At 44.6% G+C, this 1,153,433-nt stretch overlaps 7 protein-coding genes and 2 pseudogenes across 13 annotated transcripts; 5 read left to right on the forward strand and 4 right to left on the reverse strand.

Annotated features, from left to right (window-relative positions):
* Nucleotides 1–226,843: 226,843 nt before the first annotated feature.
* LOC310668796 (NALCN channel auxiliary factor 2-like) lies at nt 226,844–279,571 on the forward strand (the record flags this gene model as incomplete). Its single annotated transcript, XM_083422124.1, has 3 exons — nt 226,844–227,555; nt 275,704–275,875; nt 278,964–279,571. The coding sequence occupies exons 1-3, from the start codon at nt 226,893–226,895 to the stop codon at nt 279,569–279,571; spliced, it is 1,443 nt and encodes a 480-aa protein (XP_083278250.1). The 5' UTR covers nt 226,844–226,892.
* A 50,070-nt stretch (nt 279,572–329,641) lies between these two features.
* On the forward strand, nt 329,642–331,428 carry LOC310668797 (integrase/recombinase xerD homolog; the record flags this gene model as incomplete). Its single annotated transcript, XM_083422125.1, has 2 exons — nt 329,642–329,790; nt 330,579–331,428. The coding sequence occupies 2 exons, from the start codon at nt 329,642–329,644 to the stop codon at nt 331,426–331,428; spliced, it is 999 nt and encodes a 332-aa protein (XP_083278251.1).
* A 91,137-nt stretch (nt 331,429–422,565) lies between these two features.
* LOC310668850 (four and a half LIM domains protein 1-like) lies at nt 422,566–639,597 on the forward strand. 3 transcript variants are annotated; one of them, XM_083422203.1, is made up of 6 exons: nt 422,566–422,614; nt 626,369–626,550; nt 628,663–628,837; nt 634,352–634,521; nt 638,563–638,749; nt 639,246–639,597. In XM_083422203.1, exons 2-6 carry the CDS (start codon nt 626,395–626,397, stop codon nt 639,398–639,400), a joined length of 843 nt encoding a protein of 280 aa, XP_083278329.1. In that variant the 5' UTR covers nt 422,566–422,614; nt 626,369–626,394; the 3' UTR covers nt 639,401–639,597. The 3 variants fall into 3 exon arrangements, with proteins under 3 accessions (XP_083278329.1, XP_083278330.1, XP_083278328.1); XM_083422204.1 differs by lacking the exon at nt 422,566–422,614 and adding an exon at nt 554,365–554,385; XM_083422202.1 differs by lacking the exon at nt 422,566–422,614 and adding an exon at nt 616,446–616,521.
* A 33,088-nt stretch (nt 639,598–672,685) lies between these two features.
* On the reverse strand, nt 672,686–821,624 carry LOC310668765 (ensconsin-like; the record flags this gene model as incomplete). Its single annotated transcript, XM_083422097.1, is given in 14 exon segments — nt 672,686–672,807; nt 693,696–694,013; nt 696,874–696,995; nt 707,615–707,740; nt 708,314–708,412; nt 744,736–744,837; nt 750,486–750,506; nt 754,392–754,402; nt 754,404–754,495; nt 758,325–758,488; nt 762,783–762,863; nt 766,368–766,469; nt 819,775–819,980; nt 821,587–821,624. Coding segments are annotated over 13 exon segments (1,365 nt in total). The 3' UTR covers nt 672,686–672,807; nt 693,696–693,812.
* A 2,082-nt stretch (nt 821,625–823,706) lies between these two features.
* Nucleotides 823,707–915,812, reverse strand: LOC310668825 (UDP-N-acetylglucosamine--peptide N-acetylglucosaminyltransferase 110 kDa subunit-like). 3 transcript variants are annotated; one of them, XM_083422142.1, is made up of 22 exons: nt 915,689–915,812; nt 900,334–900,484; nt 887,912–888,155; nt 884,654–884,722; nt 880,584–880,700; nt 871,636–871,715; nt 864,343–864,538; nt 860,625–860,765; nt 859,325–859,425; nt 853,307–853,460; nt 851,148–851,249; nt 849,490–849,669; nt 848,997–849,155; nt 845,902–845,991; nt 843,722–843,847; nt 839,285–839,455; nt 839,052–839,168; nt 833,359–833,520; nt 830,501–830,653; nt 828,497–828,749; nt 827,739–827,862; nt 823,707–825,805 (listed from the first exon to the last, which is right to left on the reverse strand). In XM_083422142.1, the coding sequence occupies exons 1-22, from the start codon at nt 915,723–915,725 to the stop codon at nt 825,622–825,624; spliced, it is 3,111 nt and encodes a 1,036-aa protein (XP_083278268.1). In that variant the 5' UTR covers nt 915,726–915,812; the 3' UTR covers nt 823,707–825,621. The 3 variants fall into 3 exon arrangements, with proteins under 3 accessions (XP_083278268.1, XP_083278267.1, XP_083278269.1); XM_083422141.1 differs by having other exon boundaries at nt 900,334–900,514; nt 915,689–915,778; XM_083422143.1 differs by lacking the exons at nt 884,654–884,722; nt 887,912–888,155; nt 900,334–900,484; nt 915,689–915,812 and adding an exon at nt 884,171–884,643 and having other exon boundaries at nt 880,584–884,083.
* LOC310668735 (U6 snRNA-associated Sm-like protein LSm5) lies at nt 861,981–863,526 on the forward strand (annotated as a pseudogene). The gene has a single exon. The product of its transcript is annotated as a U6 snRNA-associated Sm-like protein LSm5 (transcript).
* Nucleotides 915,813–1,033,187: 117,375 nt separating the features above from the next.
* LOC310668766 (rab9 effector protein with kelch motifs-like) lies at nt 1,033,188–1,038,482 on the forward strand (annotated as a pseudogene). Its single transcript, XR_014515515.1, has 5 exons — nt 1,033,188–1,033,912; nt 1,034,857–1,034,989; nt 1,035,276–1,035,405; nt 1,036,443–1,036,597; nt 1,038,256–1,038,482. The product of XR_014515515.1 is annotated as a rab9 effector protein with kelch motifs-like (transcript).
* Nucleotides 1,038,483–1,039,574: 1,092 nt separating this feature from the next.
* LOC310668833 (endoplasmic reticulum chaperone BiP-like) lies at nt 1,039,575–1,047,393 on the reverse strand. The gene is made up of 9 exons (XM_083422164.1): nt 1,047,235–1,047,393; nt 1,045,989–1,046,151; nt 1,043,993–1,044,224; nt 1,043,301–1,043,438; nt 1,042,625–1,042,737; nt 1,042,145–1,042,535; nt 1,041,082–1,041,319; nt 1,040,728–1,040,895; nt 1,039,575–1,040,449 (listed from the first exon to the last, which is right to left on the reverse strand). The coding sequence occupies exons 2-9, from the start codon at nt 1,046,105–1,046,107 to the stop codon at nt 1,039,884–1,039,886; spliced, it is 1,965 nt and encodes a 654-aa protein (XP_083278290.1). The 5' UTR covers nt 1,046,108–1,046,151; nt 1,047,235–1,047,393; the 3' UTR covers nt 1,039,575–1,039,883.
* Nucleotides 1,047,394–1,068,493: 21,100 nt separating this feature from the next.
* LOC310668795 (uncharacterized protein) lies at nt 1,068,494–1,069,788 on the reverse strand. Its single transcript, XM_083422123.1, has 3 exons — nt 1,069,687–1,069,788; nt 1,069,260–1,069,391; nt 1,068,494–1,069,063 (listed from the first exon to the last, which is right to left on the reverse strand). The coding sequence occupies exons 1-3, from the start codon at nt 1,069,708–1,069,710 to the stop codon at nt 1,068,905–1,068,907; spliced, it is 315 nt and encodes a 104-aa protein (XP_083278249.1). The 5' UTR covers nt 1,069,711–1,069,788; the 3' UTR covers nt 1,068,494–1,068,904.
* Between the last annotated feature and the right edge of the window lie 83,645 nt (nt 1,069,789–1,153,433).

Raw genomic sequence — 1,153,433 nt, forward strand, 5'->3', positions numbered from 1 at the left:
TGCCACTTCTTGAAACAGTCCATTTTGTCCACAATTTGCAATGTTTGAAACAAAAACAGCAATCTCTGTTTCTTTAACTACAGCAGAGAGGTAAGCGTTATGATGAGACTGACCAAACCTACATTATCCTTTCAAGTTTGCCTGAAAGCTGGTTGCCCATAATTAACAGCACGGAGAGTATGCGTCCCCGAGATCTGACCCTTGAGTATGTGGTTGGAAGATTGACTGAAGGGGCTTCCGGTCGGATCGCGAGGTGGAAGGAGGCGAATTCCCTTCGGGAGAGGGGGATTAGCTCCAAAGAGGCATTAAAGGGGTTGTTACAAGGGTGCCGTAACCCCCCCAAACCCACTGAAAGGATATTCAGTGGTCGAGGATCCCAGCGCTGCCAGAAGAGCGATTCTCCCGGCCGCCAAGTATCCTCTTTAAGAGGAGATGAGAGCGGCGGTGTAGAAGGGCCGACAGCGGGACGCCATTGCCAGCCTCAGGGAGCGAAGCCCCGAGCCTTCCCACTGGAGCGAGCGGCTTTCCAAATCAAAGAACTCGAATTAGCAACACTAAAGAGAAGATTAAATTTGTGGATTTGGACCTAATTCGAAACAGACAAAGGAAAAAACAGGAGGTCAACTTTGTCTGGGCTCCGGAGAAAACGCAGGGACTATTTACAGAGCAGACCGAACTGTGAGTAAAAAACAAACGGAGGTGTTTTGAGCAAAAAGATCTGCCCCTCCGTGGAGTTAAAGTTTTAAATTTGGACTTATGGGGGGAGAAGATATTCCGGCTTTATTCCCTATAATTTGATGGTACTTGTCAGAGCTGGCTCCGGGTCCCAGCTCACCAAGGACCAACGCTAGCCGGTAGTACAGTATCAAAGTCTTTATTGAAGAATAGTCTCCATTTCCAAGTCTCAGCGTCCCAGCTCTACGTCTGGACTTTAGACCGGCGAAGCTCTGTCTGAGTCTCCACCCCCTGTGCACCAGTTTAAGACTCTAATCTTACTCCACCTCTTCCTTCTCTCTCTCTTCCTCTGGGTCTTACTACCCCCCGGGGTCTCTTCTCTCCTGGACTCTTCTGACGCAGACGTTGACCCCTCTGACTCCTCCCCCTCTCTTCGGCGGGCTTTAGGACCTGGCTCCCTACCCGGGCTGCCCACCTTGCCGCCCTCCTGTACATTTGAACTTGGCGCGCGCGCGCGTTTAACTTTCCTGATGACCGTTTCCTCGCTCCCTGACGAGGGTGTGGTCACTCCTGCCTCACGTTCTCCCTCTGCCTGCGCGCTCCCTGATCCCGATGCCTTGGACTCCTCCCCCCTACTGCACTCTGGGGGGGACGCTGGTCCGGATTTCCAGCTGCTACTCTCTGAGTCCCCTCTGGCCCCTTCTTCCCGAGGTGTCCCCCTGGGCACTCCCCTTGCCCTGACCATGGGGGCCCCTTTCTGTGAATCCTCCGAGTCACTGGAGAGACTCAGAGACCTCGGACTACTGTCGTCGCTGACATTTCCTTCAGACTCCTCCCCCTCGCTCTCTGTTTCCTCCCTCTCCTGTGACTCTTCTCCTGAACCCCTGACATCCATCCCCCCCTCGAAGCCCCCCCTTCCCCCCTCCCCTTCCTCCGGTGGGGGTGCTGGGTGCTCCGTCGTTGTGGGGGTGAATGGTGGATACAGTTCTTCCCCCGTGGCGTGCATCCAGTGAGATAAATCCGGCTCGTCCTCCGTATCTTCGCCGACCTCGTTCTCCTCTGCTTCCATCTCCGTGCCGCCATGCTCGAACCCAACGTCCTCCCCCATCACGTCCATCTCCCTCTCACCCTCGTTCCCCTCTGGGTCCGTTGCCTGCCAAGGGCCCCTCAGCCACCTCTCCTCTCCTCGATTGTCCCACCAAAACGAGCGGTCTGAGGCAAACCCCGAGGGCGAGCCCTCCGGTGAACGTGTGTCTAATGCTGGTTCTTCGTCCGAGGTGAATCCCTGGAATGTGCTGGTAGAAAGCGTGGGTGTGAAAAGCCAGTCGTCGAAATACTCGGCTGGCATGGGCCTGTGTGGGAACAAGGCATGAAACTCCTCTTTGAGGAGAGGCTCGTCCAGGGCATAGTCCGGCACCCAACTGTTGGCGCTGGCCGGGGTACCTTCCCTTGCGAGAAAATATTCTACTCCCTCTTCCCCCCATCTCGAGTCCAAAATCTCTGTGACCTGGTTGATGGGTTCCCTTCTTGGCGACTCCCTCCTCGGGGGGGTCTCCCGATACGGGTCTGGTGCCGTGCCCTGCGCCTGAAATCGGTGAGGTGCTTTGTAGGGCGTGAGCACCGACCTATGGAATACTGGGTGCATTCTGGATCCCTCCGGAAGTGTCAACCGGAAGGCCACCGGATTGATCTGTGTTTCAACTAGGTAAGGTCCTAGTTGCTTATGTCCGAGTTTCTTCTTAGCTAAGGATCTGGTCGGCACTGCGTGGGCCGCTAACCACACCCAGTCTCCCACCTGTATGTCTTCCCCAACCCTCCTGTGCTTGTCAGCCTGCAGTTTGTATGCGTGCTTTGCAAGCTCTAACTGCCTCCTAAGCTGCTCGTGAACTTCCTGCAATTCTGCCGCCAAGACTTCCGCTGTCTGTGGTTCCCCCTCCCCCAGTCTCTCTAATCCCGGGAAGGTTCTGGGATGCCTCCCGTTGTTGGCGAAGAACGGCGTCACCCCTGTGGACACGTGCTTCGTGTTGTTGTAAGCGAACTCAGCGAGCGGCAGGTAGTCCACCCATGTCGTCGGCTGTTGATTTGCATAGCATCTCAGGTACTGCTGCATGATGGCGTTGACGCGCTCCGCTTGTCCGTTGGTCTGCGGGTGTCTCGCCGACGCTAGGTTGATCTTGACGTTCAGGAAACCCATCAGCTTCCGCCAGAAGCTCGAAATGAACTGGCGCCCCCTGTCGGACAAGATAGACCGTGGCAGTCCGTGCACCCTGAAGACGTGGTCTATGAACATTTTGGCGGTCTGTTCTGCCGTGGCCACCTTCGCGCACGGAATGAAGTGGGCCATTTTAGTGAACATGTCCACCACCACTAGCACTGCCGTTTTACCCCTTGAGCTGGGTAAATCTGTGACAAAGTCCAGGGCCACCCTCTCCCACGGTTCGCTCGGGGTCTGTAGCGGTTCGAGCAGGCCTGCCGGAGGTTTGTGCACTGACTTGGCCCTTTGGCAGGTGTCGCACCTCAAGACGTACTCCGCGACTTCCCCCCTCATCTTGGGCCACCAGAAATCTCTGGCAACGAGTTCTGCCGTCTTCTCCTTGCCAAAGTGCCCGGCGGTTGGCGCGTCGTGCAACTGCTGCAGTACTTTCGCACGGAGTTCGTCTCCCGGTACATAGAGTGCTCCTCTGCGGATGAGCAATCCGTCCCGTATTTGGAACTCGTCGTCTTTCGCCGTGCCCTTGCGCACCTCCTCCATCTTGGCTAGTGCGAAGGAGTCCTCCTGCAGTGCTCGACGGACCGCCTCCAGGTCCACGGTTGCGGAAGCGCACGCCCACGCTTTCGGGGTGAAAATGTGCTTGGCTGCTGCTGGTGCCGCTTCCTCGAGGTATTGCGGCTTTCTGGACAGTGCATCTGCCATGATGTTGTTGTCGCCCGGGATATATTCTATCCTGAAGTCGAAATCTGCAAAGAACTCCGCCCATCTGATGTGCCGCTGGTTCAGGAACCTTGCCGTGCGCCAGTACTCCAGGTTCTTATGATCCGTGCGAACCTGCACTGTGTGTTTGGCCCCGATGAGGAAGTGCCGCCACGCCTTGAATGCTGCATGAATGGCCAGCAACTCCCTGTCCCAGATGGTGTAGTTCTGCTCTGACTTGCTGAGCTTCCTAGAGTAGAAGGCACACGGTCTCCAGTCCCCATGCGGGTCCTCCTGCAACAGTACGGCGCCCACGGCTCTGTCTGAGGCGTCCGTCTCAACTCTCAGCGGTTTGCTGGGATTCACATGCAATAGCTGCCCTTCGGACGAGAAGAGACGCTTAAGGTTCTGGAAGGACTGCTCCGCTTGCTCCGTCCAGATGAACTTCTTCTTCTTGGAGCTGAGCGTGTCGGTAATGGCCGCTGTCTGCATTGCGAACCCCTTGATGAACTTGCGGTAAAAGTTGGCAAACCCCACAAACCGCTGGACCTCCTTTCGATTGCGCGGGCTCTTCCAGTCCAACACTGCGCGAACCTTGGCGCTGTCCATGGCGAGCCCCTTGTCCGACAGCTTGTAGCCCAGGAAATCCACCTCCTTCCTGTCGAACTGGCACTTCTCCAGCTTGGCGTATAGCCGATGCTCCTGCAGTCGCTGCAGAACCTCCTTGACGTCCCCCTCGTGGGTCTCCTCAGATCCTGAGAATATCAGGATGTCGTCCAAGAAGCAGACGCATTTCTTGTAGGGGAGACCCGCCAGGACGTGATGCATGAAGGCTTGAAAACAGTGGGCGCCATTTTGTAAACCGAAGGGCATAACTCTGTATTCATATGTGCCCAGGGGCGTGAACATGGCAGTCTTCCACTCGTCCCCCTCCCGTATGCGAATCAGGTTGTACGCCCCTCGCAGATCCAACTTTGTAAAAACGCGTCCTTTCCTCACCGTTGCAAGCAGGTCATCTATTTTGGGCATTGGAAAGGCTGTGGGCTTGGTCTTTGAATTTAAGAGCCTGAAATCCACTACAAGCCTCTTTTGGGGCGTGTCCTTTTTCTTCACAAAGAATACAGGACTGCCCCCTGCTGCTTTCGACTCCCGGATGAAACCGCGCTTTAAGTTGAGGTCTATGAACTCCTTGAGCTCCTGCAGCTCGTCTTCAGACATGGAATACAGTTTCCCGGCTGGCAGCGTCGCCCCTGGTAGGAGGTCAATCTGGCAGTCATAGGGCCTGTGGGGAGGCAGCTTGTCTACTTCCTTCTCGCAGAAAACCTCCAAAAACGCTGCGTACTTGCGTGGCACTGCTTGCAGCGTGCTTAATTGTAGCTGCGTGTCTTCCCCTCCTTCTTCCGGGCTAGGAAGAATGCAATGTTCCGCGCAATAGGAGGAACCGAAGGTCAGTTGGCGCTGGTACCACGCCAATGCTGGACTGTGCCTGTGCAGCCAACTCATGCCCAAGACCACCGGCGTGCCCGACAGTTTGGTGACGTTGAAGCTGATGACCTCTTGGTGATTTCCAATCCGCATCACCATTGGCTGCGTTTGTTGCACCACCTGCCCCCCTAACAAGTCTCTGCCATCCACCGTGACAACCTTCAGGGGCAGCGTGGCTGGCAGCAGTGGTATATTGTGCTGCTGAATAAAATCCAGTCCTATAAAGTCGGCGTTGCTGCCGGAGTCAATGGTGATCGGCACTTCCAGAGTGCTTCCGTTGGGCAGTTGGAGAGACGCTGTAAGCTGCACCACTGGTTTGGGTGGGAGGGGGTCTGTGGGCTGCAAAAGTGCTGGGGATTGCTTCATTGACTTGTCTGACTGGACCCCAGTGCCTCTTCCTCCAGCCAGACTCTGTCGTTTAACTGTTGCTGTGTTCTCAGTTGAGTTTCTTCTTTGACTGTTGCCGAGGCTGCAGTGTGCTTGTGGAGCCTCTGGGGACACTCTTTCGCCATGTGTTGAGCACTGTCGCAGATGTAGCACTTCCTGTTCCCTCTAGGAGGCTTCGTTTTGACTGCTCCCGGCGTTAGGGCTCTGGTAGCTGACTGAGCCCTGGCACCTCCGATCTCCATCGGTTCCTCTCCCCCTCCCTGCGAGGGTGTGGATTGCGCACGCGCTGCTTCTTTAGGATAGAAGGGAGGTGCTCTGGCTGGTGCCCTTCCCCAACGTCCTTCTTCTCTGCTGCAAGGACGTTCCTCCAGATGCACTCCGATCTCCAGAGCCCTCTGGACTACTTCCTGGGTGCTCCTTGGCCTCTCCCCCCTTCCAATCTCTGCTTTCACCTCTGTATTCAAGCCCTCCCAAAAGAGGTCTCTCACTGGCGCAGAAGCTTTGTCCCATCCCAGTGCATGGACCAGTCCGAAAAAGCGTGTATGGTACTGCCGCACGCTGGCTTTGCCCTGTTTAAGTCCATGTATGTCTCTCCTGGCAATATCGATGTCTATCTTTGATAAAAAACACGAATCCATTGCTTTAATGAAAGCTTTCGCATCTTGGAGCGCCGGATCATTATCCCTCCATAAATTTCTCAGCCACGTTTTGGCTTCCCCATGCAAATGGGATAGGATAAACCCCACTTTCTCTCTTTCATCTCTAAAGTCTTTGTCAAGCAGATCCAGCGCAAACAACAGGTCTGCTCTGAAGTTGGGGTACTGCTGTAAACTCCCGTCAAAATGAGATACGAGGCTGCCTCCCCTCTTTCCCAAGCCAATGCCCTCTGCTTTGGATCCAGGTGGCCCCTGTTTAGAAAGCACGTCCAACCTTACTTGGAGATCCCGGCAGGCGTTACTCATTTCCTCCTCTCTTTTTCTGGATGCAATTACCTCCGTGCTGAGTTGCGTCACAGCTGCTTGCAGAGCTGATATCTGCTCTTCCGTCGTCATCTTGCCTGAGTTTTGTGAGCTCTGGAAGCACCCTTCCTCTGCCCTCGCTGCGTCGACTCACGTGGCGAGGTTCTTGGTGCCAAAACTTTAAAAGGAGACAGAGCTTACTGTCAGAGCTGGCTCCGGGTCCCAGCTCACCAAGGACCAACGCTAGCCGGTAGTACAGTATCAAAGTCTTTATTGAAGAATAGTCTCCATTTCCAAGTCTCAGCGTCCCAGCTCTACGTCTGGACTTTAGACCGGCGAAGCTCTGTCTGAGTCTCCACCCCCTGTGCACCAGTTTAAGACTCTAATCTTACTCCACCTCTTCCTTCTCTCTCTCTTCCTCTGGGTCTTACTACCCCCCGGGGTCTCTTCTCTCCTGGACTCTTCTGACGCAGACGTTGACCCCTCTGACTCCTCCCCCTCTCTTCGGCGGGCTTTAGGACCTGGCTCCCTACCCGGGCTGCCCACCTTGCCGCCCTCCTGTACATTTGAACTTGGCGCGCGCGCGCGTTTAACTTTCCTGATGACCGTTTCCTCGCTCCCTGACGAGGGTGTGGTCACTCCTGCCTCACGTTCTCCCTCTGCCTGCGCGCTCCCTGATCCCGATGCCTTGGACTCCTCCCCCCTACTGCACTCTGGGGGGGACGCTGGTCCGGATTTCCAGCTGCTACTCTCTGAGTCCCCTCTGGCCCCTTCTTCCCGAGGTGTCCCCCTGGGCACTCCCCTTGCCCTGACCATGGGGGCCCCTTTCTGTGAATCCTCCGAGTCACTGGAGAGACTCAGAGACCTCGGACTACTGTCGTCGCTGACATTTCCTTCAGACTCCTCCCCCTCGCTCTCTGTTTCCTCCCTCTCCTGTGACTCTTCTCCTGAACCCCTGACAGTACTATTTTCTCTTTATTTTTGGGATTTATTTGGTTTTTGGAAAAGAACTGGGTGACGCAGCATTCTTGGCCAGATTACTTTCGTTTTCAAAAGAATTGCGCAATAAGCTATATGGATTGAATTTTTATACCCATTCTCGGTATTTGGATATTTTTTTTCTGCATGTGAGTTGGCTGAGCTTCGAGCTATATTGGATTATACTGGTCTAGACAAATGAGCTAAATTTGTGCTTTTTATTTTAACTTAAGAAGAAAGACCCCCCCCCCCGTTTTACTTTGTGAAGGGTGAGGAGTCGCCATCTTGTATGACTTTAAAGTTACGGACTGATTGATTTTTGCTTTTTGGACTTGGGTTCTTCTTCTCCCACTTTACCCCCCCCCCTTTTGGAAGTTGGTCTCTTCCGTTAAAAGGGACAGGAGATTTTTGTAAATTTCGGTCTCTCCCCTTGTTGCTTATTTTCTTTTTTTGTGACTCTGAGAACCGGGAAGACCTTATTTTTGAGGGTGGGAGAGCTGCGGGCCATAAGGATTACAATTTTGAGGAACAGCCTTAGTATTTTTCTTTTTTTGGTTCTCCTTTTTTCAACCCCTTTTTTTGGATTATAATTGGAGTGAAACTAAGTGGCGGAAGGGGGTTTAAGACTGTTGTACATCGGATAAAAATATTGGATTTGGCCAACCAAGAGGCAAGAAGAAATAAAATTTAAATATAAAAAATAAGGATTGGGAAGAATACCATCTATTTATTTTTGTGATAAACACGCTGGTTGGGCAAAATTAGAACACCCCCTACTGGCCCTTTGGAGGATATTATAGAAATAAAGACAATATATATTTGGTTGAACAGCGACAAAACGCCCCCTGGTGGATATTTACAAACTTAGAAAATGGCACACACACAAAAGAAAGGAGAAGGAACACCAGCAGAAAGAAAAGGATCAAGACAGGAATCTGACACAAAAGGAGAAATATTAAAGATGATAATTGAACTTAAATCAGAGTTAAAATCGGAAATACATAAGAGTGAAAAAAAACATTGGATCCAAGTTGGAGCAAGTGGACAAAAAAATCGACGTTACGGTGGAAAAAATAGATGAATCTATTACAGAAATTAAGGGGCAGATGAGAGACATGATAAAAAGGACACAAAATTTAGAAGAGGGGGCAAAAAAGAACAAAAATGAGATCAAGGAATTAAAGAAGGGAGAGGAAAAGATTAGAGCAGAGGTGGCAGAAGTTAATAAAACTCAGGAAGAACTAAAGGACGCGATTGCAATGAATGAACTGAGGCAGAGGGAGAGTAATTTAAGACTTAGATTAATTCCAGAGACACAAGGGGAAGAAATAAAGGAGAAACTGATTAAAGAAATTGCGATTTGGATGGAGATGGAAGAAGAAGAAGTTGCAAAGACAGTACAGAATGCTTTCAGAATCAAAGTGAGGACAAACAAAGCGAAGAAATTCCCAGGAGACTGCTTGGTGATATTTAAAGATAGAGAGATGAGAAATTTAATTTTACAAAAAAACAGAGAGAAAAGACTGAACATTGGAGGGAATAACATAATCATCTTTAAAGATGTCCCACTACATTTGCTGAAAAAACGCAACCAATATCAAAATTTGGTGCAGGCTCTCAGGAAGAACAAAACTGAATTCAGGTGGGAATTCCCAGAAGGGCTCTCCTTTGCATACAAGGGGAAGAGACATAGAATAACAAGACCAGATGAATTAGACAAATTTATGAGAAGATATAAAGAACTGGGAAGTGAAGAGACCGTACCACTGGGGGCAGGAGCAGAGGGAGAAGTTACCCAAGACTCGGAGGAAGAGAAAGAGGAGGAAGAAGAAGAGGACGAAGAAAGAAAAACAAATTAAAATTGATTATTAAATAAATAAAGTAAAAATCATCATGGCGTTAAAATTATGGACATGGAATATTAATGGGATTAACGATAAAAAAAACGGAATAAAATTCAGCAATATTTGAAAAAGCAAAACTTGGACATTATTTGTTTGCAAGAGACACATGTAATGAGGAGACACAGAAAAATTTTAATAAATAAAAAATTAGGGAATGAATTTATTTCATCAGACAAAGTTAAAAAAAGAGGAGTGGTTCTTTACATAAAAAATAAAATAGAAGCCCAACAAATATTTAAAGACGAAGAAGGTAGAATTGTGGCAGTACAGGTCAAATGGCAAGGAGAGAAAATAATAATTGTCGGAGTGTATGCACCCAATGAAAACAAAATAGACTTCTTTAGAAATTTAGAGGAGAAACTATTTGAATACATGGATCAAAAAATTATAATAATGGGAGACATGAATGCAGTGGTCTCGATGGAAATGGACAGAACGAGAGCATCAGGGAAAGTAAAGGAAGGGAAATTACCAAAGATTTTTTTTTCAGTGGTAGAGAACTGTAATTTAATTGACATCTGGAGACTAAAACACCCATTGGAAAAACAGTTCACATATCATTCAGAAGCAAATCAATCAATGTCAAGAATAGATCAAATCTGGATAACAAATGATTTAATATCAAGAATTTTAAAGATTGAAATCCAACCCAAAGTCCTTTCGGATCATAACCCAATAAAATGTACTCTAAATGGATTTGAAGAAAAATCCTTTCGTTGGAGAATAAATGAAAGCCTTTTTGACGACCAAAAAATAGTAGAGAATGCGAAAAAGCAGATGAGCGACTATTTTATTAACAACATGAATAAGGGAACCAAAAACAATATAGTGTGGGACGCTGGAAAAGCAGTTATGAGAGGTTTCTTTATACAACAAAATGTAATCAAAAACAAACAGAGAGAGAAAGGGAAGAAAGAAATTTTAATGCAAATTATGGAGATTGAGAAAAAAATAATAGACAAACCAAATGATAAAAAGTTGAAAATGAATATAAAAACTTTACAAACGCAATTCTCTATGATAATGAATAAGGAAGTGGAATGGAACATCAAAATGATGAGACAAAGGAATTTTGAACACGCAAATAAGTCAGGGAAACTGTTGGCATGGCAAATTAAGAAAAGGAAAGAACAGAACATGGTACATAAGATTGTGGTTGATGACAAAGAAATAGATGATCCGAAGGGAATAAGGAAAGGATTTGTAGACTTTTATAGACAATTATATAAAAAGAAGGAGAAATACAACCTTAAGAAAATAGAGGAATATTTGAACGAGAAAGGGGTGCAGAAAATTCCGACAAAAGAGAAAAGCAAACTAAATGAGATGATTGAACAAGAGGAAATTGAAAAAGCAATTAAAGAGTTAAAAAGTGGGAAAACGCCAGGCCCGGGTGGATTCAGTGCAAGATTTTATAAAGAAATGAAAGACATCATAATTTCACCACTGAAACAAGTGATGAATGATATATTATTGAGAAATGAGATACCAGAAACTTGGAAAGAGGCATATATTACTTTAATTCCCAAACAAGATTCAGATTTAACCCAAGTTAAGAATTACAGGCCAATTTCGCTTTTAAATAATGATTATAAATTATTTGCTAATATATTGGCAAATAGAATGAAAAAATTGTTAAAGGAGTTGATACATGAAGACCAAGCAGGCTTTCTTCCTGGCAGTCAAATGAAAGACAATATTAGGAACATAATCAATGTTTTGGAATATTTGAATGACAGGATTGATAAGCAAGCAATGTTAATATTTGTAGATGCGGAAAAAGCCTTCGATAATATTTCTTGGGAATTTATGTTAAAAAACTTTGAAATGATGGACATTGGACAAAACCTATTGAATGGGATAGGGTCAATATATAAAGACCAAAGAGCAAAATTAATAGTTAACAACGTGGTGACAGAAAGTATAAAAATAACGAAGGGTATTAGACAAGGATGTCCGCTTTCACCACTGTTATTCATCACGGTCCTGGAAGTTTTGTTAAGAGCGATAAGAAATAACCAACAGATAAAAGGGATAACGTTAGGAAACAAGCAGTATAAGACTAAAGCATTTGCCGATGACCTGGTTTTAACTCTGGAAAATTCAACGGACACTACAAGGGAAGTTTGGAAGGAAATAGATCAATTTGGACAATTGGCGGGTTTCCGCCTAAATAAAAAAAAGACAAAAATGATGTGCAGAAACATGGACTTAAAAGCTATTGAGGAAGTGCAGCAACAGTTAGAAATAGAAGTGGTTAAGAAAGTTAAATACCTGGGAGTTTGGTTAACCCCAAGAGGTATAGATTTATACCAAAACAATTATATTCCAACATGGAGTAAGATTAAAAAAGACTTAGAGGTGTGGGGAAGAATGAAATTTTCATTTTGGGGTAGAATCGCAATAATTAAAATGAATGTGCTACCAAAGATGTTATTTCTGTTTCAAACCATCCCAGTAATCAGGGGGGCAGCGATTTTTAAAAATTGGCAAAGAGAAATTTCAAGGTTCATATGGCAGGGTAAGAAGCCGAGAATAAAGTTTAAGATATTGACTGATGCAAAAGAAAGAGGAGGCTTCGCCCTGCCGGACCTGAAATTATACTATGAAGCATCCTGCCTCTGCTGGTTAAAGGAATGGATAAAATTGGAAAATACTGATTTGTTGGATTTGGAAGGATTTGACAATAGATTTGGGTGGCATGCGTATCTATGGTATGATAAAAAGCGAGTACATAGAGGGTTTGGAAACCACACCATAAGAGGCTCATTGATAGAAGTCTGGGAAAGATATAAAAATCTGTTGGAGGCAAAAACACCATGGTGGTTGTCACCATTGGAGGTATTATGTGTGAAAAAGACAAATATGAGTGGGGAATGGGTAACATACAGAGAACTAATAAGGAAAATAGACGGTAAATGGACCTTGAAGCCATATGAAGAAGTGAAAAGATATGTGAATGACTGGCTGCACTATTACCAAATTAATGAAATGTTTAGAAAAGAGCTTAAGTTAAATGGTTTTGCGGAGAAAGAGTCGAAATTCCAGAAAGAAATAATAAACAGTGACTATAAAATTTTGGCTAAAATGTACAACATATTGTTAGAATGGCACACAAAAGATGAAGAGATAAAATCAGTTATGATTGACTGGGCGAAAGACTTTGGATATAACATATATATGGAGGATTGGGAGAAATTGTGGAGAGAAGGATTAAGATTTACTGCTTGTACAACTATAAAAGAAAATGTGATGAAAATGATGTATCGATGGTACTTAACACCAGTGAAATTAGCTAAGATGTACAAGGGATGTAACAAATGTTGGAAATGTAAAGATAAAGAAGGTGCATTTTATCATATGTGGTGGGAATGTAAGAAAATTAAAAATTATTGGGAAATGATATATAATGAATTGAAGAAAATGTTTAAATATACATTTGTTAAGAAGCCAGAAGCATTCCTGCTAGGTATTGTGAGAAATGAGATAAACAAGAAAGATAGGAAATTATTTTTGTACGCAGTAACAGCAGCGAGAATATTGTTAGCCCAGAAATGGAAACAAGAAGAACTACCAACACTGGAAGAATGGAGAATGAAAATGATGGACTTTGCAGAACTGGATAGAATGACAGGAAGAATTAGGAATCGACGAGATCAGAGATTTATTGAAGAATGGGGAAAAATTTCAGAATATATGCATAATTTAAGTGAAAAACAAATAACGCTTGTAACGTTTAGCGAAGCTTTGTAAAAAAGAAAGTTAAAATTATGGATTGAAAGCAGATTTAATTTAAGAAGTAGATAAGAACTAAGAAATGTGTGGAAAATTGAGAAGGGAAGGAGTACCAGCCAAGTTGAGGGAAGTCAAAAAATGAGAGAATGGTTCTATAAATTGTTTGAATTGTATTAATTTGTCTTATTTGTAAACTGAATAAAAATTATATATATATATATTTTAAAAAAAAAGGAAGATTGACTGAAGAAGCAGAAAGAAGGTCAGATAGACAGGCTGAACTCCAAGAACGGAGGAGTTACAGCCGAGGGGGCCAGCAGCAGAATCTGCCAATGGAGCAACGCCAAGGTTTGGACTTGGCCATGGCAGTGAGGAGGTGCTATAGATGCAACCAACCCGGGCATCTCCAACGTCAATGCAGGGCAAGACTTCCAGGAGACGACATGGAGCAGAGACAGCAATCGACGCAGAAACCTAAGCAGAAGGGGTTCTCTTCAGGGAAGAAGAACACGTGTTCTGCTCAGTTTGTGTCTGCATTTTCTCGAGAGGAGAGGAAGATACCTCGAGGAACATGGTTGCTGGACTCTGGGAGCAGCAGGATTATCTGCAACAGTCGGGAGGACTTTAAGACCCTGGGGAAGCCAGCCGATGGAAAAGACTCAATTTATCTTGCTGATGGTCGTAGAAGCAAGATTGATGGCCAGGGAACATGTTTCCTGCAGTGCTTGAACACTACTCTACCAGAGACTCTGTTTGTCAGCAGTTTGCTGTCTGTAAGCGGTTTGATTAATGCAGGGTATAGTGTTAAGTTCACGCAGGATGGCTGTCTGATAAAGAATGGAACTCAGGTATGTGGCCATGCAAAGTTGGAAAATGGGTTGTATGTAATGCAGGACAAGCCTGTTAAAGCAGCCCAGGTGGTTCAGGATAATTTGCCAGTTCATAAGGGGTGTGTACATGAACTGCACAGAAAACTGGGTCACGCCAATTTCCGTGTGCTTTTTTTATATATATATAAATAATTTTTATTAATTTACAACAAAACAAAACAAAACATACATTATTTTCACATTTCACATTTCAATTTCCAAATCTTTGATTTTGGACTTCCTTCAGCTTTTCCGTAAATCTTTCGTAGTCACTATTAATTTCCGCATTTCCTTTTTTACCATTGTCATTAATTATATTTTCCCCTCTCATTCCTTTTGACAATGTCTCTCATATATTCACAGTGCTCTTTTAAAACCTTCTAGCGTTATCTGACCGTCACTTATACTCTCCAGATATTTCACAAATTTCCCCCAGTTTTCTGTAAACTTTTGGTCTCTTAGGTATCTAATCTTTCCAGTCATCTTGTCCAGTTCAGCATAATCTAACAACTTAGACCTCCAATCTTCTATTGTCGGTATTTCCTGTTGTTTCCATTTTTGTGCCAGTAACACTCTTGCTGCAGTCACTGCATATTGGAGAAATTTACTATCCTTTCTCTTAATTTCCTTTCCCAAAATACCTAACAGAAAGACCTCTGGCTTCTTTGTAAAAGTGTATTTCAAAATCTTCTTCAACTCATTATATATCATTTCCCAGAAGTCTTTCACTCTCTTGCATTCCCACCACATATGGTAGAAAGAGCCCTCTTTTTCTTTACATTTCCAACACTTATTACAGGTCTTATACATTTTTGCCAATTTTACCGGTGTGATATACCACCTATAAAACATTTTCATCACATTCTCTTTTTTTTTATATAAATATTTTATTCAGTTTTACATAAGCAAAAAACAAAAAACAAAAACAACAAACAATACAAAAGAACAATACACAGTTACACAAACATAGAACACCAAAACAACAGAAATAAAAACAATCTTATCTTCATAATAGTCTTGCGTTGACTTATTTCTTCGACTTCCCCAGATCTCCCTTCCCTGTATTCCAAATCATACAATTAAACAACAAATCCCTTCCCTCTGTCATGTTTAAACTCTTTTCTTAATTTAAATATCTTACTTTAGCTTATTCAATACTTATAACTTAAAATATGAAGTCGTCTAATCTTTAAAGTTTTAAACCAATAACCTTATACATTCAATCTGATGTCGTTCTAACATTCATTAATCTTGTAGTGTTTCTGTAAATATTCTTTGAACTTCCTCCAATCTTCTTCCACCGTCTCTTCTCCCTGGTCTCTGATTCTGCCAGTCATTTCTGCGGATTCCATATAATCGATGACTTTCATCTGCCATTCTTCCAGCGTGGGTAATTCTTGTGTCTTCCAATACTTTGCGATAAGTATTCTTGCTGCTGTTGTGGCGTACATAAAGAATGTCCTATCCTTCATGCGTACCTCTTGGTTGAACATGCCCAGGAGAAAGGCCTCTGGTTTCTTCGGGAATGTGTATTTAAACACTTTCTTCAGTTCATTATAGATCATCTCCCAAAAGGTCTTAATCCTTGGGCATGTCCACCAAAAGTGGAAAAAGGTACCTTCAGTTTCTTTACATTTCCAACATTTGTTATCGGGCATGTGGTAAATTTTTGCTAGTTTGACTGGTGTCATGTACCATCTATATATCATTTTCATAATATTCTCTCTTAAGGCATTACATGCCATAAACTTTACACCAATGGTCCATAACCGTTCCCAGTCATCTAGCATTATATTATGACCAACATCTTGTGCCCATTTTATCATTACTGATTTCACTTCCTCGTCCTGTGTATTCCATTTCAGCAGCAAGTTATACATTCTTGACAGTATCTTAGTTTTGGGTTCTAGCAATTCTGTTTCCAATTTTGATTTTTCCACCTGGAAGCCAATTTTTCTATCCAATTTATATGCCTCCATTATCTGATGGTCATGAAGTCAGTCACGGACTTTGCTTTTTAGTTTGTCGAAACTCTGCAATTTCAATTTATCTCCATCTTGTTCTAATATCTCCCAATATTTTGGCCAATTGACCTCCATATTGAGTTTTTTTACTGCTTTTGCTTCCATCGGAGACAACCACCTTGGAGTCTTATTTTCAAGGAAGTCTTTATATCTAATCCAAACGTTAAACAATGCTTTCCTGACAATGTGAATCTTAAACATTCTATGCACTTTAACCTTGTCATACCATAAGTATGCGTGCCACCCAAACGCATTATTAAATCCTTTTAGGTCCAGTATATCTGTGTTTTCAAGAAGTAGCCATTCTTTCAGCCAGCAAAAAGCTGCTGCTTCATAGTAAAGTTTCAAGTCTGGCAGGGCAAAGCCTCCTCTTTCCTTTGCATCTGTTAATATTTTAAATTTTATCCTTGGCTTTTTGCCCTGCCAGACAAATCTAGATATATCTTTCTGCCACTTCTTAAAACAATCAGTTTTATCAATAATCTGCAACGTCTGGAATAAAAACAACATTCTTGGCAATACATTCAGCTTTATCACCGCAATACGACCCAGTAAGGAGAGTTTCAGATTAGACCATATTTCTAAATCTTTCTTTATCTCCATCCAACATTTATCATAGTTGTCTTTATATAAGTTCCCATTTTTTGAAGTCATAATAATTCCCAGATATTTCACTTTTTTCACCACTGTCAAACCTGTCTCATTCTGAAACCTTTCTTTCTCATTTTCTGTTAAATTCTTTGTCAAAACCTTGGTTTTTGTTTTATTTAATTTAAAACCTGCCAATCGACCAAACTCTTGAATCAGTTCTAAAACCCTTTTCACACTGGATTCTGGCTCCTGTAATGTCAAAACCAAATCATCTGCAAATGCTCTTAATTTAAATTGTTTAGCTCCGACCTGTATCCCTCTTACCATTTGGTCCTTTCTAATCATATTCAGCAGCACCTCCAGGACCGATATAAAAAGCAGAGGGGAAATAGGGCAACCTTGTCGTGTTCCTTTTTCTATTCTGAACTCTTCAGTCAGAACATTGTTAACAATTAGTTTTGCTTTTTGTTCAGAATAGATTGCACCTATACCATTTTCAAACTCTTGGCCTACCCCCATACCATGGAGATTCTTCTTCATAAAACCCCAAGAAATATTATCGAAGGCTTTCTCCGCGTCCACAAATATCAAAGCTGCTTTTGTATTTATCCTTTCCTGTAAAAGTTCCAAAATGTCTATTATGTTCCTTACATTATCAGATAAATGCCTTCCTGGGAGAAAGCCTGCTTGGTCCTTATGAATCTCCTCTACTAAAACTCTCTTTAATCTTCTAGCCAAGATGTCTGCAAAAATTTTGTAATCCACGTTAAGCAATGATATAGGCCGGTAATTCTTAAGTTGATGTTTTTCCGATTCTATCTTTGGTATAAGAGTCACAAAGGCTTCTTTCCATGTTTCTGGTGCCCTTTTCCCCTGTAGTATGTCATTACATACTTCCTTCAGGGGTTGAATTAACCAGTCTTTCAATGATTTATAATATCTTGCAGTCAACCCATCAGGTCCTGGAGACTTGCCCAGTTGCATATTTTGGATGGCACTCTCAACCTCTTGTTCTGTTATCCTACAGCTCAATTTAGATTTACTTTCTTGAGATATTTTCGGTAGCCCATTCACTTTCAAAAATTCCTCTATATCTGCTTCCTTCTGTGGTTGTTGAGAATAGAGCTGTTTAAAATATTTTTGAAAGGCACTCCTAATTTCCACTGGGTTCTGGATAATTCTTCCTTCCTCTTCCAAGTTTGTTATTGTATTCATTTTCTGTCTCTTCTTTATTTGCCATGCCAATAACTTTCCACATTTATTTGCTGATTCAAAAGTTCTTTGTCTCATTTGTCTAACCTTCCATTCAATCTCTTGATTTATCATTTGCATGTATTGTACTTGATATAACTTTATCTCTCTTAAAATTTCTTGGATTTTGGCTTTGATCTCAGTCTCTTTTCACCTTCCTTGATCTTTTCCAATATCTTTTCTCTTTTTTCCTGTTGTAATCTCTTCTTGAGTGCATTCTGTTGTATCAAAAATCCTCTCATAACAGCTTTGCTTGCATCCCATACAATTCTTTTCTCTACCGTGGTGTTCAAATTTATCTCGAAATAGTCTTTCAGGGTTTTCTGGGCCTTCTTGGTTATTTCCTCATCTCTAAACAGAGAGTCATTCATCCTCCATCTAAAGGAACCAGTTGGTTGTAAGTTCATTACCATCTTTACAGCATTATGGTCAGAGCAAGTCTTTGGGCAGATTTCCACTTTTTTTGTCTTTGGTGCCAGTCCTCTTGTGATCCAAATTTGGTCGATTCTTGTCCATGTCTTTTTGGCTTCAGAGAAGAAGGTTCCTTCTCTTCCTAAGGGGTTTTTAGTTCTCCAAATATCAACCAAGTCCAAGTTATCAGTCAGTTCAAAAAAAGTTTTCGGTAGTCTCCCATCTTTGGTGACTACCTGCCGTTGTGCTTTATCCATGTTTGTAGAAACAACTCCATTCATATCTCCCATCAAAATCACATTGTACTCCAGATAGTCCATCAATGTCTCATGCAACTTTTTAAAGAATTCAGATTTTCCTTCATTCGGTGCATATATACCTACAATCAAATATTTCTGTCCATGATGCTGAATTTCAATTGCCAAATATCTTCCTTGTTCATCTTTAAAAATTAGTTTTGGTGCTAGGCTCTCTTTTGCATATATTACAACTCCTCTTTTTTTTACTTTGTCCGATGAAATAAACTCTTGACACAGTCTTTTATTAATTAAAATTTTTCTATGGAGCCTAGTTACATGAGTTTCCTGTAAGCAAATCAAGTCCAATTGTTCTTTTTTTAGAATGTGGAAAATTGATTTTCTCTTAGGAGCCGAGTTCAAACCATTGCAGTTCCAACTTAATAGTTGCAGAGACATCTTGTAATTAGTCTACTATATTCCTCCAGTTGCACCCAATGTGTCCTCTTTCTCTTCTGGTCCCGGTGGTGTCTTCTTGTCCAAATCCAAAATTGCTTTAGCGATATCTCTCTTTTTCCTCTCTCGTGTATCAGACGGGTCTTGGTCTTTCAAAGATTCCTTCTGTAGATCCTCCTCGTAGTCTTTTAGAAATTTGTCCTTGTCTTCCACTGATTTTATTTTTATTTTCCTTCCTTTTACACTGAACGAAAGTCCTTCAGGGAATTCCCACCTGAAAATAATGTTGTTCCTTCTCAGCTGTGTGACCAGATCTCTGTAGCTGGACCTGAGGTCCAAAAGATGTTTGGGAATATCCTTGAACAATTCCACTCTCGATTCGCCGATTTCCAGAGGCCTTTGAAAGTGTAGTCCCAAGATTTTATCTCTCTCCTCTTTGGATCTGAATGTAACCAAACAGTCTCTTGTCTTAATTCTCCTACTTGTTTTGCCAAGTCGAAAGGCACTTACTATTTTAAATTCTTCTTTTCCCAGATCCAAGTCCCAGAAATCTGCAAATTCCTGTACAAGAAATTCCTTAAGTCCTTCTTTCTCAATTTCTGGCAAGGATCTGATCCTGAGATTCGTTTGTTTATCTTTTAATTCGAGCATGGAAAATCTTGCTCTATAGTCCTCAAGTTGCCTGTTAATGGGTGGTATCTTTTCTTCTGTAGCCTCCACAGCTGCCTTTGCTTCTTCTGCAATTTTCCTTGTTTTTGCTGATTCCTGCAATAATTGCTGAATTGAATCTGTATTTTGTTTAATACAAACAGTATTCTGATCTATTTTAGATGATGCCTCTGACACCCTTTTATTTGTTTCTGCTACCTCCTCTGTTAATTTATTTAATGATTCTTGAAGTTTTGCAAATCCTGCATTAATAAGGTCCTCAGTTGAAGACATAGCTTTTGATTTGGGTTGTACAGATGCACCTCCAGTTGGATCTGGTATAGAAGCTCTTCTTCCTGAATAAAAAGTTTTCCCAGACCTTGTAGTTTTCTCCTGCAGCTGGTCTATTTTTCCTTTCTCACTTGCCATACCACACCAACTTGTTTCAAGGTCACTCCCAGCTGAGGCTAGCTGTCAGATTTAAAGTCAAAACAGTGGAAAGTCCCCAGTCACTTGCCCAGCTGCAGCAAACTATCAGATTTTAAAGCAAAACAGTGGAAAGTTCCCAGCTACTTTCTATTTCTTTGTATCAGTCTTTGTAACAATCCTTGTGCCCACCAGGGGGATACAATAGCCCCTGGGATACAATGTCTCCCGTCTTCTCCTTCCCAGCAACTTAGTAGCCAAATCGTCCCAGTAGAAAAGCTTAAACAGTCACGATTTTTAGCCAAATAGTCCAATTTGCAGAGCTTAAAATCTCAGAGTCTCTCTCCGCAGTCCATCCTTTACACTGTACTTTCAATTTGACAGGTCAGAGCCAGGCGCCCGAGCGGTGTTTTCCCCAAAATCGGCCCTCTTTCCTACGCAGGCAATATAATTTTCAATCCTTCCCCCCTTTTTCCTGCCACTTTGGGGGGGGAAAGATCCTTTCCAAAACGTCAGATTTTGTTTCTTCAAAGACACTTTTAAAGGTTTGGCACACAAGAGTCTTTGTTTCCAGCTATATACAGAGCGGAAGGCTGACTTCCTGGTTAAACCTTACCGCTTCGGTTCTAATTAACTTGCTTTTTTACTTTATATCAATTCCAAAAATTCCTTAATAATTTCTTTTTTTAGGTTTTGTAATCCTCCTACTCACGGGCAGTTCTTTTTGTAATCCAATTTGTCCCAAGAAGAAGTTGAGCGCTCCTCCGATCACGGCTGTGCGACGTCTCTCCGAAAAAGAAGCGATTGACTCTCAGCACCGCGTTAACCCCCGCCACACTCCGGAGCTCTTCCTGAGCCCCAGAAACGTTTTAGGGGATCGCTATTGGTGCCCGCCGAGTCCCACGGACGTAGGCTTCCTCCGCCTACGTTTTCAGGGGTTCACCGCGTTGCCGTAGCGGTAGAACCCTTTTTTTCGGAGCTCTTCCCTCTGCTGCTCAGGGGGAAGCCGCCATGATCGATGGCGCTCAACCCGGAAGTCCCATTTTCATCACATTCTCTTTCAATGCCATACATGCTGTAAATTTTAAGTTCTCCTTCCACAGTTTTTCCCACTCTTCAAACTGTATATTATAGCCAAAGTCTCTGGCCCAAAGTATCATAACCGACTTTACTTCTTCGTCTTTTAAATTCCATTCTAACAACAAATTGTACATTTTTGACAAAATTTTAACCTCCTTATTTACTATTTCTGACTGGAATGTTGATTCTTTATCTGCATAGCCCCATTCTCTTACGTCTTTCCTAAACATTTCATTTACCTGGTAATAATGCAACCAATCATATACATTCTTTTTAACTTGTTCATATGGTTTCACTTTCCATTTTCCTCCTTCTTTCACTAACAATTGGCTATATGTTGCCCAATCACCTCTCATATTGGTTTTCTTTACACTCATAACCTCTAATGGTGATAACCAGTGTGGTACTTTAGGTTCCAATAGGTTTTTATACCTATCCCAAACTTCAATTAATGGACCTCGGAAGATGTGGTCCCCAAAACCTTTATGTACTTTTTTCTTATCTTTCCACAAGTACGCGTGCCAACCAAATCTATTGTCGTATCCTTCTAAGTCTAACAGTTCCTTGTTCTCTAGTTTTATCCATTCTTTCAACCAGCAAAGACATGATGCCTCATAGTATAATTTCAAGTCGGGCAGGGCAAAGCCTCCTCTTTGTCTTGTATCTGTTAAAAGTTTAAATTGTATTCTCGGCTTTTTGCCCTGCCATATATATCTTGAAATCGCTCTTTGCCATTCTTTAAACAGACTAATCCCCTTAATTATAGGGATAGTCTGGAACAGAAACAACATTCTTGGCAACACGTTCATCTTAATTGTAGATATTCTTCCCCAAAATGAGAATTTCATTCTTCCCCACACTTCCAGGTCCTTCTTAATTGCATTCCACACTGGTACATAGTTGTTTTGAAATAAATCAATATTTTTCGGAGTTAGCCAATTTCCGTGTGCTTGCAGAGATGCAAAAGGTGTGCAAGAACCTATAAGTAAATAGCTGTAACTGTTTCCTAGATTGCAATGTATGTAAAATGGCCAAATCTAAGAGGAAGCCTGTGGCTTCTAAAAGTGACAGAGTATCTAAAGAGGTTTTAGAACTTGTCCATTGTGACGTGATAGGCCCTTTTCCACAAAAGACAGAAGGGGGCGCTAGAGTGCAGGAACTGCGGTTTGTGGGATATCAGTCCTATGGCAAAGGGTGGCATTTCAATTTACGCCCAGGACGAGTGGTTCTGTCACGAAGTGCAGACTTTGCTGACCAGGACAGATGGACTGCGATCCATGCCAACCCAGATTGCCTACTGCCCCTGCAAGTAAGAGAAGAGGCTTCTTCTCAGCCATTGGCAACACAGGAGCAGGATGAGGAGGAGGCACAGATTTCTCCAAAAGATGTGGCAATAGATAATACTTCTTCTCTAGAGGAAGAGGAAGAAAAGCCAGAGATAAGGGGGGAAGAAGAAGTAGTTGTGCCTAGGCGCTCCCAGCGTTCAAACAAGGGCGTACCTCCTCAGTGTTTGACCCTAGGAGGAGTGAGAGTATGCAATGTGAGTTGTGTGGAACCACAAAGTTATAATGAAGTCTTAGACTTACCCCCTGGGGAACGTGCTTTGTGGGAACAAGCTATGAAAGAAGAAATGGACTCTTTTAAACTTAACAAAGTGTTTGAGGTCATAATGCCGCCACCTGGTGGCAGAGTGGTGTCATGCAAGTGGGTTTATAAAAGGAAAACCCTTGCATCTGGGGAACCACGTTTTCGAGCCAGATTAGTAGCCAGAGGGTTCACTCAGATTAAAGGGGAGAGTTATGATGAAGTGTTTTCTCCCACTGTAAAGAGTGAAACTTTTCGTTTAATGCCTTCCATTGCTGCTGTAAGACAACTAGCAGTGCACCATTTTGATGTTGAAGCAGCATATCTACATGCAAATTTAGACCATGAAGTGTTAATGAGACAACCCCCTGGGTTTGAAGAGGAGAATGGTGCAGTCTGGCGTTTGAGAAAGGCTGTTTATGGTCTCAGACAAAGTGGAAGGTGTTGGAACCAGTGTTTAAATCGGTTCGGTGGACTGCCATGTCCCCGCTGACCTTCGCCTGCAAATGGGTGGACAATTTTCCCTATCTTTCTCTTCCATATTGTCTCCTGTCCCTTTGGATGCCCCTACTGATTTCACTGATGGGGCCCCCTCCAGGGGGGTGGTTGCATGGCAACAACAACAACAACAACAACAATAATAATAATAATAAATTTTATTTATATCCCGCCCTCCCCAGCCAAAGCCGGGCTCAGGGCGGCTAACAACACTAAAATAGTGCAACATTATAGAACATTATAAAAATTAATTAAGATCAAATTCAAAATTGATGGCAACCATAAACTAAAGTTTTGTAAAGATTGCCAAAGGAGGGAGTCAGGCTGCACCCTGACCAAAGGCCTGGTGGAACAGCTCTGTCTTGCAGGCCCTGCGGAAAGATGTCAAGTCTTGCAGGGCCCTAGTCTCTTGTGACAGAGCGTTCCACCAGGTTGGAGCCGCAGCTGAAAAAGCCCTGGCTCTAGTTGAGGCCAGCCTAACCTCTCTGTGGCCTGGGACCTTCAAGATGTTTTTATTTGAAGACCGTAAGTTCCTCTGTGGGGCATACCAGGAGAGGCGGTCCCGTAGGTACGAGGGTCCTAGGCCGTATAGGGCTTTAAAGGTTAAAACCAGCACCTTAAACCTGATTCTGTACTCCACCGGGAGCCAATGCAGCTGGTATAGCACCGGATGAATGTGATCTCGCAGCGAAGACCCCGTAAGGAGTCTCGCTGCGGCATTCTGCACCCGCTGGAGTTTCTGGGTCAGTCTCAAGGGCAGCCCCACGTAGAGCGAGTTACAATAATCCAGTCTGGAGGTGACCGTCGCGTGGATCACAGTGGCTAGGTCAGGGCGAGAGAGGTAAGGAGCCAGCTGCCGCCTTTGTTATAGCTGCAATCTGCGCCTCCATGGAGAGGGAGGTATCAAAGATTACACCCAAACTCTTAACGGACGGTGCTGGCACTAATTGCACCCCCGCTAGAGATGGGAGTTGCCCCCTCAATCCCATATCGTCCCGTCCCAGCCAGAGGACCTCTGTCTTCAAAGGATTTAACTTCAACCAGCTCCCACGTAACCATCCAGCCACAGCTTCCAAGCATCTGATCAGTGTGTCTGGGGCCGAGTCAGGATGGCCATCCATCAACAGATAGAGTTGGGTGTCATCAGCATACTGATGGCAGCCCAGCCCAAAACTCCGGACAAGCTGGGCGAGGGGGCGCATAAAGATGTTAAAAAGCATCGGGGAGAGTATCGCACCCTGGGGCACTCCACACACCAAGGAGTGGCGGGATGACAATTCCCCCCCAAGCGCCACCCTCTGTCCCCGACCGGAGAGAAACGAGCGCAGCCATTGAAGGACTGTGCCCTGGATCCCCACGTCGGCAAGGCGGTGGTCCAGGAGTTCGTGATTGACCATGTCGAAGGCTGCTGACAGGTGTAGAGGAATCAGCGGGACCGAGACCCGCCTTGATCCAGCTGCCTGTGGAGATCATCTGTTAGGGCGACCAGAGCCGTCTCGGTCCCATGACCAGCGCGGAAGCCGGACTGGAATGGATCCAGAGCCGATGTTTCATCCAGAAACCTACCAAGCTGTTCAGCAACCGCTCTCTCAATCACCTTACCCAGGAATGGAAGATTCGAAACTGGGCGGTAATTGGATAGATCTAAAGGATCTAATGATGTTTTCTTTAAAAGCGGACGCACCACTGCCTCCTTCAGTTCCCCTGGGAATGTCCCGGTGCCAAGGGACAAATTGATGATATCCCCCAGGGGGGCCCGCACCTCGTCTGGACACGCTCTAATCAGCCAGGACGTGCACGGGTCGAGAGGACAAGTGGTGGGCTTTCCAGCTCGGAGGAGTCTGTCCACATCGGCTGGGGATATCCGGTCAAAGTGGTCCAATACTGGACCCGAGGACAGTCGAGGGGCCTCCAGTTCCTTTATTGTATCCAAATTGGCAGGGAGGTCATGGCGGAGCAACAGGACCTTCTCCGCAAAAAAGCTCGCAAATGCCTCACTGCTGTGTGTCAGATTGTTATTTAAATTTGGCTGTCCTTCAAGGGATGTTAAAGACCGAATTATACTAAATAATTGTGCCGGGCGAGAGCTAGCGGATGCAATGGAGGCCGAGAAGTAGGACTTCTTAGCGGCCTTCACTGCCATCTCGTAGGTTTTCATAAAAACCCTATAAGATGTTCTTGAAGCTCCGTCACGGGCACCCCGCCATATTCGCTCCGGGAAATGAAGCGGGACCTCAGACGGGGGAAGAAGAAGTAGTTGTGCCTAGGCGCTCCCAGCGTTCAAACAAGGGCGTACCTCCTCATACACTTCAGCCCCGACTGGGCTAGGCGAGCTGGGTAGCACTTCCAGAGACCACCTTCTGCACAGGAACAGGTCAAAGTGCTGTGGACTCACAGCTTAGAGTTGTGAGCACCTGATTCACTCCAACAAGACAGTCGTCGCACAGCAGAGTACAGCAGAGCATAAACGACTCGGAGAGCAGCTCTGTAGAATATTTTCTTTTATTCTATCTACAACTATTATACACAACTATGTACAGAGCTAAATGAGGTCTAAGAGAAAATGCTGAACTGCACTGAGTGTCTACAGCTGCTCTTAGCAGCAACCTTATCTATACACACGATCTCTCTCTAACACTCAGTCTCTCTCTCTGTCTTTGATGTGAGGCTGGAGCGGAATAAGTAGAGAGCAGAAATCGCCCCCTCCTCTCTGGAGAATCAGCAGAGAACATCAGCAGATTCTTGGATATGGGAGGGGTGAAATCTCCTCAGAAGCAGGAGTAACAGGAGGCGTAAGTTGCCCCTACTCGGGTGGATTTCCCAGGAGCAGAGGCTCAGCAGTGCAAAAAAGGGGTTTCCCCACACTAGAACTGGACTTTAAGACACTTTAAAAAGAAGAAATTTAGGGGAGAACCTCTGTGCAAAGGAGCGACACCGCCCTCCAGTGCCTTCGCCTCCAGACCCCATGAGCTAGCGCTGGACTCTCCAGTAAGATATTGACACAAATTCAAGGAGCGTCCCCCCCCCCAATTTATACAGTGAGAAAGGGGTTATCTAAGCCCCAACAATACATCAGAAACAAAAAAAGGGGGGAACTAACAAATAGATAAAATTAAGAAGTTGCAAGTGGAATGCTATAAGGGGGTCATCCCTCACAACAGAAATTAACGCTGCAGAACCGGCAGTGCGGTAGAGATCTTGAGGAGCGTCTCTATGCTCCCAAAACAACACAGTTAACCCAAGAAGTGTCACTGGAGTTTGGAACGGGGGGACAGTTTAGACCAGCTAAACAGACAACAGAAATAAGGAAAGCTCTTTACCAGAGACTTGCAGAGATCTGGAGAGGCGAGGAGAAGGCTGGAGGAGTGAGTCAGCAGATTGAGTGAGGTGGGTGGCGGTCATTACTGAAAGACTACACTGGAAAGGACTTTAAAGAGCCGCTTTAACACCAGAGAAAGGAAGTGAGGAATGGCAGAAAGAGTGACATAGCGGCCGCTAGTGGAAGAAGAAAACATAACAGCCAAGAGGCATAATAATTAAAAATAGCAGGAAGAGCGACACAGCGGCCACTAATGGAAGAAGAAGTTACAGCAGCCAAAAACGGTTGGAAGAGCGACACAGCAGCCACTAGTGGAGGAAGAAGACATAACAGCCAAAAGACATAATACTCAAGAATAGTTGGAAGAGCGACACAGCGGCCACTTGTGGAAGAAAAAGATACAACAGCCAAGAGGAAAAGTAATAGTCATACCCGCAACGCCAATACTTGCTTAGAGGAACTGTAAAGCATAAACATCAGATATAAATAAAGGGGGAAACTAAAATTCCAAATATATCCAGCATAAAAATATAATTAATTACCCATGAAAATTAGATCCAATTAAACTTCCCACAGGGGAACTCCCAATAGCTTTAATCTTTGGAGACTATATACAGGTGAAACTCAGAAAATTAGAATATCATGGAAAAGTTCATTTATTTCAGTAATTCAACTTAAAAGATGAAACTACTATATGAGATAGACTCATGACATGCAAAGCGAGATATGTCAAGCCTTTATTTGTTATAATTGTGATATTATGGCACACAGCTGATGAAAACGCCAAATTAACAATCTCAGAAAATTAGAATATTAAATCAAATCAGCAAAACAAGGCCTGCAAATAGAGCAATATTGGACCTATGAGAAGTAGAAGCATGCATATGTACTCAGTACATGCGGCGTGGCATGGATGCGATCAGCCTGTGGCACTGCTGAGGTGTTATGGAAGACCAGGATGCTTCAATAGCAGCCTTCAGCTCTTCTGCATTGCTCGGTCTCATGTCTCTCATCTTTCTCTTGGCAATGCCCCATAGATTCTCTATGGGGTTCAGGTCAGGCAAGTTTGCTGGCCAATCAAGCACAGTAATCCCATGGGCACTCAACCAGGTTTTGGTACTTTTGGCAGTGTGGGCAGGTGCCAATTCCTGCTGGAAAATGAAGTCAGCATCCCCATAAAGCTCATCTGCAGAAGGAAGCATGAAGTTCTTCAAAATCTCCTGGTAGACGGCTGCGTTGACCCTGGACTTAATGAAGCACAGTGGACCAAAACCAGCTGATGGCATGGATCCCCAAATCTACACTTCACACTGGACTTCAAGCATCTGGCATTGGAAACTTCACACTGGACTTCAAGCATCTGGCATTGTGTGCCTCCCCATTCTTCCTCCAGACTCTGGGTCCTTTGTTTTTTTATAATATATTTTTTTTATTTTAACAATCAATAAACAAACAGCACAAACAAACGAATACAGAACAGAAAATACAAACAGCACATACAAGCAATATAAAATACAGTATATAAGGAAAAAAGAAAGAAAGAAAGAAATTAAAAAAGCAATCATTGTGTCTTTGCATTATTTAACATTAACCTGGGTCTACGACTTCCCCAGACCTTCCCACTCTGTATTCTGGATCTTATATTCTGACAGTATTTTTTTTCCCCTCTGGCATATCTTTGGTTCAACTTAATCTTAATATCTTAACATAATTACATTTCCATTTGTCTTAAAACATTTGTCTTTCTTAATCATTAATTTTTATGCTAATATTCATTTAAATTCAGTCTGATGTCCTCAAACATTCTTTATCTTATAATGCTTCTGTAAATAGTCTTTAAACTTCCTCCAGTCTTCCTTCAGCGTCTCTTCTCCCTGGTCTCTGATTCTGCCAGTCATTTCTGCTAATTCCATGTAGTCAATAACCTTCATCTGCCATTCTTCCAGCGTGGGTAGTTCTTGCGTCTTCCAATACTGTGCGATAAGTATTCTTGCTGCTGTTGTAGCATACATAAAAAATGTCCTATCCTTCACCTGAACCTGTTGATTAACCATACCCAGGAGAAAGGCTTCTGGGTTCTTTTGAAATGTGTATTTAAACACTTTTTTCAATTCATTATAAATCATCTCCCAGAAGGACTTAATCCTCGGGCACGTCCACCAAAGGTGAAAGAAAGTACCTTCAGATTCTTTACATTTCCAACATTTATTGTCTGGCATATGATAGATTTTTGCTAGCTTGACTGGTGTCATGTACCATCTGTAAATCATTTTCATTATATTTTCTCTTAGGGCATTACTTGCCGTAAATTTTATTCCAGTGGTCCATAACCGTTCCCAGTCAGCAAACATTATATTATGACCTACATCTTGTGCCCACTTGATCATTGCTGATTTCACTTCCTCATCCTGTGTATTCCATTTTAGCAGCAAGTTATACATTCTTGACAATGTTTTTGTTTTGGGTTCTAACAGTTCTGTTTCCAATTTTGATTTTTCCACCTGGAAGCCAATTTTTTTATCCATTTTAAATGCCTCCATTATTTGATAATAATGGAGCCAATCTCGGACTTTGCTTTTTAATTTATCAAAACTCTGTAGTTTCAATTTATCTCCATCTTGTTCTAAAATCTCCCAATACTTTGGCCAGTTGGCCTCCATATTGAGTTTCTTTAAAGCTTTTGCTTCCATTGGAGACAACCACCTTGGAGTTTTGTTTTCCAAAAGGCCCTTATATCTAATCCACACATTAAACAATGCTTTCCTGACAATGTGAATTTTGAACATTCTATGCACTTTAACCTTATCATACCATAAGTATGCATGCCAACCAAACGCATTGTTAAATCCTTCTAAATCCAGTATGTCTGTATTTTCAAGAAGTAGCCATTCTTTCAGCCAGAAGAAAGCTGCTGCTTCATAATAAAGTTTTAAGTCCGGCAGGGCAAAGCCCCCTCTTTCCTTTACATCTGTTAATATTTTAAATTTTATTCTTGGCTTTTTGCCCTGCCAGACAAATCTAGATATGTCTTTCTGCCACTTCTTGAAACTTCTTGAAACAGTCTGTTTTGTCAATAATCTGCAATGTCTGGAATAGAAATAACATTCTTGGCAGTACATTCATCTGAATCACGGCAATACGTCCTAAAAGTGAGAGTTTCAAATTAGACCATGTATCTAGATCCTTTTTTATCTCCGTCCAGCATTTATCGTAATTATCCTTAAATAAATTCCCGTTTTTAGCAGTCATAGTAATTCCCAAATATTTTACTTTTTTCACCACTGTCAGACCTGTCTCATTCTGAAACCTTTCATTTTCAATTTCTGTTAAATTTTTAGTCAAAACCTTAGTTTTTGTTTTATTTAATTTAAAGCCTGCCAATTGGCCAAATTCTTGAATTAATTCTAAAACCTTTTTCACACTAGATTCTGGCTCCTGTAACGTCAAAACCAGGTCATCTGCAAAGGCTCTTAATTTGTACTGTTTGGCTCCGACCTGTATCCCTTTGACCAATTGGTCCTTTCTAATCATATTCAGCAACACCTCCAGGACTGATATGAATAACAAAGGGGAAATAGTGCAACCTTGTCGTGTTCCTTTTTCTATTCTGAACTCCTCTGTCAAAACATTATTAACAATTAGTTTAGCTTTTTGTTCAGAATAGATTGCTCCTATACCATTTTCAAACTCTTGGCCTACCCCCATGCCATGGAGATTCTTCTTCATGAAGCTCCAAGAGATATTGTCGAAGGCTTTCTCCGCGTCCACAAGTATCAAAGCCGCTTTTGTATTTATATTTTCCTGTAAAAGTTCCAAAATGTCAATTATATTTCTTACATTATCTGATAGGTGCCTTCCTGGGAGAAAGCCTGCTTGGTCTTTGTGAATCTCCTCTATTAAGACTTTCTTCAGTCTTCTAGCCAAGATGTCTGCAAATATTTTATAATCCACATTAAGCAATGATATAGGCCGGTAGTTCCTGAGTTGATGTTTTTCAGAGTCTGTCTTTGGTATAAGAGTCACAAAAGCTTTTTTCCACGTTTCTGGAGCCCTTTTCCCCTGAAGTATTTCATTACATATCTCCTTTAAGGGTTGAATTAACCAGTCTTTCAGTGATTTGTAGTATCTTGCAGTCAACCCATCCGGTCCTGGAGATTTGCCTAATTGCATGTTTTGAATGGCGCTCTCAACTTCTTGTTCTGTTATCCTGGAACTCAGTTTAAGTTTGTTTTCTTGAGATATTTTTGGTAGCCCATTTACTTTCAGAAATTTTTCTATCTCAGTATCTTTCTGTGGTTGTTGAGAATAAAGCTGTTTAAAATATTTTTGAAAAGCACTCCTGATCTCAGTAGGATGCTGTAAGATTTTTCCTTCCACTTCCAAATTTGTAATAGTATTCATTTTCTGCCTCTTCTTTATTTGCCATGCCAATAACTTTCCACATTTATTTGCCGATTCAAATGTTCTTTGTCTCATTTGTCTGATTTTCCATTCAATCTCTTGATTTATCATTTGCATATACTGTACTTGATACAGCTTAATCTCTCTTAATATTTCTTGTGACTTTGGTTTTGATCTCAGTCTCTTTTCGCCTTCCTTGATCTTTTCCAAAACCTTTTCTCTTTTTTCCTGTTGTAATCTTTTCTTGAGTGCATTCTGTTGTATCAAAAATCCTCTCATAACAGCTTTGCTTGCGTCCCAAATGGTTCTTTTCTCCACTGTGGTATTCAAATTTATCTCAAAATAGTCTTTCAAAGTCTTCTGGGCTTTCTTGACAAATTCCTCATCTCTAAAAAGAGAGTCATTCATCCTCCATCTAAAGGAGCCAATTGGTTGTAGGTTCATTACCATCTTTACAGCGTTATGGTCGGAGCAAGTCTTTGGGCAGATTTCCACTTTTTTTATCTTTGGTGCCAGTCCTCTAGTGGTCCATATTTGGTCAATTCTAGTCCAGGTCTTTTTGGCTTCAGAAAAGAAGGTTCCCTCTCTTTCTAAGGGATGCTTCGTTCTCCAGACGTCAATCAGGTCTAAGTTATCAGTCAGTTCAAAAAAGGTTTTCGGTAGTCTCCCATCATTAGTGACTACTTGTCTTTGTGCCTTGTCCATATTCGTTGAAACTACTCCATTCATATCTCCCATCAAAATCACTTTGTACTCCATATATTCCAACAATGTCTCATGCAACCTTTTGAAGAACTCTGATTTTCCTTCATTCGGTGCATATACACCAACTATCAAATATTTCTGTCCATGATACTGGATTTCAATTGCCAAATATCTTCCTTGCTCATCTTTAAAAATAAACTTTGGTGATAGGCTCTCTTTAGCATAAATTACAACTCCTCTTTTTTTAACTTTGTCCGATGAGATAAATTCTTGACCCAACTTTTTGTTAGTTAGAATTTTTCTATGGAGCCTAGTCACATGTGTTTCTTGCAAGCAAATCAAGTCCAATTGCTCTTTTTTTAATATATGAAAAATAGATTTCCTCCTCTGACCCGAGTTCAAACCATTGCAATTCCAGCTCAAAAGTTGCAGAGACATGTTGTATTATTACTATTCTGTTCCTCCAGCTGCTTCCGATAATTTCTCCTCTTCCGATCCCGGTGGTGTCTTCTCCTCTAAGTTCAAATTCAATATTGCCTCTGCTGTCTTTTTTCTTTTTTCCTCTAGCAGGTCTACCGTTCCTTTCTGTAGGTCTTCCCCGTAGGCCTCCAAAAAACTATTTCTGTCTTCCACTGATTTTATTTTTATCTTCCTTCCTTTAAAGTTGAAAGAGAGTCCTTCTGGAAACTCCCACCTAAAGATGATGCTGTTCCTCCTCAACTGGGCAACCAAATCTTTGTATCTGGCTCTGAGATCAAGAAGGTGTTTGGGGATGTCCTTAAAAATTTCAGCTCTAGACTGGGAAATTTCCAAAGGTTTTTGAAAATGTAGTCCCAGGATCTTGTCCCTTTCTTCTTTAGATCTTAATGTAATCAAACAGTCTCTGATTTTGATCCTTTTATTTGTTTTTCCCAGTCGAAAGGCACTTAGTATTTTAAATTCTTCTTTTTCCGAGTCCAATCCCCAATATTTTTCAAATTCTTGTGTCAAGAGGTCCCGTAGGCTCTCTTTCTCAATTTCTGGCACACCTCTGATCCTCAGGTTTGTCTGCTTGTCCTTCAATTCAATCATAGAAAACCTTGCTCTGTAGTCCTCAAGTTGTCTATTCATAGGTGGTAGTTTCTCCTCTGTAGCAGCGACCGCCTCTCTGGCATCTTCGGCAATCTTTCTTGTTTTTGCAGAATCCTCCAGTAATTTTTTAATTGAATCTGTATTCTGTCTTATACTAATAGTATTATGATCTATTTTAGAAGATGCTTCTGCAATCCCCTTGTTCGTTTCTGCCACTTGTTTTTTGGTTTCTGCCACCTCTTTTTTCGTTTCTGCCACCTCTTCTGTAAGTTTATCTATTGCTCCTTGCAGTCTTGCAAAACCTGCACTAATCAGCTCATCTGTGGTAGACATTCCTTTTCCTTTCGGTTGTGTAGTGGCACCTCCTGTTGGGTCTAAAGATCCTCTTCTTCCTGGCAAGTAAAATTTGCCTGACCTTGTAGTTTTCTCCTGAAAAAATTCTCCTTTTCCTTTGCCTTCTTTTTCTGCCATAAGATATACTTTCCCACGTTCAGACTGCAGCTGCACTTGTTATCAGTCAGTTAAGAAGTTACAATAGAGAGTTACAGTGGAAAGTTACCAGGAAACTTTGTAGCAATGTCCATGCCCACCAGGGGGACCCAAGAGTCCCAAAGCCAGAAGAAATAAAATGTCCTTTAACTTCCTTTTAAAGCAATATTGTATAAATATTTTAAAGTTCAAATTCTTATTGTAGCAATTTCAACTCCGTTACAAATGTTTCTCCTTTTAAAAACCGTCCGCGATCCCTTTCTGAGGCTTGCACTTTCAATTTTGACAGCTCAGGACCTGGGAGCCTGAGCGGTAATTCCACTGCAGCAGCCTCTTTCCGTCCGAAAGTTAAAGTTTTTTTTCCCAGTCCCCCCCCCTCCTTCTCCTTATCCTGGGGGGGGGGGCGGGATCTGATCCTTCCCAAGACTTCAGATTAATTATTTCAGTATCTTCTTTTAAGATATTAGTAACACAGTTTTTACTTTTTGCTATTTACAGAGCGGAAGGCTGACTTCCTGTTTGAGCCTTTCCGCTTCAAATCAAATCTTTCCGGATAAAATTTAAAGTCCCGATTTTCTTCCAATTTTCCAAATTTGAATCCTTTAAATTTACTTGTTTTACTCACGATTGTTCTGTTTTGTAATCCGAATTGTAACAAGAAGAGGTTGAGCGCTCTCCGGTCCCGGCAATGCGACGTCGCTCAAAGAAGGTAGCGATAGCCTCGCAGCACCGCGTCGGCCCCCCCTCCGAACTCCGGGGCTATTTTCTTGTCCCGGAGACGTTCAGAAGCCGCGCTCTTGGTGCCCGCCGAGTCCCACGGCCGTAAGCTTCCTCCGCCTACGGTTTCAGGGGGTTTCCGCGTCGCCGTAGCGGTAGAACCCCGTCCTTCTAAGAGCTCTTCCTCCGAGAGTCAGAGGAAGTCAGCCATGACCGATGGCGCTCAAACCCGGAAGTCTCTGGGTCCTTTGTTTCCAAATGAGATGCAAAAGTTGCTCTCATCAGAAAAGAGGACTTGGAACCACTGAGCAACAGCCCAGTTCTTTTTTTCCCTTTAGACCAGGCAAGAGGCTTCTGACGTCGTTTCTTGTTCAGGAGCGGCTTGACAAGAGGAATACGACATTTGAAGCCCATCTCTAGGATCCGTCTGTGTGTGGTAGCTCTTGATGCACTAACTCCAGCCTCTTTTTATATATATATATATATTTATTAGAAGTTTAAAAGTTACACAAAAAAGAAAGAGAAAAGAGAAGAAAAAAAAGAATAAAAAGTTACATATAAAAAAGCAAAAAGCCACAATACATCAAAACACAAGAAAAAAAACAATACATCAAAAAAAGGACAATACATCAAAATCCTTATCTTTCATTAACTTATTTCCTCGACCTCCTCACACCTCCCATTTTTGTATTCCAGTTGTTAATTATATCAGCAAATCCTTTCCGTCTTTCACTGCTTTCTATCTTTTAGTCTTAATTTATTTTTACCTTATCTTATCATCAAAACCTTAAAATTTATTTATACTTAACTCCTTATAATATTTCTACTAAAGTCATGTAATTTCATTCCAACATTTCCTAACATTCATTAATTTTACAATATTTCTCTAAATAGATTTTTAATTTTTTTTCCCAATCTTCTTCCACCGTCTCTTCTCCCTGGTCTCGGATTCTGTCAGTCCTTTCTATCAGTTCTACATAGCCCATCAGCCTGGTGATCTTCTATCCGAGGCTCTTAACTCTTCTCCAAGTCCCAACTGCAGGTCTTCTTCAAATTTATGCTTACACTTTACTTCCATCTTGACAGTTCCTTTATTCCTTGTCGGCAAGTCAGCCCATACTCCATAGTCAAAACAAAAGTCCAAAAGATGTTTCAGGGCATGCTCCAAAGTCCCTTCGAGGCTAAAGGCCTCCACAACTCCAATCTCCCCCTGGCCCAGATCCGAATCACAAAGTCCAGAGCATCCCTTCATAAGGGAGTCTGTCCAACTTTCCTTCTCCGATCCAAGTAGGGCATCGTCTCTCCAGGTCTGACTTTCAAAGTCAATCACGCATGGCATCAGCTTATATCCATCAAATTGTCTCTGTGAAGACGAGACCTCCACTTGTATTACTTGAGATTCAGAAGCAGTTTTTTCCATTCTCTTCTCCACAGCTTGCCATTTCGAAATGGGTTCCTGAGTCAATACCCGAATATTTTCTGTATAAATGTTCACTTTTTGTCCAAAATCAGTTGTTTTTTGTCCCAAATTGTCAATTTTATTAGCCATCACATCCGTCTTCTCATGAAGTTGTTCCAGTAGGGTGCTTGTCTTGCAAAATGCATTCACTAGGGCTTCTTGTTTTGACATTCTTGTCCAAGGTCACTTTTATTTCTCACAGTCCTTGATTCTATGGAAATTTCCTTCACTCATGCAACAGTTTCAAAGGCTCCCTCTAGAGGAAACAATTTCTATTTGTATCCGTCCTTTTAGACCCAAATCCAATAACACAGTTAATTTTCAATTTTCAGTTACTTTTTTCTCCTTTTTAAATGCAGAGGAAAGCAGTGGAAACAATGTATATCTCTTATTTAGCTATCTATCAGCATATGTTCTATTCGCAGTCAGTGAGTGTTCCCAGACTTACTGACAGCCCGGTCCCAGGTTCAAAACAGTGGAAATTTCTCTCTCCTCACTCTCACTCCTGCAGGCTTAAACAGTCCAAAAGAAATTCCGCTTCTTCTCCTGCTTCCAAGGGGGGTTTAATATTTTAAATGGTGAAAATTTAATCCTTTACAAGAGGCTTTTCCCAGACTTTAGCTTGCGACGTCTTTGCTTTGATCTATTTACAAAACGGAAGGTGGACTTCCTTTTTAGAACCTTCCCATTTCAGTGCCGAATTACGATGTTTAAAAATCCAATTTTCCGTTCTACTTACAAGTAGTTGTTTAGAGTCCAATTGTCCACAGGAAAAAGTCAGCGCTCTCCAGCAACAGCAAGGCGGCTTCGCTCCACAAAAAAAGCGATCGATTCGAAGCACCACGCCGCTCACCCCACGTCGCTCCGGATCCCCGAAACCGGGTTTCCCCGCGAGTAGGGGAGGCGCAAAAGGTGCCAGCCGAATCCCAAGTCCACAGGCTTCTCCCGCCTGTGGTTTTTAATGGGTCTCCGCCTCGCCGTGGTGGTCAGACCCTAATTTTTGTGGAGCGGATTCCTCTAGATTAGAGGAAATCCGCCATTGCCTGGAGGCGCTAACCCGGAAGTCCCTCCAGCCTCAGTCCACTCCTTGTGAAAGTCCCCAACACGTTTGAATGGTCTTTTCCTGACAATCCTCTCCAGGCTGTGGTCATCCCTGCTGCTTGTGCACCTTTTTCTTCCACACTTTCCCCTTCTGCATAACTTTCCATTAATGTGCTTTGATACAGCACTTTGGGAACATCCAACTTCTTCTGCAATTACCCTTTGAGGCTTTCCCTCCTTATGGAGGGTCTCAATGATGGCTTTCTGCACAACTGTCAGGTCAGCAGCCTTCCCCATGATTGTGCTTCCTACTGAACCCATTGCAGGTGTTATGGACTGAATAGCTACTGCACCTTTTCACAATATTCTAATTATCTGAGATTGTTAATTTGGGGTTTTTATCAGCTGTACCCCATAATCGTCACAATTATAACAAATAAAGGCTTGACATCTCTCGCTTTGTATGTCATGAGTCTATCTCATATATTAGTTTCACCTTTTAAGTTCAATTATTGAAATAAATGAACTTTTCCACGATATTCTAATTTTTCGAGTTTCACCTGTAGAATCCGAGGTGGAGAAGCGGAATCAAAAGACAAGTGAACTCAATCTCAAAACAACCAGCCATCCAAAAATACCCAAACACCCAAATGGGTTCAAAGAAAACGCAATCAACAATTGGCCAAACTTTAATTGCCAGCCAAGCAAGGAGAACTTCGGTGGCGGAAGGTGAAGCAAGTATGTATGTAAAGGATTTGATTATTGCCATGCAGAAAGACTTAGGGGACAGAATAAACTCAGTAGGTGGAAATATAAAATCACTGGAAGAGACAGTAGTAACTATGGGCAATAAAATTGAAAAAAATTCAGCTCTTATAATGGACCTTACACATCAAATGAACCAATTGACAACGAAGAATAAAGATATTGATAAGACTGTGCAAGAAGTGAAGGCAAAGACATTCAAGCAAGGGGAAATAACCAAAAAGATGGGGGCTGAGCAAAAAGAACTGGAAAAAACCCAAGACAAAAACAAGGGGGAAATAGAGGACCTAAGGAAGATGCAGGAGATTTGGGACGAATTGGCAGTCCTTGAGTTGAGACAAAAGGAAATGATTCTCCGCCTAAGAGGAATACCAGAGAGCCAGGATGAGGACATTTCGACAAAATTATTAAAAGTACTGGCGGACTGGTGGGGGATTCAGGAGGAGGACTTATCACTTGATATTGATAAAATCTTCAGGATAAAACTGCATAAACCTAAAACCAAAAAAGGACCAGGAGACTGCCTGGTCTTCTTGAACTCAAGACTTCTTAAAGAAAAAATATTACTGAAAAGTAGAAGTAATGCCTTATGTATAGATGACAAAGTCATAGAAATAATGAAAGAGGACCCAACTCGCCTCCTGAAGAAAAGGGAAAACTACAAGCCCCTGACAACTGCTCTAAAGAAAAACAAAATTTTATTTAGATGGGAATTCCCCAAAGGGTTAACTTTTACCTATAAAGGAAGACGCATGACCTTCAGATCAGCAGAAGAAGCAGACTCTTTTCGTAAAAAAACCTGGAAGGACTTTTTTTTTTTTTTTGAAATAATTTTTATTAACAGGCCAATCACATCACATTGTTCAAATCACATTAATTCCAAATTATACAGCCAAATTTTAAAATTTTGGGGGGTACCCATATATCAAGCTCCGCACGAGTCCAAAATTCCAGATGACTCCAGACATCACTTATTTGCTGCTTTTATTAAACAGTTCCATCCAGTTCGATTCGGATAGATCTTTATTACTTTCTTTCTCTTCTTGTTGTTATCATTTATTCCTTTCTTTGCGATCTCTGATGATTTTCACAAACAGATTGAAGATTTGGCGTCTCTGTGTGGGTTTTGTGCTCTTCCAAGCTCATATTATTCAGGAACGACCTCTGTTAATCTTCGGTCGGTCCATTATTTTTCCTCAGGCTAGCCCAATAAATCAGACATTATCAGGGGCTCTGTCAGGTCAAACTTGCATTCCAACCTTCTTTCTTTTTCAAATAGTCCTGAATCTCCTCCCCCTCCTGTCTGTTCTCCTGCCAGCCTGTCTTGGCGAGACGCCATGTTTTTTTAACTGCGTCATAGGAATTTTCCTTCTTCTCGCCTTTCGATCTTCTCGTATTGTAATCATTTCCCCCACACAGTTTTAAAGTTCTGTTTATGTTTTTTTTAAAACGCGACGATCTTATTTCTTTCTAGGGTGGAGGATTATTATAGTCATATCATGTAAAGGAAATAAAGAGAGTTTTTTCCTCCACCCTCCCCCTTCGTTCCAGCCTTACATTCTCATGGTGGTAATTCATCAAGAGATTTACTTATCCATCCGTCACTCCCGATCACAGAGATGCATTAATCAGCAGTCCTTATCGTCGAGCCTCACTTGATATATGTGCTTCAGCCTTCTTCCGATCCGTTATTTCCAATTAGTTCCAATTATAATTCCAGGCTGAAGCAACCAGCACGCGCTGATTGGAATCGGCGTCGGGAAGATCTGATTCCATCGAGGGCTTTTGCCAAGTGTTCCACACCCCCGTCTCTCGGATCAGGGGGTGCATTATGAACACCGCTGGCAGGGCAGCCCCCCCCCCATACCCTTGGGGGGGGTAGGAAGGCTGCCTACTTCCCATAGCAGCCCCTTAATACCTCGTATGGGTCAGAGAGATGTTATTGTCGGCCATCTTCCAACGCGCCACCTAGTGGCCCCCCGGAAGGACTTTTTTGGGGGGGGGGAGAAACCACAAGAAGCTGAAGAAGCAAGATTGTAACAGAACTGGAAAATAGGACTTTATTTCTAAATTTTAATTAGAGCGTAAATGGGTTAAACAGTAAACTTAAAAGGGATAAAATAAAATCATGTATTGAAGATGAAAAAATGGGATATCATATGCCTACAAGAGACCCATATCTCTAAAAGTCATACAAGGGTCTTACAGAATAGAAACCTGGGTCTAGAGTTTATTGCATCAGGAACAGAGAGAAAGAGGGGTGTTGTGATTTCTGTTAAAGCAAGCCTAGACCCCCAATTACTTTTTGTGGATGAAGAAGGTAGAACTGTAGGAGTGCGGATTACTATAGAAGGGGGGGGGGAATAATCATAGTGGGCATTTATGCTCCGAACAATAATAAAGCAGAGTTTTTTAAGGAGCTGGAAAAGAAGTTATGGAATTATATTGGGGAGAATATTGTTCTTATGGGAGATTGGAATGGAGTGGTCTTGGTCGAATGGGATAGAACTTTTAGAGGGAAACTTACCAATGAAGGTAAATTACCGCTCTCCTTTTTCCAGATGGTGGACAATTTTGACCTCTATGACTCATGGAAAATTAAACACCCTAATGTGAAAGATATTACACACTTCTCAAAAGCTAAAAAATCAGGGGGGAGGTTAGATGCTCTTTGGATTTCTAAAGGGCTGACCCTCCTCTTAGAAAAAGCAGAAATTCTGGGAAGGACTATATCAGACCATAATCCAGTGACAATACATATGGAAATTAAAAAGCAAACAAAGGGAAGGTGGAGGATGAACGATGAGATATGGAGAGATAACCAATGGGTGACGCAAGCAAAAATCAAGTTAGCGGAATTTTTCGAGATAAATGGGAAACAAAATACAGATATAAATGTAGTTTGGGACACAAGTAAAGCATACATGAAGGGTCTTGGAATACAACAAATGGCTAGGCTGAAGAAGACAAAAGACAATAATATCCAAGAGCTAACTAAACAGATAAGAATTAATGAAAAAGAGTTGATCAAAAATCCAAAAAGTCATGAAATATTACAAAAAATAAAGATAGTGCAATCCCATATCTCTAGTATATTAAATAAGGAAGTAGAAAATAAAATTAAATGGGCAAAACAAAGGTATTTTGAGTCCGCCAATAAGCCCGGTAAGCTGTTAGCATGAATGATAAAGGAAAAGCAAACAAAAAAAGTTATAAATAAAATTTTGGACCAAGGGGAGGAAATAACAGACCCAGTAAAAACAAATATAAAATTCTTAAACTTTTATAAAGATTTGTATAAACAAGAGGTTAATAAAATGGAAGAGTATTTACAACAAAATAAATTATCAAGAATTGAAAAAGAAGAAGTTGAGGCCCTAAACTCTAATATAGAAATAGATGAAATAGCACAAGTAATAATAAAAAAAGAAGAGTGGCAAATCGCCAGGTCTTGACAAAATCACATTAATGTACTATAAAAACCTGGAAGAAGTAATCCTCCCTATATTACAAAGAATAATATACTGGGAGGGAAAGATATACCACAATCATGGAAAGAAGCACTGATCACTCTAATCCCAAAACAGGGAGTGGACATGAAAAATTATAGACCAATCTCCCTGTTGAATACAGACTATAAAATCTATGCTGGGGTGATGGCTAATAGATTAAAAAAGACTCTAAACAAAATAATCAGCAGAGACCAGGCGGGCTTCTTACCAGATAAAAGACAATACAAGAATAATAATTGACCTGTTGGAGTATGTGGAGTATGTGGAAATGAAACCAAGTAAAAAGATGGCCATGTTATTGGTTGATGCAGTAAAAGCTTTTGATAGAGTATCATGGAATTTCCTATTGGAAACTTTCAAAGGTCTGGACATAGGGGAGAAAATAATTAATGGAATTAGGGCAATATATGATAACCAAAAAGCAAAATTGCTAATAATTAACAAGATCACCGAAGAGTTCAACATCGAAAGGGGGACAAGACAGGGGTGCCCTCTCTTCCCACTTCTTTTTATTGCCACCTTGGAACCACTTTTAATAGCAATAAGAAAGGATAAAAACATAAGAGGAATTAACCTAGGAACTCGATACTACAAAGTTAAAGGCTTTGCAGATGATGTAATCGTAACCACTGAAAACCCAGTGGAAAGTATCCCAAAAATGCTTGCACAACTGGAAGAATTTGGGAAGGTCTCTGGGTTCAAACTGAATAAAGGAAAATCCAAATTATTAACGAAAAATTTACATAAGTCGGAACAAGAGAAACTGGAGAATAAAACAGGTTTAAATGTAGCCAATAAGGTAAATTATTTGGGGGTTTAAATCACCAATAAGAATATAAACTTATATAAGGACAATTATGAGAAGAAGTGGAAGGAAATAAAAAAAGAATTAGAGACTTGGGGAAAATTGAATTTGTCCCTGTGGGGGAGAATATCCACAGTTAAAATGATGGTATTGCCAAAGATGATTTTTATGTTCCAAACAATACCTATAATTAGAGGCGTAAAGTGTTTTAAGGAATGGCAGAAAGACCTTGCCAAGTTTATTTGCAAGGGAAAAAACCACGCATAAAATTTAAGCTACTAACAGAGCTGAAGGAAAAAGGAGGCTTTGCGGTCCCTGACCTTAAACTGTACTTTGAGGCAGCGTGCTGGACATGGATTAAGGACTGGATATTAAAACACAGAAGTCCTAGATCTGAAGGGATGGGATATTGTGTACAGGTGGCATGGCTACATAGGCTATGACAAGGTTAAATCACACAAAGGGTTTCTAAATCATATTGTGAGAAGGGCATTATATGAAGTATGGGAGAGGAGTAAAAAATCAGTAGTAACCAAAACACCATGGTGGCTGTCACCAATGGAATCTCTGTCGGTTCACAGGATAAATATGAACAGCGATTGGCTAACATATAAGGATTTAGTAGAGGAAACAAGTAGTGATCCAAAAATAAAGGACCTAAGCTAATTGAAACAGAAGGGAATAACCTGGCTGGTTGTTCAGCAACCACTCGCTCAATCACCTTGCCCAAGAATGGAAGATTTGAGACTGGGCGATAGTTGGCCATTGTGGCCGCATCTAAAGATGGTTTTTTAAGAAGCGGTTTAATGAATTATGAATTATGGACTAAAAACCCCTTCATGGATCACTGCCTTGCCGTGGCGAAGGGGCTTGAATAACTCAGAGAAGCTATGAGCTATGCCATGCAGGGCCACCCAAGATGGACAGGTCATAGTGGAGAGTTTTGACCAAACGTGATCCACCTGGAGCAGGAACCGGCAAGACACTCCAGTATCCCTGCCAAAAAAACTCCATGGACAAAGACAAAAGGCATATAAAAATTAAGACCCTGGAAGATGAGCCCCTCAGGTCAGAAGGCGTCCAACATGCTACTGAGGAAGAGCGGAGGACAAGTACAAGTAGATTCAGAGCTGATGAAGTGGCTGGGCCAAAGCCGAAAGGACGCTCAGTTGCGGATATGCCTGGAAGCAAAAGGAAAGTCCAATGCAGTAAAGAAAAATATTGCATAGGAACCTGGAATGTAAGAACCATGAACCTGGGTAAGTTGGATGTGGTCAAAAATGAGATGGCAAGAATAAATATTGACATCCTGGGCATCAGTGAACTAAAATGGACAGGAATGGGCGAATTCAGTTCGGATGACCATCATATCTACTACTGTGGTCAAGAATCCCGTAAAAGAAATGGAGTGGCCCTCATAGTCAACAAAAGAGTGGCGAAAGGTGTACTGGGATGCAATCTCAAAAATGATAGAATGATCTCGATACAAATCCAAGGCAGACCTTTTAACATCACAGTAATCCAAGTTTATGCACCAACCACTGGTGCTGAAGAAACTGAAATTGACCAATTCTATGAAGACTTACAACACCTTATAGTACTGACACCAAAGGAGGATGTTCTTCTCATTATAGGGGATTGGAATGCTAAAGTAGGGAGTCAATAGATGAAAGGAATAACTGGCAAGTTTGGCCTTGGAGATCAAAACAAAGCAGGGCAAAGGCTAATAGAGTTCTGCCAAGAGAACAAGCTGGTCATCACAAACACTCTTTTCCAACAACACAAGAGACGACTCTACACATGGACATCACCAGATGGGCAGCATCGAAATCAGATTGATTATATTCTCTGCAGCCAAAGATGGAGAAGCTCTATACAGTCAGCAAAAACAAGACCTGGAGCTGACTGTGGCTCAGATCATCAACTTCTTATAGCAAAATTCAAACATAAACTGAAGAAAGTAGGAAAAACCACTGGGCCGGTAAGATACAATCTAAGTCAAATCCCTTATGAATGCACAGTGGAAGTGAGGAACAGGTTTAAGGATTTAGATTTGCTGGACAGAGTGCCTGAAGAACTATGGATGGAGGCTTGCAACATTATACAGGAGGCAGCAACGAAAACCATCCCAATGAAAAGGAAGTGCAAGAAAGCAAAGTGGCTGTCCAACGAGGCCTTACAAATAGCGGGGGAGAGAAGGCAAGCAAAATGCGAGGGAGATAGTGAAAGATATAGGAAATTGAATGCAGATTTCCAAAAAATAGCAAGGAGAGAAAAAAATGCCTTCTTAAACGAGCAATGCAAAGAAATAGAGGAAAACAACAGAATGGGAAGAACCAGAGATCTGTTCAAGAAAATTGGAGATATGAAAGGAACATTTCGTACAAAGATTACCATAAGAAAGGACAAAAGTGGTAAGGACCTAACAGAAGCAGAAGACATCAAGAAGAGGTGGCAAGAATACACAGAGGAATTATACCAGAAAGAAATGGACACCCCAGGTAGTGTGGTTGCTGACCTTGAGCCAGACATACTGGAGAGTGAAGTCAAATGGGCCTTAGAAAGCACTGCTAATAACAAGGCCAGTGGAAGTGATGGTATTCCAGCTGAACTATTTAAAATTTTAAAAGATAATGCTGTTAAGGTGCTACACTCAATATGCCAGCAAGTTTGGAAAACTCAGCAGTGGCCAGAGGATTGGAGAAGATCAGTCTACATCCCAATCCCAAAGAAGGGCAGCGTCAAAGAACGCTCCAACTACCGCACAATTGCACTCATTTCACACGCTAGCAAGGTTATGCTTAAAATTCTACAAGGAAGGCTCAAGCAGTATGTGGACCGAGAACTCCCAGAAGTGCAAGCTGGATTTCGAAGGGGCAGAGGAACCAGAGACCAAATTGCAAACATGCGCTGGATTATGGAGAAAGCTAGAGAGTTCCAGAAAGACATCTACTTTTGCTTCATTGACTATGCAAAAGCCTTTGACTGTGTCAACCACAGCAAACTATGGCAAGTTCTTAAAGAAATGGGAGTGCCTGATCACCTCATCTGTCTCCTCAGAAATCTCTATGTGGGACAAGAAGCTACAATTAGAACTGGATATGGAACAACTGACTGGTTCAAAATTGGGAAAGGAGTACGGCAAGGCTGTATATTGTCTCCCTGCTTATTTAACTTATATGCAGAATTCATCATGCAAAAGGCTGGGCTGGATGAATCCCAAGCCAGAATTAAGATCACCGGAAGAAATATCAACAACCTCAGATATGCAGATGACACAACCTTGATGGCAGAAAGTGAGGAGGAATTAAAGAACCTTTTAATGAGGGTGAAAGAGGAGAGCGCAAAATATGGTCTGAAGTTGAACATCAAAAAAACGAAGATCATGGCCACTGGACCCATCACCTCCTGGCAAATAGAAGGGGAAGAAATGGAGGCAGTGAGAGATTTTACTTTCTTGGGCTCCATGATCACTACAGATGGTGACAGCAGTCATGAAATTAAAAGACTCCTGCTCCTTGGGAGAAAGGCGATGGCAAACCTAGACAGCATCTTAAAAAGCAGAGACATCACCTTGCCAACAAAGGTCCGTATATTTAAAGCCATAGTTTTCCCAGTAGTGATGTATGGAAGTGAGAGCTGGACCATAAAGAAGGCTGATTGCCGAAGAATTGATGCTTTTGAATTATGGTGCTGGAGGAGACTCTTGAGAGTCCCATGGACTGCAAGAAGATCAAACGCATCCATTCTTAAGGAAATTAGCCCTGAGTGCTCACTGGAAGGACAGATCGTGAAGCTGAGGCTCCAATACTTTGGCCACCTCATGAGAAGAGAAGACTCCCTGGAAAAGACCCTGATGTTGGGAAAGATGGAGGGCACAAGGAGAAGGGGACGACAGAGGACGAGATGGTTGGACAGTGTTCTCGAAGCTACAAACATGAGTCTGACCAAACTGCGGGAGGCAGTGGAAGACAGGAGTGCCTGGCGTGCTCTGGTCCATGGGGTCACGAAGAGTCGGACATGACTAAACGACTAAACAACAACATGGACTAAAAATATATAATTCACGGCTTGTTTCCTTATAAGGGAAAATCTTATGAAAATGTACTATAGGTGGTACCTGACCCCTGTAAAACTTGCAAAAATAAATAAATCAAACAATAACAAGTGCTGGCGATGTAAGGATCAGATAGGAACATACTACCATATGTGGTGGTCCTGTCTAGAGATACAAAGATTTTGAAACATGATTTATGAAGAGATAAAGAGATTGATAAAAACTACATTTAGCAAGAAACCGGAAGAATCTTTTTCTTCCATATTTTTCACTAATATTTTTGTTTTCCCATAATTTAATTTGAATCCTGCTAATCTGCCATATTTGTTTATACATTCCAATATTCTAGGTGTGCATTGTAGGGGATTTTGTGTTGTGATCATAACATCTGTGAAAGCTCTTAACTTATATCTTTTTTCACCAACTGCTATTCCTCTTATTTGGTTGTTCTGTCTTATTTGCTTTAATAGAACCTCTAATACTATTATAAACAACATTGGGGATAGGGGGCATCCTTGTGTTGTACCTTTAAATATATTAATTTATTCTCCAAACTCTCCATTAACAAAAAAAATTGCCTTCTGTTGGTTATATATTGCATTTATACCTTTTGGGAATTTTTCACCTAGACTCAATTCTTTTAACAGTTTTTTCATAAATTCCCATGAGATTTTATCAAAAGCCTTCTCCGCATCAATTGAAATCAGGGCTGCTTGTTCATCTCTTCTTACTTGTAAATATTCCATTATGTCTATTATATTTCTATTATTGTCCTTTATATGCATCCCTGAACTTCTAAGGGTGGTGGAACAACTAATAGAGTCCCCTCTGCTGATCTTAACACCCAAATAAGTTTGTAGAGAAGAAGGCAGTCTTTCAGGTATTTGTGGTCTGAGTCATTCAGGGCTTTAAACGCTGACATGAGCACCTTAAACTGGGCCCAGAAACAAACTGGCAGGCAATCATATATTTTTACAAACCACTGCATTACCTTTATTTGCCTTAATGTAACTATTGCATTTATTTACAGTCACAGCCTTATTCTTCAAAGCAAGGGAATCCATCAGTCAAAAGAGGCAATGTATAACTTTGTAAGTGTGTGTGGGATTGCAGTATGCAATATGAGACCTACTTACTTGAGAGTAAACCCCAACGGAAGCCAGTGGAACTTGCTGCAGAGTTAACATGCCTAGGATTGGGCAGCGTGTAGAACCTGCCAAGTTCATTGGCTTCCAAATCACAGAAGTCAAGCCAGAAAATAGATGGAGTTGGCACTTTATTGCAAAACTTCATTAAAAAAGAAACAGTTCAAAAGCTGCGTGCATGTGCAATAATACTGTGTGCTCTGGGTTGGGAGTAGAAGTAGAAGAGATGCTAATGGATATTGATAAAATTTTCAGGATTAAATCAGAAAGATCGGACACTTATAAAGGGCCAGGAGATTGCTTATTTGTTTTCAATTCAAGACTTCTAAAGGACAAAATATTACAACAAAAGGGCCAAGTGAAGCTAATAGTAGATGACAGACCCATCGAAATATTTAAGGAAATCCCAAAAAGAATTTTGAGAAAAAGGCAGGATTATAAGACAGTAACAGATGCACTCAAGAAGAATTTGATTAGATTCCGGTGGGAATTTCCTGAGGGTATCACCTTACATACAAGGACAGAAGAAAAACTTTTAGATCAGTGGACGAGTTGGGAAAATTCTGGAGGAAGTACAAAAAAGAACTAACTGGAGATTCAATGTTGGAGCGAGGAAAAACAACACAGACACCACAAGAAGTATAGAGAGCGGGTATTTTGGGGGGGACTGGAAAAAACATAATATCAAACTCCACAAACTTCTGAGTTTTCTTTTCTTTTTCTTTTCTTTTTTATTTACTCAATGAAACCATTGTAGATAACATTCCAAGATAAAAAAATTTAATTCATTAATCTTTATTTGTTAACGGTTTAAATGATAAGAGAAAGCGAAAGAGACTTCCGGGTTAGCGCCTCCGGCAATGGCGGATTTCCTCTGATCGGGAGGAATCCGCTTCGTGGAAATTAGGGTCTGGACCGCCACGGCGAGGTGGAGACCCATCAAAAACCACAGGCGGGAGAAGCCTGTGGACGTGGGATTCGGCCGGCACCTTTTGCGCCCCCCCCCCACTCGCGGGGAAACCCGGTTTCGGGGATCCGGAGCGACGTGGGGTGAGCGGTGCGGTGCTTCGAATCAACTGCTCTTTTCACGGAGTGAAGCCGCATTGCTGCTGCCGGAGAGCGCTGACTTTTTCCTGTGGACAATTGGATTTTAAACAACTACCCGTGAGTAAAACGGAAAATTGGACTATGAAACATCTTAATTTGGCACCGAAGCGGGAAAGTCTAAACAGGAAGTCCGCCTTCCGCTTTTGTAAATAGATTGAAGCAAAGACATTGAAAGCTAAAGTCTGGAAAGCCGTTTGCAAAGGACTAAATTTTCATCAGCTAAAACGACTAACCCCCCTTGGAAGCAGGAGAAGAGGGGGGAATTTTAGATTGTTTAAACCTGCAGGAGAGAGAGTAAAGAAAGAAAAACTTCCACCGTCTTAAACCTGGAAACGGGGTGTCAGAGACAGATGCTTTGGGGAAGTTCATTGACTGTGAATAAAACGTTTTTTGACAGATAGTTAAAAAAGAGAAACATATTGATTCCAATGTTTCCTTTTGCAGTTAAAAGTAATTTTGTTGCTGGATCTGCTTTTAAAAAGACAGATACAATCAGAAATTGTTTCCTCTAGAGGGAGCTTGTGAAACTGTTGCTGGAGTCGATCTGGGGAACTCTGCAGCTGCAGAGATTAAAGATCGTGGGAACCAGACATCGGCCTTGAACAAGAATGTGCTCAGAAGAACTCTTAGTGCTTGCTTTTTGCAAGACAAGTGCTTTACTGGAGCAGCTACATGAGAAGATGGATTTGATGACTGTTGCAGTCAGTAATCTTGGGCAAACAGTGAATACTTATATAGGAACCACTCAGGAACTAACCCAGGAATTTGCTTTGATAGGGCAAGTTGTGCAGAAGACAAAGGAGGAGGTTGTTGCTGAACCTCAAGTAATAGAAATGGAGAGAGCCTTGCAGGAACATAAGTCCTCTCTGATGACTGAACCTGGAGAAAGTCAGATTTGGAGAGATGGTGTACTGTTCGGTTTGGAGATGGGAAGTTGGATAGATCCCCCTATGCAGGGATGTTTTGACTTTTGGGATCTGGTTTCGGGCCGGGGGGGTCTGGAGTTGTGGGGGCCCTTAACCTTGAAGGACTTTGAAACATGCCTTCAAATATTTTTGGGATTTTAGTGCTGACTATGGAAAATGGGCTGACCTGCCAAGAAGGGTTAAAGACATTGTCAAGCTGGAGTCTCTTCGAGATCTACCCCACAGTGAGAAAGGAAGGAAATTAAGAATAAGATCAGCAAAAGACAAAGTAAAGTGCAGGTATAAACATGAAGAAGACCTGCAGAAGGGACATGGAAAAGACTTAAGAGCCTCGGATATAAGGTCACCAGGTTGATGGACTAGATGGAAAGGATAGAAAGGACTGACAAAACCAAAACCCGAGACCAGGAAGAAGAGACGATGGATGAAGAGATGATGGATGAAGATTGGCAAAAGTTTAAAAATTTATTTAGAGAAATACTGTAAAATTAATGAATGTTAGAAAAAATGTTGGAATGAAACTATTTGGCTTTAGTAGAAATGCTATAAGGAATTATGTATAAATAAGTTTTAAGCTTTAAACTTTAGGGCTTTTATGGTAAGATAAGGTTAAAATAAATTAAGGTAAATTAATGACAGAATATAGTGAAAGATGGAAAGGATTTGCTGAGATAATTAATAACTAGAATACAAAAAAGGGAGGTGCGAGGAGGTTGATGAAACAAGTTAATGAAAGATAAAGATTTGGGAATATTGGAGTATTGTTTGCTCTTGTTTTTGGTTTTGATGTATTGTGTGTTTTGTTTTTTCTTCTTTTTTCTTTTTATTGAATTGTATTGTTTAATTCTTCTTTTCTTGTCTAATTTCCCCCCCCTCTTTTTCGGTTTCTTTTTTTCTTTGTAATTTTAAAATCTTAATAAATATCATTTTTAAAAAAGATAAGAGAAAGAGAATAGAATATGTATTGAGGAAAGGACAATGGGATATCATATGCTTGCAAGAGACGCATGTGACTAGAAATCATAGAAGGGTTTTAGAAAGCAAGAGATTGGGTCAAGAATTTATATCCTCAGATGTAAAAAAGAAAAGGGGAATTGTGATCTATGTAAACCCTAAACTAGACGAAAAGGAAATCTTCAAGGATGATGAGGGTAGATTATTAGGGGTAAAAATAACAAAAGGTAAAGAACATTTAATTATAGTAGGAGTTTACGCACCGAATGGTAACAAAACAGAATTTTTCAGAAAAGTAGAAGCTAATTTACTGGAATTTATAGAAGAGGAAATTAGTTTGATGGGAGACCTAAATGGCATTACATCAATAGAATTAGATAGGACACAGAGAGAAAGAAAATTAAAAAAGGTAGACTCCCAGACACCTTCTTTCAGATGGTAGAAAACCTTAATTTGATCGACACATGGAGATATAAAAACCCAGGAGAAAGACAGTATACACATTTCTCGGAAGTAAAAAATCAGCCAGCAGAAATGACGGAATATGGCTAACAAATAACTAAAATTTAAAAAGCAGAAATACAGACCAAAATTATTACAGATCATTGATAGGAGGTTTTGCTTCTGCACATGAGTCTGGCAAACCGCTCTGAGCTGAAGCATTCCTTCCTCACCCACCCTAGAATGTCCAGTTCACATTGAGTTCATGAAACATCGTTCCCTGACCTGTTCTTAATGCATGGTTGACCACATCTATGGAATGTGATAGTTATGCCCTTTTAAGTTTTGCTATATCAATCACTAGTAATAGTTTAACAAGGAGATTTTCATACCTGTCCAATTCTGTGTTCCCTTTCCCAACCTTTAATCTATTGATGATTAACGCCTATATGCAACCCTTGCATATGATTTGTGTTAACCAATCAGCAACAAGCACATATGTGGCAATGCTGTAATATTCAATAAAAGGGACTCCCCGAGACATGCTCGGCAGATGCCTCCCATATGACACTTGTCACTCGTCTGTCGTTTATTTCAACCCAACATCTGGTGACCCCAATGTGATCACTAGATCCCTTTACGTAGCCAACCCTGTACTTCACTCAACTGGAAAAGTCTCAGCGCGCTACTTCGTGAGTATGGGGGGGGGGGGGACTGACAAAGTTCCAACAGGAGCATGCCAGGGAGCTGCTTCATCTCGTTAGACAGCAGGTGGCGGGTGCTCATATTTCTTTGAAAGAAATTGAACAATTGTTATGTGAGATTGCTTGCCAGTGCCCCTGGTACCCAGAGTCAGGCTCTCTGGGATCAGAAGCTTGGCAAAAGATCGGAAAAATCCTCTTCACAGAACCGAGGGCACCGATTCATTGTCTGCTCACTTGGCAGAAATGTGCAGATGCCGTCGCTAGATTAGGACCACAGGCATCTCCATCGGCCCCTGCTCTTTTAGCCGAAGCAGACAATCCCCCACCTTACCCAAAGCTTCTGCCTCCATCGCAACCTTGCCAATCCCTCCCTACACCTCAGCCCACATCCACCCCCCCATCCCTCCTTCACCTGCCTCAGCCCCTGCGTGCTCTCCCACAGGAGCTGTGCGCGCCGCGCTTTCTCAAACTAGGCAGCAAGGGCTCCTCTCCTTAGAGGAAGAGGCTGGCTGGGCTGGGGAAATTCCATCTGCTTTCCCTATCACCTATGCCAACCCTGGCACTGCACAACAGCAGGTTATGTATGAGGCGCTTCCTTATTCTGTTCTGAGAGAATTAAGGAAAGCCATTACTGATTCTGGCCTCAAATCTTCTTATGTGCTAGGGATGCTGGAGGGGATCGCAAATGGTTACACAATGCTACCTCAAGATTGGAAGGATTTGATGCGCATGCTTTTATCTCCTGCTCAGTATGTGGTTTTTGAAAGTGAATTTAAGCATAGCGCAGCAGCCCTGGCTGATCCACAGCATTCAGCCAACCAATTCTTTGGCGCTGGTCTGTATGACAATGTATCAGCCCAGGCGCAATTGACCCCTTTACATTTCAGTCGCACCGCGACCTGTGTACAATGCGCCTTTCGGAAAGTCCCTGTCTCAGGGCAACCACTGAGCTCCTTTGTTAATATTAAGCAACAACATTCGGAGCCTTACCATCAATTTATAGATAGATTGAAAGAATCAATCACCAGGCAGATTGATGACCCTACGGCTCAATTGATGAAAAAATTGGCCTTTGAAAATGCAAACACCGATTGCAAGAAGGCTTTGCAGTCAATCATACATCGCCCCAAATATGACCTGGCCGATATGATTCAAACCTGTGCAGATGTTGGCAGCCAGAGCCACGTGATGTCTTTGCTTGCCGGTGCCATCGAAGTTGGCAATAAGCCCACGGGCAATTGCTTCAATTGCAAACGCCTAGGTCATTTTGCTAAACAATGCAGAGCCCCTGGCGGGGGAGCAAACAGGAATGGTGATGCCAATAAGGCTAAACCTTCCAAAAAAATGCCAAAAATGCGGAATAGGCTATCATTGGGCAAATCAGTGCAGGAGTTCGGGAAACTCCATAGGGGCCCATGTCTCGGGCCAGGACAAATAGAGAGCCCTCCGCTGTTAGTCTCCACTATTGAAATTTTTTCTAAGGGTACACCCTCTGATTTCACCATTGATTTAATCAATCAGGAAACCAAAGACGCTGTTTTACCTGGTGAAATTGTGCTCATGCCCACCCAATTGGTGGGCCCACTACCACCTAAGGTTGCAGTCTTAATTTTACCCAAATTCTCTGCGGCCAAAGAAGGAATCCTGGTTATTCCAGGAGTCCTAGATCCTGACTATGTGGGCACAATCATGGTTCAACTTTGGAGCCATATGCCCATGCAGTTAAGCAAGGGTGAGTCTTGGGCGCATTTGGTAGTGCTCCCTTCTCATCCTACTGCTTCTATTATGGATAGTAATTTCCACCAGCTCTCTCCCCTCTCTCCGCAGCTTTTAGCTGTAATCCAGAGGATTGGTAAACAGAAACTTTTTCATAAGTATAAAATCAATGGCAAAGTTCTGGAAGGTTTGATTGACATGGGCGCAGACATTTCTGTCATATCCAGCAATTGCTGGGACCCCACGTGGCCCCTTGAGTCTGCCTCTGCAGTTTGGGGTGTGGGTAGACCTCAAACCTCTTCCAAAAGCGTACAGTGGTTGCCTGTTTCTCTGCCTGATAACTCTGAAACCATTGCATACATCCAGCCCTGTGTGCTGAAAATCCACCTCAATCTGTGTGGCAGAAACCTATTACAACAATTACAAGCTACCATTCAATTTAATGAGTAAGCTTGCACTTATAATTTTCATCTTCACCTTTGAAAAGACATAAATAAAGAAGAGAAGAGCTATTTTTGTGTTTGACTTGGTTGGACTGTGGATTACAGCTGATTTAAGTACAATAAAGGTGCTTTCTATTTTAACTCTGACGGAGGGAGAAGGAAAGACCGCCCCTCTTTGTTCCCTTTGCTAAAGGGAATAAAGAACCGCCATTTTAAGAGACCTTTGAACAGCAGGATTTGTTTTGCTTTTGCTTTTTCGCTCTTCTTCCTGGTGATTACCGTCCTTTCCCGTAATAATTTGTGGAAAATATAATTTCTTTTGGGGAACTTATAATTTTTGCTATTGAGAGGAGAGCCTGGGACTAACTGAGGGTTGGAGATCCACGGGTTTTAAGGTTTACAATTTTTTTTAAATCTATTTTTTTATAGTCGGAAGCGGATTATAAATATATTGGTGGAGTGGGACATAACTACAAATATACCAAATATTGGATTTAGCCATCCAAGAGGCGGGAGGAAAAGAAGAAGTTAAATATATAAATTTTGTGTTTTGTTTCTCATTTAAGTATTACAAAAACACCACTGTGTTAAGTAATTTGGTTGGATAAGGTTTGAGTGCCCCCTTGTGGATTTTCATTGTTATAGACGTTAAATCATATAATTGGTGACTATTTGATTAACTCCCCCTGGTGGATAAATCTAGTGGCACAATTTAATTTTTTCTTAGTTTTGAAATGGCGCATTCACAAAAGAAAGGAGAAGGCACACCAGCAGAAAGGAGAAGCTCTAGACAAGAATCTGACCTTAAAGGAGATCTAATAAAGATGTTTACTGAACTTAAATCTGAGCTTAAATCAGAAATACACAAAAGTGAGAAAAATATTGAGACAAAATTGGAACAAGTGGATAAAAAAATAGATGTGACGGTGGAAAAAATCAATGAAACTATTAATGAAATTAAGGGTCAGATGAAAGATATGGTAAAAAGGACACAAAATTTAGAAGAGGGGGCTAAAAAGAATAAAATGGAGATTAAAGAACTGAAGAAGGGGGAGAAAAAAATTAGAGCAGAGGTGTTAGAAGTTAACAAAACTCAATAAGAATTGTGGGATGCTATTGCTATGAATGAACTGAGGCAAAGGGATACCAATTTGAGATTCAGATTGGTCCCAGAAACACAAGGAGAAGAAATAAAGGAGAAACTGATTAAAGAAATTGCTATTTGGATGGAGATGCAAGAAGAAGATGTGGCAAAGAGGGTACATAATGCTTTTAGAATTAAAGTAAGGACAAATATTTAAAGATAGAGAAATGAGAAATTTAATTTTGCAAAAAAATAGGGAGAGAAGATTGAATATTGGTGGGAATAACATAATCATTTTTAAAGATGTCCCACTTCGCTTGTTGAAAAAACACAACCAATACCAACAGTTAGTGCAAGCTCTCAGAAAAAACAAAATTGAATTTAGATGGGAGTTCCCAGAAGGACTTTCGTTTGCCTACAAAGGGAAAAGACATAGAATAATAAGACCGGATGAACTGGACAATTTTTTTGAGAAGGTACAAAGAATTGGGAAGTGAGGAAATTACACCAATGGGGGCAGGAGCTGAAGGAGAAGATTCGCAAGATTCAGATGAGGAGAAGGTGGAGGAAGAGGAAGAAGAGGGAAAAATAAATTAAAGACTATTATTAAAAATTAATCAAAAGATATCATGGCGTTGAAATTATGGACCTGGAATGTCAATGGGATAAACGAGAGAGAAAAACGGAACAAAATTCAACAATATTTGAAAAAACAAAACTTGGACATTATCTGTTTACAAGAGACTCATGTGATTACGAAACATAGAAAAATTTTGGTAAATAAAAAACTAGGCAATGAATTTATCTCATCGGACAAAGTTAAAAAAAGAGGAGTGGCTCTATATATAAAAAATAAAATAGAAGCACACCAGATTTTTAAAGATGAAGAAGGCAGAATTGTGGCAGTACAAGTCAAATGGCAAGGTGAAAAAATAATAATCGTCGGAGTGTAAGCACCTAATGAAAACAAAATGGATTTTTTCAGAGACCTAGAAGAGAAATTATTTGAATATATCGATTAAAAAATTATAATAATGGGTGATATGAACACAGTGCTCTCAATGGAGATGGATAGATTAAGGGCATCAGGAAAATCAAAAGAAGGGAAGTTACCAAAGACTATTTTTTCGATGGTAGAGAACTGCAATTTAATTGATATTTGGAGATTGAAACACCCATTGGAAAAACAGTTTACCTATCAATCAGAAGCAAATCAATCAATGTCAAGAATCGATCAAATATGGATAACAAATTATCTTACATCAAGAATTTTAAAGATCGAAATACAACCTAAGGTGCATTCGGACCATAATCCAATAAAATGTACCTTAAAAGGATTTGAAGAAAAATCTTTTCGATGGAGAATAAATGAAAGTCTTTTTGATGATCAAAAAATAGTAGAGAATGCGCAAAAATATATGAGGGACTATTTTATGAACAATATGAATCAAGGAACAAAAACAAGTATTGTCTGGGACACTGGTAAAGCAGTTATGAGAGGTTTCTTTATACAACAGAATGCAATTAAAAACAAATACAGAGAGAAAGGGAAAAAAGAAATTTTAAAACAAATTATGGAAAATGAGAAGAAACTTATTGATAGACCTAATGATAAAAAATTGAAATTTAATATAAAAACATTACAAGCGCAATTCTCTATGATAATAAACAAGGAAGTGGAATGGAACATCAAAAGGATGAGACAAAAGAATTTTGAATATGCAAATAAATCTGGGAAACTATTAACGTGGCAGATTAAAAAAAGCAAAGAACAAAACATGGTACATAAGATTGTGGTCGAAGATAAAGAGATTGATGACCCGAAAGGAATAAGGAAAGGATTTGTGGACTTTTACAGACAATTATACAAGAAGAAGGAGAAAGACAATCTAAAGAAAATAGAAAAATATTTGAAAGAGAAAGGGGTGCAGAAGATTCCGATGAAAGAGAAAAGTAAATTAAATGAGAGGATAGAAATAGAAGAAATAAGAAATACAATTAAAGAATTAAAAAGTGGAAAGACCCCAGGGCCAGATGGGTTCAGTGCAAGATTTTATAAAGAAATGAAGGACATCCTAATTGTACCACTGAGAGAAGTAATGAATGATATATTAATGAAAAGAGAGATACCAGAAACTTGGAAAGAAGCATATATTACTTTAATACCCAAGCAAGACTCAGATTTATCTCAAGTTAAGAATTACAGGCCGATCTCGCTTCTAAATAATGATTATAAACTGTTTGCCAATATTTTAGCAAACAGGATGAAAAAAGTGTTGAAGGGTTTAATACATGAAGATCAAGCAGGTTTTCTTCCTGGCAGACAAATGAAAGATAATATTAGGAATGTAATTAATGTTTTGGAATATTTGAATGCCAGGAATGATAAGCAAGCTATGTTGATATTTGTGGATGCGGAAAAGGCCTTTGATAATATTTATTGGGAATTTATGTTAAAAAACTTTGAAATGACGGATATTGGACAAGGAATTATGAATGGTATTGGGGCAATATATAGAGACCAAAGAGCAAAATTAATAGTTAACAATGTGGTAACAGAAAATATAAAAATAACCAAAGGTACTAGGCAGTGATGTCCGCTTTCACCATTGTTATTTATCACAGTCCTGGAAGTCCTTTTAAGAGCAATAAGAGGCAATGAACAGATAAAAGGGATAACGGTAGGAAGTAAACAATATAAGGTTAAGGCCTTTGCTGATGACTTGGTACTAACTTTGGAAAATTTGACAAATACTGAAACAGAAGTTTTGAATGAAATAGAACAGTTTGGCCAATTGGTGGGATTTATTTTGAATAAGAAAAAGACAAAAATTATTAGTAAAAATATGGATCGAGAAACTATGGACAAAGTGCAGCAACAACTAGAAATAGAAGTGCTAAAGTCTTCCCCTCTTGCCTCGTGCCTGAGGGGAGAATCGACCCTTGGTCGTCCCAAACCCAGACCTTTGCAAAACTCTCCATGTCTTTGGAAGGAGAGTGGCTCTGTGAACCCATCAGCTAGGTTCTTGGCAGAGGGACAATACTTCAGCGCAACTAATCCCTCCTGAACACTCTGGCACACATTCCGAAAGCGAATGTCTAGGTGTTTAGTTCTGGCCTTGAACTGACCTGACTCTGCCAAACGTAGGCATGGTTGATTGTCCTCGAAAACCCGTATCGGTTGACAATCCACTTCGCAGAGTTCCTGCACTAAGCAAGCATAGAACTCTACTTCTCTGCACAGCACTGAAAGAGCACTGAACTCAGCCTCAGCGGATGAGAGCGCTATAAGACTTTGCTTCTTGGACCTCCATCCAACTACTGAGTTCCCAAATTTCACCACTAGGCCAGACACAGACTTGCGATCCTCAAGATTAGCCCAATCCGAGTCCACAAAGCAAGTCAGTTTGACTTCTCCTTGTGCTGGTAACCTAAGACAAAAGTCTTTGGTTTCCTGCAAATACCTCAGAACTCTCTTGATGCCATTCCAGGCTTACACACTAGGGTTTGAAGCTTCCCTGCTGAGCAGATTGACAGCAAATGCTATATCAGGTCTGCTCCACTGGGGCAAGTACAACAAACTCCCTAGGGCTGACTGAAACACTTCAGTATTTTCGAACGCAGCGCGTTCTACTTGCTGGCTGTCCTTCACAAAACTAGTCTCCATAGGACTTCTCACTCCTGCACAATCACTCATCCTCATTTTCTGAAGCAATTGCTCAATTTTGCCTCTCTGGCTGAGCAAGAAGCTTCCATCCTGTGCACGCTCAACACTGACACCTAGATAGGTTTTGACAGCACCAAACTGTTTAAGCTTGAACCGTTTACCTAGCTCTTTGGCAAACTTCTCTGCCTGTTCATCTGTTTCTGAGAAAAATAACACCTCATCAACCCAAATCTGCAAATACTGTTGTGTTGCACCTGAACCTCTCAAATAAAAGCAACTATCAGCAATACTTCTTCTGAAACCTAGCTCTTCTAAGGCTTCATTCAGGCACATGTTCCAGTTTCTAGCAGATTGACGCAATCCGTAGATGGATTTGTGCAATCTCCACACAACATCCTGCCTCAAGTTCTCAAACCCCGGAGGAGGAATCATGTATAGCTCCTCCTGGAGATCTGAGTTAAGATAGGCAACATCCACATCAAAATGGTTTACCTTCCAGCCTCTCTGTGCTGCACAAGCTAAAAGCGTTCTCAGAGTCTCTGCTCGTGACGTTGGCGAATACACCTCCGTGAAGTGTATTCCCTTTCTCTGAGTGAATCCTCGAGCAACTAATCTAGCTTTATACTGTGGCTCTCCAGCGTTAGTGGGTTTCAAGTGGTAAACCCACCTGCAACTCACAGCCTGCTTGCCTGGTGACAACTCTGTGAGTGAGAACACACCTAGATCTTTCATGGACTTCATCTCTTTGTCCATTGCCCTGTGCCACTTACCTGCTTCTTCCTCAGGTAAACTCTGAATATCCTGGCTGAACCTACCCAGATGCCTGAAGCGTTGTACCAATCAGGAGGCCTCCTTGTCCTCGCTGATCTCCTCAGTGTGAATCCTGGTTCCGTCTCTCTGCGACCCCATTCTGTTGCGGAGAGTAAGGAGCGGTCAATCTGTGGCTAATCCCCTTCTCCCTAAAGAAATCCTGTAAAGCAGAACCAGTGAATTCAGAACCTCTATCACTTTGAAACCATGAACTTTGGTGGAAAAGGTTACCTCAACTGTGGTGATCCAATCCCTGATCATTTTAGCCGCCTCCCCTTTTGTCTTAAGGGCAAAGGTCCAAGCAGATCTCGAAAAATCATCAATCAAAAGCAGAGAAAACTTTGATCCTCCCAGTGACTCAACAGACATGGGTCCACACACACATCTGCATGAATTAATTCAAAGGGTTGTGTGGTCTGTCTCTCTGACTTTGGATAGGAGCATGTCACAATTTTTGCCTGTTTACATGCATTGCAATCTAAAAATTTGTCACAAACATTAAATTTGCACCCTTGTGTCAGCTCTGGTGCTTTCTGAAGATACCCCCAATTCAAATGGGCCCACGACCTTCACAGCTTCCGTAGATGCAACTCTGTGCCAAATATGCGAACAACAACATTGCCCCTTCGCATCTTCGGTGTCATCCTCTCCTGTAGAAAAAGGCACATTTACAGCAAACAAATTGTCTTTAGACTGCACTGTGTACACGTGTTTCCCATCCTTGGAAAATTCGCACCTGGTACCTGCAAAAGAAATATGAAAACCATTGACTAATAGATCATGCACACTTAACAAACAATTAGTTAAACCGGGCACCACAAAAGCTTTGACTTCATGCTTAAGAAAGGGACAGAAGAAAAAGCTTGTCTCTGTTAGTCTTTTTCTGCTTCCATCTGCGATCGTCACAATTTTTTCAGTTTTTACTGTCCTGCAATTCCTTAAAAGACCAGCAGATGGCACTAGCGTATTTGTAGCTCCTGAGTCGATTATTATGGTGAGAAAGTGTTGTTGTTTACTTATTTATACAGCAAGACAGACAAACAAACAAACAAACAAAGAACACAAATACCAAATTATACACAAATTACAAAAATAACCATAGACACATAATATTCTTAGCAGACAATAAGACATCTATTGGTCTTAACACTAAAGACCCGACCTCCCGTCTATTCCGTACTTCTAATTCATATTACTTATTGCCAATACACATTTTTTCTTATAATTAAACTTATTCTCATTAAATCTAATTTCTTATATCTACCTTACAACTATTGCTGAAGTTCCTCGAATGCTGCAACAGAGTTTAAACTACTATATTTATTTTTCAGATATTCTTTGAAAACCTCCCATTTAGAAACAAATTCCTGTTTTGATTTATTCTTTATTTTTTCTGATAAACCATCTAACTCAGCATATTCTGTCAGCTTTTGGATCCAATCTTGAATAGAGGGGATTTCATTACTCTTCCATTTTGCTGCGATCAAAACTCTTGCTGCCGCCGTGGCATATAAAAAGATACCCTTCCTCTTTTGTGGAATATCCAAATCTGTTATTCCTAGGAGGTAGGCCTCTGGTTTTTTATTGAAAGAGGTCTTTAGCATTTTTTGCAGTTCTGCATGTATACTCTCCCAGAATACCTGTATTTTCCTACATATCCACCACATATGGAAGAATGTTCCTGAGTCTCCGCATCTCCAACAATTACTTGATACATTTTTATACATTTTTGAAAGCTTCCATGGTGTTAGATACCATCGATGTTGCATTTTTTGAAAGTTCTCTCTAATCGTGTAACAATTTGTGAATTTCCAATTGATCTTCCATAAATTTTCCCATTGGGGCATGGTTATTGAGTGGCCAAAATCCTGGGACCACCTCACCATTGCCACTGTTACCTCCTCCTCCTTGACCGTCCAGTCAAGGAGGAGTCGGTAAGTTTTGGAAAGGGTTTTTCTTTTAGAGTTTACCAGATCAGATTCAAATCGGGAAATTTCTGTTGAGAACCCCTTTTGTTTGTCAGATTTAAATTTTTCAAATAACTGATGGTATTGGAACCAGTCTGAAATATGGTCTCTTATTTCCTCAAAGTTTTTTAATTTTATTTGGTTATCTTCATTTTTTAGAAGTATTTTATATGTTGGCCAGCTTTCCTGAGTATTTTTCCGTTTTACTGCTATGGCTTCTACTGGAGAAGTCCACCACGGGGTTTTAGGCTCCATCAGGTCTTTATATTTTTCCCATACAGCAAGGAGTGATTTTCTTATTATATGGTTGGTAAAGTTTTTATGAATTTTCGCTTTTCCATATATTAGGTAGGCGTGCCATCCCCAGCGGTTGTCAAAACCTTCCAGGTCCAAGAGGTCCGAATCCTGCAACGTGCACCAATCTTTTAGCCAGGTGAAACAGGCTGCCTCATAATAAAGTTTTAGGTCGGGTAGGGAAATACCTCCTCTCTCTTTTACGTCTATTAAAATCAGGTGTTTAATCCTAGGTTTCTTCCCTTCCCACAGGAATTTGGAAATTTCTCTTTGCCATATCTTGAGACAACCTGCTTCGCCCAGTATTGGAATCATTTGAAATAAAAAGATTAATTTTGGAAGCACATTCATCTTTATAATGGAAATCCTACCCAGAAATGATAATTTTAGTTTCCTCCAGGTTACAAAGTTTTTTCTAATCTCTAACCAAGTTTTGGTGTAATTATCCTGGAATAAATTTATGTTCTTGGGGGTGATCCAGATACCCAGGTATTTCGCTTTTGAGGAGATTTTCAGGCCCAATATTTTTTCTAAATCGTCCTTTTCTTCTGTGGTTACATTTTTAACAAGCATTTTTGTTTTTGTTATATTCAGCTTAAAGCCTGCCACTTCTCCGAATTCTTTAATCAATTCCAGCGCTCTTTTCAGACTTTCTTTAGGGTTTTCAGTCATAACGAGTAAATCGTCCGCAAAAGCTTTAATTTTATATGTTTTGTTTCCCAGAGTGATGCCTTTAACAAGCTGATCCTTTCTTATCTGGTTGTTCAAGACTTCCATCACCAAGATAAATATCAGTGGTGACAGTGGGCAGCCCTGTCTGGTTCCCTTGTTTATTTTGCACTCCTCGGTAATTCTTCCGTTGATGATCAGTTTTGCATATTGTTCTGTATAGATGGCATTTATTCCTTTACAAATATTTTCTCCCAGTCCGATTTCTTCCATTAATTTTTTCATAAACTTCCAGGACACATTATCAAAAGCTTTTTCAGCATCCACCAACATAATAGCTGCTGGTTTGTCAATTTTAATATCCAAATATTCTAATACATTAATCACACATCTAATGTTGGATTGCATAAATCGTCCGGGAAGAAATCCAGTTTGATCTTTATGAATTATCTCTTTCAGCACCATTTTTAATCTATTTGCAAGAATGTCTGCGAATATCTTGTAATCGTTATTTAACAGTGCAATGGGTCTGTAATTGGCCATGTTTGAGGCATCTGTTCCCTGTTTGTGGATAAGAGTAATAAAGCTATCCTTCCAGGTTTTCGGTAGCTTTCCATTTGCCAAGATATTATTCATTAGGTCTTTCATGGGAAGAAATAATACTTGTTCTAACTTTTTGTAGTAATTAGCTGGGAGACCATCTGGGCCCGGTGTCTTTCCTAATTTTGATCTCTGTATAGCTTGTTGCACCTCCATAGCTGTTATTGGTGAGTTCAAGATTTCAGTTTTTTCCTTAGGTATTATTGATAGTTTATTTTTGCCCAGATAATCAATTATTTTTTCTAAAGTCTCTGGACCTTCTTTATATAGTTTTCCGAAGAAACTAGCAAAGTTTTTACTAATTTCCTTCGGTTCTTGAATGCATTTGTCTTCAATTTTAATTTTATTGATAATTCTATCTTCCTTTTTCTTCTTTAATTGCCAGGCCAAAAGTTTGCCAGGTTTATTTGCAAACTCAAAGTTTCTATGTCTCAGCCATTTTATCTTCCATTCCTGGGTCGCCATGGCAACAATCTCCTCGCAACCCCCCTCCTTGGGGCTTCTGCAGATGTTCTCTCTGGTTGTCATGGCAACAGACTCCCCCCGGCAGGAAGACTTGCCCACGACCTTCACAGCTTTCGTAGATGCAACTCTCTTAGTTGCCATGGAGACTGGACTTGTCTCGGCGTTCCCACACAACTCCACAGCTCTTATCTCTACTTGCTGCAGGTGGCTGGCCTTGAAGCCTCCAGCATGGCTAGGCTTCAGCTCTTGGCATAAACAACTCTTGGCAGCTTTTGGAGAAAGAGGCGTCTCTGAGCTTTCACTGCTCACTGCCCCAACCCACTGCTCATGGGGCCCCCAGGACGTTTTCCTGCACCCCCTCTGGTGGGTAAAGGGCTCCCAACACTTGGCCTCTCTCCAGGCTCCTCACACAGACACGTTGCAGCATCCATACAGCTCCCAGGCTCAGCAAAAGCACCAGCAGCATTGTCAGCAACAGTAACAGTCCCTCCCCCCCCCCCCGTTGGGGCTCCCAGCTCCTCCCAGCTGTGTATCGGCTCTCAAGAATGTGGCCGGCACCATCTTGCCTTTCCCTTTCGGATGCAGCCACGTCTCGGCCCTTGCTTCCCACCCCAGCTCCACAAGCCTCTCGGAGTGCTAGCCAAGCGGCCCCTGGCCTTTTTGCATCCAGGACAACAGGCACTAGATGAGCATCCACATTTTCAGCCAAAAAAGCAAGCACACGCGTCTCAACTTCTCTTTGCTCTGCAGCCCTTTCAGCCTCTGCTTTCCCAGCTGCATTTTGTGGGGGCTGGATTACGTCCCACAGCTGCTCCCCAACCAGCAAAAGCTCCACTGCAGCCAATTTTGGCTATCCAGTTTCTGACATGGTAGTTTAAACTCAAAGCCATGTCCATCCAGCTGAGCCATTGCCTCCCTTCTCCCTTCTGTTGGCCTGTAGCAAGAGCAGCCGACAATACTCTGCAGCCAAACTGGGCACTCAGGACGATGTGGCTCTCAGCTCCCTCTCCGTCAGCTTCCTCCGATCTGCCCTCTGAAGTGTTGGCAGTCGATCAAACTAACGTTCAGCAAATAAAGCTTCAAAGCCCTTTCTCACACGCTTCACTTTGATCCATAACCTCTTCGGTAGATTTATTGCTTTATTGTTCGGCGTCCAGCACGCTTCCCCCTGCGAGCCTCTGCAGGTCGTAAAGCAATTAGCAAAGTTGCACAGCAGGCGTGTGTGTCGAAAGAGCAGTCCCAAACGTTTCTTCTGTCCTAAAATCTCTTTATTGGCACAAAAGTAGTGTATTTACAAAGTCCAATTTCCATCTGATTCAAGCTGCATTTTCTCCCTCTGCTTGCAGCGACGCAACAAACTGCTTTCAATTTCCACACAGCTCACAGCATTCCAAGCTGCTTTCGTCACGTCCTGGCTTACTTCCCTTGTAAGCCCGTCCCCTCAGTCTCGAGGCATAGAAGGTTAACCCTTCACTACACCCAACATAAAGAAAGTTAAATATTTAGGAGTTTGGTTAACTTTGTATCAGAATAATTACATACCAACCTGGAGTAAGATCAAAAAAGACTTAGAGGTGTGGGGAAGAATGAAATTCTCATTCTGGGGAAGAATTGCAATAATAAAAATGAATGTGCTACCAAAGATGCTATTTCTATTTCAAACCGTTCCAGTAATCAGGGGGGCAGCTATCTTTAAAAATTGGCAAAGAGAGATTTCAAGGTTTATATGGCAGGGTAAGAAGCCGAGAATAAAGTTTAAGTTACTGACTGATACGAAAGAAAGAGGAGGCTTCACCCTGCCAGACCTGAAATTATATTATGAAGCATCTTGTCTCTGCTGGTTGAAGGAATGGATGAAATTAGAAAACACTGATTTGCTAGATCTAGAAGGCTTTGATAATAGATTTAGGTGGCATGCTTATTTATGGTATGACAAAAAGTGAGTACATAAAGGATTCGAAAACCACACCATAAGAAGGTCTTTGATAGAGGTTTGGGAAAAGTATAAAAACTTGTTGGAAGTAAGAACTCCGTATTGGTTGTCACCATTAGAGGCGTTGTGTGTGAAAAAAATCAATATGAAAGGGGGATGGGCAACATATCAGAATTTAATAATAAAAACAGAAGGTAAATGGAGGTAGAATGGCATACAAAGGATGAAGAGATAAAATCGGTTATGATTGACTGGGCCAAAGATTTTGGATATAATATACAAATGGAGGAATGGGAGAAATTATGGAAAGAAGGTCTAAGATTCACTGCATGTACAACAATAAAAGAAAATGTGATGAAAATGATGTATCAATGGTATGTAACACCAGTAAAGTTAGCAAGGATGTATAAAGGATGTAACAAATGTTGGAAATGTAAAGAAAAAGAGGGTACATTCTATCATATGTGGTGGGAATGTAAGAAAGTAAAAGCTTTTGGGAAATGATATATAATGAATTGACTAAAATGTTTAAGTACACCTTTGTTAAGAAACCAGAAGCGTTTTTACTTGGTATTACAGGGAATGAGATAAACAAGAAAGAAAGGAAGTTATTTTTAGATGCAGTGACTGCAGCAAGAATACTGATGGCTCAGAAATGGAAGCAAGAGGAGCTACCTACATTAGAAGAATGGAGAATGAAGATGATGGACTATGCAGAACTTGATAGACTGACGGGAAGGATCCGAAATCGATGACATCAGAGATTTATAGAAGATTGGAAAAAGTTTACAGAGTATATGCACAAGCTAAGTGAAAATCAAATAACGCTTGTAAGCTTTAATGAAGCTCTGTAACAAGAAACGTTAGAATATGAGTAAAATAAGATTCAATTTATAAAAATATCAGAAGTAAGGTTTTAGAAATGTGTAAGAAATTAAGAAGGGAAGGAGTATCAGTCAAGTTGAGGGAAGTCAAAAAAGAGAATGGATATAAAAAAAAGATGTATGAATTGTATAAATTTTATATTGGAAAAATTGAATAAAAATTATTTACAAAAAAAAATAGAATGGGAGTTAAAGGATGAAGAAGTAAAATAAGTTATGACTAAATGGGCATGCGTGGGACGCGGGTGGCGCTGTGGGTAAAACCTCAGCGCCTAGGACTTGCCGATCGCATGGTCGGCAGTTCGAATCCCCGCGACGGGGTGCGCTCCCGTTGTTCGGTCCCAGCACCTGCCAACCTAGCAGTTCGAAAGCACCCCCGGGTGCAAGTAGATAAATAGGGACTGCTTACCAGCGGGAAGGTAAACGGCGTTCCGTGTGTTGCGCTGGCTCGCCAGATGCAGCTTGTCACGCTGGGCACGTGACCCGGAAGTGTCTGCGGACAGCGCTGGCTCCCAGCCTATAGAGTGAGGTGAGCGCACAACCCTAGAGTCTGGCAAGACTGGCCCGTACGGGCAGGGGTACCTTTACCTTAAATGGGCATGCAATATAGGTTACGTAATTCGGCTGGACCAATGGGAGAAATTATGGAAATGTGATATTAAATTTATGGCATGTTACACAATCAGAGAAAATTTGATGAAAATGGTGTACCAATGGTACTTAATTTACAAATTAAAATCAAATATCTGTTGGAGATGCAAGAAAAAAATAGGAACAATGTTTCACATGTGGTGGGAATGCCGACCTATTAAACAATTTTGGAATGAAATATATGAAGAAATCAAAAAGGTGTTTAAAATATATTTCAGTAAAAAACCGGAGGCATTTCTTTTAGGTATAATCACAAACGATATTCCTGACAATCAAAGGAAGGTATTCCTTTATGCAACGACAGCTGCCAGGATGCTTACAGCAAAAAATTGGAAAGGGAGAAAAATTCCATCAATGAAAGAATGGCAAATTAAATTTTGTGAATATATAAATCTGGGAAAACTCACAGCATTCACAAGGGGACAATCGGACCAGAAATTATTAAAAGAATGGGGATGTGCTAAACAGTATATGAAAAAACATTGTTCTGGAGTAAGCATATCAGTATAATAATAATGTTATTAATAATAATGTATTATTTATACCCCGCCCATCTGGCTGGGTTTCCCCAGCCACTCTGGGCAGCTTCCAACTTAATATTAAAAACAATACAGCATCAGACATTAAAAACTTCTCTAAAAAGGGCTGCCTTCAGTTGTCTTTTAAAAGAAAAATAGTTGTTTATTGCCTTGACATCTACTGGGAGGGCGTTCCACAGGGCAGGCGCCACTACTGAGAAGGCCCTCTGCCTGGTTCCCTGTAACCTTACTTATCGCAATGAGGGAACCACCAGAAGGCCCTCGGCGCTGGATCTCAGTGTCCGGGCTAAACAATGGGGGTGGAGACGCTACTTCAGGTATACAGGACAGAGGCCGTTTAGGGCTTTAAAGGTCAGTACCAACACTGAATCGTGCACGGAAACGTACGGGGAGCCAATGCAGATCTCTCAGAACCAGTGTTATATGGTCCCGGCGGCCACTCCCAATCACCAGTCTAGCTGCCACATTCTGGATTAATTGCAGTTTCCGGGTCATCTTCAAACGTAGAGCGTGTTGCAGTAGTCCAAGCAGGAGATAACTAGAGCATGCACCACTCTGCCGAGACAGTCCGCGGGCAGGTAGGGTCTTAGCCTGCGTACCAGGTGGAGCTGGTAGACAGCCGACCTGGACGCAGAATTAACCTGCGCCTCCATGGACAGCTCTGAGTCCAAAATGACTCCCAGGCTGTGCACCTGGTCCTTCAGGGGCACAGTTACCCCATTCAGGACCAGTCATCTGCATACTGATGAACACCCAGCCCAAACCCCCTGATGATCTCTCCCAGCAGCTTCATATACATATTAAAAAGCATGGGGGAGAGGACGGAACGCTGAGGCACCCCACAAGTGAGAGCCCAGGGGTCTGAACACTCATCCCCCAACACCACTTTCTGGACATGGCCCAGGAGAAAGGAGCGGAACCACCGTATAACAGTGCCCCCAGCTCCCAGCCCCTCTAGACGGTCCAGAAGGATGTTATGGTCAATGGAGTCAAAGGCCGCTGAGAGATCCAGCAGAACTAGGAAACAGCTCTCACCTTTGTCCCTAGCCCGCCGAAGATCATCAACCAGCGCGACCAAGGCAGTTTCAGTCACATGGTGAGGCCTGAATCCCGATTGGAAGGGATCCAAATGGTCCGCACCCTCCAGGCGTGCTTGGAGTTGTTCGGCAACCACCCGCTCAATCACCTTGCCCAAGAATGGTAAATTTGAGACTGGGCGATAGTTGGCCAAGTTGGCTGGGTCTAAAGATGTTTTTTTAAGAAGCGGTTTAATGACCACCTCTTTCAGCGGGTCTGGGAAGGCTCCCTCACAGAGGGAAGCATTCACCACCCCGCATAGCCCATCTTAGAGCCCTTCCCGGCTCGCATTTATCAGACAGGATGGGCAAGGATCAAGGAGACAGGTGGTCAGTTTCACTTGTCCAAGCAGCCTGTCCACATCCTTGGAGGTAACAGACTGGAATTGACCCCATGTAACAAGACTAGACAGAACTCTAGCACTCTCTCGCCCTGGCCCTGCTCCCACGGTGGAGTCTACCTCCTTCTGAATCTGAGCGACTTTATCTGCAAAAAAAATTTGCAAAAGCATTGCAGGAGATCTTGGGGTCCCTACCAGCCCCCGGTGGTGCAGGTGGTTCTGATAGATTGCGAACCACATGAAAAAGTCTCCTGCTGCTGTTTTCTGCAGATGCAATAGAGGCTGCGAAGAACGCCCTCTTCGCCACTGCCGTTGCCACTTAGTAGGCTCGACGTTGAGCTCTAACCAGTGTCGTTGTGCTTCTCACCAGAATGAGTTTTCCGCCACTGGCAATCTATCCGTCTCAGCGATTGTTTCATCGCCCTCAGCTCCGGGGGAAACCACGGGGCTGTCCAGGCTCCATGCAATCGGAGAGGGCGCTTCAGAGCCAGACAGTCAATAGCCCTGGTTAACTCCGCATTCCAGTGGGCCACCAGGGAATCAGCTGAAAGGCCATCAACTTGGGATAAAACATCCCCTACTACTCTCCGGAAGCCAATTGGATCCATTAAGTAGTGGGGGCAGACCATCCAAATCGGGCCCCCCTCCCTGCAGAGTGAAAGGGTCACAGAGAAGTCCAGTTGCACCAGGAAATGATCTGACCATGGCACTTTTGTTTAGCTTTTAGTTAGTGTCAGATCACCGACATCTGTAGAGGTAAACACCAAGTCTAAGGCAGGTCTGCGGCTGTGAGTTGGGCCAAACTTATTCAGGGACAGCCCCATGGAGGCCATGCTTTCCACGAAATCCCGAGCAGCCCCTTGTAAGGTCGTGTCGGCATGGATGTTAAAATCCCCCATGACAACCAAGCTAGGTGTCTCCAGGAGCATATCTGCCACGACCTGAAGCAGCTCGGGCAGGGAATCCTTGGTGCAGTGGGGATATTATACAGTGGAAAGGATGATAAATTTGCACAACAATTTGCCACAAAGCTTGGAGAAAAGTTTCAGATAAAATCACTAGGCACTGTATCTGTTTATCTAGGAGTTAAAATTCAGCAAGATGAAAATGGGAACTATTGGCTCAGCCAAGAAGCTAAGATCCAGCAGTTGCTGGAAAGGTTTAAAATGGACAACTGTGCTGGTGTTAAAACCCCAATGGAGTTAAGTTACACAAAGGATGCTCAAGCCAGGCAGAGTTCAGTAATCCCGGGGTTTACCAGTCAGCGATAGGCAGTCTACTCCACATTGCACAGTGGACTCGGCCCAATATCACATATGCTGTCAACATGCTGTGTAGACAAGCTGAAAAACCATCAATGCATGCTTGGCAAGGAGTAAAAAGAGATTTAAGGTATCTCCAAACTACCAAAGGGTTTCGCTTAAAACTATCAGCAGAGGGCAGCACACAACTTGAATGTTGGGCCGACAGCAGTTGGGCAGATGCTGGACCAGATAGAAAATCAGTGTCAGGAATGGCGATAAAATTTGGAAATGCACTAATTGGTTGGAGATCAAGAAAGCAATCACTTATAGCTTTAAGTTCAACTGAATCTGAGTTCAATGCATTATCAGATGTATGTAGAGAACTGGAATTTTACAAGCAACTGGTACAAGAATTGTTTGGAGAATGTTCCCTACCTATCAGAGTGTGGGAAGACAATCAACCTTATATTAAACTAGCTAAATCAGGTCAATTCAAGGCACTCACAAAACACTTGGATATCCGTTATCAAAATGTATGCCAAAGTGTAAAACAAGGTTTAATTGAACTAAAGTATTGTCCAAGCAAAGAAAATCTCGCAGACGGTTTTACAAAAGCTTTGAGTCCGCAATCTCATAAATATTTCTGTTCAGGTTTAAATTTGAATTAAGGTTGGTACAGCTCAGTGTTACGAGCGAGAGGGGGTGTTGGTACTAAAGGGTTAAGAAGTAACAAGTCGCTCTAATCACTGAGCAGCTGGAAGTCATTAAGCATCCAGGAATGTGAGTTAGTTTGTATAAATAGTCAGTTCACCCGTGTGTTTCCCCCCCCCCCGCCCTTTTTTGACCTGACTCGCAGACTCAGTTTGTGGCCATGGGCGTGTTTGCTGATATGAGTTAAGTCTAGAGTAAAGTTTTATTTATGCCGGAGATAAAAGCATGTGTGCTTTATCGCCAGGGCTTTTCTTTTGTAAATAAAGTTTTCCCTGAGTTCCAAAGTGCTTGCTCCAGGATTCTTCATTGAAAGGTACTGACTCTCCTGCCTCCTTCGACCGCTGCACGAAATTCTCTGCTGAGATAAGATTTATGGCGTTGGAAGCGCACTGGACGTTTACTTAACATTAAACTAATTAAAGTTTAATGGACATTCATCCAACCAGGTCTCTGTCACACATGCCAGGTCAAATCCTCCATCCACAATCAGGTTGTGGATGGCAGTGGTTTTATTCATATTGACCTGGCATTGCACAGCAACACTTTCAGGTCATGTGGGTTTCCCTTGCTGATTCCAGTATCCTTCCGGTCAGGACCAGACCTGGAGGCAGGGATAGTCCTCAAACAACGACTAAGCCTGCCTCCTCGGTAATATATCAGTTTCATAAGGCATACACCAGCAGAGATGGCTTTTTAACTATAAAGAATTGTATTAAAGGAAGCTCACTTTCCTCTCCTCCCCTCTCCTCCCCTCCCCAACCCCATTTCTGAAGCTGATTTTTGAAGGTGTGTGTGTAGGTACTACAGGGGGGACAAGGGGAAAGTTCTGTTCTACAAGCAGAAGTCTCTTGCACTAATGGTATCAGAGCATTGGATACTCTCCTAAGAATTAAGATTGTGGGCTAACAAATGTATGATTTGTCCCAACCTGGGATCCACACTCCCTCTGTATATGTAAGGGGAGCCTAGTTGATCTTCCATTTCAGGGAGAGTCAACATGGCTAATTCAGACATAATTTTAATTGTTTGATGGACATTGAAATGGAGAATATATGTATGTGTTTGAATGTGTATTGCTGAAGGTTTAATATGGAAAACTCCACTAAAGTTAAAAAAAGAGCTTTCTGAGCATCTAAATGTGTTGATAATGAACTGCTTATGTTCTTTGCTCTCTCACGTAGTGTTTAACTTTAGATCACATGAGAGGGTTATTCAGAGTTAATCGCCATTTTGAAGGGAGTTGGCTTTGAGTTTTCTCTCTGGAAGCCCCAGAAAACAAAGGATGTGCTAATGAGGTTTCTCCTGGAGAGAAAACAGGGCTGTTTGGAGTTATTTAAAATTTGAAAGGAGATGAACCTGTGCTGGACATGCACATGATATTATACAGCTATGTGGCTGTACCATTATTTGTTTTGGTATCTGTTATGAAGAAAGTTCTGTTAGTAAAGATTTTGAATGATATTTATGGGTTTGGATAATTTTTTATTCCAAGAGGATTCAGTTTTTATTCATCCTATTGCTTCAAGCTGCACAATATTAATATCTGCACTAATAATACACAGTTGTGGCAGCAGAGGCTACTAGTTCCCATCAAGGACATTTAGAAGGCAGAGACAGAAAATTGGCTCCAAATCTAAATCCACAAGAAAGCATAGAACTCGCAATAATGTGTCAACTGTGACCAGCAAACATAGGTAAGAAGTTGTGAAATAATTTGGACACACAAGCTGCTAATCACAAATGAGCCTAACTTTTCATTAAAGTGAAGACATACAGACTAGGGCTGCATTCTTAGACATACACACAAATGGGAATAAGCCTCATTGATGAGGTTTACATCTGTGCAGGACTGTGGTATAAAATTTTAAAAAATGAAATGAAATGAAAGAACAACCTCTACCCAGGACAGGCATTGGCAAACTACTACTATTTACAAAACACATGCCTGGAAGGTGGGATTAAGAGGGGGAAATGGATGGAATATGCATGTGCATTCAACTGCCTAAGGCATCCGCATCACCCAGGAGATTGCAGCCACAGAGATAAGAAAAGAAGAGTAGTTCCATTGTCTGGAGAGGTCACTTCCTGGTTCGCATGGAGAAGCTCTTTTCAACAAAGCCCAGCAACAGAAGCACAGAGCTGTATTGAGGCAGCACCAGGTGATGGAATTTTATGCCCCTAACAATTTTGCACCTAGGGCAATGCCACTGAGGTAGTGACGTTATATTTCCCCCCACCATTTGTGCAACAAATTTATCACCTCCTAGACTTTACATTTAATGTGTGTAATTCCCACTGAGTTTACTCTGACATATTCCCAAATATGCATGCACAGGATTGCAGCCTTAGGGATGGATGCGACGGTTTTCCTAGCACATGAGGTATGCCAGCAACTGAGGGTGACAAGTCTGGCATTTTCTGGGGTCCCAAGACCAACAAAAACCCAACCACCCAACAGCACTATCATTTGCATTCTGCATGGTGGACCCAGGAAGGTCAAAGGTTTGTGGGAGAATTCTTGGTTTGCACATCCTACCTTGCCATGTAGGGAAAACCACGGGGTTGTCCGGTCTCCATGCAATCGGAGAGGGTGCTTCAGAGCCAACCAGTCAATAGCCCTGGTTAACTCCGCATTCCAGTGGGCCTCCAGGGAATCAGCTGAGAGGCAATCAACTTGGATAAAACATCCCCTACCACTCTCTGGAAACCAGTTGGATCCATTAAGTAACGGGGGCAGACCATCCAAATCGGCCCCCCCTCCCTGCAGAGGGGAAGGGTCGTGGAGAAGTCCAGTTGCACCAGGAAGTGATCTGACCATGGCACTTCTTTTGTTTAGCTTTTAGTTAGTGTCAGATCACCAACATCCGTAGAGGTAAACGTGGCTGTGACTTGGGCCAAACTTATTCAGGGACAGCCCCATGGAGGCCATGCTTTTCAAGAAGTCCCGAGCGGCCCCTTGTAGGGTCATGTCGGCATGGATGTTAAAATCCCCTAGGACAACCAAGCTAGGTGTCTCCAGGAGCATATCCGCCACGACCTGAAGCAGCTCGGGCAGGGAATCCTTGGTGCAGCGGGGAGGTCGGTACACCAATAGGAATCCTGTGCTGCCCCTATTGCCCAACTTCCAGAACATGCACTCAGAGAACTGGGTCTACCCAATAGGACGCCTGGTGCAGTCTAATGACTTCCTAAAAATCACTGCAACCCCCCCTCCCCGCCCACATGACCTGGGTTGCTGTGCGGAAGAGAAACCTGGTGGGCAAGCAGCGGCAAGGACAGGCCCATCTACTTCATCCAACCAGGTCTCCGTCACACATGCCAGGTCAAATCCTCTATCCACAATCAGGTCGTGGATGGCAGTAGTTTTATTCATCATTGACCTGGCATTGCACAGCAACACTTTCAGGTCATGTGGGTTTCCCTTGCTGATTCCTGTATCCTTCCGGTCAGGACCAGACCCGGAGGCAGGGATAGTCCTCAAACAACGACTAACCCTGCCTCCTCGGTAATGACATGGTCTGGTCTTAGCGTAACTCCTCCTCCTGCCCGTGATCACTGAGATTGGGTGTCCCAATACATCCCCCCCTGTGGAACCTGCCCCAGCCATTCTATTGGCTGAGGCCCACTCCCAGGCAGCCCTGATCCTTCCCCTTAAAAGGCAAAATACAAACTATATAATAACTTAACAGAATAATAAACATAGAAGCAAAGCAAGAAACAATAGTGCTAAAATTAAACTACTCCCCACCCTGACTAAATACTTATCCAACCCCAAGCAGAAATAAAATAATAAAATATTATAAAAAACAACAACCACCATTTAAGGTGCAGCAAATTAAAAGCACTTAAAACATTTAAAACCATTTTGTCACTTGCTGCAGGGAGCTGCTCAGGCCTCTAAACTGTGGTGGTGAGTGCTGGCCCCGCCCCCTAGGCCCAATGGAGTTGGCAGGAGAGGGAGTGGTCTTCCCAGCACTCGCCAGAGCAGCAGCAATGTCCCGGAGGCCCTGATGGAGCCCCTCAAGCTGTGGCGGTGAGTGCAGGCTCTTCCCCCTAGGCCAGATGGAGTTGGCAGGAAAGTGAGCAGTCCACCCAGCACTCATGAGAGCAGTAGCAGCAGTGTCCCGGAGGCCTCTCTCAGGCCTCTTAAGCTGTGGCCGTGAGTGCAGGCCCCACCCCCTAGGCCGGATGGAGTTGGCAGGAAAGGGGAGCAGTCCACCCAGCACTCACCAGAGCAGCAGCAGTGTCCCGGAGGCCTTGATGTAATGAATGATGCTTTACAGGGTCTACATTAGACACAACAATTTAGTAAGAGTACAAATTTTGAGGTCTTAGAACAAAGGAAGAAAGTCAATATGTGTATATGTATGTAATGACTAGATTAGAATGAAGATATGGTAGTATTTGTAGATGTGTGTTTTCTTTTCTTTTTTGTTTTCTTTTTTGTGTTCTGTTTTTCTTTCTTGTTTGTATATTATAAGTTTGGATTCAATGTTTGTAATTTTTGTTATAATTTTGCATTGAAAATAATGTTTGTGTATATATTGAAGGGAGAGAGTACGTGTATCTCTTAAGCTGGTTAAACAAGTTTGGCTGAAGGAGCTCCAGCAATGCTATTATCTTCTGATAGTATCTTAGGCAAGTCAAACCTGTTAGGCAAGGATGGCCCCTAGTAAGAATGGCCACATATATAGAGAGAGAGAATGGACACGTATATGGAGAGCGTATATGGAGAGAATAGGACACGTAATAATTCACTAACTGAGCATGCGTAGGAATGTAAGGTTGCCTTTCTCCCCCCATGCTCCAAGAAGGTGGGGTGTATAGGTGGATGCATATGATTGGTGTAAGGGGAGGAACAGTATAGGTGGATGCATATGATTGGTGTAAAGGGGGGGGCAGGAGGAGAACTGAGGGTGATAAAAGCTGAATGCTCCTTTGTTTCAATGCGCCAGTCTTTGTGAAGCAATTCCACTGGTGCCATTCATATATGAAAATAAAAACCTTTCTCTCTGAAGAAGCTGGTCCCTGGTGCCTTTGTCTCCTCCGAGGTAGGGAGTGCGTGCTAAATGGACTCAGGCCCTGGATCCCCGTGGTAAATAAGGCTTCAGATCTGGGGGCTCTTTTCCGGGATTCAGCCCCTCCCCAATACCTGGAGGCCAGGCTCGACCGCGGTGAACAGCTCCAAGGCCGTTGGCGAATTCCAAGCGCGCACTCCACCAGATTCGTGGGGGGAGTCCGCCAGACCGCTTTGGAGTGGAGACACTCGGTCGAGAGAGAGAAAGGACCGGCCGGAGAAGGAGAAGGAGAAGGAGAAGGAGAAGGAGAAGGAGAAGGAAAGGAGAAGGAGAAGGAAGGGGGTCTAGACGGAAAAAGGTAAGCCCAAGGGAAAGGGGCACGAGACCTGATCAGTCTCACCTGGCAGTGGCAATAAGGTGCCGCCGGGAAGAGGAGGTAATTGCTGAACGGGGAAAAGGAGGTGGCTGGGGAACGGGGAAAGGGAGGTTTGGGGGAAGAAAGTGTGTGAAGTGTGTCAAAGTAATCCAGTGAAAGGATGAATGTTTGAGTGACCAGGGCTTAGTGCCCCTTGGCCAAGCGTGTGCAGGATTGTGCAATTCTTAGTCACAGTCTGTAGCGGAAGTTGTTTGCCTGGACAAAATTGTTTTTAGGAGCGGATTACTTTGTTGAGACATGAGGTCGGGAGGAAGTAAATGCACCTCCCCGGGGGAAAATAAATGCACCCCTCTGGAATGCTTCCTAAACAACTGGAAGGCGGCCACCAAGAATGATGATTGGGGACTCAAGTTAAAGAAAGAGAGACTGAGAACCCTTTGTGAAGTGGACTGGCCGACACAGGGACTGAGTGACCCTTTTGAGGGAAGTTTTGATTTGCAATTAATCAATCCCCTCTGGAGAAATATTATTAATGTCCACCCAGACCAAATCCCCTACATTTCTATCTGGAAAGCCAATGTGGATCAAAATCCCTCATGGCTTTGGAAAAATAGAATTGTGACTGCCCAAGTCAAACTGTGTTCAGTACAATTACAAATTTGAAAAACAAACAGCAGTCTTGCCAGTCCCAGAAGAACAGTCCCAGAAGAAGAGGAGGAAGGAATAATTAGCCCCCTCCACCCTATGCAGCAACTGCACCAGGGCTAAATGAGGTTTCCCCTACCCAACCCCCAAAAGCAAAGAGACGGAGGAAGAAAAGACAGGAGAAAAGACAAGAGGAAGTTGAGAAGGGTGAAATTCAGAAGGAATCAGGTGAAGTGGGCAAGCAGTCCAAAAGAGTATTTCTGTATGTGAATTGGCAGAAAGAAAAGAGAAGATTTTAAAGAGCAGCATGAGATAGAGCCAGTAAGCAATCCAAAAGAGTGAGCTGGATGTGGCTTCTTGGTTCTAGAAGCAGCACAATGCAAGGATGTGAAGTGACAAGAAAGAAACAGAAGGGTAGGCTTTGAGAGCCGCATAGGACAGAACTATTAAAAAGAGAGACAATTAAAAAAACCAAGGGATTAAAAGCCCTAGGATTACAATACTGACCATTGAGGAAATCCGCAAGATAAATGCCTTCAGGGCAGCGGACAATACTGATGTTGCAATTGAGGCAGCTAAAACTCCACTTTGATGGCCCACCCACTGACTGTACGACCCCCTGGAGTCATCTGATGTCCAGGACCACAGACCTCCAAGCACTTTAAATCAGAATCCTTCTTTCGAAGAGGACCCAGCCAAAATAATTAGGGGTTTGTCTTCAAGCAGCCAGAAAGTCAAAAATGCAATCCCGGAGGGTGTCCACGGGAGGGGCAGAAGACGCCTAGGGAAGAAGCCAGTGCGCTATCTGCAGGCAAGAAGGTCACTGGGAAAATGGAATGCCCACAGGCCCCACGCGTGACACGCCCTACACACCCCCACAGGCTGAGAACAGTAACCCAGCCATGAGCCTCAGCGTTACAGCCACAAGCCCAGCCCTGAACTCCAGAAAAATGAAGGCAGAGGGCAAGAACAGGGATCTGTGCAGGGATACCCCATGGCCTGAACCCCACCTCACCAGCCCTAAGAGAAGGGGAGAAAAAACTTACTAGGAAAAACCAGGCCCAACAAACGCAGGTTCCCAGAAGCTGCCTGGCCCTGGTCCAACAATGGTTGCTCGGCACACAGAATGAGGTTTCTGAAAATGATTTCCCTCCCCTTTGTTCAAAGACTGTTGCATCAAAAGAAAGCAAGTGAACTGTTTTTCATTCATGCAAGTAACAGGACATCAGCTTTTTTTCCTCCTTGTACCAGGCACTTGGAGGTAGCTTCAGAGCGTTATCTCTTGGCTGCTATCCCAAGAGGAAAATGCTGCATTCCTACCAACCAGCTACCTTGAATCCCACACTGTCTGGATTTATGGTTCAGCCACAAAAATTCCAGAAGGCCAAGGGTTACCCCCCCCCCCTTGCCTCAAGCACTAACCTGAAGAAATGACTTTCTTAAAAAAGCAAGTAAATGCTTTCTGTGAAAGAATTTTATTTTTAGGAGCTACTGAAGAAGTGCAGCATGCTCAGATTAAAACGCTTCTGCACCATAGGAATTGATACTTTGAGGAATTTGAAACTTTGCCAGAAGCAAGGAGCGCATTGTTTTTTTTTTTTTTTCAGAGACTGGCAGTCTTTGGCAAATCAACTGAAATTTGCAACATGGCTTACAGGCCACGAGAGCTCTGAAACTTAGAGCACACAAATGAGACTTTAAAAGAAAAAAAAAAATCTCAGCTGGCAAAACTAAACCCAAGGAACAGAACTGTTAACCACTTGTGAAGTTTCCTGCCAAGCATCTAGGCCTATACCTTAGGTGCAAATGCTATCTGTCAATGTGCAGTCGTTCTGCCATGTGTTTTCTTTTTCTCTTCTCTGGACAGGTAAACCGGCCAGAGGCTGTCCTGTTTCTCTACAGCTGTTAAAGTCACCAGCATCTGTGACACCTGATCTGCACTGGCCCCTTCGACTCTACAGCCCTGCTCACGTCACTCCGGAAGCTGACGTTTTGCACGGCTCAAGAATCCAGCATGGATTGAAAGAGGACATTTTTACATTTTCTTTCCTTTCCTTTAGCATAACTGAACTTTATTGAAGGTACCTGCGCCTGGCTTTGCTTTACGCCACCCCTGCAGAGGAGAGTGTCCAGTGGGTCTTTTCTTTCAGCGTGATTACACCCCAGCCCACTCTCTAGCACTTACCTAAGCCCTTCCACGTGCATACAATGGCTCAAATACGACTGTGGGTCCCCGTGCTGGTATTTCTGCTGCCTTTGTCCTTTCAAATGCCAATACCACTCACAGTGACCAGACAACTGCTGCAATCATGGGGGGGGGGCCCACCACACATATAATAAGTAGATTCAGGTTGCTGAGATGGTTGCGTTCTTTGCAAATCGGACCAATTGTGCCATTTGCACTCTGGCCCCTGTAGATGCTCTGGGAGGAATGCCACTCCTCCCTGTGCCTTGGAATGAACCTTTGTGTCAACAAATCAAATGACGCCAGTGACGCTCAGACCTATGTGGGCACTTCCCACTGTGATCGTACATTCCCAGCCCCAACTAACATGCCTGAGTCCGAGACAGGAACTTTTTCTGGTTCCAAATTGACTGCATGCCTAGCCCGCTTGCTGACAGGCACCATATCTGCCCATGGTCAGGACGTTTACTGGGTGTGTGGCAGAAAGGCCTATCATGCCCTCCCAAGAGGATGGTATGGGGTCTGTTTTCCAGCCTATTTAATATACCCCATGTGGATTCCTGACCAGATATCCTCTGCAACCCCTAGAAGGAGACGTTCAGCTGAGCTGGCAACACTTGCAGGTGGCAGCTCCCAGAATTGAGGCCAAAATCAGTGGCCTCTGGAAAGGTTACTGGCCCATTGTGCTCCAGCCTCCTGGAATCGGAGAGAGAAAATCTTTGAGGCAAGGGGACCAATCTATAATTTGAACCGCATAATCAGACTCCAGGCAGTGGTAGAGATTGTTGCTAACACGACAGCCACGGCCCTTAGGCTAATTGCCACGCAATTGGATGTGACACGCAATGCATTTCTTTCATTTTGGCCAAACAAGGTGGTTTTTGTGTAGCCCTCAACCTAACTGGCGGAGCATGTTGTTTTAATATTTCGGATCATGGTGAAGCCATCCGTGATTTGGCTGCCAGCATAGAAAAGGTGGCACACGTTCCGGTACAAACTTGGGAAGGCTGGAATATGTCCTGGTTAGACAAATTCCTACCAAGTGGTTGGCTTTGAGGACTCTTTGCTGTGATGATGGGTCCCCTGCTAATTTTGCTTCTTCTTTGCTTCTGTATCCCCTGCTTAATGCAATGTTTGCAAAATATGATGCACAGGATGGTCTCCCGTATGATGGGCCCTCGTGTGCTTGCCTTAATGCAAGAATACCGTCCCCTCCCATTGGACGAACCTAGGAGTTAGGTTGTCCCAAAAAGAAGAGGTGGGAATTGAAGGGAGAGAGTACGTGTATCTCTTAAGCTGGTTAAACAAGTTTGGCTGAAGGAGCTCCAGCAATGCTATTATCTTCTGATAGTATCTTAGGCAAGTCAAACCTGTTAGGCAAGGATGGCCCCTAGTAAGAATGGCCACATATATAGAGAGAGAGAATGGACACGTATATGGAGAGCGTATATGGAGAGAATAGGACACGTAATAATTCACTAACTGAGCATGCGTAGGAATGTAAGGTTGCCTTTCTCCCCCCATGCTCCAAGAAGGTGGGGTGTATAGGTGGATGCATATGATTGGTGTAAGGGGAGGAACAGTATAGGTGGATGCATATGATTGGTGTAAAGGGGGGGGCAGGAGGAGAACTGAGGGTGATAAAAGCTGAATGCTCCTTTGTTTCAATGCGCCAGTCTTTGTGAAGCAATTCCACTGGTGCCATTCATATATGAAAATAAAAACCTTTCTCTCTGAAGAAGCTGGTCCCTGGTGCCTTTGTCTCCTCCGAGGTAGGGAGTGCGTGCTAAATGGGCTCAGGCCCTGGATCCCCGTGGTAAATAAGGCTTCAATATGTATATGTATATATATATATGGTTTTGGTGTCCTCGGGTGTCTTCCCGTGTAAAAGTTGGGGTGTCTAGGCGACGTTTCGACGAGGTCTCACTCGTCATCTTCAGGCTGGTGCTTTCGGCTTCTTGTTACTGGAACAGAGCAGGATCTCAGTGTTTGAGTTCCTATAAATACTGTTGAGGAGGTGTGGTGTATAGCCTCCAATGTTCTGGGCAGAGAGGAGGTTCCCAGGCTAGTGTGCCTTTTCTTCTTTTGTTCCTTAATTACTTGAGGGATATCTTGAGTGATTTCTTGAGTGATTTCCTGAATCCCACTTAGGTGGGTCATTAGGTGTGGATTAGTTGCTAAAGCCTTCGTGTCTTGAACTCTTGAACTTTGTGAAGAGTTTTTCTGAGAAGATGGCTGTACTGCACTTGGTTGTGCTCTGGCTTGGCTTCGTGTATAGGGGCGAGCTGTGGTTTTGTGGCCTGTGCCAGCCAGATCTGTGTAGGGATTGCAGGGGGGTGCAGCATCCGGAGGTGCCACCCTGGTTTGGCTACTGGATGGTGTCTGTAATTTATCTGTGGAGAGGGTCTGGGTTTGGGTCTGGTGTGGTTGATTGGTGATGGCGTTCTGTGTGCCTCTGGATCTGGTGTCAGATTTTGTGGGGAGGGCTAATTAGCCCTCCCCACAAAATCTGACACCAGATCCAGAGGCACACAGAACGCCATCACCAATCAACCACACCAGACCCAAACCCAGACCCTCTCCACAGATAAATTACAGACACCATCCAGTAGCCAAACCAGGGTGGCACCTCCGGATGCTGCACCCCCCTGCAATCCCTACACAGATCTGGCTGGCACAGGCCACAAAACCACAGCTCGCCCCTATACACGAAGCCAAGCCAGAGCACAACCAAGTGCAGTACAGCCATCTTCTCAGAAAAACTCTTCACAAAGTTCAAGAGTTCAAGACACGAAGGCTTTAGCAACTAATCCACACCTAATGACCCACCTAAGTGGGATTCAGGAAATCACTCAAGAAATCACTCAAGATATCCCTCAAGTAATTAAGGAACAAAAGAAGAAAAGGCACACTAGCCTGGGAACCTCCTCTCTGCCCAGAACATTGGAGGCTATACACCACACCTCCTCAACAGTATTTATAGGAACTCAAACACTGAGATCCTGCTCTGTTCCAGTAACAAGAAGCCGAAAGCACCAGCCTGAAGATGACGAGTGAGACCTCGTCGAAACGTCGCCTAGACACCCCAACTTTTACACGGGAAGACACCCGAGGACACCAAAACCTGCATTCCTGTACCCGTGAAAATCTACGAAAGCAAATATATATATATATATATATATATATATATATATATATATATATATATATAAACAGTGTGTGCTCTGATTGCAAGAGCAGTATATATGCTGCCCCCCCTTTTTGAAGGGGTATATGGCACAGCAAAGACAAATGAAAGCGCATATACTGTACCCTCTAGATCTGATGAGGTTAAATCAGGGTGGGTGAGAGGGTACTGCCATGGCACAAAGCATTTTATACAGAAGATTGTTTTGTACAGGTTTAAAATGCTCCTAGAAATGATGCAGTGATATAGGACCACAGTTATAGAACATCTCACAATACTGACGAGAGAGAGAGAGAGAGAGAGAGAGAGAGAGAGAGAGAGAGAGAGAGAGGAAGAAACAATCCAGATCTCCTCCAAATCAAAAAGGAAAACTCCATTTACTGGCTGGAATTGCTGCTGTTTTCTACAAGTACTTTTACAGCAGCTAGCATTACCATTAGAGGCACATTCCATAACAACTGCGGTTGGGCCCTGTAATAGTCTTGTCCCTGTATCCTCAGGAAAGTCATTACTGGTGGCAATTTCTAGTTGGGGGGGGGGGTAGTCATCATGTCGGAATGAGTCTGCAGCAGCCATTTCCCAAAATGACTGCCAGCCATCTTTCTGTAGCCACTGTCCCATGACATATATAGTCATAAAATTTATATCAAACCAGAAACTTGTTAGTGTAATATGATCTAATAATGCTATATCTGTTTTAATAATAGCATGATATTTGTAATGCCTAATAAAGGTTTGGGGAAGTAAGTAATAATGTGATAATGTCAATAATTGACAAAATATGCTGAAAAGCATAAGGAACAGGGTGTGTGCACACACCATGATAAGCTTTCAGCTTCCACAAATGATACACCCAACTTCCAGTCACTCCAGATAGGACCTTTAGTGTACATTCAGTGCAATTTGTGTCCTCGATATTTCCTGGATGGTCACATGACATCTGTTGCCTGTTCAGACCACAAATGTTGTGATTGGTTTTATCCCACTTTGGATGCACTACAGGGCTAGGGCAATGTGTTAGAGGACATTCGGCACAGAAACATGTGTGTATACCTTTAACAAGTTTCTGGGATTAATTGGCTGCAGCTGGCCGTTGCTATAAAGGAAAAAAGCTGAGTTTTGTAGCCTGCCTGCAGGAATAACACCCACCAGAGTTTGTTTATTGTTTTGTAATAAAGTCTTCATTTTAGTTTGGGTTTTTACACCCATGTCTCCGGGAGTCACTCTGTCCTCTGCCACCAGCTGGAAATCCCCCTCCAACAGGTTATGGGCCCAGTCCCCAGTCCTGAGTGGGCAGAGACAGAGCGTGAAAAGAACCCAGAGACTGGAAGCAAGTCAGCGTTTCTCAAGCAGCTGGCTGTGTGAAGGCTTCAGCAGGGAGTGTCTGTTTGAGACCAGGAGCTGAATAATTCTTCAAGCCACGTGTGAGTAAGGACTGAGTGGAAAGCTGAAAGCTGGGCGGAGCCATGACTGGACTTGGAACTGGAGCTCAAGGGGGAGCTTCCTATTTTCATTTCTTTTTTTATAATAATATTTTATTGAGATTTCCACAAAAATAAAAATAAAAAAGAACAATATAAAAATAAAAAACAATTACCGTATTTTTCGTCCTATAGGGCGCACCGGCCCATAGGACGCACCTCGTTCTTTTGGGGGGGAAATGAATAAAAAAAATTTATTTCCCCCCCTCAGCTGCGGCTGCCGCCCCAAGCCTTGCGGACACTCGCCTGAAGCACGGGGAGTCCTCCGGAGGGCTCCGCGTGCTTCGGGCGGGAGGCTGCCGCCCCAAGCCTCGCGTGCTCGGCGGGACCTCCCGTCGGGCGCGCAAGGCTTGCGGACACGCCCCCGAAGAACGGGGAGTCCTCCGGAGGGCTCCCCGCGCTTCGGGCGGGAGGCTGCCGCCCCAAGCCTCGCGCGCTCGGCGGGACCTCCCGTCGGGCGCGCAAGGCTTGCGGACACGCCCCCGAAGCACGGGGAGTCCTCCGGAGGGCTCCCCGTGCTTCGGGCGGGAGGCTGCCGCCCCAAGCCTCTCGCGCTCGGCGGGACCTCCCGTCGGGCGCGCAAGGCTTGCGGACACGCCCCCGAAGCACGGGGAGTCCTCCGGAGGGCTCCCCGTGCTTCGGGCGGGAGGCTGCCACCCCAAGCCTCGCGCGCTCGGCGGGACCTCCCGTCGGGCGCGCAAGGCTTGCGGACACGCCCCCGAAGCACGGGGAGTCCTCCGGAGGGCTCCCCGTGCTTCGGGCGGGAGGCTGCCGCCCCAAGCCTCTCGCGCTCGGCGGGACCTCCCGTCGGGCGCGCAAGGCTTGCGGACACGCCCCCGAAGCACGGGGAGTCCTCCGGAGGGCTCCCCGTGCTTCGGGCGGGAGGCTGCCACCCCAAGCCTCTCGCGCTCGGCGGGACCTCCCGTCGGGCGCGCAAGGCTTGCGGACACGCCCCCGAAGCACGGGGAGTCCTCCGGAGGGCTCCCCGTGCTTCGGGCGGGAGGCTGCCACCCCAAGCCTCGCGCGCTCGGCGGGACCTCCCGTCAAGCGTGCAAGGCTTGCGGACACGCCCCCGAAGCACGGGGAGTCCTCCGGAGGGCTCCCCGTGCTTCGGGCGGGAGGCTGCCGCCCCAAGCCTCTCGCGCTCGGCGGGACCTCCCGTCGGGCGCGCAAGGCTTGCAGACACGCCCCCGAAGCACGGGGAGTCCTCCGGAGGGCTCCCCGTGCTTCGGGTGGGAGGCTGCCACCCCAAGCCTCGCGCGCTCGGCGGGACCTCCTGTCGGGCGCGCAAGGCTTGCGGACACGCCCCCGAAGCACGGGGAGTCCTCCGGAGGGCTCCCCGTGCTTCGGGCGGGAGGCTGCCGCCCCAAGCCTCTCGCGCTCAGCGGGACCTCCCGTCGGGCGCGCAAGGCTTGCGGACACGCCCCCGAAGCACGGGGAGTCCTCCGGAGGGCTCCCCGTGCTTCGGGCGGGAGGCTGCCGCCCCAAGCCTCGCGCGCTCGGCGGGACCTCCCGTCGGGCGCGCCAGGCTTGGGGACACTCGCCCGAAGCACGGGGAGTCCTCCGGAGGGTTCCCCGTGCTTCGGGCGGCAGGCTGCTGCCCGCAAGCCTTGTGAGCCTGTGGGAACTCCCACAGGGCTTGCAAGGCTTGCGGATAGCTTCCTGAAGCCTGGAGAGCGAGAGGGGTCGGTGCGCACCGATGCCTCTCGCTCTCCCGGCTTCAGCGAAAGCCTGCATTCGCCCCATAGGACGCACACACATTTCCCCATCATTTTTGGAGGGGAAAAAGTGCGTCCTATGGGGCGAAAAATACGGTAAAAACAGTTCAATCCTTCATAACATATCTTGCATTTGCTTGTTTCTCGGACCTCCCCACACCTCCCCTCTTTGTATTCCAATTCAATTTATTTATTCAGCAAATCCTTTCCCTCTTTACCTTTATCTTAATCTTAATATATTATAGCTTTAACTTTCCACCTGTTAACATTCCATTTTTGCATATTCTTTCATAACATTATTGCTAAAAACCTCTTAACCTCAATCCAACATCATTCTAACATTCATTAATTTTACAATATTTCTGTAGATAGTCTTTAAATTTCTTCCAATCTTCTTCCACCAGCTCTTCTCCCTGGTCTCAGATTCTGCCGGTCATTTCCGCCAATTCCATGTAGTCCATCACCTTCATTTGCCATTCTTCCAGAGTGGGTAGTTCTTGTGTCTTCCAATACTTCGCGATGAGTATTCTTGCTGCTGTTGTAGCATACATAAAGAAAGTTCTGTCCTTTTTTAACACCAATTGGCCAACCATGCCCAGGAGAAAGGCCTCTGGTTTCTTCTGGAAGGTATATTTAAATACCTTTTTCATTTCATTATATATCATCTCCCAAAAAGCCTTAATCCTTGGGCACGTCCACCAAAGGTGAAAGAATGCACCTTCAGTTTCTTTACATTTCCAACATTTATTATCGGGCAAATGATAAATTTTTGCAAGCTTGACTGGTGTCATGTACCACCTGTATATCATTTTCATAATATTCTCTCTTAAGGCATTACATGCCGTAAACTTCATACCTGTGGTCCATAACTGTTCCCAGTCAGCCATCATGATGTTATGTCCAACATCTTGTGCCCATTTAATCATAGTAGATTTTACTGTTTCATCCTGAGTATTCCATTTCAGCAGCAAGTTATACATTTTTGACAAGATCTTAGTTTTGGGTTCTAACAATTCTGTTTCCAATTTTGATTTTTCCACCTGGAAGCCAATTTTCTTATCCAATTTATATGCCTCCATTATCTGATAATAATGAAGCCAGTCTCACACTTTGTTTTTTAACTTTTCAAAACTCTGCAATTTCAATTTATCTCCCTCTTGTTCCAAGATTTCCCAATATTTCGGCCATTTGGCCTCCATATTGAGCTTTTTCACAGCCTTCGCTTCCATCGGTGACAACCACCTTGGGGTTTTATTTTTTAGTATGTCTTTCTACCTTATCCAGACATTAAACAATGCTTTCCTGACAATGTGATTTTTAAACATTCTATGCACTTTAACCTTTTCATACCACAAATATGCATGCCATCCAAATGCGTTATTGAAATCTTCTAAATCCAAAATATCTGTATTTTCAAGAAGCAGCCATTCTTTCAACCAGCAGAAAGCTGCTGATTCATAGTAAAGTTTAAGGTCTGGCAGGGCAAATCCACCTCTTTCCTTTGCATCTGTTAATATTTTAAATTTTATTCTTGGCTTCTTGCCCTGCCAGACAAATCTAGAAATATCTTTCTGCCACTTCTTGAAGCAATCCATTTTGTCAATAACTTGAAATGTTTGGAACAAATATAACATTCTAGGCAATACATTCATTTTTATCGCTGCAATACGGCCTAGCAGTGAAAGCTTCAAATTTGACCAAATTTCCAAATCTTTTTTCACCTCCGTCCAGCATTTTTCATAGTTGTCTTTGAATAAGTTCCCATTCTTAGCTGTCATGTTAATCCTCAAGTATTTCACTTTCTTAACCACTGTTAAACCTGTCTCATTCTGAAACCTCTCTCTCTCAGTTCCTGTTAAATTTTTTTCTAAAACCTTTGTTTTTAACTTATTCAATTTAAATCCTGCCACTTGACCAAATTCTTCAATCAGTTCTAGAACTCTTTTAGTACTAGATTCTGGCTCCTGCAAAGTCAAAACTAAGTCATCTGCAAATGCTCCTAATTTATATTGTTTGGCTCCGACCTGTATCCCTTTAACCAATTGGTCCCTTCTAATCATGTTCAAAGAGAGCTTCCTATTTTCCAGTAGAGAAACTGGGAGAGTCCAATTATATGTCATTGAGTTTACAGATGCAGGCGTTTTTAGAGAAAGAACAATGTCGGACTGTTATTGTTAACCCTCCTGTAAAAGAGGAGGATGAAGAAGTAGATGAAGCAGACCAAAGGCTGGAGGACAAAGCCTATGCCAATTAAATTTTTAGTTTAGAGAAGTCTGTTATCTCATGTGCGAGACCTTGAAACAGCAAGTGAGATTTGGCAAGCACTGAGAGCAATACATATTAGAGAGACTGCTGGCAGCAAAATTACTCTAATGAGAGCTCTGAACCTAGCCAGACTAAGTGAGGGTGAATGTGTTTCAACACACCTTCAAAGAATGCGTGATTTATTTTCACATTTAAATGAACTTGGGGAACATTTTTCTGAACAGAGAAAGGTTTATATTGTGCTGTCTTCACTTCCTGAGTCATGGGACAATTTAGTGATGACTCTGGAGGCAATTCCAGAAAGCCAATTAACAATGCATTTCTTAACTGGGCGTTTGCTTGATGAGGAGGAAAGATGGCATGAGAGGAAGGCCACAACCCCTCACCGTAACTCCAGAAATGGGAGGCAGTCCAGTAAAAGATATGCAACTGATGAGGAGCGGCAACCTAAAGAGGTTGTTGACCACACAGAGGAAGCAGCTTTCAGTCAGAAGATGCTATCGTTGTGGGTCAACCAAGCATTTAGTACGTCAGTGTACTGTGTCTGTGGGAGAAAACACAAGAAAAGGGCGGCCTGCGTTTGCTGGGAAGCGAGGAGACAGGAAGAGTCGAGTCCAGTATGTTTCCGCAGCAGTTCGAGGCACCAGTCACGACGTTGGACAAGACTGGATTTTAGACTCAGCAGCGACAAACATTTTTGTTAAGTCTGCACAAACCCTTGTAGAAAAGCAGCCTTGTAAATCTGTAAATGTAGTACTAGCTGATGGAACAGTGCATGAGTCAGCTGGAAAGGGTAGTGTGAATATCAACTGTTTAAGTACCAAATTTACCAATGTTTTATGTGTACCAAGTTTAGAAAATAATTTGCTTTCAGTTAGAAGTCTTGTTAAGCAGGGATTTAAGGTAACCTTCTCTGGTTCAGGCTGTAAAATAGAGAAAGCTGGAAAAGTGGTTACAGCGTCACTAAAAATGGTTTGTTTGTTTTGAAAGACCAGCTAGTAAGTGAGTCTGGGGCATGTGTTAAAGCCTGTAATAGAGCCTTGCATGATGAGTGCCAGCATCTGTGGCATCGTCGTTTGGGGCATGCCAATTTCCGCAGTATTGCAAAAATGCCAGAATTAAGTAAGGGAATTAAAATGAAAAAATGCTCAGTTTTTCTAGACTGCAATACCTGCAAGGAGTCTAAAAGTAAGCGAGGGTCTTATCCTGAAAGTACTAGAATTAGCAAGAGGCCATTTGCTTTAGTACACTCAGACCTTTGTGGGCCATTTGCAGAGTCTGAAGGAGGAGCAAAGTTTTTTGGGTTCTTGTGGATGATTATAGCCGGTATACTTGTTAAAACACAAAAGTGAAACTGGTCAACTGATTAAGAATTGGGTCAACTATATAGAAAGGCAGTTTCCCTACAAAGTTACCCAGTTGCAGAGTGATCGTGGAGGCGAGTTCATGTCTGAAGCCCTCCAGGTCTGGTTGAAAAAGTGTGGTATTAGTCACCGTAAATCGTGTCCGTTTTCGCCTGAAGAAAATTCAGTTGCAGAACGGAAGATAAGGTCTTTACAAACAATGCTAGATTCTATCCTATGTGATTCTGGCTTATCCAGGAAGTTTTGGGGGGAAGGAATTCTGTGTGCTAACTATGTACAGAACAGATTGTTTCATTCTACCATAAACAATACCCCTCATTTTTTGCTTTATGGAAAAAAACCCTTTTTGGACCATGTTAAAACTTTTGGTTGCTGGGCTTGGGTTTTTACACCTATGTCTCCTGGAGTCACTCTGTCCTCTGCCACCAGCTGGAAATCCCCCTCCAACACAATGTGCTCACTTAAATTTGCTTCCTAGCGATGTGGTCACTCTCACATGCTTCCTGTTGGTGCCGTTTCAGTGGCACCAATGGAGGTTTTAGCACAGCAATCACATCTTTTTTGATGTACTAGGGTACCATGGCAAGCTGCCGCTGGCTTGCTCTCTTAGTATTTGCAGAGTTGGCTAGCGGGTGGAAAGTAGAAGGGCTGATGGTGTCAGTGGAGTCAATAGTGAGGAATGTGTTACTTCCCCCTGTGAATTGAAGGAGCTCTTCCATTTGTGGAGGCAGCACTCTGGATCCAACACAACAACTCTGGGACGCTCTCCTTGGCTAAATCTTCCAGGTTCCTTTCTTGGGTTTCTTCCTGCGGAAATGGAAGATACTGTTATTTTGACGTGTTTTTATTGCTGCTGTAAGGTTGTGGGTTGTTGCTTTATAGAATTGGTTACATGGTGTATATTGCTTTCATAAAGTGTTTATTAGTTTTAGAAGTGCTGCAGGGATTTTCTGCATCACATGTTGGTGTACTATGTTCACTTAGTTCCTGATGGTCTACGCTGACTGGGAACTGTTCTCCAGGATTCCAGACAGAGCTTTCTCTCTTTCAGCCCTCCCTGGCGATGCTGGGGAATGATCCTTGAACCTTTTACATACAAAGCAGATGCTCTGTCACTGAGCTAGGCCCTTCCCCTGTTCTGTGCTGGTTCTGTCCTTCCTCAGCTGCTGAAGTAATGGGGCATGCATTCAATGCAGGGTGGAGTGAAGAATGTTTCCAAGGGGGTGCAGCAGTGATAACTTTTCATATTTTGTTGCTATGTACTCTCAAAAGTAAAGGGAGGTTGTCCAGATTGCAGCCTGGCCACACTTTTCTGACAAGATAAAATGTTTTTGACAAAATACTTATCTGATTGGAACCTGGCACTGAGCTCATAATGTTTCTAATGGAATTCCTTTCAGGAAATGGTAGCAAATGCTCTCTGCCAACGATATAGCAAACTTTCATTATATCCGGAAACATTTCCTAGAAAGAAATGCTTTCAAACCAAACCCTGTGTGAAGTAGACGTGCCGCTTTTCTTCCTAGTTTTTGTGCCTTTATCAACAGCCTATTAATATATAATATAACTGCAAGAAGAGGACGCGGGTGGCACTGTGGGTTAAACCACAGAGCCTAGGACTTGCCAATCAGCAGGTCGGCGGTTCGAATCCCCGTGACGGGGTGAGCTCCCATTGCTCGGTCCCTGCTCCTGCCAACCTAGCAGTTCGAAAGCACGTCAAAGTGCAAGTAGATAAATAGGTACCGCTCTGGCTGGAAGGTAAACGGCGTTTCCGTGCGCTACTCTGGTTCACCAGAAGCAGCTTAGTCATGCTGGCCACATGACCTGGAAGCTGTACGCCGGCTCCCTAGGCCAATAAAGCGAGATGAGAGCCACAACCTCAGAGTCGGCCACGACTGGACCTAATGGTCAGGGATCCCTTTACCTTTACCTTAACTGCAAGAACTTGGGGATCATTTCTAATGACTTCGATGCAATTCTACACACATTTTACTTACCAAGCAAAACTAAATTATTTTAATTTAACCCAAATATCTTTTGAATTCCCAAGGCATATTATTATGTTTTGATGCTCCTCATTTGGGGAATTTGAAAGCTGAAATGCTTTCAACATGCCCTATTTTCCCTAATGACCAATGGTCAGGTCTAACAGTTTCTGGAAGGCATCAAAGCACCACATTGGCCAGCCCTGCACACCTTTACATAAACCCATTGTGTGCTCTCTTCTTTCTTTCCCTCCCTTATTCTGTCTTCACTGAGGTAATGAGCGTTTGCTCACAGATGGCTTTCCGTTTTCTCAACGGCATAGCCCAGGACTGTCTAACCAAGGTGCAGTCTGATGTAGAGTTTACTGGACCCGGCACTGAGAAGCTGAGAGTACCCCAACTTGAGTAGTCGAGTCTCCTTCCTATGCTCCTAAATGTCAGGAAGGCAGCCAATTCTACTGCTGCTGTTCCAGCCTTCACAAGACAACAGTTATTCATATTTAAGACAACTAGTGATTCGGGTGATTGCCATAAGCAGCCAGCTGGTAGCCTAAACAGCCACAACCCCTTTGGCTCAGTAGGAAGACTGGCTGTGGTAGTGAAGGACACTTGTAGCTCCTTTAAACTTCTTCAGATCGCTGCTTCTTTCTATGCAGTATTAATGTTTAATAAGGTTCTTTAACTCATTTCCTATTTAGCTGCAGCCTAGTCAGGAAAAGCACTCTGAACTGATTAGAAACCACACCTCCTCCACTTAGTTTCCCTCTGAGAATCCCTTCACATCCATGACATTTCTTAGCAGGAATCAAATATGTACTGACTACTGCAGTTTCCTTTATGTCCTTGTGTGGTTGCAAGTTGTGACTGTTTTCCTCCTTTGTTTGTGTTAAGTTGTGGGCGAACATATCAGACGACACAGCGATTCTTCCAAAGCAGCTCTTTATTTGTAAGCTGGAACAGAATTAACTGAGGAGCTCAGTCAGCCTGCTTATATAGAGCTCCAGAACAATGTAACTGTTGCCATTTTCTAAAACTATCCAATCACTGAACATCACTTTCGATCCTTCATTTGCATAACTATCTACAGTATCCCCTTGCTGGCCCAGGGTGAAAACTTCAGTACATAACAGTTTGTTTGTTTTTTTCCTGGCCTGACTCCTTAACTTTTAACAAGAGCCTAGCACGAAAAAATTGAGCATGCAATATAATTCCCATTGCTTTATTCCCATCCTTTTTTGAAAAAAAGAAAAACCCTGATTAATATATGCACATGCTGTGCTGTAAAAGGCAAAGGTAAAGAGGTAAAGGACCCCTGGACAGTTATGTCCAGTGAAAGGTGACTATGAGGTGCAGCGCTCATCTCACTTCAGGCCGAGAAAGCCGGTGTTTGTCCACAGACAGCTTTCTGAGTCATGACTAAACCGCTTCTGGCACAACGGGACACCGTGACAGAAGCCAGAGGGCATGGAAATGCTGTTTACCTTCCCACCACAGTGATACCTATTTATCTACTCTCACTGGTGTGCTTTTGAAGTGCTAAGTTGGCAGGAGCTGGGACAGAGCCACAGGAGCTCACTCCGTCGCAAGGATTCGAACTGCCGACCTTCTGATCGACATGCCCAAGAGGCTCAGTGGTTTAGCCCACAGCGCCACCCGTGCCCTATGCTCTGCTGTATCAGGCACTCAAACCGAGCCAGTGAAAGTGACAACCTTCTTTTACTCATATTGAAAATAAATGGGCCTAGCTCCATCAGTGTTTTCAACAAAAGAGAAATGGTTTTATGATCAACCCCAGGATAGCATTTGTTACATGCTTTTTGACAAATCCATGTTCCAACCCATTTATCACTGCTTCCTTAGAGATGGGCACATTGATTACATTAATTGATTCAAGGCTCAAAGAGAATAAGAAGAGTCGTTAACAGAATGGCCTTGTGCTGAAGCCGCACAGCTGTTACCAGAAAGCGCCGACCTTTCCTGTGGACATTCGGACCTAAATAAACTTCGTAAGTAAACGGAATTGGATTACAAAAATATCTGAATTTGGCACTTGAACGTGAAGGTTTAAACAGGAAGCCCACCTTCCGTTTTGTAGAAAGATCAAAGCAAAGCCGTTGTAAGCTGGAGCTTTTGAAAAGTACGCTGCAAAGTATAAATTTTCATCATTTAAGCTTTCTGAACACCGCCCCCCCTCGGAAGCAGGGGAAGAGGGGGAGATTCTTTTGATGGATGATTGAGACCTGCAGGACAGTAAAAAGACGACCTAATTCACTACCGTCTCAAGCCTGGGATCGGGCTGTCAAAAAGTTTTATAATTTAAAAATAACAACTGAGGAATGGAGTATATTTTTATGGAAGGAAAATCAGAGATATACATTTCTAGGTACTGATTTCGTGGTATTTGGAAGGAAAAGGAGCTGAACTGTAATTTTGTGACTGAAACTCGAATGGAAAATAACCAAAGGAAACTGTTGCAGACAGAGGGTGTTTAGAAACTGTGGCTGTTACATTTCTGGATGGAAAATTCCATGGAGGCTGCAGACAAGTGACCTTGAAGAGCAGTAGATAATACTGGAAAAACAAGAAAAGCCTGGGAACATGGCTGATAGAATAACAGCTCTGTTGGAACAAGCTATAAAGAAAGTGGGCATTCTTGAACAGGGCATCTCTGGTCTGAAACAAAATGTATCTACTTTGGCACAGAAAGTGAGTTATTCAACAGGTGCGGTTCGGGAAGTGGAACCAACTTTGCAAGGACGAGCATCGGAGAAGAGGATGGGACAATCAAAACCGGGTCTGTTTCTGCAAGGGGAATTTCATGTGGAAGCCCCAGTATTAGGGCCTCAAATTGATGGATATAAATTTAAGTTTGAGGTTATGGAGGTTGAAGGACTGACTTGGAGAGGCAGTGCCCCACTTGGACTGAGTAAAGCAGGATGGATGGTCTATATGTTGGAGGGTGGCACTGCGGGAAAGTTTGGAAAAATGGATTTCCGCAACCCCAAAGAGACTGTGGAGCATGCTTTGGAATATTTCTTGGTCTATAAATTGAAATATGGAGTTTGGGCAAGCGTGCTGAAGAGGATTAAAGGAGACGTCGGGAAAGAAGTTCTTTGGGACTCAATTTTAGGCTTGGAAAGAAACTTGCAGACAGTCCAGGGAGATGATTTAAGAGCCTCGGACATAAGGGAACCGGGTTGAGGGAATTAATCGCTGACAGGAAAGACTGATAAAATTTGTAAAAAGGACTGGCAGAATCCGAAACCAGGGGGAAGAGATGGCGGGGAAAATTGGGAACTGTAAAAAATAGTATTTAGCATAATATTGTATGATTAAGAACTTTTGGGAGATGGTGGAATGATTCTATCTGGCTTTAGTGGAAATAAGATAAAGATTTGAGATATTGGGATTTAAGGGTATATGATATTAGGATTTAAGGATATAAGATTTAAGGTTTTTTCTTTTCTTTTTTCTTCATGTAGCAGATTGGATTTTGGACAATTTTTTTTAGATGTTGCTGGGAGAATAAGGTTTAAATGGAGTAAGGTAAATAAGTGAGTAAGCAGTGAAAGATGGAAAGAATTTGCTGATCTGATTAATAACTGGAATACAAAAAGGGAGGTGGGAGGAGGCTGAGGAAATAAGTTACTGACAGATGGAATTTGAAAAATGGAAATCTTTTCTTTTTGAATGTTTTTGTTTTTTGTTCTCCTTTTGTGTGGGTGGGGTGGAGGGAGGGTGTTTTTATGTATTTTTGGGGTTTTGCTTTTTTCCCCTTTTTCCTTTTTCTATTTTGTCGTATTTGGTCTTTTTGTTTTCGCAACTTTGTCTTTGTATTTGTGGAAAATCCAATAAATATTATTTTTTTAAAAAAAAAAACAGAATGGCCTTGTGCAAATAAATTTTACATAAATCAGGTGCTGAATAGTTGAGCAGTGCCGGCTTCAGGTTTTAGGATGCCTCTGTGTAAATTACTCTGTATTGACCTCCTTAACATGGCAAGGTAGGATGTGCAAACCAAGAATTCTCCCACAAACCTTTGACCTTCCTGGGTCCACCATGCAGAATGCAAATGATAGTGCTGTTGGGTGGTTGGGTTTTTGTTGGTCTTGGGACCCCAGAAAATGCCAGACTTGTCACCCTCAGTTGCTGGCATACCTCATGTGCTAGGAAAACCGTCGCATCCATCCCTAAGGCTGCAATCCTGTGCATGCATATTTGGGAATATGTCAGAGTAAACTCAGTGGGAATTACACACATTAAATGTAAAGTCTAGGAGGTGATAAATTTGTTGCACAAATGGTGGGGGGAAATATAACGTCACTACCTCAGTGGCATTGCCCTAGGTGCAAAATTGTTAGGGGCATAAAATTCCATCACCTGGTGCTGCCTCAATACAGCTCTGTGCTTCTGTTGCTGGGCTTTGTTGAAAAGAGCTTCTCCATGCGAACCAGGAAGTGACCTCTCCAGACAATGGAACTACTCTTCTTTTCTTATCTCTGTGGCTGCAATCTCCTGGGTGATGCGGATGCCTTAGGCAGTTGAATGCACATGCATATTCCATCCATTTCCCCCTCTTAATCCCACCTTCCAGGCATGTGTTTTGTAAATAGTAGTAGTTTGCCAATGCCTGTCCTGGGTAGAGGTTGTTCTTTCATTTCATTTCATTTTTTAAAATTTTATACCACAGTCCTGCACAGATGTAAACCTCATCAATGAGGCTTATTCCCATTTGTGTGTATGTCTAAGAATGCAGCCCTAGTCTGTATGTCTTCACTTTAATGAAAAGTTAGGCTCATTTGTGATTAGCAGCTTGTGTGTCCAAATTATTTCACAACTTCTTACCTATGTTTGCTGGTCACAGTTGACACATTATTGCGAGTTCTATGCTTTCTTGTGGATTTAGATTTGGAGCCAATTTTCTGTCTCTGCCTTCTAAATGTCCTTGATGGGAACTAGTAGCCTCTGCTGCCACAACTGTGTATTATTAGTGCAGATATTAATATTGTGCAGCTTGAAGCAATAGGATGAATAAAAACTGAATCCTCTTGGAATAAAAAATTATCCAAACCCATAAATATCATTCAAAATCTTTACTAACAGAACTTTCTTCATAACAGATACCAAAACAAATAATGGTACAGCCACATAGCTGTATAATATCATGTGCATGTCCAGCACAGGTTCATCTCCTTTCAAATTTTAAATAACTCCAAACAGCCCTGTTTTCTCTCCAGGAGAAACCTCATTAGCACATCCTTTGTTTTCTGGGGCTTCCAGAGAGAAAACTCAAAGCCAACTCCCTTCAAAATGGCGATTAACTCTGAATAACCCTCTCATGCGATCTAAAGTTAAACACTACGTGAGAGAGCAAAGAACATAAGCAGTTCATTATCAACACATTTAGATGCTCAGAAAGCTCTTTTTTTAACTTTAGTGGAGTTTTCCATATTAAACCTTCAGCAATACACATTCAAACACATACATATATTCTCCATTTCAATGTCCATCAAACAATTAAAATTATGTCTGAATTAGCCATGTTGACTCTCCCTGAAATGGAAGATCAACTAGGCTCCCCTTACATATACAGAGGGAGTGTGGATCCCAGGTTGGGACAAATCATACATTTGTTAGCCCACAATCTTAATTCTTAGGAGAGTATCCAATGCTCTGATACCATTAGTGCAAGAGACTTCTGCTTGTAGAACAGAACTTTCCCCTTGTCCCCCCTGTAGTACCTACACACACACCTTCAAAAATCAGCTTCAGAAATGGGGTTGGGGAGGGGAGGAGAGGGGAGGAGAGGAAAGTGAGCTTCCTTTAATACAATTCTTTATAGTTAAAAAGCCATCTCTGCTGGTGTATGCCTTATGAAACTGATATATTACCGAGGAGGCAGGCTTAGTCGTTGTTTGAGGACTATCCCTGCCTCCAGGTCTGGTCCTGACCGGAAGGATACTGGAATCAGCAAGGGAAACCCACATGACCTGAAAGTGTTGCTGTGCAATGCCAGGTCAATATGAATAAAACCACTGCCATCCACAACCTGATTGTGGATGGAGGATTTGACCTGGCATGTGTGACAGAGACCTGGTTGGATGAATGTCCATTAAACTTTAATTAGTTTAATGTTAAGTAAACGTCCAGTGCGCTTCCAACGCCATAAATCTTATCTCAGCAGAGAATTTCGTGCAGCGGTCGAAGGAGGCAGGAGAGTCAGTACCTTTCAATGAAGAATCCTGGAGCAAGCACTTTGGAACTCAGGGAAAACTTTATTTACAAAAGAAAAGCCCTGGCGATAAAGCACACATGCTTTTATCTCCGGCATAAATAAAACTTTACTCTAGACTTAACTCATATCAGCAAACACGCCCATGGCCACAAACTGAGTCTGCGAGTCAGGTCAAAAAAGGGCGGGGGGGGGAAACACACGGGTGAACTGACTATTTATACAAACTAACTCACATTCCTGGATGCTTAATGACTTCCAGCTGCTCAGTGATTAGAGCGACTTGTTACTTCTTAACCCTTTAGTACCAACACCCCCTCTCGCTCGTAACACTGAGCTGTACCAACCTTAATTCAAATTTAAACCTGAACAGAAATATTTATGAGATTGCGGACTCAAAGCTTTTGTAAAACCGTCTGCGAGATTTTCTTTGCTTGGACAATACTTTAGTTCAATTAAACCTTGTTTTACACTTTGGCATACATTTTGATAACGGATATCCAAGTGTTTTGTGAGTGCCTTGAATTGACCTGATTTAGCTAGTTTAATATAAGGTTGATTGTCTTCCCACACTCTGATAGGTAGGGAACATTCTCCAAACAATTCTTGTACCAGTTGCTTGTAAAATTCCAGTTCTCTACATACATCTGATAATGCATTGAACTCAGATTCAGTTGAACTTAAAGCTATAAGTGATTGCTTTCTTGATCTCCAACCAATTAGTGCATTTCCAAATTTTATCGCCATTCCTGACACTGATTTTCTATCTGGTCCAGCATCTGCCCAACTGCTGTCGGCCCAACATTCAAGTTGTGTGCTGCCCTCTGCTGATAGTTTTAAGCGAAACCCTTTGGTAGTTTGGAGATACCTTAAATCTCTTTTTACTCCTTGCCAAGCATGCATTGATGGTTTTTCAGCTTGTCTACACAGCATGTTGACAGCATATGTGATATTGGGCCGAGTCCACTGTGCAATGTGGAGTAGACTGCCTATCGCTGACTGGTAAACCCCGGGATTACTGAACTCTGCCTGGCTTGAGCATCCTTTGTGTAACTTAACTCCATTGGGGTTTTAACACCAGCACAGTTGTCCATTTTAAACCTTTCCAGCAACTGCTGGATCTTAGCTTCTTGGCTGAGCCAATAGTTCCCATTTTCATCTTGCTGAATTTTAACTCCTAGATAAACAGATACAGTGCCTAGTGATTTTATCTGAAACTTTTCTCCAAGCTTTGTGGCAAATTGTTGTGCAAATTTATCATCCTTTCCACTGTATAATATCCCCACTGCACCAAGGATTCCCTGCCCGAGCTGCTTCAGGTCGTGGCAGATATGCTCCTGGAGACACCTAGCTTGGTTGTCATGGGGGATTTTAACATCCATGCCGACACGACCTTACAAGGGGCTGCTCGGGATTTCGTGGAAAGCATGGCCTCCATGGGGCTGTCCCTGAATAAGTTTGGCCCAACTCACAGCCGCAGACCTGCCTTAGACTTGGTGTTTACCTCTACAGATGTCGGTGATCTGACACTAACTAAAAGCTAAACAAAAGTGCCATGGTCAGATCATTTCCTGGTGCAACTGGACTTCTCTGTGACCCTTTCACTCTGCAGGGAGGGGGGCCCGATTTGGATGGTCTGCCCCCACTACTTAATGGATCCAATTGGCTTCCGGAGAGTAGTAGGGGATGTTTTATCCCAAGTTGATGGCCTTTCAGCTGATTCCCTGGTGGCCCACTGGAATGCGGAGTTAACCAGGGCTATTGACTGTCTGGCTCTGAAGCGCCCTCTCCGATTGCATGGAGCCTGGACAGCCCCGTGGTTTCCCCCGGAGCTGAGGGCGATGAAACAATCGCTGAGACGGATAGATTGCCAGTGGCGGAAAACTCATTCTGGTGAGAAGCACAACGACACTGGTTAGAGCTCAACGTCGAGCCTACTAAGTGGCAACGGCAGTGGCGAAGAGGGCGTTCTTCGCAGCCTCTATTGCATCTGCAGAAAACAGCAGCAGGAGACTTTTTCATGTGGTTCGCAATCTATCAGAACCACCTGCACCACCGGGGGCTGGTAGGGACCCCAAGATCTCCTGCAATGCTTTTGCAATTTTTTTTTGCAGATAAAGTCGCTCAGATTCAGAAGGAGGTAGACTCCACCGTGGAAGCAGGGCCAGGGCGAGAGAGTGCTAGAGTTCTGTCTAGTCTTGTTACATAGGGTCAATTCCAGTCTGTTACCTCCGAGGATGTGGACAGGCTGCTTGGACAAGTGAAACTGACCACCTGTCTCCTTGATCCTTGCCCATCCTGTCTGATAAATGCGAGCCGGGAAGGGCTGGAAGATGGGCTATGCGGGGTGGTGAATGCTTCCCTCTGTGAGGGAGCCTTCCCAGACCCGCTGAAAGAGGTGGTCATTAAACCGCTTCTTAAAAAAACATCTTTAGACCCAGCCAACTTGGCCAACTATCGCCCAGTCTCAAATTTACCATTCTTGGGCAAGGTGATTGAGCGGGTGGTTGCCGAACAACTCCCAGACCCGCTGAAAGAGGCAGTCATTAAACTGCTTCTTAAAAAAAATCTTTAGACCCGGCCAATATGGCCAACTATCGCCCCTTCTCAAATCTACCATTCTTGGGCAAGGTGATTGACCGCGTGGTTGCAGAACAACTCCAAGCACATCTGGAGGATGCGGACCATTTGGAACCCTTCCAATCGGGATTCAGGTCTCACCATGGGACTGAAACTGCCTTGGTCGCGCTGGTTGATAATCTCCGGCAGACTAGGGACAAAGGTGAGCGCTGTTTCCTAGTTCTGCTCGATCGCTCAACGGCCTGTGTATATATATATATATATATATATATATATATATATATATATATATATTAGTTTTTGTTTAACATATCATTTTCAACAGTAATAAAACATACTTTTACATCTTATTCAAATTTTTGACTTCCATCAATCCCTTTCCCCCCAAATAATATTTATTATTTTCAGTAGATAAACATAATAAAAAAGAAGAGATGAACAATAATAAAGACAAACAAAAAATAGGAGAAAAAGAGAAAAAAGAAAAAGATACATACAACATATTACCACTTAATTAATTAAAATTAAGTACCATCCATCTTCATAAACATAGTATTTGACTTCCTCGAATCTCTTCCATCCGAATTTATATGTAGCAGTTTCCAATATCAGTGTTTCAGAAAACCATATCACAGTCCTAATCATGTTACATAACTTTCCTTATCGTAGATTTTCTTATTTGTAAATTTAATTCCATTTTAATCCTAGGCCTAATTGTTTCTTTCAAGTGATTACATATCTTTAATATTACAATATTTATTCAAATAGTCTTTAAATTTCTTCCAATCTTCTTGGTGTTCCTCTTCTCTCTGGTCGCGGATTCTCCCAGTGAGGTCAGCCAGCTCCATAAACTCCATCATCTTCATCTGCCATTCCTCTACCGTTGGTAATTCTTGTGTTTTCCATTTTTTGGCTAATAAAATCCATGCAGCAGTTGTGGCATACAAAAATACTTTTACATCTTTTTTGGGCAGTTCAGAACCTGTTATTCCAAGGAGAAAGGCTTCTGGTTTCTTCATAAATGTATATTTCATCATTATTTTTTTTAATTCATTGTAATTTTTTCCCCAGAAGTCTTTTACCTTGGTGCAAGTCCACCATATATGATAGAAAGTACCTTTCTTTTCTTTACATTTCCAGCATAAATTATCACAATTGTGGTAGATCTTCGCCAGTTTAACAGGGGTTAAGTACCATCTATGCATCATTTTCATAATATTTTCCTTTAGCATTGTACATGCAGTAAACTTAACCCCTTTCTTCCAAAATCTCTCGCAATCCTCCATCATTATATTATGTTCCACATCTTGTGCCCAATCAATCATAACCGATTTTACTTGCTCATCTTTTGTATGCCACTCCAATAACAAACTATACATTTTAGACAAATTTTTAACATTAGTATCTAACAACTCTGTTTCCAGTTTGGTTTTCTCAATTGCAAAACCTTTTTTCTTATCAATCTTAAATAATTCATTCATTGGTAATATTGAAGCCAATTTACTTTATCTTTGATTTGTTCAAATGATTTTAACTTAAATCCCTCCCCATCTTCAACCAATAAATCTGAGTATCTCAACCACTTATTTTCCATATTAAGCTTTTTATGTGCCTGCGCTTCCATTGGTGAAATCCATTTGGGTGTTTTTCTTACCAAAAGATCCTGATAACTAGACCAAACATTAAAAAGTGCCTTCTTAATTATATGATTCTTAAAGCCACTGTGGGCCTTTATTTTGTCATACCAAAGATATGCATGCCAGCCAAACCTATTGTCCATTCCTTCTAGGTCCAAAATGTCCTCATTTTCTAAATTGATCCAATCTTTAATCCAGCAGAAGGCCACAGCCTCAAAATATATCTTTAAATCAGGTAATAATAATAATAATAAATTTTATTTATACCCCGCCCTCCCCAGCCAAAGCTGGGCTCAGGGCAGCTAACAACAATCAAAACAATCCAAAAGGGCCTTCTGCCATTCTTTAAAACATTTGACATTATGAATAGGTAAAGTTTGAAATAAAAACAGCATTTTCGGCAATACATTCATCTTAACCACCGATATCCGTCCCATAAGTGAAAATTTTAAGCTTGACCAAATCTCTAAATCTCTTTTTATTTCATTCCATACTTTCTCATAATTATCTTTATACAAATTCAAATTCTTAGCTGTTAAATTCACACCCAAGTATTTAACCTTCTTCATAAATGCTAGGCCTGTTTTTTCTATTAGGGTTTTTCTTTCATCTTTATCTAAGTTTTTATCGATTACTTTGGTTTTGCTCTTGTTTAATTTAAAACCAGCCAGCTGCCCATACTCCTGTATCATCTCCAGTGCTTTTAATGCACTGGTCTCTGGATCCTGTAAGGTTAAAACCAAATCATCAGCAAAGGCTTTTAGTTTATATTGTTTCGAACCCACTACAATGCCCTTGACTTTCTCTTCTTTTCTCAAACTGTTCAGCAAGACCTCCAGGACCACAATAAATAATAGAGGGGAAAGTGGGCACCCTTGCCTGGTTCCTTTCTCAATTTTAATTTCTTCCGATACCACATTATTAATAATAATTTTAGCTTTTTGTTCAGAATAGATTGCTTTGATACTATTTAAAAATTGTTGACCAACCTCAATACTTTCCAAAAAATTTTCCATAAAAAACCAAGAGATATTATCAAAGGCTTTCTCCACATCAATAAACATTAATAATGCTTTGGTGTTTCTTTTAGCCTCTAATCTTTCCAGAATATCCACTATATTTCTAATATTATCTTTCATATGTCTTTCAGGTAGAAAACCTGCCTGGTCTTTATGCATATATTCTGATAAAACTTTTTTCAATCTATTAGCCAGGATATTTGCAAATATCTTATAGTCTACGTTCAGTAGTGAGACTTCTGGGTTGGCTCGCCCGATATGACAAACAGGAGTTCTTTTGCAGAAAGGGCACTGGCATTTTGAAGACAGGGGAGAGCCGCTACAGCGCAGCGGCGCCCCGAAAAACCCTCAGATCGAGCGTTCTGAGGAACTGGAGTTCCTGCAAGTGCCGGGAACGACTCCCCTGCTCCCCGGTAAGCTCTGAAAAAGAGTGCCGAGTGTGAGCAGGGTTGGAGGCAGTGGCACAAGGGAATCAACTCGCTTTCTTCAAAGCGCGAAGCTCTGAGTCTGGTGATCGTGAGCGGCCAATTCCTCCAAGGAAAAAAAAAAGAAATGTGGACTTAATTCTTCTGAAAACCATCAGTAAAGCGATCTAATTTGGAACTACAAATTGGGAAGGAAAGGGGTTTAAAAACGGAGGTCAGTCCCTTCCACTGAAGCAAAGGTGAAAAGCAGCTAACGTTACCAAAAGCCGCAACTTTAACTTCAATCTTTTAGAAACTTTCAGGTGTTTCCTGCACCCCCTTTCTAGCAGGGGGAAGGGGGGGGGGAGACAAAAAGTAAACTTCCCTGCAGAAGAATTGGGGATCTGTTTGAACTGTTATATCTTCTTTGTGGAAGCAGACCTCCCGGGGTGAGGGAAGGCTAGACTCCATTGTGATATAACAAAGGGATTGGATACTTTCAACTTTTGTTTACCGTTTTGGAAAAATACAAAGTAACTACAGCTGCCAGAGCTCAAAAAATATTTGGAACTGTATCTCCACCTTCTGCTACTAAGCCAAAGGACTGAAACAAACTTTTGGGGATTTGATTAAAAGAGTAAATATAAAGATTTCTAAAGACTTGTATTTGTCAGATTGAAAGACTGTGGCGAGGAAAGACTTTTACTTTGGAGTGGGGATTACTGCAGCTGGGAAACAGTCTGTTTATCCTATTATCTCCCCCTTGTGACTCTAGCTGACCTTGGAGGAAAAAAAACTATGGGGGAGAAAAAGGAGACAAGACAGAAAAGTCAGAGAGATTAGAGAGGGCAAAAATTAAACCAAGAAGAGACTCTAGAACACCAACATTTGAAGAATCAGTAATGCAACTTCTTCAGGAAATTAAAACAGAAGTAAGAGGGAATAAAAAAACTATTGAAGAATTGAGGAATGACTTTTCTGAATTGAAAGAGGACCTGAAGACAGTGAGGTATGATATTACTTCACATGAGGAAAGAATTTCACAACTGGAAACGGTAAAAGTCCGGGACTTTGAGACTGTCCAGCAGCAGGCGTTAAATTTGATTGTGTTTCTGGAATTAAAGGAGAAGGAGGCCCATTTGAGATTGAGAGGTGTAGTCCAGAAGGAACAGGACAGTTTGAAGGGTTGACTTATTGAAGAATTTTCAACTTATTGGGAGATCTCAAAAGAAGAATTAAATTTGTGGATTGACAAAGCATACAGATTTGGTCCTAAAAAGGATTCTAAAATCACACATGATTGCATGGTGATTTTTAAAACAAAGGAACAAAGATACACGGTATTGGGACACCACTATAAAAAAGACTAAAGATAGATGGGAAAGCTGGCAATCTCTTCAAGGAGGTCCCACGGCGTTTTTTATCTTTGAGAAATAATTATACAGCTCTGGCAACTGCCCTAAGGAAGAAAAATATCTTCTTTGGGTGGGAATTCCCAGAGGGCCTCTCCTTCAAATTCCAAGGGAGGAAACAAAAAATCAGAACTGTTGAAGAGAAGGAGAGATTTCTGGAGAAAAATGCAAAAGAACTTGGTTTGTAAAGTTCCCTTCCTTTGGGTGCTGGGGCCGAAGGGCCCTAAAAAATTAAGATGTCTTTAATAATTTACTCCTGGAATGTTAATGGCTTAAATTCTCCAAAAGAAAAGAGGCCAAGTCTTTCATATCTTGGCAAGACATAATTTGGATGTAATTTGCTTGCAAGAAACACATGTTACAAGATTGCATAGAAAAAATTTACAGAATAAAAAACTTGGTCAGGACTTTATCTCATCAGACAAAGTTTAAAAAAGGGAGTGGTTTTTTATTTTAAAGAAAAATGGAACCCCAAGGGTGAGGAAGGAAGATACATTGCCGTGGAAATTACAGCACAAGGCAATAAATATCTTTTATTGGGAATTTATGCACCAAATGATGGAAAAGTAGAATTTTTCAGAAATTTGGATTCTAAACTTAATGATTACCTGGAATATAAAATAATACTAATGGGAGATTTGAATGGGGTAGTCTCCACATTTATGGATAAATCACAAGAGCAGAAAGTGCAAAATGCAGGCAGACTTCCAAAATTGTTCTTTGACATGGCAGACAAATATGACCTGTCAGATATATGGAGACTACAAAATCCTATAGAGAAAGACTATACTTTTTTCTCAAATTCGTCCCAAACATTTTCACGAATCGATTACCAATGGATAACCAGGGATTTAGCTCCAAGGGTAACAAAAATCCAAATATGTCCTAGAACTTGCTCTGATCATAATGCAGTGTTATTGGAAATGAAATTGTATCTGCAGGGTTCCTTCAGATGGAGGATGAACGATGGGTTGTTGAGGAATGATCAGGTGGTGGGAAAGGCCCAAAAGACTCTGAAAGATTATTTTGAGCTAAATATAAACACAGAGGTAGAAATAAGAGTCATTTGGGACGCTAGTAAAGCGGTGATGAGAGGGTTCCTCATACAACAGAATGCTATAAAGAAAAAGATACAAAATCAAAAAAAGGAAACAATTCTATCTCAAATTAAAGAGAAAGAAAAGAGTTTAAGATCAAAGCCGAAAAGCCAACAGATACAAAAAGAAATTAAAGTGTTGCAGACTCAATTTTCACAAATTATACACCAAGAAATAGAATGGAAAATAAAACTAATGAAACAGAGGAATTTTGAGTCTGCAAACAAATGTGGAAAACTGTTGGCTTGGCAATTAAAAAAGAGACAGAAACAAAACACAATTACAAATATTGTATCGGAGGGAAAATCTGTAGAAAACCCTGGGGATATTAGAAAATGCTTTCAGAAATATTTTAAACAGCTGTATAAAAAAGGTAAAGAGAATACAGATAAAATTGAGCAATTTCTTAGGACAAATGAATTGCAGAAAATTCCTGCAGATAAAAAACCACTACTCAATGACAAGATTACTAAACAGGAGGTTGAGATGGCAATAAACCAGATGCAACTGGGCACGACCCCAGGACCGGATGGATTGTCTGCCAAATATTATAAAACTTTTAAGGACTGGTTAATTCAACCTTTGGCAGAGGTTTGTAGTGAGATACTGAAAGGAGGGAGGGCTCCTGCAACCTGGAAAGAGGTATTTATAACTTTGATACCGAAATCTGAACAAGATAGGACAGATGTAAAGAATTATATACCAATCTCACGACTTCCATCAATCCTGTCTGAAAATTTTCCAATCTAATTTCTCAGTATGCATTTCTTATCTTCCCTATTACATTTCAAACTCATAACCAATATCTCTATCTTTTTCTACTTTGTAACACTTCATATATTTCTCCTTACAAAACTTCTTGTAATCCTACTAGCGTAATTTGTTGATTACAGTTGCTCTTCAAATCATTCATATACTTCTTCCAATCTTCTGTAAATCTCTAGTCCCGCAGGTTTCAAATCCTTCCTGTCATTTTGTCCAATTCTGCATAGTCCATTAATTTCGTCTGCCGTTCTTCTTTTGTCAAAATTTCTTCTTGTTTCCATTTCTGGGCTAACAATACTCTTGCCACAGTTGTTGCATAAAAAAATAATAATAACATCTTGCCTTTTAATGTCCTGACCTATAATACCAAGTAAAAATGCTTCTGGTTTTTTTAAAAATGTATATTTCAACATCTTATTCACCTCATTATATATCATTTCCCAGAAGTTCTTTACTTTTTTACATTCCCACCCCATATGATAAAATGTTCCTTCTTTTTCTTTACATTTCCAACATTTATTATTTGTCTTATACATTTTAGCTAATTTCACTGGTGTAATATACCATCTATACATCATTTTCATCATATTCTCTTTCAAAGAATTACAGGGTGTAAATTTTATCCTTTCATTCCACAACCTTTCCCAATGTATCATGACCGATTTCACTTCCTCATCTTTCAAATGCCATTCCAACAGTATTTTATACATTTTAGACATTGTTTTACATTCATTGTTTAATATTTCTATTTTAAATTTTGATTTTTTATCATCAAACCCTTTTTCCTTTAAATCCTCTTTATACATTTCATTGACTTGGCGATAGTGTAACCAATCATTTACATATTCTTTAACCTCTTCATATGGTTTCTTTCTTTTTTATTAATTTTCATTTGATAAACCAAAAGTAAAACAAACATCAATAAACAACATAAACTGGCATATATTTCCATTACAGTCCTTCATTGATTACATCATCTTATTTATATCCCTCCTATATACACATATTGACCTCCCTCCCTCCTGATTTCGGGCTTCTTGATAAATCTTCCTTTTTGCAGTTTCATTGTTGATAATCTACACGTCGTAAGATTTATGTTATACCTACTGTGGTTTTTAAGCTTCTAAAATTTCCTTCAATGTATGTTATAAATTTATTACAATCATTAATAAACTTTGTACCTTTTTGGTCTCTAATTTTTTGTGTCATTTTTGCTAGTTCCACATATTCAAATAATTTTATTTGCCAATCTTTTACACTTGGGATATCTGGGTTCTTCCATTTTTATGCTATTAATATCCTGGCAGCCACAGTCGCATATTGGAATAATGTCTGATCCTCTTTTTTGATTTCATCCCCAATTATTCCCACTGAGAAGGCCTCCGGTTTTTAGAGAAGGTATATCTAATTTTTTTTTTAATTCATTATATATGAGTTCCCAAAACTTTTTGATTTCTTCACAGGCCCACCACATGTGGTAAAAATTCCCTTCTTTGATCTTACATTTCCAGCAGGCTTTATTCCCAGTTTTATACATTTTTTCTGATTTCACCGGTATAATGTACCATCTGTACATCATTTTTTCCAAATTTTCTCTAAGCGTAACACAGGCCGTGAATTTCATTCCTTTATTCCATACTTTCACCCAATTATCGTATTCTATGTTATATCCGAAATCCATTGCCCATTTTACCATTACCTCTTCTATCTCTTCATCTTTGGTGTCCCATTCTAACAAAAAGTTACACATTTTAGATAGAAGCTTAGTTTTACCTTCTAATATTTCTATCTGGTATTTAGATTTTTTTTCATTCATCCCTATCTTTTTATCTTCGTTCCATAATGCATTTATTTGGTGAAATTGCAACCAGCCTGTTAATCTACCTTTTAGTTCTTCATATGCTCTCAATTTCCATCCATTTTCTGTTTTTATCAATAAATCTTCGTAAGTTAATCTTTCTCCTTCCATATTTGTTTTTTTAATTGTTAAAATGTCAATCTGTGATAACCACCAGGGTGTTTTCCTTTCCAGAAGTTTTTTGTTCCCCTCCCAAACCTCATATATTGGTCCTCTGATGTGATTTGAGAAGCCTTTATGTACCTTTTCTTTGTTGAGCCACAGGTATGCGTGCCATCCAAATCTATTGTTGAAGCCTTCTAAATCCAGCAAGTCCGTATTTTTAAAATTAATCTACTCCTTAATCCAACAAAGACAAGAGGCTTCAAAATATAATTTCAAATTTGGCACAGAAAATCCCCCTCTTTCTTTCTGGTCCGTAAGTAATTTAAATTTGATTCTCGGCCTTTCCCCCTGCCAAATAAATTTTGAAACAGTTTTTTGCCAATCCTTAAATATTGAAGATCCTCTGATCACTGGAATATTTTGGAACAAGAACAACATTTTCGGGAGTATGTTCATCTTGATTGCTGCCATTCTTCCCAACCACGAAAGTTTTACTCTATTCCACGTGTCTAAGTCTTTTTTGATCTCTTTCCAGGTTGTATAGTAATTATTAGCAATTAGATTTATATTTTTCATAGTTAACCAAATTCCCAAGTATTTTTTTTTACCACTTTAATTCCATTTTGTAACTCTAATTGTTCTCTTATGTTTTTTTACAGATTTTTAATCATCATTTTGGTCTTTATTTTGTTTAACTTGAAACCAGATACTTTACCGAATTCCTCTAGTAGTTCCAAGGCTTTACTAATGCTTTTTTGCGGTTCTTCTAATAACACCAAGTCATCTGCGTACGCTTTCAGTTTGTATTCCTTAGTACGCACTTTAATTCCTCGTATCTCTGATGTTGCTCTTATTTTATTCGCAATTACTTCCAATACCATTATAAATAAAAGAGGGGATAGAGGGCATCCCTGTCTTGTTCCTTTCTCGATTTTGAATGAATCCGTTAGGTTATTGTTAATAATCAATTTGGCTGTTTGGTTCGAGTAGATCGCTCTTATTCCCTCCATGAATGCGCCTTCTAGCCCCACCTTCTCCATACATTTCAATAGGAACTGCCATGATACATTATCGAATGCTTTTTCAGCATCGATAAAAATTAGCGCCGCAGGTATTTCATTCTTATATTCCAAATACTCAATAATATTTATAATGTGCCTTACGTTGTCCTTAAGCTGTCTATTCGGGAAGAATCCTGCTTGATCTTTATGTATAAAATTTGTTAAACATTTTTTAAGTCTATTTGCCAATACTTCTGCAAAAATTTTATAGTCGTTGTTTAGTAATGATATAGGTCTGTAATTTTTTATGTTCAATCTGTCAGTGTTGGGTTTAGGTATCATCGTAATATGTGCCTCTTTCCAAGTACCTGGTGCCTTTCCTCCTCGTAAAATGCTATTCATGATCTCACATAATACCGGAGTTAATTGGTCTTCTAGAATTTTATAATATTTAGACGATAATCCGTCCAGCCCTGGGGCTTTCCCTGATTTCATCTTCTTTATCGCCTCTTGAATTTCTTCTATCCTTGTAGGTTTATTTAGTTGAGTTCTTTCTTCCTCTGTTATACATTCCCCTCTGCAATCTTCTAGATATTTTTCTATATTAGTTATCTCTTCATTTTCTTTTTTTATATAAAGTTTTATAAAATTTAAGAAAACTTTCCTTTATTTCTTTCGGGTCTTCTATCAATTGCTCTTCTATTTTTATCTTATTAATCACATTTTGTTTTTGTCTTCTTCGTAATTGCCATGCTAATAATTTTCCTGTCTTGTTAGCTGATTCAAACATTTTTTGTTTCATTGACTTAATTCTCCATTCGACTTCTTGGTTTATTAATATTGAGTATTGTGTTTGTAGCATTTTAATTACTTGTTTATTTTGCTCATCTTTAGGATTTATCATTATTTTTTTCTCACATTCTCTTAGTTGAGTAAGAACTTCCTCTTTCTTTTGTTCTCTCACTTTTCTTCTGTAACTAGTTTGTTGAATTAAAAAACCTCTTAGAACCGCCTTGCTGGCATCCCAAACTACATCAATACTTGTTTCTTTATTAAGGTTCAAGCTAAAATAATCTTTTAAAGTAGCTTTAGCCTTTTTGATAACCTCTGCACTCTCAAATAAGTATTCATTCATTCTCCATCTGAATACACCTTGTGATACACCTTTTATTTCAAAAACTATCAAATTATGGTCAGAGAGTTGTATTTCACACTTTAGAGTTCTTAAAGTTAATTCTCTTGAGACCCAGATTTGATCTATTCTCCCCCAGCTCTTGTGTGGTTCCGAAAAAAAGGTGAATTGTTTCTCCATTGGGTGTTTGTGTCTCCAGATGTCTATTAAATCTAAATTTTCTTCCAGATTGTTAAAAGATCTTGGTAATTTCCCTTGGTTAATTTTTTTCTTTTTCGTGTATCTATCTACTTCTGGTACCGGCACTCCATTGAAATCTCCCAGTAATATCGTCTTGTGGCTCTCTAGATCTCTCTAGATATTTGTTCCAACTTCTAAAAAAAATCTGCTTTATTTGTGTTTGGGGCATAGATAGTTACCACGTTAAGTTTTTCACCCTGGTAGTTAATTTGTATCCCCAATATTCTTCCTTCATCATCTTTACAAATTATTTTGGGTTCCCATTTTTCTTTAACATAGATTACCTTCTCTTTTACGCAAAGGTCTGGTTGGTATTTCTTTAAAAACAATAATTGGCCTGTCTTCGATTATCAATTTTTTTTGATAGCTTGTTTTCAATATTGTATTTCTCATCTCTATCAAATTAAATATCACTAAACAGTCCCCTGAAAGTTTTTTTTGATTTGGCTTGTTGAGATCTCACTTTTATTCTGAATGCATTTTCCACCATGTATGCGACCTCTTCTTCTTTCAGTTCTAGCCATTTTGCCAGTTCCTTGGTCATTTTTTCTTTAATGTTCTCATTCAGTTCTTCTCCCACTCCTCTGAACTTCAGGTTTAACTGTTTCTGTCTCATTTCTACCATGGCTAAGCTATCCCACACCTGATCTTGCGTTTTATTCAAGTTTCCTTTTTCCTCTTTTATTTTCTCTATCTCTTTCCTTTGTTCTTTCATTTCTTTCTGAATCTTTTCTCATTTTCTCTTATTGTCCTCAAAAAGACTTCCAGGACCAATATGAATAATAGTGGTGAGAGCAGACACCCTTGTCTTGTACCCTTCGTAATTTCAATATTTTCAGTTATTATGTTATTTACTATCAATTTTGCTTTTTGATCAGAATATATAGCTTTTATACCTTTTATAAACAATTGTCCAATGTCCATTAATTCAATATTCTTTATCATAAATCCCCAAGATAGATTATCAAAGGCCTTTTCCGCATCTACAAACATTAACATCGCTTGTTTATCATTCCTGGCCGTCAGGTACTCAATTATGTTCACAATATTCCTTATGTTATCTCTCATCTGGCAACCAGGAAGAAAACCTGCTTGATCTTCATGTATTATCTCATTCATTACTTTTTTCAGTCTGTTTGCTAAGATACTAGCAAATAGCTTATAATCATTATTCAACAGCGAAATTGGCCTATAATTTTTCACTTGTAGTAAGTCAGAGTCTGATTTTGGTATTAATGTAATATATGCTTCTTTCCATGTTTCTGGTATTTCTCCATTGTTTAATATATTATTCATCACTTCTTTCAATGGTACAAGTAGGCTGTGCTTTAATTCCTTGTAGTATTTTGCTGTAAATCCATCCGGCCCTGGTGCCTTTCCACTTTTCAATTGCTTTATTGCTTCTTTCCTCTATCCTTTCATTTAGCCGTTCCTTCTTCTCTGTCGGAATTTGTTGCACTCCTTTCTGTTTCAAGAATTCCTCTATGTTTTTTACATCTTCCTTTCCAGTTTTTTAGACAGTTGTTTTGTACTTTGAGCTTTTCTTTTTTAAATTTGCCACGCCAACCATTTACTTGATTTGTTGGCATGTTCAAAATTCTTTTGTCTCATTCTTTTAATATTCCATTCCACTTCTTGATTATCATTGCAAATTCGCTTTGTAGCATCTTAATATTTTGATTAATTCTTAAATCTCTCGGATGTTTTATTAGTTTTTTCTCATTTTCCATAATCTGATTTAATATCTCTTTTTTACCTTTCTTTCTAAATTTATTCCTGATGCTATTTTGTTGTATAAAGAAGCCTTGCATAACCGCTTTACTAGCGTCCCAAACAACACTTATTTTGGTTTGTTTATTACAGTTATTTACAAAATATTCTGTTAGCATCTTTTGAGCCTTCTCGTTAATTTTTTCATCTTCTAACAAATTTTCATTCAATCGCCATTGAAAGGTCTTTACATCCAGTTCTTTTATTTCACATCTAATTGCATTATGATCCGAAAATATATTTGGTTGTATTTCTAGTTTTGTTACTCTGGGTGTTAATTCACTGAAAATCCATATGTAATCAATTCTAGAAGCTGATTAGTTTGGTTTTGAGAAGTACGTAAATTGTTTGTCTAATGGGTGTCTCAGTCTCCAAACATCTATTAAGTTAGAATTCTCTATCGTAGAGAAAAAGGTCCTTGGTAACTTCCCTTCTTTCATATTCTCTTTTTTCCTAATTCTGTCCATTTCAAATGAGACTACTACATTCATGTCTCCCATAATTATAATTTTTTGATCCATAAATTCAAACAGTTTTTCTTCCAAGTCTTTGTAAAATTCCATCTTACTACCATTAGGTGCGTAGATTCCGACAATTATCAATTTTTCACCTTGCCAGGTGACTTGTACTGCTATTACTCTGCCTTCTTCATCCTTAAAGATTTGTCAAGCCTCTAATTTATTTTGTATATACATCACCACTCCTCTCTTCTTGCTTTTATCAGATGAGATAAACTCATTTCATAATGTTTTGTTGATTAGAACTCTTCTATGTTTTCTAGCTACATGCGTCTCTTGTAAGCAGATGATATCCAAATTCTTTTGTGATGAGAAATGTCCAATTCTGCTCCTTTTATTTTTATTGTTAATGCCATTTACATTCCATGTCCATAATTTCAATGCCATTTTGGCCTCCTTTGTAGTAAAGTTCTTAAGGTTCTTAAACCTGTCCTTCCTCTTCTTCTGATTTATTAATGTCTTCTCCCTCTGGTTCTGCTGCTGCTGCCTCTTCTCCTTTTCCCAACTCTTTATATCTTCTCAGAAATTTGTGTGTTTCATCCACATTCTTAAATTTAATTTTTTTTCTCCTTATAGTAGAATGAGACTCCTTCTGGAAATTCCCATTTAAATTCGATACCATTTCCCCTCAAAATCTGTGTTAATGTCCTATATTGGTCGCGTTTTTTCAACAACCGAAGTGGGACGTCTTTAAATATGATTGTAAACACTCCATCAATACATAATCTTTTTTCTCTATTCTTCTGCAAAATCAGATTTCTCATTTCTCTATCTTTAAATATAATCAAACAGTCTCCTGGGAATTTTTTTGCCTTTGTTGTTCTTGTTTTAATCCTAAAAGCGTTTTGAATTGTTTTTGCCACATCTTGTGCTTCCATATTTAGCCATTGTGCAATTTCTGTTATTAATTTTTCCAATATGTTTTCTCCTGGTGTTTCTGGTACAGATCTCAATCTCAAATTTGTTTCTCTCTGCCTCAGTTCATTCATAGCAATCACATCCCATAAATCCTCTTGTGTTTTGTTGATTTCTGAAACTTCTGTCTTAAATTTTTCCTCTTCTTTTTTAATATCTCTTACTTCTTGCTTTGTCCGCTTCATTCCTTCTTCCAAACTTTGTGTTCTTTCTGTTATTTCCTTCAACAGGCCTTTCAATTCTTCAACTGTCAAATCATATTTTTCATCCATTTGCTGCAGTCGTTTCTCAATATTTTTTTTCACTCTGTTTTATGTCCTTTTTAATTTCTGCAAATATTTTCAAAATTTCACTTTTATTTTCACTTTCTTGCTCGACACTGTCCTCTCTAGTGGTGTCCCTCCATCTCCTACCTTCTTTTTTCTGCCATTACTTAATTGTAATTTTATAATTAATTGTAAATTCGTAATTGAAATTGAAAAGGTAAAGGGACCCCTGACCATTAGGTCCAGCCGTGGCTGACTTTTTTTTTTTTTTTTTTTGAAATAATTTTTATTAACAGGCCAATCACATCACATTGTTCAAATCACATTAATTCCAAATTATACAGCCAAATTTTAAAATTTTGGGGGGTACCCATACATCAAGCTCCGCACGAGTCCAAAATTCCAGATGACTCCAGACATCACTTATTTACTGCTTTTATTAAACAGTTCCATCCAGTTCGATTCGGATAGATCTTTATTACTTTCTTTCTCTTCTTGTTGTTATCATTTATTCCTTTCTTTGCGATCTCTGATGATTTTCACAAACAGATTGAAGATTTGGCGTCTCTGTGTGGGTTTTGTGCTCTTCCAAGCTCATATTATTCAGGAACGACCTCTGTTAATCTTCGGTCGGTCCATTATTTTTCCTCAGGCTAGCCCAATAAATCAGACATTATCAGGGGCTCTGTCAGGTCAAACTTGCATTCCAACCTTCTTTCTTTTTCAAATAGTCCTGAATCTCCTCCCCCTCCTGTCTGTTCTCCTGCCAGCCTGTCTTGGCGAGACGCCATGTTTTTTTAACTGCGTCATAGGAATTTTCCTTCTTCTCGCCTTTCGATCTTCTCGTATTGTAATCATTTCCCCCACACAGTTTTAAAGTTCTGTTTATGTTTTTTTAAAACACGACGATCTTATTTCTTTCTAGGGTGGAGGATTATTATAGTCATATCATGTAAAGGAAATAAAGAGAGTTTTTTCCTCCACCCCCCCCCCTTCGTTCCAGCCTTACATTCTCATGGTGGTAATTCATCAAGAGATTTACTTATCCATCCGTCACTCCCGATCACAGAGATGCATTAATCAGCAGTCCTTATCGTCGAGCCTCACTTGATATATGTGCTTCAGCCTTCTTCCGATCCGTTATTTCCAATTAGTTCCAATTATAATTCCAGGCTGAAGCAACCAGCACGCGCTGATTGGAATCGGCGTCGGGAAGATCTGATTCCATCGAGGGCTTTTGCCAAGTGTTCCACACCCCCGTCTCTCGGATCAGGGGGTGCATTATGAACACCGCTGGCAGGGCAGCCCCCCCATACCCTTGGGGGGGGTAGGAAGCCTGCCTACTTCCCATAGCAGCCCCTTAATACCTCGTATGGGTCAGAGAGATGTTATTGTCGGCCATCTTCCAACGCGCCACCTAGTGGCCCCCATTAGGTCCAGCCGTGGCTGACTCTAGGGTTGCGGAGCTCATCTCGCTTTATTGGCTGAGGGAGCCAGCGTACAGCTTCCGGGTCATGTGGCCAGCATGACTAAGCTGCTTCTGGCAAACCAGAGCAGTGTACGGAAACGCTGTTTACCTTCCCGCCAGAGTGGTACCTATTTATCGACTTGCACTTTGACATGCTTTCGAACTACTAGGTTGGCAGGAGCAGGGACCGAGCAACGGGAGCTCAGCCAGTCACAGGGATTCGAACTGCCAACCTTCTGATTGGCAAGTCCTAGGCTCTGTGATTTAACCCACAGCGCCACCCGCGTCCCTGTAATTGAAATTACTTTATTGTAATTTCCCCTTTCACAACAGTTTTCTTGCCTCTTAAATGGCTAGTCCATGATTTCAATGAGTGAGCCCCAAAACCACCCAATTGAAGATTAAAATGTGGATAATTTTTTTTTTCTTCTGCCTCTTGTTTGGCCAATCGCTTAAAAGAAGGAGTCAGCGGTATTAATAATTAATAATAAAAAGGCGAGAAGAGAATAATAATTAAAAAAGAACCCCTTGTCCACCAACAAAGGAGATAATAGAACCAAATATAAAACGAAGCAGTTCTTCAGCTGCTTGTCAGCCTAATTCCACACGCAGACCAATAATCCACCAGTCAAAAGAGAAGAAAAATAAAAAGATGCCAATCTAATAATCCAAAAATAATCCAGAAAGCAGAAGGGAAGACAATGTATTTAGGAAAAGGAGGATAAGAAATTCTCTCTAGATGCCAGTCCTCCAACTTTAATAATCCACACAAAGAAAGAGAGAAGGGGTTGATTCATTGTCTTACTCTCTGCTCCACACCTCTTTAAATTAGCCTCAATAAAAAGTAATAAAGAAAAAAATATATATCCAAGTTACTTCCAATTTGGTCTCAGTAGCATCTCCAAGCTTCTGTGGTTTGGACCATTTCAAGTTAAAAAGAAAGGCTGCACTTTAAAGTTTTAATTTTTGCTACGCAGTTACTAAAAGTGAAAGTAAAAGTTTTCAGGAGGTTCTCCTCCTGCCAAAGCAGAGATTCCAGAAAAGGTCGATAATATCCACAAACAGAGGCTTTCACCTCTTTTAAGTTTATTATATACAATCCTCTTATCCAGCAAATGTGTTTACTTTAAAGCAATAAATTCCATAGTAGGGAACATCAAGCCTTTTCTGTTCCATAGGAACATCCTGCATCCCAATGCAATTCCCAGACGGGGCTGACCTCCTTTTTTCCACCCCACTGCATCCAAATTGTTTTAAATTTAAAAGCCTTTTGTCTCTCACCAATTCAAATGTGGATTTTCTTTTCCTCTGGAGTCAATCACTGTGCCTGGCAAGCTTGAGGCTGTGCTTCTCAGGAGTAGAATATGGCGACCCAAGCCGGCGTCTCAATCTCTCCAACTCTCTCACTCCTAAAAGGAGTGTTTTGGCTGGCGGAGAGACCACTCTTTGGTTTGCTGGGAACCTGCCCTCAGAATTTGCCTTCTGAGGTTTTGGGGGGATTGCAGCGCCTATGCAAATGCCCCCTCCCCCCCCCAAAAAAAGCTGGATTCTCCCCCTAAGGGCTGAATCCAGCTTGCTTTCAGCTCTGTGATCAACCGGAAGTCCTCTCAGCGGCCTTTGACACCATCGACCATAACATCCTTCTGGACCGTCTAGAGGGGCTGGGAGCTGGGGGCACTGTTATACATGTTGGCTTTTCGCAGTGTAGTAACGCTGCAGAGAGCTTGCTGGGGAGAGCTTGCATTAAAAAGAAAAGGGACTCAAAAATAACTTAAACAAGGTTTTAATAAGAAAAACAAAAACTCCTTATACACCAAATACATCTACAAACAAACACGACCCAACCACCAACTCAACCCCAGGGTAAATGGCAGAGTTAGGTGCTGCTCCTTATATACTGCACCCAAGTCCTGATGCAGCTTAATCAATGCAACTCAGCAGCACCTGCTATGTTTCACAGCTGTAAAGCTGGATCTCGTTAGTTTGCTCTGGCCCTTGCTCCGGCCCCTTAAAGGTATACACATTGGGTGAAACAATGATGAACCTTTACATTTAAAGAAACAGTTCAACAATACAGTGGTTCCGCTCCTTTCTCCTGGGCTGTGTCCAGAAAGTGGTGTTGGGGGATGAGTGTTCAGACCCCTGGGCTCTCACTTGTGGGGTGCCTCAGGCTTCCGTCCTCCCCATGCTTTTTAATATCTATATGAAGCTGCTGGGAGAGATCATCAGGGGGTTTGGGCTGAGTGTTCATCAGTATGCAGATGACACCCAGCTCTACCTCTCCTTTAAATCAGAGCCAGTGAAGGCGGTGAAGGTCCTGTGTGAGTGCCTGGAGGCGGTTGGAGGATGGATGGCGGCTAACAGATTGAGGTTGAATCCTGACAAGACAGAAGTACTGTTTTGGGGGGACAGGGGGTGGGAGGGTGTGGGGGGGGATTCCCTGGTCCTGAATGGGGTAACTGTGCCCCTGAAGGACCAGCCTGGGAGTCATTTTGGACTCACAGCTGTCCATGGAGGCGCAGGTTAATTCTGTGTCCAGGGCGGCTGTCTACCAGCTCCACCTGGCATGCAGGCTAAGACCCTACCTGCCCGCGGACTGTCTCGCCAGAGTGGTGCATGCTCTAGTTATCTCCCGCTTGGAATATTGCAATGCGCTCTATGTGGGGCTACCTTTGAAGGTGACCCGGAAACTGCAATTAATCCAGAATGCGGCAGCTAGACTGGTGACTGGGAGTGGCCACCTGAAGGAGCTTCTCCACCCCAGCGCCGAGGGCCTTCTGGTGGTTCCCTCATTGCGAGAAGTGAGGTTACAGGGAACTAGACAGAGGGCCTTCTCGGTAGTGGCGCCCACCCTGTGGAACACCCTCCCTTCAGATGTGAGGGAAATAAGCAGCTATCCTATCTGTAAAAGACATCTGAAGGCAGCCCTGTTTAGGGAAGTTTTTAATATATAATGCTGTACTGTTTTTAACACTTGATTGGGAGCCGCCCAGAGTGGCTGGGGAAACTCAGCCAGATGGGCGGGGTATGAATAATAAATTATTATTATTATATTATTATTATGATATATGCTAATGATAGCCAGGGGAAATAATGAGACAGTAGAACCAGGAATCACATTTCAATGAACTTCATTTCATCCAAAGGTTATCTTGCAATCTTTTGCCTGATGGGTCAGAACAGAAGAAAGGACTGTCACAAGCAAAAGGATGAGATGGGTTTCATTCCATACCTGTTGTGTTTCATTGCCTTGTGTGACAAGCCACTCCAAATGAAGAGTGAAAAGGTTGTATGATCCTCCAGCATAGCTTTGCCCAGGCAATCCATTGCTTTCCACTGTCCTGACCTCTTTCTTGGGCTGTGTGCCAGTCAGCACCTATCTGCATTTTTGTCTGAGCATTGCAGGGGGTTGGACTAGGTGACCCTCAGCGTCCCTCCCTACTCTACAGTTTTATGATTCTACAGTGATGGACAACATATAAGTGATCTCAGGACATGATCTGAAGGTAGGCGACAAATAAGTCTTGCTTCTAGGCAGTTTCTGGATGGACAAGGGACTGGGAGTCCTGTGGGTGCTGCCTTGAGTTCCATAATGGAAGAAAGGCAGAATATAAGCACTATTTATCATAATTACATACCCATAATGGAATACACACTTTTATCATCACTAGCTTTCCTATTACTTAACTCTCATACAAAATAGCTTTACAAATTAGCCATCATAAAAAATAGTTACTGTAATGACCTGCACTTCTGTAAAACCATGAACAGAAAATTATTGTTACTGGCCACCCCAATCTCTGCCAAGCAGTGCAGGATTCCAGGGGTCTTGGTATTTTCCTTCAGAAGGAAGGAGGCACAGCAGAGGCTGTAGTGTCTTTGTAAAATATGGTTTATTTACACCTGAGTGTGGATGGAGAGAGTTCTAAGCATCACATGTCAAGAGAGACTTGCTCCTCACAGCAGCATAGCATTGGATTCCAAGGCAGCCAAAACATCATCTCTGTGTCTCATTCACACAGATTTTCCTTCTGTAGGCCACATGACCTCTGGCCCCAGTTTTCTTCTTCCCCCAAATGCAACCCCATTAGAAGGAACATTTTATTTATTGCTGTGACATCACGCCCCCTGTAACCCTGGCAACCTAACCCTCCGAACTCTGCTATTGTCTTTTGCTAACTAACACACAGCTGAGGGAGGTCTCCACTCTTTTTCTTATATTTTGTCAAGGTAATGACTCTCCCATCACCTGATGTTGTCCTTTGATAGCACCTCTCTCCGCCACTTCCTAAGGAAGCTTGCTTGGCTTATTTTTTAAAGGTAAAGGTACCCCTGCCCGTACGGGCCAGTCTTGCCAGACTCTAGGGTTGTGCGCCCATCTCACTCAAAGAGGCCAAGGGGCAGCGCTGTCCGAAGACACTTCCGGGTCACGTGGCCAGCGTGACATTGCTGCTCTGGCGAGCCAGAGCCGCACACGGAAACACCGTTTACCTTCCCGCTAGTAAGCGGTCCCTATTTATCTACTTGCACCCAAGAGTGCTTTCGAACTGCTAGGTTGGCAGGCGCTGGGACCGAGCAGCGGGAGCGCACCCCGCCGCAGGGATTCGAACCGCCGACCTTTCGATCAGCAAGCCCTAGGCGCTGAGGCTTTAGCCCACAGCGCCACCCGCGTCCATCCTTTGATAGCACCTCTCTCCGCCACTTCCTAAGGAAGCTTGCTTGGCTTATTTTTTAGGCCTTGCTAATTCCATCAATCAAAGCCCACATTTACTAATTTCAGAAATCATGAGGAGAACCTGGCACCCAGGAAATTTAGGGGATCCTTGCCCCCTGAAAACCCATAACCCTGCAAACCTAAGACATCTTTTGGCATATTTGGTTATTCTGAAAATATTCACCATCAGCATTCAGAGAGAAGAATTTGGTGTGTGAGAGTGTACATATGGAAGGGAGACGTATTCATTTCTGCTCTAAGCACTAACCCCTCGGGCAACATCCACACACTATCAAGTTTATCAAGGGTCTCTACTTGAACACTCCAGCCTTTTTTATAGACTACTTGCTCCCTCCTCAAGAGAAATAATGTTAGTGATGCTCTTCTCTATAAAGATGTCAAGTAGGTTGAAAGCACACTTCTTCAGATGGATCCATTTCCTTCTCAGTGCCACATTAAAACAAAGCCTTTAAACTGCAGTAATCACCTCTGGAACTGGACATTCTTCCATTGCAGAGAAGCAGAGAACCATTATTTAATGGAGGAGCAAAAAAACAAACACACACCACATCAAATAGAATAGTTAGTACTTTGAAATACACAATGATCCCACCATCTTGGCTCAACTATCCTACCCGTTTCCTGTGAGTCTCTTACATACTCTGACACGAGTAGAAACCAGACAAGCTCAGTTGACTTTCATTACATTGTTCTCATGAGGCCTAAATCTTTTCCCCTCTATGTGTACCAATGAAATCACCCTGAAGTTTTCCATTGGTTCAAACTTGCTGAACATAGGCAAAGAAGAGAGAAGAAGGGAGGGGGGGAATATGCTATAATAATACATATTGTTTCAAAACACGTCTGTACAACTGGTGGTTGTTTCCCAACATGCTAAAAAACATCCAAATCCATGTTTTTCACAGATATACATACGGTATATTGCACATGAATTCATAAATAGAAGTTACCGTATTTTTCGCTCTATAAGACGCACCAGACCACAAGACGCACCTAGTTTTTGGAGGAGGAAAACAAGAAAAAAAATATTCTGAATCTCAGAAGCCAGAACAGCAAGAGGGATCGCTGCGCAGTGAAAGCAGCAATCCCTCTTGCTGTTCTGGCTTCTGGGATAGCTGCGCAGCCTGCATTCGCTCCATAAGACGCACACACATTTCCCCTTACTTTTTAGGAGGGAAAAAGTGAGTCTTATAGAGCAAAAAATACGGTACATCCATGTAGGGAAAAAATGGTATGTTCAGAGCTTCCCTTAGAGACTCCTACCTTTCAGACATCTGCTTGTTAAACAATGACTTGTTAAACAATGTGTCCAAAAACACATAGTACTGTTAATCAAAGAGTAGGATTCACTACTAGCTAAGTTAGGTTTATTGGTGAGTAGCTATGTGAAACAACAGTTACTACAATGAAATATTTGAGCTAAGAATCTTTTTCTGCAAGAACAACAAGTTAACTTTGTCTAATCTCAGATATTTTAGGCCCATTTTCTAATTTTCAGTAAGTGCATCTGAAGTCATTTCAATCCTTTCAGTTTAATACCATGAAAAAGACATAGACTAGAATGGGGTGCCCATGATGCCTTAGGAAATATCTCAACTAGTTTTATTTAACAACTTTTCTTTTATGGATAGGCAATTATGAAGAAATTGTTAATACACTGGCATGTTCTTATTTGAAAATATTTCATTACGAATGCTTCAGCAAATTCTTGAACTATTCACTAGAATGGGTAACTTACCATGAAGCTCGGCAAATTTTCTGGAGCAGTTTTCTGTGTTTTAGGATTGCATACAATGTGGATTATACTCAAAGTAGGCCCATTTAAAATGGACATAAGTAACTTGCATTTTTATTAATGCTGACTCTGAGTCTGAAAAAGTTGGATATAGCCCATATCAGTTTTTTAAAACAATGAACTGGCAGCTAGTAGATAGGTCAGTCTAATGATTCCTTGTCCCAAGATAAATGGTAGAATGTATGATTAAGCATCTTGATGAATGAGCTTTGCTGAAGAAGGAGCGTCATAGTTTTTACCAGCTTTCCAAAATTATTTGAGGTTATCAACAATCTTGCAGCGGCTTTTGCATATTTGGGCTTATTTATTGTTTAATTTGGTAATTTACAACCTGATCTTCATTAAAATCAATCATAGAGTGGGGTACAACATAAAAATATATATTACATAATAAAACAAAACAACAAGATATCCATTAAAATAATTCTTGGAGTATGGTAAGGCATGAAATTACATAATACCTAATAAAATAAAACAATCTGAAAAACCAAACAGCCACCACAACAAATCAAGTTTACACCACAGCACGAGAGCAACAAAACACATCCAGTCAATTAACCAAATACCTGAATAATAAAACATTTTTACAAGGAAAGTCTAAAACTCATTAGGGTTGGTCTCCACTAAATCTGTGAGGGCAGATCATTCCTCCATCAGGGTACCACTGCAGAAGACCACCTCTCCCTTGTCACCCCTTACTGTCCCATTGTCAACTGTGCCAGTGTTCAGGGGGCTCCCCATTTAATCTCACAGACCAGGCTGGTATATAGGGCAGTAGGCAGGCCCCCTGAGGTAGGCTGACATTACTGTCAATCCCAATATATTTCAGGGACCACATCCTCAAAAATCAATGACACCTCATGGAAAGTCCTACAAATTGTCCATTTAGCAATGAATGGGATCTCCTGGAGGCAAATACAAGCTTCAAAGGTATTGGCATTCTGAGGCTGCAATTGCTGGGGGTCCACTCACCTGAGGCCCACTTACCTATGATTAAGCCCCACTGAACTCAGCGAGACATTCTTGGACATACACAGTGTAAAGCTGCATACACACCATACAGTGGTACCTCAGGTTACAAACACCTCGGTTACAGACTTCAGGTTACAGACTCCGCTAACCCGGAAGTAGTACCTCGGGTTAAGAACTTTACCTCAGGATGAGAACAGAAATCGCATGGCGGCAGCACAGCAGCAACAGCGGGAGGCCCCATTAGCTAAAGTGGTACCTCAGGTTAAGAACAGTTTCAGGTTAAGAATGGACCCCCGGAACGAATTAAGTACATAACCAGAGGTACCACTGTATGTTTAAAGCACCACCGTGAAGCATCCTGGGAACTGTAACTTTCCCCTGACAGAGCCACAGTTCCTAAAATACAGTTTAGGAGAAAATGTGCTTTCAATGTGCAATCCTAGCAACACTTTGTTAAGCTCCATTGAATTAAATAGGATGTATGGATGCACTTCTAAGTAAATGTGATGAGGATTGTGCTGTACATCTTCTTTTTCATTCTAAGTCTTTGACATCCTTGCCTTTTTGTAGCCAACCTTGGGCAGTGTCCTTTTTTCTTTCTCACATTGTACCTTTAGAGTGTTATTTATCTATATCTTACCATCACATTGCCATCTATCAATCTTGTGATGACAGTTTTAAATCTCCAAAATGTTTCCTTGAACTGATTTTGTGTGTGTGTGTAGATGTGCACATCTTCACTTTTGGCCTTTTGGGACTTCTTTGAAAGGTCAATTTTTCACTGACAGGGCATTTCTCCCCATCCTCCTGTTACGATATGAGAGCAACACAGCTGCAAACTGGCAGCTGGGTGAAAACATCACATGATGTGGCTGACTGTGGGAAAGAATGTTACAGCCAGTTCACAGGGCGGTTCACCGGAATTTGCTCAGAGTGTAATATGAGACCTTCCTCTTGCGTATGTAAAGGAAGTCTTAGTCACTTGCTTGCTGAAGTCTGAACTGATCGGACATGTTTTCTGTAGTTCTGTAAAGTCAGAAATAAAAAGATGTAAATAGATTTCTGACTATCTCCTTTCTCTTGCTGATATGCAAGGAGGGAAGGGGTGTGCATTTTCCACGCTGGGAAATGTCGCCTATCGAGATCTACCCTGGACTTGCGGGGATTGCAGCCAGGGAGGTCACCGGTAAACAAGCCGGGAGCCTGGGAGAGTTGCCAGCTTCTCCCGAAAGAGGCTTGTTTTGAATTAAATAAATGTAATTGTCTCTGCACAGTTGTTTTCCACTCCAGGGTGAGTCTGTAGTTGACAGTCAGAAGGGAAACTATGGATATATAATCTAGAAGTGATGGGCAACAACTAAACCCAGGGTTTTTTAAGGGGTGCAAAAAATAGGTAGTTCTATAGGAAATGCCACCAGCAGAGTTCCTTAATTATGAGTCAAGCCCCCTACATTTTGAACCACAAGAGAAGAGGGGTCTAATAAATCCCAATTCAGCACAGGCAAGTAAGTACACATGGCAGGTAAATGTTCGACAGTGTTAATGATAGCAACATGATTCCTGCCAAAAATTGTATGTACAATTATTTAATGCATTGTAAGTGGGAAAAATGAGGAAAAAACCCAGTCTCACTCTTTTTTTAATAAAAAAAACCCTGAGCTTACAGGGTTAAACAGCTCAGAGTGTGTGTCCTGCCTACTGTGGCGCGGGGTGAGACTCTGCATCACTTCCGAGAGTCTCAGTCCTTTGTTCTGTTCTAGTTTCGCTTTTGTCTGGGACAGTCACGTTTGTACGATGTTCTGTGATTGTGGATAGTTTCTGCTGTAATTGAAGTGCTTTTAGTTTTAGTAACTCTGCGCGAGAGCCTGATTTATGCACATCGACGCACAGAAGACAGAAGGCTTTATTTTTGACCGCTGTGAGACTCTGCTTTTGCTCAGAGCTTTTGGAATGTGTGCTGCGCAACAGAAGCACACCGGACCTTATCTCTCTGAGCAATAAATTATTTTCAGAGGGTATGGAGCCGAAGTTTTTATGCTGTTAGAGAAAGCCTGCTTTTATGTGCTGTGTGCTGAAGAGCTGCTGGCTGCTCTGAAGAAGAAAGCCCAGCTCTGAGACCCTGCCTGAAGGAAAGCAGGGAGTCTCGCTGGCTGCAAGCTGTGTGCTGCAAAGAGTCACTGGAGGCCTCTCCTTGGAAGATGTCTGGTACGCATGAGTACTTCTGAGCCCCAAGGGAGGACCGGGGGAGGAGATGGCTGAGCTCCAGGAATCTTTTGATGTCCCGTTTGAGAAGCTCACTGGCCAGAACTGAGAAATCTGGGCCAGAAGAGCAAGGGGGTTGTTTTTGGCCACAGGGCTCTGGAGTTCTTTCCAGAAGGAGCCGGCCCCACCCATGCAAGCTGCTGCTGGAGCTGGTGCAGCAGACGTGGAGGCTGCTGAGCAGAGAGAGCTCTGCATGCTGAAAGCAAGTGTGGATGCTTTGCTGTTGCCCCACCTGGAGGGTCTCAAGATGGCTCAGGCCGCCTGGCAGGTGCTGAGGAGTCTGTGTGAAAGCTCAGCAGGAACCAAGGGCTGAGAGGGAGTCGAGGGCCCAGTGGGAGCTGAAGGCCACGTTCCAGAAGTTACAGCTGGGAGTTGCTGCTTTGTCTCTGGGAGGCCACATGATGTAGATGCCCGAAACCAGAGTGCTGGGGAGCGTGCAGGCCCAGGCTGTGCTCCCAAAGATGGGGGTGCAGGGAATGCAGGACGAGCTGGAGGGGAGACTGTGAGAGCTTTTGTCTCGAGACGCTGTTATCGATGTGGCTCCCCCTCCCATCTCGTGAGAGACTGCCCGGTGGAGGCTCAGGAAGAGCCCAAGGTCATCTCCCAGAGTAACCAGATTAGGAGCTCTTTGAAACGTGGGAAGCAAAAGCCAAAGGCAGCTGGCAGAGATGGCCCTGAACATAAACACTTGTAAGCTTCTATGGCAGCAATCAAGAGCTGTAAACTGGATGCTGTGCTGTCCTTCTTAATAGACTCAGGAGCTTCCCATCATCTCGTGCCCTCTGGTGGTTTTCTGAGGAACTGCACCTCTGTAGTCTCTGGAAAATCTGTCTGGCAGATGGGACTAAGCGTGCTCTGACACAGACTGGCTCACTGTTTTGTTCTTTCTTACAGGATTCAATACAGGCATTTGTCGTTCCTGGACCATCCTGCGCGTTGCTATCTGTCGCCGCTCTTGTTGCTGACAATTATAGAGTCTGTTTTGAGAATAACATGTGTTCTATTTCCAGGGATGGGCAACAACTAGTCAGTGTGAAATGTAAAGATAGGCTGTTTGTGTTAGAAGCTTGCAGGTCTAGATACCACGGAGGCAGCTCAAGCGCAATGTGCCAACATTCCAGTCCATGATGTGTGTGCTCATCTCTGGCACAGACGGATGGCTCACGTGTTGTGGGGTTACGTGAAGAAGATCCCAGAATGCACTGAGGGGTGCAAAATGAAATCCTGTGCTAAGTTTCTTGAGTGCAGAGCGTGTAAGCACGCAAAGGTGAAAACATGCATATATCTAAGATCTGAAAGGATGACCACTAGGCCTTTTCAGCTGGTGCATGTAGATTTGTGTGGCCCTATGTCAGTAGCCAGTCTGGGCAGGGTCAAATTTGCATTGGTGCTGATAGATGATTTTTCGAGGAATGGATGGCTGTTCACGCTTAAACACAAGAGTGAGGCTGCGCTGCTAATCAAAGACTGGATTGCGGCAGTGGAACTGCAGGTTTCCACGCATGTGCAGAATTTTCAGAGCAACCGAGGCGGAGAATTCACCGGGTCTGCGCTGCAAAGTTTCTTCCGCCAGAAGGCAATTCAACACAGGTTGACAGCTCCACACAGTCCCCAGCAGAATGGCGTTGCAGAACCCCGTAACAGAATGCTGCAGGAGATATCCACAGCATTGCTGTTTGATGCCGGGCTCCCACAGCGCTTTGGTGGACGGCCAATTTTACCTTGAACAGGTCATTTAATTCAGTGGTAGGGGACACACCCTATTTTCTGCTGCATGGCAAGAAGCCCAAGGTGCATTTCTTCCGTGTTTTTGGCTGTGAGGCTTGGGTCCTTATACCAAAGGCCAAACGCAGAAAGGGTGGCCCTAGGTCCCAAAAGATGATTTTCTGTGGATATGAGCCAGGGACCAAGAGGTGGAGATTTGCCTATCCATCAGGGAATCAGTCCAGAATTCTGCTCAGCAACAGTGCTGAATTCTGTGAGCAGAGTGGGTGGACACGGATACATGGGAACCCTGATGTTCTTTCAGAGAGTCTGCTTGACTCTGCTGATGAAGAAGAAGAAGAAGAGGTTGAACCTGCTGCTGAGGCACAGAGTCCCGACCCAGAGCAGGTAGAGGGAAGAACTTCTCCTAAAGCTGTGAAGCTTGAACACAGCAGTGCTCCGTCTTCTCCCACAAGTTCAGCTGAGAAGTCCAGACGGCGCAGCAAGTCAGAGGGGGAACTCTGATGCCAAGGACGTTCTGGCTGGCCCTAGTGGGTCAGAGGGGGTGCCTGAAATTGGGTTGCACCGTTCAACTCGGGCAACAAAAGGGAAACCTCCTGACAGGTTTGCAGTCACTAGTGTGTGGGGTGGTATGGCACAGTGTGAACCTGAGAGTTTTGAGGATGTTCAGAAACTGCCTCAGGAAGAAGCCAGGAAATGGCATGAGGCGATGCAAAAGGAGATGAGCTCAATGGACTCTCTAGGTGTGTTCTCCCTCACGAAGTTGCCAGGGGACAAACAGGCCATGAGTAGCCGCTGGGTTTGCCGTCTTAAACCCACAGCAACTGGAGAACCACAGTGCAAAGCTAGGCTAGTAGCCACAGGGTTTATGCAGCGGAAGGGGCTGCATTATACTGAGGTATATGCTCCTACACCCAGAAGTGAAACTCTGCGCATGCCCTTAGCCATTGCTGCACAAAGAGGTTTGCTGGTGCATCACTTTGATGTGGATGTAGCCTACTTGAACTCAGACCTCCAGGAGGATCTGTAAATGCTTCCTCCTCCAGGCTTTGAGGGCAAGGACCAAGGTATTGTATGGAAACTTCACAAATCGATTTACGGTTTGAAACAATCGGCCAGAAATTGGAACTTGTGCCTGAATGAAGCCTTAGAGAAGCTAGGTTTCAGGAAGAGTCTTTGTGATGGCCTGGTAATCCGATTCAGAGGCTGAACCGGAGGAATCCCAGCCTGCACAGGAGTCCCCGCCTCCAGGGCCGGCTGAACTGGGGCAGGGCCTTGATTCTGAAGCGCCTGCACCTGTGCCAGATCCTCAGGAGCAGGCACCAGGTGAATCCACTCTGGCTCCGGAGGTGGTTGAGGACACAGTGCCTACAGGTGCGCCTCTCCCAGCCCTGTCAGGGGAAGGTGAGTCTCCCCCTGGGTCCAGTAACCCTCCAGCCTCTCCTGAGCTGCAGAGGCTCAGGACAGAGAGGCAGAGGGAACTGGCTTCTCCCAGGAGGAGTGCTTGCCTTAAGGCCAGGAGAGGCGGGTCTCCTGGGGGCCGGGGCCACCCCTGGCCTCAGAGAAGATAAAGGCCAGTCAACCCGGTCCCAGGTTGCTGGAGCAACATCGTTGAAGAGCTGTTTCGGCCAGCACCCCGTCCTATTCCTCCAGAGTTCCTGTCCTTGCCTGGCTCCTCGCTTTGGACCCCGCTTCACCCGTGGAGGACTGTCTGCCGACCCTCGACTCAGGTCCTGGACCTCGCCCCACGGTAACCTCCCCCCGGGACCAGCACAGTCTTGCTGACAGTTGCCTGTACCTTAAAGGGTCAGGAGAGTCACAGGAAATGGTGTTAATCTTCATTGATGACATCATTTACACTGCAAGGGCAGACAAACAGGTACAGAAGTTTGCCAAAGAGCTTGGAAAACGGTTTCAGCTCAAGAACCTGGGTGCAGTAAAGATCTACCTGGGCGTGGAGATAACTAGAACTGAGGATGGTAGCTTCTTGCTCAGTCAAAAAGACAAGATTGAGCAGTTGCTTGAGAAGTTCAGAATGTCTGATTGTGCAGGGGTTAGGACACCCATGGAGACGAGCTACGTGAAAGACAGCAAGCAGAACGTGCTGAGTTCGAGAACGCTGAGCTCTTTCAGTCAGCTCTGGGTAGTCTGTTGTATCTGTCCCAATGGAGCAGACCGGACATTGCTTTTGCTACCAATCTGCTCAGTAGGGAAGCTTCAAAGCCCAGTGTAAGTGCCTGGCATGGCTGCCCAGGAGGACTCTCCTGAGTGAGTGCTTGTGGGCCCGCTCTTGCCACTTACCATCTGGCCTGGGGCGGGGCCTGAAGCCTCACAAGGACTGCTTGCTGCCTGCTGCCCAGGAGGACTCTCCTGAGTGAGTGCTTGTGGACCCTGCTCTTGCCACTTACCATCTGGCCTGGGGCGGGGCCTGAAGCCTCATAAGGACTGCTTGCTGCTTGCTGCCTGCTGCCCAGGAGGACTCTCCTGAGTGAGTGCTTGTGGGCCCTGCTCTTGCCACTTACCATCTGGCCTGGGGCGGGGCCTGAAGCCTCATAAGGACTGCTTGCAGCTTGCTGCCTGCTGCCCAGGAGGACTCTCCTGAGTGAGTGCTTGTGGGCCCTGCTCTTGCCACTTACCATCTGGCCTGGGGCGGGGCCTGAAGCCTCATAAGGACTGCTTGCTGCTTGCTGCCTGCTGCCCAGGAGGACTCTCCTGAGTGAGTGCTTGTGGGCCCGCTCTTGCCACTTACCATCTGGCCTGGGGCGGGGCCTGAAGCCTCACAAGTACTGCATGCTGCTTGCTGCCTGCTGCCCAGGAGGACTCTCCTGAGTGAGTGCTTGTGGGCCCTGCTCTTGCCACTTACCATCTGGCCTGGGGCGGGGCCTGAAGCCTCATAAGGACTGCTTGCTGCTTGCTGCTTGCTGCCTGCTGCCCAGGAGGACTCTCCCGAGTGAGTGCTTGTGGGCCCTGCTCTTGCCACTTACCATCTGGCCTGGGGTGGGGCCTGAAGCCTCACAAGTACTGCTTGCTGCTTGCTGCCTGCTGCCCAGGAGGACTCTCCTGAGTGAGTGCTTGTGGGCCCTGCTCTTGCCACTTACCATCTGGCCTGGGGCGGGGCCTGAAGCCTCACAAGTACTGCATGCTGCTTGCTGCCTGCTGCCCAGGAGGACTCTCCTGAGTGAGTGCTTGTGGGCCCTGCTCTTGCCACTTACCATCTGGCCTGGGGCGGGGCCTGAAGCCTCATAAGGACTGCTTGCTGCCTGCTGCCCAGGAGGACTCTCCTGAGTGAGTGCTTGTGGGCCCTGCTCTTGCCACTTACCATCTGGCCTGGGGCGGGGCCTGAAGCCTCACATGGACTGCTTGCTGCTTGCTGCCTGCTGCCCAGGAGGACTCTCCTGAGTGAGTGCTTGTGGGCCCTGCTCTTGCCACTTACCACCTGGCCCAGGACGGGGCCTGACGGGCCTCACAAGGACTGCTCCTGCCACCTACTATCTGGCCCAGGGTGGGGCCTCACAAGGACAGTTGTTGCCACTGATGCTGCTACTGCCCAGGAGGACCCGGAGGGGTCCAGAGTTCTTTTTAACATGTTTTAAAATCTCCCTTTCCCTTTAGATTTTTTATATATGGGGGTGGGATGGATGTTTGGGTGGGCTTGGGAATTTGTTAGTTTTTGATGAATCTGTAATTTTGGCAGTTTTTATTTGTATTGTTTTATTGTTTCTGGGCTGTTTTTGTTTTTTGTATTTATTGTTTTAAGGTTTTACTGTGTTAGGCTGCGGAAGAATAACATTAATTGCCATCAATGGAGGCTACTATGAGGCTTGGGATTCCTACCGTGGAGGGGCGAGGGAGGTATGGCGGTGGGGGCAGATATTATAGGCGAAGGGGATCGAGATATGGATATGCTCGTACCCCTTCCAATCTGCGCCTCATCCCGAGGGACGAGGGTAGGGTGAGCAAGGATTACTCACCTCCGTCACTGGTGTTGTGCAATGCCAGGTCTATAGGCAACAAAACCGCCACCCTGCGAGATTTCTTTATCTCGCAGGGGGTCGACCTGGCTTGTGTGACGGAGACCTGGGTGCGCAAAGGGGCAACAGTTACCTTGCGAGAGATGGCGCCCCCAGGTTTCTCCGTCCTCCACCAGTTGTGGACTGTGGGCCGGGGGGGAGGGGTGGCATTGTTAATCCGGGAAGATTGTCCTTTCAGGGCTCTACCATCGCCATCGATCCCCGGCATTGAATGTGTTGGCCTAGTGTGGGGCTCCGAGGAGAGCTTGGCTGTCTGGCTGGTGTACCGGCCACGTAGCGCACCAGCAGCCACCCTGTCAGGCCTGCTGGAGGCTGTGGCCGGCTGGGCCTTGGAGTTCCCTAACCTATTGGTATTGGGGGACTTCAACATCCATGCTGATGCCACTCCCTCCTCACAGGCTCTGGACCTGGTGTCTTCCATGGCGACACTAGGGCTCTCCCAGTTTGTTTCGGGCCCCACACATCAAGCAGGCCACACGCTGGATTTGATCTTTGGCGTAGGTATAGATGTGATCATGTCTCCTTCGATGAAGGTACCATGGTCTGATCACTATGCTCTGAAAGCCAGGATTGATGTTCCACCCCCACCCTGCTTAGGTGGCGAGCCGATTTGGGCTCGCCCGCAGAGGCTGATGGACCCTGATAGATTCCGCCAAGCCTTGCGGGACCTTGCTCCCCCTGGGGACTCATTGACTGAGCTTGTTGAGGGCTGGAATATCCAGCTCCTGGCAGCCATCGATGAGATCGCACCTAAGCGCCCTCTGCGACCCTGCAGAAACCGGGCTCCCTGGTTTACCGAGGAGCTCCGGAAAATGAAGCGGGACCTCAGACGGCTAGAGCGAGTATGGCGGGGTGCCCGTGACGGAGCCTCAAGAACATCTTATAGGGCTTTTATGAAAACCTACGAGATGGTGGTGAAGGCTGCTAAGAAGTCTTACTTCTCGGCCTCCATTGCATCCGCTAGCTCTCGCCCGGCGCAATTATTTAGGATAATCAGGTCTTTAACGTCCCTTGAGGGACAACCAAATTTAAATAACAATTTGACACACAGCTGTGAGGCATTTGCGAGCTTTTTTGCGGAGAAGGTCTTGTTGCTCCGCCATGACCTCCCTGCCAATTTGGATACAATAAAGGAACTGGAGGCCCCTCGACTGTCCTCGGGTCCAGTATTGGACCACTTCAACCGGATATCCCCAGCCGATGTGGACAGACTCCTCTGAGCTGGAAAGCCCACCACCTGTCCTCTCGACCCGTGCCCGTCTTGGCTGATTAGAGCGTGTCCAGACGAGGTGCGGGCCCTCCTGGGGGATATCATCAATTTGTCCCTTGGCACGGGGACATTCCCAGGAGAACTGAAGGAGGCAGTGGTGCGCCCGCTCTTAAAGAAAACATCATTAGATCCTTTAGATCTATCCAATTACCGCCCGGTTTCGAATCTTCCGTTCCTGGGTAAGGTGATTGAGAGAGCGGTTGCTGAACAGCTTGGTGGGTTTCTGGATGAAACATCGGCTCTCGACCCATTCCAGTCCAGATTCCGCGCTGGTCATGGGACCGAGACGGCTCTGGTTGCCCTAACAGATGATCTTCGTAGACAGCTGGATCGAGGTGGGTCGGGGCTGCTGATTCTTCTAGATCTGTCAGCAGCTTTTGACATGGTCGATCACAAACTTCTGGACCACCGCCTTGCCGACGTAGGGATCCAGGGCACAGTCCTTCAATGGCTGCGCTCGTTTCTCTCTGGTCGGGGACAGAGGGTGGCGCTTAGGGGGGAATTGTCATCGCGCCACTCCTTGGTGTGTGGAGTATCTCAGGGTGCGATACTCTCCCCAATGCTTTTCAACATCTTTATGCGCCCCCTCGCCCAGCTTGTCCGGAGTTTTGGGCTGGGTTGCCATCAGTATGCTGATGACACCCAACTCTATCTGTTGATGGATGGCCATCCTGACTCGGCCCCAGACACACTGACCAGATGTTTGGAAGCTGTGGCTGGATGGTTACGTGGGAGCCAGTTGAAGTTAAATCCTTCGAAGACAGAGGTCCTGTGGCTGGGACGGGACGATATGGGATTGGAGGGGCAACTCCCATCTCTTGCGGGGGCGCAATTAGTGCCAGAACCGTCCGTTAAGAGTTTGGGTGCAATCTTTGACACCTCCCTTTCCATGGAGGCACAGATTGCAGCTACAACAAAGGCGGCATTTTTCCATCTCCGCCAAGCTAAGCAGTTGGCTCCTTACCTCTCTCGCCCTGACCTAGCCACTGTGATCCATGCGACGGTCACCTCCAGACTGGATTATTGTAACTCGCTCTACGTGGGGCTGCCCTTGAGACTGACCCAGAAACTCCAGCGGGTGCAGAATGCTGCAGCGAGACTCCTTACGGGGTCTTCGCTGCGAGATCACATTCACCCGGTGCTATACCAGCTGCACTGGCTCCCGGTGGAGTACAGGATCAGGTTTAAGGTGCTGGTTTTAACCTTTAAAGCCCTATACGGCCTAGGACCCTCGTACCTACGGGACCGCCTCTCCTGGTATGCCCCACAGAGAAACTTACGGTCTTCAAATAAAAACATCTTGAAGGTCCCAGGCCACAGAGAAGTTAGGCTGGCCTCAACTAGAGCCAGGGCTTTTTCAGCCGTGGCTCCGATCTGGTGGAACACTCTGTCACAAGAGACCAGGGCCCTGCGGGACTTGACATCTTTCCGCAGGGCCTGCAAGACAGAACTGTTCCACCAGGCCTTTGGCCAGGGCACAGCCTGACTCCCTCTATCGGCAATCTTCGCAGAGCTCTGGGTTGCCAGTGTCTTGAATTAATCAATTTTATAATGAATGATTTTAGAGTGTTGTTTGTACTGTTTTATTGTTGTTAGCCGCCCTGAGCCCGGCTTCGGCTGGGGAGGGCGGGATATAAATAAAATTTATTATTATTATTATTATTATTATTATTATTATTATTATTATTATCAAGCGGGTACTGCATTATCTGCAGGATACCAAGGACTTCAGTCTCAAACTGTCAGCTGCAGGTGAGATGAAGCTCACATGCTGGGCAGACAGTGACTGGGCGAATCTGGATGACAGGAAGTCCGTATCTGGGATGGTAATAAAGTTTGGGGAATCTCTTATTGGGTGGAAGTCCCGGAAACAAAGTCTCATTTTGCTGTCGTCTACTGAGGCTGAGTTCAGCGCACTGTCAGATTTGTGCCGGGAACTGGAGTTCTATAGATGCTTGGTGCAAGAGATCTGTGGGGATTGTAGCTTGCCCATCACTGTTTGGGAAGACAATCAACCCTGTCTGAAGCTAGCAGAATCTGGGGAATTTAAGGCCAGAACCAAGCATCTAGACATACGTTTCCAGAATGTGTGTCAAAGTGTCCAATCAGGTTTGATAGGGCTCAAATATTGTGCCAGCCACGATAACTTGGCTGATGGTTTCACTAAACCATTGAGCTTCCAGCGTCATGGGGAGTTCTGTGGTGGTTTGGAGTTGGGGTAAGTGGTGATACTTGCTTGCCCCCAGTAGTGCAGGACGAGAGTGGGGTTAGGAGAACCTGAGCTTACAGGGTTAAGCAGCTCAGAGTGTGCGTCCTGCCTACTGTGGGGCGGGGTGAGACTCTGCGTCACTTCTGAGAGTCTCAGTTCTTTGTTCTGTTCTAGTTTCGCTTTTGTCGTTTGTACGATGTTCCGTGATTGTGGATAGTTTCTGCTGTAATTGAAGTGCTTTTAGTTTTAGTAACTCTGCGTGAGAGCCTGATTTATGCACATCAACACACAGAAGACAGAAGGCTTAATTTCTGGCTGCTGCTAGACTCTGCTTTTGCTCAGAGCCTTTGGAATGCATGCTGCAAAGCAGAGGCCTGCTGCAGCAGAAGCGCGCCGGACTTATCTCTCTGAGCAATAAATTATTTTCAGAACACACACACACACACACACACAGAGAGAGAGAGAGAGAGAGAGAGAGAGAGATAGCGCACACATAAATGTCTCATCTTTGTAGTCTCTTTCCTAATTTTCAGCACTTAATATCATCAGCACTGGAAGTCAAGCTTTATTGTGAGAGATGCTCTCATTCATTCTCTTTGGAAGCATGACTTCCCAACTGAATGGCTTTGTAAATGAATGGCTTATAACAAGCTAGTGAATGGTTCACTTGTGGGCAATGTAAATCATCCTTTGCCTGTTTACTTTCACATCCTCTTGAGGATGGTCTCCGTTCCATGTCTGGCACCCTAAAACACAATAATGATGATACAGTTATGGCAAACGTGGATTTCTGACATCCAGGTAATGAGAAACTCAACACTTAGTGTCACTTATCCATTAAAGGTACCCCTGCCCGTACGGGCCAGTCGTGTCCGACTCTAGGGTTGCGCGCTCATCTCGCTTAAGAGGCCAGGAGCCGGCGCCGTCCGAAGACACTTCCGGGTCACGTGGCCAGTGTGACGAAGCTGCAGCTGGCGAGCCAGCACCAGCGCCGCACACGGAAATGCCGTTTACCTTCCCGCTAGAAAGCGGTACCTATTTATCTACTTGCACTTAGGGGTGCTTTCGAACTGCTAGGTGGGCAGGAGCTGGGACCGAATGACAGGAGCTAACCCCGCCGCGGGGATTCGAACCGCCGACCTTACGATCAGCAAGTCCTAGGCACTGAGGTTTTACCCACAGCGCCACCCGCGTCCCTCACTTATCCATTGGCCGGAATGAAATGTGAAATAGATTTGCATGCTGGTTGGGAGAGATTTTCTTAATAAATTGCACAGTGCAGCAAGTCCTGGAGCCTGAGAGTGACAACTCTCCAATTATTACTCAGCTCATGAATGTTAGCCAGAGTACAGAACTGGGAGTACTGTGTATGACAAAAGTAGAATGAAACGCCTCATCCATTTCCAGGTGATAGAGTTTAATGAGGACATGTTTTCAAAGAGTCTGAATTTATCATGGCTATGGCACTGTGGTAGGAAGCATGCATTGCACATGTAAGATTCCTGCTTGAGGGAGAGAAATCTGATGTTATTAAAGGATCTGGAGCAATGGGGTTGGAAAGCATTTCTGCCCATACATACCCCCAAGTACGGCTGCTAACCAAAGGTGGTAGCTCTGAATTAACTGATCTCCTAGTAGAAACTCTATATTTATTTTTAAGGGTGTTAGATTTCCAGACTAATGCTTTCCAAACTCTTGAGACTTCATTCATACAGAATGCAGACAAATATATTTGCTCCAGTTCAATAAGAGACATGGATCCACATTTGAAACAGGCTTTCATGCATGTTGTCTACCTGAACATGCATCCACTTGTGGGCCACAAGGCTTATTTGAGCTCCAGTGAATTGGCTGAAAATGTGCTTTGATGCAGATCATGAAAATACCCACCCAAGGTCACTACTTGCACATAACTTTTCACGTATGAGCGGAGCTGGATTATGTCTTTTATGTTACTGAGAATTAAGAATAAACTGTGACGGAGGTGTATTGAGTGTTAGGATATTTCCATTCCTCCTTAAAAAGGGAGCAAGCTGTTGTGTGTCACAAGCCTGCGTACTTCCTGCTCACAGGGAGTTTCCATTTTGTATATAGCTTTTGTTTCTGTCTGTTGCCTCGACACGAAGGCAGGCAGTCATGTTTTTTCTTTGTTCTGACCAACGCTGAATAAAGTTGTAAATATGCTCTTCTGGGTGCATCTTCTGTTGCGGAGTCTGCTGCAAGGGCGTGCACGAGTCCTGGAATGTGTCTGAGGCTCATGTCGCTAACTGGAAGATGCTGTTCTAGGGAAGACTGATGGATCGTCTGGAGATGCCTGTCTCCCTAGCAGTATCCCAACACTGAGATGCAGTTTTTTGGCCCTGTATATTTAGGAGGCAGACAAGGTTCTGTTCCTGTTCCTTGTATTCCTAAACTACAGTAGACTTATTGTCTATTTTTGATGGTCTGGCAAGGAGCTTGTGTTTTCAAAACTTAGTACCTTACATGATGACAGCAGCCTATATGGCTATTGCTAAGAATTGAAAGGGATCTGAAACACAGGGGTGATTGCAACATTTTGTTCTTATGGAAAAACAGCCCAGGTGAGTGTTAGCTGAAGTAAAGGGGGGGGGGAGTGAACACTAGCTTTGCTTTGCCACCTATATTAACAAGACTTTCATTTCATTCATGAAATTACACACGTGTAACATTGTGGTGAGGACTTACAACCTGAAAAGAAGAGCATGCTAGAATGGAGTCAATATTTCATGGTGCCATTTGTTGCACATTTGTCTGGGGGGAAAGGGGAAAATGTGTTTGTTGTTTTGGATTTCTCAGTTTCAAAAATGAAAAACAAATGTTTGTGCATGCGTGTGTTTTAAATATCTCTGTCCATTGTGCCATAAGCTGTACAGATTTCTATAGGAATACTCAGACAGTTTGTTTCTTCATTTTTATAGGTGTTAAAGGATATGAAATTCAAGTGCATATATTCTCACATTTCATATTAGAGCCTGGGAACAACGTGTTGCAGTGTGTCCATGTTCAGTCTTCCAGGAAGCCAGCCAGCCCTTTCAGAAAACTCCATTCCACTCCCTGTCTCTCCCACTTTCAATTCCCCATCTTCAACAGATGCTCAACATTCTCTGGGCACATTCTCAGTCGTCATTTGGTTGGTCTTATCCTTTTTGGAGGGAGGGTGAGGCATTTACACTTTTCTTCTTAGCAGTATTTTATACTTATGCTAACCTTGGGGGTTCCCATGCTGATACCCCACTTCTTTCTATAGAGCCCTGATTTTCTTACATGTTGTTGTTGTTTAGTCGTTCAGTCGTGTCCGACTCTTCGTGACCCCATGGACCAGAGCACGCCAGGCACTTCGATTTTCTTACATAGCCTTCGCAATTCAGCATCTTGAGTTTGCTATTAATATATAATCATTTATACTGTTGTGAGTTGGGGGGGGAGGTAGGCTGCCCTTCTCATTCCTGAATCCAGCAAGGATTCAACTTCTGTAATAGCCGGGCCAGTTTCTTAATGAGTTAATAGCTCCCTAAGTATGGGTTGTTAGGGTAACAAAAGAAGCTGCTTTGTGCCAGAGGGCAAAGGGGTGGGTCCCCGCTACCTCACCTGGCTATTGGTGAGAAGGACAAGGGTCATTGGCATGTGAGAGAGCTGGGCTAGAAGCAGGCTGCTTACAGAAGCCTGAGAGTGAAAGACATGCTGGATTTCTGCTTGAATCCAATGCTGTAGCTAGGGGGAAAGCAATACATTCTAAGGTGTTATTGCTGTGGACCCCTCCATTGTAGGCTCGGGTTGTATATATGTGTAAATAAAATATATCATGAAGACGCCACAGTCTGCACTGCCCCTCATTCCAGGGTAACTAAACCCTGGGTAAGCACTTGGAACCCCTGGAATCTCGCACCTTCCAGAGATTGAGGGTGGTGTGCAATAATATATAATTATCAAATGATAGGGTGGTATTCACGCTATGCTAATGTACGTATTAGCTTTTACCTCCTGGGCTTTGAAGATGGCAGGATGTTACTTGTGCTTCTGCATACTTTTGGGGGGGTGGGGATTAGGCTATAAATAGTATAAATTTATTGGATCACACTACTTTGTAAACGTATCTAGGATCAGTCTGCCCATATGCATAGCAGAAATGCATGTAACTCTTTTGAAGATAGTTTTAATTTCCTTAGTAGAAAAAGAACACCAAACGAACATTTAAAAAAAAATTAAGGTGGAATTAGCCCTAAAAAGTTATATGCATTCTATATTCTTTTCTGTTTTATTTTTCCACTAACTGATGAAGGAATGCTTACAGATGCCATTTTGCTCCACTGACACTTTTGTACTTTTGTATATGTGTCTAAGAGTGAAGGTCCTTTTGGCAAGCTAAACAGAATGATCCATGTTTGAAAGACTGCCATCCACAAGAGGGCATAAAATCTGCATTTTCTTTCATCTATCTGGATTAGTGGATTATCCTGCAGACTGCCCAGGCTGCTGAGCTATTTTATATCCTTTGTCGGTAGGTTCTTAAAACTAATACAACAACAGGTGCATTTCTAAGATTTGGCACATGTGGATGGGGAGAGGCTGTAATCACATAGTTGATTAGCAGTGCAGCACACAATCGTAATTATTCATCTCATAATCTTTCAGGATCCTGTTTCAGTGGCCACCAATATGATCTAAGAAAGTATACGTAGCTTCTTTTGCTTTTACCTCTGTTGCTGAAAATTGAACATCAAGAGACAGGGTTTGAGCTCTGTTCTTTTTTCCTCTTCTGTCCAAAGCAAGCACACTTCAAAACTGCTTAATGCAAGTACACTTCAAGACTACTCTGAAAATAACCTTAAACAGAAGCAAAAACTGTCAAAGCTTTCTGCTTTGCCATGTTCTCTTCTTGCTTCTCTAGTGATTCAGATGGATTTGGCTGCAGACCTCCTCTTCCAACTTGCTCCTCTTCCAACTTGCTTATATTGACACATCAAAGGAGTATCTTTGTCCTGTTCTAGACAGGCTATTTGTTGTTGGACAGGTAACAGCTCCTCTTGCTGGCTTTCATGTTAAGGGGCCGCATGAGGCCTGAGTGCTGAGAGGTTTCAAAACCGCACCAGAAATGTCAGGAGCCCTATCCCACTGTTCGCAATGCCACCAAATGGCAAGTCGGGGGAAACGTATGATGATAACACAGGCCACCTGCAAAGATTGTCTTGTTCACTTTAACTTGGAAATAATATTAAAATACTAGTGCAAAAAGCAAAGCATTATGGGAAATATGGGGTCAAAGGTCTCCTCTTCTTCTGCAACATTGGATTTTGAATTAACATCTGTTAATACCGCTACTTCTAATAATGTGTTTTGAAAATATTCCACATATGATAAATAATTGCCCATAATTAATGCATTTCTCCCATGTTACTCAGTTGCAAGCAATATCAGGATTGTTGATGAAATAATCTCCATTACCTTCATATCACTCAGAAGTAAGTCCTGTTGAAATCGATGGGGCTTGTTCCTAGGTAAGGGGGGGTTAGGAATGCAGCCGTACTTTTGTGCTATGGTGGTTTTACTCTTAGTGCACATTTGTTTTTTATGGTTTTTAAGTGTGCGTTTTAAAACTCCCTGGTGGACTTTGGAAATCTGTTCTCTCTGGAGCCCCTAAATCAGTGACTAGACACAGGCCTGCAAAAATTGCCTTGTGGTATGTGAGGAAGTGTCTAAATGGGCTCTTCAGCCCAAGAAGTACTCTTGTATGAGTGCTTCTGATGTAGCCAGCTCTTATTGGGACCCTAATCAATTGAACAATGCAGCCAAAAACCATATTATTCACTTCTGGCTTACAATCAAAGCTGTGCTTTTTAACAGTGCCTTTAAAAAAATGTAGTCCAATAAACTGCACCTGGAGGTAGATTTTTGATTTGTTTTAATTAAGATTTAATTAAATCTCCTTCAATCCTAGCCCCACTCACCTGGGAGGAATTCAGTAGGACTTACGCCTGTGTAGATATGGCTAGAATTACACTGCATGTGAACTTTGCAAATATTATACCAACTTACCAATATTGACATCATGTATGAAACATTTATTTCTGCCAGAGGAACCCATCACATGTGATGAGGGGCTTGAGGGAAAGAAGCCTCGTTCTGTACTCTTTCCCACAAGGAATCAACAGGTCTCCTGATGCCATTGAGCTTATCCAGCCATTATGGGGCAGGCAAAGGAAATACCTTCCTGGTTCCTATCCTGCCATCCATAGAACCATAGAACTGTACAGTTGGAAGGGACCGCAAGGATCATCTCATCCAACATCTGCAATGCATGAATCTTTTGCTCAACGTGGGACTCAAACTCACAACCCTGGAGTCTCATTCTCTGCTGACTGAGCTATCCCAGCTCTAATGGGCATTTTAACTATCAGAAAACATAACAAACCTTCTAAGGCAGTCAGCGATATCAGCTGACAAAAGAAATGTATAATAGAACCAATCAAAGCCAGCATCAAGCTAAGTTTTCTCTCAAATTAATTTGTTCTTTAGTGTTGGCGGGGGGTGGAGGAAATCCCACCCTAAAACAAACCTTCCAATTTATTAAATACAAAATAAGCTTCTTTATACTAATTTAAGAATTTCACTATCCTGAATTACGATGCCATGCATTAACATTTCAAAGTATTAGATTGTCTTTTAACCTATTAATTGTATACTGTGACCTCCCAGTAACAATTATTTTACGAATGATGTGTTAGAACTGAGGGGAAAACAGGAACGTAAATGTCAGGTGCTGATGTGGTTGCTCGAGAGCAAACAGGCAAGACTCCAACCTGTGTTTTTCAGGATTTATTATCTGTACAAACTATTTACAGTGCAGAGCGTCACAAGTCCATGTCTGCTCAGTCGCTAGCAGAATCTGGGAGTGGGCGGTCCTTATAACTTCCCCAGCATAACAGTCATGTGACCCCCATCCTTCTCCTCCCCTCTCTGCGCCAAAGACTACTACGCAGAATGGGCGCTGGCAAAGAGGGACTTGACTCCCCTCCACTTTGCTCAGGCTCGGTGTTGTGGCTCTCCCTAGCATCTTCTGATCCCTGCGCCCCTTCCCCACTGGAGGCGGGGCTTCCCTCCTCGCCAGAGGAAGAACTGCTTTGCACGATCTTCGGAGGCTCCCTGTAACACACCTGCCCTTCCACCTCTCGCCTCTGAGCTGATGGCAGTTCCCTGACAGTAAAGAAACAGATTGCAATTATTTATTATATTAGTAAAATATGTGGATATTCAGTTATTCAAAACCAGCTTAATTTCTTCATTAATTGGATTCCAGCTTGTTTTATGGTGTGTGAAGGAAAATCTGAATATTTGTCAATCATATTGTATACTTCAGTTGGGTTCAGAGGAATAGTATTTAAAAAATCTCAGTTTAAAGAAAAAAAGTAATTGATCTAACAGCCAGATTCTTGGTAGTTGCACAAGAAGGAGCTTTTCCAGTTTTGTCTCACTTATCTCTAAAAATGCTGAAGAAACCCTTTACTACAATATTATGTTATCTACAGCACACAATGGCATTGACACTTGAGTGATGGGCTGAGCTGAAAAACATACATTCTGGGAACATGTTCAGGAGCTGCTTGCTTGAAGGCATACACACATATACATATGCACATGCCATTGTCTTTCTGAATTAAATTCTGACACTCAAACGCAATTTATCTTCCCCCTTTAGTTGGAGCATGATAACACTTGGAGGGCCACAAGCCTCCAAAAGGTGTGTGTATGAATGCTTCACTGGGCCACCACTTTTCCAAAAAGAGGTGTGAAGGTCATATTTTCCCCTGGCCTCTAACAGGAGGCTCAAGACCGCAATATCTCAAGGACTGCCTCTCCCCATATGAACCAACCAGACTCCCTGTTCATCATTTGAGGCCCTTCTTCATGTGCCTCCTCCTCGAGAGGTCCAGAGGGTGGCAACATGAGAATGGGCCTTCTCTGCAGTGGCTCCCCATCTGTGGAATGCTCTCCCCAGGGAGGTTTGCCTGGCACCTTCATTATACACCTTTAGGTGCCAGGCAAAAATGTTCCTTTTTAACCAGGCCTTTGGTTGATCTGATTTACATCCTAAGCCCTTTTAAAATGTGGGGTTGGGGGGCTATTGAGTTGTTGTTTTTATTCTTATTAGGTATTTTGTAATTTCATATCTTGATTTTATTCTGTGAACTGCCCTGAGACCCCCAGGTATAGGGTGGTATATAAATTCAAATAATAATAATAATAATATGTCTAATATTGTCTATCTGGCTTTTCCATATAAGCTAGTGGCCATCACCACATTTTTTTAAAAAAAAAACTAAAACAAAATAGGAAGAAAGTGTCAACAGACCATACGGCAATACCAGGTGATGTAATTCTTATCCACCTGCAGCATCAACAGCATCCAAAAACCTTCACTCACTTCCTTTGGACATGTAGAGCTGCCACAGAAAGTGATACGAATAAAACAAGAACAACAAAACGGTTTATGAGGAGACTTGTGGTGCTGTGAATTAACATTGGCACTGGAACGTACTGCTGCAATATTAGCCAAGAAATATGAATGTGCAGCCGGAAAACTGTGAGGAGGGATTGCTAATTACAAGTTGTGGGCACCAATCACAAGACTTGACTAGCATCTGTATCTGTAGCTTCATTTCCGAGCCATTCCATGTCTTGCCAATTCAAATTGTTATTCGGGACAAAATTGGATCTGTTAAGGATTAAGTTGCTCACTTACACCCCCCCCCCCAATTCACGATAGCGCAGGAGTTAAAAATGGCAATTGATAGCTTTTCACAGTGTAGCAGGAAACACCCCCCCCCATCATTCAGTTTGTACAAACTTTACACACACTCACACACCACATACGCTACACTTCTGTTATAAATTCATAGAAAATCAACCATACATCGGATTTGCACTGTTCCACTTTTATTTTACTCCATGAAGGAAAGACTACAAAATGGGGAAGGTTTGATACAGGGCGCCATAATCCCTTCACCATCCCAGCACATCCACAGGAGCCCTGCCCAGTTGCTATGCCAACCCTGATGATCCCAGACAGAAGACAATCAAGATCACAAAGAACTTGCATATGGGAGTGGATTCAGCATGATCAGATTTCCCTCAGGGCAGGAAACTGCGACTACCTTTTGTCTTCAGAAAATGACTCATGGGGAGGGGGAGAAGGGAACCAGCCAGGTGACAGGACACTCAGGTTACCACCATAACTCCTCCCTCAACCCCTCCTTTCTGTAATGTATGCATGATGTTTCTGGGGGTGGGCTTGACCTAGAGGATGGGAATTTCAAAAGTTTTTAAAAGGTCTGTGTCTTTTCCTTTCTCCTGCGAGTGAGGGGAACACCCTGCTGCAACAGTTCAATAAAGGCCAAGCCTACAGGCTGCTGATTTGCTCCAATTTACTCTGGTTGGTGTCTTTACTTTTTGTCCAAGGAAGCCCTCGGATTTTTCCGGTAACAACAGAAGCAGATGAAATGTGCAGACACAACAGCCCCTCGAGAAGTATCTTAAGCTTACCCTAACTGCAGGCAGGCACATTCAAGGGGTTTCATGCGGAGGACCTTTAAAGTTTGATTTTTAAAAACAAACAAAGTCTGTATCATTTTCACTTTCTGCCAGAATTGGATGCATTTGGGAGGCACCGGTCACACCTTCTGAGGGGACTAAGCCTGCCAAATTTCTGAACGAGAGCTCCAGTGGTTCAGCAGCAACTTTATGGAGGAGGTGTATCTGTTGGGATTTCAGTTCCCACCAGCTGCGAGGAAGCAAATACATTGTTTACATCATGTGATGCCTCTGAGCGTGAGACAGGAAGTCTCAGCCAGTTCTCAGTGTTCTCAGTGTAACCGGGTGGAGTTACTGGGAGTTTCTTCTTCCGCTTCTGGATAGAAGCAGAGTTGAGTCGTAGACTCTCATGCTGTGCTGCTCAGGGAGAGCAGACATGATTTGTACAGTCTTAATAAAGTAGCAGTAGACTACGGACTGTTGAAGAAGAAGAAGAAGAAGAGTTTGGATTTGATATCCTGCCTTTCACGCCCTTTAAGGAGTCTCAAAGCGGCTAACATTCTCCTTTCCCTTCCTCCCCCACAACAAACACTGTGAGGTGAGTGGGGTTGAGAGACTTCAAAGAAGTGTGACTAGCCCAAGGTCACCCAGCAGCTGCATGTGGAGGAGCGGAGACGCGAACCCGGTTCCCCAGATTACGAGACTACCGCTCTTAACCACTACACCACACTGTTCTCTTTCTTCTGTGATGGTTTGCCAGAAGAATGTTAGTGTGTTCCTCTCAGGAGGGAGGGATCGCTTATTAACGGTCTCTCTGGACTGAAGGTGGATTCCAGCCAGAGAGTGACCTCCGGAGAATGGCCCCGGAGTCCCAGGAAGCTGGCAACCCTCCCGGGCGGGCATTTTTCCAACAGTATCCAATAGGAAATATGGGGGGGGGGGCATGAATTCCAAGGAAAGACTGGGCCAGAGGAAATGTATCCCACTCCCCAAGCATTTATGCTGCTCTTTGGAGTTATTGGCGTGGGGGTGGACTACACCCACACACACACCAGAATTTATTTATTTTTTGGGGTTTTTTTTGTGTTTTATTTGGAATATTCTCACTGGGAGAGAAAGATGGACCTCCATTCAGTGTTCTATGCATTTATGTATAAACGCAACTCATACATCCATAGGGAGCAACTCATAGGGACTCCCTAATCCAACTCATAACACCTTGTTAATGGCATAATCTGACAGTGTTCCCCATATTTGGGCCTCCAGCTGTTGTTGGACTACAACTCCCATCACCCCTAGCTAGTAGGACCAGTGGTCAGGGGTGATGGGAGCTGTAATCCAACAACAACCGGAGACCCAAATTTGAGAAACACTGCTAGAACATGAGAAGCTTTTCTCAAATCAACCCAATGTGCACACAGAGCTGATCCTCATTCCTATAATTCAAGTGTTTGAAACTGATATATTGATTTCATGAAAAGCACACACTGTTGTTAAATGCTGATATGAATGAATGAATGAATGAATGGTGTGGTTGGGTATATTTATTCAAGAAGCACACCAAGGAAAGTTTAAGGCAGCTTTTTTCTGTCAAACAGAACAACAGCTGCTGGGGAACCCACAAAGTGGAGTCCACCCACCCAAAGAAAACACAAGTTTTCTATAGGCTCTAACTTTCGAACTACAATATTCAAGTCACGTATACAACGGTGGTCTTATTGGGAGGAACAGTGAAAGTCTAGGAGGCTCATTTATTAGTGTCGGCACTTTTCTTTACAACACCTTCACAGACCATCCTGTCGTTCCCCTTTACAACTTCTTTTTTACAACTCTCTTTTACTGTGTCTTTTTAAAACAGCTTTTAACATACATGTAGATGTTTTCCCACTACAGGGTTCTCCCCTTTGATGCCTCCCCTTAGTGTCACTGCTCAGTCTTCATGAGCTCTTTCGGCCCCTCCCTCCATCTCCATGCTTGTGAACATTTCCATCTCATTTACACCTTTGCTGATACTTGTAGTTGCTCTAGAAAACACAGACAGCAATCTTAATAATAATATCAATATACATTATGCCAATCATTATTAGGCCTAGGATTATATAGTGGAAGATAAAAAGGTAAAGGTAAAGGATCCCTGACACTTAAGTCCAGTCACAGATGACTCTGGGGTTGCAGCACTCATCTCGCTTTACAGGCCGAGGGAGCCGGCATTTGTCCCCAGACAGTTTTTCCGGGTCATGTGACCAAGCATGACTAAACCGCTTCTGGCGCAACAAAACACCGAAACCAGAACAGCGCATGGAAACGCCGTTTACCTTCCCGCCAGAGCAGTACCTATTTATCTACACTTTTTGGCATGCTTTCGAACTGCTAGGTTGGCAGGAGCTGAGACTGACCAACGGGAGCTCACCCTGTCACGGGGATTCAAACCGCCGACCTTCTGATCGGCAAGCCCAAGAGGCTCAGTGGTTTAGACCACAGCACCACCCGCATCCCTTGCATAGTGGAAGATAGTGTCCCCTAAAGTCCTTAGAGGTCCTGTAAGCCAGCCCCAGGGATCTCATGTGAAGCCCTTAGCCTGGACCTGCCTTTTCAATATTTTCTACATTCTGTTCTATTTCTCTGGTGGTGTCATTAACAAGTAGAGCCTATTAAAGCCCTTCTTTTGTTGCAAACATATAATCAGCAGCTATGCGGTTTTGCAAGGGAAGTTTCCAAAGCTGTCCCAGCTCTTCTGCAAGGGCTGTTAATTAACAACCTGGCTTAATTTTTTGCCAATACCTCCAAACTTCAAGATAACTTGAGACTGTCCATATGATTTACTCCTGCCCAATAGAAGGGAAATGCCTCCCTTAAGACAGTCTTCCCTGTTTCCTGGCAACTTAGTGATAGTTCTTCCAGCTGGGCTTGCATAAGCCAGTGAACAGCCTTAGGAAAAACACTGTACACCCCTCTTTTGGGGTCATGGGTGGGTATTCTCTTTTCCTGAACTCTTCTTGCCAGTTTCACATCCATATGGGTGAAAGTAGGGGGACCAAAGTGGGATAGTCCTGATTTAGCATTTAAAGTCTTGGCCAAGTAGGTACAATTGGGCTTGGAAGTGTCATGGTGCAGACCTGGCTTAAAGATACCTTCTGCACTGCATCTATGTGAAAATGCTCTCTGAAATATACTCGGATAGAAACTCTATCTCCTTTTTCAAACCCTTGGGCCCTGATGTTAGGTTTCTGTTATGCCACTGTGCAGTTCTTGGAGTCACAAGACTCTACTGACATTCCGGTCTGTTGGAAGTCTTACGCGAGACGGATGTTGATGTTACTGGTTTCCTGTTTCTTTGTTCAGTTGTTTTCTGCCTCTCACAGAGAGCAGGTGCATATTCTTTTCTGTCTTACGTAGTTAGAAATAAAGTAGCAATGTAGCACATATTTCTGGCTCCTTCTGCTGCTGTCTGAGTACTCTACACAATGGAAAGAGTGCCTGAAGTCTCATTCAAAGGCTTAGGTCGTTAATCACTGTCAGAGGAGAGCCTGGATGGGTTCCAAAGATATGGCCAGAGGAGTAGCCATCACAGCTTGGTCGTACGGAATCGCCAATACCTACAAGGGGCTTCTACTTGGTCAGTCAGTGGTACTAGTGTCAGCTGCAATGAAGGCAATGTGTCATTGTGGCAACATTCCCACATAGTCTCTGGTTCTGTATTTCTCTTAGGAGTGAAAACATAACAGAGATTGGGGTCAATAAAGGAATGGGTATCATTGCAGACTAATGTAATGACATCTTTCATTTCTCCCTTTCCTAAGTGTTGTGTTGTGAACATCTGGTTTACCTCTGTACAAAATGGGAACCTCCAAGTGGGTTTTACCAGCATTACCCATGGTGTCAGTGAAGAAGCAAAGAAAAAGAAAAAAGACTTAATGTTTCATCCCAACTTTTGGACAGTAGTGTTAGTGGAAACCATCAGGGGTGGTTTGCACCACTGCTCAAACTCAGCAGGGGCTGTGATGATAGGTAATCCTGACTCAGTGTCTAGAGCAGAGGTTTTCAACCTTTTGGGGTCCACGGCTCCCTTGACCAGCTACTTTCTTTCTGCGGCACCCCTGTGGGGCTCAGGAGCCCAGTTAGGTCACCCCTTGTCTGCAGACCTGGCAGCCTCTCACCCTTTTTCAAACACCCTCCCTTGTGGAGTGTTCCCTTAGCCTCCTCTCCCCTCTCCTTGAAAGTCTTTTGGTCAGCAGCTGCTGCTGCCCCTGGTCTCTGAGCTGCCCTCCCTGCCTCAAAGAGAGGTGTCTCCTTCCACTGCCCCACAGGGGCCTGGGAAGCACCCCCTGGCCAGCCCCAGAGGCACCATTCGCCTGGGGAACTTCTAGCCAGGGCTGCTGCAGCAAAGAGCTGTGCAAGCCTTTGGGAGGCAGAGAAGCGAGAGGGCATCAGAAGAAGGGAGGGAAGGAAAGAGGGACAGTGGCCATTGTGGCCCGCAGCACCCCTGATTATCATTCAAGTCCCTCCAGGTTGCCACGGCACACTGGTTGAAAACCACTGGTCTAGAGGACCATGGGTGAAAATCCAATGATCAGTTTTATTGAAGGAGGCTGCCACTTTCTTAGAGTGTGCCAATAGTTTTTAATGTTTGTTTATTGTTATTTCCCAACAGTGAATGAGAGTGGACACTGATGTCTGAGCTGAACCAGTTTAGCCAAATCAAGCTGTTACATGAAGTGCTGAATTGGTGTCCCGGCAAGATATTTTTGTTGGTACACAGGTCTGATTTAGCTAAAAAGTTTTTATTCCTCACCCTCTCACCTGTCAGGAATTAGATGTATGTTAGAGGTATGTGAAAAAAGGAACTTATGCAACAAATACATTTTGATAATGCTCTGTGATGCTGTGGTTTTGGACTAGCATTTTCCCAGTACAGTGGTACCTCTGGTTACATACGCTTCAGGTTACATACACTTCAGGTTACAGACTCCGCTAACCCAGAAATATTACCTCTGGTTAAGAACTTTGCTTCAGGATGAGAACAGAAATTATGCAGCAGAAGTGCAGTGGCAGCAGGAGACCCCATTAGCTAAAGTGGTGCTTCAGGTTAAGAACAGTTTCAGTTAAGAACAGACCTCCAGAACTAATAAAGTTCTTAACCCGAGGTACCACTGTATGTTAATCTAGCTACTATTTCAATAACACTTTACATTTCTCATGCTACTTTAGATCTCAACTATAAAGGTGCTGCACTCATTTCACACGCTAGCAAGGTTATGCTTAAAATTGTACAAGGCAGACTTAAGCAGTATGTGGACTGAGAACTCCCAGAAGTGCAAGCTGGATTTCGAAGGGGCAGAGGTGTTGGGATACTGCCAGGGAGACAAAGTCCATCTGACTCCACGTCGTCTCCGGACGTCCATTGATCTCCCGTAGACACGCAGTATCAGCAATTAGCGACATGAGCTCCAGAAATAACTTGCCACATTCCAGAACTGATGCACGCTCTATCAGCAGGTAACACACAGCGAAAGATGCAGTCAGGAGAGCATTATATAGAAGTTTATTCAGCGTTGATCAGAACAAAAAAACATGGCTGCCTGCTTGAGAGTTCCGGCAGAGAGAGAGAGAAACGAAAGCAAAGACATAACATAAACATCCTGTGAAACAGGAAAATACGCAGGCTGTGACACAAACATCCTGCTCCCTTTTAAGGTGGAACGGAAATATCCTAACAAGAGGAACCAGAGACCAAATTGCAAACATGCGCTGGATTATGGAGAAAGCTAGAGAGTTCCAGAAAGACATCTACTTCTGCTTCATTGACTATGCAAAAGCCTTTGACTGTGTAAACCACAGCAAACTATGGCAAGTTCTTAAAGAAATGGGAGTGCCTGATCACCTCATCTGTCTCCTGAGAAATCTCTATGTGGGACAAGAAGCTACAGTTAGAACTGGATATGGAACAACTGATCGGTTCAAAATTGGGAAAGGAGTACGGCAAGGCTGTATATTGTCTCCCTGCTTATTTAACTTATATGCAGAATTCATCATGCAAAAGGCTGGGCTGGATGAATCCCTAGCTGGAATTAAGATTGCCGGAAGAAATATCAACAACCTCAGATATGCAGATGACACAACCTTGATGGCAGAAAGTGAGGAGGAATTAAAGAACCTTTTAATGAGGGTGAAAGAGGAGAGCGCAAAATATGGTCTGAAGATCAACATCAAAAAAACATAGATCATGGCCACTGGGCCCATCACCTCCTGGCAAATAGAAGGGGAAGAAATGGAGGCAGTGAGAGATTTTACTTTCTTGGGCTCCATGATCACTGCAGATGGTGACAGCAGTCATGAAATTAAAAGACGCCTGCTCCTTGGGAGAAAGGCGATGGCAAACCTAGACAGCATCTTAAAAAGCAGAGACATCACCTTGCCAACAAAGGTCCATACAGTTTTTTTAAAAAAAATAATTTTTATTATTTTTCAACACAAATATACAATCTTATACAAATTTTCACAAATTTAACTCTGTTTGGACTTCCTTCAGCTTCTCTGACAATCATCCTTATTTACCTCTCAATTACGCATTTCTTCTGATTTTTATTGCCATTAGTCTTCCCTCCCACCATCTATTTCTTTTTAACAATATATCTCAACTTTCACAGTGCTTCTTTAAAACCCACTAGCGTTGCTTGCACATCACATGTACTTTTCAGATATTCAACAAATTTTCCCCAGTCCTCAATGAACTTTTGGTCTCGAAGATATCTGATTTTCCCTGTTAGTTTATCCAGTTCTGCATAATCTGTTAGTTTCATTCTCCATTCTTCTATCGTCGGTATTTCCTCTTGTTTCCATTTCTGGGCCAGTAGAATTCTTGCTGCTGTAACTGCGTATTGGAAGAGTTTGCAGTCCTTTCTTCTTATTTCCTTTCTTGTAATCCCTAAAAGAAAGGCCTCTGGTTTCTTTACAAATGTATATTTTAACATTTTTTTCATTTCATTATATATCATCTCCCAGAAACCCTTCACTTTCTTACAGTCCCACCACATGTGATAAAACGTTCCTTCTTTTTCTTTACATTTCCAACACTTATTACATGTCTTATACATTTTTGCTAATTTTACCGGTGCGATGTACCATCTATAAAACATTTTCATAACATTTTCCTTTAACGCCGTACAAGCAGTAAATCTTAGATTTTCCTTCCATAATTTTTCCCAATCATCAAATTGTATATTATAACCAAAATCTCTGGCCCATTGTATCATTACCGATTTAACTTCCTCATCTTTCATGTGCCATTCCAACAATATCTTGTACATTTTTGACAGAGTTTTACAATCATTGTTTATTATATCTGCTTGAAACTTTCAGTCTTTTTCTGCATAACCACTTTCTTTAATATATTTTTTAAACATTTCATTAACCTGAAAATAATGCAACCAATCATAAACATGTTCTCTAACTTGTTCATATGGTTTTAATTTCCATTTTCCTCCTTCTTTTATTATCAATTCACCATATGTGATCCATTTACCTCTCATATTTATTTTCTTCACACTCATAACCTCTAACGGAGACAACCAGTGTGGAACTCTTGGTTCTAGTAAGCTTTTATACCTATCCCATATTTGTATTAATGAACTCCGGAATATGTGGTTCCCAAACCCTTTGTGAATTTTCTTCTCACACCATAGATACGCGTGCCATCGAAATCTGTTATCAAAACCTTCCAAATCTAATAACTCCTTGTTTTCTAATTTTATCCATTCTTTCAACCAACAGAAACCGGCTGCTTCGTAGTATAGTTTCAGATCTGGCAGGGCGAAGCCTCCTCTTTCCTTGACATCCGTTAATAACTTAAATTTAATTCTCGGCTTTTTGCCCTGCCAGATATACCTTGAAATCATTCTTTGCCACTCTGTAAAGATTGCTACCCCCTTTATTATGGGGATAGTCTGAAACAAAAATAACATCTTAGGAAGGACGCTCATCTTTATCGAAGAAATTCTACCCCGAAAAGATAGTTTGATTCTACCCCACACCTCCAGATCTTTCCTTATTCCGTTCCAGACCGGTGTATAATTGTTCTGAAACAAATCAATGTTTTTAGGAGTTAGCCAAATTCCTAAATATTTTACCTTTTTCACCACCTCTATCTCTGTTCTTTGTTGCATTATTTCTATCATACTTTGATCCATATTTTTTTGCAATTATTTTAGTTTTCTTCTTGTTTAATCTGAACCCTGCCACATTTCCAAATTGCTCGATCTCCTTCAGTACTTCTTTTACACTTTCTATTGGTTCTTCAATCGTTATTACCAGATCATCCACCAAGGCTTTCACTTTATATTCATTCTGGCCAACTGTCACCCCTTTTATTAAATCATTTTGTCTGATCGCCCTTAGAAAAACCTCCAGGACCGTTATAAATAACAATGGTGAAAGTGGACATCCCTGTCTAGTTCCTTTTGTTATTTTTATATCCTCTGTAGTCACATTGTTAACAATCAACTTAGCTTTCTGCTCTGTATAGAATTCTTTTATCCCATTAAAGAACTCTTTCCCCACATCCATATACTCCAAATTCTTCAACATAAAATCCCATGCAATATTATCAAAGGCCTTTTCTGCATCCACAAACATTAATATAGCTTGTTTTTCACTCCTGGCAGTCAGGTATTCCAAAACGTTAATTATATTTCTTATGTTATCTTTCATCTGTCTGCCTGGAAGAAAACCCGCTTGATCTTTATGAATAATTTCTTGTAATATCTTTTTCATTCTATTCGCTAAAATCCCTGCAAATATTTTATAATCTGTATTCAACAATGAAATAGGCCTATAATTTTTAACTTGTGTTAAATCCGAGTCCTGTTTGGGGATAAATATAATGAATGCTTCTTTCCACGTTTCCGGAATGTCTCTTTCTTTTAAAATATTATTCATGACTTCTTTCAGTGATATCATCAGAACATCTCTCAGTTCTTTATAGTAGCCTGATGTAAGTCCATCTGGTCCTGGGGCCTTCCCCCTCTTCAATTCCTTTATTACCTCTTTTAACTCCTCACTACTTATTGGGGCATTCAGTTGGCTTTTTTTTCCTGCCGGGATCTTCTGCACCTTTTTTTCTTTTAAGAATCGCTCTATTTTCCTCATATTATTCCTTTCTCTGTTTTTGTATAATTGTCTATAAAAGTCCAGGAATCCTTTTCTGATCCCTTTTGGATTGTCAATCTCTTCACCATTCACAGTAATTTTATTAAGTGTATTCTGCTCCTTTCTTTTTTTGATTTGCCACGCAAGCCATTTACCTGATTTGTTCACGAATTCAAAGTTTTTCTGTCTTATCTTTTTAATGTTCAATTCTACTTCTTTATTTATTATCATTGCAAATTGCATTTGCAAAGTCTTAATTTCTTGTTTTATTTTTGAGTTATTTGGTTTTTAGATAAATTTTTGTTCATTGTCCATTATCTGCTTTAGATTTCTTTCCCCCTTTTTCTCTGTTCTTATTCTTCAATGAATTCTGCTGAATAAAAAAACCTCTCATCACTGCCTTGCTTGCGTCCCAAACTATGCTCATCTTTGTACCTTTGTTACTGTTATCCACAAAATAATTTCTTTTGTGCTTTTTCTGCATAGATCCTGACAATTATCAAACTTTCCCCTTGCCATTTGATCCGGACTGCTATAATCCTTCCTTCTTCATCTTTGAAGATTTGTTGTGATTCAATTTTGCTTTTAATGTATAGAACAACCCCTCTTTTTTTCTCTTTGTCTGAAGATACAAATTCATTTCCTAGTCTTCTGTTGATCAAGATTTTCCTATGTTTCCTTGCGACGTGTGTCTCTTGTAAACATATAATGTCCAGATTTTTCTTTTTTAAAAATTGTTCAATTTTATTCCATTTTTTCCCTCATTCATCCCATTAATATTCCAATTCCATAATTTTAATGCCATGATAATTTCCAATTAAATAATTTTATTTTATTTTTTACTTTTTTATAATCTGTCTCTTCTCCTTCCTCTTCTTCTTCCTCTTCTGCCTTTTTTCCATTCTCTTCTTCTTCCCCCGATTCTGATTCTTCCTTGGCTCCTGCTCCTTTTTCTGCTCCTTTGATTTCTCCCTCTTCTCCATCTTCTGCTTTTAAATCCTTATACCTTCTCAGAAAATTCCCTGTTTCTTCTGGACTCATCAACATGTGCTTTTTACTTTTGTAGAAAAATGAAATTCCCTCTGGAAATTCCCATTTGAAATCAATGTTGTTTTTCTTTAAAATCTGCACCAATGGCTTATATGGGTCTCTTCGTTTCAATAATCTTATTGGTATGTCTTTAAAATTGATTATGTAATTTCCTTCTATGTATACTCTTTTCTCTCTATTCTTCTGTAATATCAAATTTCTCATTTCCCTGTCCTTAAAAGTAATTAAACAGTCTCCTGGAAATTTTCTTGCTTTGGTTGTTCTTACTCTCATTCTAAATGCATTTTGTACTGTTTTTGCTACCTCCTCTACTGGTAATTCCATCCATTTAGCCAATTCTGATATCAGTCTCTCTTTAATATTTTCATTCTGTATCTCCGGGACGGCTCTCAGCCTCAGGTTCACTTCCCTCTGTCTCAGTTCATTCATAGCAATCACATCTTTAATTTCTTCTTGTGATTTATTTAATTCCAACATCTCCACTTTAATTTTCTCTTCCTCTCGCTTCACTTCTTTCATTTCTTGTTTCTGTTGGCTTTTTGCAGAATAGTAACGCTGCAGAGAGCTTGCTGGGGAGAGCTTGCATTAAAAAGGGACTCAAAAATAACTTAAACAAGGTTTTAATAAGAAAAACAAAAACTCCTTTTACACCAAATACATTAACAAACAAACATGACCCAACCACCAACCCATCCCCCAGGGTAATGGCAGAGCTAGGTGCTGCTCCTTATATACTACAGCCAATTCCCGACACAGCTTAATCAATGCAACTCAGCAGCACCTGCTATGTTTCACAGCTGTAAAGCTGGATCTCGTTAGTTTACTCTGGCCCTTGCTCTGGCCCCTTAAAGGTATACACATCGGGTGAAACCATGATGAACCTTTACATTTAAAGAAACAGTTCAACAGTTTCGTCCTCTTCAGCCCTTCCCCTACTGATTGTGTTCTCTTGGATACCTCTTTTATTTGCCCTTTAAGTTCATTAACTGTCTCATCAATTTTTTTATCCATTTTCCCAATCTTATTGTCAACTGATTCTAACTTAGATTCTAAGTTCTTTTAACGTTGCTTAATTTCAGAAAACATCTTCAAAATTTCTGCTTTGAAATCTGCCTCTTGTTTAGACCCTTTCCTCTCTGCTGGTGTCCCCCCATCCGCCCCTTTCTTCTGCTGATGTGTCATCTTCAAATTTTTATATTTTGTCAATTTGGTGAGGGGTGAAGATCAAAACAGAAACCTGAACAAAGCAAAATAAATCTTCTTACCACCAATTAGGCTATTCCACCAAATAAGTTGGTCAAAACAAAAACCGGAGCAAAGCAATATAAATCTTCTTGCCACCAATTAGGCTATCTCCAAATAAGTTGGTTTTCTGAAAAAAAGCATCCTTAAATTTTGTGTTCCAAATATGTTCCAATGTGAGCCACCAAAAGGGAAAAACTTCTCACCAAATTAATCGAAGATTACCTCTTGAAGGGAAGAGTAACTTAAGATCAAATTAATCCCACAGTCCACCACCAAACCAAGTGTTATATATATAAGAAGAAAATAAAAATATCAGCATAAACTCCAAGGAAAAAAGAGTTCCGAAAAAACCCTTTTCCAAAGTTATATCCAATTATCAGCACTTTCCAAAATTATATCCAAATAACCAGATTCCAGAAGTGAAGTTCACACACACACACAAAAAAAAACCCTATGAAAAAATAAGCACAGGTCACTTTCCAGTACTAAAGAGGCACAAGTCACTTTCAAATGCTATATCTCTCGCCAAAAATCACGAAAAACAAGTTGTAATATCTCATTCCTTCCACTAGGGTAAAAAAAACCCCACTATAGTATACGTAATTTGCAAGTTTAAAGATTCCCAATTCATAAAAAAAGAAAAAGAGCCTTCCCAATTACAAATGATAATATGCTTAAGTGACAGAGGCAGCTAAATTCTTTTTTAGCAGTAAAGACACAAAAAAAGAATCTAAAAGACATTTGTCCGCTATTTCCACAGTACTGCAGTTCCAACAAAGTCTTAACAATGGAGTCGGAAGCTCCCTTTCCGTTCCACAGCTCTTTGTTCTTTTAAAAGTGAAAGTAGCTGAGCACTTCAATCCTCTGATTTTCCCCTTTGTTACATCAAAGACCTCAAATTATCAAAAATCGTAACTTTCTGCTCTCCCTTTTAGCTTTAATAGTCCCTTAATACTTGTAACTTCTTAAAAAGCTACTTTTAAAAAGAGTTCATGGAGAGAAAGGAAACAATAACTGCTAGCGGCAACTCACTTTCCTTTTCCAGCTCTGCGTGCTGCGTTGCGTCTGAACTGATTCCAGATGACAGCTGAACTCTGCACTTTTGCTTTGTACTTCGAATCCTTCCTTAATTTATTGCCATCAAATTTGTAATCCAATTTGGTCCGAATTTCTTCTGTTTGAGAATGAGGCGCTCCTCTTGCAAGCTCGGGGCTTCGCTATAGAAAATGGCTTCTCTTAGCCCTCTGCCCCGCTCCGCCGTTCTCTTAGCCCCTTTTTGGGGTTACCTGACGGCCGGGCGGGCTGCTCCTGGCTTCGCTGGGAACCTGTTACTCTGGATATCCCCCCAAGATTAAAATTGGGGGCTACTGCGCCCTGTAGCACCCCTTTTTATCCAAAATAGCACAGGATTCTCCTCACAGTAAAATCCCCGCTTGCGGCAGATTCGCGCTCCACCGGAAGGTCCATATAGTTAAAGCTATGGTTTTCCCAGTAGTGATGTATGGAAGTGAGAGCTGGACCATAAATAAGGCTGATCGCCGAAGAATTGATGCTTTTGAATTATGGTGCTAGAGGAGACTCTTGAGAGTCCCATGGACTGCAAGAAGATCAAACCTATCCCTTCTGCAGGAAATCAGCCCTGAGTGCTCTCTGGAAGGACAGATCCTGAAGCTGAGGCTACAATACTTTGGCCACCTCATGAGAAGGGAAGACTCCCTGGAAAAGACCCTGATGTTGGGAAAGATGGAGGGCACAAGGAGAAGGGGACGACAGAGGACGAGATGGTTGGACAGTGTTCTCGAAGCTACCAGCATGAGTTTGACCAAACTGCAGGAGGCAGTGGAAGACAGGAGTGCCTGGCGTGCTCTGGTCCATGGGGTCACAAAGAGTCAGACATGACTAAACGACTAAACAACAACAATAAAGGTGCTGTATGATTTTCAGACAGCCTGGCTCTGCAAAACTTTCATAGTAGCCAAGTGAAATATTTTTAGGGATTCCACTTGAGATTCATGACAGCCCAGGTGAGCATTGCTGTTTGCCAGCCAAGAAACAGTTGGTTTATAAATATAAAGGGCCATGATTGATGCATTGTAGTATTTCATTCCCTGCTCCTTGAATATTTTGATGAAGATGAAATGAAATTGTGTTTCTCTTCATTTTAGCCAGATGTTTGTTCTCTCTCTCCCTCCTCTCTCTCTCTCTCCCCCCCCCCCCCTTCTTCTCAGTTCTGGTTTCTCTTTGATATTATTGCATATGGTGGTAACTTGTGTGTAACTTGAATCACTTTGTTTCTAGAGCTTTCTGAGGTCAGTGAGTAATTGGAATAAAGAACAACAAAATATTAAAATGCAAAAGACCTTTGCTTGATTTCTAATGGAAGCATAATGTGTGCATAACACACATGAAAAAAATGACCTGGGGTTTTCCCCGAGGGCTACTGCAAAGGTCATCTTCTCCTTTCCTTTTTTCTTGCTTCCACACCCACTCTCACTGAATAAGTGTTGGTTGCATGGAAAGGGAAAGGATTTGCGGGACTGAGGGTTGGATTCTGAGGTGGGTGGGCACGGGGAGCATAGAAAGCAGAGTCAGACCATGGACTACACCAGAGGTCAGCAAACTTTTTCAAATTTTTCCCTCAGACCTTGTGGGGGGCCCGGACTATATTTTTTTTTGGGGGGGGGGAATGAATGAATTCCTATGCCCCACAAATAACCCAGAGATCCATTTTAAATAAAAGCACATATTCTACTCATGTAAAAATACCAGGGAGGCCCCACAAATAACCGAGAGATGCATTTTAAATAAAAGGACACATTCTACTCATGTAAAAATACACTGATTCCTGGACCATCTATGGGCCGGATTGAGAAGGCAATTGGACCGCATCCGGGCCCCAGGCCTTAGTTTGACTACCCATGGACTGCCAGGATCTCTGCTCGGCCAAGCTGATAAAACTCATTTTCCTCCGGCCGAGTCCTCCGACGATAATTAACAACCTGAGCCTTTGATGAGGCCTCAGGCCCATTCCCATTCAGCAGAGAATCAAAGCAGCACACGGAAGTGATGAGATTTATGGCTACATGGCTAAAGAGTTTTATCTCTCACTACGCAGACAGCAAAGAAAAATACATCCTCTCTCTATGAAAGCAGAGAGCAACTGCAATGCAAAGGAACAGGAAACCACTAATGTCACATCCGTCTCCTGTCTCCTGTGAGACTTCCAACAGTATGGAATCCCAGGAATGTAAACAGAGTCTTGTGACTCCAAAGCACTGCTCAGTGGCAAACAGAAACTAACATCCTCCCCTTTCTGTGAACACCACTGGGCAGTGTGTCATGTACAATCTCAGTACAAACCCAATTTCTGTACATAGGTACAGTGTTGATCCTTCGGAACAACCTTGGACAATAAATCAGCAGGAATTTCATTACCTGGCATGTAGGACACTGTTACGAGTCCTTTCTGAACACATTCCCCCCTCGGCTCTTTGGCAGCTTCCAATTCCCTGACATCCACCCCCTCCTCAAAGGCCCCCTCCTGTTCGGGAGACTCGACCGTCCCCATTTCTCCCTTCTCCGGGGTGGCGGGGGTGAAACCTGGAAAACTCCCCTCCTCCTCATCCGTATCTTCGAAAACCTCCCTCCAATCCTCCCTCAAACCCGCAGTTCCTCGTGTTCCCCAATAAACGCTTTCCTCTTCTTCTTCCTCCTCGTCCGATGGTAGGAATCCCTCGAACTCCTCTTCATCGTCTGTCGTCCCGAACACCTGTTGAAAAAACCTACCCCAGGGTTTGGGTTTGTCAGGGAAGAAATTGTGGAACTCCTCCACTAGGCCCTCGTCAGTGATACAGCTTTCTGAGACCCAGGTATTCTCTGAACTCGGGACCGCCTTCCCACGCCACCAGATACTCTAACTGTTCCCCACTCCAGCGAGAATCCAGTATTTCCGTCACCTCGTTGCACTGCTCCCTTTCCTCCATTTCGGGTGGTGGGAGTTCCCCCTCCCCACTACCCTGCCTCTTTCCCCCTTCCCTGTAGGGGGACAGCAGTGACCTGTGAAACACCGGATGGATCCTCATGCTCTCCGGCAACCTTAATTTAAATGCCACCAGGTTGACTTGCTGGATTACCTCAAAAGGCCCTACCCTCCTTTGGCTTGCGCCAAAAACGTGAGGTGAATTGAGTCCCCCTATCCGAAACCACCCGGGCAGGTACCCCAGGTAACCTAAACACATGCTCTACAAACAGCTTGGCTGTTTCTTCCGCCGTCACGGCATGCGAACAGGCCACGAAATGGCACATCTTGGTTAGAAGATCCACCACCACCATGATAGCGGTCTTACCCTTAGACTTAGGCAGGTCAGTGATAAAATCCACCGCCACCACCTCCCATGGCTTTCCTGGTGTGGGCAAAGGTTCCAGCAAACCTGCTGGTGCTGCCCTCTCCCCTTTGGCCCTCTGGCATGTGTAACACCCTCGCACATATTCCCTTACATCCTCCCTCACTTTGGGCCACAATCAAAGTGTTTGAACGCAGCCACAATCGCAAGCAATTCCTTGTCGTAGATAGTGTGGTTTTGCTCCAATTTATTCAGCTTCCACGAAAAAAAGCACACGGCCGCCACTCCCCCTTTTCATCTGGTTGCAGCAACACCGCCCCTATCGCCCGATCAGAAGCATCCGTCTCAACTTGCAGCGGTCGATCGGGGGTGACGTGGAGCAGTTGCTCCTCTGATGCGAAGACCCTCTTAAGCTTCTCAAACCCCTCTTGTGCTGCCTCCGTCCAACGAAACTTCTTCTTAGCAATAAGACAGTCCGTTATGGGTGCCGTCAGTTTCGCGAAGCCCTTGATGAACTTCCTGTAGAAATTGTTGAAGCCCAGGAAACGCTGAACATCCTTCCTGGTCTTAGGGCTCTCCCATTCCACCACCGCCTTCACCTTCTCCGGATCCATGGCCAAACCCTTGTCCGACAGCCTGTAACCCAGAAACTCGACTTCTTTCGCGTGGAACTGACACTTCTCCAGCTTCACCCACATCTGATGCTCCTTAAGTTTGCTCAGGACTTGACGTACGTCCTTTACGTGCTGTTTCTCGTTGTCCGAGTACTAGCACATCGTCCAAGAAACAAACACAGTTCCGGTACAGCAATGGCCCTAGCACGTGATGCATGAAGGCTTGGAAACAGGGGCTTCCGCACTGTAAACCGAAGGGCATGACAAGATACTCAAACGCCCCCAGCGTGGTGAACATGGTGGTCTTCCACTCATCGCCCTCTCGCACTCTGATGAGGTTGTACGCCCCCTGGAGGTCCAGCTTGGTGAAAAAATTCCCCTTCCGCACCCTGGCCAGAACATCGTTGATCCTTGGCATTGGGAAGAACACAGGTTCCGTCAGGCTGTTCAAAACGCGAAAATCCACGACCAACCTCCGCTCGTTAGTCGATTTCTTGTCCGTGAATAACACGGGGCTCCCCCCTGCCGCCTTGGATTCCCTGATGAATCCCCTTTTTAGATTTTTCTCAATCAAGTCCGTCAGGTCCTTGATCTCTCCCTCCGACATGGAGTAGAGCTTCCCCACCGGCAGTGTGGCCCCCGGGATCAGGTTGATCTGGCAATCATATGGTCGATGCGGTGGCAACGTGTCAGCCTCCTTCTCGCTGAACACCTCCTGTAGGTCTCGATAATACGGAGGAATTTTGGTTGTCCCTGCTTTGCATGCTGCTGCCATCCTGCCTCCGTTTGTCGAGGTTGCTCTAGGCCCAGGCAGTTCTCCATGCAGTGCGTCGAACCAAACGTCAGGGACCGTTGATGCCAGGAAACCACCGGATCGTGCAAGGCCAACCAGTTCATGCCCAGTGTGATAAGCGGACCCGCCAACATGGCTACGTGAAAGGCGATGACCTCGGAGTGGGTAGAAACCCGCATCCTCATGGGAGGCGTTTGATGGGTCACTTCACCTCCCAACAGTTCTCTCCCATCAATTGTAGTGACTTGCAGCGGAAAATCCAAAGGCCTCAGGTTCAGTTGGTGCTGCGCTGCAAACTCTTTGCTAAAAAATGACGCCGAAGCTCCGGAATCAACCAAGGCAAACTCCTCCACCACGTGGCCATTCGGGAGTTCTAGGACCACCTTCAACACTATGCTTGCTTTGGGGTGTCCGAGCTGAGGACTTTCACTGTTGCTCCCGCCTGGCTGTTGCCCCGGTTCACCACCAGCCAGGCTGCCCCATTTCCCGAAGTCTGGGGTTCCTCTGCCTCAGCTTGCTGGGTGGCCCCAACCATTCCCTGCCAGTTACGCCGCTCCGGACACACTCTGGCAAAGTGCCCAGTTTTCTGACAGAAAAAATATTTCTTGGCCGCTTGCCAGTCCTTCTTCTCTTTGCCGCCCGGCCGTTCAGCTTTTGAACTTTCCCGCGAACGGGCTGAGTCTATTTCCATGGGCTCCGGCTGTTGTTGACCTTCGGAAGCAGCTGCCGGCATTTCAGGAATGTGGTTACCATGGAAACTCCGGCCCTTGCCCTGCTTCCTTTCCCGCAGCCTGGCTTCCTGCCTCAGCCCCACCGCAAGAGCAGCCTTCGTTAACTCATCCATATCCTTGGGACGGGGGGCCCTAGCAAGCTCATCCTTAACTTCAGCGTTCAGTCCAGCTTTAAACAAAGCTTGTACAGACTCTGATTCCAAATCCCATCCCAGTTTGTGCACAAGCATTGCGAATTCTGACCAGTAACTACACACTGTAGATTTGCCTTGCTTCAAATCCAAAAGCTCCTCCTGCGTCTTGTCAATATAACTTTGATCTGCGTAGATAAAATCCATTGCTTGCCAAAACTTGGGCAGACTTCGAAGCACTTCATTATTAGAGGCAATTAACGGCCTCACCCAACTCTTAGCCCCCCCCCCCCACGACAGGTGACTAATTATGTGGGTAACTTTCTGAGCATCATTATCAAACTGAGCTGATTCCAACTCCAGAAGATATCTCATATCAGTCTTAAAGTCCAAATAGCCCTCAGGATCGCCGTTAAACTTTTCCACCCACGAAGCTTTGCTCCTCCCCAGTAGCCCACCCGTGGCTCCACTTTGAGCAGCTCTGGCTTCCTCCAGACCCGACTGCAGGTCCGAAGCGCGGACTTCCAGTCCGGCATTCCACTTACGCAATTCGGAAAGCTCCTTCTCCATTTCTGGGCTATTTCCTCTTTTCACTAGCTTTCAGCAGGCCAGTCGATTCATTGCTGTGAGGATTTTGTGCTGCCAAAGCTAGCTGAGATAAAGCTCCAGGCACGCAGCCATCTCTGTACGGAAGATTTATTGCCAAAACTTCAAAGCAGTTACAAGAGTTCAAAAAGCACATCCATCTTTCGCTAGTCAGATGAATCGACTGGCGATCTTTTCTTACTCCTCCCCCAGCAGGACCATTTCCTCAGTGCACGCCTCCTACTTCCGGCGGTGGGGGCAGATGTCATAGGCGAAGGGGATCGAGATAAGGATATGCTCGTACCCCTTCCAATCTGCGCCCCATCCCGAGAGACGAGGGTAGGGTTAGCAAGGATTACTCACCTCCATCACTGGTGTTGTGCAATGCCAGGTCTATAGGCAACAAAACCGCCACCCTGCGAGATTTCTTCATCTCGCAGGGGGTCGACCTAGCTTGTGTGACGGAGACCTGGGTGCGCGAAGGGGATACTATTACCTTACGAGAGATGGCGCCCCCGGGTTTCTCCGTCCTCCACCAGTCACGGACTGTGGGCCGGGGGGGAGGGGTGGCATTATTAATCCGGGAAAATTGTTCTTTCAGGGCTCTACGATCGCCATCGATCCCCGGCATTGAATGTGTTGGCCTAGTGTGGGGCTCCGAGGTGAGCTTGGCTGTCTGGCTGGTGTACCGGCCACCTAGCGCACCAGCAGCCACCCTGTCAGGCCTGCTGGAGGCTGTGGCTGGCTGGGCCTTGGAGTTCCCTAACCTATTGGTATTGGGGGACTTCAACATCCATGCTGATGCCACTCCCTCCTCACAGGCTCTGGACCTGGTGTCTTCCATGGCGACACGAGGGCTCTCCCAGTTTGTTTCGGGCCCCACACATCAAGCAGGCCACACGCTGGATTTGATCTTTGGCGTCGGTATAGATGTGATCATGTATCCTTCGATGAAGGTGCCATGGTCTGATCACTACGCTCTGAAAGCCAGGATTGATGTTCCACCCCCACCCTGCTTAGGTGGCGAGCTGATTTGGGCTCGCCCGCAGAGGCTGATGGACCCTGATAGATTCCGCCAAGCCTTGCGGGACCTTGCTCCCCCTGGCAACTCATTGACTGAGCTTGTTGAGGGCTGGAATACCCAGCTCCTGGCAACCATTGATGAGATCGCACCTAAGCGCCCTCTGCGACCCCGCAGAAACCGGGCTCCCTGGTTTACCAAGGAGCTCCGGAAAATGAAGCGGGACCTCAGACGGCTAGAGCGAGTATGGCGGGGTGCCCGTGACGGAGCTTCAAGAACATCTTATAGGGTTTTTATGAAAACCTATGAGATGGCAGAGAAGGCCGCTAAGAAGTCCTACTTCTCGGCCTCCATTGCATCCGCTAGCTCTCGCCCGGTGCAATTATTTAGTATAATTCGGTCTTTAACATCCCTTGAAGGACAGCCAAATTTAAATAACAATTTGACACACAGCTGTGAGGCATTTGCGAGCTTCTTTGCGGAGAAGGTCCTGTTGCTCCGCCATGACCTCCCTGCCAATTTGGATACAATAAAGGAACTGGAGGCCCCTCGACTGTCCTCGGGTCCAGTATTGGACCACTTTGACCGGATATCCCCAGCCGATGTGGACAGACTCCTCCGAGCTGGAAAGCCCACCACTTGTCCTCTCGACCCGTGCCCGTCCTGGCTGATTAGAGCGTGTCCAGACGAGGTGCGGGCCCCCCTGGTGGATATCATCAATTTGTCCCTTGGCACCGGGACATTCCCAGGGGAACTGAAGGAGGCAGTGGTGCGTCCGCTTTTAAAGAAAACATCATTAGATCCCTTAGATCTATCCAATTACCGCCCGGTTTCGAATCTTCCATTCCTGGGTAAGGTGATTGAGAGAGCGGTTGCTGAACAGCTTGGTAGGTTTCTGGATGAAACATCGGCTCTGGATCCATTCCAGTCCGGCTTCCGCGCTGGTCATGGGACCGAGACGGCTCTGGTTGCCCTAACAGATGATCTCCACAGGCAGCTGGATCAAGGCGGGTCGGGGCTGCTGATTCTTCTAGACCTGTCAGCAGCCTTCGACATGGTCGATCACGAACTCCTGGACCACCGCCTTGCCGACGTGGGGATCCAGGGCACAGTCCTTCAATGGCTGCGCTCGTTTCTCTCCGGTCGGGGACAGAGGGTGGCGCTTGGGGGGGAATTGTCATCCCGCCACTCCTTGGTGTGTGGAGTGCCCCAGGTGCGATACTCTCCCCGATGCTTTTTAACATCTTTATGCGCCCCCTCGCCCAGCTTGTCAGGAGTTTTGGGCTGGGCTGCCATCAGTATGCTGATGACACCCAACTCTATCTGTTGATGGATGGCCATCCTGACTCGGCCCCAGACACACTGACCAGATGCTTGGAAGCTGTGGCTGGATGGTTACATGGGAGCCGGTTGAAGTTAAATCCTTCGAAGACAGAGGTCCTGTGGCTGGGACGGGACAATATGGGATTGAGGGGGCAACTCCCATCTCTAGCGGGGGTGCAATTAGTGCCAGCACCGCCCGTTAAGAGTTTGGGTGTAATCTTCGACACCTCCCTCTCCATGGAGGCGCAGATTGCAGCTATAACAAAGGCGGCATTTTTTCATCTCCGCCAAGCTAAGCAGTTGGCTCCTTATCTCTCTCGCCCTGACCTAGCCACTGTGATCCACACGACGGTCACCTCCAGACTGGATTATTGTAACTCGCTCTACGTGGGGCTGCCCTTGAGACTGACCCAGAAACTCCAGAGGGTGCAGAATGCCGCAGCGAGACTCCTTACAGGGTCTTCACTGCGAGATCACATTCATCCGGTGCTATACCAGTTGCACTGGCTCCCAGTGGAGTACAGGATCAGGTTTAAGGTGCTGGTTTTAACCTTTAAAGCCCTATACGGCCTAGGACCCTCGTACCTACGGGACCGCCTCTCTTGGTATGCCCCACAGAGAAACCTACGCTCGTCAAATAAAAACATCCTGAAGGTCCCAGGCCTCAGAGAGGTTAGGCTGGCCTCAACTAGAGCCAGGGCTTTCTTGGCTGCGGCTCCAATCTGGTGGAACAAGAGACTAGGGCCCTGCGGGACCTGACATCTTTCCGCAGAGCCTGCAAGACAGAGTTGTTCCACCAGGCCTTTGGTCAGGGCCCAGCCTGACTCCCTCCTCTGGCAACCTGCACAGAATTTTGCTTAACGGTTGCCATTAATTTGATTTTAATTAATTTTTATAATGGAATGTTTTTAGAATGTTTGATTATTTGATTGTTTGATTATTTAATTGTTGTTAGCGGCCCTGAGCCCGGCTTCGGCTGGGGAGGGCGGGATGTAAATAAAATTTTTTATTATTATTATTATTCCTCTGTTCTGTGAGTGGCTAGTTCCTGGCACTGGCTCCCCCCTCCCTGCTTCCTCCTCTGACGTGGATGAGAAACTGCTGATTTAGGGTCTCTGTAATTGCCTCTCTCCCCCCTCGGCTCTTTGGCAGCTTCCAATTCCCTGACACTTTCTCAATTCTGATTTCCTCTGAGACCACATTATTAACTATGATTTTTGCTTTTTGTTCAAAATAGATCGCATTGATACCATTTAAAAATTCCTGGCCAACCTCAATTCTTTCTAGGTTTTTCATCATAAATAACCAAGAAACATTATCAAAGGCCTTTTCAGCATCAATAAACATTAACATTGCTTTACAATTTCTTTTCGCTTCCAACCTTTCTATTATATCAATTATATTTCTAATGTTATCTTTCATATGTCTCTCAGGCAGAAATCCTGCCTGGTCCTTATGTATATAATTTGATAGAACCTTTTTTAATCTATCGGCCAAAATGTTTGTGAAGATTTTATAGTCCACATTAAGTAATGAAATTGGTCTATAATTTTTTACATCAGATCTATCTTGATCTGTTTTTGGGATAAGAGTGATAAATGCATCTTTCCAGGTTTCGGGAGCTTTGTCCCCTCTTAAAATCTTATTACACACATCTGCAAACGGTTGAATTAGCCAATCTTTCAATATTTTATAATATTTTGCAGAAAGACCATCCGGTCCCAGGGTTTTGCCTAACTGCATCTTATTTATTGCCATCTCAACCTCCTGTCTTGTAATCATGCCATTTAGTAGGAACCTTTTATCCTCGGGAATTTTCTGCATTTCATTCGCCGCAAGAAATTGCTCAATTTTATCCTTATCTTCTTTACCTTTTTTATACAGCTGTTTAAAGTATTTCTGAAAACATTTCCTTATATCTGCAGGGTTTTCCATAGATTTTCCATCAGATACAATGTTTGTAATAGTACTTTGCTTCTGTCTCTTTTTTAATTGCCAAGCCAACAATTTCCCACATTTACTCGCAGATTCAAAATTTCTCTGTTTCATCATTTTAATTTTCCATTCTATTTCCTGGTTAATAATTTGAGAAAATTGAATCTGCAATGCTTTAATTTCTTTTGGAATCTGTTGACTCTTTGAAGAAGAAGAAGAAGAGTTTGGATTTGATATCCCGCCTTTCACTCCCCTTCAGGAGTCTCAAAGCAGCTAACATTCTCCTTTCCCTTCCTCCCCCACAACAAACACTCTGTGAGGTGAGTGGGGCTGAGAGACTTCAGAGAAGTGTGACTGGCCCAAGGTCACCCAGCAGCTGCATGTGGAGGAGCGGAGACGCGAACCCAGTTCCCCAGATTACAAGACTACCGCTCTTAACCACTACACCACACTTTGGCATTAATCTTAAACTCTTCTCTTTGTCTTTTATTTGAGACAGAAATTTATCTTAGAATCATAGAATCATAGAATCATAGAGTTGGAAGAGACCACAAGGGTCATCGAGTCCAACCCCCTGCCAAGCAGGAAACACCATCAGAGCACTCCTGACATATGGTTGTCAAGCCTCTGCTTAAAGACCTCCAAAGAAGGAGACTCCACCACACTCCTTGGCAGCAAATTCCACTGTCGAACAGCTCTTACTGTCAGGAAGTTCTTCCTAATGTTTAGGTGGAATCTTCTTTCTTGTAGTTTGTATCCATTGCTCCGTGTCCGCTTCTCTGGAGCAGCAGAAAACAACCTTTCTCCCTCCTCTATGTGACATCCTTTTATATATTTGAACATGGCTATCATATCACCCCTTAACCTCCTCTTCTCCAGGCTAAACATGCCCAGCTCCCTTAGCCGATCCTCATAAGGCATTGTTTCCAGGCCTTTGACCATTTTGGTTGCCCTCCTCTGTACACGTTCTAGTTTGTCAGTGTCCTTCTTGAACTGTGGTGCCCAGAACTGGACACAGTACTCCAGGTGAGGTCTGACCAGAGCAGAATACAGTGGCACTATAACTTCCCTTGATCTAGATGCTATACTCCTATTGATGCAGCCCAGAATTGCATTGGCTTTTTTAGCTGCCGCGTCACACTGTTGGCTCATGTTAAGTTTGTGGTCAACCAAGACTCCTAGATCCTTTTCACATGTACTGCTCTCAAGCCAGGTGTCACCCATCTTGTATTTGTGCCTCTCATTTTTTTTGCCCAAGTGCAATACTTTACATTTCTCCCTGTTAAAATTCATCTTGTTTGTTTTGGCCCAGTTCTCTAATCTGTCAAGGTCGTTTTGAAGTGTGATCCTGTCTTCTGGGGTGTTAGCCACCCCTCCCAGTTTGGTGTCATCTGCAAATTTGATCAGGATGCCCTTGAGTCCATCATCTAAGTCGTTGATAAAGATGTTGAATAAGACCGGGCCCAAGACAGAACCCTGTGGCACCCCACTAGTCACTCTTCTCCAGGATGAAGAGGAACCATTGATGAGTTCCTCTTCATCCTGGAGAAGAGTGACTTTCTTCTATCTTTTTTCTCATTCTGTATCTTTTTCCTTATCGAGTTCTGTTGTATGAGGAAACCTCTCATTACTGCCTTGCTTGCATCCCAAATGACTCTTGTTTCAACCTCTGTGTTCACATTTAGTTCAAAATAATATTTTAGCGTCTTTTGGGCCTTACTAATCATCTGTTCATTCCTCAACAACTCATCATTCATCCTCCATCTAAAGGAACCCTGCAGGTATAATTTCATCTCCAAAACCACTGCATTATGATCTGAGCAAGTCTTAGGGCAAATTTCTGTTTTAGGAACCTTAGGAACCAAATCTCTGGATATCCATAAATAGTCGGTTCTCGAGAAAGATTGATTTGAATTTGAGAAAAAAGTGAAATCTCTCTCCATTGGATTTTGTAGCCTCCATATGTCCGACAAATCGTATTTATCAGTCATATCAAAGAAAATCTTTGGTAGTCTGCCGGAACTTGGATTTTTCTGACCCTGTGTTTTATCCATTAATGTTGATGCTACTCCATTCAGGTCTCCCATTAAAATTAATTTGTAATCCATATAATCCATGAGTTTTAAGTCCAGATTCTTAAAAAATTCCACTTTGCCATCATTTGGTGCATAAATTCCCAGCAAAAGAAATTTATCGCCTTGTGACGTAATTTCAACTGCAATGTACCTCCCTTCCTCATCTTTAAACAACAATTTGGGGTTCCATTTTTCTTTAACATAAAAAACCACACCTCTTTTTTCACTTTGTCAGATGAAATAAATTCCTGCCCAAGTTTCTTATTTTGGAGAATTTTCCTATGAAGTCTTGTAACGTGTTTCTTGTAGACAAATTATGTCCAGTACGTGATAAACTTGATCCCTCTTAAATCACGAATTTAGACCATTCACATTCCAGGAGTAGATTTTCAAAGACATCCTGATTTGTTAGGGGCCCACTGCCCCTGCCCCTAATGAAGGAGAACTTTCCAGTCCAAGCTCTTTTGTGTTTTTCTCCAAAAATCTTTCTTACTCTCCAACAGTTGTTATTCTTTGTTTCCTTCATTGAAATTTAAAAGATAATCCTTCTGGGAACTCCCACCTGAAGAAAATGTTCTTTCTTCTTAGGGCACTGGCCAAATCCGTATAATTATTTCTCAGGGCCAAAAAGTATGTCGGAATGCCTTTAAACAGAATTATTCCCTTCTCATCTATCTTTAAACTTTTTTTGTAATGGTGGCCTAAAATAATATCTCTCTGCTCTTTGGTTTTAAAAATCACCATACAGTCATGTGTGATCTTAGTATCTTTTTAGGTCCAAATCTGTAGGCTTTATCCATCCAGGAATTTAATTCTTCTTTTGAGAGGCCCCAATACGCTGCAAATTCTTCAATTAACCAATCCTTCAAATTATCCCGCTCTTTCTGGGGTACGCCCCTCAATCTCAGATTACATTCCCTCTGTTTTAGCTGGAGAGATGCAATTGAAATTTGAGATTGTCGCTGAATTGCCTCTAAATCAGCAATTCTCACAGTTTCCAAATGCGCCAGTCTTGACTCATGTGCTGATACATCTGAATTAACTTGCGTCAAATCTTGTCTTAATTGAGCAAAGTCACTTTTTAATTCCTGTATAGACTTTTGATTTCCTCTTACTTCTGTTTTAATTTCCTGAAGCAATTGCAACACAGACTCCTCAAAGGTTGGTGACTTAGAGTCCCTTCTTGGTTTAGTTTTTGCTTTCTCTGTCCTCTCTCCTTTCTCTCCCCCATCCATAACTTGTAATTCTTTTGTTCAAGGTCAGTCTCAAACAAAGGGGAGATAAGGAGACAGACAGTTTCTCTTCTCAAGCCTCTCCACCAGTCTTAATATAAAAGTCAACAGTCTCTCTAACTTGTAATCCTTTCTTAATTCCCCAGAAGTTAATAACACAGTCCCAATTTACAATTTATATCTGGGGGTAGGGGTACTGTTTAAAAGAGAAAGGGAAAAGAAAAACCTTTGAGTTCGGGCAGCTGCAGTTACTTTTTTTCCCCCAAGTAGGAAAACAAAAGTTGAAAGTGTCCTTTTCTTTACAACGTCACAATGGAGTCTAGTCTTCCCGACTGAGTAGTCCGCTTCCACAAAGAAAATACCTCGTAAATCCAAACTGTCTGCAAGGATTAAAAGAGTCTGAAAAGTATCTCCCCCCTTCCCCCTGCTAGTAGGAGGGATACAGAGATAAACTTGAAAGTCTTTAGAAAGTCGTAAATTTTAGATCGTGGCTTCGGCTGATGTAGCTGTTTTGTCTCTTAATCAGAGGAAGGGACTGACCTCCGTTGTTTTTTTAGGCCCCTCACTCTTTTCCAATCAAAGTTGCTTGGAGAAATTGGCCGCTCACGATCGCCGGACTCGGAGCTTCATGCAATGAAGGAAGCGAGTCTATTCCCAAGTGCCTCCGTCTCCAACCCCACCCGCTCTCGGAGCCCTTATCAAGAGCTTACCGGGGGGGGGTGAGGGAGTCGTTCCAGGCACCCGCAGGAACACCAAGCCCTCGGAATGCTCAATCGGAGGTTTTTAAGGGGTAGCGCGAACAAATCCCTGTTTTACCTGTACGTCATCAGGTGGAAGCATATAAAGTGATTCACCTAAGATTCCATACAAAAATGCTTTATTCACATCGTGATGAGAAACGTGTAGATTCTCTTCTGCAGCAACTTTGAGCATAAGCCTAATGCTCTCATATCTCACGGTGGGTGAGTAGGTCTTGTGATAGTCTTCTTCTGGTACCTGTGAAAAACCTCTGGCTACCAATCTGGCTTTGTGTCGGACTTTGCTTTTGAAGACCCATTTGCTGTCAAGCAGTTTCATCCCTGGAACTGTTGGAACTAGCTCCCATGTTTTGTTCCTCTCTAAGGAATCAAGCTCAGCCTTCATGGCAGTTAACCATGGCTCAGCATCCTTCGAGTCCAAAGCCTGGATCTCTTGGAAGCTTGAAGGTTCAAATACCTTCTTGGAGCTATTAACAGCAGTTACAACTTTGGCTGCGTTAGCAAATTCATCAGCAAATCTCTTTGGAGGTCTTCCTTTCATGGCTCTTTCAGACCTGCAAATGAGACGTAAGTATTCAACGCTCTCCTCTTCTTTCTTAGGAGAAAAGTGGCCTATAGTGAACAGTGGTTCCTCCAATTCTCGATCAGAGCCTTCAGAGGGTCACAGAGAGGCCTTAGCACTCTTGAAATCCTCTGAACTGTGGGGGCCACTAGGGGCGCATCAGAAGATGGCTGACAATAACATCTCTCCGACCCACACGAGGTAATTTGGAGGCTGTGATGGGAGTAAATAGCCTCCCTACCCCCCAGGATTGGGGGGGGGGGACTGCCCTTGCCTGCTGTGCCCTATACCACCCCCGAATTTGTGGGGATGGGGGCACTAGGCACAATGCCCTCCTGTGGGATTTTGGCGCTCCTGGACGCCGTCTCTGACCCGTGCCACTAGCAGCAAGAACTTCAAAAGAAACAATTTGGATGAAGTGAATGCACATATTTCAAAGAAGGAGGGGGAGTAAAGACTGCTAACAGAAGAGATCTCTGATAAAACAAGACGAGTCGGAGGAACAAGTATAAATCATGTGGTGGAGTCTCCTTCTTTGGAGGTCTTTAAGCAGAGGCTTGACAGCCATGTCAGGAGTGCTCTGATGGTGTTTCCTGCTTGGCAGGGGGTTGGACTCGATGGCCCTTGTGGTCTATTCCAACTCTATGATTCTAAGATACGCCAAGACTCGGTATGGCAAAGGGACTGATGGGGGAGGGGGAAAAAACTTTCCTTTCTTTCCTTTATGTGATTAAACAAGAATCCACCCCCCTCACAAGTCAGAAATGTCGTTTTAAGGACTTAAGCTGTGGATTTAAGGCTGTGTGGAGATAAACTTTCGAACCAAAGCATGTTTTAAGAAGAGCATGGAATGTATAAGGGCTTTGGAATGACGCAGTTAAAAATACCGTCGCCATATTGGGAAGTTCTGTCGGAGGGCTTAAGTCTGGGAGGAGAAATAGAGAAATAGAGCTGTTTTTATATTGTGGGTGAAACTCCTCAGAGGGACTTAAGAACGACAGTTCTGTAATTAATGATGGAAAGAGCGGTGTTATCTATGAAGGCGATGATATATGGAAACCATCTCGATTTGAGGATTGGAAGAACGGAAAAATTCACACAGGATTATTATTGGTGTTTATCGGCTTAAGGAGACTATCAGAAGAGATCATAAAGAAAAAAGAGAAATTATATGAACAAGATGTGATGTGGAAACAGCAAGATAAGACTGGATAGAATTATGAACTTTGTTTGGACTGATTTGGACATTAACGCAGTAGCAAGAAGATGATCAGAATCCCCCTTCGGATCTTGAAATATGGGTCCCCTCAACAAAATTTAAAATTCGGCTTTGTAATTCGGAATTTATGTGATGTGATTTGATTTGATTTGTTTTGATTGGCCGGTTAATAAAAATTATTTTTTTAAAAAAGAAATCCTTCGAACCATCTGAGTCAGTTTCAGATTCAGAATCAGAACCTTCATCAGTGGGTGTGGGGTTTTGCTGCTGTTTATCCTCAGACTCTTCAGTGTTATCAGGATAACACTGGAAAATTCCCACATTCTCCCCCCACTTGGCATTGTACTCAACACTTCTAGTGAGTCTAACTGCATTAGTGTCAGTCATCATCACTCTGTAAGAACCTTTCTGATATCCTAGAAAGATACCATGCAAACCACGTTTGCCTAACTTGGAGCTTTGTGGTGTGTGAACTCACATGTCAGAAGAAAAAATTCTCATGTGCTTGATGTATGGTTTCTTGCCAAACATATTTTCATAGGGGGTACAACCAATCAGTGATGATAATCTGAGATTATAAGTGTAAACAAAACAGCTGAGCGACTCTGCCCAATAACTCTCTGGAAGATTGGCATCATGCAGCAAGGTTTTCAAGCCTTGAAGCAATGTTTGGCTTGCCTTCTCACAAAGTCCATTCATCCAAGGAGACCGTGGACTTGAAAGGTCATGTTGAATTCCTTTCTCAGTCAGAAAAGCTTCAAACTGCTGAGAAGTGAATTCTCCCCCTCGATCTGTAAATAAACATTTCACTTGTTTATCATGCACATTTTTCAACCAAGCACAGAATTCCTTGAACCTAGGAAACGCTTCTGATTTCTGCTTGAGATTGAACACATGAATATACCTGGGAAAAGAATCAATGAGAACCATGAAGTACCTGGCTCCACCCAAAGAGGGTGTTAGTGGACCAACGAGATCAGCATGCACTACCTGCTATGGTTCTGTAGCTTGTCTACTAGACACTTTACCTTTTGCAGCCATTTTAACCTTGTTTGCTGTGCATGCCTTACACTTCATGTGGTACCTGAAGGGTTTAATAGTCATACCTTCAACTAAGGCAGGCATTTTGGAAACTGCCTCGAAGTTTAAGTGACCAAGTTTCCTGTGATAATCATGAATACATCCTGCATGCAAAACCTTGTTAGTATCTGCAATACAATAAGTTTCATCCTGCACAACATCAACAGAATCATCATAATGCAATACAAACAAACAAATGATCAATATAATCAGCATGCAATACAAAGTCATCTTTCTTGGTGATGGTGCACTTCCTATTCTTGAAGGAAACGTCTATGTCCTGTTCAGTCAGCTGCGAGACGCTCAGTAGGTTGTGTGCAGCATCTGGAACAAAAAGAACGTTGCGTATCGATGCATCCAAGCTGTGAAGAACAACTGTTCCGTAGCCTTGACTGGAGATCGTGTGGTCATCCGCTTGGTGAATCACGCCTTTCTGTGGAGTAAAGGACACAAACAGGTGTTTGTCTTTGCAGATGTGCCTGGTATCTCCCGAGTCGATGATGAAGAAAGATCTAGACGTCTTCTGGACCTTTGGAGTGAAGCGTGAGACCATTGCCTTGTGTTGGGTCGTCCTGGACTTCTGACCTTTGCCTTTTCCATGCGTTGAGCTTTCACTGCGCTGCTCTGTTGCCTTGGCCTTGGGATGTTTACAATCCTGAGAACACCCCTCCAGGTGTCCAATTATGAAAGCAACCTTCTCCCTGTCACTAGCTGTGATGGCCTGGTAATCCGATTCAGAGGCTGAACCGGAGGAATCCCAGCCTGCACAGGAGTCCCCGCCTCCAGGGCCGGCTGAGCTGGGGCAGGGCCTTGAATCTGAAGCGCCTGCACCTGTGCTGGATCCTCAGGAGCAGGCACCAGGTGAATCCACTCTGGCTCCGGAGGTGGTTGAGGACACAGTGCCTACAGGTGCGCCTCTCCCAGCCCTGTCAGGGGAAGGTGAGTCTCCCCCTGGGTCCAGTAACCCTTCAGCCTCTCCTGAGCTGCAGAGGCTCAGGGCAGAGAGGAGGAGGGAACTGGTTTCTCCCAGGAGGAGTGCTAGCCTTATGGCCAGGAGAGGCGGATCACCTGGGGGCCGGGACCGCCCCTGGCCTCAGAGAAGATAAAGGCCAGTCAGCCTGGTCCCAGGTTGCTGGAGCAACGTCGTTGAAGACCTGTTTCGGCCAGCACCCAGACCTGTTCTTCCAGAGTTCCCATCCTTGCCCGGCTCCTCGCTTTGGACCCCGATTTGCCCTTGGAGGACAGTCTACAGACCCTCGACCCAGGTCCCTGACCACGCCTCATGGTAACCTCCCCCCGGGACCAGCACACTAGCAAACTCCCCTTCTTGCAAGTCCAACACACATTGTATCTCCGTTCTAAAAGCGTTGTAGTCCTGAGGCTTCCCCCCAAACTTGTTCACCAGTGCTGGGACCTTCCTCCCAATTGGAGTAACTCTGACCTGGCTGTCTTGTGCCCGGCACTCCTCCAACCGGGCTGACAGAGTAGCAGCAGGAGCCTCCAGGTCTCTGTTCCTCTCCATCAGGGCTCTCATTGTTTTCTCCTGCTCCGTCTCAGCACCTGTCCCTTTCTTGGTCATCGACCTGCCTTTTCGCGGTTACCCCAGAGAAACTTCAGAGACTCCCAGATTGCTGTTATGTGCCAGTGTGGTTGCTTGAGAGCAAACAGGCAAGACTCCAACCTGTCTTTTCCAGGCTTTATTACCTGTACAAAACTATTTACAGTGCACAGCGTCTCAAGTCCATGTCTTTTCAGTCACTACCAGAATCTGGGAGTGGGCGGTCCTTATACCTTCCCCAGCATAACAGTCTTTTGACCCCCATCCTTCTCCTCCCCTCTCTGCGCTCAAACCGTCTGCGCAGAGAGGGCGTTGGCAAAGGGGGACTTGCCTCCCCTCTGCTTTGCTCAGGGTTGCTGTTGCGGCTCTCTCTAACATCTTCTGATCCCTGCATCCCTTCCCCACTGGAAGCAGGGCTTCCCTCCTCGCCGGAGGAAGAGCTGCTTCGCATGATCTTCGGAGGCTCCCTGTAACACAACTGCCCTTCCACCTCTCGCCTCTGAGCTGATGGTAGTTCCCTGGCAGCAGCTGTGAAGTGCTGGCTGTGTGGAATCCAAGGCCACATACAGCGTGACTGCCCAAAGGTGAAAGGTAAACAGAAGAAGAAGCCTGCAGATGGCCTGAAGGGGGGGGGGGGGAGCCCAGGCCAGTGCAGAACAAAGCTTTGTTTGCTAGCACTGCTTCTCCAAAGGCCAAAGGCCATTTTGTTGTGGACTCGGGAGCGAGCAGGCACGTATGCGGAAATCGACACTTGTTTATTTCCTTTACGCCACAAGAGGGAGAAATCCAACAGGTTGATGTTAAGACTTTGAGAATTGCAGGAGTCAGGACAGGGGAAATGGCCAGTCTGCACACCACCATCAGCAAAGTACTGTTTGTTGCAGATTCTGCAGACAATTTCCTCAGCATCCCACAGTTGACTGAGCAAGGCTTTAAGAGTTCCTTCAAGAAAGGAATCTGCGTTATCAGAAAGAACAATCAGAACATTTTGCATGCTAAGCTTGTAGATGGTTTGTTCTTGATAACTTATGTTGACAATGCTGTTGATGTGCCTAATGTTGAATCTTGTTGTGTTGCACAGACTAACAAAGTTCTTCATTCAGGATGCATTCACGAACACCACCAGAAATTTGGTCACATGGCATGGCAGGTGCTGGCCAAGATGCCAGGGATGGTTCAAGGTATGACCATCAAACCCTGTAAGTTTCACATGAAATGTGTCTCTTGTGCAGAAAACAAAGTTAAGGTTGCACCCAAAGGCAAAGTGTCTAGCAGACAGGCTTCCAAACCCTATCAGCTAGTCCATGCAGACCTGGTTGGTCCACTTGCGCCCTCTTTGGGTGGAGCAAGGTACTTCATGGTTTTAATTGATTCTTTTTCCAGGTACATCCATGTGTTCATGCTGAAGCAGAAGTCAGAAGCATTTCCTAGGTTCAAGGCATTCTGTGCTTGGTTGGAAAATGTCCACAATAAATGCATGGGCTGTTTGTTTACTGATTGAGGCGGCGAATTCACTTCTCAGCAGTTTGAAGCTTTCCTGACTGAGAAGGGAATCCAGCATGACCTCTCAAGCCCCAAATCTCCATGGGAGAATGGACTTTGCGAGTGGGCGAACCAAACTTTGTTGCAAGGCCTAAAAAACTTGTTGCATGATGCCAATCTCCATGAGCAATATTGGGTTGAATCGCTTTCATTTTGTTTACACGTATAATAGGAGACTGTCTTCATCTATTGGTTGTACTCCCTATGAGAAGATGTTTGGTAAGAAACCTTTCGTCAAGCACATGAGAATCTTTGGTTCTGAAATGTGGTTCACACCCCACAGAGCAGCAAGCTTGGAAAACGTGGGGCACATGGTTTGTTAATGGGGTACGAAAAAGGTGCATACAGGGTATTCACGACTGACACTAATGTTAGTTAAATTCAGCTCCGGTCATCCGAGCTGATACGGCTCATCTTGGCTTGAGCCCAGCAGAGTATAACCCAGAGTCCGCAACGAAAGAATGAGACAGGTATGGCTACATTGCTACGCTTTATTGTTAAGCTATGCTGAGAGCATACAAATATACATCTTGTCTCTGTGAGAAGCAGAGAGCAACTCCAACAAAGAAACGCCAGAACAAAGGAAACAGGAAACCAGTAAACGTCATATCCCGTCTCCCTTTTCCGTGGGAATCCAAAAGTATCTGGACTGTGGAATGAAAACATAGTCCTGTGACTACCAGCAGCTGCTCAGTGAGGGAAACAGAAACCAACATCCTCCCCCTTTCTGTGAACATCACTGGGCAGCGTGTTCGTACAATATCAGTACAAACCCAACTTCTGTACATAGGTACAGTGTTGATCCCTTGGAACAACCTTGGACAATACATCAGCAGGAATTTCATTACCTGGCATGTTGGACACCGTTACGAGTCCTTTCTGAACACATTCCCTAGCATGTTGCAGCTTCAAATGCAAGTGTTTGGTGCTTTGCTTGCAACCTTCAGAATTCAGCAAAGCCAAACATGATTTGTTGTCCTGATAAACCTGGATTGGACATTTGACAGGAATTCTCATGTCTTTGCACAACAGTAACAACCATCCACAATCCACCAGTGAATAAGACAGTGCATTCAGTTCAGCTTCACAAGTACTTAAGCTAACTGTTGTTTGCTTCTTGCATCACCAATCAAATAGACCCTGATTGTACATGTAGCAAACTCCAGATGTATTTTTCTTGTCACTTCCAAAACTTGCATCTGCAAATATCTCAAGACCACCAGACTTCTGATTGTTAAATCTCAGTCTGTAATGCATAGTGCCTTTTAAATAGCGTGCTATGCGTTTCAGGGCTTTCCAATCCTTAACCGTAGGATTGTTGACTTGTCTGCTTAGCAAATGACAGCTAACAGCAATGTCAGGTCTTGAACATCTGGCAATGAAGTTTAGTTTGCCTAGCACACTTCTGTACAGTGTAGTGTCAGAAAATGCTCCTTCAGTGTCATCTACCTGATAACCTGTTGTCATCGGTGTGTCTACAGGGTTAGCATCCATCAGGTTTAGTTTGCTTAACACATCAGCAATTTTCCGTGACTGGTGTACTAGAATATTACCATCTTGGTCTCTCTCTATTTCCAGAGATAGGTAGTTGGTTACCTCACCAAGATCTTTCATGTCAAAGTGCTCTTTCAGTTGAGCTAGGGCGTTATTATACATTGTGACATCCTTCCAAAAGAAAAGACTAAGACCATTCGGGTCACAAAGAGTGTGGAGTACAATCCCAAGTGGGGGGGGGGGGATGTGGGAATTTTCCAGAGTCACTCAGAAGATGATGATGAGGAAGCAGAAGAAGCTGAGGGTGATTATCAGAGTTCAGATTCCAGCTCAGCGGGCGGGACTGCTGCTGATGTCAGCGACAGTGATGACACAGCAGACTACAAGAGTGCAAAAGCCTCACTCAGACCATCTGATGGGTCTGACACTGAACTAGAAGAACCACTCTTCACCATTGGCCACCATTCTCCTAAGAAGGAGATGAGCGCTGAAGACTTGGGTCTAGTACGCAGATCTGAAAGAGCCACAAAAGGCAAACCTCCAAAGAGATTTGCTGATGAGTTTGCTAAGACAGCAACTGCTGTTCTTAGTAGCTCAGAGAAGGTATGGGAACCATCAAGCTTCAAAGAGGTGCAGGAGTTAACCTCTAAAGATGCTGAACCATGGCTTAATGCCATGAAGTCTGAAATTGATTACAGTGGTGCCCCACAAGACGAATGCCTCGCAAGACGGAAAACCCGCTAGACGAAAGGGTTTTCCGTTTTGGAGGTGCTTCGCAAAACGAATTTGCTATGGGCTTGCTTCGCAAGACGAAAATGTCTTGCAAGTTCCTGCAGGGTTTTTTTCCCTCCCCCCCCCCTTTTTCCCCAGCCCCTAAGCCACTTAACAGCTGTTCGCTAAGCTGCTTAACAGCTGATGCTAAGCCGCTTATCAGCTGATCCACTAAGCCGCTAATAGCCTTTTAGCAGCTAATCCACTAATCCCTTAATAGCCGCTAATCCCTTAATAGCCGCTAATAGCTGCTAAACCGCTAATAGCGCTAATCCGCTAATGGGCTTGCTTCGCAAGACGAAAAAAACCGCAAGACGAAGAGACTCGCGGAACGGATTCTTTTTGTCTTGCAAGGCACCACTGTACTTGAATAGGAACAAAACCTGGGAGCTGGTGCCAACAGCCCCAGAAATGAGGCTGGTGGATAGCAAATGGGTCTTTAAGGCCAAGACAGACCAGACTGGCAAGGTTGTCAGGCACAAAGCCAGATTCATCGCCAGAGGTTTTTCACAGGTACCAGGACAGGATTACCATGAGACCTACTCACCCACCTACTCACCCACCATCAAGTATGAGAGAATTAGGCTAATGCTCAAGATTGCTGCAGAAGAGAAACTTCATATTTCTCATCACGGTGTAAATGCAGCGTTTTTGTACGGGATTTTGGCAGAGGAGCTGTATATGCATCCACCTGATGGAGTGCAGGTACAGAAGGTGTTGGTACTAAAGGGTTAACAAGTCGCTCTAATCACTGAGCAGCTGGAAGTCATTAAGCATCCAGGAATGTGAGTTAGTTTGTATAAATAGTCAGTTCCCCGTGTGTGTCCCCCCCCCCCCCTGTGTTTGCTGATATGAGTTTTCTTTATGCCGGAGATAAAAGCATGTGTGCTTTATCGCCAGGGTTTTTTCTTTTGTAAATAAAGTTTTTTCTGAGTTACAAAGTGCATGCTCCAGGATTCCTCATTGAAAGGTAACTGCCTCTCCTACCTTCCTTCTACCGCTGCACGAAATTCTCTGCTGAGTTAAGATTTATGGCGTTGGAAGCGCACTGGACGTTTATTTAACATTAAACTAATTAAAGTTTAATGGACAGGTTATGGCTGTTTGTACGTCAAGAAGGAGATAAGGAGTGCAGTTGAGAGTGATTTATGAAAGGACTGGAGCGAAGACAGAAGCAGTTGCCGACCACGAAAGCCTTCAAAGCAGCTTGAGTCCTGCAACGTGCCTAGGAAAAAAGTTTTAAACAGGCACTGCGCAGTTTGTACTCGCTGGAAGACGTCTTATTCCTCAAGGAGCCACCTCAGCAGCTGGGAGACGGTCTACAGGTCTGTGAGTATCGTTCCTAAGCCCCAGGGAGGATGGCAGAGTCCCAGGAAAGTTTTGCTGTCCCGTTTACGTGACTCAATGGGAAAAATTGGCTAGATTGGAAGGCTAGAGTAAGGGTTTGGTTGCAAGCAAAAGTGTTGTGGAGTTGTACTGAAGCACTGCCTTTACAGGCAGCTGCAGACGCGTCTGCAGAAGACAAAGCAGCAGCAGCAGCTTCGCAGAAACGCGACAGGAAAGCCCAAGGTCTATTAGTTTTGGCAGTGGGACCAGAGCAAATGCCTTATGTTTCTGAGTTAAAGAACACGCATGAGGTCTGGACGGTTCTTCAGCGGCTAAATTCCAGAAACACTGCGGGGCCCAAGATCCATGCTACAAGATGTTTGTTTGATTTACGTCTCCAACCGGGAGCGTGTGTGAAAGAACATATTGCCAAAATGGTGTCTGCCTTTAATCAACTAAGACAGCTGGGCATTCCTTTCTCTATGGAGCAGCAGTCATACATATTGTTGTCTTCTCTTGATAAAAGCTATGAGACTCTAGCTTTAACTTTGGAAGCTATGCCTTCAGCTGAATTAACCCTTGAATACATTTCTTCTCGGCTTGCAGATGAACAGGATAAAAGGCAAAGAGAAAGAGGTTGGTCTTCAAAGGGGAGTTGTGCTGTGCCTAAGAGTGGGGATGCTGAGTTTGAGAACACAGTAAATGCTTTTGCAGCTAGACACTGTTTTCGCTGTGGTTCCTCTTCCCATTTAATCAGGAACTGCACGTGTGAACCTGCTGGTACCCCTAGTTACCAGACAAGGAGTTCCAGGGGACGTCGAAGAAGAGGAGGAGGCCGTGGCTACTCCCACAGCACACAGCACTTGGCTTCAGCAATGGCGTTGATGCAAGGGCGTGGCCAAGGCAGCAATCTACGCTGGGTGATCGACAGTGGTGCATCTCACCACTTGGTGGCGCCATTTAGTGTCCGTTTGCAGAATTGCAGGCATTTGCAAACCCCTAAAGTTGTGACAATGGCAGATTCAACTAAACGTTCCTTAGAGACCGTAGGCACAGTGTTCTTGAATTGTTTGCATACAGAAATTGATGCCTATGTGCTGAAGGGAATGAAGGGGTGTATTTTGTCTGTGTCAGAACTTGATAGAGATGGGTTTAAAACTGTGTTTAAAAATGGGGTTTGCACTATTTCAAAGAATAACGTGTCTCTTTTGCAGGTGGAATGCAGAAATGGGTTATATTATTTTGAGACAAGTCCAGATGAAGTTGAACAGGTTCATGCTGGTTGTGTGAACTCGCCTACCCATAATTCTTGTGTTCATTTATGGCACCGCCGTTTGGGCCATATTAATTTTCAGTATGTTAAAAGGCAACCTGAATTATCAGAAGGGTGCAAAATGAACAAATGTGCTAAGTATTTGGATTGTACTGCATGCAAAAGGGCAAAGGTTCATAGATGCAGCTATCCCAGTTCAGGTAGGAAATCTGACAAAGTATTCCAACTTGTGCATATGGACCTATGTGGCCCAATGCCTGTTGCTAGCATGGGAGGTTCGAGGTATGCATTGTGTCTCTCAGATGACAAAACAAAAGTCACATGGTTTTTTCCTCTCAAAACAAAAGCAGATACTGCAGAAACAGTTAAAAATTGGGTTCATGCAGTAGAACTTGAATTCGGTACTAGAGTACTTGCTTTTCAGACAGACAGAGGGTCAGAATTTACCGGGTCTGTGTTGCAGAATTTCTTTAAGAAAAGGGGAATTAAGCATCGTCTGTCTACACCTTATTCCCCCCAAGAAGGAGGCGTGGCCGAACGTAAAAACAGAGTTCTGCAAGAGTTGGCAAACTCTATGTTGTTTGATTCTAAACTCCCTCAAAGTTACTGGGCGGAAGCCTGGCATACGGCTACTCATATTCTGAACCGAGTGTATAATTCGGTAATTGATACTACGCCATATTTTGCTTTATACGGGAAGAAGCCCAAAGTTAATTACTTTCGGGTGTTTGGATCTCAAGCCTATGTACTTATCCCAAAAGCGTTAAGGAAAAAGGGAAGTCCAAGGGCTAGGAAGCTCATCTTTTGTGGATACGAACCACACGCCAAATCTTGGAGGTTTGTGAACCCAGATGGGGATACTACAAGAGTGGTCATCAGTAGGAGCGCTGAATTTTGTGAGCAATCCGGATGGACTCACTTACATGCTAACCCTGACATTTTGAGAGATGATTTAGGCATTTATGCTGAGAATGAAAGTCCAGAGGGTGGTGAGCCAGAAGGGGATGGTGCACATGGTTCAGATGCAGATTCTGACCAGGCACAAGGTTCTTCTCCTAAGGTAGAAAAGCCAGAATCTAGGAGTGTTCCAACATCTCCAGTCAGTAGGCCTAGCAGGCAGCAAAAGCGAAGCAGGTCGCCTGCAACCCCAAGCCCAAGGGAGGTATCTAAACGGAGGTCTTTATCCCTAGAGGCGCATCCAGATATAAAGTCTGAGACAGATTCTGACAGCCAAAGGTCAGAGGGGGCACAGGAGGAACAATTGCGCAGGTCAAAACGTGCCACAAAGGGCAAACCACCAGAGCGGTTTAAGGTGACAAGTGTATACGTAAATATGGCACAGTGTGAGCCAGATAGCTATATAGAGGTACAACAGCTTCCAAGCTCAGAAGCCGTAAAGTGGCAGGAAGCAATGGAAAAAGAGATGGCTTCAATGAAGTCTCTCGGTGTGTTTACAAGTACAGAGCTTCCGAAAGGGCAACAAGCTGTAGGTTGTCGATGGGTATATCGTTTAAAGCCCACAACTACTGAGGAGTTGCAATATAAAGCCCGACTAGTTGCAAAAGGATTTTCGCAGCGCAAAGGTGTTCACTATTCTCAAATCTATTCCCCTACTTCAAGATTGGAGTCATTAAGAATGCTTTTAGCCTCTTCAGCTAAGAAGGGAAATAAGCTGTTTCATTTTGATGTCAATGTGGCTTATTTAAATGCAGACTTACAGGAGGAAGTCTATATGACACCACCACCAGGTTTTGAAGGAGACAAGCCAAACCAGGTCTGGCGCCTACACAAATCCATTTATGGGTTGAAACAGTCTGCCCGTAATTAGAATTCCTGCTTAAACGATGCTCTAGAGAGCATGGGGTTCAGAAAGAGCGCAGCAGATGCGTGTCTTTATCTAAAAGGCTTGGGATGTGAACAAGAAGCAGTTTTGATATTTGTTGACGATTTATTATACAGTGGAAAGGACGATAAACTTGCACAACAATTTGCCACAAAGCTTGGAGAAAAGTTTCAGATAAAATCACTAGGCCCTGTATCTGTTTATCTTGGAGTTAAAATTCAGCAAGATGAAAATGGGAACTATTGGCTTAGCCAAGAAGCTAAGATCCAGCAGTTGCTGGAAAGGTTTAAAATGGACAACTGTGCTGGTGTTAAAACCCCAATGGAGTTAAGTTACACAAAGGATGCTCAAGCCGAGCAACAGGCAGAGTTCAGTAATCCCGGGGTTTACCAGTCAGCAATAGGCAGCCTACTCCACATTGCACAGTGGACTCGGCCTGATATAACATATGCTGTCAACATGCTGTGTAGACAAGCTGAAAAACCATCAATGCATGCTTGGCAAGGAGTAAAAAGAGTTTTAAGGTATCTCCAAACTACCAAAAGGTTTCGCTTAAAACTATCAGCAGAGGGCAGCACACAACTTGAATGTTGGGCCGACAGCAGTTGGGCAGATGCTGGACCAGATAGAAAATCAGTGTCAGGAATGGCGATAAAATTTGGAAATGCACTAATTGGTTGGAGATCAAGAAAGCAATCACTTATAGCTTTAAGTTCAACTGAATCTGAGTTCAATGCATTATCAGACGTATGTAGAGAACTGGAATTTTACAAGCAACTGGTAAAAGAATTGTTTGGAGAATGTTCCCTACCTATCAGAGTGTGGGAAGACAATCAACCTTGTATTAAACTAGCTAAATCAGGTCAATTCAAGGCACACACAAAACACTTGGATATCCGTTATCAAAATGTATGCCAAAGTGTAAAACAAGGTTTAATTGAACTAAAGTATTGTCCAAGCAAAGAAAATCTCGCAGACGGTTTCACAAAAGCTTTGAGTCTGGAATCTCATAAATATTTCTGTTCAGGTTTAAATTTGAATTAAGGTTGGTACAGCTCAGTGTTACGAGCGAGAGGGGGTGTTGGTACTAAAGGGTTAACAAGTCGCTCTAATCACTGAGCAGCTGGAAGTCATTAAGCATCCAGGAATGTGAGTTAGTTTGTATAAATAGTCAGTTCCCCGTGTGTGTCCCCCCCCCCCCCCTGTGTTTGCTGATATGAGTTTTCTTTATGCCGGAGATAAAAGCATGTGTGCTTTATCGCCAGGGTTTTTTCTTTTGTAAATAAAGTTTTTTCTGAGTTACAAAGTGCATGCTCCAGGATTCCTCATTGAAAGGTAACTGCCTCTCCTACCTTCCTTCTACCGCTGCACGAAATTCTCTGCTGAGTTAAGATTTATGGCGTTGGAAGCGCACTGGACGTTTATTTAACATTAAACTAATTAAAGTTTAATGGACAGAAGGGAATGGTCTGTAAGCTACAGAAGTCTCTACATGGTCTCAAGCAGAGTGCCAGGTTTTGGAACACAAAGCTCACTGAGACATTGCTTTCTCTAGGTTTTCACCAAGGTAAAGCTGATCCATGTGTGTTTGTCAAGGAGGAGAGGCAAAACAAACTGTATTGTTTATGCTTTGTAGATGACATGCTTCTTTTCTAGAACAATCAGGCTTTGTACCAAAGCACCCTAGCTCAGCTGAAGGAGCACTTTGACATGAAGGATCTTGGTGAGGTATCCAACTATCTTTCTCTGCAGATGGAGAAGGACCAGGCAGGTAATTTTCTGGTACTCCAAACACAGAAGATTGCTGATGTATTAACCAGGCTGAATTTGGTTGATGCAAACCCAGCAGACACGCCGATGGTGACAGGTTACCAGGTAGATGGTACTGCTGAAGCATTTTCTGACACCACACTGTACAGATGCATTCTAGGCAAACTGAATTTCATTGCTAGATGCTCAAGACCTGACATAGCTGTAAGCACTAACCTGCTTAGCAGACATGCCAACAATCCTACTGTTCAGGATTGGAAAGCTCTGAAGCGCATAGCCCGCTATTTGAAGGGTACTTTGCACTACAGACTGAGGTTCACCAGTCAGAAGACTGGAGGTCTTGAGATTTTTGCAGATGCTAGTTTTGGAAGTGACACAATGGATGGTACCAGCACTTCTGGAGTATGCTACATGTACAACCACTGTCTGTTTGACTGGCTTTGCAGGAAGCAGACGACAGTAAGCCTAAGTTCCTGTGAGGCAGAACTCAATGCCCTGTCATTTTCACTCATGGATTGTGAATGGTTGATGCAACTGTTTCAGGACATCAGAGTTTCTGTGAAATGTCCTATACAGGTGTATCAAGATAACAGATCCAAGATAACAGATCCAGAGAGCTGTAAGCAAAGAACCAAATACTTGCAGATTAAGTTACATCGTGCAAGAGAGTGTATTCAGAAAGGACTCATTCAGGTGTCCTACATGCCAGGAAACGAAATTCCTGCAGATCTGTTGTCTAAGGTTGTTAACAGAGAACAACTTAAGGTTTATTTACAGCAGTTGCAATTGGGTTAAAACACAGGTAATACAGGTTACACGGAAAGGGGGAGGATGTTAGGATATTGATGGTCTGTTCCACCTTAAGAGGAACAGATATGTGGAGTTGTTGTATGTCACATGTCTGTTTACTTCCAGCACAGCCTGCTGGGAACTTCCATTGTGTATAGCTTTTGCTTATGCTCTTTGCTTGGACACGAAGGGGAGCAGACATGTTTTTTTCCTTTGTCCTGATGTATGCTGAATAAACTGCTTGTAAATACGCTTTACATATGCCTCTATCTGCCCTTCCATTGCAAAGAGTTTGTTTACTCTGCTGGCTTTTGTGCTCAGCTTCTGAAAGGCTTCTGAAGCTCTGAGTCGTAGTTTTGACGCTGATCCAAGGAGCGGAGTTCTCCCTGCTGCCGGCCGGTGGGCTGGAGCCAGCTGGGGGCCTGCCAATTGCCCCCGTTCCCTTGGACGCATCCCCAAAGCCTACTGGCTTCTGTTTTGCTCTGGTATTCCTGGCTGGTGTCATTGGTTCTTTTGTCCAAGGGAGCCCTCAGATTTCTCCGTTAACATTGGTAGGCGAGATCTGCAGTCCAGTAAGGCTGGTAAGCCTGAAGTTAGTCTTCTGTGGAGTTAAAAGCAGGAGTGTTTGCCTACCCCTATTGAAACAGTATGGAATGGCAGGCTGTGCAGTCAGTTTTGAGTACAGTTCAGTACATAGCTGTTAAATCTCCAGGGACATAGGGAGTGATGTCTGTTATTTACAGAGAACTGAAGTGATGTTTGTTAGGGGGGCTTTGCTCTATCTGTGTCATTGGAAGCAGACCTGTTTTGGGGGAGTTATCTTCTTAGGCTGGTGTGTTAGAGGACAGAAGAGGCTTCATCTCTGTCTCCTAAAGGCAGTGTCAGTTTTTTTCTCCCAAGTGTAAAGGGAGGTGGAAGGTCAGAGAGAGACGAAAGGTAATGGTTTTTCATGTGTATCACAAAAGTTCTTCTTTTGCCTCGCCAGGAAGTAGCGATGTGTGGCAAGGAAACTTGCAATTCTAAAGTAACAGGCCAGAATAGCTGTGAAAAGTATGCACAAGTGTCTTCATGGTTCTTTGACCATGGACTGTGTCTTGCAAAAGGCAAGATGATTCTTTTAAAATGAGATTCAGAAGCAATACAAAATACACAAGTGAGTGAGAGTAGATATTTTATTCTAAAACAGCAATGTATACATACCAAGCAAGCACTTCAATCTGCCAATTGGAAGCCCTCAAGTGGCAAAGCAACTTCAAAGAAACTCTGCTCAAACCATCTGATTTTATAGATAGCCTGTGTGGCTTCCAAGACTGGCTACATGCAGATCATCCACTAGCCACCCCTTTCCAATGCCTCACTTTCTCAAAACCATGTCCAACATCAAAGAAGGTACCCAGCATTATCTTTCACAACTGATTAAGGCAGCTGGGGGGGGGGGCTTCACCTCCTCCCAACGTTCTCAGGACATTAAAGACTGTTCTCACAACATCAAAAAACTTAACAAGAACAATGGTGGGGGGAGAAACAGGCAGGAAGTGTAACCGTGTCAGATCACTAACTCCTTGATACATTTTCTCTTCCGGATGCATTTCCCATACAGCTTCATAAACAGAAGTCTAGTGTCCAGATCAAGGGAACTAATAGTGTGGTAGGAATTTTATGGTCTTAGATATATGGTAATGTTCATAAGCGTACCAACCAAGCACATACATAGATTAGCACAGGAAGGCCAACCTGGAACCATTTTGATTCCTAAACTGACCAAATCTTTTCTCTGCAAGGTCAAAATGGAAAAGCCTCCCCATTGTCTTTTCCTTCACAAATCCTGTCTTAAGGGTATGTCTGTGTTTGAATAGGGTGTGAGCCTGTGACCTGGCCCAGGAACTAAGTATTTATCATTACAAAAGACTGGCCAGGCTACCCAGGAAATCCAATCAAGTAACCTGCCAGACAGGAGATAAACAAAAACAGGAGAAAAACAGTATTAAAATTTCTATTTTGGACCGCCTTTTCTGTGATATAGGTGTGATGTATCTGAGGGGTGGTCTTAGGTTACACCCCTTCTGTGATGTATGTATGATGTTTCTGGGGGTGGTCTTGATCTACAGGGTGGCAATTTCAAAAGTTTTTATAAGGCCTTGCACACCATTTTTCTGGGTCCCTCCTCTCTCCTGCAGGTGAGGGGAGCACCCTGTTGCAACAGATCAATAAAGGCCAAGCCTACAGGCTGCTGTTTTGCTCCAAGTAATCCTGGTTGGTGTCTTTGTTTTTGTCTAAGGGAGCCCTCGGATTTTTCTGATAATAGTACCACTTTTCTCTGATTAAACATGTCAATTTTGCCATCTCAGGTAAGTCTGTTAGTTTTAACAGCAATTCTTCCATTGTTGGTAATGATGTTTCCTTCCATCTCTGTGCATATAAAAGCCTCACAGCCATAATAATATATTGTAACAAAGTTCAATAGTCCTTTTCTAACTGTATATCTATAAGTCCCAGCAGCAAGAGTTCTGGTTTCAGTTAAAAATCAATATTCAAAATTCTCTGTATCAAAGAATGCATTTATATAAAAAAAATTTTTGGCTTTTTTACATGTTCACCATGCATGATAAAATGTCCCTTCATGTTCATTACAATTCCAACATGTATTTGGATATTTGGAATATTTTTATACATTTTAAATCATTTCTGAGGTGTTAAGTACCAACGATATATCATTTTAAATATATATTTTTTAAAGTCATAACATATATGTTCCCACTGTGTCATCTGTATATTATACCCAAAATTTCTTGCCTATTTAGTCATATAATCTTTAAAAAATTTAAAAGGATGTTGACAAGCTGGAACATGTGCAGAGGAGGGCAACCAAGATGATCAAGGGTCTGGAAACCAGAGACTTCCAGTGGAGCGCGATCTCACCGCAAGCGGGGATTCAGCCGAGAGGAGAATCCCGGGCTATTTTGGAGGGGTTAGGGGTGCTACAGGGCGCAGTAGCCCCCAAAAATACCTCTGGTGGGAGTCCAGAAGGTCAGGTTCCCGGCGGTACCAGAAGCAATTCGCCCGGCCGTCAGGTAGCTTCATAGAAGCGAAGAGAACGGCAGAGCGGATCAGCGGGTCGAGGGACGCCATTATCTACCTCCGAATAGCGAAGCCCCGAGCTTGCTGAGGGAGCGCTTCGCTCTCAAACCATCGAAACCCGGCACCAAATTTAAGAGCGACAATTCCGGACTAAAATAAGGAAGTCCCGGGGAGAAAAGAAGACCTCTCCCAAGTTCAGCCAGCTGCCGAAATCGGCTGAGACGCAGCACTACTGGCAGAGCAACAACAAAGGAAAGTGAGTCACCCTAGCAGCTAATGTTTCTTTTCCCCCATAAGTAACTTTCAATATTACAAAGTAATTTGCATGAAGTTACAGAATACTTCAAGCACTTCAAGCACTATTAAAATAAGGGGGAAACAGAGGACAATTATTATTTAAAAGTGAAGTTTTCTGTATAACTGAGGGAATTTATTTAAGTAAGAAGTGCTTCTCTACTTTCACTTTTGAAAAGAACAAAGGATTAACGAACGGAGGAGAAGCCGTCTTTTTTTTTTTATTCTTGAGTTTCTCTTAAGAAAGAAAAAAATAAAAAGATCAAAAAGAAAAAGAAAAAACAAAACAAATCAACAGATTAATAAGCAATATCCGTACATAACACAGGAATGACATTCATTACCGTTTTTGTCCTTTTCCTTAAAACATTATATTTTTAAATATTTAAACCTTTTCCCTACACCTCCCTTGACCTCCTACCCTCCCGTTTTCAGGTTTCTTAATAAAAAGTTCTTTCTTTTTTCTGCAGCTATTAATTGTTACTGGTTTGCGCGTCGTAAGACTTATATCAGACCTGCTATAGTTTTTAAGTCTCTCTAGTTACCTTCAATGTATACCATAAATTTGTTCCAATCATTAACAAACTTTGTATTTTTTTGGTTTCTAATTTTTTGTGTCATTTTTGCTGACTCAACATACTCATATAATTTTGCTTGCCAATCTCTGATCGTTGGGATATTTGGGCTTTTCCAATTTTGTGCAATTAATATTCTAGCAGCAGCCGTAGCATATTGGAAAAACCTCTTATCTTCTTTTTTTATTTCGTCCCCAATTATTCCTAGTAAGAAGGCCTCTGGCTTTTTAGGGAAGGTGTATTTAAGTATTTTTTTTTAACTCATTATAAATAAGTTCCCAAAATTTCTTCATTGTTTCACAGGTCCACCACATATGGTAGAAATTACCTTCTTTAATTTTACACTTCCAGCAAGCCTTGTTTCCTGTTTTGTATATTTTCCCTAGTTTTGCCGGTGTGGTGTACCACCTATACATCATCTTTTCCAAATTTTCTCTAAGTAAAACACATGCCATGAATTTCATTCCACTATTCCATAAATTCGACCACTTTTCATATTCTATATTATGTCCGAGGTCCATTGCCCATTTTGTCATGACCTCCTTAATTTCTTCATCTTTAGTATCCCAATCTAATAATATGTTATACATTTTAGATAATAACTTGGATTTGCCTTCAATTATTTCTATCTGGAATTTAGATTTTTTCTCATTTATCCCTACTTTTTTATCTTCCTTCCAAACTGTGTTTATTTGATGGAATTGCAGCCAGCCTGTTAACTTGTCTTTCAATTCCTCATATGTCCTCAATTTCCATCCACTCTCTGATCCTATCAGTAGGTCTTCATATGTCAGTCTTTCTCCTTCCATGTTTGCTTTTTTGATTGTTAAAATATCAATTGGGGATAACCACCAGGGTGTTTTCCATTCCAAAAGTTTTTTATTTCTCTCCCAGACTTCATATAGTGGCCCTCTAATAATGTGGTTTGAAAAACCTTTATGTACCTTTTCTTTATCTAGCCACAGATAGGCATGCCAACCGAACCTGTTGTTGAAGCCTTCCAGGTCTAGCAGGTCCGTATCTTCCAATCTTATCCAATCTCTGATCCAACAGAGACAGGAGGCCTCAAAATATAACTTCAGGTTAGGAACCGAGAAGCCCCCTCTTTCTTTCCGATCTGTTAGTAATTTGAATCTAATTCTCGGTCTCTTCCCATTCCATATAAATATCGAAAGAGTTCTTTGCCAATCTTTAAACATTGAGGAGCCTCTAATCACAGGGATGTTTTGGAACAAAAATATCATTCTTGGGAGTATGTTCATTTTTATGGCCGCCATCCTTCCCATCCACGAAAGTTTTACTCTGTTCCACGTATCTAAATCTTTTTTGATCTCCTTCCATGTTGTGAGATAATTATCTTGAATTAGATTTATATTTTTTGTTGTTAGCCAAATTCCTAAATATTTTATTTTTTTAGCCACCTTAATTCCGTTCTGTGTCTCCAGTTTTTCTCTTTCGCCTTTTTCCAAATTTTTAGTCAACATTTTTGTCTTTGATTTATTTAACTTGAAACCGGACCGCTTGCCATATTCTTCTAATAACTCCAGGGCCTTACTAACACTCTTCTGCGGTTCTTCCAGAGATAGCACCATATCATCTGCATATGCTTTTAGTTTGTATTCTTTCATTCCTATTTTGATCCCTCTAATCTCTGATGTTGCTCTAATCTTATTTGTTATTACCTCCAATCCCATAATGAATAAAAGCGGGGATAGAGGGCATCCCTGTCTTGTTCCTTTTTCAATTTTAAATGAATTTGTTAAATTGTTATTTATAATCAGTTTGGCCGATTGGTTTGAATAGATCGATTTTATCCCTTCCATAAATTCGCCCTCTAGCCCTGCTTTCTCCATGCTTTTTTTTTTTTTTTTTTTAAATATTTTTTATTGCTTTGTTTTCCGGAGTCAAGATACATCGTCAATAATCCAACAAAGACTGTTTTACAATAAAAAAGAAGAAAAGAAAACAGAAAAGAAATAAGAGAAAATTTCATTTTCCAGATCTTTTTTCATTATCCTCTGGACTTCCCCATATCCTCCATCCCTGTATTTTTTACAATAAAAATTAAATAGCAAATTGTTACCTTGTTTCATATGTTCTTATAGTTTCATCTAATTATTCACTTTAAAAATTTAGACTTTTCTCAATCATAACCCGGTCACAGTCATATCCAAATTTCAATATTGAGGCATATTTTTCTCAAAACTTAGCAAATTCTCAACATTCAAATAACTTATAATGTTTTTGTAGATAGTCCTTAAACTTTCTCCAATCCTCTTCTATCGCGTCTTCTCCCAGGTCTCGAATTCTGCCAGTCATCTCTGCTAGTTCCATATAGTCCATCAGTTGTGTATGCCACTCTTCCAGTGTGGGTAACTCCTGTGCCTTCCAATATTTGGCTAAAAGGATTCTTGCTGCTGTGGTTGCATATAGAAAAAAAGTTCTATCTTTCTTTAGCACTCTCTGGCCCACAATGCCCAGGAGGAAGGCCTCTGGTTTCTTCTGAAAGGTATATCTGAATACCTTTTTCAACTCATTATAAATCATTTCCCAAAAGGCTTTCACCCTCGGGCATGTCCACCAGAGGTGAAAGAACGTTCCTTCAGCCTCTTTGCATTTCCAACATTTATTATCAGACAGATGGTATATCTTTGCAAGTTTGACTGGGGTCATGTACCACCTGTACACCATTTTCATAATATTTTCTTTTAAGGCACTACATGCCGTAAATTTCATGCCGGTGGTCCATAACCTTTCCCAGTCTTCAAACATAATGTTGTATCCAATATCTTGTGCCCATTTTATCATGGCTGATTTAACTAATTCGTCTTGGGTGTTCCATTTAAGCAACAAGTTGTACATTCTTGAAAGCACTTTCGTCTTAGGTTCAAGTAGTTCTGACTCTAGTTTTGATTTTTCCACCTGGAAGCCAATTTTTTTATCTTTTTTAAAGATCTCTAAAATTTGGGCATAATGGAACCAGTCTCGCACACTTCCTTTCAGTTTTTCAAAACTCTGCAACCTCCAAGTATCACCCACTCTTTCTATTAATTCACAATATTTTGCCCAGCCACCCCCCATATTAAGTATTTTTATGGCCTTAGCCTCCATCGGTGATAGCCACCTCGGAGTCTTATTTTCGAATAAGTCCTTATATTTAGTCCAGACATTAAACAACGATTTCCTTACAATGTGGTTTTTAAATAGTTTATGAACCTTTACCTTGTCGTACCACAAATATGCATGCCACCCAAAAGCGTTGTTAAACCCTTCCAAATCAAGGACGTCCGTGTTTTCTAACAAAAACCAATCTTTCATCCAGCAGAAGGATGCGGCTTCATAGTACAGCCTTAAGTCCGGCAGGGCAAATCCCCCTCTTTCCTTTGCATCCGTTAATATTTTAAATTTTATTCGGGGCTTTTTGCCCTGCCAAACAAACTTGGTAATGTCCCTCTGCCACTTTCCAAAACACTCCACTCTGTCCACGATTTGGAGGGCCTGAAACAGAAACAGCATTCTTGGCAATACATTCATCTTAACTGCTGCAATTCTTCCCAACAAGGAAAGTTTCAATCTTGACCAAGTATCTAAATCTTTTTTAATTTCAGACCAACACTTTTCATAGTTGTCTTTGAACAAGTTCAAATTTTTCCCAGTCAGATTAACCCCCAGGTATCTCACTTTTTTTGTCACGTTCAATTCAGTTTCCTTCTGAAACCCATCTATTTCTGAAGGTGTCAAGTTTTTTACCAATACCTTAGTTTTTTGTTTATTTAACTTGAATCCCGCCACCCGACCAAACTCAGAAATTAATTCCAAAGCTCTTTTTGTACTAGGCACTGGCTCCTGTAATGTCAATACCAAATCATCCGCAAAGGCCTTCAATTTATATTGTTTTTCTCCGACCTGTATTCCTTCTACCTGCTGGTCCTTTCTAATCAAGTTCAGCAGGACCTCCAGGACCGAAATAAATAGCAAGGGTGATAGGGGGCACCCCTGTCGTGTTCCTTTTTCAATCTTAAACTCTTCTGTCACCACATTGTTTACTATCAATTTAGCTTTTTGGTCTGAATAAATTGCTTCAATACCATTTTGAAACACCCTTCCCACTCCCATCCCTTCTAAATTTTTCTTCATAAATTTCCAAGATATGTTGTCAAAGGCCTTCTCCGCGTCGATAAATATTAAAGCTGTTTTTGTATTTAAATTTGTCTGTAATAGTTCCAAAACATCCACGATGTTTCTAGTGTTGTCTGACAAATGCCTGCCAGGGAGAAAGCCTGCTTGATCCTTGTGAATTACTTCGTTTAAAACTTTTTTCAATCTATTTGCCAAAATATCAGCAAAAATTTTATAATCCACATTTAGGAGTGAGATAGGGCGATAATTCTTAAGTTGAGTCTTTTCAGATTCTGATTTTGGTATCAACATGATGAATGCCTCTTTCCACGATTCTGGTGCTCCCTTCCCTTCCATAATTTGGTTGCATACCTCCAACAATGGATGGATCAGGTATTCCTTCAGTGTCTTATAGTATTTGGAGGTAAGACCATCTGGGCCCGGAGATTTACCTACTTGCATATTCTGAATGGCGCTTTCGATTTCTTGTTCTGTTATTTTATAGTTCAGGGTTATTTGTTTATCTTGAGTCAATTTTTGCAGGCCATAGCTTTTTAAGAATTCATTTATCTCGTTCTCTTCTTGATGACCTTGTGTAAACAGTTTTTTGAAATATCTCTGGAAACACTTTCTGATTTCTTCAGGTTTCTGAATACATTCACCATCAACCTCTAGGTTGGTAACAAAGTTCAATTTCTGTCTCTTTTTCAGCTGCCATGACAATAGTTTCCCACATTTGTTTGCCGATTCGAATGATCTTTGTTTCATCTGTTTAACCTTCCATTCTACTTCTTGATTTATCAATTTCGCATATTGTGCTTGATGGAATTTTATTGCTCTTAAGACTTCTTTGGATTTTGGGTTCAATCTCAACCTTTTCTCTCCTTCTTTTATCTTCTCCAAAATCTTGTCCTTTTTACCATTCCAGAGTTTTTTCCTAATAGTATTCTGCTGTATCAGAAACCCTCTCATAACAGCTTTACTTGCGTCCCAGATTGTTTTTTTCTCCACCGAAGTATTCAAATTAATTTCAAAATAATCCTTCATCATTTTTTGGGCCTTCTTTACAATCTCCTGATCTCTAAACAAAGAGTCATTCATTCTCCATCTAAAGGATCCAGTTGGTGTGAGTCTCAAGTCCATTTTCAGAGCGTTATGGTCGGAGCAAATTTTGGGACAGATCTCTATTTTTTTGGTCTTAGGTGCCAGTCCTCTAGATACCCAAATTTGGTCGATTCGTGTCCAAGATAGGTGGGCCTCAGAAAAGAATGTTCCCTCTTTACCTAGAGGGTTCTTTATTCTCCAGATGTCAATCAAATCCATATTGTCTGTAAGTTCAAAGAAAGTCTTTGGTAGTCTGCCATCTTTAGTCAAGTTTTGGTTTTGTGACTTATCCATATGTGTGGAGACAACTCCATTCATATCTCCCATCAAAATGATGTTGTTGTAATCAATATAATCCAGCATTATCTCATGCAGCTTCTTGTAGAATTCTGATTTCCCATCATTTGGTGCGTAGATTCCTACTATCAGGAATTTTTCTCCTTGAGATTGTATTTCAATCGCCAAAATTCTTCCTTGTTCATCTTTAAAAACAAATTTTGGTGCTAGGCTCTCCTTTGCATATATCACTATTCCTCTTTTCTTTACTTTATCTGATGAAATAAATTCTTGGCCTAGTCTCTTGTTAATTAGTACTCTTCTGTGGAGCCTAGTTACATGGGTTTCCTGTAGACATATAACGTCTAATTGTTCCTTCTTCAATATATGAAAGATTCCTTTCCTTTTTTCAGGGGAATTTGCACCGTGAATATTCCAACTGAAAAGCTGCAGAGACATCCTGGATCAGTTTGTCAGCCAATGGGTTTGTCTCCCTTGTCGTCTGTGTCTGGAGGTGGGTCTTTTACGTCGGGCTTGGGGAGTGCCCAGACACCTGCGGTTCCTTTTCGAAGGTCTTCCCCGTAGTCACTTAGAAACTTATCTTGCTCCTCTGCCGTTCTGATTCTAACCTTCTTCCCTTTCAAGTTAAAAGATAGTCCTTGCGGGAATTCCCACCTGTAACGGATTGAGTTGTTTCTCAGTAGTCTTGCTTGCCATATTCTTCTAATAACTCCAGGGCCTTACTAACACTCTTCTGCGGTTCTTCCAGAGATAGCACCATATCATCTGCATATGCTTTTAGTTTGTATTCTTTCATTCCTATTTTGATCCCTCTAATCTCTGATGTTGCTCTAATCTTATTTGTTATTACCTCCAATCCCATAATGAATAAAAGCGGGGATAGAGGGCATCCCTGTCTTGTTCCTTTTTCAATTTTAAATGAATTTGTTAAATTGTTATTTATAATCAGTTTGGCCGATTGGTTTGAATAGATCGATTTTATCCCTTCCATAAATTCGCCCTCTAGCCCTGCTTTCTCCATGCTTTTTAACAAGAACAACCATGAAACATTATCGAACGCCTTCTCTGCGTCTATGAAAATCAGCGCCACAGGTACCTCATTCTTACACTCCAGATATTCTATGATGTTTATGATATGCCTCACATTATCTCTGAGAAACCTGACCGATTTCATTGCTGAATACAGACTATAAAATATTTGCAGGAATACTTGTGAAGAGATTGAAAAGAATACTACAGGAATATATTCATAAGGACCAAGCGGGTTTCCTTCCAGGCAGGCAGTTGAAAGATAATATATGAAATGTAATTAATATTATGGAATATCTGTCTGTCAGGATTGAGAAACAAGCTATGATGATGTTTGTGGATGCAGAAAAGGCATTTGACAATATAGCTTGGGATTTTATGCTGAAAAACTTAGAGCATATGGAAATTGGTGAAGAATTCTTCAATGGAATCAAGGCAATTTATACGGAGCAGAAAGCTAAACTCATAATAAATAATGTTATTACAGAAGAGCTGAAAATCTCCAAAGGAACAAGACAAGGATGTCCACTTTCACCACTGTTATTTATAACGGTGTTAGAGGTCCTTCTAAATTCAATAGGACAAAATGGAAATATAAAAGGGGTAACGATAGGTCAAAATGAATATAAAATCAAAGCATTTGCAGATGACCTGGTGGTAACAGTAGAAGAACCAGCAGTTACTGCTAAAGAAGTCATAGAGGAAATGGACAAATTTGGAGAAGTGGCAGGTCTCACGTTAAATAAGAAAAAAACTAAATTGATTGTGAAGAATATGGATCAAAGTGTAATCGAAATAATGCAACAGCAAATTGAAATAGAGGCGGTCAAAAAGGTGAAATATTTAGGAATATGGTTAACTCCAAAGAATATTGATTTATTCCAAAATAATTACGTACCAGTATGGAATGCAATAAGAAAGGACCTGGAAGTGTGGGGAAGAATGAAACTCTCATTTTGGGGAAGAATATCTACAATTAAGATGAACGTGTTGCCTAGAATGTTATTTTTGTTTCAGACCATCCCTATAATTAAGGGGATCAGACTTTTTAAAGAATGGCAAAGAGCGATTTCAAGGTATATATGGCAGGGCAAAAAGCCGAGAATTCAATATAAACTATTAACAGATGCAAGAGAAAGAGGAGGTTTTTTGAGGCATCATGCCTTTGCTGGTTGAAAGAATGGATAAAACTAGATAATAAAGAATTGTTGGACTTAGAAGGGTATGATAATAGATTTGGATGGCATGCATATTTGTGGAAGGATAAAAAGAAAGTGCACAAAGGTTTTGGGAACCACATCTTCCGAGGTCCATTAATTGAAGTTTGGGATAGGTATAAAAACCTATTGGAACCTAAAGTACCACACTGGTTATCACCACTAGAAGTCATGAGTGTAAAGAAAATCAATATGAGAGGTGATTGGGCAACATATGGCTAATTGTTATTGAAAGAGGGAGGAAAGTGGAAATTGAAACCATATGAACAAGTTAAAAAGTATGTATATGATTGGTTGCATTATTATCAAACAAATGAAATGTTTAGGAAGGATGTAAAAGAATGTGCTTATGCAGACAAAGAATCAATATTCCAGAGATAGTAAATAAGGAAGTTAAAAACTTGTTGAAAATGTATAAGTTGTTATTAGAGTGGAATCTAAAAGATGAGGAAGTAAGTCGGTTATGATACATTGGGCCAGAGATATTGGTTATAATATTCAGTTTGAAGATTGGGAAAAACTATGGAAGGAGAACTTAAAATTTACAGCATGTACGGCATTAAAAGAGAATGTTATGAAAATGTTTTATAGGTGGTACATTACACCGGTAAAATTAGCAAAAATGTATGAGACTTGCAATAAGTGTTGGAAATGTAAAGAAAAAGATGGCTCATTTTACCATATGTGGTGGGAATGTAAGAGAGTGAAAGGCTTCTGGGAAATGATATATAATGAGTTGAAAAAGATTTTAAAGTATACTTTTACAAAGAAGCCAGAGGTCTTTCTGTTAGGTATTTTTGGAAAGGAGATTAAGAGAAAGGATAGTAAGTTTCTCCAATATGCAGTGACGGCTGCAAGGGTGTTACTGGCACAAAAATGGAAACAACAGGAAATACCGACAATAGAAGACTGGAGATCAAAGTTGTTAGACTATGCTGAATTGGATAAGATGACTGGAAAGATTAGATATTTAAGAGACCAAAAGTTTACAGAAGACTGGGGAAAATTTGTTGAATATCTGGAGAGTATAAGTGATGGTCAAATAACGCTAGAAGGTTTTAAAAGAGCACTGTGAAAACGCGAGAGATATTGTTAAAAGGAAATAGAGGAAAAAAGACTTAAACAATGACAATGTTAAAAAAAGGAAATGTGTAACTTAATAATGACTACGAAAGATTTACGGAAAAGCTGAAGGAAGTCCAAAAGGAAAGATTTGGAAAAATTTGAATGTGAAAACAATGTTTGTCTTGTTTTGTTTTGTTGTAAATTAATAAAAATTATTTATAAAAAAAAGGGGGGTCTGGAAACCAGCTTGTTTTCTCCTGCTCTGGAGGGTAAGACTCAAATCAATGGCTTCAAGTTCGAAGAAAGATTTTGACTAAACATAAAGAAAAACTTTCTAACAAAAAGAGCTGTTTAACAGTGGAACAGTCTTCCTCAGGAGATTATGGACACTCCTTTCTTGGAGGTTTTTAAGCAGAGGTTGGATGGTCATCTGTCATGGATGCTTTAGATGAGATTCCTGAATTGCAGGGGGTTGGACTAGACACAGTACAGTACCCCAGGTGGGATCTGACTAAGGCAGAATAGAGCGGAACTACTATCTCCCTTGACCAGGATACTAGACTTCTGTTGATGCAGCTTAGAATACCATTAGCCTTTTTTTGCTGCTGCATCACACTGTGTTGGAATTCATAGCCTATGTGCAGCTTGGCAAGTGAGCAATTAATGTCTCCACTACATGTTGGGGAGACGGAGAACAAAAGGAATCTGCCTAGAGATAAGAGGACCCAGTAACAGTTCAGTGATTGGCTGCGATCTCTCATATAGGCAGCATGACCTATGACACTCGTTAGTGTGTTGTTAGTTTAGTAGTATTCTGAGTGCTTGGAGAGTGAAGAAGTCGTGTTTGTATATAGTAACTTGTATATAGCTTGTGAGTTTACTATGTATATAATAAACTACAAAAATTAAGTTACTAGTCATCAGTCTTTGTTTCTGATAGTCGTCCTGATTGAGCAGTCTCGAGAGTTGCCTAAGAAAAGCTGCAATATCCACCCTCCCATCCCCACAGGTGGGTGGGGTTTGTGGCACCGAGCAAGGCTCACCTGGGTGGGTGCCACCCACCTGCTTGAGCTGGCCTTTGACCCGCCCTCGGCCAGGGAGGACAATGGACGGCCGGCCGGGGGTGGGCCTAAGGCCAAAAGAAAAGAGGCTGACTCCTGGGCTCAAGCCTCTTTTGCCGTTCTTCCTTCCAGGATCAAGAACAGGATCAGGAGTGTATCCAGGTGGCCGGACTGAGGTAAGTAACCAGCCTTCTTTACTTTTGCCTGGGGGGGGGGGAATTTGCCCCTCCGCCAGGCTAGGCCGCATTTTAGCGTGCTCGGTTAGGCGCGTGGTGGCCTTTTTGGAGCTTTTCCCTGGCAGCAGTGGGGGGGGGGGAGCTGGCTCTGTTGGGATTCGCAGGATGCTGAGTAAGTCTGCAGGCTTCAGTTTGCAACAGGCTGATGCAATACTCTATGAAGTGCTGGGTCAGAATGACTCAGCAGTAATGTGATTGGCCGTCACCTGTTTTAAAGGAAAAGCCTGTTCAACTGTAACTGTGGTGTTGTGGTGCTGTGGTGGAGTGGTGTAGAGTTTTCAGCTTTCGTTTGCCTCAAGGTGCAGGTACTCTGTATGAACTACTTTTGTAAATATCTGTATATATGTTTAGCTCACATTAAACAAGACTGCACTAAAGAACCTGGGACTCTGAGCGTTCTGCTAAAAGTGCCGTGAGGAATTCGCGACAGGGTTATGGGCCCAGCACGCTTCCGCTGCGCAAGAGTACAGGTGGCAGTTATCTAGCCGTGGGTGCTGGAGGTGAGCTGCAGGGATGGAGCAGTCCAGAACTGGCGTGTTGCTGGACAAGCTGACGGCCATAAACTACAGCATCTGGTCGGTCCGAATGAAACACTTCCTCAAGCATCAGGGCCTGTGGAAGGTGGTGGAAGATCCACCGCAGCCCCCTGAGGAGGATGAGGACAATGATGAAAAGCTGGCACTAGCAGAGGCCCAGCTAGAAAAGGATGAGAAAGCTATGGCTATGATCATCCTTGGAGTGGACGACAGCCAGCTAGTTTACGTAGCTGATAAGGTGACGGCAAGTGAGGCGTGGAATGCGCTCAAGGCTGTCCATGTGCGAGAGACAGCTGGCTCACTGATAACACTGACCAGGAGACTGTACCGGTGTCGGAAGAAACCGGGGGACTTCCTGGTGAACCACCTAAAATTCCTAACAGGCTGTTTCCAGGAGCTAGCCTTTGTCAGCATCGCCCTTGAGCCAGTGTCACCAACTGGACTCATCCACTTCAGCCCCGACTGAATCAGCAGACTGCTCAGGAGATTCTTGGATATGGGAGGGGTGAAATCTCCTCATCCTCCCCCATTTCATCCGACCATTTCAAGAATCTTCAACATAACTGCAATTTACACACACCAAAAGTTGTTCTCTGCTTACAACCTTGGTTAACGTATTTGCAGGTACCTCTCTCCCCTTTTATCTAAGACACTTTAACAATACCATTAAACAATCACTGTAGCCACTCTGTGTCCATTAGGAAGGAGTTAAAGCATAAACCTCAATTTGTAGTTCACACAAAATACACATTGTGAATACTCAAATGAATAAGCAGCTTCTAGAAAAATCTTCATACACGTTTCTCTTTCTCACATGCAAATTAACATTGCTCATTTAGGCAGATTTAAACAAAACACTTCTGTACTCAAACACACTTGCTCCTTCAATCCTGATCCTTTAAACATATTATACACGAACCACTTTAGGTCAGGTAATGAAATAAATAAAGCGTTTTGTGCTATTACTCTCAGCACACTTTATGCCTGGTTTAAAAACCGCACCAGAGTTGCTCGTGACCGCAGCCTTAGCGAACTCTTCAGAAAACCTTTTCGGTGGTACACCCTTGGTTGTTCTCTCGGATCTGCGCAAAACTCTCTGATCCTCTTGTTCTGGTGCTTCCTCCTCTTTGGGAGAATGGGGAGCTAAAGTATACGAAGCTGCTAAGTCTGAATCTGCGTCAGACTCTCCTGAGGCTTTTGGGCTATGATAATCTGTGCCACCATCCGAATTTACATCGGCATCAGGATTATCAATCACATCAGAACTTGCCTCCCTCTTAACTGTTTTTGCCCCTTTTGCACCATCATCACAAATGGGATGGCACTGAAAAACGCCAACTCTGTCCCATTGTGGATTGTCCTCAATACTCCTGGTCAGCCTGATGGTTTTTGTGTCTGTGATTAGGACACGATAAGAACCTTTCTCATATCCTAGGAAAACACCATGTTCTCCACGCTTGCTCAGTTTGTCACCCTGCGAGGTGTGCACCCAAACCTCTGATCCAAAAATTTTAAAATGCTTTACACATGGCTTCCTTCCGTGAAGCATCTCATATGAGGTGCAATTTACTGCGGACTGGTACCTCCTGTTATAAACGTGACAGAAAAACGAAAGAGCTTCAGCCCAATAGGGATTGGGCAGCCCCGAATCATGTAACAGTGTTCTAATTCCTTGCTGCAGGGTCTGGTTTATTCTCTCACATAAACCATTCTGCCAGGGTGATCTGGGCGTGGCAGTCCTATGCTCAATGCCCTGTTCAGAAAGAAAACTCTCAAACTCCTCTGAACAAAACTCACCTCCCCTGTCAGTGAAAAGACAATGTACGTTCTCATTATGTACATTTCTGAGCCATTTACAAAACTGGCGAAACTTGGTAAAGGCTTCAGACTTTTTCTGCAGCATATAGACCCATACATATCTAGAATAGGCATCTATCAAAACCATGAAAAACCTTGAATTGCCTCTAGAAAGCGCTAGAGGCCCCACTAAGTCTGCATGAATGACTTCATATGGTTTCTTGGCCTCTCTCCCAGACTCTGTACCTTTGGGAGCTTGCCTTGCCTTACTCTCAGCACAAGAAACACATTTCATGTGGTAGGGACATTCTTTCAACTTCATACCCTGAACCATATCAGGTATTTTTGCCACAGCCTGGAAATTCAAATGACCATAAACACGGTGGTAAAAATGAATACATTGGTCATGCAACTTCTCATTCTTATCAACAGATAAATTGCAACACTCTTTCTTAGTTGCTTCTGCAGTACCTGTACCTGAAACAAAAGGCAATTGGTACAAACCATTAACACATTTTGCATACAGAATGAGCTTGCCATCTCTACGAATTTCACAGCGAGATTTAGCAAACACCACCTTAAACCCCTGACGATCAAGCTGGGAAACACTCAACAGAAAAGCATTGTTTAATGTATGGACTAGATATAAAGATCTTTTGGAAAATAAAACTCCAAGGTGGTTGTCTCCAATGGAAGCCAAAGCTTTAAAGAAACTCAATATGGAGGCCAACTGGCCAAAGTATTGGGAGATCTTAGAACAAGACGGAGATAAATTGAAACTACAGAGTTTTGACAAATTAAAAAGCAAAGTCCGAGATTGGCTTCATTATTACCAAATAATGGAGGCTTTCAAAATGGATAGAAAAATTGGCTTCCAGGTGGAAAAATCAAAATTGGAAACAGAATTGTTAGAACCCAAAACAAAAATATTGTCTAGAATGTATAATTTGCTGCTGAAATGGAATACACAAGATGAGGAAGTGAAATCAGCAATGATCAAATGGGCACAAGATGTTGGTCATAACATAATGTTTGCTGACTGGGAAAGGTTGTGGACCACTGGAACAAAGTTTACAGCATGTAATGCCTTAAGAGAGAATATAATGAAAATGATTTACAGATGGTACATGACACCAGTCAAGCTAGCAAAAATTTATCATATGCCTGATAATAAATGTTGGAAATGTAAAGAATCTGAAGGCACTTTTTTTCACCTTTGGTGGACGTGCCCAAGGATTAAGGCCTTCTGGGAGATGATCTATAATGAATTGAAAAAAGTGTTTAAATACACATTTAGAAAGAACCCAGAAGCCTTTCTCCTAGGCATGGTAAACCAACAGGTTCATGTGAAGGACAGGACATTTTTTATGTATGCCACAACAGCAGCAAGAATACTCATCGCACAGTATTGGAAGACGCAATAATTACCCACGCTGGAAGAATGGCAGATGAAGGTTATTGACTATATGGAACTAGCAGAAATGACTGGCAGAATCAGAGACCAGGGAGAAGAGACAGTGAAGGAAGACTGGAGGAAGTTTAAAGACTATTTACAGAAGCATTATAAGATAAAGAATGTTTGAGGACATCAGATTGAACTTAAAAGAATATTAGCATAAAAAGTTAATGATTAAGAAAGACTAATGTTTTAAGATATATGGAAATGCAATTACGTTAACATATTAAGATTAAGCTGAACCAAAGATATGCCAGAAGGAAATAATTTACTGTCAGAATATAAGATCTAGAATACAGAGTGGGAAGGTCTGGGGAAGTCGCAGACCTAGGTTAATATAAAAAAAAATGCAAAGACACAATAATTGTTTTTAATTTTTTCTTTTATTTTTTCTTGTATTTTTGTATTTTACATTGTTTGTATGTGTTGTTTTTATTCTTTGCTTTGTATTTGTATTTGTTTGTTTGTATTGTCTGTTAATTGATTGTTAAAATAAAAAATATTATATATATAAAAAAAACACACTCAACAAATTGTCCTGAATATCAGGCGCATACAGGACATTCTTCATTGTTGCATTCAGGCTCTTTAAGAACACAGTTCCCTTAGCCAAACTCATGAGAACAGTCCCATCTGCTTGATGAATTTCTTTCTCTTGCTTCTCAAGATGAACAAAGAGATCCTTATCTTTGGCTACGTGGTTGGTACAGCCAGAGTCGATCACGAAGAAACTCCGCCCACGTTGATTGGAGCAGCGAGAGATCAAAGCCTTTGAAGTAGCAGGTGCTTGGGGATTTCGTCCTCCTCCCCCTCTGCCTCTGAAGTTTCCCTTCTTCTTTGAAGTTTTCTTGCTGCACTGAAAACTCAAATGGCCTTGTACTCCACACGAAAAGCACCGCTTCAACTTTAGTGCTTTAACAGCAGCAGTTTCACTTTCACTTTCCCCTGCTGGAGACTTAGGCACATTTTCAAGCACATTGTTAACAGCACCATTTTCCCGGCTTTCTCTAACAGCCTGTCTGCGATCCCACTCATTCAAGAGCACGCTAGACACATAATCTTCCGTTAGCCGGTCAGAAGGCATTGTAGAAATCTGGGCAGCTACTCCATCGTAAGAATTGTCTAGGCTATTTATCATCAGCATTGCAAACACAGCCTCTGAAATAGCCAGGTCTCGCTGAACAAGGTCCTGTCTGAGACGCTTTAACTGAGATAGATGGCTAGGCAAATCACCACCTTTCTCCAACTGCAGCCTGCACAGCTTCTTGAAGAAAATCACACTGGAACCAGCATTTTGCCTCAACTGCATGTCTCTCAGCTTATGCCAAACAGCTTGTGCAGTCTCTTGACCCTCTAGGTTTACCAACAAGTGGTCTGAAACACTCAAAACAATTGTCCCCCGGGCTCTCATGTCTGCAGCATGCCACTCAGGCCATTCATCATCATCCTTATCGGGAGGGTCATCTTCTATCGTGTGAAATAGCTTTTCCCTCTGTAAAAGCGCTTTCATCTTCACCTGCCAAACTGCATAGGTCTCAGGTGTCAGGAGAGGAAAGGACAGAGCCATCTGGCCAGAATGTGCACAGGCCATGTCTGCTATTACTTAGAGCAAGACACTTCCCTCGTGCAACACAGATAAAGCCTTGGACTCCTTCAGTCACTCTCCCACTCAGAGCGCAATTAACAGGCAAACAGGGATGCTATCTTCTTTCTTTTGCAGTCAGCAACATACCTCCATAAATCAAGCAGCAGCAACAGCAACAGCGGCAGCTTGAACACTCTGCTCCGAAACAGCTCTGCTTCTGGGCACCGCAAATCAGTCCAGCATGCAGCCTCCATTCCGCCGTCCGGCAATCAGCAACAGAAACCTCTGGCAACTGGGACGACTGGTACAACTGGAACAACGCCTGGTCAGACGACTGGAACAACGACTGGGCCCATAACCGATGTCAGCATCGCCCTTGAGCCAGTGTCACCAACTGGACTCATCCACTTCAGCCCCGACTGGGCTAGGCGAGCTGGGTAGCACTTCCAGAGACCACCTTCCTCACAGGAACAGGTCTAAGTGCTGTAGACTCACAACTCAGAGCTGTGAGCACCGCAAATCACTCCAACAAGAAGACAGTCGTTGTACAGCAGAGTACAGCAGAGCATAAATCACTCGGACGACAGCGCTGAAGAATATCTTCTTTTATTCACTAACAGCTACTGTACTATACAAACTATATACAAATGTAGATGCTGGACTGCACTGAGTGTTACAGCTGCTTTCTGCAGCGACCTTATCTACACAGAGATAACACTCAGTCTTTTTTTCTCCCTGACTCACTCACTCACTGACCGACTCTCCTCTTTGATGTGGTGCTGGAGCAGAATATGTAGATATCAGAACACACCTCCTCCTCTCTGCAGAATCAGCAGACTGCTCAGGAGATTCTTGGATATGGGAGGGGTGAAATCTCCTCAGCCTTAAGAGGGAGGCCTGTGGGGGAAGAAGACAAAGTCTTTATAGTCCTGAGTTCCCTTGATGACAGCTATGATATGCTGGTCAATTCCCTCGAGTCGGTAGAGACTGATAAGCTGACTCTGGAATACGTTACCAGATGGTTGTATGCAGAGGAGGACAGGCGTGCAGAGCGAAAGATGACCTCAGCCCAGCTGTTGGAGCATCCCAGAGGGAACAACAGCCGGGAAGAGCAGAGGAATCGGGAGCTGGAGAAACAGCCAGGAGGAGCTGCTGCAGACCAGCCGGTGGTCAACAAAGTAAAAAGGTGTTTTTGCTGCAAGTCCAGTGGACATCTGCTGCGGGACTGCCCGAGAAAACAACAAAAACAGCAGAAGCACAGGAGGCAGCAGAGGGAGTCTACCGCTTGGGTGTCTGCAGATGGTCAAGAAAACGAAGAGCTGTGGGTTCTGGACAGTGGAGTTTCTCAAACCTTTTGTAAAAGAAAAGGATTGCTAACTGATGCTAGGGCTTCAAACAAAAAACATGTAAGTCTTGCTACGGGCCAGAAAGCTAATGTAGTCTGTGAGTGGGAGGTTGTGTTCCCACAGCTGGGACACACATTCAGGAATGTGTTGTGTGTGCCTAGTTTGCAAAACAATCTCCTGAGTATTCCTGACTTGGTAAAAGCAGGCTTTGAAGTAAACTTTGTGGGAGATCAGTGCCAGATAAAGCAAAATGGGGCAGTGTTGGCAAATGCTAACCTTAGAACTAATATGTATGTACTGCAGTGTGAGTCTAAGATTGCGAATGTGCAAAATGTCCCGACCCATGATATGTGTATTCATCTCCTGCACAGGCGTCTGGCTTATGCTAGCTTTAAGGTGCTGAACAAAACATTGGAGTTGTGTGGGGGAATGAAAAACATAAAAAGTTGTGATAATTACTTAGACTGTAATATCTGCAAGGAGGTTAAAAGCAGGGCTTGTCCAGTAGCAAGAGCAAGCCAGAGAGAAACCAAAAAACCACTGGAGTTGATTCATGCTGATGTAACTGGCCCTTTTCCACCAAGTGTCTCCCGTAACAAGTATTGTTTGATCCTAGTGGATGACTATTCTAGATTTGGCTGGGTCTATCCATTAAAGCAAAAGTCTGACGTTGCCCAAACTTTGAAGTTCTGGGTAAGAAGGGTAGAAAGGCAACTTGGCCAAAAGGTGTGCTCTATTCAGACAGACAGGGGAGGAGAGTTTATGGCAAGCTCCCTAAGAAACTGGTTGTGTTCCCAAGGGATTAAACATAGGCTTACCAATGTGGCAACGCCTCAGGAGAACGGAGTAGCAGAGCGTAGGGGAGGTGTCTTGCAGACACAAATGAAAGCATTGTTAGCAGATGCAAATCTTCCAATTAAATACTGGGCTGAGAGTATTAAGACAGCGAATTATATTGGAAATCGTTTGTGGTCAAGGGTACTAGATGACATACCCTATAAGATTCTCTATAACAAAAGTCCCAGTTTGCAACATTTGAGAATCTTTGGGACAAAGGCATGGTTGGACATACCTGTAAAAAACCGAAGAAAAGATGGGGAAAGGGCACAGCAGTTGCTATTTCTTGGGTATGAAAGTGGTACGAAAGCCTACAGGTTTGAAGATGATAAAAATCTTTTGAGTTATAGTCGATCAGCCAGCTTTAATGAGCAAAGAAATTGGCCCAAGATACATGCAAACCTGCTGCTAGAAAAAGTTTTACTGCTGAGCGTACCTGATAAGGCAGTTGAAACAAAGCTAAGAATTGGCAGCTCTCCCAGAGAAATTGAAAGGGAGGAGGTAAAGACTGAGCATTTTTCTCCAGCTGCTAGCATGGAGCAAGGGGGGAAAGAAAGTGCAACAGGGACAGGAGGAGGTAAATCTCCAGAATCAATCCACCCCAAAAGCAGTCCTGAAGGTAGCCCAGGGGGTGAGATTAATGAACCAAGGAGGTCTGCAAGAAGTAATAAAGGTCAACCTCCAGACCGTTATGGGCTCCCAGCCACCATAAACCAGGTTTGTGTAACTGAGCCAGGAAACTTTGAAGAAGTGCAAGAGTTACCTACTCTAGAGAAAGAGGCGTGGTTAAAGGCAATGCAGGCAGAGTATAACTCTCTGCTAAACAACAATGTGTTTGTACCTACAGAATTGCCTGACGGTAAAAAGCCCATAAGCTGTGAATTTTTAAAGTGAAAAAGCTGGCTGATGGTAGTTGTCAGAGGAAAGCCAGGCTGGTTGCAAGGGGCTTTACACAAAGGAAATTGATACATTATGATGAAGTGTTTGCCCCAACAGCAAAGGCTGAAACAATAAAATCAGTTTTAGCAATGGCAAGTCTGAGAGGGTTAAAAGTTAATCATTTTGATGTTGCCTCAGCATATTTAAATGCTCCTATTGACGCCGAGGTGTATTTACAGCAAATACCAGGTTATGAGCTGGGGAAAGACAGCATGGTGTTAAAGCTGCAAAGGGCACTATACGGTTTACACCAAAGTGCACGTCTATGGCATGAATGCATAGACACAACTTTGAAAAAGATGGGATTCAAACAAAGCCTGGCTGATTCCTGTTTATATTCAGCAATGGTGCAAGGAAGTGTTTGTTATTTACTTTTGTATGTTGATGATATCTGTCTAATAACAACTGCACAAAAGCAAGTGTCTTGGTTTATAAACAGCCTAGGTAACAAATACAAACTGAAGTATTTGGGAGAGATTCAGAATTACTTAGGAGTACAGGTTCCGAGAAATGAGTCAGAAGGGAAAAAATCGAAAAGTTACTGAAGACATATGGAATGGAGAGGGCAAATGAGGTTGACACTCCCATAACTACCCGGTACAAAAATGAACGAGAAGGGCAGAAATGTGAGAATGCAACAGCGTTTCATTCTCTGTTGGGTTCTCTGTTATATTTAAGTTGTTGGACAAGACCCGACATAACACTGGCAGTGCACATGTTAAGCCAAAGAAGTGCAGACCCGGCCCAGAGAGATTGGGTAGCTCTTAAAAGAATCCTAAGGTATCTGAAAGGCACAAAAGATTACAAACTGGTGCTGGATACAGGATATGATCAGCAAGTGTATGCATACGCTGATGCCAGCTGGGGGGACAGAGAAAATGGAAAGTCTACCACTGGCTATGCCATATATATTGGAAATGCCCTAGTTCAGTGGAAATCCCAGAAACAAACATTTGTTGCCACAAGTACTTGTGAAGCAGAGTACTCTGCCATAAGCGAATCTGTGTCACAAATAGAGTGGTTTGCTTGTCTAACAAAAGAGTTTGGAATACCTTCCGAAATGCCAATCACTGTGCTAAGTGACAACATGGCTGCACAACAGCTTGCTAACCAACAGAACTTTAAGAGCAAGCGTAAACATATTGCTATAAGATACAGAAATGTGAAAAATGCTTTGGAAAGAAATGTGTTAAAGGTACAGCACTGTAACACAAAATGTAATGTGGCGGATTTGTATACAAAATGTTTGGATGGTCCTAAATTTCGAGACTTAAGAGAATTATTAGGTCTCAAGCCTTTGACTTAAGGAGGAGTGTTGGGATTCGCAGGATGATGAGTAAGTCTGCAGGCTTCAGTTTGCAACAGGCTGATGCAATACTCTGTGAAGTGCTGGGTCAGAATGACTCAGCAGTAATGTGATTGGCCGTCACCTGTTTTAAAGGAAAAGCCTGTTCAACAGTAGTTGTGGTGCACCTTTTGCGCCTCCCCTACTCGCGGGGAAACCCGGTTTCGGGATCCGGAGCGACGTGGGGTGAGCGGCGCGGTGCTTTGAATCGACTGCTTCTTTCACGGAGTGAAGCCGCATTGCTGTTGCCGGAGAGCGCTGACTTTTTCCTGTGGACAATTGGACTTTAAACAACTACTCGTGAGTAGAACGGAAAATTGGATCTTTAAACATCTTAATTTGGCACCGAAACGGGAAGGTTCTAAACAGGAAGTCCGCCTTCCTCTTTGTAAATACATCAAAGCAAAGACGCTGTAAACTAAAGTCTGGGGAAAGCCTTTTGTAAAGGATTGAATTTTCATCATTTAAAAATACTAAACCCCCCTTGGAAGCAGGAGAAGAGGGGGAAAATTTTGGATCGTTTAAGCCTGCAAGAGAGAGAGTGAAGAGAGATAAACTACCACCGTTTTGAACCTGGGACCGGGCTGCCAGTAAGACTGACGTTTTGGGAAAGTTCATTGACTGTGAATAAAACGTATGTTGACAGATAGTTAAATAAGAGAAATAGATTGTTTCCATTGTTTTCCTCTGCACTTAAAAAGGAGCAAAAGTAGCTGAAAATTGAAAATTAACTTTGTTGCTGGATCTGCGTTTAAAAGGATGGATACAAATAGAAATTGTTTCCTCTAGAGGGAGCATTTGAAACTGTTGCAGGAGTGGAGCCGGGGAATTTTCCAGCTGTAGAGATTAAAGACCATGAGAAGTAGAGATTGACCTTGGACAAGAATGTCAACAGAAGAAGTTTTAGTGATTGCATTTTGCAAGATAAGTGCTTTATTGGAACAGCTTCATGAGAAGACGGATGTGATGATTACTAAAATTGATAATTTGGGACAAAAAACAACTGATTTGGGACAAAAAGTGAATATTTATACAGAAACTATTCAGGCATTGACTCAGGAATCCACTTTGACATGGCAAGTTGCGGAGAAGACGAAGGAAAAAGTTGTTGTTGAACCTCAAGTAATACAAGTGGAGAGAGCCTCGTCTTCATAGAGGCAATTTGATGAATATAAGCTGACGCCTTTTATGATTGAATTTGAAAGTCAGATTTGGAGGGATGGAGTCCTGCTTGGATTGGAGAAGGAAAGTTGGATAGATCCCCTTATGCAGGGATGTTCTAGCTTTGGGATTTGGATTTGGGTCAGGGGGAGATTGGAGCTGTGGAGGCCTTTAGCCTCGATGGGACTTTGAAACATGCCCTGAAATATCTTTTGGACTTTAGTTTTGACTATGGAGAATGGGCTGACCGGTCGAGAAGGAATAAAGGTATTGGTTTTTTTTTTTAAAAAAAATATTTATTAGAAGTTTTATAGTTACAGGGAAAAAAGACATAGAAAAAAAACAAGCAATAAAGAGTTAACAAACAATACATCAAGAATAAAAAAACAAAAAAACAGTACAACAAAACAACAAGAAAAAACATTTAAAAACACATCCAAATTTCATATCTTTATCTTTCATTTGCTTGTTTCCTCGACTTCCTCACACCTCCTTTTTTGTATTCTAGTTCAAATTAGCTAATTCAGCAAATCCTTTCCCTCTTTCTCAATTTTCCCCCCCTATAATTTATCTTAACACGATCTAATTTTAAATTTTCCATTTTAACCCATTAACAATCAGTTTTTGCATAATTCTTAATAACATTTCTGCTAAAACCATATCACTTCATTCCAGTATTCTTCTAACATTCATTAATTTTGCAATATTTCTGTAAATATACTTTAAATTTTCCTCAATCTTCTTCCATCGACTCTTCTCCCTGGTCTCGGATTCTGCCAGTCATTTCCACCAGTTCCATGTAGTCCATCAGCTTCATCTGCCATTCTTCCCGGGTGGGTAGATCTTGTGGAATAAAGGTATTGTTAAGTTGGAGTTTCCCCGAGATCTAATCCTCAGTGCCAAAGGAAGGAAATTAAGAACAAGTCCAGCAGAAGATAAAGTAAAGTGCATGCATAAATATGAAGAAGATCTGCAGAAGGGACATGGAAAAGAGATAAGAGCCTCGGACAGAAGATCACCAGGTTGATGGACTATATGGAACTGATAGAAAGGACTGACAGAATCTGAGACCAGGGAGAAGAGACGGTGGAAGAAGATTGGAAAAATTTTAAAAATTTATTTAGAGTAATATTGTAAAATTAATGAATGTTAGGAAAATGTTGGAATGAAACCACATGGCTTTAATAGAAACATTATAAGGAGTATAAATAAGTATAAATAAGCTTTAGGGTTTTGATGGTAAGATAAGGTTAAAATAAATTAAGATAATTAAATGACAGAAAGCAGTGAAAGATGGAAAGGATTTGCTGAAATAATTAAAAACTAGAATACAAAAAAAGGGAGGTGGGAGGAGGTCGAGGAAACAAGTTAATGAAAGATAATGATAAATATTGGATGTGTTTTTAATTGTTTTTGTTTTTGTGTGTGTTTTGATGTATTGTGTCTTTTGTTTTTGTTTTTATGTATTGTAATGTATTGATTTGTATTGTTTGTTTTTTTTTCTTCTCATTTTTTTCTGTAATCTTTAAACTTTTAATAATTATTATTTTAAAAAAACAAAAACAAAAAACAGTAGTTGTGGTGCTGTGGTGGAGTGGTGTAGAGTTTTCAGCTTTCGTTTGCCTCAAGGTGCAGGTACTCTGTATGAACTGTTTTTGTAAATATCTGTATATATGTTTAGCTCACATTAAACAAGACTGCACTAAAGAACTTGGGACTCTGAGCATTCTGGTAAAAGTGCCGCGAGGAATTCGCGACAGGCTCCTCCACTGGCAGCTGCTTGCCCAGGGCGCTGCCAGCCCAAGTGGGCAGCATGGCCCCTGAGTAGGCTGCTAGGTTGGCCTACCAGCCTTTTGTGATGGCCAGCAGTGGTGTTGGGTGGCAGGGAGGGGCATCGCCCCTTCCTACCCCTTCCTACCCAGGGGGGTGGCGCGGGGCTCCAGCAAGGCCGCAGCCGCTGCCTGCTTGCTTTTATGGCTGGGTGCATCGGGAGGGTGGCGCGGGCCCACTTAGGCCACAAAACGCGGCCTAGTCCCTTTATTCAGTGACGGGGGGTGGAATTGCCCCCCGCCGCTGCCTGTCAGCTCAGTAGGGTGGGGCGGGCCAGACTAGGCCGCAAAAACGCGGCCTAGTCACCTTTTTCAGTGGCGGGGGGGGGGCGGCATTGCCCCCGCATGAGACGCCTGCTGGCCCAGGAGGGCGGCATGGGCCCGACTAGGCCGCAAACGCGGCCTGGTCGCCTTGTTTGTTTCAGCAGCGGGGGTGGGCCTGGCTAGGCCACAGGTGCGGCCTGCTTGTCTGTTGAGGCTTATTGTTGAGGTTTGTTTAAGCTGCTGCTGCCGACCCGAGCGGGATCTAGGCAGCAGGCACTGCCTGCTTACTTTTGCAGCTGGGGGGGGTGGCATTGCTGCCAGCCACGGGTGTTGCTGGCCCAAATGGGTGACGCGGGCCTCAGCTGGGCCACTAGGCCGGCCTGCTTGTTTTGCCATCTGCAGGGGGCCACATTGCGACCTTTTTGAACTGAATCACGCTGGGGAGGGGGTGCCCCGCCGGACTACAGGGCAACCCACTTCAGTTTTTCCTTATTGGGGGGGGAGCTAAGTCAGACCGCATGGCGGTCATGCTCGCACCCCCCCTGTTCCCCCAAGTTGGTATTCAGGATGTGTGCTGTTTCTGTCTTTTGCAGTCTTAGCGTTTGTGCGCAGTTAGGTTGGCTGGTTCTGTCTTTCACCAAAACATTCCGATTGCAAATATAAATAAATCTAATAATTATAATTAATAAAACAAACAAAAACATACAAATAAATACAACAAACTGCCATCATACTTAGGTATTTGTAGGTCTTGGTAGTGGTTGACTTGCTTCAAGGTGCATTAAGTCTCTAGCCGTGGCTGCTGATCAAAGAGAAGGCTCCCCCTCGCACTCTCTTGGTGCCGTAGTGGTGGGCACCCCAAGAGGCGCATCAAGGGGTACCCCTAGCAGTGCCGTAAAGGCAGCCAACAGGATTTAAAAAAAGGGCCTTGTCTTCCAGCCGGAAGGTCCCACCTATGAAGTTCATAATCTCCAAGAAAAAAGTGAGGGATGATGGCCCCTCCACCTCTGATGCCAGGCCCATCAGGGCCCTCCCTAAGAAGAAAAAGCGAGCATACACAGAGGAGCTCACTGCTGAGAGCGATTCTTCCCAGTCCAATGTGGATGATGTGCAGGAATTACTGCGTCAGAACAGCAGCCTGCAGCATCGCCTGGCTAGGGCTAAGGAGCGCTTAGATAAGTTGAAGTCCCCTCGTCAACGCTCTCGCGAGCAGTGGCGTAGCGTGGGGGGTGCGGGGGGGCCGGCCGCACCGGGCGCAACATCTGGGGGGGGGGCACGCTCGCACTCGCAGCTCTCTGCCCATACCTGGCTCACTCACTCTCTCACACTGCAGTGCTGGCTGTGCGAATCCGATCCGAGCCGCCGGGTCGCCGCCCACTGTGGAGGGGAGGGTGCCAGGCATGTGGTGCGGAGAGAGAGCGAGGGACTATCTGGGGGAGGGACAGTGCAGCGGGGGGGGGGCGCAAATTACTTGCCTTGCCCCGGGTGCTGACAACCCACGCTACGCCACTGCTCGCGAGGGTAGGCGTAAGCATAGGTCACCTGTTTCGAGTTCATCAGACAGCTCCTCCAGCCCTGATTTGCGCAGAACACGTCGCAAGAAGAAGAGGTCTTGCAGATCGAGGAAGCATGGGCGTAAGTGCAAGAGGGACTCTTCAGAGTCTTTGGATCTTTCAGGTACGTGTGATTCCTCCTGTGGTGAGTCGGAAGAACGGTGCAAAGGGTGCAAACGGTGCAAAGTTACTACCCACAAGGCCCCTGGCCTGCCTAGTTGGATTTGGGAACATCGCACCCGGCGCCATCGCCGTGCCTTTGGGGCCAAGGAGCCATTTGGGGAGGATGGGCTTGATGCGAAAGGGAAGGTGCAGGAGTCAAACTTCAAGACCACTGATCAGCCTCCCGGCATCTGGCTTAAAAAGAATATATGCAATCGCATTCTAAATGGGGAAATCGTGGACTTGTTTGCCCTGCTCTCCCCGGCTTATTCTTGTAGTTCCAAGTTTAAGCCTGAATCGCGTTGCAAGAAGGACAAGGCAGTGGATACTGATAGAACTTTTGACAATTGGCTAACTGCTTTCTCCTCTTACATGGGATTGGTGGCCACTGCTTACCCTGATAGGGCTTGGCACTTGGCTAACTATCTGGGCATTATCTTAAAAGTCAAAAAAAATGGCAGGGGACTCAGCAGCTTTGGCTTACGGTGAGCTGTTCCGTGAGAGGGCTGCTGAAGAACCCACGGCCCATTGGGACATCAAGGACAATGATCTTTGGTCTGAAGCAGTGGCCCCAAACTTCCAAAAAAGGGCTTTTGGGGAGAAGTCAGGTAAACCCCCCTCCAAAGTGCAAAGGGTGGCTATATCAACATGTTGGGAGTTTAATAATGGGTTGTGCAGCAGGGACCGATGCCGCTTTGACCATGCTTGTGAGCGTTGTGGTGGTCCTCACTCACGGACTAAGTGTTTTCAGGTTAAGCCCCTTTTTCGCAGTTTTTGAAAAACAGGATCGGGGAGTGGAGCCAAGGACGCCAAGGGAGACTCAGGAGCCTCTACCTCTGGAGCCCAGCAAGCCAAGGCTGCCTCCCGAAAATGAGGTTTTTTCCACCCTAGTCCCAACCCCTGTCCACCTCTCCGCGATGTTACCTTTGTTACAGGCTTATCCCAACAGGACTGCAGCCAACTACTTGGAGGCAGGGTTTTGTTTTGGCTTCCGCATCCCTGTCTCCAATACACTGGTATCCAGAACCCCTCCTAATCAAAAGTTGGTAATGGAAATGCCCCTTGTTGCTTTTAACAAAATTGAAAAAGAGTGGTTTTTAGGCAGGGTGGCCGGCCCTTTCCCAGCTCCCCCTTTCAAAAAGTTTATAGTTTCCCCTCTCGGCATAGTGCCCAAAAAACTTCCTGGTAAGTTCCGCATGATACACAACCTTTCTTATCCTAGGGGCGGGTCTGTAAACAACGCCATACCACAGAAGGTTTGTTCAGTTAAATATGCATCCTTGGAAGTGGCCATCAAAATGATTAGGGAATTGGGCACTGGAGCCTTATTGGCAAAATGCGACATCGAGTCAGCCTTTCGGCTGCTCCCGGTTCATCCTGAAGACTTTTGGCTTCTTGGATTCAAATTCAGGGATAGCTGGTATTTTGACAAGGCTATGCCCATGGGTTGCTCTGTGGCCTGCGCAGCCTTTGAAACCTTCAGCACATTCATTGAATGGGCCTTCAAAACCACATCTGGTTCCCCTTTTGTGACCCATTACTTAGATGACTTTCTTATCATTGGGGCTCCAGGCTCCCCCGACTGTGCCCTATCCCTAGCTACATTCATGCGCCTTGCAGCTGACTTTGGCATACCTCTGGCTGCTGACAAGACTGAGGGCCCTTCGACTATCCTTTCCTACTTGGGTATTGAAGTGGACACAATTCGGCAGTCATCGCGCCTACCGCAAACCAAGTTGGAATCCTTGAAAGTCTTGCTGGAGGCAATGCTTGGGGTTAAAAAGACCTCCCTTCGCCAGGTGCAATCCCTATTGGGTCATCTTAATTTTGCATGTAGAGTAGTGGCGCCAGGCTGTGCCTTTTGTGCCCGTCTGGCACGGCTCACGGCCGGGGGGGTAGCCCCCCACCATCACATCAGGGTGACAAAGCAGATAAAGGACGATCTGAGGGTTTGGCTTGCATTCCTGCAGGATTATAATGGGGTTTCTTTTTGGCAGAAGTGCCTTAACCCCGGGGCGGAGTTCCAGGTTCATTCTGATGCTTCTGGCCGCTTTGGCTTTGGCGTGTTCTTCAGGGGACATTGGTGCGCCCAGCCGTGGCCATCTTCTTGGCACACAGCAGGCATCACTCGGGATTTAACCTTTCTGGAGTTCTTTCGTATTCTAGTCGCCATTCGCATCTGAGGAACCCTCTTTTCGAATTCCAGGGTCTGTTTCTGGTCCGACAATCAAGCGGTGGTAAGAGTTATATCTAGGCAGTCAGCAAAGTCCCAGAGGGTTATAAGGGTCCTGCGTCTGTTTGTGCTGGAGTGCCTGCGGCACAATATTTCTTTCACTGCCCGCTTCATACCTGGCCTTAACAATAACATTGCTGACACACTGTCTCGTTTCCAGATGGAGCGTTTCTGTGAGCTGGCACCAGGAGCAGCCCAGTCCCCAGACGCCTTCCCAGACGATCTGTGGGAGATTGGAAGCGAGAAGTAAACCAGGGAGTATTGGCAGCAATAGCACCCTCCACTAGGCGTTCTTATTCCAGGGCCTGGGATGCCTTTGGGTGCTTTCGTGGCTCTGCAACACGGCGCACATCCGAGGAGGAGGTGCTTCAGTTCTTGGTGCTCCCAAAGCGCAATGGCCTTGCCATAAAAACTTTAATGCTTTACAGGGCAGCTATTTCTTTCTTTTGTAAATTCCGTCACTGGCCGGACCCCTGTGACAGCTTCCATGTCAAGAAGTTACTGGCTGGGTGGTGGCGTGTCATTCCCCCTCGTCAGGATGGCAGGAAGTCTATCACCATAGACATACTTTATCTAATTTGGAAAAAAACTACCAGAGATCTGCTCGTCAAATTTTGAAACACGTCTCTTTCGGGCAACATTCTCCCTAGCCTTTTTCAGTGCCATGCGCATTGGGGAGTGTTTGGCTGGGCCCCTGCAATCAGGGTTGGCAGACAACGACATCAGGTTCTCTCGGCATACGTTGAATGTTAAGATTCGGTCCTCAAAAACTGACCAGTTGCGGAAAGGGGTCACGCTCGCACTGCCCCCAACGGAACAGGCGGGCCCCTGCCCATATCACGACACACACCGCTTCTTCAGGGTCCGGCCCCAGTGCAAGGGCCCTTTCTTCATTCACTCAAACACGCGCCCGTTGACGCGATCACAATTCACAGCGGTTTTACGCAAAGCCTTATCTCTTTGCGGTGTTAGTCCCCATGAATATTCCGGGCACTCATTCCGTATCGGGGCTGCTACTTCAGCGGTGATACAGGGTTGGGACCCTGCACACATAAAGACACTGGGGCGCTGGCGCTCAACAGCCTACAAAAGTTACATTCGTCCCGGCTCCTCCTCCTTATCACTTGCAATTTAATTGTCTTACAGGTTTGCCCACCATGAAGATCTGGGTGATAGGCCACAACATTGTCCATTGGGCAGCGGATTATGCACGGTCTCAAAATTGTGGCCATAACCTTAACATCCACCCCAAGGTACGCTTTTATTGGATGGCCCAGCGGGGCATGCGTTGGCGGAGCTTGATGCCCATGCTGCGTAGTGCCACAGCGACCCATGGCCCTCCAAGGGTCTTGATTATACATGCAGGGGAGAACGATCTAGTGGAGCAAAAAGGCATTGCCCTTGCCCTTGCTGCAAGGGAAGATTTAAAAAGCCTGCATGCCTAATAATAATAATAATAATAATAATAATAATAATAATAATTTATTATTTGTACCCCGCCCATCTGGCTGGGTTTCCCCAGCCACTCTGGGCAGCTTCCACAGAAACCAAAAAACACTAAAATACCATACATTAAAAACTTCCCTGAACAGGGCTGCCTTAAGATGTCTTCTGAACGTCAGGTAGTTGTTTATCGTTTTGACATCTGATGGGAGTGCGTTCCACAGGGCGGGCGCCACTACCGAGAAGGCCCTCTGCCTGGTTCCCTGTAGCTTTGCTTCTCGCAATGAGGGAACCGCCAGAAGGCCCTCAGCGCTGGACCTCAGCGTCCGGGCAGAATGATGGGGGTGGAGACGCTCCTTCAGGTATACTGGGCCGAGGCCCTTTAGGGCTTTAAAGGTCAACACCAGCACTTTGAATTGTGCTCGGAAACATACTGGGAGCCAAGGTAGGTCTTTCAAGTCACCAGTCTAGCTGCCGCATTCTGGATTAGTTGTAGTTTCCGAGTCACCTTCAAAGGTAGCCCCACGTAGAGCGCATTGCAGTAGTCCAAGCAGGAGATAACTAGAGCATGCACCACTCTGGCGAGACAGTCTGCGGGCAGGTAGGGTCTCAGCCTGCGTACCAGGTGGAGTTGGTAGACAGCTGCCCTGGATACAGAATTGACCTGCGCCTCCATGGACAGCTGTGAGTTCAAAATGACTCCCAGGCTGCGCACCTGGTCCTTCAGGGCACAGTTACCCTATTCAGGACCAGGGAGTCCTCCACACCAGCCCGCCCCCGTCCCAAAAAAACAGTCCTTCTGTCTTGTCAGGATTCAACTTCAATCCATTAGCCGCCATCCATCCTCCAACCACCTCCAGGCACTCACAAAGGACCTTCACCGCCTTCACTGGTTCTGATTTGAAAGAGAGGTAGAGCTGGGTATCATCTGCATATTGATGGACACCCAGCCCAAACCCTCTGATGATCTCTCCCAGCGGCTTCATATAGATGTTAAAAAGCATGGGGGAGAGGACGGAACCCTGAGGCACCCCACAAGTGAGGGCCCAAGGGTCTGAACACTCATCCCCCACCACCACTTTCTGAACATGACCCAGGAGGAAGGAGTGAAACCACTGTATAACAGTGCCCCCAGCTCCCAACCCCTCTAGACGGTCCAGAAGGATGTTATGGTCGATTGTATCAAAGGCCGCTGAGAGATCCAGCAGAACTAGGAAACAACTCTCACCTTTGTCCCTAGCTCGCCGGAGATCATCAACCAGTGCGACCAAGGCAGTTTCAGTCCCATGATGAGGCCTGAACCCCGATTGGAAGGGATCCAAATGGTCCGCATCCTCCAGGCGTGCCTGGAGTTGTTCAGCAACCACGCGCTCAACCACCTTGCCCAAGAATGGAAGATTTGAGACTGGGCGATAGTTGGCCATACTGGCCAGGTCTAAAGATGGTTTTTTAAGAAGCGGTTTAATGACCGCCTCTTTCAGCGGATCTGGGAATGTTCCCTCACAGAGGGAAGCATTCACCACCCTGCAGAGCCCATCGCCCAGCCCTTCCCGGCTTGCTTTTACAGTGGTGCCTCGCAAGACGAAATTAATTCGTTCCGTGAGTCTCTTCGTCTAGCGTTTTTTTCGTCTTGCGAAGCAACCCTATTAGCGGCTTAGCGGCTATTAGCGGCTATTAAAGGCTTAAGGGATTAGCGGATTAGCTGCTAAAAGGCTATTAGCGGTTTAGCGGATTAGAAAAAGGGGGTGGGGAGCGAAAAAAAATCTCAAGACTCGCAAGACATTTTCGTCTTGCGAAGCAAGCCCATAGGGAAATTCGTCCTGCGAAGCGCATCGAAAAACGGAAAACCCTTTCGTCTAGCGGGTTTTCCATCTTGCGAGGCATTCGTCTTGCGGGGTACCACTGTATTAGCCAGGATGGGCAAGGATCAAGGAGACAGGTGGTTGGTTTCACGCGTCCAAGCAGCCTGTCCACATCCTCGGGGGTAACGGATTGAAATTGATTCCATGCAACTTGACCAGACAGGGCTCGAGCACTCTCCCGCCCCAGCCCTGCTCCCACGGTGGTGTCTAGCTCCTTCCGAATATGAGTGATTTTATCTGCAAAAAACTTTGCAAAATCGTTGCAGGAGATCTTGGGGTCTTTACAAGGCCCCGGTGGTAAAGGTGGTTCCATTAAATTGCGGACCACCTGAAAGAGTCTCCTGCTACTATTTTCTGCAGATGCAATAGAGGCGGTGAAGAAAGTCTTCTTCGCCATCGCTATCGCCCCTTGGTAGGCTCGACGTTGAGGTCTAACCTGTGTCCGGTCAGATTCGGATTGAGTTTTCTGCCACCGACGCTCTAGCCGTCTCAGAGATTGTTTCAGCTCCGAAGAAAACCACGGGGCTGTCCAGGCTCCATGCAATCGGAGAGGGCGCTGGTTAACTCTGCATTCCAGGGGGCCACCAGGGAATCAGCTGAAAGGCCATCAACATGGGATAAAGCATCCCCTACCACTCTCTGGAAACCATTTGGATCCATTAAGTGGCGGGGGCGGACCATCCGAATTGGTCCCACCTCCCTGCAGAGGGGAAGGGTCGCGGAGAAGTCCAGTTGCTCAAGAAGTCCAGGAAGTGATCTGACCATGGCACTTCTTTTGTTTCACTTTTACTTAGTGTCAGATCACCCACGTCACTAGAGGTGAATACCAGGTCTAAGGCATGTCCATGACTATGAGTTGGGCCCAACTTATTCAGGGACAGCCCCATGGAGGCCATGCTTTCCACGAAGTCCCAAGCAGCCCCTTGTAAGGTCGTGTTGGCGTGGATGTTAAAATCCCCTAGGACAACCAAACTAGGTGTCTCCAGGAGAACATCCGCCACGACCTGAAGCAGCTCGGACAGGGAATCCTTGGTGCAGCGGGGAGGTCGGTACACCAAAAGGAATACTGTACTGCCCCTATTGCCCAACTTCCAGAACATGCACTCAGAAAACTGGGTCTTCCCAATAGGACGCCTGTTGCAAACTAATGACTTCCTAAAAATCACTTGCAACCCCCCCTCTCCGCCCACATGATCTGGGTTGCTGTGCGTAAGAGAAACCTGGTGGGCAAGCAGCAGCAAGGACAGGCCCATCTGCTTCATCCAGCCAGGTCTCTGTCACACATGCCAGGTCAAATCCTCCATCCACAATCAGGTCGTGGATGGCAGTGGTTTTATTCATCATTGACCTGGCATTACACAGCAACACCTTCAGGTCATGTGGGTTTCCCCTGTTGATTCCAGTATCCATCCGGTCAAGGCCAGACCCGGAGGCAGGGATAGTCCTCAAACAACGACTAAACCTGCCTCCTCGGTAATGACATGGTCTGGTCTTAGCGTAACTCCTCCTCCTGCCCATGATCACCGAGATCGGATGTCCCAGTGCTTCCCCCCCTGTGGAACTTGTCCCAGCCATCGTGTTGGCTGGGGCCCCACTCCCAGGCAGCCCTGATCCCGCCACTCAAAAACAAAACACAAACTGTACAGAACCAATAAAACAACAAAAAACAAAAATAGAACAATTATACTAAAATTAATCCTCAATCAAATATCCATCCCTCCCACCCACACCCAACAAAGGAAAAAAGGGGAAAAAGAAATACAAATTTAAATTGCCACCAACTGCTTGAGGACATTTTAAAACACATTAACCACTTGGAACAGGGAAGAAATCGCAGAACACTTCCCACACTTCCCCAAAAGTTTGTTCCAAATAAGGGCCTGGGCCACGCCCCCTGGGCCAGTTGGAAAAGGCCCTGGGAGGGAGCAGGCCCTGCAGTCCTCCCCACAGCCGATGGTCCGAGCCTCACCGCAGCAGGAGTCCCTTTATAGCTGGGAGAGAGGGCTTGGGCTACACCCCCTGGGCCAGTTGGAAAAGGCCCTGGAAGGGAGCAGGCCCTGCAGTCCTCCCCACAGCCGATGGTCTGTACCCATCAATGACCATCGGCTGGTCCAATCTCCTACCCCGTCTTCACTGGAGGGGGGCTTCCAATCCCTCTCGCCTCAATTATGCGGTGAGTAAAATTAATGGCCATGCACAACACCATGCGCCAAATTGGTGGGTTCTCTATCCCACATCCCACCATCACATCAGATAGAGTTGACCTATTCCAGGGGGACGGGGTGCACCTGTCCCCACTGGGCAATGACTTCTGGCTCCACGACTTGCGACGAGCCCTTGGGGACTGGATAGATTGCGGGGTTTGATTGGTCCTCGGTTGTGGGACTTGGCGGCGAGGCCCCTAGGGCCTCGAGTGGTGGTTCTAGGCCTTGGCAAGGTAGCCTTTAGTCTAACATCAAGTTGGGGGGGATGCATTCATGCTCCCTCCCCATGCGGCGGCGCTTGCAGGGCCCGTTAAAGGGCAAAACTGGGAGTCCCTGGCCCTAGAGAGGCGGTATGTAGGTCAAACTCCCTGGACGAGGTCAGTGGCAGGGCATGCTGTGTAAGTTTGCGCTTTGCAGTCCCCTCTCACTGGACCTCAACTGCCTGCATATTCTCAGCCAGGTGGGCTGAGAGGGTTACCTGCCAAGGCCTGTGCCAAGTTTCCCACTTCTGAAGTTCAATAAAGTTGTGGTCAATTTGAACCCATACTCTGGTCTCTTGTGTTATCATTTGGGGAAAGGGGTAGGCACCACAGACAGGGTTTAGCGTGTGTGCCCGCAATACTCTGCTAAGCTTTGCATCAGGCGAAAGCACTTCAAAAGTTCACAGGCTTCAAAGTTTTAACATGTTAAGTTTCATGTTAAGCTTGGGGGTCTAAAAAGACCCCTAGATGGTTCTCACATGTACTACTTGCAAGCCAGGTGTCCCTCATGTTATATTGGTGCAATTGGTTATTCCTGCCGAAGCACAGAACTTTACATTTGTCCTTGTAGATTTCTTTTGGTTAATTTTGGCCCAGTTCTCCAATATGTTAAGGTCATATTGAATTCTGATTCTTTCTTCTGCAGCATTAGCTACCCCTCCGAGTTTTTGGTGTCATCTGCAAATAGGATGAGCATCCCCTCAATACCTTCAGCCAAGTTGTTTATAAAGATGAACGAATGAATCTTTATTTGTCTCAGCCATTGGCCATAGCAATAAAACAACAATACAATATACAAAGAATACAAATAAAAAGTCAATTATATAAAATACATTTTAGGGTTTTGAATCAATAGCCAAATAGTGGATCTTATTCTGATTGCCCCAGCTAAAAACCTTGCAACCTTTGCTGTCACCTGCTCATCTTGATTTGCCAAGAGAAAGGGCAGTGTGGCTGTGGCTGGGCGACCCAGAATGGACAATAAAAGAGGGGCAATAACCTTATTCTTCCAAGTCTTTATAAAGAGTGCAAGCCAGAAGGGCATGCGCCACCGATTCGGTATTGCCATCTCCACAGGGACATAAGCTTTTTTCATGTGGAATCTGTTGGAATCGTCCCTTGAGTACAACCAAGGGCAATACATTCAATCTTGCAAGAGTAAAAGCGAGTCTATATTTTAGAATTGCTAGGTTATGCAGATAGGGTGCCAGAGAGTCGAAATGGGAAGGTGGATCCCCTCAATCCCTTCATCCAAGTTGTTTATAAAGATGTTGAACAACAATGGACCCAGGACAGAAACCTGTGGCACCCTACTTGTCACTGGCCACCGTAAGGATTGCATCAAGCAATCCTCCCTGTGGAGAGCACTCTGCAGACTAGGGTTGTGAGATAAATTGCCATACCGTTGAAATGACATTGTGGTAAGTCTTTCAACTAGGCCAGGCACGTCCAACTCCCAAGAGACTGCGATGTACTCCCAGTATAAACAAACTGTCAGTGATCTTGCCACTTTTTGGGTGGAGAACCGAGCTGTTGAGCTTTTTTTTAAGGGGAAATCCCAGAAAAAAAATCACTCACCAATAAAACCGCCACTAACAAACACACGAAGAGCAAAATCTGATGTCAAATGGCCACCCACTTGACCACCTGTCGATCTTGGTCCACCACTTGGACATGTCTGAACTAGAAAATATACTGGTGAACAAAAGGAGGAGACTGACAGCTGGGGGGGGGGGGGCAGTTCAGCTAAACTGATACTTTGCAGATACTATCATCTCTCCTGCTTTGTTTGCTCTCTCACTCCTCCCTCCCTCACATCCTGATAATGATGATGATAACCCCTCACACAAACCAGCAAACTCTTTCAGCTTAACTGATATGTTTCTTGCTACTTTCCTTGGCAAGAAGGCAGGCACCCTTTGTTGTCCCTCCCCTTGCTGAAAAATAAGGACATAAGTCCTAGGCTGTAACCAATAATCCCTTGCAAGCACACAAACCAACACAGGCCTAACTTCCTGTTCTCTCTCCAAAAACTCAGAGCTCAGCTAATTATGCAGAACCTGCTAACAATCCAGGAGCAACCTCCCATGGCTAGGCAATCAAAGATCCAGCACAAAGCAAACAAAGAACTAAACAAAGAACTGGAAAACACTTCTATCTTTTCCCCCTTGCACCCACCCCCACTGGTGAAAAAAAGGGAGGATGTATTTTTATTTTCTGGTGGTGTTTACATTGTTGGTTCCCACTAAATAGCTTTCCTCCATATTAAAAAGGAAGGTTTTTTTATTTATTTAAATGAGACTATTTCTTTGCTTGCATGCTTGCTCTCCCTCCCTCCCTTTGATAAAAAGGGAGAGTCTGCTGGGATGGTGTTTTTTTTTGGGGGGGGGAGGAGAGCTTCTGTGTCAGGGGGAAATAGAGGGGAGAAGATTTAACTGGCTGCCTTCTGCTGAAATGGGAGGTTGGGCACTGCGTGAGAATGATGAGGAGGGTGTTTATCGGTAAGCACTGCAAGCAAATGTGTGTCAACTCACAAGCAAGCCACACTGAATTCAATGGGGCTTACTCCCAGGAAAGTCGAAGTACATTTAGTTGAACTCAGTGGGGCTTATGCATGCACAGATTCCACTTAGACCTCTGAGTGGGGAAGCAGATGCAACTTGACTAGTAAATCACTTGATCTATTCTTAAATTAGTTGAAAATATATTAAATATATTATATGGAAATTTATTTAATATTTTAATTAAATCTACTACTTCCTTACATTTTAAAGCCCTCCACCACCACGGGAAGGCGCAGCAAAGACTGCCGTCACCCCTGGGAACCACAGTGCACCCTCAACCACTGTGGCGAGGCCCTCCCCAACCGTGTGAATGCCTGGCAAGACCCTCCACTGCCAGGGATAGGCGAGGTGAGGCCCTCCACCACTGCAGGAAGGCATGGTGGGACCTTCTGTCACCACGGGGAGGCACGGCGGGGCCTTCTTCCTCCACAGAGATTCCCGGTGATGCCCTCCACTGTCGCAGATTGGTGCACAAGGCCCTCTGCCACAGCAGGGATGCTCCGTGAGGCCCTCTTCTGCCATGGAGATGCCTGGCAAGACACTCTGCTGCTGCAAGGAAGTGTGATGGGGCACTCAGCTGCCACGGATATATATTGTGATATATCAAGATATTGTGATGTTTAGCTGGTGATATATTGTGATCTTGAAAAGCAGATATCGCCCAGCCCTACTGCAGACAGGGAGCCACCACTGAAAAGGTCCCATTCTCCTGCTTGTAAAAGTAAAATAATTATAATAATTTTAATTATCCCTGAGCAGAGTGCCCAGTTCAAACAAACAGGAGCGCCTGAGCACCTCTGCTGCTTTAGTCTTTAAGAGAGGGGAGACACAGGATGTGATGGGAACCCAGAGAATTATCTAGTACAATCTCCTGCAATGCAGGAACCACAGCAAAATAATCCCTGAGTTCACAGCGAAAGTGCATCACCTTCTGAGGGAGACTGCTCCACTGTCAATTGGCTCTTACCCCTACAAAATTCTTCTGAAAGTTTAGTTTGAATCACTTTTCTTGCCGTTTAAATAAATTGAAACACAGACTCATAGAATTGTTAGCTTTCCATACTGTGCTCTGTAGATTTTCTTCATGAGCGGATTTTCTCTTTTTTCTGTGCATGCAGGAGAAGCACCAATATTAAGTTCATAGTTATGTCTTATGTGTCTTTGAATCGTAGAATTGTAGAGTTGAAAGGGAGCATGAAGCCCAACCCCCTGCAATGCAAAAAATCACAGCTAAAGAACCTCTAACAGGTGGCTGTCCAACGTCTGATTAAAAACCTCCAAGGAAGGAGAGTTCACCATCTCCCGAGGGAGAACGTTCCACTCGAAAGACGGCGACCGTAGAGAGGCGTCCAGGCAAGGCAGCAGTAGCAGCGCGCCACCTCCTTGGCCGAGGGCTGTCCGGAGCTGTCCTTTCAGCACCACTGCGGGTACCTCCGTAAGCAGAGCTCATGCACCAGTCGCCGCCCCGGCTCAATTCCGCAAGGTATTCTCAGAAGAAGGGGAGCAACGGGGACAGTGGCAGACCTTGTGACCTCAAATTTTAGCGGCGCAAATTCGGCAGCTATCCCCACCTCCAATTCTACATAATATTTGTACAATTGACCGGTGCACCAAACCTGTCGCGTTCCCCTAAATCCGCCTCTGGCGGAGTGTGGGGAGAGTGAGCGAACGAGCAACGAGCAAGCTGCGCCCCACCCTGCGCCAGGCTCCCGCGCCGCTGCGCGGCCGGCCGGGAAAGAAGCCAGCGAAGGCGGAGTGATCGATTGGGAGCGAGTTGGCCGGACAGTCCCCGCATAGGCTTAGCGGAGATGGGGAGGTGGAGATGGGGAGCGGTGACAGACGAAGATGAAGAAGAGGACTGCTGCCAGGTGGCTGGCTAGGGGATGCCGACGCTCCGGTGCCGGCCATGGTGAAGGGTTTCCCGGCAGTGGCAACACAGCATCATGCACTGCTCGGTGGGAGCCCATAGCAGCAGCAGCCCAGCGGCGGCAGCAGCAGGGAGAGGCTGGGGGCACCATCGGGGCGGGGATCGGCGGTGGACAGGGGGCGCCGCTGCCGCGCGTCTCCTTGTGTCCAAAGATGCTTCTGCCGCCGCCGCCGCCCGTCGTCGCCGAGCCACCATGCTGCGGAGGAGGAGGAGGAGGCCGGTGACATTGCCGGGAGGGGGCGCGAAGAGGAGTCAGGAGGAGGAGAAGGAGCCCCTCCCTCGCCCCCCCTTCCAAAAATATGACCGGCGGCACCGCCTTCCAGAGCCGTCGCCCCCGTGCCTCCTCCAGCCCGCCCGACAAGCCTTGCGCCGACTCTGAGCGGGCCCAGAAATGGCGCCTGTTGCTGGCCTTGTTACTTTTCTTCACCGTCCTTCTTTCTGACAGCCTCTGGCTCTGCGCCGTCGCCGCTGGGGCCCAGCTCGGAGCCCAATATAGGAGCGTCTCCTGGCCAGAAGTCGTGGTGATGGGCAGCGACGATGGTCAGGCCCCGACGGCTCGGCCCTGTCTAGACTTGAGTTCGGCTTGCAGCCCACGGCACCTCCTGCAAGGACCGCCCGGGGTCGCCTTCCCGGCAGCGCGTGTGGAGGCCTCACCGTCGCAGCTGGCCTTTCTGGAGCGGCACTTCCGGGTCCTGCGGCTCCAGTTCTGCGAGGCCTACACCGTCTGGGACCTGCTGCTGGGCATGGACGACCCGGAGAGCCTGGACTGCAGTCTCCGGAGCCTGCTGGCTGACGTGGCGGCGGGCGGAGCGCGGCGCGGGGAGGCTTGCAGCGGCTGCCTCGAGGCCTACCAGAGGCTGGACCAACACGCTCAGGAAAAATACTATGAGTTCGAAGAGCTGCTGGAGAAGTACCTGCAGGCTAAGGACTACTCTGTGTGCTCCTGCCTAAGGGACTGTAAGGTATGGTTATTATCAATATCACTATTACTATTTAATTGCCATTATATCATTATATCCCACCTTTCTTCCAAGGAGCTCAATGTGGTGTACATACTTCTCATTTAATTCTTACAACAGTCCTCTTAGGTAGGCTAGGCTGAGAGGGTGTATGACTGACCATCCAAGGTTACAAGCAGTGAGCTTCATGGCCAAGTGGGGATTCAAATCCAGGTCTCCTTAGTCTGCCACTCTTAACCATTACACTACACAAGTGACTTGTTTTCCCTCGTGTTTGCTTGCTCACGCCTGCACACCTTGCTCATTTAGAGTACCACGTGGTACTCATTTGGAGTAAACTTCTCTGTAACATAGCTGAAATCTAGGTATAGAATCATAGAACTGTAAAGTTGCAAGTGTCACCTAGTCCAGTCCTCTGCAATGCAGGTGGAAGCACAGCAGGAAAATTGGTTTTATAAAAGGAGGGAAAGCAGAGGACAGCCTCATATCTCCCCACCCTGAACAGTCAATGAATTGTTGGGCAGGGTGGATGGGGAGTTGCCATGGAGTCTATGATGGAGGAAGGCTACTAGCCATGATGGCTATGCTCTGCCTCCACAGTTGGATGAACTGATGCTTCTGCATACTAGTTGCTGGAAACTAGCTCTCAAAGTTCACTTGTCCTCTGGAGCACATTGTTACACTATGGAACTTACTCCCACAGGAGGCAATGATGGCCACCAACTTGGATGGCTTTAAAAGCGGATTAGACAAATTCATGGAAGAGAGGGCTATGGAGCATTGGCCTGATTCTGCAACCTGTTGGATGAGGTGTGTGACTCATAATCAGAAGAGCCCTGCTGGATCACTCCTCTTTTAAATGTCCTATTATAGGTTTCAAAATTCTATTACTTACAAAAAATGATGCCTGTTGCGCTCGTATCATGTAGCTTGGTGGAAATTTGTCTACTTCATGAGGTCTAGGAACCTGCTAAATTTCAAACCAACCTGATAAAAACTGAGATAAGTACAGCAAGTTGAAAAGTGCTCCCCTTTGTCTTTGTTGGAAGATTCAAACAGTGTTAGAAACTCAGATATTTATTTATTTATTTCCAATTTTTAAAAATTCATTTTATAACACAAATAAACAAAACAAACAGGAAAACAAACAATACAAACAATACAGATTCTTGTCTTATCCTTATTTTTTCTAAACATCATAATTTCTAGCCATTTTTTTAATCACACTTGCAAATAATACTATTTTAAAATACACTATCTTCTACTTGTAACCCTACAGCCTAAATCCACTTCCAAAGCTATTCTAAGATTTAAATATTAACATGTTTTTTCAAATATTCCTTAAACTTCTTCCAATCTTCTTCCACTGTCTCCTCTCTCTGGTCTCGGAGTCTCCCAGTCAGTTTGGCAAGTTCCATATAGTCCATCATCTTCATCTGCCATTCTTCTATAGTTGGTAAGTCTTGTTTCTTCCAATTCTTCGCTAGCAATATTCTCGCAGCTGTTGTGGCATACAGAAAAAAAGTAACATCCTTTTTTGGGATTTCACCCCCCACTATACCAAGTAAAAAGTCTTCTGGTTTTTTTAGTAAATGTGTTTTTCAACACTTTCTTCAGTTCATTATAAATCCTTTCCCAGAAGTCTTTTACCTTGGGGCACGTCCACCACATGTGGTAAAAGGTTCCTTCTTTTTCTTTACATTTCCAGCATTTATTATGATGAGTATGATACATTTTTGCTAACTTCACTGGTGTTAAATGCCATCTATACATCATTTTCATCAAATTTTCTCTTAATACATTACAAGCTGTAAATTTAATTCCTCTTTTCCACAATTTCTTCCAATCCACCATCATGATATTGTGCCCGACATCCCTGGCCCATTCAATCATTACAGAATTCACTTGTTCATCTTTCGTATGCCATTTCAGCAATAAATTGTACATCTTAGATAGGTTTTTTGTTTTTATATCTAATAATTCCATTTCCAGTTTGGATTTCTCTGCTTGAAAACCAATTTACTTATCCATTTTAAAGACTTCACTTATCTGGATGTACTGGAACCAATCATCTAATTTATCTTTTCAATCTTTCATAGGATTTTAATCTAAATTGGTCCCCTACTTCCATCAGAATATCATTATACTTCAACCACATATCTTTCATATTCAACCTTTTATGGGTCTTAGCTTTCAATGGTGATATCCACCTGGGTGTTTTCCTTTTTAGCAAATCCCTATATTTTATCCAAACATTGTACAAAGATTTTCTAACTATATGATTTTTAAATCCTTTGTGAGCTTTTATCTTCTCATACCATATATATGCATGCCAACCAAATACATTATCAAAACCTGCCAAGTCCAAAACGTCTGTATCTTCCAGTAAAAACCATTCTTTCAGCCAGCAAAAGGCTGCAGCTTCAAAATAAATGCTTAAATCTGGCAGGGAGAAATCCCCTCTCTCTTTCACATCTGTTAATAATTTAAACTTGATTCTGGGTTTTTCCCCCTGCCAGATAAATTTAGATAATACCTTTTGCCATTCCTTAAAACAATTCAACTTATAAATGATAGGAAGTACTTAGAACAAAAATAACAACTTAGGCAATGCATTCATCTTTATCGCAGAAATTCAGCCCAACAAAGATAATTTCAACCTTGTCCATATATCCAAATCTCTTTTGATATCTTTCCATAACTTTTCGTAGTTGTCTTTGTACAAATTCAGTTTTTTTGCAGTCATACTTACACCCAGATATTTCACCTTTTTCACAAACTGTGGCTTCCTCTAAATTAAGTTTTTCATGTATTGTTAATTTTTTTTCTAAAACTTTGGTTTTATTCTTATTCAATTTGAAACCTGCAACTTGTCCGAACTCTTGAATCATTTTCAGCGCTTTAATTGCACTGATTTCGGGGTCCTGTAAAGTCAATACCAAATCATCAGCAAAGGCTTTTAACTTACATTGTTTAGTTCCAACTACTATACCTTTAACTTCCTCATCTTTCCTTATCATATTCAGCAGCACCTCTAGGGCAGAAATAAAAAGCAGTGGGGAGAGTGGGCACCCTTGCCTGGTTCCCTTCTCAGAAACCCAGATATTTAAGCTACTTGCCAAATGACTCCTTAATCCTGAGTTATTGGTACAACAACGGAATGTCTAGTCTCTGTTTTTATTTTATTTTTTGCAAGATTTGTTGTTGTTTAGTTGTTGATGAGTCGTGTCCGACTCTTCGTGACCCTATGGACCAGAGCACGCCAGGCACCCCTGTCTTCCACTGCCTCCCGCAGTTTGGTCAAACTCATGTTTGTAGCTTCAAGAACACTGTCCAACCATCTCGTCCTCTGTCGTCCCCTTCTCCTTGTGCCCTCCATCTTTCCCAACATCAGGGTCTTTTCCAGGGAGTCTTCTCTTCCCATGAGGTGGCCAAAGTATTGGAGCCTCAGCCTCACAATCTGTCCTTCCAGTTGAGCACTCAGGGCTGATTTCCTTCAGAATGGATAGGTTTGAGCTTCTTGCAGTCCATGGGACTCTCCTCCAGCACCATAATTCAAAAGCATCAATTCTTCAGCGATCAGCCTTCTTTATGGTCCAGCTCTCACTTCCATACATCACTACTGGGAAAACCATAGCTTTAACTATACGGACCTTTGTTGGCAAGGTGATGTCTCTGCTTTTTAAGATGCTGTCTAGGTTTGTCATTGCTTTTCTCCCAAGAAGCAGGCGTCTTTTAATTTGTGACTGCTGTCACCATCTGCAGTGATCACGGAGCCCAAGAAAGTAAAATCTCTCACTGCCTCCATTTCTTCCCCTTCTATTTGCCAGGAGGTGATGGGCCCAGTGGCCATGATCTTTGTTTTTTTGATGTTGAGTTTCAGACCATATTTTGTGCTCTCCTCTTTCACCCTCATTAAAAGGTTCTTTAATTCCTCCTCACTTTCTGCCATCAAAGTTGTGTCATCTGCATATCTGAGGTTGTTGATATTTCTTCCGGCAATCGTACTCCTTTCCCAATTTTGAACCAATCCATTGTTCCATATCCAGTTCTAACTGTAGCTTCTTGTCCCAAATAGAAATTTCTCAGGAGACAGATGAGGTGATCAGGCACTCCCATTTCTTTAAGAACTTGCCATAGTTTGCTGTGGTAAACAGAGTCAAAGGCTTTTGCATAGTCAATGAAGCAGAAGTAGATGTCTTTCTGGAACTCTCTAGCTTTCTCCATAATCCAGCGCATGTTTGCAATTTGGTCTCTGGTTCCTCTGCCCCTTCGAAATCCAGCTTGCACTTCTGGGAGTTCTCAGTCCACATACTGCTTAAGCCGTCCTTGTAGAATTTTAAGCATAACCTTGCTAGCATGTGAAATGGGTGCAATTGTGCGGTAGTTGGAGCATTCTTTGGCACTGCCCTTCTTTGGGATTGGGATGTAGACTGATCTTCTCCAATCCTCTGGCCACTGCTGAGTTTTCCAAATTTGCTGGCATATTGAGTGTAGCACCTTAACAGCATCATCGTTTAAAATTTTTAATAGTTCAGCTGGAATATCATCACTTCCACTGGCCTTGTTATTAGTAGTGCTTTCTAAGGCCCATTTGACTTCACTCTCCAGGATGTCTGGCTCAAGGTCAGCAACCACACTACCTGGGGTGTATGAGACATCTGTATGTTTCTGGTATAATTCCTCTGTGTATTCTTGCCACCTCTTCTTGATGTCTTCTGCTTCTGTTAGGTCCTTACCACTTTTGTTCTTTATTATGGTAATCTTTGTAGGAAATGTTCCTTTCATATCTCCAATTTTCTTGAACAGATCTCTGGTTTTCCCAATTCTATTGTTTTCCTCTATTTCTTTGCATTGCTCATTTAAGAAGGCCCTCTTGTCTCTCCTTGCTATTTTTTGAAATCTGCATTCAGTTTCCTGTATCTTTCACTATCTCCCTCGCATTTTGCTTGCCTTCTCTCCCCCGCTATTGTAAGGCCTCGTTGGACAGCCACTTTGCTTTCTTGCATTTCCTTTTCATTGGGATGGTTTTTGTTGCTGCCTCCTGTATAATGTTACGAGCCTCCATCCATAGTTCTTCAGGCACTCTGTCCACCAAATCTAAATCCTTAAACCTGTTCCTCACTTCCACTGTGTATTCATAAGGGATTTGATTTAGATTGTATCTTACCGGCCCAGTAGTTTTTCCTACTTTCTTCAGTTTAAGCTTGAATTTTGCTATAAGAAGCTGATGATCTGAGCCACAGTCAGCTCCGGGTCTTCTTTTTGCTGACTGTATAGAGCTTCTCCATCTTTGGCTGCAGAGAATATAATCACTCTGATTTCGAAGCTGCCCATCTGGTGATGTCCATGTGTAGAGTCATCTTTTGTGTTGTTGGAAAAGTGTGTTTGTGATGACCAGCTTGTTCTCTTGGCAGAACTCTATTAGCCTTTGCCCTGCTTCATTTTGAACACCAAGGCCAAACTTGCCAGTTGTTCCTTTTATCTCTTGATTCCCTACTTTAGCATTCCAATCCCCTATAATGAGAAGAACATCCTTCTTTGGTGTCATTTCTAGAAGGTGTTGTAAGTCTTCATAGAATTGGTCAATTTCAGTTTCTTCAGCACCAGTAGTTGTTGCATAAACGTGGATTACTGTGATGTTAAAAGGTCTGCCTTGGATTCGTATCAAGATCATTCTATCATTTTTGAGATTGCATCCCAGTACACCTTTCGCCACTCTTTTGTTGACTATGAGGGCCACTCCATTTCTTTTACGGGATTCTTGCCCACTATAGTAGATATGATGGTCATCTGAACTGAATTCGCCCATTCCCATCCATTTTAGTTCACTGATGCCCAGGATGTCAATATTTAATCTTGCCATCTCATTTTTGACCACATCCAACTTACCAAGGTTCATGGTTCTTACATTCCAGGTTCCTATGCAATATTTTTCTTTACAGCATTGGACTTTCCTTTCACTTCCAGGCATACCCGCAACTGAGCGACCTTTCGGCTTTGGCCGAAGTACCTTTTGTACTTGTCCTCCGCTCTTCCTCAGTAGCATGTTGGACACCTTCCGACCTGAGGGGCTCATCTTCCAACGTCATAAGTTTTATATGCCTGTTGTCTTTGTCTGTGGAGTTTTCTTGGGAGGGATACTGGAATGGCTTGCCGGTTCCTGCTCCAGGTGGATCACGTTTGGTCAATACTCTCCACTATGACCTGTCCATCTTGGGTGGCCCTACACAGCATAGCTCATAGCTTCTCTGAGTTATTCAAGCCCCTTCGCCACGGCAAGGCAGTGATCCATGAAGGGGTTTGCAAGATTACAAAGCCAAAAGAAGTGTATATTGTCACAATTTACAATTCAGTCACACATTTTACCAATTACAGTAACCTTTTTTAAGGTTAACTAATACACAATTCACATCAGTGACACATTTTTAATATCACATTTTAAATAGCAATTGTTAATTGGAAACCAAAAAAATTAATTGGGGCTCAGCCTTAGCAATAGCGGCCATCATAAGCATTGTTATAGACTAGGGGGACCCCCTAAACCTTAGAAATTAATAAATGCTAGAATTTTGATTATTTGGGATGTGAAGGGAGAAATATAAGCTGCAGAGGAATTCCTGGGCTAGCTTATGCAAAAAGACCTGACTAAGCTAGGGCCATGAATGAACAATAAAGGGTCATTGAGGGACATTAGCAATGTAAAAGAACTATCCTTCCTCCTTGCCCTGAGGTGTGAACAGAGAATGGGTTTGGAAGGTTGCCGGGTAACTGGGTGTGAGGTGACAGGAAAACAGAGGTTTGCCTTTCTCTTTCTTTTTTTTATGGCTGTTTTGCTGAATTAGGAAGCCTCTCATGACCGCTTTACTCGCGTCCCACACAGTATCCAAACTAGTTTCTTTATGTAAGTTCCAGTCAAAATATTCCTTTACTGTCTCTTTCGCTTTCTCTACTATTTTTGGGTTCTCAAACAATGTATCATTCATCCTGCATCTAAAAGAGGATTGATCTTTACCTTTTAATTCCAAATAGATTGGAATCTATTGGGAAAACAAGGGTTGCTGGGAGGAGGAAGGTCTGGGATCCATCTTTGGACAGGCTGACTACAGAGCTGGCTTGGAGAGATGCTTTGGACTCTAGGGCTGCACTGCTGTGGGGAACAAGCCTTTCTTTAAATGACCATGCTGTAAAATCTCGCTACTCTTCTGAACATATGATCATCATCATTTCTTCGTACTGCCACATCATTTCTTATTTAGAGCCCAGTTGACATCCTTCACTTGCTGTTAAACCATTCTTCCAGCTGGCCTCTTTTTCCATCTTACAAACAGCACCTCTGTTACATCTTATAAATAAGTAATCCATTTCACATTTGTAGTCCTTCATATACATTGTTGTTCTGGACCTGGTGTGCTGGGAGAGTTCATTACTATCTTCCATTGTTCAGTTTTTTGAAGTGTTTATTTGGATGGTACAAGGTCACATTCCATTCCTCCCGCTGTTTACCAACTAGCGTACGAGCTGCGGCCATAAACAACTCACAGAATGCATATCCAAACTCCACCATTAAAATTCTGCTTTGGAGTTCTTCCTCAGCACACAGTTAAAAACAATATATTTTCTCAAATTCAGCCTCTTTGCCAGATCTGTGCGGCAGCAGTTAATTCTTTTTTCATTGCACCAACAGCACTCCTAGTCCAGTCCAGGAATAATTTTAAATAAAGTCCATTCAGCCTTGGTCAAGGAGGGAGGGCATAGTAAAACTTTGTTAAATTCCTTGCATAAATAAAAACCCTCCTCCCTCTTCTGAAGTAACAAACAGAATAACATAGTAGCGGCCACACACGTCTCTTACATTTTGCAGGGGAGGACAAGAAGAAAGGAGACCATTTGAAAACCATATGAAAGCACAAAGCACCATGTCCTCCCCCTTCCTTTTCCGGTTGTTGTAAGGATTTTCTCTTTTTTATATAATATTTTTTATTGGTTTTTACATATATTTCCATACATATCATAGTATACAAAAGTAAATAAAACATTTGGCTCCCCAAGCCTGTGACTCCCCCCCTTCCCGATTGATAGCTTTCAAACCTATTCTCTGGATACTGCATTTTCCTATATTTCTTATTACTATTAAATCACAATCTTGTGTAAATACTAAATTAACTATAATGAATAGTGACTGATAGTTTTAACCTTACAAAACTTCGTGTAACCCTACTAGCGATGTTAATTGTTTACAATTGTCTTTCAAGTATAACAAAAAATTGTTCCAGTCTTTCAGAAAAGTCTGATCCTGCTGGTTCTGGATTTTTTCCGTCAGTTTTCCCAATTCGGCATAATCCAATAATTTCATCTGCCACTCTTCTTTTGTTGTTAAATCTTCTTGTTTCCATCTTTGGACTAGTAACATTCTCGCTGCAGTTGTTGGATATAGAAACAAAGTTTTATCCTGTTTATGTATTTCTCTACCTACTATACCTAGCAGGAAGGCTTCTGTTTTTTTGTAAACATATATTTCAACATTTTAAAAAGTTCATTATATATCATTTCCCTGAAGACCTTCACTTCCTTACAAACTCACCACATACTGTATGGTAAGTGGTACCTTCTTTTTCTTTACATTTTCAAAATGTATTATTTGTTCAATACATTTTTGCTAATTTCACTGGTGTTAAATACCATCTATAAATCATTTTCATTATACAGTGATACCTCAGGTTAAGTACTTAATTCGTTCCGGAGGTCCGTACTTAACCTGAAATTGTTCTTAACCTGAAGCACCACTTTTGCTAATGGGGCCTCCTGCTGCCGCTGCTGGAGTACGATTTCTGTTCTCACCCTGAAGCAAAGTTCTTAACCTGAAGCACTATTTCTGGGTTAGCGGAGTCTGTTACCTGAAGCGTATGTAACCTGAGGTACCACTGTATTTTCTTTAAGCGAACTGCATATGGTAAAGTTTATTCCATCTTTCCACAATCTAACCCAATCTTCTAACTGTATATTTATAGATTTTACTTCTTCAATTTTCGTATGCCATTCCAAAAGTAACTTATACATTTTTGACAGTATTTTAACCTTGTTGCTTAATAGATTTATTTCAAACCTGGATCTTATAAATTCAAATCCATTTTTCTTTTTATCTTATTTAAATACTTCATTTATTTGACAGTAATGTAACCAATCATTTACCAACTCTTTTATTTCCTTTCTTTTTTTGACAATAATTTTTATTAGTTTTCAATTACAATAATCCAATGGTAGCCTCATTAACAATGTCAAATTATAATAAAATTACTAATCCCAATCATTCAAATGCCAAATTATATAATTTAGGTGGCCTCCTGTATGCTAGAATTGATGCTTTGATGCGTTACTTTGTTTCTGCGTTTCAAAATTTTATTCATCTCAAGTACATTCCAGTCAAAATAGTTATCCCTTATACAACTGCAATATTAATGACCACCATTTATCTTGACACATTAAATGATTTATAAACCCAAAGGTGAAGCATTCCTTATTCTTCCTGTGTGTGACAATTATTCTGTCTGTGGTGTTCCTTCCTGTCCTTGTAAAATGTTATGTCTGTCTATTCCCAGCCGTTGCTGCTCTCCATCATGACTTGGGTGGAGCAAATATCCCATTATTGTTTCAGAAGTTCTTCATTGCTCCGTCCCATTCATTGTTTTACAACTTCAACAGCAGTTGCAAAAGTCACACTGTTCCAATAGATATCCTGTTTTCACCATTGTTTTTTCTCAGCTTGGGAAGGAGAGTGATTAAACACACTTCAAATAGCTCAGTAATAAACCTTCCTTGGCAAGCATGCAGATTCCTTTCATCCCCCTGTTCAGCCGATATATTTCCAATTAAGTTAAATTCCAAGTCATTTTAGCATTATTCAATTCAGTCCACTAATGATAGAGAATAGAGAAGAGTCAGCTCTAAGTTTCCCTCTTGCAAAATAGAGCTTTCCTCCCCACACAATTTTTACACACACAGTTCCATTTGGTGTTATTTTCCATAGCTACTATCCAGCTTCACCTATACATATATACATAATTTAAACTAACATTTCAAGGAGAGTTACCAAATTATAACTCTAGAGAAATATATATATATCAAAAAGCTGTAGGCTCCCCCCCCCATATTTAACACCGAATGAAGTCTTTCAAGTTCAGACCTTAACAGCCTTGCAGTTGATTAAGTTCCACAGTTTATGATCTCATCTCTTCTAGCGCATGCCTGTAAATTAGTCCAAATTAAACTCTAATTAACAGGAGAACCTCTGCTTCTTAATGGTGGTGTAGGAGGGTTATCAGCAGGCAAAGTGCTTTTGCATTCAGTGCCTCCCAGCCTCCCGCATTCCATGCCAGAGTGAGAGCCAGGTACCTACAGTAGATGAACTGCTTCAGCCTACCCCCCCCCCTCCTTGGGGGAAACTTGTAAGGATAATTACCCTCAATCATCCTTGTTTATCCTTTACTAACGATCTCCTGCTGTCATGGGAACTGCATCCATTAAGGCAGACTAGAACTGGAAGCCTGTTGTAAGGATTCTCAAGCTTCAAAGAAAACATTCAGATACCCTCAAAGAGACAAGCCCAGTCCTTTCGGCAGCTGATTGATTGCAGCCCATTTATTGCAGTCCATTAGCATATGTCGGTCCAGGAGCACCTCTTGATTAATGCCAATTGTCCAAATTATGGAGGAACTAACCACAAATCATGCTGGAGACGGAGACTAGTCCATGGCAAGGACACGCTCCCAGGTCGCACCCACTCTGTCTTTCAAGTTGGCAGACACGGACTTGAGTGGCACAGCGGAATGCAGTGAGCTCCTCAGAACCCACTGGGGAACATTGCCAGGATTTTTGCCTCCTAAATCCTAGCTTTCCCCTGCCTGAACCTTGGGCAGTGAGGAACAACCATCATTGACTCGTGACGTAGCCAGAAACCCACCTTGCATAAATTATTGAGAGGGCACAACATAATGTACATGACCTCACGCTGCATCAGGCAGCTCAGTTTGGAGCGAGGGGAAGGGAGACGCAGGCAGGTCTCCACCACAAAATGGCTGTCCGTGGTGGTGGCAACTCCACCTGCTGCAAACCACACACCTCAAACAAAGCACGGCACTGGAGCCCCTTTCTGCTTCTTGGTGGGCAGGGCAGGCAGCAGAAGCTATTATTCTGGAGGCTTGTTCTCCCTCCAGCTCTTCACAAATACAATTGCAGCTGCAGCTGCAGCTCCTCCTCTCCTTTCCCCTCTCCTTTTCTTTTTTTTCAGTTTGTCCTGTCCTGTTTGTGGCTGGAGCAATCAAGCAGCTGCCACTTCCTGCCTTTGGGTCATATCTTTACAGTCAGAGAAAAGGAGCAAATTGGTTAGTTTACTCTCTCCCCCTTTAAGGAAAGGTCCCCCCCTTTAAAAATTTCACCTCACTTTACCCTAACCCTATAATGGTCCTTAGCATTTCGGTAAAAAAGCCAAACCTGGCTAGGCGAGGTAAAAAAAAAGGAGAAATGCTGGTGAAGTTTACTGTTTTAGGATTAATTCAGTGGCAGTAAAATAGCAAGACTGAGGTGACCATTCTAATACCATTTCCCTAGGAATGGGCCTTCCCGCCTTTGCCTTCTCAAAACCAGACAGGCTCCTAATGCCACCCCTCCTTCGGAAAGCAGTGCCAGGGCTCCCTTAGCATCCAGGAGCTGTAGCACCGGCTTGCTTCCTCAAAACCAGGCAGGCTTTGGGAAGGTGGCAAAGGTGTTTGCACAGAAGGGGCCCAGAGCAAGGCTTGGATGGCTTAAGGTGGTTCTGGGGATTGTGCAACAACCCATATGTATCTCTTTCCTTATCTAGGCATGCTAACTCATGAAAGAGAGAGAGAGTGAGTTACCCCATTGCATCATATGTTAGACTTGGGGTAGCGCAGGAGGTGGTTATCTTTCTTTGTACAGATCAGCACTTTATTTAAGTATTAACTGTAGATTACAATTTTTTTAAAGCTAATGAGTTTGGCAGAACTGCCATACTATTTACATTTATTTTTTATTTATTTAGTTGTACTGTATTTATATTGTAAATAACCCCTATTTGCATAAAATAGAAAATATACATTTAAATTATCATTAAGAAGCCAGAAGGTAAAATCACATAGAACTAAAAGTATCAAAATATTAATAATCAGCTGTTAAAACATACATATTTAAGAAATACATATTAAATACATTGAGGCCTGCATAGCAGGGGGTTGGACTAGATGACCCTTAGGGTCTCTTCCAACCAAAATGCAAAACTGCACATGCTCCATGTATTTGAAGAGAGAGGAGAGCTTTATGGCAGAATTCTGCCTTGCATGCAGAAGGTCCCAGGTAGGTTTGATTCATGGCACCATATTGGTCTTTTTTGTGCTATTTAAAAGTTTGTGACAAACACTGGAGCATTGCAACTTCCTATGCTCCTGTGTTCACATCCATTAAACATCTATACTGGAACCACCATCTCATTCACAAAATTGATGTTCTATATCTTGCTTGAACTCCAAAGAGCTCAGGGTGGCCTCTGTAGTTTCCCCCTGTCCTGTTATCCTCCCAACAACCCTGTGAACTAGGTTCGTCTGAGAGTGAGTGAGTGAGTGGCCCAAGATCTCTTTGGAAGCTCTATGGTTGAGTGAGGATTTGGTTTCTGGTTTCCCTGATTGCTGCACAACTGCAGTTCTTTGTGCATTTCAGGGGGCTGAACTAGATGACCGCTAGAGCCCCTTCCAATTGTACAGTTCTATGATTCTACATTTTCTGGGTCTCTAAAAGACTGGCCATTGTAGGGGATGTTACAATGTGGAAAGAGGGGTGTTCTTTTTTTAAAGCAAAAATCTTGAAAGGAGGTATGCAGAGCCACCCAACCAAGACATCAGAGGGATGAAAGATATTAAGATGTGTAGTCTTCTCACTCTATTGAATAATAGAAGATAGTCATGTTTCTTTTGAAATGTATTGTACATATCATTGATGAGAAAACATTGCAGGGAATTGTTTCGATCATGTGAAAACATACAGCAGTTTCTCCACCTGTGTTTGTTTATTACAGATAGCTATCATGGTGGTTGTGTAAGGGAAAATGTCTGTGCATCTTATGGAGCGAATGTGTGGTCCCTGGAGCCAAATCGCTGTTGCCCTGCGCTCCTGGGGTGCTCTTTGGGGGTGGGGGGAGGAGCCATGGTGCTCTACCGGCAGCCTCTGCTTTCCCCTGAAGGCCCAGCAACGTTTGCAAGCAGCGGGAAGGCTGTGCGCTCCTGGGGTGCTCTCGGGGGGGGGGGGGGGGAGGAGCCACGGTGCTCTGCCGGCAGCCTCTGCTTTCCCCTGAAGCCCCGACAAGGTTTGCAAGCAGCGGGAAGGCTGTGCACCTTTGCCCCGCGCTGGGTGGGGGTGGGGTGGGGGTGGGGAGCAGCAAATTGCTGTCTCTCCTAATTCAACCGCAAAGGCTTGCTTGCCTAACTGGATTCTGATCTCCATTTGAAGTTTAAAAATATTAAGTTTGGGGATTTATTCAAGTAGCAGTTTTGCGGAAATAGACATAAATACATGCAAAGCATCTCCACAAACCAGTAACAGTGAGCTCAGCTAAAATGGAGCAGTCATCTGGCTCAGGAACAGTTTAAACTGCACAACTATAACCACACATCCTGTGTGTTTGTGTGTGGACCATGTTCCTAGCAGCTAATCTTTATTGCTGAAAAGAGGCACTGATATTCCAATCCAAATCTATAATTCATTATACAAATTCTTACAAGTTCAGTCCACCTATACCAAACCAAAAACATTGTGTTCTCTTGTTATTGAATGGAAGCTATTTATCTGCCCTCTTTTCCTCCTCTGTTCTTTGCTCAGTCACTCCATTTTGAATCTTCCTTTCAAAACAACCATGCCTGTTTTGAGAAAACTTCACAGATTTAGGAACTGGAGCGCAATCATTTGATCTCTTTGCTGTTCCTCCATACTCCAAGCACTTCTCATTTGCACAGCCCTGGTTTCTCTCCCTATTAATATTCTTGATTAATAACAGTAAAATGCTCAAATTATAGTTCTTGTGACAGCTGCCAAAACTGACTTCCCAGTGATAATGAAAACAGCTACATTATAATGGAATGTCTGTCCTTTTCCCATTCTCTTCATTACCGTATTTTTCGCCCTATAAGACGCACTTTTCCCCCTCCAAAAATGAAGGGGAAATGTGTGTGCGTCTTATGGGGCGAATGCAGGCTCCTTGGCTTCAACGATAGCAACGCGAAGCCTCCAAAGCCTGTGCTCTGGAGGCTTTGCGTTGCTTCCGCTGGAGCCAGGAGAGTCTGCTCTTTGAGGCTGGCGGTGGGGGAAAGCAGCGCTTCCCCCATCGTCAGCCCCAGAGGATGGGGGGCAGCGGGAAGGCGCGCGATGCCTTCCTGCTACTCTCCGACCCGGCTTTGAGGCTGGCGGTGGGGAAAGCAACGCTTCCCCCATGGCTAGCCCCAGAGGATGGGGGGCAGCGGGAAGGCGCGCGACGCCTTCCTGCTACCCTCCAACCCGGCTTGGAGGCTGGCGGGGGGAAAGGAGCGCTTCCCCCATCGTCAGCCCCAGAGGATGGGGGGCAGCAGGAAGGCGCGCGACGCCTTCCTGCTACTCTCCGACCCGGCTTTGAGGCTGGCGGTGGGGAAAGCAACGCTTCCCCCATGGCTAGCCCCAGAGGATGGGGGGCAGCGGGAAGGCGCGCGACGCCTTCCTGCTACCCTCCAACCCGGCTTGGAGGCTGGCGGGGGGGAAAGGAGCGCTTCCCCCATCGTCAGCCCCAGAGGATGGGGGGCAGCAGGAAGGCGCGCGACGCCTTCCTGCTACCCTCCAACCCGGCTTGGAGGCTGGCGGGGGGGAAAGGAGCGCTTCCCCCATCGTCAGCCCCAGAGGATGGGGGGCAGCGGGAAGGCGCGCGACGCCTTCCTGCTACCCTCCAACCCGGCTTGGAGGCTGGCGGGGGGAAAAGGAGCGCTTCCCCCATCGTCAGCCCCAGAGGATGGGGGGCAGTGGGAAGGCGCGCGACGCCTTCCTGCTACCCTCCAACCCGGCTTTGAGGCTGGCGGGGGGAAAGGAGCGCCTCCCCCATCGTCAGCCCCAGAGGATGGGGGACAGCGGGAAGGCGCGCGACGCCTTCCCCCTACTCTCCAACCCTCCTGTGGGCTTTTGCGGGAGATGGGGGAATTCCCCCACCTCCCACAAAAGCAGGCAAAAGCTGCGCGCTCTTTAAAGGGGCTCCGTGGCTTCTGCTGGCTTTTCTAGGAGGTGGGGGAATTCCCCCACTCGCAGAAAAGCCCGCAAGAGCCGCGCACCCTTTGAAGAGCGCGCCCCTCTTGGGGGCTTTTCCCCAAGGAGGGAGAAGGGACTGACTGGAGTCCGTCCCTTCTCCCTCCTGTGGGCTTTTGCGGGAGATTGGGGAATTCCCCCACCTCCCGCAAAAGCAGCAAAAGCCGCGGGCTCTTTAAAGGGGCTCCCTGGCTTCTGCTGCCTTTTCTAGGAGGTGGGGGAATTCCCCCACCTCCCGCAAAAGGAGGCAAAAGCCGCACGCTCTTTAAAGGGGCTCCGCGGCTTCTGCTGGCTTTTCTAGGGGGTGGGGGAATTCCCCCACCTCGTAGAAAAGCCAGCAGGAGCCACGAACCCTTTGAAGAGCGCACCGCTCTTGGGGGCTTTTCCCGAGGAGGGAGAAGGGACTGACTGGCCATTTCAGTCCCTTTTCCCTCCTGGTCCAAAAGCCCTTAGGAGTCGCGCAGGGCTCCTGTGGGCTTTTGGGGGAGGTGGGGGAATTCCTCCACCTCCCGCAAAAGCAGGGAGAAGGTCTTGGAGTAGCGCACAGGCTGCGTGCAGCCTGTCCGCTGCTCCCAGAGCTGCGGGGGGGAAATCATATTTTTTTCCTTGATTTCCCCCCCTGAAAACTAGGTGCGTCCTATGGGCCGGTGCGTCCAATAGGGCGAAAAATACGGTATATACCGTGGCTCGCTTTAAAGCAGCAAAGTGGACAGGAGCCACCCACTTTGCTGTTTTAAATAGTTTAGTACAACATTTGAGTCAGAATCCCGCCCCCCTTGTTTTCCTGCTCTAATAACTTGGTGTGTCTTTTGGTCACGTGCGTCCTATGAAGCGAAAAATACGGTAAATCATTGCTATTCCCATTGAGGAGGAGAACCTTTAAGCAGATGTTGGATGGCTAGCTGCCATGGATGCTTTAGTTGAGATTCCTGCATTGCAGAGGGTTGGAGTAGATGACCCTTGGGGGTCCGCTCGAATGCTATGATTCTATGTATACAACCTTGAGATCCCTGGAAGATAAAAGTGATATATAAATGTAATAAATAAAAAAATAATGGCCCCAACTTGGTGGAACGCTCTGTCACAAGAGACTAGGGCCCTGCGGGACTTGACATCTTTCCGCAGGGCCTGCAAGACAGAGCTGTTCCGCCTGGCCTTTGGTTTGGACTCAGTCTGACCCTTATGTTTCCCTCCCCTTATGGTCTTGATCTATCGGCTACTTTTAAAATGAGGCTGCATTTAAAATTGCATTTTAACCTGTATTTTAAATTGCCCCCCCCCATTATGTTTTTACTGTGATTTTATTGGTGTTAGCCGCCCTGAGCCCGGCTCTGGCCAGGGAGGGCAGAGTATAAATAATTTATTTTTATATTATTATTATTATTATTATTAATTATTATTATTATTATTACAGAGGGACTAAAGTGCTTGGGGAAGGGAAATTTCATCTTTTGAACCACAAATCATTTGGAAGGATACAGTCAGACAGCCTACCTGGGTGGGGTGGGTCAGAGCCTGAAGGAGGGGAGCTGCTGAGGACCATATGGGCATGTTTACAACAGCCACATGTGACAGAGCCTGCCAGCCAGTGTGCATAGCACCCTCAGCCTCAGCCCTTCCCCAGTTGCCTCCCAAGCCTATGGTAGCCTACTTAGCAGACATTTTCATGTACTTGAACACTCTCAATACAAGCCTTCAAGGTAGTGATTTTACATTGAAGATAAGACTCAGGCAGTGATTTAAAAATCATGCTTCTGGCAAGCTGAGTAGAAGGTGGTAGCCTCACTAACATCTCAACACTGGAGACATTTCTGGAGGCCATTGACAAAGCTTTGATACCAGAAGTAAAACATTACATCACTGAGCACCTGTGTGATTTAGCGACTAGCTTCAGAGATTACATCCCTGCAACAAATCCTGAAAACTCATGTATAAGGAATCCTTTTGAATGTGGTGATGTACAACTAACAACTATCTGCAGAAGAGCAAGATGCGCTTGTTAATGTGACTTGTGATGGTTCATTGAAATCATTTTTCAAATAATGTAGACTGTACCAATTCTGGTTGAAGGTTTTTGCTGATTATAAGTTAGGTGAAAAAGCTTTGAAACATGTAGTTCCTTTGTTTTCCACATATATTTGTGAACAAATGTTTTCAACATCTTGTTATATCAACATCTTGCCCAGAGTGGTTGGGAAAACCCAGCCAGACAGGTGGGGTGTGTCGCTGCTGTTGTTGTTGTTAGTAGTATTACTAACGAGGTTTAGTAGCTGCTAGACATGTCATAATTTGCTCACTTGTAGTATACATTAATTTAATTTAATTTGTGTCCACTGCAACTAAATATTTATTTTTGCATGTTAATATCACAAAATTTATGGTCTGCTTTTTTTAGTACGTATACGTAAAATCCTTTGCTTATTAGTGTTGGCTATTTGCAGTTTAGTAGTGCTGCAGAGAGCTTGCTGGGGAGATCATGCATTAAGAAGGGACTCAAAAGTAACTTAAACAAGGTTTTAATAACAAAAACAAAAACTCCTTATACACTAAATACACCAACAACAAACCAGACCCAACCACCAACCCATCCCCCAGGGTAATGGGAGAGCTAGGTGCTGCTCCTTATATACTATACCCAATTGCTGACACAACTTGATTAACACAACTCAGCAGCACCTGCTATGTTTCACAGCTGTAAAGCTGGGTCTCGTTATTTGCCCTGGCCCTGGCCCTTAAAGACATACACAACTTGTGAAGCAATAATGAACCTTCACATTTTAAAGTGACCATTCAACATTTAGGGGCTACCCCACATTTTCTTCAAAAACTTGTTTTGTACAGCTAACTACCATAGAGTTATCAAAATTTTTGAAAGTAGGGGGTGGCTTGGCTTTTCAAAAATAGTGGTTGTCCTCCTAGCAAGTAGTTGTCTTGGCTAGTAGCAACCACTAGGCAAGGGGAAAGACTTTGCTTATTAGGGATGCAGCACATAGTGGATCTCAGTGGATGGAAGACTGACAACCTATTGAGTGAAGTGTTAAGGAAAATTCTGGGTGCGAGGATGCTCTGCAGTCCAGCTCATCAGGGTGCAAGCCCCCGTGGGTCTATGTGGTCAGCAAAGAAGGAAGTACCAGCCAAGTAATGGAGCAAATCAGCAGTCAGTAGACCTCAATCTTTATTGTTGTGCAGGTTCCCACACACACAGGGTAAGAACCTTCCATCCCTTCCCATAATACCTTTCCAGAAGCATCATCGATACATCATTGATACATCACCAACATGTCACAGGGAGGGAGGGGGTATTGTTGTGGGATGTGAAACACAAGAGCAGTCAAGTACAACATCCTAGAGTGGACATAAAAGGGGGTGTCTGGACCAGCCAGCCAGAACTTTCTGCTTCTCCTAGGCTGGGACAGACTTCCTCTGCATGTGACTAGAGGTGGGCATGACCTCACCTGCCCAGGTAACAAAAGAGCAGGACTGGTCAGCCATCTCTCTCTCTCTGACCACATTTGTCGAAGAAGCAACATCTGCTTAGCCTAAGATGCTCTCTTGGCTTGTAGCCAAGAGAGGACAAAGAAGCTGTCTCCTTATGGGATAGTTTCCAGGTGTATATTACTTTTGTAACTTAAGTCTGCCTTCTGGGATCCATTTGTGAACAGAATGTATGAGTAAACTCTTTTTATACTTTTATAGAAGATTGTGTCATGTCTATCTTTTTATGAGGGACTAAAGGGGAAATTACCAACGAAACTTATTTTAGAGGCTTTAGCAAGCCTGAGCAAATGCATCCGCTGTGCAAGTTTTTAAAAAAGGGAATGTTCCTCTGCTAAATTGTAGAACTTGTTAACACAAGTTGGAAAGGATATAATCAAACAATATATCCTCTCCTGCATCCCTAAACATTCCCACAATTGTGAAGTTGCATGAGTTCCTCAACTTGCTTGTTATCAGATTCAGTTCCAGACACCTCTTAAGTACCCATCACCCACAGAACAATAAAGCTATCTATACATATCCTTGCCCTTCGGGGCTTCTCGAGGATGGGCCTTGTGAACACCTGGTTGTCCATTGTTACTCTCTTTGTTACTGTTCATTGTTACAATGGACAGTGGATGTCCATTGTTACTCTCTTTCCACCTCCCTGGGGAGGGTGTTGTATATGTGCCTCGGGGATTATGGTGGGAGGGGGCATCCAGGTTGTGTTCGTGACCTTGCGCTTGGAGGATTATAGAGGAAAGTGATGTCCAAGTCCGCCATTCTCGTAGGAGTAAAATGCTGTTGGAATGGGGAGAATCGGTTATGGCATTGATTTTATATAGTTTTCCAAAGGTTAGCACTCTTCCAGTCAGCGCTGTCAAGTCCAAAAGGATACATTTTTGACGCTTCTTGTTACAATGTAACACTTTAAGGCAATTGAAAGTAGGATGGATACATTTGATAGACTTGCCCCATTATCTGCACAGCAGGAGGGTGTTCAGTCAACCCTGCAAAGACTGACCGGAGGGTTTTGCAGCAATTCCCTGCTGGTTACCTACTTTGCACAATTGAGGTCACTGTTTGATAATACCCGATTGGCTAGCTGTCAAATTTTAAAGCACCCTATTGGTTGATATTTAGGTGATTCACAAATACAGAGTTCATTCATAAAACAGTAATATTGTCTCTTCATTTATACACATGGAGTTTGTATTTCAACGGTTGATTCTTGTAAACATGCAATTTTATTGCTATGGTGTAGTGTAGTGCTTATACGACTGTGAGCGAAGGTAGTTGGGCTTATCATCCCTGGTTTTGAGGAGGAAGGGGAAAACTGTTTCCGTGTAGTGGCCCCCACCTTCATTTCCGTAACAGAAGAAAGCCTTTATTTTTCACTCTATAGGACGCACCCGGCCATAGGACGCACCTTGTTTTAGAGGGGGAGAACAAGAAAAAAAAATTCCCCCCTCTCTGCTCAGCGCCCCTTCAGCGAAGCGGCAGGAGAAACGGAGCCCCTTCCATTTCTCCTCCCGCTTCGCTGAAGGGGCGCTGCGCAGCTCTCCCTCTCTGCTGAAGCCAGGAGAGTCTTGCTCTCCCAGCTTCAGCAAAAGGAACCCGAAGCCTCCAGAGCACAGCAGGACCTCCCACTGCACTCCGGAGGCTTCAGGTGGCTATCCCTTGTATAAATTGTATAGATGGTATAAATGGTTTGCTGTGTTGTGATGTTAACATAGGGAATGGTGGAAAGGTTGGAGAGGCATGTGATGCTATGTCATTTTTTCATGCAGGGTGTATGCATGGATCTTCCAGATTGCTGATGTCTGACATGAAGATGATCAGGTGTACCAAATATGTTCAGGACAAAGCAAAAGGGGAAGGCAATATGGGTATCTTACAGAAGCACCCTATTGGTGATGATGAATCTGAAACAGATTCAGTATCAGATGAAGGTTCTGATAGGGACAGTGCCAAGGAACCAACGGATGGGTCTGACATGTGGGTGGAGACGTCACAAGACAGGAAGCATAGATTCTTCCTGGGGTATGGAAAAGGCTTGTACAGATGCCTGATACCAAGGTGAGTTCCACTGACAGCTGGTACAGATTTGGCTGTAGCTAGTAGCTCGACACAGGTCTTGGAACCCGAAGTCTTGAAAGGGGTACAAGGTTTGTCCTCAGAGGACGGGAAACCATGTCCAGAGGCTGTAAGGGTAGACGCTGTTTCCTCAGAGAGGAACAGAGCTAAAGCTCTAGTCCCATGGAAGGAGGGTGACCAAATGTGCTAGATGTTAAGGCCCAAGGCTAGTCCAGTTGCAGGTAGTTCCAAGGGTGGAACGGGTGATACAGGGGTATACTATGTGTATGACATCTGTATGTTTGTTGCAGTTACACTGATGACTGCAACACGGTACACAAATCGGGGGAGGATGTTAGGATTCATTCCCCGTCTTGCAGTCATGGGATTGTTTTTATCACATGACAGTGTATGTTTTCATTCCACATTGTGGGAAGTGATGGAGACAGGATGTTTTTATTACTGTGTTTCTGTGATGTAGGATTTTTGTCCTTTTGTTCTTTCTCTTTGCTGTCTGATGCTGAAGAGGCAGGAGCTGAGTCAAGTTTGTATATGTAAATAAACGTAGTATAGCCAAAAGCTGCACTGCTGAGTCTGTCACACTAACTGCTAACACTTTTGAATCTCCCGAACAGCCGACCAGGAGGGAGAGAACATGCCAGTCTGGCATGTGTCTCTGTCGGACCCCTACTCATGTGTAGGACCTCCTGACAGCGGTCACCTTTTGGCTCCCCCAGCCACAGGCGAGACAATGGTGCAGTTCTCCTTGATCCACTTCAGAACAGCTGGCTCGGCATACAGGTTATAATAATAACAATAATTTGTTATTTATATCCCGCCCATCTGGCTGGGTTTCCCCAGCCACTCTGGGCAGCTCCCAATCGAATATTAAAAACACAATACAGCATTGAACATTAAAAACTTCCCTATACAGGGCTGCCTTCAGATGTCTTTTAAAAGTAGGATAGTTGCTTATTTCCTAGACATCTGATGGGAAGGCATTCCACAGGGCAGGTGCCACTACCGAGAAGGCCCTCTGTCTGGTTCCTTGTAGCTTTGCTTCTCGCAGTGAGGAAACCGCCAGAAGGCCCTTGGCGCTGGATCTCAGTGTTCGGGCTGAACAGTGGGGGTGGAGACGCTCCTTCAGGTATACTGGGCCAAGGCCATTTAGGACTTTAAAGGTCAGCACCAACACTTTGAATTGTGCTTGGTTGGAAATGTACTGGGAGCCAATGCAGGTCTCTCAGGACCTGTGTTAAATGGTCCCGGTGGCCACTCCCAGTCACCAGTATTGCTGCTGCATTCTGGATTAATTGCAGTTTCCAAGTCACCTTCAAAGGTAGCCCCATGTAGAGCACATTGCAGTAGTCCAAACGGGAGATAACTAGAGCATGCACCACTCTGGCGAGACAGTCAGCAGGCAGGTAGGGTCTCAGCCTGCATACCAGATGGAGCTGGTAGACAGCTGCCCTGGACACAGAATTGACTTGCACCTCCATGGACAGCTGTGAGTCCAAAATCACTCCCATCCTGCACACCTGGTCCTTCAGGGGCACAGTTACCCCATTCAGGACCAGGGAGTCCTCCACAACAGCCCACCCCCATGTCCCCCAAGAACAGTACTTCTGTCTTGTCAGGATTCAACCTCAATCCGTTAGCTGCCATCCATCCTCCAACCACCTCCAGACTCTCACACAGGACCTTCACTGCCCTCACTGGTTCCGATTTAAGAACAAGGTAGATCTGAGTATCATCCACATATTGATCAACACCCAGCCCAAACCCTCTGATGATATCTCCCAGTGGCTTCATGTAGAAGCATGCGGAGAGGACGGAACCTTGAGGTACCCCACAAGTGAGAGCCCAGGGGTCTAAATCCTCATCCCCTAACACCACTTTCTGGACACGGCCCAGGAGAAAGGAGTGGAAGCACTGTATAACAGTGCCCCCAGCTCCCAGCCCCTCTAGGCAGTCCAGAAGGATGTTATGGTCAGTGGTATCAAAGGCCGCTGAGAGATCCAGCAGAACTAGGAAACAGGTCTCACCTTTGTCCGTAGCCCGCCGGAGATCATCGACCAGAGGGACGCATTCACCACCCCGCAGAGCCCATCACCCAGCCCTTTCCGGCTTGCTTTTATTAGCCAGGATAATGTAAAGGAGACAGGTGGTTGGTTTCACTCGTCCAAGCAGCCTGTCCACATTCTTGGAGGTAACAGATTGGAATTAATCCCATATAACTTGATTAGACAGGACTCCCGCAGTCTCCCGCCCCAGCTCTGCTCCCATGGTGGAGTCTGCCTCCTTCTGAATTTGAGCAACTTTATCTGCAAAAAAACTTTGCAAAAGCATTGCAGGAGAACTTGGGGTCCCTACCATGCCCCGGTGACGAAGGTGGTTCCAGTAGATTGCGAACCACCTGAAAGAGTCTCCTGCTGCTGTTTTCTGCAGATTCAATAGAGGCGGTGAAGAAGGTCCTCTTCGCCATCGCCACTTGGTAGGCTCGACGTTGAGCCCCTACCCATGTTGAGTACGATTCAGAATGAGTTTTCCGCCACCGGTGCTCTAGCCATCTCAACAATTGTTTCATTGCCAACAGCTCCAGGGAAAACCACGGGGCTGTCCGGGCTCCATGCAATCAGAGAGGGCACTTCGGAGCCAGACAGTCAATAGCCCTGGTTAACTCCACATTCCAACGCAACACCAGAGAATCAGCTGAAAGGCCACCAACATGGGATAAAACATCCCCTACCACTCTCTGGAAACCAGTTGGATCTATTAAGTGGCAGGGGCGGACCATCCGAATTGGTCCCACCTCCCTGCAGAGGGGAAGGGTCGCAGAGAAGTCCAGTTGCACCAGGAAGTGATCTGACCATGGCACTTCTTTTGTTTCACTTTTACTTAGTGTCAGATCACCAGCATCCATAGAGGTGAACACCAGGTCTAAGGCATGTCCACGATTATGAGTTGGGCCAAACTTATTCAGGGACAGCCCCATGGAGGCCATGGTTTCCACGAAGTCCCAAGCAGCCCCTTGTAAGGTCGTGACGGCATGGATGTTAAAATCCCCCAGGACAACCAAACTAGGTGCCTCCAGGAGCATATCCGCCACAACCTGAAGCAGCTCGGGCAGGGAATCCTTGGTGCAGCGGGGAGGTCGGTTGTCAGAAATCCAGCCTCCAGCTCGACCACACAGGGAGCGTAGTTCAGTAGAAAGGATGATTTATTGACCAAGTACACAGATAACGCAGGACGGCATTAACACAGCTGCCACCCTCATGAATTATGATGACTCTTCTGCCAAGTCCCTCCCCTTCCCCCAATTTAAATGGAACTTCTGACCCTTACGTTTCTGCTTCCGCATCCTATCACACACACTCCCCCAGTGGTGACTCTGTGGGCTCATTGGATCCCCTCCAATTTCTTCCTGAGAAGACAGGCCGTCAATCTTCTCTTACTCACCTTTCTCTTCCTGCCTACTTCCCTTTCTGAAAGGTGGCTAGGCTGGCTCATTCATGACATTGGTACACCAAAAGGAATCCTGTGCTGCCCTTATTGCCCAACTTCCAGAACATTCACTCAGAAAACTGGGTCTTCCCAACGGGACACCTGGTGCAAACTAATGACTTCCTAGAAATCACTGCACCCCCCCCCCCCCGCCCACATGACCTGGGTTGCTGTACGTAAGAGAAACCTGGTGGACAAGCAGCATCAAGGACAGGCCCATCTGCTTCATCCAACCAGGTCTCTGTCACACATGCCAGGTCAAGTCCTCCATTCACAGTCAGGTCGTGGATGGCAGTGGTCTTATTCATCATTGACCTGGCATTGCACAGCAACACTTTCAGGTCATGTGGGTTTCCCTTGCTGATTCCAGTATCCTTCTGGTCAGGACCGGACCTGGAGGCAGGGATAGTCCTCAAACAACGACTAAGCCTGCCTCCTCGGTAATGGCATGGTCTGATCTTAGCGTAGTTCCTCCTCCTGCCCGTGATCACTGAGATCGGGTGTCCTGGTGCTTCTGCCCCTGTGGAACCTGTTGGGATACTGCCAGGGAGACAAACTCCATCTTGACTCCACGTCGTCTCCGGACATCCATTGATCTCCCGTAGACACGCAGTATCAGCAATTAGCGTCAGGAGCTCCAGAAATAGCTTTCCACATTCTAGAGCTCTTGCACACTCTATCAGCAGAGTTCACACAGCAGAAGTTGCACCCAGGAGAGCATTATATGGAAGTTTATTCAGCGTTGGTCAGAACAAAGAAAAACCATGACTGCCTGCTAGAGTTTCCTGCAGTGAGTGAGAATCGAAAGCAAAAGACACAACAGAAACATCCCGTGAGACAGGAAATACGCAGGCTGTGACACAAACATCCTGCTCCTTTTTAAGGTGGAACGGAAATATCCCAACATCCTCCCCCTTTCCGTGTAACCTGTAGTACCTGTGGTTCAACCCAATTGCAACCTCTGTACATAAACCTTAAGTTGTTCTCTGTTAACAACCTTCGACAACAGATCAGCAGGAATTTCATTTCCTGCCATGTAGGACACCTGAATCAGTCCTTTCTGAATACACTCTCTTGCACGATGTAACTTAATCTGCAAGTATTTGGTTCTTTGCTTGCAACTCTCTGAGTTCAGCAAAGCCAAACAGGATCTATTGTCTTGATACACTTGTATAGGACATTTCACAGAAACCCTGATGTCCTTAAACAGTTGCACCAACCATTCACAATCCATGAGTGAAAATGACAGAGCATTGAGTTCTGCTTCACAGGAACTTAGGCTCACTGTTGTCTGATTCTTGCACAGCCAGTCAAACAGACAGTGGTTGTACATGTAGCATACTCCAGAAGTGCTTGTACCATCCGTGGTGTCACTTCCAAAACTTGCATCAGCAAAGATTTCAAGACCTCCAGTCTTCTGACTGGTGAACCTCAGCCTGTAGTGCATAGTCCCTTTCAAATAGCGGGCTATGCGCTTCAGAGCCTTCCAATCCTGAACAGTAGGATTATTAGCATGTCTGCTAAGCAGGTTAGTGCTTACAGCTATGTCAGGTCTTGAGCATCTAGCAATGAAATTCAACTTGCCTAGAATGCGTCTGTACAGCGTTGTGTCAGAAAACGCTTCAGCAGTACTATCTACCTGGTAACCTGTCACCATCGGTGTGTCTGCTGGGTTTGCATCAACCAAATTCAACCTGGTTAATACATCAGCAATTTTCTGTGTTTGGTGAACCAGAAAATTACCTGCTTGGTCCCTCTCCACCTGCAGAGAAAGATAGTTGGATACTTCACCAAGATCCTCCATGTCAAAGTGCTCCTTCAGCTGAGCTAGGGTGCTTTGGTACAAAGCCTGATTCTTCCAGAACATCAGAAGATCATCAACAAAACATAAACAATACCGTTTGTTTTGCCCCTCCTCCTTGACAAACACACATGGATCAGCTTTGCGCTGGTGAAAACCTAGAGAAAGCAACGTCTCAGTGAGTTTTGTGTTCCAACACCTGGCACTCTGCTTGAGACCATATAAGGATTTCCGCAGTTTACAGACCATTCCCTTCTGTATCTGCATTCCATCAGGTGGAAGCATATACAGCTCCTCCCCCAAAATCCCGTACAAAAAAGCTGTATTAATGTCATGATGGGAAACATTCAGCTTCTCCTCCGCAGCAATCTTGAGCATCAGTCAAATGCTCTCATATTTGACGGTGGGTGAGTAGGTCTCGTGGTAATCCTGTCCTGGTACCTGTGAAAAACCTCTGGCAACCAATCTGGCTTTGTGTCTGACAACCTTGCCATTCTGGTCTGTCTTGGCCTTGAAGACCCATTTGCTGCCAACCAGTCTCATTCCTGGGACTACTGGTACCAATTCCCAAGTTTGGTTCCTATTCAAGGAATCAACTTCAGCCTTCATGGCATCAAGCCAAGGCTCAGCATCTTTAGAGGTTAACTCCTGAACCTCTTTGAAGCTTGAAGGTTCCCACACCTTCTCTGAGCTACTAAGAACAGCAGTTGCTGTCTTAGCAAACTCATCAGCAAATCTCTTTGGAGGTCTGCCCTTGGTCGCCCTTTCAGATCTGCGTACTATACGCAAGTCTTCTGGACTCATCTCCTCCTCCTTAGGAGAAAAGCGACCAATGGTGAACAGTGGTTCTTCCAGTTCATTGTCAGACGCATCAGATGGTCTGACTGAGGCCTTTGCGCTCTTGTAGTCTGCTGCGTCATCACTGTCACTGACACCAGCAGCAGCGCCGCCCACTGAACTGGAATCCGAACTCTGATCATCATCATCATCCTCAGCTTCCTCAGCATCATCTGCTTTTTTCACATCACCTTCATCCTCATCTGGGTAACTCTGGAAAATTCCCACATTTTCCCCCCACTTAGGATTGTACTCAACACTCCTTGTGAACTTAATGGACTTAGAGTCAGTCATCCATACCTGTATGCTCCTTTTTCGTACCCCATGAACAAACCATGTGCCCCACGCTTCCCAAGCTTGTTGCTTCGTGGGGTGTGTACCCACATGTCAGAACCAAAGATTCTCATGTGCTTGACATTTGGTTTCTTACCAAACATCTTCTCCTAGGGGGTACAAGCAATAGGTGATGACAATCTGTGATTATAAGTGTAAACAAACGTCGACAGAGCCTCCCCCCAAAACTTATCAGGGAGATTGGCATCATGCAGCATTGTTTTCAGTCCTTGCAGCAACGTTTGATTTGCTCGCTCCGCAAGCCCATTCATCCATGGCGATCTAGGCGTTGACAAGTCATGCTGGATTCCCTTCTCAGTCAGAAAAGCTTCAAACTGCTGAGAAGTGAATTCCCCGCCTCGATCAGTAAACAGACAGCCGATGCGTTTACTGTGAGCATTCTCCAACCAAGCACAGAATGCCTTGAACCTAGGAAACGCTTGTGATTTCTGCTCGAGCATAAACACATGAATGTACCTGGAAAAGGAATCAATTAGAACCATGAAGTACCTTGCTCCACCCAAAGAGGGCGGAAGAGGACCAACCAGGTCTGCGTGAACAAGCTGGTAGGGTTTGGAAGCCTGCCTGCTTGACTCCTTGCCTTTTGGAGCAACCTTCACCTTGTTCTCTGCACAAGATACACACTTCATGTGAAACTTACAAGGTTTGATGTTCAAACCCTCAACCAATTCCGGCATCTTGGCCAGCGCCTGCCAAGACGTGACAAAATCTTCTGTGTGCTTCATGAACACAACCTGCATGAAGAACCTTGTTAGTTTGTGCAACACAACAAGAATCAACATTAGACACAACAACAGCATTGTCATCATAAGTTATACAGAACAAGCCATCCATAAACTTTGCATGCAAAATGTCCTCTTTGCCTTTCCTGATGACACAGCCGCTCCTCTTGAAGGAAACCTGAAAACCACGCCCAATCAGCTGTGGGACACTGAGCAAATTGCTTGCAGCACCGGGAACATAAAGTACATTTTTGATGGTCGTGCGCAGACTTGCAAGTTTCACAGTCCCTTCTCCTGCGATCCGCAACGTCCTTCCGTCAGCCAGGTGGACCTCACCATCTTGAGGTTTGCAGGAGATAAACAGATGCTTATCTTTCGTCAAATGGCGGGTGGCAGCAGAATCAACAATAAATCTGGGCTGGGCCTTTGGAGCAGCTTTTCTGGCAAGCAAAACCTTGGTTTCCACCGGCGTGGGCTTAAACTGCTTGCCCCCCTGCTCCTGGCTATGAGACTTGCCTTTAGCCTTTGGTGAAGCAGTGCCAGCAAACAAAGCCTTGTTTTCCACTGGCGTGGGTTCTTCACCCCCCTTCTGCTTCTGGCCATCTGCAGGCATCTGTCTCTGTTTACCTCTGGCCTTCCGGCCTCTGCAAAGACGATGACCTTGGTTCCCATGAGAAACAGAGCTCTCATCTGCCGACTCCTTGGCTTCCCCTGGAGGCTGGAATGCTATCTGGGATGACATCACAGTCAGCTCCCCCTGCAGCTTGCAACCGGTGCCCTCGGCATCCCTGCATTCACTTTCATTCCGGGAAAACAGCCAGGACCTCCGATGCAGTCAAACTCTGGGCTGGGATGACTGGCAGATGGGCCAGCTTCAAAGCATTCCACATCCCACGAGCAGTGGTGTTTCCAGCTAGCGTGGCAATTTCCTCCAGAGAGACGGACAAGACTATTATGTCAATGGCCCTTGAATCTTGGGTCTTCCATCTCTCTGTCAGAGGAACTGGAGGGGCCTCACTCACAGTATGCCACACTCCAAACTGTCGCAGTAAACTTTCACACCACACCGCCCAGGCCTCATAATTTTGCCGATTTAGCTTTGGGCACTCAGCAGCTTCAGAAGCTGTTTGAGAAGCTTGGAAAAACTCCATTCCAGCTTTTCACTTTAGCCGAGCCCCTTTTCACTTCAGAGGCTTCTTATCTTGGCTGCCCATAAATCACGAAGCCTTTGGCTTGACTCCCAGGCCAATTAAGCCAGCCGGACATCAAAGGCACTCTGCCGCGGCAACGAAAAGCCTTACTTTCGCTTTCCCCACATACCTCAGCAGTCTGTCGCAGTCTTACTCTCCTGTAAGTGCTGTTTATCTGGGCCCGAAACCGTCTCCGGACATCCATTGATCTCCCGTAGACATACAGTATCAGCAATTATCGACAGGAGCTCCAGAAATAGCTTTCCACATTCTAGAGCTCTTGCACACTCTATCAGCAGAGTTCACACAGCAGAAGTTGCACCCAGGAGAGCATTATATGGAAGTTTATTCAGCGTTGGTCAGAACAAAGAAAAACCATGACTGCCTGCTAGAGTTTCTGGCAGTGAGTGAGAATCGAAAGCAAAAGACACAACAGAAACATCCTGTGAAACAGGAAATACGCAGGCTGTGACACAAACATCCTGCTCCTTTTTAAGGTGGAACGGAAATATCCCAACATCACCTGCCCCAGCCATTCTGTTAGCTGAGACCCACTCCCAGGCAGCCCTGACCCTTTCCCCTTAAAAAGCAAAATACAAACTATACAATAACCTAACAAAGCAAGTAAAAGTAAAAACAAAGCAAGAAACAATTATGCTAAAATTAAACTAATCCCCACCCCAACTAAACATTTGTCCCACCCCAAACAGAAAGAAAATAATAAAATAAAATAAATAATAAAAAGCCGCCATTTGTGGTGCAACAAATTAACACTTTTAAAACACTTAAAAACATTTTCGCCACTTGCTGCAGAGAGCTGCTCAGAGTACGTGTGAGCCCTGCCCCCTAGGCCCGATGGAATTGGCTTGCAGGAGGGAGACATCAAAGCAGTCGCAGCAGCAGCAGTTGTCGACGGAGATGTCAAAGAAGCCCTGGGCCAGGAATAATCATAATAATCATAATAATAATTCATTTATACCCCACCCATCTGGCTGGGTTTCCCCAGCCACTCTGGGCAGTTCCCTATTATTATTATTATTAGGCATCTGATAAAAGCAGTTGAAAAATGTCAAAAAAAGCAGACCAACAGACAGCCCCATAATAACATAGTCAACGTAATGCAGTGGTGCCTCGCAAGACGAAATTAATTCGTTCCGCGAGTTTTTTCGTAGAGCGAGTTTTTTCGTCTTGCGAAGCACCACGGCGGGGAGGGGTGGGGAGAAGCAGGGCAGCTGCCGCAGCCGGTCCTTAGACTCACCCGCGCCTTGTGGACACCACGCGACGCGGCTGCTGGAGGGCGGCGGGGCTCAGGAGCGCAACTCCGGCTGCAACGCTGGCTGCTGGCGGCAACGGCTCCTGAGGGGAGCGCGCGAGGGCGGTGGGCAGCAGCGCGAGGCAGCCGGAAGGTCAAAAGGTCGGCCGGAAGGTGGGAGGGAGCCGGAGGAGCCGTCAGCAGGAAGGTGGGAGGGAGCCAGAGGAGCGGGGAAGCGAGCGTGCGACCGTCGCCATGACAGGAGAGGCAGGGCTGTTTCATCTAGCGAAGCAAGCCCTTAGAAAAATCCGTCTTGCGAAGCACCTCAGAAAACGAAAAACCCTTTCGTCTAGCGGGTTTTTCGTCTTCCGAGGCATTCGTCTTGCGGGGTACCACTGTACAGTGGTACCTCGCAAGACGAAAAATTCGCAGATCTGAAAGCGCAGCAGGATTCAACTTTGGACTCTATTGCGATGTTGCAAATGCAGAGAAGGGAGAATACCCTAAGATTCAGAGGACTAACAGAGGACGCAGAGGAAATAATTGAGAAAAGAATCTCAAAAGAGCTAGCAGCTTGGTTGGACCTAGAAGAAGCAGAAGTAGCACAAAAAATAGAAAAAGCATTCAGAGTCAAATCTAATGTAGCAAAAGCAAATAACTGGCTGGCGGACTGTTTAGTCTCTTTTAATTCTATGGATTTCAGAAATAGAATTTTACAAGATAGTAACAAGAAGAAATTCCAATCGGAAGGAAATGATATTATTGTCCACAAGATTATCCCAAATCAGTTGATAAAAAAGAGAGAAGCTTACAGACCTCTGGCCGAGGCACTAAAGGCAAAGGCAGTGGACTATAGGTGGGAGTACCCTGAAGGCATCTCCTTTTTCTTTAAAGGGAAACGTAGAAAGTGCTTGTCGGCACTAGATGCGGACAAATTCTGGAGAAAGTATCGGAAAGAGCTCGGAGGAGAAAGGCAATTGTTGGGAGAATCAGAGGAAATGGAACAAACAGTTGAGAGTTAGGAGACAGATCTAAGAAGGGAATTTATTAAACGTAGACTGAGACCTTGAATGTGTATTTTTTTTTTATTTATTTCATTAAACCCGTTGACGTATCATAAGAAATAAAGTATGGATTATAAATTTATTACTTGGAACGTAAATGGTTTAAATGAAAAATCAAAAAGGAACAAGGTGGAACATATTCTGGTTAAGCAAAAATATGATTTAATCTGTCTGCAAGAAACCCATGTAGCGGAAAAACATAAAAGAGTATTAATAAATAAAAGATTGGGGCTTGAGTTTATTACATCAAGTAAAGAAAAAAAGAGAGGGGTGGTAATCTATGTAAAACCTCAGCTGGAGCCAAAACTGCTTTACAATGATCAAAAAGGTCGAACAGTGATTATAGAGGTTAAGATCAATAATGAAAAAGTGATAGTTATTGGAATTTATGCACCAAATGAAAGAAAATCCGAATTCTATCAATTCCTGGAAGAAAAAGTCATAGAATATTTAGGGGGGGGGGATTATATTATTAGGAGATTTTAATGGCGTAGTCAATCCAAGCATGGACAGAACAATAAAGAAGAAAGAAAAGAGGCAGAACAAACTCCCAACTACATTTTTCCAATTAATAGAACTCCTGAATTTGTTTGACGCTTGGAGGTTTAAGAATCCAACAGAGAAAGAATTTATGCATTATTCAGAGCCACATAAATCGGCGGGATGAATCGATGCGATCTGGACAACAAAGGATTTATTAAATAATATTACAAAAGCAGAAATTCATCCAAGGACAATTTCAGATCACAGCGCGGTCTGGGTTAACTTTAAAGGAAAAGAAGAAAAGGTTAAAAGGTGGCAACTTAATGAGAGTATGCTAAACGATGAAAAAACTGTACAGAAGGCCAAGCAAATCTTAGAAGAATATTTTAAGTTCAACTTAAATCAAGGAGTAGATCTAGAGACGGTTTGGGATGCGGGTAAAGCCGTCATAAGAGGCTTCTTTATCCAACAAAACACATTCCAAAGGAAAATAAAGGAGAAGAAAATGGAGATATGGGAGGAAATTAGAAAAAAGGAAAGGATCCTTTTCCAAAAACCAGATGATGAACTAATTAAGCAAAGTATAAAAATTTTACAGACGCAATTCTCCATGATAATAAATGAAGAGATAGAATGGAAGATAAAATGGTTGAGACATAGAAACTTTGAGTTTGCAAATAAACCTGGCAAACTTTTGGCCTGGCAATTAAAGAAGAAAAAGGAAGATAGAATTATCAATAAAATTAAAATTGAAGACAAATGGATTCAAGAACCGAAGGAAATTAGTAAAAACTTTGCTAGTTTTTTCGGAAAACTATATAAAGAAGGTCCAGAGACTCTAGAAAAAATAATTGATTACCTGGGCAAAAATAAACTACCAATAATACCTAAGGAAAAAACTGAAATCTTGAACTCACCAATAACAGCTATGGAGGTGCAACAAGCTATACAGAGATCAAAATTAGGAAAGACACCGGGCCCAGATGGTCTCCCAGCTAATTACTATAAAAAGTTAGAACAAGCATTATTTCTTCCCATGAAAGACCTAATGAATAATATTTTGGCAAATGGAAAGCTACCGAAAACCTGGAAGGATAGCTTTATTACTCTTATCCACAAACAGGGAACAGATGCCTCAAACATGGCCAATTACAGACCCATTGCACTGTTAAATAACGATTACAAGATATTCACAGACATTCTTGCAAATAGATTAAAAATGGTGCTGAAAGAGATAATTCATAAAGATCAAACTGGATTTCTTCCCGGACGATTTATGCAATCCAATATTAGATGTGTGATTAATGTATTAGAATATTTGGATATTAAAATTGACAAACCAGCAGCTATTATGTTGGTGGATGCTGAAAAAGCTTTTGATACTGTGTCCTGGAAGTTTATGAAAAAATTACCGTAATGGAAGAAATCGGACTGGGATAAAATATTTGTAAAGGAATAAATGCCATCTATACAGAACAATATGCAAAACTGATCATCAACGGAAGAATTACTGAGGAGTGCAAAATAAACAAGGGAACCAGACAGGGCTGCCCACCGTCACCACTGATATTTATCTTGGTGATGGAAGTCTTGAACAATCTTTTTTTTTTTTGTGACCAGTTAGTTAGTTTTTTTTTTAATGATATTTTTTTTATTTTAACAATCGATAAACAGACAATACAAACAAACAAATACAAAAAAGAAAATAAAAACAACACATACAGACAATATAAAATACAGTGTACAAGAAAAAATAAAAGAAAAAGTTAAAAACAATCATTGTGTCTTTGCATTATTTAACCTTAACCTGGGTCTGCGACTTCCCCAGACCTTCCCACTCTGTATTCTAGATCTTATATTCTGACAGTAAATTCTTTCCCTCTGGCATATCTTTAGCTCAACTTGACCTTAATATCTTAACATAATTACATTTCCATATGTCTTAAAACATTAGTCTTTCTTAATCATTAGATTTTTATGCTAATATTCTTTTAAATTCAGCCTGATGTCCTCAAACGTTCTTTATCTTATAATGTTTCTGTAGATAGTCTTTAAACTTCCTCCAATCTTCCTTCACCGTCTCTTCTCCCTGGTCTCTGATTCTGCCAGTCATTTCTGCTAATTCCATATAGTCAATAACCTTCATCTGCCATTCTTCCAGCGTGGGTAGTTCTTGCGTCTTCCAATACTGTGCGATAAGTATTCTTGCTGCTGTTGTGGCGTACATAAAAAATGTCCTGTCCTTCACCTGAACCTGTTGGTTGACCATACCCAGGAGAAAGGCTTCTGGGTTCTTTCGAAATGTGTATTTAAACACTTTTTTCAATTCATTGTAAATCATCTCCCAGAAGGACTTAATCCTTGGGCACGTCCACCAAAGATGAAAAAAAGTGCCTTCAGATTCTTTACATTTCCAACATTTATTATCAGGCATATGATAAATTTTTGCTAGCTTGACTGGTGTCAAGTTTTGAACAATCAGATAAGAAAGGATCAGCTTGTTAAAGGCATCACTCTGGGAAACAAAACATATAAAATTAAAGCTTTTGCGGACGATTTACTTGTTATGACTGAAAACCCTAAAGAAAGTCTGAAAAGAGTGTTGGAATTGATTAAAGAATTTGGAGAAGTGACAGGCTTTAAGCTGAATATAACAAAAACAAAAATGCTTGTTAAAAATGTAACCACAGAAGAAAAGGACGATTTAGAAAAAATATTGGGCCTGAAAATCTCATCAAAAGCGAAATACCTGGGTATTTGGATCACCCCCAAGAACATAAATTTATTTCAGGATAATTACACCAAAACTTGGTTAGAGATTAGAAAAAACTTTGTAACCTGGAGTAAACTAAAATTAACATTTCTGGGTAGGATTTCCATTATAAAGATGAATGTGCTTCCAAAATTAATCTTTTTATTTCAAATGATTCCAATACTGGGCGAAGCAGGTTGTCTCAAGATATGGCAAAGAGAAATTTCCAAATTCCTGTGGGAAGGGAAGAAACCTAGGATCTTAATAGACATAAAAGAGAGAGGAGGCTTTTCCCTACCCGACCTAAAACTTTACTACGAGGCAGCCTGTTTCACCTGGCTAAAAGATTGGTGCACGTTGCAGGATTTGGACCTCCTGGACCTGGAAGGTTTTGACAACCGTTGGGGATGGCACGCCTACCTAATATATGGAAAAGCGAAAATTCATAAAAACTTTACCAACCATATAATAAGAAAGTCACTCTTTGTCACTTCAGCTTGCCGCGGCCACGGGAAAGGAGTGCGAGATTGCCCTCCAGGGAGTCTCGAACAACAAGGAGGTCTAGAGGGGACACGAAGGCTCCGTGAACTCCGAAACCCCAGGAGGTACCTGGGGGACAGAATACTCAGCAAGGCTGCCTGTGCTCCCCTGAGTTGTTGGCGTTTTACAAGGTTGTAGCGGCAGCATAAAGGGAAAGTAACAGACCCCATGTTGTGAAGCCTCAGACTCCGAGTGAAAAGCGGTGAGATTCCGACAAAAAAAAAGGTGGGAAGTAATTAGAGCAATTAAGCTGTTAACAGACAGAGAATCTAAACAAAGAACCCAGCAGGGGAAATTTACGAGGGAAAAGAAGGAGAAGGAGTCCATTACCGGCGGTAAGAAAAAAATGGAGTACAGCAAATGACTGGGAGAGAGTGGAAAGTAGATAAATTGCTGCCAAGTGGGGATAGAGCAGAGACCTCGGATACAAAGTACAAGGACGCTGAATACAGTAAAGATATTGACGCAAGGTACTGATTGAAAACAACGTATTGGATTAGAGAGAAGTGAAAGGAAGCTTTCTGTTCTGCCTGGTCGGAGAGCAAAACGCCAGCGACCGGTTTGGGACTTACAGGCAGGTTGCCTACTTAACTTCATTGCCTGCTATTGTTGGAAGAGGGACTAATTTAATCATTATTGGAGCAGCAAATTTACCTTCCTTACCCCCTTTTTGTTCAACAAAAGACAAAGATTGATATGGACTAAGTGCATGTCTACACCCTCTTTGGTGAGGTATGGGGGAAAAGTCAATGGTTTGGAGGAATTAGATAATATTGTGGTCTCCCACTCCACCATTTGCTACCTACCTCTCTTTCCTCTCCCCTTAAAGAAACATACTTTAATACCAGGAGAAGAAGACGCTCAGAACTAAGATTGAACTTACTGTTATTCCAGAAAGAGATGGGGAATTTCTTTGAAAGAAAAGAAGGCTTAAACAGGATATTCTGCTAGAAACCCCTGTTTTATATGGAAGCTTTTACATCCGTGGAGCACCTCTATACTTGGGACTGCCCCGCCTTCCTGGGCTTGTTTCTAGACTGAGCCCTACCCCATATCCAGGTGCTTGAGACTTATTGCAGACTCTTTTCACGCTCCAGAGATTTAATTGTTTCACTTGGTTAGGAGACGCCTTTAGAAGTTTTTGCAAATTTGATATTCAACTACCTCCCATCCCTGCATTTTATACGCTTTTTCCAAACATATATTCTATACTTTTCGCAGATATAGTGCCTGAGACGTGGGCTTTTCCACCTGCGCCCTCTTCTTCTGTATGTCCCTTCCCCCCCCCCACCCCCTTGCATAGTTTCTAGTCTCTTATATCTGTTCTTCATTTTCTTTTCCCCCAGATTTCTCTGCTCTCTTTCGGCTGTTCCATCTCTGTATAATTTCCATCCTTGTATAACTGATTTCCCCTAGTTGGGGAATTAGTAATATCACACGAGCTTAGGTGGTTGGATAATGGTGGAAGAGGAAATTTTATAGAAGAGAAAAGAGGAAAATTCAGCCTTGAAGGGTTAAAATAAGACGTAATCGTGTGGGACAATAACAAGTTGTACTGAGGGGAATTGACGGGAGGAGCAGGGGAATTTGGTGGTCAAAGGGGGGGGTAAGGCTCTTAGCAACAATTCTGTATAATGGATAAAATAAAGAGGGGGGCGGGAACGCCAGCAGAAAGGAGGCCATCTAGACAAGAAGACCGAAAAGAGGGGAAAGAAATCAAGGACTATGACAGTCTGATGGCTGAAATAAGAAAAGAATTTAAACATAATGAACACAATATCGAGAAAAAGTTATTGGAATTACAGGAAACTTTGGAAAAGAGATTGGAGGGGGTGGTGGGAGAATTGACAGGAAAAGTGAAAGACTTGTCGGCAAAAACTAAAGTAATTGAGGACTCTGTGAAAAGGGTACAAAAAGATATGAAAGACAGTAGGAAGGATTTGGACAGGACTAGAATGGAAGTTAAGGAGCTAGGTAAGGTACAGGAAGAATTGCTAGATAATATGGCAATGACGCAGATGAGACAGAATCAGCTAAATTTGAAATTTAGAGCGATACCAGAGGAACCAAATGAGAATATTAGATCTAAAATGGTTAAAGAGTTGGCAATTTGGCTAAATATGAAGGAAGAAGAGATAAACTACTCACTGGCAAACATCTTTAGGATAAAAACAAAATTGACTAAAGCTAGGGGGGGAAACTGCCAGGGGATGTATTAGTTATGTTCAATTCGTTGGATATGAGAAACGAAATTTTGAAATTGAACTACAGTAAAAGATTCATTATTGGCGGAAATTCAATTATTATATTTAAAGAAATACTTGCAAGGTTCCTTCGAAGGAGGGATGTCTACAAAAAATTAACTACTCAGTTGAAGAAAAATGGGATCTTATATAGATGGGAATTTCCGGAAGGAATCTCATTCTATTTTAAGGAAAAAAGATTCAGACTGTCCAGTCCTTCGGAATTAGAAAAATTTGCAAGAAGATACGAGAAGGAACTAGGAAGGATGGTGGGGTTGGAGGAGGCAGGGGAACGGATGAGGGAGGGGGGCGGAAACGGGGGGAGTGAAGAAGGAGAGGGGGGGATAAATTCGGGAGAAGAGAGTGAAAAGGAAAAGACAGACGACAAAGAACAGGAGCTTTAACTTAGATTAGATAAAGACTTATTTGCATATAAGCGATGGCTTTAAAAGTTCTATCCTGGAATGTGAATGGGCTCAATAACAAAAATAAAAGGAACCAGACTGCTCATATACTTCTAAAAAAAAATCTTGATTTAATTTGCCTTCAAGAGACGCATGTAACGAGAAAACATAAGAGAATTTTGAGTAATAAGAGATTAGGGCTGGAGTTTGTGACATCAGACAGGGTTAAGAAAAGAGGAGTGGTACTATATATAAAGGAAAAACTTGACCCAAAAATATTATACAAAGATGAACAAGGGAGAATAATAGTAGTACAAATTACAGTTCAAGGAGTAAAAATAATTGTCGTGGGAATATATGCTCCAAATGACAAAAAATCGACTTTCTTTTCAGAACTAGGAAACAAACTATTAGAATGGATGGACCAAAAAATGATATTGATGGGTGACTTTAACGGAGTGGTATCACCTGACTTAGATAGATCAGTAAAACAGGTAAAGAGAAAGGAAGGCAAGCTACCCAAAACTTTTTTTGAAATGGTCAACAATATGGGAATAATTGATGCTTGGAGATTTAAAAACCCGTGTGTAAAACAATATACCTTTTTCTCAAACCCGAATCAGAGTTGGGGGAGAATAGATAGTATTTGGGTATCGAAGGAATTGACACAGAATCTAATCAAATCTGAAATTCTCCCACAAACTATATCGGATCATAACCCAGTATTTATGGAAATAAAGGGTCAGGATGTTAGAGCATCCAGATGGAGAATGAATGAATATTTATTTAATGACCAAAAGGTAGTAAATAAGGCAAAGGAAACATTCGAAGAATATCTTAAATGGAACCTAAATAAAGGGACAGCCGTAGAGACGGTTTGGGACGCGGGAAAGGCAGTTATGAGGGGCTTCCTAATTCAGAAAAATAGTCATTTAAGAAAAGAAAAAGAGAAAAGAAAAGAGGAGATCCTAGTGCAGCTTATGGAGAAGGAAAGACAATTGACTACAAAACCAGGAGAGGAGACAATAAAACAAAACATAAAGATATTACAAGCCCAATATTCTATGATAGTAAATCAGGAGATTGAATGGAAAATTAAAATGATGAAACAAAAAAGCTTTGAGTCAGCTAATAAAATAGGGAAATACCTGGCATGGCAATTAAGAGAAAGGAAAAAACAAAACATGATCTGTAAGATAAGAGATGGAGAAAGGATAGTAGAAGAGCCAAAAGAAATAAAAAGGATATTCCAAAGATATTACAAAGACCTATAGAAAAGAGAGAAGGAACGGGATCCTGAAATAGAAAACTATTTGGGAAAACATCATTTACAACAGATCACATCAGAAGAAAATGAAATATTAAACCAGAAGATTACAGAAGATGAGATAAAGAAGGCAATAAAAAAAATGAAAAGTGGAAAAGCACCGGGGCCGGATGGTCTACCGGCCAAATATTACAAAATGTTAAGTGATCAATTGATACCAATTCTAGGGGAAGTTATGAACAAAATCTTAGAAGAGGGAAAGATCCCGAACACCTGGAAGGAAGCCTATATCACATTAATTCTTAAAAAAGAGGTAGACGCTTTAGAAGTGAAGAATTATAGACCGATTTCACTTTTAAATAACGATTATAAATTGTTCGCGGATATAATGGCTGAAAGGTTAAAAAAAGTCTTGATTAGTAGAATTCACAAAGACCAAACAGGCTTCCTACCAGGGAGACAATTGAAGGATAACGTGAGAAATGTGATTGACATTATTGAATATTTGGAAACTAGAATAGACAAACAGGCGGCCTTGATATTTATCGATGCCGAAAAGGCATTCGACAATGTTTCTTGGCGCTTCCTGACTGAAAATCTAAAAAAGATGGGAATGGGAGAAAGATTTAGAAAGGGCATTGAAGCTATTTATTCTGAGCAAAAAGCAAAACTTGTAATAAATAACACCACATCAGAATATTTTGATATATCTAAAGGGACTAGACAAGGTTGCCCCCTGTCTCCTTTATTGTTTATAACAGTGCTAGAAGTACTTATTAAAATTCTGAGGGAAACAACAGAGGTTAAAGGAGTCAAGGTGGGCATTAATGAATACAAGATTAAAGCCTTCGCGGATGACATTGTACTAACATTGGAAGATCCAAAAGACAATGTGGAAAAGGCTCTAAAAAAATTGGAAGAATTTGGTGCTGTGGCTGGACTTAAAGTGAATATGAATAAGACTAAAATGTTGACCAAAAATTTAAGTAAAGAAGACAATATAGACTTAGAACAAAGGACAGGAATTAAGATAGTAAAGAGGGTGAAATATCTTGGAGTGTGGATCACAACCAAGAATATTAACCTTTATAAGGACAATTATGAGGTTACCTGGAGGGGCATTAAGAAAGATTTAGAAATTTGGGAGAGAATGAAACTATCTTTCCTGGGGAGGATAGCGGTTATAAAAATGAACATACTACCCAGAATGCTTTTTCTGTTTCAAACTATACCTATACTTAAAGGGTTAAAACAGTGTAAAGAGTGGCAAAGAGCCTTAGCGAGATACATCTGGCAGGGAAAAAGACCGCGAATAAAAATGAAAATATTGGTAGACAAAAAAGAGAGAGGGGGCTTCTCCCTACCGGATTTAAGCATATACTATGAAGCGGCGTGCCTACTGTGGCTTAAAGACTGGATAAGACTGGAAAATAGAGACATCTTGGACTTGGAGGGCTTCGACAGTAGGTTCGGGTGGCACGCGTACTTATGGTACGGAAAGGTGAAGGCACATAGAAGCTTCCTGAACCATGTTTTCAGAGGACCTATATTTCAAGCATGGGAGAGAAACAAAAATTTGCTGGAAAGGAAGACACCTTGGTGGATCTCGCCAACAGAGGTCCTAACGGTTAAAAAAACAAATATGGAAGGGAAGAATGCCACCTATGAAGAACTTATACGGAAAACTGATCAAGGCATCAAACTCAGACCATATGAAGAGATAAAAAATTCATTTACTGGGTGGATACAATACCACCAGGTAAATGATTTGTTGAAAGAAGATAAAAAGAACCTAGGGTTTGAAGATAAAAAATCCAAATTTAGTAAAGAAATCATAGAAGGTAAAAATAAAATATTGGCAAAGATATATGATATTTTACTGGAGTGGTATACAAAAGACGAGGAGGTAAAGGAGGCTATGACTAAATGGGCAGTGGATATTGGGTATAATATTGAGTTTGAGAAGTGGCTGGAATTGTGGAACATCAATATGAAGTTTACGGCGTGTACGGTACTAAAGGAAAATCTATGGAAAATGATATATAGATGGTACCATACACCAGTGAAGTTAGCCAAAATCTATAGGCTGAAAAATAAGAAATGCTGGAAATGTGGAGAGGCAGAGGGAGACCTCTACCACATGTGGTGGGCATGCAGTAAGGTGAAGGGCTTTTGGGAAATGATTTACAATGAACTTAAAAAAATTCTCAAATATACCTTTCCCAAAAAGCCTGAAGCCTTTCTGTTAGGAATGATGGGTAAAGAAATTAAAAAAGAAGATAAGATACTATTCTTATATGCCACTACAGCCGCAAGAATTTTGCTAGCGCAAAACTGGAAAACAGAAGTTATACCCAGTATAAGTGATTGGCAGGTTAAGTTGATAAACTATACCGAGCTCGCTAGAATAACAGGAAGATTAAGGGACCAAGACGAACAGAAATTTCATGACAATTGGAATAAATATTTGACTTATCTTGGAACTAATTTTCAGATGACAGTGGCGGGACTGAATTAAATCTAACAGTAAATGATACAGATTAAAACGATAAAATACGTGAATACAAATTTATCTGATACTTACCAAAAGTGTGGAAGGAAGTCTACGGCTCGGCGGAGCCTAAAAGAATTTTGTGTTGTATTTTTGACTTGTTGTGATACGCGCGAGTTATGGTATAAATTTTGTATTTGTTCTTATGTATAAATGAGCAATATTAATAAAAATTTACTTGCCAAAAAAAAAAAATATATAAAGACCTGATGGAGCCTAAAGTCCCGTGGTGGACTTCTCCAGTAGAAGCCATAGCAGTAAAACGGAAAAATACTCAGGAAAGCTGGCCAACATATAAAATACTTCTAAAAAATGAAGATAACCAAATAAAATTTAAAAACTTTGAGGAAATAAGAGACCACATTTCAGACTGGTTCCAATACCATCAGTTATTTGAAAAATTTAAATCTGACAAACAAAAGGGGTTCTCAACAGAAATTTCCCGATTCGAATCTGATCTTGTAAATTCTAAAAGAAAAACTCTTTCCAAAACTTACCGACTCCTCCTTGACTCAAGGAGGAGGAGGTAACAGTGGCAATGGTGAGGTGGTCCCAGGATTTTGGCCACTCAATAACCATGGCCCAATGGGAAAATTTATGGAAGATCAATTGGAAATTCACAAATTGTTACACGATTAGAGAGAACTTTCAAAAAATGCAACATCGATGGTATCTAACACCATGGAAGCTTTCAAAAATATATAAAAATGTATCAAGTAATTGTTGGAGATGCGGAGACTCAGGAACATTCTTCCATATGTGGTGGATATGTAGGAAAATACAGGTATCCTGGGAGAGTATACATGCAGAACTGCAAAAAATGCTAAAGATCTCTTTCAATAAAAAACCAGAGGCCTACCTCCTGGGAATAACAGATTTGGATATTCCACAAAAGAGGAAGGGTATCTTTTTATATGCCACGGCGGCAGCAAGAGTTTTGATCGCAGCAAAATGGAAGAGTAATGAAATCCCCTCTATTCAAGATTGGATCCAAAAGCTGACAGAATATGCTGAATTAGATGGTCTATCAGAAAAAATAAAGAATAAATCAAAACAGGAATTTGTTTCTAAATGGGAGGTTTTCAAAGAATATCTGAAAAATAAATATAGTAGTTTAAATTCTGTTGCAGCATTCGAGGAACTTCAGTAATAGTTGTAAGGTAGATATAAGAAATTAGATTTAATGAGAATAAGTTTAATTATAAAAAAAATGTGTATTGGCAATAAGTAATATGAATTTGAAGTATGGAATAGACGGGAGGTTGGGTCTTTAGTGTTAAGACCAATAGATGTTTTATTGTTTGCTAAGAATATTATGTGTCTATGGTTATTTTTGTAATTTGTGTATAATTTGGTATTTGTGTTTTTTGTTTGTTTGTTTTTCTTGTTGTATAAATAAAAACTTTGAATAAAACAAAAATTCAAGGGGAAAAAATAAAAAAAGATAATACCCAAATATAAGCCGCTCACTTAAAATTCTGCAGGCACTCACACCCGTTCCGTTTTACTGTATGTCTGTTTCAACAGAGATATCGTAAAAGCCAGTTTTTGTAAGGTCGCAAATTTAAGTCGTGCTTTAAGTTTTCATGGTCAGAATTTGGGGGAAAAGTGAGGCTTATATTCAGGCCGATACGGCATTGTTGTTGCTGTTGCTATTACTACCACCATTTGTGTCACGTAATGCTCAAATATTTAAGAACACCAATTATTATTATTAAAATTAAAAAGTACACCATTAACATAAGTGTTGAATAGTCAAATATTTAGAAAGTCCACACGTGGCCATGCGGGCTGGACTAAATGAGGCCTGGGGGTCTCACCTGGATCTGAGAGGCGTGCAGGTCCATAGTGATGATGTGGTCGGCGCCAGCTTGGCAGAGATGAGCACCTGGCTCTGCAATGGAAAGTGGGCCGTTGAATCAGACACCATGCTACAACTCCCAGCGTGCCTGGCCAGAAGCAGAACTCCCATCCTGCATAGCCAACAGGACTCCAACTCCCATCATTCTGAGTAGGAAGGACTGCAACTCCCATCAGGACTCTCTGCCCGCACTACACTTCCCATCATTCTGTGCTGATAGGATCTCAAATCCAAGCATGTCTATCTGGAAGGACTCCAACTTCCAACATGCCTAGGCAGCCAGACTATACCACCTCTCATACCTAGCTGATACGATCACAAACCCCATCATGCCAAACTGGCAGGACTACAACTCCTATCATGCCCAGCTGGTCGGACTCCAACTTGCCTCATGTCTAGCTGCCAGAACCTTAACTCCCATCATTCCCAGCTGATACGATTACAAATCCCATCATACCAGGGTGGATAATATATATATATATATATATATATATATATATATATACTCTGTGTGTGTGTGTGTGTTTCTTTTGAATAGGGCTTTAAAAAAAATTAAAAATAAATGCTTTTGGAGGAAAAATCTTTCTAAAGATAGTTTTCTATTTAAGTTACATTCTAGTCCAAAGGCTATTCATCAGGAAATAAGGATTTGTTTTAAGTTTTTCATGTGTGCTAAAACTTAGTCTGTTTTTTTTTTTTATTTAAAAAAATTGTTTAAACACATCAGTTAACAAACATGGATACATATGGTATTGTTTTAGTGAAACAAATGGTTTAAATTGTAATTAAGGAAATGATTCTTTTTCTCCTTCCAATCAAGTACAGTCATACCTTGGGTTACAGACGCTTCAGGTTGCGTTTTTTCGGGTTACGGACCCACTGAAACCCGGAAGTACCGGAAAGGGTTACTTCCAGGTTTCAGCAGTCACGCATGTGCAGAAGCGCCAAATCGCAACCCGCATGTGCGCAGATGCGCCGCTGCGGGTTGCGAACGTGCATCCCGCACGGATCACGTTTGCAACCTGAGCGTCCACTGTACAGCAGAAAAGTTGTCCAAATAGAAACAGTTAACTTATTAAACCTTACCATAATTTCATAATTATCTGTTTATGTATTTTTAAGAGTAGAACCAAATCAGTCATTTTTTATTTAACTGTAAAAATGACTCTGGAAATTTATTATTCCAAAAATGATATCTTCGTCTTGCTGTAAATATTAAGATGGTACTGGCAAGAATGAGTCTTTCTGTAAAAAAAATGCCTTAAATCAAATCCACTCTGGCGTTAGGATTAATCTTTAGTACATTTGTTTGTTGATTTACCGTATATGAAATAGAATAATAATATTTAGAATTGGAAGGGACACGAAGGGTCATCTAGTCCAATCCCTTGCAATGCAGTAATCAGTGCTGTGCCTTATTACTCCAGTACGTTATAACAAGAGTCAAATTATTGATGAAGGCATTACCCGCTTCAGTAATTGGTGTTGGTGCTGACCTTTAAAGCCCTAAACGGCCTCGGTCCAGTATACCTGAAGGAGCGTCTCCACCCCCATCGTTCTACCCGGACACTGAGGTCCAGCACCGAGGGCCTTCTGGCGGTTCCCTCACTGCGAGAAGCCAAGTTACAGGGAACCAGGCAGAGGGCCTTCTCGGTAGTGGCGCCCTCCCTGTGGAACGCCCTCCCACCAGATGTCAAAGAGAACAACAACTACCAGACTTTTAGAAGACATCTGAAGGCAGCCCTGTTTAGGGAAGCTTTTAATGTTTGATGTATCACAGTATTTTAATATTCTTTTGGAAGCCGCCCAGAGTGGCTGGGGAAACCCAGCCAGATGGGCGGGGTATAAATAATAAATTATTATTGTTGTTGTTGTTGTTGTTGTTGTTATTACCTTGCTGTTTGTCCTCTCTGGTTCTCACCATATATGCAAGCTTAATCATGTGCAGTACAGTACAGGTGAAACTCGATAAATTAGAATATCATGGAAAAGTTCATTTATTTCAGTAATTCAACTTAAAAGGTGAAACTAATATATGAGATAGACTCATGACATGCAAAGCGAGATATGTCAAGCCTTTATTTGTTATAATTGTTATATTTGTTATAATTGTTATAATTGTTATAATTGTGATGAAAACCCCAAATTAACAATCTCAGAAAATTAGAATATTAAATGAAATCAGCAAAACAAGGACTGCAAATAGAGCCATATTGGACCTCTGAGAAGTAGACGCATGCATATGTACTCAGTGCTTGGTTTGGGGCCCTTTTGCATCAATTGCTGCCTCAATGCAGCGTGGCATGGATGCTATCAGCCTGTGGCCCTGCTGAGGTGTTATGGAAGACCAGGATGCTTCAATAGCAGCCTTCAGCTCTTCTGCATTGCTCAGTCTCATGTCTCTCATCTTTCTCTTGGCAATGCTCCATAGATTCTCTATGGGGTTCAGGTCAGGTGGGTTTGCTGGCCAATCAAGCACAGTAATCCCATGGGCATTCCAAATTTTAGTTATCCATTCCTGGATGGTGTTCTCATTCCACCCCAGTCTGATTTTGACAAATAATAATTTTGGTAGCAGTTAAGAGGTGTTGCATTAATTCGCTGTCCTCTATTAGTACAGTTTCTTTAACGTATTCTAATAGTAAAATTAGAGGATCCTTGGATAAACTATAGTCAGTTATTCCTTCAATTTCCATTGCTATACCTTCCCAGAATTTTCTAATTTGGGGACACATCCAGAATATATGCCACATCCCAGCACCACTGGCTGTTCTGTATCTCCGGCGAAGATGTTAACAGTGTTAAAATCATAGAATTGTAGAGTTGGAAGGGACCCCAAAGGTCATCTAGACCAATCCAAGATACCAACAGAACAGAAACTTAGAGAATTTTTTTTTATTGGGACCCTGTTTGTTGAGGAATTGTTTGTTGAGGCTGCTAGCCATGGTGGCTGTGCTCTGCCTCCATGGTTGCAGGCAGAAATGCTTCTGAATACCAGTTGCTGGAAACAGCAGAAAGGGAGAGTGCTGTTGTGATCAGGTCCTGCTTGTGAGCTTCTCCTAATGGGTATCTGGTTGACCACTGTGAGAACAGGATGCTGGACTAGATGGGCAATCGGCCTGATTCAGCAGGCTCTTCTTAGGTTTATGCCAAATCAAATTCCAGGGGTGTTGGTTTTTTATTTATTCCATACAACAGAGGTTTTTAACCTTTCTGAGTCCACGACTCCCTTGACCAACGGCATTCTTTCTGTGGCTCGCCTTCAGCCTGTTTGTGGGCAGTGCTGTTCCCTCTGAGGCAGAGGCTGGACTCAGGAACTACATTTCCTGTCAGGCATGCTTTGGAGGTGATGCAGCCCTCTCTTCCACCACATGTGGCCTCTTCTATTAATCTAATCTACACAGTCTAATCTATTAGGAGGAGGGAGAGGCGAAGGAGGGTCGGAGGCCAGTGCTGCCCATGGCTTCCCCCAAAATCATTCAAAATGCCCCAGGGTGCTGTAGCACATTGGTTGAAAACCACCGTACTATGAGGATGGGAAATGAAATGGATCCTGAGATGTGGAAAAAGAAAAGTGGAGGTGGGTAGGCGTGGATGTGGATGTAAAGCCTAAAGTGCTCACAACAAAAAACAACAGTGGGAATACAGTCTCAGGAATGCTGAAAAAACAAAATTATAGCTGCATCCCCCAATTTAGTCTTTGCAAAGCTGCAGGGAACTAAGGAGGGGAGCCCAGGTGGTTCAACAGGCAAGGAAAAGCAGCCCCAGAGTTGACCACTGGTTCCCAGGCACCCTAGTGCCAGAGAGACCCTGAGGAAAACAGGGAAGGGCCCCTGTTAGTGTGGATGGCCAGGGAGAGCTAAGTGAGGAAACAAGTGCAAAAAAGAAATAGCAGGGGCAGTGGAGGAGGGTGTCTGCAATGTGGCAGAGGAAAGGGGGCATTGGTTCAATAGGCAGATGCAACAGGACTGGTGCTTCCAGGGCGCCATTGAAAAAGACAAAAAGCTTGATGTTGCATAATGGCTCTTCAGGGGGGAGTCATGTGGGTTAGTGGCGGGTTCATGGCTGCTGTGGCTTCTACTGCCTGCTGGTAGAAGGGAGGGAGGAGAAGGAAGTGAAGGGAAAGGAGAGGGAGCAGGCAGCGGCACACTTATTGTTGAGAAACAGGCAGTACTTGGCCCAGGGAAGTGGCACCACTCAGACCACCTGCCTGCCAGCTTGCTTACTCTTCTGAGCTGCTCGCTGGGCAAGCAGGAGAGCGGAGGGGAGGCCAGGGCTGCCCGCGGCTCTCCTGACAATCCTTCAAGACTCTCCAAGGAGCCACTGCTCACCAGTTGAAAATCACTGTTGTACAGCATTTCTCTCTATTCCTACCTTGACAGCATGCAAGTCTGTTCCCTGTTGAGTTCACATGGATCCCACCCTCTCCTTCCTCCTTCCTTCTTGCAGGCTGTCTACAAGGCTTGGCTGTGCTCTGAGTACTTCAATGTGACCCAACTGCAGTGCCAGCACCGGATCCCATGCAAGCAATACTGCCTGGAGGTACAAACAAGGTGTCCCTTCGTCTTGCCTGACAACGATGAACTGATCTATGGAGGACTGCCTGGCTTCATCTGCACAGGTAAGGCTTAGAATTGTAGAGTTGGAAGAGACACCCAAGGGTCATCTAGTCCAACCCACTGCAATGCAGGAATCTCAACTAAAGCATCCATCCAAAGTCTGTTTAAAAACCTCCAATGATGGAGAGTCTACCACCTTCTGAGGTGGTATGTTTTATTGTCGAACAGCTCTTACCACTTACAAAGATAGGGGATGTACCCCAAAAGCAGAGGCGTAGGAAGGTCAGGTGGTACCCGGTGCGGAAAGTTTCTTGTCACCCCCCCCCCATTGATTATTATTTTTTTGCCTGCAAAAATGGTTTTACATTATTTCATATTTTCTTACAAAGGAATGTGGATTCTGGGCCTCAGATAACAAGTAGGCAACTATGGGCAGATACTTAAATCTACAGAATGGATTGTGTTTTGGCTTGTGTTATTTTATTTCTATTTATTGTTTATTTAATTAATAAAATCTATTTTTAAAAACCTGCAAAGTGGTTTACCAAAACAAAAAACAAAAAAAACCACAGCAGTAAAATCAAGAAAAATTGGCTGCATGCAGGGGGCGAGGCAAAGGTAAGGCAAGGCCTAATCTACTGGGCCTAGTCTCATTTTCTTCACATAGGCTGACTTTCCATGACCCGGGAAGCCCAGCGGAGGGTAGGGCAGTAGGGTGGTTCATAAAAAACTTTTTTTAAAAAAAAATCTGCTCCAAAGGTCTTATTTTACTAAACTAGGGATTATATAGCTATATCTGAAATTTCATGCATATCAGTTAATATCTTGACCCTGCTCCACTGAATTGAAATTTCAGGCTTCACAACATAGGAAAACGGCCAAGTAAACAGCTATTTACGTGGAGGAGGGTCAAGATATTAACTGATATGCATGAAATTTTATAAATTAGCTATATAATCCCTAGTGTAGTAAGATAAGACCTTTGGAGCAGGCATTTTCCAAAAAAAGTTTTTTTATGAACTGCCCTAGTAGGGCAGTAATTGTTCCTTGATCATTTGTCACCCCCCTCCATGATGGCAACTGGTGCGCCCCCCCCTCCTACGCCCCTGCCCAAGAGACAACCCAAAATGTTTTATTAACATAATTAACAACCCAAAAGTGCTATAGCAGGGTATTAAATTGTCTCATATCCAGAGGAATCAAACAATAAATACTGTAAATTGTAAGAGGAAGAAATGGTGAGACACAGCAGTATAAATCAAGACATCCGGGAAAGGTCATAGAACAAATACTTCAGCAGTTGGTCTGTGAGCACTTAGGAAAGGAAGCTCTGATTTCTAAGACCCGGCTGTTTGACAGTGGAACAGTCTCCCTCGAGAGGTTGTGGACTCTCCTTCCTTGGAGGTTTTTAAGCAGAGGTTGGATGGCCATCTGTCATGAATGCTTTAGCTGAGTTTCCTGCATTGCAGGGGGTTGGACTAGATGACCCTTGGATCCCTTCCAACTCGATGATTCTATGATACAGCCAAATGCAGATTTTTAAAGGTTTCCATTGCTGGGCTCTTGAAATCCTAGCAGTGTAAGGAGTCGGACTAGATGACCCTTGGGGTCCCTTAGAACTTTACAGTTCTCTGTTTCTATTATTCTAGCTGCAGCTAACAACAGTGTCAAAAGCTCTGGAGTGACAGGTTTTCGTGTTGTTCATCCACATATTCAATAATTATAGTTGTGGGGAGGCCTGAATGGGTGATTTACTTATTTTAGGTACAGTGGTGCCCCGCAAGACGAATGCCTCGCAAGACGGAAAACCCGCAAGACGAAAGGGTTTTCCGTTTGCAGAGGCGCTTCGCAAGACGAATTTCCCTATGGGCTTGCTTTGCAAGACGAAAATTGACGAAAATTTTTGAGGTTTTTTTCCGCTCCAAAACCCCTTTTTCTGAAGCGCTAAGCTGCTAAAAGCATTTTAGCAGCAAAACCGCTAATCCCTTAAGCCTTAAAGAGCCGTTTTTAGCCCTTAAACTGCCAATACCGCTAATAGCGCTACTCCGCTAATGGGCTTGCTTCGCAAGACGAAAAAACCGCAAGACGAAAAGACTCGCGGAATGGATTCTTTTCGTCTTGCGAGGCACCACTGTATTCCTTGATATACTTGGGATCAGAATTAATGAAATGCGAGGACATTTCCACCAAAGATGGAGGAATGTCCCTTGAAACCCACAGTCCCACCAGCAGTCATGTGCTAACTGATGTAATATGGGACATCTTCATAGGTGTGTTATGCCATCTATGCAGATCTTTGAGGGAATGTTCTCTCACATATGATGGAATCAATTTATATGGCTTATATGACCACAGTGATTTCCTTTCAGATTTCTCTATTTGAACATTTATCTCCTTCTCCCAATAACATTTAAGGCCCACAAATAGACCAGTGGTAAACTCCAAAAACTGTGTAAATAATGGAGACCAGTTATTTGCCTCGGTGTCCATGATTCAGTTCAGTAGGTTCAACTAGGCCTGCCTAGTTGAAGGTCCTCTGCCCCATAACAGCATGCCCTTAGAAGGGATGGGGAAGCTATTTGTGTGTATCCAGCACCTCCTAGTGTTCTGGTACATGCCAACCCTTTTCTGGTCTGTCTCTTGATTTTCAGAATATGAGGAAACCACATCAGCCAACCCTGGGCTCTGCTGCTGCTGCTGCTGCTGGTGGTGGTGGTAGCTAGTGCCAGGTTGGTCCAAAATAAGTCATCTGCTCTCTGTTATTTGATCACAGAGGTGGACTCTCGTTCCTTGAAGTTTTTTCAACAGAAGTTGAATGACCACCTTTCAGGGATTTCTTAGCTGTGATTTGTGCATTGTAGGGGGTTCGACTAAATGATCCAGAGGACCTTCCAACTCTACAATTTTGATTAAGAGTGCAAGTTCATCTTGTTGATTTTCCATGCTCTGTGCATTAGTATAGAAACAACAGAAGCCAGCAATCATTCCCTCTGGTTGCTTCCTTCTTCCTTTTTCCTGCCCATTAGCAGATTCCTCTAATTCTACCCTGGTTTCATGTACATCAGTGAACTCTCCTGAAGGTAGCACTTAGCAGATCTGACACCACTTCTCCCCTCCCCACCTCCTCCTTTCTTGTTGTCCTTTTGCCAGGGTTGCTGGAGAGTAATCTGCCTGAACAGGAAGCCAAGTGCTGCGACATGCTGTGGGACTCATGCAACCACCACCCAGACGACAGCTGCAATACATCAGCCAAATCCATCGAGTCAGAGTCATTCCATGACCAACTCCGTGACATCCCCCACCACCACCACCACGTTCACCAGCAGCGGCAGCAGCACTACAACCTCTACTACCACCACACCCAGTACCAGCACCAGCACCATCCATCCCTGCTGCCTGTGTCTGCGGGCTCCCACCTCAGCAGCGGCAAGATCCGGTTCTGCGTCCTGGTTCTAATGCTCCTCCACACCATGGTGTCCTTCTCAAGCATGCCCAGCAGCACGGGGCTGAGCCTGGGGGCCCTCCCTGCCATGGACGAGACCCTCACAAGGGACGGGGGACCCTCATTTGCAATGCATGGAAAAGGCAACTGCCAGCTTTTTTTCACCAGTGGGGGGAAAGGGGCTGGGTGCATAAATGCTCTTCCTCCAGTGGCAGGAGGTGACACAGGATTGGGGGTGATGCACACAGACCCACCCCCATGCAGACCCCCCTCCCACCCCCCAGAGCACCTCATCACAGGGACTGCCCTGCGATGAGAGAGTCTCTGAAGCATGTGAGGCTGTGGGAACAGCTTCTGGGGAAGGAATCATTCAACAGCATGCTTCAGGCTGGGTCTCTGAAGAAAAAGTTTAAATCAGCATCAGGCTTCAGTTAAAAATGGTTCAGTCACCAGCAGGCCTAAGGCTCTAAGGCTTTGGTGAAAGCTTCAGTTGGCAGCAGGCCTCAGGCCGGGCCTCTTGAGAAAATGGTTCGGTTAGCAGCAAGCCTCAGCCTGATGGCCTTTGGCCTCAAAACAGCTCAGAGGCAGAGGGAAAGCCCACAGGAGCAGCTCTAAGAGAACTGTCTTCTGAGGAAAGGCAAACACAAACACCCCAGCTCCATTGAGGGCTGCTTCTTCTCCCCCCCCCCCCATGTGCCTCGTTTATAGGGCCACAGGGGTCTCTTCCCCATACCAAGTTATTTGCACTAGAGGCAACAGAAATGGCTTGACAGAGATCTGTTACGGATTCCCCGCCCCCCTATCATCTTCTCAGCCCAGCCGAAAACTATAATCATGATGGTGTGATTACCTCTTTCCGCCGCCCACCCACGCAAGTTCAAGGCTCCTCCATCAGTCACTAACTCCTGAGCAGCCTTTGTGTGCTCTTGGTTGAACATCTGTTATTGGTTGGTCCTTCAGCATTGCAGAGTGTTGGGCTACATGACCCTTTGGGTCCTTTCCAACTCTACAATTTATGATTTTGCAAGTTGTATTCTCTTGCTCCTTGAAGGGCTTAAGCTGAGGACACACCTGCATCATCCTTGTCCTCTGGGACATGCCACGAACAGCAGGTCCACTCCTGCTCCTCCCTCTTCCCTGCCCCACCCCGAGGTCCTGTCCCTGGTTAACACTCCAATATTTTGAATTGCTTTGGCCATAATTGGGAATTTCCTCATAATTCAGCTTCAAAAGAAGAAGGCTGCAGCCTGGGGGGGAAAAACCTTTAGTGTCTGTTCTTGTTCAGTCCAGAAAGAGACGTACTTACCTTTCTGAACCTGGAGTTTCTCCTTGTTATTTGAATTTCCTCATTTTTAAAATATATTTTTATTAGCACTGGTCCCCTAAACCAGAGGTTTTCAACCTCTCTGAGTTCACGACTCCCTTGACCAACTGCATACTTTCTGTGGCACCCCTGTGGGGCTCAGGAGCCTGGGAAGAGGATGCCCCCAGTCTTAGTGGCCTAGTGGAGACTGGCAAAAGTGAATGTGAGACAAGCACCTTACCTTGGGAGGTAGCAGTGACAGCAGTGGGCACTGCCAGGCCTGCATGGTGAAAAGGCTCCCCTTCAGCACTGGACACTAAGCTCCCAGGCAGATCTTGCACACATCAAGCACAAGGAAGGCCAGTGCAGCACCTGCCTGCCTGGCCTCCCACTTGTCTGTTCATTCCCAACAACAAGTGCTGGCAAACTGGCTGGCTAGGCTTCCTCACCTGCTTGCTTGCTTACTCTGAGGCCACCTCAGCTCCTGGCACCCAGCACCCCCTGGCCAGCCCCAGAGGCACCATTTGCCTGCGGAGCTTGTAGCCAGAGCTGTTGCAGCAAATAGCTGCGAAAGACTTTGGGAGGCAGAGATGCGAGAGGGCATCAGAGAAGGGAAGGAAGGAAAGAGAGATGGAGGCCAGTGTTGCCCACAGCACCCCTGACCATCATTCAAGGCACCCCATAGTGCCATGGCATACTGATTGAAAACTACTGCCCTAAACAGTTTCCTTTCCTTGCCCATGTCAGTTTATAAGATTGCATAGCCGTCCTAATTTTCTCCCTAGCCCACTGGGGATATTCCAAAGGCCCTCTTTTATGTATATCACCTGAGTGTTGCTGGGAGACACAGATGAATCTTAGAAATCATAGAACTGTAGAGTTGGAAGTGACTCCCAAGGTCTGACCCCCTGCAATGCAGGAATCACAGCTAAATAATCATTGACAGACAACTGCAATAAATGAGAGTCCAACACCTTCCAAGGGAGTCCATTCCACTGCTGAACAGCTCTTACTATGAAAAACCTTTTCCTAATATCTCCTTTCTTGCAATTTGAATCCATTGAGTCGGGTCCTCTCCTCTGGAGCAGCAGAAGACAAGCTTGCTCCAACTTCCATAGGACACCCCTTCAGATATTTGAAGATGGCTACCATATCACCTCTCAGCCTCCTCTTCTCCATTCTAAACATCCCAAACTCCCTCAACTGTTCCTCATAAGGCTTGGTTTCCAGACCCCTCATCATCTTGGTCTCTCTCCTCGGCACACGTTCCAGCTTGTCAATAGCCTTAAATTATGACACCCAGAACTGGACACAGTACTCTAGGTGTGGTCTCACCAAGACAGAATAGTGCAGGACTATTACTTCCCTTGATCTGAACACTAGACATCTGTTGATGCAGCCTAGGATTGCATTAGGCTTTTTTGCTGCTGCATCACACTGTTGCCTCACGTTAACTTTGCAGTCTACTAAGACACCTGGATCCTTTCCACATGTACACAGTTCATGTTTCTTTTAAGGAACTCGTCTGACTCACAGATAATCCCTCAGCCCCAGGAGGAGGAAGGTGATCATTGTGGTCTTGTAGAGACACGATAAGCCTCTCTGTCCATCCAGCCCAGAATTGACCATGCTGATGGCCAGAAACTTTCCAGGGACCCAAGAGAAATAAAGTTTTCCCCAGCCCTGATTATTATTTGTTTGTTGGTTTATTTATCTATACCTCACCTTTTTCTCAGGTTGGGACTCAAGGTGTCTTACACAGATCAAAATCACACAGATAAAAGTAAGCTAAAAATATATAAAAGATAATTGTTAAAAAGTAGTTCAACTTGAATAAAATTAAAACACTATTTAAAACACCACAAATCTATTAAAATACAGATAAAAACAGCACAGTAGTATTGAAAGCCCTTTCCTTAAAAAAAACCAGTCCGTCCCCATATGCCTGATGGAATATATCAGTCTTTACCTGCTGACAGAAGGACAGTAAAGAGGGGAGCCAATCTGGTTTCTTTGGGAAGGGAGTTCTAATGTTGTCTGGGAGCAGCCACCACCCTGTCCCACGTCCCCACCAAGCAAGCCTTTGAGGATGCTGGAGTAGAGGGAACAGCCTCCCCAGTAGATCTCAGATAGGGTTGTCATATGTCCGGAATTTCCTGGACATATCCGGAATACCACAGTCAGAAGCACTTTCCAGGCAGAAATTGGCCATCCCCAGTGGTTCACCTCTCACAGGGCGTCCTGTCAACAGCCCGGCCCTTCATGCTTAGCAGCCGAGCAGGACCAAGAGGCAGAGGTTTGGTTCCAGGCTGAATGGTGGCAGCCTTAAGTAGACAGGAGGGATTTCAGACTAGGGTTGCCATACATCCCAAAAAACAGCTCCACAACTTACGTGTCCAGATTTTCACCTTCTGAAATATGGCAACCTAATCTCAGCCCGGGCAGGCTCATATGGGAGGATAGAGTCCTTCAGATAGCTTGGTCCTATGTCTGATCTGAGATGCTGAGGTTAGACCCCTGGGGCTCTCTGGATGCAAAAGTAGGTTTTTCATTACCGATCCCGTAAAGGGGCATCAGTAAGCAATAGAAGGAAGAGTGTGGACTTTAAGAATTGCGGGTGCCTACAGGATGTCCCACAACACTTTAGGCCAGTTTGCCACAGGCTTCCCCAAAAGAAGATCCAATAACTGAAGTTCTGTGAGATGAGAGGGAATCCTCTGTGGTAGCTCCCAGAGTTTGAGGTCCTCCAGGGGAGGATATCAAGCACCTCCACCCACCTGTGCCTGCCTCATAGTCTCATGAAGATGGCAGGGATATCATATCTCAAGGCTCAGGCACAGTGCAAAAAAAGATTTCTCCCCATAAATATTTTGAAGATATTTTTTGTCTTTTACACCAAGCTGTGAGGTTAGGGGTGCAATTGGCCATCTTTTGGCTGCTTTAACTATGATTCCTGCATTGCATTTGTGGAATGCTCTCCCCAGGGAGGTTCTCCTGGTGCCTTCATTACAAGTGAAAACATTCCTTCCAGGCCTTTGGCTAATTAAAACAATCCATGGCCTTTTAACTGGAGTGATTTATTGTTTTGTTTGTTATGACTTATGTCTTTTTCTGTTTTTATACTGTAAACTGCCCTGTGATTTTCCGATGGAGGACAGTATATAATTTTTTTAAAAAAATCCACAGGTTTAGACTAGATGGCCCTTGGAGTCCCTTTCAACTCTATAATTCTATGAAACCCAACTTTCTATTAAACCTGCTTATTCAATACCAAAACACCTTTAAACCCCCATCTGTTTTGGCCTCCAGAAGTTGTGCTTGTTCATTTGATGGTTGGAAACGCAAAGCCAGAATGATTTTGCCTTCCAAGAAGGATGAGGCCATGCCCCCAAGTCCAGGTTGGCTTTACTCCAGTACCCTTCAATCCAAAAACACCGCACTACCACCCCAACAGCGCTGGCAGTACTCTAATTTAGTCTTTAAAATGTTGAATGGATTCATGTTAAATGTTGTTTTACCATGCTGATTTTATTTTTTTATTTTTTTAATGATTAATTTGAACACAATTTGAGGACCTTTGTGGTAGACAGGTGCCCCCAGCATATTGAAAAACTGCCTGCCTCTTTTTGTGGCTCCACCAAGTGAGATCCAGTGAGGTCAGGGACCTTGTGGAGGTGGGCAGGGCTTTTTCCAGCTGGAACTCAATGGAATTGAGTTCCGGCACCTCTCGGATGGGCACCATTGCCATTAGAAGAGAACAAGGGAGGCGTTCATGGTGAGTTCTGGCATTTCTTTTTCTAGAAAAATAGCACTGGCAGTGGGGATGCTGTGATTTGGAGACCCAGGCCTGGTTGCTGAACCCTTCCCAAGTGCTTGTGGACACCAAGACCAGGCCTGCTGTGAAAAAAGTCAACAATAATAATAACAATTATTATTATTATTATTGTTGTTGTTGTTGTTGTTGTTATTACTACTACAATACATGGTGTTGAGGTTTAAAAGCTAAAAGTCTTGTTGCTGAAGTCAACTTTTAAAAACCTTTCTGCTCCCACTGCCTCATTTCTGTTTCAGTTCCTTCTCTCTCTGAGCTTCTTCACACTTTTGCTCACCCCATGTTTTGATTATATTGTGTGCCAGTTTTGATCGTACCATGTGCCAATTGGATTTTCACAAAGTACAGCCACAGAACAATGAGAAAAGTTCTTGGACCCAAGGGGATGCAATACAATCAAAATACTGGTTGAGGAAAAGTGTGGATGAGCCCTTAAGCAAAATTGCACTCCAGGTTTTCTGCACGGATGATAAGATCCAGTATGGCATGTTGGATCGGATTTCCACAAGGTGCAGCCATGGAAGAACAAGAAAAGTCAGACCCAAGAAGAATCAATCAATACACGATACAATCCAAATATGGGTTGAAGGAGATTGCAGATGAGCTCACTGTCATAATAAAGTGGCTTGTGTCTTTGGAAGCAGGCGTTGGTTTTCTTATGCCACTTGACACACTGTGTTTCACCTTTAGAACTTTTTTGCACTAGTTCTTATTACATTTATTTTCCAAAAATGGTTTGGGAGTTGGCAGGGTGGGGTGGGGTGGGGAGGTGAGGAAAGGAGAGATTGGGAAGGGGGGGGGCAAACAACAAAACGATTCTATATTTCAGTTGTATTGAAACTATTATATTACTCTGTGTTTTCAATAGTCTCTGTACCTGTAATGCTTTCAGTTCCATTGTATTTGGATCAGGGATTTTATCTGGTCCTTGTTTAACACAGTACATAAATAAAATGTTAAGAATTGATTATAACTTTTCCTTCCAGTGCGATATTTCAGCTTCACAGATTCCATTTCCGCTACCATAGATCCATCAGAGGACAAAGGCAATTAATTTCCAATTTCCTATAAGGCTGATCTTCAACTGGTGGGTTGGGACACAATACAATTCTGGGGACACAACCCTACAATTCTGTGATTCTAAAGACAACCTAGGCAGGGAAACCATCCAAGCCACTCCTCAACCCAGCGGGCTGAGCCAGGTGTACCGCACTGCATTTCTCCAAAAGCTGGGCACTTAGCAATCAGTTGCTCTACTGGAGCAGAGGTGGGGCTGAGTTTGCACAGTAAGGCCCCAGCATGCCTCATGGTGGGATCTTGGCTGACTTTGTATACAGACATGCGCCCACCCTCACCTGATCTTTATCATTTCTGTCATCTGATGTTCTGTAGCTGATGTTTAGTTGGTCTGTTCTACTCGACTAATTAGAGTTATCGAGTTGCTGATACTATAAGCAGAACAACTAGGCTGGGAAAGAATAACATCAATTGCCATCAATAGAGGCTAGTATGAGGCTTGGGATTGCTACTGTGGAGGGGCGAGGGAGGTATGGCGGTGGGGGGCAGATGTCATAGGCGAAGGGGATCGAAATACGGATATGCTCGTACCCCTTCCAATCTGCGCCCCATCCCGAGGGACAAGGGTAGGGTGAGCAAGGATTACTCACCTCTGTCACTGGTGCTGTGCAATGGCAGGTCTGTAGGCAACAAAACCGCCACCCTGCAAGATTTCTTTACCTCGCAGGGGGTCGACCTGGCTTGTGTGACGGAGATCTGGGTGCGCGAAGGGGAAACAGTTAACTTACGAGAGATGGCACCCCTGGGTTTCTCCGTCCTCCACCAGTCGCGGACTGTGGGCCGGGGGGGAGGGGTGGCATTATTAATCCGGGAAGATTGTTCTTTCAGGGCTCTACCATTGCCATCGATCCCCGGCATTGAATGTGTTGGCCTAGTGTGGGGCTCCGAGGAGAGCTTGGCTGTCTGGCTGGTGTACCATCCACCTAGCGCACCAGCAGCCACCCTGTCAGGCCTACTGGAGGCGGTGTGGGCCTTGGAGTTCCCTAATCTATTGGTATTGGGGGACTTCAACATCCATGCTGATGTCACTCCCTCCTCACAGGCTCTGGACCTGGTGTCTTCCATGGTGACACTAGGGCTCTCCCAGTTTGTTTCGGGCCCCACACATCAAGCCGGCCACACGCTGGATTTGATCCTTGGCGTAGGTATAGATGTGGCCATGTCTCCTTCGATGAAGGTGCCATGGTCTGATCACTACGCTCTGAAAGCCAGGATTGACTTTCCACCCCCACCCTGCTTAGGTGGCAAGCCAATTTGGGCCCTCCCGCAGAGGCTGATGGACCCTGATAGATTCCGTCAAGCCTTGCGGGACCTTGCTCCCCCTGGCGACTCATTGACTGAGCTTGTTGAGGGCTGGAATATCCATCTCCTGGCAGCCATCGATGAGACCACACCTAAGCGCCCTCTGCGACCCCGCAGAAACCGGACTCCCTGGTTTACCGAGGAGCTCCAGAAAATGAAGCGGAACCTCAGACGGCTAGAGCGAGTATGGCGGGGTGCCCGTGACAGAGCCTCAAGAACATCTTATAGGGTTTTTATGAAAACCTATGAGATGGCAGTGAAGGCCTCTAAGAAGCCTCACTTCTCGGCCTCCATTGCATCCACTAGCTCTCGCCTGGCGCAATTATTTAGTATACATAGGTCTTTAATGTCCCTTGAGGGACAGCCAAATTTAAATAACAATTTGACACACAGCTGTGAGGCATTTGCGAGCTTTTTTGCGGAGAAGGTCCTGTTGCTCCGCCATGACCTCCCTGCCAATTTGGATACAATAACGGAACTGGGGGCCCCTCAACTGTCCTCAGGTCCAGTATTGGACCACTTTGACCGGGTATCCCCAGCCGATGTGGACAGACTCCTCCGAGCTGGAAAGCCCACCACCTGTCCTCTTTACCCGTGCCCGTCTTGGCTGATTAGAGCGTGTCCAGACGAGGTGCGGGCCCTCCTGGGGGATATCATCAATTTGTCCCTTGGCACCAGGACATTCCCAGGGGAACTGAAGGAGGCAGTGGTGTGCCTGCTCTTAAAGAAAACATCATTAGATCCTTTAGATCTATCCAATTACCGCCCGGTTTCGAATCTTCTGTTCCTGGGTAAGGTGATTGTGATTGAGAGAGCGGTTGCTGAACAGCTTGGTGGGTTTCTGGATGAAACTTTGGCTCTGGATCCATTCCAGTCTGGCTTCCGCACTGGTCATGGGACCGAGACGGCTCTGGTCACCCTAACAGATGATCTCCGCAGGCAGCTGGATCAAGGCGGGTCGGGGCTGCTGATTCTTCTAGACCTATCAGCAGCCTTCGACATGGTCGATCACGAACTCCTGGACCACCGCCTTGCCGACGTGGGGATCCAGGGCACAGTCCTTCAATGCCTGCGCTCGTTTCTCTCTGGTCGGGGATAGAGAGCGCTTGGGGGGGGGGGGAATTGTCATCACGTCCCTCCTTGGTGTGTGCAGTGCCTCAGGGTGCAATACTCTCCCCGATGCTTTTTTCAACATCTTTATGCGCCCCTTCACCCAGCTTGTCCGGAGTTTTGGGCTGGGTTGCCATCAGTATGCTGATGACACCCAACTCTATCTGTTGATGGATGGCCATCCTGACTCGGCCCCAGACACACTGATCAGATGTTTGGAAGCTGTGGCTGGATGGTTACGTGGGAGCCGGTTGAAGTTAAATCCTTCAAAGACAGAGGTCCTTTGGCTGGGTCGGGACGATATGGGATTGGGGGGGGGCAACTCCCATCTCTTGTGGGGGTGCAATTAGTGCCAGCACCGTCTGTTAAGAGTTTGGGTGTAATCTTCAGTACCTCCCTTTCCATGGAGGCGCAGATTGCAGCTATAACAAAGGTGGCATTTTTTCATCTCTGCCAGGCTAAGCAGTTGGCTCCTTACCTCTCTCGCCCTGACCTAGCCACTGTGATCCATGCGGCAGTCACCTCCAGGATTTGACATCTTTCTGCAGGGCCTGCAAGACAGAGCTGTTCCTCCAGGGCTTTGGTCGGGGTTCAGTCTGATTCTTTTCTTTCTGTATAAGAACAAGCATTAAAGAGGCCTCCTAGCCTGCTCACAGGTCCTTTATAAGACCAGTGGTAACATTTGGCCCTGGAGAATATTAACCACTCTCAATTTTACCCGTGGACTGCCATCTGTCCATATTTTAATTTGCTCTGAACTAATTCTAAGATGTATTTTAACTAATTGATTGCCTGTTTTTTGTTCTTATGTTCTTTGTATACTGTCTTAGTTTCATGATGTTAGCCACCCTGAGCCCGGCTCCAGCCGGGGAGGGCAGGGTACAAATAAAAATTTTAAATTTTTATTTTACAAATAAAAATAAAGTGCAAGCTAAGATGAATCAAATTCTAGAGAAAGTGCAAAGTAATGATGAAAAGATAAAGCAACATAATCTGAAAATTGAGCAATGGGAGCTGAGAATGATTGCTATCCAAGACCGGGAGTGCAGGGTTACCGTCCGCTTGCATGGCTTTGTGGAAGCATCAGATGAGAACCCCAAAACTCTTCGTGAGAATATTATGAGGTTGCTGAAAGAGATAGTTCCTGAAGCTCAATGGGAAGAAGTGGACATAGAGTGGATTCACAGTCACTTATAGAAGTACCTTGAGATACAGTCATGAGATTTGCAAGTTATTATAAGAAAGTAATTTTTATGAAAGCAACAAGACAGATCTCTGACCAGCTGATGTAAAAATCAGTACCAATTCAAGTGTTCAATGACTTATGCCTGGAAATTATAAGGTGGAGAAGGAGCGTGAAGTCCTGCACTGCAATATTGAAAAATGCTGGAATTACTTATAGCTGAGGCTACCCAGTAACTCTGAATTTTCAGTGGGCAAGAAAATGGTACAAAATAACATCTTTGTAGCAGGGGATGGACCTACTGCAGGAAATGAAGCTGGAACCACAAAGAGACGAGAAGCAAGAAGAGGAACCGGGGGTGGCAGGAGACAAAAAAATGAATATCAAAGACTGAAAGCAAAGGGTGAACTAAATTATATCAGAGTGAAGACATAACAAATATAATGGGAGAAGTTCTGCTGTGGCTCCATGATCGGAGGAGCCTCCCCCCCCCCACCTCCTTGAGAGCATTTTTAAATTGTAGATTTCATGTGCCTAATGAATGGAATATCATTCCTTAATACCTATAGGTATTTTATGGTCTTTTTTTGCCATTTGAATTCCGTCCTTTTCCTAGAGAACACCATAATCTTTGTTTTATCATAATTAATTTGTAATGTTTCGTTTTTGCAATAACTCTCCAAAGCTCTCAACAAATGCCTCAAGCCCATGCTTGTCAAAGACAAAAGTACTACATCGTCTGCATATAAGAAAATTTGCAGGGGTTTATTTGACAAACTCCCCTTGGAGATAACAAGATGCATGTTAAAGGATGCATCCCTGCCACAGAAGCTGTGGGGAGATGCAGCAAACACAGCAACGTATCTCCAGAATAGACTGCCAACCAAGGGAGCTAAACGCACACCTTTTGAACTTTGGCATGGGAGAGTTCCCAACCTGTCACACATAGTGTGTATGGAAGTCTATGTTACTACCACATCCCCAAAGAACATAGACACAAGCTTGAATTCAGTATTGTTATGTTCTTATCATTTTAACATCATCTTTGAAAATTCTGTATTCGTGTTGTTAATTTTAAGTGTTTACTCAAATCCTGCTAGTGAGTCCATTTCTTTACATTGTTTTTGTAGATGCAACATAAATGGCTCCCAGTCTTTACACCCAGAGTTTGACACTTGTGAGACAGTGTGGTGTAGTGGTTAGGGTGTTAGACTAGGGCAGGGGTCTGCAAGCTTTAAGACAAAAAGAGCCACTTGGACCTGTTTCCGAAGAAAAAACACACCTGGGAGCCGCAAAACCATTGCGACATTTAAAGCATGTGCACCGCTGCCCTCCGATCTGACAGCGGGCGGGAAGGTGACGTCGGGACGGTGCGTGACTAACGCACGCCCCACCCCCATGTGACGTCACAGCCAGTACAGCGCCCGCCACAGTGGGGAGTGTCGGGGCGCACAATGCGCCTCCTCCCCTCGCTGGTATCCGCCCCGGAGCCACGGCAAAGGTGTAAAAGAGCCACATGTGGCTCCGGAGCCGCGGGTTGCAGACCCCTGGACTAGGGGCTCAGCTACACAGCTGCAAATAAAACATTTTAAATGTGTTGTAGAGTGCAATATACAAATTTGACACTAGATGACGATGATGAGCTATGGCAAATTCAATATATTTTTCAAAATGTCTTTTTAAAAACAAAACAAAAGCGTTTTCACGGCATTTCTTATATGTGTGTAGATTCCACCTAGGACCTGAGAGACTGTTAGGATATTTCCGTTCCGTTCGGCTGTTTGTTTACTGATCGAGGCGGGGAGTTCACTTCTCAGCAGTTTGAAGCTTTCCTGACTGAGAAGGGAATTCAGCATAGCCTCTCAAGTCCTGGATCCCCATGGGAGGTTTGTGAGCAAGCAAAGCAAACATTGCTTCAAGGCATGAAAACATTGTTGCATGATGCCAATCTCCCTGATAAGTTTTGGGGGGAGGCTCTGTCGACTTTTGTTTACACTTTTCATCGCAGGTTGTTATCACCTATTGGTTGTACTCCCTACAAGAAGATGTTTGGTAAAAAACCTAACGTCAAGCACATGAGAATCTTTGGTTCTGACATGTGGGTACACACCCCACAAAGCAACAAGCTTGGGAAGCGTGGGGCACATGGTTTGTTCATGGGGTACGAAAAAGGAGCATACAGGGTATGGATGACTGACTCTAAGTCCATTAAGTTCACAAAGAGTGTTGAGTACAATCCTAAGTGGGGGGGAAATGTGGGAATTTTCCAGAGTTACCCAGAGGAGGATGAAGGTGATGTGAAAAAAGCAGATGATGCTAAGGAAGCTGAGGAAGCTGAGGATGATGGTGATGATGATCAGAGTTCGGATTCCAGTTCAGTGGGCGGCACTGCTGCTGATGTCAGTGACAGTGATGACACAGCAGACTACAAGAGCGCAAAGGCCTCAGTCAGACCATCTGATGCGTCTGACAATGAATTTGAAGAACCACTGTTCACCATTGGTCATTTTTCTCCTAAGAAGGAGGAGATGAGTCCAGAAGACTTGCGTCTGGTGCGCAGATCTGAAAGGGCAACCAAAGACAGACCTCCAAAGAGATTTGCTGATGAGTTTGCTAAGACGGCAACTGCTGTTCTTGGTAGCTCGGAGAAGGTGTGGGAACCTTCAAGCTTCAAAGAGGTTCAGGAGTTAACCTCTAAAGATGCTGGGGCCTTGGCTTAATGCCATGAAGGCTGAAGTTGATTCCTTGAATAGGAACCAAACTTGGGAGTTGGTGCCGGTAGTCCCAGGAATGAGACTGGTTGGCAGCAAATGGGTCTTCAAGGCCAAGACAGACCAGAATGGCAAGACACAAGACACAAAGCCAGATTGGTTGCCAGAGGTTTTTCACAGGTACCAGGACAGGATTACCACGAGACCTACTCACCCACCGTCAAATATGAGAGCATTTGACTGATGCTCAAGATTGCTGCGGAGGAGAAACTGCATGTTTCCCATCATGACATTAATACAGCTTTTTTGTACGGGATTTTGGGGGAGGAGCTGTATATGCTTCCACCTGATGGAATGCAGATACAGAAGGGAATGGTCTGTAAACTGCGGAAATTCTTATATGGTCTCAAGCAGAGTGCCAGGTGTTGGAACACAAAACTCACTGAGACGTTGCTTTCTCTAGGTTTTCACCAGGGCAAGGCTGATCCGTGTGTGTTTGTCAAGGAGGAGGGGCAAAACAAACTGTATTGTTTATGTTTTGTTGATGATCTTCTGATGTTTTGGAAGAATCAGGCTTTGTACCAAAGCACCCTAGCTCAGCTGAAGGAGAACTTTGACATGAAGGATCTTGGTGAGGTATCCAACTATCTTTCTCTGCAGGTGGAGAGGGACCGAGCAGGTAATTTTCTGGTACACCAAACACAGAAAATTGCTGATGTATTAACCAGGTTGAATTTGGTTGTTGCAAACCCAGCAGACACACCGATGGTGACAGGTTACCAGGTAGATAGTACTGCTGAAGCGTTTTCTGACACTACGCTGTACAGATGCATTCTAGGCCAGTTGAATTTCATTGCTAGATGTTCAAGACCTGACATAGCTGTAAGCACTAACCTGCTTAGCAGACATGCTAATAATCCTACTGTTCAGGATTGGAAAGCTCTGAAGCGCATAGCCCGCTATTTGAAAGGGACTATGCACTACAGGCTGAGGTTCACCAGTCAGAAGACTGGAAGTCTTGAAATCTTTGCAGATGCTAGTTTTGGAAGTGACACCACGGATGGTACAAGCACTTCTGGAGTATGCTGCATGTACAACCACTGTCTGTTTGACTGGCTGTGCAAGAAGCAGACGACAGTGAGCCTAAGTTCCTGTGAAGCAGAACTCAATGCTCTGTCATTTTCACTCATGGATTGTGAATGGTTGATGCAACTGTTTCAGGACATCAGAGTTTCTGTGAAATGTCCTATACAAGTGTATCAAGACAATAGATCCTGTTTGGCTTTGCTGAACTCAGAGAGTTGCAAGCAAAGAACCAAGTACTTGCAGATTAAGTTACTTCCGGCGGATCGTGAGAGTGAAAGCAAGTGGGATCTCCTGCGTGCAGGAGAATCCAGCTTTTGAGGGGGAAAGGGGGGGTCTGCAAGGGTGATGCAGCCTCCCAAATACTCTTGGAAGGGAATTCAAGAGGCAGGGATCCCAGCACTGCCAGTTAATTTCTCCCCCGGTCGCCAAGTAACCTTCTTTTAGGAGGCGACGAGAGCGACGGGGTTGAGACGTCGGCAGTGGGAGGCCATTTCTACCTCTCAAAAGCGAAGCCCCAAACTTGCGCACAGAGCGATCCGTTCTCAAAAAGAAGGAAAACGAATTGGGACTTATAATTGGAGTTTAAAAAAGATTGATTGGAACTAATTCGAGGCGGTAAGGTGGAAAAAAGGAGGTCAGCCTTGCCGGGAATTTTATCTAGGCACAAGAGGAATTCACGGAGCGGAGAACTGTAAGTTTTGACAAGCGGAGAGTAAAGGGTATATTTATGACCCCTTCTTAGAAAACTTCCCACACAAAATGAACTGAGTTATGCTGAAATGATAAAAGGAGATTTGTGGGGAAGTGAGAGAAAAACAGCCTGAGGAGAGTCGGCTGTGAGCGCTGGGGAGTTACCAGAGATAGTGAGACGGGATTACTTTCACTTCTAAAAGAAACTGCGCAATCTATTTTATGGTCGTTAAGATAAAGATTTGGATTAAAAATAAAGTGGCCGGTTCAAGCAACCAGGAAAGAAATAAGACGGACACCAATTTTTGCTTGGCTTCAGGAGGGGAGTCTTTAAGAATTTGGGGATTGTAAATTGGTTACGGGAGCACCCCCCCCCCCTCTCCTTTGCTCTCTTTGGAGTTATAAAGAAAGAGATACAAAGTGCCATTTTGACGCTGCGGCAGGAGCTTCCTGTAGCCATTTTGTGGCAACAAAAGAACTTCTTCTCTTCGTGCTACTGTATCCAAAACTTTGGGAAGTGCTGTGTTGGAGACGTTATTGTGTGGGAGATATATTTTTTTCTCCCCCTTTTTTCTCTCCCTTGTCCCTGGAGTGAAGGATTTGAACTTTCCACCCTACTCCAGCCTGCACTTTGGGTCTTTCTATCACCGTATTGTTTTGGGATTCACTAAGGCGACCTCTGCAGGATATGGTAAGAGGTGCATGAGGGAAGCTCTTTGTACTATTTGGAATTTGGCAACAAACCCTAAGGAAATGGCCAGCCAAGTGGCAGGAAGATAAAAGGAGTGTGGATTTACAGTGAACCTGGCGAGCTTCTGACTTTCTGACTCTCTGATCTCTTGACTTTCTGTCTTGACTCTCCAAGGAGTTTGGTATATTTAATTCATTTGTTGTTCCATTTGTTGCAGATAGAAAAATTTGGTTATATTTCTGAAATTTCTGAAATAATTTCTGAAATTAACGTGAAAGGGAAAAGAGTATTGGGAGTATTGGGAATTGTTTTGAATATTGGGAATTGTCTTGAGTATTACAGAAATCTAATTTAATTGAAAATTTTATTGGAAATATTTAATTTAATTGAAAAATTTATTCGAAATATCTGGAACTTTATTTGAAATATTGATATTGGAAAACCTATTTGGAACATTGATATTGATATTGAATATTGAATATTGAATACTTAAGGTGGCAGATAATTGAGAATGGCATATACACAGAAAAAAAGCGAGGGTGCAACACCAGGAGAAAGAAAGGGTTCAAGACAAGAACCAGAGTGGAAAGCAGATATTGTTAAGATGTTTACAGAATTAAAGGCGGACATAAAGGGTAGTGAGAAGAATTTAGAGAATAAATTAGGTCAAATGGAAACAAAACTGGAGCAAATGGACAATAAAATAGATGTGACAGTGAGTGAATTGAGGGACCAGATGAAGGACATTGTTAAGAAAAATACTGAGATTGTCAAAAGGACACAGAATCTAGAGGAAGGAATGAAAAGGACAAAGTCAGACATGAGAGAGATGAGGAAGGAAGAGGAGAAAATGAGAGCGGAAATATCAGAAGTAAATAGGATGCAGGATGAGGTGTGGGACGCGATTGCGATGAACGAACTTCAGCAACGGGCAACGAATCTGAGACTGAGGGCGGTGCCAGAAGCCCCAGGAGAAAAAATTAAAGAGAAATTGACGGCAGAAATTGCCCAATGGTTGGATATGAAAATAGAAGACGTGGAAAAGGCAATACAGAATGCCTTCAGGATTAAAACAAGAACAGTCAGAGCGAAAAAACTCCCAGGGGATTGCCTGATTATTTTTAAAGATAGAGAAATGAGAAATCTGATTTTGCAAAAAAACAGAGAAAAACGTTTGAACATCGACGGGAATTACATAATTTTCTTTAAAGATGTGCCGATGAGGCTTTTGAAAAAAAGGGATCAATATAGACAATTGGTTCAAACATTGAAGAAGAATGGGATTGAATTCAAATGGGAATTTCCCGAAGGCGTGTCATTTGCATATAAAGGGAAGAGGCACAGGCTGATAAAAAAGGAAGAAGTAGAAAAATTTTATAGAAGATACAAAGAGCTGACCAGGGAAGAAGAAGAGACAGAGGAACCGGGGACAGGAGGTGATGAAGGGGACTCAGCAGAGCTGGAGGAGGATGAAGAAAGAAGTAAAAGGGACAGGAGGAGGGGAAGAGGAGAAAAAAGAGAAGACGAAGAGGATATTGATAAAGACGAAGAAGAGGAAGAGAAATAAAGTAAAAATATTTAATTGGCAGACAACATGGCACTGAAACTTTGGACTTGGAATGTGAAGGGAATGAACGATAAAAAAAAGAGAAATAAATTGGGACAATATTTAAAACAAAAAAATTTGGACATTATTTGTTTACAAGAGACACATGTTAAAAAATCACATAGAAAAATTTTGGTCAACAAAAAGTTGGGGAACGAATATATTTCATCAGATAAAAGCAAAAAGAGAGGGGTGGTTTTGTATATAAAAAGTAAATTAGAGGCACAACAACTTTTTAAAGATGAGGAAGGAAGATATATTGCAGTACAAGTCAATTGGCAGGGCGAGAAGTTGGTAGTAATCGGAGTGTATGCACCGAATGGAAGTAAAGCAGAATTTTTCAAAAGTTTGGAGGAAAAATTATTTGAATATTTGGATCAAAAAATGATAATCATGGGTGATATGAATGGAGTGGTTTCAATAGAAATGGACAGACTACGAGATAAAGAGAGAAAAAAGGAAGGGAAATTACCAAAAACCTTTTTCGATATGGTAGAAAATTGTAATTTGGTGGACATATGGAGATTGAGACACCCACTGGAAAAACAATTTACCTTCTACTCGGAGGTAAATCAATCAATGTCAAGAATTGATCAGATTTGGGTGTCCAATGAATTAACTACAAGAATGCAAAAAATTGAGATCCAACCAAAGGTATTATCAGATCACAACGCGGTAAAAGCCATTTTGAAAGGATTTGAAGAAAGATCTTATAGGTGGAGGCTGAATGAGAGTATTTTTGATGACCAGAAAATAGTAGATAATGCTCAGAAATGTCTAAAAGACTATTTTGTAAACAATGTCAATAAGGGGACAGAAATGAGTACGGTTTGGGATGCAAGTAAAGCGGTCATGAGAGGATTCTTCATTCAACAAAATGCGATTAAGAATAAAATGAGAGAAAAAGGAAAGAAAGAGATTCTCAGACAAATAATGGAAAATGAGAAAAAATTGACTATAAGACCAAAAGATGAAAAAGTAAAACAAAGTATAAAAATACTCCAGACGCAATTCGCAATGATAATCAATAAAGAAGTAGAATGGAATATAAGAAGAATGAAACAAAAGAACTTTGAATTTGCAAATAAATCAGGGAAATGGCTGGCGTGGCAAATTAAGAAAAGGAAAGAGCAAAATATGATTAACAAAATAAAGATAGAGGATCTGGAAATTGTGAGTCAGAAAGGTATAAGGAAAGGTTTTGTGGACTTCTACCGTGAACTGTATAAAAGAAAGGAGAAAATTAATATGAAATTAATAGAGGAATATCTAGAGAAGAAAAAGGTGCAAAAAATATCGGAGAGTAATAAAAACAAATTGAACAAACCAATAGAATTAGAGGAGATTCAAATGGCAATAAAGGATTTGAAAAGCGGGAAGTCACCGGGACCAGATGGATTTAGTGCAAGATACTATAAAGAATTGAAATACACCCTGCTTGTACCATTAAGAGAAGTAATGAATAACATATTGGAAAAAGGAGAAATACCGGAGACCTGGAAAGAAGCATATATAACATTTATTCCCAAGCAAGATTCAGATTTGACACAAGTAAAGAATTATAGGCCAATCTCACTATTGAATAATGATTATAAAATGTTTGCTAGTGTACTAGCAAGCAGAATGAAAAAGATATTAAAGGAAATGATCCACAATGATCAAACAGGTTTCCTTCCCGGAAGACAGATGAAAGATAACATAAGGAATGTAATTAATGTAATAGAATATCTGTCAAGCGGGAAGGACAAACAAGCAATGTTAATATTTGTGGATGCAGAGAAGGCCTTTGATAATATTTCTTGGGAATTTATGCTAAAGAATTTAGAATATATGGATACAGGTCAAGCTTTTCTGAATGGTATAAAGGCAATATATTCAGATCAAAGAGCGAAGCTGATTGTGAATAATGTTATCACTGAAAATATTGCCATAACTAAGGGTACAAGACAAGGGTGTCCTTTGTCTCCGTTATTGTTCATCTCGGTCCTGGAAGTGTTTTTGAGATCAATAAGAGACAATGGAAATGTAAAAGGTGTAACAATAGGATGTAATGAATGCAAGGTAAAAGCCTTTGCTGATGATTTGGTTTTAACTATTGAGGATCCTGAGCAAAGTATAAAAGAGGTGTTGGAAGAGATAGAACAGTTTGGTAAGGTGTCTGGTTTCAAATTAAATAGGAAAAAGACCAAAATAATGGCTAAAAACATCGACCAAGAAATAACTGAAAGAATACAGCAACAAACTGAGATGAATGTGGTTAAAAAAGTAAAATATCTAGGGATTATGTTAACACCCAGGAATATTGACCTGTATCAGAATAATTACGTACCAGAATGGAATAAAATCAAAAGGGACCTGGAGGTGTGGGGAAGAATGAAATTATCATTCTGGGGAAGAATTGCAACGATAAAGATGAGCGTGCTACCGAAACTGTTGTTTTTGTTTCAGACAATTCCAATAATCAGGGGTGTGACAATATTTAAGGAATGGCAAAGAACAATATCAAGATATATATGGCAGGGCAAGCGGCCAAGAATAAAATTTAAGATACTGACAGATGTGAAAGAAAGAGGAGGCTTTGCCCTGCCAGACTTAAAGCTGTACTATGAAGCTTCGTGTCTTTGCTGGATAAAGGAATGGATAAAATTAGAAAACACACAATTGTTGGATCTAGAAGGGTATGACAATAGATTCGGGTGGCACGCATATTTATGGTGTGAAAAGAATAGAGTGCATAGAGGTTTTGAAAACCACATCTTTAGAGGACCGCTGAATGAGGTTTGGAATAGGTATAAAAACCTTTTAGAATTCAAAACACCATACTGGTTATCACCATTGGAAATTATGAGTGTAAGAAAGGTCAATATGTCAGGGAATTGGATTACATATGAGAATTTGATGGTGAAAGAAGGTAATAAATGGAAACTAAAACCATATGAAGAAGTTAAGGAAAATGTATATGATTGGCTGCATTACCACCAGATAAATGCGATGTTTAAAAAGACAGTGTGGGAAAGAGGTTTCCAAGAAAAGCAATCGAGGTTTCAGCAGGAAATTTTGAATACTGATGTTAAAGTTCTGTCAAAAATGTATAAATTATTGCTTGAGTGGCATACGAAAGATGAGGAAGTGAAATCGGTTATGATCCAGTGGGCCAAAGATTTCGGATATAATATTCAATTTGATCAATGGGAAAAATTGTGGGAGGAGGGAATGAAATTCACTGCATGTACTACAATAAAAGAAAACGTAATGAAAATGATGTATAGATGGTACGTAACACCAGTGAAACTTGGTAAGATGTATAAAATCTGTAATAAATGTTGGAAATGCAAAGAAAAAGAGGGAACATTTTACCACATGTGGTGGGAATGTAAAAAAGTGAAATGCTTTTGGGAAATGATTTATAATGAGATGAAGAAAATGTTGAAATATACATTTATCAAGAAACCAGAAGCATTTCTACTTGGGATAGTAGGGAATGAAATTAGTAAGAAAGATGTGAAACTGTTTAGATACGCAGTGACAGCAGCAAGAATTTTGATGGCCCAGAAATGGAAGCAGGAAGAAATGCCGACCAAGGAAGAATGGAGAATGAAATTGATGGAGTATGCAGAGATGGACAAATTGACTGGAAAAATAAGGAACCAACGTGATCAGAGATTTTCCGAGGACTGGAGTAAATTTACAGAATATATCAAAACTGAATGTGAGGAGCAACTAACGCTTGTTGGCTTTCAGGAGGCTTTGTGAAAAAGACTGATAGAAATGTTGTTTAAAAAGAAAGGTTAAGATTAAGAGATATAATGTGCAATATAAATGTAAGAAATGTGAGACGTAGTGAGAGTATGGAGAATTCTCAGATAGGCTGATGGAAGTCAAAAAAGATGTTTATGTCAAAACAAATGTTAAATCTGGAAAAAATGTTTATTGGAAAGTGAATAAAAAATATTTATTAAAAAAATAAAAAAAAGAACCAAGTACTTGCAGATTAAGTTACATCGTGCAAGAGAGTGTATTCAGAAAGGACTCATTCGGGTGTCCTACATGGCAGGAAATGAAATTCCTGCTGATCTGTTGTCTAAGGTTGTTAACAGAGAACAACTTAAGGTTTATGTACAGAGGTTGCAATTGGGTTGAACCACAGGTACTACAGGTTACACGGAAAGGGGGAGGATGTTAGGATATTTCCGTTCCACCTTAAAAGGGAGCAGGCTTTGAGTCACAGAGTCTGCGTATTTCCTGTTTTCACAGGATGTTTATGTGTGTCTTTGCTTTCATTTCTCTCTCTCTCTGCCAGAGACACTGAAGCAGGCAGTCATGTTTTTCTTTGTTCTGACCAACACTGAATAAACTTGAAAATAATGCTCTCCTGACTGCATCTTTCGCTGTGCATTATCTGCTGATAGAGCGTGCACGGCTCTGGAATGTGGCAAGCTATTTCTGGAGCTCGTGTCGCTAATTGCTGATACTGTGTGTCTACGGGAGATCGATGGACGTCCGGAGACGACGTGGAGTCATGATGGAATTTGTCTCCCTGGCAGTATCCCAACAGAGACTAGGGTTCATATCGCTACTCAGCTGTGAGCACCCACCCACCAGTGATTGTCCTTTCTTCCTAAGGCAGGTATAGGCAAACACCAGCCCTCCAGATGTTTGGGACTACAATTCCCATCATCCCTAGCTAACAGGACCAGTGGTCAGGGATAATGGGAATTGTAGTACCAAACATCTGGAGGGCCAGAGTTTGCCTATGCCTGTCCTAAGGTTTTGTGAGCAATTTACTGTGTTCTCCATGTGTTGTGCAGCGGTGTTACACACACAAGCATACACACACAGTGTTAGAGTACTGTTGATGCAAATCAGAAAGCCCTTTCTGCTTTGCAAAGCCCGGAGAGCAACAACAGGCACTCTTAGGCAGAGACAATGTATTTGCGGTCTTCTCAGTCATAACCATAGCTGTCAACCTTCCCTTTTTTTTGTGGGAAATTCCACTATTTCAGTGCCGTTTCCCGCTGCTATCCTGGATTGTTAGATATCCCATAGATTGTCCCTGGAACAGGTGAGGCTGCTGATCCCTTATTTTCAAATCTGAAAGTTAATAGCTATGCTGCTGATCCCTTATTTTCAAATCTGAAAGTTGACAGCTATGGTCATAACACTAGAACTCAGGGACATTCAATGAAGCCGAATGTTGGAAGATTCAGGACAGACAAAAGAATGTACCTTTTCACTGTAGCTTTCCATTAAGAACAAGAGTGCACTGTCCACCAAGCACTAATATTTATCCTCCATGCTTGTGAAGGCCTAAGATCATTCCTCCATTCTTTCAGACAGAGGAAGTCTTCCTTTTTGAGTCTAAAAGCCTAGCTCCTTACTGTGGCTTTACAATGTTTACATTAAGCAATATAAGAGAAAATTTTACTTGCAGTGGGCTGCATGAGAGACTGTAGACATATGAAATATGCAAAAAGTAAAATAAAAAATGCAATAGTTTGCAGAATTCACAGACAACCAAATAATGTACTTCTCTGTCAGTTCTGCAAACTATTGCATATTTCCCCCCCTCCCACTATATCAGGGTATCTTTGCCAATTTGAATACAACATCTCATGAATATTGCTAAATAGTTTTATGATAGTGGTGAGCCCTCTGACAGTGGTTGGTGAACTGCTGTGATACTATAGAGTGTTCATATATGTTTCAGTTGAAGCTCTCAACAATAGGTTTCCAAAGTTTTCAGCTTCAGGGAGGGAAGTGAATCAGCAATTTGGTGGAGGAGAGGGGGCCCTCACCCAGTCCCACAGCCAGATCCAAGCTATGATTATTTTCCACCTAGTCATTTTCACACTTTGGTAACCTATTTGCAAAAATTAACAATTCCAATATACAGATATACTGCCTTCAGTTGTACATGAGGGTTGGTTTCAAAAAATTCCACTGGAAAAACGGTTATGTCCCTGTGGAAATGGCAGTATTGAGTCAGTGGCTCATGTGCTTCTGGCTTGCACTCTTTATAAAGATTTGAGGAGTGAGCTCATTACCCCTCTATTACTGTCCATGCTGGGTCACTCAACCATTGATACTGTGTCCTTTCTTTTAGTAGAACAAGATGATCAGGTGACAGCAAAAACTGCAAAGTTTTTAGCAGGGGCAATTAGAATAAGATCTGTTATTTGATTATTGATGTAAACCCCCAAAATGTATTTTCTATAGTTAGGTTTTTACCTCTCTCTTCAGTACATTCTATTTTATTTTATTGCTATGGCTAGTGGGTGATGCAAATAAAGATTCTATTATATCTATCTATCTATCTATCTATCTATCTATCTATCTATCTATCTCACAGCCAGAAGGGTTTGTGTGGGCTAAATACAAAATGCAGAGCAGGAAAAGGTAGCAGGATTTTAAGGAAAATAAGGAGTGCAGAAGTCTGACACAAGGTTGTTGCAGGAAGAGAGAAGGGCAAGCCATGAGCTGAAAAACAGTTTAGCAGATGCAAATAAAGGAATATAGAGGAGCAGAGACAGCAGAGACCCAAAAATACAGTTAAAATGACACCTAGGGCAATTGAAGTTACACAACAACTCTTTCCACCACATTGGTTCACAACTGATTTTATCCAGAAACTTGCACATTGAGAGCCTGTATGGTAGAAGTAGTTAATGTGTCACACTAGAATTGGGGAGTCTTTGGTTCAAATTCTCACTTAGTCATAAAGCTTGCTGGGTGACCCTCAACCAAACACTATCTCTCCTCAGTGGTTTCAAATTTCAGCAGCACTTTCTGTGACGCCAAAATTCAGCATACTCCCCCACTCTGGCTCTCATCTTCCATTCTAAGTCATTGTCGCTGCACCCCCTGCAGCGCCCAGTGTGGATGACTCAGTTGCACTCCAATGAATCTGCCTCTGCTCCCAGACTTACATATAAGGTTCTTGTGTGAGGATAAAAAGCAGGAGAGCATCTTAGAAGAACAATGGGATAAAATGACAGCCAGACAGTCGATATTGCTTGAGACGGCTTTCCCAAAACATTTTAATTGAAAGGACTTCTCAGTTTTGGCCACTAGAAACCTGTCAGCATTTACATCAGACATGGGGAATTGTTGGCCCTCCAGATGTTGAGGAGCTACAAAGATGGCCAATGGCCAGGGATGATGGGAGAGGTAGATCAGCAACATCTGTAGGGGACAGAGTTCCCCCACAAATGATTTACATATACGGAGCAGGCTTATGGGTGTAATTGCAATCATTTTTCATGAAATGAATGATTTAGTGGGTGGGAAAATGAATTTTAGGAGCAGTGTGTATTAAGAGAAAAGACCCTTTTCAACCAAGCTGAGCAAGATCATATTAGCATGTGTGTTAGACCTATTTTATTTCACACTTGGAAAGAAATGAGACAATAGTAGTTTAACACTTTCTAAAGTAAAATCATTATAGTATAGTATGTTTTTCAGGCTAGAAGATGCAGCCTTAACTCAGCCTTAACGATATGTAAAACTCACCATTAAAAGGTTTCTGCATGGGAGAAGTAACTAAAGGTCTTTGAAAAAGAAATACATCTGATGCCCTGATTAAAATGAACTGTATTTTTATACGAGCAGTACTCTTTTCACTAGGAATTCAGGGCCTGTATTCTTTAGGGTGTGTATGGGTGCAGAGAGGGGAGAAAACAAGAACTTGGTTCCTGACGGGGAGCAATTCAACATCACGCTAAGACAAAATGTCAAGGCATTTTGGCTTGCCAGGGGGGAATGACACACCCGTTACTATGCCACATCCTGTTCCAGGGGTTCTCCCACTTACCTCACAAGCCAATTTTGGGGGGGTGCTGGGGGAGGAGAAAGAGAAAAGCACCATTGCACAAGCATTGCTCAGGGTTTCCACTGACAGGACACATTAGCTGAATCCCACCCTCAGTCTTCACGTTCAGGAACCGAGCCAATTTTAGCACCTGCTCGTTAATTGTTTCAAGCACTATCAGATCAATGAGTGCAACATTTGTCTCAGGTCAAAGACCAGCAGAAATGGTCAATATAGACAACTCAGTCCCATCTCTGCAGAAAGATGTTAAGTTGGCCTGCATTGGAAGTTCCCCCATGGCCCAGATGGTGGGATCGTGGGCCCAATTCTCTGGAAATCCATCCCAGCTGAGTTCTGAAATGCACTCTCCCTGTTGAACTTCTAGCACTGCTAAAGATTTTATAAAAAACGATTATTCCTTTATTTCAGCAGGCATTTTGAGTAAGTTTTCTGATTTCACAGTTTTAGTTTCAGTTTATTCTAACTTTCTAGCCTTACTCCTTTGAGACTTCTGCACGAAGTGGTGTATACATTGCTGAAATAAAATAAGAAAGATCTGTGGCTCTATTAACAGTTCTGAGGCAATAAATGAAAGAAGGATAATACAGCAATTTGCACTGCAAGCAAATTTTCTTTATACACTGGGATCTCAGGATGGAACAACAGTAACCTGTTCCTAACTTCATCCTGTATTATGAACGGAATCTCATCAGTGCTGCCTTTGGTACAAAACATGCACTACAAGTACTGAACATGCATTAGAAGAGATAACAGGGAGGAGCCTCGGATATAAGGGAACCAGGTTAGGGAACTAACTTCGACAGAAACGACTGATAAAACTGGTAAAAAAGACTGGCAGTACCCGACACCAAGGCGATGAGATGGTGGGGAAAATTGGGAATTTAAAAAATAAATAAATAAATAAATAAATAAAAGATAGCATTTGTATAGTATGGTATGATTAAGAATAATTGGGAGATGGTGGAATGACTTTATTTGGCTTTAGTGGAAACAACATAATATAAGATTTTAAGATTTTAAGGTATATGATTTAAAAGTATAAGATTTAAGGTTTTCATTCTTTTTTCTTTTCCTTTTCTTTTTAATTAGGGAATTGGAATTTAGATAATACTTTCTTAGGTGCTTACTTAAATTAGGATGTTGATAAGAGAATAAGATATAAATGGATTAAGTAAATAAGTGAGTAAGCAGTAAAAGATGGAAAGAATTTGCTGACCTGATTAATAAATTGGAATACAGAAAGGGAGGTGGGAGGAGGCCGAGGAAATAAGTTATTTGAAAATAGATGTTGAAGGATGGAGATTTATTTTTTCTTCTTACTTTTTGATTTTCATTTTCCTTTTTTTGTGCTGACGGGAAGGGTGGAGGGAGGGTGTGGGATTTTTTATTATTTCTGGATATATTTTGGTTTTTTGTCTTTTTTCTTTTTCTTTTTTCCTCTGTGTTATTCTATTGTATTTGAATTGTTTGTTTTTCTAATTTTGTGTTTTGCTGGAAAATTAATAAATATTATTTTTTTAAAAAGAAAGAGAGATAACAGGGAGAACAGCAAAGAAAGAAAGAAAGAAAGAAAGAAAGAGGGAAAAGATGCTAATTTTCGCACTAACCTGATTGACAGGCTGTTTCCCCTTGTTTGGAATTTATTTTATGAAGGCACAGCTGTTCTTTATCTTACTAGCAATTTTCAGGTCATTGTTGAATGTGGACCAAATCCTGAGTTGCTTGGAAATTTTTGTTGTTGTTGTTAAATTTCTAAGTCACAGTTTAATGTGCATTTATTTCCAACGCAATCAATATGGATGCCATACCAAGTTGGACTCCTTTAGATTTATTTCGTTAGCCTTCCATTGACTCATGCAGATGTGATTTACAGCCCTCAATAAGTTCCTTTCTTTAGTTGGTTCTGAGTGTGCCTCTTTCACTCTCTCTTTTACCAACTGAGAGCAGGGTAAAAACAAAGCAAACAAGCCTGATACTCTGAAAGCAAACTGATGTAACACAGGCTGTAATCCTAAACAAAATTAAGAACACAGGAAGCTGCCCTATACTGAGTCAAACCATTGACAATTTTGTAGTCACTTAATGGTTTTTGTAGTCACTTAATGGTTATCGCGGGTGGCGCTGTGGGTAAAACCTCAGCACCTAGGACTTGCCGATCGTCAGGTCGGCGGTTCGAATCCCCGTGGCGGGGTGCGCTCCCGTTGCTCGGTCCCAGCGCCTGCCAACCTAGCAGTTTGAAAGCACCCCAAGGTGCAAGTAGATAAATAGGGACCGCTTACTAGCGGGAAGGTAAACGGTGTTTCCGTGTGCTGCGCTGGCTCGCCAGATGCAGCTTGTCACGCTGGCCACGTGACCCGGAAGTGTCTTCGGACAGCGCTGGCCCCCGGCCTCTTAAGCGAGATGGGCGCGCAACCCCAGAGTCGGACACGACTGGCCCGTACGGGCAGGGGTACCTTTACCTTTACCTTTAATGGTTATGAATTTCCAGAATTTCAGACAGGTGACATCCCCAGTCCTACCTAGAGGTGCCAAGGATTTAACCTGGGATCTTCTGGATAAAAAGCTGATGCTCTGCCACTGAGCTCCAGCCATTTCCCATGGTTCTTTCTGGTTCAGATGATCTTTCATGGTCACAGAAGACAATGGGACTTTCCGTCCGGTAAACATGCATAGGATGGTGCTAGCATGTGCTAACAATTCAATCCTAACCAATCCCATGACTATTCCGAAGTCCTAATGAATTTGATGAGGCTAGCTCTTAGTAGGTGGGGTTATGACTGTAGATGAAGATGCTAAAAGAGATGGGGAGATGTGTGTGTAGAGACCTCTGACTTCTGGATGGCTGAAATGCAACCCACTGTACAAGGTTGTCCACTTCTGCCTGGCAGAAGCTCTCCAGGGTTTCAGACAGAGATCTTTTCTAGCCCTGCCTGGAATGAAAACCATGTTGTCTGCTATGGAGCTGTGGCATTTCCTGAATATATTTCAAGCAAAGCTAGCCAGAAGAGCAACTAAAGGCTCACCAAAGGAGGATGGATTTTGCAAGGTGCATAATGTATAGTAATGAAGGGACCTGATGAACATTCCATGTTTTGACATCCAACTGGAAAAAAACCTCTCTCTGATAATCACCTGCTTGTCTTCAGAAGACAAAGATGAACAGAAAAGGCCCTCTGATAAACATCTGAGTTGACAGGCAGTTGTATAGATATCTCAGCCTGAGGCCATGTAGGGCTTTAAAAAGGTCAAGTCAGCACTATGAACAGAGCTCAGAAACGAAACCCGGAGCCAACAAAGACCTTTTAATGCTGGAGTCATATTCACAGCATTCAGTCGCTTTTTGATGCCTTTGTCCATGTATATGACTGTGCCTCTCTCTAACAAAAAGGATTGCTTCCCCTTGTCTCTCTTAGCTGACCCAACACAGTAAAGCCCAGGAACATGAGCATCCAGGAACATCTATTGGAGGGGATCTTCTGGGAAATTGTTATCCAGCAGTCTGCATACCTCTGAGATTACCTCTGCTGCCTTACAGCTATACTTATTTGTGAGAAAGGGCTTCAAGAGTAAACCCCAAGGAAAAATCTGTACCCAGTGCCTTGAGGGGCATCTTTGGGAGAAGAAAAGGCTAAGGAGTAAACCCTACACAAATCCAGAGTGGAGTCCTTAACACGGTTCGATGGCATCCTGTTCGCCTCCTTCCAGCAACTGCTGCAACCAAGCTGGTCCCAGATGTATTGCTCTGCTTTCCTTTGAGCCACATCAGTGAGTCTGAAAGTATTATCATCTGGGTAGCCCAGGACCTCCATACACACTTCTCAGACCTGCGCCCCAGAAAGGTCACTTTGGTGCTGCTAGTGTAGCAAGGACAGTGTGGGTGGCAGCAGTTATGAGTTACTGGTTTCTGCAGCCACAGCCGGTGCTGTGATTCTCCAGCGGTTTGACTTCACCTTTGGAGATGCACTCCCTTGTCTCTTGAGAGATGCCAACGATGACTGCCTGCATGGATCCTTGTGACCCTCCCAGCCAGCCACTGAAATATCACAATGAACTTCACATCTACAGAGTTCTGCCTCTGTTCCAAATTGACCCAACTCTTAGGCAAGCTTCCAAGTACAGACAAAGTGCAAAACAAAAACATGCCAACACAATAAGGAAGGCAACAACAGCCTCCCAAGATAAAACTGTGGAGTAAAAGGCATTTTATCGCAAGGTGCATAGTAAAGTTGGCATTGTGTACTAGAAATGCCTTTAGCAAAACACATCATCACATTTTTACCAACTCCTGTTCAGAGCTGTAGATTGACCTAAAACAACAACACGGAATATTAATGCTCTGTTATTAAGCATTTCTAATGGTCTTAACTATGGTTCAATTGCCTTGCTGTGAGTGGGTCACCATCAAAGTATCACCATCCAAAGGGTGGCACCAAAGGAGTTTGTCCTTTAGGGTTGGCACTTTGGAGGGCATGGAAGGTATGGCTGATGCTCCATTTTTGTTTCCGTTCTACTAACTAGCAGTGGTTATGGTATGTTAGCTAACAGGTTAAAACACTGTTCCTTTTTTCCAGGTATGCTGGGGCATATGGTTAATTCTGCAGCACCTGTTCTTATTGGTATGTTGATTCTTAAATTTTGTGACACTTTATCAAACGATTGTTTGAATATTATGAATTATAACCTGTTTTGGGAACCTTATAATCCAGGGGAAAATACTTTAAATGTCTAAATATTCAGCAACACCTTCTGATTACTATTTCCTCCCCATATATCTTCTTTGGTAAAGGTGATACGAAAGCAATTTCTTCAACAGAACTCTTCTGTACTTTGTTTATAGCCATCTATGAACAAAGATGTTTACGAACTAAAACAGAATGATAGCTCACTAGGGTTAAATCATTAGATCAAAGAGACACGAATAGTTTCCCAAGAATTTCATCCAAATACTTTTAAATATCAACTGCAAGGACAATCTTATTACATTTCTATGCCCAAAATTCGTCTATCTATCTATATGTATAAATCCCTGTCTGCTATTCATATTTCAACTGTATTTGCATATGGAAAAGAAGGTTTGTTTAATCTTTTGCCAAATACTTAATCTTTGAAAAATCTTTGCTGAGTCTATTTGAATATTGAGAGCACCTGCCTACCATGGTAAAGCTGATGAGCCCCAAGCAAAATATCTACATGTTAAAAAATGTGTGCACGAACTCCACTATGCTAGTGGAAGTTGAGATAAACAGCTGGCACGAAAAAATATACCAGCAGAACTGCCCAGATATGCTGGCAGAATACTCTGCCAGTTCAGCTGTTTTGCCAGCCAAGATGTATCTTGTCAGAATTATATTGCACAAACACCCTTTTCCTCTACCCCTGCAGTGAGGAAAAGCATCTCCCATACAGGTGATATGCTCAATCCTTTCTGCAGATAAGTCCCACTTTACCCCCATAGAGCCACTTCCGAACTAGAGAGGAGGTGGGGTTGCGGGCTTCACGCCCTCTCCACGTGCATGGGGGCTGGACCTCAGCCTCCATGTGATTGAGGGAATCCCCGGCCGCGTCATCCCCTGGCCAGCCAATCGGCTGGCCTAGGGGGAGTGGCCTGGGGCTATTTAGCCCCAGCGTGGCCGGGGATCTCCTTCTTTGGCTGCTTCAGCTTCGCTGGTTTAGGATCATAGTCAACCCCTTCTGTTTGTTCCTTCCTCTCTCGCTATGCCGTGCTGCTACCCTGAGCTGGAATCACTCGCGGGACCTCGGTCTTGGGTCAGAGCTGAAATCACTAGGTTGCTTTTTGCCTGCGGAGACGCTGGGTCTTTCAGCGGCAAGGGGCTGGGGAGCGCACGTCTGTAGCCTTTGTTGTGGCGTTTGGAGGAGTTTAGCTGGATCTCGGAGCGTGGAGAAGAACAGCGGGCACGTTTGTGGGGAGAAATCACTCTTTCCAGCCTCCGCTTGGAACTCTTGGCCGTGGTGGGCGAAAACCGCCGGGCGCAGAAGGAAGCAGATCGCAATGAGGGGCGTGGATCCCCCTAGGTGGGTGGTAACGTAACCAGGTTTGGGGGTGTTGGGTATTCAGGGGCCGCAACAAGTTTCGGAGAGCACCTTATAAAGTTCGCTATTCAGCGGTTAGGGGAGTTTTGCCTTTCCTTCCTTAAACCCACTGCACACGCGGCTTCCCTCCCCCCTTCTTTTATGTGCCTGTAATTGGTATCCCAGGCAGGGCGGTCGACAAAGCCGGTTACCGCGGCTTGTCGCTCATGTGCTCCTTTCTGGCATCAGGCGAACCAGGCTATGTTTATTAGTCAGATAGCGTGTACAACCCCCCCCCCCCAAGCTCCTGTAGCTGCCTACAACGGCCCCTCTTTGTGGGGCGGCAAGTTGTTTACTGTTGCCGTGGTTAAGGCAGCTGTCGCCATCTTGGGGGTGCACCACGTGGCAACGCTCCTGCAGCCATTTTAAGTGAGGCATGCTGATAGGGTTCTTTTCAAGCTTAAGCAGTGGATGATTAACAGCGCTAATTATTTGACAGTTAATCAAAGCGCGATCATTCGATTGAACGGGTCTGCATAAAAGGCGGATCTACACGGATCCTCATGGATCCTCCACTTTTTAAAAAATAATTCCAACAAATGCAGTGTCAAATCACACCTAGAAGGCACACCTACAAATTGGACTATAAAAAACGTGGATCCAACACTTTGCCGCGCTGCAGCACCACAAAAACATGGATCCGAGGCACGGATCCTCATGAATTCATATGATTTTTATATTGAAACAAAAAAAACACCATGCTACTGTAGACCACATCTTAGTCTGTAGGAGGAACCAAAAAAATCACGCATCCACTGTTTCGTGGTGCCGCAATGGCGCAAAAACATGGTTAAAAACACGGATCCTCATGAATCCTCATGATTTTTGCACTAGATCAGCCCAAATTCACTGTCAAATTACACATCATGTCCAGGGGCACAGCTTACACCACAGAAATCACGGATCCACGGCTTCCTGGCCACTCTGTGGCCCAAAAACGTGGTTTTGAAGCACGGATCCTCATGGATCCTCACGCTTTTTGCATTGGGCCAAGCCAAACTCACCATCAAATCACACATCATGTCCAGGGGCACAGACTGCACCACAAAAATCACGGATCCATTGCTTCCTGGCCACTCCATGGTCCAAAAACGTGGTTCCGAAGCATGGATCCTCATGATTTTTGCACTAGATCAGCCCACAGTCACCATCAGATGAAACATCATGGCCATGGGCACAGCATGCAACACAAAAATCACGGATCCATGGCTTCCTGGCAAAACCGTGGACCAAAAATGTGGTTTCGAAGCACGGATCCTCATGGATCCTCATGCTTTTTGCATTGGACCACCCAAACTCACTGTCAAATAACACGTCATAGTCAGGGGCACAGCCTGCACAACAAAAAACTCAGATCCACGGTTATCTGGCAACGCCATGGCCCAAAAACGTGGTTTTGAAGGTCGGATCCTCATGCTTTTTCCATTGGGCCACCCCAAACTCACTGTCAAATCAAACATCATGTACAGGGGCACAGCCTGCACAACAAAAAATTCAGATCCATGGCTTCCTGGTTCTACCGTGGTACAAAAACATGGTTTTGAAACACGGATCCTCATGGATCCTCACGCTTTTTGCATTGGGACAACCCAAACTCAACGTCAGATCACACGTCATAGCCAGGAGCACAGCTTGCACCACAAAAAACTCGGATCCACAGCTTCATGGACACTCCATGGCCCAAAAACGTGGTTTGCTTTTGCTTTGCTTGTGTGTTCCAGCATGGCAGGGGGTTGGACTAGATGGCCCGTGCGGTCTCTTCCAGCTCTATGATTTTATGATTCTATGACACTAGCTAGTACGCTGCACTGTTCCATTAGATAGATATTGTTGCTATTTTTAAAGCTAAAGGTTATGTATAGCTGCCATCTATTAGTCTTTGAGCCAGTGTGGTGTAGTGGTTAAAAGCGGTGGACTCATAATCTGGTGAGCTGGGTTCGCTTCCCCGCTCCTCCACATGCAGCTCCTCACAGGGTGTCTGTTGTGGGGAAGGAAGGGAAAGGAGATTGTTAGCTGCTTTGAGACTCCTTAAGGGGAGTGAAAGGCGAAATATCAAGTCCAAACTCTTCTTCCAAATACTTTGTAATAGTGACATTTCCCATAAATATGCTGAGACACAACTGAATAATAATAATGTGATAGATTTCAATGGGATTCATGGAAGGGCCAAGTTTATTCAGCAGTTTAAATGAATGGGGCATAGAAGTGCTTAACTGGTTCTTGAGCAGGGCCAAAACCTGGGGGAAGGAATCTTCAGTCTCTGTAGCAAACAGCAGGCACAACAACATTTTGTATGGAATGCAGAGCCAGTTCTTCTCTCTCTTTTTTTTTTTAAATTATTAACAAACCAATCAAATCACATTAATTCCAAATTATACCAATACATAATAAACTCCAAATATTTAGCCAAATTTTAAATTTTTGTTGGGGGTACCCATGCTTCGAGCTCAAAAAGGGTCCAATCCTCTCATATTTGTGCTGCTTTGATATTCAGAGTTCTATCTTTCCATCTCTTTGTTGTTATCCTTTACCAATCGTCTTCCAATCTTGTTGTTGTTATCGTTTTTTTCTTTTCTTTATAAACTCTGAAAGTCTCCACAAGTGAGTTGAAACAAACATTATTATAGTCCTGTGTGGATTTTCACCTTAATCCAAAGGTCCTGTTCGAACGGCAGATGCCATTTCAGTGTTTCCATAAAATACAGTCTAAACATCTGCTCATAAACTTTCCCAGACCTGTTGCTCCGACATCAATCTTTTCAGGGGAGTTCTTGCCAAGTCAAACGTAGAACTCAGATATGATAGCAAAGCCGTGGCTTCCTCCCCCTCTTGATCATAAATCCTGCAACAAAGCCTGTCTCGTCATGGCGATTCTCCATTAGAACTGCGTCATCCAAAAGCCTTTCATTTGCTTTCCAGATCTTCCACAAAACAAAGCCTTTAGTCAATGATTCATTTCCACACAGTTTATTATTCTATCTCTCTTGTTATCAGTTATGCGACGGTTCTTCTTAGGGAGGGGTTGTTAGGTAAATCACATAGAAGAAAAGTCCCCCCCCCCTTTCCACTCCGTTTCAACATACCGACATCTTTGATGTAATCTTCTTTAATCTAGTTTTCTGTTCAATCCAACCCATCACTCAGCTTCTCAGAGGTCGATTCAGTTAGCAGTCAAAACTCCCTTTCTTTCGCTCAAAACATGTGCATTTACTCTTCTCTAATTGTTTATCTTGAGCCTGCAACTAGGATCGCGATCAGAAGTAGTGTCCGGGAGAGCCAAAAACTCACACAAGGGCTTTCCGTCCAGTGCCCTCACCCCCTCCTTCTTTCGAACTCGGGGGTGATTTATAGGCATCCGCGGACGAGGCAGCGTTTTCCCATTCCCCCTGGGAAAACCCGGGAAGCTAATTACTCCCATATTAGCCTCTTAATTACCTCGTGTGAGCCGGAGAGATGGTATTGTTGGCCATCTTCCAATGCGCCCCTAGCGGCCCCCCGAGCCAGTTCTTCTCATAAGCAAGCAAGGGGAGCCCCTGAGGTGCTGGATGCACCACTAGAACTGGCAGCTTGGTGTGAGTACCAAGGTTGGTTTTGCTCTCTGCATTTTTCCTGAAGTTGTTGAGCTGCGAAAACCATGTCCACTGTCCCCCTAGAAGGCTGAAAACCATTTTGGGATTCAGGAAGGGTCACCTCAGATAATGTTAAGGGACGGTTTGCTAAGATCCTTGCAAGAATTTTGCCGGCCACAGCTAATAGAGAGATGCCTCTATAGTTTCTACAACCAGTCCTGTCACCTTTTTTAAAAGAGATTGATAATTTTGGCATCCCTGAAGTCTGCTGGGATTGCTTCTCTCTCCCAGATTTCTTTGATGAGCTTGTGAAGTTGTTGTGTAAGTTCAGTTCCACCCACTTTGAAGATTTCAGCAGGTATCCCATCAGGTCCACTGGCTTTGTTGTTTTTCACTTGGTTAATAGCTGTACGCAACTCTCCCAGATTTGGAGATACAGCAAGCTCATCTCTAATTTGTTTTTGTGGGATTTGTGAGAGGACCTCAGCAGCTATGGGGGAGTTGTGGTTAAGGAGATGTTGGTAGTGTCCTTTCCAGCACAGTGCAAAAGCTTCTTTTGTGGTACCATCTGCTGAGCGTAGGGGGCATATGCCATGATTTATTGGTCCATAGATGGTTTTTGTGGCTTTAAATAAACTCTGTGCATCATGAGTGTCGGCTAAGTGCTGGATCTCTTGAGGTTTTTTTTTATCCACCAGGTGTTTTTTAGTTCTCTGGTTCTTAGCATTGGCATAGGGTTTTTTTCTTAGTGGCACAGTTTCTTTCTCTTTGCCAGATCTGAAATGCCTTCCTTTTCTTGTCAATCATGCATTCAATCTCACTGTCATTCTCATCAAACCAGTCCTGGTGTTTCTTGGTTTGGTATCCAATAATTTGTTCACAGACTGCAATAATGGATGTTTTTGTTGGAGTATTGCCAGGGAGAGAGAGGCATCAGGCCTCCACGCCGTCTCCGCACGATCACCGGTCTCCCATGGAAACAGCATCAGTCAATTAGCGACATGAGCCTCAGACACATTCCAAGACTCATGCACGCCCTTTTCAGCAGTCTCCGCAATGGAAGATTCAGACAGAAGAGCATATTTACAGCTTTATTCAACATAGGTCAGAACAAAGGAAAAACATGACTGCTTGCATCCCTGTCGAGGAAACAGCCAGAACAAAAGCTATATACAAAACGGAAGTTCCCAGTGAGAACAGTGCTGGGAGTAAACAGGCATGTGACACACAACAATAATGCCTGACTCTTTTAAGGAGGAACGGAGCTATATCCTAACAGTTTTTAGCTTAGTCCAGTGTTCCTCGATGTTATCAGGGAATTCTGAAAGCAGGTGGTCCTTAAGAGTCGTTTAGAAGCAATCCCGCTTAATGGGAACTTGAAGGGCTTGATTGTTCATTTTGCGCCTTGGTTTTCTTCCCTGAAGCCTGCGTTGAGGTATAATCTTGATAGCCATCGTGGCGCGTATTAGTTGGTGATCTGTCCAGTGCTCGTCATAGCTCTGGTAAGGAGCACATCACGTTGATCTTTAGCACGGACAATAACATAGTCTAAGAGGTGTCAGTGGTTTGACCGAGGATGCCTCCATGAAGTTTTAAATTTATTTTTCTGTCAAAAGAGTGTTTTGGTAATAACAAGGTTGTGCGCTGCACATATCGTCAAAAGTAAGATTCCATTCTGGTTGCTGTTGCCAACTCCTTCTTTCCCAATAGTCCTAGGCCACAAATCGAAATCTCACCCAACTCTTGCATTAAAATCACCCAGGAGGATAATTTTATCTTCCTTAGGCATCTCTGATTGGATGGTATCCAGCTGAGAGTAAAAAATTTCTTTAATGTCTTCATCGGCATCCAGTGTTGGTACATAAGTGCTGATTATAGTGATCTGTTGGTTTTTTGTGAGCTTTATTCGAAGGGTTGAGAGTCGCTCATTAATGCCAGTAGGGACTTCTGACAGGAGCTTCACAAGGTCGTTTTTCATAGCGAAGCCTACCCATGTATTCAATGTTCTTGTTCAGATAGACCTCTCCAGAAGAATGTGTAGCCTCCTTTTTCTTCCTTCAGTTGTCCTTCGACTGCTCTTCGAGAGTCTTGAAACGCTGCAATATCAATGTTAAAACATCGCAGCTCTCTTGCAATGATGGCAGTTCTGCGTTTAAGACGTTCGCTGTCTGTGTTATCTGACAAAGTCCATATATTCCATGTTCCAAAGTTCAGTTGTCTTTTACGGCCCCTGGGTGGTGACCCCGCTGGGCACGGTAATCCAGTCAGGGAAAAAGGGAGGCAGACTATGTTTAGGGCACCTTTTCTAGTCCCTCCCTTTTTCAGAGTTAGCAGAGTGGATCCTAAAAAGGGCTGCTCAGTCATGGATACAGCTGCCGAGCTGCTCAACTGCCTCATTCCTTGAGTCAGAACGACTGAATCTGTATCCACTGCCCATGTGTCAATTCATGACTAGGGGCTTCCAGATTTCACATTCCTGCCTCTGTAAGCCATTTGCTGATCACAATGGGGGGTTGGGTTGGGTTTTTGGAAGACGCCTGTGCATGAATTTCTTTTAGGTGTGTAGATCAGTGCACGCTGACCAACGCACAGCCTTCGCAGTAGGGCTCTGTTCTGATGGCATGAGTAGTCATGACAAATTGGTGGATCCTATCTGCTGCAGCCTTCATCCGCCTTCAGAGCCGTTGTAACACACTGCTTGTTATCACCCGCCTGTTCTGCCATTGAGGACTTCTTGGATCATTCTTTGTCTATCTCCTTCCCTGTTATGTACTAAGCTTGGATCCTAGAACAATAGACAAGTAGGATCCTAGAATGCAAGAACTGATTGGCTTGCAGGAAAAGACCAATCAGGCTCCAGGAGGGAAGCAGAACCAGCCAGTCAGACGGGACTCATTGTGTAAATAATGTATATAAAAGCCTGAGGTTTGGGGGAAAATTCAGTCACTGTTTTACAAGCTGCAATAAAGAGCATGAAATCACTACAGGACTCTGAGCATATTTAATTTTCTTTGACCGTACCGCCTTGGGTGACCCAGCTGGGAGTATGAGATTCCCAACGGTTTCGCTCACAAGGGTCATAGGAATGTGCAAGCCCACTCACCATGACATGTGAGAGAACTGAGATAGATTGCACTGAGCCCTGGTCTCATTAGACAAAGCGTTCCACCAAAAAGGCTCTGGCTCTGGTCGAGGACAGCTGGATATGTTTTGGGCCAGGGACCACCAGTAGGTTGCTGTCAGATGAGCGTCACACTCATGGGGGGGGGTGTATTGGAAGATAATTCCCACAGATAAGAAAGGTCACAGACTGTTTAGGGCTTTAAAGATTAGCACCAAAACCTTGAACCTGATTCGATACTCCACCTGGAGCCAATCCAGCTGATGAACAACCAACTGAATGTGGGCTCTCCACAAAGTCCAAGTAAGAACTCATGTGTAATGGTTCTAGGGGTTGCTCGTGCGTAAGTTGCCGTTACTCCTGGCTAGGTTGCCTGGTTGAACCCTTTCTGTCTGGACAGCCTCAAGTTCCGTGGCTGCCTCAGTCGCTGGCAGAATCCGTAAGTGGGCGTTTCTTAAACCTCTTCCAGCATAAAAGCTGTTTGACGCCCAGTTTCCTCTCCCTTTGCCTGCGCGGAAGTTTTCTGCGCAAAGTGGGTGTGGGCAACGGAGTACTCGTGCCCTCTCTGCTGGTCTCTTGCGAAGAGTCCTGGAGCCACCTCTCCGATTCCCCCATCTGCCCCCCTTCTCCACTGGTGTTACGCTGATTTCCTTCCCCAGCAGATGGGCTACCTCTCCCCCTACTGGGACCCTCTCCACCATTGTCCTGGAGCCTCCTCTCTGCCTCCCGCTCCGATGGCAGTTCCCTGACATCATGCATCTGCATTTTAGACCATTTGGAGTTTCTGGAGCAGTCTCAAGGGTAGCCCTGCATATCTCTCTCTCTCTCTCTCTCTCTCTCTCTCTCTCTCTCTCTCTCTCACACACACACACACACACACACACTCTATCGCATTTATACCCTGCCCTCCCCGGCTCAGGTGTACAGCAAGTTAAAGTAGTCTAGTCTGCAGGTGACTACTGCATGGAAAGGGACAGGTACGGTACCAATCGCCTAACCTGACATAGATTGAAAAATGGCAGTTTGCTACATTTGTGACCAATGCCTCCATAGAGACAGAAGCATCCAGGATCACACTGGGACTCCTGATGGAGGCTACAGGTGACTATTGCGCCCCATGAAGAGCTGGGAGCTGGCAAACCGAATCGAAATCATTCTGGCCCAGCCATTGGACGCCCATCTGGATAGAGATTCAGCCGACTCCGTTTCCTCCATCCCAGCACACCCACCTAAAAATTGGCCAATATATCCAGGGTAGCATCTGGCCTGGGCCATGAAGCAGTAGATCCATGATGTTTGGGTCAGATCTGTGGTTATCTACAAGATATTTGAATAAAGGGTGAATTTGGGGTTCCCCAATGCAAAAAGTGTGATGATTCATGAGGATCCGTGCTTCAAAACCAGGTTTTTGGGCCATGGTATGACCAGGAAGGCATGGATCTGAGTTTTCTGTGGTGCAGGCTGTGCCCCTGACTATGACGTGTTATTTGACAGTGAGTTTGGGTGGTCCGATGCAAAAAGCTTGAGGATCCATGAGGATCCGTGCTTCGAAACCACATTTTTGGGCCACAGTTTCACCAGGAAGCCATGGATCCGTGATTTTTGTGTTGCAGGCTGTGCCCCTGGCTATGATGTGTGTTTTGATAGTGAGTTTCAGGTGGCCCAGTGCAAAACGTGTGAGGATCCATGAGGATCCGTGCTTCAAAACCACGTTTTTGGGCCATGGAGTGGCCAGGAAGCCGTGGATCCAAGTCTTTTGTGGTGCAGTCTGTGCCCCTGGACATGATGTGTGATTTGATGGTGAGTTTGGCTTGGCCCAATGCAAAAAGCATGAGGATCCATGAGGATCCGTGCCTGAAAACCACGTTTTGGGGCTATGGAGTGGCCAGGAAGCAGTGGATTCGAGTTTTTTGTGGTGCAGGCAGTGCCCCTGGACATGATGTGTGATTTGATGGTGAGTTTGGGTTGGCCCAATGCAAAAAGCGTGAAGATCCATGAGGATCCATGCTTCAAAACCATGTTTTTGGGCCACGGAGTGGCCAGATAACCGTGGACTCGTGTTTTCTGTGGTGCAGGCAGTGCCCCTGGACATGTGTGATTTGATGGTGAGTTTGGGTTGGCCCAATGCAAAAAGCACGAGGATCCATGAGGATCCGTGCTTCAAAACCACGTTTTTGGGTCATGGAGTGGCCAGGAAGCAGTGCATCCGAGTTTTTTGTGGCGCAGGCAGTGCCCCTGGACATGATGTGTGATTTGATGGTGAGTTTGGGTTGGCCCAATGCAAAAAGCGTGAAGATCCATGAGGATCCATGCTTCAAAACCATGTTTTTGGGCCACGGAGTGGCCAGATAACCGTGGACTCGTGTTTTCTGTGGTGCAGGCAGTGCCCCTGGACATGTGTGATTTGATGGTGAGTTTGGGTTGGCCCAATGCAAAAAGCACGAGGATCCATGAGGATCCGTGCTTCAAAACCACGTTTTTGGGTCATGGAGTGGCCAGGAAGCAGTGCATCCGAGTTTTTTGTGGTGCAGGCAGTGCCCCTGGACATGATGTGTGATTTGATGGTGAGTTTGGGTTGGCCCAATGCAAAAAGCGTGAAGATCCATGAGGATCCGTGCTTCAAAACCACGTTTTTGGGCCACGGAGTGGCCAGATAACCGTGGACTCGTGTTTTCTGTGGTGCAGTCTGTGCCCCTGGACATGATGTGTGATGTGATGGTGAGTTTGGGTTGGCCCAATGCAAAAAGCACGAGGATCCATGAGGATCCGTGCTTCAAAACCACGTTTTTGGGCCACGGTACGGTCAGGAAGCTGTGGATCCGTGATTTTTGTGTTGCATGCTGTGCTGCTGGCCATGATGTTTGATCTGATGGTGACTTTGGGCTGATCTAGTGCAAAAATCAGGAGGATTCATGAGGATCCGTGCTTCGGAACCACGTTTTTGGGCCAGGGCGTGGCCAGGCAGGCGTGGATCCGAGTTTTTTGTGGTGTTGGGTGTGCCCCTGACTATGATATGTGATTTCACGGTCAGTTTGGGTTGGCCCAATGCAAAAAGCGTGTGGATGCATGAAGATCCGTGCTGCAAAACCATGTTTTTGGGCCACGGTTTCGCCAGGAAGCCGTGGATCCGTGATTTTTGTGGTGGATGCTGTGCCCATGGCCATGATCTTTGATCTGATGGTGACTTTGGGCTGATCTAGTGGAAAAATCATGAGGATCCATGAGGATCCGTGTTTTTTAACCATGTTTTTGCGCCCCTGCGCCCCCCCGAAACAGTGGATGCGTGATTTTTTTGATGCTTTCTACAGAGTAAGACATGGTCTACAGTATCATGGTGGTTTTATTTAATTTGAATGAAAAAATCATATGAATTCACGAGGATCCGTGTAGATCCGCCTTTTACCTTTTTCCGATTGGACTGACAACTTTGGTTTATTCCATATTATTCGCAGCAAGTCAATACATTCATTTAAATTAAAGCAGGATCATAACGAGCTCAGGGGCTGGAATTCATAGTGCTTAGGGGCTGGAGTTTGAAGGCCTCTGTGGCTAAAATTTAAAGGGCTTGGTTGGAATTTAAATTGTTTCTGGCGAATTAAAAAGTCCTTGGCAGCTGGAATTAAAGTGCTGAGTGGCCGGAATTTAAAGTGCCTCTTGACTTGAATTCAAAGTGCAGGGTAGCTTCAATGTAAAGTGTTATAGCTTGAATTTAAAGTTCAAAAAGGGCAGGAAGTAACAGGCTCAGCAACTGGAGGCAAAAGTAAAATTAAAGTATAAGAACTGCGAACAGGCAATTAATTGGTAAACTCATATTTCGGGTGTAGTCGTGAATCTATTATAAGGTAATAAATTGATCTGTTATTGGTATCCTTAAGGCATTGTTTCAAGGCGCTATGGCAATACTGAACTAAAATTTCTGTTATCTATTAGGCATTGTTTAAGGGCAGTGTAGACAATACTGAGCTAGGTTGGGCAGATCTACAGGGCTTTGCTCAAGGGCAGCGAGGGCAATACTGAACTAGGTATCACGCCCAGATATATCGTGGTTTTCAAGCAGGGGGCTGTGTGTGGTATGGCTTTCAGGGGAAGTCAACAGGCACCCTCTCACAACGGAGGTGGGTCTGGCACGCAAGGCGGGTCTCAAATGCCTGCGATGCCATGCAACCCTCAGGCCTTTGCTCAGTTTTTCTCTGCTTTCGAAACATTCTATCAACAGTGTAGGCCAATGGTCACTGGGTCCCCTGCAGCATTAGCGGGTTCTCAGGGGGGCTTGTATAAGGCCAAACTGTAAGTACTTACACGAATGTGAGAAGTGCCTAGGCAACCATCCCGACCACATCATGCTTCAAAGGTAAACAGCCCTTTCGGGGTGGCAGGGGGCACTTCCACCAGCGAACACGGGGTGCCCCCGGACCCTCCCAGGGTGCTGCCGGAAACCACTATTAATATGACCCTCGGCATGGCCGTCTCACCTGTTAAGTTGCAGCCTCTAAAAACCCTTCTTGACTTATACCCAAACAGACAAGCCGCAAAGTACCTTTGAGAAGGGTTTTCCCTCGGTTTTAGGGTCCCGGTTTCTTTCCCACCTAACTAAGGGGACTCCTATAACCAAAAATCCGTTAATGAAAGGCCAGATATTGCTAAAAAGAAAATACAGAAAGAAATCATGGCCGGAAGGGTGGCGGGCCAATTCAAAGAACCCCTATTGTGGATCTACATATTTCACCATTAGGTATCGTCCCTAAGACGGCCCCTGGTGAGTATCATGTGATACACAACCTTTCCTACCCGAGAGGGAGTTTTGTCAATGACGCGATACCTCAGGAGCTTTCTTCCGTGAAATATGCCTCCTTCGACCAAGCGGTGAAGCTTATTCGTAGATTTGGCAAGGGAGCACTTCTGCCAAAGTGCGACATTGAGTCGGCCTTCCGCCTCTTACCTGTGCTTCCGGAGGACTTCCGTTGGCTGGGTTTCAGATTTGAAGGGGCATATTTTATAGACAAAGCCATGCCTATGGGTTCCTCAGTAGCATGCATGGCCTTTGAGTCATTTAGCACCTTTTGTTACTGGGCCCTTCATTTTAAAACCGGTTCTGAGGGGGTAGCCCATTACCTTGATGACTTTATTCTGGTGGCAAGTAATAGGCCCGATTCCGCAGCTCTATTAAAAGCATTCCCCTTCATGGATCACTGCCTTGCCATGGCAAAGGGGCTTGAATAACTCAGAGAAGCTATAAGCTATGCCGTGCAAGGCCACCCAAGATGGACAGGTCATAGTGGAGAGTTTTGACCAAACGTGATCCACCTGGAGCAGGAACCGGCAAGCCACTCCAGTATCCCTGCCAAGAAAACTCCATGGACAAAGGCAACAGGCATATAAAAGTTATGACGCTGGAAGTTGAGCCCCTCAGGTCGGAAGGCGTCCAGCATGCTACTGAGGAAGAGCGGAGGACAAGTACAAGTAGATTCTGAGCTGATGAAGCGGCTGGGCCAAAGCCGAAAGGTCGCTCAGTTGCGGATATGCCTGGAAGCGAAAGGAAAGTCCAATGCTGTAAAGAAAAATATTGCATAGGAACCTGAAATGTAAGAACCATGAACCTGGGTAAGTTGGATGTGGTCAAAAATGAGATGGCAAGAATAAATATTGACATCCTGGGCATCAGTGAACTAAAATGGACGGGAATGGGTGAATTCAGTTCGGATGACCACCACATCTACTACTGTGGGCAAGAATCCCGTAAAAGAAATGGAGTGGCCCTCATAGTCAACAAAAGAGTGGCGAAAGGTGTACTGGGATGCAATCTCAAAAATGATAGAATGATCTCGATACAAATCCAAGGCAGACCTTTTAACATCACAGTAATCCAAGTTTATGCACCAACCACTGGTGCTGAAGAAACTGAAATTGACCAATTCTATGAAGACTTACAACACCTTCTATAAATGACACCAAAGAAGGATGTTCTTCTCATTATAGGGGATTGGAATGCTAAAGTAGGGAATCAAGAGATAAAAGGAACAAATGGCAAGTTTGGCCTTGGAATTCAAAACGAAGCAGGGCAAAGGCTAATAGAGTTCTGCCAAGAGAACAAGCTGGTCATCACAAACACGCTTTCCCAACAACACAAGAGACGACTCTACACATGGACATCACCAGATGGGCAGCATCGAAATCAGATTGATTATATTCTCTGCAGCCAAAGATGGAGAAGCTCTATACAGTCAGCAAAAAGAAGACCCGGAGCTGACTGTGGCTCAGATCATCAGCTTCTTATAGCAAAATTCAAGCTTAAACTGAAGAAAGTAGGAAAAACTACTGGGCCGGTAAGATACAATCTAAGTCAAATCCCTTATGAATACACAGTGGAAGTGAGGAACAGGTTTAAGGATTTAGATTTGGTGGACAGAGTGCCTGAAGAACTATGGATGGAGGCTCGTAACATTATACAGGAGGCAGCAACTAAAACCATCCCAATTAAAAGGAAATGCAAGAAAGCAAAGTGGCTGTCCAATGAGGCCTTACAAATAGCGGGGGAGAGAAGGCAAGCCAAATGTGAGGGAGATAGTGAAAGATACAGGAAATTGAATGCAGATTTCCAAAAAATAGCAAGGAGAGACAAGAGGGCCTTCTTAAACGAGCAATGCAAAGAAATAGAGGAAAACAATAGAATGGGAAGAACCACAGTTCTGTTCAAGAAAATTGGAGATATGAAAGGAACATTTCGTACAAAGATTACCATAATAAAAGACAAAAGTGGAAAGGACCTAACAGAAGCAGAAGACATCAAGAAGAGGTGGCAAGAATACACAGAGGAATTATACCAGAAAGAAATGGATGTCTTGTACACCCCAGGTAGTGTGGTTGCTGACCTTGAGCCAGACATCCTGGAGAGTGAAGTCAAATGGGCCTTAGAAAGCACTGCTAATAACAAGGCCAGTGGAAGTGATGCTATTCCAGCTGAACTATTTAAAATTTTAAATGATGATGCTGTTAAGGTGCTACACTCAATATGCCAGCAAATTTATAAAACTCAGCAGTGGCCAGAGGATTGGAGAAGATCAGTCTACATCCCAATCCCAAAGAAGGGCAGTGCCAAAGAATGCTCCAACTACCGCACAATTGCACTCATTTCACACACTAGCAAGGTTATGCTTAAAATTCTACAAGGCAGGCTTAAGCAGTATGTGGACCGAGAACTCCCCTAAGTGCAAGCTGGATTTAGAGGAGGCAGAGGAACCAGAGACCAAATTGCAAACATGCGCTGGATTATGGAGAAAGCTAGAGAGTTCCAGAAAGACATCTACTTCTGCTTCATTGACTATGCAAAAGCCTTTGACTGTGTCGACCACAGCAAACTATGGCAAGTTCTTAAAGAAATGGAAGTGCCTGATCACCTCATCTGTCTCCTGAGAAATCTCTATGTGGGACAAGAAGCTACAGTTAGAACTGGATATGGAACAACGGATTGGTTCAAAATTGGGAAAGGAGTACGACAAGGCTGTATATTGTCTCCCTGCTTATTTAACTTATATGCAGAATTCATCATGCGAAAGGCTGGACTGGATGAATCCCAAGCCAGAATTAAGATCGCCGGAAGAAATATCAACAACCTCAGATATGCAGATGACACAACCTTGATGGCAGAAAGTGAGGAGGAATTAAAGAAGCTTTTAATGAGGGTGAAAGAGGAGAGTGCAAAATATGATCTGAAGCTCAACATCAAAAAAACGAAGATCATGGCCACTGGTCCCATCACCTCCTGGCAAATAGAAGGGGAAGAAATGGAGGCAGTGAGAGATTTTACTTTTTTGGGCTCCATGATCACTGCAGATGGTGACAGCAGTCACGAAATTAAAAGACGCCTGCTCCTTGGTAGAAAGGCGATGGCAAACCTAGACAGCATCTTAAAAAGCAGAGACATCACCTTGCCAACAAAGGTCCGTATAGTTAAAGCCATGGTTTTCGCAGTAGTGATGTATGGAAGTGAGAGCTGGACCATCAAGAAGGCTGATCGCCGAAGAATGGATGCTTTTGAATTATGGTGCTGGAGGAGACTCTTGAGAGTCCCATGGACTGCAAGAAGATCAAACGTATCCATTCTTAAGGAAATCAGCCCTGAGTGCTCACTGGAAGGACAGATCGTGAAGTTGAGGCTCCAATACTTTGGCCACCTCATGAGAAGAGAAGACTCCCTGGAAAAGACCCTGATGTTGGGAAAGATGGAGGGCACAAGGAGAAGGGGACGACAGAGGACGAGGTGGTTGGATAGTGTTCTCGAAGCTACAAACATGAGCCTGACCAAACTGCGGGAGGCTGTGGAAGACAGGAGTGCCTGGAGTGCTCTGGTCCATGGGGTCATGAAGAGTCGGACACGACTAAACGACTAAACAACAATTAAAAGCATTCACCTCCCTGGCTGAGGAGCTCGGTGTACCTTTGGCCGCGGACAAAACTGAGGGCCCTGTCACAACCATGACTTATCTGGGCATAGAATTGGACATTATCGCACAGACATCCCGCTTACCGAAGGAAAAGTTAACTGCACTTAAGGAACTAATCATACAGCTTCTCCCTCTCAAAAAGGTCACCCTGAGTCAGATTTAGTCGCTTCTGGGTCACCTCAACTTTGCCTGCCGAGTAGTATCCCCTGGCTGCCCATTTTGTGGGCGCTTGGCAAAGTTGTCAGCAGGACTGCGAGCGCCCCAACACAGAGTGTGCCTTTCTAAGGCGGTCAAGTCGAATCTAGAGGTGTGGTTAAAATTCCTGGACAAGTACAATGGCATTTCATTGTGGCAGGATCATCTGTTGCTTCATGCAGACTTTCAGGTGCAGTCGGACACGGCGGGTTCCTTGGGGTTTGGCGTTTACTTCAAAGGGCAGTGGTGTGCTCAGCCTTGGCCCCTGGCCTAGCGGGGAAAGCCTATCATGCACGATCTCACCTTCCTAGAATTTCCCCCTATCATAGTAGCGGTGCATGTGTGGGCGGAGGAGTTTAGGAACCACCGGGTATGTTTTTGGACAGACAATCAAGCAGTTGTCACCGTCCTGTCAAAGCAGTCATCGCGCTTCCCCAGGGTGGCTAACCTGCTCTGGTCCTTTGTCCTTTTGTGCCTGGAGAACGAGATGTCATAGGAACGAGATGTCATGAAGGGAGTATTGGCATTGGTGGCCCCGTCCACGCTCAGATCATATAAAAAGGCCTGGTTGGACTTTATGGAGTTTAGAAATAAGATAAAGAATGTTAGCTTTCACATAGCCACTCCCGACATAAGGAGGGGGCGGGGGTTGCGGGCTCAAGCCCCCACCTACATTCTCGCGGGACTCAGGGATTTCCCAGGGTCATTATTATTCATCACCCACAGCGGCCAGCCAATCGGCTGGCAGTAGGGGCGGGCTTACTAGGGGGCACTTAAGGTCGGGGCAGCCCTGGCTCGCACCTTTCTTTCTTCTCAACAGCTGCGGTTTGCTTCACTGCCTTCCCTCGCTGCGAGTTTGTTTTTTCTTCCATTGTTTGCCGGTTGGCACGTGTTTTCTCCCTTGGAGCTGTATTTCACAGTTGCGTCGGATTTTATCCCTTCCCTTTGCTGGAGCGCGAAAAGCCGCCTTTAGAGTGGTGCCGTAGCGTGTCCAGCCGTCTTCTCCCCCCTCCCATTTGCTTTTCTCTTGCGTCGTTTCGTGGACTTTGAATGCAGCGCAGGGACCCTGCTCATCCGGCTACCGTTGTTAGCCGAGTCACCCTTTTGGCTGCATCGACACCCTTCGGGACGGCAAGAAGCGGATCACCTCCACGGATCTTGCGCCCCGTGTAGGGAAGGACGTGCCCTTGTTTTGCTTTGCTTTACCATCTTGGAAACCCTTTCGGCACTAGTTTGTTTGCCTGTAGCTTAGCCTTAATTAGCGTGGAATTATTCTGGTGAGCGCAGGGGTTTGCCGCTTCGGGGGGGTTCTCTGCGCGCATACTGTGCTTGGTACTGAAGGGTTTTGTGTGCTGGGGGAGCCGCTCCGCACGCACGGGGAGCTTTGATTCACCACAATTGCTTCTGTTGGGCCGTACCTTTACTTTGGGGGACTTTTGAACAGCTGGAAGCTGCATTAGCCGAACCCCCCGCGTGTGCGCTTCAAGATAACAGGGCGTCCGCGGTTGCCCTGACTACAATCGGGACGCGGTCGCCATTTTGTGCGGACCACGTGGTCAAGGGGCAGCGGCCATTTTGGGTGAGGCATCTGCCTGGCTGCAGGTGACCTGCTGCTACTTTCAGCCTTAAGAGCTACTATATCTTTGCGTGAAGTCTACATTCTAGCTTACTAAATTACCTTTGCAGAGCAGATTACAGTTGCTTTGGGTAGCTAAAGGGCTGCTACATTTAATTCACCGCGCTACCCATTTTATCCATAAGTCACTGGTGGTTACTCTTGAAGCCTTGTGGCTGCCAGCTCTTCAATTGAAGCCTCGATGCTGCTGGCGCTTTACGCTTTATCCGCAATTCATAGCGCTGCCGGATTTATTTAAAGTCATTTCCTGGCTGAAATTAATAATTCATTCAGGCTTCTTAGGAAGAACTTGGCCTTTGCGTTTTAATTTAAAATAATTCATTGTACCTTGGTATAATTCATTGGAAGTTTTTGGCGTAATTCAGGCTGGTGCATTCATTGCTGGATTTATTGGAAGCCTGCGCTTTTTAATCCTCCTATTGCTCCGGCTTTAACAGTAGTTATTTACAGCAACAAATAAACAGATACGGTCTATTTAGATATTGAAATATTCCGTTACATTATTAACAATTGATAATTATTAATAATAAGGTTAGGATAAATATTAGTAATATAAATAAATAAATAAATTCAAAAATAATAATAAAATAAATAATAATAATAATAGTTTTAATAACATATTTTAAAAAAGCAGAAATCTACAGAAGTGAATAAACAACTACATACATACACATTCTTACATTCATACATCCCTGCGCAATAAGGTGCGATACCATGGCAAACAGAGGGAATCCCCAGTCATCCCAGGCGGGTATAGCACTGGTGCCTGTCACGCCGTGTAACCCTCAAGCTTTGGCTCAACTCTTCTCTGCAATTCAAACTTTTCATGCTCAATGCAGTTCTTCAGCGACGGGGTCTGCTTCAATAGTGGAGCTTTCTTAGGATTGCATCCCAGATACCCCTCCCAACGACCAGGAATGGGCAGGCCCTTCTGCAGCTTCATCTACCAGGGCGGGACATCAAGGCCTAGGGTCGTCCGATCGGCGGCTGACCCGCTCGCAATCCGCTGCCGCGCAGAAGGCTAAGGCTGGAGCACAAAAAACCAAGCCCAGCGCACAGAAGTCGAAGTCCAAACCACCGCGGTCCACCCGGGCTAATTCAAGTCAGGAGGTAATCGGTATTCCTAGTGTCTTTCAGGATCCTCCGGATCAGCACAGCCCGTCTGAGGGGTCATCCTCTGATGAGGAGTTACACCCCCAGCAGGCGGCTACAACTTCCAATGACCCAGCCCTGCAGGACAGCAGTACCCGCGGAGGGAAGCGTAAAGCGAAGAGGAAGCACGTGTCCAAGAAGAGCAGGAGGAGTGACCCATCTGATTCCGAGGATGAGACAGGTACCTCTTCTTCAGAGGGTGATAGTGATGCTCCCATGGAAACGTACTGGGGGGAGGGCGAACAGACTGGTGCTCCCTTGTGGATGCATGAGAGGAGGGCCAATTCTCGCCGGAAAACCTTTAACGGTACCCTTGAATGGAAGGATGGGGCCCTAGTGGAAGATGTTAAAGTTTCAACTCACTTGTCTACTGACTTTATCTTGGGTAATCACCTCTCTAAGAGAAAAAGGGATAAGATTCTGAATGGGGATTTCATAGATATGTTCACGTTCCTACCGCCGGCACAAATAAAAGGAAAAGGGGAGAAAAAGAGGTATTATGGTAAGAAAAGATATAGGTCCCTGCGGGCGGAGCATACATTCGAGAACTGGCTCAACGGCTACCAGGTATTCATGGGGATAGAGTTAGGATGTTATCCAAAACGTGGGTTGCACCTTGCATCTTATCTGGCGCACGTGAGAAGGGCTCGTGAATTAGCGGGAGATGATGCTGCCATCTCGTATGACGAGGATTTTTGTAGGAATGCCTCGCTGTTGTCCTCCACGCGCTGGGATCAGCGGGACAATAACTACTGGATGGAGCACGTGGGGCCTTACATTGAAAAGAAAACACACGACCAAGCTAAGTCTGGTAAGATGGACACAAAACGTCGTAAGCAATGCTGGGATTTCAATAAAGGGCCCTGTCAGCGTACCGCTTGTAAGTACTTGCACGAATGTGATAAGTGTTTAGGCAGCCACCCGGCTATTAACTGCTACAAGGGTAAACAACAGCCCTTTCGAGGCGGCAGGGGTCACCTCCACCAGGGAAACCGGGGTGCCCCCTCTGGTGCTTCAGGAACCGCCCAAGGGACAGCAGCGAATCGCTACTAATTTGTCCCTCGTCCTAGCTCACTCTCCGATTAAGCTCCAACCCCTAAGAACGCTGTTAAACCTATATCCTAATAGACAAGCTACCCTTCTTTTAGGGGAAGGGTTTTCCCAAGGGTTCAGAATTCCAGTTGCTTTCACTCCCAATTCCGGTTGCCCCCCCAATCAGAAATCAGTTTTAGAGAGACCTGACATTGCTATGAAAAAGATTCAGAAATAAATTTTGGCCGGGGAGGGTGGCTGGCCCTTTTGCAGAACCTCCCATTGATCAGCTGCATATTTCACCGCTCGGCATTGTCCCAAAAAAGGCCCCTGGGGAATTTCGGATGATACACAACCTTTCTTACCCCAAGGGGGCCTCAGTTAATGATGCTATCCCACAAGAACTGTGCACGGTGAAGTATGCATCTTTTGATCAAGCAGTGAAGTTGGTCCGGGGATTCGGTAGGGGCACTTTTCTGGCCAAATGCGACATTGAATCTGCATTTCACCTTCTTCCAGTTCACCCAGAGGACTATCGTTGGTTAGGTTTTAAATTTCAGGGTGCTTATTTCATTGATAAAGCGATGCCTATGGGCTGCTCGATCGCCTGTGCCGCTTTCAAGACTTTTAGCACCTTCCTGGAATGGGCACTGAAATTTAAAACTGGTTCCGAAGCGGTGGGGCATTACTTGGATGACTTTATTTTGGTCGCAAGTAATGCAAATGACTGCATGGCCTTGCTACAGGCCTTCAAGTCCATGGCTGAGGAGCTGGGTGTCCCTTTAGCAAATGAGAAGACGGAGGGCCCGGTCACCACAATGACTTACTTGGGCACTGAACTCGACACAGTGGCCCAAACTTCTCGCCTACCTACCGAGAAGTTGGTTGCCCTAAAAGAGCTTATTTCACAGATATTGCCCCTAAGGAAGGTTACCCTGAAGCAAATTCAATCACTTTTGGGTCACCTCAACTTTGCGTGCCGTGTAGCGTCCCCAGGTCGCCCCTTTTGTGGTCTGTTGGCAAAGCTGTCAGCAGGTTTACGGTCGCCGCATCATAGGGTGCGCCTCTCGAAGGCAGTAAAATCGGATCTCCAGGTTTGGCTGCAATTCTTAGATGGCTTTAATGGTATTTCACTTTGGCAAGATAGCATGGCCCTGCAAGCTGATTTCCAGGTGCATTCAGACGCAGCCGGTTCCTTGGGATTCGGCGTCTACTTCAGAGGTCAGTGGTGTGCACAACGATGGCCCTCTTCATGGCAGGGAAAACCCATACTACACGATTTAACATTCTTAGAATTCTTCCCTATTGTAGTTGCAATTCATCTATGGGCTGAGCAATTTAAAGACCACAGGGTCTGCTTCTGGACAGACAACGAAGCGGCGGTGTCGGTCTTAAATAAGCAATCTTCCCATTCCCCCAGAGTAGCGTCACTTTTACGATATTTTGTCCTTTCCTGCCTCAGGCTAAACTTATATGCCTCAGCCAGATTTGTTCCGGGTATTGATAACAACATTGCGGATGCTCTGTCTCGTTTCCAGATGGATCGCTTTCGCTCATTGGTGCCGGATGTGCAGCAGCTGCCGCAGCCGTTTCCGGAGCACCTCTGGAGTATTGGCAACGAGAAGCAATAAAGGGAGTATTGTCAGCAGTTGCACCCTCAACCCTAAGATCCTATAACAAGGCGTGGTTAGATTTCACATCATTTCGCCTGAAGAAAGGGCTGTTTAAATCAGGCCGGCCCTCGACTAAGTCGGAGGTCATTGAATACCTCGTGTGCCTCCGCGACCTAGGTCGGGCCCCCAAAACCCTCAATATTCATTCTGCTGCAATATCATTCTTCTCCAAAGCTCTGTTCTCAGTCGACCCCTGTGCACACTTCGTGGTGCGGAAGATGCTGGAGGGCTGGCGTAGGTCTCGGCCTCCTAGCTCCGACAGCAGAAAACCTATAACTTATGACATACTCATACAAATACGCAAGAAACTCAAGGCCATCTGCTGGTCTAGGTATGAGGCCAGGTTATTTTCCACAGCCTTTTCATTTGCCTTCTTTGGCGCCTTGCGCATAGGCGAGGTGGTCTGTGAGGAACAACCAGAGAGTAACAACAGGGGACTCCTCTTAGAGGATGTGACCTGGTCATCATCAGAGGTAATCCTAAAAATTCGCAGCTCAAAGACCGATCACCTTGGCAGAGGGGCACTAATCCGCCTGCGGGCTACTCAGAAGGCGGGCCCCTGCCCAGTAAAAGACTCAAGAAAGTTTTTGTGTTTAAGGCCTAAAACAAGTGGCCCCTTTTTCATACATGCAGATGGCTCTCGCCTGTCTAAGCACCAGTTCACAAGGGTTATGCGCAAGGCGATCGTGGCCATGGGGGTGCCACCTGAGGAGTACGCTGTGCACTCTTTCCGCATTGGGGCTGCGACCACCGCCGTGCATATGGGTTTACCGGCTGAGAGGATAATGGACATGGGACGTTGGAAGTCGAACACGTACAGGGGTTATATCCTGAAACCGTGCTAATGCCCCCCCTTCCTCATCAGCCCCCCCCCCCCCCGATCCGGCTCTCTTGCTCTTTCATTTTCAGGTGTCGGTGCGGTGCGTCTGTGGACCATTGGCCTCAGCATTGTTCACTGGGCGAGGTTGCGAGCAGATACCAGGGGATGGTACGGCGATCTGCAGCTCCCAAACAATGTTGAAGTTTCCTGGATTACACGTCGTGGAATGTGTTGGGAGGAATTCCTCCCAGCAGTATCAAAAAGAATTGCAGTTGATGGCCCACCCGATGCGCTGGTCATCCAACTGGGCGAGAATGACCTGGCTTACAGAAAGGGGGTGGACATAATGTGGAATATTTTCTCTGACCTGGAGGACTTGCTGGCCTCCTGTCCGAATCTAACAATTATATGGTCATTTTTGCTTGAGAGGCGCTGTTGAGAGGCGCAAATCCCGTGGCTGTCAATAGAGCCAGGAGGATCCTGGAGCGCTCGGTGGCGCGTAGAGTGGTTGCGTTGGGCGGACGGGTCATCGGGCACCCATGCATCCAGTTTAGCATGGAAGCACTCTACCGCGGGGATGGCGTGCATCTATCCGATGCTGTGAATGTTATTTGGCTTTCGGACATTTTTCAGGGGATCAGGGATTGGTTACAGGTTTAAGGGTATTGGCAGCGAGCCTGGCTCGCGTGGCAGTTAGGCATTGGCAGGGGTATTGTTATGCAAATGAGTTGGGGGGGAGGAGCGCCATCACCTCCCCCAAGATCTTGAAGGGTAGTTCGTTAAAGGACTCCGGGGGGCGTCGCCTCATCCAAAACCTACGGAGGCTAGGGCCTAAAGCGCGCTCCCGAGCGGTAACCCCTCGGGGAGCGCCTAGGGATGTGCATCTCGGGGGCTCCCCCTGTTGGTGCTTAACCCTTCCCGGTTTTACCGGATAGTCTGATAGGGCCAATGCCTAAAGCCAATACCGCTCTTACCTGTAATCAATAAAGTTGTGGCCATTTACGCCCATTAACCTAAATTCTGGTGTCCAGTGTCTTTATTTCATCTGCAGGAGGGGGCGGGAATCGCCACGCAACCCCCCCCCCCCAAAGGCCGAAGTGCTGCAATATCTGGTACATTTGAGGGGGTTGGGCCGTGCAGCAAAGACACTTAACATACAATCTGCTGCAATCTCCTTCTTCTGTAAGGCCATTTACTCCATAGACCCTTGTGCGGACTTCCTGGTGAGAAAGGCACAGGCTACATTCTCCCTGCAGTGACGGTAGAAGACCCATAACTTACGATATTCTATGTCAAATTTATAAAAAATTAAGAAGCATTTGCTGGTTGAAGTATGAGGTGTGTCTATTTTCAGCTGCTTATTCCATTGCCTTTTTTGGTGCTTTGTGCATTGGCGAGGTGGTTTGCAAGGGTCAGCCAGATTCTGCGTTCCAAGGAATCCTATTAAATCCTGCTCAGATTTAATTCTGCATGTACGAAGCTCAAAAACTGATCAGTGGGGGAAAGGGGCCCTTATTTGGCTTCAAGCAACACAAAAAAGGGGGCCATGCCCAGTAAAAGACACCAGGCGCTTTTTGTATTGACCAAACATTGCGGGTCCATTGTGGCTCCCGACTAACAAGGCATCAGTTCACACAAGTTATGCATAAGGCAATTGCTGCTTGCGGTCTTCCCCCGGTGGAGTACGCAGCTCACTCCTTTCGGATAGGGGCTGCCGTTACTGCAGTGCATTTGGGTCTCTCGGCAGAAAGGACAAGGACTTGGGTTGCTGGAAGTCAGATGCATTTAAGGGGTACATTCGTAAGAACGTATGACTGGTCACAACATACCTGACCTGGGCTAGTTGCGTTCTTTTCCTTTCAGGAGACGTGGTCATGTGCATTTGGATCATAGGCCACAGTATTGTCCACTGGGCCAGAAACCGTGCCATCAGCTGTGGCTTCGGGTGCAGGCTGGATCTACCACCAAACATTGACATTTCTTGGATTGCACGGAGGGGAATGTGCTGGGCTGAGTTTATGCCAGCAGTGAAAGCCAGAGCCGCTTTGGAAGGCCCCCTGAATCCCCTGGTCATTCAGCTGGGTGAAAATGATTTGGCCTGTCAGAAAGGAGTGGACTTGATGCGGAGTATTTACAGTGACTTTGATGATTTGATCGCCTCATTCCCAAACGTTGCCCTAATTTGGTCATCGCTGCTGGAGAGGTAGGTCTGGAGCGTGCAGTGGCGTGTAGAGTGGCAGCACGGGGGGGGGGTGTCATTGACCACCCCAATATCCAGTTCAACAAGGTGGCCCTCTACAGAGAGGATTGCGTGCATCTTTCCGATGCGGGAAATGATGTCTGGCTGGCTGACATATCGTCTGGGATTAGGGATTGGTTGCAGGTCTGAGGGTATTGGTGGCGAGCTTTTGCTCAAGTGGCGGTTAGGCATTGCTATGGGTATTGTTATGTAGATGAAGGGGGGAGAAAGCGCCATCACCTCCCCCGCATACTGAAGGGTAGTCCGATAAAGGATTACGAGAGGCGTGGCCCTGTCCAAAACCTATGGAGGTGAGGGCCTAAGGCACGCCCCCAAGCGGTGGCCCCAGGAGAGTTCCTAGTTGATGTGCATCAGCAGGACTCCCTCTACTGGTGGTTAACCCTTCCCAGACTTCAAGCAATCAGGCTGAAATTGGGTAGTCGGTTAGGACCAATGCCTAAGCCAATACTGCTCATCGCCTGTAACCAATAAAGTAGTGGCCATTTTTGCCCATTTTACTATGTTTTTATCACTGAACTTTTGTAATGTGTTTCTAATGTTGTATGCCGCCATGAGATCTTTTGATAAAGGGCAGCATATAAATTGAATAAATAACAATAATAACAATAACAATAACCAAGGGAAGGGGAAACGCTTGCTGTAAAGTAGAACTAACTGATGATTCTGTACTGTGAGAGGGATTGCACTAGCAGGACGACGTGCAATAAGTCCTGCTAGTGCAAAAAAGTGTTCCCACTTTTTCTTACCCTGTGCCCCACCCTCGACAAAAAAAAAAAGTCTCTAGGGAATTGGGAGAACCCAAGAACCCTCAGAACAGTGCAGAGAACATGGAGGTGGGGAGAGATGGGAAATCATTCCATCTGGCAAGCAGAAATGCTTGCATGGGCAGAAAGATCATAATAACATGAGGTTGAATTCTGCTCAGTGTCTCTTTCCCACCCTCCCATGAACAAGCAAGCTCTGGGGAAACAGCTAGATGAAAACAAATTGCAGGTAGCCCCTGGTATGTCTGTCTCTCTCTCCTCCAGCTCTCTCTCACACGCACTTCTATATGTGGACAAGAGAAATGGGGTCTGGACCGCTGCTGGCATCCCCTCCTGCTACAAGGAGGCAGGCAGCCACCTGGCAGGGTGGGGGCAGAGGTGGAGTCTACTCAGGAAGGAGCACTGCAGCCATGAACTCCTGAGGAGACAACATTTGTGAGGAGATTTCTGTTAGGATATTTCCGTTCCTTGGGTTCTCCTGAGAGCATCTTTCACTGTGCAAACTCTGCTGAAAGGGCGTGCACTAGTCTTGGAATGTGGGACAGCTGTTTCTGAGGCTTGTGTCGCTAATTGACTAATACTGCGTTTCTACGGGAGGTTGATGGATCGTCCGGAATCGACGTGGAGGCATGATGGCCTTTGTCTCCCTGGCAGTATCCCAACAACAGGTTTCAGGCCCAGATTCACGGCACTTACAGAAGAGTAAGACTGCAACAGACTGCTGTGAGAGGTATGTGGAGAAAAGTAAGGCTTTTCATTGCCGCGGCAGAGCCTTTGATGTCCGGCTGGCTAATTGGCCTGGGAGCCGCGCCAGAGGCTTCGTGATTTATGAGCTGCCGAGATAAGGAGTTTTTGAAGGCATAAAGGCTCACGGCTCAAGTAAAACCCTGGAATGGAGTTTTTACAAGCCTCAGATGATGGCCCTTAGTGCTCAAAGTTGAATGCCCACAATTATGAGAACTGGGCAAGTTGCTGTGAGAGCTTGCTGCAACAGTTTAGAGTGTGGCATACTGTGTGTGAAGCCCCTCCAGTTCCTCTGGCCAAAATTCAAGGGCCATAGACATAATAGTCTTATCTGTCTCTCTGGAGGATATATCAACACTGGCTGGCAACACCACAGCACGTCAGATGTGGAATGCTTTGAAAGTAGCCCATCTGCCGGTCATCCCAGCCCAGAGTTTGACTGCGTCGGAGGTCCTGGCTGTTTCCCAGATCGAGAGTGATTGCAGGGATGCCGAGGGCACCGGTTGCAAGCTGCAGGGGGAGCTGACTGTGATGTCATCCCAGGCAGCATTCCAGCCTCCAGGGGGAGCCAAGGAGTCGGCAGCTGAGAGCTCTGATTCCCATGAGAGCCAAGGTCATCTTTGCAGAGGCCGGAAGGCCAGAAGTAAACAGAGAAAGAACCCTGCAGATGGCCCGAAGCAGAGGGGGGGGGGGGGGTGGAAAGCCCACACCGGTGGAAAACAAGGTTTTGTTTGCTGGCACAGCTTCACCAAAGGCTAAAGTCAAGTTTGATGGCCAGGAGCAGGGGGGCAAGAAGCAGGAGCCCAAGCCAGTGGAAAACAAGGTTCTGTTAGCTGGCACTGCTGCTCCAAAGGCCAAAGCCAGATTTATTGTTGACTCTGGAGCTACTCGCCATTTATCAAGGGATCGACACCTATTTATCTCCTTCACACCTCAAGATGGAGAGATCCACCAGTCTGATGAAAAGATGTCGCAGGAGTCGGGAATGTGAGACTGGCAAGTCTGCACACAACCATCAGAGATGTACTTTATGTTCCAGATTCTGCAGACAATTTGCTCAGTGTCCCACAGCTGACTGGGCGTGGCTTTGAGATTTCCTTCAAGAAGAGCGTCTGTGTCATCAAGAAAGGCAAAGAGGAATATTTTGCATGCAAAGTTTATGGATGGCTTATTCTGTATAACTTATGATGACAATGCTGTTGCTATGTCTAATGTTGATTCTTGTTGTGTTGCACAAACTAACGAAGTTCTTCATGCAGGATGTATTCACGAGGCGCACTGAAGATTTGGTCACATGTCTTGGCAGGCACTGGCCAAGATGCCTGGGTTGGTTCAGGGTTTGAACATCAAGCCCTGTAAGTTTCACATGAAATGTGTATCTTGTGCAGAGAACAAGGTGAAGGTTGCTCCGAATGGCAAGGTGTCTAGCAGGCAGGCTTCCAAACCCTATCAGCTAGTCTACGCAGACATGGTTGGTCCACTTGCACCCTCTTTGGGTGGAGCAAGGTACTTCATGGTTTTAATTGATTCTTTTTCCAGGTACATTCATGTGTTTATGCTCCAACAGAAGTCAGAAGCGTTTCCTAAGTTCAAGGCGTTCTGTGCTTGGTTGGAGAATGCTCACAGTAAACGCATTGGCTGTTTGTTTACTGATTGAGGCAGTGAATTCACTTCTCATCAGTTTGAAGCTTTCCTGTCTGAGAAGGAAATCTAGTATAGCCTCTCAAGTCCTAAATCCCCAATGGGAGAATGGACTTTGTGAGCAAGCAAACAAAACTTTGCTGCAAGGCCTAAAAACCTTGTTGCATGATGTCAATCTCCCTGAGAAATATTGGGGCGAAGCTTTATCGTGCTTCCTTTATTCCCTATAACAGGAGACTGTCATCACCTATTGGTTGTACTCCCTATGAGAAGATGTTTGGTAAGAAACCTTACGTCAAGCACATGAGAATTTTTGGTTGTGACATGTGGGTCCACACCCCTCAGAGCAGCAAGCTTGGGAAGCGTGGGGCACATGGTTTGTTCATAGGGTACGAAAAAGGTTCATACAGGGTATGGATGACTGACTCTAAGTCCATTAAGTTCACAAAGAGTGTTGAGTACAATCCTAAGTGGGGGGGGGGGGAATGTGGGAATTTTCCAGAGTTACCCAGAGGTGGATGAAGGTGATGTGAAAAAAGCAGATGATGCTGAGGAAGCTGAGGATGATGGTGATGATGATGATCAGAGTTCGGATTCCAGTTCAGTGGGCGGCACTGCTGCTGATGTCAGTGACAGTGATGACACAGCAGACTACAAGAGCGCAAAGGCCTCAGTCAGACCATCTGATGCGTCTGACAATGAACTGGAAGAACCACTGTTCACCATTGGTCATTTTTCTCCTAAGAAGGAGGAGATGAAGACCAGAAGACTTGCGTCTGGTGCGCAGATCTGAAAGGGCGACCAAAGGCAGACCTCCAAAGAGATTTGCTGATGAGTTTGCTAAGACGGCAACTGCCGTTCTTAGTAGCTCAGAGAAGGTGTGGGAACCTTCAAGCTTCAAAGAGGTTCAGGAGTTAACCTCTAAAGATGCTGTATTGTTTGTTTATGAATGAATGAATGAATGAATGGATTTATTAATACGGTCACAGACCAGCTACAACACACACAATATCACAAATCATAAAAAATATCAGAAATACAAGGGACAATATGACAATGACAAGGATTTAAATATAAAAATTAAAATTAATTGTTATCGTGCCCCCTGTAATTAACATTTAGGGGATTGGGCATTATGGGATACCACTTGCTTCCTGCGATTGATTGCAGACGCACAGAATTTAGCTACATTTAATGTAGTCTTGGGCTTCTTGTCCTCTAGCAGTAGTTTTAGACTATGGTATTCCGATTCTTTCCTAGACTTTTGCAAAACAGGTGTAATAAAAGTCAAACGTATATCCTCATAAAGATGACAACGTAATAGTACATGTGAAGCAGTTTCAACTTCCAAAGAGCCACAAGGGCAGACCCGTGTTGTGTATGGTTTACCCTCAAATCTGCCCTGAAGTAAGGCAGAAGGGAGAGCGTTAAATCTGGCGAGGGTAAAAGACCGTCTGTATTTGGGTATCTGAAGACCTGACAGATAGTTAGCTGGAGAGAAACCTCTCCCATGGTCCCTTATTGCTGGATGTTTGATCATTTTGCTCATGTGGCATTGTAATTTTACGTCCCGTTCCGGTGTAATATTGTCTACGCCGGGTGCTTTTCCAGGTTTAAGGGATTGGATGAGCCTATAGATCTCTTCAGTTGCTACTGGGGGCCATTCGGCGCCAATATCACTCGAGGCTGGGGGCATGGCCTGCAGATGTTGATTTGATGTATATAAAGATGTGAAGTAAGCCTCCCAAGTCCCAACTGGTATAGTATAATCAATTTCAATCGGGGAGTCTTGCCAACTTTTCACCACTATTTTCCAAAAAGTGGCTGAATCTTTCCTTCGAGAGGCCTCTAATAAACGTTGCCACTCCCCCCTTTGGGCCTGAAGCTTTTTCTTTTTAATCAGCTCTTTATATTTACGTTTGGCTTCGAACCATTCCGCAGGAAGCAGGGGTAAGTTTGCTAATTTGTAGTTCCTGTACTTATCCAACAAAGAACGCTTCATAGCAATACATTCCTGATCAAACCAGGGTTTGGATTTGTTGAAGAACAAAGGTTGGCGCGATGTCTTTTTTTGGGTCAGGTGGGGTTGCAAAAGTGAAATCAGATCCTGGAACAAGATTATTCTAGATTCAGAACATGGTGAGTTTAAGAGATTATCTCTTCTCATGAGGAATATGTCCGAGTATAGTCTTTCAGAAGTTTCAACATTCAGCTTTTCTGACCATCTAATACGTGAGTATCTCAACTCCATGCTGGAGGACCTGGGAGCTTCAAGTTTAACGTTGCAAAAGAAGTCTTTTCTTGCATCCAGGAGGAGGCAGAGCGGTAGGTGATCACTATCAACCCTCTCCTCCACTTTGCACTCAAGGGCTCTATTTAGGAGATTAAATGATACCATAATATATTCAATAGTGGAAGCTCCTGCATTTGATATAAAAGTAAATTCCCCACAAGTCTCCCCATTCTTGCGCCCATTTAGTATGACCAGGTCCAGCTTGTTGGAAAGACGCAATAGGCACAGACCTGCGTAATTACATCCCTTGTCTTTTGAGAGTCTGGTAGGTATAAGATGGTTTTCTTCCACGATGGGTGTCGAGTCGTGGAAGTGGGCATATAGTGCTTCGTCAGAGTGCCCAGTTCTGGCATTAAAATCACCAGCCACTAGCACTGAAGCCGCAGGGGTTTGAGTCATCAAACCATCAATGTATGTTTCCAGCCCATGCCAGGTGTTTTTAATCAGCTGCTTGCCTCTTTGAGGGGGAAGATATACATTAATCAGTAGCAAGGTGAAGAATCTACTTTTCACTAGTAAGGCCATCGCCAGGTGTTTCAGTGTCTCTAATTTTACTAAGGACGCCCTCAACCTTGTAGATATTAAAATGCCTAGGCCACCCTTGGCTCTCCCCCCTTTAGTGCATGGGGATCCTGGAAGGGACATTGAGGAAAAGCCGTTAACTTCTAGATCCCCTGTGAGCCATGTCTCCTGTAAAAATACTATGTCGTAGCCTTGGATAAATTTAGCAAAGGATGGATCAGCTGCCTTTTTTTGCCATCCAGTGATATTCCCTGATAAAAAGCTAAGGTTGGCTTTACCAAGATCCACTCCTTGTCAATTATCTTCCAAGGTACTGTTGGAGTTTATCATTCTACGTGACAGCCGACTATCATCCTTACAAGGAGAACTGCCCAGGTGTTCTATGGTATCAGATGGTAAATGTAGAGTGCTCACATTGGTAGACACTGGGCCTTTACTATGCAAGGCCTCCTCCTGGGGGTACTCTACCTGGTTGTAGCCTAATTCCGCTTCATCTAAATATCTCATTTTGGACCAGAAACCTGGTGAAGTTTCCTTAGGCATGTTTTTCCTTATAGGGAGCGATGCATTGTTCTCCTTTGTATGTTGTTCTTTCTTGATTGCAGGTAGATTTATCTCTGCTTTTACCTGAAGATTATGTGCCCGACGAGCCGCTAAATTGAGTTCTTGTGAGATGGTCGTTTTGGGAGGGCTCTTGCTCTTTCTTTGGACATCTACCTTGGTTTCCTTATAAAAATCTTTCCCGGCCAACTTATTTCTTAGCGTTTCTAATCTTTCTAGGATTTCAGCTTGTATTAAAGGTGGAAATGTCCAGAATTGACTGATTAAGGTATTTTCTTCAAAGGAGAAGTTGTGTGTAGGGGTATCCAGTTCGTGAGACGACTGGTGGTTATTCTGATAATCAGCTTTATTGTTTTCCACCACCTTTGAATAGATGTCTTTCTTATTTAATTTAATAAGGTGCGAGGGGGGGCCGGGCACTTCGAATAGGCGAGTCACTGTCAGGCCCGCCCTTTGCAGCTTCTCCTTATTAATTAATATTTGTTTTGCGGACGAGTCATCTTTAAATGTCAGCATCACTCGATTATACTTATTGTCATTTGGGAGAAAATCTGCCTTGATAATGTTACCTTGTAGTAGGAGGCTTCTGAGTACTAAGTCATTTTTTTAAAATATATACGTTCTTTGTTGGTCCAGTGAATGTAATTCTGTGCGGTTGTACATAGGGCAAATAACCAATCTGCTTCTGTTGAGGATCAGCGTTTGATTGTTCTGAGTTATCTTATTGCGGATGGGAGTGGTAGTCTCCACAGTAGCAGGGGAGGTTTGCCAGTCTTTATCTAATTGTTCGTTCCGATCTTTCGTTGATTGAGGGCTAGGGGGATGTGAAACGCTTGTCACTTTAGGTTGCTGGATAATGCTCTGTATTGGAGTCACGGGTTTAGTATTCTTTATATTTGGTTCCTTTATTGTGGGATTCTCCAGGAGCTTGAATAATTTAGAAAAAATCAATTTCTTAATTTGTGTATGACTCTTAGACCGCCTTCCCACTTTTATGTTTTTAGACTTCTTCTTGTGAAGTAGGTGTATTCTTTGGTGGCGATGCTTCTTTTTAGGTGAGGGGTGTGTGACTCGACTGTTGGTAGACATAGGTGTGGCCCTCTTTGGAACCTTCTCTGAGCTACTGGGCTCTGTTGGGGTTTCAGCCGCTGGAGTAGGGGGGTGTGAGATTGCTCCCTTCCTGATGAGCTCTGTCAGGCTTACTAGCAAACCCATGCATTCCGTAAGAAAGTTTCTGATTGGTCTTAATTCTTTACTTATGTGCATTTGGCATTCTTTCATCATTTCATTGAAAAGCCCAATCAGGACATAGATATTACTATCTGTGTCCCAGCAGGCTCCATTTAGCTGACTTGGATTTTCCTCTGTTCTCATCGCATTTGAGGGTTCCATCCTAGCCTTTTCGCTGGGGCTGGCTGCATTGACTGATCCATCTAGTGAGACTTCCAAGCGTTTCAAATTTGATTCTTGGTCATATTCTACGAGGGTGTCGGTAGCACTAGATTGGGAGGCTATCTGAGCCATCTCCATTGCCAGACTGACCCCCTCTCTCTCCTCACCAATATCAGGTTCCTTCCCATGTTCGGTCAATAGACCAATCGTGGAGGAGTGGGGACTCGGAGCATATGGGCGTTTTTGTTTGAGGCTTAAAATAATGCAAAATTTTTGTCTGCGAGGTTGCTGGTGGTGATTCAGCCCTCTGCGTTGGGGAGACCCCCAAAGCTTTACATTTCTGTCTGGTGAGCACCATCTCCGTAGAGTATATGGAGTTATGTGGGCTATGTGGGTGTAAAGATAGCACCGCTTCGTCCCAATTAGGCAAGTTACAACAACCGTGGCAGATGCAACGTTGAGGGAGGAGGGCGATGAAATCCTATCGGGCTTGAACTGCCATCTTACTTGCCGAAGAAACTATGTAAAGATACTTCCCGACGGCGTTGAAAGCCCTCCGGTGATGCTAACATTAATTTAATGCCCCCGCTGTGCCCCGTCAGCTGCATGGAATTCCAAAATATAGATAAAGCTCAGTACTCTCTCTTCCTCTCTTCCTCTCTCTTCCACTCTCCTCTAATATAGTTACACTTGGAAAGATGTTTTGTTGCAGTAGGCAAACCACCAGCAGCCAAAGGCCAAAAAGATAAGGAGGTAATAAATCACTCAGGCTGGCGTTGCAGTCGGCAATAAAACTACTAGCTCTAAAACTATTAGCTTCAAAACATCAGAGGGCAGCGAGGGGTTGCTGCTCCCTCATCAGATTGAGCAGTAAAACAATAAAACAATAACTAAAAGCAAAGAAAAGCGAGGAGGTGATAAAACAGCTGGTAAGACGTTAAAACTGGTAAGACGTTAAAACTGAGAGTTTAAAACCAAGAAGTGGCTAAAAAACTACTTAAAAACTACTTAAAAACTTAACTGAAAGCAGACGAGTCTGACTAAGCTGCTGTCTCCGACACCATCTTGCCTGTGTGTTTGTCAAGGAGGAGGGACAAAACAAACTGTATTGTTTATGTTTTGTTGATGATCTTCTGATGTTTTGGAAGAATCAGGCTTTGTACCAAAGCACCCTAGCTCAGCTGAAGGAGCAATTTGACATGAAGGATCTTGGTGAGGTATCCAACTATCTTTCTCTGCAGGTGGAGAGGGACCGAGCAGGTAATTTTCTGGTACACCAAACACAGAAAATTGCTGATGTATTAACCAGGTTGAATTTGGTTGATGCAAACCCAGCAGACACACCGATGGTGACAGGTTACCAGGTAGATAGTACTGCTGAAGCGTTTTCTGACACTACACTGTACAGATGCATTCTAGGCAAGCTGAATTTCATTGCTAGATGTTCAAGACCTGACATAGCTGTAAGCACTAACCTGCTTAGCAGACATGCTAACAATCCTACTGTTCAGGATTGGAAAGCTCTGAAGCGCATAGCCCGCTATTTGAAAGGGACTTTGCACTACAGGCTGAGGTTCACCAGTCAGAAGACTGGAGGTCTTGAAATCTTTGCTGATGCAAGTTTTGGAAGTGACACCACGGATGGTACAAGCACTTCTGGAGTATGCTACATGTACAACCACTGTCTGTTTGACTGGCTGTGCAAGAAGCAGACAACAGTAAGCCTAAGTTCCTGTGAAGCAGAACTCAATGCTCTGTCATTTTCACTCATGGATTGTGAATGGTTGATGCAACTGTTTCAGGACATCAGAGTTTCTGTGAAATGTCCTATAGAAGTTTATCAAGACAATAGATCCTGTTTGGCTTTGCTGAACTCAGAGAGTTGCAAGCAAAGAACCAAGTACTTGCAGATTAAGTTACATCATGCAAGAGAGTGTATTCAGAAAGGACTCATTCAGGTGTCCTACATGGCAGGAAATGAAATTCCTGCTGATCTGTTGTCTAAGGTTGTTAACAGAGAACAACTTAAGGTTTATGTACAGAGGTTGCAATTGGGTTGAACCGCAGGTACTATAGGTTACACAGAAAGGTGGAGGATGTTAGGATATTTCCGTTCCAACTTAAAAAGGGAGCAGGTTGTTGTATCACAGCCTGCGTATTTCCTGTTCACAGGAAGTTTCTCTTTTGTATATAGCTGCTGTTTTTCTCTGTGTGTGTCTGGACAGCGAAGCAGGCAGTCATGTTTTTTTCTTTGTTCTGACCAACGCTGAATAAAGTTGTAAATAATACTAAAAAAAAAAAAAAGAATTCCCATGAGCCCCCTCACTCATGGGAATCAGAGCTCTCAGCTGCCGACTCCTTGGCTCCCCCTGGAGGCTGGAATGCTGCCTGGGATGACAATTTCACCCCTCCCATTGCAAGAATCTGCTGATTTTCCAGAGAGGAGGGGGCGGATTGTGCTTGCTACTTATTCCGCTCCAGCCTCACTTCAAAGGGGGAGACTGAGTGTTATCTCTGTATAGATAAGGTCGCTGCAGAAAGCAGCTGTAACACTCAGTGCAGTCCAGCGTCTCCATTTGTATATAGTTTGTATAGTACAGTAGCTGTAGTGAATAAAAGAAGATATTCTTCAGCGCTGTCGTCTGAGTGATTTATGCTCTGCTGTACTCTGCTGTGCACGGCTGTCTTCTGGAAGTGAGTTCGGTGCTCACAGCTCTGAGTTGTGAGTCCACAGCACTTAGACCTGTTCCTGCAGAAGAAGGTCTCTGGAAGTGCTACCCCAGCTCGCCTGGTCCAGTCGGGGCTGAAGTGGTTGAGCCCAGTCGGTGGCACTGGCTCAAAGGCGAAGCTGACAATTTGGACAGTGCTTGGGAGCTTCACCTGTGTTGCAGGTGGGAAGGGGAACAAGGGCTCTGGTCCCCCATGGCTGACACAGCTCGGATGGCCAACTTTGCCACTTCCACTACTTAAGGCAGTTGACCCCCCCGCACTGGAGTTGCTGGGAAATTGCAGCAGTCTTTCCTGGTGTGGCCCAGGGCCTGTAGGGTATGGACCAGCTGATGACATAGGCCTTCCACGTGGTTCTTAGCACTGAGCAGGGCTCCCGGACCTGGAAGGGACCCCTAGGGACATCTAGGCCAACCCCTTGCAATGCATGAATCTCAACTAAAGTATTCATGACTGATGGTTGTCCAACCTCTGCTTGAAAGCCTCCAAGGGAGGAGAGTCCACAATTTCCCAAGGGAGTCTGTTTCACTGTCAAACAGCTCTTACTCTCAGTCTTCTCTTTTCCAGGCTAAACATACCCAGCTTGTGGTCTACAATTACAATGTCTCAGTGCTCAAGGGAGACACAGTATTGTGTTTTATTCTACCTTGTCTTCTCATCCCCACCCCCATAAATTGAACAGGTATTCCATCTGGTAGAATTGTTCCAAAATTCATTGCAGTATTCCCTCGAGGGTGCATTCTGGAGCCATAGGAACACAGAAAGCTGCCTTCCACTGAATCAGACCATTAGTTCCCCTATCTCACTATTGTCTACACTGACTGAACCTGGGAATCAGAGGCTGCATCACTGAGTGACACCCCTTCCCCCATTTTCCTCATCTCAGTCACTGAAGCAGATGCCAGCCCTAGCATATGAATATCAATATGGCAGTCTTATATACACACACTTTGGAGTTAGGCTTATTGAAGTCAATGGGACATACATCTGAATAAACACAGAGGAGCGGAAGTGGGCTTCACAGCACTTAAAAATGGAGCCGAAAACCATTGCACCCTTTGCTGCTTTTCATCTGCCTTTGACCCAAGCCCCTTGTGTTACTGCAAGTTCCTTTGAAAATACTTTCTTCTTTTAAATAAAAAAAACCCCTAACTGTGTAAATGCTTTCTCATGTGATCCTTCTGATGTGCCAGTTAGAGTTACCATATAATGTTTCTTCTGGGGAATGCGAGGGGTCTGAAAAGGAAATGTTTTGAGCAAGTAGCTAGGGTGAGGATATTGTAGCCAATATCTCAGCTCTCTATCTGTCAGACACAATTTTCGTTGGGGGAGTCAGATTGAAAGAGATGGGTCCAAGGGACTGCTCTTTAAAGAAAATTAAATTATTGTTCTGATAACATTGCAAACTGTGACTAGAAAGGCTGCATGCTTCACAACACAGAAGTATTCTCCTGTACAAAGCTGAGAAAGATGAATTGTGCTGGCTTCAAACCTAACTCCCACCTACTGAGTGTTGGGAAATAAACTACTGGAGCAAAATCAGAACACCCAAAATGACAATGGAGATGCTTCTTTAGCTTATTTAATACTCCTACGTAGCCGGGGGCATCTACTTCCACATTGGCATTTTGCAGGAATAGGGTATGACAGTAGTTTTATGTTTATCCTGTCAACATCCTACTTGATCTTTCCGATCTTGATCTTTTGTGTGCCTCATTCTTCCTCCCACCGTTACTTAACTTGCCCTTGTAAAACTCGTGAGCGGGGACTTCCGGTTGGCTTGCCCGATAATGGCGGACAGGAGCTCTTTCACAGAAAGGGCGCCAGTGCTTTGAAGGCAGGGGAGAACCGCTAGAGCACTGTGGTACCCTGAAAACCCTCAGATCGAGCGTTCTGAGGACCTGGTGTTCCTGCGGGTGTTTGGAACAACTCCCCCGCTCCCCAGTAAGCTCCAAAAAGAGCGCCGAGTGTGAGCAGGGTTGGAGATGGTGGCACTTGGGAATCAACTCACTTCCTTCATTGCATGAAGCTCTGAGTCTTTCTTGGGAACTTACTTAAAGGAGTAAAAAGAGGATAAAAAAGACTGAGGAAAGGAGAGACTCTTATTTTGCAGCGGGACTATTGAAGAGGCTGGGAAGGGAACTTGTTTGCTTCACTATCTCCCTCTTGTGACTTAGGCTGACCTTGGGTAAAATAAAAAATAAAAAAGCATGGATGCGGGAGACAAAGGAGAGAAGGCAGAAAGACCAGAGAAAGCAAAAATCAAAGCAAGGAGGGACTCTAGATCACCAACATTTGAGGAGTCTGTGATGCAACTCCTTCAGGAAATTAAAGCAGAAGTAAGAGGCAATCAAAAATCTATTCAGGATTTAAAAAATGACTTTGTTGAGTTGAAGCAAGATTTAAAAGAGGTGAAGACAGACGTATCTGCACATGAAGCAAGACTGATACAATTGGAAACTGTAAGAGTCCCTGATTTGGAAACAATTCAGCAGGAAGCTCAGAACTCAATTGCATTTCTTCAACTGAAAGAGAGGGAAACCCATTTGAGATTGAGAGGGGCACCCCAGAAGGAGCAAGAGAATTTAAGGGGTTGGCTCATTGATGAATTTGCAGCCTACTGGGATCTATCAAAAGAACTAAATTCCTGGATTGATAAGGCTTATAGATTTGGACCAAAAAAAGACTAAGATCACACATGATTGTATGGTGATTTTTAAAACAAAAGAACAAAGAAACACCATTCTAGGGCATCACTATAAAAAAAGTTTAAAGATAGATGGGAAGGGGATACTTTTATTTAAAGAGATCCCAAAACACTTTCTGGCCATGAGAAATAATTACACAGATTTGGTGACCGCTTTAAGAAAAAAAACCATTTTTTTCAGGTGGGAGTTCCCAGAGGGCCTCTCTTTCAAATTTCAAGGGAGAAAACAAAGAATTAGAACTGTTGGAGAAAAAGAGAGATTTCTGGAGAAAAACGCAAAAGAGCTTGGAGTGGAAAGTCCCTCTCCATTGGAGGCAGGGGCAGTAGGCCCCTACAAAATTAGGATGTCTCTAAAAATTTACTCCTGGAACGTGAATGGTTTGAATTCTTGGCGAAAAAGGAACCAAGTTTATCATGTTTTGGCAAGACAGAATTTGGATATAATTTGTTTACAAGAAACACATGTTATTAGACTTCATAGAAAGATCCTACAGAATAAAAAACTTGGACAGGAATTTATTTCATCAGATAAAGTCAAAAAAAGAAAAATGGAATCCCAAGTTGATGTTTAAGGACGAGGAGGGGAGATACATTGCTGTTGAAATTACTGCACAAGGCAACAAATTTCTTTTATTGGGAATCTATGCACCAAATGATGGGAAAGTGGAATTTTTTAAGAACATGGACCTAAAACTTAATGATTACACGGGGCAACAATTTTTTACTTCATTTTCACTTACTTTTATTGCCTTGGCTATATATTTTTTTACTTTTACAAGTTAATGCATTTGCATTTAAATTCCAGTGATTTCTGCACTTGTTTCTTTCTTAGAAGTCGAATATTGCCTACATCCTGGTCATACTAGTTGACTAAATATTGTTGTTTCAGGAGGAGACTGAAGGTAATTTGAAAAACCTAATGTTGTGACACAAGAAGACTTCATTTACCAAGGGTCAAAGTACTCCTAGCTGGTATTTTCCCAGGTCGTGAGTGGCTTGTACCATACCAAACAAAACAAACCAGAGGCAGAAAGTCTGTGTTTTTCTGGAGAGAGGGGAAATGGGGGGGGGGGATATATCTAGTTCTATTTAGTGGGTTGGAATTGTTGCTATAGAAGATTTTCCATTTTCTCTTGTATAAAAATAATGCTTGAACTGCGTCTGTAAAAGTAGAACACTTACTGCAATCGGAAAACCTGTTTGAATGACACACTTTTGAGAAGACCACAACCACCTTTAAAAAAGTACCCATCAGGTTTATTTCCAGCTAGTTGTGTGTTATTGAGAGAATGGTGGCCACAACTTCCTCTTTACAAAGGGTTCAGGTATGGCAACTAGGTAAGAGTGCTTAGTGCTAAGAGAGGATTCCATCATTTTTTGGAGGTCAATAAACAAAGATGTTCACACATTGTTTAATTACAAAGCAGGAGTAGAGCAACCCTGAATTACATATTAGTATTGGCTATCAGAAAACATGATTAAGTTATACCCGAAAATCAAGCAGGGAGACTTATTCACTAGATACACTAGCTGGCCTTCTGCAGTTTCACAGCTTCCAATCTTGTAAAAACATTGCCTTTCAGGGCCCGGTTGTTTAATCTCTCAGAGCCAAATACCTCCTGCTACAGTCTTTTCTTCCAGCTTGTAAGAATTAATGGCTTCTGTGATCTCCCACTGATCTTCCTTCTGTATTCCAGTCTTGACACATTTGTATGTATGTCTCTGTTAAGGATTCATTTCACTGGGCAACAGTTTTTTACTTTTTGAATGTTGTCTAGATTTCTACAACTGATTTAGGGTATTTTTGCACTGCTGAATCAGGAAATGGCATCCGTTTCTCTCCATCAGGTCAGGTTTTTGTGCTATGTTGATTTGAAAAAAAATCAGATCTTGTGACAAAATCAATTACATTTTTGTGGCATTATCAGCTGATTTTTGTCAACACATATCATCCTAAATATGTTTTTAAGAGAAAAAAATGTTTTTCCAACAACATATATTGATTACCTGATAGAAACATCGATTACTGTAAACTGAATGGTGGGCATTGATAAAGATAAGTACACGTAAATTGCATGTTGCTTCACCATTTTTCAAACTTCAGGGCTTGAACTTCCGTTTCTTGGAACTCCTGGAATGCTCAGCGGCAAGGAGGTCTCTCTTCAGAGGCCAACAGTAGTCAGCCATCATGACTGCGTCCCAGCGACCCTGATACCTGGTCTCCATCTCTTTCATGTCCTGATGGAATCTCTCCCCCTGCTCGTCACTCATTGAATCCAGGTTCTCAGGAAACCGGTCCATATGTGAAAATAGGTAGTGCATCTTGACGCTCATGTTGCAGCCCAGGTTTCTGAAAGCAGTCAGCATGTTGTTGACAAGTTCTGCATAGTTTCTGGCCTTATTGTTGCCAAGAAAATTATTCACTACCAGAACAAATGCCTTCCACGCTTCCAGTTCCACTTCGTTCATTGAGTTTCCCAACTCTGGATCTCTGATGAGCTGATGGATCTGAGGACCATCAAAGATGCCAGCTTTCAACTTCTCCATGGTCAATCCTGGAAAAGCCTGGCACAAGTAAGTGAAGCAGTCACCATCCTTGTCCAGAGCCTTGGTGAACTGCTTCATTAAGCCGAGCTTGATGTGCAGCGGTGGGAAGAGTATTCTGTCTCTATCCACCAGGGGGTCGTTGATGACGTTCCTTTTTCTGCAAGGCACCAATTCCTCCCGCACAGGCCAGTCCTTCTTCATGTAATGCTGAGCACGGTCCCTACTATTCCACATGCACAGAAAACATGGGTACTCGGTGAAGCCAGACTGTTGTCCCAACAAAAAGTTCACCATCTTTAGGTCAACACAAATAAACCACTTATGCTGATCATAACCAATTTTCTCCAGCACATACTTCACCACTTCATAGTTCTCCTTCAGTGTAGTCGAGTGAGCCAGGGGTACAGAGGCAAACTGGTTGCCGTTGTGTAGCAGAACACATTTCGGTGATCGCTTGCTGCTGTCAATGAACAGTCTCCAAACTTTGGGTTCGTACTGTGGCACTCCAAGCTTGAGCAGAAGCTGTGCAATATCTGCACAGTACACTAAGTCCTTCTCTTCCGAGAAAAAATGGAGGTACTCTTGATGCATGTTGCGGAAGAAGCTGATGCGAGCACTGTCAGAGAGGAGGTTTTTTTCCTTCAATCTGGATGCCAACAATTCGGCAGAGTCCTTTGACAAGCTGAGGTCGCGAACTAGATCATTCAACTCCTTTTGGGAAAATGGATGTGGAGCATCATCTTCAAGAACCACTTCTTCTGTTACGATATAGAAGCAATGCAGCTGCGAGCTTCTAGCTTGAAAACATCACATGATGGAATGTTGGGACTGTTCCATGGGAAACAGAGGGACAGCCAGTTCACAGGGCAATGCACCGGAATTAGCTCAGAGTGTAATATGAGCTCTTCCTCTTGCTCTTGTACAGGAAGTACAGGAGGTGTTTGTCTCTCAACTGCTGGAGCTTGAAGATAGCAGTCATGTTTTTTGTAACGCTGCAAAGACAGAAATAAAGGCATGTAAATACGTTTCTGTCTATCTCTTTCCCCTGCCGGGGGAGCAAGAAAGAGGGGATGTGTTCTTCTCACACTGAGAAGAATCGCCTATCGCGACCTAGCCTGGATCTTGCTGGGGAATGCAGACAGGGAGGTCAACAGGAAACCAAGCCGGGTGCCTGGGAGTGCTGCCTGTTACTCCTGATATAGGCTTGATTTCTGACATCATCTTCTTCATGTCCTTCAACACTGGAGGCATCTTCATCACTAATGTCAGGAAGTTCTCAGAAGATAGGCACTGGAATTTCATCACAATGAGCTCCAGGATGACGTGCTGATTGAAGATCAGGATAGATCTGGTAGCAGCTCCGATGGTTTTGTTACATGCAGTAGCAAAAGAGGTTGATGGATTGTATTCATCCTCTGCAAGGAGATAAAGGAAGAATGTGGTAGCGAGCGGATGGAAGCTACAACGGCTGAGCACCGGTCAATACGTTTTTGCTGATAAGCCAGGAGCAACGGATTCCCTCAAGGTATGGTGATTTTATGGCTGTGAGAGTGAACGCGAATTGAAGCATTCTTCGGTTCACTGAGTGTCTGCTTTTGGATAAAAACAGCATGGAGAAACAGCCCACATATTTCACATTCCTGGGACTGATAAGGTTTGCTGCTCAAGCCTGCCAAGTCCAGTTGCTAAGCAACGAGACATGTATGCTTTTCAGCTACTTCTGAGCTAGTTAGCTTGAAAAGTAAGTGGAAAATTACAAGCCAACGGAAGTGAGGCTGGGACTGTGAGAGGCTGGAAAAACACTGGTGGAAAATTCCAGCATTTGTTTTGTCTGTTATCTCACTGCTCTTGGAGGGACTTTCAAGACAGCCTGCGTTTAGCTGCCAGGTGCAAGGCAGTAAACAACCAGCTATTGGATTTTACCAGCATGTGACAGAGAGCTGAGGCTTGGAATGAAGATGGCCTTATTCAGTCAGAAGCTGAGTGGGCAAAACTGGGAACAGTGGAGTTTTGCAATGGAATATTTGCTAGTGGGAGAGCAACTTTGGCACTTAGTGCAATCCCCACTGCCTGTTGCTGGACATGCACAGGAGAGGAAGGCTGAAGTTCAAAAGGAACTTAAGCAACGTCTAATCAGAATTCTGGCTGAGAATCTGGAAGCTTAGAAGAAATACCAACACTGGAAGAATGGAGAATGAAAATGATAGACTTTGCAGAATTGCATAGAATGACAGGAAGAATTAGGAATCGATGAGATCAGAGATTCACTGAAGAATGGGAATTTTTTTTAGAATACATGCATAACCTAAGTGAAAAACAAATAACGCTTGTAACGTTCAACGAAGCTTTGTAAAAATGAAAGATAAAATTTGGAGTGAAATCAGATCTAATTTAAGAAGTAGATAAGAACTAAGAAATGTGCGGAAAATTGAGAAGGGAAGGAGTACCAGCCAAGTTGAGGGAAGTCAAAAAAGAGAGAGAATGGTTTTAAAAATTGTTTGAATTGTATTAATTTGTTTTATTTGTAAACTGAATAAAAATTATATTTAAACAATTGCTGTCAGACGCCAAACGCCCATCATTCCCCTCCATTTTTCCATTCCAGCTGGCACTGATGGGAGTTGGGAATGAATGATAAAATAGGAGGAGGACCAAGATGGCGCCGAGGCAAATCACGCTCTCCGGCGCTCACTTTTATTCTTTTAAAACCTTATCTTAATTGCCCTCCGGATGCCAATTTTTAACAAACGGAAAGCACTTTAAAGACTCTGAGCACTTTTATAACTCCTGTTGGCTCTGTGAGCTTCAGCTTCAGCTGCTCCCTCCCTCCTTATCAGCTGCCCGGTCAAGGTTGCCAGAGAGGAGAGAACGCTGCTGCCTGAACTGAGAGCAGAGAGAGAAGAGGCCTAAAGACAGAACTGCGAACCGCTTACCCGACCAGCGGTGCCTGGAGTAGGAGGGTAAGGAGAGACACGACTGTGAGCCCTGCCTTGAGACTGGCCCATAGACACCCAGCTCTGTTGAACACAGAGAAAGGTAAAGCTTGGAGATTCGGGGGGTTAACTGAACTGACTGACCCCCTCCCAGCTGGGGGGCTGTGTGAACTAGCCGGGGACAGCATTCCTGCCTCCCAGCTGAAGAGGAAGTGCAGTAGCTGGAAAGACTCTTCATTTTAACAAACTGTTCTGAGGAGACCAGCATTTATATTCTCAGAGACTCCTGGTGAAGGCATCCTGAGTTTTTCTTACAGGAAGTTTTTTTTTAATCTACTTAATAGCTCTACAACAGTGTATCGGATAGGACCCCCTGGAGGTTTGGAAAATCGGCTTTAGCAAGATATCGCTCTGTGCCCCGCCTTATGTGGTAGGCCTCTGAAAGACTGCTTAGAAGGAATCAGTGAACCAGCCCACAGAAAGCCCACAGAAAGTTTCCCTTCTGGGGCTCTTGGATATCCTTCGTTCAGCATAGGGCGGTGGGAGTTGGCCTCTAAAGACTAAGCTAGGACCCGAAATACAAGATTATCATAGCTGTATATGTGCTATAGCCAAACTCCACTATAATCCTCTTCCAGCTGCACATAAATTGCCTAAATAAGGCAATTTTAATTTTAATGTAGTTTTTAGTCGTTTTATTACTGCTGTGCTTTTGGCAGCATTGTTTTTATTATTATATTCTGACTAGGTTGCAGCATTTGCAAAATAGCGCTAGCCGCATGATTGAGGTGAAAACTACAGGCTTAGGACAATCGCCAAGATCTAAAAGCAGAGAACTTAAAATAGAGAAATATACTGAGGCTGTTGATGAGCACATCAGAAAGCTGCTGCAGAGAGCAGGTGGGAATATAGATTGATACCCCCACTTGCCCCCCAATTCAAGGCAGCCGCACTCGGGGTAAACTGCCCTCTCTCTATATTAAGACAACTTTTACCATGGTTTTTACTAGAAGAACATATAAGGAGTTGGGTATACTCCCTGACTCGGCAATAAGCCCACCGGGCCCTGGAAAAAGACAAAGCAAAATCACAAATTACTTTCCTAAGATGGAGGAGGGTAAGAGTCCACAAAAAGAACTAATTCTTGATGAAGTAATACCCCCCTCTCTTACTGTTCTTGATTGGACGTCTTATTTTAAAGAGATATATCAAGATACTGGAAATATTAACTCTCCATGCAGCCTAGCGCAAGAACTAGCTCTAGCCGAGGAATCTAAGGAGGGAAATACCTCCATTACTAAGGAACAGCCACCCACGGAAGAAATTACATCAATCCATCAAAACCAGTTACCTATCTCAAAATACTCTCAAACAGAATTGAGTGACGGCCGCCCTTTAGATTATTCCCTAGCAATAAATACTGATCTAGCCAACATAAAAAACTATCTAACAATAACAAATGGGCTACTGCTGACGTTAGTAGAAAATTTTACATCTCAATCAAAAGAGATAAAATTAAATGATATGCCCCAAGAACATAAAACAGTTGAGCTAGTGGGGACGAACAAACCAGCAATAAATAAGAATCTGCAAAGATATAACTCAAGGGTAAAAGTAAAGTAAAAATATCAAAACAACAAGGAAAGCCAAGTACACCTGCAGTAATCGAAGCACACATTGGCAGAAATTGTTTAAACTTCTTCCCTCGGCCCCAAATAAATCAACCGCACGGGGCAGTAAAAAGAAGGGTAAAAAGAGAGAAACAAAGATAGCTGCACAGCAACCGGCTAAGGAGGACTCGCCAAGGCCGACTCCAGTAGCAAGCGAGAAGGCAGAAGTAACAACTCAGTCCCTGGATAACCAACTATTTAACAAATCCGATACTGCGGTAGCAGAGGCCTCTACCTATGAAGGCAATAAAACACTTAGCAAATCGAACAGCGGGGAAGAGAAAGCGTGCAGTATAGATGATACCCCCCTTCAGTCCCGGCAAGCCTCCAGTCAGGAAAGAGTTTGGAATTTGATCCTAAATCCCCTAAAATTGGTACTCACGAACTTCCCGAAGCCGAAGGGCTTCCTTACAGGGAAACAACGAATAATGAACTTTGTATCTAGCCTAAATGACATACTGCCAGGAATGGTTAATTCTAATGATATCACCTCGGTGGAATATCTACATTATGATGGTCACTCAGTGAGAGCACTGACCACTTTTAGGGATCAGAACCTGGCCAAGTTTATCTTTAGGTCAAGACCTGCCTTTCTAAAAGCACGGATAACAATACTTAGGCTCTTTGAAAATAAGGCTCCCTTGAGCCCCCTTTTGAAAACTAAGCAGGCAAACCTTAGAAAGGGGAAACAACTCTCAAAATTCTGGCCTGAGAAACAGAATCCGCAATGCCTTGTGAGCAAAGGTGAGGATTTCTTTACTATGGAAGAAAATATCCTAATTGACCAATTCTGGACGTTCCCACCACTAATACAAACTGACATCTTGGGAAGACTAGACAAGCTAAGAGATAAGCTGGCCGAGAGAGCTTCAGGCAACGAGGTTATTAAGGGGGATCAAAAAAAGACTACAACACGTAACCTTCAGATTAAAGCGGAGATTAACTTTCCACCAAGAGAGATTGTGTCACCCTTCAAGGAGAGCACTCAACTACCCCCCCCGAAGGAGAAATATTCCTAAGGTGACCCTACCAGACGTATGGGACAAAATGAGATACCTAGATGAATCAGAATTGGGCCAAAATCAGGCCGCAAAAGAATATCCACAGAAGGAATTTATGCATAATAAAGATCCGGTGTTCACAAACGTGAGCACTTTGCATTCACCTATTGAAATCATAGAGTGGCTGGATAGCCCGCCATACAAAGACGATAGGCGACCGATACACAAAGCGACAAACCCTAAAAGTACGTTAGCCAATAATTGACAAAGACTCGACTGTGAAAAAGCCAACCTTAAATTCTTATCATGGAACATTGCTGGTTGGCTCAACAAGGCGACTGACCAATCATTTGTCAATTTTATTCAAGATCACGATATAGTCTTCCTGCAAGAGACATGGCTAACGGGATCTAGATGTAAACGGTTTTGCCTCATTTTCGCTTGCAGGCTCACCAAGCAACAAAGGGGGACGTGTTAAGGGTGGGCTAGGCATTCTAATATCCACAAGGCTGAGAGCATCTTTCGTCGAGCTGGAACCTCTGAGCAGTGTGGCCATGGCAATATTAATGAAATGCAGATATTGCACACTTCTGTTGATTAATATATATGCCCCTCCCCAAAGAGGCAAGCAGCTTATCAAAAATACCTGGCATAGGCTAGAATCATATGTCGATGAGCTAATGAATCAAACTCCTGCAGCGGCAGTGCTGCTGGCTGGGGATTTAAATGCCAGAATTGGCCAATCAGACGAAGCGTTATATGCTCATTTCCATGACGTACCTCCCATTTCCGAAGAAGCCCATTCTATTCCCCCAAGGCTCTCAAAAGACAAGGGCTGCAACTACGCAGGCCTATGCCTTCTACGTTTTTCCAACAATCTGGATCTGACTGTATTAAATGGTCGTGTCGACAGAGATCCCAGTGGGGAATTTACATTCATATCCAACATGGGAGCCTCCACTATCGATTACGTCCTGGTGTCATCTAACCTTTTGAGCAGAGCACGGGATTATAAAGTGGTGGAGAGGGTTGACAGCGACCATCTACCGCTCTGTCTAACACTGGATGCAAGAAAAGATTTATTTTGCTCTGATAAACTTGTAGCCCCATGTTTTGAAAACATGGAGCTAAGATACTCACGTATTAAATGGTCCAGCAAATTGAGTAATGAAATATCGGAAAGACCTCACTCAGACACTTTTCTTGCTAGAAAGGAGAACCTCGTTAATTCCCCAACTCCTGAGGCTAGATTAGACATGTTCCGCGAACTGATTTCGTCCTTACAACCTTATCTGACCAACAAAAAAACGCCACGGCAATCTCTACACTCTAATAAATCTAATAAATGAAACGCCTTCTGCTGGATAAGTACAGGAACTATAGATCAGCGAACTTACCTTTGCTTCCGTTAGACTGGTTTGAGTTAAAACGCAGTTATAAAGCTTTGATTAACAAGAAAAAGCTCCAGGCGCAAAGGGAGGAATGGCAGTGCCTAGTGGAGGCCTCCCAAAGGAAAGATTCTGCCACGTTTTGGAAAACAATTGCAAAAAGCTGGAGAGACTCCCCGATTGAAATCGAATACTCTATACCCGCTGGAGCATGGGAGGCCCATTTCCTCTCATTATATTCATCAAATCAACCGGTCCCAGTTCTGCTTCCTACTTCAAGTGAATTTGGCAAGGAATGGCCCCCTGTAACCACAGAAGAAATTACTGGCCTTATTCAATCTCTTAAATCAGGGAAAGCCCCGGGTGCTGACAATATCCCACCAGAAATTCTTAAGGCAAATGTTGAATGGTGGGCCCCTGTGCTAGCCGCCTTGTTCACTAATATAAATCAAGTGGGTATTATCCCCGAGGACTGGGGTTTAGCCATCATCATTCCAGTATTCAAGAAAGGAAACAGAACTGAGCCAGCTAACTACAGACCAATCAGTCTATTAAGTATTATTAGCAAACTATACGCTGCTCATTTACGTGATAAATTAGTGGAGTGGATGGAAAGAGAACATATTTGTCAGAGCTGGCTCCTGGTCCCAGCTCACAGAGGACCAACGCTAGCCGGTAGTAATGTACAAAAGTCTTTATTGAAGTACAGTTTCCATTTCCAAGCTGCAGCGCCCCAGCTCTACGTCTAGGGTTTAGACCGGCGAAGCTCCATCTGAATCTCCGCCCCCTGTACACCAGTTTAAGACTCTAACCTTACTCCACCTCTTCCTTCTCTCCTTTCTCCTCTGGGTCCTGCTACCCCCCTGGGTCCCTTCTTTCCTGGACTCTTCCGACGCAGACGTTGACCCCCCTGACTCCTCCCTCTCTCTTCGATGGGCTTTAGGACCCGGCTCCCTATCCGGGCTGCCAACTGTGCTGCTCTCCTGTACATTTGAACTTGGCGCGCGCGCGCAGCTTTTAACCTTCCTCTTGACCGTTTCCCCGCTCCCCGACGGAGGCGTGGTCAATCCTGCCTCATGTTCTCCCGCTGGTAGCGCGCCGCCTGATCCCGATGCCTGGGACTCCTCCCCCCTACTGCACTCTGGTGTGGACGCTGGTCCGGATTTCCAACTGCTGCTCTCTGAGTCCCCTCTGGCCCCTTCTTCCTGAAGTGCCCCCCTGGGCACTCCCCTTGCTCTGACCATGGGAGCCCCTTTTTGTGAATCCTCCGATTCACTGGAAAGACTCAGAGACCTCGGACCGCTGTCATCGCTGACATTTCCTTCGGACTCCTCCCCCTCGCTCTCCATTTCCTCCCTATCCTGTGCCTCTGCTCCTGAACCCCTGACAATATTCTATCAGAAGCTCAAGCTGGCTTTAGAGCAAAGCGTTCAACTATAGACCAGGCCCTTATCCTTCAACACCTGGCTGACAAATATTCTAGAAAAGGGGGGTCTTTATATGCAGCTTTTGTGGATTTTAAATCGGCTTTTGATTTAATACCAAGGAACAGACTCTGGGAAAAGCTTGGCGCTACAAACATAGATAAACGCTTACTACGCCTTATCCGTGGTCTATACGAAAACACCAGGGTGAGGGTAAGATGCGACCGATCAGGCCATTTAACTAAAGAAATTCAAACGCACTATGGGGTTAAACAAGGATGTGTCCTTGCGCCAATGCTATTTAATTTCTACATCAACTCTCTAGCAGTAAATATGGTGAAAGAAAATGCCCACCCTCCCAAACTGGCAGGTATGCCCCTTCCGGTGCTTCTGTATGCGGACGATGCAGTCCTACTCTCCTTTTCCTGCGTTGGCTTGAGGAAGCTTTTGAGATCACTTGCTAACTATTGTCAAGCGTAACAACTATCAATAAATTACAGCAAATCTAAAATTATGGTGTTTTCAAAAAAAAGAAGGAAACACAAATGGAGAATTAATGGACAATCTATTGACCAGGTAGCAACTTTCAAATACCTGGGAATAACTTTTCAGGAAAGTGTCTCGCGGCACCAACAGATGAAAAATGCCATTGCCACACAATGGCAATGCCAAAGCCCTCACAAGATTTTTTCACGGGAAAGGGGGTAATTACGTTCCGGCGGCCTCCCAGGTTTTTGCTGCAAAAATACTCCCACAACTCACTTATGGATCCCAGGTTTGCAGTTTTAAAAATTTTGCGCCTATGGAGGCATTTCAAACAAAATTCTATCGGTGTTTATTGGGGATCCCCCCCTGTGTATCTAATATAGCTGTCCGCTTAGAAGTTGGACAACCACCCGTTAACGCGCGGTTGTGGATTTTAAAGATACACTACTGGTTAAAACTTATTTTTTCCCCGGCCGGCTTGGCTCCTTTAACACTCTTAGACACCTTTCATTCTACCTGGAAAGCTTCCCTGTTTGAAAAGATAAGAAGCTTGGGATTCTCCCCGCAAATCTTGATAGCGGCAGGATATGAGAGAGCCAGAAGTCAAGTGCTCCAACTCATTAGGGACATAGAGCTGCAATGTCATATGGGCAGAATGGATAAACATGCCATAATTAGAGACTTTGGGAGAGGGTTCTCACCCGCAAATTATTTGGCTGATTTACAAATACCTAAGTACAGACACTCCTTTATCCTGGCTAGATTTAACATCCTGTCCTCTGCCCTGCTACTAGGCAGATATGAGGGCAAACCATATGAGTCATGTGTTTGCCCATGTGCCTCATCGGAAGTGGAAACAAGTATGCATGTACTGCTGCACTGTAGTTACTACGAGGATCTACGCCTGACCTTCATTGCCCCAGTTCTACAAAAGCTTAAAAATGTACCAGAACTCCAACGTATGAGAGCCTTGGTAGAAGATAAGGTTCCTGAAATCACGATCAATGTTGCCAAATTCTGTGTAGCCGCTATTAGGCGTAGGAAACAAGAGCTTGCCAATGTCAATATGCAGGCAAATACTTAATTCTATTCATGCTGTCTAATTTTAAATTGCTGTTATGGCCTAATCTGCATTGAAGTCGTCCTTTGTTTTTTTGTTTTGTTTTTTTTCTGGTGTTATGCTTCGCTGACTAGCTGTACGAGTTAATCTGGTCTGTGACCGTTTAATAAAATTTGATTTATATTTAAAAAAGAAAAAAGAAAATGTGGAAGCTTTTCTTGAGCCAATTCTATTGGGTGCTGAGGAGCCATGAGTCACTTGGCAATCCCTCCGAAAAGCTTGTGAAGCTGGGATGGGAAGCAAGGGCCAATAGTTGACTGCACCACCAGAGAGAAAGAGCCAAGGAAGCGAAAGCCAGTTTCTTGGAAGCTCATCGAAAGCTGAGGAGAGCTTTGACCCCAAAAGGGGAAGTGCAGGAACTGTTGCTGCTGTTGCTGTTGCTGTTCTTGCTGCAACGGATGTTGCTGACAGGGGGAGTGAGGCTCGGAGTTGTAGCACCCCCACTGCTGTTGCAAGAGAAGAGCAAGCTGAAGCTCTGAACGTTGTTTGTTGTTGCAATTGTGGCCAGCCTGGGCATCTACAGAGGAACTGTAAGAGGCCACATCAGCAGAAAGGAGCTAAGGGGAGCTCTGCAAAGCCTGAGCCGTCAGGCAAGACTCATACTAAGTCCCAGGTGGAACCAGCTATGGCTTTGATGTCACTAAAAGCCACACCAGAAGTAGAAAACGCTTTTGTTTTGGACACGGGCTGCACGCAACACATGACGTTGCGCCGAGAACTGTTTTCTACGTTTGAGAAGCGAAGCTTCACTGTGAAACAGGCCAATGGCCAGGAGCTAAAAGCGACCGGGTTTGGAACTGTGTATCTTAAAAGTCTGAACTTGACTATTAACAATGTATATTTGGTTCCTGATTTGAAGTTCAATCTGCTGAGTGTTTCGCAGATCGCAAAGAAAGGACTGGTCTTGTCCTACGATAAGGAAAGCTGCAAGATCTTCAAAGATGGAGAACTGTATCTTTCTGCCAGAGAGAAAGATGGACTGTATTTGTTGACTTTTGATCAAAGTGATTGCATAAATTGTAATACATCTGAGTCTAACATGATTTCTCTTGCAGGCGTGACGAAGAACATCCAGAAGACGCCGAAAGTAACCAAAGCTTTTCAGCGAGTGTATGCTGATGTGATTGGTCCTCTAGCACCATCTAGAGGCAATGCAAGATATTATCTTGTGTGTGTTGATTATTTCTCTCATTATGTGTGGATACACATTCTGCAGAGTTCAAAAGAAGCCTTAACAAGGTTTAAAGAGTTTTGTGACAAGGTCAAAAGTGTTCATGATGCTAACATTGATTGTCTGTTCACAGATGAAAAGCCAGTTTTTCTTTTGCAGGATTTTCAAGATTTTCTGGATAAGAAAGGGATAAGGCACAAGACTGCTGTTTCTGCAGGAGCATGGAACAAAAGTGTCTGTGTGCAAGTGAACAAAGAATTGCAAAATGGCATGAAGGCACAATTGCTGAGTTCACATTTGCCACATGAGTATTGGGCTGAATCTTTATCGTGTTATTGTTACACTTGGTTGAGAAAGATTTCAAAAGGTTTGGGATGTTCTCCTTTTGAAAAGCTATTTCACAGAAAACCTTCTGTTGCCCATTTTAAGGTTTTTGGGTCTCATGTGAAATCTGATGCTCCAGGTGGAGTAAAGAATGCTAGAGGCATTTTTGTGGGTTATGAAAAGGGTCTCTACAGAGTAATTTTGTCTGAATCTGGTCAAGTGATTCTCACAAAATTTCTAGAGAGTGCTCCTGAACAGGAGAGAGTAATTGTTCACACATTTCCCACTGAGGACAATTCAGATGATGATGATGATTTTACTGATTACAGTGGTACTGAGAGTGACAGTGATAGCTCAAAGAGCTCAGTTGACACAGTCATTGAGAGGAAATCTCACACAATGGATAGATCTTCACAGGTTAAGGATGAACCACTGTTTACAGTTGGAACTGGTTCTCCAAATAGTCCTGAGACTGAACCAATGGTAATAAGACTGATTTTTACAAAAAATTAGAAGAAAAATTATTTGAATATATGGACCAAAAGATTATAACAATGGGAGATATGAATGGAGTGGTGTCAATGGAAATGGATAGACTGAGAGCAACAGGCATGAGTAAGGATGGAAAATTACCTAAGACTTTTTTTTCGATGACAAAGAATTGTAATTTAATAGACATTTAGAGACTTAGACATCCGATGGGAAAGGAGTTCACGTTTCATTCTGAACCAAATCAGTCAATGTCAAGAATAGATCAAGTATGGGTATCCAATGAATTAACTCCGAGAATATTAGATATTGAAATTCAACCGAGAGTAATTTCGGATCACAGTGCAATAAAATTTGAAATAAAAGGATATGAGGAAAGAACCTTCAGATGGAGAATTAATGATTACCTTCTAGATGACCAAAAAATCATTAACAGGGCTCAAAAGTATTTGACAGACTATTTTGTAAATAATTGTAACAAGGGCACAAAAATGAAGACAGTATGGGATGCCAGCAAAGCTGTGATGAGGGGATTTTTCATCCAGCAGAATTCATTGAAAAATAAAAGCAGAGAGAAAGGGGAAAAGGAAATCTTAAAGCAAATAATGGACAATGAACAAAAATTAATAAAAAAAACCCCCTAACAATTTGAAAATAAGACAGAGTATAAAGGTTTTGCAAACACAATTTGCAATGATAATAAATAAAGAAGTGGAATGGAATATTAAAAAATGAGACAAAGGAACTTTGAATTCACTAATAAATCAGGAAAATGGCTGGCGTGGCAGATTAAGAAAGGAAGGAACAGAATACTGTTAATAAAATCATCATTGAAGTTACAGAAATAGATGATCCGAAAGGGATTAGAAAGGGATTCTTGGACTTTTATAGACATCTATACAAAAGTAGAGAAAAGAATAATATGAGGAAAATAGAAAGATTTTTAAAAGAAAAAGAGGTGCAGAAGATCCCGACAGGGAAAAAAAAGACAGACTGAACGCCCCAATAGAAATTGAAGAGATAAAAGAGGCAATAAAAGAATTGAAAAAAGGAAAAGCTCCATGTAATGGTTCTAGGGGTTGCTCGTGCGTAAGCTTGTCCCAACCTCTGGCTGGGTTGCCTGAGTGAACCTTTCCTGTCCAGGCAGCCACTCGCCCGTGACTGTCTCAATCGCTGGCAGAATCCGTCAATGGGCGTTTCTTAAACTTCTTCCAGCAAAGAAGCTCTTTGACGCCAAGTCTTCTCCTACTCTCCCTGCACGGAAGCCTTCTGCGCAAGGAGGGCATAGGCAGCGGAGGACCCTTCCTCTCCCCGCTGGTCCCCGGCAAGGAATCATGGGACCGCCTCGCCGATTCCCCCATCTGCCCCCCTTCTCCACTGGAGCTACGTTAATTCTCTTCCCCAGAAGACGGGCTGCCTCTCCCACTCCCGGGACGCTCTCTGGGATCCCTTTGGAGCTTGCTCTCTCCCTTGGACACTGATGGAAGTTCCCTGACACTCCAGGACCAGATGGATTTACGGCAAGTTACTATAAAGAAATGAAACACATCCTACTTGTACCAATGAAAGAAGTTATGAATAATATAATGAAAGAAAGAGAAATTCCGGAAACCTGGAAAGAAGCCTTTATCACATTTATTCCAAAACAAGACTCCGATTTAACACAAGTTAAAAACTATAGGCCTATTTCACTGTTGAATACAGATTATAAAATCTTTGCAAGTATATTGGCAATGAGGATGAAAAAGGTATTACAAGAAATTATACATAAAGATCAAGCGGGTTTCCTTCCGGGCAGGCAGATGAAAGACAATATAAGAAATATAATTGATATTTTAGAATATCTGACTGCCAGGAATGAGAAACAAGCTATGTTAATATTTGTGGACGCATAAAAGGCCTTCGATAATATATCATGGCAATTTATGTTAAAAAATTTGGAATTGATAGATGTGGGAAAATAATTTTTTAATGGAATAAAGGCTATATATACAGAACAGAGAGCAAAGTTGATAGTAAATAATATTACTACAGAAGATATAAGAATAACCAAGGGTACAAGGCAGGGATGTCCTCTTTCCCCATTGTTATTCATCTTGGTACTGGACGTCTTCCTGAAATCAATAAGGAAAAATAGAGAAATAAAAGGGGTGACAATAGGTCAAAATGAATATAAGGTTAAAGCTTTTGCCGATGATCTGGTACTAACAGTGGAAGAACCACTGAAAAGTGTAAAAAAAAAATATTAGAAGAGATAGAGCAGTTCGGTCAAGTGGCAGGGTTTATACTGAATAAGAAAAAGACTAAAATAATCGCAAAAAATATGAATCAAGAGATGATAGAAACAATGCAACAACAAACAGAGATAGGAGTGGTAAAGAAAATCAAATATTTGGGAATATGGCTAACCCCCAAGAATATTGATCTGTTTCAGAATAATTATATACCAGTGTGGAATGGAATAAAAAGAGATCTGGAGGTGTGGGGAAGGATGAAGTTATCATTTTGGGGCAGAATCTCAACAATAAAGATGAGTGTGCTGCCAAAGATGTTATTTTTGTTTCAGACAATTCCTATAATCAAGGGGGCATCAATATTTAAAGAATAGCAAAGAGTAATTTCAAGGTATATCTGGCAGGGTAAGAAGCCAAGAATTCAATTTAAGTTATTAACGGATGAGAAAGAAAGAGGGGGCTTCACTCTGCCAAACCTGAAATTATATTATGAAGCATCATGCTTCTGTTGGTTAAAAGAGTGGATAAAATTGGAAAATGGAGAGTTGTTAGATTGGGAAGGTTTTGACAACAGATTTGGTTGGCATGCATACTTATGGTGTGAAAAGAAGAAAATGCATAAAGGTTTTGAAAACCACATTTTCCGTAGATCTCTTATAGAAATATGGGATAGGTATAAAAACCTATTAGAACCAAAACTTCCTCACTGGCTATCCCCATTAGAGGTGATGAGTGTTAAAAAGATCAATATGAGGGGGAGATGGATAACATATGGAGAGTTGATAATTAAAGAAGGAGGGAAATGGAAAATTAAACCACATGAAGAGGTAAAAGAGTATGTATATGATTGGTTGCATTATTATCAGGTTAATGAAATGTTTAAAAAGGATTCAAAATTTCAAACAGAAATATTAAGTAATGATTATAAAATCTTATCAAAAATGTATAAAATGCTGCTGGAATGGTATACAAAAGACGAAGAAGTTAAATGGGTGATGGTACATTGGGCTAGAGATTATGGATATAATATACAATTTGATGACTGGACAAAATTATGGAATGAAAGATTAAGATTTACGTCATGTACTGCGTTAAAGGAAAATGTTATGAAAATGGTATATAGATGGTATATCACACCAGTAAAACTTGCAAAAATGTATAAAACGTGTAATAAGTGTTGGAAGTGTAAAGAAATTGAAGGGACATTTTTTCATATGTGGTGAGAATGTAAAAAAGGAAATGATTTATAATGAATTGAAAAAGATGTTGAAATATACATTTGTTAAGAAACTGGAGGCTTTTCTTTTAGGAATTGTAGGAAATGAAATATGTAAAAAAGACTGTAAACTTTTCCAATATGCAGTAACAGTGGCGAGAATACTCATGGCCCAAAAATGGAAACAGGAAGAATTACCGACGGTTGAAGAATGGAGATCGAAATTGACGGACTTTGCAGAACTGGATAAACTAACAGGGAAGATTCGATATTTGCGAGACCAGAAGTTCACCGAGGACTAGGGAAAATTTACAGATTATCTGAAAAGTATATGTGATGAACAGACAACGCTTGTAGGCTTTCAAGATGTTCTGTGAAAATATGAGGAATATTGTAAAAAAGGAAATAAGATTGGGGAGGTTATATTTCAAAGGTAATATTAAAATTAGAAAATGTGTGAATAAATAAACAAAACAGAAGATTGGCAGAGAAACTGGGGGAAGTAAAAAAAAAAGAAGATTATGTGATAAATTCTGATATTGGTTATATAAATTTGTATTTGAAAATGAATAAAAATATTATTTTTTTAAAAAGGATACTTGAGGCTGCTCCGGTTCTTTCTGTTGATCCCAGTCACATCAACAGCGCAGAAGTAGCAGTCAGTGACACGGTTTGTCGGCTCCCTCCAAACCATGGGAATTCCAAAGTTCAGACTCCTCTTGCCATTGGTCCACCCACGTAGAGTCTCGGTGCGTGCCTTGCACACCATGTGTGGCGCCCAAGCTTTATCCTGGTCACCAAGTTTAATACCAAAATAACTTTATGCTTTGCCGCACCAATTTATGGAAGATTTCGAGGTTTTATGACTTCAAACTGATCCCTTTTCGACATAGTCACCCAGAACTATCGGACCTGAATACTTCTTGTCATTAAAATAATCATTTCCAATCAAAACAATTATTCAACATGGCATTTTACCCCCACCAACTTCTTCTAAAATGCTCCACACAAGCGTACATGTGAACAAAAAAGTAAAAAAACCGACATGTGGCCATAGCTCAAAAACTTGACCTAATTGAGTAAAACCAATGTGATTTTTGGATTCAGCGCATCAGATTCATCCTAAATCAACTGAAAAAACGCAGGTAACAAATTTGTTGTTGACCAGTGTAAATCTTTGCAATATGAATGAAAAAAATTGGGGACGTACAATTTGAAAAGTCAGTTTTCACAGTTTTGTAGATAAACTACAGAAGAGCCATGTATGGTGGCTATATTAAAATGTAACCATTCAAAACTAGTCTTGTGTGAAACTAGTTGTCAGGGAACTGCAAGCAGCAAGGGAGGAGAGAATCAGAGGGTACAGAGAGAGGTCTCCACTGATCAGCAGTGAGTCCTCAGAGGACAGAGAAGAGAGCAGTGAGTCTGGGGAGGAAGGGGTGCTTCAGAGAGAGGGGGATCCACGTCACAGGGAAAGACGGAAGGGGCTGGGCCGTTGGCTCTGTTGGTCTCGCGGGAGAGGGAAAAGAGAAAGTAGTTAGAGCAACGCCTCGTGAGAGACGGGTCGCTTTGTTTATTCTGCATGTAATCTTGTCGGAAAGCAATAAAGAAAGGAATTTATGGCGGCTGGCCTCGAGAGTGTCTCTGCTAAGTGCAGCAACGGAGGGAGGAGGCACGCATCACAGATTGCTCTAACTCCATAAAACCCAGCTAATGAGCACTCGAGAGGAGAGTGTCGGCAAGGGGAAAAGCAGGATGGAGGCTCGCCTTGCACAGCTGGAAAAAGAGAGGAATGATTTATTGGCTACATCACAGGAATTAAGAGTTCGCTTGGAAGAAGCCAGGGCCAGATCAGCAGCAGCTTCTGGAGGGGCCTCACTGAACCGGACTTTGACGCTGGTAAGCAAATTCAATGGGGACCCCAGATTATACACTGGCTTCAAACTTGACATGCAGTATGCCCTGGAACTGCAAGGAGCTGCTTTTGCTGGGGATGGTGACAAAGTGGGGTACCTTATAGGCCATTTGACGAGGGCAGCTCGAGATTGGGTACGCCCACTGCTTGCTAGCCACAATGCTGCGCTCAGCGATCTCAAGCAGTTCTGGGAAGCCATGGACATTATGTTTTCATCTGGCTCTGAGGAGGATGTGACTCAGCAGCAGCTATTGGATCTCCGGCAGGGGAACTCAACTGTGAGGGACTACTGGTCTCAATTTGCTATGCTGATTCATAAACTTGGGTGGACCTTAGATTCTCAACCTGTGCAAGCTTTGTTCAAGGCGGGACTGAGTTCTCAGGTGAAAGATGAGCTTGCCAGGGGCCCCCGACACCAGGACTTGAATTCCCTCGTTAAGGCTGCTCTGGCTGTGGGCAGCAGGCAGGAGCTGAGGCAGCTAGAGAAGGCTGAGAGCAAAGGCCGGCGTTCCCATGGTGATTACATTCCTGGCATACCAAGTGAGGGAGTGCAAGGTCACTCTCACTCGGAGCCGATGGAAATTGACTCTGCCCGCGAGCGGGAAGATTTAAAGGCTCAACGGCCGGTTCACAAGGCGGCAGAAAACAGGCAGGCTGCCAAGAAATGCTTTATCTGCCAGAAACCAGGGCACTTTGCCAGAGTGTGTCCTGAACGTCGCAACTGGCAGGGAATGGTGGGGGCTTCCTCCCAGATGGAAGAGGGGGGTGTCCAAAAGCAGGGAAACGCCAGTGCCTGGCTGGGAATGGGGCAGAACCGCAGCCAGGCAGGAAAGGAACTGAACCAGAGCCCCGACCAGGACGTCCCCAACCAGGCATAATTGTGAGGGTGTTGCTGGATCTCCCCAATGGACAGGCTATGGAGGTCTATGCCCTGTTGGACTCAGGAGCGAGTGCCAATTTCTTCAGCAGGGAGTTCGCTGCGCAGCACCAATTGCACTTATTGCCTTTGGATTTTCCACTACAAGTGACCACCATTGATGGGAGGGAACTTTTGGGAGGGGAAGTGACCCATCAAACCCCCCCCCCCATGAGAATGAGGATTTCGACGCATTCTGAAACGATTGCTTTCCATGTGGCCACGCTGGCAGGCCCACCCATCATTTTGGGCATGAGTTGGTTGGCCATGCACGATCCGGTGGTCTCCTGGCATCAGCGTAACCTGACATTTGGATCGGCGCATTGATTGGAGAACTGTTTGGGGGTAAAGGAGCCGCAAGTTGCTAGTGCCAGAGTGGTGGCTACGGGTGCAGGAGAGAAAGGCGGCATTCCTCCAGAATATATGGACTTGGCAGAGGTTTTCAGCGAAAGAGAGGCAGACAGGCTGCCGCCGCACAGGCCTTACGATTGCCAGATCAACTTGATCCCGGGGGCCAAGTTGCCGTCAGGAAAACTGTACTCTATGTCCGATCAGGAGATGGAGGACTTAAGAGCTTTTATAGACAAGAACCTAAGGAGAGGTTTCATTAGGGAATCTAGGGCAGTAGGCGGAAGCCCAGTGTTCTTTGTGGACAAAAAGGGGACGCGAGATAAACGTCTCATCGTGGATTTCAGGCGAATCAACGCCCAGACGCTCCCCATGGCCTTCCCAATGCCAAAAATTGATGACGTATTGGCGAGGGTGCGAAAGGGGAAAATTTTCACCAAACTGGATTTGAGAGGAGCCTACAATCTCATCAGGGTGCGAGAGGGGGACGGGTGGAAGACAACCATGTTCACACCACTAGGGGCATTTGAATACCTTGTTATGCCTTTCGGTTTACAGTGTGGTAGTCCGTGCTTCCAAGCCTTCATGCACCACGTGTTGGGACCTTTGCTCTACAAAAACTGCGCTGCATTTTTGGATGACATACTTATTTACTCTCCAGATGAAGAACAGCACGTTAAGGGCGTGCGGGAAGTTCTAGCTAGGCTCAAGGAGCATAGCCTATGGGTGAAGCTGGAGAAGTGTCAGTTTCACACGAGAGAGGTTGAGTTCCTGGGCTATAGGCTGTCGGACAGGGGACTGGCAATGGACCTGGAGAAGGTCAAAGCGGTGCTGGAGTGGAAAAGCCCCAAAACGAGGAAGGATGTTCAGCGGTTCCTGGGCTTCAGTAACTTCTACCGGAAGTTCATCAAGGACTTCGCACGGCTGGCGACCCCCATAACGGACTGCCTCAGTGGCAAGAAGAAGTTTGAATGGACGGATGGGGCGCAGAGGGCCTTTGAGAGTCTAAAGAGAGTCTTCGCCTCCGAGGAACAACTGCTGCATGTCAACCCTGAACTACCACTGCGCGTGGAGACAGATGCATCTGATCGAGCAATTGGAGCGGTTCTCATGCAGCAAGATGGGGAGGGGGAGTGGCATCCGTGTGCCTTCTTTTCCCGGAAGCTCAATAAATCGGAAGTGAACTATAGTATCTATGATAAGGAATTGCTTGCTATTGTGTCTGCGTTCAAGCAATGGCGGCATTTTTTGATTGGAGCGAAGCATCAGATACAGGTGTGCACGGATCATAAGAATTTGGAGTACTGGCGGACGGCGAGAGTGATGTGCCAGAGGCAAATACTCTGGGCACAGTTCTTTGCCAATTTCAACTTCAAGATTCAGTACGTACCAGGTGAGCAGAACGTGAGGGCGGATGCTTTATCCCGTAAACCCGAGTATCTGGCAGAGGAAGGACCGCCGACAGCCCGGTTCATGTTCCCCGAGCAGAGGTGGGCTTGCGGAGCAACATTGGTGAAGGACGATGAACTGCTACGCTTGATGCGGGACGATGCTTTTGCCAGAGGAAAGTTGGATGAACTTGGGCAAGGGAGAGGGGCTGAGGGAGGTTTCGAGGGAAAAGGGGGGCTACTGTTTTATCGAGGGGCTTTGTATGTACCAGGGGAAGCTCTCCGGGCCAGAATCCTCCGACAACTGCATGACAGCTCGACGGCAGGACACTTTGGGCAACATAAGACCATGTTGTTGGTCACCAGAGAATTTTGGTGGCCTAAGGTGCGGGAAGATGTAAAGGAATATGTGCGAGGGTGTGAGACCTGTCAGAGAGCCAAAGGGGAGAGGGCAGCTCCGGCAGGGTTATTAGAGCCTCTGCCAACACCAGGGAGGCCATGGGAGGTGGTATCAGGGGAAAACAGCGGTGTTGGTGGTGGTGGATCTACTCACCAAAATGTGCCATTTTGTGGCGTGTTCTCATGCGGTAACTGCTGAGGAGACAGCCAAATTGTTTGTGGAGCACGTGTTCAAGTTGCATGGGGTCCCTTCGAGGGTCATTTCGGATAGGGGGACACAATTTACCTCCAGGTTCTGGCGCAAACTCATGAGTTTGTTGCAAGTTGAGGTAAGTTTCACCACCGCCAGACATCCCGAAAGCAATGGGCAGGCGGAGAGGGTCAATGCAGTATTACAGCAGTACCTGCGTTGTTATGTGGGGGAGAGGCAGAACGATTGGGTGGACAAATTAGCGCTGGCGGAGTTTGCATACAACAACTCAGAGAATGTGTCCACAGGGATGACTCCGTTCTTTGCAAATCACGGGTGCCATCCTAGGGCTTTCCCGGGGAGGGGGGAGGAATCGTGGAGTGTGCCAGCCGCTGAACAGTTCGCGGAGGAAATGGAAGCAATTCAGCAGCAACTGAAGTTGAACTTGGAGAGGGCCAAGGAGGTATACGAGAAGCATGAGGAGAATGCATCGGGGGAGGCTTCTTCTCAGGAAAGGGAGGAGAGGGGGGCCCTTGAGGAGGGGGTGGATGTCAGGGAACTGCAGGCAGCAAGGGAGGAGAGAATCAGAGGGTACAGAGAGAGGTCTCCACTGATCAGCAGTGAGTCCTCAGAGGACAGAGAAGAGAGCAGTGAGTCTGGGGAGGAAGGGGTGCTTCAGAGAGAGGGGGATCCACGTCACAGGGAAAGACGGAAGGGGCTGGGCCGTTGGCTCTGTTGGTCTCGCGGGAGAGGGAAAAGAGAAAGTAGTTAGAGCAACGCCTCGTGAGAGACGGGTCGCTTTGTTTATTCTGCATGTAATCTTGTCGGAAAGCAATAAAGAAAGGAATTTATGGCGGCTGGCCTCGAGAGTGTCTCTGCTAAGTGCAGCAACGGAGGGAGGAGGCACGCATCACACTAGTAATATTAATTCTGGTTTAAACTTTTTTTTCACAAACAGAAATAGAAAATTCAGTTGCTCATTTGGGTTGTAGCTTGTCCAAGTCCAACTACCATTCCTTCAACATTACCAACTGTTCAGGCAAAGGTTCTGTGTTTGTAAACTGTTTCATGGCCTTCATAGTCTTAAAGAAGTATTATAAAACATTTTCATGAGTGGTTTGCTTGGGCTGGCATTTTATGAATTCTGTAGTCTAGGTGCTGCTAACGCATATTCTAATTTTCAACAGATCATCACAAAAAGTTTTGTAGCGATCTACAAAGCTGCCAAAAATAATTCAGCCTGCAAGTGAAAATATCAGGAAGCATCATCATCACAGAATGCTTAGTGCACTGGTATGAAAACGCACTACAAGATAAGAACATGTCATGTGTAGGTGAGCAATAAATTCTGCAGCATCCATTTCAGTAAGTCTCCCAGTGGTGATGTATGGAAGTGAGAGCTGGACCATAAGGAAGGCTGATAACCGAAGAATTGATGCTTTTGAATTATGGTGCTGGAGGAGACTCTTGAGAGTCCCATGGACTGCGGGAAGGTAAAACCTATCCATTATTTCCCCCCCCCCCAATTTTTTTTATTGGTTTTCACAAAATTATAAGCAAACAAACAAATAGAAAAGCAAACATAAATCATAACCTTATTGAAATTAAACTCATTAACATTGTTAAGTGACTTCCTCGCTTCCCCTTGGTTGAATTTCAGTGCATATCCTTTTAACGGTTTTCCAAATCAAAGTTCTTATAAAATTAACTTAATCACTTAACATCATTCTATCTTTCCAATTCTGGATTAAACATATTAATTCATCACTTAACTTATATGAAATCCTAAGCCGATCTAGTACTTACAAGCTATTTCCAATTGGTTTAACCTGACGTATTCATCTAAATAGTCATTAAATTTTGTCCATTCTTCCTGATACTCCTCCTCCTCCTGGTTGCGGACTCTTCCGGTCAGGTCAGCTAGTTCCAAAAAATCCATCATCAGAATCAGATACTTTACTCGGCTATAAGCCCACAAGGTAAAACCAATCAATAAATAAAATAGCATTTTACATTCTAAAATATCAACTAAAATATTTCAACGCATAATCTCCTTCACGTTACGTACCATCTCTAGATATACCATATTGTGGCCTTGAATATAAGGATGGTGGATAAAGTTTATTAGATTTTTAATAGTCATGCAGCATTCCATGAAGTCTTTTATATGAAAGAACTGAATTCAGGAATCTGGCAACCTGTAATGTTCTATGAGAGTCAATGTCCTGGAGTAGATAGGCAAGATGTAATTCGGGTGGTTTAGCAACAGTTTCCAAAATGATTGAACTCAGAATCCTTGATCGGGGAACAAAATATAAAGGACAATTAAACAAGATATGATAAAGGGATTCTATTGATTTGTTGTCACATGCGCATAAAACAGAGGTTTTACCGTTAGAAAATCTATTGCTCAGCACGTTTGAGGGGAACACATTAAATCTGGCTCTAACAAAAGCAAATCTATGTGACGCAACCGATAAGGTAGACAGATATCGAGGTATCTGGGACATAAATGTAATGCCCTGATTTATTGGGGAACATGTACCTCCACCTGTAGTAAGATTTTGTTGCAAATCAACCTCCTCCAATCTTTGTTTGATGACCTTTTTTGCTGTAATTAGATCTAAATTTAGTATATCGGAAGGAGAGATTCCATAAGACAATAGTTTGGAATGAATTTTTGTTGCCCATGGGCTGGTAAATTCATCTCTCCAAAGGCACTGAATAAGATGGTAATTGGGCAATTTATGCCAAAGGGACAGCCAGTAATTAAAGGCATGTCTCCACATCAGGATCTCTAAGGAGGGGGTCTTAAGTTCTAAGCGAATAGCAGAGTTGCTTACACAGGAGGGTAGTTTCAAAAGGCGTCTGAGAAAAAGATTTTGCAATGTCACCAGAGGCATGAGGTTTACAAAAGCGCCCCATAAAGGGACCGCATAGGCCATAGTTGCAACCACTTTTGCACTATAAACTTTTAAGGCAGATGGAACATGCATAGCCCCCTCTGTAAAGAAAAAGCGTAATAGAGCGTAGATAAGGGCTTTGCCCTTATTTTGTAAATATGTGATATGCGCTTTCCATCCCATATTATGCTGGAAGTAAATTCCTAGATATTGAAATTTGTAGACTTGTTCAATTGGCTTCCCCTCGAGTTCCCACCTATACAATTTACGACTCCTGGAAAAAATTAGGACTTTAGATTTGGAATGGTTAATAATAAGTAAATTTGTTTGGCAATATAACGCGAAGATCTTAAAGGCCCCCCTCAAACCGATTCTTGAATATGAGAGGATCACCGCATTGTCAGCGTACAATAGTAAGGGGCAGCGATAGTCTGCAAGCCTGGGTGCATGAATGGTGGTTTGGGCCTCAACTAGGGGAGTTCTCATGTCACTAATATAGAGGTTAAAGAGATAGGGGGCAAGGATGCACCCTTGTCGTACCCCCTTATTTATTGGTACAGAGTTTGTGAGATCGCCATCAGGTGTTAACCTCACCCTAGCGGCCGTCCCTTCATGTAATTTGATCATAAGCCACAACAGCCTTTTATCTATGCCCCACTTTGCCAATTTTCCCCATAGCAGCTCTCTAGAGATACTGTCAAAAGCCGCCTTCAGGTCTATAAAAGCGGCACATAGAAGACCATGAGTGGGGGAAGAATACTTCCGCGCCAAATGATATAGAATTATTGCATGGTCAATAGAAGCACGATTTGGTCTAAACCAGGCCTGTTCATGGCCTATCAGATTGGAATCTTCGGCCCATTTGGTTAGTCTGGTTAGCAGGAAGCGAGTATAGATTTTTCCGATGATTGATAATAGACTGATATTACGATAGTTTCCTGGGTCCTCTGGTGGTCCTTTTTTATATATAGGAATTATGATGGACTCCTTCCATGATCTAGGTATCTGGCCCGTGGCATTAATTGCATCAAAGATTTTTGCAAGAATTTTGGCCCACCATGCTGGGTGTTGTTTAATAGCTTCCGCCGGGATCAGATCGGGCCCTGGGGCTTTACCAGTTTTCAGTTTAGCAATTAAATCAACAATTTCCTCCGGGTCAGTATCTGGCCATATGGGCAAGTGACATGAAAGAGTATCAGAATGAGTGTTAGAGATAACTGTCTGGGAGAAATATTTTCTTAGAAATTGTTCCCATGTCGGGGCTGGTATAACCGTCAATGGGTATTTCCTCAATCTTTTGTTGATTAAATTCCAAAAACCACGAGAGCTGCGAAGCTTAGAGGCAGCAATCAGCTCTTGCCAACGTCTTAGCTGCCATTCATGCTTGGCTGACTTCTGTGCCTGTTTGTAAGCAATTTTGGCCTGCAAGTACTCTGGGGGAAGAGTTTCAGCTCCAGAAGATTTATATCTGTTGTAGATACAACAGAGAGAGAGTCTAGCTTGCTTACATTTGGAATCAAACCAAGGTGCACCGAACCTGGGTTGATCTCGGTTAACCAGGTGAGTCGGCATCGTAAAGAAGCTAGTTAAATCTACAGAGAGGTGGGAGAACCACTCCAATATCCTATTTGGTTTAGACAACTCCGCCACTGAAACAATAAGGGGTTCGGAGATATTCCTCTGGAAGAATTCTGTGTATTTTTGGGCCTGTTTCATAGACCATTTAATGCTTCTTACTTGAGCTGCGGCATTTAAACCTACATGAATTGGATGTGAACCGCTAACCGGGTGCCAGTCAAGCATTAGCTTGGCCGCTAGAGGTAGGTGGTCACTGGATTGTACATTGTCTACTTTAAAATAAAAGAAGTTTGAGAATAGGCCTTCTGAAACTAGAAGGTAGTCTAGGACACTATTTGATGTTGTGCCCAAATGAGTGAATTCACCTGGCACATCCGGAGGGCAATTGCCATTCAAAATGTTCAAATTCATACGAATGGCCAATTGATAAAGAAGGACTCCCGCCTCATTCACTCTGATGTCCTTAGATCTTCTTGATGTAAAAGAGATTAAATCAGATTTTGAATAGGGGGGAGGTACCCACCACTTGGCCTTGATTATCCCATCCCAATTGGCGGCTGTAAGTGCATTAAAGTCACCACCCATTATTGATGGAATATTAGGGTACATAACATAACATGCCAATAAATGATCTTCCAGAGAATCCCATCTATAATGGAGGTCCAATATAAGACCGCCTGGAGGAAGATAAACATTGGTGATTAATAGGGAGAATTTTTCGCTTGAAATCAGACCTGTAAAGGCAAAAGGAGGAAAAGTCTGAACTAGCGAGAGTTTAGCGCTCATTTTAAGCGATATGGCGATTGCAAGACCACCTCTGGACCGGCCACATCATCTTCATTTGCCATTCTTGTACAGTTGGTAGTTCTTGAGTTTTCCACTTCTTAGCTAATAAAATTTGAGCAGCAGTTGTGGCATACAAAAATAATTTAACATCTTTTTTGGGCAATTCCAGACCAGTTATTCCGAGAAGAAAGGCCTCTGGTTTCTTTATAAATGTATATTTCAACATTTTTTTTCAATTCATTATAAATCTTTTCCCATAAGTCTTTCATCTTGGGGCAACCAAGTCTTTCATCACCTCTGGCAACCAATCTGGCTTTGTGTCTGACAACCTTGCCAGTCTGGTCTGTCTTGGCCTTGAAGACCCATTTGCTGCCAATCAGTCTCATTCCTGGGACTACTGGGACTAGCTCCCAAGTTTGGTTCCTATCCAAGGAATCAACTTCAGCCTTCATAGCATTAAGCCATGGCTCAGCATCTTTAGAGGTTAACTCCTGAACCTCTTTGAAGCTTGAAGGTTCCCACACCTTCTCTGAGCTACTAAGAACAGCAGTTGCTGTCTTAGCAAACTCATCAGCAAATCTCTTTGGAGGTTTGCCTTTTGTGGCCCTTTCAGATCTGTGTACTAGATGCAAGTCTTCTTCACTCATCTCCTCCTTCTTAGGAGAAAAGTGGCCAATGGTGAACAATGGTTCTTCCAGTTCATTGTCAGACAGATCAGATGGTCTGACTGAGGCCTTTGCGCTCTTGTAGTCTGCTGTGTCATCACTGTCGCTGACAACAGCAGCAGCGCTGCCCGCTGAGCTGGAATCCGAACTCTGATCATCATCCTCAGCTTCCTCTTCTACCTCCTCATCATCTGCTCCTTTCACATCATCTTCATCCTCCTCTGAGTGACTCTGGAAAATTCCCACATTCCCCCCCCCCCCTTAGGATTGTACTCAACACTCTTTGTGAACCTAATGGACTTAGAGTCAGTCATGAATACCCTGTATGCACCTTTTTCGTACCCCATGAACAAATCATGTGCCCCACGCTTCCCAAGCTTGTGCTTGTTGCTTTGTGGGGTGTGTACCCACATGTCACAACCAAAGATTCTCATGTGCTTGACGTAAGGTTTCTTACCAAACATCTTCTCATAGGGAGTACAACCAATAGGTGATGACAGTCTCCTGTTATAGGGAATAAAGGAAGCACGATAAAGCTTCGCCCCAATATTTTTCAGGGAGATTGGCATCATGCAACAAGGTTTTTAGGCCTTGCAGCAAAGTTTTGTTTGCTTGCTCACAAAGTCCATTCTCCCATGGAGATTTAGGACTTGAGAGGCTATGCTGGATTCCCTTCTCAGTCAGGAAAGCCTCAAACTGATGAGAAGTGAATTCACCGCCTCAATCAGTAAACAAACAGCCAATGCGTTTACTGTGAGCATTCTCCAACCAAGCACAGAACGCCTTGAACTTAGGAAACGCTTCTGACTTCTGTTGGAGCATAAACACATGAATGTACCTGGAAAAAGAATCAATTAAAACCATGAAGTACCTTGCTCCACCCAAAGAGGGCGCAAGTGGACCAACCAGGTCTGCATGGACTAGCTGATAGGGCTTGGAAGCCTGTCTGCTAGACACCTTGCCATTTGGAGCAACCTTCACCTTGTTCTCTGCACAAGATACACATTTCATGTGAAACTTACAGGGCTTGATGTTCAAACCCTGAACCATCCCAGGCATCTTGGCCAGTGCCTGCCAAGACATGTGACCAAATTTTTGGTGCACCTCGTTAGAGATGTGCTGTGAATGCTAGCTGAGCTAAGCAATCCGGGAAACCAGCCATTTTTACAGTGATTTATTGGTAGCTTCAAAGTATTTACAAGAGTTCAAAGAACGACACCATCATGATCAGTCAGTTGCCTCGAATGGCTCTTTCCGCTTCTTCCCCCAGCAAATCCATTTCCTAAGCCCAGCCCCCCTTCTACCTCTGCTCCGAGAGTGGCTGGGTACCGGAAATGGCCCTCCCCTCTCAGATTCATTCTCTCCCGACAGCCCTTTGTTTTCTTCCTCGTCCGAAGAAGAGCAACTGCTAATTAAAGGCACAGGATCTCTGTAAGTGCCCATTCTCTCCCCCCTCTCCTCCTTCTCTGCCTCCAATTCCCTGACACTCGTGAATACATCCTGCATGAAGAACTTTGTTAGTTTGTGGAACACAAGATTCAGCATTAGACACATCAACACCAGTGTCATCATAAGTTATACAGAACAAGCCATCTATAAACTTTGCATGCAAAATGTCCTCTTTGCCTTTCCTGATGACACAGACGCTCTTCTTGAAGGAAATCTCAAAGCCTCGCCCAGTCAGCTGTGGGATGCTGAGCAAATTGTCTGCAGAATCTGGAACAAAAAGTACTTTGCTTTTGGTTGTATGCAGACTTGCCAGTTTCAATGTCCCGACTCCTGCAATTCTCAACGTCTTTTAATCAGCCTATTGAATCTCTCTATCTCGAGGCGTGAAGGAGATAAACAGGTGCCGATCCTTTGTAATGTGCCTTGTGGCTCCAGAATCAACAATAAATCTGCCTTTGGCCTTTGGAGAAGCAGTGCTAGCAAACAAAGCCTAGTTTTCCACTGGCTTCGGCTGCTGCTTGCCCCCCTGCTCCTGGCCATCCACAGGCTTTTGTCTCTGTTTGCCTTTCACCTTCCAGTCTCTGCGAAGATGACCTTGATTCTCACAGGAAACAGAGCTCTCAGCTGCCGACTCCTTGGCTCCCCCTGGACACTGATATGCTATCTGGGATGACGACACAGTCAGCTCCCCCTGCAGCTTGCAACCGGTGCCCTCGGCATCCCTGCAACCACTCGCAATCTGGGAAACAGCCAGGACCTGACGCAGTCAAACTCTGTGCTGGAAACGCTGCCAGATGGGCTACTTTCAAAGCATTCCACATCTGACTTGCTGTCGTGTTGCCAGCCAGTGTTACAATTTCCTCCAGAGAGACGGACAAGACAATTACGTCTATGGCCCTTGAATCATCGGCCTTCCAGCTATCCGTCAGAGGAACTGGAGGGGCTTCAGACACAGTGTGCCACACTCCAAACTGTCTCAACTGGCCCTCACAGTACCTTGCCCAGGTCTGATAATTGTGGCCATTAAGCTTTGGGCACGGAACCCCATCTGAGGCTTGTAAAAGCTCCATTTCAGCTCTTTACTTCAGCCGTGAGCCTTATTACCTTCAAAGACTCCTTATCTTCGGACTTCCGGGTTAGCGCCATTGGCAATGGTGGAATTCCTCTGAACGAGAGGAATCCGCTCTGTGGAAATTGGGTGTGGCTGCCGCGGCGAAAGCGGAGACCCTTCAAAAATCACAGGCGGGTGAAGCCTGTGAACATGGGATTCGGCGGGCAGCAGTAGCGCCTCCCCTACTCGTGGGGAAACCCATTTTCGGAGATCCGGAGCGAAGTGGGGTGAGTGGCGCGGTGCTTTGAATGGACTGCTACTTCCACGGAGTGAAGCCGCACAGCCGTTGCGGGAGAGTGCTGACTTTTTCCTGTGGACAATTGGATTTAAAAGTAACTACTCGTGAGTAGAGTGAAGAATTGGAATTGGAATTTTAAAAGTTTGAATTTGGCAAAGAAACGGGGGAGGCTCAAAACAGGAAGTCCGCCTTCCTCTTTTGTAAATAGTCGGAAGCAAACAGACTCAAGCTAAAGCCTTGGAAAGTTAATTGTAAAGGTCTAAAATTCCAGCATTAAAAATAGTGAACCCCCCTTGGAAGCAGGAGAAGAGGGGGGGAGTTCTGGACTGTATTTGCCTGCAAAAGAGAGGGAAGGAGGCTAAAGCTCCACCGCTCAGAACCTGGAAACGGGCTGCCATTAAGACTGCTGTACTTTGGAGTGTGTATTGATTGTGAATAGACCGTTCACTGACAGCCAGCTAAATAAGAGAGATACATTGTTTCAACTATCCTCTTCTGACGCTAAAAAAGAGTAAAAGGACTAAAAGTAACTGTAAAACTAGTTTTATTGTTGCAACTGTGTTTTAAAAGGTGATATTTTGGATTAATACAAATACAATTAGCAACTATTTCCCTCTAGAGGAAGTTTCTGAAATTGCTACAAGAGCTGGAATTTTCCAACTGTAAGATAAGACTTTGGGACTGTGGGACTGACCTTGAACTACTTAAGTGTTATGGCAGATGGAAAAGAAAAAATAGATCCGTCAATTCAAGACAAAACAACAAGGTCTGAGAAGTCTTGGCAGCGAAGAGCCTCTACATCTGGCCCTCCTGCCTTATCTGCGGCTGTACCAACTCATTCTAAATCAAGAGGAATGTCATCAAAAGAAGCTCTAGTGCTTGCACTAAGTAAGATAAATAAAAAAGTAGATGCTGCAAGTAAAAAAATTGATCAGAACACAGAAAGTATTGGGACAAATGAACACAGAAAGCTTGGGACAAATGTTAATACCAATACAGAATCCATCGAGAAACTGATACAGGAATCTAATTTGACACGACAGACCGCAGAGGAAGCTAAGGAAAAAGTTGTTGCTGTGGAAGCTAAAGTAATTCAATTGGAAACAGAGAGAGTTCCAGACCTGGAGAAGCAACTTGAGGACCACAAGTTGACGCTTTCTATGATTGAGCTCAAGGGAAAACAGATAAATTTGAGGATCAGAGCTGTACCTGAACTGGAAAAGGACAGTTTGATAGATTTTCTCACGCAGGAATTTGCAGAATTTTGGGAGCTGGATTTGGAACAAGAGGAATTTAGAATTGTGAGGGCCTTTAGACTTGGAAGAGGAAGGAAGAAAGAGAAGAACAGAACAAGAGACTGTTTGATTACCCTCCGATCTAAAGAAGAGAGAGATAGAATTTTGGGTTGGCATTACCAGAAGACTTTGGTAATACAACAGTCAAGAGTGGAAATATTTAAAGATATCCCGAAACATCTTTTGGACCTTAGGTCCAACTATGGAGACTTGGTTGTCCTGCTGAGAAGGAACAAAATCACCTTCAGGTGGGAATTTCCCAAAGGTCTATCCTTCAGCTTCAAAGGAAGGAAAATAAAAATAAGATCAGTAGAAGACAAAGTAAAGTTTTTGAACAAATACGAGGAAGATTTGCAGAAAGAACTTGGAAAAGAGTCAAAAGTGTCTGACAGAGGATTGCCAGACAGAGGATTAGAGCAAAGAGCATTGGACAGAAGATCACCAAAAAGAGGAATAGTGGATATAGCAACATTACCTTTTGGACTGGACCGCCTAGTGAACAAGACACCGACACCACCAACGGAAGAAGAGAAATTGAGGGTGAAACCAAAGTCGCAGGAGATTCTGAAAGAGATAAAGTTATATCAAGTACAATATATGAAAATGACGAATCAGGAAATAGAATGGAAGATTAAACAGATGAGACAAAAGACATTTGAATCGGCAAAGAAATGCGGAAAACTGTTGGCTTGGCAAATGAAAAAAAGACAAAAACTTAATACCATTACGAATTTGGAAGTGGAAGGAAAGAATATACAGAATCCAGTGGAAATTAGAAAGTGCTTCCAGAGGTATTTTAAACAACTATATACACAGGAGACGCAGAAAGAAATGGACATTGATAGATTTTTGAAAATTAATGAACTACAAAAAATCTCTCAGGAAAATAAGTTAATGCTGAATCACAAAATTACGGTGCAGGAAGTAGAAGGGGCCATTCAGAACATGCAATTAGGTAAATCCCCAGGACCGGATGGATTGACTTCAAGATACTACAGATCTCTGAAAGAATGGTTAATACAACCTTTAAAGGAAGTCTGTAATGAAATACTGGAAGGGAAAAGGGCACCAGAGTCGTGGAAGGAAGCTTACATCACACTTATACCGAAAACAGAGACTGAAAAGACACAGCTCAAGAACTACCGCCCCATATCACTGCTTAATGTGGATTATAAATTTTTTGCAGATATATTGGCTAAAAGATTAAAAAAGGTGTTAGCAGAAGAAATCCATAAAGATCAAGCGGGCTTTCTCCCGGGCAGACAATTGTCTGACAATATGAGGAATATAATTAATATCTTAGAAAAATTACAAGTGAAGATTAATACTAAAGCAGTTTTGATATTTGTGGACGCGGAGAAAGCCTTTGACAATATTTCTTGGAGTTTTATGAAGAAGAATTTACAGGGGATGGGGGTTGGTCAAGGTTTTGGAAATGGTATAGGTGCAATTTATTCAGAACAGAAGGCTAAATTAATTGTGAATAACGTAGTGATGGAAGAATTTAAGATTGAGAAAGGAACACGACAAGGTTGCCCAATCTCTCCATTGCTTTTTATATCGGTCCTGGAGGTTTTGCTAAACATGATTAGAAGCGACCAATTGGTTAAAGGTATACAAGTGGGAGCTAAACGGTACAAATTGAAAGCATTTGCTGATGATTTGGTATTGACTTTACAGGAGCCAGAATCTAGTACTAAAAGACTATTGGAAATGATTCAAGATTTTGGTTAGGTAGCAGGTTTCAAGTTGAACAAGATGAAAACTAAGGTTTTAGAGAAAAATCTAACTGTGATGGAGAGAGATAAGTTTCAGAAGGAGACAGGATTAATACTGGTTAAGAAAGTGAAATATTTTGGGGTTAACATGACTGCTAAAAATGTAAATTTATTTAAGGATAACTATGAAAAATGTTGGACTGAAGTGAAAAAGGATCTAGAAATACGGTCAAACTTGAAGTTATCACTGTTAGGCCGAATTGCTGTGATAAAAATGAACGTATTGCCAAGGTTGCTGTTTCTGTTTCAAACATTGCAAATTTTGGACAAAATGGACTGTTTCAAGAAGTGGCAGAGATACATCTCTAGATTCGTCTGGCAGGGCAAGAAGCCTCGAATAAAATTTAAGATATTAACAGATGCTAAAGAAAGAGGTGGATTTGCCCTGCCAGACCTTAAACTTTATTATGAATCAGCCGCATTTTGTTGGATGAGAGAATGGATGCTTCTTGAAAACACTGATGTGTTGGATTTGGAAGGTTTTAACAATGTATTTGGTTGGCATGCATATCTGTGGTATGATAAGGTTAAAGCACACAAAGCGTTTAAAAACCATATTGTCAGAAAAGCACTGTTTAATGTCTGGATAAGATATAAGGACTTGTTAGAAAATAAAACCCCAAGATGGCTGTCACCAATGGAAGCGAAGGCACTGAAAAAACTCAATATGGAGGCCAAATGGCCGAAGTATTGGGAAATTCTGGAACAAGAGGGAGACAGATTAAAACTGCAGAGCTTTGAAAAATTAAAAAATGGAGTGCGAGACTGGCTCCATTATTATCAAATAATGGAGGCATATAATTTGGACAAAAAACTAGGCTTTCAGGTGGAAAAATCAAAATTGGAAACAGAATTGTTAGACCCCAAAGTTAAGAACTTGTCAAGAATGTATAACTTGCTGTTGAAATGGAATACTCAAGATGAAACGGTGAAATCTGCTATGATTAAATGGGCACAAGATGTTGGACATAACATTATGATGGCTGACTGGGAACAGTTATGGACCACAGGTATGAAGTTTACGGCATGTAATGCCTTAAAAGAGAATTTAATGAAAATGATTTACAGGTGGTACATAACACCAGTCAAGCTTGCAAAAATCTACCATTAGCCCGATAATAAATGCTGGAAATGTAATGAGACTGAAGGTACATTCTTTCACCTTTGGTGGACGTGCCCAAGGATTAAGAATTTCTGGGAGATGATTTATAATGAAATGAAAAAGGTATTTAAATATACCTTCCTGAAGAAACCAGAGGCCTTTCTCCTCGGCATGGTCGGCCAATTGGTGCCAAAGAAGGATAGAGCTTTCTTTATGTATGCCACAACAGCAGCAAGAATACTTATCGCAGCGAACTTCCGGGTTAGCGCCATCGGCGAAGGAGGAATTTCTCCGTCAGGAGGAGTTTGCTCCGCAGAAATCGGGTCTGGCTGCCGCGGCGAAGACAGAGACCCTTCAGAAATCACAGGCGGGTGAAGCCTGTGAGCCTGGGATTCGGCGGACACCATTTGCGCCCCCCCCCAACGTAAGGGACCCTCTTTTTTAGGGGCGATCCCTATCGAAGTGGGGGGGGGGGTGGCGCAGTGCTGTGAATCGACCACTACTTCTGTGGAGTGAAGCTGCTAAACTTTTGCCGGAGAGCGCTGACTTTTTCCTGAAAAATTTGGAACATTTGACAACAACCCGTGAGTAAAGTGGAATTTGGAACTTTTAAAAGGAGAAAATTTATTGAATTTGGCTACGAATGCCCGATAACAAATGTTGGAAATGTAAAGAGGTACCTTCTTTCACCTTTGGTGGACGTGCCCAAGGATTAAGACCTTCTGGGAAATGATATATAATGAAATGAAAAAGGTATTTAAATATACCTTCCTGAAGAATCTAGAGGCCTTTCTCCTAGGCATGGTCGGCCAATTGGTGCTAAAGAAGGATAGAACCTTTTTTATGTACGCCACAACAGCAGCAAGAATACTCATCGCAAAGTATTGGAAGACACAAGAGCTACCCACCCGGGAAGAATGGCAGATGAAGCTGATGGACTATATGGAAATGGCGGAAATGACTGGCAGAATCCGAGACCAGGGAGAAGAGTCGATGGAAGAAGATTGGAAAAAATTTAAAGTATATTTACAGAAATATTGCAAAATTAATGAATGTTAGAAGGATATTGGAATGAAGTTACATGGTTTTAGCAGAAGTGTTATTAAGAATTATATAAAAATTAATTGTTAGTGCGTTAAAGTGGAAAATTTAAAGTTAAACTGTGTTAGGATAAATTATAGAACAAAAATTGAGAAGGAGGGAAAGGATTTGTTGAACCAGCTAATTTGAACTAGAATACAAAAAAGGGAGGCGCGAGGAAGTCGAGGAAACAAGCATATGAAAGATAAAGAAATGAAATTTGGATGTGTTTTTAAATTTTTTAGTTTTTTTCTTGTTGTTCTGTGGTATTGTTTTTTCTTTTTATTTTTGATGTATTGTCTGTTAAATTCTTTATTGTTTCTTCTTTTCTTTTTTATTCTTTTTCTTTTTGTAACTATTAAACATTTAATAAATATTATTATTATTTTTTAAAAAAGAATACTTATCGCAAAGCATTGGAAGACACAAGATCTACCGACCCGGGAAGAATGGCAGATGAAGCTGATGGACTACATGGAATTGGCGGAAATGACTGGCAGAATCCGAGACCAGGGAGAAGAGTCGGTGGAAGAAGATTGGAAAAAATTCAAAGTATATTTACAGAAATATTGCAAAATTAATGAATGTTAGAAGAATGCTGGAATGAAGTTATATGGTTTTAGCAGAAATGTTATAAAGAATTAAGCAAAAACTGATTGTTAATGGGCCAAAGTGGAAAATTTAAGGTTAGATTGTGTTAAGATAAATTATAGAACAAAAAATTGAGAAAGATGGAAAGGATTCGCTGAAATAGCTAATTGAACTAGAATACAAAAAAAGGAGGTGTGAGGAGGTCGATGAAACAAGTAAATGAAAGGTAAAGATATGGAAATATTGGATGTGTTATCTTCGGCGGGTCATAAATTACGAGGCCTGCTTGCATTTGTCTGCCAGCCTAATTAGTCTGCCGGACTTCAAAGTCTCTGCCGAGGCATCAGAAAAGCCTCCCTTTTCCACATACCTCTCGCAGTCTTCAGCAGTCTTACTCTCCTGTAAGCACAGTGAATCTGGGCCCGAAACCTGTTGTTGGGATACTTCCAGGGAGACGGAGGCATCAGGCAGGCCTCCACGTTGTCTACGGATGATCTCCGGTCTCACGTAGAACAGCATCAGTCAATTAGCGACACGAGCCTCAGACACATTCCAAGACTCGTGCACGCCCTTTCTGCAGAGTTTCCACAACGGAAGATTCAGCCAGGAGAGCATATTTACAGCTTTATTCAACGTAGATCAGAACAAAGGAAAAACATGACTGCTTGCATCCGTGTCCAGGAAAACAGCCAGAACAAAAGCTATATACAAAACAGAAACTCCCAGTGAGCAGGAAGTAAACAGGCATGTGACACACAACAATCATGCCTGACCATTTAAGGTGGAACGGAACTATATCCTAACAATTTCAACTGCTATGTGTCTTCCTCCCTCATCTTTGAAAGCCAATTTTGGATTCCATTTTTCCTTAATATAGAAAACCACTCCTCTTTTTTAAACTTTGTCAGATGAAATAAATTCTTTTCCCAATCTTTTGTTTATTAGTATTTTTCTGTGTAATCTTGTAATGTGGGTTTCCTGTAAACAAATTATATCCAAATTCTGTTTTTCCAAAATATGATAAACTTGTCTCCTTTTTTGGAGAGTTCAAGCCATTTACATTCCATGAATAAATTCTCAACGCCATAATGTTAGATTAAGAGGATTCTGCCTCCGCTCCTGACAGCTGTGAGCTTTGTAATCCAAGTTCCACCAAGTGCTTTTGCAGAAATCTGTCCTTCTCTCCAACAGTCTTTATCTTTTGCTTTCTTCTTTCAAATGTGAAGGATAGGCCGTCTGGAAATTCCCACCTAAAAAAGATGTTCTTCCTCCTCAAGATGTTTGTCAAATCCGTATATTGAGATCTCAAGTTCAAAAATTGATGTGGGATCTCTTTAAAGAGCACCACAGATTAATCCTGGATTTTTAGGCCTTTTTTGTAGTGGTGTCCCAAAATAGTATCTTTTTCTCCTTGGTCTTAAAAACCACAATATAGTCATAAGTTATTTTAGTATCCTTTTTGGGTCCGAATCTATAAGCTTTCTCTATCCAAGCTTCCACTTCCTCTTTTTTCAGATCCCAACATTCCACAAAATAACCTATCAAAGACTCCTTGAGTTTTTCCTCTTCCAGAAAAGGGACCCCCTCAATCTCAAATGCGATTCTTTTTCCTTCAACTGGAGAAAGGCAATTGCATTAGCATTTTCATATTGCAACCATTCCAAATCTGGCACTCTAACAGTCTCCAGCTGTGCCAACCTTGTGTCATGCGTGGTTATCTCATCTTTCACTTCTTTCAAGTCAGTGCTTAAAAGTTTGATCTTTTTCTCCAATTTGTCTATACTTGCTGTATTACGATTTAAACCTTCTCTAACGTCATTCAATATTGTCATCACCAACTCCTCAAATTGTTGACTTTTAGAGCCACGTCTTGTTTTTTCTGAACTCATAGTGGTTTAGGAATGTCAAGGTCAATCCCAGTCTGGTGCAGTGGAAGAGAAAAACAAGTTCCCTCCACAAGTCTCACTGCAGCCGGCCCAGAGGCAGCGTCCCTGTTCTTTCAAACAAGCTAAATACCAAAAACCAGGGTGGCAGAGAGAGAATTCTCCAAAGCTCCCCTTTGTTCTGAGGGAGGAGGACACTTTTTAGTCAATTTAAAGTGTAGCCAGGCAGCTCAGGAAAGTTTGTAACAGAGTCAGTGGAAACGGAGATTGAATGTTTCCTCTTCCATTGTGACGTCACAATGGAGACTAGTCTTCCCTCCCGGGTGGTCCGCTGCAGAATGGGAGAGTCTCTATCGTATTCGCTGTCTTCCCAAATTAATATCCTAAAGACAAACACCCCCCCCTTCCCTCGAGGAGGGGAGTAAAATTGCTTGCCAAGTTTTAAAAGTTTTTCACTTCTTTAAGGCTTCGGTCTTTTTGCGCCGATTCTCACCTTCTCCAACGAAAGGGGACCAACCTCCCTTTTTAAGTCTCCCTTTTCTTCCTAATCTTTTTTCAAATTAATGTTGTAGTTACTTACAGTTCCAAATTTTTAAATCCTTTTTCGTGAAGGAAAGCCTCTCCAACTTCCGGAGGGGATGGATTGTGAGCGGGAGACGATTCCCGCGTCACGCAGGGGGCATTCTGCCCCCTGCCCTCTCATCATCACTGGCGCGCCACGCCTTCTAGTTGGGCACCCAATCGGGTGCCACCACGGGGGGGGGGCGTGGTTTAGCCACTCAAATGCAGCCGCGCCAGCTCTCCCCACCATTGCGCTTCAGTTTTTCCACTAGTCAGTCAGGATTTCTGAGACCTCGTCGTTCAGCTCCAGGAAGCCTCGCAGTTCATCAGCACAAGACAAGCCAGCAGCCCCATCCCGCTGGGAGCAGCGGATCAACCGTGCTGAATTCGGAAGAAACAGGAGACTGCAACAGTTGCGAAGTGGGTACCTGCTACCTGCTCCAACTGTGAGGTTTGGTGCTGGGAGAGGGAGGCTGCGGGTGTTTTCCCCTTGTGCATTTGCCTTGTGCTTGCCTGTGTTTCTGGTTTACTCCCTCGACAGTTTCTTTGCCTTAATTTTGTGCCCCAATCTCTGGCTTGCTGTCTCTGCCCTGATATTTCTAGCCTCATTTAGTTGGTTAATTGAATACATCCATTTGGATAGTTTCCCTGTGTGTCTGTCTGAGAGTGTGTGCGGTGAGATGGGGGGGGGGGGAGTGAGTGCTTTGATTTAACCAGAACGTGTGTTCGGAGTGTGTGTGTCCAGCATTCCTCTACCAGGCTAAGTCTGTGAGTCTAACCCCCCCCCCTTACATCCTCAATTCTGCCTGTTCGCCGCGCGCCAGCCTCTGCTTACCGTGGGCTCTAATCCTGCGCATATTACACCCCTGCATCCCATATTCTTGTGCTGCGCTCCTAGCCTCCTTAGCCCAGAGGAACTGAAAAAACAGAGGGCAGGAGGAGAGTTGGTTCCCATTCGTTTGGGCTGTGTTTTTTACGGCATAAGCCACACACCTCCTTGTTGCTTTCCTATTTCCTGCGGCTCTTAGAGTAGCGCCCGCCATTTTAATCTGAGCACATGGGATGCTGTTGCCGGGGCAATGAGGGGAAGCTGTCGGCTCTTCTTGACCTCAATCCGTAGCTGTTCATTTTGGTCCAGCACGTGGTCTGCACTTTGCCAGTTTACTCAGGCAGCCTCCATTGTTTGTTGTTGTTCAGTGTCCTCACTTGCTGGGGCTTCCTCATACTTGCTGTTTTTAAATCAATATTGTCCTGTGCTTACCTGATCTCTTAGCTATTCTTTAGTTCTATTTGCCTTGCGTTTCTTACTTCCTTGTTTCGCAAACCAGTGGCCAGCCTTTAAACGACCCCCCCCCCTTTAAACAGGCTTCCCATTTAGACTTTGTTTTCAACATAACCCCCCCACCCCCACCCCCTCTCCTCACCCTCTGTAAATTTGGCACCTTTTTTCCTCTGCCTCCTTCGGAATAATCTTGCTGCAAGGCTTAAGAATTGCTGCTTCTAAATCCCTTCACAATCGTTTCGGCTGCCTGGCTGGTTAATTGTGCTCTCAACGACAGGCAGTTCCAGATACATTGTTGACTAAGTATCTGGCTGATCGGCAGTTAAGGTTACGTTGTTGTCTTAAGTACTTTCCAGCTTGGCCATCTGCAGCATTGTCTATATAAGCAACATTTCCCTTCCCCTAAGAGCCTGGATAGCTAAACTGGTTAGAGTGTGGTGCTGGTAATGCCAAGGTTGCTGGTTTGATCCCTGTATGGGACCGCTGCATATTCCTGCATTGCAGGGGATTGAATGAGATGATATTATTATTATTATTATTATTATTATTTATTTATTTATTTATTTAAAAAGGCTCACTGTTCTGCTGAAGTGCTGGTAGAGGGATCATTTCCTTAAGTGTGTTTTTCCTATGTTTTCATTTGATAGCAGTTCCTGTGTCTGTTGTTCTCTGATTGTTCTATTGTACCATCCCTCTAAATTACTAGGAGTTTTGCCTGAGAAAGCAGCTCTATATAATTGATTGTGTGCATCTGCCTGAATTGTATATTGACTAACAGATACATCAATTAATAAGGAAATACGTTCTGAGCATACTATTGCATGGAATTTGCATAGTGTAGTTAATTCAGCTGAAGTTAAAAATTTATACAGCTGTTTTACAATTAATAACACGCCCTTGTGGTCAGTAATTTTAGCGCATTACCCATGGCTCCTAAGAGGAAGCACGCAGCGGCAGAATCGGCGTCCACTTCAGGCCGCATGGCTGCCAGCAGCAGTAACCCATCACGCGGACGGAATCATAACCCCAAGCCTATATCGCATTTCTTGAATACTTTCAGGTCTTTCATTGATGATTACGAGCAATGTTTCTCTGATCAACCCCCCAGCCTCATGCCCTCCCCCGATGCTATTCCTGACACGATACCAGATACCTAGGTAGTTCTGGAAAGCCCGCCTCTCACCCAAGTTGATGATCTCCCAGGTACCTCTGCTGCCCTCTTTGACGATTCTTAGTTTGCAGGTGCAGGCACAAGCTCTCAGACAGGAACAGCGGCTTTGCAAACTAGGTCTCGGGCTCGCTCGGTGACAACTGACCTTAAGAACCGCATCGGGTCGCCTGCGCGGAGGCTGCCGGCCCATATCAATAATCCAGTTGCGTCCAGTTCTTCTAGTTCTTTGCAGAATAAGCAGCCAAGGGTCCAGCTTCCAGAATCGGGCACCTCGTCAGCGGGTGAAGAGGAACAGCAGCAGCTCCTGGAGGAGCGTCAGACAGTGGAGGGGGACAAACCATCAGGCAAAAGACGCACCAAGAAGAAGCATGTGTGCAAAAGATCAAGTCGAAAGCGGGCGACACGGATGATGAGTCAGGTAGTTCATCCGAATAGGACAGCGATGCCTCTCTTGGCTCTTACTGGGGAAATTAGGAGGAGATTTCAGGTCTCCTGGATTGGGCATTGTCTAGGAGGGCCAATTCCCACCACAAAAAAATTCAGGGGAACCCAGGAATGGAAAGATAAGGCCCTAGTGCAAGATTTAACAACCTCCATGTACACCACATCAGAAGTTATCCTGGGTGACCACTTCTCCCACAAGACGAGGGCTAAGATTTTGAATGGCGAATTTGTTGACATGTTCCAGTTGGTCCCACCTGCAGAGGAATTAGGAAGGGGGGCGGAGAGGCCTTCTTATAATAAACGCAAAAGCAAGTACCCCACAGTACCAAGGACTTTTGAAAACTGGTTAGACAGTTTTCAAGTGTACATGGGTACAATTGTTGCTGCTTATCCCAAGAGAGCGGTTCACCTTGTGGCCTACTTATCCCACATTAGAACGGCCTACGCTCTTTCCGGGGAGGCCGCCGCTATTAGCTATGATAAGAAGTTCCGCAGAAAGGCCTCCAGGATCCCTTTAGCATGCTGGGATCAGATTGAAAATGGCATCTGGTCAGTGGCGGTTGGCCTGTATGCCGAGATGAAGCCATCAGAGGCGTATCGCATTGGAAAGCTGGACCTAAGAAAGGATTTAAAACGTAAGGTGTGCTGGAAATTTAATAAAGGGCAATGCCAAAGGCAGTCTTGTAAGTACCCGCACAAGTGTGAGAGATTTGCAGGGGCTCACCCAGCCGCAGCATTTTACAAAGGGAAGCAACCCTTTCGGGGAGGTCAGGGGTTTCACCACTCTAGTTCCAGAGGAGCCCCTGCAGCAGGGAACCATCTGTTGAGAGCAGTAAAGAGTTAATCTGCTGTGCCTCGGAGCTGAGGGGAAGAGCTTATCAGGCAGGACGTGACGTAAACAGCCTGCTATGCTGTGTGTGTTCTGGGGAAAGCGAAAGCGTTAGTTGAACTGCCCAGCTCAGGGAGGAAAGGAGCTGGGAAAATGCAGCTACACTCCGATGGATGCTGATCTATGTATATATGTGTTTTCGGAACAATAAAGAACTAGAGAAACAGGAGCTGCCGTCTCCGGTGTCATCCCTTATCACACGCGAACCTGCGCAATTCTGCTGATGATTTTACGACCTACAGAGGCCCGCGCAGAGGAAACGTGCCGGGCGCCATTAAACAATAAATCTGTCCGAGGAGATTTATTGGAAGAGACCGGACGCAATAAATAACAGGTTATGGGTCAACGCGAAGCGTGTGGAAAAGGGCTCTGAAGCTGCTGTGTGCTGAACGTCAGTTGATCGATTGCCGAGACTACAAAGGCACATCGGAGAGACTCAGACGGAAGGAGCCGACAGCCAGGATACCCGGTTTGGCTGAGTGAGTATAAGCCAACAGAAGGGAAGGGCAATGGCTCAGGCAGCTTCTGAAAACTTCAATATCCCCTTTCAAAGACTCAATGGGACTAATTGGGAAGATTGGCAGAGAAGGATGTTCTTTTGGCTGGGAGGGAAGCAGCTCTGGGAGTGCACGCAGCAGGACCCTTTTGTGGCTGCACAGGGGGCAGCGGCTGCTGATCAAGAGCGTGTGTCCGCTGCAGCCAAGAAAGATCAGAAGGCCATGCCCTACGTCGTCATGGCGCTTGAGGCCAGTCAGTTGCCTCACATTGATGGGCTGAGGACTTGCCATCAGATTTGGTCTGCGTTGGAAAGAATCCACCAACGCACCACGGCAGGGGCCAAAGTGCATGTGTTGCGTGCCTTGTTTGAGAAGAGGCTGGCCCCAGGGGAATCGATACGTGAGCATATTGCACAGGTGCTGTCTATCTTCAGCAAGCTGCGTTTGCTCAACGTCCCTTTCCCTGAGGAATTAAAAGCTTATGCTTTGCTGAGCTCTTTGGACAAAAGTTATGAGAACCTGGTTCTCACGATGGAGACTATACCGGTGCAAGATCTGACGTTGGACTATATCTCTGGACGCTTGATTGATGAAGAGATAAGAAGAAAAGGGGCTGTGAAAGAGCCTACAGGCTGTACCCCTAGAAGGAGTGGGGGGGCAGCTAGTCACAGTGAGCATACTGTGAAAGCTTTTGCATCTAGCAAGAGATGTTTTCGCTGTGGCAGTCACACACATCTTATCCGTAACTGCCCGTTAGAAGCTCAGGAGCCCAAGGACAGTCGGAAAGGAATGCAGCAGCTGCCAGGAAGGCAGATAAGCTCCGCTTCCCAGCAGCAGAGGCGTGGGAAAGCTTCCAAAGGCACCAGACGTGGAGACAACAAAGACAAAGCATCGTATTTCCACCTGGCAGCGTCAATGGCAAACGTGAAGGAAGCCGACGCAGACCCCAGCCAGGGGGGCAGTGAGAGGGGGGTTGTTGCTATGGCGACCCAGGAATGTCAACAACACGACCCTTTGACCATCATAATAGATACAGGAGCAACCCATACGTTGGTGCCCTCTCCTGGTTTTTTGCGGAACCGCAGGAGAGTTAAAACTGAAAAATATGTTATGATTGCGGACGGGTCAAAGACAAAACTGACTGAAACAGGTTTTTTCTACTGTCCTTTACTTAAGCAGGAAGTCAAAGCTTTTGCAGTGCTTGGTTTGACTAATTGTCTGTTAAGTGTGCATGATTTGCTTAAAGAAGGGTTTCAAATTTCTTTTGCAGGTACCAAGTGCGAATTCTACAAGGATGGGGAACACGTGTATACAGTACAAGCTAAAGACAATTTGTTTGCAGTTAATCTGTCTTTTTCCACAGGAGAAGAAGAGGACACCGAAGATGCTAAGGGGCAATGTGTGAATGTAGCGCCCCACAGTGGTTGTTCCCATGTTTGGCACCGCCGTTTTGCGCATACGGGGTGGGCCTATCTCAAAAAAGCCCCAGGTCTAACTGAGGGATGCAAATTTCGAAGTTGTGAGAGGTTTTTAGATTGCAATGCATGTAAACAGGCAAAGGTCGTGACATGCTCCTATCCGAAGTCAGAGAGACAGACCACACAACCCTTTGAATTGATTCACACAGATTTGTGTGGACCCATGTCGGTTGAATCATTGGGAAAGTCAAAGTTCTCTCTGCTTCTGATTGATGATTTTTCGAGAAATTCTTGGACCTTTGCTTTGAGAACCAAAGCGGAGGCAGCTAAAGTGATCAGGGATTGGATCACAGCAGTGGAGGTAACCTATTCCACCAGAGTTCGTGGTTTTCAAAGTGATAGAGGTTCAGAATTCACTGGTTCTGCTTTGCAGGATTTCTTTAGGGAGAAGGGGATTAGTCACAGACTCACCGCTCCTTACTCTCCGCAACAGAATGGCGTGGCAGAGAGGAAAAACAGGACGGTGCAAGAAGCAGTGTCTGCGATCCTGTGGGACGCAGGGCTACCCCAAAAGTTTTGGTCTGAAGCTTGGAAATATGTGGTGCATACGCAGAACAGAGTGTACAACTCTAGTGTGGGAAATACACCGTATTTCTTACTGCATGGGAAGAAGCCAAAGGTTCACTACCTACGTGTGTTTGGTTGTGAGGCCTGGGTGCTCATCCCAAAGGCTCTACGCAAGAAAGGCGAGCCAAGGGCAAAGAGGATGATCTTTGTAGGGTATGAGCCTGGCTCAAAGGCCTGGAGGTTTGCGTAGCCAAGTGGCGACCAGTCAAGATTGGTTGTGAGCAATAGTGCTGAGTTCTGTGAACAAGCTGGTTGGGAACGTCTGCACGCTAATCCAGATGTGATTTCGCAACAGTTCTATGACTCAGACGTTGAGGAGGAAGAAGAAGTGGTTGCTGGGGACCAAGGTCCAGAGCAACAGAGTCCAAGGCAGGGACAGCTCAGGATCCCTCAGAGGGGGGAACCTAGAACACCTCCTCAGGCAAGTGTCAAGCTTGAGCAAAAGAGTGAGCCCTCTTCACCCGTTGAGCCAGCTGTGAGGCCCAAGAGGCGCAGCAGGTCAGAGGGGGAAGATGCTGAGGTTGAGGAAGAAGCAGCAGGGTCACCAAAATTCACACTAAGGAGATCAGCGAGGACAAGAAGACCTCCTGATCGGTATGAGGCTTCAGGTATCTGGGTAGGTTCAGCCAGATGTGAACCTGATTCCTTTGAGGATATTCAGAGTTTACCTGAGGAAGAAGCAGTTGAGTGGCACAAGGCAATGGACAAAGAGATGAAGTCCATGAAAGATCTAGGTGTGTTTTCACTCAGAATTGCCACCAGGCAAACAGGCTGTAGGTTGCAGGTGGGTTTACCGTTTGAAACCCACGGACACTGGACAACCACAGTATAAAGCAAGATTAGTTGCACGTGGATTTTCTCAGAAGAAGGGAATACACTTCACGGAGGTGTATTCGCCAACTTCACGAGCAGAGACTCTGAGAACACTTTTAGCTTGTGCGGCACAGAGAGGCTGGAAGGTAAACCACTTTGATGTGGATGTTGCCTACCTAAACTCAGATCTCCAGGAGGAGCTGTACATGAACCCTCCTCCGGGGTTTGAGAACTTGAGGCAGGGTGTTGTGTGGAGGTTGCACAAATCCATCTACGGTTTGCGTCAATCTGCCAGAAACTGGAACATGTGCCTGAATGAAGCCTTGGAAGAGTTAGGTTTCAGAAGAAGTGTTGCTGATAGTTGTGTCTATTTGAGAGGGTCAGGTGCTACCCAACAGTGCGTGCAGATTTGGGTTGATGATTTGTTACTGTTCTCGACAACAGATGAACAGGCAGAAAAGTTTGCCAAAGAGCTAGGTAAACGGTTCAAGCTTAAACAGCTTGGTGCTGTCAAAACTTACCTTGGTGTCAGTGTTGAACGTGCACAAGATGGAAGTTTCTTGCTCAGTCAGAAAGGTAAAATTGAGCAATTGCTTCAGAAAATGAGAATGAGTGATTGCACAGGAGTGAGAAGTCCAATGGAGACCAGTTTTGTGAAAGACAGCCAGCAAGTAGAACGCGCTGCGTTCGAAAATACTGAAGTGTTTCAGTCAGCCCTAGGGAGTTTGTTGTACTTGTCCCAGTGGAGCAGGCCTGATATAGCTTTTGCTGTCAATCTGCTCAGCAGGGAAGCTTCAAACCCTAGTGTGCAAGCCTGGAATGGCATCAAGAGAGTTCTGAGATATTTGCAGGAGACCAAAGACCTTTGTCTTAGGTTACCAGCACAGGGAGAAATCAAACTAACCTGCTATGTGGACTCAGATTGGGCTAACCTTGAGGATCGCAAATCTGTGTCTGGCCTAGTGGTTAAGTTTGGAAACTCAGTAGTTGGATGGAGATCCAAGAAGCAGAGTCTTATAGCGCTCTCATCCACTGAAGCTGAGTTCAGTGCTCTTTCAGAGGTGTGCAGAGAAATGGAGTTTTATGCTTGCTTAGTGCAGGAAGTCTGTGGAGTGGATTGTCAACCGATACGTGTTTTCGAGGACAATCAACCATGCCTACGTTTGGCAGAGTCTGGCCAGTTCAAAGCCAGGACAAAACACTTAGATATTCGCTTTCGGAATGTGTGCCAAAGCGTTCAGGAGGGATTAGTAGCGCTGAAGTATTGTCCCTCTGCGAAAAACCTAGCTGATGGGTTCACGAAGCCGCTCTCCTTCCAGAGACATAGAGAGTTTTGCGAAGGTCTAGGTTTGGGACGACCAAGGGTCGATTCTCCCCTCAGACACGAGGCAAGAGGGGGTGTTGAGAGCAGTAAAGAGTTAATCTGCTGTGCCTCGGAGCTGAGGGGAAGAGCTTATCAGGCAGGACGTGACGTAAACAGCCTGCTATGCTGTGTGTGTTCTGGGGAAAGCGAAAGGGTTAGTTGAACTGCCCAGCTCAGGGAAGAAAGGAGCTGGGAAAATGCAGCTACACTCCGATGGATGCTGATCTATGTATATATGTGTTTTCGGAACAATAAAGAACTAGAGAAACAGGAGCTGCCGTCTCCGGTGTCATCCCTTATCACACGCGAACCTGCGCAATTCTGCTGATGATTTTACGACCTACAGAGGCCCGCGCAGAGGAAACGTGCCGGGCGCCATTAAACAATAAATCTGTCCGGGGAGATTTATTGAAAGAGACCGGACGCAATAAATAACACCATCAATAAGGTCTTTCTGGGTCTAGCATTTTCTCCGATTCAGCTTTCTCCTCTCTGCAACCTTTTGTCTATCTATCCGGACAGAAGCGCAGCATCCTATCTTTGGAAGGGTTTCTCAGAGGGTTTCAGAATCCCAGTAGCCGGCTCTTTAACCGCGAATGACTCTCCTAACCAGAAGCCAGTAAGGGAAAGGCCCTAGGTAGCAGAAAAGAAAATAGCAAAGGAGGTGGCCGCAGGGAGGGTGGCTGGCCCATTTTTACACCCCCCTATTCAAAACTTGCACATCTCGCCCCTAGGTATCGTCCCCAAGAAGGCCCCTGGGGAGTTCGGATTAATCCATAGCCTTTCTTATCCCAAAGGTGGCTCAGTAAACGATGCCATTCCACCAGAATTGTGCTCAGTAAAATACGCCACCTTTGATCAGGCAGTTAGGCTTATCCGGGGTTTTGGTCATGGGGCACTCTTGGCAAAATGCGACATAGAGTCAGCCTCCCATCTGTTGTCGGTCCATCCTAATGACTTCTATTTGCTAGGGTTCAAATTTCAAGGGAAATATTACATTGACAAGGCTATGCCGATGGGTTGCTCTGTAGCCTGCTCGGCTTTTGAGACATTCAGCACCTTTTTGGACTGGGCCTTGCACTACAGAACCAAATCGTCCGGGGTGACGCATTACCTCGATGACTTTCTACTCGTGGGAAAGCCTAATACTGGCAAATGTGCCTCCCTTTTGGAGGCCTTTTCATCTTTGGCCCAGGAGCTAGGAGTTCCCCTCGCGGCAGATAAGACAGAGGGTCCCACTACACACCTTACTTACCTGGGTATAGAGCTTGACACAGTAGCTCAATCTTCCCGCTTGCCAGAAGAAAAGATTTGTGCCCTTAAGGAAACAATTCTTCAAACCCTTCCCTTAAAAAAGGTCACTCTTAGGCAGATCCAGTCCTTAGATTGGTGCCCAAATTATTAGACCTGGGACTTCCACCGTGTTTGTGTAGGTGGATATTAGATTTTCTATCAAACCGTTCCCAAAGGGTCAGGTTGGGTTCCCACGTCTCTGCGGATCTCATCACGAACACGGGGACACCGCAGGGGTGCGTGTTGAGCCCACTTTTATATACGCTCTATACAGCTGACTGTGCCCCTAATACCCCAGTAATAAGATCATTAAGTTCGCAGATGATACAACGGTGGTTGGTTTAATCACGGCTGGAGAGGGGGAGGCGGCCTATAGGAAGGAGGTTGAGCAGTTGGGGGAGTGGTGCAGGAAAAACAACTTAATCCTTAACTTAAAGAAAACAAAAGAGATCATTGTGGACTTTAGGAAATGTAAATTGAATATTCAGCCACTTATTATTGAGGGGAAGGGCGTGGAACAGGTCTCAGTGTTTCGATTTCTGGGAATGGAGTTGAGAGACGACCTAACCTGGGGAGAAAACAGCAAAGACCTGGTGAAGAGAGCACAGCAGAGGTTATATTTTCTGAGAATCCTCCGGAAAAACAATCTCTCAAAGGACCTGTTGATGGCATTTTACCATTGCACTGCGGAGAGCGTATTAACTTATGGTCTCTGTGCGTGGTTTGGGAGCTGCATGGCCAGGGAAAAAACAATGCTATCCAGGGTTGTAAAGACGGCAGAGAGAATAATTGGGTGCACTCTTCCCACCTTAGATCAAATCTATGCTGCCAGGTGCCATAAGAAAGCGGCAGAGATAGCACAGGATAGTAAGCACCCCGGAAGTGATCTCTTTCAGCTTCTGCCTTCTGGAAGAAGGTATAGGGTTTTAAAGGCCAGGACTAACCGCCTGAGAAACAGTTTCTACGCAAATGCAATTCTGGTTCTAAACGCAGCATAAGGGGTCTCTATAGTATAGTGTATTTTAAAATGGGGTTTCAGAGTTTTTAGGGGTTTTTGAATGTTTTATGTAGTTTTTCTGTAGTTTTATGTAGTTTTTCAATTTCATTGTCCTGCATGGGACAATGACAATAAATGCCGCCATCACGTTCTTTAGTAGAGCCATATTTTCTTCTGACCCATGTGCCGACTTCATGGTCCGCAGGGCAATTGAGGGTTGGAATAGACTACAACCTCCAAGGAAGGAAGGCCGTAAGCCTATTTCCTATGAGTTGCTCTCCCAAATTCGCCTGAAACTTAGGGCTATCTGCTGGTCCAAGTACGAGGCCCGGCTGTTCTCTGTGGCATACGCTATCGCCTTTTTTGGTGCCTTTAGGGTTGGTGAGGTGGTGGCTGAAGTGGCTCAAGTGGCACAACATGCGGCCTCCTCATGGAGGATGTTCAATTGTCCAGCGCAGACTTGACGGTGCGCGTGCGTCAATCCAAGACTGACCAGGGCGGTAAGGGTACCGTAGTCAAACTCACAGCTTCCGGCCACCAGGGCACCTTGCCCGGTGAAGGACACCAGACGATACTTATATCTTAGACCTCCTGGTCCTGGCCCGCTCCTTATTCACGAGGATGAGTCCCGATTGATGAGGCACCAGTTCACTCGGGTACTTCAAAAAGCTATAGATGCATGCGGTTTCTCTTCCAAGGATTATGCTGCACATTCGTTTAGGATTGGCGTTGCCACAACAGCCACGCATATGGACCTCCCTGCGGATAGGATTAAAGAAATGGGCCGCTGGAAATCTGATGTGTACAAGGGTTACATCCAATAGTACGCTTTGAACGCCGTTTAGTACCTCCCTTCTTACCTGTCTTCTCTTTTCTTTGTCCTTAGCTGACTTTGGTAAACAAGTTTGGATCTGCGGTCACAGTATTGTTCATTGGGCCTGCGTCTGGTCTGCAATTTGCAGCTTCACTCCTAACTTGGGGCTACCATCGTGGGTGCGAGTTTCCTGGTTTTCAAGACGTGGCATGCGATGGGAAGAACTCATGCCACTGCTGAAGGTAAAAGCCGCCATGTTTGACACCCCCTAACATTCTAATCATTCAGCTGGGGGAGAATGACCTGGCCAACAGGAAGAGTGTGGACTTGTTGTTGGACATAAAAAAGGACTTGGATGAGTTGGCTGCTTTACTTCCCAGAACAGCCTTGTTTTGGTCCTCACTCTTGAAGAGAAGGGTATGGCGCGGTTCACATAACATTATGGCCATTGTAAAATCCAGGAAACTCTTAAATCGCGTGGTAGCGCGCAAAGTGCGTTTCATGAATGGCCTAGTTATCCCGCATGATGATATCCGGATTGGCGACCAGGCCCTGTTCCGGGATGATGGTGTTCAATCTTTCAGATCGCGGCAATGACATATGGCTGGCCGACATCATTAGAGGTCTTAGGGATTGGTTGCAGCTGTGAGGGTACTGGCAGCGAGCCTCTTGGGCTCGGGTGGCGGTTAGGCATTGGAATGTGTTGTTGGTGTATGGAAGGGCAAGGTGTGGCCATCGCCTACCCCTTCACTTATGGGTATTCCATTAAAGGAATCCGGCGGTCGTGGATCCTGTCCAATGCCCTGTGTGGCAGGGGGCCATGGCACGACCCTCGGTGACATCAGGGGAGACCTTATAGTTGTAGTTGCATCAACAGGCTCCCCCTGCTGGTGGTTAACCCCTCATCAGACTCACCCCTCTCCGAGTGGGTGGAGTCAAATTTGCTGTGGTCCAATGCCTAAGCCAATACCTTCTCACATGCTGTAATCAATAAAGTTGTGGCCTTTTCTCACCCATTAACCTAATATACTGTGTCCACGTGTCTTCATTCCCCCAAGCGGGGATCGGGTCCTCGAATCACAATTGGCAACTCACGATCGCCAGTCTCGGAGCTTTGCTGCTTTGAAGGAAGCAGTCGTTTCCGCTGTGCCGCATCTCCGACCCCACTCGCTCTCGGGGCTCTTACAAGCTTACCGGGGAGCAGGGGAGTCTCTGGAAGGCACCTGCCGGAACACCAGGTCCTCAGAACGCCCAATCTGAGGTTTTTAATGGGGAACCACAACGCTCTCGTGGTCTCCCCAACTTCAAAGCGCTGGGGCTCTTTCACCCAAAAGAGCTCCCGACTGCCATTACCGGGCGACCAACCGGAAGTAAAACCTATCCATTCTTAAGGAAATCAGACCTGAGTGCTCAATGGAAGGTGTCAGCTTCGCCTTTGAGATGGTGCCAATGACTGGACAAAACCTCTTCTGCCCTGACTGGGCTAGGCAAACTGGGAAGCACTTCCAGAGACTTTCCACTGTGGGAGAGCAGGTCTAAGTGCAACGGACCCACAACTTTGAGCTGTGAGACCAAACTCAGCACCAAAGTCAGCAGAGTATGAACTACACGAACGAAACCTCTGAAGCATAACTTCTTTATTCTCTTACAGCTACTGCAAATTAAAAATAAACTAAAGACTAAAGGAGGCTTCTGGACTGCATGAGTGTTACAATTTCTTATGCAGTCATCTTATCTCTACACAGATAACACTCAGACTCCCTACAGAGTCAGGCAGGAGCAGAAGAAGCGATAAGCAGATTCCGCCCCCTCCTTTCTGAAAACATTGTCAGGAGATTCTCGCAATGGGAGGGGGTGAAAATATCCACAGAAGGACAGATCCTGAAGATGAGGCTTCAATATTTTGGCCACCTTATGAGAAGAGAAGACTCCCTGGAAAAGACCCTGATGTTGGGGAAGATTGAGGGCACAAGGAGAAGGGGACGACAGAGGATGAGATGGTTGGACAGTGTTCTTGAAGCTACTAACATGAGTTTGACCAAACTCCAGGAGGCAGTGGAAGACAGGAGTGCCTGGCGTGCTCTGGTCCATGGGGTCATGAAGAGTCCGACACGACTAAACAACTAAACAACAACAACATATTGTTTTAGAATAATACTGTACTTTAGGTCCTGCTTCTCACAGAGTTCAGCAAAAGACCTACCTGAATAAATTTCAAATTCAGATGTCAAGGCTTCACAAAGTATGCACTCTGTTTTCTTTTTTAAAATTATTAGCAATTTCAACATAACACAGTATCAAAGCATATCATATTCATTATTTCCCCCCTTTCCCCCACCTCCCCATCGAATCCTCCCCCCCCCGAGACTTCCCTCAGCTCCTCTCTCTGATTTCTCAACACATATTATTCTCTGCATACTGTAAAATTGTATAAATCCTTATATTATCTATTTACTATGTTAAAAATCAATAAATTTGTGTATGTTTATTCAAAAGAATCTGTATTCTGATTATCCAAAAGGGAACGAAATCAGGGGCATGCCCCTTTCTTAATGTGTGTATTGGGAGGTAGTTTCTTGCATCAGTTTCTGCTTTCAGTCCGTAGCCTCTAGTTTAGGGATGGACAACTAGTGTCTCTCCAAACGGTCTCTGACTCCCATCAACTTCAGCCATGGGAGTTGTAGTCCAGCAACATCTGGATGACCAAAGCTTTTTCACTTATACTCTTGTCCCTCTCTCAAGTGGTTCAGTGAAGGGGAATAAACTCTGAACTTTAAATACTAAAAACGAAAACAACTGCCTATTCATTACACAAGTCATGTAGGAAAAGCTAGCTGAAATTCAATTTGAAAAGAAAAATAATTTCAGCAAGATGTAAAAAGCCCATGGCAACCTGTAAAGGGGGGGGGGGGGAGAGAATGGTAAATGATGCTAACTTCATTGCAAAACAATAATTGCAATGTACAAGGCAATGTTTCTGCAGTCCTGTTTTTCATATTACCTGGAATTAGAAATATTTTCCCCATGGTTTTTTTTTTCAACAGAGAGAAGAGTTTATCTCTCAGCTCGAGTGTTTCAGTGGGATGGGGCCTTTTTCTTTAAGCACAATGATCTTTCCAGAAAACTGGAATGGATGCCTGACCTTCTGACATAACCTCATCCCTATCCTCGGCCGACGATGCGGGGAATCCCCTGAAGGAGCTGTCGTCATCCTCTGAGGATTCAAAACCCGCTTCCCACCCGCTCCGATACCTTCCCGTGGGGTGAGCCTCCCAGTCTGCTTCTTATTCCTCGGACACCTCCTCTCCCTCCTCTTCGGAGGCAGGAAAACCCACGAAGTCCTCTTCATCGTCTGTGGTACCAAACTCCTCCTCCCAGAATCTCACTAGTGGTTTTGGTTTCCTTGGAAACAGGCTGTGGAATTCTTCCACTAGATACCCGTCCTTGACCGCCTCAGCAGGGACCCACGTGTTTTCTGACTCGGGTTCTCCTTCCCAAGCTACCAAGTACTCCACCTGGCACCCTCGCCACCTTGAATCGAGTATTTCCGTAGCTTGGTTATGGTGTTCCCTCTCCTCTACCTGCGGGTGGGTGGTGACTCTTCCCTCCCGCTCCGGAAACTCCCGCCCCTCCCTGTATGGTGAGAGTAGGGACCTATGGAACACTGGATGTATCTTCATGCTGTTAGGCAGTTTGAGCTTGAATGCCACTGGGTTCACCTGCTGTGTTACCTCAAAAGGTCCCAGCCTCCTTGGTTGCAACTTCTTGCACCCTCCCTTTAGGGGTAACCCTTGGGTTGACAACCACACCCGGTCTCCCACCCGTATGGCCTCCCCCTCCCGACGGTGCTTGTCGGCTTGCCTCTTGTAAACTTCCTTGGCCCGCTCCAAGTTCCACCTGAGTTGCTGGTGCAAGGCCTCCATTTCTTCCACAAACTGCTCTGCCGCAGGTACACTCCATCCTTCCTCCCCCCTCCCCGGGAAGGCCCTGGGGTGGCACCCATAATTGGCCATGAATGGGCTCATTCCCGTGGATACATGTTCAGCGTTATTGTACGCAAACTCAGCCAGCGCTAGTTTCTCTACCCAATCGTTCTGTCTCTCGCCGACGTAGCAGCGTAGGTATTGCTGGAGTATACCGCTCGCTCTTTCTGCTTGCCCGTTGGTTTCCGGGTGTCGCGCCGTCGAGAAGCCCACCTTGACCTGCAGCAAGCTCATGAGCTTCCTCCAGAACCGGGAAGTAAATTGTTTCCCGCGATCTGAGAGGACTCTCGAGGGAATCCCATGCAGCCTGAAGATGTGCTCCACAAACAACCTGGCTGTTTCCTCTGCCGTCACCGCATGTGAGCAAGCGATGAAATGGCACATCTTTGTCAGTAGATAGACTACTACCATGACTGCTGTTTTCCCCCTCAACTTGGGCAAATCTGTCATAAAATCAATGGACACCACCTCCCAGGGTTTTCCCGGTGTGGGTAAGGGTTCCAGTAACCCTGTGGGAGCCGTCCTCTCCCCCTTGGCCCTTTGGAAGCGGTCACACCCCCGTACATATTCTCGTACGTCTTCCCTTACTCTTGGCCACCAGAATTGCCTGGTGACAAGTAGCATGGTTTTGTGTTGTCCAAAGTGGCCCGCCGTAGGGTTGTCGTGGAGTTGCTTGAGTACCCTTCCCCTCAAGGTCTCCCCTGGTACATACAGTGCCCCCTTGTAGTACAGCAGCCCTTCTTTTTCCTCAAACCCTCCATGGCTTTCCCTTCCGTCTCGGAGTTCTCTGATTTTAGTTTGAGCGAACTCATCATTTCTAGTAAGCTCCCCCAGTTCTCGTTTCCCAACCAACGCTCCCCCACACACCCATCGGTCCTCGGGGATCACGTGACGTATCTCCGGCGGTCCCTCTCCTTCCATGTACTCCGGCTTCCGGGAGAAGGCATCTGCTCTTACGTTTTCTTCTCCCGGTACGTATCGGATCTCGAAGGAAAACTTGGAGAACTCCTGTGCCCATCGAATCTGTCTCTGGTTGAGTACTCGCGCGGTCCTCCAGTATTCTAAGTTCTTGTGATCAGTACAAACCTGAATCTTGTGTTGCGCCCCTATTAACAGATGTCTCCATCGGCGAAACGCCGCATAGATCGCAAGCAGTTCACGGTCATACACGGTATAGTTCTGCTCCGACGTGCTCAGCTTCCTCGAGAAAAAGGCACACGGCCTCCAGCCCTGCTCGGCTCCTGCCTGCAAAAGAAGCACAGCCCCAATGGCTCGGTCGGACGCGTCGGTCTCCAACCTCATGGGCTTCTTCAGATCAACATGCAGGAGCTGCTCCTCCGAGGCGAATGCCTTCTTCAGCCTTTCAAAGGATTGCTGGGCACTTTCTGTCCAAGCGAACTTTTTCTTGCTGCTGAGAATCTGTGATGGGCGCTGTCAAGTGGGCGAAGTTCTTGATGAACTTCCTGTAGAAGTTGCTGAACCCTAGGAACCTCTGCACGTCCTTCTGGGTCTTGGGTGCCTTCCACTCCAACACCGCCTGCACCTTGCTCGGGTCCATAGCTAGGCCCTTGTCAGACAACTTGTACCCCAGAAATTCGACCTCTCTGGCGTGAAATTGGCATTTTTCCAGCTTGATCCACAGCTGGTGCTTATGCAGTCTCTTTAGCACTTCCCTGACGTCTCTGACATGTTGCTCCTCATTGTCCGAATAGTTTAAGACGTCGTCCAAAAAGGCTATGCAGTTCTTGTACAGCAGGGGCCCCAACACGTGGTGCATGAAAGCTTGAGGCTTCCGGGTTGGCGCGCCTGGCAATGGCGGACCTCCTTCGTCTCGGAGGAGACTGCTCTCCGAAAAGAAGGGTCTGACCGCCTACGGCGAGGCGGAGACCCGTTAAAAACCACGGTCGGAGGAAGACCGTGGACTTGGGATCCGGCTGGTGCCAGTAGCGCCTCCCTTACTCGCGGGGAGACCCGGTTACGGGCTCCGGAGCGACGTGGGGTGAGCGGCGCGGCACTTTGGATCGATCGCTGTTTTCGGGGAGTGAAGCCGCACAGCTGCTGTCAGGAAGCGCTAACTTTTCCTGTGGACATTTGGACTAAAGAAACTCTTGTAAGTAAACGGAAATTGGATTATAAATTACTGAAATTCGGCATCAGATGGAAGGTTAAAACAGGAAGCCCACCTTCCACTTTGTAGAAAGATCAAGGCAAAAGTGTGAGAACTGGAGCCTTTAAAAAGTACTTCACAAGGAAACAAATCTGTCACCTAAGCCCTTTAAACCCCCCCCTCGGAAGCAGGGAAGAGGGGGAGATTGCTTTAACAGTTTATAGTCCTGCAGAGCAGGGTACTTTGAACTTATTTTTTACCATCTCGAGCCCGGGACCGGGCGGCCAAAACAAGAAAAAGAATCTTTATAACAAGAAATAAATTACTAAGAATTATTAAGAAGAAAAGGATTAAGAGAGAACTGAATCTTTTGCTTACTGTTTGGGAAAGGAAAAAAGGAGTTAAATGACAATTGTTTTTGAAAGGTGGATGAAAAATAATTAAAGGAAACTGTAATCAGGTGGCTGTGGAAAGTTACAGAAACTCATGTTGGATTGTTACAATTGTTATACTTTTGGATAGAAACTTTCACACAGGCTGCAACTTTACAGACTAAATATAAGCATCCGACCTTGACAGTAAGATAACATTGAAAGAACAGACTTGGGAACATGGAGGGAAGAATAGCAGCTCTGTTTGAGCAATTTCAAAAAAAAACTGTCTATTTTGGAATTTGGCATCTCTGATTTGAAGGAAAATGTGCACAGCCTGGCTCAAGAAGGGAAAAAATTATTAAACTCGGCCCAAGGACTGGAATTAAACCAACAAGGAAGGACAACTGAGAAGAATATGGGTCAAACAGAACAGGTTCCGTCTTTACAAGAGGAATCTCTGGTGGAAAATACAGTAATAGAGCCTCAAGTTGATGGACAAAAAGTGGACTATGAGAGTAAAGAGTTTAAAGGACAGATCTGGAAAAGGAGTGCCATGTATGGACGAAGAGACACAGGTTTGATAAGATATATCTTGGAAATTGGCACTCTGAGAAAGTTTGAAGAAGTGAATTTTAGCAACCTTAAAGAGAGTGTGGAGCAAACTTTGGACAATTCTTTGGTCTACAAGAGGAACTACAGAGTTCGGGCAAGCTTGCTCACAAAGGTTAAAGGAGATGTTGAGGGGAATGTGGTTTGGGACATAATTTTAAGCTCGAAAAAGACTCTCCAGACAGGCCAGAAAGATGATTTAAAGGCCTCGGACACCAGGCAACCTGGCTGATGGACTGAATCTATGGATTGGAAAGACTTTAAAAATTTGTAAAAAGGATTGGCAGCACCCGAAACCGGGGGGATGAGATGGGGGAAAAAATTGGAGATTATTAAGTAAAATTTGACAAAATATGGTTTTAATAAGTATTTTGAGGGGATGACGGAAGGAAGTTAACTGGTTCCAGGAGTAAGATAAGGAAAATGAAAAACTAAGATATAAGGGTATATAATTATAGAATTTAAGATTAGAAGTTTTAAGATAAATTCTCTTTTTCTATTATTATCGTTTTTTCTTTAAAAGAGGTAAAGGTAAATAAGGGAAAAAGTATCAAAAGTTGGAGGGAATTTGCCGATTAGATTAAAATCAGGAATATAAAGAGGGAGGTGGGAGGAAGTCATGGAAACAAGTTAAAGGAAAAAAGGGAAAGTGAGACTTTGTGTTGTGTGGGGTATTTTTTGTGTTTTGTTTTTTGGGATTTTTGTGTTGGGGGAGGGGGAAGAGGGTTCTTTGTTTTTTGTTTTTTTTTTCTTTCCTTTTTTTCTTTTTCTGTTTTTTTCTCTCTCTGTTTTTTGTGGATATGTTTTGTTTTGATGTTATGTTGTTGGAAAATCTCAATAAATATTATTTAAAAAAAAAGAAAGAAAGCTTGAAAGCAGGCGGAGCCTGATTGTAATCCAAATGGCATGACTAAGTACTCAAACGCCCCCAGGGGGGTGAACATGGTGGTTTTCCATTCGTCCCCCTCCCTTATTCTAATCAAATTATACGCTCCCCTGAGATCCAGCTTGGTAAAAAATTTTCCCCGCCTCACCTGTGTTAAAATGTCATCAATCCTTGGCATTGGGAAGGTCACTGGTTCTGAAACTGTGTTCAATGCCCTATAATCTACGACCAACCTGGGCTGGTTAGTCTCCTTCTTGTCCACAAAGAACACCGGACTGCCCCCCACCGTCTTTGATTCCCTTATGAACCCTCTCTTCAGATTCTTGTCGATAAACTGCCGCAACTCCTGCATCTCCCTGTCAGACATGGCATACAGCTTACCCATTGGTAGTTGAGCCCCTGGGAGCAAGTTGATTTGGCAGTCAAAGGGCCGATGAGGGGTTAGTTTGTCTGCCTCCTTCTCGCTGAAGACTTCCTCTAGGTCAGCATATTGTGTTGGCACCTCCCCTTTTGTTCCCACTGCCAGCCCAGCCACCCTGGCCACAGTCATTCTTGGGGTCCCCCCCCAGACAGTGCTCCAAGCAGTAAGCTGATCCAAAGGTGACTGACTGCTGATGCCATGACACTACTGGATCATGCAGTGCCAGCCAGCTCATCCCCAATATTATTGGAGGTCCTGCCAGTGTGGCCACATGAAAGGCAATAGTCTCAGTGTGCCTGGAAACCCTCATTCGCATTGGTGGGGTCTGGTGTGTCACTTCCCCTCCCAGAAGTTCCCTGCCATCTATGGTGGTCACTTGCAAGAGAAAATCCAGGGGTAGTAGGTGGAGTTGGTGCTCCAGAGCAAAGTCCCTGCTGAAGAAATTACAGGAGCTGCCTGAGTCCAGCAGCCCCTCAACCTTGACTGGGTGCCCATTCGGGAGTTCTAGCACCACTTCTATGGCTATAGCTGCTCTGGGGCGATCAGGCTGGGGCGCTTTTATTGGTTGCTGGCCTGGCTGCCGACCCCCTTGATTGGCAGACAGGCGTTATCGTTTCCCTGCGCCTGTTCTTGCTCCTCCTTGTCCTCCCCGCCGGCAGCCCCCACCATCCCTTGCCAGGCCTTCCTTTGAGGGCAGACCCTGGCAAAATGTCCTGGCCGTTGGCAGAGGAAGCACTTCTTGGTTGTTTTCCAATCCTTCCCCTCCCTCTTGCGACCTTCACTGGACTTTGAAACCCCGCTGGCGCGCGCACCATCCACTTCCATTGGTTCAGGCGCCTGGGAAAGCTGTTTTGGTATTTCAGGAATGCTGTAGTCAAGGCAACGTTCCCCTCTTCCCTCGCGTTTCTCCTGAGCGCGCGCTTCCTGCCGTACTCCAATCGCAAGCACAGCCTTGGTCAGCTGATCCATCGACTGTGGGCGGGGTGCGCGGGACAGTTCGTCCTTCACAGCAGGGGACAACCCCTCCTTGAACAGCATTTGCACCGGTCCAGAGTCCAAATCCCACCCGAGCCGGTGGATCAACATGGCAAAGCGTGACCAGTATTCTCTAACTGATTGGCTCCCCTGCTTGCACCCCATCAATTCTCGTCGAGTCACGCTTTGTGCCACTTCACTGGAATACATCGCATCCATTGCCTGGAAGAATTTCTTAAGGTCCTTCAGGGCAGCATTCCGCGTTGCCATGAGGTGCCTGATCCATTCACGTGCCCCCCCCCCTGCAGATGCCCCACCACGTAGGCTACCCTTTCTCCTTCGTCCTCAAAGTCATCATGCTGCAGTTCCAAAGCGTACTCTATTTCCGTTCGGAACGCATTGTAGTGCTGGGGCTCCCCCCCAAACTTATGTACCAGCCCCAGTACTTTCCTTGCGATGGGGGTGGGTCTGACCTGTGCATCCTGAGCCCGCCTTTCATCCAGCCGCGCCGTTAGGAGAGCTACATGCTGTTCCAAGTCTCAGTTTCTCTCTACCAGACTTTGCCCTCCAGCTGCTTGCTCCTCCTTCTCTCTGGCTCCCCTGGTATAGCTCATGTTGCTGCTTCTCCGAAGCTGTGCACAAGCAACGTAAGGGACTGACAGATTGCTGTAATGGTTCTAGGGGTTGCTCGTGCGTAAGTTGCCGTTACTCCTGGCTAGGTTGCCTGGTTGAACCCTTTCTGGACAGCCTCAAGTTCCGTGGCTGCCTCAGTCGCTGGCAGAATCCGTAAGTGGGCGTTTCTTAAAACTATTCCAGCATAGAAGCTGTTTGACGCCCAGTCTCCTCCCCCTTTGCCTGCACGGAAGTTTTCTGCACAAGGTGGGTGTGGGCAACGGAGTACTCATGCCCTCTCTGCTGGTCTCCTGCGAAGAGTCCTGGAGCCACCTCTCTGATTCCTCCATCTGCCCCCCTTCTCCACTGGTGTTACACTGATTTCCTTCCCCAGCGGATGGGCTACCTCTCCTCCTACTGGGACCCTCTCCACCATCGTCCAGGAGCCTCCTCTCTGCCTCCCGCTCCAATGGCAGTTCCCTCACATCCATATATATATAGAATCACCCATAACCTATCATTCATAATCTATTATTCTAGCCTGTAAGCTGTTTATATAAAATATAAAATATTCATTGCAAATACTGATTAAATCAAACATTAAGAGCAAGCTAACTTTAAAATGCATCAGAATATAAGTGAAAAAACAAAAACCAGTTATTAAAATCTACATAAGAAAAATTAAAGTACATGTTTTGGCAGGCTTGCATAAACAAAAAAAGTATTTAGTAGGTGCAGGAAGAAATTCAGTGAAGGTGCCTACCTAACATCAATGGACAAGGAGGCGTTCTAGAGAATAGGTACTGCCACATCAAAGAATCAATTCTGTGCGGGTGGAAAATGAACATTATGTGACACTTGTAAAAGTGCTAGTTCTGTCGACTGGAGCAGGCATGCAGTGCGCTAGGAGCTGTATAAGGTACAGATATGAAACAAACAAAAAGGTCACAGCTGAGGGAAGCTTAGGGACTGACAGTTAGGAAGGATAATAAGGATGCTAGCATGAAAAGACAATGTACAAACAGATGAAATGGGATATGCTGGCTTTGTTTAAAACTGGTGTGTCTTGAAGAGGGAACCAATAGCAGTAAAGCTGACCGTTTCAAGCAGCAGAGAGCTTGGCTTTAATTATTTTAACTCTTCAAAGTTCCATTCTGAAAACACAGACCTTTTGAATTCAATGCATACAAAGATGGGAGGTATAATGGTAACACATCTGGTTTGCACTAGTCCAATAATTGCTGAATGGTTTATTGAGGGATATCAGTGTGCTGTACATCCTGGATAGCTCAGTTGAGTGTACAGCTGATCACCCCAAGGTTGCAGGTTCAATCCCCGTTAAGGCACAGCTGCATATTCCTGCACTGCAGGGGGTTGGACAAGATAATCCTCAGGGTCCCTTCCAACTTTATGATACTGTGAGTTCTATGAGCCGCCAGCACTCATGAAGATGCCTATCCTATCTCTGCGTAATGCATTGTTCTTTCCTTGGTCCCTCCTGATCAGGCTATGCTGCCAGATCTCTCCTCACCAAATTGAAGCATTAAATCGCTCTGGATGCAGAGAAGCAACAAAATCATCTGCTCTCATATTTGCCTGTCTGTTGTACATCTGCATGAGCCGCTGTTCGATGTTTGCATCCTCCCAATCTGGAATGTAACGGAATAGTGGCATCTGTATTAGTCGTAGAGACTAGGCTCTTGTGCCTCCCTTGGCTTTTTTGGTAGGGAGGCCAGAATATAAAGTCAACAAATAAATAGATAAGCAAACAATGAGGGTGTGGTGGAGATATTTCTTACACGCGCTAATAATTCCTTTTTGGTTTTGGTTTTTTTTTAAACTAAGACTGAAATGTGCCTTTAATATTTATGAATTCGCTACAGAGAAAAATGAAACCGCTAGATGGCAGCAGTGTCACATGTTTCTCGCAGATTTCCAGTTCGCAAAGCTTGCCCCCCCGCCCCCGTCCCGCTTCCCCCGCCAGTGAGAAAAGCAGTAACATTAATATATAAATATAAGCCTATTAACAGAGCCAGCCTACTTTGTTCAGTACCCGCTCTTTGAACAACGAGGCAACAGCTTTCCATATTTTACCAAGAAAGAGAATTTATCATCAGTGAGTAATTACAACCTTGAAACTCCTCCTCGCCATTGGTTTTGCTTCTGTCCTGGGATCCTTTGTATTTTAATTACCAACACAGGTAGCTTCGGGCATTAATTAGGAAGTAAGGCTCTTTCTGCTGTGTTAAGTGACTTTAGAATTTTCGACTTCTTCTGCCACGAAACCAAGGAATCGCTTGGTTTACTCAGAAGCAAGTCCCACTGATTTCAATGGAGCTTACTCCCAGGGCACGCAGGATTGCAGCTTCAGAGAGTTTTTAAGCAAACAAATCTGTTTTATTAGGAAAACAGAAAAGTTGACATTTTGTGGACTTAAAAAGGAACCACTCTAATGTAGTTATGCCACAGAACGACAGGTAGGCTGTTATTTTTTTAAAAAATAATAATACTTTTTTTTTTATTTTTTAGGCTCACGTTTAGAAGATGTATTCTCAATACTGACATAAAAGAAATGGGTTTTAGAAATAGTTTTAAATGGCAGAAATTGATGAGGCCAGCCATTGGGAATGGGAGAGTATTAGAACACAGAAAAAGAAACGTGGTGCTGTCAGGGAACTGGGGGCTGAGAAGGGGGAAAGGCTGGGGAAATATAGAGAGCAGCCTCCGATAATGAGCATCTGCACCTCATCAGAGAGGGAGGATGACGAGGGGTTGTCAGGAAGCAATGAATCAGGGAGCGGGGAGCAGCTTCCGGGGCTTAGCTCTTTACGTAAAGGAGGAAGGAAGAGGGGAGGCTTCAGGAAGTTGTTATGCTGGAGAAGACGAAAGGAGGGGCCAGTCTCGGCAACTGACACCGAATGAGGAGGACATGCTTTGAAGAGCTCCGTATTGTAAATAGTATAATGGACTTAATAAACCCTGTAAAGCTGGCTGGAGTCCCGGGCTGTTATCTCTTCTAGCACCTACCAATCTTCCTGACAGGTGCCAAGGAGACTTAGCTGTTTTGGTTTTTTCCATTTTTCATTCTCTATTTTTGCCCTGACCAAGAGCTTGAAATGAACCTAAGGTAGCAAACGCATCAGAGGCTCTTTTAAGTCACTCCGCTCCGAAACTCCTTTGAAGTGGGGTCAGAGAACCACTGAGGTGCCCACTTCCAGCGCTCCATGGAGAAAATGGCCATATTGAAGATAAACTGAAGAATCCGACCTGTCCTGAAAGAACATCCTAAATGTCCCTTAAAATTGTTTAGTTGCGTGGCAATACCCGCCCCCTCCCACATGAGTAGAAATAAAGACACAGACACCAGAATTAAGGTTAATGGGCATAAATGGCCACAACTTTATTGATTACAGGTAAGAGAGGTATTGGCTTTAGGCATTGGCCCTAACCAACTATCCGGTCTGACCGGGAAGGGTTAAACACCAACAGGGGGAGCCCCCCGAGATGTACATCCGTAGGCGCCCCCCCAGGGGTTACCGCTCGGGGGCGCGCTTTAGGCCCTAGCCTCCGTAGGTTTCGGACGAGGCGACGCCCCTCGGAGTCCTTTAACGAACTACCCTTCGTGAAGTGGGGGAGGCGATGGCGCTCCTCCCCCCCAACCACATTTGCATGACAATACCCCTGCCAATGCCTAACCGCCACCGAGCTGAAGCTCGCCGCCAATACCCTCATCATACCTGTAACCAATCTCTGATCCCCTGTGCGATATCAGCCAACCACAAGTCATTGCCTGCATCGGAAAGATGCACGCCATCCCCACGGTAGAGTGCCTCGTTGCTAAATCGAATGCCCGGGTGGGTGATAACCCGACCGCCCATAGCAACCACTTTGCGAGCCACTGAACGCTCCAACAGCCTTCTGGCCTTACTGACCGCCACCTGGTTCGTGGCGTCACGCCACCAACGCCTCTCAAGAAGGGATGACCATATGATAGCCAAGGTCGGGTATGTATTCCGCAATACACCCAGGTCATTAACAATATTCCACATAAGGTCAACCCCATTTCTGTAAGCCAGGTCGTTCTCGCCTAGCTGGACGACGAGTGCTTCTGGTGCGCCCTCCACCGCAATTTTACTGGACACAGTCGGGAGGAATTCCTCCCAGCGCATGCCCCGTCGGGCCACCCAAGAAATCTCAACCTCAACCTTGCCAGGGGGATATAACTTGGCCCGCCAACCGGTGGCGTACGATCTCCGTTTGGCCCAGTGGACGATGCTATGGCCCACGATCCACAGGCGCACCGAACCAGCACCTGAAATGATAAAGCACGAGAACCAGGTCAGGGGGGGGGAGTGTGCGGTAGGGGGGGAGGGGGAATTAGCGTGGCTTCCTGATATATCCCTTATAAGCGTTTGACTTCCAGCGGCCAAGGTCCATTATACGCTCCGCCGGTAAGCCCATGTGGACGGCTGTGGTTGCAGCCCCAATGCGGAAGGAGTGTGCGGCAAACTCATCGGGCGGGAGCCCCATGGCCGCGATCGCCTTGCGCATCACTCTCGTGAACTGATGCTTGGACAGATGGACCCATCCGCGTGTATGAAGAAAGGTCCCCCGGTTTTAGGCCTCATGAACAGGTACTTCCTGGCATCCTTCACTGGGCAGGGACCCGCCTTTTTAGTCGCTTGCAAGCGGATAGTGGCCCCTCTGCCTAGTTGGTCGGTCTTAGAGCTGCGGATTTTCAATAAAACCTCACCGCTTCCAACGGAGACATCCGCTAAGCGGAGGCCCTTAGGGGTGCCGCCCGACTGCCCCTCCCAAACCACCTCACTTATGCGCAGCGCGCCGAAAAAGGCAAAGGAAAATGCTGCAGAAAATAATCTAGCCTCATAAGTGGACCAGCAGATGGCCCTGAGCTTCGTGCGAATCTCAGTGAGTAAGCCTAAGGTTATAGGTCTCCTACCATCCTGGCTGGGAGGCTGGACTCTATGCCAGCCCTCGAGCATCTTCCTTACCACAAAGTGTGCGCATGGATCGACCGAGAAAAGGGTTTTGGAAAAGAATGATATTGCAGCGGATTGGATATTAAGTGTTTTGGGGGCCCGGCCTAGGTCACAAAGGCAAACAAGGTATTCTATGACCTCAGCCTGTGCTGGAGCCCTGCCTATTTTGAACAGCCCCTTCTTTTGGCGAAATGCCGTGAAGTCCATCCACGCCTTGCTATAGGATCTCAAAGTTGACGGTGCGATAGCAGACAGTACTCCCTTCAAAGCTTCTCGCTGCCAATACTCCAGAGGTGCTCCGGAAACGGTTGCGGCTGCAGCTGCGCATCCGGTGCTAACATGCGAAAGCGATCCATCTGGAAGCGAGACAGAGCGTCCGCGATATTGTTATCGACACCTGGTACAAATTTAGCAGAGGCATGCAGGTTTAGCTGAAGACACGATAGCACAAAAAACCTCAAGAGGGAAGCCACCCTGGGGGAGCGGGACGATTGCTTATTCAGCACAGACACCACAGCTTGATTATCTGTCCAGAAGCATACCCTGCGGTTTCTGAAATGATCTGCCCACAAGTGAATTGACACCACTATGGGGAAGAATTCAAGGAAGGTTAAATCCCTGAGTATGGGTTTGCCTTGCCAGTTGGGGGGCCAACGCTGTGCGCACCACTGCCCCTTAAAGTAAACCCCAAAGCCCAGGGAACCAGCAGCGTCTGAGTGTACTTGGAAGTCGGTCTGCAGGGCTATGCAATCTTGCCAAAGAGAAATACCGTTGTAGCCATCAAGGAAATGAAGCCAAATCTGGAGGTCCGCCTTTACGGACTTTGGGAGGCGCACCCTGTGGTGTGGCGATCTCAAGCCCGCCGAAAGCTTAGCTAGCCGTCTACAGAAGGGGCGCCCGGGAGAGACTACCCGGCATGCAAAGTTAAGATGACCTAGGAGGGACTGGATTTGCTTAAGGGTGACCTTCCTAAGGGGCAAAAGCTGAGAAATAATTTCTCTAAGGGTGACCAACTTATCCGCAGGCAGCCGGGAAGCCTGAGCCACAGTGTCAAGCTCAATACCCAGGTATGTCAAGGTGGTGACTGGGCCCTCGGTCTTTTCCCCTGCTAGGGGAACGCCCAGTTCGTCGGCCATGGCCTTGAAGGCCTGCAATAAGGTCAGACAATCGTCTGCGTTACTTGCCACCAGAATAAAGTCGTCCAGATAATGACTGATCCCCCCAAAACCAGTTCTGAATTTGAAGGCCCACTCGATGAACGTGCTGAAGGCCTCAAAGGCGGCGCAGGCGATGGAGCACCCCATAGGCATTGCTTTGTCAATGAAGTAAAGACCCATGAATTTGAAACCCAACCAGCGATAGTCCCTAGGATGAACTGGGAGGAGGCGGAATGCTGACTCAATGTTGCATTTCGCCAGGTAGGCACCTTTGCCACAACCCCGGACTAGCTTTACAGCCTGATCAAACGATGCATACTTCACAGTGCATAGCTCCTGAGGTATAGCATCGTTAACTGAGGCTCCCTTGGGATAGGAAAGGTTATGAATCATTCGGAATTCCCCAGGGGCCTTCTTAGGGACTATACCCAGTGGCGAGATGTGCAGCTGATCTACAGGGGGTACCGTGAAAGGACCTGCCACTCTACCGGCCGATATCTCCTTCTGAATCTTTTTTAAGGCGATGTCCGGCCTCTCGAGTACTGATTTTTGATTCGTGGGGCAGTTAGAGTTGGGGGTGAAGGCCACCGGGATTCTGAAGCCTTGAGAGAAACCATTCTCTAGTAACAGGGCCGCTTGCCTGTCAGGGTAATGTTCCAAAAGGGATCTAAGCGTATGAAGTTTAATAGGGGAGGGGGCCAGATTCAAGTAAGGGTTGGTAGCTGATCTCCATTGTGACAGGTTCTGGGAAACCTCAATAGCGGTTCCCCGTTGCGCCACGGGAGTTGTTAGGGGCATTTGCGGGGGTGCCCTGATTTCCTTGTTGAGGGTGCCCCCTACCGCCCCGAAAGGGCTGCTGCCTGTTTTTATAGCATGAAGTGGCCGGGTGACCGCCTAAGCATTTATCACATTCATGCAAATACTTACAGGCGGTGCGCTGACAGGTGCCCTTGTTATAATCCCAGCATTGCTTGCGACGCTTAGGATCCGCCTTACCGATTTTTGCTACATCGTGGGATTTCTTTTTGATGTTGGGCCCCACATGCTCCAACCACTGGTTGTTGTCCTTCTGATCCCAACGCGTGGATGACAGTTGCGAGGCGTTCCTTCGAAAGTCCTCGTCATAAGCAATGGCCGCCTCATCACCAGCTAACTCACGGGCCCTTCGCACATGTGCCAGGTAGGATGCAAGATGCATGCCCCGCTTTGGATAGCCCCCCAGCACTATTCCCATGAAAACTTGATAACCATTGAGCCAATTTTCGAAAGTGCGCTCCACCCGGGGAGATCTGTACCTTTTCTTACCCTGATATCTCCTTTTCTCCCCCTTTCCTTTTGTTTGGACTGGAGGCAGAAGGGAGAACATATCTACATAATCGCCATTGAGGATTTTATCCCTCTTCCTCTTAGAGAGGTGATTACCTATGATGAAATCAGTTGGGGCGTGAGTGGACCTCTTAGTGTCCTCCAGGAGGGCCCCATCTTTCCACTCGAGTGTCCCATTAAATTTCTTCCGATGGGAATTGGCCCGCCTCTCATGCACCCATAAGGGGGCTCCTGTTTCCTCCCCCTCACCCCAATAAGTTTCCATGGGAACATCGCTATCACTTTCGGAAGAAGAAGTACCTGTGATATCCTCTGAGTCTGAAGTGTCCCTCCTTCTGCTCTTCTTGGCGATGTGCTTCCTCTTAGCTTTTCGCTTACCCCCACTGGATGTGCGGTCTCGGTGGTCGGGGTCATCAACTGGTTCCACTGCCTGCTGCGGAAGCAGGTCCTCCTCCGAAGAGGCCACTTCCGATGGACACTGCTGAGGCTCCTGGAAAACACTAGGCACACCAATTGCCCCCTGGGCCGCCCCCCGGGGAGCGGACCGCGATGACTTAGGCTTGCCTGCGGTGGCCCTTGGCTTCTGCGGTGCAGACCTAGCCCTCTGCGTTGCAGGCCCGTCCTTCTGGGCTCGAGCGGTTTGCAGGCGCGTTTGGGGGCGATTGGGGGGGCCTCCGCCCTGATGGGTTACACCCGCTGTAGAGGTAGAGGGCCTGACAAGATCCTGTTGACTAGAAGGGGTGTCGGGAATACAGTCTTGAGATAGCTCAACTAACGCTGCAGTAGAGGCCGATTGGGGCCCACATTGCGCGTAAAAATTCTGGATTGCAGAAAAAAGCTGAACTAATGCTTGTGGGTTACCCTGCGCTGCGGGAAGTAAAGCCCCATTCGCCTGATTCGACCTGGATGGACCCCTGTTTGCCATGATTTGATATACCGCACTATCCCTGCCTCAATATGCGGACGTTTAATAATGTAGGAGAAGAAAGAGTTTGGATTTGATAAGCCGCTTTACCACCGCTTCAGATGGCACAAATTAACTATGGGTATACTATCAAAACAACGAAATTCTCTCTCTCTCTTATTATTATTATTATTTCTTTTTTTTTTATCTATAGTATATACTATGTTGTTTATTTCTATCTCTGATTTTTTTTTTGTGTTATTTATTTATTTATCTATTTCTTAACCTATCAATTTATATTATTATAATTATGCTATAGCTAATTCGATATTTATTATATATTTAATAAATTTTTTTCTTAATTATCTACTTAATGTGTGAGTGTATCCTTATTGTCCACTTATAATTATCAAGGCTGTGCCCGCTGCTACCCTCTGCCGTGCAGCAACAGTATTAACCGGGTGAGACTGCCCACGTAGTTGTGCTTAAAGGCCTTCTGCTAAGCGATGCAGCACTGTCCGTTAATTACCGGACGGGAGTGTTAATGCTAGGCTAGCACAGTCTTTCCCTGCCCAAGATGGCCGCTGCGAAGGCACGAGGTACACTCAAAATGGCGGCGCCCGTTGCCTCACTCAAAATGGCCGCCACGAAAAACCACGTGTGAAACCGGAGGTTGACCGCTTAGGCGCGTTGCCGGGGGACCGCGAACGCACAGAGATGCGGAAACTATCGCTGGAGCGCCGCAACCCTCTCGGGGAATTGAATTTAGTTAAATCGAGGGGGAAGGACGACCGCACCGGAAGGACACCCTGCGCCCAAGCAATTGCGAGCCACCCAGAACGCTTCCCCCCAATCCGCCGTGCCAAACCTAATGCCGCTGCAGGCAACGGCGTGCTGCGAGCGCTGCTAGCGCGATGTAAGCCAGAGACCCTATCACTTTCGGAAGACTACGGCAAATGACCCCACACGCGATCCACGACTTGGAAGCTCAAATTAAGACAAAGTAGAAACCTCTGTGAGCGCGGAAGCAGCTCACACCTGAGTGTGCTCCGCTCCAGCCGCGGCCGGTGATCCAAGGCGGTTGGGCCAGCGATCTGCAGGGGACGGCTGTCGCAGGCAAAGGTGAGCTCACTGGAAGCGGTGATCGACTGCGACACAATGCCCCGAGATGCGAAATGAAGGAAAATTCCCCGCTGCAGCGGCTGGCTGTAGCGCGTCCTTCTCCGCTGTAACGGCTAGAAGGAGCCAGTACTAGCGGCGGAGAGCAGCGGCAAAGTAAAAGGAAAAAACGGCCGACAGGAAAATATTCAAACGGGAGCGACCGGTAAGCGAGCGGCAAAAAATCCTGTAGCTGCAGATCCTGAAACAAACGAGCTGCTGCTGCGGAGAGAAAGGGGCGAGCCTGGGGCTGCCCCGACCTTATATGGGGCTAAGGACCGCCCCCCGAGCCAGCCGATTGGCTGACCGGGGGAAACCTAAACTAATGAAGGGAATCCCTGGGAATCCCGCGGGGCTGACTAGCCCCGCGATAGTGCTGTTGTGGGCGCGAGCCCGCAACCCCACCCCCTCTCTAAATCGGGAGTGGCTTTAGCACTCAAAGAAGTAATTCAGGAGTGGGGCTCGCTCAGTCTTGCATTGCTCAAGTGATGCCTAAAGAAGGATTGCTGGTTTGCACTTCCTGGGTCTGATGATGGTGCTGTGTGTGAAGCCTGCATTGCTGTCCAAAGAGATTCCCAAGCACACCTTTTAGTGCCGGAAGTGTCACTTGTGAATGCTGCCAAAGAATAAGAGGAGAACAGTTTTTAAGTGCCCTTGCTGAATAGGGGCCTAACGAGCCTTGTCCATCGGATTTGGGAAACAGCTGTCTTCTTCGTCCTATGACAGCCACAGGTGACACGACCCATGTTTAAATGCATAATTTGGGATCTGTTATGTACTGAGTTGAATAGGATCCAAACTGCAGCAGTCTGATTGGTCCTAGAACAATAGGATCCAAAATGCAGCAGTCTGATTGGTCCTAGAACAATAGGATTCAGAATGCAGCAGTCTGATTGGTCCTAGAACAATGCAGCAGTATGATTGGTTGGCAGGAACCACCCAATCATGCTCCAGATAGAAGTGAATCCACAACCTGATTGGCTTACAGTAGAATTCCGGAATTAGCCAATCATTTTTTTAAAAATAATATTTATTTCATTTTTCACAAATACAAAAAATTAAAAAAGACAAAATACAATGGAATAGAAGAAAAAAAGAAAAAAACAAGAATAAAAAGAATACATAGAAAACCTCCCCCCCACCCCACCAACAAGAAAAAAGCAAATAACAGACATTTAAAAAAAGAAAACACTTCCATTTTTCAAAATTCCATCCTTCTGTAACTTATTTCCTCGACCTCCTCCCATCTCCCTTTTTGTATTCCAATTATTAATTAAATCAGCAAATTCTTTCCATCTTTCACTGTTTACTCACTTATTTATCTTAATCCATTTAAACCTTATCCTCCCATCAACCATCTAGAAAATTATCTAAACTCCAATCTAATAAAGAGAGAAAAGAAAAAATCCTTAAGTCTTATACCCTTAAATCCTAATGTCACAAATCCATATCATATTTCCACTAAAGTCCAATAAATTCATTCCACCATCTCCCAACATTCCTTAATTATGCAATTTTATACTAAATGCTGTTTTAGAAAATTCCCAATTTTTCCCCACCATCTCTTCCCCCTGGTTTCGGATTTTATCAGTCTTTTCTACTAATTATCAGTCTTTTCTGTCATTTCCATTAATTCCCTCAACCCGGTGCTCTTATGTCCGAGGCTCTTAAGTCTTCTCCCTGGTCTGCCTGCAAGTTTCTTTCAAAACCTAAAATTAAATCCCAAAGGGGTTTTTTCTCAGCGGCTCCTTTATTCAATTTCAACATGCTTGCCCAAGCTGCATGTTCAAATTTATAATCCAGAAGGTATTCCAAAGCATACTCCACAGTCTCTTTGAGGTTACGGAAATCCATTTTTCCAAGCTTTCCCGCAGTGCAACCCTCCAACAAAAAATCCATCCATCTTGCCTTACTCAGTCCAAGTGGGGCACTGCCTCTCCAGATCTGACTTTCAACGTCCATAACCTCGAACTTCAATTTATGTCCATCAATTTGAAACACTGAGGCCAAGGCTTCCACTTGAATTTCATCTTGCAGAGACAAAACAGGTTGTTTTGGTTGTCTCATCCTCTTCTCCAATACTTGCCCTTTCGAAGTTGGTTCCACATCCCGAGCAGCACCTGTTGAATTGCTCACTTTCTATTCCAAAGCAGAAACATTTTGTTCCAAGCCCGAGACACTCTGTTCAAGAATACCCACTGTCTTTATCACTTGTTCCAACAGAGCAGTTATTTTATCAGCCATGTTCCCAGGAGCTTCTTGTTTTTCCAGTGTTATCTTAAAGTTCTTCAAGGCCACTTATTTCACAGCCTCCATGTAATGGAATTTTCCGCCTCAGAAATGTAACAGTCGCAACAGTTTCTGAAGCTCCCTCTATCGGCAACAGTTTCTATTTTTTGTTATTTTCAGTTCAGAATTCAGTTACAAGATTACAGATCAGCTCCTCTTCCTTCCAAATACCACAAAATCAATACGAATATATATATATCTCTGTTCACCCGTCCATCAAGATGTGCTCCATTCCCCGTTATTTTTTTTTTAAAAAATCATAAAGCCTTTTGACAGCCCGATCCCAGGCTCGAGACAGTGGTAGATTAAATCATCTTCTTCACTGTCCTGCAGGTTTCAATCGTCCACAAAAGAATTCCCCCCTCTTCCCCTGCTTCCGAGGGGGTGTTCAATATCTTAAATGGTGAAAGTTAATACTTTACAGAATACTTTTCATAGGCTTCAGCTTACAGCGGCTTTGCTTTAATCTTTTTACAAAATGGAAGGTGGACTTCCTGTCCACTTCACGTTCAAGTGCCAAATCCAAATATTTGGTAATCCAATTCAATTTACTTACGAAAATTTACTTAAAGTCCAAATGTCCACAGGAAAAGTCGGCGCTTTCTGGCAACAGCTGTGCGGCTTCACTCCCTGAAAGTAGCGGTTGATTCAATGTACCGCGCTACTCACCCCACGTCGCTCCGGAGCCCCGAAACTGGGTCTCCCCGCGAGTAGGGGAGGTGCAAAAGTTACGTGCCCAATCCCAAGCCCACGGTCTTCTTCCGACCGTGGTTTTTCACGGGTCTCCGCCTCGCCGTGGCGGTCAGACCCTTGTTTCCCGGGAGCGGATTCCTCCGAGACGGAGGAAATCCGCCATTATCCAGAAGCGCCAACCCGGAAGTCTGGAATTAGCCAATCATGTGCAGCCCATTGTGTAAATAATGTATATAAAGCAGATACTTTGAGGGGACTTTTATTCATTCCTCCTCACCACTATGAGCTGAATAAAGAGCATGAAATCACTTTGCGACTCTGAGTATATTTCACTGGTGATGAAAGTGGGATCCCGCTGAGCTGACTGCCACACACAGCACCGCAACACCGCCACCTGCCGCACTGCTGCCTCACACCGTGTATCCAGGCTTCAGCTCCGGGACACAAGGAACTCAGAATGGCAACCGACAGCAGCTTCTCGCTGTTCAACCCAGCATCTGGAGACTGGGAAGCGTACGCCTCCCGTTTCACCTTCCTCCTAGAAGCCAAAGGGGTCACTGACGAAGAAGACACCAAGAAGAGGGCGATATTCTTCAGCGTCTGCGAAGAGGAGACGTTTGAAATCGCCCGGGCTCTCCTTGCGCCTGAAGACGTCGCCACGGTTCCATACAAAACAATAATGGAACAGCTGAAGGGGCACTTTTCACCTCAGCCCTCAGTGGTGGCTCGTCGAAATGCTTTCTACGCAAAGCAGCAAGCCCCTGGGGAAACCATAACTGGGTTTGTGACCTCTCTCTGCCAAGCCGCCCGGTTCTGCAACTTCTCAGAGCTGGAGAACATGCTTCGTGACCGCCTCGTCGGTGGCCTGAAGGATGAGAAGCTGCAACGACGTCTCTACGCTAAGAAGGACCTAACGTTCCAGGTCGCTCTGGAGGAGGCCTTGGCAACGAAACCTGCCGAGAGGTTGACGCAAGAGGCATGACCAAGCCTGCCGTCCCAACCGAGGGTCCACCACGAAGACCTCACTGATGACTCAGGATCCGACAGGGAGGAGGTGCACCGAGTACAGCAGCGCACTCAAGCAGCCCACATACCACAGCTGCCTCGACGAGAAGGAGGGAACTGCGCAAGCTGCGGGGAAAGTCACGAGAGGAGGACCTGCCGTTTCCACAATGCAGAGTGCAGGCAGTGCAGAAAATCGGGACACATCCCCCGGGTGTGTCGGGCTCGGCCCACCCGATGCCAGGCATCAGATGACCCATCCAAGAGCCCCAGGCCCAACGCACCAAGGCAACTCGACGGAGCTCACGGACTTCCAGGTATACCAGTTGCCCCACCCCAACGTAGAGAAAATTTATGTAGAGGTACAGATAGAGGGGGCCCCATCCCGCATGGAGCTTGACACGGGTTCAACTCTATCCATAATCTCGGCAAGGACCTTAAGGAAACTGTGTCCTACTGGGGGTCCCAAACTCAGACCGGCCCCATTCACCCTCCAGGACTTCCAGAAACGTAAGGTCCCCACAATGGGGGTGGGGACCTTCAGGGTGCAATACCGAGGGCGGACGCGGCAACTGGACTTGCTTGTGGTCAAGGGCCCCTACATTAGCCTACTGGGATTGGCATGGTTTGGACCACTGGGGCTAGCCGTCACCGGGGTGAACCACACTAGCTTACAAGTGGACGTGGACGCCATATGCAAGGAATTTCCGGGGGGGTTCGATGGGAAATTGGGACAGTATACGCCGCCCCCCCCCCCCATTGCTCTACAGCTTGACCCCACAGTACGACCGGTCAGGCTCAAGGCCCGCCGGGTCCCGTTCGCCCTGAAACCCCGTATAGACGAGGAATTGGACCGGCTCGTGGAGCAAGGAGTGCTGGAGCCGGTGCCTAATGCCCCCTGGGAAACCCCAATCGTCACACCCGTCAAGCCTAATGGTTCGGTCCACATCTGTGCAGACTACAAATGTACCATAAACAAGGCCCTCATGGCCCATGCAAACCCAGTGCCAGTGGTCAGCCATGTCCTTACCACCCTGGCTGGGTCGAAAATTTTTGGCAAGCTGGACTTGGCCCAAGCATATCAACAGCTGCCAGTAGATGAGGCCACAGCAGAGGAACAGACAATTGTGATGCACAGAGGAGCGTTCAGGGTAAAGCGGCTGCAATTCGGTGTCAGTGTGGCACCAGGCATATTCCAGAATCTAATGGACTCTCTCCTTAAAGGGATTCCTGGCGTCACCCCCTTCTTCGATGATGTGTTGATTGCCGGGCCCACACCAGAGGAGTTTGAGGACCGCCTCCGCACCGTTCTGCACTGTTTCCAGACGGCGGGTCTCAAGGTGAAGCGGGAAAAATGTCTACTAGGAGTGCCTTAGGTGGACTTTCTGGGATTTATGGTGGACGCAGAAGGGGTCCACCTGACTGGGGACAAGGTACGGGCCATTTGTGATGCCCCAGCGCCCAAGAGCAAGACTGAACTTCAGGCCTTCTTGGGACTATTGAACTTTTACCATTCCTTCCTTCCCCACAAGGCGGCGGTAGCAGAGCCCCTACACAGACTCCTGGACAAGTGGGCCCCTTGGGTGTGGGGCCAGTGCCAGGAGGCCGCATTCCAGGCAGTCAAGGACTTGCTTGTCTCAAACTCAGTCTTGGCACACTTCGACGAGAGGCTGCCGGTGGTGCTGGTATGTGATGCCTCGCCCTATGGCATTGGCGCTGTCCTGGGACACCAACGCCCAGATGGAAGAGAGGTACCGGTGGCATACTTTTCCCAGACACTCAACGCAACCGAGCGGAACTACTCGCAAATCGACAAGGAGGGTCTGGCAATCGTGAAGGGAGTAAAAAAATTCCATGATTTCTTGTACGGCCGGCCCTTCACTGTGGTGACTGACCACAAGCTGTTGCTTGGCTTGTTTGCCCCCGAAAAGCAGACCCCCCAAGTGCTGTCTCCTCGAGTCCTCAGGTGGTCAATTTTCCTTGCCAGCTACCAGTATGCACTGATAGCTGGGAAGGTGATGGGCCATGCGGACGCCCTCAGCAGGCTACCACTACCGGAAACAGGCCCCGACCCAAGAGGTTATGAGCCTGGAGCTGCTTCCCGACCGCCCCATTCAGGCACAAGTAGTTGCACACCATTCCAAGAAAGATAGGGTCATCTCCCGGGTCCTGGACTGGGTGTGGAGGGGATGGCCCAGCAGCAGCCCCGGGCCAGAATTCACCGGCTACACAACCCGCAAACATGAACTGTTGGCCCACAAGGGGTGCCTGTTATGGGGAAGCAGGGTCGTTGTTCCCCAGCTCCTCCGCAAAAAGGTCCTCACAGCCCTACACGAGACACACCCAGGGGTAGTAATGAGGCAAGGAAAGAAGGGCTACCCTTATGCTATTCATATAATCAGTTATCAGTAATCAATATATTCATATATGCTCACATATAATCAGGGTTTACAGTATTTTTATAATCCATTTTGAATCAAAGGAAAGCTTTTGCCTTAGCTAATTACAAACTGCTTGGAACAGCAATTTAGAACCGCCCTTTCTCCTAGAAAACATCCTTGTACCCTGAACAAGGGGAAGACATGAATCAGAGACACTGGTACAAAATCCCCTCAAATACAGGCTAAATTAATCCACAGAACAGGAAGAGCTAAACCACAAAAACTCCAAAACTCTCTGTTCTGTTAGAACTAGGGGAAAGGTTAGACAGCGCATCATTGCAGGCAACGGAAAGCAGAAGTAGAACTCTGCGCTTGACCAGGAGCCGTGAGCATGGCAAGAAGCATGCTAATTGGTTAATTTTCGCTGGCGATTCGTGACTGTCTCATGATTGTCTCATGATCTGTGATTTGCTGTGATTTGGTCAGGTATAAAGACCTCATGATTTCTGTCTCTCGGGATCCCAGTTCTTTGGAAGAGATTCCACTGGGTCCTTATTGCTCAGCAATAAAACCTCACCTTCCTTTTCTCCAAAGCTGTGTCTGCCTGATCCTTGTTCACTCTAAGTGGGTACCGACTATACTTTCACATGCTTCATTTGGTACCGTGATCGGATCACACAGGCCAGTAGGGTATCCTTTTTTACCGAAAAAGAGCCTTGCCCAAGCTGGGCGGGAAATACGTCGTTGGATCTCGCTTCACCTCCCAGGTGCCAATCGGACATTTCCGACGGAGAGAAGCAGCCGCCAGCAGCGTGGGCCCCGTCAGGCAAAAGGCAATGCGACCGAGGGGAGAAATTGAACGCGAGCCAGCAGGAAAGGCGCACCAGGAAGGAACTCACAATGAGTTGAGATAATAACGAGTAACTGATCACCACTCAGAGCTTACCCACCCAGTATCCTCCCGTTAAGGAAAAAAAAGGGGGGGGAGGTGTCCCAAAGGGAAGGGAGGAGAAGCTGGGCAGGCCAAAGGAAGAGGTTTTTGCAGTAAGGGGTTTGGGAAGAAAACAGCTGTGGGGGTGTGATTTAAAAGTGCTGTGTGTAATTCTCTGCCAAGTTTGCCTTTCGCCGCAGTCAAAGGGGGGCGAAAGGGCTGTGTGTGTGTGTGGTTGAATGAAAGTGTGTCCCGGGACTGTGGTTGAAATGGAAGGGAGTGTTTGAAAAAGCAGAGACTGTGAATAAGCGGAGAAAGTGCTTGCCTAAAAGCGTGGAGGAAGTGTGCTGTGGGTTTTTTTCCTGTTTCTATTTTTGAAAGCTGCCTGGTTAAAAAGCATTTTTGCCTGGTGAAAAAGGAAAAGTATCTTGCAAAAGACAATGGGGAAAAAATGTTCAAAAAATGTTCAAGGCTGTACTCCATTAGAATGTATGTTAGAGAATTTTAAAAGAGCCTTCCCGGAAGAAGCAGGAGGCGTCAGACCCAGCAAGGAGGTTTTAAAGAAATATTGCCAGCTGGACTGGCCCCGCCAGGCCAAGAAATGGCCTCCTGAAGGAACCTTTGATATTGAATTATGTAGGTCAGTTTTGAATTCAATAATGCGAGAACCGGATCTGTATAAGGAACAGTTTTTCTATATCCATAAATGGACCAATGTATGTATAAAAAATCCAGTCTGGCTCAGAATGAATAGAGGAAGTGGTAACAGCTGTGAGATTTTCACTGTGAGGCAGGGAGCCAGGAAAACCACAAATTCTTCAGCAACTGACAGTAAAATTTATGTTGCTCCGGAGGAAGAAGGACTCCCCCCCCCCCTCCGTATAACTATACCAGTAGAAATCCAGCAATACTGCCGCCTCCTGGGCCAGTACCCGCAGCTCAAAATACACAGGCAGGGCAGTCCTAGCAGATCCCTGTGCCCAACCAATCTCTACCAACTCTCTGCAAGCCACAAATAGCACTTTACTGGCTGCCCCCCCTTCTCTGGCACCGCTAGCTGCGCCAAGCCTTCCAGATTTGCCTTCCCTGCGAAAACAAACTGCGGCTTTTAATCAAAGTGTGCAAACCTCCCCTCCCGAAGAGAAGTTTATCCAGGATATGTCAGCTTTGCAGACACCAGCAGAGGGAGGGGAAGGAGGAGCCAGCTCATTTCAAATGTCTGGAGCATGGGGAGAACAACCTAATTCATTGAAAACCCCAGAAAGCCATGGAAGTTCTAATTTATGTAAGTTAATGGATGCTATAACAGATTCTGGGCAAAAATTGGTCTTAAAAATGAGACAAAGTGATTTGCCTGGAGCATCTCAATCATGGCATAGCCCGGCCTCCCCTGTTTTTCCAAAGGGAGGTTATTACCTGCGGAATAACAAAGGGGCACCTGCGCCGATGCTTCCCCTGAGGGCAATCCTAGGGCCCCAAGACCCACGTCCAATGGATGGGCAGGGCAGACCAACTGTACCCTGGCCTGCAAGAACTGTTACCTTGCAATACGTTCCTTTTACAACAACAGATTTATCGAATTGGAAAACACATACGTTAGCCTTTTCTGAGAAACCTCAGGCCATGCTAGATTTAGTTGCTTCCATTATGGTAACCCATCTGCCTACATGGCAGGATTGTAGACATCTTTTGATGACCCTTTTTACCTCCGAGGAAAGGAGAAGAATAGATGCCACTGCAGATAACAATCTCAAAGCTCAGGTGCCCAATTCTGAAAATAACCCGGATGCTTGGGTTTGTGCCAGATATCCACTTTCAGATCCAGGTTGGGATCCTGATAGGGACAAGGACGCTTTGGACAATTATTGGCAGGAAGTTTTAAAGGCTATAAAGGGTGCTGCCAGGAAGCCTACAAATATCTCTAAGGTCTCTGAAATTATTCAACACAGTGATGAATCTCCCTCCAATTTTTTTGGAACGTTTAATGGAGGCATATAGGATTTATACCCCTTTTGACCCAGAAGCCCCAGTAAGTAAGCAAATGGTTAATGCAGCATTCGTGGCGCAGAGTGCTCAGGATATAAGAAAAAAATTACAGAAATTATAAGCTTTTGAAACATTAAATACGGAACAGCTCCTAGCAATAGCCCAAAAGGTTTTCCTAAACAGGGAGAATGAGGTTAAAAAGGACAGAGTTCGGGAATTGAAGCAAAAGGCAGTGTTTTTGGCTGCAGCCATCAGCCAAGGCTCAGCATTTGATGCAGGTGCCCAAGGGAGAGGTTCAAATAGGGCACATGGACAAGGAAGAGGAAGGGGACTGCCATTAGGAAGAAATCAGTGTGCAATTCACAGAAAGGAAGGTCATTGGAAACAGGAGTGCCCCAACGCAGGGGAAACAGAGGGACAGCAGGATGGATTCAGGGAACAGGGGGGACATGGATGGGGATCGCAGCGGGGAAGGATGCAAGCAGGAAGATATGTGAGGAACAGAGGAAGTAGCAGAGACTTTGTTGGATTAGCGCAAGTGGAAGAATATGAGAATGAGGATGCATAGGACAGACTGGGCTCGACTCTTTCTTTAGGCTCCCAAGAGCCCATGGTCTCGGTCAAACTGGGGAGCCGCTTAGTAAACTTCATGATTGACACAGGTGCGCAATTTTCAGTGCTCACCAAGCCATTAAAAGCAAAAAGCAACCAAGCAGTAACAATTGTGGGGGCCACTGGCAATAGGGTCCTTAAACCGTTTTTACAACCTCAAGAATGCCAGATTGGAGGGAAAACCCTTACACGTCAATTTCTTTATGTGCCTGAATGCCCCATTCCCTTGCTGGGACGTGACTTTCTGTCAAAAATTCAAGCCCAAATTACCTTCACACCAAAAGGGGCAGAAATGAAATTACCCCAAGCTGCTACAGGGATTGTTACAGTAGAGGTCCCTAGAGAACAGGCCTGGAAAATGATGATGGCTTTATCAGATAAGGACCCCCAAAGAGAAATGAATTCAATTTCACAGATTCCAAAAAATCTGAGAGCCCCACCTGGAGTATGGGCAGAGGACAATCCATCAGGCATGGCAAAGAATATAGCACCATTCATAATAACCCTAAAGCCTGGGGCAAAGCCAATAGCAACTCGGCAGTACCCTATCCCAAGACAAGCAGCAGAGGGAATGCAGATGCACATAGACACGTTTTTGCAATATGGACTTTTGGTAAAGTGCCAGTCAAGCTGGAATTCTCCACTTTTTCCAGTTCGTAAGCCTAATTCTGATCAGTTTCGCCCAGTCCAAGATCTGAAAAGGATAAATAATTTAATTCAGACTCTGCATCCCTGCTTGCCCAATCCTTATAATCTTTTGGGATTAATTCCATCAGAGGCAACAGTGTTTACAGTGTTGGACTTAAAAGATGCATTTTTCTGTTGCCGCGTTGCGTCTCAGAGTCAGCCAATTTTTTCATTTCAATGGGAGGATCCTTACAATGGGACAAAAACCCAGTTAACATGGACCCGCCTGCCTCAAGGATTCAAAACTTCGCCAACACTTTTTGGAACAGCCCTAGCCCAGGATTTGTCTAAATTCCCATCAGTACCTGGGAAAACGATTCTTCTACAATTCTTGGATGACTTGATACTTGGGTGTGATAGCTACGAGACTTGTAAAAAGGCCACAGAGGATTTGCTTTATCTCCTTTGGGAGGCAGGATACAAGGTGTCTCAAAAAAAGGCTCAAATTTGCCAAGAGACAGTGAAATACTTGGGTTTTCACATTTCCCACCAGCAGAGGGCGTTGGGATCTGAAAGAAAGGAAGCCATTTGTATTATTAAGGAACCCACAAGCCGCTGGCAATTGCAAGGTTTTTTGGGGGCAGCCAGTTTTTGCCGCATTTGGATCCCTGATTTTAGCACCCTAGCAAAGCCTCTTTATGAAAGCACAAAAGGCAGAGAGAATGCTCATTTTGAGTGGCATGCAGAGCAAAGGAAAGCCTTCAATGCATTAAAATCTAAACTGATGCAGGCACCAGCCTTAGCCTTGCCAAATCCGGATAAAGCCTTCTATCTCTTTGTTCATGAAAAAAGTGGGGTGGCAGCAGGGGTCTTGACTCAGATATTGGGAAGCTGGAAGAGACCTGTAGCCTATTTGTCAGAACAGCTGGACGCAGTGGCAAAAGGATGGCCACCCTGTATGAGATCAGTAGCAGCCACAGCCTTGTTGGTTAAAAAGGCATTTAAATTCACTTTTGGACAGGAAATTTATGTGAATGTGCCTCATGCTGTTTTAACATTAATGGAATACAAAGGAAGTTATTGGCTTTCCAACGAGCGCATGGCAAAATATCAAGGGCTTTTATGTGGTAACCCACGAGTACATTTGCAAGTTGTAAACACCCTGAACTCCGCCTCCTTGCTACCCCTTCCCGAGTCAGTGGACCATGAGCCTCATGATTGCATTCAAGTAATGGACGCAATTTACTCTAGCCGTCCAGATTTGCAGGATGAGCCTCTAAAAGACCCTGATGTAGAATATTTCACAGATGGAAGCATCTTCATAAGGGAAGGGCAAAGGAGGGCTGGATATTCTGTGGTTACCCTCAGTGACGTCATCGAAGTGAGGCCTCTGCCAGTTTCAACCTCAGCGCAGAAAGCAGAACTTGTGGCTCTAACCAGAGCTCTTCAGCTGGCAGCAGGCTGTCGCGTAAATATCTATACAGACTCAAAGTTTGTTTTTTTAACTTTACATGCCCAGGGAGCCTTGTGGAAGGAAAAGGGACTCATAGGAGCAAAAGGAAAAGCTCTGAAACATGGCTCGGAATTAGAGGCTCTTTTGGAAGCTGTATGGGCTCCGAGAAAAGTTGCGGTCATACATTGTCGAGGCCACAGCAAAGAAACCACAAAAACCGCAAAGGGAAATCAATTGGCAGATTTAGCTGCAAAACGGGCTGTTCTATTACCACCGCCCCCTGCCTCTATAACCACTTCTCTTTTTCCTACAGCAGTTGATGTAGAGCAAATAAAACCTATTTACACAGAGGCAGAAGCAAAATGGGCCCTACAAGAAGGGGGGGTACAGAATCCCACCACAGGATGGATGGTTTATCCTACCAGACCAGCGAGTTTTTGTCCCAGAAGCCTTAGGCAGGGACATAGTAAAACAATATCATGAGTCCACTCACTATGGGGCCACAGCATTGTGGGAAAGCCTGAATAGACAATTTTACATAACTAGGCTATCCCAGCTGGCCGAAGCAGTGTCACATGCATGCCTTCTGTGTGCCAAAAACAACCCCAAGCAAGGCCCAGTGCCTCCACCAGGAATACAACAAACAGGCTTAATGCCAATGGAGAATTTAATAGTGGATTTCACAGAAATGCCCAAGGCAAAAGGTTTTAAAGCGCTTTTGGTCTTCACATGTTCACTCACGGGCTGGCCGGAAATCTATCCCGCTAGAACAGAGAAGGCCCAGGAAGTCGTAAAATGCCTCCTAACAGAAATCATCCCAAGGTTTGGTCTACCAAGATGTATAGGCAGTGACAATGGCCCAGCTTTCGTTGCATCAATAGTGGATGGTGTATGCAAAGCCTTACAAATACAATGGAAATTACATGCGGCCTATAGACCTCAAAGTTCGGGAAAAACAGAAAGGATGAACCGGACTCTTAAAGCACAGTTAGCAAAATTGTGCCAGGAAACTCATTGTAAATGGGTAGACTTGTTGCCTATAGCTTTGTTTAGGATCAGATGTTCACCAACAAAGAGACTGAAACTTTCCCCTTTCGAACTTTTGTATGGGAGACCCCGTCCAATAGCTACAGGAATTACAGCAGACTTAACTCAAGTGGGGGGGGGGGGGCAGATAACAGCAGAGCAAATCCAGGCTTTTTCTCGTATTTGTCTTCATTTAAACAGGTGGTGTCTCAAACGCACGCCAATCAGTCTGGCCGATCCAGTCCATGCTTTCTGCCCAGGAGACCAAGTTTGGGTGCGAGAGTGGAAAAGCGAACCCCTGATGGCTCGGTGGAGAGGTCCCTACACAGTGCTGCTGGCCACGCCCACAGCGGTAAAGGTAGCAGAGGTAACCCTGTGGATTCATCATTCTCGTCTGAAGCAGTCTGAGGGTAATTGGAACTGTGAGCTGAACCCGTCTGACCCTCTGAAGTTGAAGTTCACCAGGAACCCTTGCACCTAGCCCCTCCGGAGGCGGGCAGGAGCACAGGCATCGGGACTACAGGTCTGCTCTCACTGCACCCGGAAGCCAGTGAGTCTACGCACACCGGAAGATTTGGGAGCTGCACCAGCATATGGGAGGACCCCTACCAGTTAAAATATCAGTCAATCCCAGATTTCAGCCAGATTTTGCATATAAACCCCTAGTACAAATAACAGTAACAAGGGCAGATAGAAGGTGGGACATTCGTGATAAGTGGGTGGATTGGTTGACTGCATACGGTTGTTACATTCCTTTCTTTTTCTGTGAATTCTACATACAGATTGGGCACAAGCAGGTCCAAGACAATAGTGTCACATACAGGGGGAAGAGTACATGCCAGGGGAACCAAGGAGAGCCATACGCAGCTTCTCCTACCCACCTCTCCAAGGGGCATTTTCCCGCGCCATACTGGTCACTGTAGCCTTTTCCCCTCCACCACCCACAGGTCCCTTCAAGGTAGCAGTTGCAGAGTGTATACAGTGTGAGTTGACCTCTCCAGCCTGACCAGAACTCGGGGACCACTGATAAATCCACTGGGTGCGGCCGAGCCGGAGGCTAAATCTCGCCTAAGGTATGTTCTGGTACCTGCTACCTTATATAATTCTTGCAACCTCACTCCTTCTGGTCCTGATCATTCTCTCCTGCATATACAAGAAGGATTACAGTAGTGACAACAACCCAGAACCAGAACTGATACAGTTCAACCCCGAAGGCCCACAAAGGGAAAATGAGAATGAAGCTCCTATTAATCTTGATGTGCTTGTGGCTCCAGAGAGGCCCAATGGTAGTGGGTAATGCCTTTATAAAGCATGCTGAACACATGTTCCAAATATATGGAGAGAATGCTACCTTATATTATGAGCACCCAAGGAAGGTAGCAGACAGGTCCCTTATACCAGGATTAATCAAGGATCCTGATGTTGTTTTGGCAGGCCTACTGTACAATCATATTTTTTTTTAATTCTTTTTATTGAGCTTCTCTTAAGAAAGAAAAAAAGACCAAAAGGAAAAAAAAGAAACAAACAAATCAACAGATTCATAAGCATTATCCGTACATAACACAGAAATAACATTCATTACCGTTTTTGTCCTTTTCCTTAAAACATTATATTTTTAAATATTTAAACCTTTTCCCTACACCTCCCTTGACCTCCTACCCTCCCGTTTTCGGGTTTCTTAATAAGAAGTTCTTTCTTTTTTCTGCAGCTATTAATTGTTACTGGTTTGCGCGTCGTAAGACTTATATCAAACCTGCTATAGTTTTTAAGTCTCTGTAGTTACCTTCAATGTATACCATAAATTTGTTCCAATCATTAATAAACTTTGTATTTTTTTGGTTTCTAATTTTTTGTGTCATTTTTGCTGACTCAACATACTCATATAATTTTGCTTGCCAATCTCTGATCGTTGGGATATTTGGGCTTTTCCAATTTTGTGCAATTAATATTCTAGCGGCAGCCGTACCATATTGGAAAAATGTCTTATCTTCTTTTTTGATTTCGTTCCCAATTATTCCTAGTAAGAAGGCCTCTGGCTTTTTAGGGAAGGTGTATTTAAGTATTTTTTTTAACTCATTATAAATAAGTTCCCAAAATTTCTTCATTGTTTCACAGATCCACCACATATGGTAGAAATTACCTTCTTTGATTTTACACTTCCAGCAAGCCTTGTTTCCTGTTTTGTATATTTTCCCTAGTTTTGCCGGTGTGTTGTACCACCTATACATCATCTTTTCCAAATTTTCTCTAAGTAAAACACATGCCGTGAATTTCATTCCACTAGTCCATAAATTCGACCACTTATCATATTCTATATTACGTCCCAGGTCCATTGCCCATTTTGTCATGACCTCCTTGATTTCTTAATCTTTAGTATCCCAATCTAATAATATGTTATACATTTTAGATAATAACTTGGATTTGCCTTCAATTATTTCTATCTGGAATTTAGATTTTTTCTCATTTATCCCTACTTTTTTTATCTTCCTTCCATACTGCGTTTATTTGATGGAATTGCAGCCAGCCTGTTAACTTGTCTTTCAACTCCTCATATGTTCTCAATTTCCATCCACTCTCTGGTCTTATCAGTAGGTCTTCATATGTCAGTCTTTCTCCTTCCATGTTTGCTTTTTTGGTTGTTAAAATATCAATTGGGGATAACCACCAGGGTGTTTTCCATTCCAAAAGTTTTTTATTTCTCTCCCAGACTTCATATAGTGGCCCTCTAATAAAGTGGTTTGAGAAACCTTTATGTACCTTTTCTTTATTTAGCCATAGATAGGCATACCAACCGAACCTGTTGTTGAAGCCTTCCAGGTCTAGCAGGTCCGTATCTTCCAATCTTATCCAATCTCTGATCCAACAGAGACAGGAGGCCTCAAAATATAGCTTCAGGTTAGGAACCGAGAAACCCCCTCTTTCTTTCCGATATGTTAGTAATTTGAATCTAATTCTCGGTCTCTTCCCATTCCATATAAATTTCGAAAGAGTTCTTTGCCAATCTTTAAACATTGAGGAGCCTCTAATCACAGGGATGTTTTGGAACAAAAATATCATTCTTGGGAGTATGTTCATTTTTATGGCCGCCATCCTTCCCATCCACGAAAGTTTTACTCTGTTCCACGTATCTAAATCTTTTTTAATCTCCTTCCATGTTGTGAGATAATTATCCTGAATTAGATTTATATTTTTTGTGGTTAGCCAAATTCCTAAATATTTTATTTTTTTAGCCACCTTGATTCCGTTCTGTGTCTCCAGTTTTTCTCTTTCGTCTTTTTCCAAATTTTTAGTCAACATTTTTGTCTTTAATTTATTTAACTTGAAACCGGAAAGCTTGCCATATTCTTCTAATAACTCCAGGGCCTTACTAACGCTCTTCTGCGGTTCTTCCAGAGATAGCACCATATCATCTGCATATGCTTTTAGTTTGTATTCTTTCATTCCAATTTTGATCCCTCTAATCTCTGGTGTGGCTCTAATCTTATTCATTATTACCTCCAATCCCATAATGAATAAAAGCGGGGATAGAGGGCATCCCTGTCTTGTTCCTTTTTCAATTTTGAATGAATTTGTTAAATTGTTATTTATAATCAGTTTGGCCGATTGGTTTGAATAGATCGATTTTATTCCTTCCATAAATTCACCCTCTAGCCCTGCTTTCTCCATGCATTTTAACAAGAACAACCATGAGACATTATCAAACGCCTTCTCTCCGTCTATGAAAATCAGCGCCGCAGGTACCTCACTCTTACACTCCAGATATTCTATGATGTTTATGATATGCCTCACATTATCTTTGAGGAACCTGTTTGGGAGGAATCCTGCTTGATCTTTATGTATTAAATTTACTAGGCACTTTTTCAGTCTGTTTGCCATCACCTCTGCAAAAATTTTATAGTCGTTATTTAATAGTGATATAGTTCTATAGTTTTTTATATTTAATTTGTCCGTGTCCGGTTTAGGGATCATCGTAATATGGGCCTCTTTCCACGTCTCTGGTATCTTACCTCCTCTTACTATGTTATTCATAAGGTCACATAACACTGGCGTTGGTTTTCTAATATTTTATAGTATTTGGCTGGCAGTCCGTCCGGTCCTGGGGCTTTCCCTAATTTCACCTTCCTTATCGTATCCTGGATCTCTTCTGCATTTATAGGTTTATTTAGTTGAATTCTTTCTTCCTCTGTTATGGTCTTCCCACTGTAGTTTTCAAAATATTCTTCTATCCGGGTTGTCTCTTCGTCTTCCTTTTTGTACAAGTTCTCATAAAATTTAAGGAAATTTTCCTTTATTTCTTTTGGGTCTTCTATCAGTTGTTCCTCTGTTCTTATCCTATTTATTACATTTTGTTTTTGCCTTTTTCACAGTTGCCAAGCTAATAATTTACCCGTTTTATTAGCCGATTCAAAATATTTTTGTTTCATCAGCTTAATTTTCCATTCAATTTCTTGACTTGTTAACATTGAATATTGTGTTTGTAACATTTTTATTGTTTGTATATTTAGTTCGTCTTTCGGGTTTGTTACTAATTTTTTCTCACATTCTCTTAGCTGGCTGAGGATTTCCTCTTTCTTTTGTTCTCTTACTTTCCTCTTATAGCTATTTTGCTGAATAAAAAACCCTCTTAGCACTGCCTTACTGGCATCCCAGACTACATCTATACTTGTTTCTTTATTAAGATTCAGACTAAAGTAGTCTTTTAGAGTGGCTTTGGTCTTTTCAATAACGTCTTCACTCTCTAGTAAATATTCATTCATTCTCCATCTAAACCCGTCTTGAGATACACCTTTTATTTTGAAGACATTGAATTATGATCGGATAGGGTTCTAGGTTGGATTTCACACTTAGAAGTTCTTAATGTGAGTTCTCTTGAGATCCAGATTTGATCAATTCTGCCCCAGCTCTTATGTGGCTCTGAGAAAAAGGTGAATTGCTTCTCAATTGGGTGTTTATATCTCCAAATGTCTACTAAATCTAAATTTTCCTCTAAGTTATTAAAGGATCTTGGCAGCTTCCCTTGATTACCTTTTTTCTTTTCTGATTGTCTATTTCTGGTGCCTGTACTCCATTAAAATCACCCAGTAATATCGTCTTGTTACACTCTAACTCCAATAATATTTGTTCCAGTTTCTTAAAGAACTCCAATTTATTCAGGTTCGGGGCATATATGTTTATCACATTGAGTTTTTCACCCTGAAAGTTAATTTGGACCCCCCAAATCCTTCCTTCATCGTCTTTGCAAATTAACTTGGGTTCCCATTTTTCTTTGACATATGTCACTACCCCTCCTTTTTTTCCGGCAATGGAGTTTATAAACTCAACGCCTAATTTTTTGTTTATGAGGATATGTTTATGCTTTTTAGTCATGTGTGTCTCCTGTATACATATCAGATCAAGGTTTTTTCTTTTCAAAACATTCATGATTTTATTCCTTTTGGTTTTTTCATTCAATCCATTCACATTCCAAGACAAAATTTTCAGGTTCATTATTGTATTTACTTTTCAAACTACAAATAACAAATAATTTAAATTTGAGTGGCTTTGTTTTCTGGTTCCTCTTCCTCTTCTTCTTCTTCCGCTACTCCCTCTTCTTCCACCTCTTCCTCGTCTTCTTCCTCCCTTCTTTTATCTTCCTGTTCTTTTCCTTTCTCCTTTTTCCTTCTTCTCTCCTCTGGGTCTTCGTTTCTTCCTCCATATCTCACCTCCACTTTCCCAAGCTCTTTCTCGTATCTACGCAGAAACTTCCTTACTTCTTGGGTCTCAGTAATTCTGAATCTTTTTTCTTTATAGGAAAAGGAGATCCCCTCAGGGAACTCCCATCTATGTTGTATACCATTGTTTTTTAACACATTTACTAGCTGTTTATATCCTTCTCTTTTGCGTAGGAGTCTAGTTGGTACTTCTTTAAAGATGATAATTAGCCTGCCTTCAATGATTAATTTCTTTTGATAACTTGTTCTTAATGTCATGTTTTTCATTTCCATTGAATTAAATATAACTAAACAGTCTCCTGGGACTTTTCTCAATTTTACTTGTGTAGACCTTATTTTAATCCTGAAGGCATTTTCAATTTGATAGGCAACCTCCTCCTCTTTCAATTCTAACCATTTCGCTAGCTCTTTTGTCATTTTTTCTTTTATATTCTCATTTGTTTCTTCTCCTACTCCTCTAACTTTTAAATTTAGCTGTTTTTGTTTCATTTCAATCATTGCTAAATTATCCAAGATTTGGTCTTGATTTCTATTCAGTTCTCCTATTTCATCTTTTATCCTATCTGTCTCCTTCTTTTGTTCTTTCATATCTTTTTGTATTTTTTTGCTTGTTTCTTCCATAGTCTTTGATCGAACAGTCAGGTCTTTAATTTTATTTGACAATTCTCCTACTGCTCCCTCTATTTTCTTATCTATCAACTTATGCATCTCTCCTAGCTTTTCCTCCATGTGTATTTCACTCTGTTTAAATTCTTCCTTTATTTTTAGCCATAAGATATCTAAATCCTTTATTTCTTCTTGTCGGGATGCTTTCCTGTCAGATGGTGTTCCTCCTATCTTTTCCCCATTTTCCCCAGCCATTTCTTCCCTCACACCTTTTGATATTAAGTTTCTTGTAATATTTATTCTCTCCCCTAGAGGGCGCACAATCTTTAGCAATTTTAATTAATTATCCGGCAATATATTCAACAGCCTTTTCATAAAATAAAAAAGGAACATATAAGATAGTTCTGAAACAATATTAACTTATAAGGTTTTCAACTCCAAATAAAGTCCCAAATACCACTTGTTTTCCCAGAAGTTGTCAATTAGTTTCCCCAGACCCAAATCTCACTCTCTAAACTTACAATCTATAAACTCTAAATGTAGGTAAAGTCCGCAGTAAATTCCCAGTTAGTACAGGTTAATTCAAATTAATTCAATAATACACTCATCAGGAAATTATTATTTATGCACTGAAAAAGGACCTTATGCAAAGACCATTAGTAGGGTATTAATCTTATAAAGAAAAGTTTGTATAAAATGGCCATTAAGAAAATAAAAGTTTAGCACATATCTTGTAATATATACTCTTATTTTAAATAATGGTTTCCTGTTCTTTCTTTTGCTTGATCTTCAGCCACTTGATTAGCTTAATCCAATTCAAATGTTTTATCAGGAGAGGGAATCAATATTTTAGAGATCGGTCTGAAAGGAAACGATTCCTTCTATGTCCAAAAAGGGGCAAATCGCGCCAACTCAGTCCATGGAGAAGAAAGCAATGGGTGGGTAAAAAAGAAAACAGAAATTTAGGCGTAGTCCTTAATGTGCGTACTAGTAGTTTCCAGACAGTTAAGCCTCCGAAAGAAAAAGGAGGAGGTAAAAAGAAGAATGTTGTTTATTTTAAGTTCTGCGTTCTATGCTCTTCAGCCACTTGCTGGCTTAATCCAATACGAATTGTATTGAAGAGAGACACAAGGGTCCAAAATCAATCTGATTGTTGGGGGGGGGTATATACCCCCGTGGTCTAAATGTGCCTTATGCAAGTAAGGGTACGTGTATAGTCCTATAAGTTCAGTTCATGTGGGGTTCCTAGTAACGCAGAGAAAGAAAGTGGAAACCCAGTGGGGAAAAAACATCACAGTTCTTTAGTGGCGGGGGGTTAAAGTCCAAAAATTGAGATTTACAAAGAAAAAGAGGAGAGGCAGGAACCAATAAGCACTCCTGTTTATCAATTTCCAGGCTGTAATATAGAGGGTTCAGGATTTAGAGCAGAGAGAAACGGACAAATGGAGATTATTATTTAATATCTAGTCTAGAGCCTTTGTATTTTATTTTATCTTCTCTCCTCTCTCTTCCTACCCCCTATATCTCAGTCTTAAGAATTAAGGCTTCGAAGTGTTTCACTCTTTGTAGCCACTCTGTTCAGTTCTTTCTCTTATCTCTTAAAGGTTTCCCCAGAAATAATACAAAGTTTCTAAAGGTCTTCTTTGTTATTTTTATGTTATTTAGTTTCCTTTGCCTCGCTACAAATTGCTGAGGACTTTCCCTTTTCTGTTTCCACAGAAGGTGACTAATCACTTCCTTTCTTCACTCCTACGGCTCTATATGCTGCGCCATTTTCACTCCGAAAAGCGGAGCGGGTTCCTCATTTAAATCCTTTTACATCCAGAATTCGCTTAGTGTATAGTCCAAATTTTTAGCCACAAATTGCTCCAAAAACACTAAGGGTTCTGTTCTTAAAGTTACGGAGGTTTGTCGCTTTTCCAGTGGGAGCTAGAGGCATCGCCACACGGGGTCCGCAGAGCTTACCATTTGCGTTTCTCAGTCGTTCTCGAGTCCTCTTTTAGGAAAAAAAAAAACCCGAAAAAACGTCGGAACTACTCCAATGCCGCTGGTCAGCTTATCCCTCAAGGGGGCCCCCCTTGAGATTTTGGGGGTCGCAGTGCCCTTGCGTTGCCCCCAAGCCCCCGTGTAACTCGGAGAAGCCTTTCAGCTGCTTCTCCGCACTCCCTGCTGCTTGCGATCCAAACCGGAAGTCCCCAGGCCTACTGTACAATCAAAGTGGCCTCTTTGCAGCCCCACCTTCTGAAATGAATGACACCCCCTACCGATACATCCGATACACCAGAACCACAAAAGGCTTATGTTTTTGTTGTCATTCCACTGGAGTATGGAATTTCAAATGGAAGTATTGGCCCCAAGTTAAGTACCACATTGCACTGATAAATTTTGGCTACAATGCCTCCTACCAGGGCAATACTATCTGTTCAGATTTGTACCCATACTTTCCTCAGTATTCGGTTAATTTCACTGGACAAGGATCCATATGTTCTGGCTGGATGATTAAGGATCCTAACCTTTGGTTTCTATATGATGGATTGGCAACAAATTTCCACCCAGGAAATTTTCAGTGTGTGGGCGTGGGTGCGTTCACCTTTCCGGTTACGGTGGAGGTCAATCACCAGGTACCCCACCTTGGAAGCAGACGGAAAACGGCAGCCCTAGGCGAGCACTGTGAAGATGAAATTTTTCTGTCAAATTCTGTGGGGAGCATAGGGGGAGGATTTATAGGATTCCTCTCAATGGGTATATACCCAGGAGTAGTTTCTGAGCAAAATCGAGTGGCGCTCTTTGCTCTTACATGCAGGCTGGAGAAAACTATCAATGCTACCACTCGTGTCTTGCACTCCCTACAGGCAGAGGTTGAGGATTTGAACCAATTGACGATGACCCATAGATTAGTTTTGGACTACCTCCTTGCACGCTCGGGCGGTTTTTGCAAAATTGTCCCAAAAGGACAATACCAGGTTAAATTCCATGACCTTAACAAGACAATCGAGGATGAACTGCAAAAGCTACAGTCTCTTGTAGGTGACAACACACCCACTCAAAATCCCTGGGAAAAGATGTGGTCGTGGATCCCAGGAGAGGGGTGGGTGCATAGACTTCTGACTGCCTTAGCCATAGGAGGATTTATTTTTCTGTTGCTTCTTTCTGTAATCCCTTGCTGTCTGTCCTTGCTTAGGGGAATGATAGCCCACAATATTAAGCATCTTACTGACCCCCAGATTCTGGCAATATATCGAGCTCTGCCCCCGGTGCCAGAGGAGCCAGAGGAAGACCAGGAAGACAATGGTTACGAGCGAATGCGTCGGGAACCATTTCCGGTGCAGGAACAGGTCCCCTTGCAGGAAACAGTGGTTTATTCTGACGTCCAGAGTGGTGTTCAAGCTCAGGAGTCAGATGAATCTTCTCTCTGAGCTTGAAAAGGGGGGAATGAGGCAAGGAAAGAAGGGCTACCCTTATGCTATTCATATAATCAGTTATCAGTAATCAATATATTCACATATGCTCACATATAATCAGGGTTTACAGTATTTTTATAATCCATTTTGAATCAAAGGAAAGCTTTTGCCTTAGCTAATTACAAACTGCTTGGAACAGCAATTTAGAACCGACCTTTCCCCTAGAAAACATCCTTGTACCCTGAACAAGGGGAAGACATGAATCAGAGACACTGGTACAAAATCCCCTCAAATACAGGCTAAATTAATCCACAGAACAGGAAGAGCTAAACCACAAAAACTCCAAAACTCCCTGTTCTGTCAGAACTAGGGGAAAGGTTAGACAGCACATCATTGCAGGCAACGGAAAGCAGAAGTAGAACTCTGCGCTTGACCAGGAGCCGTGAGCATGGCAAGAAGCACGCTAATTGGTTAATTTTCGCTGGCGATTCGTGACTGTCTCATGATTGTCTCATGATCTGTGATTTGCTGTGATTTGCTCAGGTATAAAGACCTCAGGATTTCTGTCTCTTGGGGTCCCAGCTCTTTGGAAGAGATTCCACTGGGTCCTTATTGCTCAGCAATAAAACCTCACCTTCTTTTTCTCCAAAGCTGTGTCTGCCTGATCCTTGTTCACTCTAAGTGAGTACCGACTATACTTTCACATGCTTCAGTAAGAATGAAGGCCCTTGCCAGGAGTTATGTGTGGTGGCCGGGGATCGACAGAGAGATAGAGGCCTGGGTCAAACATTGCCAGGGCTGCCAAGAATCCCGCCCAGATCCCCCAAGGGCCCCAGTCCAGTCCTGGGAGTCCGCCCGAGCACCATGGTCACGCCTGCATGTGGACTTTGCTGGCCCCTTTCAGGGGAAAACATTCTTCATAGTGGTGGACTCCGACACCAAATGGCTGGAAGTCGCACTGGTACCGTCCACTTCTACATCCGCAGCCATCCGGGTACTACGCAGGCTGTTTGCAACCCACGGGCTCCCTGACACTCTCGTCTCAGACAACGGGACTGCATTTACGTCAGGAGAATTCCAAACCTTCACAGCGCAGAACGCCATCCGCCACATCCGTTTGGCGCCTTCCACCCTGCCACCAATGGCCAAGCAGAACGCATGGTGCGGACCACCAAGGACACCCTTCACCGCATGACACAAGGGGATTTGGAGTACCGCCTTGCCACATTCCTTCTAGCACAGCACAGCACCCCCAGCTCAACGACTGGCCATAGCCCCGCTGAGCTACTCATGGGTCGGTGCCTTGCAATCAGATTGGACCGCCTTCACCCAGATAGAGCTCAGGATGAGGTAGTGGTGGGGGAAGGCAGGAACCCCCGGACCTTCGAGGCCCAGGACCCAGTGTATGCAAATAATTTGGGGGCAGGCCCAGCATGGGTACCCGCCATAGTCACCAGGGTCACTGGCCCCGTGTCGTACAAGGTGCTAACGGATGGGGGGCAATGCTGGCGCCGCCACTGCGACCAGATACGGCGACGGTTCCCGGGAGAAAACCAGGAGAACAGGTCAGAGGAGTACCAAGGGAACAGTGGGGCAGTGAGGCCCATAGAGCAGGAGGGGCCAGCAGGAGAGGCAGAATCAGTAAATACAGAGAGGACCCGCAAGGCTGAAAGGACACCGGAACCAGAACCACGACTGAGCAAGCCGGTTGCGCCAGACCAAACGGCCCCATCACAGCCAGCATCCTTGGAACACGAGCCAGAACCTGAACCCCGGACCAGGGAACACCCCGGGCCGCAACACACACGTAGGCCACCAGCGTACCTTGAGGACTATGAATGCGACCTCCCGGGCAGGACTGGAACTTAGAGGGGAGGGGTGTTATGTACTGAGTTGAATAGGATCCAAACTGCAGCAGTCTGATTGGTCCTAGAACAATAGGATTCAGAATGCAGCAGTCTGATTGGTCCTAGAACAATGCAACAGTATGATTGGTTGGCAGGAACCACCCAATCATGCTCCAGATAGAAGTGAATCCACTACCTGATTGGCTTACAGTAGAATTCGGGAATTAGCCAATCATGTGCAGCCCATTGTGTAAATAATGTATATAAAGCAGATACCTTGAGGGGACTTTCGTTCATTCCTCCTCACCACTATGAGCTGAATAAAGGGCATGAAATCACTTTGAAACTCTGAGTATATTTCAGGATCACTTCTTTCAAAATGGTCCGGGTAGAGCAGGCACCCATCTCCAAGTGCCTGATTATTAGCACAGAGCCAAAGCCAACTATTATTCCGGATTTCATAGAATCATAGAGCTGGAAGGGACCATGAGGGTCATTTAATCCAACCCGCTGCGATGCAGGAATATTTTGCCCAAGGTGGAACTCGAACCCACAACCCTAAGATTAAGAGTCTTGGGCTCTCCCAACTGAGCTATCCCAGGGGATTTAGACACGCATACAAAAACACCCAACATAGACTCTCTCTGTGTGTGTGTTGGGCTTCCTTAGAAGAAGCCCATAGCCAAGGAAGATACCGGTATTTAGACCGGAAAAGGGTAAAAGGTGGATCCAGCTGATTTTAAACGGATCCTCAAGAATTCATATGATTTTTCCATTCAAATTAAATAAAACCACCATGATACTGTAGACCATGTCTTACTCTGTAGGCAGAATCAAAAAAATCATGCATCCACTGTTTCGTGGGGCCACAGGGGTGCAAAAGCATGGTTAAAAAACAAGGATCCTCATGGATCCTCATGATTTTTGCACTAGATCAGCCTAAAGTCACCATCAGATCAAACATCATGGCCATGGGCACAGCATGCACCACAAAAATCACAGATCCACGGTTTCCTGGCAACACCGTGGCCCAAAAACTTGGCTTTGAAGCACAGATCCTCATGGATCCCCACGCTTTTTGCATTGGGCCAACCCAAACTCACCGTCAAATCACACATCATAGCCAGGGGCACAGCCTGCACTACAGAAAACTTGGATCCATGGCTTCCTGGCAACGCCATGGCCCAAAAACGTGGTTCTGAAGCACGGATCCTCATGGATCACCACTCTTTTTGCATTGGGGAACCCCAAATTCACCCTTTATTCAAATATCTTGTACATAACCACAGATCTGACCACAAACATCATGGATCTACTGCTTCGTGGCCCTGGCCAGATGCTACCCTGGATATATTGGCCAATTTTTAGGTCCGTGTACTGGGATGGAGGAAACGGAGTCGGCTGAATTTCTATCCATTGAAGAGGCTGTATCCTAATGTTTTAATGTTGTATTTTAATCTTGTTTTTTAAATTGTATTTTAATCAACTTGTTTTTTATTATTGGTTGTTATCCGCCCTGAGCCCGGTCTTGGCTGGGGAGGGCGGGGTATAAATAATAATTATTATTATTAGTATTAAAGATGGGGGTCCAATGGCTGGGCCAGAATGATTTCAGTTTGGTTTGCCAGCTCCCAGCTCTTCATGGGGCGCAATAGTCACCTGTAGCCGCCATCAGGAGTCCCGGTGTGACCCTGGATGCTTCTGTCTCTGTGGAGGCATTGGTCACAAATGTAGCCAAACAGGCATTTTTTAATCTATGTCAGGTTAGGTGATTGGTACCGTACCTGTCCCTTTCCAACCTAGCCATGGTGATCCATGCAGCAGTCACCTGCAGACTAGACTACTTTAACTTGCTCAATGCCTGAGCCGGGGAGGGCAGGGTATAAATGTGTGTGTGTGTGTGTGTGTGTGTGTGTGTGTGTGTGAGAGAGAGAGAGAGAGAGAGAGAGAGAGAGAGAGAGATGCAGGGCTACCCTTGAGACTGCTCCAGAAACTCCAAATGGTCTAGAATGCAGATGCATGAGTTCTTACTTGGACTTTGTGGAGAGCCCACATTCAGCTGGTTGTTCATCAGCTGGATTGGCTCCAGGTGGAGTATCGAGTCAGGTTCAAGGTTTTGGTGCTAACCTTTAAAGCCCTAAACATTCTGTGACCTCCCAATACACCCCCCCCCCCCATGAGTGTGACGCTCATCTAACAGCAACCTACTGGTGGTCCCTGGCCCAAAACATATCCGGCTGTCCTCAAGAAGAGCCAGAGCCTTTTTGGTGGAACGCTTTGTCTAATGAAACCAGGGCTCAGTGCAATCTATCTCAGTTCTCTCACTTGTCATGGTGAGTGGGCTTGCACATTCCTATGACCCTTGTGTGCGAAGCCGTCGGGAATCTCGTACTCCCAGCAGGGTCACCCAAGGCGGTAAGGTCAAAGAAAATGAAATATGCTCAGAGTCCTGTAGTGATTTTATGCACTTTATTGCAGCTTGTAAAACAGTGACTGAATTTCCCCCCAAACCTCAAGCTTTTATATACATTATTTGCACAATGAGTCCCGTCTGACTGGCTGATTCTGCTTCCCTCCTGGAGCCTGATTAAAATTTCATGGAGGCATCCTCAGTCAAACCATCGGCACCTCTTACACTATGTTATTGTCTGTGCTAAAGATCAACGTGATGTGCTCCTTACCAGAACAATGATGAGCGCCGACGACTGCTGGACAGATCACTGACTAATATGCTCCACGATGGCTATCAAGATTATACCTCAACGCAGGCTTCAGGGAAGAAAACCAAGGCGCAAAATGAACACTCAAGCCCTTCAAGATCCCATTAAGTGGGATTGCTTCCAAACGACTCTTAAGGACCATCTGCTTTCAGAATTCCCTGATAACATCGAGGGAATTCTGAAAGCATAACACTGGACCAAGCTAAAAACATCCATTATTGCAGTCTGTGAACAAACTATTGGATACCAAACCAAGAAACACCAGGACTGGTTTGATGAGAATGACAGTGAGACTGAACACATGATTGACAAGAAAAGGAAGGCATTTCAGATCTGCCAAAGAGAAAGAAACTGTGCCACTAAGAAAAAAAACCTATGCCAATGCTAAGAACCAGAGAACTAAAACAAACCTGGTGGATAAAAAAAGCTCAAGAGATCCAGCACTTAGCCGACACTCATGATGCACAGAGTTTCTTTAAAGCCACAAAGACCATCTATGGACCAATAAATCATGGCATATGCCCCCTACGCTCAGCAGATGGTACCACACTTCTAAAAGATAAAGAAGCTATTGCACTGTGCTGGAAAGGGCACTACCAACATCTCCTTAACCGCAACTCCCCCATAGCTGCTGAGGTCCTCTCACAAATCCCGCAAAAACAAATTAGAGATGAGCTTGCAGTATCTCCAAATCTGGAAGAGTTGTGCACAGCTATTAACCAAGTGAAAAACAACAAAGCCAGTGGACCTGATGGGATACCTGCTGAAATCTTCAAAGTGGGTGGAATTGAACTTACACAACAACTTCACAAGCTCATCAAAAAAATCTGGGAGAGAGAAGCGATCCCAGCAGACTTCAGGGATGCTGAAATTATCAATCTCTCTTTAAAAAAGGTGACAGAACTGATTGCGGAAAATATTGAGGCATCTCTCTATTAGCTGTGGCCAGCAAAATTCTTGCAAGGATCTTAGCAAACCGTCTCTTAACATTATCTGAGGTGACCCTTCCTGAATCCCAAAATGGTTTTCAGCCTTCTAGGGGGACAGCGGACATGATTTTCACAGCTCAACAACTTCAGGAAAAATGCAGAGAGCAAAACCAACCTTGGTACTCACACCATGCCGCCAGTTCTAGTGGTGTATCCAGCACCTCAGGGGCTCCCCTTGCTTGCTTATGAGAAGAGCTGGCTCTGCATTCCATACAAAATGTTGTTGTGCCTGCTGTTTGCTACAGAGACTGAAGATTCCTTCCCCCAGGTTTTGGCCCTGCTCAAGAACCAGTTAAGCACTTCCATGCCCCATTCATTTAAACTGCTCAATAAACTTGGCCCTTCCATGAATCCCATTGAAATCTATAACATTATTCGGTTGTGTCTCCGCATATTTATGGGAAATGTCACTATTACAAAGAGTTTGGAAGAAGAGTTTGGACTTGATATTCCGCCTTTCACTCCCCTTAAGGAGTCTCAGAGCAGCTAACAATCTCCTTCCCCTTCCTTCCCCACAACAGACACCCTGTGAGGAGCTGCATGTGGAGGAGTGGGGAAGCAAACCCAGCTCACCAGATTACGAGTCCACCAGCTACCTAAGTCTCTCCTCACAGGGCTTGGATTCCAGACCTTTTACATTTTGGTCACCCAAATCTGGACATGCTCCAGCTTGACAATATCCTTCTTCAACTGTGGTGCCCAGAACTGGATACAGTATTTCAGGTGTGGTCTGACCAACCAGAATAGCGTGGTAGCATTTCTTCGCTTGATCTAGACACTATACTCCTATTGATGCAGCCCAGAATCGCATTGGCATTCTTAGCTGCCACATCACACTGTTGACTCATGTTCAGCTTGTGGTTGACTAAGACTCCCAGATCCCTTTCACAAGTACTGTTGTCAAGCCAAGTGTTCCCTACCTGAGCATTTCATTTTTTCTACCCAGGTGTAGTACCTTACATTTCTCCCTATTGAACTCCATATTGTTGGTTTTGGCCCAGCTCTCTAAGCTATTCAGGTCATTTTGAATTCTGACCCTGTCCTCTGGGGTATTAGCAACCCCTCCCAGTTTGGTGTCATTTGCAAATTTGATTAGCATGCCTTCTATTCCATCATCCAAATCATTTATAAAAATATTGAATAGCACCAGGCCCAGGACAGAACCTTGTGGAACCCCAATAGTCATTTTTTTCCACCATGAAGATGAGCCACTCTTTGGGTTTGGCCCATCAACCAATTACAAATACACCTAACAGTAGCTTTGTCTAGCCCACATTTTACTAGCTTTTTTGCAACAATATCATAGGGGACCTTTTCAAAGGCCTTACTGAAGTCAAAGTAAGCTGGTACAAGGGAAAGTAAGCTGGTACAAGGGAAAGCAGGGGACACGGGTGGTGCTGTGGGTAAAACCTCAGTGCCTAGGACTTGCCGATCGCATGGTCGGCGGTTCGAATCCCCGCCACGGGGTGAGCTCCCGTCATTCGGTCCCAGCTCCTGCCCACCTAGCAGTTCGAAAGCACCCTTAAGTGCAAGTAGATAAATAGGTACCGCTTTATAGTGGGAAGGTAAACGGCGTTTCTGTGTGCTGTGCTGGGATTGGGCGGGGTTCCAACATGGCGCCGAGGTAAGACGCGCTTACCGGTGCTCTTCGGATTGCTTTTAATCTTCTTTTAGTTCTTTATATTTTATCTTAACTGACCTATATTTTTATCTTAACTGACCCAGTCAGTCTTTGAAGCATTTTATAATTGCTGAAGCTACATGCTATGGAAACTTTCTGAGAGATTTGGCCCTGATCCAGATTGCTGCAGACTGCTCCTTGTTTCTCTCTTATCAGCGGGTCGGCCTCGGCTGCTAAAAGAGAAGAGAACGCCATTATCCTAATTGGAGAGAGGACTCAGTGGTCTTAACTATTTTATTTGTGTGTTAAATGTTATGTTATTTTAAGAATCGTATAATCCTGGGCCTGAGGAAAGTATGGGTCAGAACAAACACTTGAGAGACTTTGACGAGCCCTTATCATCCCCTAAACCAAAAATATCAAGGTTGGTGCCACACCGGAATAGAAGAGGGAGTGACAATGCTGAGCATTGCTTTGCGGTGGAAACCCAAAATTGCTTCCAACCTCTAATTGATTTGGAAGCCATGCCAACTTCGACAACTTGGGATTTTTTAAAAGCAAAGCCTGTAAAGGAGAATACGAAAGAAAAACTCTTAATACAGGATGACGGTTTAACACCTGATATGGGGGAGTTCCCCAGTTGTGAGCAGTTACACTTAGTAATTAAGACCCTTCACTGTATCTTCAAAAGGCTGGATGAGGTATCTTCACAATTATCCAATATCCTGCTGAAAGTCGAAAAACTTGAATCAATAACACAATCTTCAGTTCATGAGGTCAAAAACTTATTGCCTCACCCCAATTCAGATAAAAGAAAGGAGACTAAAATTAAATATATCTTAAATTCCGAATTGAATAATCAGATACTAACTCTGCAACCCAAGAAAAGTTGCCTTTCTGTCAGGTCGGAAATAGGAAGATGGTCATCGCTAGAAGGGGCTAAAGACTGTTTAAGCAAACTTTTAAAAATTAAGAAACATCAGATTGACCTTTATGCAGTGATGCCCCTGTTCCGACAGACCAACTTCTTGAAGGTGATACTTGCGTTCCACTCTGAAAAGATACCATCTATTATTGTTAGGCGGAAAACGCTTTTGTCCATGGCCGATATCGTAGCAACGAGGGTTTTTGCAGATAGCAAGATCAAACCCCTTCTAAATAGGTGTCCTGGCGGTGAGGACATTAGGACAAGAGACTCTGCCTTACTTCAAAATACTGCCAGGCCCCACTGCGATGATTCTGCAGCGTGCCATTCTCAACCAATCTCGATACCCTCTCAAACAGCCATATATGAGGACGGAAACCTGCAGACTGCCCTTGATGAAAGGGAACTTATCGATTCGTTCAGAGCCCTCCCTCCGAAAGAACAGTCAGTGATGATGCAAAGATTTGACATGCTTAAATCGCAGCTTCTGCAAGTCCAACACAGAGGGGAAGATACTAATGATGCTTCAAACAACCCCACTTGGGTACGCCAGCCAGAAGTGGTCGACCTTCTTCAGCTCAGCCCCACTTTGAAAACAAAAACCATCTTGCAAGACTCAAATCTTCAAGTTGTTTCTGCCCCCAGTGCTATTCCACGAGACGACCAGGCTCTGCCATCCTCATTTAACCTTCATCTACATCCACCAGCCAATACACCTAAGGACGAAACTCTGATCTCCCTGCCTGATTCAAATCCTTCTTTAACTCACTCTTCTATGCCAGAGCTAGAATCTTCTCCAGTTTCGACCAGTTATAGAAGCAGTCCACAAGTGATGCCCCTGAGAGAGTCTTCTATAATTACCGCCCCCATGATGTCCCTTCAACTACCTTCTTTAAAGGAAAATGTGAATGTCACACTTCGGGACCCGTCGTCGGAAACGATTGAAGACCCGATGGGACGCATCAATAAAATCATCCTAATGCCTGATGATAAATCTGCTAGAGGGTCTCCTCCGACGGACTTAATTTCTCCCTCTCCCTCTCTGGGTATTTCTCTGTCAAGTTGTACAAAGAATCTCAAAATGAAGAGACATCCTGTTCAGGGATCTACTTCTAGTAGTTCATCCCAGGTGTTCCAACAGTCAAACCAAATTGTTAAAAATTTTAATTTGGAGGGTTCCCCACAGTTACCATCTTCCCAATGTAAAATAACTGATTTTTTTGTTACATCTTCCGTCTCTCCCAGAGAGTCTGCCCCTCCTTCGCTTTGACTGTTAAAAGAACAACATAGAAGTCCCCAGCTAGCAGTCCTAAGTTGGAATATTGCTGGCTGGAAAAGGAAAAGATTAGACCCCGAATTTATGTCCTATATAAACTCTTTTCAGATAATCCTTTTGCAAGAAACATGGGAAGAAGATAAAATAGATATAAATGGCTTTGAATTGATATCACTTCCAGCTAGTCCCTCCCAAAACGGTGGCCGGTCCAGAGGTGGTCTTGCAATCGCCATATCGCTTAAAATGAGCGCTAAACTCTCGCTAGTTCAGACTTTTCCTCCTTTTGCCTTTACAGGTCTGATTTCAAGCGGAAAATTCTCCCTATTAATCACCAATGTTTATCTTCCTCCAGGTGGTCTTATATCGGACCTCCATTATAGATGGGATTCTCTGGAAGATCATTTATTGGCATGTTATGCTATGTACCCTAATATTCCATCGATAATGGGTGGTGACTTTAATGCACTTACAGCCGCCAATTGGGATGGGATAATCAAGGCCAAGTGGTGGGTACCTCCCCCCTATCCAAAATCTGATTTAATCTCTTTTACATCAAGAAGATCTAAGGACATCAGAGTGAATGAGGCGTGAGTCCTTCTTTATCAATTGGCCATTCGTATGAATTTGAACATTTTGAATGGCAATTGCCTTCCGGACGTGCCAGGTGAATTCACTCATTTGGGCACAACATCAAATAGTGTCCTAGACTACCTTCTAGTTTCAGAAGGCCTATTCTCAAACTTCTTTTATTTTAAAGTAGACAATGTACAATCCAGTGACCACCTACCTCTAGCGGCCAAGCTAATGCTTGACTGGCACCCGGTTAGCGGTTCACATCCAATTCATGTAGGTTTAAATGCCGCAGCTCAAGTAAGAAGCATTAAATGGTCTATGAAACAGGCCCAAAAATACGCAGAATTCTTCCAGAGGAATATCTCCGAACCCCTTATTGTTTCAGTGGCGGAGTTGTCTGAACCAAATAGGATATTGGAGTGGTTCTCTCACCTCTCTGCAGATTTAACTAGCTTCTTTACGATGCCGACTCACCTGGTTAACCGAGATCAACCCAGGTGCGGTGCATCTGGGTTTGATTCCAAATGTAAGCAAGCTAGACTCTCTCTGTGTTGTATCTACAACAGATATAAATCCTCTGGAGCTGAAACTCTTCCCCCAGAGTACTTGCAGGCCAAAATTGCTTACAAACAGGCACAGAAGTCAGCCAAGCATGAATGGCAGCTAAGACGTTGGCAAGAGCTGATTGCTGCCTCTAAGCTTCGCAGCTCTCGTGGTTTCTGGAATTTAATCAACAAAAGATCGAGGAAATACCCATTGACGGTTATACCAGCCCCGACATGGGAACAATTTCTAAGAAAATATTTCTCCCAGACAGTTATCTCTAACACTCATTCTGATACTCTTTCATGTCACTTGCCCATATGGCCAGATACTGACCCGGAGGAAATTGTTGATTTAATTGCTAAACTGAAAACTGGTAAAGCCCCAGGGCCCGATCTGATCCCGGCGGAAGCTATTAAACAACACCCAGCATGGTGGGCCAAAATTCTTGCAAAAATCTTTGATGCAATTAATGCCACGGGCCAGATACCTAGATCATGGAAGGAGTCCATCATAATTCCTATATATAAAAAAGGACCACCAGAGGACCCAGGAAACTATCGTAATATCAGTCTATTATCAATCATCGGAAAAATCTATACTCGCTTCCTGCTAACCAGACTAACCAAATGGGCCGAAGATTCCAATCTGATAGGCCATGAACAGGCCGGGTTTAGACCAAATCGTGCTACTATTGACCATGCAATAATTCTATATCATTTGGCGCAGAAGTATTCTTCCCCCACTCATGGTCTTCTATGTGCCGCTTTTATAGACCTGAAGGCGGCTTTTGACAGTATCTCTAGAGAGCTGCTATGGGGAAAATTGGCAAAGTGGGGCATAGATAAAAGGCTGTTGTGGCTTATGATCAAATTACATGAAGGGACGGCTGCTAGGGTGAGGTTAACACCTGAGGGCGATCTCACAAACTCTGTACCAATAAATAAGGGGGTACGACAAGGGTGCATCCTTGCCCCCTATCTCTTTAACCTCTATATTAGTGACATGAGAACTCCCCTAGTTGAGGCCCAAACCACCATTCATGCACCCAGGCTTGCAGACTATCGCTGCCCCTTACTATTGTACGCTGACAATGCGGTGATCCTCTCATATTCAAGAATTGGTTTGAGGAGGGCCTTTAAGATCTTCACGTTATATTGCCAAACAAATTTACTTACTATTAACCATTCCAAATCTAAAGTCCTAATTTTTTCCAGGAGCCGTAAATTGTATAGGTGGGAACTCGAGGGGAAGCCAATTGAACAAGTCTACAAATTTCAATATCTAGGAATTTACTTCCAGCATAATATGGGATGGAAAGCGCATATCACATATTTACAAAATAAGGGCAAAGCCCTTATCTACGCTCTATTATGCTTTTTCTTTACAGAGGGGGCTATGCATGTTCCATCTGCCTTAAAAGTTTATAGTGCAAAAGTGGTTGCAACTATGGCCTATGCGGTCCCTTTATGGGGCGCTTTTGTAAACCTCATGCCTCTGGTGACATTGCAAAATCTTTTTCTCAGACGCCTTTTGAAGTTACCCTCCTGTGTAAGCAACTCGGCTATCCGCTTAGAACTTAAGACCCCCTCCTTAGAGATCCTGATGTGGAGACATGTCTTTAATTACTGGCTGTCCCTTTGGCATAAATTGCCCAATTACCACCTTATTCAGTGCCTTTGGAGAGATGAATTTACCAGCCCATGGGCAACAAAAATCCATTCCAAACTATTGTCTTATGGAATCTCTCCTTCCGATATACTAAATTTAGATCTAATTACAGCAAAAAAGGTCATCAAACAAAGATTGGAGGAGGTTGATTTGCAACAAAATCCTACTACAGGCGGAGGTACATGTTCCCCAATAATTACATTTATGTCCCAGATACCTCGATATCTGTCTACCTTATCGGTTGCGTCGCATAGATTCGCTTTTGTTAGAGCCAGATTTAATGTGTTCCCCTCAAACGTGTTGAGCAATAGATTTTCTAACGGTAAAACCTCTGTCTTATGCACATGTGACAACAAATCAATAGAATCCCTTTATCATATCTTGTTTAATTGTCCTTTATATTTTGCTCCCCGATCAAGGATTCTGAGTTCAATCATTTTGGAAACTGTTGCTAAACCACCTGAATTACATCTTGCCTATCTACTCCAGGACATTGACTCTTATAGAACATTACAGGTTGCCAGATTCCTGAATTCAGTTCTTTCATATAAAAGACTTCATGGAATGCTGCATGACTATTAAAAATCTAGTAAACTTTATCCACCAGCCTTATACTCAAGGCCACAATATGGTATATCTAGAGATGGTACGTAACGTGAAGGAGATTACGCGTTGAAATATTTTAGTTGACATTTTAGAATGTAAAATGCTATTTTATTTATTGATTGGTTTTACCTTGTGGGCTTATAGCCGAATAAAGTATCTGAATCTGTGCTGCGCTGGTGCTGGCTCGCCAGAGCAGCTTCGTCACGCTGGCCACGTGACCCGGAAGTGTCTCCGGACAGCGCTGGCCCCCAGCCTCTTAAGTGAGATGGGCGCACAACCCTAGAGTCGGACACGACTGGCCCGTACGGGCAGGGTACCTTTACCTTTTACCTTTTTACAAGGGAAAGCAGGATTGTAATTACCATAAAAATTACTGATCACTTTGGATCAGCAGTTTCAACCTAACCCGCTATGTGGGGAGAGCCACGTGTTCCTTTGGAAGGCGGGTGGAATACAGTGTGATATACTGACAGCTATTTTAAAAGATGTAACTGTAACTTAAAATCCAGTATCAGAAAAAAAGAAGAAAAAAAGATGGTCCATGTGTGGATAGTCAAGTCTGCATGATGGGGCCATCTCCAGTGACCATGTGGCCTGATATAAGAGGATTCTAAAATCAGTCCTGAAAGTAGACTGATTGAGAATGACACATGCATAGCTTTTGCTCTTCCGTTAACAGGGTGAGCTGAAGCAAATTCTTGCCTCCCTTTGGGCTTAGCAATATTTCCTACAGCATTCTTGTTGAAGGGCACTGGAGAGTTAGGTGAGGGTCACTTTTCTGTTTTTCCATCAAGCCCCCAGACAAGAATGCTACAGCATCAGCCCCAAACACTCAGTCTCATAACAAAAAATACTCAACGGAGTTAGGGCTGAGGGTAGGAGAAGTACAATCATGATCTTTCCAGTCCTCTAGAAGCTGACCTTTTGGTCATTTTGGTCATGGAGCCAAATATCTGTTCCCAAGTTTAAAGAGTCTAAACAAGTAAAGAACAAGCTTGCCCTTTACATGCAAAAGCCCTGAAATTCAGCCCATTGTAGTGGATGGGAAAGAAACAGATAATCCGAAAGAAATTAGAAAAGGGTTCGTAGATTTCTATAGACACTTATATAAAAGAACTGAGAAAAGTGATATTAGAAAAATAGAAGAGTTCCTGAGGAAAAAGGATATGCAAAAAATCCCGACTGATAAAAAAGACAGACTCAACGACCCAATTGAAATAGAGGAGATCAAAGAAGCTATAAAAGAATTGAAAAGTGGGAAGACACCGGGACCGGATGGATTCACTGCAAGATACTGTTGGGTTGAAATAAAGACGAGTGACAAGTGTCATATGGGAGGCATCTCTCGAGCATGTCTCAGAGAGTCCCTTTTATTGAATATTACAGCATTGCCACATATGTGCTTGTTGCTGATTGGTTAACACAAGTCATATGCAAGGGTTGCATATAGGCATTAATCATCAATAGATTAAAGGTTGGGAAAGGGAACACAGAATTGGACAGGTATGAAAACCTCCTTATTAAACTATTTACTAATGATTGATATACTCCTTTATTAAACTAGTGATTGATATAGCAAACCTAAATGAGCATAACTATCGCATTCCATAAATGTGGTCAACCATGCATTAAGAACAGGTCAGGGTACGATGTTTCATGAACTCAATGTGAACTAAACATTCTAGGGTGGGTGAGGAAGGAATGCTTCAGCTCAGAGCGGTTTGCCAAACTCATGTGCAGAAGCAAAACCTCCCATCAAGATACTATAAAGAAATGAAGCACATCCTTTCTGTGCCGATGAAAGAAGTTATGAATAGTATATTAAAGAAGGGAGAATTACCTGAAACTCGGAAGGAAGCATATATTACATTTATTCCGAAGCAAGATTCTGATTTAATGCAAGTAAAGAATTATCGGCCAATTTCGTTGTTGAATAATGATTATAAATTATTTGCAAGCGTATTAGCGAGCAGGATGAAAAAAATACTGAAAGAAATTATACATAAAGATCAGGCAGGTTTTCTTCCTGGCAGACAGATGAAAGATAACATAAGGAACATAGTTAATATTATTGAATATCTGACAGCCAGGAATGAAAAACAAGCAATGTTAATTTTTGTGGATGCTGAAAAGGCCTTTGATAATGTATCTTGGAAATTTATGCTTAAAATTTTGGAATTGATGGATATGGGTCAATCCTTGCTTAATGGTTTAAGAGCTATATATACTGAGCAGAAAGCAAAATTGATTGTAAATAATATAACAACAGACAATATTGTAATTACTAAAGGCACAAGACAAGTATGCCCCCTTTCTCCACTATTATTCATATCGGTACTGGAAGTACTTCTAAGGTCGATAAGGAAGAATGAGCTGATAAAGGGGGTTACAGTCGGTCGGAATGAATATAAGGTAAAAGCCTTTGCTGATGACTTGGTATTAACAATTGAGGAACCATCAATAAGTATTAAGGAAGTAATAGATGAGATAGAACAGTTCGGTCAAGTGGCAGGTTTTAAATTGAATAAAAGGAAGACTAAGATATTGGTTAAAAATACGGAACAGGAACTGGTTAAATCATTGCAACAACAGATAGGTATAGAAGTGGTTAAAAAAATTAAATATTTAGGAATTTGGTTAACTCCCAAAAATATTGATCTGTTTCAAAATAATTATACACCAATGTGGAATAGTGTGAAAAGAGACTTAGAGGTATGGGGAAGGTTGAAATTGTCATTTTGGGGAAGGATATCAGCAGTAAAGATGAACGTGCTACCAAAGATGTTATTTCTGTTTCAGACAATTCCAATAATCAAAGGGGCAGCAATATTTAAAGAGTGGCAGAAGATAATTTCAAGATATATCTGGCAGGGTAAGAAGCCGAGAATACAATATAAGCTATTAACAGACGCTAAAGAAAGAGGAGGCTTCGCCCTGCCAGACTTGAAATTATATTATGAAGCGTCATGCCTCTGTTGGTTGAAGGAGTGGATGAAATTGGAAAATACGGAACTGTTGGATTTAGACGGTCATGACAATAGATTTGGTTGGCACGCATATTTATGGTATGACAAGAAAAAGGTCCATAAAGGATTTGGAAACCACATATTTCGAAGATCTCTTATTGAAATCTGGGATAGGTATAAAAACCTATTGGAACCAAAAACACCGCATTGGTTGTCTCCATTAGAAATGATGTGTGTAAAAAAGGTCAATATGAGTGGGAAGCTGATAACATATGGGGAATTAGCAATTAAAGAAGGAGGAAAATGGAAATTGAAACCATACGAAGAAGTGAAAGAGTATGTTAATGATTGGTTACATTATTATCAGGTGAATGAAGTGTTTAAACAAGATATCAAAGAAAATGGTTTCTGTGAAAAAGAATCGAGGTTTCAACAAGAAATATTGAATAATGATTTTAAAATTCTGTCAAAAATGTATAAAGTGCTTGAATGGCACTTGAAAGATGAGGAGGTAAAATCAGTTATGATTCATTGGGCAAAAGACTTAGGATATAATATTCAGTTAAGTGATTGGGTCAAACTATGGAAAGAAGGTTTGAGATTTACTGCATGTAATACATTAAAAGAAAACGTGATGAAGATGATGTATAGATGGTACATCACACCAGTTAAGTTAGCAAAAATGTATAAAGTCAGTAATAAATGTTGGAAATGTAAAGAAAAAGAAGGATTATTTTATCATATGTGGTGGGAATGTAAAAAGGTGAAATGCTTCTGGGAGATAATATATAATGAGTTGAAAAAAATGTTGAAATACACTTTTATTAAAAAAACTGGAAGCATTTCTTTTAGGTATTGTTGGAAATGATATAAACAGGAACGATTGTAAGCTGTTTTTATATGCAGTAACAGCAGCAATAATATTATTGGCCCAAAAATGGAAGCAAGAACTACCAACATTAGAAGAATGGAGGATGAAATTGATGGACTACGCAGAATTAGACAAGCTAACAGGAAGGATCCGAGACTGGTGGGACCAGAGGTTTACCGAAGACTGGACTAAATTTACTGAGTATCTGAAAAGTATTTGTGGTGTTCAGATTACATTTGTAGGACTACAAGAAGTTCTGTGAGGAGTAATTTAAGAAATATTGTAAAAATGGAAAGGGAGAAATGATTTGTTAGAAAAGGTAAAGGCAATATTAAGTTAAGAATTGCAGGAGAAATAATCAAGACGGAAGGCTATCAGAGATGCTGAAGGAAGTCCAAACAAGGACATATGTATAATAATTTGGACTTCCGGTGGAGCGCGATCTCGTCACAAGCGGGGATTTTGCCGAGAGGGGAATCCTGGGCTATTTTGGAGGAGTTAGGGGTGCTACAGGGCGCAGTAGCCCCCCAAAATACCTCTGGTGGCAGTCCAGAAGGTCAGGTTCCCGGCGGTACCAGAAGCGGTTCGCCCGGCTGTCAGGTAGCTTCGTAGAAGCGAAGAGAACGGCGGAGCGGACCAGCGGGTCGAGGGACCAGGAGGACTCTCCTGAGTGAGTGCTTGAGGGCCCTGCTCTTGCCACTTACCATCTGGCCTTGGGCGGGGCCTGAAGCCTCACAAGGACTGCTTGCTGCTTGCTGCCTGCTGCCCAGGAGGACTCTCCTGAGTGAGTGCTTGTGGGCCCTGCTCTTGCCACTTACCATCTGGCCTGGGGCGGGGCCTGAAGCCTCACAAGGACTGCTTGCTGCCTGCTGCCCAGGAGGACTCTCCTGAGTGAGTGCTTGAGGGCCCTGCTCCTTTCTGCCACTTACCACCTGGCCCAGGGCGGGGCCTGACGGGCCTCACAAGGACTGCTTGCTGCCTGCTGCCTGCTGCCCAGGAGGACTCTCCTGAGTGAGTGCTTGTGGGCCCTGCTCTTGCCACTTACCATCTGGCCTGGGGCGGGGCCTGAAGCCTCACAAGGACTGCTTGCTGCCTGCTGCCCAGGAGGACTTCCCTGAGTGAGTGCCTGAGGGCCCTGCTCCTTTCTGCCACTTACCACCTGGCCCAGGGCGGGGCCTGACGGGCCTCACAAGGACTGCTCCTGCCACCTACTATCTGGCCCAGGGTGGGGCCTCACAAGGACAGTTGTTGCCACTGATGCTGCTACTGCCCAGGAGGACCCGGAGGGGTCCAGAGTTCTTTTTAACATGTTTTAAAATCTCCCTTTCCCTTTAGATTTTTTATATATGGGGGCGGGATGGATGTTTGGGTGGGCTTGGGAATTTGTTAGTTTTTGATGAATCTGTAATTTTGGCAGTTTTTATTTGTATTGTTTTATTGTTTCTGGGCTGTTTTTGTTTTTTGTATTTATTGTTTTAAGGTTTTATTGTGTTAGGCTGCGGAAGAATAACATTAATTGCCACCAATGGAGGCTACTATGAGGCTTGGGATTCCTACCGTGGAGGGGCGAGGGAGGTATGGCGGTGGGGGCAGATATTATAGGCGAAGGGGATCGAGATATGGATATGCTCGTACCCCTTCCAATCTGTGCCCCATCCCAAGAGACGAGGCAATGCCAGGTCTATAGGCAACAAAACCACCACCCTGCGAGATTTCTTCATCTCGCAGGGGGTCGACCTGGCTTGTGTGACGGAGACCTGGGTGCGTGAAGGGGCAACAGTTACCTTGCGAGAGATGGCACCCCCGGGTTTCTCCGTCCTCCACCAGTCGCGGACTGTGGGCCGGGGGGGAGGGGTGGCATTATTAATCCAGGAAGATTGTCCTTTCAGGGCTCTACCATCGCCATCGATCCCCGGCATTGAATGTGTTGGCCTAGTGTGGGGCTCCGAGGAGAGCTTGGCTGTCTGGCTGGTGTACCGGCCACCTAGCGCACCAGCAGCCACCCTGTCAGGCCTATTGGAGGCGGTGGCCGGCTGGGCCTTGGAGTTAATAACCTATTGGTATTGGGGGACTTCAACATCCATGCTGATGCCACTCCCTCCTCACAGGCTCTGGACCTGGTGTCTTCCATGGCGACACTAGGGCTCTCCCAGTTTGTTTCGGGCCCCACACATCAAGCAGGCCACACGCTGGATTTGATCTTTGGCGTAGGTATAGATGTGATCATGTCTCCTTTGATGAAGGTACCATGGTCTGATCACTACGCTCTGAAAGCCAGGATTGACGTTCCACCCCCACCCTGCTTAGGTGGTGAGCCGATTTAGGCCCGCCAGCAGAGGCTGATGGACCCAGATAGATTCTGCCAAGCCTTGCGGGACCTTGCTCCCCCTGGCGACTCATTGACTGAGCTTGTTGAGGGCTGGAATATCCAGCTCCTGGCAGCCATCGATGAGATCGCACCTAAGCGCCCTCTGCGACCCCGCAGAAACCGGGCTCCCTGGTTTACCGAGGAGCTCCGGAAAATGAAGCGGGACCTCAGACGGCTAGAGCGAGTATGGCGGGGTGCCTGTGACGGAGCATCTTATAGGGCTTTTATGAAAACCTACGAGATGGCGGTGAAGGCTGCTAAGAAATCTTACTTCTCGGCCTCCATTGCATCCGCTAGCTCTCGCCCGGAGCAATTATTTAATATAATCAGGTCTTTAACGTCCCTTGAGGGACAGTCAAATTTAAATAACAATTTGACACACAGCTGTGAGGCATTTGCGAGCTTTTTGCGGAGAAGGTCTTGTTGCTCTGCCATGACCTCCCTGCCAATTTGGATACAATAAAGGAACTGGAGGCCCCTCGACTGTCCTCGGGTCCAGTATTGGACCACTTTGACCAGATATCCCCAGCCGATGTGGACAGACTCCTCCGAGCTGGAAAGCCCACCACCTGTCCTCTCGACCCGTGCCCGTCTTGGCTGATTAGAGCGTGTCCAGACGAGGTGCGGGCCCTCCTGGGGGATATCATCAATTTGTCCCTTGGCACGGGGACATTCCCAGGAGAACTGAAGGAGGCAGTGGTGCGCCCGCTCTTAAAGAAAACATCATTAGATCCTTTAGATCTATCCAATTACCGCCCGGTTTCGAATCTTCCGTTCCTGGGTAAGGTGATTGAGAGAGCGGTTGCTGAACAGCTTGGTGGGTTTCTGGATGAAACATCGGCTCTCGATCCATTCCAATCCGGCTTCCGCGCTGGTCATGGGACCGAGACGGCTCTGGTTGCCCTAACAGATGATCTTCGTAGACAGCTGGATCGAGGTGGGTCGGGGCTGCTGATTCTTCTAGATCTGTCAGCAGCTTTTGACATGGTCGATCACGAACTTCTGGACCACCGCCTTGCCGACGTGGGGATCCAGGGCACAGCCCTTCAATGGCTGCGCTCGTTTCTCTCTGGTCGGGGACAGAGGGTGGCGCTTAGGGGGGAATTGTCATCGCGCCACTCCTTGGTGTGTGGAGTACCTCAGGGTGCGATACTCTCCCCGATGCTTCTCAACATCTTTATGCGCCCCCTCGCCCAGCTTGTCCGGAGTTTTGGGCTGGGTTGCCATCAGTATGCTGATGACACCCAACTCTATCTGTTGATGGATGGCCATCCTGACTCGGCCCCAGACACACTCACCAGATGTTTGGAAGCTGTGGCTGGATGGTTACGTGGGAGCCGGTTGAAGTTAAATCCTTCGAAGACAGAGGTCCTGTGGCTGGGACGGGACTATATGGGATTGGGGGGGCAACTCCCATCTCTTGCGGGGGCGCAATTAGTGCCAGCACCGTCCGTTAAGAGTTTGGGTGTAATCTTCGACACCTCTCTTTCCATGGAGGCGCAGATTGCAGCTACAACAAAGGCGGCATTTTTCCATCTCCGCCAAGCTAAGCAGTTGGCTCCTTACCTCTCTCGCCCTGACCTAGCCACTGTGATCCACGCGACGGTCACCTCCAGACTGGATTATTGTAACTCGCTCTACGTGGGGCTGCCCTTGAGACTGACCCAGAAACTCCAGCGGGTGCAGAATGCTGCAGCGAGACTCCTTACAGGGTCTTCGCTGCGAGATCACATTCACCCGGTGCTATACCAGCTGCACTGGCTCCCGGTGGAGTACAGGATCAGGTTTAAGGTGCTGGTTTTAACTTTTAAAGCCCTATACGGCCTAGGACCCTCGTACCTACGGGACCGCGTCTCCTGGTATGCCCCACAGAGAAACTTACGGTCTTCAAATAAAAACATCTTGAAGGTCCCAGGCCACAGAGAAGTTAGGCTGGCCTCAACTAGAGCCAGGGCTTTTTCGGCTGTGGCTCCGATCTGGTGGAACACTCTGTCACAAGAGACCAGGGCCCTGCGGGACTTGACATCTTTCCGCAGGGCCTGCAAGACAGAACTGTTCCACCAGGCCTTTGGCCAGGGCACAGCCTGACTCCCTCCATCGGCAATCTTCGCAGAGCTCTGGCCCAATGGTTGCCAGTGGCTTGAATTAATTAATTTTATAATGAATGATTTTAGAGTGTTGTTTGTACTGTTTTATTGTTGTTAGCCGCCCTGAGGCCGGCTTCGGCTGGGGAGGGCGGGATATAAATAAAATTTATTATTATTATTATTATTATTATTATTATTATTATTATTATTATTATTATCTAACTCCGAATAGCGAAGCCCCGAGCTTGCTGAGGAAGCGCTTTGCTCTCAAAAACATTGAAACCCGGCACCAAATTTAAGCGATAATTTTGGATCAAATAAGGAAGTCCCGGGGAGTAAAGAAGATCTCTCCCGAGTTCAGCCGGCTGCCGAAATCGGCGGAGACGCAGCACCATTGGCAGAGCTACATCAAAGGAAAGTGAGTCACCCTGGCGGATACTGTTTCTTTTCCCCCATAAGATACTTTTAAGTTATAAAGTGACTTGCCTGAAGTAATACCTCAAGCAAGATTAAAATAAGGGGGAGACAGAAGATAAATATTGTTTAAAAGGAGGCTTTCTGTTTAACTGAGGGTTTTTATTTAAGTAAGAGGTGCTTCCCTACTTTCACTTTTGAAAAGAACAATACACTATGAAACGGAAGAGAAGCCCTCGACGCCATTACTAACTACCGTGCGTTCTCTACAACTTAATTAAAGAAGTTAAAAACTAAAATATTTCTAGAACTGGAAGTTGGGATTGTTAATTGTCTATGATTTTTTTTATTTTTTTTTTGCAATGGATTTTCGCATTTCTTTTTTGGGGGGAGTGAATTAAAACAGCCCTAAAATCTTGGACTGAAAATCTTTGAAACTTTTGAAACTACGCCACATTATTAAGTTACTCCCCCTGGCGGTGGATAAGGAAACTACAGTTTATTTTTCTGTTTTCAGCCACAAGTTTATTTGATATAATTTTTGGAAATCCCCCCTTTTGGAGGAGGGGACTTGGACTGGGGATTGGTTCTCTACCCTGAAGCTCTCTGTGTTACTGGACCGATTTGATTTCTCTGCTTTTGTCTTCAATTGAAACTTTGGTATTTGGTGGGACTAATTGAAAGGGAGCATTGGGACTGGACCCCAAAATTTAAAAAATAACATAATTTGATCAACCCCAAAAGTGGATTAGCCTGAATGGAGGCAAGAAGAGGATGGTCTATATAAAATGGATTAGCCTGATTGGAGGCAAGAAGAGGACGGACTATTGATGAACTATTGATGAACTAAAATTAAGTTTATTGTTGTTTTGTTAAATATTGAAGTTGGGAAAATTAAGAAGGGTACAAAAGGGAGGTCGGTGGGAATATCTAAAAATAAGGAGAAGGGGGTGAAATTGTTGAAGTAAAATGTCTAATTTGGGAAAGAAAGGGATGGAGGGGACACCATCAGAGAGAAAGGGGTCCAAACAGGAAACAGAGTTTAAAGCGGAGATTTTAAAAATGTTTGCTGAAATTAAGCAGAGTGAGAAAAATTTGGAATCAAAATTAGAGCAAGTGGATAATAAAATTGGAAAAATGGACAAAAAAATTGATGAAACAGTAAATGAGCTGAAAGGGCAATTGAAGGAGGTGGTTAAAAGAACACAATCGCTGGAAGAGGGAATGAAGAAGACAAGATCAGAGATGAAAGATGTTAGAAAGGAGGAAGAGAAAATGAAAATGGAGATGAGAGAGTTAAGTAAAGCACAGGAAGATATGAAGGATTTAATAGTTATGAATGAACTCAGACAGAGAGAAGTGAATTTGAGACTCAGAGCGGTACCAGAGGCACAGGGAGAAAATATTAAAGATAAGCTGATTTCAGAATTAGCACAGTGGTTAGAGATACCAGTCGAAGAGATGGCAAAAACAGTGCAAAGCACATTCAGAATGAGAGTAAAATCAACAAAAGCAAGGAGATTTACGGGAGACTGCCTGATTACATTCAAAGACAGAGAAATGAGGAACACAATTTTGCAGAAGAACAGAGAGAAAAGATTGAGCATAAATGGGAATTATATAATTATATTTAAAGATGTTCCGATTAGACTACTTAAACGAAGAGATCCTTATAAACCATTGGTTCAGACGTTGAAGAAAAACAAGATTGACTTTAGATGGGAGTTCCCGGAAGGGATAGCATTTGCATACAGAGGCAAAAGACATAGATTGACAAGCCCGGAAGAGATGGGGAAATTCCTGAGAAAATATAAGGAGTTAAAATCAGAGAAAGAAGAAGACAAAGGAGCTGACGGAGGAGCATCAGGTGGATCAGAAGAAGAGGAAGAAGAAGAGAAGGGGAAGAAGACAGACGAAGAAGAAGAAGAGGAAGAAGAAGAAGCTAAATTATAAAATTATTTAATTAAAATTATTAAAATTAAAATTCGGAAGACATGGCGCTGAAAATTTGGAATTGGAACATTAATGGAATGAATGACAAAAAAAAGAGAAACAGAATTGAACAATTTTTAAAGAAGAAACATCTAGATATAATTTGTTTGCAAGAAACACATGTGCCAAGAAGACAGAAAAAGATACTGATCAATAAAAGATTGGGGAATGAATTTATATCTTCGGACAAACAAAAGAAAAGAGGAGTGGTCATCTATATAAACAGCAAAATCGAAGCCCAACAAATATTTAAAGATGAAGACGGAAGGATAATTGTGGTTCGAATCAAATGGCAAGGAGAAAACTTAATCATAGTCGGGATCTATGCACCTAATGGAAATAAGACTGAGTTCTACGAAACCTTGGAAGAAAAATTATTTGAATACATGGATCAGAAAATAATAATAATGGGAGACATGAATGGAGTGGTTTCATTGGAGATGGATAGACTCAGAGATGGAGCAAGTAAAGAAGGGAAATTACCGAAATCTTTTTTCTCAATGACAAAGAATTTTAACTTGATAGACATTTGGAGACTCAGACACCCATTGGACAAACAGTTTACTTACTATTCGGAACCGAACCAGTCAATGTCTAGAATAGATCAAATCTGGATTTCAACGGAACTCACCCCAAGAACCCAACAAATAGAAATTAAATCGAAGGTGATTTCAGACCACAACCCAATAAAATTTGAACTGAAAGGATACGAGGAAAGAACCTTCAGATGGAGGATGAATGACTATCTATTAGATGACCAGGAAGTTGTAGAAAAAGGACAGAAGAAATTGACGGAATACTTTGTGGACAATTGTAATAAAGGCAAATGAGTGCTTGCTGTAGCATGGGATGCCAGCCAGCAGCACGAATCAGAAAGATTACGCACAAATTTTAAAGCCTCATAGCCCCTTTTCCCCATTCCTTCACAGAGAAGGCATGGAAAAATCCCAGCTGGGAATGTTATTTGTAGCTGCAGCTAGTCTCCTGTCCATGGGACTGGAGCGATGAGCTCTTTCAGTCCAGATCTTTTATAGCCTGTAGTCACTCTCCCTCCTGCTTCACAGAGTAATCGTGGAAAACTCTTATTGGTCAAAAGATAAGCCATATATGATGTGGGAAGCCCCAATTGGTCAAAAATAAGACGTTTATGACGTAGGAGCAATTAAAACAACCGTTCTGATATATGACACAAGATGCACATGCTTGCAAGTATACAGTGCTAGTTTCTCACATGGCTTCCATCATTCCTTTAGATCATTTGTCAATAGATTACACACTTCTCTAGTTGACAGCTTCCCAGCTTTCTTGGGTCACACTGACCTGACCCTGAGCTAGCATGTGAGGACTTCAATCGCTTTGTTATATTTCAGCTACACTTCAGTTGGGAGCTTGCCAAGATTCTTAGCTGATCTGCCTCGGTTAGCTTCTAGCTTGCAAGTCTCCCTATTTGGAGTTTCCCTTCTTTAAATGTGTTCCATGCTCAGCATTAGCCCTTGGGAATTCTTTTATTCCTTTGGTATATTTCAGCTTTATTTAAAACTAACTTACAGCAAAAACTTACAAGCTCTCGAAGCAGTTCATGAGCTATAGCTATTTTTAGCTGCCCCTCATTAGCAAGCTCTGGCTGGTAACGGTTTGATTCCTATCTCCCGTCAAGGTTTCTACAGGAATGCAGCTGTTTGTTGGCTCACATTAGCCTTACAAGCAGTTTTCAGGGTTTTTACTTAGCTGCATTGATTATTCTATACTCAGCTTGATTACCTTCAAAACATTATCTAGCCTACATTATACATATACCTTTTTAATTGTTATTAACTTTAAAATTTAATGCTATCTACGGTTAGCTGTAAATATGTTCTATAAAGCACTGCTAAAAATCTCAGAAGAGGTATCAAATTAGTCACTAGGTGTTGTTCTCCACCCATATTTTAACTTTGTTTCTTCTGAAGAACATAGCTGGTGTACAGGTGAAACTCAGAAAATTAGAGTATCATGGAAAAGTTAATTTATTTCAGTAATTCAACTTAAAAGATGAAACTAATATATGAGATAGACTCATGACATACAAAGCGAGATATGCCAAGCCTTTATTTGTTATAATTGTGACGATTATGGGGTACAGCTGATAAAAACCCCAAATTAACAATCTCAGAAAATTAGAATATTAAATCAAATCAGCAAAACAAGGACTGCAAATAGAGCAATATTGGACCTCTGAGAAGTAGAAGCATGCATATGTACTCAGTACTTGGTTTGGGCCCCTTTTGCATCAATTACTGCCTCAATGCGGCGTGGCATGGATGCGATCAGCCTGTGGCACTGCTGAGGTGTTATGGAAGACCAGGACGCTTCAATAGCAGCCTTCAGCTCTTCTGCATTGCTCGGCCTCATGTCTCTCATCTTTCTCTTGGCAATGCCCCATAGATTCTCTATGGGGTTCAGGTCAGGTGAGTTTGCTGGCCAATCAAGCACAGTAATCCCATGGGCACTGAACCAGGTTTTGGTACTTTTGGCAGTGTGAGCAGGTGCCAATTCCTGCTGGAAAATGAAGTCAACATCCCCATAAAGCTCGTCTACAGAAGGAAGCATGAAGTTCTTCAAAATCTCCTGGTAGACGGCTGTGTTGACCCTGGACTTAATGAAGCACAGTGGACCAACACCAGCTGATGGCATGGATCCCCAAATCTACACTTCACACTGGACTTCAAGCATCTGGCATTGGAAACTTCACACTGGACTTCAAGCATCTGGCATTGTGTGCCCTCCCATTCTTCCTCCAGACTCTGAGTCCTTTGTTTCCAAATGAGATGCAAAAGTTGCTCTCATCAGAAAAGAGGACTTGGAACCACTGAGCAACAGCCCAGTTCTTTTCCCCCTTTAGCCCAGGCAAGATGCTTCTGACGTCGTTTCTTGTTCAGGAGCAGCTTGACAAGAGGAATACGACATTTGAAGCCCATCTCTAGGATCCGTCTGTGTGTGGTAGCTCTTGATGCACTAACTTGATGCACTTGGATGATGGACTCAAGGGCATCCTGATCAAATTTGCAGATGACACCAAACTGGGAGGGGTGGCTAACACCCCAGAAGACAGGATCACACTTCAAAACGACCTTGACAGATTAGAGAACTGGGCCAAAACAAACAAGATGAATTTTAACAGGGAGAAATGTAAAGTATTGCACTTGGGCAAAAAAAAAAAATGAGAGGCACAAATACAAGATGGGTGACACCTGGCTTGAGAGCAGTACATGTGAAAAGGATCTAGGAGTCTTGGTTGACCACAAACTTGACATGAGCCAACAGTGTGACGCGGCAGCTAAAAAAGCCAATGCAATTCTGGGCTGCATCAATAGGAGTATAGCATCTAGATCAAGGGAAGTTATAGTGCCACTGTATTCTGCTCTGGTCAGACCTCACCTGGAGTACTGTGTCCAGTTCTGGGCACCACAGTTCAAGAAGGACACTGACAAACTAGAACGTGTACAGAGGAGGGCAACCAAAATGGTCAAAGGCCTGGAAACAATGCCTTATGAGGAACGGCTAAGGGAGCTGGGCATGTTTAGCCTGGAGAAGAGGAGGTTAAGGGGTGATATGATAGCCATGTTCAAATATATAAAAGGATGTCACATAGAGGAGGGAGAAAGGTTGTTTTCTGCTGCTCCAGAGAAGCGGACACGGAGCAATGGATCCAAACTACAAGAAAGAAGATTCCACCTAAACATTAGGAAGAACTTCCTGACAGTAAGAGCTGTTCGACAGTGGAATTTGCTGCCAAGGAGTGTGGTGGAGTCTCCTTCTTTGGAGGTCTTTAAGCAGAGGCTTGACAACCATATGTCAGGAGTGCTCTGATGGTGTTTCCTGCTTGGTAGGGGGTTGGACTCAATGACCCTTGTGGTCTCTTCCAACTCTATGATTCTATGATTCTAACTCCAGCCTCAGTCCACTCCTTGTGAAAGTCCCCAACACGTTTGAATGGTCTTTTCCTGACAATCCTGTCCAGGCTGTGGTCATCCCTGCTGCTTGTGCAGCTTTTTCTTCCACACTTTACCCTTCCGCATAACTTTCCATTAATGTGCTTTGATACAGCACTTTGGGAACATCCAACGTCTTCTGCAATTACCCTTTGAGGCTTTCCCTCCTTTTGGAGGGTCTCAATGATGGCTTTCTGCACAACTGTCAGGTCAGCAGCCTTCCCCATGATTGTGCTTCCTACTGAACCCATTGCAGGTGTTATGGGTTGAATAGCTACTGCAGCTTTTCACAATATTCTAATTTTCTGAGATTGTTAATTTGGGGTTTTTATCAGCTGTACCCCATAATTGTCACAATTATAACAAATAAAGGCTTGCCATATCTCGCTTTGTATGTCATGAGTCTATCTCATATATTAGTTTCACCTTTTAAGCTGAATTACTGAAATAAATGAACTTTTCCACGATATTCTAATTTTTCGAGTTTCACCTGTATATCCTGGTTTACTCTGGGTCAGCTTGACCAAATGAACTCCTAATGAACTGCTTATTTTAACAAGCAGAGGAGTACTTAAAAGGAAACAGCCAAGCTCTTGTCTTCAAACAATTGGCTGCCTGCCAACCTGCTCTCCTGTGCTGCTTTGGATAGCCCGTTCTTCTCTGAAACTTGCTAACAGGCTAAATGCATTTAGAAAGAAGGAAGGAAATTCTCCATTTGTTTCCAGACTTTGAGCACATTTGTAGACAAACAAACAAACAAACAAACAAACAATTGCCTTTCTACATTATTTGGGGTTTGGAATATGTCTATGGGAGCATTCTAGTGCAATCTCCCTATAAACATGAATATATAAAAATGTGAAGAGGAGACAATATATGTTTCTGACAGTTGGCCTCTTGGATACCCCATAAGGGGAAAGGAGCAGATTTTGTTTACAACAATAGCAAAGGTGGTGCTGCCGCTGAGAAGGCCTTGCTGTGTATAGTAGCCCCACTGGGCTATGCTCATTTCCTTTATGGGGTATCCAAGAGCCTGTCTAGAGTCCTTAAGTGGGTTCCCTATCGGTCAGAGAAAATAACAGGGGCTGACCAGAGAATATTGAGAAGCAGAGCGGCTAGTAAACCTGATCTTTATTGAACGGTTGCAACAGGGTCCTCACTCCCCACATGCAGGAGGGAGGAGGAACCCAGAACATGGGTGTGCAAGCTCTTATATAGACTTTTGAAATTGCCCACCCTGTAGCCCAAGGACCACTCCCCAATACATCATACATACATCACAGAAGAGGCGGTCTCCAGCAGAAAACCTGTTTACCAGGGTACCTGATAATGGTCACTGATTGCTTTTACCGGGGCAGCCTGGCCATTCTTTTGTGATGACAAATCCTTAATTCCCCAAGTCCAGGTCCCAGGCTCACCCTATTCACATCTTAAATGTGCCCTTAAGGTGGGATTCATGAGCACAGAGACAGTGGGGAGGTTTTCCCCATTGCCTCCCTCCTTGCAGAGAAACATTTGAGGTCAACTGGGGAGAGTCCAAATGGTTTCAGGACGGTCTTCCCATGTTGTTTCAGACACGTGGTTTATATCTTTATGTATGTGTTTGCCTTGTACGTTTATGAACATTGAATTTATATCTTGGAGACCTTCAGTTCTTATAACACTCTTAAGGAAGTAGACAATCCCATGTCTGACACTGAGGGGGAGCTTTCTAAGCAAGCGTCTAGAGTGAAAGTTGTCGCCTTCTTTCAAACATGCTTTGCAGCGAAGTGGCCAAAACCCTCCCATTTTGTGTCTCTCCATTTCCAACATTTCCAAATAAAGCTCTTTCTCCCTGCGGCTTCTTCTCCAGTGACTAATATACTGGAAACCTCTTCCGAGGCCCCATGCTTATACTTTGTTCCCGTTTGGAAAAGCCAGCCAAGTTTCCACTTGTCTCCGTTTTATTACACTTGCCAGGAACTGATATACACAACACTATCAAACCTACAGCTATGTAAATCCAACTAACAAGCCCAACAGATTCTTATCCAGAAAGAAACTACCGTATTTTTCACTCTATAAGACGCACCTTTTCCCTCCTAAAAAGTAAGGGGAAATGTGTGTGCGTCTTATGGAGCAAATGCAGACGGGAGGCTCTGCTCAGCACTCCCTTTAAAGAGCCATGTGGAGTGTGTGTGGCCCTTCTGCCACCTCAGGGAAAAGTGCCCAAGAGCTGCACACACACTCTGTGCGCTCTTTAAAGGGAGCGCGGCTCTTGGGGGAGCCTTAGCCGCACGCAGCCTCTCCCAGGCAAGGGATGAAGGCTCCCCTTGCCCGGGAGAAGCTGCGAGCGGCTATCCCATAAGCCAGGACAGCAAACGGGATCGCTATGCAACAATCCCTCTTGCTGTCCTGGCTTCTGAGATTGAGAAAATTTTTTTTTTCTTGTTTTCCTCCTCCAAAAATACACTTGGTTTTAGAATTTAATCTTGCATTTTTGAATGCCTCAATATGGCCTGATATTCCAGGAGATTTTACCTTCTGCTCCAAAAGGGGCAGGAGTGTAATCGACTATTTCTTAGTTTCCTTAGAAATGATAGATGAAGTTGCCTCTTTTACAGTAGTACCCCGCTTTGAGAGTGACCACTTTGCAATTGTTTTAGAGATGTACAGAAACTCTAGAAATAATGACCCTTGTTGTCCTATTAGTACCGATAAGACTATTTATGCCAAAAGAATTTATATAAGTGATAAAAATAGGAAGGATCTATTAGCAGTATTTGAAAATAACCCAGTTATTCTTGAACCTTTGGCTAACCAAAATCTGATGCCTTTGGCAGACATTGATTATTATTATCATACTATTCAGGAATTATTTTCTTCTTTTTTAAATCTCCCATTCAGCAACAAACCTTCAAATAAGTATAATTGGTTTGATATCGAATGTATCAGCCATAAGAAAGAACTTAGAACCTGTCTAAAAGAAGCCTCTATCACTAACTCCCAAGGACCTATTTTGAAATGAAAAACGCTTTTAAGAACATGCTCCTGGGAAAAAAAATCCGTGTTTTCACAAGCAAAATGGTCCAAAATTGTTACTGCATTAGAAATTAAAGATACCAAAACCTTTTGGTCACTCTTTTCAATAAAAGCTACCACTGATTTTCCTAATATAAGTGATGAAGCTTGGATTGTGCATTTTACCACTGTTTTTTATGATTCCCAAGTTTTTAAGATGGAACATTTTAAATCTTCTTCAGCAATAACCACACAATTTCAAATTACTGTTGAGGAGATGAAAAACATAATTCTTTCATTTAAGCAAGGAAAATCCCCTGTTATGGACGGCATCTCAATAGATCTGCTGAGATTAAATGTGGAATGGTGGGCCACTAATCTTGTCCCGCTCTTTAACTCTATTAATCACTTAGGCCTTGTACCTAAATCGTGGAATAACTCAATAGTGGTGCCGATTTTTTAAAAAGGTGATAGGAATTGCCAAGAGAATTACAGGCCTATTAGTTTGTTACCATGTATAAGTAAAATCTATGCCAAATTCCTGCTTATTAAACTGGAAGAATGGATGCTTACAAAAGGTCTACCTGGTAAGGAACAAGCTGGTTTCAAGGCAGGTTCTTCAACTCTTGACCAGTGTGTAGTGTTAAGTCATCTTGTGGACAAATATGTCCTGAGAAACAAACGAAGACTTTTTGTGGCATTTGTAGTTTTAAGAAGTGCCTTTGATTTGGTCGATCCTAATAAACTGTGGACCAAATTAGAACACCTCGGTATTGACCCATACCTGCTTGCTGTTGTTGTTTAGTCGTTTAGTCGTGTCCAACTCTTCGTGACCCCATGGACCAGAGCACGCCAGGCACTTCTGTCTTCTACTGCCTCCCGCAGTTTAGTCAAACTCATGCTGGTAGCCTCGAGAACACTATCCAACCATCTCGTCCTCTGTCGTCCCCTTCTCCTTGTGCCCTCCATCTTTCCCAACATCAGGGTCTTTTCCAGGGAGTCTTCTCTTCTCATGAGGTGGCCAAAGTATTGGAGCCTCAGCTGTCCTTCCAGTGAGCACTCAGGGCTGATTTCCTTAAGAATGGATACATTTGATCTTCTTGCAGTCCACGGGACTCTCAAAAGTCTCCTCCAGTACCATAATTCAAAAGCATCAATTCTTTAGCGATCAGCCTTCTTTACATCACTGCTGGGAAAACTATAGCTTTTACTATACGGACCTTTGTTGGCAAGGTGATGTCTCTACTTTTTAAGATGCTGCCTAGGTTTGTCATTGCTTTTCTCCCAAGAAGCAGGCGTCTTTTAATTTCGTGACTGCTGTCACCATCTGCCGTGATCACGGAGCCCAAGAAAGTAAAATCTCTCACTGCCTTCATTTCTTCCCCTTCTATTTGCCAGGAGGTGATGGGACCAGTGGCCATGATCTTCGTTTTTTTGATGTTGAGCTTCAGACCATATTTTGCGCTCTCCTCTTTCACCCTCATTAAAAGGTTCTTTAATTCCTCCCCATTTTCTGCCATCAAGGTTGTGTCATCCGCATATCTGAGGTTGTTGATATTTCTTCCGGTGATCTTAATTCCGGCTAGGGATTCATCCAGCCCAGCCTTTTGCATGATGAATTCTGCCTTGTTGTACTCCTTTCCCAATTTTGAACCAATCAGTTGTTCCATATCCAGTCCTAACTGTAGCTTCTTGTCCCACATAGAGATTTCTCAGAAGACAGATGAGGTGATCAGACACTCCCATTTCTTTAAGAACTTGCCATAGTTTGCTGTGGTCGACACAGTCAAAGGCTTTTGCATAGTCAATGAAGCAGAAGTAGATGTCTTTCTGGAATTCTCTAGCTTTCTCCATAATCCAGCGCATGTTTGCAATTTGGTCTCTGGTTCCTCTGCCCCTTCGAAATCCAGCTTGCACTTCTGGGAGTTCTCGGTCCACATACTGCTTGAGCCTTCCTTGTAGAATTTTAAGCATAACCTTGCTGGTGTGTGAAATGAGTGCAATTGTGCGGTAGTTGGAGCATTCTTTGGCACTGCCCTTCTTTGGGATTGGGATGTAGACTGATCTTCTCCAATCCTCTGGCCACTGCTGAGTTTTCCAAACTTGCTGGCATATTGAGTGTAGCACCTTAACAGCATCATCTTTTAAAATTTTAAATAGTTCAGCTGGAATATCATCACTTCCACTGGCCTTGTTATTTGCAGTGCTTTCTAAGGCCCATTTGACTTCACTCTCCAGGATGTCTGGCTCAAGGTCAGCAACCACACTACCTGGGGTGTATGAGACATCTGTATCTTTCTGGTATAATTCCTCTGTGTATTCTTGCCACCTCTTCTTGATGTCTTCTGCTTCTGTTAGGTCCTTACCACTTTTGTTCTTTATTATGGTAATCTTTGTACGAAATGTTCCTTTCATATCTCCAATTTTCTTGAACAGATCTCTGGTTTTTCCCATTCTCTTGTTTTCCTCTATTTCTTTGCATTGCTCGTTTAAGAAGGCCTTCTTGTCCCTCCTTGCTATTTTTTGGAAATCTGCATTCAGTTTCCTGTATCTTTTAGTATCTCCCTCGCATTTTGCTTGCCTTCTTTCCCCTGCTATTTGTAAGGCCTTGTTGGACAGCCACTTTGCTTTCTTGCATTTCCTTTTCACTGGGATGGTTTTCGTTGCTGCCTCCTGTATAATGTTGCGAGCCTCCATCCATAGTTCTTCAGGCACTCTGTTCAGCAAAGCGTGTTCTCACTAAGGGAGAGCACGTGTTGCGGCTGGGACCAGACAAGCACCCTGTAATGGCCAGGCACAATTGAAGGAAGGGGCCTGGCGTGGATTGGTTGTGTTGTTGCTGGGGCAATTTGTATGTTGCCAATTTGAATCACAGAATCATAGAATCATAGAATCATAGAATCATAGAGTTGGAAGAGACCACAAGGGTCATCGAGTCCAACCCCCTGCCAAGCAGGAAACACCATCAGAGCACTCCTGACATATGGTTGTCAAGCCTCTGCTTAAAGACCTCCAAAGAAGGAGACTCCACCACACTCCTTGGCAGCAAATTCCACTGTCGAACAGCTCTTACTGTCAGGAAGTTCTTCCTAATGTTTAGGTGGAATCTTCTTTCTTGTAGTTTGTATCCATTGCTCCGTGTCCGCTTCTCTGGAGCAGCAGAAAACAACCTTTCTCCCTCCTCTATGTGACATCCTTTTATATATTTGAACATGGCTATCATATCACCCCTTAACCTCCTCTTCTCCAGGCTAAACATGCCCAGCTCCCTTAGCCGATCCTCATAAGGCATTGTTTCCAGGCCTTTGACCATTTTGGTTGCCCTCCTCTGTACACGTTCTAGTTTGTCAGTGTCCTTCTTGAACTGTGGTGCCCAGAACTGGACACAGTACTCCAGGTGAGGTCTGACCAGAGCAGAATACAGTGGCACTATAACTTCCCTTGATCTAGATGCTATACTCCTATTGATGCAGCCCAGAATTGCATTGGCTTTTTTAGCTGCCGCGTCGCACTGTTGGCTCATGTCAAGTTTGTGGTCAACCAAGACTCCTAGATCCTTTTCACATGTACTGCTCTCAAGCCAGGTGTCACCCATCTTGTATTTGTGCCTCTCATTTTTTTTGCCCAAGTGCAATACTTTACATTTCTCCCTGTTAAAATTCATCTTGTTTGTTTTGGCCCAGTTCTCTAATCTGTCAAGGTCGTTTTGAAGTGTGATCCTGTCTTCTGGGGTGTTAGCCACCCCTCCCAGTTTGGTGTCATCTGCAAATTTGATCAGGATGCCCTTGAGTCCATCATCCAAGTCGTTGATAAAGATGTTGAATAAGACCGGGCCCAAGACAGAACCCTGTGGCACCCCGCTAGTCACTCTTCTCCAGGATGAAGAGGAACCATTGATGAGCACCCTTTGGGTCCGGTCAGTCAGCCAGTTACAAATCCACTGAGTGGTAGCATAGTCAAGACCGCATTTTACCAGCTTCTTTACAAGAATATCATGGGGCACCTTGTCAAATGCCTTGCTGAAATCAAGGTAGACTACATCCACTGCGTTCCCTTCATCTACCAGGCTTGTAATTCTGTCAAAAAATGAGATCAGGTTAGTCTGACATGACTTATTTTTCAGAAATCCATGCTGACTATTGGTGATCACAGCATTCCTTTCTAGGTGCTCACAGATTGTTTGCTTAATGATCTGCTCCAGAATCTTCCCTGGTATTGATGTTAGACTGACTGGGCGGTAATTATTTGGGTCCTCTCTTTTCCCCTTTTTGAAAATAGGGACAACATTTGCCCTCCTCCAGTCTGCCGGGACTTCGCCTGTTCTCCAGGAATTCTCAAAGATGACTGCCAGTGGTTCTGAGATCACATCTGCCAGTTCTTTTAATACTCTTGGATGCAGTTCATCTGGCCCTGGAGACTTGAATACATCTAAACTAGCCAAGTATTCTTGTACTATCTCCTTAGTTATTCTGGGCTGTGTTTCCTCTGCTGAATCATTTGCTCCAAATTCTTCAGGTCGGGCATTGTTTTCTTTATCGGAGAAGACTGAGGCAAAGAAGGCATTGAGGAGTTCAGCCCTTTCTGTGTCCCCTGTTTGCATTTCACCATCTTCTCCTCTGAGTGACCCCACTGTTTCTTTGTTCTTCCTTTTGCTACGAACATACCCATAGAAGCCTTTTTTGTTGCTTTTAACCTCTCTAGCAAGCCTGAGTTCATTCTGTGCTTTAGCTTTTCTGACTTTGTGTCTACACGTGCTGGCTATTTGTTTGAATTCCTCTTTGGTGGTTTCCCCCCTTTTCCATTTTTTGTACACATCCTTTTTTAATCTTAACTCAGTTAAAAGTTCTTTAGATAGCCACCCTGGCTTCTTTAGGCACCTTCCATGTTTCCGTCTCATTGGTATTGCCTGAAGTTGTGCTTTTACTATCTCCCTCTTAACAAACTCCCAGCCATCATGAACTCCCTTTCCTTTTAGTATTACTGTCCATGGGATCTCACCCAGCACTTCCCTAAGTTTTATGAAGTCGGCTTTCTTAAAGTCAAGAAATTGAGTCCTAGTATGCTTGGCTGCTCCTTTCCGTTGTATAGTAAACTTCAGAAGAGCATGATCACTTGCGCCTAATGATCCTTCCACTTCTACCCCATTAACCAGGTCATCGACATTGGTTAGGACCAGATCTAAAATGGCTGTTCCTCTTGTTGCTTCTCCTACTTTCTGGACAATGAAGTTGTCTGCAAGGCCAGTGAGGAATCTGTTTGACCTTATGCTCTTGGCTGAGTTTGACATCCAACAAATATCTGGGTAATTGAAGTCCCCCATTACTACTATCTCCCTTCCTTTTGCATGCTTGGCCATCTGTTCCAGGAAGGCATCATCTATGTCCTCCGTTTGGCTTGGGGATCTATAGTAAACTCCCACAATGAGGTCACTGTTATTCTTCTCTCCCTTAATTTTGACCCAAATGCTCTCACTTTGGCTTTGAGGTTCTAAATCTTGGATCTCTTCACAGGTATACACATCCCTGACATATAACGCCACTCCTCCTCCTTTCTTGTCTGGTCTGTTTCTCTGAAATAGATTGTATCCCTCCATTTTTACATTCCAATCGTGGGACTTATCCCACCAGGTTTCTGTGGGGCCTTCAGCAATCTCTCCTGACTCTCTCTTTAGAGTCCAACTGGATGGTCCTGGCTGGCACTCACCGGCTTCTAGCTGCTGCCTCTGTTGACCCTCAGGTCCCGCCTGGCTCTGCAACTGGTGTAGCCGCTCTGCGAGTCGCCTACTGTGGTCCTCTAGCAGTTCAAACTGTTCCAGTAGCCGACGCTGAGTGCTTTCCTGATCCTCAGATCCTAGCTGCTCCAGCGTCGCTGCAGACAGTTACAGCTTGCCACCAACTGCTCCAACGCACAGCCACTGGCTCTGTACACCACCAGGACTCACCAGCTCCCTGCTGAGATGCTGTCAGTCGTTTTGCACTCTGCACATGCTCAGAAACACTGGGCCCATAACCTGTCAGTTGTTTTGTGAAAAGCAAAAAAAGAAGGAAAGGGTTCTGACCTCCCTTTATCTCCTCAGACTCCTTGTCAGCACAAAAAGAGTCCACGAGAATATCCTTGCAGAGTTTTATTCTTAAAAGTCCTTGTGCAAAACACGACTGAATAACTATACACACCAGCACCAACCAACCCAAACACCAGCCTCAGCAACAAACTAACATTTCTCACTTATATATACAACTTGCTGCAAGCCGCTGAGTCATGCTGACCCAGCTTTATTCGCATTAAAGAAACAGCGGCCATTTTAGCCGTGACAGAAGCGACTCTAAAGGTGAGAGGTTTGCAAAGACAGCCCATAGAGGTGCAGCATAGGCTATTGTAGCCATCACTTTAATGCTATACACTTTCAAGGCCGCAGGGATGAATAGGGCCCCCTCAGAGTAGAAAAAATGGAGGAGGGAGTATGAAAGGGCTTTTGTCTTATTTTGAAGATACTCAACGTGCGCTTTCCACCCTAAGTTGTATTGAAAATAAATTCCTAAATATTTTAATTTATGTACTTGTTCGATTTTTGTGCCCTCCAGTTTCCATGAATAAAGTTTTCGACTCCCTGAAAATATCAGTTCTTTGGACTTGGTGTGATTGATAGACAGGTGATTAGAGTGGCAATATGTCGCAAAGATCTTTAGTGCCCTCCTTAAACCCACTCTGGAGTAAGAGGGTAGTACCGCATTGTCTGCGTAGAGAAGTAAAGGGCAACGGTAATCTGCTATACGAGGGGTGTGGATAAATTTTTGTGAGGCGGCTAATGGGTTCCTCATATCACTGATAAATAGGTTAAAAAGAAGAGGCGCTAGAATACAACCCTGGCGGACACCCCTATTTACTGGCACTGGATTGGTCAGGTCTCCAGCAGGGGATAATCTCACCCTGGCCACGGACCCGGCATGAAGTTGGGAGATAAGCCACAGGAGCCTTCTATCTATTCCCCAACAGGCAAGTTTATCCCAAAGTAAGTTCCTCGGAACACTGCCAAACGCAGCTTTCAAATCTATGAAAGCTGCGCAAAGTTGGCCCCGTCGAGGTGTCGAGTATTTCCGGGCTGAGTGATAAAGAATAATTGCCTGATCTGTTGTGGATCGGTTTAGTCTAAATCCAGCTTGCTCAGGTCCAATCAGGTCAGCCTCAACTGACCACTTCATCAACCTTGCCAGCAAGAAACTGGCATATATTTTCCCAATGGTCGAAAGCAGACTGATGTTCCGATAATTCCCTGGGTCGCCGGGAGGGCCTTTTTTGTAGATAGGGGTTATAATGGCCTCCTTCCACGTTCCTGGTATTAAGCCCGTGGCATTTACTGCGTCGAACGTTTTAGCTAATATCCCTGCCCACCATGCAGAATGAAGCTTTATAGCCTCAACAGGGACCAAATCTGGCCCAGGGGCCTTACCTGTTTTCAGCTCAGCTATCAAATCTAGGATTTCAGCAGGGTCGGTATTGGACCAAACGGGAAGGGGTTTAGAAGGACTCCAATGAGAGGCCGGATCTTCTGCCACTGAGAAATATTTTCTCAGGAACTGCTCCCATGTAGGGGCCGGGATCACCGTTAGGGGATATTTCGTGTTTCTTCCCTTTATTAAAGACCAAAATTTCCAGGAGTTATTAGATTTTGAGGCAGAAATTATAGTCTGCCAACGATTTAAATGCCATTCCCTTTTGGCCGATTTCTGGGCCTGTTTGTATGCTTTTTTGGCCAGGGAATAAGATGGAGGTAAGGCCGGAGCGCCGGAAAGTTTATAGTCCTTATATATTGTATGCAAATGGAGTCTGGCTAGTTTGCAAGCAGAGTTAAACCAAGGGGCGCCAGATTTGAAATGAACGTTTTTAACTCCGTAGGTAGGAGAAGTAAAAAAGCAAGTTAAAACTTCTATCAGGCAAGAAAAAAATTTCATACAGGTAATAGGATCACGCGGGACTATTCTTACGTCTGGTTGGTCCCCAGAAAACATTTCTCGGATAAAATCCGTATATCTAAGAGCAAGAGCAGAGGACCATCTAGTCCCCTTTATTTTAGTGGACGACTCCACCATCACCGGGATTGGGTGGGAGTGGTCGAGCAATTGCCAGTCAACACATAACTTGGTTATCAGGGGAAGATGGTCACTAAATTGGGCATTATCAATTTTAAAAGAGGTGACGTACAGGAATAAATCCCGGGAGACCAATACATAGTCGAGAACACTGTTTGATTTTAACCCCAGGTGGGTGAACTCTCCTGGTATGTCTGGAGGGCACCTGCCGTTTAATATAATTAAATTAAGGCGTAGAGTCATCTGATAAAGCAACACTCCTGCCTTATTAACTTTGACATCCTTTGATATTCTAGAGGGGGTGTATGCTAGATCGTAAATATGAGCGCCGGGGTCAACCCACCACTTAGACTTTTTAAGAGCTTCCCAATTTGAGGCTATCCGAGCATTAAAATCACCTCCAGTAATGGAGGGGACATTGGGATATTTAATATAACAGGAAAGTAAAAAATCCTCTAGGGATTCCCATCTGGGAGTAAGATCAGCTGCTAACCCTCCCGGAGGTAAATAGACATTTGTAGCCAGTAAAGAGAAGTTTCCACCAGAGATCAGTCCGGTAATAGCATAAGGCGGAAGTGCTTGCACTAGTGAAAGTTTGGCCCGAAGTTTAAGGGAGATACCAATTGTAAGGCCGCCTTTTGGGCAGCCGCCATTCACTGACGGACTAGCAGGCAAACATATAAACTCAAAGCCATTTAACTCAATTTCTTCCTCCACCCAGGTTTCTTGTAATAGTATGATAAGGAAGGAATTAATATATTTTTGGAATTCTGGATCTAATTTTTTGCTTTTCCATCCAGCAATGTTCCAGCTTAGTATTGAAGGCTGGGGTTTCCCCGATCCTCCAATTGACTGTCAATCGGAAGGTTGGCTCAACTTTAATGCGGGAAGAGGGGAGCCAGTAAAGAAATCAGTTATCTTCCTTTGATGAAAAACTGCTCGTAAAGGCTGAGTGGGATTTGCAAAGTCATCAGGCTGTTGAGCTGGGCCACTCGATCCAATAGGAGTAGGACCATGAACAGGGATGGACCCCTTTTCCAAGAGAGTTTGGTGGGCCACCCGGGGTGGACCGGCTATCTCGTCAGAAGTTAGGTCTCTCAGTAGCCTGCTGCTGGTCTTTTGGGCTACTTGATTTATGAGGCCTGTTGGGTCTTCAATCAGTTCCGTCACTGGTCTTGCTGTTGAGTCCATAGTACTCCGCAAAAAGGGATAAGACTGGGCGAGAGGGCTATTTGGGGAAGTTGGCAAAGGCACCTCTTATCTTGATTGGTCAGTTCTATAAGAAGGTTCCAGGTCTGGCATCGATGAGTGTGTAGAAGGAGATTTTTCCAGTTGAGTGCTGCTTTCTTCAGGTATGTTTTTCGATGGATGGTCATGTAAATCTATTAAGAGCATTGAAGATTGTTCTGCTTGGAGGGAAGGACTGGTAGTTGCTACTTGAGGGTGTTTCTTATCCTCCATTGCCGACATACTGTTAGCATTCGATATTGAGAGATCCATATGATCTGCTGGGGGGACATGTTCGCTGTACGGGAGTATTCTGGTGCTAAGCTTCCTAATAAGTAGGGTTTTAAGCGATTCCAGTCTATTGATAATTTCTCTTTGTTCCACCACTGGTAAATCTGCAAAGGAGGCAATGAGTTCGATCTCTTCTGGAGGTGTCAGGCCACTTCCCGGATGTACCTTGTTCTTTGTTAGGAGTGTGGAGGCCACATAACTCTTCTCCTGGGGTAGAACACCCACTCCGGTGTCCACTGATGGATCGGGTTTAGTAGATTTTGAGCCCTCTATGGTTGTTGCCACTAGCAGTAGGGGTTTAGGCATAGCATCTATAAAGGCTCTCGTTGGTGCTATCCCACAGCGAAACAAAAGTGCTTTCTTTCGTAATATGATAGTGGGAATATTTGTGGATTGGAACGCAAGCAGGACTCTCTGAGATTTATGGTGATGGGCAAGGGGGAGGACTGCACAGAGGTCAATTTGTGTTGCCTTCATGTTTAAAAGCACCTTTAGGAGTTCCTTGGCACCAACCAGAGTTCTCCATCTTGGGTCCCCGTTATGTATAGATAGGCACACTTTCCTTGGTGTTAAGATCAAGGATTGATGACTTAATTGAAGGTTAAGGTTGTATTTAAATTTGTCAGTACGTTTGTTATTTAAGGTCAGACTTCTCGTCTCCATCCTCTCTTCAAGGGACTTAACACCGGGTGACGCTGGGGAAATAGTGACTAGCTTTTGTTGGAGGCTGTGCAGCTGGGACGAAAGGTCATCTAGTCTTTTGAATATATAGTGCAGAGTTTTGATTATTAAATGAGACTGTTCAAATGTCATATGATTGGCCATGCCAAAGACCTGTTCCTCCTTCTGAGGAGAGGCTGCACTCTTTCTATTAGGCACATCGCTTGTTAATTGTGGAGCTATTCATTCTTTGTCTTTAAGCTCTGACGCACAATCAAGCAGAGGGTTGAAACGGTTCTGAGTTTCTACCATATAGGAACAGTTCAGTAGATTACTCCCTTCTTTAATGTGGCATGGATCAACCCTTGTTTGCTTTGATCTCGGAAAGGGAACGGAGGCTATCTCCTCGGAGTCTCTAAGACGTTTCCCATGTCCCATGATTTGGATATCAAAAAGAGGGGGGATAGTATTTCAGCGTCAGCTCAATTCTATCCTACCGGCACTTACAGTGGGAGTATATTTCACTGCCTGAACATATGAAAGTCGGCGTCTTCACCATCACCCAGGCCGGTAATTTAGTTCTACAAGGAGACCTCAACGAAGTTATAAATGGCCAATAAATCAGGATGGTTTACTGCAGCAAAATAATAGGGCTTGTGCCAGGAGATAAAATGAAACAGAACTTGCCTTCAGTATCAGCCGCTCCCTATTTCTCGGCGTCCTTCGTCTTTTCCTTTGTAGATTAGTTAGGGAACAGCTGCCAAATGTTGTAGATAGAATACTGAGGCCGATAAAAGCTAAATAAAAACTGATAAAATTAATAAAAACTGATAAAACTAAGAAAAACTGCACAACTGCTGCGGAGCTCAAGTCAAAGCTTCCACTAACGACGCCATCTTCAATCTGATATTCTTATAAAAGCAGTTTACTTCCCTGACTTGCCCCTGATTTTAACCAAGGAAGAGTTCCTTGTTGCCTTTCCAATGCCAAAATAATGCTTTCCTTTCTAAATATCTTGTCTTTTCAGACCTATGCTGCTCTTGTAGCTGCTCTCCCTACTCTTTCTCATCACTGGCAACAGCTATGCAGCTTCACTCCTTGAAAGTAGCGGTTGATCCAATGTACCATGCCACTCATCCCACGTCGCTCCGGAGCCCCGAAACCGGGTCTCCCCGCGAGTAGGGGAGGTGCAAAAGGTACCTGCCGAATCCCAAGTCCACAGGCTTCTTCCGCCCGTGGTTTTTAGCGGGTCTCCGCCTCGCCGTGGCGGTCAGACCCTAGTTTCCAAGGAGCGGATTCCTCCGAGACGGAGGAAATCCGCCATTACCAGAAGCGCCAACCCGGAAGTTCCCACACACAGCGAGAATCCAAGCTTAGTCGACAGAAATGGGTGAGCATCAAACGTGAATCAGCACAAAGGGCCAGTCCTTATTGCACATGTGTATTAAACATAAAATGAGGTAGTGATGTGCACCAGGCATAGGCAAACTCAGCCCTCCGGACGTTTTGGAACTACAACTCCCATCATCCCTAACAGGACCAGTGGTCAGGAGTGATGGGAACTGTAGTCCCAAAACATCTGGAGGGCCAAGTTTGGCCATGCCTGATCTAGGGCACAATGATCTTTGTTTCTTTTTTTGAAAAAAAAAAAATTAACAATTTCAACATAGCAAATTATCCAAACAAATCATCTTCCTTGTTCCCCCTCATTTCCCCCCCACCTCCCCAACAAACCCTCCCTCCCTCCCTCCCCCCTACCACTTCCCTCAGCTCCTCTCTGATTTCTTATCCAATGTTAACTTCTGCATATTATAAAACTGTATACATCCTTATATTATCTATCTTCTTTGTTATCCCTCAATAAATTTGTGTATGTTTATTCAAAACCTGCCAGGGATTCCAATTCATTTTGGGGTTTTTTTTTAGATAATTTGTAAAAGGTTCCCATTCTTCTTTGAAGTCACAGTTGTCATTGTCTTGTAGTTTGCATGTCAATTTCGCCAGTTCTGCATAGTTCATCAATTTCTCTTGCCACTGTTCTTTTGTCGGGGTTTCCTCATTCTTCCATCCTTGTGCAATCAAGACTCTTGCTGCTGTTGTAGTATATATACCGGTAAATAAATTCTTTATTTTCCTTGGCAGGTCTTTGCCTACAATTCCTAACAAAAATGCTTCTGGTTTTTTTTTTACAAATGTTAATTTAAACATTTTCTTCAACTCATTATATATCATTTCCCCAAATTTTTTTATTTCTCTGAGTTCCCACCACATCTGGTAAAAAGTCCCTTCTTTTTCTTTACACTTCCAACATACATTAGATCCGGTTTTGTACATTCTTGCAATCTGTACTGGTGTTATATACCATCTATACATCATTTTCATATAATTTTCAGAAGAGAACAATCTGTAAATTTCAAATCTGTTCTCCACAATTTTTCCCAATCCTCAAATTGTATATTATGTCCTATTTCTTGTGCCCATTTGATCATGACCGATTTCACCTCATCTTTTGTTTCCCATTCTAGCAGAATGCTGTATTCACCCTTCAGAAACTTCACTTTCCCTTCTATCACTTCCTTTTGAAATCTAGTAGTATAACTAAATCCTTTCTTGTTGTCTTCTTTGTATAACTCATGTAATTGCCTGTAATGTAACCAACTCTGAAAATGATCTTTTATTTCCTACTCTTTTAGCTTCCATTTTCCTTCTTGGTCCTTTAGTAAATCACTGTATGCAAGGTATTTTCCTTTTTTACCAAGTGGCTTGAGCAGCAAAACTTCAAGTGGTGAGAGCCACCAAGGTGTCTTCTGTTCTATTAAACCTTTATATCTTATTGGTGTTTCGCAACTTTCTGACTTGTTGCAGGACCTTAGCCAGACCTTAGCAGAGTATACGCAGAGTTCACGAAAGCAATTGGTTGCAGGCAGGATGGACAAAGCAGGAACCAGTAACTTGTTCCTTGTAAGTGTTTGTTATCTATAACTCTAGGGAGAATATTTTTTGGATCTTCCACTGTAATCACCAAATCATCAGCATATACTTTCAATTTAAACTCACGTTTCCCAGTTTTTATCCCAGTAATCTCTTTATCTGCTCTTATATTTCTGGCAAGTACTTCCAGCACCAGAATGAACAACAGCGGTGATAATGGACAACCTTGTCTGGTTCCTTTTTGTATCTTGCACTCATTCATTATCACCTGACTTACAATTAATTTTGCTTTTTGTTCTTAATAAATTGCTTGTATTCCTTTTAAAAATTTAGATCCACATTTTATTTCTTCAAATAACTTTGTCATAAATTTCCAAGAGACATTGTCAAAAGCTTTTTTGGCATCTATAAACATCATTACTGCTTTCTTTTCATATTTAACCTCCAGGTACTCTATTACATTCAAGATGTTTCTTATATTATCCTTCATTTGTTTATCTGGAAGGAAACCTGCTTGATCCTGGTGTATATACTCATTTAATATTTTTTTCAATCTATTAGCTAAAATGTTTCCAAATAATTTAGAATCATTGTTTAACAATGAGATAGTAATAATAATATAATAATAATAAATTTTATTTATATCCCGCCCTCCCCAGCCGAAGGCGGGCTCAGGGCGGCTAACAACAATCAAATAATCCAACATTATAAAAACATCTCATTCTAAAAATTAATTGAAATCAAATTGATGGCAACTGTTAAGCAAAATTCTGTGCAGATTGCCAGAGGCAGGAGTCAGGCTGCGCCCTGACCAAAGGCCTGGTGGAACAACTCTGTCTTGCAGGCTCTGTGGAAAGATGTCAGGTCCCGCAGGGCCCTAGTCTCTTGTGTCAGAGCGTTCCACCAGATTGGAGCAGCAGCCGAGAAAGCCCTGGCTCTAGTTGATGTCAGGTCCCGCAGCGTCGGCAAGGCGGTGGTCCAGGAGTTTGTGATCAACCATGTCGAAAGCTGCTGACAGATCTAGAAGAATCAGCAGCCCCGACCCGCCTCAATCCAGCTGTCTACGAAGATCATCTGTTAGGGCAACCAGAGCCGTCTCGGTCCCATGACCAGCGTGGAAACCGGACTGGAATGGATCCAGAGCCGATGTTTCATCCAGAAACCTGCCAAGCTGTTCAGCAACCGCTCTCTCAATCACCTTACCCAGGAACGGAAGATTTGAAACCGGGCAGTAATTGGATAGATCTAAAGGATCTAATGATGTTTTCTTTAAGAGCGGGCGCACCACTGCCTCCTTCAGTTCCCCTGGGAATGTCCCGGTGCCAAGGGACAAATTGATTCTATAATAATAATAATAATAATAATAATAATAAATTTTATTTATATCCCGCCCTCCCCAGCCGAAGCCGGGCTCAGGGCGGCTAACAACAATTAAATAATCAAACAATCAAATAATCAAACATTTTAAAAACATTCCATTATAAAAATCAAATTAATGGCAACCGTTAAGCAAAATTCTGTGCAGGTTGCCAGAGGAGGGAGTCAGGCTGGGCCCTGACCAAAGGCCTGGTGGAACAACTCTGTCTTGCAGGCTCTGCGGAAAGATGTCAGGTCCCGCAGGGCCCTAGTCTCTTGTGACAGAGTGTTCCACCAGATTGGAGCAGCAGCCGAGAAAGCCCTGGCTCTAGTTGAGGCCAGCCTAACCTCTCTGAGGCCTGGGACCTTCAGGATGTTTTTATTTGACGAGCGTAGGTTTCTCTGTGGGGCATACCAGGAGACGCGGTCCCGTAGGTACGAGGGTCCTAGGCCGTATAGGGTTTTAAAGGTTAAAACCAGCACCTTAAACCTGATCCTGTACTCCACCGGGAGCCAGTGCAGCTGGTATAGCACCGGATGAATGTGATCTCGCAGTGAAGACCCTGTAAGGAGTCTCGCTGCGGCATTCTGCACCCTCTGGAGTTTCTGGGTCAGTCTCAAGGGCAGCCCCACGTAGAGCGAGTTACAATAATCCAGTCTGGAGGTGACCGTCGCGTGGATCACAGTGGCTAGGTCAGGGTGAGAGAGATAAGGAGCCAACTGCTTAGCTTGGCGGAGATGAAAAAATGCCGCCTTTGTTAGAGCTGCAATCTGCGCCTCCATGGAGAGGGAGGTGTCGAAGATTACACCCAAACTCTTAACGGGCGGTGCTGGCACTAATTGCACCCCCGCTAGAGATGGGAGTTGCCCCCTCAATCCCATATCGTCCCGTCCCAGCCACAGGACCTCTGTCTTCGAAGGATTTAACTTCAACCGGCTCCCACGTAACCATCCAGCCACAGCTTCCAAACATCTGGTCAGTGTGTCTGGGGCCGAGTCAGGATGGCCATCCATCAACAGATAGAGTTGGGTGTCATCAGCATACTGATGGCAGCCCAGCCCAAAACTCCGGACAAGCTGGGCGAGGGGGCGCATAAAGATGTTAAAAAGCATCGGGGAGAGTATCGCACCCTGGGGCACTCCACACACCAAGGAGTGGCGGGATGACAATTCCCCCCCAAGCGCCACCCTCTGTCCCCGACCGGAGAGAAACGAGCGCAGCCATTGAAGGACTGTGCCCTGGATCCCCACGTCGGCAAGGCGGTGGTCCAGGAGTTCGTGATCGACCATGTCGAAGGCTGCTGACAGGTCTAGAAGAATCAGCAGCCCCGACCCGCCTTGATCCAGCTGCCTGCGGAGATCATCTGTTAGGGCGACCAGAGCCGTCTCGGTCCCATGACCAGCGCGGAAGCCGGACTGGAATGGATCCAGAGCCGATGTTTCATCCAGAAACCTACCAAGCTGTTCAGCAACCGCTCTCTCAATCACCTTACCCAGGAATGGAAGATTCGAAACCGGGCAGTAATTGGATAGATCTAAAGGATCTAATGATGTTTTCTTTAAGAGCGGGCGCACCACTGCCTCCTTCAGTTCCCCTGGGAATGTCCCGGTGCCAAGGGACAAATTGATGATATCCCCCAGGGGGCCCCGCACCTCGTCTGGACACGCTCTAGTCAGCCAGGAGGGGCATGGGTCGAGAGGACAAGTGGTGGGCTTTCCAGCTCGGAGGAGTCTGTCCACATCGGCTGGGGATATCCAGTCAAAGTGGTCCAATACTGGACCCGAGGACAGTCGAGGGGCCTCCAGTGCCTTTATTGTATCCAAATTGGCAGGGAGGTCATGGCGGAGCAACAGGACCTTCTCCGCAAAAAGCTCGCAAATACCTCACAGCTGTGTGTCAAATTGTTATTTAAATTTGGCTGTCCTTCAAGGGATGTTAAAGACCGAATTATACTAAATAATTGCGCCGGGCGAGAGCTAGCGGATGCAATGGAGGCCAAGAAGTAGGACTTCTTAGCGGCCTTCACTGCCATCTCATAGGTTTTCATAAAAACCCTATAAGATGTTCTTGAAGCTCCGTCACGGGCACCCCGCCATACTCGCTCTAGCCGTCTGAGGTCCCGCTTCATTTTCCGGAGCTCCTCGGTAAACCAGGGAGCCCGGTTTCTGCGGGGTCGCAGAGGGCGCTTAGGTGCGATCTCATCGATGGCTGCCAGGAGCTGGGTATTCCAGCCCTCAACAAGCTCAGTCAATGAGTCGCCAGGGGGAGCAAGGTCCCGCAAGGCTTGGCGGAATCTATCAGGGTCCATCAGCCTCTGCGGGCGAGCCCAAATCGGCTTGCCACCTAAGCAGGGTGGGGGTGGAACGTCAATCCTGGCTTTCAGAGCGTAGTGATCAGACCATGGCACCTTCATCGAAGGAAACATGATCACATCTATACCGACGCCAAAGATCAAATCCAGCGTGTGGCCTGCTTGATGTGTGGGGCCCGAAACAAACTGGGAGAGCCCTAGTGTCGCCATGGAAGACACCAGGTCCAGAGCCTGTGAGGAGGGAGTGGCATCAGCATGGATGTTGAAGTCCCCCAATACCAATAGGTTAGGGAACTCCAAGGCCCAGCCGGCCACAGCCTCCAGCAGGCCTGACAGGGTGGCTGCTGGTGCGCTAGGTGGCCGGTACACCAGCCAGACAGCCAAGCTCACCTCGGAGCCCCACACTAGGCCAACACATTCAATGCCAGGGATCGATGGCGATGGTAGAGCCCTGAAAGAACAATTTTCCCGGATTAATAATGCCACCCCTCCCCCCCGGCCCACAGTCCGTGACTGGTGGAGGACGGAGAAACCCGGGGGCGCCATCTCTTGTAAGGTAACAGTATCCCCTTCGCGCACCCAGGTCTCCGTCACACAAGCTAGGTCAACCCCCTGCGAGATGAAGAAATCTCGTAGGGTGGCGGTTTTGTTGCCTATAGACCTGGCATTGCACAACACCAGTGACGGAGGTGAGTAATCCTTGCTCACCCTACCCTCGTCTCTCGGGATGGGGCACAGATTGGAAGGGGTACTAGCATATCCGTATCTCGATCCCCTTCGCCTATGACATCTGCCCTCACCGCCATACCTCCCTCGCCCCTCCACAGTAGGAATCCCAAGCCTCATACTCTTCTCCATTTACAAAATACTGTATAAAAGCAAGCAAACAAGCAAAAACAGTTACACTAAAACAAAACCAATCCCCACCCCACTCAACAACCATCCCACCCCACCCCAAAATAACACAAAACAAAATAAAAATACATGGATAAAAACCACCTTTTATGGTGGTACAACAAAGTAAAAAGTAAAAACCCTTTTAAAATATATAAAAACATTTTAAACATTTGCTGCTGCAGCACCTGTGTCCTTAAAGTTGTGGCGATGGTGAGTGTGGGCCCCGCCCCCTGGCCTAGTAAAGTGGGCTTGCAGGGGGAAGAGCCCTCCCCACAAACTCATGGCGAAGCGGCAGCAGCAATGTCCCGAGGCCTCCTTGGAGCCTTCTATGCTGAGGTGGAGTATGGGGCCCGTCCCCAGGCCCAAGATGGAGAATGGGCTTGCAAGGGGAAGAGCCCTCCCCACAAACTCTCGGCGAAACGGCAGCAGCAATGTCCCGAGGGCTCCTTGGAGCCTTCTATGTTGAGGTGGAGTCTGGGGCCCGCCCCCAGGCCCAAGATGGAAAATGGGCTTGCAGGGGGAGCGGTCCTCCCCAAGACTCACCGGCAAAGCGGCAGCAGCAGTGTTCCGAGGCCTCCTTGGAGCCTTCTATGCTGAGGTGGAGTCTGGGGCCCGTCCCCAGGCCCAAGATGGAGAATGGGCTTGCAAGGGGAAGAGCCCTCCCCACAAACTCTCGGCGAAACGGCAGCAGCAATGTCCCGAGGGCTCCTTGGAGCCTTCTATGCTGAGGTGGAGTCTGGGGCCCGCCCCCAGGCCCAAGATGGAAAATGGGCTTGCAGGGGGAGCGGTCCTCCCCAAGACTCACAGGCAAAGCGAGAGCAGCAGTGTCCTGAGGCCTCCTTGGAGCCTTCTATGCTGAGGTGGAGTATGGGGCCCTTCCCAGGCCCAAGATGGAGAATGGGCTTGCAAGGGGAAGAGCCCTCCCCACAAACTCTCGGCGAAGGGGGGCCCGCACCTTGTCTGGACATGCTATAATCAGCCAAGACGGGCACGGGTCAAGAGGACAGGTAGTGGGCTTTCCAGCTTGGAGGAGTCTGTCCACATCGGCTGGGGATATCCGGTCAAAGTGGTCCAATACTGGACCCGAGGACAGACGAGGGGCCTCCAGTTCCTTTATTGTATCCAAATTGGCAGGGAGGTCGTGGCGGAGCAACAAGACCTTCTGCTCAAAAAAGCTCACAAATGCCTCACAGCTGTGTGTCAAATTGTTGTTTAAATTTGGCTGTCCTTCAAGGGACGTTAAAGACCTAATTTTACTAAATAATTGCACCGGGCGAGAGCTAGCGGATGCAATGGAGGCCGAGAAGTAAGACTTCTTAGCGGCCTTCACTGCCATCTCATAGGTTTTCATAAAAGCCCTATAAGATGTTCTTGAGGCTCCGTCACGGGCACCCCGCCATACTCGCTCTAGCCGTCTGAGGTCCCGCTTCATTTTCCGAAGCTCCTCGGTAAACCAGGGAGCCCGGTTTCTGCGGGGTCGCAGAGGGAGCTTAGGTGCAATCTCATCGATGGCTGCCAGGAGCTGGATATTCCAGCCCTCAACAAGCTCAGTCAATGAGTCGCCAGGGGGAGCAAGGTCCTGCAAGGCTTGACGGAATCTATCAGGGTCCATCAGCCTCTGCGGGCGAGCCCAAATTGGCTTGCCACCTTAGCAGGGTGGGCTTGGAAAGTCAATCCTGGCTTTCAGAGCATAGTGATCAGACCATGGCACCTTCATCAAAGGAGACATGATCACATCTATACCGACGCCAAAGATCAAATCCAGCGTGTGGCCTGCTTGATGTGTGGGGCCCGAAACAAACTGGGAGAGCCCTAGTGTCGCCATGGAAGACACCAGGTCCAGAGCCTGTGAGGAGGGAGTGGCATCAGCATGGATGTTGAAGTCCCCCAATACCAATAGGTTAGGGAACTCCAAGGCCCAGCCGGCCACCGCCTCCAGCAGGCCTGACAGGGTGGCTGCTGGTGCGCTAGGTGGCCGGTACACCAGCCAGACAGCCAAGCTCACCTCAGAGCCCCACACTAGGCCAACACATTCAATGCCAGGGATCGATGGCGATGGTAGAGCCCTGAAAGAAGAATCTTCCCGGATTAATAGTGCCACCCCTCCCCCCCGGCCCACAGCCCGTGACTGGTGGAGGACGGAGAAACCCGGGGGTGCCATCTCTTGTAAGGTAACAGTATCCCCTTCACACACCCAGGTCTCCGTCACACAAGCCAGGTCGACCCCCTGTGAGGTAAAGAAATCTCGTAGGGCAGCGGTTTTGTTGCCTATAGACCTGGCATTGCACAACACCAGTGACGGAGGTCTGTAATCCTTGCTCACCCTACCCTCGTCCCTTGGGAGGGGGCGCAGATTGGAAGGGGTACGAGCATATCCGTATCTCGATCCCCTTCGCCTATAACATCTGCCCCCACCGCCATACCTCCTTCGCCCCTCCACGGTAGCAATCCCAAGCCTCATACAAGCCTCCATTTACAAAATAGAAAAACAAAACAAAACAAAAACAATTATACCAAAGCAAAACCAATCCCCACCCCACTCAATATCCAACCCCAAACCAAAATAAAACGGAACAAAATAAAAATACATAAGTAAAAACCACTGTTCACGGTGGTACAACCAAGTAAAAAGTAAAAACACCTTTAAAACACTTTAAAATATATAAAAATATATAAAAACATTTTTAACATTTGCTGCAGCAGCACCAGTGTTCTTAAAGCTGTGGCGGTGGTGAGTGTGGGCCCCGCCCCCTAGGCCTTGTTGGGATATTTCCGTTCCACATTAAAAGGGAGCAGGATGTTTGTGTCACAGCCTGCGTATTTCCTGTTCACAGGATGTTTCTGTTGTGTCTTTTGCTTTCGTTTCTCTCTCACTGCCGGAACTCATCTCTAGCAGGCAGTCATGGTTTTTCTCTGTTCTGATCAACACTGAATAAACTTCTATAAAATGCTCTCCTGTGTGCATCTTCCGTTGTGCATATCTGCTGCTAAAGTGTGCAAGAGCTCTGGATCTTTGGCAAGCTATTTCTGGAGCTCCTGTCGCTAATTGCTGATACTGCGTGTCTACGGGAGATTGATGGATGTCCGGAGACGACGTGGAGTCAAGATGGACTTTATCTCCCTGGCAGTATCCCAACAACAGGTTTCGGGCCCAGATAAACAGCACTTACAGGAGAGTAAGACTGCGACAGACTGCTGAGGTATGTGGCAAAAGCGAAAGCAAGTGAGGCTTTTCGTTGCCGCGGCAGAGTGCCTTTGATGTCCGGCTGGCTTAATTGGCCTGGGAGTCAAGCCAAAGGCTTCGTGATTTATGGGCAGCCAAGATAAGAAGCCTCTGAAGTTGAAAAGGGGCTCGGCTAAAGTGAAAAGCTGGGATGGAGTTTTTCCAAGCTTCTCAAACAGCTTCTGAAGCTGCTGAATGCCCAAAGCTAAATCGGCAAAATTATGACGCCTGGGCTGTGTGGTGTGAAAGTTTACTGCAACAGTTTGGAGTGTGGCATACTGTGAGTGAGGCCCCTCCAGTTCCTCTGACAGAGAGATGGAAGACCCAAGATTCAAGGGCCATTGACATAATAGTCTTGTCCGTCTCTCTGGAGGAAATTGCCACGCTGGCTGGAAACACCACTGCTCGTGGGATGTGGAATGCTTTGAAGATAGCCCATCTGCCAGTCAACCCAGCCCAGAGTTTGACTGCATCGGAGGTCCTGGCTGTTTCCCAGAATGCAAGTGAATGCAAGGATGCCGTGGGCACCGGTTGCAAGCTGCAGGGGGAGCTGACTGTGATGTCATCCCAGACAGCATTCCAGCCTCCAGGGGGAGCCAAGGAGTCGGCAGATGAGAGCTCTGTTTCTCGTGGGAACCAAGGTCATCGTCTTTGCAGAGGCCGGAAGGCCAGAGGTAAACAAAGACAGATGCCTGCAGATGGCCAGAAGCAGAAGGGGGGTGAAGAGCCCACGCCAGTGGAAAACAAGGCTTTGTTTGCTGGCACTGCTTCACCAAAGGCTAAGAGCATGTCTGATGGCCAGGAGCAGGGGGGCAAGCAGTTTAAGCCCACGCCTGTGGAAAACAAGGTTTTGCTTGCCAGAAAAGCTGCTCCAAAGGCCCAGCCCAGATTTATTGTTGATTCTGCTGCGACCCGCCATTTAACGAAAGATAAGCATCTGTTTATCTCCTTCAAACCTCAAGATGGTGAGGTCCACCTGGCTGATGGAAGGACGTTGCGGATTGCAGGAGAAGGGACTGTGAAACTTGCAAGTCCGCACACTACCATCAGAAATGTACTTTATGTTCCCGGTGCTGCAAGCAATTTGCTCAGTGTCCCACAGCTGATTGGGCGTGGTTTTCAGGTTTCCTTCAAGAAGAGCGGCTGTGTCATCAGGAAAGTCAAAGAGGACATTTTGCATGCAAAGTTTATGGATGGTTTGTTCTGTATAACTTATGATGACAATGCTGTGTCAAATGTTGATTCTTGTTGTGTTGCACAAACTAACAAGGTTCTTCATGCAGGATGTGTTCATGAAGCACACAGAAGATTTTGTCACATGTCTTGGCAGGCGCTGGCCAAGATGCCGGAATTGGTTGAGGGTTTGAACATTAAACCCTGTAGGTTTCACATGAAATGTGTATCTTGTGCAGAGAACAAGGTGAAGGTTGCTCCAAAAGGCAAGGAGTCTAGCAGGCAGGCTTCCAAACCCTACCAGCTAGTTCACGCAGACCTGGTTGGTCCTCTTGCGCCCTCTTTGGGTGGAGCAAGGTACTTCATGGTTCTAATTGATTCCTTTTCCAGGTACATTCATGTGTTTATGCTCGAGCAGAAATCACAAGCATTTCCTAGGTTCAAGGCATTCTGTGCTTGGTTGGAGAATGTTCACAGTAAACGTATCGGCTGTTTGTTTACTGGTCGAGGCGAGCAATTCACTTCTCAGCAGTTTGAAGCTTTCCTGACTGAGAAGGGAATTCAGCATAGCCTCTCAAGTCCTGGATCCCCATGGGAGGTTTGTGAGCAAGCAAAGCAAACATTGCTTCAAGGCATGAAAACCTTGTTGCATGATGCCAATCTCCCTGAGAAGTTTTGGGGGGAGTCTCTGTCGACGTATGTTTACACGTTTAATCGGAGACTGTCATCACCTATTGGTTGTACTCCCTACGAGAAAATGTTTGGTAAGAAACCAAATGTCAAGCACATGAGAATCTTTGGTTCTGACATGTGGGTACACACCCCACAAAGCAACAAGCTTGGGAAGCGTGGGGCACATGGTTTGTTCATGGGGTACGAAAAAGGAGCATACAGGGTATGGATGACTGACTCTAAGTCCATTAAGTTCACTAGGAGTGTTGAGTACAATCCTAAGTGGGGGGAAAATGTGGGAATTTTCCAGAGTTACCCAGAGGAGGATGAAGGTGATGTGAAAAAAGCAGGTGATGCTAAGGAAGCTGAGGAAGATGATGATGATGATGACGATGATGATGATGATGATCAGAGTTCGGATTCCAGTTCGGTGGGCGGCGCTGCTGCTGGTGTCAGTGACAGTGATGACACAGCAAACTACAAGAGCGCAAAGGCCTCAGTCAGACCATCTGATGCGTCTGACAATGAACTGGAAGAACCACTGTTCACCATTGGCCGTTTTTCTCCCAAGAAGGAGGAGATGAGTCCAGAAGACTTGCGTCTAGTACGCAGATCTGAAAGGGCGACCAAGGGCAGACCTCCAAAGAGATTTGCTGATGAGTTTGCTAAGACAGCAACTGCTGTTCTTAGTAGCTCAGAGAAGGTATGGGAACCTTCAAGCTTCAAAGAGGTTCAGGAGTTAACCTCTAAAGATGCTGAGCCTTGGCTTGATGCCATGAAGGCTGAAGTTGATTCCTTGAACAGGAACCAAACTTGGGAATTGGTACCGGTAGTCCCAGGAATGAGACTGGTTGGCAGCAAATGGGTCTTCAAGGCCAAGACAGACCAAAATGGCAAAGTTGTCAGACACAAAGCTAGATTGGTTGCCAGAGGTTTTTCACAGGTACCAGGACAGGATTACCACGAGACCTACTTGCCCACAGTCAAATATGAGAGCATTCGGCTGATGCTCAAGATTGCTGCGGAGGAGAAACTGCATGTTTCCCATCATGACATTAATACAGCTTTTTTGTACGGGATTTTGGGGGAGGAGCTGTATATGCTTCCACCTGATGGAATGCAGATACAGAAGGGAATGGTCTGTAAACTGCGGAAATCCTTATATGGTCTCAAGCAGAGTGCCAGGTGTTGGAACACAAAACTCACTGAGACGTTGCTTTCTCTAGGTTTTCACCAGGGCAAAGCTGATCCATGTGTGTTTGTCAAGGAGGAGGGGCAAAACAAACTGTATTGTTTATGTTTTGTTGATGATCTTCTGATGTTTTGGAAGAATCAGGCTTTGTACCAAAGCACCCTAGCTCAACTGAAGGAGCACTTTGACATGAAGGATCTTGGTGAGGTATCCAACTATCTTTCTCTGCAGGTGGAGAGGGACCAAGCAGGTAATTTTCTGGTACACCAAACACAGAAAATTGCTGATGTATTAACCAGGTTGAATTTGGTTGATGCAAACCCAGCAGACACACCGATGGTGACAGGTTACCAGGTAGATAGTACTGCTGAAGCGTTTTCTGACACAACGCTGTACAGACGCATTCTAGGCAAGTTGAATTTCATTGCTAGATGCTCAAGACCTGACATAGCTGTAAGCACTAACCTGCTTAGCAGACATGCTAATAATCCTACTGTTCAGGATTGGAAAGCTCTGAAGCGCATAGCCCGCTATTTGAAAGGGACTATGCACTACAGGCTGAGGTTCACCAGTCAGAAGACTGGAGGTCTTGAAATCTTTGCTGATGCAAGTTCTGGAGTATGCTACATGTACAACCACTGTTTGTTTCACTGGCTGTGCAAGAAGCAGACAACAGTGAGCCTAAGTTCCTGTGAAGCAGAACTCAATGCTCTGTCATTTTCACTCATGGATTGTGAATGGTTGATGCAACTGTTTAAGGACATCGGAGTTTCTGTGAAATGTCCTGTACAAGTGTATCAAGACAATAGATCCTGTTTGGCTTTGCTGAACTCAGAGAGTTGCAAGCAAAGAACCAAGTACTTGCAGATTAAGTTACATCGTGCAAGAGAGTGTATTCAGAAAGGACTTATTCGGGTGTCCTACATGGCAGGAAATGAAATTCCTGCTGATCTGTTGTCGAAGGTTGTTAACAGAGAACAACTTAAGGTTTATGCACAAAGGTTACAATTGGGTTGAACCACAGGTACTACAGGTTACACGGAAAGGGGGAGGATGTTGGGATATTTCCGTTCCACCTTAAAAGGGAGCAGGATGTTTGTGTCACAGCCTGCGTATTTCCTGTTCACAGGATGTTTCTGTTGTGTCTTTTGCTTTCGTTTCTCTCTCACTGCCGGAACTCATCTCTAGCAGGCAGTCATGGTTTTTCTCTGTTCTGATCAACACTGAATAAACTTCTATAAAATGCTCTCCTGTGTGCATCTTCCGTTGTGCATATCTGCTGCTAAAGTGTGCAAGAGCTCTGGATCTTTGGCAAGCTATTTCTGGAGCTCCTGTCGCTAATTGCTGATACTGCGTGTCTACGGGAGATTGATGGATGTCCGGAGACGACGTGGAGTCAAGATGGACTTTATCTCCCTGGCAGTATCCCAACAGGCCTGGTGGAACTAGCCTGAGGAGGGAGCGGCCTTCCCCAACACTCACGGTGCAGCAGCAGCAGCCTATAATTTTTAAATTGCAGCAAATCTGAATCTTGTTTTGGAATTACTGTAATATAAGCCTCTTTCCATGTCTCTGGAATTTCACCTGTGTTTAAAATCTCATTCATAATATCTTTCAATGGATTTACCAATTGTTCACTTAATTTTTTGTAATACTTTGCCATTAATCCATCTGGACCAGGAGACATGCCATCTTTTGGCCGTTTTATTCCCTCTAACAGTTCTTGGACTGTTTTTTTTGAGTATTTAGAATCATCATTTGTTCCTCTTTTATTTGTGGTAAATTAATACCTTTAATATATTCTTCTATTTAAAATTTTTTCTTCTTCCCTTTCCTATACAAATCTGAAAAATATTTTACAAAAGCTGCTCTCATTTCCTTCATCTTATCTGTGATCTTTCCATTTATATTAATTTTATTAATGGAGTTCCTCTGCTCATTTTTCTTTAGCTGCCATGCTAGCAGTTTTCCTGTTTTATTGGCATGCTCAAAATATTTTTGTTTCATTCTTTTTATTTCCCAACTAATTTCCTCATTACCTATCATTGAATATTGAGTTTGTAATGTTTTAATTGCCTGTTTGACTATTTGTTTTCTTTGACAGTTGTTTCTCCTTATCCGCAATTTCCTCTAAAATCTCCCTTTTCCTTTTTTCTATCAATTTCCTTTTGAATGAATTTTGTTGTATAAAGAGTCCTCTCATCACAGCCTTACTTGCATCCCAGACCATCTGCAATTTTGTCTGTCCTTGAATGTTTATTTCAAAATAATCACTCAAGGCCTTTTTAGCTTTTTCCATAAATTTTTGATCATCTAGTAAATCTTCATTCAATCTCCATCTAAATGAAATTTGACTTTCTTTTTGTATTTCGATTGTCAAGGAATTGTAATCTGAAAATGTCCTGGGATTGATCTCAAATTTTTAAACTCGCGGTTCCAACTCTTTAGATATCCACAGAGAGTCTATTCTTGAACTGCTGTCATAAACATGGCTGTAATAGGTGAACTCCCTATCAAACAAATGTCTTGTTCTCCATATATCTATCAAATTCAAGTTTTGAGCCAAATCAAAGAAAGTCTTTGGTAGTCTGCCTTCTTTCATCTCTTTTTTCCTGGCTGACCTATCTTTTTTGAATGAAGGAACTCCATTTAAATTTCCCATTAAAATCATCTTTTGATCTGCAAATTCAAATAGTTCTGTTTCCAATTTTTTAAAGAAAGCTGCTTTTTTGTCATTAGGTGCATAGATTCCTACCAAAATTACCTTCTCTCCCTGAATTTTTATTTGTATTAGTAAGATCCTTCCTTTCTCATCTTTCTGAATCAATTTGGGTTCTAGCGCAGGATTAATGTAAAAAATTACTCCTCTCCTTTTTGCTTTATCTGCCAAGATGAAGTCCAAACCTATTTTTTTATTAATTAAAACCTTTTTGCGTTTTTTTGCAATGTGTGTCTCCTGAAGACAAATTATATCCAACGTCTGTTTTAAAATTACATGCTCAATCCTGTTGTGTTTAGCTTTGCAATTCAAGCCATTCACATTCCAGCTCAATATTTTAAGATTGGCCATTGTCAGAGTCCGTTACAATATCTATTTTTCCACCTGTTGCTCCTTCCAGTGACAGCTGCTCCAAGGCAGCTCTTTGTTCTGCTACTGGGTCTGTTCTTGTGTCGTGTCCAGAATCTAAGTCTCTCTTGTGTTTTTCAAAAAATTCTCTAGCCTGATGTTCTGTTGTCAACCTGTATCTCTTTTTCATGAATATAAAGGATATCCCTTCTGGATACTCCCATTTGTACCTGATACCTACTCTCCTCAATGCTGTTGCTAAAAATCGATATTTAACCCTCCTAAGTCTCAGTTTTAATGGAATCTGCCTAAAGATATCCACTTTCTGTCCAGCAACCATGAGATTGTCCTCAAAACTCTTTTGAAGGATCACATCCTTCATTCTTTTAGAAACTAATGTTCATAGAACATCTCCTGGCTGCTTTCTCAGTCTACTTTCTCTCGTTTTTATTCTGAAACAGCTCTCCAACAATCCTTCCAACCAGTCTTTCCTTTCTCCCATCCACTCTGAAATTGTCTGTGTAACATATGTTTCTAAATTCTGTTCTGTGTCTGATTCTGGTAGGCCTCTTATTTGTATCGTCCTATCCCTTTCCCTGGGACGCAGGTGGTGCTGTGGGTTAAAGCCTCAGTGCCTAGGGCTTGCCGATCGAAAGGTCGGCGGTTCGAATCCCCGCGGCGGGGTGCGCTCCCGTTGTTCGGTCCCAGCGCCTGCCAACCTAGCAGTTTGAAAGCACTCTTGGGTGCAAGTAGATAAATAGGGACCGCTTACTAGCGGGAAGGTAAATGGCGTTTCCGTGTGCGGCTCTGGCTCGCCAGAGCAGCGATGTCACGCTGGCCATGTGACCTGGAAGTGTCTTCGGACAGCGCTGGCCCCTGGCCTCTTTGAGTGAGATGGGCGCACAACCCTAGAGTCTGTCAAGACTGGCCCGTACGGGCAGGGGTACCTTTACCTTTTATCCCTTTCCCTTAGCTCCAAGAGGAGGACTTGGTCCTCTAACTCACTTTGTTTTTCCTGGACTCCTCCCAATGTCCCCATCACCTCCACTTTAGTTTCTAACTTATTGACCTTCTCACCCAGTTTTCCAAATTGTTCTGTCTATAATCTATTTGAGTTTTCAATGTCCCTATGTACTTGTTCTGTCAGCATTTTTTTCGATTTCTCCATGTCTGTGTGAACTTTTTGGGCAAAGTTTTTCATTGACTGGGTCATCTCTTTCCTAAATTCCAAAAACTGCTGTGTAAGAAAGTCTGTATGCCTTTTCCCTGCTTTCTCAGCTTTCTCAACTGTCTCCTCCTGCACATTTGCCTGTCTTTTTTCCATGCCAGCCTTTCTAGTCACAGCTCCTTCCTGTTTACCCGCCATCTCTGTTTTAACGGTTTCCCACACTTATTTTTGGCTGTTCAAGGTCACACCTGCACTCCTTGACTCAGCCTAGAAGTGAGAGTATTTTCCCCCTCCCAGACTGAACCTCAGAGTTTCTCTTTCCCTTTCTCCAACCTTCCCCCTCCCTCAGTACAGCAAACCAAGGAAAAGACAATGAAAAGAAAAGAAAGAAAGAAAGAAAGAAAGAAAGAAAGAAAGAAAGAAGACTTAAAATATGCAATCAGATCTGTAAAATACAGAAATTAGCAATTTCACCTCGAGGCCTCAAAAAAAGGCCAAGAAGCAGCACATTTCCAGGTCCATGCTATTAATAAAAAAAATTTAAAAGGAAGTCCAGCTTTATATACCTATATATATAAGCAAAATTATACTTGTCTTTATTCTTGTGTCTTCTACAACCAGTAGTGATGGATAAAAGTTCCAAAGTATCTGTTCAATCTAATCATCCATATCCAGGTCCACATCCATATGAAATATGAAACACTTTCTTGATTTTTGTAATCCAATTTTTTCAACTTTCTGGTTTAATACATAAGTCCCATATATGCTGGAGAGATCCAGTCCTTCTTGGCAGGTAATTATTTGTGGCCTCTGGTCTCAGTGGGCACCAAAATTAATTCTGAAGCTATTCCAGGCTCTCCTTCTGCTTTAGGGATTTCCCCCCCAAATAATTGAGAGTTCTCCTACTTAGCCCCGCTTTTGTGCCTCCAAGTTCCAGGGTCTGAGGTGCTATTTCACTTCCAAAACATCTTTCCCCCCCTTCTTGCCTTATACTCTGCCAAGATTATCCAACTGTTAAGTTCTCTCCAGCTGTCAATATATATCTTCTTTTTCTCTCCAAAGGACAGCTTGACACAATTGTTTCTGACATACATCCAAAAGAAGGAAACAGTTTCCGAAGTCAGAGTCAAATTGTTACTAAGTCTCAATGGCTGTAGGTCATTTCTCCCATTCTCAAAAACGTCCCTGCAGAACCAATCCACAGAAATCAGAAGCTGACTTCCTTTTTTGCTTCTGTTTCGCCAAATTAAAATTTTCAGCCTAATTTCTTTCTTTTAATCATTTATTTGGCTTTTACCTCTAATTGGAAGATCCGCTGCTTCTGGTGACGGAGTGTGGCTTCGGCAATAGAGTGCATTGGAGCCGTGAGCGGACTCAAGCCCCTTCCCTTTTCCCCACGCACAAAACGGCAGCCAGGGCGAGTTTGTGGAGATGAGTTTCCTCGATTCTGCTGGACCCCTGGGGTCCCCACTCTTCCGGGGGGTGTTTTTGGGGGTGCGCTGAGCCCTGGCGATCACTCTCAGGCTCTATTTGCCTGAACCGTGTTGTCTCTTAAGGAGACGACACAGAGCTCGCTGCCATAACCTCTGCAGTGGACCGGAAGTCCATGATCTTTGTTTCTTATAACCTCCCAAAGAGGAAGCAAAGGATCAACTGATCAAACCCTTCCTGGCAAATTTGCTGGGAAAATCCGAAGTCTCCCATATTAAATATCTTCTGGAAGACAGGTCAAATGATATTTCACTGGCCGTGGCAAAGTTTCTTTGGGAGATGATCTTTGTTTCTTATAACCAGGGCTGTCTTGAGCACATGCGCTGCTGGGGTGCCAAGATCTGCCCAACGTCCCCAAATTTAGTTTTGTTGTTTATTCGTTTAGTCGTGCCCGACTCTTTGTGACCCTGTGGACCAGAGCATACCAGGCACTCCTGTCTTCCACTGCCTCCCGCAGTTTGGTCAAATTCATGTTGGTAGCTTTGAGAACACTGTCTAACCATCTCGTCCTCTGCCGTCCCCTTCTCCTTCCGCCCTCCATCTTGCCCAGCATCAGGGTCTTTTCCAGGGAGTCTTCTCTTCTCATGAGGTGGCCAAAGTATTGGAGCCTCAACTTCAGGATCTGTCCTTCCAGGGAGCACTCAGGGCTGATTTCCTTCAGAATGAATCGGTTTGATCTTCTCAGAGTCCATAGGACTCTCAAGAATCTTCTCCAGCACCAGAAATCAAAAACACCAATTCTCCAGCGATCAGCCTTCTTTGTGGTCCAGCTCTCACTTCTCACTGGGAAAACCATAGCTTTAACTTAGGGGTCAGCAAACCTTTTCAGCAGGGGGCCGGTCCACTGTCCCTCAGACCTTGTGGGGGGCCAGTCTATATTTTGAAAAAGAAAAAAAATGAACGAATTCCTATGCCCCACAAATAACCCAGAGATGCATTTTAAATAAAAGCACACATTCTACTCATGTAAAAACACACTGATTCCCGGACCCTTCTCAGGTCAGATTGAGAAGGTGATTGGGCCGGATCTGGCCCCCGGGCCTTAGTTTGCCTACCCATGCTTTAACTATATGGACCTTTGTCTGTGCTTTTTAAGATGCTGTCTAGGTTTGTCATTTAGTTTAGCCGCCCCCAATTTTTTTAGGGGGGGGGCAAACTCAAAATTGTTGAGCTTTTTGGGGAGAGGGAAGGAAATCACTCGCCTGTAACAACAGCTTTTGCTTTCCTGACTCGACGGGAATATTTGCCGCCACGGAATAACAGAACGGCAACCGGGCCAGGGTGGGGACTTTCGCTCCCTTGCTTTTCACTGCTGCCGATCGAGAGGGACCAGCACAGTGGCACCTCCACTTGCAGGCGGGATCTGTTCCAGAGCTCTGGCCGGATCCCGAGGTTTCCGAAACCGGAGGCGCCTGTTATGCACACGCGCGGGGGGCGAAGCCCGGAAATATCCTTCCGGGTTTGCCATGCACGTATCCCAAAGAATACATAACAAGAGGGGCATGTAAGTAGAGGTACCGCTGTATACAGTAGGTATACATTGGGCGCCCCCCAGAATCTGGTGTCTGGGTGCCTCACATCCCCTTGTACCCCCGGGTCAAGACGGCCCTGAGTGTAACGCTCAAAACGGAGCACGTTCGGCTACCGGGAAAAGTTTGCAAACCGGAACACTTCCTTCAAGGTTTGCAGTGTTTGGCTTCCAAGTTGTTTGAGTCCCAAGGCGTTTGAGAACCAAGGTCACGCCGTATAGTAGCATTTAAAAGGCACTTTGCTCCTTGTTTTCCGAATGAGCATTCGTCTCTCTCTCCTTCCCCCGCCCCACATGCAGTCTGCCTCTTGATGTGAAAAATTCCTCAAAGCTTCAGTCATTTCCCCTTTGGGCAGTTATCTAAACTGTGTGCACACACAGTGAGGAGATAATTTTGAATTACGACAATGGAAAACAACCAGAAAGCCGCCTGGGGCTGGAATTGTGAGCCATATACAGGATCCAGATTAATTTTCACAGGGTGTTGGCTGACTTGATGTGAAGGGCCACCACACCTTCTCCTGCTGGATTTCGCCAAACTTAATTCCAGAATCATGACCTTTCCTTGTTTTAGCTTGCGTTGCCTGCGACCTGGAGTGGACTGTGCATTAACAGGACAGCTTTGGGGTGAAGAGTATTGTTTCTAGGACAGTTCCCTAGGAGGAACTGTTTTATTGCTGTTGTTTCGTCATTTAGTCGTGTCCAATTCTTACAATATTACAATATCCAGCTCAAAGGGCTAGCAGTTATTTCCAACGGCTAGTTTGTTTTCATTTAAAACATTTCTAAACCAGAGGACAGGCCACCCTTAGCGTGATCTCCAGATCCTTATCCTCGATCCAGAATTTTAAGCACTGAGGTTCAGACCCACTTGGAATTTTCTATATGTTGAGAGCAGTAATGAGGTAAACTGCTGTGCCTCGGCTCTAAAGGGGAGGGATTGCCTGGGAAGTGAGCCAGCAGGATGTGATGTAAGCAGACTGGAATGTTCTTTGTGTTCTGTGAGAAACCGAAAGTGTCAGAGTGTGTGGAGCTGTGCTCAGAGAGTGAGCAGCTAAAATGCAGCTCCAGTCTGGAGGAGCGTGAGATCTGTTTTTTCCAGTGTTTTTGGAACAATAAAAGAAGCTACAGAAAGAATCTGCCTTTCTCATTACTCAAGCCTTATCACACGTATGCTGCGCTTATTCTGCTAAGGTGTTTTACAACAGAGTTTCACACAGCGGAGCGTGCCGGACTGGAAAGGGGCCATAAATCTGTCTGGGAAGATTTATGGGCAGCACTTGGACTCACTAATTATCCTAACAAAGGTTATGGACTTCAGCACGTGTGGAAAAAGGCTTTGAAGCTGCGGAGGGCTGAGATCGCGTGTCAGATCTTCAAAGGCACAGCGGAGAGACTCAGACGCAAGGAGCCAACAGCCGCACAGACTCCCGGTTTGGCTGAGTGAGTATAAGCCGACAGAAGGGAAGGGCCATGGCTCAGGCAGCTACAGAAAACTTTAATATCCCCTTTGAGAGACTCAATGAGACTGAGTGAGTAGAAAGGGGCTGAGAAGGGCGGAAGATGGCTCTGAAACACAGTTTTGGCTGTGAGCCTTTAGCATGTGAGAAGCTTACCCCCAGCACATGGCTGGCGTGGAGCTTTCATGTGGAGCTTTCCCTAGTGGGGGCAGGTTTGTGGGGTGCTGTGCTGAAACCCCAGAAGGCAGCTGAGAGCACGGAGGTGCAGAAAGAAAAAGAGCAGCGTGTGCTAGCGTTTCTAGCAGAAAACGTGGACGTACACCTGTTACCCCTGGTTCTGGAGGCTGGGAGGCCTAGTGCAGCATGGCGAGCACTCCAAGAGGCTTGTGAAGCAGGAGTGGGAGGCCTGGGCCAAGAAGTGGCTGCTGCGGCACCAGAAGGGGCAGAGAGCCAAGATGGCGCTGAGAGTCCAGCTGAGAGCAGCTGGGAGAAGCTCCCAAGAGAGGGGGGCAGTAGAGCTGCTGTGGCTGCTACAGAGAGCTGCTTTGATGCTGAGATGAGTCTGTTTGAGAAGCCTGGAGAGGGGCCAAGGGGGTGCAGGTTATCGACCTGGGAGCCCCAGGAGTGCTGAGAGTGGGGGGGCAGAAAAAAGCAACAGCGCAGAGAAGCCTCTTTCTCCAAAGGCTACTACAAAGAGCTGTTTACGTAAAGGAGCACAGAAATCTTCCCGTGGGAAGCCGTCTACAGTGGAAGCCTTCAAGGTCGGCCATCTGGTGAAAGGAGAGATAACAGCTCTGGACTTGCGTGAGAGAAGTCCAGTCTCCATGGCAACTGAGAGAGTTGCAACAACGGCTACAGTGAAGAAAGCCGAAGCAGGCCTCAGCCAAGGGGGCAGTGAAAGGGGGGTTGTTGCTATGGCGACCCAGGAATGTCAACAACACAACTCACTGACTGTTGTGATTGACAGTGGTGCTTCAAACTCGCTAGGGACATCTAGCTGTCTGCTGCGAGATTGCAGGACAGTTGAAACTGAGAAATATGTGACTTTTGCGGATGGAAGCCGAAAGAGACTGACTGAGACAGGATGGTTTTACTGTCCTTTTCTTAAGCATGAAGTTAAGGCTTTTGCAGTGCCTGGTTTGACCAATTGTCTGTTAAGTGTACATGATTTGCTTACAGAGGGTTTTAAAATTTCTTTTGCAGGTGACAAGTGCGAATTCTACAAGGATGGCAAACATGTCTATACAATGCATGCCAAAGACAATTTGTTTACTGTTAACCTGTCTTTGTCCACAGGAGAAGAAGACGCAGAAGACGCCAAGGGGCAATGTGTGAATGTAGCGCCCCACAATGGTTGTGCCCATATTTGGCATCGTCGCTTTGCTCATTTGTGTTGGTCATTTCTTAGAAAAGCCCCAAGTTTAACTGAAGGGTGTGAATTTAAGAGTTGTGACAAGTTTTTAGATTGCAATGCATGTAAGCAATCTAAGATTGTAACTTGCTCCTATCCGAAATCAGAGAGACGCACCACACAACCTTTTGAATTGATTCATGCAGATTTGTGTGGTCCAATGGCGGTGGAATCTTTGAGAAAGTCTAGGTTCTCTCTGCTTCTGGTTGATGATTTTTCGAAAACTTCCTGGACCTTTGCTTTGAGAACCAAGGCAGAGGCAGCTAAAGTGATCAGGGATTGGATCACAGCTGTGGAAGTGACATATTCCACCAAAGTTAGAAACTTTCAGAGTGACCGAGATTCGGAATTCACTGGCTCTGCCTTGCAAGATTTTTTTAGGGAAAAGGGGATTAGCCACAGACTCACTGCTCCTTACTCTCCGCAACAGAATGGTGTGGCAGAGAGGAAAAACAGGACAGTGCAAGAGGCAGTGTCTGCGATCCTGTGGGACGCAGGGCTACCCCAAAAGTTCTGGTCTGAAGCTTGGAAGTATGTGGTACATACACAGAACAGAGTGTACAACTCTAGTGTGGGAAATACACCGTATTTCTTACTGCATGGAAAAAAGCCCAAGGTTAATTACTTCCGTGTGTTTGGTTGTGAAGCCTGGGTGCTTATTCCAAAGGCTCTACACAGAAAAGGCGAGCCAAGAGCAAAGAAAATGATCTTTGTAGGGTATGAGCCTGGCTCAAAGGCCTGGAGGTTTGCGTATCCCAGTGGTGATCAGTCAAGACTGGTTGTGAGTAATAGTGCAGAGTTTTGTGAGCAGGCAGGTTGGGAGCGTTTGCACGCAAACCCAGACGTGGTTTTGCAACAGTCCTATGACTCAGACGCTGAAGAGGAGGATGATGAAGTGGTTGCAAGGGACCAAGGTCCAGAGCAACAAAGTCCAAGACAGGGACAGCTTAGGATCCCTCAGAGGGGGGAACCTAGAACACCTCCTCAGACAAGTGTCAAGCTTGAACAAAAGAGTGAGCCTTCTTCACCCATTGAGCCAGCTGTGAAGCCCAAGAGGCGCAGCAGGTCAGAGGGGGAAGATGCTGAGGTTGAGGAAGACGAAGCAGTGTCACCAAGGGTCACACTGAGGAGATCAGCGAGGACAAGGAGACCTCCTGATCAGTATGAGGCTTCAGGTGTCTGGGTAGGTTCAGCTAGATGTGAACCTGATTCCTTTGAGGATATTCAGAGTTTACCTGAGGAAGAAGCAGCTGAGTGGCACAAGGCAATGGACAAAGAGTTGATGTCCATGAAGGTTCTAGGCGTGTTTTCACTCACTGAATTGCCACCAGGCAAACAGGCAGTAGGTTGCAGGTGGGTTTACCGTTTGAAACCCACAGAGACTGGGCAACCACAGTGTAGAGCAGAGACTCAGAGAACGCTTGTAGCTTGTGAAGCACTGAGAGTTCGGAATGTGTGTCAAAGCGTTCAGGAGGGATTAGTAGCACTGAAGTATTGTCCCTCTGCAAAGAACCTAGCTGATGGCTTGACGAAGCCACTCTCCTTCCAGAGACATGGAGAGTTTTGCGTAGGTTTAGGTTTGGAGCGACCAAGGGTCGATTCTACCCTCCGATCCGAGGCAAGAGGGGGTGTTGAGAGCAGTAATGAGGTAAACTGCTGTGCCTCGGCTCTAAAGGGGAGGGATTGCCTGGGAAGTGAGCCAGCAGGATGTGATGTAAGCAGACTGGAATGTTCTTTGTGTTCTGTGAGAAACCGAAAGTGTCAGAGTGTGTGGAGCTGTGCTCAGAGAGTGAGCAGCTAAAATGCAGCTCCAGTCTGGAGGAGCGTGAGATCTGTTTTTTCCAGTGTTTTTGGAACAATAAAAGAAGCTACAGAAAGAATCTGCCTTTCTCATTACTCAAGCCTTATCACACGTAAGGAAGAGACCACAAGGGCCATCGAGTCCAACCCCCTGCCAAGCAGGAAATACCATCAGAGCACTCCGGACATATGGTTGTCAAGCCTCTGCTACAGTTAGAACTGGATATGGAACAACTGATGGGTTCAAAATTGGGAAAGGAGTACGGCAAGGCTGTATATTGTCTCCCTGCTTATTTAACTTATATGCAGAATTCATCCTGTGAAAGGCTGGACTGGATGACTCCCAAACTGAAATTAAGATTGCCGGAAGAAATATCAACAACCTCAGATATGCAGATGACACAACCTTGATGGCAGAAAGTGAGGAGGAATTAAAGAAGCTTTTAATGAGGGTGAAAGAGGAGAGCGCAAAATATGGTCTGAAGCTCAATATCAAAAAAACAAAGATCATGGCTACTGGTCCCATCACCTCCTGGCAAATAGAAGGGGAAGAAATGGAGGCAGTGACAGATTTTACTTTCTTGGGCTCCGTGATCACGGCAGATGGTGACAGCAGTCACGAAATTAAAAGACGCCTGCTCCTTGGGAGAAAGGCGATGGCAAACCTAGACAGCATCTTAAAAAGCAGAGACATCACCTTGCCAACAAAGGTCCGTATAGTTAAAGCCATGGTTTTCGCAGTAGTGATGTATGGAAGTGAGAGCTGGACCATCAAGAAGGCTGATCGCCGAAGAATTGATGCTTTTGAATTATGGTGCTGGAGGAGACTCTTGAGAGTCCCATGGACTGCAAGAAGATCAAACGTATCCATTGTTTCCTGCTTGGCAGGGGGTTGGACTCGATGGCCCTTGTGGTCTCTTCCAACTCTATGATTCTATGATTCTATGATTCATTCTTAAGGAAATCAGCCCTGAGTGCTCACTGGAAGGACAAATCCTGAAGCTGAGGCTCCAATACTATGGTCACCTCATGAGAAGAGAAGACTCCCTGGGAAAGACCCTGATATTGGGAAAGATAGAGGGCACAAGGAGAAGGGTACTGTAGCCTTATTAGACTTTACTGATTGGTGGGCTCTGCGTTGCTCCCAAGGGACTGGCCGGTATTCTCGTGTCAGTGCTATAATCTGGGGCCGAATCATTCGTGACATCATTTTACGCATCATATTTTGCAGGCATTGCATCAAGCAGGGTATACAGGAGCAGAAAAGAAGCAAGATTAGCAAGGGGCCTATTAACATCATTAAAAGTCCTCTAAGCCACCCAAGGTTCAGAAGCCACTCAGTCAACCAAGACATGTCCCATCCGTTACAGGTTGGGACAGGAACATGGGCTACTTTTTTCTATTTCTGCTGCCAGGTGTCGCACAGCTTCACCATGGTCAGAGATGTTAAAGCAACAGGCTCTTTCTCTCAAATTTAACGGGGCACAAAATTTGGCGGAACCCAAAATCGGGGCCATAACTGAGGACTCATTCCAAGGCACAGGGAGGAGGGGTATTCCTCCCAAAGCATCTGTAGGTCCCAGAGTGCAGACCGTGCAATTGGTTCGGTTTGCAGAATAGGCTACCATTTCTGCCATTTGCAGCCATTTATTGTACGTGTTGCGGGCACCCCATTCTCTCATTAGCCGCTGGGTTACCTTAAGTGGTGTGGGCGCGGTGATGGCCAGAAATAAGAAGAATACCATCCTGGCCAATACCATGGTCACCTGCAGTCCTATCTGCGGCATTTTTAGGTGGAGGGACCTATTACCTATTACCTGGGTTACCTCCGACAAAACTATATACAAAGCTATATATTCAAAGGGAAAGAAATGAAAAGGATAGGAAAGGTCCTCTTCTAGTCCACGCTGGATTCTTCTGCCGTGCGTAGAGATGCCAGCTTCCGGGGGTGGCACCAGTAGGGCGGTCATCTGGTGGGCGCCGAAAAATGGTGAGTTGAAGAGGTTGGTGTCGATCAGTCATAGCAGTCCAATCTGATACTGCCTGGGGTTTGCTTCATCCTTCAAATCAGGCCTGCTGGAATATACTTCATCCATTACTTGTATGCAGTCATGTGTTGGAGGCCCATCTTTTCCCATAAGTATTAGCGTAACCAGGTTAAGAGCCTCAGTAACTCGAAGCTGCAACCGCGGGTGCATGAGCAGTGCTTGGCACTTCATCATCTTTGCTTGGGATAGAAAAATGCTGGCACAGCATGAGGAGTGACACACGTGGTTTGGTTTCCTGTCCAAAAGTGAATTTGTCAGCTTTTGTAATCAGAGTGGCAGCAGCCACTACTGCTCACATGCAGGGAGGCAAACCTCAGTGGTGAGTATTGTATCCATAAGTTGGCTTACATCATCATAAGTAGGCATATAAGTTTTAAAACACACCTTAAAATAGTCTAATTATTTTAGCGGGAGGAGGATCCCAACTGCAAACATATGTGCTTGTAAACGGCACATGTCGCACAGTAAAGGTGCGTGGAGGCCAGTTGCCCTTGGCGTTGAGCGGCTCCAAGGGGTCATACACCTGGCGGAGCGGGGCCCCCAGATTGGGGCCTATGGTCTTATATACTGAAATACCCCTTTGTACTGCCCTTTTGTCCACTTCACCTCCTTTTCTAAGTCCTTCCTAAATTCTTTAATCCCAACATCATTTTCCTCCTCCTCCTCTCTCTTTTATTCTTCTATTTTTTTGGGACACTGACACAAAGATGATGAAGAAGAAGACTGTATTAGGACTGTATTTGCCTGCAAAAGAGAGGGAAGGAGGCTAAAGCTCCACCGCTCAGAACCTGGAAACGGGCTGCCATTAAGACTGCTGTATTTTGAAACGTGCATTGACTGTAATTAGACCGTTCGCTCACAGCCAGTTAAAGAAGAGAAATACATTGTTTCAACTATCCTTTTCTGCCGCTAAAAAGAGTAAAAGGACTAAAAGTAACTGTAAAACTAGTTTCATTGTTGCAGTTGTGTTTTAAAAGGAGATACTTTGGACTAGTACAAATACAATCAGCAACTTTGTCCCTCTAGAGGAAGTTTTTGAAATTGCTACACGTGCTATAAGTGCTGGAATTTTCCAACTGTAAGTTTAGATTCTGAGACTGTGGGATTGACCTTGAACTGCCTAAGTGTTATGGCAGATAGAAGAGAAAAAATAGACCTGTCAACAACAAGGTCTGGGAAGTCTTGGCAGCGAAGAGCCTCTGCATCTGGGCCTCCTGCTTTACCTGCGGCTGTATCAATTCAGTCTAAGTCAAAAGGAATGTCATCAGAAGAAGCTCTGGCACTTGCATTAAGTAAGATAAATGACTCATTGGAGCAACTTAATCAAAAAGTAGATGTTGCAAATAAAAAAATTGATCAGAATACAGAAAGTATAAATAATTTGGGACAAAAAGTTAATATTAACACAGAATCTATTGAGAAACTGATACAGGAATCTAATTTGACACGACAGACCGCAGAGGAAGCTAAGGAAAAAGTAGTTGCTGTGGAAGCTAAAGTAATTCAATTGGAAACAGAGAGAGTCCCAGACCTGGAGAGGCAACTTGAGGATCATAAGCTGAAGCTTTCTATGATTGAGCTTAAGGAAAAAGATAAATTTGAGGATTAGAGCTGTACCTGAATTGGAAAAGGGTAGTTTGGCAGATTTTCTTACGCAGGAATTTGCAGAGTGTTGGGAGTTGGATTTGGAACAAGAGGAATTTAGAATTGTGAGGGTCTTTAGACTTTGAAGAGGAGGGAAGCAAGAGAAGAATAGAACAAGAGACTGTTTGATTACCCTCAGATCTAAAGAAGAGAGAGACAGAATTTTGAGTTGGCATTACCAGAAGACTTTGGTAATACAACAGTCAAGAGTGGAAATATTTAAAGATATCCCGAAACATCTCTTGGACCTTAGGTCCGATTATGGAGATTTGGTTGGCCTGCTGAGAAGGAACCAAATTATTTTCAGGTGGGAATTTCCCCAAGGTCTATCCTTCACTTTTAAAGGAAGGAAAATAAAAATAAGATCAGAAGAAGATAAAGTAAAGTTCTTGAACAAATACGAGGAAGATCTGCAGAAGGAGCTTGGAAAAGAGCCAAAAGTGTCTGACAGAGGATCGTCAGACAGAGGACTAGAGCAAAGAGCTTCGGATAGAAGATCACCAAAAAGAGGAATTGTGGATGTAGCAACATTACCTTTTGGACTGGACCATCTAGTGAACAAGACATTGACACCACCGACGGAAGAAGAGCAGGCATTGGGTGCAGTTGGAGGAAAACTAGAGTAATCACATCATGGCACTGCAAATATTAAGCTGGAACATTAATGGTTTGAACTCCCCTGAAAAAAGGAGGAGAGTCTTTCATTTACTTAAAAAAGAACAATTGGACTTGATTTGTTTGCAAGAAACACACGTGATAAGGCTTCACAGGAAGATTTTGATTAATAAAAGATTGGGCCAAGAATTTATTTCATCAGATAAAGTTAAAAAAAGAGGAGTAGTCCTATATGCAAAAGAGAGCCTATCACTGAAATTTATATTTAAAGATGACCAAGGAAGATTCGTCGCAATTGAAATTCAATCACAAGGAGAGAAATTTTTGATAGTAGGTATTTATGCACCAAATGAAGGAAAATCTGAATTTTTCAAGAAGTTACATGAGATCCTGATGGACTATATGGATTACAATATGATTCTGATGGGAGATATGAATGGAGTGGTGTCTACAAATATGGACAAGGCACAGAGACAGGTGGTCACCAAGGATGGTAGACTACCAAAAACCCTTTTTGACATGACTGAAAACATGGACTTAGTTGACATCTGGAGAACGAAGAACCCCTTGGGAAGAGAGGGGACTTTCTTCTCTGAGGCTAAAATGACATGGACAAGAATTGACCAAATTTGGGTAACTAGAGGACTGGCTCCAAAGACTAGTAAAGTGGAAATCTGCCCTAAAACTTGCTCCGACCATAATGCTGTGAAGATGGCAATGAAACTGATGCCAATTGGTTCCTTTAGATGGAGGATGAATGATGCTCTGTTCAGGAATGAAGAAGTGACTAAGAAGGCCCAAAAAACTTTGAGAGACTATTTTGAGATAAACATGAATACTACAGTGGAAAAAAGAGTAATCTGGGATGCAAGTAAAGCGGTCACTGTTACGAATTTGGAAGTGGAAGGAAAGAATATACAGAATCCAGTGGAAATTAGAAAGTGTTTCCAGAGGTATTTTAAACAACTATATACACAGGAGAAGCAGAAAGAAATGGACATTGATAAATTTTTGAATATTAATGGACTACAAAAAATCTCCCAGGAAAATAAGTTAATGTTGAATCACAAAATTACGGTACAGGAAGTAGAAGGGGCCATTCAGAATATGCAACTGGGTAAATCTCCAGGACCGGACGGATTGACTTCAAGATATTAAACATGATTAGAAGGGACCAATTGGTTAAAGGTATACAAGTGGGAGCTAAACAGTACAAATTGAAAGCATTTGCTGATGATTTGGTATTGACTTTACAGGAGCCAGAATCTAGTACTAAAAGAGTTTTGGAATTGATTCAAGATTTTGGCCAGGTAGCAGGTTTTAAGTTAAACAAGATGAAAACTAAGGTTTTAGAGAAAAATTTAACTGTGATGGAGAGAGAAAAGTTTCAGAAGGAGACAGGATTAATACTGGTTAAGAAAGTGAAATATTTGGGGGTTAACATGACTGCTAAAAACGTGAACTTATTTAAGGATAACTATGAAAAATGTTGGACTGAAGTGAAAAAGGATTTAGAAATATGGTCAAATCTGAAGCTATCATTGTTAGGCCGAATTGCTGTGATAAAAATGAATGTATTGCGAAGATTGCTGTTTTTGTTTCAAACATTGCAAATTGTGGACAAAATGGACTGTTTCAAGAAGTGGCAGAGAGATATCTCTAGATTTGTCAGGCAGGGCAAGAAGCCTCGAATAAAATTTAAGCTATTAACAGATGCTAAAGAAAGAGGTGGATTTGCCCTGCCAGACCTTAAACTTTATTATGAATCAGCCGCATTTTGTTGGCTGAGAGAATGGATGCTTCTTGAAAACACTGATGTGTTGGATTTGGAAGGTTTTAACAATGTATTAGGTTGGCATGCATATCTGTGGTATGACAAGGTTAAAGTACACAGAGCCATATTGTTAGGAAAGCATTGTTTAATGTCTGGATAAGATATAAGGACTTGTTAGAAAATAAAACCCCAAGATGGCTGTCACCAATGGAAGCAAAGGCACTGAAAAAACTCAATATGGAGACCAAATGGCCGAAGTATTGGGAAATTTTGGAACAAGAGGGAGACAGGTTAAAATTGCAGAGTTTTGAAAAATTGAAAAACAGAGTGCGAGATTGGCTCCATTATTATCAAATAATGGAGGCATATAATCTGGACAAAAAACTAGGCTTTCAGGTGGATAAATCAAAATTAGAAACAGAATTGTTAGATCCCAAAGTTAAGAACTTGTCAAGAATGTATAACTTGCTGCTGAAATGGAATACTCAAGATGAAACGGTGAAATCTGCTATGATTAAATGGGCACAAGATGTTGGCCATAATATTATGATGGCTGACTGGGAACAGTTATGGACCACAGGTATGAAGTTTACCTTAAAGGAGAATTTAATGAAAATGATTTACAGGTGGTACATAACACCAGTCAAGCTGGTAAAAATCTATCATTTGCCCGATAATAAATGTCCTTGGTGGACGTGCCCAAGGATTAAGACTTTCTGGGAGATGATATATAATGAAATGAAAAAGGTATTTAAATATACCTTCCTGAAGAAACCAGAGGCCTTTCTCCTGGGCATGGTCGGCCAATTGGTGCCAAAGAAGGATAGAACTTTCTTTATGTACGCCACAACAGCAGCAAGAATACTTATCGCAAAGTATTGGAAGACACAAGATCTACCCACCCGGGAAGAATGGCAGATGAAGCTGATGGACTATATGGAAATGGCGGAAAGGACTGGCAGAATCCGAGACCAGGAAGAAGAGTCGATGGAAGAAGATTGGAAAAAATTTAAAGTATATTTACAGAAATATTGTAAAATTAATGAATGTTAGAAGAATGCTGGAATGAAGTTATATGGTTTTAGCAGAAATGTTATAAAGAATTAAGCAAAAACTGATTGTTAAGGGGTTAAAGTGGAAAATTTAAAGTTAGATTGTGTTAAGATAAATTTCAGAACAAAAAATTGAGAAAGATGGAAAGGATTTGCTGAAATAGCTAATTGAACTAGAATACAAAAAAGGGAGGTGTGAGGAGGTCGATGAAACTAGTAAATGAAAGGTAAAGATATGGAAACATTGGATGTGTTTTTAAATTTGTTTTGTTTTTCTTGTTCTTTAGATGTACTGTTTTATCTGTTTTTATATATATATATAATTTTTCTTTCTTTTTATTATTTTTGATGTATTGCTTGTTAAATTCTTTATTGTCTTTTTTTCTTTTTTTTTTACTTCTTTTTTTCTATAACTATTAAATTTTAATAAATATTATTTTTTTAAAAAAAGAAGAAGAGTTTGGATTTGATATCCCGCCTTTCACTCCCTTTAAGGAGTCTCAAAGCGGCTAACATTCTCGTTTCCCTTCCTCCCCCACAACAAACACTCTGTGAGGTGAGTGGGGCTGAGAGACTTCAAAGAAGTGTGACTGGCCCAAGGTCACCCAGCAGCTGCATGTGGAGGAGCGGAGACGCGAACCCGGTTCCCCAGATTACGAGACTACCGCTCTTAACCACTACACCACACTGGTACGTTAACAAGGTAGCACAGGTGACAATCTGGCATCTGAAATCATTTACACAAACAGAAGCTTAAAACCACATACAGTGGTGCCTCGCAAGACAAAATAAATTCATTCTGCAAGTTTTTTTGTCTTGTGAATTTTTCGTCTTGCGAAGCACGGTTTCCCATAGGAAATGCATTGACGGTTTCCCATAGGAATGTATTGACGGTTTTAAGAAAAAGGCGCAAGACGTTTTCGTCTTGCGAAGCAAGCCCATAGGGAAATTCGTCTTGCAAAGCAACTCAAAAAACCAAAAACTCTTTCATCTTGCGAGTTTTTCGTCTTGCGAGGCGTTCGTCTTGCGAGGTACCACTGTAAGTATTTGTTTGAGCTATTGTTGTCATCACAGCAAGTGTAAAGACAGAATATTCACTGCAAAAGGGAGTTTTGTTGGGCTGCACTTGAAAGTTGATTGACACACAGAAGGAGACAGAGTGCAACTCAACTTTTAACGCCAACCTTTTGCATATTTATCCAATTTAAGCATATGCGGAGCAGATGGGGGGGGGGGTTGAGAAAGATAGGTACCAAGACACCGTTTTTAGGGGAAAGGTTCCTGCTTGTTCCTTTTCATAATGTGAAACTAAATATCTGACCTAGAGCACTAGGAACAGGGCAGAACATCTATTATTATTTTAAGAACACAGATTTCAACTCTGAAATCGGTCAGAGCCGGATTTCGACTTCTCTAACACAGCTGTTAAAGTAACAATGGGGAGTTTGGCTGCATCCACAGCAGCAGTAGCCTGGTGTCCACCTGCACATGTCCCCAATCTTTCATACAATATGCACTGGGAGCAAGGAACTGCACAGCAAAATGATGCCAGCACATACAATAAGTTGCACCTGGCACCACAGCTGGGTGCAAGTGGGCGTCAACTCAGGCCCAATACTTCGTGGCAGCCCCAAGTCCCGTATCATGTTTCTCTCTGCCCTAAGGGTAGATTGTCTTTGCATGTATATTTTTAAAGCTTTGCTTTTGAAAATGTAGACATTGTAAACACACAAATATTGGGTAAGATCTACCCACTAGATCTCTTTTTTGAATGTTTAGCCGCACACTACTCCTGAACCATTAGGGCCCAACCGACTGCTTTGGTAAAGATGTGGCAGAAGATTCTTTGCTCTCTGTCAGCGCCCTCGGCTGATGACCAAACACCCCCTGGTGCAGTTGGTACGTGGAGGGGGCCAAATTACTCCTTCTACAGGTGGGCGGTTTGGAAGGAGTTCTCATGCCGTGCCAGAGGTGACGCAAAAGCAGCATACCGGTGAGGAGTCAGCGTTTGCTGTTAGGCGTTGTTTCCGATGTGGGTCTTCAGCGCATCTAAAACGACAATGTCCAGAGTTGGTCAAGTCTCAGTGGCCGGTGCAGGAGCAGAGACGAGATCAGCAGCAGCAGCAGCAGCAGCAGCAGCAGCAGCGTAAAAAGAAATTCTTCAAACGAAAACAGTCGGCTCAGCTGGTGACCGCAGAGGTCAAGATTGCTGATGAGAAACAAGCTGTCTGGGTGGTCGATTCGGGAGCGTCTCGGCACATCGTAAATTCAGATGAATTGTTTGTTTTCAAGAACTCAGCACAGCGCAGCCAGGTGGCTCTAGCAGACGGAAGTACTTCCGAAGTGATTTCGGGGGGTGCAGTTTTTGTTCCTTGTCTTCGTGAATGCCTGCAAAATGTACTTTGTGTACCTTCATTAAGGAGCAATCTGATGTCTGTAGATTGTTTGCTAAAAGCTGGGTTTAAAGTGTATTTTGAAGGAGACAGTTGCATTATTAAGAAGGGTGGTGAGATTTTAGGCACTGCTAAGTCAGAGGGAGGCTTGTTTTGGCTTAAAGCAGGATCTCAAGTTGCAGCAGTAGTCAGTAAATCTCAGCCTGCAGTGAATAACAAAGCTATACATGACAACTGTGTGCATTTATTGCATAGGAAATTGGGGCATGCTGGCTGGAAAAGTGTACTAAAAATGTCTGAATTGGCTGATGGGGGTGTTTTAAAGAGTTGTAACAAGTACCTTGATTGTAATGTTTGTAAAAAGGTTAAAACCCACAGAGTCTCTTACCCCAGAAGTGACAGAGTTAGTGAGTCACCGCTACAGCTGGTTCATATGGACGTAATTGGTCCATTTCCTGTAAGCAGGGGTGGATTGCGTTTTTCATTAACAATTGTGGATGACGCCACGCGTTACTCTTGGGTTTTTCCCATGAAGAATAAGGGTGATGTGTTCACTAAGTTTAAAGGCTGGGTGGCATCTGTGGAAAGATTTCTGTCCATTAAACTCAAAAGGATTCAGACGGACAGAGGTGGCGAATTTATGTCAAATGCTTTTAGAGATTGGTTACAAAAGCGTGGCATTGGGCATAGAAAAACGAACGCTTTTTCCCCAGAGGAGAATGGCGTTGCAGAGCGAAAACATAGATCTTTACAAGATATGATGTTTGCCATGCTTGAGGATGCTGATTTGCCCATGTCTTATTGGGGGGAGAGCATGCTCACCGCGTGTTATCTCCAAAATAGGCTCTTTCATCAAACAATAGGTACAACTCCGTACTTTAAATTGTTTCACAAAAAACCCAAAATTGACCATTTGCATGTGTTTGGATCAAAAGCCTGGGTATTAATTCCAAAACAAATGAGAAAGAAGGGAGATCCTAAGACCAAACAGTTAGTGTTTGTGGGTTACCAGGAGCTGGGAAAAGGTTTCCACTTTGCTGAAGGGACAAATGGCATTGTGATCTCCAGGAATGCCAATTTTTGTGAACATAGTGGCTGGGAGAGACTACATGCCAATACTGAGGTTTGGTTTGAACCTTCTCAGGAGCTTCATGACTCTGAAGGTAAACATAGAGAATCAGAGTCTGAGGGGGAGGAAAGTTCAGATAAGAGCTCTCAAGAAAGTGAAATTAGCCAGAGACCAGTTGCTAAGCAACAAAAGAGAGGTCGTAGTTCTGAGGAGGAAAGTGGGTCAGAAGAAAAATTTTCTCCCAGAAGATCTAAAAGACAAAACAAAGGAGTGCCTCCGGTGCGTTTTTCTCCGGATACTGCAAATGTGTTTAGTGTAATTGCAGAGCCCAAGAGTTTTCAGGAGGTGTTAAAGTTACCAAAAGAGGAGGCAGAGCTCTGGAAACAGGCAATGGAGGAAGAGATGTCCTCTCTGAATGAGCACAAGGTCTTTACACCAGTAGCAGCGCCTGAGGGGGCAAAGATTGTAGGCTGCAGGTGGGTGTACAAACTTAAACCTCTGGTGACAGGAAAGTACAAATACAAAGCTCGTTTAGTGGCTCAAGGATACTCTCAGAGGCCTGGAAAGGATTATGACGAGATTTTTTCCCCTACTGCTAAGGCGGAAAGTGTAAGGTTGATTCTAACGCTTGGAGCAAAGAGAAAACTCCTGTTAAACCATTTTGATATCCAGACTGCATATTTACATGCATCAATATCAGAAGACCTGTATCTAGCCGAACCGCCTGGTTATGAGACAGGTTCCAATAGAGTGTTGAAATTAAACAAAGCTCTATATGGTCTCAAACAGGCTGCAAGATCTTGGAACAAATGTTTCCATGAGGCCTTAGTGTCATTTGGTTTCAAGCAGAGTACAGCTGACAATTGCGTTTATGTACGTGGTACAGGCAGTGATCAAGAGTTTTGTCTGATTTATGTAGATGATGTATTGTATGCTTGCAAAACTGATAAACAAACTAAAAGGTTTGCCAAGCAATTGTCCAGTAAATTAAAAATGAAAGACTTAGGCCCGGTTAGGACATATCTAGGGTTGGAAGTGTGCTGGGCCCAAGAGGGCAGCTGCCTAATTAGTCACCAGAACAAAGTTAAACAACTACTGACTACATACAGGATGCAGGATTGCAAAGGGGCAGTAGTGCCTATGGATCCAGGTTTCATAAAAACACTTCATATAGATGAGAGTCCTGAATTTGAACATCCTGATGTATATCATTCTGTAATTGGAAGTTTATTGTATCTAGCACAGTGGTCCAGACCTGATATTAGCTACGCAGTAGGCATATTAAGTAGATTGGTCTCAAAACCCACACTAAATGCCTGGAAAGGGGTAAAACAAGTTCTGAGATACCTCAAACAGACAATTGGCTATATGTTACAATTAAATTCTTCAGAGGATGAAATGTTGGTTTGCTATTGTGATAGTGACTGGAAAATTGGCCAGATAGAAAATCTGTCACAGGACTAGTCATAATGGTCGGTGGAGCTTTAATCAGCTGGCGGTCACGCAAGCAAGACATTGTAAGTGTGTCATCAACGGAATCCGAGTACGCCGCATTGAGTGAATTGTGCAACGAGGTGGTTTATTTCAAGCATTTGTTAGCAGATTTAAATGTAAATTGTGGAGAACCAGTACGAGTTTACATTGATAATCAGGCTTGTATAACCTTAAGTAAAACAGAGGGTTTCAAATCACGTTCCAAACATATCTCTGTAAAATACCAAAATGTACGTTGCTGTGTACAAGACAATATAATCACATGTACTTATGTATCAAGTGAAGAAAATGTAGCAGATGTATTAACTAAACCATTGGCAAAGATAAAGAACAAGCAAATGTGCAAGAGTTTAGGTTTGCTGGAAAAATAATCTCCTATATAGGTACTATTTGATGTTAATTGTCCAGCAGAATCTGTGAGGGGGTGTTCAGTTTCTGTTAATTGATTCTCATGAAAACTTACAGATTCTGGCTTCACACAATTAACTCAAGGCAGTGTCAATTTACTCTTGGCAGAAAGCCAAGGTCTGCTTGACCTAGAAACTACTTACTCTGATTGGTTAACGACCAGCACTCAACTCTGTTATCTAGGAATGCTAGCACAGTTTGGGCTGTTAGGTGTGTTAGGAGTAGGAGTGCTGTGTATGGTTAAGAGAGAGAGAGAGAAAGAAAGGATTTATTTTGCTTTGTTTTGTATGCAGAAACTCTGCTGTTTTCTTTTCCCTTTTAATAAATCCTGTAAATAGTTATTCTGAGTCTAGCTGACTAGTCATTTCCACCTCAACTAGCTTCTTTGCTGTGCAGGAAAACTCTGCTACGTTTGGGCTAAAGCCATTAGAGCTATGCCTGACACTTCAAAGTTCCATGAGTTTTGCCTAAGACCTCTCCTGGCATGTACACTCAGATACCAATAGAGCCATCTCAATTTTCAATTAATAGATGTCCAAGGAGTATCTTTCATGGGAGGGACATACTAAAAAGCACAAACAACATTCCAGGTCCCTACTCTTGCCGTTAATTTATGGATGTTTAGCTGTCCAGCCAGCCAAAAAAAGAGGGCTGCTCTATAATATATTATATTCTTCATTCAGAAGGACTTTCTTTCTTCCTGGACTTCCTGAGGTACGCACACAACACAGGTCTACAGAACCACCTCTATGATAACAAAAAGAGGTCATATGCTTAAATGACCCAGGTACTCCTGCTCTTGCTCTGGGGGTTGGTATGCTATGCAATATTTGCAATTTGTAATTTTCCTGAGTGTTCTCTGGCCACATTTTCTGTGTTTAACACACACACCCTGCAAGGGGGACGATTTACTGCCTTGTCGCCCATAACCCAGGACACTCTGACCACCTAGTATTATTTCTCACTCAGTCACCTTTCTCCGCATCCTGTTAGTGGCCTAGATGGACTCGCGTCGCTAGAAACCGCACTTCAAGGACCACACCTCGCTTCATCAGTGGCTCTGAGCCCCTAATAATAATAATAATAATAATAATAATAATAAATTTTATTTATATCTCGCCCTCCACCAGCCAAAGCCGGGCTCAGGGCGGCTAACAACAATAAAACAGTATAAAAGTACAACACAACACAGCACTCTAAAATCATTCATTATAAAATTAATTCAAATCAAGCCACTGGCAACCATTGGGCCAGAGCGTTGCAAAGATTGCCGAGGGAGGGAGTCAGGCTGTGCCCTGGCCAAAGGCCTGGTGGAACAGCTCTGTCTTGCAGGCCTTGCCGAAAGATGTCAAGTCCCACAGGGCCCTAGTCTCTTGTGACAGAGTGTTCCACCAGATCGGAGCCACAGCCGAAAAAGCCCTGGCTCTAGTTGAGGCCAGCCTAACCTCTCTGTGGCCTGGGACCTTCAAGATGTTTTTATTTGAAGACCGTAAGTTTCTCTGTGGGACATACCAGGAGAGGTGGTCCCGTAGGTACGAGGGTCCTAGGCCGTATAGGGCTTTAAAGGTTAAAACCAGCACCTTAAACCTGATCCTGTACTCCACCGGGAGCCAGTGCAGCTGGTATAGCACCGGGTGAATGTGATCTCGCAGCGAAGACCCTGTAAGGAGACTAGCTGCAGCATTCTGCACCCGCTGGAGTTTCTGGGTCAGTCTCAAGGGCAGCCGCACGTAGAGCGAGTTACAATAATCCAGTCTGGAGGTGACCGTCGCGTGGATCACAGTGGCTAGGTCAGGGCGAGAGAGGTAAGGAGCCAACTGCTTAGCTTGGCGGAGATGAAAAAATGCTGCCTTTGTTGTAGCTGCAATCTGCGCCTCCATGGAAAGGGAGGTGTCAAAGATTACACCTAAACTCTTAACGGACGGTGCTGGCACTAATTGCGCCCCTGCAAGAGATGGGAGTTGCCCCCCCCCCAATCCCATATCGTCCCGTCCCAGCCACAGGACTGGATTTAGCTTCAACCGGCTCCCACGTAACCATCCAGCCACAGCTTCCAAACATCTGGTGAGTGTGTCTGGGGCCGAGTCAGGATGGCCATCCATCAACAGATAGAGTTGGGTGTCATCAACATACTGATGGCAACCCAGCCCAAAACTCCGGACAAGCTGGGCGAGGGGGCGCATAAAGATGTAGAAAAGCATTGGGGAGAGTATCGCACCCTGAGGTACTCCACACACCAAGGAGTAGCGTGATGACAATTCCCCCCCAAGCGCCACCCTCTGTCCCCGGCCAGAGAGAAACGAGCGCAGCCATTGAAGGACTGTGCCCTGGATCCCCGCGTCGGCAAGGCGGTGGTCCAGGAGTTCGTGATCGACCATGTCGAAAGCTGCTGACAGATCTAGAAGAATCAGCAGCCCCGACCCGCCTCGATCCAGCTGTCTACGAAGATCATCTGTTAGGGCAACCAGAGCCGTCTCGGTCCCATGACCAGCGTGGAAACCGGACTGGAATGGATCCAGAGCCGATGTTTCATCCAGAAACCTGCCAAGCTGTTCAGCAACCGCTCTCTCAATCACCTTACCCAGGAATGGAAGATTCGAAACCGGGCGATAATGGGATAGATCTAAAGGATCTAATGATGTTTTCTTTAAGAGCGGGCGCACCACTGCCTCCTTCAGTTCCCCTGGGAATGTCCCGGTGCCAAGGGACAAATTGATGATATCCCCCAGGGTATCTAATCAGCCAAGACGGGCACGGGTCAAGAGGACTGGTGGTGGGCTTTCCAGCTCGGAGGAGTCTGTCCACATCGGCTGGGGATATCCAGTCGAAGTGGTCCAATACTACAATACTGGACCCGAGGACAGTCGAGGGGCCTCCAGTTCCTTTATTGTATCCAAATTGGCAGGGAGGTCATGGCGGAGCAACAAGACCTTCTCCTCAAAAAAGCTCGCAAATTTCTCACAGCTGTGTGTCAAATTGTTGTTTAAATTTGACTGTCCCTCAAGGGACGTTAAAGACCTAAGTATACTAAATAATTGTGCCGGGCGAGTGCTAGCGGATGCAATGGAGGCCGAGAAGTAAGACTCTCTCTTAGCGGCCTTCACCGCCATCTCGTAGGTTTTCATAAAAGCCCTATAAGATGTTCTTGAGGTTCCGTCACAGGCACCCCGCCATATTCGCTCTAGCCGTCTGAGGTCCCGCTTCATTTTCCAGAGCTCCTCGGTAAACCAGGGAGCCCGGTTTCTGCGGGGTCGCAGAGGGCGCTTAGGTGCAATCTCATTGATGGCTGCCAGGAGCTGGATATTCCAGCCCTCAACAAGCTCAGTCAATGAGTTGCCAGGGGGAGCAAGGTCCCGCAAGGTCCCATCAAAATCAAACAAATTCCCAAGCCCACCCAAACATCCATCCCACCCCTATATATAAAAAATCTAAAGGGAAAGTACAATTTTAAAACATGTTAAAAAGAACTCTGCACCCCTCCGGGTCCTCCTGGGCAGTAGCAGCATCAGTGGCAACAACCGTCTTTGTGAGGCCCCACCCCACCCTGGGCCAGATAGTAAGTGGCAGGAGCAGTCCTTGTGAGGCCTGTCAGGCCCCGCCCTGGGCCAGGTGGTGAGTAGCAAGAGCAGGGCCCTCAGGCACTCACACAAGGGAGTCCTCCTAGGCAGCAGAGCAGTCCTTTTGAGGCTTCAGGCCCTGCCCCAGGCCAGATGGTAAGTGGCAAGAGCAGAGCCCTCAGGCACTCACACAGGAGAGTCCTCCTGGGCAGCAGAGGAGTCCTTTTGAGGCTTCAGGCCCCACCCCAGGCCACGTGGTGAGTGGCAAGAGCAGGGCCTAACGTCTCATCCACTCAAAACATTTGCTGGAGTGTCCCCATACACACACAAATACACATACATACAAACCACATGCACCTCCCCCATCCCCAAAATTCACTTTTACCAAAATCCTTTTACCAAACTGGTGGCACTCCACTGCACTGGGTGGGCTGATCAGACCCCTGGCTCCCACAAAACAAACTGTGGAGCTTACCTTTCCCCTGGGTACCTGTCCCATGCGGCCGTTGTCTCTTTCTCCCGTCTCTGCAGCGTCTCCACTCAGGGACGGGGTGGGGGCTCCCCCTAGAAATGGTAGGGTGCACGCTTGAAGCCACCAACGCCGAACCAAGCTGTTTGCTTTGTAGTGACGCCTCAGTCCTTCGTCCCTCGTCCTCGGGGAACGCATTTCCCGGCCAACGCACCAAGAAATGTAGCCTTATTACACTTTACCGATCGGTGGGCTCTGCGTTGCTCCCGGACGGGAGGAAGGAAGTCAAATGACACCGAGGGTTGGTTCAGAGAAAGAGTTCTTTATTTCTGCTCTCCGGAGCAGCAGAAAGGCACTTGCGTGGTCAGTCCACAGCAAGTCCAAAGAAAGCCACTTCCGGGCTGGAGAGGAGGTGGGGTTGATGGCCCACCCCCTCCCACACTTGTGGGGGCTGGCTCTTAGCCCCCGCGAGAGCGAGGGAATCCCCGGGTGTGTCTACGACCCGGCCCGCCAATTGGAGGGCTATGGAGGCGTGGCCTAGCCCATTTAAGGCTGGCGCGCCCGGGGACCGCCCTCTTTGCCCCGTTCCAGCTCCCCGGTTTTGCTTCGCTCCAGATCGTAGCGCATTTCGCCTGCCTCTTTCTGCCGACCAGCTGCTTGAGCCGAAATCACTACGGGACTTAGGTCTCGGAAGAGCTGAAATCACTGACCGCTTCTGGCTGGATTGTCGGTAGTAAGGGCAAGTGCGCACGCTCGGTAGAGTGCCGGAGGTCGTGCATTGGTTGTGGAGGATTACCTTCCGACCCTTCCTGGACATTTAAGAGAGGAAAAGTCGCCTAAGGTCGAGCGCTGCGGAGCGGAAAGAATATTCTTAACTACGCTCGGAGATCAGTGTCCCTACTTCCTCCCCGGACCGTGCTCTGAGAGCGGTATCCCTACTTCTTCCCCGAGGGACCGGGGGCCGGTAACGTATCTGGGGGCTGCAGACGTTTGTTTGATAAGGATTTCTATTGTTGTGCCCGGTTGTGGGGCGGGTTTCCCTATCTGTTCAATTCCTTTCGGCCGAGGGTTCTACCGATTGCTGTAAAAAGCGTGCGCGACCTCAACCCCCCACTCACCACTCAGGTGGGGAGAGCCTGTCGAGGCGTTTGGAGCTTTGTGGTTACTTTCTTTAGGCTTTCCCCTTTTCTGGTTTGTGCATCCTGCTTGAGCTGTCCTGTTCGGTTTGGTCGCGTCTCCCTGTTTCCGCAGCAACCGTATCATTTGGGGGGTCACGTGGCGAAGCTTCGGTGGCCATCTTAACTGAGGTGCTCTCTGCCGGTTAACACTCAGCGCCATTCTTGTTGTGGGAGCACGTGGGGAAGCGCGGGCGGACATTTTGGATAAGGGAACGTGGCTGGTAAGCGTCCGGCGCCATTTTCCTTAGCCCACGTTGGGGAAGCTCGGGCCGCCATCTTGAGTAAGGTACGGGTGGCTGGCAAATATTTAGCTCAAAATTGACGGTTTAGAAGGGGTTCTGCTTTGGCGCTTGCTTGGCGGTGGATAAAAATTTTTATTAACAGGCCAATCACGTCACATTATCCAAATCACATTAGTTCCAAATTATACAGCCAAATGGTGGTTGCTGTAAGATTATTTCCCAATTTTCATCTAAAATCTGTTCCTGAATATCTAACTTCCAATATACTTTCAAACTTTTCTTTGGTGATTTCCCCTTGTCTAATAACACCTTACACAATTTTGAAACTATTTTGGCCCTATCTGTCCTATATCCTTTCATTAATTCTTTGAAGGGTGTAATAATTCTTTTACTACATTTTTAAACTTCTTCCTTCAGCAGAGAGGAAATTTGTCTTTTCTGTAACCAATTAATTTTATTCCAAATACCACTTTCCTGTTTCATTGTACCTTCTATTCTCCAATTATTCTCCATCACCTCAATTGAGATCTCCTTTAATTTACCCCCTACCTCCTTTGGGATGAGCTCCCTTAACGGTGCCATTTTACCATAATACCACATTTGGTATGGGGAGAGAGGTCAGGAAAAAGCTCCCTTCTCCACTTCTCCCATACCCAGATGGACCCCGTAAATGTTGATATTTTATCTACTTCCCTTTTATTTTTCCTCCTATCAAATATTCTTATTTTCCCTCCTACTACTTCCATATTCTCCCGTTCAATACACCCCAAATCCTCCCCCTGTTCTCCCTCCAACCAAATCATAAGATGTCTCAGTTGGTAGGCTTAGTAATATAAAACCAAGTTGGGAATCCCCCATCCTCCATCTTGGATCCTATGATACCTATATCTACCTGCCATCCTTGGTTTCTTGGATGCAAAAACAAACCTATCAATTTTCCCTTGCCACCCTTTCAATATCCGTTCTGATATGTGCCAGGGTAATACATTAAAAATGATAAGTTAATCTGGGTAACAAAAACATTTTAACTAATGCAATTCTTGTACTAATTGTTTCCTTCCTTTTCTCCCATATTTTCAACTTCTTTTTTTGCAAAAAAATTATTAGTTTTTATAATATCAACAACAAACAAAAACACAAAACAAACAAAACCTAACAAACATAAATCATAACCTTATTGAAAATAACAGTTATTTGCTTTGTAAAACGACTTCCTCGTTTCCCCTTAGTTGAATTTCATTGCATATCCTTATAACGGTCTTCCAAATCCCAATTTTAATACCCTTTAAATTAAACATTAACATCTTTAAATCTTCTCCTTCTTGTCTTAGACATATTGTTTTATCAGTTAACATAAATACAATCCTAAGCCCATTGAGTATCTGGAAGCTATTTCCAATTATTTTAGCTTAACAAATTTAGCTAAGTAATAATTAAATTTCTTCCATTCTTCATGGTGTTCCTCCTCCTTCTGGTCGTGTACTCTTCCGGTTAGATCGGCTAGCTGCATGAAATCCATCATCTTCATCTGCCACTCTTCTACTGTTGGTAATTCTTGAGTTTTCCACTTTTTAGCTAACAAAATACGAGCCGCAGTTGTGGCATACAAAAATAGATTAACATCTTTCTTGGGCAATTCCGAACCTGTTATTCCAAGAAGAAAGGCCTCTGGTTTCTTTATAAATGTATATTTCAACATTTTTTTCAATTCATTATGAATCTTTTCCCAGAAGTCTTTCACCTTGGAGCAGGTCCACCACATATGAAAGAATGTTCCTTCTTTTTCTTTACATTTCCAACATGTATTATCACAATTCTGATACATCTTTGCTAATTTTACAGGAGTCAAATACCATCTATACATCATCTTCATACTATTTTCCTTTAACAAAGTACATGCGGTGAACTTAACCCCTTTCTTCCACAATCTTTCCCAGTCCTCAAACATTATATTATGTCCTAAATCTCTTGCCCAGTCTATCATCACCGATTTAACTTGTTCATATTTCGTATGCCACTCCAGCAAAAGCTTGTACATTTTAGATAATTTTTTACCTTCAGTATCTAACAACTCCATCTCCAACTTAGATTTTTTCCAAGGCAAAAAGCCAAATCGAAAGCAGCTTCCTTAGTCTTTAAAACTGCTTCAATCACAACAAAAAATATGGCAGAGAGAAGTTTATCCAAAACTCTCTTTCTTGAGAGGAAGTAAGACAGTTTTTATCTATTTAGAACGTTACTAGTCAGTGCAGGACAATTTATAAACTGTTCAGTCGAGGTGGAGATTACGTTTATTCACTTTCATTATAAAATCACCATGGAGACTAGCCTTTCCTCTCGGCTGGTCCGCTGCCAAAAGAGGATATCTCAGTCTAATTAGGCAAGTTTCCAATTGTAATAAATCATTCACACACCCCTATGTTCCCAAAGAAGGGAAAGGGGAAAATTCGCTTCCAGTTTTAAAAGTTTTTCTTTACTTTTAGGCTTCGGTCTTTGCACTCCGATTCATATTTTTGTTCAACAAAAGGGGAGCGACCTCCTTTTTCCATATCTCCCTTATCTTCTCAGATAGCTCTAAGATTGATTTAGGAGTACTTACAGTTCCGAATTGCTTATTCTTTTTTATGGAGGAATTGATCACCGCTGGTTGCCAGTCTCAGAGCTTCGCAGCTTCGAAGCGAGCAGTCATTTCCGCTGAGCCGCGTCTCTACCCCACTCACTCTCAGAGCTCTTACGAGCTTACCGGGGACTGGAGGAGTCGCAGATAAGGCTTGCCGGATAAACCAAGTCCTCAGAACGCCCAATCTGAGGTTTTTAATGGGGAACTGTGTTGCTCTCACAGTCTCTCCCTTCTTCAAAGTGCTGGAATTCTTTCAGCCGAAAGAATCCATGACTGCCATACCACGTGACCAACCAGGAAGTCCCCATATTTTCAACTTTGACTGAATACCACTCCAAGTTGTTTAATAATTATATTCAAATATTGTCTTCGCATTTTTAGTTATCCTTATCCCTAAATATTTTACCATCTTATTTGCTATAGGAATAACCAATAATTTAGAGGCTTCTAGTTGAATTTTATTCAACTAGAATAAGTTGAAGGTAAACGGCGTTTCCGTGTGCGGCTCTGGCTCGCCAGAGCAGCGATGTCACGCTGGCCACGTGACCCGGAAGTGTCTTCGGACAGCGCTGGCCCCCGGCCTCTTGAGTGAGATGGGCGCACAACCCTAGAGTCTGTCAAGACTGGCCCGTACGGGCAGGGGTACCTTTACCTTTACCTTTAGTTGAATTTTATGTTTCACATTTAAACATATCATTGATGATTTATTAAAATTAACTTTTAACCCTGATACCTTTGAAAATCCTTGCAAAATTCTTTTTAAAGGCACCATTGCGGTCCCCAGGTCCCTAACCGTCACCATAATACATTGTCAATAACTCCCCCTCTGCTCTCCCTTTCCTGGGGATTTCAAATCCTTTAATCTCATTATCCTTTTTGAGTTTAATTGTTAATGGTTCCAGTGCTAAAATAAAGAGCATGGGAGAAAGTGGGCATCCTTGCTTTGGATCACTTAGCACTTGAGCACCCTGCCGACCCACCAATTCCTACCATTGCTTTGGACTCCATATATATTGCCTCAACCACCTGTTGAAATTTCACTCCTGGTGCTGATTGCAGATTCATAGAGTCGATTGCTGATCTAACTTCCTCCTCTGATATATCCTTATCCAATTCCCTTCTATTTTCTTCATTAAATTCTGGGAGTTCCAATCCACCTCTTCGTCCTTAATTCCTTTATTTGCATACAATCTATTATAGAAACCTAAAAAGGTCTCCAATATTTTCTTAGGGTCTGTTTCCAATTCCCCTTTATTATCTCTAATAGCTTTAATATTTTTCCTTACCTGATAATTTTTAATTTTGTTTGCTAATATTTTCCCTCCTTTCCCTTCAAATTCATAATATTTTTGTTTACTGTACCATATATTTAATGTAGTTCTATTTATATCTAGAACTTTCTTTCTTTTCTTTTCTTTTTTAATAAACAAAATTGCTCATTTATTTACAATACACTTATACTTAATATACAACACCACCACACTTAAACTTATAAGTATTGTTTAGGCACCTACTTAGGAGAAACATCAGTCGTGTCAAAGGTGCCGCTAACCCTGCTGCAGCATAGCAGCTCAATACAATATGTAACATAATATTTTGATGTAAGAGTTAATTTTGCATGCAAGGCACCGTTGAGAATGACAAGCGCCGTTGTTGTTTTTTAAAAAAATATTTTTTATTAATTTACATCAAAACAAAACAAAACATATATTATCACATTACAATTTCCAAATCTTTGATTTTGGACTTCCTTCAGCTTTTCCGTAAATCTTTCGTAGTCACTATTGGTTTCCGCATTTCCTTTTTTTACCATTGTCATTGATTATATCTTTTTCTCTCTCATTCCTTTTAACAATGTCTCTCGTGTATGTCACAGTGCTCTTTTAAAACCTTCTAGCGTTATTTGACTATCACTTACACTCTCCAGATATTTAACAAATTTTCCCCAGTTTTCTGCAAACTTTTGGTCTCTTAAGTATCTAATTTTTCCAGTCATCTTATCTAATTCCGCGTAATCTAACAACTTAGACCTCCAATCTTCTATTGTCGGTATTTCCTGTTGTTTCCATTTTTGTGCCAGTAACACTCTTGCTGCCGTCACTGCATATTGGAGAAACTTATTATCCTTTCTCTTAATCTCCTTTCCTGTAATGCCTAACAGAAAGACTTCTGGCTTCTTCGTAAAAGTATATTTCAGAATCTTCTTTAACTCATTGTATATCATTTCCCAGAAGTCTTTCACTCTCTTACATTCCCACCACATATGATAAAATGAACCTTCTTTTTCACTACATTTCCAACACTTGTTACAGGTCTTATACATTTTTGCCAATTTTGCCAGTGTAATATACCACCTATAAAACATTTTCATCACATTCTCCTTCAATACCATACATGCAGTAAATTTTAAGTTCTCCTTCCATAACTTCTCCCAGTCTTCAAACTGTATGTTATAACCAATATCTCTGGCCCAATGTATCATCACCGACTTTACTTCTTCATCTTTTAAATTCCATTATAATAACAAATTATACATTTTCGACAGATTTTTGACCTCCTTATTTACTATCTCTGACTGGAAAATTGAGTCTTTGTCGGCATAGCCCCATTCTTTCACATCTTTCCTGAACATTTCATTCACCTGATAGTAATGCAACCAATCATAAACATACTTTTTAATTTGTTCGTATGGTTTCACTTTCCATTTTCCCCCTTCCTTCTCTAACAATTGATCATACGTTGCCCAATCACTTCTCATATTAATTTTCTTTACACTCATAACTTCTAGAGGTGATAACCAGTGTGGTACTTTAGGTTCCAATAGGTTTTTATACCTATCCCAAACTTCAATTAGTGGACCTCGGAAGATGTGGTCCCCAAAACCTTTATGTACCTTTTTTTTCTCTTTCCACAAGTACGCGTGCCAACCAAATCTATTGTCATATCCTTCTAAATCTAACAGTTCCCTATTCTCTAGTTTTATCCATTCTCTCAACCAGCAAAGACATGATGCCTCGTAATATAATTTCAAATCAGGCAGGGCAAAACCTCCTCTTTCTCTTGTATCAGTTAGAAGTTTAAATTGTATTCTCGGCTTTTTGCCCTGCCATATATATCTTGAGATCACTCTTTGCCATTCTTTAAATAGACTACCCCCCTTAATTATAGGGATAGTCTGGAACAGAAATAACAATCTTGGCAGCACGTTCATCTTAATTGTAGATATTCTTCCCCAAAATGAGAATTTCATTCTTCCCCAGACTTCCAGGTCCTTCTTTATTGCATTCCACACTGGTACATAGTTATTTTGAAATAAATCAATATTCTTTGGAGTTAGCCATACTCCCAAATATTTCACCTTTTTAACCGCTTCTATTTCAATTTGCTGTTGCATTGTTTCAATTACACTTTGATCCATGTTTTTCACTATCATTTTGGTCTTTTTCTTATTTAACTTAAACCCTGCCACTTCTCCAAACTTTTCCATTTCCTCTATCACTTCTTTGGCCGTCTCTGTTGGTTCTTGTATTGTTACTACCAGGTCATCTGCAAATGCTTTGATTTTGTATTCATTTTGTCCTATCGTTACCCCTTTTATATTTCCATTTTGTCTTATTGAGTTCAGAAGGACCTCTAACACCGTTATGAATAATAATGGGAAAAGTGGACATCCTTGTCTTGTTCCTTTAGAGATTTTCAGTTCTTCTGTAATAACATTATTTATTATAAGCTTTGCTCTCTGTTCCGTGTAAATCGCCTGGACTCAAGGGCATCCTGATCAAATTTGCAGATGACACCAAACTGGGAGGGGTGGCTAACACCCCAGAGGACAGGATCACACTTCAAAACGACCTTGACAGATTAGAGAACTGGGCCAAAACAAACAAGATGAATTTTAACAGGGAGAAATGTAAAGTATTGCACTTGGGCAAAAAAAATGAGAGGCACAAATACAAGATGGGTGACACCTGGCTTGAGAGCAGTACATGTGAAAAGGATCTAGGAGTCCTGGTTGACCACAAACTTGACATGAGCCAACAGTGTGACGCGGCAGCTAAAAAAGCCAATGCAATTCTGGGCTGCATCAATAGGAGTATAGCATCTAGATCAAGGGAAGTTATAGTGCCACTGTATTCTGCTCTGGTCAGACCTCACCTGGAGTACTGTGTCCAGTTCTGGGCACCACAGTTCAAGAAGGACACTGACAAACTGGAACGTGTCCAGAGGAGGGCAACCAAAATGGTCAAAGGCCTGGAAACGATGCCTTATGAGAACGGCTAAGGGAGCTGGGCATGTTTAGCCTGGAGAAGAGGAGGTTAAGGGGTGATATGATAGCCATGTTCAAATATATAAAAGGATGTCACATAGAGGAGGGAGAAAGGTTGTTTTCTGCTGCTCCAGAGAAGCGGACACGGAGCAATGGATCCAAACTACAAGAAAGAAGATTCCACCTAAACATTAGGAAGAACTTCCTGACAGTAAGAGCTGTTCGACAGTGGAATTTGCTGCCAAGGAGTGTGGTGGAATCTCCTTCTTTGGAAGTCTTTAAGCAGAGGCTTGACAACCATATGTCAGGAGAGCTCTGATGGTGTTTCCTGCTTGGCAGGGGGTTGGACTCGATGGCCCTTGTGGTCTCTTCCAACTCTATGATTCTATGATTCTATGATATCACTTCTCCTTTTTCCTCCTTTTGTACCATTCCCGTCTGGAGATAAACCAAACCCCACCCCACCCCTCCCAACTAACCCTTTTGTGAGCCCTACCCTTCCACCCCCCCAAAAAAAATCCAGACAAAAAACCCAAGAAAATAACTGTGTGCCGCAATTCTAGGCACACTTCTTGCACCTGGAGTACAACCCAATATGCTTCCATTCATCCTCACATTTATTTTTCCAATTACTCCTCTCCTCTTTTTTAGGCTCACTTCCAACCCATCCATATCTACCCACATCCCACACATTATAACTCCCCTTACCATCCCATACAGCACAACACAACACAACACAACACACAAACACCTTTCCACACTCACTCGTCCAACCCACATTCACTCCCATATGGGGGGGGGGGGTAAGTTGGAAGGGAGTTTGCAAGTTCCCCTAGTCTGAAGAAAGAAAAAACAGCCCCCTCGAGCCGCCCCGGTACTCTTTCTTCCTGCCTTCTGTCTTCATGGATTCTCCACTTCTTATATTTCACTCTGTCTCTGAAATCCCATGACTTTTTCTCAGTCTTCTTTTCCTTCCTCTTCTGCCACCCCTGAGTTTGTTCTCTTTCTTCTCTTAAGTCATTTTCTTCCAAGTCTGGAGTCCCTTTAAAGTCCTTGGGTAACTGCAATCCCACATGTTTAAATAACGCCACCATCTGCTGTTGATCTTTTGCATACAATGTTTCTCCTTTATACTGCATTCTTAAAGCAAATGGTGCCATTCTCCAATTGTTTTTCATATCTTTTTCTTGCAGCACCATGGTAAATGCCCATAAATTCATTTTACTTTTAATTGTTTCCAGAGATAAGTCCTCAAAGACCATCACTTTCTTGCCATTATACAACAGTTTATCAAGTCTATCCAAGTTTTTCAACGCCTTGAATACCTGCTGTCTCTGTGTGTATCTCCCAAAGTGCATTATCACGTCTCTTGGCCAATTTGACTCATTTCTCAGCTTCCTGACTCTATGTATGCGGTTGAGCGAGTCTTTCGAAATTCCCAATTCCGGAAACAAATTGGCCATCCACTCAACCACTTTCTCCATATCTTCTGTCTCCGGGACATTTTTTAGACGTGAATTTGACCTTCTGGCTCTATTTTCTAAGTCCATTAATTTATCATTAACATACTCATTATTTGTCTTCAGTTTCCTGGTCTGCTCTTGCAATACCTTAATTTTTTCCTTGTTGGCCTGTGCCAATTTCCAAGCAGCATTAACATTTTCTGCTATCAGTTCAAAGGCCTGGAAACGATGCCTTATGAGGAACGGCTAAGGGAGCTGGGCATGTTTAGCCTGGAGAAGAGGAGGTTAAGGGGTGATATGATAGCCATGTTCAAAAATATAAAAGGATGTCACATAGAGGAGGGAGAAAGGTTGTTTTCTGCTGCTCCAGAGAAGCGGACACGGAGCAATGGATCCAAACTACAAGAAAGAAGATTCCACCTAAACATTAGGAAGAACTTCCTGACAGTAAGAGCTGTTCGACAGTGGAATTTGCTGCCAAGGAGTGTGGTGGAGTCTCCTTCTTTGGAGGTCTTTAAGCAGAGGCTTGACAACCATATGTCAGGAGTGCTCTGATGGTGTTTCCTGCTTGGCAGGGGGTTGGACTCGATGGCCCTTGTGGTCTCTTCCAACTCTATGATTCTATGATTCTACTGTCTCTGCCAATTTAGAGAGTTTATCTTCTACTTTTGTGGTAGCCTTTGTGATACTGTTCTTTGCACTTTCTACTGCTTTTTAAATTTCTTTTTGAAAAGCTTTAGGCTTAATTACCTCTGTTTCGGTCTCAACCTCCAAATCCGAAGCCGCCATTTCTTTCACTCCCAAACACTGCACTTGAGAATAAATTTTTCTCGTACTCCCACTCTATCTGCCTTCAAAGCATTTCCTCCAGCAATTAAGCAGACTAGGTCATAAACTTTCTCGGGCTTGTTATTTTCCAGCTTTTTCATGAGAAGGAAAGCATTTTTTTATAATTATCTCCACATTTCACTGGGAGCTCAGCCTCTTCCCCCTCAGCCGAGCATGCCACGCCTCCCTAGGATTGAAGTTGTTGAGCTTGAAGTTGTTGAAGTTGTTTGTTGAACTTTTTTAAGGATTTTACCCCTGGAAATAAAGTGCCACGGGGGCTGGATTAAACCGACCAGTGGGCCAGATTGGGCTTCCTAAATGGACTTTGGACATGCCTGATTTAGGGGGAGGGAAGTAACGGGGGGATGTACAATGATATATGGAGATATATTTACAGAATGTAAAGGAAGAAATGTTAGAAGATGTTCTCTTTTTGGGGGAATGTAATACTATAAGAATTTTTTAAAATAAAAGTGTGCCTCCCCCCCCCTTGCCTTCTCACCTCATGCTCCAATGCTCCACCCACCCAGCACCAACCCTCTTGCTCAGCTGCTTCCAGATCTTAGTTACCCTTCACTGCCTCCTGAGCAAAGCAGCTGCTCCAGAGTCTCTCCTCCTGGGCATCATCCAGGCAGTGGGTCAGAGGATCCTTCAGTGTGAGTCTGTCTGTCTGTCTCTCCTCTAACATCTCTCCTAGGGCATCTTCCAGCCGGAGGATTAGAGGAGCTGTCTCTAACTGTTAGCAAGTTTCTTGCTAGCTTGGGGAAAATCCCCCTTCCCCAACTTATTCCAGAGGGAAAGTATGTGGTTCTTTTTATCCAAAAAAATTTCCTAACTCAACTAGAAGGTGGCAAAGAGGGCACAGGGTTCCTGTGCGTTGTCAATTGCCGGCGAATTGATGTGCATCTTTTCTTTCGCTTTCTTTGATCTTAAATGCTTGGCTCCTATGCGATGGGAGTGGCTCCCTCTCTCGGATCCTCAGAATTGTGCTGTTCTTTCTGTGCCCGTTGGCAATCCCGCAATCCAGCAGGGCCGGATTTAGGTTTGATGAGGCCCTCAGCTACTGAAGGTCATGGGGCCCTTGATCTGTCCAGCTGTCCTTTGTCAACAACAAATTGTTGTTGTGTGTGGTTTTTTTTTGGGGGGGGGGGTACAGAATCTTTATTGAGTTAAAATGAATACATCCATACAGTATTTGCCATTACAAGCTTATAACATAAGAAAGAAAGAAAAGAAAAACACGAGATAACGACAACTGTCTAAAAATCAAGGAAAAAAGAAGAGGGAAAACATATGTAATTATGAAATTCCTCAACAGTAAGTATTTTGTTAGTGCAATGATTATTCACACAATTAGAAATAAAAAGTGCTGCAAACATTTACAGTAAAAAGACTTCCAAGTATTCTCATTGTACTTTATCTGTTATATACATTATACCGCACAGTTACCTGTTTCTTGTGATTTTTCATTATACCTCAGTTACCTTTTATTAATTTCAAGGATCAGTCTAATTCTGCCAAATTGTCGCTGTTTTTTATTGTTGAATATATGCTATATGGTCATTGATGGACCTAATAGGTACCTAAAGCCATTTGCACATAACATAATATTGGTGATAGCTGTGTTGGTCTGACGCAGTTGAAATATAAAAATTTAAAAACTGTCCAGAAACACCTTAGAGACCAATGAAGTTTGTGCTGGGTCTAAGCTTTCGTGTGCATGCACACTTCTTCAGATACACGGAAACAGAAGTCACCAGACCCTTATATATAGTGGGAGGGTGGGGTGGGGTTTTTCTCCAAAGGGTAGTAGGACTCAATGGGTTTGGTGAACCTGTGGGCAACTGTGAACGACTACAGGAAAAAGCAAGGGATAGCATGCAGATGATTAGCATATGTAATGAGACAGGAACCCAATATCTCTATTCAGACCAGGTCTCTCCATAGTTTTCAGTTTAGTAATAAGTTGTAGAGGGGACACGGGTGGCGCTGTGGTCTAAACCACAGAGCCTAGGGCTTGCCGATCAGAAGGTCGGCGGTTCGAATCCCCGCGACGGGGTGAGCTCCCGTTGCTCAGTCCCTGCTCCTGCCATGTCAAGTGCAAGTAGATAAATAGGTACCGCTCCAGCAGGAAGGTAAACGGCGTTTCTGTGCGCTGCTCTGGTTTCGCCAGAAGCGGCTTAGTCATGCTGGCCACATGACCCAGAAGCTGTACGCCGGCTCCCTGGGCCAGTAAAGCGAGATGAGCGCCGCAACCCCTGAGTCATTGCTGACTGGACCCAACGGTCAGGGGTCCCTTTACCCTTTAATAAGTTGTAATTCAGCAAGTCTATTTCTGAAATTCTTTTGTAATAAGACAGCTGCTTTGAGATCCGCTGTTGAATGTCTTCTCTGTCTGGTCTGAATAGAGTTTTTGATTTGATTGAAGTCTGATGGTTGGGGTCGTGTCCAACCTGTGCATCATTTTCATTCAGTTCTCCTTAATTGTGTTAACAGGCGGTCAATCTAATATCTCGCCTCCATAGCTTTTCCCACTGCTCTGGGATATCCATGCATAGTGACTGCACATTCTCTCTCTCTCTCTCTCTCTCTCTCTCTCTCTCCTCTCTCCTTCATCACTGCCAAAATATTTGGGTGGCTGCCCTCCCTCCCTCTCTGGTTTCTTCACCCGGCTTGTGGTGAAACATTCCTCTGCGTATCTTCTCTTGACGTCCGCGGTGTCAAGAAACGAACCCATTGTAAATGGATGAGTCACTTTAATCTCCATTTTATTTTGAGTGGCCGGGGCGGCTGCCAAGGGCTAATTTAAACCTCCAACCCACCCCTTGTACGGCCCACAGGGCCTGATAACAAGAAAGTAAATTGGCTGCCAGCTGGGGAAAAAACATGAAAGAAGGATGGGGGTCAGAAAGGACGTGGGGCACAGGGGCAAATTCTTTCTTTTAAAAATAATTGTTATTGATATTCTTTCTTACAACAAATATCCATTATCATTACTAAGCATTCATTTTCCACTTTCCCCCATCCATGTTGACTTCCCTCAGCTTCCATTTCTGGTTTGTTACATCAAATGGTACAATCTGCTGTTTGTACTTAATACTATGTTGATCCGTTGTTATACTTATTGTTCTCTTTAAATAAAGTTGTAAATGTTTATTTAAATCCTACCAATGAGTTCATTTTTTTTATTGTTTCTCCAAATATGTTATAAAAGGTTCCCAATCTTTTTCAAAGTCACTATTGTCCTTTTCACGCAGCTTGTCTGTTAATTTTGCTAACTCTGCATAGTTCATCAAATTTTCTTGCCATTGTTCTTTGGATGGTACTTCTCCAATCTTCCAATTTTGTGCTATTAAAATTATTGCTGCTGTTGTAGCATACATAAATAATGTCTGTTTTTCTTTTGGCAGCTCTTGTCCTAAAATACCCGACAAAAATGCTTCTGGTTTTTAAACAAATGTTATTTTAAACATTTTTTTTAATTCATTGTATATAATTTCCCATTTATTTATTTTTTGATAATCTTGCAGTCCCACCACATGTTGGAGCCTCCGCTACAACCCAGCTGATAAAGCTCATCCTCCTCCAGCCGAGTCCTTCGGAATCGCCTCCGATGATAATTAATGACCTGAGCCTCTGATGAGCCTCCAGGCACGTTCCCCATTCAGCAGAGTATCAAAGCAGCACGCAGGGAAGGACGAGATAGTATGAGCTACATGGCTAGGTTTTATTTCTTACTACGCAGACAGAAAAGAAACATCCTCTCTCTGTGAAAGCAGAGAGCAACTGAACAAACAAGGGAACAGGAAACCAGTAACGTCACATCCGTCTCCCATGAGACTTCCAACAGTATGGAATGTGTGGAATGCAAAACAGAGTCTTGTGACTCCAAAGCACTGCACAGTGGCAAACAGAAACTAACACCACATATGGTAAAATGTACCTTCCTCTTCTTTACATCGCCAACAGTTCTTTTGTTCGGTTTTATACATTTTTGCCAGGTTTACTGGTGTGATGTACCACCTATACATCATTTTTATATAATTCTTTTTTAACAGTATGCAATCAGTAAATTTCAAGTTCACTTTCCAAAGCCTTATCCATCCTCAAATTGTATATTATGACTTAAATCCTGTGCCCACTTAATCATTACCGATTTACCAAAAATGAAGGGGAAATGTGTGTGCGTCCTATGGGGAGAATGCAGGCTTCAGGAAGCTATCCGCAAGCCTTGGGAGCCCGCGGGAGTTCCCGCCGGGCTCCCATGGCTTGCACAGAGCTGCCTGCACCCCGAAGCCTGGGCGCGCTGAGTAGTCGCGCCCGGGCTTCGGGTAGTTCTGCGCAAGCCGCGGGAGCCCTCCCGCGGCTTGCGAAGAGCAGCCTGTTTTGGGGGCTGGGGTCAGGGGAAGCTCGGGCTTTCCCCACCCCAGCCCCGCACCTGGGGGGAAAATATTTTTTTTCTTTATTCCCCCCCCAAAAAAAAACTAGGTGTGCCCTATGGGCCGGTGCGCCCTATGGGGCAAAAAATACGGTAACTTCTTCATCTTTGGTTTCCCATTCCAACAGTATATTATACGCCTTCTTTAAATATTTAGAACTATAGTCTATAATATCCTTTTGGAATTTGGAAACTGTATTAGTAAATCCTCTCTTACTATCATCTTTAAATATTTCATTTAGCTGCATGTGTTGCAACCAACTCTGAAGGTGTTCCTTTATGTCATCATAGTCTTTCAGTTTTAACTTTCCTTCTTGTTCTGTTAGTAATTCTCTATCTATATGTTGGCCAAGGAGTGAATTCTTTCTGTCAGCCGGGATAACGATGCGGAACAAGGACGGGGGTTAGAAAGGACGTGGGGCACAGGGGTGAATTCTTTTGGCCTTTCATTAGGGCTTTGGAGAGTGGGCATCTAGCTGCCTCTCATATCATTCTGGAGTGTCCCCCCCCCCCCTTAACAAAGGACCCAACAAAGGGCAGGTCCTTCTTCGCTCTCACTCACTCGCCCTCCTTTTGCCACTCACAAAAATGTTCCAACGTGTCTGGGAACCAAGCTTTTAGCCAACAGATAAAAGTCTGGGCTTGATGTGGTGGTGTTTTTTTAAGACACCCCAAAAAGTTGCAAATATTGATGCCCCAAATAAATGGGAAAGTTTTCAATCATCATCATCATCATCTGAGTGCCTGCCACATCTATGTTTTATTAATTTCATAAAAATTATACATTGATTTATTTTTAAAAATAAAAACAATGCAGTTTACAAGCGATTTCCAATAATCTCCTATACATAAACAAAACACCCCTCAATCCATTCTTTACTCTGCAGGGGGCTATTAAACCCAGTCCTAAACACATCCTGTACATTATACAGTACTTCAATTTGAATATGTAAATAATAATAATAATAATAATAATAATAACAACAATAATAATATATTACTTATACCCCTCCCATCTGGCTGGGTTTCCCCAACCACTCTGGGCAGTTTCCAACAAAGTTTAAAAATACATTAAAACATCACTCATTAAAAACTTCCCTAAACAGGGCTGCCTGCAGATGTCTTCTAAACGTCAGATAGTTGTTTATCTCTTTGACATCTGACAAGAGGGTGTTCCACAGGGTGGGCGCCACCACCAAGAAGGCCCTCTGCTTGGTTCCCTATAACCTTGCTTCTCGCAGGGAGGGAACCGCCAGAAGGCCCTCAGGAGAGGGATCCTGGCGTCCAGGGTGGAGACGCTCCTTCAGGTCTACTGGGCAGTTGAGGGCTTTCAAAGTCAGCACCAACACTTTGAATTGTGCCCAGAAACATCCTGGGAGCCAATGTAGGTCTTGAGCTCCCTGGCCAAATTAAAGGACTAAAAGTGAAATAAATCAATAAATTGAGTATTCAATCCTGGAAAAGACCTCTTGACCAATCCAACAATGCGCTTTCCAGGAACCAGCATCTCAGTCTGTGGAGGGAGGACTGTTCCTCCTTTCCTTGTTTCCTGATCCTTTTAACCAGGGGTTGGCAAACTTTTTTAGCAGGGGGCTGGTCCACTGTCCCTCAGACCTTGTGGTGGGCTGGACTATATTTTGAGGTGGGGTGAAGAAATGAGCGAATTCCTATGCCCCACAAATAACCCAGAGATGCATTTTAAATAAAATGACACATTCTACTCATGTAAAAACACGCTGATTCCCGGACCATCCGCAGGCCGGATTTAGAAGGCAATCGGGTCGGATTCGGCCCCTGGGCCTTAGTTTGCCTACCCATGCTTTTAACTAACCAGAAAGGAAAATCTGGTATCTACAGGAAAAGGGCAGAGCTACACTGCCTTGCTGGCCAGGCGCTCTCAAGTCCAGTCCTATATTCTGGGCTTCCCAACTTCTATACTGAAAAAATTAAAAAAAATGTCCAGTAGCAGCTTAGAGACCAACTCAGTTTGTTCTTGGTATAAGCTTTCGTGTGCAGGCACACTTCTTCAGATACACTGAAACATGCACACGAAAGCTTATACCAAGAACAAACTGAGTTGGTCTCTAAGCTGCTACTGGACAATTTTTTTAAATTTTTTTATGTATTTCAACTACGTCAGACAAACACGGCTACCTACCTGATTCTGTACTGAAAGTCCACCTCACCCTATGTCGGAAAAGAAGGGGGGTAAGCCTCCATTATTTCTTTTTGATATACTTCATATTTGCTATCTTATTTGGCCAACCTCCCTGGAAGGACTGCCTGCCTGATTGTTTATGTGCATAAGTGGAATTGGAAATAAAGAAAGGGTATTTCATTATTGTTATGATTATGGTCTAACTATAGAATTAACTGCATGGAAATGATTTGTGAATTTACAATTACTTTCAACAGATTGATAAGGATAGGATAGACGATGGAAATGGTGGTTTCTAGCCAAAGTGCTGGCTGATTTGTCTTGGAAGGAGATAAAACAAATAAGTTTGGACATATGCCTGGTAAAAATGGCAGAAAGCCAGAATTCCTCCACCTTGGGACATGTCGCAGTGGAAAATCACAGGCGTGAGAAAAAGAAAGAGAAACTCCATGAACAGACTGTCAGAGTACAAAGAATATAAAGAGAGAAATAAAGAAAATAAACATCCACACAGAAACACATGGCATTGGTCCAACCTGCTTACTGGATGAACTAAGAGGCTGTTAAAAATAAACGAAGGATTAAGATCGGAATGTCTTATTGGAACGATCTGGACCAATTAAGAGAAGCCACACAAATGTGACATCATAATGACCCCCCAAACCTCAGAGCATGGGAAGTCAACCAAAGACTTACCATTTGGTGCAAAAATTGGATCGTTTGGTGATTTTATCATTTGGAATGTTTTTAATGTGGTTTTTATTGAATTGTTAAAATGGAAATTTAATCAATATTACTATAAAAAGAGAAGGAAAGAAAGTCCACCTCACCCAAAGTAGTGGGAGACCAGGGAATACCCATTTGCACCACCAGCCTCCTCCCGGAGGCCTCGGTGGCATCCGATAGGTGGTTGCTAAGCAACCATGGATGCTTCCCTGGTCCTCCATCTCTTGTTAACTGTGACATCTTCTCTCCTCACTGTTGTGGAGAACACCCAAAGGAGAGTGCTGGGCCCAGAGGCTTTGCTAAGGTTGCCCACATGTGCAAGAAAAATGACAGTGAAGGAAGCGGAAACGCGGAAACGGACGTCAATGACGAAGGCAATTTCTGGGGGATGCTATTGGTTTTGTGACTTGGGAGGAAATGGGTGGAGGGTCTCAGCTAGTAGTACCTGCCACCCCCACCCTCCCAAAAAACCCTCCATGGTTGTTAAGAGTCCTGCTGCGGACAGAAAATTCCCTGCCCCGATGCAATAAAATAAAAAAGTTCTGGGGTAATATTTATGAAGAATTTAAAAAGGTGTTCAAAATGACATTTGAAAAAAAGACAAGAAGCCCCCCCCCCCCCCCGGGGTTACACTTCTTTATTCATTTTATGTACAATTCTTACAACAGAAGACTTCACATCCAAGACAAAACAGTATATAACAAAACCATGAGTCTCATATTTTCGTTTGTACTGATTCTTCTCAGATTCCGTTATTTTACTATTCGTTAATTTCTGTCTCCTTTTGGTTCCTTATCCTTAATCTCTTACGTCCCATATATATCTTTAACAATTTTTCAATTAATGCCCTCACCTCCCTCCCCCTAAACCCATTGCTTCCCTTCACCCATGTGCGATCTTCTTTACATACTGTTGTTGTTTTTGTTGTTGCATTAACAGCTGTTTATATGTACGCATTCCCACTCTTTATAATTTTTCTGATTAGAATAGCCTCTAATTGATGCTGTTAACTTTGCCATCTCTGCAAATTCACAAATTTTAGCTCACCATTCTAGTAATTCTGGAATTTTGTCTGTTTTTTGCCACTAATATTCTGGCCGCTGCTGTTGCATAAAGGAATATATGCCTTTTCACTAGATATTAAGCCCAGCAAAAATGCTTTTGGCTTTTTAGAAATTGAACTCCTAAGCATATTTTTGAGCTCTTCACGTATCACAATTCAAAAGTGTTTAACCACCTTACACCCCCACCACATGTGGTACATTGTCCCCACCTCTGTTTTACATCTCCAGCAGAGATTTGAGTGTTTTTTGTACATCTTTGATAATTTTACTGGGGTACCAACAATAGAACATCTTCATTATATTCTCCTTAATCAGATAGCAGGCTGTAAAGTTTATATTGGTTTTCCATAACTTTTCCCATCTGTCTAAATGGATTGTCTGGCCCAAAAGCCTTTCTTCTAGGAATAGGGACAAAGGACATCCCTAACAACGAGGGGGGAAAGCCTTTTATATGCTGCCAGGCTTTTGGTCCCCTTCATGGATTACTGCCTTGCCATGGCGAAGGGGCTTGAATAACTCAGAGAAGCTATGAGCTATGCCGTGGAGGGCCACCCAAGATGGACAGGTCATAGTGGAGAGTATTGACCAAACGTGATCCACCTGGAGCAGGAACCGGCAAGCCATTCCAGTATCCCTCCCAAGAAAACTCCACGGACAAAGACAACAGGCATATAAAAATTAAGACGCTGGAAGATGAGCCCCTCAGGTCGGAAGGCATCCAACATGCTACTGAGGAAGAGCGGAGGACAAGTACAAGTACATCAACTACTGGTGCTGAAGAAACTGAAATTGACCAATTCTATGAAAACTTACAACACCTTATAGAAATGACACCAAAGAAGGATGTTCTTCTCATTATAGGGGATTGGACTGTTAAAGTAGGGAGTCAAGAGATAAAAGGAACAACTGGCAAGTTTGGCCTTGGAATTCAAAACAAAGCAGGCCAAAGGCTAATAGAGTTCTGCCAAGAGAACAAGCTGGTCATCACAAACACTCTTTTCCAACAACACAAGAGACGACTCTACACATGGACATCACCAGATGGGCAGCATCGAAATCAGATTGATTATATTCTCTGCAGCCAAAGATGGAGAAGCTCTATACAGTCAGCAAAAACAAGACCTGGAGCTGACTGTGGCTCAGATCATCAGCTTCTTATAGCAAAATTCAAGCTTAAAATGAAGAAAGTAGGAAAAACCACTGGGCCGGTAAGATACAATCTAAGTCAAATCCCTTATGAATACACAGTGGAAGTGAGGAACAGGTTTAAGGATTTAGATTTGCGTGCTGAGATCCCCCAAACACCCCTAGCCCAATAACTCACACATCACACATTAATTTTTGTTTAAGGTTTTTGGCATAATTTTGGCCACAACTTTATTCAACATACAAATTGTGAGTGGCTGCTTACGCATTGGTTAAGACTAGCTCCCCCCCCCCCCCCGCCGCCTTTGGGGACAGCACTGACTTCCGGATTCCAGCGGAAGACAGTGCGGAGGAACAAGATCAGGGATAACTGGAGCTGCGACACAGACCCTCAGCTTCTCCTCGCATGCTCCTAGGGGCATACGCGGCCCAAACCCGATTCCAGGGGTTTGGACGAAAGGATGGTAAGCCCCTGAATTCCTTTAACGGAATTCCCGTGCAGCAGCAGCTCTGGAGGGGCAGGCACAGCCAATCCATACCCCTCCACCAACCAATTTAAACCAATGCCTAACCGCCATTCGAGCCCTTATGCTCGCCACCAACCACTCACACACATAAGCACACTCTCAACTTAGCCACCACCGACTGCAGCCAGACATCATTCCCCACCAAGGAAAGATGAACCCCATCCGTCCTGTAGAATTCAGCGGCTTTAGCAGCAATAGCTGGGTGGGGAATCACGAACCCACCCAGATCAACCACCAGCTTGCTCAACGCCGAATTAATACGCTTCCTAACCCGTTCGGTGGCAGTTGGACATGGGCTACCCCGCCATATGCGACGCTGAAGCAGCTGTGACCAAATCAGCTTAGTATTGGGCACCATGGCCGCCAATTCCTTCAGGTCCTGCAAAATAACAGCACGTAAAACATAACAAGAAGAGGAAACCATATCGTTTCCCCAAGCTGCACCACAATCGCCGTAGGGGGGCCATCCAGGAGAACACGCCTCTGCATAAGCGGTAAGAGTTCCTTCCACAGCATCCCCCTTCTGGAGAACCAGGACACCTGCACGTGCTGCGGAAGGCCAAGACCATCTCCCAGTCCGGATTGACGTGCTCTGCAAGCAGCCCAATGCACAATACTGTGCCCCACTATCCAGAAGCGAATAGTGGCAAGACCTAGGGTAAAACAGAGGCGTAAGTACACGAAATGAACATCATTTTCGCACATAACCTCTATATGCGTCCGACTTCCAACGCCCCAGGTCTTTGATCCTCTTTACCGACAGACCCCAATGTGCAGCTGTTGTTGCAGCCCCAATCCTGAAGGAATGTGGAGCAAACTCAGAGGCCGCAAGGCCACATGCAGCAATAACTTTGCGCAGCACCCCGGTAAACTGGTGGCTCCCCAAAGGAAGCCCATCTGTGTGCACGAACAAAGGGCCCTCTCCTGGAGGTCGCAAGGCCAAATATCTCCTGAGATCCTTAACTGGGCAAGGGCCGCCTACCCCAGTCGCCGGGAGGCGAATGACCGCTCCCCTTCCCAATTGATCGGTTTTGGAGCTCCTGACCATGACCCGGAGTTCGGACTGAGACAAGCTCACGTCCTGCAGTAACAATCCCTTAGAACCTCCGTCACGTTTGGGCTCCAGCACTACTTCCCCAACTCTCAGGGCCCCAAAGAAGGGTAGGGAAAATGCTGCGGAAAATAACCGCGCCTCGAACCTGGACCAGCAGATGCCCCTCAGTTTACTTCGCATCTTGGTCAACAATTCAAACGTGATAGGCTTCCTGGCAGTAGGTCTGGACGGATGAAGCCGCCCCCAACCCTCAAGTGCCTTTCGCACCACAAACCTCCCACATGGGTCCGTGTTAAAATAAGCCTTGCTAAAGAAGGAAATTGCTGCTGAATGCAATCTCAGGGTCCTGGCCGCCCAACGCATCTGAAACAGATGGGCCAAATACCGGAGCACTTGAGCGGTAGAATGAGGTGCTCGTACTTCCCCTGCCAGTGACTGCCCACTGAAATGCAAAAAATCAGTCCAGGCCTTTTCGTAAGACCACAATGTGGAGGGGGCAATAGATGCAGCTACTCCCTGTAAAACTAAGTGCTGCCAAGGTTCCAGAGATGATCCGGGGAAAATTCCGGACGGTCTCGAGCCACTGGCGCCAGGGACCTGAATCGCTGCATCTGAAAACGGGACAGAGCATCAGCAATCTCGTTAGACACTCCAGGCACAAAACGAGCAGAAAATACAATGTTAAAACGCAAGCAATGCAAAACGAAAACCCTCAACAGGGCAGATACCCTCGGTGAACGTGAAGACTGTTTGGCTAGCACGTTTACCACCGCCTGGTTATCGGACCAGAAACATACTCGCAGGTCCCTGGAATGCTCGACCCACAAATGGACGGCCACTACAATGGGAAAAAAATCAAGAAAGGTTAGGTCCCGAGTGATAGCCGTCCCACGCCAAGCAGAAGGCCAACGTTCTGCGCACCACCTACCATCCCAGAACAGGCCAAACCCCAAGGATCCCGCAGCATCAGAGTGCACCTGGAAATCATTGTGGAGGTTCAAAGTGTCCTGCCACAGAGACACCCCGTTGTAATCTTCCAGGAATTCCAGCCAAATACGCAGATCAGCCCGCACCTGGCAGGACAGGCGCACCCTATGCCGTGGGGCTCTCAAGCCTGACATAAGTCTGGCCAAACGAGAGCAAAATGGTCGCCCCGGGGCGATCACCCTGCAAGCAAAGTTCAGATGACCCAGCAGTGACTGCAGCTGTCTTAAAGTAACCTTTTTTAAAGGAAGGAGCTCTGCGATAACTCCCTTTAGCGTAATTATCTTATCCGCAGGCAAACTGGAAGTTTGCGCCACCGTATCCAACAAAATCCCCAGGTAAGTCAGCTGCGTAGAAGGACCCTCAGTTTTCTCTGCAGCCAACGGCACTCCCAATTCCTCAGTTAAAGTGGCGAAGGCCTGCAATAGCGCCACGCAGTCCCCCGTATCCCCTGCAGAGGCCAATAGAAAATCATCCAAATAATGCGTGACTCCGCCCAAGCCAGTTCTTTTGCGCAAAGCCCAGTCCAGGAATGAACTAAAACACTCAAAGGCCGCACAGGCCACCGAACAGCCCATGGGCATAGCCTTATCGAAGTAAAATCCCCCGTCAAACTGAAAACCCAGCAACCAGAAGTCATCAGGATGAATTGGAAGCAGCCGAAATGCGGACTCAATGTCACATTTTGCCAACAGGGCACCTGGCCCAAATTTCCTTATCATCTTGATTGCCTGATCAAGCGAGGCATACTTCACCGAACAAAGCTCCGGGGGAATAACATCATTTACTGATGTGCCCCTAGGATGAGAAAGGTTATGAATTAGGCGAAATTCACCCGGTGCTTTTTTAGGGACAATACCTAAGGGTGAAATATGCAAATTGGGAAAGGGGGGAACAGCGAAAGGGCCGGCCATACGACGTAAAGCCAGTTCCTTCCCAATTTTCCTGCGTGCCACCTCTGGCATATCTTTCACGGACTTCTGGTTTGAAGGATTCCTGGCCACAGGGGATGCCACCACCGGGATTCGGAAGCCAAAAGAAAACCCATTGCACAAATAAGACGCTGCCTCCTGGAGTGGGTACAACTGCAACAACGCGAGCAACGGCTGTAGCCGCACCGGGGTATGGGCTAGGGAAGAAAGTGCACTACTTTCCCGCTCTGGCAGCTGGGGCCTGGGGAGCGGCTTTTGAGGGCTGCTAAGCGCCCCCCCCCCTTTTCGAAAGGGCCGTCGGACCCCCGGGCAAGTAGATGCTGGATGGCTCCCTGCACACTTCTCACACACATGTGAGTATCTGCAGAATTGACGCTGGCAGGTTCCTTTGTTAAAGTCCCAGCAAACTAGCTTGCGACCCGCCTTCACTGGAACAGTCTTAGGTTTCAGTGGATCAGTGACTTTCTTGTCAATACGCGGAGCCACATAGGTGGTCCACACATCCAAGTCCTTCCGGTCCCAGCGGGCCGTAGGGATCTTGGCCACCCTGTGTCTAAAGTTCTCATCATAGGAAATCGCAGCGGATTCTCCACCCATCGTAAAAGCTGAACGGACTATAGACAGGTACACCCATAATTGCATCGATCTCCTGGGATAAGCCGCTGCCACCACTCCAGCAAAAACCTGGAAGCCATCCAGCCAGCGATCAAAAGTCCTGTCTATTTTTGCCACGACCGTCCGCTTCCTAGAGGAAGTCGAACCCCTATCCTGCGAGTCCTGCCCATCCAAAGGGGGAACCAGGCTAAAAATATCAATATAACGGCCGTCCAAAATCCTGGACCGCAATTTGGTGGGCAAGTGGGCACCGGAAATAAGGTCCCTAGCTGAATTGGTGGAAACTTTGACATCGGGCACTAACACCCCATCCTGACAGTCCTGCACTGCCCTGTACTTTGCCCTGTGGGAGTTTGCTCTCCTCTCCCAAGCCCACCTTGGGAGCCCCGAGGCCTCGCCAAAGCCCCAGTAAAGCTTAAGCGAAGTTTCCTCATCACTACTGGAACTTTGGGAAGAAGTACCTGCTGAAGAGGATGATGTGTCCCTCCGTCTCCTCTTGGCACGCCTCTTGGAACTCTTTTTGCGGAGACGGTGCCCGCCGGAAGAGGGCTTCGGAGGTGGGGGAGGCTGTCCTCCACTGAAGACTCCGAAACATCACCTTGCTGAACATTTCCTGAAACTGACTGAAAAGAGACGGCTTGTGAAGGACCGGGAACTGACCTCACCACTGTTGAAGACTGCACCGCTGAACCCCTTACCGCCCGGATGCGGGCAGATGCCCTTCGCCCAGTTGCGCCCTTGGGGCTGCCACGCGCCCGTGGGGCAGCAGTCTGGGACACGGGTGAGACTGCGGGCTGGGCCAATTGAACATTGAGAGGGAAACCCCCAGCCGACAAATTCTCCCCCTCATCGTCGCTAGATGAGGACACCGGGGGAGATGCACCAGCGTGGGGAGCTAGGCTCGTAGAAGAAGTCGTCGGAGTTGAGCAATGTTGGAGCAACCCGTCCATCTCGGCCTCCACACGCGCCAATGCCACTGGGTCGCCAGCCAAACCAGTGACCATAGACTGGAGGCGCTTCAACGATTGGCTTGGCTCAGGGGAACGCAAGGCCTGCGACGGGCCTTTTATGGGCCGCTTTCCTGAAGAAGCGGGTCCAGGCCTCTTTGCCGCCTTCTTCTTTGGAGCCATACCTACTACTAGTAAAACAAAAGAGTAAATTAGTACCAGCAACCAATATTGATGTTCACTTATTCTAGCAAGAAACAGCTAAAATCAGCAAGGATCCACTCAATTCCAAACAGGGACAATTATGCCTCTCACCAGCAGGTGGCGCAATCAGTAGTTCACCAATTAAATAGGCTGCGCCTACAGTAAATGGCCACTAGAGGCCAGCACACAAAATAAGGCAATACAAAATGGCGCTCCCGCCAAAACTCACAAAATGGAGGCTCTTCACCACCCCAACCCAGGCAAGGCCTCACGAGGCCCAAATTAGGCCGAAAGTAGGCCTCAATCAGCCCCAAACCGCTGGACGCGGCCTAACGCGGCCACACACAGCAGCATCCGCGCAGCGCCCACCACGGCCGAAAAAACGGCCCGAAAAGACGTGCGCGCCAACAGCAAGCGCGCAGGGAGGGGCGGGGGTCGCAAAAGCCTATGGCCCGGCTCTGATCCGCCCTACAGTCCCCCCACCAGCTCCACAACCTTTCAAGCGAAGCAGCAGGGGAGGAGGAAAAACTGCCACCCAATTCAAGGCCTATTAGGCCCAAAAAACCGCTGCGTGGCGCCACGCCCAGCTCAGGCCTGACTCGGCCGTCCGGGGCAGGCCGCCGCGCTCGGGGGGAAGCCGCCACCGGCAAAGGCAGCGCAGGGACCGTGGATGCCTCCCCCGGCCTTCTACAGGCCTCGGTAAGCAAAAGGGGGGGGGAGGGAAGGAAGGAAATAAGGAAAAAACAAATAAAATTAGATAAACGGTCCCTAGACCCCACCAAATTCACCCCCCAAGGCCTGCTGCAGCAAAGAACGGGCCGCACGCCAGCCGGCTGCGGCCAGGGGCCTGCAGGGCCCGAAGCCCCGGGAAGGTGTGGGAGGCTATAGGTGACCAGGGACAAACAAACAAATAAAATAACAGGGGGGGGGATTGAGGAAAAGAACTCAAGAGACGAAGAGGCAAGGAAAATAAAAGGAGAAAATGGGGAGAGAAAATGTTTTTATACAACCAGTCCTTAGCTGTGTTCGATCCGATGCCCACAGCGAAAGAGAAAGCAGCTTGCTGTGGGCCAGACTTAAATATCCTCTGATCCCACCCCCATATTGGCAACATACAAATTGCCCCAGCAACAACACAACCAATCCACGCCAGGCCCCTTCCTTCAATTGTGCCTGGCCATTACATGGTGCTTGTCTGGTCCCAGCCGCAACACGTGCTCTCCCTTAGTGAGAACACGCTTTGCTGAACAGAGTGCCTGAAGAACTATGGATGGAGGCTCGCAACATTATACAGGAGGCAGCAACGAAAACCATCCCAGTGAAAAGGAAATGCAAGAAAGCAAAGTGGCTGTCCAACAAGGCCTTACAAATAGCAGGGGAAAGAAGGCAAGCAAAATGCGAGGGAGATACAAAAAGATACAGGAAACTGAATGCAGATTTCCAAAAAATAGCAAGGAGGGACAAGAAGGCCTTCTTAAACGAGCAATGCAAAGAAATAGAGGAAAACAAGAGAATGGGAAAAACCAGAGATCTGTTCAAGAAAATTGGAGATATGAAAGGAACATTTCGTACAAAGATTACCATAATAAAGAACAAAAGTGGTAAGGACCTAACAGAAGCAGAAGACATCAAGAAGAGGTGGCAAGAATACACAGAGGAATTATACCAGAAAGATATGGATGTCTCGTACACCCCAGGTAGTGTGGTTGCTGACCATGAGCCAGACATCCTGGAGAGTGAAGTCAAATGGGCCTTAGAAAGCACTGCTAATAACAAGGCCAGTGGAAGTGATGATATTCCAGCTGAACTATTTAAAATTTTAAACGATGATGCTGTCAAGGTGCTACACTCAATATGCCAGCAAATTTGGAAAACTCAGCACTGGCCAGAGGATTGGAGAAGATCAGTCTACATCCCAATCCCAAAGAAGGGCAGTGCCAAAGAATGCTCCAACTACCGCACAATTGCACTCATTTCACACGCTAGCAAGGTTATGCTTAAAATTCTACAGGGCAGGCTTAAACAGTATGTGGACCGAGAACTCCCAGAAGTGCAAGCTGGATTTAGAAGAGGCAGAGGAACCAGAGACCAAATTGCAAACATGCGCTGGATTATGGAGAAAGTTAGAGAATTCCAGAAAGACATCTACTTCTGCTTCATTGACTATGCAAAAGCCTTTGACTGCGTCAACCACAGCAAACTATGGCAAGTTCTTAAAGAAATGGGAGTGCCTGATCACCTCATCTGTCTCCTGAGAAATTTCTATTTGGGACAAGAAGCTACAGTTAGGACTGGATATGGAACAACTGATTGGTTCAAAATTGGGAAAGGAGTACGGCAAGGCTGTATATTGTCTCCCTGCTTATTTAACTTATATGCAGAATTCATCATGCAAAAGGCTGGGCTGGATGAATCCCAAGCCGGAATTAAGATCGCCGGAAGAAATATCAACAACCTCAGATATGCAGATGACACAACCTTGATGGCAGAAAGTGAGGAGGAATTAAAGAACCTTTTAATGAGGGTGAAAGAGGAGAGCGCAAAATATGGTCTGAAGCTCAACATCAAAAAAGCGAAGATCATGGCCACTGGTCCCATCACCTCCTGGCAAATAGAAGGGGAAGAAATGGGGGCAGTGAGAGATTTTACTTTTTTGGGCTCCATGATCACTGCAGATGGTGACAGCAGTCACAAAATTAAAAGACGCCTGCTCCTTGGGAGAAAGGCGATGGCAAACCTAGACAGCATCTTAAAAAGCAGAGACATCACCTTGCCAACAAAGGTCCGTATACTGGTTTTCCCAGTAGTGATGTATGATGTGTGGAAGTGAGAGCTGGACTATCAAGAAGGCTGATCGCCGAAGAATGGATGCTTTTGAATTATGGTGCTGGAGGAGACTCTTGAGAGTCCCATGGACTGCAAGAAGATCAAACGTATCCATTCTTAAGGAAATCAGCCCTGAGTGCTCACTGGAAGGACAGATCGTGAAGTTGAGGCTCCAATACTTTGGCCACCTCATGAGAAGACTTGACTCCCTGGAAAAGACCCTGATGTTGGGAAGGATGGAGGGCACAAGGAGAAGGGGACGACAGTGGACGAGATGGTTGGACAGTGTTCTCGAAGCTACAAACATGACCCTGACCAAACTGTGGGAGGCGGTGGAAGACAGGAGTGCCTGGCGTGCTCTGGTCCATGGGGTCATGAAGAGTCGGACACGACTAAACGACTAAACAACAACAAGGCTTTTTGTAGCAAAAAACTGGAAGGGAGATAAAGTCCCTTCAGTGGCAGAAGGGCAAATAGAATTTTGTGAATTCATTGAATTGTTCCAAATGACGGCAGCAATCAGATTACATTCTAACCGAAACTTAAAAAATAATGAGAATGTGTAGATGAATCTATGGGAAAAGAATGTTCCGAAAGAAATTTATTGATATGTTTAGACTGAAATCCACAAAGTTACAATAAAAAGAGGTACAAGATTCTATGGGCTAATATTGAAAGTACTGTATTTTTCTGTCTATAAGACACCCCCATGTATAAGACGGCCGCCTATTTTGGGGGACTCAGATATAAGAAAATGGGGGGGGGGGAGAGATGTATCCGTGTATAAGATGCCCCCCTTATTGTGAAGGGAGGTTGTATGGACACTAAGGGTGAAATTGCATAAGGATATTTGGATACATATATATAGAAAGTACAGCAAAAAATGGTAAAATGTGTTGTTTTTTTAATGGATCAATGTAGTAATGTGAGAAACAAATAAAAGTTACAGGTAATCTAGAAAAGGGGGGAAGGAAAAAAGAAAAAACCCTGCCCCTGAACAATGGAGAGATGTAATAAAAATATGTTTAGGGGTCCCGAATGAGACAACCGAGGTCCATAAAAGGACCAGGCAGTGTCAGGGCCCCCAGTTGGCGAGGGCTGCCTGTTCACTGCAACATAATGGAGACCTTTCGGAAAACCTCTGCCCCTGGCGCCCTGCCCAGCCTGTGTAGTAAACCAGCCAAACGAACAGCGTAAAAATAAAATGTGATTTAGCGTATTTTTTGCACCATAACACTCACTTTTTTCCTCCTAGAAAGTAAGGGGAAATGTCTGTGCGTGTTATGGAGAGAATGCCTACGGGTGGCGGGGGGGATCTGCTGCAGTCGTGAGCAGAGGATCCATGGTTCCCCTTCCTTCCCTCCTCCGTGGCTCGCTTTGAAACAGCAAAGCGGGAGAAGAGCCGCTGAGTGGGGAGGAGAGAGGGACAGAGAGCCTGCTTCTTTAAAGGAGCAAAGTGGGAGAGGAGAGGAGCCGGTTCCTGTCCGGTTGGTTCCTTTAAAGCAAGCAGGCTCTCTGTCCCTCTCTCCTCCCCACTCAGCTTGCTACATAGCAACAAAGTTTTTCAGCTCGCTAAGCTGGGGATGAGCGGGGAGGAGGAAGAAAAGCGGAGCCTGCTTGCTTTAAAGGAGCAAAGTGGGAGAGGAGAGGAGCCTTCTCCCCTTATACCCCTCTCCTGCATTATTAGCAGAATCCTTCTCCACACACCCCACGCGTGCTCCTTGTCCCTTGAGTGCTTTTCCTTCCCTCCCCACTTAAAATGTGGTTACAAAGCACAGATCCACATGGATCCTCAGGATTTTTGCACTGGGTCACCCCAAATTCACCATCAGATCACATAGCATGTCCATGGCTACATCTTGCACCAAAAAAATCACGCACCCACTGTTGCCTGGGGCCGCAGTGGTGCAAAAACGTGGTTAAAAAGCATGGATCCACATGGATCCTCAGAATTTTTGCATTGGGCTACTCCAAACTCACTGTCAGATCACAGGTCTGTGGCCACAGCATGAACCACAAAAATCATACATCCACTGTTTCGTTTATAATATTTTTTTTTCTTGTTTTCCTCCTCTAAAAACTACGTGTGTGTTATGGTCGGGTGTGTGTTATAGAGCGAAAAATACGGTATATGGTCGCAGAGGCTTAGGAAAGAGTGCTGTGCTCCCGGCCAAGCAGCCACGGTTCCTGATGTGCAGTTAAAATAACTGCAAACATCAGATTCAGGTAAGTAGCCGTGACAAACTTAGTTGGTCTCTAATGTGCTACTGCACATGTTATTTTTATTTTTTATATATTACAAACATCAGAGAGGTCTTTAGCATATGTGCCACCAGGGTGCAAAGATTCACCCCCACCCCCCAATTTAGTTCAGCTCCCAAATTTAGGTTACCAGGCGTCCGCATTTCCCAGGGACAGTCCCCAGATTTACAAATCAGTCCCCTGACAAAATCCATCTATTTAGTATAACTTTTCTGTTTTTGTTGTTTGTTGTATAGTTTGTGTTTTGTTTTTAAGGGACAGGATCAGGGCTGCCTGGGAGTGGGCCCCAGCCAACAGAATGGCTGGGGCATGTTCCACAGGGGGGGATGCACTGGGACAACCGATCTCAGTGATCATGGGTAGGAGGAGGAGCTATGCTAAGACCAGACTATGTGGAGGAGGCAGGTTTAGTCGTTGTTTGAGGACTATCCCTGCCTCCAGGTCTGGTCTTGACCAGAAGGACAGTGGAATCAACTACACGACCTTAAGGTGCTGCTGTGCAATGCCAGGTCAAGGATTCACAAGACGGCTGTCATCCACGACTTGATCGTGGATGAAGGACTTGACCTGGCATGTGTGACAGAGACTTGGTTGGATGAAGCAGATGGGCCTGTCCTTGCCGCTGCTTGTCCACCAGGTTTCTCTTATGCACAGCAACCCAGGCCTTGTGGGCGGGGTTTGTTGAGAGCAGTAAAGAGTTAATCTGCTGTGCCTCGGAGCTGAGGGGAAGAGCTTACCAGGCAGGATGTGACGTAAACAGCCTGCTATGCTATCTGTGCTCCAGGGGAAACGAAAGCAGTTAGTCGAACTGCTAAGCTCCAGGAGAAGGGAGCAAGAAAATGCAGTTACAATCAGATGGGTTCTGATCTGTGTATATATGTATTTTGGAGCAATAAAGAACTTTAAAGAAACGGAAGCTGACGTCTCGGGATTCTTACCTTATCACACGCGCCGCTGCGCTAATTCTGCTGATGATTTTACGACCTACAGAGGCCCGCACAGAGGAAGTGTGCCGGGAGCCATTAAACAATAAATCTGTCCGAGGAGATTTATTGGAAGAGATCGAACTCAATAAATAACAGGTTATGGGGTCAACGCGGAGCGTGTGGAAAAGGGCTTTGAAGCAGCTGTGTGCTGAGATTGATTGCCGAGACTACAAAGGCAAGTCAGAGAGAGCCGGAGGATGCCCAGTTTGGTGTTTCTGAGTGAGTAGAAACCAACAGAAGGGACTGAGAAGGGTAGAAATGGCTCTGAGGGACAAACATGGCTTTGAGCCTTTGCCATGCCAGAGACTTACCACCAGCACGTGGCTGGAATGGTGCTTCCACGTAGAACTTTCCCTAGTTGGGGCAAATTTGTGGGGTGCAATACAGCAACCACAGAAAGCAGCTGGGAGCACAGACGCTGAGAGAGAAGCAGAGCAGCGTGTACTAGCTTTTCTAGCTGAAAATGTGGGTGCACATCTGTTGCCCATCGTTCTGGATGCACAGACGCCAGAGGCAGCTTGGCTAGCACTCCGAGAGGCTTGTGGAGCAGGAGTGGAAAGCAAGGGCCGAGAAGTGGCTGCATCAGAACAAGATGGTGCCGGTCACCCAGCTGAGAGGAGCTGGGAGCAGCCCCCAAGGGGGGGGGGGGCGAAGAGACTGTTGCTTGCAATGCTGCTAGAGATGCTGATGCTGAGCCTGAGAGCTGTTTGGCTGCTGAGACGTGGCTGTGTGAGGAGCCTGAAGAGAGGCCAAAAGTTGGTAGCCCTAGACCCACCAGAGGGGGTGCAGGAAATCGTCCTGGGAGCCCTGCTGGGAGAAGTGGGGGGGGGGCAGTGAGCAGTAAAAGCTCAGAGAAGCCTCTTTCTCCAAAGGCTACCAAGAGTTGTTTACGCCTAAAGCCTTGCCGTGAGAAGCTGAATGCAGCTAGAAGCTTCAAGGCCAGCCACCTGGAGCAAGCAGAGATAAGAGCTGTGGACTTGTGTGGGAACGTCGAGAGAAGTCCAGTCTCCATGGCAACTGAGAGAGTTGCATCTACGGACGCTGTGAAGGTCGTGGGCAAGTCTTCCTGCCAGGGGGAGTCTGTTGCCGTGACAACCAGAGAGATCAGCTACAGAAGCCCCAAGGAGGGGGGTAGCGAAAAGGTTGTTGCTATGGCGACCCAGGAATGTCAACAACACAACTCTTTGACCGTCATAGTGGACTCAGGTGCCTCAAACACGCTCGTGCCCTCTGCTGGTTTGTTGCGAGATTGCAGGAGAGTAAAAACTGACAAATATGTTACGATTGCGGACGGGTCACGGAAAAAACTGACCGAGATGGGTTTTTTCTACTGTCCTTTTCTTAAGCTTTTAAGTCAAAGCTTTTGCAGTGCCTGGTTTGACTAATTGTCTGTTAAGTGTGCATGATTTGCTTAAAGAAGGGTTCCAAATTTCTTTTGCAGGTACCAAGTGTGAATTCTACAAGGATGGGGAACACGTGTATACAGTACAAGCTAAAGACAATTTGTTTGCAGTTAATCTGTCTTTTTCCACAGGAGAAGAAGAGGACACCGAAGATGCTAAGGGGCAATGTGTGAATGTAGCGCCCCACAGTGGTTGTTCCCATGTTTGGCACCGGCGCTTTGCGCATATGGGGTGGAACTATCTCAGGAAAGCCCCAGGTCTAACTGAAGGGTGCAAATTTCGAAGTTGTGAGAGGTTTTTAGATTGCAATGCATGTAAACAGGCAAAGGTTGTGACATGCTCCTATCCAAAGTCAGAGAGACAGACCACACAACCCTTTGAATTGATTCATGCAGATTTGTGTGGACCCATGTCGGTTGAATCATTGGGAAAGTCAAAGTTCTCTCTGCTTTTGATTGATGATTTTTCATGAAACTCTTGGACCTTTGCTTTGAGAACCAAAGCGGAGGCGGCTAAAGTGATCAGGGATTGGATCACAGCAGTGGAGGTAACCTATTCCACCAGAGTTCGTGGTTTTCAAAGTGATAGAGGTTCAGAATTCACTGGTTCTGCTTTGCAGGATTTCTTTAGGGAGAAGGGGATTAGCCACAGACTCACCGCTCCTTACTCTCCGCAACAGAATGGCGTGGCAGAGAGAAAGAACAGGACGGTGCAAGAAGCAGTGTCTGCGATCCTATGGGACGCAGGGCTACCCCAAAAGTTTTGGTCTGAAGCTTGGAAATATGTGGTGCATACGCAGAACAGAGTGTACAACTCTAGTGTGGGAAATACACCGTATTTCTTACTGCATGGGAAGAAGCCAAAGGTTCACTACCTACGTGTGTTTGGTTGTGAGGCCTGGGTGCTCATCCCAAAGGCTCTACGCAAGAAAGGCGAGCCAAGGGCAAAGAGGATGATCTTTGTAGGGTATGAGCCTGGCTCAAAGGCCTGGAGGTTTGTTTACCCAAGTGGCGACCAGTCAAGATTGGTTGTAAGTAACAGTGCTGAGTTCTGTGAGCAAGCTGGTTGGGAGCGTCTGCACGCTAATCCAGACGTGATTTCGCAACAGTTCTATGACTCAGACGTTGAGGAGGAAGAAGAAGTGGTTGCTGGGGACCAAGGTCCAGAGCAACAGAGTCCAAGGCAGCGACAGCTCAGGATCCCTCAGAGGGGGGAACCTAGAACACCTCCTCAGGCAAGTGTCAAGCTTGAGCAAAAGAGTGAGCCTTCTTCACCCGTTGAGCCAGCTGTTAGGCCCAAGAGGCGCAGCAGGTCAGAGGGGGAAGATGCTGAGGTTGAGGAAGAAGCAGCAGGGTCACCAAGATTCACACCGAGGAGATCAGCGAGGACAAGGAGACCTCCTGATCGGTATGAGGCTTCAGGTATCTGGGTAGGTTCAGCCAGATGTGAACCTGATTCCTTTGAGGACATTCAGAGTTTACCTAAGGAAGAAGCAGTTGAGTGGCACAAGGCAATGGACATAGAGATGAAGTCCATGAAAGATCTAGGTGTGTTTTCACTCACAGAGTTGCCACCAGGCAAACAGGCTGTAGGTTGCAGGTGGGTTTACCGTTTGAAACCCACAGACACAGTATAAAGCCAGATTAGTTGCACATGGATTTTCTCAGAAGAAGGGAATACACTTCACGGAGGTGTATTCGCCAACTTCGCGAGCAGAGACTCTGAGAACGCTTTTAGCTTGTGCGGCACAGAGAGGCTGGAAGGTAAACCACTTTGATGTGGATGTTGCCTACCTAAACTCAGATCTCCAGGAGGAGCTGTACATGAACCCTCCTCCGGGGTTTGAGAACTTGAGGCAGGGTGGGACTTCCGGGTTGAGCGCCAGCGATCATGGCGGCCCCCTGCTGAGCACCGGAGGGGGAGCTCCGAAAAAAACAGGGTTCTACCGCTACGGCGACGCTGTGAACCCCTGAAAACGTAGGCGGAGGAAGCCTACGTCCGTGGGACTCGGCGGGCACCAACAGCGATCCCCTAAAACGTTTCTGGGGCTCAGGAAGAGCTCCGGAGTGTGGAGGGGGTAACGCGGTGCTGAGAGTCAATCGCTTCTTTTTCGGAGAGACGTCGCACAGCCGTGATCGGAGGAGCGCTCAACTTCTTCTTGGGACAAATTGGATTATAAAAGAACTTTCCGTGAGTAGGAGGATTACAAATTTTAAAAGGAAAAGAAACAAATTAAGGAACTTTTGGATTTGGCAAAGTTAAAAAAGCAAGCTAAATTAGAACCGAAGCGGTAAGGTTTAACCAGGAAGTCAGCCTTCCGCTCTGTATATAGCTGGAAACAAAGACTTTTGCGTGCCAAACCTTTAAAAGTGCTTTTGAAGAAACGGAATCTGGCGTTTTGATAAGGATTTTCTCCCCCCCTAAGTGGCAGGGAAAAGGGGGGGAAGGACTGGAAACTATATTGCCTGCATAAGAAAGAGCTGACGGTGGGGGAAACACCGCCCGGCGCGCCCGGCTCTGATCTGTCAATCTGAAAATACAGGGTAAAGGAGGGACTGCGGAGAGAGACTCTGAGATTTTAAGCTCTGCAAACTGGATTATACTGTTAAAAACTGTGACTGTTTAAGTCTTGTTACTGGGAGGAATTAGCTGCAAAGTTGCTGGGAAGGAGAAGGAGAAGACGGGAGACATTGTTCCCAGGGGCTATTGTATCCCCCTGGTGGACATAAGGACTGTTACAAAGACTGACACAAAGAAACAGAAAGCAATTGGGAACTTTCCACTGTTTGGCTTTAAAATCTGACAGCTTGCTGCAGCTGGGAAAGTGACTGGGGACTTTCCACTGTTTTGACTTCAAGTCTGACAGCTAGCCTTAGCTGGGAGTGACCTTGAAATAAGTTGGTGTGGTATGGCAAGTGATAAGGGAAAACTAGACCAGCTGCAGGAGAAGACTACAAGATCTGGGAAAACCTTTTACTCAGGAAGAAGAGCCTCTATACCAGACCCAATTGGAGGTGCATCTGTACAACCCAAACCAAAAGCTATGTCTTCAACCGAGGACCTTTTTAATACAGGATTTGCAAAAATTCAAGAATCATTAAATAAATTGACAGAGGAGGTTGCAGAAACAAACAAAAAGGTGTCAGAGACATCTTCTAAAATAGATCAAAATACAGCTTGTATTAAACAAAATACAGATTTAATTCAGCAATTATTGCAAGAATCATCAAAAACAAGGAAAATTGCAGAAGAAGCAAAAGCAGCTGCAGAGGCCACAGAAGAAAAAATACCACCGATCAACAGGCAACTTGAGGACTATAGAACAAGATTTTCCATGCTTGAATTAAAAGATAAACAAACGAATCTCAGGATCAGATCCTTGCCAGAAATTGAGAAAGAAGGTCTTAAGGAATTTCTTGCACAGGAATTTGCAGATTTCTGGAATCTGGATCTGGATAAAGAAGAAATTAAAATAGTAAGTGCTTTTTGACTGGGCAAAACAAGCAGAAGAATCAAGACAAGAGACTGTTTGGTCACCTTTGGATCTAAAGAGGAGAGAGATAAAATTTTGGGACTACATTTCCAAAGGCCTTTGGAAGTTGGAGAATCAAGAGTGGAACTGTTCAGGGATATTCCCAAACATCTCTTAGACCTCAGATCTAGCTACAGAGACTTGGTCACACAGCTGAGAAAGAACAACATCATCTTTAGGTGGGAGTTCTCTGAAGGGCTTTCGTTTAGTATAAAAGGAAGGAAAATAAAAATAAAATCAGTGGAAGATAAAGACAGATTTTTAAAGGACTACGAGGAGGACTTACAGAAGGAATCCTTTAAAGACCAAGACCCGTCCGATACACAAGAGAGAAAAAGGAGAGATATAGCTAAAGCAATCTTGGATTTGGACAAGACGACACCACCGGGACCAGAAGAGAAAGAAGACACATTGGGAGCTACTGGAGGAACATAGCAGACTAATTTCAAGATGTCTCTGCAACTATTAAGCTGGAACTGCAACGGTCTAAACGTGGTTTCTAAGAGAAAATCAATCTTTCACATTCTAAAAAAAGAACAATTGGACTTGATTTGTTTACAGGAAACACATGTAACTAGGCTCCATAGAAAAATCCTAATTAATAAAAGATTAGGTCAAGAGTTTATTTCATCAGACAAAGTTAAAAAAAGAGGAGTGGTGATATATGCAAAAGAGAGCCTAGCACCAAAATTAATTTTTAAAGATGAACAAGGAAGATATTTGGCAATTGAAATTCAACACCATGGACAGAAATATTTGATTGTTGGCGTATATGCACCGAACGAAGGAAAATCGGAATTTTTCAAAAAGTTGCATGAGACATTGATGGACTATCTGGAGTACAATGTGATCTTGATGGGAGATATGAATGGAGTTGTTTCTACAAATATGGACAAGGCACAACGGCAGGTAGTCACCAAAGATGGGAGACTACCGAAAACCTTTTTTGAACTGACTGATAACCTGGACTTGGTGGATATCTGGAGAACCAAAAATCCTTTAGGAAGAGAAGGAACCTTCTTTTCTGAAGCCAAAAAGACATGGACAAGAATTGACCAAATCTGGATCACAAGAGGACTGGCACCAAAGACAAAAAAAGTAGAAATCTGCCCAAAGACTTACTCCGACCATAATGCTGTAAAGATGGTAATGAACTTACAACCAACTGGTTCTTTCAGATGGAGGATGAATGACTCCCTGTTTAGGGATGAGGAAATAACCAAGAAGGCCCAGAAAACTCTGAAAGACTATTTTGAGATAAATTTAAACACTACGGTGGAAAAAAGAACTGTATGGGACGCAAGTAAAGCTGTTATGAGAGGATTTTTGATACAACAGAACGCACTCAAGAAGAGATTACAACAGGAAAAAAGAGAAAAGATATTGGAAAAGATTAAGGAAGGTGAAAAAAGACTGAGATCAAATCCAAAATCACAACAAATCTTGAGAGAGATAAAGTTATATCAAGTACAATATATGCAAATGATAAATCAAGAGATTGAATGGAAGGTCAGACAAATGAGACAAAGAACTTTTGAATCAGCAAACAAATGTGGAAAGTTATTGGCATGGCAAATAAAGAAGAGACAGAAAATGAATACAATAACAAACTTAGAAGAGGAAGGAAGAATTATTCAGAACCCAGTGGAAATTAGGAGTGCCTTTTAAAGATACTTTAAACAGCTTTATTCACAACAACCACAGAAGGAAGCAGATATGGAGGAATTTTTGAAAGAAAATGGGCTACCGGAAATATCTCAAGAAAGTAAATTTAAATTGAGCTGCAGGATAACAGAACAAGAGGTAGAGAGCGCCATCCAAAATATGAAACTTGGCAAGTCCCCAGGACCTGATGGGTTGACGGCAAGATATTATAAATCAATGAAAGACTGGCTAATTCAACCCTTGAAGGATATATGTAATGATATATTACAGGGGGAAAGGACACCAGAAACGTGGAAAGAAGCTTTTGTGACTCTCATACCAAAGACAGAATCGGAAAAACACCAACTTAAGAACTATCGGCCTATATCATTACTTAATGTGGATTACAAAATTTTTGCTGACATCTTGGCTAGAAGATTAAAGAGGGTTTTAGTGGAGGAGAGTCACAAGGACCAAGCAGGCTTTCTCCCAGGAAGGCACCTATCTGATAATGTAAGGAACATAATTGACATTTTGGAACTTTTACAGGAAAGAATAAACACAAAAGCAGCTTTGGTATTTGTGGATGCGGAGAAAGCCTTTGATAACATTTCTTGGGGTTTTATGAAAAAGAATCTCCATAGTATGGGGGTAGGCCAAGAGTTCGAAAATGGTATAGGTGCAATCTATTCTGAACAAAAAGCAAAATTAATTGTCAACAATGTTTTGACTGAAGAGTTCAGAATAGAAAAAGGAACACGACAAGGTTGTCCTATTTCCCCTTTGCTTTTTATATCGGTCCTGGAGGTGTTGCTGAATATGATTAGAAAGGACCAGATGGTAAGAGGGATACAGGTCGGAGTCAAACAATTTAAATTAAGAACATTTGCAGATGACTTGGTTTTGACATTGCAGGAGCCAGAGTCCAGTGTGAAGAGGGTTTTAGAACTGATTCAAGAGTTTGGTCGATTAGCAGGTTTTAAACTCAACAAAACAAAAACTAAGGTTTTGACAAAGAATCTAACAGAAAAAGAGAAAGAAAGGTTTCAGAATGAGACAGGTTTGACAGTGGTGAAAAAAGTGAAATATCTGGGAATTATTATGACTTCAAAAAATGGGAATTTATATAAGGATAACTACAAAAAATGTTGGATGGAGATAAAAAAAATCTAGATATATGGTCTAATCTAAAACTCTCATTGTTAGGTCGTATTGCTGTGATAAAGATGAATGTATTGCCAAAAATGTTATTTTTTGTTCCAGACACTGCAGATTATTGATAAAATGGATTGTTTCAAGAAGTGGCAGAAAGATATATCCAGATTTGTCTGGCAGGGCAAAAAGCCAAGAATAAAATTTAAAATATTAACAGATGCAAAGGAAAGAGGAGGCTTTGCCCTGCCAGACTTGAAACTTTACTATGAAGCAGCAGCTTTTTGCTGGCTGAAAGAATGGCTACTTCTTGAAAACACAGATATACTGGATTTAGAAGGATTCAATAATGCGTTTGGGTGGCATGCTTACTTATGGTATGACAAGGTTAAAGTTCACAGAATGTTTAAGATTCACATTGTCAGGAAAGCATTGCTTACTGTATGGATTAGATATAAGGATTTCTTTGAAAACAAGACTCCAAAGTGGTTATCTCCGATGGAAGCAAAAGCAGTCAAAAAACTCAATATGGAGGCCAATTGGCCAAAATATTGGGAGATACTAGAACAAGATGGAGATAAATTGAAACTGCAGAGTTTTGACAAATTAAAAAGTAAAGTCCGCGATTGGCTCCATTATCATCAGATAATGGAGGCATATAAATTGGATAGAAAAATTGGCTTCCAGGTGGAAAAATCAAAATTGGAAACAGAATTGCTAGAACCCAAAACAAAGATATTGTCAAGAATGTATAATCTGCTGCTGAAATGGAATACACAGGATGAGGAAGTGAAATCAGTAATGATTAAATGGGCACAAGATGTGGGTCACAACATAATGCTAGCCGACTGAGAACGGTTATGGACCACTGGGTTAAAATTTACGGCATGTAATGCCTTAAGAGAAAATATTATGAAAATGATATACAGATGGTACATAACACCAGTCAAACTGGCAAAAATTTATCATATGCCCGATAACAAATGTTGGAAATGTAAAGAAACTGAAGGTACCTTTTTTCACCTTTGGTGGACATGCCCAAGGATTAAGACCTTTTGGGAGATGATCTATAATGAACTGAAGAAAGTGTTTAAATACACATTCCCGAAGAAACCGGAGGCCTTTCTCCTGGGCATGGTCAATCAAGAGGTACGTATGAAAGACAGGATATTTTTTATGTACGCCACAACAGCAGCAAGAATACTTATTGCAAAGTATTGGAAGACACAAGAATTACCCACGCTGGAGGAATGGCAGATGAAAGTCATGGACTATATGGAATCCGCAGAAATGACTGGCAGAATCAGAGACCAGGGAGAAGAGACGGTGGAGGAAGATTGGAAGAAATTTAAAGACTATTTACAGAAACACTACAAGATTAATGAATGTTAAAATAACATCAGACTGAATGTATAAGGTTATTGGAGTAAAACTTTAAAGATTAGAAGACCCAACATCTTAAGATCTAAGCATTGAATAAGCTATATTAAGACATTCAAATCAGAAAGGAGGTTAAATATGACAGAGGGAAGGGATTTGTTGTTTAATTGTATGAATTGGAATACAGGGAAGGGAGACTCGGGGAAGTCAGAGAAACAAGTTAATGCAAGATCAATATGAAGATAAGATTGTTTTTATTTCTGTTGTTTGTAGTATGTTATGTTTGTGTAGTTCTGTATGTTTTTGGTGTATTGTTCGTTGCTTTTGTTTTGCTTTGTCGTCTTTTATGTAAAATCGAATAAAATATTTATAAAAAAAAAAAAGAGAGAACTTGAGGCAGGGTGTTGTGTGGAGGTTGCACAAATCCATCTACGGTTTGCGCCAATCTGCCAGAAACTGGAACATGTGCCTGAATGAAGCCTTGGAAGAGTTAGGTTTCAGAAGAAGTGTTGCTGATAGTTGTGTCTATTTCAGAGGTTCAGGTACAACCCAAGAGACCTTGCAGCTGTGGGTTGACGACATTTTATACTTCTCGGCAACAGATGGACAGGCAGAAAAGTTTGCCAAAGAGCTAGGTAAACGGTTCAAGCTTAAACAGCTTGGTGCTGTCAAAACTTACCTTGGTGTCAGTGTTGAACGTGCACAAGATGGAAGTTTCTTGCTCAGTCAGAGAGGTAAAATTGAGCAACTGCTTCAGAAAATGAGGATGAGTGATTGTGCAGGAGTGAGAAGTCCTGTGGAAACCAGTTTTGTGAAAGACAGCCAGCAAGGAGAACGCGCTGCGTTCGAAAATACTGAAGTGTTTCAGTCAGCCCTAGGGAGTTTGTTGTACTTGTCCCAGTGGAGCAGGCCTGATATAGCTTTTGCTGTCAATCTGCTCAGCAGGGAAGCTTCAAACCCTAGTGTGCAAGCCTGGAATGGCATCAAGAGAGTTCTGAGATATTTGCAGGAGACCAAAGACCTTTTTCTTAGGTTATCAGCACAGGGAGAAGTCAAACTAACCTGCTATGTGGACTCAGATTGGGCTAACATTGAGGATCGCAAATCTGTGTCTGGCCTAGTGGTTAAGTTTGGAAACTCAGTAGTTGGATGGAGATCCAAGAAGCAGAGTCTTATAGCGCTCTCATTCACTGAGGCTGAGTTCAGTGCTCTTTCAGAGGTGTGCAGAGAAGTAGAGTTCTATGCTTGCTTAGTGCAGGAAGTCTGTGGAGTGGATTGTCAACCGATACGTGTTTTCGAGGACAATCAACCATGCCTACGTTTGGCAGAGTCTGGACAGTTTAAGGCCAGAACGAAACACTTAGATATTCACTTTCGGAATGTGTGCCAAAGCGTTCAGGAGGGATTAGTAGCGCCGAAGTATTGTCCCTCTGCAAGAACCTAGCTGATGGGTTCATGAAGCAACTCTCCTTCCAGAGACATGGAGAGTTTTGCGAAGGTCTAGGTTTGGGACGACCAAGGGTCGATTCTCCCCTCAGACACGAGGCAAGAGGGGGTGTTGAGAGCAGTAAAGAGTTAATCTGCTGTGCCTCGGAGCTGAGGGGAAGAGCTTACCAGGCAGGATGTCACGTAAACAGGCTGCTATGCTGTCTGTGTTCCAGGGGAAACGAAAGCAGTTAGTCGAACTGCTAAGCTCCAGGAGAAGGGAGCAAGAAAATGCAGTTACAATCAGATGGGTTCTGATCTGTGTATATATGTGTTTTGGAGCAATAAAGAACTTTAAAGAAACGGAAGCTGACGTCTCGGGATTCTTACCTTATCACACACGCCGCTGCGCTAATTCTGCTGATGATTTTACGACCTACAGAGGCCTGCGCAGAGGAAGTGTGCCGGGCGCCATTAAACAATAAATCTGCCTGAGGAGATTTATTGGAAGAGATCAAACTCAATAAATAACAGGGTTGCAGTGATTTTTAGGAAGTCCTTAGTTTGCACCAGGTGTCCTATTGGGAAGACCCAGTTCTCTGAGTGCATGTTCTGGATGTTGGGCAATAGGGGCAGTACAGGATTCCTTTTGGTGTACCAACCTCCCTGCTGCGCCAAGAATTCCCTGCCCAAGCTGCTTCAGGTCATGGCGGATGTTCTCCTGGAGACACCTAGTTTGGTTGTCCTAGGGGATTTTAACATCCATGCCAACACGACCTTACAAGGGGCTGCTTGGGACTTCAGGGAAAGCGTGGCCTCCATGGGGCTGTCCCTGGACATGCCTTAGACCTGGTGTTCACCTCTATGGATGTTGGTGATCTGACACTAAGTAAAAGTGAAACAAAAGAAGTGCCATGGTCAGATCATTTCCTGGTGCAACTGGACTTCTCTGCGACCCTTCCCCTCTGCAGGAAGGTGGGACCAATTCGGATGGTCCGCCCCTGCCACTTAATGGATCCAAATGGTTTCCAGAGAGTGGTAGGGGATGCTTTATCCCATGTTGATGGCCTTTCAGCTGATTCCATGGTGGCCCGCTGGAATGCAGAGTTAACCAGGGCTATCAACTGTCTGGTTCCAAAGTGCCCAATCCGATTGCATGGAGCCCAGACAGCCCCATGGTTTTCTTCGGAGCTGAGGGCAAGGAAACAATCACTGAGACGGCTAGAACGCCAGTGGCAGAAAACTCATTCTGAATCGGACCAGACAAGGATTAGAGCTCAATGTCGAGCCTACCAAGTGGCGATAGCAACTGCGAAGAAGACTTTCTTCACCGCCTCTATTGCATCTGCAGAAAATAGTAGCAGGAGACTCTTTCAGGTGGTTCACAGTTTAACGGAACCACCTTTGCCATTGGGGCCTTGTAAAGACCCCAATATCTCCTGCAACGATTTTCAAAGTTTTTTGCAGATAAAGTCGCTCATATTCGGAAGGAGGTAGACACCACCGTGGGAGCAGGGCCGGGGCGGGACAGTGCTAGAGCCCTGTCTGGTCAAGTTGCATGGAATCAATTTCAACCCATTACCACCAAGGATGTGGACAGGCTGCTTGGATGCGTGAAAACAACCACCTGTCTCCTTGACCCTTGCCCATCCTGGCTTATAAAAGCAAGCCGGGAAGGCTGGGCAATGGGCTCTGCGAGGTGGTGAATGCTTCCCTCTGTGAGGGAGCCTTCCCAGACCCATTGAAAAAGGCGGTCATTAAACCAATTCTGAAAAAAACATATTTAGAACCGCCCAGTCTCAAATCTTCCATTCTTGGGCAAGGTGATTGAGCAGGTGGTTGCTTAACAACTCCAGGCACGCCTGGAGGATGCAGACGATTTGGATCCCTTCCAATCGGGATTCAGGCCTCATCATGGGACTGAAACTGCCTTGGTCGCACTGGTCGATGTTCTCCGGCGGGCTAGGGACAAAGGTGAGAGCTGTTTCTTAGTTCTGCTGGATCTCTCAGGCGCTTTTGACACCATCGACCATAACATCCTTCTGGACCGTCTAGAGGGGCTGGGAGCTGTGGGCACTGTTATACAGTGGTTCCGCTCCTTCCTCCTGGGCCGTGTTCAGAAAGTGGTGGGGGGGGATGAGTGTTCAGACCCCTGGGCCCTCACTTGTGGGGTGCCTCAGGGTTCTGTCCTCTCCCCCATGCTTTTTAACATCTACATGCAGCTGCTGGTAGAGATCATCAGGGGGTTTGGGCTGGGTGTCCATCAATATGTGGATGATACCCAGCTCTTCCTCTCTTTTAAATTTGAACCAGTGATAGCAGTGAAGGTCCTGTGTGAGTGCCAGGAGGCAGTTGGAGGATGGAAGGCAGCTAATGGATTGAGGTTGAATCCTGACAAGACAGAAGTACTGTTGTTGGGGGACAGGGGGTGGGCTGGTGTGGAGGACTCCCTGGTCCTGAATTGGTTAACTGTGCTCCTGAAGGACCAGGTGCACAGCCTGGGAGTCATTTTGGACTCGCAGCTGTCCATGGAGGCACAGGTCAAGTCTGTGCCCAGGGCAGCTGTTTACCAGCTCCATCTGGTATGCAGGCTTAGACCCTCCCTGCCCACAGACTGTCTCACCAGAGTGGTGCATGCTCTGGTTATCTCCCGCTTGGACTACTGCAACGTGCTCTACGTGGTGCTACCTTTAAAGGTGACCCGGAAACTACAACTAATCCAGAATGCGGCATCTACACTGGGGACTGGGAGCGGCCGCCGAGACCACATAACACCGGTCTTGAAAGACCTACATTGGCTCCCAGTACATTTCCGGGCACAATTCAAAGTGTTGGTGCTGACCTTTAAAGCCCTAAACGGCCTCGGTCCTGTATACCTGAAGGAGCGTCCCCACCCCCATTGTTCTGCCTGGACACTGAGGTCCAGCGCTGAGGGCTTTCTGGCGGTTCCCTCCCTGCAAGAAGCGAAGTTACAGGGAACCAGGCAGAGGGCCTTCTCAGTAGTCGCACCCACCCTGTGGAACACTCTCCCATCAAATGTCAAAGAGATAAACAACTACCTGACATTTAGAAGACAATTGAAGGCAATTTTTAAGGGCAATTTTTAATGTGTGATTTTTTAATGTATTTTTAATCTTTGTTGGAAGCCACCCAGAGTGGTTGGAGAAACCCAGCCAGATGTATGGGGTACAAATATTATTATTATTATTATTATTATTATTATTATTATTATTATTATTGTAGGAAGTTGAAAAGTGTCCCCGGATTCATTGAAAAAAATCTGGTAACTTCAGTTTAGCCCCCATATTAAGGTTACCAGACGTCCCCGTTTCCCGAGGAAAGTCCCCGGATTTACAAATCAGTCGCCTGACAAAATCCATCTATTTAGTAGGAAGTTGAAAAGTGTCCCCAAATTCGGGGGGGCGCTAGGGGCACATTGGAAGATGGCTGACAATAACATCTCTCCGGCCCACACGAGGTAATTATGAGGCTGATATGGGAGTATGCAGCCTCCCTTGTTCGCCCAAGGGAATGTGGAACACTGCCTTGCCTGCTGTGGCCATAAATCACCCCCGGATTCGAAAGAAGGGGGTGAGGGCACTAGGCACAAAGCCCTTGTGTGGGTCCGGCTCTCCCGGACGCTGTCTCTGATTGCGCGCTGGCTGCATCAGCTCAAAATAAACAATTAGAAAAGAAGCAAATGCACATACTTCGAGTGAAGATCGGGAGTAAAGGTAAAGGTAAAGGTACCCCTGCCCGTACGGGCCAGTCTTGACAGACTCTAGGGTTGTGCGCCCATCTCACTTAAGAGGCCGGGGGCCAGTGCTGTCCAGAGACACTTCCGGGTCACGTGGCCAACGTGATATCGCTGCTCTGGCGAGCCAGAGCCGCACACAGAAACGCCGTTTACCTTCCCGCTAGTAAGCGGTCCCTATTTATCTACTTGCAATCAGGCTTCTGGAGGAAGTGAATCCGCAACCTGGTTGGCTTACAGGAGCCACTCGGAATTAGCCAATCACGCAGGGCCCATTGTGTAAATAATGTATATATAGCTAGACGTTTTGGGGAAAGTTTCATTCATTGCTACTACAAGCTGAATAAAGAGCATGAAATTCACACTCGACTTTTTTTTGCTTCTTCTTCTACTTCAGGCTTCCTCAACCTCGGCCCTCCAGATGTTTTTGGCCTACAACTCCCATTATCCCTAGCTAGCAGGGCCAGTGGTCAGGGATGATGGGAATTGTAGTCTCAAAACATCTGGAGGGCTGAGGTTGAGGAAGCCTGCCTTAGACCTTAAAGCAGCTGAGCTTAGATTTATCTCTTAGTTCCCCACACTCACTATAATAATTTATAATGATAATTTATTCTTTCTACCCCGCCCATCTGGCCAGGCTTCCCCAGCCACTCTGGGCGGCTCCCAATCGAATATTAAAAACACAAGACAGCATGAAACATTAAAAACCTCCCTAAACAGGGCTGCCTTCACATGTCTTTTAAAAGTAGGATAGTTGCTTATTTCCTTGACATCTGATGGGAGGGTGGGCACCACCACCAAGAAGGCCCTCTGCCTGGTTCCCTATAACCTCGCTTCTCGCAGGGAGGGAACCGCCAAAAGGCCCTTGGGAGAGGGACACCGGCATCTGGGGTGGAAACGCTCCTTCAGGTCTACTGGGCCGATGCCGTTTAGGGCTTTAAAGGTCAGCAGCAACCCTTTGAATTGCACCCAGAAACGTACTGGGAGCCAATGCAGGTCTCTCAGGACCGGTGTTACCGTATGTGGTCTCGGCGGCCGCCCCCAGTCGCCAGTCTAGCTGCCGCATTCTGGATTAGTTGTAGTTTCCGGGTCACCTTCCAAGGTAGCCCCATGTAGAGCGCATTGCAGTAGTCCAAGCGGGAGATAACTAGAGCATGCACCACTCTGGCGAGACAGTCTGCATGCAGGGAGGGCCTCAGCCTGCGTACCAGATGGAGCTGGTAAACAACTGCCCTGGACACAGAATGGACCTGCGCCTCCATGGGTCCAAAATCACCCCCAGGCTGCGCAGCTGGTCCTTCAGGGGCACAGTTGTCCCATTCAGGACCAGGGAGTCCTCCACATTTGCCCACTCACAACAGGACTTCTATCTTGTCAGGATTCAACCTCAACCCGTCAGCGGACTTCCATCCTCCAACCGCCTCCAGACACTCACACAGGACCTTCACCGCCTTCACTGGTTCTGATTTGAAAGAGAGGTAGAGCTGGGTATCATCCGCATATTGATGGACACCCAGCCCAAACCCCCTGATGATCTCTCCCAGCGGCTGCATGTAGATGTTGAAAAGCATGGGGGAGAGGACAGAACCCTGAGGCACCCCACAAGTGAGGGCCCAGGGGTCCGAACACTCTGTTGTTTATGTGCTGCCACAGGAGAGGAGAGTTACTCTTGTGCTTGGATCCAGCTTGTGGCTTTCCTTGGACCTTGAGAGCAGTCAAGCAACGACTGATCTCTTAGCTCCCCACACTCCCTGCTTTCCACATTATGCTAAGCAGAGCATCCATGTACTATTTTGAGTCGTGGCAACTATGGGAGGCTAAACATTTGATCTCTCTGCCTCCTTCTGTGTGTGCTGAGTTGACTTCCAAACACTATGGAAACTATGCTCTAAGGTTGGCTGTGTGACAACGGGATTAAGGCGATTCTTCAAGTTGAAACGAAATATATGCATATCCATGAAGGGCTGTTTGGTGGCTTGCAGCCCGGCAACTTATTTTAGAACACCATTTGGCTCGTGTTGGATGCCATGCTGGCTATTTGCAGGGTAACATTTCTGCTTAATCCTTCCCACAGGACCTCTCCATTTAGGGCTCTCGAAAAGCTTTGTCTGCCTATGTAAAAAACGACGGACACAATGTGACCATTGCCATTCCAATTGGCCCCCAAAATATTCCTGCTGGTCTGTCTCTATGTTAAGGAGCAAAATTGATTCTTCCTATATTTATTTGTGTAAATATTGACTTCCAGACAAAATGGAGGTGCCTGATTTTTTGCTGCTTTGTTATCTTCTGATCATTCTTTTACACTTTTCATCATCATCATCATCATCATCATCATCATCATCATCATAATTTATACCCCAGCTGGGCGGCTCCCCACTGAATATTAAAATTACAATACAGCATTCAACATTCAAAACTTACCTAAACAGGGCTGCCTTTGGATGTCTATTAAAAGTAGGATAGTTGCTTATTTTCTTGACATTTGACGGGAGGGCATTCCACTGGGCACATGCCACCACCAAGAAGGACCTCAGCCTGGTTCCCTGTAACCTCACTTCTCGCAGTGAGGGAACCTCCAGAAGGCCCTCAGCGCTGCCCGTTTAATATTTTTTATTTTAAAAAATGATTTTAAAAATCAAAAATAACAACACAAATAACCACAGGCAAACACAAGCTGTTAGACCGCATGAAAAGTTACCCCCCGTCCCTGTGGATCCCTGAAAGAAGCCCTGTGTGGTATTGGATCTGGGTGACCCTATTTTTTGATTTAGTTTTTTATAAGAAAAAACTGCTCTTTTCCTCTTATGGGGTACCCAAGAGCCCATATAGAGTCCTTAAGTGGATTCCATATTGGTCTGAGAAAATAACAGAGGCTGACCAGAGAATATTGAGAAGCAAAGCAGTTAGGAATCCTGATCTTTATGAAACGGTTGCAAGAGGGTCTGCCGCTCACCCTACACAGGAGGGAGGAGGAACCCCAAACATTGGTATGCAAGCTCTTATATTGTTGTTGTTGTTGTTGTTGTTTAGTCGTTCAGTCGTGTCCGCCTCTTCGTGACCCCATGGACCAGAGCACGCCAGGCACTTCTGTCTTCCACTGCCACCCGCAGTTTGGTCAGATTCATGTTTGTAGCTTCGAGAACACTGTCTAACCATCTCGTCCTCTGTCGTCCTCTTCTCCTTGTGCCCTCCATCTTTCCCAACATCATGGTCTTTTCCAGTGAGTCTTCTCTTCTCATGAGGTGGCCAAAGTATTGGAGCCTCAGCTTCACGATCTGTCCTTCCAGTGAGCACTCCGGGCTGATTTCCTTAAGAATGAAAAGAATAAGCTCTTATATAGACTTTTAAATTGCCCACCCTGTAGCTCAAGGCCACCCCTTAAAACATCATACATATATCCTTAAAGGGGCAGTCTGCAGCAGAAATCCTGTCTGCCAGGGTATTGTTGGAGCCTCCACTACGACCAAGCAACTCCTCATCCTCCGGTCGAGTCCTCTAACATGATTAATGACTTGAGCCTTTGATGAGGCTCCAAGCACGTTCCCCATTACACAGAGTATACAGCAGCATGAGGAAGGACAAGAAGTTTGAGCTACATTGCAAAGAATTTTATTTTCCTAACTACGCAGACAGAAAAGAAACATCCTCTCTCTGTGAGAGCAGAGAGACAACTGAAAAACAAAGGAACAGGAAACAGTAACATCACATCCATCTCCCGTCTTCCGTGAGACTTCCAACAGCCAGGAATGCCTGGTATGAAAAACAGAGTCCTGTGACTCCAAGCAACTGCACAAACAGAAACTAACATCCTCCCCTTTTCTGCGAATACCACTGGGCAGTGTGTCAGTACAATCTCAGTACAAACCCAGTTTCTGTACATAGGTACAGTGTTGATCCCTTGGAACAACCTTGGACAATAAATCAGCAGGAATTTCATTACCTGGCATGTAGGACACCGTTATGAGTCCTTTCTGAACACATTCTTTAGCATGTTGCAGCTTCAATTGCAAGTGCTTTGTGCTTTGCTTACAACCTTCAGAAGTCAGCAAAGCCAAACATGCTTTGTTGTCCTGATAAACCTGGACTGGACACTTTACAGGAATTCTCATGTCTTTACACAATTGTAACAACCATTCACAATCCACAAGTGAATAAGACAGTGCATTCAGTTCCACTTCATAAGAACTTAAGCTTACTGTTGTTTGCTTCATGCACGACCAATCAAATAGACCCTGGTTGTACATGTAGCAAACTCCAGACGTGCTTTTCCTGTCTGTAGTGTCATTTCCAAAACTCGCATCAGCAAATATCTCAAGACCGCCAGACTTCTGATTGTTAAATCTCAGTCTGTAATGCATAGTGCCTTTTAAATAGCGTGCTATGCGTTTCAGAGCTTTCCAATCCTTAACCGTAAGATTGTTGACATGTCTGCTTAGCAAATCACAGCTAACTGCAATGTCAGGTCTTGAACATCTGGCAGTGAAGTTTAGTTTGCCTAGCACACTTCTGTACAGTGTCGTGTCAAAAAATGCTTCTTCAGTATCATCTACCTGATAATCTGTTGTCATTGGTGTGTCCACAGGGTTAGCATCCATCAGGTTCAGTTTGGTTAACACATCAGCAATTTTCTGTGACTGGTGTACTAAAATATTACCATCTTGGTCTCTCTCTATTTCCAGAGATAGGTAGTTGGTTACCTCACCAAGATCTTTCATGTCAAAGTGCTCCTTCAGTTGAGGTAGGGCACTATTGTACATCTTGACATCCTTCCAAAAGAAAAGAATATCATCAACATAAAATAAGCAATACAGCTTCTTTTTCCCTTCCTCTTTGACAAATACACATGGATCAGCTTTACCTTGCTGAAAACCTAGAGAAAACAACACTTCAGTGAGTTTAGAGTGCCGGCATCGTGCACTTTGCTTGAGACCATATAGGGACTTTTTCAGAGAATAAACAAATCCCTGTTTTACCTGTACGCCATCAGGTGGAAGCATATAAAGTGATTCACCTAAGGTTCCATACAAAAATGCTGTATTCACATCGTGATGAGAAACGTGTAGATTCTCTTCTGCAGCAAGTTTGAGCATAAGCCTAATGCTCTCATATCTCATGGTGGGTGAGTAGGTCTCATGATAGTCTTCTCCTGGTACCTGTGAAAAACCTCTGGCTACCAATCTGGCTTTGTGTCTGACTACCTTGCCATTTTGGTCTGTCTTCGCTTTGAAGACCCATTTGCTGTCAAGCAGTTTCATCCCTGGAACTGTCGGAACTAGCTCCCATGTTTTGTTCCTCTCTAAGGAATCAAGCTCAGCCTTCATGGCGGTTAACAATGGCTCAGCATCCTTCGAGTCCAAAGCCTGGATCTCTTGGAAGTTTGAAGGTTCAAATACCTTCTTGGAGTTATTAACAGCAGTTACAGCTTTGGCTGCTTTAGCAAATTCATCAGCAAATCTCTTTGGAAGTTTACCTTTTGTGGCTCTTTCAAACGTGCGAATTAAACGTAAGTCTTCAATGCTCTCCTCTTCTTTCTTAAGAGAAAAGTGGCCTATAGTGAACAGTGGTTCCTCCAATTCTTGATCAGAGCCTTCAGAGGGTCACAGAGAGGCCTTAGCACTTTTGAAATACTCTGAATCATCTGAGTCAGTTTCAGATTCAGAACCTTCATCAGTGGGTGTGGGGTTTTGCTGCTGTTTATCCTCAGACTCCTCAGTGTCATCAGGATAACATTGGAAAATTCCCACAGCCTTACTGTATTAGTGTCAGTCATCATTACTCTGTAAGAACCTTTCTGATATCCTAGAAAGATACCATGCAAACCACGTTTGCCTAACTTGGAGCTTTGTTGTGTGTGAACCCACATGTCAGAACCAAAAATTCTCATGTGCTTGATGTATGGTTTCTTGCCAAACATCTTTTCATAGGGGGTACAACCATTCGGTGGTGACAATCTGCAATTAAAAGAATAATGAAAACAGCCGAGCGCTTCTGCCCAATAACTCTCTGGAAGATTGACATCATGCAGCAAGGTTTTCAAGCCTTGAAGCAATGTTTGGCTTGCCCTTTCACAAAGTCCATTCATCCAAGGAGACCGTGGACTTGAAAGGTCATGTTGAATTCCTTTCTCAGTCAGAAACACCTCAAACTGCTGAGAAGTGAATTCTCCCCCGCGATCTGTAAATAAACATTTCACTTGTTTATCATGCACATTTTCCAACCAAGCACAGAATTCCTTGAACATAGGAAACGCTTCTGATTTCTGCTTGGTGTGTGGAGTGCCTCAGGGTGCGATACTCTCCCCGATGCTTTTCAACATCTTTATGTGCCCCCTCGCCTAGCTTGTCCGGAGTTTTGGGCTGGGTTGTCATCAGTATGCTGATGGCGCCCAACTCTATCTTTTGATGGATGGCCATCCTGACTCGGCCCCCCCCACACTGATCAGATGTTTGGAAGCTGTGGCTGGATGGTTACGTGGGAGCTGGTTGAAGCTAAATCCTTCGAAGACAGAGGTCCTGTGGCTGGGACGGGACGATATGGGATTGGGGTGGGGGCAACTCCCATTTCTTGTGGGGGTGCAATTAGTGCCAGCACCGTCCGTTAAGAGTTTGGGTGTAATCTCCGACACCTCCCTTTCCATGAGGCGCAGATTGCAGCTATAACAAAGGTGGCATTTTTTCATCTCCGCCAAGCTAAGCAGTTGGCTCCTTACCTCTCTCGCCCTGACCTAGCCACTGTGATCCACGCGACGGTCACCTCCAGACTGGATTATTGTAACTCGCTCTACGTGGGGCTGCCCTTGAGACGGACCCAGAAACTCCAGCGGGTGCAGAATGCCGCGGCGAGACTCCTTACGGGGTCCTCGCTGCGAGATCACATTCACCCGGTGCTATACCAGCTGCACTGGCTCCCGGTGGAGTACAGGATCAGGTTTAAGGTGCTGGTTTTAACCTTTAAAGCCCTATACGGCCTAGGACCCTCGTACCTACAGGACCGCCTCTCCTGGTATGTCCCACAGAGAAACTTATGGTCTTCAAATAAAAACATCTTGAAGGTCCCAGCCCACAGAGAGGTTAGGCTGGCCTCAACTAGAGCCAGGGCTTTTTAGGCTGTGGCTCCGATCTGCTGGAATGCTCTGTTACAAGAGACTAGGGCCCTGAGGGACTTGAGATCTTTCCGCAGGGCCTGCAAGACAGAGCTGTTCCACCAGGCCTTTGGCCAGGGCACAGCCTGACTCCCTCCTTCGGCAATCTTTGCAGAGCTCTGGCCCAATGGTTGCCATTGGTTTGAGTTGAATTAATTTTATAATGAATGATTTTAGAGTGTTGTGTTGTGTTGTGTTGTTGTACTGTTTTATTGTTGTTAGCCCCCCTGAGCCCGGCTTTGGCTGGGGAGGGCGGGATATAAATAAAATTTATTATTATTATTATTACCTGCAGGGTTTAATAGTCATAACTTCAACTAAGGCAGGCATTTTGGAAACTGCCTCAAAGTTTAAATGACCAAGTTTCCTGTGATAATCATGAATACATCCTGCATGCAAAACCTTGTTAGTATCTGTAATACAATAAGTTTCATCCTACACAACATCAACAGAATCATCATAATGCAATACAAATAAATGATCAACATAATCAGCATGCAATACAAAGTCATCTTTTTTGGTGGTGCACTTCCTCTTCTTGAAGGAAACCTCTATGTCCTGTTCAGTCAACTGCGAGACGCTCAATAGGTTGTGTGCAGCATCTGGAACAAAAAGAATGTTGCATATTGATGCATCCAAGCTGTGAAGAACAACCGTTACATAGCCTTGACTGGAGATCGTGTGGTCATCTGCTTGGTGAATCGCACCTTCCTGAGGAGTAAAGGACACGAATAGGTGTTTGTCTTGTCACACATGCTGGGTCGCTCCCGAGTTGACGATGAAGAGAGATCTAGACGTCTTCTGGACCTTTGAAGTGTAGCGCGAGACTATGGCCTTGTGTTGCATCATCCTGGACTTCTGCTCTTTGCCTTTGCCTTTTCCATGCGTTGAGCTTTCGCTGCGCTGCTCTGTTGCTTTGCGATGTTTACAATCCCTTTTCACGTGGCCTAGACGTCCACACGAGTAGCATTTCACTGCCTTCAAAGCTTTGGCGCCATCTAGTGGTTGCACTGCATTCTGGGATGACGTCTGTGAGGACTCCCCCTTAGTGATACAGCTAGCACTACGCCGATCCGCTTCATTTAACACCACAGCAATAACATGCGCTACCATAACCTGAGCAGTAGGCAAAACAGCAAGCTGGCTGGCAATCACTTCCCAACTTGAACCCAAAGAATGTAGCATCATGAAGGAATACACAGCCTCTGGAAATGTGATTCCATGCTGTTGCAACTCATGCCTGAGATTCTGCATTTCCATGAGGTGAGAACATACGTCTGCTCCATCAGCAAGTGCCATATCATGCAACTTGGCATAAAAGAACAAAGAAGCTCCCGTCTCCATTCTTAAATGTGACTGTTGGAGACTGTCCCACATCTCTCTGGCTGAGGCCTTGTCACGCAAAAGACATAACTCTTCAGGGGACACAATAAGCGTCAGAGTTCCCCTTGCTTTGGAATCCTTAGCCTCCCACTTGGGGGTAACTGGAGCTCGGGGGGGGGGGCATCTGTTATCACATTAAACAGACCCTCTTTTCTTAGCAGAGCTTCTGCATACTGCACCCATTCCTCATAATTCCCTTTTGAGAGCTTCAGAATTCCCATCACATATTGAAGGGCCTCCGTCACTCTAGCATTAGTCATCTTGTGTCTTTAAAGCAGGCTCTGTCTGTTTACAGGCAGCCGTGTTTCAAACAGCACACTGCATGAGGCTTTTGCATTCTCCTGCCGCAGCGATCAGTGCTTTGGCTAAAAGTTCAAAGTCCACTCTTACTGCCAATTAATTAGGGACTGTCAGGCTTCCCGGGGCAATGAGCACATACCTCCCATCAATCTTCTTGACAGGCAGAGAAGATAAGCTGCATTCCGTTCTTCTGGGCCAATAACGAAAAATGTCGGAGCCTCCGCTACGACTGAGCAACTCCTCATCCTCCGGTCGAGTCCTCCGACGTGATTAATGACCTGAGCCTTTGTTTTTGTTTTTTATTAATTTTTTATTAAATTTTATTAAATGTTACAAAAAATGAATAGAATAAAACATTTCCAGAATGCAGACTAGAAAAGAGGAAAGACAAAAGATAAAAGAAAGAAACAAGAAAAAGAATGAAGAGAAAAAATACTTTTCATAATCAATTATTCCAATTTCATACTCCAAACATTACAATATTTTAATCCTAGTTAAAATATTATAAAAGACTTCCACCGCATTCAACACAAGTCTCTTGGTTATCTAATTCACCTTTACATCTGTTCTTCAGTCACTTCCTTTCCTTAAATTCTTTCGTAGTCCATCTAATCTTTGTATTCTCAATATTCTTCAGAAGGTTAGTCTAAGCACAACCAAACTTTCATGTTTGATCCCTGTTTGTGTAAATATTCATTTAAGCATTCCCATTGTTTCTGTACCATAGTTTTAGATTTATGCCTTATAATATCCGTCAATTTTGCTAACTCCAGTTACTCACATAGTTTACTTAACCATTCCCTTTTTGTTGGGATGTTATTTCCTTTCCAGTAACTGGACACCAATGTTCTCGCTGCTGTTGTTGCATATAGGAATATGTTAATTTTATCTTTGGGGATATCCTTACTCAAAATTCCTAATAAGTATGCTTCTTCCCTTTTGTTATATGAAACCTTTATTAATTTTTTTATTTCTTCATGAATCATTCCCAGAATTTTTTGATCTCTGAACATGTCCACCACATATGATATGGAGTACCCTTCATCTTATTGCATCTCCAACATTTATTACTAACTGATCTATTCATTTTTGCTAGTCTGTCTGGCGCCATATACCATCTGTGGTGCATCTTCATATAATTCTCTCTTATTGAATTGCAGGCCATAAAATTTATGTTTTTTCCCCAAAACCTTTTCCAATCTTCCAAATCAATTGTATATCCTAGATCCCATTCCCACTTTAGCATATTCTCTCCTTTTACTTCTTGGTCTGGGGAGGCTTTATCTAATAATCTATACAGTTTTGAAAGTGTTTTTTTTATTATTTTGTAATACCTCTCTTTCTAATTTTGATGTTTTATTCCCAAATCCCCTAATTTTTATATCTTTCTCATATGTAGCCTTAAATTGGAAATATTCTAGCCAATTTATTCCCATTGTTTTGAGTTCTTCATATTCTTTTAATTTAATATTTTCATTCATACCTTCTACTAAATCTCTATAGGATGGCCAGGTGGTTTTTATATTATTTTTTAATGTTGAGGTTGCTTCTAATGGAGAGATCCACCATGGTGTTCTTTCTATAATTCTCTCTCTTGTTCTCTCCCATACCTCATATAGGGCCTTTCTCACTAGGTGGTTTGTAAATCCTTTATGCAATTGTATTTTCCCATAGAATAAGTATCCGTGCCAGCCATATATTTTATCCCATCCTTCTAGTTTCAAAACTTCAATATCTTTTAGTAACATCCACTCTTTCATCCAACTCCAGCATGCTGCTTCGAAATACCTTCTTAAGTCTGGAACTGCAAATCCCCCAGTTTCCTTTGAACCCATCATTATTGCTGATTGTATTCTGGCTTTCTTCCCTTGCCATATAAAATTGGCAAGATCTCTTTGCCAGCTTTTAAGATATTTTGTCCCGATTATTATTGGGATTGTTTGAAATAAAAATAAGATTTTCAGTAATATAGCCATTTTAATCATTGATACTCTCCCCCATAGTGAAAGTTTTAGTTTGTTCCATTTTTCTATACTTCCTTTAATTTCCTTCCATTTTTTAATATAATTGTTGTTAAACAAATTCGTATTTTTATTTGTGATCCATACCCCTAAGTAATTTACCTTGTTCTCTATTTTTAATCCTGTTGTTCTCTCTAATTCATTTCTATCTTTCTCCCCCATATTTTTTGTTAACAATTTCGACTTGTCTTTATTCAGTTTAAATCCTGAGACTTCACCAAATTCTTTCATTTTTATTAGTGCTTTCTGAATGCTTTCTACTGGAGTTTCGGTTGTTATGATTACATCATCTGCAAAAGCTTTAACTTTGTAACATTGTGTTTCCAAATTTATACCCCTTATTTCTTTATCTTTCCTTAATGCTATTAGTAATGTTTCCAATACTGTAATGAATAGAAGTGGTGATAGGGGGCATCCTTGTCTTGTCCCTCTTTCAATATCAAATTCCTCCGTAATTTCATTATTTATAATTAATTTAGCTTTTTGTTTTTTATAAATTGCCTGAATTCCATTCATAATTCTCTTTCCTATTCTCAAACTTTCAAAAGTTTTAATTAAAATGTTCCACGAAACACTATCAAATGCCTTTTCGGTGTCTACCAGCAGCATTGCTATTTTCTTACTTGGTCTCATTTCCACGTATTCTAGTAAATCTATGATTACTCCGGTATTATCTTTAATTTGCCTCTCTGGTAGAAACCCGGCTTGGTCTTTCTTTATTATTCTTTTTAACAAAATTTTCATTCTGTTTGCTAAAACACCTGTGAAAATTTTATAATCTATATTTAATAGGGAGATTGGTCTATAATTTTTAATTAATTTCGAATCTGCACCTTGTTTCAGGAGTAGGGTTATTAACGCTTCTTGCCAAGAATCTGGTATTTCTCCTTTCTCTAGTATTTCATTCATAATTAATTTTAATTTTGGTGCAATTATTTCTTCTAGTTTTTTATAGTATGTCACTGAGACTCCGTCTGGTCCTGGTGACTTCCCTTCTTTCATTTTTTAATCACTTTTTTATTTCTTCTTTATACAATTTTTTATAATATTTTATAAATCTGTGTTTAATCTGTTCTGGTTCAATAATTTCTTTTTCTTCATCTAGAATTCTATTCATTACTCTTTCTATTTGCCTTTCTTTAATAAGCCATGCCAACATTCTGCCAGGTTTATTTGCGTGTTCAAAGTATCTTTGTTTTCTCCAGATAATTTTTTTTCAACTTCTCTATTGATTAAATTGGATAAATGAGATTGTAGATTCTTTATGTGCTGGAGTGTGTCTTCATTTTTTGGATTTTTTACTAGTTCTTTTTCTTTCTCTCTTATTTGTTTATTTATCTCCATAATATTATTTTCTTTATGTCTCTTTATCTTCCCCATTTGTTGTATTGCATATCCTCTCATGTAAGCTTTACTTGCCTCCCAGATTATTTTCTTGTCTGTACCTTGATTTTCATTTATTTCAAAAAATTCTTTCAATGTTTCTTTTGCTTTTAATACCCTTTGTTCATCTCTCCATACCTCATCATTCATTTTCCACCTCCCCTTAGTATGATTTTTAAATTTCATGTGAGCTGATACTGGGTTATGGTTGTTGGGATACGGCCAGGGAGACAAAGTCCATCTTGACCTCCATGTCGTCTCCAGACGTCCATTGATCTCCTGTAGACATGCAGTATCAGCTATTAGCGACACGAGCTCTAGAAATAGCTTCCCTCATTCTAGAGCCGATGCACGCTCTTATCAGCAGATATGTACAGCAAAAGTTGCACCCAGGAGAGCATTATATAGAAGTTTATTCAGCGTTGATCAGAACAAAGAAAACCATGACTGCCGGCTAGAGAGAGTTCCGGCAGTGAGAGAGAAACGAAAGCAAAAGACACAACAGAAGCATCCTGTGAAAACAGGAAATACGCAGGCTGTGTGACTCAAAGCCTGCTCCCTTTTAAGGTGGAACGGAAATATCCTAACATCCTCCCCCTTTCCGTGTAACCTGTAGTACCTGTGGTTCAACCCAATTGCAACCTCTGTACATAAACCTTAACTTGTTCTCTGTTAACAACCTTAGACAACAGATCAGCAGGAATTTCATTTCCTGCCATGTAGGACACCCGAATAAGTCCTTTCTGAATACACTCTCTTGCACGATGTAACTTAATCTGCAAAGCCAAACAGGATCTATTGTCTTGATACACTTGTACAGGACATTTCACAGAAACTCTGATGTCCTTAAACAGTTGCATCAACCATTCACAATCCATGAGTGAAAATGACAGAGCATTGAGTTCTGCTTCACAGGAACTTAGGCTCACTGTCGTCTGCTTCTTGCACAGCCAGTCAAACAGACAGTGGTTGTACATGTAGCATACTCCAGAAGTGCTTGTACCATCCGTGGTGTCACTTCCAAAACTTGCATCAGCAAAGATTTAAAGACCTCCAGTCTTCTGACTGGTGAACCTCAGCCTGTAGTGCATAGTCCCTTTCAAATAGCGGGCTATGCACTTCAGTGCTTTCCAATCCTGAACAGTAGGATTATTAGCATGTCTGCTAAGCAGGTTAGTGCTTACAGCTATGTCAGGCCTTGAGCATCTAGCAATGAAATTCAACTTGCCTAGAATGCACCTGTACAGCGTTGTGTCAGAAAACGCTTCAGCAGAACTATCTACCTGGTAACCTGTCACCATCGGTGTGTCTGCTGGGTTTGCATCAACCAAATTCAACCTGGTCAATACATCAGCAATTTTCTGTGTTTGGTGTACCAGAAAATTGCCTGCTCGGTCCCTCTCCACCTGCAGAGAAAGATAGTTGGATACCTCACCAAGATCCTTCATGTCAAAGTGCTCCTTCAGTTGAGCTAGGGTGCTTTGGTACAAAGCCTGATTCTTCCAAAACATCAGAAGATCATCAACAAAACATAAACAATACAGTTTGTTTTGCCCCTCCTCCTTGACAAACACACATGGATCAGCTTTGCCCTGGTGAAAACCTAGAGAAAGCAATGTCTCAGTGAGTTTTGTGTTCCAACACCTGGCACTCTGCTTGAGACCATATATGGATTTCCGCAGTTTACAGACCATTCCCTTCTGTATCTGCATTCCATCAGGTGGAAGCATATACAGCTCCTCCCCCAAAATCCCGTACAAAAAAGCTGTATTAATGTCATGATGGGAAACATGCAGTTTCTCCTCCGCAGCAATCTTGAGCATCAGTCGAATGCTCTCATATTTGACGGTGGGTGAGTAGGTCTCGTGGTAATCCTGTCCTGGTACCTGTGAAAAACCTCTGGCAACCAATCTGGCTTTGTGTCTGACAACCTTGCCATTCTGGTCTGTCTTGGCCTTGAAGACCCATTTGCTGCCAACCAGTCTCATTCCTGGGACTACCGGTACCAATTCCCAAGTTTGGTTCCTGTTCAAGGAATCAACTTCAGCCTTCATGGCATCAAGCCAAGGCTCAGCATCTTTAGAGGTTAACTCCTGAACCTCTTTGAAGCTTGAAGGTTCCCATACCTTCTCTGAGCTACTAAGAACAGCAGTTGCTGTCTTAGCAAACTCATCAGCAAATCTCTTTGGAGGTCTGCCCTTGGTCGCCCTTTCAGATCTGCGTACTAGACGCAAGTCTTCTGGACTCATCTCCTCCTTCTTAGGAGAAAAATGACCAACGGTGAACAGTGGTTCTTCCAGTTCATTGTCAGATGCATCAGATGGTCTGACTGAGGCCTTTGCGCTCTTGTAGTCTGCTGTGTCATCACTGTCACTGACACCAGCAGCAGCGCCGCCCACTGAACTGGAATCCGAACTCTGATCATCATCATCCTCATCATCCTCAGCTTCCTCAGCTTCCTTAGCATCATCTGCTTTTTTCACATCACCTTCATCCTCCTCTGGGTAACTCTGGAAAATTCCCACATTTCCCCCCCACTTAGGATTGTACTCAACACTCCTTGTGAACTTAATGGACTTAGAGTCAGTCATCCATACCCTGTATGCTCCTTTTTCGTACCCCATGAACAAACCATGTGCCCCACGCTTCCCAAGCTTGTTGCTCTGTGGGGTGTGTACCCACATGTCAGAACCAAAGATTCTCATGTGCTTGACATTTGGTTTTTTACCAAACATTTTCTCGTAGGGAGTACAACCAATAGGTGATGACAGTCTCCGATTAAACGTGTAAACAAACGTCGACAAAGCCTCCCCGCAAAACTTATCACGGAGATTGGCATCATGCAACATTGTTTTCAGTCCTTGCAGCAACGTTTCATTTGCTCGCTCCGCAAGCCCATTCATCCATGGAGATCTAGGCGTTGACAAGTCATGCTGGATTCCCTTCTCAGTCAGGAAAGCTTCAAACTGCTGAGAAGTGAATTCCCCGCCTCGATCAGTAAACAGACAGCAGATGTGTTTACTGTGAACATTCTCCAACCAAGCACAGAATGCCTTGAACCTAGGAAATGCTTGCGATTTCTGCTCGAGCATAAACACATGAATGTACCTGGAAAAGGAATCAATTAGAACCATGAACTACCTTGCTCCACCCAAAGAGGGCGCAAGAGGACCAACCAGGTCTGCGTGAACTAGCTGGTAGGGTTTGGAAGCCTGCCTGCTAGACTCCTTGCCTTTTGGAGCAACCTTCACCTTGTTCTCTGCACAAGATACACATTTCATGTGAAACTTACAAGGTTTGATGTTCAAACCCTCAACCAATTCCGGCATCTTGGCCAGCGCCTGCCAAGACATGTGACAAAATCTTCTGTGTGCTTCATGAACACAACCTGCATGAAGAACCTTGTTAGTTTGTGCAACACAACAAGAATCAACATTAGACACAACAACAGCATTGTCATCATAAGTTATACAGAACAAGCCATCCATAAACTTAGCATGCAAAATGTCCTCTTTGCCTTTCCTGATGACACAGACATTCCTCTTGAAGGAAACCTCAAAACCACGCCCAATCAGCTGTGGGACACTGAGCAAATTGTTCACAGCACCTGGAACATAAAGTACATTTTTTATGGTAGTGTGCAAACTTGTGAGTTTCACAGTCCCTTCTCCTGTGATCCGCAACGTCCTTCTGTCAGCCAGGTGGACCTCACCATCTTGAGGTTTGAAGGAGATAAACAGATGCTTATCTTTTGTGAGATGGCGGGTGGCAGCAGAATCAACAATAAATCTGGACTTGGCCTTTGGAGCAGCTTTTCTGGCAAGCAAAACATTGTTTTCCACCGGCGTGGGCTTAAACTGCTTGCCCCCCCGCTCCTGGCCATCAGACTTGCCTTTAGCCTTTGGTGAGGCTGTGCCAGCAAACAAAGCCTTGTTTTCCACTGGCGTGGGCTCTTCACCCTCCTTCTGCTTCTGGCCATCTGCAAGCATCTGTCTCTGTTTACCTCTGGCCTTCCGGCCTCTGCAAAGACGATGACCTTGGTTCTCACGAGAAACAGAGCTCTCATCTGCCGACTCCTTGGCTCCCCCTGGAGGCTGGAATGCTGCCTGGGATGACATCACAGTCAGCTCCCCCTGCAGCTTGCAACCGGTGTCTTCGGCATCCCTGCATTCACTTGCATTCCGGGAAACAGCCAGGACCTCCGATGCAGTCAAACTCTGGGCTGGGATGACTGGCAGATGGGCCAGCTTCAAAGCATCCCACATCCCACGAGCAGTGGTGTTGCCAGCCAGCGTGGCAATTTCCTCCAGAGAGACGGACAAGACTATTATGTCAATGGCCCTTGAATCTTGGGTCTTCCATCTCTCTGTCAGAGGAACTGGAGGGGCCTCACTCACAGTATGCCACACTCCAAACTGTCGTAATAAACTCTCACACCACTCTGCCCAGGCCTGATAATTTCGCCCATTTAGCTTTGGTGGAGACGGAGCAGCGTCTGAGGATTGTAAAAGATCCATTTCAGCTATTCACTTTAGCTGTGAGCCCTTTTCAACTTCAGAGGCTTCTTATCTTGGCTGCCCATAAATCATGAAGCCTTTGGCTTGACTCCCAGGCAAATTAAGCCAGCCGGACATCAAAGGCACTCTGCCGCGGCAACGAAAAGCCTCACTTGCTTTCGCTTTTGCCACATACCTTAGCAGTCTCTTTCGCAGTCTTACTCTCCTGTAAGTGCTGTTTATCTGGGCCCATAACCTGTTGTTGGGATACTGCCAGGGAGACAAAGTCCATCTTGACCTCCATGTCGTCTCCGGACGTCCATTGATCTCCCGTAGACACGCAGTATCAGCTATTAGCGACACGAGCTCTAGAAATAGCTTCCCTCATTCTAGAGCCGATGCACGCTCTTATCAGCAGATATGTACAGCAAAAGTTGCACCCAGGAGAGCATTATATAGAAGTTTATTCAGCGTTGGTCAGAACAAAGAAAACCATGACTGCCTGCTAGAGAGAGTTCCGGCAGTGAGAGAGAAACGAAAGCAAAAGACACAACAGAAGCATCCTGTGAAAACAGGAAATACGCAGGCTGTGTGACTCAAAGCCTGCTCCCTTTTAAGGTGGAACGGAAATATCCTAACAATGGTCTCATATAGATCTGTTCAATATTTCCACTTTATCTAAATTCAACATCAATTTCTTTGATAACCAAATTGCATCGATTCGTCCACCAGATTTTTTTGTCTCTGAATAGTAGGTTATATCCTTAACACTTGGGTTTTTTGTTCTCCAGGCATCATATAAATTAAAATTTTCAGTTAAATGATTAATGACCTGAGCCTTTGATGAGGCTCCAAGCACGTTCCCCATTACACAGAGTATACAGCAGCATGTGGAAGGACAATTTTGAGCTACATTGCAAAGAGTTTTATTTTCCTAACTACACAGACAGAAAAGAAACATCCTCTCTCTGTGAGAGCAGAAAGACAACTGAAAAACAAAGGAACAGGAAACAGTAACATCACATCCGTCTCCCATCTTCTGTGAGACTTCCGACAGCCTGGAATGTCTGGTATGCAAAACAGAGTCCTGTGACTCCAAGCAACTGCACAAACAGAAACTAACAGGTATCTGATAATGGTCCCTGATTGCATTACTTGGGAAGTCTGGCCATTCCTTTGTGATGGGAAATACTCCGTTCCTGAATCCAGGTCCCAGGCTCACCCTATTCATATCTTAAATGTGCCCTTAAGGCAGGATTTGTGAGCACAGAGACAACAGGGAAAGTTTTCCCATTTCCATCCAAACTGCAGAGGAAGATTTGTGGTCACTGGGAAAGTCCAAATGGTTTCAGAACTGTCTTCCTGTACTGTTTCAGACATGCAGTTTATATATGTGTTTGCCTTGTACAATTATGAACCTTTAATCTATATATTTTAGACCTTCAATTCTTATAACAATCCCCCCTCTGGGGCTATATTTTTTACTAAAAAATGTTGCCCCACAAATAAGAACCTGGTATCCACCTGACGATATGTTGTAAATAGATGCTTTTGTGTAAGTCTGAAGAGTCTTGCATGTCAGGCCTCTGAAGGCTATTCACAAGTTGCTTATTATGGTCAATTCTTGCCTTTCTTCCGAGGAGCTCAATCATCTCAGCAATACAGAGAGTTCGGTTAGGTTGAGGAGTCGTGAGCAATTCTGCACTCTTCACAGCTGAGAGGGAACTTAGAGGAACTTTGGTGGAACCGGAGAGAAAGCTGCATAGTTTCTCCCCCAGTGCCCCTTCTGTACCTCTGAAGGTTTGGTGCCCAGGGGCTCTTACCATCACAGAAGAGGGAGGGAGGGAGAGAGAGGGAGGGAGGGAGGGAGGGAGGCGGGGACTCCTGTGCAGGGATTCCTCAGGTTAAGCCTCTGAATCAGATTCCCAGGCCATCACACCATCCCCTCTCCCTCAACCGAGGGTGCGGACCCGGCTTGCTGGGGTACGCCGCATGGAAATCACGGAGGCAGGCAGGTACGTGGACTTTGGCCGCTGGTTCCCAGGAGCGGTCGTCAGGCCCATACCCCTTCCAGTCGGTGAGATATTGGAGCTTACCCCTGTGGTATCGTGAGTCGAGGATGCACTCCACCTCATACTCAGGCTCCCCCTGAACCAAAACTGGCTGCGGTCGGGGTCGGTTCGGGTGAAACCCGTTGGGCGGGGCCACCAGATTCAGAAGGGACCTGTGGAATACCGGGTGAACCTTCAGGGTTATGGGCAACCGGAGACGGAATGCCACAGACGAGACCTGGTCCACGATAGGAAACGGGCCAGTGAAGCGGGCATCCAGCTTCCGCGAAGGCCGAGAGGGGTGGAGGTGGCGAGTGGAGAGCCATACCAGGTCGCCAAAGCGGAGTTCTGTCCCCACCTGGCAGTGGCGGTCGGCCTGGGCCTTGTATGCATCCTTGGCCTGGCGCAGTTGCTCCATCAATAGTTGCTGCTGAGACTGGAGCTCCTGGAGCCAATCTGCCACTGCAGGGACTGCAGATGCCTGCAGCACATCCGGGAACAACCATGGATGGTAACCGTAACTGGCCTGGAACAGGGTCTGCTGGGTGGACGCGTTCACCGTGTTGTTGTAAGCGAACTCCGCCAATGCAAGGTGGTCGACCCAGTCGTCCTGCTGGAAGCTGCAGTAACACTGGAGGTACTGCTCCAGCACCGCGTTTGCCTGTTCCGTCTGGCCATCGGTCTGTGGGTGGTAGGCTGACGATAGACAGACCTCTGTCCCGAGGGTCTGGTGCAACGCTCCCAAGTTCCAAGTTTTATTGCGGCAAAAGCCAGTAACACTAAACACCACAAGATCAGACAAAAAGAATTCAACAATGGCATCAGAAAAGAGAAAAAAAAGAAAAAAGAAAAAAAAAAGGATTACACAAGGGAACTTCGCATTGTGCCATTCAACAGAGGAGATTTACACTTCCTGATTACTAAAGTGCAAAATTTGGCCACCTCATATGATATTGAGCTTGAGGAATCTTCCAGAAGGTATTTTCGTAAAATTTCGGGGGAGGATTCCAAATAATGTTGTAGGGGTATAAATTTTGATAAAAGCGGCAAAATAAATTGAACTCGTTCTTCACTATAAAATTTGCAAAATAGAAGGATGTGTGTGACAGATTCTACCTTATTAGACATACAGGGGCAGAGACGCGCATGCATTGGTACCCACATGAATTTGCCGTACAGCACTGCTGAGGGCATTGTCTCAAAGCGGGCTTTAGAAAAAGCCCATCTATAAGCTTCGTTAGTGATGTTAGTTAAGTAAGGGGCAGCTGCAAAATTAGGCCAAGCTTTTAAACATCTATACGTCTCCGGGAGTAGGGCGTCTTCTTGTTGTAATTCGACATCGTAAAGTCTCTGAGTGATAATTGCTTTTGCCTTGTTCAGAGTTCCAATAAAAAGATTTTCAGGGTTTAGGCCAATTTGTTTGATCTTATTAGTTATTTGCATAAGCCAAGGAGGGTAGGGAACTGCGGCCAGGAAGCAAGGTAACAGTCCCTTATGATTGTAATGGATTTTCAGCCAGAGGGATATTGCTTGCTCCCAGACTTTTAATTTCACTCTGGGCAGTCCTGCCTCTTGTCTTAAGACTGCATTAGGTGTACACCTTGGGGTAGCAAATAATGATCTTAAGAATTTTGATTGAACTGTTTCAAGGGTCTTAAGGTTGGCAGAGGGGCTAATCTGAGAACCATACAGGAGTTGAGCTAAAGATTTTGCCTGAAAAACTTTTAGGGCCATCGGGAGGAAGCCAGCTCCTTTCCTTCTGAATAATCTAAGGATGGCATTTGCACTTCTTCCTGCTGATATAGCTGATGTGTAGGAAAATGGTTGCTTATATATATTAGCATGGAAAGAAGTTTCTTACTGGACAAAGCAAGATGCTGCTTGCAGCATGGACAACGCGTGAACAGTTCATGCCAATGTAGCGATTGGTCTGTGTAACACGATCTGAGGGGGCGTGATGTACTGTACATTCTTTATCTGCTAGCTGAGAGATTGTTGCAGAACTTTTGCAGAGAGGACTCCTGCAGAGACTTCAATAAAGGTGGGCAGCAGCTTTTGAGCTGTGTGAGAGAGAGCCCTTAAAAATCCAGCTTGGTGTGTGAGATTCTTTTCAAGCTAACTTGGTGAAACACTGCCTCATCCCACAAAGACGAGCTGGCTTCGTCATTTGGTGCCCCGTGCGACTGACTTCGGACTTCACGTTGCTTACCAGCGCTCACCTACGCCCGGCAAGGGCTCCAGACGCGTCCTTCATCCTCTTCGGATCCCAGGTGAGAGCTCCCTTACGTTCTACTGTCATGGGGCAGTCCCTTTCACCACCACAAAAGAAATTTTTTGATGAACTTAAGTTTCTTCTTGCCAGCAACAATCTTGTTGTGAATGATGCTGATCTCAAAGCCTTAATTGAAGTTCTTGACACCCATTTTCCCTGTTACCCCCAAGATGGTACGTGGGATTTGACGGAATGGGAGAAAATAGGACATTTTTTTCAAAATCACCCGGAGATTGATGCAAGAATTTTACATGCTTGGTGCCAAGTTCACAAGGCTATGTCTTTTCTAAATCCTGCAAATATCCTCCTTGCGGTAAAGCCTCCTGTACCTTCTGTGTTTTTGTGTCCCTGCCTGCCAATGGCACAAATTTTGGACCTGCCGGCTTCTGTCTCTTCGAAAGCTCCAGATCCTCCCGTATCTACAGCTCCCCCACCCTCCCTCTCTCTGCATTCCTGGCCTCTCGGCGCCATCTCCGCCCCCTCGTCCACCCCTCTTCAAGCAGCTCTTCCGCCGTTAATTGCCTTTGATTCTGCTACACCTAATCTTTTCCCTGTGCTTGCTCCCGGTGGAGGGCCTCACAGACTTGAACAATTTGACTTGCAATTTATAAAAGAGTTATCTTCCTCTGTTGCCGCTGCTGCTGGCGTTGTGCCATCTCCTCCAGCCCCTGCCATGCTTACACAGGCTGAGGTTCTTGATGGACTGCCGGGAGGGAGAAATTTCCTTACCATTGCTCAGCAGTTGGCCCTGGATCCTCAGTATTGGGAAGCCACCGTTGCCGCAACTCAGGATGCTTTGGCTTCACTCCCAGATGACAAAAACAAGGGAGGGGGTCATTGGGGCACTCTTAAAAGGCAAGTTCAGGATGTGGCAGCCCAAGAAGTGATTGTACGTCAGCTTGCATTTGACAATACAAATGAGGACTATAAACAAGTGCTACGCCCTTTGATGACAACTCCTAATATAGTCATTGCAGATATGCTCAAGGCCTGCCAATCTGTAACCTCTATTGGATTTCAAACTTTTGCTAAGGACAAAACTTGAGAAAAGCTTGCAGTGGTTTTTCTTCTGCCATGGGGGGGGCAGAGGCACCTGTGTGATTCAGTTCACAAAAGACAGGCCGCACCGAAAACATTTTACAATCTTTTTTCCTCTCCCCCTGCACAGATTCTTCTTACAAATGTTGCTTTTCATTCTTTGGCTCTGTTCCCAGAAATATGTTGCAAATCAATGTACCCAGATAAGGTTGCCTTGACTCCGAGAAACGAAAGCCCCTTTGTTCTCGCCTCTGGATTTTTTACAGCGATTTTTTTTTATGGCTTGGATCGTGTGTGTTTTTTTTTGTCTTAGAGAAAAATGCATTTTTTAAAAAAATGTTTTGTTGTTATGGGAAAAACCCCATACTTTGAAGACTGACAACGGCTCTGCATATATTTTTCAGGCTTTTTCTGACTTTTGCTCTCTGTGGGATATTAAGTTGCTTTACAGGACAAGCAATCATTGAGCGTGCACATTTGACTTTTAAGACCCTTCTCAACAAGCAATTGGGAGGTCGTTTGGCTACTGTCCCTGAAGTACCTAACATTGTGCATCAAGTGTTATTCACCTTAAATCATCTGTTGTATCCTCACAACAGAAATTTTACACCTGCTGAGCTTCACTTCAGGAGGGAAGAAGTGTTGCAGCACCCTTTAGTGTCTTACAGGTTGCTTCCAGACCTGGAGTGGAAAGGTCCTACTTCCCTGATTTCCTGGGACACCAGTGTCTTGAAACCATTCTTCATGCTGTCTGCCAGTGGAGATCTGCCATCTGACTTCAATCCACATTGCAGCTGGAGACATCGCCATGTTCCTTCCAAAGTGCCTTCCACAGCTGTTCCTGTGTTTCCTGGCATGCTGAAGAGCCATCTCCGTCCTTATCGCATTGGCCTTCCTACCTCCTGGGAAGCCACTTTGATTACCAAATACCAGTACAGTTTTGCTGCATCTTGCCTGGGGAATTGCTTGGGTTTTATTCCCCAATTACGACTACCCCATTTGTGTTGCTACCTACAACTGGGGTTGGAATTTTGATTCAGTACAAGGAACCGTGAATGTAGCCTATTTACAGCAAATGGGCTCTTGTGTTTGCAAAAATGGTTGTGTTGCCTCTTCTGGATTGTGGTTTTTACATGCCAATAATCGAGCCACGAAATATCACGCAGGTTGCTCTGAAGCAGCTATTGGGGTGATCTACCATTCTCATCCTTATTGCCCCCCCGAACTATTAGTTTGGCATCGACCTCACAACTTTAAACACCTGAAAAACTTTGTAAGACGCCGCCGTGATGCTCCCTTACAAAAAGCAAGAAAACCTGAGATATATCATCAGATTTGGAGTAATAATATTTATATTAAGGACATAAATCATTTTGCTTTTATGCTTAATCTTTCTGATTGTTGGATGTGTATGCATATTCCTCCTTACTCAAAGCGGTTTGGCATTTATTATTGCATAGTATTTTAGTAAATGCTTCATATAAGATTAGTAATAATATTAATGATGATTGTATAAGTTTACCACCTGTGTTTTTGTCGCTTGTAGAAACAGCGTCTCATTGCTTTCATTTTAATCATAATACAAAGAAATTTTTAGGTCATTATCCTTCTTGTAATTGGACTTATGAGTATGTTAATGGATCCTCTTGTTTTCTTAACGTTACCACTATGAGTGGTAGGCCACAAGTTTTAGTTAATAATGTCACAACCTATATGACTTATGATCAACAAGCTGCGTGTAGAAATTTTTACCGTGATTTGCATAAGTTAGCAAATTGGACAGCTGCTTTGTTCAATTCTACTATTTTGGCTTTAAGGACAATTAACGCAGAAATGTCACAAATAAGAGATGTTGCTCTTCAAAATCGTTATGTTTTAGATGTTATTCTCGCCTCTAAAGACGGGGTTTGTGCTTTAATTCATTTTCATTTTTGTATGTATATATCTGATCAATCAATCAATATTTCTGCAACAATTAATTGTTGGAACAAATGATAGCTAATAATCCTTTGAATCCACCTGAGGGTTTTGACCCATGGGAATGGCTTTTCTCTTGGTTACCTAATGGTGAATGGTTAAGAAAAATTTTGTTGATTATAATTGCATTAATTGTTGGATTTATAATTTTCTGTTGTTGCATTCAATGCTTATTTTTTTGCTTGCTCAATGCAGTGGAATAGACCACGTCTAGCCCCTCTGGGCTGAATAGAAGGATTTATGTGGCACAATATAAACGCTTAGCAAATTCCATGTATGATGCTGATTAAAGTTGTTTTCATTTGCGCTTAAATATATAAAGAAAAGAGGGCATGTAGGAAAATGGTTGCTTATATATATTAGCATGGAAAGAAGTTTCTTACTGGACAAAGCAAGATGCTGCTTGCAGCATGGACAACGCGTGAACAGTTCATGCCAATGTAGCGATTGGTCTGTGTAACACGATCTGAGGGGGCGTGATGTACTGTACATTCTTTATCTGCTAGCTGAGAGATTGTTGCAGAACTTTTGCAGAGAGGACTCCTGCAGAGACTTCAATAAAGGTGGGCAGCAGCTTTTGAGCTGTGTGAGAGAGAGCCCTTAAAAATCCAGCTTGGTGTGTGAGATTCTTTTCAAGCTAACTTGGTGAAACACTGCCTCATCCCACAAAGACGAGCTGGCTTCGTCACTGATGTAGTCAGGTGTGTTGACAATTTGGCATTATAAGATAAAGTAATGCCTAAGTATTGGAAGGTCTTAGTCTGTTCAATGGCGTTTCCCTTTACGCTCCAATTGTCTTTCCTGAAGGAACGGTTAAAATGTACAATTTTAGTTTTAGCAAAGTTAATTGTTAACAGTTCAATGTTACATTGATCACTAAACTTTCCTAAGGCACGTTTCAGACCCACTTTGGTTTGAGAGAGGAGAACAGCGTCATCCGCATACATTAAAACTGGTACTTTTCTGCCGTTAGAGAACACGGGGGGGGGGGGTGTTTCAATTTCACGGCAACATGTGACCAGGGAGTTAGCATAGATGTTAAATAAAAATGGGGCTAATAGGCATCCTTGTCTAACTCCTCTTTGGACTGGGATTTCTCTAGAGAGTCTGCCGTCCTGTGCGAGTCTTATCTGGAGGGTATTGTTCTCATGAAGCTTAATCATTAGAAGTAATAACCTTCTGTTAATACCCATATTGGCCAATTTGGCCCAAAGCCTACCCCTGGATACAGAGTCAAAAGCTGCCTTTAGGTCCACAAAGGCCGCATACAATGACTTTTTCCAATGTTTCACATACTTATAGACAAAATAATCTAACACTAAGCAGTGATCTATGGTGGAACGTCCAGATGTAAATCCTGCTTGTTCAATTTCTAGCAAGTCATTATGATCTAACCATTCACATAATTTTAGACATAGATGTTTTGTATAAAGTTTGCAGATCACATTCAGAAGACTAATTGGTCTGTAATTGGATGGGTCAGAGGGGTTGCCCTTTTTAAATATAGGAACAATTATAGCCAGTCCCCAATCTTTAGGGATTTCAGTTGTCTTATCTATATATGAAAATAGATTTGCAAGAACCGGAGCCCACCAGTTTATTTGCACTTTCAGAAGTTCAGCAACAATGAAATCACTTCCTGGGGCTTTGCCAGATTTCATTTGTAGAATTAACGAAGTGATTTCAGTTTCAGATGTTGGGGGCCATGGTGTGTCATTATCTAAGGGGGTGTTAAGCAGCGCAGAGGGACGATGTTCCCTAAACAGCACTTTATAGTGCTCTTCCCATGAGTTTGCAGGGATTATTGTGCCCTCGTTAGGAGCTTTGGTTTGACTGGAAATAATTTTCCAGAAGTTGGTGTTGTCTTTTTCTATTGATGCTTTTATGAGGGCCTGCCAAATGAGGGAGTCTGCGGTTCTTTTTTTGGTTTTTAATAACTCTTTGTAGTTCTTTTTTTTAAGTTGTAACTCTAATTTAGTGAAAGGGTTAGGATTTTGCTGGAAGACCTTAAAGCATTCCCTGAGTATAAGTTTTGCCTGGATGCACTCGCGATCGAACCATTTTTTGTTGGTAGGGGACTCATTGTGGTTAGGTCTCCTGAGTCTTGACAAGAACGATTGGAGTTTTCGGATTAGAGTGTTATAATGGTCAATTGGGGAGGTCTCTTCAGTGTCGTTGGAGGTCAGATCGGCCCAGAGGAGTTGACCTTCCATTGATTGTGTCCAAATGCTAAAATTGTTATTGACATAAGGGGACCATTTAATTCTGGATCTACCTATTTGTTGTAGAACATTAGGATCAGGTGTCTGTGGGGCAAGCCCACATCTAGAAGGTTTCCAAAATTCAGTCCTTTTAAGATTACGGGTAGATGGTCACTTTTGGTTCTTATATCTACAGTAAATTCAATATATTCATTGAAGAGTTATTGGGAGACAAGGATGTAGTCAATAACAGAATGCCTTAAGCCTGACCAATAAGTAAATTGGCCAGGGCAGTCTCCCGAGGAGAGGCCGTTTAAAATAACAAGGTTTAGTCTAAGTGCCATTAGAAAAAGACATGTACCAGCAAAATTGGTAACTGGGTGCAACGCTCCCCAGAAACGGGATGTGAACTGAACGCCCCGGTCGGACACGACACGCTCAGGTAGGCCATGCAGGCGGAAAACATGCTGAAGGTAAGTTGAGCAGTTTCCTTAGCCGTGGGTACGGATGGGCAGGGGCCACAGTGCACCATCTTAGTGAAATGGTCTGAGAAAACCAGGAGGCAGGTACAGCGACGAGACGGGAGTAAGTCCACCACAAAGTCCAGCGAGACCGTGTGCCAAGCACGTGGTGGGACTGGCAACGGCTGGAGTAGGCCGGGGGGGTCGTCCAGTAGGACCCTTGGCCCACCGGCAGACGTCACATCCAGCAACGTAGCGAGCCACGTCAGCCTTCAGGCGGGGCCACCAAAACTCCTGGCTTACCAGATGGGTGGTCCGATACCGCCTGAAGTGCCCCTCTGCTGGGGTGTCATGGGTCATCCGGAGAACCTCAGCCCGCAGTGGTCCTGGCGGGATGTACAGGCGACCGTGGTTTAGCAGTAGGCCCTGGTGCACAACCACCCCCGGATACTGAGGGCATGACCCTTCGGCCAGTTCCCGGAGTCGTTCTTGAGCCTAAGCGTTGACCCGTTGCTGTTCTCGCACCCGAGCCCGCAGTGGCTCAGCCTCCTGAGCGGCCAGGAATGCGGCTGGTGGTAGAATCGTGGTTGGTACTGCTTTCTGTACCGTGTCTGCGATGTCTTCGGGTTTCCGGGACAGGGCATCCACCTTCTGGTTTTGGGAGCTAGGGATGTAGGAGATCCGGAACTGGAACCAAGAGAAGAACAGCGCCCACCGGATATGCCTTTGGTTCAGCTTGCGGGTGGTTTGGAGGTATTCCAGGTTCCGGTGGTCGGTTCTCACTTCCACCGGGTGTCGTGCCCCCTCAAGATGATGGCACCAGACCTCAAAGGCCACCTTGATGGCCAGTAGTTCCCGCTCCCACACGGTATAGTTACGCTCCGCTGGAAGGAGCTGGCGGGAATTGTAGGCACAAGGTAACAGTGGCGCATCTGTTTGTTTTTTTTAAAGTAATATTTATTAGGTGTTTAATAGTTATGGGGGGAGCAATAAAAAATTTAACAAACAATACATCAAAAATAGAAAGAAAAAACAGTACAACAAAACAACAAGAAAAAACAAAAACATTTAAAAACACATCCAAATTTCATATCTTTATCTTTCATTTGCTTGTTTCCTCGACTTCCTCACACCTCCCTTTTTTGTATTCTAGTTCAAATTAGCTAATTCAGCAAATCCTTTCCCTCTTTCTCAATTTTTTGTTCTATAATTTATCTTAACACAGTCTAATTTTAAATTTTCCACTTTAGCCCATTAACAATCAGTTTTTGCATAACTCTTAATAACATTTCTGCTAAAACCATATAACTTGTTGGGTGTAGTGAAGGGTTAACCTTCTGTGCCTCGAGACTGAGGGGACGGGCTTACAAGGGAAGTAAGCCAGGATGTGACGAAAGCAGCTTGGAATGCTGTGAGCTCAGTGGAAATCGAAAGCAGCTTGTTGCGTAGCTGCGTAGCTGCAAGGAGAGAGAGAAAATGCAGCTTGAGTCAGGTGGGATTTGACTGTGTAAATACATGTCTTTTGTGAAAATAAAGTGACTTTAGAACAGAAGCAACGTTTTGGGAAGTGCTCTTTCAATCACACGCATGCTGTGCTACTTTGCTAATTGCTTTACAACCTGCAGAGGCACGCAGGGGGAAGCGTGCTGGACGCCGAACAATAAAGCAATAAATCTACCGAAGAGGTTATCGGAAGAGGTCATGGAATATAACTTCATTCCAGTATTCTTCTAACATTCATTAATTTTGCAATATTTCTGTAAATATACTTTAAATTTTTTCCAGTCTTCTTCCATCGACTCTTCTCCCTGGTCTCGGATTCTGCCAGTCATTTCCGCCAATTCCATGTAGTGGAGCATCTGGTCCTTGCTGTTGGGACAAGACAGCACCGAGTGCCGTGCTGGAGGCGTCAGTCTCCAGCACGAAGGGTCGGGAGGGATCAGGATGCTGCAGAATCGGTGCCCTCTGGAAACAGGCTTTCAACCCCTGAAACGCCTCCTCTGCCTCCCTGTCCCAGGAAAATGGCGTCTTGGGTTGCAGCAGTCGGGTCAACAGGGTGGTGCGATGAGCATAGCCTGCAATGAAGGTCTGGTAATAGTTGGTGAACCCCAGGAACCGCTGTAGGTCCTTGCGGTTCCGGGGTGCCGCCCACTCCTGAACCGCAGCCACCTTCCCAGGATCCATCTGCACCCCAACTGGAGAGAGTCGGTGACCAAGGAATTCTACTGACCACTGATGGAACTCGCACTTGCTGAGCTTAGAATACAGGTGGTGCTCCCGCAAGCGCTGCAGCACGGTCCAGACATGCCCCTCGTGGCTAGCCGGGTCACGGGAGAAAATCAGAATGTCAGCTAGGTACACCACCACGAACTTGTCTAGCAAGTCCAAGAACACGTGGTTGATGTACCGTTGGAACACGGCAGGCGCGTTGCAGAATCCGAAAGGCATTACCAGGTATTCGAACTGCCCATACCAGGTCCCGAATGCAGTTTTGCACTCATCCACGGCTCGGATCCGAATCAAATTGTAGGCCCCCCAAAGGTCTAGCTTGGTGAACACCTGCACCCCTTGCACCCGCTCCAGCAACTCCGAGATAAGGGGCAAGGGGTACCGGTCTGGGATAGTAATCTTGTTCAGGGCCCGGTAATCATGGCAAAGACGAAGCTTCCCACACTTCTTCTTAACGAAGAGCACTGGAGCGGCGGTGGGCGAGGTGGAAGGCCGAATGAACCCACGCTCCAGGTTCTTGCGAAGGAAGTCCTGCAAAGCTTCGCTCTCCGGGTCCGTAAGAGAGTATAGACGACTCACAAGCAGGGGCGCCCCGGGCTGGAGGTCTATGCCGCAGTCGAAAGACCGATGAAGCGGCAGCTGGTCTGCCCCCCGTTCCTCGAACACGTCTTGGTAGTCCTGGTAAACAGCAGGGACCATCGACACAGCCTCCCCAGTGGGGGCAGCCGCTAGCATCTCAGACCGAGCATGGGGACACGGGTCTGGGAAGTGCACAGTCCGATTGACCCAGTCGATCTGAACATTGTGAGACTCCAGCCAGTCCATCCTAAGCACCAGGGGAAACTGGGGCATGGTAGCAATGTCCAAGGTTTGCACCTCCCGGTGCTGCTGGTGACACAGAACCAAGGGCTGTGTCTCCTGAGTAACGGCGCCCGAGCGCAGGAGCCGACTGTCAATTGCCTCCACCTGTACAGGTTCCGACTTATCTTGGAGTGGCACCTGATGATGGGCAGCAAAGGCAGAGTCCATATACGAGCGGGTTGTCCCTGAATCCACCAGAGCATGGGTGAGAATCCAGGGCCCGCCAGGGGGGTATAGGCGCACCAGAACCATGAGGTGTCGCAATTCCACCGGTGAGGGCCCCTCTTGCATGGTTTGGGACCCCAGGTAGCCAAGGCCTTCAGCTACCGGGGTTGATGGTTTCCCCTCGGGACAGGATCGTGCGTAATGTCCACTCCCACCGCAGTAGAGACACAGGTTCCCCTCCTGACGCTGCGTCTTCTCCGAGGGGGAGAGGCGAGGTTGTGCCGCCCCGAGCTGTGTTGGCTCGTCCGGCAATTGGCTGTGGCCGTGGACCTGCTGGTAAGGACTGGAGCCAGAAGCCAGGAGTGCGGGCGGTCCCGGGCCTGGCGACGGTCCTCCAACCGATCGTCTATCTGCAGGCTCCACTGAATGAGGGTGTCCAGCATGGTGGGGCGATCCATCGTGGCCAGCTGGTCCAGTATCTCATCGGAAAGCCCCTCGAGATACTGGTCCCACAGTGCAGAGTCATTCCAGGACAAGTCCTGCGCCAACAGCCGAAATTCTGTGGTGTAGGCGGCAGCTGTGGACTTGTCCTGTTTCAACCGGCGAATTGCCTGATTGGCTTGGCTCCCCTTCAGAGGGTTGCCAAACGCAGTCTCCAAGTGGTTACAAAACCCCACATAGTCTGTCAGCAAAGGAGAGTCTTGCCGGAGCAAAGCCCACTTGGCCGCCTGGTCTTTCAGCAAGCTGAACAAGAAGTGCACCTTGGTGCGATCGTCAGGACTCGCCCCTGAATATACAGCTTGGCCTGGGCAAGGAACATGGGAAAGCTGGCTGGGGACCCATCAAATTTCTCTGGCAAGGCCACTGGGTACTTGCCAGAAACTGGGGCGTCGGCCCCAGAAGCCGGTAAGGCATCCAACCGCTGCTGAAGCGCCGTAACCGCATTGCTGAGCTGCTGCACGATGTGGGACAAGGCCTGGTTTTCCTGGGCCAATGCCCCCAGCGCAGCCGCCTGGTCAGCCATGGCTTCTGGTTCTTCCTGAACGCACCCCAATGAAGGGGGAGTGCAGGTGTGGCAGGAGCAAACTGTGCTGGTCCCAGGGGGGTTACCGTGCGGTGTGGTCTGAGTCCGGTCCTGGGTCGAGGGTCTGGAGGCTGTCCATCAAGGGCAAAGCGGAGTCCAAGGCAAGGAGCCGTGCATGGTCAGGAACTCCGGAAGGACAGGTCTGGGTGCTGGCAGAAACAGGTTTCCAACGATGTTGCTCCCGCAACCTGGGACCGGGCTGACTGGCCTTTATCTTCTCTGAGGCCAGGGGTGGTCCTGGCCCACAGGTGACCCGCCTCTCCTGGCCTTAAGGTGAGCACTCCTCCTGAGAGAACCCAGTTCCCTCCGCCTCTCTGCCCTCAGCCTCTGCAGCTCAGGAGATGCTGGAGGGTTACTGGACCCAGAGGCAACCTCACCTTCCCCTGACAGGGCTGGGAGAGGAGCACCTGCAGGCAATGGGTCCTCGATCACCTCCGGAGCCAGAGTGGATTCATCTGGTGTCTGCTTCTGAGGATCCAGCACAGGTGGCGGCCCTTCAGATTCAAGCCCCTGACTCGGCCGGCCCTGGAGGCGGGGACTCCTGTGCAGGCTGGGATTCCTCCGGTTCAGCCTCTGAATCAGATTCCCAGGCCATCACACACACACACACACACACAGAGAGAGAGAGAGAGAGAGAGAGAGAGAGATTTTCAAGTTCCTTTTTGACATTTGCCATCTGCTGCTCCTCTCTGCGAACCCTTCGGGACCACATTTCTCTTTGGCTTCGGCTAATTCCACCTGTTCCTGAAACCAAACCCCCCTGACTGGTTACGACATGGATCGGCAAACTATGGCCCGGGGGCCGGATCCAGCCCCATCGCCTTCTCAATCCAGCCCACGGACAGCCCAGGAATCGGCATGTTTTTACACAAGTAGAATGTGCCCTTTTCTTTAAAATGCACCTCTGCGTGATTTGTGGGGCCTACCTGGTATTTTTACACGAGTAGAATGTGCACTTTTCTTTAAAATGCGTCTCTGGGTTATTTGTGGGGCATAGGAATTTGTTCATTTTTCCCCCCTTCAAAATATAGTCCGGCCCTCCGCAAGGTCTGAGGGACAGTGGACCCACCCCCTGCTGAAAAAGTTTCCAGAACCCTGAATTATGGTCTCCATCAGTGCCAGATTTATGTCTAGGGGAATATGTCGGTTGAAGCCTAGGGCCTTAAATGCACTTTCTTCAAGAGATAAGTTTAGGATGAAATCCTTTCTTCTTATAATACAGGCATGTCCAACAGGTAGATCGTGAGCTACCAGTAGATTACTGGACGTCTGTGATAGATCACTGGCTTGCGCCAAAGAAGCTCAACATCTTTGGCCCTCCTAAAAAAAGCTCAAGAACTTTGACCTGAACCCCTCAAAAGGGGGTAGATCACTGCCAGTTTTTAACTCTGTGAGTAGATCACAGTCTCTTGGGAGTTGGCCAGCCCTGTAATATACCATCTATACAACATTTTCATATAGTTTTCTTTTAGCAGTATGCAATAGGACGGTTCATAAAAAAACTCTTTTTTGAAAATGCCTGCTCCAAAGGTCTTATCTTACTACACCAAGGATTATATTGTTGTTGTTTAGTCGTTTAGTCATGTCTGACTCTTCGTGACACCATGGGCCAGAGCACGCCAGGCACTCCTGTCTTCCACTGCCTCCCGCAGTTCGGTCAAACTCATGCTGGTAGCTTCGAGAACACTATTCAACCATCTCGTCCTCTGTCGTCCCCTTCTCCTTGTGCCCTTCATCCTTCCCAACATCAGGGTCTTTTCCAGGGAGTCAAGTCTTCTCATGAGGTGGCCAAAGTCTTGGAGCCTCAGCTTCAGGATCTGTCCTTCCAGTGAGCACTCAGGGCTGATTTCCTTCAAAATGGATAGGTTTGTTCTTCTTGCAGTCCATTGGACTCTCAAGAGTCTCCTCCAGCGCCATAATTCAAAAGCATCAATTCTTCGGCGATCAGCCTTCTTTATGGTCCAGCTCTCACTTCCATACATCACTACTGGGAAAACCATAGCTTGAACTATACGGATCTTTGTTGGCAAGGTGATGTCTCTGCTTTTTAAGATGCTGTCTAGGTTTGTCATTGCTTTTCTCCCAAGGAGCAGGCGTCTTTTAATTTCGTGACTGCTATCACCATCAGCACTGATCATGGAGCCCAAGAAAGTAAAATCTCTCACTGCCTCCATTTCTTCCCCTTCTATTTGCCAGGAGGTGATGGGACCAGTGGCCAAGATCTTCGTTTTTTTGATGTTGAGCATCAGACCATATTTTGCGGTCTCCTCTTTCACCCTCATTAAAAGGTTCTTTAATTCCTCCTCACTTTCTGCCATCAAGGTTGTGTCATCTGCATATCTGAGGTTGCTGATATTTCTTCCGGCAATCTTAATTCCGGCTTGGGATTCATCCAGCCCAGCCTTTTGCATGATGAATTCTGCATATAAGTTAAATAACCAGGGAGACAATATACAGCCTTGTCGTACTCCTTTCCCAATTTTGAACCAATCAGTTGTTCCATATCCAGTTCTAACTGTAGCTTCTTGTCCCACATAGAGATTTCTCAGGAGACAGATGAGGTGATCAGGCACGCCCATTTCTTTAAGAACTTGCCATAGTTTGCTGTGGTTGACACAGTCAAAGGCTTTTGCATTGTCAATGAAGCAGAAGTAGATGTCTTTCTGGAACTCTCTAGCTTTCTCCAGCGCATGTTTGCAATCTCTGGTTCCTCTGCCTCTTCTAAATCCAGTTTGCACTTCTGGGAGTTCTCAGCCCACATACTGCTTGAGCCTTCCTTGTAGAATTTGAAGCATAACCTTGCTAGCATGTGAAATGAGTGCAATTGTGTGGTAGTTGGAGCATTCTTTGGCACTGCCCTTCTTTGGGATTGGGATGTAGACTGATCTTCTCCAATCCTCTGGCCACTGCTGAGTTTTCCAAACTTGCTGGCATATTGAGTGTAGCACCTTAACAGCATCATCTTTTAAAATTTTAAATAGTTCAGTTGGAATATCATCACTTCCACTGGCCTTGTTATTAGCAGTGCTTTCTAAGGCCCATTTGACTTCACTCTCCAGGATGTCTAGCTCAAGGTCAGCAACCACACTACCTGGGGTGTACGAGACATCCATTTCTTTCTGGTATAATTCCTCTGTGTATTCTTGCCACCTCTTCTTGATGTCTTCTGCTTCTGTTATGTCCTTTCCACTTTTGTCTTTTATTATGGTAATCTTTGTACAAAATGTTCCTTTCATATCTCCAATTTTCTTGAACAGATCTCTGGTTTTTCCCATTCTATTGTTTTCCTCTATTTCTTTGCATTGCTCGTTTAAGAAGGCCTTCTTGTCTCTCCTTGCTATTTTTTGGAAATCTGCATTCAGTTTCCTGTATCTTTTAGGATCTCCCTCGCATTTTGCTTGCCTTCTCTCCCCCACTATTTGTAAGGCCTTGTTGGACAGCCACTTTGCTTTCTTGCATTTCTTTTTCATTGGGATGGTTTTCGTTGCTGCCTCCTGTATAATATTACCAGCCTAAATCCATAGTTCTTCAGACACTCTGTCCACCAAATCTAAATCCTTAAACCTGTTCCTCACTTCCACTGTGTATTCATAGGGGGTTTGACTTAGATTGTATCTTACCAGCCCAGTGGTTTTTCCTACTTTCTTCAGTTTAAGCTTGAATTTTGCTTTAAGAAGCTGATGATCTGAGCCACAGTCATCTCCAGGTCTTGTTTTTGCTGACTGTATAGAGCTTCTCCATCTTTGGCTGCAAAGAATATAATCAATCTGATTTCGATGCTGCCCATCTGGTGATGTCCATGTGTAGAGTCGTCTCTTGTGTTGTTGGAAAAGAGTGTTTGTGATGACCAGCTTGTTCTCTTGGCAGAACTCTATTAGCCTTTGCCCTGCTTCATTTTGAACACCAAGGCCAAACTTGCCAGTTGTTCCTTTTATCTCTTGATTCCCTACTTTAGCATTCCAATCCCCTATAATGAGAAGAACATCCTTCTTTGGTGTCATTTCTAGAAGGTGTTGTAAGTCTTCATAGAATTTGTCAATTTCAGTTTGACTATGAGGGCCACTCCATTTCTTTTACGGGATTCTTGCCCACTGTCAGGGAACTGCCATCAGCTCAGAGGCAAGAGGTGGAAGGGCAGTTAGGTTACAGGGAGCCTCCAAAGACCGTGAGAAGCAGCACTACCTCTGCAGAGGAGGGAAGCCACGCCTCCATTGGGGAAGGGGTGCAGGGCTCAGATGATGCAAGGGAGAGACACAGCACCGGCATGAACAAAGCGGGGGGGGAGCAGGTCCCCCACTGCCCACGCCATCTTTGCACAGTTGGTTTACACGCAGAGAGGGGAGGCGTGGGGGGGGGGTTCAAAAGACTACTCTGCTGGGGAAAGTTTAAGGACCGCCCACTCCCAGATTCTGCTAGTGAGTGAGCAGACATGGAATTGAGTTGATCTGCATTGTGAACGTTTTGGACAGATAATAAAGCCTTGAAAAGACCAACGGGGAGTCTTGCCTGTTTGCTCTCGAGCAACCACGCCGGCATACATAACACCCACAGTAGTAGATATGATGGTCATCTGAACTGAATTCGCCCATTCCTGTCCATTTTAGTTCACTGATGCCCAGGATGTCAATATTTATTCTTGCCATCTCATTTTTGATGACATCCAACTTACCAAGGTTCGTGGTTCTTACATTCCAGGTTCCTATGCAATATTTTTCTTTACAGCATTGGACTTCCCTTTCGCTTCCAGGCATATCCACAACTGAGCGACCTTTCGGCTTTGGCCCAGCTGCTTCATCAGCTCTGAATCTACTTGTATTTGTCCTCCACTCTTCCTCAGTAGCATGTTGGATGCCTTCTGACCTGAGGGGCTCATCTTCCAGCATCATAACTTTTCTATGCCTGTTGTCTTTGTTCATGGAGTTTTATTGGCAGGGAATTTTCTTGGCAAGGGATTAGCGTATTTTTTGCTCTATAAGACTCACTTTTTCCCTCCTAAAAAGTAAGACGAAATGTGTGTGTGTCTTATGGAGTGAATGCAGGCTGCGCAGCTATCCCAGAAGCCAGAACAGCAAGAGGGATTACTGCTTTCACTGCGCAGCGATCCCTCTTGCTGTTCTGGCTTCTGAGATTCAGAAAAAAAAAATTCTTGTTGTCCTCCTCCAAAAACTAGGTGTGTCTTGTGGTCTGGTGCGTCTTATAGAGCAAAAAAAAAAAAACCAATATATAGCAATATCTGAAATTTCATGCATATCAGTTAATATCTTGACCCTGCGCCACAAAAATAGCCGTTTTCCTATGTTGTGAAGTCTGAAATTTCAATTCAGTGGAGCAAGGTCAAGATATTAACTGATATGCATGAAATTTTTAAAAAAGAAAAGAAAAAGGGTAAATCTCTAGTCCTCCTAGAAAGAAAGTTGTGAAGCAAATGTGCAGGTACCATTCTAAGCAATTTACATATGTGAAATGAGCTCCCATCTGTCAGTGTTTTTAGCCAAAGGGCAAAGTCAGAGCTGTGATTGATAAGTAAGCTATTTGGACACCAAGCATTAAGAATCCCTTGCATCCTAAAGAGTTGCTCTTTTCTCCTCCCACTTTAGTTCACTTTTCCAGCTTAAGTCTTATTTTCCAGTCCTTGAAATCTCCATAGCTTGCCTTTTGTTTCCCCCTCTAATTTACGCCATGTCCCCCATGGCAATCATGTTATGACTAGCAGCCACAGCACTCTCTCAAAAATCGAAATGTGCCCACTGGTCTAAAAAAGTTGGCAATCCCTTGCCTAAAGGATGTATCCTATAGCAAATGAAGCTGCTTATAGCTACAAGAGTCAAGCTTGTAACTGGCTATCCTCTTGTTTTTGTCTCTGCTATTAATATTTCCTGGGTATATCTAAGAGAGATCTTATTTGCAGAATGCAATGCAACACAACTGATTTCCAGATAATAAGACTGTGCAATAGTGACTGACAAATAACATGTATGTATATTGTGGATCATCACCTTGTCGTGGTGAGTGGGTTTGCATGTTTCTATGACCCTTGTGAGCGAAGCCGTCGGGAATCTCATACTCCCAGCAGGGTCACCCAAAGCAGTAAGGTCAAAGGGAAGGAGATAGACAAAGAATGATCCAAGAAGTCCTCAACGGCAGAACAGGCGGATGAGAACAAGCAGTATGTTACAACGGCTGTGAAGGCGGATGAAGGCTGCAGCAGATAGGAATCTACCAGTTTGTCATGACTACCTCATGCCATCGGAACAGAGCCCTACTACGAAGACTGTGTGTTGGTCAGCATGCACTTGGAATATTCCGTTCCACCTTAAGTATAGGCATGATTGTTGTGTGTCACCTGCCTGTTTACACTCCAGCACAGCTTGCTGGGAACTTCTGTTTGTGTATAGCTTTTGCTTATGCTGTCTTGCTTTGGACACAAAGGAGAGCATGTTTCCTTTTTGTCCTGAAGTACGCTGAATAAAATTGCTTGCAAATATGCTCACATATGCCTCTCCTGCCACTTCTGTTGCGCAGTGTTTTACTCTGCTGAGTGTGCGTGCCCAGCTTCTGAAGGCTTCTGAAGCTTGGGTCACAGTTTCATGCTGATCCAAGGACTGGAGATCGCCCAGCACACCAGCCTGTGGGCTGGAGCCGCTGGGTGCCTGCCAATTGCCCCTGATTCCTTGGCTGCATCCCAACACTACACACATAAAACAAATTCATGCACAGGCATCTTCCAAAAACCCAACCCAAACCCCCAAAGTGCCATGGCAATCGGCAAATGGCAATGGAGGCAGGATCATGAAATCTGGAAGCCCCTAGTCATGAACTGGCACATGGGCGGTGGATACAGATTCAGTCATTCTGACTCAAGGAATGAGGCAGTTGAGTAGCTCAGCAGCTGTATCCATGACTGAGCAGTCCTATTTAGGATCCACTCTGCTCACCCCGAAAAGGGGAAGGGGCTAGAAAAGGTGCCCAAAATATAGTTTGCCTCCCTTTTTCCCTGACTGGATTACCGCACCCAGTGGGGCCACCACCTAGCGGTTGTAAAAGACAATTGAATTTTCGAACATGGAATATATGGACTTTTTCAGATAACACAGACAGTGAGCATCCTGAACGCAGAACTGCCATCATTGCAAGAGCTGTGACGTTTTAACATCACTATTGCAGTGCTTCAAGACTCTCGAAGAGCAGGCGAGGGACAACTGAAGGAAGAAAAAGGAGGCTACACAGTCTTCAGGAAAGGTCTATCTGAACAAGAACATCAAATACATGGGGTAGGCTTCGCTATAAAAAATGACCTTGTGAAGCTCCTGTCAGAAGTCCCTACTGGCATTAATGAGCGGCTCTCAACCCTTTGAATAAAGCTCACCCCAAACCAACAGGCTACTATTATAAGCAATTATGCACCAACACAAAGACATTAAAGAAAAATTTTACTCTCAGTTGGATACCGTCCTATCAGAGACGCCTAAGAAAGATGAAATTATCCTCCTGGGTGATTTTAATGCAAGAGCTGGGCGAGATTTCAATCTGTGGCCTAGGACTATTGGGAAAGAAAGAGTTGGCAACAGCAACCAGAACGGAATCTTGCTCTTGACAATATGTGCAGCGCACAACCTTGTTATTACCAACACACTCTTTTGACAGAAAAATAAATTTAAAATTTTATGGAAGCATCCTTGGTCAAACCATTGGCACCTCTTACACTATGTTATTGTCCGTGCTAAAGATCAACATGATGTGCTCCTTACCAGAGCTATGACGAGCGCTGACGACTGCTGGACAGATCACCGACTAATACGCTCCACGATGGCTATCAAGATTATACCTCAACGCAGGCTTCAGGGAAGGAAACCAAGGCGCAAAATGAACACTCAAGCCCTTCAAGATCCCATTAAGTGGGATTGCTTCCAAACAACTCTTAAGGACCATCTGCTTTCAGAATTCCCTGATAACATCGAGGAACACTGGACCAAGCTAAAAACATCCATTATTGCAGTCTGTGAACAAACTATTGGATACCAAACCAGGAAACACCAGGACTGGTTTGATGAGAATGACAGTGAGATTGAACACATGATTGACAATAAAAGGAAGGCATGTCAGATCTGGCAAAGAGATAGAAACTGTGCCACTAAGAAAAAAACCTATGCCAACACTAAGGCTGAGGTTCAAAGAAGAACCAGAGAACTAAAAAACACCTGGTGGATAAAAAAAGCTCAAGAGATCCAGCACTTAGCCAACACTCATGATGCACAGAGTTTGTTTAAAGCCGCAAAGTCCATCTATGGGCCAATAAATCATGGCATATGTTCCCTACGTTCAGCAGACAGTATCAAACTTCTAAAAGATAAAGAAGCTATTGCACTGCGCTGGAAAGAACATTACCAACATCTCCTTAACCGCAACTCCCCCGTAGCTGCTGAGGTCCTCTCACAAATTCCGCAAAAACAAGTTAGAGATGAGCTTGCAGTATCTCCAAATCTGGGAGAGTTGTGTACAGCTATTAACCAAATGAAAAACAACAAAGCCAGTGGACCTGGCAACTACTCTATTCAAAACTTAAAAATGGAAAGCGTAATGCTGGTGGTCAACGAAAAAGGTTTAAAGACTGTCTCAAGGCAAATATAAAAAAAAATGTAGTAGAAACACTGACAACTGGGAAACACTGGCCTGCAAGCTCTCCAGTTGGAGAACAGCCTTTACCAAAGGTGTCATGGGCTTTGAAGACGCTCGAACTCAGGACGATAGGGAGAAATGTGCTAAGAGGAAGGCATGCTTGGCAAACCCTCACTGTGATCAACTCCCGCCCGGAAACCAATGTCCCCACTGTGGAAGGATGTGTGCATCCAGAATTGGCCTCCACAGTCACTTACGAACTCATTGTTAAAACTGTGCTTATGGAAGACAATCTTACTCGGCTACGAGTGATTGCCAAAGAAGAGAGTAAGATAAGACCTTTGGAGCAGGCATTTTTTAAAAAAAAGGTTTTTTTATGAACTGCCCTACTGATATACACAACACTATCAAACCTATAGTTAGGTAAATCCAACTAAGAAGCCCAAAACATTCTTCTGCAGAAAGAAACTAGATTTATTTCCCTGCTTGATTCTTTGCATCCCTCGGGTTTAAATACAGAAATAGATTATAGGTTTTTTTTATGAGTCATCGTTAATATCTTGATATACAATGGATAACCTTAAAAATCTATGTTGAATATGGTGGTTTCAAAGGGGTCACTTTAAGATAGGTATCCCCAACCTTCGGCCCTCCAGATGTTTTTGACTACAATTCCCATCATCCCTGACCACTAGTCCTGTTAGCTAGGGATCATGGGAGTTGTAGGCCAAAACATCTAGAAGGACAAAAGTTGGGGGTGCCTGCTTTAAGAGGTAAAAAAATCATAGAATCATAGAATAGAATCATAGAATCATAGAGTTGGAAGAGACCACAAGGGCCATCGAGTCCAACCCCCTGCCAAGCAGGAAACACCATCAGAGCACTCCTGACATATGGTTGTCAAGCCTCTGCTTAAAGACCTCCAAAGAAGGAGACTCCACCACACTCCTTGGCAGCAAATTCCACTGTCGAACAGCTCTAACTGTCAGGAAGTTCTTCCTAATGTTTAGGTGGAATCTTCTTTCTTGTAGTTTGGATCCATTGCTCCGTGTCCGCTTCTCTGGAGCAGCAGAAAACAACCTTTCTCCCTCCTCTATGTGACATCCTTTTATATATTTGAACATGGCTATCATATCACCCCTTAACCTCCTCTTCTCCAGGCTAAACATGCCCAGCTCCCTTAGCCGTTCCTCATAAGGCATCGTTTCCAGGCCTTTGACCATTTTGGTTGCCCTCCTCTGGACACGTTCCAGTTTCTCAGTGTCTTTCTTGAACTGTGGTGCCCAGAACTGGACACAGTACTCCAGGTGAGGTCTGACCAGAGCAGAATACAGTGGCACTATTACTTCCCTTGATCTAGATGCTATACTCCTATTGATGCAGCCCAGAATTGCATTGGCTTTTTTAGCTGCCGCGTCACACTGTTGGCTCATGTCAAGTTTGTGGTCAACCAAGACTCCTAGATCCTTTTCACATGTACTGCTCTCAAGCCAGGTGTCACCCATCTTGTATTTGTGCCTCTCATTTTTTTTGCCCAAGTGCAATACTTTACATTTCTCCCTCTTAAAATTCATCTTGTTTGTTTTGGCCCAGTTCTCTAATCTGTCAAGGTCGTTTTGAAGTGTGATCCTGTCCTCTGGGGTGTTAGCCACCCCTCCCAGTTTGGTGTCATCTGCAAATTTGATCAGGATGCCCTTGAGTCCATCATCCAAGTCGTTGATAAAGATGTTGAATAAGACCGGGCCCAAGACAGAACCCTGTGGCACCCCACTAGTCACTCTTCTCCAGGATGAAGAGGAACCGTTGATGAGCACCCTTTGGGTCCGGTCAGTCAGCCAGTTACAAATCCACTGAGTGGTAGCATAGTCAAGACCGCATTTTACCAGCTTCTTTACAAGAATATCATGGGGCACCTTGTCAAATGCCTTGCTGAAATCAAGGTAGGCTACACCCACTGCGTTCCCTTCATCTACCAGGCTTGTAATTCTGTCAAAAAACGAGATCAGGTTAGTCTGACATGACTTATTTTTCAGAAATCCATGCTGACTATTGGTGATCACAGCATTCCTTTCTAGGTGCTCACAGACTGTTTGCTTAATGATCTGCTCCAGAATCTTCCCTGGTATTGATGTCAGACTGACTGGGCGGTAATTATTTGGGTCCTCTCTTTTCCCCTTTTTGAAAATAGGGATGACATTTGCCCTCCTCCAGTCTGCCGGGACTTCGCCTGTTCTCCAGGAATTCTCAAAGATGACTGCCAGTGGTTCTGAGATCACATCTGCCAGTTCTTTTAATACTCTTGGATGCAGTTCATCTGGCCCTGGAGACTTGAATACATCTAAACTAGCCAAGTATTCTTGTACTATCTCCTTAGTTATTCTGGGCTGTGTTTTCTCTGCTGAATCATTTGCTCCAAATTCTTCAGGTCGGGCATTATTTTCTTTATCGGAGAAGCCTGAGGCAAAGAAGGCATTGAGGAGTTCAGCCCTTTCTGTGTCCCCTGTTTGCATTTCGCCATCTTCTCCTCTGAGTGACCCCACTGTTTCTTTGTTCTTCCTTTTGCTACGAACATACCCATAAAAGCCTTTTTTGTTGCTTTTAAGCTCTCTAGCAAGCCTGAGTTCATTCTGTGCTTCAGCTTTTCTGACTTTGTGTCTACACGTGCTGGCTATTTGTTTGAATTCCTCTTTGGTTGTTTCCCCCTTTTCCATTTTTTGTACACATCCTTTTTTAATCTTAACTCAGTTAAAAGTTCTTTAGATAGCCACCCTGGCTTCTTTAGGCACCTTCCATGTTTCCGTCTCATTGGTATTGCCTGAAGTTGTGCTTTTACTATCATCTTCTTAACAAACTCCCAGCCATCATGAACTCCCTTTCCTTTTAGTATTACTGTCCATGGGATCTCACCCAGCACTTCCCTAAGTTTTATGAAGTCGGCTTTCTTAAAGTCAAGAAATTGAGTCCTAGTATACTTGGCTGCTCCTTTCCGCTGTATAGTAAACTTCAGAAGAGCATGATCACTTGCGTCTAATGATCCTTCCACTTCTACCCCATTAACCAGGTCATCGACATTGGTTAGGACCAGATCTAAAATGGCTGTTCCTCTTGTTGCTTCTCCCACTTTCTGGACAATGAAGTTGTCTGCAAGGCCAGTGAGGAATCTGTTTGACCTTATGCTCTTGGCTGAGTTTGACATCCAACAAATATCTGGGTAATTGAAGTCCCCCATTACTACTATCTCCCTTCCTTTTGCATGCTTGGCCATCTGTTCCAGGAAGGCATCATCTATGTCCTCCGTTTGGCTTGGGGATCTATAGTAAACTCCCACAATGAGGTCTCTGTTATTCTTCTCTCCCTTAATTTTGATCCAAATGCTCTCACTTTGGCTTTGAGGTTCTAAATCTTGGATCTCTTCACAGCTATACACATCCCTGACATATAACGCCACTCCTCCTCCTTTCTTGTCTGGTCTGTTTCTCTGAAATAGATTGTATCCCTCCATTTTTACATTCCAATCGTGGGACTTATCCCACCAGGTTTCAGTGATGCCTATTATGTCATATTTAGTTTGCTGTACCAAGAGCTCAAGCTCATCTTGTTTATTTCCCATGCTTTGCGCATTAGTGTACAGACATTGAAGTCCATTAATCATTCCCCCGTGTCTCTTATTTAAGGATTTTTTCCTCCCACCACTAGGTCTGCTTGCTGTTTGTTCCATTTGGTCTATGACAATTGGATGATCATCTTCATCAGTTGATAGACTCCTACCTTCAGGAGCACTGCCTGCTTTTTAAGAGAGAAACAAACTTTGCTGTAGGTTGCTGCCACCTGTAACTAGAATTAACACGGTGTCTCTCTACAAAATTAAACATGGGGTTACTGGTTGTTTACTGCGGAATCTGCCATGTCACTTGTCCCATGTCTCTGATACAGAAAATATGGTATGTAGATCCGTTGTTCAATATGTGTGTTATATTTCCTAATATATGTGTGTTTTATTTCCTAATTTGTTAAAAAAACTACAGGCAGCCCTGTTTAGGGAAGCTTTTAATGTTTGATGGACTATTGCATTCTAATATTTTGTTGGGCGGGGTAGAAATAATTATTTATAGATAGATAGATGATAGATAGATAGATGATAGATAGATAGATAGATAGATAGATAGATAGATAGATAGATAGATAGTATGCATGGCTGACAAAGCCCGGCAGGGTAAAACAAGGTATTATTCCGGGAATCCTTGTCTTAAGTTCTTTCATCTGGTACCTGCATACAATAACTTTACTTTGCAAAGCCATATGTGGAACATTACAAAGAACAAGTTCATTTTCTGCAAGTACCGCTTCCTAAAGTTGTTGCGTCTGACACCTGTATTCATAAATACATACGTGAAACACAAAAAAGCTTCTATTTGGACATTACGTAAGTATATAAGAACTGATCTATTTGTATTTCCTGTTCAAAATGTTGGTCTTTAATTGCTTCTGCTTAATTTGATAATGTGAAAAGAGTTATGTTTATATGATGTATAAAGAATTATCATAGTTAAACACAGCCAGGAACTGATATACACCCAAATAAATTTGCTTTATATCCCATTGGGCAGATGGCCTTCTTGGTAGTGGCGCCCGCCCTGTGGAACTCCCTCCCGTTAGATGTCAAAGGAATAAACAACTACCTGACATTAGAAGACATCTGAAGGCAGCCCTCTTTAGGGAAGTTTTGAATGACTGATGTTTTAATGTATTTCTAACCTTCCGTTGGAAGCCGTCCATTATGGCTGGGAAATAATGAATTATTATTATTATTATTATTATTATTATTATTATTATTATTATTATTTAGTTCAGAACAAGAGTCCTGTTCCCTCCTGCGATTTCCAGCAGATGGTGCTCAGAAACATTACTGCCTCCAGCCCTGCATTTTGTTATTTGTGCATCCAGACTAAACCAATTCTGGGCTTCGGCCTTTGAACGTTTCCTTCGGAGCACTTCGTTGAACTCGCGCAAAATAAGTTGCTCTCCATCAAGGTGAAAGCTCCATTTGCCCAAACCGTGGCTATGCATGGTGAGTAAGCGTTGTGTTTTCTGAAGCGTTTCCTCAACCTAAGCGCTCTGGCCATAAAAATGAAGGACGGATGGAAGGTGGCATTCTCATATTTCCTCCTGTCACTCAACGCTGCTTAAAAAGGGCCTGGGCATGGATGAACTATTAGTCACAATCACCAAATAGAGAAATTCGGCTGCAGTCAACAGCAAGCAAAGAAAGGCATTGAAACCTCACTTCTGTATAATGTTTCATACTGAATCGGCATATAAATTCCTTAACGGGGAGGCAGCCCAGCGAAAGGGCCAAGAGCAGGCTTCCTCAGCCTCGACCCTTCAAATGTTTTTGGCCTGTTTTTGAAGGACCAGCTGCGCAGCCTGGGGGTCATTTTGGACCCATGCGGGCACAGGTCCATTTTGTGTCCAGAGCAGCTCCATCTGGGATGCAAGTGGAGACCCACCCACTGTTTGGCCAGAGTGGTCAGGCTCCAACCTCAACCCGTTCACCGCCATCCATCCTCCAACTGTCCCAAATGGTCCTTTCCATAGAGGCCATAATACATGGTCCTTAGTTCTCAATCCATATACTGTACATAACTTCTGATCCTATGGGTAACATAATATTAACCTTTTTTTGCTTCTTCTTCTACTTCAGGCTTCCTCAGCCTCGGCCCTCCAGATGTTTTTTGGCCTACAAATCCCATGATCCCTAACTAGCAGGACCAGTGGTCAGGGATGATGGGAATTGAAGTCTCAAAACATTTGGAGGGCTGAGGTTGAGGAAACCTGTTCTACTTTATCAGCAGTTTCCCATCTTAGCCTAATCTCTTGTCTTGTTTCCTCTCTTCTCTCCTTTTTGGCTTTGCGCGTTCATTTATCCCTGATTTTGCTGCTGTGCCTGTGCCTGGGTATAAGCTACTTCGAAAGGAAGCAGGGCACATTTGGGATACCAGCTGTAATGATAATTTGCAGCACCTAAAATTTGCAAACGCCTCTGATATTGAGAAACAAGGAAGCAAGTTGAATGCCTTGGGACACAGTTTCAAGTATTAAGATTGCAAAGAGGTATAGTTTATATAGTTAGTTTATATAGTTTATACAGTTAGTTCATGGGTAGGCACACTAAGTCCCGGGGGCGGAATCCGGCCCAGTCGCCTTCTCAATCTGGCCTGCGGACAGTCCGGGAATCAGCGTGTTTTGACATGAGTAGAATGTGTGCTTTTATTTAAAATGCATCTCTGGGTGATTTGTGGGGCCTGCCTGGTGTTTTGACATTAGTAGAATGTGTGCCCTTTTATTGAAAATGCATCTCTGGGTTATTTGTGGGGCATAGGAGTTCGTTCCTTATTTTTTTCTGGCCCCCCGCAAGGTCTGAGGAACAGTGGAGTGGTCCCCAGCTGAAAAAGTTTGCTGACCCCTGAGTTAGTTTACATAGGTTACATTTGTTGGAAGCAGGACTCTCAGAAAGAGTCCCATTCTGTGAATAAAACAGTATTTAAACAGCATTCAAAATGCTCTACAAAAGAAATCAAACAACAAATGTTTCATTTCCCAATATAACACAACCGCCTACGGGCACTCGCATTAGCTCAGCAGCGAAGTTGCCTGAACCATAATAATAATAATAATAATAATAATAATAATAATAATAATAATAATTTATCATTTCTGCCCCGTCCATCTGGCTGACTCTCCCCAGCCGCTCCAAGCTGCATCCAACAAAAAATTAAAAAGACAGCTGTTCAAAACTTCCCGAAATTATGCACCCCCACCGAGAGGGCTCAGATTCCTACAGGGGCTACTCAGTGTTTTGGACGTTTTCGGAGACTGAAGTAGCGCGGCAGGTATTTATATCCTGTTGGTGGTGCCCTATTCTTCTCCCCTGAGATCACCTAAAATGGTAAGATGTTTTCTGTGGTATGAGGGCCACCAGTCTGGGGCAAAGGGGTGTGGACATCTCCTGGTGGCCCCCGCCCCCATATTAATAGCCTCCCTGAACTCTCAAACTGAGACATGCTCTTTATCAGCTGAGCTCCTAAAGTAGGGCTGGTTGGGAATTGGTCCTCGCTGAAGGATGGCTTATCACAGGCACGCAGGTAACCCTCCTCTGCGCCCCAAATATATATATGACTTTCATTGCCTTTTGTGCTTTGGGCAAGAGTTCAGGCTGGCTTGCTTGCTCTTTCAACAGGATTTTGCTGTGCTGGAAATTCTTCATTTGAGCTGGAGGGGCTTTCCAGCAAATAAGGGGACCCTCTGTGCGATGATATTCCTTCCAGGGAAGGTAGGAGTGGGCAGTAGGGCAGTTCAAAAAAACCTCTTTTTTGAAAATGCCTGCTCCAAAGGTCTTATCTTGCTACACTAGGGATTATATAACTGTATCTGAAATTTCATGCATATCAGTTAATATCATGACCCTCCTCCATGAAAATAGCTGTTTACTTGGCCGTTTTCCTATGCCGTGGAGGCTGAAATTTCAATTCAGCGGAGCAGGGTCAAGATATTAACTGATATACATGAAATTTTACAGATAGCTGTATAATCCCTAGTGTAGTAAGATAAGACCTTTGGAGCAGGCATTTTTTTTTAAAAAAAAGTTTTTTATGAACTGCGCTAGTAGGCAGAGGTTCTGCTTCTTCCAGTATACTGGCATTAGTTCGCCTGTCTTCCCAAGTGAAGTGTCAAATTTTCCAGAGACCCCGTTAACAGAATCTTTCGAGGAGTTGGAGGTGGCGTTGATAAGTAAGTATAAGAGCTGGTAAAGGGCAATTAAGCAGGCCTATCACTAACTTCAAATGCAGCTCATGGACTGGGCTCTAAACAACTGCCAGATCCTTTTTGCAGGAGACAGGACAGAGAGAAGCTTCTGGGACAGCCTTGTCCCTGCTTAGACTCTCCACTAAACTCCTTAGCCGTCATTCTTTTAAATTTTGTTGTCGTTTAGTCGTGTCCGACTCTTTGTAACCCCATGGACCAGAGCACGCCAGGCACTCCTGTCTTCCACTGCCTCCCGCAGTTTGGTCAAACTCATGTTCGTAGCTTCGAGAACACTGTCCCACCATCTCGTCCTCTGTCGTTCCCTTCTTCTTGTGCCCTCCATCTTTCCCAACATCAGGGTTTTTCCCAGGGAGTCTTCTCTTCTCATGAGGTGGCCAAAGTATTGGAGCCTCAGCTTCACGATCTGTCCTTCCAGTGAGCACGCAGGGCTGATTTCCTTCAGAATGGATACCTTTGATCTTCTTTCAGTCCGTGGGACTCTCAAGAGTCTCCTCCAGCACCATAATTCAAAAGCACCAATTCTTCGGCAATCAGCCTTCTTTATGGTCCAGCTCTCACTTCCATACATCACTACTGGGAAAACCATGGCTTTAACTATACGGACCTTTGTTGGCAAGGTGATGTCTCTGCTTTTTAAGATGCTGTCTAGGTTTTGCATTGCTTTTCTCCCAAGAAGCAGGTGTCTCTTAATTTTGTGACTGCTGTCACCATCTGCAGTGACCATTTATATCATTTAGGTGCAGACAAATTAAACTGCTTTACTAAAACCCAAAGAGTGAAGTTTTGGATAGACCATTTGGGTCCAGGCGCTCTTGGGACAATCTTGCAGTACTAGGGATATTAGATCAGGGGGATTTGAGTTTAAGCGAAGCCACAAGTTAAATGTCCTGAGTAAGATTCGTAATTCTACTGAAGGGAGATTGGCCTCTAGGTGCAATGATGTGTTTGGGACACAGGACATATAAAATCAACCCCTTTGCCAGTTTCCTCCATTCCAAAGCTATTTTGCCCTTGGAAAAAGGACTCTTTCCCCTGCCACCTCTCCAAGTGTGAAGACACGTATACACACCTCCTACCCCAGGAAATGCCCAGAGGTGACAATTGCAGGGCTCATTGTTTGCCAAGGGAAGCGAAATCTCATCACCAGACTTGCTTCAGGCTCCAGACATGCAAAGGAAGTTTTATTGTACTTTTGGGTGGTGGGTACGTAAGACCTATTTGTCTGTGCTAATCTTGTGTAACCCTCCCCTTTCTGACGGTTTTAGTGGTGTAGCATTGACATATAGATGATGTTGTGCAAACTGTATTCTGGGATACTGTGGGAAAGTTTTAAAAGTCAATGTCGTCCCAATGCTCGGGGTTCTTACTGCTGTTTGAACCTGTTGCACAACAATAAAGGATCAAAGTCTAACGACCGCTGTTTTGCTCCAAATTACTTGGCTGGAATTTCCTTCTTTTACTGACCGCATGGACCCACGGGGGACTCGCACCCCAACGAGCTGGGCTGTTGAGTAGTCTCTCAACCCAGAATTTTCTTTAACACGTGCTTGGGTGGGCTCACAGCTTGGCCCCTTGTCTCTGTCTTCTATAAGCACTTTGGTGGTGCTCATTCACCCTAGCTGTGCTCCTGTGCTGTAGGACTGGCGTTTGCAGTTCATGCTTCAATCCCACTTTGCCTGCTGATGGACGGATGGAGGCTGCAGAAATGGTTTCGCGTCCTTCCAGAGACATTTGACACACACCCCCCGCAAGCTATTTGCTTACCAGTTGCCCGCCCTCCCATTTGTTGAATGTGTTCTGCAAACCGTTGCCACAAAGCAAAATACTTGGTATATAGCCAGATCAAATTCCGGGTAATCGAGTGAAAGGGCAAGCAACTCAGGAAACAATGGGGTCATGGGCCTATATTTAGATTGGAGGGAGGGTGGGTGGGAGAGAACATTGCAGAAACAAGTTAGCCATGAACACATTGGTTTTACTTGGCTGTCCCGGACCTTAGAAAGGGGTGCTCTGCGTAGCCCCCCGCTTGCTTACTTCTCTTGTTCTGAGCTTGCAGGCCTGACCATGTAGCTGTGAGAGCTTCAGACAGGAATGGCAGTCTGGCAGCCCCTGCTCCAGATCTGCTCTCTGTCTGGATCTAACGCTGTTTGAAATAAATTAAAAATTTAAAAAATTGTCCAGCAGCGCCTTAGAGACCAACTCAGTTTGTTCTGGGTCTAAGCTTTTGTGTGCAGGTGCCCTTCTTCAGATACATGGAAACCAAAGTCTGTATAAGAACTAGTATGAAAAAAGAGGTCTCCCAGCATTCTCCCAGGCCCATATAAGAACAGCGTAAACAGTTGTGCCTGATGAGCGTTTACTGTTCCCAACCCTAATCCTGCGGTAAGCCATCTAACTAGGTTTTAATTTGATCCTGACTTGTTTTCAGGAGGTAATTTCATTATTGTTTGATTTTATACCAATGTTACATATTTGATGTTAGCCGCCCTGAGCCCGGTTTCGTCCGAGGAGGGCGGGATACAAATCAAAGTTTATTATTTTTTTATTATTATTACCAGGCCGTGATATATAGTGGGAGGGTGGGGCGGTGGTTTTCTACGCAGGGTAGTAGAACTCAATGGGTATTATGCAGATGACCAAAATTAGCCGAAATTAAAAAAAAAAAAATGTCCAGTAGCACCTTAGAGAACAACTCAGTTTGTTCTGAGTCTAAGCTTCGTATGCAGGCCCCCTTCTTCAGATACATGGAAGCAGAAGTCACTAGACCCTTACATATACTAGGAGGGTGGAGTGGGGTATTTCTCAGAATGGTAGTAGGAGACGGGTGATTTTATGGTTCCAGAACTGAAACCTTCCTCTGCTTGTCCAGGATTACAGACCTGCGCCTCCATGATTGACACCTTCTTAATCCCTGTATTTAATGATAATAACACTTGGCTGTCATGCGCAGGCAGACTTCTTCAGATACACTGAACCAGAAGTCCCCAGACCCTGATATTTAGTGGAAGGAAAAGTCACCAGACCCTGATATATAGAGGGAGGGTAGGGTTTTTCTCCGAAGGGTAGTAGGACTCAATGGGTTTGGTCAACCTGTGGGCGACTGTGAATGACTGCAATTAGTCCTACAGGAAAAAGCAAGGGATAGTATGCAGATGATTAGCACATGTATTGAGACAGGAATCCAATATCTCTATTCAGACCAGGTCTCTCCATCGTTTTCAGTTGAGTAATAATTTGCAATTCAGCCACTTCTCCTTCAAGTCTACTTCTGAAATTCTTTTGTCATAAGATAGCTGCTTGGAGATCCTGTATTGAATGTCTTCGGAGACGGAAGCTTTCTCCTCCTGGCTTCTCTGTCTTGTGATTCCCGATGTCGGATTGATGCCCATTTATCCTCTGGTGCTGGGTTTGGCCTGTTGGTCCAATGTACAGAGCCAAAGGGCACTGCTGGCATTTGATGGCATACACCAGGCATGGCCCACGTCCGTCTCAGGGGCCTAATCTGGCCCACAAGTCAGTTTAATTTGGCTCCTGTGGAAATTTATTTCCTAAAAATCCTAAAAAAACTCAACAACTTTGGTCGGCCCTTTGATCACAGCCCTTCACTTCATCAAATCTGGCCCTCTTTGAAAAAAGTTTGGACACCACTGGCTACACCATGGGTAGGCAAACAAAGGCCCAGGGGCCAGATCCAGTCCAATCGCCTTCTCAGTCCGGACTGCGAATGGTCCAGGAATCAGCGTGCTTTGACATGAGTAGAATGTGTCCTTTTATTTAAAATGCATCTCTGGGTTATTTGTGGGGCATAGGAATTCGTTAATTCCCCCCCCCCAAAAAAACCACTAGTCCGGCCCCCCACAAGGTCTGAGGGACAGTGGACCGGCCCCCTGCGGAAAAAAAAATGCTGACCCCTGTCCATATACAGTGTTTGAAGATGAGCCATGAAATAGGCCTGAGATGATGATGATGATGATGATGATGATGATGATGATGATGATAATTTATTTATACTCCGCCCATCTGGCTGGGTTTCCCCAGCCACTCAGGGCGGCTTCCAACAAAAGATTAAAATACAATAGTCCATCAAACATTAAAAGCTTCCCTAAACATTAAAAGCCTTCAGATGTCTTCTAAAAGTCTGGTAGTTGTTTTTCTCTTTGACATCTGGTGGGAGGGCGTTCCACGGGGTGGGCGCCACTACCGAGAAAGCCCTCTGCCTGGTTCCCTGTAACTTGGCTTCTTGCAGTGAGGGAACCACCAGAAAGCCCTTGGCGCTGAACCTCAGTGTCCGGGTAGAACAATGGATAGAGATGCTCCTTCAGGTATGGGATGTTTGGTGTTGTTGGGTCCAGCAATGGTGCAATCCAGGCATGTGTGGGCAGCAAAGTTGGCACCTGGGTTTATTGTAGGCTCTGGTACCCGTGTCCATGTTAAGTCTGTATGATTTTGGGTGAGGAGTTGTTTAAGATTGGGCGGCTGACAGTAGGCGAGGAAAGGTCTTCCTCCCAGAGCTTGGGAAAGGGAACTGTCGCCGTCTAGGAGAGGTTGCAAATCTCTGATGAGGCATTGAACTATTTTAACTTGGGAGCTGGATGTGATCGCTAGTAGCGTTCTGTTGTTTTCTCTTTGGGGTGTTTTCTCGCAGCATGCTCTCTCTGGGGATCAGTTTGGCCTTGTAGATCTGTCATTGAACTTTGAGTTCCAAAACCCCTGAATCTAGGATCTGATGTTGCTTGAAAGAAGATCAACGTCCTTTTTAGAACCCAAAACTCCATGGTGGCTCTCGCTGGTGGAAGCATTAGCATTAAAACCTCTTAGCAAGAGAGGAAATTGGCTGACATACAGAGAATTATTAATAGAGGTGGAGAAAGGGTTGAAGCTAAAAGAATATGAGGAACTAAAGACTACATTGCAAAGTTGGTTACATCATAGACAATTAAACCAACAGTTTAAGGAAGACAATAAGAAAGGTCTCAGCTACACAGTGTCAAACTTACCAAAAGAGATAATTGAGAGTGATACAAAATTACTTTTAAAAAATGTATCATCTCCTGTTATATGGGGAAATGCTGGATGAAATGGTAAAGTCAGCACAAATAAAGTGGGCTCAGGATTTAGGTCACAATATACAACTTGAAGACTGAGAAAAGATGTGGAAGGTGAATTTAAAATTTACAGACTGTATTTTATTGAAAGAGAATTATATTAAAATGATGTATAGATGGTATATTACGCCAGAGAAAGTGGCAAAAAAGTATAAAAAGGGGTCCAAAACCTGTTGGAAATTTAAAGAAAAATATGGTACATTTTATCATATGTGGTGGGAATGCAAAAGGGTTAGAAATTATTGGGAAATGATATATAATGAATTGAAAAAAAATCTTTAAAAAGACTTTTGTTAAGAAACCAGAAGCATTCCTCCTAGGAATTTTAGATCAAGATTTAGAAAAAAATGGAAATTGGAAATGATTTATGTCTGCAACAACAGCAGCAAGAATTATATTAGCACAAGCTTGGAAGACAGAAGAAATACCAACGAAAGAATAATGGCAAGGGAAACTTATGGAATATGCAGAACTGGCAAAATTAACAGATAAATTACATGAAAAGGATAACCAAGACTTTAAAAGAGAATGAGAACCATTTACGGAATATATGAAGAGACAACATAAAGAATTGGACTCACTGGCAGGGTTTGAATAAACCAACACAATTGTGTATAACCAAAAGCAAGACTATATGCATTGGGGAAATTTTGGGAAACAACACGCAGGGTGAGTAATATGGAAATAAAACAAAATGGGAGTATGAGGGAAGTCCAGGTGAGGAGGGGGGGAAATATGGAAAATTGTTAGAGAAATATTGTTAGAGGATGTATACATGAAAACACCAATAAAAAATATTTTTGAAAAAGAAAAACTAATAAAAAAATATTTTAAGAAAGAAAGAAAGACGATCAATGCCCAGAGCAATTTTAGCCAAGAATGTGAACTGTTGGGAAAACCCTGGGAGTTTGTCTGTCTCCTGTGTCCTGTCTCTTGATGGATGAGGTGGCGGCTGGCCTGATGAATGGGAGACAGGTCAAGGTTAACATAGCTGGAATGGAAGCAATGTGTTCCTTAGTGGACTAGGAAGCAAAACAGGCCGTCCCGCTCTGCAAAGAGCTGCTGGGACTCACATCATGTTATAAAAAACCCACACCGCTCCTTTTTCCTGTATGGGGTACCCAAGAGCACAGCATCTAGAGACCTTAAGTGGGTTCCCTATCGCAGGGGTGGCCAACTCCCAAGAGACTGTGATCTACTCACAGAGTTAAAAACTGGCAGTGATCTACCCCCTTTTTGGGAGGAGGAAAGCCTGTTTTTGGGGGGGTTCAGGTCTAAGTGGGAGACCTTTCTTTAGGGAGGAAAGTTGTTTTTTTGAGGATGGAGAAAATAATAGAGGCCGCCCAGAGAATATTGAGAAGCACAGCAGCTAGGCTATTGGCTATTATGTGTGACCTCCCATTCTAAAAAGACCATAAAATCAAAGAACATCCAATTGCCGTATTTTTCCGTGTATAACACGCTCCCGTGTATAAGATGCCCCGTGTATAAGATTTTGGGGGACTCAAATTTAAGAAAACAGGGCCCCTTTTTAAACATTTTTTAAAGTAAAAAACCCCCTAGTCTTATACATGGAAAAGTACAGCACCTAGGCAATGGATTCTTTGGATACTGAACAACCAGGACTTCTTAGAAAGAGACGGAAAAGTCAACGGACAAACAAAACTGTTTGGTTTACAAGGCCACACAGAGCTGGCCCTGGAACAGCATAGTTTGGATATTTCAAGCCCTTGTTTGGGAGAAGAGAAGGCTTGACTTGATTCCGACAACCTCCCAGGCCCCGTGCTAGATCTCAAACACCGTCTTTCAGAACGTGAGGTTTCAAAGATATTTTTTCTGTGTCCAAGAGGTCCTCCTGGCTGTTGTTTTTTTTAAACGTTGGTTTCCTGTTCTCTGCTGTGATGGTCTCCTTGTCGAGAATCACCCAGTTAGGTGTTTATTGATCCATGTAACGTTGGGAAATGTCAATCACTTCTCCTACCTGGGCAGTTCTCTTTCCACAAGGGCCGATGTTGATGCCGAAATCCAGCACTGCCTGAACTCTGCGAGTGCAGCTTTCTCCCGATTGAAGGGCAGAGTGTTTGAGGACCGGGACATTTGCAGAAAAACCCAAATTTGCTATGGTACTACCAACCTGACTGTCTGCTTGTGAAACACAGACCACTTATCAATGCTGCCTCCAACTCCTTGAAAAATTCCATCAACGGGGTCTCCGAAAAATTTGGGAAGACACAGGCAAACTGTACTGGAAGAAGCAAAAATTGCCAGTGTCGAAGTGACGATTCTTCAACATCAACGTCTTGAATTCTGACAAGACAAAAGTATTCTGTTGGGGGGACAGGGTGTGAGGGACTCCCTGGTCCTGAATGGGGCAACTGTGCCCCTGAAGGACCAGCTGCACAGCCTGGGGGTCATTTTGGACCCATGGGGGCACAGGTCCATTCTGTGTCCAGGGCAGCTCCATCTGGGACACAGGATGAGACCCCACCTGCCCAGAGCAGTGCATGCTCTGGTTATCTCCCGCTTGGACTACTGCAATGCGCTCTACGTGGGGCTACCTTGGAAGGTGACCTGGAAACTTAAACTAATCCAAAATGTGTTGGAAAAACGCTCTGGGGGAAATGGCACCCCCCCCCCGACCTCTGAGCGTCTCCCAGTAGGCACGTCTCTGGAATGGCATGTCCCTTCATCTCCATAGTGCCTCTCTGTGACACTTTTCATCTGAAAAGTGCACACAAGTCTTCTAGCATCACACAGCAAGAAGAAAGAAACATCCGTAGATCTAAACTACATTTTATTTAGATTCTATACAGACAATCCATAATCACGTCTGTGTTCTCCAAGCTCTGGCAGAACTGCAAAAGTGAAAGTACAGTTACAATAACATGCTCAGACGGAAGAGATAAGACAGTCTTCCGTTATCACACTCTTCTCAGACATCTCATGTGATTTATATTAATCACACCAGCAGCATCGGCTGCATAAAAATTCTAACATAATGCAGCAGCCAGGCTGGTGACTGGGACCCCCGAGATGACATCCACTGGGCCCAATTCATAGCATATAATTTTTTTTTACCTTCCTGTAATAAAAAAAAAAGGGGGGGGGAGGATTTTAGTCTTCCCAAAAGGAAACCTTCCTCCGCGGGTCAACGTGAAGAGGATGTCAGCAAGGTTGAAAATTTTTCTGTAAAATAAAGGATTTGACCGGGACCACATAACACCGGTCCTGAAAGACCTACATTGGCTCCCTCCCAGGACGTTTCCAAGCACAATTCAAAGTGTTGCTGCTGACCTTGAAAGCCCTAAACAGCCCAGTAGACCTGAAGGAGCATCTCCACCCGGAGCATCTCCACCCGAGGGCCGTCTGGTGGTTCCCTCCCTGTGAGAAGCGAGGTTACAGGGAACCAGGCAGAGGGCCTTCTCGGTAGTGGCGCCCACCCTGTGGAACGCCCTCCTGTCATATGTCAAAGAGATAAACAACTATCTGATGTTTAGAAGACATCTGAAGGCAGCCCTCTTTAGGAAAGTTTTGAATGACTGATTTACTGATATTTTAATGTATTTTTAACCTTCTGTTGGAAGCTGCCCAGAGTGGTTGGGGAAACCCAGCCAGATGGGTCGGGTATAAGTAATAAATTATTATTAATTATTATTATTATTATTATTATTGGCTGACCTTTGCTTCCTGTTACACATTATGATAAGATCTGGACAACTAAAGGTGGACCCATGTGTGGGAATGAGTTTTATTCTTAGGCAGGCATAGGCAACCTTTGGCCCTCCAGATGTTTTGGCCTACAACTCCCATGATCCCTAGCTAACAGGACCAGTAGTCAGGGATGATGGGAATTGTAGTCCAAAACATCTGGAGGGCCAAAGGTTGCTTATGCTTGTCCCACACCATGTTCCGAGCTGCAGGTGCTTTTCCCATTTGCCGTGCACCGACCATGTGCTTCACTGTCTCCCTCCCTGCCTCCTTTGCCCTAAATAATAACAACTTCTTCTTCTTCTTCTTCTTCTTCTTCTTATTATTATTATTATTATTATTATTATTACAGGGCCTACCAGCTACACGGTGGGCACCATGTCGGAGCGCTTTGATTGCCACTATTGCCGGGACAACCTGCACGGGAAGAAGTATGTGCAGAAGGAAGGGCGCCACTGCTGCCTCAAATGCTTCGAGAAGTTCTGCGCAAACACCTGCACCGAGTGCAAGAAACCCATCGGGGCCAATTCCAAGGTGGTTATTTTAATAGCTTGCTTGTTTGCTTAATGCAAGCATAGGCAAACTTGGCCCTCCAGAAGTTTTGGGACTACAATTCCCATCATCCCACCACTGGTCCTGTTAGCTAGGGATCATGGGAGTTGTAGTCCTGTAGCACCCTGCTTGTGGTTAACGCTTAGCTGGAATGAAATATTCAACGCAGCAATAGAGAAATTAAAATAATAATTTATTTGTCAGACAAATAAATGATAGGCACAGTGGTATATGGTTACCAAAAGCTCTGCACACTCCAGCCCTGGTGGCCAGCACTTATATTTCCTCAGCCCAGCCCCCTTACTCCTCCTTTGGCTGCCTCTGTCCAATCAGCCTGGTTGAAATTCCTATTGGCTGTGTGCTAGAACAAATCTTAAAAGATACACCCATTTCCTATTACCTTTTATGGGAGACAAAGAGCTATATTTCCTTCTATCCATAAATGGCAGACAAGTAGTCATATATCTTGCATTTGCCTCGACAAGGCACCTTAATTACCAGATCACCTTTTGCCCTTTTTGCCCTATTGCTCTATTGCCCCTTCACTCCATAACAGATGGCTAAAACAGATGGCTCATGGTAACAGAGATTTTGGGTTCACCTTCTCACACACCATCAATGAAATAAGAATCTAACATAAGAATCTAACATTTCTTACTTTCTAAATCCTTACATTAAAGCCAATATATTTCATACATAACATAGATAGATTTTTAGCAGAAAAGGCCTTTGCAGAGTAAAAGAAACTCAGAAAGAGAAAAACCTCTTCATTTTACACCCCCCTTTCCCAGCCAGCTGCTTTTCCCATTAGCTCTTGCCCTTTAACCTTAGGAAAATGTGGCTGATGGGAAGCACATGGTAAACTATTTACCAACTCTCAGTTAGTGTTTTTGCAGCTTGATTGTATTCTTGATTGTATGACCTTTGCTCCCAGCTTTTGCTCCTTTTACAACTTCGAGGTACTGCTATAAATCAATGAGGGGCCCTGTTCAAGAGGATAAACAACTGCAAAAGTACTCAGCCAGCTGGTTTCTTCCTGGCATGAAACATACAAGCATTTTGCAAATATATTGTTAAGCTTATTTTAAGATACAGGCCTTGATCAACTGCCTCAGTCCCAAAGCATCTGGAGGGCCAAGGTTGCCTATGCCTGGCTTAATGGATATTTCTATCCCACACTTCCCCCCCCCCCCTAAAGTGTGGGGCTGTTTAGGGAGGCGGGAGAGGACCCGCTGTTTAATACAGGCATAGGCAAACTCAGCCCTCCAGATGTTTTGGGAGTACAACGCCCATCATCCCAAGCTAACAGGACCAGCAGTCAGGGATGATGGGCATTCTAGTCCCCAAGCAGCACACATGAAAAACTGTAAACAAATCCTTATTTCCTGATGAATAGCCTTTGGATTCTGGACACATGGTCAGCAGACCCTGTGCACCTTCCACCGGACATTCAATGGAATGGCTTTCACCCCACCATCAACCTAACATAGAATGAATCTATGCAATAAATACATTTTCTGGACACTACTATAAAAAGACAGGATGGCCACATAGACACATATTGTTTTTATATATTTCTTCCTAACTTGCGCTAGCAAGTCCCTTTGCTGAGCAGAGTGCATTCCCCTTTTGAATGCACAGCGGCTGACTTGAGGCAAGCTTCTCACACAGGCAGGGATGATCTACCGGTAGATCTGTGGCCGATCCTGGTAGATCGCCAAATCCTTATTGTGTACAAAAAATTACTGGGGTAGGGGAGAGCTACAAAAAACTCTATGCAATCCTCCCCCCAACACACTCTTGCCTTTAAATGGGAAACAGTGAAAATCATCGGGTGGAGGGGAAATGTGTAGAGAAATTGGAATGGAAGCTCAATAAGCTAAGGCTGTGAGAGAGAGAGAGAGAGAGAGAGAGAGAGAGAGAGAGAGAGAGAGAGATATGATTGATTAGATAGATAGATAGATAGATAGATAGACAGACAGATACATCAGGACCAGGGAGTCCCCCCCCCCCACCTGCCCCCCCACAACCGGACTTCTGTCTTGTCAGGATTCAACCTCAGTTCTGCTGCCTTCTCCTCCTCCCTCCCTCCAGGAACTGCATTTCAAGAACCGCTACTGGCACGAGAACTGCTTCCACTGCTTTAAGTGCTCTGTGTCTCTGGTCAATGAGCCCTTCATGCTGAAGGAGCACAACAAAGTGTGGTGCAACAAGTGCACTATGGATCAGGCCCCCCACTGCAAGGGCTGCCAGAAGCCCATCGTGGCAGGTAGGACTCCTCTCGGCTGCCTTGCGCCCCTTTGCTTCTTGCCCCCCTCGATCATGGAGCATTGCCCTGGGACGGCCAGCAGGCTTACGGAACATTTCTCTTACCAAGATACTTACATAACATGAATTCATTTTTAACTTTGCGCACAAAACCAGGGCTGTCTTGAGTATGAGCACTGCTGGGATGCAAAGACCCACCCAGCGACCTAATAATAATAATAATAATAATAATAATAATAATAATAATAATTTATTATTTCTACCCCGCCCATCTGGCTGATTTCCCCCAGCCACCCTGGGTGGCTCCCAATCAAGTGTAAAAAACACAATACAGCATTAAACATTAAAAACTTCCCCAAACAGGGCTGCCTTCAGATGTCTTTTAAAAATAGGATAGCTGCTACTTTCCTTGACATCTGATGGGAGGGTGTTTCACAGGGTGGGCGCCAATACCGAGAAGCCCTCTGCCTGGTTCCCTGTAACCTCACTTCTCGCAATGAGGGAACCACCAGAAGTCCTTCATGGTGGAGACACTCCTTCAGGTATACAGGACTGAGGCCGTTTAGGGCTTTAAAGGTCAGCTCCAACACTTTGATTTGTGCTCAGAAACGTCCTGGGAGCCAATGCAGATCTCTCAGGACCGGTGTTATGTGGTCCTGGCAGCCACTCCCAGTCCCCAGTGTAGATGCCGCATTCTGGATTAGTTGTAGTTTCCGGGTCACCTTCAAAGGTAGCCCCACGTAGAACGCATTGCAGTAGTCCAAGCGGGAGATAACCTGCGCATGCACCACTCTGATGAGGCAGTCCACAGGCAGGACGCGCCGGAGAAGGCCCTGTGCCTCCGGTAGCATTACCCACCTCGACCCACTACTCCAAATGGGCAGCCAGAGAGGGAGGAAAAATTCCAGGAGCCCCGCCACATAGCTCCGGGCTGCGGAGCCTGGCGCGCATGTGGCTTTTCCATGGTTCCATCCTGCCTGGCGGTCTGCAGCCAGGGCGCGCGGCCGTGGAGGCCACCTGGCACGCTTGGCTTTGCCTGGGCGGGAACGCGGGAAGGAGTTGGTCCTGAGATCAGTCGTGTTGAAATTGGGGGGCGCCAGGCGGGTGTTTGCACCCCAGCGGCGCATATTCAAAAGCATGAGCATGACCAATGGGATGGGAGGGCCACAGGTTCCTCGTCTTCATTCTGTTTTGTGGCTTGACCCTGTCATTGATGTCCGTGCCACGCAGGGCTTTTTTTTTCCAGCTGGAACTTGCCAGAACTCAATCCCAGGTGGGTTCTGGCACCTTTCCATTGCCATTCTTAGAAGAGAATGAGGGAAGGGTTCGTGTCACCTCTTTTTCTAGAAAAATGGCACTGGTGCTGAAATCATGGTCTGTTTTTACATAGGTACATTACAGGGTGGGTGAAAATCAGTGATTTTTATTTTTTAAAAAACAAACAAACACGGATTTTTAAAAATTTAAATCGGATTTTTTTTATTTAAATCAGATTTTTTTAAAAAAATCAGATTTTTAAAATAAAACGCTTTTGGAGGAAAAATCTTTCTAAATATAGTTTTCTATTTAAGTAACACTATAGTCTAGAGGCTGTTCTTCAGGAAATAAGGATTTGTTTTCAGTTTTTCATGTGTGCTAAAACTCAGTCTTTTTAAAAAAATATTTTTAACCACATCAGTTAACCAACATGGATACATATGCTATCATGATATTGTTTTAGTTAAATAAATTGTTACGAAGGAAATGATTATCTCCTTCCATTCAAGTACAGCAGAAAAGTTATCCAAATAGAAACAGTTAACTTATTAAACCTCACCATCATTTCAACATTATCTGTCAATGTATTTCTAAGAGTAGAGCCAAATCAGTCATTTTTTATATAACAGTGAAAACTACTCTGGAAATTTATGATTCCAAAAATGAAACCTTCCTCTGGTTGTCAATATGAAGATGATGCCAGCAAGGTTGAACCTTTCTGCAAAAATCATTTAAATCAAGTCTTACTGACTAGTGATTTAAATTGATTTGATTTAAATCCTATCCATCCTGGTACATTAGGTAAAAGAGAACTGTGAAGCCCTTGCCTGGCTTCAGGAACCAGACAGACGCTTGGCATGCTGTCTCAATCACTCAAATGCAGACAGGAGCAGATACCTCAAGGCTAGCTTATTTTTCTTCATTGTCCAACAAGGACACTGCTGAGCTAGATAGGCCCAATGGTCTGACTTGGAAGAAGGCAGTTTCCTAGGTCCCTATATGAGCTTGCCTTATACTGAGTTAGACCACTGGTCATGTTGGCCAGCATGGTTTGACTGATGGCGGTACGCCAAGGTCTCAGCAGGAAGCACCCGCTCACTACCCAATGTGATAAAAATCAATGAATTTTTTAAAAAAATAAAAATCATTTTTTTTATTTAAATCAGATTTTTTTTATTGCAATCAGAATTTTTTGATTTAAAATGCTTTGGGAGGAAAAATCTTTCCAAAGCTTTTAAATAATAATAATTATTATTGGGTTTATAAACAGGAATGATGTTCTACAAATAAGTCGACCCAGTTTTCTCCTGTCTGTTGTCTATCACAAAAATAGCATAGATTCAAGTAGGTAGCCGTGTTGGTCTGATGCAGTCGAAATATATAAAAAAATATATAAATTGTCCAGTAGCACCTTAGAGACCAACTAAGTTTATAATAATAATAATAATAATAATAATAATAATAATAATAATAATAATAATTTATTATTTGTACCCTGCCCATCTGGCCGGGTTTCCCCAGCCACTCTGGGCGGCTTCCATAGAAACCAAAAATACACTAAAATATCACGCATTAAAAACTTCCCTGAACAGTGCTGCCTTAAGATGCCTTCTGAATGTCAGGTAGTTGTTTATCGCTTTGACATCTGATGGGAGGGCGTTCCACAGGGCGGGCACCACTACCGAGAAGGCCCTCTGCCTGGTTCCCTGTAGCTTTGCTTCTCGCAATGAGGGAACCGCCAGAAGGCCCTCGGCGCTAGATCTCAGCGTCCGGGCAGAACAATGGGGGTGGAGACGCTCCTTCAGGTATACTGGGACGAGGCCGTTTAGGGCTTTAAAGGTGAACACCAGCACTTTGAATTGTGCTCGGAAACGTACTGGGAGCCAATATAGGTCTTTCAAGACGGGTGTTATGTGGTCTCGGCGGCCGCCCCCAGTCACCAGTCTAGCTGCCGCATTCTGGATTAGTTGTAGTTTCCGAGTCACCTTCAAAGGTAGCCCCATGTAGAGCGCATTGCAGTAGTCCAAGCGGGAGATAACTAGAGCATGCACCACTCTGGCGAGACAGTCCGCAGGCAGGTAGGGTCTCAGCCTGCGTACCAGATGGAGCTGGTAAACAGCTGCCCTGGATACAGAATTGACCTGCACCTCCATGGACAGCTGTGAGTCCAAAATGACTCCCAGGCTGCGCACCTGGTCCTTCAGGGGCACAGTTACCCTATTCAGGACCAGGGAGTCCTCCACACCAGCCCGCCCCCTGTCCCCCAAAAACAGTACTTCCATATTGTCAGGATTCAACTTCAATCCATTAGCCCCCATCCATCCCCCAACCGCCTCCAGGCACTCACACAGGACCTTCACCGCCTTCACTGGTTCTGATTTGAAAGAGAGGTAGAGCTGGGTATCATCTGCATATTGATGGACCCCCAGCCCCAGCCCCCTGATGATCTCTCCCAGTGGCTGCATGTAGATGTTAAAAAGCAGAGGACAGAACCATGAGGCACCCCACAAGTGAGGGCCCTGGGGTCTGAACACTCATCCCCCATCACAACTTTCTGGACAAAAGTTAGTTTAGCCCTTCGCACATGCGCAGCTGGGGTGCAAAAACCCGCCTAGCGCCCCCAAAATTTAGTTAATTTTGCACGCACGACAAGTGCCACCGTAGAGTCGGAGAAGCGCCACCATTGCGAATGACAAGCACCACAGCTTTGGTAAACGAGCACACAAAATCAAAAGTCCTTGAGTGAAACAGTAGATCCACATTTTGGGAATACCTAGGTATAGATGTCTTTTGTTTTTCTAGCTCTGGCATAGGCAAACTCGGCTCTCCGGATGTTTGGGGACTACAACTCCCATCATCCCTGTCCACTGATCCTGTTAGCTAGGGATGATGGGAGTTGTAGTCCCCAAATAGCTGGAGGACCGAGTTTGCCGACACCTGTTCTAGCTTTATTAAAAATTATCGTACTTCCCCGTTTATAGGACTAGGTTCCCCCCCTAAAAAATAATGTCAAAAATGAGACGGCGTCTTATACACGGATCCATCTCACCCCCCTCGTTTTCTTCAATCTGAGTCCCCCCAAATAGAGGGCATCTTATGCATGGGGCCGTCTTATAGACGGGGAAAAACAGTATTTATTATTTCATAACAGGTAGATAGTTAAGAGCTGAGGCAGCTCTTAACAAAGCCAGATGGCAAGAACCATATAATCAAAACCAGAAATCAGGTAGCTATTGTGGAAATAGGTATTCTTCATTGTCTGTTGGAATAGAGTTTTCGGCGGGTATTTAAAAGTGGAAACAGAGAGTTCCCTCTGAATCTGGTAGCAGAATATTCTGCAATAATGGTTTGTTTCCTTTTCATTGTCAAATGAACATTCAGGCATCATTGCTTGCAGAAAGCAGAGTTGCGAACTGTTGCTTCTGATTCACATGGGATTTATGACCTGGAGGAGCACACAAGCATTTTTCCAACCCCACCCCACTATATTCAGTGTAATATAGTCCAAGAGATTTATTATTATTATTATTAATTTTCATCATTATTTCATTTCATTCTTATGCAGAATCTGCAGTGTCAGTTATGACATTGATAAAATCCCCATTTCCTCTTTCATTCTTTTTCTGTGACTTTCCTCCGCCACAACACGAGAGTCTTTCATATATTTTGAACTTGTCATTGTATGTGTGTGTGTGTCAAGCTTTTTTGAGGGAGGAGGAAAGCCCCGTTAAAAAGGGGGGGGGGTTAAAGTCACTCAAAAAAAGATTGCTATGGATCAAAACAGCAGCACAGAGAAAACTCCGTCTTCCCTTCCAGAGATCATACAACAACAGAGGGCGGGGTGAGAGGGCATGGCAGGAGTCAGTTTCAGCAATGAGCCAGACATCAACCACTATCTACCAAAACCTCACGGGGATCTACCAGTAGATCACAATCGACCTGTTGGACATCCCTGCCCTATCCCTATCCCTATCCCTATCTCCTATCCCTAACCCCTATTCCTATCTGTAACTCCTATCTATAACCCCTATCCTTATCCCCTAGTGTCTTGTGTTTTTAATATTCAATTGGGAGCTGCCCAGAGTGACTGGGGAAACCCAGCCAGATGGGCGGGGTATAAGTAATAAATTATTATTATTATTATTATTATTATTATTATAGCTGTCAGCTTGCCTTTCTTGAATCACAATTTTCTCAGCGTTATGAATTGCATCAATCTGGCAGCGAGCACCACCTCCTTCCCTCCCTCTCTTTGCAGGCGACCAGAATGTGGAATACAAGAAGACTGCCTGGCACAAGGAGTGCTTCACCTGCAGCCAGTGCAGGCAGGTGATTGGCACCGCCAGCTTCTTCCCCAAGGATGATGAGATTTATTGCACCTCCTGCCATGAGCAGAAATTTGCCAAGACCTGCATAAAGTGTAAGCAGGTAAGTTGGGCCGACCCACCCCCCCTCGCTTACCTGGATCCCATTCGGATCCTGGCTTTCCTCCAAAGGGCTTGGAGCTGTGTTCATTATCAGAGTTTCCTCCGCTGGTTCAGAAGGAGGAAGATGTGCCCACTCTCCTTTCGGCTCTCCTATCGGCCCACTCTCCTTTCGGCCCACTCTCCTATCTTGGTGCAGTTCTTGAACGGAGGATATATGGTGGAGATAAGGTCAGGGTCAAGGGACCCCTGGATGGTTCAGTCCAGTCCAAGGCGGCGATGGGGTTGCGGCGCTCATGGGGTTAGGGATGTTGGGATACTGCCAGGGAGACAAAGGCCATCATGCCTCCACGTCGTCTCAGGACGATCCATCAATCTCCCGCAAATACAGTATCAGTCAATTAGCGACACGAGCCTCGGAAATAGCTGTCCACATCTCAGGACTCATGCACGCCCTTTTCGCAGAGTTCGCACAACGAAAGATGCACTCAGGAGAGCAGCATATTTACAGCTTTATTCATCAGTGGTCAGAACAAAGGAAAAAACATGACTGCCTGCCTGCTTGTCGAGGCACAGAGAGAGAACAAAAGCTATATACAAAACAGAGACTTCCTGTGAGCAGGAAATACGCAGGCTGTGACTCACAACAGCCTGTCCCTTTTTTAAGGTGGAACGGAAATAGCCTAACAAGGGATAGGGCAGGCATGTCCAACAGGTAGATCGTGATCACTGCCAGTTTTTAACTCTGTGAGTAGATCGCAGTCTCTTGGGAGCTGGCCACTCCTGGGATAGGGGATGGGGATAGGGGTTATAGATAGGGATAGGGATAGGAATGAATAGGTGATAGGGATAGGGGTTAGGGGTTAGGAATAGGAATAGGGGCTACAGATAGGAGTTAGGGATAGGGATAGGGGATAGGGATACGGCATGGGTCAGCAAACATTTTCAGCAGGGGACTGGTCCACTGTCCCTCAGACCTTGTGGGGGGCCGGACCAGATTTTGAGAGGGGGAAAATCAATGAATTCCTATGCCCTACAAATAACCCAGAGATGCGTTTTAAATAAAAGCACACATTCTACTCATGTCAAAACACGCTGATTCCTGGACCGTCCGCCAGCCGGATTTAGAAGGCAATGGGGCCTTAGTTTGCCTACCCATGGGATAGGGGAAAGGGATAGGGCAGGCATGTCCAAAGTCCGTTTTGGGGGCCTAATCTGACTAGCCGGTCAATTTAATCTGGCCCGCATGGCAGTATATGTCCTGGGGTAAAATCCTTTAAAAAGCTCAGCAACTTCAATCCTAAAAAAATTTCGTGATTTAAATCAAGACTGACTAGATATTTAAATCACTAGTCAGTCAGACTTTATTTAAATCCTTTTTTTACATAAAGGTTTGACCTTGCTGGCATCCTCTTAATATTTACAAGCGAAGGAAGGTTTCCTTTTTGGAATAATAAATTTTCAGAGTAGTTTTCAAAGTTAAATAAAAAATGACTGATTTTGGGGGGGGCTGCTAGGAGCGCCTTGGAAGATGGCCGACAATACCATCTCTCTGGCTCACACGGGGTAATTTAGGGGCTGATTATGGGAGTACATCAGCCTCCCGATTTCTTCCCAGGGGATGGGAAGGTGCAGCCTCGTCCGCGGCTGCCCATAAATCACCCCTGAGTTCGAAAGAAGGAGGGGGGGGCACTGGACAGAAAGCCCTCGAGTGAGCTCTGGATCTCCCTGACGCTACTTCTGAGAGCGACACTAGTTGCATTACTTAAGATTAACGATTGGATATAAAAAGTAAATGCACATGTTTCGAGCGAAAGAAAGGATATTTTAACTGCTAATTAAGCTAGCCACTGAGAAGTTAAAAGCGACGGGAATGAACTGAACAGAAGATTACCTCTAAGAATTACAGCTATGTCGGTATGTGGAAACGGAACGAAAAGGAGGGGGAAGCTTCTTCTTTTATTTACGATACTGCCTAACAACCCCTCCCCTAGAAGAACCGTCACATGACTGATAGCAAGTGAGATTGGAAAACAACTGTGTGGAATAGACTGTGTGGAAACAAAAATATTAACTAAAGGCTTTGCTTTTTAGAAGATATGGAAAGAAAATGAAAGGCTCTCTGATGACACACTTAATCGGGATCTGCCATTATGAGACAGACTAAGTTGCGAGATTGATAGTGAGAGGGGGAGGTGAGCCATTGCTTTGTTATCATGTTTGGATTGTGTCTTTGAGTCAACAAACCCTCCCCTGGAAAGACTGATTTATGGTGCAACTGGTCTGGGAAAATTAATGAGCAGACGCTTAAGACTTTATTACATCGGAACAGACTAAAATGGCGCCTGCCACTTGAACAGGACTGTTGGATCAGTGTGTGGTGATTTAAGGAGAGCCTTACAAAGTTCACACAGAAATATAACAATGTTTGGTTGAACTCGCCTGCGAAAACAACTCAGAGGCTATTAAGAAGAAAAATGATAACAAGAAGAAGACTGGAAGATGGGATTTGTGAATATCAAAAGCAGCAGAAATATGAGATGATTGGATCCTTACTGAGCTCGAAACATGGGAACCCCCAACAAAAAAATTAAAATTTGGCAAAATATTTGAATTATGCAATATGTATTGGTATAATTTGGAATAATTAATGTGATATGATTGGATTGTTAAATGGAAAACTTAATAAAATTATTATTTAAAAAGTGACTGATTTGGTTCTACTATTAGAAATACATTGACAGACAATGATGAAATGATTATGAGGTTTAATAAGTTAACTGTTTCTATTTGGACAATTTTTCTGCTATACAGGATTGGAAGGAGAAAAAGAATCATTTCCTTCATAACAATGTAAACAATTTATTTCACTAAAACAATAACATGATAGTATATGGATCCATGTTTGTTAACTGATGCGGTTAAACGATTTAAACAACAACAACAAACCTTAGACTGAGTTTTAGCACTTAAAAACAAATCCCGATGAATAGCTTTTGGACTATAATGTAACTTAAACAGAAAAGTATATTTAGAAAGATTTTTCCTCCCAAAGATTTTATTTTTTAAATCCCGATTTGAATTAAAAAAATAAATAAATCCCATTTAAATCAAAATAAAGACTTGGTGGGGTTTTTAAAGTCATAATTTGAAAAAATTGTAATAATAATTCATAAAGGAAACAGTTTATAAGAAGGAAATAAGGAGGCCATGCACAGCATAAAGGAAGTCTTTTATTTTGTCGTTTCTTTTATGTTATGTTCATGTCTAATGGTAGTGGATTTGTTGATTTGAGTTGTGGTGGATTTATGTTGTAAATCATGGGTAGGCAAACTAAGGACTGGGGCCCGGATCTGGCCCCATTACCTTCTAAATCTGGCCCGTGGGCGGTCTGGGAATCAGTGTGTTTTTACATGAGTAGAATGTGTGCTTTGATTTGAAATGCATATCTGGGTTATTTGTGGGGAATAGGAATTCGTTCATTTCCCCCCAAAAAATATAGTCTAGCCCCCCACAAGGTCTGAGGGACAGTGGACCGGCCCACTGCCAAAAAAGTTTTTTGACCCCTGTTGTACAGTGGTACCTTGGTTTACAACCATAATCCATTCCGGAGGTCCATTCGTAAACCAAAACAGGTTGTCACCCAAGGCGCCCTTTCGTCAATGGGGCCTCCCAAAAATTTTTTTCGTAATCCAAAAAAGGGGTTGTCATCCAAAAAAGGTTGTGAACCGGGACACGCCCTTCCGGGTTGGACGTGTTTGTAATCCAAAACATATGCAAACCAAGACATATGCAAACCACTGTAAATAAAATTTAAATTGAATGAAAAATTTAAATACAAATGGTTGTCAAATAAATTCAAATTTATCCCCCCCCCAAAAAAAAATCTGATTTATTTATTTATTTTTAAATCATTGATTTTTATACACCCTGCTTTAAACAGAAGAGAGAAAGCTTTCACAGGTGACACAGGGTTTGGGGGCAGCTGGGACGAATGGTTCCCCAGCAGTCCAAGCAGCGCTTGACCTCTGACTTGCTTCCCCAGGCCATCACCTGCGGAGGGGTCGCCTACCAGGAGCAGCCATACCACTCTGAGTGCTTTGTGTGTGCTACCTGCTCCAAGAAACTGGGAGGGCAACGCTTCACAGCTGTGGAGGATCAATTCTACTGCGTCGATTGCTACAAGTCCTTTGTGGCCAAGAAATGCAGCGGTTGCAAGAACTCAATCACAGGTGGGTTAGTGATGGGTCGAGGGTGAGTGCCTGGAGGCGGTTGGAGGACGGGTGGCGGTTAACAGGTTGAGGTCAGATACTGGCAAGGCAGAAGTCTGGTTGTGGGTGGGCCCCCTGGCCATGAACGGGGCAACTGTGCCTCTGAAGGACCAGCTCCTCAGCCTATTTTGGACTCATGGGGGTGCAGGTCCGTTCTGTGTCCAGGGCAGCTCCATCTGGGATGCAGGATGAGACCCCACCTGCCCAGAGTGGCACCTGCTCTGGTGATCTCCTGCTTGGACTACTGCAGTGGTGGTCAAACTCGGCCCTCCAGCTGTTTTGGGACCACAACGCCCACCACCCCTGACCACTGGTCCTGTTAGCTAGAGGTGATGGGAGTTGTAGTCCCAAAACAGCTGGGGGGCCAAGTTTGCCTATTCCTGAATGAAGTGACCTGTGTGCTTCCTTCTCCTTCCTTTTTAACCCTTCCCTTCCTGCTCCTCCCCTGAACCGGCAGGTTTCGGGAAAGGCACCACCGTGGTCAGCCATGAAGGCCACTCCTGGCACGACTACTGCTTCAACTGCAAGAAGTGCTCCATCCCGCTGGCCAACAAGCCCTTCGTCTTCCACAGCGAGCAAGTCTACTGCCCCACCTGCGCCAAGAAGCTGTAAGGGGAGGAGCCAGGGGCAAAGGGGGCGTGGCCTCACCTCTTCCACAGAGGGGTTCGATCTGTGTGCTTGGAGACAACCTGCCCACTCGCCTGCCCGCATTTTAAGCTTCCCCATCCACATCCTTAAGAGGTGCCTGGCATCTCCCCCCTCCCCATCCGATACGTGATGTTCAATAAAAGCTCTGCCTTAGCATCCTACCTGCTGCTAACCTTGCTTAAAATCACTTTTTTATTTACGGAAAGGTTCGACCTCGCTGGCATCCTCTTTCTTTCTCGCCATGCTCTGTGGATGCCAGCCAAAGTTTACGCTCAAGCTTCGCACATCCAAATGTACTTACTGATAACCCGGGTGGATTTGATTTCAATCACGATTCAGGAAGACTGGATTTCAATCACTAGTCAGGAAGACTTGATTTAAATCATTCTTTTTTAACAGAAAGATTCAACCTCGCTGGCATCCTCTTGCTTTTTTGCTATGCTTCCCAGATGTCAGCTGACATTTAGGCTGAAGCTTTGCACATCCAAATAGACCACACTTCCCTTCCCCTATTTTGGGGGGTCTAAAAATTTTGTTGTTGAGCTTTTTTTAGGGGGCATTGCCGCAAATCGCCCACCAGCCGTGGTCACCGAGGGCTCTTTGAAGCCTTGAGTCTTATATAAAACCTCGTCTTCTACACAGAAAAGTACAGTACTTGCTGATAACTGAGCACATACAGCTAATTACAGGCTTTTTCCGTGTATAACATGTCCCCATGTGTAAGACACCCCTATTTTGGACTGGACTTAACTGTTGGGGTCCTTTACCTTTATCTTGGGGGACTCAAAATTAAGAAAATGGGGGGGAGATGGCCCCCGGGTATAAAACTACCCCCCCTTTAACATTATTTTTTAGTAAAAAAACAATGCTAGTCTTATACACGGAAAAGTACACTAGGTTACTAACTTCTGAGTGAGCGGTAAGATGTGGGCTGAAATCACACGGCTGCTTTTGAAAGGGAAAATTTTTGCTCTTCTTTCTTGGGGAGCAAAAGATTGGGAAAGAGTTTGGGGGCGTTTTAAAGGATCGTTGACCAGGAACACCCGCATTTAAAAGCCTAAACAGGGCTGCCTTCAGATGTCTTTTAAAAGCAGGATAGTTGCTGATTTCCTTGACATCTGATGGGAGAGTGAGCCACCACCGAGAAGGCCCTCTGCCTGTATAACGCTGGTATAATAATAATAATAATAATAATAATAATAATAATTTATTATTTGTACCCCGCCCATCTGGCTGGGTTTCCCCAGCCACTCTGGGCGGCTTCCAACAAAGATGAAAAATACACTAAAATGTCACATATTAAAAGCTTCCCTGAACAGGGCTGCCTTCAGATGTCTTCTGAACGTCAGGTAGTTGTTTATTGCTTTGACATCTGATGGGAGGGCGTTCCACAGGGCGGGCTCCACTACCGAGAAGGCCCTCTGCCTGGTTCCCTGTAACTTGGCCTCTCACAGTGAGGGAACCGCCAGAAGGCCCTCAGAGCTCGACCTCAGTGTCCGGGCAGAACAATGGGGATGGAGACGCTCCTTCAGATATACTGGACCGAGGCCGTTTAGGGCTTTAAAGGTCAGCACCAACACTTTGAATTGTGCTCGGAAACGTACTGGGAGCCAATGTAGGTCTTTCAAGACCGGTGTTATATGGTCTCGGCGACCTCTCCCAGTCACCAGTCTAGCTGCCACATTCTGGATTAGTTGTAGTTTCCGGGTCACCTTCAAAGGTAGCCCCACGTAGAGTGCATTGCAGTAGTCCAAGCGGGAGATAACCAGAGCATGCACCACTCTGGCAAGACAGTCTGCAGGCAGATAGGGTCTCAGCCTACGTACCAGATGGAGCTGGTAAACAGCTGCCCTGGATACAGATTTGACCTGCACCTCCATAGACAGCGGTGAGTCCAAAATGACTCCCAGGCTGCACACCTGGTCCTTCAGGGGCACAGTTACCCCATTCAGGACCAGGGAATCCTCCACACCTGCCCGCCTCCTGTCCCCCAAAAACAGTACTTCTGTCTTGTCAGGATTCAGCCTCAATCTGTTAGCTGCCATCCATCCTCCAACCGCCTCCAGACACTCACACAGGACCTTCACTGCCTTCACTGGTTCTGATTTAAAAGAGAGGTAGAGCTGGGTATCATCCGCATACTGATGAACACCCAGCCCAAACCTCCTGATGATCTCTCCCAGTAGATCGCTGGCCCCTCAGTGATCTATTTCCCCCCCAAAAAAACCCTTAGCTTTGGCTTCCCCCAAAAAGCCCAAAAGCGTTGGCTTACTTAAAAAGCTCTAGAACTTTGGCTTTCCAAAGAAAAGCTCAACAACTTTGGTTTCCTAAAGAAAGCTGAACAACTTTGCCTCTCCCAAAAAAAGCTCAGCCACTTTTGCTTCCTAGTCAAAAAGTGGGCCAACAGATTAAGTTCTGTTATTGGACTGGGGATTCAGGACCTTCCACTGTGTTTTATATAATCAACTTTTGATTATGTTCTGTGTATCTCACAATGCTCATTCTGTTCCATTTATTCATATCTTCCGTTCCATTTATTCATATATTCAGTTTCATTCATTCATTCGCTGCCCTAAAAAAAAAGCTCAACCACCTTGGCTTTCCCCAAAAAGCTCCACAACTTTGATCCATCCAACGACAACGGGTGGATCACTGCCAGTTTTTTTTTTACACTGGGAGTAGATCACAGTCTATTGGGAGTTGGATGTCCCTGCCCTAGGTGATAGCATGTCAATATGCAGATCTGATCAGCATCACACAGTCCGGCCCAGACACGTCTCCAGAAAACCTGCCATTCGCAGATTAACACAACGAAACCCTCGATGCGCACAAAGGAATAAAACGCAAACGTTTGTGACATGCAATTTCCTCCACCCATTCTTACCAAGATCGCTTCCGATGAAGTGTCTCACGGGGAATTAAGGGGAGGGGGGATTACGGAAATCCACGTGTGCTTGGTTCAATACTGTATAAAAAGTAAGAAACATCTCCCGCTTGGAGTCTTCTCCTTTCCTCCTTGGCGAGACTGGCTTTGACCCTGCTGCCGCAGAAATCTTTAATAAAGGTCCAGCGTCTTCGCTGCTTTGCTTCAACTTGCCTGGGTTTGTATTCCGTTTTTTCACTCCGACCGCAGGAACCTTCGCAGGTCCCATACAGACAGGAGTCCCTTATTTTTCACCGTTCCTGGAAGCCTCGCGTGGGAACATCAAACCATTGATGGACACCAGAGACATAGTATGACTAACTAGTAACAAGAAAAAACTCAGAATGGGTGAAAATGAGATCCTAAGTATGGAGACAAGGTAAACAGGGTGATTCAGAAATGCTCAGATAAAAGTGATTACATCTGGAAGTTAGGGAGGGGGACGGGAGGAAGTCAAAGCCCAATTTGAGCAAAGATCTATGTGATGAAGAAATTTTATTTGGTTGTTACAAAGCAGGCATGTCCAACAGGTAGATTGTGACTGGACGTTTACGATAGATCACTGGTAGGTCACTGGCTCCCCCCAGAGAAGCTCAAAAACTTTGGCCCCCCTAAAAAAGCTCAACATTTAAGCCCTGCACCCCCTTAAAAATGGTGCTTTCCTCCTCAAAGCTCAGCAACTTTGACCTGAAAGGGGGTAGATCACTGCCAGTTCAGATCACAGTCTCTTGGGAGTCCCCCCCCCCCGTTATAAAGGGAAAAAGAAAAAATGTAATCAATATTATATTAAAAGAAAAAGAAAATGAGATCATTATCCATAAGATAATCCCAACCAGGCGACTGAAGAGAGAAATATAAACCTGTTGTAGAAGCCCTAAAAGGAAATTCAATAGTACATAGGTGGGAATTCCCAGAGGGCATCTCCTTCTTCTTCAAGGGGAAAAGGCAGAGGTTCACAACGCCGGAAGACGCCAAGAAATTTGGGACAAAGGCCACTTGTCAGAGAAATGCCGGATTGATTTTGATTTTGTGCCTGATTTCCAAACATTCCTGTCCCGCAAACTAGGCTGTACCATGTCTATGGAACAGAATCATGTAGAACAGGAACGTCCAACAGGTAGATCACGATCTACTGGTAGATTGCGGGGCGTTCCTGGTCAATCTCTGGCCCCTCAGGGATCTCCTCCCGCCCAAAATATAAAAAAAGAATAAAAGAATAGAAATAGCTCAACAACCACTGCTTCCTATTATGTTCTGTGTATATCACTATGCTAATTTGGTTTCATTCATTCATATCTTCCGTTTCATTCATTCATACCTTCCGTTTCATCCATTCATTTGCTTCCTAAAGCTGAACAACTTTGCCTTTCCCAAAAAAAGCCCTGGCTCTGGTCGAGGCCAGCCTAACCTCCCTGTGGCCCAGGATCTCCAATATGTTTTTGTTTGAAGACCGTAAGGTCCTCCGTGGGACATACCAGCAGAAGCGGTCCCGTAGCTACGAGGGTCCTGGGCCATATAGGGCTTTAGAGGTTAAAACCAGCACCTTAAACCTGATCCTGTACTCCACCGGGAGTCAGTGCAGCTGGTATAGCACCGGGTGAATGTGATCCCACAGCGAGGACCCCGTAAGGAGACTCGCCACGGCATTCTGCACCCGCTGGAGACCAAATTGCAAACATGCGCTGGATTATGGAGAAAGCTAGAGAGTTCCAGAAAGACATCTACTTCTGCTTCATTGACTATGCAAAAGCCTTTGACTGTGTCGACCACAGCAAACTATGGCAAGTTCTTAAAGAAATGGGAGTGCCTGATCACCTCATCGACCATCGAACATAACATCCTTCTGGACCATCTTGAGGGGCTGGGAGCTGGGGGAACTGTCATACAGTGGTTCCGCTCCTTCCTCCTGGGCCGTGTTCAGAAAGTGGTGGTGGGGGATGAGTGTTCAGACCCCTGGGCTCTCACTTGTGGGGTGCCTCAGGGTTCTGTCCTCTCCCCCATGCTTTTCAACATCTATATGTAGCCACTGGGAGAGATCATCAGGAGGTTTGGGCTGGGTGTTCATCAGTATGCGGATAATACCCAGCTCTACCTCTCTTTCAAATCAGAACCAGTGAAGGCGGTGACGGTCCTGTGTGAGTGTCTGGAGGCGGTTGGAGGATGGATGGCGGCAAACAGATTGAGATTGAATCCTGACAAGACAGAAGTACTGTTTCTGGGGGACAGGAGGCGGGCAGGTGTGAAGGATTCCCTGGTTCTGAATGGGGTAACTGTGCCCCTGAAGGACCAGGTGCGCAGCCTGGGAGTCATTTTGGGCTCACAGCTGTCCATGGAGGCACAGGTTAAATCCGTGTCCAGGGCAGCTGTGTACCAGCTCCATCTGGTACGTAGGCTGAGACCCTATCTGCCCGCGGACTGTCTCGCCAGAGTGGTGCATGCTCTGGTTATCTCCCGCTTGGACTACTGCAATGCGCTCTACGTGGGGCTACCTTTGAAGGTGACCCGGAAACTACAACTAATCCAGAATGCAGCAGCCAGACTGGTGACTGGGAGCAGCCGCCGAGACCATATAACACCAGTCTTGAAAGACCTACATTGGCTCCCAGTACGTTTCCGAGCACAATTCAAAGTGTTGGTGCTGACCTTTAAAGCCCTAAACAGCCTCGGTCCAGTATACCTGAAGGAGCGTCTCCACCCCCATCGCTCTACCCGGACACTGAGGTCCAGCACCGAGAGCCTTCTGGCGGTTCCCCCACTGCGAGAAGCCAAGTTACAGGGAACCAGGCAGAGGGCCTTCGGTAGTGGCGCCCTCCCTGTGGAACGCCCTCCCACCAGATGTCAAAGAGAACAACAACTACCAGACTTTTAGAAGACATCTGAAGGCAGCCCTGTTTAGGGAAGCTTTTAATGTTTGATGTATCACAGTATTTTAATATTCTTTTGGAAGCCGCCCAGAGTGGCTGGGGAAACCCAGCCAGATGGGCGGGGTATAAATAATAAATTATTATTATTCTTATTATTATTCTTATTATTATTATTATCATCTGTCTCCTGAGAAATCTCTACGTGGGACAAGAAGCTACAGTTAGAACTGGACATGGAACAACTGATAGGTTCAAAATTGGGAAAGGAATACAACAAGGCTGTATATTGTCTCCCTGGTTATTTAACTTATATGCAGAATTCATCATGCGAAAGGCTGGGCTGGATGAATCCCTAGCCGGAATTAAGATTGCCGGAAGAAATATCAACAACCTCAGATATGCAGATGACACAACCTTGATGGCAGAAAGTGAGGAGGAATTAAAGAACCTTTTATTGAGGGTGAAAGAGGAGAGCGCAAAATATGGTCTGAAGCTCAACACGGGGGAATGACTAATGGACTTCAATGTCTGTACACTAATGCACAAAGCATGGGAAATAAACAAGATGAACTTGAGCTCTTGGTACAGCAAACTAAATATGACATAATAGGCATCACTGAAACCTGGTGGGATAAGTCCCACGATTGGAATGTAAAAATGGAGGGATACAATCTATTTCAGAGAAACAGACCAGACAAGAAAGGAGGAGGAGTGGCGTTATATGTCAGGGATGTGTATACCTGTGAAGAGATCCAAGATTTAGAACCTCAAAGCCAAAGTGAGAGCATTTGGATCAAAATTAAGGGAGAGAAGAATAACAGAGACCTCATTGTGGGAGTTTACTATAGATCCCCAAGCCAAACGGAGGACATAGATGATGCCTTCCTGGAACAGATGGCCAAGCATGCAAAAGGAAGGGAGATAGTAGTAATGGGGGACTTCAATTACCCAGATATTTGTTGGATGTCAAACTCAGCCAAGAGCATAAGGTCAAACAGATTCCTCACTGGCCTTGCAGACAACTTCATTGTCCAGAAAGTGGGAGAAGCAACAAGAGGAACAGCCATTTTAGATCTGGTCCTAACCAATGTCGATGACCTGGTTAATGGGGTAGAAGTGGAAGGATCATTAGGCGCAAGTGATCATGCTCTTCTGAACTTTACTATACAGCGGAAAGGAGCAGCCAAGTATACTAGGACTCAATTTCTTGACTTTAAGAAAGCCGACTTCATAAAACTTAGGGAAGTGCTGGGTGAGATCCCATGGACAGTAATACTAAAAGGAAAGGGAGTTCATGATGGCTGGGAGTTTGTTAAGAGGAAGATAGTAAAAGCACAACTTCAGGCAATACCAATGAGACGGAAACATGGAAGGTGCCTAAAGAAGCCAGGGTGGCTATCTAAAGAACTTTTAACTGAGTTAAGATTAAAAAAGGATGTGTACAAAAAATGGAAAAGGGGGGAAACCACCAAAGAGGAATTCAAACAAATAGCCAGCATGTGTAGACACAAAGTCAGAAAAGCTAAAGCACAGAATGAACTCAGGCTTGCTAGAGAGCTTAAAAGCAACAAAAAAGGCTTTTATGGGTATGTTCGTAGCAAAAGGAAGAACAAAGAAACAGTGGGGTCACTCAGAGGAGAAGATGGTGAAATGCAAACAGGGGACACAGAAAGGGCTGAACTCCTCAATGCCTTCTTTGCCTCAGTCTTCATGGATAAAGAAAACAATGCCCAACCTGAAGAATTTGGAGCAAATGATTCAGCAGAGAAAACACAGCCCAGAATAACTAAGGAGATAGTACAAGAATACTTGGCTAGTTTAGATGTATTCAAGTCTCCAGGCCCAGATGAACTGCATCCAAGAGTATTAAAAGAACTGGCAGATGTGATCTCAGAACCACTGGCAGTCATCTTTGAGAATTCCTGGAGAACAGGCGAAGTCCCGGCAGACTGGAGGAGGGCAAATGCCATCCCTATTTTCAAAAAGGGGAAAAGAGAGGACCCAAATAATTACCGCCCAGTCAGTCTGACATCAATACCAGGGAAGATTCTGGAGCAGATCATTAAGCAAACAATCTGTGAGCACCTAGAAAGGAATGCTGTGATCACCAATAGTCAGCATGGATTTCTGAAAAATAAGTCATGTCAGACGAACCTGATCTCATTTTTTGACAGAATTAGAAGCCTGGTAGATGAAGGGAACGCAGTGGACGTAGCCTACCGTGATTTCAGCAAGGCATTTGACAAGGTGCCCCATGATATTCTTGTAAAGAAGCTGGTAAAATGCGGTCTTGACTATGCTACCACTCAGTGGATTTGTAACTGGCTGACTGACCGGACCCAAAGGGTGCTCATCAATGGTTCCTCTTCATCCTGGAGAAGAGTGACTAGTGGGGTGCCACAGGGTTCTGTCTTGGGCCCGGTCTTATTCAACATCTTTATCAACGACTTGGATGATGGACTCAAGGGCATCCTGATCAAATTTGCAGATGACACCAAACTGGGAGGGGTGGCTAACACCCTAGAGGACAGGATCACACTTCAAAACGACCTTGACAGATTAGAGAACTGGGCCAAAACAAACAAGATGAATTTTAACAGGGAGAAATGTAAAGTATTGCACTTGGGCAAAAAAAATGAGAGGCACAAATACAAGATGGGTGACACCTGGCTTGAGAGCAGTACATGTGAAAAGGATCTAGGAGTCTTGGTTGACCACAAACTTGACATGAGCCAACAGTGTGACGCGGCAGCTAAAAAAGCCAATGCAATTCTGGGCTGCATCAATAGGAGTATAGCCTCTAGATCAAGGGAAGTTATAGTGCCACTATATTCTGCTCTGGTCAGACCTCACCTGGAGTACTGTGTCCAGTTCTGGGCACCACAGTTCAAGAAGGACACTGACAAACTGGAACGTGTCCAGAGGAGGGCAACCAAAATGGTCAAAGGCCTGGAAACGATGCCTTATGAGGAATGGCTAAGGGAGCAGGGCATGTTTAGCCTGGAGAAGAGGAGGTTAAGGGGTGATATGATAGCCATGTTCAAATATATAAAAGGATGTCACATAGAGGAGGGAGAAAGGTTGTTTTCTGCTGCTCCAGAGAAGCGGACACGGAGCAATGGATCCAAACTACAAGAAAGAAGATTCCACCTAAACATTAGGAAGAGCTTCCTGACAGTAAGAGCTGTTCGACAGTGGAATTTGCTGCCAAGGAGTGTGGTGGAGTCTCCTTCTTTGGAGGTCTTTAAGCAGAGGCTTGACAACCATATGTCAGGAGTGCTCTGATGGTGTTTCCTGCTTGGCAGGGGGTTGGACTCGATGGCCCTTGTGGTCTCTTCCAACTCTATGATTCTATGATTCTATGAAAAAAACCAAGATCGTGGCCAGTGGGCCCATCACCTCCTGGCAAATAGAAGGGGAAGAAATGGAGGCAGTGAGAGGTTTTACTTTTTTGGGCTCCATGATCACTGCAGATGGTGACAGCAGCCACGAAATTAAAAGACGCCTGCTTCTTGGGAGAAAAGCAATGACAAACCTAGACAGCATCTTAAAAAGTAGAGACATCACCTTGCCAACAAAGGTCCGTATAGTAAAAGCTATGGTTTTCCCAGTAGTGATGTATGGAAGTGAGAGCTGGACCATAAAGAAGGCTGATCGCTGAAGAATTGATGCTTTTGAATTATGGTGCTGGAGGAGAGTCCCATGGACTGCAAGAAGATCAAACGTATCCATTCTGAAGGAAATCAGCCCTGAGTGCTCACTGGAAGGACAGATCCTGAAGCTGAGGCTCCAAAACTTTGGCCACCTCATGAGAAGAGAAGTCTCCCTGGGAAAAACCCTGATGTTGGGAAAGATGGAGGGCACAAGAAGAAGGGGACGACAGAGGACGAGATGGTGGGGCAGTGTTCTCGAAGCTACGAACATGAGTTTGACCAAACTGCGGGAGGCAGTGGAAGACAGAAGTGTCTGGCATGCTCTTTCCAAAGATGTTATTTTTATTTCAGACTATCCCCATTATAAAGGGGATAGGGATTTTCAAAGAGTGGCAAAAAGTGATTTCAAGGTATATCTGGCAGGGCAAGAAGCCAAGAATAAATATAAGTTATTAACAGATGTAAAAGAAAGAGGAGGCTTCGCCCTGCCAGATATGAAACTATATTATGAAGCAGCATGTCTTTGCTGGTTAAAAGAATGGATAAAATTAGACAATAAGGAATTATTAGACCTCAAAGGTTTTGATAACAGATTTGGGTGGCATGCATACCTATGGTGTGATAAGAAGAAAATTCATAAAGGTTTTGGGAACCACATCTTCAGGAATTCGTTGATAGAGGTATGGGACAGGTACAAAAATTTACTGGAACCAAAAGTTCCACACTGGCTATCTCCGTTAGAAGTTATGAGTGTAAAGAAAATTAATATGAGAGGCAATTGGATTACATATGGTGAAATGGTGATTAAAGAGGAGGGAAAATGGAAGTTAAAGCCATATGAACAAATTAAAGAACATGTATATGATTGGTTGCATTATCTACAGGTTAATGAAATGTTTAAAAAAGACATAAAAGAATGTGGATATGGAGAAAAAGATTCAAAGTTTCAAGTAGATATAATAAATAATGAATATAAAATTCTGTCAAAAATGTATAAAATACTGTTGGAATGGAACATGAAAGATGAAGAGGTTAAATCGGTAATGATACAATGGGCCAAAGACTTTGGTTATAATATACAATTTGACGATTGGGAAAAATTGTGGAAAGAAAATCTGAAATTTACTGCATGTACTGCGTTGAAGGAAAATGTTATGAAAATGTTTTACAGGTGGTATATCACACCGGTAAAATTAGCAAAAATGTATAAGACATGTAATAAGTGTTGGAAATGTAAAGAAAAAGAAGGAACATTTTACCATATGTGGTGGGAATGTAAGAAGGTGAAAGGTTTCTGGGATGCGATTTATAATGAATTGAAAAAGATGTTAAAATTTACTTTTGTGAAGAAACCAGAACCCTTTCTTTTAGGAATTTCAGGGAAAGAAATAAGAAGAAAAGTCTGTAAACTCTTTCAGTATGCAGTTACAGCGGCAAGGATTTTATTGGCTCAAAAATGGAAACAAGAGGAATATTATAGAAGAATGGAGATTGAAATTGACAGACTATGCGGAACTGGACAAATTAACTGGGAAAATCAGATATGCCCGAGACCAAAGGTTCATCAAAGACTGGGGAAAGTTTGTAGAGTATCTGAAAAATGTATGCGATATACAAACAACGCTAGTGGGGTTTTGAGAGGTGCTGTAAAAACTGAGAGATATTGTCAAAAAAGAAATAGAAGGGAGAGGGAAGACAAATGACAATATGTGTAAAGGGAATGCGTAATTAAGAGATAAACATGGATGATTGCCAGGGAAGCTGAAGGAAGTCCAAAAGAGATGTTTTGTTACAATTTGGTTAAAAATGTATAAATGTATTGGAAAATTAATAAAAATTTATATATATATAAAAAAAGAAGTGCCTGGCGTGCTCTGGTCCATGGGGTCACGAAGAGTCGGACACGACTAAACGACTAAACAACAACAACAAATCTGGCCCTTTCCTTTCCCCACTTGGAGATCCTCAAATGCCAGCAGGGAGTAGTGGTTAGACTCCGACTGCAGTGGTGGCCAAACTTGGGACTACAACTCCCATCATCCCTAGCTCACAGGACCAGTGGTCAGGAATGATGGGCATTGTAGTCCCAAAACATCTGGAGGGCCGAGTTTGCCTATGTCTGAGCTAGACTTTCTGTCACGGTCCGGTTCACGGGCGGTCGAAGTCCCGGCTGGGGATGTTGGGACCGGGGGCAAGATGGCGGGGTGGGAGCAGGAATGGAAGGCCAGAAGCCAGGAAGCCAAGAGTCCAAGGGTGAGGAAGCAAGGAAGCAAGGAGTCAAACGCAGCAAGGCAGGGAACGTGCCGCTGTGGCAAAGAGCCGAAGGGAAATGCTAACCTTATATCCCTTCTCGGCTCTTGCCACCAGGTGCTGTGAGTTACCAATCGGCCTCACCCGTGCGGCCGCGCCTTGACTCTTCAGAACAAACTTAGGAAGGCCCCAGTCCTGCAGAGTCCTATTGGTCATAGGGCTTGGCTCCTGCACACACTCTTGACACTTTCCCTTCTTACTAGTAACTTGCATTTTGGGGAAAGTGCAGACAGCCTTGCAATTCAATCCTGTCCATATTTCCTTGGGCAAACCAATCCCACAGAGGAGGCTTGCTCCTGAGTAGGCACATACAGGATTGCATTCATCATACAGTTGCTCCCAAAGTTAGCCTCTATATACATTATGAAACTACCTTGGGGGGGGGGGGTTAAAGAGAAAATTTTGGGCTAAATCAGGCATAGGCAAACTCGGCCCTCCAGATGTTTTGGGACTACAACACCCATCATCCCTAACTAACAGGACCAGTGGTCAGGGGTGATGGGAATTGTAGTATCAAAACATTGGGAGGGCCGAGTTGGGCCACCATTAGGTTAGACAGAGACCTGGCTCAAAATCCTCTCTCGGCTACAAAAGACACGTTGGTGGGTCATGGGCCTGTCATGGTATCTCCCTCCTAAAAACCCCCACAGAGGGGTTCAAATAAATAAAAGGGGATGGGGAGGAAGTCAGGAACACTTTGCTGAGCTCCACTGTAGAAGCAGCACAGGACTGATGTTTGGGGACTACAATTCCCATCATCCCTGACCGCTGGTCCTGTTAGCTAGGGATGATGGGAGTCGTAGTCCCCAAACAGCTGGAGGGGGCCAAGTCGGGCCACCACCGTGTGAGACAATTAAATGAAAGGGACCCCAAATGCCAAATATCACTGTTAGGCCATATAGCATGGGTAGGCAAACTAAGGCCCGGGGGCGGGATCCAACCCAATCGACTTCGAAATCTGGCCAGCGGATAGTCCAGGAATCGGTGTGTTTTTACAAGAGTAGAATGCGTCCTTTTATTGAAAATGCATCTCTGGGTTATTTGTGGGGCATAGGAATTCATTCATTGTTTTTTCTTCTTCAAAATATAGTCTGGCCCCTGACAAGGTCTGAGGGACAGTGGACTGGCCCCCTGCTGAAAAAGTTTGCTGACCCCTCCTATAGAGCATACACAACACCCCACCCCAAACCCCTGTCAGCGTACATTTTTTTTACAAGTCTTCGACTTGTGTCCAGTACTATGGTCTGCGTCCACCCAAGGGTTTATCCAGCTGCTTTTTCATGAAACATTATATGTCTCTTTTGAAGAATATATTGTATATGACAGGGACGTCCAACTCCCAAGAGGCTGCGATCTACTCACAGGGTAAAAAAATGGACAGTGATCTACCCATTGTCGTTGGATGGAACACAGTTGTTGAGCTTTTTTGGGGAAGCCAGAGTTTTGGGGCTTTTTTAAAGGAAGCGAATGAATGAAGGAAATGGAATATACGGTATGAATGAATGAAACTGAAGGAACATTGTGATATACACAGAACATAATCCAAAGTCGATTATATAAAACACAGTGGAGGGTCCTGAATCCCCAGTCTGATAGTGGGCCTTAATCTGATGGTCAACAAAAGTTGTTGAGCTTTTTTTAGGAAACTAAAATTGCTGAGCTTTTTTGGGAAAGGCAAAGTTGCTCAGCTTTTCTTGGGAAGCCAGAGTGGGGTTGGGCTTTCTTAAGGAAAGAGTAGTTGTTGAGCTTTTTATTCTTTTTTCCCAGCATTTTTTTGGGGGGGAGGAGATCCCTGAGAGACCGGAAATCGACCAGGAACACCCTGCGATCTACCAGTTGGTCGCTATCTTCCTGTTGAACGTGCCTGATATATGCACATGCTCTTTTGTTGCGATGGCCGATGGCTGACGGAAATAAAGTTCCATTCATTCATTCATTTGAAGCAGAGGACTGAGAGCAGAAAAGGCAGGCGTCTCACCTTTTTTTTCTCCAGCCGCTCTTGCTTGTTCTGCTGCACAATCCGCTCCCATTCCTGACGCTGGTTCTCGTCTTCCTCCAGAACTTTTGCCTTGGCCTCTTCTCGCTAAAATGGGGGGGGGGGGGGATCACCACCGGAAAACCCTTCCGTTTCCAAAATCCCACCCGAATGGAAACCGCAAAACAGGAACAGCTCTCCAAACTGCAAGGCGTCCAGCGCATTGCAAAAAATTCTGTCAACGGGGTCCACAGAAAATTGGACACGTCGCTCAGGAAGGCAGGCGAACTAATGCCAGAGTACTGGAAGAAGCAAAGATCGTCAGTGTGGAAGTGATGATTTTTCAAAATCAACTTTGGAGTGGTCATGTTGTGTGTCATCTTCCAAAGCAATTGCTCTCTTCCGAACTTAAAAATGGAAAATGTCATGCCTGGCGGTCCACAAAAGAGGTTGAAAGATCTCAAGGAAAATCTTTAAAAGAATGTTGTATAAACACTGACAACTGGGAAACACTGGCCTGCGAGCGCTCCAGTTGGAGAACAGCCTTGACCAAAGGCATCCTGAGCTTTGGAGACACTTGAATTCGGGATGCAAGGGAGAAACGGGCAAAGAGAAGGAACCTTCGCTGGGTTCAACTCCCACACGGAAACCCCACTGTGAAAGGACATGCAGATCCGGAATTGGCCTCCACTGTCACAGATGTACTCATTGATAAAACCATGTTGATGGAAGATCTTCCTCGGCTACGAGGGATCGCCAAAGAAGAAGACAATCCCGACTCTTGCCATTCCAAGCCACTGGCCACGCTGTCTGGGGCTGAAGGGAGCTGGAGCCGCACAAAATCTCGAGTCCTGCCACAGGCTCCCCATACCTACTATTAAGCTGCTAAGAGTCGGGGGGGGGCTAATCTTTTTGGGGCTGAGGCTCAGCCAGATGGGTGGGGTAGAAATAGTAAATTATTATTATTATTATTATTATTATTATTATTATTATTATTAATCCTGCATCGTGTAGCAGATGTGGCGTTCTCCATCCCCACCCCCCATGACAGATATTGGAGGTCTTGGCAACTAGATATGACCCACGGGCTGCAGGGTCCCCCCCCCCCCCGGTGTTAGAGCAGGCATAGGCAAACTTGACCCTCCAGATATTTTGGGACTACAATTCCCATCGTCCCTGACCACTGGTCCTGTTAGCTAGGGATCATGAGAGTTGTAGTACCAAAACAGCTGGAGGGCTGATGTTGAGGAAGCCTAGACTGGGGACTGGGAGCGGCCACCGAAACCACATAACACCGGTCCTGGAAGACCTGCATTGGCTGCCGGAACATTTCTGGGCACAATTCAAAGTGTTGGTGCAAACTTTGAAAGCCCTCAAAGGCCCAGTAGAGGAAACTTTCCTCTGGTTGTCAATATTGAGGATGCCAGCAAGGCTGAACCTTTCTGTAAAATAAAGGATTTAAATCAAGTCTGGCTGAGACCATGTAACACTGGTCCTGAAAGACCTACATTGGCTCCCAGGACATTTTTGAGTACAATTTAAAGGGTTGGTGCGGACCTTGAAAGCCCTCAATGGCCTCGGCCCAGTAGACCTGAAAGAGCATCTCCACCCCTGATGCCGGGGTCCCTTCTGGTGCTTCCCTCCCTGCGAGAAGCCAAGTTACAGGAAACCAGGCAGAGGGCCTTCTCAGTAGTGGTGCCCGCCCTGCGGAACGCCCTCCTGTCAGATGTCAAGGAAATAAACAACTGACTTTTAGAAGACATCTGAAGGCAGCCCTGTTTAGGGAAGTTTTTAGTTTTTTATTGTGCTTTTAATTCTGTTGGGAGCAGCCCAGAGTAGCTGGGGAAACCCAGCCAGATGGAGGAGTAGACATAAATTATTATTATTATTATTATTAAAGCTGTCAGTTGAAGTCTCAAAAGACTGCAAGAGGGAGGTGGCCAGAATACTGTATTTTTCCGTGTATAAGACTGTATCTTTACCCAATTTTTAAAAGTTTAATATATTGCTTATACTTTATATTGCTTATACTTTAGCTGTTAAACATTTTCTGAAGTTGAAACTCTAATGCTGAAAGAAGATTCAGCACAACTAGATTAATCAGATTTTATGGAATCGTTGAGTAGCAGAGAGAAGCTATTGGGTGACCAAGAGAAGTTGGATTGACCAGATATGGGTCTCAAGAGAATTATCTATAAGAACAACGAAATGTGAAATACAACCTAAAACCTTCTCAGATCATAATCCAATTGTATTAGGAATAAAATGTAAATCACTGGGGGCATATAGGTGGAGAATGAATGAATATCTTTTTGAAAATGAGGAGGTGATAGAGAAGGCTAAAAGTACTCTGAAAGAATACTTTGATATAAATTTAAACAAAGAGACAAAGTTAGAAATAGTTTGGGACGCCAGCAAGGCAGTCTTAAGAGGATTCTTAATTCAACAAAATAGTTATAGAAGGAAATTAAGAGAAGAAAAAAAAGAAGACATTATTAATCAATTAAGAGAGTGTGAGAAAAAACTGGTAATAAACCCTAGAGATGAAAGGATAAAACAAATTTCTAAAACGTTGCAAATACAATACTCAACTTTAATAAATCAAGAAGTAGAATGGAGAATCAAATCGATGAAGCAAAAATATTTCGAGTCTGCAAATAAAACCGGGAAATTACTGGCGTGGCAACTTAGAAAAAGGGGGAAAAAATGTGATTAACAAAATAAAAATAGGAGAACAAATACTAGAAGACACCAATGAGATAAGGGAAGAATTTCTTAAATTTTATGAAAAATTGTATAAAAAGGAAGATGAAGATATTGAAGAAATAGGAAATTATTTGAAAAAGAACGGAGGAGAATGTTTGACGGATGAAGAAAAAGCACAATTAAACAGTAGATGAGATTAAAGATACAATTAGAAAGATGAAACTGGGGAAAGCACCTGGTCCAGACGGTTTATCAGCAAAGTATTATAAAGTATTAGAAGAATTATAAAGTATTATAAAGTATTATGTGAAGTGATGAATAATATCATGCAAGGAGGGAAGACACCCGACTCCTGGAAAGAGGCTCATATTACATTAATACCTAAACCAGATTTGGATAAATTGGATTTAAGGAATTACAGACCGATATCACTACTCAATAACGATTATAAAATCTTCATGGAAATAATGGCGAGTAGATTAAAGAAGTACTTAACAAATTCCATCCATAAAGATCAAGCAGGATTCCTCCCTAATAGGCAACTAAAAGACAACGTAAGGCACATAATAAATATTATTGAATATTTGGATCTTAAGATCGCTATCCCTGCGGCATTAATCTTTATTGATGCCAAAAAGGCGTTCGATAATGTGTCTTGGGGGTTCTTGTTAAAATGTATTGAGAGGGTAGGGATAGAAGGCCCTTTTATGAAAGGAATAAAAGAGATTTACTCAACTCAAAGAGCCAAACTAATTATTAATAATAATTTAACTAACTCATTTATGATATCGAAGGGCACAAGACAAGGGTGCCCTCTATCTCCCCTCCTATTTATAATGGTCTTAGAGGTACTTACAAACAAGATTAGAAAAACATCAGAAATAAGAGGAATCAGAATTGGTGCAAAAGAGTATAAATTAAAGGCTTACGCCGATGATTTGGTAATATCGCTAGAAGATCCAGTAAGAGGTACCGGTAAAATCTTAGAGCTATTAGAAGAATTTGGAAAATTGTACGGTTTTAAATTAAATAAAGTCAAAACTAAGATGTTAATAAAGAATCTGGATGAAGATCAAAGAAAACAGTTAGAGTTACAAACAGGAATCAAGGTGGTGAAAAAGGTGAGATACCTAGGTATTTGTGTCTCAACGAAAAACATAAACTTAGTAGAAGACAATTATGCCAAGACCTGGAAAGAGATAAAAAAAGACTTAGATACATGGAGCAGGATAAAGCTTTCCTGGTCAGGAAGGAAGGCTGTAATTAAGATGAGCGTCCTGCCGAGATTGCTGTTTTTATCCCGGTGATTAGAGGCACTACAATGTTCAAAGACTGGCAGAAAACCCTTTCCAGATTTATCTGGCAGGGTAAAAGAGCAAGAATTAAATTCAAAATCCTTACAGACAGTAGAGATAGAGGAGGGTTTGCTGTCCCGAATCTGAAATTATATTATGAGGCGTCATGCCTGTGTTGGATCAAAGAATGGAACATTTTGAACAACACTGATCTGTTGGACTTAGAGGGATTCAACACTAGTTTTGGTTGGCACGCTTACTTATGGCAAAATAAAGGGAAGATACATAAAGTTTTTTCTAACCATATTATTAGAGGAGCGTTATTGGAGGTATGGGACAGAAACAAAAGGCTTCTAGAAAAGACTTCCGGCGGATCGCGAAAGTGAAAGCAAGTGGGATCTCCTGCGTGCAGGAGAATCTAGCTTTTGAGGGGGAAAGGGGGGGGTCTGCAAGGGCGCCGCAGCCTCCCAAATACTCTTGGAAGGGAATTCAAGAGGCAGGGATCCCAGCACTGCTAGTTAATTTCTCCCCCGGTCGCCAAGTAACCTTCTTTTAGGAGGCGACGAGAGCGACGGGGTTGAGACGTCGGCAGCGGGAGGCCATTTCTACCTCTCAAAGCGAAGCCCCAAACTTGCGCACAGAGCGATCCGTTCTCAAAAAGAAGGAAAACGAATTGGGACTTATAATTGGAGTTTAAAAAAAGATTGTTTGGAACTAATTCAAGGCGGTAAGGTGGAAAAAAGGAGGTCAGCCTTGCCGGGAATTTTATCTAGGCACAAGAGGAATTCACGGAGCGGAGAACTGTAAGTTTTGACAAGCGGAGAGTAATGGATAGATTTATGACCCTTTCTTAGAAAACTTCCCACACAAAATGAACTGAGTTATGCTGCAATGATAAAAGGAGATTTGTGGGGAAGTGAGAGAAAAACAGCCTGGGGAGAGTCGGCTGTGAGCGCTGGGGAGTTACCGGAGATAGTGAGACGGGATTACTTTCACTTCTAAAAGAAACTGCGCAATCTATTTTATGGTCGTTAAAATAAAGATTTGGATTAAAAATAAAGTGGCCGGTTCAAGCAACCAGGAAAGAAATAAGACGGACACCAATTTTTGCTTGGCTTCAGGAGGGGAGTCTTTAAGAATTTGGGGATTGTAAATTGGTTACGGGAGCACCCCCCCCCCCTCCTTTGCTCTCTTTGGAGTTATAAAGAAAGAGATACAAAGTGCCATTTTGACGTCGCGGCAGGAGCTTCCTGTAGCCATTTTGTGGCAGCAAAAGAACTTTTTCTCTTCGTGTTACTGTATCCAAAACTTTGGGAATTGCTGTGTTGGAGACGTTATTGTGTGGGAGTTATATTTTTTCTCTCCCTTTTTCTCTCCCTCGTCCCTGGAGTGAAGGATTTGAACTCCCCACCCTACTCCAGCCTGCACTTTGGGTCTTTCTATCACCGTATTGTTTTGGGATTTAATAAGGCGACCTCTGCAGGATATGGTAAGAGGTGCATGAGGGAAGCTCTTTGTACTATTTGGAATTTGGCAACAAACCCTAAGGAATGGCCAGGCAAGTGGCAAGAAGACAAAAGGAGTGTGGATTTACAGTGAACCTGGCGAGTTTCTGACTTTCTGACTCTCTGATCTCTTGACTTTCTGACTTGACTTGACTTTCCACGGAGTTTGGTATATTTAATTCATTTGTTGTCCCATTTGTCGCAGATAGAAAAATTTGGTTATATTTCTGAAATCTCTGAAATAATTTCTGAAATTAACGTGAAAGGGAAAAGAGTATTGGGAGTATTGGGAATTGTTTTGAATATTGGGAAATGTCTTGAGTATTATAGAAATTTAATTTAACTGAAAACTTTATTTGAAATATTTAATTTAATTGGAAAATTTATTCGAAATATCTGAAATTTTATTTGAAATATTGATATTGGAAAACTTATTTGGAACATTGATATTGATATTGAATATTGAATATTTAAGGTTGCAGATAATTGAGAATGGCATATACACAGAAAAAAAGCGAGGGTGCAACACCAGGAGAAAGAAAGGGTTCAAGACAAGAACCAGAGTGGAAAGCAGATATTGTTAAGATGTTTACAGAATTAAAGGCGGACATAAAGGGTAGTGAGAAGAATTTAGAGAATAAATTAGGTCAAATGGAAACAAAACTGGAGCAAATGGACAATAAAATAGATGTAACAGTGAGTGAATTGAGGGACCAGATGAAGGACATTGTTAAGAAAAATACTGAGATTGTCAAAAGGACACAGAATCTAGAGGAAGGAATGAAAAGGACAAAGTCAGACATGAGAGAGATGAGGAAGGAAGAGGAAAAAATGAGAGCGGAAATATCAGAAGTAAATAGGACGCAGGATGAGGTGTGGGACGCGGTTGCGATGAACGAACTTCGGCAACGGGAAACGAATCTGAGACTGAGGGCGGTGCCAGAAGCCTCAGGAGAAAAAATTAAAGAGAAATTGATGGCAGAAATTGCCCAATGGTTGGATATGAAAATAGAAGACGTGGAAAAGACAATACAGAACGCCTTCAGGATTAAAACAAGAACAGTCAGAGCGAAAAAACTCCCAGGAGATTGCCTGATTATTTTTAAAGATAGAGAAATGAGAAATCTGATTTTGCAAAAAAACAGAGAAAAACGTTTGAACATCGACGGGAACTACATAATCATCTTTAAAGATGTGCCGATGAGGCTTTTGAAAAAAAGGGATCAATATAGACAATTGGTTCAAACATTGAAGAAGAATGGGATTGAATTCAAATGGGAATTTCCCGAAGGCGTGTCATTTGCATATAAAGGGAAGAGGCACAGGCTGATAAAAAAGGAAGAAGTAGAAAAATTTTATAGAAGATACAAAGAGCTGACCAGGGAAGAAGAAGAGACAGAGGAGCCGGGGACAGGAGGTGATGAAGGGGACTCAGCAGAGCTGGAGGAGGATGAAGAAAGAAGTAAAAGGGACAGGAGGAGGGGAAGAGGAGAAAAAAGAGAAGACGAAGAAGATATTGATAAAGAAGAAGAAGAGGAAGAGAAATAAAGTAAAAATATTTAATTGGCAGACAACATGGCACTGAAACTTTGGACTTGGAATGTGAATGGAATGAACGATAAAAAAAAGAGAAATAAATTGGGACAATATTTAAAACAAAAAAAATTGGACATTATTTGTTTACAAGAGACGCATGTTAAAAAATCACATAGAAAAATCTTGATCAACAAAAAATTGGGGAACGAATATATTTCATCAGATAAAAGCAAAAAGAGAGGGGTGGTTTTGTATATAAAAAGTAAATTAGAGGCACAACAACTTTTTAAAGATGAGGAAGGAAGATATATTGCAGTACAAGTCAATTGGCAGGGCGAGAAGTTGGTAGTAATCGGAGTGTATGCACCGAATGGGAGTAAAGCAGAATTTTTCAAAAGTTTGGAGAAAAAATTATTTGAATATTTGGATCAAAAAATGATAATCATGGGTGATATGAATGGAGTGGTTTCAATAGAAATGGACAGATTACGAGATAAAGAGAAAAAGAAGGAAGGGAAATTACCAAAAAACCTTTTTCGATATGGTAGAAAATTGTAATTTGGTGGATATATGGAGATTGAGACACCCACTGGAAAAACAATTTACCTTCTACTCGGAGGTAAATCAATCAATGTCACGAATTGATCAGATTTGGGTGTCCAATGAATTAACTACAAGAATGCAAAAAATTGAGATCCAACCAAAGGTATTATCAGATCACAACGCGGTAAAAGCCATTTTGAAAGGATTTGAAGAAAGATCTTATAGGTGGAGGCTGAATGAGAGTCTCTTTGATGACCACAAAGTAGCAGATAACGCTCAGAAATGTCTAAAAGACTATTTTGTAAACAATGTTAATAAGGGGACAGAGATGAGCACGGTTTGGGATGCAAGTAAAGCGGTCATGAGAGGATTCTTCATTCAACAAAATGCGATTAAGAATAAAATGAGAGAAAAAGGAAAGAAAGAGATTCTTAGACAAATAATGGAGAATGAGAAAAAATTGACCATAAGACCAAAAGATGAAAAAGTAAAACAAAGTATAAAAATACTCCAGACACAATTCGCAATGATAATCAATAAGGAAGTAGAATGGAATATAAGAAGAATGAAACAAAAGAACTTTGAATCTGCAAACAAATCAGGGAAATGGCTAGCGTGGCAAATTAAGAAAAGGAAAGAGCAAAATATGATTAACAAAATAAAGATAGATGATGTGATGGGATGATGGGCTGCTTGTGCGTAAAACGCAAGTCCCTCAGAGTTTGATCAAGTTCTCAAACCTCTGCCTGTGACGGAGCCCCTCCAGCATGGCTGCGTCAGTCGCTAGCAGAATCCGAAAGTGGTTGCTTTCGGAAACGTTTCCAACATAAAAGCTCCTTAACGGAAACACGTCTTCTGGACTCTCGGCGTGACAGTTTCCGGCGAGGAATGGGTGTCCCTATAGGAGGTCCTGAGACCTCCCCGCTGTTTTCGCTGGAAGCGTCTCTGAGCCATTCCTCCGACTCTCCTTCCCTTGAAGTTCCTGCTCTCCCCCTACTGGTTCCCTCTTCAGCTGCTGCGTCTCTCTCAACCTCAGGGAGCCTTTGCACCTCCTGTCCTTCCGATGGCAGTTCCCTGACATCCACCTCCCCTCCAGGGCCCCCTTCACCCCCTCCCGTCTCCTCCCCTCCGGGTTGTGAGGAGGTAAAACCCCTGAAAGAACCTTCCTCATCGTCCGAAGTTTCGAACACCTTCCTCCACTTGTTGCTGTTCCTGGTCTCTCGGTACTCCTCGTCATCGGAGTCCATTCCCTCTTCCAACTCCGACTCCGCGAATCCTTCCAGTTCCTCTTCCTCGTCGGTGGTGCCGAAATACTCCCTCCTAAACCTTGCTACCGGCTGTGGTTTCCTCGGGAATCTTTGGTGGAACGTTTCTGTTAAAACCTCGTCATTGACCTCCCCTGCAGTCACCCAGGTGTTTTCTGACTCCGGTTCCCCTTCCCACGCCACCAAATACTCCACCTGATTACCCTTCCACCTGGAATCGAGGATTTCCGCTACATGGTTGCTGCTTTCCCTTTCTTCCAAGACTGGTCCCCTGGTGTGATCCCCTTCACGTCCCCCCTTGTACGGTGACAGTAACGACCTGTGAAACACTGGGTGCAATTTCATGTGGCTGGGTAACCGGAGTTTGAAAGCCACTGGGTTGACCTGCTGAATGACCTCAAAGGGTCCCAATCTCTTGTGTCTTAATTTTTTACAACCCCCTTTGAACGGCAACCCTTGGGTTGACAGCCACACCTGATCCCCCACCCTTATAGTTTCACCTTCCCTTCTGTTCTTGTCTGCCTGCTTCTTATATTGTGCCTTGGCCCTTTCTAAGTTGAGCTGGAGCTGACGATGGATCGCTTCCATCTCTTCTACAAAATGTTCGGCCGCTGGGACGCTCCATCTCTCGCCTCCCTCCCCTGGAAATGCCCTGGGGTGACACCCGTAATTAGCCAAAAAGGGGCTCATCCCTGTGGACACATTCTCCGCATTGTTGTAGGCAAATTCTGCCAGCGCCAACTTTTCGACCCAATCGTTCTCTCTGTCATTGACATAACACCTCAGATATTGTTGGAGGATGCCATTTGCTCTTTCCGCCTGCCCGTTGGTTTCAGGGTGCCGGGCAGTCGAAAAATTGACTTCCACGTGCAGCAAGCTCATGAGCTTCCTCCAGAACCTGGAAGTAAATTGTTTGCCGCGGTCTGAGATCACCCTCAAGGGGGCGCCGTGCAGCCTAAAGATGTGTTCTACAAACAACTTCGCCGTTTCTTCCGCTGTGACTGCATGTGAGCATGCTACAAAGTGGCACATCTTAGTTAACAGGTCTACTACTACCATGATGGCTGTTTTCCCCTTGGATTTGGGCAGATCCGTCATAAAATCTATTGATACCGCTTCCCACGGCCGTTCTGGTGTGGGTAATGGTTCTAATAACCCTGCCGGCGCCCTTCTTTCCCCCTTGGCTCTCTGACATTGGTCACACCCTCTTACATACTCCTTTACATCTTCCCTCACCTTGGGCCACCAAAATTCCCTGGTGACCATCCACATGGTCTTGTGTTGTCCAAAATGTCCCGCCGTGGGGCTATCGTGCAACTGCTTGAGTACTCTTCCCCTCAATTCACCTTCTGGTATATACAGTGCCCCTTTGTAATACAATGCCCCATTTCTTTCCTCAAAACCTTCGGGGCTCTCACCCTCTCCCCTGAGACCTCTGAGCTTATCCTGGGCATACTCATCATTTTCCGTTTCCTCTACCAGTTCTCGTCGCCCCACCAGCGCCGCCCCACACACCCAGCGGTCCTCAGGGATGACATGTCTTTCTTCGATTGCCCCCTCCCCCTCCAAATACTCTGGTTTGCGTGAGAGAGCGTCCGCCCTGACGTTTTCTGGGCCTGGCACATAACAAATCTCAAAGTGGAATTTGGAGAATTCCTGTGCCCATCTCACTTGTCGTTGGTTGAGTACTCGAGCTGTTCTCCAATACTCCAAATTCTTGTGGTCGGTGCACACTTGCACCTTGTGTTGTGCCCCAATTAATAAATGTCTCCACCTCCGGAACGCTTCGTGAATGGCGAGTAGTTCCCTGTCATACACCGTGTAGTTCCGCTCGGACTTATTCAGCTTCCTCGAGAAGAAGGCACACGGTCTCCACTCCGACGTTTTCCTTCCCGGTTGAAGAAGTACCGCCCCTACCGCCGGGTCTGACGCGTCTGTTTCCACTCTCATGGGTTTCCGTAAGTCCACATGCAGAAGTTGTTCTTCCGAGGCGAAAGCCCTTTTCAGTTCTTCAAAAGCTCGCTCCGCCTCCGCCGTCCAAACAAATTTCTTCTTGCTGCTGAGACAGTCGGTAATGGGCGCCGTCAAGTGTGCAAAGTTCTTGATGAACTTCCGATAAAAGTTCCCAAACCCCAGGAATCTTTGCACATCCTTCTTGGTCTTCGGTGTCTTCCATTCCAGTACCGCTTGGACCTTGCCTGGATCCATGGCCAATCCTTTGTCTGACAAGCGGTACCCCAGGAATTCCACCTCCTTCGTATGAAACTGGCACTTCTCCAGTTTCACCCACAGCTGATTGGCTTGCAGCCGGCCCAACACTTCTCGCACGTCCCTCACATGCTGCTCTTCATCTTCCGAATACACCAACACGTCATCTAAAAAGGCCACACAATTCTTGTAGAGCAAAGGTCCCAAAACGTGGTTCATAAAGCTTTGAAAACACGCCGAGCCTGCTTGTAGACCGAAGGGCATAACGAGGTATTCAAATGCTCCCAAAGGGGTGAACATGGTGGTCTTCCATTCGTCCCCCTTCCTTATGCGTATCAGATTGTACGCCCCCCGCAGGTCCAGTTTTGTAAAAATCTTCCCCTTCCTCACCCTGGTCAGAATGTCATCAATTCGGGGCATAGGAAAAGCCAGGGGTTCCGACACGGCATTTAGGGCCCTGAAGTCCACTACAAGTCTCGGCTTATCTGTGTTCTTTTTGTCCACAAAAAACACTGGGCTGCCCCCCACCGCTTGGGACTCTCTGATGAAACCTCGCTTCAGGTTTTTGTCAATGAACTCCCTCAACTCCTGCATCTCCCTGTCTGACATGGCGTACAGCTTGCCCACTGGGAGTTGGGCCCCAGGGAGTAGGTTGATTGGACAGTCAAAGGGTCTATGCGGCGGCAGTTTGTCTGCTTCCCTTTCGCTAAATACGTTGCTCAGATCTGCGTATTGCGGAGGCACCTTCCCTTTATTCATTACCTCCATCCCGGCTAGGGTGACTCTGGCTCCTCCTGGAACCTTCCCCTGCTTGCAGTGTTCTAGGCAATGCGCTGACCCAAAGGAGACCACCCTCTGATGCCAGACCACTAGAGGATCGTGTAGTGCCAGCCAGCTCATCCCCAAAATGATGGGAGCTCCTCCCAAGGTGGCCACATTAAACGCTATCCTTTCGGTGTGCCTTGCCACCCTCATTATCATCGGGACTGTCTGTTGGTTCACTTCTCCTCCCAACAGCTCTCTGCCGTCAATTGTGGTCACCTGCAAGGGGTTACTTAAAGGGATGGTCTGTATCTGGTGCTCAGCTGCAAACTCCTTACTCATGAAATTACAGGAGCTGCCTGAATCCAAAAGCGCCTTGATCTGTAGTGGGTGTCCGTTTGGCAGCTCTAGCAACACCTCTATCACTAAAGCAGGTCTGGGAGGTTCTGGCGTGGGCACTTTCACTGCTCTTTGGCCTGGCTGCTGTGCCCCGACGGTGGCAGCCAGGCGTTGGCTTTTACTTGCTCCTTGCTTTCCTCCTCTTCTCCCCCAACAGCTCCTGCCATCCCTTGCCATTCTTTTCTTTGTGGACAGACTTTGGCAAAGTGCCCTGGCTGTTGGCAGAGATAACATTTCTTGGCGCTCTTTCCCTCCTTCTTCCGCCCTTCACTGAGGTTTGAAACTGCGCGCGCCCGCGCTGTTCCAACTTCCATCGGCTCTGCCGGCGGGAAAGGCGGCTCTGGAATGTCTGGAATGCGGAGCTCCCTCCAACGTTCTCCTTTCCCTTCCCGCCTTTCCAAAGCCCTCGCTTCCTGGCGCGCTCCTATGGCCAGCGCGAATTTGGTCAGCTGGTCCGCCCTGGGGGCCCGGGAAAGTTCATCTTTCAGGACCGAAGAAAGCCCCTCTTCGAAAAGCATCTGGATGGGCTCCGCCGATAGGTCCCACCCCAATCTATGAATCAACATAGTAAACTCAGTCCAGTACTCACGGACAGACCGGCTCCCCTGTTTGCAAGCCATTAACTGCCTTCACACCACTCCCTGCTCAATGTCACTGGAAAACATCAGGTCCATGGCACGAAAAAACTTCATCGTGTCCTTTAGGATCTCATTATTCCCTGCCATTAGGGGTCTAACCCAGTCCTTCGCCCCTGATTCGAGATGGCCAATTACAAAAGCCACTCGCGACTCCTCGTCGGGGAAGTCATCAAACTGCAGGTTGAGAGCGTATTGCATCTCTGTTCTAAAGGCATGATAGTTTCTGGGGTCCCCCCCGAATTTCTGCACCAATCCTGGCATCTTTCTGGCGAGCGGGGTGGTTTTCTCCTTCCCCTTTTCTGCATCCTGAGCCCTCCTCTCCTCAAGCCTCGCCGTTTGCAAGGCAAGCTGGATCTCCAACGCTCTGTACCTTTCCTCCAGGCTTGGACCTCCTCCAGCTGCTCCTGCTCCTCCGGCTCCGGCTGGTTCGCTCATGATGCCTCTCCCTGCACCAGCTAGCTTTCGGTGACTTTCGGATTGCTGTGATGGGATGATGGGCTGCTTGTGCGTAAAACGCAAGTCCTTCAGAGTTTGATCAAGTTCTCAAACCTCTGCCTGTGACGGAGCCCCTCCAGCATGGCTGCGTCAGTCGCTAGCAGAATCCGAAAGTGGTTGCTTTCGGAAACGTTTCCAACATAAAAGCTCCTTAACGGAAACACGTCTTCTGGACTCTCGGCGTGACAGTTTCCGGCGAGGAATGGGTGTCCCTATAGGAGGTCCTGAGACCTCCCCGCTGTTTTCGCTGGAAGCGTCTCTGAGCCATTCCTCCGACTCTCCTTCCCTTGAAGTTCCTGCTCTCCCCCTACTGGTTCCCTCTTCAGCTGCTGCGTCTCTCTCAACCTCAGGGAGCCTTTGCACCTCCTGTCCTTCCGATGGCAGTTCCCTGACAGATGATTTGGAAATTGTGAGTCCGAAAGGTATAAGGAAAGGTTTTGTGGACTTTTACCGTGAATTGTATAAAAGAAAGGAGAAAATTAATATGAAATTAATAGAGGAGTACTTGGAGAAGAAAAAGGTGCAAAAAATATCGGAGAGTAATAAAAACAAATTGAACAAACCAATAGAATTAGAGGAGATCCAAATGGCAATAAGGGATTTGAAAAGCGGGAAGTCACCGGGACCAGATGGATTCAGTGCAAGATATTATAAAGAACTGAAATACACCCTGCTTGTACCATTAAGAGAAGTAATGAATAACATATTGGAAAAAGGAGAAATACCGGAGACCTGGAAAGAAGCATATATAACATTCATTCCCAAGCAAGATTCAGATTTGACACAAGTAAAGAATTATAGGCCAATCTCGCTATTGAATAATGATTATAAAATGTTTGCTAGTATACTAGCAAGCAGAATGAAAAAGATATTAAAGGAAATGATCCACAATGATCAAACAGGTTTTCTTCCCGGAAGACAGATGAAAGATAACATAAGGAATGTAATTAATATAATAGAATATCTGTCAAGCGGGAAGGACAAACAAGCAATGCTAATATTTGTGGACGCAGAGAAGGCCTTTGATAATATTTCTTGGGAATTTATGCTAAAGAATTTAGAATATATGGATACAGGTCAAGCTTTTCTGAATGGTATAAAGGCAATATATTCAGATCAGAGAGCGAAGCTGATTGTGAATAATGTTATTACTGAAAATATTGCCATAACTAAGGGTACAAGACAAGGGTGTCCTTTGTCTCCGCTATTGTTCATCTCGGTCCTGGAAGTGTTTTTGAGATCAATAAGAGACAATGGAAATGTAAAAGGTGTAACAATAGGATGTAATGAATACAAGGTAAAAGCCTTTGCTGATGACTTGGTTCTAACTATGGAGGATCCTGAGCAAAGTATAAAAGAGGTGTTGGAAGAGATAGAACAGTTTGGTAAGGTGTCTGGTTTTAAATTAAATAGGAAAAAGACTAAAATAATGGCTAAGAACATCGATCAAGAAATAATTGAAAGAATACAGCAACAAACCGAGATGAATGTGGTTAAAAAAGTAAAATACTTAGGGATTATGTTAACACCCAGAAATATTGACCTGTATCAGAATAACTATGTAGCAGAATGGAATAAAATCAAACGGGACCTGGAGGTGTGGGGTAGAATGAAATTATCATTTTGGGGAAGAATAGCAACGATAAAGATGAGCGCGCTACCGAAACTGTTGTTTTTGTTTCAAACAATTCCAATAATTAGAGGTGTGACAATATTTAAGGAATGGCAAAGAACAATATCAAGATATATCTGGCAGGGCAAGCGGCCAAGAATAAAATTTAAGATACTGACAGATGTGAAAGAAAGAGGAGGCTTTGCCCTGCCAGACCTAAAGTTGTATTATGAAGCTTCGTGTCTTTGCTGGGTAAAAGAATGGATAAAATTAGAAAACACACAATTGTTGGACTTAGAAGGGTATGACAATAGATTCGGGTGGCACGCATATTTATGGTGTGAAAGGTATAGAGTGCACAAAGGTTTTGAAAACCACATCTTTAGAGGACCGCTGAATGAGGTTTGGAATAGGTATAAAAACCTTTTAGAATTCAAAACACCATACTGGTTATCACCATTGGAAATTATGAGTGTAAGAAAGGTCACTATGTCAGGGAATTGGATTACATATGAGAATCTGATGGTGAAAGAAGGTAATAAATGGAAATTAAAACCATATGAAGAAGTTAAGAAAAATGTATATGATTGGTTGCATTACCACCAGATAAATGCGATGTTTAAAAAGACATTGTTGGAGAGAGGTTTCCAAGAAAAGCAATCGAGGTTTCAGCAGGAGATTCTGAATAATGATGTTAAAGTTCTGTCAAAAATGTATAAATTATTGCTTGAGTGGCATACGAAAGATGAGGAAGTGAAATCGGTTATGATTCAGTGGGCCAAAGATTTTGGATATAATATTCAATTCGATCAATGGATAAAATTGTGGGAGGAGGGAATGAAATTCACTGCATGTACTACAATAAAAGAAAACGTAATGAAAATGATGTATAGATGGTACGTAACACCAGTGAAACTTGGTAAGATGTATAAAATTTGTAACAAATGTTGGAAATGTAAAGAAAAAGAGGGAACATTTTATCACATGTGGTGGGAATGTAAAAAAGTGAAATGCTTTTGGGAAATGATTTATAATGAGATGAAGAAAATGTTGAAATATACATTTATTAAGAAACCAGAAGCATTTCTACTTGGGATAGTAGGGAACGAAATCAGTAAGAAAGATGTGAAATTGTTTAGATATGCAGTGACAGCAGCAAGAATTTTGATGGCCCAGAAATGGAAGCAGGAAGAAATGCCGACCAAGGAAGAATGGAGAATGAAATTGACGGAGTATGCAGAGATGGACAAATTGACTGGAAAAATAAGGAACCAACGCGATCAGAGATTTTCCGAGGACTGGAGTAAATTTACAGAATATATCAAAACTGAATGTGAGGAGCAACTAACGCTTGTTGGCTTTCAAGAAGCTTTGTGAAAAAGACTGATAGAAATGTTGTTTAAAAGAAAGGTTAAGATTAAGAGATATAATGTGCAATATAAATGTAAGAAATGTGAGACGTAGTGAGATTATGGAGAATTTTCAGATAGGCTGATGGAAGTCAAAAAGATGTTTATGTCAAAACAAATGTTAAATTTGGAAAAAATGTTTATTGGAAAGTGAATAAAAATTATTTATTAAAAAAAAAAAGGCTTCTAGAAAAAAACACCCCGTGGTGGTTATCACCAATTGATATTCTAACGATTAAAAAACCAAAGATGGAAGGCCAAAGATGGACCTATGAAGACCCCCTGGTAAGATCGGATAAAGGTTGGAAGATCAGAACATATGAGGATTTAAAGGATAGATTAACAAGTTGGTTACAATTCTATCAAATTAATGCTCTATGGAACGAACATAAAAAGATAGGGATAAATGAGAATAAATCTAAATTTCAGGTGGAAATCCTAGAAGGAAACTCCAAACTTTTATCCAAAATGTATAACCAACTTTTAGAGTGGGATACTAAGGATGAGGAGGTGAAGGAAGTTATGATCAAATGGGCCATAGATCTGGGTCACAACTTAGAATATGATAGATGGTTACAACTTTGGAAGATAGATATGAAATTCACAGCATGCTTAGGGAAGTTTCTAATGGCTGATGTGTTAACCTGAGGATTGCTTGTAATAATAATAATAATAATAATAATAATAATAGTAGTAGTAGTAGTAGTAGTAAATGTATTTTTAATCTCCTGTCAGAAGCCGCCCAGAGTGGCTGGGGAAACCCGGCCAGATGGGCGGGGTAGAAATAATAAATTATCATCATCATCATTATTATCAAGTAGGGGCAGGAATCACTAAAACGCCCCCCCCCCCCCAAGATGAAACGACATGAAGGCTTTCGTCCACCATTGGGGATTATTGCAGTAAGAGGTCCCAACACACTTGACTGGTGTATAGACTTTAAAATGGAGCTTGGCATGCACTTAAGAAACCTAAAATGAAAATTAAGATCCATTGGAAAATATAGCCCCCCACAAGGTCTGAGGGACAGTGGACCGGCCCCCTGCTGAAAAAGTTTGCTGAATCCTACTATATGGTAATTTAGGGACCTAATAGGTCTCTAAAGCAATTTGCACATAACAAATAGGAGCCTACACAACACAAAACACTGTTGCTGTAGGTCAGTTTTATTTTATTTGTTTTTTATCTTCTATTTTGGAAATGTACATCCAGTGTTTTTTTTCCCTTTTAACTTTTTGGGGGGGCCCCCAAGAGAGTGGGGCCCTAAACTAGAGCTTGTTGAGCTTATACGTAAATCTGGCACTGGGTGTCCTTCTGACTTTCCAAGGCAGCCCACCTTAGTCACCAAAAGCACAGATGACCAGAGGCATTTACGTTTTTAGACACGCTATTCACAACTTAACAGCAACGGAATGGCAATATGAAAGCAGAATAGCTAATATTACGGATGGATTGAATGACTGCCCCTTATTGATTTACCGCATTTCCCCATGTATAAGACGCCCCCATGTATAAGATGACCCCTCTTTTTTGAGCCCAAAATAAAGAAAGAAATAATGGCAACATTCCATGTATAGGACAACCCCCCCCCCCCCATTTTAAGCTTGGGGAGGGGAATATAGTCTTATACAGGGAAAAATACAATACCTTTCATACCTAGACAAGATAAAACATTGTTTTTAGATGCTACAACCACAGCAAGAATATTACTAGCCTAACGATGAAAGCAAGAAGAGATCCCAATGAAAGAAGAGAGGCAGATGAAATTAATGGACTATGCTGAATTGGCGAAATTGACTGGGAAAATTCGGAACTGGCAGGACCAGAATTTCTTGAAAGACTGGAATAAATTTATGTTGTATTTAAAAGACAACTGTAAACAATTGACATCACTAGTAGGGTTACAAGAAGCTTTGTAGGTTAAATTATCATTTATTACTTAATGCAATTCACAAATTGTTTTTTAAGATTATGATTTAACAGTAACATTAATAAGAACAAAATGCATACCAGAGATTGAGTTGGAAAACCATTCCGTGGACAGGCGGAGCCCCCAGATCCCGAGCGGTCCCCCCCCCCCCCCCCCGTCATGTGGAATAACGACTCAAGACAACGTGCTATGGGCTTAAATTGGCCACAACTTTATTAAATTTCAAATGTGGGTAGACCTTGGCTCAGGCATTGGGCGTTCTCCCTCCCCAGTCCCCAGCCGGGGACCTGGGGAGCATCAGGGTTATCCAGTGGGGGGGGGGATGGGCCAGCTCTGGAGAACATATGTTCAAGCAGAGATAGCCGCCCCCGTTACACCGCCGCTGCAGGGGAGAGCAATGACGACCTTTCGGCTTACGGTCAAAGCCTCCCTTCAGAAACCCCTTTAACGGGGGAACCCTGGTATCGCCGCCGCAAAGAGGAAGATGGACAAAAGGATTCTGCCCAAGGCCTGATACCACCAAAGTTGTGACGTTTTGCTACGGGAAAGGCGAAACCTGCCAATGCAGGGAAATTCCTTTCCGGCCCTTTAACAGCGACCTTGACATAGCAGCGCCCGCATACCTGTGAAGAAAAGTTAACCTGCAAAATAAGACATTAACTGAGGGTGGGTAGGGTGGGAGAAGCTCTGGAGCCAAGTGAGGATTCCCAGGTAAGATCCTCCCTCTATTGTGTGAGCAGGTATTCCCTCCCCTACCTGGCCTGGTCTCCTTGGCAAACCTTCCCCCAGGTGGGATTGGACAACTGACTGGGTTAGGCGGAGACCTCCAGGTATCCCACCTGAGGGAAGGCAAGCCAAGCCTATGCTGATGGAGCCGCTCCAGACCTAGGGGCTGTGCGCGTCCACGCAAAGGGCGCCCCCCGTTTTAAGCGGGGAGCGGTCATTAGTCAAGGAGGGAAGTTCTAGGCTTATCAGCCAAACGTTTCTATATTTAATTTATAGGAAAGGTGTTATGATGGAAAATTTTGAAAAACCAATAAAATTATAATTATAAATATATATTTGGAAAACCATTAGTCGAGGAGGAGGGAAGTCTTAGGCTGAAATAGCCAAATGGTTTTATATTTTGTATAATAGATGGATGTTTCAATGGAAAATATTTGGAAAAACCAATAAAAATTATTATAAATATTTAAAAATACACTACCTTTCCTCCTCTTCTCTTTGAGCTCTCTCCTGGTCTTCGTGCTCCCTCTGCTCCCTCGCAAGATGGTGCTTCTCGGCCAAGATCCTCGCTGCGTCTTCAGCTGTTGTGGTCGCCAGAGCGGTTTTGCTACTTGCATCTGGAAAAAGAAGGGGTCGGAATGAATGGAGCCAGTTGTCGGCGCAACCGCCTTATCCTCTGAAAAGCGTTCCCTGTATTAGGTCCTGTTTCCTGCCTAGGCAGTGAAAGCCAAAAGTTAGCTATTTTGTATCAGATGGGATGTTATGTTTGGAAAACAAGTGCAGAAACCAATAAAAACATTATATATGTGTTTCTTTGTGCCTCCCATGAGATCGGACCCCCAGTAGTGCCAGAAATTCAGGGTCAATACATTTGGAGGGAAACCAAAATGCTCGTTTACAAAGCTATTTTACTACCAACCTTACTGTATGCTTGTGAAACATGGACCACTTATCAACGCCATCGTCAACTCCTCCAAAGTCTCCATCAGAGGCAGGCATGACCAAAGTTTTGGTGGACCTGTGGCAGTATATATGTCATGGGGTAAAATCCTAAGAAAAGCTCAACAACTTCCGGGTAAAATTGTAACTTCAATCCTAAAAAAAGCCCAGCAACTTTGGTTGGTCCTCACGCATGTTCACTTCATCAAATCTGGCCCTATTTGAAAAAAGTTTGGGCACCCCTGATCAAAGGTGTCTCTGGAAATTTTTTCACATCACTCGGGAATGTAGGCGAACTAATGGCAGCGTACTGGAAGAAGCAAAGATTCCCAGTGTTGAAGCAATGATTCTTCAACCTCAACTTTTGACCAGTCGTGTTGCGTATCATCTTCCAAAGCAACTCCTCTATTCCAAATTTAAGAATGGAAAGCGTTGTGCTGGTGGTCCACAAAAGAGGTTGAAAGATTTCAAGGCAAAGCTGAAAAAACGTAGTATAACACCGACAACTGGGAAACACTGGCCGGTGAGCGCTCCAATGGGAGAACAGCCTTGACCAAAGGTGTCCTGGGCTTTGGAGACACTCGAACTCAGGACACAAGGGAGAAACGGGCGAAGAGGAAGGAAGCCTCACCGGTATCAATTCCCGCCCGGAAACCAATGTCCCCACTGTGGAAGGACGTGTGGATCCAGAATTGGCCTGCACAGTCACTTGCAGACTCACTGTTAAAACTGTGTTTATGGAAGACAATCTGACTTGGCTACAAGGGATCGCCAAAGAGAGGAGGGGGGGGGGAATAAAAAGAAGGAGGAGAAAAAGAAGGAGGAGGAGATCCTGAAGGTAGAGTAAGGTGATCCTCACCTTCAATTCAGTAAAGAACAAGAGGCCAATTAACACAACCCCTCAAGTTGATGTAGGAGTTCCCATAGCTCTGTGGAACGGTACATGCAATGGAGATAGAAGACCTCCAGTTCAAGCCTTATAAAGTTATAAAGACCAGGGTGGATTTGATTGAAATCCAATCAATTTAAATCCCAATTTAAATCACTAGTCAGTAAGACTTACTGTAATTTAAATCATTTTTTTAACAGAAAGGTTCAACCTTGCTGGCATCCTCTTCATATTGACAACCAGAGGAAGGTTTCCTTTTCGGAGGAATAAATTTTTACAGTTCTATCAAAATGACTGATTTGGTTCTACTCTTAGAAATACATTGACAGATAATGATGAAATGATGGTGAGGTTTAATAAGTTAACGGTTTCTGTTTGGACAATTTTTCTGCTGCACAGTCATACCTCGGGTTCAAGACGCTTCAGGTTGCGTTTTTTTGGGTTACGGACCCTCCAAAATCCGGAAGTACCAGAACGGGTTACTTCCGGGTTTCAGCGGTTGCGCATGCGCAAAAACGCTAAATTGCGCTTTGCGCATAAGCACCAAATCGCAACCCGCGCGTGCACAGATGCACCGCTGCGGGTTGCAAACACTGCGGGTTGCGAATGTGCATCCTGCACGGATCACGTTCAGAACCCAAGCGTCCACTGTACTTGATTGGAAGGAGAAAAATAATCATTTCTGTTATGTGTGCCGGTATGGTTGCTCGAGAGCGAACAGGCAAGACCCCCACTGGTCTTTTCAAAGTCTTTATTATTGATGCAAAAACATTCACAGTGCAGAACGTCTCAATTCCATGTTTTGCTCAGTCACTAGCAAACTTTCCCCAGCAGAATAGTCTCTTGACCCCCATCCTACGCCTCCCCTCTCTGCGCGTAAACTGACTGCTCAGAGAGGGCGTGGGCAGAGGGGGACCTGCCTCCCCCCCTCCCCCGCTTATTTCAGGCTCAGTGCTCTGGCTCTCCCTTGCATCCTCCGAGCCCTGCATCCCTTCCCCACTGGAGGCATGGCTTCCATCCTCTGCGGAGGAAGTGCTGCTTCTCATGATCTTTGGAGGCTCCCTGTAACCCAACTGCCCTTCCACCTCTCGCCTCTGAGCTGATGGCAGTTGCCTGACAATTTCCTTTGTAACAATTTAAACCATTTATTTCACTAAAACAATAACATGGTAACATATGGATCCATGTTTGTTAACTGATGTGGTTAAACAATTAGAAATACATTGAAAGATAATTATAAAATTATTGTGTGGTTTAATAAGTTAACTGCTTCTATTTGGACAACTTTTCTGCTGTACTAGATTGGAAGGATAAAAATAATCATTTCCTTCATAACAATTTAAACAATTAATTTCACTAAAACAATAACATGATAGCATATAACAAGTTTAATCAAGATGGCGCTGGGGTAAGACGCACCTGTTAGAGCTCCTCAATTAGATGTTGGGGGCTCCTACTCCTTTTAACTTTTTAAACTTTTTAACTTTTTAATCTTTTAACCCTCTTCTTATCAAAAGTTTGGCAACCTGGGGTTTTACATCAGACAACTCGTGAAGTTGGCGCTGTAAATTAGATCTAACAAAGTCGAACAGCTTAACAGCCGCTGCCCAGCCTATTTCAAGGACTCATAACTCTAAACAATTTAATTAATCTTCTGAACTTTTTCCGAACTGACTCTGACTCAGGCTTTGACTCGGCGTTTTAAATTAACTAAGGGAGGTGAAACTGTGTTGCAGGAGTGTTCCGTTTGGGCTTGCCTCTGCCCTCTTGGCTTGTGGGTGCAACTGTGCTGTGTGCCTGCTCTGTCCTCCCAGCTGTGGGTCTGGCTGTCTTGCATGCCAGCGGTGCTCCTGGACTGAGACAGACTGGTTGAGTACTCGGCATGGAGCCTGGGTCAAGATATATTACTCTGCAGATGACTCAATTGAAAGGCACCCAGCGAAGCCAGAGAGGGGGGCTCCACCCTCAAGACGCCAGAGACTCTTAAGCCACAGGGCTGGCAGCTGGTTGTAGCAGAGGAGAGGTATCATCCTGTGGCCCTGAGAACACCAGCTGCGGGGAAACAAGAGGACTCCTGATGCCAAGAGGAACACCTTCTCTGCCACTATAAATGCTAGTGCAACAGCAAGAGGAGGGCCCCCTGAGACCATCGGACATGGCATTGACATCGAACAGGCATTTACTGAGCCTGCCCCGCCTTCCTCTGCCCATGCCCCGATGTCGCCTGGTTGTTCAGGTTGGCAGATTCAGAGATCATTCGAGCAGACTCGAGCTGACACATGATGCTACAAGAACTTTGTGTTGCTACAAGAACTTCGTCTGCTACAAGGACCATTTCCCCCCCTTTTCCCCCTCCCCTCTTCCTTTGCCATTTGTTTTAGTCCTTTGTTTCATGATAATATTTGTCCATTGTTTCATGATAATATTTAAGTTTTTGCTTGCTTACTGTTAGATGCTTGATTGTTGTTCGTCTGTTATTTAGGTGTTTTTTCTTCCTTTATGTACGTTATATGGCAGTTCTGTTTAGCTGTGGAATGTTTTGGGGTTTATTTTTTAATTTAATTAATTGGTTTGTCTAATATTATAATAGTAGGCTGACAAAGAATATAATAGTTTCATATAATCAGAGAGGTAGCTGATGTTTAGCTGGCTTGTTCTACTCGACTAATTAGAGTTATCGAGTTGTTGATACTATAAGCAGAACAACTAGGCTGGGAAAGAATAACATCAATTGCCATCAATAGAGGCTAGTATGAGGCTTGGGATTGCTACCGTGGAGGGGCGAGGGAGGTATGGTGGTGGAGGCAGATGTCATAGGCGAAGGGGATCGAGATACGGATATGCTCGTACCCCTTCCAATCTGCGCCCCATCCCGAGGGACGAGGGTAGGGTGAGCAAGGATTACTCACCTCCGTCACTGGTGCTGTGCAATGCCAGGTCTATAGGCAACAAAATCATCACAATTGATCCCCAGCATTGAATGTGTTGGCCTAGTGTGAGGAGAGCTTGGCTGTCTGGCTGGTGTACCGGCCACGTAGCGCACCAGCAGCCACCCTGTCAGGCCTACTGGAGGCAGTGGCCGGTTGGGCCTTGGAGTTTCCTAACCTATTGGTATTGGGGGACTTCAACATTCATGCTGATGCCACTCCCTCCTCACAGGCTCTGGACCTGGTGTCTTCCATGGCGACACTAGGGCTCTCCCAGTTTGTTTCGGGCACCACACATCAACCAGGCCACACGCTGGATTTGATCTTTGGCGTAGGTATAGATGTGATCATGTCTCCTTCGATGAAGGTGCCATGGTCTGATCACTACGCTCTGAAAGCCAGGATTGACTTTCCACCCCACCCTGCTTAGGTGGCAAGCCGATTTGGGCTCGCCTGCAGAGGCTGATGGACCCTGATAGATTCCGTCAAGCCTTGTGGGACCTTGCTCCCCCTGGCGACTCATTGACTGAGCTTGTTGAGGGCTGGAATACCCAGCTCCTGGCAGCCATTGATGAGAGCGCACCTAAGCGCCCTCTGCAACCCTGCAGAAACCGGGCTCCCTGGTTTACTGAGGAGCTCCGGAAAATGAAGCGGAACCTCAGACGGCTAGAGCGAGTATGGCAGGGTGCCCGCAACGGAGCCTCAAGAACATCTTACAGGGTTTTTATGAAAACCTACGAGATGGCAGTGAAGGTCGCTAAGAAGTCTTACTTCTCGGCCTCCATTGCATCCGCTAGCTCTCGCCCGGCGCAATTATTTAGTATAATTAGGTCTTTAACATCCCTGGAGGGACAGCCAAATTTAAATAATAATTTGATACACAGCTGTGAGGCATTTGCGAGCTTTTTTGCAGAGAAGGTCCTGTTGCTCCACCGTTACAGTGACCTCCCTGCCAATTTGGATACAATAAGGGAACTGGAGGCCCCTTGACTGTCCTCAGATCCAATATTGGACCACTTTGACCGGATATTCCCAGCCGATGTGGACAGACTCCTCTGAGCTGGAAAGCCCACCATCTGTCCTCTTGACGCGTGCCCGTCCTGGCTGATTAGAGCGTGTCCAGACGAGGTGCGGGCCCCCCTGGGGGAATATCATCAATTTGTCCCTTGGCACCAGGACATTCCCAGGGGAACTGAAGGAGGCAGTGGTGCACCCGCTCTTAAAGAAAACATCATTAGATCCTTTAGATCTATCCAATTACCGCCTGGTTTCGAATCTTCCGTTCCTGGGTAAGGTGATTGAGAGAGCGGTTGCTGAACAGCTTGGTGGGTTTCTGGATGAAACATCAGCTCTGGATCCATTCCAATCCGGCTTCCGCGCTGGTCATGGGACCTAGACGGCTCTGGTCGCCCTAACAGATGATCTCCGCAGGCAGCTGGATCGAGGCGGGTCGGGGCTGCTGATTCTTCTAGACCTGTCAGCAGCCTTCGACATGGTCGATCACGAACTCCTGGACCACCGCCTTGCCGACGTGGGGATCCAGGGCACAGTCCTTCAATGGCTGCGCTCGTTTCTCTCTGGTGGGGGACAGAGGGTGGTGCTTGGAGGGGAACTGTCATTGTGTGTGGAGTGCCTCAGGGTGCGATACTCTCCCTGATGCTTTTCAACATCTTTATGCGTCCCCTTGCCCAGCTTGTCCGGAGTTTTGGGTTGGGCTGCCATCAGTATGCTGATGACATTCAACTCTATCTGTTGATGGATGGCCATCCTGACTCGGCCCCAGACACACTGATCAGATGTTTGGAAGCTGTGGCTGGATGGTTACATGGGAGCCGGTTGAAGCTAAATCCTTCGAAAACAGAGGTCCTTTGGCTGGGAAGGGACCCATCTCTTGCGGGGGCGCAATTAGTGCCAGCACTGTCCGTTAAGTGCTTGGGTGTAATCTTCAACAACTCCCTTTCCATGGAGGCGCAGATTGCAACTATAACAAAGGCGGCATTTTTTCATCTCCGCCAAGCTAAGCAGTTGGCTCCTTACCTCTCTCGCCCTGACCTAGCCACTGTGATCCCTCCATACTGGATTATTGTAACTCGCTCTACGTGGGGCTGCCCTTCAGACTGACCCAGAAACTCCAGCGGGTGCAGAATGCCGCGGCGAGACTCCTTACGGGGTCCTCGCTGCGAGATCACATTCACCCAGTGCTATACCAGCTGCACTGGCTCCCAGTGGAGTACAGGATCAGGTTTAAGGTGCTGGTTTTAACCTTTAAAGCCCTATACAGCCTAGGACCCTCGTACCTACGGGACCGCCTCTCCTGGTATGTCCCACAGAGGAACGTACGGTCTTCAAACAAAAACATCTTGGCGGTCCCAGGCCACAGAGAGGTTAGGCTGGCCTCAGCCAGAGCCAGGACTTTTTCGGCTGTGGCTCCGATCTGGTGGAATGCTCTGTCACAAGAGACAAGGGCCCTGCGGGACTTGACATCTTTTCGCAGGGCCTGCAAGACAGAGCTGTTCCACCAGGCCTTTGGCCAGGGCACAGCCTGACTCCCTCCTTTGGCAATCTCTAGCCCAATGGTTGCTATCAATTTGATTTGAATTAATTTTATAATGAAATGATTTTAGAATGTTGTATTATTTTATTGTTGTTAGCCGCCCTGAGCCCGGCTTCGGCTGGGGAGGGCGGGATATAAATAAAAATTTATTTTTATTTTTATTATTTATATGTATCCATGTTGGTTAACTGATGTGGTTAAACGATTTTCTTTAAAAGAAAAAACTTAAGACTGAGTTTTAGCACACATGAATAGCCTTTGGACTATAATGTCACTTAAACAGAAAATTATCAACATTTCTGCTCCCTTCCAGGGCCTTTTCCAAGTGGCCCAGGGGGCGTGGCCCAGGCCCTCTCTCCCAGCTATAAAGGGACTCCTGCTGCGGTGAGGCCTTGGACCATGGGCTGTGGGGAGGACTGCAGGGCCTGCTCCCTTCCAGGGCCTTTTCCAACTGGCCCAGGGGGCGTGGCCCAGGCCCTTATTTGGAACAAACTTTTGGGGAAGTGTGGGAAGTGTTCTGCCATTGCTTCCCTGTTCCAAGTGGTTAATGTGTTTTAAAATGTCCTCAAGCAGTCGGTGGCAATTTAAATTTTTATTTCTTTTATTTCCTTTTTTCCTTTGTTGTTATGGATATTTGGTTGGGGATTAATTTTAGTATAATTGTTCTGTTTTTGTTTTTTGTTGTTTTATTGGTTCTGTATAGTTTGTGTTTCGTTTTTAAGGGGTGGGATCAGGGCTGCCTGGGAGTGGGGCCCCAGCCAATACGATGGCTGGGACAAGTTCCACGGGGGGGGGGGGGGAGCACTGGGACATCCATGTGGTCATGGGCAGGAGGAGGAGTTACGCTAAGACCAGACCATGTCATTACCGAGGAGGCAGGCTTAGTCGTTGTTTGAAGACTATCCCTGCCTCCGGGTCTGGCCTTGACCGGATGGATACTAGAATCAACAGGGGAAACCCACATGACCTGAAGGTGTTGCTGTGTAATGCCAGGTCAATGATGAATAAAACCACTGCCATCCACGACCTGATTGTGGATGGAGGATTTGACCTGGCATGTGTGACAGAGACCTGGTTGGAGGAAGCAGATGGGCCTGTCCTTGCCGCTGCTTGCCCACCAGGTTTCTCTTACGCACAGCAACCCAGGTCATGTGGGCGGGGAGGGGGGGTTGCAGTGATTTTTAGGAAGTCACTAGCTTCCATGGAGGCGCAGGTCAATTCTGTATCCAGGGCAGCTGTCTACCAACTCCACCTGGTACGCAGGCTGAGACCCTACCTGCCCGCGGACTGTCTCGCCAGAGCGGTGCATGCTCTGGTTATCTCCCGCTTGGACTACTGCAATGCTCTCTACGTGGGGCTACCTTTGAAGGTGACTCGGAAACTACAACTAATCCAGAATGCGGCAGCTAGACTGGTGACTGGGGGCGGCCGTCGAGACCACATAACACCGGTCTTGAAAGACCTATATTGGCTCCCAGTACGTTTCCAAGCACAATTCAAAGTGCTGGTGTTGACCTTTAAAGCCCTAAACAGCCTCGTCCCAGTATACCTGAAGGAGCGTCTCCACCCCCATTGTTCTGCCCGGACACTGAGATCTAGCGCCGAGGGCCTTCTGGCGGTTCCCTCATTGCGAGAATTAAAGCTACAGGGAACCAGGCAGAGGGCCTTCTCGGTAGTGGCGCCCGCCCTGTGGAACGCCCTCCCATCAGATGTCAAAGCGATAAACAACTACCTGACATTCAGAAGGCATCTTAAGGCAGCACTGTTCAGGGAAGTTTTTAATGCGTGATATTTTAGTGTATTTTTGGTTTCTATGGAAGCCGCCCAGAGTGGCTGGGGAAACCCGGCCAGATGGGCGGGGTACAAATAATAAATTATTATTATTATTATTATTATTATTATTATTATTATTATTATTATTATTATTACAAACTTAGTTGGTCTCTAAGGTGCTACTGGACATTTTTTATATTTTTTTATATATTTCGACTGCATCAGACCAACACGGCTACCTACCTGAATCTATGCTATTTTTGTGATAGACAACTGACAGGAGAAAACTGGGTCGACTTATTTGTAGAACATCATTCCTGTTTATAAACCCAATTATTATTATTATTATTTAAAAGCTTTGGAAAGATTTTTCCTCCCAAAGCATTTTAAATAAAAAAATTCTGATTTCAATTAAAAAAAAAAGATTTTTTTAAAAAAATTCATTGATTTTTATCACATTGGGTAGTGAGCGGGTGCTTCCTGCTGAGACCTTGGCGTACCGCCATCAGTCAAACCATGCTGGCCAAAATGACCAGTGGTCTAACTCAGTATAAGGCAAGCTCATATAGGGACCTAGGAAACTGCCTTCTTCCAAGTCAGACCATTGGGCCTATCTAGCTCAGCAGTGTCTACACACTGACTGGCAGCGGCTCTTCAATCAGGGCTGCCTCCCAGCACCCCCTAGAGATGCGACTGGGAATTGAACCCAGGACCTTACAGGCACGTCCAACTCCCAAGAGACTGTGGTCTACTCCCAGTATAAAAAAAGCTGGCCATGATCTACCCATTGTCGTTGGGTGGATCAAAGTGGTGGAGCTTTTTTGGGGAAGCCAAAGTTGTGCAGCTTTCTTTTAGGAAGCAAATGGATGAATGAAACAGAATGAGTGAGTGAATGAAAGAAATGGAATGTATGAAAGAATGAGATGGAATGTATGAATGAACAAAACTGAATACGTGAATGAATGAAACGGAATACAGTCATACCTCGAGTTAAATACACTTTGAGTTGAGCGCATTCGAGTTGCGCTCCTCGGCAACCCGGAAGTAACGGAGCGCGTTACTTCCGGGTTTCGCCGCTTGCACATGCGCAGACGCTCAAAATGATGTCACACGCATGCACAGAAGCAGCGAAAAGCGACGCGCGCAGACGTGCCGTCACTAGTTACGTTTACCTCTAGATGCGAACGGGGCTCCGGAACGGATCCTGTTCGTATCTAGAGGTAGCACTGTACATGAATGAATGAAACGGAATACATGAATGAATGGCACAGAATGAGCATTGCGATATGTACAGAACATAATCAAAAGTCGATTATATAAAACACATTGGAGGGTCCTGAATCCACAGTCCGACAGTGGAACTTAATTGGATAGCCTACTTTTTTTGCTAGGAAGCAAAAGTGGCTGAGCTTTTCTGGGAAAGGCAAAATTGTTCAGCTTTTCTTAGGAAACCAAAGTTGTTGAGCTCTTTTTGGAAAGGCTAAGTTGTTCAGCTTTTTGTGGAAGCCAGAATGGTTGAGCTTTTTTTAGGAGGCAGTAATTGTTGAGCTTTTTTTTTTTTATTCTACCAGTAGATCGTGATCTAATGTACCTAATGTACCAGGATGGATAGGATTTAAGTCAAATCAATTTAAATCACTAGTCAGTAAGACTTGATTTCAATGATTTTTGCAGAAAGGTTCAACCTTGCTGGCATCATCTTCATATTGACAACCAGAGGAAGGTTTCATTTTTGGAATCATAAATTTCCAGAGTAGTTTTCACTGTTATATAAAAAATGACTGATTTGGCTCTACTCTTAGAAATACATTGACAGATAATGTCGAAATGATGGTGAGGTTTAATAAGTTAACTGTTTCTATTTGGATAACTTTTCTGCTGTACTTGAATGGAAGGAGATAAACATTTCCTTCGTAACAATTTATTTAACTAAAACAATATCATGATAGCATATGTATCCATGTTGGTTAACTGATGTAGTTAAAAATATTTTTTTAAAAAAGACTGAGTTTTAGCACACATGAAAAACTGAAAACAAATCCTTATTTCCTGAAGAACAGCCTCTAGACTGATACGGAAGGGGGGGGGGCATGTCTTCCTCCACCCTCCTGCCGGACACCGGAGGGTCCGAGACAATGATCAAGGGAGCCCAACCCCACGAGGACCCTTTTTGCCCCACACTGTTACCTAAGCACCACACTCTACCCCAAACCCCATAAATAAAGTGTCCTTTCCTATCCCGATCCGCTATTCCGGGCGAAATAAGCCCAAAATTCCTATGTCTTCCCTCGCCCTATCTGGATCCTTGGTAGACCGTACAGAACTAAAATCCCCATTGCATTCAATGGCTGCGTTCTATCCAATCAGAAGCATGCATTCGTCCTTGCAGAGCTAGCTCAGTGAGCCCTGCACGCCTCATTTAACCTCTTGACAAGCTGCTGACGGCTCCCCGCTGGGAGAACAATGGAACCGAAACCCGTGAACTCATAAAAGTGTCAAATCCTGTTACAATGTATCTATTTTGTTTCTGACTTCAATTACCAATATAAAATGGACTAGAAAAGGACTAAAATCTTCAGAAATTCGTATAAAATCAACCATAACTCCGATTTCCTTGCTCTTGGTCTCAATCAGCTCAGTCTCTTCAGGACTCCATGACACCTTCCCTGCCTCCATAATCCCCCGAGCGAGGGGTCACGTACTCAGGAAGACCCTAATCCGGTCAAATCACTCTGCCAAGCCTTTCCTCCGGGCAATGCCAGGTGGCAGACTATGCATACATGGACCATTGTCTTCTCATCACCGGTACTCAGGATGTACTTATCTACGCATATCTCCGGCTCTGCATATTCCCCCCTCCCTCCATATGTTAATCCTGTGTAACCCAACCTCTTCTTAATGTATTCATGACGTGATCTATGTAACCCAACCTCTCCTTAATGTATTCGTGATGTCACTATGATGTATTTTGCACTGTATCGTGGGACATGGAGGGAAGTTTTAAAAGTTCATGTCACCCCTTTCCCGCTGTTCAATCTCGCCTTGAACCTTGTTGCGCAATAAACTGGGATCCTCTGCAGCTTGCTCCAGTCTCCGGCTGAGATCATTTTTCCTCCGCAGGGACCCGCGGACTTAGTCCGACGAGCTGGGTGGCAGAGCAACCTCGTGCCCAGATTTTACTGTAACAAGACTATAATGTTACTTAAATAGAAAACTACATTTAGAAAGATTTTTCCTCCAAAAGTGTTTTATTTTAAAAATCTGAATTTTTTTAAAAAAATCTGATTTAAATAAAAAAAAATCCGATTTAATTTTTTTAAAATCCGGGTTTGTTTGTTTTTAAAAAATAAAAATCACTGATTTTCACCCACCCTGTAATGTACCTATGTAAAAACAGACCATGATTTCAGCACCAGTGCCATTTTCTAGAAAAAGAGGTGCCACGAACCCTTCCCTCATTCTCTTCTAAGAATGGCAATGGAAAGGTGCCAGAACCCACCTGGGATTGAGTTCTGGCAAGTTCCAGCTGGGGAAAAAAAGCCCTGCGTGGCACGGACATCAATGACAGGGCCAAGCCACAAAACAGAATGAAGACGAGGAACCTGTGGCCCTCCCATCCCATTGGTCATGCTCATGCTTTTGAATATGCGCCGCTGGGGTGCAAACACCCGCCTGGCGCCCCCCAATTTCAACACGACTGATCTCAGGACCAACTCCTTCCCGCGTTCCTGCCCAGGCAAAGCCAAGCGTGCCAGGTGGCCTCCACGGCCGCACGCCCTGGCTGCAGACCGCCAGGCAGGATGGAACCATGGAAAAGCCACATGCGCGCCAGGCTCCGCAGCCCGGAGCTATGTGGCGGGGCTCCTGGAATTTTTCCTCCCTCTCTGGCTGCCCATTTGGAGTAGTGGGTCAAGGTGGGTAATGCTAGCGGAGGCACAGGGCCTTCTCCGGCGCGTCCGGTGCACATGGGACAGTGGTGCCAGCGCCCTGGTACCTGCTTGGCTGTGCTAAAGTGGAGCAAGGCAAATTGCTGTCGGGGGAGGGAGTGGCCCTGTATGACCACCTTCTCCGCCAGATCCGGCCAACGCCAATTTGGAGCGACGCCAGAGTCCAGCCACACAGCTGCCAGGGCGCAGTCTGCGTCAGGAGCCCAGCGCCCCCCAGAATTAGCCGGATCTGGCACCCCCGAGTAAAAACGGCCCTGCTCACGCTGGCTGGAGTCCAACCAAGTCAAAACGAGTTCAATACCTTGCTATGCAAATACCGTTGCCACAATACACAGATCGTAGCAGGGGGATGATAATTGAAAAGGGACTCGTTGGCAGGATTTTAATCAGGCTTCCTCAACCTCGGCCCTCCAGGTGTTTTTGGCCTACAACTCCCATGATCCCTAGCTAGCAGGACCAGTGGTCAGGGATGATGGGAATTGTAGTCTCAAAACATCTGGAGGGCCGAGTTTGCCTGTGCCTGGCCTATGCCTAGATCAGGCATGGCCCAACTTGGCCCTCCAGCTGTTTTAGTACTACAATGCCCATCATTCCTAGCTAACAGGACCAGTGGTCTGGGATGATGGGAACTGTAGTCCCTAAACAGCTGGAGGGCCAAGTTGGGCCATGCCTGAACTAGGCATAGGCCAGGCACAGGCACAGGCACAGGCCAGCACAGCTCTAGATCAGGCATGGCCAAACTTCCCCCTGCAGCTGCCTTGGGACTACAACTCCCATCATCCCTAGCTAGGACCAGTGGTCAGGGATGATGGGAATTGTAGTCTCAAAACATCTGGAGGGCCAAGGATGAGGAAGCCTGATTTAAATAAACATTTACAACTTTACTTACACCAAACAAGAAATATAACAATGTGATCACATAGTATTATATACAAACAGCAGAATGTTTCATTTGACGTAATAAACCAGAAATGGAAGCTGAGGGAAGTCAACCGGGGGGGGGGGGGGATTGAAAAAAAACGAATGTTTAGTATTGATATTGGAAATTTGTTTTGAAAATGTCAAATCAATAATAAAAAAAGCAAAATAACTGAAAATTTTACTGGTTATTTCCTATCGCAAAGGGCTAGTCCAGTATGCCCCCAAGGTATCTCAATTATTCATGTACAATTACTTATGTACCTGTTATACACATTGACAATCTAGTGTAAAGGCGGGAGGTTTGCCCTTCGCAATAAATCCCTCGGCTTGACGGCAGTGGTATTTACAGTCTTTATTGTACAATTATTTACAAAGTACAGAGCATCTTTTCACGTGTCCGAGTCATCGGCAGCAGATCCTGGGAGTACGGGCTTTCGGCTCCACCTCCAGCAAAGCAATCTGGGTAATCTCATACGTCTGTGTCGTTCCCTACGCTTTAACCCCCTCCTGTGCTGAGCGGCTAAAAGTGGTGTGCCCTCTTCCTTTGTGCTAGAACTGGAGTGGTGCTGGGGCTCCCTAACATCAGGCAGCCTAGCCTCCACCTCCCCTTGCTCTCCCACACCTTCCAGTGCTTCCTCTTCTGCAGCCCCTCTCGCTCCTCCTCATGCAACTCAGGAGCCGTAGCAGCTGGCTCTGTGACATCTAGTATCAGCCGAGGAAGGGAGGAAGCCCTTCAGGGAGAGATCCAGAAACCTTGTTCTGCCCAAGTTAGCAGCCTGCACCAACCAGCTTATGCCCCAGTCCACATCAGCTGTGTTGTTTTCAATACCTTGGGGACTTTTCTATTCTTACCTAAGGATTGTGTTATACAGGAACTTACGAGAAGAAGCAGTACGAAAAGACATGAAAAGAAAAAATGTATTAATATTGGAATTAGCCCCTAGGTTATATACACCGTTCATATGAGCTGTTTAGGTTGCACATAGTGGACTAGACCTTTGCGATAGGAAATAACCAGTAAAATTTTCAGAGTGATTATCATACAGCCTGTTGTGCTTTGTGTATTGTGGATGGAGTCCAACAACATACGGATGACCATGAAAAAACCACACACACCTTTCCCTGAAGCAGAGCAAGATCACCTGAGCCGATCGCTTGGAAAGGAAAGATGGTCATTTAAAAAGCAAACACAAAGCCAAGCACAAGAAGCAAAGGCATGCTGAAGTGCTGGCATCAACGAACAGGATCCGGGAGGCCTGTGAACCATGTTGCAATGCCAGCTTTTAGGAAGACAACTTTTTGGAAGGAGGGGAAATACCACTCAGTCTCTCTTTCGTATCACCGTATTTTTCCGTGTGTTAGACAAGGTTTTTTGATTCAAAAACTGTGTCCAAAAATGGGGGTTGTCCAATACATGGATAGTGGCATGGGGGAGGGGGGAAGCGGCACACCCACCCGTCAATTGACAGGAGCGTAACTTCCCCCAATGCTGCTGCGTGGGACACACTCCCTAGATAGGGAGTTTCCTGCCCATAGCTGCATGGGGGGAGAAGCTCAACAACTTTGGGCCATCTCCCCTCATTTTCTTAAAACTGAGTCCCCAAAATAGAGGGGGGGTCTAATACAAGGGGGCGTCTTATAGACAGAAATGTATGGTGCCTGGAGGCTCCCAACTGAAGAGGCAAAGGTTTGTATGAGGAAAAAGCCTGTGAAAGTGTAAGTCGGAACTCTTCATAAACTGGCAGAAGGAAGAGGAAAGTCTCTCTTCACCTATAGCAGTCTACATGCATCTTTGCCTTTTAGGCAAGGGTCAGCAAACTTTTTCAGCAGGGGGCCAGTCCACTGTCCCTCAGACCTTGTGGGGGGGGGGCTGAACGAATTCCTATGCCCTAGTTTAACTTTCACCATTCTTTATGAATTTAAGACGGCAAAGCAACTGAGAGACTTGTAGAACTCTTAGTTGCTCCTGGGCTCAAAAGTTTCTTGCTCTCAAGTCTGAATAATGCAGAACCCACGCAGATCAACCCACCGACCCTTATCCTATAGAACATGTAATACAGAGTATTTTCCCGTCTATAAGACGCCCCCATGTATAAGATGCCCCCTATTTTGGGGTATTCCAAATTAAGAAAACACCCCTCAGCACTACCTGTATATAAGACGAGCCCTCAATTTTAAACCTATTTTTTTGGTAAAAAACCCTTCTCTTATACACAGAAAAATATGGTTGGACTATTATCATGGACAGGGCTACTGTTCTAAATTCTCAAGATACTGTTTGGAAGGACCGCCAGTGTTTTAATATGCATGGTACTTGCTGAGACATGGCTAAAATAAAAGAAGACTGCTCTGTGCATTTGAAGAGACACTTTTTACTGCCAAAGGTTGCACACGTTCACCATTGGAGACAACTTCCAGCATTGCTTTTTGATTCAAAGTGGTATGGCAATAGAAGTATCAAATTGAGTAAAGTAGACATATTAATCTGGTGGTTCCAAGCATTCCCCCAAGTCACACGATCGCAGCCTAGTACCTAGGGATTATGAATGCACAAGGCCGCCACGGTCTCTTCCCTGGCTGTTCACAGCTATGGGTGCATAAGGGGGAAGAGCTGTTCCCTGACAAGAAATGTGCTTTCGTGCCTCCCAGTCAAGGTCTGACATGGGTCCAAGCACACAAGACCTGATCTAGAAAGGTTGGGCAATGTCGGTCTCTTCAGCCATAATATTCAGGGCCATTCTGAGAAGCGTGGCTAGGATGAGGCAGTGTGCTAAAGTAGTGCGAGAGATCGGTTAGGTGGGTGTTCAGCACCTGGAGCTCCTGGCTGATGTTGTCAACGCTGCACCACATGGTTTGGAAGGTGTCCGTTGCCATAGTCACCGGCTGGTTATTTGGCAACCTCCTACTGATAGTGGAACGGGAGGTATAAATGTAGCCCGGGTCGATCCTCTGAGGGGATGGGAAATTAAAGAACTAGAGAGGGCTGACAGCCGCCCCATCTCCCTGCCATGAAGTCTCCAGAGCAAAGTTGCGCAGGAAACCACCCTTAGCTCCCTGGTCTTCCCCGAGGTCCTGAGGCAGAGGGAGCATGCTTGGGGAACAGGCGCCATCCGTTAAATTGGCGTGGAAAGGGGTAGTAGAAGAGTCGCCCAAGGAGTGAGAGGGAGCACGGATCCAGGACATCGGATCGTATCTGAAAAGGATCTTCCTTGCAACAGAGGAGGCGGGCTGGAAATTCTGAGGGCAGAAAGGTGAGGCGGCAGGAGACTGTGGGAATGTTCAGGGATGCAGGAGAGGATATTTTGTCTGATTATATCCTTATCCAACTTGTGTTAACAAATTCCCCAATTTCAGCAGAGTAAAACATTCCCCTTTATTTTAAGTTTGCAACGGCAGCGTTTGCTCAGGCTCGCGAAAGCCTCTAGAATAACTATTCTGGTAATTTCCCCTTATTCCCTCATAAAATAGAAGAGACGACACAGTCTTTTACAAAAGTATAAAAAGAGTTTACTCACATTCTGTTCACAATCAGATCCCTGAAGGCAGACTTAAGCTTAATGAAGTAACATACACTTGGAATCTATCTTATAAGAAGACAGTCCCTTTGTCCTCTCTTGGCTGGGAGCCAAGAGTGCATCTTTCACTCAGTAGATGTTGCTTCTTCGATGCATGTGGTGAAAGAGAGAGAGATGGCTGCCCTGCCCTGTGCTTTTGTCTGTACCTGCACAGGTAAGGCCACACCCACCTCTAGTCACATGTAGAGGAAGTCTGTCCCAGCCCAGAGGGAAACAGGAAGTTTACCTGCTGGCTGGACAAACATCCCTCCCCATGTCTAAACATGTTCACTCTAGGAATGTTGTACTTGACTGCGCTTGTGTTTCACATCCCACAGAGACGAGGGGCCGAAGATGGAGGGTGGCAACTCAGGTAGGAAGGTGTAGGAGGCCGGCGGCTCTGCAAGGAAAACATGCGTGTCTGAAGCCAGGGGTGTATTTGCTCAAAACGTGATGAAGGGACAGGCTACCCAAGCCTGAACACAGAATTACCTAAAACAGGCCCCAGGCCCAATAAGCCCCCAAATTCTTGAGAAATTCTTTCCTCAAGAGTCTATTAGCTGAAGTGCATTAACCGGATAACAGGAACCAGGCTGTACAAACATAGCCGTCTCCCTTATCAATCCATGGAGGCTTAATGATGTATGGCCTTGTTAATTCCGGGTGAAAGGGGAATGGAAGATCCAGGTCTTATCTTATAGGCTGTAAACATCCTGACCACAAGCCTTGCCTGACAGGCTTGTCAATCAGCCTGCACCCCCGGAGATGGCGCCAGGGGCACCCCACAGTAACCTTCTCCTTGACCCAAGATTAGCACACAGGAACTGTTCCTGTTCCTGCTCAAGGATGCTCAAGGATGTCAACTTACGAGTATGAGCTCATGAGGTTTGGATTCCTGGGAAGGGGGAGGGAGGTGTCTGGAGGGGATATATACTGAATGAAATTCCTGTTTCTTTTGTGCTTGCTGTGGCTGACCATGCAGTGGCTTTTCTGCTATTCCGGAAAGCAGAGAATAAAAACCTCATTCTCTTTACCAACCCCGGTGTCGTTTTGGCTCTTTCCTCCCTCCCCCTGGGAGCAACGCAGACCCCGATCGAAACGGAAAAGGCTACAGTGAAATATTCTCAAACGGAGCAAGCGGACACGTAACATTTAGCGTGCTCTATGTAATAGCAAGGAGGAGGGGAAGACGAACCATTGAGACTTGCACTAGACTAAGAGGGACATCCAACTCTCAGTAGACTGAGATCTACTCACAGTGTATGAAAACTGGCAGGGATCGATCGGTTGTCGTTGGGTGGGCCAAAGTTGTGGAGGTTTTTTTCCAGAAGCAAATGAATAAATGGAACGGAATATATGAATGAATGAAACATGAATGGATGAAACAGAATATATGAATTAATGAAACAGAATATATGAATAAATGAAATGGAATATATGAATGAATGGAACTGAATGAGCATTGTGATATGCACAGAACATAATCAAAAGCTGATTATATAAAACACAGTAGAGGGTCCTGAATCCCCAGTCCGACAGTGGAACTTAATCGGATGGCCCACTTTTTTGCAAGGAAGCAAAAGTAGCTGAGCTTTCTTGGGAAAGGCAAAATTGTTGAGCTTTTTAGGAAGGCAAGGTTGTTCAGCTTTTCTTAGGAAGCCAGAGGCCAGAGCGATTGAGCTTTTTTTTAGGAAGCAGTAGTGGAGCTGTAGCCTTATTGGAGTTCACCGATTGGGTCTGCGTTGCTCCGGGACAGGAAGAAGGAAGTCAAATGACACCGAGGTTGGTTCAAAGAAAGAGTTTATTCTGCTCTCCGGATAGCAGAAGGCACACTTGCGTGGTGAGTCCAATGCAAGTCCAAAGAAATCAGAGATTACATGCAGTATATATATCCTCCAGGCACCCTCTCCCTCCTTCCCCAGGAATCCAACCACGTCAGCCTATGTACGTAGGTTGACATCACATATGTTCTTGCTCTGGTATTCTTAACCATAAAAGGGTATTCTTTCCTGTACTTCTGACCATAAAAGGATCTTCTTCTTCCTACTCTTATCTTGCAGGAAGAGGTCATCATCTCCGACAACACGCTCTGGCGTTCTTCCCGGACTTAGGTCTGTGCGTCTTTTGTGGTCAGAACGTAAGATAAGGCACAGACGTGTCTTCTCTGTTCTACTGGTACAGTCAGGGTCATCCCTTGCCGTGACTGATAAAGGAGAGAGTTTGTTTATACAGCTGTGTCCTTGTTATGCATTTGCTCAACAGTTCAAGTTTTATGCATTTTAGAGTGCTCTCTTGGAGAAACAAGAAAAGGGGGAGGGGGTTGAGTCAGTTTTAAACTGACTGCACAGAAACCCATTCCTTCAGAGCTTTAAAAAAAAAAACAACGGGGGGGGGGAGACCAGAGATCGGCCAGGAACACCCCGTGATCTACCTGTTGGATGTGCCTGATGTAACATTGAGCGTGCTCTACAAAATAGCTAAGGGGCGGGGAGAGACGAACGATTAAGACTTGCGCAAGAGGGATTAGTCGTACGACAATCAGCCTAAAGCATTAACCTGGAGGGAAGCCCTCCAGGAGAATCATGCTTCCAAATCATGTGCATTTGACATCAAATGTAGCAGCCAAGAAACCCACTCACCTGTGGCTGTTGGTAGAGAGAGATGCCTCCACCAAGTGCCTGGGTCAAACTCCTTTTTCTGCTAAGGTAGCCCCTAAGTCCTCCTCCAGGGAGACAAATGCCCAAGACATCTCTGAAATGTCTCTTTTTTGAGAGGTGACAGAGGGTGTGTCCATCCTGCTCAGAGGGGTAGAGGATGTGCTCCTTATGCACAGGGGCAAGGAGGGGAGACAATTGAGGCATTCATTCCGCATTGTTTTAAGTTTCCCTCGGGGGGACCAAAAGTGACTCTTTGTCCCCTAAGCAACTGTGCACACAATGAAACCAACTTTTCAGGGGAACTTACAGCGCTCTCTTCCTCAGTCAGAGGTCACAACACCTGAGAAATCCATTTTCCCCCCTTGGTATTAGTAGAACCACAAGCTTCAGAAGTGCCAACTTAGCACAGTTCCAAAGGCATCAGACATGGGAAAGAAAGACTTAACTAATATACCCTGTATATTTGCTAATTGATTTTCAAATTGAGCCTTGTGGGCCGGATTTAGAAGGCGATTGGGCTGGGTCTGGCCCCGGGGCCTTAGTTTGCCTACCCATGGTCTAAAGCCCTGAGACTGTTGGCTGCTGGCAAGAAGATATGCAGAGGCAAGTCAGTAAGAAGTCAAACCATCTTTGTGTTTAATTACTCATTCTGATGAAACAAAAGCCAATTATACATCACCTGCTACGCTTCCTATAGAGACAGGGGTGGCGCTGTGGTCTAACCCCTGAGCCTCTTGGGCTTGCCGATCAGAAGGTTGGTGGTTCGAATCCCGGCGATGGGCTGAGCTCCCTTCGCTCTGCCCCAGCTCCTGCCAACCTAGCAGTTCGAAAGCGTGCCAGTGTGAGTAGATAAATAGGCACTGCTGAGGCGGGAAGGTAAACGGCATTCCGTGCACTCTGGTTTCTGTCATGCGCCAGAAACCTGCTGGGTTTAGTCCTGCTGGCCGCCGTTTAGTCCTGCTGGCCGCACAACCCAGAAAGCTGTCTGCAGACAGACACCGGCTCCCTCGGCCTGAAAGTGAGAGGAACGCCGCAACCCCATAGCTGCCTTGGACTGGACTTATGTGAAAACTATTAAGAAACTACGCTGATTTTGTTCACCAACTAGAATTGCTGAGAAAATAAATATCAACAGATGCAAAAATCAACGGTGTTATACACGTTTGACCACATTTAGTCATGGGGCATTCCTGAAAGCTCATCTGTAACAGCAGATAAATGTACCATTGTCCAAAGGCTCTGGCAACCATTCTTCCAGTGAGGAAAACCTTTGAGCGAGACCCGGGAAGGGAAGAAGGGTGGATCAACAGGCGAGCAGATCAACTTTTGCGCAGGTTCTCTTACCTTCTTTGCTCTTGGGAGCAGCTGCAGCCAGTTTTCTCTCCAAGGAGGGGTGCAGAACGGTCGCCGAGCCAGGATCCTGACCCTCGGGATCCTCCACCCTCTCCTTTGGTAGACACGCTAGGTCACTTTGCTTTTTGGCAACGTTAATGATGTTCGGGGTGGTGGACGGACGCTGGATTGGCGCTGGCTTGGAGACCAAAACAGGAGATGGTGGCCACTGTCTTTTGGGTGAACTTGGATGAGATTTTTGTCTGATGAGAAAAAGGGATCAATCAGAGAACTGGACTGCACAGAAACATGTACAGCCACCGTATTTTCCTGTGTATAAGACGACCCCTATTTTTGGAGCCCAAAATGAAGAAATAAATAATGGCAACATTCCATGTACAAGACAACCCCCAATTTTAAACTTAAGAAATTTGGGGGGAAATATAGTCTTATACAGTGGTACCTCTGGATGCGAATGGGATCCATTCCGGAGCCCTGTTCGCATCCTGAAGTGAACGCAACCCACGTCTGCGCGTCGCAATTTGCCGCTTCCACGCATGACGTCATTTTGAGCGTCTGCGCATGCGCGAGCGGTGAAACCCGGAAGTAACATGCTCTGTTAATTCCGGGTTGCCACAGAGCTCAACCCGAAAACGCTCAACCTGAAGCACATTTAATTGGAGGTATGACTGTACATGGAAAAATACAGTATATTCTGGGGCAGGCAACTCCTTAGCTCCTAAGTCTTGAGAAAATATGGGAAGTTCTGACTCTGGGGTTAAGGCTGCATTTAAATAGGTCCAGGTCTACTACCCCTTACAGCACTTTTTTACAACAGTGAAATACGAGGAAATTTGCTCAGAAATCTTTACTCATGGAAATTATAAGGATCAACAGAGCTTAGAAAATTATTGTATATTTCAATAGCCTTAAGAACTACTGGGCTGTGTCCAGAAAGTGGTGTGGGGGGACCCCTGGGCTCTCACTTGTGGGGTGCCTCTCCCCCCATGCTTTTTAACATCTATATGAAGCCGCTGGGAGAGATCATCAGGAGGGTTGGGCTGGGGGTTCATCAATACGCGGACGATACCCAACTCTACCTCTCTTTTAATTCAGAACCAGTGAAGGCAGTGAAGGTCCTGTGTGATTCTGGATTAATTGCAGTTTCTGGGTCACCTTCAAAGGTAGCCCCACATAGATCGCGTTGCAGTAGTCCAAGCAGGAGATTATCATTATTACAGTGGTAGCTCTACTTACGTGCACCTCTGGTTACATATCCTTCGGGATACGCACGTGGCAAACGTGGAAGTATTTTCCTGGGTTTCGCAGTGTGCGCCTGCACAAAAGTGCTCTACCACACTGTGCACCTGTGCAGAACAGACACCTTCAGTTGCAAAAACTTTGGGATCTGACCAGAGCTCCGGAATGGATCCCTGTCCGCAACCAAAGGTACCACTGTATTATTAAGAACTTAATTCGTTCTGGAGGTCTGTTCTTAACCTGAAACTGTTCTTAACCTGAAGCACCACTTTAGCTAATGGGGCCTCCTGCTGCCGCTGCGCCGCCGCTGCACAATTTCTGTTCTCATGCTGAAGCAAAGTTCTTAACCCGAGGTAATATTTCTGGGTTAGCGGAGTCTGTAACCTGAAGCGTATGTAACCTGAGGTACCACTGTATTATTATTATTATTTAAGTATCTCCCTCCAGCCCTGTAAGAACTTCCTTGTTAAGTATATTAGCTCTTCAGTTTGAACAGATATTAGTAATTGAAAAAGACTGAGTAAACCAACAGAAAAATATAAGATTCAGGTAGGTAGCTGTGTTGGTCTGATGCAGTCGAATAAAATAAATAAAATAAATAAATAAATGGTCCAGTGGCACCTTAGAGACCAACTCAGTTTGTTCTGGGTCTAAGCTTTTGTGTGCAGGTGCTCTTCTTCAGGTACACGGAAACAGAAGTCACCAGACCCTTATATATAGTGGGAGGGTGGGGTGGGGTATTTCTCAGCAGGGTAGTAGGAGATGTGTGATTTTATGGTTCTCAAAAGGAAACCTTCCTCTGCTTGTCCATATTGAGAGGATGCCAGCAAGGCTGAACCTTTCGGTAAAAAAGGATTACAGACCTGTACCTCCATGATTGACATCTTCTTAATCCTTATATTGAATAATAATAACACTTGGCTGTTGTGCGCAGGCAGACTTCTTCAGATACACTGAAACAGAAGTCCCCAGACCCTGACATACAGTGGGAGGAGAAGTCACCAGACCTTTATATATAGTGGGAGGGTGGGGTGGGGTTTTTCTCCGAAGGGTAGTAGGACTCAATGGGTATGGTCAACCTGTTGGTGACTGTTAATGACTGCAATTAGTCCGACAGTAAAAAGCAAGGGATAGTATGCAGATGACCAAAAAGAGCTTTAGCATATGTCAGTGATGGCCAAACTCGGCCCTCCAGATGTTTGGGGACTACAATTCCCATCATCCCTGACCACTGGTCCTGTCAGCTAGGAATGATGGGAGTTGTAGTCCCAAAACAGCTGGAGGGCCAAGTTTGGCCATCACTGGCATATGCAATGAGACCAGAATCCAATATTTCTATTCAGACCAGGTCTCTTCATCGTTTTCAGTTGAGTAACAAATTGCAATTCAGCCACTTCTCTTTCAAGTCTCTTTCTGAAAATCTTTCGTAAGAAGACAGCTGCTTTCAGTGTATCTGAAGAAGTCTGCCTGTACACGACAGCCAAGTGTTATTATTACTGAATACAAGTATTAAGACGATGTAATCCTCTCAATATGGACAAGCAGAGGAAGGTTTCCGTTTTGGAAGCATAAAATCACCCATCCGAGAGAAAACCCCACCCCACCCCTCCCTCCCACTATATATAAGGGTGTAGGGACTTCTGTTTCTGTCTATCTGAAGAAGTCTGCCTGCACACAAAAGCTTAGACCCAGAACAAACTGAGTTGGTCTCTAAGGCGCTGCTGGACAATTTATTACAAAAATAGAAATCAAGGTTCAGAAACAGGCCTGTACCATTAATAGTATCTGGAACATCATCCTTAAAACTGCTGTGAGAGAAACGCTGTTATCGTCCTATCAAAACTATCAAGAGATCCATCAGCTTTGAGGAAGCCATTGGTATTTTTATTAAACCAACAACCTGCCCGGAACCCAAATGCAGCCGACCCACCTGTGCCGTTTCTGGCGAGATGTTTCCTGGCAGAAAGGCGGCCGCCTTCAGTCGGTCCGTGCTGCAGCGGCACATGGGAACTTTGGGCATGTGAGCCGGGGAACTGACAGCGCTGCTGGGATCTGAACAGGGATAGAGGGGAGATTCTGTAAAGTTGGGAATTTGGCAGGGCAAACAGATCACTGAGGGAGAAAGCAGGTGGGGAAAGAAAACAGAGAGAGAAGGAAAGGAGAGATTCTAAACCAGGGGTCAGCAAACTTTTTCAGCAGGGGGCTGGTCACTCACACTGGGACCCATTACCCATGACACCTGCCCGCTGGCCATGTTGGTGGCACGCCAGCACCAGGAACTATTAACATTTGAACTGGTCCAGACCCCACATTTTTTCAGTGGTCCTCGGGAGCCTCTGGTTGGTTTGGCATGACCCCGCCATTTCCTGGGCTCAACAGACACTGTGTTTCTCATCGTCTTTCTGCCATGACGTCTGTGCCCAGCCCCCTGTGTTGCCTCCATCACAGCCGGAACCCGCAAACCCCCACCGACTGGCCCCCACTTCTTCCAATTTGCATGGGACCACCCCAGACAGGACAGGGCCACCGGACGCTGGCACTACCAGGATTTGGCAGACGTATTCGAGAAGAAAGAGGCTGAGGTGTTGCCACCCCCAGGGCTCTGCTAGGGGCGCCTTGGAAGATGGCCGACAATACCATCTCTCCAGCTCCCACGAGGTAATTTAGAGGCTGAGATGGGAGTAATCAGCCTCCCAAATTCTTCCCGGTGGAAGGGAAGATGCGTTCTCATCCGCGGCTGCCCACAAACCACCCCCGAGTTCGTAAAGAAGGAGGGGGTGGGGGCACTGGATGGAAAGCCCTCGAGGGAGTTCGGAGCTCCTGGACGCTGTCTCTGTGAGCGCTTCAAGTTCCATTTCTTAAGATAAAAAATTGGATTTAATAATTTTGGACATGCTTTGGGCAAAGAAAGGGTAATTAATCTGCCAACTACAGCCACTGAGGTGTCAAGAGTGACAGGAGGAAGAAAAATAACATCAAAGAATAACATCTAAACCGGTATGTTGGAACGGAACGGAAAGGCGGGGGGATAAAACGTTTTCTTTTTCTACTACGATAATACACCCCCCCCCCCCCGAAGAACCGTCTACATTACTTATAGCAAGTGAGATCGGAAAATATAAACTGTCTAGCTTGAAACTCTCACTACTGGGGCGCATTGCTGTAATTAAGATGAATGTATTGCCAAGAATGCTGTTTTTGTTTCAGACACTGCAGATTATTGATAAAACTGACTGTTTCAAGAAGTGGCAAAAAGATCTATCTAAATTTGTCTGGCAGGGCAAAAAGCCAAGGATAAAATTTAAAATATTAACAGACGTTAAAGAAAGAGGGGGCTTTGCCCTGCCAGACCTAAAACTCTATTATGAAGCAGCAGCTTTCTGCTGGTTGAAGGAATGGCTACTTCTTGAAAACACAGATATATTGGATTTAGAAGGGTTCAATAATGCATTTGGCTGGCATGCATATCTATGGTATGACAAAGTTAAAGTGCATAGAATGTTCAAAATTCACATTGTCAGAAAAGCACTGTTCAATGTCTGGATTAGATATAAAGATCTTTTGGAAAACAAAACTCCAAGGTGGTTGTCTTCAATGGAAGCTAAGGCAGTAAAGAGACTCAATATGGAGGCAAATTGGCCGAAGTATTGGGAGATTTTAGAACAGGATGGTGACAAACTGAAACTGCAGAGTTTTGATAAACTAAAAAGTAAAGTCCGAGATTGGCTTCATTATTATCAAATAATGGAGGTATTTAAAATGGACAGAAAAATTGGCTTCCAGGTGGAAAAATCAAAATTGGAAACAGAACTATTAGAACCTAAAACAAAAATATTGTCTAGAATGTATAATTTGCTGCTGAAATGGAACACACAGGATGAGGAAGTGAAATCGGCTATGATTAAATGGGCTCAAGACGTTGGCCATAACATAATGTTTGCTGACTGGGAAAGGTTGTGGACCACTGGAATAAAGTTTACGGCATGTAATGCCTTAAGAGAGAACATAATGAAAATGATATATAGGTGGTACATGACACCAGTCAAGCTTGCAAAAATGTATCATATGCCTGATAACAAATGCTGGAAATGTAAAGAAGCAGAAGGTACCTTTTTTCACCTTTGGTGGACGTGCCCAAGGATTAAGGTTTTCTGGGAAATGATTTATAATGAATTGAAAAAAATATTTAAATACACATTTAGAAAGACCCCAGAAGCCTTTCTCCTGGGTATGGTAAACCAACAGGTTCAAGTGAAGGATAGAACTTTTTTTATGTACGCTACAACAGCAGCAAGAATACTCATCGCGCAATATTGGAAGACGCAAGATCTACCCACGCTGGAAGAATGGCAAATGAAGCTCATCGACTATATGGAACTTGCAGAAATGACCGGCAGAATCAGAGACCAGGGAGAAGAGATGGTGAAGGAAGACTGGAGGAAATTTAAAGACTATTTACAGAAGCATTATAAAATTACGAACGTTTGAGGTTATCAGATTGAATGTAAAAGAATGTTATTATAAAAATGACAATGTTAAAGAAAGTATATTTAATAAGACATAGGGAAATGTAAGGATAAATAAGACAATAATACTAATCTGAACCAAAGATACGCCAGAGGGAAAGAGTTTACTACCAGAATATAAGACCTAGAATACAGAGTGGGAAGGCATGGGGAAGTCGCAGACCTAAGTTAATGCTGAAGAATATAATGATACAATATTTGTTTTTAACTCTTTTATTCTTACCGTTTTTATTTTTCTTTATGTTTTTGTATAATGTATGTATTGTTTTTCCTTTGCTTTTTTCCTTTTGATGTGTTTGTCGATTTGTTCTTTTTTTTGTTTATTGAATGCGGAAAATAAAATATTATATAAAAAAAAAAAAACTGTGTGGAAATAATAATATTAATAAATATTAATAATATTAACTAAAGCCTTTGTTCTTTGAAATACTTGGAAGAAGATAAAAGACTCTTCTGTGACGCACTTTTAATCGGGATCCGCCATTATGAGACAGACTGAGTTGCAGAGATTAATAGTCATAGGGGGAGGCGAGCTCTTACTTTGTTATTACCGTATTTTTCGCTCTATTGGACGCAGTTTTTCCCCTCCAAAAATTGAGGGGAAATGTGTGTGCGTCCTATGGAGCGAATGCAGGCTTGTGCCATAGCCGCGCGCAACCCCTCCGGCAAGGAGAGGCTGCACGGGGCTATGGCTTCTTTAGCCCTGCGCAGCGTCTCCCGGCAAGGAGAGGCTGCACGGGGCTGAAGGGGAAGGCAAAACAGCGAGCGGAATGGATCCCGCTCGCTGCCTTGCCTTCTTCCATAGCTGCGCGCAGCCCCTCTGCAAGGAGAGGCTGCACGGGGCTATGATTCTTTAGCCCCACGGAGCCTCTCCCGGCAAGGAGAGGCTGCACGGGGCTAAGGCTTCTTTAGCCCCACGGAGCCTCTCCCAGGAGGGAGAGGCTGCACAGGGCTGAAGGGGAAGGCAAAACAGCGAGCGGAATGGATCCCACTCGCTGCCTTGCCTTCTTCCATAGCTGCGCGCAGCCCCTCTGCAAGGAGAGGCTGCACGGGGCTAAGGCTTCTTTAGCCCCACAGAGCCTCTCCCAGGAGGGAGAGGCTGCACAGGGCTGAAGGGGAAGGCAAAACAGCGAGCGGAATGGATCCCACTCGCTGCCTTGCCTTCTTCCATAGCTGCGGGCAGCCCCTCTGCAAGGAGAGGCTGCACGGGGCTATGGATTCTTTAGCCCCACGGAGCCTCTCCCAGGAGGTAGAGGCTGCACGGGGCTAAGGGGGAAGGCAAAACAGCGAGCGGGATCCATCCCACTCGCTGCTTTGGCTTGTTCCATAGCTGCGCGCAACCCCTCTGGCAGGGAGAGGTTGTGTGCAGCCTGTACGCTGCTCTTTGGGGCTTGGGGGGGGAATATTTTTTTCTTGATTTCCCCCCCCTTAAAACTGGGTGCGCCCTATGGTCCGGTGCGCCCAATGGTGCGAAAAATACGGTATATCTGTATTTCAAGTCCGATTTGGCAAACCTCCCCTGGAAAGTCTAATGTTTGGTGCAACCTGTTTCAGAAAATTAATGAGCAAACGCCTAGATTTTATTTCATCAGAATTGAGAGAAGTTGGCGTCTGCCACTAGAGAAGGACTTTTGGATTGATTTGACATAAACACCAGCATGTGAGGACATACTGCAAATAAAAGACTTACCAACTGCAGAAAAAAATAGTCATACAAAGTTCACACAGAAGCATATTATTGCTCATTTCAGCTCGCCTGTGGAAACAACTCAGAGGCTATGAAAGAAAGAAGGATAACAGCAGGAACATTTAAAGGAGGAACTATTGGACACTCAAAGCAGTAGAAACATAAGATGATTGGACCCCACTGAACTTGAAGCATGAGAAGCCCCAACAAAAAAATATAATTTGGCAAAATATTTGTACTTTATTATATGTATTTGCATAATTTGGAATATTTAATGTGATTGGATTGGATTGTTAAAATGGAAAACTTAATAAAAATTATTATAAAAAAAGAGGTGTTGCCACCCCATCGGACTTATGATTGCCCTACTGACTTGCAGCTCAGAGCAGAGATTCCCTGCGGCCGCATTTATGACTTGTCGGCTCCTTAGCTAGGGGCCCTTCGAGAGTACCTAGACGACAACCTTGCCAGGGGTTTCATTCGCCCCTCCACGTCCCCTGCTGGGACCGCCATCTTCTTCGTTAAAAAGAAGTACAGCAGGCTATGTCCATGTATCGACTACCGAAAGCTGAACCAAGTTACCATCAAGAATCGCTACCCCCTGCCGTTAATTCCTGAATTGTTCGAGAGGCTGCAGGATGCGAAGGTTTTTACCAAGTTGGATCTACGCGGGGCGTACAACCTGGTTCGGATCCGGGAGGAAAACAGTGTTCCGAACCCGGTACGGCCAGTTTGAGTACCGGGTCATGCCCTTTGGACTGTGCAATGTGCCGGCCACGTTCCAGCACTTCGTAAATGATGTTTTTCGTGACTTACTGGAACGATTCATGGTCATTGTTAAAGTTTCTGGGTCACAAATCCTTTGACCCACTGAGTCTGCTGTAACGGCCCTGCAATAAATCTGATTTATTGGCACTCTGACAAACTTCAGTGGCACCCACATGCTACAACTCGTGCGCTGCCACTCTTCTCAGTTGCCGGATAATAGCAGAGTTCACACACAGCATAAAATGGCTTGTCTGTGTTGACGTGGTGTCTTCAATAACTCAGTGCGACACCAGTGTTTCTAATCTATCACTCTTTATTTAGAAGCATAACAAACAGAAAAGAAAACCTACAGAATCTAGCTGCATGTTCACAGCTTCCTGTCTCTAACAAAAACGAAACTACCTCACCCACATTCTCAGACTGCTCTCCAGAGAGAACTCAGCCCCCACAGAGCACAGATCAAAGGAAAATGCCCGCATCATGTAGGCAGTATTCGAATTTCAGCTCCAGTCGTCCGAGCTGATAAGGCTCATCTTCCTTTGAGCCCAGCAGAGCATTAAAACGATGCCACAACGCCACAGCGGAAGGATGAGACAGGTACGGGCTACATTGCTATACTTTATTACTAAGCTATGCAGAGCGCAAAGAAAAACACATCTCCTCTCTGTGAGAAGCAGAGAGCAACTGAACAAAGGAAACAAAAGAACAAAGGAAACAGGAAACCAGTAACGTCACATCCCGTCTCCCTTTCCCGTGAGAATCCAACAGTATCTGGACTCTGTGGAATGTAACAGTCCTGGGACTGCAAGCAGCTGCTCAGTGAGGAAACAGAAACTAACAGGCAGTACACCCAGTGAATCAGAAGGCTTCCAGGAGTGTTAACTCTTGACTGTCTAGAACCACAGCAGTCGTGTACTTGGATGACGTATTGATATTTTCAACGTCCCCAGAGGAGCATCACCAGCATGTCTGTCTGGTCCTGCAGTGTCTTAGGCAGCACCGGCTGTATGCCAAGCTGGAAAAGTGTGCGTTCTACCAGGAGTGCATGGAGTTCCTGGGTTACATCATCTCCCCTACAGGCCTCCAGATGGACCCCTGAAAGGTGCAGGCAGTGCTGGACTGGAGCCCCCCCAGGGATGTAAAGGGGGTACAATGGTTCATCGGGTTTGCCAACTTCTACCGCCACTTCATTCAAAGAATTTCACATCTGGTTGCCCCTATCTGCGCCCTGGCCCTGAAGGACGCCGTGTTCCAGTGGACGCCAGCTGCGCAAGAGGCCTTCAAGCTCCTGAAAGAGGCTTTTACCTCTGCCCCCATCCTGGCCCTTCCAGACTCACAGCTCCCCTTTGTGCTGGAGGCGGACGCCTCAGACCAGGTGATAGGGGCCGTGCTGTCTCAAAGGCAGGGGCCACAGCAGTTGCTTCACCCCTGGGCTTTCTTCTCCCATCAGCTTACTTCTGCGGAGCGGAATTATGATATTTGGGACCATGAACTCCTTGCCATTAAAGTGGTGTTCGAGGAATGGCGTCACTTGCTGGAAGGGGCCCGGCACCCGGTTCAGCTCCTCACGGATCATCGGAACCTCGAACATTTCCAAGCCATGAAATGCCTCAAGCCAAGCCAAGTGCGCTGGGCCCTGCTCTTCAGGCGCTTTAACTTCCAGGTCACCTATCGTCCCGGTGCCCAGAACGGGAAGGCCGACGCTCTCTCCCAGAGGGATTCAGGCTCCGAGGATGACGGTTCAGAGCCAGCGCCCATGTTGACCCCAACCAATTTCCTCCAAGGAAAGAAGACGGTAAGAAGCCGAGGATAAAATTTAAGATTTTAACAGATAAAATTTACCCTCCGGTAAGAAGCCGATGATAAAATTTAAGATTTTAACAGATGCAAAAGAAAGAGGAGGCTTCGCCCTGCCAGACCTGAAATTATATTATGAAGCATCTTGCCTCTGTTGGTTAAAGGAATGGATAAAATTACATGATACGGATGTGTTAGACTTAGAAGGTTTTGATAATAGATTTGGGTGGCACACGTACTTGTGGTATGATAAGAAACGGGTCCACAAAGGTTTTGAAAATCATATTATAAGAAGGTCCTTGATTGAAGTATGGGAAAGATACAAAAATCTGTTGGAACAAAAAACTCCTTATTGGTAATCACCGCTGGAAGCGATGAGCGTGAAGAAAGTCAATATGACAGGGGGTTGGGTAACATATGAGAAATTAATATGTAAAAGTGAAGGAAAATGGAAAATGAGACCATTTGAAGAAGTTAAGAATCATGTGAATGACTGGCTGCATTTTTTTTCAAATTAATGAGATGTTTAGAAAAGATTTAAATGAAAGGGGCTTTGCTGATAAAGAATCCAAATTTCAGACTGACATATTAAATAATGACTGTAAGATCTTAGCAAAAATGTATAAGATATTGCTGGAATGGTATACGAAGGATGAGGAGGTAAAATCTGTGATGATTGATTGGGCCAAAGATATAGGACATAATATACAAATGGAGGAATGGGAAAGACTGTGGAAAGATGGTTTAAGATTCACTGCATGTACTGCTATAAAAGAAAATGTTATGAAGATGATGTATCGATGGTATATAACCCCCACAAAGTTAGCAAAAATGTATAAGATAAGTAACAAATGTTGGAAATGTAAAGAAAAGGAAGGCACTTTTTTCATATGTGATGGGAGTGTAAGAAGGTAAAATGCTTCTGGGAAATGATTTATAATGAATTGAAGAAAATGTTGAAATATACATTTACTAAGAAACCAGAAGCGTTTTTACTAGGTATTACAGGGAATGAGATAAACAAGAAAGAGAAGAAGTTATTCTTATACGCAGTGACTGCAGCAAGAATATTGATGGCCCAGAAACAAGAGGAGCTGCCTACGATAGAAGATTGGAGAGCCAAAATGATGGACTATGCGGAATTGGAGAGAATGACAGGAAGGATTCAGAATCGACGAGATCAAAGATTTACAGAAGATTGGGAGAGGTTTATTCAATATTTGCAAAAACTAAGTGATAACCAGATTACGTTTGTAAGTTTTAAGGAAGCTCTGTGATGTGAAAATCTAATAATAAGTATAAACAATGAAATTGAAGCTACCAGAATAAATAACAATAAATAGGATTATTTCACCATAATCTTTGTTTTTCACAATGCAAGAATTCAATATGTTATTAAACACATAGTCAAAGTAGTACAATATGAGTATAAATGTGAGTGACTTATATAGCATTGAACATGACATGTATAGCATTGAAAATGACATTTATATCTATGTACAGTTGGAGGTATGCAAAAAAATGTATTCCCTTGGGATACACAGTATACTGGGGAACAATTTTTTTTTTGTTTACACATTTTTGTCTACTTGAAGAAGCCATGGTCCGATCTGAAAAATACAAATATTTAGGTTACAAAACTGTAAAAATAAAGAAAAATTAAGTTTGCAAAACAATAATTACCATGTGGTAAGGGTAGATCAACGTGTCAGCGTCCACTTATCCCCAGTGTAAATATGGCATATTGGCAAAAGTCAAAAATTGAAAGATAACTATAGCATGTACACGGAAATCGATTTCAGATTTGAAATCAGCATTGAAAGAACATATAAGAACAGTTGAAAAATCTAATGCAACAGAAAATGAAATTTTTTTTGTTCCCCAGTGTTATAAGGCGCAAGCTGACCGACGGCGTCAGCAGGGCCCCTCGTTCCAGGTCGGGGACAAGGTCTGGCTGTCCTTGGAGCACCACCACACTGGACATCCCTCGGCTAAGCTGGACTACAGGTACCAGGGACCATTCACCATCCTGCAGCAGATCAATCCGGTCGCCTACAAGTTGGAGCTTCCCCCCTCCCTGAAGATCCACCCAGTGTTTCACGTATCCCAGCTCAAGCCCTGCCATGCAGACTATTTTCCGGGTCGCATCGCCCCACCGCCGCCAGTCCAGGTTGACGGCCATGAGGAGTTCCCGGTTGCCCAGATCCTGGACTTGAAACAGCTCCGTGGCAAGCTCCACTATCTAATTGACTGGGTGGGCTATGGGCCTGAGGAAAGATCATGGGAACCGGCCGACCTCCTGCACGCACCTGCCAAGGTTCGGGTCTTTCACTGGCAGTTCCCAGACAAGCCCGGGCCTTAAACAGAGGTGGAACCCCGTTTCCTATTGGGGGGAGTACTGTCAGGAGTGCGTGCAGGAGCCAGGCCCTGTGACTGGTAGGGCCTTACAGGACTAGGCCCTTCCTGAGTTTGGCCTGGAAGGGCAAGGCACAGCAGCACAGGTGACTGGTAGCACCTGGTGGCAAGGGCCAGGAGGGGTATGTAAGACCAGCATTTCCCCCCTGGCTCTTTGCCACAGCAACACGCTACACACCTAGCTGTGCTTTGGCTTCCTGATTCTTGGTTTCCTGACCCTCGGACTCTTGGCTTCCTGACTCCTGGCTTCCTGACCCCTGGACTGCTGATTCCTGCTTCTCGACCTCTACCCCGGTCCCGACGTACCAAGCTGGGACTCCGACTGCCCGTAACCTGGACCGTGACAATGGGGGGCTTCTATCCGTTTCTGCAGTCACACAATCCATCCATCCGTAGCTAAAGTCATTGTATGTCTCATGTTCTGCGAAGTGGGCCGGATGGGAGCACATCCCGTGACACAGGGATGAGTTTTGCCTACCCAGGCTAAGACTCCCAGTCCACTATCCTGCGTACGCGGAGAGGGTCCACCCTTCCCTTCTACTCTGAAGGGGAACAGCTGTCAAACCTGGACTTCCACAGCATGCCCTTCTTCATTGTAGATTATATCCCATCATCAGGGAGGATGGGAATTGTAGTCTCAAAACATCCGAGGTTGAGGAAGCCTGTTTTAGACGGTTTGGCCAGTTTGCCTGGGATCAGGTACCATCAAGAAAACATTTCCATCCCATTTTCTTTCAAGTTATAATGTGCAGTGAACTTAATATCTTCTCTCCAGAGTCTTTCCCATTCATTCATGTAGAACAGGGGGTCAGCAAACTTTTTCAGCAGGGGGCCGGTCCACTGTCCCTCAGACCTTGTGGGGGCCGGACTATATTATTTGGAGGGGAAATGAACGAATTCCTATGCCCCACAAATAACCCAGAGATGCATTTAAAATAAAAGGACGCATTCTACTCATGTAAAAACATGCTGATTCCCGGACCGTCTGCGGGCCGGATTGAGAAGGCGATTGGGCCGGATCCGGCCCCTGGGCCTTAGTTTGCCTACCCATGCCATATAGCATATATTCAACACAAAAAACAGTGAAAATTTGTTGTTGACTAGAATGTAACTTAAAAGGAAATCCTTGGAAAGATTTTTTCCTCCAAAAGCATTTTATCTTAAAAATCCAATTTAAATTTTTAAAAAATCGATTTACTGTAAATAAAAAAAAGTGGTCCTGTTACCTAGAGATGATGGGAGTTGTAGTCCCAAAACAGCTGGAAGGCTGAGTTTGTGGGTGCCTGGATTAGGTTTTCATTTTGATGTTTCTACAGCGAACCCCTTTTGTCTGTCCTTGCTATATCTTTCATTGAGTTGGAAGGAGAGGTTTAGTAAGTGCATTGGCCAGATGCACCACTCATAATGAAGTGCAACGGCAGGCCCACATCAAATGTGTTAAAAATCATTGATTTTTATCCACCCTGGTGCCCTGTTACCTGAGGGATCTTTGCCATCAGCTGACAAGGTGGCGGCACTTTTACTCCTAGCTAGGGAGGCCTGGGTGGAGGTGAGCAGGCAGCTGAGCACGTTGCTCTCCAGAGGACTGACTTGGGAATGGCGAGCTGAAGGGCAGGAACAAACCAAAGAGGGTTGCAACAGAAAATCCAAAAACGAAGCAAGCAGCCTAACGAAAGAAAGGACGGGGGGCTATCGCAAGTCAAAGTTCATTTAGAAAGAAAGAACATTGTGGAGAGACAGCGAGAACCTACACTCACATATGATTTAAAACACGTTATTCTTAAGGGAAGCTCGATAATTTTAAAAAATTAAAGCCCAATTTAGATCAAAGCAAGAAAGAGGTAAAAATAGATGTTTTAAAAATCTGTTTTTCAGCCACCCTGCACCGCTAGTGCACAAATGACAGACATACAGTCCTCCTGCAGAAACCCCACTGAAGTTAAGTATGCCTGCATATTTCTTTTTCGTCTGGGTGGGGGTTCAGACCTGGAGGCAAAGATCCTGGTGGATTGATGTGCTTTACATTAACAGTGGACTGCTGTTGTATTTGAATATTAAACATTCTTATCAATAAGACCAGAGTTCATTTAAAAAATGGCTTCCACTAGCAACCAATTTCCCCACTTATCCTGGTTTTTTTGCGGGGGGCGGGGGGAGAGGAAATCTGATTTTTGCACCTTTCTGCTCCGCTTGCAAACCTTTGGATTCTGGCTGATCAGAATTTGGAGGAACTTTGTTATTCAGTCTGTTTAACGAAGAACTTCTTTTAGTTGAGCCTGCAAGGATAAAACTGGGCCATGATTAGCTTTGCCTCCAGGTCTGAACGCTTCCTTCCAGGTTTTCGCTGTTTGAATACCAAGGCATTTGAGAACCAAGGTACCACTGTACTCATCTGTGGCCCCCAGCCTCCAACTCGCCCCCTCGTCTCAAGGGTTCCCCCGCTTGAAATGTATGCCTTAAAGTTACCCACCCATTGCCTGCCCTATCCCTAAATTCATATTGATTTGTCCTGTCCTCCAGTTCTGCCCTTTTTATTCTGATCATGCAGGGCAGGTTGCCTCTTAGGGCAGTTCATAAAAAACTTTTTTTTTTTGCCTGTTCCAAAGGTCTTATCTTACTACACTAGGGATTATATAGCTATACAGGTACAGCTACCCAGGACGACTCCCCTGCTTGAGTGCCTGAGGGTCCCATTCCTGCCACTCACCACCTGGCCAGGGCAGGGCCTGACAGGCCTCATAAGGACTGCTGCTGTTGCTGCCCAGGAGAACTCAGAATAGCGCAGAGTTCTTTTTAAAATGTTTTTTAAATTTCTTTTTTACCTTTTAAAATTATTTCTCGTGTGGGGGGTGGGATGGATGTTTAGTCGAGTTTGGGAATTTGTATAATTTTGGTATGTTTGTAACTTTTACTGTTTTGGGGTTTTATTGCTTTATTGTTTGTTTTTGTTTAATAGGTTTTATTTTGTTTTTAAAGGGAGGGGTCAGGGTTGCCTAGGAGTGGGTCCCAGCCAACAAAATGGCTGGGGCAGGTTCCCTGGGGAGGGGGGGGGAGTGGTGCACTGGGACAACCAATCTCAGTGATCACAGGTAGGAGGAGGAGTTACACTAAGACCAAACCATGTCATTAATGAGGAGGCAGGTTTAGTCATTGTTTGAGGACTATCCCTGCCTCCGGGTCTGGGCTTGACCAGAAGGACACTGGAATCAACCACACGACCTTAAGGTGCTGCTATGCAATGCCAGGTCAAGGATTCACAAGACGGCTGTCATCCACGACTTGATCGTGGATGGAGGACTTGACCTGGCATGTGTGACAGAGACTTGGTTGGATGAAGCAGATGGGCCTGTCGTTGCCGCTGCTTGTCCACCAGGTTTCTCTTACACACAGCAACCCAGGCCTTGTGGGCGGGGAGGGGGGGTTGCAGTGATTTTTAGGAAGTCCTTAGTTTGCACCAGGCATCCTATTGAGAAGACCCAGTTCTCTGAGTGCATGTTCTGGACGTTGGGCAATAGGGGCAGTACAGGATTCCTTTTGGTGTACCGACCTCCCCGCTGTACCAAGGATTGTCTGCCTGAGCTGATTCAGGTTGTGGCAGATGTTCTCCTGGAGACACCTAGTTTGGTTGTCCTAGGGGATTTTAACATCCACACCGACACGACCTTACAAGGAGCCACTCGGGACATCATGGAAAGCATGGCCTCCATGGGGCTGTCCCCAACTCATAGCCACGGACATGCCTTAGACCTGGTGTTCACCTCTATGGACGTTGGTGATCTGACACTAAGGAGAAGTGAAACTAAAGAAGTGCCATGGTCAGATCACTTCCTGGTGCAACTGGACTTCTCTGTGACCCTTCCCCTCTGCAGGAAGGTGGGACCGATTCGGATGGTCTGCCCCTGCCACTTAATGGATCCAAATGGTTTCCAGAGAGTGGTAGGGGATGCTTTATCCCATGTTGATGGCCTTTCAGCTGATTCCCTGGTGGCCCGCTGGAATGTGGAGTTAACCAGGGCTATTGACTGTCTGGCTCCGAAGCGCCCTCTCCGATTGAATGGAGCCCGGACAGCCTCATGGTTTTCTTCGGAACTGAGGGCAAGGAAACAATCACTGAGACAGCTAGAGTGCCGGTGGCGGATAACTCATTCTGAATCTGACTGGACATGGGTTAGAGCTCAATGTTGAGCCTACCAAGTAGTGACAGCAACGGCGAAGAACACTTTCTTCACCGCCTCTATTGCATCTGCAGAAAACAGCAGCAGGAGACTCTTTCAGGTGGTGTGCAATTTAGCAGAACCACCTGCCCCATCAGGGCCCAGTACAAGCCACATGATCTCCTGCAATAGTTTTTTGCAGATAAAGTCGCTCATAAAGTTGCCCTTATAAAAGCCAGCCGGGGTGATGAGTGCTTCTCTATGTGAGGGAGCCTTGCCAGACCCACTGAAAGAGGCAGTTATCTATCCGCTTCTTAAAAAACCATCTTTAGATGCGACCAATATGGCCAACTATCGCCCATTCTCAAATCTTCCATTCTTGGGCAAGGTGATTGAGCGAGTGGTTGCTGAACAACTCCAGGCACACCTGGAAGAAGTGGACCATTTGGATCCCTTCAGACGGGATTAAGGCCTCATCATGGGACTGAAACTGCCTTGGTCGCACTGGTTGATGATCTGCAACGGGCTAGGGACAAAGGTGAGAGCTGTTTCCTAGTTCTGCTGGATCTCTCAGCGGCCTTTGATACCATCAACCATAACATCCGGACTTCCGGGTTAGCGCCATCGCCGAGGGAGGAATTTCTCCGACAAGGAGGAATCCGCTCCGCAGAAATCGGGTCTGGCTGCGGCGGCGAAGGCAGAGACCCTTCAGAAATCACAGGCGGGTGAAGCCTGTGAGCCTGGGATTCGGCGGGCACCATTAGCACCCCCCCAAACGCAAGGGAATCTCTTTTTTTAGGGGTGATCCCTACCGGAGTGGGGGTGAGTGGCGCGGTGCTGTGAATCGACCGCTACTTCTGTGGAGTGAAGCCGCTAAACCTTCGCCGGAGAGCGCTGACTTTTTCTTGGAAATTTGGGACATTAAACAACAACCCGTGAGTAAAGTGGAATTTGGAACCTTTTAAAGGAGAAAATTTATTGAATTTGGCTACGAACGGGGGAGGTTAGAAACAGGAAGTCTGCCTTCCCCCTTTTGTAAATAGACGGAAGCAAAGAGACTGAGCTAAAACCTTGGAGATTTAAGAGCAAAATACATATTTCTAGTATTGAAAATAGTAAATCCCCCCCTTGGTAGCAGGAGAAGGGGGGGGGGCTTCTTTTGTGACTGAATTGACCTGCGAAGAGGCAAGGGAAGGGCTAAAAGCTCCATCATTCAGACCCTGGAACCGGGCTGCCATTGGAATGTGCACTGGCTGTATTGGAAACGTTCACTGACAGTTACTTAAATAAGAGTGATACATTGTTTTAACCTGTCTTTCTCTGCTACAAAAAAGGCAAAGGGACTAGAAACAATTGCAAAACTAATTCCACTGTTGCAGCTAAGTTTAAAAAAAAGGGATATTTTGACTCAATATAAATTCAATTAGTAACTTTGTCCCTCAAGAGGAAATTTTTGAAACTGCTACAAGTGCTATAAGTACTGCAATTTTCCAACTGCATGTTTTGACTCTGGGACTGTGAGATTTAACCTTGAGCTGTGGAATTGTTATGGCAGATGGGAAAGAAAAAATAAATATTTCAACAACAAGGTCTGGGAAACTGGCCGCGAAGAGCCTCGGCATCTGGGCCTTCTACTCCACCTGTCCCATCTCAACCTAAATTAAAAGAAATGGCAACAGATGAAGCTGTGGCTATTGCATTAAAGAAGATAAATGACTCATTGGAACAACTTACTAAAAAAGCAGATGATACAAACAAAAAAGTAGATGAGACAAACAGAAAAGTGGATGAGACAAACAAAAAAGTAGATGACGCGAATAAGAAAATTGACAAGAATACAGAAAGATTGATTAATTTGGAACAAAAAGCTAATAGCAACACAGAATCTATTGAAAAATTGATTAAAGAATCTAATTTGACACGGCAGACTGCAGAGGAGGCCAAGGAAAAAGCTGCTGTTGTGGAAGCTAAATTAGCCCAATTGGAAACAGAAAGTGTTCCAGACCTGGCGAGACAACTTGAGGATCATAAGTTGAAACTTTCTATGATCGAGCGCAAGGAAAAACAGGTTAATCTGAGGATCAGAGCAGTACCTGAGGTGGAAAAGGATAATCTGGCAGACTTCCTCACGCAGGAATTTGTAGAATTTTGGGAGTTGAAACAAGAGGAATTTAGAATCGTGAGGGCCTTCAGGCTTGGAAGAGGAGGGAAGAAAGAGAAGAATAGAGTAAGAGACTGTTTGGTTACCCTCAGAACCAAAGAAGAAAGAGATATAATTCTAAGCCGGCACTACCAGAAGACCTTAATAATAAAGCAGTCAAGAGTGGAAATATTTAAAGATATTCTGAAATATCTTTTGGATCTTAGGTTTAACTACGGTGGATTGGCTGCTCTGTTGAGAAGGAACCAAATTATTTTTAGGTGGGAATTTCCTCAAGGTTTATCCTTCACCTTTAAAGGAAGGAAGATAAAAATAAGATCAGAAGAAGACAAAGACACGTTTTTGAATAAATACAAGGAAGACCTGCAGAAGGAACTTGGAAAAGAGCCAAAAGTGACAAACAGAGGATCACCAGATAGAGAATCAGAGCAAAGAGCATTTGATCCAAAAAGAGGAATTCTGGACGTAGCAACACTAAACTTCAGATTGGACCTAACGAACACACCACCAACGGAAGAAGAGCAAGCACTTGGCGCAGTTGGAGGGAAACCAAAGTAACTACACAATGGCATTGCAAATATTAAGCTGGAACATTAATGGCGTTAACTCCCCTGAAAAAAGGAGGAGGGTCTTTCACCTACTTAAAAAAGAACAATTGGACTTGATTTGTTTGCAAGAAACACATGTGACAAGGTTGCACAGGAAGATATTAATTAACAAAAGATTGGGCCAAGAATTTATTTCATCAGATAAAGTCAAAAAAAGAGGAGTAGTCCTATATGCAAGAGAGAGTTTATTACCGAAATTTATGTTTAAAGATGAACAAGGAAGAATTGTTGCAATCGAAATTCAATCACAGAGAAGCAGAAAGAAATGGACATTGATAGATTTTTGGAAGTAAATGGACTACAAAAAATCTCTCAGGAAAATAAGTTAATGTTGAACTTTAAAATTACAGAGCAGGAAGTAGAAGGGGCCATACAAAGCATGCAATTCTCCTGTGTATACAGTTGTTTAAAATACCTCTGGAAGCACTTTCTAATTTCCACTGGATTCTGTATATTCTTTCCTTCCACTTCCAAATTCGTAACTGTGTTGAGTTTTTGTCTTTTTTTCAATTGCCATGCCAGAAGCTTCCCACACTTATTTGCCGATTCAAATGTCTTTTGTCTCATCTGTCTAATCTTCCATTCTATTTCCTCATTCATCAATTTCATATATTGTACTTGGTATAACTTTATCTCTTTCAGAATCTCTTGCGACTTTGGTTTCACTCTCAATTTTTTCTCTCCTTCCTTTATTTTTTCCAGGATTTTGTCTTTTTTCTCATTTTGTGTTCTTTTCTTAATTGCATTCTGTTGTATCAAAAAACCTCTCATGACCGCCTTACTTGCATCCCAAATTACTCTTTTTTCCACTGTAGTGTTCATATTTATCTCAAAGTAGTCTCTCAGAGTTTTTTGGGCCTTCTTGGTGAATTCCTCACTTCGAAACAGGGCATCATTCATTCTCCATCTAAAGGAACCAGTTGGTGTCAATTTCATTTCCATCTTAACCGCATTATGATCAGAACAGGTTTTAGGGCTGATTTCTACCTTATTTGTCTTTGGTACCAAACTTCTAGTTACCCAGATTTGGTCAATTCTTGTCCATGTCATCTTGGCCTCAGAAAAGAAAGTTCCCTCTCTTCCTAAAGGATTCTTAGTTCTCCAAATGTCCACTAGGTCCATATTCTCAGTCATGTCGAAAAAAGGTTTTGGTAGTCTGCCATCATTGGTAACTACCTGTCTCTGTGCCTTATCCATATTTGTGGACACTACTCCATTCATATCTCCCATCAAGATCATATTGTATTCCATATAGTCCATAAGAGTCTCATGTAACTTCTTAAAGAATTCCGATTTTCCTTCATTTGGCACATAAATACCTATTATCAAAAATTTCTCTCCCTGTGAATTTATTTCAATTGCAACAATTCTTCCTTGTTCATCTTTAAACATAAATTTTGGTGATAGGCTCTCTTTTGCATATAGGGCTACTCCTCTTTTTTTAACTTTATCTGATGAAATAAATTCTTGGCCCAATCTTTTATTGATTAATAACTTCCTGTGTAGCCTTGTCACGTGTGTTTCTTGCAAGCAAATCAAGTCCAAATGTTCCTTTTTAAGTAAATGAAAGACCTTCTTCCTTTTTTCAGGGGAGTTAGCGCCATTAATGTTCCAGCTCAATATTTGTAGTGCCATTATGTAGTTACTTTCTCCTTGCCTCCAACTGCCCCAAGTGCTTGCTCTTCTTCCGTCGGTGTTGTGTTCGTCGGGCCTACTTTTCCAAGTTCTTTCTGCAGATCTTCCTTGTGTTTATTCAAAAACTTATCTCTGTCTTCTTCTGATCTTATTTTTATCTTCCTTCCTTTAAAGGTGAAGGAGAGACCTTGGGGAAATTCCCACCTAAAAATAATTTGGTTCCTTCTCAACAAGGCAGCCAATCCAACGTAGTTGGACCTAAGGTCCAAAAGATGTTTCGGAATATCTTTGAAAATTTCCGCTCTTGACTGCGCTATCACCAAGGATTTCTTGTAATGCTGACTTAAAATTATGTCTCTTTCCTCTTTGGTTCTTAAGGTGATCAGACAATCTCTTACTCTGTTCTTCTCCTTCCTCCCTCCTCTTCCAAGCCTGAAGGCTCTCACAATTAAAAGTCCTCTTGTTTCAGTCCCCAAAATTCTACAAATTGTTGCTTGAGAAAGTCTGCCAAGTTATCTTTCTCGACCTCGGTTATCGCTCTGATCCTTAAATTAATCTGTTTATCCTTGAGCTCGAGAATAGAAAATTTTAATTTATGATCCTCCAGTTGTCTCGCCAGGTCTGGGACACTTTCTGCTTCCAATTGGTCTAGTTTAGCTTCCACAACTGCAACTTTTTCCCTAGCTTCCTCTGCAGTTTGCCGTGTCAGATTAGATTCTTTTATCAGTTGTTCAATAGATTCTGCGTTACTATTGGCTTTCTGTTCCAAACTAATCAGTCTTTCTGCGTTCTCATCAATTTTCTTATTTGTATCATCCACCTTTTGATTGGTAACATCCACTTTCTTACTGGTCTCTTCAACTTTTTTGCTAAGTTGTTCTAAAGAGTCATTTATCTTTTTAAAAACATTAGCCACACCTTCATCTGTAGCCATTTCTTTTACTTTTAATTGAGGTAGGGCGGATGAAGTTGTAGATCCAGATACTGAAGCTCTTCGCAGCGGTTTCCCAGACCTTGTTGTTGATGTGCTTATTTTCCCTTTCCCATCTGCCATAACAATTCCACAGCTCAAGGTTAGATCTCACGGTCCCGAAGTCATAATATGCAATGGGGAATTTCCACTTCAAGCACTTGTCAGTTGTAGCAATTTCAAAAGTTTCCTCTAGAGGGACAAAGTTACTGGCTGAGTTCATCTTAGTCTTTTTTTCCCTTTATACCACTTAACTACAACAGTAATCTTAATTTGTAACTGTTCCCAGTCTCTTTAGCCTTTTTGTAGCAAGGGCAGACAGTCCAAAACAATGTTACGTTTTTATCTAAGTAACTGTCAAAGAACGTTTCCGATGCGACCAGTATGCATTCCAATGGCAGCCCGATCCCAGGGTCTGAACGATGGAGTTTTAAATCCTTCTCTACCACTTCGCAGGTCTATTCAGTCTCAAATAAAATCTCTCCCCCTCTTCTCCTGCCTTCAAGGGGGGGTTCGTTAATTTCAATATTAGAACTTAGCCGTTAATTAATTATTTTCAAGAGTTTTAGCTCAGTCTCTTTGTTTCCGCTTGTTTACAAAAAGGGGAAGGCAGACTTCCTGTTTCTGACCTCCCCCGATCATAGCCAAATTCATCAATTTATCCTTTTTAAAAGTTCCAAATTCCGCTTTACTCATGGGTTGTTGCTGTCAAATGTTCCGAATTACCGGGAAAAAGTTAGCGCTCTCCGAAGAAAGATTAGCGGCTTCACTCCACAGAAGTAGCGATCGATCCTCAGCACCGCGCCACACCCCCCCTCTCCGACAGGGAAATCCCTAAAAAAAGGGGGTTTCCCTTGCTTCTGGGGGGAGCGCAATGGTGCCCGCCGGATCCCAGGCTCACAGGCTTCTCCCGCCTGTGATTTTTGAAGGGTCTCTGCCTTCGCCGCGGCAGCCAGACCCGATTTCTGAGGAGCGCACTTCTCCGTGCGGAGAAGTTCCTCCTTTCGCCGATGGCGCCAACCCGGAAGTCTGACTGGGAACAGTTATGGACCACAGGTATGAAGTTTACAGCATGTAATGCCTTAAAGGAGATTTTAATGAAAATGATTTACAGGTGGTACATAACACCAGTCAAGCTGGCAAAAATCTATCATTTGCCCGATAATAAATGTTGGAAATATAAAGAGACGGAAGGTACCTTCTTTCACCTTTGGTGGACGTGCACAAGGATTAAGACCTTCTGGGAAATGATATATAATGAAATGAAAAAGGTATTTAAATATACCTTCCTGAAGAAACCAGAGGCCTTTCTCCTGGGCTTGGTCGGCCAATTGGTGCCAAAGAAGGATAGAACTTTATGTACGCCACAACAGCAGCAAGAATACTCATCGCAAAGTATTGGAAGAAACAAGATCTACCCACCTGGGAAGAATGGCAGATGAAGCTGATGGACTATATGGAAATGGCGGAAATGACTGGCAGAATCCGAGACCAGGGAGAAGAGTCGATGGAAGAAGATTGGAAAAAATTTAAAGTATATTTACAGAAATATTGTAAAATTAATGAATGTTAGAAGAATACTGGAATGAAGTTACATGGTTTTAGCAGAAGTGTTATTAAGATTATATAAAAATTGATTGTTAATGGGCTAAAGTGGAAAATTTAAAGTTAAACTGTGTTAAGATAAATTATAGAACAAAAATTGAGAAAGAGGGAAAGGATTTGCTGAACCAGCTAATTTGAACTAGAATACAAAAAAGGGAGGCACGAGGAAGTCAAGGAAACAAGCAAATGAAAGATAAAGATATGAAATTTGGATGTGTTTTTAAATGTTTTTGTTTTTTCTTGTTGTTTTGTTGTACTGTTTTTTCTTTTTCTTTTTGATGTATTGCTTAACTTTTTTACTGTTTTTTCTTTTCTTTTTTACCCTTTTTCTTTCTGTAACTATTAAACATTTAATAAATATTACTTTAAAAAAATATATGATACCATCAACCATAACATCCTTCTGGACCGTCTAGAGGGGCTGGGAGCTGGGGGCACTGTTAGACAGTGGTTCCGCTCCTTCCTCCTGGGCCGTGTTCAGAAAGTGGTGGTGGGCGATGAGTGTTCAGACCCCTGGGCTCTCACTTGTGGGGTGCCTCAGGGTTCCATCCTCTCCCCCATGCTTTTTAACATCTACATGCAGCCGCTGGGAGAGATCATCAGGGGGTTCGGGCTGGGTGTTCATCAGTATGCGGATGATACGCAGCTCTACCTCTCTTTTAAATCAGAACCAGTGAATGCATTGAAGGTCCTGTGTGAGTGTCCAGAGGCGGTTGGAGGATGGATGGCCGCTAACAGATTGAGGTTGAATCCTGACAAGACAAAAGTACTATTTTGGGGGGATAGGAGGCGGTCAGGTGTGGAGGACTCCCTGGTCCTGAATGGGGTAACTGTGTCCCTGAAGGACCAGGTGCGCAGCCTGGGATTCATTTTGAACTCGCAGCTGTCCATGGAGGCGCAGGTCAATTCTGTGTCCAGGGCAGCTGTTTATCAGCTCCATCTGGTATGCAGGCTGAGACCCTCCCTGCCCACAGACTGTCTCACCAGGGTGGTGCATGCTCTGGTTATCTCTCGCTTGGACTACTGCAACGTGCTCTGCGTGGGGCTACCTTTGAAGCTGACTCTGAAAGTGCAATTAATCCAGAATGCGGCAGCTAGACTGGGGACTTGGAGCGGCTGCAAAGACCACATAACACCGGTCTTGAAAGACCTACATTGGCTCCCATTACGTTTCCGGCCACAAGTCAAAGTGTTGGTGCTGACCTTTAAAGCCCTAAATGGCCCCGGCCCAGTATACCTGAAGGAGCGACTCCACCCCCATCATCCAGCCCAGACACTGAGGTCCAGCGACGAGGGCCTTCTGGCAGTTCCCTCCCTGCGAGAAGCCAAGTTACAGGGAACCAGGCAGAGGGCCTTCTTGGTAGTGGAACCTACCCTGTGGAACGCGCTCCCACCAGATGTCAGAGAGAAAAACAACTACCAGACTTTTAGAAGACATCTGAAGGCAGCCCTGTTTAGGGAAGCTTTTAATGTTTGACGCACTATTGTATTTTAATCATTTTGTTGGGGTCGTATTATACACAGATACAATCCCCCCCCCTTTCTTAATTTGGAGTCCCCCAAAATAAGGGGCGTCTTATACATGGGGGCATGTTATACACAGAAAAAACAGTATGTCAATCAAGCCAATTATGAAGATTGACAGAAGATGATCATGCTCTTCAATCTGAACAGCGCTGCATATAAAACGCCATGTAGATGGAAACAGGAAGCACATTCTCAATTAAATCAGAAAGCAATTATTTCTCGGGGTGGAAATTTCTCAACCACTTTTTTTTTAATTGACAGGGCCTGTGAACTACCCTTTCTATTTGCCTACAACCCTGTATGCTGATAGCTTTGTGTCATCTTATACACGGAATGTTGCCATTGTTTATTTCTTAATTTTGCGCTCAAAAATAGGGGTTGTCTTATACATTGGGGGGGCGTCTTATACACAGAAAAACATGGTACTTCGCATGCAGAGAACACCCCAGGGTCAACCCCTGGGGGTCTCCAGGTAGGGCTGGAAAGACCCCTATCTGAAATTAATATGCTACTTAGTATGAAGAGTATTGACTTGAACAGGCCAATTGTCTGCTTGTGGGGAAGGCAACTTCCTAGGTCCCAATCCCACAAAATAACAGGAACAGTGGGGCTCAGGGCAATTACGGCAAGTAGAGAATGAACCATCTGCCCAGATTCAGGCCTGGTTCATCATCATCATTATCATCATCATCATTTATTATTTTGACCCCGCCCATCTGGCTGGGTTTCCCCAGCCACTCTGGGAGGTTTCCAACAAAAGAGTAAAAATACATGAAAACATCAATCATAAATTTCCTTCAACAGTTCAGAAGTCAATGACTTCCCATTTGAGGCTCAAGGGCACACATGTCTTCCTCTCCGTCATGGCCACGAGATCGGAAGATTTCACGTCAAATTTTAAAGAAACCAGTCTGCTGTTACATCCAACTCAGGAAGCTGGGGTTTGTTTATATTACGTTATGGTTTGATTCTGCCTTTGATATTTAAACTTTAATAATAATAATAATAATAATAATAATAATAATAATAATAATAATAAATTATTTATACCCTGCCCATCTGGGTGGCTCCCAACAGAATATTAAAAACACGCTAAAATATCAAACATTAAAAACTTCCCTAAACAGGACTGCCTTCAGATGTCTTTTAAAAGTCAGATAGTTGCTTATTTCCTTGACATCTGGTGGGAGGGCGTTCCACAGGGCGGGTGCCATCACCAAGAAGGCCCTCTGCCTCGTTCCCTGTAACCACACTTCTCGCAGGGAGGGAACCGCCAGAAGGCCCTCGGGAGACGGACCCCGGCGTCCAGGGTGGAGACGCTCTTTCAGGTCTACTGGACTGAGGCTGTTGAGGGCTTTCAACGTCAGCACCAACACTTTGAATTGAGCTCGGAAACATCCTGGGAGTGAATGCAGGTTTCTCAGGACTGGGGTTATGTGGTCTCAGTAAGACTTAATTTAAATCCTTTATTTTACAGAAAGGTTCAACCTTGCTGGCATCCTCTTAATATTGACAACCCTCAGGAGAGGGACCCCGGCGTCCAGGGTGGCGACGCTCCTTCTGGTATACTGGGCAGTTGAGGGCTTTCAAGGTCTGCAACGACACTTTGAACTGGGCCTGAAAACGTCCCGGGAGCCAATGTAGGTCTCTCAGGACCGGTGTTATATGGTTCCAGCAGCCACTCCCAGTCCCCAGTCTAGCTGCCGCATTCTGGATTAATTGCACTTTCAGAGTCACCTTCAAAGGTAGCCCCACGTAGAGCGCATTGCAGTAGTCCAAGCGGGAGATAACCAGAGCATGCACCACTCTGGCGAGACAGGGAGGGTCTCATCCTGCATCCCAGATGGAGCTGCGCTGGACACAGAATGGACCTGCGCCTCCATGGGTCCAAAAGGACACCCAGGCTGTGCAGCTTGTCCTTCATTATGGTTTGATTCTGCCTTTACATTTAAGTTTAAAGAGGCACAGTTTCCCAAGTTCAGATGTTAACGTGAAACTCTGTTTTAAATCAAACAGGAAGCAAAATCTTTTGGTGTTGCTGCAGTGAAAGAAGGGGGGGGGAGCGGATGAAACAAGCATCACCAGGGTTAGCTATTCTGTTGATCTGAAATCCTAAGTGGGCAACTTGCAGCCTACATGTGGCTCGCAACACATTTCCTGGTGGTCCACGGTTTGGTTGGCTGTGGGGAGTGTGATTTGCACAGTAGGGCAGTTCATAAAAAACTCTTTTTTGAAAATGCCTGCTACAAAGTTCTTATCTTACTACACTAGGGATTATAAAGCTATATCTGAAATTTCATGTATATCAGTTAATATCTCATTTTTTAAAAAAAATTAATACTTTATTTACAACATATGTTAGGATATTTCTGTTCCACCTTAAAAAGGGAGCAGGTTGTTGTGTCACAGCCTGTGTATTTCCTGTTCACAGGAAGTTTATGTTTTGTACATAGCTTTTGTCTCTCTCTGCGCCTGAACATCGAAGCAGGCAGTCATGTTTTTTTTCTTTGTTCTGATCAACGCTGAATAAAGTTGTAAATAATGCTCTCCTGAGTGCATCTTTCGCTGTGCGAACTCTGCTGAAAGAGCGTGCACCAGCCTTGGAATGTGGCATGTTATTTCTGAGGCTCGTGTCGCTAATTGACTGATACTGTATCTACGGGAGATCGATGGATCGTCCGGAATCGGCGTGGAGGCATGATGGCCTTTGTCTCCCTGGCAGTATCCCAACAACATAGTCCACAACAACTCACACATACAAACAAACCCACCACCACTGAAAATTTAATTATCAAAATTAAACTCCTATTCCCTTACACACACAAAAATAGCATAAAAATATACTTATTTACTTCTTGTATACTGTTTCTTTTATATGTGATTATTACAATTTTTCCTAATTATGACTTTAAAAACTGGAAAGTCTCCTTTAGAAATTAATCGAAACAAGTCCAGGTGTATATTTCAAATATACAAAACGTATCAGTTAATATCTTGGCCCTACTCCGCAAAATTGAAATTTCAGCCTTCACGACATAGGAAAACGGCCAAGTAAACAGCTCTTTTCGTGGAGGAGGGTCAAGATATCAACTGATATGCATGAAATTTCAGATATAGCTATATAATCCCTAGTGTAGTAAGATAAGACCTTTGGAGCAGGCATTTTCAAAAAAGTGTTTTTTATGAACCGCCCTATTGCACAGGGAGGCAAGTGCAGGCAGATGAAGGTCCTGTGTGACTGCCTGGAGGCGGTTGGAGGGTGGGTAACAGGTTGAGTTTGAATCCTGACAAGACAGAAGTGCTGTTCTTGGGGGACAGGGGGTGGGTGGGTGTGAGGGACTCCCTGGTCCTGAATGGGGCAACTGTGCCCCTGAAGGACCAGCTGTGCAGCCTGGGGGTCATTTGGGACCCATGGAGGCACAGGTCCATTCTGTGTCCAGGGCAGCTCTATCTGGGATGCAGGATGAGACCCTACCTGCATGCTCTGGTTATCTCCCGCTTGGACTACTGCAATGTGCTTGACATGGGGCTGCCTTGGAAGGTGACCCGGAAACTGCAACTAATCCAGAATGCAGCAACCAGACTGGGGACTAGGACCGCCCATACCATATAACACCGGTCCTGAAAGACCTGCACTGGCTCGAAGTACGTTTCCGAGCCCAATTCAAAGTGTATTAAGAAGATGCCTGTGAGGCTGAACCTTTCTGTAAAATAAAGTCTTTCCGAGACCATATAACACCAGTCCTGAGAGGCCTGCATTGGCTCCCAGGACGTTTTTGGGCACAATTCAAAGTGTCAGTGCTGGGCTTCCGGATTACCGCGGAGCCGAATTCAAGCGGGATTCAGCCCTCCGGGGAGAACCCAGCTTTTTGGGGGGAATCAGGGGTTTTGCAAGGGCGCCGCAAGCCCCCAAAAGCCTCAAGAGGAAGATCCTGAGGACAGGATCCCAGCAAGCCGTAGAGCGGTCTCTCCACTGCCAAAAAAAGCTCCTTTAAGGAGCAAAAAGAGCAGTGAGATTGAGATGCCGGCGCGGGACGCCATTTTCTACCCTCGAGAAGCGCAGCCTCAAGCTTGCCCGGCATAGCAGCAGACTCTGAAACATTAAAAAATCTGGATTTAATTGGCGAATATAATCGGGAAAAAATATTAATAACGATTTGGAAGCAGCGGGGTGCTAAAAAGCAGGTCAGCCCCGACTGGGATCTTATTTACATGCAAGAAGTACCCACGGAACGAAAGAAACAGTGAGTTACCCTACAGCGGACTATTTAATTTAAAACAAACACTTAATTTAAGACGGTGGATTTAACGAAGGAAGGGGTGAAAACCCTTACTAGGGGATTTTTTCTTTGTCTTTTGGTGAATTTCTGGAACTGCGGGAAGAGAATCTTCCCTGCAATTTTTACTTTCGATTTTAACGAACTGCGTAGTTAACTGTTAAGAAGCCTCATGATGGAATGTTTATTTATTTTTTTACTTTTGTATATGCCAAAGCAGCTTTGTGGAGAAACTCCCAAGCCCCAACTGAATTATTGACTCTTTATTTTACGTTAATTTCCACTAATTTCTTTTGGATGAAAGCTGAGTAAGGAGAAGGAACTGCTTACCCCCCCCCCTTCCTGCTTCTGACTTTGTTGACGTGGATGTTGGAGTGTTTAGACTGATTATTTTTATATTTTATGGTGCCAGACTGTGTTTTTAAGGATGGATTAAACTTGACTCCTTTCTTTTGAGAAAAATATTTTCGGGTCCTGCTGCTTTGGCGAAGAGAACGTTAATTGTTTTTATCCCCCCCCCCCCAAAAAAAAAAAAAAAAAGTATGGGAAAGAAATAAAAATCTGTTGGAAAGGAAGACACCTTGGTGGATCTCACCAATAGAGGTCCTAACTGTTAAGAAAACTAATATGGAAGGGAAGAACACCACCTATGAGGAACTTATACGGAGAACTGATCAAGGTATTAAACTCAGACCATATGAAGAAATTAAAAACTCATTTACTGGGTGGATACAGTACCACCAGGTAAATGATCTGTTAAAAGAAGACAAAAATAAATTAGGATTTGAGGATAAAAAATCTAAATTTAGTACAGAAATTATAGAAGGTAAGAATAAAATACTCGCTAGGTTATATGATATTTTATTGGAGTGGTACACAAAAGATGAGGAGGTGAAGGAGGCTATGACTAAATGGGCAATAGATATTGGGTATAATATTGATTTTGAGAAGTGGCTGGAACTGTGGAACACTAATATGAAGTTCACGGCGTGTATGGCACTAAGGGAAAACCTATGGAAAATGATATATAGATGGTATCACACGCCAGTGAAGTTAGCCAAGATCTACAGGTTGAAAAACAAGAGTTGTTGGAAATGTGGAGAGGCAGAGGGGGACCTCTACCACGTGTGGTGGTCATGCAGCAAGGTGAAGGGCTTTTGGGAAATGATTTACAATGAACTTAAAAAAATTCTTAAATATACCTTTCCCAAAAAGCCTGAAGCCTTTCTGCTAGGAACGGCGGGCAAAGAAATAAAAAAAGAAAAGATACTATTTCTATATGCCACTACAGCCGCAAGAATTATGCTAGCACAAAATTAGAAAACAGAAGATATACCCAGTACAGTGGTGCCTCGCAAGACGAAATTAATTCGTTCCGTGAGTTTTTTCGTTGAGCGAGTTTTTTCGTTGAGCGAGCTTTTTCGTCTTGCGAAGCACCACTGCAGTTAAACACTAACAATGGCGGGGAGGAGCAGGGAGAAGCAGGACAGCTGCCGCAGCGGGTACCTCGGACTCACCCGCGCATTGTGGCCACCGTGCGACGCGGCTGCTGGAGGGCGGCGGGGGTCAGGAGCGCGACTCTGGCTGCAACGCTGGCTGCTGGCGGCAACGGCTCCTGAGGGGAGCACGCGAGGGTGGTGGGCAGCGGCGCGAGGCAGCCGGACGGTCAGCCGGAAGGTGGGAGGGAGCCGGAGGAGTCGTCAGCCGGAAGGTGGGAGGGAGCCGGAGGAGCGGGGAAGCGAGCGTGAGTGCGTGCAGTGACCGTCGCCATGACAGGAGAGGCAGGGCCGTTTTGTCTAGCGAAACAAGCCCATAGGGAAATCCGTCTTGCGAAGCACCTCAGAAAACGAAAAACCCTTTCGTCTAGCGATTTTTTCATCTTCCGAGGCATTCGTCTTGCGGGGTACCACTGTATAAGTGATTGGCAGGTTAAGGTGATAAATTATGCCGAGCTCGCTAGAATAACAGGAAGACTAAGGGATCAAGACAAACAGAAATTTCATGATAATTGGAATAAATATCTGACTTATCTTGGAACTAAATTCCAGACGACACTGGCGGGTTTGAATTAACTCTAACAGCAAATGATATAGAATAAAAGAGACAAAATACGAGATTGTAAAATTTATTTGATACTTACCAAAAGTGTGGAAGGAAGTCTAAGGCTCGGCAGAGCCTAAAAGAATTTTGTAGTATATTTATGATTTGTGGATTTGATGTGATATGCATAGGTTATGCTATGAATTTTGTATTTGTTCCTATGTAAATATATGCAATATCAATAAAAATTTAATTTGCAAAAAAATAATAATTGTTTTTATTTTTTCTTTCCCCTTTTGGGTTGCCTTTCCCATCTCCCTTTCTTTTTTTCTTTTTTCTCTTGGGACAGCGTATTTTTAATCTTCTGTGCTTAATTTCCCCTCTTCCCTCCCTTTCCCTCCTTTCTCCCTCTCCCTGTCTTTTCCATCTCTTCTTTTCTCTCCTCTCTTTTTTCTGATTTTTGATTTCTTATTCTTATTTTTTTCTTTTTTTCTTTTATTTGAATTGTCTTTTTTTCTTTTTGGGAATATCGGATTGGAATTTAAAGTATATGGTGCTGCTGGAATCTTGATTAAAGAATTGGATTGGCCAGGCAAGTGGCGGAGGATTGTTTTTATTAATTTTTTGTTACGTTTTGTGATGATTGTCATCTTTCTTTCTCTTTTTTGTTTTTTTCTTATTTTTGGACTGCCCATTGTCTGGATTAGCCAAACAAGTGGAAGAAATATTTACCTTCCTCCTTTTGCCTCTTCATTTTTTTATTTTAAAGAAATTCGGACTTTTCTATAAGGACAGCGACAGGAAAAAGAGAAACAATGTCTCGTTCACAGAAAAAAACAGGAGAAAATGTAGAGTTTGGTGGTTACCGGGTTAACCTTTCTGGTGCTTCATGTCTGAGGGAGGGACTTCTACGGGAAGTCAGGATGTCACATCACAGTTCTCGGAAGTGTATTCACTTACTTCTCGGAGTGAGACTCTGCGCATGCTCTTAGCTGTTGCAGCACAGAGAGGTTGAAAGGTACTTTGATGTGGCACTTTGATGTGGATGTTGCCTACCTGAACTCAGATCTCCAGGAGGAGTTGTACATGCTTCCTCCTCCAGGTTTTGAGATCAATGGGCAAGGCATTGTGTGGCGGTTTCACAAATCCATCTATGGGTTACGTCAATCTGCCCAAAACTGGAATATGTGTCTGCATGAAGCCTTAGAGAAGCTAGGTTTCAGGAGAAGTGTTGCTGATAGTTGTCTTTACCTAAAAGGGTCAGGCGAGACACAGGAAGCTCTTTTAATCTTTGTTGACGATCTTTTATACCTTGCACAGACTGGTAAACAGGTAGAAAAGTTCGCCAAGGAGCTTGGGAAAAGGTTCAAGCTCAAGCAGCTTGGAGCTGTTCGTACTTATCTGGGCGTAGATGTTTCTAGAACACAGGATGGAAGTTTTTTGCTCAGCCAGAAAGGTAAAATTGAGCAACTTCTTCAGAAGTTCAGGATGAGTGATTGTGCAGGTGTGAGAAGTCCTATAGAAACTGGCTACGTAAAGGACAGTCAGCAAGCAGAACGCGCTGTGTTCGAAAATGCTGAAATCTTTCAGTCAGCTCTAGGTAGTCTGTTTTATCTGTCCCAGTGGAGCAGACCAGACATAGCGTTTGCTATTAATCTGCTCAGCAGAGAGGCTTCAAGTCCTAGTGTACAGGCCTGGAATGACATCAAAAGAGTTCTGCGGTATCTGCAGGATACCAAAGATTTTTGCCTAAAGTTGTCAGCTCAGGGTGAGGTTAAGTTGACTGCTTGGGTGGACTTGGATTGGGCTAATCTTCAGGATCGCAAGTCCATCTCCGGCCTAGTGGTGAAGTTTGGGAACTCAGTAGTTGGGTGGAGGTCCAGGAAGCAAAGCCTCATAGCGCTTTCATCCACTGAGGCTGAGTTCAGTGCACTTTCTGAGGTGTGCAGAGAGTTATCGAGTTCTATGCTTGTTTGGTCCAGGAGCTCTGTGGAGTGAATAGTTTGCCCATCACGGTTTTCGAGGACAACCAACCGTGCCTGAAATTGGCCGAATCGGGGCAATTTGAGGCCAGGACCAAATATCTAGACATTCGCTTTCAGAATGTGTGTCAGAGTGTTCATGAGGGATTGGCTGCGCTGAAGTACTGTCCCTCAGCCAAGAACCTCGCTGATGGTTTCATGAAACCACTAACCTTCCAGAGGCATGGAGAGTTCTGCGAAGGTCTGGGTTTGGGATAACAGTGGGTATGTGTTTCCCCTCAGACGCGAAGCAAGAGGGGGTGTAGAGTTTGGTGGTTACAGGGTTAACCTTTCTGGTGCTTCGTGTCTGAGGGAGGGACTCCTATGGGAAGTCAGGATGTCACGTCACAGTTCTCTTTGTGAATCTGCTTTCGATTTCGAGTGTGTTTGAGCAAGGAGAAAGATGTCTGAAAGTTCGGACGGTGTAATTTACTGCTTGTAAATAAAGCTTCTAGAATAGAAGACTCTGTCTGTGGACTTTATCACTCCCTCTTCTCCCACATGACAGCAACGCTGCTGCATCTCTGCTATTTCTGCCTCAGGTGAAGTTTTCCCCCAGAAGATTGCACTGAGAGAAAGCAGTGGTTTTTTGGCACAGGGAAGCACACTGGACAGGCAGAAGTCCAAAAGAAAATGTGACGCCTTCGGAAAGAAGAGAATCCAAACAAGAAACTGAATTTAAAGGAGACATTTTAAAAATGTTTACAGACATTAAAAAAGACATTAAACAAAGTGGAAAAAATTTGGAGACGAGATTAGATCAGATGGATAAAAAATCCGATATGAGAGTCAATGAGTTGAAGGGACAAATGAAGGAAATAACAGAAAGAACGCAAAGCCTGGAAGAAGGAATGAAATGAACAAAATTAGAAGTAAGGGAGGTGAGGAAGCAGGAAGAAAGGGTTAAGGGAGACGTTTTAGAAATTAATAAAACGCAAGAAGAACTATGGGACGCGATTGCTATGAATGAATTGAGGCAAAGAGAATTAAATTTGAGATTGAGATCTGTGCCTGAAGTACAAGGAGAGAATATAATGGAAAAATTAACATTAGAGATTGCACAATGGTTAAGTATGGAAGTGGAAAACGTCAGAAAAACAATTCAGAATGCCTTTAGAATTAAAACAAGATCTGTTCAAGCAAAGAAATTTCCAGGTGATTGTTTGATTATATTTAAAGATAGAGAAATGAAGAATTTGATATTACAGAAAAATAGAGAAAAAAGGTTGTGTATTGATGGAGCCTTCACAATTATTTTCAAGGATGTCCCACTTCGTTTGCTGAAAAAGCGTGATCTTTATAAACCACTGACACAGACATTAAGGAAGAATGAAATTGAATTTAAATGGGAGTTTCCGGAAGGGATCTCCTTTTATTACAAAGGGAAGTGATTCAAATTTACAAACTTTGATGAAACACACAAATTCCTGAGAAGATATAAAGAGTTGGGAAAGGGAGAGGAAACAGCAGGAGCAGGAGCAGCAGGCCTGGCAGGATTGGAAGAAGAAGAGGATGGTAAAGAGGAGGAAGAAGAGGAAGAGGAAGAGGAAGAGGAAGAGGAAGAAGAAGAAGAAGAAGAAGAAGAAGAAGAAGAAGAAGAAGTAAAGTTTAAGACTTTTATACTTTTATTGGTAAAAGAAACACAAAATGGCACTGAAATTATGGACATGGAATGTGAATGGAATTAATGATAAAAAGAAATGGAATAAAATTGAACATTTCTTGAAAAAAAAGAATTTGGATATTATCTGTTTACAAGAAACTCATGTGGTGAGAAAACATAGAAAGGTATTGATCAATAAAAATTTGGGAAATGAATTTATTTCATCTGATAGAAGCAGGAAGAGAGGAGTGGTTTTGTACATAAAGAATAAATTTGAAGCTCAGCAGATTTTTAAAGATGAAGAAGGCAGGATAATTGCAGTACAAGTCACATGGCAAGGCGAAAAATTGATTATAGTCAGAATGTATGCACCGAACGGAAGTAAATCTGAATTTTATAAAGACTTAGAGGAAAAACTATTAGAATTTGTGGATCAGAAAATCATAATAATGGGTGATATGAACGGAGTAGTTTCAATGGAAATGGACAGGTTGAGATCAAGTGAAAAATCAAAGGAAGGAAAATTACCTAAGACTTTTTTCTCTATGGTTGAGAACTGCAATTTGATAGATGTTTGGAGATTAAGGCACCCATTAGAAAAACAATTTACTGATTTTTCAGAGCCAAATCAATCAATCAATCAATCAATGTCAAGAATAGACTATGTTTGGTTATCCAGCGAGTTAACACCAAGAGTGACAAAAATAGAAATACAACCAAAGATACTTTCGGATCATAATGCAATAAAGTGTGAAATAAAAGGAATAGAGGAAAAATCCTTTCGATGGAGGCTAAATGAGAGCTTATTAGATGATCAAAAAAAATTGAGAAAGCGCGAAAAAAAATTAACAGATTACTTCGTGAATAACTAAGGGTGCTAAATGCTTATCATGCCCTGCCTGAGCTAGCAAATATAACAAATTATTCCTATGCTTTTCCTGCACTTGTGAAAGCGTGCTTCCCATGATCTCACCTGAAGGGTAATAGACATGCGTCCTTGGGGCTCGTTCCGAGCGAATGAGATCCTAAGTCCGGGAATCGTTTTGCAGGAGATGATCCACCGCGACCGAGGGACAGCAGGTTGCTAGCTCCGAGGGGAGTCCAATCATGGAGGTTTCCTTTTGCTGAGGTTTCCTTTTGCTGTGCCTCAACTGCTGAGGTTTTTTACAAGCCTCAAACAGTTTTCCTTTTTAAGTTTGCCTCACACAGTTCCTTTAGGTAGCCTCACACGGTTCCTTTAGGTGGCCTCACACGGGGCACCAGTATGTTGCGTTCGCAAAGGAAAGGAAGGATCGAACTCTGATTAATAAGAATACACACAGAGGCTTGAACCAGCAAGACTCTGGGAAGGGTGCGTATAATTGTGTCTCTTGGTGCTTGTCTGTGTCTCCGCAGCCCCCTGACCCAGGTAGTTTTTATTCAGAAAAGAGCTTTTTACAGAGTGTTCGTAAGAACCAATCAGATTTCTTCTGAGCATTTCCACAAACCCACGTGGGGAGAAAGTTAAACTACTAAAACTAATTAAGCACAAATATTTCTGGGGTAAACAAAGAACAGAACTACAAAGAAGAGCATCTGGCAACCCCGGAGATCATAAACAAGCAATACACATGATAAGGAGGATGGCCAGGAGGACAGTGATCATTATCTCCTTAATGTAAAATCTGTTTCCTGGCCCTAAGATTAACATCCTGGGATTAATGTACATCAAAGAAACTTGCCCACTATCTTTATGGCCCAGGATGCCTGCCTGGCTGTCGAAGTGTGTACGTGACTCGTGAAGACGAGGGGAATGGGCAGTAGAGGCAAAAGGGCATGAAAAGGGTATGAATGTAGAACCTTATGGGATTTAATCAGAAATTATCGTCAATATATCAAACCCACTCAACACAATGTCTTCATCGTGGACACGATGGCTTGATGTATATTTTATAATTCCTCATGGTAATCCCATCTGACCCCTACAGGAGGGGTGAGCCAGTTCCGGGTATCAGCCACTCACGGAGCAGAGGAAAGAGGAGGGCTGATCTGCGGAAATGGGTCTGCTGGGCGCGGTGAAAGAAAACGTCAGACGATCCATCTGACTCATCGTGATGGAGTGTGCGTTTTGAACTCTTGTAAGGACTTTGAAGCTAACCAATAAATCTTTGTACAGATATGGCTGGCTGCCCGGAGTTTTATCTCAGCTAGCTTGTCAGCAATTCCCTAACAGCATGGATCGTCTCATATGCTGAAAGCTAGTGGAAAGAAAGAGAGAAGGAGAATGGAGCAAGAAATAACAGAGCTTCATCGGCGTAATGCCGGGCTGGAATCCAGAGCTTCAGAGCTACAAGTTCGGCTTGAAGAAGCCAGAGCCGCTCAAGGTAGTGCCACAGGTGGGCTATTGGGGAGGAGCAAACCTGCGCTGGTGGAAAAGTTCCACAGGAATCCTGAAGAATATTTGGGATTTAAAACGGAGATGAACTATCTTCTGGAGCTGGAGGCAGCTCAGTTTGCTAACGATGCTCAGAAGGTTGCCTACCTAATTAGTCACCTGTCGGGAGGGGCCAAGAGTTGGGTGAGGCCTTTGATTGCAGCTAATAATGAAGCACTGCGAAGTTTGCCCAAGTTTTGGCAGGCAATGGATCTTATGTATGCAGATGAAAGCCATACAGATATGACGCAGCAGGAGCTTTTGGCTTTAAAGCAAAGCAGTTCAACAGTGCGTAGTTACTGATCAGAATTTGCTATGCTTGTGCACAAACTGGGATGGGAGTTGGAATCAGAGCCTGTGCAGGCTTTGTTTAAAGCTGGACTGAACACTGAGGTTAAGGATGAGCTTGCCAGGGGCCCCCGTCCTAAGAACATGGATGAGTTAACGAAGGCTGCTTTAACGGTGGGGCTGAGACAGGAAGCCAGGCTGCGGGAAAGAAAGCAGAGCAAAGGCCGGCGTTTCCATGGTAACCAAATTCCTGAGATGCCGGCAGCTGCCTCTGAAGGTCAACAACAGCCAGAGCCCATGGAAATTGACTCACCCCATGCGTGGGAAAGTTCAAAAGCCCAACGGCCGAGCGGCAAAGAGGGGAAGGACTCGCAGGCGGCCAAGAAATGTTTTTTCTCCCAGAAGCCTGGACACTTTGCCAGAGTGTGTCCGGAGGGTCGTAACTGGCAGGGAATGGTGGGGGCCACCCCACAGGCAGAAGAGGAGGGACCCCAGGTTTCGGGAAACGGGGGAGCCTGGCTGGTGGTGAACCGGGGCAACAGCCAATCAGTGGCAACAGCAAAAGCCCCCGGCCAGGACACCCCAAAGCAAGTATAGTGTTGAAGGTGGTGCTAGAACTTCCGAACAGCCACGCAGACTGTGCTGGTCCCAGGGGGAGGTTACCGTGGGACGAGGTCCAGGACCTGAGTCGAGGGTCGGCAGAGAGTCCTCCACAGGCGAAGCGGGGTCCAGGGCAAAGAGCAGGGCAAGGACAGGAACTCTTGAGGAACAGGAGAGGGTGCTGGCCGAAACAGCTCTTCAGCGACGTTGCTCCCGCAACCTCGCCTTTATCTTTTCTGAGGCCAGGGGCGGTCCTGGCCCCCAGGAGACCCGCCTCTCCTGGCCTTAAGGCAAACACTCCTCCTGGGAGAAACCAGTTCCTTCCTCCTCTCTGCCCTGAGCCTCTGCAGCTCAGGAGAGGCTGGAGGGTTAATGGACCCAGGGGGAGACTCACCTTCCCCTGACAGGGCTGGGAGAGGTGCACCTGTGGGCACTGTGTCTTCAATCACCTCCAGAGCCAGAGAGGATTCACCTGGTGCCTGCTCCTGAGGATCCGGCACAGGTGCAGGTGCTTCAGATCCAAGGCCCTGCCCCAATTCAGCCAGCCCTGGAGACGGGGACTCCTGTGCAGGCTGGGGTTCCTCCGGTTCAGCCTCTGAATCGGATTCCCAGGCCATCACACAGTGGAGGAGTTTGCTTTGGTGGACTCAGGAGCCAGTGCCTCGTTTTTCAGCAAGGAGTTTGCAGCGCAGCACCAACTTAAACTGAGGCCTTTGGATTTTCCGCTGGAAGTCACTACAATTGATGGGAGAGCGCTGTTGGGAGGGGAAGTGACTCATCAGACACCTCCCATGAGGATGCGGGTGTCTACTCACTCTGAGATCATCTCTTTTCACGTGGCCACGTTGGTGGTTCTGCCCATCATACTGGGCATGAGCTGGTTAGCCTTGCACGATCCGGTGGTCTCCTGGCATCAGCGGTCCCTGACGTTCGGGTCGGTGCACTGCATGGAGAACTGCCTGGGCCTAGAGCCACCTCGGCGGTCAGAGGCCAGGATGGCAGCAGCATGCAGAGCAGGGATGACTGAAATCCATCCGCAATACCGGGACCTACAGGAGGTGTTCAGCAAGAAGGAGGCTGACACGTTGCCCCCGCACCGACCATATGATTGCCAGATCAATCTGATCCCGGGGGCCACACTGCCGGTGGGGAAGCTCTACTCCATGTCGGAGCGAGAGATCAAGGACCTGAAGGACTTTATTGAGAAAAATCTAAAAAGGGGATTCATCAGGGAGTCCAAGGCAGCAGGGGGGAGCCCTGTGTTCTTTGTGGACAAGAAATCGACTAACGAGAAGAAATTGGTAGTGGATTTTCGCGTCTTGAACAGCCTGACGGAACCTGTGGCCTTCCCAATGCCGAGAATCGACGACGTTCTGGCCAGGGGGCAGTAGGGGAAGATTTTCACCAAGCTGGACCTCCGGGGGGCGTACAACCTCATCAGAGTGCGAGAGGGCGACGAGTGGAAGACCCCGCTGGGGGCGTTTGAGTATCTCATCATGCCTTTCGACTTGCAGTGTGGCAGTCCCTGTTTCCAGGCCTTCATGCATCACGTGCTAGGGCCGTTGCTGTACCGTTACTGCGTCTGCTTTTTGGACGACGTGCTGGTGTACTCAGACAATGAGGAACAGCATGTAAAAGACGTGCATCAAGTCCTGAGCAGACTCAAGGAGCATCGGTTGTGGGTGAAGCTGGAGAAGTGTCAGTTCCACACGAAAGAGGTTGAGTTCCTGGGTTACAGGCTGTCGGACAAGGGCATGGCCATGGATCCAGAGAAGGTGAAGGCTGTGGTTGAATGGGAGAGCCCCAAGACCAGGAAGGATGTTCAACGTTTCCTGGGCTTCAGCAACTTCTACAGGAAGTTCATCAAGAACTTCACAAAGCTGACAGCACCCATAACGGACTGTCTTAGTGCTAAGAAGAAGTTTTATTGGACGGAGGAGGCGCAAAGGGGGTTTGAGGCGCTTAAGAGGGTCTTTGCATGAGAGGAGCAGCTGCTGCACGTCAACCCCGAGCGACCACTGCGAGTTGAGACAGATGCCTCTGATCGGGTGATGGGGCGGTGTTGCTGCAACCAGATGAAAAGGGGGAGTGGCGGCCGTGTGATTTTTTTTCTCAGAAGCTGAGAAAAATCGGAGCAAAACTACACTATCTACGACAAAGAATTGCTTGCGATCGTCGCTGCGTTCAAGCAATGGCGGCATTTCCTGATTCGGGAGAGGCACCAAGTTTTGGTGTGCACGGACCACAAGAACTTGGAGTAGTGGCGTACGGCGCGGGTGCTGTGCCAGAGGCAGATACGCTGGGCAGAGTTTTTTGCCAACTTTAACTTTAAGATTCAATATGTGCCAGAGGAGCAGAATGCGAGGGCGGATGCACTGTCTCACAAACCGGAGTACCTGGCAGAGGAAGGGCCTCCAGTCGCCAGATTAATGTTCCCCGAGAACAAGTGGACTTGTGGGGGAGCGTTGGTGAAGGATGACGAACTGATGCAGCTGCTTAGAGACGGTGACTTTGCAAGGCGAAAGATGGGTGAGTTAAGGCAAAAGGGGGGTGCCGAGGGTGGTTTCGAGGTGAAAGGGGGGCTTCTGTACTATCGAGGGGCTTTGTATGTTCCAGGTGAAACCCTTAGGGCCAGAGTCCTTAAGCAACTTCACGACAGCTGCACGGCAGGGCATTTTGGGCAACACAAAACCATGCTACTGGTCACCAGGGAATTTTGGTGGCCCAAAGTGAGGGAGTATGTAAGGGAATATGTGAGAGGGTGTGACACATGCCAAAGGGCCAAGGAGGTAGAGCATGTGTTTTGGTTACATGGGGTGCCTGCCCAGTTGGTTTCGGGTAGGGGGACTCAATTCACCTCACGGTTTTGGCGCAAGCTCATGGGTTTGTTGCAAGTAGAGGTGAGTTTCACTACGGCAAGGCACCCTGAAACCAATGGGCAGGCGGAGAGAGCCAATGCTGTTTTGCAACAGTATTTGTGGTGCTATGTCAGTCAGAGACAGAACAACTGGGTAGACAAACTAGCTTTAGCCGAGTTTGCTTACAATAACCCAGAGAACGTATCCACAGGGATGACTCCGTTCTTTGCTAATCACGGGTGTCGCCCCAGGGTGTTTCCAGGGAGGGGGGAGGAGTTGTGGAGTGTGCCTGCAGCGGAACAGTTTGCGGAGGAAATGGAGGCAATCCACCAACAGCTCCAGTTGAACTTGGAAAGGGCTAAGGAGGTCTACAAGAAGGAGGCCGACAAGCATCGGCAACCAGGGGAGGTCATCTGGGTTGGGGACAAGGTGTGGTTGTCCACGCAAGGGTTGCCCTGGAAAAGAGGGTGCAAGAAGCTTAAACCCCGGAGAGTAGGGCCTTTTGAGGTGATCCAGCAGGTCAATCCGGTGGCATTTAAATTAAGGTTGCCTGAGAGTATGAGGATACATCCGGTATTTCACAGGTCACTGCTGTCGCCCTACAGAGAAGGGGTAAGGCGGCAGGGTAGTGGGGAAGGGGAACTCCCACCGCCCGAAGTGGAGGAAAGGGAGCAGTGCAACGAGGTAACGGAGGTACTGGATTCTCGCTGGAATGGGGAACAGGTAGAGTATCTGGTGGCGTGGGAAGGGGCTCCCAGTTCAGAGAATACCTGGGTCCCGGAGAGTTGTGTCACTGACGAGTATCTGGTGGAGGAGTTCCACAATTTCTTCCCTGACAAACCCAAAACCCGGGGTAGATTTTTTCAACAGGTTCGGGCCGACGGACGATGAAGCGGACTTCGAGGGATTCCAATCATCTGGTGAGGAGGGAGAAGAGCTGGAAGACGTCTATTGGGAACGCCGGGGAACTGTGGGTTTGAGGGAGGATTGAAAGAAGGTTTTTGAAGATACAGGTGAAACTCGAAAAATTAGAATATCGTGGAAAAGTTCATTTATTTCAGTAATTCAACTTAAAAGGTGAAACTAAAATATGAGATAGACTTATGACATACAAAGCGAGATATGTCAAGCCTTTATTTGTTATAATTGTGACGATTATGGGGTACAGCTGATAAAAACCCCAAATTAACAATCTCGGAAAATTAGAATATTGTGAAAAGGTGCAGTAGCTATTCAATCCATAACACCTGCAATGGGTTCAGTAGGAAGCACAATCATGGGGAAGGCTGCTGACCTGACAGTTGTGCAGAAAGCCATCATTGAGACCCTCCATAAGGAGCAAAAGCCTCAAACGGTAATTGCAGAAGAAGTTGGATGTTCCCAAAGTGCTGTATCGAAGCACATTAATGGAAAGTTATGCAGAAGGGGAAAGTGTGGAAGAAAAAGGTGCACAAGCAGCAGGGATGACCACAGCCTGGAGAGGATTGCCAGGAAAAGACCATTCAAACGTGTTGGGGACTTTCACAAGGAGTGGACTGAGGCTGGAGTTAGTGCATCAAGAGCTACCACACACAGACGGATCCTGGAGATGGCCTTCAAATGTTGTATTCCTCTTGTCAAGCCGCTCCTGAACAAGAAACAACGTCAGAAGCATCTTGCCTGAGCTAAAGGGAAAAAAAGAACTGGGCTGTTGCTCAGTGGTTCCAAGTCCTCTTTTCTGATGAGAGCAACTTTTGCATCTCATTTGGAAACCAAGGACCCAGAGTCTGGAGGAAGAATGGGGAGGCACACAATGCCAGATGCTTGAAGTCCAGTGTGAAGTTTCCAATGCCAGATGCTTGAAGTCCAGTGTGAAGTGTAGATTTGGGGAGCCATGTCATCAGCTGGTGTTGGTCCACTGTGCTTCATTAAGTCCAGGGTCAACGCAGCCGTCTACCAGGAGATTTTGAAGAACTTCATGCTTCCTTCTGCAGATGAGCTTCATGGGGATGCTGACTTCATTTTCCAGCAGGAATTGGCACCTGCCCACACTGCCAAAAGTACCAAAACCTGGTTCAGTGCCCATGAGATTACTGTGCTTGATTGGCCAGCAAACTCGCCTGACCTGAACCCCATAGAGAATCTATGGGGCATTGCCAACAGAAAGATGAGAGACATGAGACCAAGCAATGCAGAAGAGCTGAAGGCTGCTGTTGAAGCATCCTGGTCTTCCATAACACCTCAGCAGTGCCACAGGCTGATCGCATCCATGCCACGCCGCATGTACTGAGTACATATGCATGCTTCTACTTCTCATAGGTCCAATATTGCTCTATTTGCAGTCCTTGTTTTGCTGATTTGATTTAATATTCTAATTTTCTGAGATTGTTAATTTGGGGTTTTCATCAGCTGTGTGCCACAATATCACAATTATAACAAATAAAGGCTTGACATATCTCGCTTTGCATGTCATGAGTCTATCTCATATATTAGTTTCATCTTTTAAGTTGAATTACTGAACTTTTCCATGATATTCTAATTTTCTGAGTTTCACCTGTACAGATGAGGGAGAGGGAAATTTTTCAGGTTTTACCCCCGCCACTCCAGAGGAGGGAGAATCGGGAACGGTTGGTTCTCCCGAGCGGGAGGGGGCCTTTGGGGAGGGGTGGATGTCAGGGAATTGGAGGCTGAGAAGGAGGTGAGGGGGGGAGAAGAGAGGCACTTACACAGAACCTAAGTCTTTAATCAGCAGCTATTCTTCCTCGTCAGAGGAAGAAGAGAAAGAAACTTTTGGAGACAGTGAAACGGGGAGGGGTGAGCCAGTTCCAGGTATCAGCCACTCACAGAGCAGAGAAAAGAGGAGGGCTGATCTGCAGAAATGGGTCTGCTGGGCGCGGTGAAAGAAACCGTCAGATGATCCATCTGACTCATCGTGATGGAGTGTGCGTTTTGAACTCTTGTAAGGACTTTGAAGCTAACCAATAAATCTTTGTACAGATATGGCTGGCTGCCCGGAGTTTTATCTCAGCTAGCTTGTCAGCAATTCCCTAACACTGAACAACCTAATTGAAACAGAAGAAATTAAAATTGCTATAAAAGAATTGAAAAGTGGAAAGACACCGGGACCGGATGGATTTACAGCAAGATATTATAAAGAAATGAAACACACCCTACCTGTGCCAATGAAAGAAGTGATGAATAATATATTTAAAAAGGGAGAATTGCCAGAAACGTGGAAAGAAGCATATATCACACTTATTCCAAAACAAGACTCGGATTTAACACAAGTAAAGAATTATAGACCGATTTCCCTGTTAAACAATGACTATAAATTATTTGCAAGCGTATTGGCAAATAGATTGAAAAAAATATTGAATGAATTTATCCATAAGGATCAAGCAGGTTTTCTACCTGGTAGACAGATGAAAGATAACATAAGGAATATAATTAATATAATTGAATATCTAACGGCCAGGAATGAAAAACAAGCAATGTTACTTTTTGTGGATGCGGAAAAGGCTTTTGATAATACATCCTGGGAATTTATGTTAAAAAATTTGAATTAATGGATACTGGTGAATTCTTTCTAAATGGAATAAAAGCGATATATTCGGAACAGAGAGCAAAATTGACTGTAAATAATATAGTAACAGAAAATATAGAAATTACTAAAGGCACAAGACAAGGGTGTCCTCTATCACCACTACGACTTGGATGATGGACTCAAGGGCATCCTGATCAAATTTGCAGATGACACCAAACTGGGAGGGGTGGCTAACACCCCAGAAGACAGGATCACACTTCAAAACGACCTTGACAGATTAGAGAACTGGGCCAAAACAAACAAGATGAATTTTAACAGGGAGAAATGTAAAGTATTGCACTTGGGCAAAAAAAATGAGAGGCACAAATACAAGATGGGTGACACCTGGCTTGAGAGCAGTACATGTGAAAAGGATCTAGGAGTCTTGGTTGACCACAAACTTAACATGAGCCAACAGTGTGACGCGGCAGCTAAAAAAGCCAATGCAATTCTGGGCTGCATCAATAGGAGTATAGCATCTAGATCACGGGAAGTTATAGTGCCACTGTATTCTGCTCTGGTCAGACCTCACCTGGAGTACTGTGTCCAGTTCTGGGCACCACAGTTCAAGAAGGACACTGACAAACTAGAACGTGTACAGAGGAGGGCAACCAAAATGGTCAAAGGCCTGGAAACAATGCCTTATGAGGATCGGCTAAGGGAGCTGGGCATGTTTAGCCTGGAGAAGAGGAGGTTAAGGGGTGATATGATAGCCATGTTCAAATATATAAAAGGATGTCACATAGAGGAGGAGGGAAAGGTTGTTTTCTGCTGCTCCAGAGAAGCGGACACGGAGCAATGGATACAAACTACAAGAAAGAAGATTCCACCTAAACATTAGGAAGAACTTCCTGACAGTAAGAGCTGTTCGACAGTGGAATTTGCTGCCAAGGAGTGTGGTGGAGTCTCCTTCTTTGGAGGTCTTTAAGCAGAGGCTTGACAACCATATGTCAGGAGTGCTCTGATGGTGTTTCCTGCTTGGCAGGGGGTTGGACTCGATGACCCTTGTGGTCTCTTCCAACTCTATGATTCTATGATTCTATGATTCTATGATTCACTATTATTCATATCGGTACTGGAAGTCTTCCTAAGGTCAATAAGGAAGAATGAACTAATGAATGATTAGAGCGTGTCCAGACGAGGTGTGGGTCCCCCTAGGGGATATCATCAATTTGTCCCTTGGCACCGGGACATTCCCAGGGGAACTGAAGGAGGCAGTGGTGCGCCCGCTCTTAAAGAAAACATCATTAGATCCTTTAGATCTATCCAATTACCACTCGGTTTCAAATCTTCCATTCCTGGGTAAGGTGATTGAGAGAGCAGTTGCTGAACCACTTGGTGTGTGAAACATCGGCTCTGGATCCATTCCAATCCGGCTTCCGCGCTGGTCATGGGACCGAGAAGGCTCTGGTCGCCCTAACAGATTATCTCCGCAGGCAGCTGGATCGAGGCGGGTCGGGGCTGCTGATTCTTCTAGATCTGTCAGCAGCCTTTGACATGGTTGATCACGAACTCCTGGACCACCGCCTTGCCGACGTGGGGATCCAGGGCACAGTCCTTCAATAGCTGCGCTCGTTTCTCTCTGGTCAGGGACAGAGGGTGGTGCTTGGGGGGGGGGTGGTCATCACGCCACTTCTTGGTGTGTGGAATGCCTCAGGGTGCAATACTCTCCCCAATGCTTTTAAACATCTTTATGCGCCCCCTCGCTCAGCTTGTCCGGATTTTGTTGATGACACCCAACTCTATCTGTTGATGGATGGCCATCCTGACTCGGCCCCAGACAAACTGATCAGATGTTTGGAAGCTGTGGCTGGATGGTTACGTGGGAGCCAGTTGAAGTTAAATCCTTCGAAGACAGAGGTCCTTTGGCTGGGAAGGGACGATATGGGATTGGGGGGGGGGGACTCCCATCTCTTGCAGGGGTGCAATTAGTGCCAGCACCATCCGTTAAGAGTTTGGGTGTAATCTTTGACACCTCCCTTTCCATGGAGGCGCAGATTGCAGCTACAACAAAGGCAGCATTTTTTCATCTCCGCCAAGCTAAGCAGTTGGCTCCTTACCTCTCTCGCCCTCACCTAGCCACTGTGATCCATGCGACGGTCACCTCCAGACTGGATTATTGTAACTCGCTCTACGTGGGGCTGCCCTTGAGACTGACCCAGAAACTCCAGCGGGTGCAGAACGCCGCAGCGAGACTCCTTACGGGGTCCTCGCTGCGAGATCACATTCACCCGGTGCTATACCAGCTGCACTGGCTCCCGGTGGAGTACAGGATCAGGTTTAAGGTGCTGGTTTTAACCTTTAAAGCCCTATACGGCCTAGGACCCTCGTACCTACGGGACCGCCTCTCCTGGTATGTCCCACAGAGGAACTTACGGTCTTCAAACAAAAACATCTTTGAGGTCCCAGGCCACAGAGAGGTTAGGCTGGCCTCAACCAGAACCAGGGCTTTTTCGGCTGTGGCTCCAATCTGGTGGAACGCTCTGTCACAAGAGACTAGGGCCCTGCGGGACTTGACATCTTTCCTCAGAGCCTGCAAGACGGAGCTGTTCTGCCAGGCCTTTGGTCGGGGTTCAGTCTGACTCCCTCTCCCCTTCATAAGAACTTGCATGAAAGTGGCCTCCCAATTTTTCTCACAGGCCCATATAAGTTCAGCACAAACAGTTGGGCCTGGTGAGCATTTAAGGTCCCCAACCCTAATCTGCAGGTTGCCATCTGATTGGATTTTATTCTGATCCTGATCTGATTTGAGGATGTATTTTAATTGATTGTCTAATTTTATGTTAATGTGTTATACATTTGATGTTAGCTGCTCTGAGCCCGGCTTCGGCTGGGGAGGGCGGGATATAAATAAAATTTATTATTTATTATTATTATTATTATTAAAGGGAATTTCAGTTGGTCGAAATGAGTACAAAGTGAAAGCATTTGCCGATGACTTGGTATTAACAATTGAAGAGCCAATTACAAGTGTTATAGAAGTATTAGAGGAAATAGAACAGTTTGGGCAGGTGGCAGGTTTCAAACTGAACAAAAAGAATACTAAGATAATAGTTAAAAATATGAAACAGGACCTGATGGAAGTATTGCAGCAACAAATAGGTATAGAAGTTGTTAAAAGAGTATTTGGGAATTTGGTTAACTCCTAAAAATATTGATCTATTTCAAAACAACTACACGCTGGTGTGGAATGGTATTAAAAGAGATCTAGAAATATGGGGAAGGATGAAGTTATCATTTTGGGGGAGGATTTCAGCTATTAAGATGAATGTGCTACCAAAGATGTTATTTTTGTTTCAGACAATTCCAAGAATCAAAGGGGCAGCAATATTTAAAGACTGGCAAAAAACAATTTCAAGGTATATCTGACAGGGAAAGAAGCCGAGAATACAGTTTAAGCTGTTAACAGATGCAAAAGAAAGAGGAGGCTTTGCCCTGCCAGATTTGAAATTGTATTACGAAGCATCTTGCCTCTGTTGGTTGAAGGAATGGATGAAATTAGAAAATACGGAATTGCTGGATTTGGAAGGTTATGATAATAGATTTGGGTGGCACGCATATTTATGGTATAATAAGACAAAAGTCCATAAAGGATTTGGAAGCCATATATTTCGAAGATCTTTAATAGAAATTTGGGATAGGTATAAAAACCTATCGGAATGTAAAATACCACATTGGTTATCTCCACTAGAAGCAATGAGCATGAAAAAGGTCAATATGAGTGGGAAATGGATAACTTATGGGAAGTTAATACAAAAGAAAGGAAGTAAATGGAAAATGAAACCATATGAAGAAATTAAAGAATATGTGAATGATTGGCTGCACTACCGCCAAGTGAATGAAATGTTTAAACAGGATTTTAAAGAAAAAGGATTTGACGAAAGTAGATCAAAGTTTGAATCAGAGATATTAAGCAATGATTTTAAAATTTTGTCTAAAATGTATAAATTGCTGCTTGAATGGCATTTGAAGGGTGAGGAGGTAAATGATTATGATTCATTGGGCTAAAGATTTTGGGTATAATATACAGCCGAGTGATTGGGTAAAATTATGGAAAGAAGGCTTAAAATTTACTGCATGCAATGCCCTAAAAGAAAATGTGATGAAAATGATGTATAGATGGTATATTACACCCGTTAAGTTAGCTAAAATGTATAAAGTTAGTAATAAATGTTGGAAATGTAAAGAAAAAGAGGGAACATTTTATCACATGTGGTGGGAATGTAAAAAGGTGAAAAGCTTCTGGGAGATTATATATAATGAGATGAAAAAAATGTTGAAATATACATTTATAAAGAAACCAGAAGCATTTTTACTGGGAACTGTAGGGAGTGATATAAATAGAAAGGAATGTAAGCTCTTTTTATATGCAGTAACAGCAGCAATAATATTATTGGCCCAAAAATGGAAGCAAGAAGAATTACCAACGAAAGAAGAATGGATGAAATTAATGGAATATGCAGAACTGGATAAACTAACAGGGAGGATTCGAAATCGGCGGGACCAGAAATTCACAGAAGACTGGAGTAAATTTATGGATTATTTGAAAAGTATTTGTGAAGATCAGACGACGTTTGTAGGTTTGCAAGAAGTTTTGTGAGGAATATTATTGGAATTATTGCAAAAATGGATAAGGGGGAGGATGATTAGTTTGGATATTTAAAGGTAATATAAATTTAAGAAATGCATAAGATGTGGTTAAAACTGTGGATTATCAGAGGTGCTGATGGAAGTCCAAAAAGATTGTATAAGTCATAAAGTTTTGTGGTATGTATTATAATTTATATGTTAAAATTAATAAAAAATATTATTAAAAAAACAAAGTGTCGGTGCTGACCTTGAAAGACCTCAACGGCCCAGTAGACCTGAAGGAGCGTCTCCACCCCGGACGCCGGGATCCCTCTCCCGCGGGTCTTCTGGTGGTTCCCTACCTGCAAGAAGCAAGGTTACAAGGAACCAGGCAGGGGGCCTTATTTGTGGTGGCGCTCGCCCTGTGGAACACCCTCTCATCAGATGTCAAGGAAATAAGCAACTATCTTACTTATAAAAGACACCTGAAAGCAGCCCTGTTTAGGGAAGTTTTGAATGTTTCATGCTGCCTTGTGTTTTTAATATTCGATTGGGAGCCGCCCAGAGTGGCTGGGGAAACCCAGCAAGAAAGGCAGGGTATAAATAATAAATTATGATGATGATGATGATGGTGATGTTTGGGATGAAGCATTTTTGTTTACAGGTGGAGGTTAACGTGACCATATGTGGATCTAGTGCTCGTTCATGGAAGCCCCCACCTTAAGTATGAAATTGTGCAGCCCAGACACAACCTTGTCTGCTGTTTGTGAGATCTAGAACATCTCAGGACAGGAGATGTACACAAATCACTTTTAACAGTAAACAGTCGAGGGAACCCGACTCTCTATGAGAAAAGCCTCACACAACACAGCAGAGAAAAATTTGGCATACAGAGAGAAGTATGTTGCAAACCGTATGCATGGTAAGACTGCTCTCATGGTAAGACTGCTCTCTAGCTGGGGATGCTAGCGGCGGAATCGGAGAATGCAAGGATAATGTGGAGATAGTGATTTAAAGAAGTCGAATTATAGCAGAGGGAAGCAAGTATATTTGTTTTCAATGGTTTTGAACTGTGTTTTTTTCCTCTCTCTCAATTTCATTTCATTTTTTTTTCTGTTGATGTTCTATTTTTGCTGTATTATTTAAATAAAATTTTTTTGAAAAAAAGGAAATAAAAGAAAAAGAAAAAGGAGGGGGAACACCACCAATTTTCAGATACCTGACTACCGTGTAGAAGACACCCCCATGTATAAGACGACCCCTCTTTTTTGAGCCCAAAATTAAGAAATAATTAATTGCAACATTCCATGCATAAGACGACCCCCAATTTAAAACTTAAAAAATTGGGGGGGGGGTATAGTCTTTTACACGGAAAAACACAGTACTTAAGTCTTGGATCAAACTGAAGTGCTTGTGATTGACAGCATGCAAATCCTGATGGGTTAGTATGGAAGAGTAGGCGTGAAATTAGGGGTCATAATTTGGCTTTCTGAATTCCAGAACCGAGTGGTCTGCGAAGTGTTTACCATGACTCTTCTGTTCTAACAGACCTCGTCACATCCAGCAACCAATGGGTGGAGATATGCACAGTAAGCTAGGTTAACAAAATGAGTAAAAAAATGGGGGGGGGGGGGCATTTAAGGCAAAAATATCCCGAAGAGGTTGTAAAGGTGGGAAAGCATACTGTGTTTTGCAAACATACACTCACCCTTGCTGGGAGAATTCAGACGTGCTGCGGAGGATGAAAGGCGCTTATTGATGACAGTTTCCCCTTGCTTGAGGTTTGCTGAGGAGGTAGAGCGCTTGCTGCCTGAAAAAAGGAATTATTACTTTAGCACAGGGTGGATTTGATTCAAGTTCTCAAACTTAATCCGTTCCAGAAATCCGTTCCAAAACCAAAGCGTTCCAAAACCAAGGTGCACTTTCCCATAGAAAGGAATGCAAAATGGATTAATCCATTCCAGACTTTGAAAAACAACCCCTAAAACAGCCATTTGACATGAATTTTGCTATCTGGCCTGCACTCTTTCTAAAGACTTGAGAAATGAGATTATCACCCCTCTTTTATTGTCCATTCTGGGTCGCCCAACCATTGCCACAGTCTCCTTCCTTTTGGCAAATCAAGAGGAGCAGATGACAGTAAAGGCTGCCAGGTTTCGAGCTGGGGCCATCAGAATAAGGTCCACTATTTGACTGCTGACTGAGGACCCTAGAGTGTGTTTTATACCATCGACTTTTGATTTCTGTTCTTTGTCTGTTGCATTGCTGTTTTGTTGCTACGGCCGATGGCTGACGCAAATAAAGATTCATTCATTCATTCATTCATTCATTCATTCATTCAAACTCTTAAGACACAGGGACAACTCCTAAAAGGATGTCTGCCTGGGACATGCAACTCTGGGGGTCTGTGATTCAGTTCATAGAAATAGCAGGGTAGCAGACTGGGTGGGTGAACAGTTAGGCAGGTAATGAGTTCCTATGGTGGAGGCAGCATCTAGCCTATATTACACCAGACACCAGAGAATATTCCAAGGGGCCATGCCTAAGGTTTCCATGCAGTGTATATAATAATCTTATGAGCAAGCAGGTCATATGAATTCTTTAGATCTCAAAAAGGAAGTAGCTGTTGGGATTTTTATTTCTCACCAACTGCAAGGAGCAGCACAATGGTTGTTGACACCATGTGATGTCTGTGAGCGTGAGACAGGAAGTCTCTGCTTGTTCTCAAGTAACTGGAGAGTTACTTTCGCTTCTCAGTTAAGTGGGTGTCGAGTTGTACTTCTGTGCTTGCTGCTCAGGAGAGCAGACATGTTGGATGAGAGCTCCATGTACAGTCTGTAAATAAAGTAGTGTGTAGACTGTCGGTTTGCAAGCCCCCTCCATAGAGGCTGGCCCCTCTCACTGTCCTCGGAGCTGGCTTACCAGTAACCTCCTCTGGCTGGTATCCAGACAGACCAGGGAGATTTTGATAGGCGACATTTTCCCAAGCGTGGGTAAAATGCACAACCCCTCCCTCCTGCTTCCGCAGGGGAAAGAAAATAAGTCAGAAATCTATTTACATGATGTTTATTTCTGACATTACAGCACTAGAGAAAAACACATGCTTTCAGTTCAGTTCTTCTAGCAAGTCAGATAAACTTCCTGAACATGCGCAGTCGGAAGGTTTCAAGTTACACTCTTCACAAAGACTTATCCAGCCTGTGAACGTCCTGGGAAACTCTTCTTTCCCACAGATAGGTGCATCATATGATGTCAACAATTTGTGTGTCTGCAGCGGTGATGTTTCCATATACTGACATCCTCCCCCATATGAATCATCGTTAGCTGCGAACAAAGCTTGATCCAGAGAAGAAAACAAACAGTTGTTATACATATAACAATCCCCTGTTGTTTCAGTTCCACCCTTGGAACTACCCGCCACTGGTTTCACCAATGTAACTCTCTGGTTGTCTGACTTCCAAGGAATGAGTGCTTCTGCATTACCTTGGTTAGGAAATGCTGTGTTACACTTTGCAATTCCCTGTTGTGTCTTTGTCTCTGATTTAGACATACCCTTAACCCGGCTTTTGTTGTCAACAATAGTAATACATGCAACAGCTGAACTAGCAAACTCTTGAGAATACCTCTTGGGTGGTACGCCCTTTGTTATTCTCTCAGACCTGCGTATGAGGTGCTGATCCTCCTTGCTGACTGGTTCATCCTTAATCTGTGAAGGTCTAGCTTTTGTGTGTGAGCCTTTCTCAATAACTGTGTCAACAGAACTCTCCGAGCTTCCTGTGTCACTTTCAGTATCACTATAATCAGAATAATCAAATTCATCATCTGAATCATCAGCAGTGGGAAATGTGTGAAAAATTACTCTCTCCTGTTCAGGAGCACTCTCTAGAAATTTTGTGAGAATCACCTGACCAGATTCAGACAAAATTACTCTGTAGAGACCCTTTTCATAACCCACAAAAATGCCTCTGGCATTCTTCACCCCATCTGGAGTTTCAGTCCGGATTTGAGATCCAAAAACCCTAAAATGCGAGACAGAAGGTTTACTGTGGAACAGCTTCTCAAAAGGAGAACTTTCCATACCTTTTGAAACCTTTCTCACCCAAGTGTAACAAAAACATGATAAAGATTCAGCCCAAAACTCATGTGGCAAGTGTGAACTCAGCAATTGTGCCTTCATGCCATTTTGCAACACTCTGTTCACTTTTACACAAACAGTTTTGTTCCATGCAGCCTGTGAAACAGCAACCTTGTGCTCTATCCCTTGCTTCTCAAGGAAATCCTGAAAATCCTGTGAAAGAAAAATTGGCTTTTCATCTGTGAAAAGAAAATCAATATTAGCATCATGAACATTCTTAACTTTATCACAAAACTCCTTAAACCTTTCCAAGGTTTCTCTGGGATTCTGCAACATGTAAATCCATACATATTGAGAAAAATTATCAACAAATACAAGATAGTATTTTGCATTGCCTCTAGAAGGTGCTAAAGGACCAATTACATCAGCATACACTCGCTGAAAAACATTGTTAATCTTTGTTGCCTTTCCTCTCGTGTCTTCTTTTGAGATACCTGCAAGAGAAAGCATTTTAGATTCACATGCTGTGCACATTTTATAGTCCGATTCCTCAAATGTCAACAGATACAGTCCATCTTTCTCTCTGGCAGAAAGAAACAGCTCTCCATCTTTGTAGATTTTGCAGCTTTCCTCATCATAGGATAACACCAGTTTCTTCTTAGTTATTTGAGAAACACTCAACAGATTGTACTTTAAACCTGGAACAAAATAAACATTGTTTATAGTCAAGTTCAGGCTTTCTAGATACACAGTTCCGATCCCGGTTGCTTCCATTTCCTGACCATTGGCCAGTTTCACAGTGAAGCGTTGCTTCTCAAACGTAGAAAACAGTTCCCGGCGTGACGTCATGTGTTGCGTGCATCCTGTGTCTATAATAAAAGAGTTCTCCACAGATGATGTGGCTTTTAGGGACATCAAAGCCATATCTGGTTTTGCCTGGGACTGGGTACGATCTTTGCTTGAAGCCTCAGGCTTTACAGAGCTCCCTCTAGCTCCTTTCTCCTGATGTGGTGTCTCCTGACGAACAGCGTTCTGAGCTACAGCTTTCTCCTCTGTAGCAATTGTAGTGGGGGTGCTTGATTTTTGAGCTTCACTCCCCCCATCAGCAACAGCCATTGCAGCAGTGCTAGGATCATCAACAGCAACATCAGCAACAGTCTCTCCACTTCCTTGTTGTGGCTCAAAGCTCCTCTCAGCTTTCGATGAGCTCTCAAGAATTTGGCTAGCTTCATCTTGGCTCTCCCCCTTTGGCGCAACCAACTCTCGGTCCTTGCTTCCCACCCCAGCTTCACAAGCTTTTCGGAGTGACTCCCAAGCGACCCTTGGTTCTTGTGCACCCTTTAGAACTGGCGCAAGATGAGCGCCCACATTTTCCGCCAAAATTCTCAGGACACGCTGCTTCAATTCACTTTGAACTGCAGCCTTCTCCCCCTGTGCTTGTACAGCAACAGGCTGTGGAGTTTGTACTAAGTCCCATAATTGCTGTCCCACCAGCAAAAATTCCATTGCAAATGACCATTCTAGCCAGTGTTGGCTATTCACTTTCTGAGAGAACAGAGCCATCTTTAACCCAAGCTGCAGCTTCAGCTACAATCTGGAAAATCCAAGAGTCTATATCTTGCTTACTAGCTGCTTTGCACTTGGCAGTCAGCCCAGCTGCCTGGAATTTTCGCTTCCACAGAATATGTAAACAACAAGCCTTCGCTGCAATCCAACAGCAATCAGCAAGCTGCACTCTACTTTGGAAAGTCCCCTTTCCAACAGTTTGTTTACAACAAGCGTTGCTGAAAAACACCCAGCCTTGCTTTCATTTTTGAAGCTTCTTTTCTCTCTTTGCTTTTTAAACTAACCAGCTCATAAATTTAGCTCAAAAAGTACTCATGACCTGTCGCATAGCAACGGAACTTCTCATCAGCTGTGGAATGCGAAGTATTTGGCTTCTCTCCGCTCTGTTTTATCCAAAACAGGAGCCTTTTTTTCTCAGGGAACCGAAGACTTTTCAATTCGCGTTCACCATTCAGCCATAAATCAGCATTGCAGAGGTCCGTGGATCGCTGCTTATCAGCAAAAAAAAGTCTCCCACCTGGTGCTCAGCCGTCTTGTTGTTGCAACCATCGGGCTCTGCTACCACTTGTCGGTTTGCAAGCCCCCTCCATAGAGGCTGGCCCCTCTCACTGTCCTCGGAGCTTGCTTACCGGTAACCTCCTCTGGCTGATATCCAGACAGACCAGGGAGATTTTGATAGGCGACATTTTCCCAAGCGTGGGTAAAATGCACAACCCCTCCCTCCTGCTTCCGCAGGGAAAAGAAAATAAGTCAGAAATCTATTTACATGATGTTTATTACAGCACTAGAGAAAAACACATCCTTTCCGTTCAGTTCTTCTAGCAAGTCAGATAAACTTCCTGAACATGCGCAGTCGGAAGGTTTCAAGTTACACTCTTCACAAAGACCTATCCAGCCTGTGAACGTCCTGGGAAACTCTTCTTTCCCACAGATAGGCGCAATCTGTGTGTCTGCAGCGGTGATGTTTCCATATACTACTGACTGTCTCTTTCTTCTGTGATGGGATACCAGAAGACGAGTGTGCTCCTCTCAGGATGGAGGGGTCGCTTATTACCGGTCTCTCTGGACTGAGGGCATTTTCCAGCCAGAGAGTGACCACCGGAGAGAAGCCTCGGTGTCTTGGGAAGGTGGCACCCTTCCCGGGGGCGCTTTCCCAACAGTAGCAAATCAGTTGTGTCAGGTGGTGGTGTGGTTGTTCGCGAGTAAACAGGCAAGACTCCGACCTGTCTTTTCCAGGCTTTATTCCTAGTGCAAACTATTTACAGTGAAGAGCATCGTAAGTTCATGTCTGGCTCAGTTGCTAGCAGAATCTGGGAGTGGTCAGTCCTTGTACCTCCGCCAGCATAATAGTTGCGTGACCCCCAACCTTCTCCTCCCTCCCTGCGCCAAAACCTACTGCGCAGAATGGGCACTGGCAAAGGGGTACTTCCCTCCCCTCCGCTTTGCTCAGGCTCAGTGTTGAGGCTCTCCCTAGCATCCCCTGGTCCCACCACCTCCTCTCCACTGGAGGTGGGGCTTTCCTCCTCGCTAGAGGAGCAACTGCTTCGCAACTGCTTCGCAAGATTTTCGGAGGTTCCCTATAACACTTGCCCTTCCACCTCTCGCCTCTGAGCGGATGGCAGTTCCCTGACAAGTTGCATGCAAGCAATTGAATGGTTAAGAGGAAGGCAGCTCTGCGCGGGTTACGGAAGGCCTCTAAGCAACGCCGTTCTAGACAGGAAGTTGGCGTTGCCTAAATCCAGCTAGTGAAGGAGAATGCCAAAGCTGGTGGGGTTAGTTCAAATAAGAGCAAGCAGGCAAATAGATCCTAGACCCACCTTCATCTGGAATTGGCGACTCTGTGAAATAAAGTTTGTAAATGAAAATCACAATGGTGAAACAAGTATGAGAGAATTCACAAGGAAAACATTCAGGAATAAGGGGCAAAGCAGGATTAAGGTTCTTAATCTGAAATAACTGGCACTCTTATCAAACAATCCGATTACGAAGTGTAACATTAATTAAATCCCCAATCTGCCTATTATTATTATTAATTACTTATACCCCGCCCATCTGGCTGGGTTTCCCCAGCCACTCTGGGCGGCTTCCAACAGGAGATTAAAAACACATTAAAACATCAGTCATTAAAAAACATAGGAAGTTGTCTTATCCTTGGTCAGAGCATTGGTTTGCCTAGCTCAGTACTGTCAACACTGGCCGGCAGCAGGCCCTCAGGGATTCAGGCAGGGAACATTCCCAGCTCTACCTGAGAAGCTATGTATTGCACCTGGGCTCTTCCAAATGCAAAGCATGGGCTCTATCACCCCGAGGGCGTGTTTCATCAAATTTGTTACAGAAATGACGGGGGGGGCACATCTTTAAAGCTGTTAAATGTCACAAATATTATGCCTGAATGCATCCTTTCGACGTGACAGCTCAGGGAAGAGACCTCGCTTGATCAATCATATAAAACCAACCCCATTTCTTCCATTCCAATGCCATTTTTGCCCTCGGAAAAAGGACTCTTTTCCCCTGTCACCTCCCACCACCACCCCTTGAGCGTTAGGACATGTTCACACACCCCACCCAGAGGTGACAATTGCTGAGCAGTTAGTTTCCAAAAGCCCATCGCCAGACTTGCCCCAGGCGATGGATGTGCAAAGGGAGCTCTCTTGCCCTTTGATGGTGGGCACTTGGGAGTTGCCTGGACATGTTTTGCCTATGCCAGGCATGTCCCAACTCAGCCCTCCCAATGTTTTGGGACTACAATGCCCATCATCCCTGACCCACAGGTCCTGTTAGCTAGGGATGGTGGGAGTTGTAGTCCAGGCATAGGCAAACTCGGCCCTCCAGCTGTTTTGGGACTACAATGCCCATCATCCCTGACCACTGGACCTGTTAGCTAGGGATGATGGGAGTTGTAGTCCCAAAACAGCTGGAGGGCCAACTTGGGCCATGCCTGGCCTGCGCTAATCTTGTACCAAGGACTTGCTTGGACATGTTTGCCAAGGTTGAACTAATGTCACCCCTCCCCTTTGGTGACATGTCAGTGATGTAATGATGATGTATCAATGATGCTGTTCGAAGTGTATTCTGGAGAAAAGAGGGAAGTTTTAAAAGTCGACGTTGCCCCATGCTCGGGGTTCTTACTCCTGGGAGGGACGACCTGAGGCGCAACAATAAAGAGCATGGTCTACTGACTGCTGTTTTGCTCCAAATTCCTGTGCTGGGACTTCCTTCTTTTACTGACTGCATGGACCCGTGGGGGGACTGGCACCCCGGCAAGGTGGACCGTCGAGGAGTCTCTCACCCTGGAATTTCCCTGATCAAAATGTAGATTAAGGAAGCTTATTCCCCCTTCAATATTAATGTTCAATGTGAATGCAAAAGACTCAGGTGTTATCAAGCACCAGGAAGCCTCGTCAAAACTCTTCGCCAACTCTTCGCTTCATCATTACACTCATATTACAAGCAGAATCTGCCAGGAGCGCCTTGCTCCAAGCCGGACAGGTTTTAACAGCGTGCAACTGGACCCGATTCACTATTTCTGAGGTAGAAATGTCTCCAGAAGGAGGCATCCCCAGCAAGGGAAATGGAAAGCTTGTCTATTTAAAAAGTTGCCCCCTCTGCCCAATCATCTTTAGTCATCTGAAGGCAGCCCTGTTTAGAAAAGCTTTGAATATTGGTTGAATCACTGTATTTTAATATTCTGCTGGAAACCACCCAGAGTGGCTGGGGAAACCCAGCCAGATAGGTGGAGTATTAATATTAATAATAATAAAAATTGTTGTTGTTGATGTTGCTGTCAGGAAAGGAGATTAGCCATGATAGCTAAGTGAATGTCCAGGCACAAACGGAAAGTTCCTCCGAGTAGCCGTTGTGGGGGTGACAAACAGCAATGGATGGCTATTTCCTCCACACACTAAACTGCGATTCCCGGAAGCAACTGGCTGGCCAATGCCCAAAACAAGATGACTAGATTTTTTGCATCTTATTGTATTTTAATATTTTGTTGGGAGACGCCCAGAGTGGCTGGGGAAACCCAGCCAGATGGGCGGGGTTTAAATTGTTGTTGTTGTTTATTAGATGGGTCTGATCCAGCAAATCTGCTCTTCTATTCTTATGACTGAGAATCAGCCATATTTAGAATCAAAGAACCAGTATCACTAATCAAAATAAGTAGATCTGACTCTGTACTCATTCTCTCCTGCAGGCCAACTTCAAAAATCAAACGTCTAACACATGGGTAGGCAAACTAAGCCCCAGGGGCTGGATCCGGCCCAATTGCCTTCTCAATCCGGCCCACGGACGGTCAGCGTGTTTTTACATGAGTAGAAAGTGTGCTTTTATTTAAAATGCATCTGTCAGGGAACTGCCATCGGCTCAGGGGCGAGAGGGGAAAAGCCGGATGGATTACAGAGAGCCCCCAAAGATCGTGGGAAGCAGCACCTCCTCAGCGGAGGAGAGTAACCACGCCTCTAGTGGAGAGGAGCTTCAGGGCTCGGAGGAGGCGAGGTGGTGCCAGGACACCTTGCCTGGGCAAAGCAGGGAGGAGAGAGGTCCTCCGTTGCCCATGCCCTCCCTGCGCAGTAGGCTTCCGCGCCTAGAGGGGAGGCGCAGATTGGGCGTCAAGAAACTACTCTGCTGGGGAAGGTTTAAGGACCGCCCACTCACAGATTCTGCCAGTGAATGAGCGAGCCACGGAATAGTGGCACTCTGCATGGTGAAGGGTTTTTGGCACCAATAACGAGGCTTTACAGCCGACCAGGGAGGCATTTGCCTGACTGCTCTCGAGTAACCCCCTGATATCCTTACAGCATCTCTGGGTTATTTGAGGGGCATAGGAATTCATTCTTTTTTTTCTTTTTATACAAAATATAGTCCGGTCCCACAAGGTCTGAGGGACAGTGGACCGGCTCCCTGCTAAAAAAGTTTGCTGACCCCTGGTCTAACAAGTATCTGTGAGATAATCGACATAGGAAAGCTATCCTGTTTTCTGTAGAAAGAGCCAGTTTAAACAGGCCACATTTACTGAACCCTTCACCTTTACTTTTAAATCAAACCACACTTCATTACTATGCTCAGTTTTTCATATATCCAAAGCTACCTTACAGGGAGCCAGACTAGTGGTCTATCTGGCCCAGCACTGACTACTCTGGCTGGCAGCATTTTAAAGACCGTCTCAAAGCAAATCCAAAGCAACTACTCTCTTTTGAACTTAAAAATGGAAAGTGTCATGCTGGTGGTCCACAAAAGAGGTTGAAAGATCTCAAGGCAAAATTTTAAAAATGTAGTATAAACACCGACAACTGGGAAACACTGGCCTGAGAGCGTTCCAGTTGGAGAACAGCCTTGACCAAAGGCATCCTGGGCTTTGAAGACACTCGAACTCAGGACGCGAGGGAGAAACGAGCGAAGAGGAAGGTGCGCTGGGCAAATCCACACCGGGATCAACTCCCACCCAGAAACCAATTTCCGCCACTGTGGAAGGACGTGTGGATCCAGAATCGGACTCTGAAGTCACTTACGGAATCATTGCTAAAACAGTGTTGATGGAAGATCTTCCTCAGCTACGAGGGATTGCCGAAGAAGAGGAGAAGAAGAAGAGGAAAAGGAGGAGGAGGAGGAGGGGGGGGGAGAAGAAGAAGAAGATAAGAAGAGGAAGAAAAGGAGGAGGAGGAGGAGATGACGACTCTGGCTGGCAGCATCTCTCCAGGGTGACAGAAAGGGCGGCAGACACCTACCTGGCTTGCCAGGTCACAGAGCCACCCCACGACCATCTCTTCTGTCGGGTTTCCAGCCGCTGGCTCCACTCCAGGGTCCAATGCAGCACTCCCTCATAGTGCTCCTGTTGAATCTATGGAGTTAGACAGAGGTAACTATTAGAGCGTTACTCTCTGGAAAATTGTTATTATTAATGCAAATAATATAATATATATACATACAATATTATAAAGCATATATATATATATATATATATATATACACACACACATACACACACACACACACACACACACACATACACACACACATTTATTAATAATAATACTAATACTACTACTACTAATAATAATATTTATACCCCGCCCATCTGGCCGGGTTTCCCCAGCCACTCTGGGCGGCTCCCAATCAATTATTAAAAACACAAGACAGTGTTAAACATTAAAAACTTCCCTAAACTGGGCGAAAATCCCTCCCCGGAGGAGTTTTAACAGGGTGGATAAAAATCAAGGTTTTTTTGTTTTTTTAAAAAAATCGGATTATTTTTTATTTAAATCAGATTATTTTTATTTAAATTGGATTTTTAAAATAAAATGCTTTTGGAGGAAAAACCTTTCTAAAGATAGTTTTCTATTTAAGTTACATTATGGTCCAAAGGCTATTCATCAGGAAATAAGGATTTGTTGAAAGTTTTTCATGTGTGCTAAAACTCAGTCTAAGGTTTTTGGGGGGTTTTTTAATTGTTTAACCATATCGGTTAATCCAGCAATCCATCCATCCACCTTTTCTTAGGGAGGCAGACGAAAGTTGTTGAGTTTTTTTGGGGGGGCAGGTCAAAGTTGTTGAAGTATTTTTAGGCGAGCAGGCAGAAATCCATCTATCCATCCACCTTTTTTTAGGGGGCAGGTCAAGGTTGTTGACTTTTTTAGGGGGGCAGACCAAAGTTGTTGAGGTTCTTTTAAGGGGGCAGGTCATAGGTTGTTGAGCTTTTAGGGGAGCAGGCCAAAATCCATCCATCCATCCATCCATCAGTCCATCCATGCATGCACCTTTTTTTAGGGAGGCAGACCAAAATTGTTGAATTGGGGGGGGGGGGGGCAGATCAATGTTGTTGAGCTTTTTCGGGGAGAAGGCCAAAATACATCCATCCATCCATGCACTTTGTTTTAGGGAGACAGACGAAAGTTGTTGAGTTTTTTAGGGGGGCAGGTCAAATTTGTTGAAGTATTTTTAGGGGAGCAGTATTTTTAGGGCAGGTCAGAGTTGTTGAGCTTTTTTAAAGGGGGCAGTTCAAAGCTTTTTAAAACAGTATGTGGTTAATTAAAAAAAATACTCACATTCCCATTTACAAAAAGAACGGACAGCAGGCTTGCTAGATCAGACCAATGGCTGATCTAGTCATCTTGTTTTGAGCACTGGGCAGCCAGTTGCTTCTGGGAATCCCAGTTTAGTGCATGGAGGAAATAGTCACAATATATATATAATGAGGGACGTGGGTGGCGCTGTGGGTTAAACCACAGAGCCTGGAACTTGCTGATCAGAAGGTCAGCTGTTCAAATCCCCAGGGGTGAGCTCCCGTTGCTCGGTCCCTGCTCCTGCCAGCCTAGCAGTTCGAAAGCACATCAAAGTGCAAGTAGATAAATAGGCACCGCTCCGGCAGGAAGGTAAACGGTGTTTCCGTGTGCTGCTCTGGTTCGCCAGAAGCGACTTAGTCATGCTGGCCACATGACCCGGAAGCTGTACGCCGGCTCCCTCGGCCAATAAAGCGAGATGAGCACCGCAACCCCAGAGTCGGTCATGACTGGACCTAATGGTCAGGGGTCCCCTTTACCTTTAGATAGATAGGTAGGTAGATAGATAGATAGATTGTAAGTACCTATTAGATTAAATGCCAGACAATCTTGCGTTTTCCCCCTCCCCAGGTCTGCTCACTTCAGCACTTTGGCAATCAAGCAGAACCCGCTGCTGGCCGAAGCCTACTCAAATCTGGGGAACGTGTACAAGGAACGGGGCCAACTGCAGGAGGCAATTGAGCACTATCGGCACGCCCTGCGCCTCAAGCCGGACTTCATTGACGGATACATCAACCTCGCCGCTGCTTTAGTTGCCGCAGGCGACATGGAAGGAGCGGTGCAGGCCTATGTCTCTGCCCTGCAGTACAACCCTGTAAGTTGAATTCCGCCGGCAGAGGCAGAGTTCTCTCCGAAACTTAAGTCGTGGCTTTGAACCGGCGCGATTCCGAAAACAATTCCGTTTTCAGATTCGAAAGCTTTGCAGCTGGCTCTTCGTATTCCGAAATGTCCAAGTCTCCTCGGAAGTGGGACGCGGGTGGCACTGTGGTGCAAACGCAGGTCCTTTACCTTTATTATATATACTGAACTGAAAAAGATACTCAAATGCCCATTTACAAAAAAAACCTGGAGGCCTTCCTAATTAGAAATTATGCCAACAGAAATTAAGAAAAAGGTTAGAGAGCATTCTTCATGCATGCAATGACAGCAGCCAGAATTTGAGTGGTGACAAATTGAAAAAGTGAAAATATTCCCACAAAACCCAATGGGCTGGCCCAAATGTTAGAACAGGGGTTGGCAACGTGCGGCCCATGGGCCAGATGCGGCCCACGAAGACCGTTTTACTGGCCCATGAGCCGTCCCCGAACCGAGCTGCCCACTTGGTGAGTCCCCCAGCACAGCGGGGGACTCGCCGCGTGGTGCCGGAAATCGTGTCTGCGCATGAGCGGATACCGAAAATCATGTTTGCGCATGTCCAGACGCCAGAAATCGCTTCTGCGCAGGCACGATTTCCCGCATCTGGGCATGCGCAGGCGCGATTTCCGGCATCGCGCTGAACCAGTCCGGCCCACGGACGATCTTTGTGGGAGTGATCCGGCCCATGGCTGGTAAACCTTGCCGACCCCTATGGTAGAATATATACAACTGGCAAAAAAGACAGAGAGACTTCGAAGATACTTGACTCAGAAGGTTAATAAAGAATGGCTAGTATTTAAAGAATATTTGAATAATGATTGGAATAACAAAAATCATTATCATTATTCTGTTGGAAGCCGCCAACAGCGGCTGGGGAAACCCAGCCAGATGGGAGGAATATAAATAATATTTTTTTATTTTTATTATAATTATTATTATTCTGTTGGAAACTATCAAGTGTGGCTGGGGGAAACCCAGCCAGATGGGTGAGGTAGAAATAAATAATAATCATCCTCCTCCTCCTCCTCCTATTTTTTTCCTTTTCCTTTCTTCCCTTTCTTAGCAAACTTTGTACAGTGGTACCTCGGGTTACATACACTTCAGGTTACAGACTCCACTAACCTAGAAATATTACCTTGGGTTAAGAACTTTGCTTCAGGGTGAGAACAGAAATCGTGCTCCTGTGGCGCAGCAGCAGCAGGAGGCCCCATTAGCTAAAGTGGTGCTTCAGGTTAAGAACAGTTTCAGGTTAAGAACAGACCTCCAGAACGAATTAAGTACTTAACCCAAGATACCACTGTATATGGAGTTTGTACATGGAGTTTGTATACAGGTTACATTGTGTACTCTTATGTACATAATGGCTGAATGTTTAATAAAGATTTTAAAAAATTAAAACAACTTTAAAAGAGGATTAAGACAGATACAACTAGTGCCAACTTGGCCCTCCAGCTGTTTGGGGACTACAACTCCCATCATCCCTAGCTAACAGGACCAGAGGTCAGGGATGATGGCAATTGTAGTCCCCAAACAGCTGGAGGGAAAAGTTGGGTCATGCCTGCTCTTAACTATTTAAATCAGTGGTGGCCGAACTCGAACCTCCAGCTGTTTTGGGACTACAACTCCCATCGTCCCTAGCTAACAGGACCGGTGGTCAGGGATGATGGGAATTGTAGTTCCCAAACAGCTGGAGGGTCGAGTTGGGCCATGCCTGCTCTAATGCAACAGCATTCAGCTCTACAATACCTTCTCCTCCTCCAGCTTCTGTTTCCGCTTTTCCTCTACTGCTACTCTCCTTTGTTGCTCCTTCAACTTCTGTTCCTTCAGTCGTCTCTGTCTCTCCTCCATTTGCTTCTCATACTGGAGTTTGGCCTTTTTCTCCTTTTCCAATATCTGTGTTTCTTTGGCCGCTGCAAATTTCAACCAGGGTGGATAAAAATGTTGGATTCCAAGCCTTTATCAGTAGAAACTGGCAACTCTCCCAGGCACCCGGCTTGGTCTCCTGTTGACCTCCCGGTCTGCTCTCCCGGCAGGGACCAGGCAGAGGTCGCGATAGGCGATCCTTCTCAGCGTGAGAAGAACACACCACTCTTTCCTGCCCCCCCGGCAGGGGAAAGAGATAAGACAGAAACGTATTTACATGGCTTTATTCCTGTCTTTGCAGTGTTACAGAAAACATGTCTGCTCTCCTCAAACTCCAGCAGACGACAGAACAAGCACTTCCTGTGCAGCTCATATTACACTCTGAGCTAATTCCGGTGCTGTCTGTTTCCCACAGACACTCCCAACATCACATGACTTTTCCAAGCAATCAGCTTGCAGCATCATTGCTTCAATATCGTAACATACTCCCCCATTTGATTCAATGTGTGCTGCGAGCAAAGCGTGACCCAGAGAAGAAAACAAACAGTTGTTATACATATAACACTCCCCTGTTGTTTCAGTTCCACCCTTGGAACTACCCGCCACTGGTTTCCCCAGTGTACCTCTCTGGTTGTCTGACTTCCAAGGAATGATTGCATCTGCATATCCTTGGCTAGGGAATGTAGTGTTACGCTTAGCAACTCCCTGTTGTGTCTCTGTCTCTGACTTAGACACAGCTTTAACCTGTCTTGAGTTGTCAACAATAGTAACACACGCTGAGTTAGCAAACTCAGGACTCTTTGGAGAACTAGTTCCAATAGTAAACAGTGGTTCATCCTCCACCTGTGAAGGTCTAGCCATTGTGTGAGATTTCCTCTCAATGACTGTGTCTACTGAGCTCTTCGAGCTATCACTATCACTCTCAGTACCACTGTAATCAGTAAAATCATCATCATCATCTGAACTGTCCTCAGTGGGAAATGTGTGAACAAATACTCTCTCCTGTTCAGGAACACTCTCTAGAAATTTTGTGAGAATCACCTGACCAGATTCAGACAAAATTACTCTGTAGAGACCCTTTTCATAACCCACAAAAATGCCTCTGGCATTCTTCACTCCATCTGGAGTTTCTGTCCTGATTTGAGATCCAAAAACCTTAAAATGCGCGACAGAAGGTTTTCTGTGGAACAGCTTCTCAAAAGGAGAACATTCCATACCTTTGGAAACCTTTCTCACCCAACAGTAACAATAACATGATAGAGATTCCGCCCAAAACTCATGTGGCAAATGTGAACTCAGCAATTGCGCCTTCATCCCATTTTGCAATTCTTTGTTCACTTGCACACAGACACTTTTGTTCCATGCATCTGCTGAAACAGCAATCTTGTGCCTTATTCCTCTCTTACCCAGGAAATCCTGAAAATCCTGTAAAAGAAAGACTGGCTTTTCATCTGTGAAAAGACAGTCAATGTTAGCATTATGAATATCCTTAACCTTGCCACAAAACTCTTTAAACCTTTCTAAGGCTTCTTGTGGTTTGTTCAACATGAATAACCACACGTAATGAGAGAAATGATCCACACACACAAGATAATATCTTGCATTGCCTCTAGAAGGTGCTAGAGGACCAATCACATCAGCATACACTCGCTGATAAGCTTTGTTTACTCTCGTCTTCCGGACATTTTTCGTCACACCTGCAAGAGAGATCATGTTAGATTCAGAAGCATTACATTTTATGCAATCACTTTCATCAAAAGTCAACAAATACAGTCCATCTTTCTCTCTGGCAGAAAGATATAGTTCTCCATCTTTGAAGATTTTGCAGCTTTCTTCATCATAGGACAAAACCAGTCCTTTCTTTGTGATCTGTGAAACACTCAACAGGTTGTACTTTAAATCAGGAACCAAATACACATTGTTTATACTCAAGTTCAGACTTTTAAGATACACAGTCCCAAACCCGATCGCTTTGAGCTCCTGACCATTGGCCTGTTTCACAGTGAAGCTTTGCTTCTTAAACGTTGAAAACAGTCCTCGGCGCGACGTCATGTGTTGCGTGCAACCCGTGTCAATAACAAAAGCGTTCTCCGCTGAAAACTCGGCTTTTGTTGACAGCAATGCTTTTTCAGGTTTCACCTGGGACTTGGTACGACTTTTGCCTGACGCCTCAGGCTTTGCAGAGCTCCCCTTAGCTCCTTTCTGTTGACGTGACTTCTTACAATTCCGCTGAAGATGCCCAGTCTGTCCACAATTGTAACAACGGACAACGTTCAAAGCAACAGCCTGTTCTTCTCTTGCAATAGCAGTGGGGGTGTCAGAACTCCGAGCTTCTCTCCCCCTGTCCTTGACATCTATTGCGGCAAGTCTGTCTCTTTCATTCAGTATTCTACGCAGCGTTTCCCAAATATCTCAGGATATTCCAAATCCTGAACATGTGCGAGCTGATCATCTGAGACACACAGAATTATGGCCGTCCTGGCTCTCACATTCTGTGAATTCCAACCTGGCGTTGGTGCAGCAGGGATGGGGTTTTCAATCACCCCAAAAATCCTCTGATTCTGTAGCAGGGCTTTCATCTTTACAGACCAAGAGGCATAATTGTCATTAGTCAGTGGAGGTGGGTAAGGTAAGCCTCCCCCCTTCTTGGTATCCATTTTGAATCCAAGCCTCAGCTCTCACTATCGAGCCTGTAAAATCCACGAGTCTTTTGGCAGCTAAACACAGGCAGCTCTGGAAAGTCCCTTCCAAGAGCAGTGAGATAAGTCAAAACAAACGCTGGAATGTTTACCCAGTGTTTTTCCAGCCTCTTCACAGTCCTAGCCTCTTCCATTGGCCAGTAGATTTCCACTTCCTTTTCAAGCTAACTATCTCCGAAGTAGCTGAAAAGATTGACGTCTCGTTGCTTAGCAACTGGACATTCCAAGCTGAACAACAAGCTTCTTATCAGGGCCCTGGTATGCGAAGAATGTGGCTCTCTCTCAGTGCTGCTTTTAATCCAAAAAACAGCTTTTGTGAACCAGAGAAGATTCAAGCTGCGTTCACCCTTTTAGCCCATAAAATCAGCATACCTTGGGGGTTCCGTTGCTCGTTAGCTTATCAGCAAAAACTGATTCCTCCGGTGCTGTGCCGGTCTTGAAGCCTCCATCCGCCCGCTACCATATCTTCCTTTATCTTCTAGCAGAGGTTGAAGTTACGATCCACCAACCTCTCCTGCAGCTTTCATGGATCAAAACCATCGGCTTCATGCTACCAGATGTTGGATTCCAAGCCTTTATCAGTAGAAACTGGCAACTCTCCCAGGCACCCGGCTTGGTCTCCTGTTGACCTCCCGGTCTGCTCTCCCGGCAGGGACCAGGCAGAGGTCGCGATAGGCGATCCTTCTCAGCGTGAGAAGAACACACCACTCTTTCCTGCCCCCCCGGCAGGGGAAAGAGATAAGACAGAAACGTATTTACATGGCTTTATTCCTGTCTTTGCAGTGTTACAGAAAACATGTCTGCTCTCCTCAAACTCCAGCAGACGACAGAACAAGCACTTCCTGTGCAGCTCATATTACACTCTGAGCTAATTCCGGTGCTGTCTGTTTCCCACAGACACTCCCAACATCACATGACTTTTCCAAGCAATCAGCTTGCAGCATCATTGCTTCAATATCGTAACAAAAAATCAATGATTTTTTAAAAAACAAAATTTTAAAAATCACATTTTTTTATTTAAATCGGGTTTTTTTAATTTAAATCGGATTTTTAAAATAAAATGCTTTTGGAGGAAAAATCATTCTAAATCTTTTCTATGTAAGAGACATTCTAGCCCAAAGGCTATTCATCAGGAAATAAGGATTTGTTTTAAGTTTTTCATGTGTCTAAAACTCAGTTGTTTTTTTAAAAAACTGTTTAACCACATCAGTTAACAAACAGGGAGGCATATGTTATAATGCTACTGTTTTGGTTAAATAAATTGTTTTAATTGTTATGAAGGAAATGATTATTTTTCTCCTTCCAATCTAGTGCAACAGAAAAGCTGTCCAAATAGAAGCAGTTAACTTATTAAACCTCACCATCATTTCATCAATGTATTTCTAATAGTAGAACCAAATCAGTTATTTTTTATATAACTGTCAAAACCACTCTGAAAACTTATTCTTCCAAAAAGAAAACCTTCCTCTGCTTCTCCAGATTAAGAGGATGCCAGGAAGATTAAAAAAAAAAAAGATTTAAATCAAGTCTTACAGACTAGCGATTTAAATCAGGTCTGACCGACAAGTGGTTTACCGGTAAATCGTGATTTAAATCGATTTGAATGGTAATCAAATGTCTGTATTTTTAAATATATCCCTACTGTGCTGCTTCTTGCGCTCCTCTCTCCGCTCCCTGGCCAGCCTTTGCCTCTCTTCTGTTCTCAAAGTGGACCCATCAATCACTGGAAAGGATGGCAAAGTTGAACTGGTTACAGGGCTGAGGTTTCTGGTGGAACAAGTGACCAATGGGCGCAATTTTCTTTTCCCAGGAGTGCAACTCCAGCCTGACGTGCAGGGATACTGGTTAACATGGGAATACATGCGCCAGGGCATGGTGGATAAAAATCAATGGTTTTTTAAATTTAAATCGGATTTTTAAAATAAAGTGCTTTTGGAGGGAAAATATTTCTTTCTTTTTTCGTGTAGAAGACAACCCCCAATTTTAAACTTTTTTTAAAAATGGGGGGGGGGGGAGGATATAGTCTTATACATTATATGTATGTCGTTTTTAAATAAACTCCATTTGTTGAAAAAGACTTGTTCTACATGGTCTCTTATTCTTCCTGATACCTTGGCTAATTCTGCGCACTCCATTAACTTTTGTTGCCACTTCCATTTTGATGGTCCTTTTTCTCCCTTCCAGTCTGATGCTATTAAGATTCTCGAGGCCACTGTTGCATATAGAAATAATTCCCTTGCATTTTGGGGGATATCGGGTTCACAAAACAAAAACGGCATCCTCATCGGCCCAAGCAGACCAATTCTTACCAAGCTTTGGAAAAATGTCACAATGAGAAACTTTCGAGAAGAGAATAATAATAGAATAATAAATTATTGTTTATACCCCGCCCATCTGGCTGGGTTTCCGCAGCCACTCTGGGTGGATCGCAACCAAATATGAAAAAAACAAGACAGCATTCAACATCAAAAACGTCCCAAAACAGGGCTGCCTTCAGATGTCTTCTTAAAGTCCGATAGTTGTTTATTTCTTTGACATCTGATGGGAGAGGGAGCCACCACTGAGAAGGCCCTCTGCCTGCTTCCCTGTAACCTCGCTTCTCGCAGGGAGGGAACTGCCAGAAGGACCTCGGGAGAGGGACCCACGCATCCGGGCTGAACGATGGGGGTGGAGAAAACTTGTATAGTGGTACCTCGGGTTAAGTACTTAATTTGTTCCGGAGGTCTGTACTTAACCTGAAACTGTTCTTAACCCGAAGCACCACTTTAGCTAATTGGGCCTCCTGCTGCTGCCGTGCCGCCAGAGCACGATTTCTGTTCTCATCCTGAAGCAAAGTTCTTAACCTGAAGCACCTTTTCTGGGTTAGCAGAGTCTGTAACCTGAAGCGTATGTAACCTGAAGTGTATGTAACCCAAGGTACCACTGTAGAGCCTTATTTATGTACGCCACCACAGCAGCAAGAATCCCGATAGCCCCAAACTGAAAAAGTAACAATAACCCCACCAAATCAGGCTTGCTAGCAAAAACGACGGAATACAGGTGAAACTCGGGAAAATTACAGATAGAATATCGTGGAAAAGTTCATTTATTTCAGTAATTCAACTTAAAAGGTGAAACTAATATATGAGATAGACTCATGACGTGCAAAGCAAGATATGTCAAGCCTTTATTTGTTATAATTGTGATGATTACGGCGTACAGCTGATGAAAACCACAAATTAACAATCTCAGAAAATTAGAATATTGTGAAAAGGTGCAGTAGCTATTCAATCCATAACACCTGCAATGGGTTCAGTAGGAAGCACAATCATGGGGAAGGCTGCTGACCTGACAGTTGGGCAGAAAGCCATCATTGAGACCCTCCATAAGGAGGGAAAGCCTCAAAGGGTAATTGCAGAAGACGTTGGATGTTCCCAAAGTGCTGTATCAAAGCACATTAATGGAAAGTTATGCGGAAGGGTAAAGTGTGGAAGAAAAAGGTGCACAAGCAGCAGGGATGACCACAGCCTGGACAGGATTGTCAGGAAAAGACCATTCAAACGTGTTGGGGACTTTCACAAGGAGTGGACTGAGGCTGGAGTTAGTGCATCAAGAGCTACCACACACAGACGGATCCTGGAGATGGCCTTCAAATGTTGTATTCCTCTTGTCAAGCCGCTCCTGAACAAGAAATGATGTCAGAAGCATCTTGCCTGGGCTAAAGGGGAAAAAAGAACTGGTCTGTTGCTCAGTGGTTCCAAGTCCTCTTTTCTGATGAGAGCAACTTTTGCATCTCATTTGGAAACAAAGGACTCAGAGACTGGAGGAAGAATGGGGAGGCACACAATGCCAGATGCTTGAAGTCCAGTGTGAAGTTTCCACAGTCTGTGTTGATTTGGGGAGCCATGTCACCAGCTGGTGTTGGTCCACTGTGCTTCATTAAGTTCAGGGCCAACACAGCCGTCTACCAGGAGATTTTGGAGCACTTCATTCTTCCTTCCGCAGATGAGCTTCATGGGGATGCTGACGTCATTTTCCAGCAGGACTTTGGCACCTGTCCACACTGCCAAAAGTACCAAAACCTGGTTCAATGCCCATGGGATTACTGTGCTTGATTGGCCAGCAAACTCGCCTGACCTGAACCCCATAGAGAATCTATGGGGCATTGCCAAGAGAAAGATGAGAGACATGAGACCGAGCAATGCAGAAGAGCTAAAGGCTGCTATTGAAGCATCCTGGTCTTCCATAACACCTCAGCAGTGCCACAGGCTGATAGCATCCATGCCACGCCGCATTGAGGCAGTAATTGATGCAAAAGGGGCCCAAACCAAGTACTGAGTACATATGCATGCTTCTACTTCTCAGAGGTCCAATATTGCTCTAATTGCAATTCTTGTTTTGCTGATTTCATGTAATATTCTAATTTTCTGAGATTGTTAATTTGGGGTTTTCATCAGGTGTACGCCATGATCATCACAATTATAACAAATAAAGGCTTGACATATCTCGCTTTGCATGTCATGAGTCTATCTCATATATTAGTTTCACCTTTTAAGTTGAATTACTGAAATAAATGAACTTTTCCATGATATTCTAATTTTTTGAGTTTCACCTATATTTCCATCTTGCAAAACTAACAGGGAGAAGAGGAGGAAAGGCTATTGAAAAAGTCAATAAAGAATGGACAAATTTCAAAGAAAATCTTAAAAATGATCCGGGCAACGCAAGTCCCCTGGCAGATACAGATTAAATCTTGAAAATAGAGGGAAGACATATTCAAATCTGATTAGAGAAACACAAGAAAAAGTAGAATAACTAACATGAGCAGGCATGGCCAAACTTGGGCCTCCAGCTGTTTTGGGAATACAACTCCAATCATTCCTGTCCACTGGTCCTGTTACCTAGGGATGATGGGAGTTGTAGTCCCAAAACAGCTGGAGGGCCAAGTTGGACATGTCTGATGTAAATTGATGTATAATAAAGATTATTTTAAGAGAAAAGTATATGCTCTGGTGTGTGGTCATTTCCTGCTTTGCAAAACAAAAGCAGCATCTTCATTGGCCCAAGTAGACCAGTTCTTACTGAGCTTTTGAAAGATGTCAAAATGGGACTCTTTTGAGAAGGAGAATATGCAACTTAAAAAGTAGCAGCACAGATTCGTGAACTGAAAAGCGGAAGGACTGTGAAGAGCCACAACCGAGGAAGTCACAGGAATGGATTTTTTTTTTTATTAAAGCAAGGATTTTACCTGGCCTGGTTGAAGATTTCATACCAACTGGAGACTGGACTGGAACAGGACTAGCACGACTTTGGCTCCTTCTTTCCTCTGCCAACACCTGGGCTGCTGCAACTGTAAAACAGACCACAATCACAGTTATTACAACGAAAATCCACAATGTATTTCCGGCAGCAGGCTTCATGCAAGACTTGCTGGTACATCTGATCATTTTTTTTATCTCTTCATGTATCACGCCAAAAAACCCAGAATTATTTTTATGCAGAAGTTTCACAACAGACGTTCCAAAAGACAATAAAAAGAGTCTTTCTATATGCGACCGCCAGGATCGTGATTGCAAAGCCCTGGAAAAGCAACATATTGCTGACAAAAGAAGAATGGCTCTTAAAACTCAGTGAGTATCTAAAACTAGCTCAACTTACAGAATCAATAAGAAGTCACTCAAATGTGAGAATAAGGAGAGAGGTGGTTCCAAGGACTTTGCTTGGCTAAGCATAGACTAAAATCCCACAGGCTACCTATAGATTTGTTAACAGAGAACAGACAAACAGAAATATGATTTATTAGGAACCGTTTGCAGGGGGGGGGGGGGAGTCAAGATACGAATCAGGGAGTCGAGCCTGAAGTCGTAAGAGATGTTACAATTATAAAAATAGAAAAAAGTTATAGGAGAAAGGAGGGCTTGTATTCCTTACAAAGAAGTTTATTGGATACTGTTTCGTTTCTAGTTTCTTCTTCTTTCATTTTTCATTTTTCTATCTTTTCTTCTTTTGTTGGATATATAATATGTATATGTAATGTTATATGGCTAAATAAAGATAAAACAATTGGGGGGGGGGGAGTTGCTGGTACGACAGTATTCAAACCTGCTCTTTGGGCAGAGATTTCTCCAAAAATAAAAAGTTCATAGTTCTAAAACTCCTCACCCACAATAATACAGAAAGGAGACTTAACATGGAAGCAGGTATCAGAATGTGCAATAAACCCAGATGTCAACTTTGCTGCCATATACACCCAGACAACACCATCGCTGGACCCAACAACGCCAAACATTGCATCTCAGGCCTATTTAATGGCTCATCTTCGAACGTTGTGTATGCCATCAAATGCCAGTGTAGCACCCTGCTTGTGGTTAACGCTTAGCTGGAATGAAATATTCAACGCAGCAATAGAGAAATTAAAATAATAATTTATTTGTCAGACAAATAAATGATTGGCACAGTGGTATATTTACCAAAAGCTCTGCACACCCCAGCCCTGGTGACCAGCACTTATATTCCCTCAGCCCAGCCTCCTTACTCCTCCTTTGGCTGCCTCTGTCCAATCAGCCTGGTTGAAATTCCTATTGGCTGTTTGCTAGAACCAATCACAAAAGATACACCCATTTCCTATTACCTTTTATGGGAGACAAAGAGCTATATTTCCTTCTATCATATATCTTACATTTGCCTTGACAAGGCATCTTAATTACCAGATTACCCTTTGCTCTTTGCTCTTCTGGCCTTCTGGCCTTCTGGCAACAGGGGCAAATGGCTAAAACAGATGGTTCATGGTTTCAAATTTTGTCATATAAACAGAGGTCTTGGGTTCACCTTCTCACACACCATCAATGAAATAAGAATCTAACATAAGAATCTAACATTTCTTACTTTCTAGATTTTGCATAATTACACTAACATCAACACATTTCATATATCACACAGATAGATTTTTAGAAGAAAAAGAACTTAATAAAAAACAGTTTCTAAAGGTAAAAAACAGTTTCCTAAAAGCAACCTCAGAGCAGTCTCTTTTTTCTCAACCAGCTGCTGTAGCTGTTGTTTTTAGCTCTTTGCCCTTTTAAACTTCTCAGGATACCTTAAACCTTGAGAAGATGTGGCTGAGTCTGAGTAATTACCAACTCTAATTAGTGTTTTTGCAGCTTGGATTGTGTTCTGTAATTTGTATGACCTTTGCTCCCAGCTTTTGCTCCTTTTTCTACAACTTTGAGGTACTGCAACAAATCAATGAGGGGCCCTGTTCAGGAGAATAAACAAAAAGTTCTCAGCCAGTTGGTTTCTGCCTGGCCTGGAGCAAGCATCTGGAGCAAGCATCTACAAATATATTTTTAAGCTTATTTTAAAATACAGATCTTTGAGCAGATGCCTCACCAGCAGCACCCTTCAGCTCTCTATATTGGACCAACAGGCCAAACCCTGCATCAGAGGATAAATGGGCCTAAATCTGACATCGGGAATCGCAAGGCAGATAAGCCAGTTGGCCCTTCAGCTGTTTTGGGACTACAGCTGCCATCATTCATAGCTCACAGGACCAGTGGTCAGGGATGATGGGAATTGTAGTCCCCAAACAGATGGAGAGCCGAGTTTGCCTATGCCTGTGATGGACTATGCCAGGCTTCCTCAAACTCGGCCCTCCAGCTGTTTGGGGACTACAACTTGTTGGAAAATTCCATTCCACCTTTAGTTGCAGACATGGAACTGTTGCATGTCCTATACAGCTTTATCATGACAACCAGTGCTGTTTGGCTTTGCTAGCTTCAGAGAGTTGTAAGCAAAGAACCAAGTACTTGCAGATAAAATTACATTGTGCATGGGAGTGTGTTTGGAAAGGACCCATTCAGGTGTCCTACATGCCAGGAAATGGAATTCCTGCAGATCTGTTGTCTAAAGTTCTTAACAGAGAACAACTTCAGGTATATGTACAGCGGTTGCAGTTGGGTTGAAATACTGCGCCATAGGTTACATGGAAAGGGGGAGGATGTTGGAAAATTCCATTCCACCTTTAGTTGCAGACATGGAACTGTTGCATGTCACATGTCTGTTTACTTTTCTTTTTTTTTTAATTCTTTTTATTGAGTTTCTCTTAAGAAAGGGGAAAAAAAGAAAAAATTCAAAAAGAAAAAGAAAAAACAAGACAAATCAACAGATTAATAAACAATATCCGTACATAACGCAGGAATGACATTCATTACCATTTTTGTCCTTTTCCTTAAAACATTATATTTTTAAATATTTAAACCTTTTCCCTACGCCTCCCTTGACCTACCCTCCCGTTTTCGGGTTTCTTAATAAGAAGTTCTTTCTTTTTTCTGCAGCTATTAATTGCTACTGGTTTGCGCGTCGTAAGACTTATATCAAACCTGCTATAGTTTTTAAGTCTCTGTAGTTACCTTCAATGTATACCATAAATTTGTTCCAATCATTAACAAACTTTGTATTTTTTTGGTTTCTAATTTTTTGTGTCATTTTTGCTGACTCAACATACTCATATAATTTTGCTTGCCAATCTCTGATTGTTGGGATATTTGGGCTCTTCCAATTTTGTGCAATTAATATTCTAGCAGCAGCCGTAGCATATTGGAAAAACGTCTTATCTTCTTTTTTGATTTCGTCCCCAATTATTCCTAGTAAGAAGGCCTCTGGCTTTTTAGGGAAAGTGTATTTAAGTATTTTTTTTAACTCATTATATATAAGTTCCCAAAATTTCTTCATTGTTTCACAGATCCACCACATATGGTAGAAATTACCTTCTTTAATTTTACACTTCCAGCAAGCCTTGTTTCCTGTTTTGTATATTTTCCCTAGTTTTGCCGGTGTGATGTACCACCTATACATCATCTTTTCCAAATTTTCTCTAAGTAAAACACATGCCGTGAATTTCATTCCACTATTCCATAAATTCGACCACTTTTCATATTCTATATTATGTCCGAGGTCCATTGCCCATTTTGTCATGACCTCCTTAATTTCTTCATCTTTAGTATCCAAATCTAATAATATGTTATACATTTTAGATAATAACTTGGATTTGCCTTCAATTATTTCTATCTGGAATTTAGATTTTTTCTCATTTATCCCTACTTTTTTATCTTCCTTCCAAACTGCATTTATTTGATGGAATTGCAGCCAGCCTGTTAACTTGTCTTTCAACTCCTCATATGTCCTCAATTTCCATCCACTCTCTGATCCTATCAGTAGGTCTTCATATGTCAGTCTTTCTCCTTCCATGTTTACTTTTTTGATTGTTAGAATATCAATTCGGGATAACCACCAGGGTGTTTTCCATTCCAAAAGTTTTTTATTTCTCTCCCAGACTTCATATAGTGGCCCTCTAATAATGTGGTTTGAAAAACCTTTATGTACCTTTTCTTTATCTAGCCACAGATAGGCATGCCAACCGAACCTGTTGTTGAAGCCTTCCAAGTCTAGCAGGTCCGTATCTTCCAATCTTATCCAATCTCTGATCCAACAGAGACAGGAGGCCTCAAAGTATAACTTCAGGTTAGGAACCGAGAAGCCCCCTCTTTCTTTCCGATCTGTTAGTAATTTGAATCTGATTCTCGGTCTCTTCCCATTCCATATAAATTTCGAAAGAGTTTGCCAATCTTTAAACATTGAGGAGCCTCTAATCACAGGGATGTTTTGGAACAAAAATATCATTCTTGGGAGTATGTTCATTTTTATGGCCGCCATCCTTCCCATCCATGAAAGTTTTACTCTGTTCCACGTATCTAGATCTTTTTTGATCTCCTTCCATGTTGTGAGATAATTATCCTGAATTAGATTTATATTTTTTGTTGTTAGCCAGATTCCTAAATATTTTATTTTTTTAGCCACCTTAATTCCGTTCTGTGTCTCCAGTTTTTCTCTTTCATCTTTTTCCAAATTTTTAGTCAACATTTTTGTCTTTAATTTATTTAACTTGAAACCGGACAGCTTGCCATATTCTTCTAATAACTCCAAGGCTTTACTAACACTCTTCTGCGGTTCTTCCAGAGATAGCACCATATCATCTGCATATGCTTTTAGTTTGTATTCTTTCATTCCTATTTTGATCCCTCTAATCTCTGATGTTGCTCTAATCTTATTCGTTATTACCTCCAATCCCATAATGAATAAAAGCGGGGATAGAGGGCATCTCTGTCTTGTTCCTTTTTCAATTTTAAATGAATTTGTTAAATTGTTATCTATAATCAGTTTGGCCGATTGGTTTGAATAGATCGATTTAATCCCTTCCATAAATTCGCCTTCTAGCCCTGCTTTCTCCATGCTTTTTAACAAGAACAACCATGAGACATTATCGAACGCCTTCTCTGCGTCTATGAAAATCAGCGCCGCAGGTACCTCATTCTTACACTCCAGATATTCTATGATGTTTATGATATGCCTCACATTATCTTTGAGAAACCTGTTTGGGAGGAATCCTGCTTGATCTTTGTGTATTAAATTTACTAAACACTTTTTCAGTCTGTTTGCCATCACTTCTGCAAAAATTTTATAGTCGTTATTTAATAATGATATAGGCCTATAGTTTTTGATATTTAATTTGTCCGTGTCCGGTTTAGGGATCATCGTAATATGGGCCTCTTTCCACGTTTCTGGTATCTTACCTCCTCTTAGTATGTTATTCATAAGATCACATAACACTGGCGTTAGTTGGTTTTCTAATATTTTATAGTATTTGGCTGGCAGTCCGTCTGGTCCTGGGGCTTTCCCTGATTTCATCTTCCTTATCATATCCTGGATCTCTTCTGCATTTATAGGTTTATTTAGTTGAGTTCTTTCTTCCTCTGTTATGGTCTTCCCACTGTAGTTTTCAAAATATACCTCTATCCGGGTTGTCTCTTCGTCTTCCTTTTTGTACAAGTTCTCATAAAATTTAAGAAAATTTTCCTTTATTTCTTTTGGGTCTTCTATCAGTTGTTCCTCTATTCTTATCCTATTTATTACATTTTGTTTTTGCCTTTTTCGCAGTTGCCAAGCTAATAATTTACCCGTTTTATTAGCCGATTCAAAATATTTTTGTTTCATCAGCTTAATTTTCCATTCAATTTCTTGACTTGTTAAAATTGAATATTGTGTTTGTAACATTTTTATTGTTTGTATATTTAGTTCGTCTTTCGGGTTTGTTACTAATTTTTTCTCACATTCTCTTAGCTGGCTAAGGATTTCCTCTTTCTTTTGTTCTCTTACTTTCTTCTTATAGCTGTTTTGCTGAATAAAAAACCTCTTAGCACTGCTTTGCTGGCGTCCCAGACTACATCTATACTTGTTTCTTTATTGAGATTCAGACTAAAGTAGTCTTTTAGAGTGGCTTTGGTCTTTACAATAACGTCTTCACTCTCTAGTAAGTATTCATTCATTCTCCATCTAAACCCACCTTGAGATACACCTTTTATTTCGAAGACTATTGAGTTATGATCGGATAGAGTTCTAGGTTGGATTTCACACTTAGATGTTCTTAATGTGAGTTCTCTTGAGATCCAGATTTGATCAATTCTGCCCCAGCTTTTATGTGGCTCTGAGAAGAAGGTGAATTGCTTCTCAATTGGGTGTTTATATCTCCAAATGTCTACTAGATCTAAATTTTCCTCTAAGTTGTTGAAGGATCTTGGCAGCTTCCCTTGATTACCTTTTTTCTTTTCTGATTGTCTATCTATTTCTGGTGCCGGTACTCCATTAAAATCACCCAGTAATATCGTCTTGTTACACTCTAACGCCAATAGTATTTGTTCCAGTTTCTTAAAGAACTCCAATTTATTCAGGTTCGGGGCATATATGTTTATCACGTTGAGTTTTTCACCCTGAAAGTTAATTTGAACCCCCAAAATCCTTCCTTCATCATCTTTGCAAATTATCTTGGGTTCCCATTTTTCTTTGACATATGTCACTACCCCTCTTTTTTTCTTTCGGCAATGGAGTTTATAAACTCAACGCCTAATTTTTTATTTATGAGGATATGTTTATGCTTTTTAGTCATGTGTGTCTCCTGTATACATATCAGATCAAGGTTCTTTTCAAAACATTCACAATTTTATTCCTTTTGGTTTTTTCATTCAGTCCATTCACATTCCAAGACAGAATTTTCAGATTCATTATTGTATTTACTTTTCAAACTACAGATAACCAATAATTTAAATTCAAGTGGCTTTGTTTTCTGGTTCCTCTTCCTCTTCTTCTTCTTTCACTACTCCCTCTTCTTCCGCCTCTTCCTCTTCTTCTTCCTCCCTTCTTTTGTTTTCCTGTTCTTTTCCTTTCTCCTTTTTCCTTCTTCTCTCCTCTGGGTCTTCGTTTCTTCCTCCGTATCTCACCTCCGCTTTCCCAAGCTCTTTCTCGTATCTGCGCAGAAACTTCCTTACTTCTTGGGTCTCAGTAATTCTAAATCTTTTTTCTTTATAGAAAAAGGAGATCCCCTCAGGGAACTCCCATCTATGTTGTATACCATTGTTTTTTAACACACTTACTAGCTGTTTATATCCTTCTCTTTTGTGTAGGAGTCTAATTGGTACTTCTTTAAAGATGATAATTGGCCTGCCTTCAATAATTAATTTCTTTTGATAACTTGTTCTTAATATCATGTTTTTGAATTCCATTGAATTAAATATAACTAAGCAGTCTCCTGGGACTTTTCTCAATTTTACTTGTGTAGACCTTATTTTGATCCTGAAGGCATTTACAATTTGATAGGCAACCTCCTCCTCTTTCAATTCTAACCATTTCGCTAGCTCTTTTGTCATTTTTTCTTTTATATTCTCATTTGTCTCTTCTCCTACTCCTCTAAATTTTAAATTTAGTTGTTTCTGTTTCATTTCAATCATTGCTAAATTATCCAAGATTTGGTCTTTATTTCTATTCAGTTCTCCTATTTCATCTTTTATCCTATCTGTCTCCTTCTTTTGTTCTTTCATATCTTTTTGTATTTTTTTGCTTGTTTCCTCCATAGTCTTTGATCGAACAGTCAAGTCTTTAATTTTATTTGACAATTCTCCTACTGCTCCCTCTATTTTCTTATCTATCAACTCATGCATCTCTCCTAGCTTTTCCTCCATGTGTATTTCGCTCTGTTTGAATTCTTCCTTTATTTTTTGCCATAAGATATCTAAATCCTTTATTTCTTCTTGTCGGGATGCTCTCCTGTCAGATGGTGTTCCTCCTATCTTTTTCCCATTCTTCCCAGCCATCTCTTCCCTCACACCTTTTAATATTAAATTTCTTGTAATATTTATTCTCTCCCCTAGAGGGCGCACAATCTTTACCAATTTTAATTAATTATCCGGCAATATATTCAACAGCCTTTTCATGAATTAAAAAAAAAGGAACATATAATATAGTTCTGAAACAGTATTAACTTATAAGGTTTCCAACTCCAAATAAAGTCCCAAATACCAGTTGGCTTCCCAGAAGTTGCCAATTATTTTCCCCAAACCCAAATCTCAATCTCTAAATTTCCAATCTGTAAACTCTAAATGTAGGTAAGGCTCGCAGTAAATTCCAGTTAGTACAGGTTATTTCAAATTAATTCAATAATACATTCATCAGAGAATTATTATTTATGCACTGAAAAAGGACCTTATGTAAAGACCATTAGTAGGTGTCAGGGAACTGCCATCGGAAGGACAGGAGGTGCAAAGGCTCACCGAGGTTGAGAGAGACATAGCAGCAGAAGAGGGAACCAGTAGGGGGAGAGCAGGAACTTCAAGGGAAGGTGAGTCGGAGGGATGGCTCAGAGACGCTTCCAGCGAAAACAGCGGGGAGGTCTCAGGACCTCCTATAGGGACACCCATTCCTCGCCGGAAACTGTCACGCCGAGAGTCCAGAAGACGTGTTTCCGTTAAGGAGCTTTTATGTTGGAAACGATTCCGAAAGCAACCACTTTCGGATTCTGCTAGCGATTGACGAAGCCATGCCGGAGGGGCTCCGTCACAGGGAGAGGTTTGAAAACCTGATCAAACTCTGAGGGACTTGCATTTTACGCACAAGCAGCTCATCATCCCATCACAGCAATCCGAAAGTCTCTGAAAGCCAGCTTGTGCAGGGAGAGGCATCATGAGCGACCCAGCCGGAACCGGAGGAGCAGGAGCAGCTGGAGGAGGTCCAAGCCTGGAAGAAAGGTACAGGGCGTTGGAAATCCAGCTTGCCATGCAAACGGCGAGGCTTGAGGAGAGGAGGGCTCAGGATGCAGAAAAGGGGAAGGAGAAAACCACCCCGCTCGCCAGAAAGGTGCCAGGATTGGTGCAGAAATTCGGGGGGGATCCCAGAAACTATCATGCCTTTAGAACAGAGATGCAATACGCTCTCAACCTGCAGTTTGATGACTTCCCCGATGAGGAATCGCGAGTGGCTTTTGTAATTGGCCATCTCGAATCGGGGGCGAAGGACTGGGTTAGACCCCTGATGGCAGTGAATAATGAGATCCTAAAGGACACGAGGAAGTTTTTTCGTGCCATGGACCTGATGTTTTCCAGCGACATTGAGCAGGGAGTGGTGCGAAGGCAGTTAATGGCTTGCAAACAGGGGAGCCGATCTGTCCGTGAGTACTGGACTGAGTTTACTATGTTGATTCACAAATTGGGGTGGGACCTATCGGCGGAACCCATCCAGATGCTTTTCGAAGAGGGGCTTTCTTCGGCCGTTAAAGATGAACTTTCCCGGGGGCCCAGGGCGGAGTCTATGGACCAGCTGACCAAATTCGCGCTGGCCATAGGAGCGCGCCAGGAAGCGAGGGCTTTGGAAAGGCGGGAAGGGAAAGGAGAACGTTGGAGGGAGCTCCGCATTCCAGACATTCCAGAGCCACCTTTCCCGCCGGGAGAGCCGATGGAAGTTGGAACAGCGCGGGCGCGCGCGGTTTCTAATCCCAGTGAAGGGCGGAAGAAGGAGGGAAAGAGCGCCAAGAAATGTTATCTCTGCCAACAGCCAGGGCACTTTGCCAGAGTATGCCCACAAAGAAAGGAATGGCAAGGGATGGCAGGAGCTGTTGGGGAAAAGGAGGAGGAAAGCAAGGAGCAAGTAAAAGCCAACGCCTGGCTGCCACCGTCGGGGCACAGCAGCCAGGCCAAAGAGCAGTGAAAGTGCCCATGCCAGAACCTCCTAGACCTGCCTTAGTGATAGAGGTGTTGCTAGAGCTGCCAAACGGACACCCACTACAGATCAAGGCGCTTTTGGATTCAGGCAGCTCCTGTAATTTCATGAGTAAGGAGTTTGCAGCTGAGCATCAGATACAGACCATCCCTTTAACTAGCCCTTTGCAGGTGACCACGATTGACGGCAGAGAGCTGTTGGGAGGAGAAGTTAGCCAACAGACAGTCCCGATGATAATGAGGGTGGCAAGGCACACCGAACGGATAGCGTTTAATGTGGCCACCTTGGGAGGAGCTCCCATCATTTTGGGGATGAGCTGGCTGGCGCTACACGATCCGCTAGTGGGCTGGCATCAGAGGGTGGTCTCCTTTGGATCAGCGCATTGCCTGGAACACTGCAAGAAGGGGAAGGTCCCGGGAGGAGCCAGAGTCACCCTAGCCGGGATGGAAGTAATGGATAAAGGGAAGGTGCCCCCGCAATACGCAGATCTGAGCAACGTATTCAGCGAAAGGGAAGCAGACAAACTGCCGCCGCATAGACCCTTTGACTGTCAAATCAACCTACTCCCTGGGGCCCAACTCCCAGTGGGCAAGCTGTACGCCATGTCAGACAGGGAGATGCAGGAGTTGAGGGAGTTCATTGACAAAAACCTGAAGCGAGGTTTCATCAGAGAGTCACGAGCGGTGGGGGGCAGCCCAGTGTTTTTTGTGGACAAAAAAGACACAGATAAGCCGAGACTTGTAGTGGACTTCAGGGCCCTGAATGCAGTGTCGGAACCCCTGGCTTTTCCTATGCCCCGAATTGATGACATTTTGACCAGGGTGAGGAAGGGGAAGATTTTTACAAAACTGGACCTGCGGGGGGCGTACAATCTGATACGCATAAGGAAGGGGGATGAATGGAAGACCACCATGTTCACCCCTTTGGGAGCATTTGAATACCTCGTTATGCCCTTCGGTCTACAAGCAGGCTCGGCGTGCTTTCAAAGTTTTATGAACCACGTCTTGGGACCTTTGCTCTACAAGAATTGTGTGGCCTTTTTAGATGACGTGTTGGTGTATTCGGAAGATGAGGAGCAGCATGTGAGGGACGTGCGAGAAGTGTTGAGCAGGCTGCAAGCCAATCAGCTGTGGGTGAAACTGGAGAAGTGCCAGTTTCATACCAAGGAGGTGGAATTCCTGGGGTACCGCTTGTCAGACAAAGGATTGGCCATGGATCCAGGCAAGGTCCAAGCGGTACTGGAATGGAAGACACCGAAGACCAAGAAGGATGTGCAAAGATTCCTGGGGTTTGGGAACTTTTATCGGAAGTTCATCAAGAACTTTGCACACTTGACGGCGCCCATCACCGACTGCCTCAGCAGCAAGAAGAAATTTGTTTGGACGGCGGAGGCGGAGCGAGCATTTGAAGAACTGAAAAGGGCTTTCGCCTCGGAAGAACAACTTCTGCATGTGGACTTACGAAAACCCATGAGAGTGGAAACAGACGCGTCTGACCGGACGATCGGGGCGGTACTTCTTCAACCGGGAAGGAATACGTCGGAGTGGAGACCGTGTGCCTTCTTCTCGAGGAAGCTGAATAAATCCGAGAGGAACTACACGGTGTATGACAGGGAACTACTCGCCATTCATGAAGCGTTCCGGAGGTGGAGACATTTATTAATTGGGGCACAACACAAGGTGCAAGTGTGCACAGACCACAAGAATTTAGAGTATTGGAGAACAGCACGAGTGCTCAACCAACGACAAGTGAGATGGGCACAGGAATTCTCCAAATTCCACTTTGAAATTTGTTATGTGCCAGGTCCAGAAAACGTCAGGGCGGACGCTCTCTCACGCAAACCAGAGTATTTGGAGGGGGAGGGGGCAATCGAAGAGAGACATGTCATCCCTGAGGACCGCTGGGTGTGTGGGGCGGCGCTGGTGGGGCGACGAGAACTGGTAGAGGAAACGGAAAAGGATGAATATGCCCAGGATAAGCTCAGAGGTCTCAGGGGGGAGGGCGAGAGCCCCGGAGGTTTTGAGGAAAGAAATGGGGCATTGTATTACAAAGGGGCACTGTATATACCAGAAGGTGAATTGAGGGGAAGAGTACTCAAGCAGTTGCACGATAGCCCCACGGCGGGACATTTTGGGCAACACAAGACCATGTGGATGGTTACCAGGGAATTTTGGTGGCCCAAGGTGAGGGAAGATGTAAAGGAGTATGTAAGAGGGTGTGACCAATGTCAGAGAGCCAAAGGGGAAAGAAGGGCGCCGGCAGGGTTATTAGAACCATTACCCACACCAGAACGGCCTTGGGAAGCGGTATCAATAGATTTTATGACGGAGCTGCCGAAGTCCAAGGGGAAAACAGCCATCATGGTAGTAGTAGACCTGTTAACTAAGATGTGCCACTTTGTAGCATGCTCACATGCAGTCACAGCGGAAGAAACAGCGAAGTTGTTTGTAGAACACATTTTTAGGTTGGACGGGGCCCCCTTGAGGGTGATCTCAGACCGCGGCAAACAATTTACTTCCAGGTTCTGGAGGAAGCTCATGAGCTTGCTGCACGTGGAAGTCAATTTTTCGACGGCCCGGCACCCTGAAACCAATGGGCAGGCGGAAAGAGCTAATGGCATCCTCCAACAATATCTGAGGTGTTATGTCAATGACAGAGAGAACGATTGGGTCGAAAAGTTGGCGTTGGCAGAATTTGCCTACAATAATGCGGAGAATGTGTCCACAGGGATGAGCCCCTTTTTGGCTAATTACGGGTGTCACCCCAGGGCATTTCCAGGGGATGGAGGGGAGAGATGGAGCGTCCCAGCGGCCGAACATTTTGTAGAAGAGATGGAAGCGATCCATCATCAGCTCCAGCTCAACTTAGAAAGGGCCAAGGCACAATATAAGAAGCAGGCAGACAAGAACAGAAGGGAAGGTGAAACCATAAGGGTGGGAGATCAGGTGTGGCTGTCAACCCAAGGGTTGCCGTTCAAAGGGGGTTGTAAAAAATTAAGACCCAAAAGATTGGGACCCTTTGAGGTCATTCAGCAGGTCAACCCAGTGGCTTTCAAACTCCGGTTACCCAACCACATGAAATTGCACCCAGTGTTCCACAGGTCGTTACTGTCACCATACAGGGGGGGACGTGAAGGGGAGCACGCCAGGGGACCAGCCTTGGAAGAAAAGGAAAGCAGCAACCATGTAGCGGAAATCCTCGATTCCAGGTGGAAGGGTAATCAGGTGGAGTATTTGGTGGCGTGGGAAGGGGAACCGGAGTCAGAAAACACCTGGGTGACTGCAGGGGAGGTCAATGACGAGGTTTTAACAGAAACGTTCCACCAAAGATTCCCGAGGAAACCACAGCCGGTAGCAAGGTTTAGGAGGGAGTATTTCAGCACCACCGACGAGGAAGAGGAACTGGAAGGATTCGCGAAGTCGGAGTTGGAAGAGGGAATGGACTCCGATGACGAGGAGTACCGAGAGACCAGGGACAGCAACAAGTGGAGGGAAGTGTTCGAAACTTCGGACGATGAGGAAGGTTCTTTCAGGGGTTTTACCTCCTCACAGCCCGTAGGGGAGGAGACGGGAGGGGGTGAAGGGGGCCCTGGAGGGGAGGTGGATGTCAGGGAACTGCCATCGGAAGGACAGGAGGTGCAAAGGCTCACCGAGGTTGAGAGAGACGTAGCAGCAGAAGAGGGAACCAGTAGGGGGAGAGCAGGAACTTCAAGGGAAGGTGAGTCGGAGGGATGGCTCAGAGACGCTTCCAGCGAAAACAGCGGGGAGGTCTCAGGACCTCTGTCAGGGAACTGCCATCGGCAGCACAAGAGGTGCCAAGGCTCTCTGAAGTAGAGAGAGACGTAACACCTGAAGAGGGAACCAGTAGGGGGCGAACAGGAATGTCAAGGGAAGGAGAGTCGGAGGAATGGCTCAGAGATGCTTCCAGCGAAAACAGTGGGGATGTCTCAGGTCCTCCTATAGGGACACCCGTTCCTCGCCGGAAACTGTCACGCAGAGAGTCCAGAAGACGTGTTTCCGTTAAGGAGCTTTTATGTTGGAAACGTTTCCGAAAGCAACCACTTTCGGATTCTGCTAGCGACTGACGCAGCCATGCTGGAGGGGCTCCGTCACAGGCAGAGGTTTGAGAAACTGTTCAAACTCTGAGGGATTTGCAGTTTACACACAAGCAGCTCTTCATCCCATCACAACCTCCTATAGGGACACCCATTCCTCGCCGGAAACTGTCACGCCGAGAGTCCAGAAGACGTGTTTCCGTTAAGGAGCTTTTATGTTGGAAACGATTCCGAAAGCAACCACTTTCGGATTCTGCTAGCGATTGACGCAGCCATGCCGGAGGGGCTCCGTCACAGGGAGAGGTTTGAAAACCTGATCAAACTCTGAGGGACTTGCATTTTACGCACAAGCAGCTCATCATCCCATCACAGTAGGGTATTAATATTATAAAGAAAAGTTTGTATAAAATGGCCACTAACAAAGTAAAGTTTTAGCACATATCTTGAAATATATATTCTTATTTTAAATGATGGCTTCTTCTTCTTTCTTTTGCTTGATCTTCAGCCACTTGATTAGCTTAATCCAATTCAAATGTTTTATCAGGAGAGGGGATCAATATTTTAGAGATCGGTCTGAGAAGAAACGATTCCTTCTGTGTCCAAAAAGGGGCAAATCGCACCAACACAGTCCATGGAGAAGGAAGCAATGGGTGGGCAAAAAAGAAAACAGAAATTTAGGCGTAATCCTTAATGTGCGTGCTAGTAGTTTCCAGACAGTTAAGCCTCCGAAAAAAAAAGAGGAGGTAAAAAGAAGAATGCAGTTTATTTTAAGTTCTACGTTCTGTGCTCTTCAGCCACTTGCTGGCTTAATCCAATATGAGTTATATTAAAGAGAGACCCAAGAGTCCGAAATCAATCTGATTGCTGGGGGGGGGGGGAGTATATACCCCCATGGTCTAAATGTGCCTCTTCTTAAATGATTTCAAAAAGCTCCAACCTTGAAAGTCCGGGGTGTTCTTAATTTAATCCCAACATTAAAACAGAAGAGAATAAATATCCAAGTAAGGATATGTGTATAGTCCTATAAATTCAGTTCATGGGGTTCCTGGTAGCTCAGAGAAAGAAAGTGAAAATCCAATAAAATAAAACAAAACATCACAGTTCTTTAATTGCGGGGGGTTAAAGTCCAATAATTAAGGTTTGCAATGAAAAAAAGGAGAGGCAGGAACCAATAAACACTCCTGTTTCTCAATTTCCAGACTGTAACATAGAGGGTTCAGGATTTAGAGCAGAGAGAAACAGACAAATGGGAATTATTATTTAATATCTAATCTAAGGGATTTGTATTTTATTTTATTTTATCTTTATTTTATTTTATCTTCTTTCCTCTCTCTTCCTACCCCCTGTATCTCAGTCTTAAGAATTAAGGCTCTGAAGTGTTTCACTCTTTGTAGCCACTCTGTTCAGTTCTTTCTCTTATCTCTTAAAGGTTTCCCCAGAAAGAATACAAAGTTTCTAAAGGTCTTCTTTGTTATGTTTATGTTATTTAGTTTCCTTTGCCTCACTGCAAATTGCTGAGGGCTTTCCCTCTGTTGTTTCCACAGCAGGAGACTAATCACTTCCTTTCTTCCTTTCTTCACTCCTGCGGCTCTGTTTGCTACGCCATTTTCACATGTCTGTTTACATACCAGCACAGCCTGCTAGGAACTTCCATTGTGTATAGCTTTTGCTTCTCTTTGTCTCTCGGAGAAGACAAAGAGAGAGGCGACATGTTTCTTTGTCCTGATTTATGATTAATAAATCCGTAGTTGTAGTATGCTTCCACAAGCCTCACGTCTATTCTGTGTGCGCAGTTCGCTCTGCTGATATAGTGTGCCCTGGCTTTGAAGCCTGGGTCGCTGATTTACGTTGGAGCAGAGGCCAATGGGTCTTCGCAGTGGGACGGCTGGAAGGAGACGACTCAGCTGGGGCTAGCCAGCTGGCCTTGAGACCCTCCGCATGCCGACACAACACACATCCTCCCTGACCGCCGCTCATGTGAGCTAGGGATGATGGGACTTGCAGTCACAAAACAGCTGGAGGGCCAAATTATCAGGCATGGCCCAACTTGGCCCTCCAGCTGTTTGGGGACTACAATTCCCATAATTCCTGACTCCTGGTCCTGTGAGCTAGCGATGATGGGAATTGTAGTCCCAAAACAGCTGGAGGGCCGAGTTTGGCCATCACTGCAGTAGGAGAACACTTCCATCTCCCAGGCCATTTAATGCAGGATCTCCAAGCAGCTGTCTTATGACAAAAGGATTTCAAAAATAGACTTGAAAGAGAAGTGGCTGAATTGCAACTTATCACTCAACTGAAAACGATGGAGAGAGTTGGTCTCAATAGAGATATTGGATTCTTGACTCATTACAGATGCTATTTTGAGTCATCTGCATACTCTCCCTTGCTTTTTCCTGTCAGACTAATTGCAGTCGTTAACAGTCGTGAAGATTTATGATTCCACCGTCCAGCCGTTTCTTCTGCGCACACTCTGAGGAAAATGACCTAGGTAGGAAAAATTGCAGAGACGCAGCAGTCTGCCTTCGTGTGAGAGCAGAGGGAGTGATGCAGTCCAGAGACAGCTTCTTCTATCTATAAGCATTTATTTACAAGCAATAAATCACCATCCAAACTCTCAGACATCCTCTCCGTGTTCGACGCACGCACAATCTTGGTCAAGATTGCTGATGAGAAACAAGCTGTCTGGGTGGTCGATTCGGGAGCGTCTCGGCACATCGTAAATTCAGATGAATTGTTTGTTTCCAAGAACTCAGCACAGCGCAGCCAGGTGACTCTAGCAGACGGAAGTACTTCCGAAGTGATTTCGGGGGGTGCAGTTTTTGTTCCTTGTCTTCATGAATGCCTGCAAAATGTACTTTGTGTACCTTCATTAAGGAGCAATCTGATGTCTGTAGATTGTTTGCTAAAAGCTGGGTTTAAAGTGTATTTTGAAGGAGACAGTTGCATTATTAAGAAGGCTGGTGAGATTTTAGGCACTGCTAAGTCAGAGGGAGGCTTGTTTTGGCTTAAAGCAGGATCTCAAGTTGCAGCAGTAGTCAGTAAATCTCAGCCTGCAGTGAATAACAAAGCTATACATGACAACTGTGTGCACTTATTGCATAGGAAAATGGGGCATGCTGGCTGGAAAAGTATACTAAAAATGTCTGAATTGGCTGATGGGAGTAATTTAAAGAGTTGTAACAAGTACCTTGATTGTAATGTTTGTAAAAAGGTTAAAACCCACAGAGTCTCTTAACCCCGAAGTGATAGAGTTAGTGAGTCACCACTACAGCTGGTTCACATTTTGTGGTCCATTGGTCCATTTCCTGTAAGCAGGGGTGGATCGCGTTTTTCATTAACAATTGTGGATGACGCCACGCGTTACTCTTGGGTTTTCCCCATGAAGAATAAGGGTGACGTGTTCACTAAGTTTAAAGGCTGGGTGGCATCTGTGGAAAGATTTCTGTCCATTAAACTCAGAAGGATTCAGACGGACAGAGGTGGCGAATTTATGTCAAATGCTTTTAGAGATTGGTTACAAAAGCGTGGCATTGGGCATAGAAAAACGAACGCTTTTTCCCCAGAGGAGAATGGCGTTGCAGAGCGAAAACATAGATCTTTACAAGATATGATGTTTGCCATGCTTGATGATGCTGATTTGCCAATGTCTTATTGGGGGGAGAGCATGCTCACCGCGTGTTATCTCCAAAATAGGCTCTTCCATCAAACAATAGGTACAACTCCGTACTTTAAATTGTTTCACAAAAAAACCAAAATTGACCATTTGCATGTGTTTGGATCAAAAGCCTGGGTATTAATTCCAAAACAAATGAGAAAGAAGGGAGATCCTAAGACCAAACAGTTAGTGTTTGTGGGTTACCAGGAGCTGGGAAAAGGTTTCCGCTTTGCTGAAGGGACAAATGGCATTGTGATCTCCAGGAATGCCAGTTTTTGTGAACATAGTGGCTGGGAGAGACTACATGCCAATACTGAGGTTTGGTTTGAACCTTCTCAGGAGCTTCATGACTCTGAAGGTAAACATAGAGAATCAGAGTCTGAGGGGGAGGAAAGTTCAGATAAGAGCTCTCAAGAAAGTGAAATTAGCCAGAGACCAGTTGCTAAGCAACAAAAGAGAGGTCATAGTTCTGAGGAGGAAAGCGGGTCAGAAGAAAAATTTTCTCCCAGAAGATCTAAAAGACAAAACAAAGGAGTGCCTCCGGTGCGTTTTTCTCTGGATACTGCAAATGTGTTTAGTGTAATTGCAGAGCCCAAGAGTTTCCAGGAGGTGTTAAAGTTACCAAAAGAGGAGGCAGAGCTCTGGAAACAGGCAATGGAGGAAGAGATGTCCTCTCTGAATGAGCACAAGGTCTTTACACCAGTAGCAGCGCCTGAGGGGGCAAAGATTGTAGGCTGCAGGTGGGTGTACAAACTTAAACCTCTGGTGACAGGAAAGTACAAATACAAAGCTCGTTTAGTGGCTCAAGGATACTCTCAGAGGCCTGGAAAAGATTATGACGAGATTTTTTCCCCTACTGCTAAGGCAGAAAGTGTAAGGCTGATTCTAACGCTTGGAGCAAAGAGAAAACTTCTGTTAAACCATTTTGATATCCAGACTGCATATTTACATGCATCAATATCAGAAGACCTGTATCTAGCCGAACCGCCTGGTTATGAGACAGGTTCCAATAGAGTGTTGAAATTAAACAAAGCTCTATATGGTCTCAAACAGGCTGCAAGATCTTGGAACAAATGTTTCCATGAGGCCTTAGTGTCATTTGGTTTCAAGCAGAGTACAGCTGACAATTGTGTTTATGTACGTGGTACAGGCAGTGATCAAGAGTTTTGTCTGATTTATGCAGATGATGTATTGTATGCTTGCAAAACTGATAAACAAACTAAAAGGTTTGCCAAGCAATTGTCCAGTAAGTTCAAAATGAAAGACTTAGGCCCGGTTAGGACATATCTAGGGTTGGAAGTGTGCTGGGCCCAAGATGGCAGCTGCCTAATTAGTCAGCAGAACAAAGTTAAACAACTGCTGACTACATACAGGATGCAGGATTGCAAAGGGGCAGTGGTGCCTATGGATCCAGGTTTCATAAAAACACTTCATATAGATGAGAGTCCTGAATTTGAACATCCTGATGTATATCATTCTGTAATTGGAAGTTTATTGTATCTAGCACAGTGGTCCAGACCTGATATTAGCTATGCAGTAGGCATATTAAGTAGATTGGTCTCAAAACCCACACTAAATGCCTGGAAAGGGGTAAAACAAGTTCTGAGGTACCTCAAACAGACAATTGGCTATATGTTACAATTAAATTCTTCAGAGGATGAAATGTTGGTTTGCTATTGTGATAGTGACTGGGGAAATTTGCCAGATAGAAAATCTGTCACAGGACTAGTCATAATGGTTGGTGGAGCTTTAATCAGCTGGCGGTCACGCAAGCAAGACATTGTAAGTGTGTCATCAACGGAATCCGAGTACGCCGCATTGAGTGAATTGTGCAACGAGGTGATTTATTTCAAGCATTTGTTAGCAGATTTAAATGTAAATTGTGGAGAACCAGTACAAGTTTACATTGATAATCAGGCTTGTATAACCTTAAGTAAAACAGAGGGTTTCAAATCACGTTCCAAACATATCTCTGTAAAATACAAAAATGTACGTTGCTGTGTACAAGACAATATAATCACATGTACTTATGTACCAAGTGAAGAAAATGTAGCAGATGTATTAACTAAACCATTGGCAAAGATAAAGAACAAGCAAATGTGCAAGAGTTTAGGTTTGCTGGAAAAATAATCTCCTACATAGGTGTTATTTGATGTTAATTGTCCAGCAGAATCTGTGAGGGGGTGTTCAGTTTCTGTTAATTGATTCTCATGGAAACTTACAGATTCTGGCTTCACACAATTAACTCAAGGCAGTGTCAATTTACTCTTGGCAGAAAGCCAAGGTCTGCTTGACCTAGAAACTACTTACTCTGATTGGTTAACGACCAGCACTCAACTCTGTTATCTAGGAATGCTAGCACAGTTTGGTGTTTTAGGTGTGTTAGGAGTAGGAGTGCTGTGTATGGTTAAGAGAGAGAGAGAAAGAAAGGATTTATTTTGCTTTGTTTTGTATGCAGAAACTCTGCTGGTTTCTTTTCCTTTTTAATAAATCCTGTAAATAGTTATTCTGAGTCTAGCTGACTAGTCATTTCCACCTCAACTAGCTTCTTCGCTGTGCAGGAAAACTCTGCTACGTTTGGGCTAAAGCCATTAGAGCTATGCCTGACACTTCAAAGTTCCATGATGTTCGACGCACGCTCAGTCTAAAACTGAAACCAACTCACGGAACAAAGACTGTGACGACAGCACAGCACAGCTTTGTGTAGACGCTCCTCCCCCCGGATACAGAACACAAGAAGGTTAACCCTATAACCACCATACTCTACAAGTCGTCCACAGGTTGACCATACCCATTGAGTCCTACTACCCTTTGGAGAAAAATTTGGCCACCCTGAATGTGATCTCTGGATCCTTGTCCTCTAACAGGGATTTTAAGCATCGAGGTTCATACCCACTTGGAAAGCTTCTACCCAAAACAAACTGAGTTGGTCTCTAAGGTGTTACTGGACATTATTTTTTTAAAAAAAATTATTTCGACTGCGTCACACCAACACAGCTACCTACCTGAATCTAGGTTAACTGAAGGGTCTGCCAAAACCACTATATGAAACTGTTCAGGGATAAAGGCTGAGAATGCAAAACATACAGTGAGGGGGGGAAAGTATTTGATCCCCTGTTAAATTTGCCCATTTGCCCTCTGGCGAAGAAATGACCAGTCCAGAATTTTAATGGTAGGTTTATTGTAGCTGTGAGAGACAGAATAAAAACAGGACAACCCCCAGAAACCCAGATGACAAAAGACAGAGATTGATGTGCATTATAATGAATGAAATAAGTATTTGATCCCCTATCAACCAGCCAGATGTCAGGCTACCTGGTATCGTCACTGTATGTAATGAGCTGAGGTTAGAAGCACCTGCTGTAAGGGAGAGGTGTTACCTGTAATCCCAGCTCTTTACAGTACCTGTACAAAAGACACCTGTCGACAGAAGCAATCAATCCAGCAGATTCCAAAGTAGCCACCATGACCAAGACCAAAGAGCTGTCCAAGGATGTCGAGGACAAGATTGTAGACCTGCACAAGGCTGGACTGGGGTACAAGGCTATTGCCAAGCAGCTTGGTGAGAAGGTGACAACAGCTGGTTCGCAAATGGGAGAAACACAAAATAACTGTCAACCTCCCTCCGTCTGGGGCTCCATGCAAGATCTCATCTCGTGGAGTTGCAATGATCAGGAGAACGGTGATGAAGCAGCCCAAACTACACGGGGGGTGTTGGGTTGAAATAAACGACAGACGAGTGACAAGTGTCATACGGGAGGCATCTCTCGAGCAAATCTCAGAGAGTCCCTTTTATTGAATATTACAGCATTGCCACGTATGTGCTTGTTGCTGATTGGTTAACACAAAGACAAAGCAAGGGTTGCATATAGGCTGCATATAGGCTGCATATAGGCATTAATCATCAATAGATTAAAGGTTGGGAAAGGAACACAGAGTTAGACAGGTATGAAAACTTCCTTATTAAACTATATACTAATGATTGATATACTCCTTTATTAAACTAGTGATTGATGTAGCAAAACTTAAAAGGGCATAACCATCGCATTCATAGATGTGATCAACCATGCATTCCAGAACATGAACTGAACATTCTAGGCAGAAGCAAAACTTCCCATCATCTCCCCCTTTCTTTTCTTTTTCTTTTTGCGAGATGTTGCTCTGTGATTTCAGGGTGAATGGGACAAGAATACTTCGGGATACGTGGTTTGCCAGCGCATGCCCGAAGTAAGTCTGCCCACATCTCCCCTATTATTTACTGTTGGTGCTGCCACTTCTCAAAGTAGGCAGCAATGATTTTATTAGGTGGCTGAGGAGGAGAAAGAAACGAAGACCAAAGATGCATGAGACCAGGAATGCATTGGATGAAGCAACATAACAAAATTAATATACACATTATAACAATAGCATATTGAAAAAGATTACGAAGCTAAGTCAAATTTGGCAACCAGCCAGTAAGCCACTGGGTGAACGAATCCCAGAGGCCAGAAAATCCAACGTCCTGTTTGATGAGGTGTGTAAGATTTTGCAAATGAGAGATTTGCTTTTGAATGGCTTTCGAATTATCAGTAACATTGAAACAACACATGTCATCCACTTGTTCACAGCCATAATGATGAAGCATGAGCAAATAGTCAATGGCAGCATGATTTTGTAGAAGTCCATGACGAAGTTCACTCTGTTCTTTATTCAAAAGATGAAGAGCTTGTGAAGTAGAATTCAGAGTTTTTGCTGCGGAGCAAGCTAAAAAGTTAATATTCATACTATTCCATACAGCCAATCCAGGGACTCCTAAAAGAGAAACAGCTAAAGAGATATATTCAGATCTACTGGGAAGAGAGACAGAATCATCACAATCATTAGTCAATTCCACAGAGCGACGAAATCGAGAGCGAGACAAATGATGCTTTTTGGGTAAAATGATGGACAAACGGCTTAAGCAGCAGGGTGTGCCATGGCTGATGTTTGCTGGAATATAATTGAATGTATAGCCTGGGCACGACCAAAACCAGCCTTCAGGCAGCTTTGCATACTTATATACATAGGAAATATTTACATAATTAGAGCAATTAAAATTATCCTTGCACATTTTCACACAGTTGGTTTTTGTGCAATTGACCATATGGGCACAAGTGACATTAAAAGAAGCCACGTATGGGGTCAACAAATCAATGGCCAGAGGTGGGCGTTGGCGCACTTGGGTACCCCAGTTATGGTAACCGGAATAACCAAGGGTGCGGAGAGAATCATTTTGGGGTAGGGATGTGTAAAACCAGGTATCATTTTGCATATCAAAAGGGTCATGGCAAACAGGGATAAGGCAAGAGCCAAGGATTTCACCTATGGATACCTGCTGAGTTAGGCAAAAGGAAGAAACATTGAGGGTTTTTGCAAAAGATTCCCACACATTTATTGGTGTGGAACCACCGCTATTAGGAGCGGAAGCAGAAAGGGGCAAAAACAAAACGCTGGAAATGAGCACTATCATGGAATTTATATTAAGGCAGAAAATAAGACACAGAAGCAAATTATCAGGGGTTGCTTCTAGCTGCTTTTCCTTTCTAAGCTGTTCAGCTTGAAATGAGAGTGATTTTATTTGGCCCCACGTCACTGGGCCATTGTTCCACCCATACAGGGGTGGTGGATTTCCAGTTGAGGGGGAGTGCAAGCTTACTCATTAAATTGAATGGTAGCTTGTAATTGTTGTAATAAGTCTCTGCCCCACAGATTGAGGTGGATTTTCAGCACACAGGGCTGGATGTATGCAATGGTTTCAGAGCTATCAGGCAGAGAAACAGGCAACCACTGCACGCTTTTGGAAGAAGTTTGAGGTCCACCCACACCCCAAACTGCAGAGGCAGATTCAAGGGGCCACGTGGGGTCCCAGCAATTGCTAGATATGACAGAAATGTCTGCGCCCGTGTCAATCAAACCTTCCAGAACTTTGCCATTGATTTTATACTTATGAAAAAGTTTCTGTTCACCAATCCTCTGGATTACAGTTAACAGCTGTGGAGAAAGGGGACAGAGCTGGTGCAAATTACTATACATAATAGAAGCAGTAGGATGAGAAGGGAGCACCACCAAATGCGCCCAAGACTCACCCTTTCTTAATTGCATGGGCATATGGCTCCAAAGTTGAACCATAATTGTGCCCACATAGTCAGGATCTAGGACTCCTGGAATAACCAGGATTCCTTCTTTGGCCGCAGAGAATTTGGGTAAAATTAAACCTGCGACTTTAGGTGGTAGTGGGCCTGCCAATTGGATGGGCATGAGCACAATTTCACCAGGTAAAACAGCGTCTTTGGTTTCCTGATTGATTAAATCAATGGTGAAATCAGAGGGTGTATCCTTAGAAAAATTTTCAATAGAAAACGGCGGAGGGCTCTCTATTTTTCGTGGCCCGAGAGCTGGGCCCCTATGGAGTTTCCCAAACTCCTGCACTGATTTGCCCAATGATAGCCTTTTCCGCATTTTGGGCATTTTTTGGAAGGTTTAGCCTTATTGGCATCACCATTCCTGTTTGCTCCCCCGCCAGGGGCTCTGCATTGTTTAGTAAAATGACCTGGGCATTTGCAATTGAAGCAATTGCCTGTAGGCTTATTGCCAGCCTGGATAGCACCGGCAAGCAAAGACATCGTGTGGCTCTGGCTGCCAACATCTGCACAGGTTTGAATCATATCGGCCAGGTCATATTTGGGGCGGTGTATGATTGACTGCAAAGCCTTCTTGCAATCGGTGTTTGCATTTTCAAAAGCCAATTTTTTCATCAATTCATTTTGAGCCGTAGGGTCATCAATCTGCCTGGTGATTGATTCTTTCAATCTATCTATAAATTGATGGTAAGGCTCCGAATGTTGTTGCTTAATATTAACGAAGGAGCTCAGTGGTTGCCCTGAAACAGGGACTTTCCGAAAGGCGCGTTGTACACAGGTCGCGGTGCGACTGAAATGTACAGGTGTCAATTGCGCCTCGGCTGGTATGTTATCATACAGACCAGCGCCAAAGAGTTGGTTGGCTGAATGCTGTGGATCAGCCAGGGCTACTGCGCTACGCTTAAATTCACTTTCAAAAACCACATACTGAGAAGGAGATAAAAGCATGCACATCAAATCCTTCCAATCTTGAAGTAGCATTGTGTAACCATTTGCGATCCCCTCCAGCATCCCTAGTACATAAGAAGATTTGAGGCCAGAATCAGTAATGGCTTTCCTTAATTCTCTCAGAACAGAATAAGGAAGCGCCTCATACATAACTTGCTGTTGTGCAGTGCCAGGGTTGGCATAGGAGATAGGGAAAGCAGATGGCATTTCCCCAGCCCAGCCAGCCTCTTCCTCTGAGGAGAGGAGCCCTTGCTGCCTAGCTTGAGAAGGCGCGGCGCGCACAGCTCCTGTGGGAGAGCACGCAGGGGCTGAGGCTGGTGAAGGAGGGATGGGGGGGTGGATGTGGGCTGAGGCATAGGGAGGTGTTGGCAAGGTTGCGATGGAGGCAAAAGCTTTGGGTAAAGTGGGGGATTGTCTGCTTCGGCTAAAAGAGCAGGAGCCGACGGAGATGCCTGCGGTCCTAATCTAGCGACGGCATCTGCACATTTCTGCCAAATGAGCAGACAATGAATCGGTGCCCTCGGTTCTGCGAAGAGGGTTTTTCCGATCTTTTGCCAAGCTTCTGATCCCAGAGAGTCTGACTCTGGGTACCAGGGGCACTGGCAAGCAATCTCACATAACAACTGTTCAATTTCTTTCAAAGAAATATGAGCACCCGTTGTCTAACGAGATGAAGCAGCTCTTTGGCATGCTCTTGCTGGAACTTTGTCAGTCCCCCCCCCCCCCATACTCATGAAGTAGCGCGCTGAGACTTTTCCAGTCGAGTGAAGTACAGGGGTGGCTGCGTGAAGGGATCTGGCGAATCACGTTGGGGTCACCAGATGTTGGGTTGAAATAAACAACAGACGAGTGACAAGTGTCATACGGGAGGCATCTCTCGAACAAATCTCAGAGAGTCCCTTTTATTGACTATTACAGCATTGCCACGTATGTGCTTGTTGCTGATTGGTTAACACAAAGACAAAGCAAGGGTTGCATATAGGCTGCATATAGGCTGCATATAGGCATTAATCATCAATAGATTAAAGGTTGGGAAAGGAACACAGAGTTAGACAGGTATGAAAACTTCCTTATGAAACTATTTACTAATGATTGATATACTCCTTTATTAAACTAGTGATTGATGTAGCAAAACTTAAAAGGGCACAACCATCGCATTCATAGATGTGGTCAACCATGCATTCCCGAACATGAACTGAACATTCTAGGCAGAAGCAAAACTTCCCATCAGGGGGGGAACTTGTCAATGATCTCAGGGCAGCTGGTCACCATGAAAATGGTTGGTAACACACTACGCCGTGAAGGACTGAGATCTTGCAGAGCCCGCAAGGTCCCCTTGCTCAAGACAGCACATCTACAGGCTCATCTGCAGTTTGCCAATGCACATCTGAATGACCTAGAGGAGAAAGGGGTGAAAGTATTGTGGTCAGGTGACACCAAAATCGAGCTCTTTGGCATCAACTCAACTCGCCATGTTTGGAGGAGGAGGAATGCTGCCTACGATCCCAATAACACCATCCCCACCGTCAAACATGGAGGGTGGCATATTATGCTTTGGGGGTGCTTTTCTGCTAAGGGGACAGGACACCTTCACCGCATTGAAGGGATGATGGATGGGACCATGTATCATCAAATCTTGGGTGAGCACCCAGCCAGATGAGCGGGGTAGAAATAAATTATTAGTATTAGTAGTAGTAGTAGTATTAATGGCTCCTGGTTTCATAGGGAAAGATGCTTCTACAGCAGCTGATCAAAATAAATTACGTTTCTACAATTGACACTAAGAATTCTGCAAACAAAACAAGGCAGCCGGCCTCCTTGTCCCTGATTTCGGTCCTCACTCGAACTCAGCACTGTGGAATGGAGGGAAGAAGGAAGAAAGAAAAGCATTTCTCCCCTCATGATAACCGTTCTGTGATGGCAACAATCCCCCCAAGGCTACACCAAAAACAATCACCTCAAAGTATTTAAATGATAAATGCTGGTTGCAACACTCAATCCAGTTACTCTAAACCATCACCTACAGCTGTCAGCTTGCCCTGAATTAATTCCCTACTGTAACTGTTCAGAAACGTCTTGTCTGATTCTAGCTAGACACAGAATTGTGTCTCTTTTTGGACAGTACACACTCTGGAGAAGTTTAAAAGTGTAGTGACCAGGTGGGATTGCTATGAGGAATTATAACAAATATAGAGTAAGCCATCTGTGTCAGCAATGAAAGCATTTCGTTGACTGGGTTTAAACTATTTTGATATGATTCTTGATCAATCCACACCTCTGCATCCCTGTTCCATTTCTCTTTCTTGACAAGTCACGTACACTGCCAGTTTCTTCACCAGGCAGGCTCCTGGGTCATCAAAGACAGTGGGCAGCTTCTTTGAAGTAGCCTTTCTGATATGTTAATCCCAGGATGTTAATCTTAGGGCCAGGAAACAGCCATCCTCCTTATCACGTATATTGCTTGTTTATGACCTCAGGGGTTGCCAAATGTACTCCTTTGTAGTGCTTTTCTTTGTTTACCCCAGAAATATGTGTGCTTAATTAGTTTTGGTAGTTTAACTTTGTTCCCACATGGGGTTTGTTGAAATGCTCAGAAGAAATCTGATTGGTTCTTTTGAACACTCTGTAAAAAGTTCTTTTGTGAATAAAATGACCTGGGCCAGGGGCTGGGGAGACACGGAGAGAGATTATTATACGCACCCTTCCCAGAGTCTTGCTGATTCAAGCCTCTGTGTGTATTCTTATTAATCAGAGTTCAATCCTTCCTTTACTTTGGGAACGCCTCAAGTGGTGCCCCGTGTGAGGCAAACTTAAAAAGGAAACTGTGTGAGGCTAAGCTAAAAAGAAACGTGTGAGGCTAAGCTAAAAAGAAACGTGTGAGGCAAACCTAAAAGGGAACCGTGTGAGGCTTGGGGGGGGGGGGAGGAACCTCAGCGTGTGAGGCAAAGCTAAAAGGAAACCTCAGCATTTGAGGCAAAGCAAAAAGGAAACCTCAGCAAAAGGAAACCCCCAGGATTGGACTCCCCTCGGAGCTAGCAACCTGCTGTCCCTCGGTCGCGGTGGATCATCTCCTGCAAAACAATTCCCGGACTTAGGATCTCATTCGCTCGGAACGAGCCCCAAAGACGCGCGTCTATTACCTTCCAGGTGAGATCATGGGAAGCAAGTTTTCACATAGGCAGGAAAAGCATAGGAATAATTTGTTATTTTTGCTAGCTCAGGCAGGGCATGATAAGCATTTAGCACCCCTAGTAGAAAAATTGTTGTTAGAGATTGCTAGACTGTGCCCCTGGTTTCCAGAGGGGGGTACGTATGACATTAAGAAATGGAATGAGCTGGGAGATGCACTCCATAGACATCCTGAGGCATCTGTACAAGTCTTGTACACCTGGCATTTGTGTAGAGGCGCAGTTGGAAAGCTCTCTAACCCTTTGCTCCAACCACCAGTTGTCTCTATGAATGCTCCCACATTGTTGCAACCCCTAGCTGCCTTTAAAAATGCTGTAATATTGTTCCCTCAATCTCAACCTCTAGATTTCCAGCCTCTCTCTGAGGTCATGCCAAAGGTAATTCCATTGGCACCTTCCTTTGCCAAAGATTTGCCTGGGTCGAATGTAAATTCCATGCCACCTTCTTTGGTGGACCAATGGCCACAAGGGGCTCAGACCACAGTGCAAAAATTGGTTATTCAAAATATGGCAGAAGGAAGCAGTGAAGAAAAACAGCTGATACCTTACAATTATTAGCAGTCTATCTTGTTGTTCAGAATGCACAGGGACAGAGAGCAGTTTTTTAACAACTGAAGCGAAGTGTGACAGAAAATGGCTTGCATGGTATTTTTGATGGGCTAAGAGGAGCCAGTACTTTAATTCCAAACCATGAAGCCTCTGAAGTTTTAATGAAACAATTGGCTTATGAAAATGCAAATGCTGATTGCAAGACTGTTCTTAAAGCAAGTTATCAGAACCCAGAAACAAAGATTGCTCAAATGATTAAGCCTTGCCAGAATATTGACACTGAGACTCACAAATCTGCCCTCCTAGCAGCTTTGTCTCCTTCAGTGCATCCTGCTAAAGACAGGCAATGCCAGGACAGGTGGCCTTCCAGCCTGAGTTTAAATGGGAGAACAAAGACTCTTGTGCCAGCTGATTGTCAGGATTTTACTGAAGCTAAATTAGCAGAGCCAGCTATCTCTTCTAACACAGTTGCTTTTAACACACAGTCTCCTGTGACAAATCTGTGCCATGCCACTAAGGGCAGTGCTGGATTGAATCTAATGACAGCAGAACTTGCTACTTTTCAGTTCCAGTTCCCTATGGTGGTTAATAAAATTAAGGCATAGCATACAGGTCTGATTCCACCTCAGACAGTGAGACTCATTCTTCACCGCTTTTTGCAGACTATTTTTTCTCTTTTCCTCCCTGAACTTAAAATTCCTAATAAATTTACTTTACAGGAGTTGCAGTTTTGGGGTCACTTCATATACGTGATTCTTCTTAATACAATGTTTTCACCTACAGGACTACTTTTTTCTCCAGACACTGCTGACAGAATAGTGGTTTTAGAGTGGCTACACTCTGATTTGCCTGACACTGGATTTGATATTACTGTTTGTTATTTGCATTTTTCTAAAACAGGAACACAAGTCCTTAATGAGTTCTTCTTTTTCCTATTAGATTGCATTTACTGATTAACTTGGGGTAGTTTATTTTAACCCTCCTATTCACACCTAGTTTTAATTCAACAGGTACCCTGAAAATTGATTTCTGTCCAAAAACAGGTTCCTATTCAACACCTTGAGTGTTTTAACGTATAAGGATTCTGAAAATAACTGGCATATTTTTTTGTAACTAATCAGGAAACTGACAGAGACCAGCCCACACTTCCACTGCATTTTGTGCTTTTTGTGTGAAGTGGGATATCTTTTTATCACATTTGGCTACCATATTTTTCGCTCCATAGGACGCACTGCCCATAGGACGCACCAAGTTTTTTGGGGGGGAAATAAAGGGGAAAAAAATTATTTCCCCCCCAGGCGCTTGTGGGGCCAGCAGCGGGGAGAAGCGCTCTTCTCCCCACCGCCCGCATGCAGACCAGGTCCGGGGACAGCGGGAAGACGCGCTGCGCCTCCCCGCTGTCCCCGGAGCTTGCGGGGCAGGCAGCGGGGAGAAGCGCTCTTCTCCCCACCGCCTGCCTTCAGACCAGGTCCGGGGACAGCGGGAAGACGCGCTGCGCCTCCCAGCTGTCCCCGGAGCTTGCGGGGCAGGCAGCGGGGAGAAGCGCTCTTCTCCCCACCGCCTGCCTTCAGACCAGGTCCGGGGACAGCGGGAAGACGCGCTGCGCCTCCCCGCTGTCCCCGGAGCTTGCGGGGCAGGCAGCGGGGAGAAGCGCTCTTCTCCCCACCGCCTGCCTTCAGACCAGGTCCGGGGACAGCGGGAAGACGCGCTGCGCCTCCCCGCTGTCCCCGGAGCTTACGGGGCTGGCAGCGGGGAGAAGCACGCATCTCCCCGCCGTCAGCCTCCAAACCACATCGGGAGACAGCGGGATGGCGGCGTTCCGCCTCCCCGCTGTCCCCCGACCTTGTGGGGCTGGCGCTGGGGTTCTCCTGAAGTCTGGAGAGCGAAAGGGGTTGGTGCGCACCAACCCCTCTCACTCTCCAGGCTTCAGCGAAAGCCTGCATTCGCCCCATAGGACGCACACACATTTCCCCTTCATTTTTGGAGGGGGAAAAGTGCGTCCTATGGAGCGAAAAATACGGTAATTCCTATCTTTCTCCTATGCTAGATTTTAATCTACTCTTTTTTCTTGACACTGAAAAATCTCTTGATAAATAGAACTATGCCTTTCTGATGCTCACATTTTGCTCCTATACAGAATTCAAGAATATAATTTCAGCAGGAAATCAACATGCTGATTCTGCTTTGAAATCTTTCTGTCCGTTATTTTCTAATGCAATTGACAGCCATGCATTTTTTTCACCAGGGAACTGAGCAGCTGATAACATAATTTTTCATTCCTCTGACACAAGCTAAGGATATTGTTGATGGATGTCCTTCCTGCACTTTAGCTCCTGTTAACTTTACCTTAAATCAATTTTTTCCTTTCCTAATAAATTTTCTCCTATGAAATGCCATTGTAGGGAAGAGGTATCTCTGGAACGATCTCTGGAACGCCCTCTAGTGACGTAACAGCAGCTCCCCAACCTGCAGCGAGAGGGACCTGTTCCTTTAATTACCTGGGGGCAGGGATGCCCTACTGTTCTTACTTCCTCAGGTCCTTTGTGGATTCCAGGTCGCTGTATCCATCCCTATATTTATTTATTTTATTTTTTTCATAAATATTTTATTAGGTTTTAGACAAAAAGTGAAACAACAAAAAATGAACAACAACACAAAAGAAAAAAGAAATACAGTATAACACAAACACAAAACAGCCGAAAACATCAGAAAAATAAAAATAAAAATAAAAACAATTTTATCTTCATTATATTCCTTGCGTTAACTTATTTCTCCGACCTCCCCAGACCTCCCTTCTCTGTATTCCAAATCATATATTTAGTCAACAAATCACTTCCCTCTGTCTTAATTAATTTTTGTCTTAGTTTTGATGTCTTAACATAACTTAAATTTCTTGTATCTTAAAATATTGAATCTTTTTTAATTTTTAAACTTTTTGCTAATAACCTTTTACGTTCAATCAGATGTCATCTAACATTCATTAATCTTATAATGTTTCTGTAAATAATCTTTAAACTTCCTCCAATCTTCTTTCACAGTCTCTTCTCCCTGGTCTCTGATTCTGCCGGTCATTTCAGCCAATTCCATGTAGTCCATTACTTTCATCTGCCATTCTTCCAGAGTGGGTAGTTCTTGTGTCTTCCAATACTGTGCGATGAGTATTCTTGCTGCTGTTGTTGCATACATAAAGAAAGTCCTATCCTTCTTTTGCACCTGTTGGCCGACCATGCCCAGGAGAAAGGCCTCTGGTTTCTTCAGAAAGGTGTATTTAAACACTTTTTTCAATTCATTATAGATCATCTCCCAGAAGATCTTAATCCTTGGGCATGTCCACCAAAGGTGAAAGAACGTTCCTTCAGTTTCTTTACATTTCCAACATTTATTGTCGGGCAAATGGTAGATTTTTGCTAACCTGACTGGGGTCATGTACCATCTGTATATCATTTTCATAATATTCTCTCTTAAGGCATTACATGCCGTAAATTTCATGCCAGTGGTCCATAACCGTTCCCAGTCAGCCAGCATTATATTATGACCAACATCTTGTGCCCATTTAATCATTGCCGATTTCACCGTCTCATCCTGTGTATTCCATTTCAACAGCAGATTATACATTTTTGGCAATGTCTTAGTTTTGGATTCTAGCAATTCTGTTTCCAATTTTGATTTCTCCACCTGGAAGCCAATTTTCCTATCCAATTTATAAGCCTCCATTATCTGGTAATAATGAAGCCAATCGCGGACTTTACTTTTTAGTTTGTCAAAACTCTGCAGTTTCAGTTTATCTCCATCTTGTTCTAAAATCTCCCAATATTTTGGCCAATTGGCCTCCATATTGGGCCTTTTTCTTTGGCCACCTCATGAGAAGAGAAAATTCCTTGGAAAAGACCTTGACGCTGGGAAAGATGGAGGGCACAAGGAGAAGGGTACGACAGAGGATGAGATGGTGGGACAGTGTTCTCGAAGCTACAAACATGAACCTGACCAAACTGCGGGTGGCAGTGGAAGACAGGAGTGCCTGGCGTGCTCTGGTCCATGGGGTCACGAAGAGTCGGACACGACTGAACGACTAAACAACAACAACATTGGGCCTTTTTAAAGCTTTTGCTTCCATTGGTGACAACCACCTTGGGGTTTTATTTTCGAGCAAATCTTTGTACCTAATCCAAACATTAAACAATGCTTTCCTGACAATGTGAATCTTAAACATTCTGTGCACTTTAACTTTGTCATACCATAAATATGCATGTCAACCAAACACATTATTATATCCTTCTAAATCCAGTATATCTGTATTTTCAAGAAGTAGCCATTCCTTCAACCAGCAGAAAGCTGCTGCTTCATAATAAAGTTTTAAGTCTGGCAGGGCAAAGCCTCCTCTTTCCTTCACATCCGTTAATATTTTAAATTTTATCCTTGGCTTTTTGCCCTGCCAGACAAATCTGGATATATCTTTCTGCCACTTCTTGAAACAGTCGGTTTTGTCAATGATCTGCAATGTCTGGAATAAAAATAACATTCTTGGCAATACATTCATCTTTATCACAGCAATACGGCCTAATAATGAGAGTTTCAAGTTTGACCATATTTCTAAATCTTTCTTTATCTCCGTCCAGCATTTATCATAATATAAATTCCCATTTTTTGCTGTCATAGTAATTCCCAAATACTTTACTTTTTTAACCACTGTCAACCCTGTCTCATTCTGAAACCTCTTTTTCTGGCAAATGGAAAGCTACCGAAAACCTGGAAGGATAGCTTTATTACGCTTATCCACAAACAGGGAACAGATGCCTCAAATATGGCCAATTACAGACCCATCGCACTGTTAAATAACGATTACAAGATATTCGCAGACATTCTTGCAAATAGATTAAAAATGGTGCTGAAAGAGATAATCCATAAAGATCAAACTGGATTTCTTCCCGGACGATTTATGCAATCCAACATTAGATGTGTGATTAATGTATTAGAATATTTGGATATTAAAATTGACAAATCAGCAGCTATTATGTTGGTGGACGCTGAAAAAGCTTTTGATAATGTGTCCTGGAAGTTTATGAAAAAATTAATGGAAGAAATCGGACTGGGAGAAAATATTTGTAAAGGAATAAATGCCATCTATACAGAACAATATGCAAAACTGATCATCAACGGAAGAATTACTGAGGAGTGCAAAATAAACAAGGGAACTAGACAGGGCTGCCCACTGTCACCACTGATATTTATCTTGGTGATGGAAGTCTTGAACAACCAGATAAGAAAGGATCAGCTTGTGAAAGGCATCACTCTGGGAAACAAAACATATAAAATTAAAGCTTTTGCGGACGATTTACTCGTTATGACTGAAAACCCTAAAGAAAGTCTGAAAAGAGTGCTGGAATTGATTAAAGAATTCGGAGAAGTGGCAGGCTTTAAGCTGAATATAACAAAAACAAAAATGCTTGTTAAAAATGTAACCACAGAAGAAAAGGACGATTTAGAAAAAACATTGGGCCTGAAAATCTCCTCAAAAGCGAAATACCTGGGTATTTGGATCACCCCCAAGAACATAAATTTATTCCAGGATAATTACACCAAAACTTGGTTAGAGATTAGAAAAAACTTTGTAACCTGGAGTAAACTAAAATTAACATTTCTGGGTAGGATTTCCATTATAAAGATGAATGTGCTTCCAAAATTAATCTTTTTATTTCAAATGATTCCAATACTGGGCGAAGCAGGTTGTCTCAAGATATGGCAAAGAGAAATTTCCAAATTCCTGTGGGAAGGGAAGAAACCTAGGATTAAACACCTGATCTTAATAGACATAAAAGAGAGAGGCGGCTTTTCCCTACCCGACCTAAAACTTTACTACGAGGCAGCCTGTTTCACCTGGATAAAAGATTGGTGCACGTTGCAGGATTCGGACCTCTTGGACCTGGAAGGTTTTGACAACCGCTGGGGATGGCACGCCTACCTAATATATGGAAAAGCGAAAATTCATAAAAACTTTACCAACCATATAATAAGAAAATCACTCTTTGCTGTATGGGATAAATATAAAGACCTGATGGAGCCTAAAATCCCGTGGTGGACTTCTCCAGTAGAAGCCATAGCAGTAAAACGGAAAAAATACTCAGGAAAGCTGGCCAACATATAAAATACTTCTAAAAAATGAAGATAACCAAATAAAATTTAAAAACTTTGAGGAAATAAGAGACCACATTTCAGACTGGTTCCAATACCATCAGTTATTTGAAAAATTTAAATCTGACAAACAAAAGGGGTTCTCAACAGAAATTTCCCGATTTGAATCTGATCTTGTAAATTCTAAAAGAAAAACCCTTTCCAAAACTTACCGACTCCTCCTTGACTGGACGGTCAAGGAGGAGGAGGAAACAGTGGCAATGGTGAGGTGGTCCCAGGATTTTGGCCACTCAATAACCATGGCCCAATGGGAAAATTTATGGAAGATCAATTGGAAATTCACAAATTGTTACACGATTAGAGAGAACTTTCAAAAAATGCAACATCGATGGTATCTAACACCATGGAAGCTTTCAAAAATGTATAAAAATGTATCAAGTAATTGTTGGAGATGCAGAGACTCAGGAACATTCTTCCATATGTGGTGGATATATAGGAAAATACAGGCATTCTGGGAGATTATACATGCAGAGCTGCAAAAAATGCTAAAGATCTCTTTCAATAAAAAACCAGAGGCCTACCTCCTAGGAATAACAGATTTGGATATTCCACAAAAGAGGAAGGGTATCTTTTTATATGCCACGGCAGCAGCAAGAGTTTTGATCGCAGCAAAATGGAAGAGTAATGCAATCCCCTCTATTCAAGATTGGATCCAAAAGCTGACAGAATATGCTGAATTAGATGGTTTATCAGAAAAAATAAAGAATAAATCAAAACAGGAATTTGTTTCTAAATGGGAGGTTTTCAAAGAATATCTGAAAAATAAATATAGTAGTTTAAATTCTGTTGCAGCATTCGAGGAACTTCAGTAATAGTTGTAAGGTAGATATAAGAAATTAGATTTAATGAGAATAAGTTTAATTATAAAAAAAAAAATGTGTATGGGCAATAAGTAATATGAATTTGAAGTATGGAATGGACGGGAGGTCGGGTCTTTAGTGTTAAGACCAATAGATGTTTTATTGTCTGCTAGGAGTATTGTGTGTCTATGGTTGTTTTTGTGATTAGTGTATGGTTTGGTATTTGTGTTCGGTGTTTGTTTGTTTGTCTTTCTTGTTGTATAAATAAAAAACTTTATATATATCTATATATATATATATATATATATATATATATATATATATATATATATATATAAATTAAAAAAAAAATGAAACCTCTTTTTCTCAATTTCTGTTAGGTTCTTTTCCAAAACCTTTGTTTTAGTCTTGTTAAGCTTAAAACCTGCTAATCGACCAAACTCCTGTATCAGTTCTAAAACTCTTTTCACACTAGATTCTGGCTCCTGTAATGTCAAAACTAAGTCATCTGCAAATGCTCTTAATTTATACTGTTTGGCTCTGACCTGTATCCCTCTGACCAATTGGTCCTTTCTTATCATATTCAACAGTACCTCCAGGACTGATATAAAAAGCAATGGGGAAATTGGGCAACCTTGTCGTGTTCCCTTTTCTATTCTGAACTCTTCTGTCACAACATTATTAACAATTAGTTTAGCTTTTTGTTCAGAATAGATTGCACCTATACCATTTTCAAATTCTTGGCCTAACCCCATTCCTTGGATATTCTTCTTCATAAAACTCCAAGAAATATTATCAAAGGCTTTCTCCGCGTCCACAAATATCAAAACTGCTTTTGTGTTTATATTTGCCTGTAAAAGTTCCAAAATGTCTATTATGTTCCTCACATTATCAGATAAATGTCTTCCCGGGAGAAAGCCTGCTTGGTCCTTATGAATCTCCTCTACTAACACTTTCTTTAATCTTCTAGCCAAAATGTCTGCAAAAATTTTGTAATCCACATTAAGCAATGATATAGGGCGGTAGTTCTTCAGTTGGTGCTTTTCAGATTCTGTTTTTGGTATAAGTGTCACAAAAGCTTCTTTCCACGTTTCAGGTGCCCTTTTCCCCTGTAGTATGTCATTACAGACTTCTTTCAAGGGCTGAATCAACCAGTCTTTCAATATTCTATAATATCTCGAAGTCAGTCCGTCAGGTCCCGGAGATTTACCCAATTGCATATTCTGAATATGAGTATCCATCCCTATAGGCCAAGACATGCGCTTGCACCAAGGCCTGCAGAATCCCATTCCGGACTTTGCAAGGACCATGACCCTGATTCTGCATCTACAGGCTCAGCAGCTCTGTGTGAAAGTCCATTGCACCCATCCTCATCCTCGAAAGGCTGAGGGATGCCCGAAGGTGACATGGGGAATGCTGAAGACCTTGGACTCTGATGCCAGGACACAACTTCAGCATTATGATGTTCCAGAAGCACCAGATACTTTTTTAGTAGCTCTAATTACTCAGCTACATATGAACTCTATGCTGCTTCTAACATGTATATTATTTGTTTTTTTGTTTTTGATACCTAGTATTCAATGTATCAAGGGACGCGGGTGGCGCTGTGGGTAAACCCTCAGCGCCTAGGGCTTGCCGAACGCATGGTCGGCGGTTTGAATCCCCGTGGCGGGGTGAGCTCCCGTCGTTCAGTCCCAGCTCCTGCCCACCTAGCAGTTCGAAAGCACCCTTAAGTGCAAGTAGATAAATAGGTACCACTTTATAGCGGGAAGGTAAACGGCGTTTCCATGTGCTGCGCTGGTGCTGGCTCGCCAGAGCAGCTTCGTCATGCTGGCCACGTGACCCGGAAGTGTCTCCGGACAGCGCTGGCCCCCGGCCTCTTAAGTGAGATGGGCGCACAACCCTAGAGTCGGACATGACTGGCCCGTACGGGCAGGGGTACCTTTACCTTTTACTCAATGTATCTATCTTCCTCCTGACACTTCTTCTAGTCATAGCTATAATATGTGGATGCATTTAGCTAAATTTCCTACTGTCTCTCATTTTTGTCTGAGTGAAACATGTGATATGCACACTGCCTTAGAAAATTGTATGATTCCTGTTTGTACACAGCCTTTCATATGGCACATGCCACACACATGGGAAAGTGGTTTTCTAAATGGATTCTTGAAGGTATCATTGGTTATACCAATCTCCATGATTGGGGAACAGTGACACAAGTTATCCTTCAATGCAATCTCGTTATACACACCTACAGTTGCAGCCACGCCAGACACCTCTTGTGTTCAGATTGTGAACTGCAGTAAGAAAGCAACTCGCTGTCTTTCACTGACACAGGAAGGCCAACTTGGACTTGTTCACGTGTTCAACAGATTACTTTTAATTATGCTCATGTGCTCTTACCAGATAGCTGGTTTTTCATGTGTAATCAAACTACATTCCCGCAAATTTATCTGATGCTCAATGCTGCCCTCGCAGACTGACATGGGTCCTGCCTAGTTGCTCAGTTTTAGAAAAGAATAGGCAAAGGTTGTTGCGCTCTCCTTTAGGAATGTCTACTAGACATCTTTCTGTGATACAAGAACACATACATGAACATGAAGAGAACACAGTACCCCTGCTACCTTAACCTCTACTATCTTAAACTCTTCTTACAAAAAACTATCTTTGAAGCAGGACCTGGAGGAATTTTACCCTTATGATTTTCATATAATCAGTTATCCATATAATCAGTTATCAGTTATCAATATATTCATATATATCCACGTATAATCAGATATTTTTATAATGATTTTATAATCCATGTTTGAATCATGAAAGCTTCTGCTTAGCTTAACAGCAAATTGCTTAAATCTGCAAAGTTTAAATGAACTTTGTCCCAGTACCTCCTTGTTCTCTCTCTACAAGAAGGGAAGCGATAAATCTGGTGTGCTGGCACTTTCCCCCCTTGTCCAGACAAAGTCTATGCAGTGAAACAGGAAGGTGCTAACCGCAAAATGTCCCTTATAAACAGATGGCTGCCTGGGAGTAACAGTTAAAGTTGTGGGTTTTTAGATGGCGTCCGGCACACTTCCCTGTGCCCTTCTGCTCGTGCTGATTTAAAACGTGAGCCCTTTGTTGCTTTTAGCAGAGTTATTCGCAGCGGCAGGAAACGTTGCCTCGTGTGTGGGTAATAAATCAGACTGAACGCAGGCTTCTTGCTTATCTCTATCAGTCTTTAATTGCATTGGAAAACATCATAAATTTTCCCTGGTGAGAGAACAGACATCCTTCTCGCCTTTCAGCAAAAACGAAAGGAACTCACACACAAAGAAAGATTCCCGTATGTGAACTAAACCACGCCTCAGAATGTGAGATGTCACACAGAACTGTTAACCCTGTAAGTTCTGATTCTCCTCACACCCCCTCTCGTCTCGCATCCTGAGGGAAACTGTGAGTACAACTCGCCCCAAGCACAACCCTTCACAGAACTCCCCATGTCGCTGGAAGGTCAAGGGTTTGGTAAACCCATCAGCTAGGTTCTCCCGGCTCGAACAATACTTGAGACGTATCCAACCTGCCTGGACACTCTGACATACATTCTGGAAATGTATGTCCAAATGCTTGGTTCTGGACTTGAACTGTCCAGATTCTGCCAACCTAAGACAAGGTTGATTGTCTCACCAAACAGTTACGGGCAAGTAACAATCCCCACAGATCTCTTGGATCAAACACCGGTAGAAGTCCAACTCCCTGCACAAATCCGACAAAGCACTGAACTCAGCCTCAGTGGAAGAAAGTGCAATGAGACTTTGCTTCCGGGACTTCCACCCAACCAGGGATTCCCCGAACTTTACCACCAGCCCAGACACAGACTTCCTGTCTCCAAGAGATGCCCAGTCGCTGTCGCTCCAGCACGTAAGCCGTGCGTCACCTTCAGCTGACAACGTGAGGCAAAACTCTTTGGTAGCCTGCAAATACCTCAACACTCTCTTGATGCCTTGCCAGGCATTCACACTGGGCTTTGTAGCCTCTCTGCTGAGCAGATTCACAGCAAACGCTATGTCCGGTCTGCTCCACTGAGAGAGATACAACAGACTCCCTAGCGCTGACTGAAACACCTCAGGGTTTTGGAACTCAGAACGCTCCCCAAGCTGACTGTCCTTCATGAAATTGGTCTCCATGGGCGTTCTGACCCCTGCACAGTCAGACATCCGGAACTTCTCAAGCAACTGCTCAATCTTGCCTTTCTGACTGAGCAAGAAACTCCCGTTCTCAGACCTGTCTATCTTGACACCTAGATACACCTGAGCGGGACCAAGGTTTTTGAGCTTAAACTTCTTACCAATCTCTCTGGCAAAACCTTGCGCCTGTCTATCTGTCTGTGCCACATACAGAATATCATCTACGAACACCAGAACCGTTTCCTGTGTTCCTCCTGACCCCTTCAGGAACAGGCAACTGTCTGCCAGATACTTCTGGAAACCCAAACTTTCCAGAGCTTCATTCAGGCACATGTTCCAATTTCTGGCTGACTGTTTCAAACCATAAATTGACTTGTGTAGCTTCCACACAACACCTGGCTCATTGCCCTCAAACCCTGGAGGAGGTAACATGTACAGATCCTCCTTCAGATCCGAGTTCAAATAAGCCACATCCACATCAAAGTGGTGCACTTGGTGCCCTCTTTGAGCAGCTAATGTCAAAACCACGCGCAGAGTCTCACTCCTAGACGTCGGAGCATACACCTCGGTGTAATGCAGCCCTCTCCTCTGCGTAAACCCTCTGGCTACAAGTACTCGCCTTGTACTGTGGTTCTCCAGATGCTGTGGGCTTAATCCTGTAAACCCAACGACAGCTCACGGCCTGCTTGTCCTCTGGCAGCTTCGTGGTGGAGAACACACCTAAGGACTTCATTGAGTTCAACTCCTTTCCCATTGCCTCTTGCCACTTCCTGGCTTCCGCTTCAGGCAACTGTTGAACCGCCTCAAAACTCTCAGGTTCGCACTGCGCTAAACCTACCCACATGCTGGTGACCTCAAACCTCTCAGGTGGTACCCCCTTTGTGGTGCGTGTGGAACGTCTGAGCACTGTCTCAGGTGCTCCCTCTGACCCACTGGGGCCAGCAAACGTGTACTTGTTGTCAGAAGACTCCCCCTCTGACTTACTGCGTCTTCTGGCCTTCTGCACTTGACTAACAGGAGACGAAGGCTCACTCTTGGGCTCTCTTTTACCAACCTGTGGAGATGCCCCTCCCTGTTCTTGACTCTGGTCAGAGACCTGGTCCTCATCAACAGGTTCAGCTTCTAACTCTCCTTCCTCAGCAGAATCAGACAGACACTCTAAGAGAACATCAGGATTCGCATGGATCCTTGACCAACCATTCTGCTCACAGAACTCAGCACTCCTGCTGACTAGAATCCTGGACTGATTGCCTTCTGGATAGGCAAACCTCCACCTTTTTGTCCCAGGCTCGTATCCACAAAAGATCATTCTCCGGGACCTCGGGTCACCTTTCTTCCGTTGAGCCTTTGGCACAAGCACCCAGGCTTCGCAACCAAACACACAGAAGAAATGCACCTTGGGCTTCTTCCGGTGCAGCAGAAAATAGGGCGTGTCCCTTACAACAGAGCTATAGGACCTGTTCAACGTGAAGCTGGCAGCTTTCCAAGCTTCGGCCCAAAAGCTCTGAGGCAAACCAGAGTCAAACAGTAGCGCGTCAGCTGCTTCAGCTAGCGTTCTGTTCCTGCGCTCTGCTACGCCATTCTCCTGAGGAGAATAAGCAACCGTCAACCTGTGACGTATCCCCTTCTGGCGGAAGAAACTCTGCAGAGCAGACCCGGTGAACTCTCCGCCTCGGTCACTCTGAAAACTCTGCACCTTGGTGGAAAACTGTAGTTCCACCGCCGCAATCCAGTCTTTGATCAGTTGCGCTGCCTCGCTTTTCTGTTTCAGCGAGAAAACCCAACCGTTCCGCGAAAAATCATCTGTGAGCGTGAGCACATATCTAGCTCCGCCCAGACTCGGCACTGGCATGGGTCCAAAGAGGTCTGTATGCACAAGCTCAAAAGGCTTTGTGGTTACCCTCTCCGATCTGGGATAACTGCACCTTTTTGTCTTTGCTCTTTTGCATGCCCTACAATCCAAAAATTTTCCGCATGCTTTCATCTTGCAACCCTCAGTGCACTCCGGCAACTTCTGGACAAATTGCCAACAGCTATGCGACATTCTCCTGTGCCACAAGTGAACACACGAATCATGTGTGGGAATGTTAGCACACTGCGCCTGTGCTGGCTCAGCATTCCCCCTACCCTCCAGAGGTGTCTCCAGAACAAAGAGGTTGTTCTGACATGCAACATTGACCAGTTGTTTCCCACCCCTGGAAATAGAACAGACATCATTTTCAAAGCAAACCTTAAAACCCTCCTTTACAAGAGCAGATACAGATAAAAGACAACACTTCATTTTTGGCACAACATAGACTTCCAGCTCTGACCAAACTGCGGGTGGCAGTGGAAGACAGGAGTGCCTGGCATGCTCTGGTCCATGGGGTCACGAAGAGTCGGACACGACTGAACGACTAAACAACAACAAGAAGACTTCCAGCTCTGCCTGTAAAAAAGAAACAAACACATTTCCAACAGTGGTTAATTGTCTCTGCGACCCATCCGCGAGAGAAACTTTTCCCAGTTGAAACAGCTCTGCAATTCCACATCTTGCCACTAGGTGTCGCCGGCATCAGGCGATGGCTGGCTCCTGAGTCAATGACCCAACGCAGCATTCTGCCTTCACTGGAGTTGTCCTTCAGCGTTGCCATGGAGGCAGCTAGTTGATAAGAACTGTCCTTCTCACTTCCTCTGTCACGTCCTCCCTCTGCATTCCCACGCTGGCCTCCTCTCTTAGACTGGCTGCCATGGAAACCTGGCTTGCTGCCACGAGGACTTGGCTGACTGCCATGGGAAGCGACCTTGGAGACATCCTGCCCGGCCTCTCTGGCTCTCCTCGGACAGGACCGACGCAGGTGTTCAGCAGACTTGCAGACAAAACAGCGACGAGTGGAAAAAAACTGAACTGTGCCTTCTGGCTTGCCCCCCCCCCCCTGCTACCGGCAGGGCACTCTGCGCCAGCTCGGCCTTCTTTGAGACGGCGTTCTTCCACGTCACACAAACGACCAGTCACATACTGCAGCGTAAGATCCGCTGGATTCATCGACTCCAAAGTTAGACACAAATTGTCATAACTTTTGTCCAAAGAGCTGAGCAAAATATAAACTTTCAGTTCCTCAGTAAAGTTGACTTGCAACAGTCTCAGCTTGTTGAAAACAGAGAGCATCTTAGTCACATGCTGTCTGATGCTATCACCAGGGCGCAGCTTCAGCTCAAACAAGCTTCTGGTGGTGTGGATCTTTGCCCCAGCTGTGGTCCTGTGGTGCACTCTCTCTAGTGCCTGGTAGGCCTCATGAGCAGTCTCAAGACCTTCCACCAAAGGTAGCTGTGAACCCTCCAAGCTGAGCATGATAGCTCCTAGGGCTTTCTGATTTTTCCTCTGTGAGGCTGCATCTTGCTGTGGGGGCCCTCGGACCGCCTCCCACAGACCCTTGGCTACCAGCCAGGCCTTCAGCTTCCTGGACCACTCCTCCCAGTTGCTCCCATTTAACTTCTCAAAGGGGACTGAGAAAGAGTCCTGGCCATCTGCCATCTTCTCCCCCGGGGCTGAGCCTATTCACGTAACAGCAGCTCCTCCTGGCACCCGGTCCTGAAGATGAGATCCTCCACAGCAAGCTTCGCTGCCTCAAACGTTAGGCAGAAGCTCCAGCTGGCTTCTCCCACACACACAGCACGACGTGGCAACAGCTTCCAAAGCTTGGCTGTCTTCTTCCATAACCTGTGGGTTTTTAGACGGCGTCCGGCACACTTCCCTGTGCCCTTCTGCTCGTGCTGATTTAAAACGTGAGCCCTTTGTTGCTTTTAGCAGTGTTATTCGCAGCGGCAGGAAACGTTGCCTCGTGTGTGGGTAATAAATCAGACTGAACGCAGGCTTCTTGCTTATCTCTATCAGTCTTTAATTGCATTGGAAAACATCGTAAATTTTCCCCGGCGAGAGAGCAGACATCCTTCTCGCCTTTCAGCAAAAACGAAAGGAACTCACACACAAAGAAAGATTCCCGTATGTGAACTAAACCACGCCTCAGAATGTGAGACGTCACACAGAACTGTTAACCCTGTAAGTTCTGATTCTCCTCACAAAAGTTCCTTCTTGCCTTAAGTTTCTATTCTTGCAATAAATCTAGGAGAAAGGTCAAGGCTGCCCCAAGACTGCATGTTCAAACTAAAAAGCAGAAGTTGGGAGAGAACTCTTTGTACGGTCAGGAGCAAGGCTTGTATGGGCTCATTAGCTTATTTTGCTTCCATTCGCAATTGTATTTGATTATGTCATGATCTGTGATGTATGTACTCAGGTATAAAAACCCCTGGGCGACAGAGCTCGGGGCCCAGTCTTTTGGAAAAGATTCCACTGGGTCAATTATTGCTCAGCAATAAGCCTCACTTTCTTTTTCTCCAATTGCTGCGTCTGTCAATTCTTGAACTATCTGAATTGATCACTGGTACCCACTAAAATTTGTTGCAACATCTTCAACTCTTCTTACAAAAAATAAATAAATAAATAAATAAAATTTAAATAAATAAAAAACGGTGAGATGCACTGATCAGGTGGGATTGCTATGAGGAATTATAACAAATATAGAGTAAGCCATCTGTGTCAGCCATGGTTAAGAGTACAGGAGCAGGAACATCTGTGATGTCAACTTACGTGTATAAGCTTACGTGTCTGGATTCCTGGGGAAAGGGGGAGAGGGTGCCTGGAGGATATATATACTGTATGCAATTTCTCTTGCTTTTGTGCTTGCTGTGAACCGATTCACGCAGTGCCTTCTGCTATCCGGAGAGCAGAATAAACTCTTTCTCTGAACCAAACCTTGGTGTCATTTGACTCCTTCCTCCCTGTTCTGGGAGCAACGCTCACCCTACCAATCGGTAAAGTCTAATAAGGCTTTTTTTTATGTGTATGGGGACACTCCAGTGAATGTTTGAGTGCATGAGACGTTGGGGCTCAGAGCCACTGGCAAAGCGAAGTGTGGTCCTTGAAGTGCGGTTCCTGGTGACACGAGTCTGTCTAGGCCACTAACAGGACGCGCAGAAAGGTGACTGAGTGAAAAATAATACTAGGTGGTCGGAGTGTCCCAAATCATGGGGGGTACAAGCAGTAAATCGACCCCCTTGCAGTGTGTGTGTGTGTGTGTTTTCTGGATGATAATTGGAAGGACGCCACAAAGGGAGATGATTGGGGGTTTAAATCTGATGTTCATGCAGATCAGGAGAGAAGTGAGAATGTTAGAACAGGAAAAAAGTTGGTTAGTGTGTTGTAAAGACGGTTGAGTGTTTATGCTGATTAGTATTAATGAAATTAATATATTCAGATGCTATTATTGAAAGAGAATTTACTAAATTCAGTAAAAGCTGAATTGCATAGAGGCTGTGTGTGACCAGCAACACACTTAGTCACAGTCTTGCTCAGCTTCTTGGTTGAGGTTTTCATGAGTAAAAACAGTTTTTAAAGAATTAATCCACAGCTGTTGCAATGCTGAAAGGTGCAGTTGCCTTGATCTCACCACGAAATTTTGTACCTTTGCATGGAAAGAGGCAAAATAGTGCCGTTCTCCTGGTTTTATTTAAAACCTCAAGGAAGAAAGAAAATCCTTTTTTTTAGGCTAGGAGGGAAAGTAGCTTTGCACTGTGAGAAACTCGAGCTATCTCTGGTTTGGTTTCTGTATTTAAACTATACAAGTTTTGAAAAACTGGCTAGGATTCTGTATGCTGCTGTACCATGGTGAATAATTGGAACAGGAAGAATTTTGTGTTTTGACTGGAACTGCATTTTTCCCAGAACTATTTTTATCTGAAGTATGTAAGGTGTAAATGAAATCAAAGAAACGGGTGTGCAATTCGAACCTTTACATGAATGTATCAAAAGACTTTCAAGTTTATATTTGCGGCCACCCGGGGGGGGGGAGAGATATTAGGTTTGGAGTAACTTTAGGAATCGTGAACAGCAACCATTCCCCTTTCCCTTTGAAATATTGGGCATTAATTTGAAATTTCTGAGTAATATCTGCCAGTTGCTGACACCTGGTGGGGATTATGTGCAACTCCAAGACAATTTCCAAGTTTCTGTGAAATGTCCTATACAAGTGTACCAAGACAATAGATCCTGTTTGGCTTTGCTGAACTCAGAGAGTTGCAAGCAAAGAACCAAATACTTGCAGATTAAGCTACATCGTGCAAGAGAGTGTATTCAGAAAGGACTCATTCGGGTGTCCTACATGGTAGGAAATGAAATTCCTGCTGATCTGTTGTCTAAGGTTGTTAACAGAGAACAACTTAAGGTTTATGTGCAGAGGTTACAATTGGGTTGAACCACAGGTACTACAGGTTACACGGAAAGGGGGAGGATGTTAGGATATTTCCGTTCCACCTTAAAAGGGAGCAGGATGTTTGTGTCACAGCCTGCGTATTTCCTGTTTCACAGGATGCTTCTGTTGTGTCTTTGTTTTCGTCTCTCTCTATGCCGGAACACTGAAGCAGGCAGTCATGTTTTTCTTTGTTCTGATCAACGCAGAAATAAACTTGTAAATAATGCTCTCCTGAGTGCATCTCTCGCTGTGCATTATCTGCTGATAGAGCGTGCACGGCTCTGGAATGTGGCAAGTTATTTCTGGAGCTCGTGTCGCTAATTGCTGATACTGCGTGTCTACGGGAGATCAATGGACGTCCGGAGACGACGTGGAGTCATGATGGACTTTGTCTCTCTCAACCCCCCCATCTGCTCTACATATGCTTAAATTAAATAGATATGCAAAAAGTTGGTGTTAAAAGTTGAGTTGCACTCTGTCTCCTTCTGTGTGCCATTCAGATGCAGAAATGAGTTTATACTTACTCAGCATGGTCATCAAGTCAGTGTCTACTGTGGGTTCTTAAACATTCTGAATACAGTGTGTGCTCTTTCTTTGCTGTTTCTTTGAGTTCTTATGTCACTTATCTGAAAGTCAGCATTAGTTGCTTATTCTAAAGCAAGAAAAGGAGGGCTACCCTGATTCATATAATCAGTTATCAGTAATCAATATATTCACATATGCTCACACATAATCAGGGTTTACAGTGATTTTTATAATCCATTTGAATCAAGGAAAGCTTTGCCTAGCTTAACTGCAAAACTGCTTGAAACTGTAAGTCCAGAAACCGACCTTTCCCCCAGTACATTTTACACCCTAGAGAAAAGGGGAAGCCATAAATCAGAAGGCGCTGGTACAAAACTCCCCCTCAGATCCAGACTAAAATGGTCCACGAAACAGGAAGGGCCAAACCTGAAACCTGGTGGGATAAGTCCCACGATTGGAATGTAAAAATGGAGGGATACAATCTATTTCAGAGAAACAGACCAGACAAGAAAGGAGGAGGAGTGGCGTTATATGTCAGGGATGTGTATACCTGTGAAGAGATCCAAGATTTAGAACCTCAAAGCCAAAGTGAGAGCATTTGGGTCAAAATTAAGGGAGAGAAGAATAACAGTGACCTCATTGTGGGAGTTTACTATAGATCCCCAAGCCAAACGGAGGACATAGATGATGCCTTCCTGGAACAGATGGCCAAGCATGCAAAAGGAAGGGAGATAGTGGTAATGGGGGACTTCAATTACCCAGATATTTGTTGGATGTCAAACTCAGCCAAGAGCATAAGGTCAAACAGATTCCTCACTGGCCTTGCAGACAACTTCATTGTCCAGAAAGTGGGAGAAGCAACAAGAGGAACAGCCATTTTAGATCTGGTCCTAACCAATGTCGATGACCTGGTTAATGGGGTAGAAGTGGAAGAATCATTAGGCGCAAGTGATCATGCTCTTCTGAAGTTTACTATACAACGGAAAGGAGCAGCCAAGCATACTAGGACTCAATTTCTTGACTTTAAGAAAGCCGACTTCATAAAACTTAGGGAAGTGCTGGGTGAGATCCCATGGACAGTAATACTAAAAGGAAAGGGAGTTCATGATGGCTGGGAGTTTGTTAAGAGGGAGATAGTAAAAGCACAACTTCAGGCAATACCAATGAGACGGAAACATGGAAGGTGCCTAAGGAAGCCAGGGTGGCTATCTAAAGAACTTTTAACTGAGTTAAGATTAAAAAAGGATGTGTACAAAAAATGGAAAAGGGGAGAAACCACCAAAGAGGAATTCAAACAAATAGCCAGCACGTGTAGACACAAAGTCAGAAAAGCTAAAGCACAAAATGAACTCAGGCTTGCTAGAGAGGTTAAAAGCAACAAAAAAGGCTTTTATAGGTATGTTCGTAGCAAAAGGAAGAACAAAGAAACAGTGGGGTCACTCAGAGGAGAAGACGGTGAAATGCAAACAGGGGACACAGAAAGGGCTGAACTCCTCAATGCCTTCTTTGCCTCAGTCTTCTCCGATAAAGAAAACAATGCCCGACCTGAAGAATTTGGAGCAAATGATTCAGCAGAGAAAACACAGCCCAGAATAACTAAGGAGATAGTACAAGAATACTTGGCTAGTTTAGATGTATTCAAGTCTCCAGGGCCAGATGAACTGCATCCAAGAGTATTAAAAGAACTGGCAGATGTGATCTCAGAACCACTGGCAATCATCTTTGAGAATTCCTGGAGAACAGGTGAAGTCCCAGCAGACTGGAGGAGGGCAAATGTTGTCCCTATTTTCAAAAAGGGGGAAAGAGAGGACCCAAATAATTACCGCCCAGTCAGTCTGACATCAATACCAGGGAAGATTCTGGAGCAGATCATTAAGCAAACAATCTGTGAGCACCTAGAAAGGAATGCTGTGATCACCAATAGTCAGCATGGATTTCTGAAAAATAAGTCATGTCAGACGAACCTGATCTCATTTTTTGACAGAATTACAAGCCTGGTAGATGAAGGGAACGCAGTGGATGTAGTCTACCTTGATTTCAGCAAGGCATTTGACAAGGTGCCCCATGATATTCTTGTAAAGAAGCTGGTAAAATGCGGTCTTGACTCTGCTACCACTCAATGGATTTGTAACTGGCTGACTGACCGGACCCAAAGGGTGCTCATCAATGGTTCCTCTTCATCCTGGAGAAGAGTGACTAGTGGGGTGCCACAGGGTTCTGTCTTGGGCCCGGTCTTATTCAACATCTTTATCAACGACTTGGATGATGGACTCAAGGGCATCCTGATCAAATTTGCAGATGACACCAAACTGGGAGGGGTGGCTAACACCCCAGAGGACAGGATCACACTTCAAAATGACCTTGACAGATTAGAGAACTGGGCCAAAACAAACAAGATGAATTTTAACAGGGAGAAATGTAAAGTATTGCACTTGGGCAAAAAAAATGAGAGGCACAAATACAAGATGGGTGACACCTGGCTTGAGAGCAGTACATGTGAAAAGGATCTAGGAGTCTTGGTTGACCACAAACTTGACATGAGCCAACAGTGTGACGCGGCAGCTAAAAAAGCCAATGCAATTCTGGGCTGCATCAATAGGAGTATAGCATCTAGATCAAGGGAAGTAATAGTGCCACTGTATTCTGCTCTGGTCAGACCTCACCTGGAGTACTGTGTCCAGTTCTGGGCACCACAGTTCAAGAAGGACACTGACAAACTGGAACGTGTCCAGAGGAGGGCAACCAAAATGGTCAAAGGCCTGGAAACGATGCCTTATGAGGAACGGCTAAGGGAGCTGGGCATGTTTAGCCTGGAGAAGAGGAGGGAAAGGTTGTTTTCTGCTGCTCCAGAGAAGCGGACACGGAGCAATGGATCCAAACTACAAGAAAGAAGATTCCACCTAAACATTAGGAAGAACTTCCTGACAGTAAGAGCTGTTCGACAGTGGAATTTGCTGCCAAGGAGTGTGGTGGAGTCTCCTTCTTTGGAGGTCTTTAAGCAGAGGCTTGACAACCATATGTCAGGAGTGCTCTGATGGTGTTTCCTGCTTGGCAGGGGGTTGGACTCGATGGCCCTTGTGGTCTCTTCCAACTCTATGATTCTATGATTCTATGAAACCACAAAAACTCCCTACATGAGCAGATGCATAGGGGAGTTAGCGCCAAGAGATGCCCTCCCTAAAGTCTTGTTTCCCTGTTCCATCAAACTAGAGAAAAGGTCAGACTGTATGTTACTGTACAGGAAAGCAGAAGTTGGGAGTGAACTCTGCATACGGCCAGGAGCATGGCAGAAAGCACGCTCATTGGTTAATTTTCGCTGGCGTTCGTGATTGTCTCATGATTGTCTCATGATCTGTGATGTGCACATGTATTTAACCTCAGAACTTGAATGCTTTGGGGCCCCAGTCTTTTGGAAAGGATTCAAACTGGGTCCATTATTGCTCTGCAATAAACTTCACCTTCATTTTCTCCAAATTGCTGCGTCTGTCAATCCTTTGTTTCATTTAAGTGGGCACCACTGAATTTCACTTGCTTCAATTCCTCCTGTTTAATAGGAACACCCTTTCAAACTGTTATCAGATGTTTTCTTATAAGAAAATTCAGCCATACAGCAGGTAGCACTTAACCTATTGTAGTGCCCTAATTTTAACTGAACCACTGTCCCAAGTCAATTAAGTATGTGAGTATGTATATCAAGATTAAAATTAATTGCAGATAAATAACAATAGGGGAAACTGTCGGACTGTCCTACAGTTTTTTTATTTAAAAAGTCAATCAACTTTCAAGTGCAGCCCAACGAAACTCCCTTTCGCAGTGAATATTCTGCAGAAAGAATTTAAAACAGAAGCATATCTTAGAGGAAAAGGTAGGATAATCACAGTAGTATGCTACCTTCCGAGAGGATCTCATTCTTTTGTGATTTAATCTCTGCCTGCAATTTGTGTGTGTATATGCTATAATCACATTTAACCTTGAGAAAAGCCAGCATCTGGTACATGGTTTTTTTATGTGCTTTAAGCTTTCTGTTTGTGGGAATGATTTTAGATGCCAGATTATCACCTGTGTTACTGTGTTAACGTACTTCATCTTTGTGTGAGTGTCAAAAAAAAAAAAAAGAGAGGATGAGGAGGAGGAGGAAAGCGAGGAGGAAAATAATGTTGGGAGGCATTAAAAGCTGCATGGGACATGGCAGCCAAATGGCGCATAGTCGCTAAACTTAAAGAGACATATAAAAAACCCAAAGGCCCCATACCCCTGCCTGGCCCCAATCTGGTGGCCCCGATCTGCCGGGTGTATGACCCCCTTGGAGCCGATCAACGCCCAGGGCAACCGGCCTCCACACACTTTTACTATGCAACATGTGCCATTTAAAAGCACGGATGTTTGCAATTGGGAAAACCAGAATCCTTCTTTTGAAGAGGATCCAGCTAAAATAAAATAATTAGACTATTTGAAGGTGTGTTTAAAACTTTCATGCCTACTTATGACAATGTAAGCCAACTTATGGATACAATACTCACCACTGAGGAGGTCCAGAAGGTACATGCCGGGGCTAGAGAGCATCTGAGAGCAGCAGGCAATAATGATGCTGCAATTGCAATAGCTTATCCTAGACAAACCCCTAATTGGGACTAGAATACCGCTAATGGGAGAGCAACATTAGAAACATATCATAGAATCGTGTTAGAAGGCATGAGGAAAGCGGCTAAAAAACCCATCAATATGGCTAAGGTAGTGGAAGTAGTCCAGAAGGCCGCAGACCCTGATGATGACCAACCCATAGCCTATTTGTCTGAAAAATTAACCACTACGGAACAAGGCTTGCCTCCCTGCATGCAAGCAGTAGTGCAAAGAAGGCAGCATCAGATTGGACTGTTACGACTGATCTACACCAACCCCTTCAACTCACCATTTCTTGGCGCCCACCAGACAACCGCCCTGCTGGTGCCACCCCTGGAAGCTGGCACCTCTACGCACGGCAGAAGAATCCAGCGTGGACTAGAAGAGGACCTTTTCTATCCTTTCCTTTCCTTTCCTTTCCCTTTGAATATATAGCTTTGTATATAGTTTTGTGGGAGGTAACCCAGTTAATAGGTAATAGTTAAGTCCCTCCGCCTAAATGCCACAGACAGGACTGCGGGTGACCATGGTTTTGGCCAGGATGGTATTCTTCTTATTTCTGGCCATCAGCGCACCCACACCGCTTAAGGTAACCCAGCAGTTAATGAGAGAGTGGGGTGCCCGCAACACGTACAATAAATGGTTGCAAATGGCAGAAATGGTAGCCTATTCTGCAAACCGAACCAATTGTATGGTCTGCACTCTGGGACCTACAGATGCTTTGGGAGGAATACCCCTCCTCCTTGTGCCTTGGAATGAGTCCTCAGTTACGGCCCCGATTTTGGGTTCTGCCGGATTTTGTGCCGCGTTAAATTTGACGGGAGGAGCCTGTGGCTTTAACATTTCTGACCATGATGAAGCTATTCAAAATAGCTGAGTGACTGAGTGGCTTCCGAACCTTGGGTGGTTTAGAGGACTTCTACTGATGCTACTGGACCTCTTGCTGATTTTGCTTCTTTTCTGCTCCTATATACCCTGCTTATTGCAATGTTTACAAAATATGATGCATATAATGTCGCGAATGATTTGGCCCCAGATTATAGCACTGACACGAGAATACCGTCCAGTGCCTTGGGACGAGCCGGAAGGCTGTCCAAAAGAAGAGGGAATGAAGGAATGAGTTTCCAAAATCTAAAATCTGACTGTGCAGGCAGTCTGAAACGGGCCCCAAAATCCTCATTTTTCCTTCTCCAAGGGTGCATTAGCTAAAAACCATTAACTTGAGCACTTGAGCAAATGCATAACAAGAACACAGCTGTATAAACAAAGCTCTCTCCTTTATCAGTCCGTGACGCCTAATGAATGGCCTTGTCAGTTCCAAAGTGGAGCAGGGATGACACATCTGGATCTTATCTTACCCCCTGACCAAACTGACGCACAGACTTTGTCAGCCCCCCAGGAACGGCGCCAGGAGTACTCTTAGAGTTGGTGACCTTCTTACCCCAAGATAAGGAATACAGGAACAGGAACACCCTTTTATGGTCAAGAGTACAGGAACAGGAACACCCTTTTATGGTTAAGAGTACAGGAACAGGAACATCTGTGATGTCAACTTACGTGTATAAGCTTACGTGTCTGGATTCCTGGGGAAAGGGGGAGAGGGTGCCTGGAGGATATATATACTGTATGCAATTTCTCTTGCTTTTGTGCTTGCTGTGAACCGACTCACGCAGTGCCTTCTGCTATCCGGAGAGCAGAATAAACTCTTTCTCTGAACCAAACCTTGGTGTCATTTGACTCCTTCCTCCCTGTTCTGGGAGCAACGCTCACCCTACCAATCAGTAAAGTCTAATAAGGCTACAAGACGATTTTAAAAAAACCAAAAACCCACCTTAGACTGAGTTTTAGCACACATGGAAAACTGAAAACAAATCCTTCTTTCCTGATGGCTGTAATGCAACTGAAAAAGATTTTCCATCCCAAAGCATTTCATTTTAAAAATCCAATTTAAATATTAAAAAATCCGATTTCAATCCAAAAAAATTGATTTAAATTTAAAAATTCCAATTTAAATCCAAAAAATCCAATTTAAATTTTTCAAAAATCTGATTTGTTTTTTCATAAAAACATTGATTTTTATTAACCTTGCATGCCCATTAAAAGAAAAAAATGAGGGGAGAACAGGAACTCCGCCCCCCCATGACACTAAGGGCCAGGCTGGCATGGGCAGGCAGGAAAGGACTTAAGCGAGATGCCAATGTCAACATTGGGGGGGGGGGCGTCGTCAAAGAAGACCACTGAAGTGGGGGGGGGGTGTCGCGAGGTGCCCTTGCGAGGGGGTGAGAGGAGTTGGAGGAGGGGTGTCACTGTTGGGGGGGTTGTGGAGTGCCATTGCGAGGGGGGTGAGAAGAGGAGGAGCAGCCGGCCCTACCCCTTCCTCTCCCTGCCCCCTCCCTCCCCTTGCCCCTCTCCCTGCCCCCTCTCACCCATCTTCTCTCGAAGCCCCCTCAGGGGCGGCGGCAAGGAACTTGGGGCCCGCGGCGGCGCGGTTGCCCTCCGCCATCTTCGGACCCCTGAGGCGGTGGCGGTGTCAGGGTGGGAGGGCGGAAGCCCCACTCGCAGGCGCACGCTCCGTTCCTCCCAGACTCCCACACGGGCCGCCAAGCGTAACAAGCCAACTTCATCGGATGAACTGGAGGCGCGGCGTATGCACCCTTGAGCATCCTCCGTCCGTCAAACGGATCGCGCACGCATGCTCCCCCGCGTGCCTGACTCCACCCCTGGCGGCGCCACAAGGGAGGGAGGGAGGGAGCGGCGCACACTCGAGCCCCGCCCCCGCCCCTTGGAGAGGCACGAGGCCCCCTTTCCCGCCAAAATGTACCACGCCGACTGCTGCGAACTGACTGGAGGCGCATGCACGGGGGAGGGATAGAGGGAGGCCGCCTTCAGCGTCCCCCGTGCGTCAGGCAGGTGGCATGCGCGACTGACTCCGCCCCTGGCAGCGCCTTAAGGGAGGCAGGGATTGAGCGCCGTGCATGTGCTCCCCCTTACGGCCTTCGAGCGGCCCCTCAACGGAGGGAGCGAGCGGGAACGTGCATTCCCCCTCAGCGCCGCGCTCACTCGCCCCGCCCCCCCAGAGCGGTGGGTTCGAATACCCCCATTTTCCTGCCAAAATTCACCTCAGACCAGTGAAATTGAAAACCGAAATAAAGGCCGCGTCCCGTTACGAGGCGAGTCACGCGTCACTTCTTTGCCCCCTGGAGGAGGACCTGTGAGTGTACACGTCGCGTCATCCTCACATGCAAAGCTCACAGCTTCCCCTTTGGGGCTCCTGGGAACTGTAGTTTACTCCTTGGCGCGCTACACCAAGGGCCAGATTGAAGTTTGATGAGAGAGCACTCAGGGCTGATTTCCTTCAGAATGGAGAGGTTGGATCTTCTTGCAATCCATGGGACTCTATTATTACAGTGGTACCTCAGGATGCGAACGGGACAGAACGTAAGATGCGAAAGCGCGTCTGCGTGTGCCGCGTTTCGCTGCTTCCGCGCATGCATGACGTCATTTTGAGCGCTCCGTTACTTCTCGACCCGAAAGTGCTCAACCTGAAGCGTATTTATCCCAAGGTATGACTGTATTCTTTTTATTATTAGCTGACGGCCTGTTCAAACCTTGATTGGTCCCTGGGTGGGGTATAAATTAATAATAATAATTATTACTTTATTCCCCACCCAGGACAGGACTTAGGTTTGATCAGGCCATCAGATAATAATAATAATAATAATAATAATAATAATAATAATAACAATAATAATAATTATTATTATTTATACCCCCACCCAGGGCCCTATCAAGGTTTGAACAGGCCTTCAGCTAATTAATAATAATAATAATAATAATAATAATAATAATAATAATAATATATTCCCCACTCAGGGGCGGATTGAGGTTTGATGAAGCCCTAAGCTACTGAAGGTAATGGGTCCCTCGATATGTCCAGCTGTCCTTTGTCCACAACAAATTGTCACTTTTGTGTGTGTTGAATATATGCTATATATGGTAATTGATGGACCTCATATGTATCTAAAGCCATTTGCACATCACAAATAGGAGCCGACAAAACACAAAACACTGTTGCTGCATGTCGGTTGTTTTTTTAATTTTTTTATCTTATATTTTGGAAAGGTACATCCAGTTTTCCCCCCCTTTGAATTTTTATGGAGCCCCCAAGAGAGCGGGGCCGTAAGCAAGAGCTTGTTGAGCTTCTACGACAACCCGGCACTGGTGTACTACTAACTTACTGTATGCTTGTGAAACATGGACCACTTATCAACGCCATCTCCATTTGGACCACTGCAACGTTTTGTGAATAATAATAATAATAATAATAATAATAATAATAATAATAATAATAATAATTTATTCCCCCGCCCATCTGGCTAAGTTTCCCCAGCCACTCTGGGTGGCTCCCAACAGAGTTTACAAAACAATACAGCATTAAATATTAAAAACTTCCCTAAACAGGGCTGCCTTCATATGCCTTTTAAAAATAGGATAGCTGCTTATTTCCTTGACATCTGACAGGAGGGTGTTCCACAGGGCGGGCGCCACCACCGAGAAGGCCCTCTGTCTTGTAACCTCACTTCTCACAATGAGGGAACCGCCAGAAGGCCCTCGGCGCTGGATCTCAGTGTCCGGGTTGAACGATGGGGGTGGAGACGCTCCTGCGGATATACTGGACCAAGGACATTGAGGGCTTTCAAGGTCAGCACCGACACTTTGAATTGTGCCCAGAAATGTACTGGGAGCCAATGCAGATCTCTCAGGACTGGTGTTATGTGGTCCCGGCAGTCACTCCCAGTGCCCAGTCTAGCTCCCGCATTCTGGATTAATTGCAGTTTCCGGGTCATCTTCAAAGGTAGCCCCACGTAGAGCACGTTGCAGTAGTCCAAGCGGGAGATAACTAGAATCTTTGTATTTTTGTCCATTTACTGTATTTATTTACCCCCGAATTGAACTATAAAATGAGAGAATGGTTTGGATTTGATATCCCGCTTTATCACTACCCGAAGGAGTCTAACAGCGGCTAACATTCTCCTTTCCCTTCCTCCCCCACATACTCTGTGAGGTGAGTGGGGCTGAGAGACTTCAAAGAAGTGTGACTAGCCCAAGGTCACCCAGCAGCTGCATGTGGAGGAGAGGATATGCAAACACAGTTCACCAGATTACAAATCTACCACTCTTAACCACTACACCCCTAACATTTTGTAAATCTTTGTACAGTGGTGCCCCGCAAGACGAATGCCTCGCAAGACGGAAAACCCGCTAGACGAAAGGGTTTTCCGTTTTGGAGGTGCTTCGCAAAACGAATTTGCTATGGGCTTGCTTCACAAGACGAAAATGTTCTGCGGGGGTTTTTTCCCTCCCCCCCCCTTTTTCCCCAGCCCCTAAGCCGCTTAACAGCTGTTCGCTAAGCCGCTTAACAGCTGATGTTAAGCCGCTTAACAGCTGATCTAAGCCGCTTATCAGCTGATCCACTAAGCCGCTAATAGCCTTTTAGCAGCTAATCCACTAATCCCTTAATAGCCGCTAATCCCTTAATAGCCGCTAATAGCCGCTAAACCACTAATAGCGCTAATCCGCTTGCTTCGCAAGACGAAAAAAACCGCAAGACGAAGAGACTCGAGGAACGGATTCTTTTCGTCTTGCGAGGCACCACTGTACTTTTGTTCACTTACTGTACTTATTTCCCCCCATTTGACCTATAAAATGGTTATTTTCTTGAATCAAAATGAGAGTACCCCTTAACTTTTTCTTAAAGAAGAAAAAAAGCCCTGGTAATAGTAATATCTTAAGGCAGCCCTGTTCAGGGAAGTTTTTAATGACTGACGTTTTAATGTATTTTAAATCTTTGTTGGAAGCCGTCCAGAATGGCTGGGGAAACCCAGCCAGATGGGTGGGGTATAAATAAATTATTATTATATTATTGTTGTTGGAACAGAATTTTTAAAAAAATCCTTCCAGTAGCACCTTAGAGACCAAGTAAGTTTGTTATTGGTACGAGCTTCCGTATGCATGCACACTTCTTCAGATGCCTATACCTTCAGATACCTATCTGAAGAAGTGTGCATGCACACGAAAGCCCATACCAATAACAAACTTAGCTGGTCTCTAAGGTGCTACTGGAAGGAATTTATTTTTTTTACTATGGCCGACCCCACATGGCTTACCTACCTGTAACTAGTATTATTATTATTGTTGTTGTTGTTGTTATTGTTATGGTGATGAATTATTATGGGCTGGTCCTGGGGCTGGTTCCTTTGCCAAGCTGCCTCTCGTTTTGAAGAATGAATCAAATAACTGTCCTAATAAGCAAACTCAATGAAACCTATTGCCAAAAAAAGAGAGGAAACGTTCCAAGTCAGTGATTTTCATTTTTATTTCTCTAACACATATCTGGAAACAAAAGCCGTTACAGTGAGTAAGCAGAAAGAAACACAATGGGAGGAAAGACCCATTCTTCCCTCGCCATTTAAAAAAACTACACACAGTGGTTAACCTTCCCAGGAAATCATCTTCTGGTGGAAAGCGAAAGCTCAGCTCAACTCCCCAATCTCCAGACCGAAAGCAAAAGCTCGACTCCCCAATCTCTGAACAGAAAGTGAAAGCTTGACTCCCTAGTTTACTCCCAAGTAGATGCATAGCCAGCTGCCGTTTCTCTGCCAGCAGCGAAATTCAGAATTCTTCACCGCAAAAAGAAAGCGCTGGGCTCGGGGGCGACTAAATGATTCTCGCCTATTTTATTATCTATATATAGATAATCAATATAATCCAGCCCATAATAAGCCCAAACAAAGAGAACTGGCGCTGCAAAGATTGAAGATTTAACCTCAGGGCTCGGGACCAATGCTTCTTCCAATATTATCTATATATAGATTGACATAATCCAGCCCGTATTAAGCCCAAACGAAGGGAACTGGCACCGCAAAGATGGAAGATTTAACCTCAGGGCTTGGACGACTAAATGCTTCTTGCCAATATTATCTATATATAGATAATCAATATAATCCAGCCCATATTAAGCCAAAACGAAGAGAACTGCAAAGGTTTAAGCACAGCTCAGGGCTACATACCTGAGGGTCAAATTCGGAATATAAGGAAAGGGGCATTAGGCCGGCCACAGACAGCAATTATTGGCACGGATCCATGTGCAGCACCACCAAAAGCACAGAAAATGCACCGCTCTGAATCTTTTCGGTGTCAGGCAGGGAAGCGATTTGGAAAATAACTTTGGATGCAACCCATCGGATGCACGTTTTGCCCTCCGATCAATCATTTTTGTGGGCTTAAAAGCCGGCCAGCGACGCTTCAGATGTGAAAAAGGAGGTTTGCACTCGACCGTGATCTTTCCAAAAAGCTCGTCGAAGTGGAGGCGGAAACCCATACTTACCTGGAAGAGCTGCATTTGACAAAGTCAAAACACCAGTGGCCCAGCACATAATTGTTCCATCAACCGCGAAGCGCACATCCGAATGCGCCAACCTGAGCAAAAACCAATGCTCTTTTATTTCATTTTCAGCATTGGCGGCAGTGCGCAGGCCTGCACCTCTGTACATAATTTGACACTGCCCTGGAAGGACGCGCAGTTTGGCACCGGGTTGCTATTTTCCCCCACTTTACGCCTTAAATTGTGTTTGCTTTTTTGGCGCAATCGATCTGGCATGAATTAAAGCTGAAAAAGCCAAAACTTTAGGTCTTTTGCTTTTCGGCCCAGTTGACCCGGCATGAATTGAAGCTGAGAAAACCAAATCTTTACGTCTTAAATCGCGTTTGCTTTTTTGACGCAGTCAACCCAGCATGAATTGAAGCCGAAAAAACCAAAACCAAGGGCAGCCCCGGAGAGAAGTCCAACGTTAAGAAAGCAGATGTTGGTTTGAGTGGTTTATAAAACCCGTGAAAGCTTTGCTGCTGCTGGCGCCAAATTTTCCCTCCTGCCGTCCTTGGAAGAAGGATGCGGACTTAAAATGCCGTAAAAAGAGAGCCACCGATGGAGCAAGAGGAATTCCTAAAAAGGTTCTCTCGAAAAGCTCCAGATTCGCGTAGGGAGAAGGGGAAAAAAAAGAGATTCGTTCACGGGAAAACGGAATCGACTGCCAATCCCTTTGTGCCTTCCCATGGCAAGAAGATCCGGAAAAGGTGGGGTTCGGGGGGGGTCAGAAATTGCTGGCCTCCCCGTCATGCAAGAGTGAGCCTCCGGTCGCCACACAAATCGCATCCTTGACTCCCGCTTCCCTCTGCTCCGGAAGGAGGTATGTATCCTGAAGGATTCATGTCTCTCACACAGCTCCAGATCTTGAGGCCGATTCGCCGGGCTTGAGGATGTGGTCTGGTTTGTGGCCGGCGGAGAAGTGGTCCCACATCAGGAGGTAGAGCCGCTCCAGTTCCAGTGTGTACTGCTTGGTGTTGAAGAGGGGACTGGATATCCTCTGCTTCCACACCTTGCCGCGGATGTTCTTCAGGCTACAAGAGAAAAGCATTCGTTTATTAATTATTAATTCATTTATTAATCAACGTTTCATTTATTTTCCCGAAAGGAAAAGAAAAAAAGGGGGGATCACAACCAAATTAAATTGTAATTTTGGGTCGACCTCCCTCCACTCCCCCTCTTGGTTCCACGTCCATAAAACCTTGTATGTTGTAAAAAGTAAACCTTCCTCCAGTTGTCCATATTAAGAAGATACCAGCAAGGTTGAAGCTTTCTGTAAAACAAGGATTTTACGATTCCAAAAAGGAATCCCCCTTTTGGTTCCATTCAAATATACTTGTCCATAAAACCTTATATCCTTGTTATTGCAAAAAGGAAAGCTTCCCCAGGTTGTCTGTATTCAGAGGGCGCCAGCAAGGTGGAACCTTTCTGTAAAACAAGGATTTTAGGATTCCAAAATGGAATCCCCCTCTCGGTTCCATTCTGATATACTTGCTCACACATGTCCATAAAACTTTATATGTTTATCATTGCAATATAATTTCATAGTTATCAGTCTGTGTATTTCTAATATTAGAACCATATCAGTCATTTTTTATATAACTGTAAAAACGACTCTGAAAATTTATTATTCCGAAAAGGAAACCTTCCTCTGGTTGGCAATATTATTAGGATGCCAGCAAGGCTGAACCTTTCTGTAAAAAGGGATTTTATGATTTCAAAAAGGAATCCGCATCTTTGTTCCGTTCTAATATACCTGTTCATGTGCATCCATGCAATCTTATATACTTAACCAATTTTAAATCCTTCTTCATCTTATGGCAAAGTCACACAGCTGTTCAAGGCCCAAGAGCTTTTCCTCAGTGCCAACCCTCAACCAAAGGCCTAGGCTGCCCTCCGGTACCCACTTACCTGGGAGTAAACCCCATTCAACACAAAGGAACTTATCTGTCAGTAGATATGTGTATCGTATAGTTAACTGTATAGTGAATTCTCAATGAGTGCCTGTCTTTAGACCTGCAGAGTAGCAGACATGCTCTTTGCAAAAAGCAGGGCTCTTGGGCCTTTCACAGCTGTACAACAGGCAAACATTCAACAGGTGAAGCATTTCTTAGCAGTGGCTTTCGAGCGCCCTGGAACTCGGGACCTTTCAGCTCCCGGATGCTGCAAACCTGGAAGTGAATGTTCCGCTTTGCGTGTTCTTTGGGAACCCGAACATCCGACGGGGCCTCCGATTGGCTGCAGGAGCTTCCTGTAGCCTATCAGAAGCAGTGCTTGGGTTCCAAACGTTTCGAAAGTAAAACAGACTTTCGGAACGGATTCCAAGGTACGACTATGAGGAGAGCTTCGCCGTGAATCTACTCTTTCTAATTTGTGTGATGCCACCAGACTTTTGAAAACAACCCCTCAAACAGCCATTGAACATGAATTTTACTCTCTAATGAGACCATCGATTCATAAAATGAAAGCAATTAACTAATGCACTGCAGCCGCACAATCAATCCATCAGTTGCTGAATTGGGCTCCCCACAGTCACAAAAACAAAAGAAAAACACCCACAAAAATGCAAAAAACCACAGCAAAAACAGACAGACCTCAGTGAAACACTCAAAACGGAAGCGTAACACTAGAAAAAAAAGGGTGGCACTCAAAATGGAATTGCGGCACAAAAAAAGGAAGTGTGGCACTCAAATCAGAAGCCTGGCACTCAAATCGGAAGCGTCACACTCAAAACGGAGCACGTTTGGCTACCAGGAAAAGTCTGCCAACCGGAACACTTCCTTCCTGGTTTGCAGTGTTTGGCTTCCGAGTTGTTTGAGTGCCAAGGCATTTGGGAACCAAGGCGCCACTGTATTCCAGGAAGGTTTTTCTCCAAAGAAATGGGATGCTGAATGCTCCCATTGGGCTTCGTGAGCTGTGCAACCAACGCTGCGGTCTCTCCCACCCCCCAGTTGCACGTCTACTTACAATTCTGGATCTGTCCCCAGTTTCACGGCGACGTCTTCGTATTCCTGCCGGCTCTTCGCAATGAGCTCAGGGCACCCAAGGCAAGTGAGCTGTGAGGCGGCGACGCGCGAGGCGAGGGTCTCTCCTGCAAAACGGAGGGCGGCAGGTCATACAAAGCTCCGTCGCAAGCAAACTAAGTGCCAGGGGCCAGATCCAGCCCAATCACCTTCTCAATCCAGCCCGTGGACATGTGTTTTGACATGAGTAGAATGTGTCTTTTTATTGAAAATGCATCTCTGGGTTATGAGTGGGGCCTGCCTGTTGTTTTGACATGAGTAGAATGTGTGCTTTTATTGAAAACGCACCTCTGGGTGATTTGTGGGGCATAGGAATTCGTTCATTTTTTTTTTTCAAAATCAAGTCCAGCCCCCCACAAGGTCTGAGGGACGGTGGACCGGCTCCCTGCTGAAAAATTTTGCAGACCCCTGTTGTAGAGGAACATCTTGGTAGATTAAGTGAACGGCCCAAGTAGAAGGGCCCATCGCCCAAACTGGATAACCCCCCGCCCCGTGTCTTCCTTCCCTCTCACTAGCATAACCACCTGGCTCACAACTGAACTCTTGGGATACACAGGCCAACCTCTCGACCATCCCCACCCCCACCCCCCAGTGGGAATCCCAGGTCCAACTCAACGCAATGTGTCTCGGCACCCAATACCAGAACAATATACATCATCATCATCATCATCATAATTATACCGACTCGCGCCACCATCTCACCTGGCATGGTCACCATGGGGGTTCCGGCCCAGAGCACATCCATCCCGGTGGTGTGCCCATTGCAAAGGGGGGTGTCCAGGCAGACATCGGCCAGCTGCCCCCTCCTCACGTGCTCCTCTTTGGGGGCAACGGGAGAGAAGATGATCCGGTTCTGGGGGAGGCCCATGTTCTGCGCGTACTGCTGGATGTTTGGTTCCCCCACAGCCGGGAAACGCAGCAGCCACAGAACGCTGTTCGGGACACGTTTCAGAATCTGCAAATAATAATGATAATAATAATAATTTTATTATTTCTACCCTGCCCATCTGGCTGGGTTTCCCCAGCCACTCTGGGCGGCTTCCAACAAAAAGTTAGAAATACATTAAAACATCAGTCATTCAAAACTTCCCGAAACAGGGCTGCCTTCAGATGTCTCCTAAAGGTCTGATAGTTGTTTATTTCCTTGGCATCTGATGGGAGAGGGAGCCATCACTGAGAAGACCCTCTGCCTGGTTCCCTGTAGCTTCACATCTCGTAATAAGGGAACCGGCAGAAGGCCCTCGGGATAGGGACCCCGGCATCTGGGGTGGAGGTGCTCCTTTAGGTGGGGTCTCATCCTGCGTCCCAGATGGAGCTGCCCCAGACACAGAATGGACCTGCGCCTCCATGGGCAGCGGGGAGTCCAAAATGACTCCCGGGCTGCTCAGCTGGTCCTTTGGGGGCACAGTTGCCCCATTCAGGAACAGGGAGTCCCCCAAACCCACCCGCCCCCTGTCCCCCCAAAATGTTGTCAGGATTCAACCTCCATCTGTTAGCCACCATCCATCCTCCAACCCAGACTTCCTCAACCTCGGGCCTCCTGATGTTTTTGGCCTACAACTCCCATGATCCCTAGCTAGCAGGACCAGTGGTCAGGGATGATGGGAACTGTAGTCTCAAAACATCTGGAGGGCTGAGGTTGAGGATGGCCGAGGTTGAGGAAGCCTGCTCCAAGCTTTGCAAAATCCTTGCAGGAGACCTTGGGGTCTTTACCAGACCCCGGTGGGAAAGGTGGTTCCATGAAATTGCAAACCACCTGAAAGAGTCTCCTGCTGCTGTTTCCTGCAGATGCAATAGAAGCGGCAAAGAAAGCCCTCTTCGCTGTCACCATCGCCACTCGGCAGGCTCGACGTTGAGCTCTAACCGGTCCGATTCAGAATGAGTTTTCTGCCACCAGCGCTCTAGCTGTCTCTGCGATTGTTTCATCACCCTCAGCTCCGGGGGAAACCATGGGGCTGTCTGGGCCCATGCAATCTGAGAGGGCGCTTCAGAGCCAGGCGGTCGATAGCCCTGGTTAACTCCACATCCCAGCGGGTCACCAGGGAATCAGCTGAAAGGCCATCAACATGGGATAAAGCATCCCCTACCACTCTCTGAAAACCATTTGGATCCATTCAGTGGCGGGTGCAGCCTATCCGAATTGGTCCCGCCTCCCTGCAGTGGGGAAGGGTTGTGGAGAAGTCCAAGTGATTCGGCCACGGCACTTCTTTTGTTTCGCTTCAGTGTCAGATCGCCGCCGTCCATAGAGGTGAACCCCAGGTCCAAGGCATGTTCGCGGCTATAAATTGGGCCAAACTCATTCAGGGACAGCCCCACGGAGGCCATGCTTTCTACGAAATCCTGAGCGGCCCCTTGGAAGGTCGGGTCAGCGTGGATGTCCAGGGTGTCCAAACTTTTTTCAAAGAGGGCCAGATTTGATAAAGTGAACATGCATAAGGGCCAACCAAAGTTGTTAACCTTTTTTTAGGATTGAAGTTGTTGAGCTTTTTATTTTGTTATTGGATTGAAGTTGGTTTTGGGGGGATTTTACCCCAGGGCATATACTGCCACAGGGGCTGGACCGGCAGGATTTAACCCCAAAGTCGTTGAGCTTTTTTTAGGATTGGAGTTGGTGACCTTTTTTACCTTCCGGAACACACACTCAGAGGACTGGGGCCCAATAGGTGCAAACCAGCGACTTCCGATTCGCCACAGGGAGCTACTCACGTTGGCCCACATCTGCAGAGTGGCTGGGTCGATCTTGTAAAGCTGGTTGAAGTTGCAGTAGACCACAGAGTCCTCCGGCAGCCCGTACTGGGAGCGGGTGGTGACGATGATGCTTCGTGGGACCTCCTCGCCAGTCGCCGCCTTGTTGTTGATCTGAAGGAGAAGACGGAGAGGGAAGATCGAAAGGAAGCTCAAGGGGCAGAGCTTCGACTCAGTGCTATGTAGCGTCAGATCAAAAGGTTGGCAAAGCAAACGATTATACTTGAGCAACTTTTGCCTTAGAACAGGCTTCCTCAACCTCGGCCCTCCAGATGTTTTGGGTCTACAACTCCCATCATCCCTAGTTAACAGGGCCAGTGGTCAGGGATGATGAGAATTGTAGTCTCAAAACATCGGAAGGGCTGAGGTTGAGGAAACCTGCCTTAGAATGACTGGACAAGAACCCAATAAACAGGCAAGAGCTTTTCTTTATTGACCATATTGACCAGGGGTCAGCAAACTGTTTCAGCAGGGGGCAGTCCACTGTCCCTCAGACCTTGTGGGGGGTCGGACTAGATTTTGAAGAGAGAGAAAATGAACAAATTCCTATGCCCCACAAATAACACAGAGATGCATTTTTCAATAAAAGGGCACACATTCTACTAATGTCAAAACACCAGGCAGGCCCCACGCTGCTCATGCATGCGCAGACACTCAAAATGACGTCACACGCATGCATGGAAGCGGCAAATTGCGACCCGCGCAGATGCTCAGTCGCGGGCTGCGTTCTGCTCTGGATGTGAACGGGGCTACGGAACAGATCCCGTTCGCATCCAGAGGAACCACTGTAGTAATAATAGTAATAATATTTTACTATTTCTACCCCGCCTTAATAGTAGTAGTAATAGTAGTAGTAGTAGTAATTTATTATTGTTTCTACCCTGCCCATTTGGCTGGGTTTCCCCAGCCACTGGGTGACTCTCAACTGAACACTGAAAACAGAATAAAACATCAAACATGAAAAACGTCAGACGTCTTCTAAAAGTCAGACAGTTGCTTATCTCCTTGACATCTGACGGGAGGGCGTTCCACCGGGCAGGCGCCACCACTGAGAAGGCTGGTATACTTTACATCTGACTTTATTCTGTGCTGTTTCATCCTGGATTGCTTTATTTGACGTATTAACGTCAACTGCTTTGGGTTTTTTCCCCTTAAAAACATAAAGCGGTCTAGAAATAAAAAGAGGAACACTGAATAACAACACTCGGCTTTTTCAAGCCTCCTGCATTTTCGTTATTTGCGAATGGTGACATTTTATATTCAATTTTCATCCAAGTTGCTATAGATTGCACTGAACTCTTGAAAAGTAAATGATTTAAAGCGGGCATGTCCAACTTCCAAGAGACTGCAATCTATTCCCACTATAAAAAAGCAACAACTGCCCATTGGATTGACCAAAGTTGTGGAGCTTTTTTTTAGTCTCATTTTCTCTTTGTATAAGAGCAAGAAGGTTTCCCAGGTCCTTATAATATCAGTGTAAACAGCTGGTCCTGGAGAGTATTAACTGCTTTCCATTTTAACCTGAGGTTTGCCATTTGTCCCGTTTTAATTTTAATTTATCTGAATTAATTTTGGGGTGCATTTTAATTGATTGCTTCTTTTTATGTATATTGTATTATTGATATGATTACAGCTGCTCCGAGCCCTGCTCCGGCCGGGGAGGACGGGGGTACAAATAAAAAATTATTACTATTATTATTATTATTAGGGGCCAAAGCTGTTTAGCTTTTTTTAGGGGGCCAAATTTACCAGGACTCTCTCAGAAGGTCCAGCTTGCTTTTTGGAAACAGAGGCTCAGGGCTGTACAAGCCGGATGGGCTGGGTATAAATCATAATAAATTCTTATTTCAATCATTCCTTAATCAATTATCAACATCATCATCATCTCGTTGAATTGCAGGTGGATTCTGCTTCTGGGCAGTCCCAGCCCCGTGGCTCCTCGAAAGTCCCTTCCGTCCAGTACATTTTATCATATGTGGTGGGAATGCAAAAGGGTTAGAAATTATTGGGAAATGATATATAATGAATTAGAAAAAAACCCTGTTTAAAAAGACTTTTGTTAAGAAACCAAATCATTCCTCCTAGGAATTTTAGATCAAGATTTAAAAAAAGAAAATTGGAAATGATTTATGGATGCAACAACAGCGGCAAGAATTATATTAGCACAAGCTTGGAAGACAGAAGAAATACCAACGAAAGAACAATGGCAAGGGAAATTTATGGAATATGCAGAACTGGCAAAATTAACAGATAAATTACATGAAAATGATAACCAAGACTTTAAAAGAGAATGAGAACCATTTACAACATATATGAAGAGACAACATAAAGAATTGGACTCATTGGCAACGTTTGAATAAACCAGGCATCCCCAAACTTTGGCCCTCCAGATGTTTTGGCGTACAACTCCCATGATCCCTAGCTAACAGGACCAGTGGTCAGGGATGATGGGAATTGTAGTCCAAAACATCTAGTGGGCCAAAGGTTGGGGATGCCTGGAATAAACAAACACAATTGTATATAACGAAAAGCAAGACTATATGTACAGTATTGGGAATTTTGGGGGGAAACAACACACAGGGTGAGTAATATGGAAATAAAACAAAATGGGAATATGAGGAAAGTCCAGTGGAGGAGGGGGAGAAATAAGGAAAATTGTTAGAGAAATATTGTTAGAGGATGTATACGTGGAAAAACCAATAAAAAATATTTTAAAAAAAGAAAAGAATCTCCCTTCAGTCCCAAAACCCAGCCAGATGGGCGGGGTATAAATTTATTATTATTATTAATTATTATTACTGTTCTCCCAACCCTCTCACCTGAGTCGTCGCCAGCCCGTTGCTGATGTTGAACCCATTGATGGTGATCTGAATCTGCCCGCGATTGATCATGTCAATCACGGCTTCGGCAATGGTGTTCATGGGAATAATAGGCATGCTGAGCCCGGAGGCACCGTCATCCCCGCCGTCAGGACATTTCATCTGGAAGCCAAGATAATAGAATAATAATAATTTATCATTGAAACCCCGCCCATTTGGCTGCATATTAACTGCCTCACTGCCACTCCTGTCCATTAGAAGCATAGCACAGAAAGTGAAAAGGATTTCGCAGACAGCCGCTCAAGTCGGTTACAATCTGATTTTCTGACGCGGCAACCCCTCTTGTGGCTTTATTTTGTCTGCGTTTCAGGCATTTTAGGGGGGGCTATTGTACGCGGTGGGATTGCAAGATGATTTTTTAAAAAGGGGAACGGTATATAATGAACTGGGGAAAAATGTTATTTCCAGTTCATTATATATCATTTCCCAAATTTTTAAAATCATCTTGCAATCTTTTGTGAAAAAAACAGAAGCTTTTTCATTAGGTATTTTAGGACAAGAATTGCTGGAGAAAAATCGGACGTTATTTATGCACCCCACGAAAGCAGCAAGAATCCCAATAGCACAAAACTGGAAGATAGGATAAAGACCATCGAGTGAACAGTGGCAAGAAAAACTGGTGAATTACGCAGAGCTAAGAAAGTCAGTAGACAAACTGCGTGAAATGGGCAAGAGGGACTTTGAAAAAGAATGGGAGCCTTTTACAACTTACTTGCAGGAAAAAAAACCCAGAAAACCATGGACTCACTGGCAGGTTTTAAATAAAACATTTACAACTTCATTTCCAGAGAAATAAGATGCACTTTTTTCCTCATAAAAAGTAAGGGGAAATGTCTGTGCATCCTATGAAGCGAATGCCGTCGAGGAGGGACGGATGGGAGCCATGGCTCCCCTTCCTTCCCTCCTCCGTGGCTAGCTTTAAAGCAGCAAAGCGGACAGGAGCCAGAAGGAGGGACAGATGGCAGCCCCTTCCGCCCCTCCTCCCAACTGACACGGCTCCTGTCCCGGCGTCTCCTCCTCCTCTTTTTGCTCCAGTTCCAGCGTCACCTCAGAAGCAGCTGCCCGCCACAGGCACGCACAAATGTGAGCTCTCCCTCTCTCTTCCTTCCTTCCCTCTTCCAACTTGAATAAAATATTGGGGGGGGGGGCAGGTAAGCCCCAACTCACATACCGTAATTCAGCCTTTCTCAACCTGTGGGTCCCCAGATGTTGTTGAACTACAACTCCCATCGCCCCTATGTTTATTAAATAGTTTAGTACAACATTTGATTCAGAATATTTTTTTCTTGTTTTCCTCCTCAAAAAACTAGGTGTGTCTTATGATCGGGTGCATCTTATAGAGCGAAAAATACGGTATAACGGGATAAAAGAACATTATGTATAAACAGCAGAATGTAACATTTGGTGCAGGCATCCCCAACCTGCAGACCTCCTGATGTTTTGTCCTACAACTCCCATGATCCCTAGCTAGGAGGACCAGTGGTCAGGGATGATGGGAATTGTAGTCCAAACATCTGGAGGGCCGAAGGTTGGGGATGCCTGATTTGGTGTAACAAACCAGAAATGGAAGTTGGGGGACGTTGACAGGGAGGAGGGAAATGGGAAAACGAATGCTAAGTGAGGATGCTGAATATTTGTTAGGAGGAAAGAAAATCATCATCAATCTTTATTACGGTCCAGAGACCCAACAAAACATTACAAATCAATACACAGTTCATACAGCCTACCTCCACATTAATCAAGCATTTTGTTTAGAATATAGGGCTCATTTGTTCTTGCAACCACCGATAAAAACTTTGCCACTGCCAACGTTCTAGCTTTTGTCCGGTCTTCCAGTAGGAACCTGACATAGTGAGCCTCTGATTTTCCCGGGAAAGGCACCAGCAAGGGTAGTATCAGTTCAGCCCTGGCCTGCTCATACTTCGCACAATGCAACAAAATATGATTTATGGAATCGATGTCTTGAGCACACGTGCAAAGTCTGTCCTGGTAGGGAACTCCTCTCAACCTACCATCCAGTACTGCAGAGGGGAAGACATTTAGCCTGGCTTTGGTGAAAAGCCTTCGGTAGTTAGGTGCTGTCAGGTTTTTGATGTAAGATGTTAACTCAAAGACATACCCATATTGAACTCCTGCTGCCAGCGGACTACAAACTGCGTGTGATCGAGATCGCAAGTCACTGTGCATTGTCCCATAATCTTTGCTTTAAAACCTTTTGGGCGCCTTCATAACCCAGGTAATAAAGTTGGGGGGGGGGAGAGACAGACCAATAGAGGTGGCTTTTTTAGCCATGGTTTTCTGCCATTTGCTGACAAATTCCTCATTGGTCAAATGTTGGTACAGACCCTTCCCTAGATCAAATACTGAAATCCTGAGCCAATGTTTTAGGGCAGCCCACCACGCTTTAGTTGAAATTGGTCATTCACCAGCTTCCAACAGAAGTACGGAGTTGGGGACGCAGTTAGGTACCTGCAGCAGAGATCGTATAAATTTTGCCTGAAAGCCATCTAGCTTTGGCAGGTCCCCATTATGCCAGACATTTGCTGCATACAGGAGTTGGGAAACGGGCAAGAAAGAAAATCAGTAACAATTATTTTTTAAAAAATAATAATTAAAGGGGGGGAAGCAACTGGGTGCTGGCCCATTTGTACCACAGTGGCACCTCGGTTCCCAAACACCTTGGGACTCAAACAACTTGGAAGCCAAGCGCTGCAAACTTGGAAGGAAGTATTGCGGTTTGGAATTTTTTTCCGGAAGCAGAACATGCTCCGATTTGAGCGCGATGCTCTAGATTTGAGTGTTCTACTGAGGTCTGTTTTTGCCAACTTTTGCATTTTTGTTTGGGCGGCGCTTTTGTTTTTGCGACTGGGTGGAACCCGGTTCGGCTACCAATTGTGCGACTGCCGTACATTGCTGATTGCTTTCATTTGATGGATCCATGGTCTCATTCAAGAGTAAAATTCATGTTTAATTGCTATTTTAGGGGTTTGCTTTTAAAAGTTTGGAACGGATTAATCTGTTTTGCGTGACTTTCCATGGGAAAGCACACCTCGGTTTTGGAGCGCTTTGGTTTTGGAAGGGATGTCCGGAACGGATCAAGTTTGAGAGCCAAGGGACCACTGTATATGTATAGCTTTGGGGGGGGGGGGGGGGGGAGGAAGCTGCATCATTACAATGATCATCATCAACAACAACAGGCATCCCCAACCTTTGGCCATCCCGATGTTTTGGCCTACAACTCCCATGATCCCTAGCTATCAGGACTAGTGGTCAGGGATGATGGGAATTGTAGTCGAAAACATCTAGATGGCCGAAGGTTGGGGGTGCCTGATCAACAACATCATTTGGATGTTGCTGGATTGCAACTTGCACACCCTTGACCAAGCATAGGCAAGTGGATCAAGGCCCCCCCCACCAAGCAATGACTTTAGCTACGGATGGATGGATGGATGGATGGACTGTGACTGCGGAAATGGATCAAAGCCCCCCTCCAAACAATGACTATCATCAGAGCAGGTCAGAAAACAAATTATTAAATTTTCATCACCTACAATACTGTCTTATTTATTTTAGCGTACAGTACATGGAGTATTGCTTTCATTTTATGAATCAATGGTCTTGTTACGAGAATAATAATAATAATTTATTATTTATACCCCGCCCATCTGGCTGGGTTTCCCCAGCCACTCTGGGTGGCTCCCAATCAAATATTAAAAACACAATACAATAGTAAAATTCATGTTAAATTGCTGTTTTAGGGGTTGCTTTTCAAAGTCTGAAACGGATTAATCCGTTTTGCGTGACTTTCCATGGGAAAGCGCGCCTCGGTTGTGGAATGCCTTGGTTTCGGAGCGGACTTCTGGAACAGATTCGGTTTGAGAACCAAGGGACCACTGTGATTTTAAAAGAACCATCTTGCATTGGGCCACGATTTTAAAAGCCATGGGGAAAAAATAGATTGAAAAAGCTGCTCTTTATTGTATTTTAATCTTTTGCTGGAAGCCGCCCAGAGTGGCTGGGGAAACCCAGCCAGATGGGCAGGGTATAAATGATTTTTATTATTACTACTACTACTACTACTACTACTACTACTACTACTCATGTGCTGGTCCGATGCCTGTGGGAAAGCTCTTCTCTTGTGGATAATGTGCTTTCTCTTTTTTCTTTAAGTTTTTTCTTTTCAGTTTTTTATGTTTTTTTTCCATACACTGCAAACATTTTCCATATATACAGTGAGGGGAAAAAGTATTTCATCATCATCAAACCTTTTATTGGCATCACATACAAACATCCAAAACAAATCAATACAGAATTACCACTTCCCCAGTGGCACAAAACATTTGCTAAAAGAAAGGAGGTAGCGCAGTCTATCGTCACATCTCTAGGTCTCCAGGGAGATGCAGTGTATTTCAACAACAAAAAACCAAACAGAGATATTTAGCCACTAACTTGGTGAGCTCCTAATCATTCCCCAGTAATAGAAAATGTATGACCTCCAACTCTGGTTTCCATTTGGGGATACAGAGTTGATCTAGAAATTGCTGACAGAGATCAGCATATAGTTTACAATTAAGAACCATATGTGTAAGGGTTTCCACCAGGTGGGCTTCACATGGGCAAGTTCTTTCTCCTTCCACCCTGCCTGAGAACCTTCTCCAAAGGAGGTTGGATGGATTTGAATTAAACCTGGCCAGTGAAAATGCCCTTCTTTCTTGAGGGTTAAGCAAGGTAATTAATTCAAGGTAATTATGGTTAATTTCATGTGCCCAAGAAAGTTGAAAATAAAGAGGGGAACACATTTTCTCTGCTGCTACTGTTAGTTCTTGGTGTTCAATATCCCACAATCTAGTTTTTATTATAGCCTTGGCAGATGTTAGGGACATCAATCGCAAAAGTTCCACTGACAGCCCAAGTTGCTATACCTTCTTGTTAAACTGTTGTAGCCCTGGGGAAAGAAAGGGGTCTAACAAAACTTCGCTGAGGAGAGGATCTTTATCTGATGTAAGGCAGATGTTTAACCAGCATAGAAGAAATCTCGCCCAGGTGACAGTCTCTACCTTGTGTTGACCTCCCTCTAGACACAAGGCTGCATAGGGTACACAGCGTGGGACAGTGAAAATCTTGAAGAGAAAAGCTCCCTGTAGTTGTTCAACCAACTGCGTAAACCCTGGCAGCCAGACTGGAATACCATAGAGCAACTGAGCTGTAATTTTGGCGTTGAAGACCTTAAGGGCAGAAGGGATATGCAGCCTATTTTTATTATTATTATTTTGTAAAATAGTGTGGGTTGTATTGAAATACAATACTTTTCTTTATTCTTTGACTGTCTACTTTTCTTTGCATTTTTTCCTTTTTCTCATTTACTTTTTCCTTCTTTCTCTTTTATTGGATATTATTCTTTATGTATGGTTTTGTTTTGATGTATTTACTTCGCAGTAAAAATATAATAATAATTGTTTGAATTTATACTAATGTGATATATTTGTTACTAGCTGCCCTGAGCCAGGTTTCGGCCAGGGAGGGCGGGATACAAATAAGTTTTTTATTATTATTATTATTATTATTATTATTATTATTATTATTATTATGAGCTAGACTCCAAAACCACCTACACACGCCCAAATTTTCCTGACCTTCACTATTTTCACATCAGGCAGGCTGTCGAGGAATGCTTTCAGGTCGATGCCGTTCAAAACAATTCGGTTGTCATAGATATGCCCATTCGTTTTGAAGTCGATGATGGCTTTTTTCTGAAAGAAATATGTACGTGTCTGAAAAAACACGACAATTTGGATTTGGGCCTTTTTCCAAGAAAAAAGACGGCAGTAAAAAGCAGACTGTTCCCACTTGCCCTCTTCTCAAATACCTTCAGGTGTGGGAACATATTCGCGTGATCGCCAATGAAGAAGGTATTGGGCATGTAAGCCAGTTTTTCGGAATACTGCTCCGCCACTTCCACCGGGGACGTTTCTTGGTCGGTGATAATATAATCCATGAATAAAGCCCCGCTGGTTCCCGGGTAGCCCAGCCACATCGCCTGGAAGGCAAACAAATGAGGGATAATAATAATAATAATAATAATAATAATAATTATTATTTATTTACACCCCGCCCATCTGGCTGGGTTTCCCCAGCCACTCTGGGCGGCTCCCAACAAAATATTAAAATACAGTAAGGCAGTGAAACAAGATATCCAAAGCTTTTTATTTTTTAACTTTATTGAAATTCATGAATGAACACACACACACACACACACACACACACACATATATATGGTCCAGTAGCACCTTATAGACCAACTCAGTTTGTTTTCGGTACAAGCTTTCGTTTGCATGCACACTTTTTTGGATACACTGAATAATAATATAAACAATATAAATATAATATGATATTAATATAATAATGTAATGTAAATAATAATAATGTAAATAATATAAAGAAGAAACTTAGTTGGTCTCTAAGGTGCTACTGGACATTTTAAAAAAAATTATATATTTCGACTGCATCAGACCAACACGGCTACCTACCTGAATAAATAATATACATACTCCTAATTCAACAAAAAAAGTTAAGTATCCATGTACAAATCTTCCTTCTATGAATTGGCAAAAATTAAGCTTGGGTTAAATTTGTGCAGTCTCCTTTTTCCGATCCTTTTCCTAATGTTAAGCAGACTTCCTATCATTACCCGATGCAAAGTTCCTTTCTAGTGTTGAAACCCAGCCAGATGGGCGGGAGATATATATATTATTATTATTATTAACGTACTTCATTGTTACCTTATTCTTTCTGTATTTTCCAATACGTTCTTACAACAGTTTGTACCCTTTACCTTATTTCTCCGCTATACTTTTAAACAAGGGTCGTTTGAACGCTGCCATCGATATTATACCACTATTATATTTCTATAAGTAAATCTTACACATTTCCCATTTTTGACTAAATTATTGTTTTGTATTGCCTCTCAATCTCTTGGTTATTTGCGCCATTTCCATGTATTCCTGTAATTTGAATTTCCAATCTGATAGCGTTGGGACTGGTTCCCCTTTCCAATTCATTGCTACCAATGTACTGGCCGCAGCAGTAACATATAGAAAAATTTCACTCAATTTTTTTGAAATATCCTTACCTAAAATACCTCTGGCAAGATATCCAGAGTTTGCAAAAAAAACCACAAAAACCTAAGAGCTTCTTAAAGAGGACCGTGTCTTCCGGCAAGAGCTACAAAAAAGGCCACAGAAAGCAAGATAGTCGATCACATAATTAAGAATTAAAAAATAAAAATAAAAAAATTCAAAACATTTTTATTGATTTTCCAATAAAAACATCCAGTTAATATATCCAATCATAATACTCCAATTAAAATAAAAAACAACAATACAAAAGACCAAATTATAGTCCAAATTATAATTATAAATTTTTCGGAGCGCCCCACGATCTGGATCTCTGAAGCATGATGTCAGGGAAGAGTTATAAGTTTCCAGTTTCTCAGAGGGAGAAAGCATTCCCCAAGGGGGGAAGGAGAGCAGTGAATCTAATAGAAGGGAGCAAGAGGAACAACAGGGAGGGACAGGATGTTCACAGGGACGGCAATGTTTAAGTTCTAGCTCAGATTCGGAGGAGGGGAGATACAGGCCAGCTCTAGCCAGGAGGTTAGAAAAAAGAGCGGGAAAGCAAAAGGAGCAGCTCCTTCGCCATTTTGAGAGTGGCTGGTCATGGAGAAGCAGAGCTCAGAAGGTATCTGAAATAAGTGACTCTGGGGAAGAATAGTTAAGAACCGTTTATAAGATTGTTTTGTTAATACGCAATAAAAAGTTATAAAAGAACAAGAAGCGTTTGTGTGGTGATCTGAAGAGGACAACGACCAGTCCTGACACATATCTCCACATCTCAGTCCTGCCTCTCCTCGTTGTTTCCATATTTTCCACATTTCCATTTTGACGCTTTATAATTCTGCGTCCCTGAGTCCATGATTCTCAATCATGTCAAACATAATAAACTTTCATCCGTCGAATACAGCTTTGTTAGTACACATTTTTCCAACAGTCTTTTTATCAGCGCAGCTTCCTCTGACTCCATTCCAATCCGGGAAATTGTCCAAATCTGTTATCTGAAGTTTAATGGCGCGGCAACTCATTAATTGTCCAAACCTTCCTTTTGAGCTTTATTGAACCAGTACCTTCCAAGTTAAATTGTTAGGCAAAACTGTTTGCAATATTACAATGAACCTGTATTCCACAAATATCAGTCATTTGGAGACTGAAACTCTCTCCCCTCTGGGCCCTAAAGGGGGACGCTGCTAGACACCACTTAGCCTTCTCTCTCGCTCATAATGCACTGTATATTGTTCCAAGTTGTTATCTCAAATCATTGCAAAATCAGTCAGCGCATAACGCCTACTCGCCTCAAAGAAAGGGAGGAATATATTTTTTCATGCTGCTTCATATCAGCAAGAGCCATCTTGCCTCCTCTTCCATCAAGTCTTTCAAGTCTTATGTAAAGCTGCACAATTAAATGCCTAATTATAAACAGAAATCCATCTGTCCTCTTTTTTTAAAAAAGTAAGTTCTTAATGAGGCTTGGCATTGAAAACCAATTGTAGATGTTAAGTAGAGAAGAAGAAAAATACCAAACACCTCCGTTATCCAAACACCATGATGAGAATCTTTTTGAAGTCTGAGCTTAAACCCCCAGGGACTGTACTTCAGGATTTTTTAACAAATTAAATTGGATTGTTTCGATTTAAATCATAAAATGCTTTTGGAGGAAAATCTTTCTAAAGATTTTCTGTTTAAGTTACATCAAAGGCCATTGGGAAATAAGAATTTGTTTTAAGTTTTTCATGTGTGCAGAAACTCAGCCTGTTTTTTTTTTAAAAAAATGTTTAACCACATCAGTTAACCAACATGGATACATATGCTGTCGTGTTATTGTTTTAGTTAAATAAATGGTTGAAATTGTTATGGAGAAGATGATTCTTTTTCTCCTTCCAATAAAGTACAGCAGAAAAGTTGTTCAAATAGAAACAGTTCACTTATTAAACCTTGCTATCATTACATCATGTTCGGTCTATGTATTTCTTTTTTGATAGGACTGTCAAAACTACTCTGAAAATTTATGATTCCAAAACTGAAACCTTCATCTGGTTGTAAATATTAAAGATTATACCAGCAGGAATGCCTTTCTGTTGTTGTTGTTGTTGTTTTTAATTAAATTAAGCCTGACTAGTGATTTAAATTGTGATTTATATCGTGATTTAAATCGATTTGATTTAAATCAAATCCGCCCTGGTCTGAAGTTTGCAAACAAACAAACAAACCAAGCGCTACAAAAAGGCCACATAAAGCAAGATTTATCACACAATTAAGGACCCAGGAGGCTTTTTTTTTTACTTCCCAGAGCAGTCGGTATTAATGACATTTTTTAACATTACAGCATTAACATCTTACGACTACAGTAAGGAATATTTTGGGCACACAGTAGTACCATGGGTTCTGAAACTCCGAAAACCCGGAAGAAAGTGTTCTGGTGTCCGGAAGTTTTTCGGAAGCCGGACGTTCGACACGGCTGTCGGCAATTGTTTCCAGGGTGCTTGCACCAATCGAAAGCCGTGCCTCAGTTTTCGAACATTCTGGAAGTCAGGCGGACTTCCGGAACGAATTAAATTTGGCGCTTTTGTTTTTGCTATTTTGCGTTTTTGTTTTTGAGGCTTTTTTGGTTAACTTGCTTTTGTGACTGTGTGGAGCCCAGTTCAGCTACTGATTGATGGATTGCATGACGGATGGATGGATGGACTGACTGTGTGATGGCGGAAACAGATAAAAGCCCCCCATCCAAACAGTGACTTTAGCTACTGATGGACAGACGGATGGATGGATGGTGTGACTGCGGAAATGGATAGAAGCCCCCGATCCAAACAATGACTTTAGCTACGGATGGATGGTGTGACTGCGGAAATGGATTGAAGCCCCCCATCCCTATCATCATTGCAGGCAATATTTTTTTAAAAAAATTATCATCTACAATACTGTCTTATTTATTTTATAGTACAGTACATTGATGATTGCTTTCATTTTAGGGATCAATGGTCTCGTTAGAGAGTAAAATTGATGTTAAATGGCTGTTTCAGGGGTTGTTTTTCAAAAAGCCTGGAACTGATTAATCCGTTTTGCATTCCTTTCTATGGGAAAGCGCGCCTCGGTCTGGGAACGCTTTGGTTTCGGAACTAACTTCTGGAAGGGATGAAGTTTGAGAACCAAGGGACCACTGTATGATCAACATTTTTCACTGTGACTTCCTTTACCTGGATTGGGGCCGGCCGGAGAGCAAACAGCTCATTGCGGGCTCCTTTGGTGTAGCCATTCATGTTAATGAGGATATGGATGCCGTCTTGGTGAATGCGGTCGGCCGCCTTGCCATTGCACGGGACCTGAAACGCAAACATTAGAAGCACGTTTAGGGAAGTTTTTAACAACTGATGTTTTAATGTCTTTTTAATCTCTTGTTGGAAGCCGCCTAGAGTGGCTGGGGAAACCCACCCGGATGGGCGGGGTATAAGTAATAAATTTTTTATTATTATTACTACTACTACTACTACTACTGCCATCAGCTCAGAGGCGAGAGATGGAAGGGCAGTTGTGTTATAGGGAGCCTCCAAAAATCTTGCGAAGCAGTTCCTCTTCTGGCGAGGAGGAAAGCCCACCTCCAGTGGAGAAGAGGTGCAGGGACCAGGGGATGCTAGGGAGAGCCTCAACATCGAGCCTGAGCAAACCGGAGAGGCGGGAAGTACGCCCTTGCCAGCGCCCATTCTGCGAAGTAGGCTTCAGCGCAGGGAGGGGCAGAAAAGGCTGGGGGTGACGTGACTTTTATGCTGGGGGAGGTACAAAGACCGACCACTCCCAGATTCTGATAGCGATTGAGCCAGACATGAACTTACGATGCTCTTCACTGTAAATAGTTTGCACCAAGAATAAAGTCTGGAAAAGACAGGTCGGAGTCTTGCCTGTTTACTCTCGAGCAACCACACCAGCATCTGACAATACTACTACATCTGCTAAGGCATCTTTCAGGTTGACTCGACAACCCGGCGACGATGTCACAGCCCTCGAATTGTCCTTCTGAGCTTCTTTCCCTCATACAGTGCACTTGCTGTTGCTTTTGCAAAATCCTGCACTGCAGGAAAGTGCGACGTTTTGGTCAGATTGCCATAGCTCAGGAGACGTGCTCCGTGACAAAACTGGGCAGGGTATCTGAAGCACTACTCTGCACCCATGACTTGAGAGCATCCAGGAATCATATGAAATGTAGTTTAGGGTTAGGGGTTTAGGGGAAAGGGCTAGGGCTAGGGCAAAGTCTAAGGGCTAGGGCTGGAGCTAGGGCTAGGGCTAGGGTAAGAATTACTGTTAGACTTAGGGTTTAGAGATTTAGTGTTTACAGCTAGGGCAAAGGCAAGGGCTACAGTGAGAGTTGGGGTTTGGGTTAAGGCCAGGCACGTCCAAAGTCCATCTTCAATCCTAAAAAAAGCTCAAGAACTTTGGCCAGCCCTCACGCATGTTCACGTCATCAAATCTGGCCCTCTTTGGAAAAAGTTTGGACACCAACTAGTTATTTAAATCATGATTTAAATCTATTTGATTTAAATCAAATCTACCCTGTTATATATATATTACCAAGCAAGAACTTCAACCAGCCACTGGAAAGCTCCCGAGAAGCGGCAAAGTGACCACCACCACCCCACCCCATGTTGCACGACCCTTCAGCCATGAGTTCAGACATGAGTTTCCAAACTCTGCCCCAAAATCTGATTTATAGATTATTGATCGCTAGCCTGGATGGTTTGCCTCACTAGCTAGTGCAGTCGAAATATATTAATTATCCAGTAGCACCTTAGAGAACAACTAAGTTTGTTCTTGGTATAAGCTTTCGTGTGCAAGCATACTTCTTTAGATACCTGAAGAAGCTGCTAGTGCCGATTATTCATTATTTAGCCCCCTCTTCCGATACCGCACATTCCTCCTAACAACGTCTAGCATTCCAAGAACAGAAAGTACACAACATTAGCGCTTCTTCCTTCTGCCAGATTATGCATTAAAAGCCTGTTCTCGGCCATCAAAGAGCTTTAGCAAGAGATAGAGAAGGGAAGTAAACAGAGGCAGGAAGAGATGACCGTATCTCTGAGTTTTATTTTGATTTTAAATGTGATTAGAATTGTATTTTAAACCAATTGTTTGATTTTGTGTTTTAATGTATTTGATAATTGATGTTAGCCGCCCTGAGCCCGGTCTCGGCAGGGGAGGGCAGGGTGTAAATAAATTATTATTATTATTATTATTATTATTATTATTATTATTATTATTATTATTATTTTATTATTATTATTATTATTATTGATCGCTAAACTCCTCGAAATGACAAGTATCTTCTGGAAAAGGTTGCCCGGGCAAGAGCGTTATTTAGGATATATAGGGGGGAAAGAGCTCTCACCTGAGATAAGTCAATAAAGTGATTTGCTTCAGCCATCACCTTGACCCGGAAGTTTGTGCCGTCGTCAGGGCTGAGGGCATAGCAGAAGACCTGGGAAAGAGAGGAGATGCTTAGAACTGAGGCTGACCAGTCACTGAATGAATGAATTAATCTTTATTTGCGTTGGCAATTGCAATAAAACAATATGATATACAAAGAATGGAAATTAAAAGTCCATTGTATAAAATGCATTAGAGGGTCATTTGAGCAGGGAGCACGCGAGAAGCGACAAAACACAGGGGGGGGGGGGGAGGGAAACATCGGACAAAGCCCATCTTTCTCAAACGCTGCAGGAAAACGCCAGAATTTACGAAGCGCATAAACCATCACAGCTTGCCTCCAAGATGAAGCAATCGCTGACAGAGAATTGTAGAACTGGGGAGTTGGAAAGGGCAATGAGGCTCATCTAGTATGACCCCCTGCAATGCGGGAATCTTTTGCCCTAGAGCTTCCCTCTTGTGGCTTATCCCCACAACAGCTACTGACTTCGGGTTTTAATAATAGTATAATTTCATATTTGTACCCCACCCTCCCTGGCCGGAGCCGGGCTCAGGGCAGCTAACATGATAAAACTAACACAGTATACAAATAACATAGAAACAGGCAATCAATTAATTAAAATACATCTTAAAACAGTCAAGCAGTCTAATCCAGGCATCCCCAACCTGCAGCTCTCCAGATGCTTTGGCCTACAACTCCCATGATCCCTAGCTAACAGGACCAGTGGTCAGGGATGATGAGAACTATAGTCCAAAACATCTGGAGGGCCAAAGGTTGGGGGTGCCTGGTCTAATCTGTCAGTGCCTAAATGATCTCAAGCGTCAGAACAACTTGGTTGCCATCAGGAAATTTCGCCTGTGGTATGACTCTCTCCCCCCTTCCCATTTCAACTCTCCGGCACCCGATCTGCATAACCGAGCGATCCCAAAATGTAGACGTGCTTTGACCGTCGCAAGATTAAAATGTCTCACCCTTGGCTGGACTCAAAGGATGATTCCAACAGATTCCACCCAAAAAACGCTCATGTCCCTGCAGAGATGGCAGCACCAAATCAGTGGCACATGCCCTTTATAAAAAGACTTGAGGCGTGAGATTATCACCCCTCTTTTATTGCCCGTTCCGGGTCGCCCAACCACTGCCCCAGCGTCCTCTCTCTTGGCAGATCAAGAGGACCAGGTGACAGCAAAGGACGTGGAGATTCAGGTCACAGTCTTACAATGGCTGCACTCTTTCCTTTCAGGTCGGGGACAGTGGATTGCGCTAGGGGAGGAGTTGTCGTCACGGCACCCCTTGGTGTGTGGAGTTCCGCAGGGCACAATCCTCTCTCCAACGCTTTTAAACATTTTTATGCGCCCCTTGCCCAGCATGTCTGGAATTTTGGGCAGGGCTGTCATCAATATGCTGATGACACCCAGCTTCATCCGTTGATGGACGGCCATCCTGACTCGGCCCTGGACACACTGACCAGAGGCTTGAAAGCTGTGGCCGGATGGTTGTGCGGGAGCCGGTTGAAGTGAAATCCTTCGAAAACAGAGGTCCTCTGGTTGGGCTGGGACAACATGGGGCTGGGAGGCCAATTCCCATCTCTTGCAGGGGCGCAATTAGTGCCAGCGCCTTCCGTCAGGAGTTTGAGTGTAACCTTTGACGCCTCCCTCTCTATGGAGACACGGGTTACAGCTACAGCAAAGGCGGCATTTTCCCACCTTTGCTGCTCTAAGCAGCTGGTCCCTGCCTTCTCTTGCCCTGATCTCACCATGGTGATCCATGTGGTGGTCACCTCCTGGCTCGATTATTGTAACTTGCTCTACGCGGGGCTGCCCTTGAAGCTGACCCAGAAACTCCAGAAGGGGAAGAATGCCGTGGCGAGACTCCTTACGGGGTCCTCACAGCGGGATCACATTTGTCCAATGATATACCAGCGGCACTGGCTCCCAGTGTAGTACAGGGTCAGATTCAAGGAGCTGGTTTTAACCTTTAAAGCCCTATATAGCCAAGGCCCCTCGTACCTGCAGGACCGCCTCTCCTGGCATGACCTGCGGAGGACCTTATGGTCCGCAAATAATAATATCTTGGAGGTCCCAGGCCTCGGGGATGTTCAACTGGCCTCAACCAGGGCCAAGGCCTTTTCATGCAGCCAAAAGATGTGATCCAGGAACATGGCGGTTTCCTCAGCTGTCACCGCATGGGAGCATGCCACAAAGTGACACATCTTGGTCAGCAGGTCCACCACCACCATGACAGCCATCTTACCTCGGGACATGGGCAGGTCCGTCATGAAGTCTATGGACACTGCCTCCCATGGTCTCCCCGGTATGGGTAAGCCCCGCCGGAGCCGCCCTTTCCCTCTTTGCTCTCTGACACGTGTCGCATCCTCGTACATATTCCTGCACATCCTCCCTTACCTTGGGCCACCAGAAATCCCGCGTAACTAACAACATGGTCTTGTGTTGCCCAAAATGCCCAGCTGTAGGGTTGTCATGGAGCTGCTTGAGGACTCTGACCCTCAAAGGCTCTCCCGGTACATACCGTATTTTTCGCTCCGTAAGACACACCTTTTCCCTCCTAAAAAGTAAGGGAAAATGTGTGTGCGTCTTATGGAGCGAATGCAGGCTGCACAGCTATCCCAGAAGCCAGAACAGCAAGAGGGATTGCAGCTTTCACTGCGTAGCGATCCCTCTTGCTCTTCTGGCTTCTGAGATTCAGAATAATTTTTTTCTTGTTTTCCTCCTCCAAAGACTAGGTGCATCTTGTGGTCTGGTGCGTCTTATAGAGCGAAAAATACGGTACTTACAAAGGTGGCCAGGTTTTGAGCTGGGGCAGTCAGAATAAAACCCACTCTCGATTCAAAACCCTCAAATGTATTTGATATCGTTGACTTTTCAGTTCTATTCTTTGTAGATCGTCTCGTTTTATTGCTACAGCCGAGGGCTGACACAGATGAAGATTCGTTTGTTCGTTTGGCCCAACGTGGGGCTCGAACCCGCGACCCTGAGATTCAGACTCTCGGCGCTCTGCCGCCTGAGCTACTCGCACGGCCACCCTCTTGTGCACCTCACCTCGAATTTGTCCGAATTGTGCATGCCTGGGATGGACTGCATGAGATGGGAGGTGGGGTGGTTGCCGAAGTCAGAACTGACATAGCCCACGCGGAGCCGGCCCTCGCTGGCTTTCAAATCCTTGGAGTGTTCATAGGGCGGCTTGTGGAGGACGTTGATCTGGCAGGGGGATTCAAGGAAGCCATGTTACAGAAATGACATGTAATAATAATAACTTTTTTTTCTTTGAATATTATTATTCAAAGATGTGGGAGGCCCTACCTAACAGGACCAGCAGTCAGGGATGATGGGAATTGTAGTCCCCAAACAGCTAGAGGGCCAAGTTTGGCCACCACTGCTCTAGATCAGGCATGGCCCAACCTGGCCCTCCAGCTCTTTTGGGACTGCAACTCCCACCATCCGTAGCTCACAGCACCAGTGGTCAGGGATGATGGGCACTGTAGTCCCAAAACAGCTGGAGGGCCAAGTTGGGCCATGCCTGGCACAGACCCACCTTGTCCATGCAGAGGTTCCCATGTCTCTCAGCGATAGCCTTTCGGAAGCCGTGAGATAGCGGATAAAGCATGCTGTGATGGGGGTGCACCGAAGGGAGTCGGTTCTTCTCCAGCTGGTCAGCCACAATACTGACAAGCTTCTTCATTCTCTCGTCATAATCGGTCCAATCGCAAACGATCTGAGAGGAGGCAAAGAAAACCCTGAATTACGTTCTAGATTCAGGTAGGTAGCCGTGTACGTCTGACACAGTCGAAATATATAAAAAAATAAATAAAATGTCCAGTAGCACCTTAGAGACCAACTCAGTTTGTGCTTGGTATAAGTTTTCGTGTGCATGCATACTTCTTCAGATACACTGAAACAGAAGTCACCAGACCCTTATATATAGGTGGGAGGGTGGGGTGGGGTATTTCTCATAAGGGTAGTAGGAGACGGGTGATTTTACTGTTCCCAAAAGGAAACCTTCCTCTGCTTGTCCATATTGAGAGGATGCCAGCAAGGCTGAACCTTTTGGTAAAAAAGGATTACAGACCTGTGCCTCCATGATTGACACCTTCTTAATCCTTGTATTTAATGATAATAACACTTGGCTGTCGTGCGCAGGCAGACTTCTTCAGATACACTGAAACAGAAGTCCCCAGACCCTGATATATAGTGGAAGGAAAAGTCCCCAGACCCTGATATATAGAGGGAGGGTAGAGTTTTTCTCCAAAGGGTAGTAGGACCCAATGGGTTTGGTCAACCTGTGGGCGACTGTGAATGACTGCAATTAGTCCTACAGGAAAAAGCAAGGGATAGTATGCAGATGGTTGGCACATGTAATGAGACAGGAATCCAGTATCTCTATTCAGACCAGGTCTCTCCATCGTTTTCAGTTGAGTAATAAGTTGTAATTCAGCAACTTCTCTTTCAAGTCTGTTTCTGACAGCTGCTTGGAGATCCTGTATTGAATGTCCTGGGAGGATAAATGGGCATAAATCTGACATCAGGAATCGCAAGACAGAGAAGCCAGTAGGAGAACACTTCAATCTCCCAGGACATTCAATACAGGATCTCCAAGCAGCTGTCTTCTTACAAAAGAATTTCAGAAACATTACATATGCTAATCATTACGTATGCTAATAATCTGCTACATCAAAGCTACCTTCTATCTTTATGACCCAGGATTCCTGGTGAAGCAACTGGCCTGTGTTTTAGAATGCTTATACATGCCTGTCAGGTGTAGAAAATGAACAGTAAAGAAGATGGGCAGAGATGCAGAGGCTTGTGGGATTTGATCAGAAATTATTGTCAATGACTCAAACCCAGTGAACGCAATGCTTTCATTGCCGACACAATGGCTTGCTTCATTTTTCATAATTCCTCATAGCAATCCCACCTGACCCCCACAAGGCATCTCCTCCTACCCTTCTGAGAAATACCTGACTCCACCCTCCCACTATATATCAGGGTCTGGTGACTTCTGTTTCTGTGTAACTGAAGAAGAGTGCCTGCACACAAAAGCTTTGACCCAGAACAAACCGAGTTGGTCTCTAAGCTGCTACTGGACAATTCCTTACCACTACTGTGGTACCTTGGGACTTAAACGCTTCGGTTCCCAAACGCTGGAAACCCCAGAAGTGTTAGCCCTTATATTGGTGAAAAAGCCCTCCTCACCTGCAAACAGTGCGCCAAGTTGCAGTAAGCATCGGGAAAGTCCGGCTTCAGTTTCAGGGCGGTGCGATACGAAGCAATTGCCTCAGGGATATTTCCGGAATCCTAGAAAAGGGAGGGGAGGGATATTTTAGCAATTGCCACCTGCTTTTTGTCTCAACCAGTAAAACCAAAGATGAAGCAGAGACGAACGGTACAATGATCCACGCCGGGTGGACATGTAAAAAAAATAAAGAGAATTTTGGGATAGCATACCTAATGAGCTCAAGACAGGCATCCCCAACCTGCGGCCCCCCCATATGTTTTGTCCTACAACTCCCATGATCCCTAGGTAGCAGGACCAGTGGTCTGGGATGATGGGAATTGTAGTCCAAAACATCTGGAGGCCCCAGTTTTGGGGTGCCTGCCATAGGCGAACTCAGCCCTCCAGCTGCCCTACAGGCAGAATTATGAGAGGTTTCAGAACAAACATTTCATAGCGAACAGGACACTTGCAGAGTATTGTCTAAAATAGGGGTGCCCAAATTTTTCCCAAAGGGGGCCAGATTTGATTAGCTTTTTTTACGATTTACCCCAAAGTTGCTGAGCTTTTTTTAGGATTTTACCCCAGGAAGCCAGATTAAATCGACCAGCAAGATTTAACCCCAAAGATGATGAGCTTTTTTTTCTAAGATTAAAGTTGTTGAGATTTCTTTAGGATTTAATCCCAAACTTGTTGAGCTTTTTTTTTAAAAGATTTTTACCCCAGGGCATATACTGCGTTGTTGACCTTTTGGGGGCAATTTTACCCCGAAGTTGTTGAGCTTTGCCCCAGTAAGTAAACTGGATTAGGCCCCTGGGCAAGGCTTGCGACATGCCTGGTCTAAAAGAAGGCTGGAAAAAATTAAATTCTTTGGCGGGTGTGGATTGACGAAGGACAGCAGGAAATAGGACAAATGCAATGCATTTGAGATCTAGGAGAGACGAGCGAAAGGGCGTCGTCGGAAACATGACATAGGGATCGCATTGGGGTGATCGGAAGTCACAATGTGATTTTTGGGTGTAGGAATCTGCCATGCTTTCCTGCCTGTATAAGACGCCCTCTATTTCGGGGGGCTCAAATTTAAGAAAACAAGCCATTCACCCACCCAATCGCCCGTATAAGACGACCCCCCCATTTTTTACTTTATTTTGGAGTAATAAAACCCCGCCTGACACTGAAAAGTACAATTTCCCCCCTTTTTTCTTTTTTTAAATTTTATTTACAAACACATAAACACAATACAAAAATTATATTACCCTACCACCATAAATTACAGACATTAAAACACCCTTGCGACTTCCCTCAACTGTCCCTCACCCTCCTATATATTACATATTGCATTTCCCCCCCTATTTATTATTGATTTCATTTTACATGTTAGTTGCCGTGCATTTTCAACACTATTCATTACATATATAATGCTATATATACGGATTCCCCACACCTAACCCAAAACCCTATACCCAACTCACTATTTACCCAAATACCCATGTGACTTCCTTCACTCACATTCACATTGCAATTTTAATCTAAATTTATATTTCTTAACTCTTTTAACTTGCTGGTTTTTTTCACCAGCTTTACAAACATTAATCCAAACATATCAGCATGTTAGTTTTTGAGCAGTACTTGGACATGTAATCCTCAAACCATTTCCATTGTATTTCTATTTTCTGGTTTGATTGGTACCTTATTACTGCAGTTAACCTTGCCAATTCTATAAATGCAATTTCTTTATCTAGTCAACCTTTGTGGGTATATTTCCCTTTCCAGTTTTGTGCAAGGAGTAGCCTTGCTGCGGCTGTTGCATATAAGAATAATATCTTTCGATCTTGCGGTATTTGTTTACATCTTATACTTAGTAAATATGCCTCTGGTTTTTTCTCTAAATTAATTCTAAGAATCTTTTTTATTTCCTCATGAATTTTTGAACTATTCCACAACCCCACCATAAATGTATCAGTGTGCCTCCTCGCACTTCCAGCATAAATTCTGATTTTCCCTTTTTCTTTTTGCGACATGTCTTGATTTGGGATGGCTTTCGCCAATTGTTTTCCTTTGTAAAAACGAATGGATTTCCTCGTCGTCGTTCCCCCCCCCCCCCTGGAAAAAAAAGATTTAGCAGAGACGCAAAGCTCACCTTATGGATGGAAGCGAGGTTGCTGTGGGCATCAGCAAATGCAGGATTTATTTGGATGGCTCTTGTGTAGCATTGCAGAGCTCCTTGGACGTCTTGCATTTCCTTCAAGGTGTTCCCCATGTTGGAATAGGCGTCTGCAAAAGTGGGACTGATTCTGACACGGAGGGCGAGATAAAAAACGTATTTTTGGTACAAAAACACATTGAAGTTACGCAGGGGAAAAAAGGGCCGAGAAGGCCCTTTCTATCCCATGCGGTGGTCATCAGGGCAGTTCATAAAAAACTTTTTTGAAAATGCCTACTCCAAATGTCTTATCTTATATAGCTATATTTGAAATTTCATGCATATCAGTTAATACAGGCATGGCCCAACTTGGCCCTCCAGCTGTTTTGGGACTACAACTCCCGTCATCCCAAGCTCACAGGAGTAGTGGTCAGGGATGATGGGCATTGTAATCCCAAAGCAGCTGGAGGGCCACGTTTGGCCATGCCTGAGTTAATATCTTGACCCTGCTCCACTGAAAAGCATTGGGTGTTCAGTAGGGCAGTTCATAAAAAACTCTTTTTTAAAAAAATGCCTGCTCCAAAGGTCTTATCTTACTACATTAGGGATTATACAGCTATACCTGAAATTTCATGCATATCAGTTGATATCTTGACCCTGCTCCGCTGAATTGAAATTTCAGCCTTCACGGCATAGGAAAACGGCCAAGTAAACAGCTATTTTTGTGGAGGAGGAAAGGCCCTGGGATGGCACCCGTAATTGGAAAGAAAGGGACTCATCCCTGTGGACACGTGTTCAGCATTATTGTGGGCGAACTCTGCCAGTGCTAGCTTCTCCACCCAATCATTCTGCTGCTGATTGACATAGCAGCGCAAGTACTGCTGCAAAATGGCATTCGCTCTCTCCACCTGTCCATTAGTCTGTGGGTGCCTGACTGTGGAGAAGCTCACCTCTACCTGCAACAAATTCATGAGCTTGCGCCAGAAACACAAGGTGAACTGTCTTCCATGGTCCGAAATTACCCTAGAAGGGACCCCATGCAGCCAAAAGATGTGATCCAGGAACTTGGCGGTTTCCTCAGCTGTCACCGCATGGGAGGATGCCACAAAGTGACACATCTTGGTCAGCAGGTCTACCACCACCATGACAGCCGTCTTACCTCGGGACATGGGCAGGTCTGTCGTGAAGTCTATGGACACTGCCTCCCATGGTCTCCCCGGTGTGGGTAAGCCCCGCCGGAGCCGCCCTTTCCCTCTTTGCTCTCTGACACGTGTCGCATCCTCGTACATATTCCTGCACATCCTCCCTTACCTTGGGCCACCAGAAATCCCGCGTAACTAACAACATGGTCTTGTGTTGCCCAAAATGCCCAGCTGTAGGGTTGTCATGGAGCTGCTTGAGGACTCTGACCCTCAAAGGCTCTCCCGGTACATACCGTATTTTTCGCTCCATAAGACGCACTTTTTCCCTGCTAAAAAGTAAGGGGAAATGTATGTGCATCTTATGGCGCGAATGCAGGGGGGGAGGCAGGCAGGAAAAGCCCCCAAGAGCCACACACAAGCTCCTTGCGGCTCTTGTGGGCTTTTCCCCAGGAGGGAGAAGGGATTGACGCGGCCAGTCAGTCCCTTCTCCCTCCTCGTAGAAAAGCCCACAGGAGCCGTGCGCTCCTTAAAGGGTGCACGGCTCCTGTGGGCTTTTGCGGGAGGTGGGGGAATTCCCCCACCTCCCGCAAAAGCCGTGCACTCTTTAAAGGGAGGTGGGGAATACTCCCAGAGCTTGTCGGGGCTGGGGGAGGGGGCGGGCTTCCCCCTCGAGCCCCGAGAAGATCTGGGAGAAGCGGACAGGCTGCACATGTGGCCCCAAATAGCTGCGGACAGGCTGCGTGCAGGCCGCTTCTCCCAGAACTTGTCGGGGCTGGAGGGGAAAGCCCGGTCCCCCTCCCCAGCCCCAAAGAGCAGCTTGATTCCCCCTCTAAAAACTAGGTGCACCTTATGGTCAGGTGCACCTTATGGAGCAAAAAATACGGCACAATGCCCCTTTGTAGAGTAACAGCCCCCCTTTCTCCTCAAAGCCCCCATCTGCTCCCAGCCCCTCCCTGAGCTCGCCTAATTTCCTTTGAGCAAAGTCATCGTCTTTGGTGAGTCTCACCAGTTCTGCCTCCCCTGCCAGTGCTCCCCCACAGGTCATTTGTCCTCCTGGAACCTATGTCTGGCCCACTGAGACAACCAGTTATGGGCGCCAACAAATGTGCAAAGTTCTTGATAAACTTTCAGTAGAAGTTGCTAAAGCCCAGGAATCCCTGCACATCCTTCTTCATCTTGGGGCTTTCCCAGTCTAACACAGCCTTCACCTTCTCCTGATCCATGGCAAGTCCCCTATCCGACAGCCGGTACCCCAGGAACTCGACCTCACAAGCATGAAACTGGCATTTCTCCAGTTTGACCCACAACTGATGCTCCTTGAGCTTCTCCAACAGTTGCAGAACGTCCTCCACATGCTGTTTCTCGTTCTCTGAAAAGACCAAGAGGTCATCCAAGAAACAGACACAGTACAGGAGGGAACCCAGCCCGTGATGCATGAAGGCCTGGAAACAGGGACTTCTGCCTTGTAGTCCGAAGGGCATAATGAGATACTCAAATGCCCCTAAAGGTGTAAACATGGTCGTCTTCCATTCGTCTCCCTCCCACACCCTGATCAGGTTGTAAGCTCCTCTGAGGTCAAGTTTGGTAAAAATTCTGCCCTGGCGTACTCTCACCAATACGTCATCGATGCAAGGCATGGGGAAAGCGAGGGGTTCTGTCAAGGAGTTGACAATTCTGAAATCCACCACTAGGTGACGCACTTTTGTCCCCTTTTTGTCCACAAACAACACTGGACTCCCCACCACCACCTTAGATTCTCAGATGAAACCTCTTCTCAAGTTCTTGTAATTAAACTCCTTCAGATCCTGTATCTCTTGGTCTGACACTGAGTACAGCTTACCCGCCAGCAGTCTGGTCCCTGGGACTAAATTGAGCTGACAATCGTACGGCCTGTGGGGGGGGGTAACTTGTCAGTCTCCCGCTCGCTGAAAACTTCCTCAAAATCTGCATACTGCTGAGGAATTATCTTCTCCCCCAGACTCGCCATAGCGACCTTTGCCTTCCTCTCCCGTGGCTCCTCCCCTCCCAGACCATGTTCCACACAGTGTGCCGACCTGAAGGTGAGGGATCGCGAGTGCCACGACACCACCGGATCATGGAGAGCCAGCCAGCTCATTCCCAGAATGATAGGTGGTCCTGCCAAGGTGGTCACATGAAAAGCAATGGTCTTGGAGTGTTTGGAGACCCTCATTCTCATGGGGGGGGGGTGTCAACCCAGCAACTCTCCCATCAATGGTGGTGACTTGCAAGGGAAAGTCTAGCGGGAGCAGGTGCAACTGTTGCCCCAAGGCAAAGTCTCTGATGAAGAAATTTGCACTGGCTCCTGAATCGACCAAGGTCTGCACTTCCACCAGGTGGCCATTAGGGAGCTCCAGCACCACCTTGACTACTATGCCCGCCTTGGGAGGGCACGGATGGGGCCCTTCTACTGTGCGCCTGATAAACATTGCGTCCATCGCCTCATAAAATTTCCTCAAGTCCTGGAGGGCATCATTTCCCGCCGCTATCAGGGCTCTCACCCATTCCCGGGCTGCTCCTTCTAAGTGGGCAACTATGAATGCCACCCTCTCCTCATCATTGTCAAACTCTTTCTTTTGCAAGTCCACGGCGTATTTAAACTCAGTCTTAAAGGCAAGGTACTCTTGAGGGTTCCCGCTAAATTTGCTCACCAGCCCCGGTACCTTTTGTTAGTTTCTGTTTCCTCACTGTGCAGCTGCTTGCAGTCACAGGACTGTGTTTACATTCCAAAGAGGCCAGATACTATTGGAGTCTCAGGGGAAAGGGAGACGGGATGTGACGTTACTGGTTTCCTGTTTCCTTTGTTCAGTTGTTTCCTTTGTTCAGTTGCTCTCTGCTCTCACAGGGAGAAGATGTATATTTCTTTGCTCTCTGCATAGCTTAGTAATAAAGCATAAAAATGTAGCTCATACCTATCTCATCCTTCCGCTGTGTTGTTTTGATGCTCTGCTGGGAGGGCTCGGAAGAAAATGAGCCTTATCAGCTCAGAGGAACGGAGCTGAGATCCCAACACCTTTCTCCTCACCGGATTTGCTTGATGTGCTGCTCCTGCAATCTGCGCTCCTCCTGCCTCGCTCTGAGATCATCGACATGTGCTTCCAGCTCCACGTTCCTCTGCACTAGGGCCGCTATGTTCCGCACCTCCTCTTCCTCAGCGCCTCCGCCTGCAGCTCCTTTTTTCTGGTGACTCATGCTGCTCTTCACTGCTACATGCGAGCAACCTCAAAGACTCCCAGATTGCTGTCAGATGCTGTGTGGTGGTTGCTCGTGAGTAACCAAGCAGGACTCCGACCTGTCTTTTACAGGTTTTATTGTGCCAACTATTTACAGTGCAGATACACAAGGTTCATGTCCGTCTTAGTCACTTGCAGAATCTGGGAGTGGCCCCGTCCGGCTTCTCCCCCAACGTAAGAACTTAAGACGCCCCAAATCTCTGCCTCCCCTCCTTGCGTTTCACCCTTCTGCGCAAGTTGGGCGACAGAAGTGGCGTGTGCACCTCCGCTTGGGCTCTCAGGAGCATCTTCGAGCCCTCTCCTCGCTTGGCTGGCCCCTTCCCTCTCTTCTCCACTGGAGGTGTGGCTTTCCCCACCGCTGGACGAGGAACTGCTCCTTAGAAGTTTCTGCGGCTCCCTGTATCCCAACGGCGTCCCTGCCTCCCTCCCCTGTTCTGATGGCAGTCCCCTGACAATAATAATAATAATACCTTTATTGTCATCGCACATCCTGTGTACCATGAAATTAAACGAGCCTCTCTCCACCCCCCACTCAGTCTCTTATTGAACAACGCACCACCTCGCAAGTCAATTTCACAATGTTATTTTCTGTTCAACAGCCTAACAGCCCATGGATAGAAGCTATTTTTTAGCCTGTTGGTACGGCTGATTATGCTTCTTATCTCCTGCCCGAGGGTAGAAGATTAAAGAGGTGCTGGCCAGGGTGTGAGTCATCCCTGAGAATTTTTCTCACTATTCTAAGGCAACAATCCCTTGCAATGTCATCTAGCGGACTCAAGGGACAGCCCATGATATCATGTGCTGTATTCACCACCCTCCATAGAGACTTTCTGTCCGTGGCTGTCAGGCAGCATACCACACTGTGATACAATATGAAAGGACACTTTCTATTGTGGACCGGTAGAAGGAGTTCATCAGTTGTTGTTTAACATTATTCTTTTGTAAAACCCTGAGGAAATGGAGTCTCTGTTGGGCCTTTCTGACCACCTGAATTATGTTGATTTTCCAAGTGAGGTCCTCACTAAACTCCCAGGAATTTAAAGGACAACACTCTCTCCACACAGCCTCCTCCCCCCCCCCCCAATATACAACGGGGCAGGTTCCCCTCTCTTCCTCCAGAAGTCCAACACCATCTCCTTTGTCTTACTACTATTTAGGTGCAAGTTACTCTCTGAGCACCAAGTAAATACTTTTTGAACCTCCCCCGTACACTGTTTCATCTCCGCCTACAATTAGGCCCTTTATGGTAGTATCATCTGCAAACTTAATAATTACTGTGGATGGATCAGATGATATGCAGTCATATGTGTACAATGAGTACAGGTAGGGACTTAGCACACATCCCTGTGGGGTGCCAGTGCTAAGCTTCAGGGGGGTAGCTGTAACAGTCCCAATCCTCACTGTTTGTGTCCAATCCCTCAAAAAGTCTTTAATCCAGTCACAGATGGTAGAAGAAAGGTCCAGATCCGTCAGCTTCTTAATAAGAATATCTGGGAGGATGGTATTAAAAGCCGAGCTATAATTTATTATTTATACCCAGCCAGTCTGGGCTGCTTCCAGCAAAATTAAAATATAATAAGGAGCTCTTTCAATCTATTTTTCCCATGGCTTTGGAAGCTCACCTGATGGCCTCCTTGTAGTGCATAAGAGCCTCCTGGAGCTTTCCTTGCTGTTGCAAAACGCTGGCTAAATTCGAATGCGCAGCCGCAAACTCTGGGAAGACCTGCAGGGAAGAAGATCACTCTTAGTTCCCCCGAGAAGGCTGTACAGTGGACGCTCGGGTTGGGAACGTGATCCATGTGGGATGCACGTTCGCAGCCCGCAGCAGTGCGTCTGCACATGTGCAGGTTGCGATTTGACGCATCTGCGCATGCGCAATGCACGATTTAGAGCTTCTGAGCATGCGTGACTGCCGAAACCCAGAAGTAACCCATTCCGGTACTTCCGGGTTTCGGCAGTCCGCAACCCGAAAAAATGCAACCTGAAGCATCTGTAACCCAAGGTATGACTGTATTCTAAAGAGACAGAGATCGCTCTTTGAGGCTCAAAGGTTACGGGTGCGAAATAAATCCACCTTTCAAATGACTTGTAAAAATTATTAATAGTAATAATTAGTGACCTATGGACGGCCTTTTTAGCATGCAGAGGAAATACTGTTCGGAGATCAGACTGTCAAATGATCAATGCCATATTTTAAAAAGCCCCACTTTTAGGCTGAAACATGGCGGGGGCTGGCCACGAAACAAATTCTCATTTGGAATGACTTGTAGTAATAATAATAATAATAATAATAATAATAGGCCTATGGACTGCCTTTTTAGCATGCATAGGAAATCAGACTGTCAAATGAGATCAGATTGTCAAATGATCAATGCCGTATTTTAAAAAGCCCCTCTTTTAGGCCCAAAGGTTGCGGGGGCCGAGCGTGAAATTAATCACCATTTGGAATTAACTTGTAAAAATTAACAATAATAATAATAACAACAATAATAATTAGGGGCCTATGGACTGCCTTTTTAGCATGCACAGGAAATACTGTTAGAAAATAAGACTATCAGATGATCAAGCTCAGCTGACAAGGAGTGGCAAGTGTCCAGATTTTATTTCAATTTCATTGCCTTGCTTTGTTTTTCTGATGAAAAAGCAGATTTTCGATCATTCTAGGGGGCCCATGACTATAAAAACAGGCACAGACCCTTTTCTTTCCCAAAGTGACTTATCGGGCCAAATGAACACCATGCTTTGTCGAACTTTAAAATGCTATTTCACTTTCAGTTCGTCACCATTATTTCCGTTATTGATCACAAAAAATCTGATTGGCGATTTGTAAAAAGCCCCAAACCAGGCATCCAGGGTATGCATGCCTAACCCTTGTGTGTCAATTATAATAATTATTATTGTTGTAATTCTCCACGCAGGTACCTCAAGAGCTTTCCGGTAGAGGCGGACAGCCTCCTCGATATTCCCTTGCTCTCGCTTGATGTTGGCCAGGTTATTAAGAGAATCCGCGTGAGTTGGGCATAGACGGAGAGCCGTGTTGTAGCATTCCTCGGCTTCGGCAACCTTTAAAACATAAAACAGAGTATGTACGTGAATTGTTTGCAAGCCGTGTTGTAGCATTCCTCGACCTCAGCAACCTTCGAAACACAAAACTGAGTTTTTACGCAAATATTAGGACGTGGTTCACAGGCGCCCAAAAGGCTGCGCTGCGATGACCCAGATTCATGTGCCAGCCTCTACGGCTGGATTTATGTTTCAGCAACTATGGCTCAGCTGGGAAGCACGAAGCCTCCGAGAGATCCCCAGCCGGCTCCCGCTTGCTCGCAAGTAGGAACGGGATCGCAAGTAGGAACGGGCAGCTGGGGAATGCGTGAAGGAATTGTTCTTTGCGTCAGCCATCAGCCACAGCAATAAAACAACAATATGATATACCAGGCACGTCCAAAGTCAGTTTCGGGGGCCTAATTAAAAAAAAATTTCAACAAATCCTAAAAAAAACCAACAGCTCAACAACTGTCCAGCTTGTCCTCACGCATGTTCACTTCATCAAATCTGACCCTCTTTGGAAAAAGTTTGGGCACCCCTGCGATATACAAAGAATAGAGATAAAAAGTCCATGGTGTAAAATACATTTTGGGGTTTTGAATCAAAAGTCAAATAGTGGATCTTATTCTGATTGCCCTGGCTTAAAACCTTGCCACCTCTGCTGTCACCTGCTCCTCTTGATCTGCCAATCTGGCAGCGGTTGGGCGACCTGGAATGGACAAAAAAAGCGGGATGATAATCTAAGGCAAGCACCGCCAATTCGGTCTGGCTGCGTCCGCAGGGACCGGAGCATTTTTCGGGTGGAATCTACTGGCATCGTCCTTCGAGTCCAGCCCAGGGCGATACATTCAATCTCGCAAGAGTGAAAGCGCATCTGTATTTTGGGAATGCTAGATTACGCCGATAGGGTGCCAGAGTCTCGAAATGGGAAGGGGAAACAGAGTCATACTGCAGGCAAAATTTCCTGATTGTGGCCAAGTTGTTCTGACGCTCGATACCATTGAGGCGCCGGCAAATTAGACCATTTGCTTTACTGACACCCAAAGTGAGTAGCTGTGGTGGTGATAAACCACCAGAGGGAAGTTTTCAATAGACGATTTGAGTCCAGGCGCTCTTGGGACAATCCTCTAGCTGTTCTGGGACTACAATGCCCACCATCCAAGTTTGGCAACCACTGCTAAAGATCAGGTGTGGCCAAAGTTGGCCCTCCAGCTGTTTTGGGACTACAACGTCCATCATCCCTAGCTAACAGGGCCAGTGGTCAGGGATGATGGGCATTGTAGTCCCCCAACAGCTGGAGGGCCAAGTTTGCCTATGCCTGCACAAGAGTCTGTTTAGCCAAGGAGATGCAATTGGTGTCTATTGTGCCGGCAAAATGTGGGTGCCTTAGGAGGAGGTGTCACGAAAATGGGGGAATGTAAACCCGAGGGCTTGAGTGGCGAAAGGTGATTTCTTTTGTAAAGAGCGCTGCTTGTATGTCTCAGGTGCAAATTGCCACGACTGCTTTTCCTCTGTTGCTTCTTGGGGTGCCTGGTCCACTGTTAGAGGGGGTTCTGTAAGCAGCCTCAGCTGTTCTGTCATTCCACCACCTGGCCCTCCAGCTGTTTGGGGACTACAACTCCAACCATCCCCAGCTCACGGGACCAGTGGTCAGGGATGGTGGGCCTTGTAGTCCCCAAACAGCTGGCGGGACAAGTTGGGCCATTCCTGGTTTAGGCAGAGCCAAGAGTTAAGTGTCCTATGATCAGCTGGGGAGTGCGGAGCCTCCACTCTGCTCCTGAGAGATCCCTGCCTCAAGTAGGAGCAGGGTTGGGCAGCTCAGCTTGGGAGTGCCTGGCTGCCTTTGGGTGGTGCAGGGGCTCTCTGATGCAGCTTCCACCTACCACACCCTCAGCAACTATTCAGCCTGGCTGCCTTGCAAGGGCTCTGGTGCGTATGTGGGGGCTCCTTTAAACCTCCCCCTTGAGGGGAGCACAGCCACAACCCCCTCAATGGAAACTGCAATGGAGCCTGCATCGCCCCAGCAGAGCTGCCTCGATCCAGCTCCTGTTCCCGTGCAAGCAGCAACGCTGCCAACAGAGCAGCCCGATCTCACTCCTACTTGCCTGCAAGCAGGAGGTGGATGGGGGGTGGCAGTGACATCCCTTCCTGCTCGCTTGCCGCCTGGCCTGCCTTCCCTCCCTCTGTGGCACTCAAAACGGAAGTTATGCTGAGAACAGAGCACGTTCTGCTTCTGGAAAAAGTTCCAAAACCGGAACACTCCTTTCAGGCTTTTAAGTATCCGGGTTCCAAGTAGTTCAAGAACTAAGCCGTTTGAAAACTTAAGAGAATGGCGGACTCAATTAGTCCGGATTTGGGGCAAAATGGCAGCCAACGCGACTACCAACCCGTCTCAGCTTCTGCCTCTTGAGCTGGGGGACAAGTGCATAGGCTCACGAATTCACATCATGATGAAAATTGATAAATTGTTGGCACACTCCTAGCATTCGAGGACTTTGTCAACATGGCATTGGAAGATGTTACAGAATTTGAGATCATACCTAAGGATGAAGAATTACAAAGCTAGACCAGATTTTGCTAAATGGAAATAACATAACAATGCTGGTTCGCGGAGAAGGACCAGAAGTGTAAATAAAGTCATATGCCATCATTGAAGACTTCCTGTTAAATCTTCTGTAGGAATATACTGATGAAACTTGATGCGTTTTTATTTTTTATTTGTTTACATTTATATAAAGGCAAATTTCCATTTCAGGAAATTTCTTTTCCAATTTGAACCGACTGGAACTGTATTTATCTCCCCCCCCCCCCAAGCCTAAACATTTTTTTAAAGAAAAAAAGCGCAGAGTTATACCATAAAATTATATATCAATGGAAAGATAATCTAATGAAGAACGTTAGTGCAGTAACTTTGATGAAGGATTATTGATGACGACAGCAGTCATAAAGAAGAAATGTGAAACCCACAGAAAAAACGAGGTATACAGGTTCAATTGACGTGTTGGCACTTTGAGATCAATCAGTGGGTTTTGGGTTGCGGTTTGGGCGCTCGATCTCTAAAACAGTGGTTTCCAAACTTTTTTCAAAGTTGGCCAGATTTGCTGAAGTGAAGGGCCGTAAGGGCCAACCAAAGTTGTTAACCTTTTTTGGGGGGATTGAAGTTGTTGAGGTTTTTGTTATGGTTTTACCCCAAATTGTTGAGCTTTTCTTTAGGGTTGAAGTTGTTGAGATTTTTAAAGGGTTGAACTTGTTGAGGTGTTTTTAGGATTTTACCCTAGGAAATAAACTGCCACAGGGGCCGGATTAAACTGACTGGCGGGCCGGATTAGGCCCCCCCCCCAACGGACTTTGGACATGCCTGGGCTAAGAGGATTGTGATTGCTTAAGTAAACCAGGGAGTGGGAACGGGGGGAGGAAGTAGACAAAGGGAAGATATGAAAATTGAATAAAAATTATATTAAAAAATAAAAGAGGACTTCTTTTAAGTACTGTTCCCCAAGTCCCTCCCCCCAAAGCCCAATTTTGAGATCACCATCCTCCGTAAGGGTTTATTCAGCAAACCCTCCGACATACAGAAAGCAGAAGGGTTTCTTACGCTGCCTTTTTCTTTGAGTGCGTTGGCCAGGTTGCAGTAGGCGTCGGGGAAGTGGGGCTGGAGCTCAATGGCCCGCTTGTAGGTATCGATTGCCAGGTCGATCAGCCCCTGTTCATAATACACACAGGCCAGGTTGCCATGGACGACGGCGTGGTTGGGGCTCAGGCTCAAGGCCCGTAGATAGGCTGCCACGGCTCTGAAATGAGAGCAAGCAGTGGTTCAGTTTCATTATCATCAGGGTGGATAAAAATCCCAAAAAAAATGCTTTTGGGGGGGGGGGCTATTAAGAGGATGCCAGCGAGGCTGAACCTTTCTGTAAAAAAGACAGGGAAACCTTTGTTTTTGACAGAACGGTAAAAACATTGTGCCGTATTGTTATTCCTTTAGTGAAATAAATTGTTTAAATGGTTCTGAAGGAAATGATTCTTTTTCTCCTTCCAGTCAAGTACAGCAGAAAAGTGGTCCAAACAGAAACAGTTAACTTATTAAACCTCACCGTCATTTCAACAGTACTGGTCTATACATTTCTAATAGTCTATGCATTTCTGAAAACTCGTTACTCCAAAAAGGAAACCTTCCTCTGCTTGTCCATATTAAGAGGATGCCAGCAAGGCTGAACCATTCTGTAAAAAAGGGATTTGATTATTCTGATATGGAAACCTTCCTTTATTAGTTAAATAAATTGTTCAAATTGTTATGAAGGAAAGGACTTCCAATCAAGTGCAGCAGAAAAGTTGTCCAAACAAAAACTGTTCACTTATTAAACCTCACCATCAGTTCCGTGTTGGCTGCCCGTTCTGCTGGAAGGGTGAGCTCTTTCACTTGAAAGAGCACCGGTGCTTTGAAGGTTGGGGAACCCGCTAGAGCGACGTGGTACCTCTTAAAAACCTCGGATTGAACATTCCGAGGACTTGGTGTTCCTGCGGGTGCCTGGAACGACTCCCTCACCCCCCAGTAAGCTCTTGATAAGGGCTCTGAGAGTGGGTGGGGTTGGAGACGGAGCCACTTGGGAATAGACTCGCTTCCTTCATCGCATGAAGCTCCGAGTCCGGCGATCGTGAGCGGCCAATTTCTCCAAGCAACTTTGATTGGAAAAGAGTGAGTAATACATTAAAAATTTGGATATTTATTTGGAAAGGATAGGGGCTTAAAAAAAACGGAGGTCAGTCCCTTCCTCTGATTAAGAGACAAAACAGCTACATCAGCCGAAGCCACGATCTAAAATTTACGACTTTCTAAAGACTTTCAAGTTTATCTCTGTATCCCTCCTACTAGCAGGGGGAAGGGGGGATATACTTTTCAGACTCTTTTAATCCTTGCAGACAGTTTGGATTTACGAGGTATTTTCTTTGTGGAAGCGGACTACCCGGTCGGGAAGACTAGACTTCATTATGACATTGTAAAGAAAAGGACACTTTCAACTTTCGTTTTCCTACTGGGGGGGAAAAAGTAACTGCAGCTGCCCGAACTCAAAGGTTTTTCTTTTCCCCTTCTCTTTTAAACAGTACCCCTACCCCCAAATATAAATTGTAAATTGGGACTGTGTTATTAACTTCTGGGGAATTAAGAAAGGATTACAAGTTAGAGAGACTGTTGACTTTTATATTAAGACTGGTGGAGAGGCTTGAGAAGAGAAACTGTCTGTCTCCTTATCTCCCCTTTGTTTGAGACTGACCTTGAAGAAAAGAATTGCAAGTTATGGATGGGGGAGAGAAAGGAGAGAGGACACAGAAAGCAAAAACTAAATCAAGAAGGGACTCTAAGTCACCAACTTTTGAGGAGTCTGTGTTGCAATTGCTTCAGGAAATTAAAACAGAAGTAAGAGGAAATCAAAAGTCTATACAGGAATTAAAAAGTGACTTTGCTCAATTAAGACAAGATTTGACGCAAGTTAATTCAGATGTATCAGCACATGAGTCAAGACTGGCGCATTTGGAAACTGTGAGAATTGCTGATTTAGAGGCAATTCAGCGACAATCTCAAATTTCAATTGCGTCTTTCCAGCTAAAACAGAGGGAATGTAATCTGAGATTGAGGGGCATACCCCAGAAAGAGTGGGATAATTTGAAGGATTGGTTAATTGAAGAATTTGCAGCGTATTGGGGCCTCTCAAAAGAAGAATTAAATTCCTGGATTGATAAAGCCTACAGATTTGGACCTAAAAAAGATACTAAGATCACACATGACTGTATGGTGATTTTTAAAACCAAAGAGCAGAGAGATATTATTTTATGCCACCATTACAAAAAAAGTTTAAAGATAGATGAGAAGGGAATAATTATGTTTAAAAGACATTCCGACATACTTTTTGGCCCTGAGAAATAATTATACGGATTTGGCCAGTGCCCTAAGAAAGAACATTTTCTTCAGGTAGGAGTTCCCAGAAGGATTATCTTTTAAATTTCAATGAAGGAAACAAAGAATAACAACTGTCGGAGAGAAAGAAAGATTTTTGGAGAAAAACGCAAAAGAGCTTGGACTGGAAAGTTCTCCTTCATTAGGGGCAGGGGCAGTTGCCCCCTAACAAATCAGGATGTCTTTGAAAATCTACTCCTGGAATGTGAATGGTCTAAATTCGTGATTTAAGAGGAATCATGTTTATCACGTACAGTGGTGCCTCGCAAGACGAAATTAATTCGTTCCGTGAGTTTTTTCGTTGAGCGAGTTTTTTCGTCTTGCGAAGCACCACTGCAGTTAAACACTAACAACAGCGGGGAGGGGTGGGGGGAAGCAGGGCAGCTGCCGCAGCCGGTACCTCGGACTCACCCGCGCGTTGTGGCCACCGTGCGACGCGGCTGCGGTAGGGCGGCGGGGCTCAGGAGCGCGACTCCGGCTGCAACGCTGGCTGCTGGCGGCAACGGCTCTCTCAGAGGAGCGCACGAGGGCGGTGGGCAGTGGCGCGAGGCAGCCGGAAGGTCGGCCATCAGCCGGAAGATGGGAGGGAGCCGGAGGAGTCGGCAGCCGGAAGGTGGGAGGGAGCCGGAGGAGCAGGGAAGCGAGCGTGCGTGCAGTGAACGTCGCCATGACAGGAGAGGCAGGGCTGTTTCGTCTAGCGAAGCAAGCCCTTAGGAAAATCCGTCTTGCGAAGCACCTCAGAAAACGAAAAACCCTTTTGTCTAGCGAGTTTTTCGTCTTCCGAGGCATTTGTCTTGCGGGGTACCACTGTACTGGCAAGACAGAATTTGGACATAATTTGTCTACAAGAAACACATGTTACAAGACTTCATAGGAAAATTCTCCAAAATAAGAAACTTGGGCAGGAATTTATTTCATCCGACAAAGTGAAAAAAAGAGGTGTGGTTTTTTATGTTAAAGAAAAATGGAACCCCAAATTGTTGTTTAAAGATGAGGAAGGGAGGTACATTGCAGTTGAAATTACGGCACAAGGCGATAAATTTATTTTGCTGGGAATTTATGCACCAAATGATGGCAAAGTGGAATTTTTTAAGAATGTGGACTTAAAACTTATTTTATCTGGACTTAAAACTTAAATTATATGGATTACAAATTGATTTTAATGGGAGACCTGAATGGAGTAACATCAACATTAATAGATAAAACACAGGGTCAGAAAAATCCAAGTTCCGGCAGACTACCAAAGATTTTCTTTGATATGACTGATAAATACGATTTGTCAGACATATGGAGGCTACAAAATCCAATGGAGAGAGATTTCACTTTTTTCTCAAATTCAAATCAATCTTTCTCGAGAACCGACTATTTATGGGTATCCAGAGATTTGGTTCCTAAGGTTACTAAAACAGAAATTTGCCCTAAGACTTGCTCAGATCATAATGCAGTGGTTTTGGAGATGAAATTATACCTGCAGGGTTCCTTTAGATGGAGGATGAATGATGAGTTGTTGAGGAATGAACAGATGATTAGTAAGGCCCAAAAGACTCTAAAAGATTATTTTGAACTAAATATGAACACAGAGGTTGAAACAAGAGTCATTTGGGATGCAAGTAAGGCAGTAATGAGAGGTTTCCTCATACAACAGAACTTGATAAGGAAAAAGATACAGAATGAGAAAAAAGATAAAATTCTGTCTCAAATAAAAGACAAAGAAGAAGAAGAAGAGGAGTTTGGATTTGATATCCCGCCTTTCACTCCCTTTAAGGAGTCTCAAAGCGGCTAACATTCTCCTTTCCCTTCCTCCCCCACAACAAACACTCTGTGAGGTGAGTGGGGCTGAGAGACTGTGACTGGCCCAAGGTCACCCAGCAGCTGCATGTGGAGGAGCGGAGACGCGAACCCGGTTACCCAGATTACGTGACTACCGCTCTTAACCACTACACCACACTGGCTTAGTGTGTTTAAGATTAATGCCAAAGAGTCAACAGATTCCAAAAGAAATTAAAGCATTGCAGATTCAATTTTTTCAAATAATTAATCAGGAAATAGATTGGAAAATTAAAATGATGAAACAAGAGAAACTTTGAATCTGCGAATAAATGTGGGAAATTGTTGGCTTGGCAATTAAAAAAGAGACAGAAGCAAAGTACTATTACAAACATTGTATCTGATGGAAAATCTATGGAAAACCCTGCAGGTATAAGGAAATGTTTTCAGAAATACTTTAAACAGCTGTATAAAAAAGGTAAAGAAGATAAGGATAAAATTGAGCAATTTCTTGTGGCGAATGAAATGCAGAAAATTCCCAAGGATAAAAGGTTCCTACTAAATGGCATGATTACAAGACAGGAAGTTGAGATGGCAATAAGTAAGAGGCAGTCAGGCAAAACCCCGGGACCGGATGGTCTTTCTGCAAAATATTATAAAATATTGAAAGATTGGCTAATTCAACCATTGGCAGATGTGTGTAATAAGATTTTAAGAGGGGACAAAGCTCCCGAAACCTGGAAAGATGCATTTATCACTCTGATTCCAAAAATAGATCAAGATAGATCTGATGTAAAAAATTATAGACCAATCTCATTACTTAATGTGGACTATAAAATCTTCGCAAACATTTTGGCCAATAGATTAAAAAAGGTTCTATCAAATTATATACGTAAGGACCAGGCAGGATTTCTGCCTGGGAGACATATGAAAGGTAACATTAGAAATATAATTGATATAATAGAAAGGTTGGAAGCGAAAAGAAATTGTAAAGCAATGTTAATGTTTATTGATGCTGAAAAGGCCTTTGATAATGTTTCTTGGTTATTTATGATGAAAAACCTAGAAAGAATTGAGGTTGGCCAGGAATTTTTAAATGGTATCAAGGCAATCTATTTTGAACAAAAAGCAAAAATCATAGTTAATAATGTGGTCTCAGAGGAAATCAGAATTGAGAAAGGAACCAGGCAAGGGTGCCCGCTTTCCCCTCTGCTATTTATTTCTGTTCTGGAGGTTTTGCTAAACATGTTGAGGAAAGAGGAGGAGGTTAAAGGCATTGTAGTGGGATCCAAGCAATATAAATTAAAAGCCTTTGCTGATGACTTGGTTTTAACTTTACAAGATCCAGAAACCAGTGCAGTAAAAGCACTGGAGCAGATTCAAGAGTTTGGGCAGGTAGCAGGATTTAAATTAAACAAGAGAAAACCAAAGTTTTAGAAAAAAACTTAGATAATGAGGAAAGAAAAAACCTTTTTGGAAAGGACAGGCCTTGTTTCTGTGAAAAAAGTTAAATATTTGGGTGTGAACTTATCGGTAAAGAATTTAAATCTTTATAAAGATAACTATGAAAAATTATGGAATGAAATCAAGAGAGATCTTGAGATATGGTCAAACCTAAAACTTTCATTGATGGGCCGAATATCGGTGGTTAAGATGAATGTATTGCCGAAGATGCTGTTTTTATTTCAAGTTTTACCAATCATTGATAATGTTAAATGTTTTAAAGAATGGTAGAAGGCATTGTCTAAATTTATCTGGGCAGGGGGAAAAACCTAGAATTAAATCTAAATTACTTACAGATATAAAAGAGAGAGGGGGCTTTTCCCTACCAGATTTGAAGATACACTTTGAAGCTGCCGCATTCTGCTGGATCAAGGATTGGATTCAATTAGAGAATGATGATGCGCTAGACTTGGAGGGAGTGGATAATCGTTTTGGATGGCATGCATATCTATGGTATGACAAGGTAAAGGCCCACAGTGGTTTTAAGAATCATGTAATTAGAAAGGCATTATACAATGTATGGACTAGATACAAAGATCTCTTAGTAAGAAAAACACCAAAATGGATTTCACCAATGGAAGCACAGGCCCAAAAAAAGTTAAATATGGAAAACAAATGGTTGAGGTATTCAGATTTGTTGTTAGAGAATCAGGAAGGTTTTAAATTAAAACCATTTGAACAAATGAAAGATAAAGTGAATTGGTTACAATATTATCAAATTAATAATATTGCAACAGAAAAAACCAAATTGGAAACGGAGTTGTTCGATACTAATGATAAGAATATGTCTAAAATGTACAGTTTGTTGTTGGAGTGGCACACAAAGGATGAACAAGTTAAATCGGTTATGATTCATTGGGCAAGGGATGTGGGACATAACATAATAATGGAGGATTGGGAGAAGCTATGGAGGAAAGGGGTCAAGTTCACTGCATGTATGATGTTAAAGGAAAACATTATGAAGATGATGTATAGATGGTACTTGACCCCTGTAAAACTAGCAAAGATTTATCACAAAAGTGATAACCTTTGTTGGAAATGTAAAGAAAAAGAAGGTACTTTTTCCCATATGTGGTGGACTTGTCCCAAGGTGAAAGACTTCTTGGAGAAGATTTATAACGAACTGAAAAAAATGTTGAAATATACATTTATGAAGAAGCCAGAGGCCTTTCTCCTTGGAATAACAGGTTTAGAATTGCTCAAGAAATATGTTAAATTGTTCAAATTGTTATGAAGGAAAGGACTTCCAATCAAGTGCAGCAGAAAGGTTGTCCAAAAAGAAACTGTTCACTTATTAAACCTCACCATCATTTCATCATTATCTGTCTATGTATTTCTAAGAGTAGAACCAAAAAGGAAACCTTCCTCGGCTTGTCCATATTAAGAGGATGCCAGCAAGGTTGAACCTTTGTGTAAAAAGAGGATTTAAAACAAGTCTTACGGATTAGGGATTTAAATTGTGAGTTAAATCAATTTGATTTAAATCAAATCCACCCTCTAAGGCAACAAGGGATTGAACACATATCCCCACTGGCAATGGGAGTTAGTTTGGATATGGGTGCAACCACTAAACTGAGAATATAATACGTAATGTGATTATACGTAAAACCAATAAAAACCATTTATATAAAAAAAGAGAGAATATAAGCTATACGCCTATTTGCTTACCTGTCAAATATACGCGCCTCCTTCAAGACGTTCCCCAGATTAATGTAAGCGTCCAGGAAGTTGGGATCCAGGGTCACCGCCTGAGAATATTTAAGACAATTGATTTTTGTTACTAATGTAACAGCATGGTTACTTTTAAATAAGTGGGTCAATCCTACCTACCTACATTAATTTACCTAATCTACCTACCTACCTAATCTATATATCTACCTACCTAATCTAATCTACCTACCATTAAACCTACTGACCTATCTACCTACCTTCCTATTTACCTACCTAGCTACCTAATCTATCTACCTATCTACTCTACCTACCTATCTTATCTACCTACCTACCATCTAATCCAGGCATGGCCAAACTTGGCCATCCAGCTGTTTGGAGACTACAACTCCCATCATCCCTAGCTAACATCCCTGATCCCTAGTGGTCAGGGATGATGGGAATTGTAGTCCCAAAACATCTGGAGGGCTGAGTTTGGCCATGCCTGAATCTACCTACCTACCTACCTACCTACCCTATCTATCCAATCTACCTATCTAATCTAATTTATCTACCTAATCTATCCATGTACCTACCTATCTAATCTACCTACCTACCTACCCTATCTAATCTATCTACCTAATCTACCTACCTACCTATCATCTATCTAATCTATCTATGCAGGGAATATCAACTGTATGAGAAATCACTAATGGTACCAACAGGACGCTGGAGGCCCATTGCAGTAGAAGAAATGCCTCCAATTTTAATACAAAAAAGAATGGGAAATGTTTATTGCATATTGACAAAAGCAGTGTACATAAATTAATACATTAGCAGGATTTTTTTAAAAACCAGCTGTAATGTTATAGGCAATGATTAAATTTGGAGGTAATTAGACATGAAGATTAAATTGACATGCATGAATGAAGATAATTCAAAGGAATCAGGGGAGGAAGGGTAGGGAAGTCAAATAATCCCATAATGTGGGATTAACATTAATTGTATAGACAATTTAAAAAAAACACTATAATGTAATGATTTGGTTTCTTGTGATATATATATATATATAAATAAATGCATCCAATTTTGACCGTTTTATTACAATCAGCCCTGTAACATCTTGTGTTTTCAAATGCACCACTAAACAAAACAGTGATATACTAATATGCAGCTGTTATTATGTGACTTGGTAAGCAGTACGATGACCGTCACAAACTCGGAAGTGTTTTTGACATAGATACACCACAAAACTAGAGATGGGAAGGCCTGGGGGAAAAAACAGTTTGATATAGATTGAATATTCCACGCACGTGTGGTTTTTTTTCAAATTTCCCGGGGGGAAACAGGGGACGACGACTGTTTTCTTCTTCAATTTTCCCGGTTTAGGGAAGTTTTGAATGACTGATGTTTTAATATCTTTTTCATCTTTTGTTGGAAGCCACCCAGAGTGGCTGGCGAAACCCAGCCAGATGGACAGGGTAATAAATTATTATTATTATTATTATTATTATTATTATTATTATTATTCCTTATATTGTGGACATGTACATTGGTCAAGGCTTTCTGGGAAATGATATATGATGAGTTAAAGAAATTGTTTAAAAATACATTTGTCAAAAAGCCAGAAGCCTTCTTACTAGGTATAATAGGCAAAGAGTTTCCAAGAGAAAAGACTTTTTATGTATGCAACAACGGCAGAGAGAATGCTACTAACCCAATGGGGCTTAGATTGGATTGTTATGAATGAAAAAAATAATAAAAAATTATTTAAAATAAGAAGATGAAAGAATGCTACTTGCCCAATTAATGTCGCTTATATTGGATTATTAATGAAAAAAGAATTTAAAAATATTTAAAAAGAGAATGCTACTTGCCCAATTAATGGGGCTTTTAAAAAAAAATTATTAACAATTTCAACATAACACAGTATCAAAACATATCATATTCACTCTCCCCCCACCTCCCTCCCCCCGAGACTTCCCTCAGCTCCTCTCTCTGATTTCTCAACATGTATTATTATCTGCATACTGTAAAATTGTATAAATCCTTATATTATCTATTTACTATGTTAACAATCAATAAATTTGTGTATGTTTATTCAAAACCTGCCAGGGAGTCAAATTCATTTTGGTGTTGTTGTTGTTTTAGTAATTTGTAAAAAGTTCCCAGTCTCCTTTGAAGTCACAGTTGTCCTCATCTCGCATTTTGTATGTCAGTAAATTTCTCTTGCCACTGTTCCTTTGCCGGGGTTTCCTGATTCTTCCATCTTTGTGCTATCAAGACTCTTGCCACTGTTGTAGCATATATAAATAAATTCTTTGTTTTCCTTGGCAGGTCTTGTCCTACACTCCCTAACAAAAATGCTTCTGGTTTTTTAAAAAAATGTCATTTTGAACATTTTCTCCAATTCATTATATATCATTTCCCCAAAAAATTAATTTCTCTACATTCCCACCACATATGATAAAAGGTCCCTTCTTTTTCTTTGCATTTCCAACATATGGTTGACCCGGTTTTGTACATTTTTGCTATCTGTACTGATGTTGTATACCATCTGTACATCATTTTCATATAGTTTTCTTTCAAGAGAGAACAGTCTGTAAATTTTAAATCTGTTTTCCAGTTTTTCCCAATCCTCAAATTGTATATTATGTCCTATATCTTGTGCCCATTTGATCATGACTGATTTTACCTCCTCATCTTTTGTTTCCCATTCTAACAGAATACTATATGCACCCTTCAGCAACTTTATTTTTCCTTCTATAACTTCCTTTTGAAATCTAGAAGTGGTATAACTAAATCCTTTCTTGTTATCTTCTTTGTATATATAATGTAATTGCCTGTAATGTAACCAGCTCTGAAAATGATCTTTTATCTCCCTGTACTCTTTTAATTTCCATTTTCCTTTTTGATCGTTTAATAAATCACTATATGTAAGCCACTTCCCTTTCTTGCCAAGTGGTTTGAGCAACAAAACCAGTCCCTAATTCATACCAAACATGCAGCCTCATAATACAATTTCAAGTCTGGGAGGGCAAAGCCACCTCTTTCTTTTGTATCTGTAAGTATCTTATGTTTAATCCTTGGCTTTGGCAGCCCCAGATAAACTTGGAAATTTCCTTCTGCCATCTTTTGAGGCAATCATCTTTTACCATTACTGGGAACGTCTGAAAAACAAAGAGCATTTTTGGCAAAACATTCATTTTTACCGCTGCTATTTTTCCGAGTAGGGAGAGGTTCATTCTGCTCCATATTTCTAAATTTCTTTTTATCTCAAGCCAATTTTTTCATAATTATCTTTATAAATGTTTATTTTTTTGCAGTTAACCAAATCCCTAAATATTTTACTTTTTTATGGACTTCTAAATCAGTGCTTTGCTCCAACTCTTTTTCCTCTTCTTCCTTCAATTTTTTTACTAATAACTTAGTTTTATTTCTATTTAATTTAAAACCTGCCACTTCCCCAAATTTTTGAATTTTTTCTATGATTCTAGGGAGAGAATTTTTTGGGTCTTCCACTGTAATCACTAAATCATCAGCATATGCTTTCAATTTAAACTCATTTTCCCCAGTTTTTATCCCAGTGATCTCTTTGTCTGCTCTTATACTTCTAGCAAGTACAGTGGTACCTTGGGTTACAGATGCTTCAGGTTACAGACTCCGCTAACCCAGAAATAGAAGCTTGGGTTAAGAACTTTGCTTCAGGATGAGAACAAAAATCGCATGGTGGCGGCACGGCGGCAGCAGGAGCCCCATTAGCTAAAATGGTGCTTCAGGTTAAGAACAGTTTCAGGTTAAGAACGGACCTCCAGAACAAATTAAGTTCTTAACCCGAGGTACCACTGTACTTCCAGGACCAGAATGAACAAGAGTGGTGATAGTGGACATCCTTGTCTAGTTCCTTTATGTATCTTACAATCATCCGCTATCACCTGATTTACAATTAATTTAGCTTTTTGTTCTGAATCTATTGCTTGTATTCCCTTTAAAAATTTAATTCCACAATTAATTCCACAAGTAATTTGTCATGAAATTCCAAGAGACGTTGTTAAAGGCTTTTTTGGCATCTATAAACATCATTGCTGCTTTCTTTTCATTTTTGACCTCCAGGTATTCTATTACATTCAGAACCTCTCTTATATTCTCTTTCATTTGTCTACCTGGATGGAATCCTGCCTGATCTTGATGTATGTACTCATTTAATATTTTTTTCATTCTATTAGCTAAAACGTTTGCAAATAATTTATAGACATTGTTTAACAATGAGATAGGCCTGTAATTTTTAATTTGCAGCAAATCTGAATCTTGTTTTGGAATTACTGTGATGTAGGCTTCTTTCCATGTTTCTGGAATTTCACCTGTATTTAAAATCTCATTCATGACATCTTTCAATGGGTTTACCAATTGTTCACTTATTTTTTTATAATACTTTGCTGTTAATCCATCTGGACCTGGAGATTTGCCATTTTTTGTCCACTTTATTGCCTCTAACACTTCTTGAACTATTATTTGAGTATTTAAGATCACCATTTGTTCCTCTTTTATTTTTGGCAGATTACTACTTTTAATATATTCCTCAATTAAAAAAAAATTCCTTCCCTTTCCTTTACAATTCTGAGAAATATTTTACAAATGCTGCTCTTATTTCCTTCATCTTATCTTTCCATTTATGTTAATTTTGTTTATGGAGTTTTTTTGTTCACTTTTCTTCAACTGCCTCGCTAGCAGTTTTCCTGATTTATTGGCATGCTCAAAATATTTTTGTTTCATTCCTTTTATTTTCCAGCTAATTTTCTCATAAAGTATCATAGTGTATTGAGTTTGTAATGTTCTAATTGTCTGTTTAACTGACTCTTTATTTGCTTTCTTTGACAATTGTTTCTCCTTATCCACAATTTCATCCAAAATCTCTTTCTTCCTTTTTTCTTTCAATTTTTAAAAAATGAGTTTTGTTATATAAACAGTCCCCTCATTACCGCCTTGTGTCCCAGATCATCTACAATTTTGTCTGTCTCTGAATGTTTATTTCAAAATAATCACTCAGTTTTTAACTTTTTCCATAAATTTTTGATCATCTAATAATCAACACAGACTGGAAACTTCACACTGGACTTCAAGCATCTGGTATTGTGTGCCTCCCCATTCTTCCTCCAGACTCCGGGTCCTTGGTTTCTAAATGAGATGCAAAAGCTGCTCTCATCAGAAAAGAGATTTGGGGAGCCATGTCATCGGCTGGTGTTGGTCCACTGTGCTTCATTAAGTCCAGGGTCAACGCAGCCGTCTACCAGGAGATTTTGGAGCACTTCATGTTTCCTTCCACAGACGAGCTTTATGGGGATGCTGACTTCATTTTCCAGCAGGACTTTGGCACCTGCCCACACTGCCAAAAGTACCAAAACCTGGTTCAATGCCCATGGGATTACTGTGCTTGATTGGCCAGCAAACTCGCCTGACCTGAACCCCATAGAGAATCTATGGGGCATTGCCAAGAGAAAGATGAAGCATCCTGGTCTTCCATAACACCTCAGCAGTGCCACAGGCTGATAGCATCCATGCCACGCCGCATTGAGGCAGTAATTGATGCAAAAGGGGCCCAAACCAAGCACTGAGTACATATGCATGCGTCTACTTCTCAGAGGTGCAATATAGCTCTATTTGTTTTGCCGATTTCATTTAATATTCTAATTTTCTGAGATTGTTAATTCGGGGTTTTCATCACAATTATAACAATTATAACAAATAAAGGCTTGACATATCTCGCCTTGCATGCCATGAGTCTATCTCATATATTAGTTTCACCTTTTAAGTTGAATTACTGAAATAAATGAACTTTTCCATGAGTTTCTAATTTTCCGAGTTTCACCTGTAAATCTCCCATCAAAATCATCTTTTGGTCTGCAAATTCAAGTTTCCATTTTTTGTTTTTAAAAAACCTGCTTTTTTCTCATTGGGGGCATAAATTCCCACCAAGATCATCTTCTCTCCCTGAATTTTTATTTGTACTATTAAAATCCTACCTTTCTCATCCTTCTGAATCAATTTGGGTTCTAATGCAGGAATAATGTAAAAAATTACTCCTCTCTTTTTTGCTTTATCCGCCAAGATAAAGTCCAATCCTAATATTTTATTAATTAAAACTCTTTTATGCTTTCTTGCAATGTGTGTTTCTTGAAGACAAATTATATCTAGCTTTTGTTTTAAAATTACAGTACAGTTGAATCCTGTTACGTTTAGCTTTGCAGTTCAAACCGTTCACATTACAGCTCAATATTTTAAGATTGGCCATTATCAGAGTCAGTTACAATATCTGTTTTTCCACCTGTTGCTCATTCCAACGACAGCCGCTCCAAAGCAGCTCTTTGTTCTGCTATTGGGTCTGTTCTCGTGTCATGTCCAGGGTCTAAGTCTCTCCTATGTTTTTCAAAAAATTCTTTGGCCTGGTATTCTGTTGTCAACCTGTATCTTTTTTTCATAAATGTGAATGAAATCCCTTCTGGATATTCCCATTTATACCTGATGTCCACCCTCTTCAATGTTGTTGCTAAAAACCAGTACTTATGCCTCCTAAGTCTCAATTTCAGTGGAATTTCCCGAAAAATGTCAACTTTCTGTTCAGCAACCAGCAGACTGTCCTCAAAACTTTTTTGAAGGATTGCATCCTTCATTTTTTTTTAAACTAGTGTTAATAGGACATCTCCTGGCCGCTTTCTCAGTCTACTTTCTCTCGTCTTTACTCTGAAACAGCTCTCCATTCTGCAATAGTCTGTGTAACATATGGATCTAAATTCTGTTCTGTCTCTGATTCTGGTAGGCCTCTTATTCTTACTGTCCTGTCTCTCTCTCTTAGCTGTAAAAGGAGGATTTGATCTTCCGACTCATTTTGCTTCTCTTGTAGTCCTCCCACTGTCCCCATGACTGCTTTTTGTTCCTCCTTCAAGCGCCCTAACTCCTCAGTAGTTTTTTTCCAATTTATCCACTTTAGTTTCTAAATTATTGACCTTTTCACCTAATTTTCCAAATAGTTCTGTCAGTAACTTGTTGGGAGTTCTCCATATCCCTATGCACTTGTTCTGTCAACAATTTATTAGATTTCTCCATATCCATATGCACTTGTTGGGTAAAACTTTTCATTGACTGAACCATCTCTTTCTTGAATTCCATAAACTGTTGTGTAAGGAAATCAGTATGTTCTGCTTTCCCTACTTTTCTAATGTCTCTTCCTGCACACTTGCTCGTCTTTTGTCCATAGCAGATTTCCTAGTAACCGCTCCTGCCTGTTGCTTACCCACCACATCTAGGCCAGCAGTCTTTCTCACAGTTCGGCACTCTTGTTTTGAACTCTTCAAGGCCACACCTGCGCTTCCTGGCTCAGCCCAGAAGTGTAAATACTTTCCCACTCCCAGACTGAACCATGAAATTTTTATTTCCCTTTAAGCAACCTTCCCTCTCCTAGCAATCCCTCAAGACAGTAAACCAAAAACAGACAAAAAAAAATAAAATAGCCCAAGAACAGACAAAGGAAGGATATAAAATAATATCTCACTGTATAAAATACAGAAAGTAGCAGTTCTTATACCCAAGCCCTTAAAAAACAGAAAGAAAAAACAGTTCCAAGTCAAATCAACTCAATCAAACAAACAAGACCAGTCCCAATCCAGCCGACATATAAAATTAATATAAAATCATATACTTCTCTTCAGTCCTGTCCTTTCATTTTCCAGAAGATGGTGGGAAATAATAGTCCAACTTTTTATAAATCCAGGCTGTACTTTCAAACTAAAAGTCCATGTCCAATTTCTTTAGTATTTTGTAATCCAAATTTTTCCAACTTTTTGGCTTTATATATAAGTACCATATATGCTGGAGTGTTCAAGTCTTTTTTGACAGGTAGCATTTCTTAAATCCCCTGGTCTTCTAAAGGCACTGATGTTAATTCCAAAGCTATTCCAGGTTCTTCTTCCTCCTTTAGGAATTTCTCTCTCAATAAGGTAGAAAGTTCTCCTGCTTAGCCGCAATTTAATGCCTCCAAGTTCCAGGGCTGGGATTAAAGCTCGTATTTCCACAGCCTCCCCCCCCCCCCCCGGTCTTTTTGCTTCCTACTCTGCCAAAGGTATCGATCTGTCAAGTTCTCTCCAGCTGTTAATTTGTATCCCCCCCCCCCCCCCGGTAACTTGAAACAAATGTTTCTAAAGTATATCCAAAAGAAGGAAACAGTCTCAAAAGTCCAAGTCAAACTCTAACAAAATCTCCATGGCTGTAAATGCCTGTCTCCCATTCACAAAAAAGTCCCTTGCAGAGCCTGTCCGCAGAAATCGGAAGCTGACTTTCTTTTTGGCTTCTGTTTTACCAAACCAGTCAATTTAATCCTAATTCTTCTTTTTTAAAGCTTTATTTGGCTTTTACCTCTAATTGGAAAATCCGCTGCTTCTGTGGCGGTATGTGGCTTCAGTAGAAGAGTGTGTTGGAGCCGTGAGTGGACTCAAGCCTCCTCCTTTTCCCCCGTGCGCAAAACGACAGCTGGGGGATTCGGGGGGGGGGTGAATTATTGCGCTCTGCTGGACCCCTACGACCCCTACTCCACCATGGGGGTTTTTTCGGGGGTGCGCCAAGCCCTGGCGGTCACCCCTAATGCTCTAATTGCCTGGACCGTGTCAGCCCTTAAGCAGACGACACAGAGCTCACCGCCATTAGTCTCCGCAGCAAATGAGGCTTAGATTGGATTATTGATGAAAAAAAAAATAAAAAATGATTTAAAAAGAGAATGCTACTTGCCCAATTAAAGTGGCTTAGATTGGATTGTTGTGAATGAAAATATATATATATATATATATATTTCAAAGAGAGAGAGAACACTACTAGTCCAATTAATGGGGCTTATAGTGGATTATCATCATCATCGTTATAATTATTATTATTTTTCCAGGCCTTCCCATGTCTACAGAGCCCAGAACCCCCGGGACACTTACCTTCTCAAAATGATGAATCGCCAGCCAGATTTCCCCTTGCGCGTTGAACACGCAGCCAAGGTTACTCCACGCCACTGCAAAGTTGGGCTGGGTCTCGATGGCTTTCAGGTAGCAGGCCTTGGGAGAGTCGAGGGGCAGTAGGTACAGGGGGAACGGGATATTTGCACAAAAGAAAAGCAAGAAAAAAATTCCCATTAGTCCCCCTCCTCTGACCGGCCAAAAGTGATCCTGCAGTAGAGGCTCGCTCGCGCCAAAACTAGCCTGCTGGCGGATGGAGCTGCGCTGGCGTAAACCAGGACCCAAGTGCAAATCCACCATTATCAGTTACGCTGATCCTTCAATATATAGCAATTCTTTCCTAGCGAGCAATTCGTCAGCCAAGTCCAGGGAAGCTGCTTTCGGATTTGCAACTGGCTTGCGATACGCCACCGATTGGATTGCGACGCAGTTTGGATAGCATCCCGACTGAGGTCTAGTAGCTCTTCAGATGACCTCTGGGCCTGTCTCTCCCAAATATTGTCCAGCTAAGTCAAAATTGCAATGGTGCCTTGGTTCTCAAACGCCGAAAACCCGGAAAAAAGCGTTAAAATTATTATTTTACAGAAAGGTTCAACCTTGCTGGCATCCTCTTTATATGGACAATACAAAACTTTTTTATTGATAATGCCTCCTCCATAGGTCTTATCTTACTACACTAGGGATCATATATAATGCAATTTCATGCATATCAGTTAATATCTTGACCCTGCTCCACTGAATTGAAATTTCAGCCTTCATGACATAGGAAAACGGCCAAGTAAACAGCTCTTTTCGTGGAGGAGGGTCAAGATATTAACTGATATGCATGACATTTCAGAAACAGCTATATACTCCCTAGTGTAGTAAGATAAGACCTTTGGAGCAGTTTTTTATAAACTGCCCTAATGGACAAGGGCAGGTTTCCTTTTGAGAATCATAAAATTCCTGCTACTCAAACACATTGCTTTCCGAACGTTTCGGAAGTGCCACGGACTTCTGGAATGGATTAAGTTTGGTGCTTTTGTTTTTGTAATTTATTTTGTGCTTTTGTTTTGGAGGCTTTTGCAATTACTTTGTTTTTGTGACTGTGTGGAACCCAGTTCAAATACTGATGGACTGATTGTTTGACTGCGGAAAGGGATCAAAGCCCCCCCCCCATCCAAACCATGACTATCATCAGTGCAGGTAAGGAAAAAAATTAATTTTTATTTTTATCATCTACAATACTGTTTTATTTATTGTATAATACAGTACATTATTGCTTTCAATTAATGGATCAATGGTCTAGTTAGACTGCAAAATCCGTGTTCAATGGCTGTTTTAGGGGTTGCTTTTAAAAGCCTGGAACAGATGGCTCCGTTTTGCATTCCTTTCCATGGGAAAGAACATCTGGGTTTTGGAGCAGATTCAGTTTGAGAACTGTGGCACCCCTTTTACAGAAAGGTTCAGCCTTGCTGGCGTCCTTGGTTTCGGAATGCTTTGGTTTCAGAAGGGACTTAGTTTGAGAACCAAGGCACCACTGCAAGTAGAAATTAAATTAGAAGATCCAGGGTACCGCATGAAAGATACGGTCTCTCTCTCTTTTCAAAGAACAAAAACTTGGCTCTCTGAGCCTGAACTCACCTGTCCAGGACGCACACCTGAATGTTACCTTCATAACCTCAAATGACAGCTTTGTACAAAGGTCCCGGTCCCTGCAATGCAAGCGCGAGAAGTCGCCAGCGCCCCCTAACAGCACGCCGCTCGCACCCTCGCTGCCAACCGCCGCGCTTTGCCCATGGGTGCTGTGAGAGGCCAACCAGACCGATTCATCTCCCGGACAGGCCCGCATGAAAACTGGGGGCGGGGGCGGGGGTCTTAAATTTGTGCCGGAAACCTCGATGCATCGCAACCCAATTTCGTCAAGAGGCCTAGAGAAGCCGCCCGGGTGGAGATGAATCATCTAGTCCACCATTCACAAGGGCCCCATCACACGCAGTGCGCGTTTCCGCTGCGCCGCCTTTGCGCTACCACAGGACCACAGCGCGTCATCGGCAGAGCAGAACGCTGCAATCCAAACAAAGAAGGAAAAAAGGATAAAAAAAATGAACCATCAGGAAGAGTTAGATGCTTTAATTAAGTCCTTTCCCAATTATCTCTCTTAAATCTTAAGGTACTTTTTTTACGTTTATTTCTCGGAAAGAAACGTGGCTAGGACTATCAATTGCTCTCTAACGTTACTCGCTCGTACAGAAAATATTTAAGCAGTTTCCAAAGCCACAGGACAGAATATTCAGGCACGGAGCAAATGTTTTTTGTCGTGGCAGTTACAAACCCGTTACCATATTTCTCATGTGAGTTTTCGGTGCGTTCCTTCCTGGAAGAAGAGGAGGAGGAGGAGAGTCTCTGCTTTAGATCCAGCCCTCGAGCTCCCTCTCCTTACGCATGGAAAAGGTTTCCCCCACCTGAAACCTTCTAAATGTAATATCAGTGTTGGAAAACCAAAAACGAGAGAGAAAATAAAACAAGATCATTAGTAAAAAGTTCCAACAAAGCAATCGATAATCTCTGGGTATGTCTTAACACAGGGGGGTGGAGGGCGGTTGGTCTGTAACGGGGGGGGGGGGCATGCAGAAGGGATAGGGTTAATGGGGGGGGCAACAGCAAACTGGAAGAAAGGCTCCGAAACTCCTGCAACTATTGTATTTCAATTCAGGTGGTAAAGATTGTGCTGGTTTGGTCTTGCAAATGCACTGATGGCCAAAGAAATACATTGCCGTTTGTCCAGAATATATATAGATGTATCCCCCCCCCCCCCGTTTAATGGAGTTCTTGCAAAAAATGGATTAACACTTTCAAGCTAGGCGTGTCTCTCCAGAGCTCTGAAACAAAGAAGTCAGCAACCTAAGGCAGGCGCGATGTCTCGGCCGGTGACCAATCACGCTAGAAGCCGCGGTGGCGTGCGATTCGAGTTAGCTGTCCGCCTGGTGCTTTGGAGAAGGCGTTTGGATGCCCCCACCCCATTCAGAGTCGACGCAATGGGGCTGGCCAGAGCGGCTACCTGCCCAATCGGTGCTTGGAATTTGTCCGTTCCCAGAACCTGAAAGCGGATTCTCCCGAAAAGCAGGCTTTCTCCTCTCCCCACCCACCCCCCACCCTGAACGGCAACCAGTCGGAAGCTACACTGTTGACGCACCCCACTCAGAAGCAGGCGCGTGGGGCTGGAAGGGAAGGACCTCTGGCGCTCCTTCTCGTTCCTCCGTGCCCCAGCAGCACAGCTTTGTAAGGTGGCTTGTAACAAGGCAATTTCGGGTCCCGTTTGAAAGCCCCCGCTTGGCGGAGAGCCATTTTGGGGTTCGAATTCTCGGCTGCAAACCGGACTGCTAGAAGCCACGTTCCCACTCTCGGCCGCACATTTTTCTTTGATCAGCTCATCTCCCGAGCAAACCAGCCACGTCACTCAACCCTTTGGACAAAGACAGATTGTTCGAAAGAAATCCCCCCTTGCTATTCAACAGGACAGCAACACAGGAAGGGAATACAGGAAGGCCATGTTCTAGTAATACAGGAAAGGAATACTCTACACAAACCAGGACCAGGACTGTTTGCCAGCCTTTCTTCCACTATGGAGACGGGGGCGGGAAAAGGTTAAAGAATAATCTTTTTTTCAATGCCATATTCAGAAGGAAACATTCGATAAGATTCTTCTCCACTTACAAGCCGCAAAGGACTTTAGAAGAGTGCCTGCTTCTCACAGGAACCGTGGACTAAGTCCGCAGGCAAGCCTCAGTTTGGAAGGAATGTTTCTTACCAGATCAGAGAATGGTGGCGCCCCTGAGTCACATCACAATAGTGGGTAGTCTCGTTCTGCGGCAAGACTCAACGTCTTAAAACAAGTATTAATGGGGGCTTGCCAGATCTGGCCCCACAACTACGCTGGGGGAATTCAAGGCCTTCGGCTTCTCAGCCATTTCTCGGGAGTCTCGCAGATCAGCGGAGCATCGAAGACTTGGCACAAGCGTTCACATTCTCAAAAGACTGATGTTTTAAAACTCATTCTACAGAACACCTACCTTGGCTTCTTCCAAGCGACCCAGGGCTTTGAGCAGATTCCCCAGGTCACTACGCACGCAGTACAAGTCCTGGAAATTAAATGCATCGGGTCAGTCCCCAAAAGAGGCAATAGTGACATCAAAAGATTATATACAGTGGGGCCTTGGTTCTCGAGCAGCTTACTTCCTGAACAACTTAGAACTCGAACGCTGCAAAGCCGGAAGGAAGTGTTCCGGTTTTTTAACCTTGCCTCGGAAGCCGAATGGACTCCTGAGCTTCTGTTTTTACTGTTGCGCAGCAAATTTAAGTCCCCCCCATCAAAATTAAGGGTTTTTTCATCCATTTTACCTGTACGCAGCAAATGTAAGTCCCCCCCCCATCGTAATTACCGTACTTTTCGCTCTATAGGACACACTTTTTCCCCTCCAAAAATGAAGGGGGAAAGTGTGTGCGTCCTATGGAGCGAATGCAGGCTTTCGCTGAAGCCTGGAGAGCGAGAGGGGTCGGTGAGCACCAACCCCTCTCGCGTTCCAGGCTTCAAGAAGCTATCCGCAAGCCTGCGGAGCCCGGCGGGAACTCCCACCAAGCTCTGCAGGCTTGCGGACAGCTGCCTGCAGCCCAAAGCCCGGGGAGCGCGGCGCTGTGCACCTCGGGCTTTGGGCAGCTCTCCCAAGGCTTGTGGAGAGCAGCCTGCTGTCCTCGAGGCCAAAACAGCGAGACGTGGCGCTGCGCAGCCCTCCGTCTCGCTGTTCCAGCTTCGGGAGGGCTGCGCAAAGCCTCAGCGGGGCGGCGGGGTGAAGGCACCCCGCCGCCCTGTGGAGGCTACAAAGGATGTCCCCGAAGCCTCAAGCCTTTGGAGTGCAGCTGCGCTCCAAAGGCTTCAGGGATCTTTAAGGCTGGCGGTGGGGGAAAGCAGCGCTTCCCCCCACCGCCAGCCCCACAAGCTCGGGGGGCAGCGGCAAGGCCTGCTCTTGAACACACCTTGAACGCACCTTGTTTTTGAGGGGGAAAACAAGATTAAAAAAAAAAATCCCTATTCTCCCCCTCCTATGGTCCGGTGTGTCCTATGGTCCGGTGCGTCCAATAGAGTAAAAAAAACGGTAAGTTTTTCCCCATCCCGTTTGCATCCTTGAGCAGCTAATTTAAGCCCCCTGTAATTGAAGCCTTCCATTTCTGATTGCAGTGTTCTGAGGCGATATTTGGTGCTTTTGTTTTTGCTATTTTTTGCATTTTTGTTTGTGTGGCTTTTTCATTTTCCTGACTGTGGCTCATTTTGCGTTTTATGGTTGATTGATTGATTGTACGACTGCAGAAATGAATCAAAGCCCCGTATCCAAACAATGACTATCATCAGTGAAGGTCAGGAAATTTTTTTAAATTTTTTTTATCATCTATGGTACTGTCTTATTTCTTTTATAGTACAGAACATTGATGAATGCTTTCATTTTACGGATCAATGGTCTCATTAGATAATAAAATTCATGTTAAATGGCTGTTTCAGGGGTTGTTTTTATAAGTCTAGAATGGATTAATCTGTTTTGCATCACTTTCTATGGGAAAGCCTTGGTTTTGGAACACTTTGGTTTTGGAACGGACTTCTGGAACGGATTCAGTTTGAGAACCAAGGGACCACTGTATATAGAGACTGTACAGTCTCTCATTATCTTCATCCTTTGTATGCTTGGTTCCTTTAAACATCAGAATCTTGCGGAAACGGACAGGTCTTGAAAACACCACCAAGAATAACACAGCAGATTCAACATGGGGACAAAGTCAGCCCCACTTAAGACCCCCCAAAGTGCTGCCCCAGATTAATATATGTGGCTGTATGTTCTCTGCTCTTCCTGGACTGGTACCAACAACGGGGGAGACACAAGCAATGAAAGGAGAGTGGCATAGATGGGCAGTTTCAGGTGGATAGCCATGTTGATCTGTGATAGTTATAAGAAATAACAAGTTGAAAGATGAACAAATCTTTTGAAAGATCACCTGAAAGATCAACTAAATATAAGCTTTCAGTGTATGAGCTTTGAGCTGAACCCCCCCCCCCCCCCAAAACGGAGGTAGATCACTGTCACTTTTTATTTTGTAAGTAGATTGCAGTCTCTTGGGTGTTTGCAGTCCCTGATATACAATTAGAAGATGGGGAACGGTTATGGAAAGAGGGGATTAATTTGACAGCTTGCAGTTCGCTGAAAGAAAATGCTATTTTCTCTTTTAAGGCAGAATACTCTTCCTCAGGGCAAATAGGGGTTGCCTGAGTCGTGAATGAAAATGACCGCGTATTAGGGAAATGTATTCTGGCAACCTCCCTTTTGCAATTTTTTGAGACTTCAACTGACTGCTTTTGACACCTTTCCAGTGCAAACTGGGCACAGGGCCCTCTTACAACCAATAAATAAATAAAAACTGAGTATCTGACGAAGTGTGTATTACACACGCAAGCTCATACCTTGAAAGCTTATATTTAGTTGATCTTTAAGGTACCAAAGGAATTATTTAAAAATATTTTTTTCATCTTGTTATTTATTATGATAGATGGGCAGTGTAAGCCATCACCTGGGCACTTGTTTAAGAGCGTTTAAAAACGGTCTTTCAAATGGTCAGAGCAAAAGCGATCCCGTACTTCTATGCATCACCAAACCAGCTTCAAAAAAAGACTAGGAAACTACTGAGGGGAGTCCAAGCCTTGAGACACAGGCACAGTACCACTATACTGCAGTACCACTACAGCCTCGAGAATAACTAAGAGACTTAAAAGATAAATGTAGAGGACCCCGACAGTAAAGTCCAGTCACTAACAACTCTGGGGTTGCGGCACTCATCTCACTTTACTGGCCGAGGGAGCCAGCGTTTGTCCACAGTTTTTTCCAGGGTCATGTGGCCAGCACGACTAAGCCGCTTCTGGCAAAACCGGAGCAGTGCACAGAAACGCTGTTTGCCTTCCCGCCAGAGCAGCGCCTATTTATCTCCTTGCACTTGGACATGCTTTCGAACTGCTAGGTCGGCAGGAGCTGGGACCGAACAACAGGCGCTCGCCCTGTAGCGGGGATTCGGACCGCCAACCTTCCGACTGGCAAGCCCAAGAGGCTCAGTGCTTTGCACCACAGTGCCACCCGCGTCCCACTTCCGAGGAGACTTGGACATTTCGGAATACGAAGAGCCAGCTGCAAAGCTTTCGAATCTGAAAACGGAATTGTTTTCGGAATCGCGCCGGTTCAAAGCCACGACTTAAGTTTCGGAGAGAACTCTGCCTCTGCCGGCGGAATTCAACTTACAGGGTTGTACTGCAGGGCAGAGACATAGGCCTGCACCGCTCCTTCCATGTCGCCTGCGGCAACTAAAGCAGCGGCGAGGTTGATGTATCCGTCAATGAAGTCCGGCTTGAGGCGCAGGGCGTGCCGATAGTGCTCAATTGCCTCCTGCAGTTGGCCCCGTTCCTTGTACACGTTCCCCAGATTTGAGTAGGCTTCGGCCAGCAGCGGGTTCTGCTTGATTGCCAAAGTGCTGAAGTGAGCAGACCTGGGGAGGGGGAAAACGCAAGATTGTCTGGCATTTAATCTAATAGGTACTTACAATCTATCTATCTATCTACCTATCTATCTATCTAAAGGTAAAGGGGACCCCTGACCATTAGGTCCAGTCATGACCGACTCTGGGGTTGCGGTGCTCATCTCGCTTTATTGGCCGAGGGAGCCGGCGTACAGCTTCCGGGTCATGTGGCCAGCATGACTAAGTCGCTTCTGTCGAACCAGAGCAGCACACGGAAACACCGTTTACCTTCCTGCTGGAGCGGTGCCTATTTATCTACTTGCACTTTGACGTGCTTTCGAACTACTAGGCTGGCAGGAGCAGGGACCGAGCAACGGGAGTTCACCCCTGGGGATTTGAACAGCTGACCTTCTGATCGGCAAGTCCTAGGCTCTGTGGTTTAACCCACAGCGCCACCCGCGTCCCCATCTATCTATATATATATATATATATATATATATATATATATATATATATATATAATATTTCCTCTTTTATAACAAATTACAATCAACAATGATTCAATTTTACACCCCCCCCCCCCTTGGCGACTTCCCTCATCTTCCCTTTCTGGTTTGTTACAAACATTGTTTTCTGCATGTTGATGTACTTTAAATATTGTTACCTTATCTTCCTCCATATTTTAATTAAATAAAATTGCGAATGTTTATTCAAAACCTGCCAGAGTCCATTTCTTTATGTTGTTTTTGTAAATAGGTTGTTAAAGATTCCCATTCATTTTTAAAGTCTCTATTGTCTTTTTCATGCAATTTATCTGTTAACTTTGCTAATTCTGCATAGTTCATCAGTTTTTCTTGCCACTGATCTTTCGTCGGTACTTCTTCAGTCTTCCAACCTTGAGCTAATAAAATTCTTGCCGCTCTTGTAGCACACATGAATATTTTCCATTTCTTGTTTTGGTAGCAAAAAAGCTTCTGGCTTTTTAACAAATGTCATTTTGAACATTTTTTTCAATACATTATATATCATTTCCCAAAAGTTTTTAACTATTTTACACCACATACGATAAAAAGTGCCTTATCTAATAGGTACTTTCAACCCGCTTTGGTACCATCACATTATTTGATGGTGTACAGAAATGTACAGAACTTCAACACAAAACCATTATTCCTGGCTTGACGCAAACAAATTCTGCTTGAGTGGTGGGAAAAGTAACTTGCATTTTGTGCAACCTGACAAGATGCCCACTCTTTTCATCTGGGCCGATTAGGAGTTCCAAATTTTGCCAAATTGGCAAAAATGACCGAAAGAATCAGAAATCAGGAAGACCAAAATTTCAGTAAGGAATGGGGGAAATATATAATTTATCTTAAAAACCATTGTAGACAGTTGAAACCATTCTTATCCTGAGGCCCGCTTTTGCTAATGGGGTCTCCTGCTGCACAAAGTTTGCAACCAGGAGCTGCTACTTTTGGGTTAGTGAAGCTCATAACCTGAAGTGTTTCTAGCCAGAAGCGTTCGTAACCAGAGGTACCACTGTACAAGAAGCTCCCTATTTTGGGGGACTCAAAGATTTAAGAAAATTGGGGGGGGGGGGTGGCCTAGAGCAGGCATAGGCAAACTTGGCCCTCCAAATGTTTTTGGCCTACAACTCCCATGATCCCTATCTCACAGGACCAGTAGGTCAGGGATGATGGGAATTGTAGTTCCAAAACAGCTGGAGGGCCGAGTTGGGCCACCACTGCTCTAGATCAGGCGTGGCCCAACTTGGCCCTCCAGATCTTTTGGGACTACAACTCTCATCATACCTAGCTCACAGGAACAATGGTCAGGGATGATTGAAGTTGTAGTTCCAAAACAGCTGGAGGGCCAAGTTTGCCTATGCCTGGCCCAGAGTATAAGATGCCCCCTAATTTTTGACATTATTTTTTAGGAAAAAACCTAGTATGGTAATAAACACCAACCACACATTGTAACTACGTCTAAGACAAGGAATGCTGTTTGTTATTTCTCCTGCATTAATAACGGTCTGTGCAGTACTACTACAATCATCATTAATGGAAATACCATGTGAATAAATGACAAAAAGGTCATTGCTTTTCACCTGTTCTGCACTCCTTTTTCGAATATCCTTTCACAACTAGGTTTAAGAAATGCAGGCGCCCTTGGGAAAGAGCATGGTCATTTAAAACATTTCGGGGTTATTTGCACAAGGACAATCGTTCCGCCTGCAGTCTGCAAAAATATGCTAGAGCTCTATACAGCCAGAGGAAGAAAGCTGAAATTCCGGCAAAACAACCTGCATGCAACCCACATCTTTGCAGTGAAAACCTCTGCTGTGCGCAACTACATGGAACCAGCCCAAGTCAGAACTAGCAACGCTGTTCACATGTTGCGCCAGCAACTCTTTTTCCCCAAAGCAGCCTCCTTTTTCTATGAATAATATTTATTAAGTTTCCATTTTATATTAATAAAATTCAATCACATTTTCCACAATCTTCAAATAAAGAAGGAATGTCCAAAGTCAGTTTTGGGGGCCTAATCTGGGCCGCCGGTCAATTTAATCTGCCCCCCCCCCCCCGAGGTAAAATCCCCCCAAAAAGCTCAACAACTTTGGGGTGAAATCCTAAAAGATCTGGGCCGCCGGTCAATTTAATCTGCCCCCCCCCCCCCCGAGGTAAAATCTCAAAAAAGGTCAACAACTTTGGTCGGCCCTCACGCATGTTCACTTCTGGCCCTCTTTGGACATCCCTGAAATAAAATGACGCCCTCCTTCCCTCCCCACCTCATGGTTCCCTTAAATACTTTTTATCTCATCGCATGCGTACGCCTTCCTCCTGACTTTCTATCTCGTCTTCTTAAAATATAACCAATCAATAAAAAGATATATATGATAAGTCGTCTTCTTCGAGTCCGGACAGTTTGCGTACAATGGGCTTTCCTATCTTGTATAAATTTGCTCCAGCCTTTTGGAAACATTTGATCTTGCTGGTTTCAGAATTTCCCTGCCTGCTTTGCCAGTTCATCTTCAACTGCCATTCTCGTGCCATTGGCATATCCTGTGGCTTCCGTTTATGAGCTAGTAAAGTCCTTGCTGCTGTAGTCGCACACCTGAAAAGGCTATGGTCCATTTTCAGAATCTCACCACCTATTCTTCCTGACAAAGATGCTTCTGGTTTTCTGGTAAATGTCTTTTTACACATTTTCTTTAACTTGTTCTATATCAGGGGTGGCCAACTCCCAAGAGACTGCGATCGACTCACATAATTAAAAACTGCCAGTGATCTACCGCCTTTTTAGGGAGGAAGAAAGCCCCATTTTGGGGGAATACAGGGCAAAGTTGTTGAGCTTTTGTTAGGGAGGAAGGGGAATGGCCACTCGCCAACAGATCGCAGAGGAAACAGACAGCCTCACTCAGTAAACTCCATCTTCCATTCTGCAGAGGGTAGTCTGAGGGGTCGGGGCTGGATTCTAATTTACCATCGGAAAGGGACCCAGCGATCGACCGCGATCGACCGCACCCTCCCAGGGGTCTAACAGTAGATCGCAATCGACCTGCTGGACATCCCTGTTACAGATCATATCCCAATAGGCTTTTACTTTACTTTTTACTTTTACTATACGGCCTAGAACCCTCGTACCTACGGGACCGCCTCTCCTGGTATGCCCCACGGAGGACTTTATGGTTTACAAATAACAACACCCTGAAGATCCCGGGCCCCAGGGAGATTAAACTGGCCTCGGCCAGAGCCAGGGCCTTTTCGGTCATGGCCCCAGCCTGCTTGAACGCCCTCTCACAAGAGGGACTTGACATCTTTTCGCAGGGCCTGCAAGACAGAGCTGTTCTGCCAGGCCTTTGGCCAGGGTTCACCCTGACTCATTTTCTCTTTGTATAAGAACAAGCATGAAGGAGGTTTGCCAGCCTGCTCACAGGTCCTTATAATATCAGTGGAAACAGTTAGTCCTGGCGAGTACTAACCGCATTCAATTTTAACCTGATGATTGTCGTTTGTCCAGTCTAATCTTAATTCCAATTTATTTGAATTAATTTTGGGATGCATTTTAATTGTTTGTGTTATGTATGCCGGCGTGGTTGTTCGAGAGCAAACAGGCAAGACTCCCCGTTGGTCTTTTCAAGGCTTTATTATCTGTCCAAAACGTTCACAATGCAGATCGACTCAATTCCATGTCTGCTCACTCGCTAGCAGAATCTGGGAGTGGGCGGTCCTTAAACCTTCCCCAGCAGAGTACAGTGGTACCTCAGGTTACATACGCTTCAGGTTACAGACTCCGCTAACCCCGAAATAGTGCTTCAGGTTAAGAACTTTGCTTCAGGATAGGAACAGAAATCGTGCTCCGGTGGCACAGCAGCAGCGGGAGGCCCCATTAGCTAAAGGGGTGCTTCAGGTTAAGAACAGTTTCAGGTTAAGAATGGACCTCCAGAACGAATTAACTACTTAACCTGAGGTACCACTGTAGTCTTTTGACCCCCACTCTACGCCTCCCCACTCTGCGTGTAAACCAACTGCGCAAAGAGGGCATGGGCAGAGGGGGACCTGCCTCCCCCCCCCCCTTTGTTCATGCTCGGTGCTGTGTCTCTCCCTTGCATACTCTGAGCCCTGCATCCTTTCCCCACTGGAGGCATGGCTTTCCTCCTCCGCGGAGGAAGTGCTGCTTCTCACGATCTTTGGAGGCTCCCTGTAACCTAACTGCCCTTCCACCTCTTGCCTCTGAGCTGATGGCAGTTCCCTGACAGTTTGATTGCTTGTTTTTATGCATATTGTATTCTTTATATGATTCTAGATTCAGGTAGGCAGTCGTGTTGGTCTGACGCAGTCGAAATATATTTTTTTAAAAAATAATTGTCCAGTAGCACCTTAGAGACCAACTCAGTTTGTTCTTGGTATAAGCTTTCGTGTGCATGCACACTTCTTCAGATACACAGAAACAGAAGTCCCCAGACCCTTATATACAGTGGGAGGGTGGGGTGGGGTTTTTCTCAGGATGGTAGTAGGAGATGAGTGTTTGACTCAATGGGTATGGTAAACCTGTTGAGGTTGGAGAAGTCGCCAAACCCTGATATACAGAGGGAGGGTAGGGTGGGGTTTTTCTCAGGACAGTAGTAGGACTCAATGGGTATGGTCAACCTCTTGGCAAGTGTGAACGAATGCAATTAATCCTACAGGAAAATGCAAGGGACAGTATGCAGATGATTAGCATATGTAATGAGACAGGAATTCAATATCTCTATTAAGACCAGGTCTCTCCATAGTTGCAGTTGAGTGATAACTCAACTTACTACTAAACTGCAAACTATGGAGTTTGCAAACTATGGAGTTTACAACTTGCTGAATTACAACTTATTATTAAACTGAAAACTATGGAGAGACCTGGTCTGAACAGAGATATTGAATTCTTGTCTCATTGCATATGCTAAAGCTATTTTTAGTCATCTGCGTACCATCCCTTGCTTTTTCCTGCAGGACTAATTGTGGTGGTCACGTGGGATTGCTATCTGTCCTGTTGTTCAGAATGCACAGGGACAGAGAGCCCACAAATCATTGCCCTTCAAGTTTTTAAAAAATTGAAGCGAAGTGTGACAGAAAATGACTTGCATAGTATGTTTACTACTGACCTTCTTGATGAGCTAAGAGGAGCCAGTACATTAATTCCAAACCTTGAGGCCTCTGAAGTTTTAATGAAACAATTGGCTTATGAAAATGCTGAATGCAAGACTGCTCTTAAAGCGATTTATCAGAAGCCAGAAACAGATAGTGCTCAAATGATTAAGCCTTGCCAGAATATTGGCACTGAGACTCACAAATCTGCCCTCCTAGCAGCAGCTTTGTCTCCTTCAGTTCATTCTGCTAAAGACAGGCAATGCCACGACAGGTGGCCTTCCAGCCTGGGTTTAAATGGGAGAACAAAGACAGTTGTGCCAGCTGATTGTCAGTCTTCTACCAAAGTCACAACAGCAGAGCCAATTGCTTTTAACACACTGTCTCCTGTGGCAGATCTGAGCCATGCCACTAAAGGCAGTGCTGGTTTCGACCTAGTGACAGCAGAACTTGCTAATTTTCAGTTCCCTATGGTGGTTTATAAAATTAAGACATAGCATACAGGTTCGATTCCACCTCAGACAGTGAGACTCATTCTTCATCGCCTATTACAGACTGTTTTTTCTCCTTTCCTCCCTGAACTGAAAATTCCTAATGAGTTTACTTTACAGCAGTTGCAGAGTTTTGGGGTCACCTCATACACGTGATTCTCCTTAATACAATGTCTTCACTTACAGGACTCCTTTTTTCCCCAGCCACTGCTGACAGAATAGCGATTTTAGAGTGGCTACCTTTGCCTAATACACCACCTCGAAATATTGCTTGTTATTTGCATTTTTTCTAAACAGGAGCACGAGTCCCTAATAAGTTCTTCTCTTCCCTGTCAGATTGCATTTACTGATTATATTGGGACAGTTCATTTTAACCCTCCTAAAGGTCCATGCCTGGTTTTGATTCAACAGGTGCCAAGGAAATTGGTTCCTGTTCAAAACGCACTTACACTTTCTAAGGATGGAGCTCCCTCTAGAGGTGTTTTAACATATAAGGACTCTGAAAATAACTGGCTTTTTTTTTTTTTTTTACAGCTAATCAGATGAGTACACAGAGATCACTGTGGATACTCAATATGTGTTTAATCTTTTTATCACATTTGGCTAATTCCTATCTTTCTCCTATGCTAGATTTTAATCTACTCTCTCCGTTCTTGACACTGAAAAATCTCTTGACAAATAAAACTGTGCCTTTCTATGCTGCTCACTTTCACTCCCACACAGGATTCACGAATGTCATTTCAGAAGGTAATCAACATGCTGATTCTGCTCGGAAATATTTATGTCCGTTATTTTCTAATGCAACTGACAGCCATGCATTTTTTCACCAGGGAGCCAAGCAGCTGCATAAACAATTTTCCATTCCTCTGACACAAGCTAAGGATATTATTGGTGGGTGTCCTTCATTAACTGTTTCCTTTCCTAATAAATTTTCTCCTATGGAACGCCATTGTAGCAAAGAGGTACCTCTGGAACACCTTCCAGTGACGTACCAGCAGCTCCCCAACCTGCAGTGAGAGGGACCTGTTCCTTTGATTACCTGGGGGCAGGGATGCCCTACTGTTCTTACTTCCTCAGGTCCTTTGTGGATTCCAGGTCGCTGTATCCATCCCTATCGGCCAAGACATGCGCTGGCACCAATACCTGCAGAAACCCATTCCGAACTTTGCAAGGACCATGACCCTGACTCCGCCTCTACAGGTTCAGCAGCCCTGTGTGAAAGTCCGTCGTGCCTGTCCTCATCCTCAAAAGGCTGAGGGATGCCCAAAGGTGACATGGGGAATGCTGAAGACCCTGACCTTTGATGCCAGGACACAACTTCAGCATCATGATGTTCCAGCAGAACCAGAGACTTTTTTAGTAGCCTTGATTACTCAGCTAAATATGAACTCTATGCTGATTTTAACATGTATATTATTTGTTTTCTTGATACCTAGTACTCAATGTATCTATCTTCCCCCGACACTTCTTCTAGTCATACCTATAATTTGAGGATGCGTTTAGCTGAAATTACTAATTGTCAGGGAAGACTTAGAGTTAGAAGTTTCCAGTTTCCCAGAGGGAGAAAGTTTTCCACAAGGGGGGGGGGGGAGAGCAGTGAATCTAATAGAAGAGAGCAACAGGAACAACAGGGAGGGACAGGATGTTCACAGGGACGGCAATGTTTAAGTTCTAGCTCAGATTCGGAGGAGGGGAGATACAGGCCAGCTCTAGCCAGGAGGTTAGAAAAAAGAGCGGGAAAGCAAAAGGAGCAGCTCCTTCGCCATTTTGAGAGTGGCTGGTCACGGAGAAGCACAGCTCAGAAGGTTGTTGGAATTCCAAGCCTTTATCAGGAGAAACTGGCAACTCTCCCAGGCACCCGGCTTGGTCTCCTGTTGACCTCCCTGTCTGCTTTCCCGGCAAGATCCAGGCAGAGGTCGCGATAGGCGATCCTTCTCAGCGTGAGAAGAACACCCCCCCTCTTTCCTGCCCCCCCCCCCGGCAGGGGAAAGAGATAGACAGAAATGTATTTACATGCCTTTATTTCTGTCTTTGCAGCGTAACAAAAAACCTGACTGCTCTCTTCAAACTCCAGCAGTCGACTGAACAAACACTTCCTGTACAGCTCATATTACACTCTGAGCTAATTCCGGTGCCCTCTGTTTCCCACGGACACTCCCAACATCATGTGATGTTGTTTTCAAGCAATCAGCTCGCAGCAGCATTGCTTCTATATCGTATCTGAAATAAGTGACTCTGGGGAATAACATTTAAAGATAAGAACCGTTTAGAAGATTGTTTGTTAATACGCAATAAAAAGTTATAAAATAACAAGAAGCGTTTGTGTGGTGATCTGAAGAGGACAACGACCAGTCCTAACACTAATGTCTCTCATTTTTGTCTGAGTGAAACATATGATATGAACACTGCCTTAGGAGATTATATGATTTTGTACACAAAAGTTTTGTACACCCAGTTTGTACACAACATTTTCATATGACACGACACAGACATATGAAAGTGGTTTTCTTGAATGGATTCCTGAAGGTGTCATTGGTTATACCAATCTCCATGATTGGGGAACAGTGACACAAAAGTTACCTCTAGATGCAATATCATTATACACACCTAGAGTTGCAGCACCGCCAGACACCTCTTGGCTCAGATTGTGAATTGCAGTGAGAAAGCAACTCACTGTTTGGAAACAGGAAGGCCAACTTGGAATTGTTCATGTTGGGATACTGCCAGGGAGACAAAGGCCACCATGCCTCCACGTCGTCTCCGTTGCGATCCATCGATCTCCCGTAGACACGCAGTATCAATCAATTAGCGACACGAAGCCTCAGAAATAGCTTGCCACATTCCAGAGCTCTAGTGCATGCTCAGCAGAGTTCGCACAACGAAAGATGCACTCAGGAGAGCATATTTACAACTTTATTCAGCGTTGGTCAGAACAAAGGAAAAAACATGACTGCCTGCTTCGATGTCTCAGGTACAGAGAGAGAAACGAAAGCAATAAACAAAATATAAACTTCCTGTGAACAGGAAATACACAGACTCTGTGACTCACAAAGCCTGCTCCCTTTTAAGGTGGAACGGAAATATCCTAACAGTTCACGTGTTCAACAGATTACTTTTAACTATGCTCATGTGCACTTACCAGATGGCTGGTTCTTCACGTGTAATCAAAGCAGTTAGAATTACATTCCCGCCAATTTATGTGATGCTCAGTGCTGCCTCAGCAGACTGACGTTGGTTATGCCTAGTCGCTCAATTTTAAAAAAGAATAGGCAGAGGATGTCAAGCTCTACTTCAGGAATGTCTGCTGGAGATCTTTACGTGATACATGAACACATGCAGGACAATGGAGAGGATACAATACCTCTACTACCTTAACCTCTACTATCTTAAGCTCTTCTTACAAAAAACTAAACAATTTTTTTAAAAAAAATTAAATAAATGAAAAACGGTGAGATGTGGTGGTCACGTGGGATTGCTATGAGGAATTATGAAGAATGTAGCAAGCCATTGTGTCAGCAATGAATGCATTGCTTTGACTGGGCTTAAGCCATTTTGACATGATTCCTGATCGAATCCCACAAGTCTCTGCACTTCTGCCATTTTCTTCTCTCTCTGCCTGACAGTCACGTATAGAGCATTTTACACAGACCAGTTGTTCACCAGGCATCCTGGGCCATAAAGATAGGAGATAGCTTTAATGTAGCTTTTGTTAGTTTAGGTAGATCTTAAGGGCCAGGAGATGATAAAAATGCCTATCTTTCCTTGCCAATTAAAAAAGGAAAAGGAGGTGATAAAAATGCCTATCTTTCCTTGCCGTCCTTCCTCTCCTGTTTACTGCCTGTTTATGACCTCTGGGGTTTGCTAAATGCATTCCTCGATTCCTGTTTTATTTACCCTAAAACATGTATGCATGCTCAATTTAGTTCTTTGTAGTTAAAAAGGATTCCTCTGATCTGACTTTGTCCCACGTGGGGATGTTTTTGAAATGCTCAGAAGAAATCTGATTGGTTCTTATAAATGCTGTGTTAAGAGTTAACATTGGTATAAAATCAAACAATAATGAAATTACCTCCTGAAAACAAGTCAGGATCAAATTAAAACCTAGTTAGATGGCTTACTGCAGGATTAGGGTTGGGAACAGTAAACGCTCATCAGGCACAACTGTTTACGCTGTTCTTATATGGGCCTGGGAGACCTCTTTTTTCATACTAGTTCTTATACAGACTTTGGTTTCCATGTATCTGAAGAAGGGCACCTGCACATGAAAGCTTAGACCCAGAACAAACTGAGTTGGTCTCTAAAGTGCTACTGGACCATTTTTTTCTTTTGTTATTTCTATGATGTTAGCTCAGGCTTCCTCAACCTCGGCCCTCTGCTGTTTTGAGACTACAGTTCCCAGCATCCCTGACCACTGGTCCTGGTAGCTAGGGATCATGGGAGTTGTAGGCCAAAAACATCTGGAGGGCCGAGGTTGAGGAAGCCTGTGTTAGCCGCTCTGAGCACAGTTTTGGCAGGGGAAGGCGAGATACAAATGAAATGTATTATGGTTTCATTATTATTACATTGAAAGGACCCAGCCTCTTAAGTAACTTTGTCTGCATCAAAAACTGGCAAAACTATATTTCTAAGTTTGTCTGGAATGGGAAAAAGCCTAGAATAAAATACAAAATACTTATAGATACTAAAGATAAAGGAGGCTTCTCCCTTCCAGACCTAAAATTGTATTATGAAGCTGTTTGCATCACGTGGATTTGGGACTGGATAAAATTAGAGAGCGATGAAATATTAGATTTGGAAGGACATGATAATAGATTTGGTTGGCATTCATATTTATGGTATGGGAAAGATAAAAAACACAAAGGTTTTAATAATAATATAATAAGAAAAATGCTTATAAAAGTATGGAATAAATATAAAGATTTTTTAGAACCCAAAACTCCATGGTGGCTCTCGCCAGTGGAAGTATTAGCATTAAAGCCTCTTTGTAAGAGAGAGAAATGGCTGACGTACAGAGAATTATTAATAGAGGCTTAAAAAAGGTTAAAGATGAAAGAATATGAGGAACTAAAGACTACATTGCAAAGTTGGTTACATCATAGACAATTGAACGAACAGTTTAAGGAAGACAATAAAAAAGGTTTCAGCTACACAGTGTCAAACTTTCACGAAGAGCTAATTGAGAGTGATATGAAATTACTAAAAAAAATGTATAATCTTCCGTTATATGGGGAAATGCTGGATGAAATGGTAAAGTCAGCACAAATAAAGTGGTCTCAGGATTTAGGTCATAATATACAACTGGAAGATTGGGAAAAGATGTGAAAGGTGAATTTAAAATTTACAGATTGTATCTTATTGAAAGAGAATTATATGAAAATGATATATAGATGGTATATTACACCAGAGAAAGTGGCAAAAATGTATAAAAAGGGGTCTAAAACCTGTTGGAAATGTAAAGAAAAATATGGTACATTTTATCATATGTGGTGGGAATGCAAAAGGGTTAGAAATTATTGGGAAATGATATATAATGAATTGGGGGGGGGGGGAATGCTTAAAAAGACTTTTGTAAAGAAACCAGAAGCATTCCTCCTAGGAATTTTACATCAAGATTTAGAAAAAAAGGAAATTATTTATGTATGCAACAACAGCTGCAAGAATTATATTAGCACAAGCTTGGAAGACAGAAGAAATACCAACGAAAGAATAATGGCAAGGGAAACTTCTGGAATATGCAGAACTGGCAAAATTAACAGATAAATTACATGAAAAGGATAACAACGACCTTAAAAGAGAATGGGAACCATTTACGGAATATATGAAGAAGCAACACAATTGGACTCACTGGCAGGGTTTGAATAAACAAACACAATTGTATATAACAGAAAGTAAGATTATACGTATGGGGGAAATTTTGGGAAACAACACACAGGGTGAGTAATATGGAAATAAAACAAAATGGGAATATGAGGGAAGTCCAGGAGAAGAGGGGGGGAAATATGGAAAATTGTTAGAGAAATATTGTTAGAGGATGTATACATGGAAAAACTGATAAAAATATTTTAAAAAGAAAAAGAAAGAAAGGCCCCAGCCTCCTACCTGTCCAGCCTGCGACACTGGAAGTGAATGGATGAGAGCAGCAACAGGACGCCGGTGTTGTCGGGCTCCTGTCTCCACAGTTGCATGCAGTGCCTCTCAGCTGCTTCGAAGTCTCCCGCCTGGTACTCCCGGTGAGCCAACTCTGCCAGCCCTTGGAAGGAAAGCAGACGTTTTGTTGGTTCTGAAGGATCACCAACACATTCGGATGGGGGGGAAACAAAAAGTTAGAAGAGGGGAGCCAAAAGCCGACAGACAGCGGTGTGCAAATAAAAAGGCACAATGTCTGGCGTGATGCAAAACCCCAAGGGCAAACAGATCAGCTAAACGTCAAACTACAATTCCCAACATCCCTGACCACTGGTCCTGTTAGCAAGGGATGATGGGAGTTGTAGTCCCCAAACAGCTGGAGGGCCAAGTGGGGCCATGCCTGATCTAGAGCAGTGGTGGCCCAACGTGGCCCTCCATCTGTTTTTGAGACTACAATTCCCATCATCCCTGACCACTGGTCCTGTTAGCTAGGGATCATGGGAGTTGTAGGCCAAAACATCTGGAGGGCCGCAGGTTGGGGATGCCTGCCTTAAACCAAGGTTGCAGTCGCCAAAACGGAATATCTAGTTGTCATTTGGGGGCAAAAAGGCTCCAAAGTCTTATTTTTCAAATAATGGAACAACTGTGATTGATTCTGAGCTCAACATCTGGCTAGTTCATTTTGTACAAAGATTACCATAATAAAAGACAAAAGTGGAAAAGACCTAACAGAAGCAGAAGACATCAAGAAGAGGTGGCAAGAATACACAGAGGAACTATACCAGAAAGAAATGGATGTCTCGTATACCCCAGGTAGTGTGGTTGCTGGCCTTGAGCCAGACATCCTGGAGAGTGAAGTCAAATGGGCCTTAGAAAGCACTGCTAATAACAAGGCCAGTGGAAGTGATGATATTCCAGCTGAACTATTTAAAATTTTAAACGATGATGCTGTTAAGGTGCTACACTCAATATGCCAGCAAATTTGGAAAACTCAGCAGTGGCCAGAGGATTGGAGAAGATCAGTCTACATCCCAATCCCAAAGAAGGGCAATGCCAAAGAATGTTCCAACTACCGCACAATTGCACTCATTTCACACGCTAGCAAGGTTATGCTTAAAATTCTACAAGGCAGGCTTAAGCAGTATGTGGACCGAGAACTCCCAGAAGTGCAAGCTGGATTTAGAAGAGGCAGAGGAACCAGAGACCAAATTGCAAACATGCGCTGGATTATGGAGAAAGCTAGAGAATTCCAGAAAGACATCTACTTCTGCTTCATTGACTATGCAAAAGCCTTTGACTGCGTCAACCACAGCAAACTATGGCAAGTTCTTAAAGAAATGGGAGTGCCTGATCACCTCATCTGTCTCCTGAGAAATCTCCATGGGACAAGAAGCTACAGTTAGAACTGGATATGGAACAACTGATCGGTTCAAAATTGGGAAAGAAGTATGGCAAGGCTGTATATTGTCTCCCTGCTTATTTAACTTATATGCAGAATTCATCATGCGAAAGGCTGGGCTGGATGAATCCCAAGCCGGAATTAAGATCGCCGGAAGAAATATCAACAACCTCAGATATGCAGATGACACAACCTTGATGGCAGAAAGTGAGGAGGAATTAAAGAACCTTTTAATGAGGGTGAAAGAGGAGAGCGCAAAATATGGTCTGAAGCTCAACATCAAAAAAACGAAGATCATGGCCACTGGGCCCATCACCTCCTGGCAAATAGAAGGGGAAGAAATGGAGGCAGTGAGAGATTTTACTTTCTTGGGCTCCCTGATCACTGCAGATGGCGACAGCAGTCACAAAATTAAAAGACGCCTGCTCCTTGGGAGAAAGGCGATGGCAAACCTAGACAGCATCCTAAAAAGCAGAGACATCACCTTGCCAACAAAGGTCCGTATAGTTAAAGCCATGGTTTTCCCAGTAGTGATGTATGGAAGTGAGAGCTGGACCATAAAGTAGGCTGATCGCCGAAGAATTGATGCTTTTGAACTATGCTGCTGGAGGAGACTCTTGAGAGTCCCATGGACTGAAAGAAGAACACACCTATCCATTCTTAAGGAAATCAGCCCTGAGTGCTCACTGGAAGGACAGATCGTGAAGCTGAGGCTCCAACAATACTTTGGCCACCTCATGAGAAGAGAAGACTCCCTGGAAAAGACCCTGATGTTGGGAAAGATGGAGGGCACAAGAAGGGGACGACAGAGGACGAGATGGTTGGACAGTGTTCTCGAAGCTACAAACATGAGTCTGACCAAACTGCAGGAGGCAGTGGAAGACAGAAGTGCCTGGCGTGCTCTGGTCCATGGGGTCACGAAGAGTCAGACACGACTAAACGACTAAACAACAACAGTTCAGATGACAACCTTGAGCGAGGTTAAGATCTTTGAGAACTGAAAGAAGAAAAGCCATCTATACTGGCCCATTCTGGCCTCTTTTTCTTAAGGACGACTGCTCCTGCTCAGGGTGGATAAAAATCAATGGTTTTTTTAATTAACTTTTTAAATTAAAAAATCAGACTTTTTTATTCAAATCAGATTTTTTTAATTTAAATCAGATTTTTTAAATTTAAATTGGATTTTTAAAATAAAATGCTTTTGGAGGAAAATTTATTCTAAAGAGAGTTTTCTATTTAAGTTATAGTCCAAAGGCTATTCATCAGGAAATAAGGATTTGTTTTAAGTTTTTCATGTGTGCTAAAACTCAGTCTTAAGGGTTTTTTTATTAAAAAATTGTTCAACCACATCAGTTAACAAACATGGATACATATGCTCATGTTATTGTTTCAGTTAAATTAATTGTTTAAATTGTGATGAAGGAAATGGTTCTTTTTCTCCTTCCAATCAAGTACAGCAGAAAAGTTGTCCAAATAGAAACTGTTAACTTATTAAACCTCACCATCATTTCATAATTATCGGTCTATGTATTTCTAATAGTAGAACCAAATCAGTCATTTTTGATATAACTGTAAAAACGACTCTGAAAATTGATGATTCCAAAAAGGAAGCCTTCCTTTTTGTCAATAATAAGAGGATGCCAGCAAGGTTGAACCTTTCTGTTAAAAAAGGATTTTATCATTCCAAAAAGAAAACCTTCCTCCACTTGTCAATATTAAGAGCAGGGGTAGGCAACCCAAGGCCCAGGGTCTGGATCTGGCCCCATTGCCTTCTAAATCCGGCCCACAGACGGTCTGGGAAGCAGCGTGTTTTGACATGAGTAGAATGTGTGCTTTTATTTAAAATGCATCTCTGGGTTATTTGTGGGGCATAGGAATTTGTTCATTTTTTTCCCCTTCAAAATATAGTCCAGCCCAACACAAGGTCTGAGGGACGGTGGACCAGCACCCTGCTGAAAAAGTCTGCTGACCCCTGTAACTGGGTGTTGCCCAAGGCTGAGCCAACATCCTGCCCACCCGTGGCAGAAAAACCAGGCGAGACTTGAACCCCATAATGTGTGCTGCAGAAAGAGAGAGACGGGCAGCTTGCATGGAACAGAGAGGGAGAGGGGGAGGGAGGGAGAGCTGATAGTAGTAGTAGTAGTAGTAATAATAATAATAATTTATTATTTCTACCCTGCCCATCTGCCTGGGTTTCCCGAGCGACACTGGGTGGCTCCCAACATCAACATCATCATCATCACTTAATTTAGGGAAGCTTTTGGTATCTGAAGGACTATTGTATTTTAATATTTTGTTGGAAGCTGCCCAGAGTGGCTGGGGAAACCTAGCCAGATGGGCGGGGTATAAATAATTATTATTATTGTCATTATTATACCCCACCCATCTGGCTGGGTTTCCCAAAAGAAGACGCAGAGCAAACCATGTGACCAAAGAACTGCGGATTGGGATGAAGGGGAAATTGCTGTCAGAGAAAAGGGCAAAGGCCCAGTTAAATTCAGGTTCAAATGCTCTGCTGCGAAGCGACAGACCAGTAACCGTCGCTCAACCCAACCTCCCAGGGTTGGTGCAAGGGAGCAAGGAGCAGAGGGAGAACCGTGTAGGCTGACCCCTTTATAGGAAGGACAAGAAATAGGCAAACAATAAATAAAATAAAATAAAAATACAATGTTGATCATGAGCTAGCTGAATTGAGAGGCATAGGATTCAAGCCGTATGGAGCAAACTTCACACACGCCACTTACAAAAATGCTCATTTCTGTTCCAGAAAGGCCAACAGGTTGGTTACATTTAGGGCACAATGGTCACTCATGTCGTAAAAGATGAAACTCGCAACTTACGCACATTTAACCTGCGCACATTCAGTTTGCCATGCTTGGCTTATTATTATTATTATTATTATTATTATTATTTCTACCCCGCCCATCTGGCTGGGTCTCCCAAGGCACTCTGGGCGGCTTCCAACAAAAGATTAAAAATAATTAAAACATCAGTCATTCAAAACGTCCCTAAAAATAAAAAACTGAAAGGGCCATGTGTCTGGGTAAAAAGCCTTTGGCAATCCCACTCTCTGTCGAACCCAAGGTGGTTTCACAAGCCAACGTAACCCCCAAGTTAAGTTGAGAATCGCCTGTATATAATTTTTCATTTGGACATTTTGAACCGTTTTCCAACTGAGATCAAAGTTCTAGTGGTTGACATTCGGACATACACCAAATACTGACCACGGACTCGTCTCTTTCTTCCAGACAGTGTAAAGGTACACCAATCCCCACCCTTACCTGTTTAGAGAAGTTTTGAATGACTGATGTTTTAATGTCTTTTTAATCTTCTGTTGGAAGCTGCCCAGGGTGACTGGGGAAGCACAGCCAGATGGGCGGGGCAGAATTAATTTATTAGTAGTAGTAGTAGTAGTAGTAGTAGTAGTAGTATTGTTGTCATCATCATCATGAGATTCTGAAATGTGTCCTGAACAGCGTCTTGTTGCTGCATCATCATCATCATCATTATTATTATTATTATTATTATTATTATTATTCCTACATTCTCTGCTGCTCCTGGAAGGGGCACCTGCCCCTGAGAAGGGGCTTCATAGAACCCCTGACTGCAACTGCATTTCAAACAGGTCGGTTTCTTTTGTTCAAAAACAAAAGAAATCAACACACTGTAGTTAAATGAGAATATGCAAGGAGCAGATGGCTTCTTAAGGAGTTGGGACTCAATGTATGCTTCTCTGTAATTTTCCTTTCAAGCCGGCAGCTTATTACGAGGTCAGCAGACAAGATCAGCAGAGCAGGTTGACACCTAAAGCTGAATTTCTATTGTGTAGACCTATTTTTTATTTTCATGTGCTGCTAATGACCAGGCACAGCACTCAAGTAGGATCTGAGATTTAGACTACACCACATTCACATGTCACACTACCTACATAGGACCTTTGCAAGTAAACCACCCAGTGCCGGATTTATGTATAAGCTAAACAAGCTCTAGCTTAGGGCCCCACTCTCTTGGGGGGGCCTCAAAAAAATTGAAGAAAAAAATCTGGATGTAAATTTCCAAAAGAGAAGATAAAAAACAAATAAAATAAAACCGACATACAGCAAGTGTTTAGTGTTGTGTCGGCTCCTATTTGTGATGTGCAAGTGGCTTTAGATACCCATCACCATATTTTTCGCTCCATAAGACGCACCTAGTTTTTAGAGGAGGAAAACAAGAAAAAATTCTGAACGAAATTCTGAATGAAACAGTGGATGTATGATTTTTGTGGTTCATGCTGTGGCCACAGACATGTGATCTCATGGTGAATTTGGGCTGACCCAATGCAAAAATCCTGAGGATCCATGTGGACCCGTGCTTTGCAACCATGTTTTTGCGCCATTGCGGCCCCACGCAACAGTGGGTGCGTGATTTTTTTTGGTGCAGGCTATAGCCATGGACATGCTATGTGATTTGATGGTGAATTTGGGGTGACCCAATGTAAAAATCCTGAGGATCCATGGGCTTTTACCTTCCCCCTCCCAGGCAGCCTCTGCTAGCATCCCTTATCTCTCTCCCGATCCCACCATCAGCTGCTTCCTTTCAACACTCCCTTCCCTCTTCTTTGCCTTAGTGTCTTTTCCTTAGCTGGAGAAGTTTTTTGCTCCTCCTTTTCTTCTAATTTCTCTCCTTATTGCTTTAGTCTTCCTGCTTCCCCCCTTTGCAAGTTTGCTGTCTTTACCTCCCCCCTCCCAGGCAGCCTACTCTTTCTCCAGCGTCCCTTATCTCTCAGCGGCTTTGTTTCAACACCCACTTTCCTCTTTCAAAAAAAAAAAGCATGATCTGCTTTTTGCCCTTGGGCAATTCGGCTCCAGGGACCACGCATTCGCTCCATAAGACGCACAGACATTTCCCCTTACTTTTTTGGAAGGAAAAAAGTGAGTCTTATGGAGCGAAAAATACGGTAGGTCCATAAGTTACCATATAGCATATATTCAACACAAAAAACAGCAACAATTGGTTGTGGACAAAGGACAGCTGGACATATCAAGCGCCGCATTACCTTCAGTAGTTTAGGGCCTCATCAAACTTAAATCCGCCCCTCAATCAATCAATCATCTATCTCTCTATCTTATGCCTGGTCTAGTGACAACAACTGGTGATGATTATTAATTTATTATTTATACCCCGCCCATCTTTTTAAAAATATTTTTTATTCATTTTACATATAGTCGCATTGCATGACAACATGTCTTCATACGAAATCTCTTTGGCTCTGCTGAGCCTCCCTCCTGCCCCATGGTTTTTTACAAACTTCAATTTTGCTTCCATGCATTTCACGTCCTTTCCTGTTCTTGTGATGTCATTCCGGAAATTAATTACATTATTCATCCTGAATTTGGTTGCCTTTCTTCTGGCAAATCTTCAGATCACCCTGCTACTGATAGACCCGGGGGCCGGATCCGGCCCAATTGCCTTCTCAATCCGGCATGCGGATGGTCCAGGAATTGTGTTTTGACATGAATGTGTCCTTTTACTTAAAATGCACCTCTGGTTGATTTGTGGGGCCTGCCTGGTGTTTTGACACAAGTAGAATGTGCTTTTATTTCAAATGCATCTCTGGGTTCATAGGAATGTGCTCATTATTATTTTTCCCCAAAATAATCCAGCCCGAGGGACAGTGGACTGGCCCCCTGCTGAAAAAGTTTGCTGACCCCTGTACAGTACTAGATTGTGCGAGTGTCTTTCCTCAACAAACCAAGTCTGCAGCCAAAGACGCACAGGTAACTCAGGATATTCAGACCAGAGGCATATTTGGGGGGGGGGGGGGAGGAGTGAACCAGCAACTCAAGATGAGCAGATCTAAGAAGTGTAAATCCACTTACTTATTTGCCCCAGTGGGCAGTTTGGTCAAGCTGGGTTTCAAGGCTGCCGAAAGGCACAGAGGTTGCCCGCCCATCCCAGCAAACAGCTGCTGCCCTGCCTAGTGACTGTATTTTTCCATGTATAAGACTGTATTTCCCCCCAATTTCTTTAATTCTTGATTTCCTCGACATCTGATGGGAGGGCGTTCCACAGGGCGGGCACCACCACCGAGAAGGTGGTTCCGAAAAACAGTTCCGAACCACGGATCCTCATGGATCCTCACGCTTTTTGCATTGGGCCAACACAAACTCACTGTCAAATCACATATCATGACCAGGGGCACAACATCCACCACAAAAAACTCGGATCCACCGCTTCCTGGCCATACCGTGGCCCAAAAACGTGGTTTTGAAGTATGGATCCTCATGGATCCTCATGATTTTTGCACTAGATCAGCCCAAAGTCACCATCAGATGAAACATCATGACCAGGGACACAGCATGCAATACAAAAATCACGGATCCACGGCTTCCTGGCCATACTGTGGCCCAAAAACGTGGTTTTGAAGCATGGATCTTCATGATTTTTGCACTAGATCAGCCCAAAGTCACCATCAGATGAAACATCATGACCAGGGACACAGCATGCAACACAAAAATCACGGATCCACGGCTTCCTGGCCATACCGTGGCCCAAAAACGTGGCTGCGAACCACAAATCCTCATGGATCTTCACGCTTTTTGCATTGGGCCACCCCAAAATCACTGTCAAATCACACATCATGTCCAGGGGAACAGCCTGCACCACAAAAATCACGGATCCACGACTTCCTGGCCACACCATGGCTCGAAAACGTTTTTTCGAAGCACGGATCCTCATGGATCCTCACGCTTTTTACATTGAGCTACCATAAACTCACTGTCAAATCACACATCATGTCCAGGGGCACAGCCTGCACCACAGAAAACCCAGATCCACGGTTATCTGGCAACGGCATGGCCCAAAAACGTGGTTTTGAAGGTCGGATCCTCATGGATCCTTACGCTTTTCGCATTGGGCCAGCCCAAACTCACTGTCAAATCAAACATCATGTCCAGGGATACAACTTGCACCACAAAAAACTAGGATCCACAGCTTCCTGGTCATAACACGGCCCAAAAGCGTGGTTTTGAAGCACGGATCCTCATGGATCCTCAAGCTTTTTGCATTGGGCCAACCCAAACTCACTGTCAAATCACACATCATGTCCAGGGGCATAGCCTGCACCACAAAAAACTCAGATCCATGGCTTCCTGGCAACTCCATAGCTCAAAAATGTGGTTTTGAAGCACAGATCCCCATGGATCCTCACACTTTTTGCATTGGGCCAACCCAAAGTCACTGTCAAATCCCACATCATGGCCAGGGGCACAGCCTGCACCACAAAAATCACGGATCCATGGCTTCCTGGTGACACCGTAGCCCAAAAACGTGGTTATAAAGCACGGATCCTCATGGATCCTCACACTTTTTGCACTGGGCCACCCCTAAATCACTGTCAAATCCCACTTCATGCCATGGGGCACAGCTTGCACCACATAAAACTCGGATCCACAGGTTCCTGGCCATATCGTGGCCCAAAAACGTGGTTTTGAAGCATGGATCCTCATGCTTTTTGCATTCGGCCACCCCAAACTCACCATCAAATCACACATCATGTCCAGCGGCACAGCCTGCAACACAAAAACTAGGACCCACAGCTTCCTGGCCACTCCATGGCCAAAAAACGTGCTTTTGAAGCACGGACCCTCATGGATCATCACACTTTTCGCATTGGGCCAACCCAAACGCACCATTAAATCAAACATCATGTCCAGGGGCACAGCCTGCACCACGAAAATCACGGATCCACAGCATCCTGGTCATACCGTGGCCCAAAAATGTGGTTTTGAAGCATGGATCCTCATGCTTTTTGCATTGGGCCAACCAAACTCACCGTCAAATCACACATCATGGCCATGAGCACAGCCTGCACCACCAAAAACTCAGATCCACGGCTTCCTGGCCACTCCATGGCCCCAAAACGTGGTTTTGAAGCACGGATCCTCATGGATCATCACACTTTTTGCATTGGGGAACCCCAAATTCACCCTTTATTCAAATATCTTGTACATAACCACAGATCTGACCACAAACATCATGGATCTACTGCTTCATGGCCCTGGCCAGATGCTACCCTGGATATATTGGCCAATTTTTAGGTGGGTGTGCTGGGATGGAGGAAACGGAGCCGGCTGAATCTCTATCCATTAAAGATGGGCGCTCAATGGCTGGGCCAGAATGATTTCAGTTTGGTTTGCCAGCTCCCAGCTCTTCATGGGGCGCAATAGTCACCTGTACCTGCCATCAGGAGTCCCTTTGTGATCCTGGATGCTTCTGTCTCTATGGAGGCATTGGTCACAAATGTAGCCAAACTGGAATTTTTGAATCTATGTCAGGTTAGGCAATCGGTGCTGTACCTGTCCCTTTCCAACCTAGCCATGGTGATCCATGCAGTAGTCACCTGCAGACTAGACTACTTTAACTTGCTGTACACCTGAGCCAGGGAGTGCAGGGTATAAATGTGAGAGAGAGTGAGAGAGAGAGAGATGCAGGGCTACCCTTGAGACTGCTCCAGAAACTCCATATGGTCTAAAATGCAGGTGTATGAGTTCTTACTTGGACTTTGTGGAGAGCCCACATTCAGTTGGTTGTTCATCAGCTGGATTGGCTACAGGTGGAGTATTGAATCAGGTTCAATGTTTTGGTGCTAATCTTTAAAGCCCTAAACAGGCTGTGACCTTTCTTATCTGTGGGAATTATCTTCCAATACACCCCCCATGAGTGTGACGCTCATCTAACAGCAACCTACTGGTGGTCCCTGGCCCAAAACATATCCAGCTGTCCTCAACCAGAGCCAGAGCCTTTTTTGTGGAACGCTTTGTCTAATGAGACTAGGGCTCAGTGCAATCTATCTCAGTTCTCTCAGATGTCATGGTGAGTGGGCTTGCACATTCCTATGACCCTTGTGAGCGAAGCCGTTGGGAATCTCGTACTCCCAGCAGGGTCACCCGAGGTGGTAAGGTCAAAGAAAATTAAATATGCTCAGAGTCCTGTAGTGATTTCATGCTCTTTATTGCAGCTTGTAAAACAGTGACTGAATTTCCCCCAAAACCTCAGGCTTTTATATACATTATTTACAAAATGAGTCCCGTCTGACCTGTCCTGGCTGATTCTGCTTCCCTCCTGGAGCCTGATTGGTCTTTTCCTGCAAGCCAATCAGTTCTTGCATTCTAGGATCCTACTTGCCTATTCTTCTAGGATCCAAGCTTAGTACGTAACAGGGAAGGAGCTAGACAAAGAATGATCCAAGAAGTCCTCAACGGCAGAACAGGCGGGTGATAACAAGCAGTGTGTTACAACGGCTCTGAAGGCGGATGAAGGCTGCAGCAAATAGGATCCACCAATTCGTCGTTAATACTCATGCCATCAGAACAGAGCCGTACTGCAAAGACTGTGCGTTGGTCAGCGTGCACTGACCTACACACATAAAACAAATTCACGCACAGGCGTCTTCTAAAAACCCAACCCAACCCCCCCCCCCAAGGCGATCACTAAATGGCTACGGGGGCAGGAATGTGAAGCCCCTAGTCATGAACCGACACATGGGCGGTCAGTCGTTCTGACTCAAGGAATGAGGCAGTTGAGCAGCTCAGCAGCTGTATCCATGACTGAGCAGCCCTTTTTAGGATCCACTATGCTCACCCCGAAAAGGGGAAGGCGCTGGAAACGGTGCCCTAAACATAGTATGCCTCCCTTTTTCCCTGACTAGATTACCGCGCCCAGGTGGAATCTATTTTCCCATAGTTTGAATCCATTATTCTGCATCCTTGTCTCTAGAACAGCAGAAAACAAGTTTGCTCCCTCTTCAACATGATATCCCTTCAAATATTTAAACATGGCTATCATGTCACCCCTTAATCTTCTCTTCTCTAGATTAAACAAATCCAGCTCCCTAAGTCTCTCCTCATAGGGCTTGGATTCCAGACCTTTTACATTTTGGTCACCCTCCTCTGGACATGCTCCAGCTTGACAATATCCTTCTTCAACTGTGGTGCCCAGAACTGGACACAATATTTCAGGTGTGGTCTGACCAACCAGAATAGTGTGGTAGCATTCCTTCGCTTGATCTAGACACTATACTCCTATTGATGCAGCCCAGAATCGCATTGGCGTTCTTAGCTATCACATCACATTGTTGACTCATATTCAGCTTGTGGTCGACTAAGACTCTCAGATCCCTTTCACAGGTACTGTTGTCAAGCCAAGTGTCCCCCACCTGTGCATTTCATTTTTTCTATCCAGGTGTAGTACCTTACATTTCTCCCTATTGAACTCCCTATTGTTGGTTTTGGCCCAGCTCTCTAGGCTATTCAGGTCATTTTGAATTCTGACCCTGTCCTCTGGTGTATTAGCAACTCCTCCCAGTTTGCAGTCATTTGCAAATTTGATTAGCACGCCCTTTATTCCATCATCCAAATCATTTTTAAAAATATTGAATAGCACCAGGCCCAGGACAGAACCTTATGGAACCCCAATAGTCATTTTTTTCCAGGATGAAGGTGAGCCACTGATGAGCACTCTTTGGGTTCAGCCCATCAACAAATTACAAATCCACCTAACAGTAGCTTTGTCTAGCCCACATTTTACTAGTTTTTTTGCAATAATATCATGGGGGACCTTTTCAAAGGCCTTGCTGAAGTCAAGGTAAGCTGGTACAAGGGAAAGCAGGATTGTAATTACCGTAAAAATTACTGATCACTTTGGATCAGCGGTCTCAACCTAACCCGCTATGTGGGGAGAGCCACGTGTTCCTTTGGAAGGCAAGTGGAATACAGTGTGATATACTGACAGCTGTTTTAAAAGATGTAACTGTAACTTAAAATCCAGTATCAGAAAAAAATAAAAATAGATGGTCCCTGTGTGGATAGTCATGTTTGCATGATGGGGCCACCTCCAGTGACCATGTGGCCTGATATAAGAGGGTTCTAAAATCAGTCCTGAAAGTAGACTGATTGAGAATGACAGACGCATAGCTTTTGCTCTGCCATTAACAAGGTGAGCTGAAGCAAATTCTTGCCTCCCTTTGGGCTTAGCAATATTTCCTACAGCATTCTTGTTGAAGGGCATTGGAGAGTTAGGTGAAGGTCACTTTTCTGTTTTTCTACCCAAGCCCCCAGACAAGAATGCTACAGCATCAGCCCCAAACGCTCAGTCTCATAACAAAAAATACTCAACGGAGTTAGGGCTGAGGGTAGGGGAAGTACAATCATGATCTTTCCAGTCCTCTAGAAGCTGACCATTTTGGTCATGGAGCCAAATATCTGTTCCCAAGTTTAAAGATCTAAACAAGTAAAGAACAAGCTTGCCCTTTACATGCAAAAGCCCTGAAATTCAGCCCATTGGGCAACTGATCATGGGGTTGGGAGGAGGGAGGTAAGGAATAGCACCTTCTCTGCCCTCCACCTCCAACAGCTACACCTGAAAGTTTTGTGATGGGGTTCGATTTGAGAAGCTGAATGTTTATAAAGGCACTTAGCCAATTTCTGCCACAGAAATTCTGAACAGAAACACTCTGCAGGTTCAGCCCCCAAAAGAAACTGCTCTATGGTCTCTGTGTTGGGAAATGGGAACAGATCTTGCTCATCACCAACCTTCCCTCCACAAATCAGTATCACTATGAGGCTGAACTGAACAGCTTGCTTCAGACTTTTAAGAGATACGTTTCTGTGGTGTAGTGGTTAACAGTGGTGGACTCTAATCTGGTGAGCTGGGTTCGCTTCCCCGCTCCTCCACATGCAGGCTGCTGGGTGACCTTGGGCCAGCCACACTTCTCTCTGGACTCTCTCAGCCCCACCTACCTCACAAGGTGTCTGTTGTGGGGGTGGAAGGGAAAGGAGATTTTTGGCCACTTTGAGACTCCTTCAAGTAGAGAAAAGCAGGATATAAAAAAAACTAACTCCATAAATAAGAATTCTATGGAAAAGGACCATCCCTGCCATGATGATGAAAACTATATGTTTGGATTTTGCTGTATTATACCAACCTGTGGAATATGACAGTTCGCAGTTTCAAAATCTATTTGGCCACAGTGGATTGACAGTCTGGACACACAAAAACCTCTGGAAGATCTTTTGAATCAATGCCTATGCGAAAGCAGTGGTACCAGTCCTTGCAGTCTCCTTCACAGTAAACCATAGTTAGGTCACCACTGGGCCTCCTGCACCCTTCCTTCAAGAAACATAGTGACCAGCAGCCTTCAAACAAGGAAGGTAAAATATCTGAGCAATAGGTTAGTGTATCCTTCCATCCCTCTGGGCATGATTGAGACACAGTAATGTAACTCTCGTTCAAGATTTGTCTCTTCTTGGGAGGAACAGTGCAAAAAGTGTGAGGATCCATGAGGATCCGTGCTTCAAAACCACGTTTTTGGGCTACGGTGTCGCCAGGAAGACATGGATCCGTGATTTTTGTGGTGCAGGCTGTGCCCCTGGCCATGATGTGGGATTTGACGGTGAGTTTACACTGATCTAGTGCAAAAAGCGTGAGGATCCATGAGGATCTGTGCTTCAAAACCACGTTTTTGGTCCATGGTGTTGCCAGGAAGCCGTGGATCCAAGTTTTTTGTTGTGCAAGCTGTGCCCCTGGACATTGATGTGTGATTTGACAGTGAGTTTGGGTTGGCCCAATGCAAAAAGCGTGAGGATCCATGAGGATCCGCGGTTCAGAACCACGTTTTGGGGCCATGGAGTGGCCAGGAAACCATGGATCCGTGATTTTTGTGGTGGATGCTGTGCCCATGGCCAAGATGTTTGATCTGATGGTGACTTTGGGCTGATCCAGTGCAAAAATCATGAGGATCCATGCTTCGGAACCACGTTTTTGGGCCACAGTATGGCCAGGCAGGTGTGGATCTGAGTTTTTTGTGGTGCAGGCTGTGAACCTGGCTATGATATGTGATTTGACAGTGAGTTTTGGTTGGCCCAATGCAAAAAGCGTGAGGATCCATTAAGATTCATGCTTCAAAACGACGTTTTTGGGCCACGGTATGGCCAGGAAGCCGTGGATCCGTGATTTTTGTGGTGCAGGCTATGCCCCTGGACATGATATGTAATTTGACGGTGAGTTTGGGCTGATCTAATGCAAAAATCATGAGGATTCATGAGGATCCGTGTTTTTTAACCATGTTTTTGCGCCACTGCGACATCACGAAACAGTGGATGCGTGATTTTTTTGGTTCTGCCTACAGAGTAAGATGTGGTCTACAGCATCATGGAGTTTTTATTTTGTTTCAATATAAAAATCATATGAATTCATGAGGATCCGTGCCTCAGATCCATGTTTTTGTGGTACTGCAGCGTGGCAAAGTGTTGGATCCACGTTTTTTATAGTCCAGTTTGTAGGCGTGCCTTCTAGGTGTGATCTGACACTGCATTTGTTGGAGTTATTTTTTAAAAAGTAGAGGATCCATGAGGATCCGGGTAGATCCGCCTTTTACCCAGACCCGTAAAAAACCATTGGGCGGGAGGGAGGCTCAGCAGAGCCAAAGAGATTTCGTATAAAGACATGTTGTCATGCAATGCGACTATATGTAAAATGAATAAAAAATATTTTTTAAAAGATGGGCGGGGTATAAATAATAAATTAATAATCATCACCAGTTGTTGTCACTAGACCAGGCATAGGCCACCTCGGCCCTCCAGATGTTTTTTTTCAGACTACAATTCCCATCATCCCAGACCACTGGTGTTGTTAGCTAGGAATGATGGGAGTTGTAGTCTCAAAACCTCTGAGGTATCCAAGGCGGAGACCCCCACCGCGGACCGGCCCTCTCACCGTCGGGAGCCAGGCCTGCGGACCCCCCCCCGCGGACCCCCCCCCCCCGCCTCCTCCTCCTCAGTCCGACACCGAAGGAGAGGCTCCCTCGCCTCCCAGCGCCCGGGGACTCGCGCGCTCCTCGCGGTTCCCTCCTGAGGGGCGAAGCGCTTCCTTCGCCGCCGCCGCCAGTACCTGTGCTGTCGGAGACGTTGCCCACGGAGGTCGCCATGGCTCCGGCGACAAGGCTCGGCTCCACGTCCGCCGGGGGCAGCGACTATTCACAAAATGGCGGTCGGAGACGCGCGCGGAGGCGGACGCTAGCCGCGGCCGGATCTTCTTTTGACAAAGTAGTCCCTCCCTTTCCGCGCCTCAGGGCGGAGCGACGCGCTTCCCTGCAGCCGGAGGAGAATTTGGAAAGAAGAAGGGAGGCGGGACGCCGAAATAGCCTGGGCTGGAGGAGCCGAAACGGCCGCCGAGAGAAGAGAACGTTCGCGTGTATCCCTCCGCCGCGCGAAAGCCGATACACTGCGGTAATTTGATGAGGCGCGCTTGCGCCATGCAGGACAGTCGCCTCGCCTAAGCCAGTGTTTCCCAACCTTCCGTATCCAGCTGTTTTTGGACTACAGTTCCGGGCGGGGCGGGGCGGGGGGGGGGGGGAGAGAGCGGGAAAGATGGCCAAGGGCTGAGGCGTTTCCAACCTTTGGCCCTCCAGATCTTTTTGACCTAAAACTCCCATGATCCCTAGCTAACAGGACCAGTGGTCAGGGATGGTTTTACAGTATTTGGGTCTGGGTAAAAGGCGGGTCTACATGGATCCTACACTTTTTAAAAAATAACTCCAACAAATTCAGTGTCAAAGCACACCTAGAAGGCACGGCTACAAACTGGGCTATAAAAAACGTGGATCCAACACTTTGCCGCGCTGCAGCACCACAAAAACATGGATCCGAGGCACGGATCCTCAAGAGTTCATACGATTTTTTCATTCAAATTAAATAAAACCACCATGATACTGTAGACTATGTCTTACTCTGTAGACAGCATAAAAAAAATGCATCCACTGTTTCGTGGGGCCACAGGGGCGCAAAAACATGGTTAAAAAACACGGATCCTTATGATTTTTGAACTAGATCAGCCCAAAGTCACCATCAGATAAAACATCATGGCCATGGACTCAGCATTCACCACAAAAATCACGGATCCACAGTGTAGCAGGAACGCCCCCCCCAATCATTCAGTTTGTACAGACTTCACTCACACTCACACACTACATACGCTACACTTCTGTTATAAATTCATAGAAAATCAACCATACATCAGATTTGCACTGTTCCACTTTTATTTTACTCCATGAAGGAAGGACTACAAAATGGGGAAGGTTTGATACAGGCCACCATAATTCCTTGAGCATAGCAGCACATCCACAGGAGCCCTGCCCAGTTGCTATGCCAACCCTGATGGTCTCAGACAGAAGACCATCAACCCTGCATACAGGAGTGGATTCAACACGGACTATAACAAAAGAACAGTGATTGGATTTCCCCTCAGGGGGCAGGAAACACCTTTTGTCTTCAGAAAATGACTCATGGGAGGGGGGAAAGAGGGGAACCAGCCAGGTGACAGGACACTCAGGTTACCACCACAACTCCTCCCTCAACCCCTCCTTTCTGAAATGTATGCACGACGTTTCTGGGGGTGGGCTTGACCTAGAGGAGGGGAATTTCAAAAGTTTTTATAAGGTCTTGCACACCATTTTTCTGGGTCTTTCCTCTCTCCTGCGAGTGAGGGGAACACCCTGCTGCAACAGTACAATAAAGGCCAAGCCTACAGGCTGCTGATTTGCTCCAATTTACTCTGGTTGGTGTCTTTACTTTTTGTCCAAGGGAGCCCTCGGATTTTTCCGGTAACAACAGCTTCCTAGCCATACCATGGCCCAAAAACATGGTTATGGAGCAGGGATCCTCATGGATCCTCATGCTTTTTGCATTGGGCCACCACAAACCCACCGTCAAATAACACATCATGTCCAGGGGTACAGCCTGCACCACAGAAAATTTGGATCCACGGCTTCCTGGCAACTCCATGGCCCAAAAACATGGTTTTGAAGCACGGATCCCCATGCTTTTTGCATTGGGCCAACCCAAACTCATCTTCAAATAACACGTCATAGCCAGGGGCACAGCCTGCACCACCAAAACCTAGGATCCATGGCTTCCTGGCCACTCCATGGCCCAAAAACACGGATCCACGTGGAACATGGTTTTGAAGCACGGATCCTCATGGAACCTCACGCTTTTTGCATTGGTCCACCCCAAACTCACTGTCAAATCACACATCATGTCCAAGGGCACAGCCTCCACCACAAAAAACTCAGATTCAAGGATTCCTGGGCATACCGTGGCCCAAAAACATGGTTTTGAAGCACGGATCCTCATGGATCCTCATGCTTTTCACATTGGGCCACCCCAAATTCACCGTCAAATAACACATCATGCCCATGGGCACAGCTTCCGCCACAAAAAACTCGAATTCACGGCTTTCTTGCCATACCATGGCCCAAAAACATGGTTCCGAAGCACGGATCCTCATGGATCCTCATGATTGTTACACTAGATCAGCCCAAAGTCACCGTCAAATCACACATCATGGCCAGGGAAACAGCCTGCACCACAGAAAATTCAGATCCACGGCTTCCTGGCAACTCCATGGCCCAAAAACGTGGTTTTGAAGCACGGATCCCCATGCTTTTTGCATTGGACCAACCCAAACTCATCGTCAAATAACACGTCATAGCCAGGGGCACAGCCTGCACCACAGAAAATTTGGATCCATGGCTTCCTGGCCACTCCATGGCCCCAAAACCTGGTTTTGAAGCATGGGTCCTCATGGATCCTCATGCTTTTTGCATTGGGCCACCCCAAACTCACCGTCAAATCACACATCATGTCCAGGGGCACAGCCTGCACCCCAAATAACTCAGATCCATGGCTTCGTGGCCATACCGTGTCCAGCCCCAAGTCACCCTCAGATAAAACATCATGGCCATGGGCACAGCATGCACCACAAAAATCACGGATCCACGGCTTCCTGGCCATACCGTGGCCCAAAAACGTGGTTTTGGAGCACGGATCCTCATGGATCCTCATGCTTTTTGCATTGGGCCACCCCAAACCCACCGCCAAATCACATATCATAGCCAGGGGCACAGCCTGCAAGACAAAAAATACGGATCCATGGCTTCCTGGCGACACCGTGGCCCAAAAACGTGGTTTTGAAGCACGGATTCTCATGGATCCTCATGCTTTTCGCATTGGGCCACCCCAAACTCACCGTCAAATCACACATCATGCCCATGTGCACAGTCTGCACCACAAAAATCACGGATACATGGCTTTGTGGCCACTCCATGGCCCAAAAACGTGGTTCTGAATCACGGAACCTCATGGATCCTCACACTTTTTGCATTGGGCGACCCCAAACTCATCGTGAAATCACGCATCATGTCCAGGGGCACAGCCTGCGCCACAGAAAATTCACATCCACGGCTTCCTGGTAATACTGTGTTTCTTTTAAAAAAAAATAAATCTTTTAATTAATTTTCATTTAAATAACCAAAAGAAAACAAGTCAACAATATCAAAAAACATCCATACACAACATAAAAGTAAAATAAATGTTCATTACAATTCGTTGTCTCTTTCTTTAAAATTTATGTCAAACCTGCTGTGGTTTTTAAGTTTCTATAATTTCCTTCAATGTATACTATAAATTTATTCCAATCACTAATAAACTTTGTATCTTTTTGGTTTCTAATTTTTTGCGTCATTTTTGCTAATTCAACATATTCAAATAATTTTGTTTGCCAATCTCTAATAGTTGGGATGTTTGGGTTTTTACAATTTTGTGCTATTAATATTCTAGCCGCTACTGTTGCATATTGGAATAGTGTCTGATCTTCTTTTTTAATTTCATCCCCAATTATTCCTAGTAGGAAGGCGTCCGGTTTTTTAGGAAAGGTGTATTTAAATATTTTTTTTAATTCATTATAAACAAGTTCCCAAAACTTCTTCCTTTTTTTCGCAAGTCCACCACATATGGTAGAAATTGCCTTCTTTGATTTTACACTTCCAGCAAGCCTTATTTCCTGTTTTGTACATTTTTCCTAATTTTGCCGGTGTAATGTACCACCTATACATCATTTTTTCCAAATTATCTCTAAGCGTAACACAGGCTGTGAATTTCATTCCTCTGCTCCATAATTTCGCCCAATTATCGTATTCTATATTGTATCCCAAGTCCATTGACCATTTTATAATTACCTCCTTTATTTCTTCATCTTCAGTGTCCCATTCTAACAATATACTACACATTTTAGATAATAACTTAGTTTTACTTTCTATTATTTCTATCTGAAATTTAGATTTTTTCTCATTTATCCCTATTTTTTTATCTTCCTTCCATACTGCATTTATTTGATGAAATTGCAACCAGCCTGTTAATTTATCTTTCAACTCTTCATATGTTCTCAATTTCCAACCACTTTCTGTTCTTATCAGTAGGTCTTCATAGGTCAGTCTTTCTCCTTCCATGTTTGCTTTTTTGGTTGTTAGGATGTCAATTGGTGATAACCACCAGGGTGTTTTCCATTCCAAAAGTTTTTTATTTTTCTCCCAAACTTCATATAATGGCCCTCTGATAATATGGTTAGAAAAACCTTTATGCACCTTTTCTTTATTTAGCCACAAATAAGCGTGCCATCCGAATCTGTTGTTGAAACCTTCTAGGTCTAACAAGTCTGTGTTTTTCAAATTAATCCAATCCTTGATCCAGCAAAGACAGGAGGCTTCGAAGTATAGTTTCAGGTTTGGCACCGAGAATCCCCCTCTTTCTTTCCGATCTGTGAGTAATTTAAATCTGATTCTCGGTCTTTTCCCCTGCCATATAAATTTCGAAAGAGTTTTTTGCCAATCTTTAAACATTGAAGATCCTCTGATCACTGGAATATTCTGGAATAAAAATAACATTTTTGGGAGTATATTCATTTTTATTGTCGCCATCCTTCCCGACCACGAAAGTTTTGCTCTATTCCACGTGTCTAAATCTTTTTTAATTTCCTTCCATTTTGTAGAGTAGTTGTCCTGGATTAAATTTATATTTTTCGTGGTTAACCAAATTCCCAAATATTTTATTTTTTTAGCCACCTTAATTCCATTCTGTATCTCTAATTTTTCTCTTACATCTTTTTCCAAATTTTTGGTCAACATTTTTGTCTTTAATGTATTTAACTTAAAACCGGATAGTTTACCATACTCTTCTAATATTTCCAAAGCCTTACTAACACTTTCTTGCGGCTCTTCTAAGGATAACATCAAATCGTCTGCGTATGCTTTTAGTTTGTATTCCTTCGTGCCTACTTTAATCCCTCGTATCTCTGGTGTTGCTCTTATTTTGTTCGTGATTACCTCCAAAACCATAATGAATAAAAGAGGGGATAGAGGGCATCCCTGTCTTGTTCCTTTTTCAATTTTAAATGAATTTCTTAAATTGTTATTAATAATCAGTTTGGCAGATTGGTTCGAATAAATCGCTCTTATTCCTTCCATGAATTCGCCCTCTAGCCCTACTTTCTCCATACTTTTTAGTAGGAACTGCCATGAGACATTATCGAATGCCTTCTCAGCATCGATAAAGATTAGCGCCGCAGGTATTTCATTCTTACACTCCAGATATGCAATGCTATTTATAATGTGCCTTACATTATCCTTGAGTAACCTATTCAGAAGGAATCCTGCTTGATCTTTGTGTATTAAATTTGTTAGACATTTTTTAAGTCTATCTACTTGCCATCACCTCTGCAAAGATTTTGTAATCGTTATTTACTAATGATATGGGCCTATAATTTTTTATGTTTAATTTGTCAGTATCAGGTTTAGGTATCATCCTAATGTGGGCCTCCTTCCATGTCTCTGGTAACTTTCCTCCTCTTAAGATGTTATTCATGATATCACATAGCACTGGCGTTAGTTGGTTTTCTAATACTTTATAATATTTAGCTGACAATCCATCCGGTCCTGGGGCTTTTCCTGGTTTCATCTTCTTTATCGCATCTTGGATCTCTTCTATGGGTTTATTTAATTGAGTTCTTTCTTCCTCTGTTATAGTATTCCCACTATAGTCTTCTAAATATTTTTCTATTTTGATTATCTCTTCATCTTCTTTTTTATATAATTTTTCATAAAAGTTGAGGAAGTTTTCCTTTATTTCTTTTGGGTCTTCTATCAATTGCTCCACTATTTTTATCTTATTTATCACATTTTGTTTTTGCCTTCTTTGCAATTGCCAAGCTAATAATTTTCCTGTTTTGTTAGCTGATTCAAAGTATTTTTGTTTCATTGACTTAATTTTCCATTCAACTTCTTGACTTGTTAGCATTGAGTACTGTGTTTGTAATATTTTTATTATTTGTGTGTTTTGTTCGTCTTTAGGATTTACTATTAATTTTTTCTCACATTCTCTTAACTGCATGAGGATTTCCTCTTTCTTTTGTTCTCTTACTTTCCTCTTATAGCTGTTTTGTTGGATAAGAAAACCTCTTAGAACCGCCTTGCTGGCGTCCCAGACTACATCTATACTTGTTTCTTTATGAAGATTCATACTAAAATAGTCTTTTAAGGTAACTTTAGCCTTTTCAATAACCTCTTCATTATCCAGTAAATATTCATTCATTCTCCACCTGAACCCACCTTGTGATACACCTTTTATTTCTAAAACTATTGAGTTGTGATCGGAGAGAGTTCTAGGTTGGATTTCACATTTCGAGGTTCTTAATGTTAATTCTCTTGAGACCCAGATTTGATTGATTCTGCCCCAACTCTTATGTGGATTTGAAAAAAAGGTGAATTGTTTCTCTATTGGATGCTTATGTCTCCAGATGTCTATTAAATCTAAGTTTTCTTCCAGGTTGTTAAAGGATCTTGGCAGTTTCCCTTGGTTACGTTTTTTCTTTTCTGACTGTCTGTCTATTTCTGGTGCCGGCACTCCATTAAAGTCTCTCAGTAATATCGTCTTGTTACACTCTAACTCTAACAATATTTGTTCCAACTTCTTGAAAAGTTCCATTTTATTCAAGTTCGGGGTGTAGATGTTTATCACATTAAATTTTTCACCCTAGAAGTTAATTTGTACCACCAAAATCCTTCCTTCATCGTCTTTGCAAATTAATTTGGGTTCCCATTTTTCTTTGACATATATCACTACCTGTGATGGGATGAAGAGCTGCTTGTGCGTAAACTGCAAGTCCCTCAGAGTTTGAACAAGTTCTCAAACCTCTGCCTGTGACGGAGCCCCTCCAGCATGGCTGCGTCAATCGCTAGCAGAATCCGAAAGTCGTTGCTTTCGGAAACGTTTCCAACATAAAAGCTCCTTAACGGAAACACGTCTTCTGGACTCTCGGCGTGACAGTTTCCGGCGAGGAACGGGTGTCCCTATAGGAGGTCCTGAGACCTCCCCACTGTTTTCGCTGGAAGCGTCTCTGAGCCATTCCTCCGACTCTCCTTCCCTTGACGTTCCTGTTCGCCCCCTACTGGTTCCCTCTTCAGCTGTTACATCTCTTTCTACCTCAGAGAGCCTTTGCACCTCCTGTCCTGCCGATGGCAGTTCCCTGACATCCACCTCCCCTCCAGGGCCCCCTTCACCCCCTCCCGTCTCCTCCCCTACGGGTTGGGAGGAGGTAAAACCCCGGAAAGAACCTTCCTCATCGTCCGAAGTTTCGAACACCTTTCTCCACTTGTTGTTGTTCCTAGTCTCTCGGTACTCCTCGTCATCTGAGTCCGTTCCTTCTTCCAACTCCGACTCTGCGAATCCTTCCAGTTCCTCTTCCTCGTCTGTGGTGCCGAAATACTCCCTCCTAAACCTTGCTACCGGCTGTGGTTTCCTCGGGAATCTTTGGTGGAACGTTTCTGTTAAAACCTTGTCATTGACCTCCTCTGCAGTCACCCAGGTGTTTTCTGACTCCGGTTCCCCTTCCCACGCCACCAAATACTCCACCTGATTGCCCTTCCACCTGGAATCGAGGATTTCCGCTACATGGTTACTGCTTTCCCTCTCTTCCAAGACTGGTCCCCTGGTGTACTCCCCTTCACCTCCCCCCTTGTACGGTGACAGTAACGACCTGTGGAACACTGGGTGCAATTTCATGTGGCTGGGTAACCGGAGTTTGAAAGCCACTGGGTTGACCTGCTGAATGACCTCAAAGGGTCCCAATCTCTTGGGTCTTAATTTTTTACAACCCCCTTTGAACGGCAACCCTTGGGTAGACAGCCACACCTGATCCCCCACCCTTATTGTTTCACCTTCCCTTCTGTTCTTGTCTGCCTGCTTCTTATATTGTGCCTTGGCCCTTTCTAAGTTGAGCTGAAGCTGACGATGGATCGCTTCCATCTCTTCTACAAAATGTTCGGCCGCTGGGACGCTCCATCTCTCGCCTCCCTCCCCTGGGAATGCCCTGGGGTGACACCCGTAATTAGCCAAAAAGGGGCTCATCCCTGTGGACACATTCTCCGCATTGTTGTAGGCAAATTCTGCCAGCGCCAGCTTTTCGACCCAATCATTCTCTCTGTCATTGACATAACACCTCAGATATTGTTGGAGGATGCCATTTGCTCTTTCCGCCTGCCCGTTGGTTTCAGGGTGCCGGGCAGTCGAAAAATTGACTTCCACGTGCAGCAAGCTCATGAGCTTCCTCCAGAACCTGGAAGTAAATTGTTTGCCGCGGTCTGAGATCACCCTCAAGGGGGCGCCGTGCAGCCTGAAGATGTGTTCTACAAACAACTTCGCCGTTTCTTCCGCTGTGACTGCATGTGAACATGCTACAAAGTGGCACATCTTAGTTAACAGGTCCACTACTACCATGATGGCCGTTTTCCCCTTGGATTTGGGCAGATCCGTCATAAAATCTATTGATACCGCCTCCCAAGGCCGTTCTGGCGTGGGTAATGGTTCTAATAACCCTGCCGGCGCCCTTCTTTCCCCCTTGGCCCTCTGACATTGGTCACACCCTCTTACATACTCCTTTACATCTTCCCTCACCTTGGGCCACCAAAATTCCCTGGTGACCATCCACATGGTCTTGTGTTGTCCAAAATGTCCCGCCGTGGGACTATCGTGCAACTGCTTGAGTACCCTCCCTCTCAATTCACCTTCTGGTATATACAGTGCCCCTTTGTAATACAATGCCCCGTTTCTTTCCTCAAAACCCTCCGGGCTCTCACCCTCTCCCCTGAGACCTCTGAGCTTATTTTGGGCATATTCGTCATTTTCCGTTTCCTCTACCAGTTCTCGTCTCCCCACCAGCGCCGCCCCACACACCCAGCGGTCCTCAGGAATGACATGTCTTTCTTCGATTGCCCCCTCCCCCTCCAAATACTCTGGTTTGCGTGAGAGAGCGTCCGCCCTGACGTTCTCTGGGCCTGGTACATAACAAATCTCAAAGTGGAATTTGGAAAATTCCTGTGCCCATCTCACTTGTCGTTGGTTGAGTACTTGAGCTGTTCTCCAATACTCCAAATTCTTGTGGTCGGTGCACACTTGCACCTTGTGTTGTGCCCCAATCAATAAATGTCTCCACCTCCGGAACGCTTCGTGAATGGCGAGTAGTTCCCTGTCATACACCGTGTAGTTCCGCTCGGACTTATTCAGCTTCCTCGAGAAGAAGGCACACGGTCTCCACTCCGACGTATTCCTTCCCGGCTGAAGAAGTACCGCCCCTACCGCTCGGTCTGACGCGTCTGTTTCCACTCTCATGGGCTTCTGTAGGTCCACATGCAGAAGTTGTTCTTCCGAGGCGAAAGCCCTTTTCAGTTCTTCAAAAGCTCGCTCCGCCTCCGCCGTCCAAACAAATTTCTTCTTGCTACTGAGGCAGTCGGTGATGGGCGCCGTCAAGTGTGCAAAGTTCTTGATGAACTTCCGATAAAAGTTCCCAAACCCCAGGAATCTTTGCACATCCTTCTTGGTCTTCGGTGTCTTCCATTCCAGCACCGCCTGGACCTTGCCTGGATCCATGGCCAATCCTTTGTCTGACAAGCGGTACCCCAGGAATTCCACCTCCTTGGCATGAAACTGGCACTTCTCCAGTTTCACCCACAGCTGATTGGCTTGCAGCCGGCCCAACACTTCTCTCACGTCCCTCACATGCTGCTCTTCATCTTCCGAATACACCAACACGTCATCTAAAAAGGCCACACAATTCTTGTAGAGCAAAGGTCCCAAGACGTGGTTGATAAAACTTTGAAAACATGCGGAGCCGGCTTGGAGACCGAAGGGCATTACGAGGTATTCAAATGCTCCCAAAGGGGTGAACATGGTGGTCTTCCATTCATCCCCCTTCCTTATGCGTATCAGATTGTACGCCCCCCGCAGGTCCAGTTTTGTAAAAATCTTCCCCTTCCTCACCCTGGTCAGAATGTCATCAATTCGGGGCATAGGAAAAGCCAGGGGTTCCGACACGGCATTTAGGGCCCTGAAGTCCACTACAAGTCTCGGCTTATCTGTGTTTTTTTTGTCCACAAAAAACACTGGGCTGCCCCCCACCGCTCGGGACTCTCTGATGAAACCTCGCTTCAGGTTTTTGTCAATGAACTCCCTCAGCTCCTGCATCTCCCTGTCTGACATGGCGTACAGCTTGCCCACTGGGAGTTGAGCCCCAGGGAGTAGGTTGATTTGACAGTCAAAGGGTCTATGCGGCGGCAGTTTGTCCGCTTCCCTTTCGCTAAATACGTTGCTCAGATCTGCATATTGCGGAGGCACCTCCCCTTTATTCATTACCTCCATCCCAGCTAGGGTGAGCCTGGCTCCCCCTGGATCCTTCCCCTGCTTGCAGTGTTCTAGGCAATGCGCTGACCCAAAGGAGACCACCCTCTGATGCCAGCCCACTAGAGGATCGTGTAGTGCCAGCCAGCTCATCCCCAAAATGATGGGAGCTCCTCCCAAGGTGGCCACATTAAACGCTATCCTCTCGGTGTGCCTTGCCACCCTCATTATCATAGGGACTGTCTGTTGGTTCACTTCTCCTCCCAACAGCTCTCTGCCGTCAATCGTGGTCACCTGCAGGGGTTTACTTAAGGGGAGGGTTTGTATCTGGTGCTCAGCTGCGAACTCCTTACTCATGAAATTACAGGAGCTGCCTGAATCCAGAAGGGCCTTGATCTGTAGGGGGTGTCCGTTTGGCAGCTCTAGCAACACCTCTATCACTAGAGCAGGTCTGGGAGGTTCTGGTGAGGGCACTTTCACTGCTTTTGGGCCTGGCTGCTGTGCCCCGACGGTGGCAGCCAGGCGTTGGCTTTTACTTGCTCCTTGCTTTCCTCCTCCTCTCCCCCAACAGCTCCTGCCATGCCTTGCCATTCCTTTCTTCGTGGACAGACTCTGGCAAAGTGTCCTGGCTGTTGGCAGAGATAACATTTCTTGGCGCTCTTTCCCTCCTTCTTCCGCCCTTCACCGAGGTTTGAAACTGCGCGCGCCCGCGCTGTTCCAACTTCCATCGGCTCTGCCGGCGGGAAAGGCTGCTCTGGAATGTCTGGAATGCGGAGCTCCCTCCAACGTTCTCCTTTCCCCTCCCGCTTCTCCAAAGCCCTCGCTTCCTGGCGCGCTCCTATGGCCAGCGCAGATTTAGTCAGCTGGTCCATAGACTCCGCTCTGGGGGCCCGGGAAAGTTCATCTTTTAAGGACGAAGAGAGCCCTTCTTCGAAAAGCATCTGGATGGGCTCCGCCGATAGGTCCCACCCCAATCTATGAATCAACATAGTGAACTCAGTCCAGTACTCACGGACAGACCGGTTCCCCTGTCTGCAAGCCATTAACTGCCTTCGCACCCCTCCCTGCTCAATGTCGCTGGAAAACATCAGGTCCATGGCACGAAAAAACTTCATCGTGTCCTTTAGGATCTCATTATTTGCTGCCATCAAGGGTCTAACCCAGTCCTTCGCCCCTGATTCGAGATGGCTAATAACAAAAGCCACTCGCGATTCCTCATCAGGGAAGTCATCAAATTGCAGATTGAGAGCGTATTGCATCTCTGTCCTAAAGGCATGATAGTTTCTGGGGTCCCCCCCAAATTTCTGCACCAATCCTGGCATCTTTCTGGTGAGCGGGGTGGTTTTCTCCTTCCCCCTTTCTGCATCCTGAGCCCTCCTCTCCTCCAGCCTCGCCGTTTGCAAGGCAAGCTGGATCTCCAACGTCCTGTACCTTTCCTCCAGGCTTGGACCTCCTCCAGCTGCTCCTGCTCCTCCGGTTCCGGCTGGTTCGCTCATGATGCCTCTCCCTGGCACAAGCTAGCTTTCGGTGACTTTCGGATTGCTGTGATGGGATGAAGAGCTGCTTGTGCGTAAACTGCAAGTCCCTCAGAGTTTGAACAAGTTCTCAAACCTCTGCCTGTGACGGAGCCCCTCCAGCATGGCTGCGTCAATCGCTAGCAGAATCCGAAAGTCGTTGCTTTCGGAAACGTTTCCAACATAAAAGCTCCTTAACGGAAACACGTCTTCTGGACTCTCGGCGTGACAGTTTCCGGCGAGGAACGGGTGTCCCTATAGGAGGTCCTGAGACCTCCCCACTGTTTTCGCTGGAAGCGTCTCTGAGCCATTCCTCCGACTCTCCTTCCCTTGACGTTCCTGTTCGCCCCCTACTGGTTCCCTCTTCAGCTGTTACGTCTCTTTCTACCTCAGAGAGCCTTTGCACCTCCTGTCCTGCCGATGGCAGTTCCCTGACACTACCCCTCTTTTTTTTTTTGCGATAGAGTTAATAAACTCAACCCCCAATTTTTTGTTTGTCAAAATATGTTTATGCTTTTTGGTCACATGTGTCTCCTGTATACAGATTAAATCAAAATTCTTTCTTTTCAAAACATTCTCAATTTTATTCCTTTTGGTTTTTTCATTTAAACCGTTCACATTCCATGACAAAATTTTCAGATTCATTGTTATGCCTACTTTCCAATCTACAACCAACTAATAATTTAAATTCAAGTGGTTTTGTTTTCTGTGTCCTCTTATAATAATAATAATAATAATAAATTTTATTTATATCCCGCCCTCCCCAGCCGAAGCCGGGCTCAGGGCGGCTAACAACACCAAAATAGTGCAACATTATAAAAACATTATAAAAATTAATTAAAATCAAAATTGATGGCAACCATAAACTAAAGTTTTGTAAAGATTGCCAAAGGAGGGAGTCAGGCTGTGCCCTGACCAAAGGCCTGGTGGAACAGCTCTGTCTTGCAGGCCCTGCGGAAAGATGTCAAGTCCTGCAGGGCCCTTGTCTCTTGTGACAGAGTGTTCCACCAGGTTGGAGCCGCAGCCGAAAAAGCCCTGGGGTGGCACCCATAGTTGGCCATGAATGGGCTCATACCCGTGGATACACGCTTGGCGTTGTTATATGCAAACTCCGCCAGCGCCAACTTCTCTACCCAATCGTTCTCCCTTTCCCCTACGTAGCACCGCAGGTATTGTTGGAGGATCCCGTTAGCTCTTTCTGCCTGCCCGTTGGTTTCTGGGTGTCGTGCCGTCGAGAACCCCACCTCGACCTGCAACAAGCTCATGAGCTTCCTCCAGAACCGGGAAGTAAATTGTTTCCCGCGATCGGAGATGACCCTCGTGGGAGCGCCATGCAGTCTGAAGACATGCTCCACAAACAACTTGGCCGTTTCCTCTGCTGTTACTGTGTGGGAGCAGGCTATGAAATGGCACATCTTGGTCAGGAGATCGACTACCACCATGACTGCTGTTTTCCCCCTGGACTTGGGCAAATCCGTCATGAAATCAATGGACACCACCTCCCAGGGTTTTCCCCGTGTGGGTAAGGGTTCCAGTAACCCCGCCAGAGCCGCCCTCTCTCCCTTGGCCCTTTGACAGCGGTCGCACCCCCGCACATATTCCCGTACGTCTTCCCTTACCCTTGGCCACCAGAAGTCCCGGGTGACCAGCAGCATGGTCTTGTGCTGTCCAAAATGACCCGCCGTGGGGTTGTCATGGAGTTGCTTGAGCACCCTTCCCCTTAGGTTTTCCCCTGGAACATACAGTGCCCCCCTGTAATACAACAACCCTCCCTTTTCTTCAAACCCCCCTGGGTTCTCCCTTCCTTCTCGGAGTTCTCCAATTTTTGTTTGGGCGAACTCGTCATTTCAAGTGAGTTCCCCCAGCTCCCTTTTACCCACCAACGCTCCCCCGCACACCCACCGGTCCTCGGGGATGACATGTCGTATCTCAGGTGGTCCCTCTGTGTCCATGTACTCCGGCTGACGGGAGAGCGCATCTGCTCGTATGTTTTCCTTTCCCGGTATGTACCGAATTTCAAAGGAAAACTTGGAGAATTCCTGCGCCCATCGAATCTGTCTCTGGTTGAGTACTCGCGCTGTCCTCCAGTATTCTAAGTTCTTGTGGTCAGTGCAGACCTGAATCTTGTGTTGCGCCCCTATCAATAGATGTCTCCACCGTCGGAACGCCGCATAGATCGCCAGCAGTTCTCGGTCATATACGGTATAGTTCTGCTCCGATTTGCTCAACTTCCTTGAGAAAAATGCACACGGTCTCCACTCCTCTTCGGCCCCTCCCCGTAAGAGAAGGACCGCTCCAATGGCTCGGTCGGACGCGTCGGTTTCCAATCTCATGGGCTTTGTCAGGTCCACATGCAGAAGCTGCTCCTCCGAGGCGAATGCCTCCTTCAGCCTTTCAAAGGACCGCTGGGCGCTTTCTGTCCAGATGAATTTCTTCTTGCTGCTGAGGCAATCGGTGATTGGCGCTGTCAGGTGGGCGAAGTTCTTGATGAACTTCCTGTAGAAGTTACTGAACCCCAGGAACCTCTGCACATCTTTCCGGGTTTTGGGTGCCTTCCACTCCAGCACCGCCTGCACCTTGCTCGGGTCCATGGCCAGCCCCTTGTCCGACAACCGGTACCCCAGAAATTCGACTTCTCTGGCATGGAACTGGCACTTTTCCAGCTTAACCCACAGCTGATGCTTATGCAGTCTCTTTAGCACTTCCCGGACGTCCCTGACATGTTGCTCCTCATTGTCCGAATAGATTAAAACGTCATCCAGGAAAGCCACACAGTTCTTGAACAGCAGGGGACCCAGCACGTGGTGCATAAACGCTTGAAAGCAGGCGGAGCCTGATTGTAATCCAAAAGGCATAACTAAGTACTCAAACGCCCCCAGGGGGGTGAACATGGTGGTTTTCCATTCGTCCCCTTCCCTTATTCTAATCAGATTGTACGCTCCCCGGAGATCCAGTTTGGTAAAAATTTTTCCCCGCCTCACTTGCGTTAAAATGTCATCAATCCTGGGCATGGGGAAGGTCACTGGTTCAGACACCAAGTTTAGGGCCCTATAATCACAAACCAGTCTGGGTTGTTTTGTCTCCTTTTTGTCCACAAAGAACACGGGACTGCCCCCCACCGCCTTTGATTCTCTTATGAACCCTCTCTTCAGATTCTTGTCAATAAACTGCCTCAACTCCTCCATCTCCTTGTCAGACATGGCATACAATTTTCCCGTTGGTAATTGCGCCCCAGGCACCAGGTTGATTTGGCAGTCAAAGGGCCGGTGGGGGGGTAGTTTGTCCGCCTCTTTCTCGCTGAATACCTCCCTTAGGTCAGCATATTGTCTTGGCACCTCCCCTTTTGCTCCCACTGCCAGCCCAGCCACCCTGGCCACCGTCATTCGGGGTTTTTCTCCCCCCAAACAGTGCTCCAAGCAGTACGTAGATCCAAAAGTGACTGACTGCTGGTGCCAAGACACTACTGGGTCATGCAGAGCTAGCCAGCTCATTCCCAGTATGATTGGAGGTCCCGCTAGCGTGGCCACATGGAAGGCAATGGTTTCTGTGTGCTTGGATACCCTCATTCGCATTGGGGGGGTCTGGTGTGTCACTTCACCTCCCAGAAGCTCCCTCCCATCTATGGTGCTCACTTGCAAGGGAAAGTCCAAAGGTAATAAATGGAGTTGGTGCTCTAGGGCAAAATCCCTGCTGAAGAAGTTGCAGGAGCTGCCTGAATCCAGCAACCCTTCCACTTTGACTGGGTACCCGTTTGGGAGTTCTAGTACCACTTCAACGGCTATGGCTGCTCTGGGGGGCTCAGGTTGGGGAACTTTTATTGGCCGTTTGCCTGGCTGCTCTCTTTTTTGCTGGGCAACCAGGCTCTTCCGTTTCCCGGCATCTGCTCAGGCTCTGGCTGTTCCTCCCCACTGGCAGCAGTTCCAGCCATTCCTGGCCACACCTTCCTCTGAGGACAGACCCGGGCAAAGTGCCCTGGCTGCTGGCAAAGAAAGCATTTTTTTCCCGCCTTCCAATCTCTCTTCCAACCTTCCCTGGGCTTCAAAATGCTGCTGGCCCTCCCCCCGTCCACTTCCATCGGTTCCCCAGGCTGGGAAAACTCTCCTGGTATGTCAGGAATGCGGTAGTCAAGGCAACGTTCCCCTCCCTTTCCCTCGCGCTTCTCCTGAGCGCGCGTTTCCTGACGAACTCCAATGGCAAGCACAGCTTTGGTTAGTTGATCCATGTTCTGGGGACGGGGTGCCCTTGACAGTTCGTCCCTGACGCTGCCCGAGAGGCCCTCCTCAAACAGCATTTGAACAGGCTCCGCCTCCAGCGACCACCCAAGACGGTGAATTAACATAGCAAAACGTGACCAATATTCCTGGACTGATTGGCTCCCCTGCTTGCATCTCATCAGCTCTCTCCTAGTCACGCTTTGTGCTATTTCATTTGAATACATAGCATCCATTGCTTGGAAGAACTTCCTGAGATCCTTCAGGGCAGCATTCTGCATGGCCATAAGGGGCCTAATCCAGTCTCTAGCCCCGCCCTGAAGGTGCCCCACCACGTAAGCGACCCTCTCTGAGTCGTCTGCAAAATCAGCATGCTGCAGATCTAGGGTATATTCTATTTCTGTTCTGAACACATTATAGTCCTGGGGGTCCCCCCCAAATTTCTGCACCAACCCAGGTACCTTCCTGGCGATGGGGGTGGGTCTGACCTGTGCATCCTGAGCGCGCCTTTCATCCAGCCTCGCCGTTAGGAGAGCTACATGCTGTTCCAAGTCTCGGTTTCTCTCTACCAGACTCTGTCCTCCAGTTGCGCCCTGTGGGGCTCCCTTAGTCACGCTCATGCTGTGTCTCCTCCACGCGGCGCACAAGCAACGTAAGGGACTGACGGATTGCTGTTATGGTTCTAGGGATTGCTTGTGCGTAAATTGCCTTCACTCATGGTGGTCTGGCATAGCTGAACCCTTCTTGACAGAGCAGCCTCTATCTCGTGGCTGCCTCAGTCGCTGGCAGTATCCGTCAGTGTGCGTTTCTTAAACCTTCTCCAGCATAAGAACTCTTTTACTCCTAGTCTCCTCCCTCTCTCCCTACGTGACAACTTTCTACGCAATGTGGGAGCTGGCAAGGGAGTACTGGTTCCTTCTCCGCTTGTCTCTTGCGCAGAGTCTTGGAGCCACCTCTCTGCTTCCTCTATCTCCTCCCCTTCTCCACTGGTGCTACGCTGATTTCCTTCCCCAGCTTGCGGGCTACCCCTCCTTCTGCTGGAAGCTTCTCTGCCATCATCCTGGAGCCTTCTCAGCTCCTCCTCCTCCGATGGCAGTTCCCTGACATGTATTATCCAATTTTTTAGCCAAAAAATACTCCGTAAACACTAAGGGTTCTGTTCTTAAAGTTACGGAGGTTTGTCGCTTTTCCAGTGGGAGCTAGAGGCATCGCAACACGGAGTCAGCGGTGCTTACCGTTCACGTTTCTCAGTCCCGTCGTTCTCGAGTCCCTTTTTAAAAAAAACCATGAAAAAACGTCAGAACCGCAAGCCAAATAACCGCCCTATCACCCTCAGGAGAAGTTACAAAGCCCTATTAAAGGAAAAGAAGCTCGAGGCAGAAAGAAACAATTGGAACAACCTCTTGATAGCTGCAGAGAATAGAAACCCAGCCTCTTTTTGGCAGTTAATCTCTAGATACCTGGGTAGACCGCTTGCAAGAATAGAACCCCACATCTCAGCGGACACTTGGGAAAGATACTTCGCCGATCTGTATGCAGCCCATGATGCCTGCGGAGACACGGTGGTGCCGGAAGCACTGCCCGATTGGGACCCAGTTACATGCCCTGAAGTTGAAACTCTCATAGATTGATTTAAAGCAGGCAAGGCCCCCGGTGACGACCTTATATCCATTGATGCCATCAAAGCAAATAAAGATTGGTGGACCCCACTTTTAGCAGCACTTTACACACATATAAACAAAACAGCAAAATTTCCCTCAAGCTGGAGCTCTGCGCTGATTGTATTAATACATAAGAAAGGCCCACGTACAGAGCTGAGCAACTTTAGGCCAATCAGCTTGCTAAATGTTATTGGGAAGATTTACTCGGGGTACCTGCTAAACAAACTATCGAAATGGATGGAGGACGACAATATTATTGCCGATGAACAGGCGGGTTTTCGCCCTGGAAGATCTACCACAGACCAAATATTAATCTTGAATCACCTGGTGGAAAAGTATGCCGGCAAAGCCCCAAAGGTTCTTCATGTGGCCTTTATTGACCTTAAGCAGGCATTTGATCGAATCTCTAGAAAGCAGCTATGGTCAAAACTGGCCACTACAAAGATCGATCGTTGTCTCCTTCATCTGATTACCAGCCTCCATACAAACACCTTTCTGAGAATCAGGCTAGACAATAAAGGCCTAGTCTCTAACCCTGTTGCCACCATTAGAGGGGTAAGACAGGGTTGTTTATTGGCCCCAGCATTGTTTAGCTTTTACATTAACTCACTGGTGACTCACATGGCCAATGATGCATTCCACCCCCCCAAATTAGCAGGCCGATCTCTGAATGTTCTTCTGTATGCGGATGATGCCGCACTTCTTGCCAGATCCCCTATTGGACTGAGGAGAATGTTGCAAGCTCTACATGAATACTGTGATCAGCATGAGCTCCAACCCAACTATGCTAAGACCAAGATCATGGTCTTCTCTGCCCGACCGAGAATCCATCGATGGTCAATGAACGGGATCCCCCTAGAGCAGGTTAACTGCTTTAAATATCTGGGACAAGTAATACGGTCAAATAGGTCTTTTCTGGCCCATAGAGACTATATAACAACTAATGCATCTAAAGCAGCCATCCAGATTAGATCTCTATATGCTAAGAATCAGGCTCAATCAGTGAAGATAGCTTTGAGACTCTTTCAAATGAAAGTCCTCCCCCTTCTTTTGGTGGGCATCTCTCTAGGCTCCCGTAGGGATTTTTTGAAACTGGATTCTATTCAAACGCAATTCCTTAGAGCCATCCTTAGGATTCCCCCCTCGGTAGCGGGTGCGGTTATGAGATTAGAGGTCGGCTGGCAAGCTCTACGGTACGTGGCCTTGAAGACGAAGCTCTGGCTATGGCTCAAGCTTTGTTTTAAACCAGTGGGTATTGCCCCCTTGATATTGAGGGACGATTTCCAATCATCGTGGGAAAGGGAGGTCATTAATGAGGTTCAATCCTGCGGATTGTCTCACCTTTACTTTGAGTCTATGACGTATAATCAAGCTAGAGCTGTGATCTCCCGGAGACTGAGTGACATTGCCAGGCAAGAGGACATAGCCCAGGTAAAACCAGGGATGTTCCTAGGGGACCAGATTTTCCGGACCATACCAGCCCCCTACCTTGCAGAAATCTACTATGTGGAATACCGCAGACTTTTTACAGCGGCTAGATTAAATGTCCTTGACTCTGCGATATTGTGGGGAAGGTACAGGGGAGTACCATACGCCCAGAGAACCTGTCATTGTGCCATGGGTGTGGTTGAGTCCACCGAACACATTCTCTTGACTTGTCCTTCTTATGCAGAGCTTAGACAAAATTTTATAGACCCACTTCTATGTCAATTTAGCTTCCTACCCGGAGAAAACCAGGTTTTACACTTGCTGAATAATGTCACTAGAGCTATACCTTCCTTGGTGGCCAAATTTCTTTTTCTAGCTTTTAAGCGTCGTAAGACTATAATTGACTGTATTGATATGGGGCTATCTGTTTAGCCCATTTTAGTGTTTGCTAAGTTTTAAAAATCTTTTTCGATGTTTTAACTGTGTACTGACAAATCTTCCTTTTTCTGACTGACGGTCGAATAAAAGGTTGATGATTGTTGAGAGCAGTAAGGAGTTAAACTGCTGTGCCTCGTCTCTAAAGGGGAGGGATTGCCAGGGCTGAAAGCCAGGAAGTGATGTGAGCAGTCTGGAATGCTCTGTGTGTTCTGTGGGAAATCGAAAGTGTTTCTGTCGAGCTGCTGCGCTCAGACAGTGAGGAGCTAAAAATGCAGCTTCAGTCCGGAGGATAGTAAATCTGTTTGTTTACGTGTTTTTGTAACAATAAAAGAAGCTACAGAAAGAATCTGCCTTTCTCATTGATCAAGCCTTATCACATGCTGTTGCGCAATTCTGCTGAAGAGTTTTATTGCCGAAGGAGTGAAGCAGAGGTTCGTGCAGCCGAAGCGTGCCGGACGACAAGGAGCCATAACTCAGTCTGGAGAGATTTATGGGCAGCACTCGGACTTTCTAATTAAATTCCTCTACAATGATGATGAACGTCGGAACTGCTCCAACGCTGCTGGGTAGCTTATCCCTCAAGGGTGTCCCCCTTGAGATTTTGGGGGTCGCAGTGCCTTTGCATAGCCCCCAAGCCCCTGTGTAGCTTAGAAAAGCCCTTCAGCGGTTTCTCTGCGCTCCCTGCTGCTTGCGATCCAAACCGGAAGTCCTGGTAATACTGTGTTTCAAAAACATGGCTTTGAAAAACGGATTCGCATGGATCCTCACGCTTTTTGAATTGGGCCACCCCAAACTCACCGTCAAATCACACATCATGCCCATGGGTAGAGTCTGCACCAGAAAAAACTCAGATCCACGGCTCCCTGGCCCTACCGTGGCCCAAAAACGTGGTTCTGAAGCATGGATCCTCATGGATCCTCATGGTCTTTGCACTAGGCCACCCCAAATTCACCGTCAGATCACACGTCACAGCCAGGGGCACAGCCTGCACCACAAAAAACACGGACCCACTGCTTCCTGGCAACTCCATGGCCCAAAAACCTGGTTTTGAAGCACGGATCCTCATGGATCCTCACGCTTTTCGCAGTGGGCCAAACCAAATTCACTGTCAAATCACACATCATGCCCAGGGGCACAGCCTGAACCACAAAAAACTCAGATCCAAGGATTCCTGGCCATACCGTGGCCCAAAAACCTGGTTCTGAAGCACAGATCCTCATGGATCCTCAAGCTTTTTGCACTGGGCCACCCCAAACCCACGGTCAAATCACATATGATGCCCATGGGCACAGCCTGCACCACAGAAAAGTCGAATCCACGGCTTCCTGGCCCTACAGTACCCCAAAAGCGTGGCTTTGAAGCACGGATCCTCATGAATCCTCACGCTTTTCGCATTGGGCCACCCGAAACTCACCGTAAAATCATACATCATGTCCAAGGGCACAGCCTGTACCACAAGAAACTTCTCATGCTTTTCGCATTGGGCCAAACCAAATTCACTGTCAGAGCCAGGGGCACAGCCTGCAACACAAAAATCACGGATCCATGGCTTCCTGGCCACTCCATGGCCCAAAAACCTGGTTTTGAAGCACGGATCCTCATGGATCCTCAGGCTCTTTGCACTGGGCCACCCCAAACTCACCGTCAGATCACACGTCACAGCCAGGGGCACAGCCAGCAGCACAACAATCACGGATCCACGGCTTCCTGGCCACTCCATTGCCCCAAAACCTGGTTTTGAAGCATGGATCCTCATGGATCCTCACGCTTTTCGCCTTGGGCCACCCCAAACTCATTGTCAAATCAAACGTCAGAGCCAGGGGCACAGGCTGCACCTCAGAAAATTCGATTCCACGGCTTCCTGGCCATACCGTGCCCTAAAAATGTGGTTTTGAAGCACGGATCCTCATGGATCCTCACGCTTTTTGCATTGGGCCAATCGAAACTCACGTCAAATCACATATGATGCCCATGGGCATAGCCTGCACCACAAAAATAACAGATCCAAGGCTTCCTGGCGACACCGTGGCCCAAAAACATAGTTCTGAAGCACGGATCCTCATGCTCTTTGCACTGGGCCACCCAGAGCTCACCGTCAAATCATACATCATGTCCAGGGGCACAGCCTGCACTCCAGAAAACTAAGATCCACAGCTTCCTGGCGACACCGTGGCCCAAAAACCTGGTTATGAAGCATGGATCCTCAAGGATCCTCACGCTTTTCGCCTTGGGCCACCCCAAACACATCCTCAAATCACGCATCATCTCCAGGGGCACAGCCTGCACCACAAAAACTCAGATGCACGGCTTCCTGGCCCTACCGTGGCCCAAAAACGTGGTTCTGAAGCATGGATCCTCATGGATCCTCATGGTCTTTGCACTAGGCCACCCCAAATTCACCGTCAGATCACACGTCACAGCCAGGGGCACAGCCTGCACCACAAAAAACACGGACCCACGGCTTCCTGGCAACTCCATGGCCCAAAAACCTGGTTTTGAAGCACGGATCCTCATGGATCCTCACGCTTTTCGCAGTGGGCCAAACCAAATTCACTGTCAAATCACACATTAGAGCCAGGGGCACAGCCTGCACCACAAAAATCACGGATCCACGGCTTCCTGGCAACGGATCCTCACACTTTTTGAATTGGGCCACCCCTACTTCACCGTCAAATCACGCATCATGTCCAGGGGCACAGCCTGCACCACAAAAAACTCAGATCCAAGGATTCCTGGCCATACCGTGGCCGAAAAAACTGGTTTTGAAGCCCAGATCCTCATGGATCCCCACGCTTTTTGCATTGGGCCACACCAATCTCACTGTCAAATCACGCATCATGCCCATGGGCATAGCCTGCACCACAAAAAACTCAGATCCACGGCTTCCTGGCCCTACCGTGGCTCAAAAACGTGGTTCTGAAGCATGGATCCTCATGGATCACCACGCCTTTTGCATTGGGCCACCCCAAACTCAGATCCACGGCTTCCTGGCCCTACCGTGGCCCAAAAATGTGGTTCTGGAGCACGGATCCTCATGGATCCTCATGCTTTTTGTATTGGGCCAACCGAAACTCACTGTCAGATCACACATCACAGCCAGGGGCACAGCCTGCACCACAAAGAACTCGGATCCACGGCTTCCTGGCCACTCCATGGCCCAAAAACGTGGTTCTTAAGCATGGATCCCCACGCTTTTTGCATTGGGCCACCCCAAATTCACCGTCAAATCACACATCATGCCCATGGGCACAGCCTGCACCACAGAAAATTCGAATCCACGGCTTCCTGGCCTTACCGTGGCCCAGAAACATGGTTTTGAAGCACGGATCCTCATGGATCCTCACGCTTTTCGCATTGGGCCACCACCTAAAACTCACCGTCAGAACACACATCATGCCCATGGGCACAGCCTGCACCACAAAAAACTCAGATCCAAGGATTCCTGGCCCTACCGTGGCCCAAAAACGTGGTTCTGATGCATGGATCCTCATGGATCCCCACGCTTTTTGCATTGGGCCACCCCAAATTCACGTCAAATCACACGGCAGAGCCGGGGGCACAGCCTGCACCACAAAAAACTCAGATCCACGGCTTCCTTGCCGTACCGTGGCCCAAAAACGTGGTTCTGAAGCATGGATTCTCACGGATCCACATGCTTTTTGCATTGGGCCACCACCTAAAACTCACCGTCAGAACACACATCATGCACATGGGCACAGCCTGCACCGCAAAAATAACGCATCCACGGCTTCCTGGCCACTCCATGGCCCAAAAAACTGGTTTTGAAGCACGGATCCTCATGGATCCTCACGCTCGTTGCAGTGGGCCACCCCAAATTCACCGTCAAATCACACATCATGCCCAGGGGCACAGCCTGAACCACAAAAAACTCAGATCCACGGCTTCCTGGCCATACCATGGCCCAAAAACGTGGTTCTGAAGCATGGATCCTCATGCTTTTTGCATTGGGCCACCACCTAAAGCTCACCGTCAGAACACACATCATGCCCCTGGGCACAGCCTGCACCGCAAAAAAAAAAACGCATCCACGGCTTCCTGGCCACTCCATGGCCCAAAAAACTGGTTTGGAAGCACGGATCCTCATGGATCCTCACGCTCTTTGCATTGGGCCACCCCAAATTCACCGTCAAATCACACATCATGCCCGTGGGCACAGCCTGAACCACAAAAAACTCAGATCCAAGGATTCCTGGCCATACCGTGGCCCAAAAATGAAGCACGGATCCTCATGGATCCTCATGCTTTTTGTATTGGGCCACCCGAAACTCACTGTCAGATCACACGTCACAGCCAGGGGCACAGCCTGCAGCACAAAGAACTCGGATCCACGGCTTCCTGGCCACTCCATGGCCCAAAATAGTGGTTCTTAAGCATGGATCCTCACGCTTTTTGCATTGGGCCACCCCAAACTCACCGTCAAATCACACATCATGCCCATGGGCACAGCCTGCACCACAGAAAATTCGAATCCACGGCTTCCTGGCCTTACCGTGGCCCAAAAACTTGGTTTTGAAGCACGGATCCTCATGGATCCTCACGCTTTTCGCATTGAGGAACCCCAAATTCACCCTTTATTCAAATATCTTGTACATAACCACAGATTTGACCACAAACATAATGGATCTCCTGCTTCGTGGCCCTGGCCGGATGCTACCCTGGATATATTGGCCAATTTTTAGGTGGGTGTGCTGGGATGGAGGAAACGGAGTTGGCTGAATCTCTATCCATTAAAGATGGGGGTCCAGTGGCTGGGCCAGAATGATTTCGGTTCTGTTTGCCAGCTCCCAGCTCTTCATGGGGCGCAATAGTAAGCTGTCATCAGGAGTCCCAGTGTGATCCTGGATGCTTCTGTCTCTATGGAGGCACTGGTCACAAATGTAGCCAAACTGACATTTTTAAATCTATGTCAGGTTAGGCGATTGGTACCGTACCTGTCCCTTTCCAACCTAGCCAAGGTGATCTATGCAGCAGTCACCTGCAGACTAGAATACTTTAACTTGCTCTACGCCTGAGCTGGGGAGGGCAGGGTATAAATGTGATAGAGAGAGAGATATGCAGGGCTACCCTTGAGACTGCTCCAGAAACTCCAAATGGTCTAAAATGCAGATGCATGAGTTCTTACTTGGACTTTGTGGAGAGCCCACATTCAGTTGGTTGCTCATCAGCTGGATTGGCTCCAGGTGGAGTATCGAATCAGAGTCAAGGTTTTGGTGCTAATCTTTAAAGCCCTAAACAGTCTGTGACCTTTCTTATCTGTGGGAATTATCTTCCAATACACCCCCCATGAGTGTGACGCTCATCTAACAGCAACCTACTGGTGTTCCCTGGCCCAAAACATATCCAGCTGTCCTCAACCAGAGTCAGAGCCATTTTGGTCGAACGCTTTGTCTAATGAGACCAGGGCTCAGTGCACTCTATCTCAGTTCCCTCACTTGTCATGGTGAGTGGGCTTGCACATTTCTATGACCCTTGTGAGCGAATCCATCAGGAATCTCGTACTCCCAGCAGGGTCACCCAAGGCAGTAATGTCAAAGAAAATGAAATATGCTCAGAGTCCTGTAGTGATTTCATGCTCTTTATTGCAGCTTGTAAAACAGTGACTGAATTTTTCCCCAAACCTCAGGCTTTTATATACATTATTTACACAACAAGTCCTGTCTGATTGGCTGATTCTGCTTCCCTCCTGGAGCCTGATTGGTCTTTTCCTGCAAGCCAGTCAGTTCTTGCATTCTAGGATCCTACTTGCCTATTGTTCTAGGATCGAAGCTTAGTACATAACAGGGAAGGAGCTAGACAAAGAATGATCCAAGAAGTCCTCAATGGCAGAACAGGTGGATGATAACAAGCGGTGTGTTGCAACAGCTGTGAAGGTGGATGAAGGCTGCAGCAGATAGGATCCACCAGTTTGTTGTGACTACTCATGCCATCAGAACAGAGCCCTACTGTGAAGACTGTGCGGTTGGTCAGTGTGCACTGATCTACAGACATAAAACAAATTCACACACAGGCGTCTTCCAAAAACCCAACCCAACCTCCCCATGGTGATCAGCAAATGGCTACGGGGGCAGGAATGTGAAATCTGGAAGCCCCTAGTCATGAATCAACACATGGGCGGTGGATACAGATTCAGTCGTTCTGACTCAAGGAACGAGGCAGTTTAGCAGCTTGGCAGCTGTATCCATGACTGAGCAGCCCTTTTTAGGATCCACTCTGCTCACCCCGAAAAGGGGGAGGGGCTGGAAATGGTGCCCTAAACATAGTCTGTCTCCCTTTTTCCCTGACTGGATTACCGTGCCCAGTGGGGTCACCACCCAGCGGTCGTAAAAGACAATTGAACTTTGGAACATGGAATATATGGACTTTGTCAGATAACACAGACAGTGAACGTCCTAAACACAGAACTGCCATCATTGCAAGAGAGCTGCGACGTTTTAACATCGATATTGCAGCACTTCAAGACTCTCAAAGAGCAGGCAAGGGACAATTGAAGGAAGAAAAAGGAGGCTACACATTCTTCTAGAAAGGTCTATCTGAACAAGAACATTGAATACATTGGATAAGCTTCGCTATGAAAAACGACCTTGTGAAGCTCCTCTCAGAAGTCCCTACTGGCATTAATGAGCGACTCTCAATCCTTCGAATAAAGCTCACAAAAAACCAACAGGCTACTATTATAAGCACTTATGCACCAACACTGGATGCCGATGAAGACATTAAAGAAAATTTTTACTCTCAGCTGGATACCATCCTATCAGAGATGCCTAAGGAAGATAAAATTATTCTCCTGGGTGATTTTAATGCAAGAGCTGGGCGAGATTTCTATCTGTGGCCTGGGACTATTGGGAAAGAAGGAGTTGGCAACAGCAACCAGAACGGAATCTTACTTTTGACGATATGTGCAGCGCACAACCTTATTGCGTGGCGATTCCCGCCCCCTCCCACAGATGGAATGAATAAAGACACCGGACACAAGAATTAAGGTTAAATGGGCGAAAAATGGCCACAACTTTATTGATTACAGGTAAGAGCGGTATTGGCTTTAGGCATTGGCCCTATCAGACTAACCGGTATAACCGGGAAGGGTTAAGCACCAACAGGGGGAGCCCCCGAGATGCACATCCCTAGGTGCTCCCCGAGGGGTTACCGCTCGGGAGCGCGCTTTAGGCCCTAGCCTCCATAGATTTCGGATGAGGCGACGCCCCCCGGAGTCCTTTCACGGACTACCCTTCATGATTTTGGGGGAGGTGATGGCGCTCCTCCCCCCCAACTCATTTGCATAACAATACCCCTGCCAATGCCTAACTGCCAAAACCAAAGGTGTTGTGACGTTTTGCTACGAGGCAGGCGAAAAAACCAAGTGGCTTTCAAAATACAGCCAATTAGCCAAATGGAAAAACTCCTACCAGGCCCCTTGCGGCGAGCAGCCAAAGCCCATAGCAAAGTCCAAATGCAAACCTAGAGGGTGGGTGGGTGGGTGGGAAACCGCAGCTGCTGAAAGAAAAGAAAGGGGCGAGCACGGGCTGCCCCGACCTTAAATGCCCCCTACTAATCCTACCCCCGGCGCCAGCTGATTGGCTGGCGCAGAGAATGATGAATATTGATGAGCCAGGGAATCCCCGAGTCCCGCGGGGCTGCAACCAGCCCCACGAGAATGTAGACGGGGGCGTGAGCCCGCAACCCCCCCCCCCTTATGTCGGGAGTGGCTTTGTTACCAAAACACTATTTTGACAGAAAAATAAATTTAAAACTTCATGGAGGCATCCTCGGTCAAACCACTGGCACCTCTTAGACTATGTTATTGTCCGTGCTAAAGATCAACGTGATGTGCTCCTTACCAGAGCTATGATGAGCGCGGACGACTGCTGGACAGATCACCAACTGATACGCGCCATGATGGCTATCAAGATTATACCTCAACGCAGGCTTCAGGGAAGAAAACCAAGCCGCAAAATGAACACTCAAGCCCTTCAACTTCCCATTAAGCGGGATTGCTTCCAAACGACTCTTAAGGACCATCTGCTTTCAGAATTCCCTGATAATATCGAGGAACACTGGACCAAGCTAAAAACATCCATTATTGCAGCATGTGAACAAACTATTGGATACCAAACCAGGAAACACCAGGAGTGGTTTGATGAGAATGACAGTGAGATTGAATGCATGATTGACAAGAAAAGGAAGGCATTTCAGATCTGGCAAAGAGATAGAAACTGTGCCACTAAGAAAAAAAACCTATGCCAATGCTAAGAACCAGAGAACTAAAAAACACCTGGTGGATAAAAAAAAGCTCAAGAGATCCAGCACTTAGCCGACATTCATGATGCACAGTTTCTTTAAAGCCACAAAGACCATCTATGGACCAATAAATCATGGCATATGCCCCCTACGCTCAGCAGATGGTACCACACTTCTAAAAGATAAAGAAGCTATTGCACTGTGCTGGAAAGGGCACTACCAACATCTCCTTAACCGCAACTCCCCCATAGCTGCTGAGGTCCTCTCACAAATCCCGCAAAAACAAATTAGAGATGAGCTTGCAGTATCTCCAAATCTGGGAGAGTTGTGTACAGCTATTAACCAAGTGAAAAACAACAAAGCCAGTGGACCTGATAGGATACCTGCTGAAATCTTCAAAGTGGGTGGAATTGAACTTACACAACAACTTCACAAGCTCATCAAAAAAATCTGGGAGAGAGAAGCGATCCCAGCAGACTTCAGGGATGCCAAAATTATCAATCTCTTTTTAAAAAGGTGACAGAACTGATTGCGGAAACTATCGAGGCATCTCTCTATTAGCTGTGGCTGGTAAAATTCTTGCAAGGATCTTAGCAAACCGTCTCTTAACATTATCTGAGGTGACCCTTCCTGAATCTCAAAATGGTTTTCAGCCTTCTAGGGGGACAGTGGACATGATTTTCACAGCTCAACAACTTCAGGAAAAATGCAGAGAGCAAAACCAACCTTGGTACTCACACCATGCCGCCAGTTCTAGTGGTGCATCCAGCACCTCAGGGGCGCCCTTGCTTGCTTCTGAGAAGAACTGGCTCTGTATTCCATACAAAATGTTGTTGTGCCTGCTGTTTGCTACAGAGACGGAAGATTCCTTCCCCCAGGTTTTGGCCCTGATCAAGAACCAGTTAAGCACTTCCATGCCCCATTCATTTAAACTGCTCAATAAACTTGGCCCTTCCATGAATCCCATTGAAATCTATAACATTATTCGGTTGTGTCTCAGCATATTTATGGGAAATGTCACTATTACAAAGAGTTTGGAAGAAGAGTTTGGACTTGATATTCCACCTTTCACTCCCCTTAAGGAGTCTCAAAGCAGCTAACAATCTCCTTTCCCTTCCTTCCCCACAACAGACACCCTGTGAGGAGCTGCATGTGGAGGAGTGGGGAAGCGAATCCAGCTCACCAGATTACGAGTCCACCGCTCTTAACCACTACACCACACTGGCTCAAAGACTAATAGATGACAGCTATACATAACCTTTAGCTTAAAAAATAGCAACAATATCTATCTAATGGAACAGTGCAGTGTACTAGCTAGTGTCATAGAATCATAAAATCATAGAGCTGGAAGAGACCGCAAGGGCCATCTAGTCCAACCCCCTGCCATGCTGAAACACACAAGCAAAGCACTCCCGACAGATGGCCAGCCAGCCTCCACTTAAAAACCTCCAAAGGAGGAGACTCCACTACTCTCCAAGGTGGCATGTTCCACTGTCCAACAGCCCTTACTGTCAGAAAGTTCTTCTTAATGTTTAGGTAGAATCTCTTTTCCCATAGTTTGAATCCATTATTCTGCATCCTAGTCTCTAGAACAGCAGAAAACAGAGACTTCCGTATTGGCTGCCCGTTCTGCTGGAAGGGAGCTCTTTCGCTTGAAAGAGCACCGGTGCTTTGAAGGTCGGGGAAACCGCTAGAGTGACGCGGTACCCCATAACTGAAAAAAAATGTTGAAATATACATTTATTAAGAAACCAGAGGCCTTTCTTCTTGGAATAACAGGTTTAGAATTGCCCAAGAAAGATGTTAAATTATTTTTGTATGCCACAACGGCCGCCCGAATATTACTTGCTAAAAATTGGAAAACACAAGAACTACCAACAGTTGGAGATTGGCAGATGAAGATGATGGACTTTTCGGAGCTAGCTGATCTGACTGGAAGAATCCACGACCAGAAAGAAGAGGAGTTTCAAGAGGACTGGAGGAAATTCAAGGACTATTTGAATAAATATTGTAATATAAAAAAATAGAAATTACTTGAAAGAAACAAATAGGCCTAGGATAAGTTAAGTTATAATTAAATAAATGGGATTTAGAATGTTAAGAAAAGTGAATAAAATGGACTATAATTGGAAATTGTTTTAGTTTAATAATGATATTGGAAAGCTGTTACTTTTAATTACAAGGAAACTCAGAAGGGAGGGATTTGAGGAAGTCAACCAAGATGTTTAAAAGGTTGGATTTGTGAAGAATTAAGTGTGTTGTTATTGTTTATCTGTTTATTGTCCCCCCCCTTTCCCCCTCTCTCTTCTTTTTCTTTTTCTGTTTTTGTGTATCATTTTGCTTTGTGGTTTGTGTTATCACTGTGGAAAATCTAATAAAAAATTATTTTTTTTAAAAAAATAGAACAGCAGAAAACAAGTTTGCTCCCTCTTCAACATGATATCCCTTCAAATATTTAAACATGGCTATCATGTCACCCCTTAATCTTCTCTTCTCTAGATTAAACAAATCCAGCTCCCTAAGTCTCGCCACATAGGGCTTGGATTCCAGACCTTTTACATTTTGGTCACCCTCCTCTGGACATGCTCCAGCTTGACAATATCCTTCTTCAACTGTGGTGCCCAGAACTGGACACAATATTTCAGGTGTGGTCTGACCAACCAGAATAGTGTGGTAGCATTCATTCACTTGATCTAGACACTATACTCCTATTGATGCAGCCCAGAATCGCATTGGCGTTCTTAGCTGCCACATCACACTGTTGACTCATGTTCAGCTTGTGGTTGACTAAGACTCCCAGATCCTTTTCACAGGTACTGTTGTCAAGCCAAGTGTCCCCCACCTGTGCATTTCATTTTTTCTACCCAAGTGTAGTACCTTACATTTCTCCCTATTGAACTTCATATTGTTGGTTTGGCCCAGCTCTCTAGCCTATTCAGGTCATTTTAAATTCTGACCCTGTCCTCTGGTGTATTAGCAACTCCTCCCAGTTTGGTGTCATTTGCAAATTTGATTAACATGCCCTCTATTCCATCATCCAAATCATTTATACAAATATTGACTAGCACCAGGCCCAGGACAGAACCTTGTGGAACCCCAATAGTCATTTTTTTCCAGGATGAAGATGAGCCACTGATGAGCACTCTTTGGGTTCGGCCCGTCAACCAGTTACAAATCCACCTAACAGTAGCTTTGTCTAGCTCACATTTTACTAGTTTTTTTGCAATAATATCATGGGGGACCTTTTCAAAGGCCTTACTGAAGTCAAGGTAAGCTGGTACAAGGGAAAGCAGGATTGTAATTACCGTAAAAATTACTGATCACTTTGGATCAGCAGTCTCAACCTAACCTGCTACATGGGGAGAGCCACGTGTTCCTTTGGAAGGCAAGTGGAATACAGTGTGATATACTGACAGCTGTTTTAAAAGATGTAACTGTAACTTAAAATCCAGTATCAGAATAAAAGAAAAAAAGATGATCCCTGTGTGGATAGTCAAGTCTGCATGATGGGGCCACCTCCAGTGACCATGTGGCCTGATATAAGAGGGTTCTAAAATCAGTCCTGAAAGTAGACTGATTGAGAATGACACACACATAGCTTTTGCTCTTCCATTAACAGGGTGAGCTGAAGCAAATTCTTGCCTCCCTTTGGGCTTAGCAATATTTCCTACAGCATTCTTGTTGAAGGGCATTGGAGAGGGACTTCCGGGGTGGCGCCTCTGGCAATGGCTGAATTCCTCTGACTGGGAGGAATCTGCCCCGTGGAAATTTGGGTCTGGCTGCCACGGCGAAGGTGGAGACCCGTTAAAAATCACAGGCAGGAGAAGCCTGTGGGCGTGGGATTCGGCGGGCACCTTTTGCGCCCCCCACTCGCAGGGAAACCCGGTTTCGGGGATCCGGAGCGACGTGGGGTGAGTGGCGCGGTGCTTCGAATCGTCTGCTTCTTCCATGGAGCGAAGCCGCTTAGCTGTTGTCGGAGAGCGCTGACTTTTTCCTGTGGACAATTTGACTTTAAAGTAACTACCCGTGAGTAGAGCTTAATCGGGAGAATTGGATTTTTAAAACGTCTAATCTGGCATCACAACGGGGGAGGTTCAAAACAGGAAGTCCGCCTTCCCCTTTTGTAAATAGACTGAAGCAATTGAGGCTGCAAGCTGAAGTCTTGGAAAGCCTTTTGTAAAAGACTAAATTTCAACAGGTAAAGAATATTAAATCCCCCCCTTGGAGGCAGGAGAAGAGGGGGGGGGGGAGTTGTAGACTGAGTTTGCCTGCGGAAGAGATCAAAGAGAGTTAAAATACCGCCGCTCTGACCCTGGGAACGGGCTGCTAGCGGGACTGACGTTTGGTGGGAACGTCCATTGACAGCGTTTGGATCGTTCATTGACAGCTAGTATAAGAGAAGATATATTGTTTCCACTGTCTCTGGTAGTGAAAGTAACTGAAAATCGAAACTAGCTCTGGGTCGTTTGAACGGTGTCTATAAGAGGATATTATTCATTAATACAAATAGAAACTGTTTCCTCCTAGTGGAAGATTTTGAAACTGGTGGCTCTATAAGATTTGGCCTGGGAAATTTCCAGCTGTAAGATAAAAACTGTGAGACCGACCTTGAATTTATTGCGTGTTATGGCACTCTGGGATTGACCTTGAATCTCTTAAGTGTTATGGCAAATGGAAAGGAAAAAACTGACGGAATGTCGACAGAAGAGGCCTTAGCAGCCGTATTAATGAAAATAAACGATTCGCTGGAACAGCTTCATAAGAAAACAGATGTGGTAAATGTGAAAGTGGATGCTGTAAATATTAAAATAGACTTATTTGTAGAAAGTTTAAATAATTTGGGACAAAAGGTGAATACAAATACAGAAGCCACCCAGAAATTGATACAGGAATCCACTCTGATACGGCAAACTGTTGATGAAGTTAAGGAGAAAACCCTTGCTGCTGACTGTGAAGCAATACAACTGGAGAGAGAGAGAGTCCCATCCATACAAGGACAACTTGATGAACATAAGCTGACATTTGTTATGATTGAACTTAAAGAGAAACAGATGAATTTGAGGATCAGAGCCCTACCTGAGGAAAAGGAAAGCTTGATAGAGTTTCAGGAGGAGATAGGACTAACATTGGTTGAGAAAGAGAGGTATTTGGGGGTCAGTATGACCGCCAGAAATCTGAATTTATTCAAGGATAACTGTGAAGGACGTTGGATTGAAGAGAAGGGGGATTTGGAAATATGGTTAAATTTGAAGTTGTTATTGTTGGGCCGAGTTGCTGTGGTGGGGATGAGGGTTGCTGTGTTGTTGGGGATGTTGCTTTTGTTTCAAACATCGCAAGCTTTGGATGGGATGGATTTTAAGAGGTGGCAGAGGGATGTCCCTAGATTTGTTTGGCAGGGCAGGAAGCCTTGGGTAAAATTTAAGATATTGACGGATGCCAAAGAAGGAGGTGGACTTGCCCTGTCAGACCCTTAAACTTTGTTGTGAACCATCTGCTTTTTGCTGGCTAAGAGAAGTGTTGCTTCTTGAAAGCATTGAAGTGTTGGATAATGGCAGATGAAGTTGATGGACTATATGGAATTGGCGGAAATGACTGGCAAGATCCGAGACCAGGGAGAAGAGTCGGGGGAAGAAGACTGGGAAAAGTTTAAAGACTATTTATAGAAATATTGTAAAATTAATGAATCTTAGAAGAATGTTGGAATGAAGTTATATGGCTTTAGTAGAAATGTTATAAGGAATTAAGTATAACTAGATTAATAGAAAATTAAAGGAAAAATAAGGCAAGAATGTGTTAAGATAATTATAGGATAGAAAATAGAGGAAGAAGGAAAGGAATTGCTGAAACAATTAATAGAAGTGGATTACAAAAAGGGAGGTGTGAGGAGGTTGTTGGAAATAAGCGAATGAAAGTTAAGAAATTGAAAATATTTGAGGTGTTTTTAAATTGTTTTTGTTTGTTTTTGTTTTGTTTTGTATGTAGTGCTTTTGTATTGCATTTGTATTGTTATTTTTTTTCTTTCTCTTCCTTTCTTGATTGTAGTGTTGTGTTGAAATTGTTTGAAAAGTAATAAATATCATAAAAAAAAAATAATGAAGGGCATTGGAGAATTAGGTGAAGGTCACTTTTCTGTTTTTCTATCCAAGCCCCCAGACAAGAATGCTACAGCATCAGCCCCAAACGCTCAGTCTCATAACAAAAAATACTCAACGGAGTTAGGGCTGAGGGTAGGAGAAGTACAATCATCATCTTTCCACTCCTCTAGAAGCTGACCATTTTGGTCATTTTGGTCATGGAGCCAAATATCTGTTCCCAAGTTTAAAGAGTCCAAACTAGTAAAGATCAAGCTTGCCCTTTACATGCAAAAGCCCTGAAATTCAGCCCATTGGGCAACTGATCATGGGGCTGGGAGGAGGGAGGTAAGGACTAGCACCTTCTCTGCCCTCCACCTTCAACAGCTACACCTGAAAGTTTCATGATGGGGTTCGATTTGAGAAGCTGAATGTTTATAAAGGCACTTAGCCAATTTCTGCCACAGAAATTCTGAACAGAAACACTCTGCAGGTTCAGCCCCCAAAAGAAACTGCTCTATGGTCTCTGTGTTGGGAAATGGGAACAGATCTTGCTCATCACCAACCTTCCCTCTGCAAATCAGTATCACTATGAGGCTGAACTGAACAGCTTGCTTCAGAGTTTTAAGAGATATGTTTCTGTGGTGTAGTGGTTAAGAGCGGTGGACTCTAATCTGGTGAGCCGGGTTCGCTTCCCCGCTCCTCCACATGCAGGCTGCTGGTTGACCTTGGGCCAGTCACACTTCTCTCTGAACTCTCTCAGCCCCACCTACCTCACAAGGTGTCTGTTGTGGGGGTGGAAGGGAAAGGAGATTTTTAGCCACTTTGAGACTCCTTCAAGTAGAGAAAAGCAGGATATAAAAACCAAATCCATGCATAAGAATTTTATGGAAAAGGACCATCCCTGTCATGATGATGAAAACTATATGTTTGGATTTTGCTGTATTATACCAACCTGTGGAATATGACAGTTCGCGGTTTCAAAATCTATTTGGCCACAGTGGATTGACAGTCTGGACACACGAAAACCTCTGGAAGATCTTTTGAATCAATGCCTATGCGAAAGCAGTGGTACCAGTCCTTGCAGTCTCCTTCACAGTAAACCATAGTTAGGTCACCACTGGGCCTCCTGCACCCTTCCTTCAAGAAACATAGTGACCAGCAGCCTTCAAACAAGGAAGGTAAAATATCTGAGCAATAGGTTAGTGCATCCTTCCATCCCTCTGGGCATGATCGAGACACAGTAATGTGACTCTCTTTCAAGATTCGTCTCTTCTTGGGAGGAACAGCATCAATTTCCACTTGAAAATATTTGTCTTGTCCTTCAAAATAGGTTTTCCCACTGTACTGTATTATTTCTTTTGCAATCCAGGGTCTAATGGCAGCCAAATCCTTTTGTATGAACTGTAATTGGGCAGCAGAAGCAATCAGATGGGCAATGGTACATGTGAAAGGACTGTAGTCAGTGGAATTACCTTGCCTGGGTATATCAGTTGGTGCAAAAAATGACCAGTCCACAAAACTATAGGGATATTTTGAATCCATCTCATACAGACATGCTAAGAAGGATGTTATTGCATCAATCACAGAGTGGTTCAATCCATGTTTTGAATCTAGGTAGAGCATGGTCTTCCTTTTAAAAATGATTACTATCAGTATCCAGTGGACTTCTCTGTCATTTACTGGAATAATCAAAACATCTTTCTTTAGCACTCCAAATCTCAAAAAGTTCTTCAGAGATTGCACTGGCAATCTTTGACACATCTGCATGAAGTGGCAATTAAATGGGAAAATTGTTCCATCGTGACCTAGCTCTTTGGCCATGATCACCCTGGAGGCAAGAAAGACATCTATTATGCGGTCATTTATCCAGTTTGATCCTTTCAGTGTGTTTATGTCATAGTCATACACACAGATGTTGCCAACTGAACCCACAAGTCCCATGGTTTGTAGACTGAGTGTGGGGAACGTACAGTTGTGCCGTGGGGGAACTGATGTACAAATCAGTGATTTGTCCAAACAGTTCTCACTTTGTGTTGAGAATATGGGGCTGCTATCAAAATAATCAATATTGGTCACTGTCAAATCCTCTTTCCCACTTTTTGGAGTGGAGGTCATCTGAGGTTGAATGCTTTCCAGGTGTCTCAGTTGGTGATCTTAAGGAGTCCAACACCTCAGCAGCCTGCACTGAATCAGAGGCTGAAGCTACTGTTACCTTTTTCTGCAGTCTGGGGAACTTTCTTCCCGATCTACTCTTCTGTCTTTTATTTCGCTTCAACTGTGTGAGCTGCAACTGGCAAGGCTTCCCTGGTTCTGGTGGCATGCCGATAGATTTTGTGGCAGCTATAATATGGTAACAAGTCCTGGGTGATGGGCGCGCACACAATGTCCTGCACGGACTGTGCATGCATGGCAGACTGTATGGACGCCGCACATGCGGCAGCCCGTATGGTCGCCAGGAGAGCGGCTGCCCATACAGCCTGTACGGCCGCCGTGAGAGCAGCTGTCATGCTGGGCACAATTCACCACTAATCCTGTTCTTTTTCTAAAAACACGTGGTGGACTCCAGGAAAGCTGTCAGCAGGCACCATGATGCCCATGGGCACCACGTTGGAGACCCCCTATTTCAAAGTTTGCACTGACAAAATCTGTTGGCAAGAAAACTTGCAGTTAAACCTCCTTTTATAATTACCACTCCCCCCCAAAGCAACCAACTTTTGTCCCAAAACCATTTGTAGCTGAATTGACGCAAGACAGATGATTGTTTTTCATGGTTACTTTGGTGGTCTCCATCTAGTTGGTTTGATAATTTACATTCACAGGTAAGATCATCACAATCTCTGCCTTGGATATTCTTGAAGTTTAGCAGCGTCAAAAATTTCCAGGTGCAGTTCTTCACAGTGGAAGCTATGGATATGAATGTCATTTTAATACAATGTTCTTGCTTTTTTTATTTCGGTCATTCCATGGACATTGGTGTGATCTTACAATGTAATTTTGTGGAGTCCATTTAACAATCATGATGATCCATGAGGATTAAAGTATTTAATATAGTGTTTGTTCCTTGGCTGTGCTCTGTGGTTTTTGTGGTTCATTCTGTGGTCATGTTGGGTGTAGTGAAGGGTTAACCTTCTGTGCCTCGAGACTGAGGGGACGGGCTTACAAGGGAAGTAAGCCAGGATGTGACAAAAGCAGCTTGGAATGCTGTGAGCTCTGTGGAAATCGAAAGCAGTTTGCTGTTGTGTAGCTGCAAGCAGAGACAGAAAATGCAGCTCGAGTCAGGTGGGATTTGACTGTGTAAATACGTGTCTTTTGTGACAATAAAGGGACTTTAGAACAGAAGCAACGTTTTGGGAAGTGCTCTTTCGATCACACGTCTGCTGTGCAACTTTGCTAATTGCTTTACGACCTGCAGAGGCTTGCAGGGGAAAGCGTGCTGGACGCTGAACAATAAAGCAATAAATCTACCAAAGAGGTTATCGGGACAGGTCTTGGAATAGGTTATGGGTCAACGCGAAGCGTGTGAGAAAGGGCTTTGAAGCTGTGTTTGCTGAACGTCAGTTTGATCGACTGCCAAGCCTTCAGAGGGCAGATCGGAGGACCCTGGCGGAGGGAGCTGAGAGAGAGCCACAAAATGCCCAGTTTGGCTGCTGAGTGAGTACATATCGGCTGCTCTTGCTACAGGCCAACAGAAGGGAGGAGAGGGGCAATGGCTCAGCCGCAAGATGGACATGGCTTTGAGTTTAAACTACCATGTCAGAAACTGAATAGCCACAATTGGCTGGAGTGGAGCTTTCAAGCAGAGCTGTTCCTAGTTGGGGAGCAGCTGTGGGACGTAATTCAGCCGCCACAAAACGTAGCTGGGAAAGCAGAGGCCGAAATGGCTGCAGAGCAGCGTGTGCTTGCTTTTTTGGCTGAAAATGTGGATGCTCATCTAGTGCCTGTTGTCCTGCATGCAAAAAGGCCAGGGGCCGCTTGGCTAGCACTCCAAGAGGCTTGTGAAGCTGGGGTGGGAAGCAAGGGCCAAGACGTGGCTGCATCCGGAAGGGAGAGGCAAGATGGCGCCAGCCACATTCTTGAGAGCCGATACAGAGCTGGGAGGAGATGGGAGCCCCCACGGGGGGGCGAAGGGGCTGTTCCTGTTGATGCTGATGATACTTTTACTGAGCCTGAGAGCTTGTATGGATGCTGCAACGTGTCTGTGTGAGGAGCCTGGAGAGAGGCCAAGTGTTGGGAGCCCTTTACCCACCAGAAGGGGTGCAGGAAAACGTCCTGGGGGCCCCGTGAGCAGTGGGGGGGCAGTGAGCAGTGAAAGCTCAGAGACGCCTCTTTCTCCAAAAGCTGCCAAAAGTTGTTTACGCCAAGAGCTGAAGCCTAGCCGTGCTGGAGGCTTCAAGGCCAGCCACCTGCAGCAAGTCGAGATAAGAGCTGTGGATTTGTGTGGGAACGCCGAGACAAGTCCAGTCTCCATGGCAACTGAGAGAGTTGCATCTATGGAAGCTGTGAAGGTCGTGGGCAAGTCTTCCTGCCGGGAGGAGTCTGTTGCCGTGACAACCAGAGAGAACATCTGCAGAAGCCCCAAGGAGGGGGGTAGCGAGAAGTTTGCTGCCATGGCGACCCAGGAATGTCAACAACAAAACTTTCTCACTGTAATAATTGACTCAGGAGCGACGAACACGCTTGTGCCATCTGCTGGACTGTTAAGGAATTTCAGGACAGTAAAAACTGAAAAGTTTGTTGCGATCGCAGATGGAAGCAGAAAAAGACTGACAGAGACAGGTTTTTTCTTCTGTCCCTTTCTTAAGCATGAAGTCAAAGCTTTTGCGGTGCCCGGTTTAACTAATTGTTTGTTAAGTGTGAGTGATTTACTTGTTGCTGGTTTTCAAATTTCTTTTGCAGGAACCAGATGTGAATTTTCCAAGGATGGGAAACACGCGTACACAGTGCAGTCTAAAGACAATTTGTTTGCTGTAAATGTGCCTTTTTCCACAGGAGAGGATGACACCGAAGATGCAAAGGGGCAATGTTTGAATGTAGCACCCCACCATGGTTGTTCGCATATTTGGCACAGACGTTTTGCCCATTTGAATTGGGGGCATCTTAAGAAAGCACCGGAGCTGACACAAGGATGCAAATTTAGGAGTTGTGACTGTCAGGGAACTGCCATCGGAGCAGGAGGAGGTGAGAGGGCTCCCGGACGATGGTGGAGAGGGTCCCAGTAGGAGGAGGGATAGCCCATACGCTGGGGAAGGAAATCAGTGTAACACCAGTGGAGAAAGGGAGGAGATAGAGGAAGCGGAGAGGTGTCTCCAGGACTCTTCGCAGGAGACAAGTGGGGAGGGGACTAGTGCTCCTTTGCCTACCCCCACCTTGCGCAAAAAGCTTTCGCGCAGGCAACGGGGGAGGAGACTGGGCGTCAAGCAGCTTTTATGTTGGAAGCGGTTTAAGAAACGCCCACTGACGGATTCTGTCAGCGACTGAGGCAGCCACAGAATAGAGGGCTGTCTAGTCAGAAAGGGTTCAACCATGCAACCTAGCCAGGAGTAAAGGCTACTTACGCACAAGCAATCCCTAGAACCATAACAGCAATCCGTCAGTCCCTTACGTTGCTTGTGCGCAGCGTTGGAGGAGAGACAGCATGAGCGTCACCAGGGGATCTGGAGGTCAAGAGCAGGCAGCTGGAGCGGAGAGTCTGGTTGAGAGGAACCGAGACTTGGAACAGCATGTGGCTCTCCTATCGGCGAGGCTGGAGGAAAGGCGAGCTCTGGATGCACAGGTCAGACCCACCCCCATCGTCAGGAAGGTACCGGGGCTGGTGCAGAAGTTTGGAGGGGACCCCCAGGACTATAATGCGTTCCGAACGGAAATAGAATATGCCTTAGAACTGCAACGTAATGACTTTGCAGACGACTCAGAGAGAGTAGCCTAGGTGGTGGGGCACCTTCAGGGCGGGGCTAGGGACTGGATTAGGCCCCTCATGGCCACACAGAATACTGCCCTGAAGGACCTTAAGAAATTCTTCCAAGCCATGGATGCAATGTACTCAAGCGAAGTGGCACAGAGTGTGACCAGGCGGGAGCTGATGGGATGCAAGCAGGGGAGCCAATCAGTTCGAGAATACTGGTCACGTTTTGCCATGCTTATTCACCGGCTTGGGTGGAATCTGGACTCGGGACCAGTGCAGATGCTATGCAAGGAAGGGCTTTCTCCTGCTGTGAAAGACGAACTGTCAAGGGCGCCCCGTCCCCAGAACATGGATCAGCTAACCAAAGCTGTGCTTGCTATTGGAGTACGTCAGGAAGCGCGCGCTCAGGAGAAGTGTGAGGGAAAGGGAGGGGAACGTTGCCTTGACTACTGCATTCCTGAAATACCAGGGCAGCTTTCCCAGGCTGCTGAGCCTATGGAAGTGGACGGGGGCAGGGCCAGCAGCGTTTTGAAATCCAGTGAAGGTCGCAAAAGGGAGGGAAAGGATTGGAAAACAATTAAAAAATGCTTTCTCTGCCAACGGCCAGGACACTTTGCTAGGGTCTGCCCTCAGAGAAAGGCGTGGCAAGGGATGGCGGGAACTGCTGCCAGTGGGGAGGAAAAGCAAGAGCAAGAACAGACGCAGGGAAACGACGGTGCCTGGCTGCCAATCAAGAGGGACAGCAGCCAGGCAAACAACCAATAAAAGTTCCCCAGCCTGAGCGCCCCAGAGCAGCTATAGCTGTAGAGGTGGTGCTAGAACTCCCAAACGGGTACCCAGTCAAGGTTGAGGGGTTGCTGGATTCAGGCAGCTCCTGCAATTTCTTCAGCAGAGACTTTGCCCTAGAGCATCAACTCCACTTAATACCTTTGGATTTTCCCTTGCAAGTGAACACCATAGATGGCAGGGAACTGCTGGGAGGAGAAGTGACACACCAGACCCCACCCATGCGAATGAGGGTTTCCAGGCACACTGAAACCATCGCCTTTCACGTGGCCACACTGGCTGGACCCCCAATAATACTGGGAATGAGCTGGCTGGCTCTACATGACCCAGTAGTGTCCTGGCACCAGCAGTCAGTCACCTTTGGGTCAACGTACTGTTTGGAGCACTGTCTGGGGGGGGGGGGGGACTCCCAGAATAACAGTGGCCAGGGTGGCTGGGCTGGCAGTGGGGACGAAAGGAGAGGTGCCAACACAATATGCGGACCTAAGGGAGGTTTTCAGCGAGAAAGAGGCAGACAAACTACCCCCCCCCACCGTCCCTTTGACTGCCAAATCAACTTGCTCCCAGGGGCGCAATTACCAATGGGTAAGTTGTATGCCATGTCTGACAAGGAGATGCAGGAGTTGAGGCAGTTTATTGACAAGAATCTTAAGAGAGGGTTCATAAGGGAATCCAAGGCGGTGAGGGGCAGTCCAGTGTTCTTTGTGGACAAGAAAGAGACAAACCAACCCAGATTGGTCGTAGACTATAGGTCGTTGAACTTGATTTCAGAACCAGTGACCTTCCCTATGCCCAGGATTGACGACATTTTAACACAAGTGAGGCGGGGAAAATTGTTTACCAAACTGGATCTCCGGGGGGTGTACAATCTGATTAGAATACGGGAGGGGGACGAATGGAAAACCACCATGTTCACCCCCCTGGGGGCGTTTGAGTACTTAGTTATGCCCTTTGGATTACAATCAGGCTCCGCCTGCTTTCAAGCTTTCATGCACCACGTGTTGGGGCCACTGTGTTGGGATTCGCAGGATACTGAGTAAGTCTGCAGGCTTCAACAGGATGATGCAATACTCTGTAAAGTGCTGGGTCAGAGTGACTCAGCAGGAATGTGGTTAATGTGATTGGCTATCACCTGTTTTAAAAGGAAAGCCTGTTTAACAGAAAGTGTGGTGGTTGTGCTGTGGTATGGTGGTGCTGTGGTGGAGAGTATTCGTTTGCCTTAAGGAGCAGGTACTCTGTATGGACTGTTTTTGTAAATACCTGTATATAGCTCACATTAAAAAGACTGCACTGGAAAAACCTGGGACTCAGAGCGTTTCTGCTAAAAACGCCGCGAGGAATTCGCGACAGGGTTATGGGCCCAGCACGCTCCCGCTGCGCAAGAGTACAGGTGGCAGTTATCTAGCCGTGGGTGCTGGAGGTGAGCTGCAGGGATGGAGCAGTCCAGAACTGGCGTGTTGCTGGAGAAGCTGACGGCCACGAACTACAGCACCTGGTCGGTCCGCATGCAACACTTCCTCAAGCGTGAGGGCCTGTGGAAGGTGGTGGAAACTCCACCGCAGCCACCTGAGGAGGATGAGGACGACGATGAAAAGCTGGCACTAGCAGAGGCCCAGCTAGAAAAGGATGAGAAAGCTTTGGCTACAATCATTCTTGGAGTGGACGACAGCCAGCTAGTCTACGTAGCTGATAAGGTGACGGCAAGTGAGGCGTGGAATGCGCTCAAGGCTGTCCATGTGCGAGAGACAGCTGGCTCACTGATAACATTGACCAGGAGACTGTACCGGTGTCGGAAGAAACCGGGGGACTCCCTGGTAAACCACCTAAAATTCCTAACAGGCTGTTTCCAGGAACTAGCCTTAAGAGGGAGGCCTGTGGGGGAAGAGGACAAAGTCTTTATAGTCCTGAGTTCCCTGGATGACAGCTATGATATGCTGGTCAACTCCCTCGAGTCGGTAGAGACTGATAAGCTGACTCTGGAATACGTTACCGGACGCTTGTATGCAGAGGAGGACAGGTGTGCTGAGCGAAAGATGACCTCAGCCCAGCTGTTGGAGCATCCCAGAGGGAACAACAGCCGGGAAGAGCAGAGGTGTCAAGAGCCGGAGAAACAGCTAGGAGGAGCTGCTGCAGACCAGCCGGTGGTCAACAAAGTAAAAAGGTGTTTTTGCTGCAAGTCCAGTGGACATCTGCTGCGGGACTGCCCGAGAAAACAACAAAAACAGCAGAAGCACAGGAGGCAGCAGAGAGAGTCCACCGCTTGGGTGTCTGCAGATGGTCAAGAAAATGAAGAGCTGTGGGTTCTGGACAGTGGAGCTTCTCAAACCTTTTGTAAAAGAAAAGGATTGCTAACTAATGCTAGGGCTTCAAACAAAAAACATGTAAGTCTTGCTACGGGCCAGAAAGCTAATGTGGTTTGTGAGGGGGAGGTTGTGTTCCCACAGCTGGGACACACATTCAGGAATGTGTTGTGTGTGCCTAGTTTGCAAAACAATCTCCTGAGCATTCCTGACTTGGCAAAAGCAGGCTTTGAAGTTAACTTTGTGGGAGATCAGTGCCAGATAAAGCAAAATGGGGCAGTGTTGGCAAATGCTAACCTTAGAACTAATATGTATGTACTGCAGTGTGAGTCTAAGGTTGCGAATGTGCAAAATGTCCCAACCCATGATATGTGTATTCATCTCCTGCACAGGCGTCTGGCTCATGCTAGCTATAAGGTGCTAAACAAAACATTGGAGTTGTGTGGGGGGATGAAAAACATTAAAAGTTGTGATAATTACTTAGACTGTAATATCTGCAAGGAGGTTAAAAGCAGGGCTTGCCCAGTAGCAAGAGCAAGCCAGAGAGAAACCAAAAAACCACTGGAGTTGATTCATGCTGATGTAACTGGTCCTTTTCCACCAAGTGTCTCCCATAACAAGTACTGTTTGATCCTAGTGGATGACTATTCTAGATTTGTCTGGGTCTATCCATTAAAGCAAAAGTCTGACGTTGCCCAAACTTTGAAGTTCTGGGTAAGAAGGGTAGAAAGGCAACTTGGCGAAAAGGTGTGTTCTATTCAGACAGACAGGGGAGGAGAGTTTATGGCAAGCTCCCTAAGAAACTGGTTGCGTTCACAAGGGATTAAACATAGACTTACCAATGTGGCAACGCCTCAGGAGAACGGAGTAGCAGAGCGTAGGGGAGGTGTCTTGCAGACACAAATGAAAGCATTGTTAGCAGATGCAAATCTTCCAATTAAATACTGGGCTGAGAGTATTAAGACCGCAAATTATATTGGGAATCGCTTGTGGTCAAGGGTACTAGATGACATACCCTATAAAATTCTCTATAACAAAAGTCCCAGTTTGCAACATTTGAGAATCTTTGGGACAAAGGCGTGGGTTGACATACCTGTAAAGAACCGAAGAAAAGGTGGGAAAAGGGCACAGCAGTTGCTATTTCTTGGGTATGAAAGTGGTACGAAAGCCTACAGGTTTGAAGATGATAAAAATCTTTTGAGTTATAGTCGGTCAGCCAGCTTTAATGAGCAAAGAAATTGGCCCAAGATACATGCAAACCTGCTGCCAGAAAAAGTTTTACTGCCGAGCGTACCTGATAAGGCAGTTGAAACAAAGCTAAGGTTGGCAGCTCTCCCAGAGAAACTGAAAGGGAGGAGGTAAAGGTTGAGCATTTTTCTCCAGCTGCTAGCATGGAGCAGGGGAGAGAAGAAAGTGCAACAGGGACAGGAGGAGGTAAATCTCCAGAGTCAATCCACCCCAAAAGCAGTCCTGAAGGTAGCCCAGGGGGTGAGATTAATGAACCAAGGAGGTCTGCAAGAAGTAATAAAGGCCAACCTCCAGACCGTTATGGGTTCCCAGCCACCATAAACCAGGTTTGTGTAACTGAGCCGGAAAACTTTGAAGAAGTGCAAGAGTTACCTACTCTAGAGAAAGAGGCGTGGTTAAAGGCAATGCAGGCAGAGTATAACTCTCTGCTAAACAATGTGTTTGTACCTACAGAATTGCCTGAAGGTAAAAAGCCCATAAGCTGTAAGTGGGTTTTTAAAGTGAAAAAGCTGGCTGATGGTAGTTATCAGAGGAAAGCCAGGTTGGTTGCAAGGGGCTTTACACAAAGAAAAATGATAAATTATGATGAAGTGTTTGCCCCAACAGCAAAGGCTGAAACAGTAAAATCAGTTTTAGCAATGGCAAGTCTGAGAGGGTTAAAAGTTAATCATTTTGATGTTGCCTCAGCATATTTAAATGCTCCTATTGACGCCGAGGTGTATTTACAGCAAATACCAGGTTATGAGCTGGAAAAAGACAGCATGGTGTTAAAGCTGCAAAGGGCACTATACGGTTTACACCAAAGTGCACGTCTATGGCATGAATGCATAGACACAACTTTGAAAAAGATGGGATTCAAACAAAGCATGGCTGATTCCTGTTTATATTCAGCAATGGTGCAAGGAAGTGTTTGTTATTTACTTTTGTATGTTGACGATATCTGTCTAATAACAACTGCACAAAAGCAAGTGTCTTGGTTTATAAACAGCCTAGGTAACAAATACAAACTAAAGTATTTGGGAGAGATTCAGAATTACTTAGGAGTAGAGGTTCAGAGAAATGAAGAGGGCATCTACTCTCTGAGTCAGAGGGAAAAAATCGAAAAGTTACTGAAGACATATGGAATGGAGAGGGCAAATGAGGTTGACACTCCAATAACTACCCAGTACAAAAATGAACCAGAAGGGCAAAAATGTGAGAATGCAACAGCATTTCATTCTCTGTTGGGTTCTCTGTTATATTTAAGTTGTTGGACAAGGCCCGATATAACACTGGCAGTGCACATGTTAAGCCAAAGAAGTGCAGACCCGGCTCAGAGAGATTGGGTAGCACTTAAAAGAATCCTAAGGTATCTGAAAGGCACAAAAGATTACAAACTGGTGCTGGATACAGGATATGATCAGCAAGTGTATGCATATGCTGATGCCAGCTGGGGGGACAGAGAAAATGGAAAGTCTACCACTGGCTATGCCATATATATTGGAAATGCCCTGGTTCAGTGGAAATCCCAGAAACAAACATTTGTTGCCACAAGTACTTGTGAAGCAGAGTACTCAGCCATAAGCGAATGTGTATCACAAATAGAGTGGTTTGCTTGCCTAACAAAAGAGCTTGGAATACCTTCTGAAATGCCAATCACTGTGCTAAGTGACAACATGGCTGCACAACAGCTTGCTAACCAACAGAACTTTAAGAGCAAGAGTAAACATATTGCGATAAGATACGGAAATGTGAAAAATGCTTTGGAAAGAAATGTGTTAAAGGTACAGCACTGTAACACAAAATGTAATGTGGCGGATTTGTATACAAAATGTTTGGATGCTCCTAAATTTTGAGACTTAAGAGAATTATTAGGTCTCAAGCCTTTGACTTAAGGAGGAGTGTTGGGATTCGCAGGATACTGAGTAAGTCTGCAGGCTTCAACAGGATGATGCAATACTCTGTAAAGTGCTGGGTCAGAGTGACTCAGCAGGAATGTGGTTAATGTGATTGGCTATCACCTGTTTTAAAAGGAAAGCCTGTTTAACAGAAAGTGTGGTGGTTGTGCTGTGGTATGGTGGTGCTGTGATGGAGAGTATTCGTTTGCCTTAAGGAGCAGGTACTCTGTATGGACTGTTTTTGTAAATACCTGTATATAGTTTACATTAAAAAGACTGCACTGGAAAAACCTGGGACTCAGAGCGTTTCTGCTAAAAACGCCGCGAGGAATTCGCGACACACTGCTGTACAAGAACTGTGTGGCCTTTTTGGACGACGTCTTAATCTATTCGGACAATGAGGAGCAACATGTCAGAGACGTCCGGGAAGTGCTGAAAAGACTGCATAAGCACCAGCTGTGGGTCAAGCTGGAAAAATGCCAGTTCCACGCCCGAGAAGTCGAATTTCTGGGGTACAGGTTGTCGGACAAGGGTCTAGCCATGGACCCGAGCAAGGTGCAGGCGGTACTGGAGTGGAAGGCACCCAAGACCCGGAAGGACGTGCAGAGGTTCCTAGGGTTCAGCAACTTCTACAGGAAGTTCATCAAGAACTTCGCACACTTGACAGCGCCCATCACCGATTGCCTCAGTAGCAAGAAGAAGTTCGCCTGGACAGAAAGCGCCCAGCAATCCTTTGAAAGGCTGAAGAAGGCGTTCGCTTCAGAAGAGCAGCTCCTGCATGTGGATCCGACAAAGCCCATGAGGTTGGAAACAGACGCGTCTGATCGAGCCATTGGGGCGGTCCTTCTCTTGCAGGGGGGGGGGCCCCAAAGGCGACTGGAGACCGTGTGCCTTTTTCTCGAGGAAGCTGAGCAAATCTGAGCAGAACTATACCGTGTACGACCGCGAACTGCTTGCGATCTATGCGGCGTTTCGACGGTGGAGACATCTGTTGGTAGGGGCGCAACACACGATTCAGGTCTGCACTGACCACAAGAACCTAGAATACTGGAGAACCGCGCGAGTACTCAACCAGAGGCAGATTCGATGGGCGCAGGAATTCTCCAAGTTTTCCTTCGAGATCCGGTACGTACCGGGAAAAGAAAACGTAAGAGCAGATGCGCTCTCCCGTAAGGAAGGAGAGGGACCACCTGAGATACGACATGTGATCCCCGAGGACCGATGGGTGTGCGGGGGAGCGTTGGTTGGTAAACGGGAGCTGGGGGAACTTACTCGAAATGACGAGTTCGCTCAAACAAAAATCAGAGAACTCCGAGAAGGAAGGGAGAACCACGGAGGGTTTGAAGAAAGGGGAGGGTTGTTGTACTACAAGGGGGCACTGTATGTACCAGGGGAAACCCTAAGGGGAAGTGTGCTCAAGCAACTCCACGACAACCCCACGGCGGGTCACTTTGGACAACACAAGACCATGCTACTGGTCACCCGGCAATTCTGGTGGCCAAGGGTAAGGGAAGACGTACGAGTATATGTACGGGGGTGCGACCGCTGCCAAAGGGCCAAGGGGGAGAGGGCGGCTCCGGCGGGGTTACTGGAACCCTTACCCACGCCGGGAAGACCCTGGGAGGTGGTGTCCATTGATTTTATGACTGATTTGCCCAGGTCTAGGGGGAAAACAGCAGTCATGGTGGTAGTCGATCTACTGACCAAGATGTGCCATTTCATCGCCTGCTCCCATGCAGTAACGGCAGAGGAAACAGCCAGGTTGTTTGTGGAGCACGTCTTCAGACTGCATGGGGTCCCCGCGAGGGTCATCTCAGATCGCGGGAAACAATTTACTTCCCGGTTCTGGAGGAAGCTCATGAGCTTGTTGCAGGTCGAGGTGGGGTTCTCGACGGCGCGACACCCAGAAACCAACGGGCAAGCAGAAAGATCGAACGGGATACTCCAACAATACCTACAATGCTACGTAGGGGAGAGGGAGAACGATTGGGTAGAGAAGTTGGCGCTGGCTGAGTTTGCGTATAACAACGCCGAACATGTGTCCAAGGGTATGAGCCCGTTCATGGCCAATTATGGGTGTCACCCCAGGGCCTTCCCGGGGAGGGGGGAGGAAGGATGGAGTGTACCAGCGGCAGAGCAATTCGTGGAAGAAATGGAGGCCTTGCACCAACAACTCAGGTGGAATTTGGAGCGGGCGAAGGAAGTCTACAAGCGGCAGGCCGATAAGCACCGTAGGGAGGGAGAAGCCATACGGGTAGGAGACCGGGTGTGGTTGTCAACCCAAGGGTTACCCCTAAAGGGAGGGTGCAAGAAATTGCAACCAAGGAGACTGGGACCTTTTGAGGTAACACAGCAGGTGAACCTGGTGGCATTCAAACTTAAACTGCCCAACAGCATGAAGATACATCCGGTGTTCCATAGGTCCCTACTTTCACTGTACAGGGAGGGGCGGGAGTTTCCAGAGCAGAGGGGAAGAGGCACCACCCACCCGCTGGTGGAGGAGAGGGAACACCAAATGTGAGCCACGGAAATACTCGATTCAAGGTGGCGAGGGCGCCAGGTGGAGTACTTGGTAGCCTGGGAAGGGGAACCCGAGTCAGAGAACACGTGGGTCCCGGCTGAGGCGGTCGAGGACGGGTACCTCGTGGAAGAGTTCCACCACCTGTTCCCGAGGAAACCCAAACCACCAGTGAGATTCTGGGAGGAGGAGTTTGGCACTACAGACGACGAGGAGGACTTCGTCGGTTTCCCTGCCTCTGAAGAGGAGAGAGAGGAGGTATCCGAGGAAGAAGAGGCAAACTGGGGGACCCACCCCACAGAAAGGTGTCGAGGTGGGTGGGAAGGAGGTTTTGAATCATCGGAGGATGACGACAGCTCCTTCTGGGGATTCCCTGCATCGTCGGCCGAGGATAGGGACGAGGGTAGGTCAGAAGGTCGGGCCGGGGTGGAGGGGGTCCTGGGGGGGAGGTGGATGTCAGGGAACTGCCATCGGAGCAGGAGGAGGTGAGAGGGCTCCCGGACGATGGTGGAGAGGGTCCCAGTAGGAGGAGGGATAGCCCATACGCTGGGGAAGGAAATCAGCATAACACCAGTGGAGAAGGGGAGGAGATAGAGGAAGCGGAGAGGTGTCTCCAGGACTCTTCACAGGAGACAAGCGGGGAGGGGACTAGTGCTCCTTTGCCTACCCCCACCTTGCGCAGAAAGCTTTCGCGCAGGCAACGGGGGAGGAGACTGGGCGTCAAGCAGCTTTTATGTTGGAAGCGGTTTAAGAAACGCCCACTGACGGATTCTGCCAGCGACTGAGGCAGCCACGGAATAGAGGGCTGTCTAGTCAGAAAGGGTTCAACCATGCAACCTAGCCAGGAGTAAAGGCTACTTACGCACAAGCAATTCCTAGAACCATAACAGTGACAAATTTTTAGATTGCAATGCATGTAAACAGGCGAAAATTGTGACATGCTCCTATCCAAAGTCACAGAGACAGAACACACAACCCTTTGAATTAATTCATGCAGATTTGTGTGGACCCATGTCTGTTGAGTCACTGGGAAGGTCAAGGTTCTCTCTGCTTTTGATTGATGATTTTCCGAGATCTGCTTGGACCTTTGCCCTTAAATCAAAAGGGGAGGCGGCTAAAATGATCAGGGATTGGGTCACTGCAGTTGAGGTAACCTTTTCCACCAAAGTTCGTGGTTTTCAAAGTGGCAGAGGTTCTGAATTCACTGGTTCTGCTTTACAGGATTTCTTTAGGGAGAAGGGGATTAGCCACAGACTCACCGCTCCTTACTCTCCGCAACAGAATGGAGTCGCAGAGAGACGGAACAGGACGGTGCAGGAAGCTGTGTCTGCAATCCTGTGGGACGCAGGGCTACCCCAAAAGTATTGGTCTGAAGCTTGGAGATATGTGGTCCATACGCAGAATAGAGTGTACAACTCTATTGTAGGAAATACGCCGTATTTCTTACTGCATGGAAAGAAGCCTAAGGTGCACTACCTTCGTGTGTTTGGTTGTGAGGCCTGGGTGCTTATTCCAAAGGCTCTACGCAAGAAAGGTGAGCCAAGGTCTAAAAGGATGATCTTTGTAGGGTATGAACCTGACTCAAAGGCCTGGCGGTTTGCGTACCCAAGTGGAGACCAGTCTAGGTTGGTTATCAGCAATAGCGCTGAGTTCTGTGAACAAGCCGGTTGGAAACGTCTGCACTCTAATCCAGATGTGATTTCACAGCAGTTCTATGACTCAGACGTTGAGGAGGAAGAGGAATTTGTTGCTGGGGACCACGGTCCAGAGCAACAGGATCCACCACAGGGACAGAGTCCAAGGCAGGGACAGCTCAGGATCCCTCAGAGGGGGAACCTAGAACACCTCCTCAGGCAAGTGTCAAGTTTGAGCCAAAGAGTGAGCCTTCTTCACCTGTTGGACCAGCTGTAAGGCCCAAGAGGCGCAGCAGGTCAGAGGGGGAAGACACTGAAGTTGAGGGTGATTTAGCTGGACCCAGTGAAGCAGCAGGGTCACCAGGATTCACACTGAGGAGATCAGCGAGGACAAGGAGGCCTCCTGATCGGTACGAAGCTTCAGGCATCTGGGTAGGTTCAGCCAGATGTGAACCTGAATCCTTCGAGGATATTCAGAGTTTACCTGAGGAAGAAGCAGATAAGTGGCACAGGGCGATGGACAAAGAGATGAAGTCCATGAAAGATCTAGGTGTGTTCTCACTCACAGAGTTGCCACCAGGCAAGCAGGCTGTGAGTTGCAGGTGGGTTTACCATTTGAAACCCACGGACACTGGAGAACCACAGTATAAAGCCAGATTAGTTGCTCGTGGATTCACTCAGAGGAAGGGAATACACTTCACGGAGGTGTATTCGCCAACGTCACGAGCGGAGACTCTGAGAACGCTTTTAGCTTGTGCAGCACAGAGAGTCTGGAAGGTAAACCATTTTGATGTGGATGTTGCCTACCTAAACTCAGATCTCCAGGAGGAGCTGTACATGATTCCTCCTCCGGGGTTTGAGAACTTGAGGCAGGGTGTTGTGTGGAGATTGCACAAATCCATCTACGGATTGCGTCAATCTGCTAGAAACTGGAACATGTGCCTGAATGAAGCTTTAGAAGAGTTAGGTTTCAGAAGAAGTGTTGCTGACAGTTGCGTTTATTTGAGAGGTTCAGGTGTAACGCAACAGTATTTGCAGATCTGGGTTGATGACGTGTTATTTTTCTCAGCAACAGATGAACAGGCAGAGAAGTTTGCAAAAGAGCTAGGTAAATGGTTCAAGCTTAAACAGCTTGGTGCCGTCAAAACCTATCTAGGTGTCAGTGTTGACCGTGCACAGGATGGAAGTTTCTTGCTCAGCCAGAGAGATAAAATTGAGCAACTGCTTCAGAAAATGAGGATGAGTGATTGTGCAGGAGTGAGAAGTCCTATGGAGACTAGTTTTGTGAAGGGCAGCCAGCAAGTAGAACGCGCTGCGTTCGAAAATACTGAAGTGTTTCAATCAGCCCTAGGGAGTTTGTTGTACTTGTCCCAGTGGAGCAGACCTGATATAGCATTTGCTGTCAATCTGCTCAGCAGGGAAGCTTCAAACCCTAGTGTGCAAGCCTGGAATGGCATCAAGAGAGTTCTGAGGTATTTGCAGGAGACCAAAGACTTTTGTCTTAGGTTACCAGCACAGGGAGAAGTCAAACTGACTTGCTTTGTGGACTCGGATTGGGCTAATCTTGAGGATCGCAAGTCTGTGTCTGGCCTAGTGGTGAAGTTTGGGAACTCAGTAGTTGGATGGAGGTCCAAGAAGCAGAGTCTTATAGCGCTCTCATCCACTGATAGATAGAGACAGATAGTTTATTACGGCCATAGGCCCATATTCAATACATCATACAACAACACAGGTATAACAAGATAACAAGATAAAATTAATAAATTAGATTACATTAAAATCAAGTACATTTCAGGCCGTAAGTTTCTAAAATCCATTAGAATAAGAACAATATAGTGCTTAAAATATCAAATTATCAGTATAAATCAATATTATTTAGGCAAAATCAATAATCAATAGTCATAGAGTAATCCATTTTTCCTTTTATAGGCTAATACTGTTATCAGAAATCTGGCAACAGAAAGGGACCTACTCGGATCAGAATCTTGCAATAAATGCATTAGCTGTGTTTCCAAGGAGTCACCTGAGATTTCCAATAATAAAGGGGACAAAAATCTGATCCGAGAAACTGAATGTAGTGGACAACAGAATAGTATATGTTGTAAAGATTCTATAGATCTATTATCACATACACACACCGCTGAGATCCGACCATTGGAAAATCTATTATTCAGGACATTGGAAGGAAAGGCATTAAATCTTGCCTTAATAAAGGCATATCTGTGGGCCGCTACAGACAAATAAGTCAAATAAGATGGTATCTGCTGTGAGGGCACTATGCCAAAATTTAATGGTGAGCAAGTGCCACTGCCTAAAATGATGTTTTGTTGTAGGTCAATCTCCTCAAGTTTTTGAGTGAGGATTTTTTTTGCTGTGGCTAGGTCCAATTCCAATAATTCTGATGGAGACAATCCATAGGTCACTACTTTAGAATGGATCTCTTTTGCCCCTAGGACGGGAAAATTATCTCTTCAGAGGCATTGGATCAAATACAGATTCGGGAGCCTATGCCTTAAGGACAACCAGTAGCAAAGGCTGCACCTCCAAAGAGTATTTTCTAAAGATGTAGTTTTTAATTCTAAGCTAATAGCTGCGTTACTAACGCACTGAGGAAGTTTTAACAATCGTCTTAGAAATTGATTTTGAATTACCTCCAAGGGCATCAAGTTTACTGCGGTCCCCCATAACGGAACAGCATATGCCAATGTTGCAATTACTTTAGCCTTGAATACTTTCAGGGCAGATGGAACATGAAGAGCCCCGTCCAAAAAGAAAAAGCGCAAAAGCGCAAAGGATAGGGCCTTGGCCTTGTTTAAAATATGTGCAATATGGGCCTTCCAACCCAGATTATATTGGAGAAAAACTCCCAGGTATTGAAATTTATAGACCTGTTCAATAGGTTTTCCATCTAATTGCCACTTATAAGATTTCCGACTTTTTGAGAAGATTAGTACTTTTGATTTAGATTGATTTATAGTGAGGGAATTTGTTTTACAATATGAAACAAAGATTTTTAGTGCTCTCCTGAGGCCAATTCTTGAGAAGGATAAAATCACAGCATCATCAGCATAGAGTAATAGTGGGCAGCGATAGTTTGCGAGGCGGGGGGCATGGGTGATTTCCTGGGATTCAGCCAATGGTATCCTCATGTCACTAATGAATAAATTGAAAAGAAAATGAGCTAGGATACATCCTTGCCGGACTCCTCTGTTGATGGGCACAGAGTTTGTGAGATCGCCGGCTGGGGTTATTCTCACCCTAGCAGCCGACCCCTCATGCAGCTGGATTATTAACCATAAAAGTCTTCTATCAATTCCCCATCGGGCCAACTTTTCCCAGAGTAACCTTCTGAGGATGCTGTCAAATGCAGCCTTAAGGTCGATAAAAACCGCACAAAGTTGGCCTCGGTTTGAAGAGGAGTATTTCCGGGCTAGATGGTGCAAGACTAAAACATGGTCCGTAGTTGACTGGTTTGGTCTGAATCCTGCTTGCTCGGGGCCTATCAATTTCTTTTCTTCAGCCCATTGGGTAAGTCTATTCAGCAGAAAACGTGCGTATATCTTTCCAACTATTGACAATAAACTAATATTCCTATAATTCTCCGGATCGTGTGGGGAGCCTTTTTTACATATTGGAATTATAATAGCGTCCTTCCATATTTTTGGCACTCTTCCAGTTGCATTAATAGCATCGAAAGTAACAGCCAGGATTTTTGCCCACCAGTCGGAATGTAGTTTTATGGCTTCCGCCGGAACCAAATCTGGCCCAGGGGCTTTGTCGATTTTAAGTTTAGAGATTAAATTCAAGATTTCATCGGGGTCAATAGGAGGCCAGATGGGGAGATGGTCAAATACATCATCAAGAGCGTTGGTATTGGAATCTGGTGACGCAAAATATTTCCTTAAGAAGGATTGCCAGACCGGGGCAGGAATTATTGTTAAGGGATATCTCCTTGATCTTCTATTAACCAGTTGCCAAAATTGCCGTGAGGTACGTGAACTAGAGGCGACTATTAGCGCCTGCCAGCGATTTTGTTGCCACTCTTGCTTAGCCAGAGTGGGCTTGCTTATATGCTCTTTTTGCTTGTTGGTAATTCCTAGGTAATACTAAGGCGCCAGAAGATTTATATTCATTGTAAATGGCACAGAGATGTCGTCTAGCTTGTCTGCATTTTAAGTTAAACCAGGGGGCACCGGTCTTAAAATGGGCCCGATTTACTTGGGTGGCTGGTACTGTAAAAAAGGACATAAGATCTTCTGTAAGCAAAGAGAATGAATTAATAATTTGTTCATGCCCATACAGATCTAAATCTAGAGCAACATGAGTTTGAATTTTCTCTTGTTGGAAGAATTCCATATATTTTTGGGCTTGAGTTACTGACCATTTTATTGCTCTCACTTGTTCTGCAGTATTTATTCCCATATATATGGGGTGTCTAGACTTGATAGGCTGCCAGTCAAGGGAAAGCTTGGCACTCAAGGGGAGATGGTCGCTCATTTGGACGTTTTCTATTTTAAAATAAGAGAATTTTGGGAATAAATCTCTGGAAACAATAAAATAATCGAGAACACTATTTGTAAGTGTGCTCAAATGAGTAAACTCACCCGGAATACCCGGGGGACAATTTCCATTTAAAATTATCAAATTCAAACGTAAAATCAGCTGATAAAGAAGGGTTCCCGCTTCGTTAACCCTATTATCTTTTGATTTTCTCTGTATATGGGGGGAGAAATCCAAGTTCTGGTGATCAGGTATGACCCACCATTTGGCCTTGCCTAGCGCTTCCCAGTTTGCAGCTGTACGAGCATTAAAATCACCTCCCATGACTGCTGAAATGTTTGGGAACTTAGTATAACAGTGAGTTAGGTGTTCTTCAAGTGTTTCCCATTTGGAATGGAGGTCCACTACCTGCCCCCCAGGGGGGAAATAAACATTTGTTACCAGTAATTCAAATTTCCCTCCTGAAATCAATCCTGTAATCGCGTAAGGAGAGGAAGATTTGACAAGTGTAAGTTTTGCTTGCAATTTGAGGGAAATGGCTATTACCAGACCTCCCCTAGGGTGCCCACCTTTAAGAGAGGGGCTAGCTGGAAGCGAAATGGTATCGTATCCATTTATGTCAATCACCTCCTCTTCCCAGGTTTCTTGTAGGAGAATTACTTGGAATAAATTAACAAATTTTAAGAAGTCTGGATCAGATTTCTTCCCCCTCCATCCCGCAATATTGCAGCATAAAAATGACATCGAGGGGTGGCTGGGTTGGTCGTTAGGTAGTCAGGTCATGTGGGAATGGAATTTTAACTTTGGGGGAGTTTCAGCTTCAAAAAAATCAGTAATTTTCCTTTGAGAAGGTGGCAATCGTGCTTTGAGAAGGTGGCAATCCCAACTGTTTCGATTTGTTGGGGTGGTTTGGCTGTAAAGTCGTGCCACTCGTCTTGCTAAAGGCAGATGTTTGGCCTAAGATAGTCGACTTTTCAGCGCCAGATGGTAGAATTAGGGGGGTATTACTTAGAGAGAGTGAAATTAAGTCAACAGGTATCGTGCCACTAGTTGAGTGATCATTAGTTGTTTGAATAATTTTGTTAATACGACCTGTTGGGTCTTCAACCAGATCATTCTTCGGGGCTAAAAATAAAATGGAGTCGTCTCTCATTTGTTGGTCTGGTTCAGCTGGTTCTGTTACCGGTTCGATGGTATCTATGGATTTACTCAACTTGCACACGTTAGAAGAGAGTGGGTTAATAAAATTACAAGTAAGTGGACCCATATGGGGCACTTTACATGGAGAGCCTAATTCAGATTCGTTAAGTTCCCTCATTTTGTCCCAGGCAGATGTTGTAGTCATATTTGCCTCAGAGATGGGGTGCATGATAGATGGGTCTGGTGATGGGGTTTCCTTCTCCAGAGTATGGAAGAGTGGATTCATCTCCGCAACAACCAGTTGGCTGGTAGGGGTGGGTGCCTTCCCAACCCACAGGTCCAGTTCTTGGTGGTATAAGCATGGGACAGAATCTGAACCACAGTCTCTATCAAGCATATTTTGTTTAGGTAATCTCAGCTGTTCCTCCGTCACTTTTGTCAGGCAGAAGTAGAGGGTATCAGTTTTATGAAGTATTTCTTTCTGAGCTTCTTGCGGGAGAACGCTATAGGAGTGGAGTAAGTTATTATCAAAGCTATCGAGGTCGATTCCCTGATTCTCTGCATACCTGGGCCCAAGGAAGTCCAACCTTTGAGAGTCCTTGGCAACCAGACCAGTAGGATGTTTGGAGATGTCCTCCGCAGAGTTTATATCAATTAGAACGTGTTGATCAATCTCATGTTGAGTTTTTGGCAAATTTACAATATGGGGGATAAGTGGGTTGGAGGTGCTTCATTCTTAAAGTACCTTGAGATTCTTATACCACTCTTCTCCAGATGTTCTCTACATTTGTACACTAGTTTTGCCAGTCTCCCCTCATAGAATGAGACCACCGCTCTGGCAAGGAATCCGTTGAAGTATAGGTATTCCACTTGGGCCAAATCAGTAGGGTTGTTAAGTATACCCGGCATATAGATCTTTAAAAGGTTCAATAGATGGGCTTTATGCTCTTCTTGTGACAGAAGTCCTGGGGGTTTAGGATAATTTGATAAAACGAGTTTGTTTCGGTACAGCACCAGATTCCAGTTTTTATTTGTTAGATTTGTCAGATTTCTCTTCTTAGAGGGATTGGTTTCATCTACAGATAGATCTTGGATCAAAATGTCTTGCTTGGAGTTAGGTGTTGGGGTAGGTGTTAAGGGTTCCAAGCAATCCATCGCAGCGTCAGGGCAAGGGATTATAGATCGTTCTTGCTTAGAAGATTTCCTGGTTAGAAGTTTCTCAGTGTTCCCACTGGTCTTGGTTATTGGGATACTCTTGAGAAGATTAAAGAGCTTTTAAAAATCCATTTTTTTGTAACGCACGGCCTTAAAATTTTTAACATTTCTGCTCTTTTTTACCCTTATGGGCCTACTTTTCAAGGCAGTAGCCCTACAAGATCTCTTGGCCTTCCTTGGTGATCTGTTTTTGCAGGTAGTAGGAAGGAAGTTTATTACTTTCCGCTGGATTCCCTACAGAGGGTTTTGCAAGTGTCCATCATTATAGTGAGGATTTTTGTACAGGTGGCCAGATAAGATTTTATATTTTCGATATCCTCAGTTAAAAGCACAAGCCATTTGATAACTGATAAATCCTCAAGGGTCGATTCTCCCCTCAGGCGCGAGGCAAGAGGGGGTGTTGGGTGTAGTGAAGGGTTAACCTTCTGTGCCTCGAGACTGAGGGGACGGGCTTACAAGGGAAGTAAGCCAGGATGTGACGAAAGCAGCTTGGAATGCTGTGAGCTCTGTGGAAATCGAAAGCAGTTTGCAGAAACAGAAAATGCAGCTTGAGTCAGGTTGGATTTGACTCTGTAAATACAGTGGTGCCTCGCAAGACGAAAAGAATCCGTTCCGTGAGTCTCTTCGTCTAGCGGTTTTTTCGTCTTGCGAAGCAAGCCCATTAGCGGATTAGCGGATTAACGCTATTAGCAGTTTAGCGGCTATTAGTGGCTATTAAAGGCTTAAGGGATTAGCGGATTAGCTGCTAAAAGGCTATTAGCAGCTTAGTGCCTTAGAAAAAGGGGGTGAGGAGCGGAAAAACCCCCCCAGGAATCGCAAGACATTTTTGTCTTTTGAAGCAAGCCCATAGCAAATTCGTTTTGCGAAGCACCTCCAAAACGGTAAACCCTTTCGTCTAGCGGGTTTTCCGTCTTGCGAGGCATTCGTCTTGTGGGGCACCACTGTACGTGTCTTTTGTGACAATAAAGGGACTTTAGAACAGAAGCAACGTTTTGGGAAGTGCTCTTTCGATCACACGTCTGCTGTGCAACTTTGCTAATTGCTTTACGACCTGCAGAGGCTCGCAGGGGGAAGCGTGCTGGACGCTGAACAATAAAGCAATAAATCTACCGAAGAGGTTATCGGGACAGGTCTTGGAATAGGTCATATACCGTATTTTTCGCCCCATAAGGCGCACCGGCCCATAGGACGCACCTAGTTTTTTGGGGGGGAAATAAAGAAAAAAAAATTTATTTCCCCCCCAGGTGCGGGGCTGGGGCGGGAAGCTGTCCCCCGAGCTTGTGGGGCTGGAGGCGGGGAGAAGCAGGCTTCTCCCGCCGCCAGCCTTCTAACCAAGTCGGGGGACAGCGGGAAAGGTGCGCCGCGCCTCTCCCGCTATCCCCCGAGTTTGCGGGGCTGGCGATGGGGAGGAGCAGGCTTCTCCCCCCCCCGCCAGCATTTTAACCAAGTCGGGGGACAGTGGGAAAGGCGCACTGCGCCTCTCCCGCTGTCCCCCGAGTTTGCGGGGCTGGCAACGGGGAGGAGCAGGCTTCTCCCCCCGCCAGCCTTGTAACCAAGTCGGGGGACAGCGGGAAAGGTGCGCCGCGCCTCTCCCGCTATCCCCCGAGTTTGCGGGGCTGGCGATGGGGAGGAGCAGGCTTCTCCCCCCCGCCAGCATTTTAACCAAGTCGGGGGACAGTGGGAAAGGCGCGCTGCGCCTCTCCCGCTGTCCCCCGAGTTTGCGGGGCTGGCGATGGGGAGGAGCAGGCTTCTCCCCCCGCCAGCATTTTAACCAAGTCGGGGGACAGTGGGAAAGGCGCGCTGCGCCTCTCCCGCTGTCCCCCGAGTTTGCGGGGCTGGCGACGGGGAGGAGCAGGCTTCTCCCCCCGCCAGCCTTCTAACCAAGTCGAGGGACAGCGGGAAAGGCGCGCTGTGCCTCTCCCGTTATCCCCCGAGTTTGCGGGGCTGGCGACGGGGAGAAGCAGGCTTCTCCCCCCGCCAGCCTTGTAACCAAGTCGGGGGACAGTGGGAAAGGCGCGCCGCGCCTCTCCCGCTGTCCCCCGAGTTTGCGGGGCTGGCGACGGGGAGGAGCAGGCTTCTCCCCCCGCCAGCCTTGTAACCAAGTCGGGGGACAGTGGGAAAGGCGCGCCGCGCCTCTCCCGCTGTCCCCCGAGTTTGCGGGGCTGGCGACGGGGAGGAGCAGGCTTCTCCCCCCGCCAGCCTTGTAACCAAGTCAGGGGACAGTGGGAAAGGCGCTCCGCGCCTCTCCCGCTATCCCCCGAGTTTGCGGGGCTGGCGATGGGGAGGAGCAGGCTTCTCCCCCCGCCAGCCTTCTAACCAAGTCGGGGGACAGCGGGAAAGGCGCGCCGCGCCTCTCCCGCTATCCCCCGAGTTTGCGGGGCTGGCGATGGGGAGGAGAGGCTTCTCCCCCCCGCCAGCATTTTAACCAAGTCGGGGGACAGTGGGAAAGGCGCACCGCGCCTCTCCCGCTATCCCCCGAGTTTGCGCGGCTGGCGATGGGGAGGAGCAGCCTTCTCCCCGCCGCCAGCCTCCAAACCAGGTCTGGGGACAATGGGATGGCGGCGTTCCACCTCCCTGCTCTCCCCCGAGCTAGTGGGGCTGGGGGTGGGGCTCTCCTGAAGCCTGGAGAGCGAGAGGGGTCGGTGCGCACTGACCCCTCTTGCTCTCCAGGCTTCAGCGAAAGCCTGCATTCGCCCCATAGGACACACACACATTTCCCCTTCATTTTTGGAGGGGAAAAAGTGCGTCCTATAGGGCGAAAAATACGGTACATCATGTGTGATTTGATAGTGATTTCAGGGTAACCAAACATAAAAAACCTAAGGATCCATGGGGATCTGTGCTTCATGAGAATCTTTTTACAGCATGACAGTGCCCTAAAGTGATCTGGCCATGAGCAGCATAGGTGAATATGGGGCGACCCAGAAAACTGTGGAACCATAAAAATTTTAAAAATATATATATTCAATTTTATAAGGATACGGAAGTACAGAAAGGGAAAAGGGGGAGGGGATAGATAGAAAGATAAGAAATTTAAAAGACCTATAAAGATTATCAAATCCTACAAAGTACTGATAATAATAATAATAATAATAATAATAATAATAATAATAATAATAATATATTTGTACCCTGCCCATCTGGCTGGGTTTCCCCAGCCACTCTGGGTGGCTTCCAAAAAAATGAAATAAAAATACATTAAAAAGTCACACATTAAAAACATTCCTGAACAGGGCTGCCTTCAGGTGTCTTCTAAATGTCAGGTAGTTGTTTATCTCTTTGACATCTAATGGTAGGACATTCCACAGGGCGGGCGCCAGTACCAAGAAGGCCCTCTGCCTGGTTCCCTGTCGCTTTTCTTCTCGCAGTAAGGGAACCACCAGAAGGCCCTTGGTGCTGGACATCAGTGTCTGGGCAGAATGATGGGGGTGCAGATGCTCCTTCAGGTCTACTGGGCCGAGGCCATTTAGGGCTTTAAAGGTCAGCACCAACACTTTGAATTGTGCTCGGAAATGTACTGGGAGCCAATGTAAATCTTTCAGGACATGTGTTATATGGTCTTGGTTGCCACTCCCAGTCACCAGACTAGCTGCTGCATTCTAGATTAGTTGTAGTTTCCGGGTCACCTTCAAAGGTAGCCCCACGTAAAGCACATTGCAGTAGTCCAAGCGGGAGATAACTAGAGCATGCACCACTCTGGTGAGACAGTCTCCGGGCAGGTAGGGTCTCAGCCTGCGTACCAGATGGAGCTGGTAGACAGCTGCCCTGGATACAGAATTGACCTGTGCCTCCATGGACAGCTGTGAGTCCAAAATGACTCCCAGGCTGCGCACCTAGTCCTTCAGGGGCACAGTTACCCCATGCAGGACCAGGGAGTCCTTCACACCAGCCCACCCCCTGTCCCCCAAGAACAGTACTTCCATATTGTCAGGATTCAACCTCAATCCATTAGCTGCCATCCATCCTCCAACCGCCTCCAAGCACTCACACAGGACCTTCACCGCCTTCACTGGTTCTGAGTTAAAAGAGGTAGAGCTGGGTATCATCCACATATTGATGGGCACTGAGCCCAAACCCCCTGATGATCTCTCCCAGCAGCTTCATGTAGATGTTAAAAAGCATGGAGGGGAGGACGGAACCCTGAGGCACCCCACAAGTAAAGGCCCAGGGGTTTGAACACTTATCCCCCACCACTACTTTCTGGACATGGCCCAGGAGGAAGGAGCGGAACCACTTGTATAACAGTGCCCTCAGCTCCCAGCTCCTCTAGACGGTCCAGAAGGAAGTTATGATCGATTGTATCAAAAGCCGCTGAGAGATCCAGCAGAACTAGGAAACAGCTCTCACCATTGTCCCTTGCCCGCCGGAGATCATCACCCAGCGCGACCAAGGCAGTTTCAGTCCCATAATGAGAACTGAATCCCGATTGAAAATGGTTTGCATCCTCCAGGCATGCCTGGAGTTGTTCAGCAACCACCCTATCAATCACCTTGCCCAAGAATGGAAGATTTGAGACTGGGCGATAGTTGGCCATACTGGCCGGGTCTAAAGATGTTTTTTTAAGAAGCGGTTTAATGACCGCCTCTTTCAGCAGGTCTGGGAATGCTCCCTCACAAAGGTAAGCATTCACCATCCCGCAGAGCCCATTGCCCAGTCCTTCCCGGCTTGCTTTTATTAGCCAGGATGGGCAAGGATCAAGGAGACAGGTGGTTGGTTTCACGCATCCAAGCAGCCTGTCCATATTCTCGGGGGTAATGGATTGAAATTGATTCCATGCAACTTGACCAGACAGTGTATATCTTTAAGGGGCCAGAGCAAGGGCCAGAGCAAAATAACGAGATCCAGCTTTACAGCTGTGAAACATAGCAGGTGCTGCTGAGCTGCATTGATTAAGCTGTGTCAGGAATTGGGTGTAGTATATAAGGAGCAGCACCTAGCTCTGCCATTACCCTGGGGGCTGGCTGGGTGGGTTGTGTTTGTTTGTTAATGTATTTAGTGTAAAATGAGTTTTTGTTTTTGTAATTAAAGCCTTGTTTAAGTTATTTTTGAGTCCCTTTTTAATGCATGGTCTCCCCAGCAAGCTCTCTGCAGCGCTACCATACTGCAAAAAGCCACCATCTTTGGTTATGGGCCCAGCTGCTGAGTGGATGACTGCATATTTTTGGACTCTGAGAAAGGTTTGAAAACTCCTTCTCCTATTAGCGTAGTTCTATGGGTCTGGAAGAGTTCCAGAATGGTAGGGTTCCAGAAGCTGAGAAGGCTCTAGTCTTCCCACAGCTAGCAGATGAGAACTATAGTTTATGGTCTTTTCGGGTGGAGGCGCTTTTGACCTCTAGAGATGTATGGACCTATGTAACTGATGACCCTCCTGACCCTGTAACTGATGCTTGGTCGAAAGGAGATGCGAAAGCCAGGGCGATAATTAATTTGGCAGTCAGCGACCAGCAAGTCTATATAAGGAATAAGAAAACTGCCAAAGAAATGTGGGACAGTCTTGCAGCAGTGCATGTTAGAAAAGAGTCAGCATCTGCATTGACGTTTTTCAAGCAGTTGTACCAGACGAAGTTGCAGCCTGGTGGTGATTTGGCAGCACACTTGAGACGTCTGGAGGCAATACGCTGCGAATTAATTCGAAGGGACATGGAGATACCTGATATTCAGTATGTTTTTATCATCCTTTGTTCCCTTAATGAGGCCTTTGATGGTATAGCTAGCCAGATATCTGCCGTTCCACCAGCACAATTAACTGTGGAAGGGGTAACGGCAAGATTAATGGGCGAGTTGGACAGAAGGGAGGCTTGTGCCATAAGCACTCCTATTTCCAGAAGTAATGAGGGACGCCACATGCAAGCTGGTGGTGATACGACTGCATTTAAAGCGGCCAAGCGTTGTTGGTTCTGCAATAAGCAAGGACATTTTGCAAAGGACTGCAGATCCAAAAGAAAGCAAAGTACTCCCAAGTCTGTTTCTGTTCGTCAGTCACTGTCGTCAGCCCAGCAGCTGACATCGTACCGTAAAGACAAACGAGCCGCGAGCTTTTCATGCTCGGACAACAGATCGTAAAAGAATTAAAGGTGCCAAGTGGAACTCTTTTATTGTGAACTCAGGAGCATCTCAGCATATTTGCAACGATCGAAGCTTGTTTATTTCTTTCGAAGAGGAAATTGGTAATGTACATTTAGCCAATTCACAAGTCCTGCAGTCGCTTGGCAGGGGTACTGTTAAACTTGACTCTTTAAACATTACGATACTGAACTGCATTTACTGCCCATCAGTGGACAATTTATTATCAGTAAGGTGTTTTGCTCGTCAAGGCATAACTGTGTGTTTCTTAAATTCAATGTGTGAGTTTTTTTAGGGGAACAAACGTCTATTGTATGCCCGGGAATCTGATGGTTTATATAGACTGTATTTTCGCACCTACTCCCAATCGCCTATAAATTGCAGAGCAGCACAATCAAGCCAGGGGTTGAGGAATGTAAGGCCACATTCCAGGTGTGTCCATGCGGCACACAGAATTCTGGGACACCTGGATTTTGCTGATGTAATTAAGGCAAAGAATATTGTTAATGGCCTCAACTTAAAACCATGTAAATTCTTTATGCGATGTCTATCCTGTTGCAAAAATAAGATCAAGGTTGCACGCAAGGGTAGGTGCTCAGATAGGAAAGTAACTGAGCCATTTGAGCGTGTACATTGTGATTTAGTTGGGCCACTCCCACCATCATTAGGAGGTTCTAAGTACTGGCTTACCCTGATAGACCAGTATAGTAGATATTGTTGGACTTATGCAATAGCTGAGAAGTCCCAAGCATTTGAGAAGTACAAAGTTTTTTGCAACTGGGTAAAAACACACTTTAACAAACCTATTAAGAACCTGTTTTCTGACCGGGGTGGGGAATTTGTTTCTGAGGATTTTGAGAAATTCCTGGAAGCGCAGGGGACTACTCATGAGTTATCTTGCCCCCAAAGTCCCTGGCAAAATGGGCTTGTTGAAGTTGTGCAGCGTGACCTGCAGGCAGGGGTTAAAACTTATCTGCATGATGCTAATCTGCCCAAAGATTTTTGGGCTGAAGCGCTCAAAGCGTTTTGCTTTGTTAGAAATCACAGTTATCATTCTGGTTTAGATGTCACCCCCTATGAGAAGTTGTTTAAAAAAACGCCCTAATCTGAAATACCTACGCATTTGGGGTTCAGATGTAATTATGCATTATCCCGCTAAGCAGAAATTGGGTGAGCGTAGTGTTCAGGGAAAATTAATGGGCTACCAGCAGGGGGCGTACAGAATTTACATACCAGCAACTGGCAAATTGAGAAAGGCAAAAATGGATCTTTTCTGGTTCATCAAACTGCAAAAATTGATGATCTTGTTGAAATGCTACGTTTAGAAAATGCAAATGGGAAGGAAACACCTATGGTGTGTGGTTTCACCTTTACAGGTGAAGATAAGCCATTTCCTAACAAAACTTTGTATCGTTCTGCTATAGGCAAGCTAAATTTCATTCAAAGAATCTCAAGACCAGATATAACTTATGCTTTTCACTTTCTGGCAAAATTTGTGGAAAAGCCCACTACACAATGTTTCTCTGCTCTTAAGAGAGTGGTAATGTATCTTAAACATACCAAACATTATAGGTTGCAGTTTACATCGAGTATTGACAAAGGTTTTGAAATTTTCTGCGATGCATCTCATGCAGTGGAACAAAATAATTGCAGGGGTGTGTCTGGTATGGTGTTTTGTTATATGGTGTTTTGGAATGGTATCTGCAAGTATTTGCAGACCTACAGATGCAAGTAACACTACCGGTAAAAGTTTACCTTGATTCCCAGAGTGGACTCGCTATCCTATTGTCAGGGAACTGCCATCGGAGCCAGAAGGAGAGGGAGGGCTCCAGAGGAATTCCGGAGAGCGTCCCGGGTGGGAGAGAAGCAGCACATCTTCTGGGGAAAGGAAATCAGCGTAGCACCAGTGGAGGAGGGGGGCAGATGGAGGAATCGGCGAGGTGGCCAACAGGGAGAGCACGGGTCCTCCGATGCCCACACCCTCCCTGCGCAGAAGGCTTCCGCGCAGAGAAAGTAGGCGGCGACTAGCCGCCAAAGAACTTTTATGCTGGAAGAAGTTCAAGAAACACCCACTGACGGATTCTGCCAGCGATTGAGACAGCCACAGGTGAGTGGCTGTCCGGACAAGAAAGGTTCACTCAGGCAACCCAACCAGGTGTTGGCACTGATTTATGCACGAGCAACCCCTAGAACCATTACAACAATCCGTCAGTCCCTGACGTTGCTTGTGCATAGCCCCGGAGAGGCAGCACGATGAGCCAAACAGAGCCGGCCGGAGGGACGGAGCAAGAAGCCTTGGTGCGAGGTCTGGTCGAGAGAAACCGAGACCTGGAGGCGCATGTAGCTACCCTGACGGTGCGGCTGGAGGAGAGACGGGCTCAGGATACACAGGTCAGAGCCACCCCAATAGGGAGGAAGGTTCAGGGGCTGGTACACAAGTTTGGTTGAAAGCCCCAAGACTACAATGCATTCCGAACGGAAATCCAGTACGCTTTAGAACTGCAGAAAGATGACTTTGCTGATGACGGGGAGAGGGTGGCTTACATTGTGGGACATCTGCAGGATGGGGCGCGTGAGTGGATCAGGCCCCTAATGGCGACGCGGAATGATGCATTGAAAGATCTCAAGAAATTCTACCACACGATGGACACGATGTACTCCAGCGAGGTTGAGCAAAGCGTGACACGCCGGGAGCTGATGGGGTGCAAGCAGGGGAGCCAGTCCGTCAGAAACTACTGGTCACGTTTTGCGATGTTAGTCCACAAGCTTGGGTGGGATCTGGGCTCTGAACCCATGCAAATGTTGTTTGAGGGGGGTTTGTCGGCCGAAGTGAAAGACGAACTGTCCTGAGCGCCCCGCCCGCGGTCAATGGATGAACTCACAAAGGCTGTGCTTGCGATTGGTGTACGCCAGGAAGCGCGGGCTCAGGAGAAGCGGGAGATAAGAGCCGGATGTTTCCATGACAACTGCATTCCTGAAATGCCAAGGGAGCCTTCCCAAGCGGCAGAGCCGATGGAAATTGATGCAGCGTGCGTGCGCGAAGTTTCAAACGCTGGCGAAGGTCGGAAGAGGGAGGGAAAGGACTGGAAAACTACCAAGAAGTGTTTCCTCTGTCGACCGGGACATTTTGCCAAGGTCTGCCCTCAACGGAAGGTCTGGCAAGGCATGATGGGGGCTGCAGGCCACGACGAGAAGGGGGAGGAGGGGCAGGCGCAGGGAAAAGCCAACGCCTGGCTGCCAACCAGTGGGGCCAGCAGCCAGGCCAGCAACCAATAGAAGTGCCCCAGCCTGATCCTCCGAAGGCAGCAATAGCTGTAGAGGTGGTGCTAGAACTCCCAAACGGGTACCCCATCAAGGTGGAGGGAATGCTAGATTCTGGGAGCTCGTGTAATTTCTTCAGCAGAGACTTCGCCCTGGAGCACCAACTCCACCTGTTGCCACTAGATTTTCCCTTGCAGGTGAACACCATAGATGGCAGGGAACTCCGGGGAGGAGAAGTGACACACCAGACACCGCCAATGCGAATGAGGGTCGGCAGGCACACGGAAACCATTGCATTTCACATGGCCACGCTGGCAGGACCCCCAATAATACTAGGAATGAGCTGGCTGGCTCTACATGACCCGGTGGTGTCATGGCATCAGCGGTCGGTCACCTTTGGGTCAGCTTACTGCTCAAAACACTGTCTGTGGGGGGAGGAGCCAAGATTGACTGTAGCCAGGGTGGCGGGGTTGGCCCAGGAGCAGAAAGGGCAGGTGCCACCACAATATGCTGATTTGAAGGAGGTCTTCAGTGAAAGGGAGGCAGACAAACTACCCCCCCCCACAGGCCCTTTGACTGCCAAATCAACCTGCTTCCAGGGGCTCAGTTACCAGTGGGTAAGCTGTATGCCATGTCTGATCGGGAGATGCAGGAGCTGAGGCAGTTCATTGACAAGAATCTGAAGAGAGGCTTCATAAGGGAATCTAAGGCGGTGGGGGGCAGTCCAGTGTTCTTTGTGGACAAAAAGGACACTAATCAGCCCAGACTGGTCGTGGATTACAGGGCCCTGAACCTGGTATCAGAACCCGTGACCTTCCCAATGCCCAGGATTGACGATATTTTGACACGTGTGAGGCAGGGGAAGATTTTTACCAAGCTAGACCTCAGGGGAGCGTACAATTTAATTAGGATAAGGGAGGGGGGCAAATGGAAAACTACCATGTTCACTCCCCTGGGAGCCTTCGAGTACTTAGTCATGCCATTTGGATTACAATCAGGCTCCGCCTGCTTTCAATCATTTGGAAGAGCAGCTCTTACACGTTGATTTGGAAAAGCCCATGAGACTGGAGACGGACGCGTCCGACCGAGCGGTTGGAGCGGTCCTTTTGCAGCCCGGGGTCAAGCAGGACTGGATGCCGTGTGCCGCCTTCTCAAGGAAGCTGAGTGAGTTAGAGCAAAACTACACAGTGTATGACCGCGAACTACTTGCTATCTACGTGGCGTTTCGGCAATGGAGACACCTGTTGATAGGGGCGCGGCACAAGATCCAGGTTTGTACCGATCACAAGAACTTGGAATACTGGCCGACTGCGCGGGTGCTCAACCAGAGACAGATTCGATGGGCCCAGGAGTTCGCCAAGTTTTCCTTCGAGATCAGCTACGTGTCGGGAAAGGAAAACGTAAGAGCAGATGCTCTCTCCACGAAACCGGAATACCTGGAGGGAGAGGGACCACCAGAGGCCCAACACGTGTTTCCCGAAGACCGGTGGGTGGGTGTGGGAACGTTGGTTGGGAAACAAGAACTGGCAGGGCTTACTAGAGGCGACGCGTTCGCTCAAACAAAAATCAGGGAACTGATTTGAGGATTTGAGGAAAAGGAAGGGTTACTGTACTATAAGGGGGCACTGTATGTACCGGGGGAGACCTTGAGGGGGAAGGTACTTAAACAGCTCCATGACAACCCAACAGCGGGGCACTTTGGACAGCACAAAACCATGCTGCTCGTCACCAGGCAGTTCTGGTGGCCAAAGGTGAGGGAAGACGTACGGGAATATGTACAGGGGTGCGACTGATGCCAGAGGGCAAAGGGAGAGAGGGCTGCCCCCGCAGGGTTACTGGAACCCTTACCTACACCGGGGAGGCCCTGGGAGGCGGTGTCCATTGATTTTATGACAGATTTGCCCAAGTCAAGGGGAAAGACAGCAGTCATGGTAGTGGTCGATCTACTGACAAAAATGTGCCATTTCATAAAAGTTCTTTGACGGCTAGTCGCCGCCTACTTTCTCTGCGCAGAAGCCTGCTGCACAGGGAGGGTGTGGGCATCAGAGGACCTGTGCTCTCCCCACTGGTCCCCATGGGTATCTGGTGGAAGAATTCCACAGTTTGTTCCCGGATAAACCAAAACCACTAGCGAGGTTCTGGGAGGAAGAATTTGGAACCACAGACGACGAAGGGGACTTTATGGGTTTTCCGGCCTCTGAAGAGGAGGGAGGAGAGGTGTCAGAGGGAGAAGAATCAGACTGGGAGGTCCACCCTGCAGGGAGAGATCGGAGCGGGTGGGAGGCTGGTTTTGAATCCTCAGAGGATGGTGACAGCTCCTTCAGGGGATTCCCCGCATTGTCGGCTGAGGAAGGAGACGAGGTTGTATCGGAAAATCGCGCCGGGGGTGGAGGGGGCCCTGGGGAGGAGGTGGATGTCAGGGAACTGCCATCGGAGCCAGAAGGAGAGGGAGGGCTCCAGAGGAATTCCGGAGAGCGTCCCGGGAGGGAGAGAAGCAGCACATTTTCTGGGGAAGGAAATCAGCGTAGTACCAGTGGAGGAGGGGGGCAGATGGAGGAATCGGCGAGGTGGCTCCAACACTCCTCGCCGGGGACCAGCGGGGAGAGCACAGGTCCTCCGATGCCCACACCCTCCCTGTGCAGCAGGCTTCTGCGCAGAGAAAGTAGGCGGCGACTAGCCGTCAAAGAACTTTTATGCTGGAAGAAGTTCAAGAAACGCCCACTGACGGATTCTGCCAGCGATTGAGACAGTCACGGGTGAGTGGCTGTCCGGACAAGAAAGGTTCACTCAGGCAACCCAGCCAGGTGTTGGCACCGATTTACACATGAGCAACCCCTAGAACCATTACACCTATGTTCAGAAACCAATATGCAGCGCACTAGAGTCTTAAGGTTACGTTTACAATTTGTAAAGAAACTAATTGCTGACGAAATGATTGTATTTGAATATGTTCCAGGTGACAATCAAATTGCGGACATTTTTACAAAAGCACTTCCGAAGGTTACACATGAAAGACATGTACAAAATATGCTTTATGTTTTTGTTCCACAATGATGAACCGCAGGGGAAATGTTGAATTGTTTCTTTAAATGTAAAGGTTCATCATTGTTTCATCCGATGTGTATATCTTTAAGGGGCCAGAGCAAAATAAAGAGATCCATATGTTCAAAATAATGAGATCCATATGTTAGCCAACACCACTCTGACTGCTGTGGTCATATAACTAAATAGTTCCACTGACGATTTCACAATGCGCTCGCTTTGGAGAGAACCAGCCGCCGGCAAGGTGGGAATGTTTGCCGCAGTCAGGCGCCGCAGGATCCGAAAGGAGAGAATTCGGAGTTGCTGGGTGGGTGCGGGGCGGTGGGGCATGTGGACCCAAACTGGCACCCCCTTGGTCTTCCCAAGGCCTTTCCCACGGGGTCTTTTCCGCCACAGGAGCGCAGGATGCCAGTATCTCTCTGCCCCAAAAGTCCTGGGCTGTAACCCTGTGCTGTGGGAGCAGTTCCTCGAGGGTGCAAGAAAGAAAGGCACCTCAAGCCCGCTGCCATTCACACGTGCGCTGCGCCCCTTCGCCTTCCCGAAGTCTGTGCGCGCGTCAGGGCGTTCTGACGGCTGTGCGGGGAACCGGGCTACCCTAGGGGGGATCCGCTTGCCACGCGGCGCAAAATCCCCTCTCCCTGGGAGAATTTGGCTCTGTGTACGTCACACGTGACGACGGTACACGTCGCTCTTTTGCAGGCGGGCAGGGCAGGTGGTGGCTGGGCGCTTAAATCCGCGTGTGCTGAATTATTTTTATTCATAAACTTAATGCAAACCGATTGGCATTGGGCACTAACAAAAGTTCCTTTAGAAACACCAGTCTCTAGAAATGTGCTATAACGTGAAAAAATATCAAAGGCCTTTTCCGCATCCACAAAAATTAACATTGCTTGTTTTTCATTCCTGGCTGTCAGATATTCCATTATATTAACTATATTCCTTATGTTATCTTTCATCTGTCTGCCAGGAAGAAAACCCACCTGATCTTTATGTATAATTTCTTTCAATATTTTTTTTAACCTGCTTGCTAATATGCTTGCAAATAATTTATAATCATTATTCAACAGCGAAATTGGCCGATAATTTTTTACTTCCATTAAATCAGAATCTTGCTTCGGAATAAATGTAATATATGCTTCTTTCCATGTTTCAGGTAATTCTCCTTTCTTTAATATATTGTTCATAACTTCTTTCATTGGCACAAGTAGGATGTGTTTCATTTCCTTATAATATCTTGCAGTAAATCCATCCGGTCTCGGTGTCTTCCCACTTTTCAATTCTTTTATAGTTTCGTTGATTTCCTCTACTTCAGTTGGGTCTGTCTTTTTTATCAGTCGGGATTTTTTGCACCTCTTTTCTCCTCAGGAATTCTTTTATTTTTTTAATATCACTTTTCTCAGTTCTTTTATATAAATGTCTATAAAAGTCTTCAAATCCTTTTCTGATTTCTTTCGGATTATCTATTTCCTTTCCATCTACTCTAATTTTATTGATTGCATTCTGTTCCTTTCTTTTCTTAATTTGCCATGCCAACCATTTTCCAGATTTGTTTGCAAACTCAAAATTTTTCTGTTTCATTCTTTTAATGTTCCATTCTACGTCTTTATTTATTATCATTGCAAATTGTGTTTGTAATATTTTAATATTTTGCTTTGTTTTCAAATTGTTTGGTTTTTCGATTAAACTCTTCTCATTTTCCATTATTTGTTTTTAAAATTCTTTCCTCCCTTTTTCTCTAAATTTGTTTTTGATCGTATTTTGCTGAATAAAGAATCCCCGCATCACCGCTTTGCTGGCATCCCATACCGTGTTAGTTTTCGTACCTTTATTACAGTTATTCACGAAATAAGCCGTTAAGTTCTTACGTGCTTTTTCTATTATTTTCTGATTGTCCAGAAGACTCTCATTTATTCTCCACCGAAATGATTTTTCTTCTATTCCTTTTATAACACACTTTATTGCATTATTATCCGACAATACCTTTGACTGTATTTCAATTTTGGAAATTCTTGGTGTTAGTTCACTAGAAACCCAAACCTGATCGATTCTTGACATTGACTGATTTGCTTCTGAGTGGTAAGTGAATTGTTTTTCTAAGGGGTGTCTTAATCTCCAAATATCTATCAGGTTACAGTTCTCAATCATCGGGAAATAAGTTTTAGGTAATTTCCCTTCTTTAACTTTCCCACTTGCTCTTAGTCTATCCATTTCCATTGACACCACTCCATTCATATCCCCCATTAATATGATTTTCTGATCCATGAATTCCAATAACTTTTCTTCCAATTCTTTGTAGAAATCAGTTTTATTTCCATTAGGTGCATAAATCCCGACTACTATCAGTTTTTCGCCTTGCCATTTGACTTGAACTGCCATAACCCTACCTTCTTCATCTTTAAAAATCTGTTGAGCTTCCAATTTGTTTTTTATGTACAACACCACCCCTCTCTTCTGATGAAATAAATTTGTTTCCTAACTTCTTATCAATTAATACCTTTCTATGTCTTCTTGCCACATGAGTCTCTTGTAAAAAAATAATATCCAAATTCTTCCTCTTCAAATACTGTTCAATTTTATTGCGTTTTTTTATCGTTACTCCCATTAATATTCCAAGTCCATAGTTTCAGCGCCATCTTGTGTTCTTTCTTTGTGAGTCCAATAAATTAAGGTCTTAAATCTGTTCTTCTACTTCTTCTTTTTCCTGTTCCTCCTCTTCTTCCTCTTCCTGTTCCTCTTCTTCTCTGTCTCCTAATTCCTCCTTCCGATCCCTCTCCCCTCCCTCCGCTCCCGCTGGAATCGCAAATCCTACCCCCGCTCCAGCTCCGGCTGCTTCTTCTTCTCTTCCCAGTTCCTTGTATCTTCTCATGAACTTCTGTGTTTCATCTGGGTTTGTGAGCTTAAACCTTTTCCCTTTGTAAAAAAAGGAGATCCCCTCTGGAAATTCCCATTTAAATTCAATTTGATTTTTCCTCAAAATTTGTGTCAATGGCTTGTAAGGATCTCGTTTTTTCAACAAGCGAAGTGGAACGTCCCTAAAGATAATTATGAAATTTCCATCGATTATCAAATCTTTTTTCTCTGTATCTTTGAAAATAATTAGACAATCGCCTGGAAATTTTTTTGCTTTGGCCAATCTTGTCTTAATCCGAAATACATTTTGAATTGTTTTCCTCACCTCTTCCACTTCCATACCTAACCATTGTGCAATTTCTAATGTCAATTTCTCCCTTAAATTCTCCCCTTGTACCTCAGGCACTGATCTCAACCTCAAATTCTGCTCTCTCTGCCTCAGGTCATTCATGGCAATAGCACCCCAAATATCTTCTTGCTTCTTACTAATTTCTGAAACTTCAGCTCTCATCTTCTCCTCCTCCCTCTTAACCTCCCTCATCTCTAATTTTGTTCTTTTCAATCCCTCTTCTAAACTCTGTGTTCTTTTTTTCATCTCCTTCGTTTGTCCTTTCAATTCATTAACTGTCATATCAATTTTTTTGTCCATCTGTTCCAACCTTGTCTCTAGGTTTTTCTCACTTTGCTTAATGTCTTTCTTTATCTCTGTAAGCATCTTTACAATATCTCCTTTCGGTTCTGTCTCTTGTTTTGCTCCTCTTCTTTCTCCAGGTGTTGCCCCTTCACCACCTTTTTTCTGTGAATGGGACATTTCTTAATAATTCTCAATCTGAGTTATAGCGTCAAAAAAATTTTTTTAAAGAAGTTTAATTTTCTTGCCACTTGCTTGGCTAATCCACAATTGAAATTCATTCAATTTATTCAATTTATTCAAAAAAATGAAGGGTTAATTTTTCTTGCCAATTGTTTGGCTAATCCAGCCAGTACGATTATAATCCATCAAGTGGAGAAAGGGGACATAAAATAATACCAAAAGTAATAAAAGATTAAGAAAGTGATAGAGTAAACAACTAGAGACTCAGGATAACAAAACTAACTCAGAAAGTAAAGCAGATGACACAAAAATATCTTAGAGATTATATTTAAGTATACACAACATAGGGTGAGGGAAGGGTTAACTGGGTAAGGAAAGGGTTAACAGAGGCAGAGAGAGAGAGAGAGAGAGAGAGAGAGAGAGAGAGATCTCTAAGAGCCGCTAAGCTCAAGCTAAACCAAAACAAAGCAGTTATAAAAAATGAGGGATCAGCAGAGATGGAGAGGGAGCAAAGAATTTTTATCTTATAAAAATGATCTAATGTCCCAAAAAGAAATTTAGCATCTCAAAAAGAAGAGGTAACTCAAGAAGAAAGACAAAAAAGAAAGGAAGAGAATGGTGATTCTCTGTTCTTTTCAGTGTCTTCAAAAGCCAGAAGCAGGGGGAGGGGGTGAGTAAATATCTTCCCTCTGCTCCTTATTTTCCAATTTAAGTTAACCAACTTAAGAAAAATAACAGTTCAGTCTATTTTAATTTTAATTTCTTCACTTCTTCATACCACTGCTTTGGCACAAAACAGAAAAAGAACCCAAAAAATCAAAGGAGGGCTTCATAAAAATTTACTACGCAGTTCTTTTAAAATCGAAAGTAAAAATTTACTTGGAAGTTTCCTCTGCCTGCAATCTCAGAGGCCCACCAAAAAGACAAATAAAACGTTCTTACTCCAGGTTTTACCCCTTCCAAACTCCAATCCACGTTCTTTAATTAAGTAAATGTCTTTTGTAAATAAATATATAAAAAAACCTCCGTTTGAGGTAACTCACTGTTCCTTCCGCTCTGTGGGTAGTCTTTGCATATGAATTAGACTCCAGACGAGGCTGGCCTCCTTTTGAACCTCGCTGCTCCCGAATCACTCAAATCCTCTTATCCCAGATAATCCAATTAAATTCGGGTTTCTTAGTGTTTGAGAATCAATTGCTGCAGCTTGCAAGCCTGGGGCTGCACTTTCCGAGGGCAGACAATGGCGTCCCCGCGGTGCCAGTGTCTCAATCTCGCCATTCTCTTCACCTCAAAAGAGGTTACCTGACGACGGAGAGACCGCAAAAACCACTCTGCCGGGATCCTGACTCCTGGATCTCCCTCCAAGAGTATTTTGGGGGGATGCAGCGCCCTAGCAATTCCCCCTTTCCCTTTGGAAAGCCAGATTCTCTCCAAAGAGATGAATCTCACTTGCACCCGCTTTTGCGATCGACCGGAAGTCTTCAAAATAAACTTTCTCTGTCCAGAGCCCACTCTCCCGTGGCTGGCTCATTCACTGGCAGAATCCGTGAGTGCGCGGTCCTTAAACCTTCCCCAGCAAAGTAGTTTCTTGACGCCCAGTCTGCGCCTCCCCTCTTGGCACGAAAGCTTACTGCGCAAGGAGGGTGTGGGTAACGGAGGACCTCTCTCCTCCCCGCTTTGCCCAGGCAAGGTGTCCTGGCACCGCCTCGCCTCCTCCGAGCCTTGAAGCTCCTCTCCACTGGAGGTGTGGTTACTCTCCTCCGCTGAGTAGGAGCTGCTTCCCATGTTCTTTGGTGGCTCTCTGTAATCCATCCGGCTTTTCCCCTCTCCCCCCTGAGCCGATGGCAGTTCCCTGACACATGGTATGGCCAGGAAGCCATGGATCCTAGTTTTTTGAGGTGCAGGCTGTGCCCCTGGACTTGATGTGTGATTTGACAGTGAGTTAGGGGTGGCCCAATGCAAAAAGCATGAGGTTCTATGAGGATCCATGCTTTGAGGACACGTTTTTGGGCCATGGTATGACCAGGAAGCCGTGAATCCGAGTTTTTTGAGGTGCAGGCTGTGCCCATGGACATGATATATGATTTCACGGTGAGTTAGGGATGGCCCAATGCAAAAAGCGAGAGGATTTATGAGGATCCGTCCTTCAAAACCATAGTTTTGGGCCATGGCATGGCCAGAAAGCCGTGGATCCGAATTTTTTAAGGTGCAGGCTGTGCCCCTGGACTTGTTGTGTAATTTGACGGTGAGTTAGGGGTGGTCCAATGCAAAAGGCATGAGGATCCATGAGGAACCGCACTTCAGGGACTGCCGGTTCGCTCGCCCGATTATGGCGGACAGGAGTCCTTTCGTGGAAAGGGCACTGGCACTTTGTAGACAGGGGAGAGCCGCTAGAGCGCAGCGACACACCGAAAAACCCTCAGATCGAGCGTTCTGAGGACCTGGAGTTCTTGTGGGTGCCTGGAACGACTCCCCTGCTCCCCGGTAAGCTCTAAAAAGAGCGCTGAGTGTGAGCAGGGTTGGAGACGGTGGCACTGGGGAATCAATTCGCTTCCTTCAAAGCGTCAAGCTCTGAGTCCGGCGATCAGGAGCGGCCAATTCCTGCAAAGAATAAATTAGATTTAAATCTTCTGAAAACCGTGAGTAAAGCGATCAAAACTGGAATTACAAATTGGGAAGGAAAGGGATTTAAAAACGGAGGTTGATCCCTTCCGCTGAAGTAAAAGTGAAAGCAGCTAATGTTACCAAAAGCCGCAACTTTAACTTTATTCTTTGAGAAAACTTTCAAGTGTACTAATCACCCCTTTCTAGCAGGGGGAAGGGGGGGAAGGACTAAAATTAATTTCCCTGCAGAAGAATTTGGGAACTGTTTGAACTGCTATATCTTCTTTGTGGGAGCAGACCTCCCGGGTGAGGGAAGGCTAAACTCCATTGTGACGTAATAAAGGAATTGGATACTTTCAACTTTCGTTTTCCGCTTTGGGGAATACAAAGTAACTACAGCTGCCAGAACTCTAAAAATATTTGGAACTGTATCTCTACCCTCTGGTTACTAAGTTAAAGGCTGAAAATAAATTTTTGGGGACTTGGTTAGAGGAGTAAAAATAAAAAGACTTGCACAGATTAAAAGACTGTGGAAAGGAAATACTCTTATTTTGGAGTGGGGACTTTTGAAAGCTGGGAACCTAACCTGTTTACTTCACTATCTCCCCCTTGTGACTGTAGCTGACCTGGGGGGGGGGGGAGAAAGAAAGTATGGATGGGGGGGGGGACAAAGGAGACAAGACAGAGAAGTCAGAGAGACCAGAGAAAGCAAAACTTAAGCCAAGAAGAGACTCTAGAACACCAACATTTGAAGATTCTGTAATGCAACTTCTTCAGAAAATTAAAACAGAAGTAAGAGGGAATCAAAAAACTATTCAAGATTTGAGGAATGATTTTGTTGAACTGAAGCAGGACCTGAAGACAGTGAAATCAGATATAACTACACATGAGGCAAGAATTACACAGTTGGAAACTGTAAGGGTCCGAGACTTAGAAACAGTACAGCAGGAAGTGCAAAATTCAATTGCGTTTCTTCAATTGAAGGAGAGGGAGAATCATTTGAGATTGAGAGGGGTAGTCCAGAAGGAGCAGGACAATCTGAGGGGTTGGCTTATTCAAGAATTTTCAACTTACTGGGAAATTTCAAAAGAAGAATTAAACTTGTGGATTGATAAAGCATACAGATTTGGCCCTAAAAAGGACTCTAAAATCACACATGACTGTATGGTGATTTTCAAAACAAAAGATCAAAGAGACACTATATTAGGACACCATTATAAAAAAAGTTTAAAGATAGATGGAAAAGCTGTGATTTTGTTTAAGGAAGTCCCAAGACATTTATTATCCCTGAGAAATAACTACACAGATTTGGCAACTGCCCTAAGGAAGAAAAATATTTTCTTCAGGTGGGAATTCCCAGAGGGTCTCTCCTTTAAATTTCAAGGGAGGAAACAAAAAAATCAGAACTGTGGGAGGGAAAGAGAGATTTCTAGAGAAAAACGCAAAAGAACTCTGCTGGGAAAGTTCTCTTTTTTAAAAAAATTAAAAAATAATATTTATTGAATTTTTCCAAGGATACCAAAAACAAAACTGCAAAGCATAGTATAGACAAAAAAAGAGAAGAGAAAAAATAAAAGGAAAAGAAAAAGCAAAAACCCAAAAAATACATATGAAATAAACCCCCTTCCCCATCCCAACAACACAAAAATTTAACAAAACCAAAAACCAAAAACACTCAAAACAAAACAAAGAAAAATTTCATTTTTCAAATTCCTTCTTTCATAACTTGGTTCCTCAGCCTCCTCCCACCTCCCTTTTTGTATTCCAGTTATTAATCAAGTCGGCAAATTCCTTCCAACTTTCACTGCTTATTCACTTATTTACTTAACCCATTTAAACCTTATTTCTTCCTCAACATCACCAAACAAATAAACATAAAAAATATAAAATTAACCAATCCCCAATTCCCTAAATAACAAAGAAAAATAAAGAAATAGCCTTAAATCTTATACTCTCAAATCCTAAAGTCATATACCCTTATATCCTAATGGCTTAAATTCTTTATCTTGTTTCACTGGAACCAGATAGAATCCTTCCACCATCCCCCAAAGGTTCTTAATCCAACAATATTACACTAAATTTTACTTTAAAATTCCCAATTTATCCCACCATCTCTTCCCCCCAGTTTCGGGTACTGCCAATCCTTTTTACAATTTTTAGAGTCTTTCCAGTCAACAAAATAAATCACTCAACCAGGTTCTCTTATGTCCGAGGCTTTCAAATCATCTTCCTGGCCTGTCTGCAAGTTCTTTTTCCAGCCTGAAATTGAGTCCCAAACACTTTCCCCCCAACATCTCCTTTGACCCTCTTCAACAAGCTTGCCCAAACTCTATATTTCAACTTATAGGCCAAAAAATAGTCCGAAGCTTGTTCCACGCTCTCTTTAAAGTTGCTGGGGTTCACTTTTCCAAACTTTCTCGCAGTGCCACCCTCCAAAATGTGCCTCATCAATCCTAAATCACTCAATCCATATGGGGCACTGCTTCTCCGGATCTGTCCTTTGGTCTCCATGATCTCACAATTAGTTTTATGTCCATCAATTTGAGGCTCTATTACTGTAATTTCCACATAGGATTTCTCTTGCAGAGACAGAGCCTGTTCTGTTTGTTCCATCTTCTTCTCCAATGCCTCTCCTTGCAAAATTAAATCCATTTCTCGAACCGGATCTGGTGATTTACTCCCTTTCTGTGCCAAAATATATGCATTTTTTTTCAATTCAGAGATACCCAGTTCAAGAATGCTCACTTTTTTAAAAACTTGTTCCAACAGAGCTGTTATTTTTTCAGCCATGTTCCCAGGCTTATTTCTCCAGTGTTATCTTGCTTTCAAGGTCAGTTGCTTGTCTACAGTCTGCAGATTGCAGCCTGCATGGAAATTTCCATCCCAGAATGTAACAATCACAAACACCTTTCTGCAACAGTCTACGACAATCTGCTACAGTTTCCTTTGGTTATTTTCCTTCCACATTTCAGTTACTGTTATAATTCCTTTCCAAGAAGAAAAGTCCATTAAAAAATCCATTAATCCATTAATCCATTCCTTCGTTGTTATTATTTTTTAATTATATAAACTTTTTTCCTTTTGACAGCCCGGTCCTGGGCTCGAGACGGTAGTAAGTTAAATCAAATTCCACTGTCCGGTGCAGGTCAATAGTCTGTCAAAACAATCTCCCCCTCTTCCCCTGCCTCCGAGGGGGGGGGGTTCAAAAGGCTTAGATGACGAAGATTTTTTACTTTACAAAACACTTTTCAAAGGCTCCAGCTTCTATCGACTTTGCCTTGATCTTTCTACAAAACGGAAGGTGGGCTTCCTGTTTAAACCTTCCATTCAAGTGCCGAATTCCAGTAATTTTATAATCCAAATTCCATTACTTACAAAGTTTCTTTGAGTCCGAATGTCCACAGGAAAGGTTGGCGCTTTCTGACAACAGCTGTGCGGCTTCACTCCCGGAAAACAGCGATTGATTCAAAGTGCCGCGCCACTCACCCCACGTCGCTCCGGAGCCCCGAAACCGGGTCTCCCCGCGAGTAGGGGAGGCGCTAATGGCACGAGCCGAATCCCAAGTCCACGGTCTTCCTCCGACCGTGGTTTTTTGCGGGTCTCCGCCTCGCCGTGGCGGTCAGACCCTTCTTTTCGGAGAGCGGTCTCCTCCGAGACAGAGGAAATCCGCCATTGCCCAGGCACGCCAACCCGGAAGCCCTCTGCTGGGAAAGTTCTCCTCCTTTGGGTGCCGGGGCTGAAGGCCCCTAAAAAATTGAGATGTCTTTAAAAATTTACTCCTGGAATGTCAGTGGTTTAAATTCTCTGGAAAAAAGGGGCCAAGTTTTTCATAATTTGGCGAGACACAATTTGGATATAATTTGCTTACAAGAAACACGTTACTAGACTGCATAGAAAAATTTTACAGAATAAAAAACTTGGACAGGAATTTATTTCATCAGATAAGGTAAAAAAAAGAGGAGTGGTTTTTTATGTTAAAGAAAAATGGAACCCCAAGTTGTTGTTTAAGGATGAGGAACGGAGATACATTGCCGTGGAAATTACAGCACAAGGCGATAAATATATTTTATTGGGAATTTATGCACCAAATGATGGAAAAGAGGATTTTTTTAGAAACTTGGATTTAAAGCTCAATGAATACCTGGATTACAAAATAATATTAATGGGAGATTTGACTGGAGTAGTCTCCACACTTATGGATAAATCACAAGAGCAAAAAGTTCAAAATGCAGGCCGACTCCCAAAATTGTTTTTTGATATGGTAGACAAATATGATCTGTCAGATATTTGGAGACTACGAAATCCTACAGAAAAAGTTTATACTTTTTCCTCAAATTCGTCCCAAACATTTTCACGAATCGATTACCTATGGATTACCAGGGATTTAGCTCCAAGGGCAACAAAAATTCAAATATGTCCTAGAACATGCTCTGATCATAATGCAGTGTTATTGGAAATGAAATTGTATCTGCAGGGTTCCTTCAGATGGAGGATGAATGATGGGTTGTTGAGGAATGAACAGGTGGTGGGAAAGGCCCAAAAGACTCTAGAAGACTATTTTGAATTAAATATAAACACAGAGGTAGAAACAAGATTCATTTGGGACGCTAGTAAAGCTGTTATGAGAGGATTCTTCATACAACAGAATGCCATAAAGAAAAAGATACAAAAGGAAAAAAGGAAACAATCCTATCTCAAATCAAAGAGAAAGAAAAAAAGTTTAAGATCAAAGCCGAAAAGCCAACAGATACAAAAAGAAATTAAAGCTTTGCAGACTCAATTTTCTCAATTCATAAATCAAGAAATAGAATGGAAAATAAAATTAATGAAACAGAGAAAATTTGAATCTGCAAATAAATGTGGAAAATTGCTGGCTTGGCAATTAAAAAAGAGACAGAAACAAAATATGATCACAAATATTGTATCGGAGGGAAAATCTGTGGAAAACCCTGGGGATATTAGAAAATGCTTTCAGAAATATTTTAAACAGCTGTATAAAAAAGGTAAAGAAGATAAAGATAAAATTGAGCAATTTCTTAGGACAAATGAACTGCAGAAAATTCCCGGAGATAAAAGATCACTACTCAATGACATGATTACAAGACAGGAGGTTGAGATAGCAATAAAGCAGATGAAATTGGGCAAGGCTCCAGGACCGAATGGATTATCTGCCAAATATTATAAAACCTTTAAAGAATGGCTCATTCAACCTTTGGCAGAGGGGAGATACTGAGAGGGGAGAGGGCACCTGAAACCTGGAGAGACGCATATATAACTCTGATAAAACAAAGAATACAAAACAAAATTCATTCATACTACAATGCATAACTGCATAACATTAATATATATGGTTTATGAAAAAAGGCTTACATAACAAAATCAATTCAAAATACCATCCGGTTTACTTTTTTCCCCTTTCCCCTCCCTCCCCACTCCAGCCCTCCCCGCCCCCAGTCAGGCCTTCCTTCTTCATATCTTTATCCATGTACACAGTCTGTTCATTCGAGCTTGTATGTTAGGGTTAGCTTCCCCTCTTTCTATCCATTTCCTGTAAAATGCCCATTTATTTGTGATTCGTTGGCATTTATTTTCCCATCTATCCTCTGCCACTATCTGTGCAAATATTTCTGATTCTTCATATTCAAAAACATAATCATTCCATTTTCCATATTCCATTTGGCCTTTTCTTTCCATCGCAAAGCAATAACTGCCATTCCAGCTAGAATCATAATCTTGTACAACTCTTGCTTATTACTTTTTACTTTGTTATTTCCCAGTATTCCCGAAAATAACAAATCCCTATTAACTTCTATGTTTATTTGAAATAATCCAGAAATTACCTTTATAATCTTTTGCCAATATTCCTTAACCAGATTACATCCCCACCACATGTGTGAATATAGTCCTTTTTCCTGACCACAATGCCAGCATTTGGGACTAAACCCTTTCACTATATACACCATTTGTGCCAGAGTTCTATACCATTTTAATAAAAAATTTCTACTTAATTCTTTATACTTTTCTATTTTAATATTGTTTATATTCTTCATCTGTTCTTGGGCCGTGTTTGGATGGATCATACCTTCCTGCTCCCATTTAATCTGGATTATCCTTTTCATTCTTTCTTTGTCGCTTATCATCAGTTTATATAACATCCCTGCTATCCCTTTCTCCGTTATTTGTCTTTTGTTCAGCACCATATCTATTTTCATTTCTGTCCTCATCGTTTCCTCTGCTCTTTCCCTTTTTATTAAATCACAAAGTCATTTCAGCCAATATTGTTTTCCTATTTTTTCTAAAAAAACTTTTTTGTAATTAAATTCCCTTCTTCACTGAACATATATTTTAATTTATAAAATCCCTGATTTTCTAATTTCTTCCACCAACCCGGTTCCCTTTGACCCTCCTGCATATATTTTAACGGCGTCCACCTTGAGTATGTTGGCATCCATTTCGTATTCCAATTCTTCCACATTTCTAATGCAGTTTTCCTTGGTCCTATTGTCTTCTTAAAAGCAGTATTAATATCTCTATTAAATATCCCTTCTCTTCCTATTCCTTCATTTATTTCATTCTCCAGCCTTATCCATTTAATCCCATCCTTATATCCAATATCCATTAGATTTTTGAATTGGAATGTTTCATAGTAAAATTCTAAATTCGGTATTCCCCATCCCATCTCTTCTTGAGATGAATAATTTACCATGTCTGGGGCTCTAACTCTTTTACTTCCAAAAATCCAATTTTTAAATACCTTATTCCATGTTTTGAACCATATTTTCCTAATGGGTAGTGTAATTACTTGAAATAAATATAATAATTTCGGTACCAGAAACATTTTAAATGCTCTAATCCTACCTAGAATAGATAAATTCTTATTTTTCCATGATTTTATGTCCTTCTTTATCTTCCTCCATGCTTCTTTGTAATTTACATCTGGAATCCTAGCAATATTTTTAATAATATTTACCCCCAAGTATTTAATTTTTTTCCTATTGATATCCATCTTTGTCATTTTTGCAGTTTCCTTCTTCTCCTCTTTATTTACATCCCAAAATAAAATTTCAGACTTCTCCAAATTTACTCCCAATCCCGACTCCTCTTTAAAATCCATCAGGATTGTCATAAGTTCTCTTACACCCTCTAAGGGGTTTGTAAATAATAATAGGATATCATCTGCATACATGTTTAACTTGATTTCTTCCTTTCCTTTCTTATATCCTCTTATCCTTACTGAGTTTCGTATTCTATCTGCCAAGTACTCCATACCCAATACAAATAGTAGTGGTGAGAGTGAACATCCTTGTTTAACTCCTCTTTGTATATTGAATTGATCTGAAACCCCCTCATTCACTCTGACCAAAGCCTTCCCTTCTCTATACAATTCCTGGATTGCTTCCACAAAGTTCTCTCCTAATCCTACCTCGCGCATAATATTCCATAAGAACTTATGTCTAATCGTATCAAAGGCCTTATACACATCCAATTTTAAGACCACCAATTTTCCTTTTACCCTGCTTGTTAATACGTTTAACACATTTTTTATAGGATGGCCTATGTATCTTCCCTTAAACAAATCCATATTGATCTTCCTTAATTATTTTAGGTAGTACCTTTTCCAGTCGCCTTGCCAGGATCTTTGTAAATATCTTATAGTCTTGATTTAATAGGCTAATTGGTCTGTATGACTCCACCTCTGTAGGGTCCTTTTGCGGTTTTTCAATCATTACTATTTCCGCTAGTTTCCAAGTGTCTGGGGCTTTCCCCCCTTCTAAGATATTATTAAATACTTTTTAAAGTTCTGAGCCCAGGATATCAATTGTTTCTTTATAAAGGTCTGCCGTAATTCCATCTAATCCTGGGGATTTATTACTTTTAAATGATTTAACTACATTCTCTATTTCTTCCAAAGAAATTTCCTCCTTCAGTCTTACTCTATCACTTTCTTCGATTTTAAACCCCAAACCTTCCCTACTATTTTTATTTTCTTCTTTATATAAAGATTGATAGAATTCTGCAAATTCTTTCCTTATTTCTCTAGAGCTTTGTGTAAGTATTTTCCTTCTGGTCTTAATGGCCTTCACCCTCTGTTTATCCCTTCTTTTTTTTAAATAGTTTGCCAGTCTCTTATATGATCCTATTGAGGTTCTCTGAAAATCATTTTTGATCATATTATCTCTCTTCCACACTGCAACTATATCCAGCTCATCCAATTCCTGTTTTAACTTTCTTAACTGCTCCTGTCTGCTCCTTAGAAATTTAACCTGTTGCTGTTGTTGCAAAATTTCAATCTCTTTAATTTTTTCCTGTCTCCCCGAGTACCAATCCTTCTTAATCGCAATCTCTTTCAGTATACAATGTCTTTATAACAGCTTTGAAAGCGCCCCATACTACCGGGATCTCGGCCGAACCATTGTTCTCTTTAAAATACCAACCAATTTGTTTTCTAATATATTCCCTGTCAATCTCCTTTGCCATTATTAGGTTATTGTACCGCCATCGACTGCTTTTTACATCCTCTTCCAGTCCCAGCTCCACAAATAATGTAGCATGGTCTGAAATCCATATTCCCATAGTCTTTGCTGTTCTAACACTGATTTCATTCCCTTCTTTAATTAGCATGTAGTAAATATAAGAGAAAGTCTTATGTCTGTTAGAGAAGAAGGTAGGTTTGGTGTTGGGGTTTTCCCTCTCAAAAGCATCATTAATCCCCATTTAGATAATCTGAAAGTAGTATCGTCCTTTATATTCCAATTACTGTATTTTTTGCTCTATAGGACGCACTTTTTCCCCTCCAAAAATGAAGGGGAAATGTGTGTGCGTTCTATGGAGCGAATGCAGGCTTTTGCTGAAGCCTGGAGAGCGCTCCGAAGGCTTGCAGATAGCAGCCTGAAGCCTGAAGCCCGGGGAGCGCAGCACAAACCCCCGCTGCGCTCCCTGGGCTTCAGACAGCTATCCATGGATATCAGCCTGTTCTGGGGGCTGGGGTCAGGGGAAGCTCGGGCTTCCCCCGCCCCCAGCCCCGCAAGCTCCGGGAGCGGTGGCGAGGTTGCGTGCAATCTTGAACCTGCTCCTGAACCTGTTTTGGGGGCTGGGGCTGGGGCTGGGGTTGGGGTTGGGGTCGGGGGAAGCTCGGGCTTCCCCTGCCCCAGCCCCGTGGCTAAAAAAGAAGCCAAGACAGCAACCAGGATCCATCCCACTTGCTGTCTTGGCTTCTGCCAAAGCCGCGCGCAGCCTCTCCCGGCTGGAGAGGTTGTGCATGGCTAAAGAGGAAGCCAAGACAGCCAGCGGGATGGATCCTGCTCGCTGTCTTGGCTTCTTTGCTCTTTGGGGCTGGGGGGGGGAATAATTTTTTTTCTTTATTCCCCCCCCTAAAAACTGTCATGGCTAAAATTGCCGCTGTTTCTTTAATGCTTAAAAAAGCTGGGTCAGCATGAGTCAGCGACCTGCACCGGGTTTTATATATATACAGTGAGAAATGTTTGTTGGTTGGGTTGGTTGGTTAGTGAAAGCTGGTAGTGTTGGTGTGTACAGTTGGTCATTCGCTTTTGCACAAAGACTTTTAAGAATAAAAGCAGAAAGTACTCTGCAAGGATATTTTTCTCGTGGACTCTTTTATGCTGACAAGGGTCCGAGGACCAGGCTGAGGCAACAAAGGGAGGTCAGGACCCTTTGTTGTTGTTTTTTTTACAAACACTGACAGGTTATGGGCCCAGTGTTTCTGAGCATGTGCAAAGTGCAAAACGACTGACAGCATCTGAGCAGGGAGCTGGTGAGTCCTGGTGGTGTATGGAGCCAGTGGCTGTGCGTTGGAGCAGTTGGTGGCAAGCTGTAACTGTCTGCAGCGATGCTGGAGCGGCTAGGATCTGAGGATCAGGAAAGCACTCAGCATCGGCTACTGGAACAGTTTGAACTGCTAGAAGACCACAGTAGGTGACTCACAGAGTGGCTACACCAGTTGCAGAGCCAGGCGGGATCTGAGGGTCAACAGAGGCAGCAGCTAGAAGCCGGTGAGTGCCAGCCAGGACCATCCAGTTGGACTCTAAAGAGAGAGTCAGGAGAGATTGCTGGAGGCCCCACAGAAGGGGCTGAGCAAGCACCAGCAGAGATGGCAGATTTCCAGTCTTCCCAAGTTGTAAATATTGGGAGAGGCATCCCTTTTGAACTTCTCTCAGAGAGCAACTGGCTGAGTTGGTCAATTAAAATGCAGCAGTTGTTAAGGAGAGATGGACTGTGGGATTGTGTTGAAACTGAGGTTTTGAAACGGGACTCTGCTGAGAAAAAACGGCTGGATGAAAGGGCTCGTGCCCAAATTATGCTGTGTTTGAGCAACTCCCATTTATTGCATGTAGCAAATGCCAGCACAGTGTTTGAGTGCTGGAATTTATTAAGGGCAATACATGTCAGAGAAACTGCTGGAACTATAATTTCTCTGACCAGAAGGCTGTTCAGGACTGTTATGAAAGAAAGTGAGAATTTGGCAACTCATCTTCAAACGCTGAAATCTCTGTTTCTTCAACTACAGCATAGAGGTAAGCGTTACGATGAGACTGACCAAACCTACATTATCCTTTCAAGTTTGCCTGAAAGCTGGTTGCCTGTGATTAACAGCATGGAGAGTATGCGTCCTCGAGATCTGACCCTTGAGTATGTGGTTGGAAGATTGACCGAAGAAGCAGAAAGAAGGTCAGATAGACAGGCTGAACTCTGAGAGCGGAGGAGTTACAGCCGAGGGGGCCAGCAGCAGAATCTGCCAATGGAGCAACGCCAAGGTTTGGACTTGACCATGGCGGTGAGGAGATGCTATAGATGCAACCAACCTGGGCATCTCCAACGTCAATGCAGGGCTAGACTTCCAGGAGACGACGTGGAGCAGAGACAACAATCGACGCAGAAACGTAAGCAGAAGGGGTTCTCTTCAGGGAAGAAGAACACACGTTCTGCTCAGTTTGTGTCTGCATTTTCTCGAGAGGAGAGAAAGATGCCTTGAGGAACATGGTTTCTGGACTCTGGCAGCAGCAGGATTATCTGCAACAGTCGGGAGGACTTTAAGACCCTGGGGAAGCCAGCCAATGGAAAAGACTCAATCTATCTTGCTGATGGTCGTAGAAGCAAGATTGATGGCCAGAGAACATGTTTCCTGCAGTGCTTGAACACTACTCTACCAGAGACTCTGTCAGCAGTTTGGACTATTGTTTACTGTCTGTAAGCTGTTTGACTAATGCAGGGTATAGTGTTAAGTTCACGCAGGATGGTTGTCTGATAAAGAATGGAACTCAGGTATGTGGCCATGCAAAGATGCAAAATGGGTTATATGTAATGCAGGACAAGCCTGTTAAAGCAGCCCAGGTGGTTCAGGATAATTTGCCAGTTCATAAGGGGTGTGTACATGAACTGCACAGGAAACTGGGTCACGCCAATTTTCATGTGCTTTCAGAGATGCAAAAGGTGTGCAAAAATCTAAAAGTAAATAGCTGTAACTGTTTCCTAGATTGCAATGTATGTAAAATGGCCAAAGCTAAGAGGAAGCCTGTGGCTTCTAAAAGTGACAGAGTATCTAAAGAGGTTTTAGAACTTGTCCATTGTGACGTGATAGGCCCTTTTCCACAGAAGAGTGAAGGGGGCGCCAGATATGCTTTTCTGGTAATAGATGATAAATCACGTTTTAGTTGGTTGTTTTTGTTAAAGCAGAAATCTGAGTGTTTCCCCACATTCAGAGAATGGGTTGCCCAAGCTGAAAAGCTCTTCGCTCGCCTTGTTGTGCAGCTGCAAACAGATAGGGGCAGAGAATTTCTGAACAAACAATTTGGGGCATGGTTGCGATGTAAGGGGATCACTCACCGTTTGACTACCCCTTATAGCCCTGCTGAAAATGGTCTGTGTGAAAGATGTGGGGCTGCAATACAGTCAATAAAGGACTGTCTGCTAGTAGATGCAGGATTGGGTCACAACCATATGCTGTGGGGCGAGGCTTTCCTTACAGCAAACTTTTTGATTAACAGAACCTGGTCTAGCTCTATAAAAGATATTCCTTATCGTGTATTGTTTGGGAAAGAACCAGAGTGGACAATGCTCCATAACTGGGGTTCTTGGGCACATGTAAATATCCCCAAAGCTCAGCGCCAAAAAGGGGGTGCTAGAGTGCAGAGACTGTGGTTTGTGGGATATCAGTCCTATGGCAAAGGATGGTGTTTCAGTTTACGCCCAGGACACATGGTTCTGTCACGAAGCACAGACTTTGCTGACCAGGACAGATGGACTGCGATCCATGCCAACCCAGATTGCCTACTGCTCCTGCAAGTAAGAGAAGAGGCTTCTTCTCAGCCATTGGAAACACAGGAGCAGGATGAGGAGGAGGCACAGATTTTCCCAAAAGATGTGGCAATAGATAATACTTCTCTAGAGGAAGAGGAAGAAGAGCCAGAGATAAGGGGGGAAGAAGAAGTAGTTGTGCCTAGGTGCTCCCAGCGTTCAAGCAAGGGTGTACCTCCTCAGCGTTTGACCCTAGGAGGAGTGAGAGTATGCAATGTGAGTTGTGTGGAACCACAAAGTTATAATGAAGTCTTAGACTTACCCCCGGGGAACGTGCTTTGTGGGAACAAGCTATGAAAGAAGAAATGGACTCTTTTAAACGTAACAAAGTGTTTGAGGTCATAATGCCGCCACCTGGTGGCAGAGTGGTGTCATGCAAGTGGGTTTACAAAAGGAAAACCCTTGCATCTGGGGAACCACGTTTTCAAGCCAGATTAGTAGCCAGAGGGTTCACTCAGATTAAAGGGGAGAGTTATGATGAAGTGTTTTCTCCCACTGTAAAGAGTGAAACTTTTCGTTTAATGCTCTCCATTGCTGCTGTAAGACAACTAGTAGTGCACCATTTTGATGTTGATGCTGCATATCTGCATGCAAATTTAGACCATGAAGTGTTAATGAGACAACCCCCTGAGTTTGAAGAGGGGAATGGTGCAGTCTGGCGTTTGAAAAAGTCTGTTTATGGTCTCAAACAAAGTGGAAGGTGTTGGAACCAGTGTTTAAATGAAGCCCTTGTAAAACTTGGTTTTAAAAGGAGTGTGGCTGATCCATGCCTGTACACCAAGGGGACAGGCAACAAATATCTAATGTTCTTAGTCTTTGTTGATGATTTGCTTGTAGCAGGGAGTTCCACAGATGAGACCCAGAAGCTCACAAGTCAGCTGGAAAAGAGGTTTAAGCTTAAAGCCTTAGGGCCTGTAAGCAATTATTTGGGAGTAGAAGTAAGGCAGGAAGCTGATGGAAGCTTCCTATTGAGCCAGAAAGAGAAAATTATTCGTTTGATAGAGCAGTTTGGCATGGAAAACTGCAAGCCAGTTCAGACTCCCATGACACCAGATTTCCCAAAGACAGTGTGTGATGATGAATTTGATCAGCCTGAGTTGTATCACTCAAAAATAGGATCACTGTTGTACTTAAGCCAGTGGTCAAGGCCAGACATTGCATGTGCTACAAATGTTCTGAGCCAACGTGTATCTAAACCCAGTACTGCCGATTGGTGTGCTTTGAAAAGGCTTATCAGATATCTAAAGGGGACATTAAATGTATGTTTGAAGATATCTAGTACACAAGATGGAAAAAACTAGAAGTATTTGTTGATGCGGACTGGGGAAGCTGTGTAGCTACTAGAAAATCTACAAGTGGAATGGTTATGATGTTTGCCAATTCCATAATTGGATGGAGGTCAAAGAAGCAAGGATTTGTTGCGACCTCATGCTGTGAGGCAGAATATGGGAGCCTGTCGCTAGCATGCAATGAAATCATGTGGTTTATACAAATACTAAAAGATCTAGATTGTAAAGTAGATTTGCCTATCCAAGTGTATGAAGATAGCCAATCGTGCATTGCATTAGTGGGCTCGGAAATAATGAAATCCGCATCCAAACATACTGCTATCCGTCATGCGAATGTTAGAGATTGTGTATAGAATGGGGTAATCAAACTGGAGTATTGTCAGTCACAAGATAATATTGCTGATTTGTTTACCAAGCCTTTGCCAGCAACATGTCATAATGAATTGATGACAAAACTGGGTTTATGTATATAGTGTAGGTATGTATTGTATGTATGTATGTATGTATGTATGTATGTATGTATTGTTTCTGTTGAGTTTTTTCGCATTTAAGAAACAGAAGGGGTGTCACGGCTAAAATTGCCGCTGTTTCTTTAATGCTTAAAAAAGCTGGGTCAGCATGAGTCAGCGACCTGCACCGGGTTGTATATATACAGTGAGAAATGTTTGTTGGTTGGGTTGGTTGGTTGGTTAGTGAAAGCTGGTAGTGTTGGTGTGTACAGTTGGTCAGTCGCTTTTGCACAAAGACTTTTAATAATAAAAGCAGAAAGTACTCTGCAAGGATATTTTTCTCGTGGACTCTTTTATGCTGACAAGGGTCCGAGGACCAGGCTGAGGCAACAAAGGGAGGTTAGGACCCTTTGTTGTTGTTGTTTTGACAAAAACTAGGTGCGCCCTCTGGTCCGGTGCGCCCTATGGAGCAAAAAATACGGTAAAGTCTGCTGTAACAATAACTTCCCCTTCAGCGTAAAGCTCATCACAATTATAACAAATAAAGGCTTGACATATCTCGCTTTGCATGTCATGAGTCTATCTCATATATTAGTTTCAACTTTTAAGTTGAATTACTGAAATAAATGAACTTTTCCACAATATTCTAATTTTCCGAGTTTCACCTGTAGATGTTAAAAAGCATGGAGGAGAGGACGGAACCCTGAGGCACCCCATAAGTAAGGGCCCAGGGGTCTGAACACTCATCCCCCCCACACACTTTCTGGACATGGCCCAGGAGGAAGAAGTGGAACCACTGTATAACAGTGCCCTCAGCTCCCAGCTCCTCTAGACGGTCCAGAAGGAAGTTATGATCGATTGTATCAAAAGCCGCTGAGAGATCCAGCAGAACTAGGAAACAGCTCTCACCATTGTCCCTAGCCCGCCAGAGATCATCACCCAGCGCGACCAAGGCAGTTTCAGTCCCATGATGAGACCTGAATCCTGATTGAAAATGGTTTGCATCCTCCAGGCATGCCTGGAGTTGTTCAGCAACCACCCTATCAATCACCTTGCCCAAGAATGGAAGATTTGAGACTGGGCGATAGTTGGCCATACTGGCCGGGTCTAAAGATGTTTTTTTATGACGTGGCTTAATGACCGCCTCTTTCAGCGGGTCTGGGAAGGCTCCCTCACAGAGAGAAGCATTCACCACCCCATAGAGCCCATCGCCCAGCCCTTCCCAGCTTGCTTTTATTAGCCAGGATGGGCAAGGATCAAGGAGACAGGTGGTTGGTTTCACTTGTCCAAGCAGCCTGTCTACATCCTCGGGGGTAACGGATTGAAATTGATTCCATGCAACTTGACCAGACAGGGCTCTAGCACTCTCCCGCCACAGCCCTGCTTCCAAGGTGGTGTCTACCTCCTTCCGAATCTGAGCGACTTTATCTGCAAAAAACTTTGCAAAATCGTTGCAGGACATCTTGGGGTCTTTACAAGAGTCTCCTGCTACTATTTTCTGTAGATGCAATAGAGGTGGTGAAGAAAGTCTTCTTCGCAGTCGCTATCGCCACTTGTCTGGTCCGATTCAGAATGAGTTTTCTGCCACTGGCGTTCTAGCCGCCTCAGTGATTGTTTCCTTGCCCTCAGCTCCGAAGAATACCATGGGGCTGTCTGGGCTCCATGCAAACGGAGGGGGCGCTTCGGAACCAGACAGTTGATAGCCCTGGTTAACTCTGCATTCCAGCGGGCCACCAGGGAATCAGTTGAAAGGCCATCAACATGGGATAAAGCAGCCCTTACCACTCTCTGGAAACCATTTGGATCCATTAAGAGGCGGGGGCGGACCATCCAAATTGGTCCCACCTCCCTGCAGAGGGGAAGGGTCGCGGAGAAGTCCAGTTGCACCAGGAAGTGATCTGACCATGGCACTTCTTTTGTTTCACTTTTACTTAGTGTCAGATCACCCATGTCACTAGAGGTGAACACCAGGTCTAAGGCATGTCCATGACTATGAGTTGGGCCAAACTTATTCAGGGACAGCCCCATAGAGGCCATGCTTTCCAAGAAGTCCCAAGCAGCCCCTTGTAAGGTTGTGGTGCCATGGATGTTAAAATCCCCTAGGACAACCAAACCAAACTAGGTGTCTCCAGGAGAACATCCACCATGACCTGAAGCAGCTCGGGCAGGGAATCCTTGGTGCAGCGGGGAGGTCAGTACACCAAAAGGAATCCTGTAGTGCTCCTATTGCCCAACTTCCAGAACATGCACTCAGAGAACTGGGTCTTCCCAGTAGGACGCCTGGTGCAAGTTAGTGACTTCCTAAAAATCACTGCAACCCCCCCCCTACCACATGACCTGGGTTGCTGTGTGTAAGGGGAACCTGGTGGACAAGCAGCAGCTAGGACAGGCCCATCTGCTTCATCCAACCAAGTCTCTGTTACACATGCCAGGTCAAGTCCTCCATCCACGATCAAGTCATGGATGGCAGTGGGCTTATGAATCATTGACCTAACATTGCACAGCAACACCTTCAGGTCATGTGGGTTTCCCTTGTTGAGCGGAAATATAACATTGAATCATAATGGTATAAAATAACTCAGCAAGCTGACATTTATCAAGAGTTAAACAAATGTTACTGTTCTAAATATTATTTCCAATTCTAGGTAGTTTGCTATTGGAGAAATACCATATATGATTATAAAAATCTAAAGCAAAAATTATTTAAAAATATGATTTCATTTCTAGATCAGACAGACAAGATTTCTTCTACTATATACTTTTTTCTTTATCATATACAAACAAAGCTTCTATTTTTAAACAGGAAATATTTTTGTAACCGAAGGTCTATTATACAAATCCATACAGATGTTCATTTTGTTACAGTTCTGTTAAGTTGTATACAAATTATAAAGATTCCAAGTTTTTTATGTTCCTCCATGAGTCTATTATTTACTAAATTGGTGAGTTTTGCCATTACTGCATATTCTGATAGTTTCTCTTTCCGTGCATCTATTTCCGGACATAAGTCAGATTTTCATATGTTAGCCAACACCACTCTGACTGCTGTGGTCATATAACTAAATAGTTCCACTGATGATTTCACAATACATTAGCTGAAGGAGTCAATTCCAACTGCATAGTTTTGGGGTCCAATGCAATTTTAGGATTGTTGTTTTTTTACATTTTTTGCATTTCAAAATGAACTTTTCTCCAAAACTTTTTGGTCTTTTCACAGGTCCACCATTAATGAAAAAAGGTTCCTTGAGGTCTATGACATTTCCAGCAACGTCCATTCATTTCATTATTCATCTTCTGTATGTCTTTCAAAGTTATATACCATTGAAAGTGTCAAGATCTCCACTCGGCCAAGCTGATAAAGCTCATTTTCCTCCGACCGAGTCCTTCAGAATCGCCTCCCGACGTGATTAACGATCTGAGCCTTTGATGAGGCCTCAGGCACATTCCCTTCCAGCAGAGTTTCCAGCACAGGGAAGTGATGAGATTTATGGCTACATCGCTATGGTTTATTTCTTACTACACAGACAGCAAAGAAATAAGCACCCTCTCTCTATGAAAGCAGAGAGCAACTGAAACAAACAAAGGAACAGGAAACCACTAACTTTAAAAAAGAAAGAAAGAATTATTGTGTTTTGTAAAAAAAAATCCAATAAAAGGGGAGAGACAACACCTGTTGTTGTTTAGTCGTTTAGTCGTGTCCGACTCTTCGTGACCCCATGGACCAGAGCACGCCAGGCACTCCTGTCTTCCACTGCCTCCCACAGTTTGGTCAAACTCATGCTGGTAGCTTCGAAAACACTGTCCAACCATATTGTCCTCTGTCGTACCCTTCTCCTTGTGCCCTCCATCTTTCCCAACGTCAGGGTCTTTTCCAGGGAGTCTTTTCTTCTCATGAGGTGGCCAAAGTATTGGAGTATTGGATCAGCTTCACGATCTGTCCTTCCAGTGAGCACTCAGGGCATCAATTCTTCGGCGATCAGCCTACTTTATGGTCCAGCTCTCACTTCCATACATCACTACTGGGAAAACCATGGCTTTAACTATATGGACCTTTGTTGGCAAGGTGATGTCTCTGCTTTTTAAGATGCTGTCTAGGTTTGTCATTGCTTTTCTCCCAAGAAGCAGGCGTCTTTTAATTTCGTGGCTCCTGTCACCATCTGCAGTGATCATGGAGCCCAAGAAAGTAAAATCTCTCACTGCCTCCATTTCTTCCCCTTCTATTTCCCAGGAGGTGATGGGACCAGTGGCCATGATCTTTGTACTTTTTGATGTTGAGCTTCAGACCATATTTTGTGCTTTGTTATTAGCAGTGCTTTCTCCAGGATGTCTGGCTCAAGGTCAGCAACCACACTACCTGGGGTGTACGAGACATCCATATCTTTCTGGTATAATTCCTCTGTGTATTCTTGCCACCTCTTCTTGATGTCTTCTGCTTCTGTTAGGTCCTTACCACTTTTGTCCTTTATTATGGTAATCTTTGTACGAAATGTTCCTTTCATATCTCCAATTTTCTTGAACAGATCTCTGGTTTTTCCCATTCTCTTGTTTTCCTCTATTTCTTTGCATTGCTCGTTTAAGAAGGCCTTCTTGTCTCTCCTTGCTATTTTTTGGAAATCTGCATTCAATTTCCTGTATCTTTCTCTATCTCCCTCGCATTTTGCTTGCCTTCTCTCCCCTGCTATTTGTAAGGCCTCGTTGGACAGCCACTTTGCTTTCTTGACTTTGCTTTTCATTGGGGTGGTTTTCTTGCTGCCTCCTGTATAATGTTACGAGCCTCCGTCCATAGTTCTTCAGGCACTCTGTCCACCAAATCTAAATCCTTAGACCTGTTCCTCACTTCCACTGTGTATTCATAAGGGCTTAGATTGTATCTTACTGGCCCAGTGGTTTTTCCTACTTTCTTCAGTTTAAGCTTCAATTTTGCTGTAAGAAGCTGATGTTCTGAGCCACAGTCAGCTCCAGGTCTTGTTTTTGCTGACTGTATAGAGCTTCTCCATCTTTGGCTGCAGAGAATATAATCAATCTGATTTCGATGCTGCCCATCTGGTGATGTCCATGTGTAGAGTCGTCTCTTGCGTTGTTGGAAAAGAGTGTTTGTTATGACCAGCTTGTTCTCTTGGCAGAACTCTATTAGCCTTTGCCCTGCTTCGTTTTGATCTCCAGGGCCAAACTTGCCAGTTGTTCCTTTTATCTCTTGACTCCCTACTTTAGCATTCCAACCCCCTATGATGAGAAGAACATCCTTCCTTGGTGTCATTTCCATAAGGTGTTGTAATTCTTCATAGAATTGGTCAATTTCAGTTTCTTCAGCACCAGTAGTTGTTGTTTATTCGTTCAGTCGTGTCCGACTCTTCGTGACCCCATGGACCAGAGCACGCCAGGCACTCCTGTCTTCCACTGCCACCCGCAGTTTGGCCAGATTCATGTTTGTAGCTTCGAGAACACTGTCTAACCATCTCGTCCTCTGCCGTCCTCTTCTCCTTGTGCCCTCCATCTTTCCCAACATCAGGGTCTTTTCCAGTGAGTCTTCTCTTCTCATGAGGTGGCCAAAGTATTGGAGCCTCAGCTTCATGATCTGTCCTTCCAGTGAGCACTCAGGGCTGATTTCCTTAAGAATGGATGTGTTTGATCTTCTTGCAGTCCATGAGACTCTCAAGAGTCTCCTCCAGCACCATAATTCAAAAGCGTCAATTCTTCGGCGATCAGCCTTCTTTATGGTCCAGCTCTCACTTCCGTACATCACTACTGGGAAAACCATAGCTTTTACTATACGGACCTTTGTTGGCAAGGTGATGTCTCTACTTTTTAAAATGCTGTCTAGGTTTGTCATTGCTTTCCTCCCAAGAAGCAGGAGTCTCTTAATTTCGTGGCTGCTGTCACCATCTGCAGTGATCATGGAGCCCAAGAAAGTAAAATCTCTCACTGTCTCCATTTCCTCCCCTTCTATTTGCCAGGAGGTGATGGGACCAGTGGCCATGATCTTCGTTTTTTTGATGTTGAGCTTCAGACCATATTTTGCGCTCTCCTCTTTCACCCTCAATAAAAGGTTTTTTAATTCCTCCTCACTTTCTGCCATCAAGGTTGTGTCATCTGCATATCTGAGGTTGTTGATATTTCTTCCAGCAATCTTAATTCCGGCTAGGGATTCATCCAGCCCAGTCTTTCGCATGATGAATTCTGCATATAAGTTAAATAAGCAGGGAGACAAAATACAGCCTTGCCATACTCCTTTCCCAATTTTGAACCAATCAGTTGTTCCATATCCAGTTCTAACTGTAGCTTCTTGTCCCACATAGAGATTTCTCAGGAGACAGATGAGGTGATCAGGCACTCCCATTTCTTTAAGAACTTGCCATAGTTTGCTGTGGTCGACACAGTCAAAGGCTTTTGCATAGTCAATGAAGCAGAAGTAGATGTCTTTCTGGAACTCTCTAGCTTTCTCCATAATCCAGCGCATGTTTGCAATTTGGTCTCTGGTTCCTCTGCCTCTTCTAAATCCAGCTTGCACTTCTGGGAGTTCTCGGTCCACATACTGCTTGAGCCTTCCTTGAAGAATTTTAAGCATAACCTTGCTAGCGTGTGAAATGAGTGCAATTGTGCGGTAGTTGGAGCATTCTTTAGCACTGCCCTTCTTTGGGATTGGGATGCAGACTGACCTTCTCCAATCCTCTGGCCATTGCTGAGTTTTCCAAACTTGCTGGCATATTGAGTGTAGCACCTTAACAGCATCATCTTTTAAAATTTTAAATAGTTCAGCTGGAATACCATCACTTCCACTGGCCTTGTTATTTGCAATGCTTTCTAAGGCCCATTTGACTTCACTCTCCAGGATGTCTGGCTCAAGGTCAGCAACCACACTACCTGGGGTGTACGAGACATCCATATCTTTCTGGTATAATTCCTCTGTGTATTCTTGCCACCTCTTCTTGATGTCTTCTGCTTCTGTTAGGTCCTTACCACTTTTGTCCTTTATTCTGGTAATCTTTGAACGAAATGTTCCTTTCATATCTCCAATTTTCTTGAACAGATCTCTGGTTCTTCCCATTCTGTTGTTTTCCTCTGTTTCTTTGCATTGCTCATTTAAGAAGGCCTTCTTATCTCTCCTTGCTATTTTTTGGAATTCTGCATTCAATTTCCTGTATCTTTCTCTATCTCCCTCGCATTTTGCTTGCCTTCTCTCCCCCGCTATTTGTAAGGCCTCATTGGACAGCCACTTTGCTTTCTTGCATTTCCTTTTCATTGGGATGGTTTTCGTTGCTGCCTCCTGTATAATGTTTCGAGCCTCCATCCATAGTTCTTCAGGCACTCTGTCCACCAAATCTAAATCCTTAAACCTGTTCCTCACTTCCACTGTGTATTCATAAGGGATTTGGTTTAGATTGTATCTTACCGGCCCAGTGGTTTTTCCTACTTTCTTCAGTTTAAGCTTGAATTTTGCTATAAGAAGCTGATGATCTGAGCCACAGTCAGCTCCAGGTCTTGTTTTTGCTGACTGTATAGAGCTTCTCCATCTTTGGCTGCAGAGAATATAATCAATCTGATTTCGATGCTGCCCATCTGGTGATGTCCATGTGTAGAGTCGTCTCTTGTGTTGTTGGAAAAGAGTGTTTGTTATGACCAGCTTGTTCTCTTGACAGAACTCTATTAGCCTTTGCCCTGCTTCGTTTTGAATTCCAAGACCAAATTTGCCAGTTGTTCCTTTTATCTCTTGATTCCCTACTTTAGCATTCCAATCCCCTATAATGACAAGAACATCCTTCTTTGGTGTCACTTCTATAAGGTGTTGTAAGTCTTCATAGAATTGGTCAATTTCAGTTTCTTCAGCACCAGTGGTTGGTGCATAAACTTGGATTATTGTTATGTTAAAAGGTCTGCCTTGGATTCGTACCGAGATCATTCTATCATTTTTGAGATTGCATCCCAGTACAGCTTTCGCCACTCTTTTGTTGACTATGAGGGCCACTCCATTTCTTTTGCGGGTTTCTTGCCCACAGTAGTAGATATGATGGTCATCCAAACTGAATTCGCCCATTCCCGTCCATTTTAGTTCACTGATGCCCAGGATGTCAATATTTATTCTTGCCATCTCATTTTTGACCACATCCAACTTACCAAGGTTCATGGTTCTTACATTCCAGGTTCCTATGCAATATTTTTCTTTACAGCATTGGACTTTCCTTTTGCTTCCAGGCATATCCGCAACTGAGCGACCTTTCGGCTTTGGCCCAGCTGCTTCATCAGCTCCGAATCTACTTGTCCTTGTCCTCCGCTCTTCCTCAGTAGCATGTTGGATGCCTTCTGACCTGAGGGACTCATCTTCCAGTGTCATAGCTTTTATATGCCTGTTATCTTTGTCCATGGAGTTTTCTTGGCAGGGATACTGGAGTGGCTTGCCGGTTCCTGCTCCAGGTGGATCACATTTGGTCAAAACTCTCCACTATGACCTGTCCATCTTGGGTGGCCCTGCACAGCATAGCTCATAGCTTCTCTGAGTTATTCAAGCCCCTTCGCCATGGCAAGGCAGTGATCCATGAAGGGGAGACAACACCTACAATTACAAATCCATTAAAATCAAACAAATTCCCAACTAAACATCCATCCCACCCCCATCCCCGTCCCCGCATATACAAAAAAATAAAATAAAGAGGAAAAGGAAAAATTTAAAACATTTTAAAAAGAACTCTGTGCCACTCCAGATCCCCCTGGGCTGCAGCAGCAGCGACAGCAACCGTCCCTGTGAGGCCTGTCAGGCCCCGCCCCGGGCCAGATGGTGAGTGGCAGGAAGGAGCAGGGCCCTCAGACACCCACACAGGCGGGGCCTGAAGCCTCATAAGGACTGCTGCGCTCTGCTGCCCAGGAGGACTCTTCTGCGTGAGTGTCTGAGGGCCCTGCTCCTTCTTGCCACTTACCATCTGGCCTGGGGCGGGGCCTGAAGCCTCACAAGGACTGCTGCGCTCTGCTGCCCAGGAGGACTCTCCTGTGTGGGTGTCTGAGGGCCCTGCTCCTTCTTGCCACTTACCATCTGGCCTGGGGCGGGGCCTGACAGGCCTCACAGGGACGGTTCTGTCACGAAGCACAGACTTTGCTGACCAGGACAGATGGACTGCGATCCATGCCAACCCAGATTGCCTACTGCTCCTGCAAGTAAGAGAAGAGGCTTCTTCTCAGCCATTGGAAACACAGGAGCAGGATGAGGAGGAGGCACAGATTTTCCCAAAAGATGTGGCAATAGATAATACTTCTCTAGAGGAAGAGGAAGAAGAGCCAGAGATAAGGGGGGAAGAAGAAGTAGTTGTGCCTAGGTGCTCCCAGCGTTCAAGCAAGGGTGTACCTCCTCAGCGTTTGACCCTAGGAGGAGTGAGAGTATGCAATGTGAGTTGTGTGGAACCACAAAGTTATAATGAAGTCTTAGACTTACCCCCGGGGAACGTGCTTTGTGGGAACAAGCTATGAAAGAAGAAATGGACTCTTTTAAACGTAACAAAGTGTTTGAGGTCATAATGCCGCCACCTGGTGGCAGAGTGGTGTCATGCAAGTGGGTTTACAAAAGGAAAACCCTTGCATCTGGGGAACCACGTTTTCAAGCCAGATTAGTAGCCAGAGGGTTCACTCAGATTAAAGGGGAGAGTTATGATGAAGTGTTTTCTCCCACTGTAAAGAGTGAAACTTTTCGTTTAATGCTCTCCATTGCTGCTGTAAGACAACTAGTAGTGCACCATTTTGATGTTGATGCTGCATATCTGCATGCAAATTTAGACCATGAAGTGTTAATGAGACAACCCCCTGAGTTTGAAGAGGGGAATGGTGCAGTCTGGCGTTTGAAAAAGTCTGTTTATGGTCTCAAACAAAGTGGAAGGTGTTGGAACCAGTGTTTAAATGAAGCCCTTGTAAAACTTGGTTTTAAAAGGAGTGTGGCTGATCCATGCCTGTACACCAAGGGGACAGGCAACAAATATCTAATGTTCTTAGTCTTTGTTGATGATTTGCTTGTAGCAGGGAGTTCCACAGATGAGACCCAGAAGCTCACAAGTCAGCTGGAAAAGAGGTTTAAGCTTAAAGCCTTAGGGCCTGTAAGCAATTATTTGGGAGTAGAAGTAAGGCAGGAAGCTGATGGAAGCTTCCTATTGAGCCAGAAAGAGAAAATTATTCGTTTGATAGAGCAGTTTGGCATGGAAAACTGCAAGCCAGTTCAGACTCCCATGACACCAGATTTCCCAAAGACAGTGTGTGATGATGAATTTGATCAGCCTGAGTTGTATCACTCAAAAATAGGATCACTGTTGTACTTAAGCCAGTGGTCAAGGCCAGACATTGCATGTGCTACAAATGTTCTGAGCCAACGTGTATCTAAACCCAGTACTGCCGATTGGTGTGCTTTGAAAAGGCTTATCAGATATCTAAAGGGGACATTAAATGTATGTTTGAAGATATCTAGTACACAAGATGGAAAAAACTAGAAGTATTTGTTGATGCGGACTGGGGAAGCTGTGTAGCTACTAGAAAATCTACAAGTGGAATGGTTATGATGTTTGCCAATTCCATAATTGGATGGAGGTCAAAGAAGCAAGGATTTGTTGCGACCTCATGCTGTGAGGCAGAATATGGGAGCCTGTCGCTAGCATGCAATGAAATCATGTGGTTTATACAAATACTAAAAGATCTAGATTGTAAAGTAGATTTGCCTATCCAAGTGTATGAAGATAGCCAATCGTGCATTGCATTAGTGGGCTCGGAAATAATGAAATCCGCATCCAAACATACTGCTATCCGTCATGCGAATGTTAGAGATTGTGTATAGAATGGGGTAATCAAACTGGAGTATTGTCAGTCACAAGATAATATTGCTGATTTGTTTACCAAGCCTTTGCCAGCAACATGTCATAATGAATTGATGACAAAACTGGGTTTATGTATATAGTGTAGGTATGTATTGTATGTATGTATGTATGTATGTATGTATGTATGTATTGTTTCTGTTGAGTTTTTTCGCATTTAAGAAACAGAAGGGGTGTCACGGCTAAAATTGCCGCTGTTTCTTTAATGCTTAAAAAAGCTGGGTCAGCATGAGTCAGCGACCTGCACCGGGTTGTATATATACAGTGAGAAATGTTTGTTGGTTGGGTTGGTTGGTTGGTTAGTGAAAGCTGGTAGTGTTGGTGTGTACAGTTGGTCAGTCGCTTTTGCACAAAGACTTTTAATAATAAAAGCAGAAAGTACTCTGCAAGGATATTTTTCTCGTGGACTCTTTTATGCTGACAAGGGTCCGAGGACCAGGCTGAGGCAACAAAGGGAGGTTAGGACCCTTTGTTGTTGTTGTTTTGACAAAAACTAGGTGCGCCCTCTGGTCCGGTGCGCCCTATGGAGCAAAAAATACGGTAAAGTCTGCTGTAACAATAACTTCCCCTTCAGCGTAAAGCTCATCACAATTATAACAAATAAAGGCTTGACATATCTCGCTTTGCATGTCATGAGTCTATCTCATATATTAGTTTCAACTTTTAAGTTGAATTACTGAAATAAATGAACTTTTCCACAATATTCTAATTTTCCGAGTTTCACCTGTAGATGTTAAAAAGCATGGAGGAGAGGACGGAACCCTGAGGCACCCCATAAGTAAGGGCCCAGGGGTCTGAACACTCATCCCCCCCACACACTTTCTGGACATGGCCCAGGAGGAAGAAGTGGAACCACTGTATAACAGTGCCCTCAGCTCCCAGCTCCTCTAGACGGTCCAGAAGGAAGTTATGATCGATTGTATCAAAAGCCGCTGAGAGATCCAGCAGAACTAGGAAACAGCTCTCACCATTGTCCCTAGCCCGCCAGAGATCATCACCCAGCGCGACCAAGGCAGTTTCAGTCCCATGATGAGACCTGAATCCTGATTGAAAATGGTTTGCATCCTCCAGGCATGCCTGGAGTTGTTCAGCAACCACCCTATCAATCACCTTGCCCAAGAATGGAAGATTTGAGACTGGGCGATAGTTGGCCATACTGGCCGGGTCTAAAGATGTTTTTTTATGACGTGGCTTAATGACCGCCTCTTTCAGCGGGTCTGGGAAGGCTCCCTCACAGAGAGAAGCATTCACCACCCCATAGAGCCCATCGCCCAGCCCTTCCCAGCTTGCTTTTATTAGCCAGGATGGGCAAGGATCAAGGAGACAGGTGGTTGGTTTCACTTGTCCAAGCAGCCTGTCTACATCCTCGGGGGTAACGGATTGAAATTGATTCCATGCAACTTGACCAGACAGGGCTCTAGCACTCTCCCGCCACAGCCCTGCTTCCAAGGTGGTGTCTACCTCCTTCCGAATCTGAGCGACTTTATCTGCAAAAAACTTTGCAAAATCGTTGCAGGACATCTTGGGGTCTTTACAAGAGTCTCCTGCTACTATTTTCTGTAGATGCAATAGAGGTGGTGAAGAAAGTCTTCTTCGCAGTCGCTATCGCCACTTGTCTGGTCCGATTCAGAATGAGTTTTCTGCCACTGGCGTTCTAGCCGCCTCAGTGATTGTTTCCTTGCCCTCAGCTCCGAAGAATACCATGGGGCTGTCTGGGCTCCATGCAAACGGAGGGGGCGCTTCGGAACCAGACAGTTGATAGCCCTGGTTAACTCTGCATTCCAGCGGGCCACCAGGGAATCAGTTGAAAGGCCATCAACATGGGATAAAGCAGCCCTTACCACTCTCTGGAAACCATTTGGATCCATTAAGAGGCGGGGGCGGACCATCCAAATTGGTCCCACCTCCCTGCAGAGGGGAAGGGTCGCGGAGAAGTCCAGTTGCACCAGGAAGTGATCTGACCATGGCACTTCTTTTGTTTCACTTTTACTTAGTGTCAGATCACCCATGTCACTAGAGGTGAACACCAGGTCTAAGGCATGTCCATGACTATGAGTTGGGCCAAACTTATTCAGGGACAGCCCCATAGAGGCCATGCTTTCCAAGAAGTCCCAAGCAGCCCCTTGTAAGGTTGTGGTGCCATGGATGTTAAAATCCCCTAGGACAACCAAACCAAACTAGGTGTCTCCAGGAGAACATCCACCATGACCTGAAGCAGCTCGGGCAGGGAATCCTTGGTGCAGCGGGGAGGTCAGTACACCAAAAGGAATCCTGTAGTGCTCCTATTGCCCAACTTCCAGAACATGCACTCAGAGAACTGGGTCTTCCCAGTAGGACGCCTGGTGCAAGTTAGTGACTTCCTAAAAATCACTGCAACCCCCCCCCTACCACATGACCTGGGTTGCTGTGTGTAAGGGGAACCTGGTGGACAAGCAGCAGCTAGGACAGGCCCATCTGCTTCATCCAACCAAGTCTCTGTTACACATGCCAGGTCAAGTCCTCCATCCACGATCAAGTCATGGATGGCAGTGGGCTTATGAATCATTGACCTAACATTGCACAGCAACACCTTCAGGTCATGTGGGTTTCCCTTGTTGAGCGGAAATATAACATTGAATCATAATGGTATAAAATAACTCAGCAAGCTGACATTTATCAAGAGTTAAACAAATGTTACTGTTCTAAATATTATTTCCAATTCTAGGTAGTTTGCTATTGGAGAAATACCATATATGATTATAAAAATCTAAAGCAAAAATTATTTAAAAATATGATTTCATTTCTAGATCAGACAGACAAGATTTCTTCTACTATATACTTTTTTCTTTATCATATACAAACAAAGCTTCTATTTTTAAACAGGAAATATTTTTGTAACCGAAGGTCTATTATACAAATCCATACAGATGTTCATTTTGTTACAGTTCTGTTAAGTTGTATACAAATTATAAAGATTCCAAGTTTTTTATGTTCCTCCATGAGTCTATTATTTACTAAATTGGTGAGTTTTGCCATTACTGCATATTCTGATAGTTTCTCTTTCCGTGCATCTATTTCCGGACATAAGTCAGATTTTCATATGTTAGCCAACACCACTCTGACTGCTGTGGTCATATAACTAAATAGTTCCACTGATGATTTCACAATACATTAGCTGAAGGAGTCAATTCCAACTGCATAGTTTTGGGGTCCAATGCAATTTTAGGATTGTTGTTTTTTTACATTTTTTGCATTTCAAAATGAACTTTTCTCCAAAACTTTTTGGTCTTTTCACAGGTCCACCATTAATGAAAAAAGGTTCCTTGAGGTCTATGACATTTCCAGCAACGTCCATTCATTTCATTATTCATCTTCTGTATGTCTTTCAAAGTTATATACCATTGAAAGTGTCAAGATCTCCACTCGGCCAAGCTGATAAAGCTCATTTTCCTCCGACCGAGTCCTTCAGAATCGCCTCCCGACGTGATTAACGATCTGAGCCTTTGATGAGGCCTCAGGCACATTCCCTTCCAGCAGAGTTTCCAGCACAGGGAAGTGATGAGATTTATGGCTACATCGCTATGGTTTATTTCTTACTACACAGACAGCAAAGAAATAAGCACCCTCTCTCTATGAAAGCAGAGAGCAACTGAAACAAACAAAGGAACAGGAAACCACTAACTTTAAAAAAGAAAGAAAGAATTATTGTGTTTTGTAAAAAAAAATCCAATAAAAGGGGAGAGACAACACCTGTTGTTGTTTAGTCGTTTAGTCGTGTCCGACTCTTCGTGACCCCATGGACCAGAGCACGCCAGGCACTCCTGTCTTCCACTGCCTCCCACAGTTTGGTCAAACTCATGCTGGTAGCTTCGAAAACACTGTCCAACCATATTGTCCTCTGTCGTACCCTTCTCCTTGTGCCCTCCATCTTTCCCAACGTCAGGGTCTTTTCCAGGGAGTCTTTTCTTCTCATGAGGTGGCCAAAGTATTGGAGTATTGGATCAGCTTCACGATCTGTCCTTCCAGTGAGCACTCAGGGCATCAATTCTTCGGCGATCAGCCTACTTTATGGTCCAGCTCTCACTTCCATACATCACTACTGGGAAAACCATGGCTTTAACTATATGGACCTTTGTTGGCAAGGTGATGTCTCTGCTTTTTAAGATGCTGTCTAGGTTTGTCATTGCTTTTCTCCCAAGAAGCAGGCGTCTTTTAATTTCGTGGCTCCTGTCACCATCTGCAGTGATCATGGAGCCCAAGAAAGTAAAATCTCTCACTGCCTCCATTTCTTCCCCTTCTATTTCCCAGGAGGTGATGGGACCAGTGGCCATGATCTTTGTACTTTTTGATGTTGAGCTTCAGACCATATTTTGTGCTTTGTTATTAGCAGTGCTTTCTCCAGGATGTCTGGCTCAAGGTCAGCAACCACACTACCTGGGGTGTACGAGACATCCATATCTTTCTGGTATAATTCCTCTGTGTATTCTTGCCACCTCTTCTTGATGTCTTCTGCTTCTGTTAGGTCCTTACCACTTTTGTCCTTTATTATGGTAATCTTTGTACGAAATGTTCCTTTCATATCTCCAATTTTCTTGAACAGATCTCTGGTTTTTCCCATTCTCTTGTTTTCCTCTATTTCTTTGCATTGCTCGTTTAAGAAGGCCTTCTTGTCTCTCCTTGCTATTTTTTGGAAATCTGCATTCAATTTCCTGTATCTTTCTCTATCTCCCTCGCATTTTGCTTGCCTTCTCTCCCCTGCTATTTGTAAGGCCTCGTTGGACAGCCACTTTGCTTTCTTGACTTTGCTTTTCATTGGGGTGGTTTTCTTGCTGCCTCCTGTATAATGTTACGAGCCTCCGTCCATAGTTCTTCAGGCACTCTGTCCACCAAATCTAAATCCTTAGACCTGTTCCTCACTTCCACTGTGTATTCATAAGGGCTTAGATTGTATCTTACTGGCCCAGTGGTTTTTCCTACTTTCTTCAGTTTAAGCTTCAATTTTGCTGTAAGAAGCTGATGTTCTGAGCCACAGTCAGCTCCAGGTCTTGTTTTTGCTGACTGTATAGAGCTTCTCCATCTTTGGCTGCAGAGAATATAATCAATCTGATTTCGATGCTGCCCATCTGGTGATGTCCATGTGTAGAGTCGTCTCTTGCGTTGTTGGAAAAGAGTGTTTGTTATGACCAGCTTGTTCTCTTGGCAGAACTCTATTAGCCTTTGCCCTGCTTCGTTTTGATCTCCAGGGCCAAACTTGCCAGTTGTTCCTTTTATCTCTTGACTCCCTACTTTAGCATTCCAACCCCCTATGATGAGAAGAACATCCTTCCTTGGTGTCATTTCCATAAGGTGTTGTAATTCTTCATAGAATTGGTCAATTTCAGTTTCTTCAGCACCAGTAGTTGTTGTTTATTCGTTCAGTCGTGTCCGACTCTTCGTGACCCCATGGACCAGAGCACGCCAGGCACTCCTGTCTTCCACTGCCACCCGCAGTTTGGCCAGATTCATGTTTGTAGCTTCGAGAACACTGTCTAACCATCTCGTCCTCTGCCGTCCTCTTCTCCTTGTGCCCTCCATCTTTCCCAACATCAGGGTCTTTTCCAGTGAGTCTTCTCTTCTCATGAGGTGGCCAAAGTATTGGAGCCTCAGCTTCATGATCTGTCCTTCCAGTGAGCACTCAGGGCTGATTTCCTTAAGAATGGATGTGTTTGATCTTCTTGCAGTCCATGAGACTCTCAAGAGTCTCCTCCAGCACCATAATTCAAAAGCGTCAATTCTTCGGCGATCAGCCTTCTTTATGGTCCAGCTCTCACTTCCGTACATCACTACTGGGAAAACCATAGCTTTTACTATACGGACCTTTGTTGGCAAGGTGATGTCTCTACTTTTTAAAATGCTGTCTAGGTTTGTCATTGCTTTCCTCCCAAGAAGCAGGAGTCTCTTAATTTCGTGGCTGCTGTCACCATCTGCAGTGATCATGGAGCCCAAGAAAGTAAAATCTCTCACTGTCTCCATTTCCTCCCCTTCTATTTGCCAGGAGGTGATGGGACCAGTGGCCATGATCTTCGTTTTTTTGATGTTGAGCTTCAGACCATATTTTGCGCTCTCCTCTTTCACCCTCAATAAAAGGTTTTTTAATTCCTCCTCACTTTCTGCCATCAAGGTTGTGTCATCTGCATATCTGAGGTTGTTGATATTTCTTCCAGCAATCTTAATTCCGGCTAGGGATTCATCCAGCCCAGTCTTTCGCATGATGAATTCTGCATATAAGTTAAATAAGCAGGGAGACAAAATACAGCCTTGCCATACTCCTTTCCCAATTTTGAACCAATCAGTTGTTCCATATCCAGTTCTAACTGTAGCTTCTTGTCCCACATAGAGATTTCTCAGGAGACAGATGAGGTGATCAGGCACTCCCATTTCTTTAAGAACTTGCCATAGTTTGCTGTGGTCGACACAGTCAAAGGCTTTTGCATAGTCAATGAAGCAGAAGTAGATGTCTTTCTGGAACTCTCTAGCTTTCTCCATAATCCAGCGCATGTTTGCAATTTGGTCTCTGGTTCCTCTGCCTCTTCTAAATCCAGCTTGCACTTCTGGGAGTTCTCGGTCCACATACTGCTTGAGCCTTCCTTGAAGAATTTTAAGCATAACCTTGCTAGCGTGTGAAATGAGTGCAATTGTGCGGTAGTTGGAGCATTCTTTAGCACTGCCCTTCTTTGGGATTGGGATGCAGACTGACCTTCTCCAATCCTCTGGCCATTGCTGAGTTTTCCAAACTTGCTGGCATATTGAGTGTAGCACCTTAACAGCATCATCTTTTAAAATTTTAAATAGTTCAGCTGGAATACCATCACTTCCACTGGCCTTGTTATTTGCAATGCTTTCTAAGGCCCATTTGACTTCACTCTCCAGGATGTCTGGCTCAAGGTCAGCAACCACACTACCTGGGGTGTACGAGACATCCATATCTTTCTGGTATAATTCCTCTGTGTATTCTTGCCACCTCTTCTTGATGTCTTCTGCTTCTGTTAGGTCCTTACCACTTTTGTCCTTTATTCTGGTAATCTTTGAACGAAATGTTCCTTTCATATCTCCAATTTTCTTGAACAGATCTCTGGTTCTTCCCATTCTGTTGTTTTCCTCTGTTTCTTTGCATTGCTCATTTAAGAAGGCCTTCTTATCTCTCCTTGCTATTTTTTGGAATTCTGCATTCAATTTCCTGTATCTTTCTCTATCTCCCTCGCATTTTGCTTGCCTTCTCTCCCCCGCTATTTGTAAGGCCTCATTGGACAGCCACTTTGCTTTCTTGCATTTCCTTTTCATTGGGATGGTTTTCGTTGCTGCCTCCTGTATAATGTTTCGAGCCTCCATCCATAGTTCTTCAGGCACTCTGTCCACCAAATCTAAATCCTTAAACCTGTTCCTCACTTCCACTGTGTATTCATAAGGGATTTGGTTTAGATTGTATCTTACCGGCCCAGTGGTTTTTCCTACTTTCTTCAGTTTAAGCTTGAATTTTGCTATAAGAAGCTGATGATCTGAGCCACAGTCAGCTCCAGGTCTTGTTTTTGCTGACTGTATAGAGCTTCTCCATCTTTGGCTGCAGAGAATATAATCAATCTGATTTCGATGCTGCCCATCTGGTGATGTCCATGTGTAGAGTCGTCTCTTGTGTTGTTGGAAAAGAGTGTTTGTTATGACCAGCTTGTTCTCTTGACAGAACTCTATTAGCCTTTGCCCTGCTTCGTTTTGAATTCCAAGACCAAATTTGCCAGTTGTTCCTTTTATCTCTTGATTCCCTACTTTAGCATTCCAATCCCCTATAATGACAAGAACATCCTTCTTTGGTGTCACTTCTATAAGGTGTTGTAAGTCTTCATAGAATTGGTCAATTTCAGTTTCTTCAGCACCAGTGGTTGGTGCATAAACTTGGATTATTGTTATGTTAAAAGGTCTGCCTTGGATTCGTACCGAGATCATTCTATCATTTTTGAGATTGCATCCCAGTACAGCTTTCGCCACTCTTTTGTTGACTATGAGGGCCACTCCATTTCTTTTGCGGGTTTCTTGCCCACAGTAGTAGATATGATGGTCATCCAAACTGAATTCGCCCATTCCCGTCCATTTTAGTTCACTGATGCCCAGGATGTCAATATTTATTCTTGCCATCTCATTTTTGACCACATCCAACTTACCAAGGTTCATGGTTCTTACATTCCAGGTTCCTATGCAATATTTTTCTTTACAGCATTGGACTTTCCTTTTGCTTCCAGGCATATCCGCAACTGAGCGACCTTTCGGCTTTGGCCCAGCTGCTTCATCAGCTCCGAATCTACTTGTCCTTGTCCTCCGCTCTTCCTCAGTAGCATGTTGGATGCCTTCTGACCTGAGGGACTCATCTTCCAGTGTCATAGCTTTTATATGCCTGTTATCTTTGTCCATGGAGTTTTCTTGGCAGGGATACTGGAGTGGCTTGCCGGTTCCTGCTCCAGGTGGATCACATTTGGTCAAAACTCTCCACTATGACCTGTCCATCTTGGGTGGCCCTGCACAGCATAGCTCATAGCTTCTCTGAGTTATTCAAGCCCCTTCGCCATGGCAAGGCAGTGATCCATGAAGGGGAGACAACACCTACAATTACAAATCCATTAAAATCAAACAAATTCCCAACTAAACATCCATCCCACCCCCATCCCCGTCCCCGCATATACAAAAAAATAAAATAAAGAGGAAAAGGAAAAATTTAAAACATTTTAAAAAGAACTCTGTGCCACTCCAGATCCCCCTGGGCTGCAGCAGCAGCGACAGCAACCGTCCCTGTGAGGCCTGTCAGGCCCCGCCCCGGGCCAGATGGTGAGTGGCAGGAAGGAGCAGGGCCCTCAGACACCCACACAGGCGGGGCCTGAAGCCTCATAAGGACTGCTGCGCTCTGCTGCCCAGGAGGACTCTTCTGCGTGAGTGTCTGAGGGCCCTGCTCCTTCTTGCCACTTACCATCTGGCCTGGGGCGGGGCCTGAAGCCTCACAAGGACTGCTGCGCTCTGCTGCCCAGGAGGACTCTCCTGTGTGGGTGTCTGAGGGCCCTGCTCCTTCTTGCCACTTACCATCTGGCCTGGGGCGGGGCCTGACAGGCCTCACAGGGACGGTTGCTGTCGCTGCTGCTGCGGCCCAGGGGGATCTGGAGTGGCACAGAGTTCTTTTTAAAATGTTTTAAATTTTTCCTTTTCCTCTTTATTTTATTTTTTTGTATATGCGGGGACGGGGATGGGGGTGGGATGGATGTTTAGTTGGTGATCTGACACTAAGTAAAAGCGAAACAAAAGAAGTGCCATGGTCAGACCACTTCCTGGTGCAACTTGACTTCTCCACAACCCTTCCTCTCTGCAGGGAGGTGGGACCGATTCGGATGGTCCGCCCCTGCCACTTAATGGATCCAAATGGTTTCCAGAGAGTGGTAGGGGATGCTTTATCCCATGTTGATGGCCTTTCAGCTGATTCCCTGGTGGCCCGCTGGAATGTGGAGTTAACCAGGGCTATTGACTGTTTGGCTCCGAAGCGCCCTCTCCGATTGCATGGAGCCCGAATTTTTATTCAATTTCCAATATACATTCCATCCATGTTTAACATCCACTTCTAACATATACATCTTTTAGACTTCCCTCAGCCTATCTGACAATTTCCCATATTATCACTATTACTCACATTTCTTAAATTTATATTGCGCTTTAACAATCTTAATCTTATCATATCTTTTAAGCAACATTTCTATCAATCATTTTCACAGAGCTTCTTGAAAGCCAACAAGTGTTAATTGCTCCTCACATACATTTTTGATATACTCTGTAAATTTATTCCAGTCCTCGGTGAATCTCTGATCGTGTTGGTTCCGAATTTTCCCCGTTAATTTGTCCATTTCTGCATATTCCATCAGTTTCATTCTCCATTCTACCCTCGTCGGCATTTCTTCCTGTTTCCATTTCTGGGCCATCAAAATTCTTGTTGCTGTCACTGCGTACCTAAATAATTTCACATCATTCTTTTTAATTTCATTCCCTAATATTCCTAATAGAAATGCTTCTGGTTTCTTAATAAAAGTATATTTCAACATTTTCTTCATCTCATTATAAATCATTTCCCAGAAACCTTTCACTTTCTTACATTCCCACCACATATGATAAAATGTTCCCTCTTTTTCCTGACATTTCCAACATTTGTTACTGAGTTTATACATCTTACCAAGTTTCACTGGTGTTACATACCATCTATACATCATTTTCATTACATTTGCTTTTATTGTGGTGCATGCAGTGAATTTCATTCCTTCTTTCCACAATTTTATCCACTCATCAAATTGTATATTATAACCAAAATCTTTGGCCCACTGAATCATAACTGATTTTACTTCTTTGTCCTTTGTATGCTACTCAAGTAATAATTTATACATTTTTGACAAAATTTTAACATCACTATTCAAGATTTCTTGATGAAACCTAGATTTCTTTTCCTGAAAACCTCTTTCTGACATCTCTTTTTTAAACATTGCATTTATCTGATAATAGTGCAACCAGTCATTCACATTTTTTTTTACTTCTTCATATGGTTTCAGTTTCCATTTATTACCTTCTTTAATTATCAAATTCTCATATGTAATCCATCTCCCTGACATATTGATCTTTTTCACACTCATTATCTCCAATGGTGATAGCCAATATGGAGTTTTAAACTAATAAATTTTTGTACCTATTCCAGACCTCAATCAACGATCCTCTAAAGATGTGGTTTTCAGAACCTTTATGCACGCTATTCTTTTCACACCATAAATACGTGTGCCAACCGAATCTATTATCATAACCTTCTAAATCCAACAATTCTGTGTTTTCTAACTTTATCCATTCTTTCACCCAGCAAAAACATGAAGCTTCATAATATAACTTTAAATCTGGCAGGGCAAAGCCTCCTCTATCTTTTGCATCTGTTAATATCTTAAATTTTATTCTTGGCTTCTTGCCCTGCCAGATATATCTTGACGTTATTCTTTGCCATTCCTTGAATATTGTCACACCTTTAATTATTGGAATTGTTTGAAACAGAAACAACATTTTCGGTAACACGCTCATCTTTATCGTTGCAATTCTTCCCCATAATGATAGTTTCATTCTTCCCCACACCTCTAGATCACGTTTAATTTTATTCCATATTGGTACATAGTTATTTTGAAACAGATCAATACTCCTGGGAGTTAACGTAATCCCTAAATACTTAACTTTCTTAACCACATTCATCTCTGTTTGTTGCTGTATTCTTTCTATTATCTCTTGATCCATATTCTTAGCAATTATTTTAGTTTTTTTCCTATTTAACTTAAAGCCGGACACCTTACCAAAATGTTCTATCTCTTCTAACACCTCTTTGATACTCTGCTTAGGATCTTCTATGGTTATAACCAAGTCTATTATCATAACCTTCTAAATCCAACAGAAGAGAGGCTGTCTGGCAGAGTCCATACTGCAGCAGTTTGTTTCACTCTTGTATGAATAATAAGATTGGGGTATTCACAGTATTTTGCACATACACCCTCAATAATCCATAGAACAGCCCAGCAAGGTTACCCAGCCTTGTTTTATCCCCATGTTGTAGATGGAGAGGCTGAGAGTGACTTCCCTGAGACTCTCTGACTGAGTTCATAGCCCAGGGTTACCCTGGTTTCCGGCTCATCCTAGTAGCTGCTACAGCATTTATGCATGTTTGTTCAGTGGTGTTTACTCCTGGGTAAGTGTAGTGGAAATGCGGAAGACAATTGTATTTTGAGGAGTTAGGTGGCATGTCCCTTTCCCTTTAACACCCCCAGTTTGAGGTCTGCTGGATTCTTGTGTTTCACACACCTGTCGGGAGTTTATTGGGTTCTTCTGTGTTGCAAGTGCTGGCTGGATGCCCAGCTGCAGGTAGTGGGAGACTCTCAGCCGCTTTGTATTAGTTCCATCTCAGGGTCCTGGGCTAATCATGGGTAATGCCAGGTGCACTTGATTACATCAAGGCAGGCTATAAAAGCCATAGGTGGGAGGGGACCGGAGAGCTTCTACCCAGATCAAAGAATCTGATGCTGGGAGACTGACGGTCGGGGTCTTTCTCCTGCTGCTCTACCTGGGGCTCTGGGCAGCTGAAGGGGAGATTGGGTATGTTTTATGTTATGCTTTGCATGCCTGCTGTTTATTAGTTAATAAAACTGTTTTGGTTCCCCTTCCACCTCCTCATTCCTTTTGTCCTCATAACCTTGGAAAGAACTCTGAGAATAATTTATTGCTCAGAGAGATAAGGTCCAGCGTACTTCTGTTGCGCAGCACACATTCCAAAAGCTCTGAGCAAAAGCAGAGTCTCACAGCGGTCAGAAATAAAGCCTTCTGTCTTCTGTGCATCAATGTGCATAAATCAGGATCTCACACAGAGTTACTAAAACTAAAAGCACTTTATTTACAGCATAAACTATCCATTATCCAGCAGAGTACAGAACATCGTACAAATGTGTCTGCCCCGGATGAAAACGAAAGCAGAACAGAACAAAGAACTGAGACTCTTGGAAGTGACGCAGAGTCTCTCCGCCCCACAGTAGGCAGGACGCACACTCTGAGCTGTTTAAACCTGTAAGCTCAGCTTCTCCTCACACACCCCTCTCGTCCTGCACTACTGGGGGCAAGCAAGTATCACCACTTATCCCAACTCCAAACCACCACAGAACTCCCCATGACGCTGGAAGCTCAATGGTTTAGTGAAACCATCAGCCAAGTTATCGTGGCTGGCACAATATTTGAGCCCTATCAAACCTGACTGGACACTTTGACACACATTCTGGAAACGTATGTCTAGATGCTTGGTTCTGGCCTTAAACTGTCCAGATTCTGCTAGCTTCAGACAGGGTTGTCTCCTCAAACAGTGATGGGCAAGCTACAATCCCCACAGATCTCTTGCACCAAACATCTATAGAACTCCAGTTCCCGGCACAAATCTGACAGTGCACTGAACTCAGCCTCAGTAGAGGATAGCGCAACGAGACTTTGCTTCCGGGACTTCCACCCAATAAGAGATTTCCCGAACTTTATTACTATCCCAGATACGGACTTCCTGTCATCCAGATCTGCCCAGTCTCTGTCTGCCCAGCATGTGAGCTTCGTCTCACCTGCAGCTGACAGTTTGAGACTGAAGTCCTTGGTATCCTGCAGGTAATGCAGTACCCGCTTGATACCATGCCAGGCACTTAAACTGGGTTTTGTAGCTTCCCTACTGAGTAGATTGGTAGCAAAAGCAACGTCCGGTCTGCTCCATTGGGACAGATACAACAGACTACCCAGAGCTGACTGAAAGAGCTCAGCGTTCTCGAACTCAGTGCGTTCTGCTTGCTGACTGTCTTTCACGTAGCTCGTCTCCATGGGTGTCCTAACCCCTGCACAATCAGACATTCTGAACTTCTCAAGCAACTGCTCAATCTTGTCTTTCTGACTGAGCAAGAAGCTACCATCCTCAGTTCTAGCTATCTCCACGCCCAGGTAGATCTTTACTGCACCCAGGTTCTTGAGCTGAAACCGCTTCCCAAGCTCTTTGGCAAACTTCTGTACCTGTTTGTCTGCCCTTGCGGTGTAAATTATGTCATCAGCGAAGATTAACACCATTTCCTGTGACTCTCCTGACCCTTTAAGGTACAGGCAACTGTCAGCAAGACTCTTCTTGAAACCTAGCTTCTCTAATTCTAAGCAGAATTCTGGACTGATCCCCTGATGGATAGGCAAATCTCCACCCCTTGGTCCCTGGCTCATACCCACAGAAAATCATCTTTTGGGACCTAGGGCCACCCTTTCTGCATTTGGCCTTTGGTATAAGGACCCAAGCCTCACAGCCAAAAACACGGAAGAAATGCACCTCGGGCTTCTTGCTGTGCAGCAGAAAATAGGGTGTGTCCCCTACCACTGAATTAAATGACCTGTTCAAGGTAAAGTTGGCCGTCCGCCAAGACTGTGGACATCTCCTGCAGCGTTCTGTTCTGGCGTTCTGGAACGCCATTCTGCTGGGGACTGTGTGGAACTGTCAACCTGTGTTGAATTCCCTTCTGGTGGAAGAAACTTTGCAGCACAGACCCAGTGAATTCTCCGCCCCGGTTGCTCTGAAAATCCTGCAGTTGCATGGAAAACTGCAGTTCCACTGCCGCAATAAGTCTCTGATTAGTGGCGCAGCCTCACTCTTGTGTTTAAGCATGAACAGCCACCACCCATTCCTCGAAAAATCATCTATCAGACCAATGCAAATTTGGCCCTACCCAGACTGGCTACTGACATAGGGCCACACAAATCTGCATGCACCAGCTGAAACAGCCTAGTGGTCATCCTTTCAGACCTTGTGTATGTGCACGTTTTCACCTTTGCGTGCTTACACGCTCTGCACTCAAGAAACCTAACACATGACTTCATTTTGCACCCCTCAGTGCATTCTGGGATCTTCTTCATGTAACCCCATGACACGTGAGCCATCCGTCTGTGCCAGAGATGAGCACACGCATCATGGACTGGAACATTGGCACATTGCACTTGAGCTGCCTCCGTGGTATCTGGACCTGCAAGAGAAGCTTTTAGCACAAATAGCCTATCTTTACATTCCACACTGACTAGTTGTTGCCCATCCCTGGAAATAGAACACGTTATTCTCAAAACAGACTCTATAATTGTCAGCAACAAGAGCAGCGACAGATAGCAATGCACAGGACAGTCCAGGAACAACAAACACCGGTATCGAATCCTGTAAGAAAGAACAAAACAGTGAGCCAGTCTGAGTCAGAGCACGCTTAGTCCCATCTGCCAAACAAACAGATTTTCCAGAGACTACAGAGGTGCAATCCCTCAGAAAACCACCAGAGGGCACGAGATGATGGGAAGCTCCACTGTCAATCACGAAGGTCAGCACAGCGTCCTGTTTACAGCTCTTGACTGTTGCCATAGAAGCCGCCAAATGTTTATGTTCAGGGCAATCTATGCCAGCTGCCTTTGGCTTTTGCTTCCCACGTTTCGAAGAGCTCCTAATCTGGTTGCTCCGGGAGATGACCTTGGGCCCTTCCTGTGCCTCCACCAGGCAGTCTCTCATGAGATGGGAGGGGGAGCCACATCTATAACAGCGTCTCGAGGCAAAAGCTCCCACAGCATCCCCTCCAGCCATTCCTGCATTCCCTGCACCCCCTTGCTCTTCTGGACCAGATTTCCCAGTTCTGGCCAGTGAGTTTCTCAAACAGGACATCAAAAGATTCCTGGAGCTCTGCCATCTCCTCCCCTGGTCCTCCCTTGGGGCTCAGAAGTACTCATGCGTACCAGCCGTCTTCCGAGGAGAGGCCTCCAGCAATTCTTTGCAGCACACAGCTTGCAGCCAGCGAGACTCCCTGCTTCCCTCCAGGCAGGGTCTCAGAGCTGGGCTTTCTTCTTCAGCAGCCAGCAGCTTTTCAGCACACAGCACATAAAAGCAGGCTTTCTCTGACAGCGTAAAAGCTTCGGCTTCCATAACCTCTGAAAATAATTTATTGCTCAGAGAGATAAGGTCTGGCGTGCTTCTGTTGCGCAGCACACATTCCAAAAGCTCTGAGCAAAAGCAGTCTCACAGCGGTCAAAAATAAAGCCTTCTGTTTTCTGTGTGTCGATATGCATAAATCAGGCTGTCACACAAAGTTACTGACCGACTCTGGGGTTGCAGTGCTCATCTCGCTTTATTGGCCGAGGGAGCATGACTAAGCCGCTTCTGGCGAACCAGAGCAGCGCACGGAAACGCCGTTTACCTTCCCGCCAGAGAGGTACCTATTTATCTACTTGCACTTTGACGTGCTTTCGAACTGCTAGGTTGGCAGGAATTTACAGCGTAAACTATCCATTATCCAGCAGAGTATGGAACATTGTACAAACGTGTCTGCCCTGGACGAAAACGAAAACAGAACAGAACAAAGAACTGAGACTCTCAGAAGTGACGCAGAGTCTCTCCGCCCCACAGTAGGCAGGACGCACACTCTGAGCTGTTTAATCTTGTAAGCTCAGGTTCTCCTCACAAGAACTGCTGTATTTGGCAGCACAGTAAGTGTGCATAGATAGCATTGCAGGCTTAAAGAGACACGCTCCATCTTCTGCTCCACATGGAACAGCAGCCTTGCTGAGATCCGTTTTGCTTATTTCTCCATGCCAGGTATGCCCTTCTCCCACCTGGGGACAGTCCCTGTGCCCATGTGGGGTAAAACTCCTTGTACCTAACTCCTGCAGAGCCAGGCAGCAGGAAAGGGAAAGTCATCTGTTGCGTTCTGAAGGTAAAGGAAGGACTGGACCCTGATTAATAAAATAGACACGAGGCTTGACCAGAAAGACTCTGGGAGAAAAGTGTGCAATGCCACTCCCTGGCCCAGGCTGTTTTTATTCACAAAAGAACTTTAACACAGTGTTTGTAACAACCAATCAGATTTCCTCTGAGCATTTCAAAAAATCCCATGTGGGGACAAAGTGAGATCAGAGGAAGCCTCTTAACTACAAAGAACTATTTACTATTTGAGCATGCATACATGTTTAGGCTAAATAAAACAGGAACCAAAGAGGAATGCATTTAGCAAACCCCGGAGGTCATAAACCTATAGGAAAGGAAATACAGGCATTTTACCACCTCCATGTAAACTCTGTTCCTGGCCCTAAAAACTACCTAAAGATTACCAAAAGCTACATCAAAGCTACCTCCTTATCTTTATGTACTCAGGATGCCTGGTGAACAACTAGTCTGTGCTATGTGACTACCAGGCATAGAGAAAATGGGCAGAGGTGCGGAGGCTTGTGGGATTGATCAGAAATCATGTCAAATGACTCAAGCCCAGTCACGGGGATTCGAACCGCTGACCTTCTGATGTGCAAGTACTAGGCTCTGTAGTTTAACCCACAACGCCACCCACGTCCCTTACCTGACAGCAATTGCAGAGAGTGCTGCTGCTTTTAGGTCCTGCTTGTGGGCTTTGCATTGGGGCATCTGGCTGGCCTCTGAGCAGGGGCAGACTTTGGTAATCTTTGGTAAACTGGTGCACAGAGTTATGACAAAATTTGGCACACTGAAATGGACCATCTCTATTTTGCTCTCCCTCTTTTGGTGCCCTATGTATGGGAAGCACCCACACTGCCCAAAATCAGGCGCTGCTGTGAGAACAGGATGCTGGACTAGATGAGCCCCCTTTGGCCTGATCCCACTACCAGGCTGTTACGTGTCTTTCTGGCTCCCAGATGCACACTGTTGGACGGCACCTGCCTGGCGGGGTCCCTTGCGGGGTATGAGCATGACACCTTCATTCCCACAAGCTGGTCCACGAGCCTCTGGGTGTTTGGAGGAGCCAGTGAAACTGGGAACAGTAATTGTGTGCAAGTTCTGGACCTCCGTATCAGTTATTTCCATTTCATTTTATTACTTCTTGGAGTATTTTTGAAAAAAGATTTCAAACATGCAGCTGTCCAATTTCTAAATTTATTCATACCCAATATTTGCATCCCACTATCCCACCAAGGAGCTCAGAGCAGCAAATATAGCTCTCCTGAGAATAGTTATCCTCACAACAACCCATTGAGGTAGGTTAAGCTAGGAGAGAGTGATTGGTCCAAGTTCACTTGGCCTTAGTCAGGGGGTTGAATCCTAGTTTCTCAGGACTTAGTCCAACAATCTTACCACTACACCACACTGGCTATCTGTTAGATGATGAAAATAACAATAAAACTTATTTCAGAGTGGTAGCTGGGTTAGCGTACTGCAGCAAAAACAAGTGTCTTGAGTCACCGTCTATATCTAATAAATTTATTATGGCATCAGCTTTTGCACACTACAGTCTGGCTTCTTTAGATGGATGTAGTATTATCCTGAGTTACTGCACTAGTGGGTCAGAAGGTGGAATTGTGAGATCAGAAGGAAATAATATGTAGAGATGGTGATACTTGTGTTTTAACAGTGGCCATTGACATACACACAAAATAGTTGTTTATAACATCCAAGCCATCGGTCAGAAAACTGGCACATGTAATTTGATTTAAAACCCCAAAATGTTTCAATTCAGTCCCTAATTTATAGCACTAAATCTCTTGAGGAAGTACAGTTCAGTAGTTTCAAGTTCTAGTTTCTCTTTGACGTTACTTTGAATCAAAGTACCACTAAATTAGCCTTGCATTTAAGCACTCGCCTGGTAACCAAAGGGGAATAGGAATTCCATTTCTTTCTTCCACATGTGACGTGTAATTCGCACCCACCACCATTTTCTGTGCTTATAATTTACTTGTGTGCAATCCCCAATTTTTAAATATTGTAGCTTACAAATATTTTTGTTTTCCACGTTAGAAGGTGGAACTTGGATGAGCCCTAAGGTGATCAGCACTCCACCATTTATATGGGGAGCATTTATATGTATTTGGAGGAGGAGATAAAGGGGAGGATCAAGTCAAAGACCAGCAGCTTCACATCTTTGACTCTGGTAAGCTTCCTCTGCTCCTGTGCAGATGTTTCCCAAACTAAATGTTTAGCTGATTCCCCTGGGCCTGGCAGCAGATGAAGCAAAGTAGGAGTTGAATCCTGTTAGCCCTACTTAGAGAAAAACCGTCGAAATGGATAGACATGACTAATGTAGGCCTTTTAATTGCAATGGGTCTACTCTTAGGTAAAACATAGCTAAATGCAACCCTGTGTGTGGGAAGCAGGGAGCAAGGACCTTGAGGTAGCTGTTGCTTCATCTTAATACATGTCTCTCTCGCCACCTGTAGCCACTCTGACATGGCTGCAACCAGAAGTTTGGGGTGACCCTCCTGCTCCTCGACATGGCCATGCCATGGTGGCTATCGAGAACAGGCTCTACATACATGGCGGATTGGCAGGTGATACCCTTTTTGATTAGCTCTTCTGCTTTGATACAAATAAGTACTCAGTGGTGCAAACTTTGTGGAAATAGATTCTTATTTTCCCATCTTGCCTTAAAAAAAAACCAAAGCCATAAAACTTTAGCTTTTAGAAGCTACACATTATAAAGCAGGGGTCAGCAATTTTTTTTCAGCAGGGGGCCGGTCCACTGTCCCTCAGACCTTGTGGGGGGCCAGACTATATTTTGAATTTTTTTAAAAAATGAACTAATTCCTGTGCCCCACAAATAACCCAGAGATGCATTTTAAATAAAAGCACACATTCCACTCATGTAAAAACACCAGGCAGGCCCCACAAATAACCCATAGATGCATTTTAAATAGAAGGACACATTCTACTCATGTAAAAACATGCTGATTCCCGGACTGTCCGCAGGCTGGATTGAGAAGGCGACTGGGCCTTAGTTTGCCTACCCATGTTATAAAGCCTTAAATGTGAGAAATACTGTATGTGAGAATGTGAGAAATACTGTAGGATCCTAATTAGAGTTTCCACCTGCAGGCTGTGTTACTACAGAATTGTGGTACAGCCTTAGGAGGTGGTGTGGGGTAGTGGGTAGCGTTTGACAAGATCCAGGAAGACGAGGAATCAGATTCCCACTCAGATCTCACTGGGTGACCTTAGGTTAGGCACAATCTCTCAGTCTAACCTACTGTGCAGGGTTGTGAAGATACAAGGGAGGAAAGGGGAGGATAACCATGTATGCTGCCACAAGTTCCTTTATGGAAAGGAAGACATTAATGAGAAAAATAAATTCTAAATTCCATTCAGCCTTCCTTTGATTCCTCTTTTTCAGGCATTTCACATCTGTTTAAGCCCCCCCCCCCAATAATCTTTGCTGTCATTACAGCTAGAATCTTAACTTTGACGTAACTGTCCCAAACTCTTTACCAAATTCATTTTCCTGTTGCAGAATCACTGAATGTGCATGCAGCCCTGTTATGTGTGTTTCAAGCTCAGTTTGCTTAAGTTTTGCACCTGATGAGCACTGATGTGGATTGATTTAATGTGCTTGCAGCTGAAATGAAGTGGGAGACCCTGTCAGCTACTGGATCTGTACCAGCAGGGCGGGCAGCCCACTCAGCAGCTGTGTTTCAGGGCCATTTGTATATATTTGGTGGAATGGACCCAACAGGAGCATTGGACACAATGTGTAAATATCACATAAGTGAGTGTTTCTTAGGATGATGTCTTTGGTTAGCTTCCATTGGGAACATTATACTGGGGAATTCTCTTTGCGTATGTGCCATCGCCAGCAATTTTGAGATGGCAGCCCCAGCCATGTAACCTCCCCACAACCTTGACTTATCTGAAGCTGGTAGTGGCTGAAGCTGATGGGAGCTGTAATCCAAAACAAAGTGCTTATGTGGCCTCTGATTATGTAGTGTGACTCCCCCCGCCCCCCCAGGATTATAAACACTGTCACCACATACTAAAGGGAGTGGGAGTAGTAGATCAGAGGTAGAGCTCATCTGTTGCATGAAAAAGGTCCCAGGATCAGTCCCTTGAGTCTGCAGTTTTTAACAAGATGGAGAGGGAGGAGCATCAGGGAACAGGTGATACTGAAACAGATCTTTTTGCAACCTTGGGAAGTTGTGGTGAATTCAGAGTAGGCACACCTGGGCTACGTGTGCAAAAAGATTGATATGGAATAACGCAGCTTCAAGTTTATCAAGAGCATCTATAGCTCAGTGAAAGAACAGGTGTTTTGCATGCAGAAAGGTCCCAGGTTTAATCCCAAATATTATCCAGTTAAAAGGATCTTTTGCATCAGGTGATAGGAATGCTGTCCAGAGTTGTAAAGACTGCAGAGAGAATAATTGGGTGCACTCTTCCCACCTTGGATCAAATCTATGCTTCCAGGTGCCATAAGAAAGCTGCAGAGATAGTGCAGGATAGTGCACACCCCGGAAATGATCTCTTTCAGCTTCTGCCTTCTGGAAGAAGGTACAGGGTTATAAAGACTAGGACTAGCCGCCTGAGAAACAGTTTCTATCCAAATGCAGTGTAAGGAGTCTCTATGGGAGTATATTGTATTTAAAAATGGGGTATCAGAGTTTTTAGGGGGCTAACCAGGCTGGGATAGCTGGCTTGTTGGTTTTAAATGTGTTATGTAGATTTTTTCAATTTTGTTGTTCTGTATGGGACAATGACAATAAAGAAAGGGTATTCTCTCTCTCCTCTCCCACTAGCAGAAACCTTGAGGAGCTGCTTTCAGTCAGTATTAGGCAGCAGTGGGCTAGGGTCAGGAATAATAGTACGCAATTTATTATTTTTACCCAACCCATCTGAACTTGTGGCTCTGCAATATGTTGCTGAATCCCCACCCTTGGCCATGCTGGTTGGAGCTATTGGAAGTTAGGAATCCAACAGCATCTGGCAGGCCACGAGTTTCTTACTCCTGGTCTAGATGGGAATAGTTTAAAAGGTGCCCAAGAGCCGCTCAGTGTTTCAGTGTTCCACAACACCCACAAGAACCCTTCTGGGTCTAAATAGTCCCACATACTGTTCTCAGTCAGGAGCCTGCAAGCAGGAATTGTGCAAAACTGCAGTCTCCCCTTTTTGATTCCCAACAACTGGTTTGCTATATCCTCCATGAATCTATCTTTGCTGCTTTTAAAACCATACAAGCTGTCAGCAGTCACTGTTCCCATGTATGTCACTTAAAATGTTAAGAGGGAAAAGAGATCCCCAATATTTCCACTCCCTGTAGAAGCTTCAGGTCTAATTTTCCAAGATTGACAAATAGTGGTTTTAATTGAAAATAAGCTGCTGCAAACCCCCCCCCTCTTTTGCATAGTTTTCTATTTGTTTTTTTAACTGCAGAAAAGGGACATTGGACAAAGCTGGAGTTTAAAACTCCTGTGCCTTCTGCTCGTCTGGACCAGTCTATGTGTGTTGTTCCGTGGAAAGTGTCTTCCAATGAGGACAGCAACGGAAAGGAAGGTGCTGGAGGCTCTAATGGAGACAATCTATCTCAAGGCTGCCCAGATGAACACTTATGTTTGGTGGAATGGATATTAAAGGGTAAATCTACAAAGACAGTACTGTAACTCTTCTTAAGTAAAATGTTTTAACTAAATGTAGCTGTTTAATAATCTATATCTGCCACCCTCCATGTAATGCAAGACAATCCACATTTTGTGCCGGAGGACTAGAAATGAAGTGTGTGTGCAGACAGCCAGACAGCTTGAATACTAAATAAGCAACACATCATGGGTCTGTTAGTTATGGTTAACTAAAATAGTAGATGGGCTGCTTCTTGTGTGATCAAGCAAACAAACTGCAGAGTTGAGCAGCTGATAAAGTTAGGGATTAGGTTATCCAAAATCATCTCCCTTGTGTGCTTGATCCAGCCCTTAGCTTCTCTCTTGTATATTTCTGGGCCTGAAATTACTTAAATTATTCAGAGATCCAGCTTGAGGTATTCTGACCTGGCACAATAATGCATACTTACTCTGAGCTCATTTACACATTTCTCATCTAGAAACAAAACATGTAAACATTAAGGACCACTAGATGACCCTGAGGGTATCTTTCAATTGTACAATTCTGATTCTAATGTTACAGTGGCTTGTCAAGTCATCACCCAATGGCCTGCTACCACCTAGCAGACATAGGTAAAGGTAAAGGGACCCCTGACCATTAGGTCCAGTCGTGACCGACTCTGGGGTTGCGGCACTCATCTCGCTTTATTGGCTGAGGGAGCCGGCGTACAGCTTCCGGGCCATGTGGCTAGCATGACTAAGCCGCTTCTGGCAAACCAGAGCAGTGCACGGAAACGCCGTTTACCTTCCCGCCAGAGCGATACCTATTTATCTACTTGCACTTTGACGTGCTTTTGAACTGCTAGGTTGGCAGGAGCAGGGACCGAGCAACGGGAGCTCAAACCCCATCGCGGGGATTTGAACCGCCGACCTTCTGATCGGCAAGTCCTAGGCTCTGTGGTTTAACCCACAGTGCCTCCCGCATCTCCCTAGCAGACATGCATGGGAATAATTCGTTGTACAATTGTATTCTGCTCTGAGGAAGGTGGTTTCTGAGGGGGTCAGACCAAGAAACATGCAGACAAAACCATAGCTCTGGTCCTGGTGTGTTCTTAGTTCCTATAAGCATTTGTGTTACAAAGATCAAATAGACCCAGATCCAGTGTAAGTAACAAATTTATTGTTGTCACTTGGAGGGTAGAAAAGTTCTCCACATAACACACACAACCCAACTTGTTAAATAGAATGGTTTCAATACTTCACCCGCTCCCCGTGTCAGGTTGCCCACCCCCCTACTGGACATTTATCAACTGCTAATGAAAAGCAGTATACAGCCACTTTTGGGCTAGCATTTCCAACTCCACTCAATGTGAAGATTCTGGTCACATTCCAAACCTAGAGTTCAAATAGTTTAAACAAAAGTTCAAAGTCCAATATTTACAGCACCAACATCTAGGAAACTGAGGTCTACAATTCATCCTTATTTCCATCTGCTGCTTCTTCCTCGGTAGGGGGTGGGCCTGCACTACCATACAACCTACCCACAATTGGTTGCACCACCTCTTCCAGTTCCTTCTTTTGGGCTTTGAATTCCTCGATATCACTATCTTGGTGACTCTCTAGCCACTCAATCTTTTCCTCTACAGCCTTCTCTATTGTTTCTCTGTCTTCAGATGACAACTTGCCACCGAGCTTCTCCTTATCTCCAATCTGGTTTTTCAGTGAGTAGGCATAACTTTCCAGCTCATTCCTAGCATCGATCCGCTCTTTCAGCTTTTGGTCTTCCTCAGCAAACTTCTCTGCATCATTGACCATCCTCTCAATTTCTTCTGGAGTAAGACGATTCTGGTCATTGGTGATAGTGATCTTATTTTTGTTGCCTGTGCCCTTGTCCTCAGCCGTAACACGAAGGATTCCATTCACATCTATTTCAAAGGTAACTTCAATCTGAGGGACGCCACGGGGAGCAGGAGGGATTCCAGTCAGATCGAAAGTTCCCAAGAGATGATTGTCCTTTGTAAGAGGACGTTCTCCTACGGGGGGGGGGGGGGGATTTCATTTCACATGAAATCACTCAGATTATACTCTGGTAATCATGCAAGTACAAGGTTATTTTTTAAAAGGCATCTCACTTGTGTTTCTATTAATAATCAACAGCTAGTGATACTCAAAGCATGCTAAGGAACCTCACAAATGTGGAAACATGCATTGCAAAATTAAGCCGTGTTGGATTCACCTTTTACTCTTTAATGCCCAGAAGACAAAATACTCTAAAAGTTTCCAAGCCAAATGATGTTGGTCGGCCACTTACCTTCATAAACCTTAATTGTCACAGTTGGCTGGTTATCTGAAGCTGTGGAGAAGATCTGTGATTTCTTGGTGGGGACAACAGTGTTCCTTGGGATAAGTTTGGTCATTACTCCACCAACAGTCTCAATGCCCAAGGTCAGAGGACACACATCAAGCAGCACCAGATCCCCTAAGAATGAAAAGGAGGTTTTAAGTGATGAAGCATCACCATAATTTATCTAGCTGTAGTGACAAACTTGACAGCAAAGACAAAGAACTTCCATTCCAAACAGTTATGAGGCTGACTGGAAGCTTTTCACTTGTACAGGCTACTCTGCCCAACACCTCATGCAGCATTTAAGTCACTCAGACTTACCAGTATCTTGATCCCCAGAGAGTACGCCAGCCTGCACAGCAGCACCATAAGCTACAGCTTCATCAGGGTTGATTCCACGAGAGGGTTCCTTGCCATTGAAAAATTCTTTCACAAGCTGCTGTATCTTGGGGATGCGAGTAGAGCCACCAACAAGCACAATTTCATCAATGTCAGACTTCTTTAGGTCTGCATCCTCTAGGACTTTCTGGACAGGTTTCATGGTGGAACGGAAGAGATCCTACGAGCAGAATTTAAAACCCCTTAATTGATGTGGAAAGGCAATCACAGAACAAGGCCACAAGATGATACAGTCACCAAATTATCAGATACATCCTGCCCCCAAGATGCCCATGTGTGATGCTATTTGAGATCAGATGGGCCTACTCGTAACATCTCATTTGTCTTTAACAGGAGAATCCACAAAGATCAATCATTGCTATCTTTTAGAGGACAAGCAATTTTGACTCAAGCCATTAGGGAACCAATTTCTTCTCTGCTGTTGGTGCAGTTTGACCAGCATAGTGTCTTGGGAGTGGGATAACATTTCACACAGGAGGGCACCACTTTATTTTTCCCATGACACGCATGTACTACATGTTACTATAATTGGCCCAGTATACCTGAAGGAGCGTCTCCGCCCCCATCATTCTGCCCGGACGCTGAGGTCCAGCGCCGAGGGTCTTCTGGCGGTTCCCTCATTGTGAGAAGCCAAGCTACAGGGAACCAGGCAGAGGGTCTTCTCGGTAGTGGCGCCCACCCTGTGGGACACCCTCCCATCAGATGTCAAAGAGATAAACAACTACCTAACATTTAGAAGACATCTAAGCTTCCCTTTTCAGGGAAGTTTTTAATGTGCGACATTTGAATGTATTTTTAATCTTTGTTGGAAGCCGCCCAGAGTGGCTGGGGAAACCCAGCCAGATGGGCGGGGTACAAATAATAAATTTATTATATTATATTATTATTGTTGTTGTTGTTGTTATTATTATTACTTCTCTCCCACTTTTATGTTTTGTGTACAGCAATTACTGCAATTACCCGTTTTAAAATTCAAGATACCTACCATGTTCAGTTCTTCAAATTTTGCTCTTGTCAAGGTTTCAGAGAAGTCTTCTCCTTCAAAGAAAGATTCAATCTCAATTCTAGATTGGTGTTGAGAAGAAAGCGCTCTTTTGGCTTTTTCAACTTCTCGACGAAGCTTCTGAACAGCTCTGTTGTCCTTCCGAACATCCTTTCCAGTTTTCTTCTTGTAGAGCTTGATGAAATGTTCCATTACACGCTGGTCAAAGTCTTCCCCACCCAGGTGAGTGTCTCCATTGGTTGCCACAACTTCAAAGACACCATTATCAATTGTGAGGAGGGAGACATCAAAAGTTCCACCACCCAAGTCAAAGACAAGGATGTTCTTCTCGCCCTCCCTCTTGTCTAGGCCATAAGCAATAGCAGCAGCAGTCCTGTAAGAGCAACTCGTTAGTTTGGTAAATGTGAGAAAAGCCCACATAAATCCCAAATACTGGCAGAAGACTATTAAAACCCTACTTACGGCTCATTGATTATTCTCATGACATTCAGCCCTGCAATAGTACCAGCATCCTTTGTAGCCTGACGCTGGGCATCGTTGAAGTAAGCTGGCACAGTGACAACAGCATGGGTGACCTGGAGAAGAATGAGAGTAATTTGGATTGCTGTTTCCAAATTAACATCTAATACAGTTTTTTGGGGGGAGGGAGCCCGATTGTCTAGAATGCACCTTTCAAGACTACGTAGAGTGGATTGCCTGTTGCCCTCTAGATGCTGCTGGGCTCTCATCAGCCCCATCCAGCGTTGTCAACTGTCAGGGATACTGGAAATTGGAATTCAAACAGATCCAGAAGGCTACAGATTGGCTGCCTCAGCTTGGAAAACAGTTCTACCAGCCCCATCCATTTTATGTCCCAGGGAACCCAGAAGGCATGGACTCATGTACAAGCAGCCAGGCCTGTTAGGAGGCATTAAAGCTCAGTGGTAGAACACTTAAACTGCATGCAGAATAGTACATGTTCCATCCAGTTTAGAATTATCTCTAGATCAGAAAGGCATCTGAGACCTGCTGCTAACTAGAGTAAGCAGTAAAGGATTAGACCAACCACTGGCCAGTCTCCATACATGGTAGATTCACAAAGGCTCCCCTCAGTGCCTATTCTTTTTGCTTGTGTGCTTCAGCTGAAACAACATCTTACCTTCTTTCCCAAGTAGGCCTCAGCAGTCTCCTTCATTTTAGTCAGAACCATTGCTGAAATTTCTTCTGGGGCAAAGGTCTTCATTTGGCCACCTCCAATATCAACCTGAATATGGGGCTTGGACTTCTTTTCAATGACCTGTAAAGACAGGTACAAGTGGACATGGTTAAAAACCAAAAGCACCACATCTACAATATTCATCTTGTGGTGGACTTAAAGAGGTTCCATTGAGGATGCGGCAGGACCAAACAACCTGCCCATCAGGTTGCCAGATGCAGAATAACCCATGCTTTGATGCTGGTATCTTGAGCAGAGTGAAAGCAGAGCCATAAGTTGTGTGGACTGGAAAAGCACTTCATACATAGCTTAGTAACCTAGTGTCTCTAGGAAAGTGCTAGGGCTGGGGACAGGCTGGGTCCAAATTTCACACCAAAAGGTGTTCAATGTACTTTATATATACAGTGGTACCCTCAGGTTAAGTACTTAATTCATTCCTGAGGTCTGTACTTAACCTGAAGCACCACTTTAGCCAATGGGGCCTCCTGCTGCCGCCAGAGCACGATTTCTGTTCTCATCCTGAAGCGAAGTTCTTAACCTGAAGCACTATTTCTGGGTTAGCAGAGTCTGTAACCTGAAGTGTATGCAACCCGAGGTACCACTGTACCATAACATAAAAGGCACAAAATGAGTACCTTGAAAGGTAGGTATTTTATATCCTGCTGCACAGAAGGATCATTCCATGTTCTACCAATGAGGCGCTTGGCATCAAATACAGTATTCTCAGGGTTTGAAGTCAGCTGGTTCTTTGCTGCATCACCTATAAGACGTTCCCCCTCTGGTGTGAAGGCCACATAGGAGGGTGTGATTCTGTTACCCTGGTCGTTAGCAATTATCTCCACACGCCCATTCTTGAAAACACCAACACTGTAAAAGAGAATGGAAGTTACTTTTTTAAATATATGTATTATTTAAAGGCTTCTTTAAATAGTAAAAGCAAAACTAAAGAAATGCCATGGTCAGATCACTTCCTGGTGCAACTGGACTTCTCCGCGACCCTTCCCCTCTGCAGAGAGGTGGGACCGATTTGGATGGTCTGTCCCCACCACTTAATAGATCAAAATGGTTTCCAGAGAGTGGTAGGGGATGCTTTATCCCATGCTGATGGCCTTTCAGCCGATTCCCTGATGGCCCGCTGGAATGTGGCGTTAACCAGGGCTATCAACTGTCTGGCTCCAAAGCGCACTCTCCGACTGCATGGAGCCTGGACAACCCCGTGGTTTTCCATGGATCTGAGGGCAATGAAACAATTGCTGAGACGGCTAGAGCACCGGTGGCGTATAACTCATTCTGAAGTTGACCGGACATGGGTTAGAGCTCAATGTTGAGTCTACCAAGTGGTGGTAGCAATGGCGAAGAAGACTTTCTTCACCACCTCTATTGCATCTGCAGAAAACAGCAGCAGGAGGCTCTTTAAGGCGGTTCACAATTTAGCAGAACCACCTGCTACATCGGGGACCAGTACGGGCCACATGATCTCCTGCAATGATTTTGCAAAGTTTTTTGCAGATAAAGTCGCTCAGATTCAGGAAGAGGTAGACTCACAGCTGTCCATGGAGGTGCAGGTCAATTCTGTGTCCAGGGCAACTGTCTACCAGCTCCATCTGGTACACAGGCTGAGACCCCACCTGCCCGCAGACTGTCTCGCCAGAGTGGTACATGCTCTAGTTATCTCTCGCTTGGACTACTGCAATGTGCTCTACATGGGGCTACTTTTGAAGGTGACCCGGAAACTACAACTAATCCAGAATGTGGCAGCTAGACTGGTGACTGGGAGCAGCCAAGACCACATAACACCGACCTTGAAAGACCTACATTGGCTCCCATTACATTTCCGAGGACAATTCAAAGTGTTGGTGCTGACCTTTAAACATCTAAATGGCCTCGGCCCAGTATACCTGAAGGAGCGTCTCCACCCCCATCGTTCTGCCCGGACGCTGAAGTCTAGCGCCAAGGGCCTTCTGGTGGTTCCCTTGCTGCAAGAAGCCAAGTTACAGGGAACCAGGCATAGGGCCTTCTCGGTAGTGGCACCCGCCCTGTGAAACGCTCGCCCACCAGATGTCAAAGAGAAAAACAATTACCAGACTTTTAGAAGACATCTGAAGGCAGCCCTGTTTAGGGAAGCTTTTAATGTTTAATAGATTATTGTATTTTAATATTCTGTTGGAAGCCGCTCATTATATTATTATTATTCTGGGTGGTTCACAAAATATAATACACCTAAAATATGCATCAACACAACCAAGGAAAAATGACCACCACCAACAAAAAGAGAATTCACACAAAACCATCAGCAAACAGGAGAAAATCAAGCACATCAAGCAAAAAATCTGATCCCTATGATGCGGTGCAGCAAGCAAGCTAGTTGTATCCTCTGGGCAGCCTAATACTAATGTTTCTGGCCAGTACTCAAGCTTTTAGTTGTAAGACTACACTGAAACAAAATAGTTTGAGTTGAATAGATATTGTATTACTCCCTTGACTTGTACCAAGTGCATTAAAATAGTAATACAGTACAATTCGTTTGCATCCACTAGTGCAGAATATTGGCCATATTTTGGTGCAGTGGCCATAAGCTATTCAAGACACCCAGAAGCCAGTCAATCAAATAGGCACCCTTCTTTTACTTACCAGGAATACGTGGTTCCCAGATCAATGCCAACCACAGTCCCAACATCCTCCTTTTTGTCGTTGTAATCAGCAGCAAATACACTGCCAATGAGCAACAGGCAGACAAGGGCATACTTCATTCTGCCCTTGTACCAAATATTCACAATCAGAGAGAGAAAAAACCCTGTAATAAGTAAAATCAACCATCAGTGGCAATACTATGAGCAAAAAGACAATACCATGATGCCCGTTTAACGGAAATGGGGGCAGATTTACAGAGTAAGTATTACTGGTCCCACACATCCTTAGCAAAGGCTGGGAGGGCCAATCAGGACTAGAGGCTACCAAGACCCACAGCCTGCAAACATGCAGGCAGCTCAAAGAAAACACCCCACCCCAAATCCTATACAAAGGAGGCCCAGGAAACTTTTCTGTTCAAGGAAAAGGCAGCAAAGGGGTTAAGAAAATATGTAGCTCTCCTGATACTTAAACATGAATGTGAACCCACACACACTGCTAAATTCCACAGGCATCCATTGAGAAAAATAATGTGGAAAGGCAGTATGTAAAAGCTGCAAAACCTATAAAAAAAAAAGGCTACCAACCTCTTAACTTTAGTTCAGACAACCCCAACATTAAAGGCAAAGAGTAAGTATGTAATCCAGTGCCAGAGATAGGCTGCTCCCCCTCCCATTTTTTTGGTATATGGAGTCACTGTAAAACGAGTAGCCTCAAATCAAATAATTAACGTTGTTCACTGCAACCACAGCTGTTTTGCCTTCACCATTCTCATAAGGTGAAGTGGGAGAAGGGAGTAGTCGCTGTCCCCATCACCAGAAACCCAGCTATTACCATTTACCCCAAACCGGTAAAGGTTATCAATATACAAAAGCAACACCATATAGAAACATCTAGCAAGTTCTGCTTTTTGCAAAAAATCCCCTCTCCCAGGTAAGGAGCAAGGGGGAACGAAAAAGAATACCCCACACAAACATCTGTTCCTATTCTGCGATATAAACCCACCACCACCAAGGGAGAATATGGATCTGGCAGGAAATGCGAATAAAAATGGCGCGCGCTTTGGACCGAGAGCCGCAATAGGATTTTTCTCAATGGGAACATGGGTAAATGAGAACGAAGTGGCATTATGAGGGCAAGGGGGACCCCGCAAGGCCCGATAAATTTGGAGAAGCCGCCCTCCCCTTCTCGTTAGGCCCCGGCCCCCGCCTCTTCCTCCGCTCAAGCACTAGGCCACCCCAAGCCTTACCTGTATTAGGTAACAGGACCTCGCGGTCACCTCACGCACTATCCGACAAACGCAACAATCCGAATTGTGATTTTCTCACTCAAAGCTCACCGGTTTGGCCCATATGTCCCCCTCGGCTCTTATATACCTTCCCGTGGCCTTGCGTGCAGTCCCACTATTGGCCCATTTTCTCTCGCTGGAGCCTCCCGATTGGTCGCTTGCCACTAAGCTGGCCGGAGCCGATAGGTCCGCTCCGGCCCTGACGTTAGGCCCCGTCGGGCACCGCTCCGTCGGCCTTGGTTGTGTCGCTTTCCTTCCCCTCCCCTTCTCTTTCCTCTCGGCCGTCCTCGAGCCTCATTGGGCCGTCCTACCGGTGTCGCGGTCCAATCAAGGGCTGGTGCATGAGCCAAGCGGAACGAGCTCATTAGCTGGAATTGGGCGTCGTGTTGAAAAATCTCTAGGCAGGGAGTGTTGGCACTTTCTGAAAGTTTGTATGGTTACGAGGCCTAGCTGCCTGTTATAAGCGGTGGCAGAAGAAGGAATAGGTTGCTGTGACTATGTCTCCGTAGGCAGTACTGAAGGCTGCTTTGCACCCTCCAGAAAACAAAACAACCCCCCCCCCCAACAACCGCAATACACAGACATTTCACGCACCCTTTAAACTCCAAGGAAAAGAAAATGCGGAACATAAAACCCTTTCTCTTAACTCACCGGCCGGTTTCTGACAGAACGGACGCGTCAACTACTCAGTCGGACCCAGAAACACAGTCACCACCGGCTGGCAGAAGTGACGTGACAGAAAGGGACTAGGGACACATGCGCAAAGAGAGGTGCTTTTGTTTTGTTGTTTAGTCGTTTAAAGCCTTTGTTGGTAAGGTGATGTCTCTGCTTTTTAAGATGCTGTCTAGGTTTGCCATTGCCTTTCTCCCAAGGAGCAGGCGTCTTTTAATTTCGTGGCTGCTGTCACCATCTGCAGTGATCATGGAGCCCAAGAAGGTAAAATCTCTCACTGCCTCCATTTCTTCCCCTTCTATTTGCCAGGAGGTGATGGGCCCAGTGGGCATGATCTTCGTTTTTTTGATGTTGAGCTTCAGACCATATTTTGCGCTCTCCTCTTTCACCCTCATTAAAAGCTTCTTTAATTCCTCCTCACTTTCTGCCATCAAGGTTGTGTCATCTGCATATCTGAGGTTGTTGATATTTCTTCCGGCGATCTTAATTCCGGCTTGGGATTCATCCAGCCCAGCCTTTTGCATGATGAATTCTGCATATAAGTTAAATAAGCAGGGAGACAATATACAGCATTGCCGTACTCCTTTCCCAATTTTGAACCAGTCAATTGTTCCATATCCAGTTCTAACTGTAGCTTCTTGTCCCACATAGAGATTTCTCAGGAGACAGATGAGGTGATCAGGCACTCCCATTTCTTTAAGAACTTGCCATAGTTTGCTGTGGTCGACACAGTCAAAGGCTTTTGCATAGTCAATGAAGCAGAAGTAGATGTCTTTCTGGAACTCTCTAGCTTTCTCCATAATCCAGCACATGTTTGCAATTTGGTCTCTGGTTCCTCTGCCCCTTCGAAATCCAGCTTGCACTTCTGGGAGTTCTCGGTCCACATACTGCTTAAGCCTTCCTTGTAGAATTTTAAGCATAACCTTGCTAGCGTGTGAAATGAGTGCAATTGTGCGGTAGTTGGAGCATTCTTTGGCACTGCCCTTCTTTGGGATTGGGATGTAGACTGATCTTCTCCAATCCTCTGGCCACTGCTGAGTTTTCCAAATTTGCTAGCATATTGAGTGTAGCACCTTAACAGCATCATCTTTTAAAATTTTAAATAGTTCAGCTGGAATATCATCACTTCCACTGGCCTTGTATTTTTATAAAGGATATTTTCTTCAGTCAAAGGTGCTCTTTAAATGTCCACATTTCAGATAAACAGGGTGTGTTTTATAATCTGATGCTTTATGCATCTGCCTTCAGCTGTTCAGTTGCAGAAATGCAAGCTCCAGAGCTGGGTTTTAGCAACCTCATCAGGATCTCAGGCACTCATCAACTTGATTTCCAGCTCCTTTTGCTGGCTGAGCTGCTTTTTATAGATCAGCAGTTGCAAAAGTCTCGTGTCTCCTTCCCCTCTCCCACCACCACCTCCAAGCTTTCTAAAATGCCTCTTTTGTGCTGGTTCATGGGATGTTTTGCCTTACATATTAATCTTCTATTCAGTGGCAGAGTCAATTTGCCTGCTTTAAAAAAAAACCAGAAGGGGCGTTTCTTATGAAACCATTGGTAAAGATCCATAGCCATACTTGTTACAATTGCTCACCAGAAGATCCTTGCAGATGGATAATTATATATTTTGTGATTTTGTGTTCTAGTTTTGTTCTGTGAGCTGCCCTGAAACCTCTGGGGATAGGGTGGAATATAAATAAAATAAAATAAAATAAATAAATAAATAACAAAACATTTCTCTCATAACACCAGAACTCTTACTCATGCAGCACATAGTTAAACCTGTGGAGCTCACTGCCACAGGAGGCAGTGATGGCCACTAACTTGGAGAGCTTCCAACTTCTCCTGATTGAAGTGCAGAGAGTTTGAGGACCAGGACATTTGCAGGGAAACAAAAATGCTGGTGTATAAAGCTGTTGTACTACCAACCTTACTGTATGCTTGTGAAACATGGACCACTTATAAATGCCATCTCCAACTCCTTGAAAGATTCCATCAACAGTGTGTCTGAAAAAAATTACATCTCACTTGGGAAGACAGGCGAATTAATTCCAGTGTACTGGAAGAAGCAAAGATCACCAGTGCCGAAGCAATGATTCTTCAACATCAACTTCGTTGGAATGGTCATGTTGTGTGGATGCCTGATTATTGTCTTCCAAAGCAACTACTCTATTCTGAATTTAAAAATAGAAAGCATAATACTGGTGCTCAACAAAAGAGGTTTAAAGACTCTCTCAAGGCAAATCTAAAAAAAGTTGTATAAACACCAACAACTGGGAAACACTGGCCTGCGAGCGCTCAAGTTGGTGAACAGCCTTTACCAAAGGTGTCATAGTCTTTGAAGATGCTCAAACTCAGCACGAAAGGGAGAAACGTGCTAAGAGGAAGGAACATTTGGCAAATCCTCACCGTGATAAACTCCCGCCCGGAAAACTATGTCCCCACTGTGGAAGGACATGTGGGTCCAGAATTGGCCTCCATAGTCACTTACGGACTCACTGTTAAGACCGTATTCATGGAAGAATCTTACTTGGCTACGAGTGATTGCCAAAGAAGAAGAAGGTGGGGACCCCAGGACTATGTCAGAGACAATGTGCTGGGGAGGAGTCTCAAGGAAGAGTTCTCAACCAAGCATCTCTTTTTCTTTTATTTATTTTTTTGAAAAATCTTATTTATTGATTTTTTTACAAAAAAACTTTTAAAATGTTAACATAAAGTGTAAGTTACGGTACTTTATGCATTTTCTTCCTGTCCTCCCCTTCCATGGTTTCCATATTTACCCTTTTTCAATAAAAAAAATTGATGAAAGAATTCCAATTATTATTATTATTATTAATAATAATAATAATTAATAATAATAATTTATTTATATCCCGCCCTCCCCAGCTGAAGCCGGGCTCAGAGCAGCTAACAACAATAAAAGTAACACAGTTTACATAAAATCACAATCAATTCATTGAAATGCATTCTAAAATCAATTCATTCTAAAATCAATTCAAAATCAAATTAATGGCAACCATTGGGCTAGAGTTCTGTGAGGATTACCGAAGGAGGGGGTCAGACTGTGCTTTGGCCAAAGGCCTGGTGGAACAGCTCTGTCTTGCAGGCCCTGCGGAAAGATGTCAAGTCCCGCAGGGCCCTGGTCACTTGTGACACAGCGTTCCACCAGATCGGGGCCACGGTCAAAAAAGCCCTGGCTCTGGGACTTCCGGGTTGGCGCTTCTGGTAATGGCGGATTTCCTCTGTCTCGGAGGAATCCGCTCCCTGGAAACAAGGGTCTGACCGCCACGGCGAGGCGGAGACCCGCAAAAAACCACGGACGGAAGAAGACTGTGGGCTTGGGATTCGGCACGTACCTTTTGCGCCTCCCCTACTCACGGGGAAACCCGGTTTCGGAGCTCCGGAGCGACGTGGGGTGAGTGGCACGGTACATCGAATCAACCGCTACTTTCAAGGAGTGAAGCCGCATAGCTGTTGCCAGAAAGCGCCGGCTTTTCCTGTGGACATTTGGACTTTAAGTAAATATTCGTAAGTAAGTTGAATTGGATTACTAAACATTTGGATTTGGCACTTGAACGTGAAGGTCTAAACAGGAAGTCCACCTTCCGTTTTGTAAAAAGATTAAAGCAAAGCCGCTGTAAGCTGAAGCCTACGAAAAGTATTTTGTAAAGTATTAATTTTCACCATTTAAGACATTGAACACCCCCTCGGAAGCAGGGGAAGAGGGGGGAATTCTTTTGTGGACGATTTAAACCTGCAGGACAGTGAAGAAGACGATTTAATTTACCACTGTCTCGAGCCTGGGATCGGACTGTCAAAAGGCTTTATGATTTGAAAAAATAATAACGGGGAATGGAACACATCTTGATGGACGGTTGAATAGAGATATATACCTTTTCGTATTGATTTCGTGGTATTTAAAAAGAAGAAGAGCTGATTTGTAATTTTGTTACTGAATTCTGAATTGAAAATAACAAAAATAGAAACTGTTGCCGATAGAGGGAGCTTCAGAAACTGTTGCGACTGTTACACTTCTGAGTCGGAAAATTCCACTAAAGAATGGAGGCTGAGAAATAAGTGACCTTGAAGAATTTTAAGATAATACTGGAAAAACAAGAAGCTCTTGGGAACATGGCTGATAAAATAACTGCTCTGTTGGAGCAATTGATAAAGACAGTGGACACTTTTGAACAAAGTGTCTCTGACTTGGAACAGAATGTATCTGTCTTGGAACAGAAAGTGAGTAATTCAACAGGTGCTGTTTGGGATGTGGAACCAACTTCAAAAGGGCAAGCATTGGAGAAGAGGATGGAACAACCAAAACAACCTGTTTTGTCTCTGCAAGATGAAACTCAAGTGGAGGCCTTGGCCTCAGTGAATCAAATTGATGGACATAAATTGAAGTTCGAGGTTATGGACTTTGAAAGTCAGAACTGGAGAGGCAGTGCCCCACTTGGACTGAATAAGGCAAGATGGATGGACTTTCTGTTGGAGAGTGGCACTGCGGGAAAGCTTGGAAAAGTGGCATTCCGTAACCTCAAAGAGACTGTGGAGTATGCTTTGGAATACCACATGAATTACAATTTTGAACATGGAGTATGGGCAGTCATGTTGAAATTGAATAAAGGAGCTGCCGAGAAAAAAGCCCTTTGGGATTTAATTTTAGGTATTGAAAGAAACCCGCAGACAGATCAGGGAGAAGAGTTAAGAGCCTCGGACATAAGAGCACCGGGTTGATGGAATTAATGGAACTGACAGAAAAGACTGATAAAATTAGCAGAAAAGACTGATAAAATCTGAAACCAGGGGGAAGAGATGGTGGGGGAAAATTGGGAATTTTCTAAAACAGCATTTAGTATAATATTGTACAGTTAAGGAATGATGGGAGATGGTGGAATGAATTTATTTGACTTTAGTGGAAATATGATAAGGATTTGAGACATTAGGATTTAAGGGTATAAGATTTAAGGTTTTTCTGTTTTCTCTTTTTATTAGATTGGAGTATAGATAATTTTCTAGATGTTGATGGGAGGATAAGGTTAAAATGGATTAAGATAAATAAGTGAGTAAGCAGTGAAAGATGGAAAGAACTTGCTGACTTAATTAATAATTGGAATACAAAAAGGGAGGTGGGAGGAGGTCGAGGAAATACGTTATTGAAGGATGGAATGCTGAAAAATGGAAGTGTTTCTTTTTTAAATGTTTTTGTTTTTTCTCTTGTTGGTGGGGTGGAGGGGTGGTTTTTTATGTATTTTTAATTCTTATTTTTGTTTTTCCCCCTTATTCTACTGTATTTTGTCTCTTTCAAATTCTTTTTTTGTATTTGTGAAAATTGGAATAAATATTATTTTTTTAAAAAAAAAACAACAAAAAAGCCCTGGCTTTGGTTGAGGCCAGCCTAACCTCCCTGTGGCCTGGGATCTCTGAGATGTTTTTATTTGAAGACCGTAAGGTCCTCTGTAGGACATACCAGGAGAGGCGGTCCCATCGGTATGAGGGTCCTAGGCCGTATAGAACTTTAAAGGTTAAAACCAGTACCTTCAACCTGATCCTGTACTCCACCAGGAGCCGCTGCAGCCGGTATAGCACCAGGTGAATGTAAGGAGTCTCGCCGCAGCATTCTGCACCCGCTGGAGTTTCTGGGTCAGTCTCAAGGGCAGCCCCACATAGAGTGAGTTACAATAATCAAGTCTGAAGGTGACCGTTGCATGGATCACAGTGGCTAGGTCAGGGCAAGAGAGGTAAGGAGCCAGCTGCTTAGCTTGGCGGAGATGGAAAAATGCCGCCTTTGTTATAGCTGCAATCTGCACCTCCATGGAAAGGGAGGTGTCGAAGATTACACCCAAACTCTTAACGGACGGTGCTGGGACAAATTGTGCCCCCGCAAGAGATAGGAGTTGCCCCCCCCCCATCCCATATCATCCCAACCCAGCCAAAGGACCTCTATCTTCGAAGGATTTAACTTCAACCGGCTCCCATGTAACCATCCAGACACAGCTTCCAAACATCTGATCCCGGCCCTTTTATATGCGGACGACACAGTTTTAATTTCCTTTTCTTGTGTTGGACTAAGAAGACTTCTGAGATCTTTTACCAAATATTGCAGCATCGAACAACTAACAATTAACTACATCAAATCCAAAGTCATGGTGTTCTCTAAAAAAAGGAGGAGGCACAAATGGAGAATAGACAATCGCTCAATAGAACAGGTAGCATCTTTTAAATACCTGGGTGTAACCTTCCAGGAAAGGGGCTCATGGCGCTTTCAGATTAATAATACTATTGCAAATGCAGAAAGATCTACTAAAGCGTTAACAAGATTCTTTTATGGGCAAGGGGGCCAACACATACCGGCAGCCTCCCAGGTCTTTGCTGCCAAAATACTATCACAATTGTTATATGGATCCCAGATCTGCAGCTTTAAAAACCTTACTCTCTTAGAGGCATTTCAAACTAAGTTTTTTCGTTGCCTGCTGGGGATCCCCTCTTGCGTATCCAACATAACGGTCCGTTTGGAGGTTGGGCAAATTCTGATTAGTACTCGGATATGGATACTGAAGATCCATTATTGGCTAAAGCTCATTTTCTTCCCGGTCGGGCTGGCACCTTTAACCTTATTAGATACCTACCAATCCAGATGGAAAGCTACACTACTGGAAAAGCTTAAAGGCTTGGGGATCCCACAGCAGACCCTGATAGCGTCAGGCTTCGAGAAAGCTAGGACTACAATCCGCCAGCGTATCTGGGACGTAGAATTACAATGCCACATGAGCAAAATGATCAAACATCCAGCAATAAGGGACCATGGGAGAGGTTTCTCTCCAGCTAACTATCTGTCAGGTCTACAGATACCCAAATACAGACGGTCTTTTACCCTCGCCAGATTTAACGTTCTCCCTTCTGCCTTACTTCAGGGCAGATTAGAGGGTAAACCATACACAACACGGGTCTGTCCTTGTGGCTCGTTGGAAGTTGAAACTGCTTCACATGTACTATTACGTTGTCGTCTTTATGAGGATATACGTTTGACTTTTATTACACCTGTTTTGCAAAAGTCTAGGAAAGAATCGGAATACCATAGTCTAAAACTACTGCTAGAGGACAAGAAGCCCAAGACTACATTAAATGTACCTAAATTCTGTGTGTCTGCAATCAATCGCAGGAAGCAAGTGGTATCCCATAATGCCCAATCCCCTAAATGTTAATTACAGGGGGCACGCTAACAATTAATTTTAATTTTTATATTTAAATCCTTGTCATTGTCATATTGCCCCTCGCATTTCTGATATTTTTTTTATGATTCGTGATACTGTGTGTGTTGAAGCTGGTCTGTGACCGTATTAATAAATTCATTCATTCATTCATTCATTCATTCATCTGATCAGTGTGTCTGAGGCCGAGTCAGGATGGCCGTCCATCAACAGATAGAGTTGGGTGTCATCGGCATACTGATGACAGCCCAAACCAAAACTCCAGACAAGCTGGGCGAGGGGGCGCATAAAGATGTTGAAAAGCATTGGGGAGAGTATCGCACCAAGGAGTGGCACGATGACAGTTCCCCCCAAGCGCCACCCTCTGTCCCCGACCAGAGAGAAACGAGCGCAGCCATTGAAGGACTGTGCCCTGGATCTCCACGTTGGTGAGGCGGTGGTCCAGGAGTTCGTGGTCGACCAAGTTGAAGGCTGCTGACAGATCTAGAAGAATCAGCAGCCCCGACCCGCCTCGATCCAGCTGCCTGCGGAGATCATCTGTTAGAGCGACCAGAGCCATCTCGGTCCCATGACCAGCGCGGAAGCCGGAATGGATCCAGAGCCGATGTTTCATCCAGAAACCTGCCAAGCTCTTCAGCAACCACTCTCTCAATCACCCAAGATTCGAAACCGGGTGGTAATTGGATAGATCTAAAGGATCTAATGATGTTTTCTTTAAGAGTGGGTGCACCACTGCCTCCTTCGGTTCCCCTGGGAATGTCCTGGTGCCAAGGGACAAATTGATGATATCCCCTAGGGGGCCCCGCACCTCGTCTGGACATGCTCTAATCAGCCAGAACGGGCACGGGTCAAGAGGACAAGTGGTGGGCTTTCCAGCTTGGAGGAGTCTGTCCACATCGGCTGGGGATATCCGGTCAAAGTGGTCCAATACTGGACCCGAGGACAGTCGAGGGGCCTCCAGTTCTGTTATTGTACCCAAATTGGCAGGGAGGTCATGGCGGAGCAACAGGACCTTCTCCGTAAAAAAGCTCACAAATGACTCACAGCTGTGTGTCTAATTGTTATTTAAATTTGGCTGTCCCTCAAGGGACATTAAAGACCTAATTATACTAAAAAGCTGCGCCGGGCGAGAGCTAGCAGATGCAATGGAGGCCGAGAAGTAAGACTTCTTAGCGGCCTTCACTGCCATCTCATAGGTTTTCATAAAAAATGTATAAGATGTTCTTGAAGCTCCGTCGCAAGCACCCTGCCATACTCGCTCTAGCCATATGAGGTCCCGCTTCATTTTCAGGAGCTCCTCGGTAAACCACTCACCTCCGCCACAGTAAATAAAGGATGTGACTCACCTCCGCCACAGTAAATAAAGGAACTGGAGGCCCCTCGACTGTCCTCGGGTCCAGTATTGGACCACTTTGACCGGATATTCCCAGCAGATGGGGACAGACTCCTCCGAGCTGGAAAGCCCATCACCTGTCCTCTTGACCTGTGCCCGTCTTGGCTGATTAGAGCGTGTCCAGACGAGGTGCGGGCCCGCCTGGGGGATATCATCAATTTGTCCCTTGGCACCGGGACATTCCCAGGGGAATTGAAGGAGGCAGTGGTGCGCCCGCTCTTAAAGGATCTTAAATCATTAGATCCTTTAGATCTATCCAATTACCACCCGGTTTCGAACCTTCCATTCCTGGGTAAGGTGATTGAGAGAGCGGTTGCTGAACAGCTTGGTGGGTTTCTGGATGAAACATCAGCTCTCGATCCATTCCAGTCCGGCTTCCGCGCTGGTCATGGGACCGAGACGGCTCTGGTCGCCCTAACAGATGATCTCCGTAGGCAGCTGGATCGAGGCGGGTCGGGGCTGCTGATTCTTCTAGATCTGTCAGCAGCTTTTGACATGGTTGACCACGAACTCCTGGACCGCCTTGCCGACGTGGGGATCCAGAGCACAGTCCTTCAATGGTTGCGCTCGTTTCTCTCTGGTCGGTGACAGAGGGTGGTGCTTGAGGGGGAACTGTCATCGCGCCACTCCTTGGTGTGTGGAGTGCCTCAGGGTGCGATACTCTCCCTGGTGCTTTTCAACATCTTTATGCGCCCCTTGCCCAGCTTGTCTGGAGTTTTGGTTTGGGCTGTCATCAGTATGCCGATGACACCCAAATCTATCTGTTGATGGATGGGCATCCTGACTCGGCCCCAGACACACTGATCAGATGTTTGGAAGCTGTGGCTGGATGGTTACGTGGGAGCCGGTTGAAGTTAAATCCTTCGAAGACAGAGGTCCTTTGGCTGGGAAGGGACGATATGGGATTGGGGGGGGGGCAACTCCCATCTCTTGCAGGGGTGCAATTAGTGCCAGCACCGTCCGTTAAGAGTGTAATCTTCAACACCTCCCTTTCCATGGAGGTGCAGATTGCAGCTACAACAAAGGCGGCATTTTTTCATCTCCGCCAAGCTAAGCAGTTGGCTCCTTACCTCTCTCGCCCTGACCTAGCCACTGTGATCCACGCGACGGTCACCTCCAGACTGGATTATTGTAACTTGCTCTACTTGGGGCTACCCTTGAGACTGACCCAGAAACTCCAGCGGGTGCAGAATGCCGCGGCGAGACTCCTTACGGGGTCCTCGCTGCAAGATCACATTCACCCAGTGCTATACCAGCTGCACTGGCTCCTGGTGGGGTACAGGATCAGGTTTAAGGTGTTGGTTTTAACCTTTAAAGTGTTGGGATACTGCCAGGGAGACAAAGTTCATCTTGACTCCATATCGTCTCCGGACGAGAACAGCAAGACGGAGCTGTTCTGCCAGGCCTTTGGTCGGGGTTCAGTCTGACTCCCTCTCCCCTTTCATAAGAACTTGCATGAAAGTGGCCTCCCAATTTTTCTCACAGGCCCATATAAGTGTTGGGATACTGCCAGGGAGACAAAGTCCATCATGACTCCACGTCGTCTCTGGACGTCCATCGATCTCCCGTAGACACGCAGTATCAGCAATTAGCGACACGAGCTCCAGAAATAGCTTGCCACATTCCAGAGCCGTGCACGCTCTATCAGCAGATAAAGCACACAGCGAAAGATGCACTCAGGAGAGCATTATTTACAAGTTTATTTCTGCGTTGATCAGAACAAAGAAAAACATGACTGCCTGCTTCAATGTCTCCGGCAGAGAGAGAGAAACGAAAGCAAAAACACAACAGAAACATCCTGTGAAACAGGAAATGCGCAGGCTGTGACACAAACATCCTGCTCCCTTTTAAGGTGGAACGGAAATATCCTAACAATAAGTTCAGCACAAACAGTTGGGCCTGGTGAGCATTTAAGGTCCCCAACCCTAATCTGCGGGTTGCCATCCGATTGGATTTTCTTCTGATCCTGATCTGATTTGAGGATGTATTTTAATTGATTTTCTGATTTTATGTTAATGTATTATACATTTGATGTTAGCCGCTCTGAGCCCGGCTTTGGCTGGGGAGGGCGGGATATAAATAAAAAATTATTATTATTATTATTATTGTTGTTGTTGTTGATGGTCACCAAGAGCCGAGTATTCCAGCACTCAACAAGCTCAGTCAATGAGTCGTCAGGGGGAGCAAGGTCCCGCAAGGCTTGACGGAATCTATCAGGGTCCATCAGCCTCTGCGGGCGAGCCCAAATTGGCTCGCCACCTAAGCACGGTGGGGGTGGAAAGTCAACCCTGGCTTTCAGAGCGTAGTGATCAGACCATGGCACCGTCATCGAAGGGAACATGATCACATCTATGCCTGCGCCAAAGATCAAATCTAGTGTGTGGCCTGCTTGATGTGTGGGGCCCGAAACAAACTGGGAGAACTCTAATGTCGCCGTGGAAGACACCAGGTCCAGAGCCTGTGAGGAGGGAGTGGCATCAGCATGGATGTTGAAGTCCCTCAATACCAATAGGTTAGGGAACTCCAAGGCCCAGCTGGCCACTGCCTCCAGTAGGCCTGACAGGGCGGCTGCTGGTACGCTAGGTGACCTGTACACCAGCCAGACAGCCAAGCTCTCCTCGGAGCCCCACACTAGGCCAACACATCCAATGCCGGGGATCAATGGCAATGGCAGAGCCCTGAAAAAACAATCTCCCCGGATTAATAATGCCACCCCTCCCCCCTGGCCCACGGTCTGCGACTAGTGGAGGATGGAGAAACCCGGAGGCGCCATCTCTCTTAAGGTAACAGTATCCCCTTCTCGCACCCAGGTCTCCATCACACAAGCCAGGTCGACCCCCTGCGAGGTAAAGAAATATTGCAGGGTGGCAGTTTTGTTGCCTATAGACCTGGCGTTACACACCATAAAAAAATTAAGTGATACCAAGGAAAACGGTGGGAGTAAGGGGGGAAAGAACAATGATGCATATAAAAAAGAAATAAAACGATATTTAAAAATGCAATATAATATACTCTCATACATTCTTACATAAATTGATAAAGTGTTATTTATCCCTGAATGCGGCATATTTCACCAATACTATTCAATATATCCATTTTAACCTCTCTTTTTAAAGCCTGATAGTACCCTCTCTAAGATCAAGGAGTTCCTTGTATGTGCCCCAGTTCTTGTTCACATTTAATTTCTTGACTAGCCCTGCTTCAATGGTGGATCATGAGGACTTTCTTTCTAGGACATTTTTCAGTCTTGCCCAAACACCACTACTACTACAACAACAACAACAACAACAACAACAACAACAACAGTCAGGTTTGTAGGTGATTGCTCGCGAGTAAACAGCCAGGACTCCGACCTGTCTTTTACAGGTTTTATTAAGTGCAAACTATGTACAGTTCAGAGATCCAAAGTTCATGTCTGTCTCAGTCACTTGCAGGTTCTGGGAGTGGCCCCTTCCGGTTCCCCCCCCCCAACATAAATACTTGGCCACCCCAAATCTCCGCCTCCCCTCCTTACGTTTGACCCTCTTGCAAAAACTGAGCGACGGAAGTGGCATGTCTGTTTCACGACCAGCCTGGCTGAGCGAGGTGCTTGGGCTCACAGTAACGTCTGTGAGCCTTCGCCTCGCCTCGCCCCTCCTTTCCCCCTCTGCTTTGCTGGAGGCGTGATTCTCTCCACTGCCTGACGAAGTGCTACTTCTCAGCAATGTTGGAGGCTCCCTGTACTCTTCTGCCCCCTTCCCACCTTTCGATGGCAGTCCCCTGACAACAACAACAACAACAACAATTTATTATTATTTGTACCTCGCCCATCTGGCTGGGTTTCCCCAGCCACTCTGGGCGGCTTCCAACAAAAGATTAAAAATACATTAAAATGTCAGACATTAAAAACTTCCCTAAACTATATAAGTTCTTCTTTAGAACACGGTTGAGGAAGCTGTTGCTCATACTTCCAAGTCCTGCTTGCGTTTTCACCTCACTGTAGTAACTCTTTAAATAATCAGCAAAAAGTCTCTAATACCCAATGTCACCATAAGGGTGTGGATCGAGGTTGCAGACGGTGTCTTTGCTGAGCCTCCTTTCCTGGCAGATGACATTCTTGTGTGGGTCTTCTTGTTTCCAGAGGCCTCCAGCTCCAGTCGATAGGCCGCCATTTTCCAGTGTGGATTCATTGTTTCATGCAGGAAAGACAGAAATGATGTTCTGTTAGAAGGGTACTGAGTATCAGTAACATTAGACCCTCTTGTTGCCCCAGAAATTATCACCACTGTTGGTGAATAAATAATAAAAAGGAGGCTTTTTATAATGGAGATAATAAAAAGGAGGCTTTTTATAATGGAGGAATGGAACCAAACTGCTGCTGGGGGGTTGCCTGCTCCCTCCACTCAAGAGGATTGCAGAGAGTCCTGCAAGGACCAGGACCCTGGGCAGGCAGGCAGCATTGGGGACACCTGCTGCCCCAGCTAGGCATACATAACTAACCTCTACTGGATTGTTGGGAAGATGAAATGGGATAACCCTGTGCAAAGCTGCAAACAAAGCAAAGTGACCTTACCAGATGCTTAGCTGCCAGGTGGAGTACAAAGTGGAGGCCAAAGCTTTTGGGATGTGCCCGCCACTTGACTTGTGGGGCTAGATGGCAAAGAGCCCTCCTTGTGGCCTCCAGAAGAGAAGAGGGTTAGAAGTCAAGAACAACTCAGAAATGAGCTCTTCAACAGATTTCACCTTCCATTGGAAGCCCTAGTGTGAAAGTGACCAGCCCCTTCATGTTTCTGCAATTCTCTCAGTTTGCTCCTTATCCTCTTCTCCTGTTCCTTTCCCCTTTGGTTTCACCTCTGTTAGACAGCCAGTAAGCCATTAATTTGGATTGCAAATGCTTGCGAGAAGCTCAGTGAGCCATGCCTGAGAGCCGGAGCTGGACCAACATGTTAGTTGAAAACCTTGCTGCATGATGCAAATCTACCAGAGAGTTATCGGGCAAAAGCGCTCAGCTGTTTTGTTTATACTTATAATCACAGATTATAATCGCCGATTGGTTGTACCCCCTATGAAAAGATGTTTGGCAAGAAACCATTCATCAAACACATGAGAATTTTTGGTTCTGACATGTGGGTTCACACACCACAAAGCTCCAAGTTAGGCAAACATGGTTTTAATGGTATCTTTCTAGGATATCAGAAAGGTTCTTACAGAGTAATGATGACTGACACTAACACAGTTAGGCTCACTAGAAGTGTTGAGTACAATGCCAAGTGGGGGGAGAATGTGAGAATTTACCAATGTAGTCCTGATGACAGTGAAGAGTCTGGGGATAAACAGCAGCAAAACCCCACACCCACTGATGAAGGTTCTGATTCTGAATCTGAAACTGAATCAGATGATTCAGAGGATTTCAAGAGTGCTAAGGCCTCTCTGCGACCCTCTGAAGGCTCTGATCGAGAATTGGAGGAACCACTGTTCACTATAGGCCACTTTTCTCCTAAGAAAGAAAAGGAGAGCATTGAAGACTTACGTCTAATTTACAGGTCTGAAAGAGCCATGAAAGGAAGACCTCCAAAGAGATTTGCTGATGAATTTGCTAAAGCAGCAAAAGCTGTAACTGCTGTTAATAGCTCCAAGAAGGTATTTGAACCTTCAAGCTTCCAAGAGATCCAGGCTTTGGACTCGAAGGATGCTGAGCCATTGTTAACTGCCATGAAGGCTGAGCTTGATTCCTTAGAGAGGAACAAAACATGGGAGCTAGTTCCGACAGTTCCAGGGATGAAATTGCTTGACAGCAAATGGGTATTCAGGCAAAGACAGATCAAAATGGCAAGGTAGTCAGACACAAAGCCAGATTGGTAGCCAGAGGTTTTTCACAGGTACCAGGAGACAACTATCATGAGACCTACTCACCCACCATGAGATATGAGAGCATTAGGCTTATGCTCAAACTTGCTGCAGAAGAGAATCTGCACGTTTCTCATCACGATATGAATACAGCATTTTTGTACGGAACCTTAGGTGAATCACTTTATATGCTCCCACCTGATGGCGTACAGGTAAAACAGGGATTTGTTTCTTCTCTGAAAAAGTCCCTATATGGTCTCAAGCAAAGTGCACGATGCTGGCACTCGAAACTCACTGAAGTGTTGTTTTCTCTAGGTTTCCAGCAAGGTAAAGCTGATCCATGTGTATTTGTCAAAGAGGAAGGGCAAAAGAAGCTGTATTGCTTATTTTATGTTGATGATATACTTTACTTTTGGAAGGATGTCAAAATGTACAATAGCGCCCTAGCTCAACTGAAAGAGCACTTTGACATGAAAGTTCTTGGTGAGGTAACCAACTACCTATCTCTGGAAATAGAGAGAGACCAAGATGGTAATATTTTAGTACACCAGTCACAGAAAATCGCTGATGTATTAACCAAACTAAACCTGATGGATGCTAACCCTGTAGACACACCGATGACAACAGATTATCAGGTAGATGATACTGAAGAAGCATTTTCTGACACGACACTGTACAGAAGTGTGCTAGGCAAACTAAACTTCACTGCCAGATGTTCAAGACCTGACATTGCAGTTAGCTGTAACTTGCTAAGCAGGCATGTCAACAATCCTACTGTTAAGGATTGGAAAGCTCTGAAACGCATAGCACACTATTTGAAAGGCACTATGCATTACGGACTGAGATTTAACAATCAGAAGTCTTGCGGTCTTGAGATATTTACTGATGCGAGTTTTGGAAGTGACACTACAGATGTAGTGGTGTTTACAGAAAGGGGGAGGATGTTAGTTTCTGTTTGCCACTGAGCAGTGCTTTGGAGTCACAAGACTCTGTTTACATTCCTGGGATTCCATACTGTTGGAAGTCTCACAGGAGACAGGAGACGGATGTGACGTTAGTGGTTTCCTGTTCCTTTGCTTTGCAGTTGCTCTCTGCTTTCATAGAGAGAGGATGTATTTTTCTTTGCTGTCTGCGTAGTGAGAAATAAAACTCTTTAGCCATGTAGCCATAAATCTCATCACTTCCGTGTGCTCCTTTGATTCTCTGCTGAATGGGGGAATGTGCCTGAGGCCTTATCAGAGGCTCAGGTCGTTAATTATTGTCGGAGGCGATTCCAAAGGCTTGGCTGGAGGAAAATGAGCTTTATCAGCTTGGCCGAGCGGAGATTCCGACACAACAATCCAAAATGGTTTGGCTGCAAGACGGAAATGGAAAATGATGATGGAGGAGGAATGCAGTACAGTGGTACCTTGGGTTACAGATGCTTCAGGTTACAGATGCTTCAAGTTACAGACTCCGCTAACCCAGAAATAGTACCTTGGGTTAAGAACTTTTCTTCAGGATGAGAACAGAAATCATGCTCTGGCGACGTGGTGGCAGCGGGAGGCCCCATTAGGTAAAGTGGTGCTTCAGGTTAAGAACAGTTTCAGGTTAAGAACGGACCTCCAGAACAAATTAAGTTCTTAACCCAAGGTACCACTGTACAAATTAGTTGTCCTCCAAAAGCTAGACAATCTCTGAAGCTCCTGAGAACAATCTCTCCCTCCTATTGAGTAAGTTAACCTTGTTGGCCCTCACCTTGGCCACCTCGTCCTCATCTTTGAAGTAAATGACAATGACCAGTTCTTGAATGGCTCCTGTAGTTGTTCTGGGAAGCAATTGGTCTCTAGCCCTGCCCCGAAACAGCCCCAGATGTTCAGTGGCTGCTGCCTGCCCGGATGAAGTTTTCCTCACACAGGCAAAAAGCAAAAGAGATTGTGTCTCTCATCAGAGCTGTTTAATTTCCCCAGCAGAAAAGGTGAGATCACGGCCCCTGCCCACTGGGGTCTTTTGAGGCTGACCAGCCGCCTATTCTCCCCCTGGTGCAGCATTGGGGACAAACATGACTCTCCTCCAAGGCGGTGCCTGGGGATCTGTTTTTCATGCAGGCTTCCAAGAGAAGGTGCTCCAGAGGAACACCCCACATGCCAGAACATCTTCCTTGCATGCCAGTCACAACACCACCCTTCTTTTTCCAAAACAATAAATGGACCCTGAGGAGTCTGGCAAGCCAGATTCACCAGGTCAGGACGGAATTGCAGAAGGCCTTCTGTTGAGGCTGGAAAGGGCTTTTTAATTGTTTTAGCAGAATGGTTTTAATGGTTTCACAGAATTCATATACTGCCTGATGCTAAAGCCAACCCAGCTCTCAGAGCAGTAAACAGTGTCTTGAGACATTGTCATAGAGAACCCCATGAACAGAGGGACTGTTCATCTTTCAGCCAAGTTATTTCGTGGTTTAAAGATCTTATTCTGAATAAAGAATGCCTAGGACCATTTCTCCTTAACAGTGTATTATGTAATGTGCAATCCAGAAAGCAGTTGTTCCATAATACTCACATGGGCAGCCAGACCACAGTAGATTACAGCCAGCATCTTCAGGGTACTACACGAAAGAAATACTCTTTTCAAAGATCTGAAAGGCCCAACAGTTTTTCTTTTAGCACAGACTTGTGCTTGGCTGTGATTCGAATCTAAATTCTTCTCGCTCTAAGCATCACTTGCCATGTCAGAGTCCAAAAGCAGGGATATCCCTCTGAGTCTGAGCTTCCGGATTTGTAGGTGTTCATGTTGCAGTTAGGTAAGGAGGTCGTCCAGTGCTTCCTTATAGGGATAGACCCGCATATTGTAGATAAGCAGCTCAAGAGACCCAAAGAGAAAGAAACTCTTTGGTGATGAGATGGGATAGTTTCCTTGTCCCCACAAAGCACTTTTCTGATGGAGGTTTAGATGGGTTCTCATTTTATCCACCATCTGTAGTCTTACTTACAGATGGAGAGTTGGATCCAACTATGTTCTGTGCTGAGCAAACCCACTGAAATGAATGGACCTAAGTTCATCATGTACATCAAATCCAATTGGTCTACTCTGAAGAGAACTAAAACTGGAGACAATCCGAAGCCTTGACATGAGCCACAGAATATTTAAGGTAAATGATTACTCAGAGTACATAGTAGCGGTGAGGTCCAAATTCCAAAGGATGCATGTTGGGGAACCCCCACTGGGGTTGCCGTCTAAATTGGGGAGGGCGGATGCTATGTATTCAGTGGTCTGTGTTTGCCTGAGCTTGAGTCTGGACTAAGGATTCTGAGCTCCTGTGTTCTGATTCGATACATGATGTCCAATCACAGAACATTTCAGGATTTGGGCCTCTGCCATTGGCCCTTGAACTCTGAGTTGTGAGTCACAGTTTGGAAGTTTAAACAGCCAATCATGTTGGGAGTGGGAATGACCCAAGCTTTCAGAAATGTATATAAGCAGTTGCTTTGCCCCTGTTTCGCTGTTATGTAGTTCAATAAAGGTTCTTGCTGGTATCACCATGTCTTGCCTCGTGGGAACTCACCTACACTTCACTGGTGACGAAGGTGGGATGTAAGGCTAGGTATGCATCCCTGGCTAGCTTCCACAAGCTGAAACCACTGCTGGAAAACTGTTGCCTCAGCTGAGCTGAAATCACTGACTGCAGCCACAAGGCAGATCACACAGAGCGGATGTCATGGCCACCCAGGGCCACATTGAGGAATTTGACACCACGGTTCCAGGGAAACGGGACTCCTGTGCCACCCGGCTTGAGTTCTTCCTCGCAACCAATAACGTGACTGACTCCAAACTGAAGCGGGCTACGCTGTTCAGTGTGTGGGGGCCTGCTACGTTCAAAATTGCCCAGGCTCCAGTGGCCCCAGGCAAACTGAGCGATACAATGTTTGATGCAATAATGCTGAAGCTGAGGACCCACTTCGCTCCCCAGTCATCAGAGATTGCCTGCCAGCATGCCTTCTACAAATAAGACCAGGCCTCAGGTGAATCCATTGCTGCCTTTGTTGCGGCTTTGTGGCAGACTGCCTGCCACTGCAACTTCAGCGACTGCCATCCGCCCTGAAACCCAAGGTTGATGCAGAGCTAGGTCACCTCATCAAACAAGAGGTATTGACCCAGTCCTGTATGTTCAGTGGGAGACCCCAATTGTCACTCCCCTTAAGGCAAACGGGGATGTGAGGATCTGCACTGACTACAAGTGCACCCTCAACAAGGAGCATGCGTATCCTGCTCCAGTTGTGAGTCATCTCCTTGTATCGCTGGCCGGTGGAAAAGTCTTTGCAAAGCTCGACTTGGCCCAGGCATAGCAACAACTTCTGGTCGTTGAGGCTACCTCTGAGGCACAGACAATCGTGACCCACCGCAGGGCTTTCCGTGTCAAGACACTACAGTTTGGTGTCAGTGTGGCCCCAGACCTCTTCCAAAACCTCATGGAAGACGTCCTGAAAGACCTCCTGGGCGTCATTCCTTATTTTGATGCCGTCCTCATCACAGGGGAGTCCGAGGCAGAACTTGTGGCCCGTCTTCGAGAAGTCCTGCGCCATTTCCAAGATGCCAGCCTTAAGGTGAAGAAAGAAAAATGCCAGCTGGGGGTGCCCAAGGTTGAGTTCCTTGGGTTCCTGATTGATGCTGACAGCATCCACCCCACACTGGCAAAGGTCAAGGCCATCCAAAGTGCTGCACCACCATGCTTGAAACAAGAGCTGCAGTCTTTCCTGGGCCTGCTGATCTACTACCACTCCTTTCTTCCCCATAAGGCAGCAATAGCGGAGCCCCTGCACCGGCTATTGGACAAGAAAACCCCTTGGAACTGGGGCCATGCTCAGGATGCTGCTTTCAATGCTGTCAAACACCTGCTCTCCTCTGACAGCATCCTTACCCATTCCGATGAGACCAAGCCCGTTGTGCTTGCCTCTATTACTTCCCCGTATGAAATCAGCATGGTCCTCAGCCACCAGTTGCTGGATGGGCGGGAGGCCCCCATTGCATTTTACTCCAGGACCTTGTCATCTATGGAACACAATTTTGCCCAGATTGACTACATCTACAGCTGCCACTTCACGATCGTGACTGGCTACAAACCTCTTCTGGGCCTTTTTGCTCCTGATCGGCAGACATCCCAGATCCAGTCCCCAAGGATGCTAAGGTGGTCCATCTTTCTCAATGCATATGACTACGTGCTGCACCACCATCCTGGTAGGAAACTGGGCCACACAGATGCCCTAAGCCGCCTGTCATTGGCAGACATTGACACCGACCCATCCCCAGCCTATGGTGTGATGCTACTGGAGATTCTGCTCCAGCCACCGCTCCATGCCACAGATGTCGCCATGCACTTTGGCAAAGGATCGCACCATCTCCCGCATCTTCAACTGGGTGTGGAGGGGGTGGCCAGCAAGTCGCCTTGATGCAGAGTTCTCCCCATTCGTCCCCAGCAACATGAACTGTCAGTCCACAAGGGATGCCTGCTATGGGGAAACTGGGCCATGATCCCTGCTAAGCTGCGGACCAGAGTGCTGGAGGCTTTCCATGTGAGTCTTCCAGGCACTGTCTGCATGAAAGCTTTGGCCAGGAGCTACGTCTGGTGGCCAGGCATTGATGCAGCAGTAGAAGAGTGGGTCCAGCACTGCCAGACCTGCCAAGAGTCCCAACCGGCCATGCCCAAGGCCCTGATTCAACAGTGGGAGATGACACATACACTGTGGTCAAGACTCCACATTGATTTCGCTGCCCATTCCAAGGCCAGACTTTCCTGATCATTGTGGACTCTTTCTCAAAGTGACTCGAGGTGATGCCAGTCTCAACAATGACCTCCAGGGACATCATCTGGGCCCTGTGGCAGATCTTGTCTGACAATGGCCAAAACACCAAGAACCAAACTGGAAAACCACATTTACAAGGCTCCCCCAGAAGTTGATATTTCCAGAAACTATGAATTATGCAGATCTGCCTTGACATGCAAATAGAATCGAATTCCTTCCTCATCCTTTCTCCCTAGTAGCCGCCTGAAGGATAGTCTCCCTTGGAAAACCAAGCTGGACCAGAAAACCCCAGAGGCTGAAGGAAAATGGACTCCATTTGTCCCTTTGTGAGCCACAGAGAGAGAAAATGGCTTGGTCTTCCCTGGTCTCCTGCACTCCAGAAGGATCCCTCAGTGATCTGGATCAGCCCCTCTGTGCTGCTGCATCTCTGCAGATGGCAAAAAGAGAGGGGAAACCTGCACCAATCTCACCCCTTGCTACCTCCCCTAGAGGACAGAGGCCTGTCCCTGCCTTCTCGGCTTCTGCTCTGTTGCTCTTCCTGTTAAAGGACCTAACCTGGCTATGTTACCATGGTGGGAGCCCTCCAAATCCTCTGTCTGTTGCCATGAGGCAGCAAATCAGCTGGGAATCCAGATGGAGGAAGAGATTTGGAGTCTGGCTGCTGACACTGTGGGGACCAGGTTCTCCAGCTGCCTGGCCTCCCCCTTCGGGGAGAGAGTTACTTTCTGAGCAAGCCCTGCAGATTCCCAGCATCTCCCTTAGGCTGGTAGAAGCTTGAGTGCCCCATACACGAAAGGAAATTGGAGGAGGTATTCAACCACTTTCTCCAGGTGATGATAAGCTAAGATGGCCACTTCTCTGCTCTCCATTGTAGACCCCGGAGTAATCTTATGGGAGGCCTCCAGCAGCACCTCCACCTGTCAGAGATGAAGGAGAGGGTCACTCAGATAGTACCAGGAAGTGGGGCTATCTCAGGACCCTTGGGCTGAGGTTTTTATTCTTACATTGTGAGGCCCTTCCCAACAAACACGTGTCATAGCCACTCAATGGCATGAGGTGGACTCCCCTACTTCAAGGCGGAGATTCTTCTCTCCTACCCTGGCAGCATCCTACCTCCACTGCTTTGCTGCTGAACTCTTGCAGCAAGTGGGAGATGTCCAAGGGCTCGAAGGTGCTCTCAACAGCAAGGTCACTGGCCAGGAAGCACTTGGCCTCCAAAAGCTGCTCCGCAGGAAGGAAGGTGACCTGAAACAAAAGATGAAAGTCAGAGATGCCCACAGGGAGAACTTGTTTGTTTGTTCATTTCGTTCATTCATTCAGAGCATTTGTACTCCTCTTCTCAGCCAAAAAGGCTCCCAGAGAGGCTTATAGAAAATCAAAAACAAGACACTCCCTAGTCACAGGCTTACATTCGAATAAACAAACCAACGAACACAAACAGAAGCTTCCTTTGACCTTTGATAGCTCTTTGCCAAACTTGGTGATACCATTATTCTACGTCCTAAAGCTACGTCCCCTGGAAATGCCAACTTTCACTTACCTCCAGGAGTCTTTGAGATGCCATATTCTAATCCAAATAAGCAAGGGTCACTACAGCAAACCTCTGCCAACCTATCCACACTGAGGATGCCAGAACCTCAGTTCAAACAGCTGTTCCTTGGTGACATGGAATGCATGGCCACGATTCCAAGATTCCAGGAGAGTCCATGTGGCCTAGTGGTTAGAGTGCTGGGCTTGGACCTGGGAGAGCAGGGCTCAATTTCCCGCTCAGCCATGAGACGCACTGGGTGAGACTAACTGGCTCCTGAGTCTGTTGCAGCACCCTCATGCTCAAAGTCTTGTGTTAGCACTTCAAAAGACTAACAAACATTTGCAACTTCAAATGGGGTTAATTAAAAAGCTCAAGACACTTATTCGCAACACCAGCCCAACAGAGATTATGCAATGGCCAGTCTTTTAAAGACCCACAAAATCATAGAATCATAGAAACGTAGAGTTGGAAGGTGCCCTGGGGGTCATCTAGTCCAACCCCCTGAAATGCACAAAGAGCTGCAGTTCTGCAACAAGCAGGGAAACCAGAAACCAAATCCCCACTCAGCCATAGTGGTCACTAAGAGATCTTGGGCCACTCACTCACTCTCAGACGAACCTCCTTCACAGGCTTGCTGGAAGGATAACAGGGCAGGAGGAAGTAGAGGGCCCCCTGAGTTCCTTGGAGTTCAAGGAGGAGAACAGGAATTTGCAGTGTTTGCAGCAAACATGAAAGCAGCACAAAAAGGAGATGAATATGGTGCCATGGATCAAACTTGGGACTTTCTGCATGCAAAGCAGGTGTTCTGCCATCAAGCTTTGCTCTTTCTTCAAATACACAGAGTTTTGCATTTTGGTTGGAAGCGACCCAGAGTGTCATCTAGTCCAACCCCCTGCAATGCAAGCCTCAATGTATTCAATACTGTATGTGTTTCTTAAATATGTATATTTTAACTGCTGGTTTTATTAATGTTTTGATTATTTTATGTCTATTTACAATATAAATACAGTACAACTAACTAAAATAAAAGAGAAATGTACACAGTAGTACAGTTTGTCAAACTCATTAGCTTTTTTAAAATTTGTAATCCTCTGTTAATACTTTTAAAAAGTGCTGATCTGTACAAAGAAAGAAAATCACCTCCCTCCCCACCCCAAGTCTAACATATGATGTAACAGGGGTAACTCTCTCTTTCTCTTATGAGTTAGCATCCCTTCCAAATCAGCCCCCAAGTTTCAAGCTCTTCAAGAAGGGCTGGGGCAGAGGTCCCGCCAACTAAGGGCTCAGGGGCAGTTACACAGGCAGAAGGTCCCAGCCAGGGTCCAATCCATACATAACCTTTTTAGACCCAGTCTCTCTGCAAAGCTGCTAAATATTCTTTCAAAAGTTGGTGTTGGAATCCGTCTGCTTCGGGAGACAATACTGAATCTTGATGTTTTACTGTCATTTCAAAGCACCGCTAGGCAGCGCTGTCATTGTGCTGGGAGCTTGTCTCCACGTGCAGGGGAAAAACGTCCCTGTAGCATCATTATGGTGCCTTATGTCACAATCGGCCCCTCCTTTGTTATCCCCCACCCCGCCTGAGTAAGTGGGAGCTGAAGCCTTGATGTCGATGTGCCCCAGGCTGAAAGGCGCTGACTTCCAAGCAGGCAGGCGGGCAGGCAAGCTGAGCACAAGGCTGAAGCCCGCAGAGAAAGCTCGCTCGCAACTCGGGAGCAGGAGACGCCCCTGCAGATCATCGCTTTCCCGCAAAGCCGCTTGCCACCCTCGGCTGGATCCCACGGTTAGATCAGGCCGCCGGGAAACAGCAGGTGAAGAAGGCGGTGTGGATGCAGCTGCCCCCCACCGCTCGGCTCCTTCCTCCCCTCCTGCTGCCGGGCAAGGGCGCCCCGCCGGGATGCAATGGTACTTCTGCCCCGCTGTTCCCCGCCCCTGCTCCACCCACCACCATCTCCCTCATCTGCTCTAGTGCAGCGGTCTCCGCCTCGGCCGCCCTCCTTCCTCTTCGCCCGCCCCCCAGCCAAGGCAGCGGGAAGAGTGTCTGTGTAAGAGGGCCTTCCTGCTCTTAAAGATGATTGAAAATAACATTATTATTCATCACTGTGGTTGAGAATTATAATGATAAACAGTAAGGATTGAGTTTCATTCATTTAAATGTGTAGCCCACCTATTCCTGAAGGATGAAATGCACACTTTTAAGCAAATATGTTTATTGTATATTGGTAGTACATATAATTTGAGTGGGTCTCAGATACAAAATTCATGTACAATAATTCACAACCGATGAGTGTATTCACATTTCAAGCAAACATTAACCAACGTGAAAGCCGTAAAATACACTGACAGCAAAACCCCAGAAATGTCATATCCTTGTTACTTAAACACAACATAAAAAGCATTTTTTACAGCATTTTGTTCCCTTGATGCTATGTTAGGTCTGTAGAGAGTCACAGTGTTAGATTGCAAATTTTATTTAGTGGAATTGTCTTCCCCCATTGAACCCTTGTACAAAACCACAGCACGGATTATAAATATCAGGCAACAAAGAAATGTCAGATGGGACGAGAAAGGAAAACATCCATGGTTGGGCGTATGGCTTGGTAATTCAGATGCATTAGACACACACAGGGCCTTGCAGAGCCAGGCAGAGGCCCGGGCCAGGTAGATAATGTGCCCCCCCTTTTTTTACCCTGGGGATAACTGAAGTCTTATAAATAAGTATATAAATAATTTTCACACAAGTTACGCTGACAAATAAATTTATTTCAAGGCTTGAACCGTATCTGCATATAAAGACAAAATGGAAACTATAGATATACAATAGTGCTTTTTAAAAATACATAGGGAATGTATGCTGACCGAGGCCCCTGTTGGAATCAAAGGCCCGGGCCAAGTGGCCCATATGCCCCCCCCCCCTCGTCTGGGCCTGGACACACAAGCTTTGTACGAGAAAAGGGAGAGAGAAAGAAAGGAAAAAGAAAGAAAGAAAGAAAGAAAGAAAGAAAGAAAGAAAGAAAGAGAAAAAGATTGGGTTTCCACACTGATGGGGTGTGTGTAATGGTGTGTTAACTCTTGGCAAAGCGGGGTGGGGTGGGGGAGCCATTTAGAACCTTGTAAACAAGAATGACCCCTGATCTTCTCAGCATCAGAAAACAAAAGCATCACATCACACTGGTCAGATCAGGAATGTTGTAAAAATCTCAAGTCATAACATAGATAGACTGGCACCAAAGACGTGGTTATGTAATAAATGTAACAGTGGCTTTGTGAACCGTTACAGGGGTTCCCCTACAGCAGCATCACATGCACTATGGACTAGCAGTACTGAGAACAGGTTAGGTACATGTAAAACGCTTGTGCTTCAATCCCTTTGAGAAAGAGATTCTAAGAGATACAGCTGTATATTCCCTACAACTGGCATCACAGTTCAATAAACATTTCAACCACAGACAAGCATTTGCCACATATTAAAAATTTATCTTGTTTTTACCACTAAGAAGGCATGTTATTAGTTTCCAAATGAAGTGGTTTTTTAAAAAAAAAACTTTAAAAAAGTAGACATGTTATTTTCTGTTGTTGTTGTTTAGTCATTTAGTTGTGTCTGACTCTTCGTGACCCCATGGACCAGAGCACGCCAGGCACTTCTGTCTTCCACTGCCTCCTGCAGTTTGGTCAAACTCATGCTGGTAGCTTCGAGAACACTGTCCAACCATCTCGTCCTCTGTCGTCCCCTTCTCCTTGTGCCCTCCATCTTTCCCAACATCAGGGTCTTTTCCAGGGAGTCTTCTCTTCTCATGAGGTGGCCAAAGTATTGGAGTCTCAGCTTCAGGATCTGTCCTTCCAGGGAGCACTCAGGGCTGATTTCCTTCAGAATGGATAGGTTTGATCTTCTTGCAGTCCATGGGACTCTCAAGAGTCTCCTCCAGCACCATAATTCAAAAGCATCAATTCTTCGGCGATCAGCCTTCTTTATGGTCTAGCTCTCACTTCCATACATCACTACTGGGAAAACCATAGCTTTTACTATACGGACCTTTGTTGGCAAGGTGATGTGTCTAGTACAGGCTTATTTATTTGGTGTGTTTTTTAATTGCAAGTTTGTTAGCAATGTGGGGAATGTGCCATTCTAGGTAAAATGTTTCACCACATTGCTTGACTTCAATTTAATGTTTGCTAGAATTTCAGCAGGGATCCCATCTCACTAAGACTAGCACTGGAGTCTGAAACTTGATTTCTGTGTATTCATAGCCCTTCCCAATTTAAAAGCTGTTGGTGTTGTCGAATATTTTATTTTATTTTTAAAAAAGATTGCTGATGCATAATAGTTTAATCCTTTCCTTCAATTGTGTGACAGGGTTCAGTGCTATTCTTAATCTATTTACATATGCTTCCTGCTGCATTATCCAAAACATGCCTGCATGAGCAAAAGATGAGCAGAATCACCATAGCAGAGAACATACTACCATTTTTCTATAGTCAAACCGAGCATCTGCAGATCTAGAAGCTTACAAGGCACACATAAGCAAACGAAAGATGCATCAACATACAAAAATGACACAGAAATCAGAGGCTTAAAGAGCCACAATAGAATCAGTAATCAGGCCTTAGTGGTATTTAAAATTCAAAAGCCAACAGTTAAAAAAATATATAGAATCTGACATCTAATTTCAATGCATTGTTCAAGGAATCGTAGCTTGTAGCATCATTACAAGATGTCCAACTATTGCTTGCTCATCACTGTCAGCTCAGCCAGAAAAAACTGAAATAGTAAGCAGTTCCTAGCCTAAAACCAGCCTGCTGATTACAGATGCATTTACCTAAAAGGCACACTTCCTCCTAAGTAATCTTTCAGTTTTTCCAGAGAAATGCAAAAATGTGCTCTATTCTTAGAGGAAGCAGTAGAATGATTATTGTTTTTAATTATCCCCTTATCCCCTTACTCATCCTCATTTGGCTGCGCAACAGGACAAGATGGTGGAGGAAGGAGAGTTGGTTGTTGTGCTTTAGGCTATGGCATAGTCGGGGGGGGGGACTTCTTGTGGCCCTCCAGATCTTGTTGGGCTCAAACTCCCATCAGCCACAGGCAGCATAGCCAATGGTCAGCAGTGATGGAAGATGGGAGTCCGGCAATATGTGAAGGAACACAGCTTAGCTGATCCTGGCCTAGATATGAACAATTCTATCTAAGGAAGGTTAGTCCATGTTCTGCTTCAGCTGCCCAGCTTAAGCATGGCTTTAACAACAATGATAAAAGGGCTAAAGAAGCCTGTACTTTGAATGCTGGGAGCTTCTCACTTGGCAGCAGATGCATATTTTCTACTTATTGTATATCTCACATTTACTTCTTGCATATGCTCTACTGTTTCATTGGAATTTGCTTCCAAGGAAGCATAGACTGCAACTTTAGGCTTGGCTAAATACAAAGTAGATTCTAAATGAGAAACCACTCAGATTCCAGAACAAAGTTTGTTTCTGAAACTTCAGAATGAAGTGCTGGCTAGGTTACCCTTGTAAGAAAACAAAGAAGACCCACTTTAAATGCAAGAACTATTCTAACAAATTGTTGGTTTCTGCTTTCTTCACTGTGCAGCAAAATGCTTGCCACAAGACAATTGTTTACATTCCACAGTCAGAGTTACTGTTGGGTTCCCACGGGAAATGGGAGACTGGATGTGACGTACACTGGTTTCCTGTTTTTCACTGTTCTCTCGGTGTTCTTTGTTTCTGAGATGAGTTGCTTCTCTGCTCTCACAGAGGCAGGATGCATGTTTGTATTCTCTCAGCATAGAGTGTAAATAAAGTTAAGAATGTAGCACATACTGCTTATCCTTCTGCTGTGTGGACTACTCTGCTTGGGCTCAAGATAAGACGAGCCTGTATCAGCTTCAGATGGGCCGAAGCTGGTCAAAATCTTACACAAGTAAGATTAAATAGGTACCTTAGTTCATTATATTTACATATCATTGGGTGCTAGCACAGCAGAGCAAAAAGAGTGAATGAAAGTCAGCCTTATTCTCAAAGCATTCGTTCAGGATTCTCTTTAACACAGGAAGTCTAGAGATTTGTATTCCAGAAGATCACAAGGCAAGGCTGAAAGGTAACTTTGTCTGATAGATAAGACGATCAGCAAGTGGTAGATTTAAAATTGATTAGAGTTAAATGAGCTGTATCTTGAAGTTCCTGAACCACCAGCGTATTCAGCAACACCAACAGCAATAAGCACTTAAGTTGATTGCATTCTGTGGTCACAAGTCACTGGTCCAGTTTGGGTTTCCAGAGCACTTAGCCTCATCCTTCATTGTAGAGATTTTGCTACCAGCAATAGTTTTGCAAACGGTCAAGGGACTGCCAGTGGGCCTCAGCATCCCACCTACACCTCCCCCACCACCAGTAATGCAGTAGCCTTTTGGTTAGACACTGGCAATAATAATAAAGTAACAATACTTTTATTAATATGAAATATACTCAGTCGAGAGTGGATTTCATGCTCTTTATTCAGCTCATAGTGGTGAGGAGGAAAATGGAAGTTCCCCCAGAATGTCTGCTTTATATACATTATTTACACGTGATTGGCTGATTCCAGGATTCTCCTGTAGGCCAATCAGGTCATGGATTCACTTCCACCTGGAGCTGGATTGGGTGGCTCCTGTGGACCAATCAGACTGCTGCATTCTGGAGCCTATTGTTCTAGGACCAATCAGACTGCTGCATTTTGGATCCTATTCAACTCAGTACGTAACATAATACAAATGTAATAAGCTGGGATTAGAGAGGAAAGGAGAGAGAGAGAGAGAGAATATGTTAAAGCAGGAAGTGAATATAAAATCTTCAGGAAGATGGAAGATGATATGTTAATTCAGAAATGTTCAGACAGCAAATGTCACTGTGGATCCAGACAAAGCCCATCATAGGCTCCTCCTGTCCAAGAAAAGTGTGAAGAGACAAACCTCAAGCCCTGCCCAAAATCCAGAGAGATTCAACCATGAAGGCAGCCATTTCTGGGAAGTGATGTGGGAAGCAGGGGGAGGGGAGAGTGTGTATTTTGGACTAGCGGGATCACCAGGGGAGAAAGGGCCACTTTGCCTTAAGTCCTGAGGAGTGGGGATGTACTGGCAAGTACTGGGCCTGCATATCCAGCATTTACTTGCCTGATTTTTCCCCTCTGTTACTGTGTGAGGAGCCCAACAGGCCATGCAGAAGTTTTTCTCCAGACCAGAATGACTTATTTTACACCATCAAGTGATGGTTTGGGCAGCTCATTAAAAGGTAAAAGGACCCCTGTGAAGTGAAGGCCCAAGACAGGTGTTGATCATCATGTGAGCTGCGCACAGGTGGTCTGAAGCGAGCGAGCTACCACCATTCCTGTGGAGCCTCCTTTTATTGAGACAAACATGCAAGCCAGGCAAATACATTTTTGGGCTGTGACCTTTACACATCTTCTGTCCCGAAATCGTGGGGTGGTACGAAGTTATTTTGGCACCTGTTCCACAGCGTCATTTTCCCCTTGCACAATGTATGACGAATGGAGACAAAAGGTCTCAAAGGAAAACTGTTACATACAGGACACCGCAAACTGCTGAGATCGCGAAAGGTCAGGCAGAGGTGGAACAATGTACAGACAGCTGTGGCTTGTCTGGGGGGGGGGGGGGTTGCCCTGCCCCCAAGGTAACGCGTGCAGGCAGACTGTGGCTGCCTGCTGGCGGGGAAGTGTGCTCCCTCCAGACCCCACTCCCCGCTCCGCGATATCCCTACATCTCCCCTTTTCTGTCTATCTCTGTCTCTGGTTGTTCAGGCTCGAGAGAGCTGATATTGTCCACCAGGAACAGGGACTTGATGTCACCCAAGTGACTGAAGCGACTTCTTCCTGGTCTGCACTCGATGGTACTGCGTCTCACTTGGGCGGTGCGTTACTGGCATCTCCCATTGTAGCACCCTGCTTGTGGTTAACGCTTAGCTGGAATGAAATATTCAACACAGCAACAGAGAAATTAAAATAATAATTTATTTGTCAGACAAAGAAATGATTGGCACAGTGGTATATGGTTACCAAAAGCTCTGCACACTCCAGCCCTGGTGACCAGCACTTATATTTCCTCAGCCCAGCCCCCTTACTCCTCCTTTGGCTGCCTCTGTCCAATCAGCCTGGTTGAAATTCCTATTGGCTGTGTGCTAGAACAAATCTTAAAAGATACACCCATTTCCTATTACCTTTTATGGGAGACAAAGAGCTATATTTCCTTCTATCATATATCTTACATTTGCCTCGACAAGGCACCTTAATTACCAGATCACCCTTTGCCCTTTGCTCTTTTGCTCTTCTGCCCTCTTGCTCTTCTGCCCCTGGCAACAGGAGCAGATGGCTAAAACAGATGGCTCATGGTTTTAAATTTTGTCATATACAGAGGTCTTGGGTTCACCTTCTCACACACCATCAATGAAATAAGAATCTAATATAAGAATCTAACATTTCTTACTTTCTAAATCCTTTGTATACTTACACTAAGGTCAATATATTTAGATAGATTTTTAGAAGAGAAGAACTTAGTAAAAACAGTTTCAAAAGTAATTTCTTCAGAGCAGCCTCTTTTGGTTTTCCCTGCCAGCTGCTATTTTTAGCTCTTCGCCCTTTAACCTTAGGAAAATATGGCTGATGGGAAGCCCATAGATAAACTATTTACAACTCTTAACCTGTGCCCCTACAGCCCGACTGCACTCTACAATCTGCATGACCTTTGCTCCCAGCCTGTAATTTCCTTTCTATAACTTTTGAGGTACATAAGTCAATGAGGGGCCCTGTTCAGGAAAATAAAACAACTGCCAAAGTACTGAGCCAGCTGCTTTTCTGTCTGGCATAAAGCAAGCATCTGCAAATATATATTTTTAAGCTCAATTTAAAATATAAATCTTGATCAGATGCCTCACCATAGGAAGCTGGAAGCTTGGAGCTGGACTGGTCAGGCCATGATGCCAGACCATGCTGGAGAGCGAATCACATACACCGAACTGGAACTCACAAGAGACCTGTAGGGGTAGAAATAAAACATAGCCCCACCCCCAGGTGGTCAGGGGCCACAAGTCCATGCCACCTCAGGTTCACTGCAGATCCGGTAGCTGTTGATATCAAAAGTTTGTTACCTCGAGGTCCTTGGACTTCTGGAGATGTCTGTCTGCTGGTGCAAGCCTGTCTGAATCAAAAGCAAGATGGTTAAATGAAAAACCACAAAGTGTTACATTTACACTGGATGTTGCCTAGGGCCTACACGTCTCCCTCTTTCCTAATGTTCCCCAAAAGTGTCTTCAGGGAGCAATTGGCCCATTCCACACTTGTTTAACCTGTGGAATTACAGGGACTATTGTGGGTAAGAGACATTTCCCACTGGATGCAGGATTGCTGTAAAAGATGGAAGCAATAAACAGATAACAAAAAGCAGGACTGTTAAGCGTTTGGGCTTGGCCCATAACAGCATACAAGCAATCATTTGCTGCGCAACCTTTTGAGTTGTTATGAACCCTGAAAAGGTTTCAAGTGCGACATGGACTGTGGAATATGGCTTAAAATGCACAGTCCCTTGGCCACAAATGCAATGCTTCTGTGTCGCTAGGAGTCACAGCATGTGGAAATGCTTGAGATTATGAAACAATGTGAACAAGCCTTGAGATTTAAAGGTCTCATGCTCTACCAACTGAGCTAGCCGGGCTCTGGCTGGCAGTAAAAGTAAAAGAAATTGTTCAGCTAACGGTTTTTCTGATAGCTGAAAAAAAAAAACATCATAACTTCTACCAGGTCTGAACAAAGCTTTGGTTGCCAAGTTACGCAGAGGTGCATTCGCCCTCTCATTTCCTGCAGGTTACGTGCATGGATGTGTTTTACCACAAAAAACTTACAGCATGCTAGCTGATTAGGCACAGCAAAAAAAAGAGAAAAGACTCAATTAAGATTTTAATCTATTAGATGCACGATTTGAGTTATAGGCAATCGATGAATCATTTGATAGGCACATTGTGAGTCCAGCACCAATTTGAAGGGTGTGGCTGAAAAGTTTAGAAAACTAAAATCAAAGCAGCAATTTCTGCTCGTTGGGGTAAAGGAAGCAGGTTGAGGTGGAACAAATTTACCATAAATACATCACTCTTGAGTTCCAGGAAGTTGACACACACCAGCACCCCCCTCCCCCGTGCCCTGTCAGTAGATTACTTGGGGGATGGGTGCTGAGCAGCAGAGCTGTGAGAGGAATGCGTAGGTGACAGGCAGGCAAACATCTTGGGTAAGTTGAAATATTTAATTCTCTTACAAACTGCGAGAGCAATTTGCCAAGGAAGAGAATATTGCAACCAAGTGACCACATCGGCTTGGTGAAAGGGCAGTGCAATAAGCACAAGGTCAAAGCCACAGAGCTGTAAGGCTCGGGCTCGCCCCTTCCTAGTGAGGTCTGCCACTGCTTCAATGTAGGAGCATTTTGGGATGAATGGTGGCAAAGTACAGCCATCCTATAATGTAGGCTGCTTTTGTGTTCGTGGGACATAAAGCACGTCTGCTGTGGGAATGTGTGTGGTAACTAAGATTGCTAAACACAAAGTCTAACAGCGTCTGATCCATCTACAAGATGCTGTGCCAGTGAGGCATTTTGTTCAGTAAGAACATGTGCAATTGCTAGCATTTATGGAAATACCCTCTGAAGGGGCTTTTGCTTCTCTTTGCAACTCAGCAGAGGCTGAAATTGTGCAGTGGGTAACTTATAAAGGTTTGGGAAATTCTAATTGGGGCAAGCAGAAGCAGATTTCAGGACCTAGTCCGAACTTCAAGTTGCTCTGCTATCAGGGCATATAAAGCATTTAATTTTTGCCCTAAGATTGGTCATTGATCCATCCAAATAGGCTCTTGTGTCAGCCACTTTAAGGGCAACGCTGAGACAAAATCAGACATGATTTCAAGGTTTGAATTTGGCTTCTGTAAAGCACAACTAAAGAAGAAGCCGGAAGGGTGGAAACCCCCCTTCTCAGTGAGCTGTCTGCAGCTGCAAGCGAAGAAAAAAAAAAATTAACTGTGCAAACAGACTCCCCTTAGCAGAGTCTGTGGCCATGCTTGCGTTCTGAAAAAAGCCTATGTAGACAGAATCAGTTGTCCCTTTTGCAGAGATTACGTGGGACTAGTGGAGGATCAAACCCACAGTTCCAGGGAAAAGAGAGCCCCCTGAACTGAAATGGGAATGAGATGAACCTCCCCAGGCAAATGAAAAAATGATGTCTTCCTGCATAATTAAATTCAGTATATTCATAAGTAAATTCAGCCCCGCACTGCCGTTGGTGGCAGGTTTTTCAAAGATGTTACTGGCTGTGGGGCTATCTGAACAGGAAAACATTCCCCCTTTTTTGGTCCTGGGTCAGAGGGTGACCCGATTACTGGCTGTTCCCTGAGTAATGCAAAGCACCTGCAAGCGCGCCAGCTTTATGAGCTTTAAAGGCATGTAAGGCGCATGCAGAAATCACAGGAACTTGTTTCTGGAGCAGTTGAGTTTGCAGGTTCACAACGACTTTCATAAATGCCTGCAAAGTGCATGCAGCAATTAAGGGAAAACTTTCTTGAGGCGGCTGATTTTGCCTGCTAAACTGCCGTTCTCCTGCCAAAAGTTCAAAGAGGAGGCTTCGGGCAGCCTGCACACAGGCTTGATGCTCTGCAGCTTGGTGAACTTCACTAAGCCAAATGACAAACTGGCTAGGATTCAAGAGCATTTTCATTACAGATTTCCAATCATCAGGAATCAATACAGAGTTTGAGGACCTTTCCTCCTCCAGTCCATGTGAGTAGGTACTGGGCAAGTCCAATTCATCATCGGCTTTTTCCACCTTTCTGATTACAGAATAAGGCAGAGGGTTCCAACAGCTAACTTGTTGGTCCTGAGCATCCGGTGCCCTTGCGGCCAGACTCAGCATGTTTAGGTCAGCAAGCCCTTCCACAGTTAGGTGAGAAGATGCTTTTGCCTCCTTAACCATTTGCTCTTCAGAGGCAAGATTCTGAGCCTTTACCGACTCAAAAAGCACCGCTGGATCTGCCAAGCCAGGCAGACTTGAGGGCTGAAATGAAGTATCAGAAGAAAGTGTTTTGGGTTGAGATACAAGAGGGGATTGCTGAGAACCCTGATAAACCACAGCTGCAGCTATTGGTTTCTCAGGCGCTGGCTGCTTAAAAGCCAGGCTCAGCGGAACTGCGACCACCACCCTCGTCAGGGTGGGAGCAACAGATAGAGGGGTGATAAGAGAAAGAACAGGCTGAACTTCTGCAGGGCCAAACCGCTGAACCGCATCTCTGCAGAAGTGCCATGTTTGAAGCACTTGCACGGAAGCTCGTGGCTTCGGGTGCAGGGTCTGCCCTATTTGCTCCCAGTCCCTGAGCCGGAGAGACCCTCCCTCTAGATAGCAGGGACACCGGGCATCAATTTCCTTCAAGAGAGCATTAAGTTCCTTGGAGGAACAGGGATGCTGTGCTTTTGAGAGCAAATATTGGAGATCTTTACGATGTTGTAATCTTTGGGCAGAAACATAACCCCCCATCTTCCTTCCTTCGTATACTCACCAGGATCCTTATAGAGGATGCGTGGGCGCGTCTGTAGCTCAAGCCGAGCGAAGTGAGTAGTCTAGCCCCAAAGACGTTGGGCGCCAGATGAAGTGAAGGCCCAAGACAGGTGTTGATCATCATGTGAGTTGCGCACATGTGGTCTGAAGCGAGCGAGCTACCACCATTCCTGTGGAGCCTCCTTTTATTGAGACAAGCATGCAAGCCAGGCAAATACATTTTTGGGCTGTGACCTTTACACATCTTCCATCCCGAAATCGTGGGGTGGTACGAAGTTATTTTGGCACCTGTTCCACAGCGTCATTTTCCCCTTGCACAATGGATGACGAATGGAGACAAAAGGTCTCAAAGGAAAACGGTTACAGACAGAAGACCGCAAACTGCTGAGATCGTGAAAGGTCAGGCAGAGGTGGAACGATGTACAGACAGCTGTGGCTTGTCTGGGGGTGGGGGGGTTGCCCTGCACCCCAAGGTCATGCGTGCAGGAAGACTGTGGCTGCCTGCTGACGGGGAAGTGTGCTCCCTCCGGACCCCACTCCCCGCTCCGCGATATCCCTACACCCCTGACCGTTAGGTCCAGTCGAGGACGACTCTGGGGTTGCGGCGCTCATCTCACTTTATTGGCCGAGGGAGCCGGCGTACAGCTTCCGGGTCATGTGGCCAGCATGACTAAGCTCCTTCTGGCGAACCAGAGCAGTGCACGGAAACGCCGTTTACCTTCCCGCCGGAGCGGTACCTATTTATCTACTTGCACTTTGACATGCTTTCGAACTGCTAGGTTGGCAGGAGCAGGGACCGAGCAACGGGAGCTCACCCCACCGCGGGGTTCGAACTGCCGACCTTCCAATCGGCAAGCCCTAGGCTCTGTAGTTTAGACTACAGCGCCACCCACATGGGCAGCTCTTTAGGGGCCCTTTAAGGGATTTCATCCCCTTCATGGATCACTGCCTTGCCGTGGAGAAGGGGCTTGAATAACTCAGAGAAGCTATGAGCTATGCCGTGCAGGGCCACCCAAGATGGACAGGTCATAGTGGAGAGTTTTGACCAAATGTGATCCACCTGGAGCAGGAACCGGCAAGCCACTCCAGTATCCCTGCCAAGAAAACTCCATGGACAAAGACAACAGGCATATAAAAGTTATGACGTTGGAAGATGAGCCCCTCAGGTTGGAAGGCGTCCAACATGCTACTGAGGAAGAGCGGAGGACAAGTACAAGTAGATTCAGAGCTGATGAAGCGGCTGGGCCAAAGCCGAAAGGTCGCTCAGTTGCGGATATGCCTGGAAGCGAAAGGGAAGTCCAATGCTGTAAAGAAAAATATTGCATAGGAACCTGGAATGTAAGAACCATGAACCTGGGTAAGTTGGATGTGGTCAAAAATGAGATGGCAAGAATATTGACATCCTGGGCATCAGTGAACTAAAATGGACAGGAATGGATGACCATCGGATGACCATCATATCTACTACTGTGGGCAAGAAACCCGTAAAAGAAATGGAGTGGCCCTCATAGTCAACAAAAGAGTGGTGAAAGCTGTACTGGGATGCAATCTCAAAAATGATAGAATGATCTCGATACGAATCCAAGGCAGACCTTTTAACATCACAGTAATTCAAGTTTATGCACCAACTACTGGTGCTGAAGAAACTGAAATTGACCAATTCTATGAAGACTTACAACACCTTATAGAAATGACACCAAAGAAGGATGTTCTTCTCATTATAGGGGTTTGGAATGCTAAAGTAGGGAGTCAAGAGATAAAAGGAACAACTGGCAAGTTTGGCCTTGGTGTTCAAAACGAAGCAGGGCAAAGGCTAATAGAGTTCTGCCAAGAGAATAAGCTGGTCATCACAAACACTCTTTTCCAGCAACACAAGAGACGACTCTACACATGGACATCACCAGATGGGCACCATCAAAATCAAATTGATTATATTCTCTGCAGCCAAAGATGGAGAAGCTCTATACAGTCAGCAAAAACAAGACATGGAGCTGACTGTGGCTCAGAACACCAGCTTCTTATAGCAAAATTCAAGCTTAAACTGAAGAAAGTAGGAAAAACCACTGGGCCGGTAAGATACAATCTAAGTCAAATCCCTTATGAATACACAGTGGAAGTGAGGAACAGGTTTAAGGATTTAGATTTGGTGGACAGAGTGCCTGAAGAACTATGGATGGAGGCTCGCAACATTATACAGGAGGCAGCAATGAAAACCACCCCAATGAAAAGCAAATGCAAGAAAGCAAAGTGGCTGTCCAACGAGGCCTTACAAATAGCGGGGGAGAGAAGGCAAGCAAAATGCGAGGGAGATAGAGAAAGATACAGGAAATTGAATGCAGATTTCCAAAAAATAGCAAGGAGAGACAAGAAGGCCTTCTTAAACGAGCAATGCAAAGAAATAGAGGAAAACAACAGAATGGGGAAAACCAGAGATCTGTTCAAGAAAACTGGACATATGAAAGGAACATTTCGTACAAAGATAATAATAATAATCATTTATTATTTGTACCCTGCCCATCGGGCTGGGTTTCCCCAGCCACTCTGGGCAGCTTCCACAGAAACCAAAAATACAGTAAAATCATACATTAAAAACTTCCCTGAACAGGGCTGCCTTAAGCTGTCTTCTGAATGTCAGGTCGTTGTTTATCGCTTTGACATCTGATGGGAGGGCGTTCCACAGGGCGGGCGCCACTACCGAGAAGGCCCTCTGCCTGGTTCCCTGTAGCTTTGCTTCTCGCAATGAGGGAACCGCCAGAAGGCCCTCGGCGCTGGATCTCAGCATCCGGGCAGAACGATGGGGGTGGAGAGGCTCCTTCAGGTATACTGGGCCAAGGCCGTTTAGGGCTTTAAAGGTCAACACCAGCACTTTGAATTGTGCTTGGAAACGTACTGGGAGCCAATGTAGGTCTTTCAAGACCAGTGTTATGTGGTCTCGGCGGCTGCCCCCAGTCACCAGTCTAACTGCCGCATTCTGGATTAGTTGTAGTTTCCGGGTCACCTTCAAAGGTAGCCCCACGTAGAGCGCATTGCAGTAGTCCAAGCGGGAGATAACTAGAGCATGCACCACTCTGGCGAGACAGTCTGCGGGCAGGTAGGGTCTCAGCCTGCGTACCAGATGGAGCTGGTAAACAGCTGCCCTGGATACAGAATTGACCTGCACCTCCATGGACAGCTGTGAGTCCAAAATGACTCCCAGGCTGCGCACCTGGTCCTTCAGGGGCACAGTTACCCTAATTCAGGACCAGGAAGTCCTCCACACCAGCCTGCCCCCTGTCCCCCCAAAACAGTACTTCTGTCTTGTCAGGATTCAACTTCAATCCATTAGCCGCCATCCATCCTCCAACCGCCTCCAGGCACTCACACAGGACCTTCACCGCCTTCACTGGTTCTGATTTGAAAGAGAGGTAGAGCTGGGTATCATCTGCATATTGATGGACACCCAGTCCAAACCCCCTGATGATCTCTCCCAGCGGCTTCATATAGATGTTAAAAAGCATGGGGGAGAGGACGGAACCCTGAGGCACCCCACAAGTGAGGGTCCAGGGGTCTGAACACTCATCCCCCCCCACCACTTTCTGAACACGACCCAGGAGGAAGGAGCGAAACCAATGTATAACAGTGCCCCCAGCTCCCAGCCCTCTATTTTTTATATATATATAATAATATTTATTAGTGGTTTTATAGTTACAGAAGAAAAAAGAAAAAATATGAGAGGGGGAAAAACAATAAAAAAATTAACAAACAGTACATCAAAAATAGAAAGAAAAAACAATACATCAAGACAACAAGAAAAAACAAAAACATTTAAAAACACATCCAGTTTCCGTATCTTTATCTTTCATTTACTTGTTTCCTCGACTTCCTCACACCTCCCTTTTTTGTATTCTAGTTCAACTTAGCTAATTCAGCAAATCCTTTCCCTCTTTCTCAATTTTTTGTTCTATAATTTATCTTAACACAATCTAACTTTAAATTTTCCACTTTAACCCATTAACAATCAGTTTTTGCTGAAATCTTTATAACATTTCTGCTAAAACCTTATAACTTCATTCCAGTATTCTTCTAACATTCATTAATTTTACAGTATTTCTGTAAATATACTTTAAATTTTTCCAATCTTCTTCCATCGACTCTTCTCCCTGGTCTCGGATTCTGCCAGTCATTTCCGCCATTTCCATGTAGTCCATCAGCTTCATCTGCCATTCTTCCCGGGTGGGTAGATCTTGTGTCTTCCAATACGCTCCCAGCCCCTCTAGACGGTCCAGAAGGATGTTATGGTCGATTGTATCAAAGGCCACTGAGAGATCCAGCAGAACTAGGAAACAGCTCTCACCTTTGTTCGGAGATCATCAACCAGCGCGACCAAGGCAGTTTCAGTCCCATGATGAGGCCTGAATCCCGATTGGAAGGGATCCAAATGGTCCGCATCCTCCAGGCGTGCCTGTCAGCATCGCCCTTGAGCCAGTGTCACCAACTGGACTCATCCACTCAGCCCCGACTGGGCTAGGCGAGCTGGATGGCACTTCCAGAGACCACCTTCCTCTCCGGAACAGGTCCGAGTGCCGTGGACTCACAACTCGGAGCTGTGAGCACCGCAAATCACTTCACCAAGAAAACAGTCGTTGTGCAGCAGAGTACAGCAGAGCATATATCACTCGGACGACAGCACTGAAGAATATCTTCTTTTATTCTCTAACAGCTACTGTACTATACACTATATACAAATGGAGATGCTGGAGCACACTGAGTCTTACAGCTGCTTTCTGCAGCAACCTTATCTATACAGAGATAACACTCAGTCTTTTCGACACGCTGACTGACTCACTCCCTGACCGACTCTCTCTCTGGCCGACTCACTCTCTCTGAGTCTCTCTCTCTGAGTGTGGTGCTGGAGTGGAATATGTAGATATAAGAACACGCCTCCTCCTCTCTGCAGAGTCAGGAGACTGATGAGGAGATTCTTGGGTATGGGAGGGGTGAAATCTCCTCATCCTCCCCCATTTCATCCGACCATTACAAGAATCTTTAACATAACTGTAATTTACACACACACTCCAAAAGTTGTTCTCTGCTTACAACCTTGGTTAACATATCTGCAGGTACCTCTCTCCCCCTTTTTCTAAGACACTTTAATAATACCATTAAACAATCACTGTAACCACTCTGTGTCCATTAGGAAGGAATTAAAGCATAAACCTCAATCTGTAGTTCACACAAAATACACATTGTGAACACTGAAATGAATAAGCAGCTTCTAGAAAAATCTTCATACACGTTTCTCTTTCTCACATGCAAATTAACATTGCTCATTAAGGCAGATTTAAACAAAACACTTTCAGTATTCAAACACATGCTTGCTCCTTCAATCCTGATCCTTCTAACATATTATCCATGAGCCACTCTAGGTCAAGTTAGGAAATAAATAAAGCGTTTTGTGCTATTACTCTCAGCACACTTCATGCTTGGTTTAGAAACCGCACCAGAGTTGCTCGTGACCGCAGCCTTTGCAAACTCATCAGAAAACCTTTTCGGTGGTACACCCTTGGTTGTTCTTTCGGATCTACACAAAACTCTTTGATGCTCTTGTTCTGGTGCTTCCTCCTCTTTGGGAGAATGGGGAGCTAAAGTATATGAAGCTGCTAAGTCTGCATCTGCGTCAGACTCTCCTGAGGCTTTTGGGCTCTGATAATCTGTGCCACTATCCGGAACTACATCGGCATCAGGATTATCAATCACATCAGAACTTGCCTCCCTCTTAACTGTCTTTGCCCCTTTTGCACCATCATCACAAATGGGATGGCACTGAAAAACGCCAACTCTGTCCCATTGTGGATTGTCCTCAATACTTCTGGTCAGCCTGATGGTTTTCGTGTCTGTGATCAGGACACGATAAGACCCTTTGTCATATCCTAGGAAAACACCATGTTCTCCACGCTTGCTCAGTTTGTCACCCTGCGAGGTGTGCACCCAAACCTCTGATCCAAAAATTTTAAAATGCTTTACACATGGCTTCCTTCCGTGAAGCATCTCATATGGGGTGCAATTTACTGCGGACTGGTACCTCCTGTTATACACGTGACAGAAAAACGAAAGAGCTTCGGCCCAATAGGAATTGGGCAGCCCCGAATCATGTAACAATGTTCTGATTCCTTGCTGCAGGGTCTGGTTTACTCTCTCACATAAACCATTCTGCCAGGGTGATCTGGGCGTGGCAGTCCTATGCTCAATGCCCTGTTCAGAAAGAAAACTCTCAAACTCCTCTGAACAAAACTCACCTCCCCTGTCAGTGAAAAGACAACGTATGTTCTCACTATGTACATTTCTGAGCCATTTACAAAACTGGCGAAACTTGGTAAAGGCTTCAGACTTTTTCTGCAGCATATAGACCCATACATATCTTGAATAGGAGTCTATCAAAACCATGAAAAACCTTGAATTACCTCTAGAAGGCGCTAGAGGCCCCACTAAGTCTGCATGAATGACTTCGTATGGTTTCTTGGCCTCTCTCCCAGACTCTGTACCTTTGGGAGCTTGCCTTGCCTTACTCTCCGCACAAGAAACACATTTCATGTGGTAGGGACATTCCTTTAACTTCATACCCTGAACCATATCAGGCATTTTTGCCACAGCCTGGAAATTCAAATGAGCAAAAACACGGTGGTAAAAATGAATACATTGGTCATGCAACTTCTCATTCTTATTAACAGATAAATTGCAACACTCTTTGTTAGTTGCTTCTGCAGTACCTGTACCTGAAACAAAAGGCAATTGGTACAAACCATTAACACATTTTGCATACAGAATGAGCTTGCCATCTCGACGAATTTCACAGCGAGATTTAGCAAACACCACCTTAAACCCTTGACGAGCAAGCTGGGAAACACTCAACAAATTGTCCTGAATATCAGGCGCATACAGGACATTCTTAATTGTTGCATTCAGGCTCTTTAAGAACACAGTTCCCTTAGCCACACTCGTGAGAACAGTCCCATCTGCTTGATTAATTTCTTTCTCTTGCTTCTCAAGCTGAACAAAGAGATCCTTATCTTTGGCTACGTGGTTGGTACAGCCAGAGTCGAGCACGAAGAAACTCCACCCACGTTGATTGGAGCAGCGAGAGATCAAAGCCTTTGAAGTAGCAGGTGCTTGGGGGTTTCGTCCTCCTCCCCCTCTGCCTCTGAAGTTTCCCTTCTTCTTTGAAGTTTTCTTGCTGCACTGAAAACTCAAATGGCCTTGTGCTCCACACGAAAAGCACCGCTTCAACTTTAGTGCCTTAACAGCAGCAGTTTCACTTTCACTTTCCCCTGCTGGAGACTTAGGCACATTTTCAAGCACATTTTTAACAGCACCATTTTCCCGGCTTTCTCTAACAGCCTGTCTGCGATCCCACTCATTCAGGAGCACGCTAGACACATAATCTTCCGTTAGCCGGTCAGAAGGCATGGTAGAGATCTGGGCAGCTACTCCATCGTAAGAATCATCTAGGCTATTTATCATCAGCATTGCAAACACAGCCTCTGAAATAGCCAGGTCTCTCTGAACAAGGTCCTATCTGAGACGCTTTAACTGAGATAGATGGCTAGGCAAATCACCACCTTTCTCCAACTGCAGCCTGCACAGCTTCTTGAAGAAAATCACACTGGAACCAGCATTCTGCCTCAAATGCATATCTCTCAGCTTATGCCAAACAGCTCGTGCAGTCTCTTGACCTTCTAAGTTTACCAGCAAGTGGTCTGAAACACTCAAAACAATTGTCCCTCGGGCTCTTATGTCTGCAGCATGCCACTTAGGCCATTCATCATCATCCTTATCGGGAGGGTCATCTTCTATCGTGTGAAATAGCTTTTCCCTCTGTAAAAGCGCTTTCATCTTCACTTGCCATACTGCATAGTTTTCAGGCGTCAGGAGAGGAAAGGACAGAGCCATCTGGCCGGAATGTGCACAGGCCATGTCTGCTATTACTTAGAGCAAGACACTTCCCTCGTGCAATGCAGATAAAGCTTTGACTCCTTCAGCCACTCTCTCTCCCACTCAGAGTGCTATTAACAGGCAAACAGGGATGCTATCTTCTTTCTTTTGCAGTCAGCAACATACCTCCATAAATCAAGCAGCAGCAACAGCAACAGCGGCAGCTTGAACACTCTGCTCCAAAACAGCTCTGCTTCTGGGCACCACAAATCAGTCCAGCATGCAGCCTCCGTTCCGCCGTCCGGCAATCAGCAACAGAAACCTCTGGCAACTGGGACGACTGGGATGACTGGTACAACTGGAACACCACCTGGTCAGACGACTGGAACAACGACTGGGCCCATAACCGATGTCAGCATCGCCCTTGAGCCAGTGTCACCAACTGGACTCATCCACTCAGCCCCGACTGGGCTAGGCGAGCTGGATGGCACTTCCAGAGACCACATTCCTCTCCGGAACAGGTCCGAGTGCCGTGGACTCACAACTCGGAGCTGTGAGCACCACAAATCACTTCACCAAGAAAACAGTCGTTGTGCAGCAGAGTACAGCAGAGCATATATCACTCGGACGACAGCGCTGAAGAATATCTTCTTTTATTCTCTAACAGCTACTGTACTATACACTATATACAAATGGAGATGCTGGAGCACACTGAGTCTTACAGCTGCTTTCTGCAGCAACCTTATCTATACAGAGATAACACTCAGTCTTTTCGACACGCTGACTGACTCACTCCCTGACCGACTCTCTCTCTCTCTGGCCGACTCACTCTCTCTGAGTCTCTCTCTCTGAGTGTGGTGCTGGAGTGGAATATGTAGATATAAGAACACGCCTCCTCCTCTCTGCAGAGTCAGGAGACTGATGAGGAGATTCTTGGGTATGGGAAGGGTGAAATCTCCTCAGTGCCTGGAGTTGTTCAGCAACCACACGCTCAATCACCTTGCCCAAGAATGGAAGATTTGAGACTGGGTGATAGTTGGCCATACTGGCCGGGTCTAAAGATGGTTTTTAAAGAAGCGGTTTAATGACCGCCTCTTTCAGCGGATCTGGGAATGTTCCCTCACAGAGGGAAACATTCACCACCCCGCAGAGCCCATCGCCCAGCCCTTACCGGCTTGCTTTTATTAGCCAGGATGGGCAAGGATCAAGGAGACAGGTGGTTGGTTTCACGCGTCCAAGCAGCCTGTCCACATCCTCGGGGGTAATGGATTGAAATTGAGTATAAAAGATTACCATAATAAAAGACAAAAGTGGAAAGGACCTAACAGAAGCAGGAGACATCAAGAAGAGGTGGCAAGAATACACAGAGGAATTACACCCCAGGTAGTGTGGTTGCTGACTTTGAGCCAGACATCTTGGAGAGTGAAGTCAAATGGGCCTTAGAAAGCACTACTAATAACAAGGCCAGTGGAAGTGATGATATTCCAGCTGAACTATTTAAAATTTTAAACGATGATGCTGTTAAGGTGCTACACTCAATATGCCAGCAAATTTGGAAAACTCAGCAGTGGCCAGAGGATTGGAGAAGATCAGTCTACATCCCAATCCCAAAGAAGGGCAGTGCCAAAGAATGCTCCAACTACCGCACAATTGCACTCATTTCACACTCTAGCAAGGTTATGCTTAAAATTCTACAAGGAAGGCTTAAGCAGTATGTGGACCGAGAACTCCCAGAAGTGCAAGCTGGATTTCGAAGGGGCAGAGGAACCAGAGACCAAATTGCAAACATGTGCTGGATTATGGAGAAAGCTAGAGAGTTCCAGAAAGACATCTACTTCTGCTTCATTGACTATGCAAAAGCCTTTGACTGGGAGTGCCTGATCACCTCATCTGTCTCCTGAGAAATCTCTATTTGGGACAAGAAGCTACAGTTAGAACTGGATATGGAACAACTGACTGGTTCAAAATTGGGAAAGGAGTACGGCAAGGCTGTATATTGTCTCCCTGCTTATTTAACTTATATGCAGAATTCATCATGCGAAAGGCTGGGCTGGATGAATCCCAAGCCGGAATTAAGATCGCCGGAAGAAATATCAACAACCTCAGATATGCAGATGACACAACCTTGATGGCAGAAAGTGAGGAGGAATTAAAGAAGCTTTTAATGAGGCTGAAAGAGGAGCGCGTAAAATATGGTCTGAAGCTCAACATCAAAAAAACGAAGATCATGGCCAGTGGGCCCATCACCTCCTGGCAAATAGAAGGGGAAGAAATAGAGGCAGTGAGAGATTTTACTTCCTAGGGGTCCATGATCACTGCAGATGGTGACAGCAGTCACGAAATTAAAAGACGCCTCTTCTTGGGAGAAAAGCAATGACAAACCTAGACAGCATCTTAAAAAGTAGAGACATCACCTTGCCAACAAAGGTCCGTATAGTTAAAGCTATGGTTTTCCCAGTAGTGATGTATGGAAGTGAGAGCTGGACCATAAAGAAGGCTGATCGCCGAAGAATTGATGCTTTTGAATTATGGTGCTGGAGAGTCCCATGGACTGAAAGAAGAACACACCTATCCATTCTTAAGGAAATCAGCCCTGAGTGCTCTCTGGAAGGACAGACCGTGAAGCTGAGGCTCCAATACTTTGGCCACCTCATGAGAAGAGAAGACTCCCTGGAAAAGACCCTGATGTTGGGAAAGATTGAGGGCACAAGGAGAAGGGAACGGCAGAGGACGAGATGGTTGGATAGTGTTCTCGAAGCTACAAACATGAATCTGACCAAACTGCGGGTGGCAGTGGAAGACAGGAGTGCCTGGCGTGCTCTGGTCCATGGGGGTCACGAAAGTCGGACTGAATGCCCTCCACTCCTCTCTGGACTATTGTTGGGATTTTGAATACGTGCAGCTTCACACAGAGTCAATTAGGAGTTGGCCGACAGCCAAGGCAATGTAAAGAAGTAAAATCTGCCTGGTGATACAGAGGCATGAAGACAGCTCCATGATTGGTCAAGCTCTCCCATGGGAATAATGATTTATGGCCTACTGACTGGAATGTGTTAGTTGTTGGAGGAGTTGGAGGTTGAGAGTTGTGAGTCATGTAAGAGAGAGCTAGTTAAAGATCCGTTTTCTGTTCTGTTCCTGTAAATAGTCCACTGTATATAATAAACACCTACAAGTACAAGTTACTGGTTCCTGCTTCGTCCATCCTGTCTGTAGCCGACTGTTTTCGTGAACTCTGCGTATACTCTGCTAGGTCTGGCTAAGGTCCTGCAACAAGTCAGAAAGTTGCGAAACACCAATAACTATGGCACTGTAGGAGATGCAACACAGAAAGGCTGCCTGTGTCTGGTGATCAAATTACATTACAAGAGTTCACCCAGCTGCAGAAATTTATGTGGCTAGACCACTGAGTATTATATGATGAAAATACCTAAGAGGAAAAAGCAGACTTTGAAACAGCATGCACAAGAGAGTATGCTTTGGGAACATTAGCTGATGGTGCTGAGGAAGGCAGCTTCATCCTGACCTCTGGTCTTTTTAGTTTGTTTTATGTTATGCCAATTTTATCTTTTTTAAACTTTTAAAGCTAAAATAATTATCTGGGCTGACATAATCTTTATTGGCTACATATCAGCTATAGTAGCTGTTTTAATCTCCTGCCAGCAAACGTTTGGAAGGTCGCCGAGATCTTCCAGCCTCGACGTTCATCAACAATTAGTGGTCGCAGCTCCTGATACGAGTATAAATTAATAATAGGGGATTGGATGAGTCCAGCATTCTAAGGAGACAAGGGCCTCAGGATTAAAGTCCTGCTGTGCTGCCTTGCTGGAGCCCCAGCTGGCGCCATTCCGCGAAGGTGGGCGTCACCTTGCCTGCCCTGAGGACCAAGGACACCCAGGGTGTGAAAGAAGGGCTTTGGAGATTACACTTGGAGGTTTGAGTTGTGGATGAGGGAAGCCTCGAGCTGAGATATGGGAGGAAAGAAGCGTAGAAGGAGATTTTCTGAAAACTCACCCAGCTCTGCCAAGAAACAATTGAAAATTAGCACTTTCCTAACTGATGTGGACCTTATTGAAACTCTTAAAGGCATACCAACAGTGAATAAATTTGAGAACTTAGATGTGAGTTCAACCTAAACCCCCTTGCCGGTAAAATACAGAGGTTCTGGCCATGCCTTGGAATGCCCGGATACGTTGCAAGACTCATAATCTTTTTTATCGTGCTGTTCGCAGGGAAACTCCACTGCTCATCCCAGTGCTAAGAACCTTCCATCTAACTCAGCTGATGGAATAATTTTACTGGCCCAGCAAACTGAATTAATATATAGAACAATATCTAATCTGTACAAGCAATTGAATACAGTCCAGATTAAATTGGAAGAAGTTCTTAAAGCTGTCTCCTCCCCAAATGGATGAAATGCAAATGCCACTAGTGGGAGCTCCAAGACGAATGTGCCCACTCAACAGGTTTCTTTTGCTTATGCAAATAAAAATATTTGCCACTCTTCACCACAAAAGGCAATGAATAAGCAAACTTTAAACAAAACCTATAAATCTCCTAAATCAAATTTGATATTTCAGGATCGAAAAGTGGTAGTTTTAGTTGGAAATAATATGGACAATGTTAACAGGTGGGATAGTAAATGGGAAATAATGCACGCACTATCAAAAATTCTGCATCGCAATATTTCACCCTCTGAACTGGCAGAAATCACCTGGCTATCAAGGGGCATCTTTTTGAAATGGATACAGTGGTACCTCGCAAGACGAATGCCTCGCAAGTCGAAAGAGTTTTTTGTTTTTTGAGTTGCTTCGCAAGATGAATTTCCCTATGGGCTTGCTTCGCAAGACAAAAACGTCTTGCGCCTTTTTCTTAAAACCGTCAATGCATTCCTATGGGAAACCGTCAATGCATTTCCTATGGGAAACCGTGCTTCGCAAGACGAAAAAACTCGCAGAACGAATTAATTTTGTCTTGCGAGGCACCACTGTAATTCTTACCTTCAGCTCCCCTACTCTTCCCTCGCTTTTAATACAAAGGAACTTTTATATGAGAAGATGGAATATCACTTTGAAAAGACACTTTAAAGACAGTAACATCAGCCCTCTTATTACTCCCATAAAGAGTGCCAGGGCTTCTAGACTTGAGCTGGAAAGTACAGCACAGGAGCGTGCTCTACCAAAACGATTAACAACAGATAATACACGGAGAGATTTTCCAGCCCAGCATTCTAACTGTGGCTCTCTGATTGATCTTCATTCTTCTTTTACGCAAATGACTAAAGGGACATCAGCTGACGATAACACCAAGTTGCCCAAAACAGATGACAATTCCCAGCTGTTAAAGACCCAGAAAGTTGATGAAGTTCTCACAATGACATGGTCTTCTTTGCCTGAACTGGAATGCTCTTCTGATATTAATCCTTCTGGTGAAGTAAACAAATTAAGTGGAAATTGAGGCATTCCGAAAGTAAAGTAAGGATTGAACTCTGATTAATAAGGATCCACACAGAAGCTTGAACCAGCAAGACTCTGGGAAGGGTGCGTATAATAATCTGTCTCTCTACTCCCTGGCCCAGGTCATTTTATTCACAAAAGAACTTTTTACAGAGTGTTTGTAAGAAGCAATCAGATTTCTTCTGAGCATTTCAACAAATCCCACATGGGGACAAAGTTAAACTACAAAAACTAATTAAGCAGGCATACTTCTGGGGTAAATAAAACAGAACTACAAAGGAGTATGTTTGGCAACCCCTGAGGTCATAAGCAAGCGATACACATGATAAGAAGGATGGCCAGGAGGATAGGGATCTTTATCACCTTCCTGTGAAACTATTTCCAGGCCCTAAGATCAACATCCTGAGATTAACGTATCAGAAAAACTACATCAAAGAAACTGCCCGCTATCTTTCACAGCCCAGGATGCATGCCTGGCGAAGCAACTGGCAGCTGGGCTGTGTACATGACTTGTCAAGCAAGAGAGAAATGGACAGTAGAGAAAATGGCCAGAGATGCACAGCGTTGTGGGATTTGATCAGAAATTATTGTCAATACATCAAACCCAGTCAACACAATGCATTCATCGTGGACACAATGGCTTGATGTATATTTTATAATTCCTCATGGTAATCCCATCTGATCACTACAGGAAATGTCCTCCCTTTATCGGATTGACCATTAGTATCTGTAAATCATAGATCTCTGCAAACTCTTTCTATCATGTCCTGGAATGTAGCTGGACTATCATGTAAAATAGCTGACCCAGATTTTATAATTTTTCTTGATTCTCATGATATAATCTTTTTGCAGGAAACTTGGTCTCTTAAACCTTTAGATATTCCTAATTTTATTACTTATAATTTACCCGCTACTAAAATGTCAGGAAAAGGATGCCCCAAAGCCGGTTTGATCTGCGGTATTAAACAGTCTTCCAACCTTAACATTAATTGCATTAGAAATATTGGACAGTATGCACAATTGATATCATTTTCCAATGTTCACAAGGAAATTCTTCTTTTAAATATATATTTCCCTCCCAGAGAGTCAGAAGCCAGACCAAATTGTTGTTGGAATATAGTCTCAGAAGAGCTGTACTTAATACGCAGTAAATTTCCAAATATCCCCCCGATTTTGTTGCAAGGGTATATAGAATACCTGTGGCCCACTCAAGTTGTGTCCAAGAATTGACAGACGCAGCAGTGGAGAAAAAGAAGGTTATGTTTATTGCTCGAGCAATAATGACCCAGTGGAATCGTTTCCAGAGCCTGGGCACTGAAACCCTAGTGCAGTAGGGTTTTATACCTGAGTACATACAGCCTAAAACATGACATAATTGCATATGGCAGCAAAAAAATCAAACCAATAAGCGCGCGCACAAGCTTTCCCACTGACGATTTAAAGAATACTTCTTACTTCTGCTTTTCTCAGATGGTACATCAACCTGCCCTTTCCCCTAATTTACAGTAATAAAGAGGAAAAGAAACCTATTTGACTGTTGTAACATGGATAACCTCCCACACACCATCTGCTACTGACTAGAACATTGTGGTTAGCTATTTTTTCCTGTTCCCTCCTCAGCCGCTGAGGAGCTTGTCTGGAGTGGAGGAAAGTGCCGGCACATCAGATTTATGATTTCCTCCAAGCGCAGTAGCAAGGCAGTGGGGAAGAAGTAGGACAGAGGTCATCTTTGGATTTCTAAAATCTAAGCATTTAGCTCTGCAGAAGCCTTTATGGTTCAAACATTCTTCGTATACATGGATATATAAAAATCATCATCAAGATATATGGATATGTGATTATATAAAATCATAAGGGTATAATCCTTCCAGGTTGTCCTGCCACATTGGGGGACACCAATGCGCGATTTGGATCAGATAACACAGCTCTCTATAAACGCTATAAACTCTAGCCGAAGATGCTCCACTTGCTTTGAGAATAGGGAGGATTTCAAAGGACATTACTATTAATAAAGCGGGAGGAAAACTCTTACAATTGGTTTTAGAATTTAATCTTTCATTTTTGAACGGGTCAATATGGCCTGATACTCCAGGAGATTTTACCTTCTGCTCCAAAAGGGGCATGAGTGTAACTGACTGTTCCTTTAAAAAAAAAAAAAAATATTAAGTTTTCCATTTAACAATCCAATCATATCACATTAATTATTCCAAATTATACCAATACATATAATAAAGTCCAAATATTTTGCCAAATTATATATTTTTGTTGGGGGTTCCCATGCTTCGAGTTCAGTAAGGGTCCAGTCATCTCATATTTCTGCTGCTTTTAGTGTTCACTAGTCCCATCTTTCAATCTTCTTGTTGTTATCCTTTTTCTTCTTAATAGCCTCTGAGTTGTTTTCATAGGCGAGTTAAAGTAAACAATATTATCCTTCTGTGTGAACTTTGTAAGGCTCTCCCTTTTTTTAAAAAGCTGGTAAGTCTTTTGTTTGCAATAAATTCTCACACGCTGATCCAAACGTCCTCCTCAAGCGGCAGACACCATCATTCTCAGTTCCGATGAATAAAATCTAGGCGTTTGCTCATTAATTTTCCCAGACAGGTTGCATCATAAATTAGGCTTTCCAGGGAAGATTTGCCAAGTCGAACTTAGAATACAAACATGATAACAGAGTAGTGGCTCGCCTTCCCCTGTGCCTATTAATCTCGCAACAAAGTCTGTCTCATAATGGTGGATCCCGATTAAAAACTGCGTCACAAGAGAGCCTTTTATTAAGGCTTTAGTTGATATTTTTATTTCCACACAGTTTATTTTCCAATCTCACTTGTTATAAGTTGTATGACGGTTCTTCGGGGGGGGGGGCGTTGTTAGGTAATATCATAAGAAAAGAAAAAGTCCCCCCTCCTTTCCATTCCGTTTCAACATAGATGTTACTCTTTGATGTTATCTTCTATCCAGTCCATTCCATCACTCTTAACTTCTCAGTGGCAGGCTTAATTAGCAGCTAACATCTAACATACCCTTTTCTTCCCTCGAAGCATGTGCAATAACTTTTATATCCAGTTTTTTATCTTAAGTAATGCAACTAGAGTGGCTCTCAGAGACAGCGTCTGGGAGATCCGAACTCACTCGAGGGCTTTCCGTCCAGTGCCCTCACCCCCTCCTTCTTTCGAACTCGGGGGTGATTTATGGGCAACCGCGGACGAGGCTGCATCTTCCCTTCCACCGGGAAGAATTTGGGAGGCTGATTTACTCCCATCATCAGCCCCTTAATTACCTTGTGTGAGCTGGAGAGATGGTATTGTCGGCCATCTTCCAAGGCGCCCCTAGCGCCCCCCCCCCGGTAACTGACTATTCCTTAGTCTCCTTAGAAATGTTAGATGAAGTTGCCTCTTTTACAGTTTTACCCTGCTCTGAGAGTGACCATTTTCCAATTGTTTTAGAGATATAGAAACTCCAGAATTAATGACACTTGTCCTCTTATTAGTACTGATAAGACTAGTTATGTCAAAAGAATTTATATAAGTGATAAAAATAGGGAGGATCTATTAGCAGTATTTGAAAATAATTCAGTTATTCTTGAACCTTTGGCTAACCAAAATTCGATACCTTTGACAGACATTGATTATTATTACAATACTATTCAGGAATTATTTTCTTCTTTTTAAAATCTCCAGTTCAGCAACAAACCTTTAAATAAGTATAACTGGTTTGATAAAGAATGTATTAACCATAAGAAAGAACTTAGAACTTGTCTAAAAGAAGCCTCTATTATTAACTCCCAAGATCTATGGAAGACCTATTTTGAAATGAAAAACGCTTTTAAGAACACGCTCTTGGGGGGAAATATCCGTGTTTTCACAAGCCAAATGGTCCAAAATTGTTACTGCATTAGAAATTAAAGATACCAAAACCTTTTGGTCACTCCTTTCAATAAAAGCTACCACTGATTTCCCTAAGATAAGTGATGAAGCTTGGATTACACATTTTACTGCTGTTTTCTACAATTCCCAAGTTTTTAAGAAGGAAAATTTTAACTCTTCTTCGGCAATAACCACACAATTTCAAATTACTGTTGAGGATATGAAAAGGATAATTCCTTCGTTTAAGCAAGGAAAATCCCCTGGTATGGACGGCATCTCAGGCCTGGTACCTAAATCGTGGAATAACTCAATAGTGGTGCCGATTTTTTAAAAAGGTGATAGGAATTGCCAAGAGAATTACATGCCTATTAGTTTGTTACCATGCATAAGCAAAATTTATGCCAAATCCCTGCTTATTAAACTGGAAGAATGGGTGCTTACAAAAGGTTTACCTGGTAAGGAACAAGCTGGTTTCAAGGCAGGCTCTTCAATTCTTGAACAGTGTCTAGTGTTAAGTCATCTTGTGGACAAATATGTCTTGAGAAACAAACAAAGACTCTTTGTGGCATTTGTAGATTTAAAAAGTGCCTTTGATTTGGTCGATCATAATAAACTGCGGACCAAATTGGAACACCTTGGTATTGACCCATACCTGCTTACATTGATTAAAAGTTTACACTCTAGTAACCAAATATATGTTAAAGTTTCAAAAGATGGTAGACTTGCAGGTCCAATTCTGAATAACCGAGGAGTTAGGCAAGGCTGTATCTCGGCCCCTACCCTATTTAATCTCTTTTTATCTGACCTCCCATTATTTCTTCAAAATGTAACCACTCATATTCCTTATTTAAACAAGATCCCAGTTTTTTATTACTTTATGCAGATGATGCAGTAATTATCTCACTTTCCTCTTTGGGTTTAAAAAAATTATTTAAGAACTTTTGCTCTCTTAATAACCTCAAAATTAACTATGATAAGACAAAAATTATGCAACTTACAAAGAGAGGGAATCAAAAAAAATGGATAATCAATGGACATCCAGTACAAGATGTTAAGCATTTTAATTATCTGGGAATAGTGTTTAAAAATAACATGAATTGGAACACACATATCTGTGCTGCAATAGCTAAGGCTAAAGTGACAGCTCACCATATTAAATCTTTTTTTTTTCTCCTGTAGGAAATAGATATATTCCAGCTGTATTGCAAGTGACTGATATGAAACTTTGTGCCCAGCTTTTATATAGCACCCCAGTGTGGATTTCAGGTGACCTCAAGAGGTTGGATAAATTTCATGCATCCCTTCTGAGGTCATTATTAAAGGTAAGGTAAAGGACCATTAGGTCCAGTCGTGGCCAACTCTGGGGTTGCGGTGCTCATCTCGCTTTATTGGCCTAGGGAGCCGGCGTACAGCTTCCAGGTCATGTGGCCAGCATGACTAAGCCGCTTCTGGCGAACCAGAGCAGCGCACAGAAACGCCGTTTACCTACCCGCCGGAGCGGTACCTATTTATCTACTTGCACTTTGACATGCTTTCGAACTGCTAGGTTGGCAGGAGCAGGGACCGAGCAACGGGAGCTCACCTCGCTGTGGGGATTCAAACCGCCGACCTTCGGATCGGCAAGTCCTAGGCTCAGTGGTTTAACCCACAGCGCCACCCGCGTCCCTTAGAGGTCATTATTAGGACTTACAAATTCTATAAAATCTGAATCAATAAGTTTTGAGTTGGGAATACTTCCTTTATCTGTAAGGGTATTGTTGAGAACCTTGAAATATTGGATCTTCCTGCATTATAGAGCCCTATCTCTTAATTCTCTCCTTTACGACCTCTTAAGTGATAATGTAATTTACAATTTATCACTGAGTTGTAGGAGAAAATTGAACTTGATAGGACTTAATCTAACTGACTTTGAAAATTCTGACCCCAAAGATATTTGGGAAATTATCAGGAAGAATCTTATAGAAAAAAGTGTTCTCTCCACTCTTGAGGTTGCAAAGCACAGCACTTGCTCTCCTCTCTATTTTCAAAAGGGTTACATGACAAATCTGAAGAATCATGAATTGTGCAGGCTGTTTATGTTAGCCAGATTTAATGTTTCCCTCGGTGATAGTAAGAGGAAGATATTTAGCTCTCCCAGAATCAGAGCGTCTCTGCAAATGTAGTAAACAGGAACCTGATACTTTGGAGCATATTTTCTTTTCTTGTGATTTTAGCATTTATGCCAGAAGACAATTATTAGAGGCCTTAGAACTCAATTGGCTGATTTCTATGCTACCAACGGTTCAGGACCTACTTTTGGACAGGAATGATCAAATTATTTTAATAGTGGCTGAATTTTTGAGTGCTGTCCATGTAGAAAGACTGAGCCATTATAAAGAGATTTAATGGTTCTTAATTGTTTGGGGATTCGGTAGGTCTGTATTGTATTATTTATGCAAATTGATTTTCTCTGGAGTTAAAGATCTGACTGGGCCAAACCTTGTTATGTTGAGCTCGTATTTTGCACAATTTGTATACAGTGTCTGTTTGATAATGTGTGGTTTGCTATGCCTAATAAAGGATAACTATCGACGAGTATGCTTTGGAAGTGCCTACTTTTTTAAAAAAATGTGAAGCTCATTAAATGAAAAAAGGGACTCAAACCCTAACACAGAAGGAAGTCTTGTCCAATCCCTAACCTTTTCCCCTTCCACTAAGCGTAAGACAACAACCTGGATTCAAAGCAAGTTCACAGGGGGACATGAACATCAATTTCTATTTTTGGAGATCCACCTAAATTCAAGACTACTCTCAGCTTTTCCTTTTCCCTTTCTGGTCTCCAAAACGTGTCCAAGCAGCCATTTCAGATCAAAATATCATTTCTCTCCACACTCACAAAAGAGTTTTTCTATTTGGAAACCGTTACTAAAATACACTGCAAAAAGCAAGTTATGGCAGGAGAGCTTCTCTTTTTCCTGGGTTCAAATCTGTGAAGTATTACAACAATATCAATCTATGTTGAAGGAAAAGCTCACTTGACCAAAGGCTACTACTGCTCTGGAGGCAAAAAATCTATGTAACAGGTACTAGTCAGGTTTGCATATTTGAAAGTAGGGTTGCATGGGCGTAGCAGGATTTGGGGGGGGGGCAGCTATGTATTTTTATTGTTATTGATCGGGGGGCAGCTGCCCCTCACTGCCCCCCTTGGCTACGCCTATGCAGACAGAGCAATGTCATCAAGTATGTCAAGGAGAGGCAGAGAGATATCATCAAGTGCCAAGACGTAGGCTGCAGGATAAGGAAGACTTATTACTAGACTCTTCATTCTTACACCTCTGCTTTGGCCAACAGTACTGTTTCGCCTCTCCAGTATCGGGGCTTGTTTAGTATTACATAAACTACCTACATTTTTTGCTCTGTGGTGTGTTTCTGTGTATGTACAAACACACCATAGGGGGAAAAAATATTGGTGGTTTATGTAATACTGATTCTCTACTTTATATTCATAAAGAGCTGTACCATGTGCTGAGAACATACTCCTCCTAGACAAGGTGTTGTTGGAAACGTAAACCCAACAATGCTGGCTCAAAAACAGCTAGTGTATTGGCTCATATTGAAAATCAGCAGATAGTCTCCAGAGTCTTTTAAATCCTTGAAACTATTGATTGTGATCATCTGACCCTTCAGATGATCACTGGCCAGGTTGGCTGGGGCTGATGGAAGTTGGAGCCCAACAACAACAACTGGATTCCCACACCTTCCCCATCTCTGACAAAGCATTTTCACTGCCTTAATTTGTCTTTCTGGATTTTAAAGTTGACTGCACCAACATAATAAACAGCTGACTCACAACTTACGCACATAGAGTTTTAAGTACTTGGCCGAAAAAAACAAAAATAAATTATAAATGGGGCAGGTGTCTGGGGGAAAATATGTTGGCAATCTCACCTGCCATTGCACTCACCTTGAGAGAGTGGTCAGAGGGGGCAGGGAGAGTGTTCAGAGGCCTTGAGAGAGTACAGGTGGCCTTGGGATGGCATTTGGAGGTACAGGAGGAATGGGTTGTGTGTGGTTGTGGTTTTTCTTTTGTTTTTTTTTTATATAAATGATTTTGGCTTTGTGTGCTGTACCCACAACATAACCTCTACATAAGTTGAGAGTCGATTGTACAAGCAAAACTGAGACAAAATGTTCCTGTTTACAACCTGTGCCTTATGTAGGCATTAGAGAAGCCAACTTTTCTTTACCCAATTTCAGCTAGAAACATAAACTACAATGCCAGACTTACTTATCCACTTAAATCTAAGTTGTTGGTTTTTTTAAAAAAGAAGCCATTCAAATAGAATATAGTACTTTTGTAGAATATATGAAATGGGGGGATCTGGATACAAAGGCCAATTCATCTGGTAAGGTCTTTCAGTATCTCTCCATCATATTTTTCTAAATTTAAAGCTAGTAGCATAATTTTAAAAATGGATAATGTCTTCATCCAGCAGAATTGTTCCCTTTGCTTGATGTGGAGATCAGCCCAAATAGTACCACATGATCACTTGAGCATTTTCTTGAGCAATATGTGGAATGGAAAAGGAGAGTGGTTGCCTGCCTTCAATTTCAGCAAACATTCTTTGCCATATCCTTGTGGCCATAATAATAATAATAATAATAATAATAATAATAATAATAATAATAATAATAAATTTATTTATACCCCGCCCATCTGGCTGAGTTTCCCCAGGCACTCTGGGCAGCTCCCAATCGAGTGTTAAAAACAATACATCATTTAAAAACAATACAGCATATCCTGTATTTGTGTAGTTGGTACAGTGAAGGGTGTCCCTCACTATTCATTTGATTGTCCTATACGCAACAGGGCCAGAAAATACTTTCCTCAACTCTTAATTTGGTTTGATTCTATATCAAGCCTGCAGATCTTTGCAGGCAAACCATCAGGCTTCTTACAGAAAAGAAGCTGCAGCAGAAAATATCAATTCTTAGTAAATTTCCCCTAAGAACCATTTGCCATTTAAAGCCTACTCAGAAGTACATCGGCAGTACAGGGAGACGTATTGGCACCAGAACGTTTCAGGGATGTCAGTGTGTGTTCATCATCACAAACCTAGAATTTGGTTTGCAAACATTACAAGGTCACAGTTCAGTAAGAGCTAGACGAAATTACTTGTCCCAAGTTTAAGGCCTACACAAGTCCCTAATCTGTTTTTGGACAGTGAAGTCCTCCAATAAGAAATTCACATTGCTGAAACTACGCTTCTGAATTATGGACCCATGAAACCACCGACTTGAGCAACAGCACTCTTAATTATGCTCTCTTACAATAGAATGAATTCTGCTCAGCACCTATGCTTACATTTTTTAAAAAAAAAAACCGTATTCACATGGTTCTCAAGCTATCATACACATACATACACGCCCACACACCCACCCACCCACACACCCACACTCACACACAATTTACAAGAAGCACCCCTCCACAGGCCAGCTGACTGTTGTTATTTTACTTTTTAAAAATCAGGAAAATGGGAGCACCCCAGGAAAAAAATGCAGCAGTGCCATTTACCAAACCTAACTTGATGCAAACAACTTGGCAATTAAACTGTTCTTTCCAATTGCCTGTCAAAAGTGAAGGCATTTTAGAAGCAAGCTCACTGGGGAGCAGGGAAGAGAACAACATCTCTGCAAAAACTCTGTATCTACTTGCCTATGAACCATTGCACTTTTTTGCCTGACCTAAGGCACCTCTCACTACACCTCCCAAGCATTGCCTTCTCAGAGTCTGGAATGCATCTCCGTTCTGCTGCTGTGCCCAGCTTGTTGGCTATTGCATCATACTTTGGGCAGCGGAGTACATGACATCCTGCTGGAACAGATACGAAGCAAGCAATATTTTATGCGGACAAAATAGATTCAGGAAGAAAAAGAAGAAAAAGAAACACTTACTCCATTGTTCTCTCCTTGGCCTCCATGAAACCCAAGCTGCAACAACAAAACTCTTGTTTTTCCTATTTGACATCTCAAAGATACCCCGCAACTGCAGAATTACAGAAAACACTCAATAAGCTTAAAAAAATAAAGCTTGAAATGTGTGCTCACTGTGTTTGATGGGTTAATCCTGAATGTACTGGCCAACAGCTCCCCACAACACTCCCCTATTTGCAAAATGACCACCAAAGGAGTCTTTATCAGCAGCCCTTCCAGGACCATCTGGAAGACACTTAACACACAAACCTATGCTGTGTAATTTTGCCAGGACTTCCCATCCATTTTCAAATGAAACAGAATGTGTTCTTTACATTCTAAGTCTTTCAAAGCCTGTTGCTGTATTCAAAGATGAACATATTCCTTGGTGGGCAAAAAACCCCCGCCGAGGTCTTTTGCAAGATGGTTGTATAGGAGCGGGGTTAGACCTCTTGAGCCACAACTGGCCTTAAAAAGCTGGGTGCTGAGGACAATTTGAGAGCAGCACCCTTTCCCAGCAACACTTTCCTTCTGCTGCAGCATTCCTGTTCCATTATAATTATATGCTAATATCTTCCTAATGTAGCACCCTGCTTGTGGTTAACGCTTAGCTGGAATGAAATATTCAACGCAGCAATAGAGAAATTAAAATAATAATTTATTTGTCAGACAAATAAATGATTGGCACAGTGGTATATGGTTACCAAAAGCTCTGCACACTCCAGCCCTGGTGGCCACCACTTATATTTCCTCAGCCCAGCCCCCTTACTCCTCATTTGGCTGCCTCTGTCCAATCAGCCTGGTTGAAATTCCTATTGGCTGTCTGCTAGAACCAATCATAAAAGATACACCCATTTCCTATTACCTTTTATGGGAGACAAAGAGCTATATTTCCTTCTATCCATAAATGGCAGACAAGCAGCCATATATCTTACATTTGCCTCGACAAGGCACCTTAATTACCAGATCACCTTTTGCCCTTTTTGCCCTTTTGCTCTTTTGCCCTTCTGCCCCTGGCTACAGGGGAAAATGGCTAAAACAGATGGCTCAGAAATTTTGTCATAAACAGAGATCTTGAGTTCACCTTCTCACACACCATCAATGGAATAAGAATCTAACATAAGAATCTAACATTTCTTACTTTCTAAATCCGTTGCATAATTACATTAAAGCCAATATATTTCATACATAACATAGATAGATTTTTAGAAGAAAGGCCTTTGCCTGAGAAACTTCAGTAAAGAGAAACCTCTTCAATTTACACCCCCCTTTCCCAGCCAACTGCTGTTCCTATTAGCTCTTTGCCCTTTAACCTTCTCAGGATACCTTAAACCTTGGGAAAATGTGGCTGAGTCTGATGGGAGGCACTATTTACCAACTCTTAATTAGTGTTTTTGCAGCTTGATTGTATTCTGTAATTTGTATGACCTCTGCTCCCACAGCCTGTAATTCCCTTCTATAACTCCTGCTGGTGTTATAAATCTATGGGGCCCTTGTGCAGGAAAACAAAACAACTGCCAGCTGCTTTATGTCCGACATGAAACAAGCATTTGCAAATATATTTTTAAGCTTATTTTAAAATATAGATCTTGATCAGATGCCTCACTAACATATGCTGAAAACAGACAGGCTGCCTTCAGGCAGTTTAGCTTCCCTTGCATTGCTCCCCTCCGCTTGACACCCCAGCAAAAGCCCTCTGGCAGCAGCCTTCAGATTCCTGTAGATTGGCCCTCTAGATTGCTGCTGGACTACAACCCCCATCATCCTTGGCCATAGGCCATATGCTTGATATGCCATAGGCCATATGTTTTATTGTTTGTTGTTTGCTACCCCCGAGCTCCTTTGGGAGGAAGAGAGGGACAAACAAGATATATTTATGCTGATGATCTGTGATTTTAAATTTTGCCTTATTTTTTTTTAACACACACACAGACATATGAAAAAAGCTGTGTAAAAATTTAATATACCATATTTTTCGCTCTATAAGACGCACCAGACCATAAGACGCACCCAGTTTTTGGAGGAGGAAAACAAGAAAAAAAATATTCTGAATCCCAAAAGCCAGAACAGCAAGAGGGATCACTGCGCAGTGAAAGCAGCAATCCCTCTTGCTGTTCTGGCTTCTGGGATAGCTGCGCAGCCTGCATTCGCTCCATAAGACGCACACACATTTCCCCTTACTTTTTAGGAGGGAAAAAGTGAGTCTTATAGAGCAAAAAATACGGTAATAATCAGCATAACTATCATCGATGTTTTCTTAATTGTCTATGCTTGGTGGCATAGAAAGGTTTATGGCAAATTTTGAAAGGTTAAAATAGAAGGTGCCTGCTGAGTCTCCTTAGGGAAAGCATTCCTACAGGACTGGGCCTAATGTTGCTAAAAACTTGATGGCTGCTTTGATTTCACTGGGTCTACTCCAAGTAGAGCTTGGTTGGATACACTCCACAGTCAGCATTATTATTTTTATATAAAATAAATAATAGATAAATACCCGGAAGATTTTGTGTATCCTCATGGTAGCTGAGCAAAGGATGACTCTTTTTAGAAGTAAGTGAAGGAATTCATCTCCAAAAAACTGGAGAAACGCCTGATCTGCAGAAAGTAAGAAGGCAGCTCTTAAAGAAAAGCTGAATTCAGAAAGTTATTTTTTAAATTTCTGGAGTGGAAAGGAGACTCTGAGTTGCATCTAATGCTAGTCAGGCTCATTAACATCAATCTGTCTACTCTGAATAGGACTATGATGTGATATAACTTCAGATGCGGCCCTTTATAGTAAAAATAACAAACTCATCATCTTTGTTCATTTTCACCTGCATGGTTCCCTTGATCTAAGCATACCTACAGTACATACCTATGGATCGGGAATGAGTCAGTGTAGGAGTCCAAATATCCAGACGGGATTGTTAGTTTCTGTTCTTATCACTGAACAGCTGCGTGGAGTCACAGGACTCTGTTTACATTCCAGAGACCTTCCAGTCTCACGGGAAAGGGAGACGGGATGTGACTTTAGTGTGGTTTCCTGTTTCCTTTGTTCCGTTGCTCTCTGCTTTCATAGAGAGAGGATGTCTTTTCTGTTCTGCGTAGTTTAGAAATAAAACTCTTTACAATGTAGCCAAACCTCTCGTCTCTTCCCTGTGCTGGGAACCCTGCTGGATAGAATGTGCTTGAGGCCTTATCAAAGGCTCAGGTCATTAAACACATCGGAGGCGATTTCAAAGGCTCAGCTCGGAGGAAGATGAGGCCTTATCGGCTTGGCCGAGCGGAGTTCCGACAGGGATTACTATGAGGAATTATAAAATATGCATCAAGCCATTGTGTCAGCTATGAAAGCGCTGTCTGGGTTTCGATTCATTGACAATAATTTCTGATCAAATCCCACAACCCTCTGCATCTCTGGCCATTTTCTCTACTATCCATTTCTCTCTGCTTGCCAGGTCACGTACACAGCCCAGCTGCCAGTTGCTTCGCCAGGCATGCATCCTGGGCTGTGAAAGATAGTGGGCAGTTTCTTTGTTGTAGCTCTTCTGATATGTTAATCTCAGGATGTTGATCTTAGGGCCTGGAAATAGTTTCACAGGAAGGTGATAAAGATCCCTATCCTCCTGGCCATCCTTCTTATCATGTATATCGCTTGTTTATGACCTCCAGGGTTGCCAAATGCACTCCTTTGTAGTTCTGTTTTATTTACCCCCAGAAGTATGCCTGCTTAATTAGTTTTTGTAGTTTAACTTTGTCCCCATGTGGGGTTTGTTGAAATGCTCAGAGGAAATCTGATTGCTTCTTACGAACACGATGTAAAAAGTTCTTTTGTGAATAAAACGACCTGGGCCAGGGAGTAGAGAGACAGATTATTATACGCACCCTTCCCAGAGTCTTGCTGGTTCAAGCTTCTGTGTGGATTCTTATTAATCAGAGTTCAATCCTTCCTTTACTTTGGAAATGCCTCAAGTCAGCAATTGTGCAATATCCCGGTTGATTTTGCGAAGGTAATCATGAAACTTGTCCCACAATCCTTTGTGCATGCTTGATAATCCAGAGACAAATAGGAATGCCATTAAAGGATTGTTCAGGAAGAAGGTGAAGAGGCGGCCTCGCTGAGACTGATCTGGAAGGAAATGAACATAAAATGCACTTAGCACACGAAACAAGAGAGGTGGTTGCCCACTGTTAACAGCCATACAACCCTCTACCATGACACATAAATAGGGAGGCACTATTATAAATGCACCAAATATGCCCTCCTATCCAAGCCTCATAAACTTTTGTTTAGCACTGAGCAGCAGCAAATGTATGTCAAGGGTCTAACAGGTTCCTTATAAATCCAAGGTTGTATCAAAAGAAGTTGTACTCAGAGCAGACCCACTGAAATGAACATGCCTAAATTAACGATGCTCATAAATTTCAATTTACCTAATCTGAGTAGGATTGGCTACAACCCTCAGATTTATTTCATTTTGCAAACAACCTCACATTTTCCTTTTATTATTTTTTAGACATACAGTCTGCTTCATCCTTACGGATGGCAGTGGGAACTAAAGGTGGGTTTTTTGTGGGGTTTTTTAAAGCACCAACAGAACAATTCCTCACTTGACTGAAATCTCCACATGTTCATGATCTAACCTTAAGCTCCAAAAAACCGGTCCAAACAAGGTAGATTTTACACTGCCAAAAGGTGTTCAGGCTTTGACTGTTGACAAATGGTAGGGGGGAAACCAAAAGCCATTCTATGATGTGAACTATCATTCTGTAAGGTACTAGTGGAAATCTGTCTATCCAAAGATGTGGAACCTTAGGCCCAGGAGCCAAATATACCTGGGCTTAGGGAAATCTCCCTCACTGTTACAGAAATTACGGGGGGGGGGGCACATATTTAAAGTTAAATATTACAAATATTATGCCTGAATATATCCTTTCAACTTGACAGCTCAGGGAAGTTGTGTGGCAAGTCCCCTCCCCCATGTGAAATGAAGACACTGGACACATTATTTAAGGTTAATGGGCGTAAAAGGACACAACTTTATTGATTACAGGAATTGGAAGGTATTGGCCTTAGGCATTGGCTCCTATCGACTACCCGGAATGGAGACCGGGAAGGGTTATCCACCAGCCATGGGAGTCCTGTTGAAGTACGCCAACTAGGATCCCACGGGTGTCACCGCTCGGGGGCGTGCCGTGGACCCTCACCTCCCTAGGTTTCGACAGGGCAACGCCCCTCGGAGTCCTCTACCAGACTACCCTTTTCCTTGGGGGAAGGTGATGGCGCTTCCTTCCCCCTTCATTTGCATAACAATTACCCCTGCCAATGCCTAACTGCCAATCGAGCAAAGCTCGCCGCCAATACCTTCAAACCTGTAACCAACTCCTAATCCCTGCTATGATGTCCCCCAACCAAATGTCGTTACCAGCATCTGACAGATGCACGCCATCAATTCTGTAGAGTGCTTTGTTGCTGTACTGGATACTGGGGTGGCCTATGACGCACCCACCCAGAGCCGCCACTCTACGTGCCACAGCCTGCTCCAAAACCTTTCTTGCTCTATTGATTGCAACCGGGCTCAAGCTATCCCTCCATGTCCTCCTTTCAAGCAGCGAGAACCACAAGATAGTCATGTTTGGATAAACCGCCATCAAATCCGCAAAGTCATCAAAGATGTTCCATCTCAAGTCTATAGCTTTTCGGTATGCTAGGTCATTCTCCCCCAACTGGATAACCAAGGCATCAGGTGGGCCCACAGCAGGCTTGAATTCGTTCCAGCACATCCCTCTTCGCGCAATACATGCCACCTCAACATTTCCAGGTAAATTCAAGTTTCCTCCCAAACCGGTGCTCAAGGCTCGATTCTTAGCCCAATGCACAATGCTGTGGCCCACCAACCAAATGCGCACCCTCATGTGTTCTGGAAAGGAAATGGAAAGACAAACCAAGGTCAGGACACCAGCAGCTAGTCATAGATTCTTTCTAACATAAGCTTTGTACGCATTAGATTTCCACCGCCCCATGTCCTTTATCCTCTTGGTTGAGAGCCCGAGGTGTACCGCAGTGGTAGCAGCTCCAATCCGAAAGGAGTGAGCCGCAAATTCTGCCGCAGGCAGCCCGCATGCTGCCAAAACCATGCGCATCACACGAGTAAACTGGTGCCTGGCCAAGAGCGATCCGTCCGCGTGAATTAGGAAAGGGCCGGGGCTGTTGGGTCTTAGATAGAGGAAACGCCTAGTATCCCTAACCGGGCAAGGTCCGCTCCCTTGTGCTGCTGGTAAGCGAAGGAGGGCCCCCTTACCCTGCTGGTCCGTCTTGGAGCTCCGTACTTGCACAATTAGGTCAGTACTGGACAGGGTCAGGTCGCTTAGCAGAATGCCCCTCTGGCCGTGGGCCGCCCCCCCATCGCATACTACCTCCCCTATACGGAGGGCACCAAAGAAGGCTATGGAATAAGCAGCTGAAAATAGGCAAGCTTCATATTTTGACCAGCATATTGCTCTTAATCTCTTATGGATCTGGGTCAGGATGTCGTAAGTTATGGGCCCCCTCTTGCCAATGCTAGGGGGATGGAGCCTGCGCCACCCCTCTAAGGCCTTACGCACTACAAATTCAGCGCACGGGTCGGTAGCGAACAATGCTTTACAAAAGTATGAAATCCCCGCGGACTGAATGTTGAGAGTCTTTGGTGCCCTGCCCAGCTTCTTCAGGTGAGCTAAGTAGCGGAGGACCTCCCTCGTTGAAGGAATTGAATCCTGCCTCGCGTTGGGTATACTGTTGCGAAACCTTAGGAAGTCGGCCCACGCTTTCTTACAGGATCTCATTGTGGATGGGGCAACTGCACCCAATACTCCCTTCATCACTTCTCGCTCCCAAGGCTCCAAAGATGCTCCGGGAAAGTCAGTGGTGATTGTTGTGCATCTGGCGCTAATGAGAGGAAACGCTCCACCTGAAAACGAGACAGAGCATTCGCAATGTCATTATTAACGCCAGGCACGAATTTGGCTGAAAAATATATTCTGCTCAAGGCACAAGAGGATAAAGGACCGTAACAGGTTTCCCACTCTGGTGGAATGCACAGACTGTCTAGAAAGCACCGCTACTACTGACTGATTATCTGTGTTGAAACAAACCCTATGATTGCAGAAATGTCCTGCCCATAAATGTACTGCCACTACAATAGGGAAAAATTCTAAGAATGTAAGGTCCCGAGTAATGGGCTTGCCCTGCCAGTCTGCAGGCCACCTTTGAGCACACCACTGTCCCCTGAAATAAACGCCAAATCCCAGGGAACCCACCGCGTCTGATTGAACTTGCAAGTCAGCATTGAGTGCCATGGTATCTTGCCATAAGGATATGCTGTTATACCTGTCGAGGAATTGTAGCCAGACTCCCAGATCAGACTTAACTTCTTTGGAGAGGCGCACCCTATGTTGGGGCGCCCTAAGGCCCGCTGACAATCTGGTCAGGCTGCCACAAAAGGGCCGGCCTGGCGCCACAACCCTACAAGCGAAATTTAGGTGAGCTAACAGAGATTGAATTTGCCTAAGGGTAACCTTCTTCGGGGGCCGGAGCTGCCTTAAGGGCGACCAGTTTTTCTTCGGGTAGCCTGGAAGTTTGGGCCACAGCGTCTAACTCAATGCCCAGATAAACCAGTGATGTGGCTGGGCCCTCCGTTTTGTCAGCAGCCAGTGGTACTCCGAGCTCCCCCACTAGTGTTGTGAATGCCTCCAAGAGGGCAGAGCATCGCTGTCTATTCTCTGCGACCAGAATAAAGTCGTCCAGGTAATGCGAACCGCCCACCGACCCTGTCCTGAACCGCAGGGCCCAATCGGGAAATGTACTAAAAGACTCGAATGCCGAGCATGCAACGGAGCAGCCCATAGGCATTGCTTTGTCAATGAAATACGCCCCCTCAAATCTAAACCCCAGCCAACGGAAATCTGATGGATGCACAGGCAGGAGGCGGAATGCGGACGCGATGTCGCATTTTGCTAGAAGTGCTCCTTGCCCGCATCTGCGAATCATTTTAACTGCCTGGTCAAAAGAGGCGTATTTCACTGTACACAGTTCCTGAGGTATCGCATCATTGACAGAGCCTCCTCTTGGATAAGAGAGGTTGTGGATCATGCGAAACTCCCCCGGAGCCTTTTTCGGTACGATGCCCAGAGGGGATAAGTGAAGCCCCTCTAGGGGGGGCTCGGAAAAGGGACCTGCAACCCTACCTGCCATAATTTCCTTCTGTATCTTTTTCCTAACTATCTCAGGCCTTTTCCGTACGGACTTTTGATTTTGGGGGTCCTTGGTGTTGGGGGGAAATGCCACGGGGATTCTAAACCCCATGGAGAACCCATCCCAAAGGTATTTAGTGGCTTTTCTATCAGGGTATTGGTCTAGGAGGGTTTTGAGGGGCTGTAGGCGGATGGGGGAGAAGGCAAGCCCAAGATACAAGTTACTGGCGGTTACTGGGTCCCTGGTGAGAGGATCCGGGGGCACCTCTAGCATTGTTGTTGAAGTACCCTCTGCCCCCCGAAAGGGCTGTTGCTTATTCTTAAAGCACGCAGAGGCGGGGTAGTTTCCCAGGCACCGCTCACATTCGTGAAGATACTTACAGGAAGGTCGCGAACACACACCCCTGTTGTACTCCCAGCACTGGCGGTGCCGTTTTGCCTCTGTCTTACCCAACTTGGCTGATTCCTGGTTCTTCTTTTCAATGTAAGGGCCAACGTCCTCGCCCCAGTAATTAGGATCCCTTAGGTCCCACCGGGTGGAGGGCAGGAGAGAAGCGTTTCTACGAAAATTCTCATCATAGGTTAGTGCTGCGGTCTCACCCGCCACCGTGTGAGCCCGCCTCACGTGAGCCAAATAAGCAACCAGATCAATCGAATGTTTGGGGTAAGCTGCGCAAATTACTCCCATGAAGACCTGGTACCCACCCAACCAGTTCTCAAAGGTGCGTTTGGCCCTAGGTGTCCAATACGTCCGCTTACCGAAAGAGCGCTTCCTTTCCCCTTTCCCAGTTAGCTTGGTAGGAGGGAGAAGGGTAAACATATCTACATAGTCGCCATTGACTCTTCCTCTGGGACAAATGGTTCCCTAATATAAAATCAGTAGACTGATTGGTGGAAATCTTTACATCTTCCACCAACGCCCCATCCTTCCATCCCAATGTTCCATTGAACGTCTTACGGTGCGAATTAGCTCTTCTCTCATGTGCCCAAAGTGGGATCCCATGATTATCTTTCCCAAAACCCCAGTATCCATCCATAGGTCCCTCGCTATCAGAATCAGAGGAGGACGTACCTGACTCATCCTCTGTCTCCGACTGCTTACTTCTTTTCTTCTTAGCCGATGTATGCTGCTTCTTGGATTTTCTTTTGCCCCCTTGCACCTCACTGTTGGCCGAGGTCTCATTGGCTGCTGGCTGGGCGACTTGGGGTTCCAGCTGCTCCTTATCAGAGTTGGAACCTGAGCTACCCTCCGTTGAACTGTGCTGGGGCTGCTGTTCATGAAAAACACTGGGGGTACCTACACCCTGTGACATGGGATTACTGCTGGCCCCCTTTGCAGGCGCCTTTCCCTTAGTGGCACTCTTTGCGGGTGCCTTACCTGCGGTTGGTTTCTTAGCAATGGCTGATTGGGCGCGAGTGTTGGGGCGTCCGATTGCCGTGGTTTCTATCTGACCGCTGACCGATGCAGCGGCTGATGTGCCCTGTTGCTCTTGACTGATAAGGGGAGTATCGGGTATAACCTCCTGTGAAGATTCTGGCGCTGGAAGTGCCAGAGCCCTCGGCCTACACTGCCTATAAAACGTTTCAAAAACCATGAAGAATTGAGCAAAGGCTTGAGGATCACAGGGCATGGTCGGCAATTGGGCGCCCCCATTACCCGTGGAAGATCCCAGCTGATTACCAGTGGAGGATGCCTGCTGATTACCCCCAGAAGCCATTCCGCAATATGAAAGACACCTAAGAAACCTTCTAATTATCTGCAAACTAATAGCTCAGTATTGTCCACACTGGTGGAAATGCGTACCCGCTAGAAGCTGCTCCGAATTGTGTAATTTAAGAATTTATTTATATAATGCACGTGTCACTAGACCCCTAAGCTTAGTTCAGTATTTCCTAGGCTGACTGACCAAAAGTATGGTTAGACCAGCATCGCCCTGTTCATTATTAACTACACCAGCAGCAGGAAACCTAGTTTGGACAAAGGGTATCCCACAATCTTACTGCATTATATGCACTCAATATGCGCAATGAATCATGCTAAATGGGATGGATTGAGTTGTATGAGATGACTATGCAATGAGCATATACTATGAATATAATGGGCTGTGTATGAATATACTCTTTGCCAGGTGTTTGATTACAATGGTAAAATGCAGCAATTCCGCACTAAACACACTACCTATAAACCTGCAGTCCTACACTCTGTGTGATATACAAGAAGCAAGTGAGACACTATCAGCCTGTGTGTAGGATTGAGGGAATATCCAAGAAGGTTTAATTAAGAAGTCCCTTAACTGCCTCTGTGAATAAAAGCTTAAAGAGGCAGTCCTCAATTGCCAGAACCAACCACAGTGGAAGCAAGTCCTTTAATTGCCTCTATGAGTTGAGGCTTTTAAAAGCAGAGCTGAAATGACATAAGCCACAGCGTTTGCCAATTGCACCAATCAATTTTACAAGCAGTCAGCAGACAGCACTTTAAAACCAGCACTCAGCACCTCCAAAGACTCTTATTATATTATTATTTTTTAAAGTATTTCCCCCAATAAACCACACTTTAAAAGCCTGTCATTCAGCAACTTGCTACAGTAATAGATTCTCCCCTGTAATGCTGCAGACCTGGGAGCCAGCAGAGGGAGTGATCGCAACAATGTAGCAGCCCCGGCACGGAGCAACTTAGCCTGTGCTGGCAATTTATAAGAAGCGTCAGAGCTGCTGCTGAGAAGAAAGGGTAAAACAAAGTTGCAAATACAAGCCTCCCTAGGGAAATTGGATTGAGGACAAAACCAGATAAAATATCCAGTGTGAAGGGGGCGATTATTCAAAACGCCAGGCAGCAGGGGTTGCCAAAGTCCTCAGGAATAAGGTTACTATCGCTTATTATTCCCTCCCCCAAAGATCGGAGCAGCCCTGTATCACTGTCAAGCCTGAACCATAAAGAATATGCTTGCCAGTACCCTTCCCTTACTTAAAATGGCCGCCCACGCTTCGCCACGTGGGCTCTCCAAAATGGCGACGGCTGTTTGCCAGTACCTCGCCCTTACAAAAGATGGGTGCCCAAGCTTCACCACATGGGCCTGTAAATGCTGCTGGTTGCCTAGCTGCAGCGACGCCACAAACGAGGTGAAAATAAAGAGGCAAGAGGGGGAGGAATGTTCTAAGCTATGCAACAACAAATGCAGCCTCCCCACTACGAAAGAGGAGAAATAAAGAGGCTGGAGAAATAAAGAGGCGGGGGGGGGGAATACTCTGAGCTACGCGATCACAAAGGCAGCCTCCCCACTGACGAATTCACCCTTATTGAGGACCTTCCCCACACCCGGACAAGGTCCTAGCAGATGCGTAGTGAGCAGGGAAGCTGCGCGCATGGCTTAAAGCAGGGACCGATTTAAACCTCCCTGCCTGGAAAATTAGTCTAGAAATATCCACAGCCCCGCGGATACCCGGCTCGCAAAAGGGATTGCCTGATTACATTACAAAAACCACCCTCCACACCCAAGTACTTAAGCCAGCCGCCGGACGATCAGGGGAGACTGTCTGGACGTCCCAGCAACTCTGATGTAGCTTGGGAGCAAAACACCAACGCAGAGATGCTCCCAAAAGCTGGTCCTGTAAAAGGAACAGAGGGTAGAAAAGCCGACAGACAAAAAGCCAACAGACAAAAAACCGGGTTAAAAAACCGGGCAGCTGGGGCTTCCGGGTTGGCGCGCCTGGCTAATGGCAGATTTCCTCCGTCTCGGAGGAGACCGCTCCCTGGAAAGAAGGGTCTGACCGCCACGGTGAGGCGGAGAACCGCAAAAAACCATGGTCGGAGGAAGACCGTGGGCTTGGGATTTGGCACGTGCCTTTTGTGCCTCCCCTACTCGCGGGGAGACCCCGGTTTCGGGGCTCCGGAGCGACGTGGGGTGAGTGGTGCGGCACATCGAATCGACTGCTGTTTTCAGGGAGTGAAGCCGCACAGCTGTTACCAGAAAGCGCCGACTTTTCCTGTGGACATTTGGACTTAAATAAACTTCGTAAGTAAACAGAATTGGATCACAAAAATTATTTGAATTTGGCACTTGAACGTGAAGGTTTAAACAGGAAGCCCACCTTCTGTTTTGTAGAAAGATCAAAGCAAAGCCGCTATAAGCTGGAGCTTTTGAAAAGTGCTTCGCAAAGTATAAATTTTCATCATTTAAGTTTCCTGAACCCCCCTTCGGAAGCAGGGGAAGAGGGGGAAGAGGGGGAGATCCTTTTGATGGATTATTGAGCCCTGCAGGACAGTAAAAGTCGACATAATCTACTACCGTCTCAAGCCTGGGGATCGGTCTCTCAAAAAAGTTCTTATAATCTAAAAATAACAACAACGGAGGAATGGATTATATTTTTATGGAAGGTGGATCAGAGACATATATTTTTAGGCATTGATTTGTGGTTTTTGGAAGAAAAAAGGAGCTGAACGGTAACTTTTGTAACTGAAGTGAACGGAAAATAACTAAAGGAAACTGTTGCTAACTGTTGCATGTTTGGAAATTGGGACTGTTACATTCTTGGATGGAAAATTCCGTGGAGACTGCAGATAAGAGACTGTGACTGTGACCTTGAAGGGCAGCAGACAACACTGGGAAAAACAAACCTGGGAACATGGCTGATAGAATAACAGCTCTGTTGGATCAAGTTATAAAGAAAGTGAGCATTATTGAACAGGGCATCTCTGATCTGAAGGAAAATGTATTGATTTTGGTACAGAATGGGAACAATTTAACAGGTGTGGTTCGAGAAATGGAATCAACTTCGCATAGTCAAGCACTGGAGAAGAGGATGAAACAACCAAAACCGGTTCTGTTTCTGCAAGAGAAATCTCATGTGGAAGCCCCAGTAACAGAGCCTCAAATTGATGGAGATAAATTTAAGTTCGAGGTTACGGAGGTTGAAGGACAGATTTGGAAAGGCAGTGCCCCATGTGGACTGAGTGATGCAGGATGGGTGGTTGATATGCTGGAGGGTGGCACTGCGGGAAAGTTTGGAAAAATGGATTTCTGTAACCTCAAAGAGAGTGTGGAGTATGCTTTGGAACATTTCTTGGTCTATAAGTTGAAATATGGAGTTTGGGCAAGTGTGCTGATGAGGATAAAAGGAAATGTTGGGAAAGAAGTTCTTTGGGACTCAATTTTAGGCTTAGAAAGAAACTTGCAGGTAGTTCAGGGAGAGGAATTAAGGGCCTTGGATATAAGGGAACCGGGTCGAGGGAATTAATCGTGGACAGGAAAGACTGATAAACTGTAAAAAGGACTGGCAGAATCCGAAACCAGGGGGAAGAGATGGTGGGAAAAATTGGGTTTTTTTTTTTTTTTTTAATTGTATTTGGCATAAGATTGTATGACCAAGAATTTTTGGGAGATGGTGGAATGTTTTTATCTGGCTTTAGTAAAAATAAGATAAAGATTTGAGAAATTAGGACTTAAGGGTATAAGATTTAAGGTTTTCTCTTTTTTTCTTTTCTTTCTTCTATTTCCATTAAGCAGACTGGGGCTGGGACAATTTTTTCTTTGTTCTTTTTTAGATGCTGATGGGAGAATAAAGTTTAAATGGATTAAGGCACATAAGTGAATAGTATTAAGTAGTAAGAAGTGAAAGATGGAAAGAATTTGCTGATTTGACTAATAACTGGAATACAAAAAGGGAGGTGGGAGGAGGCCGAGGAAACAAGCTTTGGAAAGATGGAATCTGAAGAATGGAAATTTTTTATTTTTGATAGTTTTTGCTTTTTTGTTGTTGTTTCTTTTCTACGTAGGTGGGGTGGAGGGAGGGTGTTTTTATGTCCTTTTGGGTTTTTTCATTTTTCTTTTTTTCTCTTCCTATTTTCATTTTGTGATATTTTGTTTTGTGTTTTTTTGGCTTTGTAATTCTGTTTTTGTATCTTTGGAAAATCTAATAAATATTATTTTTAAAAAACACAAAAACCGGGCAGCTGGAACGGGGCAAAGAGGCCACGCCTCCCCAGCCCGCCGATTGACAGGCCGGGTCGTAGGCACGGCAGGGGATTTCCTCTTCTCGCGGGGGCTAAGAGCCAGCCCCCGCGTGAGTGGGAGGGGTGGGCCCACAACCTCACCTCCTCTCCAGCTCGGAAGTGGCTTTACCTAGCTTTAAAAAAAATATAAAATCATCTCCTTTGCCAGTTTCCTCCATTCCAAAGCTATTTCCCCCTTAAAAAAGGACTCCAGGAAGTTCCCAGAGGTGACAATTGCTGGGCTCATTGTTAGCCAAGGGAAGCCAAATCTCATCACCTGACTCGCCTCAGGCCCCAGACATGCAAAGGAACGTCTATTGTACTTTTGGGTGGTGGGTACTTAAGATATATTTGTCTATGCTAATCTTGTACCAAGGACTTGTCTGGACATGTTTGCCAAGGTTAACCCCTCCCCTTTTGTGACATGTCAGTGATGTAGCAATGACGTTGTACAAACTGTATTCTGGGATATGGTGGGAAAGTTTTAAAAGTCTTTTTCACCCCATCCTCGGGTTTCAAATTTGCTCTTTGAACCTATTGCGCAATAAACTTTGGTCTACAGCTATTTGCTCCGGTTGGCTGTAATCCTTCCTTTATTCCGCAGGGACCTGCGGGCTCTGCCCGACCAGCTGGGTGACTGAGCAGCCTCACACCTAGATTTTTCCGTAACATTTGGAGCCCGAACGTGGTGCTTGCGGTTCTCTCGTGCTGCTGACCGGGGACCCTGAAATCTTCAGCCAGCACCGGGCCCTTTTGCCTGGGAAGATCCTTTCGACCCCCGGCCATCTTCAGGGGTGGTAATCTGCTAGCCTCGAGGGAGCAAAGGCAAGATCCAGCCGGCTTATTCATCGATCCCAGGATTGCAACAGAACACGTGTGAATATAGGTTGAAATCCAGTGCACTGGTGGGAAAGGGGTGGTGATCTCCTGGCAACTGAATTCTCTGCCCTCTCATCTATTGTTCTTCCTTACCTTTCTCTTGGTCCAGTTTGTGAGAGAGACCTTGGACCACTGCTCAACTCGAGAGGGGAGTTCTGAGCTCTATCTCTTTATCTTAAAACCTCAAGCCAGCCACCCCATTAGGAGCCTGAAATAAGACGGAGAGGACCGGCTTAAAAACCCACCTCTCTGCAAACGGGTGTCCTGTTGAAAGCAAGGGGTTGGAGCTCTTTTTCTGAACTTCCAGCCAGCCGCCCCAATTAGGAGCCTGCAAATAAGACGGAGAGGACCGGCTTTAAAAAACCCACCTCTCTGCAAACGGGTGTCCTATTGAAAGCAAGGGTCTTGCTACTCTCTCCAAGGGTCACCTGAGCTGGCACCGCACTGCGTGGGTGTCCATTAGGGTCCTGTTCATAAGTTTGCAACGATAGGTAGGAGGTTGCCAGGAGGGATAGCCTAGCAGGAGCTAGGGGGACACGGCAGAGTGGAAAGGAAGCACCCACAGAATACAGAATAGGGAAGGGCGAGTGCTGAAGGTCTGGGGAGGAAACCAGATAGCTCAGGACTCGGGGCCAACCATGTGAAAGGTCAGTCCATGGAGAAGGCACCAGACGAGTGGTTGGGACTCATGGATAGTTTTCAGGATCCTTGTAATTTGCTTTTCCTCTACCTTTTCATTATCCTAGGCAGCTGCCAAAAATGGGCCCCGAAAAGCAAGGAAGGGACACAGGTCCCCTCAGCCACACTCAGGGTAGATCCTTTGAAGGGGTCCTTTCCCTTTAGTTCTTTTTTAAAGAAAATGAAAAACAAAAACAAAAAAGCATGCATATATAAAGGGGTACCCAGTCAACCAAGCGTTGTGAGCCCTGCCAGTTTGATTAACTGGTGGTGTTTGAAGAGGCAAGGAGGCTCATAAAACCACTTCATGTGGGACCTTCCTACTAACTTCGCTTAATGAAACAAACAGGAAGAGAGCCAACTCCTTACAATAACCAACTAAAGGATGGAAATATATGTTTATATATTACACGTTGTCTGTTATGTGTGTTGTCTGTTAAGTGTATGTGAGTCTGTTACTTTTGAGTTTGTGAGTCTACAGACATGTTCCAGTCTACTTTGGAATATGCTGTGAAGTTAACCTAATGTTTCTGCTACAAAAGCCTACTTGAGCACAACTGCTCTCTCAAGCTAAAATGCAGTGTCTGTATTTCATTAAGCATATGCCTATGAAAATATGGTGTTCCTTCTAAGAAAATTGTTATTAAAGGTAGAAGCTTCCATAGCCAGCAATTGTCTATCTGAGTCCAGTCCTAATATCAGTCTCTAAGATCAGCCAGGATTTCCTGGCATCTTTTCTTGGAAAATGCCCCCCCCCCCCCTCGTTTCAGTCTCTTTCAGTTTTTCCCCTTCTTACTTCTGTGCCAGGTAAATTTACTCCCGAGTAAGCTTCCTTTAACAAGGAAACTACAAAGGAGGGGGGGGGGGGCAATCTTTGCTAAAGGTACCCTGCATCTCACTTTCCTATGTGTGGTTATTTTAAAATCTAAATTAAGCTTACTATTCCTATGCAAGTTCAGGAAAATTGTTCACTTTTGTATTCCTTTTAAATCAAATCTATGACTTGTTACTATGATCCCTGTATTTTGGGGTTGGACTAGATGATCCCAGGGTCCCTTTCAACTCTCCCAATTTATGGCTATGTGGAAGGCAATGAGCCTGCAAAGCATTGGAGGGTAATTTTTAAATTCTGGTGTGGTGATGAGTTGAAATTCAGCCCAGCTTTGCTCTTTGGTTTTAAAAGATGAGAGGTGAAAAGCCATGATGTTTTTGAAGCAGAACTGGTGATAACAAGCATTTGAGTGATTATCTAACAGTTTTTACCATTTTGTCTATTATTTATTCAGATGGTAATTTAGCCAAAAGATGCAACACTTATAATGGTATAAAAGATTTGCTGAGACATGAACTCTGCACATGCACAGAGGCTAGATCAGCTAAAAAAAAAAGGTGGGGAAGAAAGGTGGTGGAGAGGAGGTTTGGAGAGAGAGCGGACTGCAGGGAGAAATTTATTCAAATTTCTTTATGCAAAAAACTTGCAACCATTGAGGGAAATCACCCTTATGTGTCCTTTGCTCCAGAGGCTACTTAAGGAGGACAAAAGGGCTAATTAATTTTATAACAGGTTTTGTTTGTGTGTATATGCCTATGCATTTTAGGAACACCATTTCCTGACAGATTTTTCACATGAAATAGTTTCCCCTTTCAACAGGATACATGAACCCCACTAACAAAGTGTTTTTCCCATCTTTTCTCCCACAGCACCAAAAAGAAAAGAAAAGAAAAGAAAAGAGGGGGGGAGGGAGAGAGAAGAAAAGGGAGGTTTTAACTAAGATGTGACAAAAGTTATGCTCGGCATATGAAACTTAAATTCAAATTTCTTTCTGTAAAAGGGAAACGCAATGAGAATTACCCCATCTCCTTATGTTGCCCAAAATCCTTGCCCTAGTACAGAACCATTAAGAACCATCAACTATTAAGAGGCTGCCAAGTTCCAATCTAACATGCAAAATTCTTTTCACAGCTTTCCCACTGAGTTTGTCTTTTATCTGGTTTTGTTTTGTGAGCACTATATACCTATGCATTATAGGAACAGCATTCCTGACAGAGATTTTCACAGGAAATAATTTTTTTTCCTTTCAAACAGGATACGTGAACCTCTAAGAGAATTCAGACCCACATAAGCAAAATGTTTAATAACTTGCCAATTGTGTTCAAATTAACACAATTGACCTTGCAGGCCAGCGGCTGAAGAAGGAGCCAAAAGGGTTTTCTTGTGTGTGTGATTCTTTGTGGCTGATTAGCTGCTCTCCCTGTGCAAAGGTCAGAGGGGGCAGGGTTTCTGTTGAGGCAGGTGATTAGCTGTGGGAGGAGCTTATCAGACCTTGCAGGCCAGCGGCGTGCGCAGTTTAATCCATCTTTTAGATTTAGGGGAGCTAGTCTCATACGTTTGTTGGGGGAGACCTAGGTTTTTTTGGGGGGGGAGTTATTTGTCCTGTCTTCACGCTTTTTATGATGCAGGACAGCTGTAGCCACCCCCAACGACACGCTCTCAAGATGGAGGGGGAGGGAACAGCTGCAGTCGCCTGCGGTTCCTGCGCAATGTTTGCCATCTTGCCAAAGGTTGCAGGCAGCTTTACCTGCAGCAATTGCATGTTGATTGCCCTCCTAAAAGACAAAGTCCAGCAACTGGAGGAACGTGTAGCTACGCTCCAAAGAATTAGAGAGCTGGAGCTCTTCTTGGAAGCAGCAGAGCACACCGTCTCCACCAAGGAGGAGACAGGAGACTCCCCTGGGAAGGAGGCTAGTTCACCAACACAGGAGCCCGATATGTGGAGAAACGTGACTCAAAGAAGTAGGAGGCCCAGGGTTCGCTCTGATTGTTTAGAAATACACAATCGCTTTGAGGTCCTCTCCCCTAGCATGGAAGACGAAGAGCATACTCCATTTGAGGATCTCTCCCTCATTACAGTCGATCAGGTATATGAAGATGAGCAGCAAAGTCAGTCCTCAGGGAATGTGCAGGTGACCTTGGAACGGACCGCTCACGGAAGAACCCCAACCAAACCTAAGAGGAGGCGTGTAGTGGTGATAGGGGATTCCCTACTGAGGGGAACAGAAGCAGTGATCTGTGGGCCTGACAAGATGTCTCGGGAAGTGTGCTGTCTCCCCGGGGCTAAGATCCAAGATGTAACTGAACGACTGCAAGGAATCATAAAACCCACTGACAAATACCCCTTCCTCTTGGTTCATGTGGGAACCAATGACACTGCAAGCAATAGCCTCCAGAAGATCAAAAGAGGCTACGAGGCTCTGGGCAGGAAATTGAAGCAATTAAATGCACAAATCGTCATCTCATCTGTCCTCGCAGTTGAACGACGTGGCCCAGGGAGAGAGGGGAAAATAGTGGAAGTAAACAGCTGGCTTTGCAAATGGTGTAAACAGGAACTGTTTGGATTCTTAGATCACGGACTGCAGTTTCTTGAAGATGGACTTCTGGCAAGCGATGGGCTGCACCTCACAACGGTTGGGAAAAATGTTTTTGCCAAAAAACTCAGAAACCTCATCAGGAGGGCTTTAATGTGGGGGAGGGAGACAGTGCTCCTGAAGGTAGGAGTCTATCAATTGATGAAGATGATCATCCAAATGTCATAGACCAAATGGAGCAAACAGCAAGCAGACCTAGTGGTGGGAGGAAAAAATCCTTAAATAAGAGACACGGGGGAATGACTAATGGACTTCAATGTCTGTACACTAATGCACAAAGCATGGGAAATAAACAAGATGAGCTTGAGCTCTTGGTACAGCAAACTAAATATGACATAATAGGCATCACTGAAACCTGGTGGGATAAGTCCCACGATTGGAATGTAATAATGGAGGGATACAATCTATTTCAGAGAAACAGACCAGACAAGAAAGGAGGAGGAGTGGCGTTATATGTCAGGGATGTGTATACCTGTGAAGAGATCCAAGATTCAGAACCTCAAAGCCAAAGTGAGAGCATTTGGGTCAAAATTAAGGGAGAGAAGAATAACAGTGACCTCATTGTGGGAGTTTACTATAGATCCCCAAGCCAAACGGAGGACATAGATGATGCCTTCCTGGAACAGATGGCCAAGCATGCAAAAGGAAGGGAGATAGTAGTAATGGGGGACTTCAATTACCCGGATATTTGTTGGATGTCAAACTCAGCCAAGAGCATAAGGTCAAACAGATTCCTCACTGGCCTTGCAGACAACTTCATTGTCCAGAAAGTGGGAGAAGCAACAAGAGGAACAGCCATTTTAGATCTGGTCCTAACCAATGTTGATGACCTGGTTAATGGGGTAGAAGTGGAAGGATCATTAGGCGTGAGTGATCATGCTCTTCTGAAGTTTACTATACAGCGGAAAGGAGCAGCCAAGCATACTAGGACTCAATTTCTTGACTTTAAGAAAGCCGACTTCATAAAACTTAGGGAAGTGCTGGGTGAGATCCCATGGACAGTAATACTAAAAGGAAAGGGAGTTCATGATGGCTGGGAGTTTGTTAAGAGGGAGATAGTAAAAGCACAACTTCAGGCAATACCAATGAGACGGAAACATGGAAGGTGCCTAAAGAAGCCAGGGTGGCTATCTAAAGAACTTTTAACTGAGTTAAGATTAAAAAAGGATGTGTACAAAAAATGGAAAAGGGGGGAAACCACCAAAGAGGAATTCAAACAAATAGCCAGCACGTGTAGACACAAAGTCAGAAAAGCTAAAGCACAGAATGAACTCAGGCTTGCTAGAGAGGTTAAAAGCAACAAAAAAGGCTTTTATGGGTATGTTCGTAGCAAAAGGAAGAACAAAGAAACAGTGGGGTCACTCAGAGGAGAAGATGGTGAAATGCAAACAGGGGACACAGAAAGGGCTGAACTCCTCAATGCCTTCTTTGCCTCAGGCTTCTCCGATAAAGAAAACAATGCACGACCTGAAGAATTTGGAGCAAATGATTCAGCAGAGAAAACACAGCCCAGAATAACTAAGGAGATAGTACAAGAATACTTGGCTAGTTTAGATGTATTCAAGTCTCCAGGGCCAGATGAACTGCATCCAAGAGTATTAAAGGAACTGGCAGATGTGATCTCAGAACCACTGGCAATCATCTTTGAGAATTCCTGGAGAACAGGCGAAGTCCCGGCAGGCTGGAGGAGGGCAAATGTTGTCCCTATTTTCAAAAAGGGGAAAAGAGAGGACCCAAATAATTACCGCCCAGTCAGTCTGACATCAATACCAGGGAAGATTCTGGAGCAGATCATTAAGCAAACAATCTGTGAGCACCTAGAAAGGAATGCTGTGATCACCAATAGTCAGCATGGATTTCTGAAAAATAAGTCATGTCAGACTAACCTGATCTCGTTTTTTGACAGAATTACAAGCCTGGTAGATGAAGGGAACGCAGTGGGTGTAGCCTACCTTGATTTCAGCAAGGCATTTGACAAGGTGCCCCATGATATTCTTGTAAAGAAGCTGGTAAAATGCGGTCTTGACTATGCTACCACTCAGTGGATTTGTAACTGGCTGACTGACCGGACCCAAAGGGTGCTCATCAATGGTTCCTCTTCATCCTGGAGAAGAGTGACTAGTGGGGTGCCACAGGGTTCTGTCTTGGGCCCGGTCTTATTCAACATCTTTATCAACGACTTGGATGATGGACTCAAGGGCATCCTGATCAAATTTGCAGATGACACCAAACTGGGAGGGGTGGCTAACACCCCAGAGGACAGGATCACACTTCAAAACGACCTTGACAGATTAGAGAACTGGGCCAAAACAAACAAGATGAATTTTAACAGGGAGAAATGTAAAGTATTGCACTTGGGCAAAAAAAATGAGAGGCACAAATACAAGATGGGTGACACCTGGCTTGAGAGCAGTACATGTGAAAAGGATCTAGGAGTCTTGGTTGACCACAAACTTGACATGAGCCAACAGTGTGACGCGGCAGCTAAAAAAGCCAATGCAATTCTGGGCTGCATCAATAGGAGTATAGCATCTAGATCAAGGGAAGTAATAGTGCCACTGTATTCTGCTCTGGTCAGACCTCACCTGGAGTACTGTGTCCAGTTCTGGGCACCACAGTTCAAGAAGGACACTGACAAACTGGAACGTGTCCAGAGGAGGGCAACCAAAATGGTCAAAGGCCTGGAAACGATGCCTTATGAGGAACGGCTAAGGGAGCTGGGCATGTTTAGCCTGGAGAAGAGGAGGTTAAGGGGTGATATGATAGCCATGTTCAAATATATAAAAGGATGTCACATAGAGGAGGGAGAAAGGTTGTTTTCTGCTGCTCCAGAGAAGCAGACACGGAGCAATGGATCCAAACTACAAGAAAGAAGATTCCACCTAAACATTAGGAAGAGCTTCCTGACAGTAAGAGCTGTTCGACAGTGGAATTTGCTGCCAAGGAGTGTGGTGGAGTCTCCTTCTTTGGAGGTCTTTAAGCAGAGGCTTGACAACCATATGTCAGGAGTGCTCTGATGGTGTTTCCTGCTTGGCAGGGGGTTGGACTCGATGGCCCTTGTGGTCTCTTCCAACTCTATGATTCTATGATTAACAAAGGTTTTGTCCCTTCGTTTCTTTCACAGCCAAACTAAGTGAAGGAAATTAAATGTAAATGATAATAATATTTAAATGAATAAAATGCTTAACTATGAGTTTGTATTATTTACAGCTTCCCAAGAAGAAATTTTTAGAATATTCTCTCCTTTCTTGACTATTATCTGTTGGATTCCAAGCCTTTATCAGCAGAAACTGGCAACTCTCCCAGGCACCCGGCTTGGTCTCCTGTTGACCTCCCAGTCTGCTCTCCCGGCAGGGACCAGGCAGAGGTCGCGATAGGCGATCCTTCTCAGCGTGAGAAGAACACACCACTCTTTCCTGCCCCCCCGGCAGGGGAAAGAGATAGACAGAAACGTATTTACATGGCTATTTATTTCTGTCTCTGCAGTGTTACAAAAATCATGTCTGCTCACATCAAACTCCAGCAGACGACTCAACAAGCACTTCCTGTGCAGCTCATATTACACTCTGAGCTAATTCCGGTGCTGTCTGTTTCCCACAGACACTCCCAACATCACATGACTTTTCCAAGCAATCAGCTTGCAGCATCATTGCTTCAATATCGTAACATCATCTTCCTCCTTTAAAAAAAACAAGAAAAAAATTAATTATGTCTTCAGACCCCAAACCCCCCTGCGGGCCTATTTTCAAAGGATGCTTTGTGGGAGGACCAAATATTAAGACCATCTCCTCACCAGCTAGGCTGCCTGCCACTGCATCACGGTGGCCACAACAATTTCTTCCCATAAAAGACTTGAGAAACTGACTAATTGAATTTTGAATGACATTTTATCTCTTTGACCACAACCTAAGAAGGAAAGAACCTAGAAAGCTATAACATTTCAGCAACGTTTGGAAGGGCTGTTAACTTCCTCCCAGTGACTCAAAGGCAGGCAAGAAATGCCCTTGTGCCCAAGTTTGGAGATACATGTAAAAGCAGCAAGAATTGTCTCAAGGTCACATGATTGCCTCAAGATATGGTGCAGAATTAATAATTTGTATGTTTTGTATATTATGTGTTATTATGTAGGAATGCTGAAATGTGTCTGATAGTGTGTTACTTCTACAAAGGGGGGACCCAATTTCTGTGTGTAATTGTTTCTGTATAATGTAGGGTGCATAACTATGAACAACAGAAGGGTTTGGCTTACACCCCAAGTTTTTCCATGGAGGATTCTCATATACTACATGCTTTCTGATAGAGCAGGCTATATTTAGATTAAGTCAACAGATGATCATATTTGTTTTTCCCACCTGGCACTCTGCAGTGTGCCAACCTTCTCTACCCATTTTATTTTATTTATTTATTTATTTTTGTCACACACACACACACACACACACACACACACACACACACACATTATTCAAAGGACACAAACAGTGATTTGTTTTTTCTATATATGAAGTTCCCAGAAAAAAATACTTTTGTACTATTTCTTTCTTTGCAGTCACTTTCTTTCTGTTCCAGAAAACTATTTAAATCCATTCTATGACTTCTCTGTATCTCTTCCAGTTTCAATACTGTCCTTAAGTAGCAATTGTTTTGTATTTATTTATTAATCTCAGTTTTCTTGTACAGCTGTGAAATTAATCTAAGCACAACCAAGTATTATTTTTGGAACCATATTTTATCAGGTAGTTTTGAAGCAACACTCTTTTTTATTGTTTGGGATGTTTTGGTTAGAATGCCAAATAGAAATGTGTGTAGATCATGTCCCAAATTTTATTTATTTGAGGGCACATCCACCACACGTGGAATAAGGTTCCTTCACTTTGTTTACATCTCCAACATATTATTATAATATATATATATATATATTTGCTAACATCTGCATATCATTCTCATAGCCCCCCCCCCTCAGATGGCACACAATGAATCTTAAGGTTTTTCCCCATAATTGCTCTCATTTTTCCATCTCAATTGGACAACCAAATTGTGTGCCTAACTCTTCTCTACCCAATTTTAATTTTACCAAGGAGAAGCTTCAGGATCCATGAAAGCCCAGATAAAAGGAAAAGTGTATATGCCTTGATTTAGCAGGAATGATCCCTTATAGAGTTAAATTAACTAATTTGGACAAGTGCCCTTTTTAAGAATGGTTTTGTTTTAACAGATTGGTTTAGAATGTTTTAACCATGGGGCTAAATAAATTCTAATTGGGCTCAGTTCTGACTGGGCATGTATCTCAGGTGCACTGAACTTTCTCTGGTCCCCTTAGAAGAACTGAGCAACTTTCCTAGAGTGCAAGACCAAGGCCAATAATAATAATGCAATCCCATAGAAAGGCAAAAGGCAAGGACATCTCTCTCACAACATGTCCAAACCTATGCCAGGGGCAAGGCCACATGGTCAAATGAAAGCCCTGAGGGGATCCACCAGGATGTGTTGCTGTGCGTATGTTGGAGGTGTGAGACCAGAGAACTAACTTTGACACCTGAGAACACAAAAAAGAAACAAAACAAACTGCATTTTTCAGTCATTAGTGGACCTTCCTGCTAAGTGTAAAGCATAGACCACGATTGAGAAAATGTTTCTCCCAAAGTGTTAGAATGCCGCAAGTAATTTAGTAACAAAAACGTGTTCTTTTTATGTGATATCCTATATCCAACTATGTGCACTGCTATACTTGCAAATGACTTTAAGAGGCATGACTTGCAAGTCCCTTTTCAGGTTTCAGGGTGGATACCATGTTATTATTTAGTGCATATCTATATAACATACAGGACCAAAGGGGGGTGGGAAATATGTCTATATCTCCGGCGGATGGGGGGAGTTTCTATTCTATCCTACTGAGCACTGCAGACACCCTGGCTGTGGCGATCAAGGAGTGTTTCCTAATTATGATGTACCCACTGATAGCTATATTATTTGATTATCTGTTACCCAATGCAAAACGTTTCTCCAAAGCATCATCCAATACAAAGAGGCACTATTACCCCAATGGGTAGAGGAAGCACAATACCTTGAAAAAAACTATCCCCAACCCAATCCCCAAAACACACATATGAAGAATTATTTGCCAGCAATCACCATCCCAATTATTCACCAGAATGAAAGCTGGTCCTTCAAACTTGACTAGCTCTTAGCTCTGTTTCAATTTGTGCAACTAAGTAAAATGAGAAAAGGGAAAGATTTAAGGTTCTGATCAGCAGGAACATTACACTAAACAAGATATGATCTTCCTCCCCTCTCCTGCTGGAGACATTCACCAGTTGGTAGGTGTTTTCTGCTTTAAAAAGAGTAAGTTCTATTATTTTCATCATTCCTTTGACTGAGGCTATGTACATATTATACATTTAAAGCACACCCTTCTCTGGGGAAAAAAGAAAAAGAATCCAGGAGCTACAATTTCAAGCACCTACAACAAACTACAGTTCCCAGGTTTCTTTTGGGGGGAGTTTTAATGTTTGGTTTTTTTAAAAAAAAGTATGACGTGTACTCAGCCTCATTTAGTATTAATTTCACAGGAACAATATTTATTTATTTTTACTCAAAACCTCTTGGCACATAATAGAACTTACCTCAATAATGCCAAAGGTGAAGTCTCCAGCTCCTTTCATGCATTCACTGCTGACCACCACCTTCCTGTGTCACAAATTATGTCACCAGACTGGACTTCATGCTGGGAACCAGTAGCAGTAAAGGGTCTGCTCTCTCAGAGAGCTACACACCAGAGAACCACTTACAGTTATGGGGACTGGAAAAATGGGTTGGAAAGTTAATAGAGCGCTTTCAAATTGATCAAATATTTCACTCCCTAATTAGATTACAAGGCACTCCAAAAAGACTTCCATTAACGTTAGTCCAGACAAGGAAGAAACCCTAAGAGAGAGTGCCCACTACAGTTACCGCTGCAAAGGAAGAGGAGATAATACCACCCCCCTGCCCCACATTTTATCTGCATGAACCAAAAGGACAGTGGACGTTAAGGAGAAAAGGAGCTGTCATATGCTCTGTTTGCACTATATATTTAAATCAGTATCATACCACTATAAACAATCATGGGTTCCCCCAAAGCATCCTGGGAACTGCAGTTTCTTAGGGTGTTGAAAGTTGTTAGATTTATTCCCATCACAGAGATACAATTCTCAGTGTGGTTTAACAATCAATTATTCTTCCCAGGGAACTCACTTTATTTATTTTGAGAAAAGTGACTAATAAATATAACAAATAAAAACAATAACTCTAGGAATTGTAGATTTGTGACGTGAATAGGAATCTCCTAGCAACTGTCAGCACCCGTAACAAACTACAGTTCCCAGGATTCTCTGCGGGAAACTGTGATTGTTTGAAGTGGTATACTACTGCTGTAAATGTATAGCGCAGAGGTGTCCTTACACAGACCCCTGGTCCATCTAGATTGGTACTGTAGACATCGACTGACAGCAGCTCTCTAGGGTGTCAGGCGGGAGTCTCTCCCAGCCATACCTAGAGATGCCAGGGGTTGAATCTGGAACTTTGTGCATGCAAAGAAAGTGCTCAACCCTCTGACCTATGGTCCTATCCCCCAAGAAAAGAAAGAGCCTGTGTTATGTACTGAGTTGAATAGGATCCAAAATGCAGCAGTCTGATTGGTCCTAGAACAATAGGATTCAGAATTCAGTGGTCTGATTGGTCCTAGAACAATGCAGCAGTATGATTGGTCCACAGGAACTACCCAATCCAGCTCCTGCAACCTGATTGGCCTACAGGAGAATCCCGGAATTAGCCAATCATGTGCGGCCCATTGTGTAAATAATGTATATAAAGCAGATACTTTGGGGAAACTTTCATTCCTTGCTACTATAAGCTGAATAAAGTGCATGAAATCCACACTCGACTGAGAGTATATTTCAGCCTGATTGCACCTTGACCTTTAAAGCCCTACAAGGCTCAGGAGCACAATAATTCAGGGATTGCCTCTCCTCATACAAACCAGCCCAGTCCCTGCAGTCTTCATTTGAAGTCCTTTTCTACGTGCCCCACCTGAGCATCTGAGAGAAGTGAGGAGGCTGGCAACACTTTTCAGTAGTACCACCTGCGGAATGCTCTCCCCAGACTCATGCCTGGTGCCATTCTTATCAATCCCTAGGCACCAGGCTAAGAGCTTTTTGTTTACCCAGCAGTGGAATGAACAATGCAACAGCAACAACAGGACTAAGCACCAGAGTTTCACCAAGCATCCAGGACACATGTTTGCTTACAGGCAGCCAATTTCAAGGCTCAGCAAGTGTGTTAGTGAAATATTTATTGTAAACTTCCAGACGACAAATGCCCTGTTCTTGCCAAAAAAATAACTGCTCACTGTGGTTCAGGGGATGAAATGGGGGTTGGGAGCTGGGGAGGTGTCACTGCAGCTTTTTAAGCTGGGGAGCTAATACCCCCTTTCCACTGACTTTTGTTGTTGTTGTAAAATATAGGAACACAATGCAACACCTCAACTCCTGTTACAGAGGAAAAACACCTTCATACCTAGCAATGCTTTCAGATATGCTGTTGGTGAAAGTAGGCAAACCAGTGGTTGTCCGAATAAGTTTGTGAAATTATGGAAGAGGAGCGAGAGAAAGAGAGAGATCTCAGCAGTTTGATTTGAGAACACATACAGCAATAGGAAGCCAACGGAAAGGTAAACCTGATCAGTTGGTTGAAGAGGAGGGCCACTGGGAGCCCCATACAAGCTCCTTTCTTTCAAAAGAAAGAGTGGGATGTTCAGTATAAAAGTAAAATTCCCTAGCAATATGTCTATGCCTCTGCATCACAAACATGTGCATATTCCTGCATTGCAGGGGGTTGGACTAGATGATCCTCAGGGTCCCTTCCAACTCTACAGTTCTATGATTCTATGATTCTATGTTCTTCTCTGCCAAGGCTAAACACGGGGTGTTCTGGAGACATCCAAGGTCAGGCCAGTGGCACCAGAGGGACTTCACTGTCACAAGGCGATCAGCACTAAATTGTGTTTGTGTCACTCAGAACTACCACAGTGCTGCTTGCAACCTGGATTACTCCCTGGTGGCAAGCAAGATCCATCTCTAGTCAAAAAGGGCCCATAGTACAAAGCAGAAAGTGTGGCCTTGAATCAACACCACCAGAACAGTCATACCTGAACTTTGTGAACGCTTCCCTCTTTTTAAAAAATATCCAAATATTTTTATTGGTTTTCACATAAATACAAGAACAGCATATAAATACAGTAACTTTGTCCAGTGGTACCTTCTTACTAAGTTTTGTACGCAGTACACAGTACACAGGCAATATGTTTATTTATGCACTGTCCATTCAAGTATCCTCTCCACAGAGATTATTGTGCTGTGTGTGGAATAAAAGTATCTTCTGTCTCATTTATAAAGGAAAAGAATGGAAGCCAAGACTCGCCAAAAGTGTCTATCTTTGAAATGCCTTTTTTTAAAATCAATTCTTTATTGATTAAAATATTTGCCTGTCTATACAAACATTATGTACTATCTCTTAACAGATAAAAAAATGAAAATTATATACAGTAAAATAGAAAATTTATAAAGAAAAAAAGAAAAAAAGAAGTAACAAAGATAAGAAACAAAGAAATCAAATTTTAAAGAGAGAGAGAGAAAAACTTATTTACATAGTAAAAGTACTCATCAGCACAATCCTTCCCATCCTTCTCATTATACTGTTTGATATAACATTCTTTTTTACACAGGTTTACATTGTATAATATCATTTCTTTCTGCTTTGTATACATTCCTTTGATCCTTTTCTTTACAAATATCACTCAATTTCTGCTAATATGGAGCTATTTGTACAATAAAGTTTTGCATAATTCTTAAATATTATCCATTCTCTAGTTGTTTTTTTTGTTTCGATATTCCTCTAACTGATCCCGTCAGTTTTGCTAATTGTAGATATTCTAACATGAGTATCTGCCAATCTGTAATCTCTGGGAGCGTTTCATTCTTTCAGTTCCTTGCTATAAGGGTTCTGGCTGCTGTTATACCATACATAAAAAATGTTCTTATATCATTTATATCTTGTCCTGCACTGGGGGAATGTAAGTGTGACCACTTACCCCAAACACAGACCTTCACAGAACTCCCCATGACGCTGGAAGGTCAGCAGTTTCGTGAACCCATCTGCCAGGTTCTTCGAACTGCGACAATATTTCAGTTCCACTAATCCCAACTGAACACTCTGACACACATTCTGGAAACAGATGTCTAGGTGTTTGGTTCTGGCTTTAAACTGCCCAGACTCTGCCAACTTCAGACAGGGTTGATTGTCCTCCCAAACCGTGACGGGCAAGCAACACTCTCGGCAAATCTCTTGAACCAAGCACACATAGAACTCCAATTCCCTGCAAATCTCAGACAGCGCACTGAACTCAGCCTCAGTAGTGGAGAGCGCTATGAGACTTTGCTTTCGGGACTTCCACCCAACCAAAGAGTCCCCGAACTTCACCACCATACCAGAAACAGACTTCCTGTCTTCCAGATTCGCCCAATCGCTGTCTGCCCAGCACATCAGTTTGACATCGCCCTTGGCTGACAGCTTGAGACAAAAGTCTTTGGTATCTTGCAGGTAACGCAGCACCCGCTTGACACCATTCCAGGCTTGTAAACTTGGGTTTGTAGCATCCCGGCTGAGCAGATTGGTAGCAAAAGCTATGTTGGGTCTGCTCCATTGGGACAGATACAACAGACTACCCAGGGCTGACTGAAAGAGCTCAGCATTTTCGAACTCAGTGCGTTCTACTTGCTGACTGTCTTTCACGTAGCTTGTCTCCATGGGTGTCCTGACCCCTGCACATTCAGACATCCTGAACTTCTCAAGCAACTGCTCAATCTTACTTCTCTGACTGAGCAAGAAACTTCCATCTTCAGTTCTAAAAATCTCCACGACCAGGTAGATTCTTATTGCACCCAGATTCTTGAACTTGAACCGTTTACCAAGCACTTTGGCAAAATTCTCCACCTGTCTCTGTGTCTTTGAGACATGGACTATATCATCAACGAAGACTAAAATCATTTCCTGTGACTCTCCTGACCCTTTAAGGTACAGGCAGCTGTCAGCAAGACTCTTCTTGAAACCTAGCTTTTCTAAGGCTTCATTCAGACACAAATTCCAATTCCTGGCTGATTGTTTTAAACCATAAATCGATTTGTGCAATCTCCACACAATGCCTTGCCCCTTGACCTCAAACCCTGGAGAAGGAAGCATGTACAGCTTCTCCTGGAGGTCTGAGTTCAAGTAGGCTACATCCACATCAAAGTGATGCACCTGCAAACCGCTTTGTGCAGCAATGGCTAAGAGCATGTGTCAGGGAGAGGCAAACGGCTAGAGAGCTAAGGGGAGAGACCAGTACTTATAGAGAGCCGAAAGAGATAATTAGCAGTCTGTCTTCTGACAGCAAAGAGGAGGCAGAGAGCAGAGAGGCTGAACCTGGAACTAGTTATGCTTTGAACAGAGGAAATCAGAGGCGGGGTCTCAGCCGACTTGCATGTTGGGGGAGGAAAAGGAAAAAGAAATTAGACGCAGCATCTGTGCCGCCCGGGTCGGACACGCTTTGAAGCTCTGAAAATGTCCTTTTGGACTGTGTTAATAAATCAAAGAGATTTTAACTGGCAGCGAGCCTGGAGTTTATCTATGCTGGCTTTGTCAGCACACACCTCTCACAGCATGCCGTGTCTCGTCTCTGGCTGCTGAAAAGCTGGTGGAATAAGGAATAAGCCTCAGAATGGAGAAGGTGGTCTTGGAGCTGAGAAAGAGAATTGTCGCTCTGGAACAGAGATCGTCCGACTTGCAGGCCCGTTTGGAAGAAGCCAGGGCTGCGCAGAGAGGAGCCACAGGTGGGCTATCGGCAGATGGGGCCAAATCAGTGTGGGTGGAAAAGTTCCATGGCGATCCGGAAAGTTACTTGGATTTCAAAACTGAGATGCGATATTTTTTAGAGCTTCAATCGGTTCATTTTGGGGACGATGCCCAGAAAGTTGCTCACATAATTAGGCACCTGGCGGGAGGGGCTAGAAGTTGGATCCGGCCGTTAATAGCCTCGAATAATGAAGCTCTCAGAAATGTGGCCAAGTTTTGGCAAGCTATGGACTTTATCTATGCAGATCAAAGTTTAATTGACAAGACACAGGAGGAGCTGTTGGCTTTGAAGCAGGGCAAATCCACGGTACGCAGTTACTGGTCAGACTTCGCTATGCTCGTGCAGAAACTGGGTTGGGATTTAGAAGCAGACCCTGTACAAGCTTTGTTTAAAACGAGCTTGCGAGGGGCCCCCGCCCTAAAAGCATGGACGAATTGACAAAGGCTGCTCTTGCGGTGGGCTTAAGACAGGAAGCCAGGTGGCGGGAAAGGAAGCAAGGCAGAGAGCGGAGTTTCCATGGTGACCGCATTCTTGAGATGCCTGCAGCTGCCTCAGAACGTCAACAAGAGCAGGAGCCCATGGAATTAGGCACAGCCCAGGCGCGGAAGACTTTGAAAGTACAACGGTCGGGCGGGAAGGAGAAAAAAGACTGGCAAGTGGCAAAGAGATGTTTTGTGTGTCAGAAAACCGGGCACTTTGCCAGAGTGTGTCCTGAGCGTCGTAACTGGCAGGGAATGGTGGGGGCAACCCAACAGGCAGAGGCAGAGGAAGCCCAGCCTTCGGGAAAAGGAGAAGCCTCGCTGGTGGTGAACCGGGGCAGCAGCCAGGCGGAAGCAGCACCAAAAGTCCTCGGCTTGGGCACCCCAAAGCAAGCATAGTGTTGAAGGCGGTCCTAGAACTCCCAAATGGCCAGGCGGTGGAAGAGTGGGTGATCGCTGATTCGGGAGCTTCAGTGTCCTTTTTTAGCAAGGAGTTTGCAGCGCAGCACCAACTGAACCTGAGGCCTTTGGATTTTCCATTGCAAGTGACCACAATTGATGGGAGAGAACTGCTGGGAGGTGAAGTGACTCATCGAACGCCTCCAATGCGGATGCGGGTGTCTAGCCACTCCAAGGTGATCTCCTTTCACGTGGCCACGCTGGCGGGTCCACCTATCATATTGGGCATGAGCTGGTTGGGGATGCACGATCCGGTGGGTTCCTGGCATCAACGGTCCCTAATGTTCGGTTCGATGTACTGCATGGAGAACTGCCTGGGTCTAGAGCGACCTCAACAAATGGAGGGCAGCAGGGCAGCAGCATGCAGAGCGGGGACGACCAAAATCCTGTCATGTTACAGGGATCTACAGGAGGTTTTCAGCAAAAATGAGGCTGACGCGTTGCCGCAGCATCAACCATATGATTGTCAGATCAACCTGGTCCCAGGGGCCAGGGAAAAATCTAAGAAGGGGGTTCATCAGGGAGTCCAAGGCAGCAGGGGGGAGCCCTGTGTTCTTCGTGGACAAGAGACTGATGAAAGAGAGGCGCCTTGTGGTGGACTTCAGAATTTTGAACAGCCAGACGAAACTGGTGGCTTTCCCAATGCTGAGGATCGACGATGTTCTGGCCCAGGTGCGGAAAGGGAAGATATTCACCAAGCTGGACCTCCGGGGGGCATACAACCTCATCCGAGTGCGAGAGGGAGATGAGTGGAAGACCACCATGTTCACCCCGCTGGGGGCGTTTGAGTATCTCGTTATGCCCTTTGGGTTGCAGTGCAGAAGTCACTGTTTCCAAGCCTTCATGCACCATGTACTAGGACCTTTGCTGTACAAGAACTGCGTTTGCTTTTTGGACGACTTGCTAGTGTACTCCGAAGACGAGAAACAGCACGTGAAGGATGTACGTCAGGTCCTGAGCAAACTTAAGGAGCATTGCTTGTGGGTCAAGCTGGAGAAATGTCAGTTCCACGCAAAGGAAGTCGAATTCCTGGGGTACCGGCTGTCGGACCAGGGTTTGGCCATGGACCCGGAGAAAGTGAAGGCGGTGGTGGAATGGGAGAGCCCCAAGACCAGGAAAGATGTTCAGCGTTTCCTGGGTTTCAGCAACTTCTACAGGAAATTCATCAAGGATTTCGCGAAACTGATGGCACCCATAACGGACTGTCTCAGTGTCAAGAAAAGGTTTCAGTGGATGCAGGTGGCCCAAGAGGGGTTTGAGAAGCTTAAGAGTGCTTTCGCTTCAGAGGAGCAACTGATCCACGTTGACCCCGCTCAACCACTACGTGTGGAGACAGATGCGTCTGATCGGGCGATAGGGGCGGTGCTGCTGCAGCCAGATCAAAAGGGGGAGTGGCGGCCGTGTGCCTTTTTTCGTGGAAACTGAACAAATCGGAGCAGAACTACACCATCTATGATAAAGAATTGCTTTCAATCGTTGCTGCGTTCAAACAATGGAGGCACTTCCTGATTGGGGCCAAGCACCAAATTTTGGTGTGCACGGAAGACAAAAATTTGGACTATTGGCATACAGCACGGATGTTGTGCCAGAGACAGATAAGATGGGCAGAGTTCTTTGCCAACTTCAACTTTAAGATCCAATATGTGCCGGGAGAGCAGAATGCGAGGGCGGATGCGGAGTATATGACGGGAGAAGGACCTCCGGTCGCAAGGCTGATGTTCCCCGAGAGCAAATGGATGTGTATGGGGATGTTGGTCCAAGATGATGAACTAATGCAACTGCTCAGAGACGACGACCTTGCCAGACGAAAGATGGGGGAGTTAAGAGAAAAAGGGGGCGCCGAGGGGGTTTTTGAAGTGAAAGGGGGACTCCTGTACCATAGGGGGGCCTTGTATGTTCCAGGGGAAAACCTTCGGGGCAGAATTCTCAAGCATCTCCACGACAGCTGCACGGCAGGGCATTTTGGACAACATAAAACCATGCTACTGGTCACCCGGGAATTTTGATGGCCAAGGGTGAGAGAGGATGTAAAGGAATATGTGAGGGGGTGTGATACATGCCAGAGGGCCAAGGGGGAAAGGGCAGCACCAGCGGGGTTGCTGGAACCCTTGCCGACGCCTGGAAAGCCATGGGAGGTGGTAGGGGTGGATTTTATCACGGATCTGCCCAGATGTAAGGGTAAGACCGCCATCATGGTGGTGGTGGATCTCCTGACCAAAATGTGCCATTTTGTGGCCTGTTCGCATGCCGTTACGGCGGAAGAAACAGCCAAGCTGTTTGCAGGGCATGTATTCAGGTTGCATGGGGTACCTGCACAGGTGGTTTCGGACCGGGGGGCTCAATTCACCTCACATTTTTGGCGCAAGCTCATGGGGTTGCTGCAGGTGGAAGTGAGTTTCACGACGGCTAGGCACCCCGAGACCAATGGGAAGCGGAGAGGGCGAATGCTGTTTTGCAACAGTATTTGCGGTGTTACGTGAGTCAAAAACAGAACGACTGGGTGGACAAACAAGCCCTGGCAGAGTTTGCTTACAATAATGCGGAGAATGTATCCACTGGGATGACTCCGTTCTTTGCCAATCACGGGCGTCATCCAAGGGCTTTCCCGGGAAGGGGAGAAGAGTCGTGGAGTGTTCCTGCAGCCGAACAGTTTGTGGAGGAGATGGAGGCGATCCACAGGCAGCTGCAGTTGAATTTGGAAAGGGCTAAAGAGTTAAACAAGAAGGAGGCCGACAAACATAGGCGACCGGGGGAGGTCATCTGGGTTGGGGACAAGGTGTGGTTGTCCACGCAAGGGTTGCCTTGGAGGGGGGGGGGGCTGCAAAAAGCTCAAGCCCAGGAAAGTGGGACCTTTTGAGGTTATCCAGCAAATTAATCCGGTGGCGTTTAAGCTCAGGTTGTCAGAGTGCATGAGAATCCACCCGGTGTTCCACAGGTCACTGCTGTTCCCCTACAGGGAGGGGAGAAGGAGACAGGGTAGTGGGGAGGGGGAAAGCCCACCACCTGAGATGGAGGAAAGAGAGCAGTGCAACGAGGTGACAGAAATATTGGATTCTCGCTGGAAAGGGGGAAATTTGGAATATTTGGTGGCATGGGAAGGGGCCTCGACATCAGAGAATACCTGGGTACCGGAAGACAGTATCACAGACCAGCGCCTGGTGGAGGAGTTCCACAGTTTTTTCCCTGACAAACCCAAAACCCGGGGTAGATTCTTTCAACAGGTGTTCGAAATTACAGACGACGAAGAGGAATTCGAAGGTTTCCCAGCATCGGACGAGGAGGAAGAAGAAGATGAAGGCATCGATTGGGGAACACCAGGAACTGGGGGTTGGAGGGGGGTGTTCGAAGAGACGGATGAGGAAGAGGGTAGTTTTGCTGGTTTCTCCCCTACCACCCTAGAGGAAAGAGAGATGGGTACAGTCGGGTCTCCGGAGCGGGAGGGGGCCTTTGAGGAGGGGGTGGATGTCAGGGAGAGGCAAACGGCTAGAGAGCTAAGGGGAGAGACCAGTACTTATAGAGAGCCGAAAGAGATAATTAGCAGTCTGTCTTCTGACAGCAAAGAGGAGGCAGAGAGCAGAGAGGCTGAACCCGGAACTAGTTATGCTTTGAACAGAGGAAATCAGAGGCGGGGTCTCAGCCGACTTGCATGTTGGGGGAGGAAAAGGAAAAAGAAACTAGATGCGGCATCTGTGCCGCTCAGGTCGGACACGCTTTGAAGCTCTGAAAATGTCCTTTTGGACTGTGTTAATAAATCTTTTTTTTTTCCCCCATAAATATTTTATTGAGTTTTACATAGACAATAAAAACAACATACTATAAACAACAAACAAAACAGAAAAAAGTACACAAACATAAAACACACAAGCAACAATAATAAAAACCATTTTTATCTTCATAATAGCCTTGCATTTACTTGTTTCTGCGACTTCCCCAAGCCTCCCTGCTCTGTATTTCAAATCATATATTCTGTCTGCAAATTCTTTCCCTCTATCATAATTTGATTTTCTAATCATCTTAAATACATATCACATAGTTGTATTTCCTTCAGTCTAAAATTTGGGTCTTTTTCTATTCACTTTTTTTACTAATAACCATTCACCGTCAATCCGATATCTTCAAACATTCATTATCTTATAATATTTCTGTAGATAGTCTTTAAATTTCCTCCAGTCTTCCTTCACCGTCTCTTCTCCCTGGTCTCTGATCCTGCCAGTCATTTCTGCTGATTCCATGTAGTCAATGACTTTCATCTGCCATTCTTCCAAAGTGGGTAGCTCTTCTGTCTTCCAATACTGTGCGATAAGTATTCTTGCTGCTGCTGTAGCATACATAAAAAAGGTCCTATCCTTCTTATACACCTGTTGGCCGACCATACCCAGGAGAAAGGCTTCTGGCTTCTTAGGAAATGTGTATTTAAACACTTTTTTCAACTCATTATAAATCATTTCCCAGAATGCCTTAATCTTTGGGCACGTCCACCAAAGGTGAAAAAATGTACCTTCAACCTCTTTACATTTCCAACATTTATTATCGGGCAAATGATAAATTTTTGCAAGCTTGACTGGTGTCATGTACCACCTATATATCATTTTCATAATATTCTCTCTTAGGGCATTAGATGCCGTGAATTTTATACCAGTGGTCCATAACCGTTCCCAGTCAGCAAACATTATGTTATGGCCCAAATCTTGTGCCCATTTAATCATCACTGATTTCACTTCCTCATCCTGTGTGTTCCATTTTAGCAGCAAGTTATACATTCTTGACAAAATCTTAGTTTTGGGTTCTAACAGTTCTGTCTCCAATTTTGATTTTTCCACCTGGAAGCCAATTTTTCTATCCATTTTAAATGCCTCCATTATTTGATGGATAATGAAGCCAATCTCGGACTTTACTTTTTAATTTGTCAAAGCTCTGTAGTTTCATTTTGTCTCCGTCTTGTTCTAAAATCTCCCAATATTTTGGCCAGTTGGCCTCCATATTAAGCTTTTTTAGTGCTTTTGCTTCCATTGGGGACAACCACCTTGGAGTCTTGGTTTCAAGCAAATCTTTATACCTCATCCAAACTTTAAACAATGCATTCCTAACAATGTGAATTTTAAACATTCTATGCACTTTAACCTTGTCGTACCATAGATATGCATGCCAACCAAAAACGTTATTAAATCCTTCTAAATCCAAAATGTCTGTGTTCTCAAGAAGTAGCCATTCTTTTAGCCAGCAAAAAGCTGCCGCCTCATAATAAAGTTTCAAATCTGGCAGGGCAAAGCCTCCTCTTTCCTTTGCATCGGTTAATATTTTAAATTTTATCCTTGGCTTTTTGCCCTGCCAGACGAATCTAGATATGTCTCTTTGCCACCTCTTGAAACAATCAATCTTGTCTATGATTTGCAGTGTCTGGAATAAAAACAACATTCTTGGCAATACATTCATCTTTATCACAGCAATACGACCCATTAAAGAGAGTTTCAAATTAGACCATGTTTCTAGATCTTTCTTTATCTCCGACCAACCTTTATCATAATTGTCTTTATATAAATTCCCATTTTTAGCAGTCATAGTTATTCCCAAATATTTCTCTTTTTTCACTACTGTCAATCCTGTCTCATTCTGAAACCTTTCTTTCTCAATTTCTGTTAAATTCTTTGTCAAAACTTTAGTTTTTGTTTTGTTTAATTTAAACCCTGCCAATCGACCAAACTCTTGAATCAATTCTAAAGCTCTTTTCACACTGGATTCTGGCTCCTGTAATGTCAAAACAAGGTCGTCTGCAAATGCTCTTAATTTATATTGTTTAGCTCCGACCTGAATCCCTCTAACCAATTGGTCCTTTCTAATCATATTCAGCAACACCTCCAGGACTGATATAAAAAGCAAGGGGGAAATTGGGCAACCTTGTCGTGTTCCTTTCTCTATTCTGAATTCTTCGGTCACTACGTTATTAACAATTAATTTAGCTTTTTGTTCAGAATAGATTGCACCTATACCATTTTCAAATTCTTGGCCTACCCCCATGCCTTGGAGATTCTTCTTCATAAAACTCCAAGAAATATTGTCAAAGGCCTTCTCCGCATCCACAAATATCAAAACTGCTTTAGTATTTATTTTTTCTTGTAAAAATTCCAAAATGTCTATTATATTCCTCACGTTATCTGATAAATGTCTTCCTGGGAGAAAACCTGCTTGGTCCTTATGAATCTCCTCTATTAAGACTTTCTTAAATCTTTTAGCCAAAATATCTGCAAAAATTTTGTAATCCACGTTAAGCAATGATATTGGGCGGTAGTTTTTAAGTTGATGTTTCTGAGTCTCTATCTTAGGTATAAGTGTAACAAAAGCTTCTTTCCACGTTTCTGGTGCTCTTTTCCCCTGGAGTATATTGTTACAAACTTCTTTCAATGGCTGAATTAACCAGTCTTTCAATGATTTATAATATCTAGCAGTCAGCCCGTCAGGTCCTGGAGACTTGCCAAGTTGCATGTTCTGAATGGCACTCTCAACCTCTTGGTCTGTTATTCTGTAACTCAATTTCAGTCTACTTTCTTGAGATATTTTCGGTAGCCCATTCACTTTCAGAAATTTCTCTATATCTACTTCCTTCTGGGGTTGCTGGGAGTAAAGCTGTTTAAAATATTTTTGAAAAGCAGTCCTTATTTCAATAGGGTTCTAAATAATTTTTCCTTCCACTTCCAAATTTGTTATTGTATTCAGTTTTTGTCTCTTCTTAATTTGCCATGCCAATAATTTTCCACATTTATTTGCCGATTCAAAGGTTCTCTGTCTCATTTGCCTGATCTTCCACTCAATTTCTTGATTTATCATTTGCATATATTCCACTTGATATAACTTAATCTCTCTTAAAATTTCCTTTGAATTTGGCTTTATTCTCAATCTCTTTTCTCCTTCATTAATCTTTTCCAGGATCTTCTCCCTTCTTTCCTTTTGTAGTCTCTTTTTAAGCGTATTTTGTTGTATCAAGAACCCTCTCATAACAGCTTTACTTGCATCCCATATGATTCTTTTCTCCACCGTAGTATTCAAATTTATCTCAAAATAGTCCTTCAGAGTTTTCTGGGCCTTTTTATTCACTTCTTCATCCCTAAAAAGAGAGTCATTCATTCTCCATCTGAAAGAGCCAATTGGTAGTAAATTCATTACCATCTTTACTGCATTATGGTCGGAGCAAGTTTTTGGGCAGATTTCCACCTTTTTTATCTTCGGTGCCAGTCCTCGAGTAATCCAAATTTGGTCGATTCGTGTCCAAGTCATTTTAGCTTCAGAATAGAAGGTTCCCTCTCTTCTTAATGGGTTTTTTGTTCTCCAAATGTCGATCAAGTCCAAGTTATCAGTCAATTCAAAAAAAGTTTTCGGTAGTCTACCATCCTTGGTGACCACCTGTCGTTGTGCCTTGTCCATATTTGTTGAAACAACTCCATTCATATCTCCCATCAAAATCACACTGTATTCCAAGTATTCATTCAATGTCTCATGCAGCTTCTTAAAAAACTCGGATTTTCCCTCATTTGGTGCATACACACCTACTATCAAATACTTCTGTCCATGATGCTGTATTTCAATTGCCAGATATCTTCCTTGTTCATCCTTGAACATAAATTTTGGTATGAGGCTCTCTTTGGCGTATATTACTACTCCTCTTTTTTTGACTTTGTCAGATGAAATAAATTCTTGGCCCAATCTTTTATTAATTAAAATTTTTCTATGAAGCCTAGTTACATGTGTTTCTTGTAGACAAATCAAGTCCAATTGTTCTTTTTTTAAAATATGGAAAATCAATCTCCTCTTTCGAACCGAGTTAAGACCGTTACAATTCCAGCTTAGAAGTTGCAGAGACATGATGAGTTTGTTCTATTATGTTCCTCCAGATGCTCCCTCTGTCTTGTCTTTATCTGCCAGGTCCGGCGTTGTCCTTTTCTTCCTGTTTCGTTTCGGTTTTGCTCCTGTCGCGTCTTCCCCTCCTTCCTCTGATGACTCCAATGGATCTGCTACTTTTAATGTTCCTTTCTGTAGATCCTCTCCGTAAACTTCTAAGAATGCGTTCTTGTCTTCCACTGATCTTACTTTTGTCTTTCTTCCCTTGATGCTGAAAGAAAGTCCTTCCGGAAATTCCCACCTAAAGATGATGTTGTTTTTTCTTAATTGAATAACCAAATCTTTATAATTCGACCTGAGGTCCAAAAGATGTTTTGGAATATCCTTAAAAATCTCAGCTTTGGATTGATTAATTATCAATGGTTTTTGAAAATGTAGTCCCAAAATCTTGTCTCTTTCCTCTTTAGTTCTGAACGTAACCAAACAGTCTCTAGTTTTGATCCTCTTACTTGTTCTTCCCAAACGGAAGGCACTCAGGATCTTAAATTCCTCCTTCTCAGACTCCAAAGTCCAAAATTTCTCAAATTCTTGTGTCAGAAGGTCCCGCAGGCTTCCTTCCTCAATCTCTGGAACATTTCTAATTCTCAAATTCGCTTGTTTATCTTTTAGTTCCAGCATAGAAAATCTTGCTCTATACTCCTCCAATTGCTTGTTCATCGGTGGTAATTTCTCCTCTGTAGCAACTGCAACTCCCCTTGCCTCCTCAGCAATTTTTCTTGTCTCAACCGATGCTTCAAATAATTCCTTGATTGAAACTGTATTTTGTTTTATGCTTGCAGAATTTTGCTCTATCTTTTGGAAGGCCTCTGTTACCCCTTTATTTGTTTCTTCAACCTGACTTTTTATTTCCGCAACTTGTCTTTTAGTTTCTGCCACTTCTTCTGTCAGTTTGTCTAAAGATCCCTGTACCTTTGCAAATCCTGCTGTAATAAGGTCTTCTGTCCCAGACATTGCTTTTACTTTGGATATAACAGAGGCACTTCCTGTAGGTTCTGGGAAGGATCCCCTCCTTCCCGTGTGAAAAGATTTACCAGATCTTGTTGTTTTGTCTTGAAATTGCTGTGGTTTCCCTTTTTCCTCTGCCATAAGCCAACAGTTTCAAGGTTACTCTGCAGCTGTAACTTGTTTACCAGTTCAAGGGAAGGCAATGGAATTTTCCTCTGTTACTTTGTAACTCTGTAGTAGTTTCAGTAGCCACCAGGGGGACCTAGGAAATGTTACTGTTGAAAGTATAATATATCTCCCTCTCTCCTTTCGCAACAAATTTGAAACAATAATGTTCCCTTACAGTGTCCGCAGTTCAAAATTTCACATAGAATTCTCCTGTCCTAAAAGACAAACTCCTTTAAACGTTTAAACACTCCTTTAAGTACTTTCACAGTCCTTTAAAACTTCACTTTCAGTTTTAACAAGTCCAAAACGGAAAATCCAAGCAGCTTCCCTGCTGCCTGGGGGGGGGGGGGGGGGCTTTCTCTAGTCCTTTATCCACTCAAAATCCACTCAAAATCAAACGTCTAAGCAATGCATCTTGATCTCACAAGCCTCTTTAATCAGGCAGAATGTCCCTCCATCTTCCCCCTTCCCCTCCTATTACCGGAGGAGCTTTTATCGTCTTTTGACGGCTCAGAGCGATGTTTTCTTAGTCACAAAAGTCTTTCATGCAGGCAAAATATCTTTCTATCTTTTTCCCTCTCCTTTCCTGCTTCCGGAGAGGGAGTCTTGTCTTAGGATTTTCGGATTTTATGTCTTTCAAAACGTCTTTAAAGGTTTTAGTTCGTAAAGTCTTTGCTTTAAACTATTTACACAGCGGAAGGCTGACTTCCTGTTTAGACCTTACCGCTTCGGGTTCCAATTACTTCTTTCTTTTACTTCAAGTCCCAATTTCACTCCGCCATTTAAAATCTTCGTTTTCTTTAAATTTTATAACTTCCCCTACTCACGGGTACTTCTTTTTTGTAGTCCGAATTGTCTCAGGAAAAAGCCGGCGCTCTCCGGTAACAGCTGCGCAACGTCACTCCAGAGAAGTAGCGATCGACTCTCAGTGCCTCGCCACCCCCGCCACGCTCCGGAGCCTTTACCGGGCTCCTTTTACGTTTGGGGGGGGGGCGCAAATGACACCCACCGAGTCCCACGGTCGTAGGCTTCCTCCGCCTACGATTTCAAGGGTCCACCGCGTAGCCGAAGCGGTAAGACCCTAGTTTCTCTGGAGCTCTTCCCTCCGTGGATCAGAGGAAAGCCGCCATTACCGATGGCGCTCGACTCCGGAAGTCCCATAAATCAAAGAGATTTTAACTGGCAGCGAGCCTGGAGTTTATCTATGCCGGCTTTGTCAGTGTTTATAAAAAGCAGAAAAGGAGGAAAGGGTTCTGACTCCCTTTATCTCTTCAGCCTGGTCCTCGGACCCTTGTCTGCATAAAAGAGTCCACGAAAATATCCTTGCAGAGTTTTATTCTTAAAAGTCTTTGTGCAAAACATGACTGAATACACACCAGCACTAACCAACCAACCAACCAACCCAAACACCAGCCTCAGCACAAACTAACATTTCTCACTTATATATACAACTTGATGCAGACCGCTGAGTCATGCTGGACCCAGCTTTATTCGCATTAAAGAAACAGCGGCCATTTTAGCCGTGGCACCCCTTCTGTTTCTTAAATGCGAAAAACCCCAACAGAAACAATACATGCATACATTATACACATAAATCCAGTTTTGTCATTAATTCATTATGGCATGTTGCTGGCAAAGGCTTGGTAAACATATCAGCAATATTATCTTGTGACTGACAATACTCCAGTTCGATTACCCCATTCTGTACACAATCTCTAACATTCGCATGACGGATAGCAATATGTTTTGATGCGGATTTCATTATTTCTGAGCCCGCTAATGCAATGCACGATTGGCTATCTTCATACACTTGGATTGGCAAATCTACTTTACAATCTAGATCTTTTAGTATCTGTATAAACCACATGATTTCATTGCATGCTAGCGACAGGCTCCCATATTCTGCCTCACAGGATGAGGTTGCAACAAATCCTTCTTTCTTTGACCTCCATCCAATTATTGAATTGGCAAACATCATAACCATTCCGCTTGCAAATTTTCTAGTAGCTACACAGCTTCCCCAGTCCGCATCAACAAACACTTCTAGTTTTTCATCTTGTGTACTAGATATCTTTAAACATACATTTAATGTCCCCTTTAGATATCTGATAAGCCTTTTCAAAGCACACCAATCGGCAGTACTGGGTTTAGATACACGTTGGCTCAGAACATTTGTAGCACATGCAATGTCTGGCCTTGACCACTGGCTTAAATACAACAGTGATCCTATTTTTGAGTGATACAACTCAGGCTGATCAAATTCATCATCACATACTGTCTCTCATACTGTTTCACTCTTTACAGTGGGAGAAAACACTTAATCATAACTCTCCCCTTTAATCTGAATGAACCCTCTGGCTACTAATCTGGCTCGAAAACGTGGTTCCCCAGATGCAAGGGTTTTCCTTTTGTAAACCCACTTGCATGACACCATTCTGCCACCAGGTGGCGGCATTATGACCTCAAACACTTTGTTACGTTTAAAAGAGTCCATTTCTTCTTTCATAGCTTGTTCCCACAAAGCACGTTCTCCAGGGGGTAAGTCTAAGACTTCATTATATCTTTGTGGTTCCACACAACTCACATTGCATACTCTCACTCCTCCTAGGGTCAAACGCTGAGGAGGTACACCCTTGTTTGAACGCTGGGAGCGCCTAGGCACAACTACTTCTTCTCCCCCCCTCATCTCTGGCTCTTCTTCCTCTTCCTCTAGAGAAGTATTATCTATTGCCACATCTTTTGGAGAAATCTGTGTCTCCTCCTCATCCTGCTCCTGTGTTGCCAATGGCTGAGAAGAAGCCTCTTCTCTTACTTGCAGGGGCAGTAGGCAATCTGGGTTGGCATGGATCGCAGTCCATCTGTCCTGGTCAGCAAAGTCTGTGCTTCGTGACAGAACCACGTGTCCTGGGCGTAAATTGAAACGCCACCCTTTGCCATAGGACTGATATCCCACAAACCGCAGTCTCTGCACTCTAGCGCCCCCTTTCTGTCACTGAGCTTTGGGAATATTTACATGTGTCCAAGAACCCCAATTATGGAGCATTGTCCACTCTGGTTCTTTCCCAAACAACACACGATAAGGAATATCTTTTATAGAGCTAGACCAGGTTCTATTAATCAAAAAGTTCGCTGTCAGAAAAGCCTCGCCCCACAGCCTATGGTTGTGACCCAGTCCTGCATCCACTAGCAGGCAGTCCTTTACTGACTGTATTGCAGCCCCACGTCTTTCACACAGACCATTTTCAGCAGGGCTATAAGGGTTAGTCAAACGGTGAGTGATCCCCTTACGTCGCAACCATGCCCCAAATTGTTTGTTCAGAAATTCTCCACCCCTATCTGTTTGCAACTGCACAACAGGGCGAGCGAAGAGCTTTTCAGCTTGGGCAACCCATTCTCTGAATGTGGGGAAACACTCAGATTTCTGCTTTAACAAAAACAACCAGCTAAAACGTGATTTATCATCTATTACCAGAAAAGCATATCTGACGCCCCCTTCACTCTTCTGTGGGAAAGGGCCTATCATGTCACAATGGACAAGTTCTAAAACTTCTTTACTCTGTCACTTTTAGAAGCCACAGGCTTCCTCTTAGATTTGGCCATTTTACATACATTGCAATCTAGGAAACAGTTACAGCTATTTACTTTTAGGTTCTTGTACACCTTTTCCATCTCTGAAAGCACACGGAAATTGGCGTGACCCAGTTTTCTGTGCAGTTCATGTACACACCCCTTATGAACTGGCAAATTATCCTGAACCACCTGGACTGCTTTAACAGGCTTGTCCTGCATTACATATAACCCATTTTCCAACTTTGCATGGCCACATACCTGAGTTCCATTCTTTATCAGACAACCGTCCTGTGTGAAGTTAACACTATACCCTGCATTAATCAAACAGCTTACAGACAGTAAACAATAGTCCAAACTGCTGACAAACAGAGTCTCTGGTAGAGTAGTGTTCAAGCACTGCAGGAAACATGTTCCCTGGCCATCAATCTTGCTTCTACGACCATCAGCAAGATAGATTGAGTCTTTTCCGTCGGCTGGCTTCCCCAGGGTCTTAAAGTCCTCCCTACTGTTGCAGATAATCCTGCTACTCCCAGAGTCTAGCAACCATGTTCCTCGAGGTATCTTTCTCTCCTCTCGAGAAAATGCAGACACAAACTGAGCAGAACGCGTGTTCTTCCCTGAAGAGAACCCCTTCTGCTTACGTTTCTGCGTCGATTGCTGTCTCTGCTCCACGTCGTCTCCTGGAAGTCTTGCCCTGCATTGACGTTGGAGATGCCCGGGTTGGTTGCATCTATAGCACCTCCTCACTGCCATGGCCAAGTCCAAACCTTGGCGTTGCTCCATTGGCAGATTCTGCTGCTGGCACCCTCGACTGTAACTCCTCCACTCTTGGAGTTCAGCCTGTCTGTCTGACCTTCTTTCTGCTTCTTCGGTCAATCTTCCAACCACATACTCAAGGGTCAGATCTCGGGGACGCATACTCTCCACACTGTTAATCACAGGCAAGCAGCTTTCAGGCAAACTTGAAAGGATAATGTATGTTTGGTCAGTCTCATCATAACACTTACCTCTCTGCTGTAGTTGAAGAAATAGAGATTTCAGCGTTTGAAGATGAGTTGCCAAACTCTCACCTTCTTTCATAACAGTCCTGAACAGCCTTCTGGTCAGAGAAATTATAGTTCCAGCAGTTTCTCTGACATGTATTGCCCTTAATAAATTCCAGCACTCAAACGCTGTGCTGGCATTTGCTACATGCAATAACTGAGAGTTGCTCAAACACAGCATAATTTGGGCACGGGCCCTTTCATCCAGCCGTTTTTTCTCAGCAGAGTCCTGTCTCAAAACCTCAGTTTCAACACAGTCCCATAGTCCATCTCTCCTTAACAACTGCTGCATTTTAATTTACCAACTCAGCCAGTTGCTTTCTGAGAGAAGTTCAAAAGGGATGCCTCCCCCAATATTTACAACTTGGGAAGACTGGAAATCTGCCATCTCTGCTGGTGCTTGCTGAGCCCCTTCTGTGGGGCCTTCAGCAATCTCTCCTGACTCTCTCTTTAGAGTCCAACTGGATGGTACTGGCTGGCACTCACTGGCTTCTAGCTGCTGCCTCTGTTGACCCTCAGGTCCCGCCTGGCTCTGCAACTGGTGTAGCCACTCTGTGAGTCGCCTACTGTAGTCCTCTAGCAGTTCAAACTGTTCCAGTAGCCGACATTGAGTGCTTTGCTGATCCTCAGATCCTAGCCGCTCCAGCGTCACTGCAGACAGTTACAGCTTGCCACCAACTGCTCCAATGCACAGCCACTGGCTTCACACACCACCAGGACTCACCAGCTCCCTGCTGAGATGCTGTCAGTTGTTTTGCACTCTGCACATGCTCAGAAACACTGGGCCCATAACCTGTCAGTGTTTATAAAAAGCAGAAAAGGAGGAAAGACCCAGCTTTATTCGCATTAAAGAAACAGCAGCCATTTTAGCCATGACAGCGCACACCTCTCACAGCATGCGCAGTTTCACTTCTGGAAGTAGATGTTGGCTTTTTGCAGTATGGTAGCACTGCAGAGAGCTTGCTAGGGAGACCATGCATTAAAAAGGGACTCAAAAATAACTTAAACAAGGCTTTAATTACAAAAACAAAAACTCCCTTTACACTAAATACATTAACAAACAAACACGACCCAACCACCAACCCATCCCCCAGGGTAATGGCAGAGCTAGGTGCTGCTCCTTATATACTACACCCAATTCCTGACACAGCTTAATCAATGCAACTCAGCAGTACCTGCTATGTTTCACAGCTGTAAAGCTGGATCTCGTTATTTTGCTCTGGCCCCTTAAAGATATACACATCGGGTGAAACAATGATGAACCTTTACATTTAAAGAAACAATTCAACAGTAGGCGCATGCACCTCAGTGTAATGCAGCCCCTTCCTCTCTGTGAACCCTCTAGCTACTAGCCTAGCCTTGTACTGCAGTTCTCCAGTTTCTGTTGATTTAATGCGATAAACCCACCTGCTGCTCACAGCCTGTTTGCCAGCCGGCAACATTGTGAGGGAGAACACACCTAGAGACTCCATTGAGCTCATCTCCTTCTGCATCGCCTCTTGCCATTTCCTGGCTTCTTCCTGAGGCAGTTTCTGAACATCCTCAAAACTTTCAGGTTCACACTGAGCCACCCCAACCCATACACTTGTGGCCTCAAACCTGTCAGGTGGTTTACCCTTCATGGCCCGGGTTGACCGTCTCAGCGTGAGCTCCGGTACCTCTTCTAATCCACTAGGGCCAGCTAGACCATCCCCAGTGTCAGAGAGCTCCCCCTCTGACCTGCTGTGCCTCTTGAACCTTACAACTGGACCTGTGGGCAAGGACGGTTCACTTTTTGGCTCTGACCTGACAGCTCTAGGAGAGGTTCTAGGCTGCTCCTGCTCTGGACTCTGTTCCTCAGCAGCAGGATCAATCTCCACCTCTTCCTCATCAGCTGAGTCAAGAAAACTCTCTGAAAGTACATCTGGGTTTCCATGTATGTGTGTCCACCCACTTTGCTCACTGAACTCAGAAGATCATCTTCCTGGACCTTGGTCCACCCTTTCTGCATTTGGCCTTTGGCACAAGAACCCAAGCCTCACAACCAAAAACACGGAAGAAATGCACCTTGGGCTTCTTGCCGTGCAGCAGAAAATAGGGCGTGTCCCCTACAACAGAACAATAAGAGCGATTCTGAGAAAACGAAGCACACCGCCAGGCCTCCGCCCAAAAGCGTTGTGGGAGCCCAGAATCAAAGAGCATAGCCGCAACAGCCTCTTTCAATCTCTGCAGCATTTGCCCCTGCAGCTGCCACTGGTGGGTCATTTTGGGTGCACTTCCAAAGCTGTTTGCCCAAAAGCCAGTACTTAATTCTCCTGGACCAATCTTCCCAATTGCGCCCATTCAACCTCTCAAAAGGGACGGTGAAAGTCTC

Source organism: Podarcis tiliguerta, assembly GCF_965153285.1.
Source record: "Podarcis tiliguerta genome assembly, chromosome: W".
In the NCBI taxonomy this organism is placed as follows: Eukaryota; Metazoa; Chordata; class Lepidosauria; order Squamata; family Lacertidae; genus Podarcis; species Podarcis tiliguerta.

Bases quoted from the DNA above. Each gene is read 5' to 3' on its own strand.
- LOC310668850 (XM_083422202.1), top strand. From the start codon at position 616,500: ATGGCTTATCACAGGCACGCAG. The intron at 616,522-626,368 runs GTAACCCTCCTC...TTATTATTACAG, and splicing joins GGCTTATCACAGGCACGCAG to GGCCTACCAGCTACACGGTG. The intron at 628,838-634,351 runs GTAGGACTCCTC...CTCTCTTTGCAG, and splicing joins CCAGAAGCCCATCGTGGCAG to GCGACCAGAATGTGGAATAC.
- LOC310668825 (XM_083422141.1), bottom strand. From the start codon at position 915,725: ATGGCGACCTCCGTGGGCAACGTCTCCGACAGCACAG. The intron at 880,701-884,653 runs GTAGGTGTTCTG...GACTCTCCCAAG, and splicing joins GTCGCTTGGAAGAAGCCAAG to GCCTGCTACCTGAAAGCCAT. The intron at 859,426-860,624 runs GTACCTGCGTGG...TCTTCCCTGCAG, and splicing joins TCTACCGGAAAGCTCTTGAG to GTCTTCCCAGAGTTTGCGGC.
- LOC310668833 (XM_083422164.1), bottom strand. From the start codon at position 1,046,107: ATGAAGTATGCCCTTGTCTGCCTGTTGCTCATTGGCAGTGTATTTGCT. The intron at 1,042,536-1,042,624 runs GTAAGTAGGGTT...TTGCTCTTACAG, and splicing joins ATGAGAATAATCAATGAGCC to GACTGCTGCTGCTATTGCTT. The intron at 1,040,450-1,040,727 runs GTAAGTGGCCGA...CCCCCCCCGTAG, and splicing joins GACAATTAAGGTTTATGAAG to GAGAACGTCCTCTTACAAAG.
- LOC310668795 (XM_083422123.1), bottom strand. From the start codon at position 1,069,710: ATGGCATCTCAAAGACTCCTGGAG. The intron at 1,069,392-1,069,686 runs GTAAGTGAAAGT...CTTTTGTTTCAG, and splicing joins CATCTCAAAGACTCCTGGAG to GTCACCTTCCTTCCTGCGGA. The intron at 1,069,064-1,069,259 runs GTAGGATGCTGC...CATCTCTGACAG, and splicing joins TCAGCAGCAAAGCAGTGGAG to GTGGAGGTGCTGCTGGAGGC.